At 39.7% G+C, this 1029621-nt stretch overlaps 6 protein-coding genes across 11 annotated transcripts; 4 read left to right on the top strand and 2 right to left on the bottom strand.

Moving 5' to 3' along the window:
• Window positions 1-36682: 36682 nt before the first annotated feature.
• Window positions 36683-66421, bottom strand: GPRIN3 (GPRIN family member 3). 2 transcript variants are annotated; one of them, XM_058803932.1, is made up of 2 exons: window positions 66225-66421; window positions 36683-40420 (listed from the first exon to the last, which is right to left on the bottom strand). In XM_058803932.1, exon 2 carries the CDS (start codon window positions 40326-40328, stop codon window positions 37962-37964), a length of 2367 nt encoding a protein of 788 aa, XP_058659915.1. In that variant the 5' UTR covers window positions 40329-40420; window positions 66225-66421; the 3' UTR covers window positions 36683-37961. The 2 variants fall into 2 exon arrangements, with proteins under 2 accessions (XP_058659915.1, XP_058659916.1); XM_058803933.1 differs by lacking the exon at window positions 66225-66421 and adding an exon at window positions 65734-65776.
• A 104377-nt stretch (window positions 66422-170798) lies between these two features.
• SNCA (synuclein alpha) lies at window positions 170799-234396 on the bottom strand. 2 transcript variants are annotated; one of them, XM_058803799.1, is made up of 6 exons: window positions 234159-234396; window positions 232583-232728; window positions 227209-227250; window positions 219706-219851; window positions 172397-172486; window positions 170799-171428 (listed from the first exon to the last, which is right to left on the bottom strand). In XM_058803799.1, the coding sequence occupies exons 2-6, from the start codon at window positions 232701-232703 to the stop codon at window positions 171396-171398; spliced, it is 432 nt and encodes a 143-aa protein (XP_058659782.1). In that variant the 5' UTR covers window positions 232704-232728; window positions 234159-234396; the 3' UTR covers window positions 170799-171395. The 2 variants fall into 2 exon arrangements, with proteins under 2 accessions (XP_058659782.1, XP_058659783.1); XM_058803800.1 differs by lacking the exon at window positions 234159-234396 and adding an exon at window positions 233929-234098.
• Window positions 234397-257107: 22711 nt separating this feature from the next.
• On the top strand, window positions 257108-296435 carry LOC131556821 (multimerin-1-like). Its single transcript, XM_058803702.1, is given in 10 exon segments — window positions 257108-257314; window positions 257316-257429; window positions 257431-257621; window positions 270835-270954; window positions 273055-273161; window positions 278386-278484; window positions 282089-282262; window positions 286777-288756; window positions 293049-293195; window positions 294307-296435. Coding segments are annotated over 10 exon segments (3561 nt in total). The 3' UTR covers window positions 294729-296435.
• Window positions 296436-310713: 14278 nt separating this feature from the next.
• On the top strand, window positions 310714-354573 carry LOC131556861 (E3 ubiquitin-protein ligase RNF213-like). Its single transcript, XM_058803766.1, is given in 68 exon segments — window positions 310714-310953; window positions 311414-311489; window positions 311492-311611; window positions 311614-311880; window positions 311883-311980; window positions 312899-313080; window positions 313698-313856; window positions 314083-314276; window positions 314470-314750; window positions 315347-315606; window positions 316223-316411; window positions 316883-317084; window positions 317737-317792; window positions 318036-318189; window positions 318657-318809; window positions 319404-319502; window positions 320801-320923; window positions 321299-321479; window positions 322010-322183; window positions 322441-322599; window positions 322920-323512; window positions 323774-323939; window positions 324493-324710; window positions 325251-325391; window positions 325502-325663; window positions 326068-327208; window positions 328198-328391; window positions 328750-328902; window positions 329514-333095; window positions 333549-333685; window positions 333858-333953; window positions 334375-334493; window positions 335024-335146; window positions 335733-335809; window positions 336530-336677; window positions 336985-337120; window positions 337584-337760; window positions 338058-338197; window positions 338585-338739; window positions 339035-339247; window positions 339601-339785; window positions 340491-340611; window positions 340714-340814; window positions 341057-341236; window positions 341578-341744; window positions 341840-341942; window positions 342631-342745; window positions 343151-343361; window positions 343998-344188; window positions 344483-344611; window positions 344861-344965; window positions 345222-345464; window positions 346103-346184; window positions 346759-346793; window positions 347104-347198; window positions 347534-347693; window positions 348552-348732; window positions 349468-349562; window positions 349851-350102; window positions 350304-350436; window positions 350993-351076; window positions 351375-351555; window positions 351670-351871; window positions 351952-352029; window positions 352316-352513; window positions 352770-352859; window positions 352972-353150; window positions 353699-354573. Coding segments are annotated over 68 exon segments (15240 nt in total). The 5' UTR covers window positions 310714-310761; the 3' UTR covers window positions 353853-354573.
• LOC131556881 (multimerin-1-like) lies at window positions 353984-362333 on the top strand. Its single transcript, XM_058803791.1, has 5 exons — window positions 353984-354082; window positions 354655-355026; window positions 355170-355233; window positions 358948-359094; window positions 360205-362333. The coding sequence occupies exons 1-5, from the start codon at window positions 353984-353986 to the stop codon at window positions 360624-360626; spliced, it is 1104 nt and encodes a 367-aa protein (XP_058659774.1). The 3' UTR covers window positions 360627-362333.
• A 58020-nt stretch (window positions 362334-420353) lies between these two features.
• On the top strand, window positions 420354-1024109 carry CCSER1 (coiled-coil serine rich protein 1). Of its 4 annotated transcripts, none has more exons than XM_058803928.1 (10): window positions 420354-420564; window positions 486718-488076; window positions 490916-491103; window positions 533628-533721; window positions 574961-575081; window positions 662775-662985; window positions 714187-714264; window positions 757396-757479; window positions 799328-799405; window positions 1023624-1024109. In XM_058803928.1, exons 2-10 carry the CDS (start codon window positions 486762-486764, stop codon window positions 1024107-1024109), a joined length of 2655 nt encoding a protein of 884 aa, XP_058659911.1. In that variant the 5' UTR covers window positions 420354-420564; window positions 486718-486761. The 4 variants fall into 4 exon arrangements, with proteins under 4 accessions (XP_058659911.1, XP_058659912.1, XP_058659913.1 ...); XM_058803929.1 differs by lacking the exon at window positions 1023624-1024109 and adding an exon at window positions 806639-806911; XM_058803930.1 differs by lacking the exons at window positions 799328-799405; window positions 1023624-1024109 and adding an exon at window positions 757666-757892.
• Window positions 1024110-1029621: the final 5512 nt, after the last annotated feature.

Genomic DNA, 1029621 nt, shown 5'->3' with positions numbered 1-1029621 from the left:
AGTGTGAAGCAGCCCAAGCATTGCCCCCCGTTATGGTTTTCCATCTAGGGATATGTTGGTGAAACAAGGAAAGTTTAAAGCGAAGAGTGGAGGGGAGGACACCCCAGGCAGGCAGTGAGTGCCAGCCTCACGGCATGGCAGCGGCGGGAGAGGAACTGTGCTTCCCGCAGTGCCCTTCTCCCGGCCACTGCCGCCCGGAAGCAGTGCTTGTCCTAGAAATTCAAATTACCCTTCAAACCAGAACTGGGGAGTAGTGGCGTTTGACTTTTTTTTTTTTTTTTTTTTTTTTTTTTTTTTTTTTTTTTGTGGGAGAAAAGCAAAACACATATGTGCTTATTTCTATATCCGCTCAGATGTAAGCATCACTCAGCAGGGCCTGAGCATCAGGGTAGGAGGGAAGGTCTTTGGAAATTGCCTCTCAGAAGTACTTGACTCTGGCATGGGGACAAAAGAAAGTCTAGCCAAGTAGAGAAAAGGCGAGGAGGAGGAAGAGCAATCTCTTTCATGTTCAGTTTCTGTTTTCCTCTCTAAGCCGCTCTAACCTGAAATTACAACTTTCCCAGTTGGTCAGTTTACAAAAGTTAGACTTAGTTAGCATTGATGTTTTAATTCCACTTTAGGACTCTCAAAGTGAAGTGATGTAACATCCTCCCTCCTCTATTCCCCTCTTTACTGTAAGACTAACTTACTTTTCACATGAATCACACACAGCCCTTTTCTTCTTAGTCTTAATTGCAGCTTCACCGGGAAAACCAATTACATGCTTCAAACTATAATCCAGAGAGGGGATGATGAGAATCTGCAATTCCTTGGAGACTGCAGTGGGGGGTGAAGAGTTCAAACATGAACCCACAGCAGTGAACAGCAGCTATGGCATTAAGAATTTCATAAATGCATGTTGAGAGGTAGCAGGTACATGCTCATTCCATAAAAAGCAAGACCAGAAATCAAGCTTTAGCATCTGTTTATGAGAGCCTAAAAAGTCACACTTTCTGTCAAGTCACTGGATCACTTGGGGCTATGACAGGCTGGTAACTTTTCTCTGTATTGATAAAGTCTTGAGAGAGCTGAAGGCCAGCATACTTGTTTTCTGTGTGGCAGAAGAATCAAACCCAGACTGAAAATTCCACAATTGCCTTTGTCCCCTCCCGATTTTACACAGGGCCAACAACCCCCTGTGCAGGGCAGAGAAAGATTTACCAGAACTTTTCTTAACCCCAGCCTAGAAGTAAATGGATTCCTTCGTGTACCTTCCACTCTTCCCAAAAGGACATGTTTCTATATATCCTGATCTTCTTCTCCTCCCTGAGCTGAAGCACTACCCTTCAGGGTGACTGCTCAAAAAAGTGTGATGAATAGGGAACAGCAATATGTGCTTCTGGTGCCACAGAAATCAGCCAAGATACTGTGCTATTTGACACTAGGGTACATGTTACTCAGGAAACCTTCACTATTTTTTCCTGCAAAAAGTTCAGAAAATCTTTAGAAAACAAAAAATCAAAAGCAGCCATGCCTATCATGGAGAAGCAGAAAATTCCCCAAACCCAACAACAAAACCACACCTCTCTATACCTCATTTATATGCTATTTCATGTTTTCTGGCTAAGATGGTGCATCAAACAACCGTCTCTTCCCTTTTCTGCTCTTGAGGAATGTAACACTGCATGAAAGAACAACTGCTGGGTGAATATTTATGCAGCTTATCATAGAATATGTCTAGATCCATGAGAGCTCAAATCAGAGCAAATGCATTGTGAAAGACTGGTGAAAAGTCAGTGAGACCCACAAGTTGTGTATAGCTGGCTTTTATCATAATCGTGCTCACCTACCCTGGATCACACACAGTTGTTTCCTGTAGTCCTCAAATATTTATTATATTTGTGTAAGAGTAGCTCAATGGCTTTTTAACATGCCTGTCTTTTCAGGGCAGCCAACAATAAATTCACCACCTGAGATGCACCCCTCCATCATCTTCTCTCTACTTCTACATAACTGCTAAATGTAAAAGTATTACAAAGAACAGGCAATGGATCAAAATGCAATGGATCAAAAAAGGAAAACAATTTTTTCTTCCCTTCCACTTGTTTACAAATAAGGCATTTAACCTCAGATGTTGAAACAACATTCCCAGAGGGGAAGAACTGAAGCTAAGGTAGCGTTGGAAGTTCAAAGGAACTGCCTCACACCTCTTCTGTGAATGATGCAATATGTTGCTTTAACCTGATTATTACTCACCATTTCCACAGTGGCAGCAGAATTCAACACCCATTTCATAAGAGCCCACATAAAAACAGGCTGCTGTGAAATAAATGATTGCTGCCACCTCTAGCATCCTTGACCATGAATTATTCTGTTCTCTCCTGATTAGCCCAAGTAGCCAGCTGCAGGACTGACCTTCCAGGGCAGTCATGGGAAGGTCAGCCCAACTAAACATGGGGCATACTCTAGTGAGTAAAACCTGGCAGCTGCAGGTGAGAGCAAGAAGCAAAACAGTAATCCAGAAGCAGCTGGAAATTGCCAGACCAACACATGAAAGTAGGTTTGGGTGAGATATTAGGAAAAACTCTTTACCATGAGGGTGTTGAGGTGCTGAAACAGATTGCTCAGAGAAGCTGTGGATGCTCTATTCCTGCAAGTGTTTGAGGCCAGGTTGGATGGAGCTCTGAGCAATCTGGTTAGTGAAAGGTGTCACTGCCCGTGCCAGGGGTGTTGAAACTATGTGATCCTTGAGGTCTCTTCCAACCCTGGACATTCTGTGATCTGGCTGAGAGATTAGTCTGTCATTGAGTAATTTAACTACTTCTCATCCAAAAAGCAGCAGTAAAAAGACACCTTTTCCTAGAGAAAAAAAGAAGAAAGGGCATGCAATAAAAAGCATGTAGTTCACTTCAATCAAGACATCTGTGCAAAGGTTTTGGAGTCAAAATGAGGATGACTTTCCCCAGGATGTTGTTCTTGTAAATGAATTAAACATTTAAAATATCTAAAACTAGTATTAATAGGGGTGGTGGTGGTGGTTTTGCTTTTGTGGGCACATGCATGGCTACCTTGCACTTCAGCATGAAAACCAGAAAATGAAAGGGACTAGAAGCGATCCCGTTTCCCCTTCATTGTGTCCAAATGAAAAAAACACCAAATTCCATTAGGCAGCACATGGAGGACAGAAAATTTAATCCAGCCTTTTTGATAGCTCTGTTACTGAAAGATGGGGCAGGGATTTATTGTGTGACTCTCTTCTAGTATAAACCCTACAGAAATGGCAGGTTGAATTTTTTATGTCATCACATCACCTTTGCCCTTCCAGGCAGGGGAAGATGTAGAAGAAGGAGAAATCTGATTCAACAGTTATAATTCTAAAGCAAGAAAACAAATCAAATTGTTGTTCTTGAAACACAGTTTCCAATTTTATCAAGCCTGAATGACATTGTTCTGCTGCTCAGTATTATCTTGCTATTTATGACATCCCACTTTATACAAAATTTTCTTTATAAAGGGCAGTATTTGTTGGAGGCACTCATTACAAGTGACTTCTCTGAATGTCAAATACTCTGAATCATGAGTCATCACAAACAGTACTGCTCAAGGAATCAGTGGTGATAAAAAGGAAAAGAGGATTTATAAATAAATTACTTTTTATTGCAGGTCAACAATAAAAATGTACCTACCTACATTTTGAAATAGTGTTGGGGGGGGGAGTGATTGGAGCTATTCAAAACGCTATCAGTGGTCCCAAGTTAGTGATGAAAGGATGTATCACCTCATAACATGGATGAAGAAAAATGGGATTTTGTGGGCTCAGGTCCTTTTTTTCCTCCCTTTATGTGTGCAAGACTGAGTAAATGCTGGCTAAGTGAAGGGCTGAGTATGCTGAACGCTTCTTTAGCTTGAAAGGAGTGGGAGGCTTCATACACCAACATACAGAAAAGAGATATGTATGTGACATCATATTTTCTACCAAAACCTTTCAGGGGCTGCCCATTGCAATGTTACAAGATGAAGCTTGTTAATCATTTCAGGCAAGCTGCCATCACTGCCAACTAAACATCAGACCTGCAGATCTGCAGGGCCTTGCCTGGCCACATTTTAGCCTGGATTTCTTCCCTTGGCCACTTGGGACAGAACATTTGTAGATATTTGATGACTCTTGAAGTTGAGAACAGAAAATAAAGCAGCTTATAGAATTGATTTAAATGTCTAAATCAATAGCCAGCCATTACCTGACTAATCATTAGCTCATTAATCTCTACTTAGTGACACACAGGTATTTTTAGAGAGAGGTTTGCCTCTTACTGTTGCTGCAATGATTTAAAATTTGACATGGATTCGCAAGGAGTTCAAATTGTTTACGGCTAACTGCATCACAGAGGTGTTTTAATTTCAGCAAAGATAAGAAAGAGTTTTTTCCCAAATCCCAGAATCCTTCAATAATATAAAATTATTTAAGAATTAATGTATCTTGCGAGTTTGCAGGTTCTAAATTATAGCAACAAAAGGAGGTCCCTGAGCGGGCAAGGATCATGGAGATCCATTCCTGCGGGGAAAGAAGTGTGTTCATACATGGCCTAAACTCGGGCTTGCATCCCCATCTTGTGGCAGAAGGGAGCAAGAGGAAAATTCGCCGTGGGCGAGGGTAACCGCGGTTTCACAGCCAGCCGGGCAGCAGGGAATGCTAGGGAATGTCCTCGGCTCCGTAATTGCTGCCACACCATTTCTAATCTCGCACCTCATAAATACCCCTGCCTCATCAATAAAAGAGACTCGAAGAAAATCCTGCCCTGGTACAAAAACCAAAACAACACAACACAGAACAAAACAAACAAACAAAAACCACCCAAAAAAAGGAAAAACCCAACCCAAACCAACCCCAACCAACTAACAAACCCCAAAAAACCCCCACTCCAAACCAATGCTGCCCCACACACCAAAATACTTGTTTCTAAAATCTCAGCCCAGCTGCATTCAGAAGACTGTCACTTGGTGTAGAAAGTATTTCCATCTCAGCATTTTGCCAGCCAGAAATGTGCTTGCCATACTTTAGGCAAGCATCCTCTATTCAGTCCTGTTTTAGCAGAGGAAACCTGAACTTAATTCCACTAATTTCATGGACTGCTGGTAAGTTTTAGGTTTGTTGATTTTATGTTTGTTTGGTTTTTTACTTGGTAAAAACCAAGTGAAAAAACAAACAGAAAATCCAGCAACAACAAAATACCAACAAGACATGGGAAGATCAGAGTGCTAGAAATCGTAACAAACCTACAGCAAAATAATTAGACTTCACTAGAAACCCTGTGATAATAATGATGAGCTTTACAAGAAGACAAGAAATGTTTATTCCCTCTTTCTCTCCCCATCTCAGCCCCTACCTCAGGTTGTGAGTCAACCTTAGCAATTAAACTGTTAAAGAACAATAGATGTAAAAGAAGAGAGAACATCATTTCTGCTCTATCTCACAGTGAGCTGCACTATCCTAAAAATTATGCATGGTGAAACCTACACATATTTTTGAAACCAGGCAGATCCAGACAGCAGCTGGCAGGACTGCAGCATGCTCACAGGTATGTAGGATCTCTGTGGGAAAAGATGAGAGTGGCAGCCTGTGCTGCTGTTCGGAAACACATCTGGGAATATTAATGGAATGTCTACACTATTCAAAAACCCTCAAAATTTTCAGTCTCTCTTTCCTGACCTGGAAAACCAACATCATCCAGCCTCTGTGTCTGGCTACACCTCTGTGCCTAGTGCAGTCCAGGAACCCTGATTTAGATGGATTGAGACCCCACTAGAATCTGGCTGTATATGGGGCAATGTGTGAGCTCAGCTCACAGACAGTAATGAGGCAGCCTTAGCCAGTAATGAAGATTTAGGCTTAAGTCAACTGTAAAGATAATCTGGGCTTGACTTTGTGAAAATGTTGCAGCACAGCCCCCTGTGTTTGGGATGCTGCTGTTTGTAGAGTTCCAGTCACTCCAGGCAACTGTCAGAAAGCAGGGAAGAATTTCCAGCATTCCCCAGGAAAATAAATGAGGTAAGAGTAATAAAAATGGGAGGACAATAAATGGGGGATTTTTTGCTGTCATATTTTGGTAAAGTAACTCTCTTCACTATTACACACCAGAAAAGCATCATCTTTCAGTAACCAGCTACACATGACAACCCAGGTTTTCTTTTTTTTTTCCTGAAATATAATTTTTTATGTTTATGTAATCTTGCTGCCTGTTTCAGGAAGAGCTGGCAGCTGTGTCCCCACTGCTGCCTGCCCACAGCATGGCTGGCAGCAAAAGCAACACAAGGCAGTTGGGGCCAGTTGGTCAAGATACTTTGCTCTTCAGTAACTCTCTAAGTGCCTCTGCACTACAGATGTAATAGCACTTTTTGCAACAAGGGAAGTATATCCACAAAACATAGACCTTTGCCATGATTGTTGCAAGTTAACTTGATGGCCTCAAAGATAAAATACCAGCTGTCAAATTACAGTCAGAGCCTTTCACCCCCTTTAAAGTGTAACTGGGAGGAAGAAGTACCTTGAGCATGTCGCCCAACTCAAAATGTTGTGAAGTCCTACCCACAGTGGACCATGGCTATGAGCATGGATTCTTATGTCAGAAAACTTTGTTTTTATTGGCTTTGAACATTGCAAAACGTGAACTATGAGTAAAAGTTGCCTCTGAAGAGCCAAGACAGAGAGGTAACTGAAGTAATGTCACTTATTGCAGGGTAAAATGAAGCATGATCAATAGGAGAGAAATGCGTAGGCTGGGACTAAATAAAACTCCTCTACATTTGGCATTTTGTTGCCTTGACGATACAAGTCTGTGTAAATAACAAAAAAAAAAAAAAAATCTCTGAGTACCAGACTGGATGGAGCCACATCTGATGCTGGGAAAGGATCCTGCCCATTAATTTGTATGAGCAGAGAAAACTACATGACAGGATTTGGGCATTGGAGACAAACCACTCAAGAGGGAATTTGCACTTAGGCTCCATGTGGAAACCTAAAGCACTTGCAAATCTGACCCTGCTTTAGGAATTTCTGCTCCATGAAGAGTTTGTCATTCTCCACAAGGAGGGCAAAAGTCATCCTGCACAGTGCAGCTCTGAGGCCATATTGTGGCCACCCAGCTGCTTGCAGAGGAAGATAAGAAGGAAGATCTTGTGTCAGCTGTTATTGCCCTACAAGTTGGTTTTAATAATATTTTAAATTTATCAGGCCTTTATCAAGTGTGTAAAAGAATCACTTAGACAGTGAATGGCATTTTACAAGTTGATTTACTGCATCCTACTTGAAGCCAGCTCAAATGGCCTTCAGAGAGCAACCTGTAACAAAATCATTAATTATGTGTTCTGGTTGGAAACTGTGCATCCTGGAGCCAAGAAAAATTCAGTCACTGCACATTTTGTGAATCTTAATTTTTCCAGGTTTTACTTCACTGCCTGGAAGGTTAATGCAAAGGAGAGATTTAGAGATCAGCAGAGTCTCAGCAGGAAAAAAAAAAAAGAGTTTTCACGAAAGAATATTCTTTTCAGTAACATGTTAGCACGCACAATTTTGGCTGAAAATCTATTCTTTCAAATCTGAAATTGCCCCACCACAACTCATGGACATTCCAGCCAGATGATCCCTGCTCCTATCCTTTTCTTTAGCTCAGACTTCAGGATCTGTTTTGGCTGCAGCATAACAGTAAACCCTGATGAAAATCCTAGGATCTGTCATATGGTATGTTTCCAGCTAAATCAAAGAAATATCAGTTGTGCTTTTTGAGGTATGCCTCACTGTGGTTGGCTGTGCTTCATGGAAGGGTAATCTGGATGAAGTCAAGTGCAGAAAAGAACCAGTAGGATCAAACAGAGAGGAGAAAATTTACTTTGATATTGGAAAATGAAGACTGGAAACAAATATGATTGTTTACGGCTACAGTATAATAAACTCGAGAGAGAGGAGAGAGTTGTTATTTATGGAACAACATTAGCCAAAAGTGAAACTGGCCTATGTGACTTGTGAATTACTTTAGGGTGGAAATAAAAAAAGTGTTTAAAACCTAGCCATGTTCTGGAGTAGCCTTTTGTATGGAGGAATAAAGGCCAGAAACCTAATTAGGTTAAAGATGGATCATATGATGGGAATGTTGCTGCAGTAGGAAGCAGTTCTGGAGACCTAGTAGATTTTTTTCCCATCTGTGGTTCAAAGGGAGACCTGATAGGGAAGACACGTGATATGGCAAATTTGGGTCACACTGTTTACACTGTTTTACAGGAACTGTGTTTCCAAAATGATTTTTTTTTTTGAGTTTGGGACTTTCCCCTTTTCAGCAAAAACAGACTTACTCATGGGAAGCAGACACACTCCACAAACATGCTTATCTGGTCAAGAATATGTTTCCCACTGAGAAATCATTAATCTGGAAATTCTCAAGTAGCCCCTGCACTAACATCTGCTTGGATTTAAACCCCTTGGGCAATGGCCTCCTCTCCTTGTTTCTTCAGTGTCAAACACCCTTGGCAAGAGAGATAAAGAATGACCAGGCAAGGGAAGCAGAGGGTCCATCCAGCTTCTGCCATCTCCCCTTTCCATGGGCTGTCTGGGAGAGGGGAGGGCAGGGAGTGACCCTGATGCATTCAGCACCTGGGTTGGAGCAGGGAACGCTGCAAAGATGTAAACCAGACAATGAACCTGACCATAGAAAACTCAAACATGACTTTGCAATGCACAAGCTCTTAATGAAATAAAGCTGAATGAAAGGGTAAAATAGTAAATAGCAATGAGCTATTGCTTTTGACAAACCAGCCAAGGGTGGTGTTGGGTGAAATAAGAAGACATCTCAGGAACCCAGGTCATACTAAAAATCATGTAATTATTTGAAAAAGTAATTCTATTCCAAGAGGAGAAAAAGTAGGATTTTAAAGCTTGGGCTTTTTTCAATTATTCCATTACAAAACTGTTCCATTTGAGAAGTATTCAAGTGTTGTCCACTGCAGCTGAACCCTTCTGTCCTACCTGCCTGTTCTCTCATCCTGTGAGGCACAGAACTCTGTATATCTTATGTACATGGAAAACAAATTTTCTTCCTGGAGAAGATGAATCCTTTGTCAGGTCTTCCACATTTTTGCCAGCTACAAGTCTTTAGGGAAATGCTGTTCAACAAGCTTGAGTTAGCAGAGAATTCAGCTCAGCTCTTTCACAAAGCTTTTTAAGAGCTTGATTATCAGCAAGATGTGCAGGGAGTGCTCAGCCACATTCATTTCATGATCTCAAACTGCCCAGAGCTCAGGAGGTCTAAACACAGTGCATAATTTTGGTTTGTACCCTAGCTCCTTTGGGGTCAGTCAGCTTGGTCAGCTAGCCAAAGAAATAAAAGAATCATGCACAGATACACACAGAGTGTTCTTCCTGCTGCAGACAGAAAGGATTCTCCATGCCTGGGAGTTTCTGTGGAGAAGCAGTGGAGACAGCAGCTCTCCTTCAGTGTGTCCTTGCTTGTCACAGCCAAACAAAAAAAGAACATGCACAGATCTCACTCAGACATGACTGATTGGTCTGAACTTACCCTTGTGGGTTTTGTTGCATTTTAGTTCTTTTGCTTGTTTGGGTTTTGTTTTATGGTTTTGGGTTTTTTCCCACAGCCTTCTTTCTCTGCTGTAGCTGCCAGCTGACCAAGTGATTTAGTGTTTTTGCTGGCTCAGAGGCTGTAAGGTCATTTTTACTGTATTGCTCCCACACAGTGCCTAATGATTTGGAGTCACAGCACCCTTGCCTATAAAAGGGAGCATAAAGCAGTGGGAATCACTGCCACTTGCTGGGCCTGTCCTGAGTGGAAACAGGATAGTCTCCATAGCTCTCCATTAACAGATAATTATGTTTACATTTCACAGCCCACAGGAGTATTAAAGGTCATACAGGCACCAGACAAGGTCAATGAAAACAGCATAGTTTGGAGTAAATTAAACCATTGTAAAGCCCAGTTTGCTGGAACAGTTGTATTGACCATGACAGGAGTGGAGCACAATCCCCATTTCCCGGTGAGGGTATAGATGCATCCTGCAGTGCCCTTCTGGCAAGGCCTCCATAAGCTTCTTTTGCAGGTTTTGCTCCCAGAAGCATGAATTCAGGTACCCTGGGAATGCTAAATCAACAGTGAAAAGCCAACACAGCATCCAGAGGTACCTAACAGCACGGGATCACAGCATTGATGTGTGCTGCTCACTCCTGTGTGAGCACTTCACTGTGCACTCACCCTCTTGGGATCTGTCTTCATGAATCCCCTTAGAGTAGGGTCAGGATTCAGAAGAGGAGAAAGCAGTAACAAGGTGATTTTCATGGCCCTGTCCTGCTGTGAGTGCTCATAATTGCTTTCATTACAGAACACAGCACACGGTGGCACATCTCATCTATCCAGCCTCATGGGTTTCCCAATCCATACTCTATTCTCTCTCTACCCAAACACCTTATTCCTTTCCCACTGTTCAAAGTGGTCTGTGTAAAAAGGTCACTCCCCACTATCAGCACAGGGGTCTCAGAGAAAATTTACAGGTCACTGCCAATAGACTGAAGACATTTTCAGCTGTCAGGAGTACAAAGTAGAGGTTTGGAGTCTGCCTTGGAGCAACTAAGCTGATCTTTGCTGCCAAATGCTTTTTTCAGAGGTTGGCAATGGACAGGAACTGGCACTCATCAGGAACTCAAAGCAAACCCTCTCCTGAGGAGAGCAGCACCAGGGCTCTGCCTGCCAGCTCAGGGCCACAGGCAGGAAATCCCCTTTATCAGGCCACCCTGATTCATGGGCAGCCAAATTAATGACAGGAAGGCTAACAGGTCCTAGGATAATTCCAATTAAATGCATTTGTGTTTAAGGACCTCAAAAAACAACAGCAGGGGGACTGGAGAAAGGTAGTGAGCTGAAAAATAGGCTGTGTATGCTGGTGGGGAAGAAAGGGAGGTGCAACATGGGGAAGCAGGGAAAGTGAGGTCTTGCCAGGAGATACTCAATGACAAAATTTCCTCCTGTTGCCTACTGTGACCATCCAAGTGCTTCAGCAGTGCTGAAATACTTCACAAGCACTTGTCAGTGGTTTAGACACGTTGAATCATAGGTTAATCAGTTAATTAATGAGTACAAGTAGGATCCCTGACCCTCCCAAGGACTAAGGTGCTTGTTCTCACCATCAGACTGTTGCTACAGTTAAGCCAATAAAAACTCTTCAGTTTTTCAGTCAGCTTCATAATTCATATTCAGACATAGTCCTGAGTGTCTTGTAAGCACTGAAATTTTCTTCTCCTGTTTCATGGTAAGATATAAAACTGTCTAATCTTGAAATCCAGACAGAATTGATATGTTCTTCAACTGCTTGATGTTTTTGCTTGGATTTGACTTTTCTTTTTTACTTTTCTTAGCAGATCTTCAGACTGCTGTGACTTCCTGACTTTCTTGTGGCATAAACTTATACAACACCCCCAAATTCTGCAGCAAAAGAACACTCTTTAATCTGAATCACTCAGAACTGAGGAGGAGCTTTAAAAGGGCTGTCTGTATGCTTTAACTTGACCCCAAATGCAGATGCATCATTATATAGTCCTTAATGACACAATTACACAGTATTTTTCTTCTGGGAATCCCTTGGCAATTGACCACATGAGGAGTGAGTGTTTTCATCTTTGCTGTTGAGTGTCTCACCCTGAGCCTTGTGCTGGACAATCAGGCTGGCATATTTCCTGCAGAAGATTCAGTCAGAGGAACAAAAGGGACTAACCCTCTGTTCACCCCACCCCAGCCCTTGCCCTAACCACAATCACAGCTGAATCCAGCCCTTTGTTTCTGCCAGAGTCTAGGGAGCCTGAGAGACACCAGGTTCCTGTGATTGTTGGCTGAGGAAAGGAAAGAGGTAATATTCATGTCCTCCTGCAGGGTTAATATGCCTGTAGGCTCACACCAGTATCTGCTCCTTAAAATCCATGTCCTTACCCCAGGTGTCCTTGGCTCTGCAGTACTGGAAACAACTGCTTTTTTCCTGGTACTCATTCCCATGTTGATGCTGGCCACTTATAATTATTCTGCTTCCTTCCCCATGATTTTCTTTTTTTTTTTTTTTTGATCTCGCAGTTCCCTGGGGCAGAGCAGTGGCTCTGTGAATGCTGGACAGCAACTAGTAGCAGCGTGAGAAATTGAATTCCTCGTAAAAAAAAAAATTAGATTTCTAAGTGAGACATCCTGTCCTGGAACAGGAAAAAAAAAAAAAAGCCAAACAGAGGAACAAGTAAAGTTTGGTCTTCTTAGCAAGAGGGTAAAGCTGGAGTGCATAATAAGGAGGTTCCTTTCCAGAATCAGGGGTGGGGCTGGAGCATCCAGGGTCCTTCACAACACTCTCTTTGGGATAAAACTCCTTTTTTGTGGACTAGAAAAGAAATTATGACTCTGCAGAACCAAGAGGTCAAAAATCTCATGGTGTCTTGGGAGGGGAAAAGAAATTAAAGATTGCATAATATGCAGATTGCCCTTAATCTGACCTGTGCAAAGGACAGGGATCTTGTCATCCCCCAAAGTTCAGGCAGTTGGGGGATAACATTTATTGTTAATAAAATGCACAAGGGCTTGTATCAGCTCATGATTGTAGTCTGGGTTAGAGATCTATGTCTCCTTGTCTGTTTTAGTATCCAGGGGCATCCACAGCTTGTGCCTTGGGGATGGGAGAAAGGGAATGCTGTGAAGGTTTTGCAGAGAGGCAGGCACTGTGGGCTGGCAGGGAGGATGAAAAAGTGAAACTGGCCCCCAAATTGGCTTAAGGCCTGACAAAGGTAGGTGGAAAGGGCTCAGCAAAGTGCTGGAAGGAAGAATATTCCTGGCATTTGTTACCAAATCAGATGGGATGTTTTGGTGGCACACATCTGAAATGAGGGCCCCAATAGTTTCAAAACAGATCTGCAGGGCACTGATGAGAGATTGGCCATGCAGACTCACAGCAGATTGCCTGCCTTGAGAACACAGGTGGATGCAGTGCCTCTCTAGCATCACTGCTGCCAGGAAATGAGAAAAACATCTTTGGCTGCTCTTTTCTCACTTTACTAGTTACCTCTGTTATTATAATGCAGATCTTGTATCCTGCTATCCCGAAGGCAGTAGATGGTGCTATTGATAGCACTATTAATGCATGTGTTAATCAAGTAAAAGTACCCCTAGATGAACTAATGCCTGTGTGTGTTTTTCTCATATTCATCATTGCAAGGAACCTCAAGGCACTTCCCAAAATTTAAAACCTGCATTTTTATATCAGTTCATGTTCAACCTCAGTGCAGCCACCGTTGTGTGAGCCCACAGGCCCTGCTCCAGAGAGAAGACAGGAGATAGCACACTGATAGAAAATGGCAAAGAGCCTTGCTACTCCAAGTCCCACTGAGCCTTGAAAGATAATTTCAGGAAAAAGGATGCAAAACAAGCAAGGCTGGAATCTGGCAGGGCTAATATAAATCAAACTAATCTCTCAGTTTTACAAGAGAGCCCTTCACAACTTGAGGTCAGGTTGCCATCTCCATTATCTCTTGGGAAGAGCTGCTCTCAAAAGCCAGCACTGATTACCCTGTTGGCACAAGGTAGCTACTCTGCTGCTTCTCAGAATGGGGACTTGTGATCTTGGTCCCATTACAATAATTGACTGTTATCAGTCTCAAAGTAGCAAATTAGGCAAAAGCCATGGTTCCCCGGGGGGGAAAGAGATGGTGCAAAGATACAGACAGCTCTTGCCGGAAACAATTTACAAATGCGACTGCTCCACCCTGAGAAATTAAATAACATCAGCAGTATCACAGAGCTGACAACACTGATTTCTGACTCCAGATCAGTCGTATTTCCAGGAACAAACTGAACTCCTTTTGTACATCCTGTACAAAGTTGTCATCCTAACCGAGATGTTAACAAAGGAACAGGCCAAAATACACAGCAAAGTGTCCACAAGGATGCTGAACTGGCCAGCTCAGCAAGGCACTCAGCAGAGTGCTTTGTGTTACCAGCCTTTTTGGAAAACATCTGATGCCTCATAAAACCAAGAGTGAAATTTCTATTTTCTCAAAGTGTCAGTGTCCATAGGAAAGACAGCTCCTTCTCTGTGAAAAAGGTGCTCAGAACCAAGAGGAGTTTAAGTTTTTCTGCATATCTTAAGTCTTCTGTGTCTTAAAATCAATGTTTCAGTGTTGGTATACCCCTTTTCCAAATGCATCCAAACACACATCCAGCTCTGCAAAACACACGCCAAGCATGAGAACATCAGTCTGATCCAACTCCTGCTCCACTTTAAAATTTCCAGTATTTTCTATAATTTTCCTTTGTCAGCAGCAATTTATATTGATCTTTTGAATGTGTATAATTTTTTGCTCTGTAGATGTCTCAGAGAAGATTTATATAGAAGCAAGTTGTGTTTGAGGCCTTCCACATTGATGGAAATTAAAGGTCCATTTCCCAAAGCTTTTAAATAGTTGCTTAACTTTGAGTGCTATTCAGCAAAGGGCTAGTCATGTGTTTTGCACAACAGCTGCATGACAATACAAATTTGCTCCAGTGACATTTCTGAGATTACATGTTTTCTTAAAAAAATAAACCTACAAGAGGAATATTAGTTGGCAACAGGTTTTAGGAAGAGAAAGAGGACCTGGTGACAAAGAACACACAACCCTGAGGAACAGAGTGTGTTTTGTCTCACTCTTTACAGGTTAGACCACCCTTAAATAATCCAAGACCCTGAGACTTGGAGAACTGGGAGGGGCCAAGTGTTTGTAAAGCAGCTGCACAGCAAAGGATCTGGGGATCCTGGTGGACACCAAGCTAAACATAAGTTAACATCGTGCCTTTCAACAAGGAAGCTCACCAAATTCTTCAAGAGAAATTACAAGGATCATTGCCAGCAGGATGTGATCCTTCCTCTAGCACTGGTGAGACACATATGGAGTGCTGAGTCCAGCCCTGGGCTCCCCATACAAGGAACGTATGGATTTTACTGGAGTGAAAGCAGGGGATGGGCCAGAAGATGATGAAGGGAATGGACTGTCTGTCATATAAGGAGAAGCTGTGAGCTAGGACTGTACAACCTCAGAAAGAAACAGCTGAGAGAGGGCTCCTCAGTCTGTAAAAATATCTGATATGGGGGAAGAGACAGAGAAGATGGAGCCCAACTCTACTCAGTGCTATCCAGTGGCTGGACAGAAGGCAATGGGCACAAATTGAAGTACATAAATTCTCGTTCAACTACAAAATGAGACATATTTTTTCCCCCTTCCTGTGAGAGTGGTCAAACACTGGCACAGGTGCCCCAGAGAGGTTGTGACCTCTCCATCATTGCTGGTATTCAAACCAAACTGGACATGCCCTTGAGAAACCTACTCTGACTGTCTCTGCTCTGAGCTTAGGGGTTGTTCTCAACAGATAGTCCAGCAGCAGCTGCCACAGATCCCATGCTAAATTCAGATTTACATTAAGATTTTTCATCTTATTTTTCCTGGTGAGTAAAATAGTACTTTTAAAGTATAGCAGTGTAGCTGCCTTATTCAGCTCAACCATGAAATAATGGTCGTTAAAATATACTCAAGGTAAAGGCACTAACAACCAATGATCCTACAAGTGGTGGTTTGTACAGAGCTAACCTTTTAGTCTTTACTCTGTCTCTTCCAGTGCTACTGTGCTTCCATTAGAATCTAAATGGACAGTATTGGTTCAAGTCTAAAATGTCTAAATGAAAGTTACATCTGCTTTCTCCTTTTAACTTCTGCCTGCTGGGTTACAGGAACACTAAAAACACCTGCTCTCCTGCAAAAGTCCTTTCTGTTGCCAACCAAGTTGTTGCACTAAGTAAGGCCTGCTCCATAATTTCCTCTTTTCTCACAAAAACAGCAAATGCATTTTAAATTTGTAGCATATCCCAGTGAAACTCCTGGAACACTTATGGTTCCTCTAGTGCAGGCTGAGTCATATTAGCACCAAGATGCTGGGAAGCCTGAAACACTCTTAGAAATATTGACTCTGTTGGTGAATCAATGCCTGAGTTATCCAGGTCTGACTAATTGTCAGTCTTCTGCAGGCAGAGGAGATTGGCTGACCTCCCTCACCATCCAGGGGAAGTGTTTAAATGATCAAGTAACCCAGAACTGCAGGGAAGAAAAAAAGGAAGTTTGCTGTGGAAAAGAACTGAGTATTAGTATTTGACAGACTTTAATGACTACCAGCAAACTCATTTCAGCCCTATTCCAGTCATACCAATTCCATTCAGACCTTAATTCTAATATCTTCCTGGTTTTGTGGTGGGCTTGGAAGTACTAGGTTTACAGTTGGACTCTTTGATCTTAAGGGTCTTTTTCAACCTAAATGACTCCACAATCTATAGTATAATAATAAGTGCACACATACATTGTTATTGTCAGTGCTAAAGTTTGCAGCAGCAAAAGCATCAAACTAGTATCTGAGCAAGCCCTGCATTAGCAACAAATTACTTCAATCAATATTTATTTGTCCAAGAATCAAACCCAGGACCATGTACAGACAAAGGGAAAACAAGAAATGCTGGTAACATGTGCAGAAGAGCCAGTCACTAGAGAACCACAAGAACAGCTTCATTTTCCCATTAGGAACTAACACAGGAGTCATCCGCCACTACTTGTTGCAGAGTTGCTCATGATTTTGCCACAGAAATCAGATGCTCCAAACAGCAGCTCTCACTCCTACCCTATGGAGATGACTATTCTACAAGGAGGAGACTTAATCTCATACCAGCAACTTTGGTTTCTTGTTTGGCGGCACCTCAAGCAGTGTTGAGATCAAGTCAGTAAAATTGGTTTTCTCAGGCCTCAGCTTATAGGCCAAAATCTGAGTTGCTGTTTTAAGCTACCTTTCATTTCAGAAAGTATTTATTTTTGTGAATACTGTCCTCCTTTTCCACTTAGTTCAAAAGAGAGGTGAAAATTTGGAAACATTTCTGCCAGGTTTAGTTTGCTTTTTTTTTTTTTTTCCTTCTGCATTCCCAGTGATAGAAATGAACCAGAACAAAGGGAAGGGCCAGGCTGAGCCCCACTCAGCCTGGCACACAAACACGCTTATTAACCAAATGCATTGTAGCCTGACTGCTGACACAGAGGCAGCAGCTGAATCACAGCTGAGCAGGGCTAGACAGAGTCTGAGTTTGATGTAGGAGACATTTGTGGAGTCAGTCCAGCAGCACAAAACCTGTTTTCTAACTCTGCATGTCAGGAGTTAACAGTCTGAGAGGAGCAACCTGCCAGGTACTAAATGAGAACACTGCTGACGTTCACAATAGGAAACCAGCAAAACTTCTGATCAGTACAAAAATACCATCACTGGGGTTTTTACTCCTTGCTGATTTGTCTTAGAAAGTTTTTACCTAATTTTCAGCTGGTCATTTCTACAGAAAAAGCTTCTATAGAAGTTTCCTACAGTGAATGAAGGAGAATTTAGAGAAGCATTACAGAGCCCCCATGTCACCCTTTCACAGAACACAAATAATGATTTGACAATATTTGAAGTGTTCAAAATGGCTTTGCCGTTACATATACAGTATTTTATCACATCCTAATTACAAGTTTCTGAATCACTTAGCTAGTTGCAAAAAAATCCTAGAGGAATAAAAGTCAGAAAACAGAGGTAAATAGTTTATATGTGCTCTCATGAAAATGATGGCATTTTTGGTGATGTTGCAAACATTTCAGATAGGTAGTACTGACACAAATTTACTCAATGGAAAACAAAATAGGAATAGCTCAGGTTATTACTTTATATACCCATTGGACACACTTGCCACTGAACCATGAAGTTAATCTCTTCTTACCAATGCTGATTTATTACCACTTTTGCCTGCAAGAGCATATGTATAAAACATTAAATCACAGTAATATTTGTCCTTTCAACAGCCAAACCAAGGGCCAAATACCAGGTATGGATAACACCGACCTCCCACAGCTGCTCTCAGGTATTGATGTTATGTGGACAAAAAGAGCATGAGTGGGGAGTGAGCAGAACCTCTATAACCTTGGAGAGCTTTTGCATCAATCACTTCACAATTTTAAATGCCAAACATTTGAAAATCAGCAATGAAGGTGTTTACACTCCCAGCCCACTGCAGCCAGTGTCTCTGTGGCACAGTAGGTAGGAAGAAGCTCAGCATAAAAGCGCTTGAAATGTGCATGTAAAAAGGGATAGTATTTATTGAAGTTAAAACAGTGCTTCAAAATGCTGCTGGAACAGCCCAGCTCTTGTTTCCAGGATGGGAAGGAATATTGAAATACCACCAGATTGCACTTGTAGAAAATTTTAGCAGTTCTTGATATTTTGTTTGTGCAAGTCATTTATCCATGGCTAGAAAGAAGAGTTCTAAAACACCTGCTAGTTGTTTAATATTTTCCTGGACTGACTGGTTTGGTAGCATTTGCATTCTGCAGTCAAATCATAACTTCTTCCACTAAGAAACCCACCAACTTCTGTCTACTTGATTTGTGTAAGAGATTCTATTGTTAACACATATCACATATAGTCTAGCTCAAATAGAAGTAACAGGATTTCTAAGTCCTGCAATAGCCACCTTGGCTATAGGGTTAAATATGTCTTAAAATCCTTCTTGGACCAGACTTTAAAACCTGTGGAAAGATTTAGGAGAATCATGTTGATGGTAAAACAACCTAAGCCATCAGGAAGGAGTAAAGAGTATGATTTGGTGATAACGAGGGAAGGTCTGAGCTCTAGTTATACTGTTTAACTCTATTGAGTTAAAATCATAAGAGACTTTTAATTTTGCTCTGGGTTCCTCTGTCAGAGTAAAACATTTTGTCTGGTTCCAAAGGCACTTCAGATGCAATAGTGGACAGGCAGTGCTGATAAATGGCTCCTGTGCTATTACAGGACATCTGTCACACACATACCTGGACTCTTTCTCACTGCTGTCCCTTTAAAGATGACAGACATGTTCTCATTCAGAAAGGCTGTCTATTTATATAATCCCCTTAACACAGCTTCCTTCACTGCTCTGTGGAAGCTTTATCCAAACAGGAAGGAGGCCAGTGTAATCTGAAGGATGCTTTGAAATGAAGAGATTGAAATGACGAATTCAGGCATGTCTGCTGGGGAAGGCACAGGGGGCACATGGCTAATCCAATCCATGAGTGTTGTTCCCAGTTAGCTTAGCCATGCAGTTTTTAGCTGGGGACACACATGCACTTTGCCAGAAACAATGCACTCAAAGTAGCATCTATAATGGTTTATAAAAATGTTCTAGGAAGTTAACACCAAGAGAGAAAATCTGTGGGGGGCCTGCTGCTGCTGTCCAGGAGATTGAAGTGAAGGAGGAGGATGGAGTGAACAGCAGATAACCTCCTTGAGTCAATGCTGTCCCAGCAGAAAGAGGTGATGTGTGCTTGACACATCTAAAGACAGGAGCATCACAACATGCCCAGTCACCAGAATAACCCCTTATTTGTCAGTCAGGGGTGTTGCCCCGCTCTGAGCTTCATGCTGGATGTGGAGGCATCTGAGGGGTCCTCAGGGGCCTCAAAAACCATCCTCAGTGATGGCTTTTTGCTCTGGGACCCAGACATTGTTCAGGCTAGCCTGCTGCTGGAGGAATGCATTACCCACATGATGTGTTGCTGCCCACCAGCTCAGCCTGCAAACACAGCAGGACAGACACCTGAAGTCTGTCCCTGCAGGATGCTACTTACAAGGCATCCTGCTTTTTACCTGGGCCTCAAAGTTGGTGTAAACTTTGTTCTGAAGCGGTTTTTTTCTGCTGGGAATTTAGAGGGAAAGACAACATGCTCCTCAAGGGAAAAAAAAATCTTCTGAAATCAATATATAAATATAAATACTGAGCAAAATGTTTGGGTCACCCCTCTTGTATCCATTTCTTTCAAGGCCCTACCTACCAGAAAGAATAACATTACAAATTAGTGTAAATGCAGTTGTCTGAGACCTCAGTTTCAGCATGGTGAAATGCTGCCTGGTGAAAATGATGGGCTTGCTGTTACTTATGCCCTCCTTCAAATTGCTATTTTCATTGTACAGTTTCACTGCAAGACATGTGTTCTTTATAAAAAGATTTGGCAAATATGAACAAAACTAGGTATTAAAGCACTGGAATAACTACATTAATTCCCTGCAGGGAATGGTGCAGAGGAATAGCTTATGCCTTAAATCCAACACTAAAAAGACAATCTCAGCTTGTCCTTTAAATAAATAATAAAAAAGCGAATCCACGTTGACTTGCCAGGGCTCGCTGGACTTCCTTTTGTTCTCCTAAATCCCTGAATCTGGGTACATCTGAGGAGGTAAAAATATGCTATTAAAGCCTTAAACCAGCATATGTTCACTCATTTAATTATTTCTACATGTAACATAAGGTGCAGTTAACAGTAAATTTAAGGAGAATTTAAGATACTGCTTAAAGCTAAGGCAGCCGCGCACTTTTTCCTTGTCATTGAAACAAACTGCAAAAAAAAGGACACTGATGATGAAGTAATGTTTGATAATCAAGTAATGCCACTGCAGAGTGGCAGTATAGCTCAGCCATGAAACACCCTTCCCCATATCATCACGGATGACAGTCACTTCCCCTGCTGTAAAAGACGGGAAGCTTTAGAAATCAGAAGAGAGAAACGAGGAGGTACTGAAAAGAGCTGCCAAAGAAATGCCTGACCTTGAAACAAGGATGACTTCTCCTGATGAGGCGCTCTCTTGCTTCCACATGCACAGTCCTCTAATTGCTTAAACATCCAGACCCTGAGCACTCATCCCCTCAGGGCTTAGCGCTGCTAATTGAGCCCATTACTCCCTGCATCTCAGCTCGGGTGTAAAAAATAACCGGGGGACAAACCTGGAGCTTTAGCATCTCCCAGTCGTGTTGCATTCACAGAGACAGAAGACCCACGGATGTAAACTGAGTGTTTGCCCCATTCCTCCACCTGTTTCAAGTGACTGCAGGCAATGCCAGCTCTGCCTCCACAACTGGGCTGTTTCTTATCAGTCCAGATGCCTCAGGCTGTTATTAGCTATCATGCTATTGATCATCATTATCTCTCAGGCACATCTTCAGAGAGAGGCTGGAATTTGCAGATGCTCTCTGCCTCCCAAACCATCTCTGCTTCAACAGACCCATGAAATCTGGAATGTCAAATGCCCATTACCATAGACTTTCACTGACACACGCAGTGAAGGGAATGAGCTGCCCTCAAAGCACTGCTGGAGATGTTATGTGCTCACCCAGAGCCGGGAACTGCCAGCTGAAAAATTAACCCAATACACATTCATGGCAATGGGATGAAAAGGCCATTTGATGGTGATTAGCAACACCCCAAGGCTTCTGTTCAGTGTTATTAGCAACCCCATACATGGTAGCTATGGGGAGTTTCCTGTGCCTTCCTGGTAGAGACCTCATTGCTAGACTGGGTTTACACGGAGAAGTGTGTCGCAAACATCTTTTCACTAAAAAAACCTTTCTTGGGATTTTATCCCTTCTGAGAAGCTGAGGCCTCAGAAACAAAATGTAAACAATGGTTATCTGCTGCTGTGGAATGCATCAGGTGGATTTTTGATTGTGCCATCTTTAATGTTTACAATTAATGGCCAACCACAGACCAGATAGCTTGGACTCTCTGTCCGGGCCACAGATCTTTGTTATTCATTCTTTTCTATTCTTAGCTTAGCTAGCCTTCTGAGGAAACTTCTCCTTCTGTTTCTTTTTAGTATAGTTATAATGTAACATATATATATATATCATAAAATAACAAATCAAGCCTTCTGAACACAGAGTCAACATTCTCATCTCTTCTCTCATCCAAGAACCCCTGTGACCACTGTCACAGAAGTGCATGTGTTAACCAGGCACAAAACTGCCATCAGGGCTGTGTGTAGGAGTGCAGCCTTTCCCAAAGCACAGGGGAAGCAACAGGACCCCATGGCAGCAGTGTCTTTGGGTCCTGCATGTGCTGAGGAAGGAAACCCCCAAGAGACTCCAGGAACCAGAGGGAGCTCAGGGGACAGGCTCTGGCTCTGCCAGCTGGGCTTGTAAAGGCATATCCAGATGTGGAAACAGCTCAGCAAAAAAGAAACTCCCTGAGTCACTCCTGAATATAAACACTGTGACAAGCAAATGACTAATTAAATCAGGGGCACTTCAGGAGAGGGTGGCATGAGCAGCTCAGGCAGCTTCTCGTGAGTGACTCCGTGTTCAGGTAAGAACAAGAAGGTCATTCAGGAGGAAAGAGCCCCTTTACACCAGGCACTGTACAGCCTGGGGTGATTTCCCTACACCTCTCCAAATCTGCAATTGCAGGAAGACTGTAGCAAAACAGAACAGTGAAACAAAACAACTCGGGGTGAAAAAACAGTCAATAGTCAGCTCTGTTAACTCTGAACACAGAATTTCTGAGAAAGGCTCAGTTAAATTCAGCCTCAAGATGTAAGAGTGTTGCATGCCTAACCTCCCTCGATATGGACAAAGCTCACTCTGTCCACAGGACAGCTGTCAAGATTCAGACCTTAGGTATGTGGGTTTTTTCAGATTCAAAGTTAATTCATCAGCAGCTATAAAGGACTGATGGCATTGTTGCAGTCAATAGTACTATGTTCATTAATTCCAACTGGCCCTTAGGGTTTGATTGAGACACAAATCTTTAATCAGCTAAATGCCAACATGAGAAGCTGCAGATGCATTTGTAGACAGCTCATTGATTAGAACAGGAAGAAAGAGGTGATTTTTTTCCACATATGTTTAACAGCTATGCTTTTTTATTGTTTTCAAATCCAACTCAGTCAGACCTAATATGACGACTCAGAGGAAGCTGCATAAACCAGAGTCCCTGCCCTTTAATGTAAAAGGACAATGCAGTGCAGCTGAGGAGTATGATGTGAATTATTATTCCCAATGCACTGCAGTCTCATTACATTCCAGGGCAGTCGTCCGAGTCGATTGCAATGTCCAGAGCACTGCCAATTGCAGTCCAGGGGCTTGCTGAACTAAAAGCCAAAGAGGATGCTGAAGAATAGGTAAATGCAGATTCCCTCTGCCTTTCAGAGGGGAATTAAAGCTCTTAATTTTGTTTCCTGGTAAGAATCTCCCTGCAGAGCAATGCTGCTGCGCTCTGGTGCCCAAGGTTCTCCTGGAGTGCCCACAGTCCAGGGGTTTCTTTAGTGTTATCAACCCTTAAGATTAAGGAGCAGAACTAGAGATAAGACTTGCAGAGGGAATTCTAACTGAAAAGGGAAAGTAGAGGTAGGATTAAGACAAAGGGAATCCATTCTCTACAGCCCCCACACGTGATCTGAGGCATTAACATAACATCACACATTAACATAACACCACACCTAGCCTGGACAGGAGGGAGCTGAGGTTTCTCAGGCAAGGCAAAAATCCCGGGCAGGGCTGGCTGCTGGCCAGCTGCCAGGCTGTGTCCACCTTGCAAAGAGACAGCTTGGCCCAAAGGCCAGCATGGAGGCAACGGGACATTTGCTCCAGCTGGTTTCCCCCAACCTTGCCCTCTGTCAAGAAAAGCCGTGGCCACCTCCTTTCCTAGTGATGCAGGCAGGAATGTAAGCTGACATTGAAGAGCAACCAAAGCATGAACTGCTTGGGGACAGCCTGGGCTGTGCCTCATTCACCCTTCTGCAGAGGAGACTCTGTGCAGTGTCCCCACACAGCCTCAAAGGGGGAGAGGTGCCACGGGGTGATGCTACTGCAGGTTTGTATGGAAGCTGCTTGGGCAAAGTGAAAGACAAGCATTGATTTACACATTCTTCCAAGGAAGCATCATTATTTAATACATTTAATCAGCAGAGGTTCCCCATTCATTCATTTTGTCTGGTTAGCAAAGGGATGCCAGGGCTGTCAGCCTCCACTCACCGCAGATCAGCCTGGAGGCCTCTGCTCCCTGTTGAGCTCTGTGGGAGGTGAGCAAGCTCAGCTTCTGGAAGGAATTCTTTTCTGTAAGACTGTGTCCTTTGAGACATGGAAACCCCCAGTGAAAAGAAGATCTTCTGTAGGTTTCATCACCAGAAAACACTGTTCTAGATACCTGAACAGATTGTTTGCCTAATATATGCCAGAAAAATATGTAAACTAATATCCGCACCCGGCTGACTGAGCTGGAACTTACTGGTCTTGTGTGAAACACTCCCAGGTGACTGAGTTGAAGAATTGACTATTCCTGGACTCTGCCACTGACACTATTTGATATCTGACAGCCAGCGTTGTCTCTTACATTGCACCTTGCCTAGGCCACGAGATGATGAACAGCTGGTGGTTTTAAAAAACCCAAACCTGAGCACTTCCCACATTGAAGGGAATAGGGTTTTAGTGCTTGGGCTCAGTACAGAAGCTATAAAATGCCCTGCCAGTGTGACTGCAGCATTTTCTGGCTCCCCTGCTATCATCCCATCTAAGAGAATAATGTTCTCTTAAAATAGAGGAGCAAATGCCTGCACCCTCTGTTACAAGGGACGTGGAAGCAGAGACTTTCTCTAAACATGGCAGGTAATTAGAAGATTAGGAACTCTCTCTCTCTCTCAGACCTTAGGAGTAAGGCTTGGGAGACCCATGCTGGGGTCATAAGTCTTACATAAATCATGAGCTGAAACCTACCTACACAGTAGTCCCCAAGATTCCCTGATGTCCAATGGCTTTGGGATAGCCTACAATAAAAGTGCCATCTAAGCAAGTGAGAGTTAAAATTGCCTCCACAATTGACAGGTTGGCTACTTTGAGGGGAATTCATACAAGGGGACACAGTCCTAAAACTAACCCTTCCATTGCTGGTTCAGCAGGCAGAGACAGCACTGCTCACTGGAATGAGACATGTGAGAACTAAACCTTGGGCCAAGCAGAGTCCTGCCAAGATCAGCTGTTTCCTCTAGATTTCTGTCAAGCTGTGACAGCTCATTAAAAGTTAGGAGGGGAAAGGGTTTGATTTGCTTCCCTTAGAAGCAAAGCTTAGAGGCTTACCCTTTTGCACAAACAATAAAGAAAAAATGACCTTCACTCTTCCCAGCTGTTCTATGCTGCACCATAGCTAACAGCAGGGCAGGACCCAGTTCTGTGCACAATTATTGCCAAAAGTCTTTTAGAGCTTTAAAATTGATTCTCCAGTCAGATACTAATTTGCACTGCAAGAAAAGATTTAGAGCTACCTGCAGGTTTAAGGCATACAGCCACATAGATTATGCTGAAAGCACCATTTCAGGCACTCTTTGCAGCTTGCAGTGCTCAACCTCACATTTCCCCCCACAGACTCCTACAAGGGCAGATCCACTGCAGGCCCTGTATGCCAAAGGGAGATAGAGTTAAATATCCATGTGACAGCATGGCTGGTGCTGCCAGTGCCAGGAACTGTCATGGTGTTTGTGTGACATTAAAATCAATGTGTGCTCTGGATACCTGCAGGCAGTGCTCAGTCCCTGGTAAACAAGGCAGGCAGGGCTAGGATGAGAGACAGAGGATTCAGGAACTCTGCTCCATTTAAAAGAGATCTCATTTAAAATACATGGCGATTCCATGTAACTTGCCAAGAACATCCAAAATACCAGAGCACCTTTTTGTTCTTCTGTTAGAGCTTTAATGCTAAAAAAGTGCTGACAGTACCTTTTTATACAGGAAAAAGCTTTTGTGTCACATTTCTCTAATACTCTAGGAAGTGACCCAATCAATTTACATGTGCCTTTTCTATTTCTCAAACCTCAGTCACAACATTCTTCTCCCATTAAAACCAATGCAAGCAATCGACCAGGGATTTCTTATTCCTTTTTACAGCTGTGTCTGATGGCAAGAAAAAGAGGGAAACAGTAAAACTTTCTGGGGGGAAAGCCTGCCCTTACAGAGTTTTGTGTGCCACACACTTGAGCCTCTTTGCAGCCCCTGGGCTGGCCTGGCTGGTGGGGCACAGACACAACTCCTGCAGCCTTGGCTCTTTGTCCTTCTGTTCTTACTCTTGGCTTGCAAAGCAAGACCATATATTCAGCCAAGCATCTCAAAGCACCTTATTCCTATGCTGGGAATCAAAACCTTTCCCCAAAGCTGCACTTTTAAATTAGTATGCATTAATAACACCATACACTCCATGTAGCACAATATCCCCACATCTGAGTCCCTCCTCTCAACTCAGACCCTCCATCCTCTCCTCTTGACAAAGTTTCACAGCCCTTTGAACCAACCTCAAATAAAGGCATCACACAAGCAAGAATTCCATGTTGCACCTTACCTGCAGCATAGGCATCTTGTCTGGAAGCTTCCCCATCTCTCCTGAGGGTGATCTTTAGCCCACTGTTATACCTAAGTGTCTGCTACAGCTCACTGCATCTTCATCAAATACCTTTAGCTCATGGCTCCTATCTCTTGCTGCTCACCAAGCTCAAGTAATGGGGAGCACTTGTGCCCCTGCTCTCTCCCCACCTGTAGAGCCTCTACTGCCTCCTGAGCTTAATGCACACCACCAACACACCCGGTGCTTGCAAAGGTGAGGCAAGATGGGAGCCTCCTTTCTCACTGTCCTTGCAAAGTCCAACCTGCCAAGGCCACTGGTTGGAAACCAATCTTACAGGAAACTTGCTCAGAGGCTTTTCATTGAAATAGATGTTTTTCTTTTAATGAGCTACAGTTCATTTTCATGCACATTGCAGCACGTTGGAAAACATGTCAATCACTTGATTTTTGAAAGCCAGACAGAACTGTTCTAACAGTGCTGAAATGCCTTTGCAAAAGACAGCTCATCTGCCTGGAAAGGTGTGGAACATCCTAGGAAAAGGAGCATTTAAACCAGCCTATTCCTTTCTCCACAGACCTTTCTGTTAACTATCCAAGCAAAGCTCTGCACTAAGGTTTTCTTTCTAATTACATTTGTTTGTTGTACATGCTGCATTCTCAGGCAAGGACACTGAAACCAAGCCTCTTTTTTCCCCTAGCATCAGGAAATGTAGGAGTTTTTGGGAGTTGGTTGGGTAGATGATCTTTCAAGGAAATAGGTCACAGCACTGAAAGATTAAAATAATTTATTCAAGCAAAACTTGCCAAACAAGTTAAAGAAGTATGAAAGCTCTTCTGGGGCTGGTATTGAATGTCTCACAATAATAGAAAAGTGTGTGATCAGAGCAGAGTGCCAGGAAAGAGCAGTGTGTACATTATGCCACTCTAGATGTGCTTGGACAAGTAGAAGAGACAAGTGTGCCCAAGTAGAGGGAGGATTCAAAAAAGGTATTTTTCCATTTTCTATTTGAGCCTACACTGGAGACAGAAAGGACCAGCTGTGCTGAAGCTGGACACAACCTCCATATGTGTAGCTATTAAAAAAAGCTGTATCTATAGCACATAGCTCTCCTGTTGTCAGGGGTAGGTTCTACAAAAGCTCCAGCTCCTAGTTCAGCAGAAATTAGGACCATTTAGGACTTAAGACCATTTAGGAACTGCCTTCAATTTTGGAGGCTCTCTCTACAGTGCCATCAATTAGCTTGCAGTAGTTATTCCAGCCTGTATTGAACCAGGCTGGAAAGAAAACACACAAATGAAATTACACAGATTTTCTCCCTGAAAGCAAAGGAATGGACATTATGAGATGGTCACTGCAGCTTTGTGCTTTTGGAAAGTGTGCCATCTCAGAGAAATGTGCAGTAGGAAAACAAAAGGACTGCTTTCTACTCCACCTATGCTACCAAAAGCGAACAGGCCAGAGAACCTGGCTTTGCCTTTGCAAGGGCAGAGAGATGAGTGACAGATGGGGAAGAGGCTACTTATTCACATCCAGCCCAGGAAGGAAAAGCCAGGTAGTTGCACTTAGTTTACTGATGTCAGGATATGTCCCCAAAGCACAGGAATGTACATTAGGAAATGCAAGGCAGCTGCCAGTATCACTCATGGCAACATCCAAAAAGTGAGGAGCAAATGAGAGTGAAAACCCAACCACTTCACTTTTCAGCTCTCCTTCATTATCAGCTGAGCCAAGCTGGAAAGGTGGCTGAGTTTGGGAGGGGAGAGAGTACTGTCAGCTCCCAGGATAATAAAGCCCAAGGTGAGAATGCAGAGGATAGTGCTTTCAGAGGGCATCAGCTACAGTGGCTGCATTATTCCTCTCTAAAATAAGTGCAGGAAGGAGGTACAGTCTGTCAGTGCACAAGCTGTACAGCAGGAAAGTTAGGGTGAATACCAGAAAGGCTTTCCCAGCAGGAATATATGTAAGCATGCAGAACTATGTCAGTGAAGGCAAAGAGATAAACCTGTAATAAAGGATATTTCATGTAATGAACCAAAATTAGAGCATATTTTGCATTTGCCTTATGTTGTTTGTAGGACTCATTACAGGGGGCTTACTTAAACTGCTCTACAGATCTTTGCTTTCTTAGCCAGCATTTCTCCTTTAAATAGCTGAAGGAGTCACACCAGGTGCAGGGAGATATTTGGATATGACCTGAGCAAGTGTCAGCCCTATTTATTCTCCATTTTTTCTCTCCTGCATCCAGAAAAAAAGAGGAGAGCCTTTCCACCTGCCTCTGCCTACAGAGCAGGCACTCAAAGTGTTCAAAACCTAAGGGGAGCCCAGGAGTTTGAGCAGGGTGAGTAACCCAAAGCATGGAAACAGTATCTCCCTAGAGGCTTTTCCCTAGCTTAAGACTTATTAAATCCAAGTAATTTGTCTCATTAACTGGCAGCTCAGTGAAAAAGTAAGGGACACAAGAAAGGAAGAAACATGAGGAGCTCCCAAACCCCAGGAGGAGCAGCTTCGTGGATGGCCTCACCTCTGCTGGTTCCCAGGCAGACCTGGTCTCTCCTTCTCACAGCCAGGGTGACACAGTGCAGCAGTTCCTGGCTCAGCCCAGGTGTGGGGGCTTTGCAGAACCCAGCAGACATTCCTGCACACCAGCCATTCTCCACCAGGCACCGAGGGAAAGGCGGGTGCTCAGTGGTTGTGCTCCAGCTGCCAGGGTGTTTTTCAGCAGCCCGTGAGAAAAATGTCCTTAACTGCTCAGCTCAGTTATGTCTTTCTGATGTTATGTAAGCAAATTGAGAGAAAAAACACTGCCATGAGCAGGTTTCTAATTAGGAAAAGAAATAAAAAGAATTATGGAATTAAGGCAAAACCTCAGCATGAATGACCCAAATCCCTTCCTTGTGCTGCAATCCACAGCAGGCTATTAGAAAACTTTTTTTAAAAAAAGAAAGTCTATCACTAAGATGGCACAGCAAAGTCAAATTCTTTTGTAGGCTGGCACCCGCTTTCCCAAGCAGCTGATCCCGCTTCATTTGTCTATTGTAAGTGTGAAGGATGCTTTAGAAAGAGATGTGCTTTGTGACACAAGCACTCCTACAAACATTGCTGAAATATGAGTAACAATGGGACATACCACAGAGTCTTAGAATCATCAAGGTTGGAAGACACCTTTAAGATCGTCAAGTCTAACCACCCACCCAACACTACCATGGTAACTCCTAAACCATCTGCCAGCACCACATCCAGATGCCTGTGGAGCACCTCCAGGGATGGTGGCTCCACCACCTCCCTGGTCAACCCATTCCACTGCCTGACCACCTAACAGTGGAAAGGATTTTTCTGATATCTAATCTGAATCTCCTGTGCCTCAGCTTAAAGCCATTTCCTCTGGTCCTCACACTGCAGAAGAGACCACCACCCACTTCACTGCATGGTCCTTTCATGAAGGGAGTTGGAGAGAAGGATGAAATGCCCCCTGGACCTCCTTTTCTCTGACAAAACAACATGAGCTCCCTCAGCTGCTGCTCGTAAAATGAGTTCTCTAGACCTTTCACAAGCCTTCTTGCCCTTCTCTGGACATGCTCCAGCACCTCAATGGACATTTTAAAGCAAGGGGCCCAGAACTTAACACACCGCTAAGGGTGCACACACTCACCAGCACTGAATTCAGGGCAGTGATCACTTCCCCTAGTCCTGCTAACATCCATCCAATCACCATTTCCTAATTTGTGCTGCCAACTTTCTCTTGGTGGTCTGCAGATTGTCATTGCTATTGAAAACTGCCTACAACGAGTTACCTACTGTCACACTGCATAGAGATGTCTCATCAACAGTGGCTTGCTTTGTGAACATTTCAAGCATCCACAGGTCTCCATGACCTGACCTTAACAGGAGGTAAGAGCCCCCTATATTTCTCACCACTAAGGTCTTAGTTCTTTAAATATTCAGGTGTAGATGTAAGTGCCTCAGTTGCAGATTTAAGTGCCTACGTTTTAGAACATTGGCTAGCCAAACTAGTCATTTTATGGTTCTCATAGGAGTAATTTGAAATTTGCTGAGGAAATCTTATTTTCCCTCACAATCCTGCCTATTCTGAGTGAAACATCTGTCACAGAGTGATTTTGATGATATTTGAATCCCTAAGGACACAGTGGTTTCTCTAGGAGATACCCCAGGATGTAGTGTGTGGCTGTTTGGAAAGCTCACATCCTCAGTAAATCACTTGGTGTTTGAACAAGAAGCCAGACTTATTCTGTGTTTTTGAAGGCACTATCTCCCTGAAACTGCCACGTTACATGACAAAGTCTGCATCAGCCAGAAAATGTGCACTGGTCATCATTGGTTTGATAGGATGGGAGCTTATTTTCTGCACCAGCCCTTTTTCTGCTGGGTCAGTCCCCTCAGGGTGAGGGATCTTTAGGCTTTTTTCCTTACTGCAGCAAGGCTACAAGGATGAAGTACAAAAAGGAGACCTCAGCTTTCCTGTCTACTAAGAGACCTTGACAAATGCAGCACCGAGCTGACTGAACCAAGCTGCCACAGGGAAGGACCCCACTCTGGCAGCTTGGGGACTAATGTTAGGCAGGCACTGCCATGCAGAAACCTGAACCTTACAAGAAGGAATCCAGCAAAGCTCATTAATAAAATACCTTCTGCAATTGCCCAAAGGGCTGGGCAATTAGTTGAAGCACCCTGACAACTACGAGGCACAAATACAGAAACACAAACAACTATTTTTGGGAATAGACTTCAGCTTAGGGTGGGCAGACAGAACATCACTGGTAGCAGAGGCACCATGAAACTGCATTATCTCAGTCTGTTCTGCTCCTGTCCTCTCATCACAGGAAGGTGTGTGCCAAGGTGGGGTCCTCATGCCTTCTAGAGATTGGTACATGGATATACCATATCTAGGTATATGGATATACCATATCTGCAACAGCACTGAGTCAAAACACTGCTATGATCTGTTGTCTTATGATCTTTTGTACTATGAGACAAAACTTCCCCTTTTTTTGGGCTGAAAACAGTTACTGTGATGCTGATGCTCTCAGATTTGTGTGTGGTGTGCAGGCATGCTGGTGGGTGGTGGTGACCATCTGCCACAGCAGTGACACCAGAGGGTTGAAACTCTGCCTTTTCCACCTGGGCTCAGGGGTGGCTGTGCTGGGTGAGTAATGTGTGGTTCTGTGGCAGGGGGCTGCTGAAAGGCTGAGTGAATTGGTGCCAAAGGGGGAGCAAGCAGCTGGTGCAGAAGAGCCTGTGCCCATGAGCAGCTGTGCAAAGCACTGCACTGACACAGAAGGAAGCAGACAGGTCTCTTCTCCAGCAGGGACAGCACGTGGAAGCTCCCACCACCACACTGAGCTTTGCAAGGTGCCAGATCTCAGGCCTGAATCCAGAAAGCCCTTTGTGGCTGCTCTGACCTACACACATCCATAAATTCTGGCAGAATGTTCACCCTTAAAAGTCCTTTCTTTTCCCATGTCAGCCTACAAACAGAGACCCAGAATAATTAAGACAGTGCTCATTTTATTGTACTCAGCATGGAAACCAGATGTGAAACAGCAAAACATTAAATTCCTAAGGGACTCAGTCAGGTGGGTAACATTGCTTTAGTATCACTTTAAGACTTTTCACATGCAAACTTTTGTTGGTATGTCTCAAATGAATGCCATGGTACACCTGGTAGCCTAAGACTAGCTTTATTTTGTACAGTACATCACATTCAATCAGTGTAACTATAAAATTAATAAAGCCACAATAATATTCGTTGTTGTTAGAAGCCTCCAAGTTGGTTTTCTTCTGATGCTGGCTGACTCATGGCCACAGTTTTTGAAATTAAAAGTTCAGACACACTTCCTACCTTTAATTCTGGGCAGAAATTCTCAGTACTCTCCAGTGTCACTGAGACCTTTACTTCACAACTTAGACTCAGTGATTTTATGTGCCAAAAACACACAAACGGTTATCTTTCATTTTATGGAAATTCCTCAGGGCAGTGTCTAAACTTGCTTCTGATGGACTTGAAACTATTGATTGTGAACTGAGCTAAGGGGAGGTATCATGAGGATCCTCCAGCAGAAGGGTCACCTCTTAGAGCAGAGCTGCTGAGAAGTATCTGAGAGACTCGTATTCTGCAGCAGATAACCGCTGGAGACTTTGCAGGCAGATTTGTCATTTATTTCTACTCCAAGGAGTGTCAGTCTTAGCAGAAAGCTAACAAAAACCTAAGGTCTCATATTTCAAATGGAGATTAGTTGATGTGATTCTGTTCCTAAGGAGATCAGATGCTTCCTATCACCCACAGTCTGATTTTTAGAGACCCGAGAAGGAGAAGGATTTAAACTTGCCTCAACATTGCGGAAAATGCTAAGCCTCCAGCATTCAATCAGAAGGGCAAAGAGAAAAAATCATATTAGAGCATGAGTGATGCATGAGACCTGCACACACGTACTTGCCTTTTAAGCGGGACACACACATAAGCTTACCTACATCAGAAGTTTTCCTAGAGGAAAAAATATTTCATTTCTGTGTGATTTGGCTCAGTAATAACGTCACTTTTATTTAAAGAAGACTGAATGATGAAAAGTAGGTTTCACTTGGCAAAATCTTCTTTGCTGGCATTTGATGCAAAATCCACACTATAAACTCTAGGAAGGAAGAGCTACTCAGAAAAACACAAAGCAGAAAAAACAATATATCTCAGCATTAAAAAAAAAGAAAATCAGTTTGGCTCAATTCAGCTGTAACACTTTAGTCTTTCTTTTAATCACCTACAGTGACTCAAGGGGGAGGCCCCCAAAAGAATACTGAAGCCAGTTCAAGTTACAGGACCCGACCTTCAGGTCACACCACAGCATCCAATGGCACCAGAGATATTTCGTAGTGTGCAATATTTGGGTAAGGATCTACCATCATGTCTTTGGGACACCTGAAAATACTGACCACTCATACAGGCATCACAGAGACACCAAAAAGTAAACCAGCAGAGATTGGGTACTGAAACAGGGAGCTGGGGAAAAGGAGAGGAATTTCCCTTAGACCACAGCCCTTAATTTTCTAAGCCCACAGAGTCTGACAATCAGTTGTCTGTCATTCAGACCAGCCATTCCCACAAGCTGTGTGCAAAAGTTACTCTGTTGTGGCAGCATTTTGCGTTAGTTTTTACAACGTGTGGAAAGATAGACACAGAACAAGATAATGGAGCTAATAGTAAAATTTGTACTTTCATACAAACCTTGCATATACTGAGCTAACTAATGAAACACTGGTATGGTACATTCCATGAAGTTTCCAAATTGAAAACCAGTGGCAGCCAATTTGAATTCCTCATCAACACTGATTGTCATTTGGATTTCCACCTCTAACTTTAACACTTCAACACAGCAATGAAACTTAAGAGAAACGCTAGTGCTATCTTTAGAGCATGTATTCCATTTTTTGAATCCTTTCAATATACTTCTTCAAACAGTGCATTTTACAAGCTCTTATGTTTTAGTGGCAGTAACAAACAGGTTGACTGCTTAGAGGTTTTGTTGAATCCTATTTGGATATATCTATAAATACTAGCAAAATATACAGCCTTTGGAAATACTCATTTTCCTAAAAGACACGGGATGCCAACAAATAGAAAAATACATGAGGTCAGAAAACAAGTGGGAGAAACAGATATAAGAATGGGAATTCATTGTGAAGCACCTACACCAACTTTATTTTACTTCTGTTTTAGTCCTTCCCCTGCCATGTTTCTCAGCAGGTTCTTCTTTTGTATTCAAAAGAATGTTTTCTTCTCCTGAAATGGAGAAGACAGACATTGCCCTACTGGTCCCTTCAGCTCTTTCCCCACTCTTTTCCAAACCAAGTCAGCAGAAATGAGGCAGAACTTCAGCACTTGTGCCCAAACAACACAAAGCTGGCAGATCCCAACCAAGTGCACACTGATGGATATCACAGCCTCACATGAAATCCAGGACTATGCTGCAAATTGCCTGCAATGAGATGTTCCTTCAGCTCAGGTATTGTATTGGCAACACAGAAACGTGCTTATTCTCATCTTTGGATCTAGGGGGCATCTAGTGGAAAGCCCCCTGAGTGAAACTAGAAGTAAGTCTTCCATTCTTATTCACTGCTTTTATTAATGGTTCTTGCTACATTGGCCTTTCTAGAAGATGCAACTGACAGGGAAGGGTTTCCTGACAAAGAGCTTGTTTCCCTAAATCTCTCATCTTGGAACAAAAAAATTAAAAAATTTAAGAGTTATTTCAACTGGCTAGGTTGTAATACAGGTTTGGGGTTTTTAAAAAATATATATTTGCTCTTGGGAATGACAAAGGATTTTCTGTTCTGAATCCTCTCTTTATTTGCCCAAATGGATTTCCTTGGTTGTTGCCCATGCAACTAATGCAACGTGATTCTGAGTCATTGGGCAGGGAAAAAGAACGAGGTGGTGGCACACGGATCATCTCTGCCCACTCTCTGCCATATCACTACTCCAAGTGCACTTTCATTTTTGAGACTGACATGACACCAAGAACAGCCTTTCGTGGCTGCTGTAAGCACTCTCAAATGCATAATATTTGCTGATTGCAACCCCCAATGTGGTTGTTCTGCTGTTGGTAAAAGATGTGTCATCAGTGAGGATTCACATTGTCACCTGGACATTGTATGCAGGAGAAAGCACTAATCACCAGTGTCAAACTAGCAGGTTGCCTACAGTCTGCCCTAGCAAGGCACAGTCAAAACCTAAAATATTTTCCATGAGATGTGCTGGTGATTATCGACTCATTTTCACATGTTGGCTTTTGGCACTTTATTGCTTGGCTTCCAACACTTGTCTGCAGGACTTCTGCAGCCACCAGACAGTGCCATGGACAATTTGCTTCTTTGCACTCATATTTGCCCAGAAGACAGGCTGAGCACTACATTTTGTTTCAGTTGTGCCCATGCAGTTGTTCAGGTGCATCCACTCAGGAACTTTGGCGCTTTGTAGTATGAATGCACTGGTGAAATTTTCCTACAAGAAAGGTCATTTGGTGTGGGAAAGGGAGGGTGGACCAGCTACTGGAGACTCACAGCTGAAAGAAGCTGCAAGAAACCAGGGGAGATCTCTCATTCCTTGCAAGGAAGCAGTAAATCCAGTGCTGCCCCAGCATCCTGCTCATTCATTGCCAAGCCTAGTTTGGTCTCAATAAAGCAACTCATACCCATATCCTAGAAATATTTTGCAGAACTGGCGCTAAAGCATAAAATTCATGGAAATCAGTGAATGAGTGATAGCTGTTTATTCTCCTCTGGAAGAAAAAAAATAGGACAATCCATTTGCATATTCAGACTGAGCATATTTGTAAAGGGACAGTTCAGAATAAGCTGGCTCACAGCTTCAGCAAGGGGAATGCAGAGGGGGACAAGCTGAGCCAAGGGACACGGCTTCACAGGAAGACAGGCTGGGCAGCAGCTAGCAGGGAAGGGGCAGAAGGGAGGCAAAAGGAGCAGCACAGAGCCTGGACCTGGACAGAGCACAGCAAGAACTGCAGGCAGCTCGAGGAACCTTGTCAGGGCTGACACAGACGCAATGTGGGAAGAGATACAGAACTTGTCGACTAACCTGACCTAATGATACTGTCAATATTAATCCCACACAGAAGTTCACATGAAACTCACATCTCAGACACTGCTAGGAAGGGGGTGGAAACAGCAGTACTAACAGAAAAAAGGGTGGAGACTTTCCTTCTGGCAGGAAGAGGTGGGAAGATGCTCTCTAATGTGGGGTTTCAGAATTAAAAACTCAGCACCACAAGTAGGGGACGACTTGAAATAACACACAGAAATTGAACAAGGACGTGACATAAAGCCCCTTGGTATATATCTGAGGAAAACTAGGAGTCAATCCAGTACTATGCTTAGGGACAACACTTTTCATTGCATTGGGTTAGAATGTTGTATCTTATAGTATTTTACTTTTCTGCTGGGGAAAAATTGCCCCCAGGCAGCAGCTATGAGGGTTTGGCAGTTGATATACTCAAGAAGTCTGGCCTCCTAAATAACTGGGGACCACTTCAGGTTCACTTCACAAAAAAAAAAAAAAAAAGACACTAATACTCATTTATATGTTGTAAACCTGTAAGATTTAGAGTAAATTGTAAGAGTAAGATCTACAGAGTAAGTCAGGTATGTGGTACTAGAGACAGAAATAAATTATCATCATGATTCATGAAAAATCTTTAATGGACTAAAAGTATCTCCTATTTAACTCTAGTACTCTGCAAGATTACAATATCCAAATCATCAGTGCTTTGCAGGATTGATAACTACATTTTCTACAAACTGCAGGAGTTCCCCAGCCTCCCATAATGAACTCTAGTGGACAAAATACAAAGCTACTGGGAAACATATTTCCCAAGTAGAAAACTATTATTGAGAAATGAGACCAACATATATTTGAGACATTAGTGTATATCATACTTCTGGAGAAACAGTCACTAAGCTACCTTTTATTAGCAGTTTCTATAACTAAGTTCAGAAATACAGCAAAGATTGTCTCAAGATTTCAGTACTGCTGCAAATTTTTCAAGTTAACAGTATAATGGTTCATAATATAGAGTGTAGGTAAAACAAAATAACACATAGCCTAAATAAATGGTATTTGGGTTATGAAAGGCAGCAAGGAAAGCACCAAAATACTGAAAAAACCAGTAGAGTTGGCTAAGGACTTAAAAGGGAAAAAAAAATCATCAGTGTAACACACTAGACATAGAGGCTCATGGATCCCAATGCACAGGAAAGCCTGCTGCTATGGGAAAACATTACTGTGCATCTCTGGAGAGAGAAGAAAGATCCACATCACTTTAAAGAGTGCCTTAGAACAGAGGTGCTCAGTGCCACAGGAGGCTGGGAGCAGGGGCTGCCCACCACACCTGGAGGCAGAACAGCTCCCTGCCTTTTAAAGACCTGGCAGGAGTACCAGAGAAAGGGTGGGCACCATCCTGCTGGGTGCAGGTCCATCGACCGATGCGCTCTCCAGTGCCTCGATGGCTCACACCGCAAGAGTGGCCACTGCAGGGCACACAAAGCATCTGTCTCACCTCCCCTTCTGGCCATCAACATCCCACAGACTTAGCTTCTCCCAAAGAGAGAATCCTTCAGTCTTGATCCTCATTCTTTGCCTGGTTCTGCATTTCAACAGGAGGGGAAGACCGGGCTCCCTGGGGCTCACTGAGACTGGTGGCCCACAGTATCAGCAAAGTGAGGCTGCTCAGTGATCAATGTCCATAGCCTGTTCATGGACTGCCTCAGCACAGGTAACTTACAAACCAGGAAAGCTGTCTTGTGTTAGGTCTTTACAGCTGTTGAACCTTAATTCCACCTCCCTCAGCTTCCCTCAGTCCACCCCTTTGAGTAAGACCTCATAATGCACATAAATAAATTCCCATAATTCTGACAATCTCTCTGCTTCCTGCTTTATCAGAAGGTGCTGCTGTCCCTGCAGCAAGGTGGCAATTGAAATTTGTGCTTTTGCTAAGTGCCTAACTTTTCATCTGACAGCAGTCAAGATTGGGGCATAACGTGGAAATACACCAGCTGTGACAATAATAATAACAATGGCAGGATGGAGCATGTGGCTAGTCAGAAAACAAAGGGAAAATATTTTCCACTGTTGCATCACAACCCCAATTACACAACCAAACAGCAGGACTTGAGGGCAGGGATTCTCTCCACCACCACAGGTATTTAGGCACCCCTGCAAACCATGTCAGTCTAACACAGAGGAAGGAGCAGGTCGGATGCAGCAATTAGGACGCCTAAAATTCTGCAGCATGGACTGGAACACGTTGTGCTGCCTCCCTTTTAGTTTTTTATTTGAGGATGTATCTGAGGAAATGGATTTCCGGGTCTGACTGTTCTGGGCCCGGATCAGTTTCTCGTGTTCCCGTATTTGTCTCTGTAAGTGGTTCTGGATGGCAATTCCCAGGGATTCTGGATCGAGGGAAGCACCATAAACCTCCCACGTCATTCCTTGCTCATCCCAAACAACATCCCTGACGTGTTTGGACTGCTTCACCTGTACTTTGGCCTCCATGGCTGGGGTGGAATGCTTTTTGTTCTCCCCCAGGTTTGGCACAGCCTGAGAGGAAGCAGCAGGAATCACTGCAGTGTGGAGATCGTGTCCGGACTGCCTGGCCTGGAGGCCCTGCTGCTGGGGAGCTGCCGATGCTGCCACGGGAGGGGCAAGACTTGCAGGACCCACACTCAGCTCAGGTGTCAGTCCTGCCTGCAGGTTCTGGCCACCAGCCACCTGAGACTGGCCACTGTCTCCATGGCCTCTGCTCTCCTTCTCATCCTGTGGGCACACCTTGGCACGGACAGCGGCAGGCTGGCTGCCAACACTCAGCCCTCCTTTAGGATCAAGCACCACCAAGTTTTCTTCCTTTGGTTTTACCACAGATTGATTAGGACGGGCCTGCCCTTGACTCCCACCCTTGCTTTGCACAGGCTTTTGCTCAGAGCTGCCCAGGACCTCCTTCTGCTTGGCTTCACTGTCCTTGCCAGAGAGTAAAGGTGACCGGCTGCTTCCTGCATGAGGGATGACACCTTGCACATTGTTCTGGGTTCCTGGAACAGCATCAGTGCAAGTGGTGCTTGGCTCACCAGCACCACTCCCAGACTGTGGTGCAGTTTTATTACTGGAGTCAACTCCAGGCTGCTCAGCTGGGATGGGCTTTGGGGGGACTGGAGCATCCTTTGGCAGCTGAGCTGCATCCTTGACATCACGAGCTGCACTGCTCATTTCAGCATTACCCACAGATGTTCCTTGAGAGGTAACAGCTGCAGGGGAGCAAGGGAGAACTGGTTTCATGTTATCTGCTGATACTGGAGATGTCACGTCAGATGGGACCCCAGGCTGGGTTTGGGCTGAAGCAGTCACAGCCACAACAGTCGATTTTGATGTGATACCAGGAGAACATGGAGACTTTTGTTGTGAGGATAAACTATCAGTAAGTGCAGTGTGGCTCAGCCCCATACCTCCTTGGTAAATTATGTGCAGTTCTTCCTTCTCCTCTGGAGGAGGATTCCCTTTTAAGAAGGCAGCAAAGATGCTGGGACTGGTGGAAGCTGATTTGCTCTCCACAGTAGCCACGGCCTGAACCTCAGCATCTCGCCATGTCCTGCTTACAGCTTCCTGAGCACAAGGGCTGCTCTCTGGCTGAGCTGTCATTGTACCTGTTTCTCTGAATTTGGAGAGCTGGGTGGGGTTTGGACTCCCAGGTGTGGGGCCCAGGTTATGTACAGGATGGGGACTCCCATGGCCAGACTGGGCTGGTGCCTCGCTGCTCTGCACTGCTTCAGTTTTATCTGGGGGATGCAACTGCAGCATGTCTGCAGTCCCACCCTTTGCCTCCAGACTGGTTTGAGAGTCTCTCCCCAGGTCAGCTTCGGTTTGCCCTGCTGCCAGGACTGACTGACACACAGCAGAACCATTTTCCTCTGCCTCCTTGTCTTTTTCCCCTCTTTGCAGAAGGTTGGCCTGAGAAGTATGACAGAATTGATTAACCCCGACAGGATCACCTGGGGAAGAATAATTTAACACTTCAAGCGCTGGCTGATCATCAGTTCCTTGAGGTTTCAGGGCAGAGTCATCAATCTGTGTCAGGGAGCTCGTTTTGGCCTGGCTGCCTTGCACGAACTGCCGGGAGCTCTGGGGGGCTGGCATCATCTCTGGCCCCTGCCCCGCCGAGAGGGCTCCTGTGGCACCAAGGGCTGGCACTGCCGGTGCTGGGATGCCCGCTGGCTGGGAACAACCAGCAGGCCTTACATCTGCAGGGTGCCCCTCTGCAGTTGTGCTGGCCAGCCTGGGAGAAAAGGCTTCCTGCTGGCTGGCATCATCTGTGTGGCACTGCTCACACCTCTGTGGGCTGGCAGCACCTGTGCAGCTCAGGTCGAAGATGCAAACCCCAGCTGAGCCGGACGGCGCGCACGGGAAACCATTGCTGGCCCTCTCAGCACTGGGGGCCTGAGGCTGGGGCTTGGCAGGCTGCAGGTCTCCCAGGTGCTCCTCCTCTGCAGAAGCTGAGAGCAGGGAAAGCTTGGCAGATCTCAGAGGGTCTGGTACAGTCCCCATGGACTGTCTTCAAGATGCTGTTTGTCCTCAGCTTCTCCTTGGAGTTTTCTCGCTGGGCAGGCTGTCGATGACAGGCTTCCTGTGAAGCTAATCTGTTAATGAAACAAACACAGCGTTAGCAACCGTCAGATTCAAGAAAAGTATCCAGAACTAATTGATTTTACAGTGTGAGAAGAAATACTTGCAGGCAGTGGGGGAAGTGAAGCACCCAATTCTGCCTGAAAGTCACAAAAACGACACAGATTTCAAGGACCTCCCAATTGTCAGATCAGGATGGAGAAAACAATACTAGGGACAAAGCAACAACAGCTCCTGTGCTGTTGATACATTAATGAAAACACTGACATGCCAAGAGGAAGGGAAAAAAAGGAAATAGGAAATTAAAGAAGAGGTACAGACGTTGCAGGGAAGTTTGAGTCACAAAATAAAATCCCAGTGATAATATTCTCTAGCAAGCCACCTGTGGAAGGAAATGCCCATGTGAAGAACAGATCCCTAGGTTTGAGCAGATTCCACATCTTCAGTGAGCACCAGTTCTCCCTTTTTCTCAAGGATAGCCTTTCTAGCTCCACTGCCAACAAGGACAGGGTCACAGGGGGCAAGAGATCAATTCAGACTAATGGGATGAACGGAAACCTCACTGGTTAAAGGAATGTGAAGGGATCACAACCTGCTGGGTGATGCAGACAGAAACCAAGAGGAGGTACTGCCCACTGTTGTGGTGTTGTGAGGGCCCCAGGACGAGGTGAGAGATGAGAATTTGACTCCATGTTCTCAGAAGGCTGACTTATGATATTATATTATTTTAAAAGAAATGATATACTAAAACTATTCTGAAGAAAGAGAAGGGATACATCAGAAGGCTATAAAGGAGTGAATAATAAAAACCCGTGACTGATCAGAGTCCTGACACAGCTGGACTGGGATTGGTCATTAATTAAAGACAATTCACATGCTGGGTAAACAATTTTGCAAATCACATTCCAAAGCAGCAAAACAGGAAGAATCTGAGGCTTCCCAGCTTCCCAGGAGAAGAAATCCTGGTGAAGGGATTTTTCAGAAAATATCATGGTGACACTGCACCCCAGGGCTGTGCACATTCTCACTGCTGACACATTGAGAGCCTTTGAAATAATTACAAGGAAGCCAGCTTGATTAACAAATGGGGGTACAGATGACCTAGAAATCAACTTACAGGTAAGTGGTATGAAATTGAAAGGGGAACATTGCAGCACTGCAGAACAGGAGGGGTTCATGCCATACCCAGGGAAATGTGGGGGAGGGATTTTAAGCAGGTAGAACAGAGTAATCCAGGTTGGAATCATGACAGGACTGCAGAGAAACCATCTCTTCAAACTGGAGGTGATCTCCAAATGTATTTGCTGGCTTTCCAAAGGGCTTAGCCTGGACACTGCTAGAGATCAAGGATGGGATCCATGTCAGCAGAGTGGTGATGGCCAGGGATAAAATCCCACCCCACTCTTCTTTTAAGCTTCAGGCTATCTGTGCTTGTTTAAAAAGCTTTCACTGGCTTATGCTGCCAGCAAAACAGGTCTGAGAGCTGGGAGACACTCAAGTTTTGTTAACCTGATGACAAGAACATTGCTGTACCTGTTTGTGTGCCCCTGTCTCTGCAGGCACACAGCAGGATCTCCCTTGCTACATTACTAGGGAGATGATGCTGGAAGCAGTGGAGCTGTCACTCAGCTCTTCCAGACCCTCCCTACCCACTAGCAAAACCAACAAAATTTCTCTCCAGAAAAATCTCTACTTTCCTTTTCTCAGCCTGGATGGCAGTGGTGTGAATTCCTTAGTTTCTCTAAAATCAATCCCAAATTTCAGCACCTTAGGATACTTTAAAAGAGCAACAGGAGAAAAATGCTCAATGAAGGAAAATTTTAGAAAATACAGCCAGTCAATTGTTTTTCTAAGAAAAAGAAAGTGCTGCAACTTATTACTTATTCATTAAGCTTTCTGTCTTCCAGGTATTAAAAATTTATTACTTTTATACTGCCTCTTTGGGCTTCATCCAACCACAGAGATACAGGCTCCTAGGCTAAGCCAGCCCTGAGAAACTGTAATCCTGCCCCTGAAGGATCCCAAATTCCTTAGCTGCACTCTGTGACAGCAGCCCAGCATCACCCCACGATGGCTTTCCAGGAGGCCCAAGGATCACCAAGCTTTCTGGGAAGTACTGAGTATGTAAACCAGGCTGCAAACCAATGGAAGGTTGTGGCTGCCCACATGTCTTGCCTTCATTTTGTTCTCACTTTAAGGACAGCCAATAGAGTCCTGAAGGAAGGACAGACATTCCATGTTCACCCTGTGGTGCTATAAACATCTAAGGGCTGTGAGGAGAGGAACACATGGCTTTGGGTTTCCATTGGACTAAATTCTGTTACTCTCTTCTTTCCTCTTCCAAATATCTCTGCAAACCAAACCAGCTCATACAACTGGGCAGGTCAGATATCTTTTTCCCTTATTTTTTAGATCCAGAGTTTGTTTAAGATAAAATTAAGCAAATAATGGAACAAAATCAATCCCCATTTTTTGGATGAGATGTACTACTCAGCAAACACAGTCAGAATAAATAAAGACTTCAGAGAAAATCTGTTTGGTTCTTCACTATACAAAACCTGGGCAAGGCAATCCGCATACAGGAGCATTATCTTTTAACTCATACCCACTCAACAGGGCAGCGATTCCTAATTTTTCAATGAAATTAATTAGTTCTGGCTTGAATTCTGCATGAATTCTCCATATCTGTTTAGTGGCTCTTTCCTAGAATCACCTGAAACACACAGTTGAATGTCTGCCTCATATGGTAATTAAAAGAGATTTTGCTACCAGTCCTTGACGTACAACATCAACAGAAGAAATTCCCCCCAGAAAACCTACCTGGACCTATTCTCTGATGTGGGATAACTGAGCACTGTCCAGACATTTTGCTCAACCCTTGCATGTGGGTTGGAGGATGGATCATTCTTCTGCCTGGAATGACTCTGTATATGAGTTCAATAATGAGCATAAAGTTTCTATAAAGACTTTTTTGTCAAAGTCATGGGGATTATTTTCTAGACTGTCACTAAACCATCCTAATGACAGGAGCCAAAGGCACCGAAGTAGCCTAAATTAGCATGGTAACTTAAGAAAATATTCTGACTTAAGAATTAATAAAAATCAGAGAAAAGCCAAGTCCTATGAAAGAGAGCAGCATGGAAGCCCTACAGATTACAGAATTGGAAAGGCATTTGTATTATTGGAATCTCATTTATGATTATTGTCTCATTTTTATTATTTGAGTCCTGTTATATAGGAATGAAGGACAATGTTGGGACCTGTGGGCAACACTACTCAACTGCCAAGACATTGAGGATTCAAACAAACAAACAACATTGCCTGCAAGCAAATACTTAGGAAAAACAGAAGTACAAAACTCAGTAGAAGGCCAAAAAAACACGTCAAATCTAATCAAGATTGCTGATGAATATTTCAAGTCTTATATGCCAGATGTGGAACAATCATCCAAAATTTTCTTTTAACAGGAGGTGAAATTAGTATCTCTACAAAGGTCAAAATCACTTTTTAGTAATAAGAACACATTTGCTACACCAACAGAGCTCTCATCCTTATTCTTGCAGATCAAATTAGCCTGCCTGACTGTGTCATTCTCATCTCAACAAGGAATTGTTCTGGAGCTTTAGCAACAAGAGGTTTCTAACTTTGGCAGAGTCCATGTTTGGCTTAAATGGTCTGGGAGGGTCCCTGTGTGGCCAGCAGACCTTCACAGACTCTTGTAACTGAGTAGGTCTTTTTCATGTGCTGTTAAAAAGTCCAAATTCCCTCAAATCCCAAGAAGTTTCCAGGCAACTTAATGCTGACAATGTAAAGAACACTTATCTATTTCAGTAATAACCAACCCCCAATAAAACGACACTGCAAATGTTAACAGTATAATGGTTCATATTATGGAGTGTTAGGTAAAACAAAATAAGACACAGGCTAAATAAATGGTATTTGGGTTATGAAAGGCAGCAGGAAAAGAACCACAAGACTCAATAAAACTGTAGGATTTTTTTTTCCTCTTGCTTCTTATGAGAAGCTCAACAAAACCAGAAAGTCTTCATGTTTCATAACACAAATCAATAAATTTTCAGGAAATTCCTACATAAGATTCTGCCTTTCATTCCCTCTGGAAGAAATCTGAAAATCTGCAAAAGCACAAATAAGACTTCCAGCATCTCCACCCACCCTCAACCATAAAAACAACTAAAAAGCAGCTCCCAAAGGAATCAAGCATCTCATCCCCAATTCTGGATTCTCATCACCTTTCCACTCCTTGAGTCCTGTACTCTTTGAGCCCTTTCTTCAACCTTGTTTCTGCAAATGGAAGAGCTGAACACTTGTTCTTAATAGCTCTAATCTTACAAGATCTCTCAGATCATCACAAAAAAATCATTATATAGCCACATCGGTTAAGAACAGAGATAAACATCTGCTGAAGGGGGAATTCAGTCTCTGTTCTCATTTTCTGATCTGAGGAAAAAGACAATGGCTGACTTGAACTCATATCAGACCACTAAATACAAAGGAAATAAAGCACATTTCTTTAAAATTTAAACACACAAACATCCTTCTAATTCTGCAGCCAGTGGGGTTTTTTACCCTCTTTTCAATGTCAAAGGGTGTTTGTTATCCTGGGTTTCATGAAAAATTTGCTTTATGGGCCATTTTCTCCTAATTTTTTGTGGGATCAAAAAGACTGGCACTACAAATCAAAGACAGCACAAAACAAGGACACATTCATTAAAATCCCTAAGAGGTTGCCTGAAGAGGTAAGATATAAGATGCACAGCTTTCATCTTTCATGTGTTTTGGGATGCTGACAGGAGACAAATTCACTGTGATGACAGGGAGGGAAGAGGTGGTGGGGGATGCCCACAGACACCTTGCACACCTGTGATTCCCACCAGAGACAGGGCTGGCATTTCAAGCAGAGGGTGCTCCAAGTCCCAGTTCCCCTTCTACACCCCAGGAATGCAGATGTTATTGCAGGTCAGAGCTGCAGCCAAAGCAGGAACCTGTGCCAGAGACAGGCAGAGAGCTGGACAGCAGGAGCAACACGTTCAGCACACCGGGCTGCAGCACCCTCTGTGCACACATTAAGCAAAGTTGTGGAAACCCAGGCCCAGGGTACTGGGAATATTTCTCTGTCTGCTCTGGGGTGCCCTGACCTTGACCCTCATCCATGCAGAAAGTTTCCTAGACTCCAGAATACACCAGAATCGACAAAAGTGTGAAATAGATTATAGAGAGTAGTGTAGGTGTATCACTTGGTGAGAAATTCAGGTTTTGGGATTTTTAGTGTGTTGTGGATGGAAGCAAGATGGAGGGCACAGGGTTTCTTCTTCATACTTCTTCCTTCTTCATGGTTTGGGTGGCATTTTGCAATTGGGCAGAAAAGTCTGCATTACGGGCTCCTTGGGATCAGTTATTGGGTTAAAAAGGGAAAATAATCTAGGTGTCAGTTCTTAATTGGATAGTTTAGTCTTAAAAGACCTTGTAACAAGAGATTGTTGGCCATTTTGTGCCTTCTAATGAAAAGCTGCCAAACTCACAGCAGTGAGACTGTTTTACTGATAGGAAATAATAAACACCTGAGTCCAGACACAAGCTACTGTCTCAACTGCCTTCAATCCAGACCCAGAAAAACCAACAAGTGGTACCCCCACACAAAGTGGGTGATTGCACGTACACCACAACACCAAATCAGCTGGAACTACCAACTGAGCCACATGGACAGTCCTGAGGGGAGAAACCAGATCCTGCCAGGACTCCTCACCAGACCTCAGAGCTCTTCCTGCTGGATGCTGACACACAACCAGTGATGTCTATCAGGTTTGCTCAGAAAGGTGTCATGACACAATGAACAATGGAAATGGCAGAGGCACAAATGGGAAGTAAGTCCAAACACAAAACAGAGGCTCAGTGCTCGTCCTTGCTTTGTAATGGTAGTGAACTGAGGAAAATCATGTGAAAATCAAGGGCAAGATGCACTACCATTTTCAGCCAAAAAGAGATGGCTGCCAATCAGCCTGACACCTACTGAAGATTTATCTAGCATATTTGTACACACTGAAGAAATGCATTTTTCTGGTTGTTGACTTCTCCCATTTTGCATCTCTCTGCCAGGTATAGAGGTTAATTCTGCAGAGTATGGGAACTCCACTTTGGAAGGACAAAGCTCAGGTTAACCTGCTGCCCACAACCTACAGATGAGAAAATGTGTAAAGGCAGTCCTACAAATAGTACAGCAGCCTCTGGGACTAATACAAAGCAAAGCAAACTGCTTTGCACCTCCCTTCATTTCTTCCAGCTTCTGGCAAACCTTAAGTGCATCCTGCCAAGAGCCCTGAGCAGGACCTTGCCCCAACATTTCAAAGCAGTCCAGGGACACATGGGTACCTCAGCAGTCACTCAGGGACAGATGTGTGAGGATATGTGCAATCAGCCTTTAATAGGCAGGCACGGGTAATAAAAACTGTGTGGCGATCAGCCATGATTCAGCTCTACTGTCCTGCTGGCAGTTACCCTACAATTAGAAAGATGTCCATCTAAAAGGAAATGCAGCTCTGCTCAGAGACAGGATGTTCCAGCCTGTGTCCCATCTGTTCCCTGTGGGCAGCACCCATCTTGCCCTGGCCAGGAGACAAGCAGCAACCCCCACATCCAGCTCTGGCACCTGCTGATGGGGCCCTGGCAGGAGTCCCTGCACTGTTAGCAGTGTTATGGTGCAACTCAGCCCCAAAAGCTGGGCTGCCCCTGCTGAAAATGTCGTTGTCCTCTGGCCATGGCCACAGGCTGCTATGTGCTGTGGGTGTGCTGCGAGAGCATCTTGTTTGTGTGGGAGTAAGAATCAAGTGGGTATGGATTTACAGGTGCAACACGGTTTAGCAAATTCTTCCACAATTCCAGAGAGAAAATGGGTTTGCCTTGCACTCCAACACTTAAAAGCAAGAAAAATCAGTATTTAGAAGTGATAGGAAACACACAGTATCGAGAAGATGGCTAGAAGACAACATTTGGCAAAGAGATTGAAAATCCTAGTTTAAATTAAGAATTGTGATATCATCTGCTGCCATCGAAGTTTTGAGCCTTCAAAGTTCACTCCTTTCGCACAGATTAAAAGCTTTTTCCAGGAGAAGCTCAGATCCTCATCCTCCTAACTGCAGCCTCTAGAATCTCTCCAGAGAGCCTCACACATCATCAGAGGAGGGTGGCATGGCAAGGAACCACAGGAGGGTTGGATGAGAGCCTGAATGTCCATCTCCTTCTCCCGTATCATCCTTCCCTCTGCTTCCCATCAGCTCACCCTCCCAAGCACGCTCCCTGGGGCAGCAGCAGGGGCTGCAAGGGCAGGCTGTCTCCCTGCACACCTCCTCCCAGGGCTACAGCACACAATGAAAAGGCTTTCTTCAGTGAGGCTACCATGTAAGCATGCAAAAGCCCCTGCTGAACCCTGGGCTTGCTGCAGAGCAGTGCAAAGAGCCCATCAGTCTTTCCCCTCCAAGGTGAAAGGGAAGGATAAATGGATTTATGAAAACAGCTAAATCAAACAACAACTACACTGACCGGCAGCCAGCTGCAACAGTTGCAAAAGCTACAGCTATATTCCTTCCTCCTATCCTGGCCACCCTGGAGGGGAGGCAACACGAGGGTAAAACCCACAAGGATATACCTTTTTTTGTTTAATTGCATGTTATTATGTTTAGCCTGATTATTTATCAGCAGTTTTTTCTTATTGCAGTGGCTGACCCTGGAAGTAATTTTTAAGGAAAGGCAGCCTGACTTGGAGGATAAGCCATGTTTCAGGAGGAAGTCTGCATGCACACTCCTGACACATGTACATGGGAGGAAACCAACAACCTGCTGTCCTCATCAGGCAGGTGACTCCATTTCACACAGCTCGCTGCCACTGCTGGTTTTTCTTCAGCTTACTATTGCTCAAAAACAAGGTGTGGTTTTTGAAGAATGTGAACAGGAGCGTCATAGGGACCTCTCAAACACCACTTTGTATTTGGAGTCAAAAGTAAAAAATGTCTAACAGCCAATTGGAATTTCGCTCCTTACCTATCCTGCTATCTTTCTGATAAAAGCATGGTGAAATCTAACCCCTCATTAATGCATATTATGCAGCTGACTGCATTTGAATGTTAACAGCTGACAAACAAAAGCCCTTCATGAGCTTTTTGTGAGAGGAGTTTAGCAGTGACCAACAACAAATATATTTTTCCTACCCAGCAATGCCAACATGACTTCAAAAAGCAGAGTGATCATCTTTAGGGATGAAAGCATAATGCTGGCTTGTTGCCCATGCAATTCTTGCAGTTCTTCTTTGTTGCCCAGACAACTTGCAACAACCAGGATGATGTGGTTTACATGGACATTGATCCACTGGAAGCTAGACCAACACAAAAATCACATTTCTGTGGTCAGGAAAACATAACCACTGCTGAGTACGTGTGTCTTGGAAAGGGTGGCTTCTAGGGACAAAGGCTGTTATGCACTCCTAACATGCTTTCAGCTCCTCAAAAGGAACTTTCCAGAATTTCATTATGACATCCTTAAGAGCATTCCCCCCAGTGCACTGCATACAAACATTCATCTTGTGGCTGAAGCATCCACAGGAGCAGTTACCATCCTAGATAATCAGGTCTGATTTGCTTCTGAATAACTATATTATCAGAGCCCAGAGAAATGTATTGTAGCAGCACTTCTTATTTTAAAACCAACTTTGCAAGTAAAGAAATTCTGCCTTGGAAGAGCCGTCAGCAAGATCAATGTCTTTTGCACAAGGTAAAACCCAAAAAATTATAACATTTGCCTCTCATGCACAGTATGAAAAAATTAAGTTCTCCTCATAGATCACATTATTTTAATGAAGACGCTGGGCTCAGTATTAGAGAGGGGAATAGATCTTTACATAACAGGCACCTTGCAAGGGACGTATCCATTGTCATTTACAGGCGTTATCCTAACAGAAAAGAACTCCTGCAAAAGGCATGTAATTAGAGAAGAAGGATGCAGTGCCTACCCAGTCATTACTGTAACAGAAATGTGCTCTACTGTGTGATTAACCTAAGAAAGGCACGATGATGATCTCACCATGTCTGCTCTTACCTCCTGGCTATCACAAAACACAGCTCATGTGAATAGAGAGGCTGGCAGCTGAAACAGCTATCACCGTGTTTTCTTTTTTTTTTTGGTAAAAAAACCCAACAGTTAAAAATATCTTGCCTTCTTCCTGCTGCCACCTCAGCAGTTGCTTCCTGTTTTTTTCACATTGTCACTTCGCTCTACTGCTGGCTGTCATTGACAGTAAGAGCAGCAAAAAGAACAAAATAATCTCCTTAGCAAACTGCCTCCTGCTAAACACCTTCTCAAGAAACCCACGAGAGGAAGTGCCATGTGCCGGGCCACTTTTTGTCTGATGTATTCAGGCTCTGCAGGAAACCAAATGGTAGCAGGTTGGAGGCCTTCGGTGCTCAGGGATAAAATCTGAGCAATTCTGCAGTGTCTTTACAATGCTGGTAAATGCTCTTCTGAGGGCAATGACTCAGACCTGTGTGTCCAGCTAAGGACTCTAAGCTGCTCACCTCAGTCACTCAAGCTTATGATGTGACTTTACTGAGACCATTACATGAAAAGCTGCCATCCCAGCCTCAGCCTCTTCTCTTTCTTCACTTGAGGCTATATGCTTTATTAGGTTGAACTCTGACACTAGTGAAACTGGACCACACCTGCACCTCATTCATTATTTGTATTATTGATGAAGAACTGCACATGGGATGTGAGGGAGCCAACACCTGTAATGTACTGCAGATAGCCAGTGAGACCCCTGTTCTTTATATCCAGAAAGGACGGAACAGCCTAACGTCGTACAGAGCACTATAGGTGGGTGGGTGATGGCTTCCAGTCACCTGACTCTAATGAAGGTCAATGCCAGATGGGAAAATGGTGGTAAAATATTACAACCATAAACCACTGCAGGTTTGCTTTGGTCTCCATCCAGAGCTGACAGAAGGTGTTGAAAGATGCATCTGAGTAACCTCCCAGATGACAGTGACTGCCACTATGGCAGAGCTGATCAGGTAAAATGGAGAGAAACTGACTGCTCTGGCTCTTGGCTCAAGCAAAAGGCAGTTCTGGCACTGATACCTACTCAACTCCCAAACCTTGCATCACTAACTTTGCGTCCTGAAATTCACTATGTAGCCCGAGAGTTCTTTGGGACAAAGAGAGCCTCTCAAGTCTTCTCCATTCTGCACTTAGACGTGCTTGAACAGAGAGACTGCAATGTTTCCTCCAGGTGAAGCAGCCAACTCAGTCACCAAGTCATTCTTTCAATACCTCCATCTTCCAACAGCAAAGAAAAACACCAACAGCTGAGCTGTATGATGGCTTATTTTAGCAACAACTCATTATTTGCAGTCTATCCCACAGGTGTTTGATGGCAATAACTTTTTAAAGTTGCCCTTGCAGGGAGCCCGGGGGTGTAAAAATCTCTTATGCTAACAATTGCAGGAACCATCCTCACTTCTGTTAGAATTGTTTCCTAACAATGGCTTATACAAAACATGTATTTTTATCCTTACATTCAATGTGCTTCTATCCTTCTAGCCCCAAGAAGGGAGGCTAAGGTATCCAACTGTCTTCCACATTTTATACTGTGATTTCAATATGATTTTCACAGGCTTAAAAATAATTACATTCTCTGCTTCTGAATTCTTAAAAAATCTCAGTGCTCTTAAAACAAATCCTTATTTAGTGTCTGACCTGGTAAGTCCCATCTCTGTTGGAACCAAACTAAGTCCAGGACTGCTTCCTCAAGACAGACAATATTTAAGAGGTAGCAGTGCAAAATCTGGAGACTAGTTGAATAAAACAGGCTGGAAACAGAGACACAGAAGGTGTTGTAAGCCAAAGCTTTGCCCACTGCAGTATGGCACAGCCATATCCATAACATGCTTATAGTCCAGTCCACACCCTGGAACTCTGCAAGGCTTACACCAGGCTAAAGTGACATCCCCACTCCTGCCAAAGGCTGGCATCTTCCAAGTCAGACTTCAAGATTTACACTGAGCCTATTGCTGGGCACACCTCTTCTCCTTATTTCTTCTGCATTTAGGACAAGGGGATTCACATTTATATTTATCAGGTGACTGAAGCAATGCATGCAGTGATGAAGGCACTGGTAGAAAACATTGACTTTGCCTTGAATCACTGTCCCTCAGGATGATTGCCAAATTGGTTAATGAGAATAATTAGCATTAATTAAAATGACAGCTCAAAGGAGTTATATCACATCTGAGCTCAACTGAGCTTCAGGTTTACTGGAGCTGGCTGCCTCAACCACCTGGCCAAGCCCAAAGCAGACATCCCCATGGGCAGTGAGACTGGCACTCACCTGGCAGCTTTCACTCCAGCTCACCTTCCAGCTTCTCACACTACACACTGCAAGCAAATCATGCCCCAGGCATTCAAAAAAAAAAAAAAAAAAAGAGAAAAAATGATGCGGCACCCCCAAGGAATTTCTGAGTTTATCACCTAATGCCCAACACCTCCCATCAGGCTGCACAGCTTTTAGGAGCAGTTTTAGCTGCCCTTGCTCAAGCTGCCAGCATATTTAACCAGCAGATCTTAGAAGTGATCTAAGGTCAAGCTGTACCTTGCTAGAGCACAGCTGTGAGAGGGCAGGGCTGTGGGACAGCTTTGTCAGTGTTGCTAAGTCAGCTGGAGTGGAAGCTGGCAGGGTGTGAAAAAGGATCATTCACGGCTTAGGGTTTAATTACTGGACTCACATTGAACATCAATGCCCCATGCACAGAGGCACACTTGAAAGAGTGAGAAAACACATGGCAACCTTAGAGCCAGTATGAAAATCCAGACAAGATGGTTTATTTCCACACAGGACCTTCTTGAAGATAAGTACTAGATACTTCAACCAGTCATCTGACAGCTGTGAATGCACAGCAGCCTTCTGACCACAATTTATTTTTATTGACATCCTGTTTATGGATACAATTTGAATTACCACAAACTATGGATACTTACATGATTGAAGACAGACATACACATAAAATCTGATATATGCTAACAAAGACAGTCATCTAGCCTAATCTGGGTGATTAAAGATTGAAATTAAAGATGCTCAAAAGTGCTGAATAATCAGAAATACCAGTAAAGCCACTAGGATTCAAAAGTTGCTCAAAAAATATTTTTGAAAATACAATCTTTTTATTCCCGTTCTTATTCAAGAAATGCCAGAAGGTTCTAACATACTCTGCCATTGTGCTGGCTGCTACATGTAAGCATAGAGATACTAAGCAGAAAAGATACAGAGCAAAGGTAGGAACCTCTACTTTTTCTGCCTCTTCAATACAATCCAACACAGATGGAGATCACAGAGAAGGCTGTGCAACAGCCAGTGTCTAATGCCAGTGATTCAAGTACAGAACACCTTTCTTCTACATCTCATCATCTACTGCTAAAAGCTGTGCAATCATGAGCCCAGCAATTTGGGCTTTAGTGATCCACCTCTGCAACCTCACAGAAAAAAAATATTCAAATTGGCTCCTTCCCTTCCTAGATTCAAGTCCTGAATCCACAAAGAGGGAAAGAGACCTCTGCTAAACAAAAGGCAGAAAACAAAACAAGTGTACAGAATATGCTGCTGCTAGCAGTTGCAAAGGGAAAAACCAAACCCCAGGAAACCACCACCTTAAAGCTGAATAAGCAAAGGGTGTTACAGACCCAGGAAAAGTACTTGCACGTACTCCACCCAAGAAATGCACTTGCAACCACTGCAGATGCATAAGTGTTCATACAAGGAGGTAAGCACTTCTGGAAAGGGCTCTCTTACTGCTCTTGCTCTTCAGAAAACTCAGGTAGGGCATGGGATCAGATGGGCTATGAACATATGACAAGAGAGAACAGGACATCCAGTGTAAACAGGGCAGCAGTCAATGAGATACAGAGCCAGCAACTCAATAATCTTTTCATCTTCTTACAGATGAGCTGCTTCTCTTGCAGCGAGCAAGGCTGGCAATTTGTTCTGAAACACCTCTGTGGTGGTGTTTGCAGGGGTCTCAGGATGAGGGAAGGGACGAGGATCTGACTCCATGTTTCAGAAGGCTTGATTTATTATTTTATGATATATATTATATTAAAACTATGCTAAAAGGATAGAAAAAAGGATTTCATCAGAAGGCTAGCTAAGAATAGAAAAGGAATGATAACAAAGGTTTGTGACCAGACAGCTGGACTGTGATTGGCCGTTAATTAGAAACAACCACATGAGACCAATCACAGATCCACCTGTTGCATTCCACAGCAGCAGATAATTATTGTTTATGTTTTGTTCTTGAAGCCTCTCAGCTTCTCAAAAGAAAAAATCCTAAAGAAAGGATTTTTCATAAAATATAGCTGTGACACACCTCTCCTATACACCTCTCCTAACAGCCTGTGTGCCAGAGCAAGAGAACTCAGAGCAGACCAAGAACAAATGGAATTAGTATGTGGACAGAGGCAGATTGTGTCAGAGGACCAAGTAATGCCAGGCTGCAGAGCTGGAAACTAAGTGCAATTTATCAACGTGGCTGTCACTAAGGTGGGAAGCCTTGTCCTCCATCCCTGCTCAGCTGCTGGTCAGCACAGTCCAGGTAATTACTGTACCTTCATTTTCCTGATCTCAGCTCTCTTCACTCATCTATTTATTGACAATCCTGAGCCACGGGTGTGGGCAGCCACAGGAAAACTGTTAAGTTTGTTTTACTCCAAGTCAAGAGGAGAAAAATATTTTTGCAAATGCAGACTGCCATGTGAGGTTGCTCGAGAGAGACAGATGTCTCATTAGCACTGCAGATGGGCTGAAAAATCCCCCATCACCACTTCAAAACTCTCACCCTTTTCCTTTTCCAGAAGGACCAAAAATGTGTTCTTTTCCCCTTGTGTGGCAGCTTTGCCTTTATTTTAAGGGAGAAACTGCAACACCTAGAAATTCATTAGGCCCCTGGCCTTCTCTCTGGGCAGCAACTAGATGAAATGGGTCAGCTGTTGAATTTCAAGGTTAGCATGCCTGAGGTCCTAAGTTTCTCCCACAAAACTAGAGTGTTAATGCTGACCTTTGGGAAAGACCAGCCTTCTCCCATATAAATTTGGTGACTTCATTCCATTTGTGAGGCTGACATACCTCTACAACTGCTGAGTAGGAAGGCAGGGGGAGATAAGGGGTGAAAGGGAGACCCACTCTTTCAGGAAAAAAATGAGGATGTGCAGAGGAAAGAAGTTGGTTGGTCCCTGTGATAAGAGAAATTCTTTGGCCCTCTGCCTCCTGGACATAGGCTTGGATGCTCTTCCAGCACTGATTCCCCATCAGTCTCCTGCTGTGTGCTCCTTGCCAGACCATTTCACAGCTTCATATTGCCCAAGGCCAGGAAACTGTTCACAAATGGTTATTTTAAAATTGTCTTTTGTACCATGCTATGGCATCCTTTTTGAAAGACAGTTTTAAGTATTTGTGATGTTGGCCATGTTCCTATCTCTTGCTGCCTCATGTTGCATGTTCAAGTTGAATAGTGTAAACATTGCTTTGTCTTTCTAAGCCTCTGATGAGCACTTTTCCTCATTTTCTGGGGTTTTCTTGGTAAAGTATCAGGTCTCTCTTTTAATGGTTGACCAACGTCAAACACAATTCAAAAGGCTGCTCTCTGATCATACAGAAAGTATTTTATGTATATATGGACATAGAAAAAAGAAACCAAAGCCAAAAAATCCACACCAAAAACCTTCAGACAAAAAAAAAAAAAAGTGTCTATGCATAAGGGGGTAAAGCCCATTTTCCCAAAGACTCTTGTCTTTTCAGTCACTAACAGAAAATCCTCTCTCAAAACAGAATTAGTCATTAGGCATATATAACCAATTAACACTTTCAACAGTGAAGAATTTAAGATCAAGACTAGGTGACCTCAAGATATAGATCTCAGCTAAATTCTGGTCCTGGAGGTCAGCTCAGAAGCCCATGAATGAAATTCCCCATGCAATACACAAATGTTGATCTCACATTAATTCAAAGGGCACTGTATGTTTTCATGTGCATTTCTTCTTCAAAATACTCTCCAAATGTAAGCCAGCAGGTTTACCCCAAAACACATTTAACTGTGTCTTTAACTGTACAGTGCAAAAGAGTCACCATATGGTCTACTAGAAAACAGACACTTTTCATTCATCTCTACCTCATCTGCCCTACATTCATTATGAATCAGCCATCTAAGACAGGAGGACTGAAAGGATGATGTAGTTTGGCTTCCTGTCAGAACGGCAACTATGGTATTTGGAACAATTTCATATTAATTTAGTACCTCTGGTTAGGTACCTCTGGTAAAAGGCCAGATTCACCTCCTGTAAACGACAAAGGAATTACAGCCTTTAACTGCAAGGTCAAATTTCACCCATCTAATTAAGTTTCCTGCTCTGAGCAGCATGTTAGCTACTGACTTTGATATGATTTTTACAATAACAGGTGTGGCTCTGATTGCCAACTGGTTGAATTCGTGTGGTCATTAAAGACTAATTTTGATTGCTGAAGTCAAGATTATAGATCACATTGAAAAAGAAGAAGGGGTTCAACAGACAAATGAGACAGAATGAGACAAACTGAAGCTGAGTAGGTGGCATTCATTAGTCACTAGAAGGCAGGCTCTGCTCCTGGAGGAACCACCACCACATGAATTGTCCTGGAGCATCCACACAGACGGAACTGATGAGTAACAGCAAATAACACATCTTACAGAGCTCCGTTCTCGGGATCAAAATATTACAGGCATAATGTAATTGAAGCTCGCTTTCCTGGTACATACTTAAGGAAACTATTATTAGCTTTGCTGTCCTTTTACTTAATTTTCCTCTCCTAAGGCTTTTTAAGGAATGGCTCAGACATTGTGTGGGTTCTCTCCCTGTCATCTCCATGTTTGAGCTGGCTGCTGGTAGGAAGGTCTGCTCATATTCCTGCAGGCATGCCAATCTGGATACAACAAACACATACAAATAGTCTGCCATGCAAGAATCTAGAGGAAAAAAATTAGGAAAAAAACCAAACCAAAACCCAGCCCCAAACAAACAACAAAAAAAACCCACCCCAAAACCCCAGGGTACTATCTCATGAATAGATTCAGTCCACTCATGTTCTTATTAAGGAGCAAGTGTGAGTGTGCTCATTGTCCATCTCTTTGGCAAGCATCCTGCTACCTTTGTGTCCCCTCCAGCATGGAAAATTGTAACTCTAAAATAGGTCATTTTATTATGAAAATTTGTTTTCCAAGCAGTATTCCCTTGAGGCCCTACATATTATGAGCATCTTTTGAACTGGATAAATACTGTTCTCCTATTTCCCAATATCAACTCACATGTTTATGTGATAATGGCCAAGCATGGTCCAGCTGGAAGCAATTCTCAAATAGACCATTTAATAGAAGAGTATTTCTCAGGGAAAGCTCCCAGGCTTTATGATAGGGTATTATCTGCTTTTGTTGCACTGTGGCCCCATGACTTGAGCTTTGAATTGCTCCTTAAGTTAATGCATACCCCAAACCTGAGAGGAAGTAAAAATCCCTTTTCTCATCAAAGAAAAGACCATCTCTGAGTTTCTTTGCCTGCTATATGCAGGAGGAAACTACTTGTCCCTTCCCCTTCCTAGGCATCAAGTTAATTGAGACTCAAAACAATCAATAAAGGCTGGATTAATTCCTGAGTGCCAAAAGCACACGCAGCTAAATTAATGAAGCTAATCCTTTTGTAGTACCCATTAGTTAAAACTCCTCTGCAGCTCCTGATGCAGCTTGCTTGACTTCTCAGGAAATGAATGAACCACTATCATTCCTCAGTCGTAGTTCACAGTGCATCCTCATGCATTTTTAGCACCACCAGCACACAGCCAAAACCATGGGCTGAATTCAGCTGATGAGCCCTGTGTTCTCAGGCACAGATTCTGCACAGCCCCAACCTGAAGCCACCATATGCAGTGACAGCTTCCAAGTCTAAGCAGCTCTTAGCTGAGGTAGGTGAAAGCACATTTGCAGTTACCAATGCTCTCACCTATGGCATGAACAGCTTTATTTGAAGAATGGGGCAGCAGGCAGGGACCTGAAAGCCTGGTCACTTTATTCTGCTATGCCATGCACCTGAGGTTCCTCCTTAAAACACCTCTTACCCTTTCTGTGAAAATGCCTTTCGTGCTGCAACTAAGAACTGTCAAATGTCACCACAGCTGACTTTGTAGATGGGATACCTGTCCCTATTGACAGCTGGAAACTGATGCTATTTCATGGAGTACTGAAAAACAGCAGATCTTGTAAGGCTACTGCTTAGCTTGGGCAGAAATTTCAGTCCTCAAACTCATGCAAACCTTCATAGCCTCTTCTAACAGCTTTTAACAGATACTCCCTAACTATTAACCTCAAGGGAAAGATTAACATTTTTATTGTAATTAACATGGAGAGGCTGTGGTGTGCATCAGTATTACAGAAAGTTCTGAAATGCCAACCTTTTGGAGTGGAATAATTCTGTCATCTTGTTTCCTCACAGTCCTTCTCAAGACTATCATCTTTCTGACAAGTATTTTATCACTATTACTTCTATCCTAACTACACTCCCCAGCATGCTTATTTTATTCCATAATTTTCTTAATGAGTCATCTCAACCTTAATCTTTCAATTGTGTGACGTTTTTCATGAAACTGATAGTGCAGAGGGAGGAGAGTGACTGTAAGGAAAGTGACCCTTTAGTTTGTTAAACACTGAAGTGTAATTATCCTTCAGCATTTCCTAGCCAAAGGGCTGGCTAAGACTGTTGGGGAGGATGAAACAAGAAAGCCTTTTAAATATGACTGCCGGCAAAAGATTTTGAGAACATAGAAACTATAAGTGAGATTGAAATGAAAGCAATCTTCGAGATACCTTAGTTGTGACCAGTTGAATGTAATCCCCCCTGGAGGAAACAATTCCCTCTGCAAGCAGGCAGGCCTAAAGAGTCAGAGCAGGCCTTGCAGCTTGGCACATGGGGCCCAAAGAATAAGATTTAGGGTTTAACACATAAACATACTATGGTAATGTAGTGATTCTTATAGGTTGTGTGGAAATGTTATAAGATATGCATGCTGTAGTAGATTGGTTAATGAGAATCTGCATATTCACACTTAAGATGATTTATTGTGTTGTAATGGGAGCTTCGCTCTCTTTTTGCTCTCTCTTTTTCACGCTCTCTTATCTCTCTTCTCCCTTAATTTTTTGCTCGCTCTGGCGCTCCTCTTCGCACCCTTTTCTTTCTTTGTCTCTTTGTCTTCCCTCTGCACTTCTTCACCCCCTCCTTTCTACATGCTCTCTGCTCTTAAACCTTTGCCGTTGACTCTCTTACACTTTAAGCCTCTCTTCTCTCGGGCCTGCTCCGAGCTGCGGCTGGCGGCTCGCAACAGGGCCCTGCACCCACGCCCTTTGCACTAAACTACAAGTTAGACGACTTGGCTTCAAAGAGATCTCATCTCCGTCCGTCCCTACCGTGCGTGACCCCCGTCGCTCCTACACAAGACCTCAGCAGCCAGACTGCTTCCAGGAGAGCTGAGCTGGGGAGATTTAGGCGACTTTTACACCTCTCCACTTTCTGAAGCTGGGACCTGGTGATATCTGACTCATTCCGCAGTGCCCAAAGGCCCCTGGAAGCTTCTCTGAACTGCAGCTCCAGCAGTCTAAGAAAAACAGAGACTGGCTAAAATGCAACAGGGCCCTGTCCACATCACCTTCTTTGCTGGAAAATTTCTTACTTGCTTTGTTATACCAACTTCGCAGACTTAACCTGTTATTTGACCCTGTTTTTAGCAAAACTCCACAGAGTCCTGGGGCCTCTGGAAGGGACTGTTCTCTGGGCACTCAGCAGACACACTACTTTCTGGATTAAGATCTCACTGGCAATACATTGAAAGTAAACCACTAGTCCTTGCACTTCAAAACATTTTAACAGTTTCTTTACTAAGACAAAATGACTGCCCACAAATAGAAAATAACTTTCAGCCAGGCTGGCTCTAGGTTAAGGGACTCTGCTCACCCCAAAACTGGCAAACATCACATTTCCCTGACCAGAGAAACCACGTGCCAGCTCTACTTGCTACCAAGAGGAACACTCATCTCTTCCCAAAACCATGAAAAAGCAGATTAGTAAGCAGGCTACTGTTCTTTTCCTTCTCTGTTTCACCCAGGAAAGGAAAAATCCATCCATCTGAAAATTATGCCTAACGACATATTTTTTTTCCCACATAGATGTTCATGAATTGACTCCTGTTTATGCAAATTTAAGGTAAACATCAGATCCTTTGTTATCTCAAACTGGAAATTCCCACTCTTTCCATGATAACATCTTGCCTGATTTTCTCAGCTTTCTAGTGATTATTTCATGCATGTAAAGAGGGGTCCTGGAGTAACCAGAAAATTCCTGAATTAATTCTCCACTGACTCCACTGTCAACATTTGAGATGAGCCATTGCTTTTTATAGTATCTTTTTCAGATTAGTCATAATGTAGCATAGTATTCAAGGCCTCTGTTTCAATCTGTTGGGTTTTTGCATGAAGAATATTAAAAATAATTGCACATCTTTTTGTTTCGTTTTGCCTTTTTTCTTGTTTGACTTCCCTTTTAAAAACTGAACTTTGTTTGTTTGCACATTAGCATCACTGGGAAAAAGATTTTCACCATTAGAATGCAGTCTGGGATTCCAACTGCAGTAGCTAATATTTGTTCAATGTTCTCCAAAAGAAGTAGGAAGGCACATGTGCATATAGAAAGCCATCCTGTTCATCCAGATAAAAATGCCAACTGGTGATAATTGCATGATGACTTTGAAAAGCTGACAGTATTAATTATCATCACTGAACTACAGGAGAATCTCAGGATAGAGGTGTCACTGTGAGAATTCAGGCAAACATTGATTACTTCTCAATATTTTTAGAAACACCTTGTCCATTTAGCAGGAAAAAAAAAAACAACAAAAAAAACCCCAAAAAAACCAAAAAAACAAACAAAAAAAAAACAAACCAAAAACAAAACAGAAAAAGGGAAAATAAGTTAGAGATGTCTTTCCAAAGCTGAATGTTTGGTCACTACGTTCTGCTTATATTTGGTGTATGTTTTTTTCAGCAAGTAAGAGTAGTCCTGTTGCAGGCTCTTTTTCCTGCAGTAGTCCCTTCAGTCCTGCCCTATGCTTTAGTCCATGGCTGTAGCTAACTGGAGCACTAACATAACTCTTGCTGGAATCATCCAGACTGCCAAAGCTTCAGGGAACACTGATCTTCACCAGCTTGTGTGTGCATTAATGCACAGGCACACAAATGGGAGGGGGTGTGTTATTACCATGTAACCACAATCAATCCACAGAAGATATGAATGCTTTTCAACTTAGCAATGCTGCTGCTTCCTGGATCAGGAGGTCACCAGACCACAGTGAAGATTCCTGTCTAGCAATGTGCTTCATATCTGTTTTATCATAGTTGAATTTGACTGTGAGGATTGCTTGAGAGGGAGATGATAAATATCTCAGAACACATACTTCTTGTGATCCTCTTCTAAAAAACTTCTCCCCCACTCCCTCAGCATAATATTTCTTCTCCAAAGCTAGACAACAGTGATATAAATGAGATTGGAAAATGAATTGTAACCACTTGCCAAGCGATACAAGCTTTCAGCCTCAGCTCAGAACTGGTCTCCTCTATGTTAGCCACAGACACCAGTAGCATGTGGCAATGCTGATAGCAAAGACACCAACAATTTAATAGAGCACTGGGTTGTCTCTGTCCCCCTTGATTAACTCCTCACTCTTCTAAAAGATCTACTGTCAGAGGGAGGAATAAGCAAGCTCAGCTGTTACTACCACGTTCTCCTAATGTATAATAAGTACAGTAAAACAATCAGTAGAAGTAGCACGTGTTGCTAACAACTACCCTCGGAGATATCATAGACACGGACACTTTTTCCTGGATAATTGAATAGATACTGTATCTTCCTGGATGTCTGGCTGAAGCTGGCTGTGGTAATAGCTTCCATACCTGCCACCAAGCTTTCTTACACAGGATCACAGTTTTAGAGGCATGGGGGAGAATTTAGAGGCATGGGGGAGATGAGGGGAAAGAATTTAATCCGCCCTCTGTGAACACACCTATAGCACTCTTTTACCATAATGCATGGTAATATTTGTCATTGTTTGCATTCTTCCCTCCACTTAATTATTCTCATCAAGTGCACCACTTGTGCACTTGTCCACTGCTGACAGAGGACAAATAGGTGCAAAATGCTATTATGCTGGTTCCCAGTCATTCCTACTCGAGTGCCCACCTTCTTCTTTGCCTTTCTCCCCCTGCACAGCCTGCAGGGAGTTGCAGGTGTTGGCACTGCATTTTCTTCCCTATTTACTCAGCAGCATGCTGACACCTCAACACTCCAGGATCTGCTGCCAATCTACAAACGTGAGCTCCTAGCCACAGACTCCCAAGAGACAAATAACTCGATGTTAATAAGTAACTGATCATGTGTGATTAAATTTTTAATCAGCACCAGTCTTTGTTCCTATAGAACTGTTACTGAGTTCAAAGTCCATATATATAATAAAAGATATATGTATATATTTCTATTTTTACTATTTGCAAAAGTAAACTGTATTTACATATACTTTCAAAAACTTTTCCTATAAGACAGTAATTTAATTTCATTCAGAATATGTCCAGAACTTGTTTTCCCCTAGTAAAATTATCCATCTTTTTTTTTTGTTCTGACTCTCAAGTAGGTGATGTTTACCTAAATTAGGTAACATCAGGTCTTAATCCAGGATTGCTCCTAAATCCACAAAGGCAGCAGATTCAGCCTGTATCCTAACTCTGCTTTTAGTGTGGGAGTTATAAATTAAGAAGTGATGTGCTGCTAGGAGCATAATTCTCAGTTAGGAAATTTTGTTCTGCCTGTAGCTGTGAGACTACGAGCAGATTGCTGGTACTCCCACAGCAGTGAGCATTTCACAAACTGGAGGCAGGATGTTGTTCCCCTTAGCTTTGCCTGAGTCTGACAGAGGGAGTTTATGGTATTAAAAATAACAGTGTCAGTAACAGTTTTGGGACCCAAATCTGACAAATTTTACCACTGCCATAGTATCTTGCTAGTGAAATCTGTCCAACCTAGTCCTCTCAGTCTTCAGCAAGCCTCAAAAATACCATCTTCTGTCTGTTTACAATTAATTAACAGCCTGTAGAATTAATTACCAGCCACTATTCTTAATGCTGGGCTTCATAATTAAGAAATGTGTAATTTTTGGGACCAGCCACCCCAAGGAAACACACACAATATTATTCTGATTGCAAAAGGAGTTGGAGAAAAGGTGCAACCATGAGAAAGGAAAGCATATGTTGAAAAAACTCAGAGATATTATCCCAACCTGGGGGACAGAAGGGGAGTTTGAATGGGTGAGGGAAAGATACTTCTCAGGTAGCAACATTTCATAATTTCATATTGGGGAGATATAGAATTGGACAAACACTTGAGAAACAATTCTTAAGATGCTTACACCAGCCTGTAGAAAATTCAGCAGAATTCTGGAGCTCCATTCAATCAGATGTGATAACTGAGCTCTGTGATGATCTTTAAGACTGTTTATATTTAGTGCACCACTGTGTATACTTCATGAAATCTTATGAATAGGCATTTTCTGAGACTTGTAATAAAAAAATCTTCATGAAATCTCAATAACACTCTTTGTCCTGACATTTAAGTTGTTACACAGTCAGAATGTCCTGTTCTTAATTTTAACACTTTGAAGACAACTAGGTCATTCTAAAGGCTGAAACCTGCTATCGTTATTTGTGCAAACAAACCTTACTCACAGGCATCATCACATCACTTACTCTATGGGATGGTCTGCATGTAAAGACCTTTAATTTCCAGACCTCTTACACCACCTTCCCTCCCTCACTGTGTATTAAGCTCAAAGACAGGGCAAGTCAAGGTGGTTACAAACACATAACCCCCAAACAAAAAATAAAAACAACCTCAAACCTAACAAAAAAATTAATTTCAAAGAACTTTGTTTTGTACCATCTCCCACAGAAGGTGCCTTCAGACTATTCAATCTCATCATTTTGTTGAGATTCAAGATGCTACCTATGTGCTGCTGGAAAAAATGACAATATTCTGTCAAAGCCACCTAACCTCTTGCCCATACTCTCAGATATTGTGCTTTCTAGAGAGCTGTAGTCCAGGCTTAAGCACACTTCAGAGCAAGTAAAACTCACGACGTTCAGGTTAAAGACTCTCAAAATAATGACACTGTGTATGTCAGCCTAGACACCAGAGCCAGGGGTGGGATTTACAGCTCTTTAAGACAGGAAAGCAATTCTCTCTTTCTCTCACCAAAACTTGGAGGCACAGCTGAACAAAAGCAGTTACAAAAGCAATTCACTGTAATGGGCACTCTCAGTTTGCAGTTTATACATTACTCAGTGTAACTTCTTAGTACCTTTTACTCCAAGAGACCTTAAACTTATTTGAAGTTGGCTGGGTAGAAGACAGACCTTTAGGAGGGAGATCCTGGGAAAAGAAGCCCTTCTGACTTCTAGAGGACACCAGAGCTCTCTTGTGATTCCTGAGCTGCAAACTCCACAGAAGTGAGGTGAACTGAGGAGGGAAAAAACTCTAATATAGGCAGATCCAAAGGTATAAATGTAGCAATATTTAATTCAAATGCTCCTGACAACCAGCTTCTGAGAAAACCTTGGCTTCCAAAGAAGTGCAGAGATCACTGCCTGTAACTAATGGAACAGAAGTTCCCACCGTGTAGTCGTGGGAAAGAAAAGTTTGTACCACTGGGTGAATAGACAGGGGAATACTGAGCACGAGGTTATTATCTCCACACGTGACATTAACGAGGGCCTTCCTGGAACCCTGCTGCTGTGCAGCACCGGAGGATGCTGGTGCAGGCTCACAGAACAGCAGCCCAGACATTTCTCCTGGGGAGCATCTGCATTCCAGGGAGAGACCAAGGAGTCAGGTCTATTTATCTCATCAGAGACAATGCTAAGTGGCTATTTAATTACTGCCCTTAAATACTTGAGCAGAGAGAGATGATCTGAAACTAGATAGCTATTTAATCTGACAGGCAAAACATTACAAGATCTAGTAGCTGGAAGATGAAGTCAGAAAAGTTCAAAGGGGAAAAGAGATGCAAACGTTTAACAAAGCGATTAAAAATTGGAGCAAATTATCCAGGAATGTAGTCAATTCCATCGTTAGAAGTCATTTAATCAAGACTGTTTGAAGAGGCTGGTGGGCCAGACATTGGAACCACTGGGGAATAGTCTCTGCTTTATATTATGGAAGAGGTTAGGCTATGGGACCATAGTAATGTCTTACGATAAAAAACCCGCCACTAGCATTATTATCTTCCTTGACAAAAAAAGGATGAAGGAATAAAGCATTAATGAAGCCAAGGCCTGTATGGAGCACAGAACACAAGCTGAATGTAGACAACACAAAGCCACAGACCAGGAGCTGACATCATCACTAGTTTTACCACCAACTACAGCAAGAGAAAGAAAAGGCCGTGAGGGATTCGTGCCCAGCCCCAACGCCCTGAGCCAGGCAAGGGACATCACCTGGCCAGTCCTCACGGCGCGATGCTCCCTGACCGTGACACCCCAGCCCGCAACCCCCGCGGACCCTCCTGCTCTCGGCCGAGAGCCGCCTCACCACCACGGTCTGAGAGCCGCGGGCTCCTCTGACAAGCAGCCGGGGGTACCGAGCTCACCCTCACCGCCCTGCTTCGGCCCGGGGGCACCCCTTGTCCCCGATCCGCGCTCCGGGCGGCGGCCGGGGTCACCCCGCGCCTCCGGGGCATCCTCCGCGCTCCTGCGGCACCGCGGGCTCGTTGCCGTGGCGACCGCGCCGCGCATCCCCCGGCCCGTCCCGGCGGCGGGGGACATCTCACCAATATTCCCGCCACCTTTTTATTTCTTTGCTTAAGTTTTCCGCACTCCCGGACCATGTCTCAGCCCAAGTCGCTTCCAAGCGCCGGTAGAAACGAGTAGAGGATGAGAGAGGCGCCCTCGGGGCCGGCCCGGCCGCTTCCACCCGCGGGTGCCCGCTCGGCGGGGCGGCCGCAGCCCCGTTGCCTCGGAGCGGGGCACGGCTGGGCTCGGCTCGGCCCCTCGGCAGGGCGAGGCACGCCCGCCTCGCCCCGGCACCGGCCCGCACACCCAGCCCGCTGCTCTCCGGTGTGTGCGGGCCGTGCAGGTGCCCTGCCAGCCCGCTCCGCTCTCCCGCCCCTTACCTCCGCGGCGGCGCCGGGGGAGCCGCGGGCACGCCGCCGCCGCGGGCAGGGATGACCTTGCGGAGAAATCCATCATCCGGGCAGGAAAACAAGCCGCTCCTCGGGCTGTGCGGCGGCGGGAGGAGCGCGGCAGGCAGGCAGGCAGGCAGGGAGGAGGGCTCCGCTTGGGCGGGGGCAGGACGGAGGCGATCCGTGCCGCCGCCGCCGAGGGGCACGGGCAGCGCGGGCAGCTCGGGCTCCGCCGCCGTCCGCGGAGCTGCGGCTCCGGCCGGCTCGGGGGGCGGGAGCGGCGGGGCTGCGGCGCCGGGCCGGGCCGGGCTCCCCCCGCGGCCGCAGCGGACCGGGGCAGCTCCCGGGCCCCGCCGGCGGGCAGCGACCGCAGCGGCAGCCCCGGAACGCTGACCCCGCAGCGGCGGCAGCCCCGGAGCGCTGGCCCCGCAGCCCGCCCCGAGCCCGCCCGAAGCGCACGCAGGGCGCGGACACACACGTACCTGCTGCCAGGGAGACATTTCCCGCTGGCGCCAGCCCCACCCCGGGCCTCTCCTGGCTCTGATAGCGCGGGAGCTGGCGGCTCCTGTCCTCCATCAGGGCTGAGCAGGGTCCCTGACAGCCCCCCGGGAGCCGCTCAGTATTGCCACCTCTTCTAGCCGTCTTCTCTCCGGCTCCTAAGCCAAAACTGAGCTGCTTCACGGCAGCAGAGCCAGGAGCTGACACCTCACACCCGGCAACTCCATCCACCTGTGCCAGCCGTGCATGGTGCGCGGCAGCCCGGCAGCAGCTCCCGAGCTCTCTGCTCGCGGGTGGAGGCACAGGTTAGCGCCGGGAATCGCAGCGCATGCAAATGCGCTCCGGCTCCTGTCACGCTTTCAGTTTGGGTGCTTGTTTTTGATAGGCAGATGTGGCTTCCTGTGTGAAGCGCTGCCCTGTTTGCCTGGGGAAAAAAAAAAAAATAGTGGAGTCAAGCGAAAAAGAGGGTTTGGTTTGGAAGTCTTAATTATCCGGAAATCTTTGATCTAATTTCGTTTTATTCCCACCACAGTGGAATTTTATCTCTCTCTGCTGCAATCACAGGAAATGGTTCTGCAGTGCCTGGAGACTCAAGTCAAGTACAGGTTTTCAGCCGAGAAGGTTTTCACTCTTCTGCAATCCTTTAGGGATGAATAGGAGCAGGATTTAAAAAAATAACAAAAACAAGCCAAAACTGTAGGACAAGCTGTGAAGAGAGCTCTGTTGCAATATGGAAAAAAAAAAGAACGGGATATCTCAAAAATAATTTTCATGCCTAAACATTGTAGGCATAAGTGAATCATATTCCCTTGATCCTTATGAATGGACCCATATTTTATTTACTGCTTTAACAAACACCCTCCACCTCAGTTATTGATCCTAAATCTCCTTGACTCAAGAGTTAAGTGATCATGAAAAACACCTTATATTTCCTACCATAGCAAATATAATTTCTTTCCCCACAGCAGCCACTGAGATCAGCTTATATTTGTGTAGTAGCCATTCCTGAATGTGGCTTTCTGACAGCTATTTAAGCATGAAAAATTCAAGAGATGTTTTCAACGTTCACCTACAATAACTACTTTTTCCCATATGCCAAAGCCAATCCAGCAATGCTCTTAAAAGCCTGAACAGCCCAAGCATCCATCACTGGAAGGAGATTGGAGAGAGCATCACACTTTATCAGGAGAAGATTTACAACACTAGCACATCCAAGGCTTCCCAGTAGCTCTTCTTTAGTTTGTTCTCTTCGCAATTTTGTTACTTTTTTTGGTCTGGAGGGCTGAATAAAGCCTGGTCCTCCCTGTGCCCACATCTGAATGAGGAATACAAGGTCAGCTTGGCAAACTGAGTCAGTGTTCAACTCCTCTTCATTATTCTGCTAAATGAACTATTTTTAAAGAAACATTGCCAAACTTCCTAGAATTAATCCTCCTGCCATTAACATTACTAAAGGGGAACTTCCCTTTTTTTCATAAAGAAGGAAAAAGGCTGGATGATGCAATTTCCTTTTGTCAGCAATCACACTTTTATGAGGAGATAGCTGTCAGCACTTACAGGCCTTGCAGCTGCAAGGACTTTGTGGGACCTCACAGGCTACTCAGCAGGGGAAAATTACAATTAGTCTTGTTTTCATAAACCTTCCTAAGCATGAGGCTCCTTATCCGGAATCCTGAGAGACCTTTCTGTTGACAATTCAGCCTTGAAAGTCACAGCAAGAAGAGTTATATGCATTCAGCTGGAAAGACTAGGGAGGTTTTCTATGGGCTGTTGTGTCTGAAGCAACTTCAGAGCATGTGGAGGACTCAGTCCCAGAACCTGTGGGAAATTGGCATTCTGAGGCAAAAAAGAGAGGAAATGGGACCTTTTTTCTTCAAGTCCCTGCATGCTCATTCACCTCATAACTAGTGTCCATATGTTTTCCTGCTGAGTTCAGATAAACCTTTCTTCTGTCTGTGAAGAGGTGTTACAGAGACTCATGTCATTGCAGAAGCTGATTGAGATGATGCACTTTGGGCATGGCCTCTTTGTTTATGAATTCTCTCATACCTGTTTTTTCCCCTTTACTCTTCCCTGAACCACAGTCTGCCATGTAATGGCTTCATTTGGTACATTAGGCAATATTGGTTTGAAAGACCTCTAAAGGATTTTCTAAACCCTGTGATGAGTTCTGCAGTCTGCTAGCCATTGTTCCTATTGTCAAGAAAAGTCATCACATCTCACCACATCAGTGTGTCACCATATCAATGCAAACTAAAGATTTAGATAATTCTGATTTATTTATCTGAATGTTTAACTGCCTTAATCACCTGTGAGTCATGGCCAATTTGCTACTACTTATCCATCCTTTTTTCTGCTTCAATCTCCAGCTATTGAGTTTATTCTGACTTTTTGTAGGTCTCAATGCAAAAAAGTATTCATACTGAGGACAGCACATAGATGGCTGCTTAGCTTTAGGCATTGCACTTAGAACTTTAAATAAAGTCAACCTGCTTAAAATTAAGTGTGTGCATAGATCTCAATAATAATGAGAATAATAAAGAATGCAACCTCTTTAACTTACTAGTATTGTCTGAGGTGGAAGCATAAATGTAACTGCAGAGGCTTTATATTTTGATATGTGTTAGACCAGAGCTCAAGGCAACAGGAACCTGGGTGTTTATGAGCTGTCACAGTCCAATTAGCCATCAGAATGACAGCCACACTTCTGCAGTGCCCTTGACTCCTGTAGTGTATTTTAAAATCTCATCAAACTTTATCACTGTCGGACTAAAAGAAATTCCTTACTGTAGCTCAAAAAATTTCCTTACTGTAGCTGAAAAAAAAATTAGATGTGATGATTTATCAAAATGAATAGTGGTATCACATGTTGAGAAGATGAGCATTTGGCCTAAACTAGTGTGGCTTCATTGACTTCAGTAGTGCTAGGTAAATTTGCATTGGTGGGGATTAGGCCTGTTGTTATTGCACTGCTTCTACCATATTTCTTAACATTTTTTGATGAGTTTTGATGACATTAATAACAAATTTAAGTTGTGTGGAAGCCTCTATTTTAATGCAATATCTTTCATGTCTTCTTTAGGAAAAGGAGTTAAGAATACTTCAAAAAGTAAAAAGAAGCATAACTTTTCCCCAGCAAGACTTCAGTTCAAGGTAGAGCTGAAAAGGGCAATGAAGAGCAAATTTATGCTGAATACAGTCATTTAACATTTATGCTTTCATGAAGACACTCATAACTTTACTTTCCATTAGTGTGAAAAACAAGTTGAATGGCTGGGTGAATATGTTTATTTGGGACCAGGAGCTGAGCCAAAGAAGGTGCAGGTCCTCTGGTGTGATAGCTGCAGTTGACAGCTGTATCATTAGAGACAAATGCATCAAGAAAAAACACCCTACCACACACAGGGGGATGTGGTGCATGTGTTCTGTGATCATGCACTTTCTGTCTGACCAGCAGGGCAGAGTAAATACTCATTCCTGGTATTACACAGCATCTCGCTTTACCTCTCACACACCTAATGGGCTGTGCCAGGCACCTCACAAATGGATGCACTGTTTGGCCACATAATAACTCTCCTGGATCATTAGACTGGGACTGATAGTACAGTTTATGGCTAGAAATAATAGGTTCTGCTGGTCATATTTAAGAATGTTTCCTTTAAACATTTTGGTCTTTATAAGAATAATAATAGAAGGGATATAAATAAAACCGCATTGAACAAATAGTATGCCACTGTGAGGGAGCACAATATTTGGGATGTTTTTTACAGTGGTCCTAAACCCCTCTGCATCCATGAGCTTACTGCTGTACCTCTGGCACTTATGTCAAATTGCAGTGAAAAATGTGTAAGCATGTGAATTTCTACAGCGTTGTGAAAATGTTTTTGCATCTTGCCATGCACCTCTTGACAGCTTTTGCTTCTGTCTGAGCTGTGAAGGTCCTCATGGGGAACTTCAACCACCCCAGCATATGCAGGAGGGACAGCACAGTAGGATACAGGCAATCCTGGAGGTCCTTGGGGTACATCAGCTTCTTCATCCAAGCGACAGAGGAGCAGAGGAGAGGTGCTCATGCACCTCCTGCTCACCAGCAAGGAGGGGCACACTGGAAATGTGAGGCTTAAAGGCAGCAGTGACAGTGAGATGGTGGAGTTTGGGGTCCTGGAAGGAGGTGGGAGAGTACAAAAAGCAAGTTCACAACCCTGTACAGCAAATTTTGGCCTTTCCAAAGGGTAGAGTCCCATGGAATAAAGCCCTAGAGGAAAGAGTGGTCCAAGAAAGCTGGTTAATATTCAAGCATCACCTCCTCCAAGCTCAGGAGCAATCAATCCCAATGAGGAGGAAGGCAGGCAGAATTTCTGGATGAATGAACAGTGAGCTCCTAGACGATCTCAGAGACTAAAAGGAAGCATACAAGGAGATGAAGCAAGGACAGGTAACCTGAGAGTAATAGAGGTACATCATCAGAGCATCCAGGGGTGAAGTTAGGAAAGATAAAGCCCAACTGGAATTTAATCTGTCTAGCAATGTCAAAGACAACAAGAAGGGCTTCTATGGATACGTAGGTGACGAAGAAGATGCATTCATTGCTGAATGAGATGGGAGACCTCTTTACATAGGACGTGGAAAAGGCTGCAAGAATCCCATCCCCTCTTCACCTCAGTCTTTACTAGCAAGACTGGCCTTCTGAAATTCCAGGTCCCTGAAACCAGGGGAATCTCTGTGTCAGAGAGGACATAGCATTGGTGGACGAGGATCAGGTTAGACAATATTTAACCAAACTGGACATGCACAAGAAGGTCAGGAAGAAGGACCCAGGCCAGTAAACTACCCTTCAATCCTTGGAAAGTGATGGAGCAGTTAGACTTGGAAACTGTTTCCAGGCACAGGAGGGATCAGGCAGTTGTCCAGAGCAGTCAACATGGTTTCACCAAGGGGAAGATGTGCTTGGCCAACTTGATAAACTCCTATGAATGAATGGTTTTGTAGATGAGAATAGTGATTGTTGTCCACCCACACTTCAGGAAGGATTTTGGCACTGACTCCTCTAAGATTCTCATAGTGAACATGAAGTATGAGCTGGATGAACCAAGCTGGATCGAATAGGGGCTGAACAGATGAGTCCAGAGGGTGGTGATGAGTAGCAAGAAGTGTAATTGTAGGCCAGTCACTAGTGATATATCTCAGGGGTGAAGACTGGGTTAATATATTAACAGTATTAAATAACATTAAATAATAGCATATTAAACATTCTCATTTGTGATCTGGATGTTGGAGCACCCTCAGCAGCTTTGCTGGTGGCACAGATCTGGCAGGGTGGCTGACACATCAGAGGGTTGTGCTGCCATCCAGAGACACCTCAGGGGGCTGGAGGATATGGGCTGACAGAAACCTGAGGCATTTCAGCAAAGGAGGTGCAGGGAGGAGTAACCCCGGGTGTTGGTACACGCTGGGGCTGCCCATCTGACAGTCTGAGAGGGTGACCAAGGACTGACACACCTGCCCAGAGAAAGCTGTGGAGTCTCCATCCTTGGAGGCATTCCAAAGCCATTTGGATGTGGTCCCAGGCAGCTTGATCTAGGTGGCCCTGCCTGAACAGGGGTGTTGGACCAGATGGCCCCCAGAGACCCCTCCCAACCTGTGGCAGTCTGTGATTCTGTGGTTCCTTTGGTTGGATGGGAACTTTTGGCCAATGTGCTGTGACACTTCTGTTTTCACCCTCAGACTCTGAGGAGGACAATTGGGTATGATTCATTTCACATTCTGCTATTCCCATTTAACACATTCTGTGTATTCATTGCTGTGTTCCTACATGTGAAGCAGGCCACACACACACAAAAATAACCTTCTCCCTTCTCAACAAATTAAAACAAACGATTTGATGAGTCAGTAATTTATACTGTTTACCTCCCTTTATGTCAACAATCCCAAGACCTGGAACAACACATAATCATAATGATTATAGACATAATGAGCTGATTTATTACGTAGACACCACATGGTATTCTGGTGCATATTCAGCTGTAATGATGTCAAACAATATGACTGGAAAATCTATCTGCTTAGACAACTGCTGCCTACTGGGAACAATAAATTAAGCTAATGCAGTACCAGACACATGGGTTCTTTGGACTCAGTGCTCCATCTCTACCTAAATTATGTATATATCAAAAGCCTTTGACATTTTTAAAATTTCAGGAGAAAATCAGTTGGGCATTCTTTTAAGGAGTGGTTGTGAGCGCTGAAGGTAAATGTAAATTAAATACTTTCCCAATGCAGTTCTGTGATATGGAATCACTCTTACACTTGTACATTTTCACTGAGTTTAAGAAACTGTTTGTTCTGTTAGCAGGTTAGTTCTTCCTACTTCTTTGGCTGTGCAAAGTGTTGTTCCAGAGGAGAACATCCTTTAGCAGGGCTATCACAGCTACTGTCATACCTTTGCGTTTCATTGCACAAGACAGAAACTGCTCCTCATGCTACTAAAAGAACCATTCCCTGGACCACTACAAGAGATGTTTATGGCTCACGCTTACCCCCTGCAACATGTATTTTTCTGCTGCTTCATACAACAGGTGAGATGAAAAGCAGATGTGATAGGTGCTGCAAGGTGAGTAGATAAATAATGGATATGTACAAGTGTGGAGGATAGGTACCACAAACAATAAAGAGTGAAGATAAAAAGAACTAAAGAGAGCAGAGGCTCTTTTTAAAATATGGAGAATGTCAAAACCCCAAGAGTAAATATATAGACTATAGGTCAGTGTAGAATCATAAGTCCAAAAAAAAAATTCCAGATTGAAATCTCTTGTTCATATGATCTCTAAATCTGTCAGTGCTGCATTGGAACAGAAAGCTTTACATTAATTCCAGGCAGCTGACAAAATAAAACATCAGGTGTTTCTGTTTCCTGGATATATTCACTGTTTTTCACAGAACTGTCTGTGATGCAACTGTGCTTTGTGGAACAACATTCCTGCTTATCCTCTTTAAATTTGCCTGTGCATACATTGTTCCTGTGTTCTGTGTAAAAATGTCTGATTTACTTTCTTTTGGCTTTTATTCATGTTGTACCTATCATCATAATGTATCTATTAGTCATCTATCATTTTTTTAGTCTAAAATAAGAAGTCAAACATTTACAGATTATTGCATTTTCATGCATCTATTGCATCTCATGCCTAGCCATGATTCTAATAACATTATTGGTATCACAGGTAATACCTGCTCTATTTATCTGAATACACAGAAATTATGTCTTTGGCTGAAAAAGCTTAGCTGTAGCTAAGAAGCTAGAAGCAGAGCTTGATCTTTTTCAAAAACCTGTTTTGTCTTTTTTATCCCCCCTCCTTTTCTTACCATAGAAGCAATTACCTCCACCTGATTAACCAACTGATTTTACAGTTCCTCAGTTTAAAGTAGGTCAGGCCCTGTCTTCTGTTTGTCTGGATTACTTTCTGTTTGAACTTTCATGCATGTTGTAAACTGCTCTCCTGGTCACAGAGGCAGCCTCAGCCAGCCCCATGGAAATGGACACAAATGTGCCCAAATGGACACATTTGCACCTTCTACGTGGGCTCCTCTGGACCAGGCTTTACCACAGGGGTTGCTCTGGTTTAGTGCCACTTGGATGGACAAGGTCTGCCTGAGAGCCTCTCCCTCCCTCTTTGTCCTCGTGGCTCTTTCTGCTCGGCTGACTTTCCACTCTGCCTTGGTTCTGCTCCCTTTGCAGCCCTTCCTTGCTGCAGGGATCATCCAAATGCTGTTCCCAGCACCAAGAACATCAATCATTCAAGCCAGGACTGAAGGATCCACTGGGATATGTGCAGGGCCCATCCTGTAAGATTTCAGCATCTTTATGATCTCTGAACCTAAGGAAAGCATTTTGAGAGAGGCTTTCTGCAGCACAGACCACCACTGTTTCCACTTCTACCAAAACACATCCATTTTGTCTTTTGGTGAATTGCATGAGAGGTAGAAGCATGATTATAGTCATGTGTTTTGTCTGATTATTATTATTTAAAGATGGTTTTTCCTCTGGAGTTTGAAACCTCCCTCTTGATCATGAGCTAGTCAAGGTTCAGTGATCCACAGGGAGATTGGGAAGATTCCTGTCTCACAGCTGCAGAGCAGGAAGACATTTTTCTGTCAGTGCTAAGAAAATGTTAAAAAATTGTCTCTGATCTCAACACAAGAGACACTGAAGTTTCTAGGTGACTTCTGGTCTCAGTGGACAAGGCAAAAATCATGGAATAAGTCACAGATGGCAGATGAACAAATGTTTTACTATCCCTTTAAAGTCAACATCCCTTAATATAATTTCAGAAGAACTTGACCTTTTCTTTGAGCTAAAAAATCTTCAGACTCCTGTTAACCAGGGAAAAGGCCAAGGAGAAATAGCTGAAACTAATTCTAATAATTTTATATTATCTTGCCTACTGATAAGATATTTGAATAGAGCTCAGCATGGAAAAAGAAGGTAAATTTTCCATCTGCATCTAATGTCACATTGCTTTATGACAGAAACTTTGATTAATTAGCAGCATTCTAAACTCAGAAACTAATGGTGTGTGAGTTTAGCTTGTCTCTACAAGGTGATTAACTTAAAAACCACTAAGACTTTTCTTTTTAGAATCATAGACTCATTTAGGTTAAAAAAGACATTTAAAATTGTCAAGGCCAAGCATTAACCCAAACTGAGTAACTCCCTCTGTCCTCTCCCTCTAGAACTTGTAGAATGAGGTGCCTTCTGCTAGTGGAGATGTTCTAACCTGTTCTTCTGAGGACAATATCAAGGTTTTTCTCAACTGATATTAATCTTCTCACCTGGCCATGGATATAAATGCGCTTTACAGTGCAGCTTACCAGATGGAGTAAGAACCACATCTCTCTACTTGATAGCAGGGGAAAGGCTATTTTTGTAGCTGTTCTTTGGAGTGTTTCAGGCATATTTCAGGTAATGGCACAAGAACAAAAAGTATTTTACTTTTGGCTTTGTGAAATAAAGTTAGACACTGTAGCTGACCAAATGACTTCTTAGGTTTGGTCCATGGTGTAGCAGTAAGGCAAAAAAATGTCAATTCTTGTTATATACCTGACAAAAACCATCCCCAGCATGTGTAAATTTTATTATATTGGTCTCAGGAAGCATTGTAGAGGTATTATAGTGGTGAAAACTTCCCAGGCTCCAGAAAGATATGATATTTTAGAAAATACACTGAATACACAAGCCTGTCTCTGTCTTTTATTTAATCCCTTACTATTGTTATTTGCCCTTCTTCTGAGCTGAATATAAAGTGCTACTCTCTGTAGCTGAAGAGTGTTAAGATCAATGCTCTGTGCTTTGCCAGAGATATTAAAAGGCACTTGCTGACAGCATCAACAGCACTGAACCTCCACCACCCTAAGAGCAACCCCCAAAAACTGGGAAGTAGAAATGATAGTGTAGTAGATGACCATCTGAGAAGCTGGATATTTTAGAATAAATTTGTTAAAGATGCATTCATGGGCTTCAGCACAGTTTGCAGATTAGTCACCAGAACATTCCCAGTTGGCACAGAAATGTGAGTGCTGGAGCTGCAGGACTCTGAGTATCTCACTGTGCTTTTGGGTATTGACCAAGGCTGGCTCAAGTACTTTGGGAATGAATTTTTTTTTTTTTTTAATAAATATGAGAAAGACAGAAATGGTTCAGTGGTTGGAGCACTGGATTCTAACATGATTTTATATCCATTTGAGCATAACCCCAGATCTCCTTCATGGTGCCAGTCAAACCCATAGGACCTTGGTTCTTTCTACTTTCCAGTTCACTCAAGAATAGCATTGCTGAAGACTTAACAGAGTTGGGAGCTATTTGGAGCAAAGGAGGCAGCTCTCTGTAAAACAGGGCTGCCAGGTTTGTAGAGGTTTTCCCCTTCTTTTCCAAGCTTGCAGTGGAGTAGGACATACCTGAGTACTGTGTTCACCAGAGCTGACAGGGAAGATTCCTTCTAGATTTGCTTTTTCTGAGCTAGTATTGTGTGAGACAGGAAGAGACAGGAAAATCAGTGGTAGCCACATCATCAGTCAAACGTTTATAAAACTTGCAGATTTTTTATTTGGGAATAGCAATTGCCTGAAACCTGTGTCATATACAAAATGGCACCTTTTTAATGGATAATAGAGTTTGACAGATTCTCCTGAGCTTTGACATTTCTTCCCACAGGGTACATATGACAGAAGCCAGGCAGCTCAGGCCAAGGATCTCACACATCTCCACTGCATCAGAGCAGCTTTCTCCCCCCTCATTCTTCCTGTGCAAGGTTGACTGATCTCCTTACCTGCGAATCCTAAGATGCTCCCAAGATATAAATAAATTACTGCCTCCCAGGAAATAAAAATACTAAAAGCAAAATATTACAAAAGTGTAATTCTTTGGGTTTTATATTGATATAATCCTTTTCAGATTTGTTTGCTCTTTTGGCAGCCTGGTGCTCTGGGACTTTGGAAAAGGAAGTCACCCATTTGCAGATGCAACAGAACAAGCTTGACAAAATCTGTCCTGCTGTGCCCTGGTGGAGCAGCTGCTTGGTATTATGGGATGCATATTGACAGGGTGTTCCCTTGTCAAATGGCACAGCACTGTTTCCTGGCTGACAAAACGCTCTGGACAGCCTTGTGCCTTTCCCCAATCCAGCTGCTAATTCCTACAGTCTCCTACCTTTAGAACAGCCACAAAATCTTCTCCTCTGACACCCCTGTTAAACACAAAGACACTCTCACCCTTATGAGTCTCCACCAGATCACATTCCTCCATGTTCCCATTGGGAATTACCTCAGCCTTTATGTGATGGCACCTGTCACCCTCCCATCTTTTTCCTATTTGTGATAAGTGGTTTTGAGTCAGTTGCCATTTTTTCCCTCCTGTGGTGGCATCCTGATAGGATGACTGCAAAATCAGGGGCCTGGGATTAGTCCTGCCTTCCTGCTCATCATCAGAATTGGCTGACATGAGATCCTGGATGTGGTCACTGAACAGGATGCCAAAGCAGTGAGAGTGAAAAGCAAATGAAAATCCTCTTTCATCTCTTGCTTCTATATAATGGATGAAAAACTGCAAAATTTTTAGCCACTATGACCAATGCCTTCTGTGGTTATATACATAAACACACACACAGAAAGACATAATGCAGGGTAAGGTTTTCCACGCCTACATCCTCCTGCTGTATCTTCAAAGGAGCTGGAGCTCTCAACTTTTTTTAATGCTCATTCCCTTAGATATAACCACATTGGATTCAAATGAGCAAATTGTACCTGCTTTTCTTGCCAGAGTGCTCTGAGCCAGCATCTTGATGGAAGTGAGGCCAGCTGGCAGTACTGTAAGAAGCAATCATTATCAGTAAACTGAAATCAATGAATCTCTGGCAATTTATAGCAGGTAAGGCTCTGCCTTTAGCAAGAGGAAAAGCCTTGGAGCTTGTCTAAGAGGTAAGGCAGAGCACTCCTCATCACCATAAAGCTGTCACAAAGGGCCTAAGCTAAAAGCTCAGGGTTAAGTGGGCATCCTGGGACTCACAGAATGGCACTGCCAGACACAGGAACCCTCTGGCTGGTGCAAAACCCCTGAGAAATGAAGTGGGTGGCTGCCACAAAATATGAAAATGAAACTGCTTTTGCTGGGCATTGAGAGCTGTAAAGAGCAGGGTAACAATGTGGTGGCATGAGCCAGGCTGGGTCCTGGAAAAACACATGGAAGTCCAGTCAGAAAAATTCCTCAGTTATCAAAAACAATTGTAAATTAATTAACTCTGTGTGTTACTTTTTCGTAATACTCAGAGAGGGCATGTTTCTTACTTCCAACAAAATATCATGTTTCAATGTCAATGGAATAACAAACATTTTAAATTTATAGGGGGTTGGTTTTAGATCAGCTCTTGGTTGAGTATAAATCACTTTTCCTTTTTCCAGGGGAAGAAAATCATAAATATGACTTGACATTCTTATCACCTATCCATTCCCCAACTAAAAGATTTACTGTGTTGCTCTCTGGGAAACATTCCTGTAGTTAAGGGACTCCTGTAGGAAATCTTAGCTGTGAGACAACCTTATGTGTCTGGGAGATGTAAGTCAAACTAAAGTAATCTCCATGAATCTATAGTACATTAGCTGCCACATTGCAAAGGATGGATAAGACTCTGCTATTTTTCACTTGACTTTGATATAACTACCATACAAGCTACCATACAAATATACTCTACAGAACTTTGTGATGTATGAAAGGCTTGTGGCCATTAAAATTTACTAGATTATGGTTTACTATTCGAATCAGAATATCTTAAGGCAGTGAATTCTTTTCTAATATTCTTCAGTGTAATTGAAAAATTGATTTGTATATGGTGAATGTTGTTTGATGCTGTTAATGTTACAGCTGGACCCTCTGCTGGAGTACTTCTGTAATATTGCTCTAATTCCTTTTAACCTGAATATATATGCAGAAGTACTCTGCTTCCAGGGGAAACCAACATCCTCTTTCAGAAATGACCACAGAGATTTGGTTTTTTTCAGTGATGTCCCCAGTTTTTTAAAGGGGTGTGATTACTTCACGTTTCTGCTCTGCTGGAAAGGGTCACTTTGCTCATTGGTACAGCAGCCTGAGAACTCTCTTCAGCATAGGAAATTTGGCTGTGACTGGTCTTTAGTAGCTTATCCTAGTGGGCAGGAAGGAGCAGCTTGTTACAGATAGTGTACAGCCATGCTGATAACACAGCTTGTAACAAAGCCTTATCCTTGGCAGGCCCTTTGGAAGAAACTCTGCCCCCAAGTAACTCCTTCAGAGCTCAGCCCAGCATCAAACTTCACCACAGACAAAAAAACCCCCAGAAACTTCAGTAATTAATGAAGATACTCAGTATTGCTAAGTCTTCTTTTTATCATTTCCACAAAAGCAAATGAATTTGCTGTTGATACTGATGGCCATAGGATTATCTTCCTGCGCACTTCAACAGATGTCTATTGTGCATATACCTATAAAGAATTCATACTTTATATTAAAAAAGGAATATAAAGTTTTCTTTACCTTAGCTGAAGAGCAGTATCAGCTAGTCACACATGAGGAAAACTCACTTCAGATTCTGTTCACCTGACTGAGCTCATCCCTTTTTTTTACCGAGCTGAATCCTTTGCGTTAGAATAAATGGCAGGCTGCTGGGAGATTTTCTAAATGAACCCTGGAAATCCTTGCTGAGTGATTGAAAACTGCTTCTTCCTGTGATCCATCCTTCCTGGCCGGGATTTCCATCCTCAGGCCTGAGAGAGCAAAGGATGTGATGCTTAAAGCCATCTTTCTTGTGATTTTAATAAAAATCCTTGGAGCCTCACACACTCAAGGAAACCTTTCTCTGTGTTGACTTCATGCTACATACAGTAAGCTGTAGCAAGGGAGTGGAATAGGCACAGGAGGAAGTGAAAAAAAAACAAACCAGAGAGGTGAATTCCTGCTTTATTTGCACCAGAAAGGGTTGCAAGTCCGTTTTTGAATTCCTTGAAAACATTTGTGGGATCATGCTAAGAGCCCTTGTGCAGATGTTAAAGTGTCTCTTTTCTGCTAGTGATGAACTTATGTCATGAAATTCTTAATTCATCCCTGTCAGGCTCACACATGCATTTGTCTCTGCTAGTTTTAATGTAGGAATAGTGATTATCTTGCTTATCTTTGAAATTTGTGCCTGTCTTGAGTTCTGGAGTTTTTGTTACCGGTTCCCTTTACTGGTTCCCTTTTCTTCTCCTGTACCAGTTCTCTGCATTTACTTTTAGTTATGCCATTTACCTGTGTGTGAAGTGAACACTGAATTTATCATCACTGCAGAATATTTCCAAGGAAGTCTTGGGTTGCCAAGGTTTCTATCAAAGGTCACAGTGTAATCTACACCTTTTGCAGAAGATTTCCTTCTCCCTGCGATGCCATGACAGGTTTTGAGCATAGAACCCACTGCTGTTCCTTCCTTTCCTGGCTTAGGTTTGCTTTTTCTTGTCCCAGTGTATTCTCATCAGATGATTTTGGCAAGTCTTGTGACCCAAACAAAGAAGAATCACTGTCACAACAAGGTGATGCTGTCAAGAACTTCCCATGTTGCCTGCTTTCTCAGGAGTGTGGCCTTCAGAAGCATCTCAACCAACACATAAGCAGAGCACGTCCTGTACTTTCCCTTAGCCACTGGTGGCTCTTCAGCATCACTGCCCATGAGCTTGCACACATCCACCAGCAGCTAAATAATTCAATGGCTGCTCAGGGATATATTGGAGGAATTCAATTGGTCTTCTAAAAAGTGTATATTAATGAAGTGTGTCTATTTAAGAAACCACTTTAATAGGCAGCAGGAGAATTGTTGAGAATTCTGCCAAGGGCAACGGGTACAATTTATACTGCTAACAGAGGATATTACTCACATCTAGGAGAATAAATTGGATATCACCAATGCACTGAATTACTCTCTTGAAATAGAGGTGGGGAATAGAAGAAAAAATAATATCCCAAAAGCATTAAAGAATCCATCAAAGAGTTTAGAATTTTTATTAAAAACTGTAATCAAAGCTGGATCCCATTGTGCTCTCACTCTAGCTTAATGGTTGGCAATGCTCCTCTGATCTCAGTGGCATTGCTAAGAAGGGAGTCAGCACAGCCAGAAACAGATTCTTTTCAGTCTCATTTTTGTAAGTTGAAGGTGAACTGAAGAGAAAAACCTATTTATTTACCGAGATTGATGAGAAGAGGCTAGAGAAATGAAAGCAATATTCCCTCCTGTGTTCAGCTGTATTTCAGCACTGCAGGGATTAACCATGCCACCTCCAGGGACAGTCCCCTCCTTGTCACAGATGTAAGCCCCCCTGGCAGCAGGGCACAGGAGAATCTGCACACTCTGTGCCTGCCTGTTTGCCCCATGCTACTGCATGGCCTCCATTAATGGCACCACAGTGTTTATCAGGACTCATCTTAGATGAAAAGGCTCTCAACACTGGCCAAAGTTGTTGTTCAAATTCTTTTGGAAGTTTTTTTAACAGCTTGGCAAAGGCTAGCATTGTGTAAAGGGAGAGTATTCAAGGGAAAAGAAGGTGCAAGATGCAATCCATGCTGGGGATTGGATGGGGAGAGATAAGGCAAAATAATCTCCTTTTCTGAAACTCACTGGGAATTTTGTAATATTCCAGGAAGAGCAGAACTGAGTCTCCCATAAAAAACATCAGCACCCCAAACTCTGAAAAAACCTCAACCATTGCAAATGTCTCACAACAACGTTAAGCCCTTATATTTTTCAAATGTTTAAACTTCTGGAAAATACAGCATAGCCTCTCCCATGTGCTGAGCACTGATAAGCCAGCTTTAGCTCCTCAAAAGTAGAAGAAAATTGTGTAGGGAATGGACACAAATGAGTTAATTTCAGGTCTGTCACAAAGAGGAGATGCAGTGTGTTTGTACAGTAATCAACATGTTGCTTTTCTGTACAAGTCAGCAGTGTGTGGATTTTTCTCTTGTGCTGCATGTGCTGTTCACTGAGTCATTTTAATTGTTTTTCCACAGAGGATAACAATGTGCTTGCTATCTATAGCCACTGAACTCAGACTTAGCTCTTTCTCCTCCAGGACTTTTCCCTGGCTGGGTGATACAGGAACAAGGACAGCCATTTTGGACCAATAAAATAAAGGTGCAGAGGGGGATTCAACAGGGATAAAATGCAGACACCTGAGATGGTTTTCTTCCCTTGTATGGATTTTCTGATCCTCATGCAGCCCAGGGGCCTCATACAACACAGCTGGACACAGTTTTTTTCTGGAGAACTAATGTTTATCAAAATTCAGGCTCCTGGAGGGTCCAGGGGGATGAGGTAAGCTGCTAGACCAGAGCATTGTGCCTTCATGTATTTCATCACTTTACCAGGGCCAGCTAGCACTCTGCTGAGAAACTCCTGTTCCTGGCTGGCTGGCAGGTAGGATGCTCCAAGTTCATGCCAAATCACCTGGGTGTGGAGAACACAAAAATTTACAAAATTTGATGGAGCTTGCTCCATGGCATTTGGCTTCATCCTGCAGCAGAGGGGCCACAGACACAGTGTTTGCTTGAGGGCTGCCAGAAGGATGTGGGGGAATGTAGTTTCTGGGCAGATTTCAGTGCCCTGCCTGTCTCCTCCTCACAGCTGCACCCTTCCTGCCTCTCCTCAGACCAGCACAAACACTTCCTTGCCTCCATGGTGAGATAGAGGGCTAATGAAGGCAAAACGTATCACTCTCCAAATCATTATTTTATCTATACCAGCTCTCCAAACCATCTTACCACAAGTGTACAGGGACCTCTGGCCACTTCAAGGGAAAGGTAGGAAGAGAAATGAAACCTCCAGATCACAGTCTTGGACTAAGTTGTTGTGGAACTGTACTTTAGCTGTGGGTAAGGTCCCAGCACTCCTCTACCACTTCTCTTTACAATGCTGGCATGAAAAGCAATTGTTTCTTAATTCTGCTTCAGAAACAAGAAGTGGGCCTTTCACTTTCTAAAAATAAAAACCTGCCCTTTTTAAAATAAGCCATCATAGCCCAAGGTTTAATTCAAAAGGAAGAGTGGCTTTTTCAAGGTTTGAAGGATTTAAAAAATGCTTTAACGGATCTCACCACACAGTGGTCACTGATGAAGCAGGGAACTTATGAAAAACTGTGGACATAGAAACACAGTTTGTCCTGGGCAGGCTGAGTGGTCCCACACCAGTGAATAACTTGATAACTCATTTGATGTACAACCTTCCTCATTCCATATTTGCTCAAGGCTTTACCAATGAAACCTCATTCTCTGTAGCAGCATGAGTAATGCCATATTATGACACAGAACAGCTGAACAGGAAAAGTGAGGAAGTTTCCTGCAGGAATCGGGCAGATGGATCCAGGGCCCTGCCTACTTTTCATTGGACTGCCACTGGAAGGCAAGTGTCTGTACAGAATTCACCAAAGCTTTTCCAGCTGAGAACTTCAAGTGGGTCAGGCATCCCTGCAGGACAGCTTGGTAAGCTGAACATACCATTCAAATTTAACCCACAAAAGTAAAAGCTTTCCCATTCTTCCCTTGAGAGGAGCTTCAGGTGATGCCTGGCTGGCAGCCCTCTAGACATTAACCTTAGAAGCCCTAAAATCTCCATTCCACAAGCAGTACATCTGTAAAGCATGCCTATTATTCACTGCTGTGCTACTCCAGCTGAATTCCAAAGCAGCTCTGTAACTGGTGCAAAATCTGACTAATGAAGTGCTAAATCAAGCCCAGCAAGTAGAAGGGTTCAATTCTTTTTTAGTTCAAAGCTATTGCAATTAAGGATAATTATGATCCAATATTTAAACTGCTTCTGTTTCAGTTTTCCTGAGGACGAGATTTGGGCTTTGCACACATAATACTATTTTGTTTCAGTAAATATTTCAGTAATAGTATAAGTGGTCTATTATCATGTAGTAAAAATCTGTTGTAACATTTATTTACTAATAGCTGTGAACTGTTCAGAAATGGCCAAAAAGAAAAAAAAAAAAAAAAAAAAGAAAGCAGCCCAGTCTGGAAATGCATGAATGAGTTTGCAAGAGCACTGTTTGCTTTTTCCCTGTAAGCTTCTGTTGCTGCAGGGAAATTTGATTTATGAAGCCCTGAGTCCATGTCTGCTTCAGACCCTGGCCTGTTGCTTAATTTAGCAGCAAGGCACCGGCTGTGGATTGGCTGCCTTGGAGCAGCACAGCAGTTGGGCTCACTCTCGCTCTCCCTTGTGTAAGGTCACTTTCTCCACCAGCTCGAACGTGTGATGTGCTGCATACAAATAGCCAGGAAAAGGCAAAAGCCTGTTGTGAAAACTGTCTGGCTCTCTGGTACTCATCAACAACATTCAGCCTGCTGAAGCTGAAATGACACTTATCCTCCCCCCTTATACCTGAAGCCTCCCTTTAGCCTTAATCTGTTTCTGCAAGTTTTTCTTCAAAACCCTGTGCTTCTTGTTTGCTTTATTATTTTCTATCACCTTTATCCAAGAGGCTTTATTTTGCAGACATTTGGAGTGGTGACAGACCATCTGAGCTCCAGACTGTTCAGCTCAGTAGACCAAAAGGAAGGTGACATGACAGCTGGAGTAAGTATCATACCATTTAACACACATAGTGGGAGGCACGGGACTCTTACAACTTCACATGCTGACTGGCTGGAAGATGGAGGTGTAATAGGTAAAAAAACAGCTAACAGGAGCTCTAAACTGTTCAGCACATACATTTTAGCTTTATTTTTTCCCATGCCTGTCTCTGTGTTTCCAGAACATGAAGTAAAGTTCCTTTCTATTTTTACCTTCTAACCCCTCAAGTGGATATTCTTTATAACCCGGTTTAGGTCTGGAAGAGCTGCAGTTGCTCCTGCAGGAATCAAATGGAGGATATGGTCCACTGTAAAAATTTGTATTTATCAGATGGCAAAGAACAGAGATAAAGCAATTTTTAATGTCGTCTTTCAGCAAGTGCAGAGCTTATATCTCTAAAATTTGCTGACCACTTTGGCTGGATTAACCCTTCAGTTACTGACTTCAGGAGGTGTTCTACTTGACTCTGCACTGTGTACCTTTTTGGATATACATATTCCCATGGATGAAAGCTGTATAGAGCTTCATAGACAAAGCAGAGACATTCCACCACCATGGGACAGTCCTTCTGCAAGCAGCAGGCTTATTCAAGCAAAGAAAAACTCTCAGGAACCTTTTCTAATGAAATTTTGCACAGAATATAAATATAGACATTTCTGTCAATTCCCTCATTAATAAATCACAAAGAAGAAAACACAATTGCTGTTTACACAGGAGAACAAAGCAAGTGATATAACCTTTATTTAGCATTGGTTTCTGCTATGACTTTTTTCATAGTTGACCTTTTCTACTTCAAGAGAGATCTTTATAAAGAATAGCATGGATGGGGGGGGGGGAAGAAATGAAATTATCTTGCTGAAGTGATAATTAAGCAAGACAAGGGCCATGAAAATAATATATTTTCAAAGGTCTGGGCACACTCAGTCGCCTTGGGCAACAGGACAACATAAGTGACGCTCTGCCCCTCCTACAGCCTGTCCCTGACATCAGCACATCACTGTCATTAAAACTGTCATAAAAAAATAGACAGGGCTGATGGGCTGGCTGAGAGGAGCTGTGACAGCTGCTTTGTGTGTGTCACTGGGTTTTATCACTCCATTACAGGATAATGATAATGATTAGCCTTGCCTTGCTCTCAGAATGGAAAGAGGTATTTTTGATGAAAGGAACTAAAAACTTGGTTTGGGCATCATGGCAAGATTTCAAGAATCAACAGCGTCTGTCAGCACAACTCTGAGTTATTTGAATCTGCATTCCAATAACACCTGGATGGCAAGTGTATGATACAACCCCTGGCCTGAAGGTTTAAAGAAAATGGTTTAAAGGAAAGGTTTTCATAGGTTTAAAGAAAAAAGGGACATGGTGTAGAGGAGGAGGCCATTTTTATGTGTGTTAATATATAGTACTGACTGAAAAACATGCATATGTGCATGGACATTTTGTATACAAATGTAGGGCAGGCCAGTTTCCAGCACTGCCTGTCAGGCAGCTCTTGCCTGTGGGACCCTGAGCTACCTTGTACTCATGCCAGGTTGGTTTCCCACTCAGCAGGTGATGTGAGACAACTCATGCAGGTTCTCTGAACTGTACGACAGGTACCAAACTCTTCCTGTTGCCTGTGTGTGAAACCAGGGTATCCTGAGTTAGCTCCTCTGATTTGCAAAGACAGGGTTTTGTTCTGGGCTGAAAGCATTAGAAAACAAGTCAAAAGTTCTGGATTAGTTGCAGGCTTCCTTGTTGATGCTAAGGATTTTTTAACACGAGATTTACACAAGGACCTAATTGCACAGATAATAACAATTTCTGTATTTTTTGAGAACTAAAGATTTCAGTCCTCATGCTCATTAAAGTAGTGTTTTAAGCTCTCAAACAAATGTGAAATGTTCCAGATCGTTATATCTGGTAACCATACATCCTGGTAGGTATTCTCACTGTTTCTAGCATTCCTCTCTTCACTTTTCCTCTTACAAAGGAAGTAGAAATCTGACTGCAAACACACCAACACTAAATGACCTGAAAATACATCTGGTACACCAACAAGTATTTTGTGGCTCTTCTTGGGCCAAAGTCTACCACCTTTATTTAATTCTGAGCATTTCTTGTTCAGGAGACTGTCCAAATATAATTAGTTTTTCCTCTGAATTAAGCATAGGGGAAACAGACTCACATCTTTATTGAAGTGTCTTTTTCTATGAAAATGAAAATGGAAGTTCTCAGCAAAGCAAGCACTTTAAACTGTATTGTGGGATCAAGGGTTCTGAAAATTGTTCAAATCACATTCTCAGGTTTCCTCACAGGGTAACATTGTAGGCTGCTTTTTTGACAGCAATTATCTCTAACCAGCTTTAACTTTTCCTACTTTTAGAATTTTGTCTCTTATTTCAAATGGACATTACTTGGACACAAATGACTTTTCTTGTTTTGTGAATCTTCAGTTCTCTCTGTTACACATGCAGCAAAGTCATGGGCTTTTAATGACTATCTGGGACAAAACAAAGCCAGTAAAAAAAATCAGCCAGAAACACAGATGTCTTTCCCTTTAATCAAATGGCCCCCAAATCAGATTGCTCTATGGTGCAAGAGACCCAGCTGTGCCACTGTCAGATGAAAATGCCACTTGATGTTTGTTCACCTCCCTTGCCCTTGCTCTGCTCCTCAGCTGGAGCTCCGTCGTGCTGGGTCAGCTCACACTTCACTGGCCACAGGGGTCATGACTGAGATGGACTGTGAGCTCTGTGCTTCTATCACTTGCTGGCATGCAGGCCACCAGAACCTCAAGCTCTTATCTGGCCTCATTTAAATCAGGTGTCAGTGATGACTAAACCGTCTGCTGATCTTGGGACAACGGGTATTGTACCTCAGAATGTGCAAATTGAGTTTTCTTCATTTTGTATGGTAAGTTATTACTCCAGAAGAACTTTTTTCTCTGTCTCCCAGACTCCTACACATGTTCCAGGGTTGATATGGTGTATAAACCCCACATAGAGGCCACAGCCAGAGAAGTCTAAGGTGTCATCGCTTCTGAAAGGTTCATTTCCTAGCAAAGCTGGTCCATACCTTTCCAGCCAAGAGAGAACTGTGGATGGGCTAAGCCATAAAGCAGGTAACTTGTGAGAAGGAGAACAACTACAACTTCAGAATACACTGGCAATACAAGATCCTAGAAAGACCTGTCTGTGATCCACATGGTGAGTGTAGGATCTGGCTGCATGCTGCTGGTGTCAGTGGAAGCAGGAGCATTCATTCCTCTGTGGGTGTGTAACAAAGTCAAATATAGTTTGGGAGTAATCCAAAGATATCAAGTTAATTGCTCAGTGCTACGTCTGCATGCTGTGCAGAGGAAGGAAATGGCAATTTCATTAAGCTTTTAGTGCAAACAACACACCTCTTTGTCTTGCTTAGTTCCTACATGTTACTCGAGATCTGTTGTCTTCATCATATTTCATTTGTATAAACTGAGCTGTCATCTTGCAAAGGGGAGACTGGCTTTGATTTAACAATCAGTAACATTATTTAGTACATTCTGATTTTATTCATAACAAGATAAAATATCTGTGGTCTTCATAATTGGCCTTTTGGTTTAAAAGGCAAAGATATGAAGTGCAAAAAATACAGCACTTTATGAGTTCTGGATTGTAGTAGTCTTCAAAACCACCAGCAAAAAAATAGCACAATATCCTGACCTATAATTACTTAAACAATATAATTTGTGGTAGAAGCACAGAACATTTTGCAGCACGGTGACATTTTAATACCTGCAGATAAATTCCTTTAGGTAAGCCTTGAGAAGCATCATTTTCAGCAGCCAGACTCTCCCACTGGCAGAGGAGGCAGATGGTTCTGTCCCATGGAGACGTGGAGGAGGAGGGAAGCCTGCACACTTGGACAGCCTCCTTGGCTCAACAGCCATGTAAACACCTCCACCCTTTCATCCCCTCTTTGCCATCCTCACTCAAGGGAATGCAGCTCTGGTTAGAGTCACTGCTGCTGCAGCTTGAGTGGAATATTTGTAACTTTTAGATACACAGGCACCAGGAGGGACCCAGCTCCTTCTTGTTCCTCTCCCGCACTGGGACCTTTGCTATCCCTCTCAGGCTGATTATCTCAGGCTGTCCCTGCCTGCCCAAGCCCTTCTGCTCCCTCCCCTCTGTGCTGCACACCTGCAGCTGTTCCAGGTCTTTGCTGTCTCCATCAGGTGTGCATTCAGCCCTTTGCTTGGTTACTCCTGCCGAACCCTGCAAGGGCTTCAAGATCCCCTCAGCTTCTGACCAACACTGACACTCTGTGTTTGTCATTTGCTTCACCTTCTCCTGCAATGGCAGCCCCCCTGCACTGGTTTGGAGAGGCAGAGAAAAGCCTAAAGCAACCCTGTAAAAGCTGCCTCAGGGATTCCCAGTGCTGTGACAGTGGGTGGGACCAGGCAAAGCTATCTCCCAGACATTTCAAACACCTGCTAAAGGGCCCAATCTGTCACAATTTCATGCACTTAATGCTCAAGAAGAGCATTAAGAAAGAAAATTGAAATGAGTTTCTAACCTGAGAATATTTTTAGTTCCCAATCGAAGCAGCATTTTGGCATTCAGAATTGTAACTGCATGGAATGGGCTGCAATTTCCCTCCTCCCTGTAGTGATGTGATTTCCTGCTCCTTAAATCTTCCAAACAATTTTTAATGGAAACTGCACATTTTCCATGTTTTTGAGCAGTTATCTTCATTCATGTAAATGGAAACCTTTTGAGGCTTTCTAAGATTATTCAAAATTTTTAAATACAGCATCTTAATAAAATTTGGTTATGAAATTGTGAATTTTAATGAGAAGGTGACCTTTGCAAAAGACCTTTTTCTAAAAACTCCTCAATTGCTTACAGAGATGGCTAATATTTTAATGTTCAAACACTGATGAAAAGAGAAAAGAAAATAATATGCCTTCTCTGACTACCTCTATTACTTGCTGTTGAAATCTTTAGTGAAGAGTACATGAACTTTGACTTGGAAAACAAAATGCCTCTATATGCTAACTGTATGCAGTTAGCACCATATCAGTGCTGGGGGCTTGGCTGGCTGATTTCAGGGCTGGCCTCTTGATTGGCAATTTGCCTTTTACCTAACAAGGTAATTTTGAGAAAAAGGCCTAAATAACTTTGTTGGTTTGTTTTTTAAAGTTTTCTACAAATTGGATCCTAGGCTGTGACTCTACAATCCTTGATGCCACAGTTTTATAAATAGGAGCTAAATGAACTTAAACTGGATTGAGAATTTACATGTGGTTGTGACATTTTAAATCTGGTTCACAATTGATAGTTCCTTCAAAATTAGACTTAATTAATTACAGCCAAACTAGTTTAAATCTAAACAATCTTATCACCAGACACAACTGTTTAGCCAAATGAGTATAACTACACTTTAAGCAGGCTGTTGGTCCATGATGGGTTTTTCTAGATATGACACACGGGTGAAGAGAATCTCAGAAAAGCTCATTATGCAAACCATGAGGTACCTGGATGGTTGTTGTGACCCTTTATGGTCTTAGCACAGCCACACCTCTCTCAGCCCACCCTGTGCCAGTGACACTGGGCTGTAGGGCAGCTCCAGGCCAGAGGCACTCTTCAGGCCAGCTGCACTGCACTGCAGATGAGGAGCAGGCAGGCTCAGGCACAGCCAGAGCACACCCTCTGCAGCCACCAGAAGCTCTGTGGCCAGCTGGCTGGGGAGGTTGGGACACCCAGCCCTGCAGCCCTGCACAGGATGTTTGCAGCCCTGGCTGCCCGTCCGCCCTCCTCTGCTGCAGCTGGGGCACAGCCAGGCATCCACATTCTGACCAGGTGAAATTACAGCTGGTGGGTCCAGGGGTACTGGGAAAAGGAATGAAATGGGTGATTTCATGTGTTGTCTCTATTGTATTTCAATTCCTTTAGCCCACAGAGTGTGAAAATGTTTTGTGATATCCTACATCCCTGTGAGCAAATGAAATAGAAACAATGAGGATGTGTGTGATTGTGAGTTCTAAAGGAAACTGTGAAATGTTTCCAGTCATATTAGATTTAATCTAATCTAGATTTTCCTTTCTTTTCCCCCCAAAAGAGGGGGAAAAAAGTCATAAGTCAATGTTCCTTTTTCATAATTTAAAGGGAAAATAAATCACTGCTGAAATACATAACATTTGCTAGCATTCACCTGCAAACCTGGCACTGCCAAGCAATACATTAAAGCATGATGTTGAAGATGAAAATAAGGCAGTGGATGCTACATAATCACAGATGCAATCTGCAAAAGAGGCTCCAGTCTTTATGAATGAACACCCTGTTGTTAGCCTCCCATCTCTAGGCATAATAAGGGATACAACAAAAGGACGTATTGCTTTGTTTTCAACTTTTTTTACTTTGTCAAGTATAAGACTTTTACTTTTGCTCCACATCAGTGGCCTATTATTTTTTGGCTTTGCACCAGTCTGTTAAAGCAGCAGAAGAAAAACCTTTCAATCCTAAAGGTCCACAGGGAAAAAGATCTTAGTTTGATCTCATTTTCCTTTTAACATTAATTGCATGTTTATTTTTTGTAGGCAGAGGGCCAAGAAGTGAAATAACAGCTTCCGCCATGAGCATGACTAGGGCCAAGCAGCAGAATTTAAGGCCATTTTGTTCTTAGTGCTTCTGGCACTGAAAATCCCCAACTCTGGCTCAGTCCTTCTATTACCATCTTGGATGTGTTACAGAATAACCCTATGCATCTCAAAGTGCAGAATGGAACAGGAGTGTAGGTGCCTGCAGAGCTTGAGATTATCTACACAAACATAGCAGTTTGTAAATACTGCAGTGCACCCTCACTGCTCTTCTGCTGTCTCCTCCCCTTAGCTCTTAAGCTGCACCAACCTCACTCTCATTAAGAAATGCCACTGAAGACTTGATACACTTCTTTTTTAATCTGAAAATGCTTGTCCTTACCCTTCCAGTAAATATAACCACTCCACTCAAAAAGAGAGCAAGGCATTTTAAAGAGAACATGCAGGGAAAGGAAGCATATTTTCATTTGGCTAGCTCTCAGTGTAAAAGAGATTTGGTTTTCATCAGTGGCACATTACAAACTGAGCCCAATAACCAGTTCTTCACACTTCAGGAGCTGGGCTTCAGTTCATAACTTGATGTTATCCCAATTAGAGAGAGGAGCCCAGGACAGCAGACAGAGTGGCAGGCTGGAGATGGGAATAAAAATTGTCAGTGGATAAAATGGCTGTGGTTCCTTCTCCCCAGAACAGACCTGAGCATCCCAGAGCCTCTTGTGAATGCTCTCAGGGCCCTGATGAGAACAAGAAGATGCCCTGTCACTGCCCTGCTCATGCTGGAGATGTCTTTGTCACAGACCAGCTCACCACAATGCCCAGGCAGGTTTGGAGAGTGTTTTCAAAACAGGACAGGACTGGACCATTTACAGAAGGCCTGAGTTCACCTTGGTGTGCCACAACCACAGCTCCTAATGCAAGCAGGAACAAGCTCAGTCAGGGCTGTGTTTTTAATTCCCAGCATATTTTGGGTATACTTATTACAGCATGAGCTCCTTTTGCTGCCATAAGGATTATAATAATTTAGTCAGCAGTCATCTACTGAATGATTTCCTTCCTTCTACCAACACTCTCATTCTTAGCTCCAAGTTCTTTAGAAAAAAGCAATTAACCACAAACTTCATTTAGTTAACTAAAATGAGAGGAGTTCTTTTTATTTGTTTGCATTTGTTACTGCAATAGTAGCTCCAATTTTGCTGGTTTGTTTTCACAATGACTTAATGGGAAGCAAACAAATTATTTTAAACACGTAATAAATACCTAGAGAAAAATAACAATAATTACACTTTCAATGTCAAATAAGTGTTACCTACCCTTATCCTGTGTTTTACAATTTTATGGCGTTTCCATTTTTAAAGACTGCTTTTAAATAAATGTCAGTAAATGTTCCCCAGAAAATAATGTGTTTAATGGCATTTCTTTTCTTCTGTGCATGAATGGCTTAGGGATTACTGTTGAGTTTTCAGCTATAAATGCAAATGTAAACCTAACCCAGTTTACAGTTTGAATGTGTGCTGTTTGCTCCAGCTGTTCTGTGTTTGCAAGGGGGTCTGAGTCAATCCCCTCTATCAAATGACGCTGTTTAAATTCTCTGGTTGTCTGGAAAAAAACACTGGAAGGTGAAAAAAAAAAGTGATTTCAAGATAGACAAATACTGTTTTTCTGGTTAGATACATAGGGAAACCACTGTCTGTCCAAAAATTTCATCAGGCTTTTGAGCACCACATTTAGAGAATAGAAAGAAAAAAGAATTTTTGACCCCAGTGAGAGTTCTGTCACCTGTGGGACTTTGGATGGGGAGGTTTGGGGGCTCACCTCTACAACTTCTGTGGAGCTGCAGGCCTCTGTTTTTCCCTGGCCACTCTACTAGGGAGAAGGAGTGCATTTTATTTTCATGCCAGGAGTATGAAACTAATCCTCATGCTGCTTGCTGTACACAGTCAGGGACTGAAGGCATTCCCTGTGAAACAGGTATCTCAGCACACTTACATTTTGCAGGCTGAGAAATACTGGTAGCAGCGTGGCCAGAATGGTAAAAAATCAACCTGGCCTGGTGAGGCTCAACACAAAAGGCACTTACATGCTGGAGACAGGAATGCAGTGGCAAGATTTAAAGGAAAATCATGAATTGTGTGACCTTTTGGGGAGGGAAGAGCGCTCTTCCTGGCTGTGCCTATATGAGATCTGCTGCTTGTTAGATGATCCCTAATGTCACAATATGGCAATGTGGGAGCAGCGCCAAGGCTGGCAGGAGGGGTCTAACATACAGAGCATGGATCCTCCTCTGAACCTCCCCCAGGTTCCCTGAGGTTTGGATTAATGCTCATCCCAAAGGATTTCATCATGTTGTTTACCTTTTTGGAGCTGCTGGTGTTATTGCCAGAGCATTGCACACCTTGAGCTGAACACACCTCCAGCTCCCCTCACATATCTGAATTATGTAGGTCTTGGTCACTGTGGTGAATTTGTCTTGGGGCAGAGAGCTTGTTTATTTGAAATGCTGCTGCATCTGTGCTCAGTCCACATTAGGGTTGTGCAACCAATAAAAAAAAAACACATGCAAATTGCTTTAAGTGCCAGTTTGGAAACATAAATGAAATCTGGTTATATGCATTGTCAGATTGACAGGCTCTGCTGCAGGAAAGAATAACTTTCATTTTATGGCGGTATTTGTTTATGAATCTACTTCTTTGTTGCACAGTCTTTGCCAGCAGCTTTGTGAAGCTTTGGCATTCCCAATGTTCTTTGTCTTTCTGGTCAAGTGACCAGCCAGGACTTGGGAGTGTGACTTTCTTTTTCCAGCTCTGCACAGGCTACAGAGGCACAGCCTCACCCACCTGCAGCCAGACCAGCTGCAGAAGTGGGTAAACTCTACCTCCTTTCCCCTTCTCTTTGTCTGATGTGACTTTAAACATTTGGATTTAGGAGCAGCCTCCAAAGGTACATCCCTGCTGCACCTTTGCAGTGGGAGAGGAGGGAAATATCCAGGTTGCCCTGAAGAAGCAGCACGAAGCAGCTCAGCCCAGTCAGTGCCAAGTCCCCCACCCTGCCTGGCATTGTGTAGCCAGAAGCACAGAGCTTCTACAGCTCAGATATTGCTAGAAAAGATCTCATCTCGTTCAGTTATCTGTACATTCTGCAGCGTGCAGCCATCTTTCCTACATTTCTGCAGCCTGGTGCCACAAAGGGTTGATGTTTTACAGTGGCTTTGTGATGTGGGGATCAAGCTCCTCCAGGATACCGTGGTCTGCTTTAATGTAATTGAGGTCACTTTCAAGCAAGGTATCAAACCCAGTTTGTCTCATCAATACAGGCAGGAGATGGACCACTTTAAAGGCTTTGAAGGCCGAACAAAAAGAGTGTAGAATCATATCCCCCTTTTTGGCAGCTGTTCTAATAGAAGGTAAAAAATCATTGTCCTTGGCAAGCCCCTTTCCTAACACCCAGACACATGCCCCAACTTCAAAGCAGCCGAAAATAAAATAAAATAAAAAGAGCAGCCAAAAAACCCCCATTTTCAGTAACCAGCAAGGCTCCTTCATCAAGCCCTTGCTTCAAGAATTAAGGCAAGGAAGGCAATGGGATGAAGAGAAGTAAAAATTGTCTGCGTGAAGGCAGCCCATCATCTGAAGGGGTGCTCCCTACTTCCCTCCCCACAGCTTGTTCCTCCTCACGGTGCACCGTATGGCTTAGCAGCTCTGCAAATGCTGAGACAAGTGTGCTGGGGAGCAAAGAAATGTTTCCTTACAGCCATGCCAGGCTGTCACTCCTCTGCCTCCCCCACTGTTAGGAGCTGCTAGACTCTCTCAGCCATCTGGTGCAGGATTTGAAATTTCCTGCTGCTAACCCTGGCCAGTCCTGGCATTGCTGTGCACTCGCTGTACAGAGATGAGACAGGTTTTGAAGTGCTTCTGCAAAGCTGGAAAAGCAGAGGAAAGGCTGGAGGAAAAAGAGTGGGAAGGTGTGGGCTGGAAATAAGACACACTGGTGATGGAGGCCTCAGCACATATTTCCCTTTTGTGGAGGATAAAGGGAAGAGCTTTGCTGTTAGATTTTAGCGGTCATGGGACACAGCCATGGCAGAATAAATTGTAGATAACATTCTCCTCTTTATTCCCTGCTGGGGAATGGAGATGCAGACAGATTTCCAGAGAAGCACAAGGACATGAAGCCCTTTGGATGAGGAAGGGTCTGAAAAGCCATCTGCCTCAGTTTCCTCTGCCAGCTCCTCCCTGTGGGACACCACTCACGTGTGACAGTCGGGAAGCCAAAGAAATCCTTATGAGGTGTATTTAGACCAGCATGCCAGCAACTGGGATCAGGATCAAGCTGTGCCTACATAGTCTGCATGGACAAGAGAGGAAGCCGTTGCTGCTCTTATGGCTCTCCCTGCTGGAATCTGCTCTGACCCCAAGTTACTCAGGTTTGCTGATGCACAGAGCTGTAAGGCAGTTGTTAGACCACTGTGTTTGTGCAGTTTTTTCATTCCACTGGCATTCAGAAACCTGTCACACTAAATGCATTATTAATTTGGCCATGTTTGAAGGTGTAGCTCTTTCCATACACTCAGTACTAGGAAAAGCAGAGAACATCCCTTTCCCTGACACACAGGGGACACCCATAGCTGTCCCAAATCAGGCTCTGTGATCCCAAAGTGCTTATTCATCACTGTGCACATATCCCTTGTGGTCACTGCGATGAGTTTTGTGCTGGTCCTAGAAAGCCCTGAGGATTCCCAGAAATTCCTACAACAATTTTTAAAGTCTCACGATCTCTTACTGGTCAGAGTGACCCTGAGACACGTTAAAAAGTCTCTTTTCCCAGCCTGGCGGTTGAAGAAGGAGTCAGAACTCTTCAGTTCTCATTCTCAAGGTTGTTTATTGTTTCTTATTTATAAAATTCTTTCTCCTGACCTGCCGAGGTCTGCTCAGCAAAGCAGTCAGAGGCACTCTGCCTGCCCCTGGGGCAGTGTTACCTTTTTATACTAAAAACTACGTGTACTTTACTTACAGTTACTTTCCAATACCTATCATCTATGTTAGACAGTGAGCTTCTACTCTAAACCAGTCCAAAAGTGCCACCATCACAGCAGAAGATGGAGGCCAAGAAGAAGAAGGAGAAAGGCTGGACACACCCAGATTCCTCCACCTTGCCCCCTGAACCCCCATTCTAAAAACTCCAAAAAATCTATTTTTCACCCTGTGATAAATTCACTATCATTCTACTTAAACTTTAGTGGCTTGTAATTTTTCATATAAAAGTTGGTAATTGTTTTATCCAAGGGCTAAATCAAAGGCACAAAGGGGGTCTTGGGCTCTGTGCCAAGGTCTCTGCGCCGCCTGGGCAGGGGCTCGAGCCCTCCAGGGCAGCCAGAGGAATTTCCTGGGTTCCGACATTAAAGTGCTAAAGAAGTGCCACAACTTCAATACATGTTTTACCTGGGCAAGAGTCTCATAAGGATGTAGCCTCCGGTTGGGTGGAGTGGGTTTTTTAGGCTATTCTTAGCCTACATGAATACCCAAAATAGACACTGCCTTGAGTGAAACCCTTGACTGGGTTTTCCTCTGAGCATTATTTCACAGCAGATGCAGTTTCCATGCAAGGGGACTTGACTTTTCCCCAGTGAGAAGGAAAGGATGGTCAAACAGTTATTTAGTTATCAATATCTGAATTTTGAAAATATGCTTGTTCCAGATAAAATGAGAAATATCTTAGAGTATATAGAAAAACCTTCAGTTCTCCAGTTTTAAGCAACTGTCTCAAATTTGTACTCTAATACTTGCAGTGTGTATGGTGGGGGTAACAGCATTGGTGCAGGACTTCTAAGAAAAATACCCCTTCTTTCCACAGGCCAGCATGCAGCTGCTTGAAAATAATAAACTGGAGATATTATTTTCTATTTCCCAGTGCATAGTTGCTGAAATTATTTACAGTCTTCCCACAGTTCCAATTATTTTGCTGTGTGTCCTTACAGGCTCTCTCTATGTGCATGGCATTTTATTCCTGTATTTCCATACAGAGAAGAGAATTTATTGGCACAAGCTGGCACAGCCAAATTGACTTTAGCTACCTGCAGTGATTTTAAGTTGTAATAAGTGAGGATGCTTTTCACACTGCATGCACCATCCAAATGTGTGCCCTGAAATTCAACTAAAGGGTGCCCATTAATTTGAATACTGTTTTGGTGAGGCTCCAACAAACATATTACCTTGGTCTTGTTCAGGGCAACATTGCATGGACTTCAACGTGAATTCACTTTCTGAACAAGGAACAGGTAACATCTGCCCCATTAAAGATGCAGCTACACTGTAGTGGGGAGGGTAAATGGGGATGGTGATAATGACGGTGATGACCATGGTGGTGGTGTGATCCCCAATGTCTTTATCTCACTACTTAGAGTGCCTTCCATTTTGCAGGCTAAATGCTGAACACAGTGTTTTGCACTGCTGTGTTCTTCAGATTGCCCTCAAGCTTACAGGCTTTGGAGAAGAGGATGAGCTTCAGAGAAGCTGTCAGTACTCCTGTCATCAGCTGGCAAAGGGACATTATAACCATGGACACAACAAGCAGCAGCTGTCTGGATACCAACATGTTATTCTCAAAGAAAACAGTTTTCTTGGATGTGTGCACAGCCTGCTGCTCTTTTGATCTTCAGAGCACCAAAAGAATGATTTTTTCATCTGAAAATCCACCTGAACCCATCTGGAGAAATAGAAGGCCTTGTGCCCCAAGCAGGGCCTGTTTCCTTTTCCCCCTATATCACACAAGGCAAATCTTATGCCTTTAGCATTCTTTCCCCCGAATCAATGACTACAGTGGGATGAAAAGAAAACATGCTTCTAACTGATCAAACCAAGACTGTGATTTTCACCTGTTAAAAGAAATCCGTCTACCAACAGTCTACTGCAGTTGGGCATAGAGTCTTGACTGTATTTAAATTAATTAGTACTTTATTTATAATTAAATTCAGGAAAATGGAACCATATACAAGAAGAACTATATACATGAGGGAAAAAGTCTTTATATCACTTAACCCCAAAAATCCACCTGAGTCTGTGCTGAGAAATAGAAATACTCATCTGTAAATGGGATCACATTCTTTGTGAGTGAGTTCTGTCCTGCAAGCTGGGCAAATGCTGTCAGTCTCAAAGAAGACAAAGAAGCCCTGACTGCAGAAGACAGGGCCACAACAAGGTGGGCAAAAATCAGCCATTCTCTTTGTACAACTTGGAAGCAAGGAAATCACAATATGTATTGGGAGGAAAGAATTTGAGTTTGCTACTCTGTTGGCACTAGGCCAGTAGGACTTGGAGTATCTGAAATCAGTCTGTTACTGTTAGAATAATGAGGGTCCCACACATCTGCCAATGCCATTTTGGAAAAGGTCTCTCCCTCTACCTTCACCACCAAGAAATAACTTTGGAGCTTCAAAGCAACAGCTGTGCCTCAAGCCAGCTGCACACAGCATCCCAAATTAGCTGAGTTGCGCAGCTCCCTCCCTGTTCCATTTCCTGTCCCACAGAGCTGAAAGAATGGCAGCACCTCTGAGTTTTCATCCACCCAAACTGGAGAACTACCAGGACCTGCTGACCATGCACTAGGGGAACAGGCTGCACATTTGGACAGCCTCCTTGGCTCAACAGCCATGTAAACACCTCCACCCTTTCATCCCCTCTTTGCCATCCTCACTCAAGGGAATGCAGCTCTGGTTAGAGTCACTGCTGCTGCAGCTTGAGTGGAATATTTGTAACCTTTAGATACACAGGCACCAGGAGGGACCCAGCTCCTTCTTGTTCCTCTCCCGCACTGGGACCTTTGCTATCCCTCTCAGGCTGATTATCTCAGGCTGTCCCTGCCTGCCCAAGCCCTTCTGCTCCCTCCCCTCTGTGCTGCACACCTGCAGCTGTTCCAGGTCTTTGCTGTCTCCATCAGGTGTGCATTCAGCCCTTTGCTTGGTTACTCCTGCCGAACCCTGCAAGGGCTTCAAGATCCCCTCAGCTTCTGACCAACACTGACACTCTGTGTTTGTCATTTGCTTCACCTTCTCCTGCAATGGCAGCCCCCCTGCACTGGTTTGGAGAGGCAGAGAAAAGCCTAAAGCAAGCCTGTAAAAGCTGCCTCAGGGATTCCCAGTGCTGTGACAGTGGGTGGGACCAGGCAAAGCTATCTCCCAGACATTTCAAACACCTGCTAAAGGGCCCAATCTGTCACAATTTCATGCACTTAATGCTCAAGAAGAGCATTAAGAAAGAAAATTGAAATGAGTTTCTAACCTGAGAATATTTTTAGTTCCCAATCGAAGCAGCATTTTGGCATTCAGAATTGTAACTGCATGGAATGGGCTGCAATTTCCCTCCTCCCTGTAGTGATGTGATTTCCTGCTCCTTAAATCTTCCAAACAATTTTTAATGGAAACTGCACATTTTCCATGTTTTTGAGCAGTTATCTTCATTCATGTAAATGGGAACCTTTTGAGGCTTTCTAAGATTATTCAAAATTTTTAAATACAACATCTTAAAATTTGGTTATGAAATTTTAAATATTCATGAGAAGGTGACCTTTGCAAATTTTTTTTTGTTAAAATTGCTTTCATTATCTACTGTGATTTTTAGTATTTCAATGTTCAAACACTGATGGAAAGAGAAAAGAAAATAATATGCCTTCTTTGACTATGTCTACTGCTTGCTGTAGGAAATTATTTCCTGAAACTGATTCCTAGGCTATAGTTGCATGATTGTTTATTCTGTAGCTCTTCAAATAGCAACCAGCTAAATGAACTTACACTGGATCGAGAGTTTACATGTGGCTCTAGCATTTAAAAATCTCATTTAAAATTGATAGTTCCTTCAAAATTAGGATTAATTCATTTCAGCCAAACTTGTTTAAAATAAAATAGTCACATAGCCAGAAAAAAACTGTTTAGGAAAATGAATTTTTGCCTTAACTGGACTCCCCTAGGCACCCACATGGGCCCATGTACACAAGCAGTAACTAAAGGGTGCTTTTAAAATTATCCTTGGAAAATCTTGAAAGGGAGTCAATAGGTAAAAATGTGTTTTGCCTGTTCTTCTATTCAATCTAATTTCACATTGCTTTTACAATTCACTTTGCTATTGCTACAAAAATAACAACTACAATAGTATGTTGTCCTTTACCACCTTCATCTCATGCCTGGTGTTTAAGGCCAGAGGATCCAAAACCACGAGTGGTATTAATCAAAGTGCAAAATTCATATCAAGACAGATTCAGGTCTGCACAGCAGAGCTGATTCTGGCCCAGGTATCCACCACAGATGTGCTGAATTAATAGATAAGCCAAAACCTACACACTAAAAATCCAAAATATCTTTCCGCAGAACACCCTAAATTGGAAGAATAAAGAACCTGTCTCTTCCAAAGGAGCATTGTTTCTTAGAGCTTGGCTTGAAACAGAACACAAATGAGTATGACATAGAAAAAGAGCAAGGAGAGAGTAATTTCAGCAGAAAAGAAAATAAGACATCATTTCCATGACATGAAAATTACTTTCATTACTTCATACATGTTAATGTATAAGGAGTAGCCACCCTATCACAGCAGGTAAACATAAATAAAGGAAAGCTTTTCTCTCTCAGTCTCATCTGTGGGTTACTATGCTCAGCTTTTTTTTTTGTTAGGCAACATTTCTTGCTAATACTCTTCCATCTCAGTAGTCATTTGCCAGTTTGGCCAGCAAATTGAGAAAAATCACCTATAAACTCAGCACCTTCAGAAGCCACCTGCCTGCCATTTACTGAAGCTGAAGATATCTGCAGTACAGAACAGAGGGTTGTGACTGTTCCAGCATTGCGCCTCTAATGCTAAAAGAAACTTAATATTTGCATATTATTAGGAGCTAAATAATCATCAAAGATTATAGAAAAACCCTCAGATCTCACACAATTGCATGGTTGGAGATGAACTTATGAAAATTTTCCATAATTTAGAGAGATGAAAGTGAAATAGTAACCTCAATTCATTTTTGCACTGTGAGAACTTGACTACACTAAATTATTTAAATATATTTTTTTATTGACTGTGGAAGGGACAGGGATTAATTTGTTGATATTTTATATTTCTTAAAATGATTTCCACAACTGACAGTGCTGGGATGAAAACTCTTGGGACTGAAGGTAAGTCTTAAAGGGCGACCGCTCATTTGCCCCAGTGAGTCTTGGTCCCAGTTTCCATTCCCAAGTATGGTGGCAGCTTAGACCCTGACCCAGAAATCCTTATTCATGCCCAGTTTGGATTAGCTGCTGCTTTTTTCTTCCAAAACCTATCAATATATCCAGAAATAGGTGTATTTCTTTCCATATATTTTTCTGGAATGATAGCGATTTGTTAATTAACTAATTTATTTATTTATATTGCAGAAAAAAGATCAAGAAGTATCTGAACTTCAAAAAAAAAAAAAAAAAAAACCATCTGACAGTTCCTCTAGAGAACTTCCATTTCCTCAGAGTCCATGGAGATGGTGCTTTTACAGGTGGGATTTGGGTCATCCTGTTCTCACTCATCATCTCACTCTTCATCTTTTTGAGTGCATGAAAGCTCACGACTTGACAGGCAGCTCAATACCTATAAATGGCCATTTGTTATTTATGGTGATTAGAAAGTGTCCATGCTTTCAGACCCATTACGTGTGCAGTGATGTAAGGCTTCTATTTTAAAGACAGTATTTATTTATCACACCAGAAGGGGCTGATGTCTGGAAAGCTTATATCAGCAGAGTAAACACGGAGCACTACTGAACAAAGGATAACCTAAATGGCCTGTTTGCATTCAATATTGAATTTTTAATCTCATTTCCCCATTTTGTTACAAACAGTAAGGGGAAAAACCGATACAGAATCCATAGGGAAAAAATCCAGGACACTGTGCATTGCATGTGAGGAAAAAAGTCCCCATGATATCTTTCTGCTTTGTTATTGACAACAGTTTGCTCCCTGCCAATAACAGTAAGAGCAGCAGAGCTTGCTTTAAGTTCTGGTTTTCCTGTTTCTAGCTAAGTAAGTTTATTAGGGGTGAAAAAAACAGGTGGAAATGGATGCAGGAAGGAAAGAAGGCCTTTATGGTGTGTAGGTTGCACACTATAGAATAAATATTTAACACTCTGGTACCCCATAAAGCCTGTGTTCCCAGGCAGCTCTGCTCTCTTGGGATGCAACCAACAGATAAGGGAACACACTCCACCTTCAAGTCCCTTCTTTTTACAGTTCTGAAGGTCAGGGTGAATGAGAATTACAAGAGCCAAGAAAAAGTCAGAGAGAAAGAAGATCTAGATTAATAGTGGATCAGGAAATGTGTGAGAAGTCAGACAATTTCTGAGTTCCCTGTGGACTCAGTGCAAGCTAAGACAGAGTCCTATTTTCTTAGCAGATACATGAAAAGAGAGCTACAAGTCATGCTGACCATGCCACTTCAGGTTTCTAAAGCCTTTCCAGATGATGCTACAGGGAGCCTAGGCTCTGTGAACAGCTATAGAAACAGCACCATCTTCCACTTTGACATGGTTTTATTCCTAAATCTTCTTGTGTTTTTGGACACTTGCTGCCACATCAGTCTTAAAAGGAAAAAGAAAGTCTCATGTTTTATTATTGATTTTAGAATCAATAGAAAATCAGAATTCTGATATGATTTTTGTGATGGCCCAAGGAAGATTAAAATGGCAGTTTGCCATAGAAAGCTCAGGAAAGTGAAGATAGGGTGAAATCCTGAAAGGAAGATTTGTCAAAACCTCTCTGAACAAAGCAAACATTTGATTTCATGCACTCAGTTGGTACAACCCTCTTAGCCTCAGTTTTCCAATGAGAGTCCAACAGCCAAAGCCACAAGCATTTTTTATAAACAGTGAAAGCAACACAAAATAGAGAAGAACAAGGCAAATCTGAGCTGACTATTGATTTTGTGATAAAGGCTCCATGGAGACTAGCTTTTAATTACCTTTCAGAGGAGACACTTATTTAGCTGGTAGCCAGGGTTGGGGTTTTTTGCCCCTTTCCTCTCAGGTACTCTAGACTGTACTGCTAGGATCAGCATAGGACTGAAACTATAAATGTGTATTGGCACACAGTTTTAATTATTCATCCATTTTATTATGGCACCGCTAAAGACCAGGCAAGAATGAGAAAATACACAAAATAGACATGTCCCATCACAACTACTTTGCTAGTGAGTAATATTTTCAGCAGTTTAGCTCAACTTTCTTTCTAGTCAAAGCTATGCCAAAGCAGCGCGTACCTGTCCATCTTGTTTTCCTTTACACTGCTGTTCCTACATATATCAGTGACTTATCTCTGCCAGGTAAATGGCATGAATGACTTAACCCTGGGAGGTACAGAGCTCTCCTGATGCCTTCAGGGTGGGGGCAGAGGGGATGCACAGTGCTGTGTCTCTGTGTTTAGCTCCTCTCTGAATAAAACCAGCACGTCCCAGCTGTACCATGGCTCTGAGCTGTGCATGGTGGAAGACAAGCAAGTAGGGGCAAATGAGGCTTGAAAGCCATCTGTTCACTCACCAGAGCCTGACATGGGCTGATGCAGTGTTTGCTGCCCTGCCTGGGTGATGTGAGCTGCTCCTTACAGCAATAACAGGTGCAGAGCTTTCTGGTGCAGTGTTGTTTTTAAACCCCTGAGTCCCTTCAGTAATCCAGAGAGGCAGTGAGCTGAGTTCTCCAAAGCTGTAGGACCAACTTTGTACATGCAACCTGGGCAATTAGGAATGCTAAATGAATCCTGCAAGTGAAGTCACACTGTTCCTCACCTCCCAGAATTACTGGGGAGAGTGTACACAGAGCAGGCTGACACACAACAGCAGGATGACATGGTGAGATTTTGCAAACATATGCTTTTCCTCGAAAATCTCTCTTCTGCTACGAGGGCTGGTGCAGTTCTGCTGGAAGTCCTGATGCAGAGATCATGGAATCACAGGATTTCCAGGGACATGTTCCACTAGACTAGGCTAGACTCAGAGCCCCATCCAGCCTGGCCTTGAACACTTCCATTGATAAGGCCTCCACAACTTCTCTGGACAATCTGTGCCAGTGCCTCAACACCCTCACGCTAATGAATTTCTTCCTAACATCTAATCTAAATCTCTCCTCTTTTAGTTTAAGACTAGTCTGCCTTGTTTTAACACAATCTGCCCCCTCTTTTTAAGACCCCTTTAAGTACTGGAAGATCTTCCATTTTTTTAGCTGTCTTGAGAAAGAAGGTCAAAGAGAAAGGACATTGGTGACTGCAGTGCACAAGAAGATGAGCATTTAAATTATTCATTTTATACAAAATCTCCTTATACATGATTGAAAACAGGTGGTGCCTGGAATGACAGCTCATAGCTGCTTTCTGATTACTAATACACCATCATTATGTGGTGTAAGGAGAAGAGCTAGAGCAGATGGGGCTCTCTAAAGCCAGACAGCAGCAGGCCATACAGGAAAATGCCTGACTGTTTTAGCTTACAAGCTGTAAGGACAAATGGTAATATGATTTTGACTCAGAGGGTGGCCTTTGTGCAGTAAAACTTGGGAATCTTCAAACACTGCAACCACTCAAAGTAGAGAGAATTTGGTTAGTCACTCTTCTCCTGCCTATCTTGAATTTCTTTTTCTTCTCTGTGCTTGTATAGCAGCATATCTAGTGCAAAATAAGCAAAGAGAGTAAACTAGAAACAATCAGCATGATGATCTTGGTTCACACTTCAGCTCACACATCAAGAGTCTCTGTACCTTAACAAGCTGCTACTCACAAGGGAGCCAACTCAATCACAAATTAACAACCTCTGCTGGGTTTTGATTCCAGATCTATTGTGCCTTGAGAAATATTACATCTAAAAATACTTTGAGTTAAGGTCCCCCATGCGCTTCAAGCGGGGTGTTCTAGAAATGATCTATAACATTTTGCATGTTAAAGAACAGCAGTGGCCTTTGTGCAGAGCACTTTGCTCATTTGTATTTCTATACATTCCCAGACCAGCAAAGTGGCCAAGGTGACTTTGGGAGGAAAAGGCTGCTAGAGTACAACCAGTGCAACTGGGGCCCACAACTTTCTGTGCATGTCAAAAGTTGTTTGCATATTCATTATCTTTTGATGAGCGTTGTGTGGTCAAGGGAAATGTACTTTCCCCTTTGGTGCCTATCTCAATTTGATCAGCCTTCTGTAAATCTCCTGTGCTCTGTATCAGTGTGGGTATAATTTTGTCCATTTGCTGTATGGAAAGATCCTTCCCCCGGATTACTGTAGTTTCAACTGTAAACAAAATATTTGGGAAGGCAGAGAGTTTGCTGGGGCAAATATATAATGGCTAACTGTTTAATTAGGACCAGTCCCTAGAAGTTTTCTAGGAGATAAAAGAAGCTGCATGTTCACCAATGTTAAGCAGCAGAGGTGCCAGGCAGGGTTACTTATAAAGCCAAGAAATTTTGGCATTGGGATCAATAGTCAGCTCAGAGGTTATAAAAACCCCACAGCTCTTCTGTCCTCACAAGAAGGGTGAGAATTGAAGCAATTCATGATCCACCCTTAAATATGAAACAGGAACTGCAGAAGAAAGAGTAGGGACTCAGCAGATGAGCTCACCAGTGTAAGAGAATTTGGCATTGGAGAGGTCATGTTATTAATGTTCTCATGTTCGTGGAAGCTGGATGTGCTTGGTCTGACTGCTTTGCTCCAGTAACACAAGGAGAAACCTGGCTTGCAGCTCTACAGGAACAATTCCTTGTCCCTCTCTCAAGTCTACTCTTGCAGGACAGCAATGCCACTTAGTGGCTTCATGAAATCTGTTTTCTCATGAACACAATTGCCTGTATTAGAGGTGTTTGATTGAGCAGCAGCTTTTTGCTGAATTCTGAGCAGAGCTGCAGAGTAAGGATGAGACACTACCCAAATCTTTTGTCTTCATCTTTTCCAGGTGTTACACAAGGCATGACCTCCAGTGGGGTGTTATATCCCTGCCTGAGTGCCCAGAGCTGGCAGCACAAAGCCCATGTGCCTGGAGGCTGATGGGGAAGGCAAGGCTTTTGGCACAAAAGCCTACCTCGCCTTAAGGAGCTCCATCCCAACAGTGCAATTAGAGCAAACAACCACAATTCCGCAGGAAAAGCCATTCTCAGGAAAGGAGGGGAGGCTGGATGGCTCTCACTGTCTGCCAAGCGTGTTCACTCCCAGATTTGTCAAGGTGCTGTGCCATCTAGAGGAATTTGAGGGGCATTTTCCCGTGCCTCTCCAAAGAGCTGGTGGCTGCCCCGTGCTGGCTGGGAAAGCTGCACAGGGCTGCCAGGAGGAGCCAAGCCCTGAGACCTGGGCCTGGGCCAAAACCACTCCTGGCAGCCCTGTGTCTGGTGTTCCTGCCCCAGCACAGCACCCAGGCACAGAGGGGATCTGTGTGAGTTATAATAAATGCCTTTCAAATGTGTTCCTTTAACTGAATGTGTTTTCTTTACGGGTTCAATTTACATCCAAGTGTGATTTACAGAAACAAGGGCACATCCCTACCCAAATTCCAGGCTACTGCTGACAGAGCCACCTGCTACTAGATGAAACAAGGGCTTCACCTTTGTTTTTTTTCCTTTGTTCATGTATAGCATCAGAAAGGAAACTGCTGTAAAATCCAGCTACCAGTGACTACAGGTAGAGATGGGCTTCATGGCTTTTGCTGTGAGGTGAATGCAGAGCACACTAATGCTAATGAACATGAAACAAGCTGTGGCCTACAAATAGAAGCACAGGGTAAATAGTTGGTGTCTCGGGATCTCTGCTGGTCAGAGTGACCCTGAGGTATGTACAAGTCTCTTTTCCCAGCCCAGCAGTTGAAGAAGGAGTCAGGATTCGTCAGATGTAGTTTTCAAGGTAGTTTATTACTTCTTATCTATAACATTCTTTCCCTGGCCTGCTGAGGTCTGTTCAGCAGGTCAGTCAGAGGCACATTGGCTGCCCTCAGAGGTGGTGCTGTCTTTTATACTAAAAACTACGTGTACTTTATTTACCATAACTTCCCAATACCTATCACCTATGTTAGACAGTGTGTTCCTGCCTTAAACCAATCCAAAAATGCCAACATCACCCAGAACATGGAGGCTAGGAAGAAGAAAGAAGAAGGGACAGGGCACACGCAAATTCCTCCATCTTGGGACCTTGAGCCTCCATTCTAAAACCCCCAAAATTTACTTTTCACTTTACTTGTCACTTTTGTTAGTCACAAACTAACTATTATTCTACTTAAACTCTCTTGACTTGTAATTCTTCAATAAAGGTGGTAATTTGCTCCATGGGTCAAAAACAAAGTCACAGCTGTCTTGGGCTCTGTGCCAAGGTCTCTGAGCCCCCTGGCAGGGGCTCGAGCCATCCAGGACAGCCAAAGGGATATCCTGGATTCCAACACTGGTGAATGTTGCTATTGACTGAAAATAGTTATTTAGTCTTTAAAAGTGTTAAGTTGATGCAAAATATTGCCTTCATTCCTTTTCTGCTCAACAACACCTCAGGTTTTATTCACCCCCTGAGCTGGCCATCCTCAGCTCTTTCCTGCCCCAGGTGCCTGTCCTGGATCACATTTGTCTCCTCTGGCTGGGAGCCATCCAAAGCTGATGGGCTGATTCCTTTGCATTAGCAGAATAACCCTGTGCTCTCAGCCATGCACAATTCTTTTAGGCATCACAATTCCTTATGTGATTCTGACCATCAAAGACATGAGCCGTAAATTAGTAGGAAAAATGTCTGTCCAATTTGCTGTAAGAAAAAGAAAGGAATTTCCCAGGTTCTCATGAGTTTGAAATCACCAGATGAAAATTCTACAGCCCACTTCCTTTTTGACTTGTCTTCTGTTTTGATGCCCTCTGCTCTTGATTTTGTCCCCACCAACCTGTGGGGCAGTGCTGTATGGCTCCAGCAAAAGTGTCACATTTTCTGGCAGGAGGTGAGTGTTACCCAGTGACTGTCAGAGTAGGGTGTTTGTTGTCAGAACCATCATCCCACACTGTTTGTAGTCTAGCTACAAAACCCCCAAATCCAACCAAACAAAAAAAGAGTGGAAACAAAAAAGCCTATTGTTACAAGAAGTAATCCATTAGGATAATATTTTTAAATGCTTTTAAATTAGCATGTGTGTGGGAGGCTCCTTTGTAAACTTTACTCTGCTTTTTTACTCTGCTTTCTAAGCTTTACTTTGCTTTCACAGCAAATCTAGAGAGCTCTTCCATGTCACACTTTAAAAAAGAAGATGATTTTTAGGATCCAGAATCAATGTGCTTTCTCCTGATTATCCAGGGGGTGAGGTCAGGACTTGAACTTGAGGTGATGATATCCTCACCTTCCTCATGTGCTCCAGGTGCTGGGCCAAGATCTGATTCTGACTCATTAACTTGCTCAGTAGCTCTTAGAAACCAGTTACTTCTTTCTGCCTTTTTATCCATAGCAATAGGGCATACAGCATGAAGGAGAGAAATGAGCTTGCCCTGTATTTTCTTTCCTTCTGGGATTTCTGCAATGTGCTCAGAATGAATGGTTTGTTTTGCCCCTTGTCCCTTGTCCTCACAACCTGCCTGGGTCCCCACCTCAGCCTCCTCAGGAGAGCAGAAATAATTATGTCAGGGAATAAGTGAAACCCTGCTGAAGCAGCAAGGGTTGCACATTTTAGTCTAATCCTGTAGTATCTGAGACCTGTAGAAAACAGAAGAGCATAATCTAAATTCTAAAGGATTAGATTAAGCAAGTACTCCAACCACTATAATTTCAGAACCAAAGGGCAGATGGTTTATACATACACATTCAGCTGAATTCTGACCTGAAAAAGATGATATAGCTCCTCTGGGTGTAGCTATTCCTGCCTTCCTCATGCCAAACCCAGTTGTGCTTATTCACTAGAATAGACTAGAAAAACAGGTTCAGTCAGTGCCTGGTAAGAAATGGCACCACTGTCTTGAAAGTCAAATCAAGTAGACAAGGAAAGTACATATATGCATTTTGATTCATGATACATTACCCTGTGTTCTGTGAAAGATTATGTGGAAGATTATAAAACAAGAAATTAAAATGTGGCTAACTGGGTAAATATGTGGTATTATAAAGAAATTAATAATAATAATGATGATAATAATAATTTAAAATAGAATAGTAAATGACAAAATGTGTCAAGGGTCCTTGTTGGGGATAGTCTGTGGAAGTTAATGCAGTGCGACCACAAGGTAGGAAGGATTTCTGGGCTGACTGGTGAATATAAAAAGGTTAAGGGATATAAAAGAGTTCATACTTTGAGTCACACAGAAATTGTATGGTTTGAATTGTCAGACAGACCTAATTGAGGGACACAGAGATGCTGCCCTACTTAGCGTACAGCTTTGAAGTCTGGCCAAAAATTGCTACATTTTTATGTAGGAAAACCAGGAAAATTCTTACCAAGTGCTATTAAACCAGGCCCTTTAGCACCTTGCAGGAGTGTTGAGAAAGGTCTTGCAGGTAAGCAATGAACATGATAGAGACTCACACAACACAGATGGAGAGAAGGGCTGCAGAATGCTGAGTGTTGTACAAACATGCAAGGCATGACTGGCCTTTAGGGCTTTCAGGGCAGGCAAGCAGTGGTGGAGAAGTCAAAATTCAACACAATGAAAAGGTTTGCCAGTAAAACCAGGAAGCATGACCAAGTTTCCCAAATCCCTACCTGTCTCCTTACCCTCAACATCCTTTGGATGATATGAAAGAATTTTTGCTGCTTTTGTGACTTGTCTTATAGAAGAAAACCATAGGAAGGAATTCTCACAGCAACAGGAAAATTAAAGAACTAGGCTGTCTCTTGAAAGAAATTTGGGCAACTGCACAATGCAAATTGCATGTACTGGCCTGAAACATCTGTTTTGATGCATTGATTTCTGAGAGGACTTTTGGATTGTTATCTGTATTTCAGTTGTCTGTGGGTCCTGGTGGACAGCAAGCTGTCCATGAGCCAGCAGTGCCCTGGTGTCCAATGCTGTCCTGGGGTGTATTAGGAAGAGCATTTATTCCAGGTGGAGGAAAGTGATCCTGACTCTCTGCTCAGCTCTAGTGAGGTTCAGCTGTAGTCTGTGTGCAGTTCTGGGCTCCTCAGGACAAGAGAGACATGGAGCTCCTGGAGTTCATGTGGAAGGCAACAAGGATGATTAGGGAGTGGAGCATCTCTCTTATGAGGGTAGGGAGGGGATCCTAATCAAAACTTGTCAATAAGTGTCTGAAGGGAGGCTGCCAAGAGGACAAAGCCAGGCTCTGCTGGGTGGTGCCAAGCAATAGGACAAGAGGCAATGGGCAGAAAATGGAACACGGGACATTCCACTTGAACGTGAGGAAAACTCACTGCAAGGGTGACTGAGCAATGGAACAAGGTGCCCAGGGAGGTTGCCAATTCTTTTTCCCTGGGGAGACAAAAAGCTGTCTGGACACAATCCAGAGTAATGTGCTCTAAGGGGACCATGCCTGAGCACGAAGGTTGGACTAGATGATCCCCACTGGTCCCCTACAACCTTATCCATTCTGTGATTCTAATTAAATATCTGAAAGCTGAAATCCTTCAGGAAGGCTTGGGATCTTCAAAAGGAGATGTGATTTCCCCCTATTCCAGAGAGTGAAGACAAAAACTTGTGGCTTCCTTAGTAATACAAAGTAACCAACCCACACTCTTAATCAAGCCTATAAATGACCTTGTGGTGGACCTGTGCTGTTTGGAAAATGTCCTCCAAGCCCGGCATCGTGTGGTGCTGGGTCACAGCCTGCCCTCAAAGCTAATCAGCATGTGATTTAATGTGAAACAGCTGAACAGCACTGCTCTTGCTAGCAGCACTTTCCTCCTAACACTGCAGGTGTCACTGTAAAATAGAAAATCTGCTTGTGACAGAATCTGTTCTGGTGACTTTGCAGGAGGATGTACACAGCTAGAGTTCATGGGAATTGTTTGTCCTCTGATGCTGGATGAGATGCTATGCTCTTTTCTAACACTGTTGCTTGATCTGGTTCTGGTGATCGTCACGGTTCTCACAGGAAGAACAAAATGTTGATGTTGTAAAGGCAGATTTCCCTCTCTCCTATGATATTGCCATTTGTGAGAGAAAGGCAGAGTATCCTTGGTCTGCAAAGTCAAAGTGTTGCTTTGTACAAATGTAGCAGAGCAGTGAAAGTTCAGCAAAATGTAAAACAGAAATTTGTTTCTTGGGCATATGATTGTCCATGGAATTTTGTCATTCACACATGCCAGAGTAATTCTTTGCAGAAGGAAGTTCAGATGCTTTTATTTGGATGGGTATATCCAGTCCACAAAGTGATTAGGATGATATAATGAAGAAATCCACAACAGGTTCCTGTGTTATATGTGAGCAGTATTTTAACTTTGCTGTAGCACAGTTCCATAAGACAGAGAGATTGTGTCCTATCACAAAGGTTCATTATCATTATGAGGATAAATGTATTGAAGAATGTGAATCACTTAGATATTTTAGGTGTGAAGGTCAGATCAGATGCCAAATGAGATTCCCCTCTCAGTCTGAAAAACTAGGTTTTGCCTGTTGTTTCACTGTTTTAACTCTCTGATAAAAACCATGGTGTGAAAGCAAAAAAAAAAAAAATCACCCTGATGCATTCCCATATTGCAAGCAAAATTATCCAATTTCCCCACAATTATAAAGATTTTTATAAAGGAAAAAATAAAACACAAAATCATGATTTTTTTCTTTTTGCATTAATTGCAAGCATTTATGCCTTTGAAACATCCCTAAGGATATATTTTAGCAATATGAATTTTGGTACATTTATAAAAGTCTTCGATGCCTCTTTTAAGAATGATGCAAGAAATTCCAGAGAATGTTACCTGATCAAATGGCATAAAAGACTGTTTTAATTGTGTAGATATATTAGAGACATGAACCAGTATGCTAGCATTTATATATTAATATTATATATTTGAGTGTATTAGGAGATATCAGCTCAAATATCCTGGAAGGAGAAAGACCCTGGCTGTCTAGGAAAGTGACATTAGCACCCATTTAAACATCTGTTATCTAGGAAAGCCAGTGGGATGTTTGCCAGAATGTCAGTATCTCCACACGTTCTGTTTCTCAGGTTGGGCAGTGGTTATTCACAGCCCAGTATCAACTTCTGCAGCCTGAACTCTCCAGTAAAGTCTCGAGCACTGAAGTTGTGCCACTGCACTCCCCAGCACTCAGCACAGACACTCTGCCAGGGCAGTCATTTCCCTTGGCAGCTCTGTGTGAGGGTAACAACAGAATCTGTGCAGGATCTGGAAAGAACAAGGCTGTCAACCTGCAGGAAAAGCACCAAAGTGCAGCCAAGTTGTGTTGTGCCAATATTTCGGGAAGCCGTCTGCGTGGGATAAAGGGTCTCACCTCACCTGGTATTTTGTGTTGATTCTCTTTCTGTAACCAGGAACATGGAAAACTGTTGCTGCTGTTTTTCCACACTTCAAAGAAAATGTTTGCTTCAGGCAGATTTTTACCTTTGGCTTGTCCTGGCTAGTATTTTAACAGGTTCTGAGAAAATGAAAAAGGTACATCCTGATTTCATTATAATTCCTGTGCAGGGATTCCTTCCACTGCTAGTGTGGATACAGCATACCAGTTCAAATACTCATATAATCTTCTGTTTCCTCTACTCCTGCCCTGGACATAAGGATAGATTATTTTAATTTCTTTTATTTCTGATGGTGTGCCGTTCCTAGATATTACAGTAGAAATTTTTTGGTTACTTCCATTTACATTTAACTTATTACACTTACTTGTCATAAGTAGCATATTCTTATAAGCCTGTGGAATGACAATGTTTTTCAGAGATTGCCTTTAAGTTCAGTGCTTTATTATTATTATTATTATTATTATTATTATTATTATTATTATTATTATTATTATTATTTCACATTATTATTATTCTTATTTAGGTTGACACATAAAGACTAGATAGATATGCATTAAAATAATTTATTAGATAGTCCTTTTTTTTTTTTTTACTTACAGCCTTAGAAGTCACTTATAAATTGTATGTATTAGCATGGTGAAGAAATGAATGTAAAACTAAATGTGAAATATGTATATATATACTATGCAATTCCCTTCAGGTTACAAGCTTCAGAATTAATTATTTTTGCTGCATATTTCACCCTTCCAGTGTCCTGAAATGACAGCCTTGGTTCCTAGCAGCAAGCAAATGAATTCTAGGAGTATAAGGTAAGTAGCTCTTTTGTATTCCTGGATTACTTCTGATCCCTACTCTTCAACAAGAATTTATAGACTGTGCAATGTGTTGCCAGAAAATTTCTATAGTCAGAGAGTTTATTATCTATTCCCATCTCAGCTCTTGTGAAAAATCCATGAAAGGAAGATTTAAAATCCTGAAATTGTGCATGACAGCTATTCTTATGTGCCTACATTAGAATTATTTATTATTAGGATGAGGTAGATTTGAAAGCAAGAGAAAGAGAAGAGAAGGAAGAGAATAGGGTGGGGTTTTTGAGTGCTCTCAGGTGACTTAAATATTTTAATTTATTTAAAAGATTTAAATTCATTTAAATTTAATTAAATTTTTACTTCTCTTACTGGTAGTCCCAATGGGTACTCACCCATTTGGAAAACCTGTGGCTATTAAAAATATCAGTCAAAAAATGTCCTATTTAATCTAAGACAGCTGAGATTTTGGTACTGTGCTCTGTCATGAACACCTGCAATGCTGCAGAAGGAGGTGCAAAACTCAAGAATGTTTTCTTTGCCTTTAGCTTTCAGAAAAAGAAGGAGGTGCAAAACTCAAGAATGTTTTCTTTGCCATTAGCTTTCAGAAAAACCTCTTGCTGGTCTCCAGGAAAACACCTTGGACTGCTTCGTATCCACAGATCAACCCTCTGCATCTTCACGTGTTGTGGGATCATATGATTAAAATCTGATTCCTTTCACTGCTCTTGAATGGATGCCCCAAACCTGAATTCTCAATGTTCCTTTGCTGGACTGAGTACTTTGGTATCCTGTGTAGCGCAAACTAACAAATAAATCTGCTCTTGATCCTGCCAAACACTTAAATACATGCTCAAACCCACCTGCACATGTGCTTTCATGCACAGCAGCCAGCATTCAGCAGTTTTCAGGACCATTAGCCAGGGGGAATAATTTTGAATTATTCTGTGAGAACTTCACAAACCAGAATTCTTTGAAGCAGATCAACGCAGAGGAAAATATTTATGTTGTTTTTTCACTTCTTTTATTTCTTGGGCAGGAAGGGAATGCAGCGGAAAGATAATAAAATTCCTGATGCAGAAACAACATTCCTATTCTTTACTGGCATAGCAAACTTAGGACACACACTCAGTTAATAAAGTGTCCTGCACTGTGATTTTGTCCTTCTTCTATATTCAGGTTCATTCCACAGCTATATGAGAAGCAGGGAACTGTAAGAATAGCATGAAAGGAGAATTCACACATACAATTTATCTTTTCCATCTTATGTAGGCCAAAAAATTTGGTACCCTTACAAGGGGATTGGATAATTGTTTTAGACATGCTCAGAAATGTGACTCTTTCCTCTGATTCTGGATAAGAAAATATGCAAACAAACCTAATATACACATTTACACCATGTACAGTGAAACCTGCAAGAATAAATATTATGGAAAAAGATGATAAAATAGATTATAGAGATATACTACTCAGACATTATTTAGGAATGCAATAATTTACTGCCTTAGAAAATTTATTTGAATAAGAGACATATTTTTTTCTGTCCACTGTGTGCAGAAATAGATAATTTTGCCCACTTTCATTATAGGAGGGAATTACTCTCACACTCATATATATAGGCATGTACTAACAGAATTTGATATTAATCTTTGCCTCTCTTTTCTCCCAGGGTAGAATTATTGACCATGAGATTTTCCTTTGATATTGTTTTTTAATGAAGTAGAGTTTGCCTCAGTTATTTAATTAGAAAAGTACATGTATTTATTTTTCTTGTTTGGCAACCTTGTTTTAAAACCAACAAATGTAAGATATTTTTTTCACACCCAAGGTAGGTATAGATGAGGTACTGATTTGAAAACCTTAACATTACACACAGCGGCAGACAGCATTTAGTATTAAGGGCTGTAGTTTCCCTCAATCAATTATAATAATGTGCCTATTACCCAAATAGGAATTTAAAACCCATTTATACTATATTAGTAATATTTAATGAAGCACTATATCTACAAAAACACTTAGAAACTGTAGTACTGCCTAAAAGCATAATGTGAGTTGAGAAGTCCACACTTCATTCTACTGCTTGTTGATCCCATGCCTTCCAGAGATTTATAAGGTTTCTGCAGGGGCTTTCACCAGTCAAACCTTAGTGCAAATAAGATTCTAAAGTGCAGAGCAGTGAGGTGCTCCACATCCAGATGTTTCATTTCCACCTGCCCAGTCTCTGGTGTCAAGACTGGCGTGTATGCAAAAGGTTTCTGTGAAGGCAGTATGATGATCCTGCTGCAACACCTCAGCTTTCAGCTACTGACTTGATAATCTGGGATGCCAGAAGCTCAACCACATTTCCTTCCCCTTCTTGAGGCAGTTTCACTCTGCATATTTCCCTATCTCCCCCTGTAGCAGAATTGCCTTAGCTCCTCTTGCTGTTGCATTTCCCATGTGCTAATTGCACGGACATCAGACACAGAGACTCACCATGTTCATTATTTCCTCAGGCATTAGGCAGGACATGGGAATTACATGGTGACCGCAAGTCACAGTGCCAGGAATGAATCATGCATCTTAGCAACTCTGCATCAACAAGGAATCCAATTGCAGAGAGTGTCCTTCTCATCCCATCAGCAGCCAATTGCCTACAGAGTCAATCTTGCTTCCACCAGACATTTAAAAAAATAATAAATCAGTGCTATTCTTCATTTTCAGAAGTTGCCAAAAATCTTGGAGGCTTAGCACCTGAAGAACTATATTAGACACAACTATTTGCATTTTCAATACTTCCCCTTAGAAAGTCTTAAGTTTTCATCTTGTACTGAACTGGCACAGCTTGACTTAGTTTTCTCACTATTACAAGTTGCTGTTATCAAAAAAAACCCAGTTTACAATATACTTAAAATATTGGTTAGCACACCTCCATAGAAAAAAAAACAGCAAGAAAGATGATTTTTCCTTCAAGTGATTGCTGCCTGTGAACTTGAAAGTTTGATAATTTTAGCTACAATTAATCTAGTGAGGAGATTGAAGGGCTAAATCATAGTTCTTCTTCATGCTTTCTTTTCACTAAATGAAAGAGAATAGCTATTGACCTTTCACCAGCAGCAAAAAGAAATTGATATCTTCAGCCCACTGTTTATATGGAGGAAAGAACCGAAGTGCTCTATAAAACATGCTCAGCAGCAAGTCCATCCATTCTATGACTGTTGCCAGCTTTAAATGCTAAGCTTGTCCAAAGGCTCTACAGTGACAGGATTTCTTCACTAACTTTGGTAAAGTTTGGAGTGGAGCTAGTTATTACACCAGTAAAATACTCTCCAGTTTCTGGGATGTGGAGTCCTGGTCTGTTCATGGGAGTGTGAGAAGGAGGAAGGATGTGAGCTGTCAGTTGGGTGCTGGAACTCCTCCAGGGCACTGGAGAAAATCTGAGCTGTGGGAGCCAGAGACATGCACCAGACAAAATGCAGACAAAATTAAGGGCATCCATGCAAGAAGGTGTACCCCTGCAATCTCTTTCAACAGAAAGGACAGTCTGAAGGTGAGACTTGGTGTCACTGTCATATTTTTGGAAAAATGTCTCTGCCCTGGATTTTCTCCTGGGAAGCTGAGAAGCCTCAGAGAAAAATGAAAACAAAATTATCTGATTTGCTTTTCCTGTATTTTGCTGCTTTGGAATGTGTTTGGACACTGTTTACCAAGAGGTGATTGTTTGACTGGTTTCATGTGAATTCTTTTTGACTTAATGACCAGTCACAGTCAGGCTGTGTCGGGACTCTGGAAGGAGTCATGAGTTTTTCTTTAGTATCTTTTAGCCTTCTGTCTGTATCCTTTCTCTATTCTTTAGTAGAGTTTAGTTTACTATTCTTTAATATAATATAGATTATAAAATAATAAATTAGCCTTCTAAGAACATGGAGTCAGATTCATCATCCTTCCTTCGATGAGGGTCTCTGAAAATACCACAGACTTGGGGTGTAGAGGACATCTCATGGTCTTTTTATATTAATCCCTGATTTATGAGAGGACCCAGGACTTGATAATTTAGTTATAGGGAATAACCTAATTCATTATTTGTTTTTTAATTCTGAATTTTTATGCTAGATATAGCCATGACTGAAATGACATATGTGGTTTTCTGTTCACTAAGCATTCTCTACTAGTTCAATAGGAGTTTCACTTTGACTTAAGGAAGGGATTTTGATTTCTTTATTTACTGACAGTTTTCCCTGACAGAAGGAAGGCACTAAATGTTGCTGTCATCATACTGCTGCAAAACTAAGGCCAGAGAATAGTTTGTCTTGTGGATACATCCACCAAAGACTGAGTATTGCACAAATGAATAGCCTAACTGGTTTTCTACACTTAAATGAGTGGAGCTCAGTTAGGCAAGAGGATGATTAGCATTTAAGGTGTAAGTTAGACACAAGCTTTTGGAAGAAAAATATTTCTTCCCTTTTCCCCATAAAATAAAAAAGTCAGGGGATATGGATCAAACATTTCAAAAGATAATGTTGATTCTGGTAGAGCTGAAAAATTGAGTTTTATCTGTTTCTATATTAACTTAAATGATGAATGCTCTTGGCAAGATCTATGAAGACAGGGCAGGTAGGGCTCACAGTAAAACTCTCACAGCATCTTCCCTTGCTTTGATCTCTAATGAGAGAACTGCTGCAATGTTCATGAATCCTTACAGAAGAGTTCATGTCAAAACCTATGTAAAATTTACTGTGCAGAGCCCTGGAGGCCCTTTAAAATGCAGAAAAATCCATGAGATGTAAGGGAAAGGGAATGTAATGCCTTAGGTTTACAATTTGTACTTTCTTTTCAGTTCTTATGGTCTTGCTAAAATTAGAACCATAAGCCACTTTGTACAATTCCCAAGTCACTGTAGCATTACACTGGGGAAATGTATGCTATATGTTATTAAAAATATATATAATCTCCCTCTATTATACATACAATCTCTATATGTATATCTAAAGTAAAAGTATGTATGGAAAAGACATATTCAAAAAAATGAACAAAAGGAAAATAAATAGGGAAAGAAATCTGTTCATTGTAGGGAAACATCACTTTCAATTTTGAAAATTTGGCTGATAGTTCATAAGGAAATTTAGACCCATCTTACTAAATATGATGTCACTGAAAAATAACCTCTCTGAAGCACCTGCAAAAACCCCCCAAAATCTACACGACTCAAATAAGAGACATTCTAAACACTCATCTAAACTAAGTGCCTCAAAATGGGATTTTCTGAGTCAGCAGGTTTGTTACACATTTATATCTGATAACTACAGCATTACTCCCTTACTTTTAAAAGCTGCGCAGAGTTCCTGTTTCTAAAACCGAATGAGACACAACCCTTTCCATTTTTTCTCCCCAAAATATCAGCTAAATAATGAAATACTACTTTTCAGAGTTGTACCTGTGGAATCTGATTGAATCCTATGCTTCATCTGAGCAAAAACATGCTGGCAAACTGCAATTAATATCTATGTGTGGTCAGCAGTGAAATAAATTTGGCAGGCAGGGAAAGAAATTCATACCAGTTCTGAAGAGCTGTCAGAAAAAATATGACCCATTTCATAATGACTAAAAAGCATTTCCCCCCAAACACCTCTCCCTGTAGATCATTAGGAAAAGCTGCGGCAAGCTGCAGTTCTGACTCACAGATACAAGTGTGAGAACAGGTGCTGTAAAGATTGGTATTATCCTTCACAAGGGTGAATTAGTATTTGATGCTCTCTCTACATAGATCTCAAAATGTTTTCAAAAAAGCTAGAGAGTAATTTACTGTTATTCTCCAGTGGATTGATAATGGACCCAGGAATAGCTTAAATTCATTTATCTGGGTTAATATTCACATGACAGTAGAGAGAGAAACATAATTTAGAATGTGCTATTTTTTTTCCAGATGGCTAACTCCGCATTTGTTGGCAACGATGGAGAGATAATAATGCTAGAACAGAATAAATAGGAATTCAAAGAACTAAGAACCAGTATTTACAGACATCAGCAAGAAAGATAGATGGGTATAAAATATCCAACTCTTCTGTCCATTGTCACAAGCCATTTTAAGACAGATTTTCATTCCTACTTCTCATTGAGATGCATCTACAGACCAAGTGGCATCTTTTATTATAAAGCAAAATAATGTGTGTCTGGTTGCCATCTCTGGATTTGTATTCTGTCACTGTTTCACAGCTTGAGTGCCTGAACCAATGGCAGAGGCAATGCACACACATCAGCCTCCTCCAGAGGCTTTGTTTTACTGCCATTTGTCTGTTTCCCCACTCCTTTCTCCCTGCTCCCTGGAAAGCTCTGTGAGTTAAATCCTGCTCCCAGCCCTCCTTGTGTAACTCTGCAGTTGTCCACTGGAGGGACAATTTAAAATTCTTATGCACTTGTGGCAATCTGCCCACCTTGGCTGGTCCAAGGTTGGCTATGAAAAATGCTGCAACCCCCCAAAGGAACAAACGCTGAGTCCTCATTAGACTCTAGAGGTTTTCATGGATTTCTTCCCTTGCAGATCAAAACCCACATAAGTCTACTGCCTTTAAGGTTTTGTTTTGTTTTGTTTTGTTTTTCGTTTTTTTTTTTTTCCCCTCAGTGTGTTGGAACCCTGGGTGCTGAGAATTTTAACCTTTCTGTGCTGAAAGTCACAGACCCACAAGAGAACACTGCATTTGACCTGAAGCTGTGGAGAACACCTCCAGAACTGATTAATAACACTGGGATTACAGGTGTGTAGTTGGTCAGAAGTGTGCAATATCACAGGGTGGAAAACTTATAGTTTGGGGTTTTAGAATATAGTAATTAATATGAAGCAAGATGGAGATTTTAGGGAGGAGGCAGGTTGCTTTCTTTACCTTCTTCTTCATGGGTTTGGGTGGTATTTTGTAATTGGGCAGAAAAGTCTGCATTGCAGCTCTTTGGGATCAGTTATTGGGTTAAAAGGGAAAATAATCTAGGTATCAGTTCTTAATTGGATAGTTTAGCCTTAAAAGACCTCATAACAAGAGATAGTTAGCCATTTTGTGCCTTGCTATTGACAGACTGCAGAACTCACAGTGCTGAGGCTGTAGCACTAATAAGAAGCCATAAACACCTGAGTCTGAACGTGAACTATCATCTCAAGTGCCTTCAATCCTGACCTCAACAGAGATAGAAAAATAAGCAGAGAACCCACACCAGTGCTTTTCTGGCGCTGGGAGTACACCAGGAGGCTCCTTTGAAGATACAGGGCTCACCTGAAAAGCAGTTTAAGAACATGGTTTTTTGAAACACGACATTGCACTTGTCCGAACACATGGCATTTTAATCACTGATTATGCCAGCAATGTTCAAGGTCATATCAGGCCTTGTTCAAGTCTTAGAGCAGCCTTTCCACTGCTGAATTTACACCTCTACCACAACAGCATTAGTGGGACCCTTTGTAAAGGCCTAAAATGGGAGACACAGTTTTCAGCTTACCACAGCTCAGGCACTGAGGTCACTGTGTAAGGCAACAAAATGGGACTTGAGGCACTTCATTTTCCAGTCAGGAAGTTCTCTGCCTTGGTAGCAAACTTCCCTGGGACTTGAGCTGCATCATGCTGGTATCCTCCCAATGTCTTTCCCTGATCTGGGATATCGAGTTACATCTGGAGATAAAAAACCATCCAAAATCCACCATCTCTGCCACATCTAGCACAGAATCTGGATTTAATGCTAAATCTAAATATAATGCAGAGTCTTTCCAGCTTACTGGCATCATGTTGTGGCAATATTTTGAACATAGTGAGAATCTTCTGAGTTTTGTGTGCATAGAAATTATTTCCTGCTTCCTGACTCACAGCATGAGGAAATTTAATTATATTACTTGAACACGTAATTTAGATTTTAAAGCCTCAGCACTAAGGTGTGAGCTCACAGCTTCTGCCAGTGAACAAAACCACTCATGGGTCATGCAAGTTCCTCTCCCCAGTGGCACCACATCAGCACAGCCTGGAATTTCATGGAGAGCCTGGACACTGCTGACAGCTTGCCAGACACAGAGGCTTGGGCAGATGGCTCTGAGATGGAGCAGGAGTCAGGGTCACAGCATTGCTTGGGGTGCATTTAAATTGAATTGTCTATTGGCTTCCTGACAAAGGCTGGTTTTCTCCTTGGATTACTCAAGCACAAAGAAATATACTCTGTAGGGACCTAGAGGAGAGGAAATCTGTGAGCTAGGATTGCATTAGGAGAAATTGCTGCCTCAAGAGTGTGTCCTCAAGACACTGTCTCAGGAAAGTAATTTAAGGGCTGTAGAAAGCTCTCTCTGTGTAAAGTATCTGCTTATTTGGGCTACTACCAACCCAGTGTTCTGCACTGGTAATTCTGTAGTGGATGAAATGTACCACACTGTCAATTAATAGAAATTATTATCACATGGTTTATAACAGCAGCATGTGCAGGAATATAAATTTTTTTCAAATGTAAGTTTTCAGGAGAAAGCTTATCTTGTGCCCATCACTGTCAAATTTTCAGGAAATTGCTGTGATAGTTCCCAATCTATGTAATTTTATGTAATTATTATCAAAATGAGACTCAGTATTAGGTACACATTTTACCTCAACAGTGAAGAATGCACATAGCTATAAACTGTGTGCCTGGTTTTCTGTTTCTGGTTGGGTTGGTTTTTTTTCCCCCTGGCTTCTGTGACATAAAAACTTTAAAAAAATAGATAAAATTGTAAAAAAACCCCCAAAGATCTACTGCCCTGATAGAAACCCAAACAAACAAACAAAAAACCACAAACAAAACCTCCAACAAAACAACGTAGTTGAAAGCAGCTATCAGTTACTAACAGTAACTGATAATTAGTAGCATTTCAGCCATTTTGGCTTTGAAAGTCATTTTGAGCACAGAAGTCTGCTAACATTCATGCAGATGTCTCAAAAGATAGCAAATAATTGAAAATTGTTCTAAGTAGGTGAAGACAATGAGATTTATTAAAAGGACATGGGGTACAATATTAATGGTAACTCTGATAATCTCTGCCATATTCAGTGCCTTAGTGGTATTAAATGCTCTTAGCTTTTCCCTGTTCACAAAGGTCTCGCTTCACAAATAATATGTATTTATTTATGTCTTTTCATGTTTGGCAGCAGGATTTTCAGGATTTTCCCCATGCTACCAAGTATAATACCCTTTGGTAGAATAAAATTCCCTTCCTGGAGCAGATTTCCAGCAGAACATCAAATATAAACTTACAGCAGTGCAGGAAAGCCTCTCCAGGCAGGCAAAAGAACATTGCAGCAGCTTGTCCATGTGATCCTCCTCGTTTCTGTAACTGAGCACATTCATCATCCTGACAGCCACGCTTGAGAGGAGATCTATGGTTTCTCTCTCAGCCACATATCTCTGGAGCATGGGGAATCATAGAATGGTTTGGGTTGCAGGGGACTTTCTAAGGTCACCTTGTTGAATCCTCCTGTTAGGTTGCTCAGAGACTTGTCCAGCCTGACCTTGAACGTTTCCAGGGATGGGGCATTTACCACCTCTCTGGGCAACCTGTTCCACTGTTTCACCACCCTCATTGTAAAAATTTTTCCTTATATCTGCCTTATATCTTAGTCTGAATCTATCCTCTTTTGGTTTAAAACCATTTATAGCCAAATTTGTCCCATAGCAACAGGCCCTGTTAAAAGGTCTGTGTATATGACAGCACACAGTTCTCTTCTGCTTTCTAGGCTATTACTGACATATGGAATTCATGTGCACCTTTAGCCTGGTGGCTGCTCCAGTAAAAAAAAACATCTCCCATCAACTTTATTCAGGGTATTTCTACAGATGAAGATCTCAAAGAAAGCAAGGAAGGGCCCATATGTCCCTATTTGCACAGTGAGTATACCAAAATACAGAACTGGAGATGAAACTTTCACATAATCCCAGAGGGAGGGCTTAAGCCATGTTTTCATTAGAAACCCAGAAAAGAATTCATGGGCATGCTCAACTGATACAAAAAACAGTTCAGGGGAGGCTGGCTGTGCTGTGATCAGGATCTTAATTTCCCTTGAAAATGTGCTTTTCTTGAAACTGAACTTTGTAAAATTGTACTCATTTGGCAAAACACTGCCTGAGAGTGAAAGAATTTTTACAATAATGCAACATGCCACTTTTCATAAGAGCTTAGTTTTAGGTGTTTTATTTAGCAATTTCCTATGGTATAAAGGAATACAGAGTGTTTAAATTGATTTGGTTTCAAGGTCATTTTTCTGTTTAGCATGAAACTTAATTTGGAAATCTGAAAAACCCCAGACAATCAGACTTTGCATTCTCTACCTCGTTCCTCCTCAGATGATTTGTGTTATATTTTTCTAGGCTGCTTGCTTTCTTTACATTGATTGGTGAAAATGAGAATTTATAGAAATTGCTCATGTCATGGTTGATAGAAATCACCGTGTATGAGGTGCTTAAAAGCCTTTGAAAAAATCTGACTGCAAGTCTCTATGGTATAATGTGGAGATGCATGTAGATAAGGTTAATGAACACAAGTTGGGCAGAGAGAAAAACATAATTAGGCTGTTTCTGATGTTTATCAGGGAGGAAGGAGCCATGAATGAAAAGCAGGCATTTAATCAGGGTGGAGAGACGTGCTCATGGCTGTAGCTCGCTGTGAGCAGACCTTGCCCTGCTCCTTTAGGAAGCTGTTTGTCCTTCAGGAGTCAGGAAGGAGCAGTGGGAAGGCGCAGGGACAGGAGGCACTTGTGGAGCGCACCTCAGCTCCCTGGCTGCTGTGCCAGCACTCAGCAGCAGGGCTGGCACAGGGCAAGAAATGGAAACAGAGGGTTAGATGTGCCTGACAGTCCCATGAATGCCCCCCTCTCCCCCAGAGCTTGGGAAGAGGACACAGGAGCTGAAGCACCATCATGAACAGTTGTCCTTTTTTGATTGCTGATGGCAACACTGGTAGTCAGCAGAAGCAGAATGTTGGGTATGCTGGTGTCCCCACTTGGCACCACACTGTGCTGTTGTCACAGCCCCTAGCCAGGTAATCACTGGCTTTGACTCCATGATGCACAGGAGGCTGAACAATCTCTCTATTCACTAAGAAACCCCTTGCCCTCACAGTCACAATACAGGTGGATCCAATCGGTCCTCCAATCCAAACACCATCACCACTGGCCAATCAAGAACCCACTCTCTGGTAAACAAATCTCCATAACATATTCCACATGTTCACAACAACAGCTGCAGCAAATTAAGATAATAATTGCTTATCATTCTTTTCTCTGATCTTCTCACAACCTTCTGCAGGACAATGCCTGGGAAAGTTGTGCTTCTCTCCGTGGCCAGAGAGCTGCTGCTGCCACACTGTGCCACCCAGACTTTATGTCACGATTTTTAGGGAATTTTTTTTCAAAAAAATGTAGGGAGAAGGGAAAAAAGACCATAAAAGTTTTCTTCCACTCTGAAAACATCCATCCATCTTGTCATCCTGGGGCAGTCCATAACACCCCAAGAACAGAATGGCAGATTCAGGGTCTTGAAAGGACTCAGTGCCGAGCAGAAGAGTGCACTGCAGACTAAATCAGTGTAAGTCTCTGACCCAGTGCACAGAAGCCAAGCTTGACAGCTTTTTTAGTATGACAGTAACTGAGCATGGACAGTTTTCCCAGAGGGGTTGTGGAGTCTCCACCACTGGAGATTCTCAAAAGCCATCTGGATCTGATCCCAGGCTGCCTGCTTAGCAGGAAGGATTGGATCAGATGACCTCCATGTGTCCCTTATAGCCTCAGCCACTCTGTGATTTGTTGCTCAATGAGATTATTACTGCTATTGTTGTGTCCACTTGCTGTTTCTCTGTAGATAGCACAGCAGAATCTCCTTCTTCCAGCCTCTGGGCTGTCTGCTTTATCTGAAGCTGCTCCTAAGGCACAGAGAACCTCTGGCTGAGTAAAGTTGTCAAGAAACCATGACCTCAAAGGCAGCTTATGGCTAATATCATAATACTGCACTTGATCTAACAGCCTCCTTACTCAGGGGGAAGGAGATAGCATTTTCAATGTGTTTTCACTGAGTATCTATACAGGGTGGCCCAGAGATGGAGACAGGGCTTGGCTGCTTATTTCCATCACCATAAGCTGGAAACAAAACTAGCCTGAGGTGCCTCACACAGATATTATGAAATTGTTATTCACCCTTCAGTGTGAGGCATCTGTTTTTAACTACAAAATAATGACAAGCAATAAATTCAAGCAATTTTACATCCTTTAGTTCCAGTTCTAGGTTTATATCACCTTAACAACAGCTGTAATGAGTTTTGCCTTCTTGGTCATGCTCAATTTGATAGATGGATGGAAAAAAAGTCTGAGCCCTGGAAATGCACATTCACACCACACAACCACTGTTCATGGGAGCACATCCTGGTGGTGCCAAACGTAGGTGTGTGTTGACTCACAGCATTTGGGCAGTTCCAGTGCTGCCAACAGATGCCTCATCTTAGCAAGTGAGCAGAGGGTGCACTGAGCATCACTCTGGCAGTGTTTCATAACCAAGATTCCCCTGAGATGTCAGGAAGCACTGAGCAGTTTAGGCCATCTCATACTGGTAGGTGGAGGTAGACATTGAGGTTGAAAACCAGCCCGTTCCCCCAGGTCCTTTCCCTTTGCCCATTTTCATGAACTGCAAACTTCAATTTAAATGTTTAACTCTTCATCCCCTCAGATATACCTAGAGCAGATTCAGGAGCTGCCACAGCACATGCAGCCTTGAACACACAGGCAATAAACATCTGGAAAATGTGTGCAAGCATCACTGCACAGCTCTAGATTCACAATATTCTTCCCCCTCACAGAGACCTGCAAGGCTGAGCCTCATCTGGACAGGGCAGGGGCAAGTGCATCCTTTCCAGGAAAGTACATTAGATCAGTAGTGAGGAGGGCAGCAGGAAGATGGATACACTGCACTCTCCCAGCTTTCTGTGGGGTTAGGCACTGAGAGAGGGATGGCAAAAAGATGTCCCTGTTCAGATAATGCACTTTCAAAAGGCTGTACCAAATACTTACACTTCTTTTTTTATTCTTCCCAGATACAGCTTGTTTCCTTGAAGACAGCATGGCTCAATTCAGTCCAGGTGTATTTACAGTGGCTTCTCTTGCAACCTCCTTGTAACCAGGCTAAAATTGTTCTTTTGTTCCACATTTTCTTTTTCCTAACCAGCCACAGCAGCATTGTCCTGGCTTTTAACACTTGTAGCAAACCAGCAATTGCTGACTGAAGTGCTTTTGTTGTCCATTTGCAAGGCATGACCTTCCTTTTCTCTCGGCACAAGTCTTCAGATGGAAATGAAATCTTTCACAGTTGAGTGGCTTTCAATACACAAGCAAAGGCCGAGTGAAAAAACTTAGCACTGCTATTAAAGCTGCTCTCTGTAAACAATTACTTGCCTTAATAGGGATTAATATAAGAAATAAGCATTGAAAGAGAGTGAAATCACTGCAAAGCCTTTCGTGCAGCTGTAATTTCTTCCTGCAAATAGATCTGTGAAGCCACTGACTGAGTCAGGCATTCTCCATCAACAGAGTGATTGCAGAAACAAACTACACTGGTATCCATGGGAAGAAAACCTGTTTGTTTATTTGTTGTTAATTATGAACACTGCAAATACGTGCAGACATACAGAAAGCATATGCTGCAAGGAGTTTGTTGGCTTTTTAGCAATAGAAAGTTTACATAAGACTTCAACTAAAGGACAAACTAGTGTGTGCAGAACACTAGAACAAATAAGAACAAGCTAGGTAGTAACTTTTATTTGGTGAATTTTAATGCACAGTCAGTTCATTAGGAGCCACAGCAATAGAGAACCAACTAGTCAGAGATGCCCTAGCATAATCAGCTAGATTAAATGCAACCTTTTGAACCACTAATAAGATTAGATGTCAGTGAGCTAATCAATGCAATATTGTGATTACATGGAGTTAAAATAGATTTTTTAGAATAGAAATCAGGCCAGTCATTTACATGGAATTAATAGCCCACCTTTCCTTGTTTTTACATTTCTTAAAATTCAAGCTCAGTGCTAATAGCTTTACAAAATCCTTTTTTGTTATGTTCTGTCTATTTGCCATTCACTGGAAAGATCTTGTTCAACCAAGTGAAGTGATTAGTGAAAATCTCATGCTTTGTTGTAATGTGTGGAAAAGGGACAACATCTGGGGAGATGCTTGTCTCATTTTGCTAAGGGACACCAGTCACACAAAGATGCTAATAACTGAGCAGCACAGACAAAGACTTCTTCAAATGCTGAGTGTGGACCCTGCAATCTAAATCCATGATCTGGTGGCAGTGCTGGCCTGCTCTGTTCCAGAGTCACCTGTGTCTCACCTGTCTCCAGACAGAGGCTGTCCACATTCCTCAGCTTCTCCATGCAGATCAAGAAGTAGCTCTGAGCTTAGAGATGGCTCTGGAATCAACCAGCATGTCCCACTGAGCTGTGTGGCTTCCCTGAAGAACATGCATGTGACCAATTGTGGCACTGCCACCACATAAGCCACCCATGCCACCTGCTATGGGAGCATCTCAGTGTGCTGAGCACCTGGAATCCACAAACACAGTCCCTGTCATGCAGCACCAATACTTAGCAATAATTGTTAGCTTATGGATAGCAGCTCATTGGGACAATCATAAAGGCCCACACACATCATCCCCAAACCTGCTCCTTTTTTCCTTTTTACCTCTCCAGCCAGGCTGTCTTCTGACTTGGTGTTGTTTTTGTGGGTTTTTTATTGTTGGTTTTTTCTTTGTCTTTTTTTTTTTTTTTTTTTTTTTGGTAAAATCTTATCTCCCTCAGTTTAAATAGTAATTTTTTTTTGGTGGTAGGAATCAAATACTGTGATCTTGTCACTGTCATATTTTCTGAAAAATCCCTTTGCCAGGATTTCTTCTCCTGGGAAGATGAGACGCCTCAGAGAAAAAAACCAATATTGTCTCATTTGCTTCTCCCTGTTTTGCTGCTTTGGAATGTGGCTGGAGAATGTTTATCCAACAGGTGAATGTTTGATTGGTTTCATGTGAGTTGTTTTTATTTAATGACCAATCACCATCAGCTGTGTCAGACTCTGTGGAGTCAGTCACGAGTTTTTCATTATCATTCTTTTTAGCCTTCGGGAAGTATCCTTTCTCTATTCTTTAGTATAGTTTTAGTATAGCATTATTTCATATAATATCATAAAATAATAAATTAGCCTTCTAAGTACATGGAGTCAGATTCCCTCATCTCTCACCTCGTCCTGAGGATCCCTGCAAACACAACATGCTCTAAGTGTAAGTTAGATGAAAACTGTTCCACTTTCTCATCTCTTAAAAAAACCATGTATCTTGCTTCAATCTGCCATATACCACTGCTCAAGGCTTTTTCTCTGTCAGATTTCAGAATTCTGTGCATTCTGAGGTGAGATGACGACAGGATGCAATGTTTATGCCATTTATTTTTTCATGTTTCTCCTTAATAAAGCTATTAATTGCTTTTTGATGGTCATGGTATTTATGGCATTTTGATTCAGTGGTCATTTAAAATAAAAAATTAAATCTTTGACACCTTGAGCCAGAGCTCTGGGATGGAGAATATCCTATTTCCCTCCCTTTTAACCTGTAGAATCTTTTTTACCCAATTCAATGCTCAACTATTTATGCTCAACTATTAGGTCAGAGAAGCCTCTGCTGCAATCTTCATTGATGCCAACTGTACTAAATTTAATCCATCTCTTTATACTGTCCCCTTTCTTTTTTTTCCTCTCTGAGACTCTTCCAATTTCCTTTGCATGGCTAATATCTGCCTCAGCAGCAGCAACTTTTACTTTATCATTATTCTATAATCTCCTAATATCCTTTTTAATATCCCCCTAGTGCAAGCTTTATTATCCTTTTTTACTAAAATAAATAGCAATCAGAATATTATTATTATTAAATTTTATAAAGATCATACATTTATAAATTCTGTAAAGAGAATAAGCAGACAGATGCAATTGAAATAAAAGGTAAATGCCAGGTTAGTGTGACATTCTTGCTGTCATCAGCCTGGTTTTTTCCAAATGACCAATTTCCTTCAACCAAGAGTTCAGGTCAGGAATCCTCTCCCCATACAGGGATGGCTAAGGATTTTGTATTGTTCCTCAAAGCAGAAAGGTTGGAATGGCTTTCTTTGCCCTCCTCGACATGCATTTAAGTATAGGTCAAACAAAAGTAGTTACAGGGTTTTGTGGTAAATCACAGAATCTCAATATGCACTGAGCAAAATTCACACTTTTCCATCTAGAGCAGCTTCATGGTGGAATAAAACACTGTCTGCAAAAGGCATATTCAGATAATTTTGTTGTTGTCTTGTGAACTATTTGTAATAACTGCAGAGGAAAATAGCACATTTACAGAAAATAATGGTATTACATTGATGCTGTCAAAAGAGCCACAAAAGGTCTGACAAAGGTTGAATAAGCCATTGGAATGCAATTTTTCTTTTATGTTACCTGTTCAAAATGCAGATTTCACCTGGTTAGTTTTACATTTGTGACACACATTCTGCCTGGAAATGTAATTTGCTTAAGAGGTAGTTAACTTTGTAAAAACCAGAAATTTACACAGAAGTCTCTGAGTGAAATGGATCTATTTACATGATCTATTTACTTCCAAATATGGACTTATTTTTTATTTTGCATTTTAGGTAGTTCTCATGTCTGTTCAAAACTGATTTAAAGACTCCCCTTATTTCTTTTTAATGTATTTTTCCCCAGACATTTATTTTAAGGTAGTAGGACCTCTATAACCTTATTGCTTAATCAAATCACATAAAAAAAATTAGAAAAGAAAAGAAAAGAAAGAAAATGCCTAAGTTTTCCTGCATTTTCTTCTGGTTTTCAAGCAATGAAAAAAAAAAACCCCAATAACTCATTCCTGTTGATCCAAGTACAATCCATGATGAGAAGGCACAGCTTGAGTACAGGACCATATCAGTAATTTTGGAAGCACGATATGCAGAAAACCAAGGAGGGTCTGAGTCCATACCCCAGTCTGTCTGCTCTTAATTTGAGCCATGCAGAGTTTTGTCACTTGTCATTGTCAGACCTGGCAGCCCAAATGCACTTATACCAAATTACAGCTTCGAAAAGACTCGAGGGACCTGCTGTGGAGTAGTCTGGCCATGGTACAAACACAGAGAGGGCAACAAGCACTGGTACTGAATCAGCTTGCTATTTTGTTTCCTGCTTCTGAACAATGGAAAGCAATCAAGAAAGCTCTTCTGGTTTTCTATGGATGTAAAATGAATCCAGTATCACATCAGAAAAGACACCATCAGCTCCAGCAGTATCACAAGTTTGTCATCAGCACATCTGGCTAGCAGGTGAGTACAGGAATGATGGTGAAGCAGAGGACAATAGTTTTCTACAAAGAAATAGCAACTATTTCTAGTTATACCCATATCTTTTTGTTTCACTGCAGTCTTTTGAGCAAGTATTTGGAAATTTGCTTTTCTCAAAATGATGCAGAAGAAGCAGATCACTTCTTCAAAGATGAATAAGAACAGTTCTTCACAATTCTGCATCTACTAATTTTATGAAGAATGATTTATATATCAACAAATTTCTTCCTTTTCCTTTTATGTTTTTAAGCAGGTCACAAAGAAATCATGTTAGAAGGTCTAGCCAAATTTATCAGCTGCACATTGCCTCATACCATTCTGTTCAGACATTTTTGTTTTCTTTTCTCTTCTGTTCTTACTTCCCTTCCACTTCTCTCTCACTGCATAGAAATTTTCTTTCTTAGTGTTTTTGCTGTATTTTTGCTTGAAATTTTACATGCCTGCAAGCAGCCTATGAGCAAAAAAATTGAAAGAGCATAGCTTATGTAGCTAGCAAAATGAAACCTAGAAGAGGGTAGGATTTCTCCTCAGGAATATTGCAGAATTGTAGCTGCTACAAATGGAGAATGCTGTTTAAACTACTGGACTGTACTGGCAGCAAATCAATCAGGCACCAACCAGTTATAAATTAATTTCACTTGGATGTTTTGAGGGTTCAGTGCTGAGTCTGAGCTTCTAGAATTGTCTTCCAACAGAACATGAGGATAATTCACCAGAGTGGTATTAAAACAGTGTTTATTACTGCTATAGTAAAAGGTTCATCCTGGAGAGTTGTAATACCGAATGACTGGAAATCCTCTCCAGATCTATTAGCTCACATTACCAGCTGCCCAGCTCCTTTTCCTGTGCTGAAAATTCCTATGATTCTACACGAAAATTCATGTACTCAAAGAGAAAAGACAAATAAAAGCCTCCACACCCTGTGCAGCCAAGAACTGGCCACAAGCACCAGCCGCCTCAGTCACAAGGTGGAACTGCTGGTAACTCTCCAATGTAGCAGCACTTTGTTCTCCCTAGGTCTGCTTTTCAATAAATAAAATGCATGAATTACACTAAAATGGCACAAACAGTAACACAGGTTTTGTAATGCTGCTCTTGTTACCTCACAAATTCCTCTCTCTTTTTGTGAGGCTCAGAACATCTGTGAGTCAGTCACTTACAGAAGGTAATTAGCTCTTGATTAACACTTACACCTGATTTTATATAATTTCACATTTTCTAGTTTTCCCAGCTTAGCCTGCTCTGGTTCTTTCTGTACTGAATGAACAGCTTTGTCTTACCCTGTGCTCCTCCCAAGGGAAGCATTCTGGTGCTGCTCTGCAGCCTGGTTCTCAGACACTTGCTGACTCTTGCAGGGCTGGATTTCTCCATGTACACAAACAAACAAATGCAGTTTTTCTAAAATATTTCCAATGACCTTCAAACTAAGGCAAGAACACCCCAAAGCTATCAAGTAGGGGCTTGACTGAACATGCATGAGCCAGCTGATGTGGTACTTAATGGTGACTAACCCAGCATGAAGCAGGTATGAGTTCAGAGCTACACCTGAACTCATCTGATGGATGTTTCTTTTTTGTTCCACATCCACCAGCCCAGCACTCTTTTGGCTTCTTACATGTCACACCTGTGTGTGAAGTAAAAAGCTCTTGGAAAGTCCCCATCTTTGAAAATACACCCTCCCTCAGAAGAAAGAGAGTGATTTTCTCTCTTTAGCATCAACCACTTTATCTGGCAGCAGTTGAATATGTATTTAATTTTTCATTAAAGTTCTATTACCTTTGGAAATCTGTAAAGCTCCTGAACAGGTTGTTTTGAAGACAATTGAAGGTCATATATTTTGGTTGGTGGCTGGAACATGCTGGAAGAATCAAGTGTCAAATCAGGCTCTGAAACATAAACTTAGTTTGAATTTTGCTTTTTACTGAGAACATACGTTTGGGGAGATGCCCTGAGGCCAAATCATGCCTTATCTTTGGATTTGCATGCTTTTATATATTCAGACAATTAAACCATAAACTCTCAAGGTAACAGGAAAATCATCACTATTGGACTAAAATATTAAATATCAGTCTTGGTAAGTTGGTAGCTGATACAGCTCAAGCTTAGTCTTATGTGGGTACACCTAGTTCTGCCCATTGTCTCACTGTATTTGTGTGTGCTTTATTTTCCATTCCATTTATTTTCCACGATGCCCACCAACTTTTACAGGAGTTGCCACTGTTATTAATAGGTGGGTGATGAAAAATTGTGTAACTCTGTCACTTTACCCTTCACAAATGGAGCTAATAAATGCTGATCTCCTAAGTCCTGTCCCTATTCACTGGCTCAAGGTAAACAGCCTTTTCCTTTCACACTTTTTGTCAAAGCCTTTCTGACATGCTGCACACACAAAGTATTTTGCTGCCTTTCTTGAAACAAGAAAATCTTTGCTGCAAAGTTAGAATGACCTTGATTTTTTTTTTCCCTGCTAAGATTACACTCCCTGCAGATACTGCTTCCCTTTGAATGGTTTGCTCTGACTTCTGAAGTGATTTTACAAGGTCTTCTTTATCTCTTCATCCCAGACTAATTCATTATAAATGTCTACAGCCTGTCTAGACCTTGTCAGTGCTCGTACTGCAGTGCCTGTCCCAGGTGCTGCCACTGCAGTTTGCTGCGTGTCAGGCAGCTGTTTCACACCCTCCACACCCCTGGCAATCTCTCTGCAGTGATCTGCTGAATATTGCTGACCACCAGGTTAGACTGGCTCCAGTTAATGCCAGCCATTTTTTGCTTGGCTCATTGCTGATACTTATTACAAGGTAACAAGGATTATCATTAGCAGAAACCTTTGCTCTGGTCACAATGTCATACAGTAAAACCTCCCTAGCACTGTTTTTCCTTCCATACTGGAAATCTCTCCGGTTGGACAGATGAGGTGGTGAGCACCCTTTAAAAGTGACACCTTAAAGAGCTGTCTGAAAACATGTACTTCTATAGTCTAGCAAGAAAAATTGCCTGCTTATCTAAACGAAGATATAAGCTTTTATCCCATCAGTACATGTGACTTTTCTTTTTTTTGTGGCGGATAGACATCAACCCATTCATATTTACAGTACCTCTGTGTTAATGACACAGTTAATGTCACAGCTTTCCTGCAAATATTTCAAAGTTCTTGACATCAGAGCAGACCAATGTCTGTGTCACCTCCTTCTCTTCAATGAGGAAATGTCCACGTAACCCTGTCCTAAACATTACAGCAAGAGAAACGAGTCAAGATTTCATGGCCTTGAGAGGCAGCTGCCAAAAGCAAATGATGGTGTGTACAAACCTGTTCCCATTTCAATGGCACTGGCAGGCAAAGCCAAACCTCCCAAGGATCCTGCTTCTCTGTGTGCTGACAAAGACTGTAACACAATCAACAGTGATGGCACGTCACCCAGTCTGGTTGCTTTACTCAAGGTTACCCCCCAAAGTAAGGGAAACATTGCAAATTTCAGATGCCTTAACAGCACTGACAGCCTGAGTTGTGTTTTCCAAAGGAGAGGGAATCAAGCTGGGCAGTGCAGCGACTCAAAACCATTTTCAGATGAGTAGCCTTTGGCTGTACTTCAGATGACACATGCAGGTTACTGAAGCAAGCACAGCCACCAGAAGAGGCAATCCTGCCCTTCTCCCCCGTTGTTTGTTTCCACATTGCTTCCTTGTGCTAACACAAGCTTTTCTGTGAATATTCTGCAGTACTGAGAAGACTGAAAAAGAAATCTTTTCATTTGGTTTTGGCAAGGCTATTTTGCAGCTCCCAGAGTCTCACCTATCACCTGACTGCACAAAGATTTGTGCTAGCCCAAAGACGAGGCAGGTTTGAGGCCACAGAAACTACAGCCTTCCTAGCTGGAGTAATCTGCACAGACTTTCAAAAGCCAGATAATCCACCAGCTGTACGGTATCAGCAGTGCTGTTTCTCCAGGTGAGGGTTGCAGGCCCTGTTCCAAGACCTGTGCCCCACCATGACACAGCCATGCAAGACCTTTGGTCCTTCCAGAAGAAAACTACCATGAGTAAGTGCTGTGCCAACAGCAAAACAGCCAGAGCCATGGGTCTGTGAACAGCTCAAATGACAGCTTCTTTACACATTAAAATGAGATTTTTCTAAGATGTGTGTATTTTCACAGAGTAGTCCTAATTGCTTTTTATGCAGGTTGGTGTTTCTGTTCTTGAGACTTTACCTGGTAGGAGGCCCTTTTAGGAGAAAAGAGAAAAAAAAGAAAAACAAAAGGAATTTTTTAGTCTCATTGCTGAACAGCTATTTCATATGTCTTTTTCCATTCCTTGGTGCTCCAGCAGTAAGAGAGCAAAACCCAATTACACCTGAAGTAAAGCTATGAAATCAAAACAACTGAGAAAGCAAAATAGAGAACAGCAAGTGGTGCAGGACAGCATATCTGGTTCTGCCCAGGGAACACAAGTACCCTGCCACTGTGTTAGTTAGGCTCATGATGACTGGACAATTGAGCAGCCAAAACTACCTGAAAATGGGAGACTGTGGGTGCTGTTAAGAGCAGAAAGTGCCCCTCTGTGTGCAATCACTTCATCTTCTCCTGGAAGGGGTGGGATGTCTGTGTGCATGGATGCTCCAGCCACAGCTCCAGTGAAACCAAGGAGTGGAAAGGACACTGGTTACAGGGACACCCAAACAGGTCCTTCAGACTGTATGATGCCTAAAATCCCTGGATTTTAGGGACCTGAATCACCTTCTGTCTTAATGCAAATACAAGATGGTACCCATCAGAACAACATGTCTAATGAATTTAACTGCAGCTTCTTATATCTTTACAAGCTTGACCTGAAATAAGGGGAGGAAATAAGGGGAGGCAATATTGTTTTGTTGAGCCTAATGCTCACCTGTTTAAATACTCTAACTTGCTGAATAAACTCCATGCAGGAGTTCTCGGGTTTTCGGGTTTTTTTTTTCCTACATTTCTTTGAAACTTTGTTTAAAATATTTTTCCCCTCAACTACTAAATCTCTTTAATGTTTGGAGACAGATCTTGAGAAAAGTGCCCTAGTGCAAGACAAGTTAAGATGTGCTGGCGACCTTCAGCCAGCTCCCTGGAGCCTCCGAGTGTGTAATCATCCATTCATTTAGCAGATTCACTCTTCATCATGGACAGGGTTCATTCCCACTCACCTTTGATCATGAAGGTATCTTACAGAAGCTATTTCTCTTGTCTTATTCTGTATGAAGGAAAAAAAGTAGTCTCCAATTAGTAATAGAAACCAGAACTGTAAACAGAAACAGAGGAGAATGTAGTTGGAAACACTTAAAGCTCTTTTAATTCAGCAGAGGATGTTTTGTAGTTATTCATCTTTGAAATTTAATGCTCTGATTACTTTAAGACTTGCAATTTATTGAATGAAAAATAATTTGGGTTTTTTGTTACTTTTATATATTGAGTTCATTAACTGCCATTGAAATAATGCAGGACTGTTGTCATCTTATTGCAAAGCTCCCACACCTTCTCAGTGATTTCTCATGTCCAGCTCCTCACAGCACTGACTCCTTCTTCTTCACAAAGCAACCAACAAATTCCAATCCCCTTCACAGCACAACCAACAAACTCCAGCTCTCCAACCCTCTCTCCTCACCCAGCTACCCCACTCTTTTGTAGCACTCATCCTTATTGGACACAGCTGTGGCCTGTTAAGGGCAGGCCTGTTCCTAATCTTTGGTGATCGGTAGAGCTGCAACTCCTCAGGTGTGAGATTACCTTCTGCACTATTCTCTTATTTTCTTACATCCTATCCCTGCACACAGGACTTACAGAACTAAGAAGGACATGTACAAATTACAGGACTATGCAGATTACCTGAAAAGTCATGGCTTTTTCCTCACTGCTCCCTCTATGATTATTTTCAGACTTTTGACCACAAATATTACTTGTCTGTGCCTCTAGGCAATGAACAGATGCATCTCTCTTTCAAGCAATAATATTCTTTACAGGTGATGGTTTCTTAGTTCATTTGAGTATAGAATCAATCTCTTTCAAGAGCATCTTTCTTTTGTTTAGCTCTGCACAATACAACTGTCTTGTGTTATAGCCTTGTGCTTTTACAACTAGTCCAAATGGGTTTCCTTTGTTCTGATTTCCCAAAGGGTGTATGAAACATTATTGACCATTATTCTAAGCTTGTTCTGCAGTGGGCACTCAGCGTTGTACTGGCAGGTGCTTACAGGACCTACAGCCAGGTTAAAAGAGAGAAGATATGCTAATGTTGCACCTCCAGGAAATCTTTCCAGCTAAACATCTGCAGTCATAGCTAACTTTACCCTACATGAAGTTTTCTCAGGCTCAGACCAATTTTTTAAAATTATTGTTTACTTAATACAATAAATATTAAGATAAAAATAAAAATAAAAAATTACAATATTTTAAAAACATGTTGCTACTGTTTAATAAGACTTATCATGCTGATTTTCTAATTAGTGTGCTCAAATTTAAGTGCAATCAACACCAGGAGCTTTCATACTGCCCTTTATGTAGATAAAATCAATTATCAGTGCATAAATATATCTTATGCCTACAGTAGGTCTTCTAACAGGTAGTAACTTTACCCTAAAAAAGAGTTTTTCCTTCATTCTCAAAGATTAGATACTTTGGCAAAAATAACCATTCAGCTATTGTATTTCAGGTCTGAGGTCTTTTCTATTTATCCACAATCTCAGGAGTGTTTTCTGGTTCTAGGGATTCCTTTAGACATCCCAAAGCTTAAATGATTTCTTTATTTTATTATACTAAAATATTGGGCTGTTTTTTGTTTGCTTTTCTTTTTCTGAACAAAGAAAAAATATCCTGAGTCTTTTTGTTAATCAGAATGAGCCACCTACCCCTGTCAGACTGAGCACCTTGCAGTCGGATTGTCTCAATTTACTTGGGCTCTGTCTTTCTCTGCTGTCACAGAGTAAGATCATCTGTAAAATCACCTGTAAGGCATGAGCAGAATGACATAATTTTTTCTTAATTTCACTTAATTTCTTACATCATTTATGCCTTTTTATACAAAAGAAAAGACCCTGTAGGTGAAAATAAGGCATTTGTTCCAACATTAAGCAATACTTCACCAAGTGCTTAAAAGTATATATAAATGTTTGTATTTCTCACATCACCAGCTCCACTTTCTCCCTACATTATAAGGGAAAAACTAGCTTTGGTGACACAGAATGAATGTGGAGAAGACCATCTTCAAGGCTGACAGGGGGCAAAGATCCTTAAACTGGGAGGACAGGACAGCAACCACAGCACCCGTTTTGAGTCCAAAACCATCACCCCCCTTGGCCACAGCTAATACCTGTTATACCCTTGGAGAGTTATCCGGGCATTTTAGCGGCATTTCACAGGCTTGCAGAGGGACTCACGGCTGGCAGAGGGGGCACGGCGGAGGGGAAGCTGCCCTGGCATCTTCCAGAGTGGCAAAGAGGGCTCCTCTCCCCGGCAGGCACCAGGTGGCGATGCACGGCCAGCCAAACCCAGCGCTCCCGGCAGCATCCCCCGGGAGATGCTCCCGGCCCGGAGAGCATCCCTGGGGCCGGCACCGCCCTCCCCACGCACCTCGGATGGTTTTAATTATGGGACAATGTCGGGTAGCTCCAAACCTAGCTCTCCCTCTCCCTACTGCTCAGCAGGTGAATCTCTACTCACCCCTGTGAGAGCTGGCAGATCCTGCTCAGAAAGACACAAGGTTTATTCCTGACATTTGTCTCTCACTTTGTTTTCCCATCTCTAAAATATAACCAGACAAAATCGTGACTGAATACAGCAATTTTTCCTGCACGCACCCTGTCTGAATATTTGCATTAAGTATGTACAGCTTCCTCCTGAGGGGGAGAGGAGGGGCAGGCACTGATCTCTTCTCTCTGGCCACCAGTGACAGGACACAAGGGAGTGGTCTGAAGCTGTGTCAGGAGAGATTTAGGCTGGATATTAGGAAAAAGTCCTTCACTCTGAGGTGAAGAACTGGGCACTGGAACAGGAACAGGATTTCCAGGGAAGTGGTCCCAGCACCAGCCTGACAGAGTTCCTGAAGCATTTGGACTCTCAGGCACAGCATGAGATTCTTGGGACACTCCTGTGCAGGGCCAGGAGTTGGACTTGATGATCCTTGTGGATCTCTTCCTACTCAGCTTATTCTATGACTCTATGTCATCCTTTGGGCCAGCTGAGATGTGGCAGCAAGAATATTCATGCCTAAGAATTCCTTGGGATGACTGTTCCATTCAGTCATGCGGCAGTGACTTGCAACAACCAGAGGTCCCCAGTACTCTCAGATGAGCTGCTTAGATTGTATTGGATGTTCCTCCCTAAAAGGAGACTTTCTGTGTTCTGAAAGGCTCAACAACCTCAGATCATATTCCCTAAGTTTGGAAGACCTTTGAGCAATAAGCCCCTTTGATAAAAAAATGTATGAATTAAAAACTGTTAATGCAGACCTCTATCTACAACAGAGGACACAATTAATTTTCTATAGTCTACCACTAAGACTTCTGTAGCTGTGTTATTGCTTGTGCCAATCCTTTCCATCTCTTCCAGCCCAACAACTATTTGCAATTCAGTTGGAACACTTAGAGCTGTTTCTTAGGAGGAAAGTGAGAAGAAATTTTCATCATATTCAAAAGAAAGTACTTTCTAAGTTAAATATGGGCCTTTTTTTTCTTGCATTCTCTAAGGCAGCATGGCTCTTCTGTAGTTTCATAACTATAAGTTGCCTTTAAAGTCACAGGATGGGTGAAATTTCGAAGTTACAAGATGAAATATTTTGTCGGTTATTTCAGCTTTGCTCTATAAGGAAAAATTCACAAAAGATGCACAATTTCTAAAGGTGCCCTGTAAAGATTTTACATTGAGCACAGCTCTGCAAAAATCTTACCTACTATTAATGAACAGTTGATTGAAAGGGCACCTACAATTTTCACTGACCTCTCCTGGCCTCTCACACCCTATAATAAACATCTTCCACCAGCAGGAAGGAGGTTAGAAATGACAAGGGATGAACTGCTCAAACAAAGAAAGTCAGAGAGAATTTCAGGGCACTCAGATATGACAACAATTAAAATGTAGGTAGGTTTATTTTGGCAGGAAGGACCTGTGACTAATCATGCACAAAGGAAGCCTCTATAGAGTGGGAGTTTGAGGCGCAGGTGGGGAAAGAAAAGGACAACACCAGGAGAAAGAATATTAACAAGACAGAATTTGTATTTTCAGTGTTTGTCTGGGTTTCCCTTCATGATGCCTCAGTCTGTGCAGTAGTATTCATTAAACCCAGAAGCTGCCACAATGGCAAACTTGTACCTACCTTGAAATTCTAGAGTTCAAAGAAGAATGAGCAGATGTTCATTAGATGCCGAGAGCTTAGACTGGACTGAAGAGGAGGGGGAGGAGGGAAACAAGCCCATTATCTGCTTTATTTTTAAAAACAAACCTGCCAGCAGCTCTACTTAAAAGCAAGCCCAAACTCTTCTCTAGGTCAACATCAGAGTAACTAATCCAGGAGTATGCATGAACTCCTCCTGAAGTCTGTCCATGTCCATCTGGGACATCCAGCTCCTGGGCACTGTAAATGCCATCATGGAGCATGAAAACACACACCACTGCAACATTTTACCTCCTCAAGTTGTGCCCCCCTGTGTAGGCCTTTAAATTAATTAGGTTTTGACTTAGAAGTAGAAATTTGCTTGCCAAATATACTATAGTCTTATACGCTCTGCAGATGATGGAAATTCCAACTTATTTTACCTTGAAGAAATGAGTTTCCTGTGCCCAAACAAAAAGAAGAGTCACCCCCAAAAGTTCAAACCTGTCTGTCAGTGGTTGGTTTTGTTTCGTAATTTTTTTAACCTGCAATTGAAGAAGCTGTCACTCTTCTAAGGACAACTGGGCTTAAAACCAAGACCCAGCTATACATTGGCCTGGTGATACTATGATATCCAAGTGGCTGGCTTGGTACACAAGCAGCTAAAGGCAATTTGTCTCTAGATCACGTCTGCAGACCACTAGGGAGATGCTTCCAGGGCCTGGAAATCCCAGAAGAGGTGAAGAGAGCTTATTCTGTGAGCCTCATCTGCATCTGATGGACACCCATATCACAGCCCACTCTTGGTGCAACCTAAGAAACAGCCCCAGATTTTCAGCATTCCCACAACTGAAATGCAACAGAAATGGCCAGAGCAGGCCTGAAGGGAAGGGGAAAAAAAAATCTCAACTGTTAAACAACTGTTGGGAATTAGCTGAATACTGCATTTTTAAAAACCAACCAGACCTGACCTTCTAAGAACTCTCTGGAGGGATTCCAGCTCAAAGAAGCAGCTGGAAAAGATAATAAGTAAAAGTGTCTCAGGAGAGAGCAGAAAATATTTAGCCTTTTCAGAACAATGGGAAATCATCAGCCAGGTAACTGCTGCAAAGATAAAACTGGATCCTTTGTGCTGAACATCACAGAAGGACACAACACTGAAATGTGGGACTGTGTATAAAGAACAGAAAAGGAGGGGACACCCATTCCTTGTAGATTATTAATTACTTCCTTGGCAATGTCTGCTCTGCATTGACAGCTTAGAAGCATAAGCCCAGCTCAGCTGGGAAATCCAGATGAGACCATGCAGAGAAGTCCTTAGATTAGATCAGATTCATCAGATTTTCTACTGGAAGATTGTTTCTTCATTTGTACTTAGAATCAAAATGAAAATTACCAAAGGATGAAGTGAACAAATATGTCCTGAGCCATGAAATAAAAAGTAGGTGAAAGATGTTCTTGCAGGTCAAATCAATCTGAAGCAGGCTTGCCAGCTGTCTTATGAACATTCTAGTCTGAAAAATAAAATTATATATTCAATCATCATCTGAAGAATGAGAATATACAGCAGTTTTATATCATGGAGTCAGCAAAATTCTTATGCTTAAGACAATCATTTTCCCTTGAAATTCCCAAAACTCTATGAATGGCTTCCAAATTAGTCAGAGTTCAGTCCTATGGCACTTGCAGAACTTTTCTTGACATCAACGGAGATCAGTAGTGTTATAACTCTCAGTCTTACTGTGTAGTGTAAATTCTTGTGGGATCTCAGCACCTCAGGATGGAGGTGCAGAGAGGCCGAGACCACCCTTGGGGGGCTCGGGAATCCTGGAATGTTGCCAGAAGTGTCTGGTGGCAGGATTTTGATCCTACATAGGAGATGAGACCTGTATGAGGACTGGGAGGATTCCACTGGGTGAATGGTGAAGGGATAAGTTAGTTAAAGTGTAAAACACAGGGTTTAGGATTTTGGTACAGGGGGGTCTAAAGAAGTAAGATGGAGGAATTGGGGCGTGTCCTGTCCTTCTTCTTCTTCTTCTTGGCCTCCATCTTCTGTGGTGGTGGTGGCACTTTGGGATTGGTCATTACTAAAAGTGCACCGGTTAATAAGGGTAGAAGGTATTGGAGTAAAATGATAAATATTGTACACGTAACTTAGGGTATAAAGATAAGTGACCGCCCGGGGGCTTGGGGAGTGTGCCCATGGCTGACTTGCTGTGCAGACCTCTGTCGGGCTGAAAGAAAATCTTTTAGATAAACAATTAATAAACACCAAGACCGAGACAAGATCAGAAGTCTCTCCTCGTCCTTTGAAGCGTCGGCTCTCCAAGGCCATCCCTGGGCCTTTCCAGGCCACCAGAACAGCAACACAGAAAACCTTACAAATTCTACTTGGGTCTATATCCAAATTTTGACACACACAAAAATAGTAAGTTCTTAGACACATGGATGTATCCTGAGGCTTACAGATATATTCCTCACCTGTGGAAAAAAGTAAAAGAAAAAAGAAACTAAGACCACAGTTCTCAGATATTTTTCATTTTCAACAGAAAATGTGAATGGGGATCATACATTCTTGCTGGGAAATTTCTAAGAAAGAATCTGTTTAATTGTGGGGCTGTTACACTCTGTTACTGTATGTTATAGGCCAAGCCAACTATTAGTCTAATCAGTGTATTGTGCTTATTGAAACTCAGTAATGAGTTAGAAAGATTTCTCTATGCTGTACAGAATGGCCTGGAAAAGATCCAGTCACTTCACACATCTGAGAATGTCACCAGGAGAAAAAGAATTAGATGTACAATGCTATTGTAAGAAAATGTTCACAATTTCCAATGGTTTTTTACCACTCTCACAATACCCAAAGGTGAGTAATTTGCAGTGACAACACAGGGACTGTGAGTAGTAACATTAACCTCACAAATATTTTTGTCAGATACCTGCAGCCTAACTACAGGAAGGAAAACCCAAATTAAACCATTCTTCAGAATTACCCTTCAAATCAAAGTCAAGCCTGCCAGGCATGAGTTGGAAGGATTCAGAGTCAATACTGCTGTGTCATGTTTGGAGGTAATTGGTTTGTTTTATAAATCTCTCTGCAAATAAAAAACTGTGCTTGATATGTCTAAGACTGTGTAAACATTCCCCATTTGTGGCATCCAAATTCTGTTTCGAGCTAAATAATTTAAAATGCTGTCTGCAGAAACCTTACAACATGCAATGAAGAATGTGAGTCTGACATTTCACTTTAGTCCAGTTACTCTGAGATTTTGATTTCTTGGACACTCTTCTGGGTCCTTGGGTACCTAGTTAATGAATTCAAGGCTCAGAACCTGACCACACTCTGCTCCTGCCTCTAGGGTAATAACATCCTGAAAGAGAGCTCCTAAAAATGCCAGTGTTCCCATGAGAGAGCTGGGATGGAGGAGCTGGAAGTTCTGGGCTGCCCTGAAGCAATTTGTTCGGCAGGGATGCCCATGGGACAAACACACCAGGGATCCCTTCCTGCTTCACAGACCTCATGGCCAGCAACAGGAATATTATGGAGCAGCTCTGAGTAAAATATTTACTCAGCTCTGGGGCAGCTGCTGAGTAAAAGATTTTGCTTCAAACCTGCTGTAGTCAGTTGCTTCTGAAATGAAGTTTGCTTTGATTTCTGGTTCACAGATTTCTGCTTGAAAAAGAGGAAATTAAATTAAAAGAATCAAATAATGTCTCATAAACAGTGGCTCCTGGCTGTTCAGTGATCTCCATGTGGTACTGTTTTCTAGAATAAAAACTTTATTCGAGGACAGTTCCCATTGCTTTTCTGCTGGTGGATAAAGCAATAACAAGGATAGTGGGTATAGCTGTACTGCAGCTTGCTTTATTTCCAAAACCTCATGAAGTAACTGCAGCCTTAACATCTGCACAAGAGAGAACCATACACAATTTTGCCAAAATCAATCAATGCAAGAATCTTTGAAACAATATCTGAAGTGGAAGTAGAAAGAACTCCAGCTCTGATCCATCACTGCTTTCACTCAAATAATGTCTTAATTTAAAAACCATCGCCTGCAGCAATCTTTAGCAAAGCAAAGGAGGAGGAAGAGAATGAATTTAATCAATGGGTTTTCCCTTCAGAAGAGGCTGGTTTGGTAAATGTCTACAGGGATCACCAACAGGCATGTTGCTGCTTTCCTTGCTTTTGCTGAATGGGGCCCTAGCCCTGAAGAAATTCAGCTTCCTGCTCAGTTGCCTCAGTGAAAAACTGGCACCATAGACACAAAGGTGACTGGGGAATTGTGTTCCTTCCTGTGTTTCCCAAGCAGCAGCTGCAAACCTGCTGGTGGGTATCCCCTCTATCAGATTTACAGCTAAGATAAATATTATATTGGTGTTTAAAGCACAAGTTCTGAAAATGAGGTCAAGCAGGCATCTGGAGCAGTGTTTTTCCCTCTCCCACCATCCCTGGCCACCTATCTTTTTTTTTTTTTTTTTTTCCTCTCTGGGCAGCTTAGTGGGCTAAAAGTCATAAAAGTCACCCTCTAAACAGCAGCAGTAGGGTGGAAATACTTTACCAAAGTAGACCCCATTTCAGAGAGGAAACAGTGAGGGTGGTGTGATTTTCATTTGTTGTCCTCTTGGGCACTTCCCAGCAGTTCTGCAAAACTACTCTCACCAGCAGGTAGAATTTGAATTTGGCCAGTGGCAAGATGACAGCACCAGTACCTCAAAAGAACTGGAAAAATCCCTGCTGCCAGGAGTATGCCCAGTGTTTTCCAGAGGTATTTAAGATATAAGGCATCAGTAGTGTTCTTAAGCAAAGGCTAGCTTTGGTCAGTTCAGGGTGTTCTTAAACAAAGGGTAGCTTTGGTCAGTTCAGGGTGTAGAACAGCATTTCAGCAGGAAATACTCCAGAGGTCCTGGGAAGTTGGATTGCAGCCACTTAAACAATTTCTAGGATGGTGACAGTCAGTGCAGACAGCAGAGACAATGCAATTATGCACTGAGCCTAAGCAGAGGTCAAGACTGGGCTGCCTCTGAAACCACAAAATCAAGTTAAAAACAAAACCAGTGACACATGCAGAATGACAGCTCTCCTGCACCTACTGGATACCACTGCCCCATCTCTTCTTCAACTGGAAACTGAAAGTATGAGAAAGAATCCCAGGAAACCCAGACCTGGAAGTCTCAACATTTAGTCTGACTGAACATGGGGGGAGAGTGGGACTTGGAAATCACCTTTCCCATGAAATGGCTCAGACTGCCCCAATGCAGAGTGTGGTGCTCAATCTCTCCTTTCCAGATGGAACTCTTGCAGCCTAAGAGAGGGTAGCACACTCTTCCCGCTGCCAGCAAGAGGCTCCCGCTGCTTGTACTCAGAAAAGAGCCTCCCTGATGAGCACCTGAGTGCCTGAGCTCAGCCTGCTCTCTAGGGAATGTTTGAACAGCACAGTGCCCCCAAACAAACATGATTACAGGTGACTAGAGAAGGTCTGTGGTGAACAGCACCAGTAATTGCTCAGAGACACTGGAGTCAGTGAAAGCTGCTGTGATGTAACACCCTTGAAGCCAGGAGGTGCCTGGACCTCCAAGCAAGAAGTTGGTTCTGCAGGAACATCATCCAGTACCTTGGGTGATGATTCCCTCCATATCTGGAGGCAATTTGGAGATGCTATTCTGAGTAGTGATACAACAAAGGACTAAATGAAATACTCATCTCCAGTTGCTTTAGAAAATTAACTCCATAGCCATCTTTGGCATTATTTATTAGATCATTAAAACTCTAGAAAGCATTTGTTAAATTATAAAAATTGGAGGTAAGGAGAGAAGTTGCAAATGCATATTTGCTCAGCCTTGCCTCCCTGTTGACGTGTCTGTGGACTATGATTCATCAACACTGTTTTGGGGTTGGATTTACTTTTAAGCCCAGAAGCACACTTACATTAAATGAACAACTTTGCTCCAGATTCTCCAAGAAAAATTAAACTTGGCAGTTCAAGTTATCCTGGCTGTCAAACAGCCTACAAAATGTTTTTCTCAAAAGCCCTTGCACAGCTAAGAGTGGTCTTTGGGCTTGTTTACTTCATTACAAATGCCAGAGAGGGACTGGTAACATCACTCTCATATCAAAATGTTTCCAAGAATGAGTTAATATAATTTAAAGAAAATGAAGCCAAGAAGACATTGCTTTCATTGTTATCCCTAAGCAGGAGCTAAAAGGCTGGAATAAACAGAAGGACATAAATATTCTGCCTATGTTTCAGCTTGCTTGCTAGCTAAATGTTTACTCATCAACATTGTGGGACACAAAAGGGATTTTAGGGTGAGGTAGTTTTTCTCCCATTTCATTATTCCTATTAATAGTTTAATTGAACATTTGGCTGTAATATAATTATGTTAATCTTAGTCAAGACATTTGCAATTTGTAATACTTTGATGTAACATAATTGGTTAAATTCACTAGATAATGTGTGTACCTTGGGCTGAAGATGGAAAGGAGGAGAAAAGGGAGAACATTGGGCTTGCTGCAATGGGTGAAGTGAAAAATCACCAGACACATAATTTCTAGGGAAAATTAAGGAATGTTAATGTTACACTCTTCTTGTGAAGGAAGGCCAATACTGCAGACAAAGAAAATGATGAGTTTGAGAATGAAAGCTCTTGGTGGGAAAAAAAAGATAAGAAATTCAGTTTTCAATAGAATGAATAACACCCTAAACTGCAGCAGGCTTGTCACTATGAAAAAAGCAGCGAGTTTAATTAAAAATGCTGCTTTTTCATGTAAGAACATGCAGTCTGGGCTGTGTCAACATGCTGCCTGCCTAATCTGAGTATAAAAAGAGCTGGTAGCAGTGAGATAAAGTGCAAGCCAAGGCAACAGTTTGGTTGTTTGGATTTTTTTCTTTTTCTTTTCAATTGTTACTCTACCTCGAGGATTGATTTTTTTTAAACTATCAAGCATTAAGCAGCCTCACCCTTTTTCTCCGATCCATATTAAATTGGATCATTCACTTCAGAACTGCAAAACACCAGAAGATGGATCTGGATTGCAAAGGGAGCAAAGACATCCCTCTTGAATTCTGAGATATGTTGGACCCAAGAAGTTTTGGAGTGCTCTTGGCCCAAAGACCTGTGAACTTTTTCCAATTTATTGCAAACTGAGAATATGAAGAACACAAAGGAGGGTTCTGGAGGGGTCATGAAAACTCAGTAGGGCTCTCACATGCAGCAGATGCACTGAATACACTCAATGTTTTTCTGTCTGCAGAGGAAGTAAATTCCTATGTCACATCCAAGACTCTTACCAACCTTTAAAACCATTTGGAGGAAAACAGAACATGACCCTGAAGGTCTTTGCAAATGTTGGAATGGACTCTGATTAGTTTTGGCTCAGAGTAAGAGGATTCTCACTGTACAGAGTATACCCCAACATGGAATCAGTCAGACTAGGGGGAAAGAAAAAAACAAAGGAGGATAAAATTCCAAAACTTAAGCACACACCTCCAGCATATTCTGACAAACCTTCTCATCATTTGGGAATTGTCCAAGAAACCTGAAGAGTATAAAAGTCAGTCAAGCCCTCTCCATTAGGCACCTCTTAAATTTTGCTAGTTGGTACATTTGCACGTCAATGATGCTACAAGTAGTTTTCAAGTTATAGTTACTGTTAGGAAATAAAGATTTCAATTGTTTGCAAATTATAGCACCCATGTTCTGAAAATTTCAGAGTATAATTTTAGTACTGTGATCCAGTTTATTTTCTGCCTGTGTCTGCTTGTTAGGAATAAAAAAACTAAAGCAAAAATTCGTATTAATGCAAGCACAAGAGACTTCAATTCTCAAATGCAATTACAGGAAAGCAAAGCTGAAGACCTGGAGCAGAACAAATTAGATGGTGTAAGTACTAGTACTTTTCCCTTTATATACAAAAAAACAAAAACAAACAACAAACAAAAAACCCCCTAAAAAACAAAAAAGGAACCCAAAAAAGTGCAAAAAAACCACTCCCAAAAGAAAAAAAAAAAAAAAAGAGAAGGGTTGATTGAAACCCTTGCTCAGTCTCCAGCAATCCACAGTCAGGAGCAGCCCAATGTCATCAGAGCCCAGAGACTTCCAGTGACAGCAGAATCAATAGGCAGTGTAAAGCCATGTAATGTTAAATGTTCTTAAATCTAAGAATAAAATAGTAATCTTTCTGGTGACTAGAAGACAGAAAACTGCTAAAATGCATATATTTTTAGCAGCAAAAATATCATTAATTTAAAACAAAGAGAATCCTTTTCCTTTCCCCCTGCAAACTAAGGCAGCTATTGCTGACCCTACAATGTCCCTGATTTTTTTTTCCCTGCCAATATTTTATTCCTGGCAACTTCTCTTGAAGAACTACTGAAGAAAACAATATGGGTATTCCAAAAATAAGACAGAATCAAGTGCCTAGCTGACAAAGAGTTTAATTTCCTTTTGGCTGCTAAAGAGAATGCAGTGAACTTTCTTCAGCAGATGTAGTTTTAAACAAATAAACAAACATAGATCTATTGTTTGACTATCAAGCAACAGTGTTAATTTATATCCATTTTCAGGAGAAGCAAGAAATCATCTGATGTTTTTAACATTCATGTGAGTAGTATAAAAACTTATACCTGGAGATACCACACAGGACAGATATTGGAAAAAATATTTTACACATTAATTCTGGCATACAAATTTATTGAATTTTCCCATCCAAAATTTCAAAAAGAAAAAGGAAAATGACCTAGGGAAATTAAGTTAACATCATTCCCAAGCAAAATCATCGCAAAATGAATACAAGACTCAACTGATAGCCAGTGAAGGATGTAATTAATGCCATCAACACAGTTTTATGGAAAACATCCTTAGGGATCTGTGGTTTGGTTAATGGAGAAAACTACAGGTATGTAATGTAGTATAGTATAGTATAGTATAGACCTTGCTGAAGGGCTCAGTTAATCTTTGCAGTGTGTTTTGATAAAAACTGCACAAATAAATGGATTTGATGAATTGACAGACTGGCAGACACAAATTTCTTGAACAAGCATAATTGAAATCACATTGTTTCTAGACTTTTTTTCATTGAAGTAAATTAGATCTGATACAGCTCAATAGTTTTCATTAGTGATCCAGAAGTATTTTTCAAAACCTGGATGATCAGATTTTCAGATGACAAAGATGAGTAGAATAAAAACATTAAGACAGACAAGCAGTCATAGAAAATGACAGAGGCAATCTGAGAGGGATGAAATTTTCATTTTAACAGGTTTCAGTGCAAAGCACTGTGTTTAAACACACAGACTACAAAACAAGTTTAGAAGATGACAATATCCATCCTGGAGCAACAACTCAAGGAGGACTCTGCCACAATATTCAGAAATCCCACCCTGAAGTCTCTGCGTCATGGTATGATAGAAAAACAGGTCCTGCAGAAGACTTCAAGGACCTGAACACCTTATTATGTGTTACTTAACACATAATATTGTTTGTGTTATTATTACTGCTCCAGTACATAAACACAGAACTAAAGGCAGCATCCCTTATCCCCAGAAATTAAATAGCACAGATGCAAGAGATGCAAATTTACTGACAAGTGGAAATAAGCATTCAGATATCTCTGCAGCATTCACGTGGATCTGCTGCAGAGGCCAAATAAAACAGCAAACCAGGTAACAAATCAAACAGCACATGGGGAAAAGGGCAAGCATGACAGTCTGAACCCTGTGCATTTCTCAACGTGAGCAAGGAGAGAGGAACTGCAGGCACAAAGGTCCCTGAAACAAAGCCCAGAGCTGGAGCCAGCTGAGGCTGTGTGATTCAAGGCATTAAGAATCCTGGCAAGGTCTGGGATCATGTGCACAAGCAGCAATGGCCAGCTGGACAAGGATCAGCTATGGCAGCAGCAGCAGCATGTTTCACAGATGGAAATAATGAATGCTGAGAGGAGGTTCATGGATTAAATGCACTTAAATTAACCTGCACTGCACTGATTTTTATTTCTGCACCTCCAACCCCCTGGCTAATCCCTCCTTGGAAGGGTTTCCCTGTGTTGTTTTCCAGTGGAAGGAGCTAGCTCTGATCCTGACTAAACAGCATCTTAGCAGAAGTACAGTGGGAGTCTTCAAGGTCAGCTCTCAGCCACTGGCTCCAGTCCTGGCAATAAGCCAGAGCAATCTGGGCTTGTTCCAACCTGTGACAACCAATTGGGACCACCAAGGGACCACTGACCAGCAGAGAGATGAATGACACTTCCCCATCCCTCTCTTGCTCATGAGACAGTTCCTCCTTCCTTACTCACCCTCCTAACATGCCTTCTCCTTGGAGTCCTGGACCAGGAAAGGTGTGCTGGCAGTGCTCCAGAGGTCACCCTGATGAACATAAAGAACAAGCAGAGGGATCAGGCATGAACACATTTTGCCATTTCAGGACTCCTACCTGAGGGGCTGAAGGCAGCAATGGCCTCTTCCACAGACTAACTGCACTGTGAAGATTTGCCTACAGCACAGGAAAAGATTATGAAAGCTGCTCTCTCTGGAACACCTAGCAGGGTTTTGATTACACAAATTCAATTTTTGGTCAGCAGTTCTTTGCTAATGCAACAATTCTTCCTGTTGTGCCATGCATACCAGTGAGAGTCCTGGTATGAACTCTATATACAAACTGGACAACAGAAAAAAATGCTGTTGCCACCTTATTTTACTGAAAAAGCCACCAAAAGATAAAAGGCCAGCAAAATCTTTACCTTGGAAAGCAAGACTATTTGCAAATTCTTGTTTAATATCTATAGACTTCTGTTTCACAAAGACCCAAGTTGTTACCTACTTGAGGCACATAGAGCACATTCTGTGGACAGCAGAAGAAAGCTGCTGTGTTGTAAATAGGGTGCCACAAAATGCCTCCCAAACACCTAGCTCCAGCCTGCACTGGTCATTGAAGTCAGAGGTTTGTCTGGATATAATAATGGAAATAAGGGATATAATAATGGAAATAATGTTTGAAGGTGCTTTAAGCATCTCCCTCCTGTTGGTGACAGCCCCTGAAGGGAGGCACAATGCTGTCCCATGTTCATTTCCAGGCCCAGACATGGGAAGTGCAAAGGTGCCACATCCTCCTGGAGAGAGCTGAACCCTGAGCTCTCTGCTTCCAGATCTCTGCATGAGAACACCTCACCCTTTCTATATGATTGTATATGATGCAGTGAGAGCCCCATACGTGACAAGTTAAGGACAGCAGCCAGTGATACACATACCTGTCACTTAGGTCTCATAACACCTGGACTTCTAAGCAGATGACAGACCAGAAGATTGATGTACTGATGCCAGATTTTCCCCCTCCCCTGGAATGAATGAGGTTCACCCACACCAGCCCAATGCCAAATCCAGCCCTATGCCAGAAATGAAATATCAAGTGGGTTCGAAGCCTTTCCATAAATGTTGCATGGATGTGTTTTTCTCAGTCTGAAGTATGAGAAGCCTTGACCAGACAACACTTACCCAGAGTGCCAGCGTGGGCAGAGAGCAGGGATGCTTTGCAGCAGGCAGGTGAGCAGCACCTCCAAGGGAGGCATCCCCAAGCTCTGCAACACCTCCCTTTCCTCAGAGACACACCAAGCATCCAGCTCCCTAGGAGAGACAAAACCTTGAAGAAAAGCTCTGCAGCTTTGTTTACACTTGACATTTAATATATCACATAAAATCTGTTGAGCTTCAATAAATGAAACCAGGTGATCATTCAACTTCTTGAATGTTTCCCTTTGCTGCACACACAGACTGGTACAAGGCATTCCTTCCTTTTCCAAGTGTTACGAGGCAACAGCATGTGATAATGCAGATTCACCCTCAAATACTGTGAAAAGTAAACACCTGCCATTACCTGATTTCTGGTAATAGTGTAGCACCTGGCTCTTCAAAAGATCTCTGTAAAATAAACAAAAGCAATAAGCAAATTTAGGTATCACTCATCCAAAGGAGCAATTAGAAAGCATTTGGACCATGAAATATGTATTTATGGCTGTACAGCACCTAGCACTAGATAATTTTGAAGCTTGATTAGGCAGAAGCCCTTAGACATTGCCACCCAACAATTAATAACCATATTAACACTAAGAATTAAAACACAAGCTGACCACGTTGCTATGGAAATATAAGAATATGGCAAATACACCCTCCTGAATAGAAGCCAATAACTGGGAATGGCAGAGAGGAAATGAGCCTAAAATTAATCACTAAAATAAATAGAATTTCTTTAAAAATGGAAGGAAGAAAGCCTTGCCTAGCCAGGCACCAGGAAACACAGGTGCATTAGCATTTGCACTGAGCTTTACCTCCAATAATAACATTTCCAATAACATAGTTACAAAAAGGATGGGAAGAAGAAAAATGAAGCAAACAAACAGAAGGCAGATAAACACAGTTATTAATCAAAAATCTTTTAAAAGCACAAGCCTTCTGTCTCGTAAGAAACCATGTGGCATCTTTTCTGCTTTGAAAAGGAAAGCTCTACTACAATAGATCAAGATAAACAATTTAAGTGCCAGAAGACAACTAAAGTGCTATTCTTCCCTGAAATTTATACACCAGCCAATGCAGAGCTACATTTAGAAGAGAAAGATGCTCTTTGGACTTCCTTTTATCACCACATTTCCATCTGGTAACTTCAAATCAGAGCATGTGTCCCTGTGCCTCAGTCTGCATTTCTCTTACCCCTAAGGCAGGGCAGCACCTTTCCCCAGGTGCTTTCCAAACTCTGTCTGATTCCAGCTCGTGGAGGCACTTGAGTTGCTAACAATGAGCAGTCACACTGCCTCTAAGGATAAAAGAAGGAGCAATATAAACAATTTCTGGAAAAACCTACTACAAGGGCAATGAAGGGGCCTAGTAAATGACAGTGCTTGTTCAGGAAAGCAGTGAGCAAGAGGGAACAGAATTCTTTTGCTTTCCCGTTCCCATAAAGCAGTCCATCTCCTGAGAGGTTTGCTTTCAACTGCTGACAAAAATTTGGATCCAGAAACCTGGATCCAAAATTTCTCACAGGATCGTCTTCCCTGAGGTTCTGCTGTGCTCACACCTAAGAGATCTCTGCTGGTTTCTATTTGTGCTCTTCTGTTCTCACAACTTCTGGAAATTTCCTCACATGTACTGGGAGTTATTTCCCAGCAGAGGTGATAAATTTTTCACACACAAAACATTCTGGTGATTTTGAAAGCATTTAGTTTTTGTGCTCATATGTTCTTGTACTGATTCTCCCTCAAAACTGTGGCTGAGAATATCATTCTGTCATCTTTGTGGTGGAAAAATCCAATATATAGTGACAAGGACATAACTCTGTTATCTAAATCCTGGGCAGTACACTACCCTTGGAAATACTGACATATCACTGCTAGAGGACATTTCTGAGCTGGATTCCCACTCCAGCATGAGGAAGCAGGGAAGACATCCCTCACCCTGGAGCACACATGTGGGGCAGGGTAGCCCCACTCAGAGCAGGGCATTCAAAAGCTCTGCTCTTTCAGGACTGCCCTGGTCAGCCCCAGATGACACAGCACATGCACAGCAGAGGGACAGGCTGGTCACACAGAGACTTAAAGGGGAGGGAGCAGGAAAATACACACATGAACAGTGTCTATACACCAACTCCCCACCTTGTTCTGGGTAGCTGCACACAGCCAAGAGCTGTGCAAGCCCCCATGTGAGCAGTTTGGTTTTAAAACCAGATGCCTATTAAATGCCATACATCCCTATTCACATCCCAGTAACAATTTGTACTTTTCTTTGCCCCCAGACAGTACATAGAAATACATTAATTAAACACCAGAGGTCATGGAAATTTGTCAGCAGAATAAAGCATTATATAGCACAAGAGACACAGACTTTATGGACAGAAAACTTTTAAATGACAGGTAGGTGAAAAAAATGGATTACTAAAAGCAACTTGTCATTTTTTCATTTCAAGACAGCACCATCAATAAAATCAGTTTTTGCCTTGATGCAAGTTCCCTTAGAGGCAGACTCCATCACTGCACTTTGGACTTGGAGTTGTGTCTGAAGCACAAAGAGAAGATTGAAGACTCACCTGGAGTAAAATAAACAAATTGCAGTGCAAAGCCTGTGGATATCTAAATGCTGTCAGTTCCTCTGAAAAATGTTTCACTGTATTAGCAGAGTGGCAGGAAGGTCTGCTTCTCATTTCATTGCTCTGAATTGTTTAAGTATTTAAGGGTCATTGACTAGAAATATTCTTCATCCAGGACCAGAAAAGGAAGTATCCATGGGTGTTGATTATTGAGCACAGAACAAGATATCATTCTTTAGTTCACAGAAAAACTCAAGCACTTCCAAAAAGAACTGAAGCTGAGCATCATGAATAAACTGGATGATAAATGACTGGATCTTAATTAGAAAAAGAAAAAAGCCAACAGTGAAATATATGTTTTTAAAAAGAAAAGAAAGGAAAAGAAAAATGACTGATGTTACTGCTCCCCCTATTTCAGCTGATTAAGTTCTCTCTCATGAAAATACAACACTAGGAAACAACAGATCCAGAAAGAAAAAATACCAGCAACCAAGACAGAACATCACATCAGCTAAAGGGGCAAGCAGGAGCACCATGCCAGTGCTTTGAACAGCAGGCTCTACTCCACAGAGGCTTTGTCTGGAAAGCTGATTTACCCTTTATGCTTTATAGGCAATGTTCCAATAGCTGGTCTAATCACATCATATTTTTTTTTTTTTATATTTTCAGGAAGCTACACAGGTTGGAAATGTAATGCATTGTCTGGTAGCTTGGGAAAGGGCTGCAAACGTGAGCAGGAAGGACAGAAGACATTTGTTTCCATCTTTTCTAAACTGAATTTCAGGCCAGGCATTGTTGGGGATTGGATACAATACTAAGAAATCTGTATTGTATTGACAAGGCAACAACCAGAACCGAGTTCTTACACTGAACTGGAACCCAGTTTGGACCTGAGACATCCAATGCTCTACCAGCAAATTTTCAATCATGAAGCATTCAAAGACAAATCTTTTATTGCAACTCCCCAGCCCTCTGCACCTGCTCTAGGCAGAAACAAACTTGCTCACTGAAACTGCACATAGTGATAAAAATTTATAAAGGGGGAGGAGAGCAACAGTGTACCCATAAACAGCATGTGTCTTTATAAGGGAGACATAAAAAGCTGGGGAAGAAATAACAAGCTTTATGGAGGCAATGAGGAAACAAAGATAATTAAAACCACAACTAAAACCCTTTACTATCATGATGCCCATATAATAGCCTCCCTACAGGAAAAATAAAGGAACTACATCTGAATATACATGTATGGGGGAAGAAAGTTCTCTTGGCACCAGAAATAATCTTTTTTGTTTGGTTGATTTTTTAAAAAAGAAATTCAAATGAGCACTGAGGAGACTTGACCTCAGCTCCTGTAAAGCTAGAAACATTCTGGTGCCACTGGCCTCCAGTGCAGGGACACCTCGCAGAGGCAGGATCAGTGTCAGTTCTCTCTGCCTGTGCTGCCCATCTCCAATTAAGATGGTGTATGCTTGTTCTGTGGAGAGGAAACATTTGCCTTGTCTCTCTGTTCAGCTATGACAGCAGATAGAGCAGGTAATTTCACTTGTGTTAATCCTTTCCTACAAGTGCTTAAAAGTGGAAATATTGACCATCAGCATTGCCCTGGTCACCCTGCACTGCTCCAGCTCTGCCATCACCCAAGCTCCAATTCTCATTACCCACCACAAAACATCCCCTCCAGTCACAAAACTCTATGTGGTGCAAACATCAAGCTGTTTTAAAAGCTAAAATGAAAATAAAAATTAACAGTTACACCTTCCTTCCTGCCCATTAGGAACATGCGCCAAACTCCCATTCTCACATGTTTTTAGCTGCAGTTAAAAAAGACTTTTCAGGAATAACACCACACCATAGCCAAAATTCTGGCAGATAGAATCCACACCCTGGTCTTGTAGGCAGTGATGGACAGAGCTGTACCTCTTTGTCCATCTCTCCAGCAACGCTTCCAGTAGGAGAGATGCAAACAACCTCACTCAACACCCTTCCAACTCCTGGAGCAAGACAGAAAGGCAGCTCAAAGCCCAGACTGCACATATAGCTACTGCTGCAGGGACAGCAAAGATCCCATTTCAAGGCTCATTTAAAACCCTTCCTGCTGTGCATGGAAGTATGCCAGAGCTTTAAGGAGGTGCCTGTGTGCCAAAGGCCCATCTCAGAGTACATATAACCACGCATGCCAGGGTGTAAATATTGCTTCCTCTTCTTTTACACTCTGCTATTGTTAATAATGCAGCTAAATTTAAAATACTGTGCACCCAAGGTCTCTGGTGGGAAGCAAAGCCTTTGCAGATGAAGCAGCTTAAGCCAAGAGCTTCCTTTCCTGCAAGCCCTGTCTGAACCACCAGCTGTGACTGCCAGAGCGAGCCTTGCCTTAATTCCCTCTCCAGACAATAAGGTCAGGCTGGCAACAAGACAGTTTTCTTGGAACAAGAGTCTTTTTTAAAAAAACAAACACAAACCTCAGACCATTAACAGCTCCATGCAAGCCAGCGGAGGTCTGTCGCCACGTTGCCCATGACTTCATGCCAGGGCTGCTTCTTCACCTCCCCTTCTCCTCTGAACTCAGGGAGCACATATTGCACAGCAGGTGTGTGAGCCGCCTTCCAGCCACAAAAGCCCTTAACTCTCTGCTGAAAACACTTTCAGAGACTCTGTCACGCCCTTGACCTTCTCTGTTGTGCTCATCTCTGTACCAGTTTGCACCATGGAAAATGAAATGCCCCAAACATACTTTCTGTAGGATCCTTACCAGGATTCATCTCTGCCCCTTTCCTTGCTCTCTCCATGACAAAACTGATGAGAAAATCCCTGTAGGTCCCACCTGCCCACAGCACCTTTGCTACAGTGTTCTCTCACCTGGGGAAACACACACACTGCATTAAGCCTCTGAGAAACAAGACTGACTGTAATTCTGGTGCACAGCTGACAAGTATGTAATCCTATTTATTATTTGCAATAGTAGACCACAACACATCAACCAAAAATTTAAGCTTTTGGGTGCTAATGAGAGCAGGCTGGCAGACATTCTATGACTGTGATGGTGTTCACAGGGGTTTTTGGTTGAGGGAAGAGATGAGGATCTGACTCCGTGTTTCAGTAGGCTTGATTTATTATTTTATGATATATATTACATTAAAACCATACTAAAGAAGAAAGGATTTCATCAGAAGGCTAGCTAAGAACAGGATAGGAAAGAATGATAACAAAGGCTTGTGTCTCAGACAGAGTCCAAGTCTCACTGTGATTGGCCATTAATTAGAAATAACCACATGAGCCAATTACAGATGCACCTCTTGCCTTCCACAGCAGCAGATAACCATTGTTTACATTTTGTTCCTGAGGCCTCCAGCTTCTCAAGAGGAAAAATCCTAAAGAAAGGATTTTCCATAAAAGATGTCTATGACATTATGACATTTTCTTAACATTTTTGACCAAACACTTAGCAAAGAATATTAAGTAATAGCAACCACCACCACCATCAACCACACAAACAAACAAAACTCCAAGTCCAACAATCAATCACAAAAAAGAATGTTTCATATTCTACAGACTTAAAGAAGCACTTTTCATGAATTCAGCAATGCAGGTCAGGTTAAGACACATGTTCAAACCAACATAAAGCTGATGCAAGATGCAACAAAAGCTCTTCCCCTCTGCTAAGGGCACCTATAAAACAGTTTATCTCTTTGAGTCATCTCAGTTTTTCTGATGGCACCAGAGGAGACAACCGGTCTGCCTCCTCCAGACAAACCACTAAAGCTAGCAGATGAACACTAAATTCAAGCAGAACCCATTCTTCTCTTCTGGAAGGATTTGCTTAAGTTTCTCAATATTCTGTCTACATCTGTATGCACAGAATTGAGCATTTACCATTTTTGTGGCCTAATTTTCCTTCTCTTTAAGGAATATTACAAGGCTGAGGAAGTGTCAGAATGTTGTGCAGCCCTTGTCACTGTCAGTATTATTTCATACTGTTTTCTTAGCAACTCCTGCTGAGATTCATAAACTGTTTGCACATAAGTATTACTAATGAAATTCAGTCTCATTCTTCAGCCCCCCTCCAGCCCACAGTGCAAAATATAGCTGTACTTTGGATTTAGAAGCCTGACTAATCATGCAAGATACCTATCATTTATCTGTGGAGAAGGCAGCAGTTTCTATGAGAGAATTCCTGCCTTTTTCCACTTTGCTCAGCTCTGTATCAAGACAGAAGGACCATTCTGTGGACAGGGAGAGCATCAAGACATCTAATCACAGAATTTCAGAATGGCAAGGGCTGGAAGGGAGCATTGCTGGTCCAACCTACCTGCTCAAGCAGTGTCCCTTGGAGCCAAATGCACAGGATTGCATCCATGTAGTTTTGGAATGTCTCCAGGGATGGAGATTCTACAACTTCCTTGGGCAGCCTGTTCCAGTGCAGGTTACCCACACAGCAAATGTGAGCCTTCAGTCCCAAGGAACTATTAGCAGGGTTCAATATCCTACTCTTAGGAAGACTGCCCACCATTAAGAGGTAAAGCATGATTGATCTAGTATAGCATGATTGATACAGTATGAATCTGGGAGTAAAGATGCACCTTAAAGTGCTGCCTTAACCTAAGTTTTCCTATCTTGGCACTGAGCAAATGCCCTAAAGTCCAATAAAACTGATGATGACACGGCTCTGTTGGAAAAACTTGGCTAACACAAATAGCCTTTCACAGATCAGGTAGTTATCCCTTCCAGGCTGTATTTCATAGTCCCAAAATACTTGGTGTTAATATTTATCCTCTATTAACAATATCAAAACATCATAAGAAATGTCCTGCTACATTTTGACACATTTAACGATTTTCAGGTACAGAATCATTTTTCAAAAGTCTTTGTAGATAAGAGACAGAAAGATTAAAGATAGAAAATATTTGTCTGGGCATCAAATATTTGTCTGTGCAGCCTTTACAAAAAGAACATCTGGAACAGAGAGAGGAAGAAAAGTCTTGCAGAAAAGCAAACCTCCAATAAATTGGTTGCATGTCAGAATCTGTCAGCAGTGTGACTCATTCTGTGCTCTTTTCCACTGTAACAAATTATTGCTTTTCCAGGTTTGAATTTTCTCACACGCTGTTTTGCTACAGCACTGCATGAAATAACTCAGCACTGAGCACCCCACTGCAGAAGTGCCACATGCAGTTTATCATTAGCAATGTAATTCTGGCAAAGGATGGATAAGGGTGGTAGTGGAACGCATGAATAAAGCAATATTAAACAAATAAACAATGTGCAGCAGCAGGTGGATTCAAAACAAACAGCAGGCCATCATTACAGCAGGCTATTTTACACTCAGCCATCAGCTTGAGTCCTGCCTCAGTTTGTCAATGTTGCTGCCATCAAGCAGCCACTTATTTTGCTGTTTCTAAACATGGCAGTGGCCACAGTTGTTCTGAGAGGGAAGATCCAGATTTTCAAGCAAACTGAGCACAACTATGGGCAGAGAAGAAGGCAGAGTATCACTGTGCCCCTGTTCTCCCTTTCCTGACAACAGACCTTCCCTTCAGCATTTCTGTAATGCTTGCTCAGCTTCACCACCATCCTCTCTGCTTGCCTCCTCTGTTCTAGTCTTGGCACGGTTGCTGCAAAACCTAAAAGCCATTCCCTAGAAGCCCCAGCAGAACACAGTGAAATATCAGTGAATGCTGGACTTTGCAAAACACCCAAAATTGCCTTGAGCTCCAATGTGGTAAGAAGAGAAACTGGGAGTAGACATAAAATAAGGAGGCTTCTGGTGTGAAAAGGACAGACTGGAAGACATCCCTTGCTGGGCATTTCTCTACTGTTTTCAGAGATTGGAGGACAAAGACCTGGCTTCACTCCCACACATTCCTTGGGGACTTGCCACAGGGTTTTTAACTTGCTGAAAGAATAAATTAAAAACTCATTTTAAAATTGCATATCAAAAGCATTCCCCACCTCAAAGCACATACCCTCAGTCTCCTGTAAATTGACTGTTGAGGTAGTCCAAGGTGAATGTGACAGGGAAGAGGCATCCTGAAAGTCAGAGTTGATGCAAGAAATACAAACTCATTAATATGAAATGAGATTTATCTGGTGCAAAGTTAAATGATTGGTTTTAGAACAGCTTAAACAGAACATATCTCTTTTCTTCCCTTCTAGTAGATGCTTCCCTCTGTGTTACTTACTGCAAGTGACAAAAGGATGACTTCTAATCAATAGTAATTTAGAAATCAAGAGCAGACTCTTGGTGTGACTGCCCAAAAGCACTGGGCAGGCTGCAAAGACAAGAACCTACCCCAATAAAAAGAAAAACCCAGAAAATCTTCCCAATCATGTCCATAGCATTGACTCTGTCCTGACATCTCTAAAGCTAAACATCTGTGAAGACAGATTTTTAAAGGTGTTTAGACAAAGCTTCTGTTTAAATACAGAGGTGTAGCATTTTAGGTGTTAGCACAGTAACCCTGATTTCCTGGAAAAAAGCTCAGACAAAAGGTTGTATCTATCTGTAACCCTGCTATTTGTATTTCTGCATGTCCACCAGCCCATGACCTCAAGGCTTGACCTGGAAACTCCCCAGGCTCCATCAGCTGCACAAGACACTTCAGGCTGCATCTGCACATGTGCCACAGGAAGGAGAAAATGGTAGAGCTATTATCTGGTGAATCAATTGTTCAAAGGTCTCAGTTCTGAACAGACTGAATGCTCCTCTGTCTGACAGCCTAAATGGCACATGGTGTTTAAGGGAAGAAAAAAACAGGCTACAAAAAAACCCAGGCTGTGTTGGTGCTACAAATCAGATGAGAGGGTTTTGGTGGTTCTCTTAGGTCCTTCAGACATGGCCCCGAAAGGTGATGATGGTTTTTGGGATACCCCACAGGAAGGTTAGACTCAGCATTTGGGGGGTCACCAATCTAAAATAACAGCAGTGATAAATCTACAAATCACCAGAATTTGCTGGGGGGAGGGAGGTAAAGGGAGGAAGATCTTGAGGTGGCATCCTAACAAATAGAGGAGCCTGCTGAGTGCTGCCTTATCTCAATACCTGATGTTTAGCTGCCAACACTACTCCTCAGTTTCCCCACCCTTGCACCAGCAAATGCCAGAACATTGCACTGGAGGAACAAAATGCAATCCCCAGCAGGTCAGTCTACAAGCCAGGGTTTTTTTCCAATTGATTCTGAAAAACAATCTCCCTCACCCTCAAGAGTATGTGATTGGCGGCAAATAAAGGACTGCTGCCATTTAAAACAAAAGTATTTCACAGCCTTTCTTTGCAGTGTTGTTTATTTGCATGGCACTGGAAATATGCCAGATGTTCTAAAAAGCCACAGACACTCACCTCCCTTTCAGCTTTGTAAATAGCAGAAAATGCATTTACATTCTTTGTCAGGTTTGTTTCTCCACCCTGGTATTTTAGAGCCCCTTCACTCAGTCATGTCTAGGGCCGGAGGATGCTCTCCTAGCACCAGCAACAAATAATAACTGGAAGAAATAAAAGCCCCAGGGATTTCTGAAACTACTGAGAGGTGAAACAGGCTGCCAACCTGTCCAGAGTATTTACAATCTCATAAAACCCACAAAAATGACACCAGCAAGCTGGCTGATAAACTGTACATGACAGCCACAAACACTGATCTTCCCATAGCCAGTATCATTAAAAATGGCACTGGAAATATATCACTGTGTCAAACTGGATGAAAGCCAACAGGAAAGTGATAGGTCCTTCTGTGCTCCAGCACAGCTGAAAAGCTTTTCTCAAGTGATAGGTGAAGCCTTGCATACCCACAAAAACTGTAGAAAGTTACTTTTAAAGGTAAATCTGATAAGCATCAGCAAAGAGAGAGGCAGAAATCTGAAGCCCAAAAGCAGAAATGTGAAACAGGAGGAAGAAATGCCTTATTTTAGGATTTTTGAGTAGCAAAGTACTGAGCAAAGTGGGATCCAAAAGTAACAGCAAGGTGACTCCCCTTCTAGAAAAGGAAATCATATTGACAAGTGTGAAAATAAACGACTTGGATTTCAATGAGCAGATTAATTAAATCTGGCCTCTGAGGTCTGGCTGACTTTTAATTGTCCCTATAGCTGAAAATGGATTTTGCTCCTCTGGGCATGTTTACACCTGGTTCTCACCTGGACCATTTATTCCAAGGTTTCCTCTAGGCTCTGCAAACCCAATCTCACTACTTTGTGACATGTAACTAAAATCACTGACAGAGAAAAATGCCTATAGAGAAGGCATTGCAGTGCTGGTTTCCATCCTCTATCTCTGTGACTCTATTTCCCTTCAGATGGCCAAGACTCCTACTTAATGTCTAGTAATGTGTCCAGAAAAAAAAATATGCTCATAACCACCTGATTCTGAAATAATATAAATGGGAAAGACCAACAAAAATACAGCATATTTCCTTTTAAAAAAATCAGCACACATCCACTGTACTAACCCTGCACTGTCTGTACATTGTGTCTCCAAAGAGATTCCACTGGGAATCAGGGATGTGCAAGGCTTTGACCTGAGAGTCAACCCATCTTGGGCTTTGTAACTGAACACTGTAAGATCAGCAGGAAGACAAGGACAAAAGTTAAGGGAGAAAACAGACTATTCTTTGGCGAGAGTGTTCTGGAAATAATGTGTGACTGAAATTCTTCCCAAACCCTGAAGAAAAAAGTCTAGGAAGGATGCACTCCAACTCCTGACACTCGGGTACCAGAGCTCAGACTGGAGTTTTGCTGGCCCAATCAAGTTCAGAGCTGATGAGAGCAAGGTGGCAGCCCAGGTGTCACTGGGGTACAAACCCCAGGCTTGGGGTCAGCACGAGGCTGTGGCATGATCCCAAGTCAGGGAAGATGGAAAAACAATTATCTTGAGGTACCTTGGCTGTAAACTGATGCTGTGCAAATCAATGATATCCATGGGAATACTCATGTTCCAGTATATTTAATGAAAACAATAGAGAATTGTTTGCATGTCACATCTAACTGAGCCCATTCCTTACTTTCAAGTTAAATAAGAAGTTGGAAGAAAAGACCTGCTGTTGCTCTTTTCCACCACAGAGTGATAGTGAGATAATTAAAATAAAAAAAGAAACCATTTTGGTAACATTCCCTTTTAAATAACATCAGCCATCTATAAACAGTATGGCTTGGCCATTTTAACAGAAATACCTGCATGTCAACAGGGAAACCTGCAAACTCATTCTTTTACACTTTCCAGTTCAGTTGTCTTGATCTTGTCCTGTGTTTCTTAAAGTCATGAGAGGCAGTTAGCCCTGGTAAAAGACATAAAAAGTGTGACAGGAGAAGACAGGAATAGAAACATTAAACTATGGCAACTAGCTACAAATTTATTTCCCATTCCTTATCTTGTACTGCTCTATTTTGTCCACATCATTAAATGAAGTCAGGGTAGCTTCAGAATTATACCAATAACACCTCTCAGATGTGCAAGCACTTTGCAAGAACAGCTATTTCTGGTTTAAAGTTGGGATCATAAGTTCAGTTGAGGTGATTTCCCTACCACAAAATCATGAGCAAATAACAGAATTTGAATGAAAGTCTGCCTCTACATCTTACATCATCAAAGGACACCCTTGTTGTCCCAGTGTTGTAGGATCTGTACTTTCCCACTGATTTAATTTTCTGACTGCAATCCTTCATGCCCATCACAGACACAAAAAGATGAAGGCACAGCCCTGTATGGCTGCACTGCTCCTGCAGGTACTAATGAAACAGCAAAGCAATACTTCCCACTTACCTCCAGAAAGCATCTGCTTTTTGCAACATCACAGTCACACACTCTTCTTCCTTCCCTTCCCTTTTCAGTTTCTGAGATAAAGTAAATCTCACTTAAAAGGCAGCTTCTTCTCTGGAATTTACATCCCTGTCAGCCTGGTGGAGGTGGAGCTGGTCCTGGCACTAAGCAGGAGATGGAGCTGGGAACACACAAAAACACAGTTTTAAACAACACAAAATTCTTTGATATCAGGTAAACTAAATATTTTTTTTCATGACAGCACCTCTGCTTTGTCTAATGAGAAGCCTGGCAGGAACTTAGGCAACAATTTACAAAGGATTGAAGTAGCCCACAGGGATTGAGAGCTGAGCTCTGCTCCAACACCACTCATAGCATTTTCCTGAAGATTTCAAAAGGGTCTCCAGAGGCAACACGCTTGACTCTGTTCTCCTGACCTCCAATTTAACACTATTATCCTTTTACTTCACTTAAGTTTCAGTAATATTTAAAGTCCTATCAAATAAAAGAATGAACAGCCATGGAAGAGTCAATGACCTTTCCCTCCAGCAACCTTGTGACATGTAAGACAAGAAAAAGCAATTAAAGAGAGAAAAAAGACGGGCAATTTATCAACACATTAAATGCATTACCTCACCAAAAGCTCTCCTCTCTTCACCAGTTCTTGCCTTTCAGATCCAGAGGGAGTGAGCACTTGTGCTCTCATTTCTAGACTGGCTTGCATTAGTCAGCTAACATCCTCCCAGAGCTGCCTTGCCATCAAGCTGCTCTGCTAACACTCAGCTATTCAGCTGTACAGTCAAGCTCAGGATAATTCCCTTTACTTAAGCAGCCTAGCTTATCTCCTCATGAGAGAGAGACAGACTACCCTGATTTAACATGATTGTTTGCATGATGGTCTACCCTTGATAGAAGAGTTTGCTGGCAGTCCCACTGGCACTTGGGTTCAGAAAAGCCATGCTGTTCCTAGGAGCAGAAGGTTTGCCAAAAATCCAGTGTGTCACTAGGAAATGCCAGGGTTTCTGGGTAGGGTGCTTTTATTATCACGCTCAGTTAAGTGGAACTGGCACTATGACAACTGCTTCAGAAAGAGCGCTAAGCACAGTGTGGGGGAGAAAAAATGTGGATCTCAACTGATGGAGCTGTATCATCCAGAACACCTAGTCCAGAGGAGTAGTGACAACAGTGCATCCTTATTACACAGTGTATTTCACTGTAGAGGAACAAATAATGTCAGTAACGCTGCACTGTAGGTAAGATAAGCCACTTACACAGTTATGTGTTACCTGCAAAGCTCTGCTAATGCAGGCTTGAGCTGCTGATTGTGAGGCTTGAATTTGGCAGCTTTCAATATGTTACCTAGTATTTATATTAAAAGCCTTAAAAATGGATTCCTTGAATTTGGGATAATTCCCCACCCTTGAAGATAATTGCTAAAATACACGTACATATACTTGAATACACTTACAATACTTGAATACACTTACAATACTTGAATACACTTACTAAAATGAACTTACAGGATCTAATGATAGTGCCTGCACACACTGAACGACAATTACAGCAAGAAAAGACTTACCTGTCTGTGAAATGCAGAGTACAGGACAGCTGTCACTCCAGTGCACAGCAATTGCCCTTGCACAGACTCTAACAGACTGGAATTATCACCATATTTGAATTTCTGAGCTTTCATAAAACTGAGAATGAAAATTGAAGCCTTTCAAAAGTCCATTTATTTCACACCTTGGAACACCCTGTTATTCAAATAAAATATATATCACCTTCTTCCTGCAAATCTGGGCCAGAAAGGAACTGGATTCTGGAATGAGAGAGCTGAAGAAATAGGAGGGATTTTTTGTCAAGGGTTTTGTCAGAGATGTCACCACCTTCCTCTGCCAAGGAAAGTTGACAGTTACTTAGTGGACTGAGATCACAGATTTCATTTCTTTTTGGCCTTATTATGTACTGCTTGTAAATCACTGCTCTTTATATTCTCACCATTAACATGTTTTCCTGTATTACACAACAGCACTGTTATGTCTTCTTGCTAAGGCTGCTCCTTTTGAGGTTTTTCTGGTTTTAGGATAATGTAGCCATTTTAGGTTTTAGGTAATGTAGCCATTTCAGCACGATGCTATCTTAACAACTGCTAACATTAGATGACCATCTTTTTTTTATTTTTGCAAGGATTCATTGAATTTTACAGCTGAAATTCACATGAATAAAATGCCTGGCCAAACAACAGAGGATACAACCCTAATGGCATTGTGCAGTTTCCTCTTCTGTTCAGGAGACTTATAAAATCAGATTTCATACTTTGGAGTTTTTTTTTTTAATTAGTCTAGTACACTCCTCAGTCAACTGATTTTGTTTTTCTGATACAGAGGATTTCAGAAAAAAATAAAAGGAAATTCAGCATAAAAAGCCAGGTCTCCTCAAACAGCCCAGGAATTCTGGCTCGTGGAGAGTGAAGCATCCCCATTCTGAATTGACCTGGCTCCTGGAGGTGCCAGTCCCTGGAAGGGTTGTAGAGCCATGGATATTTTCTATCATTAGCCTCTGACACCAGAAGCAGCGCCTGGGGGAGGGAGGCAGGAGGAATGCCAGCCAATTCTCAGCAAGGCTCTCGTGCCTGGTTTTCTCCTCCAGCCTCCTGAGCTGTCCTGAACAGCCCCTGTGCCTCCCCTGCTCAGTGCCTTGGGGCACTGCCTCTGCCTTGCCTTTGGCTGCAGCAGCGATGGAGCACGGCAAGGAGCAGACAAACTGCTCTCTTTTCAGAGGGAGGATCAAAGACCAAAAACCCCAGCTCTCCAGACATGCTCACAGCCTCCTCACAATGCACTAGACACAATGGCTGCAGTAAGATTGTGCAATGAAATGTACACTCAGCAATGGGTACAGGGTAAGATCTGACCTGCTGGAAGTTTAGCAGATTAATGGAGATAAAGAAACCAATGGGACAGTGGTGAATAGAAAGAAAAAGAAAAGGAGGTATCCCACCAGTTGCATTTTCATAAAACATTGTTCTAGTTAAATCTCATGTTTAATGAGAAGTACATGGGTGCTTTGGCTTCCTGTGAAGAGCTCTCCCATGCTGCAGCTGAAAACCAAACACTTGTAATTTCAGACATTCATCTTTCCTGCAGAAATGTACCCTACAGATGTATCAGCTGCTGGTAGACTCTGACCTATGCAGAGCTGTGAGTATTAGTGGGAAATGATGAAACCCCACTTTAATGCATCCACTGGAGGAAGAAGCATTTGTGAATACATTTATTCCATCATGGGAGAAATCTCATCTGACCTAGTTTCCTATTCTGTTTGTTACCTCCTGGCTGTCTCATCTGAGGTTCCACCTGCTGTTTCTCCATCTGCCAGTCTTTTTTATATCAGAGGAACCTTCTGAGTTACACGTTAAATGTCAGGCAGGCTGGAGAAAAGCTGTTTATGTCTGCATTTCAACAGATGATATTTCCATTAAAAGTGCTTTATGGAGACACTAAAGGCTAAGATGTCATTTGCATTTGGTTATTGCAATTCACAGGCAGGCCTGCTTGTGTGAAAACTCATGCTATTATTTCAGAGCTTCCTACACCCAAGCAGAATGACCATACCCTGTGAAGTTCACTAATAGTGTCTTCTCTAGTAATATTGAAAGCCTTAATCTAGGGGCCAAAAAGCTACCAGATAATATAGTTAAAGTCACTGGAAACCAAAATCACTAACAGGGAACCACCTGTTTTCTCCCACTTACTTCCTAAGCTATTTCAGAGAAGAACACAAAGAGTTAGTTTGGATTAATGTGTGAATAAACATCAGTTACCCTAAAGAGTAATTAACTCTAAGGTTGCAATACTTAAGGGCAACCACCCCATTCAAACCCTTGAAGTATATTTTGCACTTGAGGTATATTTTGCCAGCATATAAAACCACAGCTATGCTGAGAATGCCTGGTAAGGACTTAGCTGTGGGATTATCAAGATATTTTTCTTTGCTTTTCTGTTACTTTTGCTATTCATAGATACTTTGCAAAGAACTTCCTTTACTTTCAGCAAGTTAAGGATCAGGGAGCATCACCTCTATCACACATCTCCCTGACAAAAAATAAAGTACTGCATAGCTAGTGCCTCAGGAAAGTCCAGAATCAAGGGTTTCAGCAGTTATTTTTTCATGAAAAAAAGCATACAGAAGAAATGAAGTGGAAACTCACCATGTCAGTGCAGACTGCCACACAATTTGTACAAGATCAAACGTATACTGGAGCTACAGCTGTCCTCACACACCTATGTGAAGCCAGTAGGAGTATTTCCACAGATTTCTGTAAATTTAGGATCAAATCTTAGGGGCAATTAAGTAGTCCTATTTTGTATACTAAGATTTTATGAATATGTGTAGGCAGACATTCTGTACCCGACTTCCACTGTGCTCCTGGAATTATTTCAGCCTCTAAATGGACAGCTGTTGCTTTTCCAGTCTCCCAGTTCTTGGAGGCAGTGGTCTCAACTTCGAGTTTGCTGCACCTGTTTGACCCACTGTCCATGTCTGACCCTTCCACATTAGCATCCCTGGGCCTAGACTGTCCATGCTATGAAAACCAGGATGAATAAAATCTGTGCTTCCTGTAGAGATACAGGCATGTTACTTTGAATTTATGAGATTGCAATTTACCTTAATTTGCCTACAACTGTCTTGAGGGAATGAAGGAAAGTCTTTGGTGGGGAGAGGAAACACTTGAAATTAATTATATAAAAGTCATGTAACACAAGTATTAACACTATGATTTACAGTAATAAAAACATTATTACAATGTGTTTAATAAGGAACCATTGCATGACCAATTAAAGTTGTCAAAATAGAACAAAAAAGCAACATGTGTTTTTTCCCCTGGAGGAGTGGGATATGGTGAGGCTCATTATTAACTCTCAATTAGACAATAGAAGATTGTTTTTGCTCTGAGTTAAAATCCAAGCTTTTAGCAAAAAGAGCTCAGAGTTCTATTTCTCTCTGTCAGACATGGTTTAAAATTTTTTAGCACACCAGCAAAAGCATTTTTTACAGATACACAGAGTAGACATTTTTAAAAACCTGAATTCAACAGTATCTATTTATTTCAGCTTTAGCACCCAACACAGTTCTGACATTTGCGACCTGCATGCCAAAATCCATCTCACTGCAAAAAATAAGACACAATGACACTTGGTTTACCTGGAAAGGATGGTCAGGCAGCCCTTAGAGGAACCTAATTAAAATGCAGCTTGTTACCAGAGCAGTGCATCACACTGTGCTGCCATAGTAACCAGGGTCCCACGGACTTCTGGGGCCATCTGAGGGCATGTTTGCAAGAAGCACACAAGAACCAAACTGATCACCTTTGGTACATTTTGAATGGCCTAAAAACTCTGAATGATTTGCTGAAATTACCAATGAAAGAAACAAATTAACTCTGACATGTTCAGACAAGGGAGCAGTCTCAGAAACAAACTCATTATTGTTCTTTATGATACAACACTCCCCATAGCTACTTAAGAAGTGCACTACTTACCTGCAGCATGTGAGCAACCAGTTTAAATTGATTGCCTGGTAAAGAAGCAATAGGGACATCAAGACCTGGGCTGTGAATGTGAAGATGAATAACAGAAATACATATTCTATTTAGACTGCTCTTTCCAGTGCTATTTTCTGAAGTACCAGGCACAAGACTCCGCTCAGTTGTTGCTTTTGGCGGATGATTCCCTGCAGCCATACTGAGGGGAAATCTCACTATAGCACTGAGCTTTTCTTTCCAAGCCCTTCTCCTAGAACAGAAAAATTCTTAAACAAAATTAAGAAATATATAAAAGCAGTATCTTACCTTGTACCCCATCCTGATATAATTTTCCAGGAATGCAATAGATTTGTAACTGAGGCATTCATTTTTCACAGTAAACATATCCAGGTCTAGAAAATCTTTTGACACATCACCTGTGAAAGAGACTTTTGAACTGTTGGTGGGTTGCTATAGATTACCATGAAAGATTTCTGCAAAAAAAGCACAGGACTTAAAATTTTGTTAAGCAATTAAACTATTGATGAAAATACCTGAAAATTGTCTGAATTGTCTGAAATCATCAAGGGGATTTTTCATTGCTTTGACAAAAAAAAAAAAAAAAAAAAAAAAAAAAAAAAGAGACAGAGCTTGATAGTAATTCTTCTGAAATAAATTAAAATCCTGAGAAATACTTGGTTGAAACTGGGTGATGACGCAGGAAACTGAAGCACTGGTATTGCAAGCACCATGAAACCAGCATGTTCATGTGACTTTGGCTCACAGTGCTACATCATCAGCTCCCACTGTCCACAGATGGAATGGGCACACAGTCGCAAAGATCTATTTCATGTTGGGCATGACAGTGCCAGAAAGGCTGCAGAAAGCCAAAAAGAAGCTCAGTTCACCAACAAGTTGGAAAATTCATTCTCCTTGGGTCTGTGTCTCTTTTTTGAGCACACCAGTAACATTCATTATGTGGTTGTGCCTAAGTTTCCCCACTTTCAAAACCAGACAATGATATTTACCTGTTACCCAGAACATTGAAAAGCGTAGATGCAAGTCAAGTCCAAAATGCTACTCAAGACTAAAGAACCTTAAACATAAAACCACTTCAGGTTAGAGCTAACACTTGATCCAAAATAACAAATAATAAAACATGATAGAGGTAAAACCATCTCACATTTAAATCTTTGTACTGTATGGAAGAATATCCAGGCAGCACATGTCTAAAAAGAGAGAGTAGCCTGTACTTCAGCAAAATGAGACTTCATACAAGACAAATTCATTGCAACTAAGCCATCACTGTATATCCCAGCACTTTAACAACCTTGGAGCAGTAATTCCTCAAAGAGCCTCATGATTTCCTGTTAACCTGCTGCAGCCCACTATTAATGGCTTCATTCACTTTCAGGCTGCCCTTACAACGGCAAGTTTATTAGCCTACAAACAAATCTGTCAGCAAAGCTGCACCCAGCTACAGTAGCAGCCCTGATTTCCTCATTCTTCATGGTTTTTGTTCAGACTGGGCTTACATTTTCTGGTTTTGCTCCTCCAGTTCCTTCAAAAGAAGCAACACAGCTTGAATGCCTCAACAGGGGCTTTTGGAAGGGGAAGGTGGTGTTAGAAATCATCACTAATTTAGAAATTCATTTTTAATGGGTTACGTTTTATTTGCTTCAGTTGAACACCATTATTTACAGACACAAGTTAATAAAACACACCACAAAACAATAAAATTTCAACAGCTAATATTTATAGGTGCATAGTTCATGCTCAATTACTTCTTTTAATATGTATAATACATAAACATATATATAAAGCTCTCACAATAAGTCATCTCTGCACAGAAAGAATAGTCATAGGAAACAAATAAAAACTGTATCAGAAACAATATCAAATTACTGACAGCCTATCAACAAAACATGTACAGAATTAGAAATAAGCAGTAGACACTTAGGTGTTTTTACTTAATATTTTCTTTTTTAACTTTTAAACTTGAAGCCACAATATCCACAGCACAACAATGACCCTGCCAACCGGCTTTCATTTCAGCAGGAGGGAAATGCTGAAACAAGGTGGATGCAGTCACAGATACTCCAATCATTGCTGATGGAAGACTTCAAAATACACCGTAAAAACTGTAAAAAAATTGAACGACCGGGCACATTGGAACTCAGCACTTGTACAGGATGGGACATCTCAAGGAGTTAGTAGATTTCAGGTGATAGAAAGGAAGAAAAGGACTCTCATGCTTCAGGCTCATAGTCTTGATACTCTTCCTATTGAGGGAGAGCAGAAATCAACACTGCTGGTATTTTCGATGAAGACATCCTATTTTCTCTATTCATTCTACTCCTGGTGGATTCAATGCCCAAATATTATGGATTCTCATGTGACCAGGCTATGAAATGTATTTGGATTTTGTCACATTTCCCAGAGTCTGTATCTTACAAGTCATGGTACTTAGAGGAGAATTAGACTTTTGCAGTGATTAACACATCATTCAGCTGATGCTGCCAGGAACTCCTGAGGCCACCCATGACAATTCTCTTGGAGAGGCAGGAATACTGCTTCTGGGATGAACAGCACACCAGGTGCTGCAGATCCTCATATGAGTCAGTAAATCATTTAAAGGAGTGTTTAACTATGGCCACATGAGCAGCATCCATAATTTTGGTGATATTCAAGATGTTACCCTCAAGCCTTTAAGTCTTTTATTGGATCATGGCCTAAATTTTTTATACCTCTCATTTTCAGTCTTATTATCTGTGCCACCATAAAACTGCTAGTCCAACTAACAGTGCATCATGCCAGACATTGCAGAGAGCTTGTTCATAAAAACCAACAAAATAATTTACTCCCATAATTGCATTAACTTAGGATCATGCCTCACAAAGCATGATGCATTGGTGAGTGGCCAAGCTATTCAAACCATCTATGAAGATGCAGTTTTGTCTTGCATTCCCTATTAAACATACAAAAAAAGGATTCCTCAAAACCCAGGCACAAGTGTTTTGAAACACAGAAAATAAATTTCCATTTAACTTCCTTACTATCAAAAGAGCACATCATTTTCTGAGTCCCAGCACTATACCTCTGGCAGATCTTGGCCAAGGAGACCAAGTTTCTGCTGTGCCCTTGCAGTTCCCAGCACCAGCCTGGGCCAGGCTCATGTGACTTGAGCATGCAGCCACCTCCTGTGGCCCTCTCTTACATGCATTCCCAGCAAGCACCACAACAGATTTACCTCTGGAGGCATTTCGTAAGCCTCGTTCTCAGGATCCACAGGAGCACCTGTATTGTTCACCATTCCCTCCTGCAGGAAGCCTTCTTCATTCTACATTTAAAACAGGGAAAGAAAAGTGACAGTGACTGCTCGTCTCATCACTCCCAGCAAAGTGTGAGCTTCCTCCCCATCAGTGGCTGACTTCTTAGCCTGCCCTTTGGTTTTGGGATATTACCAGGGGTCATGCAATAATGAATTGCAGACAGATCTTCCCCATGTTTCACAGGGATATCCCAAAAGAACGACAACTATCATCTTTTTGAATAGCTGAAATCTCATTTTTCCCTTTCCATGGAGAGGCCAAGAAGTCAATGTGAATAAAAGAACAGTACCCACCACCAGTTTGCTGAGTATCTCGGGAAAATATTTTAATCCCATAGAAATGGTTTGGTCCAGTCATGAATCAAACCAAAACAAGGTGGTTTTGTGCCTTAAGAAACCCATCTGGGAAACAAAGTCCTGCACAAATGGTTTAAGTATCACATTAAGTTACCACATTAATTCATGTTTAACTGCTTAGGGGAACACAGTGGCAGGTACACAAAAGTGCCTGTAAAAACAGGCCAATATCAAGATATGCAAATGAAACAGTACTCAATTATTTATTTTTTTAATGTTATAGATACATCCACCCTCTCATACACCATTATTAATTTTAAAGTTTTAGTCTTTTCATATTGCAAAAAAGGGGGAACATGCTGCTTTTTTTCTTGTTTTAGAATTTAACTGTATTGGAAAATGCTTTTTTCCTTTAATGGGTCATACCTTTACATGCTCTGTTATGCCAACCAGCATGTTACTCTATGCACTACTGGTATATGACACATGGTACGATACCTTTCACCCAGCTTCCTGCATTTTTTTCTTTATTATAGGAGCACTTCTATTTTATACAGCCATTTTTGTAAGAGACTCTTGGAGTTTACAAGATGGCAATGGTGTGAGGAATAACATGCTGAATAAGATTACTAAAGGAAGGTAATTATTCTCCTAGAACTACAGATACTCTGTACCATATGAAACAAACACAAAGGAGAAAACCCCAACATTTCAATTGGGCCAATCCTCCTCGGAGCTGCTACTCCAGAAGTTCACAGAGAAGAAGCATGATCTCTGCCAGAGCAGAAGCTGCTGGCATTCATCCTGAACTATAAGAAAACTGACATGAAAACAGGCAGAGTGTGTCAATGGAACTATTGTGACTATGCTGACTTATAACAGGTGTCAACCTAGACAGAAACACACTAAAACCAATTACAGACACTCAGGAAGGAATTAATTTAAAAAACCTGCAGGCTGGTAAAGCAGACAGAAATACAAAATTAAGTAAACCATAAACCAGCCTAATGAGATAATTCTTCAAAATCTACAAGTAAGATAGTGGTGCTAAATTAAATTTAGGATACAGACAAAATGAGGGTAAGAGAAGCTAAACCTGAAATTCACCTCTGAAAGCTAAACACAAAATTGAATATAAAATGCAAAAAAGGTGGCACTAAACCCTCTTTACCTTCCCACAGTATTTACTGCGCTCTCCCATTTGCCACATATTGGCTCCCTCAGTGGTTTAACCAGGTGACCTTAGTCATAACACACTATTCCTCACTTTCTGCACCATCCCAAGGACAAATTGTGACTTCATCTGCCAGATACCTGTTCTTCCTTGGCTCTGTCACCTTTTGGATACATATGTAGGTACACATTTTTCATCCTCATCATCCAAGTTTACGATGTACAGAATTTATATCCATAATACAGATTCTTCTCTCCAGCTCTTACTTTAGATTTTAAAAGCTCCAGTATGAAGAGATATCTGGTCCTATTACTCCTCTGTGCTTTTTCCTTTGGAGGTAAGCAGCACAGTCTGTGTGGAGTCTAACTGTTCTGCCAAGCTCCCTCCATGCATGTGCCTGCTCTGAGTCAACACCCTGAGCTGCTCTATGGCATAGACAACATGGATAAATCCCAAAAAGCCAAAGGACACCAATACTTGCAAATACCTTTATTTAGGTATCTAATAGGCACATGTGTCTTCCAGAACTGCCAAAAATTTGGGATGTTCAACACAAAAGGTCATTTTTCAGGCTTGAAATTATGAGGAAAAACTAGACCAAATTATATTTCTGCCTTATCTTATTAAAACCCTTGAGCTCCCCAGATTACTTGATTTGAGTATTTACTTACCTTAGTTTCTAAACACATTTTTAATAGCATTTTTTGCCTGTTTGCTTCTATGAAAAGCAGCATCAATCCTTACTAGCTTTGACTGAAATAGCCAAATAAAGTGTGCAATTCAAATTTTACAGAGGTTACTGTGCCATTACCCTAACAGACCAGCTCTAAAAACATAAAGCTCCTGTTGCATGCTCTCCCACTTAATCAAAAATAAAATTTCATTTCTGCTTCCCCCAGTCATTAGGGAACAGCTTCAGCTAACAATCAGCTCATCAAGTAAAACTGTGCCCAAAATCAGGCTTGAGGGTGCACAAGAAAGCCTGTACACAGCTTCATGTTATCTGTAGCAGGAAAACAGATGGCAAATGAAACTGCCAGGACCATTATTAACGACAAGGAAAAACACTTCCCAGCTGAATTTCAAATAAGAGCTTCAAAGTCTGTATGCTGTTTTTTTGTTAGGAACCTCTGCAATGGATCTGGACTGTCTATCAGGATTATACTGAAACACAAGGTCTAAAAGACTGAAATTATCATCTTCCCAAGTCCCTTCAGCAAGTTCAGGACATAGGTTTCTCTACAGCTTCAAATAAAACAATTAGCAGCACTAGAAAAACACAACATCAAGCCCATTTTTCAAAGGAAGTAAATCATAAGCCATAACCAACCTCCAAGGGACCTCTCTGCCCAAGAAGGGTTTATCACCTTTGCCCAGCTGCAAGCAGCACCACAAACACACCTCTCATGTTGATGTCACTGCAGTTCAGATGAGGATGACATTACTCAAAGTCATCTGTTGCATAAAAAATGCACAGCAAAGGTGACCACCTCACTTGAAATGGTGGCATGCTCTGCTTCTGATGTACAGCCCACCAAAGTAAGGGTATCACAAAAGTAAACCACCACCCCCAGCAACACAGAGACATCTAAGGTACACCTTAAATCATATTTTACCTCCTTTAAAACAAAGAAGTGCAATTTTACGTTGTCATGATCAGTAATTCCATATCCTAATTCAGTTATGGAAGAAGAAAACCACCCAAAAGACCAATTCTTGTCTTAGTATGAATGACACATTTTTCTCTAGAAGCTGCAACCTCTCTCAACCACACTGAAGGGCATTTCCAGAGGGAAAGATTTTTTTTTATATTAGATCATCTGAAAAGCTCAACTAAAGCTCAACTGAGATGAAGTCAGTTTTTAACTGGGGAGCATGAACTCTTTCTGGAAAAACACTTTTAAAAGGGGAAATGACAACTCACCCAGTCAACAAGGTGGTAGAAGAATGGTGAGGTGAGGACTTCTGCTTGTCCCCTAAGGATTCCCTTAAGGAGAAATGAATACCCACCCATATATCAGTTTGAAGCATGGTCACTCTGGTTATATTTTGACTCCAGAGAGTCTCATGCCCTCCGACCCCATGTTACAGGAAAAAAGCTTTTGTGCTATCCCAAGCAGAGCAGACCACGCTGCCATTCTCAGGCATTAACAAGGGTGCCACTTTGTGCTATCAGCACTTCTGCCTGCCTTGCTAAAGGCATGGGAGAGCTGCACAGAGCCTATGTGCTGCTGCCAGGCCACCTGGCAAGCCCATGCACACTTTCCCAGGAATACGTGGCTACGTTACACAGTGCATCCCCTCTCTTCCGTGAGGTTCTCTCCTTTCATCAAGCAAGCTGTGTCCTTCTATAAACAGAGGAGATGGTGTCCCATCATGGTGAAGTGAGACTTTTGTACAACCCTGGGCACCAGCTCTGACTCAAAGAACAGGTATTAATGAATGTAAGTGGCATAAAGGAGCATGAAGCAGAACTGCAGTGATGCCTCCAAAACACTGATTCCTCTTTTATGTGGGAATGAATCCTGCTAAGCTCTGTGCACAACCATGTGAAATGACCAACTTTTGCAATAAAACAGTAATCAAATTAATAAAAAACTCCTCCTGAAGACCTGGGCCTGTTAAAATACAGAATATTTGTCAAAACTTCAGAACTACTCCTTTTACGATGTAAATGCCACCAAATAGGTTTTTCTTATTTCAGTGTTTTTGGTGAAAATTGCACCCCATTCTTTCCCACCTCATAACACTCTTGGTTGAAGGGAAGAGGCTGTTTAAGATCCCCTACCCATGAAAAACAGACCAAGTGGTCAACTCCTGGTAGCGCTTCCATGTCAGCATCATGTAGTGAAAGGGTCACCTTCAGGAGTGTGCATTCTGTCCTCTTGGTGACCTGCTGGTGTTGTAATGCCAAGTTATTGCCATAAGAAAACAGGTAATTTATCCCAAGCCAGAGCAACTTCAAAAGGAAGAGTTATAACTGTAATTTAGTGGCTGATCTAAACACTCTACTTTGCCATCTCCCTGGTTAGTAATAGGTTTTTTCTCTCCGTTATGAACACTGATGAAATCTTACAGTCACGCATAATTCCCATGATTACTGGAGACTAATTCCTTCTGGAGTGATTCCACATCCTGAGATAAACAATCCAGGCTACCAAACTGTCTGCTCTTAGAACACTTATACTAGCAAGAGGCAATCACTCTGCAAGCCAGGAACCACAGAGGGCAGAAGAGACCTCCAGAAATTGCCCACCTAGAGCAGGTTGCTCAGGGCCACTCCTGATCAGGTTTTAACCATTTCCACAGACAGAGACTCCACAACCTCACTGGATAACCTCTTCCGGTGTTCAATAAATACACAGTGAAAAACTTTTTCTACATTGGAGTTTCCTGCTTTTTATTTAGTGCCCACTGCTTCCTGGCATTTCACCACTGAAGAATCTGGTTCTATCTCCTTTACCTCCACCTCTATCAGGTGTTTATACTCATTGATAAACTCCTTCCCCCCACAAACTCACATTCATGTTGCTTTGTAGTTTCTGATTTTCTGTCTGTTCTTGAGACCTCTATGGAATTTCCAATGCAGATAGTGTGGGAGGATCTTTTCTCTAGTTGAAAGCCCTACTGATAACAATAAACACAGTGAGGCTTGCCTCAAATAACTAAAAGATTAATGTAACCTGAGAAGTCCTAGCTAATTCCAGCAAAACAGATTATTAAAACTCAATGAGCACTGGTCACTACATCACTTGCCAGTCTGTTATTGAGTGTTTCATAATGTAAAACTGTGAACCAATTAAATTTGATTAAATTAAATCTGTGTAAATTAATCAAATTAAAACTGTGAATCAAAAAACCTATGAACCAAGACAAAAAGCCTTATTGAAAAAGCAATGAGCTAGAAGAGGGGAAAAGCTGGTTTACAAGATAATCTTCTGGAAAGTCCTTTGAGACCCCAACAAAACGTTCCATGCAAAGCAATTTTAGCATAGCCCGATTTGTTGTACACACACTCCAGCTGGTACCTGTGGGAGCTGAAAATAAAATACACATCTAAAAGCATCATTACCTTGAAAAATTATCGCATACTAATAGAGTAATGCCTGCCTGCCAGCCATGGGCACGTACATCTTTGTGGGCCCAGATGTTAATTGAAGCCCAGCATTAGTGAATTATTGAATTTGTTGTTGTTACAGTCTGGATAATGGCACTAGTAATCTGTCTTTATTTATTTAGGGATAAAACTGTTTATCCCTAAAGCTGTTGGTCCCGTGCCTGTTACTGCATCCCAAACCTACAACCTGGCAGGCCTGCTTCAAGCTCTTACAGCTGCTAACTCCATTCCCTGCAGCCTGACTAAGCCCATTCCATTTTTGTATTATCCACCTTGTGAGAGCTTCTGTCAGGAGCTGTCAGTCATTATATGGCAGAGCTTAAAGTAAAATTTTGGGATTCCTTTCTTTTACCCCCAGTGCAGCTGTTATTGTTCCTTTGAAAATCTGCCTCCTGCTACAAGCTGAATAACAATTTGCTGTGCTTATGGGCTTAAAATTCCCTTTTGAAAAGAAAATAATTTGCATTCCTTTTTCTCCAAAGTATAGTCCACCTGGATACTGTACTAAAGTGAAAAAATAACTGCCTTTGCCATTTGGTAACTCATTTTTTACAGCTCTTTTGACCATAAAACCCAACTTATCTGGATGGGAGAAAGACCCTTGAACAAAGAATCCAATAAGAGGCAAAGAATCCAACAAGAGGCAAAACAAAGCTATGCTAAAATGGCCTCAATTAATTTACTTTCCTAGTCCTAAGACATTATATTCATGGAACTGACTGAGTTATACAGCTACAACTGAGTTGCCAGGTCAGGTTAGGATGCTTCAAAGCTCCAGCTCGCTCATTGCAATAGTCAGTCCCTCCAAGACTCAGCTGTAAATGACAAAGCATCATCATCCAGTTGTTTCACTCCAAAGGTACAGAGATGTATCTGTACACTATCTAGAAACAGACCCAACTGTTTTAATTATCCTTAAGCTGAACACCTAAATGAAGGAAATGATGAGAAAGCATTTTGTGGGAAAGAAATTAGCTGTTCCAGTGCACAATTCATTTAGAATACCAATAAAATGAGAGTGTCTCCCTCCTTCTCCTCAAACAGGGAGTTGAAATGAAGAAGAGACAATTAAACAAATAAATATCAGCATTAGCACAAATCCAATGAAGGCTAAAATAGTGTCTTCAAGTTCTACAGGCTGCATTCAGATTTGCATTTTTATGCCTTTCAGTTGGCAATGACAAAAGTGAGAAGGAAAACAACTGAGGCTTACAGAAAAAGGAATAAAATGTCTGTGGAAGCCTGCAACCACAGGTCCACCTTGGTGTCCACAAATAGCTGGAAATAATTTCTGCTTATAACAATCTACAAACTGTTGCAAATGCCTTGAAAAATAAATTTCACAACACATTGTGTATTGTGAATACACAACATATTATGTAATACACAATAGATTGTGTATTTTTTTTTCCTTTCCTTCCTTTAAAAGTTCCCAGTATTCCTTGTACGGATGAGATGCCTTCAGAGAACAAGAGGAACATTTTTGTGAGAAATCAAGTTTGCTGAAACTCAGATGCACATTTGCATTAAGCAGGCTGGTAAATTTCCTAATTAGAGCTCCTGGAATGTTGCTATTTGCTGATAAATGAGGATCACATGGAGAACCTGCTCATTGCACAGGCCAGACCAGAAGCTGATATGAGTTCTACAGCAACAGACGTGCATCAATTCCAGGTGACAAAGTCAGAGGCTGCCTAAGGGCTGAGTCCATGTGACATCAGCAGCACATGTGGATGCACACAGCCCTTTCAACTTCATCCTCTTCTGCTTCCCAAATCCATGGTGACATTGAAAACTCCACGGGTAGGGAAAGAAAAAGCTAAAGCACATAATTTGGAAAGACTGAAGTTATTTCTAATTGCAGTTTAGTGGGAGTGATGCTAACTAGACATCACATCAGAGATGTGGCCCAGATCTGCCTCTGCTCCCATTCTCCTGAACAAGGTAATAACAATAATTTAGAATAATACATCTGCTCAAACAGTATCTGTCACTATATGCAACAAATATCCACTATCAACTTTATTTACATTCTTAAAACTGAAATTTCAGACTCAGTTCTACAGAAATCTTCAGTCAAATAATACCACCAATTCCAGTAAGGATTTGGAAGAAGGGCCAAGGACTGCACTGAACTGTTTGCTCAATCTTGTGCAGTAAGAAGGAACAATAAACAGCCTGAGTTTATTTTTATTTTTTTTACTACATAAAGACACCTTGACAAAACTGACTAAGTAACTGAAATAAGTAACATGCACCTCAACAGGAAAATGTTTATATAAGTGTCACTTAGGCACTCACCAAATCAAAGATGATGGGCAAACAGTGCACAAAAAAGAATTACAAAGTCAAAGAGTAACATAAGCCAAAAATGTCATCTTAGTGCAAAAAAAAAAAAAAAAAAAAGAGGAGGCCATTCTCTCATGTATTAAAAAGGTCTATCCAGCCCTAGGGGGCCTTCTCCTGAACACAGAATTCAGTCTACACAGTGCACTTGGTGGGACATGCCAAAGGAGAACAGCAGGAATGATCACATCCTAGAACAGAGAGGAAAATAAATGAACCTGTCCGACACTATGTCTGTCAGGAGAACCATGGGATTAGCTACACCCATCTGTCTCTTTCTGTAATGGAGGGTGCTCCATTCTGTGTGAACCCATTACCAAGAATGAACTCCAAGGATGATATCTAAACACGATCTTAATTAAATAAAACTAGAACATAATACGTGACCTTGACAGATCACATTCACTAAAATAATGGCACACATCAGCTTGGAAGTCAGCATAGAAATGAGCAATATTGGTCAGACTTGGCTCTACTAGGTCAGTAAAGATAATTTTAGATAGTGTGGTTTCAGCCAGAACTGCAATGTTATTTTAATATATATTATTTAAAACAGTTTGAAGATCACAATCACATTTCAATGTTAAGCACATTTTTAGTACAGATAAACTCCAGAAGTTACTGTATAGATTCCATGAGTATATACTCTCTAAGAAAAAAATTCAAGGAGGAGAATTCATTTCCTCTTAAAGAATTCTCCAGTTACACAAACAGTTGATTCAACACACTATCATGTAAAACACCAACCTCTAAACCATAGTTACTTCTCTTACTTTTAGAAAAAGTCCTTTACACAGAACTGCAGGTCCAGCCACCCTCTGGCATTAAGAGCAGCACGAGTTCCCACTCACATGGCCCCAGAGAGAGCACACCTTCCAGCTCTGCACCCTCTCTATCTCCTGTGCCTGTAGGCACAAAGCTCACTCACACTCACTCCCAAGAAGTTCTTAAAGAAAGGGGAAGATTCTCTCTTCAGGTACTGGGAAGAGGGCAGGTTTTGCTCCCTTTTGCTTTTCCCTGGATTATGAGCAGACAAGCTACTACAACCAACACTGACTCATCTGCTTGTTCTCTCCAGCACACTGAGCTGTGGGCTCACAGGTGATCCAGCAGCAGGATGTCACCTTCAAAGGCTGGGATTGATTGGCAGGACATGTTATGAATGAAGTGGTCACCCTTCAGTTATTATCAGTGAGCATCTTTCTAAAACATTCCTTCAATTACAACCTATTATAGCACTTTACCCACCTGGGGAATTTTAAAATATATTTCTTCTACAGAGTAAACCAGCACTTGCTTTGAAAAAACCCACTTGCAACAATTATTTGAACTACAAAGGTTTCAGGAGTATTTCTTGCCATTGTGATCTATTCAGCAGCAGATCAAACACTACAAAGACTTGAGAGACAGCCTGCATTTTAAAATTTATACTCCTGAAGCAACACTCTTCATCTAGAAGCAAGTATACAACTATTCTGAGCTTTTACTTCAATTGGGAAAGGTTCAGTGGCACAAAACACAAACAACATGAACATCTCTTCAGCTTATTCTTCTTCCATACAAGAAGAAATAACTCCTTTTAACGAAGTGGAAACAATTTCTTAATAAAGTCTACTTAGTATGGTGTAGTATGCATTGAATTGACAGCACTTGAATATTTGTGCTGTCTTTCCCTCCTCCCCTGCACTGCTATTGTTATCTTTGCTTTTCCCTTCTGGCTTAGATGCAAGAAAGCAGCAGACTGAAGCCTGCCATCCTCTAAACTGCATGAGAGTAGACTTCAAAGCAACAGTTTCCCAGGAAAAATTCTGTTCCATCTCTGTCAGTATAAGCCCAGTGTAGCTTTCCCCTTCACTGAGCCATTTCCATACTTACACCTGTAAGTCTGAAGGCAGCCTGGGTTTATGATCCCCTTTTCAGACACATGCTGCTCTCCCAAAAGGGATGGACACCAGAAAAATCTTCACTACTACTTCATATATAAGAAGCCATAAAGAGCATAAATTTGGTGCACCCAATTTTGGTGCACACCTCTGTTTTAGGCAGGTTCGGCTTGCCCCAAATCACTCCCAACAGATGTCTGGGAAAGCCACTTAAAAGCCTTCAAGTAACAAATGTTTGATACTGGAAAAAAACATTACCCTGATTCATTTCAGTCTTCTCTGGGCTAACCCAGCTTTTTCTGTCCACACAACACAGGAAAAACATGTGGAGCATCCGCTACCCTTTGCCTCTGGTGCTCACTTATGAGAACTGCAGACAAGTTACATCTTGCCAGAGCTGGGATGAGACCACTTGCTGTTTGGAACAGAGTCAAGTGGGGCAGAGATGCTGCTCACCATGCTGCTGAGAAGGAAAAGGAGGGCAAGCCCCACTGGTGCCAAAAGTCCAAAAACTACCTGAACCAGAGTGAACTGATGATGATCTCAGCCATAGCTGAAACTTCTAAGGGGAACTGTTGCTGCACTGTTATTACCAGAAGGAGCCTTCTATTAATAAACTCTCTTAAACCATTTTACATTAAAATGCAGAGCTGATTTTAAAGGATCAAAGCATTAAGTGTTAGTTATTAGAATTGTTAAAATGACACTTTGCCTCTGGTCCTTTCTTATTATTAATCACAGTAGCTCCTCAAACTTCACCAGCTAAGCAGGGGCTGCCCCTAGAATGCATTTAAGTCACAGTGAAGTTATCACCACAAACTGCTAGAATTCACAGGAAGCAGTCAGTCCCACAGCCACTAGGAACAATAGGGAAATATTACTTTTCACATCAACTCTTCTGATTTGAGAGAAAGAATTTTAATCATACTCCAGCCCTCACCCTGTTTATATTTAAGCATACTAGAAGAAAAAAATATGCATACACACACAGAGGTAAGCATAATTTTTGCTAGAGGTAGGACATAAAAACAGTAGTTGAGATGAAAGTATTTATTCTGTTCACAACATCCAGAATAGCAGGTAAAACCACAAATCTGCCAGGAAATTTTGAGTGAAATTCTGCTTAGTAATTGCACCCATTACACCATCTACTTTGGGGATAAACAGGAAAAACCAAACCACTTTTCTTCAATTTCATGGCATAACAGTCAGCTACATGTGACTTATGGAAGTTCAGATGAAGCTGAAGAAGAAAATAATTTCATATATGTCACATCAATGAGATGGATTACCAACAAAGCTTACTCTGTGAGACAAGAACGCTCAGTTAAAACACAGGAGTGAGAGAACACATGTAACAAATTGATTACAGTTGGTATAGCTTTCTTCTACAAGTCACATTCGCAGTTCTTGAACAACAATACACTGCCTGAAGCAATACAACATTTCCTCCATCATAATGAGAACCTAAATGATGCTCTTCTCTATTTTCAGAACTGAGCATGAAACAAAAAGACTGGCAGGATGAGGCCATGCTTCAGAAGAAGATGTGTACTTATCATATGACTCCCTGTAGTTTGGAAACAACATAAAGACCTATCTCCTATCAGCCACAGGCATTGTTTCTCTACATGTGCTGCCTGATGAACATTTGGATAGGAACCAGAGCCAGATCTTGAGAATCACCCATGCAGATCTGAACACAAGTGACTTGAATGACTGCCACAGCTCGATGCCCAAGTGTTTCTAAACACTCCAGCAGTACCAGTTAGGCACTCAGCTGGTGAGTTTACGCACAAATGTCATTTTAGAATTGCCCATACCAGAAAATACTTGTGTGGAATACACGGTGAATGGTAAATGTACTTTGACACGAACAAACAAAATGAAATTCAGCACTATGCTGTATCATCACCTTTCAATAACAAGCTCCAAATAATTCTGTTTCAATTATCTGATAAGTATTTGTGCATTCCCTCCATAGGGGTATTGCAATGGCTCTCATTAAAGTATGATCATTTTTGTAGTTGTTGAGCATAAAGCCAAATGATGTGCTTACTGTTCCATAACAAGCATTGTTCAACAAGCAGATTCAATGATTAAACACAGGAGTGAAAAAAGCAGTTCTTGCTCTCACACACATGTATCATTTCTGATACAAGGAGGCAACAAACCAACTGGTCCTTGTTCTGCGGTTTAGTTGCTCATCTGCCTGCAATTATCCAAGAAAGGCAGTGGCACTGGAAAAAGCAACAGTTGACTGCTCTAATGTTATTAACTTCTTTCCCATACCTGGGGCAGACATAAATATGTGAAGTGTGGGTGCTTAGTGGGCTCCATTCACCTCAAGTCACTTCTGCCTGGATGCTCTCTGGACCATCTAGCACCCTCTAAAAGACGTTTACAGAATGTCTCCCTAAGACACAGAAGAAGAATTAGTGCCTCAAGTATTCAGAAGCATTTTTCTGAATAGATTATTGCTTAAAGAAGTTCAACACATACTTTGCAACAGCAACAACAAATGTAAATCATATGTGGCTGCATGGTACTTATTTGCCAGCTGGACTTAAACCATAACAAATATGTAAGCAATCTGACAAGAGAAGCTTAAAATAACATTGCTATTGAAAGCTTAAAAGCTCATCTACTTCAACTTAAATTATTTTTAAACATTTAAATTCATTCATTTGATTCAGCAAAGATTTTCAAGCACACACTTAAGCAAGTGGTTAGTTCCACAAAGGCAAAGCTTTCACACAGGTTTAACACTAACAGAACAATGTAGCAAGTCAAGATTATCACCTTCAGAAATCCAAAGTGTTTCAAGTGCCAAAAAATCTAACCACTTAATATGGTAAGGTAAGGTATCTTGGAAATTGGATAAAACCACTTTCATCCAGTGAGACAGACTCAGCGTGTATCCATTTGTAATCTCCCAGATGAAATCAGTGACAAGTGAGCTCTTCTACTGTACCCTCATTGCAGTCAGAGCATTAAGGTTCAGATATAAAGAGACAGCATCCAAACAAAAAGTGTTCCTAACACCATTTCCAACAACCCTGTGGAAACCAAGAGTTAAGTCAAAGCCAGCTTAGGAGACAACATTCCCCCAATGACTATTCACTGTAGAATCCCTTCAGCACTTGAGACTTTTTTTTTCCTGCTGCTGATTACCCTGTGCAGAGGGAAAATGCTCCAGTGCTTTGTGTTATGTGGGTGATGCTCCCATTTCCCAGCTGAGTTTGGTTCAACATTTATAGAAGGGATAAAGCATTCTGAATTGGCTTCTCTCAGTAAAATGACTCAGTGATCACTGTGCAAGTGGGAGGACTTCAAGCATTTGACATTGCTTCTCACATTCTTGCTGTCACAAATGCAAATGTTGGGGAATTTAAACTCGTTCCTATCTTGTCATTTTAAAATCCTAAAGGGACCTTTGATCATTCAGTGGCCTGTTAAATATTTAGCAGTCAGGAAGAAAGGATTTTTTTTCCTTCCGTGATGGTTTAACTGGTTTCAAATCTAATACTCCTTCCTTTATGTGAACACAATGTATCAGCATTTTCCTCAGAGAAAAAAAAAATCCCTTCAATTAAAAATTGGTCTGCCTTCTAAACTAATGAAAAAAGAAGACAGAAGTAATATAAACAGAAGACAGGGTTGTGAACCCCACAAGCTACATAACCTGCATGCACAGAGCACAGGTACATCCTGGGGGCTTAAAAAATAAATTTTAATTACTCTGTCCTTCACCTTGCCAATATTGGCTGGGGACATGCTCAGCTTGTTGAAGGCGGCACTGCCACCACCCTCTTCAGAGGTGTGGGGCTTTGATATGAGGGCAGCAATAGCCCTAGTGCACTTGAACCCCTTAATGCCACTGAAGCACACATATTAGGATGATTGCTTTCATCCTAACACCCACCACACTCCATGAGGAGATGTGTCTCTAACCCAGGAGCAGAAATGGAGCACCAGGGAGCCCAGAACTGTAAGCAGCCCTGTTGTGCTGGCTCAACCCTGCTCACAGCCTGGGGAGAGAAGGCTCCTGTGGCCTCCCACACGGAGCCTCTCCCGTGCCTGTTAGCATGCCTGTTATATTAATGACTCATCTTCAGTGTAAAGCACCAGCTCAGGCTTCTCATTAATCACCTCAAGTGTGCTGGCTCCTGCAGCCTGCTCAGAGTCCCTGCTAATTCAGCCTTCAGCATTACAAACACGGGCAAGGAGTTTGTGGGCCAGGCCCCACTGCTCATCAAGGACTCTGTAACTTCACAGAAAACACCTGGCAGTCAGGATCTGCCTTTTCCAACCCAGTGCTAGGTAATTCCTGGATATTTTTATGAGCCAAAATAACTGCTTTTGAAATGTGATTCTTAAATTACATGGGTAGCCAGCAGGTCAGGGCTGGTGCATTCCCAGTGATAGGCTCAGACAGAGAACTGGCCCTGTACCACAGCCCAGTCCACCCTTCCTGGAGAAAAAACACTGACTAGCTTGTTGAATAGTATGAAAAACCTAGAGTAAAAAAGGAACTCATTGTACTGCAAATTGATTTATCGTTCAGGGGAAGAGAAAAAAATTCTCTCAATATATTCTGAAAAAGGCTCTATACATGTTATAAGAAGGAGAAAGCACTGAGAAGAGCTGCAGGTTGTGATGAGGAAGCACTGACTTTTCACGGTCTGTGGGCACTTCCTCTTGTATCCCAGCCACCACTAGAGATATTGACAGCTCCTTCTTTACACCTATTTGGATTTTAATTACTGTTTCTTCATTATTTCTGTGATAACTTCATTCTATTCCATTTTACAGATGACCTTTTTTAATGCTAAATAAAAAGTAATATGGCTTCCTACTCTTGCTTAAAATGGGTTTTGCACAAATAGACAGCAGGGCAAAGTGCACTGTTAGCAAAAACAAACAGCCTATAACTGATGTAAATTTATGTCCACCCACTGGTTAGCCCATCAATTTCTTCTCTTATGAAATGTCAGAGCACCTGTCAATCTTGCAGACAATGTGAGACGCTTCACCACAGAGACTGAAAGAACGACTCTGCCTTCTAACTTGCCCCACCATTCGATGGGTGCACTGTCCAGTACAGAGGTTAGAGCCCAGGCACAGTAGACATGTACCAGAAACTCGACAGACATGTAAGCAGTGCATCAGGGCTGTACCTCTCCTTGACACACCACTTTCTTAAAAGACACACCAGATAGCACATATGGGGTATCCATCTAGAGTCATGGATTTGGCAGGTGTATACCAGAGCAGCTGGACTGACTTTAGACCCCATGATTGATCACTTATCTACCCCAATAGACTGCCTATCTACCAAGACTATTTTTGTATTATTGGAGCACCAATTCCCAGGTAGCTGGTCAACCTCAGCTCAAGAGCTGTGCTTCATTCAAGCCAAAAGTACACATCTTCATGTATAGCTCCCTCCACAAAGGGGACAGCTTCTCCCCTGACTGGCACTGCCAGACTTAACCTACAAAAGTCTGTAACACCACTAAGACTGGATGTAGCAGGCTATGTGGATAACTCCCCAGCATTTGTATCTTAAAAATGCTACTTAATTTCTTTCCACAGGACAAGTGTCTGCAGCTACCCTAAAGGAAGCGTTCATTCCTTCTCCCCTTGCCTGCTTAAAATAAATACCTTTTTGGCACAGGAAAAAGCCTACTTTTAGACCTGCTACATATGAGCAATACATTTTGCTGTAAGACAACACACTGAGACCTGAGCTTATGGCAGCAAGGGGCAGCCCACAGCTGACAACACTCCCAGATCAGCTGAGCTCATGTCACAGGCAGCAATGCTTTTCTGCCTGAAATATATTTTGTTTGCCCTTCTGCTTTAGATTTGTTCCTTTTTTGGTTTTGCACTTTGGGATTACTAACTGCAAACCCAGCAGCCACGTGTGGCTGCCCCTCTAAGTCCTGGCTCCTCTGGTGAATGGCCCCGCAGTGAGGGCTTCACCGTCCTCATCTCACTGTGCTTTTCACCTTGGGTAAGAGCAGCCCAAGCCCGGCCAGCACTGACCTGTGTAAGGAATGGTCTCCTGTTACACAGGAAAATTTCCTGGCTCAAGAGGCCAGGCTTCTGGAAGTGATGAAGCTTCTCTCCTCTCCTGACTTGAGGAGGACTACCTGCCTTGCTCCAAGCCCTGCTCACTGCTGGATGGCTGTCAGTGCAATCCCAGAATGCTGGCCCAAGAGCTGAAAACTGCTAAAATGCACCAGTGACCAAACCTCACTCAGCACTCCAGCTTGGGCAACATCAGTGCTGTGGCTTCATCACATTGACTATTATTATTATAATTGATTCAAACACTTGAAATCTCAGTAAACCATCCACTGGCCGTTCAAGTCGCCCAGCACAGTACGAGTACTCATGAAAACACTGAAGGAGCTTTCCAGTTCAAATAATGCAGCTTTTTCTTTCCCTCCATAATACATTGCTTTAGTCAGAACAATCTGACACTGTTCAAAAGCCCATATTTAATCAACAGCAGTTCAGAGTTGTCTTTCTACACAGGAACTTAAAGTAATTCATTTCAGCTGCTGAGCTTGGTAAGGACACTTCCCTGTCCAACACTCTCACACCACCTGAGCTGGAACTGAGGCCCCTCCACAGCTACATTCCCCACACTCACACACAACAGTTTCTCTCACCAGCTGGACCCCAGCATTCCCACAGCACACTTTCAGATGTCTCCACTTTTTAAGTACCTTAATCATGGTATAATAACAAAATTACAGCTCAAGCTGCTGCCTCTGAGGAGGGATTCAGAACAAAGGAGCCCCCAGGCTTTTATACCCTCACAGTCTAAGGGCAGCAGAGTCTGGAATGATCAGCTCCTGCTGTGTCCCAGTGTCCAATCCCCTGGATGCACCACAGGTCCCAGGGCCCTCTGTTCTGCACTTCTGCCTCTTGCCTGGGGCTCAGGCTCCTGCCCCCCAGAGCTGAACCTGTAACACCACAGCACTGCAGCCACAGCCTGATCTACCTGCACCAAATACAAGCTTGCCAAAAAGCTGAGAGAGCTCCCTCTGCAGAAATTCCAGACTATGTTTGCACTGGGAAGTTTTGCTGTGTTAGTAGTACATACTGGGAGCATGATACCAATCTGCCTTTATTGATATCTCTATACCCACACCAATTCTTGCAATGCAGCTCCTCCACCAGTATAGCATATTCTGAAAAACTTTCTCAATTTTTTTTCCTTTTACTATAAAAGCTTTGTTGACATTTGGGATGAAGTTCCTCAGAGAGCTCTACCAATCTCTGTCTACCTTCTAAATATAATCTTTCTTCAGACATCTATCACATCCTCCCATCATACACACAGAATCTGTTCAAGCTTTTTGTACAGTCAGAGACGGATTTAACTCTGCATTTGCCAGATTGGGAATGGTAGAGATGTGCCAGCACTTCCCTGAAAACATTTCTGTCCTTTCCCATCAACTACTGTCTCCTAATGCCACATAACTGCTGAGAAAGAGCCTATTTCAAATTTTGCAAAGTATATGAGCAAATAAAAGACACTTGTTCTTTACAAACTGCACAGCAGGAACCAGCTCCTAGTCCCTTCCCTGGATCACCTCTCCATTTTCCCAGGCAGCTTCTTGAAGGTCACTTGGAAGTGGGATATGCTTTGCACTGCTACAAAGCAAAATAAACCCAGAGGATTGCCATGGGTTTGAAGTCAAGGGCATGCCATGTTTACTTGTGATTTCTGTTTTCTTTGGGAAGCCTTGGAGAGAAAAGTCAAGAATAAAATGCTCGCTGCTGACACAAAGCACTGACCCCCAAGCACAAATGTTTGCACACGTGCAGAGACACTCTAGGTATGAGATGTGACCATAACAGCATCTCTACTTTGAAAACATGATGATTATTCTCTTTTTTTTTTTTTTTGTGAGAGAAGGAAAAGGTTTAAATTCAGGTAATGTTCTTCAAAAGACTGCATTAGAGATGCAAAGATAAGCAAAGCACTCAAAAAACCATGAAACACCATCTGCTCTCTTTTATTTTCTAATGTCTATCAGCATCACCAGTGTTGCCAACATTAGTCACCCTCCTCATGATATTGGGTGTTTTTCTTATGCTCTCAGCTCTCATAATCAAAATTATACAATAGCAGTTTACTTAAACTAAAAAAAGGGTGATGCCTGAGAAAACTGGTGTAAGTCAGCAGCTCAGAGAAGTTAAAGCTATTTAGACAGAATTTAACAGCTAAAATTTGTAATCATATTAGGTATACTCCAGGAGCTATCTTTCAGATTAGCTCAGCTTCCACAGAGGTACCAAAGGGATAACCACACTTAAGATCCAGGGTAGCACACTGAATCTCTCAAAAACCTGCTTCTAACTATGACCACAGAATAGCCAAAAAATTCTGTTGCAAGCCACATTTTTATACAGGCATAGCTCATGACAGAGAAATCAACTGAACTCTGTGCCTTTAGAAGCCAGGCAATACTCAAACAGACACCCATATTGACTACAGTCTCATTATCTCCTCATGGGAGCATCCAGGAGAAAAAACTCAGCCTCTGCCTCTCCTGCCAGCTTTACACTATCAGGATTACATCTTACTCAGCTGCTTCACACAGCTTTTATTTTTACATAAAGTGAGGAAAGCTTTTGCTATTCTGAAACATGAAGAACGTCACTGTCCCTGCCTGCTGAGACCAGGGTGCAGCGCATGACAAGTGCTGCAGGCACTGGAGAGGCACCAGCAGACCTTGGTGGCAGGTGGAGGAAGGCAGCCCAGGAAATGCTGCTCACAGGTGTTGTTTCAACAACTCAGGACAGGTGAGCTCAGAACTGAATTATTTGGGTCCCTCTGTACATAGCCAGAAGCTGGGAAACACATCCATTATGCCCTGCTCTGCCTCCCCATTGCATCTCTACCACAGGTGCCAACCAAAACCTCAGCCTCGTCCTTGGCATTTAATGAGATCCAAAGTCTTTAACCTCAACCTCCTGCTCCTTCTGTTTGAGCTGGAAAGCAGGGGCTGCACAATGTGAAAGTGATCTGTTCCCTGCATGCATGTTACAGCCTGCATCTTTGCAGGAGGCTCTGTGACTCACGGCTGACTCATGAGAGACCTGTACCACCAACAGCATCCAGCACAGCCAGAAAACAGAGTATGTGCCCTCAGGTTAGGAGCTATTTTAATGCCATGTCTGTTAAAGAAGAAATAAGCAGAAGCCAAGGCAGCTGGCACAAGGAGATTTGAGGATGATGCTGCCTTCATCCCCACAAGCCTCACCAGCCCAAGCACTGGGGCATCCACGAGGAAGATTAAACTGAGAACAGCCACCACCTGAACTTCAGCCACAGCACCTTGGCATCCAAATCCTGCTCAGAACTTCCTGCACATACCCACTTGAGTCCACACACATACACAAGAGTGAACCCAAGCACAACCTTGGTCTTTTACACAATCAAGTCCTGGTTTTTCTGGCACTGTGATTTGGGCAAAGCATTTTTCAAAGTTTCATGTCTTTTCCTGTCTGTATTTTCCAACATGAAACAGCAAAGTTAGTAATTTTCTTACTGGTACAGCTTCCCCCTGCCAAGACAGAGGGGAAAACCAGGATCTCAGAACATTTGAACATTTCTTACATAGTCACCTCCCTCCCTCCTTCCAGCCTCAATAAAGCAAAGCCATTTCTCCCTCACATTTAAAACGACTGATCTCATTAACTCCTTAATGAGTTTTGTGCCTTCCTGCTGCACAAGCAGCAAGGCTCAGTCTATTTTCCAAGTTACAACTTTTTTTTTGGTTGTCATTTCTAATACACAGTTTTGTTGTGCACAGAGGTTTCCTAAGAGGCATGTGGACCAAGACATGTTTCTTCACAGTAGGAAATACAGAAATCAGTAGAACAGCAGCACTAAAATTAAAAAAAAAATAAATTTGAGAAGTCAAACAAAACCTACACCACCAAACCCAGGAGTTCCTTACTATATAACACCAGATTAAGAAAACACAGGCAAAATATGTAAAATATCATGGAAATAGAAAATCTGAACTCTTACAGGGTATATTACATTTAGCAATATAATTTAACTGCACAGTAAAGCAAAACTGCCCAAGCACTGGACACGTATATCATTATAGTTCACCCACTGCAAGTAACTCTGCCAGTAGAGACTGTAAATTGCCTGTAGGGAATTATTTTGGATGAATTATCAGAGGTTGGTTGAATATTGAAAACAAGATACATTTTAGAAACCAATTTCTCAAAGAATATCCTGTTCAGTTAGTCCTTCCAGAAAACCAGGCTGGATTTTTAATTGAGTATCTGTCAGTGTAGATCATCTAAACCCATGATTTAAATTATGCTCAGTTTTTAGACATTAGTTTTAAGAATGAGAAGAGAGGAGAGATCACAAGATTGACTGGTTGATCTCGGTTGATCTCTGGCAATTACTGCCAGCACAGCTGCTAGGGGGAAGCAGACAGACATCCACACATGCAAGAATCCATCTTTTTAATTTACTGAAAATCAAATTAAATGACCACCTGGGCAGCATTCAACAAATGCCATTAACAGCAGTCACCAAAACATGTCTAGAAGGCATCCTTGAACTAATTAGTCAGCTTCCAAACAGCAACAGCTTTCCAACAAGAAAAAAACCATGTCATATTGTCACATTTCAAGTCTGTATTTTACCTGATCAAAACCATATAAAGCTAACATACTTGATATTAAGCAAAAGGCTCAGATCCAAAGTCAGTGCCATAACTGCCAAAAACTTAGTCAGTTTTGGATTGAGCTGTCATTCGTGGCATAGGCTTAACAATTTTGGATGCCTAGAAGTGATAATAAACAGCAAAATATGATGCTGTTAGCCTTAACACAAGTTACCTGCATAATATGAACTGCTCTAGCATTACCAGAATTCTAAACTTGAATGTTAGTGCAGGTGAAAGCAGGCAGGAAACAGCAGTGACACTGAAAGTATCACAATTTCAGGAAGTATACAGTAGCTGAAGAAAAAGCAGTGGCAGCATCTTTTTCCACATCCCAAATCCTTCATTTACCCTGTGGTGAACCATGAAGAAAGCACAGTCTTGGTCCTAGGAGGGAGAGGATGTGCGGTAGACAGTGAGGAGAAGCAGAGGAAATAGTTTTAGCAGTAACCATGTACGCAAAGTTCACAGATCACCAGCAAATAGCTACAGAAGAACGGTGAGAAAACCAAGAATGAGACCCTGCCACAGGCAGAAAAGCATGGACCTATCTCTTTGTAGTAGCTTTTCTTGACTGCAAAAGTCATGCCAAGTGTCCTGTTGCCTGCAAAGTGGGAATAATTAGGGATCCTACATAGCCATTGCCTAGCAACACCTGTACAAAGAAAAAGTAGCTGCTTCTATCAATTGCAGAATAATATTTTTTTAGAAGAAATTTATCCTGACATCCACAAGTTTACAAATTTATACCTTTTTCCTTCTTTAAAACACTTATGTACTTAAATGTAGAAAACAATGCTATCTTTAATTTGGCATAAAAATCAAAGAAAAGAAACACATGTAAACAAAATGCTTCCATAGCAAAGGAAATAATTATTCTCTTAAGATCTTACTGGGTTAAATCAATATGAAAAAAGGAATGCAATAGCAAAAGGTATCATTACTCATCCAACAACCATGGTATAATGAAAGGAAAAGTATCACAGTAAGTTTGATGAAACTATTAGTCCTTGGTTTGATCACTCTTTCTCTAGGGATTCTGATGGGAAATGTGTGAATGAAGTTAGGAAAGAGATGTCTCAAGTACTCAAAACCCATAAAGAAATAAATAAAAGCAAAACCCCAAAGCTGGTAAGACAGCTTCAGACACCTTACATTCAACGCCTCCTCCCAACACTTCCATGTAATGCTTCAATTTTAAATTTTTTTCTAACCTTACCATTACGCTACTTATGAGTTCCAGTTCTTGGGGGGCTCCATCTTCACTTCATCACCTTCTGGCCAATAAACCACTCAGCACAAAATATCCAGGCCTCACCTGTCTTGCATGGCAATGATTTTTGAGGAGTGGTGCTCAAGATCTATCATGGAGTTAAAGTGAGATCAAAGAAGTCTATGCACCTCTGTCAACCACATTCATTAATTTCAGCTTTCTGAATGCATTGCTAAACACTGTGCTGATGCTTGCTTCTGCAGAAGTCTCTCCCTTGCTCACAATGGCACACCAAGCTCACATTTAACATAGATAAGGCAGAAATATCTTACCAGCTCTGCAGGTAGGTAAAACAGACTTATTAGATTGTCAGTGATTAAATGCAAAAGCAGCAGCCAGTTTATGACAGACCAGAACTGCTCCTCCTACTTCTCCTGCAGCCTCCATCCATGGATCTAAATTTCAAAGTGGCTTAAAGTACATCCAAGGCATTTTAAGCTCTGGAGTTAAAAATTAATTTTGCCTAGCAACGTGCCCTTAAGTTATCTTACTTTCACAGAAGTCGTTTCAGTGATCCTTTTTGTTACAGAGGCAGCTTGGGCTCAGTATCAGCCATTTCATTTACAACTGGTACTGAAAGAAGCTGGAAAAAGCTTCACTTCATCCATCCAACCTTTAATTTTCTTCCCTGCCTCCTGCACTAATCCTTAACTGAGTATCACTGTCCCCATTTTTCCCAGAACAACAATTCAGGGAAATTACTCGGTTTTTTGCAGTACAACAGAACATATTAATTTCTGATTTCCTGCTGACATCTGTGAGGATGCACAGAGTTTGCTATGGGGTCACCAGCTGCAAATGTCATCTCCCACATTTTTGTGCAGCTTCACTTGAGTACGTGCTTTGCTGCCATCAAGCAAGTTATCCTGCATTATTGCCAGTGTCTCTGCTTGTTTGCCAGGGCAGAACATTTAGTTGTTAGTGATCACATGTCCAAAATTCACCAACTTCATAACTACACTCCAGCTCATCTAAAGATGCTGTGGCAAAGCCTTCACATATTCTATCTTTCCCAGTTCCACCATATAAAAATTGCTGTGGGATCTCAGCACCTCAGGATGGAGGTGCAGAGTGGCCGAGAACACCCTTGGGGGGCTCGGGAGTCCTGGAATGTTGCCAGAAGTGTCTGGTGGCTGGACTTTGATCCGACACAGGGGACGACACCTGTATGAGGACTGGGAAGGTTTCACTGGGTGAATGGTGAAGGGATAAGTTAATTAGAGTGTAAAACACAGGGTTTAGGATTTCTGTACAGGGGGGTCTAAAGAAGTAAGATGGAGGAATTGGGGCGTGTCCTGTTCTTCTTCTTCTTCTCGGCCTCCATCTTCTGTGGTGATGGTGGCACTTTGGGATTGGTTATTACTAAAAGTGCACCGGTTAATAAGGGTAGAAGGTATTGGGGAAAAATTATAAATATTGTATACGTAACTTCAGGTATAAAGATAAGTGACCGCCCCGGGGGCTCGCGGTGTGCTCATGGCTGGCTGCTGTGCAGACCTCTGTCGGGCCGAGAGAAAATCTTTTAGATAAACAATTAATAAACACCGAGACCGAGAAAAGATCAGAAGTCTCTTCTCGTCCTCTGAAGCGTCGGCTCTTCAAGGCCATCCCTGGGCCTTTCCAGGCCACCTAAACAGCCGAGAAACAGACAAATTGCCCTGGTCCTTGAAACACATTATAGTCTCTGAAGAAAATTCTCCTGGCTTGTGCTTCACACACACAGCTCCCTCCTAGTCCTTAGCAGGGACAAGGGACATAAATCCTATGTACAGAACGAAGTTTTCCTCATTTCAACATGTTTTCAGTGGGAGCCATATGAAACTTTGTGTACCACCCAAATAATACAGTTAAGGATGAATATTCCTCTTTTAAAACTTTTTTTGGCCAAAACTCCTATTGTTCCTAAAGAAAAAGGAAGCCTTAAATTGTTTTTCAACCACATTCTCGGCAATACCCCACCAGATCTTCGCCGATCACTTTATATGCTGCTGCTGCCTTTATTTTTTTTTGCCTGTTGAACTAATTTTTTTTGATTTTCACATAATGTTCTTTGGAAAAACACAGACTGTTTACCCAATTATGCAGCTGCCATCATTAACTTAGCCACAAGTTGTGTATCTCTGTTTCGGCCACACCCCCTCACTACTTAGTGTAATTTATGAACTCTGATATTTATTCAGCTCCCATGCTTTTGACCAGAAAAAAACAGCCCACTAAATGCTTGCAGGAACTACACTACCTGTCATTCCTTCTGTAATCCCTAGCACTTCTGTTCATTGCCCTTAGTAGAAAATGAAAAATTAAGGTGGGAGAGCATGCAACATCAGTGTCTCCTGCTGAAATGACTATTTTCTGTTCCTGTAGGATCTGGAGTTGGGTCCTCAAGGTGTAGCTAAGCACACCACCTGTAAGTTGCATATTCCTCCTTGGGATAGTTGGTGGCCACACCACAAATGAAAAGCTCTAGGGCCAGGCTTCACCAGGCAGCTGATGCTGAGCTCAAATTGTTCACAGTAGGGTTATGCTGGCTGAACATGCAGTCCCAGGTTTTAATGGTGCACTGATTTCCTCACCAGTTTCCAGCAGGAGTTGTAACTCATCACTAGGATGTTCATAGAAAAGGTTTTTGACACACGTTGCAGCCATTTTTAATTCCCCTGCTACCCCCATTCTCAATCTCAGTTTGTCTTGATATTTTTGATTCAGACTCCTTTAGACTTCCTCAGGGCATTCCAAAAAATGACCAAGAACACTAATAAAACTTGCAGAATTATGTACCAAATGGTATTTTAACAGGGAATAATTTAATTGAAGCGTAAAAGATGCTGAACTCTAAGCAATTGTAAGGGAAATTATTAAGCCAACATAGTAAAAAGCTCACCTCCTCAACTTCCAAAACCACAATCATTCCTTTTGCCCTAGTGGCTACAGCTACAGCCATTACAAATATCTCAATTTTACATGTTCCTTGGTTTCTGTCATCACTCTGTGGTGGCAAAACCATTAGTTTTTAGAACTGAAGGGTCTGGCTAAGTTTTTTAGCTGAAAGAACATTCCTTTTGACTAAAAACCGTGATGGTTTCCAACTCCCCCCTTGTGAGCTTGGCTAACATCAGAGAGGGGAAGATGCCATCTCAGTGCTCTCTCACTAGGGCCACAATAAATAAGGTTTCTGTCTGACTTGCCCTATTATGCATTTGGAGTCCCCAGAGTCCCCGACAACTCTGTACCACATTTGTTTTGAACACAACAAAACCCCATCTTTCTCAGAGGCCCAAACAAATGCAACCAATAAACTTATTTAAACTCCTTTTCCCTAAAGGAGCACTAATTTCAGTGCTGCATTGTAGCTGACAGAACAGTATGTCTTACAAATGAAGCGGTGAGAAACAGCATTCCCAACATCACATTGCATAATGCAAGACTGAGATTTACTATGTTATTCCCCAGCCTTAACACACTGTACTCGTCTATTCACAGAGCACTGAATCCTCCTTTTTAGAAAAGGCTCCTACATGTCCCATGCTAACAAAGATGACATTTACGAGTTTCACCATGAGTCTTTTTTCTCCTCAATTAATTTTGTCACGGTAGGAGTATGTCACTTATTTATGGCACGCGTTTGGGTGGAGTGTGGGGTTTTAATCACCAACTGCAGGAATTTTGGTTGTTGGACATTTTGGCCAAAGCTGTGTTAATTTAAGAGCAGTTCAGAATTAGCAACACTGTTGAGCACTTCAGGAATACCTGTTTCAGGATAAGTAATCTCAGATTAGACATGATGAAGTTAGAATCTTAATTATGGGTTACTCAATTGCCTTGGACAGTGACGTAATCTTTAATGCTAAAATGATATAATCTGTTATATTGCTGCTGAGAGGGAAGCACAGTAATTAGTTGGTGCTTTTTACAGGATAATCAGCAATTTAAGTTCTTTTTTCAGGGAAATAGTTGAAACTGCAGAGTTATCTGTAAATGAATCTTCACTGAATTGCTTCTCCACTGCCAATAATAGGCCCCCATTGCACAGAAAGCAGAGGCTGATGGGAGAGACCTGCATCATTAAAAAGCTAAAATGTGTGTGTTATTGCACTCTCATGCAAATGTTGCTTCTCTTTCACAGCCTTAGAGTAAGAGCATCACATTTGAAGGAAACCTTCTCTCTAGTTGCTTTGGCAGGAGTAAAATAACCAGTACAAGCCTACACAACCGAAGTAAAAAAATCCCAAGCCCCTAGAAGTCAAATACCTTAACGGTTCTTAAAAGTCTGGTTATCCTCTGACCAAATACTCTATCAGATGCATGACCAGATGTTTAGGTGGGCCAAAGTGAACATTGATCAAAGTCAAGTGACAAGCACTGGAACTTCATGAACGAGAAGGCAAAAGTCTGGGTGGGGATTTGAGAACTACACCAGAGTCACTGAAGTTGCTCTCACAGAGAAAATCAGCAACTCTTGCACTGACTGCAATGGCCAGCAACTGCACACAGCTGAAAATCCTGCTCCTGGATGGAAACTAACACAGGCAATAAAACACCAGAGCAAATCTTGCCCAAGAAGATTGCTTCTTTTGCACAGAATCATAAGATTACTCAATTAAGGGTGCACAGTTAAATTAATCTAGTTAGATTTTACCCAGGCAGCTGCTGTTATACCTCAAAAATCTTAATTTAAAAATTAATTCAAATTGACTTGAAAAAAAACCCCAAGGCCTTTTGAATTTAAGCTGTAAAGAAAGAACAACAATAAATGCCAATGTTTCAGTTTGAAGGAAGGTGTCTCATCAGTTACTAAAAGGATTTTTTAAAAATATCTTCCTTAAAAGATCTGTGATAGAAAAGACAGCATACTAGTCACAGATTTAGAAGTGGTAATGAAGTGGAAGAAATTCTGATTACTGGCAGGAGAACAGGGACACAGAAGTCTAAAAACTGAATCTCAAACATTAAACTCCCAGAACTTATCCCAGAAATAACTGGTTCATAATTTAAAGTCTCACTTAAAAAAACTCCCACAACTATTTGTGGCAGGATATCTTGAAAACGTGAGTCAAGTCTAACTATTACATACATGTGTAAAACCCCAAAAGTACCCAGAAAACAAGTCAGAGATGCCACATCTCCCCTTCACTTCCAGCTGTGTTAGGTCAGAAAAGTAAGAACAAGAGCTTTAAGTTCAGCAAAATTAAACATCTCATTGAGTCTTGCTACAAAACCAGCATCCAAAACCAGCTCATAATACCCACAACTTGAAAGCACTGTCTTTACAATGCCTAGTTTAAAAGTATCCATGAGAAGCTGCAGTCACACTAAGCCATTATGAAATATTTCAGAACACTCATGCAAACACAATTCTTGTAACCATTTCAACAGCATTCATCATTCCTTTTATTTACATTCTATTATCATACATATGAGAAGCCACTGCAAATAGACACGGTTATGTATTTGCACAGTTCCTTCAAAAAAGGCTTTGTGAGCTTGGAAGACTTTCTGTCCAAGAGCAAGAACATTCAGTGCAATCAGTGACCAAATGTACACTTCAAATAACAAACTGCAAACAGCAGACGTAGCAACTGATAGGCTGAAACAGCCAAATAATTTTGAATAATAGGCAAATTAATGGAAATTGAAATCTGTTCACACATCATTTATGGACACAACAGCTAAAATCTCTGCATAACAAAGCTTTGAAATAGGTATTAGAAAATACTACAGGAAAAAGATGGCTACCAAGACCAAGACTGGAACATAATCTTTTTTGTTTCCTCCCAGTTTCCCATAATCATTCAGTCTAAGACAAGAACAGCACACATCTACTGGATAAGCAAGTCACCTAAAAAGGTAGGATTTCCCCTCTCGCATTTTATTGCAAGGCACATATTTTTCAAGAAGTGCAAATAGAAACTCAGTTAACGTCAAAAGGTATCAGGATCAAGGGCATATCAGAGAGCTCAGATTTGGTATTTCTTTCATCATCAACTTGACCTTTGCCTGCTAAACAGCACAGAGATAAGGAATGATAGATCAGCTGTCCTCACAGATGAAAACTAAAGGACACCAAATAGAGACACCCATGCCACAATAAAAATCTTCAAGCGGGACACTGGCTGCAGAGGGTTACATGGATTCAACTAACTGCTTGACAAGGTACCACAGGGAAACAGCACTTTTCAAACAATGGTTCTGACCCCTCTGGTTAGGAAACCCCTTAATTGAAAATCCCTCCTGGCAAGGGAAGAGTGAGACCACGCCCTGCATCTTTGAGATTCACATGCACACCAATGTTTGTAATTCTTCTTAGGTTCTTCTATCCGATGCATTTATAAACTTAAAAAGAACTAAGACATCTAATGCCCATTTTTTACCTTCCAAAATCCAGCAAAATAACACCACAAGAAACTTCAAACATGTCAGCAATGGCTGCAATTTCAAGAAGCACAATGAACAAAAATCTACATTACAAATCTGGCCCAATGCTGAACACTGAAGCAGTAATACCAAAAGATGCAGCTCTGAGGCTGAACAACTCAACCCAGTGTCACATTTGAATTTCATGCTGCTCTGTGCAACTCCCCCTTGCCTTGTATTAGAAGCTTTTAAATAAAAATGTTCTTCAAAGAGATGCTACCAAACCTTGTTCTCCTGCTACTCTAAGAAAATTTATCTTGAGAAAAATGAAGACAGTCATCACCCAGCTAAAAATTTAATTAGTTTAAATTTAAGAGGACAAGCAATTCATCCGGGTTGAGCTGTGCCTGACTAGACAGATGGTGTTAAAATTTCTTTCAGTGTTCAGAAACTGTAGAAAGCACAGTTTCTAAAATGCTTCAGGAGTGCTGGTGTGTATTAGCCAGTAAATAGTTGCAGGTGAAGCCCCAGAAGGTGTTCCAATAAACCATTTAAATATATCTGTAGGTGCCTAAACCAATACTGTGATGGTGAACCTGTGCTTACATGTCCATGTTTAGCAGACATTTGACCAATTCAGGTTGATACCTCTGACATCAACACTACTAACAGGACTAATTAATGTAGCTCATATCCTTCTACTTCTCAAACAGCAAGAGAAATCCAAGCTTCCTGCCTTGCATTTCCAACAGAGCAGAAGCATCTGTTCTGAAGATGAAAAGTGACATTTGCTTTTAAGTTCTTTGAAATAATCCCCATGCTTCTCAGAGTGTAAGGACTAATGATTTTTGTCAGTTTGGATGTTTCAGGATCCTGTTCTAGTGAGCTACACTCCTGTCACATTTTTTTTCTTGGATAAAGTACAAGTAAATCCCAATGCAACAGAGTGTGCACAGTTGCAAACCCTCGAGAGGTGTATTGCACTCCATCCATCCAAACTACACTCTGTCGGATACAGCGTGACTTCAGACAACTGCCACAGAAGTCTTCACCCAGAGATGACTAAAAAACACTGTGTTCTACTTGCAGTTCAGACTGTGTGTGAATAAAGCACTGTGGCTGCTTAGGGAACAACCCCTGTGACTCAGAAACATGGGTTTTGTGGGCCTGGTCTAGCTTACAAGTACAGAAAGAAAAGTATCACAGCAACTTCAGGCCAACATTGTTCCATCTGTGCTCCTTTTCAATGTGATCCACTAAGGCACAAGGCATCCTTCCCTCACCACGCAAGAGGTGAAGTGATTTACTCTCCACAAGGATTGGACTCTAATGCCATGTAGTTGATGCTGAGAGACTGACTAAGACCCATGGGCACACCACCTTCCAAAATGGAGTAGGGCCATGCAAATACAGTTATTTCCGCAGCACCTATGTCTATCACGTCTGGACTGATGCCTGCTCAGGTGGTCTGAATACATACTTTTTAACTGTATCTATAAATACTAACTGGCACTGAACACTTAATTCAGTTTCCCATCTCTTTTCTCCAGCAGAAATAGACATTATTGTGTGGCACTTGAGCCAATCCTGTCTAAATAATGTGACACAGAAGGAAGAGATTGTTGAGACAAAAACATGCACAGAATGGTACTGCTATCACATCTCATGCTACTGCATGTGTGTTCTGGTAGGAAGCACTTCAAATAAAGCCCAACTACTAAGATGAGACTTAAATCACAAGCAGCAAAGCATTACTACATGCGCTAGAAAGCATGGCAAAAAAAGCAAGGCAAAATTCTTCCCCTGAAATTAAAAGTGTAATTACTTTGATGCAAAGTTTGACACACCTCACAGGTATTTTAAGAGCTGCACATCTACTCCTCTGAAATGCCCCCTGTTGTAAACACACCTCCATTCTTTATTACCAGTAATCAGACTGAAAAAAAAAAGTCAAATAATCCAAACTCCACAGGAACCACAAAATTCCCTCTGTTCCATTTCCACCTAAACACCTTTTTTTTTTCCAGTGATGGACATGGACAAGGACTAGAAGATAGGCTACTCTACCATTCTGACTTCATAAAGCAACTGAAAAGTCAAAGGCCACCAGCCTTGTGATTGCTATCTCATATCAAATCAAAAACTCTCATCACCTCACAGAAATTATCTGCTTTTCTGGCTGCGTGAAGATGACTCTAATAACTTCTTACTGTATTTCAGAGTCTAAGGCAATGAAGAACCAAACTGCATGGCTTGAGAAAGGTGGAAAGGAAAGCAAAAAAAAAAAAAAAAGACAGTTCTAAATTATTACTACTTACCTCAATTAATATAGTGATCTTTCAGAAAGAAAAAGGAGTTACAAGGCAGTATATTCCATCACAGTAGACTAAATGCATATAGATACAACAGTAGTTCAGGAAAACAAACAGATGACAGTCTGGATGATCTGTCCAAGAGCATAGCTAACATCTGTGGTTTTTTTTTTTAATTGCAAAGCACATCTGTGCAATGCTTGACTGATCATTATTTCATATATTCACAGCTAAAGAAGCAGTCTCCCTGACAAGAATATCCTGCTGCCTGGCATTTGTACCTTTTACTAATATCCCAATTTTGTTACTACTGATGACCAAGAAACAGAATAAAGTATTCAGTAAAAAAATATGGCCATGCACCAAATTTTCTCAGATGTTCAGTCTACACAGTCTTGAAAAACAAAACTATTTATATGGCATAAAGAAGTACTCCAAGATCAGAACAATTTTGAATTGAAGGCAAAATAGAAATCAAACCTCAAGTAAATGGAACAAGTTTTCTGTTGAGTAGGTTTGACTGACAAGTTCATCTTTACTTGCTGTCAAAGAGTGACAGTCCACACTGAGGTGGCTGAACAAGGAGTGAAATAAAAACTTACTTGTCAAAGGAAGTAAGAAAACTTAACTGTCACCAGCTGTCACTGTACCAGCCCTACCCTCTTGTTCTTAGTCAATTCTAGCTGCTTTCCAACCTTGACAATCTAGAAGGCACACCAGGTTGATCAAGAGTACAAGACAGAACTGATGGCTGACAGGCCCATAATGGCCCTTCTTCATGCAGCCAGACAGATCAAATGGGAACAAGGGATGAGTTTAACAGACCCCAAAACCATTTTGCATGGTAAGACTGTGATGTTATTTGCTGCTCTGTACTATCTGGATATTATCCACCCACTGCTTGATGCCTCTGGAGGAGCAGCTGCCCAGATGACTAACTCTGACTCTCACAATGGAGAAGACAACACTCCAGATGGTATAGAAGAACAACACAAGCAACAATGAAAAACAAAACATTTTCATGTCACATTTAAAGCCAGAAAAACTACACATCCCATTTATTTCCACCCCCTAGAGAATTATTTAATCATTACTAAATAATGCCTGGGATCAAAACTCTCAGGGTTTTGGTTTTTTGTTTTGCCAAGGATAGTTACTATATTTTTTTCTCTTATATACAACTTTACCAGCCAATGGTGGAGATTATTAACAAAAAAATGAACACTGCAGCATGCACTGCAGTAGTAAAACACAAGCAGAAACAAGTCACAACAGTTCAAATATGGAGTTCAAAAAAGCCCAGATATGGCAACATCCCAGGAGTTGACTTGACTTAACGAAACTATCAACTCCTTTTAGCTAGTACACTTTGACATCTGATTGAAAGAGCCTATTGTTAACCAGAACAACTACAAAATTACATACTAGCATTGTCAACATATGCTAGAGTTCTACCTCACCCATTCTGTACATGTACTTCAGCATTATTTTATGTTATCAATATGTCTATTCACTTCTGCTTGTTTTTCCTGTCAAACCTTCCTGCATTCTTGAGCAGCCCCAGTGGCTGCAGTTCTGCTTACCCACTCACCAAAGCACTGTTGGGTGGCTGAAGAACAGCAAAGTCTTACCCTTGATGCACTTTTAGTTTTAATATTAACATACTAAAGCACTTGAGCCTGTTTAGCACTCCTGAAGAAAGACAATCACAAGAACCATGCACTCAAACATAAGCATGTTTTTACAGTGATTGATTCTCAAGCACATCCCAAGTATTTCCAATGGCAGTCCATAGCACATGCAAGTGTTGCACTCCTGTTGTTTGATTTTGGAACTGAAGCAATCTGTGCTTCTTGAGAGGGACAGAGCAAGTCATCAGCCAAAACAGGAGCTCCTGAGTCCATCCCCCCACTCCTTGCTGTCCTAGATTGCAAGGTAATGTGTGTATTCTGTCCCCATCTGTTAGAAGTGGAGCAGTTAATTGGGCAGTTTTCTTTATCTCTTCCACAACCCATCCTCCTCCAGGGAGACATCTGCTGTTAATGGGCCATTGAGTGTCACTGCATCATCCCATTGTGAGATGCTCTGCCCAGAGGGAGGAGCCAAGCATTCCTAACTGGATACAATCTGAGATGTTAGGACACCAGGACAGCATTTTCCACTGGCTTCCCAGAGGAAGACCAGGCCCATCTACACCACCACTGGATCTTCAGAAAAAGCCTCCACCCTTCTACAGGATCACTGCTTCAACAGAACCACATCTGTCACTTCAGGATTGCAGCCACCATTCCAATTGGACTGCTGTCAACACCCTGACCCACAGGGTATCAGGCTGTATTCTTACTCTGTAAGCGTTGTTTTGTATTACTGCATTGTTTATTTTATTTTTATTTTCTTCCCTAATAAAGGACTGTTATTCCTGCTCCCGTATCTTTGCCTGAGAGCTCCCCTTAATTTCAAAATTATAACAGTTCAGAAGGAGGGGAGTTACATTTTCCAGTTCAGGGAAGGCTCCTGCCTTCCTTAGCAGACACCTGTCTGCTCAAACCAAGACACTTGCATAGCTTGGGTCCTACTAGCAGGCCTCCCAAGCTTCTGTTAGCTACTTATCCAAAGCAAATGAGGGTAGGAACTTCATGCAATGCCTCACTGCAACGAAGATAGCTCCTCTTAGGCAAAGAGAAATTGTATTTCTGTACTTCTTTGCCCCCACTTCTCAAATCAGTCTCAAATGATGGCCACATGCAGAATGATGTTTTGTGAAAGCACAGTGTGTTCTAATAAAGGGCGATCAACAGCTAGCTGGGTGTTCTGAAAGACAAGCCACATGTCTGGGGATGAGCCAGGCAAATTCCTGCCTCTCCTCCAGAAAAGATTTTTTTAAAATCACAAAAAATCCAATGCAGAACAGCTGTCACAATCATGTGATGGTCTTACAATAAGGGCTATATCAGGTGAGATACTGCAACACAAAAGCTCTTCATAAATATGCTACATACAGTAGTTTGAAACACAGTCATGATTTTAACAGCTACATTGAAATGCCTTTTTTTTTGCAAGTAGTCGACAGTTCATGTCAAAACAAAAAAATACAATGATTTCAAGTTTTCTTTCTTCGAAAAATGTTTGGTAAATGCTATGACAGGTTTGTTTCTCTCTTTGAATGCCAGATACACTCAACTAAATGTAAAGAAAACACTAAAAGTCAACTTGAGCTCTTATTTCTGCTGTATCATTGCCATATTTTACTAAAGATATATCTATCCAAGCCATATACTCAATTTTGCCTGCATAGACACTGTGTATAAGTCTTGTACCTGTTCACGCATGGACAAGCAAAGTAACCTTGGATAGATTTACAAAAATGAAGCTGAGCATTCGGCCAATAAAAAGCCTACCTTGACTTGCACCTTGATGATTTGCAAGAAAAGCAGGAAAGCACCCATCCAGTTCTGATCTCTTACCAGTCTACCTGGGAGATCAGGGCAAGAAGTGCACAAAAGAAACATTCTGAGTAAATTCTTTATGCTTTGTTGAAACAGTTAGCACTTTCCTTAAGTGCCAGTATCACTGCCAATGATGGAGAGTCACTCCCCTTGCTACCCTGGTGTCTATCAATACACAGCAGTCATTGTTACCTCCATAGTAACAATGCTGCAGAGATCAGGGCAAAAGAACAGGGAAGATAATGGTTGGGGGGTTGGAAGAAGACAATCTTTAAGGTCTCTTCCAACCCAAGTAATTCCATGATTCTGTGGTAGAGCAATATGATGTTGTACTGGACTGATTAAACAGCTGGTCAAACACTCTGCACCCAACAGAAACCAAAAGGATAGGGCTCCTCTACAGGTCACAAGAGTTCTTGTAGGACAGATGGACCTAAGGCCCAGATTTTAACAGATTATAGAACTCATTGGACAGATTTTAACTCACTGGAAACTTTAGAAAGTATTCTGGTTTTGTTTTTAATGTGGATAATCAATAAACACAAAGCACATAGCTGTAGATTTTTCTTAAACTTAATTATCTTGGAGAATTCCCTTTTTCCTTCTTTCACACATGCAAACCCATCCAAATTCAAGATCCTCAGAATCTGATAAGTTTCCTTCTCCTTGGGGCAAGGGGTATTAATTAGGTGAGCTAGTGAGATATCAGCATTCAATCTAAACTTGGGTGGATGTGATTGTTTGCACACAGCTCAGGCACTGAAGGTAAGGACATGATATGGACCTTATACAGACCCTTTCAGATAATTTAAAATCTTTGCTGAACCTATGTCCCTGTAAAACAACCACTCAAACACCCTGCTTCCCCAAACTACTCCAATTTTAGATGCTAGGCTAGATATTCAAAAGCAGTCAGCCTTTACAAAGCTCAGCTACAAATAAGTTTTCTGGCAATTATCAAAGGGACCCACATTAGGACAGATGTTATTTAAAAAAAATCTAAAACACAACTTAATCTTCCCAAGAGATTCAGGTTTATTCAATGTTCACCAAAAAGGCAAAACATCAGGCTGAAATATTGAAGTTCCAGGGTAGCTCAACTTCCCAGCCACTATTTTGCTAGCAAAATCTGGGTAAAAGACAAAGGTGGAATCCATTGCACATCCCATATCACAGTTTGAGCCCTTCTGTGTTCCCAGAGGCAGAAAGATTCTGGAGAATGAGTTCTGTGCCAGTGTCCCATATCCTCATGAAACAGGATCAGAGGTTGCCTCATGGTGCTTGGATACAAGGGCAATCAAGAACTACCTTCTCTCATATATGGTCACTATTCTCCTCCCATTCATTCCCTAATCATGAGACCCTACCCAGTCTTTCCATTCTTCCTGAACCCAGCTCATCCCCACCACTGGCTCTGATTCCACAAATAGACTTTTGCTAACTAGGGGATACAGAGAAAGGTTGGGTTTGCCATCTGTCCCCATCAAATCAGTTACTGTTTTCTTAAGCCAACTTTAAAATCCAAGATAAACAGAGAAAACTTGAAGCAACTCAATGTCCTTAAGTCTTTGTGGAACGCATTAACCTGACACCTTGACCAGCTATGGTCATCCATTTTATTTTGAATACAACCAAGAGGTCTCCACATTCTCTTCAAGTAGCCTGCACACTAGGATGAATTCCCAACTCTGATTCTCCTTCAGGAGGCCTGCAAAGGCTTCCCTTCCCATCATGTACCACTTACAGTCTAGAAGCATAGAGCTGATCTAAGGAACAGAAAAAAAGAACAAGCAAATCTACTACTACTCATCTTAACTGTCATCAAGATGTTTACAAACAGATTTCAAAGCAAGGTGTAAGCTTTGCTTTCCAAAGTGGTTTCATTACTTCTCCCAGCCTCCCCTGTTTCTCAGTTTGGACAACAGCTGGCATGTACAGCAGTCCAACCAGCCGCATTATAAAGCGTACATCCGAAATGTAGCTCAGGGAAAAATGTACAGAGACAGCTAAGACTTAAAAACTCCATCTCATTGATGGTGTGTAGGAGGTGGAAAGAGGCACTGCTAAATCTGTTACCTTCCCTGTGAATGATGAGTACACCACCCCTTCCATAAATAGGCCCCAGAGGAAACATTATGCTGGTGACTGTGAAAAAGCAAGCTCACCACTCTGGCTCAGACACCAGGTCAGCTGTATGGGAACACATGCCCTCTTTCAAAGATCCTGGAATAACTATTACTTGGTTTTTTTTTTAAAAAAAAGTAAACACAAGGAATTTATTGAGAAGGATGGTGATTAAAAAAATGTACCCTCATTTCAAGAAGCTATTTTATAAATTCCACACTAACAAAAGGTAACACCTGACATAAGGCTCCAATAAAAGCTTCCATCGTCCACCTGTGGGTCTGACAACCCTGCACTGCATTCTATCACAACAGTCATCTCTAATCCCAGCTGCCTTCCCCTTTTAAACTTTTGCTATGCAAATATACACTCAAAGCCTGTCTCTGTGCTGTGGACAAGGAAGACAGTGCAGCTGCTAAATGCATTGGTCCAGCATCATCAAATACAACAAACACACTTCAGAAACAACTCCAGGACCATTGTGGGGATGAGGAGAGGGGAGGAAATCTTTCTTCCATCTGAAGATCTGTGCCAAGCCAGTGACTTGACTCCTGACCTGTTAGAATCATTTTCTCCAGAGAGGGAAATTAATTCAGCCTCCAGCTCTATTTGATCTCTGACCTTTCTCTACAAAACAATTTGCATACAGTATGTCTGAACTCAATCAGTTCTATCTTGAGGGACTTTTAAGATCCTCAGGTGCATGCAATTAAAAATGACCCAGCCATTAAAAGTGATGCTATCAGGAATTTGAACAGAATCATTTGTTCAGATCAACCATATGAACTATTAGCTAAGTCAGACAGGGGTTAAACAAGCATCTCTGAGTGCAGTCCTTACAGGGCTAAGATACGCTGGTTGTTATGTAATGAACTGAAGTGTTTGATGCCACCAGAGTAATATTATTTCTAATTGACATAAGTATATTCATTAGGCAAAGTATAAGTGTTTCATGCACACATTATCATCTTTAAACTGCATTATGGATATAAATTCTACCAAACAGGCCAGCAACTGCATACACGCTTGTAATTAAACCACACATTTCAATACCTTTAAAGTATTAACTTATTACAGATTATTAGCTTAGTAATTAAAACACTTCAAATTAGAAGCAATCAGAAGCTCACAGTGATCTCCCAACACCAGAGATGCCAACAGGTTTTACAGCTTCCAGCCTCTTCCTGAAGGCTCACACAAAAATCAAGAGAACCTGCAAATCTTAAAAGTGCACTGTAACCCAGCTCAATTGCCCTTGTCATTTCCTTCCCCAGCACATTTTGCATTCCAAGCTGTAAAAACAATTTTCTTCAGACAAGATCACTTGTTTGAACCACTGCTTCTTGCCTTCTTCATCTTGAATGGACATTCCCTGTTAGAAATACTGTCTCTATGGATAAGTAGAGATTTCTTGTGACTGACACATAACCTGACACCTTAACTGAATTTTTCACACCACTCCAAGGCAATTCATGTTCGTTTAGACCACAGTGAACCCTTTGGGCCTTAAAACCATCACAGGGAATTAGGAAGGAAAAAAAAAATCCACATATCGTCCTTACATATAGGAGCACAGGAAGAAAGACCTACATTACACAATTAAAAGGTACAGCAGAGGTCAGCCAAAGAAGCCCAGAGCCTTTGCTTCATCCCACAGCCCTGGAGAAGAGATATGCATGGCTGACATAATACTGGTAGGGTATCAGCTGCTCTAGGTGATTCCCCTTCTACACAGGAGGGAGTGGGACGTGGGACAGAGGAATTAGGCTGCTTCAGAGGCACAAATCTTGCTTTATGTGCTTCTGAAGGAAAAGCAATTACAGACAGCTCCTCTTTCTGTTCATAGCTAACCCACCAAGCAGGGTAAAAGTAGTTCTACACTGGCTGCATCTCCTCATTTTGAGCTTGATTTTGACTTTTCTGACCCAAGTCTGGCAAACCTCCAGGGCATGTGCTAATAAAGCAAAAGGAAATAGCTCTGAAAGCTAACACCAAAAGTTTAGAGGGCAATCAATATGTCCAATATTGATTGGACATATTGCCCTTCAGAATCAGGCTTTCTGCCTGCTTCAGTCTTGCAAAAAGCATGGTTTTTTGAAGGACAACTTCAGCAGCTTACACCTCCAGCTTCCTCATAGGGAATATTTTGCATTAGATAAGCCACTGGCAAAAAAAAATGTTTCCAATCTAAAAGTTCAGATACATTTCTGAGACACTCAATGTAGCTTTGTCCAGTAACAAATTCCAGTGTCCAGATATATCATGGAAGCTTTTGAAATACTCTGAGACAAGTACTTAAAAAATGAAAAATTATTACAAATCATCCTTATCCAGGCCACTTAACCTCCTCTAGCAAATAAATTAACACAGCTGAAAGCAGCTAATAGCCAGAGTTTAATGACAGTTTACTGTAGGAAAGATGGATCATCTCTTTCATTGTGTCCTAGAGCTTCAAAAAAAGTCCCAGACATCTGCAAGCTCTGTCCAAGCTTTTGTTAATTACTCCACAGATTATTTAAGAAGTTCTATCAGTGGTTAAAATAGTCACAAATTAGTGTATATCATATTACACTAATATTTGCTAATTATCACCAGTACTCTGATGATATAAGCTTCCTTTCTTCTGTAACAGTAACAGCACTGCCATTAATTAGGTAGTCCCAATAAAGCATCCCACCTTACTTTCATCCTCCCTCTCCCTCTTAACCTACAGGATTTCTTCAGGAGGGAGATGACACTGGATTGACATTCTGAAAATACAGATTCATCTCTCCACAGAGAGGTATTTATTCCACATTTCAGTTCTTGAAGTTTATACAACCCTCATCATCACAGCAATCCAAGACCCCAATTTGCTACTCATGCCTATTAAACATCCTGCTGCAGTGCTCTGCTGAACAGACTGGCAGACATAAACACACATTGCAGTGCTTTGCCAAAATGTCATTTCAGCACCATAAACTTCCACTGCTAGCTAAAAAAACCTGCCAGCTGCAGTACCTTGGCTTTTACAACATCAGGAACCAGCTACCATCACAAATCCTCTGGAGACAATGACTCCCAGATAGGCACAGAATGAATCACATTTAAGCTTCTTACCTTCCAAGGCTTACCCACTCCTCCTTGGCCAGCAGAGCAAAGAAGCACTGAAACATGGCAGAATATGCTAAGCAGACAGCTTTAAGCTTGTAAAACCCTTACCCTAAATTGCCACTTTACAATTTGCCCAGCTATCATGAGCTACATGAAACTATGTCCCATCTGAAACTGCTGAATCTTCCACACGAAGTGGGCAAGAACAGGAAGAACTGGCATGAACATATATCATCCCCAAATGAACTCAGAAGTATTCCTCTCACCAAGTAGCACCTTCCTGAGTATTTAGCATAGGATTGGCAACTATTTAGAACAGGAAAAAAATTTCTTTGTGTACTGCATGAAATTCCATAGATGGATAATAGGAAAAACTGGGACATTACAAAATGGAACTGGTTCCATAGTCAGCCTGAGAGAATTCCACAATGCAATGGCCATAGGTAAGTTACCTGGAAACAGGAGATGAAGGCTATGGGAGGCGGAAGGGAGACCAGAGTAAAGAGGAGGAAGGAAACAGAGCAGACTGCAGACAAGCAAGTCCTTACAATAAATCCAAAAGGCAGACTCCTGGTAAAGGATGGGGAATGTCTTTTGCTTCTCTCTCATAAATTGAAGAACAAGAAATTAAAATTTGTGCTCTATTTGAAGACTTTACAAGTAGTTTCTCATTAGACATGAACAACTCCTAGTGGAGGATGTGTTTACCCTTCTATCAGCTGACAAACAAATCTTCTTGAAAACCAAGGGAGACAGGTATATTCAGATTAAGATGGGGGCACTTAATTTCTCCACAGCCAAAGATAAACCTGAGGTAAGCAATTGCTAGAAAACAAAGTACGATATGATGCCACCCAAAAGCTCCTTAACCAAATCTCTCACAGATAATTAGGAATTACGGTCAGAAGCAGTCCAGGCAGCAGGTAGACCCTGAATATCAGCCTGCACTAAAATGTTCTCACAGCATGGAAGCCATTAGGAAACCAGGAAAACTCCAAGACCTTTATATTATACTGACATTTGCTCCTGAATTAATGAAGAGCAATAACCTCCAGGATATTTTGATAACACCTTACGAGTTTTCTTTCCTCAAGTTCTGCTTAGGTCACAGATATGGAAATGCTTTGACAGAGAAAACATGGCTTTCCTTCAAATACTACTTTGCCTTCTGAGAAAAAACACTGGCAACATGCCCCACAGTAAGAAAACTATTTTATCTGCCAACCAGGGAGGTCAAGCATAAGTTGATATTAAAGTTCTACCAGCACTTCAACAAACACAAAAACTCTAGCACTTCTATCTACAGTCACCCATCTTCCACTTTCTGCTTTTTCCACCCCAAGTATTGTTATTTTCTGTGCACATTTATTTCTATATTGCCCAGCCTAATTTTAAATAATTCAAACAGAGGTGTTAAAAGTGACATAAAATTAATCTGCTCACATCCAGAAGTTCTACCAGAATGTGCACATACCTGCCAAGAAGGAAGTGACAGGTAAGAAAAATCTTATAAAGCAAAAGAAAGGCAGAAGAAAATAATTTTATCTCCTTGCTGGCTTTGTGACTTCTGTACCCTTCCTTTTAATCAGCATATTTTCCGTGGGCATCATTAGCACATTTCATCAAATAAAATTTCCTGTAAACATTGGAGTCTGCTTCACACACTCCACACTGCTCTTTACTGTGCCATTAGGCAGTATCAACATATACTAAGCCACATATGGAGGCTTGCCCATGTGGAAACACCAAGAGAAAACAGAACTGCATTAATGAAACTGCATTGAGTGGCCTCAACTGCAACTGTCATGTGCTTCCAAAATAAATTCCAATCACTAAATCAAAGCCACTTGCATTTCAACACTCACAATTCATACTGGATTGCAACACAATTTCACAGGTCTACTGCCATTCATACCTCTGTACAACCTAGATGAGTCATGAGCTTTGCCATCAAAAAAATACATGTGCTGCCATGAGGAGGAGATTGGACTGAGTACATAAAGCAGGTTTGAAACTTTAATATCACCTGCCTAAGGGTGCCTTATGATTCATAACAAATCAGAGTTTGCTGTTTCTAGAATATGCATTAGCTTTATACAATGAATTTCTTATAGATATTTTAGTATAACACTCCATCATTAATTCTGAGAGCAGTAAGAAAAGCTCTACCAAAATAAATCAGTCCAGCTATGCTACAACCAAAGAGTTATGCTGGCTCACTGACAGTTCCACTTCCTTCAAGAACTTAAAGAAACAGCTAACAAAGGCTTTCTCTTAAGAGGGTCCTCTGTGAATCAGCTCCTGAGCAGTGTGGATCCCCTAATGGGAAATTTATCCCCCATTCTTCCACTCTCAATCAATCTAGAGACATTAAAAAAGCAAACACCGCTAACAGCTGCTAAGTATTCTCTTTGTTTTGCAGCAGCCACTCATACATTACGCATAGATCAAAAATAAAACTATAAGGGAAGAGGAAATCCTACCCCAGACTATATGCTCTGCACATGATGATTCAAATAGAAATTAGAGATCAAGTTCAGCTGTGACTACCTGAGCAGGTCTTCTCCTAGAAATCTTCTAAACCACTTTGGTTTCCTTGAGAAGACTATTGTGTGCTAGTTATCCCACCAGAAATCACACTATGCGAGCTTGCAGGGCCAGGTTGATAGAGCATGGAGCCACCTCAATAGGGGAAGGTGTCCCTGCTTGTGGCCTGAAGTTTGGAACTAGATGATCTTAAAAGCCCCTTCCAACCCAAAACATTTTATGCTTCCAAACTGTTGCTGTAAATGCTCCCACACGCCAGGCAGGAGTGTCACACCAGAACAAAGGTGAGGCCCGCCCTGAATGCCTAGAAAGTCCATCTCTCTACACTGCACAAGACAAAGTGGCACTGCTTGCCTCAGGCATAAAGGGTCAGACCTACAAGGCCTGCTAGGAAACTAGGTTATTTAATATATTCAAACAAACTTATCCATTCTCTGCTGTAACCTTTACTAGGTCCACACAGGGTAAGGAGTAGTTGAGGAGGGCAATTAGATGCTGTACCCCTCTAAAGCCTGCTTGCTCTACAGAAAATATTTTTCTGGAAAATTTTTTCTACAGAAAATATTTAACTCCAGAAGTTAATTGGTGGAGGCCATTTCTGTATCTGGCACATCAAAACCTTACTGAAGTTTCCTTGCTTAAATCAAGGCTTGATGTTTTGCTCATACTGAATGCTCTGGGAGATCGGCTTGCTCCAACTAAAGAACAACAGTTTCAGTCTCATGCAACTTGCACTTACCATCCTGCTTTTCATTGGGGCCTGTTTGCCTTTTGGGACACATCTAGCAAACAGCAAAAAATGGAAGGCAAAGGTGAAAAAACTCTAATTCTTTTTCTGAAAAAAGAAATTGGATGTCTTTTCTCCACAGCTATTCCTTTGTGTTTTTAGCCAAGCTTTTCAAAATTACTTGACTAACCTATAGATGGGGGAAAGATGGGGAATGGTGATCCTTCAATAAGCCAAGCATCCTCCACAGTATACTGAACATTAAGGTGGTCAGAGAACCAAGACACCTTCATATTCTATCAAAACACACTGTTTCACCTACACCCAAATTCTGCAATGATTATACCTAATTCTAGAATTTTATTTACAACAAAAAAGTACATTAAAATTAATTTTACGAGTTTCAGGAATTTTCCATGTGGCATGTCAGTATTATAGCACTGTAGCAAAGAAAATACGCCAAATAGATCTCAAAAAGATAAAAAAGACAAAACAAGAAAATGCCTGTTGAAGCTTTTCAATTACCAAACTAGACATTTTTATCATATGCAGGTAAAACAGTGTTGGGGAGTTTAATGCTGGTATTCAGACTTTGGAAACTGATATCCAAGATAACTTAAGTAGAAGTCAAAAGTCATCCCTAAGGTAATTCTGCCTAAGACTGCTACGGAAGGGTTTCTAAACACATCTCCATTTTTAAAATCAAAGCGTAAAGTACAAAATGTCAGGATTTTATATTCAGCTTTTTTGGTATTTTTAAACTACAGATGGCAACCAAAACTTCTTTGGGAACACACAGGAATCTCAGTTTGCAACAAAACAAATCAGATAGCTTTGAAATAAGCGCTATTGCTTACATTCAAGAAATTGATGCTTAATAAAGCAGAAAAGTATCCTTCCTTCTGCCATTGAAAAGCAAATTTTCAGAGACGTTCACAGGGTTTGCATTCCTTCTACTAGTAAGGTTTCCCAAATGAACAAGTAACAGATAACCGGAGTACACTGTGATGTTTGGTGTCTTAGTCAAAACCGAGTTGCTCTCACCAAAATTAAAAGGTGTTTCATCATGTCTCAGCAATGCACCATGTCTCATGGAGCTTCCCTGTAAGAAGAATCAAAAACGCTTCTACAAATTTTTATATTTGATTATAGTGATTCCCCAAAGTAGATTCATTCACCCTGGCACTGAACAAAGGATCATGTCTGTGGAAATTTTTGGTGGTGCACAAGATTAGCTGCTTTAGAAAGGAAAAGTAGTAAGGCAAGAAATACTCTAGATCTCTGCATTGCACTGCACTGAATGTTTATGCTATGACACTGCTTGAATTCTAAGGAGTGCCAGGAAAGGCAGGGGGTGGGAAGGGGAGATAGAGCTAACCTGCATTGCTTTTACTCTTAATTTTCACATTAAATGCAATTAGCAAGGGCTCATGCTTAATTCCCATTTTCTATAGAAGAAAACACCTAATGCCTAAATTGTCAGTCTTGACACAGGCTTTTTCACTGAAAGCTTAATAATTAAACCAATGAGTTGTATTACCTCCTAAGGAAGCATACTGCCTACCTACTTGTTATCTGCTACTGTAACTTTGTGTTTTCAGAGCTATTTATTGCAAATGTGTTAAATCAAGAGATACTATTAAAAAAAAAGGATTTAGCACACAGAGATACCAAGCATGATCCATACAAAACCCAAAAATCTTAGGGACAAGACCTGTTTTTCTGTTTACTTTAGCAGAACTTAAAGCGCATGAAATCCATATGACTATAGCACCACAGGGTACTCAAAGAACCTTGACATTTCAGCTTGACTGGGAATTATGGTGCCAGAACAGTAAAAAAAAAATTACTCAGCATGGAAATCATAGAAGTTGGCAACTGTTTATTCTTGAGATGCCAGGGAACCAAATGACATGGATTCAGTGAGGTTAAGAACTTCAACTGGCTGATTAACTATCTGAAAACAAACTTTGTAATCCATATTTTGTTTTCAAAATATTATACATTACACACTCAGTTGCTGTTACACCCCCTACCCATTTGTATCCATACATTCAGGCTGACTTGCAAATAGAACATGCATGTTCATCTCTGCATTAAATGCAACTACTAGTAGTTTATACTTTTTAAAAACTCATTTACAAGACACACAGAACACAGAAATGAAACATACATAGGCACACAATAAATGTTTTATGATTCAGTAAAATACTGCTTGCAGTACATTAGGCCTTTCATAATTAATTTGAGCCTACAAACCACCACTACCCTGGCTGTGATTAGCAGCGAGCTTCTGCCAAAGCAGAAATCCCCCAGGCAGCCTGAGACGGGCACTCTCCAGCCATCCCTGTCTGTCACTGTCTCAGCTGTCACTCCACACTGCCTGCTCACACCAGCTGCAGGGCAGGTGGGTGACAGGGGGTGTCACAGCAGCCTCCAGCCTGGCCTCACTTGGCTGCTTCAGCTTCTGCTTCATGCTCCAAAGCACATCGGCTTTTAAGGCTGCGCTAGGCCAGCTTGGAGAAACTTCTTAAGAAAGAGTTTTAAGAAAATTCTTTTCTTAAGAAGGAATTTTCTACATATTTCCTCTGCATAAGTATCATTGTATCCACAGGTTTTTTAAAAAAATAGCGTTTAATTAGTTGAAAGTCAAAACCCAACTTCCATCACAGGACAAGAAAAATGCCAGTCACCACAGAAGACTGCAGGCTTTCCCACAGGCAAGCAGAACTAACACACATAACCTTACAGGGAGACATAAATTTAAAAAAGTTACATTGATACTCTGAATGCCTGGTTGGCACCTTCTGTTATCTCAGAAAGACTCACCCTGATTCCTCCGAGGTTCCACTGCTACTCTGGATGCCCACTCGTGCCCTACCAAACTGTCAGTCTACCTGGAAAATCCAAGAAAAAGCTATCCCATGTACCTCCAAGCTGCAAAGGAATGCAAACCCACCAGGTTTTAAAATAACTACATGTTACTCAGGGCTGGCATTACCATTTTCTAAATGGCCACTCATTCCTTGCAGAACCAGTAAAAGACAGAGGTGCAAGGCAGTCCAGGAGAAGTCACAGATACCCACCAGCTACATGGCCATCCTGCATAGATGACTGAGAATCTCAGTCTAAAAATATCAGTATCAAGCCTCAAATGAATGATTTTACATATCTACAGAACAAAACACCAGTTCAGAATAATTTGTTATTAATAGAAATAATATGCATGTATATTATGGATGTTCTTTCATTTCACAGATGTGATTTTATTCTGTTACAGCCATCACGACTTATGTTTAAGCTTTACAATACAGAGAAGAGATTGAAATGAAAGTCAGCAGACATTTGCTTTATACTTGATAATTACAGGGATCTCTCCCTATAGAGAGAGATAAAAAGGTATTAGTTATGGTCAATACTAAAGGGGGCAATTGTGCATTACAGCAGTGATGATCCTTATTACACTGAGTTTCAAGAGCTGTGAACAGAAAAGAATATTCTCAGCATAAAACTACACAAGAGCTTTAGCAGAAATGAAGAGCAGAGACTACTGTGACCATGCTATATTCATGTATCCCCTGGCAGGTCATTAGATTCTCCATTTTGCAAATCTTCCCACACAGCTTTTACAAAGATCCATGACCCCATCCAAAGCACCATGTTACTTATAGCTGAAAAAAAAGAGGGCTAAAAAAACCCCTCAGGAATATTGATTTGAAAGAGAATAAAACTGCTTGTGAGATGTTTCCCAGACAATCCACCAGAGTGAAATGAATGCCTACCACAATCTAACAGCCCTTTCTGCTCCCCATAGTAAAGCACCAGTAAGATTTGTCAGACAGGCAGGACTGCACTTCAACATGGATAAAAAAACTCCAGTTTTTAAGGATTCATTTTTACAGCTCTTCTGGACACTAACTGCAAATAAGATACACAATAGAACTTCATGCTCAATTCCATGACAGTCACACTTTTGTGTAAGTATTAAATAATCTTCCTAATCCTATTTTTGTCTAAGTCTCAAAGATTCATACAAAAAACAGCACAGAAGGAGGCATTTGTCTCTTCTGAATTATTTTTGTCTCTTAAAAAAACCACTCCACACATTTTGGAAAGCCTTGTTCCTGCCAGCTGGGGTCACTTTTCACCTACTGTCAGTGGAAGACTATTAACTACAGGGCATGATTAAAAATACCTACAGTGTTTTATAGGATGACCTAGAGCAAAGTTGATCTGCATAACTGAGGCTATTCAGAGGTGTTTTTGAGATAGTGTCACTGTAGTAATGGAAGACAGTGACTCTCCAGATAGATCTTGACTTTAGATGCAATGTGTCTAACCAGTCAGCGATTGGTACACAAAGCCTACTCTCTACAACTAGAGAGGATACAACTTGTGCTGTTAAACCTGAGATTTGCTGTTTGACCTTTCAGTACTAGCAGATTGCTTTTCAGTCCCAAATTACTGGGAAAAACAGCTATATTTCCACAAAACTAAACAGCTATGCCACAGCAGCTGGTCTCCACTAGAGGCTCCTGAGTTCAGAACCACCACTAGATCACACTTTAAACCATGATCCAAATTAACTAAAACGCTTCAGACTAGTGAAGTCCCATGCCTAATCCTACTCGAGTTCCCAGACCCTGCAAGTCACTCAAAATACAAGCTATGAACAGCAGACATCTTTGCTGTTTGTTTGGCACAACACAATCTTGTATTCATACAACTGAGACACAGAAAGCACCCCATCTGCCTCTCAATTCATGAGCCCCTCACTGCTCACTTCTTCACCTGGAAGAGACTGTAAATTAACCAACCTGTTTGGCCAACTGGTCCTTCTTCACCAAGCCAGTGGCCGCAGCGATGTTCCCTGCTCCTTCCACCGTCTTCTGCGCCACCGCCGTCACTCCCGTCACCACAGCTCCCCCAACATTGGACACCTGCTCTTTGGTCTTCTCAGCCACTGAGGAGAAGCAGAAGATGGAAAAACAGATGATGCCTCTGGGAGCCGTAAGTTTTCCAGAGAATTTATCACTGACAGCCCGGCATCATGGAAAGCCATAAGGTCATAAGGCATAAGTTACACTTTCTGTACCCCAAGTGGAGCTTAAGAAATTAAACTGTCCATGTGGTAATGCTGGAGCAGCAGAGGTAAAAATAAGTCTTAGCTGAGGCTCAATTTCTTTCATGTGAGAGATATCTAACATTTTCATTCATGTCTAACTGCACTTCAGGGAAAAAAAGTCATTATTTAGGTACTCTTATGTCCATCTCACTGTATAATATATCCTAGTTTGGAAATGCATTCCAATTAGCCCACCAAACTGCATGATACAAGGCATGGAAGACGTGATTTTTTGCATTAGACTCAAAAAATGTTGATTATTCCTTTTTTATTTTCTAAGATGTATTTCATTAAAAAGTAGATCTAGCAGTGCTCAACCAGAGCATTTCAAACACAACCTTTTATCTGACCCCCTTGAGATTTTTGCCCCAGTGCTGATACATAATATACTAATTTATAAAAAGACTGAATGTCAAAGCAAACTGGATTAATAGCTAACTTCCAAGCCCCAGGGAAACAACAACTCATTTAGCCTACATATACATCAGCAGTTGCCATTCTACCTTTCAGAATATCACTGGTGTTTTTCTGCTCATTCATCCCCAAGGGCCCTTTCTGACAGCAGCTTGAACTACAGAGAAACTGCCCTAAGAAAAGGGATGGAACGACTTCATGCCTTCAAGTTACATACCCAGATTTTTAGCAAAACACACATGTACTCCTCTAAACAAAGGAATGTTTTTCAAAAACATCTATCATATATCTTTGCCATTCTAACTAATCCTATACTTTCCTTCAGGCTAAATCCCATCTGATCCATAAAATGTATTCATAGCTTTATCTGCATCCTTTATGAGCACAAGATGGATTCTGTTTCAAAGTTAGGCCACCATTTCTGAGGTTTTTTTGGGAAGCACATATGAACATTAGACTTTCTGTGGATAAATTACATTTCTTTAATTCCTTACATAAAGGGTATCAGTTGTCCATATCACAGGGCAGGCAGCATGCATTAATATGACTGATAATCAATAGCAAAAATTAGGAAAAAGCTAGAAAGCTAAACATGATTAACACAATTTTTTTTATTAAAGACCCAAATTATAAAGATCTGCTGACTGAAAACTGAGGCAGATAATTTAATGCTCATTCTAGCTAATTTAAAGGGAAAAGTTAGTAACTAATTCAGTATTATCTCTTATGACCAGGAGCTTTCATTATAGAGTAGAACAACAGACTACACATTGTCTGAAATTAGAAACAGAAAAAGTCTGTTTCAAATATCTCCCTCATTATACATGCTAATAACCTAAAAGTTCATGAGTAATTTCCTTGTATACATCCACTACTCTATAGCCTTGCTTTTTTTAAGGGGTGGGGGATGGAAAGATAGTCCAAAGTGGGTTTTGCTGAAAAGCAAACGTTGCCCTCAGGGAAGGTTTGATGTAATGCTAGCAAGTGCAAGAAGACATCTGGTAAGACGCCCCATTTGATTATTACCAGCTTCAGACCACAAAAAGCTTTGGTTTTTATGCATGAAATTTATATAAGAAGCTTTCCAGTAGATTCTTGCAAACATATACCTTCAGATGTGTGTCCTCATAACATGCTGTATCTTGCAAAGCCTACTGAGACCTGCTTGTGCTTGGAGTCTTTCAGAAAGAAATTGAGTAATGTTGTGAAACAAACTTATTCATGCTGTTCCATATAAAGCCCACAGGTGATGCAAAAAGAATTCTAAAAAAATTGAGCAGCATGTTGTAAAAGTAGATTCAAAACCCAAATTTCTAATAAATATTTAAATTTAAAAAAAGTAAGAGGAAATACGTTCTGGGTACATTTCACTACTGCTTTTTATTTATTTCTTTCTGGGAGAGATGCTGGGGTGCATCCAAAGCAGCACAACCAGTGGTTCAAAGGAGGGGATTCTGCCCCTCTGCTCTGCTGAGACCCCACCTGCAGGGCTGCATCAGCTCTGGGGTCCCAGCACAGGAACAACATGGACATGATGGAGTGAGTCCAAGGGACACCACCAAGATGATCAGAGGGATGGAGTGCCCCTGCTATGAAGACAGAGCGGGTGAGATGCTAATTGCGGCCTTCCAGTACCTAAAACCCCACAAGAAAGGTGGAGAGGATCCTGTGATCACACTGGGACAGGGCACGACTAGATTACTTCAAACTAAAGGAGGACAGGTTTAGATACAGAAGAAATTCTTTCCTGTGAGGGTGGTGAGGCACTGAACAGGTTGTCCAGAGAAGCTGCGGATGCCCCATCCCTGGAAGTGCTCAAGGCCAGGGGGCCATGAGTAACCTGGTCTAGCAGAAGGTATTTCTGCCCATGTAAGGAGGTTAGAATCAGATTATCTTTAGGGTCTTTTCCAACCCAAACCATTGGGTTTGAGGTTATAATTCAGTGTCCTTTCATTCTATTAAATTCTTTCGTATGGAAGTGCCACACATTGTTTTGAAAACTTCCCTTTCCAAAAAAACATGGAATGGCAGAACATGTAATGTACAAATTCAGTAGGCCTCATGCTGACAAGAGCTCAGTTGGCTTTGAGCAGACTCATCCATTCTGATAAAATAATAAAGCATGGTTGTGCAGCGTTGATGGTCACAGGCACAATTAGTTTCATTATCTCAAGCTCTTGAAGCACCTTCACCTGAAAATATGAGGAGACAGAGTGGAACTGAGTGCCCTGTGGATGCTGCAGTACAAACCACCTGATTCTCAGTGCCATTATTAGCCCCACATTTCTTACACTGTTTTGTCATGGCAGGTACAACCACCTACCAAGAGCAACTATCCAGTGGCTGCTGTTCCCCCTACTACAGGATTTTGAGAAGGCACTGTCTCCAGTACATTTCCTCCTCCCAGTAACACATTATCCCAGGAAAGGCCTAGAACACACAAACTCAAATGAAAAAGCAAATAATCAGGCCACCAACACTGTTACTGGCATAACAGTAAGATACTGATAAAAGCAGTGTACTTAAGACTGCTTCTATTTCAGACAGCCATGGTTTAACCCCAGCTGGCAACTAGGCAACACACAGCTGCTCATTCCCTTCTTCCTCCAGCAGGATGGGGAGGAAGAGAACTGGAAGGGTAAAAGTAAGAAAACTCAAGGGATAAGTATGGTTCAATTGAAATAAAATAATAATAGTAATAAAAATTATAATAAAAAGGAAAAGAAAGAAAGAAAGGTTTAAATCCCACAGGTGATGCAAATTCAAACTGCTCACCACATACCAACTGATGCCCAGCCAGCCCCCAAGCAGATGACCCCCACCAACCTTCCCCATGGTTTTACTGCTCAGTATGATGCCACATGGTGCAGAATATCCTTCTGGCCAACTGGGGTCAGCTGTCCTGGCCATGTCTTCCCCCAGTTCCTTGTGAACCCCCAGCCTTCTCACTGGTGGGATGAGGTGAGAAGCAGGAAATGCTGTGATGTGTAAGCCCTGCCCAGCAGTAACTACAACCTCCCTATGTTATCAACACTGGTTCCAGCACAAATCCCAAACAGCCCCATACCAGGTACCATGAAGAAAATGACCTCCATCCCAGCCAAAAGCAGCACACAGACCCAGCAAAAGAAAGCTGACACAGGTGTTACCATGGAAGATCTCTCGCACACTGCTTCAGAAATCAGAGCCATGAAGATAAATTGAGCAAACTACATAAATAGCACCGTTTGGTAAAAGTAATCATAGTAAGGAGAGAATCTTCTTTGCTGTCTCTAAGGGATAACTAAACATCAACATCATTACCAGAGTGACTGATAATGAGATCCAGCCTGGTGACCCTAGAGCTCTGCAAACCCCACAACAGGAGAAGAAAAACCAAAATAAATTTCCAATCTCATTTATTTTATTGCTTACACTAAGTAGTAACGGGGAATAAGTGTGCACAAAGAAATCAGTTCAGAATGCAGGGGGTTGATTCCAACTTAGTAAGTTTATCTGAATACCAGGTTGCTTAATGATCTTAAGCCATTAAGTCTTTTTAAAATTGATATGTGCTCTGCATCACAGTGTTGAGACCCAGAGGAAATCAGCTTCTGCAGAGCTCTGCTGTGCTATGGCCTGATTACTTCTTTTATCTATGCAGAGACTGTCCATTCCAATAAATGACCCTGGGACTGCACAATGACCACATCAAGGGTGAGTTTAATTGCTAATACTGACTATAGCACTGTGCAAAAAGTCTTAGCATTGAAGTTGTCTTTGCACTACTTATTACAGACAACAGGGTAGCATACAGTATCAATGTACAACCTCTGGAGCAATTCAAAATAATAACTAGTTACTTTCACCCTTGAACAATAAAAGTAGATTCAAACCACAGAATTTCTCTGAATTGATGAACTTACTCCTATTGTACCAAATATACTTTTGAGTAACTATTTCAAACAGTAAGTTTGCCTTAAGTACTTGAAGAACTCATTCACAAAGATGCCATAAATATGGTGGTTCTTTAATTTATGCAATTTTCTGTAAGATACCTGATGGAGTTAAATGACTAAGGAATGTTAAGGAATTCCAATGACTAAGAATGTTAAGAACAAGAATGATCTTGAATAAACAAAGAATTAAGCCAAACACCTGACTATGGTTTACTACTATCAATACTGTGTCTTCACTCACATGACTGAAGGATCAAAAGCCTTTTTTTGCCCTGACTTATTTACAAATAGTGCTTTATTTAGACTATCTGGAGATGAATTGTAAATATTTCATCTTTCATACTGCTCATTTCTGGGAGATAGGTAAGATGGGTGAACCATGCATTTACAGTCAAAGACCAAGAGCACTTTCAATCAGGAAGTCAAGTCTAAACACAGGGCACACACCCCATAAAACCAATAAGCAAAGCTGCTTTTATCAGAAATTTAGATAAAGGGTGACCTGACAAATAACACACTTACCATATTCCAATGAATCACAGCCTGGAATCCTCATTTCACAGTATCTTGATGTCAATAAATCTGGTACCATCAAGTCACATTTAAAGCAAGAAACACCTCAGTCTAGTAATTCTGGGTTTGGAAATTAACTGAATTAAGAATGCAATTAGGTTTTTTAGCTCCTCAAGATGGGTCATCTCAGTCATTTCATCAGCATAGAGGCCTAAATGACTACTTAAAGACAGCAAAGCTATCAAGATTTTGGAACTTGGGCATTAAGAAAAGACTGACTGCAAAACTGTGAACACTCATTTTGATCTGTGATTCTAGTTTGTATCTGTCTCCAACCTCTCAAACCATTTTTATTTACATAATAAAGTGTTTATTTCACCTCAGGTTTCACTTGATGCACTGGTGAATTAATATCATAAGACCAGCACAGCTTATGAAGTCCCAGTCATATGAAAAGAGACAAGCAGGTCTTTACAAGCAACTTAAAAGGGATTTTTGTCACATCAACTTCAACACCATTGATTTAAATTGATTTGATTTCTACATCAACTTCACTAGCATCTCTGTCTTAATGTTACACCTCACAGAATCATTACAGTGACCTCAAGTCTCTTTTTACCTACTTTCTCTTCTTGCCAGAAGAACTATTAATAGGTTTGCTATTATTTTTTTATTCTTGAAATGTGTCCAAGCATTTGCTCTGTTCTTACACTGGTGAGTCCATACTGTTTCATTTTGCAAGCTGTGGTCTCTAGATTTTGCCTGAAGTCTTCTCTTCTCACTACCACAGTTGAACCTGTTCACTCCCTGTTGATTTTCCCTTTTCATGCAACAGCCAAGCATCTCAAACAGCTTGAAAGGACAGAAGGAGGCAAACTGCAGCACAGAACCCATTATTCCCAAGTTTTGGGCGTCTCACTTTATGTCACATTTTTCCTAAAGTGTGTGAGGAGCAGCTACTCTTTTGCCTAAAATCAACAGTAACTTTTCCAAATTTTCCATTCACAGGCACAGCACATAACAGGTGTGGTCCCCTTATGTTTGCCTTTACAGTCTGTTTTGTACCTTCCAGAAGAAAATTTAAGGTATTTTAAAACCTATTGAAAATTCTACTCACCCACTGAAAATTCCTGCCTAATTAAATATATTTGCCATAAATATATATGCCATCACATAAAGAGAGGCACAGCATCTGAGATCAGTAGTTTCTTTCAGGATGAGGAAGAGAAGTCCCCCACTGAGGTAGCCCACTAGAATCCCAGTGCTTCAGCATTTTTCACAAGTGTGCAAATGCCCTTGACTTAGATTCCACCACATCCGAGCCTGGTGAACATCACCTCTATTAACTTGCTTCCTGGTGCTGTCAGCTGCTGCTCCCACATCTCTGATGATATTGGATGTAGGTGTCCCAAATCTCATTCTACTGCAATCCTCTACTGGTCATAGCTATGGTCCCTCTGAGTATTTTCTCTTAATTGAGGTCTAATGAGCTGAGATTTCAAATCTCATAACAGCACGCATGCCCAGCCTAAGCTCTGAAGGACTATCCTCAATATTCTGTTCTGTTTTGTTACTAGAAATACTCTTTTTCAACCATTTATGCGGGTTGCGTATTAAGTACTGACATTTGTTTACTTACCACTGTTTACCCTTTGCCTTGTGAGCACTATGATACACTGACATGTGAGCTGAATGAGAGACTGGCTGCACACTGAGGAAAAAGAAACCCTTTTCTACTACCTTATTTGTTTCTGAATTTATTAGGGGAAAAACAAATTTATTGACCATACCATCTCTTCACATCTTCAGAACTCCCACAGTCTACAGCAGAAAATTATACATTTTATTCAATGCCCTATGGTCAACTAAGGCTTTTCTGCACTCTGTAGATATCAAAGACATTGCCATTCATTTTGCCCCTTAGAACAAATTATTGGTTACTGGTTTCAGTTCATACCTAAAATGATCCCTGCAAATCAATTTAAAATGCAAATTTACTCTTTCTTGGTGTAGAAATGCTATTGTGAAGATACATGCCTGGCATTTAATTCCAAGTTTGAAAGTGCTCTTGCTACTGAGAGATTATTCAGTTTAAAAAAAATTCAAAACACTCACAACTGAGACAAATTCAAATCAAAACTCTGAAATTTGTTTCTTTCCTGTAAGGCATTTCCATGCAGTCTTTCCACCCAACCAGATCTCTCAATTTTCCTATGCTTTTCCATCTTTCATAAATTATAGTGCTCTCAAAACCCCTCAATTTTTAACAGCTAAATGGCTGGTTAATCTCATGAGGCAAAGAAGTTGAAATCAAGAGGTAATTATCTTACCTGTTGTAACACCATGAACAACTCCTTCCTTGGTCCTGGAACCTAAACAAAGAAAAATATTAGGTTGAAAATGCATATTCTTAAGTGTTGATAAAGACTACAGAGATGATAAAGAGCGATTACATGCAGACTGCATATCACTGCACACAGTATCTTCCAAAGTTATTAAGAAATTCAGTCTAAGGGAAGAGGCAAAGCCATCAGTGAAGAACACTGTTCTTTAAACTAATTAGCACATACTGCTGTTTCAAACATAACTGGATGTCTTTTTCCCTACCAGCCCTCTACTTGCCCTTGTCAGGTTCCATAATTTGGCTACATTTCAGGCATTAGTATCCATCTGTGGACTATGATGCTTAACAATGTGCAATTAACAGAGTTTATGGCTCCTAGTTAATCATCTTACCTAGTCTGCCAGAGATAGGATGACATTTTATTTTTCTTGCCAACACAGAAATGGCCTTATTTGTAATGCAATTTTTTTGCTGTCATTCAGTATTTGAGACATTATAATTTATACTTCTGACTTTAAATTATAACAGAAGAAAATGCATGAGCAGAAAAATATTAGGGAAAAACAACTTTTTGTCCAAAATTCTTTGCAGCAATACAGTTAAACACAGAAACACAATATAAGCTCATTCATCAATATGTGCCACTTGCTACTAGTGCAAATTTATGCAAGTTTAGCCATGCAGTTCTGGTACTATTAGATTGATTACAAGATTGAAAAGGCTCTTACCCACGGGCAAGAGTAGAATAATCATCCATGATAAAGACAAAGGAAAAAAATACTGCAGCAAGTAAAATGAAATGTTGCTTTAGCTAATGATGAGGTTAAACAGCTGAGAAGTCTTTTTCCCCCTCTTTATTCCAAATTTATCATTAAAAAAAGTTGGTTTTCTCTCACTGAAAAATATTTACCATTGAACAAGAGTTCAAGCGTTTCATTGTAAACAGTTCATGCCTAAGGATCTGTTTTAGGAATTTGGTGCTCAATTTTGTACCACCATGAGACCTGAAGAAACAAAGCACAGCCTGGAATTCAAGCAGATGATGGTCCTGCTGACTTCTACCAACTAAACACCACTGCAGGCTTACAGTGTGTCTACTGGAATACTTAATATCAAGCACATGCTTTTGAAGGCATTGTTAGACCTGGTCAACATCTTGCTCATGTTTTTGAACAGACTCTTTGCAAGCCAAGACATTAAAGACATGGCAACCTGTGAATTAGCAAGCAGCCAGTTCCCTAAGGCCAGAAAGGGATGGATGGTATGACAGAATTCGCTGGGGACCTGTGCAATGCACACTTCTCCAGAGGCACCTATTCCAAGCAGACTCTTACTTCTTACTTGCCCAGACAACACTGCTATAACCACGACTCACACAGAAATGCTGGTCTCTTTAGTGGAAGACAGACTTTTCTTTTAAAAAAGCTCAGCTCACAGACCCATATGGAACGGGGTATGTATAGCCAGCTCCATTAACTGGCAAACAACCAGCTGGTTGGTGTTCCAGAGCCTACAGCATATGTTAGAGCACAAGAGCACTTGCCCCACTGCTGCACACTTGCATGCAAGAAGCTGCTCCTGCCATGGCAGCTACAACAGCATCTAGAAGCACATTAGGAGCTGCCAGAAAAGGCCTATAAATAACAACACTTGAGTTCAGTAGGATGACTTCTGGCTAGCCATGAAGGAAAGCTGGTTGTCCACACTGGTTCCAGGATAAACTAGCTGTCTTTCATCCTGGCATTCCCAAAACACCAACAGTCTTGCTCACTGTACCCTGTATAACAAGGAACAGAGGAATCAGAATAGAGATAACAAAGACCAAGGAACAGGACTCTAACCTAAATCAAGAAGCAATAGTAGTACATGGTAATGCTACTTTTCCTAGCTGTAGTAGACATCTGTGTGAGGGGAGGGGGAACACTCAACTCAATTTTTGGGTTTTTTCCAATTATAAAAAATACCATAGGGTCTCTTCATGATTTATTATCATGGCTGTCACTGTGCCAGAACAAAGGAATGTATCAGCAGTTTGCAAATACACTCATCTCTGGACTATTTGAGAGACCAACAGACTACTGACATTGCTTAGTCAGAGCTGGTTACAGACTGGGAGATATAAACCCAAATTAGAGGAAGGGGCAATCTACATTTAAGGAAAACATTTGCTTCCAAGTCCTGAAGCCATTATTCCACCAGACCAACACTGAGTTCCTCAATTACTCTGCTGGCTTTTCTATTACCAAAGGAAAATAAGAACCGTTATGAAAAGAGTGGAGGAATTTGGATGGCTTTGCCAAATAGGTCATGACTGCTCTGCTCTACTCTAAGGCCACATGCCAGCACAGGGAGTAGTAAACAACAGTCAGCCACGCTGCTGCTAATAAACTATTCCTTTGTTCTGAGAGCTTATGACACAACAAAAACAACCAGACTGGAATCTTCCATTCTTGAACATTTAACATGCACTCAAGAGTCAACTGAGTAGAAACTCCAGCTCCCTGGAAGCACACACAAGCTCAGCAGACCTCACGAACACTGCATTGCCAGGAGTGTGTGAGGACATCCTCCTTACTCAGTTCTGGTTTCAAAGCGAGTGGGGATTAAATACGGTCACTCACTTCCTCTCTGCCTCACACTAAAAGCTCTTCAAGGCTACAGAAAGATGCAGTTTTATACCTGCAGCATACACAGGACTGCTGAGCCTTAGTCCTTCTTTCTAAACAATGACCAGGCCATTTTTTCACATCAAGAAAGGTCCTGATGCAGTGCTTGAGTGAGTTAGAGCACCACCCATTTCAGTCAGCCAATGCTGAAGCCCATTGGCAGAGAAATTTAAGGGGAAAAAAAACCCCACTACTTGAAAGCCTAAAAAACCATTGTAGACTGTATAGAAGGGATCTTGGGTACTTAAAAGGAGGCCAGACAGTGGACTGAGGGAAGGAAGTAGTTCAGCATGGACAAGGAAAAAAAACAAACCTCAATTAATCCTCCAATACACTGCTCTCCTACATGGCTCTAAGTTCCTCCCTTTGCTAAGAGAAATTTTCTTTGTGCCAAAAAAGTGCTAAAATCAAAACAAGAATAAAAATTTGTTCTCTGATTTTTATGGATTCCCACAACAATGACCACATTTCATCCCAAACAGCAGCTGTTAATAGAACCAGGTAGTTAAGAGCAGAAACATCCAGATGCTTTCCACATTTACTTGAATTGCACTGATTTCAGTGGGAAGCCACATCACCTAGGGGATCTGGACCAAAAACTTTGCATCTTCTTAATTCTCCAGCAGCAATTGGAGGCTGAATGTTATGAAACTGAAAATGATTAACAGGTCCCACTCAGCCCAGTGTTGTTAGGTTCTTTTTTTGCAAGATGTCAGGCAGCTTTCACAGTAAAATCTGGCTGTGAATCTCAAATCTAAAAACCCAACTATAGAAAAAGGGAGTGAAAAGTCTCCACAAGCTCTAATGAATTGTGCTGCTCCTCTCCTCTGCTCATAGAGGGGCTTCACCACCTTTGGCACTGCAGTCATTATCAGCCTGCAGAACCAAAGCTGACCACGCTGGCCTCTGCTCATGCTGCACAGGGGAAGAGACACCCCTGCTTGGGAAGTAGAGAGAAACACCCAGCTCCTCCTTTCCCTATCTGAACTTGTTGAGACATCCTGCCTGTAAGGGCAAGCACACAGCTGGGCACAAGCTGGCAGAGCTTCCAACCAAAGGCTCTTGCCTCCTGAAAAGGAGACACCTGGTGGGAGAAGGATCCTCCACCATTACCACAGTCACATACACAGGCCCCTACCATGGCTCATAGCTCTGCAGTCCCCAGTAACTAAAGTTCTTGCACAAAATGGCAAGCCTGCCCTCCAAAGTTCAACCTCAGCAAAAGCATTTCTGAAGACAACAGGAAATCTGTTGCCTTTAGGAACACAACTAGGTTCAAATGTTATTATGGTCCAGAGAACAGGTCAGAAACAAAGATTAATTTAGCACACAATACAGGTTTCTAATACAAAGAAATCAATGACCCCAGAAGCACGGCCAGGACTACAAGAAAACAGAATAAAACAAAGTCCTACCTCTGGAAAATAATTCCAACATCAAGCACAATATACAGTGGAAGAACATCTATTTTGCGGTCTTGAAAATGAGCAGATGCTCATTTTAAAATAGAATCATCCTACAATTAGTGTTCAAAATTACTGCCATCCCTGTTGGCAAGAGCACTGAGCTTTGCTATGACTTAAAAGGGAGGGAAGTATATTCCAAATGAGTAGTCCACACTATCTGGAGCAGAAATAATTTCTTACAGACTGGCACTAGGCTGCAAGAGGGAATCCAAAAAAGGCACTGGAATACCAGAGACCTCAGTACCCTCATTGAAAAGAAATGCCTCTGGTTTTCAGCTCTGTTTAACTTCTCTCTGTTATGTGAGCACATCTCCCTCAGTACACACAGTGCCCATTACAGAACTGACCTGCTACAAAATCAACAGAACAGAAATGACCTACAGAAAAGGGTATCTTTTCCCCCTCCATTCTTTTATAGACTAGTTTTATTTGATGAATAAGAGAAACAGATCCATAATCATTTTTTTATAAATAACCACTTACTCATAGTCTTGGCAGATTGTTTTTCTGTGAATTTTTCATGACAGCATTTGCAAGACACGCTTCTAAAGCCCAACACTTGCTAAATGAAGATGACTATCCTGCATGAAAGCACCACGCAGGGATTTGAAAATAATTTTATCGCAGGCTCTGTGCAAGACTTGTTTGGCCTAGAATAAGACACTAACAACTGCTTTGCTACCTTGGGGTCTACCTGCCCTACCTCATTGACTGCAGAGACTCTTCCTTGAGAAGTGGTGGAAAATATTTGCCATGAATTTGCAACAGTAATTACATAACATGAAAATAATTTCAGATGACACTTGGCCATATATAATGTTAAATCAACATACCAAGCAGTCTGCATGTCTACTACTCAACTCCTGAGCTAACCTCTCAAGTGTCTTCTCCTGAAATCCTGTTCAAGTCCCAGATGCTCTACAGAATGTTGTGAAGCTACCTTCACCTCCAGCTTTTACATTTTTTCATATTTATTTTTACTGCACCAACTACCCCTTCTGCCTTGATCTGGCAAACCTCTTGCATGGAGTGCAACCCAATGACCTGTAAGACACTTGGCTTCAAGAACCAGAGCTCAGGAAGGCACAAATCTCCTCTTGTTTCTCTTGCAATGGTCTCCCATTAGTAATCACATATTTTTTTTCTGCAGAAGAATGGGCCTGATGAGGATCCAGCTGTGAATGTTGGGGTGCACCAGCCAGCAGAGTGCTCTCTGCTGCCCACCTACCCACATAGAGGACTCCCTCTTTCGTCTTTCCTGCTGCCTCTGCCACACCCTGCTTGGTCTTTTCCGCTGCTGCTACGACTCCTTCCTTTGCCTTGGAAAGCCCTTTCATGAACACATCCATGGCTGAAGACTTTCTTCACACAGCTCTAGAGAAAAAAAAAAAAAAACAGTACACACTTTCAGTAAGGTTTTTTCAGCTTTTTATGCCAGAAAGGGGGAAAAAATACTCCAACTGAATGGGATCACAATTATTTTTAAATTATATTACTCATACCCCCAAATTGTATAGCTATAGGAAACAGATATCCTATTGCCACAGAATCCTATGAGAGGTTGCCAATAATGCAAGTCTGATTGCAAGATAGTTCCATCGAGGGAAGTACCTTCCTTGCCTATCAATTCTCCCAAAGGACAGTTCTGTTCATGTGCTGAATGCAAGATTTAGTCCTGTGATTTGATGATACTCCACCTCTCATCCAGAGAAAAAAGCCAACTTAGATAAATATCAGCAAGTTAAAAAAACAAACAAACAGACTAAACTGAAAACCAAAACCTCCCATAGGTGACAAATGTTCACTTGTAAGAAAATGCCATTACAACTCAGGTCTGGATAAAATAAAAACTGCTGCATTTCCATTAGTCCAGCATTTTACACACAGTCCACATCATTCTTTTGGAAATCGAGTTTTCCTGAATGGGTTCCTTGCATGCATCACAAATGAGAAAACATTTTACTGAAAAGCAAAAGCAAGAACACAGGATTTTAAAAGCATTGTACTAAAGCTACCAAGAGAGTCCTCTGGCAGCAATACAACCCAGGGCTACACCGAAACCACTGAAATAGTAATTAAAACCCAGAATCAGCATCCCTTCAACAAATCCATTATCAGTAGTCCTTTCTTTTCCTCCACCCACACAGACAGAAGCGCTGCCTCTTATCTTCTCTCCTTCGCCAGAGGCTGAGTAGGAGGAATGGATGTCTAGGAAGGCATCTGGGCTGTCGCAGCTTTCCACTAACTCGTGACGAGCGTGCGAAGGCAGGCAGCGCAGCGTTCGCGCTCCAGCCAGCCTGCCCACGGTACCTGCGGCCCGGGGATGGCGGAGGGGCTGCGAGCCTCACACACGCACACACAGCGCCGGGGGAGGCATTGGGCTCCTCCAGCGGCGGGGTCCCAAGAGCCGTCCCCGGGGCAGCGCCACGACCAGCTGCGGGGGCACCGGGATCCAATAACACACCCCAATAACACCTGCAGAGGGAGCAGGGCGTCGCGCCCATGTATATGCAGGAGGATATGTAGCTATACATGCACAAACATACGAATACATGCACACAGCGAGGCACCTACCGAGGAAAGCAGAGCGGTGCGACCATATGGGCACCGCCGGGCTCCCGCGGACACGCCGTCGGCACACGGCGGACACGGCGCCCGGCTTCTCCTCCCTCCCCTGCCCGCACGGAACGTTCAACAGGGTACCTCTATCCAGCTGTCTCTGGAGTCAGAGACACACACCTATCATTCCGTGCAGGCACACACACCCAGCCCGCCCCGAGCGGCCCCGCCCTGCCCGCACTCACCGCCGGCTCCTCCGCCACCGGCGAGCACCCGTTGTTGCGAGCGGGCGGGCGGGCTGCGGGCGGGCTGCGGGCGAGGCGCGGAGCGGCCCCTGCTCAGCACATGCCGAGGCGCGGAGCCGGCCGGCTCTGCTGGCACCACCCCGGCGGCAGCCCCGCAGGCGGGGGGCGGGAAGGCAGCGCCGCGGCAGGGAGGAGCGGTGGCTCCTGCTCCCAGCGCAGCCCCCTGCTATGCCCACCCTATCACGGCCTCCGCGGCGGGGGGTGGGAGGCGTGATTAACTCGGAGCACCTGTTTGCTGGGCCCAAACCGAGGGAGAAGCGAGGGTAGAAGGCGTGCCAAGGGACCGGTTCCCGCTGGGACTCGGCACAGTCACCACTCCCTCCAAAGGCTGGAGCGCCTCGTCTTAGGAGTGTACGGAGGCTGATGATGCGGCACAGCCCTGAGTCACTTCGCCAAAGCCTTAGAGAATCTCCCCCAGCTTCTAATTCTTTTTCATCTACTTCCCAGTCTTCAACCCTGAATGACTGCAGCTCAATGTCACCGTTCTCACAAGATTCATGATCCCAGCTCATTTCAAGCACGGGAGGTGGTGCTCTTGTAGGTGTAATTGGAGTCTTAATTCAATTGCACACACACGAGAGTTTTCATCCCCAATGAAGAGCAGTAGGGCCAGACTTACCCAACCCTTACACCGCTGCTGGCATCCTCCACCATGGCCACTGCCACCCGAATCTTAAACTCAGGCAGAGAAGTCACTTTCCCCCCAGAAAGGGAAACCTACCAAACTTCTCTATTTTGGTCACAGAATTTAGGCATGAAAAGCCAAGACCAGTGGGAGACAAGGCACTAGAACAGATGGACCTTCAGCTTCAGTACATCAATTCAAATCATGCAAGACTCACAGAAACAGCTTGGGTTTTATTGCACTCCAAAAGGAGAAACAGAACATGGCATAGATGAGATACAAGGTTGTGAGCTGCAAGGAGCATCTTGCATCCCTTGTCCCTTGGAGATAGCTGATGCATCCCTGGTTTTGTTTTCATGCTGAACATGTAGTGCAGGGTCTTACTCTTGTCAGGTTTCTTTGTAAGTAATATTTCTGTATTGTTTGGTAAACTTTCTTTTGCTTCATTCTACTAGTATTTTTAATCAACCAAGCATTAGGCAACAGATTTACTTCTTTGTGTAAGAATGTTCAGACTAGCAACACAAATAATTTTCTCATAATTCTGCCCTCCAGAAAACCTTTAAAAAAAGCCCAGAAATTAAATTACACACGGTACCTCACCTCATTCATCATGTGCAGCACATCTGTAGTTAGTAGTGCAACAGCTAGTTGTGGTTTTTCTATTTTCTTCCTATTTTGGGGAGAGGACAATAGGTACAGTTCCAGACAGTAAATAAAATAGTATTCTTTGCACATGTTAACTGGCCCAATTTATGTATCTTAGTATGTAAATTGGCTCATTGAAAACCCTTCTCAGTCGTTCTCTACTACCCTGAGCAGTAAACTTAGACCCCAAATTAGAATTAAAGTCAATCTTGCACTCCTTATGTAAGTATTATCTTCCAGATTTAAAGAAGGCTTTTGTTTTTCCAGCATGCAAGTGACTGTGAGTATGAAATGTTGCTTTTTATTATGCTGATATAAATCTGGATATACTTATTGTATTTATTTGTTAGGAGAAACAGATAATCCAGTATGATAAACAACCTTGTGCATTTATAGCTCTGTTTCTGAAAACTTTACGAAGAAGAGCTCAGATATTTGCAACTCCTAGGTTTTGTAAGCATTCTTTTTTTGCCTTATGTTTATCAAAGGCAGGCATTATGTTCTGCTGTTAAACAAAGTAACAGCTTGTCCTTTAGCAAAATCATGCAGCTAGAAATAGAGAGGTAAAAGCAAGAGGGATCAGTTGCCACAGCAGAAGTAAAGCTTAAAATTTCAGCTGTAGTATTCAAACTAGGCAGCTGTTAAATTCCAAATCATTGGATAAGAGGCACAGTAAGAATAAAACAGAGTACAAATGTTGACACAAGAAATTCTTCATTCTGAAAATGAATGGGACTTAGGTGGAAACCAGAATTAAATGTGGTAGAGAATGGACATTGTATCTCCAAGGCAATTGCTATTTAAACCACATTGTCTACAACAGCTGGCTGGGGCTGTTTTTAGGTTGTCTCTTCAGTACTATTAGTATCACAGTAAGTTCTCCCCTGAAGCCTTTTCTGTCTGAAGAAAGGATAGTAGCAAACAGATTGCCCACTGATCACATTTAAAACAAATCTTTATTTAATGACACTGTTTACTTCACATGAGCATCTAGAGCAAAAATCAATTAAGTAGTACTCAAATCTTCTTTACTTTATCTTGCCTTGCAGGCTAACTTATTGGTTTAGTTGCTAGTGATCAAGTACATCTACTTTATCACTATGAAAAGGACAATTATGGACAATTGAAAAAGACTGCAGAGGAAAATTGATCTGCATTTACTGGTTTTGGGTTACTGACTCACACAGGCTCCCTGTGTTACCACAGAACTGAGGACAGGTTCCTTTGAACACCTGAAAGCTGCAGTATGAAGGGAAGCTGGCTTAGGGCACTATATTCACAGTTCACACTGATTACTCCAATTCAAGGCTCTTCTACTGATGGCAGCTAATCTGAAAATGGTATTAATTGAATAAATACATGTGAGAGACTCTGAACACTTTATGCACATATAGTGCAGTGTTTGGATTTCTTACAGAACAGTTTACTATGTCGATTGCTTTAGAGGCAACTGGAAGTTCAGATCAGTTTCCTGGACTCTTGCATCACAATGCTTGCATTTCTATTCCCACCCAGCTCCGTCTGTGAACCATTGCTGTCTTTACAGACCATGCTGTAACTACCTGTGTGCATAGCTCCTTTCTGAGAACTCAAAAATATGCTCAATTAAAAAAAAAAAAAAAGGTGAAGAAGACCTTTGCTTATAGGCAAGCCTGAGATTTAGCAAACCATTATCTTTTTCTTATGCTCATAAGTGTTGTAGTTTAACACTCCAGAGCATGCATGGTGTTCCCATGATGTTTACCCAACTGAAAGGTAAGCACATGTATTAAAGCCTTCATACAATCAAGATGCAACTCATATCAGAGTTAATTTCCCAGCGGAAGCATTTGGTTTATTAATTTAAAATTAGTATGTGTTATTATGCAGCAGTCCCATTGCAAAGTTTCTGTTTGTGTACTGTTTTGATAGATATAGTTCTGAGTGCTTAATATGGGCTGGGCTATTGGATGTTCACTGCCATGCAGCCATTGCCAAGAGATACAGATGGAACTGATCAAAAAGCTTTAATTTATACAGAAATATATGACATCTATATTTTGTATTGGAGTACTTGGAGGAATGTTCACACCTACGTGAACAGATGTATATTGTATTTGCAGGGTTCCCATACAAGGGAAGGAATGATGCATCTGACTCCAAACACATTCCATATGAGCAAAACAGAGGAGAAGCAACGAAATAATATTGTTTTCATTTTTCTCTGAGGCTTCTCAGCTTCCCAGGAGAAGCATCCTAGGCAAAGGGATTTTTCCAGAAAATATGACTGTGACCAATGTACAGGAAGACTGATGTATGTTTCTCATCTGGTGGATTTCAGTTCAGCTATACTGATCTTGACACCAGACAGAAGGGTCTCACAGCTTTATACCACCTCTGTTACAGGCAGAACCTGCCAGACCTTTACCTCTCCTTCACTTGCAGTCAATGGTGAAGTTACAGAGCCATCACAGCTTTCATAAACAATGGTAACATTTCATTAATGAATTAAATTAATTAACCTCTCTGGGCTAGAAATTCAGTCCTGAAGGGCACAGAAACCACTGTCTGTTGCACGTGGAACCTTTAGCAAAGCTTTACTCTGAAAAGCCGTATCTTGAGTACCAAGGAAGCCATCTGGCCGCATGTTCCTACTCAGAGACAGCCAGTAGGTCAGACGAGGCTGACCTAAAGGTGCCTGACAAAAGCAGTGTTGATTATTCTTTAAGATATTTCCCACAGAATTACTGAATATGCTGATTTGGAAGGGGCCTCATTGGGTCCTTCTCTTAGTCCTGCACAGGAACATCCCCAAGAGTCACACCATGTGCCTGAGAACATTGTCTAAACGCTTCCTGAACTCTGTCAAACTTGGTGCTGTGACCACTTTCGTGGGGAGCCTGTTCCAGTGCCAAACCCCTCTGTGGGTGAAGACCCTTTTTCCTAATATCCAGCCTAAATCTCCCTGATACAGCTTCAGGCCATTCCCTCAGTGCTATTACAGGTCACCAGAGAGGAGAGATCAGTGTTTTACCCCTGCTCTTCTTATCACAAGAAAGTTGTAGACTGTAACAAGATTTCACCTCAGTCTCCTTTCCTCCAGACTGAACAGGCCAAGTTGCATAGCACCAATAAATTGATTTTACCTGAAAGAAAAAATCACCTTCCTCACATGTGATGCAGTGTGCTATCAGCACCTCATATAACTGAAAATGCTAATTCTAAAAAAGTGGAAATCACCAAGCCAGAGTCAGGTCTGATGCCTGTCCTGTCCCAAGTTCTGTTTGATTGAGAAGCCAGCACCAGATGTCTCCAAGGTCAAAGATAAGGCAGCATGTTCTAAAGTAGCCTGCTGCAAACATAGGCATCTGAGCCAGTGCAGGCACAGCACATTAATTACCTGCATGGCAGCATTTCTCTAGGGGTGCACCATGAAGGCAGCAGCTTTAATTAGATACTACAGTTAGTTACCAAAAAACTGTTTGAACAGGTGGAAAACCCAAACAGGAGCATATTTCATTCTATCAAACTGTCTTCTTTCTGTAATTCCTAAAGGAAAGAAGACATCACATAAAGGAAAAGTGGTGGTTTTCATTCAGGTATTAACCCACAGGGAAAACCTGAAGTCTTATCTGGCAACACATGATTCTCTTCTCATTTCTCTAATTCCTATGTTCTAGCTTCCCAGCCAAGTTGTCCCTTGGATATTTTTGCTGGTGCCACTCCAATTACCATAAACTCATAACACCATTATCAGCTGCCAGCACTTTTTTTGTTTCACCAGCCACTGGTCCAATTCAATTCCCATTCATGCTGACATTAAACCAGAGATTGACTCAGGGGAACCAAAAATAGCAAAGGAAATATCACTATAAGCACAGTATTATCCGTTCTGGTTTCTTTGGCTCCTTTATTTATTATACGGAATCACTTATTGGAATCCTATTCCAGTGAAATCTCCAACCCACAGGCAACCTTCTTGTTGATGTTTGTTTTACCACAAAATATCAAGGAACTTTTCTTGATCTAAAATTCTCAATTTTAAGGCAACACTCTGGGCTATTAACATTTATCTATATGGAAGAGTGAGCAGGGCATGGAATAACAGTGGGGAGCCATTTCAGATTTCTTCACAAGGGGATGTATACTCAGGCTTGGGCAATGTAGACAATAGGGAAAAAATTACTTTTCCTCGTAATCAGACACAAAATAAATGTACTTGCAAATTTAATTTAAATTACCATTTCGGTTACAGCCTCAAGCTCAAATCTTGGGGAAAAAACTCTACCCTAGAAACATTTAATTTCTGTTATGCTCTCCAATTTGTTTCAATTCACAGGCAGTTTGAAGCATTCACATTTGCAGTGATGCCCAAGAGGCAGGAGAAAAAGACTCAAAACATCACTTGAGTAAGAGACAAGGCAGTTAGGTGTTGAAAGCGAAGGAAGCCAACCCACCTTGTTGTTGATCAGCATTGACTTCCATTTATTGATTAAATCAGCCACTTTATATAACAGTGTTAATTAACTTCATGCATATTGCAAAATTCAAGCTCACGATAGGTTACAGAGAAAACTCTAACCCCTCCTTTTGTTTTACAATACCTGTGGGTTGTTTATTGAAAACAGGACCAGCGTTCTCACTGTGATATGAAAAGTTCTCAAAACCTTCATATCTGTTCCCAGAGCAGCTATCTGTTCCCAGAGAGCCCAAGCACAGAATGTTTTGCCTGTTATGGGAAGACTGTCTGAGAATCTTATTGTTTATAGAAAAAGATGTCTGAGAACCTAGTTATTTACAAAATCAAGCCTGGGAACTGAACCCGGCTCTCCACAGTTAGGTAAGGGACAAAGGGAAGACTAAGCAGCAAACAGGGTGACAGTGGTCAAAATTAAAGGCCACAGTCAAACCCAAGTGAAATTTGTGTAGGTATCTCAATGAGGGGTTTGTCGACAAAGAAATTGCAGGTTGTCAGTGAGCTAAGTAGAGATTTCTGGACAATGACTTTTCATCTGTGAAGATTTCCTTTTGTGTTTTGAAATATAGATGTAGAATTTGTGCAGAATTAGTGTCTCAGAAATTTACCTTCTTCTCATGGTACCAATCTACACGAAGTATTCAAAATATTTAAGTTAAATTCTTTTCCCCTATCAATAATTTTGGCATTCACTTCACTCATACCTGCTGATGAGTGCCCCACGGGGTTTGATCTTTTATAGCCATAATCAGACAATTTTCTTGGCTCAAAGGGGCTTATTATCTTGGTTTCACAACAAGACACCAATAGGGGAATAAAGCACAGATGAAGAATTTCAGAAGTAGTGAGAATGAAACAGGTGAACCATTCACAGTAACCCATAGTCACAGATCACTGCCTTTCTAGGTACTAACTGCCCTGTGAAATGAGAATTTGACATTTCTGTAGCAGTAAATTCTTTGTACTAGTGGTATATACTCATCAATAATATCTTCTGCTGGCATCCTCATAACCACGTTACCAGGTGCTTATGTAGTTTCCTTCAAAAATTAAACTCTTTCAGAGCTACTTGAAATGGGCATAAATCAGAATTTCCTCTTGCAATCCATGACTCAAATGCAAATTTCATTATTCCATGACTAATCAGAATGCTCTGGTGAAGAAAGGCATTGCCAATCATCAGCAAAGTTGAGTTTCAACTTGAAATATGTTTCATTACATGCATTTGAAATGAACATTCAATTTCCTAAATGAACTTGAATGTTCTTCACTTAAAATTGTTGTGCTGAACACCTTAAAGAAATGTTGAGTATTATATATTCATTTAGTGATTTTAAAAGGTTGTGTTTCAGTCACTGCTACTGCTGTCTGTTGTGAGTAATATAGCATTTATTCTGCAGGGGTCATCTGTGCTGCAAAGTACTAGCAGCATGAATGAGAAAATGAGACCTTGACACTTCATTAAGCCATCTCAGTCTGAGAACAGCCTTTTCAGTCTCTAACATTGTTCATAAGTCAGCTGTGTTGCTCCCATCCAGTATCTTTTCATCACCATGTTACAGTTTTGCAGTTTTGAAATATCTAGTGTGTAGTCACCAAAACCAATCCTCTCCTATTTCTTACTTCAGTGATCTCCATTTGACTTTACCTGTCTGATTTGGGCTACCATTTAGACCAGCTCTGTGGAAGACTGATTCCTCACAGGCACCACAGAACTAACTTTGTATATAGATGCTGAGTCAGCCAAAGCAATGAGAGATGAATCTATCTTGTCGCTGTCTCAAAAGATCAAAACATTCAAACAGATAGGTATTTATAAAATAAACCAAATTTTCTAGTGAAGTCAGCTTAGATCAGACCAACTAATTAGCCCAACTGAAAATAAAAATATTTATACCTGACTTTGTCCCACATTGCCATGTTCTGGCAGCAGCTTTTGCTTCCAGACCAGCTCATTATCTTGCAGCAAGCAAGCCCTGCATGTTTTCCTTTGGTCCTGGAAAAGTCCTTCAGCCCCACCTGAGGCCAGGGAGCTGCTCTCTGCTTTTCAGTGCCATTCCACAAGCTCTGTGAGCTGTAGGCTTTGGCTGCAGGTGGTGCTGTGTGGCCCTGTCATAGGACCTTCCCTCCCTTACCACTCCATCAAAGAGGTTACAGTCTCTTCCTGCCTTCTAGGAAGTCTTCCTGATCCAGTCTTAGGCCATTTCTCATCACCCTCTTAAGCTATCTTGAGATCCAAAATATTTGTTCATTTAAATGTCACACCCTGTTCAGACAGAGCTTTGTTGCAGAGACACAGCTGTGTCACGCACCCTTGTAAATCTGGAGATACTTCATACCTCAGATATTGAACTGAAATCCCGTGCTGAAGATGGTGATGGTCCAAGCATGTAGAAAACAGATGACATTTTAGCATTGAGCATTAACCCAAGTGCTAGTGGTACAGTCTGAGACTTTTTTCATCTGCTGTTGTGATTACAGATTTCAGACAGACAGCCTACATATGACAGAGGGAGAAAAGTGTAAGCACCAGAGCTGCTTGAAAGAAGGGAGGAATGCATTTAGTATTCATTGTAGAAACAGCAGAATAGTGTTAATCAATAGATCAGCAGGATCCTGTTGCAGTATTCCTTTGCAGTTGTAAGTAGAGAGAAAGATATTTCTTACAATAAAACCCTATCTGTGTATGTCCACAAAGACAGGCTTATTTCTTCTAGCTGAAAATATGGTGAGGATCAAATGTGTTTCTCTCAACATGTCTGCATAGGCACATGTAGGAAGACCTCAGGCTGCTGGAGGACAGTGAGATTGTTCTGGGAGGCTGTAATAGCATAACTCAGCTCTGCTGAGAAGCTCAGTGTGATGTACAGCTCCCAGTTGAAATAATGCATGGAAACAAAAGAGCCCTCTCTAGCCAAGGGAATGCTGCCTTCACAGGCTTAGCTGCCTTGTCTGTGTTGCTGCAGCTTCTGTAAAAATCTTAGTGACTCTCATTTATAGAGTAGATCAATACTTCAGCTTGCATGCTTCCTGCATGCTTAGTGTTGCCAAGCTTTGCCTTGTTCTGTGGTTAAAGATTGGTGATCAGCTTATCACTGTGCAGCCACTCACTCACTCCCCCACAGTGGGATGGGAGAAGAATCGGAAGGGTAAAAGTACAAAAATGTGTGGGTTGGAATAAAGACACTTTAATAGGTAAAGGAAAAGCTGCACAAGCAAGCAAAACACACTAGGGAATTAATTCACTAGCTCCCATCTACAAGCAGGTGTTCAGACATTTTTGAGGAAAGCAGGGCTCCATCACATGTTATGGGTACTTGGAAGGTGAAATGCCATAATTAGGAATGTACCCCCTTCCTTCTTCTTTCCCAAGATTTTATTGCAGAACATGGCACCATGTGGTATGGAGTACCCTTTGGGACTGTTGTGTTCAGCTGTGCCAGTGTGTCCCCTCCCAACTCCTCATGCAGCCCCAGCCTCTTTGGGGTGTGTGAGGGGCAGAAAAGGCCTTGATGCTGTGTAAGAGCTGCTCAGAAATAACTAAAACATCCCTGTGTAATCAGCCCTGTTTCTAGCACAAATCAAAAACCTATCCTTATACAAGCTACTGTGAAGAAATTTAACTTTATCCCAGACAAACCAGTACACTTAATTTTGGTTGAATGGCTTTTAGTGTGGTTTGCAATCTTCCAGACTTTCTTCTAAACATGTGAGCAGCCATTAACATTAGAAGCTCAACTCTACATGTGTTTCTCTGAGATGGTCTGCTGTGCCACTAGCTCCCCTATCCTGTTATACTTTGTGAGTTACAACTTTGTCTCTCTCTCTTTTAGACTCACACAGGGGAGCACGAAGAGCATGTCATTATGTTGTGGTTGAAGAAGAGGTTCAGTAACTCAAGCAGATTCATCAAGTGTTTCCTCCAAAGGATGAACACATCTCTGTATTTGACCTTTTGCTATATTCTTTCCAGTTTTTAGATACTGAACTCTCTAGGCAGCCAGGATGTGTTGAGCTCAGTGAGAATTAGTCTTTGATGAAAATTTCTGTGGGTTCCTTCTTCTGTTACCTTAACAACCAGTATATGTGCCTCTCAAGTTACATCTTCATCTGAAGTGCCTCCTTCTTCCACTTAGTTTTCCACTCTGAATATTCACTGAAAAATTATGCTGGAAATCAAATATTACACAGAATTTGTATATTCCCGTGTCCAGGTTTTCCCACAGTAATTGAAATTGTCAGATAGCAAACAACTCTCCTGTCAGATTGTGTGGGTTTTTTCTTTTTAAATTTACCCCAATCAAAAAGGATAACTTCTTGTTTAAGCTATTGAACACCAAAGCAGAACTAATAAGAAGTACTCAATTTCCTCCTAAGAAAAGATTCTGTCACATTGTACATTAACATGGTGCTAGTTTCAGTGGAGGACTGAAGATTTTTTATATTTTTTTAAAAATTCAACTTTTTAAAAAAATTCATCAGTATACTTCAATAGGATACATCCTTAAGGCTTAAAAATTTTTATGTTCCAGTAATTATTTTATGGTGATCTGCCTATATGAAATAATTTCTCTGTATGGGAACACTGGTAGTTCAGACTCCTCAATTTAATGGTGTATATCAGCATGTTCTTAAATTTGAAGTATGCACAGCAGCAAGCCAGACTTCACACATATTTAATGCTCAATTTATAGGCAAGAGTCCTGACATTACTGATCATACTTTATACATTTTCTATAAATTATTATCTCTAGGACTTTTAAATTGTTGTAATACTAAGTTTTCCTTAAAGTCTATCATAAATGCACTTTGAGGATGTAACTTGTTTCATGGATGTTAGATTTTCCTTCAGTATCATGTGCACATGTTCTGTGCTAGTAATCCTTTTCTGGCAAATCAGTTCCCCAAAGTCATCACACAAAAATGTCTTGCAATGATATTACTTTTAAAAGTTGTGCTTCAAACTTGTTAAGGTTTCAATCAAAGAAAGGACTTAACCTTTTTTGAAGTACAAGTTCAAACACACTCTATCAAGTAAAAAAATAATAGACTTGCAATCCATTTGAAATGTGTTTCAAGGTTTAAACAGGGAGGGTAAAACCAACCCAACCATAACCCAAAACATTTTTTATGGTTTTTTTTCTTTTTTTTTTGACAATTTCTTCTCTACACCTATAAGAGAGTAGATTGAGATTTTTGTCTTCAATGTCATTTCCATGAATTTGTATGGAACTTGCATTTATGGCAGGAAGTGTGCCTTAAGATTGTATAGTTCAGGTATATACCTGACCCTTTTCTGCTTATTGAGTTGAACTCTTTAAATGTTTCTGAGCATCTTGCAAGAAAAGCACAGATTACAAAAACAAATGTCATTAACCTCGTCCTGTATTGGTGAATACAACAAATTCCTCCTGTTTGTTCCTGTGCTTCATGCTTTAGTGTAAGGACACCTCAGCTGGGCTGCTGGCTGTGTCACCTTTTTAGAGAAGCACCCCTTAATTCCCTTATTTCCCTGGTGTTTCCCTGTTGGCATTTTTTGTTTCCCTGTTGGTTCTTTACCTAAGGAATGCCTTACTCATCCCTGTAAGACTGGAAGAGTGCTCCAGTGTGGCTCTCACATTGCAGAGTCCCTGGCAGAGGGGTCTCTCTGGTACCCTGTCCCTCTAACCTTTGCATATCACCCCAGGAACAGCCCTGACATTGTTGTGTGCCACTTCTGTCACTCCCCTAGCACATATACTTTAAAGCTCTGCCAATTCCTGCTGGTTCCTGAGCAAAGACTGTCCTCTCTTGCTGAGAAAGGGGACTCGCATCTCATGCCAGTATGCCTGGTGCTATGCAGGCCATTCCACTGTCAAAACCCCCAAAATATTGACCAGCCATTTAGCCAGGTATTAGCAGACTCAGCCCATCTGTTTTTTTCAGTGTTGCTGCCTTCCACTGGAAATCTGGAAGAGAATATAACTTGTGCCACTTTTTCCTTTCCAAATGTCCCAAGGCCCTGAAGTCCTGTTTTGCTGGCACTTGGACTGCATATTGGCATTTCATTGTCCCCTGTGTAGGAGATCAGTATTGGTGTACTCTGAGGGCTGCACAAGGCTAGAAATTTTCTTGGTGTCATCCTTGACTCAGGTCCCAAGGAGGCAGCAGATGCTCCCATGGGTCGGGCCAGGTTGGCTTATTGGGCCCTCTTAGAAAGGAAATCCCCTACAACTTCATCTTTCTTTTTCTTTTTACTTTATTTTTTTCTTGTTTTTTTTTTTTACACCCTTCTTCCTCTTGGAAGTGGGTGTAATAGAGGGTGTTGACCTTTCTGATTGTAACTTTTCTGACTAGTAACTGAGCCTTCAACCTCTTCATCCTTTGGCTGGCCTCCCATGTACAGAACCTCATAGCTGTTCTCATAGCTGAGGGTGAGTTCAAAATTCCCTTGGGAACATACCAGTAATACAGAGCAACTTGTCCTTCTGAGATTCCCCTTGAGAATCTCAGAATCCTTCTTCTTCTCTGAGTAAACAGACTGTTCATTGCTCTTTTACCAACTTAAAATCATGATAACAAAATGGGGGAAAAACCCATGGAAATATAACCTGGTCAACCCAGAAAAGAGGGTCCCTAGTCACTTCCCAGCCTCTCCACTACTTTTCTGGTGGGCCTAAGAAGGAGATCCAGCACTCAAGATGGGGGAGCCATGGTTCTCTGCCACCCCACACTTGATCTAGACAGGAGCGAGGCTGAATGCTGGTGCACACTAAAGGGAGCATACGCAGATTCTGTCTGTTAAAATAGAATTATTACATGCTTGCCACTGTGGGTTAACATGTCAGCACCATGATGCACCTTCAGTCAGGTGTTCCCATATTCTTCTATGTACCCTACAATGCCTTGCTTAGTGGCTTTAGGAAGGCTTTAGGCAGCTACACTAAATATACATATTTTCTTGCACAGTAACTGCCACCATCCTAAGCTAAAGCTGTATTTTCCACCCCTCTGACTCACAAATTTATCAGTTAGGGCTGTTTCAAACTCAGTAAATGTAGCTGGCAGTGGCAAAACAACTGGAAACATGTAGAAATGGAAATTGGGGCTCATAAAGAAAATTTTATTGCTGCAGAGGGTAAGCACAGCTTGCATGCAAACATAAGCACTCATCTTAGGCCCCAGCCCACCACATGACAGGAAAATGTGTTGCTCAGTTCAAGCAGCTTGAAAAGCGAGGAATAAGCTATCAATCATTTCATTTTACTGTGCCTCATAAATTTGTGAAGTCTGTATTTCCTAGCAAACCATGCAACCCATTTTATGGAACCATGGAGCTTCACAGGAAGCCAGGCACAGCCTGGCCTGCCCCGTTCTATTACATTTTCTTTGTCTTTTCACCAGAATTGCCTGTCATTGACAGTGAGCCTTTTTACAGAAATTAATCCAGTGAAACTCCCCCTCCAGTTATTGGAAACACCCCTGGTGAGTGGCCCAGGTTACTGGCAAGGCTTGTCCTGGACTGTAACACACACTGATGGGTTTTCCTCTGCTACTCACAGTACAGATTCTGCTCTGCAGTTTGATGCATCCATATTAAAGATTACATTGCCTGAATCCTCCACCATGATACTCCAAATTCATGAGCAAAAAGGGGAACACACCTTAAATGCAAAACCATTTCATTTAGTTTAATGAAAGTCCAAGCCGTGGACTGAAATAATTATTTTTGTCGCAGAAACAATGATACTTACATAGTTCAAATGAAATACAGTTAAAAATGACATTTACACAGACTTCCTAAAACCTATCCCTTTTCTCTGATATTGTGTTCACCCTTGCACTGCCCCTCTGGGTATGAAGGCTGATACCTTCAGGCCAGGCAGGGAGTCAGAGCACAGTCAGCATCTCTTCCCTGGGAAGAATGGGATATTGATTCCTCCTTCTCAAACCAGGACTGGTGGCTGAGATTGATATTATATTTGATAAGAGCATCTACGTTCTGCTCTTTTTCCTTTGGTCTGTCATGTTACACCTTCATTTGTGAGCTTAGCATGTGTTATATAATAATTCTTTGCTCTCTTCCCACTAGAACTGGCTATAACCAGTTCTAGTGGGAAGAGAGCAGAGAATTAGTATATAACATATATAGGCTGCTTTCCTTAAAAAAAAAAAAAAAAAAGAAACCTATTTGTATCTTCTTTCTAACGATTGACCAGTGCTAAATCATGGGTTTGCTGATACAATCCTTTCCCTGTGCTTTAAAGCTCCTGCCAAAGAAGGCAGTTTGGGAAGGAAGAAATCATGTTTATAGACTTCGTACAAGGTTTTGCAGCTCTTCCAATTGGAATAATTTGCTGGTGGCCTTTATTGCCTGTTCTGACCCCCTGTGTCTTAATCTCCAGTCTTCCTCTTACTGGTCCAGGTAAGAAATCCTTCAAACACCTTTCCAACCCAAGCTCTCATTTGGTACTTACTGTGTCATGGCTGCTAGACATGAGAACACATGCATATATTTAGATTTAGTACTTGCTCTCAAAACTATTTTCTAAATGAAGCCACTTCAGGCTCCAGTCCAACTCTAAACTCCCAGCTGTGGCAACCGTTGCATCACACATTACTCAACCCTCGTTCACTTTTTTGTTCCAAGGGAAAAATTAGTCACTACAAATAATCTACATTTGCTCAAATAGAAGATTACACACAGAAGTTCATGTTGCCTTCCTTTTGTTTTTCTCCCAGGGCATGTCAAGGCTGCTAACTAATTTTCTAGGAATAGAATTAATCATGTGAGCCAGAGAAAACTCTCTCAAATTTATTTTCTGTATGATAGAAAAAGCTGCTTTGTAAATAGCAGAGGACTCACTCATAGAGCTTGGAGCTACATTCTTCTGTTGCACAGTCAGAGGATTTTGAGAAGCCTTTAATGTAGACTTGTTTTGCTTATTATTGAGTTTTCCAGTAAAACAAAATGTAGCTTCATATAGTAGCAATCCACAGAGTAGCTAAATGTGAGGTTTTAAGTCTGGGTGAAAAGGATAATTTTGAAATACTTGTGTTAAAGGCTACATTGAAGAGTAAATTTGAGCTGGTTTGGAATCTCTTTTCTGACAAATCCTTGGCTTCTCCCATGCTTATGTACCATTTTCTGACTGGAAAATTAAAATACATAATCATTGGTCAATCTGGAGAAAATTTGCCCTACCTTCAAATGAGGTCTTGAGGACTATAAATCCCCAAGTATCTCTTTAAGAAGGGTGAAAAGGAGAACAACATGATGAAGCAATTCTATAAGAGAAACTGAGCAGGTTAAATCAGTGTTGGAAATTGGCTCCAGCCAGTCATTTCAAATCAGGTTATTCTCTTGTATAGATATTCCACATCCTTAGCTCTTCTTCCAAACCTATTCATTTGTAAACCCACTTGCAAATCCAGGACAAAACTGTCTGCCCCCAGACTGCTCCAGTCTTTGGAGATACTTGACAAGAACTGGTTTTGTTCTGTGAGTCAACTTACCCCACAGTCATATCTGAGGGAAATAAGACACTACCATATCCTACACAGTACACTCCAAACCACTGAGATGCCAGCTGGAAAACACCCAGAAAACCAAATTTCTTATCCTACTGAATTAGAACACCATGGTCACTACAAAAGCTAGAGACTGACATTTTTATTCATGTGCATTTCATACACTCACCCTATGAACTATGCACAGCAACAAGCTCCAGTCATGTATCCAACCAAACCTGGAAAAATTTCAAGCACAGCAGCAAAAATTAGGAGACAGAATTATGCATTAACTTAAATTTATGTGTACTGAAATGTCTACAGCTGTATTATCACCTTCCCTTTTAGGTTTCTATCCCAGTAAGCCTTTCCAAATATTCCAGGCAGAGTTTGGCAGCAGGCCATAGCTCATGAGTAATGGAAGAACCTAATGGCTGTGTGCTACCAGTTGCAATGCTGGGGCCTCACTGCTGGAAAAAGGAATTCTGTGTATAGAATGACTAAAATGAAATTGACCCAGAGATGTCTCAGAAAAGCAAAATGCAGAAAAACAAAACATCATGAGCAGAACTCCTGTAGTCTTAGGAAATCACATGCAGCTTTTTATCTTGATTGGATCCATAAAGCCTTTTTCTTAGCATAACTTAGACAACGTTCATCCTCCTTAGAAATAAGCAAATGGGTTCTCACTGTCCTTTTAAGGATCTATGACTCTCACTCCAGACTGAGCTGCTTGCAGGGAGAAGATATTTTCCCATGAAATGCATACCTACAAGAAAAGTGGCAAAAGAGCGTGATTGTAGAAATCCAAGTCTGTGTATTTGCCATGGAAACAGCAGTTTTAAGAAACAAAGTGATGGGAGGAATATCAACTATCACTCCAGTCTGATTTCTGCAGAATGCAGTTATAGCAAACTGGCTAAAAGTAGGCTGCTCCTCATGCAGCTTGACAGACCCTCCAGTTTCATTAGCTGGGTGATGATGGGTCATTTCTGGCTGCTACTTTTGAAACGTCGTAGGTTTCCTTTACTATATTCAGGAAATATAAGGAATGAAGTGGAAAGAGTGAAAAAGGATCTCACCTCACTCGACACTCACCTCATTTTTTTGTGAGGCCAGGAGCAGCCTTGATGCATATTTTATTCACACTTTTGCCTGTTTCTTTACATCCTAGCAGAGGTACGCTGTATAAGGAAGGAAAGGGACTTCTTTGGACATCTCCTTGTCCAAAGCAGTTCAGGCCTAATTATGGTATTCTACTTTTGGAAGCTTTTTGTTTCACACATACCAGGAAAAACTTGACATTAAAAGCACTTCCAGGGTCTAAGAAAGCTTAATGGATGTAACAAACTCAAATTTTAGCACAGGGTTCCCTTTCCAGAGCTGTCACTACTTTTTTCGTCATCATCTCTCTGGTTTTTGCCTCTTACCAGTATTCTTCCTTGGGATGCCCTGTTCCTCTTCAGTCACCTCTCATTCCCTTCTTTATTCTGTTCTTTTTGCTACCAAAGGTGTAGTGGAAGCATCCCACTTTCCCTTCTCATCCCTACTGATGGCAATAAAAGGAAGCAACTATTTTTGCCGAAGGAGAGACATAAACATGTTCAATGCAATCTCTTAGCCCTAGACTCTACCAAACAAGTATGGTACCCACTCCAGAAGAATTCCCAGCACCTGCCCTTAAGGAATGCCAAGGGGTTTGCCTGCTCCCAGAGTTCAGGGAAATGCTGCTTTTCCAGTCACTTACAGCACTGCTATTCAGGAGGGTTGATCACTACATGGAGCTGCCTTCAGCTGCAGGAGAGCAGCCCAGCATAGACATGGGTGTGTGCTTCCAGCAGAGGAAACTTTTGCTCCTCTGGTCTTTTGCCACATTCCTGGCCCCCTTCTAGTTTCCACAGAATGTCATTGATGGATACATTGGGGAATGAGCTAGTATGGGAGCTTGTCAGTAGCACAGGTTTGTATTTCACAGGGTGTTGCTAAGAATCTTTGTCAGTAGCAGACATGGGTGGGAAATCCACACTATCAGGCAGATGAAAAGTGCATCCAGGAACTTCCTGTCCTTCAGGCATCATTACTTAGTCCCCAGCTTGCCACATTTTCTTGAAGATAAAGCCAAGCTTTTCTTAGTGTTGGATTTAAAGCCTCTGAAGGTAACTGCTGTTTCCCTAGGTCTGTTGCTGATTTCCTGGCTCATGGGAATGGTTTGGTCTCCAGAATAGTGTAAGCATTACCTCAGCTAAACTGTTTTTTAGCAACATCACCCTGAGGCTGGTAAAAGAGGCTGCAATTGTCATTAAAGACCAGTGGCTTCATCACACCTGGGAGGCAATGCTGTGGAAAAAAAGGGCCAAAGTGAGATCTCTGAACCACTAAGTTATTTCTTTTGTTCTAGGAAAAACCTAGTGTTCTTTGATTTATTTACCTATCAAGGTCAGAAGGGAAGTGCTAAGAACAGCTCACTGAGGGTTTTTTTTTAAAGCAACTAGATGATTGCCAGTTGCCATTTATCTGATATAAGCTTTGCCATAGGGATAGGCTGAAGTTAGAGCAAAGCAGACAGCAATCTCCTTCATCAGCTGCTGCTCCTCCCAAGTAAAATAATACATAAATGTCTCTGAAGGCTAAAAATGTGCCCATGGGCAAAGGAAAAGAATATATTGGAATACACTTTCAAAACACAGCTAGTACATGATACTTCAGCAAAGGTATAATCAGATACACTAGAATATTTTGTGTGCTTAGTTTGATCAAGAGTGTTGCTAGGGATGGAATAGGACTCTCTGCCTTAGCTGGATCCCAATCACAGCTGAGCCTTTAGAAACACTCATGATGTAACCATGCAAACTTCTCATCCTGACCTTTTACTGGAAAATCCTTCTGCTGCCATGTCCTTTGTACATAAAGTAATGATTTCTCCTGTTACTACTGTCCTGAGCAAGCTAGAATTCAAAGGAATTATTTTTTTGAGAAGAACACAGTGGTCTGTATTATGTAATCAGAACAAACCTAAAGAAATCTCGCTGATTCATTGAATCTTATTTTAGATGTAAAATTTGAACTTCCTGGATAGACATATGGAAATGTTAAATATACAATGGCTTTAATTTGTAAAATGTGGCCACCTGAAGTCTGATTACATATTTTGTAATGTATGCTTTTAATTTGTGCTAACCAGCCGTACACATTGGATATGAGCTCTTAAATAAAAAAACCCTAAAACTAAAACCAAGCCAAACAATAAGTATGGGTATTGCTCAGTAGTCTTCAGCATATTTTTGGACCTTACAGAGGAAACATTATAACAAGAAAAGGTAGTTTCTCTTTTGATATAGAGGTATTTAAAGCTCTTCATAACTCTTCATAACCTGATAAGAATTTTCTGAATCATTGCAGACTGTCTGCAGAAGTGATTTCTTCTTCCTTATCCTGAGATACCTATTTTCCTGTCTTAAGTGCTGCCCTGTGCATCTGCATATGAGAGAGAAAAGCAAAGTGATTTTTTCACTGGACCATTCAACTGGTACCAAGAGGCATTGCAGGAAATGTGAGAATTTATGTCAAATACAAGTGTGTTTGATCTGGAGCAAGGGAAAGCAAAATTCTCCCAGCAGTAAGCACACTAGTGGAATAAAGAGCTATTCAATAACATCTTTCTCACTGTTTTTGGCTGGGGTAGACTTAAAATTTTTCCTAGTGGCTGGTGTGTGGCTGTGTTTTGGATTTGTGCTGAACACAGGGCTGATCATATTGAGATGCTTGTGTTATTGCTGAGCAGGGCTTGCACAGAGCTAAGGCCTTTTCTGCTTTTTGTGCTGCTGCACTGGCAGGGAATTTTGGGGTGTGTGGAAGGTTGGGAGGAGCCACAGCTGGGACAGTTGACGCCAAAGGGCTATTCCACACCATATGGCATTATGCTCAGTGTATAGAGTGGGGGGGAAAAGGAGGAAGGGGAGGGGATGTTTGGAGTGATGGCATCTGCGTTCCCAAATAACCATTACATGTGACAGGGCCCTGCTCTCTGGAGGTGCCTGAACACCTGCCTGCCCATGGGAAGCATTGAATCAACTCTTTGTTCTGCTTTGCTTGCTGCTTAGCTTTTGCTTTTCCTAGTGAACTGTCTGTATTTCAACACATGAGTTTTCAACCTCTTGCCTTTCTGATTTTCTTCCTGATCCTACTGGTGAAGGATTGAGTAATCTGCGTGGGGTTTGATTGCTGGCTGGGGTTAAATCACAACACTGGCATAGAAACTCTCATTTTTTACCATATCACTTTTGACCCCAGGTGCTGAGCAGACAGAAAGCCCACTGAATGAGCAATGTTTTACAGATGTTGTAGCTGCCAGCAGAGGTAGAGGAGAGACATGATGTGGCTGTCCAGTCCTTGGCCTGAATAGCTCTGGGGTAACAAATCCCTATGGATTCAGACTGCTCTGGCTAAGACTGGGAATAGGTTTTCTACTGGTGAAGCCTGAAGAATGAGGATGACAGACCGTGGCTGTGTAGCCATGGTGATCTTATTGAAGTTGTTAAATAATCTGGAGGATCAACAGTAACTCTGCCAAGGTGGCTATGCAGTCTGGTAACTGTGGGGAGAGCAAAGCTGATGCTCTCCTCACAGTGCTTGGGGAGAGTTGAAAGTTACTGAAGGTGGTTCAGGTTATGCAATGAGATGTTCAGGGATTTGTCTGAAGTCACAGTGTTGAGTGTGTGCCGTTAGCAGACGTAAAATATAAAAGTGTTTCTAAAATCACACTCTTTGGTCAGCTCACTCAACCATGAGTAACTCACCTTGTCTGAAGAACCACAGCTGTGACCCTGAAAATAAATTGTGTTCTTCTGCAGTACAGAACAGGGATAACTCTTCTGTTAGCAGAAGGGTACTGCTCTTTTATATAATGCAGCCTGGTGACTGCAATGTGACAACCCCAGGAGTGCATTTGCATCTTCACAATCCATTTCCACCTCCCAGAAAACTGCATCTTTTACCATCTTGTGCTCTCACAGGAGATGAGAGGCTCTCAACAGCTCCTGCTGAATGTGCCAATACCTATAGAGTTAAAACTCATGGAGTGAAAGAATGTGTGTTCAGCAGCACGTATGAGTGTAGACTTCAGAATCTTGGACACTTAATATGGATTGGAATATTGAGATCCAGCTTCTGGTCCAAGCTGAATTTTTAAAATTTCCAAGAAAAGCCCATGAGGCCAGCCCAGCATGCAGTGATTTCAGTAACATGAATACACAACTAATACAAAAAATGTGGCATCTATGGATTTATGCTTACAGGAGTGGGCAGCATTTTGAGTGGGAGTTTTCAGGATAATTTTGAATCTAGTCCTGAGTTCACCACAGGCATCCAAGTGCTGATCTTTTCCTGAGTTCAGTTTACATCAAGACGAGCAGGACTTGGATGTGAACTAATGCTGAAATAAGACTTATAATGAACTTGGGATTCAGATCCAGCATACAACAATCTGAAAAGGGATATCATGAGTTTCTTGCAGTGCCAAGATTGTTTTGCTAAATAAAAGCAGTCGTCAAGCAATTTTATCTTTTCATTTAAAGCCCAGGCATGTGCTAATGAAGCAATATAACCAATAAATTTTCATTTTGGAGTATTCAGACAGGGAAATAAATGCTGCTATAGTGAAATTTACCAATCACCAAAAGCCAGACTCTTCTGCATTACTATTTTCTGCACCAGTGAAAATCTGCAGTCATTTCTCTGAATTTAGAGGCAGAATTAACACTTGCAATGAAGTGACACAAAGCAGAATCCAAGCTTTTTTTGCTATTAGGCACCCATATGCATCATAAATGCAGTATGTACCTGCAATATTTTTTTATTAAAGTCAGCTTGCATTTAAGTTGCATATACAGTCAACACTTATTTACCATTCATTTTGTCTTGGGATTTCTAAAAAATATGGGATGCTAAATGCTAATTCATGTAATTGTACTAATTCAAAATCTCAAATATTAAGCTCAAAAAGATAAGCACTCGCATCAAATTGCTTGTGTTTGTCTTTAAATTAAATTGCTCATTAGATTGCCTCCTGTGTCCTACATTCAAAGGTCATGTACAGATTTCACTATGAGTAAGAAAAAAGAGAGGGGAAATAGTCTCCAAAAGAAAGCACAACTGCATTGCATATCTTTTCTAGTACGTTGTATCATAAAATTGCATCTGGTTTACTTACACAGTAGAAACCCGTGCTTTCCAAGACAATAAAACAGAAAAATATGCCATAAAAGAGGGAAATCCCAACCCTTTAGCACACCTAAACTTTTTCACATGGAAACTGAAAGCAAGACACTGTTATCCAAACCTTCTAAACAGCAAAAAAAATCACAGAGATTTATTTGACTGAAAAAAGAGCTGGTGGTTTATCCCCCATGTCTGGTGTTTTGCTTATGAGTTTATTGGTTTGGGGTTGGGGTTTTTTCAAAAGTATTTTCTGAAAAACGTGCAAAGAATTTACCAGCTTCTCCCCTGTGCCCCTGTTAGTCATCAGATTTCCATGAAATGGGGATTTTGAGAAAAGGTGATCCTCAAATGACATGAAGCACACCCAGAAGATGCTGTTCTGTTTGCAGGTGTGTGAGCTTGCTTTCAGGGATGTCTTGTCCATAGACCTTAGTACAGCACTTGTGTCAGCGGCCAGAGGCTTTTTGAACTGATGTGCAATGGCCTCTCAGATCTATATGGTTCCTGGCAGGTCTATTCTGTTGCTGCTTTGTACCCACTTTGAAATTTCATGTTGTACTTCTCTATGCAATTTCTACAGCAATTACCTTTTCTCTTTCTTTTCCTTCAGCAAGAAACTAACCAGCCTTGCTCTTAGAAAGCTGGAGAATGGCAGAAGAGGAGGAAAGCTTTCATCTCCTCTTTCCTGGCTGCAGTGTTCAACCTTGCAGCTACTAAGCGTAATTTCATAGAGTGATATAGACTGGAAAGGACATCCAAAGGTCATCTGGTCCAAAACCCAACTCTAAGCAGGGCTGAGATCATATTGCTCAGGGTCTTGTCTTTGAGTTTTGGGTCAGGTTTTGAATATCTCCAGGCATGGACATCACTGGTGGGTACAGTGTGAACCTCTTCCTTATCTCTGCACCATTAGCATCAATGTGTGTAAATGTTCATGTGAGAAAAAAGAGAAGGTGTAGCAAATGTTCAGCTTTTTGTAGCACACCAGTTTTGTCAACTCTTTTTCCAATAACAAGGTCATAACCATCCAAAGGGCACATGTGATAAGTCACTTGTTCTGTACATGTACATGTGAAAGGAAAAATAACTAACAATTTCAATTTTTATCCCTCAGGATTACTTCACAGTACATATTTTTCCACATTTCTATCACACCATTAATCTTTATCCTGTGCCTTCTGCAGACTTCTATTTTTCCTCCCACATAGGCTGCCAGGGTCCTGCTCTCCAAAGGGTCACAGGTTGCAGAGGGATCCACAGAAACAGGAAACCAGGCTTCCTCAGTCAGTTTTGAAACACCAAAACCTGTTTCCTTTCTACAGAAATAAAGCTTCTCAGGGCATCCTCTGGCTAGGCTCACTATCTGAGCAGCAGCCCAGGAGGAGACAGAAGTTACAGGATTTCTTGTTTAGGAAATAAATGTGAGATAACTTGTAGCATTTACAAACCATCAGAATGAAAGAGATCATTTTCTTGCTGCTCCTGTTGCACTTACAGACAGGCAGCACTGGATTCAGCACTCTGGGAAAGCTCTGGACCACAGGACAAGGCGATGAAACCCAGACAAGTCACTCAGACTCAACTCTATCTCTGACCACGATTAGGGAGTCACCCCACTCTGAAATTCAAGCTGCCAAAGCAAGCACCTCACAGGGACCCTCCTTTTGCATCTGCAGGCGAGACACTGGGAATGACAGCAGTGAAGAAAACTTCCAGTCCTACAATGTCTACCCCTGCAAGTCAGTCAAATGGACACAGTGATGGTGACTCTGGCAAGAGACGAGATGGGGAGCTCATCTCACAGCAAAGGGACCCTACAAAGCACTGCTGGAGAGATCCCTCTGCTTCAAGGGCTCACTGCAAGCCTGGATACAGCTACAGGGAACAGATCCTCTCACAGCACTGGTATCACCAGGAGCCAGCAGGATGCCAACTCCAAAGCATCCGGCTTTGAAACTACCAGGGGAAAGTAAGCTAAGTGTTTTTTTTCTTGTCCTATGTACTGCTTATTTTCCTGTTTCCAGTGGCACAATTGGCAAAATCCTAGCAATTTCAGTAAAATTATTTTTGACCTTAAAAAAGACAATCTAAAACAAGCAAGGGACCGAACTGGCAGCATTTACTCAGGCAAAAGCATTGTAACATTTCTAACAGAGTAAATGCTGCAATGTTTTATTCCTTAGGGTGGTTATCTCAAAATCAACAGGGAAGTCATTATCATATATGGGTAGGAAAGGACTACAATAAATGGCCCCCTGTTTTATGCACAGTAAACAACTGTTGATTTTTTTTTCTTCTTTTTCTCATGGATAGAAGAAATTGCAAATGCACTATTTCATTTTGAATCTATTAAAAAATATTGTGTTTGTAAATCTCTCCACTAAATTGAAAATACAAGCAATTAAATGTACAAAATGCATCAATGCCTGACAATTTGAAACATCCTATTCTGTGATAAAAAACTTAGGAAAAGTTGTGTTGGAGATGAATGTGCATTCAGAGCTCTATAACTTAATACACAATAGCTGTGCATAATAGAGTATATCAAATTGCACTGCCTAGTTTTATAGTTCTGGAACACTCAATTATTTTCTTTGTTCCCCAGTGTCTTCAGTTCTCAATGGGGATATCAACACTGACTTTGCAGATATTGCAAGTTTCCCTTAATGGCTGATATATAATCAGATACTGGTAGAAAATGAAAGATGCAAAGGAATGGTTGCTTTACATAGTATTTATGGAGAGTGAGCTTTCAGAATATAGATTTCTTCTTTTGTTACTACTTTCCCATGTAGTAGCATCCAAAATCATCACTCCTATAATTTTCTTGCTGTGTGTGGCTGGGAGTTAATGTTCCTTCAGGTGAAAGAAAAGATTCCCATTCACCTGAGCATGTTTGGGATGGTGTGTAAGGAAAATAATGCATAAGGACCCAAAGGAAAGGAGTCCTTTGCTTGGAAGACAGAGCCCAGTAAAGGAGCTGTGTTTCCCAGACAGCTTTCCTAGCATACTCCTCAAGTTCTGAAAGTCATCTGTTACACCACCTCACCACAGTGTTTGGCAGAATGTCTGAGTTCACCTGAGTTACATGGAGTCTCTTTTTACATGAGTGCTGATAGCTACACCTCCACTGAAATAAATCCCAATACATGCTAACCTTGGTCTTTAGCTTTCACAGCTTTCTTCAGGAACAGTGTTCCAATTAAATTAATCTTCAGCAAAACTCTGTGAATCAGCAGATTTCTGCCTTTTACTTGAGATATAAGTACAAGTAGCAAAAAATTAGTCTCTGGTGAAGATGGTCACGTTTTTTATTTATCATAATGACACAGGATTGCAACTGCAGAGAGGCAAAAGAAGCAAATCTTGTATTTGCCAGCCCCTAATTTCATGAGTGGTCAAGGAGCAGCCTGCTGTGCAACATGCATTTTGGAGTCCACTGATCCAATTAGCAATAAAACCAGGATTGCATATCACATTTACAGGATTGTGTAGCAGCATGAAACCCCAGCATAAAATTGAATGCTGACTCCCCATTTTCATGCTCAAACTGCTGAGCTACAAAGCCTCTCCCTCTCTAGCAAATATCTACAGTTTTTGGTGTGGCTCAGTCCTTTTCACAATAAGATTCCTGTGCTACAAAACTTGTCTTCCCACTGTATATGAGTGTTTTTACAATAAGATGTGGTGTTTTGAACTTCCCTTCCACTTTTGCCATGACCTGGACTGTGACTTAAGTCATTCCACTGTTCCACCTTTCTTTCCTTATGGATTAGACCTGGATGAATAATAAACTTGCTTGTGACTCATTTTTCTTTTTCAGCAAGAACATGAGAAAATGCCTAGTCTAGGGTGTTGACTGTTACCAATCACTGCGAAACACCTGAAAAGTTACTGCTGAGAAAATATGCATAAGAAGACAAAAATTTTTATTTTTTAAGTGCGGGTGCCATTGACTACACCCTAAATAATCTGTCCTATATATTTTCTTTAAAAAAATAAAATAAATAAAGTGAAAAAGACACTGCAAGAATTCCAATAAGACACAGTTTTCTTCAAGGTTTTACTCATTTGAAGCCTGAGCAGAGCATGACTCAACAGCAGATTCCACAGCTGTAAAGTGTACTGTCTCTGAGGAAATTTGGAAGAGCAACTTGCTTTTTGAATTTACTTTGAATATTTGTTGCTGTCTGCTCTCAAACCATTGCAGAAGAGTTTTCTGTGGTGAGGGATCCCTCCTTCAGGCAGGGTCTGCACCCAAGCTTTCATGAGGATAAGAAAACTTCATAGAAAGCACATCTGGAATGGCCTGAGCTGAAGGAAAATTCATTTATTCACTCCTATTAATGAACTTGACTTACCCTCTGAAATGTGAAACTTAATATCTTTACAAATATACATTTTTATTCTTATTTTCTTATTTCTACCTATCTTCAAAGTTTTATGCAATCCATATCAATGAATAAAAAAATAATGGAAACCTAGAGTGAGAGAACTTCTCTGAAATTAAGTGACATAAATCTGAGTATCAATTTGGTGTGAAAGAAGAAAATTTATGATACATTCTTTTCAATTTAATTCATTTGAGATAGATGTTTTTCAGCCTGTGGAGAGAGACAATTACAGTATTTCACTGTGTGAAGCAGCTTAAACAATAGTGGTGTAATGGAGTAAGTCTCAGGTGGAGTCCTGGGACCAGCACACTCATCTTTTCATTCTGAACCTGCTTTTATTAATTACCATCCAAGGCAGCTCCTGAATACATGAGACCTTCTTTCAGGTTGTAAATTAAGCACAGTATCCCCACATTGCTGAGTAGCTCTACATTACTCTTTTATTATGTGTATGTTCCACTTTTTCCAGTTCTCTTGAAGCCACTGAGGGTCTTTATAGACTTCCTTTACCATTATCTTGGGTAGTGCTGAGGTGACAATATTTTATTACTAAGCACAGAAGGGTTTAATAGAGTCAGCACCAGGGACAGATTTGCTTAGCTGCCACATGTGATAGGAGAGCTGAAATATTTCATTCTCATGACCAGACGTGTGCATTTCTCTCTGGAAATTGCTTTTGCCTTTATCAGCTTGGTAGAAATCTAGTGTACTGGCAAATTAAAATGAATGGGTAAGTTCAGCAGACAGTTCAGATACATGAGGCATGTAGAAACCTGATTTAACTGCCTAGTTAATGCAAGGTTCACAGTCTCTTTTCATCATGTCACTTTTTAATGGAGCAGAGAGAACAATTCTTGAATTGATCTCCTAAATTTTGCATCACTGTGCATTTACAAAAAATACAGTCACACATGGCTTAGGTTTCTGCCTCACTGGGTATATTCACTATGACAAGGAAGGAAGGAAGGAAGGAAGGAAGGAAGGAAGGAAGGAAGGAAGGAAGGAAGGAAGGAAGGAAGGAAGGAAGGAAGGAAGGAAGGAAGGAAGGAAGGAAGGAAGGAAGGAAGGAAGGAAGGAAGGAAGGAAGGAAGGAAGGAAGGAAGGAAGGAAGGAAGGAAGGAAGGAAGGAAGGAAGGAAGGAAGGAAGGAAGGAAGGAAGGAAGGAAGGAAGGAAGGAAGGAAGGAAGGAAGGAAGGAAGGAAGGAAGGAAGGAAGGAAGGAAGGAAGGAAGGAAGGAAGGAAGGAAGGAAGGAAGGAAGGAAGGAAGGAAGGAAGGAAGGAAGGAAGGAAGGAAGGAAGGAAGGAAGGAAGGAAGGAAGGAAGGAAGGAAGGAAGGAAGGAAGGAAGGAAGGAAGGAAGGAAGGAAGGAAGGAAGGAAGGAAGGAAGGAAGGAAGGAAGGAAGGAAGGAAGGAAGGAAGGAAGGAAGGAAGGAAGGAAGGAAGGAAGGAAGGAAGGAAGGAAGGAAGGAAGGAAGGAAGGAAGGAGGAAGGAAGGAAGGAAGGAAGGAAGGAAGGAAGGAAGGAAGGAAGGAAGGAAGGAAGGAAGGAAGGAAGGAAGGAAGGAAGGAAGGAAGGAAGGAAGGAAGGAAGGAAGGAAGGAAGGAAGGAAGGAAGGAAGGAAGGAAGAAGGAAGGAAGGAAGGAAGGAAGGAAGGAAGGAAGGAAGGAAGGAAGGAAGGAAGGAAGGAAGGAAGGAAGGAAGGAAGGAAGGAAGGAAGGAAGGTAGGAAGGAAGGAAGGAAGGAAGGAAGGAAGGAAGGAAGGAAGGAAGGAAGGAAGGAAGGAAGGAAAGGAAGGAAGGAAGGAAGGAAGGAAGAAGGAAGGAAGGAAGGAAGGAAGGAAGGAAGGAAGGAAGGAAGGAAGGAAGGAAGGAAGGAAGGAAGGAAGGAAGGAAGGAAGGAAGGAAGGAAGGAAGGAAGGAAGGAAGGAAGGAAGGAAGGAAGGAAGGAAGGAAGGAAGGAAGGAAGGAAGGAAGGAAGGAAGGAAGGAAGGAAGGAAGGAAGGAAGGAAGGAAGGAAGGAAGGAAGGAAGGAAGAAGGAAGGAAGGAAGGAAGGAAGGAAGGAAGGAAGGAAGGAAGGAAGGAAGGAAGGAAGGAAGGAAGGAAGGAAGGAAGGAAGGAAGGAAGGAAGGAAGGAAGGAAGGAAGGAAGGAGCTCTTACCCAGGCCTGAGGTTGCCTTGGTGGCTGTGTCAGGGTGTGTTTAGCAGTCTTTGTCCTCCGAATGTTGTACTACAGCTATGCAGATCTTTGCAATAAGTAATTTTCCTCCAGCAGTGCCTTGAATGTATTTCTGATGCTCAGCTGTAAGCCCACAATCCAATTTTCCTACCCATGCTAAGCTCAGTGTTACTGCCATAGCAGTCCAAAGCAATCATGGCTAGTAGAGTCAGGACAGACTGTTTGCAGCAGGACAGGAAACACAGCAATGGGGGGAAAAAGCACTTCTTAGCCCAAGTTGTTCTTGAGATATTCACAAATACTTAGCCTGCTCAGAGTCTTGTTGTTTAGGTTTTCTGTGATTAGAAAAGACATCACTATACAGATTATTTATTTTTTTTTTTTCAGGATGGTAAGGAAGGTTTCTATTTGTCTCATTAACTATTGTATTAATGCTCATGCTTATCTTGCTCTTGTTCTTTGTTTCATCTGCCACGGGAACAGCAAGGATTGGAAAGAGACTGTTTTCCATCCCTGGAATGTCCCTTCACCCCTGTGAATGGATTAGAATTACTGTACCACACTGGACACAGGGTTAGGATTTACCTACTAGCCACTGCAAATAGTAATTTAGGGTACAGCAGAAACATCTGCTCAGGTATGCAGAGAAAATAGGCATTCTTACAAATCTGAATATAATTAACATTTTAGAGAACTGATGCTAATTCTAGAATAGACTTGGCAAGAAGAGGACTGCAGTAAGGCGTGTCCCCATGTGTTTTCCAAAGGCATTATCTGTACTGCCAGATAGAGAGTGCAAGTGTTGCAAATGTCACTTTTTCTGCCAAATTTGATACAGAGCATCTAATACGTGTCCCATTCCTGGTAAGCAACACCATTGGTCGTGAGGAAAAGCCTGTGGAAAAAAATCACCTTGAATTTCATGGACTTTGGCTCAGATCCTTTCTGTTCAAGAGCCCCATAAGATCAGACAGGGACAGCACAAAGATATGTATCTGTATGATTAAGTGGCAAATCAGATACAAAGAAACTGGCAAGGCTTTTAATCATTTAATGAAGGGAAACAAGAAAAGACAGGCTGCCCAAAACAACCCTATAAACAAGGACAAATTCACCCCTGAAATTTTAATGAATCTTATTTTTTATATTTTTATTTTGTCACTTACAAAGGTTTTTTTTTATTGTCAGCATTTCTCAGAGTGGAGAAGCCATGACTGCCATATTGCAGAATCTATTTTCTGTAGATCACAAAAGCACTAAAAAAGCAGTGAACACCAATATCACTGAAGGTTACCTGGAAAGCACTGACAGTAGACAAGACCAGAACTACCTTAATGAATTTTGTGCTCTGGGTCAATTAGAATATGGAAAATAAATTTATATTTCTGAAGTAAAAAGGAATCCAGACCTCTTTAAAGAGCAGTTTGTCTGCATTTTAGGATGTGTTTTGCTGTTTAATTCTCAAAGATTTGAGACTAATGGATATCCTCTCCAAAGTCTAAATTTTATCTGGAATGGTTTGATTGTGTTAAAGGGCTCTGAACATGGAGTGAAAAATCATGTATCAAAGAGGTGATCTGATTTGCAACAAAAGAACATTTTAAATATTTAAACAGATTAGAAAAGTGCTAGATAAGTGGAAATTGTGAATTAATTTTTGCAGCACAAGGGAGAACAAACAGTAAATAAAAATTCAGATGAAACAAAGAGGCTGCTCAGAGTCCAAGGCTCCAGTATTGTAATACAAAAAAAGGAAATGAATGATGAGAGCAGAATTTGTGTTTTGTAATAGACAGGACAAAATGTCAGGACACTGTGTCCTGAAAAAAAAACATTAAACAAATCTTTGACACCTAATGCTCCAGTCAGTGTCAACAAGTCAGCTGCTTCTCAGGGATAAAAACATATGCTATTACACATTTCACTATCACTTGCTATTTTATAATACATGTCACATGCATCTTTTAGTTTCTTCCATTCCAGCCAGCTTGTAAAACACATTTTCCAGTTTGATTTGTTTATGGTCAGTCCCCAGTGAGTACTGAATTTTTATTGCAGTTGAGAGTCTGCATTTCAGAGCAAAGGAAGCTGGACCCTGAACCTAAAGAATTAGCTGGGTTTTGTTCAAGCTTATAATTTCTCTTATGAGAAATGATAGAATAGGACTTATATTTTTGAAATATGACCGACGTTCACTTAAAGATATAGAATTTACCATATCACAGTGAGAAGTCTCTGTGGTCACCTAGTGGAATTCAAAGGAAATTGCCAAAGCCAGTCTCCCATGCAATAGCAAAAAAGAACCTTAAGAGGGTGCTTGCTATCCTTACAATCTGAGTGTTTACACTGTGTCAGTCAACATTATCCTTCTCATCCGAACTTGGCAGGTTGTTTAAAGCAAATTGAAAAGCCAGCATCTCCCGGTTCTAGATGCTTGTAGCATTTTTATGCATCCCCTTTGCTCAGATGTAAAGGACGATATAAAATTAAAACTGTTGTAGAATCAAGGTATTTCATTAACTATTCTGTGAAATAGAAATAAGCTGCATGCAACATGAATGAGGCACAACCACCAAGCTGGGCATGAACTTTGACAACAGCTCCAGCTCTGGGTCCTTTTGTATTCCATCAGCAACACAGTAATCTCATTTTCATGAGTCAGTGATGTTCAGCTGGGCTGATTGAATAGCATTTCTATTAAAAGCCAGGTAATCTAATTTACTCACAGACTAAAATCAGTCATTTTCAGGTACGATGTGAAGGGGGCATGACTGATTCTATACCCTTTGTGGCCCGACTAGCACTGGAGTGGCTTTAGGACCACTTACAAGGATCTGTGCTTACAAGCAGGCAGAAGGAGTCACGTACAGGCGCTGTCGGCAGTTTTTGTAAAGTTTGCTTTCTTCTCGGCAACGGACCCAGGGAATACTTTACAACAGAAATGTGCTGTGGAGGGGGGACTGCAAGGACCCTAAAAAAACTGGTGTAAATTGTACTTCGCTTTTCAGAGGCATCGGGTGCCTCAGCGCCGGCACCTCGGCGGGCTGCGGCCGCCACCTGCCCGCCGTGCCCGGCACTGCCGGCCTGAGCCCGGCTGATCGCGGCTTAGGACCGGGTTTAACAGCGCAAAGACGGGCTTAAGTGTCCTCCGAACAGGAGGTGAGGATCCCAAAAGCCACAGACAGGCTTAAAGGCAGCGTCTGGGTGCCACTGATGGGTGGCGATTTGTTCCAGGCGCCTGGGCGGGCTCTGGGGCCAATTCCCTGCACAGGACTTGGAATTGGAAATGGCCCCAAGGCCCAGAGGGCTCTGGCTGCCGAGGCTGCCGAGCAGACGGGATCACAGCTTCCATGCTGCTCCTCATAGCTCGCCCTGCTGCTCGGTGTGGGTGCTTCCTCAGCCCTGAGGGCTCACAGCCTCCATGCTGCCCCTCCTGCCATGCCCTGCTGCTCGGTGTGGGTGCTTCCTCAGCCCTGAGGGTGGGATGTCACATTTGGGTACAGCCAAACCACACCGAGAGCAGAGCTGGGCCAGGAATAGTTTGATTAAAGCTGGAAATACCGCAGCAAATACCACATCAAGGAGGCTGCTTCAAAGGCCTGAGGACTCTCCCACACTTTGCCACCAGTGCATGTTCCTGGCCAAGACATGCGAGGGGAGGATGAAATCTGTCACTTGGGCTTTTTGCCAGCTGGGGACTTGTACTGCACTTTCTTGTTGTGTGTTGTGAGGGTTTTGTTTTGTTTTTAAATACAGCTTTCCTGATTGAAATCAGGCTCAATGCAAAAGAGACACTAGGCTCCTCCAGCTCTCAACAAAATCTGCATGTAAGAAGCCTGTGTTGATGATCTGGAATAAATTATTCCACGGAGGGTAAAGAGGATTTTCAGGTTTAAAGTCCTGTTATGCAAATAAGTTGTCTTCTGTTCTGCCTTTGCATTAACACAGCCTGTCATAGTTCTTCCGCCACGCTTCATCTTATATTTCCAAATCTACATTTTTTCAGACAATTTGATTTCAAAATTATATTTACATTCTTAACGTCTCCTAATGAGCTTATTTCATTGGTAGCGTAAACTTAATTATGAGTCACACCAGGGGCTCTTTTGCTGTGAGTATTTCCTCCAATTTAGCCTGATCAAAGATTGGTGGGCCGTGTGAGAACCACAGCTTCAGACATTGCACTCCTGTACATTAAGAATGAGTTAAATATTTTAAATGGAAACAATCTACTCAAGTTAGTTATGTTTTTGGTAGGGACCAGAGGCTGAGTTCAGACTGTCTTTAGAAAACAAGAATAGCCCTTAACATTTTTGGTACTGTAACATATTTTCCTTTGGAAGGGATGTCCAAATGGGTAAGTCCCAATAGCTGTTCCTCAAAACTAGACACTACTACTACTACTACTACTACTACTAATAATAATAATAATAATAATAATAATAGCAACAGTGTGAATTTTTAAAGGTTTGGGGGGAGGTAGGGTTGTTTGGTTTTTTAACTGAAAATCATATTCCAGTGCTTTCATGTCTTTAGCAATTTTTTAATGCCTGTTTTCAGTCTTTTATCTTTTCATTGACCCCATTTGCTCAGGTGTAAAACGACTCTCAGTAACTATGATGTATACCCCAAATACATGCACTGCAGAACAGGCTGTCAATGACAATACTGCTGTACATCTTCTGCTTCATCCCTTTCTCTGGTGAGCTTCAGATCTGCATGCAAGGTTAAAGTGCAGCCTAGGGAGCCACAGGCCCAAGTAGCTAACCTCACCCCTGCCTCACTGTAGCCCAGATTTTAAAATCTGAGCCCTGCATTTGGTTTCTTTATTTGCAGAGGTGGGATGCTTGGCCCCCAGCTGCCCAAGACTTTAGCTCCTCACTTCCTAGAGATCTAATGTGGAACAGGAATTCACATGTGGTACTGCATAACAGCTAGAGAGGGCATTATTGCTTCAGAGGTTTTCTGAGCAGACTTTGTATGCCGTCAGTTAATTGCCAAGATTTATTTAGGAATTTAGATATTTACGTTCTCTATAACTTAGTTTAAATCATAAGCAAATCCCCATGCTTAGTCAGAGCTCCTCCTGAATAGATCAGTGTCATTCTGGCCCAGAATCACTTCCTGCATTTGTTAAGAAATATTTAGTATCCCATTCATATGCTGGGAGGATTTTTTCTTTTCTTTTTTTTTAAATCTCTGTACCATACATGAGAGGAAAAAAATCCATATGATGAATTCATATGGATATGAATTTACAGAACCTTCTCACCACAGCTGTGAAAGGGAAGAGATCTCATGCCTGCACTGAGCAGGATAACAAGCCTTGATGGTCCTAAGCAACCTCACCTGTAGCTTCCACCCACGGCCCTGTGTCAGGACTCCACTTAAGCCCAGCCTTGAGGGTGTGTTATTTTCTTTGTGAGGATGCTTGCCTTTAGCAGTCTCCAGGACCTGGCTCCTTACCTGGGCCCTGCTGGGCTGCTCCTTGACCTGTCCCTACCACCCCACTGCTGCCTGCAGGTTCCTGGTGCCGTGGTAGCTCTGCTGCTGGTGAGGTCAGTGCCTGGCTGGTGTGGCTGACCCTGCCCTTAGGAAGAAGCCCCACTCTGTGCTCCCTGATGCTTAGTGGGGAAGCCTCCTGGAAGGGCTATTTTCCTGGCAGTGCTTCCAAGGGCATCAAGTCCCCTGTGCTGCTGCTTTTTAACTCAAATATCATTATTTGTTCCTACTGCCAGTCTCTGTGATACAGGAGACTGTGAAGGACCTACATGCCCCACCTAGAGGAGTGGGTAAGTGAACTTCATTATTCCTCTGCAAAACTTGAAAGACTAAAATTTCCTCTTGTTTTTGCCAATTTTATGTCTCTCAAATATAGCTGCTTCTGACTTCCCCAGAGAAAGTGAGCAGAATACCTAATATTTATGCTTGTGCTTGATAACTGCATTTAAATTTTAGTAAATATTTATGGAGTCTTTAATTAATACACAGAGATAAAAGGCAGTAACTAAAGGAGTAAGAACCTAAAGGAAACATCAAAAAAAGCACAGCCTTTTTATACCTAATTAAGAAGAAATACTATCTTAATGAAAACTCTCAAGCAAGTAGAGAGTGAGCAAAATCAGATCAAAGGCACTCAGTAAAAGCCCATTTTAAATGAGGCACATTATTCCTCAAATAAACAATGTGTGTTGTGAAAGGGAGTGCTGCAATATTGGCAGTAGAGATATTGTGAGATTAAATCTGTTAGTTTTAGCATCTTTCTGGCTTATCCTGCTTTTTTCTCAGGAATCATTTTCCAAGTACAGCACTACTGAGCTTAATGTGCATACACTGGTAGGATCTCAGTAGACAAAAGCAATCACTTAAGGACAGATGCTGATACTATTTTGTGTTTTGTGCTTTTTTTAATGTTTGAAATACTGTAAATCTGTACTAATGGTACTTAAGTAAATGGAACTAATCTGGTCCTAATTGTATTTTGATTTCCACTCTAAGGAGCCCATAGTGAGGTATGATATCTGGAGTAAATATATGTATTCATGAAACATGAGAAGAACTACTACTGGAAGAAAATGTTAGCAGCAAAACACAACACAGAGAGATGAACCTGAAGTTCTCATATGCAAATAGTGTTTGGAAGTTCTTGCAGCTCCACCAGTCCTACAACTGAAACAATGCCAAGTCAAAAATTGAATATGTTTTAGCATGGACAAGGGAATAACATGATCCTGAGACAGGTTGCACTAAGTTAAAGATGAATGGAAGAAGTCAGCACTAGGCCAAATAGGCATTTGTTCCACCAGGAGAAAAATAATAATACTTTCTTCAGGATGCTTTCCAGTCTGCAGCTGGGAGACTTCCTGACACAAAGATTAAAGTTGCAATTTAATGATTATTAAAAAACCCTATTGGTATGGTTTTTTCATTAAATAGTTGTACTGCTTTTTAAAACCCTTTTTTGGCTTCCAAATTCAGCACAGTCTGTGACTATGGAAATGCTGCCTGACTCTTCATTTTTGTCTTCTTTAATTTTAAGCCCGTTTTGTTTTGATGCCCATTTATCATAACAAGACTAACTGAATAATGAATGCCATGACTTCAGATCCCTCCTGCTCTTCATTTGTCATTTTTCCACCTCTCTTTAGTGTGTAGGACCAAACCTGAATTCTCTGTTCAAACTGGCTATAAACTCCTATACAGCAACAGGGAGTTGACATACTGGAACAGTGGTGATTATTGTTTGTTCTTCAGTCCTTCCCTAATAATTTCAAGCATTTGATTACTTAGTTAAGGCAAGCCAATAAATTGGCCTATTGAGAGAGCCATTAGCAAGGACTCCAAGATTATTTTTTCCTCTGATGAAAGCTACTTTATGTAGTGATACTATCTCTATAAGCCTGTATTTGTAACTGATTCTGCATTACAAGACCCTTTTCTGACACCTACTTAATTTGAAACTCAGTATCATGAGACTTGTGCAGTTCTTCAAGTTGAGCTTTTTTTTACTGCACGAAACGATTTTCTAAAATTCTGTATAACCCTGCCATCCCCCTATTTACTTAGTTCCCTCCTAGTTAATTAATATAGTGCCTATTACAGATTAATGTGGGATTGTGTTGATAAACTGCTTCTTGAAAAAGCAAACTAGTCTTTCATCTCTCTGATTCAATGCCTTATTTATTTATAACAGGAACTGTCTTCTTACTATACAATAGATTGCTTCCCCCCTGCCCCCACCATATCTTTTGGTGAGTGACCTTGCCAAAAGCCTCTGAAAATCACACATTTATCTACCTGCTTCTGAATCAAGGAATACCAACATATCTCTGTGGCATAATTTCCCTGTACAAATCTGTCCTGAGCCATTATTCACATTATAATTTTGATTTAATTCTATTCTCTACTGTGGCCAAGTTTCAAAATCCGATTTAACAGTTTGTATTTGCTTGCAACTTCCTTAGAAACCTTTTCAAAAAGAAGCAACAAACCACCTCTTGCACTCACCAGCTCTGGCCCCCTGTGCTGCAATGATATAGAATTTGATCATTTTGTATGTGACTGCCTTCTCTGGATGGGCATCCAGAGGCACAAGCAAGTGTGGAGCCGTGTGTAGCTTTGACCTCACAGTGCACTGGAAAACAAAGTCTACCTGTACTCATAGTATTGCTGGGCCAAGGGAGAAATATTAGAAAGGCTGTCCATAAAATGAAAGTTGTGGATGATTAAAAACCTCACTGAAAAATCCTTTGAATTCTGGATAAACTCTTTCTGTAGTTGGAAAATGAGGTGTATTTTAAGACCTGTCATTACTGCAGTCTAGGAGAGCTTCTTTGTTCTTGGAGCTCCACAGATGTTTGCAAATTAAAATACAGATTTGCAATATGAATGTATGTGGAGATGGAGGAATGATTATTTGTTTTCTTTGCTGAATCACAAAAACTAAGTAATTGCCCAAGACAACATTGGCAGTTTGAGTGAAACAAACTTAATTTTTGTAACTTACTCCTATTTGTAAATTATGGGTTTAACTTTCACAATTAAGTATCATATATCATATGGTGGAAAATGTTATTTGTACTTTTAATCATTTTGCCTTGTCTGTTTTACAGAAACTGGTGTGCTTATGTCCATACCAGACTCATACCTACAGTTGTGGTGGATAACCTAGAAACCTTCTCATCAGGCAGAGCAAAGCCTTGCACTTGGCAAATTGGATCCTGTGCTCAGAGGTATGGAGAACTGGGAAGAAAGACTATCTGCAAGCACTTTAATTACAACCAAATACACCATAAATGTGATTATAACTTGAAAAATTAATAGGAAAACAAGAAGGGAGCATGCCCTCACTCTGGCACCCTCCAGTCAGTTCAAAGTCTTTGAGTCAAAGAGAGGTGCACAAGTAAAAAGCTTTAAAGCACATGCAGGGAAGAAAATCCTTTCTGTGCAGTTTTCCAAGCTTGTGCTCTGTTGAAGCAAAAAGCTTCCCCTGAGAGGCATAAATATTTTTATTATCTCTCTGCTTAATCCTTATTTCTGGCACAGCTTTGGTCAGGCAGTGAATCTAGACAGGTAATTGGCCTGGATGGAACTTGTAAATAATACCTCTGTTAAACATTCGGGTTTTCCTTTGTGGTTTGGGTGTCTCATTGTATTCTCTAAATGTTAGCTTTCAGTCATAAGTTAAATTGGATTTTCATGCATGAATTTGGAAAATGGCAAAATGAAGCAGCACCAGCAAAATGCAGACTGTAATGTATTTTTCCCTTGACAAATTTTAAAAGCCTCTTAAAAGTCAGTTTGACTGTTCTGAGAATTGTCTTCTAGATGGTATGGCAGAACACACAAAGCTTTGAGTTGAAACTGGGAATAGAGCTTCCTTAGCATTTGGTGACTCTGAAATGCAATTGACTGCGTGGCAAAACTGTGGAGTGGACCCCGTGGTTGAAGTGTTGCTGATTTTGTTTTTTTGTTTTAGGTTTTTTTCATATTTCATTTGCTTTAGGTCCTTGTGCTGCTCTTATAAATAAGGCTCTACTATATAAATTTCTGAGGCTCCTTTACATGGATTATTTTTGAAATTTCTATTCCTGATTAACTCCTTTCAGGAACACTTCGTTTTTATGAGTGGTTTTAGGAATGGATTATGCTAATGCAGAATAGGGGGTTTTTATCATCACACCATCCACGCAGCAAAATAACCAGGAACTCTCTTGAATTCCATTCACCTTAATCTTTATTGAGTTCTTGCTGCTGAAAAAGACATTTCTTAAAGCCAAAGCTGGCTGGGGACACATGCAAAGCTTCTGCCAGCTGCTATGAGAATTTTAATATATGTAATATTACATCCCTTGGGAAAGGGTGACAACATTAACTGGAGTGTAAAATATGGTGGCGATTTTTAATGCATTGGGAGGATATTTTGGTCTGACAGCCTTTAAATTTCTCTCTTTTTCTGGAATAATTTATACAAGGAGTGTGTGTACAAAACAATTCAGTAACTGTTTTATCATATTTTCTGAGATTTTAGGTGTTTTTCATGTCAGTGCTTATAGCTAGTAACAGCATGTGACATTATTTTTATTTGAACTTTATATTTAACATCTTAAAAGGGCAAGGAGAGTTGCTGTAGTTTATTCTGTATGCCCTACAGCAGCATGTTCATTCTAAACTGACTTCTCTGTGAAGTTAAGAAACCCAGGAGAAGTGATGGGGTAGCCAGGACATGCAGAATCTGTTGGAACACAGAAAAAATTGCTGCTTCCTCTGATGTTGCATGCTGTTAAAGCAATAACTGAAGCCTCACAATTACATAGAAAGGCCCTGGTTTCCCTGAAATCCAGAGTAGAATTTTTCACACTTTATTGGATTAATGGTTGTATGATCTTGTTTAAATAATCAGAAGGGAAGGTTTCCAGTGTGCACTAAATGTGTGCTGATGTGGTGTAAATTTATTGTGGATGATTTTTTCCACCCATTTCAAAGAAAAGTGGTACATGAAAATCATGGGTTTGTCTCCCTTTTTCAGTTTAGTAATTATTAATTGTAATGTCTTCCATAAAAGATTGCAGTATTTGAATCCTGAGTAAGATATTCTAGGAAGAAATCTAAAGAGATATCAGGCTTCTTTAAAATTCATGCAGATAATCTGGAGGTTGCAGTATTAAAGCTGTGATTGCTAATGAAACACCAAACCCTAGTTAGAATTCACTTTGAATTTCAAGCAGTAATAAAAGGATATGGCAAGTGAGATAATGTGATGAAGCTATGCAGGTATCTTAGAGCTCCTCTTTAGTTACCTAAAACAGATTTAAATAGTTCTCATTTCACAGGTCCCAGACAACAACACACCAGGCTTACAGAATCAAACATAAAATAGTGACATCGCTGGAGTGGAAGTGCTGTCCTGGGTACAGTGGGCAAAACTGCCAGCCCAAAGGTGAGTAGAGCTGTAAGGGTCTGAACTCTTCACTTCAGCAAAAGGAAACAATGCAAGTTTGATCTGTGAGCAAATGGTTCTATTGAAAACAAATGCAGTGCTTTCTGTCAAATTCAAACCCAGAAAAATGCACAATAAAAAAAAAAAGCTTTGGGATGTTGACTCTTCCCTGCATGTGAATTTCCAGAGCATCTAAGCAGAATGTCTTTTCCCCTCTTCCACTCTAAATAAAGCTCATAAAATCTCCAGGCATATTTCATTTTGCTAAAATATGGAGTTTGCATTCAGTGCATCTCTACTTTTGACCTTTTAGTTATTGAGAATTGCAGTGCTGGGGGAATTAAATCCAGATCCTCTATTGAACACTTGCTGTAATATTCCTCTACACAAGTGTTTTCTTTTGCCTTTTGGTTTCAGACTCCAAGAGTATATTTTGTTTGTGATAAAGTAATGAATCTTTTCTTTTTACTTCTCTGAATTTTGTACTTATTCTACTGTTCATTTCAACAGTGACTGAATTTTTCTAGGTATTACACATGATCCTTGTGTAATTGTGCCCTTTTTGACAGAATAGCCTTTTACCTCTGCCCTGGTGATCAAACATGTAGCATCATATTGTAATTTTACATCTGTATAAAAGCCCTTTCTTTGCTGCTGGCCTAAAGCAAGCAGTCCTTGAAAAATTAGATATGGCATCAGCATACAGGTTTTAAATTAATGAATATTGCAAGAGAGGCTATTAGATATGATAGGGAATTCAATCAGCAGCAGTAAAGTAAAGGGCTGTGATTAAAAATTAATGTAGAGGAATGAAGAAAAATCACTATTGTTCACATCCAGGAGGGAAATTTCAGTGCCAAAGAGCCAGAGCCTTGGCAGGCACAAAATTCTCCTCTGCACAGCAGTGAGGAGTCAGACATTAACAGATATAACAGCAAGGCTGTCCAGTGAGCATGGATCAAGTGTTTTAAATATTTCCTTTCAGAAAAGAGCAAACATTAGCAAAAATAGATTAAAAAGAATGTAAAGGGTAGCATTGAAGGGTGATGTCACTAGTTGACAAAATCAAAGTGGCATCAAAATAACAGGCAAATATTGATCAGGAAGAAAATCTGTATAACTCAATTTGTAGTGGCATCTGTGTAAAAAAATAAGGATAAAGGGAAGTGCTGTGAAGTGTTACAGGAGCTGGTGTTACATCTCCTGGGTTCTATTTTCAAACCTCTTCTGGCTTGCTGAGTAACTTGGGGAAGCCACTTAGAATCTGCATAACCAAGTTTACTCATCTAGAAAATTGAGATGACACTTATCTCACAGGGGCACTGGGATATTTAATTAATTAATGCTTGTAGAAATGCTTAAAGAGATTGGGATGAAAGGTGTTATGTCAGAGAAGCTTTTCTTCCTTGCTTCTGGAATCCTGCCTCCCAGAGGAGCAGACCACCAGCACAAGCCTGCTTGCATTATTCAATTCCCACCGAGGGACGTGGGCTAATGAACTTGAACAGCTGGGAGCCCCAGAGCCTTGTCTTCCTTCCTGTGCTCCACAGCAGCAGGGCAGAGGCACTGAAAGTGCTGAGTGAGGCGTTCCTGAGCCTCACTGAGCCTCCCACTTGGCCTCTCTGTTGTTCAACAACAGAATTGTTACTGAAGGGTTTCTGTGCCAGGGGAACTGGGCTGTTCTGACAATCCTGTAGATCCTGGAAAGGCGCTGTTAGTGGGATGTGGGTTGCTCATAGCAAATGCTGATTTAAAATGCCTTCTGGTTCAACTTCTCTCTCAGACAGAGTGAAGTCATATGTAACTATTTCAGGCTGATAGTCTAGGTAACAGAAACCACTTACCACCACCTGATAGCTATTACCACACATCTGAAAGTCTTATTTGGTAGCCCCCTTGTAACTGCTTGGCAACAGATGCTTCTCAAGGTAGTGCAGTAATAAGAGAGATGCAAGTAATATGTTCAGATCGCTGTTTCTAACCTTACCTCCCTTGTGGCAACACATGACCAAATTGGCTAAGACATGGATCCTATTCCAGCATGGACAATGCAATTTTTAAGGGAAAATTTAAAAGAATGAAAAAATGTAGATGTCATTTTTATAAGTCTAACGAGACAAGTCAATATGGATGATTCAACAGTTAAAGCATCATCATTTTGACTGGGAATATCAAATGCTTAACTGAGAGCAAAACTACTAAAACAAAAGGACAATTAAACTCAAAGTTGCAGACTTCATGATCTGTCGCTTTTACTAAACACAGCTTTATTTTAGCTTCGTGTGTGTAGTAATGAAATCCCGGTTCCTCTATGCGCATTCAGAACACGGAATTATATTGTTTAGAGCCAGCAGCCGGCTCTGCCACAGCCGCTGTCAGCGCGAAATTCCCTGGAGTGGCACTGATGCCATTTCTCCAGCAGATGGCCATGCGATGTCCCATCCTCTGCGTGCGGTGAGCGGCATGCAAAAAAGCTGGGAATTCGCCTTGAAACACAGGGAACGGGAGGAAAATACCTACCCCCCTCTCTGGGAAGCCCCTTCAGCTATTCGTGCTTCATAAAGATACATTGAGTCAAAAGGACGCCTTTTTTTTTTTTTTTTTTTTTTTTAATATTCCCTGAAATTATTTGGAGTGCTGTGTTTAAAAATACATAGGACAATAAATTATACATCTAGGCCAATATACTGGATGATAGACACCTAATGTTAAATTTCTGTAGGCATTACCTGTTTTTCTGATACAACTGGAAGGGCTCATTGCTCAGGATTTTGTATTGCTGCTTTTTTCGTTTTGTTTGTGGTGCTTTGTTATGGCAAATGGCCCCTCTAAGGTGGGTCTAGCTGTCTCATTTGAATTTTTTTTTGGTTTAAATTGAGCATGGCATATCTAATTTTTAAAAGGTCTCAAATGTGAGTCATTTGATGGCTATTTCTACCCTAAAGAGTATGTCTATTAGGTTTTTGGTCTGGTGCTCCCATCACACCTGCTGTTATCCAGCATCTACAATGAGAATTTCAGCTGTGGGAATAAGGGGCACATAAATGTAATCACCATATGATGTCTTGGAGTGATTCCTTTGGAAAAGACCTGAGCCCTGCTGGAAGAATGATGTAGGAGAAGCTGTATTGCTAGGGACTCCTCTGAATTTGTTTCACAAATGAAAAGCCTGAATTTCTAATGCTGCTTGCCAAGTACCTTTGCTGTGCCGTGGTGAAATGTGATAAGCACACAATATGTGACTGTCTATGGGTGAGGCTGGTGTGTGTGTGCATCACTGGCTCCAGCCCTTGCTGCTGGTCAGAGGCAGTGCCGTGCACTTGGGGTTTGTCCATGGCTGGTTTGCCCTGACAGAGGTGCTGTGTGCTTGATCTCACAGCCATTATGTTACCTGAACGTAATTTACATGAAGAATTTTAAAGCATTAGTAAAACAAGCACACAGGGCGAAATATGTAGCCTTGGAACTTTAGGAGTGAATAAAACTGTGAGGGTTTGGGTATTCTAGAATGTGGGGCAATTGATTTATTAGGGAGGATGAAAGATAAGGTGGGTAGTATATATATATACAAAAAAAATGTGGCATCTTGTAGCAGCAACTGTGTCAGTGAATGCATTTAGAGCAATGGAAAGACCAGTAAAGAAAAGAATAAAAGGACATTGATCAGCTGGTCTTTATCACAGGCAAGTAATTGACTCCCTTGTCATAGATTGTATCACCACAACACCACCTAATAAATCCTGTATAATGAGTTGGGCTGACTGCAAGAATTTAGCTTCTGTCAAAAACCATGCCACAAAGATAACAGAAGCTGTTGAAATTATAACCATTTGCAGATTTTGTATTGCTCATCAGGCAATTTGAAAGGATTTTATCAAACTATTGATCCATATGATGATTTCATCTGAGTTCCTAGCCTAATTTTTACAGCACCCTTAATTTACAACTTAGACACCTTATATTGTCCTAATTGAAGTCTATTTATCTTCAAATGTTATGTGAAACATAGAATTTCTTGACTGCATATTTTAATCCATTTCCCTGGAAACTCGCATTATGGCTAAACTAGATTTTAATATTTGAAGTGCAAAATAATGTCACCATACCCAAGTTATTCTGCTTGTACTCTACTAAAGACTGGAAATCACATTAGTGCCAGATAAGTGGCATTCCTTAGATATGCTCTTCCTGGAACATTGACTTCAAAATGTTTCACAAACTGAACAAGTATATAAAAATTGGTATCATTTTACACTAGTAAACTTATTACCTAATTTGTGCATATTTTGTTTTTCAAAATAGAAAAATAAAACAACATCATTAAGCCTGATGGCTAGAGAATGTATGTTAGGAATATGGAAATCTCAGTTCTGTTCCCAGCTATCTGACCAGTTCATTACTTTTTGTGAGTGAAGGCACTTAACTTTCTGGACTTCAGTTTCCACAGCTATGACATTGAATTAATATTGTTAGTCCAGCTATTTTCAAATTACTTTCAGATCTTTTGGGCTGAAATGTAAAATAAAACAGATAATCTCATCTGAGAGAAACCAGAGAAAATACTGACAAAATTGCCACCTTTGTGAAGTTTTTTTATATACGTATACCAGTCATAAATGTCAGGTGACATTTGTTGGAACTTAGAACTTGATATAGCTTTTGAAATTGTTCTTATTTTTTAGGTGCTACAAAAATATAATATCACCATTGTCTTTAGTAGTAAGATTCCCATGGTTGAAGATCAGTGTAATCTGTAAAAAAAAAAACAAAACAAAAACAAACCAAAAAAACCCAACCCAAAAATCAATTTCAGCAAACCTGGTTAATTTTGTAATCATTAAAAATCCTTAATTAACTTTACAGCTGACAGTCTCTGTATTGTCTTTATACTGCTGTTTTATATTGTTCTAAAATATTCCTCTAGAATTTTTTGCCCATGGCATTTAAAAATCCTGTTCATTATACAGCAATTTTTGACATTTTAATATTAACATCAGCCCCTGCCATTCTTGAGAAGTCTTTTATAAAGACAGTCGCCATCTTGAGCAATGTGGTCCCACATTTCATGAAGCAGGTAAGAGTCACTGCAGATGATCAGGCTTTGGTACAACTGGTACAGAATAAAGAAAGAAAAAAAAATTGTTGTGCAATCATCCAATCATCCCAATTATCATGTTCTGTGGTTCACTCACATCCTTTGCTTTCCTTTTTCTCCCTTCTCTAGCTCAAGAACAGCAATCAGTTATACACAGCAACCAGGCTGAAAGCAGCAGAACTGTTGGTGAGAGGACACCAGGCGCTCTGCAGGACCCCAGTGGGCCAGGTCAGTTGATAAAATTGCTCTCACCTCTACCCAGTCACTGAGATCACTGCAAAAACAATTTGAGGAAAATCTCTGCCTACTGAAGGGACCTGAATGCAATGTCAATTTCTATCAGTCATGGTGCAGTGGTTTGCTCTTCTGATAAAGATGGGCAGAAGATACTGAATTTAAATGCACCAGCAGGTTAGAAATAACAGAGGGTTTTGTGCCTAAATTAAAACCAAGGAAGTATTTGGTATAGAAATATTTAAACTATTATGTTATTGAATACAATAAATTAATTAGCAGAGAAAAAAAAGTTAAACCAAAAAACAAAGCAAAAATCACCAGCACAAATACAGAAGTAGTACAGACCAGCACTGCACACACAAGAAAATGCAATGAAGTTGTTGACTAGACGAATATGTGATTATTGCTGTATTCTTACAAATATTGGTTCTTTATTCAAAATCAGTACAAAGATGTTTCAAACCTTAACAAGGGCGGCTCAGGCATCTTTTAAGCTACCTACTATGTCTAGGATGATGAAATAACTAAGAAACAAAGCAAGAACTTAAACATTTTACCAGAGAGGTTTGAGAGTATTTCTTAATGCCTTGTGCACTTGCTCATTGTTGTATTTACTTTATGTAATCTGGATATTATGTTTTTGGAATATAATGTCAGTGTTGTCTTGCAAGTATGTACAGAAAGATGAGAATTGTAAGAGCTGGTCAGTAACAAAAAAGATTCATTCAAATTCATATAGTGATTTATATTGAGAACCTTTGTTAGATGACTGCTTTGTGAAAAGCTTCTCCATGTTTTGGTCGCTAATTGCTGGAAGTTTTGTTTGGGAGATAGCCTGTGATGTTTGCCATTTTAGGAGGAGGCACCCCACTGTTGCCTACACGTGCTGTGACATGAATGGTGGCTGGTTTTTATGGGGATAAAGCCCCATTCCCCCATTGTCTCAGGGTCAGGTCAGAGGTGGAGTTTGGGGCTCCAAGGGTAGCCTGAGTCCTAGCTGATGGCAGCTTTGGTCTTAGAGAAGTCCTGCAAGGTTTGCAATTTTTGGAGGCAGCACCTGACTTTGGCCACATGCACCTGGTCTCAATTGGTGGCCCCTTTCTACTTTTCATGGTGAGGAGCCAAAAAAATAGCCATGATGTGAAGGAGTGCTTAATGGAAGTATATTCCTTGAATGTTCTTACTACCTTTCTTCTCTTTTGAATTTGTTAATGTTTCTCTTATTTTTGTCTACACTGCCTTTTTGTATAACCACCATCTGTTCCACACTGTGGTGGTGTTGTCCCTCACCTATTGGCCTATATCCAGAAATATCCTCCTGAAGCAAATAAATAAGTCAGGTTATATTCTCAGGTCTGTGATTTGCAGTTTTAAATACCTTCTTGTGGGCTAAAATGCCTGCTGAGAGAACAGGCATGCTGTCATAATTAAGATTGCCACAGAGTTTTATGGAGATTTTACACATGCATGTGCTTATAAGCATGTATGTGCTTTATTTTAGATCTTAATAGACAGGAGGAAAAAGAGAAGGAAAGATGGAATCTGGCATGGAGATTTAGAGTGGTATTTTTGAAAGGGAGTTGGGCTGTTGTGCCTTGGTGATACTGTGTGAGCAACCAAGTCTTTCAGGGCTGGAGGGAGGGACATGTTCAGTAAAGCAGACAGGGCCTACTATGAAAACGTGAGCTTGATCAATAGAGCACTGAGACATGCCACTGCTGTTAGTAGGAATTATCTCTGAGAAATAAATCTGAAATGGGACTCTCTAACCTCCATGTTAATTGCTTTTCTGTTATTTTTAAATCAAATTGCGTCAGTCTAGAAAGAGAGAGATACCTGTTGTGGCTGTCAACCCTGCAAACATGGCCTGGGGCCAGGCCTGACTGCTGTGGTCTGTCATTCCATCAGCACCTGCTATGGCTCTACAAGCCAAATTCTGCTTCCAGCTCCCACTTTGCAGCCATGCCACTTTCAGGCACAAAACCTCACTTTCAGGTTCATGTAACTTCTCTTCCTCCCTCAGTGGGAACTGGTAGAAACCAAGCTAAAAAAACCTTTGTCCTGCAGGTTAGTTATCAGTTTGGGTGACTCTGCGTGAGCTGCTGATGAATTCAGATCCGTTTCTCATAGTAACAATCAACCACAAGCAGAAGTGTCCAGACCTGTTTGTCTCTCACAAAGCTTTATTATGAAGACAGAGGTCTATCAATGGCCTGTCTTTGCAGTGCCAGTGAGAAGAATGGCCAGAGTCTAAACGAGGTGGTCAAGTTGGAAACAATTTAGTACTTATCTAAGTAGATACCTTGGGCTGAGAACACAGCTGGAGATCCTGGCATCCTAACCTAAGAGAGACTTACTCTCCAGGCTCTTACTATGATGGCCTTTACAAGAGCCATGACTCTACAGGAGAGCATTCTCGTGAGTGTTGGCCTGCTTCATCTGCATCTCTACCTCTCTTTGCATACCAGAATTTTAAAGAATACAAGTCATCAGAAGAATATGCCCTTTTGCATATAACTTTCTTGGGGTTTTTGGAGCCTTTGAACCCCTGTACTAAGACAGGATTTCTGATTAGAACTGTTTGCTGCCATAAAATAGACACTGGTACTGTAATGAAAAGTGACAAAGGATCAGTAGGAATACTGTAAACTTACACTAATGAATATTTGTATGCAATGCTAAAGAATCTCATCCATAGCAATTTATTAAGTCATAGTATAGTCCAGATAATTTGGGAAAATATATCACATGCCAAACATAGGCATTTAGGCTGAATTCTTGAAGGAGATTTTCTAGCTTTGCTTTCAAGAATTCAAGCACCTGATTTTATCAGCATCTTCTGAAAATCCCAGACTAAGTTCAATACCTGTCATCTGTCAAACTCAGACGGCTGGCTGAAGTCATGTGGAGTCCTAATTTTCAACATCAAGGCATCCTTCACCATTACCTATCTTAAAAGCATCCATCTAGGCCTTTTTATTCCTGAGGAGACTACAAGTATCAAGAGCAATTTGGGCAGATTTTAAAATAAACTTGACTTTGTAGGTTAAGCTTCTATTTTTAATTATAATTTTGGAATCATTATTCCACAGTAATTTATCTATTAGCTGTTTTTCTGTCTTGCTGCTGTGTTGAACAAGTCTTTATTTTGACCCTAACAATGGAAAGATAATGTATTCTATCAGACACAAGCCTTGCAAATTCATGAAGTTGTGTTATAAATGGTAAGTAAAAATGAATGCTTTTGTGATTGTGTTAGAGGAGATTGACTAAATGAGAGTTAACTGAATACCCTGTAGGGTGCTAGGTAGAGGAAGAATGGCATTATGTTGATTAAAATAAGGTAAGCATTCAGAATACTTTATAATGGATACATATGCTTCAGTAATTAGTAACTGCTGTGCTGCTGAATCTCACTAATACATGGTACATGACAAAAATCAAGATGATTCACTCAAAAAAAAATTTCAGAAAATTTTCACCCCACATTTAGCTAATATTTCTCAGTCAATTAGACCTTCTTTTATTTATTCACTGAAGGACGTTTAGCAATACTTTTTTTGGGGTTTTTTTCTCATTTTGTTTCCTTACCAAGCACTTTATCAAAAAATGAATGAGAAGATTAGCAGTCAGGAGATGAAACTGACTTTTCTACAGAAGAAGGTTGACAGCATTGCTGCTGCAATGAATGATATGACCAAGATGCTTTCTTCTCTGGAAGGCAAAATCAATGAAGATAAGGGCAGAGACTTCCAGTCTTTTCTAAAAGGTAAGAAAAATAAATTAATGTAATCACTCACCCTGTTAGAAGTGCCAGGAAAAAAAAAAAAGCTAAACATCTTCCTAGACTGTTCTATTCTGTTACTCTAAACTTGTTGGGAGAACTCATTTTTAAAATTGCATTTCATAAGAGAGGAATTTGCTTATTGCAACATTCACTATGGTGTTTTTCATAGTGACAAAAAATTTATATTCTTGGATGCTTCATCATCTACATGGTAGCTTAAGCTACTATCAAGGCATTTTCATTTGCTTAGAGCATCTGCAAATATCCTTATGTCTGTTTCTGTTTATCTGGCAGCTGCTAAAGGATGTAGTATTTGTTTTGCTACCAAGGCTTACTAATATTCTTTAATACATAATTCACACACACAGGGCAAACTATAAGGAATTCTGTGGTGGCTGTGTTTATAATACAGCAAACATTCTGCTGAATAATTTGTCCCTGATTGTATTAGGCTATCTTTGATAAACATCTGTACTCATGTTCAGTATATGAGAAAGACACAGCACACAGCTAGAGATCAGATCGTCACCAGCAGAACTGTGCATCCATTTGTTGTGAATCCTGTTGCAAGATCTGGGTGTTACCCAGTTCAAAGTGCTGTTTAACAACCAGATTCAGACAGAAACTTTCATTTCCTCAATGTGCAATATTTTTCTAATTTTTCAGGAATATTCCCCAAACCATATTTTGCACTTAAGAATCCAGAGACTTTTCTACTATTTAAAAATAGAACAGAGGTTCTGGAGTTCCTTACATTGAGATGAAACTGAACAAAACAACAAGGGGTTTTGTATCTCCCTCTGATTTATCAAGTTGGGTGCCATTTCTTGTATTTTCAGTCCTCTGTCTCCTGAGCTGCTCCTGCCATGTGCTAGATGGCTCTCTTGTATGCAAGTTCATTCCATCTCTTGATCGCTGACCTGCTTTCACCTCTCCACATATTGCTAGATGGCATTCTTGACCTTTGGGTGCACGTTTAATCTGTCTTTGAATGTTTTCCATTTCCCTTCTGCTTTCTCCTCATTTTTTTTTTTTCTATTTCACTCGTTCTAGCTGTCATTTTCATGCTAGTCTAAGACGGGTTTTTCAGCATCCTGTGTTTCTGCTTCTGCACTTCCTCTCTCTATTTCAGGGTCTAAGTCTTAATTAAAATGTGCTGTCCAAAAACCCTCCTTCTTGTAAAATGCCCTTCAAGTCCTTAGTGGTTTTACCTGTAACATTTTATTCCTGCTCAGAAAAAAATCTCCAGCTGATATCCCTCTTTTTGATTTATCTTCTCAATCTATCTCTTAATCAAGGATATATAGCACCAATTAAAAAGATGCTATCAACGACATTTTTTGGCTCTAATTATGAGCATTCCAACACAGGTTATTCTTGGCTTCTACATAGGTAAACAGCAGGAATGAGGAAAGGAGGGGAGAAAGAAAAGGTTAGTGTGTATGGTGGCTTCTATGTGCAATGACAAATGGCAACTGCAGTTTCTGTCCAGGAAATATCAGTCAGCTGTACTCAAATGCAGAAACAGCACTGGGAATTCCACCTTGTGAAAAACTACTCTCAGAAGCTCACCTGAAGCAAACCACAAGTTTCCCAGTACCATTGCCATCTGAAGCAACCTGCTTTTATTATGCTAGTCAGGCATTTTACTACTTCACTTTTTACTACTTTTCCATTTTCTTCCTCTGGTGCCAGGTCTTTTTTTCACATCCATACATCCCCTTTCTTTCTTATCTCAGAAGTTCTAATGTTCTGCCCTTTGTATCAGGGTTTGTTCTAATGTTCAGCTTTGTATCAGGGTTTGTTAGGAGTGAGATCTGATTCAGTGACCAAACAATTCAATACAGTTTAAAAAATCTTTTATTCTTGGTTTCATCTATGACTTCAGTGACACAAACATGTCATCTGCTGATGGAGGGCAACACTCACTGGAGTAACTGATATGCTCCTCTATTTAGTTAATGAAACCTGTTGTGCAATTTAAAAATTGCTTTCAGTATTCAGGAAGCTGTTCCCATTTGTTACTTAGGGAAAATAACTTTGTGCTCTTTTTAATTTAAAAAGCTCTGCTTACTTCCTGCTATTATTTTCTCCTTCCTCTAATTCCATATTTAATATCCATCTTTCCTCTTCATTATAAAAATGTACACTCCTTTCAAAATGAACTCAGTAATGGAGTGTTAATCACTTCCAAGTCAAAAATGTCATTTGCAGCTGCATATATAACCTCAATTCAGTCTCCTGTGTACATAAATTTATTTTGCACATTATTCTTCAAATAATTGAAACTGCAAAGAGAATATATGTTGACACAGAGTAATTACACCCTTTGGTTTTCAGCCAGGAAACTAAAATTAAAATTTATAATCTCATAAAAAGTGCAAGAGATCTTTAACATTCACAGGTAGCTTGGACCTTTCTATTTCAAAATGAGCAACAGAGAAATTGAGTTACATCCATGAGTGCACACATGTGTTTGCAGCTCAAGCTTAACAATATACCCAATTGTCAGCAAGTTTGGGTCAGGTCTTTGTGTGGGCTCCCACAGCCCCTGCTGCACTTTGTTTACAAGATACCCAGCTGTCCTAGCCAGAAGGCAGAGTAGAGAGAAACCCAAAGCTTGTCTGGTTTAGCAGACTCCACACTCCCCTGGGCAGGGGAACACCTGAAAACCAAAGCTGAGCTCCATACTACGCTCACTATCCAAATGCATAGAGCTGGAATTGCTATTCCAGCAATTCCACTTGGAGAGTAAGGCTGGCACTTCGTGTCTGTCACAGAAAGAAAAGGTTGGTATAGACCCTCTGGAATGCCTCTCACAGATGAATAGTCTGTTACCAAGATTTGTTGCTGAGATGAACAAATTTAGTTGATTCCTTACAGAAGGTTTAGAGTAACCTTTGTTCTTTCCATAGCCATCAAATTTTTCTCCACAGCTCATTGTATCTCGTAGAGCGCAGAACACTTTTCAGCATCAGTAAGTAACCTGACCAAATGATCTCTTGGAATGTTTTTTCTATATTAGTTCATATCTTGGTTTTTCCTCTCAGCTGCCAGGACGCCTTTATTCTGAGATAGTTCAGTGTGCACATACATGTGCATGTTCATTTACAGGCATCTCTCTAGTCATTGACTTGCTCTTTAGGTAGTTAAAAGGAAGATAATAAAGGTAATCTCAGTATTATCACTGCTGTTTATTATACTTTATGAAAAATTGCTGGGACATCTGGGACCTCAGGTGGCAATAATGGAGTTTAATTCTTAGGAAACTTCATGCTAGATTTCTGATGGGGCTCTTTTCTGGACCAGTAAACTTGGGTTTGATTTCCTGATGCTTTACTGCACTTGCTGAGAATGTGCCTTCAAGTAAATTTTGAAGATCTGCCTCAGTGTTTTAAAGATGAAGAAATAAATTCCAGGCTGTAGAATTAATTGAGAATAAAATGGAAGAAGGAAACAGATAATTTCTGCCTTTATCAATATAGTTTGAATCAGAGAACCTGTGGTCATTGAGGCATTATAGAGGTTGAAGAGTTTAATCATTATATTACTATATAATATTATTATATTATTTGTCTGGCTGCAAATGTTCATAGGGCTTATGAAAATTGTGCAAAGAATGCTTCAGTGTTTCAGTTGGACAGACAAGCTGCCTTTGAAGAATAAATTAATAAAATATCCTTCTATTCTCACACCAGAGCAGAACTACTGGTCTAATTGATTGAAATATGTTATGCAGAACTGTTTTATGCCTGTCTTGACCTCTCTAAGGCTGAATGGGAAACACATTTTCATGTTGTTCACTGGGGCAGAATTCACACATTCACCTCTGCCTAGTGCTTTTCAGGATCAGAATTCCTAGGAGTTATTTAAGGAGTTGTAGTATGCAAGACTTGAAGTTTCTACCTTTAAAATGCCTGCATCTTGCAGCAGTTGTCATGTTACTAAATTTAGCTATTCAATAAGGCCATTCTTTTTTACTTTGCTTCTTTCTCACAACACTGTGTTGCATCATCACCTAGCACATACAATACAGTAGGAAGGTAACAATCCCTGCTTTCATTTCTTGACCATAATCTTGTAAAGCAGATTTATTTTGCCTTATTTCCCTAGTGGAGAAAGGACACATCATTTTTTTATGAGCAAGCCACAAAAGCACACAGATCACCTCCTTTCAATGCTCAGAAACAGCTTAGGTAAGAGGTTAAAGCTGGTACTACATGTAGAGTTTGAGTTTGTCCTTTCAAAATACTGGCAAAAGTCCCACTGATTTCAGTAGATACAGGGATGGATCCTCAAACACTGTAGCTGTATATAAACTGTAAGCATCCTCTACATTCTTCAGCTGTACATTTTACTCTATATGTGAGTAATTTGGGGCAGGGATGTGTGTTTCACCTCTGTGCAGCGCTCTGTTTGCTCACATTGTGGGGAAAACTTCTATGTTAGTAACACAGTTGATTTGGTTGTTTCCATATTTCTCCTTTCCCCCAAAGGTCTCAAATCCAGAAGTATCAATGACTTAATCAAAGACAGAGTTGGAGAACACTTTCAAGTATTTCAACGTGAAATGCAAGAGAGCATGGCTCAGATTTTCAAGACTATGTCTAGCATGTCAGGTGACCTTGAAAATACAAAAGAACTAGTCAAGCACCTGAATGAAACCCAAAATAAATTTGCTCAGGGGAAAGATAGTGGGCCAACAGAGCTTGACATTCTGGAGCTGAAGAGTCATATGGTGCAGATGAGAGAGGAAATGGCCCTCACTTGTGAGAAGCCTGTGAAAGCTTTACAAGAAAAGCAGAAGTCCTTGGAAGTTAAGTTGGAGCACCAACAGTCAAGAAGTGTAATTTATTATCAATCTTTAAATAAGACCCTCTCTGAAATGAGAGATGCTCATGAACAACTGTTATCAGCTGAACAGTCTTCAAGACAAAATCTCCCCCCAGCAGATCAAGTCATGGAGTACAATGTCACAGAGTACATGATCACACTGCATGAGAAAGTAAAGAGACAAGGCATGATGGTGCTGGAGATTTATGATGACTTAAGAGTGCAAGAGAGCAAGATCAGCAATCTCAGTGTTGCACTGGAAATTCAGAGAGACTCTGTTCTGGGGGTCTGTGATGACATGTTGTCAGAGAGCAGAACAGATTTCCAAGCACAGCTGGCAGCAGTCCAAGAGAGCATGATTGTTCTAAACAAGAGTGTCTCTGATGTGTTCCTTCCATTGGGCAATAAGATGGACAGAATGAATGAGCAAATTAATGACTTGTGCTATGATATGGAGATCCTGCAACCCTTGATTGAACAAGGAGTACCTTTCAGTCTAACTTCAGAGTATGAGCAACAAATCCAAACTAAAGAATTGAAAGAGAAACTTGAAAACCTCACTGTTGTCATTAACGGAATGAATTCTGCAATGAAGGAACTTTCCAAAACTCAGGAAAGACTTAAAAATGAATCTCAGGCTTATCAGGAGCTGTTTGAGAGTCGTGTTAATGAATGCTCCATGGAAATAGAGGACGGATTAAACAAGACCATGATAGTAGTAAATAGTGCTGTCGACTCTATTCAAGATAATTATGTACTGAAAGACATGCTACATGCTCTAAGAAATGAGACTGAAGCTTGCTGTGGCAGAGCTGAGGAACTGGACAGGTTCCTGGCTTTTATTCCCCAGTTCCAACAGTTGAATGAATCCCTCCAGTCACTGCTTTATAACAACAGAGACAAAATTACTTCACAGGTAGCGCTATCTCTTTCTGATCTTCCTGACAAGGAGTCTGACAGAAGTATCCTCCACAATTTCAGTAGTGTTTTCCATATTTTAAATGATACCTCCTCAAAAGTGGAAAAGCAGAAACAAGAGATGAGGCACCTGGAAGAAAAACTGGTTGATTCTATGGAGGGTTCAAAGGACCATGAGGTTCGCCTTCTGAATGTGGAGTCAAAAATTTCCAAGTTTTTGGCAAACAACTGTGTCTCAGTAAAAAAAACCAAAGCTGCCTCAACAGAGAAAGAACAGGTGGTCTCCCTTCAGCTCCAGGCATTGAGTTCCAGGATCAAGGCCCTGGAAGCCAAGTCCATCCGTTTCTCAAACATCATTCCACTTGTGAACAAGACTGCTCACGAGGCCTGGGGGCTGTGCCAGGACACCAACAACAGCATCCAGAAAGTGAATGCAAGCCTACCTGTGCTAATTAAATTGACTCAGCCAGATATCCCCCTGCTGCAGAGAGGCCTCAAGGAGCTCGTTGAATCTGTGCTTGAAGTAAAAGCAGGAGCTATTCTGACAAATTTAACCCAGCATGTTGACATATCCATGATAAATGCAATGAACAACATCACCAAACTTCAGAAGCAGCCAAAACCAGTTATAAAGAAGCCTTCCCTAGCAAAAAAAGTGACAGCAGATGCCACCATGAGCCTGGCAAGCCGAAGCCAGAGAAACACAGATAATGCAATAGATCCAGGTAATGCATTTTACTCTACTAAAAGTCCAGGTATGTTTTATAAAGATTATGTAACCATTGTGATGAACAGAGGGGCAGAACTTGCCTGGGAAGAAATAAAATGTCTAAAGACTGCTGTGAAGAGTGTTTCAGAGCATCCTGAGATTAGTGATTAGTCTCTTGCTTACAACAGAATTTATTTTGCTTAGGAGATTTTGCACTCAATTTAACTTTGCTTAATATGTTCCCATCTGATCAGTTGAAGATATATACACATGCACTCAGCTGAGAACCTGACCTTTGAAAAGTTACTGACAGTTTAGACAAAACCTAAAGAACCAGAATTTTATGCCTGCATCTCAATTAGCAATCTCAGTAGAAAAACATGGATGCAAGCTGGGAGAGAAATTTGGAGTTGCATCCGTACTTTGCAGTGTCAGCAGGGATGATAGGTGTTGCAGACAGATAGGTATCAAAAACCTGAAGGAAGTGAACAAAAATTACTGTAATGAGGCTTTTGCTGGCTCCTTCAGGACTTCATTGAGAAGTGCAGTTACAGCAGTGTGTTCCTGAAAAGGCAGGAATCCAGCCAATCAAGTAAATTTGGCTCCAGTCCACCTGGAGAGCAGCTCAGCTAAGCTGGAGCTGCCATTCTTAAAAAGGAAATTTTCAGTGTGATCTGCTTCTGAACTTAAATGCAAATGCCATCATGTGAAATGAGTTATGAATGAATTCACAGAAGTACAAACTCTTGAGTTGTGACTTCTGCAATCATACTTGAGTGAAAATCACAAGCACAAGATAATCTTTTATGGAAATATAACTTCTGGCACAATACAGAAAATGGATGAGTGACTCAAAATACTGAGATTATTCTAATTCACATTGAAATTAAGATTTCTTAATGGCGGAGTCATGTCCAGATATTCTTGAAAATCCAGACCTGAATGTTTTCTGTGACATGCTCCTAACTTAAGAACATTTCTAAACCAATACTTGGTCCCTATTGTAAGCAGATGTAGAGTAGTAGTAGAGTAGTACATAGTAAGTAGTAGAGTAGTACATAGTAGTAATAGAGTAGTAAGAGCTATTACTCTTTTTCATGTCCTAAGGCCATGGCCAATTTCCTTTTCCCTTTCCACGCTTTTTTCCTTCCTTCCATTCCACTTTAATTCTTCATCCCTTCCCATCCTAGGGACAGCATTTCTCAATGATCAGTGGAAAGGATCCTTTTCAAAGCCATAATCCCATGAGTAGCTTGGTTGCTGATGAAAGTCATCCCCATTGAAGGATTTCAGTCCTTGGTTATCTTTTCAGTCAGAGAGAGCAGGCAATCACACTTAAAAATGCACAAAGTAATTTGTATATTTTGCTATTCAAAATTTCAATTCTTCCTCAAGTCCTTTTTGGTTTATATCTGTTATTGGCACTGCACAGGACGGAAATTCAAAATCTTGGTTCAAAATTGAAATGAAGAGAAAATGAGAGATGACTTTGACCCTTCCCACACCATGTACTTTGTTGAAAAGTATCACTAGTGCTACCTGCCTGGAGCATGGGAAGGTGCCACCTGCTCTGGTTTTCATTCCATATTGATGAATTAAAGTCTTTCCCATTTATTGTTTATACTCAATTTTAACAAATTACTTGCTTGATAGCATTGGATATATGCTCACTTACAGAAAGTGCAGTTCTTTGCAGATGTGGAGAAGCCTTATTTTTATATGAGGTTTCTACATAACAATGTTGATGCTGACTTTTCCATTGGTAATGAGATTTTGTACTTAACAAATTTCATGCCTAGCAAAGCCATACATTACATTTCTGTAAGTTAAAGAAGCAAGACCATTACCCTAAGTAACAAATATCCATCTTCTGCCTGGGTGGATTTTGCTTCTCCATGAAAGCTTTTTCTTGCAAGTTCTAGGACACCACCTAGAACTACTGGAGTCAATCTTTTCCATAAGGAGACCATTAAATTGGTGAATATTTGTTTTGCTTCTAAAAAACCCTGGTAGATATTGAGAGAGCTTCATTGCTTGTTTGAGATTTGTTTGCGCAGCATTGGCAGTCTATTTCCCAAAAGAGCTTCTGGCTGTCTGCCTTCCCAAAGAGTAGCAAAACTGAGCATTAACTGGCTCTTCTCATTACTACCATACCAAGTGTAATTAACGGCTACATTTTATTCTCTGCTAGTAATAGTGACAATTTAAGCCTTTAATTTATAGTCTCTGTCTTTTACTCATCTACACTACTAAGTTGTGAAGCATTAATCAACAGTAAAATATTTTAGTAGGAGATCTGTTCCTAATCTGAACCCTCTGCTATCTTTACCCCAATGAGGTATTTCAGACAGAGTGTCTCAGGACACTCTTCAGCAAGAAAAGAGAAAATACTGGGCAGAGGAGCAGCCTCAGCCAGAAGTGACAGCAGAAAGATACTATTGCAGCATAGTTACATGGAGATTGTTGGCACGGTGGAGATCTGCAGAATTTGCCTTTTGCTCTGAAAATCCTAATTTGACCCAAATCCCCCACAACTTCTCTTATTCTAGCAAATGGAGGAGCTTCCCAGTTGCTGTTAAGCAGTATTTCACAGGGGGGATTAATTTAATGCAGATTATGTCTGAATTTGAATTAACTCCAAGGCAGAATCAGGCAGAATCACCCCACAGCAGACTTCCTAAATGCTACTCTCAATCTCATTATCATTTCCTTTTAGTGATCTTGTTCCGGTTTCTTGGGTTTACTTCTCGATTATGATAAGTAGAGGCCAATTAGCAGAGAGACTGCAGTGTTCTTACAGGAAGCTTTTGTATTTTGGGACTATGATACAGTCAGCACAATCAGCTGTTTCCCTTCCTTTTCTGCTTTCCTTTGACACATGGTAAATATGTAAATGCTTGGTAAATATCAGTGAAATGTTGTGGGTGCTTAGTGAATGTGAGTGAAAAATAACTTGAATGAAGGATGTAGCAAACAATTACCTGAGAAGAAAACCATTATTTTCTCATGTCCAGTTGCCTGTGCTGTGACCCAGTCATGACAGTCCTAAATTGCTTTATTTCAGGCATTCCAGAATAGACATTATTTTCTGTGAAAAGAATGACTGCTGTGTTTATAAATCCATATGCTATATCAGAGCAAATTCAAGTGTCACTTTACAATGTGCCTCAGCCTTCTGTTCACTGAACTAAAATGTCACACAGAAACAGTTTGCCTTTATGCAACAGTCTGTGAAATACCTGGTTGGGAAAATGAAGATAACACTGGAATGACTGAAATATCTGTGTGAAATCCAAGTCAGCATTTTCCTGGCAATAGCTCGGTACTTGTATGCAAGACTTTTTCAGTTCTGACCTACCAACCTAGATTTACCATAACAGGACTGTGTGGGGTTCTCTTTCCAGAGTTCTGCTGGAAATTCCTGGCAAAGAAAAGGGATGTTTTCTAAAATATCTGGCTTTTACTTGACCAAACCAAGAGAAAACAAAAAGGTGGTTTGGGAATGCTTTGTGGTCAGAATTTTTCATAGCAATATTTATTTTTTTCATGTGACCTGAATTTTCTCCCCCCAAAACACTGCTAGGACAACACATTATTCAATTACACTCAGTGATGACTGTCTCAGAGCTCAGCAGCACAGGCCTGACAGATTTCTCTGTATGGGCTGAGTTTAATTTGGCCAACTCATCCCTAATTGGCAACAGAGGCAAGGACATCCTCAGTGAGGGTGCTCTGCAAAGCCACCTGTTTGGTATCATTATCATTTTGCAGTCCAAAACTTCTGCAACAACCTTGATAGGTACGCTGGAATTAGGGACTTATGGACAAGTACTTGAAGTAGCTGGGACAGCATTTAGGATATTGCATCACCAGGAGCCTGGCTCTCCTGCAATGTTTGTCACGTGCCTGGATGAAAAATGTCATAGACAGTCCAAGACAGTCCCACCTGTACAGCAGCAGTACAAAAATCTCTTCTGGTACACCCAAGGATAAGATGGCTCAGTCCAGAAAGAGCAGCCTCATCTAACTTCTTTGGAGGTTCTTTTTCCTTACTGCATGTGCCTGAGCCTCTGAGACCAGCAGAGCTCAGAATTTACAGGTAACCTTGAATATCTTGGAGGATACCTGCAGGAACGCTGTGTTCAGGTGTAGAGAGAGGCCGGACAGGAACTGAAGTTGGCCTTCTCAAAGAACTTCAGCAGAAATTGTGAATTGGCAAAGAGCCTTTCCAAAATGCTGCATTCTTGGGGAGTGTCCCTGCTGTGGCATTACAGCTGAGGCTGTTGGGTTTGCTCCTCTCTTTGCCAGGGCAGCTTTCAGCGTGTGCCAGCTCCCCGTGCCAGAACGGAGGAACCTGTGTCCATGACAGACAGAGCTTTGTCTGCGCCTGTCGCCACCCCTTTGGAGGAGTCAACTGCAGTGTGAAGCTGGTGAAGGACAATTCCCTGAGTGTCGGCAAGTACAGAATTTAGCAGGGCAATCGAGAATCAGTGCAGGCCTCTGCCCCAGGGCCTAATTACAGAGCATTTGCTGGTCAGAGGCCTCACGTTTCGCTTTAATGAGTGACAACTCAAGCAGCAGAGCCCTGTGTTTTGGTGCTGAAGACATCAATCCCCACGGGTGACTGGTGATCTCTTTTCTTAATATGACCAGATGATGGGATTAAATTGGTTTGGGACCTGTGATAATAGCTGGAAAGCTCCCTGATGAAATGTGCAGAGTGGGAGGGTGTGCAGTAGATGCATTTGAACACGATGTCATGGATTTTGAAGGGGGAGGTAAAATAACATCACTGGGAAATACTGTCTTCAATGCAGCCATAAATGTTCTGTAGATACCAATAGCTACCAGAAGGTGTGGGGCTGTGCCCTCAAGGAATCATTTTAGGCCTGCCTCTGGCTTTCATCAGCAAAGGATGCAGACCCTTGAAAGATTCCAAAAGGAAAAAAAAAGTCAAAATTATGCTTATTCAGTATAATAAATACAATAAATAATTTACACCCAGGCCACGCAAAATGTGAATTTTATGCATCTTTTAGCAGTCATTTGGCTGATTTTTACTCATGACAGCATATGAATAGAGAATGAAATCATTTGTACAGGAGCAGGGAACGATATTGTACAGGCTCAGCTTGAAGAGAAACCCATATACTTTTATTCCCTCATTTAACATCATGAATGCTAAACCTCCTTGCTGTTTGTCTAAGAGTTGTGCTGAAATTCTTGGCTTCAGCTCACTCACATGAGCAATGAAAGAGATCCTGGAGGGGGTGTAAGATGGAACGAAAGCTCCCTTAATGATAACCTAGTATAGACAAGCATCAAGTTCCCTTGCTGTTGCTAAATTTTTCTCTGGTGGATACATCTAGCACTAATTGTGAAGAAAATTACTTTTTATGTAATATAAAAAGATGTGTTTTTGCAGGAATACTGTGTTTCAGTTGCTCAGGTTCAGTCATCTGCAGGATGATGTGAAATCAGAAAATCTGCATTTTGTCTTCTGGCTAGTCCAAGTCACCTTTCTACAATGTAGCATCACTTAAAATTTTTCTTTATTCCTTTCCAGATTTTTCAAAAGGATCGTACAGATATGCACCTATGGTGGCTTTTTTTGCTTCTCATACATTTGGAATGACAACTCCAGGACCCATCAGATTCAACAATCTGGACGTCAACTACGGCGCCTCGTTTGCCCCAGCAACTGGGAAGTTCCATGTTCCATACCTGGGGGTCTATGTTTTTGAATATACCATTGAATCCTTCAGCCCACGTGCCTCTGGCTATCTGGTCATTGATGGGATAGACAAACTCACTTTTCAGGCTGAAAATATCAATAACAGCAAGTACACTGACAGAGTCATTACTGGAAATGCTTTATTGGAGTTAAATTATGGTCAGGAAGTCTGGCTCAGGCTGGCAGCTGGCTCCATACCAGCCAAGTACCCCCCTGTCACTACATTCAGTGGTTACTTGTTGTATCGTACCTAATCAGCCCTAAGAGTGAGCTGTTAGTCAGATGAAGCAGCCTGCAGGTGAATTTAGCTTTGCATTTAAATTTTTTGCTTCTTTAAGGGGACTAAGCTTCCCAATGGAATGGCTGATCCTCCAAGATGTTCTTTGGTTGTAGCCATGTGCCCAACCCCAAGGAGTCCACAGGCTGGAGATGGGGGAAAACAAAGCATCTTCCTCATATCAATATGACTGGGGAGCACAAATCTGATGCTGTTCTGCTGTACATTGCATAGACATGCTTACACGAGATTGCTGAGAATCACTTCTCAAGAGAAAACTCAGTTTGATCATTCCTTTACACCCTGACTGCAAATCATATGTGATGGATAGATTTGATGACTCAGAGGCTGAATTACTACTTAGCTCATTGTATCAATTGATAATTGTGTCTATATATTGTTTGGAAAAAAATATATTTCTTTTTCATTTTGCCTACCATTATTCACTGCATACTTTGATACGGCAGTATTCAATTGATTCATGATTTTTTTATGTAACCAGTATGATGATAAACTAGGTTTTTTCAATCTGGCAGCAGAAAACCCCAAGTGGAATACACTCAGATTAGAAATACAGTATATTTAGCATTTGAATTAGTCATAGGATAAGCACCATAATGGATTTGGTGGATTCTCTCTGCTGCTTGAAATATTTAAACCACAGCTGGATTTTGCTTGGGTGATATGTTTTAAGCAAACATTGTTATATTGGCTTCACACAGATTTTAGCATTTGACCTATAAAGTATGCAAGATTAAATTATATAACCCAAGTATTTTCTGAGTTTGAATTCTATAAATCTGTGATATCGTTTGTTTCTGCAGTATATTCACTAACTACTGGGACAAGATGAACTTGACTTCAGTCTGTATGTGGTTTTTCAAGCACCAATCCAATAAAGGAATATTTTTACTTGGTGCCTGACTGCCTGAAAAAACAAACCCTCAAGTTTTTATTCTTTTTCTTTGCAAAGTCCCAGGCTGCTGCAGTTTCTTGATATCCCGTCCCCTGGTGTGACTGGCCAGGTTTGGTTTTGGTTATTGCCTTTGTTAATGGTATTTGACCAGGTTTTTCTGTGTCTCTGTGTTTCTCTCACTCCCTTTTCTTAAAAGCTGGAAAAGTCTAACTATGATCTATGCCAGTCTATTGAAGCACAGAATATTTTGGTGCTCACTGAATTATTTTGTTTTCCACCATCAGAAACTTTTCTTGAAAACACATGGGCACCATCAACTCTCTTCTTAGTGTTACTCAATGTATCTTACAAGATCTTAAGAGGAATGTCCATGAAATTACTGAATTCCTGCCATGCTGTATGTGGGTAAGAGAATCCACACTATCTTCCCTCAGATGCATAAATCTACATTTTGTTGTTCAAACAGAAATGAGCATTCCCCACCAGAAGCAGAGGTGCTGGACTGTGTCCATGTCTGTGTGCCTCTGGGTGCTGGCTACCAGAAATGTGCAGCACTCAAGAGCATCCCTCCAGCTTCAGGGGGCATTTTATTATGGCTTGTGGTTAAGGACAGCAGTTAAGAATTCATGAAAGTTCTCAATCCAAGCCCCCCCCGCCCTGTTTTGTTTGAGGTTTTTCTGTGACCAGAAATCCTTTCTTCTCTGTAATTAATGTGTTCCTAATGTACCATGGACACTGAATGAGTATGCTGCAGCCCCTTCTCTTGTTGCATACCACAATTTTTTCAATAAACACTCAAATCTTTGACATGGCACTAACTCAGCTTACTGTATCACTGAATGTTATCAAATGTAATGAACACAGCCACACTCCCTCCTTGCATGATGTTGTCATTTTAATGTCCTTAGTCCTCTTTATTCCTGCTGTGGTTACAGCTCAATGGCATGAAAATTACTCTCAAGATGAAATTAAAATGACCCACCAGAGTCTGCATCTCTGTTTTAATGTGACTTTCTTTGCCCTTGCAGCTCTTCCCTCTAAATCCTTCAAGCTGGGTCCTCATCTTCACAGGCACTGTTTTCCCTCCAAAATCAGATAATTTTTGTGTCATTATACTGCTTTTCTTTACTCTTTTTTCACCCCTTTTCTCCTCTCACAAAACAACAGATTCATTGGGGTAAAGTAAGAATTCTGATTAACACCACATATGTATGAGTAACACTTAGAAGACTAATTTCCCTAATAGAAATAGTACTGAAACTGATTCTCATTTTTCTATTTAAAACATGAAAAAAAGAATACTTTAAAATGATAATAAACGTATAGTCCCCTTTTTATGCTGTTTAACAATCTGTTCCAATCTTTCTTCAGATGTCTTCAAACTAATTATAGTTGACTTTGTCTATTTTTAAAAACTAAACTGCAGGTTGTTCACTTTTAAGATAGTTTTGTATCAATCACTGAAGCTTATTTATGGGCTTGTGACTGTACTTGAGCTGGCTGGACTCACAACACAAGCCACTGAAAAATAAGTGAGGATCAATAAAAGCAGTCAGCCTGCCCATGATGCAGAATAGGAAACAACCAGGCTGAAATCCCAGGAGAACTTCTCAGGCATCACCCAGGATAGGTGGCTCCTGAGGCACTTTGTCACCCCTCTGCTTTCATCTCCATGTTCTGATTTGCGTTCCCTAATGACAACTGGCAGCAAATCTGAACGCTCATCTCTGCCCACAGCCCTTGTGAGGGACCACAAAGCCGTCCTGTACTTTGTACTTCACAGTGAGCAGTGCTCTCTTTATTTGGGTGGCTCAATAACCATGGCAACATTTTGTCTGCTCTGGCTCTGACAAGCCCATCCAATTTACTCCAGAGTTTGTGTTATCATTTTCTCACCTATACCAAGTGAGTTACAGCTGAGCCCAGCCCCTCACACACTGGGGATTCACACTGAGACCAGCAGCTGGTTTTCCTCACGTGCCATTTCTAGCTGCAGAGCCAGCACAGCTCCTGCCAAGCTCCCCTGCTAACCCAGGCCTCCCTGTGTCTGTCTCATGGCTATTCCCGTCTGTCCTTACATCTGGGATGTTTTTGTTCAATGATTTTTTTTTTCTCTGTGATAATAACATCAACAGTGGCAGCAAGCAGGAAAGAAACCCTTATAACCATGAATTCAGGCAGTGAGTAAGAGCAGCTCTTAGGAGCAGCTAAATCCCACCAAGATCAGTGGACACCTGGTGATGAAGTGCCTTTGGCAGTGGAATAACAAGTGCATTGAGGCAATTGCAAAACTGACCTACCTAGCAGCTCAATTGGGCAGGTGAGCTGGAGAGTGCAAAACAAAATAAGACAACACACAAACAGTTTGGGCATTTCCAAAGTACAAAAGTGTGCACCATGGCTTTGCACATCTGTCACTGTGGCTGCTACCTGGCTGCAGAACCAATTGCCTGGCAGCTCCATGCCTTCCATTAACCCCTTCAGGCCATCCTGACAATTAATAACATCTAGATTATTTCTGTTTTAATTTTATTAATCCATACTTCTTCCTATCCTTAACTGACTGCTGGAAAGCCTGAGCCAAATACTCCTGTTCCCATGCCAGAGCATTATCAACAGCAGAAGATGGAAACCTTTAATTGTTGTGGAATTGTACTTACTAGAGCATTCTGGTGTAATCGTATTTTCAGCAGTTTTATAAGAAGTACAAATATTTATCACGACTTTGCTTTTTAAACTATACAGTTGTTCCATTGCAGTAATTTTCCCTTTGCAAGGCTGCCATTCTCCTCCTTTGTATGATGGCCCTGATGGCAGGAGAGTTCTCAAGGGTGAGATAAAATAAACCACTCTGTTCAGATGGGACTCCAGTCAAGAGTGCATGGTAAGAAAGCTTTACCAGCAAGCTGCTTCCTACTGAAGTTGCTCTAGACATGTTACAACCAACACACTGCCTTGCAATGAACTTCCTTGCTCTGCTTCCCCACCCTCAGAAATCTGTGGTGGCTGTGAGCTGAGAACAGTCTTCTGCACTCACATGTCACATGTAAACAAACCAAAGTGTTTCTGAAAACACTGATTGCCCTGGCTGCTGCTGAAAATTCCCATCTTAGAAAAAGCAAATTGCAAACCAAACAGACCGTGGCTGTTTACAAACACTGAGCAAGTACTTCCAGAAAGTTTGCTATTCAAATCTGCAGGAGTTGGGCAATGCCATAAAAATGATCTGAAGTGCCCAGAAGTCCCTTATAAATACTGTAAGCTTTCTAAATGCTTTTTGAGCCACTGGAAATCAGTATATCTCACATCCACACAGATTTAGCGTGATGAATAGCAAAGAACAGTGGCAACTAAAACAAAATTCTAAAATGACAGACTTGTTCAGCTAAAGAATTATCCTCAGCTCTATCTGATGTCTGTGAATTCTCTGCAGCAGCCCTGCGCCTCACAGCCCGCCCCGGGACACCTCGCAGGCGGCAGCAGAGTCCTGTGAGTGCCCCTGTGCCCCCTCACCACCCGAGGGATTCGGGTTGGAAACGTGCACGGCCCCACAGTGCCGGGATGGGTGCAGGGATACTGCTGTTCCTCTGGGACACTGGTGACAGCAGTGTGGTGGCTGTAGGGGCTTTACTTTGTTTCCCTCTGCAGTTCAGTGGCTGGGCAGGGAACCAGGAATCCCAGAGCTCAGCTGAAACTTGTTTTTATTTGCCATGGTGATGAGCACCCATGTCTCTGCCCAGCACCAATGGCCCCAGCTCAGTGCCTCCTTCCAGCTGTTGGCCAAGTTGCCCTTTCTCTCCGCAGGGTGAACACTATGGTCACACTCCTCTTCTTCACAGACCAATTCCTGCAGATCTCCACCTCCCTGCCCTCCCATTTAATTTCAGGGCTGGGAGAGCACCTGACATCGCCGTTCCTTGACACTGCATGGACCAGGGTCATCCTCTGGAATGGAACCCTTGGTACAGAGTGGGGCTGAGGGAAAAGGAGACAGATTCAGCTGTGCACCTGGAGGTGGCCCTGCAGCCTCTCCTGGGGCTGGGGAGATGTGTCAGCTGGCTCAGCTCTGGGCCTCGGCCGTAACACTGGACAAATCCATGGGACCCTTGTTCCCAGGCCCAGGTTTGTCCCCCCAGAGCTCTGTGCTGCCTGGGAGCTGCTTGCAGGACTCTGGCTCAGGGCAGGGCTCAGCTGACTTGACAGTTTGGCAGCACAGCCCTGGGTTTGTGCCTGAAGCCAGTGCTCCTGACCGGAGGTTGGAGGTGGTCAGGTGGGTGTGGGGGTCTCCAGCAGAGCCTCACTGGCACCACACCGAGCTCTACTCCAGCCCTACATCAATCCCTACAGCTCCCACCCTTTCTACCTGGGATGGAGGACAATGGTTCAGCCCATGGTGTCTTTCTGCTCAACAGCTATGCGATGGGTGAGTCCCATGGGAGTGCCGGGCATGGGCCTGGCCCTGTCCCTCTTCTCAGCTTCCTCCCCTGGCACTTGTGCTTCCCCAGACGTTCTCCTGCATCGCAGCCTGACCCTGACCTGGCACATAATGGGGGGATCCTGGACTTCTACATCTTCCTGGGCCCCAACCCCAAGAGTGTGGTGCAGCAGTACCTGGATGTGGTTGGTATGGCTGAGCCATGGCCAGGATGCTGTGAGCCACGTGGCACAGCAGGGCTCTGGGGTGGCACAAGGCTGGGCCATCCCTGTCTACACCCACCCTCTGCCCTCCAGGGTTCCTCTTCATGCCCCCATGCTGGGGCCTGGGCTTCTGCCTATGCCACTGGGGCTACTTCTCCACCGACATCACCTGGCAGGTGGTGGCCAACATGACAGCAGCCCGCTTCCTCCTGGTAGGTCCAGGCTGCTCCTGGGGGCCATGGGGGGCTGGGGGGAGCCCCATGGGCTGGGGGTCCCACAGCAGCACGTGGGGTCCATGCTCCTGCCCAAGCCATGGTGCCACCATCCACAGGATGGAAGTGGAACAACCTGGATTATGCAGATGCCAAGAGGGATTTCACCTTCAACAAGAAAAGCTTCAAGTACTACCTGGAGATGGCGCGGGACTTCCACAGCTGTGGGCTGAGGTACATCATGATTGTGGTGAGTTGCACGAGCAGGCTGACACAGGTTCAGCTGCCCCAGGGTGGGGATGAAGGGAGGGCTGTTGCTGCTAAAGTCCTGGCTTTGTGCCCTTCCAGGATGCTGGGACCAGCAGCTCGGGGCCCCCCAGCACCTACATGCCCTATGACGAGGGCATGAAGCGAGGGGTGGTCATCCAAAACACCACAGGGCAGCCCTTGATTGGGAAGGTGCATGTGGAGAGCAGCCACAGTGCCCATGGACAGGGCTCAAGTGGGGCTGTGACAGCTGGACCCCAAGAGTGGGAGAGAAACCTTTGGGGGGCTGTGGTGGAAGGTGGGGTGGTGTATGGGGCTGGGTGCTCTGCCCAATGCTCTTCCTCCTGCAGGTCTGGCCAGGACCCACAGCCTTCCCAGACTTCACCAACCCAGAGACCCACAAGTGGTGGCACGACATGGTGAAGGACTTCCATGAACAAGTGCCCTTCAATGGCATGTGGCTTGTGGGTGGCCCTCTTGTAGCTGCTGGCCCTGGGTCCTGCCTTGCACCTCTGCTGGGCCCTGGTGCAGCAGCGAGGCCATCCTGTCCTTTCCTTCCCTCCCAGAACATGAATGAGCCATCCAACTTTGTGGAAGGCTCTCAGGATGGCTGCCTCAACAACAACCTGGAGCATCCCCACTACGTGCCAGGTACAGGAGTGGGTTCCTGCGAGTGCCAGGTACAGGAGTGGGTTCCAGCCCTGCCCAGGGCTCTGGGGAAGCCAGAAGGAGCCTGGGGCATGCTCTGAGCTCCACCTCTCCCCTGCAGGTGTGTTTGGGGGATGCCTGCAGGCTGGGACCATCTGTGCCTCCAGCCCTTGGCCTGTCCTGCTGCCTCCAAGCTGGGGGCTGCTGTAGGGGTGTGCTCAGCTCCAGTTGAAAATGGAGCCTTATCCTCCAGAGGCTTTATTGAGGGGCAGCTTGGCCCCTCAATAAAGGGGAATCCCTCGGTGCTCTGGGGCCAGGTGGCATTGGCAGCAGAGGGCAGAGCCTCGTGGGGTCACGGCTGCAGTCAAAGAGCTCCCAGTGGGCCCAGCAGTGGTGCTGAAGCCAGTGGCCCACGGCTGCTTCAACTCCAGGGCTGGCAGGAGAGATTTTCCAGTGAGTTGCACCCACCTGGTGCCAAAGATGCTGTAAGCAGGGTAGGGGATGGAGAACCAGTCCAGAACAGTCGGTGTCAGGTCTGGAGGGGTGGAAAAGGGTGAGAGCAGGGACAGGCACCTGTAGGAGGGAAACTCAGCCCCAGAGAGCTGCAGAAAGGTCATCGGGGATGGTGTCCCTGTGCAACCGGGATATTTAGCACCAGGCTGGGCCATGTGCTTGGTGCTGGGGGAAGGAGCCCCAAAGGGGTCCCAGGACCCTCTGCCAGTGGTCCTGTTAGGTCCCTGAGTGCCCTGCTTGGAGCAGACCAAGCTGAACACATCCTCTGTTGGTGACCAGCGGGGGGCATCCAGGGGCATGAGATTTGGTCACTTGCAGGAGGCACTGGGCAATTCTCTGGCATGGTGGGTTTGCAAATTTTGAAGTCGAGTGTGGTTTGCAGCCCCAGCAGCCCCTCGCTGGCCTCGCAGGGATATGAGGCTCTGCTGGGCTGCCACACTTCCTTTGTGGTTAACCAACCACAGGCTCCAGGCCATGAAGGGCCACCTGCCCCAAGCTGCCCCCCACAGAACCACTGGCTGTCAGGATCAGCTGCCTGATTGTGTGGATCTCTGCCACAGGTGTGTCAGCTGTCCCCTGCCCCGACCCCTCCCTGGGCCTCATCTCTTCGGGTCAGGGTAGACAGAGCCTGGAAATGGGAAAGCCCAGGCTGGCAGGAGCGAAGACCTGGAGGTGAGGCAGGGAGGACAATGTCCCAACGCCCCTGTCACCATGCCTCTTCCTAAGGCTGGGAAGTCTTCAGCAGCTCAGATGCCCATCTCCTGCTCCCCTCCCGCTGCCCTGGGCTCTGGGCATGTTTCATGCTTGCTCTCTCCACTTTGGCAGCACGCAACACTCTCATTGTCCTGTTTGCTGGCCGGGTGGCTTACTCCTTCCAGGTGATGGGCTTCCAGCCCTTCAGGCTCACCAGCAGCATCCCCCAGGGCCTGCCAGCCTTCCAGCCACCATGCTTCTCCCTGGCAGCGCCCAACGGCGCCATCCCCTTCCAGAGCACAGTGCAGGTGGGTGCTGGCAGCTCCCCAGGGGCTGCTCTGCTCCCTCCTGCGTGTGCTGGGTCCCAGCCCCCTGATTGGATCCTTCCCTCCCAGGACATGGGGGTCGGGCTGGCTGTGGTGCCGCTCATGGAGCTGCTGGAGACCATTGCCATCTCCAAGGCTTTGGGCAGGTCTGTGCCAGGGCCCTGCCCTGTGCTCTCAGGGGGTCTCTGCAAGGGCTCAGGGTGCCGAGGAAGGTGCTGTTCCTTTTGGGGCACTGGGGGTGACTGGGGTCCAGTTCATAGCATGGGCTGGCAGGAGGAGTCCTGTGGGGCACCTAGCTGAAATTTGCCCAGGATGAGAGCATTGTCTCAGGGCCTTCTGTGCCCAAGGGGTGCCAGGACAGGGCCCACACAGTCCCAGTTCTGCTGGTTCTGCTCTGTGTGCGTGACAGGTGCCTGTAGGAGCCTCAGGCCAATGCCAACATGTCCTTTCAGCCTCGCAGAATGGTTACAGGATTGACCCTGACCAGGAACTACTGGCTCTGGGTAAGAGCTGCTTGCTCAGGAGGGCAGGGGTGGGGTTCTCAGCACTGTCACGTGTCCCACAGCCCCTGAGCTGCCTGATATCCTCATCTGGGCAGTCCTGCCTCCACTGAACTTTCCCTCCCTTACCTCAGATGTAATGGGTTAATGTCTCAGTTTGTTCATCAAGTTGCTAAAGGGAGGGGAAGCCAATACAAGCCAATACAATATGTTGCAAGATGAATATAACAGGCTAGTAGGTTGCAAAATAAATGTCATAAGGCTTAAACCTTTGTTCATCAAAAGATCAACCTGGGTAGTGGAAAGAATTATGTAAACAACAGGAAACTGCTTTACCACAAGGCTATAAGACTCATATCGAAACTTTATAAAGTTCCAGAAGCAGTGCAACCAAGAGCCCCATAACCATATATGTAAAGGTTGTTGCAAGGGCTGCACTTGTGACTGAGGATGAAGATGAGAGCCTTCCTCGAACGACCGCCCAGAGGCAGACAAAGACTCCCTAGCAACAGCTTGCGCAGATGCAGAGTACACCGGAAGAACTGCACCCACAGGAAACATGGACGCATAAAAGGTCTGAAAACTGTCGGATGTGGTGTGAGCCGTTGCCAGAGCAGGCTGCAGGTTCAATCCCCAAGCCAGTGACTCCCCCGGCGACAGCCAGCGCTCCCGGGTGGGTGAAGCCCTTGACGGAGCGTCAAGGTCTCGGGTTTGATCCCTGGACCGGTCACTCCTTGGCTTCACCCAGCGCTGTAATTTGCCTATTACTGCGTGCTCTGTTAATTAATAAATTGCATTTAATTTGGACCTACTCGATGGTGATTAATTCTTCGCCACCAAACTATAACATCAAATGTTCTCACAGCTGAGAGGAATAACAGATTTGTCTTTACAAACAAGCTGAGGGTTTGCTGGTAGATAAAACTAGCACTGGGAGATAAAAGAAACAATGGGAAGGATGCCACTGATTGATGAAAGGAAAATGATATTTGCTTTTACAAATAAACTTTAGGTTTGCTGATAAATGAAATTAGACATTGAAAGATGAAAGAAACAACGGGGGATAAAAACCCCTAAATTCCATAAGAATTAAAAATTAAAAGGGAGGGTTATGCATTAGAGGGAAATCTTTGGTATCAGACGTATCAGGGAGTCTGTACCTCTCAAGTACCTCAGCCAATGGGGAAAGAGAGAAGGGAAATGCAGATGGGTAATTGGGATAAAAAGGAGGCTGCATCCTCCAAAAATGTGAGAGATCCCAGGGGAATGCCCCATGGCCTCTCCCTTTATTCAAATAAAGTTAAAGGACTCTGTCTCCTTTGTAGACATCAACCTCTAGTGTTTGTAGATTAATTTTCCTAACACAGCTCGGGAATTTCCAGAGCAGGCTGAGTCACTCTTGAGGTGGGTGGGCATTGTCTCCAGCCCCAGGCATTGTCTCAAGCCCCCTGCCAGAAGGAGGGAAAAGGTCACAAAGGGAGCACATGGGAACACAAACACAGCAATGCCTCTCCAGCCCCTTGCCTCAGGCATCGACAATGTCCTGGGCTCCTTCATCTCCTCATAACCCATCACAGGCAGCTTTGGCCTGTGGGTAGCAGGAGGGGGAGCAGGGCACTCGCTGGGGCTGTGTGGTGAGAGAGCTCTGCAACATCCTGAGTGGAAGACTGTGCTGTCCTCAGTGAGTCCCTGAGCTTGTGTCCTGGTCCCCAGCAGCACACCTCGGTGGCCAGGCTATGCATGTGTCCCAGTGGCCACCTTCCCTTCTGTGGAGGGCCACCTCCCTTCCTGCTGTGCAGTCCTGGAAGCCAGGGCTTGCTCGTGTTCCTCCCTGACAGGGCAGGTGGTTCTCCTGGGTGGGGTCTTTGGGCAGTGGGCAGGAGCAGCCCCCAGCCTCCCCGTCATGTGGGTTTGGGGTCTGCACACCCACAGGAGGGCTCATCACAGGCACAGCCCAGCCCTACCCCTGCCTTGCCCTGTCCCCAGGCTGCTGCCTATGCTGGGGACCTCTGGGCATCAGGGACCTCTGGGTGTCGGGGACCTCTGGGTGTTGGGGTGCCCATGGCTTAGGGTCCCTCTCCTGCAGGTGCCCTGGTCCTGCTGTCCCTGGCGTAGCTCACCTCTCTCTTCTATTACATCCCCAAAGTGGCGCTGGCTGCCGCCATCATCTCGGCCGTGGTGCCCATGTTCAACGCTGGCATCTTCTGGACACTCTGGCAGGTTAAGAGTGAGGGCATCAGTGGGCAACGGGCAGTCCCCCAGTCCAGCCATCCAGGAGACACTCCAGCAGTCACACTCGCCCCCCTGAGCTGGCACAGAGGCCCCTTCACGGCTTCCCCTGCTCCACTCACGCAGACCAGGTCTCCTCAACAGCTCTACACCATGTTTCCCATAGCAGATTCTCAGACATCCAGATCCTTGAAATAATTTAATCATGGTGCCATAACTAAATAACAGAATAACAGCTTGAGTAGGGTATTTCTGAGGAGGAATCCAGAACAAAGGAGCCTATGAACTTTTATCCTTTTATCTCCTCACAGACATGCTTAAGTCTGGGGATGGTCTCTGAGTGTCCCATCAAGGTCTGAGCATTTCATCACTGCCTCTAAGTGTCCCATCACAGTCTCTAAAGTGTCCCATCACTCTCTCTTGAGTGTCCCATCATGTGGCTGCCCACCAATGCCTGGGTCCTTTGTCATGGCCCCTTCCAAGGGCTCCCACCCAGGGCTCCACCGAAGCTGCCCCAGCCACCTGCACAGAATGGATTCCTCTAGACCCGGGTGCAGCCCGGCTGTGCCCGCAGAGCTGGCACTGTCAGTGAGTGCCCTGTGTCACCAGGACCGGCCACAGCTGAGCCTGGCTTCTCTCTCTTGCAGGGCTGGACCTTGTGCCCCTCTGTGTGACATTCCTGCTCTGCTTCTGGTAGGTCTATGGAATCGTAGCTGGGGTGCTGGTTTCTGGGGTTCTCCGGCTCTACTCCATTGCCAGGCCACCAATAAAGGTGAGCTTCTCCCCTCGCCTTAACTGGTTTTCCCAGCTTTTCAGAGACGGGGCAACTGAGAGGGGTTTTAAAAGATTTTATTCCATTATCAGTCCCGATGAAGGGTGAGACATAAGAGATGTAAAACTCAATGCCATTCTATCAGAAGCCACCCCATTTCCTGGTTACAATACCTTATAAATGTTTTTCAGCCTATTAGCTTTTGCCCCACAATGCTGCTAATACTTCTAACACCAATCACCCATATTTTTACCCCACATCTGCTTATGACTGATAAGAACTGTAGCATCCCATTGTGAGATGCTCTGCCCAGAGGGAGGAGCCAAGCATTCTACCCAGATATAATCTGGAGATTTTGGAATATTAGCATGGCTTCTCCACTGGATTTCCCAGAGGAGGAGCAGCTGCCTCTTCCACTGGATCTTCAGAGGAAGGCCATACGCTTTTTCTACAGGATCCCTGCTCCAGCAGAACCACACCTGACACTTCAGAAGGACTGCAGCCACAATTCCAATTGGACTGCTACCAGCACCCTGACCAACAGGCTGTCAGGTTGTGCTCTGACTCTGTCAGTATTGCTTTAGTTTACTGCATTGTTTATTTTATCCTTTTATTTCCTTCCCTATTAAAGAACTTTTATTTCCTGCTCCCATATTTTTTGCCTGAGAGCCCCTTAATTTAAAATTTATAGCAATTTCGAGGGGGGGCGGTGGGGTGGTTCACAGCCTCTCCATTTCAGGGGAGGCTCCTGCCTTCCTTAGCAGGCACCTGTCTTTCCAAACTGAGACATAACCATACAGGAATACCCAAAGCCAGTGGTGCACAGGGTGCTTTCTCATCACCCTGAGCAAGCCCTTCGCCAGCACTGCCGAGAGCACCAGGCTCATCCAGCGAGACCAGTTTGGACTGAACGTCCTGTGCCACCCCAGTGACACCAGCATCCTCCGTGGGAGCCACCTGCGCCATCCTGGGCACGGAGATGGGCTGTCCCCATGTCCCACACCGAGATGGACAGAACAGCACCAGTCCAACCCCACACAGGCTGTTGGGGTGCTCCTTGTCACAGTGATCAGTGCAAAGCCATCCTTCCTATAGGGAGCTGCTGACATTCTTTAAACAACTCTTTTAATTCTGGACCTTTTTCATGTTCTGGGCTGCTCCAGTGTTGATGCTTGGTGAGCTCTCAAAGCTGTTTGGGGGCTGCTGTGCTGCCCTCCAAGCAGACACGGGGGGTCAGCCTCCAGCTGAGGAGAGGGAAAACATCTGGGATTGTACTTGTGTACATGTGGTATATGTTATGGAATAATTCGTTCCTGTGTAAAATATAAATTAAATAAGCTGTGCTTGTATGAAAAATTCTTAAAGATTTAAAACCACAAGCCGCAGCCAGGGAATTGCTTTGCAAATTACGAAATCCAAAAAGACGTGGCTCCGTGTGGAGATGGGCCCTTTCCTGGGACAGTCCAGAGACACCCAAGGGATGAATACCTGATAAGTGTCTATGATCAGGATAGTCAAAGATGTGCATCCCAATACCAGGTTCCCATAACTCAACAATCAGCATTCATCACTTCCCAGAAACGGTTTTGTCCAACCCAGCACAGAAAAAAGGAAACTACACGAATATATGAAGCGAGGAGAAGACTAGGAGAAACTCTGCCCCAGAGTATAAAACTAGCCTGGCAGAGACAGCATTTGTGCCCAGAGGGCACCCGAAGCGATGGGGTTTGGATCTGTGCTCCCCCAGCGCTGATCCCAGGCTCGATGCTGCCCCTTTGATTGTGGCTATCTGAGACCAAATCCTGGTCGTGAAATTAAAAATAAAATAAAATTGATTATTGATTTGGCTTTATGATTTATTACTTATAACATACTCCTTACTGATTTTTATCCTTAGTTATCCTTAGCTTCTTTTATCCTTATCTTGTCTGTGGGGTGTTGTGCCAAACACTGCCCTGGGTCAGGGCTGGGCTGTCACCCTGGGGTGGAGCCCCTGGCTGGGCCCTGCCGAGGGGACAGGCACGGCGACACCAGGCTGTGCGATGGGGACAGCACCTGGGGCTGGGCAGGGTCGGGAATTCAGTTTCCTTGAACAGCCCTCGGGACATCGAGGGTGTAATAAATCAGAAACTGCTAATGACTCAGTGGGATCTCTCCCTTCCTGAGGGAAAGCTTTTTACTTTTGTGGGGGAAGGGGAGTTGTCTTCTGCATGTGGCTCAGTGTGTGGTGGGGTGGGAAAGAAACCAAAAGCAAGCTGGGGCAGTGCGGGGGTGGGGGGGGAAAGAAACCGAAAGCAAGCTGGGGCAGTGCGGGTGATCCGAGCCCGAGGGCACATTGTGCACAGCTCCTGCTGCCGGAGGTGCTGGAAGGGCGGAACAGGTGCCCAGGAGCCACACACCTGCCAGGACTCTGGGTCCTGCCCTGGAGTGCGCTGATCTGTGGGTATGGGGAGGGGGAAAAGAGGGGCACGGGGGTAAAATGGGCTGCTTGTTTAGGGCAAGGCTGCTGGGAGCCCGTCTTCGGCTCGGTCCTGGTCGGATCCGGGATGGGGCAGCAGCCGTGCCCCCCCTTTTGACTGCGGAATCCGCTTTTGTGTGTCGGGACCAGCACAAAGTGCTCTCCTCCAGCACACCTGCCCTCACTGCTGCTGCCGGGTCCTCCCTACGCCCCTGCGCCGGCCGGGGACTCCTGCACCGGGCTGATGGGTGGGGGATGATCGGGGGGTACCGGGGGGACCCCAGCCGGGATGGGGCAGACGCGCCGGGAGCCGTCGAGAGCCGCCCGGGAGCGGTGAGGCGGCCGGGGCCGGGCTTGGCCGGGGTGGTCTGGGTGGGGACCGTGCCTGTAAAAACCAAAGTTGGCGGCTCGGCGGAGAAAGGAAAGTTGTCCGGGCGGGAGTTGGCGGAGCGGCAGGACGGGCGGGCGCTGCGGGTGGTGGTGCCCGTACCCGTACCCGGTCACTCCAGTGGTCACTCAGTGAGTCGCGGTGCCGGGGCGGCGAGTGGCGGCACGGAGCGCCGGGTTTGGGCTTGGGCGGCTCCGGGGCGGGCGGCTCCGGGGCGGGCGGCGCGGGGCGGGGGCAGCCGCGGCTCCGGGGCAGGCGGCGCTGCGGGCTCCGGGCCCCGCTGCACCCTCGCGGTGCCCCCGAAGCGCCTCCGTGCGCCTCGATTTCCCCGGTGCACCCTGATGCCAGCTCCGCCCGGAGCCCTCCGGTGCGTGCCCGGGGACTGCCATCTCCTCCCTGTTCACTCGGGACGCCCCTATCCCATGTATGCTCCCGTGTCCCCCTCGGTCCCCCCCGTTTCTATTCCGGTCCTCCCCGTGCGCCCCTGGGGCGCCCCGGGAGCCGCGCTAGCCCCGCCCATCAGATGGCGGTCTCCTTTGCATACGTGCCCCGCCCATCAAACAGGTGTCTAATTTGTGTACAGGCCACGCCCGTCACATAGCTGTCTCATTTGCATACAGGCCCCGCCCATCAGATAGCGGCCTCATTTGCATGCAAGCCCCGCCCACTGGGTAGCACCGCTCCGGGCGGGGCCGAGCCTGGCAGCGAGCCGTGCTCATGTCCTGGCTCTGCCTGGGACAGAGGCAATGTTCTTCCCAGGAGCGGATTCAAAGCTCTGTTTGAGTTCAGGATGAGGCTGCTGTTGATCAGAGCCGGATGGTTGAGCTGCTGCTGAGCAGTGCTTCCACTAAGCCGAGGACTTCTCAGGCTCCCAGGCTGCCCGGGCAGCGAGGAGCTGGGAGGGGGCAGAGCCAGGAGAGCTGCCCCACTGCCCTGAGGGATGTTGCAGAGCACAGGGCATGGTGCTGAAGGAAACACTGGGGTGATCTGGCCGAGGGGTGAGGGCCACTGCTCAGGGGCTGGCTGGGCATTGCTCAGAGGGTGGTGAGCAAGCACCCTGTGCACCACTGGCTTTGGATATTCCTGTATGGTTACTGTAATTTTCCTTTTCTGTCCTGTTCAACTGTGTGTATCTCAACCCACAAGTCTTGCCTTTTTTTGCTAATGCTCTCCCCCATCCAGGGACTTGGAGTGACCTGGTCCAGTGCAAGGTGCCCCTGCTTGTGGCAGGAGTGGAATGAGATGAGCTTTAAAGTCTCTTCCAACCCAAACCATCCCACGACCCCTCTGGGGGGTGAGTTTCCAGTTTAACGATTCATTTCCCTGCTTTGCAGGGAGAAGAGAGGTGCAGCTCCATGCAGTCCCTGATGCAGAGGAAGAGGTGAAGGGAGAAGGGGCTGCTGGGTCTCCTTCCACCACTGAAGCAAAGGAGACAGAGGACGAGTTGCTGATGGACCGAGCAAGAGCTCTGCCCAACACCACACCTGACACTGCAGGTGGATCTCCCAGCTCTGCTGAGACATGGGAGGAGAAAAAGGGATCCTCAGTGCTGGAATATGCCACAGCTCCAGAGGACAACACAGAGCCCTCAGCTCAGCGTGGGGCCGGTGACTCTGCTCAGGAGGTTCCTCTGCAGAAGAAGGTGAGGACCCTGCTGGGTGCTGGGGAGCAGCTGTGCGTTGTTGCTCTCTTGCTAGAAGTGAGGAGGCCAAGCTGCATCCCCCACATCCCTTTGGCCATGTCAGGGAGCTGCTGCCCAGCTTCCTCCAGGAGAAGCTCTCTGTGTTTGCTGAGGCTGTGTTGTGCGTGTGGAGCTGCAGTGCCTGGAGGGGGACACCAGAAATTACATGAGTCAGCTTAGACACTGCTGCACTGCTCTGTGCTCCTGCTGAGCAAGTCTTGGGTACTAAACCTACACAGTTCTCCAGAGTTATTTGCATTTCACTGGCTGGTCTTGTACCTTCTCTTCCTGATCATTCTCTGTTAGCCCTGTGTAGCAGGAAAACATCAGCACTTGCTGCAACAGAGGAGGTGACAAAGAGTTTCCCTTTGGCTGTGAATAAACAGACATTGTGGCCTTTGTTTTTCTTTTTTTTTAATAGAAAGAGAACAAGAGAAAAGCAAAGAAACATATGTCCATCTCCAGGGAACCTGTTCCCCTGGACTCTCTGCCTCCTCAACCACAGAGTTGCCTGACACCTGAGTTTTTCCTCAGGAAATCCAACCCCCCGTTGTTGAGGGAGCAAAGCCAGGTGCTGATGGATGCACTGATGCCAGTGGAGATGCAGCTGAAGGCAATAGGCATTTGCACACCTGGGGAAGGAAGCTGGCAGCCCGGAAGCAGAAAGGCTGAGCCCTGCAGAGCAGCACAGCCAGGGGGGCTGTCCCAGCTCGCAGTGCCGCAGCCCAGGGGACAAGGTGGGGGATGGAGCAGCCAGGGGTAATGTGGAAGGGGACAGTGGTGCCCCTGGCCAGCTGCCAGCAGCCACAGCACAGGCCCGGGGCAGTAGCAAGCAGCTGCTGTCAGCAGGGCAGGGAGCGAGTCCCTCTGGGCTGCCTCCTGCCAAGGGAGCCCCCAAAGCAAGCCTGAGACCAAGACCTCCCCTGCGGCTCAGAGCCCGCAGACTGGGAAGGAGCTCAAGCAGAAAGGGACCAGTTCCACTGTTAAAGTGAGTGTGCGTGAGCTCTGGTGAGTGTTCCAGTGGGCACAGCTTCCCTTTGTCAGTGCGACTTGCTCCTGCTGTCAGTGATGCTGAGGAGCACCTGCCCAGGCATACAGGAGTGAATTGGGGAGGACTATGGGGACGCTCCAATTCAAATTCTGTTCTCCTGGGTGTCAGTTCTAGCCCAGCTCTCACTGAGAGGTGGCTCAGCTGCCCCCAGGAGTGGCAGGTATCTCTTCTCTAGCCAGCCGTGCTCTCTGGAGAGCTCTGGGATCCCCTTGAACAAGGGGATTTTGTGTTTTGCGGGTGCGTGTGCTCTGTTCATACACAGGCCCGGTAAGCTGGAAGTTGCTGTGGTTTCTCTTTCACTTTCCTTATGCCCCATCCTCTGGGACTGAGGCTCACTGAGCTGACTGTGTGGCAGTGTGTTTGGGTTGGGCTCCTCTCCCATCATGGGCTGTTTTCCTTAGCCAGTGGCTTCCCTCAGCGAGGGATGAGTGCTTCCAGGAGGATGGAGCTGGTGGTGCACCGGTGTTGGGGGGCAGATGGGCAGTAGAGCAGAAAGTACTGCACAGCTGATGGGTGATGTGGACATCTTGACTCTGGTGGGGCAGAAGCCCTGGGATCATCAAACAGAAATGTAAGGGAGGAAACAAAAAGGAAATTTGCTTTGTGTAAAGGAAGTCATGCAAGACTGCAGGTGCAAGACCGTGGTTAAGCAGTGTAGCTAAGAAACGTGAATGTGGTTATTTCTTAGCAGTGAAATATTTTACCTAAGGCTGTAAGTGTTTATAAATGGAGTTGTAGAAACAATAAATGGCTTCTTGCTTGCACCAGGTCTCTCAAGTGCCAACACACCAGGAGGAGATGCTGTGCTTCCAGGGTCTCCTGTTTCATTGGGCATTGTTTGTCTCCCTGTTGCAGAATGCAAACACAAAAGAGAAAAATCAGACCCCATGTGAGAAAATGCCCAATGTGAGTATGAAGACAAGTTGGAGCCAAGGAGTGGAGGCTGCCAGAAAGGAGGGTGCTGTGGCTGCAGCAGACAGCCCCAAGAACAAAAAGGAACAAAGGAAGCAGAAACCTGTGGAAAAGGTTAAAGAAAGGTGAGAACAGCCCTGCTGCTCCCAGCATTCTTCACTAACAGGAGTTGCTGTCAGGAGGACTCAGGACTCCAGACCGAGGTGCTGAGATTGGGTCAGTATGTACCTTGGACATGTGGAAATGGAGTTGTCTTGAAACTGAGGTTAGGTGGTTGTGCACGACAGAGCCAGTGTTGAATGGGAGATGCAGCACAGGTGATGTCCTGGGTGATGTGTTGAACCTGCTTGAGCATCTGATGGATAAAAAAGAGATTATTCTCTTATTTCTTGCTCTAATGAGCATCATGTGCTTCACACACAATGCTTCAGGTGAATAGTGTGAAGAGCTGTTTTGCTTAATGTGTATGAGCTGGAAGGAGTGGAAAGTGTGGCCATTCCAGGTGACTCTGCTAGGCCAGAGCATCTCCTGCTGCCTTTAGGAGCCCATTGTTCCTTTTTGCACTGGGCTTTGCACTAGGCCTGCTCAAACATCAGTCTGAGTGAACTGCTGCCAGAGTTTATGGATGTTGCAGCCACTCAGCTGGTCTCAAATCGAGCCTGATTTGAGGTCTACAGTGACTTGTACAATTAAAAAACCCCAACAGAATCACTTCTATTCCCCTTCCAATTCTTTCCTGCAGTTCTGTGAGCCGCAATGAGGGTGTCACAGTGTATTTCCATGCGATACTATCCAAAGACTTCAAGTTCGACCCTGGTACCCATAAAGTGTTCATCAGAGCCCAGGGCATTCCTTCCTACGCTGACTGGAATGACAACATCTGTGAGCTGAAGTGCACCCGGTGAGTGTTCCCTGCTCTGAGATCGGGGTCTCTGTGGGGCCTCAGCCGCTGTGCAAGGCGTGGCTCTTTGCCCACAGCTGGGGGTTGCAGCAAGGGTCTTCACAGTGGAGAAAACTGTTCTAAAGTGTCACCATTCCTATTAAAAATGGAGCAATGCATGGAAGGGGAGGTCTGTAGATCAGCTAACATGTCCTTTGCCTGCCTTTGCTGTGTTTGTGTTTCCAAGGCCTCTGGAAAAACATGGATACCTCATTGAAGGCTCTGTAACTCTCAGCAGAGAAATCCTGGATGAATACATTCCTTACAAGTACTGGGTGACCTGTGGGGAGGGGGAGTATGAGTTAATTTACAAGAAGTCAGTATCCAATAATCCCGTGAATCGCTGCTTACTGATAAACAGTGGATTCCTCAAAAATGGAGGTGAGCTCTGTTGGCTGGACCTGCACCTTGGGGTGATCCCTGCTGTCCTATGGCCCAGCATTCCTGGCAGGCAGCCCTGTCTGAAGCTGGCAGCTCAGTGGGCTGCTGGGGGTATTGCTGTGGCAGCTGGAAGGGAGAAGACACCTGATTGCAATGGTTGTTTTCCTGTGTTCTCCTTGTGTTGCTGTTCCAGAGTGGCACCAGTATGATGACATCGTGTGTGCAAAGCCTTCCATGCTCAAAAACTTCCAGCACAAAGTTGGTTTTGATAATAACAAGGAAGTGGTGAAAGGGAAGAAAATTGCTGCCAAAATTATGTTAGAAAGTATCTTCAGCATTCTTGCAACCCGGAGTCCTGACAATCTGAGGAGTTTCTTCTGTCATCTGGGGCAGTTCTATTACGTTGCAGGAGGCCAGCGGGTGTTTGATGGTGGGCCAATGACATGGGAAGACTTAAACTTCGGCGCAGAGCAGGTAATCCCTTCTCCTGCAGAGACAGAAAGCATTCTGCTACTGAACACAAACTTTAATTTTGCTGCTGACCTCGGTGGGTTAATTTTGCTTTTGCAGTCAAAGTTCAGGTACAGAAGCAGTGGGGATCCTTCTGGGGTGGCTGTCACTGACTGCATTCAGGCTTCAGTCAGCCTGTGCACCTCGGTGTGGTTCTGAGACCCCATGGGTGTCAGCAGCAGGGCTGTGATGTGGTGACTTCATACCTGAGTAGGTTTTGTGTCTGGATATTGATTTCCTAACCCTTGCCATTAAGTTTGGCTGCTAGTTGTTCTGTCACTAACAACTTCTCTGCACTCATCTCTTGCTCCAAAGCTGCCTGCTTTTTGGGAGAAGCTCCTGGTCCTGTTCTAAGTAGTGATGCCAGTAGGGTTTCTGGAATCCAGAATTTCTTATTTGACATAATTAGGAAATGTGACAGAAATGCCATATTGTCTTTTTTGGTTTTCAGGGCTGCTCTTTCCTGTCCTGTGGCCTCACTGGAACTGGCAGAAGACATTGGTTTCAGAAGAGAAAGACTAATGCTGTGCTTGGTTTGTTTCTTCTCTTCTTTATCCCAGGTGAAAGATTTACTGCTAAAATATGTGAAGAAAATAGCTCTCCCTTTCCTTGCACCAGAAGCAGCTCCAAAGGGCAGAGTCATCCAAAGCAAACTGGCTGTGGGGCTCACCATTCTTGTGGTAGTTGAGCACTATTCACTCTCAGTACCTAGAAGTGACCTGGCTGACCTGTGCAGCCTCCTGTGCTTGGATCAGGTGTCACCACAAGTTGTACAGAATGAGATTGATAACATCAAAGAGGCTTTTTCAGGAGTTTCCAAGTAAGTGTTCCATGTACCTTCTAACTGACCAGGCTGGTGTTGCTTTGATAAAACAACTGGAATCCAGCTCTCTACTGCTAGAGAACCAGAGAAAAAGTTACATTTGGAGGTATCTTTGGAGGTCTCAGTTCCAGCCTCTTGCTTGAAGCAGGGCTAACATCCAGGCAAGGTTGTAGTGCATCATTCCACACTTTTGGTTGGTTTCCCCTGGAGTGCCTGTTTGCCAGGTTGTAATCTGACTACGTGGAACTGGATTTGGAGTTCTTCACTTACACAGGTGTAGCCATTGCATTTCTCTCTGGAGTCCTTCTCTGGGTGGGTGTCACAGGGCTGGGGGGGCTCATGGGGAGACTAGAAAAAGGATTGGATCTTCCCAGTGCTCCAGCAGCAGGATCTGTGCAGAGAGATTCCATAACATTGCAGCTCTGGGCCTTAAACCTGGACAGGTACGCTCTGCAATGAAGAGTAGATGGAGCTAAAATAATGACCAGAGATTAATTGAAGGTGCATAGGGAGATTGAACCATGGCCTCCCACACCACTAGGGCATTCCCAAGGCCAGGATAAAGCTGTTCTTTCACTCAGTATCTTTGTTTTGTTTTCTTTTTTTTATTTAGCTTGAGGATTGACCTGACAAACCTTTGCCAGAGGTGCATTGAACTTGATGTAGACCAGTGGGTGTGGGTCCTTCCCCTTCTGCATTCCTTTGCTGCTCCCCTGCAGCAGGAGCACGGGCTGGTGGAGGAGGATGCCTGGGCAGGGCTGCAAGGGCTTCCATTTGCTGAAACCAGGATGAAGCAACATGTGTGAGTTTTCCAGAGCTCCCAGTTCCTTCCAGTGCCCTCAAATCTCTTTTTGTTTTTCCCCTTCCCCGTTTTTAAAGAGTATGAAATGTAGCATGTTAAGGGAGGATGTTTGGGGTATTTGGGTGCAGCCACACTAGTGGCTCAGGGGTCACTGAGTGTAGCTCAGTTGGGCACTCTGTGACCAACACAACCCCCCCCCCCCCCCACCCAGTTCTGCCAGCCAGGGAGCAGGTGGGAGCTAAAGCTGCTCCTGTTGTGTAGAGTCTGAGCAAGACCTGGAGTTTATTTTCCCTGAGTGCTTGTGCTCAGTGGTTTGGTTCTGCTGTGCCACCCCTGGGCCCTGGAGACTCCCACTGATCTCAGCTGCAGGGACAAAAGCACAAGAATGGAGGAGACTCCTCTGTGGGCTGCACGAGCTCACAGCCTTTTGTTCCCTGGAATCCTGAAGATTTTGTTTTGTCTCCCCTCCAGAGCAACCCAAATGCTGGCACGAATGAGAGAAAAGAGATGCTTGATGGAATTTGATGGGACTCTAGTCAAGTCCTGGCTCTGCATGGTGCCGCTGGGGAGCCTGGCTGACTTCATAAAAGACTTCTCCAGTGACCCGTTAGTTACTCTTCAAGGTGTTTTATACAGATTGGAGAATGCTGAGCTCTCGTGCGATAGCTCTCAGGTTTGTCATCTGGCAGCTTTACCCAGCTCCGGGATGAAAGCTCCAACTGGGCTCCTGGGTGTCTTTTGGCAGAACTGACCATCACTGAGGGGATTGGGGCTCACAGCAGGTCACAGCACAAAGAGCCTCAAACTTAGCTAAGAGCAAAAATAGTTGCTCTGAAGTCAGCGACTCCTCAGGGGGAGAGTTGGGGATTTATCTGCAGCAGAAGGTGTTGGCATTGATGAGAGGAGGGTGTTCGTGGCTGGATTTGCTCTTGGTTAGTGATGGCAGATGTTTTAATCCTGACCTCCTCAGATGTGTACCTGAAACTGTTTTTTTTGTACAGGAGGGTTGGGCAAGGGGCTGCTGGTTTGAGAGATTTTCCTGCTGTTGTGAAAACTTTTGTATTGGTGCAAGAACAGCAGGAGTAGGACCTTCAACTAATAACAGAAGTTGTAAGAAGTACAGGTTGGGTTTGTGTGTATAAAAGCTGCCCAGGTATTGGCTCTGACATCCAGGAAATAAGTTCTGCTATTTTACAAAATAGCAGAATTTTTGAAAATACTGGAGAAGATGCAAAAGAATAGTGAGTTCCCTCCTCCTCAGCTAATCAGAAATCAGTCTCTAAAATTTCTTCCCCAGTTTCATATTTTTGTCTTTCCAGTCTCAGGTACTATTGAGGATTCTGAACACAGTGCTGCACGCCTTGGATGAGCCCCCAGCCAGGTAAGTGCAGTGCACCTCTGTGAGAGCAATGTCTGCCTCTGCACCAGGGCTGGGGTCCTGCTTGTGTACCTTGAAATCTCTGTTGAGAAAAAAATCCTGGAGTTCCATCCCATCTTTTCAATCCATCTGAGGGAGGTAGCTGCCATACTGTGTTGAATTTGGTGGGGTTTTTACTTTGTTTTTAATTTTTTATTTTTCCTTGGAGCAGAAAATTAACTCTCCCTCTGTGTTGCTGCCCTGCAGAGCTCTGGGGCCTCCTTCTTGGCGGTGCTGCTTGTCCCGCTGCCTCAGGCTGCACGAGAGGCTCTGCAAGGCTGCCAGCACAGTGAAGTTGTTCCTGGTCCCTGCCACTGCTGCAACCCTGATTGCCAAGGTTGCCCAGCTTCAGCCCCCAGCAGTGAGTACCAAGGAACTCTTGGCTTGATACAAGCAAGGTACCCAGAAGTATTACAAGTGTGGCACAACACACTGGGTTTAGGTCAGGTCCAGTCTCTGAAGAACTTCACACTCTGAGCAAGACTGTGATACTTTCAGACAGGTGTGGAGTCACCTGATGAGTTTGGTTCTTCTTGAAAGTAAGGTCAGATGCTCAGGTTTGCTGTAATAAGCTTTGTTTTAACTCTGGTTTTGTTTCCCCTTTAACATTTGTTTACTTCCTGGAACAAGCTTAAGCACAACCTGCCTGTAACCTGCACTTTCCCAGCCTCTCTGCTTTTATTCAAGCAGTGCTGGGTCTGTTGCTGGGCTGTTGTGTGTTCTGGATGGTTTTGGTCTTCTCTTTAGAAATACTGATTTAAATCAGTTATCTATTGCTGTCCTGCTTGAGCTGTGTTTATTTTGTTGTCTTCCCTCTGTGTGGGGCAGGTTCCAGGGGATGCTGTGGAGGAAGTCCCAATGGAAGAGTTGCTCAGTGGAGCTCTGAGGGAAGCTCGTGCCTGGTTCAGAAAGGTTTTAGATCGCAAGTTACTGCTGAAGCACTCAGACCATGTGATCTTCTCTTTCTCCCCTGAACTTGAGGTTTGTCATCTTTTGATAAACTACAGTAAAAAGGGATTTTACTGTAGCTTAGCCAGGGTCTTGAGTCTGCTGGCTCTTTGCTGGGCTCTGCAGATGTGGCTTGTTAAGGAGTGGGGTGGGGATGGGCAGTGTTTGAAGCTCACCTCTGTTCTCTTCCTTGGCTGTTCCTAAAGGCATTGCTGGGTGAGGAGCTGCCCCTTGATGTTGTCTTGCTCCCAGTGTGTCCCACTGGTTGTCCTCAGGCCTTCCAGCAGGCAAAGCTCAGAGCAGCCCTGCCAGTCTGAGCTGCTGCTCCCTCTGGGCCCTCTGGCCCTCTCTGGGACAGTTTCCAGCAGCAGGTTGGAAGTAGCTCATCCAAATGTCTCCTTCAGCAGCTGAGACATTTACACACTCTTTGGGCTTAAAGAGCAGCTCTGGGAGTGTTCCTTTTCCTCAGAATGGAAACATCTGAAAGGGTTGCAGACTGTCTGAGGCGTGTGGGGCATCTCTTCTACATTGTTCTTTTAATTTCCTTTCTTTCATTTTCCTTTCTTTTAATTTTTCTATTAAATCTCAGCACTCAGTAGTTTGGGTTGGTTTGCTTGTCCCCTGCAGGTCTGGGATAAGTTTGTGAAAATCAGCTTTCCAGATAAGAAGTTCACCCAGAAATGGAGGAGCGCTTTACTTGAAGATCTGAAGAAAAGAATCCAGCAGGTAGGGGAGACTCCAGGCAGCCTTGGCTGGTGTTCAGAGCAGATGGAGTGACTTGTGTGTGGAAACCCAGGGCACTGGGAATATTTCTCTGTCTCCTCTCGGGTGTCCTGACCCCCAGGGGAGCACTGTCTTTGACCCCTCATCCATGGAGAAAGTTTCCTAGACTTCAAGATAGACTAGAATCCACAAAAGTGTGAAATAGATTATAGAGAGTAGTGTAGATGTATCACTTGGTGAGAAATTGAGGTTTTGGGATTTTTAGTATGTTGTGGATGGAAGCAAGATGGAGGGCACAGGGTGTCCTGGTTTTCTTCTTCATGCTGCTTCTTGCTTCTTCTTCTTGGGTTTGGGTGGCATTTTGTAATTGGGCAGAAAAGTCCGCACTGCGAGCTCTTTGGGATCAGTTATTGGGTTAAAAAGGGGAATAATCCAGGTGTCAGTTCTTAATTGGATAGTTGAGTCTTAAAAGACCTTGTAACAAGAGATTGTCAACCATTCTGTGCCTTCTAATGAAACTGAACTCACAGTAATGAGACTGTTTTACTGATAAGAAGTAATAAACACCTGAGTCTGAACACAAGTTCGGACCATCTCAAGTGCCTTCAATCCAGACCCAGAGAAACCCACAGCTGCTACTGCCACACTTGTGCTGTGCTTGGAGCAGGAGCACGTGCAAACATGGTGGCTTTGGCCATAACAATTGCCATTGCTGTTATGAACCAGGTTGTGGAGGGTCAGCAATTGACCATGATGATGTCTCACGCTGTAATCTTGGTCAGTGGCCTGGCTCGGGTCCTGGTGCTTTAGAGGAAATCTACATTCTGAACAATTGTCACCTCTGTGGTTTTAAGAACCAGCAAGTGCAAAGTAAACACCCAGGGGCTCAGAGAAGCCAAGCTGGTGCCTCTCTTCTCATTCCTTGTGCAGAAATGGTGCTGCTCAGGCTCCCAAATGCACACCCACATGTGTTAGTCCCTTCCAAACTGACACTGTATAGCTCCTCATTTTTTTTCTACAGCAGTTACATATTTCCTTAAGCCATTGAATTTCATGGTGAAGTCGGGAAACAAATATTTTCTGCTGTGAGCTTGGCTTGGAGAGATGGCTATTAAGTAATCACACACTTTAGATGGAAATCATTAAAAGATTTTCCAAGCATTTATTTGTTTGATCTCTCTCCCAGGCCCTCAGAAATGGGCTGATGCTCAGGTTCCTTTTATTGTCTTGATAGCATTGCTGCTTCATACTGCCAGGAGAAACACTTTGAATTGATGAGAAATCTCCCTTTTGCCCTTCAGGAGCCTCCAGTGAACCAAATCTTGGTGTACTGTTCTCAGCACCACCACATCACAAAGACAGACTCCTCCATCAGCCAGTGCTTCCAGAGCTGTGCCATAGAGGCTGTACCTGCAGCTTGCCAGGTACTGTGTATGCCCTGGTAGGGGAAAGGAAAGGTAGGGAAGGGAGGAGAAAGGAGAGTGGGGTTTCACAGCAATTCTGTTGCACAGGGATGTGCCTTGTGGTGGAAGGGGAGGTGGAGGTTGCTTGAGCTGCTGCAGATTGTTTGTTAAACAAAAACCGGAAAATATCAACAAGAAATTAGGAAATGAGGTCTGTGAGGAATATTTTTAATGTGTTTCCACCATGAGCTCTGGTGTCAGTTGTGTCACAGGGCTGCTTTGGAATATTCCTCAGCACTGGAGGGGACTCCTTGGCATCAGTGCCAGTTCTGAGACACAGACACAGTGGCACCTCAGAGTCTGACCTGCCCCTGTCCTTTCTGTGTGCCCTGGCAGACGCAGAACAATCTCCTGGAGCAGATCTCTTCCTACAACATGGGCAAGTTCAGCCAGCTCGTGTCTGCTCTCATGGTGAAGCCGTGGCCAGTCGTGGCTGGGCAGTCTGAGGGGTATTCTGATGAGATTCTTCATCACCTGCTCACATGGCCTGACATCAAACATATCTTCAGCTTTAATGGTAGGTCTGTAGTTGGGTTTTAGGAGGCCTTGAGAAGCTTTTCTCTGCCTCACTGCTGCCACTGCACAGAGCAGCAGAGAGAAATTGTCCTGCTCTTATTTTAGTCTCTATCCCAAAGCTTGAACTATTCAGCTTGGGTTTGGAGAGGGAAGGCCAAGGAAAAAGGAGCCACTATTCCTCTTGTGCTAATCCACTACAACTTCCTTAGGATTTGTGGACCATAACTTTTTTCCCTGAGAAGTTCTCACAAGTTATTGGCACACAAAAATGCCAAAGAGTTGGCCAAGAGAACAGATCCAAATGGCTTTTGTTTGCCCCACAGGGTTTGAGTCTGGGCTCTCCATGGAAAGTTTCCACATTGCTGTCCTGGGATCCTGGTTTTGTTCAGAAAGACATGAGGGGCTGGAGGGTGGTGTGAGTCCACAGGCTCTTGGGTTCAGTAGGAAATGGAAGGACTGTGCCATGGCATGGAAAAGTTCCTGATTCTACCTGTTTTTTGGGAAACATGACATGCTTTGTGTCATGAACAGAAACAAGCAAAAACCTTCTGGACACGCTCACAGATGAAGCAAAGAATGTCGTGGCTGTAGCAGACTCTGTGCTTAAGAGTGTCACCGATGACATCCACAGCCGCTGCATCCTCGTGAAACACCTGGAGAAGGTTTTCCAGCACAAGGAACAGTTCCTCTGCATGTGGGAGACAAGTAAGAGATGGGTTCAAAGCGGCATGGTTGGTTTAGTGCATCACTGTAATGATGCTGGTCTGCTCAGGAGGGACTGCAGGGGTTGGGGGTGCTCAGGAAGGGCTGCAGCAGTTTGGAGTGCTGTTCCTTGGCCTGGGCAGGGATCTCCCAGCTCTAGTTTGTCACTGCGGGGTTGTGACTCTGCAGTTCCCAACCTGAGTTGGGATGCAGGGCTTGGTAAATGTCTGCTTTGTGACTACAGGTGAGTTTTCTTTCAGAGCACCAGCAATGGCCAAGTGAGGAAAAGGAGAAGTTCCAGAGAAGCCTGAAAGAACAGCTGACATTGAGGCACGAAGAAGTCACACAGCTCAGAAGAGAGAAAGAAGCAATCAGAACCTTCCTGAGAATGTGCCGGGGGATGCAGAAGCGTGTGAGAGGTAGAGTTCTGGGGAGCAATCTGAAAGTGTCAAGTCCAGAAAACAGCATTTTCCTTGAAAATCTCTTGGCTTTGGGAACAGGTTTGATTCTAAGCCCCAAAGTGAGGGTGAGGAGGGGTGGGGGGAGTAATTTGATGCACAAGCACTCAATTGACCCACCACCCAGAGTAATGGGGGTGGGTCAATTGAGAGCTTGTGCATCAGATGACACTTAGAGGCTTTCACCTCTCTGGTAGCATTTTGTGGCTTGGGGGATGGGATAAAGTGAGCTGGAGTGGTTGCACCATCTGATCTCCCTCTGGCCTGTCTCTGGTTTACAGTGGTTTTAGGTGAGGTGGAAGTTCAACACTCAGTAGATCTTCACTCAAAAAGACTGAATCAAGTTGTGATGGTGGGAAAGAGGTCCCTGCAGACCTTCTACAGTCTGAGCCCAGAGCTGAAAGAGTTTGTCCACAAAATGCACTCTTTTAAGGACAGCTCAATCTTCCAGCAGTTCTGGGAGGAATCAGTAGAGAAGGTAGGAGAGAAGTATGAGCGTGACTCTTCAGAGGAGGAGGAGGAGATTGTTCCTGAGCTGGGCCTTAATGATATTTTGAACTGCATGATCCGCCCTTGCTTTAACAGCTATGCAGAGCTGTATGATGAACTCAGATCAGGAAGTCTCACACTTTCTGCAGTTGATAGAATTTTCCAGGAATTCATACGTCGTCCTGAACGTCTCAAAGCAGAGCTGAACACCATCTGTGAGCTTCGGCCTGCAGAGGACAGAGGCTGGGTTGACCATCGAGTCCAGCAGATCCAGCAGTACCATGAAATGAATTCAACCTGTGAAGCTGCCAAGATCATTGACTGTGTGAAAGAGAGTTTAGGCCTCTCTGGTGACTTCAGTATCCTGGGAAACTTGTTGCATATAGTAAGTATCTGTGACTTCAGCTCTTTACTGTCAGGCTGTTGGCTAAATTCAAACCTTCCCACAAGTCTATCCCAGTCTGTAAAAAGTCATTCCTTGTCCCAAAATGCTCCAAATGCTTTTGTGTAGTCATTCCTTAAAGAGAGATGATGATACTGCTCAGTTGGGGTATGGCTTTGCAGAGGGCTTTCCTTTCCCTGCTGCAGAACCAGTGACATTTCCCAATTCCAGACTCAGTGTGTATTTGCACCACTTGCTTTCCAGACAGAAAAGCTTGAACCCTACCAGACCCAGAAGTTGGATTCCATCAGCCCTGAGCTCATGCAAGCCAAGCAGCTGCTGGAGGGGATCACTCAGCCCCGCTGTAGCTGTCTGAGGGAGCTCGCCCGGCAGAAGGAGTTTGTCTGCTGGGTCAGAGAAGCACTGAAAGGTGTGTGCTGCTCACCCAGGAATCAGACAGAGAGTACTAGAAGGGATGGCAGTTTGTGTGGGAGCAGAAGGAACTCTGAATCCCTGACCCATCTGCTTTGTGCCTTTGCAGCTTCTGGTGTTGAGAGTTACATCTCTGATGGGCTTTGGTGTAGAACATGCTATGAGGACGCTTTAAATGTGCCCATGCACTGGTGCAGCACACAGTGACCACCCAGCTGGGAGCTGGGCTGGGTCTGGAGGGCTTCAGCAGCTGCTGCTGCTGCTCAGTTCAGGCCTCTTGTTTCAGGGGATGGAGCTGTGTGTCTGCCAGCTGAGATGTCTGACCTGTGCAAACACCCTCAGCCACACACACCCCCAGGCACTGCTCCCTTCCTGGCTGGGGATCTGGGGGTCCATGGATGGATGGATGGATGGCCTGGGAAAGCTGATGGGCAGTTACACAGGAGCTGCTGCTCAAAGCATTCTTCCTGCATTTCCTGTAGAGGGTGGTGATGAGGGCTGGTGTCCAAGCTGCCTCACATGTTGCTCACTCCTGTGTTGCCTCCTTTCAGACATAAATGAGCTGAAGGTGTTTGTTGACCTGGCCTCTATCTCGGCGGGCGAGAACGACATGGATGTGGACCGTGTGGCCTGTTTCCATGGCGCTGTGCACGGCTACTCCTCCCTGCTCTACGAGCTCCACCAGGGCTCAGGCTTCAAGGACTTCATGAGTTGCTTGGAGAAGCTGTGGCGAGCCTTGGACAGTGATAAGAGCCTCCCCGAGAAACTGGTGAGTTCTGCTGGGACAGGGCCTCTGCATCCTCCTGCCTTTCTGCCTTCCAGGAGTGGCTGGAAGTTGGGCTGCACTGGGCAAATAGCACCTGTGTGGGGACATCACTGTGGCTCTTGTTTATGGAGGAAAAACAGCTGATGTTCCTGTGGCACAAAAATTCACTGCAGCAGCTGTAGCTGGTGTAGCACAGGTTTCTCCAGGGTGCTGTGAAGCTTTCCACTGTGATGTGTGGCCTAGCTCATGCAAGTTTGATGTTGTGAAAGAGGGAAGGCAGGTGCCTGAGAACTCTTATCCTTTTGCAGCAGGGCCTGCCTCTGTAGCAAGAGGTGTTGGAGCACTGTGGGCTCTGTTCAGCCTCCCATGGAGTGGGTAAGGAAGGACTGTGCAGAAAGAGCAGGCTGAAGCCAGTACTCATTGCTTTCTTCCTTCCCCATCACAAAACTCTTGTGCCAGCCCAAGCTGTTTGTCCTGGTCAGGTGTAAGCAGAGATCAGATTTCAGAGCAGTCGGGGCAGTGCTGTGTCTCCTCTCCCCACAGCGTGCCTCAGCTCAGCACCTGGAGTGGCTGAAGACAGTGAAGGAGAGCCACGGCTCTGTGGAGCTGTCCTCGCTGTCCCTGGCAGCTGCCATCAACAGCAGAGGGGTCTATGTGCTGAAGGCACCAGCTGATGGCCAGAAGGTGAGGCTGAGATCACTCAGCTCCCGCTGCCCCTCCTGCCTGGGGGTTGCTGCCCTGGCCTCGGGCAGAGCCCCAGGCATGCTGACAGCTCCTGCTCTTGCTCTTGGCAGGTCTCCTTGGACAGTGTCCTGCGCTTCACCCTCCCGGTGATCTCAGGGGACACTGAGGCCTCCCAGAAGTACTCGCTGGCAGAGCTCCGCGAGCTGCAGAACAAACTGATGCTCATGTCTGCCAAGGGAGAGCAAGGCCTGGAGGTGGAGAGGTTCTCTGAGGTCCGATTCCAAACCCAGGGGGTAACTGGTGTTGGGCCAGGGCTGGTTTTTCCCATGATCATAAGATTTTTAAGGCTGTGGTTGACAGTGGAGTTGCTGGGAGTGTTCCTGCCTGTGGTTCCCTGCTAAGGTAGAGCTAAGCTGCAGACAGAAGAGTGAGCTGGTGGCCTTATCCTCTGGCTGCACTGGGGATTGTCCTGGCTGGCAGCATCACTGTAATGTTGTAGCAAGCTGGGAGTTCCTTACTGGTTTCCTGGGGATGCTGTTGTTAAAAAGTCACAGAGAGTCTCTGGTTGCTGTACAAGGCCTGACACGCTTTGGGGCATTCACTGAATATCTTTCCAGGGGTTTCACGGCTAAAACTTTCAAATCAGCTTGTTTCCCTCTCCTCTGTCTTTGCACAGGTCTTTTCCAATGTCCAGAGACTTGCCCAGGCCTTTATAGACCTTTACTCAGCTGGGAACATGCTTTTCCGCTCCTGGCTTGCCCAGGTGTATTGTTCACCCCACAGAGAATCCTGTGTTCTTATAGACTTCTCTCTGGACCCCATCCCAGTGCTGGAAGGGCAAGGGGATATGGCAGCTGTGCTTCCAGCCCTCTGCAAGACTATGGAGAGTTTCCTGGAGAGCTGGAAAAGCTTCATGAATGCCAGGCGACATAAGCATTTCTACCTGAACTACTACAGTGCAGAGCAGCTGGTGTTCCTGTGCTCGGAGCTGGGCCGGGGCAGCCCCAGCCAGGCTGCCCTCATGATGCTCTCCTTCCTCAACCCTCACTGCACTGAGCAGGATGTCCTCACAACCCTTGGGAGCCAGGGCCCTCCCAGTTCAGGGAAGGCTGCTTCTGACTTCCAGGTGCTGCTGGATGGGGAGAGGGACCTGAGTGCCCGGCTGAAGCGCATCTGGGAGTGCTACATGAGCAACATGGACTCCTTCCTCCCCAACTGCCTGGACATCAACACACTGGGCCTGTGGCTGAAGAACCTGGCCAGCAGTGGCAGGGAATGTGTCACCAGAGACTTCCCTCAGGACCTGCTCTGTGTGGGCCAGCCCAACCTCATCCTCTGCCCTCGCTCCGAGGTGCTCAGCTCTGCCCTGGCCATTTACATGAACAGCCCCGAGCAGCCCCTTCCCACCTTCGACGAGGTGCTGCTGTGTACGCCCCAGACTAGCGCAGAGCAGGTGGGGCTGTTCCTGCGCAGGTGCCTCATTCCCTGCCAGGGTGGGAACAAGATTTACACCATGCTCTACGCAGATGAGCTGAGCTACGATGTCAGCTGCAGGGCAGAGGAGCTGTTCCAGCACCTGCAGTGCTGCAACAGCTCCTACAGGCTCGTCATCCTGTGCAACTGCGAGCGGGAGAACAGCTACCTGCCCTCTGCCTTCAGCCACTACAAGGTGCACATGATTCCCCAGAGGTCACAGGAAGATATCCAGCAGTACCTGCAGCGCCACTTCCGAGTGGCTCAGCCCTCCAGCTCGGCTGCAGCCGTGTTCAAGGAGCACATGTGTGTTGGGATTGTGTCCTCCAAAAGAGCTGGCATGGGTAAGATGGCATGTGCAGATTGGGCTCTGCTGAGAGCTCAAAACCAGGGTGGGGTTTACCTTGCCAGGTTTTGTGTCCAAGATTTAAGTGTCTTGGTCAAAAAGAGCAATTCAGACTCGTCAGTGCAGGGAGGTGAAAGCTCAAAGTCCCCTTGTCCCCTTGTTTTGTTATAGGTAAAAGTGATGTTATGTTAAATTAAGGTATAGTTCAATTATATTGTATTAATTATGTTATATTAATTTTATTGTGTTTAGAGGAGGGGCTTATTAGAATGTGCTAGGAGAAGGGTCCAGGGTTTGGTGGAAGGGTGGTCTGGTGGGGCAAGGCGAGGTCAAAGATTGGATGGAACATCTGACCAATCGTTCGAAGCCCTGCAGAAACTATTGGTCCAGAAGGAACGGCGTTAAAGACCAGTGAGAAGCCTGGACATGGACCAGTCGCCATGCAGATCCAAAATGGACCAATCCTAGATTCAAAGGGGGTTATAAATGGGAGGAGTTCGGTTGGGTTGGGGTTCTTCTTTTTGGAAACTTGTTTTATGGGGAGAACCCCATGCACTTGAGGTTAGCGCACTGTTCTGTTTTTGGCTCGTTGTGTGGGTGCCTGGGCTTATCCTGGGTACTCCGTTCCTTGCAGCTGTTTTAATAAACGAGAACATCTTTCTCCAGAGAATGTTTGGACTCGTTCATATTCATAACAGTTTGACTTTAGGAACAACTGCAAAATAGGATAGATTCAAGTCCTAATAAAGAGTAAAGCTTCTTTCAGGCAGTGGAAGGAAAACAAACCTTATGGATAACAAGAGCAATGTGTTGGATTCCAGGCTCCATCTGCTCAAACCAGACTTAGATTTGTTCTGGAATGACTTTTAGGAAGCTTCAGAGATTTTAGGGCATGGGGTACTTAAACGTTTGATTTCCTTCTATTGTCTCTTAACGTGATCTATCTGATATTGATGGCTTTGGTTCTTGTGGTGTTTTTAATAACAGGGAAATCTCTGTATGTGAAGAGGCTGCATGAGAGACTGCAAAAAGATCAGCCTGACTGCACAGAACTTCTGAAAACCATCAGACTGATTGAATCAGAAGTGGATGAAGATAAAGTGCTGAAATCTCTTCTGCCTTTTCTGGAGAGAGAACACCAGACAAAGCGCATGATATTCCATTTTGATATCACCTCCTCAGTGAGTGCATCCCTCCCACAGCTGCCGTGTTCCACAAGTCCTGTGTGGACCCTTGCAGGAGCTTTCTGTAAAGCTTTTGTTTCTCAACTAGCCATTTCCCTAGCAAGTCTTCTCTCATTATTGTGTCAGTAATGCTAATACCATCAAGGTGATTGAACTCTGGAACAGTTGCCCAGGGAAGCTGCAGAGTCTCCACCTTGGAGACATTAAAAACGTGACTGAATGTGGCCCTGATCAGCCTGTTCTAGCTGGGCCTGCTTTAAGCAGAGAGCCTTCCCACCCTCAACTGTTCTGTGGTTCTGTGAAGTTGTGGTGGGTAAATAAAGAGGAAATGCCTTGGTATCTCTCTTTGTGATAGGTGCAGCGTGGAATTCCAGAGTTTCTTTTCAAGCTGTTGGTTTTGCAGTACCTGACAGATAATAATGGCAATATGTGGCTACGGCAGAAGTGTCATCTGTACATCATTGAAATCCTGGAGTTGTCCCCAGTGCCAAAGACAGCAGCCAGACATGTATGTACCAGAAATGCTCCTTTTCTGGGAATTTCTCAGTCACTTTCCAAATGTTTGTATGTAGCTGTGGTGAGTTGTAGAGACTGTAACTGTAAACACAGCACACGAGTTCCCTGTTTCATTGGGAGTGTGCTGTATTCCATAACAAACTGGTGTCCCTGGTGTTGTACGAAATGACATTTACACTGGACAGCAAATTAGGCCTGTCTGGTTTCCTTGGGTTTGTGATTTCTGAAGGCCTGTTAGTCCCAGCCCAACTGTAACGTTTATAGGATTCATAAAAACGCAAAATCTAATCTTCCCTCATGTTAATTTGCATGTTTGAAAGTAGGGGAATATTTATGTGCAGCTGTAAGAGCAGAATGTAGTTGAAGTAGCTCTGAGAAGGGGCTGGAGGTGATGCCAGGCTCATGTACCTGGAAGGAAAATGTAGGCAGAAATAGAATTCCTTGGTGCACTTCAAGTGGAAGAAGCGATGCACAGGGAAAAGGCTGGCTCCTGTTCCCCAGATCTGTGGTTTTAGGCAAGGAGATTGTTAAGAACAGATTAATTAGGCTGATGAAGATTGAGGCTACAGCTCTGTGATGACCTTTTCTTTTTCTCTTGTCCAGATGTCAGTGCGCCAGAAGTATCACTTCTTGGATGTGTTCCCTAAAATAATGTGCAAGTCTCCCAAAGAAGTGCTAGACATGGAGACACTTGAGAACCATTCTGGGGATGTGGGAATGGACATGGAGGAATTTCGCAGTGAGGCTTTCCAGAGACCCTTCCAGTACCTGAAGAGGTTTGACCAGGGCTGTGACCTGGACAGGTTCCGGTACAAGGCGCTCTCGGTGGAAGGCAGACCTGCAGAATGTGTGCAGCACTTCCTTCTGCACTGCGGGGTCGTGGATCCCTCCTGGGCGGAGCTCCGCAACTTCACCTGGTTCCTCAATGTTCAGCTGAGAGACTGCGAGGCTTCTGTCTTTTGTGATCCTGGCTTTGTTGGGGACACTTTGAATGGTTTCAAGAACTTTGTGGTTGGCTTCATGATTTTAATGGCACGGGATTTTGCTACGCCCTCCCTGAACATTTCCGACCAGAGTTCAGGAAGACAATCCTCCCACCTGGAGAACGTGGCAGAGGCAGATCTGCTTCCTTTCCGCATCAGGAAGAGGTGGGAGTCAGAGCCTCATCCCTATCTGTTTTTCAATGCAGATCATACATCCATGACATTCATTGGTTTCCACATCCAGCAGACCAGAAATCACATTGATGCCATCGATCCTCTGAATGGGAATGTCATCAAGAAGGACATCATGACTGCCCGGCTGTACCGGGGCTTGTTACTGCAGGGGGTTCTCTTCAATGTGCCCTTCAATCAGCTGCCCCGCGAGGAGAAGCTTGAGAGGCTCTGCATGGTGCTGGGGCTCCCCAAGGTGTTTGACCCCGACAAGACATATGAGCTCACCACGGACAATGTGCTGAAAATCTTGGCCATTGAGATGCGATTCCGCTGCAACATCCCGGTGGTCATCATGGGAGAAACAGGCTGTGGGAAAACCAGGCTGGTCAAGTTCCTGTGCCAGTTACACAGCAGGTCTGCAGAGGTGGAGAACATGAAGCTTGTCAAGGTTCATGGAGGTACCACTGCAGAGATGATCTATGCCAGGATCAGAGAAGCAGAAGCCCTGGCTAAATCCAACAAGGAGCAGCACGGGTTGGACACTGTCCTCTTTTTTGACGAAGCCAACACAACAGAGGCTGTGAGCAGCATCAAGGAGGTTCTGTGTGACCGCACGGTGCAGGGGGAGCCTTTGGCCTCTGGCTCTGGCCTGCGGATCATCGCAGCCTGCAATCCCTACCGGAAGCACACGGACAGGATGATCCAACACCTGGAGCTGGCTGGGCTGGGCTACCGGGTGAAGGCTGACGACACCCGGGAGAAGCTGGGATCCATCCCGCTGAGACAGCTCGTGTACCGGGTGCACGCGCTCCCACCCAGCATGATCCCGCTGGTGTGGGACTTTGGGCAGCTCAACAACCACATGGAGAAGATGTACATCCAGCAGATGGTGCAGCGTGTGGCGGAGCAGCTGCCCATGGCCAAGGATGAGGTGAGGACAGTCACAGAGGTGCTCGTTGCCTCCCAGCAGTACATGAGGCAGACGGACGACGAGTGCAGCTTCGTCAGCCTGCGGGACGTGGAGCGCTGCATGGAGGTGTTCAAGTGGTTTTACAGGCACAGCCACATGCTGCTGATGGAGCTGACGAAGTACCTGGCTGAGAGGAAAGCTCCCAAGCACAGCGGTGACAGAAACAACGTCATCTGGTCCTTGGTGCTGGCGGTCGGAGTCTGCTACCACGCATCCCTGGAAAGGAAGGAGCTGTACAGGACTGCCATCAGCCAGGTCCTCCCAAAGCCTTACAATACCCAGAAAAAGATTTTGGAAGAAATCTCCCTGATGCAGGACTTATTCCTGAGTGGGGTGCCACTCCGGGGTACCATAGCAAGGAATGTGGCCTTGAAGGAAAATGTCTTCATGATGGTCATCTGTATTGAGCTGAAAATCCCTCTTTTTCTTGTCGGGAAGCCTGGGAGCTCCAAATCCCTGGCAAAAACCATCGTGGCTGATGCTATGCAGGGCCAAGCAGCTCATTCTGATCTGTTCAAGCACCTGAAGCAGATCCATCTTGTGTCTTTTCAGTGTAGCCCCCTCTCCACTCCAGAGGGAATCATAGGCACTTTCAAGCACTGTGCTCGATTCCAGGAAGGGAAGAACTTGGAGGAGTATGTATCAGTGGTAGTTTTGGATGAGATTGGGCTGGCAGAAGACTCTCCCAAAATGCCCTTGAAGACTTTGCATCCGCTTTTGGAGGATGGCTGCATCGATGATGTCCCTGATCCTCACAAAAAGGTTGGCTTCATCGGGATTTCCAACTGGGCTTTGGACCCTGCTAAGATGAATCGAGGTATCTTTGTGTCTCGTGGGGACCCCAGCAGAGAGGAGCTCATCGAGAGTGCAGAAGGCATTTGCTGCTCGGCACGAGGGGCTCTGCAGAAGGTCGAGCAGTATTTCCAGCACTTTACAGACGCATATGAAAGCATTTGCAAGGCCCAAGACAGGGAGTTCTTTGGCCTTCGTGACTACTACAGCCTCATAAAGATGTTTTTTGCCTTAGCTAAGAGCTCCAATAGGGACCCCACACTTCAGGACATTGCCACAGTGGTTCTTCGTAACTTTAGTGGCAAAGATGATGTCAATGCCTTGGAAATATTCACTTCCAAGTTGCCAGAAAAAGGGGAGATATGTGCTTGTGATATCAGTAGGATAGAGCTGATCCGACAGAACATTTACAGCAGTGCTGAGGATGGGGACTGCAGGTACCTGCTTGTGTTGACTGAGAACTATGCGGCACTGCCGATCCTCCAGCAGACTTTTTTCACTGCCCAACAGCAGCCAGAAATCATCTTTGGCTCCAGTTTTCCTAAGGACCAAGAATACACCCAGATATGCAGGAACATCAACCGAGTGAAGGTCTGCATGGAAACTGGCCAGATGGTTGTGCTCCTCAACTTGCAGAACCTCTACGAGAGCCTCTATGATGCCCTCAACCAGTACTACGTGTACCTGGCTGGGCAGAAGTACGTGGATCTGGGGCTGGGCACACACCGGGTGAAGTGCCGGGTGCACCCTGAGTTCCGCCTGATAGTCATTGAGGAGAAGGAGGTGGTGTACAAGCACTTCCCCATCCCGCTGATCAACCGGCTGGAGAAGCACTACCTGGACATGAGCACCGTGCTGGACAAGGGCCAGAGGGAGGCCGTGCAGGAGCTGGAGCGGTGGGTGCAGGAGTTCACAGCAGTCAACACAGAGAAGCACTTACTCAGCCAGCAGCAGTACAGCCCTGCAGATGTGTTTGTGGGCTACCATGCCGACACCTGCGCCTCACTGGTGCTGCAGGGCACGCAGCGCCTGCGTCCAGCCTGCGACCCCGCCGAGCTCCTGCCCCGTGTCACTGAGCAGGCGCGGCTGGCCCTGCTCAACTGTGCCACCCCCGACGCCGTCATTCGCCTCTGCAACTCCGTGGAAGTGTTCATGGTGCCCTCCCCAGCCCACATCTACTTCAGGCAGCAGCAGCACGCCTCCTTCACTGACTTCCTCAGCGCCCACGTGGGTGCAGGGGCTGGGCCCCGGACCGCCTTCACTGAGGTGAGGCTGGGGTGCTGCCAGCCCTCCTGACCCCGCTCAGCTCTGTGCCAGGGCTGCAGCATGGCACCGCCTGCATGCGCTGCAGTGCTGGGTGTGCAGAGCTGGGTGCTGGGACATAAGCGTTGATTTGGGGGTGCAGTGCAGCTCTGCAGCAGGCCAGGATGCAGTGCAGCTCTGCAGCGGGCCAGGGCGCAGTGCAGCTCTGCAGCGGGCCAGGGCGCAGTGCAGCTCTGCAACAGGCCGGGGTGCAGTGCAGCTCTGCAGCAGACTGGGGCGCAGTGCAGTGCAGCTCTGCAGCAGGCCGGGGCGCAGCGCAGTGCAGCTCTGCAGCAGGCCGGGGCGCAGCGCAGTGCAGCTCTGCAGCAGGCCGGGGCGCAGCGCAGCTCTGCAGCAGGGTGGCAGCCTTGAGAGCACAGGTGGGTCTGTGCTGCATTGCTGCCTCTCTTTCCGCAGGTCACCACCTTCTCACGGCTGCTCACCAGTGCCGATGCTGCCTGCCTGGAGAGGGAGGTGCAGGGCAAGGCCCAGAGGCCCCAGATCCTGTTCCTGCAGCAGTTTGACACAAAGTACTCCTTCCTGAAGTGCATCCGGTGAGTCTGGGCCGGTGTTTTCCTGCTTGGAATGGGCTGTCAGCTGTGTGGAAAGTGTTTTTCTCTCTCCTCCTGCAGCGGCCAAAGCTAATGTGGAGTGGCTGGTTCTGTGGTCTCTAATGTTTGATCTTTATACTTAGTGACTTTTGTTAAATCTGTTTTCACTCTTCAGAGAGTTCCTGGATTCCACTTCAGAAAATAAAGTCCTCATTATTCAGACCGACTTTGAGGATGGCTCTAAGGATGCCCAGCTCATCACCTCAGCCAAGTGAGTGGGGTGTGGAATGGTTCAGTTCTGCCTGGCCACCCCTCTCTGTGGTTAGTTATTGGTGCTGTTTGGGAATTTCACTCTCAGGAATTTGCAGAATTTATTCTGTAGCAGAATGAATCTTAATGCATTGATTGTATTTCAAATAATCCATATCCCAAATCAGAATAAGCGAAACTGGGTGAAATGAGCAGATAATCCCCTTTGTAGTGTGAATTCTGGCCACTGGCTGCAGAAGTCCTGAAGGGCTGAGGGTCATGGGATAATTCAGGGCACAGCTGGAGGTGGCAGCTGGGAGGAAGGAGTGGGAGTCACCTGTGTCTGTTCTGGGAGAGGACACGTGTCCTCTCTGAGCAGAGACCTGTGGCCATGGGCCTCTCTGTGCCTTTGCTCTGCCAACAGCATTTCCTCTTTGCTGCAGGTACGCTGTTGTCAATGAGATCAACAAGGTAGACCTGGGAGAGGTCTCTGTCTTTGTTTACTTTATCACGAAGCTTTCCCGGCTGGAAGGAGGAACATCCTACATGGGATTCCATGGAGGTGAGTGTGCCCATCTGTCCCTCCTTACTCTTCAGCTGCCTTCAGGCAATCATTTCTCTTGCTCATTCTTCCTTTAAATGCTGAAAACCTGGACTCAGTGTCTTGTGGGTTGTCAAAGCTGCCTCCCTGTCCCACAGGACTGCCTGGGGGATCAGTACCTGGCAGTCCTGGCTGGGAGCACCTTGCCTTGCCTGCTGACAGACAGGTCCCCTCTCCAGTCAGCTGGAGAGCAGCCACAAAGGTAACTCTGTGGGTGTGTTGTCCTCCAGAGGCTCTGGAGCAGGTGCTGATGTGTCCAGCAAAGTTCCTCTGGGTCTGGGGGCTTCTGAAAGCCTCAGAACCTTGGAACTATCAGGCATGGATGTGTGCAGCAGCAGGTTCTGAGGGCATTGTGCTTTCCCCTCCTATAGCAAGAGGTGAGAGTTGGTGATCTCTGAAGGTAACCTCAGGGGCTGGCAGGTAATTCTGGGGGAGCTCTTCTGAAAGAGCAAGCTGCAGGCTGGGAGTGATACCTTGTTCTGTGCCTGTAGGGCTGTGGCAGTCAGTGCACATCGATGATCTCCGCAGATCCAAGGACATGATCTCTGACTTGACAGCCCTGCAGAACCTCACCATCAGCCAGGTGCTCTCTCAGGATCAAGGTGCAACCAGAGGTAAGCTGTGTGCTGGGCAAAGGGGGAGCTGTGGTCCCAGATTTGGCACTATGGGAACTGATGCCTGGCACAATGTATGTGATGACTTTCCCTGCTCAGCACCTGATTTTTGTGGGAGTCATCACCTGGCTCCCAACTTGTATTTAATTCATTACTACAACTTTAGGTCATCAAGCAAGTTAATTTGGAATTTTTCCCTTTTCTTTTTGACAGAAATGTGGCATTTGCTCTGCTTAGCAGCCTGAGTACTCTGTCCCAGCACAGGAGGCAGCAAATGCTGCATGGCAGAGACTGACAAGGATCTTTCTTTGCCCTTACTCTCCTTCCTTTCACCACACTGCCTGACAGGAGTCAGGGAGAGCTTAAGGCATTAGCCCAGTTTCAGATTTCTTCCAGTTCTTGCTGCATGAAGCCTGACAGCCTGAGTGGCTGTGGCTGTGTTTGAGGTGAATCTCAGCTACTCATGCAGGTGCTAATGGGTCTCTGACAGATATTCTGCTGCTCTGGGATGCAGTTGCTAAAATAAACTCTTATCTGACTGATGGAGAGTGCAGTGCTGCTTTCTAACAGAATTTCTGCACCTTAGCTGCAGCTCTGCCTGCCAATGGAGAAGCACAGCTGGAGGAGGTTGGAGCACCAGTGCCAGGAGCAGAGCACCATAAGGTCAGTTCAGCATACATTTGTTTGCCTCTCAGCTGTCACTGTGGCTCTCTGCTCTGTCATTCATGAGCGCAAACCACCTTTTGTGTTCCCCTTCACCTGAAACCAATCAGCAGTATTTGCATCATGAATGTTACTGTTCAGGTACAAGTTCCTCCTCCCCACTACCCAGTCAATCATAATCACTAAAGAAATAAACCATTCTAAGGACTCTGTAATTCCTTAGTCATTTCATTCTTCTGATTTTTAAAAGTCAGCTCTAAGAATTTCTGTTGCTTTTCTCGCCCTGGAGGGGAGAGCTGTGGTCCTGAGCCTCGCTCCAGCTGTGTGCTCTGAGGTGGAGCTGGAGCTGGCTTAGGACTAGGCTGTGCTGCAGCCACATTCACACTGCCTCGTGTGCCCCTGGCAGCCTCAGCTGGACATGCCCAGCACCAGGGACATGGAGCATTTCCCAGGAAGGGCAGAAGATTTTCCCTGGTCACATTGATTATTTCCATTTCTTTCCTCAAACTGCTGGATCTTTTCCCTACAGGAAATGATGTCTCACAGGTCAGTTTGAAAGGGCCACAGCAAAAGAGCTGAGAATTGCAGCCTGAGCTGAGGGAAGCTGGGAACAGGGATGCCAGGCAGCAGGCCATTTGAGGGAGCCCTGGACACCTTTCAAGGAAGTGTGCTGGGGACAGGAGGGTCACTCCAGGGGAATGACCTTATTTTCCTGGGCAGGGTAAGATCCTGGACACCACGGTGCTGCTGAGGACCTGTGTGCAGAGTGCTGTGGGCATGCTGCGGGACCAGAACGAGGACCTGAGCCGGAGCAGGAGGAGAATTGAGATTCTGCTTGGCCTTTTCTCCAAAGAGGATGAGCTGAAAGGTGTGTTCTGCAGGGAGTCCCTGGACATCTGGAGACCACCAAAACAGTCAGTCATCTCACTGGGGATGCAGAGGTCCTTGCTGTGGTGCAGGCAAGGGGGCTTTCCCAAGAATGTGTGTCCATGTTGCAGTGTGTTGGTGGGTGTAGGGCTTTTCAGCTGTTAATTGGTGGCTTTTTCTCTCACTGTGCTGGCTGGTTATTTCCCCACTTGGTCAATTATAGGAAAAACTGTCAAATGCTGTGCTTGGTGGGATATTTGGGTCCAAGCTACTAGAAGACAAAACACAGGTTCCCTGTTGTTTTGTAGCCTCTTTCCTGAAGATAACCAAGACTCGTCTCTCCAGCCTATTGAAGAAGCAAGAAGAAAATTCCCTTCACCCAGAAAACTGGGTGTTTCGGGAGGCTTCCAACCTCAGTGCTCTGCAGGAGGCAGGTACCTTCAGGTGAGGACAGCAGCACTGCCTTGTCACCTGCAACCTCCCAGAAAGGGTCTGCAAGTGGCACCTGTGCAGCAGAGACAGCAGCTTTGTGTAATCTCAACGTTTGCAGTGTCAGTCTCCAGTCTGTGCTAGAAACGCTCTGAAGGCAATTTTAGCCTCTCTTGGGGAAGGGTGAGTTAGAGCTGAAGGGGCTGTACTGGGACAGGGATGCACAAGTGCTTGAGTGGAACAGTGGGATTACAGGTGAGCCAGGAGTGAGAGAAGTGCAGGGTTTTTTGTTGGTAGTATTCTTTCCCATAAAGGCAGCATTAGGATTCTGTCACATATTATTCTGTCACATGTCAGAATACCACATGTCAGAATACTGACATGTGAGAGAATTAGTTACTCAGGGAAGGCACCTCCTAGTTTGCTGATGTCATTGCTCACATTCCCTCTGGGTTTCTCCATCTCTCTCTCCCCAAAGGCACGCTCTGTGGAAGCGAGTGCAGAAGGTGGTCACTCCCTTCCTGGCTCTCCTGATCGCTGTCATAGACAGGAATGGAAATCTGGAGCTGCTGGCCAGGGCAGGAACAAACTGGGTGACAAACCTGTGGATGTTCATCTTCAATGACACCAAATTCCTGAGTGTGGGGTGGAACAGGTGAGCCCAGGGGAGCAGCAGGAGGGCTGGGCAGGGCTGGGCTGGGCTGGGCTGGCAGCAGCCCAGCACTGGCTCTAACCCCCCGAGGCAGAGGGATGTTGTTTGTTGGCTGCTGTAGGAGGGCAGCCGGGCACTGCTCACAGTTCAGCCTGTTCTTGTCAGAGTCCTGCAGTTCCCTTCCCTTCTCTCTCCCCTCCCTCCTAGGGCTCAGTTTCTCTCTGCAGCCTCTGCCTCTGTTGTCTGCACTGTGCTTCCCAGACAAAAGCCCTGTGCCTTAATGACCTTTTAACCCCCCAGCCCTCAGCCAGAGATAATCATGGTGCAGAACAACATGATAGTATCTGCTGATGCTGGGAATGAGATGCCCTTCAGCTGGAGGATAAAGGAGTACCTGGAAGAGATGTGGATGGAGACTCAGTATATCCAAAACACTGAAGGTGAGAACCTGGCTTCAGCATCTCCATCCACTGCCCTTTGAGCTCTGGTTTTTCACTGCTGTGCCCCTCCTGTCGAGTCACTTTCAGTCCCTCTGTGCAGAGTTCTCTGCAGGCAGCTTTTCTTTGTGCTTCTCACCATTCATCTTTCTCACCTGTTCTGTGCCCTTGCATTCAAAGTGCTGTGGAGCAGCCAAGAGTTAATGACAAGGTGAGATTCCAGAAATACAACACGACACGCCGCTGGACTGACAAGGCCTGGCCTGAGTCCCTCCTCAGTGCCCTGGATGCATCAGTAATTATTGAGGTGTCCATGTCTCTAGGATAGATGCTGTGTCAAAGCCAGCTTCCTCCTAATATCTAGCTTTTCCCTGCATCCTCATTTTCCAGGCCATGCTGAGAAGTTTGTGGAGTATTTCCAGAAGACTGCCCTGGGAAAATTCATCTCTGCTCTGACTGGGGAAGAAAGGCAGCTGCTCTTTGAGAGCTACATCAGAGACTTTATTGTCTTGACCATCAGTGTGTCCTCCCAGGAGCAGCTGCAGGTCAGGGGCTGGATGGGGAGAAGAGTGTGATGCCTCTGAATGTGTCCTTCTGAATCAGTCGTGCCTTGGGGAAAATGCCCCTCTGAGACAGTTGCCCAACAGCAAGGGAACCCCAGAGCAGACCACGGGACACTGGGGTCACTCAGAAAGGCAGCATCTGTATAAATTGACATTTAAGGCTGTCTTTGTAGGGAAGTGATTCTCAACTTTCAGAGATTTTTGCCAGGCTTTCCAGTACAAAATGAATTATAACAGTACTTTCTCACCTTTGGTTTTCTGTGTCCCACCCCTGCAGTGTCTGCGTGTGGCATTCCTATCTTGTGTTAAGGAGTGGATGGCAGAGTCGCCCTGGACAAAGGAGCTGGAGCCCTCTCTGCCCTGGGCCCACCTGGCACACAACCGGTTCAAGAGCCGCCTGCAGAACTTCTCCAGGATCCTGGCTGTGTACCCCTCTGTGACTGGCTACCTCCTGACCAAGGAAGAACAGAGAATTCCATGCTCTGAGATGGTAGAGTCACTCCCTCAGCCCTGGCAGGGAGCTCTGTCTGCTCTGCTCTTCAGTCTCCTGTGGATTTCAGCCACAGCAGAGGGGGAAGCACAGGCTGGGGTTCCTCAGATTTGGGAATGATCTGCTGTGCTCTTATTGCTACAAGCAGGTTTTAAAATAGTTTGCCCTGCTTTTGCATTAGTTATTGGACATGCTAACGAGCCAAGCCAAACATGAGAATTGCAGAGCTTAAAGTAATCAAGCAGGACATCATTCAGTAGAACATGTGGTGTAGCAAACCAGACTGAGAGCCCTAGGTCCATAAATAATTCTGAAATGCAGCTGTTGTTACCCCTGTCCCTGTGTGTGTGCAGGTTCTGGACGTGCTGGCTGCCATGGTGTGTGCTGAGGAGCTGGAGGAGCTGGTGAAGAAGAAAGCCTCCCCTGAGCTCTGGCTGCAGAGAGTGAAGAACCTCCATATGCCCATTGAATTCCTGTGCAAAGAGGAGAGTGCCCAGCGTAGGGGCAGCCACTGCCATCAGCTGCTGAGGAAGCTCAGGTAGGTACCAAACTCTGCTCACAGCCCTAGTCTTTGCCTGGAAGTTCTCTGGGGCATTGGAGCAGGCTGAAGCTGTTCTGGTGCTGCTTTTCTCTGGCTTTGCAAACCTTTCCAGGTTCCTGCTGGGCTCAAACACATACCAAGCAGCAAGAACCACATTTTTGTTCTCTCATCTCCTTGCAGATTCTCTCTCTAAATTTGGCAATATCATCTGGTGCATTCTATCTGGGTTCAGGGGTTATTTAAAACTCTCCTCAGCTTCCTGTTAACCAGCAGTGTCTCCCCACTTCGTCCTCTGTGCATAAGGACTCAAAAGATGGGGAATTTTACTGCCTCTTGTGTTTTGGAAGAAAACCCAGAGCGCTACCCCAGTTTCTCACAGACCTTGTTTAGTTTATTTGAAGTGAAGGAAGTGCAGCTAATTGTGATTGGTATTTTAAAAATTTTTTGAGATTGAAGTTAGAGGTGTGAGAAAGTATGTCCAGTGCTGCTGGTCCTGCTGCAGTGCTGCCTCCAGGCCAGGCCCTTGAGCCCCCTGGGTGAAGTGCTGGAATGTTCTGTCCTTGACAAAAACCCCTCTGGAAAGCCAAAGGGCAAAGCAAGAGAGAAGTGCAGGAGTGCTGTGGAGGGGAGCAGGAGCAGCAGTGAGCCCCTGGCTGCCCTGGTTGCCATTCCTGCTGTGGTGCCAGCCTGCTGTCCCCCCAGGGCCTGCTGGAGCCGTGTGTTTGCCATGGCACTCTTCGTGGAACATGTCCTGTTGGGCATCCACACCGTCATGCCAGAATTCGAGGATTTAGTGAGAAAATATACTTTACTTCTTGCCGAGGTGAGCAAAGCTGCCATTTCACCTCTTCCCTCTTGAGCTGATGGGAATTCTCATCTCAGGTGTTGCAGCTGAGTCACTGGACCTTGTCCTTTCCCTCTGCAGTTTTTCCAGCTCGATTCAGACATCAAGTCTGATCCAACCTTTTCTGCGGTGCTGAGAGTGCTGCATGAATGCAAGGATGAGGTCAGCAGCAGGCTCTGCAGGTACTGACACTGGGGCAGGCTGCAGGGGCCAGCAGGGACATTGCCTGTGTTGCCAGCACACTTGTGGCAGTGCTGCATGGGGTGCAGTGAAAGCCAAGGGAAGGCAATGACCCTGCTTGATTCTGCACCCTGAGCTGAGCAGTGAGCCAGTTCTTGGTCCAGCTGCAGCTGAACATCTTGTTCAAGGCTTTTGGGGAGGCAGCACAGAAGCAGCTGTACTCATTGCTGTTTCTGGATTCCAGGGATGGTCTGGAGCTGTGTCCCATCTGCCTGGAAGAGCCAAAGGACCCCGTCTGTCTGCCCTGCAACCACGTATTCTGCCACAAATGCATCAGCCAGTGGCTGGTGCCAGCACAGATGTACTGTCCCTACTGCACGGCTGTTGTGGAGGATTTGGAGTTAACTGTCTCTGAGGAGCTCAGGTACTCCAGCTGCCCTCTCCAAGGTGGGAGTGTTGGGTGAGAAGGTTTTGTGAAGGAATTCGCAACTCTGAGGTGGTCAACACAAGCAGAATGGAGAGTGAACTCTGCTTCATCCCTCTGGAACTGAACAAGTCCTGTCTGTTCTGTTGTTTGAAAAAAGGGGAAAGCTGCCTTGGCCTCTGTAATAACCTGCAAATCACAGAATGGTTTGGGTTGGAAGGGACCTCAAGGATCATCTCATTGGGAAGGTTGAAAAGTATCTCCCTTGGGTGATTTTTGCTTGTGTGTGCTCAATTCCTCTGTGGTTTAAGAGGTTCTGTGTTTGCTTTTGCCCTTCCCAGAGCTGCGATAGCAAAGAAGGCCCTGTTCCGGCAGAGGTGCAATAATTTCTTCATTGACATGGTCACCACCATGTGCTTCAAGGACAACAAGCCCCCTGAGCCAGAGGTGATCCAGAGCCTCCTGGATCTGCTGTTTGTTGAGAGAAAAACAGTCTTGAAAGACACAAGTGAGCTCCCTTCACCCTGACACTCAGTCTTACAGAGCTGGATCTGTCACCACCTTCTCTCAACTGCCAAACCTGTCCTTCTCTTGTTTCCACAGATCACCCTCCTGTCTACACAAAATTCCTGTCCCCTTTTCATGATGAGGTGGATAAAAATCCCGTCATCCGCTCTGTGATGCTGAAGCTGCTCCTGAAGTACAGGTGAGCACATTCAGCTGAGGGAGGTTAGGCCAGGGCCAGGTTCAGCTCTGTTCCTCATCAAACCTATCCCATTGTTCTCGTCACCTCCCTGAGTTTCATTGACTCTGAATCCCTTTGTATTAGTCTTGCAGCTTGGCTGGCTTGCATGGGGCTTGTGGTGCAGTGTGAGCAGCCTGTGCAAGGTTTACCTGGCTGTCCCTCACTAACCCTGTGCTGAGGGTGGATGCCTGGGTTCTGCAAGGTGGCTGAGTAGTTGCTCTGATCAAGGTCAGCAAAGCAAAACTCCTCATTCATGGAGATTTAATCAGGATTTAAACTGATCTTATGTCTGCTCCACAGACCTTCCCATTCCCACAGCCCTCCCAGCCTCCCTTTGCAGGCAGGGCACAAAAGCCCTCAGATGTGACCACCTCCTGAACCAGATGCCTTTTTCCCTGGAAGTGCTCATTGAGCACTGGTGGTGATCAAAGCCTGGCTCATTCCCAAATGTCACCTGCAAAAAATCACAAGGGCTTCTCCATCTTGCAGCTGGATCCAGAGTGACCCCACCTGTCACACAGCCAGTTCTGGGAGCTCTGCTGTGATTTAGAGCTGGGGCAGTCCTGTCAGCATGGCAGCTGTGTCAGGGGGTGTCTCTCTCTCTCTCTCTCTCTCTCTCTCTCTCTCTCTCTCTCTCTCTCTCCTGTAGCTTCAATGAAGTGAAAGATGATGTGCAGCGTTACCTGTCCCAGGTGGAGCACAGCAAGCTCCTAGAGAAAAATGATAAAAAAGAGCTCTACTTGCTTTTTGTCAACTGCTTGGAGGTAAGAGCTGGGCAAGTGACTTTGTAGTTAAAATCACCGTTTGTGTTCTTGCTAAGGGACAGACAGGTTGAGTTTGGCATCCTGGAACAGGAATGTGTGTTATTCACAGCCTGCTCCTGGCTCTACCTCAGCTCCAAGCTTGGGAAGTGTAGGACAGCTGGGGCACATCCTAAAAATAGTATTTGGCAACATGGCAGAGGTTTAGAATGAGGGGGCAATGTCAGTGGTTTGGAAGGGTGCAGGGATGGTTTGCTGTGCTCGTGCCAGGGTGGGCTGGAGGGTCAGGAATGGTTTGGAAGCTCAGGGATGGTTTGCTGTGCTCGTGGCAGGCTGGGTGCCCTGGGGACACAGGGGTGGCTGAGTGGGGTGGCTCTGCCAGTCACCAGTGTTCTGGCCTCTCTCTAGGATTCCATGTGTGAGAAGTTAGAGGACAGCCTGGGATGTGGGCATGGAAACAGTCTGCCTGAGGACAGAACCTTTCCAGAGGACTACCTGCCAGCCAGTAGCAGTGAGGCTCCCCAGGAAGCCTCTGTGGAATACCTGCAAGCTGTGGCCAAGGTGCGCCTGTGCCTGAGCAGGGCTGCAGAGCTCATCTTTGACCTGCAGCAGCACACGGGTGAGTCTGATTGCTCTGCTGAAAATGCTGCATGCAGGGCAGGTGGGCTGGACACAGGCAATGCCCTGTGCTCAGCTAGGACCTGTTTTAGTGCATGGCCAAGAAGAAGAGCAGCAACTCCCTTTTCCCTTGTCGGTGTCAGTCAGTATCTGTCCCCTGTACCTCGTGTTAGAAGTGCTCTGTAACTGGTAGAAAGGCTGTGCTGGTGACCCCAATGTAGTTACATGGAAGTTAACATCTGTGGAAGAGATTTATTTTATCCTCCTGATGGTAACAACCAGATTTATTTAGAGCCCAGTAAATTGAACTTTAAAGCATAAATGCTGCTTGAGACCCAGGACTCCTGTAAGGGTTATTGTTTTGTATGAATGAGAGCTCTGCACAGCTTGAAGGGATTAAGAGTTTACTATATTGATGAGTTTATACCTTCCCTGTCAAAGAAAGGAATCATTGTCTGAAATCTGGCTGAGGATATGCTCCTGACAACACCCAAGGAGGGAAGGGCTCTGAAGTTCTTCTGTGTAATAACACAGTACTAATAAAGGGACTTGGTGCTACAGCTGGGGCAGACAGTAAAGTTTTACAGGATGGGATGTACTTTTGCCTCTTTGTTTTAACCTCTTTTTTGCCCTCCAGAGCCAGAGCAGATGAAGGAGAAGCAGCGTTACCTGAAGAACGTGGAGGAGTTCTGCAGCCTTGCCAGGAACGACTGGCACCGTGTGTACCTGATCAGGAGGATTGCCAACCAGCACGGGATGGAATTTGCTCAGAAGTTAGTCACAGAGCCACGGTTCAGTTGGGTGTTCCCAGCAGAAATTCTGCAGCAGGTAGACAAGAGGCGTCTCCTGGTGATGGTTCTGGTCTCCTCTTTGCCTTCACTTTGTGCTGCTTTGGGGTGATCCTACAGTTGTGTGTCTCTTGGGGTCGGGCCAGAGTGGCAGTGGTTGGGAGGTGGCTTGTTCTGGCTCTCAGGTGAATGGAGTCTCTCCTGGCAGCACCATGCCTTGCTGCTGCTGCTCTGGGGAGCCTGAAATGCCCCAGTGCTCAGGAGGAAGAGGAGATTCTGCCTCCTACAGCTGGGTGGTTGTCCCCAGTGCTGTGCATGGCTGTTCCCTTGGCAGGTCCGGCACAGCCAGTCCAACCACATGGACCGGTACCTGGTGTATGGGGAGCAGTACCGGGCCCTGCGTGACGCCGTGGGACGAGCCATGATGGAGGGCACGGCCCAGGGGCTGCTCGAGGCCCAGGAGGTACAGCCCAGTGCTCCCTCAGACCCCTGCTGGGCCCAGTCCTCCCTCCAGACCCCTGCTGGGTTTGCATGGTCCCAGCTCTGCTGTGTCCCTCTGGGCAGTGTCTGTTCCCAGCACCTGGGGCCTCTGCTGGGAGGTCACTGGGACTTGTGCTCAAGCACGTTTTCTTTACTTTCCCACCTGCACATCCCATCACCGTAGCTGGGGCAGCTCTGGCCTGTTCCCAGCCACATCCTTCATTCTTCCCAGGCCTCCAGCAGCCCCCCAGCTCTGAAATCTGCCCACCTGCTCCTGGCCATCTTCCGAGAGGTCACTGCTCTGTATGGGAATCCAAGCCTTCATCCCAAGCAGCAGGTAGGACATCCCCCTTTGGCAGCTTGTGGCAAACCTGCTTTGTGGGTAAGGAGGAAGGGGATCTGAATCAGTGGTGGAGGAGCTTTGGTTCCTGTGCCCCAGCCAAGGTGATGGCCCAGAGCTGAGCAGGCTGTAGAGATTTTTGGGCGCAGGGTAACCCAGTGTGGGAAGCAGCTGCCAGTGCTCTTTGTTTAGGTGGGGGCAGTATCCTGATGGATACTGGAAAGCTTTAGCTCTTTCCAATCTGTGCTTTCAGCAAACAGAGGTGATGACTAGATTCATCCAGTGCTCCCGAGTGCTGAATTCCCCTGAGCTGCAGCTCCTTGCAGATGCCCTGGTGAAGAACACCCTGCCTGGGCTGGTCGTGGAGCCACAGGGCCACAGCCAGCAGGGAACCCTGGTGGAGATGGCTGTGCACATGGCTGCTGTGCTGCTCTGCGGGGACAGCCTTGTCCTGCAGCCCCTCAGGAACCTGGCCTTCCAGCCAGACACCATGCAGGTGAGGGCACAGAGCTCACGTGCACTTCAGCTCATCCTTGGTTCTTGCCTCTGTCTGCTGGATCCTCTTTCTCAACAGCAGTGCTCCAACTCAATGGTTGAGCTGTGAAACACTGGGGGGAATTATTTCAATGCTGTTGGGGTTAAATAGCACAACACCAACCTCTGGCCTGGTATCTTTTCAAGGAACCTCTCCATCCTGAGCAGGATGAAGCAAATACCTTCATCCTGAAGCTGATATTTGGGTGAGCAAGGCTGAGAGCAGCTGGCAGCTCCCACTGTGCTGACCTGCCTGCTCAGAGAGCTCTGGCTCCTCAGTCAGGGGGAGAGAGCTGCTGCTCTGCTATTCCTGGCTCCCATGGTGTAAGGGAACATACTGGTATGCACCAGGGTGCATCAGCAATGCATTGCAGGATGTCTGGAGAGTGCACATGTAAGTCTTAACAATACTGAGAGTTCTAAGAGTGGGTTTTCACAAGTGAATTTGAAAATCTGCATCTGCGTCACCTGCTTGACCTCTGCTCTCAGATGTCTCTTGTAACCCAGTGTGAACAGAGGATCAGTGAGTGACTGCTACAGGACAGAACAGTGCTGCATTCCCAGATCCATTTATGACTGCTTTCCCCTTTCCATCCTCAGCGCTCCTTTCTGCCCACGATGCCCGAGGACATCATGGCTCAGGCAAGGACCTGGGAGGGAATGGATCCTTTTCGCTGGTATGGTGAGTGCTGCTGGCTGGCTGGGGAAGGAATTCCTTGAGTTTGGAGAGTGAAACTGTTCCAAATATGAGGACAAACCCACTCCTCATGGAGTATGAGTTATCCATGGTAAATCCAGGTTTGTAGACAGTTTGTGTGGGTGACGCACCAAAGGACATCCAGTGCTGTTTAGTCTTCAGACTGCAGCTGTCCACAGAGCATGAAGGGGCATAAAGGCAACACGAACAGGGTGTGAGAGGAGAACTCTGCCACCTTACTGACCAGCTTTGTCTCTGCTTCCCACAGCTGGACCTTCCTGCAGCAGGGAATAGGGGGGTGAGAGCATTCCTGCCCTCAGCAGTAGAATCTGTCCAGCTTTGATCCCTTGTTTCTCAAGGAGAAGCAACACTGAAAAATTCCTTGGCTTCCTGCATGGGCCTGTGAGTCCTTTGGGCTTTGGGATAGTCAGGGCTTTTGATTAGATCTTGAAGCATATGCATATTTCCTGCTCCAGGATGATGGTCCCTAGGAAAGGGAATAACAAGGGCTGTATAAATCTGTCTTAGAATACTGTCCTGTTTGTTTCTCTCTTCACAGAATGTCCCAATGGCCACCCCTGCACTGTGGGAGAGGTAAGAATTTGGGCCTAGTGGGTATTTAGCAGACAAAGTTTTCAACAGCAAACTGTTTTATTTTGTTTGCTGGTTTTAATGTTCTGATGCACAGAATTCCACTTCTAAACTCAGTATTATTGATCATTTTGTCATTGTAATGTAAAATTTATCATACCCCTAGCGTTTATACCATAGATCATCAGGCAGAGGTGCAGTTTGTAGCAGGGTTTGAATTAACCACTTAGAGGTTGAACTTTTGTTTCATTCCCTTTCTCTGGTGGAGAAGCTGTTTCTCTGGAATTCAGTGCTCTCCTGTTGCTTTTCCCAGTGTGGGCGCCCCATGGAAAAGAGCCGCTGTCCCGAATGCCACGTCATCATTGGAGGCAGAAACCACATACCCGTGAAGGGCTTCCGTTGTTCCAGGTGGGCTTTGCTGCAATGCCTTTGCGGGGCTAAATGATGTAGGACTTGCCTGTGGTGCCCTCAAAGGCCAGAGGTACCAACCACTTCATGCTGCTCTCTGGAAGGTGTAAGGGAGAGATGTCCAAGCAAGAGTAATCAGGCAGCAAAACCAAAGAAATTTGCTTCTCTGTGCACAAAACTCACTGGAAGCCTTCACTCCTCTGTGGCACTTTGAATTGGCAGCTTTTATGGCATTCAAAGACATTATGGGTCAAAAAGGCATTGCTGGGTATCAGAGATGTCTTGTGTGGTTTTTGTCCAGGTAAAAAAAAAACCATATATGCACTTTCCTACAGCAAACGTCCAGACAGAACTCAAACTGGCCACATCCTTGGAGATGTTGAGCACAGAAGGACACTGGGAATGTCTGACAGGGGTGTGTCCCATGTGGTCTTTTTGCTGCTCCGTTCGCTCACCCACCTGTCCATGCTGCTGGGAGCCTCCAGACACCCTCAGGTATCTTCCAGAAATGCTTCCAAGTGGTCACACAAAATATAGGGGAACCTTGGTATGCTGCTGGTCCTTTTCATCATACTGCCAAGTGACCAGTGCAGTCTGTCAGGATGCATAGACCAAAATTCCCTCCCTCCTTGCCCAGGAGGGATTTTGGTTAGTTCCTGCACTTCCGTGCAGGCACATCTACCCAGCACTGCCTTGATGGGTGCATGCCGCGGCAAGCTATATACAGACATGAACGGAGGCGGGGCAATCCGAATCAGTGTTGTGAGCTATTTATTTAGCACGTCAGTCTCAGGACAATGGAAACAGGATGTTAACAGCTCTCTGATCCAAATGGAATGCCAAAGAGATGTCACATTACAGCGTAGCATAAAACCACCTCAGCCTAGATTTCAGGCAATCACACATAGAGCAAAACATATTGACAAAAATTCTATCCAATCGTATGAAACACACGTAATGGTAGTTAACACAACAGGGACTTATTTTCTAACACAATGGCTCGTTTATGAGAGACAAAGCACAGAGACTCATTCATACTAACCTTCTAAAGATATACATTAAATAACCTTGTTGCAATCTATAAGGACACATTACAGTAGTCTATTGTGCTATTTCTCACGTCTGCTCTACTGCTTAGAAAACTTTTCACTGTATTAGCAATGTTCACAAGTCTGCTGTCTGAGGCCTGCCTTTTTAACCACTTTCTCAAAACCCTCTGATTTTATGAATCCCAGCAGGTGCAGGTGGCAGGAATCCCACAGGTGGGGGTGCCTGGCAGGACAGAGCTCTGTGTGCTTTGTGCTTCCCTGGATGTTTTTGGCTGTGCTCAACTCTTGCTTTTGTTGTCTTTAGTCTCTGGGAAGGATGATCAAGCCAACAGCAGATGACGTGGTGAGCTTCCTGCAGCAGCACATTCAGGAGGACTTGGCACAGCTGACCAGGATTTTGGGGAAGAGTGTGGATGACACTATCAACATCCTGCACCTGGTGCTCAGCAGCCTCCTGCAGGCCCCCCGGCGGCAGCCAGGCCAGTGTTAAGAAAAGCCACCTGCCCTGTCACACCTGGGGCTCTGGTTGAAGGGCTGTGGCCATGCAGCCATCTTGCTGATAAACCCCTTCACCCCTAAACATCAGCAGCTGAGCTGAAGAGAAAAATAGAGAGTTTGAAGCTTATTTCTTACTGTATGGAGGGAAGAATTTTTGTCTGTTTGCTTCTTTCAGTCAAGTACATGAGGTTTGCAAGGTTTGGTGCAGTTGATAACTCTGAAAATGAATTATTGACAAAACAGTGTCATGACAGATGGGCAGAGTTTGCAGCTCCTGAGCAGGGCTGCTTCCCAGCATATCAGCTTGTTGTGAATCCCTGTTCTGTGCTGCCTCTCAGTGACTCCCAGAAGCTCTTTGGGAGAAGAGGGATGGCACAGTGGGGTTCATAGTGGGGTCTGGAGTCACTGTGGCACAGAGGCATTAATGTGTAAGTAGCCCATATTTGGACTATGGGACAGCACCAGTCAGTATTCCAAGCTTCACTCTGTCATGGGACATGGTCTGAGCTTGGACAATATGTTCAATACTTTTGGGGTTATCAAGTTGTGTAAATATCCCCATCATTCACATGAAGCTCCTGGAAACCTGGATCACTGTGTGATGCTTGGGTGTCATTCTCCAGCTGAACCAAGATACTCAGTTAACTTCTAGCACCCATGAATCTGTGCTTTCTTTTCACTGAAATACTGCAGATATAAGAGGTGAAATATTCCTGTTGCAGGGATGGTGTGGTTTGATGCGTTTCTGTCCACCAAGGACAAGAGAAACAAATGGGAAGAAATTGTTGCAAGCACAATTATTGTTCCTGAATTGGAGGTGAGAAATCTGCTATACAGAGTCAGTAGCTGAGCAGTTCAAAATGCACGGGAAATCTCATGTGTTGTAATATCTGTGCTACACTTTTCACCTGGCTGTTCCTAAAGCCAGCCCATCCATGGCACAGCTGCACGTTAAGGATTAGCCATCTTTATTCTACCTGGGGAAATGGGAGTCTGAGACTGGAGTTGTTCTGGGGTGAATTTGTATAGCTGGAAAAGCAGAAATGGCTTAGCTCTTTTGAAGGTATTTCACAATATCCAATAACTTATTATTTTTTAAATGCAGGATTTGGATAAAAAACTTCTGAAGTTAAACCGACAGATACAAGAGGACAAGAGAATTGCTTCCAACTCCATAGTGAAAATAGTGTATGGGGACCCAGCTGCATTCCTGTCCCAGCTGCCACAGGACAGCTACATCCACCATTCCAAGATGTGGAGCTGCTGCAGGACGGTTTCAGTGGAGAACCTGGGCCACATTGTGCAGCAGAAGAATGCCAAGGACACCGTCCCTCTCCTCTGGAAATTCCTGCAGAAGGTGGGGCTGCTACAGGGGTGAGAGCCTGGGATTGCCCAGGACTAAACCACGTTTGGATTATCTCAGTACTTGCCATGATCTTGAGAATGAACATGGAAGTTATTGTTGTCTTTTAAAAATTTAAGAAATAATTCCATAAAAGTATTCCCAACTAATCTGTCCAAGCACAGCTTTACCCACAAGTTCCCATTCCTCTTCCAGGAAAGTGAGCTGAGGCTGGTGAAATTCCTACCAGAGATTCTGGCTCTGCAGAAAGATTTGGTGAGGCAATTCCAGAACACAGCAGAGATCAAAGACTGCTCCATCGGGGAATTCCTCAGGGAACCCCACTCAGGTGAGGAGACTCTGTCAAAGTTGTAATTAATGAAACAGAAAATGCTGGATTGTCTTGTTGAAAGTGAAGAGGAAAACTCTCCTTTTCCTTTTAATTCTCATCTGAATGAACTGGAGACTTCAAGAGAGTTGGAAAAGTTACCAGATGACTTTTAAGGGAATTTAATACAGGAGATTTTTTATGAGGGGTGGGAGCTCTGTGCAGTGCAGCAGTGGTTCTTTTGGCATTTTAAGCTCAGCCCTAGAGCAGGGCTTGCCTAAAGAGCAATTAGTGATGTTTTTAAGTACTTATGGGAAAGTACATAAAGGTCATGCAGAATCAGACCAAGGACCAATCCATCCTTGTGGCCTGGCCCAGGAGCAGACAATAATGGAAAAGTAACAAACTGAGCAGATGACTCCATTTGATGCCTTTAGAAATTGTTTGGTGTCTGTTTAGTCTCTTGAGCAGTTGGAGCAGTTGCCTGGAGTTCAGTGGTGTGCTCTGAAGATCCCTGCATTGGAAAGTTTCACCAGGAAAAGGTGTTTCATGGATTTATCTTTCTGTTGTTTCTCAGGTGTGATGAGGGACCTGTTGGAGAGGAGAGTGAATGTGTTCCTGTCTGTCTGGAATAAGCTGAGAAGCTCCCTGGACACCAATGGTGAGCAGCTTCTTTCCCAGCCCTGCTCCTCCACTGCTTCTCGTTCTGAGTTCAGGTTCCTCCCATCACTGCTACTGAGGCATATTCTGAAAGCTGGGCTTGGCCATTGAATTTTAAGAATGTAGGTACAAGGGGAGGGATTTGTTTCCCTGTTGTAGTAATCTCACCTGAACTTGTTCCCTTTCGTGCTTGTCCCTAACACCGAGTGCACGGCTTTTCTCAGCTCAGTACTTCCTCCTGCCCTGGCTCAGCCTGGGCTGGCTCTGGGCCTCCTCAAACCCTGCTGTCTCTATTTCAGGGGAAATCAAGCTGCCTAAAAGCTACTGTGATGCCAAGCTGAGCCTGGACAGCAGGCTGGAGGTGCTGCTGCCGCGGCGGCAGGGGCTGGGGCTGTGCTCCACGGCACTGGCCAGTTACCTCATCAGGCTGCACAACGACTTCGTATACTCTGTCATCAGAGACACCAAGGAGGATGACAGGTGTGCTGCTGCTCTGCTCCTTGGGCTCTGCTGCATCCCCTGCTCCCTCTCAGGCAGCTTTCCCTGCTCCACAGAGGCCTCTCCCTCTGAACACAGGCCCTTTGCTCCCTGCAGGTACCTGGTCAGCCCCTCAGAAGTGGCCGACCTGCACCTGATCAGTTATGATGTGGAGAGGGACCTGATCCCTCTGATCCTGTCCAACTGCCAGTACAGCATGGAGAAGGGAGGGGAGACCTTACAGGAGTTTGATCTGGAGAGGATCCAGCAGCAAGTGATCAGCAAGTTCCTGCAGGGGAAGCCACTGATCAGGCTAACGGTAAGAGGGGCAGGGCTGAGCCAAGAGGGCACTGGGAGCAGCATTCCAGGCTTCACATCCGTGGGTTTCTCTCCTGACAGGGAATTCCCACCCTGGTGTACAGACATGACCGGAACAATGAGAAGCTGTTCAGTGATGTCAGGAACAAGCTGGAGCAGGTGGGTTTCTGCACTGCAGGAAGGCAGAGCAAGCATGAAATCCCTGCTTTTCCAAGGGTTTTCTGTGCCTTGCCTTGCCCATCCAAAGGCTTGCCTGCTGATTTCTCCGCAGGCCTTGGGTATGTGCAATCTGGTCTTGTCAGTCAAGATTTACAAAGAGAAGGGAGATAGTTCAGCATTTCAGTTTCCTACATCTTGGGCTCTGTTATCTTCCTTTACTTGAGCAATTGGAACAGAAAAAGGAGTGGCTCTAAAACAGTATTACCTGTGACTTTGTGTTTTTCAGAGTGTTCTGCCCAGTTCTGTGATGAACATGATCAGTGGGGAGCTGCAGTCCTACAGTGATGTGTGTCATGCTCTGTCCCTCACTGAGATTACTCTGGGCTTCCTGGCCGTTGCTGGTGAGAATGCTGACATGCCGCTGACTGAGTACATTGAGCAAGTCCTGCAGATGGGGGATCAGACAGACCCTCATGTGCTGCAGGTGAGTCCTGAGGGCAAAGCTCGGATTTTTGTGGGGTAAAATCTGTCCTGGTTGATGCTAAATCCAGCCTGTGTGACAGAGCCCTCCCATTTTCCCACTCCTTTTTGTGGTATCAAAAACTGGCTTACTGAGGGCAGATGGGCTCCACCCAGGCCAAGGGGCTGGATGAGCTCTGTGCTGAGCTCTCTTGGGCAGGGCAGGCTGGGGACGGGCTCCAAGGACATCCCTCACATCCACAGATGTCCTTCTCTTCCAGGCCCTCGGACGGTGCCAGCTCAGGCACAGCATAGCCCTGTGGCAGCTCCTATGTGCCCACAAATCTGAGCAGCTGCTGCGCCTCGGCAGGGTATGGCACCCCCAGCACCTCTGTGTGCCCTCCTCTGCTCTGCCCTGCTCTGCTCTGCCTGCAGCTGTTCAAATGTGTCTTTGGGTTTTTTCTCCCCTTGCTGCATTTTCAGGATCCTTTTGCAGATGTCAGTCCTGATTACAAAGAAGAGCTCACCCCAGAGTTTGTTAAGCTTCTGCACACCTTCCTGGTCCACTCCAGCCTGGAAACTTTCCTGCAGGAGCTCCATGAAATGATCATCCTGAAGTTGAGACGTGTTCAAGCTGTGGAGGAATTCAATCCCATGTGGAGGTAGGAATTACACACCCAAAGGCACCACAGTTGTTGCTAACTGACGCTTCTCTGCCTCTGAGCATGCACACAGCGGGAATGCTCCCTTGGCACGTGCATGTCCTGGGGGACACTGCCCAGGCAACAGCATTAGAATATCCACACCCATTTCTGGCAGGTGTCACTTCCATCTCACACAGGCTCTCTTGGAGACACTGCTGGAACACTCCAGGAGCTGCTGTCCAGGGCACAAACACCAGCACTTCTGCAGGCACTTGGATAAAACAGTAACAGAATCACAAACTCATTAAGGCTAGAAAAAAATCTACATCGTGCTCAAGGCCAGCACAGCTCTGCACAGGCACAGCTCAGCCCCAGAGCTCAGCTGTGCCCTACAGCCTCCTCTTGCTGGCCTCTGTGCCTCCACCTGCCTGGTTAACCCTTCTCACTACAAACACACACCTGTTCAGTTGTGTATTGAGTATTTTGAGTGCTGCAGTGCACTCATATTGTGGCACTTGAGGTTTGCTCTACCCCTGCTGTTAATGCCATTCTGCTCTGTCTTCCAGCCTGAAAGACTCACTCTTGCCTGACCTTGATGCCAAAGGCTCCGAATTAGCTGCGGAGCTGGAAGACACATTCCCAGATGAGATTCTTCTGTCTCATGCTGCTGATACCTGGAAAGCAGCTGCTGTCTTCAAGAGGGAGCACAGGGACAGTTAGGACAGAACCCTGCCAGGGAATGCCACAACACCCATGTCAGGGCTTCTGGGACTCTGGGCATTTGTTTGGGCCTTGTTGGTTGTTCTTTGGGTTTGGGGTTGTTGTTTTTACACCTGATGTGAAGAGTGGCCATGGAGGAAGAGGAGGGTGAAAAAGACCCAGCAACTTGGTGTGAAGCTTGGATCGCCACAGCTCCAGAGCCACTGGAGGAACATGAATATGAAAAATGCGTATTTTATCATTGGCTTTTTTTCAAATATTAGGATGAATATTATATGTGTGAGTTAGAAAGTTATGCTGTATTAATTTTCTCAAATATAGTTTTAGGTTATAGCATAATGTTAAAATAGAAACTATGTATGTGTGATATTTTTTTAAAGAAAGGAATGAGGTACTCACATCAGATAGCAGCCACAGGACACCTAAATGTTTCAGAAAAAGAGGATTTATTGCCCCATTATCAAAAAAAACGAACTTCTTCCCACCTTGCTCAGCTATGACAACGCTGTTAGGATTAAGAGGAAGAAGTTGACGATGACCAGATAGAATCCTTTGTTTGAATGTAGTTTATGAATCATGTATGAAGTGTATGAATATGCAACAGGCTATTGCTTTTAAGGGTTAATCCTCTGGTAACGGGTGTCCTTTTTCGGGCTTATTTTGCCCAGAAAAAGGTACCCAGACGTCCGTAACTCTATTGTCTCATATTGTCCTAATCCAAATTGTCCAAAATTCTTATTACTCTAATTATATTGCTATTTTTATAACCATTTTATTACTATTAAACGTTTAAAATTTTAAGAAACAAGCGATTGGCGTTTTTCATAGAGCAGTAACGGGGCAGGGGCTGGGACGGGCTACGGGGACCGCCCGGCGGCGCCGCTGGGAGCGGGGATCGGGCGGGGCTGCTCGGCACCGCCTCCCCACAAGGCACGGACACCCTCGGCAAGAGCCGCCGGGGCTCCGTAGCCCGGGCGGGGTCTGGCGGCTCCCCGGGCAGCGAACGGGGCGCGGTGCGGGACGGGGATCGGGCAGGCGGCTCCCGGGAGCGGCCCCGCTCGGAGCGCGGCGGTCCCGCGGGGAGCAGGCCCGGCTGAGGGCTAACGTGGTGGAGGAGGACACCGAGGAGTGGCAGAAAGACACCCGCAGGTCCCCGGGCTGCAGAGAGTGGGAGGTGTGGATTGATCCTACATCAGGGGAGACGAGAGCCCTGCCTGCGCCTCCCTGGTTGTGCTCACCTAGCCGGCTCCCGAGGTACCGGCCGGGCCGGGCCGGGCCGGGCCGCGACCGCAGTGAGGCTTTTGCTGGCTCCTTCAGGACTTCATTGAGAAGTGCAGTTACAGCAGTGTGTTCCTGAAAAGGCAGGAATCCAGCCAATCAGGTAAATTTGGCTCCAGTCCACCTGGAGAGCAGCTCAGCTAAGCAGGAGCTGCCATTCTTAAAAAGGAAATTTTCAGTGTGATCTGCTTCTGAACTTAAATGCAAATGCCATCATGTGAAATGAGTTATGAATGAATTCACAGAAGTACAAACTCTTGAGTTGTGACTTCTGCAATCATACTTGAGTGAAAATCACAAGCAAAAGATAATCTTTTATGGAAATATAACTTCTGGCACAATACAGAAAATGGATGAGTGACTCAAAATACTGAGATTATTCTAATTCACATTGAAATTAGATTTTTTTTATGACAAACTCATGTCCAGATATTCTTGAAGATCCAGACCTGAATGTTTTCTGTAACATGCTCCTAACTTAAGAACATTTCTAAACCAATACTTGGTCCTTATTGCAAGCAGATGTAGAGTAGTAGTAGAGTAGTACAGTAGTAGTAGTAGAGTAGTACATAGAGTAGTAAGAGCTATTACTCTTGTTCATGACTAAGGCCAGGGCAATTTCCTTTTCCCTTTCCACGCTTTTTTCCTTCCTTCCATTCCACTTTAATTCTTCATCCCTTCCCATCCTAGGGACAGCATTTCTCAATGATCAGTGGAAAGGATTCTTTTCAAAGCCATAATCCCATGAGTAGCTTGGTTGCTGATGAAAGTCATCCCCATTGAAGGATTTCAGTCCTTGGTTATCTTTTCAGTCAGAGAGAGCAGGCAATCACACTTAAAAATGCACAAAGTAATTTGTATATTTTGCTATTCAAAATTTCAATTCTTCCTCAAGTCCTTTTTGGTTTATATCTGTTATTGGCACTGCACAGGACGGAAATTCAAAATCTTGGTTCAAAATTGAAATGAAGAGAAAATGAGAGATGACTTTGACCCTTCCCACACCATGTACTTTGTTGGAAAGTATCACTAGTGCTACCTGCCTGGAGCATGGGAAGGTGCCACCTGCTCTGGTTTTCATTCCATATTGATGAATTAAAGTCTTTCCCATTTATTGTTTATACTCAATTTTAACAAATAACTTGCTTGATAGCATTGGATATATGCTCACTTACAGAAAGTGCAGTTCTTTGCAGATGTGGAGAAGCCTTATTTTTATATGAGGTTTCTACATAACAATGTTGATGCTGACTTTTCCATTGGTAATGAGATTTTGTACTTAACAAATTTCATGCCTAGCAAAGCCATACATTACATTTCTGTAAGTTAAAGAAGCAAGACCATTACCCTAAGTAACAAATATCCATCTTCTGCCTGGGTGGATTTTGCTTCTCCATGAAAGCTTTTTCTTGCAAGTTCTAGGACACCACCTAGAACTACTGGAGTCAATCTTTTCCATAAGGAGACCATTAAATTGGTGAATATTTGTTTTGCTTCTAAAAAACCCTGGTAGATATTGAGAGAGCTTCATTGCTTGTTTGAGATTTGTTTGCGCAGCATTGGCAGTCTATTTCCCAAAAGAGCTTCTGGCTGTCTGCCTTCCCAAAGAGTAGCAAAACTGAGCATTAACTGGCTCTTCTCATTACTACCATACCAAGTGTAATTAACGGCTACATTTTATTCTCTGCTAGTAATAGTGACAATTTAAGCCTTTAATTTATAGTCTCTGTCTTTTACTCATCTACACTACTAAGTTGTGAAGCATTAATCAACAGTAAAATATTTTAGTAGGAGATCTGTTCCTAATCTGAACCCTCTGCTATCTTTACCCCAATGAGGTATTTCAGACAGAGTGTCTCAGGACACTCTTCAGCAAGAAAAGAGAAAATACTGGGCAGAGGAGCAGCCTCAGCCAGAAGTGACAGCAGAAAGATACTATTGCAGCATAGTTACATGGAGATTGTTGGCACGGTGGAGATCTGCAGAATTTGCCTTTTGCTCTGAAAATCCTAATTTGACCCAAATCCCCCACAACTTCTCTTATTCTAGCAAATGGAGGAGCTTCCCAGTTGCTGTTAAGCAGTATTTCACAGGGGGGATTAATTTAATGTAGATTATGTCTGAATTTGAATTAACTCCAAGGCAGAATCAGGCAGAATCACCCCACAGCAGACTTCCTAAATGCTACTCTCAATCTCATTATCATTTCCTTTTAGTGATCTTGTTCCTGTTTCTTGGGTTTCTTGGGTTTACTTCTCGATTATGATAAGTAGAGGCCAATTAGCAGAGAGACTGCAGTGTTCTTACAGGAAGCTTTTGTATTTTGGGACTATGATACAGTCAGCACAATCAGCTGTTTCCCTTCCTTTTCTGCTTTCCTTTGACACATGGTAAATATGTAAATGCTTGGTAAATATCAGTGAAATGTTGTGGGTGCTTAGTGAATGTGAGTGAAAAATAACTTGAATGAAGGATGTAGCAAACAATTACCTGAGAAGAAAACCATTATTTTCTCATGTCCAGTTGCCTGTGCTGTGACCCAGTCATGACAGTCCTAAATTGCTTTATTTCAGGCATTCCAGAATAGACATTATTTTCTGTGAAAAGAATAACTGCTGTGTTTATAAATACATATGCTATATCAGAGCAAATTCAAGTGTCACTTTACAATGTGCCTCAGCCTTCTGTTCACTGAACTAAAATGTCACACAGAAACAGTTTGCCTTTATGCAGCAGTCTGTGAAATACCTGGTTGGGAAAATGAAGATAACACTGGAATGACTGAAATATCTGTGTGAAATCCAAGTCAGCATTTTCCTGGCAATAGCTCGGTACTTGTATGCAAGACTTTTTCAGTTCTGACCTACCAACCTAGATTTACCATAACAGGACTGTGTGGAGTTCTCTTTCCAGAGTTCTGCTGGAAATTCCTGGCAAAGAAAAGGGATGTTTTCTAAAATATCTGGCTTTTACTTGACCAAACCAAGAGAAAACAAAAAGGTGGTTTGGGAATGCTTTGTGGTCAGAATTTTTCATAGCAATATTTATTTTTTTCATGTGACCTGAATTTTCTCCCCCCAAAACACTGCTAGGACAACACATTATTCAATTACACTCAGTGATGACTGTCTCAGAGCTCAGCAGCACAGGCCTGACAGATTTCTCTGTATGGGCTGAGTTTAATTTGGCCAACTCATCCCTAATTGGCAACAGAGGCAAGGACATCCTCAGTGAGGGTGCTCTGCAAAGCCACCTGTTTGGTATCATTATCATTTTGCAGTCCAAAACTTCTGCAACAACCTTGATAGGTACGCTGGAATTAGGGACTTATGGACAAGTACTTGAAGTAGCTGGGACAGCATTTAGGATATTGCATCACCAGGAGCCTGGCTCTCCTGCAATGTTTGTCACGTGCCTGGATGAAAAATGTCATAGACAGTCCAAGACAGTCCCACCTGTACAGCAGCAGTACAAAAATCTCTTCTGGTACACCCAAGGATAAGATGGCTCAGTCCAGAAAGAGCAGCCTCATCTAACTTCTTTGGAGGTTCTTTTTCCTTACTGCATGTGCCTGAGCCTCTGAGACCAGCAGAGCTCAGAATTTACAGGTAACCTTGAATATCTTGGAGGATACCTGCAGGAACGCTGTGTTCAGGTGTAGAGAGAGGCCGGACAGGAACTGAAGTTGGCCTTCTCAAAGAACTTCAGCAGAAATTGTGAATTGGCAAAGAGCCTTTCCAAAATGCTGCATTCTTGGGGAGTGTCCCTGCTGTGGCATTACAGCTGAGGCTGTTGGGTTTGCTCCTCTCTTTGCCAGGGCAGCTTTCAGCGTGTGCCAGCTCCCCGTGCCAGAACGGAGGAACCTGTGTCCATGACAGACAGAGCTTTGTCTGCGCCTGTCGCCACCCCTTTGGAGGAGTCAACTGCAGTGTGAAGCTGGTGAAGGACAATTCCCTGAGTGTCGGCAAGTACAGAATTTAGCAGGGCAATCGAGGATCAGTGCAGGCCTCTGCCCCAGGGCCTAATTACAGAGCATTTGCTGGTCAGAGGCCTCACGTTTCGCTTTAATGAGTGACAACTCAAGCAGCAGAGCCCTGTGTTTTGGTGCTGAAGACATCAATCCCCACGGGTGACTGGTGATCTCTTTTCTTAATATGACCAGATGATGGGATTAAATTGGTTTGGGACCTGTGATAATAGCTGGAAAGCTCCCTGATGAAATGTGCAGAGTGGGAGGGTGTGCAGTAGATGCATTTGAACACGATGTCATGGATTTTGAAGGGGGAGGTAAAATAACATCACTGGGAAATACTGTCTTCAATGCAGCCATAAATGTTCTGTAGATACCAATAGCTACCAGAAGGTGTGGGGCTGTGCCCTCAAGGAATCATTTTAGGCCTGCCTCTGGCTTTCATCAGCAAAGGATGCAGACCCTTGAAAGATTCCAAAAGGAAAAAAAAGTGAAAATTATGCTTATTCAGTATAATAAATACAATAAATAATTTACACCCAGGCCACGCAAAATGTGAATTTTATGCATCTTTTAGCAGTCATTTGGCTGATTTTTACTCATGACAGCATATGAATAGAGAATGAAATCATTTGTACAGGAGCAGGGAACGATATTGTACAGGCTCAGCTTGAAGAGAAACCCATATACTTTTATTCCCTCATTTAACATCATGAATGCTAAACCTCCTTGCTGTTTGTCTAAGAGTTGTGCTGAAATTCTTGGCTTCAGCTCACTCACATGAGCAATGAAAGAGATCCTGGAGGGGGTGTAAGATGGAACGAAAGCTCCCTTAATGATAACCTAGTATAGACAAGCATCAAGTTCCCTTGCTGTTGCTAAATTTTTCTCTGGTGGATACATCTAGCACTAATTGTGAAGAAAATTACTTTTTATGTAATATAAAAAGATGTGTTTTTGCAGGAATACTGTGTTTCAGTTGCTCAGGTTCAGTCATCTGCAGGATGATGTGAAATCAGAAAATCTGCATTTTGTCTTCTGGCTAGTCCAAGTCACCTTTCTACAATGTAGCATCACTTAAAATTTTTCTTTATTCCTTTCCAGATTTTTCAAAAGGATCGTACAGATATGCACCTATGGTGGCTTTTTTTGCTTCTCATACATTTGGAATGACAACTCCAGGACCCATCAGATTCAACAATCTGGACGTCAACTACGGCGCCTCGTTTGCCCCAGCAACTGGGAAGTTCCATGTTCCATACCTGGGGGTCTATGTTTTTGAATATACCATTGAATCCTTCAGCCCACGTGCCTCTGGCTATCTGGTCATTGATGGGATAGACAAACTCACTTTTCAGGCTGAAAATATCAATAACAGCAAGTACACTGACAGAGTCATTACTGGAAATGCTTTATTGGAGTTAAATTATGGTCAGGAAGTCTGGCTCAGGCTGGCAGCTGGCTCCATACCAGCCAAGTACCCCCCTGTCACTACATTCAGTGGTTACTTGTTGTATCGTACCTAATCAGCCCTAAGAGTGAGCTGTTAGTCAGATGAAGCAGCCTGCAGGTGAATTTAGCTTTGCATTTAAATTTTTTGCTTCTTTAAGGGGACTAAGCTTCCCAATGGAATGGCTGATCCTCCAAGATGTTCTTTGGTTGTAGCCATGTGCCCAACCCCAAGGAGTCCACAGGCTGGAGATGGGGGAAAACAAAGCATCTTCCTCATATCAATATGACTGGGGAGCACAAATCTGATGCTGTTCTGCTGTACATTGCATAGACATGCTTACATGAGATTGCTGAGAATCACTTCTCAAGAGAAAACTCAGTTTGATCATTCCTTTACACCCTGACTGCAAATCATATGTGATGGATAGATTTGATGACTCAGAGGCTGAATTACTACTTAGCTCATTATATCAATTGATAATTGTGTCTATATATTGTTTGGAAAAAAATATATTTCTTTTTCATTTTGCCTACCATTATTCACTGCATACTTTGATACGGCAGTATTCAATTGATTCATGATTTTTTTATGTAACCAGTATGATGATAAACTAGGTTTTTTCAATCTGGCAGCAAAAAACCCCAAGTGGAATACACTCAGATTAGAAATACAGTATATTTAGCATTTGAATTAGTCATAGGATAAGCACCATAATGGATTTGGTGGATTCTCTCTGCTGCTTGAAATATTTAAACCACAGCTGGATTTTGCTTGGGTGATATGTTTTAAGCAAACATTGTTATATTGGCTTCACACAGATTTTAGCATTTGACCTATAAAGTATGCAAGATTAAATTATATAACCCAAGTATTTTCTGAGTTTGAATTCTATAAATCTGTGATATCATTTGTTTCTGCAGTATATTCACTAACTACTGGGACAAGATGAACTTGACTTCAGTCTGTATGTGGTTTTTCAAGCACCAATCCAATAAAGGAATATTTTTACTTGGTGCCTGACTGCCTGAAAAAACAAACCCTCAGGTTTTTATTCTTTTTCTTTGCAAAGTCCCAGGCTGCTGCAGTTTCTTGATATCCCGTCCCCTGGTGTGACTGGCCAGGTTTGGTTTTGGTTATTGCCTTTGTTAATGGTATTTGACCAGGTTTTTCTGTGTCTCTGTGTTTCTCTCACTCCCTTTTCTTAAAAGCTGGAAAAGTCTAACTATGATCTATGCCAGTCTATTGAAGCACAGAATATTTTGGTGCTCACTGAATTATTTTGTTTTCCACCATCAGAAACTTTTCTTGAAAACACATGGGCACCATCAACTCTCTTCTTAGTGTTACTCAGTGTATCTTACAAGATCTTAAGAGGAATGTCCATGAAATTACTGAATTCCTGCCATGCTGTATGTGGGTAAGAGAATCCACACTATCTTCCCTCAGATGCATAAATCTACATTTTGTTGTTCAAACAGAAATGAGCATTCCCCACCAGAAGCAGAGGTGCTGGACTGTGTCCATGTCTGTGTGCCTCTGGGTGCTGGCTACCAGAAATGTGCAGCACTCAAGAGCATCCCTCCAGCTTCAGGGGGCATTTTATTATGGCTTGTGGTTAAGGACAGCAGTTAAGAATTCATGAAAGTTCTCAATCCAAGCCCCCCCCGCCCTGTTTTGTTTGAGGTTTTTCTGTGACCAGAAATCCTTTCTTCTCTGTAATTAATGTGTTCCTAATGTACCATGGACACTGAATGAGTATGCTGCAGCCCCTTCTCTTGTTGCATACCACAATTTTTTCAATAAACACTCAAATCTTTGACATGGCACTAACTCAGCTTACTGTATCACTGAATGTTATCAAATGTAATGAACACAGCCACACTCCCTCCTTGCATGATGTTGTCATTTTAATGTCCTTAGTCCTCTTTATTCCTGCTGTGGTTACAGCTCAATGGCATGAAAATTACTCTCAAGATGAAATTAAAATGACCCACCAGAGTCTGCATCTCTGTTTTAATGTGACTTTCTTTGCCCTTGCAGCTCTTCCCTCTAAATCCTTCAAGCTGGGTCCTCATCTTCACAGGCACTGTTTTCCCTCCAAAATCAGATAATTTTTGTGTCATTATACTGCTTTTCTTTACTCTTTTTTCACCCCTTTTCTCCTCTCACAAAACAACAGATTCATTGGGGTAAAGTAAGAATTCTGATTAACACCACATATGTATGAGTAACACTTAGAAGACTAATTTCCCTAATAGAAATAGTACTGAAACTGATTCTCATTTTTCTATTTAAAACATGAAAAAAAGAATACTTTAAAATGATAATAAACGTATAGTCCCCTTTTTATGCTGTTTAACAATCTGTTCCAATCTTTCTTCAGATGTCTTCAAACTAATTATAGTTGACTTTGTCTATTTTTAAAAACTAAACTGCAGGTTGTTCACTTTTAAGATAGTTTTGTATCAATCACTGAAGCTTATTTATGGGCTTGTGACTGTACTTGAGCTGGCTGGACTCACAACACAAGCCACTGAAAAATAAGTGAGGATCAATAAAAGCAGTCAGCCTGCCCATGATGCAGAATAGGAAACAACCAGGCTGAAATCCCAGGAGAACTTCTCAGGCATCACCCAGGATAGGTGGCTCCTGAGGCACTTTGTCACCCCTCTGCTTTCATCTCCATGTTCTGATTTGCGTTCCCTAATGACAACTGGCAGCAAATCTGAACGCTCATCTCTGCCCACAGCCCTTGTGAGGGACCACAAAGCCGTCCTGTACTTTGTACTTCACAGTGAGCAGTGCTCTCTTTATTTGGGTGGCTCAATAACCATGGCAACATTTTGTCTGCTCTGGCTCTGACAAGCCCATCCAATTTACTCCAGAGTTTGTGTTATCATTTTCTCACCTATACCAAGTGAGTTACAGCTGAGCCCAGCCCCTCACACACTGGGGATTCACACTGAGACCAGCAGCTGGTTTTCCTCACGTGCCATTTCTAGCTGCAGAGCCAGCACAGCTCCTGCCAAGCTCCCCTGCTAACCCAGGCCTCCCTGTGTCTGTCTCATGGCTATTCCCGTCTGTCCTTACATCTGGGATGTTTTTGTTCAATGATTTTTTTTTTCTCTGTGATAATAACATCAACAGTGGCAGCAAGCAGGAAAGAAACCCTTATAACCATGAATTCAGGCAGTGAGTAAGAGCAGCTCTTAGGAGCAGCTAAATCCCACCAAGATCAGTGGACACCTGGTGATGAAGTGCCTTTGGCAGTGGAATAACAAGTGCATTGAGGCAATTGCAAAACTGACCTACCTAGCAGCTCAATTGGGCAGGTGAGCTGGAGAGTGCAAAACAAAATAAGACAACACACAAACAGTTTGGGCATTTCCAAAGTACAAAAGTGTGCACCATGGCTTTGCACATCTGTCACTGTGGCTGCTACCTGGCTGCAGAACCAATTGCCTGGCAGCTCCATGCCTTCCATTAACCCCTTCAGGCCATCCTGACAATTAATAACATCTAGATTATTTCTGTTTTAATTTTATTAATCCATACTTCTTCCTATCCTTAACTGACTGCTGGAAAGCCTGAGCCAAATACTCCTGTTCCCATGCCAGAGCCTTATCAACAGCAGAAGATGGAAACCTTTAATTGTTGTGGAATTGTACTTACTAGAGCATTCTGGTGTAATCGTATTTTCAGCAGTTTTATAAGAAGTACAAATATTTATCACGACTTTGCTTTTTAAACTATACAGTGGTTCCATTGCAGTAATTTTCCCTTTGCAAGGCTGCCATTCTCCTCCTTTGTATGATGGCCCTGATGGCAGGAGAGTTCTCAAGGGTGAGATAAAATAAACCACTCTGTTCAGATGGGACTCCAGTCAAGAGTGCATGGTAAGAAAGCTTTACCAGCAAGCTGCTTCCTACTGAAGTTGCTCTAGACATGTTACAACCAACACACTGCCTTGCAATGAACTTCCTTGCTCTGCTTCCCCACCCTCAGAAATCTGTGGTGGCTGTGAGCTGAGAACAGTCTTCTGCACTCACATGTCACATGTAAACAAAACAAAGTGTTTCTGAAAACACTGATTGCCCTGGCTGCTGCTGAAAATTCTCATCTTAAAAAAAGCAAATTGCAAACCAAACAGACCATGGCTGTTTACAAACACTGAGCAAGTACTTCCAGAAAGCTTGCTATTGAAATCTGAAGGAATTGGTCAATGCCATAAAAATGATCTGAAGTGCCCAGAAGTCCCTTATAAATACTGTAAGCTTTCTAAATGCTTTTTGAGCCACTGGAAATCAGTATATCTCACATCCACACAGATTTAGCGTGATGAATAGCAAAGAACAGTGGCAACTAAAACAAAATCCTAAAATGACAGACTTGTTTAGATAAAGAATTATCCTCAGCTCTATCTGATGTCTCTGAATTCTCTGTAAATTGCCTTGGAAAGGAAAAAAAAGGTTCAGCCATCCATTGTTAGGCTACTTATTGGTACTTACTGAAGGGAAAAACACACGTGAGAAAATTGTGCACTATTATTTCCTTTCAAAGAAAGGGCCATTACCAGCTTACTCAAGCAAGAGACAATTTTCAGGCTCAGCATTTAGACACATTCTAGAAGAACATAGTCGACATCAAGTATAATTTTCATCAATAATTTTTAGGGTCTAAGTTGATCGCTGTTACCTTAGCCCCAATACCTTGCATTATTCCAGCTTCTTAATACACCATCATAAAATATTTAATTTGGGAAAAACAGGAACGATGCTTACAATAAAAAAAGGGAGAGAGATTCACTAAGAGTTAAAATGTAGCTAAAATAAAATGTAGTTAAAATAAAAGGAAACTGGAATGGCATCAGCAGTGAATGACAGAGTCATTTAGGTTGGAAAAGACCTCTGAGTTCATTGTGTCCAATCTTTGATCATCACCTTGACAACCAGATCACAGCACTGAGTGCCATGTCCAGTCATTTCCTGAACACTTCCAGGGATGGTAGCTCCACCATCTCCCTGGGCAGTCTATTCCAATGCTCCATGAAGAAATTCCTCCTGATGTTCAACCTGAACCTTCCATGGCACAGCTTGAGGCCATGTCCTCCCATCTTATCCCCAGTTGCCTGGGAGGAGAGGTCAGATGTGCATTAAACACAGCCCATTTTGGGAAAACATTGCTAAGAGTCATTCCTCTATATGTGAAATTATTTGTGTGAACTAAACAGAAGTATGATGGCAGCTATGAGGAACTAGCTTCTAGGGCAAAAGATACAGATCTAGGACACACTTCAAGTTGTCTGTGGGCTCACCTTGTTTGTAGAGGTTTGGACTTTGACTTTACTAGTATATATGGTCATCAAAGGAAGGTGAGATGCTTAAATAATTGTGGGAGAAAGCTACAAAGCAGGGAAATTACGCAAGACATGTTTGTAAGTGTTAAACAAAATGCATAAATAACAATGTGTTTGCCTTCCTAAATAAGAATGAAGAGGAAAATAAATTAAAAGTAAGAGATGGGAAAGTGTTTGTCTACAGTTAAAATGCCCAGCTGAAAGGGATTGTTCTCCCAGATCTCACAGTACCCATGTGCATTTGCTGGGACTGAACCACAGCCCTGCCTTTTCTCTGCCTTTCCTGTCTCCAACCCTGCATTTTTTTCTGCTTCCCTGCTGTTTGTGTGAATGACCAGACTGCCATGACCTTGGAAATTGGTTATGATGCAATATCCTTGCACCACATTTCTCCTGAGCCATAAAATAAGGCCATATTTTCTCTTCTCGGTTATTTTCAGTTTACTGATTCCAATGGGCACCCCAATCACCACCATTTTAGTTTTGTTATAGTACAGAACAAAACTCCAAAAAAGCTTGTTTGGAAGAAGGGATAGAGCATTCTTTCAATCTATTTCTACACAAACACAGTATTTCATTGTTGCTGTTTGTGTGTATTTTTTTCAGGCAAGAACAAGAAAAACTGGCAAGGAGAAATTACTTTTCAACCAGGTGATATAGACTTTAGTTAGAGAAAAAAATGCACATGGATGAGAAGCTGTCTAGTGTCCCATTTTAAACTCCATTCCATGCTTTTCATTTTTTACAGGTGTAATTTCAAGCTCTCCACTCATTTGGTAGCCAGTTTCACAGCTCTGCCTGCAGGTTGTACTACCTCAGGTCATTTTTCCAGTGACTGTGAAAACATGTGAATGTCTAAGGCTCTGTTTCAGCAGTGAAGAACAATTCATCTGCTATAAAAATACTTGGAGACCCTTTCAGGTTAAGGTACACTGCTGGTCACTCAGCAGTGCTGCCTAGCAGGAGATTGATCTGTGATTTGAAACAAGATTAGAAGCAAGTTCAAAGATACAAAGGTAAAACAGGAGAGTTAAAACCACAGAATAGTTAAAAACATTGCAGAAACAGATAGTCAAGGGTTGGTATATGAATTTGTTGCTCAGTGCATAGGATAGACTTGTAAGGTTTCTTAACATTGCTCAGAGAGAGATGAAAAATTCTGTGCTAATCAGAAAAACTTCCTGTTTACTGAAGACAGAGAATGTGTGGCAAGACACAGGCCTGTAAAAGGAAATTTCATTGAAGCATTTAAACACAAGGAAGGTCTTGATGTCCACCTAAAAGCAGAAGGGCTATACAGAGTGAAGATCCATGCCGATTCTGAAACTTGGCAGGAAAGCCATTGACAGGAGCAGCAGAACTGAGGCTGAGTGGGTCTAACTGTGCTGGTTTCTTACTGGGAAGAACACAATTAGCCTGGGGGCATCTGGGGCACCTTGGGCCACCTCAGCTCTTACTGTGCCACCTCCAAGTATTACATCAAAACTGACTATGGGTGTGTAACCAACCTAACCCCAGCTTGTGCTTCGATGTGTATGTACAGAGCTCCCCTCAGCTTATGAGCACTGATAAAAATAAACTCATTGAGTGAAGTGTCTATCTCATGTCGACTTACCTGGATGTCAGCTGCCTGCAATTCTAAATATTCTTGCAATAACTTACTGTGGAAAAAGATTGAATCCTTATCTGAATGAGAACCCCTCAGTTGAATTTAAGCCAAGTAATTACAAAATGTTTAAGAAAATAATGAGATTACATTTTGCATTTAAACATCCCATCTTACAGCAAAAGATGTCAAATAATTTTTCAGTATAAATTGAGGGAAGCTAAAAATGTTGCATTGGTTTTGCAGCCCTTTAGTCCTGCTAACAGTATTGAACCTGCAGAAGGGAGGCAACTCCTCCTGCATACAGAGAGCAGTGCTAGTGGAAGTATTAGTGTGGCAACTTTTTTTAAATCTCAGGCTTAGGTGGTTATAGCAATGAATAAAGACCAAACTGCATGTGTGACACTCCTCCTCCCTGATGGAATAGAGCTGCATGGAGAATCACCTGCACAGCAGGTATTCTATTGCAAGGATGTGGAAAAGAGCAATGCTTGACAGAAGTAAATTAACACTTACAAGAGGCATATAAGAAATTGAAGTAATAGAGAAGAAGAGGTGCCTGATAGCATTAACAGGTTAAGGGCCAGGCTCCTGCTCAAGTCAAGTTTTTTTGCCAGTCTCCTGCTGTGTCTTGGACCTTTTGGCCCTCATGCCATTCTAAGGTGTGCTTGTGAGCCTCACAGCCTGCAAGCAGAGCACATCTGAAGAGCAGCAAAGCCTGTTTGCCATCTCTGGGGAGTATCACCAAACCAGGGAGCGCTGGTACCGTGTCAAAGCCACTGAGAGTGTTGGGGGGGTCGCTGATGTCGGGGTGAATTGAAGTCTACAACCACTTAGGAAGGTGTCTTTGTAAATGGGATAGACCTTACTTCACAACTACTGACTAAAATAATGATGTCTGGTGGGAAAAGGCCTTTCTTGGAGTAGTCTTTCATCACCATCTGGTTTACTGCTATTCTTTACAGAATCATTTTCCAAAGTGCTTGCAAGGAAAACCCCTTTCCAGCTAACATCTTTAATGAGAATTTTTTGTTTGACTTTTGATCTTCCCTCAGCATGGTGGCTGTGCTCTGCAGAGTTACAGCAGCAGCCATGTGCCTGTGTGTGCTGAGAACAGCATGCTGCAAGTGCTGATGGTGTTGGGTCTGTCTCTCAAACCTGACAGGATTGATCACAGCCATTCACCTCACAAGTGGTCAATACTTCTGCAACTTTTCAATCTTTCTGTAGTGAATCCCACACAGTTTCATGCTTTTAACTCGCTTTTATTTCCTGCCAGTTGACTCCAGACACACTGGAGACTCACAAGGCCTCAATTTTTACATCTGTGCTGTTTTGAGTTTTTATATTTCTTTGGAGCAGGCAGCCTGTAAGATATTTTCCACCATCACTGTTATGCTGATCATTCAGTGTTTTATCTATCAAGTGCTCGCTTTCAGAATTTGCATTCAAATCTGATTACTTGCATAATCCAGGAGCGTGAAAGAAATTGCCTTGGGAAGAGCATCTTTCTCTCCCCCCTCAGTACACTTCTGTGTTTGGCTTTAAGGAGGTCTGTTGTGTGATCTCTGATCTGCTTTTTCTTATGAACTTTAAAATCATGGCTGGTTCCAGTGCAGCACTTTAGGGTCTAGTCAGGGCACATACCACTTCAGTTGCTCCCAGAAAGCTGATTCAGGTGGGCCTTAAGAAAATTAAACTCTCCTTTAGAGGCAACTTCCCTTCAATGCTGCACCTCAATAAACTTCCCTGGTCTGTTTCTCAGGCTGTTGTGTCTCTTTCTGTGACACAGCGGGTGCAATTGACAATTTCAGGCTTTCCTGCCCGGCTTGGGTTGACCTAACTTGAGAGCAGGGTTTCACATGGAACAAAAAAATGGCACAAACACCCACAGCTGAGAATAAATGAGTGAGTGCTGTGTCTCTCAGCACAAAAAAAATTAACTTCTATAAAAACTACACTTTCTGGTATCTGCAGAGGCGCTAACTCCTTATTTGGCATCATACATGACTTCATGAATTTTGATGGTGAAAAGTAATGTAAAATGTATTGATTGATTCTGTTTTACCCTCCTCCTGGGATGACTTTGATGTCCAATACTTTCTTCTTGGAGAGGGACTATTTGTCACAGCATTTCAAACAGTTAGCTTGGAATTATGTGTTCTTCTGGAGTCCCCAAAACACTTGAAGCTAAACACTTCAAAATTCAAAGAGAATTTGCTGAAGTCTGTAGATACAAAAATGCTTTGACATAAATTGTTGCAACTCTTTTAAAAATCCCCTCTGTTTCATGCCCTGTTTCATTATGAGACTAACTCCCCTTTCAGCTGGCAGATCAAAATGGCAAAGTTTGAAGTCACAAAGCTTCCCCATATTCTCCTAGGAGCTGAGAACCCAATTTCTCCACAAAACTATCCAGTCTGTTGATCTGCTATAATCTTTCAGAAAATAATGACATTTTGCTTTGGAAGCTTGCTCTCATTTACTTGTATGTTGTCAGTATTACATGAATTACCAGCTATTCTTCCGAACCTAGAATCCTCCAAATAAAATGTCTTTATTGCTCATGTGTTCTCATGATCCTTTTATTCAATCATATGGAATGAGTACTGACAGCAACTAATTTGATAATTATTGTATTGTGCAGATGTACAGAAGGGTAAAAATTCAATTCTTAAAGACAAATCCAATGAAAAAAAGGAAAGCATCTTGCTTTGGCTGGCCTCTCCTTCCTCTGTACCAATACCCTCTAAAACAGTTTTCCCCATTAAGATTAAAACAAGCAGCTTGATTCTTGAGGATAGCAATTATTTTTGAGTGCTCTGGTGAGTATAATTACACCGTCAAGAGTTCACTTATGTTCTGCTGGTAGCCATGTGGCTCTGTTTCAGATTTCCAGTTCCTCTCTCCTACAGGATCTATGCCCCTTGAAAGGATTTAATGCTGTACCAGTCCAATATGTTTGTGCACGTGCTGTGGTGAGTCACACACCACCTGCCCACAACCATAACAGCACTGAGCAGAGAAATATCCAAGTCCAGTCCCCAGAGGCTCCTGATCCCTGCTTCCCAACAAGTGGCTGCACAACAGTCCCGGGAATGTCACCAGAAAATGAAAGTGGGAGAGGGAGAAAAGGAAGAACTGTGTTGAGAATATGCAACCCTGAGAAGCCTAGGTGGGAGAGGAGTCCTGATAACAATGACAGAGATTGTATTCCTGGAGTGAGAAAAGTCAGCATTAGGGGAAATACCTCACAGGGAAAGGAGACATGTACTGTGAGCTGAAGGCTGCCATGCTGCTGAAGAGCAGCCAAAACTGCAAAGCAGCAAGAAATAAAAGAACAGTGGTATTTGACAAGAGAGACACTGAACCAGAGAAGAAACATATAGAAAAGCAGCAGCATTAAGAACAAAAGAAAATACAAAGGTAAAATGATTGTAGGCAGTGATTAATTAGACAATATTCATGGGGTCTCTGTGATTGCCTGAGGACTAAAGCTCCACTCAAGGTATGCTTCAGAATAAATTCAGGTCTTCTCAAGGAAGGCAGAATGAATCCATCTGGTGAGCAAGACAAAACAAAGAGCAGGAGAGACAATGAGAAATTATCTTTGTCCTACTGCTGATTTTCTTTCTGTGTGACTCAAGCTGCACTACAGGTAGGCAGCAGAGTGTACCTAGTCAGCACACACTCTTGACCAAAATTAAGCATTTATAAAAAGTTTGATGGTTTAATACCAAATGCCATGTGGAGAAGAACAGAAAGATTTTTATCATGAGCAGAGCATGTTTTCATATGCTGCTGATTCTTTTAAGCTGGATCAATTTGTGTTTGCGCTATTCTGCAGAAATCTATTAAAAATTTCTACTCTTGGTTTTTTCCCCACTGATAGGTGTTATTATACCTTGTGTTACATGAAATAGGAGTGGGAGAGACAGAATAAGTCTTGGGGGATTCAGAGTGGAAAAAGGATCAGCTTTCTTTAGAGGTAAAACTGGAAAAGAGATTAAACACCTTGGGCCCCATGACAGTTGTTTTGAAAATATGTCTTGACTCAAATGGGAAAACTTCATAAGAGAATAAGCCCACTTGCTCTGCTTTGTCTCCTCCAATTTGCCGCTCCCAAGGAGAGAACATCCCTCTGCTTTGGAGATGTGGGGGAGACTGATTCTTCAGCAGGAAGCAACACTTTTTCTTGTTGTTTTGAAAGGAAGATATTACATCCCCTTAGGAGCTCAGAGTTGTCTGATCTCTCTCCACCTCTGCTGTAAAATGCAAACCTGTCTGAGAAACACTGAAACCAGCAGAGGAAATGTGAAGACCTAGTTAGAGCATGTCCTGCTCCCTGCTCCAAAGGGACAGGAAAGTCCCTGCACTGGAGGCTTGGAAAAGATTGGCCTGGGAAAGAGCCAGAGACTGCCGTGCCCTGGGAAAGCACCTGCTGTTAGTGTTGAGACCCAACAATTACTTGGCTATGTGTGTGTTGACTTTAATTGTTAAAGCTATGGAAGGAGTAGACAGGGCACAGGGATGAACACAATATGTGTTTTGGGCCATTTTTTCATTTTGGTTTTTATCCCTTTTGTTGGTTGTCACTGCTGTTGCCACCTGAAATTTCTGGCCTAATGTTTTCCTGTGTGCGATTTTCTCTTTGTGCTCTAATTTAATTGTGTAATTTGTATTTTTATTGATGCTATGATTGTCAGCTATATAATGAATCCTTTTCTGCTGCTTTTTCCAAAACCTCAAGAAAGCATCAGATGGTCTGAGTTGGCTGTTCTGTTAGAATTAGAATTCTGTTCCACTGAATTCTAAACTGGTGAAGCAAAGCTGGCTTGAAGGGCTGATATTACAGTGCAGCAAAGGGAAGAGGAATTTCCCCCTAATTTTACCACACAAAATTAATAGTGATAGATATTATTCCATTTTTCATATTTTGGACCAATGCTGTAGAATAAGAATAGATATTATAAAAGCTTTCCACTTTGCAGTTTCCTGTGACATGGCACTTTGTTGACAGAAAGATAATTTATTTGCTTTTCGAGTATCTCTGCACAGCTCATGCTTGTCACAGGGTGACAAGCCTTCCTGATTCATTGGGTCTCTGTAGAAATATGCATCTCCTTTTCTTGTTTTTTGTAAGATCAATACATGGATTCCTTCCAATTTAAGATATCCTTATGATGCTATTCGTCCCCTGGACTCCAGTGCAAGTGACACAGGATAAGCATGGGATTAAGGATTAAAACAAACAAGTGAAAACATATGTTTATTGATTGCCTGGTTGTGGTGACAAAAATCTTCCCAGACTCAATGTAAAGTGCAGAGGTTGCAGCAAGTTGCATCCTCTGTGGGTTTGGCTTGTCATGGGCAGCACAAGGGTGGAGTAAGTATCCTCTGGTTTTATCAGATTAAGCCAAAAACAGAGGAAGATGCAAAAGTCAGTGTGAAATTAAGGTGCATGTATGAATGCTTTTCCTTGTGGCTGACTTAAAGCTGACAAACCAGTTCCTGCCTGTGATTTGACTCATTCCAGGAAACTGCTTTCACATTCAGGTGAGAATCCTCAGGGGTTAGAACATGCATTGCACTTGCATAAAAATCATTAACTTCTGGGTTTTTTCATTGGGATTTTATTTGCCTGATTTTCTAACTCCCAGTTCTTTTGGCCAAAAAATCAGGGATAGAAAAGCGTTTGGAGTGGATTGGCGGGAAATGTCAGTTTTGAGTAAATGTTAAGGTTTTCATGTAAACCCTTGCTTTATGATCTGGATTTTCAAAAAGGTTCCTGTGAGACTGCTGGAAGCTTAACAGTATGTTTACTTTTACTGGATGTCAGGTTTGTGTTTCACATCCGGTGAGCTGTGATCTATATAACCCATGTCTCAAATAGGCTTTCCCATGCTTCTTGTCTTCTGCCACAGCATTCACAATTTTCCTGTTGCTATTTAGTATGAGTGCAACAATTATCTATTATGAAATTCAGGGATACAGCAACAATAAACCATCAGAAGAATCAGTAAGTGTGCATGTGCAGATTATCATATGACACTTTTTGTTACTGGGACTTAAGTGCTCAATGCCCAGTGCTGTATCCCACCCAGCTAACACTTTACATTTAAATGTAACTCACAGTGACAGATGCTGAAATAAATATACAAATAGGGAGGTGAGGGTATTAGTTTATATACAGCCATTTATCTTCTGATAGCATGAGCAAAGCTGAAGTCAGATACAGTTAAATGAACTGAAGCTGTAACAGTGCCTCTTGAACTGCTTGAATTAACAAAATCAATCCTCATAAATTAAACTATCATTGATCTATGATACAATTAAGTCCTATAATCAAAATACGCTATTGGTGCATGCAGCGTAACCATGCTTGTTCCAACGTTGAATTTTAACCACTGCTGGCTAACTGTTCCTGCCATGTTCTGCAAGGCTCCCATCTGGCATGCGAGATGCTAACATTATGATACAGTTATTTCTTTTCCATTTTTCAATTTAGGCTGACATCTGCTGGTCTCTGCAAATGGCAGGCAACCCTGCTGAATGCAAACCAATTTGAGGCTGCGGCTCCTCGTGTTTTCCCTTTGTCATTTTTCCAGAGCTGGGAATGGCAACCAAGCCACTTAATTACAAAGGAAATTCATGCAGAATAATAACTCAGTGGAAGAAGAAAGGCAGGAACAATGCCCTGTAGAAGAAAATGAGTTTGACGTGATAAATTGCATTCATGCACGCCCAGTGCACTGTGCAAGCACACAGAGGAGCCAATGGCAGCCACTGTATATTGGCCAATTAGACCTATACAAAAAAGGTGTTATTTAAGGGCACCACACTGTGGGCTGTAATGAGGAGGCTGGGGAGGGGAGTTCTCTCTTTTACACTGTCAATGAGGCTGAAGAGAGGGGGAGTGGTGTGATATTGGGCAATCAGCACTTGATGTCTGCCCAGGCAGACGGCAGTGGTCACAAGGAGCTGGGCACTGGAGGGTGTGAGACATTCCAACAGGAGCCACCAGTACTCCAGGTGATGTGCTACACACACCTGGCCAGGAACAGCAAGAAATAAGAGGCTTCTGTATGATTAAATAAAACAAGAGGCAGATCCACATTCCCTGCTGGCTGTATATATCATGTTCTGTTTTTTAGGAAAGTGAGTAGTTTAGCATCTTGCATTGACTGTAGCACTCCTCACCGTGGCGCACCATTCAGGGATATCTCCAGTGATCCAGCTTCCACCTGCATGGACTTTCAGTTCCATTGTCACCCAGTTGTTATTTTGGACAGGAATCCGTTCATAACCACTGCTTTCCCACTGAGATTTTGAAACCCAGAGTAAAACCAGTCACCTCTGAATCAGCTGTGAATCTGTGGGGATACTGATGCTTGAGCTACAATGCAGATCGGGATAGGTAGCATTTACTGACTCCCCTATGGTGGCTTGTTTGTGCACTTTGAAGTCCAAACAGTTTGTAAAATTTTTCTCTTGCCACTTTTCATTTCCTTTTGGTCCAGCTCTTTGTTTGAAACAGCTGGTGTGCCTCTTACCTCAGCAGCAGTATTTCCTACTTCAGCTGCATGACTTTGTCTTTCCCAAGATATTTTGTAAGCAAACAGAAGAAAGAAAGGAAGCATTATTGATGTGATGGCAGAGGTACTCCTCTAACTCCAGGGTGTTTGAAGCACAGGTTGCTGACAGAGGGTGTTGTCCATGCCTCCTACAAGCTGCTGCCCTTCAGCAGGATGCATGTGAGTTGGAATATTATCCCGCACTTCAGCAGGGTGATGACATTGTGGTGGCTGTCTGAGCTAACATCCTGAGACATTTCCACACTTAAGTCATTGCACAGGGCAGATTCACTTTAAATCCTGCACTGCAGATCCCTGAGTTGGCTTTTTGTAGGGTGTTGAAAATACTCGATGCAAGTTGTGATAACTCACGACGATGACATTTATCCTTGGGAATCTGGGTTGAGGTTTCTGCTGTGGCTTGGAGGAGCCAAGAAAGCCTGAGCCAGGGATGAAGGAGAGCACTTCTAAAGTTGCTCCCTCTATGAGCTGCCATGGCTGGTGCTGAGGAGCAGCCTTACAGCACACAAAGGAAGGGAGAAAGGGTGGGTAAGATCTAGGTCCTTACACCTCGTGAGCCCCAAGGATCCTCCAGCTGATCCTGCCCAGGAAAGCAGAAAGCCTCTCTGCTTTGGGGAACAAGGAGTGGTGAAATGTGTGCAGTTTATGCATGCTGCTAGTATTTCAGCCAGAAATCTGAAGGCTAATTAGGGTTTGGCACAGGTTTAGTGATGGTTACCAATTACAATTAACTGTTATTGTCTGTTAAGTGCTGACAGACATAAAAGGAGGCAGTGCCACCCCCAAGCATGATAACAATCAAATGAATCAGCAGTTGCTACCAATAATCCTCATCTCCTGGTGCTAAGGTGCAGCGGAGTTACAGATTTGGACTTGATGAAGAGCCTACAAATAGTACTTGGTTAATGTTGATGGGATGTGGCAGTCAGGAGAGTCCCTTGTGCTTCTTTTGATAGTACTAATACTGTTACTACTCCTACTAATAATAATATTTCTGCAGCAACTCTAAAAATAAAATACCACTTCAAAGTGTCAGGCCTTTGGATCCTCACTAAAAATGTATTCAGGAAGACGGGCAAGCCAGTTAGCAAGGTGAGTTTTTCCTCTTAGTGCTTCAAATCATACCAGTTATATGAAGTAAAAAGCTACAATGCTGAATCTGACACAAAAGCCTTGATATTGCTAACATAACTCATATGGAGTTTTATCTGGTTGTTTGCTTTTGGTTTGTAGGGTGGTTTTGCATTTAGGTTTATTTTTAGTTTTAAAACTTCTTTATAGAAATTGCATAAAAGATACTAGCAAACTATAAAGCAAGTCCCAGGGCAACATCAGTGTAACTATCAAGTAAATCCTTAAACTACCTTAAGCCTTTAAAGGACTTGTTACAAAGCAGTTTGGACAGTTATGTAAGTAACTGCAGTGACATTTGGTGCTTCTTCAGGTTAAAGCCCTCTGAATGCTCCCAGCAGCCCTGAACTGCAGTTCAGATTGCTCTGTGCAGCTGTTTCCCAGTGAAAACTCAGGCATTTACCACTGAATGGCTCTTTGGCTCCTGGTGTTCATTTCTCTCACTCTCCAATTCTGCAGACACCCTGTTCCTCTCGGGTGTTTAATAGTGACATTAATATACTGACAGATACACCCAGCCATGTTTCAATTTACTGGAGCTGATGGGGAGATGTTCTCAGAGCTACACTTGCAAAATGGAGCTGGTTTATAACTTTTGTGATTGCTGTTCTTCAAAACTTCACCTCTCAGAGTGCTGATAGACAATTTTCCCTTCCATTCATTTCTCTGCTTATTGTAACAGATACTTTAAGCACAGACCAGTGAACTGTAAATCTGAACAGACTCCTCAGCATTTCATACAGTAGGAGAGAAGCACCACAGAATTCATGTTTGTTACAAAGCTGAAATGAATTATCACAGATATCTTGCTAAGATAGATTTCAAGTTCCAGATCTTCAACATCAGAGCCAAAAAAAATTAAGGCCAAGTTCTCTATCTGCCTGCTGCTATGCTTTGTGTAATAGCCTTTAAATGGAGTGATACACTGGATGGCTGAATGGACCTGTGAAAGTCTCATTTAAATGAATTCCTGTAATTGCAGAGTGATGTTTAGTCGATTGTATATTCTGTATTCAGACAATGGCAGAGGGTAGAATCACCATGCCTTTACAGACAGAACACTTGTGTAGGTATGAGGCCCATCACACTAATGGTGTGCCCAGAAATGTGTTCAGGATTTAGCCAAAAGCCAAACCAGCTATTCCCCAGCCACATTGCATCTTAGCTCTTTAATAGAAAATGCTATGGTGGCTTTGACTTTGCTGCAGTCTCAAGCCACAGAGCAAGACAAACTTAAGATATGGCTATAGTGAGTGATCTCTTAGTTCACTGCTTTTTGTTGTACTAAGCACTTTTGCAATTTAATGATATGGCAGCAATGGCTTTTATTGTGAAAGTGAAGGTAGGTAATTTCAAATTTGTGAAAACTGTATAGTACTGACTAAGTGTTTAGGATATGCTGTAATAGCATCTAATTTTGTGTCATGGCAGGCATTCAGCCTGCATATGTGCTGCCTTCCTTATACAATTTCTTTGACAGTGGCATCACTGCTAAAGAACAAGGTGATAATTTTCCTGAACTTTTTGTGTCTAGACCTGATTAGATCTAGAGGATTTCAGTTCATCAGGTTCTCATTTGAACTGCCAGGCACTTTTACACTCTGGAGTCTTACAGAAGTGAGCATAGATATGATCCAGAACTGCAGCAGTTCAGCTGTGTTGGGCTTTCTTTTTTAGCTATTCCGTTGACAAGGTGAACCATCTTTGTCATTTTAGTATTTCCTTAGATAGTAATTTCCTGAGACAATAATTTGTTTTCTTCTTGGAACTCATTAGCAAAAACATTCACTGGTCTGAATTGAAGATAATAGTATCTGAAAGCTTTCCAAATTGCTGAGACAAGTAGAGTTGGTAACCTTTGAACTTGAAAAAACACAGATTGGAATTCCTGGACCAAACCACCTAGATGACCTTTCCGTCAAGTCAGAGAAAACTCTTTGAGCAGTTTGGGGAGAGGAAGGAAAAGTTCATCATTCACAGCAGTGCCATGAATAGAAGAGGTTCCAAGGCAGTAGTGTGATTTCCTGCCTCTGGCTCCTTTTTTTACAGACAATATAATCCTCTGGAGCAGCTTCTAACCACTTTAAAACTCCTGATCCAATTTCCCACTGCCTTCTGCTTTGTCCCTTCATGCCAGCAGAAGTAGCTGAGAGACATTTTAGAAGAGCTCTCATGGACACACTTCATGCCCAGTTTGCCTCTGGTAGAGGCAGCAGGGTGAAAACCACCAGACTCAAATATTGACCTGGCAGAGGGATCCCAGAGGGGCAGCTGCACAAGAGAGGAGACGAGCACCTCTTTGCACAGCAGAGCTCAGGGCAGCACAGGCCATGTGAAGCCACTCCTGGGGCATCCAGCTGGGGGACAAGAGCGGGATGCAAATTGGTGGGGCTGCTCCAAGTGGTGCTGGGATAGCTGATGGCAGACTGACTGGCTCAGGGGATTTGGGGGCTGCAGGGTGCATGCAAATCCTCTGTAAGACTCAGCAGTGAAGAGCTCAGGCCAAAAAGCTTCAGGGCTGCTGTAGTCTCTGCCTCTGTCCTCATTCAGCTCCCACAAGAATGCTTAAGCAGCAAAGCTTAAGCTTAATCGAGTTATGTGAGCCAATAAACTTTGCTGCATTTCTTATTGCCCTACCACAGTTAGATGCTTCTAAAATATTATGCTTTAAATCAAGGCAGGTTTTTTACAGATTTCTTCCAGCACAGTCTCTCTGCTTTACCTCCCGAACTTGCTGCTCTGCAGCTCAGGTGGACTCAGGACTGCCTGGTGTGCATGTCTGTGAGGAACATTATGAACTGCACAGCTTTCACTTGACCTCAGGCTTCAGAAGGAATGCCAGGATCAGACTCTGAATATCTGAATTAAAGGCTTAACTTGGAAAAGCGCACCGTCAAAGTGGTCAGCAGGGCTGTGGGGTGCATAAAGCAGCTGATTGTGCGCTCAGACCCCTGTGTTAGCCTTCCATCTGTTGCCAGCACCCAAGGCTGAAATAACGTGCTTGTATTGCAGGTAATGGCATGAAAAATAATTGTTAAAGTTCAGTTCTGCAGGACCTGGCCTTTCTTCTTCATTCCCCCCCAGCTTCACAGTAATGAGGGAAACAGCGAGCTTTTCCTCTCCTGATCACTGAGCTCACCCAGCTTCTTGCCTGTTGCAGGGTCTGCAATCCTCCTTGTTGTGTTTTAAAAGCGGAACCTGCAACAACTACAAAGCCCTAAGAGAGGGAAGGCTTCAATTCTGTGGACACCAGTGACATTCTCAGGGGTGCATCTCTCTTGATCCCAGCCCGTGCTTCCCACCTCCTGGTGAGCACAGGGGGAAAGGCTCGTGTCTCAAGGCAATGCAGCTCCCAGGCATCTTTCTTCATGATGCACACAGAAACTTTTAATTTATAGAACTGACATATTAACTGCAGTGGCCTAAAAGAATAAATGAGTAATACTGTGGGGTCTTCCATTCAGCAAAGGGAATGTTTTCCCCGAGACCTCTTTTTAATTGAAGCCATTTGTCATTTTGAATGTCGAATGTATTCATTAGAAAGCAGCACCTCGGAAGGGACCAGAGAGCTGAGGAGATTAGTAACAGGGTACAAAGCCTTTTGCCTCCAGGTTGCCAGTTTCATATCTGGCCATGTCACTATTGATCAGAAGAAGTCATTACAGGCTGACAGATGTTTGGCTGCTTATATAGAAGTGACCTTGTCAGATTAGTCAAATTCTTTGTTAAGAGATATGTCCCTACTCCCTCACACACACAGACACTCACACAAAAATCCTCATTAGCACCTTGTTGGTAGTGCTCACAGCATCAGTAAGGACAGGGCACAGTTGTTTATGCAGAATCAGAACAGAGGGATTTTTGAGCTATGTGAGGATTGATTGAAGCATTTTCAAAGCATCTCATGATGCACTTTGAAATTTCCAAGTTGATTCTGTGCTGCATAATTTAAAATGAACCCTTCTTAGAATATTTGCAGTGCTTTGATCAATATAAAATTTATTTTTTTAGGAATCTGAGAACTGAGTTTTTTCTATAGCATCTATTAGCAGTAAAGCATGTTCTTAGCAAAAAAATAAGGGGGGGGGCATCTGAAATATGTGGGGGGGGAAAGAAAATATTGCATACAGTATTTTATTTAGTAACTTTGAGACTCAGGCTGAAAATACTCATAGTTGTGTGATGTATTTTGCAGACTGATACTTGGGGGAACAGAAGAATCTTACAAAATCACCCCAGACACTTCAGTCCAGCCTGCAGTAACTCATATATCTAGTTGGATTAAACTTCTCCTCCATGGACCACAATGGCCACTTATGGTGACACCAAACATCTCCTTTCACAAGGCTCTGCTACCTCTTGAGCATAATTCATTGCTTTCAAAATCTCCAAGGACAGGCACTTTGGAGAGTGTACATGCAAATTTTCAAACACAGGCTCTTAAAGGGGTTCCTGTGTTCCTTTAAAGACCCTATGAGGAAGATAATTCAGCTTGGGATGAAGCTTCCTCCAGCTGGATTCAAGAGAAGTTTACCCAAGTGAAGGGGCTCTGACAGAGATGAAAACCTCCACACAAAAAATCTGTATGAGAGACCCCAATTCTTCTCTGAAACAGAGGAAGGAAAATGCCAGAAATCCAGCGGGACCTCAATTTGCCACAGGGAAGAAAAGATTAGTTCTTTGTCAGCTTTGCAGCCCATGTTGCAAATTGAGTTCGAGACAGAAAAAAATGCTTTGGGGTGTTCATATATTTTTACATCACCAGCAATAAATATCAAAGCTGGGCTGATAATGTTGGCATGAAAAGTGCAGGTGCCTTTGGTCTGTACTGTGAACAGAAGAGGTAAAGTGTGTCTTCATTAGAGAGGTTGGTAGGTGATAGTTTGAAATGCTGATTTTGATTCCAGTTCAAACTCTGCTTTTAGAAGACTAAATCAAATTTTTACCTGAGCTGAACTTGCTTCTAACACAGGAGTTTTGAACAAGGTCTTTTAAAAAACAATTATAATCTCTCTGCAAAGGGTGGAGGATTATAGGTTGTGAAAGCAATAAATAATAGCTTTGGGCAGGTCGGAGCTGTTCTGAGAAATGCCAAATGACTGGCACACCTTATTATATCTTTTAAGCAATCACAGCACGTGACTCCAGCACTTTGTATGTCAAGAACATTTGTTGTTAAATGCCACAAGGATATGGGAAGGTGTGCCAAGGCTTCTGTGCACCTTCAGCTGTTCTCAAGGTGATGGCTTAAAAATGGCAATTTAGCCTTTGCAGAGCACAGAACAGCACGTGCCATTCAAGTCTTGGGCAAAGAGATAAGATAACATGTTGTGTTTTAGAGTTGAGGATTATGAATTGGATCTCTGGGGGGTGGGTAGGGGGAAGGGTGAACGCCTCATGTACCAAACCTGGCTGATTTGATTTTTCTTATCAGTGAGGAGATTTAACCTGCCTGATACACCACTTCTTTAAGGTCTAAGTAATATTGGTTCTGTGAGAAGTAATATTTCAGTATGTGTGGCTTAAAACCTGGCTAGCCTTAAGGTCACATCAGCCATAAGTAATACACACTGAGCACCTAAGATCCCACAAATGTGACCTTCTACTTGTGTCCCTGTAAATGCAGAAGGCACCAGCCCAGAGCTGGTCTATGGATTTCACAGGCATCTAATAGAGAAAATAAAAAGACAGATGTTTCTATAGATTGTAAGGGGAGGGAAGGCAGAACCAACAAGAAGCTCTAAATTAGTTATTGTGGTGATGAATGCTCTGTTCTGGACCTGCATGTGTGCTTCTGGCTTTTATGGGCTTGTAATTATATTAGGAGATATTGCTTTGACCTAGACATAACTGTACAGATTATTTATTATTATTATTTGCTTGAGAGAAATAAAACCCAATTCAAACTCTTTCAAATATTGTATGCCACACTTACATATGACAACATATAGAATAGATTCTCTGATGAGAAAAGGAACTAAAATGGCAGTAGAAATCTATTTCAGGGTGGATTGGTGAATGGCAATATTGATGGTTTCATGATTGTAATTTAGCTTGTCTTTCTGTGATGGTGTAGCTAAACTGAAGTCTCTCCTGCCATTCCCTGTCGCCACTCTTTCCAGAGGACATGTGTCCTGATGGACTAAATGAACTTGGCCTATTTGAAGACAATGGGACAAATTAAGTCGATCACCACTGAAGGCATTTTGGAACAACCTGGCTAAACTTTTCTAGGTGGCCTCAAAGCCTTCACACAGCTTAGAAAAGCTGCTTAGCTGGGAGGTTGCAATAAAGCACTGTTCTAAAATAATAATGAATGTTCATAAAGCAGATAAAAGCCTCCAAGAAGTACAGCCAAGCTGTTTCAAAGGCTAAAGTAACAAGACACATGATTTGTTTAAGACTTTCCTTCTATTTGCAATTTTTTCTTTCTTGCATAAAAAAAAAAAAAGGGCTAAGATTTTTCCAAGGTCAAAATCAAGGTCTTTGGAAGTCCTGCAAAAGTGTGATATTACTGTTACAAAATGCACATAGAAGCAGAGGATATCAGGATAAAAAATTTAAAACTTGAGTTAATGACGTATCCTTTTTAATATTGTTTCAGCAGAGGTAGCCATGCAGTAAATTAAACAACAGAGGATATGAAGGATTCCAATTTCAAGGGAGAAAAGAAGGAACCTGTAACACAGCCTGGAAAGCACAGCTATTAAAACAGGGAGCCTTTCTGAAGCTACAGGTAGATGTTATGCTTCAGGAGATAGTGACACTCAGAAGGGAAAACTAAGCTTTCCAAAAAAAAAAAAGTGGGTGTTGGAATCTCCAAAACCAATTGAGAATTTAGGTAGTGGGTGACTTTACTTGCATTTCTCATTTGTTTCCCACCAGATTTCTTTTTAATATCAATATATACTCTCCATATCCAAAGTGTAAAGGCCTGAATTTTTGCTTGGTGATTTCTTTGCAGTGCTGCAAGCCTTCCAAGAAATGAGAAAGATGTGAAGTGTCTGTAGCATGAGCTACAACTTATTAAGGCATTGGAAGCCAAGCTGGATTTGGCAGGGCAAGCAAAAGGAGAAGAAAAGAAAGTGATTATTGTGCCATTGATGTAGTTGCTGTGTATTGCTGGTTTAAACTGTTTCTACTCCAGCTGCTCCCAAGAGCCTGTAGCATCCCAGGGAAGCTGCCTCTTTCATCACATGCTTTCCCTACTCCTTCACCCTTCCCAGGGGGAAGCCAACATAAAACCTTGTGCTGGTTGTCTCCAGGACCTGAGTGGTGAAGTGCTCTTTGCACACACAGACACTTTCTTGGAGCACAGCTGCAAACAACTAATCACCCTTTAATCCTGCTAACCTCTTTGCCTTGGCCGTATGGTGGGGTTAAAATTCCTGCTGATAAGATTAAGTGCTGTCTTGGACTGGGGCCTACAGAAATAATCATGCCATTTCCACAGTCCCACTCATTAGAATGAAATGTAAAAAAGGATGTTGGTCTTCCTGCTGTGGGATGTCAGCCAGCTGCTAATTGTTTGTGGTCAGAAAGAAGTTCTCTTCTTGTCGTTCTTTAGGGATCTCTGTGTGTGGATATAAGTCCATTGAATTCAAGTCTGTTCATCTACAGTGTTTAAACTAGATTTTTACTTTTAGAACACTGGATAGCTGCATGTGAGTCTAGGTTGTATTCACCACAGGTTTTGTCATTAGTTTTCTTATAAGGTTGTATTTTTAATCTGAGCGGCACCTACAGTAAAATCCTTTTTAATGGCCAAGACAGTCACACCTCAAATTTAATCCCTTTGTTATAAAGCAGACATGTTTTCCCCATTGTCAGACCGGCTGTGACTCACTGCTCCTTTCTGCTAACAAGAAATCTATTCTATTAATGTGAGTTTGAGAACTACAATGATATTGTTCCAGTAATCCTTTTATTTTAAAAATTCATCAGCAAACACCACAGAAACAGAGTGGCTAAGTCTGGTATTTTACTGAACAATCTAAAAAGAAACAGCTGTTAGAGACTAAACAAGGAATTTGTGGCTTTAATCTTTAGAGGTGCTCTGTGCCTTGTCAACAGCTTAGGCACAAAAAATATGAAGCACATGCCTAATTTTTTTTTTTTTAGGCACACCTGCAATTCTGGAGTGACTAAATGCTTTGGTTGCTTTAGCTGTATGTTGGCAGACCAAAGAGACCTCGGGATACAACCAGTGAAGTCTGGAAAATCTTCTAAAGCAAATAATGTATGAAGATAAAACAATCACTCATGCAGCATTTTAGAACTAATTGTTGAAACAAAGCCGTCTGTTTTCCCTTGAAAAAATAAGGGACACAAAGGGACCCAAGAGTAGCTTTCCACCTAACAAGCATCTCATGCAGAATAATGCAGGTGTGGCTGAAACTACTCTTGACATAAAGTATACAATAACATGTGTGATGGAGACGTGTTGACATTCCCAGCACTTTTTGTCAGAACGCTTATGTTGAAAAAAATCCATTTCCTTGCAAATTTCTCTGCTGCGGGGTGGCAAAAGGGTGGAGGGTAGGAGCGCTGATATTTCCCATTTTGCTGGAGATGGCTTTGAAAATGTGAGCTGAAGGGGCTGTTATCAGAAGAGGGATCTGTCTGGCTGGGGAGCAGGGCTTTGCCACAGGAGCTATGTAGGGCACGCCTGCAGAAATGTCAAATAACGCCTGCCTGTGATGCCGCTCCCCGTCGAGCGTGTCACGAGCCATCCTCACTGCTCCTCAGCCTCGCGCTCTTGAGAGGGAAATGCAAATTTCCTGATGTCTTCTGGAGGGCTGTGGAGGGAAGAAAGTGAGGAAGGGAATCAAAGGGAATACATTATTGGTGACAGCAAGTACAGTAAGTGAGAGATGGAAGCTGAAGATGTGGTTAATGAGGGCGTGCGAGGGAAAGCAGCCCACCACGCACACTAAACCCTCGGCAGGGGGGAGACACTGGGGGAAAAGGACAAAACAGAGCTTGTCTGCTGACGGTTCTGATACTGCAGCCCTGCCCCTCCAAGAAAGCAGAACCCATCTGGTGGCATAATCAGAAGCCCTCTAATGCTTTTATTCCTCTTGATGTGTTCCCTGTCTAGAGCAGAGGTTCTCTCTCCCCTTTCTCAAGCCCCTGCTACCCTCCTGCTCTCCAATACACTAAAAAGAGCAAAGCTTGGTGACATTTTGACATTGTTTATAGCTGCAATGACTTCTTTCCGTTTTCAGTTCTTTATTATTGTATCTCTTCATATTTTCAGAATGAAATGCCTTTGGTTTTCAAAAAAAAAGGACTTCCAAGTAAAACGATTGTCTTCCCAGAATGTTTCTTTCCCGGGGATTTCAAAACTACCATGTTTCATTGTAACTCATCTTGAGGCCAAGCCAGATTTTGAGTTATTTTAAGCCTTTGCCAAATTATATTTTCATCCTTTTGCAAGGTCTGGCTTAGACTTGTAGCAAGACAGCAACAGGACAAACCTTGTACTGTACATTCATCCCTATCACTCTTACACAAGACTTGTAAACACAAGCATATGTCCTCATCTTGGCCTGTATCTTCATTTTGCTGATGGTTTAGTTTATTTTTGTTGCGTTATTATCCCAGCTCTGCTTTTTCCCTAGAGGCACAAAAACCACATGGAAGCAGCATAATATCATAATTCTGCAATTCTTATGGTAGGTGCTTTTGGAAATCGTTGGTCTCACTGCTCTGCAATTATTACCATACTAATGCAAAATTTCCAGACCTCTTGATTTATATATTTATGCAATATATATATATATATATATAAGCACACACATAACCCCAATCATTCTTTGTATTTAACTAGTATTGGCATGCTTTCATCTATGATTAAGATGATCTTTCATGATCAATACAGTCTCCAGTGAACATTTTACACGCACTATCTTATTAACGTGTCTCCTCAGAGGTCATGCCTTTGTATTCTCCACTCCATTGCATTTAGGACTCCTGACATGAAAACATGTCTAATCAAGATTGCCAAAATCATCTTCATAAGAATTATTATCATGATGAAGATGGAAAACAAGATATATAGCACATAGTACTTTTTTATGTGTATTAGGAATACTGCTTTAAATTTTGTGTTCTGTATGTAAATTTTCATGTTTGAATATCTTGAATGTGTTGCAAAGGAGGACTCAAGTATTTTAGAGTGAGGACAGAAGCAATGCCTGGATGTAGGGATTTTCCAAGACATAAATGAAAGTTCTATTGGATGCATTCAATGTAACATATTCAGGGATGTCTTAGTTATTGTTGAGTGACACTTGCACAGTGTTGAGGCCTTTTTTCACCCCACCAGTGAGGGGCTGGGGTGCACCAACTGACCCAAGGGATGTCCCATTCCATGTGGTGTCATTCCTGTATATAAAGCTGGGGGAAGAAGGGGGAAGCGGGGATGTTTGGAGTGGTGACTTTTGTCTTCCCAAGTCACCACTGGATGTGATGGGGCCCTGCCTTCCAGGGGATGACTTAATACCTGACTTGATTTGCTGTGCTTGTGCACACAGCTTTTGCTTAACCTTTTGTTTAATTGTCTTTATGTCAACCCATGAGTTTTCTCACTTTTACTCTTACAGTTCTTTCCCCCATGTCACCAGTGGGACAGGGAGCAAGTGGCTGTCTGGTGCTCAGTTGTCATCTCAGGTTAAACCACAGCAGTGCTGAGAATAGTTTAACACATAAATCCTCTCTAAATTTTGTTTTTAAAATGTCCAGCGACACTTTGCTTTCAGGTCAGGTAGCATAAGTCAGTGCAAGCTCTTTCTTTTCCCCACCTCTAGTGAGAAAAATAATTTCTCAGATTGTGTTTGACAGCACTTCTGACAAAAAAAGAAGACAGGTCAGTTGAAATGAGTATTTCAACAGGGAAACAATACAATCATTTTATCAGGAGACTACTTGAAAAATAAAAAGCATGTTGGGAAGGAACAAATAACTCCTTAGATGAACAGATTTTGGAAAAGCAGTCATTCATTTGAAATATTAGATTTAAATGAGTACACTTCTCTTAGTCTGATAAGAAATGAATTTGTGCTTTGTAATATTTTTAATACATACAGAATGAAATTATTATTTTTTTAAAGGCTCAAACAAAAAGAACTATATAATTTTTATCAACTTGTCCAATCCCAGAAAGTTCATATTTCACATAAAGCTAAGATTAGGCTAAGTTGAGACTTCTAGGAGGATGAAATCTGTTTTCATAAGCACCCTCCTGCATGACAGGAAAATCCACACTTTAGGAAAAGCCAAAATCCAAAACTAAACCACCCTCCAGTTCTAGCAGCCTTATCCTAAGGCTACACATGGTACCTACATACACTTTCTTCTCTGTAAACACATAACTGGATTAGAAGGACCGTGAGTGTGATGATTTGATTTGCCTCTTGCCAACAGCAGAATCTCTTGCTGCCTTATTTTTAATAAAGCTTATAAAAGAAAAAGCATATATATAAATAATTTTCCAGGCAGTATATAAAAATCTTTTAAATTTAAATATTAAGATGCTAGGAAATATGATTGCTAACTGGAATATAAACATGTTAATAATTTTTAAATCCTCTTTTAATGTGGAAATACATAAACTTGAATAGAAATGTCTTTGTAGCTAAGGAGTTGTCCCCTTTTTAATTAGCAATCACAAATCTGTCTATCAATTCCACATGTAAGTATCAAACTAGGAAGCAGCCTTGTCATTCCCACTTTCATTTGTGCATTTCTAATTTCAATGCAGAAATCCCTTTGTGTGAAAATCCCTGAAACCAGCATCAACATGTTTTCTTTTTTACACAGTATAAACCTATGCCCACAGAAACTGCAGTTTTGGAATTCACTGATGATCTGTATCAAGAACTGCAGCTGTTTTGCAGAGTATTACTAAAAGAAACAACTACCAGTCACTTTCTACTTCTTTTACTGTGTTTTACCTTGATCTGCAGCTAATGGCTTCTGCTGAGGACACTGGGGAGGATAAATCCTCTTCAAAACAAATAACACTCATTTTAATTCTTCTGTTGTAACAACATGTTTATGGATCTAGTTCATTCCTTCCCTTTTGGGAAATGTTTGTTGCAGAACTTGGCAGCTCCTGCATGTTGGGTACCACCAAGTTCCAACTACAGAGTTTGGGAAGGTGGAAACACCAAATTCAGAGGGGGTCAGTCCTAAAAACTGCAGTGATAGACTCCAGGATGAGTAAAGCACATGCTTAACCATGAGCAACTTCAGAATCACACGGCAGATAAGAGAGCAATTTCTGTGCTTGAAATTTTCCTGCCCATTGAAGTGATTTTTTGACAAAGTCCAGAGTCTCCAGATTGCAGGACTGAGAACCCCACATGACCTCTTCAGGTCTGAATCCAAGCCCACTACAGGCAAGGAAACAGTGCCTGAGCGTTCATGGACCCTGTTATCTGCATCAGCCCTTGAACTGGGCCCTGTCATGGCAGCAATTCTTTTAAGCTTTACTGAAAATTTTGTAGCTCAAATTTGAAAAATTATGGAAATTTCAAAACACTTTTATTATTCCCATCACTCAACTAAAATGCCTTCCTAAAGTTTCCACAATATTATTCTATTACTTGTCAGCTTGTTTTTCCCTATTATCTGGGCCCTCATTAAGGCATATTCTCTCATACCTCTTCACCATTTTCCTTTTCTGAGTGAGTGATACAAGACAACAGGTCATTAACCCCACCATTATAAAATTCTTGTTAATTTGCTGATCCCTCTCATTTTTCAGTGATCCTGCTTTTCCCTGGTTTTTCTTTTATGCCTGCTCCATTAAACAGGCATTTGTTATCACCCTTAGCTTTGTTAGATAGTTCATTGCCTTTCTCCACCTTGTCTTGTTCACTGCTGATTATTTTCTGCTCTGTTCTTGTTTTCCCTCCCATTTCAGGATTTCCTCTTCCTTGCAGCTCTCTATGAAGCAATGGCACATGAATGTTTTTAGACACCCACCTGTGGTGTGGTGGTTCTTTCCCTTTCTTTGGTGGCTCCGAAAGTATGGAGGAAAGATGGGGTGTGCCCTGGGCACATTTCTCTGCAGTTTTCCCTCACTCTTCCACCTGTCTCCCTTTGGACAGCTCCAGACCACTTTAGCTTCAGGACTAAGTTGTTTCTACTATGACAAAATATGAACTCAATTCATTATTTCTGCTGAAAATGAGTTCATGTTGTAAATCAAGATGAGATTTCAGAAGAGGTGCATTTATGCTGGAAGGAGGAAAGAAGAAATTCCCGTCAGTATCCTGTCACTACTTTTGGTACATCATGTTTGGTGGCATATTACATGCTGCTGCACAAGCTTCTTCTACAAAACACCTGCTTCTCATTCAAGTTAAATTGCAAAGCTGCCATGAGGTTCAAAATGGCAGGAAGGCTTTGTGAGCTTTGCTGCTGGTGGAGACACCACTGTGCTCTTCCTGAAGCTCTGCCACCACACCATCAAACGGGTACAAGGCTCTGTGCTCCTGCACTCTGTAATTTCACACACCTCTCTTGTATAAGGGCATGCTTGAATTTTTGCCTTCCAATATATTTTAACTGAGTACCAGTGACAGGTGCTGCACAACACACATGGTGCAGAACTGCAGCTGCCAAAGCTTCCCCGCAGATTGGTTCCTTCAGTGCTGCTAATTCCGTGCTGTTAACCTGAGTGATCAGACTGAAATCTGGAAAAGGAGCCCACCCAACATCACTCAAGAGAAATCTCCTTTACCCTCCCCTGATCTCCTACATCTGAAAGGTTTCCAGCCAAGGTGCTGCCGTCTGTGCTCACAAGAGGGAGGAGATTCTGTAGCTTTCCATCTTTTGTATTCTTTCATGTAATCTCTATTTACGTGACCAAAACACTAGGATTAGAAGAAATACACAAAAGTATTCCCAAAAGATATGGCATGAGCAATTTGATTGCTTATTTCCCAGGAGCTGTCCTCATGTTAAAACCTCTCAATCTCTAAAATTAGTAGCTGGGGAAGAACAGATCATAAAAGAGCCAACTAAGAAAAAAACCCACAATCACACAGCTCTATCAACTGGATTTGTGCTCTGGATCAGCTTTTGCTACTTAATACGTATTACTGGCAAAGATTTCTTAGTGTTGTCTTTATTCAGAGAGTTACTCTCAGTCAAATTACTGGCTAAAATCCAAATAGGTAAATTCTGGTTCCTTTAACTCTTGAATGTACTCATTTCAAAGCACTTATTCTCCCTTGTGCTGCATTTTTCTCTGTTAATTAATACCTTTCTAAGACAAGACCCTGAAAATCCAAAATGTGCTATACAACTAAATAAGAAGCCACAGCTTGCAGTCCTTGGCTCCAGGCCATGCCACCCCTCCATACAGAGCCAGACAGGCACAGGTATCCACCTTCACACATGTTGGTTGTAACCTAAACTGAGGGAAGATTACAAAGGCTTTGACAAATGAGATAAAAATGTAACTTGGAGCATGGAATTAATGATAAATATACAAAGTTTGGATGATCTGAGGCAAGGATGCTACATGGATTTGTAGCTGGCATCTACTTCCAGAACCCCATTTCCAGGAAAGTATTGGCAAACACAGATTTACCTGATCTGTGGGCATGTGGATTGTAGAGAAAATGGAGTCACACAGTTTTTCTCTGTAAATCTGTAAACCTGGAAGGAGACATAGGAAAAATGGAAACAACAATCTCCCAACCAAGCTCTGTTTCTTCTAAATGTTTCCATGCTGATGGCTGGAAACACATACTAAAGACACCTGGATTTTTCCTCACTGCAACAAGTGCACATTTGCTTCCACCAGTTCAAGGATGCTGCAACAAAACATGCACAAAATAAAGAATGCCCCTCTCTCAAAACTTGAAAACACCATGAAGTTGATGTTTCTGTAATACTTGCAATTCATCATTTACAGAGTACCATGATCTGCAGGGTAACCTGGAACATGCAGAGAGCTCATTAGCACATTAGTTGTCATGGGGAATATAATTCTAGCTCCCATTTCTGGCAAATTAAATTTTATAATTAGGTCTGCTCTTCAATACATTTTGTCCATCAGAATCAGACAATAATTTTGTTTTGCATAGTCTTGTGCAACCATAAGGGCCTCAACCATATAGTGAAAATTTGTGTAGAGAAAAATATAGAGAAAATATACTCCATAGAACACCAAACAGTTTAGAAGAAACTGTCCATATGAAAGATTTTGACCAAGAGCTTCCACACTCTGTTGTCCCTTATAAGAAATGTGTCCTTCTCTTTTAATTTTTCTGGAGAGTACTATGAAACTGAAAATATGACATGGCTTTTCCTTGCTTAGAATCATTATTTGCTTAATGCTCTCACCATGAATTTGTTTCCTGTTTCATTCTCCTTTTTTTTTTTATTATTTGCCAATACAAGGTTTCCTCTCAGACCTATTAACTGCTCCTATATTATTCCTTGACTTTCTGTCTCAGCATGAGTCTTAATCTGACCTAAGATACCGTATCTTGCCAGTGTAGATAGGTGGCTAATAAGCTGTTACAACCTAGATATTTCAAGAGTTATGCATTGCTTCTGAACAGATGTGACAAGATAATATTTAATCACTGTAGAATTCTTGACATCCGCTGGGCTAAATGTCTAAAGCCCACCACTCATATCGGAAATGAATGATTGCAAAAGAAAAAGGGGAATAAAAAAAGATTATTTGCCTTTATCTTTGACTGCTGTGGAAACACACACAGATGTTCTTTTTCATTACTGTGTAGCAGACTGAGCACAGTATTCATTGTTGAGTAAAATTATTGCAGGAAAAAAGGAGATATGAAAAGAGAAGAAAGACTTGCTTAATGAAGATAATTTGTTTGGAACTGAGGAATCTGTAATCCTTCTATCCATGCCTATTGTCTATTTGCACTATATTTGTTTCCCCAAAGCTGAGAATAATCCTACAGGCATTTTTTTTTAATCAGAGAAAACTGGAATTTTTTATTAATTTTGCATTTATGGTGTGTATTCTTCTGTGCCCCCTCTCAGATGGCACTGGTGTGTTACTTGACTACTAAGAAGCAATATCTGACACAGGAGTGGAGTGGGGGCAGGGCTGGGAATTGACTTTTTCAGTCCCTGATCATGCAACCACATCTGGAATTGTGGGATGCCTACAGTAAATCCCATCTTCTTATCCTGCATATGAAATATAACTCAACTAATGACCATATGGAGCAGATTAAAGCAAGCAGTCTAATTTACTAAAGGCAGGGGCAAAAAAAAGGAAATTTCTTGCTTAATTAACAAGGGCAGAAATACAGCAACAGACAGTATAACAGGAGGACCATATTTAAGGCATCTCCACTCAAATGTTTTAATGGCATATAAGACCCAGGGGAGATCTAAAAACGCCTGGCACTGCCAACGCACTTGAAACGTGGTTCTGCTTTTAAAGTCATTTTGGGTAACAGATTAGAAAACCATCAGTTATTAGGAATATCTTGATTTTTCTATCTGTCCAGCTTGCAATGCCTACAAGGGGGATGATGTTTATGACTCTGTACAGTAATTACATAATTATGGCAAGGCAGAGCAAGATACACTCTCAAAAAATCAAGGCACCGTGGCCTCGGCTGGAGTAAGATGCCATATGAGTCAAAGGACAAGGCAAACCCAGTGTCTGCCTGCTTGTTCCCAAGTGGTACCCAAGAAACACGATCTCACCTGGGACAGCAGTCTGTCATCATCCCAGCAGCTGTAAAAGCAGCTCTCAAACACCATCCTTGGCCGGCGTGGGCGGCGCTCCATCGTGTACTGCACGTCCTTGCTTTTGATTCCCAATCCAACCCAGGCAGCTCCTTTGATTACTACTGCAGCCCTCAGAAGCCTTTTGTTTTCTCATATATTCAAATTAGTCCTGGGGATCACTACTGCATGAAAGGCTATGGAGTGTGTTTTTCCTGTTAAAGCAATAGTTTTTAACTGATTCTTTTTCCACTTCGCAGCTGCTGTGAACCTTGTGAAGTTTGCTGCACAAACACATAGGAAAAGGCATTTCTTTTTTCAGGGAAAGCTTTCTGTCTGAGAATCAAAGTGATTCATATAAACCTAGAGAGACAGTGAATATATTTTAAAGAAATTAAGAAATGTTAAACTTGAAGGGCTTTTTCCTGCTTTTTTTCTTTATCAAGTTAATGTAACAATGGGAAAAATGTAACAATGGGAAACCTGAAACATTTCAGATTTTTTATTTTGTTTTTACCTACGACCCTGAATCTTCCAAAATGCAGGAAACCACAAACTGTATTTCTTTTATTCCTGACAGCCTTCCTTCAGCCTCACTGCCATCCCAACTTTGAAACCATTTTCTGTGTTGTCACATATATGACACTGGATGGCTTGGATTATGTATAGCAAAATGTAATTAAAGATACATATTGCATAGGAGAGGTAGAGTCACCAAGGAAAAGGAGATTTGCCAACCCTGAAATGAGGATTAAGGAAGAAGGAGGTTTGCAGAGACTTGAATACATTAATTTTCCTAACAGCTTACATAGCAATTCAGTGACTTCTATTGTGCAGAGTGTAGCTACCACCTTCCCTGACCTGAAATCAAGAAGAAAGGGTGTGCTTGTGTGGAGTCAGATGAAAGAACATGTTATTGCAGAGTCAAAGAACAAATATCCTGGTCCTGAAAAGAAAAGCTGATAAATTGTAGTCAAGGATTAAAGTGGTTATGTCCCTGAGGAAAAAAAAACCTTTCCATCTCCTCCTTTGGGACTGTAGCTAAGTGACAATTAAATGGTCAATGAGATTATTTCCTCAAATCACATTGTTTCGCAGTGCTTGTTGGACTTTTCTTGCCTTGGACTCATAATGAACTAGATCTAGAAATAAGCTTAGAAATACCACTCCTGTGTTATCTCTTGAGATGCTCAGTCCCAGCTCTGAACCCAGCCTCAGTGGTTGCACAAAGAAGAAAAAAAACCCATTTCAAATGAACATCTGTTGCTGAAGAAAATTATGATTTCGGGGCTGTGCTGGAATAGGAAGGTATGTTCTCTGTTATTCTCCATTGTATGTGTCTGTCCATCAATTTGCATATTTTGTACCTCTTTCCAACTTTTGTGTTTTGTGTTACACTATAGACTTTGCCAGTAGGAAAATGAAATACGCGCAAAGGCACAGAGGGAAAAATCACATCACTACAATATGATGATTTTAATTATTTTAATGATTAATTATTTATAGCTCTGTTTCTTTACTTACAGTTATATTAGACCTGTGAACAAACAAAAGCAGAGGTGATGCACTGATCAGAAGATTATGTGGCAGTACAAACATTTACCCCAGCCCAGAAGCTACTGAGCAGCAAAGCTCAGTAGAACAAGGCACAGACCACCACAGAACTTTGATATCTGCAAGGGAGAACACTGTATTTCCCTCTGAGACCACAAAGACATTGCTGTCATCAAATAAATACATACAAAAAGGGCTCCAAAAAACAACTGAGCTTGGTAGAACTTCAGGAACTTGGAGCACTGATGTGATTCACTGGAACCAACTAAATTTAGTTTTAATACTAAATGAATATTTATTTGTAGCCTTGTTTCTCTAGACAGGCAGAGGTCTGCTCCCAGCTCTGGCAGGAGGCTCTGGAGCCCTCAGAGGGCTGATTCTTTCTGAAGCCTTTCTACCTCTGCCTTCCCAATCTGCTCAGCCCTTTGCTCAGCTGATTTTGATCTGTGGGGAATAGCTGCCCCTGTTGGGTGGGCACAGAATTTCCTGCCACTCACACAGAACAGTCCACAGTGGTTGTTCATGTGCAATTTTGTGTTGCATTGCGTCTCCATCACAGGCCAGGTGTGCTTGCTACATGCTGAAATCCTTGCCTTGATTTCACAGGAACCTGCATGATGTAAAACTGTCTTCCTGAATAGGTTGAAGTTTATTTGTGGAGCCTAAGGAATGAAAAAGAAATAAGTGCAGCCAGACTGAAGTTCAATGAAACTTGCATTTTGTGCTGTCAATTGTGCATGCATAAGTGATTGCCTTTTGAATAGTGATTAAGGGTTTTTCAAATTCAGTGATTATTATGAGGGCTGAGCCTGCTTTCAACACACAATTTTTAGGCAAAGTGAGAGCAATTCCCTCCAAACTTTGCACCCTGCTGTACAGCCCATATGGGCTCATTTAATCTGATTCTACAAACACAGGTCAGTGGAGTCAGTAGATGATTTCTCCTTTTCCTTTTTTTTTTTTTTCTGCCTGAAGTTTGCAGTAGTGCTGGTGGGACAGTAACATGAGAATCCACAGAAGGAAAAGCAATAGATTTAGCCTGAATTCCTGGCGTGACCTGTGAGATATCTTCCCCCTTAGCTCTGGCCCTCTCCCAAGAAATAGCAGAGCACCTGAATTTTGCTCCTGCTGCTGGTGCATCCTTGGGGATGCTGCAGCCCTGGGGAGTTTGGTGGCGCTCCCCAGACCCTGTACATGAACATTGGGCTGTTGTGCAGCCAGGGCTGGGGCTGCCCTGCTGCACCACTCACATCCCCAGCCTTACATTGCAGAAAGTTCTGGTCTAGAACCAAGAAACTTGGATCCTGCTGCTTTTGCCTGTCTAGTAGGAGAGTTACCCAGGGCAGCCTGGCATGCAACAAACCTTTCCAACTCCCTTCTTTTCTCCATTGGGAGTTTTAGCCTGACACACAGTCCCGTGTTCAAGCAGTTTAGAATAGGTAGCTTCAACCTCTGACAGGTTTAAAGAACATAAGTATGGGCTCTGCTGGAAAGTGTAATGTGTCTTTGCTGAACTGAATAGCCTGGGTGTCTTGATAGTGCAGGAGATCATTATGCCTGGCTTATCAGAATAATTACACTATCAATGACCTTGACTAAGAAAGTCAGATCCTTTCTGCTTATCTCCCAATTTAGTGTTATCTTTTTCATGCACCTTATGCTGGCACTTAAGTAATCCATACAATGCAATTAGCAGGGAATGGCCACGAGTTTTACCTTCAGGAGTAGGGAAAAAAGGTGGGATTTCTCTAGCACACTCTTAACCATTCACTAATTAGCTCCTGTTGTATCATTAATATCAGATACTGGTCTCAGGAAATTAAGGGTAGCTGACACTGAAAACAGATCACTCAGCATTAATTTCCATACAGCCAATGCTATCTGCAAAAGTTTCTGTCTGTTCTTATAATGATTTATCTTATAAAGTGCTAATCATCTCAGGTGTTACAAAAACTATGAGGGGATTCTTAAACTATTATTATTATTGTTGTTGTTATTTTTTAAAGCTCTACTATCAAGTGTTAGGTCACAATTCATGGTCTAGAATGAGAATGCTAAGAACATACTGTTTCAAAGAGCTGACTGATCATGTTGTACTTATTGTTTTTTGGAAAAATTGTGTGGAAATGCTGGACTTTAATCATACCAAGTGCTATGTAATGCTGTGTACTCTGAAACATCATGTTCATCATTGATCAAACCAGATCCCCAGGATGAAGGTGTCTCTGTTTCAATTCCTTTCTGTATAACAGATATTATCATCCCCTCAACTCACAAAAAGTACAGCAAAAATGAATTTTTTTCAATGTACCCAGGTATTAGTGTAATGAGATTCTAGTCCTCACCCCCTCCCAGCTTGCTGTAATATCTGATTCCTTTCCCTTTTACTTATTCCTATTTTGATCTTTGATCACCCTTTTAAAAAAGGCACTCGTTCAAAAGTCCTTACACAAATAAAAGAATAAAAGTGTTGTCCAGTATTGGACAATTCTTTTATGCAGAATAAAGATTTCCACTTTCAGTTCAGTTAACCATCTTTTGTGAATGAAATGAACATGTTACATCCATTTTAAACGGTCTGAAAGCTTCTATGTTTTCTAAAAAACTTCTCAGTTTCTATTTTACAGAAAATTGTGTTAAATTCAGCTTCAGGGGGAAAAAAAACTCCACACTTGAGATATACTAAAAATGGTTACAGCTGAGTAGGCAACTCTACTTGGTAATAAAGGAAAAGCCCCTGTGAATCAATTCAGCTGGGAGATTTAATCAGGGTCCTGCTTCAGGTGAGAAGAAGCCTCTGGGGCTTGCTTTTGGGCATAGAAGGGTTTCTATTTTACCATTTGAGGGCTGCTATGGCCTGACCAAAGGAGGGCAAGAAAAGGCTTGTTATTTTCTTCTTTCTCTTTGTCTGTAGGTGCTATTTTGTACTATTTTTTTCTATTTAATCTGTGAAGAAAAGGTCTGGCTAAGTAGAACAGCTCTGGCATTTATTGTCCTGTGCTTGTTAAGTCTTGTAACAAATCTCAGGCGGAATGAAACAGCATAATCAGTCTTGGAAGAAATATGTCACCTTTTTCAGCTTGAGATGCCTGGAAAAAGTCAGGAGAACAGTTTGATTTCAAGTTATAATGAGATTTTTTTTTAAATTTGCCTTCTGTTGTTGTAATGGAAATTGAGTTTTAGTATTGTTTATTTAAGGGCTCTGATGTTTGATTACTCTTTACCAGCAACACATGGCTGCATCATGAGTTTTTAATTAGCAATATATGCCAGCTGAAAGAGATCTTCCTTTTCCTCATTGCCTCATATCCTGTGCAGGAGAGGTGCTTTCTGTGAGTTGTGTGGTGAGAGCAGGTACTTCTGTTCATTTGTGTTTGTGCGCTCTGCAAGCAAGGTCCAAGAGGAGATGTGAGAGAACTGGGAAGAGGCCCCCTATGACTGCTCTCAGCATCCAGAAACTACAGTTGTAAGCAACCAAGTGCTTTGTCTCCCTGTTCTTAAAGTGTTTCTTTCAGAGGCCAAAGCAGCAAAGGTAAGTCTAGAGTGATGGAGAGAAAATAGCTTCTTTAGCTGAGCAGTAAGGGAATAAGGGAGAGATGTTGAGTTTCCCTCTTTTGCCTGGACTGGGTTGTAACTGCAGTAAAATGACTACAGCAAACAGCCAGCCTTTCTGAAAGACAATTTTGCATTTATTTTTCTGTATAGAATTGTTTTCATTTTGGAGTGTTTGCACAGTTGCCAAGCGGGCTTATGCTTATTTTCTGACTAGTTGTTAATTTGTAGGCTCATGAGATGTCAAACTTCACGCTATATTCTCAACTTGATCCATAATATTCCAGTTTTCATAACATCTAATTAGGAAAACACAAAATTCAAATGCATTCTTATCTAGGAGGACTGAAACAAGAACCCAAAGGCAAACTAGAAAAGAGCCAGTGAGAAGTGTTGCCCCTTAACATCCTCTACAAACTGCTTTTGAATTACAAGAGATAAATCTAGGTATTGGAAAGTCAGTTTAGAGAACACATGTGCATTAAGAGATGTCTAAGCTCCTTTCTCTGCAGAAACAATTAGAAACCTTTCCCATGAAGTTAATACTATTAATATAGATTAATATAGCTGTAGTAGATTTCAAAGTCTGGATCTAGAGTAAGAAGTGCTTTGTGTCTATGCAGCCACTTGTTGATGCACAATTTGTGCCTACGCAGCCACAAACAAATATTCCCAAGACAAAGTAGTGGGGAATTCTTGTGTTTTGGATCACAGGTGTTTTAACTGTTCCCATATGCTAAGAGAGGCTGGCTATTCTTTGATTCAGTTGTGTGCATGTACAAAATATGTTTGCTATGTAGAAGGTATGTATGTGTCGATTCTCATATTTATTTGTATGCATCAATAGACAGAACATTCCAGCAAGGGTCTTTGCCCCAGGGCCTCCTTACCTAACTTGTCACTCCTTCCAGCAGAAGAGCTCTCCCAGCATTCAGGGCTTTGATGGATTTCCTTTCCCTTCCATGCTTCGTTTGCTCTCCTTCCCCAGGGTGTATGCAGTGGGTGATGAAGTCTAAAATGAAGGATGTGCCTGGCTTTCTGAACATGCTTGTGCAGAAAACTGACAAGGAGAGGATGCTTGTAAAACTTCCTCCTTACTCTTCTGCATTTCAGATGTGCAATTCACCTATTAAGCTTTGTTTTAAAGACAGATTGTTGTGGGTAATGAAACTTCCTGTTCCTCCAAGTGAGTGAAGTATGTAGATCATACCTAGGGTAAAAAGGGGTGTTTTCTGTTGAGATATATCTATCTAATGATATAAGTTCTTATTTAGCAGATTACATTTCTAGTAATGAAGGGGTCACTATTGTCTATTATGCCTTTTGGGGATTATTTCTGCAGAGATATGGTGGAATATAACTTACTGCCAAAGCAAAAACAGAGCTTACAGAATACATGGAAACAGGCCCTGGTTTCTCTGTGTTAGTGTTTATTGGAAGGTGCCACCTTTTTCATTTCCGAGGACAGATGAGGTCCAAGAAGTCAGGAAATAAAGTGTCACAGGGCATGTCTTCCCATTTTCTGCCAAGGAGTCCTCATATCTCACAATTACTGTATTGCTGTGCTGTTGTTGCTCAAAGGAAAGGTTGCACTAGACCCTACCAGGCAAGGAAGCTGGATTTTTTTTCCTCCTAGTGGTTTAAATTTTAGCTTATGAGCTGCTGTAGAAAATACCACCTCAACTAAAAAAGTCTCGCCAACTTACCGTGTACAATGTTACCCACTTGTACCTGTTGTGCTACAGTCTGCTTTCCACAGAATTGTTTCTTCAGCCTAACAGATTAATGATTGACAAATAAATGTATACCTCTAGGTGTGATTATTTGGTGCCTCTATTTTAAGGTGACTTTCATGAGATGATAACTTAATTGGAAAGAAAAGAGTTTTAAAAAAGACCAGTTGTTTTATTGTCTTCATTTGAAGCCTGTGGATCTACAGTTAGAAACAACAACAAAAAAAAAAACCAAAAAACCAAACCAACAACAAAAATACCAAAACAACAACAACAAAAAACAAAACAAAAACAACACCCACCAAACCAATATATCATGAGAAAAGTACCAAGGCACTGATTACTTCATTGTTACTGAAAATTGAAGGCTTGCCACAGGAATGCAAGGGGTTACTGATGTCAGCAAACTTGCTGACAAAAACCCTGTCAAAGCCCTGTCAGCTCCCTCAGAGCACAGGGAATGTAAGTTGGGGACAGACCTTGCCACTGCTGCCAAGTTGCCCTTCTGGAGGCTGGAAGGGAATTTAGGCAGGAGCTAAGCAGCAAACATGAGATTTTCCTGCCAGGTGGCTGGGCTTTTAGATGATGCTGGCTCTAAAAATCAAAGTCTTTTGTTTCAGGTGATAAACAGTTCATAAAATTGATTATCAAATATCTGTCTGTGCTAGTCATCTGTTAGGCTAATATGTGAGAAGATTTTCTTCTCTGTAGCCACAGGAAAAGAGGAAATAAAATGTCAGAAAATGCTGGACTTGAATTATGGCTGTGAATGTGTTTTGTATATTCTGTATAGTAAGAGCAAGCGTCTTTTGCCAATCTTAATGTAAAATTTTGACCTGGAGTCAATATAAGTGATTCTTGGGAGACCCTCTCTGCAATCTGTGAAGCTGTCAATGGAATAGGTGAAAGCTTTTCTTTAGACTCTGCTTAGATATTTTATCCTTTGACTTGATAAGTCAACATAGAAAAATTTAAGCATTAAAAATAAGATCTTGTTATCAAGTGGACTTAATTGGTACAAATAATGAGCTCATTGGAGGTCTCTAGGTTTTTACATTGTGAAATTTTTCCATTAGGTTATGGACCTGTGTTTTTCTGTGGTTTTCTGATTTCCATCTCCTTTCTCCTGCAGAAAACATAGATTGCTTTCCCTCCCTGGCCCCCTGCCTATTACTTATTAAATACAGCATGAAAAATGAATAGCATAAAGGTCGAAGTAGTCTGAGTAATCAAGAAAGCTAATTAGGAATTTTTGTATTTACTTTTAAGAGCAATTAGTCATTAGAACAAAAATGCCTGGAGGAAAAAAAATGGATTTTCCTTCACTTGACATCTTTAGGTCTGGATATATGTTTTACTGTTCAAGCAAAAGCTAATTTTAATTTAGGCATTCCTGGATTAGATTTTAATCTAGTCTAGTAAACTAATAGAGCTCATACAAGGCATTTAAAATAACACCTCTTAGGTAGTGAATTTAGATCTATCAGTGGTATCATTTTGCTCTTTGATCAGTGAAGGTAATACCAGATTGCACTCTTGGAGAAGGATTAAATGCTGTTTCCTGTTCTAATGAAAATAGTTGGCAGAAAGGTGTAGTTATCTAGTGTGGTCAGTAAAAGCTCATGAAAACCAATTGTCTGTATATTCAACAGGAACAAATATCATGTGAGATGGCTTTGGCTAACACAGGAGGCTTTCCTGAGCTTGGGAACTAAAGGCTTTGTTACAAACTCTGGATTAGGTTTTGCAGTTCAGAAAGGATGATATAACTGTGTTGCCCAGTTGAAATATTTTTCTATTCCTGGTCCCTATCTGGGCAGTTTTATTTTTTTTTTTTCATTGTTATGAAATCCTGTTCATCACTGAATATGTGATGGCTAAGATGGGGTGATGGGCATTTTAAAGGTACTTGGTGTTAGTCCCTGTGGAATGAGATGCAAAATCTCCTTTGTGTTGTGTCAGCACCGTGTGTCGCATTGTCACTGTGCTGTTTCATGTGCTGTTGACCTCTCTGAGAGCGGGCAGAGGGGATTCAGTGTTGAAATTCCCCAAGTCCTTCAGTCTGTGCCAGTGCTGTGACAGCTTTGTGGAAAGGGAAGGCTTGGGGAGTGGATCTTGAGCTACAGGATGTGAAAATGATTTAGTTTTCTTTTGTGTAGACAAAATGCACAATTTCTCTGCAGATTTCTATCCAGCAATGCAGCCAGGCTCAGGGTGATTGTTTTTGTGCTTCTTTTCTGTACTGAGTACCATCTGCTACTGAATGAATGGTATTAAGGAAATTTTTGGTTTATCTCATGTTTAGCTGATAGCATCTATAGTTAGAGCTGACATGGTTCTTATTGACTGGTAGATTAATTTCTGAATGTATCAGGTGAAATAAATCCAAGCCATGTAAATGCATATTCAGTGAGAGCTGGAGAAGAGTGCCTACTCCTGTGTGATAGGATGGAACAGACTTGGGAAGAAGCTGAGTGTACTTTGGCAGAATGGGATGTAGCAGGTGCCTGGAGCACTTCGTCCTTTTCAACAGGGTACCTTGCAGCAGAGAATTATCTCAAGCACAACACAGGCTCCCACGGATGGAGCAGCTTGCCACTGGACCCAACCACTTCTGCCAAACCCAGTTCTTCCCTGTCCCACACATCTCATAAAACACCATCCAAAACAAATCCTCCCAGCTTTGGTCTCTAATACAAACATGATTACTGTAAAGCAAACAGAAACTTATGCTTCTGTAAACATTGCTAATGGCTGTTATCAGAATTACCTGTGTGTGGGCACAGTGATGACAGGAAGAAGCAAGAAATGCTGTGCACTTGCATGGGAGGAGGCTGGACACAGAAGATGCAGCCTCCCAGCCCTTGTGCTGACAGTCTGTCTGCCAGGGTCTGTCTGCAGCTCTTTCAAGGTGCCTCGTGCTGCTGGAGATCTGAGGGACAGCCTCTGGCTATGCCAGGGGTCCTGCTTGAGGCAGAGCTGTTGTACAGTCTCCAGGCTTGGTCTCTGGGAGAGCCCTGGGGAAGTCTGATGTGATAAAGATACAGTTTTAATTTATTTACTTTTTAAACTTCCTTGGAGAGTGCTGGGAGTCGGCTTGCTCTGAGAAGTCTGTGAATGACTGATATTGCTGAAGAGGAGGGTTCAGCTCAAAATGTGAGGTTTTCTAGGCTCACTGTGATGTTCTCAGGCTGCTTTTGGGTAAGTCCAGAGTCAGGTAGCTCAGGATGGCTCACCCTGATCTTGCTCTCGTGGGTCAGTATTTATCCAGCTCTCTGCATATGACAGTACAGCTGTTCTCTTTGGTTTTCCCTACCAAACTGCCTTGCAGGGGTCTCATAGTGGAGGTGGAGTAAGCACATCCAGAATTATCTATTGTTAGTGGGTGCAGGGACTTTCAGACCTCTTATGTCTTTTTTGGATAGATAAAGAAGAAACTGCTCAGCAGTTTTCAATAAACAAAAATGAGCTGAGGAAAAAACAAATTATACTCCATTTTTTTATCTTCCAGCTCCTGGTACCACTTTCCAAGTGGTTTTGTACCATTATTCAACTTGTTCAGTCTGGATGGTGGGTTATTTTCAACCCATGAGCATGTGGGACTGAGTTAGTAACATGGTGATCTAAAACGTGGCTGATTTTCTTGTATGCTATTTCCTACCCAAAAAGAGTAAAACCAGAGGAATTTGTGCTTTTAACTGCTACTTTTATTCAATCAATGCAAAATTACCTGTCACAGAAGTATTTTTAAACATGAGGCAATATCTTTGCCCAGCTATAAAGAAAGGTACGGGTACCTCCAGTCCATGACAACCACTGCCAGTCCAGACCTCTGGACCCCTTTTTCTGCTTGTAACCAGAAATAATCCTGCAGCCATCTGCAAACATCAGCTCATTTTTATAAGTATAAAATGGAGTGTAAATGGGTTAAGTGAGATACAGGCTCATCTTCTGATGTGCTTGAAATAACAATAGAAGCAGTTGACTGCAGTTTCTGTGGATACACTTGGTCTCATTCATGTGCCTTCTCTATTGGCAATTGCTGCTCTGCTTTGCTAAAAAGCTGAAATACAAAAATGCTCTGTCAAGTGTCATCTGGTTTATAATGGATAGTTTGTGAACAAAGACAAACTGTGGGCTTTATGAAAAGCAGAATATTGAGTAGAATGAATCCCAAGGATAAGCGTTCATTTGTTTTGTGAGTTTTATATCTAAATGATAAATAAGGCATAACAATTTAAATCTCCCTTCTGAATTAATCTGTTTTGGCTCTGAAACAGTACTGATGGTTATGATCTTTTGCTTTCCCTTCAGTGCCTAGGTAAGCACTGTCTTTATTGCCCTTTGTGCTGTTTAATTATCTAGTGGCATTAATTGCTGTACCTCAAAAATAGATTACCATGAATTCACATGTCCTGTGATTGGCTTATGTGGTAAATCCATACACAGCTACAAGAAATATCTGAGTCTGTTTATGAGCCCTTAAGTGCTCACAGCTCTTGACAGTGCATTTTAATGCAGCTATTACTATTGTTGTTTATTCTATTACACTGTGATTAGGTTTCACAATTAATTTTAATTATTACTAACCTTACATTAATTTTCTAAACACCTCAGATATTGGCAATAAATATATATGGATTAATAGTGAACTGGAAAAAAGTTAAGGCTTGCGCTTTCAGCAAAGTGACTTGAGGGGAATTATGGAAACACCCCCCTCCTTTTTTAAAAAACTAAGGAATGTGCAACATTTTACTATGTAACAGACATGCAAATTGAAAAGGAAGTCCTGGCACAAGGTACAGCCTTGCTCATCATGAGCTGGTATCTATGAGATTTTTTTTTTTAAACGTGGACAAAACAGTAGATAGAAGCAGCCACCATTTAAGATTATTTGAAGTTAGCTGAACAATAAAGGTCACAGGGAAAGGAGTGGTGTTAAGTTCTAAGGAAAATATGGCCGGTACTTGAACTTTGCTAATGAAGCAATTGTCTGAAGTGTGGAGGCCAACACTAAAACAGAAGAAAATTGGCAAAGAAAATGGAAATGAAATCCAAAGCATTTAGCACAGCTTCTGTATTTGTAATTCAGAATCCAAAGCAGCTCCTACTTTGCTCAGGAATGGGAGGAGATAGCAGGGCTTTGTTTCTTCTGCAGTTATTCCTTCATTCCAGGCAGGCAAAGAGGATGTTTCAGTGGGCTGGGCTAAAAGGGAGTTGGTAAGGGTAGAAATTGTGCAGACTCTGAATCAACCATCACCTCCTGGGACCTGTGGTAGAAGCCAGGGGCAGGTTTGTCTCTGAGAACCTCAACTGTCAGGGAAAACTGAGGGAGCAATGTCATCTCTCTTTCTCCTTCTGAGCACCAGCTGAGTCAATCCAACTGTACTGAAGAATAATCTCAGTTGTTTAAGTTATTCTTTTGTTGACTGAGGAAGCCCATGTATAATGTAATCATGCTGATGATTTAAAAAAAGGAAAAGATGAAACACCATTCTGAGCATTCTTAAAAAAAAAATAAAATCTGTAGTATCTTTCTTAATTTCCTCATGCTTCTTAATTTGCATGTCAAATAAAACCTCCCTGACTGATTTTGATGACATTGCAAGCGTTCAGCTCTGAAGACAATCAGTGTAAATTGTCACACATTATCAGACAACCACTGACAAACTACCTAACCATGTGCTTCACAGCCTAATGTGTAAAGATTTTTCTCATGAAATTAAGAAAAATCGAGATCACTACAAAACTGTGCCTTTTGTTTGGGAACACATTATGTGCAGAGCTGGAAAATGAGTCAGGTCAGGGAATGTGACTGGGCTTCCTTTTCCCTCTGCCTCTGAGGCCTATTTAGCCTTGAGACATTTACCATATGCTGCAGATTGTTTTAACCATGAGTGCTCCATATCTTTATGGATATGGAGCTACCACTGGGCTTTCACTGTTACTGGGCTTTCAAGGTCATTTTTCTGAACCAAAGAATTATGCTGATATTGCAGACATGGTGATCCTGATCTTAGCGTTGTTTTCCCTTTTTTTTTTCTTTTCCCCATGAATAAATTTAAGCATCTGTGAACAGCCATTGGTTACCTTGCAGTGTGAACCTGAGGCAGAGAGAGCAGAGTGTGTGCATGTATATATTGCCTGGCAGGGGGTATGTCTTCCTTTAAACTATGGGAAATGTAGATATTGCATTTTCATATTAGGCACATTGAGCTCAGCCAGTTATCCCACTTGGTGAGGTGAAGTGATCCATACTAAAGGTATTTTTCAGCAATATCTTTGCAAATGTCATAGAAACCATCTCTTTATCGATGGCAATTATTTTTTCCCAGTGGAATGACATCCCAGTCGTATAGGACAAAATAAATAGGAAGGTGCAAAATTGGCCTTGTCAACTCTGATACACTTGATTGAATGCACAGCAACAAAGAATAACTATATATATATATACTTTCTTATCCTAGGACATTTTTTGTTTGTATCATGAGACATAATTTCACTTTTCTCCATATAGGGGTTAGCAGAAAGAGGGAAATATCTCGGCTATGCAATGCTATTATTAGGTGTTACCTATAAACATGGTTTGCATTAGTTTGATGCGCTGATACAGCATTTGTTATGATTTTTTTTTCTCCTAAGAAAGACACGGTCAGAACTTCTTTTCGTAAAGGGGATTTGCACGCTGTATATCATTTAACAAGGAATTAAAAGATGCACGCACAGGTTTTACCTCATTTGAAATGTAAGCTTGAACTGCTTAAGACTTGGTAACAAAAAAAACACCACCAGAGTGAGAGCTTTTTCTCTGGCCTGTTTCCAGGATTTTCTGAGGGGCCTCCTTGTCCTGTCCTTCACTTGTCTGAGTCTCGGGTCACTTCCCCATGGCTGGGGAGCTCATGGAGAGCCCATTATATGAGGCAGGAGCGTTCCTCAGCCATCCACCTTCAGTACTTTATCCTTCAGCTGCAAAGGGGCCAGGGAACAACTGAAAAATAATGTAAAACGTTTGCCAACACACTGCTGTCATTGTGTGAACAGAATGCTGAGCTTCATGTTGCACACACACCTCTTCTCCCTGTTGATAAGAAATTATTTGGGTGCTAGTAACTTGCTGGCTGACTGGTATGAGAGGATTGCTTAACAGCTCCTACCCACAGATGTTGGATTTTTGCCTTTTGTTTGGATGCAAACACACCTGAAATACTGCAGAGGACCACTGTGAAATTTTATGTTGAGGGCTTGCCTCAGGTGCTGCTTTCAGCCTGTGGCTCAGGGTGGAGGGAGAAGGGGACAGTGAGGAACTGTGCTCAGACACCCTGTGTCAGAGGGGTGCTTAGAGGAGAAGGCAAGCCCTGAGAGCCCCCTTGGGCTGAGCAGGACCTCTCTCTCCCCTCTCAGCCTCTCCCACGGGGATGGGAGGCACTCCAGCCAAAGGGATGTGTTCAATTCCCCAGCAGCTGGACAAACCTGACTGTCTGGTTCTGCCCTGGTTCACACGGGCTGCTCACCGAGGAGATCAAAGCCTGTTTATTTCTGGCACAAGACTTGATACAGATTCCTGTGGCTCTATGGAAGCAGGGCATGGATGGACTCTGGCCATCACAATAACCCCAGATCCACCAAGATGTCAATGCTCCCCACCACGCCTTATGGGAAAACAGCCTTGCTTTTATCTAGCAATATCTAACATTTATCTAACTTCCTCTACCAATTAGTTTGTAATGATCAAAGACATCAAATTCTCTTGAATATTTGTTGTTTTTGAGGTTTTATGGATTAAGTAATATCAGATTTTCAGGAGTCCATGTGAAATAGTTGTGAAACAAGATGATCAACTGACTGGTTTAATGTTATGCCATAATGCATGGCTTGATTCAGCTTTGAGCTTCAGCTGTGTCTACCTGCAGTTATAACTGAGGGGTGAATCACTCCCTTTCTCGGTCACTGCCCCTTTTGTTGGTGTTTGGGATGTATGACTAGAAAAAAAAAGGTTTGTCCAAGTTAGAAACTTCCTGTTGCTTGGTCCTAACCTGTTGTAATTAATTATCTGTGTACCTACCATCCTAATGTTCAAATACTTTTATTTCTTCATTTTCCTTACTTTCCTAAGAATTTTTGCCAGCTTGTGAAGAGGCTGGTTAGTTCACAGCCTGTCCCCCACAACTCTTTACCACATCACAAGCTCTGTCATATGTTAGGGTGACTGGCACTGAGTCATACTTTCCTTTATTGTACCTGTACTTTTTTTCTTCCATAATCAACTTTACTCATATTCTTTCCTGCCTTTTCTTTATTCAAGTAATAATTCTCATGCTAATGGGATTTTGTTTGGGCCTGTAGCTCTTAGCTGAAGTTTGTCTATGCTTTCCATTGTGAAGATCAGTTTAGATTTGAGGGGGTTTTTTGTGGTTTTTTTCTGCCAATAGCTGACATGGGTGATGAGCAAGCAGTGTGCTTCTCTATATCCCTTGTGAAAAACTGAGTAGGATGCCTGTACTATTTGCAGTTCTTTGCCAGAGGTAAAAGCAATGTTAGAGCTCTCATGCTAAAACCATTGCTCTCTCCTCTGCCTCATGATTTTTTCTGGCAATCCCCCTTTGACAGGGGCTGATCTTAGAGGATCCACAGACAAATGTCTGTCGTGGTAAAGATGCTCCAGAGTGCTGCAAGGCTTGCAGGGTAGCCAGGGTGCCCAGCACCACCGTCTCAGGGTTTCCACCTTTATCTGAACACTCACTGTGTATTCAGCATTCAGGCCTCATTTGGGCAAGCAGGCTCCTTTGGGAAAAGGTTAAGAAAGAGAAAGGGATCTTCTCAAACCATGAAAACCCATGCTGCTTGTGACAGCTAGAAAGTGACTATTAAAAGAAAGAACTGGAGTTTATCTATGTGCTACACTCCTCTTCCTTTGGGCTCCAAAGTGTGACCCTTTCCTGGGGGTTTATTCCAAAATGTGGCATTACTTAGATAGATCTTTGAATGGCCCTGCTTTGAGAGGGATTTGTACCTGGTGTCTTTCCGAGATCACTTCTGACCCAAGTAATTCCTGCCTGGGGGGAACTGGGTGGAGGGACATGGAAGAACATTGCCTTGTTTCCAGGGATTGGGATTAAAGCAGCAGCATGTGAGAGCCCCAAGTTCACATTCCTGTCCTGCCTGTTTCACAAAAACATTAATCCCTCTGTTCTACTCCTCAAGGGGCTGTCCTGACAAACAGGTTAATAGACACTCTGGAGAGCTCAGATTTCTTTGTCTGGAGGAGTTTACCTTGAGAAAGAGACAACTGGATGTTGGCTCCGTAGGTTACTGCAATTCCCTGCAAATGCAAAAGAGTGGGTCAATAAATGTGGAGTTACTCATGAAGTGTACACAGGGAAGAAAAGAGAATAGCTTTCCATACAGTGTGCTTACCTGAATCAGACAGCTGGATTGAGGGGGATCGGAATGCTTTTTTTCTGGCTTCACTGCACCAGTAGATGTTTTGGTTATTGCTGTGCCTTCAAAAGCTTTCTAGCTCGTTGTGGAATGTCCCCATATATGCTGTAAACTGCATACCAATGTCAAAGCCATGTTTACAAACCATGGTAGCAGCCAGCCCAGTACTGAGGGATAGGAGCAATCCTTGAATGAAGCTAGAAGGTATCCTCCTTTTGCCTGGCAAATCTCACCCTTGACATGACCACCATGAGGTCCAGGAGGCTTTCTGCCCGTTTTTATTTTGTTTTGGTTTGGTTTTTTTTTCTCAAGAAAGAAAGTCTGACTCTACAGTATGAAGAGACTTCCTTCTATAAATACTGCAATTATGGGCACAAGGGTGTTTTACAACCAGTGCTGAACACAATCTCTTCTTTACCTGCTAGGTAAATACTAGAACCTGAGCTTCCAGAAATGTTTGCTGCAGTAGGTGACAGCATATCCCCACAATATGGTAAGATTGAGCCAAATAATACTATGTGAAACTCTAAACTTCTACATACGTGCATACATAAAATTCTACTGATGTAATGGATTTTCTACTGCAAAGGAAAATGTTTGGTTTGGATTTTTTTCCCACTCTGGTTTGCAGGAGTACAATATTTCAGTATGCATTAGAAAGCATGCACTTGAATTGTAAGTCAATTGACTAGTTTCTATAAAAAGTAAAATCAGTATTTTCTGGCATTTCATTAGAATAAAAAAGAAGTCTGCTGCAAGAATAGCTTCAGCCCTCAGCCCAACTCACATGCTTGGCTAAATTAATATGAGAGGAACTGAAATAAGTGAGTCTGGATCAAGTCCAAGTCAAAATTAGATTGCAGCAAACCCAACATTGAAGTCAAAGGTAGTTTTCCAATTGATTTTGGTAGACAGAAGATGTTGGAGCCAAGGAAGATGCTGAAAAACCTGACATTTCTGTCAATAGTGCTGTGTTGAGGATCTACCTGCTTCAGATTTTGCCACCTATTTTCTGCACAGGGAAGGTGCAGGCAGCAGGCTGAGACAAAATGGTTGAACCCAGGATTTAAGGGCTGAAATTCTAAGTCAGCATCCTCTTAGCAGGCTAGTTATGGAATTCAAGGCTCTAGAGCCAAACTGGCTGCTCTAGGAATACACTGTTAAATACCTGATCACTCTTCTGCTGAAACAACCTAGGTATTTCCACACCAGAGCACATCCAGTGGCATCATTTCCCTTGCTGTGAAGAGAACCTGTGAGGTCCTTTTAGATAATTGGGTTGCTGGGCTTTTTCACACTAATTAAGCAGAAAATGTTTTGAAGTGCAGTCAGTCACTGTGCCTGGCACGTTGCCATGTGGAATGGTGCAGGGGCAGACGCCCTCACAGCTCTTCACTGGCTGCAGCCTACGGAAATTGGTAGGAAAGTGACTCAGTGGAAAATGGCCAGTTCTGAGGAGATGTAAGAAATAGCAACATCAGACCAATAAAAATCAACAGTGTGATTTTTTTATAAGCAGCAGTAATTATTTTCTACTGAAGGAGGTGAGGGAGAAGCACAAAGCCCGTGATTCCCGTTGGCAGCAGCCTGCCGAGCAGAACGCCTGCCTCCTCCTCGCTGCCTCTCACAGACACACATCAAACAATTGCATTAGCACTTCTGCTGCCTTTCTTCTCCCACCCTCTTTTTTCACACTATTCAAGAGCTAAAGCAGAGTGGTGTTGATAGTTGAGCCTGACAGTGAGTTTTGTTTGAACACAGCTTATCCTATCAGTGATAATTCAGAAATTTCTGCACGCGTTTCGAAGGCAAGTTTAAGTAGTTTTTAAAGATGCTCTTCTCCATTTGCAAATAGTAAATAATTTGTTCTGTTTAGTGCTTCTCAAAGTGTATCTTTGTGGAAAAACTTGCTGTGGAACGTTGGAATACGATAAAATTCTGCCTCTAATCACAGAGATGGGCTTTCTGTGTTTGTGGATTTAGAATATGTGGAGTTGTAAATGACATTTTTATATCTTTTATGCCTTTCTTAAAATTAAAAGGCCATCATTACAGAAGTACGAATTTTAATACTTCATCTTTATTGCCACATTTACTACTGTGGGAGCAATTTTAAGGAGTGGCAGTTCAGTAACTAGGTGCTTTCTGCAGACAACTGCTTTTTTTTTTTTCCTTGACATGTTTTTAACAGTTTTTGGATCAGGCCCCAAATATATGTAATTAGCTTTTCATAAAAGCTATTAGAATGTAATCGTCCTCCCATCTGGATTTTATGTTCTGGCTATTAATGCTACAGATGCTTTAAAATATACAGCTCCAAGCCCTGCTCTGATCCTATTAGCTAAGGCCTAAATTTCATTTTATTTTTGAAGAGGCGTGGAGAAATTATTGGGATTTTCAAAATGTATTCACCTGACATATAGGGAATGTACTTAATAGTGTAGTGTTAGATAATGCACCTGATGATATGAGTCCAGTGCTGCTCCTACTGAAATTACTAGGACCATTGCTATCAAGTTCAGCATATACAGGTTAGTGTTCTTCATGTATATATTAGCAAAATATTTGTACATTTGCTTATCAGCTTCCCTGGCAAGCTTTCTCTTTGACTAAGTCAGTGTATCTTCTACAAGGGTTCAGGTGTTGTGGTCTTACATAATCAGATGATGATCATAATTTCTAAGTAAAATCTGTAGGCATAATTTGGTATTTTGAGCAGTCCAGCTTTTGCAAGAGGAAATACAGACTCAAAAGCAAATGTAGTCTTGAAAAGAATGTTCATTTCAGATGGAATATTTGTGGAAGTCTGTGGGAGTTAGTATCCAATTTCTGGTATATTAATAGGATTTAGGTCCCTAGCTCCTATATGGTCTCCAGAATCTCTGACTTATTTATTCCCCCAGATTTGCAATGAAGACCAGAATCCTGCTGGGCTAAGCCACAGACCCAGTATACAATTTCTGCCTGAAAGAATCCTCTATATATTACTTCAAACATAGGATCTGGTCGAAGTACAGAAACCACAGGTTTGTGTAAAAATGTCCTATACCTACATTATAGAAAAAAAAAATTGTACTTCTATAGTGTTTTTTTAAAAAATAATCCTTTAATGAATAGAATTATCTATTTTTTTTCCCAAACATTAATTCAGTATCTTGGAATTAACTAAAGGGCATATGATTGCTCAGGTTTCATGGCAGGTATACAAATGTTTATTGAAGAGAGAAGCATTTAGGGACATAAATCCTTGCTGCTTGTTGAGGCATAATTTACTGTTGCCCTTGGGAGGGAAAAACACACTGCACTTCTGTGTGTGTGTCTTAATGAACACATATTTAATATACTGGGATGTTTTACTTGCTGCAACACTCAGGTTTTCGTTTTCCATTTTTATTTAATGTCAGGTCCAGTGGCACTAAGATGTCTATGGTCTAGGTACTGATGTGTTAAAGTAATCTGAACACTAAATAGAGCTAGTAAGAAATATCTGTGTTTATTTCATAACTATTCTCTACATGTATCTCAGAGGGATCTTGTTTATTGTCTGTATATGGTTTGAAGATCGTAATGATAAATAGAAAAGTATACTCAGGGAAGAGTAAATAGGGACATGAAAGTCAGAAAATGTTGTAACATGTGAGTTATTGTCACTATATATTAGTGAAATAAGTTTTGTGTTTTAAGCAATTTTTCTTAATTATTTGCTTGTGAAGGGTATCTATCTGGTAATGTTTGGGCACTGCTGAACTCCACCAATTTCTGGTACCTTTCTACACACATCCTCTATGCTTCTGCATTTGCTAAAGCTTTTGAAATCCCCACTTCTGAAAATGTGTCTGTTTAATGGCAGTTATCACATTTATGTGAGTATAAATAGCAAAAATTAAGAAATTACCCAGGGTGATGTTAACAGACCTTTCTGGTGTCATCCTTCAGGTCATTTAAACCCATCACCAGCTGAACAGAAACTTCCACAGGAGAAGTGCAGTAGAGAGCTGCTGCCTCTTGCTGAACACCAGACTTGTCCTGTTAACATAGATTCTCTTTTCCAGATGCATGTTTCCTAGGAAGGGATATGTGCTTTAGGGACCTGAGCCAAAATACGAGCCTGTTCAAATATTCAGTGCATGAGGCAACACTCAGCATTTCTATATTTGGGGAAGTGTGCTGATTTTTTTCTCATACTGACTATGGTGGAACTGTACATCATGGGTGCTTGTGATGTTCATAAAAATAATACTGTGTAATAATAGAGTGTGCCATAGAGTAATAAATATCCTTTAGGATGTAAGACAAAGCCTAATAAATTCATTAAGCAGACTAGATTTCCAGCCCCTAGCAGCAGACCTTGCACTTAAATCAAAATCACAACATGAATTTGTCTTTGATATAGACATGGAAAGAGACTTTAAAATGAGATGTCTGAATAAAGAAAATGCCCTTGCTTTCATAAATACCAAGTATGAATCTAGACATAATAGACATGAATGTGGAAATGGAGGCATCTTATCATGCCTTTGTGTCTCAGTTTGATTGCACATTGTGAGGCCTGGTGGCTCCATGCCTTCTCTCCTTGAGCCTTGTGATCACACCAGCCAGGGCAGTGGCTGATGAAGCAAACCCATCCCTGCTGCGATGGAAACCTCAAGTGAAATGCAAGGCACTAAGCTCTTCTAGACTTTGGTGCCAATTTGGATATTTCCATGCAAATGCTGCTCTGTAAAAATGCAATCTCACATTTACATAGACCTGCCTGAGACTACATCATGCATGGCAGCAAATACCAAGTCAGGGTGGTGCTGTGGGAAGGGCGATGACATCAGGCTGAGAAAGTGTTTTTGTTTGGGTTTTTTTTTGCTTGTCTTTTTTTCTCTAACCCCAGTTCAGCAAGGGACTGCCAATTCAATACTCTCAGTTCTTTTAGTCCCCTAAGTCCATTCTCTAGCTGCAGCCTCAGACAGGGCACAGGAATCTGCACATTGATTATTCAGACACACCATAGTGCAATAGTTCATAGATCATCTGCCTACTAAAGAAAAAAATTTCAAAGTTTTGATGAAGTCTAGAATGCCTTAATTTTAACTTGGGCATATGCTTATTTTGTATTGACATTTGAGGTCTGCCACAAGTTGGTTTGTGTGACTACTAAAGATGTAAAAATTGTTTTTTCCTGTGCTTGGGGAGATATGGAGCTGGTGTTTTATGTGAAGACTAAATCCTTTGCCTCCCTGATAAAGCAATGGTGACCATCTAAGTTCAGCTGTCTAAATTCTTGCCAAAGTCACCACTGCATGGTAGAACCCAGAAATTATTGCATATTTATTTCTAGTCTGTTTTTCAGGTAGATCCCTATTCCTGAACACCTAGGTGAAAGGCTGTGTGGAAGAACATCAGTAAGTGAATGAGCTTACACATTTTTCTTGGTGTTGCCAAGATGCTGATACAAGCCAGTTGAATAGAATAGAATTTGTGACATGTTCTTCTGATTTTGGCATTAATTCTTATTCTTTGACCAATATTTGAAGGCTTTGTAGGTGTTCTTCCTAGGAGACAATTTTATTTTTTTAATTTAACAATCTAAAATATTAGATAAACAAATGTTTTCTCTTCTGTGAAGTCTGCATCAGTTGATGGGCACATGAAGAATACGGGTATTTCAGGGGAGGAGTTAAAAGTACAGCTGTAGAAGTAAAAAGGAGAATTTGGGAAGGTAGTGCTGGAAATCTGGCTTTGCTCTGCATGGGTGAATGGCACTGAGAAAATCCTGTGGTATGGAGTGTCTGTAACAGCTGCGACAATAGACTGAGGGCCCTGAGCCCATCTGTGCTGGAAGCCTTTCCAGTAACTGGTCTTTTAGGTGTTATTCTACATAATATGTGTGTGCACTTTATATGTTTTAGTGTATTAATGTTTACAGCTGGATATTCTACATTCCTCTGCATAATCTCAGATGATGTCTACTTCTCTTTTTTGGCTCTTGTCTCTGGTCTTTTGTCTGCAAACAGAAGTTGCTGCTCACTAAACGCATGAGGAAAACTTTAATAATTCCATACAAACTGAATAAATTGAGGTGCTATTTTGGCCCAAGGCAAGGCAAATTAATGAGACTTAAATGCAGAATTTGCTCAGCCCTCCCAGGTTCAGTGATACTGAAGAAAGCTCCTGCTGTGATGATGTATTGGAGTCACAGATACCATAAAATGCAGCACATATTATTATTTTTTAATCCTCTATTTTCTGGTATAGAATGCCATGCTCAGACTATGTTTTCAATGCTAGCACTCAATCTATTACAAATAGAAATAGAATTTTCCCTTTCAGCAGATTTCCTTCCTTTTCCTATTTTGTACAATGGATAAATAACAAGGCTGGAAAGAATGCTTGTCAACTTCAATTTTGCTGAACATGCAAATGTTAAAAAAATAATCTGTAAAAAAAAGCCCTAGACAAACCAGAATATTTCCACAATTTAAGTAAGATTACAAAGATGAACAGATAATTTACAAATAAACCCCAGTAGCCTGCAGAACCAAAATATTTTGTCATGGGGATCCTCCAAGTGGAATGAGAAGTAAAACCTCATTCATGCAGACTTCTGTTGTTCAAATCAAAAGGCATGGAAACACACAAGGCAGCCTCTGGAAGCTTTTATTAGCTGCTGTTTGTGAAAATACAATGCTCAAGTCTTTGGAGTCCTTCAGGTTTATGTGCCCATGTAGAGCTTTGGGGATTACAATGAGAACCAGAAGTTTGCTCACCTACTTCAGGATTAGATCCTCAGCCAGTGTGCACAGATTTTACTGGGGAAATAGGCCTCCGAGTTGGAAGCATTTTTTCCTTTACCAAGACAGTTTTGACAGTGATAGACTGAACTAAATAAACAAAACTTCATTCTCCAGTTATGGCATGTTTCTCTATGGGCATGTAAACAAACTTTACCACTAATCTAATTTAGATGAATATCAGAGCTGATAAGATTTTTACGCTTTTGATTATACTGATAACAGCAAAGCAAGCAACTTGCATATTGACAGTGTTTGAAATCAGATTAACCAGATAAATATATTCACAAAGCTGGTTTGTTAGAGAGAAATCTTCTGATGCTCTTCTGTGGTAGTTAGACTTTCATTGGCATCACAATTTCCAGCAATGAGCAATGATAATATCGGCATTAACTGTTTGAAAGGAAATAATGAAGCCAAATTAGATGAGCTGTTCTAACAGACTAAACAAAGAGAAAAGTACGGGTATGGGGATTGATCCTTTTTTAGTGCAAAACTGGAGATTTTTCATCAAAGATAATATCGTGTCAGTTATCTCACCACTGGGAGTGAAATAACATTTCTTTGTTCGATTTATTAAACTGCATTTTGAAGTGTAAGGAGCATTTATCTTTTTGAATGAATAGAAAGTCTGTATTTCTAGTTGTAATGGTTCTTTCTGGCTTCAGTAGTGAAGGTGGTTATAGCTCTAGAAAGTGGTGTCATTTTTGCCATTGGTGTTGAGGGAGCCAAGAGACAGAGTATAAATCAATTTACAGCCTGTTTAAAAGTGGGGAACAAAATGCATGAACCTTAACTCAAAACTGCTTCAAATTATTATTATTTTATGGTTAACTAAAGTGTACTTCAACCTCCTTGGAGGTTTCAGTGTTAGCATGATAAAATTCCTAGCTTTTAACCAACTGTCTGGTTTCAGTGTGTATTCAGTACATTACACATACATGGAACTGTACAGGAAGGAGAAGGTCACTCGATTAATCCTTGCTCCAAAGGTGTAAGTGGATATGATCACATGCAATACAAAACTAATAGATATTGATTAGTGTGACAATGCTTCACTGAACAGATGTGTCTTGAAAGGAGAGTGGAAGCAATTTGGTACTGGAGGCTTTCTTTGTCTTCTCCTCTCATGGTAAGGTAAACCAGGACCTGGCCAGAAGGCTCCTTGCCACCATGGTATGAAACGCCCCTAATGCCAACCTGGCTCAAACAGTACTGTAAGAGAAAAACATTTAGTGAAGTCCATGCATTTCCTGGACCTCCCAAGATGTCTCAGTGTACCCCAGTGCCAAGGCAAGGTTCTCCCAGCCTGTGGTCATGGAGTCACTGCTGGGCATACTTAGCCCCTCCAGCACACCCGTCTTCCAAAACTGGTTCCTTTCAGGGTCATGAAATGCTCCTACAAAGCAAAAATGAATCTGTTTTGTCCCCAAGGGCTGTTTATAGCTCTGGCCAGATCCAAAATTCATGCAGTTAGGAAGACAACCACTGCATATCTGGTCAATGGAATAGGACCGACTAGCGCTTCTCTATGCCCTGAGACTTCTCTCGAGAATAAAGAGATGCTTGTTTGGTTCAAGAAGGTCACACAGGGATGCATGCTCAATCCTGATGGACATAGCTTTTCAAAACAATTTCATCTCACGTGTCTCAGCTTCCCTCGTGCCTGCCTGTGCTGGATCCATACATGTGGAAACCAAACCACAAAGGGATAAAAGTGTAAGAAACATTAATCCCTCTTATTTTTTGGCAGGAGACAGCATCAAGCATGAGGATAATGTGAAATCTTTGGTCAGGCAACAAGGAAGGAATGCCAACAGAGAGAATACAGAGATTCCCCTAGCTGATGCAAGGGAATCAAATATATCAGTTGTAATGACTTCCATGACGTATGTCAGTGAATCAGAATGACTTGATCCTGGTGAATGTGCACTTCTGAATCTGAAATTTCCTTTTAAGGCTTTGTTGTGGTAGCAAAACCTAGTGAAGATTTTGGTCAAACACCCTATCATAGCCTCAAAGAGAGGCCTTCTGCTGAAGTCACCAGGGCCACACCAGTAGGAAACTGGAGGGAAAAGAGAATTATGTTGGGGAGATCCGGGGTGCGGTGGCCACAAGTGTTCCTCCTCCAGTAACTCCCATAGCTATCTGCTGAGACCTCAGGTAGCAAACCTACTTCAGCACAGGTATTGCTCAATGCTTAAGCTTATGACCACATTTAGGCCTTTTTTTGTCCCTCCTAATCCCTAGAATTTGGAAATGGTGACATTTTCCCATACAATCTCTAGCTGCTGTCTCTGTTGTTTGTCTGTCTGTGTCACTGGACTAATCAAAGCCTTGACAGCTTCAATGGAAGCATCACAAGTGAGTGTGTCTGGAAATTCTAGTTAATCACAGGGGCTTTTTTTGCCCTTTCAGGGCAATGGCAGAGATGAAAACTGATAGAAACCAGAGAGCTTGAGTTAATCATTGTGATTAACTCTGTGAATCTTCTGCTTGAATACAAATATGAAGGAAGGTAGGGAGATGGAGCTCAAAAATCATGCAAGACTCTTAGGAGATGCCTGATTCAGCAAAACACAGATTTCTCAGCCTCTACAGTCAAGGCTGACTCAGCACAGAGGCTAAGTAGGCCCATAATTTTACTTGTGACAAATACCCTCCTCTTCATTGAGATGACTCATGCCCTTGCTGTTGCTTAACTCCTTTGTGGGTTGTGAACCACCTCTCAGTCAAGTCATCTGGTTACTGCATACTCTCCTTTGAAATTCCCACATTGTGAAGGTAGGTACTTTCAATAATGAACACTCTTGGGGCTGTGTCACATGAGATCTTTTGCCTTTTAAATGCAGATGACAGGTTACTAAAAATGTTTCTCTCCATGTAGCATTTTTTTGTACTGCTGCTATGTGCTGCATATGCCTGTAAAATATTTTATCTGGTTTAAGTTTATTATCTGGCCCAAGAAGAAAAAGAAACACCTTGAGATTTGGTTATCACATTTCACTGAATGATCCTGTGAACATGTTAAACAGATTGAGAGATATATTTAAATATAATTAGGTATGGTGAACTCACTAGTTTAGTTTTGTAAGACTTGTTTAGTTTTGTAAAGACATAAGCATTCAGTTTCTTGTTACTTTCATGCCAAGTATGACACTGACCTCTGCACTCTGACAGAATTCTTACTCAGAATTTCAGTGGAACATAATTGTTGCTGTTAAATTGTACCTCTGTTTTTGTCAAAATCTGTTTTACTCAAAATTCTTCAAAACTCTTTGACTCCATTCTGGATCTTCATTTTTCTGTAGCCTAATAGTTGAAATTTCTTTGGGTTGTAGTTGCAGCATAAGCACAGATGTTACAGAATGAACAGACTTTATTCCTGTTCAGACTGAAGTCTGCAAAGTCTATGTGTTCCTTCAATGCAAGGAGTTCCATGTGTTTTATTTTTTGGTAAGAGAGGATAGTGCATGTATCTGCAGCCTGTCACTTTTGAGTCTTCACTCATTTTACTCAATTGTTTGTAATGAGGCAAGGTAGCTCATTTTGGTGGATGATACAGGAGAGATGCTGTATAAATTGGCAAAAAAACCAGGGTATGAAAACGCAGTCATAGTCCTTAAGTATTAGTCACAGAAAAGACGGCTATTTCTCTGCTTTACCTTATCCTTCTGAATTGATTAAGGAACTTACATGGCGTTTAATTCATTACATCTATTTGACCTCTGCCCTCACCCAATATTCCAGGGAAATCATTTCTGCTCCTAGACCGGTGCAGCCGAGACCTGTCCTTGGTGTGGAGCTGTCTGTTCATCGTCGTTTCCTTATTCCCTCCCTAGGACCAGGAATGCACCGGGATGGCCATGGAACAACCGGGAAATAATTAGAAAACACATCTCTGGAAAAGAGGACGAGGAAGTGAAATCAGAGGGCTCCGCCGCCCTTCGGGAAAGGGAAAAATACTTATAAATCCCTGAGCAGATGGTGAGTGTAAACACACCGGAGGGAGCTGAGCTCCTCCTGGGGGAAACTCGGACTTTCTCCTCTCGCCTGAGGAGGCCGGGGAGCTGCTCCGCCCGGGGACACACGGACACGGACAGACAGGGGAAGGGCACACACAGCCGTACAGCGTGCACGCTCTGTATCATCCCTTGCACACACACAGACACCGAAGCAGCCGCGCTCCGCGGAGCCCGCTCCCCGCACCGGCACACGGGCGAAGCGCCGCCCCGGCCCGCCCCCGCATCCCTCCCTCCTCTCTGCCGCCCTCCCTCCTCCCCGCCCGCCGCGCACACACACACACACGAACGCACACACACACCGGCCGCAACATGACGGGCGGGCGGACGGACTGACAGACCGGGGCACCGCCGCTCCGCACGGATTATTCTCCCCGCGCCGGGGGACGCGGCGGAGCAGCGACCCAGCGGGGCGGAGGCGGTGCCGCGCCGCGCTGCCAGGAGGGTCCCAGCCCCCGCCGGCGAGCGGCCAGCGCGTCGGGCGCTGGAGGAGCCCGGCCAGGTAACGCGTCCCTACCGGGTGGTGTCGCCGGCCAGAATCGGGCCAGGCCGCGGGGTCCCGGGCGTGCGGGTGCCCCTGGGCGGCGGGGCCGGGTGGCCCCGCTCGGCAGGTGCCGAGGTGATCCGGCGGGTGTCGCCCCGGGGCGCGGGCGGCCCCCCTGCCTTGGCCTCGCCTTCCCCGCCCGCGGGGCGGCGGCCGCCGGGCGCCCTGGCCGACCCGCGGCGGTGGGGGCGGCGGAGGATCGGGGCTGCCGGTGCCGCAGCTCCGCGCTGATCCCCGGCAGCCGCGCTCCGGGAGCGCCGGGGATTTGCGAGGGCGGCGCGGGGACAGCGGCACCGGCGGCTTTGTGGCGGGGCGGCCGCAGGTGTCCCCCGGGGCTGGCCCGGCCCGGAGCAGCGGCGGTGCCGCCGGGGTGGCCTGGGGGCAGCGCGGGGCTCGTCGGGCCCGGCCTGCGGGGACACGGCGCGGGCAGCCGGTGCCCCGCTGGCCCTCGCTCCGGCCTCGCTGCTGCAGGTGATGGGGAAGAAATCCCATCCTTGTTTTGTTTATTTTTTGGTGTTTCTTCTTTCCGTTTCCCCCCTCCCCCCCCTCCCTCCGTGTGTGTGTGTTAAGCAATCTGGAATTAACCAGGGAAAACGACAAGAAGTGGTTTCAGAACCGCTGGGAGTGGGTAGGGCCCGGCCGCTGGCGGTCATGTGTGACCTTTGCCAGGGATTTGGAGGCAGGAGCTGGAGGATGCTGCATGTGCTTTCCAAAATCGCATGGCAAGCTTAAAAAGTGGAGCAGATGGTGATGGCAGTGCTTATTATGGAAGAGGTTCATGGAAATCCTTTATTTCCTCTAGACAGTTTTTGTTTTGCTCCTCCTAGTTAAAGAGATGGACTTTTGGCAAGGAAGGGATGTTGCTGCAAGTTGTCTTGCAAAGGAACGGGATTATTTTGCTCTTCCACAGAGAAGGGATCCCCCCTCCCTCCCAGCTTCATGTCTCTGCTTCTCCTTTGGGATTGACAGCAGTAAGTGTCTTGGCATAGACAAACTGCAGTGTACTTTATTTTCTTATTGCACACCTTTATAGTTGAACATAACTAGAAAGGAGACTGAGAGTCTTCTCTTATCCCTCTCTATGCCAGATGTGTTTTTCTATCTAGTATATATTGCACTTGAAGTGTTCAAGTCTCAGGGGGCAAGGAGGTGGGGATGTGAGGCAAGGTCTGCTAGGTACTTCAAACAATTCTCCTTGCTCATACTTAAGAAGGAGAGAAAGGAACATGTTGTAAAAGCAGCTGAGGAATATATAAAAGTGAAATATTAATGAACTGAAAAAGCTCAGATAGCAAAGGCTTTGTGCCTAATCATTCAGGAGGGTTCTTGTCCTCTTTACAACTTTTCATTGTATGTGTTCCTGTACTACAAATGCAATTGGTATAAAGGGTGGAAACAGTTGTATTTATTTAGCTGGAAGCAGTAGTCGTACATTTTGGGATTTTTTTCGCATTAGTGATCATCTCTGGAGTAGCTTCCTTTAGCTGTGATTTTTGAGGCTGCTGTAAGAAAGGGAATTATTACAGAAACAGTAAAAAATACTTCAAGAATGTTTTCTTGGAAATGTAAATGGGAAGGTCTGACTCAGCCCTGGAATAACCCAGAGGAAGAACTAGTCTTGGAAAGTCCTCTTAGAGACTTCATGATGACAACTGAGACATTATTAATCTCTTGCATCCCAGAGACCAATGTCCCAAAAATAGGCAGCCCTGTCTGAGGAGAAGGTAATAATACACAACTGTCCAGGGTCTGCTGAAAGTGAGACAGAAGCAAGGGGTGTTTTCTGCCAACTGAGGTTCCTTTCCCTCCTTGAGTCTGGAGTGCAGTGGTCCCTGTAGTTTGGTTAACTTCCCCAGTTTGGCTTGGAAGGAAACTAAGTGCAGCAGCTTTTTGCTATGGCTTGGTGAGGGAATTTAGTTCAGTGGGAAAGTCAGCCTGCAGGGTGAAGTCTTGTAACCCTGGCTGTAATCCTGGGCAGGACTTTGTGGAGTAGCTGGTGGTTTCAGTGAAGCCTGCCTTCTGGAGAGCTCAGTGCAGGCCTGAGTAGGGCAACCGATACAGCTGGACCAGGAGGATGAGCTGGAGCAGCACACAGGGCATGTACCATGTCTGACTTACACGAGTTAATGTTTGATTTTTAAGTCTGTTAGTCACAGAAGATTCTGAAAAAGCATCTTGTATCCTCAGGTCTGTGCATGTGTTGTGATCGTGAGAGCACGATCTCTTGTTAGCTGTGTGTGGTTGGAATTCTCCTTTTTCATTCAAACCTAATGTCACATGAGCCTTTGAAGTTGACATTGAAGAAATATTTGGCAGTGTTTTGGAACTTTTTTTTTTTTTGCTTGAGTGTTTCATAAACTGAAAGGGAGATGTAGAGAAGTTGCTCCATTGGGAAAAATTCCCACTCTTGCATGAAAGTTCATGGAAGATACCATGGCTTTGTTGGATTAGCCCATTTGGAGTACTAGAAAGAATAATGGCCACTGTATATTTTGTATGATGTTGGGAATTACACAGATACAAGTAAGTTATTGAGAAAAGTGTTTTGTTACATTAAACTCAATTATAGTTTTTAAAAACCATAAATTTATCTGCGTATTCTAGAACCATGATGCTTTAATAGTGTTTAATTGGATTGTTTACACTGTAATTTTGGAGGCCTCCTAGTAAAAGGAGGCCTCCTTTTACCTATTTATCTTCCCCTGAGGCAAGGGAAGAAGTGAATGTTGCACTGTGGTTTTTCTGAGGTTGATTGACACTACTGAAGCACGACATGAAATAACATTCATGTGCAAGTGAACATATCAATGGAAAAGAAGCCATATGAATACTTAGTCAAATGAAATAGCTACCAGCTTGTTGTGGTGAGGAGCTGAGCTACATTTCCTATCTTCTAAGAAGTTACTCTGTTTTAAGTTTCAGTGCCTCAGGTCTTCCCCTTGAGGACAGTTTTGCTGCAGTTGGAGGGGCTCATCATCGGGAGGGAGGGAGGGAAACAAAAGGAAATACACACATAAATAATGGCAAATAGGGGCTTGTTTCCTGAAAAGTGACTGCAGTTTCTTCAGGTTTTTCTCTCAATATTGCCTTTATTTGGCAGTTTTCTGCAGTGACAGTAAACTGGGTTACTTTGATAAAGTAAATATGCTTTTGTATTAGACTTTAGCTATGGAGTGTACTGGCTGTGTGAGATGGCATGTAAAATAACAGAACTTGAAAGTACCTAAAATGTACATTGCCATTTGTACTGGTAAGATTTCATGTGTATTCCTGTGCTTTAGCAAGGGCCTGTAACTTTAGGAGTATGGAAGATGCAGCTGTATATTTTACAGGCATCTATATAAAACCCCTATATTTGGTAGTTAAATATGTGATTACTTTTACTTGCTGCTTCTTGATTTGTTCTCGCTGCACTACATAGTGGGCTATGTTGGTTAGATAACACAAACTCACTCCATGTTTGAAGGCTGTAGTATCATTTGTCGGTTGTATGCCAGTGAAATGATAATAATAGTAATAATAATAGCAATAGTCATAATGCTTTCTATGAAGTCTGCCTTTACCTGAAATTTGACTATTTGACAGGGGATAGTTGGTTTATCGCAAGGGAAAAGAAGCTACAGGCAGGCAATAAGTAAAAGTACTAAGGTCCTGTATGTGGCAGAAGCAAGACTTTTATTAAAAGTGCACTGTTGCACTTGTTGCATATATTTTGTAACTGCACAAAAAGTAAAACCATGCTGTTAAGAGGGATTTCCAGATCTATGATGATGGTTTTGTATCCAAACATTGTATGTTGCCTATACTTGGGGCTATGTCTTTGCCCTGATTATTGCTATGAAGGCCCACGTGAGTGTTGAGGTTTGGACACGTAGTTCTTTTCCTCATACTTGAGACATTGAAGCACTGATGTGTGGAAGTCAGACAGCTGATTTGTGATAAAGACGGTTGAACTGGAATATGCATCCCAAGTCCCACAGTCTTAATGGATTAATTGTATTTATGTAGTTTGTTTGATAAGCTGGCATAGATGTGGAAACTTTTTACAGATCCAATTACAGGATTGTGTGTAAAGTTATGCAGCATTTTCTCAATAAAGACTAATTACTATCAGGTGTTTTTTTTTGTCAGTCTAGGCAAAAGAGCTTTTCCTGGATTTTTTTTGTTGTTAAGTTTGAGAGAAAGCAGTTCTGCACTCGTAGAATGTAATGATGCTTTTACATTATTTAAGGAAATACCACTTAATTTTTTATAGTGCTCTAACATATCAGGAATTTGAGATCTGGCTCAGTCAGTAATGCTTCTGAGGATCACAGCTGTTTTCCGCTGTGTAGAACCAGTTGTGACAGACTCGTAGGAAGCTTGTAAAAACACTGCTTTATAAATTTTGGTAGTGCAAATCATTGCTTCTGAAAGTATATTGTTTGCTTCTAGTGCATATCCAACTGGGACATTTTTTTGCTTATTTCATGCTTGTTTTTGGGCTCCTTTACTGATCCTATTTTGATGTGCCATGTTTATGTGATCTCTTTAAACATTTTAATAAGAAAATAACAGCTCAAAGTGATGTACTCATTTTGTATAGTACTGTTGGATTTAAATTTGGGTGGGAATAGTAGTATTCAACTGGTTTCTCATCAGTGTGTTGCTTGTGGCATAGTCCAAACATTATAATTTACCTAAGAAGCAGCGACATCTGTTCAGATGTCACCTCCCAGTGATGTTAAACTGTCACTGTGTGCCATGCCAGCCAAATCTCACACTGAGAGAAAGATGGAGTCACCCAGTACCTCCAAAATATGGTCAGAGAGGTATGCTGTGCTCAGGTGGCAGTGGCAGTCAATACCCTACTCTGTCAATATACAAATGCACCAGCAGTTTGTGCTTTGTGTTTTGTTCTGTGTGCTAGGTACTAACTGAAAATTCTAGAGTGTCTTCTAGATTTGGTTTAGTGCAGTGCCAATTTGTAGGGCTATTTTTCAGAACTATACTGCCTCATTTATTTATTAATTTACAGTGTTTTTCTTAATTTTTTTTTACCAAATGACTGGTGAGGAAGACAGGAGAAGAGCCAAGTTTTAGCATCTATTCTTGAGCAAGTTTTGGCCAGTGGCAGAATTGCTGCTGATTTGAATAGGAGCCTTGGTAACTGTTTTGTCAGGTTTTATGACTTTAAAATATGCTGGCTAAATTCTTGATGACCAACTCAACATGTTGTGGCACAGAGGCAATGGAAATAGAGTAGCAGTCCTGCCAAAAATAGATTGCCTTTCATTTCTTTTATTAGTTGTCACCACACATATTTATTCTGTGCAAGAATATTTATTTCATTGTTAACACAGAATCTTTAAATAAGAATGCAGTGTATATATTGGAGGGATAAAAATGCTAAGAAGCTAATTTCATTTGAAGTGTTCAGAAATATTAATAAACTGCCTTGGAAAGCAATTTCTGCAATAATATATTCATGTTTTTTTCTCTTGATTTTGCTGAAGGGAGGTGAGTGGGAGAAAGTGGCAATAGGGAAAATGATGTGGCTTTCTCCATATTTATTTCCATTAAAGGGACACTGCAAGATGATGTACATTATTTCACATTCATTGAGACCTCTCAAATACCTTGAGTGCAGATCATGCCTTCAGCTGTGAGTGTAAGGTATCAATTGTGCTTGAAGTGACATATTAAGCTTTTAATATTTCTTGATCCTTAAACTGAGTATGTTTTAAGTTGGGCCACCCAACATCTGCAGGGGATGGCACGTCCACGTTGATATCATGCAATATACATTATGTGCAATTTGCATCTAGAAGCACAAACATTGTGGTGTAATAGAATCATAGGATCGTTAAGGTTGGAAATGACCTCCAAGGTCGAGTCCAACCTTTTATCAAATACCAATGTGCCCACTAAACCATATCATCAAGTGCCATGTTTTGTTTTTTAATACTTCCAGGGGCTGGGACTCCACCACTTTCCTGGGTAGACTGTTCCAATGCTTTACCACTCTTCCATTGAGGAAGTTTTTCTTAATATCCAATCTGAACTTCCCTGGTGCCAGCTTCAGGCTGTCTCCCTTTTTCCTGCTGACAGTTCCCTGGGAGAAGAGGCTGACCCATAGCTTTGGGGTGCCTGAGCCACAAGCCTTATTTCACAACAAGGTAGTTGTGGAGAGTGATAAGGCCTTCCTTGAGACTCATTTTCTCCAGCCTGTAGAACCCTCAGCCTCTCCTCATAGGCTTTTTATGTTCCATACCCTTTCCTTGTTGCGTGACTACTTGGCTATTTGGGAAAAAACCCAGCCAGCATGTGAAGGCACACCTGCATGTCTTCCAGAGACAGCCTTTGAAAGCATTCCAGTTGATTTCTTCTGTAAGGGGTTACTGAACTGTCAGGGATCCTGGGCTGGGAGAGCCATGTAGGGATCTCCTGTTCTCTTCTGGTTTTGCTGTTTCCCTGTTAAAAGTGGTACAAGGAAGGTATAAGGAAGCCGATAGCAGGCTCTGCCATCTCTGTGAATAGCAAAATAAAATGGTTTTGTTGTACATAAATTTAAATTTTGAATGATGTGAATATGTAGTGTTTTGTAGCTAGTTACTACAGAGGTTACACTGTGAGTAGGACATTCAAGCATCTGAATTTGTTATGGTTTTGAACCTGTTTTTTCACTGTAGTGGCTGTGAGCTCAGAGAGAAATGTTGGCCCCATAGCCCAATGGCAAAACTGCTGCTGGTTTTAATGAGGCCTTGAATATACCCTTAAATAATACTTTAGTGTATGCCTGTTTGCTTTGTACAACATTTATTTTCTTCAAGGACTGATTTTTAAAAGTTCCTGAGCTTGTACTGTTTTGTTGGTTTTTGTTACATCAGAAAATTTAGTACTTCTAAAAATTAGGTTATAAGAATGTTTCTTAAAACAAGTAAGTCCAAAAGAATAGGAGTTTTAGAATGTTTAAGACTGGAAATACAATAGATGTGAATAAGTTCAATGTCTGAAAATAAACTGCTTTGTACCTGCAGGTACCTGTTCTATACTAATGGTGATTATGCAAGGGGACAACACAAGGCATTTAGAGTTTTTATGAAGTTCAACTGGAGCAGACATTAAAAAGACCAGGGCAGTTAAGATGATTGCCTAAATTTAAAATTTTCAGAGATAGATCAATGATGTGTAAGTAGAACGAAGAATATGAGATTTAGGAAAACTGTTTCAAAATAATATTGACTGGAGTGTTGTGAAAAACATGCATCTGGACTAGATGAGTAGGAAATAATAGAAATATGAAGAAATTAGTTTGTCAGGTGATAAGAGCTAACACCACAAATGGCTTCTTTTTATCTGCTAATCTTTATTTTATAGCTAGCAAAGTCTGGGACATTTGCTGAGATAGGGAAGAAAAAGTCTCAGAGGAGAGGTGGTGGGGAACGAAGGGAAAATCAGCAGTTCTGTTCTCCCAGCTCTCTGCCTTTACTCTACTCAACCACAAAACGGGTGTTAGAAGAAATTTAGGGATTAGTCACATGAGCTGCAAGGTAATCTTTGTTTTTAAATCCTAATCCCAAAGTCCTGAGCTTGGTCAATTATGGCTTTGGTGTCTGTCTGTGGCAGCATCTCAGCAAATTTCACACCAGTCTTTAGTACTTGCTCATGGCCCTTAATAAGGGAGCAATGTACAATTGCCTGTTAATGATAGGTTTTGCTACAGATTAAACTTTTAACAGGCAGAAATCAGAACCAGAAGCTACGAGGCTGTTTTACACTGTCAGGCCTGCAGCTTCTGCAGCACTTGTGTCTGTTTTTAATAGTTTGTTTTGCTAGTTAGCTCTTTTCATTTAGTACTTGCCATGAGCTAAGAACATGCAAATAACCACCTTATGTGGCTTAGCTAAAGGCCTAATAACTTATGCATCTGAATCCTCTTTGGCAAGAGACACATTTCATTTTTACCTGTAATAGTTTCAATTTCAGGCTGTTAGCAGGTGAAGAAGACTAGGATGTCAATATTCTAGTAAGCAACTCACAGGATATGTTAGCTAAAAAATTAATTCAAATCATTATTAACATAATATTCCCAAGACACTGTGGGGATAAATTTTCTGAGGTAAATACTGCATACATGTGTGTGTTTGTGTGTATATATAAAATACAAATGTCAGTGAAAGGAGGTCAGCAGTGGTGGTTTCAGTTGAAAGCTATGCTGTTTTTAATATGGAATAGTGAATGGTTCAGAAAAAATATGATTTCTTTCATTTATTGCTTTAGAAACAGTAAAATTGAAACAGAAATCCACTCTCAGATATGCAAGTAAGGGGCAGGGGTAGGCAGAAAATAACAAAAGCAAAAAAAAAAAGCTACTTATCCTGGTTTTAAGTAGTTTATTTTGTTGTGGGCAAGGTGCTTCTCAAAGCTGTATTGCAGTACACAGATAATTTGTAGCCTTTATTTGAGAGGGCCTTAGGATGATACGGTCTATTGTACAAGGTGAGCAAGAAGTTACTGTTGGAAAAGGGTGTGAGAATTTTAGGTTTTTTGTCTATTTTCTCATGCTTTCATTTGAATTTTATTGATGTCTTGCATTATAAATCTTTCATTGTGGTTCTGTATGCTTTGAAAATAGTTAGCGGGGGGAAAAATGTGTGTATAAAAGAAGCAATTCTCTAATCACAGTAATGATTCTTACAGTTGGTATGGGACAGTGCTTGTGACTTCCAAAATGCTGAAGTTGAACACCAGAGAAACGGTAAAACACTTACACAGCACTATATCTTCTGCAGCATTTTCTAAATATAGACTAAATCCTTGTCATAAAGAATTTGTATAGCTAAAATAAAACAAGGCTTGACATGACACAGAACAGCTTGAGAGAGGCATGAGAGCTGTAGGTGAGGAACTGTGAGAAATGAAACAACTGTTTCAAGTGAAGGACTTAAGGAAGGCTTGGAAGGTAGTGAAGATGGTTACCCCCTTTTACCCCCCCCCCCCCCCCCCCATCCTGGGGAACAAAAAAAAAAGAGGGAGTTTAAACTCCATTTGTTGCCTACTTTCTTTATTAGTAGGTTTTTAGAAACCACTATTTCTTTCTAATTTAGATAATCAAAACAGTAACTATATGAAATCTACAGAAGTTTTTTTTTGGTAATAAATAAGAAAGGAGTTTAAAACTGTTGTCAGATGTACACATGTGGGTCTAGATCCTCAGCTACTGTTACAGCTTCCTTCAATGGAGATGGATTCAGGTATTGCTTGTAGCTCCTGTTTGTATTTATTAGGCTGAGCAGTAGCTGCTGATGGCAGTGAAAGAAGGATGGAGTAGGCAGAAAATGCAATAGCTTTTGATCTACAGTGCCTCTAGCATCCTTTCTTTGGTATGTTGTTCATTCTCCTCTGTTCCTCTTGAAACTGGTTTTCTGTCCTAGTAGTTAAAAATGAAGCTTGCAAACCTTTCGTAACTTATGCTGCTTGGACAAAAAAAAATGAAAGCACATTACAGAGAGAACAACCTATCCTGATTTTCTATGGAAACAATACTTGTTTATCCTGCTGTCCAGGGATCCTACTGCACAAGGTGCAGCAGAAATGTTTGAACTTCTTGGTTGCTTTCAGGGATGTTTGACAAAAGATTGAAAGTCTTAAAAATTAATTGAAGTTTGACTGAGTTTTAAGAAATTGGAGGAGAGACACTCATGTAAATTCTCTGGCTGAGAGCACGGCTGCATTTTATGATCAGCATCAAAGAGTCCACCTAGGAGAGGAGTCTTGGATGTGTCCCGCCTGCTTGCAGCTTCTTAGACATTGAAATGAACCAACCACAGCATGCAAATCTGTAGGTAAATAGGCCTTGTTAGATCTGGCATTCATAATGGCACATGAGGGAAAAAAAAAACCTGAGTGCCCTTCTTAAGTTATTGTTTGTTTGAGGCTTGTTTTTTTTTTTTTTTTTTGGTTTTTTTTTGTTTTTTTTTTTTGGTGTGTTTTTTTTTTTTTTTCCTAATGGTCTTCCTCCCTTCCCCTGGGTTATTTTATATGGCCTTTTTTGAAAGTGGGGGGTGGAGCACTTATTCAGGGTGTTGGACTGACGCCTGCTTGATGAGAATTGATTTGTTTAAGCCCTTCTGTTGTATCCATTTGCAACACCTGAAGATTTGCTTCTCTTTTTTTTTTAATTACTTACCTGAGGTCCTCAAGCAAGCATATTGCAGCCATGGACCTTTTATTTAATTCACCTTTTGACTGGAAAGATATCAGGTATTGTGTTTGTTTAATTGGTCTGTTCACATTGACACTCAGCATGTCTATTGCAGAAGCAAAGAAGGCCAGACTTCTTTTTGTTCTGCGGTGTCAGAAAAGAATAGAAAGCCCAAACAAACCCTGCTGTGAAGAAGGCACAATTGAATTGGCTTTGCTTTGAAGTAACCTGAGTGCTTGAAAGAACAGACAGAAACTGTGCCTACTTAGTGAAGTGTGTATTGAGCTGGCTGGCCATAGTGTAAAAACTGAGGGCAAGATCCCAGTTACAGATGCTCAGCTGAAGGTGGGAAACCAATAATTGATGTGTGCTCTGTTGCCATTCGGCTTCTCTTTGGCACCTCAGGTTTGAGAAGGTTTGTTACACATAGGGAAGTAGGAGAAAACTTCAGAGGCATCTGCTTTTCTGTGCAGTAGCAAAACACTTAGCAATTAGTCGTGAATGCAGAATCCAAATATTTGTATTCAAATAGAGTGCATTCCTACTGAAGCGTTTTGAGTGGTTTGTTGCTCTAGTAGAAAATGAGCTTAGAAATAAAGCAAGGGAGTCTTTGTGTGAAGACAAACTTAATGGAATGTTATGTTTTAGTACTTCAGTCTTTATGCTAAGATTTGGAGAGCATATTACTTTTCTGAACCGTACCTGAGCACAAATTGTGGTGAAGAACATGCAGAAAAAAATGTTGAAGAGAGTGACTCCAAGAAATAATGGTATTGTGTATTTGGCACAGTAACAACATCAAACCCCTCCTCATGTGTTTATTTTGGAAAACAGTTTGGGCAGGGCAGTACTGTGATTATTCAAGTTGTGTTTGGATATAAAATGAGTTTCGTTTGCTCTGTCAGGCAGGTGTTGCTGCATTCCAGTAAAAAACATTTGCTGAGCTTGTGTGCAAAAAATGCACCTGTTTATGGGAGTGACAATTTCTGCTGAGATAAACTGGTCTGCAGGGTACAGCAAAGTGACTCAAGGGTGACCCATCCTTTTTTAAGCTGGAATTCTTCCTTTGGCACTGTGATAGTTTGTCCTTTGCTCCTGTTAGTTGTGCTTCAGTCAGTGCTGCTTGTACTTCAGTTCAGCTCTGGTTACTGTATGTGTGTGTTAAAAAGACCTTATGTAATTTATGTATTATGAATGATGGTTATTGAGGAAAGTTATTTCATGGGCTACTTTATTATCTTGAATACAGCAGCTTGTAATACTTACGGGTTTACCAGAGGGATTTAACGAAGCTGCGACAATAGAAACAATTACAGGGGTGGTAGAAAGAATCCTTGAATGTATTATTTTTATTTCCCTGGAGTTAATCTTCACATATCAAAGTAAATTAACCAGAATATGCTGTGTCGATGTCTTCTGGATTCCCAAGTCAGAAGCTATTATGAACAAAATGTGCTTCTCTTTATTCCCTGTCCTATAATCCTCTCTCATAGAAAGCTCTTAGTGAAGTCTATATAAGTGAACAAAGTAATATTCTGCATATGTTCCTGGTATTAAGGGAAACACTAGTCACTAGGATATGTCCAGGTAGGATTGTTTCAGGAGGTATTTTTGCTTTCTGAATCTTCAGCTCCTGCCACCCTCTCAGTCTCCATCCAGCTGGCTGGTGTCACCCATCTTCAAGCTCTTTGTTATCCCAAGGGTTGGCAGTTCATGGCCTCTTGTCCAGGTTTCCACCCAGAGCTCAACCTGCAGCTTGCAAGCCGAGCTACCTGCACCAGGTGTATTCCTCAACGCTGCTGTAGAGTGTTTGCATCCCTCACTTTGTCCCTGTGATGCCCTCAGAGATTGCTAATGGAGTGGCATTTGCTGAAAAGGTCATGTTTGATGGAAACTGAAATTGTAACTTAGCTGGAGATGAAACAGAATATATTTTGTATTTGTTTATTTGCCTAGGAGTAGATACATGCAGAGATGAATTTCAGTGTAATCCTCAAACTGCTTGCTATGTTGTGCTAATCTCTACAGCTACATCTGATTACAAAAGAAAAAAGGCCACTGGCAGGTTTTAAAAGTTTCTGCCATCTGTCTTGGTGCTTACCCCCTGTTCACCGTAAGGATGTATTGTGAGAGGCCAGACAGCCTCCCTGTGTGAGGCTAGCAGCCTCTTAGGCTGTCTTTACCTTCTGTCTCTCTTTTGGACTCTGTTCAAATGGAGCAGCATGTGGGTCTTCTGTTTTGCCAGGACAATGGAGATCCTGATAGCCTGTGCTTCAGTTGTTTAAGCTAGCAGCTTTGGATTTGCGATCTTCTTTTTTTTGTGCACCTCTTCACAATAGCTTGCAGGGGTGTTATCACAAGGAAGAGATCTTGTAGGTTTGTTCTAGCAAGAGGAATGATGTGATTTTTTTCTTAAATCCTAGGGATTTTAGTTCTTGTGGAATGGTTTCACACTGCATCCCCTTGTTAGCTGAGTGCATCTCAAGATCCCTGCCACGTAAATGTCTGTATCCTTTGGGTGTGCTCTGGATCAGGCTCCTCCTTTGTCCTCATTTGACATTTGACTGTTTCTGTCTCTTGGGGAGATCTGCCTGGGTTTGAAACCACAGAAGGAGGGGGATAGCATGGACTTGTAGCAGGAAAATAGCTTTCCTGCAGCTCCTAGCCTACTGTATGGTGTGCCTGAGTTAGTGTAGTTGAAAGGAATTGGATTGCTCATGACCGTGTGGAGGAGCAGACTGATGTCTTGGGGAGAGCTGAGGGGATGCACTATTTACAGCAATGTTGTTCATGCTGAAGTACTTCATTCATCTAAATCACATTTTGTTCATGTCCTGAGTGTAACAAACACCATGTTATTAAAGCTAGCAACAACCACCATGGCTTTTGAGAAAATACTGTCATTACTGAAAAGCTGGGTTAAGCTCTCCCTAAATCCAAAAGTAATTCAGGCTGCTAATGGGGTTTCAGGACTCTTCCCTAGAAAGCACAGACCAGGCAAGTGATGGAGATGAAGAAAAGAATATACAGACACCAAATTTGAGAGCCAATCCCTGTATTTTCAAACATTCAATGAATAATTTAGCAAAATATTTTAAATATTTAAAATGTATTTAAAGCACCATTTGAGCAATTCCTGCATCTTTAGATTCTTCTTTCTAATCTTGTTGGTTCATGATGGGTTTCAGGTATGCTGTTATTTCCACCCCTTAGGCTATAATGAAATGAAGTATTAGTTGAAGATATTAAATTGTTGATGTCACTACTTGGGCAAAGTTAGGCATGGAGACCTAAAGGATTTTAATTTTATGATGGAAATGCATTCTAATAAAGTTGTGGCTTTCATAGGAAAAGCTGGGCTTAATTGGAGTTATTCACACAGCTTGATGGGAGGAAAGAGTGCTCTTAGAGAACATGATGAAATAATGATCAAGTTTTAAAGTTTTTTGCCTCCACAACGTATACGTTCTCTAGATCAGTTGTGTTATGAAAATGGTATTGATAAGATTTTTTTTATGCTTAAAATACAATTTTTTTGTTTATTGTTTGTCACTGGCTGTGGCAAATGAAAGCAGCCAGTTAAAAAAAAAAAGAATTAGCCTGCTCTTCATGCAGTGGGTGTGTAAACTTGAGGCTTCATGCCAAGATGTGTGTTGATAGTTAAAAGCATGCGTGTTCTAAAGGGAATGCAGGACAAGTTGGTGTGAAGTCCAATGAGTGTTACCATGCATGCAGAAATTCTGGCATGAAGATGGAAGGAGAATATTTTGGGGGGGTTGGTATCTTACGTTCTTCCTGAGGATAAGATTTTGCAGAGTCTGTGGCCTGGTTGCATCGTAGAAATGGCTGCACCAGATCCAAGTTCTGCTGTCACAACACACCCTCAAAAGTGTTTAAAACTGTAGAAATGTGGAACTGGAAGTCTCTGTGAGAGCTGGCTATGTCTGCAATGCCCAAGGTAATGCAAATTGCATGAGCTGACAATCTTATTCTGTGAGCTCAGGGAATGCTGCTGATCTTCTTTTTGTTTTTTGAACTTTGATTATCCACTGTCCCATGTGGCTAAACAAGGGAGAGAGATCTTGTTTTCTGTGTATCTAATGATGACAGCAGTTTCTTGGCAGCTGAATTAATTTCAGATTCTGTAACATGACTTCAGATTAACATGAGATTTCTCATCACTAATGGTGTTTTAGACTCTTAACTCTATTCACAGGAAGAAAGAATCCTCTCTCTAGAGGTATTTGTGTTTTACATGTGATCTCCCCTACTTTGTTATATAGTGTGTGTGTGTGTCACAGTTTGACCCTTTAATAGATAGAGGTGTGAAAAGCACCCTGGTTGTGACTAGCATCACTGCTTTTCAAAAATTAGTTCTTAAACTTTGTGATTGTACATGAACAAAAAGGTTGTTGGTGTATACATAATAGGAAGAATTCAATTTCAGAGTGATCTGTGCTGCATAATAGGATGAACTCACTTGTACAGGGTTCATTTTAATAAGCTAAATGAAACATTGAATGAATAGGAAGCAAAGATTTAGGTCACTCTTAAACTACATTAGAAAAACAGTGACACACTGGAGTAGTGGGTCACCAATCCCGTTGTCATACAGGGGATGGGGTTACAGTGTCTCTGCATGGGGGGCTACTCAGCAGAAACAAAGGAGGTGTTTTTTGTGCTGTATATTTTGATAGTGAGGCTTGCTGGATCAAGTCAGTTTGGTGTCTTACATGGAAAAATAGGATGTTCTTTCATGGAGGGTTTAAAGAAAATGAGGGAAGCTTCTTCAGAAATCAGAAAATGTTTTACCCTGAGGGGTTAAAAAAGGTCTGTTTGTTTGATTTAACAGGGGAAAAACAAGAACTTTATGAATACAAATATGGAAGTGCAAGTACAGGTGAGAGGAAGGCTTTGGGAAAAGAATGGTATTTAGTAGTTGGAAGTACAAAAAGTGGTTCTATAAAAGCTGGAATCTGAATATGAAGGAACTAATTTGTGCAGACTGTTATGTAGGCGGTCAGAAACAATGCTTATTTTGGTTATTCCATCCCTAAAATCTGAGAATAATAGAACTATTCCTGGGATGCACACAGTCACATGGTAAATTTTATTTTAAGATTCTGTGATGGATTAAAAAAGTAATTGTTTTGGGAGAGCCCAGGTATTTTCTGTTTGAAATATTTTAAAAAATGGAAGCAGTTTTCACTGTACATGCTGATTACTCTCTCTGCTAATTCATTTTTTACAGCTTAGAATAGGGAGATGATCTAGCCTTTTCCATCTTGATGTTCTTACACATGAGGACAGACTTAATAGAAAAGATGATGGAGAGAGGTTAATTAATTTAATTGGTTTCCATGGGACTTATAAAAATAAATATGGATACAGCTCATTTTCTCCTGGAAGGCTGTTTTCTGTAAGCCTAATAGAGTGAGTTCAATTTGGCTTAAAATCTGTTTGGAGAAACTTACTTTGATGTGGCCTAAGGGATAGGATGGCTCATGTTTTTGGGGTAAAGAGGGATCCAGGGCCTGAGAAGTGCTTTCCTCCATCCTTGGCAGCAAATGTCATCCCCCAGGCCACTGTGAAAGTGGCACCTGTGTTGTGTGCTGGACTGTGCTTGAGAGGAGGTGTTCAGCCCTGTGTGTGCGACCCCTGAGCAGCTGTTGTGCGTCTGCTGCAGTGACAGGCCAGATGGAGGTGTCTCCTGTGCCTGGTGCAGCCCACAGGCTGTCCTCTGCATCGTCCACGTGGCTGGCCAGTGCTCCTGGTGGCTTCTCCTGCTGGCATGAGTGGGTTTTCTGACAGCTCTTGGGTGTGAGTATGCTTAAAAGCCTTAGTTTGCTGAGAATGCTGGATGGAAAGCATCAGGCGTCTTTCTAACACAGAAGCTGACTGTTTATGATTTTTTCTAGCCAGAAACTTGTTTCTTCTCTCTCACTCATGACGGAGAGTTTTTTCTCTCCCACTTTCCATGTTATCTGCTGGGTTTTTGCCTTTTACATCTGTGGATGCATGCAGATAGTCAGTCCCTAGCCCACATTAGCATTCTGCTGGGAGGAGCCCTTGGAGACCATGGCTTAGCTCTGCTTAGGCTTTGCTGTACAAGCCTGTTGTTGGGCAAAGCTTCACATGGAATTCACGTTTTCATTATGAAAATGTGCATCTAATTGGTTCTTGCAGCTAACTGAAAGGAAAGATGGGTGGCATCTGTTTAATAAAGTCCATTATGATCTGGAGATTAAAGAGGGATCTATTTATAGTTTGCTGTATCTTGATGTGTCAACTCTATGTTTCTGTAGGGGGTTCAGTGCTGACCTGGAGTTTTGTAAGAAACTTGATGCAGTCAGTACAAAACTGTTATGAACATGTGACCATATTGACATTTTCTTGGACTCTAGTGGATATCTAAATATGGTACCTGTAAATTTAAACCCACAGAAAAGGGAAATGTGTGAAAGATAAAAAAATTACCAGTCTTTTATCTGAACTGTCCCATACACGCATCCTAATTAAACCAGGTTTCTCATTTATTTCCACTATGATTCTCTGTATTTTTAGCAACTTAGCATATTATATTTTTTCTTTCTTCATTTCTTCATACTTTGAAATATATTTTTGTGCTGGGAGTTGGAGTCAAACATTGACACAAGCCTGAAAAAGTATGTAGGTACTTGAGGATACTGTATATTGTCCTCAACTTTGCTGCAGCTGCATATTTCAGGAGCTTGTCATGGAAACATTTCATGGGGGAAAGTGTATGGAGGACACATGGCATGTTTTTTGGCAGATTGTGGACTTCTATTTCTTGTGTATAAGCAAAGACATAATGCTTTCTTTTTATAGCTATTGCATGTTTGTGTGTGAATATGTATATGTGTGTGTATGTATATATATATATATGAGAGCTGATTTTATGCTACACTATTGCAGAGTAAGTGTTGTAAGGTATAATTAGACAAGCTATCATTAAACTACTACTGAGTTATGCAGTTTAGGATTATACATAATTTCATTTTGGATTGAGTCCATTTCTCTCATGTGGTTTCCATGTCTGTGATTTCTTGTTCTTCAAAATACAATTAAAGACTCAGCAGACATATACAGCTAATGACACAGAGAGAAATTCAATGTTTTAATGACTTGAAATATAAAGCCCCATCCATTTATTTCTTTATTAAAATATTATTAATACTTAATTTGTGCTCATGAAATAACAAAGGTGTAACCAGAAAAATACACGGCATCTGTGGTGAAGCTGAGCCTGAGATGTTTAGGATACTGTAAGTAAAGGGTGTGTTTAAAGGCTGCCCTTTGTGCATCAGCTAAAACTGCTGTTATGCCATGTCATAGCAAGAGACCATAGTGGGAGCACTGGTTTCTGATTGAGGAGGTGCTTGTATTTGTTTGGATGGCTGAGGGATTTTGTGAGGTCCCCCTACTCCAAGGACTGTCCTTGTTTCTGCCCAGTCAGTTGTGGCTTAGGATAAATTCCTGGACTGGTTTGGATCATCATCTTCAATACCACAGCTCAGGTTATAACAAAAGAGGAATTCTCAGGAAGTTGCTGGTGCCTGTCAGAGAAATGGAAATGTGCCCTTATGGAGAAGTGTGGACAATGAGTGATAGAGCTAGAGAGGAACAGCATTAAAGGGCCTGTGAGGAGGAAATGGAAAAATTTGGCCTCAAAGGGAAGAGAGATGTTTTGGGTGTATATGAACAGGTTGTGTGCTAGGAGCTTGATATTGTTTTTAGGGGATGACAGTAGAACTGCTGATTTTGAGTGATGCTTATTTTGCCACACCACAGCTGGACTGCTGTGGCTCTTTGGAATTAACCAGTTCAAATGGACACCTGCAGAGGCTTTCAGAGAAAAGGCAGCGTCAAATGGATAGCTGACAGTGAACATAGCTTCCCTTCTCTTTTTATCAGGAAAAAATTCTGAACATAACTCACACTGTGTTTGTGCATATATGCTGTTCAAAATGTACGTATTTATATAAGCTGCCATCCTTTTGCATGCATGATTTCTATGATAAAGGTATTTATTACTGCCTGGTGAAAATTTTATGTTCAGTTGAAATAAATGTTTTCTCAGAATTTCTGCAGTAGTAATCTTAGAAATAGGTTTGTTTTTTTAAAATTTACTTTTCTGTGTGGTTTAGTTAAAGGTGGCTTAAGACTTAAGAACCAATACCTGTTCTGCTATAAGAATAAAGAATGCTTTATTTGAACAAAGTGCATATATTTTTCAGCTACTTAGAAGCTTTCCCATCTCCTTACCATAGCAATAACTTTTTAATTCTTGCACAGTGCTTGGCTTTTCCAGAAGCACTTTACAAATATTAATTAATTGTCTTCCTGGGTTGGAAAAGCTGCACTGGGCAGACATGTGGGTAGGAGCAGTTGGGGACAGCCAGGCCAGCAGAGCAGTGTGTCTTGCTACACCTCATTATTTCCAGTTGTAAAGATGATTGTCAAAGGTGCCAGCCACCTTTCATTGTCCTTCCCTCTTGACAGCTCTTATCTGGAGGAGTCCACCCTGCATATTGCTTAATGAATCTCACCTCTGAGAATGCACCATCAAGTCTTGCCTCATATATAATTTTAGGCACGCTAAGATTTTCACTGGAAAACAATTAGTACTGCAATATTTTCGTAGTGTGCCTCAGACTAGCAGTGATTAGCATTTGCATGGTGCTTTCCAAATAGTGATCTCAAGGAGTCTAATGAAGTTGGCATTTCCCTGTTTTGGCGATCTATAAAAAAATTAAAGGTCAGAGAAGCTGGAATTAGAAATAGCGTATTGGACTTCTGGCAAATAGCTTCTCTTAAAGTGAATGGATAAGGTTGTCTTAGTATGGTAATCAGAAGTGCTTTGAATTATGAAAAAGAGTAAGATTACAGGAGTTAGGAGATGCAATATATTTCACATCCCACGCTTAAGTCAGAGAACAGGAAAAGCCAATACCCATGCATGTCAAATTGGGTTCACAGTAAAATGGTGAATGCATACACCTAAGAACTTGTGTAGAAATTAATTGCTATTTAGTTTTCTTAATAGATTAATTAGCAGTTAATCTATTGCTTAATAGTAAGTTAACTGAGTGGCAACAGCCAAAACCATTGTCTTGAACCACACTTATGTGCTGCAGTCGACTTTGTGTTTTGGCAGCACAAATCTGCTTAAATCCCAGTTTTGTTACCAAGCACATTAACCTGTGTTCTCCCTGAGTACTTGAGAAGCACTGAAATTCTTCTTTCCAGTGCCCTTTTTTCACTGGTACATGAAAACCAGGACTGCTGCTGCTACTACAGTCTCCTCACCTCCAGCTGCCAATTACAGGCATTATGTGCTTCCCCGTGTTTGGAGAGGTGTGGTTATGATGTGTGTCCTGGGTTCCTGCTGATCCTTCTGTGTTAGTTGCCTGGACAGCTTCTTGGAGGTTTGAGTGTCTTTTTTTTTTTGTGCATCATGCCCCATCCTGTCCAAGGAGAGCAGGATGTCATTTCCAGTGATCCCACTTGGAGTAAAAAGATTGAGTAGGAAAGGGAAGAAGGTATCAAGAAAGAAGGAAATTCAGATGAATTAAGGGCAGAAGATTAATATTCACATGAGTCAGATGTTTTTTTTAATCTGGTATTAGGTTTTTGTAGAAAAATGTCTGCTGCAGATCAGGTAATTGTATATGCAAAAAAAAAAAAAAAAAAAAAAAAGCATTAAAGACTCCAGTCATTAGTATATTCTTCTTTGTAGAATTGAACACAATTTTTGATTCATTCCAAATTCTGGACTTTACAACTGGTAATGGGCTGGATAGCTGCAATTCTTTGTGCCCTCAAGAAATGAGAGCTGGAGACATAAATCATTATGTTGTCAAAAGTGTGCTAAAATCCTGTGGAATTACAGATTTTGATCATTATGTGCAGCAAAATGATTACCTTTAAATGACAGTGAGATTTTTTTTTTTCAATTGAAAAAGACAGCGAGACTCTAACACCATTATTAGCACAGATTATCGTCAACATTTGTCTATTTGTGTTTTACTTCCAGGGACACTGAAGGATAGATGAATATTTGTTGGTGGCACCTTGTTGTAACCAGCTGGAAAGTTAATATATGCACACACAAGTTAGTTGTAGATAAAAGCAAACTTTGCTTTTTAGATCTTAGTTTTATTACTCATCTTTGCTTAATGATGCTCTCCAATTCTTTTCAAGTCCTCTCCATTTTTGTGTATTGTTTTCTGTGTGATAGTACATCCTAATATTTAGGAATTTTTTTTTTGGAAAAAAGCTGAAGCAGCTAATAATTTTTTTTTAGAAGATTGGTCTCAGTAGGTGTAATTAAACACCCAGTTTGTCACCTCAGCAGGCAGCAATTCTACTCTTGTCCTAGTGTCTTGTTGCACTGTGTCTGGTCATGCTTGGTTAACGTGTTACCTGAACGTTTTATCTGATCTGAGCAGTGGTGAAGTTTTTAAGTTGATCTTTGAATTACTATATTAATGCATTGCTTATATGAATATAAGCAATGCAGTGTTGCACATGGGCCTATACTTCTAGTCTTCTCTTAATTCAGAGAAATAGCTCTGCTTTGTTTTCTATCTACTTACACTGAAAGACTTACCTTTGGAACATAGGATTTTCTTTCTTTTTTTTTTTTGCCAGCTGAGGTTCTTTCAAGAATGGTTAATCCTGTGATTACAGAAGGAATTCTGAAGCTTTTTATAAATGTGAGGTTCTAATTGCTGCTTATTAGGATGGTTGAATTTCCATATTAGCTAGAAGGAATTAAAAAAAAAACTTTATGCTGAAATCTCTTATTTGGAATCCTAAGCTTTTTAATTATCTGAATATCAGATATGATTTGTTTGTACAATTTTTTAGAAAATTGTCAGAATAATGTTGTGGATAGTGTTGTGGATAGCCCTAGAAGCTCAACAGAAGTTAAAAGATCTCTGCAGCCTAAAGATACACACCCTGGGATGTAGATAGAATACCACACATCTCAAAACACAGGCTTGGACTATTGGATATACAAATCATGTTATGATTTCCAGTGATCATCCAGGGGCTGCTTGGAACACCTCAGGACTGATAACATGTAAAATTCTTTCTCAAATTTAGGCTGTTATGAGCTTGCAGTAGCTCTGCCAAGGACAGTAGGGTTATTCTATGTTTATGTCCAAATTGATGATTATCCAATTAGCTCAATAGAAGAAAGACTAGAAACAATTGAACTTAAAGATGTTTGGCTTTATGAAGGATGTTGACATTCATGGTTAAATACTAAAATATAAATGAATATAGGAAAAAAAAAGGAGTGCTAAGAACAGCCTGTTTCTTCTAGCCATGTGGATGTTATTGAGAGCTTAATGGTGAGATAAGTGTTTTGCATCTGTATTGGGACATTCCTTATGGAAGCATTGAGCACAAACACTGCATACCCAAGCAATTTTTGCAATTTAAATCATGGGATGTGTTCTAGCAGGAAATGTCATTGCACACTGCCTTCTTGAGGTCAGTGAGTTATTGGAGTTGGATTCTAACAGAGCTGGATAATTTAATAACCCATAACAGCATTAGCAGTTAGGCATGCAAAGATAAAGGTTACCATGCTTTGCTCTATAAGCTGATTGCATTGGGACCTGTGGGCTCTCGTCCCTGCTCTGCTCACTTCAGGGCAGTGCAAGAGCTGCTCTCTCAAGAGTCAATTCACCTTTGTAAAAAGAGAAACAGTAGACTTAAAAGTTCAGTGATCTCAGCTGATACAGTGGGTGTTGCATCACTGTCTGTTCCAATAGGATGCTGGAAAAGCAGAGATGTTACAGGAGGGTTGGCACAGCACAACGGAGAGGTAAAGTGCTCTGCCTGACTAATGTTATTAGTGCTCTGCCAAAATGTTATTTGGGTTAAAGGAATAGAAGCAGCTTTGTAGAGAATTTACAAGTGGATTAAGAACTCTTCATTTCCATGTCAGTACAAATGGATACCTTGATAGAAGCAATCTGATAAGCTGTTGGGGAAAAAATGGGCAGAACTGCCATACTGAGACTATTAGTTAATCGATGCTGAACAGCTTTAATCTCTTTGTTTACTGCTGAAAAAGTACACACAAGGAAACATAGAATAAAAATTGAACTTAAAAGTAAAATGTTTCTTGATTGTTGATTTATCATACTTTTAAAATAAAATTTGCAGTCAACTAGTGATGTGAGAGAAGGAAGCAGGGTACCTGCACCTGACAGTCAGATTTGGAGTAAAACCCTTTTGCTTTTAAATATCTGCTTATTCAGAACTGGCTGCAATTTTTAAGCATGTTGTCTGTTGATCTGGACTTTATTAAAAGAATGTTGTGCAGAAGGTACCAAGTTCTTTGGAGATTCATTGATGCTAAGACACACTGATCCAGCAGCTGAATATGTGCTGAAATGTGTTACACTCTTATAACCAGTCTGGACATAAAGAAGATTTCATTATAGTTAGGTTTTTAGTGGTTTGGGGGCAGCTGTTGGCCTAATATATAGCTACCTTGTAATGCACAATATTTATTCTCATAGTCTGCTCCCGTCTTTATGTACATTGCTACTGTTTTCCCCTCGCATTTTGCTGGAAGTCTGTTTCCTTCTTTGTATTTCCTTTTTTTCTTCCAGATTTCTGTACTTAATGGGGTGATGAATGAGTATTGGAAGTGTTGAATTATTGTTTACTGTCCACTGACCTTGCAGTAAACTGAAATATGGGCTTTTTACTAAAACAGATGAAAACTATAATCAAAAACCACAGCTATATTCTATTTCAAGTCATTTAGAATTGAACTTTATCCCTCATTGCATATTTAACTGGAAAATTGGAACCTGCCGAGGCTGAGATGTTTTATTGAAGACAGCACTCTGACCTGTGTGGGCTATTGTTCTCCAGCACATCTGTCTTAATCATTTGGTGCATTGGGGTACAGGCCTACCTAACATTACTCACTGTCCTGATCAACAGATACTTCAGGGAGACTTGGTGTGTGAATAAGATAAGCTTTAATGCTGTGCACATTTAATGGATAAGTGAAAATCAAATGCATTGGTTTTTCTTGTTTGGTTTTATAGAAGCCTGGTTAGAGGATTGCAGAGGGACTTAGGGTGTTCCCCCCTTTCCACCTTTTTTTGGTCTTGTAGTCACAAAAAAAAAAAAAAGAGCTGGGGATGTGCAGATGTCTTAAGCTTGCCAATAACAGGGATTCCTTTCCCCCCTTTTCAACCTTAAGCTGCAGAGCAAAAAACAATCCCCTCATCTAATTGAGTATCTAACTCCTTTTTCATGCTGGTGGTGGTTACTGTAATTCTCACCTTCTGTAATTGGTCTGGCGGTCTGTTATGGGACACAGTAAATGACTTCTCATGTAGCTGTGATTGATCTCTCGGAGAGCATGTAGTTTGTCTGGTGCAATGTGAAATGTCAGTAACAATGCACAGAAATCAGCATTTCAGCAAGGATTTTTACCTAAGTCTTTAAAATTGCGGAGACCTTTTAAATCTGATTGCTTAGATTATAGAAACATGAGAGAGAGAAGCAGAGCTTGATTTTGAGTGTGACTGCATTACTAAACACCAATCCTCCTATATACTATAAATATTTGCACTTTTATTCTCTTTAATTAGTTAGCAGCAATAGTGAAGTAACTCTAACAAATGTAGAGTGTAGCTTTGGAAAGAGCAAAAGACAGGTGTATTTATATTTATGAAGGTGCAACTTCTAAGCATGCATCTTTTGCTACTGCAGCTATGATATTAATGTTGGAAAAATACTAAGTAGAGGTTCTGTTAATTATTGCAATAGGTGATGGCATTCTCTTTGTGTATGCCAAATCTTCCATAAAAAAGACTAAGTCCGGTGTCTGAGGTGGAGACTTGTTCAGGAGAAGCCTGTCAGCAGTTTATTTAGAATTTGGTGAGGATGGTTACTAAGCTTCCCATGTGAATTTTCCCTTGGAAATTGTATTGATGGCACATGGGCTAGAAGATTTTCATCTCTTCTTACCTGACCATAGGTTAAAATGCCTGCATGGTTGCTTCACTTGGAAGCAACCTAGTGTTTGAACAGTAAAACCTGTAAAGCTGTTTAGAGTTCATTGCCAGAAGAAAGACTGCTTGCCTTGTATGATATGGTAATTTACTGTACAGGAATTTACCATACTTGTGGAGAAACAAACTGGCTTCTTGAAATGGGCACAGCTGGTAAAACTCCATCAATTACTAGCTCAGTGTCAACATGCAAGTTGGAGTATGAATATGGGTTTGAAAAATCTTGGTTAGCTTGTGCTTCAGGTGAATTAAAAATAAGACACCAACTCTTTTCCTTTTGTTTTCCTCCTAAAGTATCTGCTGTTACGTTTTTCTTTAAAATAAACTAAAAAAACATCAAGTGAAATAGTTGATTGAAAATTGGTATGAAGTTCATTGTGTGTCATTTACACAGACACAGCCCTGGAATGGAAACCTTACCATTTTCTACCAAGGAATTCTATTTCCTTGTATTTCTAAAGTTGTTAATTTACATGTTTTGGAAGTAGCCATGTTTCTTTTTAAAAACCTTACTGGGAATGCTTTGTGTGGGCAACAATTCCAGACTTTTATGCAATGGACTGTATCTCATAACATTTTTGCAAATTGGTTTTTTTTTTGTTTTGTTTTAATTTTAGAGTTTGTTTTAGTTTTTCCTATTGATTAAGAACAGATGGTTAGCTTAATGCCATGTAAGCTTAATATGGCCAAACAGGTTAATTTTCTGGGTTTAATCCTCTAATACGTGTCAGGAAAGTTTCAGAGTATTTTCTTATTTTCTGCTACCCTTAAAATATGGTGGGCCATATTTCTAAGATTTCTAAGGTAATCTCTGCATATCATTGCATTGTAGTTAATAAATAATTTGACATTAGTTGAACAACCTCCTGAAAGTGATGTCTTCTCCAAAACCCTTCCTAATCTCTCATGTCAGTAAATACAGGCTCTGAGTTTGCACCTCTCTGGGGCTGTGGTGCTTGATGACAGCGTTATCACAGCCAGGACAGCAGTGGCAGGAGCTTGCTGGTGGTGTTTTGGCTTTACTGAACTAAAATCAAGTGACATCAGACAGAAGGTTTGTGGAGAAGAGAGGGCTTCTTGTCACCTCTGCTGCATGTTTGGGTTGGTGTGAAGTGAGGGGCGGGTGAGAATGGCATTTCTGCTAAGGGTACTGGTGAGAGATGAGTGTACCTAGTATAAAACTTATCCTGGGTTATCTCCTCAGAGAAGGAGGCAGGGTTTTATGTGACAGCTGCTGTCTTGGCTTACAAGCCAGTGAGTGAACTGGTCCTGTGAGCTATACAGCGTTACAGAGCAGAATTGTGTATCTGCAATTGACACAGGTCCTGTTAGCAGTGAGGATGCAACACCAGTTGGTTTCTCCTTCAGGGAGAGTGAGATGTGATGTAGGGATTTATGTTTTCAGAATATGTCTTCAGCTTTGCGAATCAAGTGGTAAATAGTTGTATTTCGGAATGTGTTTTGATTTTCAGGATGTGCATTTATGAAGGGAAGAAGCATCCACGTCTTCTAAGTTCAGCCACATTACTGACATTATCTTATATAAGAAATTTGTTCTTCCCCTGTGGTCAGTGGACACTGAGAGACTTCTCTGTAAAGCAATTCAGCAATTCAGAATTGATTTGTTCCCATATGGAGCCCACTGTTTTTCACAGAGAAAACTCAGGGAAGCTAAAGTTACTATATTCTCTCTCATGTCAGGTATGGTAGAACTCCTCTACCCAACTTCATTAATATTGGCATTACGTGGTGGAAAAACACCTGAAATTTGGTATAATTCCAATATATATTTCAGACCAACTTCTCCATAAAAGATTGGTGATAATGAACAAATATTGCAATTACTATGAAGCAGTGCTTTCAAAATGTGTTATATATTGTCTTGGAAAGTTACAAGATGCTTTCAAACATCTCATTCAAGATGGGATAGTAAAGTATTGTGGTGCATGCTTGGAAATACTTATTACAACAACAGGGGACAAAAAGAACTTCGTTATTTATAATGAATGTGTGATTATATTTCTGCAAAAATAGTCTTAATGCTGTCTAGGGCATGTGCATTTCACTTTTGGATGCTTTGCAAATGAGGAGGAGTTACAGTCAGATACTTTTTAAAGTATTATATATACATATGCTTTGAGGTTTATATAAAGTAATTAGTTGACTGAGTAAAACTTCACTGTGTGTGGAGTTATCTGTCTTGCTAATACAGTAAAACTGTAACAATTACAGTGTACAGAAGTACTGCTTTTGGCTCTCCGTCACTGACCTGCAGGATTGGCACACAATTGCAGGAATAATTGTGAGCAGTCAAGATTTTTCCATGGCTGACAGGCAGATTTTTTTAGTAGCTTGGTGAGAGCTGTGTAGGATCACTTTGTGTACTTGAAGTTAATCATTGGCAGAGTGCTTCCTTGGATCAGGATCGGCAGTTCACTTCCTTGAGGAATCCCATTTCTACTTTCCATAATCTGTTTTTCTAACTTTGTGTAATTTTCAATTCAAGGGGGATTTGCTTTGGTGTTTCCTTTGGGGTTTTTTTGTTGTGGGTTTTTTGTTTTGTGGTTTTTTTTTGTTTGTTTTCAAAAGGAAAAATCTGAAATCATTTTTTAGAAGGTGCCTGGCAATAAAGTGACTTCTCTCACATATATATGTTCCTTGAAGTATAAGCAGCAAGTTCCTAGTCCTAGGGGCCTGCAGCCTGATAGGAGGCCTTGGGAACCAGGGAGGCAGTGTTCATTTAGCCAGGCCTGGGAAAGGAGCCCAAAGATTGCTGCAGTGAGATCATAAATTTGCTCAATTTATGAATATTTGCATCTTGATTCAGTTCCTTTGGTGTGAGAAATGAGTTTCTCACTCAGCTGAAATAAAAAATACTGAAATGCAAAAATACATTCTTGGAACTTCTTGCTTTAGTGATTTTCATATGAAATAAGAAATGTTAAAAATTAGTCCCAAGACGGTGTTTATACTATCTGTTATTCCTATCTCTTGCAGTAGCATATTCCTAGTGCTCTTGATTAAACAGGGTGTTTTCATGCAAAAGACATGTGCCATGGTGAGCAGCAGAATGGCCAAAGACAGTTTGGCTGACATTAGAGAACAGTGTTAAATGAGAAAGTGTTTAGAATTATGTTGTTGGTTTGAAATATGTATGTGTATTGCTTTATAATCCCATAATGAAAATAACATCAAACATATAAATCTGAGAGTGCTACGTTCAGTTGACAAGTTGGGCTTGTCAGAAAGGACATAAACCAGAAAAATATTATAATGAACTATAACTCTTTCCTGGGAGTATTTGGGTTTACAGTAGAGGGAAACATAAATAAAATAGTCTTGGAATAATTTATATGATGCTAGGCTAGTGAGTGCGATGGACTTGCAAGGCTTCATTTCTTTGGAGAATAATACATACATCTATCTGGAGATAAAAATAAAGTATCTCAATGACTGAATTTAAAAGCTGTTCCATTGTCAGAAGCCCAGGTCTTCAAATTTAGGGAATTCAAATGAAGAATGCTACTTTCTGACTTAGAAGATTGAATTAATTACAGACTGCACAGGCTTTGGCAGTATTCCCTCCATCCTTCCAGTCTATGAAATAGCTTGACACCAGCAAAAGGAGGTGCATGACAGTGGAAAATGGCCTGAGAGCTGAGAGTGCAGCAGGGCAGTGACTTGTAGCATGCTCAGAGCTGCTGGGAGAGCCCAGCAATGGGAGTGGGGCTCACCTGGCCCCCAGTGCTCAGGGAGGCAGCAACACCCCTGCCAGCTCAGCACAGCCTTTGCTTGGCTGCATTTAGGGCTCAGCTCCAGCTGCTGTCTTCTGTGCGCTGCTTCCCACACAGGGTAACAGCGGCTCTTAAAAGGTCACAAAACCATGGACTTTATAAAATTACTTGATAACGCAGTCTGCTACATGGAAACATCAAACAGAGTACAAGTCTGGGTTGTAGTGGTGTCTTTTTGCAGAATGTGTTGATGGAATCTGTATTTTTTTTGACAAAATGTTTTATGGATATTTTCATCTGTTACTTGAAATTAAATTACTGTAGTTCAAAATGAAAAACAGTTGTAATAGAAATGAAGGCAGGCTAGCAGTCATCTCTGTCTTCAGGTTTAGGACATCAGTATTTTTTTGGGAACAGGTATTTTCTGCAAATAATTACATTTTGACTTCAAAACTCATTATTTTGAGAATGTGTAAGTGGAAAATTTTATCCCACGTGTGGTATATTCTTTTCTGTTCATTATTTGCAAATGTAGTCAGTCCATATAAGATTCAATCATATAGACTGCTTCCTATTTTATGGCAGTCTCTGAAGACAGAACAGGGCGCGACAGGGCTAATTATAATCTGTCATGCTTAGTCATCCACATGCACTTCTGTTTTCAAGGGTGAAAATCAAACTGTTGTAAGTGCATCTCATTACAGTCAATAAAGGTATATTTTTCTTGGAAATATTAAATATGTGAATTTTTAAAAATATTTGGAAAAAATCACAAGTAAACTGAATTGGAAAATCACTCAAGTTTCTCACTTGATTCTGTCTGTGGCAATTCTAAAAGCAAAAAGTAGGGAGGATGCAAGCTTTTTTACTGCTTTTAGTTTGAAGATCACAGTTTTGAAAAGCTAGTGTCTCTTTTTAAGTGAGCCTTATTTTTTTTAATAAGATTGTCACAATTTATAAGAAAGCATAATATTTTTATTGTATTATAGATTAGCTGTCAGTAAGACTTTGGAATGCCCAGTTGACTGTGACTATTCATTGGTAGAGATACTGCTTGCCTATGAAGTTGATGATCAGCAGAATTAATTACATCTAATTGGGTGATCATATCCTAGTGCTGTGTCTTGAATTCAACACAGTTTTGCAAGCTGCTGAACAAGTATTGGCTCTCTTATGGAAGTTTTTTAATCCTTTTCTCCTCTGTGTGAATAAGTTGTGTAAAGCTCTCTGAACTGCAGAGAGACAGGCAATGAGATGAATCCAATCTCTACAAGCACATTCTCTGTGCAGTGCAGGACCAGACCTTCCCAGAGCAATAGCTAGATTCTGATAAAGCCTGAATTATACTCAGTGTGAATGTTGGTACCCTGAGGGCATCTCTCCCCTGCTTGAAGTGGCGTATCAGATCACGTCTGTGAGCATATGTAGCCACTGTTGAGATTGAGAGAATTTAAAATGCAATTGCAAGTGATTTTTAATCCCCTTACTGGAATTATTTTGGAGTTTTTTCCTCTCATATTCATTTAGTTTAAAGCTGTGTTTATTAAATTAAGTTGCCTTTTCTTCAACGCTTTCTTTCTCAGCTTCTCAAGAAAATGAGTGAAATCTGAATGTCACGTTGTGACCTTCTAGATTTCAGTTTAGTGCTCCCAATCACAAAGATGTACATGTTGTATCAAATCCGTATTTAACATGCAGTCTGAACACAGAGATGCAATGGTGAAACGGTGCAGAATCAATAAAAATCAGCTCCAGGCTTTGCTGCTCAGCTGCATTGTGTTTCAGCACTGCAGGGGGAGAAAGCTCAGGTCCTACCTGTCAAAGGAGAGGCACTGCTAGCATGGGAGCTGTTAAAACATTGCTCCTGCAGAGCCCAGCTTGTGCTAAATGCTCTGTTCATTCCCTGTAGCTCCAAACCCATTCCTTTGCAGGATTCTTTCCCCCTCAAGAAGCATTTGCATCAAGGGATGTCAGTTCTGTTTGGTACAGCGCAGTGAGGTGTGGGGGTTGATTGAATGTAGCTAATGACACAAATTTTATCTCCAGTTGGTGGGAGCACCAGGCTTCTCAAACATCACTCTGATATGTTTGTGTCACTGAAATTTCTTGACACTATTGAAAGGTGTTTGTTTGAAAGCAGGATCCTTCAATTCCTGCAATTCTTTGGTGGGGATAAACTGGCTCTCAGTTTCTAGCTTGACAAAAAATGCCATTGTGACAGGCACTTTAGTCATGGAGCTATTAACCCCCTTCAGAAAGAAGGTGAATGTTAAAATTAAAGGCACTGTCACAGTAGATGAAGCTTTTCTATACAAAGAAAGTGTTTCAGAGGTGGGGTATAGTTCATTCACTATTTAAAATACTAATTTTAATTGATGCATATTTTTAGAGGCATTCAGGGGCCTTATTTCAGTGTTCTGACAACTGGTATCTTCCTGCATTCCCTGTTCAGAGGAAATAGCTTAATGTATAATAGATTTATGTCTTCTTACATCTTGGAAAAGGAACTTGTAAGTAAGACTGAACATGCCTAAAGGAAAAGTTACAAGAATTTTACCTTTTAATGCAAATCCTTGCGTAGATTTAGAGTTCTTTAAAAAAGGGATAGAAAGACATGGCAAAAAAAGAAAAAGTGCAGTGCATTTAAGATATGGTCATAGGACTTGGGACTGGCCTTGTTTTGGTTCTGTTGTTCTGATTTATTGAAAGCAGTGTGAAAAAAAGTATTCAAATCAGTAAGTGTAAATATAAACAGTAAATAAACTGATTATCCTTAGAAGTTCAGTAGAACTGTAAGGACGTTTTAATAAAACTTATTACTTCTGTTAATAGCAATAGAACAGGAAGAGAAAGATGTATCCTCAGGATATTTTCCTGCAATTCTGTAGCCTTTTTTTGCCTTGCTTTTAACAGTAACGTACTAAAAGCTTCCAGAAATCTGTTTGACACAGACCTTTCTTGTGCCATCTTCCTACTATCCCCAGCATTGGCCAAGGGGAGCTGAAGCTCTGACAAGAGCAGGTTCTTTTCCCCATACTTTCCCTGGCAAATTGCCTTCAAAAAAATAGCCTTTATTTATACTTTAGACCCAGAGCCAGCACATAACTTGTGAAATGCTTCTTTTACCAAAGTGCAGTGGAAGGTTGAGAAGGAGGGAGTTGTATTTTAGAATATATGTAAGAAAATGTTGCTTTTCTTTGTGGAGCCTCTTCTTCTCTACAGAACTGGTTTTCCTGGAGCACAAAAGTGATTGTTTTGGCAAGTTAACTGGTATTATATAACAAACCAGTTTCTTTATCTGTTTTGACTAGTGGAAGCTACTGTTGCAAGATCCAAAAGTGAATGCTGTGAACAGCTTAAAATTAGAGCCTGTAGAGGAATTCATTTCCCTAAAAGCTTTCCAGAAATATACTTTTTCTATTAAATGATATCTAGTATTAGACAATATATATTTCTTTCATTCAAATCCTGGGAGTGGAAATGCTCTGGACAGTTCTTTAGTCTCTTCCCACAGAGGAAGCACGAGAAATGAGGCACAAAATCAGACTTGGAAGGTGGAAATTTGTCCTGTGTTCATCCCTAAAAGATAGAAGGTGTGTAATAATTATCACAAAGCTTCATACATTTGTTCTGAACACTGCATTTAAGGGCATCCATACTGTTCTCTTTAGGTGGCATGAGCAGATAGTGGCCTAAATAGGAAATGATGTGAAAATTTGTGAAGTCTTCCCCTTCCCCCTCCCTTGGAACTGGTCAGAGTGCTCTTGAGGGTGCAAGGTGAATGTAGGATAAGATTTGACAGCAGCTCAGATTAGGATGCTTGAGAAGTAGGAGGATGTGCACGTCCTAGGTTTGGCTGGTGCTGGCTGCACAGTTATTGTACCTGGAGCTCTATTAGTGGTGACAGGGCAGCCTCATTGTGTGTAGAGAAGTTCTCTTTGCAAAGCAGCATAGAATAGCTTGGAAAATTCTCTCTGCTGCAGAACACATGTGAAGGAGAAGAAAGGTCTTTGTGCAGCCTTCTGGTTACAGGAAGGAGATGGTGAGAGCAGTGTGAAAGCTTCCTGCAAAAATTAGGAAACATTTAAAGGTTAAAATGTTATCCTTTACTCGTCTCAGAGGAGAACAAATTTTAGCCACTCATGCTGAAAGGAAGGAAGGAATAATTTGTTTGAAACTCTGCGGAAATGGTAGAGTTCCCTTACACACGTACACATGTGTTTCCTGGGTAGAATGGGATCTATCCATATATTAGTGTATAGTTTTGCATATATTTGGGCGTTCTCTGGGGCCAAATAGAAAATTGAGCTTTTCTTGGGCTTGAAGTTGCAGAAGTAATGATCACCTTTTCAGCTGTAGTGTGCACTATGCTGAACATTATTATTATAACACTAGCATTGTTTATTTTGTTACAAAACCTTTCTTTGTCGGTGGGTTAAGATGGAGCAGGATGCTTTCTATAAGGGTAGCAAATTAGAAGCAAAGAATATTGATGGTTAGTGCTTTTGACAAAGCTTTACTTAAGTCAACCCCTAGAGGATCAGGGTGAATAAACCATTTGAGACATGTTGTAAAATTCAACTGTGCACCAGTATAAGAAGACAGTTTACTGCCACTTCATTTTTGACTATTGGACATTATTACGTGTTGCAGCCTTGTTTAGAATGACTTAAATTCCTCAGATGTCCATGCTGCCACCAGGATATTCCTGCCATTGTTTTTGTCCCAGGCCTTAGCATTCATTGTGTGGCTGGTCATCATCATAGCAGCATCATAATTAAGCTTGTGGAGAAATCACTCTGCTTGTGTCTGATTAGATTTCAATGATTAAATTCTCTAATTTGATTTATTCTGTGCTCTTACTGCACCCATCCCTGAAGGAATGGGTGATGATGCAGTAAGACCTAGCTGAGAGGAAGCCAGAGCTTATTTGCAATGGGAGGATGGGTTGAAGTGTCCCTCAGCTGTTTGTGGGGTGATTTGACAGGTCTGAAAACAAACAAAAACCAAAATAAATGGTGTACTTGTTATTTAGTTTAAGAAAGGAAGTAACTAAAAATGAGAAAAATAAAGAAAAATCATTAATGCATTTCTTTCAATACTGAAAACAAAGATGAAATTTTTAGTGCTAGATTTGATCTCAATTACTATCCTTTTACTTTCTGAATATTGCTGGGGCACACACATTTAGGATGGGGAGCTATGTTGATGGAAAGCAGCATGTCCAGACTGCAGTGTGACAGCCAGGAGGAATTTCCACCTGCTGCCAAATGTGCTGGTGCAACAGCCAAGTAGCTGAATTGCTTGGGATGCAGGTTGCACCTCCTGCCCCAGATGTTGTTCTGAGTCCCTCTGCAATTCAGACTGCGCTGCACTTCTAAGTGTTGGTGTTTACACCCCTTCCTTCAGCTGGCCTTGTGTCAAGGATTACAGCAGAGGAATGTGAGGCTCCATGGGAATTTCCTTTTTTAACACCTAAGGGCTTGTCTGACTTGTGCTTTAGTGTTTTAGGGCATTCTCAAGTGCAAGACTGTTCTGTGTGGCCAGTGCATTGCTGACAGATAGAATTCCCATTGCTTACTTTGAGGATTCTTCCCACAACTCAGTGAAGTTTTGTAAAATGTATTTAACACTTCCTGAACAATTCCTTGAGCTAGCTCTTGTAATTTTTCCAGTTAATGTAGTACTTTTCAAAGCACAGCTACACTGTCCATCTTAAATCTGGTATGTATTCTGTATCTTTTCCTGTCTGTGCACATTTGAAAAGGATTTGCTAATTACAGTTCAGTAGTTCAGACTTACTGCATGTTGAGATCACTCTGATTAAATTCTCAGAATGTGCATTAAGCTTGGTGGTAGTGCTTATGAAATTTTTTTCATTGAAATTGCTACCTCTTGTCTCATCCATGCAAATGCTTTCTCTGAAACACAGCTGCATTATGATTTTGTGTGATTAATGTTAATTGATAAATGATAGTTGGAGTCTCTTGTTTTGACCTTATTAGAGATTCCAAATTAAAACTCAGAAAGCATGTTCCTGAATGCATGAATGGTATAAGGAATGAGGAAAAATAGCTTTTGGAAAACATGTAAAAGATTGCACAAATGGATAGGCAAAACTCTTGCCATCATTTTTTCAGCACATGAATGATTCTTACATTAATCATTAAAGTGAGCACTAAAGGGACTCATTTTCTAATAGATTCAAGTGATACACTTAACAATATGTATTTCCTGTTCTTTGGTGTATGAAAAAAATCTTAGTTTCCAGCTTCTGTGAATATATCTAGGAAGGAGGTGATTTATGCTCCTGCTGCATGCAGTTTTATTGTAACTGAAAGCTGCAGCTGCTATGTAAATTCAGCAAAAAAAAAAAATCTCTTAAGGTCAAAAACAGTTTACATATTTAGAAATACAGTAATTCCTGAATTGGGAGAAATCTAGGAGTGATTCTAGAGAGCAGACCTCAAAATCATAACGCTTTAGTCAGAAGTGGGATCTTTCTGATGTGGATTTCTGACTGTATTCTATATGTTAGCTAATATGTGTAACTTCATCTTGACAGGATGATGTAGCTGATGAATGTCAGGTCCATCCTGTCTCCCAGTCAGATCTTTACATGATCATTGCCTTAGGAACCTTGTATGGGAGTACAGTTGCAACATGATGAATTTGAAGACTTAAAAATTATATAGCAGTTCTGATCTGTCAATCCAATTCATGATTTGTTGTCAGTGCAAGTTCTGCTGGATTAGTGCAAAGGTGTATTTCGACACCACCTTTATTTAGGAAGGTAGGAATTGATTACATTACAGTGCCATTTAGAAAATGAATCAGGCTTCATTTCTTGGGTCTAATTGGCCCAGATGTGGAAGTGCAGTGTTCAGTTAAATTAGTGCAAGCTCCATGTAAGTCCTGGGGTCTGTGCACAGGCAGCTGAAATGAGGCAGACTGAAGATAGCTGAGCTTCCAAAAATAGAAAGAGGAAACCAAAATTCTGCCTCTGGAATTCTCTTAGCAGTAAGGGCTTTTTTCCCCTCATCTCTCAAATGTCAAAGTCTTTATCTCTTCTGATACTCCTCACTCTCCTCTTTGTAAGCTCACTTTAATCTACAAAATTTATTTTACTTTATTTTTTCCCTAGTCCTCTTCTTTTCCTCGGGGTTCTTGTAGGATTATTAGCTGCATCCTTTCTTGCTAACCCTGCTGGTTTTTTACCTGCTGACTTGTGACCGATGACTGTGCTTCTGATGCTTACTCTTCAATTTCTGCAAACCTATCTGGCACCACCCAGAAGCACCTGTGAATGTCTGGAGCTGGAACCTGCATGAACAGTTCTTAGCCTGTTTGCCTTAGGGTGGCCATAAGGAGAACAATGCTGGTGTTCGAGAAATGCTGTGTTTCATTGTAAAAAACCCCTAATAAATGAAATGTGTGAATCAGAAATGCAGTAGCATAATTTTCCATGTCTTGCTTCTTCGTTTGCTTATATATTTAGAATTGTATTTAAATTTAAAACTCAATCTAGGAACATTTCTTCCATGACTCTTGTTTAGATTCCAATTAATTTACTTCTTCATATACTTTCCTATTCTGCTGATTTTTGTAGCAAATCCTATGACAGTCTGCCTAAGAGGTAAGGCCTTGTAGTTCAAAAGTTATTTCCTTCTCTTACAAGAACTTTTAATTTGAGTGACTATCATATGACACTATTTACTCTTACTGTTTCACTTTTACTATTATTATATCATTGTTTTTCAAGTAGAACTTTGTGAGGCTTTGCTCTTTTTTCTTACTTGAGGTAGAATAAGATTTTGCTGTATGAACTTGGCTTCTTTGGGGCATTTGAATAGTTACCATTTATAGAAGTGTGCGGTTTACACATCTGTGTATTTACTAAGAGAGAGTGAAGCAGTGTACAAAATTTAGCAGCTGACTAATGCCAGTTAAAGATAACTCATTCTGCAAATAATTGGTTTATTTTCTTTCAGGCAAGAAATGAAGATGTAGTAAATTTTCACCTGGTTAAATCAACAGGGTATTAACTTTCTTTGCTGGTATGGATTTTCTTTATCAATATTGATTTTGTGGAGATAAACCTCTTACCTTATTTGCTTAAGGGAAAGGCAAAGCAGCACATATTGACTCATTCCTTCATTCCAACTGCAGCTGTAATTTGGTACGGAGGTTTATAGCAGACGAAACGAGCTGTGTGAACTTTGAGCTCCCTCAATAAAATTCAGCAAAGTCTTAGCAATTTTTAGAAGAAAAGGTACTGAAAAATTGAGTTTTTCATGTACTTTTCTGTACAAGGAGTAAATTTATTTGGAGATCCACACAGACATGAACACATACTCTTTTTAACTTACTTTCAACAATGAACAAAATTTATTCTAAAAATTACCATGTTTGTGGGTTTTGATGTTTGGATGACTGTGAAAACCTGTTATCCTCTGTTTATCCTTTGTTAATATAACTGTGTGTAAGATAGGTGTGTGGGATGGAGAACACCTACAAATCACCACAGTATTAGTATGAAAAAATTCTGAGGTCTTGAAATGGACGAGGATTTTACAATGTAGTTCTAAAAGCAGAGTGTTGTGTTTTTGTTGGTTTTGGTGCTTTTTGGAGGGTTGTGCTGGGGTTTTTTTCATGTGTTTGTTGTGAGTTGTTGGGGTTTTTTGCTTTGTTTTTTTGGTGTGTGTTTTGTTTGTTCCTTTTGCATTTTTAATTTCTCTTCCTGAAGCATTCTTTAAAACTCTGATAAAATGTACTCCTCTGACCTCGCACAGTTATTTCTATATGTGTTTTCTTGGTAATAGTTCTTCTTGGAGGCACTTTGTGGCTTGCCAATTGCTGGGTCATCTTGTTTGAATATAATATGAACTCTAGTGTTTGGTAAACTGTGTAAGCTAACAGTATTAAAGCAGGTAGAGAGAGAGACAATAAGGATGTCAGCAAGAAATTATGTTGATGGTTTGAGACTCTGTGGGTGCCACATACCTGCAGGAAAAAAGGACTTTTTTTTCTTATTTGGGTTTATTTGAAAGAATAATGTAATTCTAGTAGTGGTATGATGGCAATTTTTAATGTTTCCTGAAGTTAAAACCAATACTGTTAAAAACATATACTGTATTTTTATATCTAAAGAGAGAGAACATGTGTACATTTTAAGTGGTACTGGAAGAATGAAGTGTTAATTTCAGCTATTTCACTTGGTCTGATTTCTGCTGTAATTTAGCTCATGCCTTAAGTACTTATGGAGCAGCTTTTTAATGTTATTAAGGGTACTATTATAATCTTAGAGAAGCAGCATGGGAAGTAATAATGATTGTGAATGTAGTGTCAGAGGATTAAAGCGTAAAGCTCATTTTCCCTGTACAGCTATAGCAGTGCTTTATTCTGGTCAGTATTATACTGTGGATAGTGATACCAAAATCCTCAATGACTGTGAATGAAGTCAAGCAGAGAAAATACAATGCTGAAGAGACTGATAACTGCAACATCTCTGTTTGCAAACTGCTTTGAAATTCTATTGATGGCATGACTTGCAGCATCAGACTTCAGGTCTTTTGATGTGAATCCTTCTGTTTGAAAAACCTCAGGAAAGAGATTCACCTATGCCTAGTAGAGTTAATTTGTTCAGAGTTTTGAAAGGAGGACAGGTCTTCTAATGGTACTACTTCCAAGAGCTCTTCTGTTGTTGATTTACCTTACATGTATGAGAGATTGTGCTTTTGAGAGGTTCTTTGGAATTTAAAAGGATCAGTTTTTATAACACAGATGGAAGGAGGTGGCAAAAGGTAGTACCAGCAGTAATAAGTTTTGAAATCTTGGAGTAAGCTAAAGTTTCATTCACATTTTTTCATGATTGATTATACAGCTTAGAAAAAATTTCTGTGTCAAGTGGGTAAGTATGCCTGTTAAGCTCTCTAGAGTCCTGCAATTAAGGCTTCAACATTCAAGTGTAGTCAGGATCTTGAAACTCTGATATTAGCCCTCACTGATGATATGGGACAAGTGTATTGATGAAGGTGGCATCAATAGTAGCCCACATAGGAGCTGTGTGGATCCATGGGAAGGAAGAACATAAAGTCTGCAGATGTACAAGGGTCAGCAGTCATATATTATATTAAAAATGACATGTCAGCTACACAGCGTGTTCCTGAGGTCTCAGTGAGTGCATTTCATGTGCAGATCATTACACCCATTATTCTCCTTCCAGAGACAGGGAAGGTGAAGCACAGAGACATTACCTGCCTAAAGACACAGGCGAGTCCACTGGTTGGACTCTGCATCTCATCAACCTCTTGTCCATCTTATGTCTGCAGAACGAAAACAAGACATTTTATCTCTGGAAGGGCTTCTGTGCTGTTATAGGCATTGTATTTCAGAATGCTTTTAGATGTTTTCTATGCATTATAATAGTTTGTATTCAGAGAAAAGTGGAAAAACCCTGGGCCCTTTTTTTTCCATGCAATAAGAAAGGTATTCTACTGGCAGAACCAAAGGACACAGTCTCAACCTGCACCAAAGGAAATATAGGTTGGATAATAGGAAAAAGATTTTATGGAAGGAGTGATAAATTACTGGAGTGGTCTGCTCAGGGAGGTAGTGGAGTCACCATGTGTTTAAAAAAATACTGGATGTGCCATTCAGTGCCACGGTTTAGTTGTGTTAGGGCTGGATTGGACTTGATGATCTTGAAGGTCTTTCCAACCCAATTCTGTGATAGATGCAAAATTCCATCCCAAAGCAAATTTTACAGCTCAATTATTAACCCTGGGTAAGAATTCATAATGAAAATTATGTCAGTTCTTTAATTACAGTGATTATAATAGAACCTGTAATAATAAGGCAGCACCCAATTTTTTGAGCTGCTGTGTCAGCTGCCAAAGCCATGTGTACAAAAATCCCTTTCTGAGTGGAAATGTGGTGTAATGCTATTCAAGGGGGACTTGCATCTGCTCTTTTCAATGAGCACATCAGCTAATGTATCAAACTGTCTTCCTATCATTACAGCTGCACAGAAAGAATGTCTTAATGCATTTGTAGTTATTTTTGCTTCTTTAAAAGAAAAAAAGCATTTCATTCTTAGACTAGATAAAAGCCACTGTTGTTTGTGACAATAGAGGAAGTATTAGCACTGTTAAAAATGGTAATTATTCTTTTTTGCTGAAAATATCGTAACAGCAAATTTTAGTTTGAAGCATTGGCATTTCATTTATGCATAGGTCATAGTGGCCAAGTTTTCCTAGCAATACTTGCCCACATAGTGTGGAAGGTGATAAACCAGTGACCTGATTTATCAAGATCCACCCGTTTTCCTTTCTGCTCCATCAGTACAAAAACACTTCTTAACTTGTTTACTTTGGCTACATAAAACAGTTCATGAAGTTGAACTTTGTGGGAACAAGGGCCATGAACTGGCATTGAATGTCCCGTGCTGGCAGTTCATCTGTGGGAGAAATCCTTTCCTAGGTCAATGGCTAGCCAGAAATGAGTGCTGGATTACACCGTAGGTAGGTGAACCATGGTTATTTTGAGTCTCCAGGAATGGCTCATATTGGGAGTTTTTTTCTGGCTCATGAACATGTTGCCAGTACAATACATTCTAATTAGCATGGATTTTTCTGAATTAGGTTTGTTAGCACTTAAAAATGCATTAATGAACAATGAGTACTTTTATATGTGGTTGTTAGCTATTCTGTTATTTTATTTCTAAAAATATTTCATATTGATCTAGTGATGAAACCTCTATTGTCGTTGTCCATCTCAAAGTTGATTGAATTGGGCTTTAACTGTCAAACTCTTTTTGGCTTTAATAAGTAAAACTCATCTACACCATGACTTTCAGAGTAGGAAGAAGATAAAAAATGATTCCTGCTAAAGACAAACTTCTTTTTTGTCTGTGATTTTTAAAAAACATACTTTCAATATGGTACGAAAAAAATAGCTTTTTAGAATAATTTTGCGTGTTAAAGGAATTTGAGATAAGTCACGATAGTGTTTGTGTGTGGTCAAGGAGATAATTCTCTTAACAATAATAGCTTTTCAGAAGCCTCTTTAGCTGGCCATACTGATCACTTTGCTACTGAGACACTCTTCTTCAGTAACACTTGGGGTAAATAAATATGTAAAATTAACTTCACTTTTATTTTTCAAGTATTGTAGTGTTAGGAAAAATAAAGAACTCTTGACCAATATTTAAAAAATCAGTTTCATTTGTTATACAGTAATTATAAGATTTTAATTAACATATCCTTAAATAGTAAAAAAACCCCAAAACATCAAAATTATATTTACTTTATGAAGGTAAGCATTTCTTTGGCTTTCTTGGAGGGGAAAGGAACTCATTGCTTTTTGCAGGCGGATTCATAAACATGGCTCTAATGGCTCATAATGCAAAGTCTCCTTTTCTTTATGTTATTAAGTGACAAAAGGCCACTCTGGTTTTGATGCTGCCAAGTGTCCTCTGTTGCTGACGTTCATTTGGGAGGAATAATGACTGGAAAATTCTTAATAAAGGTGCAAGGCCTGGGTTGAGCCTTCTCACAGACAGCTGCTTCTTCAGGTCAAGTCCTTGAGGCGCCCTCTGAAGTATCTGCAAGCTGCCTTTGACTCCCACCCATATTTATGCTGTTATATAAACCAGTGGGAGAGTGGTGGCTGCCCTGCACTGGCAGGGGCACAGTAAGCAGTTCCTTGTTGCTAACCTAATTAACAGTATTGGTTTTTAGGTGCTAGGGACTGTGGGTGCCTGCACAATTTTACAGCAGTCAGTCATGTCTAGTGCTTTGACACCGATGCCACCAAAATAACAGTTCAGAAAGAGACATCAAAGTGAAAGCCATGCTGTGCCCTACAACCACTAACAGACAAGTGCTTGCAGTTCTCTTACTGTTTGTCCTGTATTGATGGTTGTGATGGATTCTAGTTGCAGCTTACTGATAAAAGCAGCATTAAACAAAGATGTTGCAGGAACCTACTTCTTTTGTTACCTAATCAGCAGACAGACCATTGTGGTGATGGATAGTGAACATCTGTGTTTCACATGGAGTCCAGTAAAGCCTGGCCACAAAACACAGCTTCCCCACATTTTGAAGTGGCAGTGATATAAAACCATATGAACGTTAAATGATGTGGGTAGATGGGCAAGCAAGATATAATTGGATATAATCTGTCCTTCCTTGTATAACTTGGTGTGAGTTGTGCACTCTGTTATTGTGGAACCTGTTGTGCCTTGGGCAGTTCTGATTGTGTGCTGTGTACTGTGTTTACAGGTGAAACTGAACCCTGTCAGGTTGATGTCATTTCAGCTGAGGTGTCATCTTCTTGTGACAGTTGTGGCCATCCTCTCCTGGGAGCATTTTAGCTCTTCACATCTTTGTGCCATCACTGCACCTGGCCTGTTATGCTCAGACAGTTGTCAGGACAATAAATGTTTCCTCCTTTCTCGTACTAGGAAGGAGGAAATATCTTCTCAGAAGTTGAATTGACTGTTTATTGACCAAATTAATGAAATATTTCCCATTTGGCTTTTCCCATGCAGTTTAAAGTGAGGTTTTCAGAATAGGAGCTTGTCTTTGGGTTTTTATTTCTCTCAAGTATTTCTGTCTCCCTCAAATGAAGACACAAAATAATTAATGTAGCCCAAAAAAGAGCAGGAAATGGTTTCCGTTTACTCTTCTAGTTTTGTTTTGGAAATGCATCCTCATAAATGTTGTACTCCTGTATAGCTCATTCCTAAATGGGGCAATGACTCAAGGAAATATTCCTGGCCAACCTTACAAGGCTTTTCTTCTCTCACTCAGTCTTGCCTTTTACTTACATCTGGCAACAGTAACTTTTGAAACTATTAAATCCTCTTAGTTGTGTAGAAAGACGGAGAAGACATTTTATAAAATCCAGCTCTCTCACTTGATCTGCCTGATGTATTTCAGCACTCCTGTTCAGAGCACTGAGATTTGGTGTTTTCATAAGCTCCTGAGGAGTGGTATAAGCATAATATAATGTTATGTTATACTCCTGTCATTTGTACACAGTCCACATTGCCCTGGAATTTGTGTCTGCAGGCATTATTTTTGCCTTGGTACAGTGCTTTCTGCATTACTGCTTTTCCAGAAGCTCACTGTGCTGCCTGGTATTCTCAACTTTGGAAACTGCATAGGGAAACCTGTGTTTGTGCTCTTTGGTCAGTTCTGTCATTTCTGTTTGTCAGAGCCAGAGGATTATAATATTTTTTTGGCTATTCACTTGGGAACTTTTTGGAGATCTTTTAGGTGTTACAGACTGAAGCTGGGGTATTTTGGAGCAGATCCCTGGGCATGGTGTCAGAGAGTTGTGCTGGAACCATGGACAGGTGTCACGGCCTTACTAGTGGCAGCCATGCAGTGTGTGCCCCATGCTGATGTCCCCAGCTTGGAAACTTTACACAACATGAGCTACTATCCTAAAGAGAGTAAGGCCAGAGCAGGAGCTGTGGGAACAGAGAGTAAAAAAAACTTGGATTCACAACTTTCAATCAAGTTTATTCTTTGGCAACGGCTTTAGGGATTGCAGTGATTATGAGCTGGAAGGTCAGGGGCAGGATTAGTACTTGGTGGTTTGCTCTTTCCATGTAACTTCAGCTGGTCTGGATTAAAGAACAGATTCATGTATTGCAAGTACATATGTATGTAATAGCTTAAAATTAGCTGCAGTAGGGCTGGAGTTAGGCTACTGGGGTTTTTTTGCCAGTATCTTTGGTGTGGATATTCCCAGGAGTCTTTGGACTTTGTAGACTGAAACTTTTGTGTTGGGCTGTAATGGGCTATCTGTAGTACTTTCTTCAATTAAATAACTATAATTACATTTTCAGTGCAGTCTGAATTGTCTGTCCACGCCAATTTCCTGTGTATCTTTAGTACTTCGATAGTTTGGCTCCACCTCCATTTTTAGTTACTATGTGCCTAAGCCTCACTTTCCTTGTATTTTCTGTTTATGATTCCTATGTATTTTGTTCCTTGTATTTAAATGACCATCTTCCTGAGCAAAGTTTAATGTCTGAGTCATTAGCTGTTTTCTCCATTTCATGGGTGTGTCAGCATTTTATTTGTAATTTTCTTCAGATGCTCCTTATAAACGGAGATTCTTAAAGCTGCAGTCAGAATTCATAAAGATAAGACCATAATGGCCTGATTATTGCAATTATTTCCTGGTATATGGTGCCCCCAAAACAGCCAGGAGTGAGTGTGTGAAAGTCCTTGAGAAGTGTTTGTGTAGGAATGCAAATAACTTTAAACAGGCACACCAGCATCTGAGCTTTGATCTGTTAATGACTTCCTCATTCAGTCAAGTGTGGAATGCCAAATCCCTGTGCTTGGCAAATTCAGACTGCTAATTTGTCAAAGGTGAATAAGAGGAAAACATCTATTTTGCAATTCATTGTAAGAATGTAAGGAAAACAGAAGTCTTAGTAAAAGGAGCAGTAAGATGCTGAATATCCTTTTTATCTGCTGAAGGCAGATAAAACACAGTAGGACTAATCCATAGTGTCCAGTATTTCCACTCTCTTTTGTGTCAAATTGGACAATTCATCTGCTCAAGTACACGCAGTGTTTTGCTTGGTGAAGAGTGGGTGGTGGTCCACAACAGAAGTAATAAGAAGCTCAAGTAAATGTGAAACTGTTGACACTTACCTATACCTTTCACATTAGTTAATCTAATAGAAATTACTTAGTTTTTTTTTTGGGTTTATCTTACTTACAGAGATTGGTGTAAACTTCCAGAACAGATTGTAAGTCTGATGCTGTCACCTGGAGACTCTTTAAAAAATAATTATTAAAACAAAGAGAATTCTGAAAATGCTTACTTTCTCTGGAGTTTAGCCTGAGGTGAGAAATATTCTTTACTTCTGAATAATTTGGTCTATTGAGTGACTTTGTGTCCTAGCTACATATTTTAAAAAGAAAAAAAATACAGATACATAATATAGAACAGTTCAAAACAGGGCAATAAAAACAAGTGCCCAAACCCTGATATGCAGTGAGTGGAGAATGGACTGAGAGCAGCTCTGAAAAGCAAGATTTTGGGGTGCTGGTGCATGAGAGGTTGGACATGACCTGTCAGTGTGTGCTTGCAGTCCAGTTGAATCCTGGGCTGCATCACAAACAGCGTGACCAGCAGGGTCAGAGAGAGGATTCTGCCCCTCTGCTCCAGTGAGAGCCCACCTGCAGTGCTCCATCAGCTCTGTGGCCTCAAGAAAAGGAACGACCTTGTCCTGTTACAGCATGTCCAGAGGAGTGATAAAGATGATCAGAGGGCTGGAGCACCTTTCCTACTCACGCTGAGTGAGTTGGGGTTGTTCAGGCTGGAGAAGAGAAGGCTCTGGTGAGTTGATATAGCATCTTCCCATGTCCTGCAGGGGACCTACAAGAAAGCCAGAGGGGGACTTTTTACAAGGGCATATAGGGGTGGGACAAGGGGTAAAAAGCTTTAAACTGAAAGAGAGTAGACTTAGATTAGATATTAGGAGGAAATTCCTCAATGTGAAGCTTGTAAGACCCTGCACCAGGTGGCCTGTAGCAGCTGAGGATGCCCCATCCCTGGAGGTGTTCAAGGCCAGGCTGGATGGGGCTCTGAGTAAGGTGTCCTGGTCCATGGGGTGTTGGAACTAGATTATATTTAAGGTCTTCTTTAACCCATGTTGTGGTTTTATGAATGGCAGAGCAACTTGTATGTCCTTAATGAAAGATGATAAACAATACAAGTGCTTCTCAAATAGAGTGCTGTATTTCCTTAGACTGCAGTTCCCATTACAATTGCACCATATGTTCTCAGCAAGCAGCAGATGTACAGTCTAACATTTAGCAATGGAACTTTCCCACTTGAACGTTTGGGATAATCCTAAAATAATGAATAATGAATCTTTGACATTTCTAAGGCAGTTTGTTTTTGTTGCTGTTTGTCCCCACTTAGCTGTGCCTATTGGTTTCAGAAAGTCTTGCCACTTAATGATTTTAGAGCTCTTACATAGACATTTCCTAATATGAAAGCATTATCCATTTTAATGCTTGGATGACTAGGTGGCTTCCCCAAGATCACAGCAGGCACCACAGAAATGCAGGGGGCATCACTGGTGTCTTGAAGACTGATGTTTCCGTCGAGACAGCCACAGCTGCAGGGTCGATGGGGAGCTGCCAAGGGCATGGCATCTGGTAAATGACAAAGTGCCACCTTGAAGGCAGCGCTCAATGACATTGTCTCCTCATTCTCTTTCCTTTATCCCTTTTGAATACTTTATATTTCATTAATAAAGATAATTCTGGGGGCTGGATGTTCATTCTAGCATTCTCTACTGGTAGAAGGAGCTTGCTTTCTAATGCCATGGAAGGTAAATAGAAAGTTATGTCAGACCAGGGTGCAAGATAATTAAGCCAGGGGAAAATGTCAAGTTTTCACTGCAAGTTTTGATATATCAGCTCACGCTTAAAGTAGTTAGAAGAGTATAATCTGAATTAAAAGTTCACTAAAATCAGCTTTGCTTTGGGAAGTGGAAGGGGATTGGCTGGCTATAAGAGGATATGGTTTTTTTTGAAAGCGTCAGGTAAAATTGTTTTGGTCTGGTCATGTTCTTTAAGAGGGATCTTATTGTGGGTAGTATGTTAACCTTTATAGCCTCCTGAGGAATGTATTGATTAACTTTCTTTTTTCAATTCAGCCTTACAGGTCTATGGAAAAATATCCAATATGAGTATAATATGTAGAAACGTGTATAGTGTTTCCTTCATTGGAAAGATCATGATCTTCTTGCATTGCCCTTTGCTAGAGAGACATGTAGTCTTATGGGACTTTGGTTCTTGAGTTCCTGAAAATAGCAGCAAAGCTGTAAGGAAGGAAAACTACTTTGTTTTTATTGACTATTTTATAACTGTAAAAGCTCTTTTAGCAATTTTGTCAAGGGTGAAACTTGATCTGTTCCCTACAAACAAACTGTCTCTTTCTACAGTTTATTTACAGTTCATTAGAAGTTCATGACCTGCTTTTTTTTTTTTTTTTTTTTTTTTTTTTTTTTTTTTTTTTTTTTTTTCCCCTCTTTAATTCTGCTTAAGACAATCAATAATTGTTAGATCTTTTCTTGGTAGTAATTTTGCAGGCTGATGTTTGATCTCCATCCCTTAGATAATTGAGGATCAGTCAAGGCTTAAGACTCATTTCTGTGTTATGCACAAAGTTATAAAGAGTAAATGGGGACAAAAGGTAGGTGTTTTGTAGACTTGTAATAGATATATTTGTTGCCTCTTGAATTATTTTGCCTTTTTGGGTCACTGTATTATTCAAGGGGTCTTCTGAGGGGTAAAATACAAGAAAAAATCCTTCCTTTGTGCAGTGATATTTCTTGATGATCTGGATGAATGATCAAAAGAGAGTGAGTTAGTTACATAAATATTCTGTACTTTCCTGGGATATGGACTGTAGTTCTGGTGGTGAAGCCTGCATGTTATTTTCTCTGTGAGGATAGTCATTAAGTTTAGCATTCAGCACACCTTGTTAGTTGGACTTGCTTTTTCTAATTGAGCTGAAGGAGCGGCCACTCCAAGTGATTCTCACTTTGTTGTAGTTCCTGACACCATTCCAGACCTTTTCCAAAAGAAATGCCCTGCTGTTAGCTTTTTTGCCCTGGACCTTCCTGAAACTGCCTCTAGGGATGTTGACCTCATTTTTTAGTTGTCCAGTTATAAGATTGACCAAAGTTAAGGGATTTGTTCTTTGCTACCTCTATTTTCCTACAGTTGTCTACAGCTGCATTCATAGAATAATAATTTTTTTTTACTTCTTGAAAAGTTGGATTTTTTTCCCCTTGTCCAACCTCTCTGATGTCCCTCAAGGTGTGAAACGTGCAAGAAATATATAAACAATGTGATGCTGCTCTAAGCTTACTTTCTATTAGATACAAACATGAAATCTTATCCCTGCAGAGCTTTAACTCTGACCATTACTAGAAAATAAGGCATTTTAATTAAGGTGTGTTCTGTTAAAAATGAAGCTGTTGTGGGGATGAGAAAGTTGCTCTGTCACTAACTTTCCCCTCTGCTAAAGATACATGGTGTGATTGTTGAGGTTGTCCTGTGCGGGCCAGGACTTGGACCCATGATGCTTGTGGATTCTTTCTAACTCAGGATATTCTGTGATTTTATGACAGGCATCTGTTAACTTCTGCCTTGCTCTACATTTTTGCAGAATGGTCAGATAGCTGTGGCTCTTAAACACATCTCTTTTTCTTCCATGTCTTTTCTTCTGAGTCTGAGTCACTTTATTTGATGAAAAAGTGAAGCTCCTTGGCTTCAAATTTGAAGGTTATCAGCTCTCTTGCAGGTATTAAACCACTTGTCTTTAAATCATTTATTGAAGAAGTGGTGTCCCATATTTTCAACTGAAGTAACCTGCTTCATATACTTAAGTACTTTGCTTTCCTTATTAGCACAATATACTTAACAAAACTCAAACCAGTTTTTTTTTTGGCAGTATGTCTTCATTTGGAGTCTAGCAGGCCTCAGATCCTCTGTGTTCCTGACTCCAAATCCCTAGCTGCTGACCTCAAGGCTCCCCTGGTGCTTTCTGCCAGAGGCTCCAGGAAGGTCAGTTCTCCCTGACTGTTGTGTATGTTTTTTACATCTTGTCCTGTCTAGGCTGGTCTGAGGGCTACTGCATGAACTGTGTCACCTGTTTGATTTGTTTGAAGGCTTGTTGTTGCTCAGAGCCCTGTATGAAATTGTTCTTCTTCTGGGTCACTTGACAGAGAAAGCTGGCAATCAGTCATTTGGAACATGTATTTTTTGGAAACTTGTAGTGCCTAAGAAAGCTTCTGTGTGTTTCTTACTAATTGGTGGATATGCAGGTGGGATTTTGTTGATCATACCCATTGAGATCTAACAAACTGTCTTGGCATTTCATTCTTGTGCAGGTCTCTTGACCTTACTTTGTTTAATGGCAAAAGCAGCTTTCAGAAAGGTTTGAGGTATTTTTTCTGTTTCTCAAAAGCTTCTTCTGCTGTATTACCCCACATGATGGTGTCATCAATTTACTGCAGGTGTTCCTGAACTTCTCGTTGTTCCTGTGCAGCCTGGATTGGTCCCTGGCAGATGGTAGAGCTGTGTCTCTCCCCCAGGGGTAGGGGATTCGGAGTATACTGGGCACCCCTCCAAGTGCAAGCCACCTCTATTGCCAAAGGGATTGAGAAAAACACATTAATATTACCAGTTTTAGTACACTTTAACTGTGTTGAAGTGTGTCTCGTATAGCAGCAGGTTGATTTTAGTCATGTCACAATAATCTTCTGTTAATCACCATTCTCCATTAGACTTTCCCACTGGTCATATGGGGCTGTTAAAGGGTGAGCAGCTCCTACTGATGACTCTTTGGTGATCCAGTTGGTGACTCAGTTTATGGATTAAAGCATGGAGTCTTGGTTGATGTGACATTGCTGCTGGTGCACTGTTACAATAGAGATCAGTACCTGTGGTCCTTCAACCTTCATTAATCCTGTGAGAGGAGGATCCTCAAGAGACCAGGCAAGATGGGCAGCTATTTAATGTCCTTTGTCACCAAAGCAGCTGTACAACAAGCCCACTGCATAGTTCAGTGCCTTCAGGGCCCTCTGTGCTGGTATCTGCTAGAGCCTTGTACTCCTGTGTTTCTGATGGTCCAAGCCACTGGATCCACACAGTCTAGTAAATCCAGTTATCCTTCATATCCTCTTGGCTGGAGGCAAGACCCCTCTAATCACAGGATCCTTCACTTGGCTAGAGGCAAGACCACTCATCATAGGATCTTTCATTTATGTCTTGTAGAAGTAGGTTAGAATTTCTTTCCATAGGATCAGGAGTAAAGTCAGCTTTACCTCTCTGCCTGGGAAATTGCCCACTGCAGACTGGAGCAGCAGCAACGGCTTTCCTGAAGGAACTCCCATTGCTGATTGTTTTCCCCTGAAATTCATGTACCTGTGTCTCTAGGGGTGAGGTAGGTTTTCCATCCCAGTTGCTCACATCTTCTCCATGGTCTCACAAAACCATAGGGTAACCTGTGGCTGTACTTTCTGTATCCTCTGTCTTGAGCAGGAGTCGGATGAGTTTTCCTTATCCACAGTGGAAAGTCTTAGTGATGGGTTCCCACATCCCTGCATTGATTTGTAGTAATACTTAAATTAGCTAGAAGCTGGTCAAAGACATGGTTATAGTGCCTGCAATGTCCTGCCCCTAACCCCAAGCCTTGCTGGAGCTGTGAATGTATGTCTCTTTCTCTTTCTAGTCTTCCCACATTTCTTTTTTGTCAGTGGAGAATATCTCCCTGCAGGTAGCAATGGAACAGGTACCTTAGGTACCTCTTCATCAAGTCAGAGTTTTCCTTAAGTGTGCAGATAGCTCATAGTTCTTGCAGGAGCAGTCACCCTGGCAACATTTTCCTGGAGAAGCTGAGGGGCTCTGGTCCATGTCATGGAAGGCACAAGGAAGGGAGCAAAATCCAAGAGACAGCATGGTCTGAAGGGCCTGAGATCTCTCTGTCTGGGCTTGGCCTCTCTTGGACAAACTCAGGCCTGGCTGGGCTGACCTAGGCAGCAGATCATGTGGAAAAGAGTTTAGGCAGGCTCCGTCTCCTTCCCCTTGTTTGTCAGGCTATCCTGGTTTCCTCTGCAGCAGCTGAGACCCCCCTCTGCCTCTTGGGATGGGACAAAGGGCTGGGAAGGAGGCAGAGGAGCCTTGGTGCCTGCCCAAGCTGTTCCTCCTCATGGGCTCTCAGCCCTTGCCCTGCGTGTTGTTGGCCTGAGGCCGTGGCAGGCCCTGGCTCGCAGCCGCCTGCACTGTCGCACCTGGCTGAGCCCTGTCACTCGGCACTCTCGAGTGTCTCCTGGCTTTCCTGCAAAGGCAGAGATGAGCCAAACCCCACTGAGCTGCTCCAGCAGGCCACCTGCCAGCACCTCCAGGTGACAGCCAGCTGGGCACAGGAGGACTGGCTCCCTGTGCCAGGGCCTTGCCGCTCCAGGTCCTGGGGAGGCGCATCCTGCGTGAGCATGGCCCAGGTGGGATGGCTGGAAAAGCCAGGGCTGCTGGGGGACAGAGTGGTTGTGGAGAGCTGTCCATCCTACCTGACCTGTGCATGGCCTACCTGTCTGTTTTGCCTGAATTTTGTTGTGAAGAACTCAGAGAGTTCTGAGTCGAGGGTGAGATAGAGCACAAAAGTAGTCAGCTGGGGTCTGGACTTGACAAAAGCCTGCCCTTATTGCTTTAAATCAGAGATTAATCTAAGAGAGACATTAAGCCTGACCATGGAAATCTGAGGGAATATATATATTTGCGATTTCAGCAGGATGAGGAATTGTGTGTTTATATTTATGCCATGTACGTAATAAAGGGAACGTAACTTGGGAGGCCGCTGTTGGACTTTACGGAAGCGACACCTATTTTTCAGCTGGCTGTGTCTTCTGAAATTGTTTGTGATAGGATCTAAAAAAGAGACTGAGAGAGAATGCATTGTTGTGACAGCTACAGCTGGTCTGTAAGCTGCTCAGATAAATTTGCCATAACAGACCTCACCTCAACCAGCCTCGATCATGTGTGTAAGCATGGGAAATTTGAAGCCCCCATAAAAGGGAGTGCCCATGAATAAATTTTGGCAATGTCATATGAACTTCAGTGTGTTCAGTCGAGTGCCTGTCTCCAAAACTGCAACACACCGGAATATTTTATTGAGTGGCCTTTGGCCCACAGTAAAAAAGTGCTGTAACCCTTGACATAATTATTAGAGTAGTAATGATCTTAAGAGGTAATAGAGAGTGCAATCTCTGCCCTTCTTGATGGGAGTTGAGGACTAAAGCAGAAGTGTTAATTTTATTGATATCATTAAGGGAAAAGTAATACAGTCATAGTGTAATTTTCTACATGGGATGGAAATCAAAGAATCCCATCCACTTTGCACCTGGGTTGAAGACAGAGAGTCACAGATAGGATACATGATCTTTGGAAAACATTAATGAAAATGAGAATTTCATATGTGTAAAACAACTACAATAATTTTATAAAATTGGTTTGATAATTGGGCAATAAATAAACAATGTAGACAACCTCTTTAGAAGTATGCCTGATGGGACACTTTGGAATTCCTTCAGGGACTGTAATTTGCACAGTAGGTGGGAAATGGCAAAAGTCAACAAGGGAGAAGACTCAAAGGATAGTGATACTCCACTTCCTTGGGGTACTCAGTGAATGTGTATAGGAAAATTAGTACCAAGATGTGTGCTCTCCAAGAGAGATTTCCTTAATTTCGTTAAGCCTTTTGTCTGTGGACGACCTAAGAAATCCTCGTTTGAATTATAAATGATGAGTAAAAAACTTAATGGGAGCATGAAAGAAGAGGCTGTGGCTAACTAAAAAAGTGGCAAAATATCTCTAGTACCTCTAGAGTCAATGCAGAGGAGAAGAAAAACCTAGTTCTACTGACTTTCATTGAGGTCTGTGTAATGTATAATCTCTGTTTTTAAGACTAATTTAGAACCCTGCTAGCAAATTTTATACCATCACAAAAAACCTAGATTCTGTGCTATCCTTTTAATTTCATCCTTTGCCTTTGCTTGTTCAGATTTGTTTCATGTTTGAGTTGGAAGCTTATTGTAGTACTGATCATATTTTTTTTTTAATTGTGAGCGTGATTAAATAAATAGGAAGATTGCGACAGGACCTACAAACATTGATCTAATCAAAATAATACATGGCTTCTGAAATAAGAAGCTTTTTTTTTTTTAAAACAAGATAGTTTCTCTACTTCCACTGATGATAAAAATATCTTGAAGCTTCTTGTAGCAGCATTTTCTTTTTAAGAAAGGACTTAATTTCTATTCAGTGTTTTACTCTACTAAGTTGCACTGTCTGGTCGCTGTCAGATGCTGGAAGATTATTGCCTCATTTCTTAGACATCTCCTGCATGTGGTACTTGCCTTTGTGACATATGTTCTTGACAGAAGAAAATGAGGGAGATTTGCTGTTGTCATCATCTGTCACCACTGAACATCAAGACATTGGATGTACCGCTCTGGGAAATTAGCTCAAGAAGCTTATGCATCTTTTTGCTATTGTCTGTGTAAGCTGTAGTCAGATACAGTAGATTTTTAGAAGTCCTGTTTGTCCCTTTGCACAGTTGTCATTTTTCAAAAGATCTCAGCGAGAACTGTCTAGTTAAGACTGCTGTGCATCAGATGTTGTTAAATATCTCACCCAAGCTGCTGGATGGCACAGTGCTGTCACTAGTTTAATTTCTTGTAACACTTGTAAAGTTCTAGAACTTTCATGCAAAATATATCCTGCCCTGCTAAATCAGAAGGCTGGTTTAATGGCTCTGAGTCTGGCAGTTTTCTGTTCAGGAGCAGTCTTCTCCTGTATTACTTGTGATTATATCCCCTCTGTGGACTTCAACTCCATTTCTCTGTGTCATTTTGTTAGCAGTGCTTTTACAGTGTGCAGAGAGTTTGCAAGCAGAATGCTTGCTTAAATATGACATTTACAAGTGCAAAGTGACTGCCTGATGTCTAACAAGAGCTACTAGATTAAGTATTAATATACTCAACCTCCTGGTGCTACTTCTAGACACTGTGCGCCTGCTCCTCATTCATGCTATCTGTATTTTGGCTATATGTATGTGCCATCTGTTTATATCCTTACAAGAATTACAAGCTGGTGTACTCTATCAGGGTTCAGGACATGCTTTAAGTTTTCTAAATAAGATTCTTAATCTTAGTACTGCTGTTGGAATCAAGGTGATGTTCCTCTTTTGAATCGTGGTTGCAGTTCCCATCTTCTCAGAGAACATTCCCTCTTTATGTGATTAACAAGTGGCAGAGTGTTTTGGTTAGATAATTTTGTCCTCTTTTTTTTTTTTTCATGAAGAAGAATAATCAAGGAACACATACCATTTTTGGAAAATAAATTCATGAAAATACAAGGAGAGCAAATATGCAGATTCACTGTTGCTCGTTTAGTTCAGTAATAAGAGTTCTTATTCATAAAAGTTGGTAATATCAGTGGCTTACAAGTTCCTTAATTACCTGTTGGTTCTAGTTTGGAAACTTCATTATGTAAGAAACAAAAAACCCAAGGCAGACATGAGAATTAGAGTGTATGGCTATCAGTAGATGTTTCTGTAATCAGGTGTAAGCAGGCTGTGTTTTGGGAATACATTCATGTTGTGCTGCAGTGTAGGAGGCCCTGGTTCAGCAGCTGTGTTAAGCAGTTCTAAACGGAGGAGCATTTCCCTCCTGGTGTGCAGAATATGAACTGTGGTGCAGGCTCATTTTTATGTTGCTTATTGAGGGACTTCTCCAGCACCACCCATCCCCAAATCAGTTCTGAGGTACCTTTGAGGTTCATCTAGGATTTACAGTTGTCGTCAGTATGCCGGGCCTGGAGAGTTATTTTAGCAGGCTTTGTGTAGCTGACAGCTTTTAGGTGCCTTTCAAATTGCAGCTCTGGCAGTTGGGCAGACTCACAGAATGGTTGGGGTTGGAAGAGACCTTTTCACCTTGTTCCAACCCCACTGCTATGGGCAGGAATATTTTCCACTAGACCATGTTGCTCCAAGCCCAAACCATCTTGATCTTTAACACTTCCAGGGATGGTGCATTTTTTGAGCAGCTTGTTCCAGTGTCTCAGCACTCTAATCATAAAAAAGTTTCTTTATATGCACTCTAAACCTACATACTTCCACTTTAGAGCTGTTCTTGGTGTAATCCACAGACCTGTGGAGGGTGCACTTGCTTTCACTGTCTGTCTTAGTAATGAAGATACTCAGTTACACTGGTCCTAGTAAAGACCCTGAGGGACATGACTGGTTAGTGTTGTCCATGTGGACGTTGAGTTATTGACTGTAATGAATCATTTATTTGTTGGCGTCACTTTCAGGTGCAGTAAAGCTTTCTGACTGGTATTTTTCATTGTGAATGAGGTACACCTAAGCAGAAGCAGCTAAAATTATTGACTATGTCAAAGCAAGCCTTTAAAATGGGATGGGCCAGTCTTTGTAAAACCAGCTGCAATAGGGATAATATTTACTGCCAGGAATGAGTATTGTTATCTGATCATTGAGGGCCATGGAGAAAGACGGGTATGGAATTAGTGCTTTTGCAACAACTGTGAGAGTGTATGGTGCATTCACAATATTCCCTCTGATATTTGTATGCAAGTTAGAGAGTGTAGCAGCTCTATTGCTGTTTAATACTGAAGAGCTTAGGTGTGGTGAAATAAGTCATGACTTGACACTGCCATAAGCTAAAACTTAAAGCTGTCCAAAACCTTTAGCTATGAGCTTTTAATGACACAGTTGTGAGTGCTGATGTAGTGACTGAGATGGTCTAATGTCCTGAATTCTTGCTCCTGTTTACTGATCTCTCTCTCCCCTGCAACTCCATTCAGACTCACCCGGTGCTACTAAAGCAGACAGAATATGCATGTGTAAAATGGAATATGTGAAAACAGCTCATCTCACTTACCTCTAAAGAACATAACTAAATCAGCAAAATTTCAGATTTGTGTAGAATCAGAGGTCAGGGATATACAAATGTTGGTATCTTCTAAGTATGCATGCAGGAATGAACTAATATGTCCCTCTGAATCAATGTTTTTAAAACCTGGTATTATTGGCCTTTAAGCAATTGCTGTGCAAACAGTTTGCTTATTGAGGTAATTGGGAAATACCCACAGTTGTTTTTTGACACCTCTTTAATACATTCAAGGCTGGAGACCTGCTGTATTTAGCTGTCTTTTAATCTGAGTTTTGTGTTCACACACAAGTGTATGAAGTCTGCTCTTATGTCTCTGATTTTTGGAACTGAGAACCATATGGTATCTTGGTTTTGCATTTCTTAGATCTTCTTAATTGTGCCTGCATAGCAATTAGGCTTGTGCATAAATTTGAGAAAATAACACATTCATTTGTTCTTAGTGTATAAAGTGTAGTGAGAATTCATTTCAGCTTTCACAATAACCATAAAAAGCATTCAGAACAGGACAATTTGGGTTACGGTTACTACATACTTAATTTGACCCTTTAAGGCTTGCTTTACTTTTATTTGGTCTTTTGTTATGAAATGGCAAGACACAGGATGTCCAATTCATCCAGTGAAGGGGGCTAAATTATGTCTTTGTGCACTGATCCAGCAAAGCACTTGGCATTGTGCTTATATCCCATTTGAAGTCAATGGGATCACTTATGTTTTAGAAGAAGCATGTGCTTTTAAGTGTTTTACTGAATAGAGGTGAAATTATTCTCAAAGTCAAGCATGTGCTTCAGTGCTTGGCAGAACTGAATTAGTTAAGATCTATGAGTTAGCACAAGAAAAACTGAACCTTATAGCCTGCTTGTTTAGAAGATCCTTTTTCTATGTTCCACTTGAGTTTGATGGGCTCTGAGAGAATGTCATTATGCAGTAAGTCAGATCCTGTAATGTATCTTTCAATGGAATTAAAAACAAATTGAGATGACTTTAGGACTCTTCCTCATTCAGACATGGTTTTATCACCAAACTTCTCTTTTCAATTTTTATGTCTTACTAACTTTTTAAAGAGATTTTACGTTACTGCCATTTTTTTATTTAACTCTCTGTTCTAGGTATTCTCTCTAGGTTGAGAGGCGAGCTGAATTCCTTGGGTTTCTGAGCAGTTGTCTATCTCCAACAGGCATCTCTCCTGTTGGGAGACAGGTCTCCAAATCGCTCACTCTCAATCTGCCATTGTTTCTCCATTCCTATTGGCATCCTTGCTGACCAAATTTCTGTTTCTATATATTTGTTGATCCTTTGTATATGCTAAAATTGTTGAAGGCAAAATGTTGACTACAGATTTGTGTTGCTTAGATGTGAGGGAACATGTTGTAAAGAAATAGCAATTTGTTGTCCTACCAAACGTGTAGGCATGGTTATCTGTGCTTTCTGTCATCACAGCCAGGAGGCAGAAGACAAATGGACTGCATCCTGCTAAGAAGTTAATTATTTGATTGGACTTCCAGGACTGGCATAAAGCACCCACTCTTGTATAAATGCTGTCCCTTAATGTCCCAGATGTTTCAGGAAATCAGACTAGCTTTGAGAGTTATATTTGGTGATGAAGGGGAGCAAATGATACCAACTTGGACATAATGATGGATTCTGACTAAAGCCTTTTAAAAGCTGTACAGTGGTTAACAGTGACAAAGCACGCCAGAGACATCCAGGAACATACAGTAAAAAAATTCTTATATCTAAGGACTCTAAAATCTAAACATGAAGTTAAAATACTTATTAGGTTAAAATATTCCAGATATTGTAATTCTGATGAGAGGGATAGGTCCTTTTGAGTCCCTTGGTCACAGAGCAGGTCACTAGGTAGGGGAAACACCGCTGTTGGCTTCAAAGACCTTTACTTTTCCACTTAAACACCTGGATATTTATATAATAGCTGGGATAAATGGAAACTGTGATATACCATCTTTTTGTAGACTTTTCTGTGTTGAACTTAGGGTTGAATACTAACATTAATGGAAGTTTGTATTGAGTTGTGACTACAAACTGTGAAGTTCCAGATAATTGGGTTCTTAAACCCAGAGAAACAAATTAAACTAGATGTTCATATTTTCTGGAATCCTTAGGAGCTTCCATGATGATTTTGTTCTCTTTAGCCAGCTCTGAGTTTCAAGCTGGTTTTTTAAATTTCTTTCTGTGCTTGCTTTGTGGGCTCAGTTTATGCTTAGACTTGGTTAACCTTCAGTTTTCAAAACAAAATGCAGGTCTTTACTGTGTGTGTGTAAACTTTTACACATGGTTCCAGGCATTATTATGGCACTTGTCTGTCTTCAAGTGTGCTATACTCAATGATAAAGAAATGTGAGCCACTACTGTGTTTTAATATTTGATTAACAACTTGCAATTAGAATTTAAGTATATGAATATATTAAGTTGTCTGGAGTGTTCTTTTCTTTTATTGTTTTTATTAGCAAGAAGACAGGTGGAAATGAGTGCGATAAATTTAATCTAGAAACAATATAATTTCAATATAACAAAAGGGTGTTGCCTGAGTCTTTGCTAAGGTTCATGGAAGTCCTAGGTAGAACATGTAAGTATCATGATTTAGTTCTAAATGTAGTGTGTTTGATTCCTAAAAATGTATTCTTCTTATAAGCAGTGTCCAGTGGAGTACATTAGCATATAAAGAAATGCAAGCAGTTAGTTTGCAATTAAAATAATGAAATTACACAGTATTGAGGATAGTAATTATGAATGTATTTAATATGCATCCCCATGAGGCACACATCTTATATGTGGTAAAAACTGCAGGGAACAGGAATCATGTGGTTCTCTTTCATTAGAGTTAGTAAGCTGGGAGTAGTTTGCCTGGAAGTTTTCAGTCAATCTGAATCATCAGTCTGAGTGTTATGAGTTCATTTTGCAGCACCAGATTTCTCTCCAGGCTTGAGTTAGGAATTGTTCTTTTCTGTTGAACTTAGAGACATTTGGAAAAGAGCTGTTATGTTATTTTGTGGTAATGCAGTCAACAGCTGTAACAGTGATATACTACAGTTACCTTTTTGTTGATCAAAGGCCAATCTGTAAATTAAACTGCCTAGTGTTAGGCAAAGTTTTCACAGTTTATTTAATAAATAATAATAGCTGCAGATACATTGTATTTTTAAAATCCTTTCACTCAAAAGCACATACTTCTTTCAAGACATGATTGGTCCTGTTGACTTCAATGGGACGTAAACACAGTGAATCCCTTGTAAGAATTTTTAGCACCCTGTCTTTTTGGCTGTGAGGATGTGAGATAAACCATGGATCTGTCTGTCTCAGTGCTCTGTTTTTAACATAGCTTTAAGCAGACACATAGGGAGAAGCTGGAATGGAGTACAGGTATATGGCTCTTCAGAACTGCAAGATTAATTTGCTAAGGTTTTATTAATTTTCATTGTAATCCATGAAGGGATTCTGTCCTTGGTCAGCATATAAAAAAAAAGACAGAAAACCTTTTTTCCATCTGCTTAAATTACGAGTTTGTGTGCTGGGAGTGATTGGATCATGCACGTCCAAGTGGTGCTTTTGCAAGAGTTCATGAAGAATTGCAGATGGGATGTTTGAGGCTTATAAGGATGAAAGGCCAAATGGTTTAAATCAGCATGATCCACTTCATTGGAGCCTGTTGAATTTACAGCAGATGAGGATTTGGTCCTTTTTAATGTGACATTAAGGTCACACACTGAACCAGTGACAGAGGTAATAAATGATCCCAGCCCTTGTTGTCACTGTGGTTGCCATATACACAGCAGAGGCAGTGACACTTGAGACTGAAAAGGAGCCAGGCTGGGAAATGTGCAGGAAGCTTTTATAATAAAAAGTAAATTGCTGCTGACATTGGAGCTGTGATTCAGGAAGGTAAGAGGAATAGAGAGAGAGCACTGAACAAAGACTTGCAGCTCTGCTGGGACTGCCCAGTGCTGAGACAGTTGTGAGGTGGTTGCTTGAAGTGAGCAAGAGAAGCAGATTTAAGAAGGAGCACATTAAAGCTGAACTTGGACTACTAACTGTGCAAATCAAATGGGTTATGCTTTAGAGTCCCTTATGATGTCTTGCTGTCTTGTGAGACAGCAGAATATTTTCAGGAAGCTGTTTGATTTTTGAATTGTTTTTGTGGTTTTGGGTTTTTTTGGGTGCGATGGGGGGAGGCAGCACTGATAGAGATGCTTTGAATGCCTTTGGGAGTAGTAGTCAGTATTGGTGCTTTGCTTCACTCTGCCAACAATTTTTATGCACTGAACAGCACAGAGCTAGGGCTGTGTTATTCTGAGTATTTTCCTCGTGAGAATACCAACTGTCTTCTGCAGCGGTGATCTGTTCCACTCAAATTCCAGAGCAAATAGCTGGCAAGAATTCTCTTCCTCTTTTTATGTCCTGGGCTGAGGCAAATGCTAGATCTGCTGTTTTTCAATGTGCCCTAGTAGGCATCTTACACCTATTTTTCATGCATGAAAGAAAAAAATAGCCTTGATTGTCTGTAGGTTGCTTTTCTCTTTTAGTTAAAATAAAGCACAGCCAAAAGTAAAATTGCTGTCTATGTATAAACACATCCTGTGTTTATGACTAAATGCTATTATTTACTGTGAAGTCCAAATATAATTATTTTCCTTAAAATGTTGCTTGAACATGCTTTTCTGCTCTCTCAGCACTGTAAAAACACAATTGTGGCCATCAAGAACAGGGATGAGAGGAGAGAAAAATATGAGGGAAGAAGGATGGCATCCTGTTGAATCCTTCTCAGTCCCTAGACTGCTATCTCTGTGTCCACCCAAGATGTCTCAAAATTAGTCCATTTCTCTTTGTCCCTTCATGGTATAACTTCCATGTGTACTCAGGGATCTGTGTAAATCCACTTCACTTGTTAAAAGTGAATAATTCATTGGATGTAAGCGTATTTGGGGAAGTTGATGCCATGGCATTTGAATCACAAAGCAAGCTCATGCTCTTTGATGCTTGCATTTCCAGGTTATTACTTATACTTGTGACTGTTTCTAATTAAACTGTTAAATATTGTGAATACCAGATGCTGTAAGAAATGCAATGTACACTTCTCCAGAATCCAGATGAGTGACAGAGGTGAGAGAGGGATGGCTTCTTCTCTGTTGGAAAAGCAACACAACACACCAAAACATGAATGGGACTGCTTCTTCACTGTGGTATAGTCCTTAGCCCAGTTCTGACCTTTCCTATGTCTGATTGTTGAATGGGTGTTAGTTGATCTTCACACAATCAGTTTTTTGCTAGCAGTTTTTTGTAGCTTATCCTAGCTCTTACTGAAGAGCAACTGGCTGCTGGGTGTATGTAAAAACTAAGAATAATATTGGTTCTCTTGTGTTATTTTGTATATTATACTGAAGTTCTTTGAGATAACCTTTGCTGTGATACAGAGACGTTTGAAGTAGGGGGTGGCTCAAATGTGAGACAACTGTGGCCTCTAGGTTTCTAAAGATCAGTTACCCTGGTTCTCCTTTATTACAGCCACAGTTCACATGGTAGAAATGGGATAAATTTACATACCTAGTGATAATAAATGATAGAATGAGTTGTGTGTGACTTGTCTTATGTTTTTCTTCTGGCTAACTTAAAGTCAAAAGGGGATATATAGATGACTTACCTACAGTTGTTGTCTTTGAATGATTATTGCACTTATAATTTAATCACAACACTGGGAATAGTAGTTATTGATATATGAAATCACTGTCTTCAGCTGGTACAAGACTTGTCAAAATGGGAGATGGGCTTTTGATGTATTTGTGTAGCTTCAGACTTCTTTATTGCAAATTTATCTGCTTGTTTCTTCTCTCATTTCCTGAGAGCACAGGAGGATTTGAAAATAAAGGTAGGTCGGAGCTGCAGAATGCAGGAAACTGAAAGAAATATCTTCTCTTGCCTTAGGGTAACAGTGTTTGGATTCTTGGTTTTGTTTTTTTTTTTTTTTTTTTAGTGTTTTTGTTTTGTTTTCCAGCTTTATAAAAGCTGTTCCTAGATATATAAAAGCTTTTTTTGCCCAATTAGTTTTTCAGTGCAGAGGGGAATAAGACTCGAGTTGTACATGTGTGCATATGTAGCCATACATAACTTTTAAAGGTCTGGTGCCCTGTGTTAGGTGCTCTTCAGTTGTTTATAAAAACTGTTCAGAAAAACTGATCTCCAAGCAAGTGTGGACATGGTAGGACTTTACAAAATTGTGCTGTTCCACAGACTGCACTATAGCTCTGTACCACGCTGCAAGGGTTACATGCATAGGGAAGGAAAAGAGAAGTGTGTTATTCACAAAAGCAAGTGGAGCTGTTATGTATCGGGAGGAGCTTCACTCATTTAATTTGAAAACCCAGATTTTTTTAGGATCACAGCATCCTGCTTTCCTAGATAGTGCCTTTGAATTTGAACCCCCCCCCCCCCCCCCCCCCCCCCCCCCTTTGCTCGCTAATGCCTTCTACTGTTCAGGCATTTGGCTTTGCTGTTTTTTTCAGTGAGATCCTATTAATTCGGTTACATTGTCCTTGGTAACTGCTAAAGCCCTGAGTATTTATCTGGTGTTTGTTTGTTTGCTTTTGTTTTAAATGTAAACTGATTTTTAATGGCTTTTTTAGACTCCTACATTGTGCTCATGGACAGGCTTGATCTCACACAGTGACCTCTGGGAGCTGTGCAGGTCAAGTCACAAATGTCCTAGAGAGACAAATAATATTAGAACTTTATTGAAGGCAGTAATGCTTAAATGCTGAGGACAATACAGTGATGGAATCCAAATGATGGGAGCTTAACAATTTAGGTGGGAGCCACAGGCTATAATGTTACCCCATGGACTAAGGGACTGGTCCTTACAAGTGTATCTGCTGCGTCAGGACTTCTGTTGACACACCGACATTTAAAAACATTTATTTTCATGTAGTTTTGTGGGTATTTTTAGTATCCTGGGGCAAATTTAATTTCTGTGTAAGGTTGGAGCCAGCTGGTCTATAGAGACTGTGTCTGTGAGGTGGTCCTTGCCTTCTGCTGCGTGGTGAGGGATGGAGGCAGGATTTTCAGAATGTAAGGTGCGCATCTTAGTCCTGTGTGTTCTTTTTTATTGAACAGTTCCCAGTTCTAAGCAATAAAGAAAATGTATCATTATCCTTAAACTATGAGAGAAGCCTAAAAATCTTCCAGATGCTTACTGATATTCTGCTCTGATTTAAGGTTTGAGGTGTTTCAGCTATGTGTCATGTCATCTCCCAGTTTAAACTTTGATAGCTAATTCAGTTTTGTTTCTTGTTTGGAAGATGTTGTTTAATATTTCTAGGAATTCTGCATCTTTAAGGAGAACCTCTTTAGGAAAGCTTTGTTTAGAAAGTATTGAGAGGTAGTAGCAGGTTTGGTTTATTTATGAAGGGAATGTTTGCATTCTCCTACACACTACAGTGTTGAATAAACACATATTGTCTTTTGGTGTGTACTTGTAATTATGATAATGGTAACATTCACAAATAATTTCAATTCTTAAATTTTGCCTCAAAGGCAATAAGAAATGTAAAAGGCACAGACTGTTGCTTTTTCATATAAGCAATTATTGAGAAAGTAGATCCATGGCTCCATCTGCTGGGGTTTAAAACCAGAAGCACAAGGAATTGTTGTTTATTGAAGGCACTGAGTTCTGGCCTACTTGTGAGAGTAGCTGCTGGGCAGAAGCTGAAATAAAAAGTACTGCATTTTATTTTTCAGCTGGTGAATTGATGGAGTATATTTCTTTGGAGATATTGGTGTAATGTTTTGACAATTTTGCTCGTCTTAAAACTTGTGGTTTTTTCCCCGCAGTTACATTCACTGTCTGAGAGTTGAGCAATTTGTCTCATTTGACAAGAGACATATAGAATACAGAGGTGCCTGTATAATTTTACCCTATGTGTTTTTTATAGTCAGACAACTTCTGTAGGCTAGATAAAGACCTGATATTACAACATGAGCTGGATGGTTCATCCAGAGATCTCTCATGGGGAAAGAATAGGCCAAAATATAAAAAACATCTTGGTCTTCTCTGGCAATTAAATATGTGACATTAAGATATTTTTGAGAGTAATTTGCATTTTGCAATGTCTTGGTGCAGACCAGCATTTCCATCTGATTAACTTTTCAAATTTCTGTTAAGAGGGGAAATATTTTGCTCACACTTGGTTTCTCATTTCTATTGGTCTGAGAACAGGAGCTCAGAAACTCTGAGCTGTAGCTTAGCTCTTGAGGAAGAGAAGATTCTGAAATAATCCACTATTATTCTGCCTGCAATTGTTTTCAAAGCAGCTTTGTCATTTTCTGTCATTATATGAAAACCTGTCTTGTGTAATGCCAGCTGCAAGAATATGCATCAAAAATCCATTCCATAAAAAGCAAAAATTGTCTGTCTTGTTCAGCACTGAGTAAACACTTCAGTTTCAGTAGAAACTGGACTTTGGAACTTGAAAGTATTACAAAGTAATGGCTGTGTATTTGATCAAGATTCAAACCTCCATATAGAATAGTGTGCCTGTTTTCTTGAGTATTCTCATTATGTGCTAGCATATTTTGTCCTAAACAAGGAGCCTAAACAAAGGTGTCTTTCTCTGCTCTTCTCTTTTGCCTCTGTTGAAGGTTTTAAGAATGATGCCCATAGGGACAAGGATTTTAGATAAAAAAAACTAATGGTTTTGCAGAGAAGATGTAGCTGGAGTGAATTTCACTCTGTAAGGGTTACTACTGTAAAGTTGCAAGTTCAAACACTCATGTTAAATGTGGAGTCTGAAAGGAAACACCTCCTATGTTAGTCATAACAGGACATATATGGCAGTTTATAACTCCTCTGCTGTAAACAAAAAATTAATGGAAGATCAGACTTCAGTAGTGCTGCTTCAGTAGTATCTGAAAGTATTGCTATCTTGAAATGCTTGTTTTTTTTCCTTGTGTTGCAAGTAGAAAAGTTGTCATTTTAACTTAATGCTAAACTTTGGCAGGTTAACAGTGCAAAATGTGTGTGTATGTAAATTGTATATGATTCTATTAAGTAATGAATAATTAAAATATTACTAGAACATTCACAGCATTCAAACAGTGTATGCACATAGGCATGCAAATATACAGGTATATTTGCACAATAGTGTGTTTTTAAAGAAATATTATCTGAGAGCTATTGTAGACCTAGAAAGAAGAGTGTATTGTACTTCCTATTTCTGCTGCTTAGACAATTAGAGGAATGCTGACAGTTTATTTGTGTTCTTCCTTCAAGAGACAGGAAAGGAGGAATCAACTGAATAAATGCTGTTTTGTTATCTTCTGTTAGAGGCAATGTATTCTATTAAAATTTATTACCACCTGGAAGGTCAAGGCTATGTTTATTCAGGGTCAGTCCTTAGGAATAATCTCTTATTATTTAGACACAGTCTTTGTATTCACAGTGCAAGTTACAGACTGTGCTTTTTGCTCAGTTTTCTGCTTCCTTCTGCTCTCAGGTTGGAAAATTTTGTAGTTGTAAACTAGGATGGCTTGTTCTTCAGTGAAGTGTCAATTTAAGCTGTGGGCAGGAGAGAGAAAAGCAGCAGCAAATGTTTCATACACCCATAAAATGCCTACAGGGGTTTAAGGTAGTTTAAAATACATTTTGAATCTACTGATATTGTAAAACCGCATTCTAAAGTGCTTTTTTTTCAGCAATTAAGATCTCTCCCTAAAATAGAGGAAAGAGTCCTCACAATCTCTAAAAATCTTGTGTGTGCTTATGTGTACCAGTAAGCCTGCAGGTAGAGATTCACTACAGCAAAGAAATCCCAACACAGTTATGGTCTTGAAGTGGTTAAAGAAGCCAGAGATGCTTGAAGGGGAGGGAGGAAGAGTTTGATGTGGCTTTGAAAAGCCCATTTTTGGTAGGCAGAGTTGTGGACAGGTGAACAAGCTGGGTTAACGCCAGCTAAATGCAAACTTTCCTACCTGTCAGTGAAATGGGACAGCTGGCTGTGCTTCTGTTCACTGGTGAAAGTAAAGTTTTTCTGGTAAAGTTTTTCTATTTTTTTTCTGAATTCTATTGAGTTGTCAGTCACAGAACCTGGGCGTTGTCTAGGTCAGGCTTTAGCTTGCCATCAGAGATCACCAGTGACTTCTTGCAATTAGTGACTATTCCCAAGCTGTTTTTCTCATCCTGAACTACAAAATTGCTTATTGATTCCTGGTGCTTGTGAATAGTGTGGCTGCTTGGCACTGCATGTTCAGAGCGGAATTGTACTAGCATTTAAAAAAAATGTTACCAGCAGAAAAGTGCAGGTCAGTCTCTAGTCAGAAACAGTCTTTGTTTGAACTTGTACCCTTTCTTTCACAGTTACAAAACATATATGTAGTTTTATTAATACTTAAATATTTTCTGTTTCCATTTATGTATATTTGTGTGTATGTATACACTGCCTAAATATATACATTCCTCACAGGTACTTGCTGAGCCACATAACACATATTAAATTGCTCATTAGATGTATTACTTTGTTTTTGCAACTTGGCATGCAAACATTGTCTGGACAGCTGACTTGGGGTTTATTTTCATGTGCTGAATACTAATAGCTCAGGAAGTTACATAGGGGCATAATTCCTACAGCCTCACATGTTCCTGTGATTATATTTTTTTATTGCTATCTCTCTGTGGTCCTGTCTTTCACAGTGGTAGTTTATTATAATGAGAACAAAAAGGAGATAGAACTGGTATATGTTCCAGAGATTAATATTCTTCCAGTACATCTGTGGTGCTGATCAAAATAAGTTTTGCTTAAATATTTATAAAAAAAGGCCAAGTGTCTGTGCATGGAAGTACTTCTCCCTAATTTCAAAAACCATGAAAAATTAGCTAATTATAAGCAAATAGGCTGTGAGAGAATTCCAAAGAAGTGTTCAAAAGAAACATGACAGTTCAAATCTAGAAACATGATCCCATATTTTGACAGTAAATTCCTTGAACTTACAGTTCTTTAGGAAGAATTTTTGGTGTTGGATATTTTGGCTGGACTGCAATGCCATCATTTTCTGTACTGCAAAGTGATACAGCCTTTAACAGAAGCACATAAAGTAATTGAAATCCAACTGGAAGTTCTGTGAAGATTGAAAAATTGAGATCATCTTCTTTCATGCAAAAATCTGAGTATTTGGAAATTCAAAATAATGACTTTTTCTACTCAGATCATGAAAAATCAACTGTCTTCTAAGAGTGCTTACACTTTATAAGAACTTAAAAACAAGGATGTTTGGGCGATATATTTGTCTATCTCTTGGCATTTAGATTTTACATCATTAGCCAGTGTAACAGTATAAAATACTGTATGATATTGTATATAAGATTGTATCTTTTGTTGGTAGAATATTTTAAGTGACATGTTTGCTCAGTTTTCAGTACTGGCTTTTGAATATCACTTTGAAATGCTAGAAGCCTTCAGTAATGTGCATGCAACAAATTGATGTTGACATCTCATGTATTTAGGCTGACTGACAAATCTGTTTGCGTGGTCTTTGAGGCTGAATAATTTATCTTCTTTCCCCCATCCCTTTGTTTTTCTGTCATCCCAGGTTATTCTATTGGCTGTGAAGAACCACGGACCCTTGGTGCCCTGATGGGGGACTCGGGATCCAGACGCTCGACTCTTGTATCTCGGTTGCCAATATTCAGGAGAAGTGTTAGCCGGAGACACGACTCCCTTCCTTCCTCGCCTTCTTCTGCCAATGCCATTGGTGTCCACACCTCCTCCCCATCCAGCACCAACTCCAGCTCAGGGAGCACAGGAAAGCGCCGGAGCATTTTCCGCACCCCTTCCATTAGCTTCCATAACAAGAAAGGGAGTGAGCAGAAGCCTGATTCAGCAAGTCAAAATGTTAACATCTCAAATGGTGCCCAGTCTTCCCTTAGCACTTTTCACAAACTCAGCTTAGACGAGCACATAAAAAGCAGAGGAAGGCATTCAGTTGGCTTTGGCAGTTCACGTAACAAGAAGATAACAAGGTCTTTGACAGATGATTTTGAAAAGGGAAAGGAGCCCTCAGCTAATAAGAATGTCTTTATCAATTGCATAAGCTCTGGGAAAAATGAGGGTGATGATTCGGGCTTTGCAGAAGAGCGGAGCCGATACTCTGTCAAACAGTCCACACGAAAACTTCTCACTAAGTCTTTTTCATCACACTACAAATTTTCCAAACCAGTTTCAGAGAGTCAGTCGGTTTCCTCTGTGCAGCAGCCCAGGTGCCTGCTGGAAGTTAATTCCTACGTGGAGAGCGAGCCTGTGATGGCCAAGTCGTCTCCTCCGTGCTCGGCTGAGACGACGGAGTGCATGGGCAGCTCCCTGCAGTCCCCGCTGCTCTCGGCTGACCTCACAGCCGCCCAGACCCCCTCGGACTTCATCGCTCTCACCGAGGACTCCGTGTCAGAGGCTGATGCCCTGCCCAGCAGTGGGCCTGGGGCGCTGCTCGCAGAAGATTTTGGCCACGATGTCTCTGCCTCTCAGGTCTTCTTTAATCCTGCTGCTGCTCCTGCGAGGGAGAGAGATACTGTGCAAAGTGCTGGCCATTCTGCTGGCGTGTCTCCTGCGAGTCACGCAAGCTCGTGCAGTGTGGAGTCCAGTACCTTATTCAAAACCTCAGTTGCTAATCAAACAAAAGTACTGTTGCAAACCAATGGACTGCATATTAATGATGCCAGGCACATAGAAAAAAATAACTCAGAAAATGCACATTTAGAAACCTTGATGTTAGAGTGTAATGAAGAACCAGTGACACTCTCTCCAAAGGCACGGGGGTTGAGTGGCAGCAGAGATGATAGCACTCCATCCAAGCACATGAGAAACGCAATTCCTGTAGTGGAGTCTAATGGAGTTCCATGTTCTGAACCTCAGTCCTTTAAAATACAACAGGGTTATGAATCAAACCATTCTAAAGGTATGTTTCATGGTTTTTTCATTTTTGAGTTTGGGTGGGCTAGCCTCATTTCTTCTATAATGATTGTTTTGTCATAGAATGTTTTCTGGAATTGCAAGTGTTAACTATGAAGTTCAGAAAGTACAAATTGTGTCCTCCTCCAGAACTGCAGGAATTAAAGGCAAAGTCTGTGATTTCTTTGAGTTTGTGTTTTAGAGTTTACAAACACCCATAAGTGCTGTTTGTGTCTGTGCTTTGCTTAATAGAAAATGAATTAAGAATGCAAGTACTGATTCCCAGCTCGTGTTAGAGGCTGAAGCTATGATTCCTTGAGACATGGGAATTTTGGACTTAAGCCTTGGGGTTGCATAATTTGGGATGAAAATGTCACCAGAGAAATAAATGTTCTTGTAGTCTGATTCTGGGAAATAATACAGTTTTTTTTATATTGATCTGGGTTTAGAATTTTATAGCCTTGCTTTCTCTATTCAACTGATGTTATGGAGTAGCTCAAAGTGGATATTTTGTCAAAGTATGAAATGTCCTGTTTCTGCTTCCATCTGAAATAAGTGTCCAAATTCTCATTTTGTCATCTGTCAAACTGAGGAAGTCAATTACCATTTAAATTTCACACTGGGTTTTTAGTTTATGCAGAGTTATTTGGAAATACTAACAAGATTAAGTGGAAAGACTTTGCCTACAAATCCCAGTCTATAGAGATACAGATAAATAAGACACCAGGCCCTTGAGTGAAGGACACCTGTCAGAAGACATTTATCTCTGACAGTTGATTTTCTCAAGCCAGCTTAATGACTGGTGCTTTCTTGCTTAATCCTGAGGATCCATGTGGTGAGCCAAAATTTGAGAGTTAACAAGACAGCATTTGTAGTGATTGTATTAGAAGATGAATGATTCTAAGTATAAACTCATATAAATTCACACCCATCATTTTGCTTGGTTGTTTATCTAGCCATGTGGATTATAAGCAATCAAAAGCAATCTTGCATTTTGAATTATTAGTCACTGCTCGGCTTAGTTGGATATCTTGTACGTAAATGGCAATAGAAAGTCATATTAATCCACTGAATTAGCTTTCACCAGAGGGCTCCTCTTTCACTCAGAATGCCAGTCACTTTGGGGAAAAAATATTCCCATTTATCTATATTACTGGTCCTGAGCACTCAGTTTGTCTTCCTTGCCACATTGTCCCACCTGTAAGTAGCTCTTGTTTCAAAATCTGTCTTGCAAAAGTGTACTGCAGAGCACTAAGTGAGCAGCTTGGAGGGATGTTTAGAAATACTGCCTGCATTTCAAACTCATGTATTGGTAATTTGATATTTAGTCTGTATTTCAGTAAAGCAGCTAAAGGGAGTTGAAATTGTGATACAGATGTTTTTGTAAATTGGATTCAGGTTCACAGAAACACTAGAGCTAATATTGCACTATATAAAAGTTGTTGATTAATTGTTCTGTTCTTTTAGTGCTGTTCAAAATACGTTTTTTTTCCTGGTGTTGTGAAGAATGTATTTCCAATTAGCAATTCCCCAGGCGTACAAAGGAACCAGTGAAAATAAGACAAAATTGTGCCATATGAACTGAGTCAAATACAGGAAAAGCTTACATGGCCATCAGTAAGATATGGTTATAAGCAGTTACACCTGTTGCAAACAGACTGGTTTGAACATTTAGTTTTCTAAAATAGTATTTAAATCTAGATGTGAATACAAAATACTTCTGTGCATTTTCTTTGGTAATAGATATTTTCTGTACCTGGTCTCATAGCTGATATCATTATAGATAGCATTGTAAATGTGACATTAATGTATGAGCAGGTTTGATGTGTCATGTATTTCTTCATATACCTTTATGTATTTTTATGTGATATGGATTTTTTTGAGAACCTTAAGGGAAAATGTCTCTTCTCTTGCAAAATGCAAAAGAAGGTAAGATTTTCTGTATATGTGACATTTATTATGCTACTACTCTTTTATCTGTCTCTATCTCTAAATTTGCCCTAGCATGTCAAACTATACTTTTTTTCTGATGTGTTACTGTTTTAACTGGACTGGGATTTTGCCCACTGACTGCAGGCTGATGGAAGGTGCAGGTGTAAGTCTAAGTTAGGAATGCTGAACAGAAATGGAAATCTGTCTAATGTGCATCCCTGTCTTATGCAGGGGTAACAAAGTTATCGCCTGGTACTTCACTACCTGGACTTACTTGACCTTGGGGGTCTAGGCAAGGTTGGGTTTTGGCACCACTGGGCAAGTGATAATTTCTCTGGTAGATTTTACTGTGATGAAGGGAGAAAGAAAAGGGTCGAGCAAAGACTCTCTGGACTCTATGAGGAGCCCTGGACTGGGCTGTGGTGTGCTGAGCATGCCTATCATTGGGGCTGAACTGCGGGCCCAGGTGACATCTTAATCTAGGTAAGCGTGGTCTGATTTTCACAGAACATTTCTCATGTAATTTCAGTGTAATTATTTCAAGCAAAGCAGTGTTCTGATGAAGAAAATTGTTGTCATCTTATTGCAAAAGTTCTCATACCTTCTTGGTGATTTCTCATGGTCATCTCTTCGCAGCACTGACTCCCTTTTTCTTCACATCACAGCCAACAAACTCCAACTCTCCTCACCCAGCTAACCCACTCTTTTGTAGCACTCGTCTTCTTACTGGACACAGCTGTGGCCTGTTAAGGGCAGGGCTGTTCCTAATCTTTGGTGATCAGTACAGCTGCAACTCCTCAGGTGTGAGACTCCCTTCTGCACTACCTTTATTTTCTTACATCCTATCCCACCACAGAAAATACTTGTAGAGAGCAGTTCCCTGTAGCAATTGCTGTTTGCTTCTGTCTTTGTAGTTGATGTTGCCAACAGCCTCAGTCCGTACCGGGAGGGCAGATTTGTTGAGAAACGCCTGAGGTCTTCTTCAGAAGGCACTGCTGGGGGCAGCCGGCTGATCATAAAACCAAAGGATGGAAATACAGAAGAGCTTAACAGCCTAAGGAAGCAGAGAGCAAGCTCGTCCTCTTCCAAAATGAACAGCATGGTGAGTTTTATTCCCACATCCATAAGTTTGTTTTTCTCTGATTGGCGTAGCTATAGTGAGAAGCAGTGACTTCACATAGAACAGTAATAAAGAGGGCAGGAGCTGTCTCAGGCTTCCAAAATGTGATCCAGGCTCAGCTTCAGATATTAAAAGTATTTTTTTGCAGGGTGGAGTGCTGCAAAAGGTTTGTCTACTTTCTGAAGAGTTTCTTGCTGACATATTCTAGTGTTTTGCTAGTGCTTGGAGCTTTTCGTGTTTCTCTGTTTTTTGCGGGAAGTTTGCATGCAAATATCAGTGAATGACGTGATTTTTCAGAGCCAGAAAGAACGTGATGATATTTAAAGATGCTGTTTCATGTGGGTATACAAAGCATTATGCAGATGGAGTTATGCCCTAACATATTGGGTAACCCTGACTCAGGCATGTGAACCTTTTTTGGGTTCCTAGACCCAAGCTGTTAGGCAGATCTGTGTTTGTTTAAATACTAGGCTATATTGATGCTATTGCACTTCCTTCTGTTTAGCTCCGTATTAATGATGGAAATGGGAAGGTGTGACAATCCAGGAACAGTGGGAAGTAGGAAAAGTGTGGATGGGATTAGGTGGTAATCTGATCCCTTCTTTGTGTTTTGTTTATGAAATCTATGAGTTTTTTTACCCACTGCTATTAGCAAGTTTGTCCCCATATTGATAGGATTTGCTTATGCTTATTGGTAATACAGTCACAGACCAAGGACTTCTAAAACAAGATTAGAGAGCATGCTCATGAGAGAAGGTAAAATTATTCCTGTTTTTCCCGTATTACATATGGATATTATCTTCCTGTCTTAAGAAAATAGAACTTTTCACAATCAATTTGTGTTTAACATCACAGTAGCAGATGGCTACCAATGAGTGATGCTGATGAAGAATAAATACTAGGTAAAGAATCGATGTTACTACATGAAGTATTATAAAAAGCCTTATCTTTCTTAGATGGCTAGAACAACATGAGTCACATGGCTGCCTGTATTAATTTTGTTCAGTTCTGGAGAGCAATGAACCACAGATATGTAAGGGATGACAAATCCTTGGGGGAGAGCAGAGGCCCCTGTGGCAAGGACAGCATTGCTGTGCAGTTCTGCTCTGAAGCACTGAGCAAGCAGCCGTGCCTGTGGATGTGGTTTTCTGGCATCACCCAGATGTCTTGTTAAGCTGAAGAAATTGTGTACCTGTATCTTTGCCCCTGTTTGAGTTCTTTTTCTTGTTGGCAGGCAGTGTGCACTGCTTCTGCTGAGGGACTGGGAGTGAGGAGCAGAAAGTCTTGCTGAAGGGATGTGAGATTTTTCACAGGAGACAGGAAGTAAAAAAACCCAACATCTGAGAAATTGTTCTTTATCCTCAACATCTTGGTCAGCAGTGTATTCTCGCATAATTGTCAGTTCTTGTTTCGAAGATGAAAGGTAAAGGCTTGGATAGACTGATATTCTGGCTAAGACCATGTGCTGTTCGCAAATGAAATTTAGGGAAGAAAAAAAATCTTTCAAAATAACTCTGCAAGTGTGCCTATTTCATAGTATTGTAAATAACGATGTGAAGGAAGTGCTTCAGATGGATTTGGATTGCCAGCTGTGTGTTTAGAGAGCTGCTGTTCTTGCAGTAGCTGATTCCTGCTACAAGAGGGCACCGTTTCACCAGAAATGGTTTTGAGCAGTGATTACTGCAATTCAGGATGTGTGTTTGAGCAGTTTCGTGTTGTTAGTCTGTGCAGTATAGTAGACCCTTTCCAAATGAGAAGTATTGATAGTGATGCAATTTAAAGAGATGGATATTGCTCTATAAACTCTGGTCATTCTAATGCTTTAACAATGAACTCACGAGTTAACAAATTTAAATCTTTTCATATAACATATAGTCTAGTTAACTATACTTCAGAAGGCTGGTAGAAATTATACTTTGCCTACTGTTTATACCTAGGTGGTTCTTCTTTTCCGATGTGTAAGAGAGACAAAAGGAAAGAAAAATGTGAATTAGTACAGGCAAAAGACCTGAATGGTCTGAAATATGCAGTCCTGCCAGACCAATGAAAAGGATGTCAACCTGGATAGTTGGCAAAATGAGAATTAGATTTACCACATTAAAAAAAAGATCACACCACCAAATCATTCCAAGCAAATTGTTTAAAAGGCTTAGGAGACAGAATAGCAGGGGAAAACCCAAACTTAATGTGTAACAGAACTTGGAGCTAGGAGATAGTGAGATGTGAGTGAGCAACAGAACTATGCATCACTTGTCATAGTAGTAGCTAATATGGAAGGGTGAGTATCTTGAATATCACATTTATCAGCACAGAGAAAAGATATTAAAATTTTTTCTATGTATGATAGAGATTTTTAAATGCTAGCAAATTCAAGTCATTGAGACTGGATAGTCATGAAGGATGATATGAATGGCAGTTACTGTGAATTACTCCAGATTCAAAGAAAAGCTTGAGAGAATGGTGGGAGCACCTAGATCACACTGCCCAATTTCAAGGCATGAGCTGCACTGTGCTGTATGCATACATGTGTTTTCACTCTGTGTATGTGCAGTGGACCCAGACTGCTGGCTTACGTTTGTCCCTTGCAGATCTGCCCTTCTGCCTCTCTGCTGTTCTTTACAAGGAAAATAGTTATTTGTCTTTACAACTGCTCCCATCCCCATGCCTGTCTATCAGCACATGTACTACTTAACTAAAAACCCCTTATTTCTCAACTTCTTGTCTCAGTGGGTGAACACTGCAGGACTGTGTTTCTCTGGGTGCTCTTCAGCACAGTTTTCTCTTCAGTTTCTCATACTACAATCTTCTCTAGCTGTTGCCTGTTTCTTGCTTCTTAAATTCAGCTTCAGCTTTTCACCTTTGCAGGTAAAAACTTTTGTGCTTGCCTTCAGTGCTGCATCATCAGCTTCCTTTGCCTGGAGCAAAGCAGCCTTTCTGACTTGTGCCAGCCCAATTAGAGCTGCACAACTTATTTTTCTGCATTGTTGCTTTGGCTCTGCCATTTCTTTCTTTGCATCTTTCCTGTGGTTCCTATATATTAGATATGAAACCAGGGACTTTTGAGGCCTAAGGTCATCCCTGCCTTTTTCCTCTCAGCTTTAACAGTGGCCCTTTTGCCAAGCTGTCAAATAATTGTATTTGTGTTATCTCCCATGCTGCCTATCATGCACTTGGGTCACTGCAGTTACCTCAAAATTTGCTTAATTTTCTTTCTAAATTTTCAATTTAATTTTTTGCCTTGCCCAAAGATAATTTTTCAAGAACCATGCTGGTACTATATTACTAAAGTTTTTACTGAGCTTTTTTTGCTTATCCATCCAGTGCTGATGCTAAGCCAAAATCCCCATTTTCTCACGCCTGTTCCATGCTACTTAAGTGGGGATGCTCCAAGTACTGAGAATCTCAGTAAATGTACCTACAACATAAATTAGGAACAATGAATGCAAAACCCAGTGTCAGAATACAAGGCAGTATTTCATGGGCAGGAATTCAATTTGATACTGCAATTAGTTGAGTATGTTAGTTAAACATTAAATTTTAAAAAACTTAATAATTCACTAATTTAGTATAGAGGGAGCCATCTGACATTTTGGGAATATAGAATAAAGGTAAGTGTTAGACACAGAAATATGCTTGAAAAAGAGAGGTTAACTGCAAATATTTGAGACTCCTAGTGTGTCTGGAGAGAGCAAAAGGCCAAAGCAGAGGTCACTAATGAAAGTGTGTTATGGCCAGAACATGTGTGGTAATTATTCAATTAGCAGCTGGGGTCTAAATTGTGGCTGGTATCCTGGATATTGTGTGTGGGTTACTCCACCTCAGTTGTGTTACCCAAGTGATTTGGGGTGGCTTAGTAGTTTTAATAGTAAGGCTTTTAGTATGCTTCGGAAATGGTACTTAGAATGATGGAGCTGTTATCCAAACCACTGTATTCAAATCTCTTCCTGTATTTGATGTTGTGCCTTATCAGGCCATACCCAAATCTGTAGCTTGTGAAAGTATGCTTAATGCTTCTTACAGATAACTTTATTTTTAATGTTACCTGAGCACCTGATTTATTATCAAGCACCATTTTTAATCCAGTTGCTACATCATGACAGAAACAGCAGGATGCTGTGCCCCCATGGACTTCAGTGAATGTACATGAATAAGGGCTAAGATGTTTTTCATGTTCCCCTTGCTTATGCTGAGTTGTATGGTATTTTGCTGATGTGTGATTAAGCACAGAGTATGAAACAGACTAGGCTGGATGCCAGTCTAGAGAGAGTTGAAGTAACTTTCATGTTTGCTTGAGGTTACTTTAACCTTGACCTTCTGGAAGCTCTGATTTTTGTGCAATGTGTGGCTAGTGCGTGAGGTAGAAGCTGCTATTGAAAATCCTGCAGTTGAATGAGTTTCAGAGAGTGACCAATGAGTAGATTTGAAAGTGAAATTGAATGTGGCTGTTTTTGTCACCCATACATGTAACCTGTAAAGACCTGAGAAAACCTTGTGGGGTATGCTCTCCTTCTACAGACTAGCGCTAATTATTAATGCCTTAGCACCCTGCCCTGGAAAGGCAGTGAATGAAATGTTGGAGGGAGGATTTGGGTGCTCAGGGTTTCAGTTTAGGTTGGAAAAAACCCTCAAACAAAACAGCCTTTTCAGCTATGCAAAGGCTGTTAGAAAAATGTGAACTAGTTAAGCAAGATGCACACAATTCTTTATTGTCTTCTGCACAACCTTCTTTACAACTAGCAATGTTACGTGTGCTTGGAATAGCTACAACCTGCTTTTCACTTGCTATAAGGGTGTATTATCTCTGCTATCTGTGGTGTTCATAAAAGCTTTGTCATAATGAAAATAGATGTGCTGTTCTTTTTCTGTGACTGAATTATGGTATTTCTGCTTAATTCAAATTCATCTCTGCTATGCTAAGCTTCTTGAGGGAGAATATTTAGGAACATCAATTGTTACTGAGCTGTTCAAGCAAACCCTGTAAGGCAGTGGTTCACCCTTCATGAGAAGTGGACTTGACAGCATTAATTTATAACTAGATTGATACTAAAGTAACAAAATTTTCCCTTTTGCAATGAATGTGGCATTTTGCTCCTTTCTGAAAAGAAACTGTGGAAGCCACTTAAAGCAAGAACTGTCAGGAGTACTTTGGTTGAACACTGCTATCCAGATAGAAGTAAATTGCTGACTATAGGTACTTAGTAATTTGAGCCTTATATTTCTAATTTAGCGTGGAGAAAGTGCCTTTCACATACTAATAGGATAAAAAAAAATGGAAATGGCAGATGGGGATTTAAGCATTTTGGCTGTGATTTTTAGGTCAACTCAACTAGAAGCTTTTTGGGTAACTACCCCGTGGGAAATTAATGTCTGTAGTGTAATGTGTGTTTCTTAACAAATGAAGGGCTTGTGAAAATCAGATTGTGGTTGTTAAACACTTTGAATTAATTTTTGAGATCAAGTAACTAACAGAAATTAATTTAGATGTGACTTAATGCTTATGCTGCGATGTTCTATGCTCTTCTTTAAGGACATAATCACAGCCCAGAAAAGGGTAAACTGTTAATCTAACATTGGAGTAATTATTTAAATGGAATTGAGTTATATTTATACAGATAGAAGGTAGAGCTATTAGCAGTTTTAAATCCCAGAATCATCATGGTAGTGGGTGGATGCATTTGATTTGTAGCAAAAATAGAACAGAATTAGTTTTTTCTGTGGTTTTATGGGTTAACTGCAGTGGGTGAAACTGCACCCCTCAGCCACTGGCTTTACTCCCTCTGGCAGCATGAGGAGGAGAAGTGGAAGGGTAAAAGTGTGAGAACTTGTAGGCTGAGATAAGGACAGTTTATCAGGGAAGGGAAAAGCTGCAAACCCAAAGCAGTTCATTCAGTAGTTCCCAGGCGTGGGCAGGTATCCCTCCATCCATCCCCGGGAAGCAGGGCTCTGTGGGCTCTGTCACACCTCATGGCTGCTGTGCAGGATAAATGCCATGAGTGCAAGCATTCCCCCTTCCTTCTTCCTGCCCAGCTTGAACTGCTGAGCACAGCATCATATGGCAGGATCCCTTTGGTTGAGTGGGGTCAGCTGTAGCAACTGTGCCCCCTCAAAATTCTAGCTCACTCCCAGCCTCTTCAGTGGCAGGGCACGTGAGGAGCAGAAAAGGCCTTGACAGCTGTGCAAGCCCTGCTCAGCAATAGCTAAATCACATCTTGCTGTGTTGATAACACTGATTTGGTCACAAATCGACAACACAGCACCATAAAAACAAGTGGATATGAAAAAATGCAACTCTTTCCCATCCAAACCCAGTACAAATTGGTTATCTGGTATTTTTTTCTGAAGACTGTAGGAGTACTTACTCTAAGTGCTGTTTGAACTAATTTACAGGACACTGAACTTCTTAAACTATAGGTAGGTGTCCCCTGTAGTGCATTGTGTTTAGTTTTCTGTTTTAATATTTTTCAGAAAAAACATAGCTATTTATTGAGACTCAAAATAGAAACTACAGGCAGTTGATGGGTTTTTCTAACAAAACACATTTCTGTGCTAGTCTTACTACATCCCCAAATGTTTTTGCCAGTTAATGTAAGAGGTAGCTTGTTCTGAAGCTGCTCATCATTTAGAGTTGATATTATCTTTATGGGTTTCTTTTACCACATTAAGGGAAAGATTTTTTTTCTGCACAGAAGTATCTGGTAATATGTTAAAATACACCCTAGTCATAAATATTGTTTAAATAGATAGATACGTTTGTGAAGCAAAATCAGCTTGGTTATTTTTCTATTTTATGATGACTTTTACGTTTCACTTTTCTCTTCATTACCATATTTTCCATGTTCGGAATACAGGTGAGTGCTGCAGCAAGACTGTTATGCAGTTTTCTTGAAGTAAATCACTCAGTCTGTTTGTGCATGCAGGCTACTAAAATCTTTGTCGCCACCTATGGTGCCACCACCAAAGCAGTAACTAATTTGTGGTGAAGATAGTTACCTTCTGCTCAGTGCCTGTCATGCTGTGGACTTGTGAGAGTGGTCAGGGATTTACCAAGGATGGAATAATCCTGTGAAAAATCTCATGAATGCTCCCTGCCAGCTCTCACAGTATGTTAATCAATATTAGAAGAGAAACAGTCACTGATGCATGAAGGCACCTTTGGGCATGATATGGTCCAACACCTCTGCTCAAATCAGTGTCAGGGATGCCATCCCTACACCCAGAGATGTGTGTAGTTGGATTTGGTGTCTCTGAGGCTAGGGACTCCAGAGCCTCACTTGGCAGCCTGTCCAGGTGTTTATCTGGATTTATGGTTTAAAAAAAGAACAAAACTTTTCTTGGGTTTCTTGTATTTCAGTTTGCACTTCTCTATTCCCTGGGCAGCACTATGAGGAGCCTGGCTGTCTTTATGACACTCATGACCACCCTTGTGTGTCAGATACTCAAAGGCCTTTGATACTGGGAAGAGATGAATCCAGTATTGAAGGATAGGGAGCCAAAGGGAATTCTAATCAGAGCTCTCTTGACACTCCCATTGTGCTCCCAACTTGTTTGTTGTGCCTGTGGGCTCTGCCCAGTCTTTCTACCTGCAAATATGCTGTGTTGGGCTGACACTGTAAAGTCACAGGAACTGGAATCACCCTCATGTATACACAGAGTCTTCTATATTTCCCCATCCTACTTCACGGAGCAGGGGTGCCAGAGAAATGAGGTGGTTTACAGGGAATTGCTGTGATATCCAGTGATGGCAGGTGGGAGGTAGAAGTGTGAGAGAGTGGAGAGGCCACTGGGACTCTAGCAAGTGTTTCTGAAAGAATTGGAAGAGGTGGAAGTGGCACCTGATGTACTTAGCTTGCATACTGTGGGGTCTCTTCCTTGCAGAAGGACAGAAGTCAGGGGATCATGGATGTGACAGTGGTCACAAGGGTTGCAGGATGAAGAGAGAGGTGAGAATGTTGACCTCATGTTCAGAAGGATTGATTTATTATTTTATGATATATATTACATTATGACTATACTAAAAAGAAATAGAAGGAAAAAGTTCTCAGAAGGCTAGCTAAGCTAAGAATAGAAAAGAATGAATAACAAAGATCTGTGTCCTGGCAGAGAGCAAGAGCAGCTCTGCTGTGAGTAGTCAGTAAATCCAAACATCCACAGGAGACCAATCACAGATCCACCTGTTGCATTCCACAGCAGCAGATAACCATTGTTTACATTTTGTTGCTGAGGCCACAGCTTCTCAGAAGGGGGAAAAATCCTAAAGAAAGGATTTTTATTAAAAGATGTCTGTGACACATGGAAGTTATCATTGGTGGAGACAGCTTAGAGGGTTATCTGAGCTATGGTGGCTGGTTTAATGTGTTTTATTACACTTGATTTTTAAATAAAGGAGGGGCCTTCATGCTATGAATAATACTTAAGTAGAAACAGTTTTCTATCCAGTATTGGTAAAAGAAAGTACTTCCTCAGAAAAAGTAGGTAAATTACTTAAATTGTATGTCTGCTGTGCCCTAGAAGATGACAGTCATGCCTTTTATCTTGGGAGATGCCCTTAGCACAGGCAATATTTTTGCAGCTGTGGTATGTATCTTCTTGGGTTAGCATATGCAAGTAATACAGACAATAAGAAAACTGAACTTTTTAGAGGACTTTTCTAAGGGAGACAGTTCATGGACGGATAATTCACTGAACTTGAAATTTATGACTAGTGAGTAGAAATCAGTGTCTTGGGTTTATCATCCTGTAGGTCAGATGATTCATCGGTGGTTTGCACTCACTTATTTTTTATGAAAATAAAAACAGAAAATTGCCCTGGCTTTGTTCTTGAAGTCACTAATTTTGCCCTTTCTTATGCACATCATTTCCTGCTGTGTGGGTCCCTCAAACAGTGTGCCCATAAATGGTTCTGTAGTGCGAGTTCTGGAATGGCTTACTATAAGCTGCCTGTTTTTGTTCTTTTGCTCATGTGAGAATAAACTCAGATTAAATACAGTATTTTTTTCCCCAGGCTACAGCAATTCAGGGTAGGGTGCTTCTTCCAGGCCTTTGATCCCTTTGATTGATAAAAAGAAGGTAATGGGGTGAGAAATGGAAATTCTGTTGGGTCACTTGTTAGGTCATTTATATTTGCAGTCCTTCTTGTCTTGCCAGTGTCTTGCTGGAGGCAATACTAGATGAACCCTGGATTAAGGATTTGGCAGGGGCTGGAAAACTAGCGGTGGACCCTGAAGCTTGCCGTTTAGAACAGGAGATATTTCTGGTTTAAAGTCAAGTGCATGCTAGCCCATGAAAGGCTCAGGATTGTGCTTTATGATTTGACACCTGGAAATCAGGTTTGGGAATGTTTGTCTAGGTTCGTTCACCTTTTAGTGAAGGAGTAGGCAACAGTGTATCATTCAGGAAAGGAATTAAATGCTAAAACACATTTTGTTGCCCCTGAGATCATTTTCTGTATTCATAGCATTCATTCACTAAAACTAATAAAATAAAATTAAATAACATAGACCTGGTGGATAATTTAGTATCTATCTTGTAAACTTTTTTAACTCACTGTGTAGATGTTTTTGTGAACAAACTGCACACAACCCCCCAAACACCATGAACTTTCCAAAATTATTACACTTTTAATGTGTGTTTTGTATTTGAATTCTTGATAAAGTAAAAAATACTCCATGATTTTGTTCTATGAGAGGCTTTTTGGACTTTGAAGAGTACTAGTGTTGGATAAATGTGTAAGGTTTATATTTGCATTAACAATCTGGATAGCTGTTATGATTTGGAGCTGATTTACAATCAGAGGAACGTTGTTACTTGTAAAGTAGTTGTTAGGAATAGGTGGAGCAATTAGTTGCACGACACAAAATGCCTTGTTTGGTGCCCAAGGAAACCCAAGGAAGGAAATTAAGATGTGTAGTAACAGCCTGCTTTGGGATCTTGAACATCTGCAACAGGATGGGGATTTTAATCAATTGAGAGCTAATAGAAAGTTGTTCACTGACGTCCATTTGTGTTGCTCAGACAGATATCTTGGATAGGAAGAAGGGCTTCAGTTTTTCTTACTTAATTGTTTTTTATTCGTATTTGTTTTAGGTTACTCCCACATACGCACCCTGTTAGGTCTGATGCTGTGGAACAGGCAGCAGTGTAGCAGAATTTGTCTCCTGCAAATGACTCCAACAAGATTCTTCACGGAATAACTATTTTTTAGTATATCTAAGGAAATGAGGTTAGTTTTGACTGCTCCAAAAATCAGAAGTCTCTTGTCATCTTCTTTTTGGCATCTTTAGTTGATAAAAGTAAAACCCAACAGTTTTGACTTAGTCACTCTAACCAAAATGATTAGATTCTAAGTGTTGGGAATATATTTTGAAGAAACTATCCCAAAATAAGCATTGGGAAACTTGTGATATGTGAAGCAACAGGAGTAAACAGTGGGAGGGAACACTTAGCTAAATGAAGTTGCCTTTATAAATCTGTAGACTTGGCAGACAGTTATCCTGGAAGACTTCCATCTTCCTAAATTTGCCAGGTTTTGAAATCTGTCTCCTTACTGAAGTGGAGGAAGTGCAGTAGGAAAAATGGGAACCTCATCCAGGGAGAAGCAAGAAGGATAAAGGGCAGGACTTCCTGGAGACTGGGCTGTGTTGCCTTTTGAAAATGGGTGGGGTTATGAAGTGCTCATTACAAAGGAAGAGTTAAATGTAAGAAAATTGTGATTTAGGATAGGATGGAGTTCACTGCAGGTGCTGTGGAAAAGGAAGAGATGAAACATTGGGAAGGAAAAAAGTTCAGGAGAAAGTTTTGACTAGGACATCTGAAAGTTAAGAGGATGGGAAGTACTTCAGTTAAAGAAGCTGGAAAGATTGGAGAGGCTATCTATATTTTTTATAAATTAGGCAGGAATTGAGGGAGAAGCTGGGAACTTACAAAGTCAAGAGCTTACAAAACTGGTTGTCAAGAGAAATTTTTAATCCTTCTGTTACCTGAAACATTGAAATTCAGGAGTTAGTTTTATCTTCTGTGATTGTTCCCTATAGGGGACTTTGTTCAGAGGAAAATACAGCAGCCTCTAAAGTAAGCATTGTTGGCACAAACCTGTCAGGCATTTCAGCTGGAAGAGGCAGTAATGCAGTTTTCCTGCTGAAAGTATGGCAGTATCCACAATAGTTTAAGTATTTTCATTAGTCACATTTCAGCAGAGTCTTTCCTCCAGATGAATATAAAATGTTGTCATTTTTGTCTTTATTCTTTAAGGACATGTGTGACATGGTGAAAGCAATTTGATCTTGTTATCAAAGCTATATATTTTCTTTTGAAATACTTTGCCTTCTCTCAGCCTGTAGGAAAAAAAAAAGGAAAAAGGAATATTTTTGCATCTTTATGAATAAAAATGTATGCCTGTTACTTCTGTTCATGTTGGCTCTGGTTAAAGTTAAATCACAACGTTTTTCTGAGATGCCTAATTAATATGCCTTTCTCACACCTACACTCTTAAACTAATCATCACAGTACAGAGTCAGGACAATTTTTTTCCTTGTGTCTGAGAGAAGGTACCTTTTGCAAAACATTTGCTTTCCTCATAGCTTGGGATATCCTTTGTATTCCCCATCTCGAGTCTAGAGGAAGCAATCATTAAAGATTATGCAGAAAGAAAAATTAATAAAGGAACATAAGACACAGTTGTGATGGGACTTCAGATATTGTGTGCTCCCAGGCACATGTTAAGGATGTGCTTTTGATGTTGTAAAATGCCTCACTCTAAGGTAAGTTAGTTCTCAGTCTATCAATTTATGCATAGGTTAACTTGTTTTTACACTGAAACACTTCTAAATTTTGCAAAAAAAAGTGGATTATTTTCTGTGATCTGCTCACAGTGGGAAAATTGGTTTATCTTTTAAACAAACTCAAATCATCATCAGTGACAGAGAACTATCTCTATAGACAACCTCTCAAGCTATTCGCACTGCTTTCCATGTTCTAAGAACAGAAAGGATGCGGGAGTACAGTTAATTCCTCAAAACAGTAGTTTAGTCAGATGATATGACTAGATCTAATAACAGAATATTAATAACAAATAATAATAGGAAAGTAAAATGTCCTTCTTCCTTTACTGCGCCCAGACACAAAATCAAGAATAAAATATTCCATTGAGAAATAACCAACAAAGCTTATTTGTGCAAATGAGCTGTCAGAACAGACATATTGAGACTGGGGGTTTGCGGATGTCAGAATTTTCATTGCCGGTATTAGGCACTGATAAGATCAGACATTGAATCTCAGCGTGTTGGTGTCTTTGTGAGGTTTTTATTTCAAAGAAATACAGATACATGAATAAAAATCTTGAACCTAAGTGAAAGGAATAGTCAACCACTCAGCCATGGTTCATGAATCACAGTAGTTCGTTTTAATAACTTCAGTTGGGAAAGTGGATGCCAAACTATTCTATCTGGATGCTTCAAGTGGACCCAGCTGTCTACTGGAAGGAGCTACAGGTGGAAGAGAATAGGACTGAATCAGGGATGCTATGCTGACTCACACAAGAAAGAAAAGCACTGTGAATGCATGGTTTTACTCTCGGGTAGCATTCACCCATCTATACAGTCTGCATAACAAAAGCAATTGTGGCATTATTAAATGGTATGAAGTGATACACTGATTTCTTGAGGCATATTTATTGCAGCTCAGTAGGAGGCCTGTAAGGTCTGTTAACCAGAGGAGTTCAAAGATATCTCTTGTTTTTCAATATTTATTTTTTTAAAAATTCCATGCAGCAGGGTGTCTGTTAAAAAGGTTTTAGGATGCTTTGTTGTCTAATATGCATTTCAGTTTGTTTAATGGAGCTCTCCATTTTGGAGCTAGCACATGAAACTGCCAAAACTAAATTTTGTGAGCCTGGTTGTTGTTGTAAAGAAAGAAAAGCCAATGTTCCTAATGGTAAATAGAAACATTTTCACGATCAGATACTTTGATCATTGTTGCATATTTTAATAGGTGGTGAACATACTTATTGCTTTTTCTGCCTCTGTGTTCTGATGGCAAACAGTATCTATTTTCCAAAAACAGACCAAACAGTGCAGAATCTGTCAAGGGCTTTGTTTAAGTTTAGAATTGTTTGGCAAATAAAAGAAATTTCAATTTTCATTCATTCTGCATATTTCAAAGGCAGAGAGAGTACGTTTTTGCATAGATGTATATTGCAAGCTCTTTTCATATTTGAGGTGAATAGAAGGGTTTAACAGATCCTAACCTGAGTTAGGATTTCATTTAAGACCTGAGTTCCATTTTGATACTCTGTTGCTACATACAAGGTTTGCCCAGTAGCGTTACAAAAGCCAATTACTGCTCATAGGTATTTATAGGGAATAGCCATACATCATATTTCAGACACTATGTAATATTTTCTGATGTTGAGAAACTTTTATTTTAGCTTTTTTTTCCTCTGAGACTCACTGTTGAAAATTATTTTGCTGACACTATTTCTGGACCAAAACCAGGCTATTTTGTCGTCTTCGGTACTTGTGTTTTGGTAGAATGTTGGTGGTCAAGTGGCAGTGCTGTGTCCAAGCACTGTGTCCTCTGTGTGATGAAGTAAAAGAGATGTTGGGATCTCAGACTAGAGGAGAGCAGAGCATTTGCTTGTGTGTGTGTGTGGATATCAAACAAGTGCCTGGCCTTTATGTGCCCACAGGTTTCAATAGGAAAAACAGCTTGAGAACTTTTTAGAACTGGAAAGGACCATTGGATTCTCTTGTAGACCTTTTGTATGCCTCTTGTCATAAAAGGCTACGAGTTATGTCTGGATCAGGGACAATGAGTTCTGTTGGAGTAAGGATACGAAAAATACTAAGAGATGGAATAAATGTGACTTCACTTGCTAGGTTTTCCAAAGCTGTGAGATTAAAAAAAACCCAAGAAACAAATAAACAACAGCCAATGAACCGAACCACAAAAAACAGACTGTGGAAAAAAACCAGGCCTGATTCCTAAATTAATGGTAGCTGTATTTTTACATCCAGCCATTAGGCTTCAGTTTGTCTTTTCCACCTAGACTTAAGTCTATCTTTTTAGTAAGTGCCATTTTTCTGTCCATTAAAGCTACTTGTAAATGATAAAGCTACCTCCTTGATATTTCTTGTCTTTATTTGAGCAGATTCAGTTCTTTGCACATTTTACTTTGCAAAATATTTTGAGTATTTTTATTGGTTTTATGATTTTTACTTGGCTGCGTGAACTTTTTTTAGGGAGAGTAGGTTAAGCAAAAGGAAAACAAAAACAAACCTGTTTAATTCCAACAAAAGAAGTGAAATATTTGTGAAAATAACTGGTACAGAAAGACAAAAATCACCATCTTATGTCCCACTCTGTATGTATAGTTGATAGCTACAGTAGCAATCAATATCTTAATTTTGCACCTCCCAGGAAGATTAATTTTTTGCTGCAAGGTATATTTGAGTGCACCTGGATGTTAACTCATGCCAATTATATGACTATCTAGTCTCTCATCAAGCATTTTTCTCAGTGAAGAGAATGACTCTGTAAATTTGTGCAAAATTGATAATTTTTCACTGCTGTTTCCTGTGAGGCTGATCCAACTATATATGCAATATATATATATATATTTTTTTTTTTTTAAAGGAAATAAAGTAACACATTTTGTTTTATCAGTTGTATTCATTGAAGCAGGAGTCCTGTTGTACCTCAGTGGGATGACATAGGAAGTTATTCCAGTGTGCCATGGGAAATGATTTGCTTTGGATTTTCTTGCTGATGTTCTTCATGTTTTTTTTTGTTTGAGGGTTACATATGTATTTTATGGAAGGGCTGCTAATCATAACTGCTTGTCTGTCAGCCTTTAGGTGAGTGTTCTTCATCTATCATCCACGTGAAGTGAATTCCACAGATCCTGTGAAGGGATATTTGTTTTTGTCAAAAGATGTGCCATAACGTGGTGAAGAAAGATGTGAGCAGTACAAGTAATGTAATTTATTAGTCTAATTAGTTTAATCGAAACAGGAAAAAACTGAACAAGCTTTTGTCACAGAAATCCTTTTCAGGGCCAGTTCCTTAGGTAATAAGTAATTATCTTGGAAGAACTGTTTGTGTCTAGGGGATATGTCTGGTTTTTTTAGCTGTAAAACTGGTCTGGTAAAAGATACTGTTTCTTCTAGTAAACTTGTTTTTCATAGCTTTTTAGTCAATGATGCTTCCAACAATTCTGTTAATGTAGTTTTTCAGCAGCCTATCTCCCTGCATTTATGTGCTTTCAACCAACACAAACAGAATGTAAACTGTCAGTCACACATTGAAAAGTCTGGAAAAGTAGTAATAGATCAGAAAAATTAAAAATACATAGGTAGTTTATGAACTTTTTTCATATAGCTGCTTTTTACAAAGGTAATGCTGTTGCTTATCTCCCCCTGCAGCAATTCACTGCAAACTCCGATTTCTTTGTAGCTATTATCTAGATTTAAAGGAAATAAAAAATGGTGCATTTCTTAATTTGGCAGCTTTCATCGTTTACATTTGTAGGTGAAAGCTGCCAAGCCCTATTAAGGGGCTAAGCTCACCAGGGGATACTTGTGTCATTTCCACCCACTTGTCATGTTACTTTCTCTACACTTGTTAACTCAAACTGTCAACCTGTAAAGTGCTCTTATCACATCTGCACATGAGGTGCTGCAGGAGGTGACATGAGCTAATAGGAGGAGTTCATGGTAACAGAAAATCTCATTTGTACGTAATGGGAGTGATGAGCTCAGGGACTTGTACTTTGATTGCATTGTAATTAACGATGCTTTGTGTACCTTAGTGTGATAGCTGCAGAGACTGCTGCTGTCTCCCTGGTCCTGTCTGGCAGGGCTGTTTCTAAGAGGTGTGGACAGGAGAGAACAACAGACAGGTACGCGATATAACCGGACTGATTGCAAGTTTCTCTGCTAATCACAGGACCATCACTCATGATTAATAACTGAAAGCCAGTGTTCAGCCTTCTGTCCCAGCTGTGGATATGATGGCTGCAGAACTGTCTTTCGAAAGCATTTCTTTTATTTATCAGCAGTAGAAAGGTTTTGTAGGTATCCACAGGAATAAATGCTAGGAAAAGAGAACAAAGAAAGAAAGTTACATGATAGTGCCATGTAAAAGGATGGCAAGATAAACTCCTGATGCTGAAGGTCCTGAACATCAAGCTTTCTGCACCTGATGTTGTTGAGAACCTGTGGGCTGTTTGGTTTTCTTGTGCTGTTTCTGATTACCTCTTTAGAGAGCCAAGACATTATCAACTGAACTTCTTACTATGCTGGATTGCCGTTTCTTCCCTTTACTTAGGAAAAAAGGCTTGTTTCAAGGGAATGAGTACAGCTGTCCTTGTCTGGTAGCTGCAGTCATCTGGAGTTTACTTTGGTTTGCCCTGGTGGCAAATTGGCTTAGTTCTCTCTTTGTGAGCCCAGAGGCGTCCACCCTTTTAAGATGATAAATGCCTGTGTGAATGCACAAGCCTGGTTAAGGGGGAGCCTATTTGCTGTCTCTTCAAGTCTGTGTTGGCCCCACATATTTTCCTTCTGACTTGTAATATCGCTAACCCCACTGCTTCTTCCATGCAGAAGGACTGCTCATGCTTTTAACTTCTTGCAGGGCTTCAGACATTCAGTATTTCCCTGTCTGCTTTTCACTTGTCTTTTCTCAAGACTTGGTGAATCTGGTCTTGAGCGAGTGTTTCAAGGAATGGGTGTGAACAGCTTTACTCCTTCTGGGCCATCCTGCAATTAGCAAGCAAAGTTGATTATATTTTGCCTAACTACCCAACATTTTTCATTTATATACTGAAGATTATATCTCTTGTTTTCTTACCGAGCAAATATTTGAGCCTACAGTTAAAGGAAGAGAAACTTTATCTAGCTCTTGAGAATGTTTCCTATTAACTTTAGTGTAATAAATAACTTACTTATCTACTGCCTTATTTCTACTGCATATCTCATCTCCCTACCCTTACAGGGCATTTTTCCCTTGTAATCTGGTATAGCAGCTATCTGTAGGACCTATTTATAAAACTTAACTTTTATTGGATGATTACTGTCCCAGGTGGATTTCATAGTCAGTGGAGAAAGACTCCTCCAGGAGATAACATAACAGTGGCTAATGTCAAACTCCTTTCTAAACCATGTGTAGATTTTCTCACTGTTCTCCCTTAAAAAATACAAATCTGGAAAAACTGGCTACAAGGGTAGCAGAGGACATTACAAACAGTTGCAGCTAGTCATTGGAAAGGATTCATTTGAGGTTTTTTTTGATTTGCTGCCCTTGGAAGCCTTTTGTTAAAGGGAAGGCAAATTTTCTAAGGAATAGAGTTCATCCAGATATTCTTGTGTTCAGCAGTAGGGTGTTATTCATCATTAACAGAAACGGTAGAAACATGATTTGGTTTAACCTAGCACAAATACTAAAAGTTATGAAACAAATCACTAAGCTACAGCAGTTTTTTTAGAGCAGCTTTCCTCCCATAACTCAACGACTTCCTTGAAGTCAGGAAACCATATTCATACCTGAAGATATGTTTGAATATAATAATCTGAAAAGTCTGTTGTTACTACACATTTGCATACTGTTCATCCTGGCCTCACCCATGCCAGTCAATCTCAATCAGAGATATTTCGTTGCAGGCTTGCAAGATTAAACTGAGACTGGCTTCTACAACAGTTGCTTTGAATTTCTTAGATTTGATTAGTATTTTTTAATAATACTCCAAACTGCATGTCAAGGAGATTTAGTTCTTGGTGTTATCTGAAATAAGATTCTTACCACCTTGGGAAAAACCACATCCTCCCTCTTTAATTTCCTAGAGCATTAATGTATACAGAGTACATGACATTTTGTCTTATGATTGTGTTTTTTATTAGACTAGAAGATATATTTTGGGGAACTTATAAGAAAAATCAATTGATATTTTGCATCAGGAAGGATACGGTGTAAATGATTGGATATAACCAAGATCATACTATTATTCTTTGTGACATTAAAATATAAACTGCATTGTCAAGAAGTTGAAAATACCTTCACTTTAGTTTGCTTACTTTTGACTCGATTTAATCCTCTTTTTCAGTATGGCATTTTTGTTTAAAGTCTGGGAAAAAAATATTACAAATTTAGTCAAAGGCTTCTTTGTAAGGTTATATTTTTATGAATTCTTACATGAACTGAAGTGATTCTGTAACCTCTTATTTTATGATTCTGGAATTGAAGACCTGAGAAACTGGTGTAGGAGCACACTAGATTTTGTGGTGAGTAAATAAGCCTTTAATGTCATCAACATAGAAATGTCAATCACCAAGCAAGTAGACTACTTTTTACCTGAGAAAATAAAAACATGCTTTCAAAGCAGTACTTCAAGTCTTTTTTTTCTTAACCCACTCTCTAGAAAAACATGTTCAGCAAAAAACAAAAAGTAACATTGCTCTCAAAAGCGCCTGTGGTAGTACAAGAATTCTCTCTTCTCATTTTTGCAAGAAGACTGACAACTACTTGTTGTAGTAAATGCTCCTACTGCTTGGGAAAAAAAAACAAAAAATAAACTGAGATGAAAAATGCTTGCTGTGTCAGTGGCCCCTCACAGAGGGTTGAAAAAGCATGCAACAAGAATAGAAAAGAGATTATTGGGGTTGTAAACAGGTATTAAAATATCCTAGTAAGGCAAAGTAAATGTTTATCTCTATTCAGCCAATACTTTGAAGATAGAGTTGGAGGTAGAAACAAATATCAGAATAACAGATAAAGAGATAGGTTAAGATTTCAAGAGCAGATATTACTCTTTCATTACCTCCTTCCCTCTGTTGAGTGATATATTATAGTAGTTTGGTTTGCTGCTCTCTTTGGGATTTATTTCTAAAAGCATGAATATTATAATAGCACTTTATCATCTACTTCAGTTCTCCTGCTTACTGATTCCAGGGTGAAATCTGCTTTAGGCTTGATGCACTACATTTCACTCATTACATTTCTAAGAAAGACAAATGGTTGTAGGCCTTTGGAAGTTGACAACTCATAAATAGGACCTTTAGGAATTAGAGGCTTCTTCCTTCTGTCCTTCCTTACAATGATATAAGCACTTGTTAAGAACAGTAGAAGAAGGATCAACAGTGAATTATAACAACAAACAATGAAAAATAAATGTACATTGATGGTTATTGTGCATAGCTGGCTCCCCCAGTAATACTTAGGGCATTTTGAGCAGTCACAGTTCAGTGTTGTATGCAGACATTTGGCTCCTTAACACAAATACATAGGTTATAAATAGGAAGCTTAACATTGTGATAGAAAGTTATAGCCTGGCTGTTAAATTGCCCCATTTCTTTTTGGAAAGTCCTGCAATCACTGTGCCCTTGAATTTTTCCTATTCACAGTCCTCTTGCTTGAAGTCCTTCATCCATCCTTCATGATGATATCATTATGATAATGATGACATGGATATCATCGTCATGTTTATTTTCCTTTTTATTTTTTTTTATGTCCAGGACTGATGGAGAGCTCCATGTGTCTTGAGTTTAACTTGAATACTCTTTTATAGTCACACCATTACCTTTCTCTCTGTGCAAAGCTTGTGGTACGCTTGAAATGCTGTACAAACTTATAATTTCATCCAGATCTTTGGGTAATACAGGTTTGATTACTGTAAGAGAGAGTATTTCCCTGTTAGTTATACTCTCTTTAGATAAGGTAGAAGGCAGCATGAGTGTCTCTTGTTTTTCTGAGATAACACAGTGAAGGGATATAAAAGGGATAGTAAAACCTGGACAGATTTTTTTTGAGTTTGTGTTTCTTGGTGAAGAACTTTGATTTGCAGTGCCTGGGACTGTAGGCTGTAAAAAGATGAGGAGCTGGTAACTGTGAGGCTCTCCCACAGCCTCACTGCATAGCCTGAGTTGAGTTGCCTTATTTTTTCCCCATCTGGAAAAAAAAAAAAACCACAGTAATCTTGCTGGCTGTGAAAATGCTGATTTAATGAGGGGTTATCTTCCCAGAAGCATGAAGTGATAAAATGTATTTTACTGAGGGGTTTTGCTATTTCCTAATCTGTGCTTTTTAGTTTAGTGTCTGTGAATGTATGGCAGAGCTAAAAGCCTATATGAGCCCTGGATTTTGCTGTAATGAATAGTGTCAGAAGCAGCTGTGCATATGTGCATGCCAAAGGAAAGATAAAGATTTATGCTTGTAATTCTGAGGTAGCTACTTAATATTATATTCTCCAGTTTATTATTGCTGTAGTTCTGCTAGTGCTTTTGAGGCTGGAAATATACTTCAAAATGTTGACTTAACTAACAAGTTGCTATTATTTTGTTCAGAATTAATTTTCCATTCATTAAAAATGCCATAGCTAATTTATAGGTATCAATCTGTTTTATGGGGCTATTGACATTTCAGCCTTGTGACATTTGTTAAGAGGAAAGTAATTTCTTTTCCTGGTAGCATTACAAGCCGTAAACAAAAATCACTTTTTTATGTCAGTAAAACATAAATTTATTCCAAGAACTTATTTTGAGAATTACTATTCTCATGGGAGAAGGCGATACTTTGATGATTTGCTTAAGGAAAATCTTAACTTTCTTCCCAGATTAAGGAAATCTCTCTTTGTGTCCTTCCTATTGCACTTCAAAAGCAACCAGCTGTCTCCCCAGCCGGCCCTGTTCTCCTGGTTTTTACTGTAGTGCAAACCTCCATTAACTTCCCTGCCTTTATTGCATTTATCTTACTAGAGGAAAAAACTGAGGTTTGTGGTGCATTGACTGGCCAAGCGCATCCAATCTTAGGTTGAAAATGAAAACTCTGACTCCAGTTAGCCTGCAGGCATGGCTGAACTGTTACAATGAACCTAAGCTGTTTATCTGGTGCAGAGAATTACATGTATGTAGAACACAGTTGATAGGAGAGACCTGTCAGGGAAATACAGCAAAATATTGTGAAGATGAATAATAATCTATTTGTTTGGCAATTAGAGGCTTTCACACTTGTGACAGAGGTACCCTTTGTAAGGACACCAGTGTTTTGGTTTTTAAAACTAACTCCTGTTAGGTTTTGAGTTTCTTTTTCTCTGTATAAATATAATGCTAAAATTTGCCATTAATTCTACAAGTGCTATATAGAAGCATGTGGTGGTCACCTTAGACTACACAACAATTTGGATGCGAAAAACCTCAGCATAAAAATGAATATTCTGTTTTGTAAAGAAAAACTGGGCCTTGCTGGAATTCTGCCTCCTGAGAAACAATTTGAAGGATGGATCTGAAACCTACTGCATTTTAAACTTAAGATATGTTTTGACTGCAGTTCGCTGGGACACCAGGAACTGTGATGTTCAATGGAGTCCTTGGGAATATTCAGTCACAGTTGGTTAAAGTATGAGTTTTGCTTTTCTGGAAACCTTGGGGTGTTACTTGCCAAGCAGGAGTAGGAAAGTAGCTGTCCATAGTAGAGGTCTAAAACGGTATTGCTTTATTAATATAACTAAAAAACAAATAGCCCCTGACTCTCACTTTTGAACTTTTTAGTAGCCTGTGTGAAAATTGCAGAATTTAGGCTGACTTGATTCTATAGGCTCCAAGTGGAAGAGGGATTTTCTCCAGACTATTGGATAAAAATGTTTCCCCTTTTGAATTGTGATCTGTAGTGATCCTGTTGCAAGCATTACTTCAGTGGAAAGTACAGGTGGTGGGTTTTGCTTTTTCCGTTTGAAATACTATATTTTATTTGTTTATCTTTTGGTAATTGTATCACTGGACATGAAAAAATGGTGTCTAAGTCATACTATAAGAATGGATAGGCAAAATGGAGCATTTAAATTTCTCATTGCTGTGTACAGATAGCCATGGTTTGGTTTTCTTGACTTTTATATATTTATTTATAAAAGGGAAGTGCATAAAATGTTAAAACAGAGGGAAAAAAAAAAATCCCTTCAAGTTTTCCATGCAGGATTGGGCAATCTGATGTTAATTCTGTGCATTCACTGAGATGTGCACTTTTATATGGTTTTACTTGCTGTTGTGTGTCCATATGTTGTTTTTGTCAATATGGCTGCCCATACTAATATATTTTAGGAGTGTGAGGGTCTGTGCAAGAACTGCAACAGGCAGTGATTTAAAGGTTTACTTAATGCTTTAATACAACCCTTGATCAAGTTAACAAAATTCTGCATCACCAGGGGAGCAATCTTCCCTGGCTGGGCTCTGCTCTAATCTTAGAGATCAGCACAGCCTGCAGAACTGGGGATGAGAAACTCGAGTTTGGATTTGCAGTTCTGAGAGTACATTATACAGTGAGGTAGCTGGTCTCTCACTCACCAGCACCATAATAAAACACACTTTTATAGATTAAGAGATACCGGTGCTGAGCTCCATATAGCCTGTCGCGGGTAAATAAAGTGCTACAAAAATATTGCTGCTTCAGGCTTAGAGCATGAAATAGTGTTTTTTGGAACACAATTTTTCAGTTATATTAAACTTGGCCCAGCAGAAAAAACCACATTGCTGGTGGGTAATCTGAACCATTGGAGGTTGTATGTCCTGAGTTTATATTCAGGAGAAGAGTCTGAAAAGCCAGGCCCAACTCTGTGCTTGTTGCATCAGGGGAAGAGAACAGTGGAAATAAACTCCTCTGCTGGTACATCCTCCCACACCCACTACAGGCTTCTTTTGTATTGAAATATAGATGAGTTTTTAGATATCTCATTTTCTATTATATATATCTGAATATCTGAATATATCTGAATTTTTAGATATTAATTTATGCTCATTAGTGGCAACATTCTTCCAGAACTAATAATAAGCTGATTTGGTGTGTTATGCTAACATGTGAAGAACTCTCTCTGACAATGAAAGGTATGGGCAAGTTATTAGTGACAGGATAAAAGGGTTTAAAATGGAAATAGTTAAAATTTGCCTTTCTCTAGTATTGCTCATGTGATATATGGTCTCCTTGAGCCAGGTCTTATAAGCTCTTGGAGTTGTATATCACACCTGAGATAGCTCAGCTACCTCAGATGGCATAAAATCAGCAGGATGGCTCCTGTGGCAGCGTTGGAAACAGAAAAGTTTTAATAAAAGGCAAAATAACAAAGATCTTTACAGAGAAAAACTGAGCCAGGGCAAGAGGTTCTTGCTCCTGGTAAAAAACACCTCAGAAAAGCGATTAGTTTCTTTGTTCTCTTCTTTTTCTAGTAAATTGCTTAGGTGGGACTTTTTGGCTTCTGTCCAGTTGGCTATCCTTAAGTTTGAGGTGAAGTCATGTTGCAGTCATGATACAGATTCATAGGTGGCAGCCCAGAAATACTGAGAAGCAGCAGAAGGCAAATAATTGGCCACTTTTCCATGGCTTTTTCCTTATGCATCTGGAACTCCTCTTTATCATCCCCTTAATACCTCAATTTTAACTTAAGTGTACTCTAGCACATCTGGTTGTAGGTGCCTTTGTTTCTAGATGTGGTTCCTCTTGATATTAATTTGATTTGCATTAAGGAGGGATGAGGAAGTATAATAGGAATTTCTGAGGGTAAGGGTGGTAAAAACCAAATAGTCAGACTAAGGGTATTGTGGAATCTACGTCACTGTCAATCTCTTGGATAAGCAGTGGATAGAAAGCACTATTAGATCACCATTAACTGAAAGTATTTTTTCTGTTGGGTGTGTTATGTTACCAGACACTTACATTGTGTCTAAGAGAGGTTCTGGAGTGTGAATCTGTGCGTGACATAAATTGTTCTGTATTGGCTCATGTGTGCGTATATGTGTGGATAACTACATGAATTTGTCATGAGTTCAAATGTCCAGAAACTCATGGAATGTGTTTCTTAGCATCAGAGTTGCTCAGAAAAACTACATTGTGAATGTCTCTGGTTTTTTTTTTTTTTTTTACTTTGGCAACCAGTGTATATCTCTAAACAATCTTCCCGCAGTGACGTTTTGCAAAACTCCCTCAGTTGCACATTCCAAGGTATGCTAGCACATCAGCAAGCTGCTGGAAAGCTATCTGCCGGTTTTGTCCACCAAACTGATGTCATTCCCCTCTCTTTTCCAGGGCCAAAGTTTTCTGTTCTGAGTCTTCAGATGTTTGAAGTATTTCAAGGATTAGTCATCTTAAATTGAACTAATTTCTTCTGCCTTTAGTGCTTCCTGTTGGCTACTGCACACCCTTAAGACAAGCAGCAGCAGTAGCAAACACTTGGTAGAGTGACTTTGATGGAATTGAAGCAATCTGACACTGGAACTGTATATGTATTCTTACATAGTGTTATTAATGAGGGGAAAAGATGATAACTTGTCCTGTGTTCAGAAATAGAATTCACATTATTTCTCTTCCCCAAAACCACTGAGTAAATCCTTCAGTGAACAGAGTATTGTTTTAAACCCTCCCACCTGTCCCTACACAAAAAATTGCTGTGTAAGGCTGTTCTCTTTGTTACAGAATTGTCCAAAATTCCTGCAGCAGTTAATTTACCATGTAACTTACATTTTACGTAGTTAAAAGAGGGCCTTAGTATTCACTGAGTCTATTATCTGTAGTTTAGAAGAAAAATATTCAGTATTTTAAGATGGAAGATAGCTCTGCTAAGGGTGTGCTGTCATTTTGCCCATTTACCACTTCATTTTCTATTCCCTTTCTCTTTCTACCCTTGATTAAATACTGTGCTATGGTGCTCATGAGAGTAATTGGGATGAGCAGAAGCATTACTAACAGGAAAAAATTGCAGCCTCCAGCAAGTACTTTTTCTTATTAGTCAATGTGCCACCTTATAAGAATGTGATTAATTTCAGATCAGAACTTCACTTTAATGATGTGCTGATGTAATACTGTATGTAGGTCATTTGTTCTTCCAGCCCCCAAAAATCTGCTGGGCATTGAGGTAGTCCTTGTCTTATTTTTAAATCTGTGTTGACCACTGATGAAAGAATAGCTTTTTATGTATATTCTGTGTCTTCACTGGAGGATTTATCTTGGTCTGAAGCCCAATGCTACAGAGTTAGTAGTAATAAAGTATTTGGAAGTTTTACTTTATTCAAGTAAAAAATTTCTGGTAGGCCTATTTTGCTAGAACTGTACTCATGTGGAGAATTGGCTGTAGCACAGGCATGGAGACTACATTTGTTTTTTTTACTTTGTGATTTCAGTAGGGCATTTCAGAAATGCAGTTTCTGCCTAGTTGTTAATTGTTGTCCGTATCCTGAATTATCTTGGATCCTGAGATAAAAAATGAAAGGAGAGGAAAACATTGATGCTTGCTAAGCTTGGCTTTGGTCAGGAGTGTTGATGATGTTGGTACTAGGATTGGATGGTAACTAAATCAGCTGAGTTAAAGCTGTCACTTTTATGGATTATTCCATATAGTCAAATTATTCCTGTTGTGGAAATTGTAAGGCAGCTATGTCTCTCTACAACAACCTTGGACACTGCTAAAAAAGGCAAAAATTTTGATTCTTAATAATATGAAATTGATTTGTGTTCACTCAAGATTTGCCTGGTATTTCTGTTTTCTCATTTAATTGTATCAGACTGTCAGACTTGGGGAAAGAAGGGTTGAATGTCCAACTAAAATGAGATGGAGGTAGGAGGATTCAGAAATTTTGTTGTTTTTAAGATATTCATATTTCATTTAATTTACATCCTTCTAGTTTTTGGGACTTAATTAGAAGCTTCTTTCACATTCATTAGTGCTTCTTTCACAAAAAAAAAAATCCGTTTTGCTAAGGATTTTATTGTTTTTTTTTTTTTTAATTCCAAAGAGTGAGAAGAGCTTTTGTCTTGTACAGCAAAACTATTAAACAGCACTCCCATTCCATGTGAACCCATGTGAATCCAGGGAACAGACTTCCCTAAAAGAGTAAGGAAGGGGCCCATGTAAAACATCTAGGAGAGACAGTGATGTTGCAGACTTGCTTCAGAATAAGCACTTGGAAATAATTGTGCTCATGTCCAGCTGTTAGTCACACATTTCTGCCCACTTGCTCCTTTAAAGGTAGAAGTGTTTTTTCACTGAGAACTGCACTGTTGGGAAAGTTATTTAATTTGTAGGTGAATAAATTCAAAAGTGCTGTTTTTTGGTCTTGTTCTTGGGTTATGTTAGGTCGAGGCACAATTCCAGTCCTAAAGCCTTTCCTGAAATTTGATTAGCTTTGCATTTTAAGCTGGTAGAATGTAACCCTTTGTTCTGAGAGTAACTTCTGTTTAAATGAGTATGACATAAGGGATAGTTGAAAATGTTCTTGGGATAGTGTTTTATTAATTTGCAAGTCTGTGGGATGGTCTGAGGGACTCTGCGTGTCAACTCACGTCTGCCTTGTTATCTTTACTAACCAGATGATGATTCCATGAGCTATCAGTTTTGGATAACTTTGCAGATAACTTTGTAGAGCATCTGCTATGCTGTGAACTTCTTGTGATGTGAGCTCTGAACGTACATGTGGACAGACATCACACTACTTAGATTTCACATAGAGAGTTTTGCTGCTCATTCGAGTTTACTGTTCAGACACTGAAATCAAGTGGCAAAATTAATTGCAAAAGCCTCTTTTTATTTGCTAACTTTTATTCTTAAAATTTAGTTGTAGTCATGACTGCCTTATCTGTCAGCATAAAACATAATCGTCTGATATTTTATCAGCAGATGCAAATGACTTGGAAATTTTTCTTCAGGAATACTAAAATAAGAAATTGTGGTGTCATAAAGTAATTTTATAACTCATAAATTTGGAGTCTGGCTCTGAAGAGGAGACTCGTTTTTCACAATCATAGAAAAATACTCAGTGCTTGAAACAGCCACAGAATGGAGAAGATGCTTTGGTTACTCCTTTGAATGTTGTGCGAATTAACTTCTCCTTCTGTACCATGTACTCAGGAAAAGAATTATCATTTGTATTTATAATTGCTGTTGGTTGACCCCCAGCCGTGAGCTGGGAACCAAGAACACTTATCAGCTGCCTGACTAGAAGTCAAGCTTCTACAGGCTTACACATGAGTAGAAAATGAAGGACTTCTCTTAAACGTAAGCACAAGATGTGACTGATGATTAAAAGAGACATGTAACATAAGGAGTCTGGTGAATGAAAGAATAGGATGAAATTTGACATGCAGAAGATGGTGGATTCTTGGAGATTATTGAAAGTACTACCTTATTTGGTAAGGAATCCCATGTAATTTGCCTTAATAAATTCCCAAAAAGTCTCAGGGTTTTTACAAAGGGGAACCTCTGCTGTTACATGTATTTATTACCTTATCACTACTGGAATGTAGTGATAAGGTAATATTGTTGTTATATATTACATATATATATTACATATATTACATTGTATAATTGTAATATTGTTGCCAGAAACAACAATATAACATCAAGTGATGGCCACTGATGAAGGTATAGCTTTTTATACTAATACTGTCCCTCAGGTCAGATGGGACCTTTTGAGGTCTCTAGTCTGACCTCCTGCTCACAGCAGGGCCATGTATGAGATCATACCAAGTTATTCCAGGCTTGATCCAGCTGGGTCTTGAAAGTCTCCAAGGCTGGAGACCATACAGCCTTGACGAAGTGTTCCGCTACCTGTCTGTCTTCCTATGGAATGGGTTTCTCCACATGTCAGGTCTGAACCTCATTTCAGTGTATGTCTCTGTTATCTCTTGTCCTCTGGGCGATGCACTACTGTTAAAGGTCTAAATCTGTCTTCTCCTTGACCTTCTCCACACTAATGATGGGCTGCTTTTAGTTCCATTTGTATCACATTGTGTTAAGGGCTGTACTAGCAGCTAAAGCAGCAAAGATTATTCCTTATACTGTAGAGATTAAATTAATAGCTCTTTTCTGAGTGCACAGGCAATCTATGAATAGATTTATCTTGATGGGGAATTTCACCACCACCCAGTATTCAAAAAGAAATGCAGTCTTTAGCAGCTTTTCTTTTTGCCCATTGCTGACTTGAGTACAATATGAATGCATGTGTCACAGGCTGTTATTTTCTCTGACCTGAGTAGAGGCACTTTCAGATGTACAAAAATAAATCCAAAACCATAATTTTTCTTTGCTTTGTGCTTGGGTTGAAAGTATCAGCTAGTACTGTGTATCCCATGAAACAGAAAACAGTGTTCATTACCCTAAACTCTTATTTTTATTGATAATGGAACAGAGAAATTTAGAATATCTATGTGGTGTAATGCATTACCTGTGATGTAATTTATATGGATACAGCAAGTTAGTATGGTTATTGTACTAGGGCTTTTTATATCACTAAGAGAAAATGACAAGTTACTACTGAAGAAATTGCACTGTGTTTTGTAATTATCTTCAAATCAGCAGGAATGGGCCAGAGTTCTGTAACAAGATTATGCTCAGTTGAAGAACTCCCATGAAGAAATAAAGAGTGAGACAAATGATTGTCAATCACAGGTTGAGTCCTCTTTTTTTTTTTAAGGGGAGATTTCTTCCGGGGATTTAAAAAAAAACCCTTTTGATATAACTTTTCTTCAATTCACTTCTTAGAAACTTGTTTTCTTTGCAGTGAAATATTGAAATATAAAGTTCATATACATCAAAGGCAAAAGGCAGTGAGTACCATATCATCCTGGTCTTAGTTTAAAAAGAAAGCATATGTGGGTTTGGTTAGAATACAAGTGTAACATAGAATGCACTTTGAACTTCTGCACCCAAAATTAATTTTAACAGGATGCCAGCAAGCTATCAAGTCTACCACTGATAACAACTATATTGTACTTCTTACATTATGGATAGCATTAATATTTAAATGTGTAAACTTTTCCATTTTACTCTACATTTATGATACAGAGCTCTGATGCAAAAACTGAAAGCTGTTACTCTGTGGTGCCAGTAGCCCATTTGTCTCTTTCACAGATCCATGAAGTTGTCTGTTGATTGTTGTGCCTAGAAATTAATTTTTGATTACCTGATTTTCTCAGCACAAACAGACTGCCAACTGCAATTCTAAGTAATTCTTTTGGGAAATGTGTCTGCTTTCTGCAGATCAGTGCATTTTACCCAGGAGCTAATTTTTCCACTTTGCCACGTGGTGGCACTAGGATTCTTCAGAATGATGGAAGCTGCTGTAAAATGTGCCTGGCTTCTGAGTAGAAGGCTGCTCGATTTCTTGTGTAGCATGATAGCTAAGCCTTTTCATTAAAACATGGTTTATGTTTTCCTTATTTTATACAAATAGCAGTCAGATAATATTCGGAGAGCATTTAGGAGCAGCACGCCACTCTGCAGTGTAGAAAACTGTGTTGAGGCTTTGGGAAGAGAGCAAGCAGGGTTCTTTTGATTTCTTGGCAGGTGAGGCCCATTGCAAGGAAGTCCCTTTGAGCTTTTTATTTCTATTGATGCCACTGTCATAACCAGGGAGCTGTAACCCTGCAGTGCTAAGAAGCTGGCAGTGCTTTGTCCTTGGAGTTGGGAAGGATATGGGATCTCTCAGGAGTAAAGAATCCTGACAGATAAAATACCATGGCAAGTGAAATACTTATGCTGGAGCTCGGCAAGGTCATGTGCCAAGCTTCAACTTGAGAGTTCTGTGGTGTTGCCTAAGGGGAAGAGCTGCCTCAAGGCATTGGGCAGCTGGCAGGCTAAGGAGTTCTCTTGTGATGTGGAGGAATGCTTTGAGTGAGGTGATGGACAGGCCAGCTCAGCATGCTTTTACTCTGCCTCCCTAAGCATCATCTGGCTGTAAAAACAAATTTGCAGTTTTTTGAGTAGCAGAGTGAGAGTATCTAATTGTTCAGAGCTGTTGCTTAGTAGCAATGCAGGTACTGTATAGAGGAGAAAATAAAATCCTACTGTATTGAAGCATAACAGTTTAGATTTAGTTTCCTTTTTACTATACATTGCCTCAAGACATTTCAGAAAAGAATGATTTAATAATAGACACTGTACCCAAACGAAAAAGTGAAATTTCATGCAGTATGACATCATGGCAAAAAAGATACTATGTGAATTTTCTTTTTTGAATATTGCACTACATCTTTTTTTTTTTTTTTTCAGTATATAAACACTGCATAGATACACTGATTAAAAGGCACCTTTGTCATTGTGCATAGGCAAAGGATGCTGACACTAAAGGAAGCCATTATGGCCGAGGCAGTTACAACTCTCTTCCTGGCTTTTGCTTGTAGCAGATGCAGTGCTTGAATCTTAATCTTACAAATATCTGCTGTATCTCAGCCTCTGCATTTTGCCTTTGAGACTGTCACTTTGCAATTCAGTAAATGTTGGTAAAGAGGTTCAAAATTTCCCAGGGAAAGGACAAAAAAATGTTGTGATTAGACAATGGGAAGACATCAACCTTGTTCTTGAGGGAAGTAGGCTAATTAGGTGTTAATTGTAAAAGTTCATGTACTCTTCCAATGCAGAGCTGGGAATAATAGCACTGCATAGTACTGAACTCCAGAACAATTTTTACATGTGCTGGCTTTTCACAATGATTGTGTTTTCTTTATGACTCCAGTAAGTGGAAAGAAAAACAAAATCCCTAATTTTTTCTTGATCCAGTCTATACATACAGAATTAAGGCTGCAGAAGGGATGGGCTTTAATGTTTGATTATATTTTTTTGCTTAGCACATTCAGTAGTATCTGTTCTTTATGTGGCTTCTGATGCCTGATTCATCAACATCTTCACCTCTGTACTTTTATTTTACGCTAAAAGCAACAGCAGCTAGGAGAAGGAGCTTAGATGCAGAAAAACATCATAAAAATAGGGATACTGACCAAGAAGAAACATGTCACTGTTTTGGATATGTGAAGATGTCTGCTAATCCTTGTAAAAAGTGATATTGGAACCTGTTGACTGAAGTGAGGTTAGAACCTGGTTGAGAATAAGTAGTTTGTAGTTTTAATGTCACTAATTTTGATACAGTGCAAGTACTCCAGAGTAAGATACTCAGAAGTATAGTACAAGTATTTGCTAGTCTTGTGAACATTTCTAAATAATGCTGGTCTGCCAACTCTAAGACATCAAATACTTGCTGGTTAATACTTCAGCTTATTCGTAAAGTCCTCACTATATAAATGTGGAAGACTGGTTTCACTGAAGAGACTAAGTTCTTTTTAGTATAAGTTTGCAAGTTGTTATATGCTGAATAAGATTTTGTGGCAGGTATTCTTTAAATGAGTTTATTGTGATGGACCTACTGAAGCTTAGCTCACGAGGATTCATCTCATTCATGTTATAGGATAAAACCCTGATGCGCTGAGCAAGTTGGGGTTTTTGTTGTGTTACTTTAGAGTGGGAATGAAACAGAAACAGTTTATCTGAACCTATAAATGCCAGTATCTCATTCAAATCAGAAGACTGTGTTTTACTTAATTCTGAAATAAAATTATAACTTACCCTGTGATCCTTTTAAAGTCTAGACTGTTGACCGAGAGACTTTTTTTAGGCTTCTTAACAATTTGCCCTGAGCACGTAGCTGTTAACAAATAATGAGAGCATTGATTTGATGAAAAGAAAAAAGTCCCAAACTGGAGCACATTAGACTATTAAATTAAAAATTTATTCCAATTAGTACTGGGGGACTGCTTTCTACTGTAGCAAATTAGGCAGCTGGGAATTAATGGCAAGTGAAAATCATTATAATGAGAGTCTTTTTTGGTTAAGATTTGAGAAAGCTTCTGACAGTGTCACCATGACCTCAAAGAGTTTTAAGTTGCTTTCTAGACTGGAGATGCATAAATGTTGATTAGTGAGAAAGGTTTTTGGAGTACATCCTAGCAGAGCTGAGCCTTCGTAGACTGTCTGAGGTCTAACTCCTAAGTGTAATAAGCCACCCATCTCCATTTGTTCAAACGCAAGGCTTGTCACATCCCCAGGATGAAGACTTGGACGACTTCATATATGATACTTATATGGCAAACCAGAGAGCCTTTAACAACCAAGTTGCTGATTCAGTGACTGCATTTTTTCACTTACTGTCCTTCTAAGCCAAAAGTGTGCTATTCAATATTATATACCCATTATTTGTGTTAAATTTATAGGAAGAATGGGAATCATCAAAGAGACACGGCAACTGTTTAAAAGCAAAGCCACATAGTGAACAGAAAGGAATGGAAACAGAATTGGAGACAAAAGACCTATAAGCAGACTGAAAGACAAGTTTTGTGCTTTGCTTTGTGGTAAATCCTGTACCTAATGTTTTAGAATTTTATTTTCTTCTGATCTAGACACTGATCCAATCCCTACAGTACTTACATGCATATGGAGTCCAAATGTCACATATATATATAACATATGTTTTATGTAACATTTTCATTTGAACTTCACTGGTTGGGATGTATCAGCAACTACATTTTCTCAATCTGATAAGTCTGACATCAGTCTGATTCTTAAGCTGCTATATTGACTCAAATTACTGAAGGATTGGATGTCCTGCAAGCAAGTAACAGTGTGCGAGGCAATTAACATTGCTGAGGGTTACGTTGTACTTAAAATGAACTCTGAGTTCATTGTCTTACAAAGGGAATCATCTTCACCTTCTGCTTTAGGCTCTGAAGCAGTGATGAAAGTAGCGCTGTTGTTGCGGTAGGCTGGAGAGACAGAGGTGCCCAAAAGCTTTAAGCTAGCCTAATTGTCTTCCCTGGCCTTAGTTCAAGGTGTATTATAACTCTCCAAGAGTGTTGTGTTCTTAAGCCTTTCTCCTTTGCTCTAGCAGGGAGATCACCCTCTTATAGTACACTAACTTCATCAACAGATAATTTTTTTGTGGGAGGCAAATGCTGTGACACAGCCAGATTCTGTTGGTGTCCCTAGTTGTGCTTGGCAAGGTGAGTGGCAGGTTTGGTGCAGTTTTGGTCATATCTGAATTTGAATCAAAGACCCAGGTGAACTCTGACACGTACATAGGGTGTTCTGTTGTTAAGCTGGGATGCCTGGCATGCCAAATTTTTCTGTGCAGGTGTAGCACCTGCATAGATCATGGGAAAGAATTTTTTAGATGTTTTATAGATGTTGAGGCTGTTCTTTCATTCTGTGGTCTAGAGCCAGTATTTTCTAGAACATGATGCAGATTTTGATACTGAAAGAGATAGGTGTCTTATGCATCAAATACTTCTGAAAGTACGGGGAAGAAGTAACAAAGCCAGTCAAATGGCTGCATTGCAGGATTTCCTGCAAGTGGATTTGGTTTCTGTCTCTGCAATTTCGATACCTCTCCAAGATGGGATGTTGCATTTTGTATTGCAGTTGTTAGAGACATCTTGTAATAGTTTGCCTTGCTTCAAGTTCCCAATTCACTGCCCACTCAACTGTAGTAATACAGTAAAAAAAAATCTTTCTTCTGGACCGATAATTGACATTACGGTTTTTCTTCCAATAAAAAAGAAAAAAAGTATGCAGTAGTGGAAAAATGCTGTTTGAGCAGAAGAATTTCTCAAATAATGCTATAAGCCCCTGTTTACCAGAGCACTTATGGGCCAAAGTTGCCATGGAAACAGAAAAAATTCAAACAATATTAGCCATAGCATATCTATTATATTTTGCATTAATGACACTATACCAAAGGGTCACTTGTGGTTTCATTTGCAAGGTTCACTTTGCAGTCATTTATCACCAATAGTAGAGGCTAGAATTTAAAATTAGAAATGGAAGGTTCAGCCCTAATTGGCTTATAATAATATTCTGAAGGAAAAAATATTTATTCAATCATATGTCTAGAAGAGTTTTGAATTTTTGATATGCAGAAAGTTCTTAGTCTTTTCTTAGAAATAAAATCATGCTCAAGCCATAAAACAGATTATTCTCACTTGACATCCAAAAGTGCTGACTCCAACCGTATAGCTGATATAACTAAAACTGGAACATTCTTTTATTTGCAAGGAAAATCAATCAGTTCTTGAACTTGATATGTACTTGCTTGGGGAAAGGAGTTTGAGTTCAGCTGTGTCTGCCAGATGACTGTGGCTGGTGCTGGATTGTGGCAATAGGTGAATTGTTCTGATGTAGTTTGTCAGAGCAATTATATTCTTTAGATAAGGGTTTGACACAGGAGTGGTCAGGGTTTGTCATGAGTATAAATACTGAGGTTCTTCCTATTGTGTCCTCTGATATTAAGTTTTTGTCTTTTTGGCACTCAGGTTCTCTTTAGTTCTATGGTTATGTTCTTTTTTTCTTCCCCTTTCTGTACCACTGGTTGAGAAAAGGCAAAAATAAAATAAAAGATTCCTTAGGTATCATAAACCAAATTTTGACTCTTTAAATATTGACTGAAGGATTGACTTGGGTTCTTTCATGACCCAGGCAAAGTTTCAAGTGACGGAAAGTCTAGGTATAAGTTACGTTTGTAATTTGAGTGGTTTTGGAAAAAAATAACCAATCTGTGTGTTGAATAACCTGTTGGACACTGTTAAGATGTACTCACATCTCTAGGGTGTATACAAATAAGCTTCACAGAGGGTCTGAATTACATCCCATATAAATGCAGGAATGAGACACTCAAGGAATGAGCTTTTTCTGTGTTTGGCAGAAGAATCTGGTGAGACTGTAGAAAAATTACACAAAGCTGTGTTCTGATAATGACTGCACAAGAATGCTTGCGTAACACTTTGCCTATTACAAAAGCTGTAAAAATATTAACTAATCCATAAAGCAGACTACATGTTGCAGATGGGTCCCTCTGCTGGGAGGAAAGCATATGTATGTGTGAGTGAGGGGGGGAAAAATAGTTATTAAAGAAAGCTTTGTTTGGTCCCTTTAAGCTTCATTGAATTTTTTGGACTGTATTTTCATATTTCTCTAAGAGTGTTTTTTTTTTTTCCCTAGGATTCTGCAGATGAAATTGCAGATTGATGTATGAAAAACGTATACACCTTTTTGAACACAGAAAATCCCATTGTCTTGGTTCTGTTTACAACCAAAGTGAATCTCAACACTCTAAAATTATTTGAAAGAGTGGTGGCTATTAAGTAAAGCCCCTCTCTGATAGTTTTTTCCTTTTTTTCACAGATGCTGTTCTCAGGCTTTTTGCTGCATGGAAGCTTTGGCACATTTTGAGTGTGGCTTTTACTTTAAAAGTCTTGACAAATAGTGAATTCAGGGTTAGGTGACTGTTGCTTTGATCACATCTGTCAAGAGTTGATCCTTACCCAGGGCTGGCTCGAACGTGGATTTAGAATGCTATGATAGATGCTTAAAATTGCTTAAATTGGCTTTAAATTGTATAAAACTACAATCTAAATGCTGAGGCCACCTGTTGCCTCCCAGCTCTCTTCAGAGCTGTTTATCTGTGCCTGTGTTGCAGGTGGGTGTGTGCACATATGTGTATGAATTAAAGATGGCTGCTGAAGTAAAAATGGGATTGTGTAGGGGATGAGGAGCAAGGTTAGTGTTGCTGGGATGGTTCTTGCCATTACCCTCACAGGGTCTGTGGAGGCCAGGCTCTGATCTCTGAACTGTTGGAAACTGGATCCAATGTGTGCCACTTCTTCCTTCCTCATCTTTTCGCACTTGTCTTTGATGGCTTTGTCCCTGTCGGCCTCCACCCCAAAAGGAAAAGGAGGGGACTTTATCCACCTCTCCTATAGGTCATCTAATTTTTTGAGTGAGGATTAGTTCTGATTCCATCACTTGTCTCTCTCCTCCTGCCTGTCACATCACCTTTGTAATCATCTTTCTGAGTTTTTTTGTGTGTTTTGCTACACATGACTTCTGCAAATATGTCACTGTTCTCTGTTTGAGTCTTTGGAATTGTGTATTATTCATATTCCTGTGCTTAGCAGTGTTACAAAAGACTTCTGTCTTGTTACCAATTATACTATTGGTGGCTTTCCTGTGCTACCAAATTGCCCCTCTGTTTTTGACTGACATGGGTAGTTCTTGGGTTGGCTGCATTCCCCTTGAGTGGCTCTGGGGAGCTGGCCGGATCTGTGGCACAACGGGCCCGGCGTGGGTGAGTGCCAGCCTGAGACCTGTTGGGAGACTCCATTAGTTATAATCACTCAGGCAAGAGGAGCATCATTGCAGACATTGATTTAATGCACAGGGAGAATCGAAAGGGCAGAAGCACCAATCGGGTGGAAAGTGCTGCTCTTCCCTTACACGGCTGAAAGAGTGCACGCCGAAAATAGTTTGAAGAATAACATGATGGATCTGAGCTCTGTAGTTAGACTTCTCCCTCCACTGCTAATTTTCTGTCTTTGGTTCTTAAGTGCACATTAATTTATTAAATAATCTGATTTTCACATGTTAGCTAACATGGCAACATTTATACTTTCTTTTCTAAAGTCTTCAGTTTATTCGTGTAGTGAATAATAAGCTTTTTGCGTGGTGATGTTCAGGAGAAAATAACTGTTTGAAGCTGCTCTTGGTATATGAAAGTAATCCATAGGCTTTACACTTGATGCAAGATTTTCAGGCTGTTGGCAGAGATTCTATGTTTTTAAAATTTTTTGTTTGCTGGATTTCATATACTTTCATTTTCCCTTTGAAGTATGTGGGAGAGAGCAGAAGGGGAAATACTTCATTATGTCCATGAATTATTCAGGCACAGTTCTAGCAGCTAACATTACTTTAAATAGCTCAAGGTCTTTCTTTTTCCTTGAGTATGTCTCAGTTTTCATTCCTATGCTGATTGTATGCCACGTTCCTTTGTTGAATACGATTTTGATGAAGTACTATCCTTCAGCAATCTTTAGAAATCATTTCAGTCTTGAAATAAGTATTTAATTTTGTTCTTCTCCAGCATCAGATATTCAGTGACCCTCAGTTGATATAGGTGAATTGTCATACATGTGACTTTACAAAAAATCCAATTATTCTCCCTAGAGCGTGTGTTTTCTATATACTCTTGTGAAGGCATTGATCTCAAATGGCCACCCACGTATATTTATACAGTGAAGGAAAAAAGGAATCTGTAATAGTAGATATTAACATTTACTACATAATTTCAATGGGGAGGCGTGAACATTAAATCCTTTCATTTTGGAAATGTCCTTCCCTCTCCTACCACTAATACGTGGAAATCTGTATTTACAAAATAGTTAAGAACAGTTATACAGAGGAAGACAATAAAAAAGGTGTCTAGTGGCCAATGTGACAGGAAAGGAAAGCAAAACATAACCCTAAATGAGCTTAAAATGCTGTTCTTGTATTTCTAAAAATATCTTTGGAAATCCAGTGATCACTGCATAATCACTTATGCAAATGAGACCCTTTCTATTATTTCTGGGGGAAAAAAAGTGTTAAAAAAATTATTCTCCTTAGATTTTGCACTTTCATGATACAGTCTGAAGAGGCAATGGGGCAGAATTACAGACAGTTGAGGAAAAATGTAGGTCTGTTTTTGTGTGTGTGGGTGTACAAGACTCAGGTTTCCAATAGGGATGCCCATGACCAAATCTCAACTGCTCAGTTTAGTTGCAGCAGCAGTGAGAATTTTGCAAGGCAAACATCAGAGGAAGTGCAGTGACAAAAGAGTGTCAAACAGAGCAAAGCTTGACCAAAAGATTAAAGATTGAAATGTAGTCAGTATGATTATGTTCATGACAGTGAGGTTATAGCAATGCACCAGAGTTAACTAGTGTATGTTTTCTTCAGCTGTGGATGTGTTTGAGAGAAATGGTTTTGAACTGAATAATTGCAAACATACCAGTGCTTCAGTCTTGTAGCTTAAGTTGCTTACTGGACCTCAGGTTCTCATAGCCTTTTAATAATCTCTGAGCAAATAGTCAAGATTTTGTTGCAGTAACACAATTCAGCATTGAAATGGAAATCTCAATCTGTGTAAAAGAACCTGGAAGAACTGGAAAATGCAAGACCCCAGATTCAACCTGTGTGTGGTAACCAAAAACACTGGTCAGAAAAAAAAGAGCTGCATCCCCTTGCTCAGCAAAACAAGATTTATCAGGCCTGAATCTCTCTCAGAATGACCACTATAGCACTTAAGAAGTATTCAAACGTTGTTTGAATATCATGTTGACCAGAGAGTACATGTTAATTAGAATAAAATTGCAAAATAGCAGATACAATATTCTAAAAATGCTGGTAATGACAGAGAATCTGTGTCTGCAGCCTTGGGGACCTTGTGGTTACTTGATTATTTCAATTTTTTAGAAGAGCAAGAAGTGTAGAGTGAAGATGTATGAAAACATGAAGAAAATAATCTTTTGATTGATGCCGCTGATTACTGGCTGGTTCATATGGGGAGATTTGTTACCTCAATCTGATTATTAAACTTGGTTTTATCTATGAGTTGTAAGTACTCAGTTCTGCATGGATTTAGCCTGCTTGGTTTATATGTATTGTGCAACTAATACAGTTTTGCTTGGTCCATGTGGAATTGAATTATGTTGCTTAACAAAATAATATACACTAGTGTATTTATGTATTCATATGTGTGTTTTATTGCCATTTTTAAAAAGCAAATTAGTCAATTTTTAGAGGACTATAATTCCATAAGTAGTAATTTGACTAGGTATTTATATGCTTAAGTTAGTTATTTAGAATAATAATTAGGAAAAAAACATAGTAAAAAAGTCTTCATAAAGAGATGTTATTTGCTTTTTATTATTTAAAGCCCAGTGGTAGATTGAGACCTGTTACCTTAGGGATTTTATATATATTTACTGCTAAAGCTGCTGTTATTTATTCCAGACTCATTTTTAGTCTTGTCCTCTGAACTGAACAGGTATAAAACTAATTAAATACTTTGCTATTCTGGAAAGGGACTAAAATTTATGTATTATGCACTAGATTCCTTTTCATTTTCTCTTCTTAGGAAGGGAAACTGGGAAGAGAGAAAGGAAATAGGGAGGGTACTAGTGGGTAGGAAGGAAATCCTTTTCGTCAAGCCTGAGTAAACTTACTGACTGGGGGAACTCTGTGTGCCTGGTACATCTCTATTACTAAAAAGTTTTAGCTGTTTGTGAGCTATACCTCTGCAAACCACTGTGTATTTTTTGATACTAAAGCTGTTTGTAGGTCATATTACTTAAGACTTAATGAAGTTGTAACTAGGCCCAGACTGAGCTGAGTACTGTTGCATTCAGTGAGTCCTGTGTAGGATACCCAGTTGGATGAAAATAGCAGTTTGTACTTCTTGTGGTGTCTGAAAGAATTTTCAATATGAAAATGTTAATAAGAAGTTACTGATGCCTTGAAATATCCTTAGATGAGCATCCTGTTCTGTTTACAACCATTATTGGTTAACACATCCTGAGCCATTGTATGAACCGCGGCAATTTAGGCTGAGTTTGTAACCTTTAAATTATTACTGCTGAATGCGTGTGTGAATAGCAACTTCTTAAAATAACAATGGTGGAAAGTATGGCTGGCAAACTGAATTTATTAGTTTTTAAACTGGTTGCAGGCTGTGTTGACTGGGAAAATCTGAAATGTGTAGGCAAATGATTGATTGTGTTCACGTGCTCTTCTCACAGGTTATCAGCTCTCAGATAGACTAGAAGAAGAAAGCACCATCATGTTAATTTTGAGTCCATTATAAAGTCAAAATGGTAGTAGAAGGCAAGCATACCCTGGAAGTAGGAAGTATGTCTTAAGGCTTCTAAAGGGCTATTACAGGGTGAATAAGGAACTTTTTGCTGCATGGTTGTGCCTTAACTAAATGGTTTGCCTCCTAAAATAAATAAAAGGTATGCCACCCTAAATAGATCACAAATGGTTCCTTGAGACTTTGATGGAAGAATTAATTTCTTTTTCTCTGTGTAGCAGTAGTAAAGCTTTGAAACTACCCACTTGGAATGCTCTTTAGGGCTTGATCTCTCTCTGATTTTATTTTTTTTAATATTTAATTGTGTTATTCCTCAAAGACTGCCATGGCAGTGGTGAGGGGAAGAATGGGCAAAAGGTCAAGAGATATTAAACTTTAAAGGAAATTACAATTTTTGCTAATTATCATAGCAACAAAGGAGTAATGAATCCTGGTGGGAGGACGTTGGTGTGCACTCGCAGCGGTATCGCTGAGCTGTGCTGTGACATTAGGCAGGTCATTCTGAGAGCTCAGCTCTCTTATTTTCTAATTATATGTTTTCAGAAAATAGTACTTAGTTAGAACAGCCTTGGGAATCTAACTAATGCTCTCTGCTTGGGTGGGCTTTTATGCATTTGTGAGTTCATTTTTGGTTTGTGTCCATGGAAGAACTCTGCCCACAGGTGGGCCATCAGAGCAGGGAATCAGCTGGACTGCCTTCATTGACATTCTTGGAGATGGAACAGCCCTGTCAAGCCCTTTTTCTTGCCATGATGGATGGTAGCTGCTCTAATTTGTTTGGTCCCAGTCCTGTGATTTGTCCCTTTATAAAGAGCAGGTGAACTCCTGGGAGCAGAGGGAGACTCTTTGCCTGGAGGGGGGGAGGTACTTATGAAAGAATAAACCCAGGGTTGCTTTGCTTTGTCACTTCAGCTTGCCTGCTGTTGTTGGTGCACTTGAAGAGGCTGTAGGAAGGGAAAGGCAAAGGGGTCACAGGTGCTTTGGGAGGGCAGCTGGGAGCCCTCAGCTCAGGTGGATGAGAAGAGGTTTTGCTGTGTGGAGCAGGATGCACATCAGCCTTGCAGAACAGAGAGGATAGATGGAACACTGTTTGCCTCCTCTAGAAGCATTACTCAGGTGGTGAAGATCTATCTTCCTGAAAAGCAGTATGAAGCAGGAAGAGAGTTGAATACAACTTTTTTTGCTTTTGGTCCCTCTTACGTGGTTTTTCAGCTCTTCAGTTTAGAAAATTGTGGTTCTGTTTGTGTTTGTTAATTCCAAATCAAATGGAATTTGTTTCTTGATGAAGGCTGTGAGCCACTCTGTTTTTGCAGGCAATCTCCCAGGGTTTCAGATGACACATTAATTACTGCCCAAGATGTAGGAGATGCTCAATTAACATGAATTCATTGCTCCTTGCTAGTGTAGCTTCTCAGAGGATGCTCAGCATTAATATCAATGTGGCTTCAGTTGGTCAACTGTAGTATAGACAATAATTTTAAGGCAAAGAACAAACCTGTGTACTCCAGCCTTTTTACCTTTTGCCTCTACTGGCATGAAAAACTTCTAGCTGTTGCTTTAAAATTGCAGGGATTGTTCTTCTGGATGTTTTCACTAAATTTTTTTGTTACATGGGAAAAACAATATATAAACGAAGTATGTTGTACTTTGAGTTTAATATACCATTTGATTTAGTTGAGTGCATAATAGCATCAACATTTAAAAAGGGAGCAAAAATCTAGTAACAGCATTAGCAGTGACTTCTGTATCTCATAAGAGGTTTCTTGTGCTGATGGTAAGTAAGGGAAAAACTGCAAGAAAAAGTCCTTGTGTTGCATGCATGTTGTTTGTGCAAGAGTTGGAAACAGAATTTAAAGAAATAAATTCTCCAAAGGGTTATTTAGGTGCAAGTGGTGAGTAGTAATAAGAGGTGACATCTGTTGTGGTGGGAACTTTAAAGAATTAGAAGGAACCTAAAAAAATATCATCTGAACTGAAGTTAAGAAGGGCTTTTGCTAGTTTAATGCATACTACTGTCATATTTCTCTACTTTCTATACAGCAGATTGCTATGCAGAGATGTCCCAGACAGTTCAATGCTTTGGGATGATAACCTGGCCTGTTTCACTCTGATTTGTTGTGTTACATTAGTGTTGGGAGCATGTGCAGTGCACAGGGCGCCAGCATCCATCCCATGCAGCATATAATGACTTTCACTTGCCTGTGGGTGCACTGCAAAATTGAGCCCTGCAGTATTGCTTGTTGATCAGCAAACAAAATGCCAGCTGGAGAAGACATTGTATTAGCTTTGGTTCAGTGTTGGTGACTGTGGAGAAAATCAGTGTATTACCACATCAAAAGAAATGACCATAAAGTAAAATACACACGGGAAGAAGATGGAGAGTTATTATCCCATGTGTAAACCTGCCTTATCTGTCTGTGGTTAAGACTTGGCAAACAAATGGTCATGGGGACCTAAGCAGCTGCACCAGAGTCAGGTATCTTCTCTGTCTGTATAAGCCTTTGCCACCCACATAAGTACTTAAAAACTGACAAGTTAATAATTCATGCCTGAATTTCCTGTTTATGCTACATTTGCATCTCTTTATACTTTTGATAAATAAAACAGTAAATCTCTCTCTTCAAAATACATTAGTAAGGGCAGGCAGTGCTCAGAATTACAAAATTTAATAAAAAACATTCACTGATACTTTTATGTTGTGCTAAAAATAACGTTTTTATTCTTCATAAAAAGTTATGATTACACTTGCAAAGGTGCAAAACCATCACTGAACAGGTAGATATTACTTGTACTTCTGGGGTTTTTTGCTAAATGTTTGGGATCCTCTAAAAAGACAATGGTGACAAACACATTTCAGGTTGGACAGTTGTTTCATACCATTTCTCACTGCTCTAATATTAGCAGAAAAAATTTCTGTAGCTCCTCCTAAACATGTTTTCCAGATCTGATTGGAAATCATTTTGTACAGAGCAATTTGGCTAAAACACCTGTCTAAATGTTTCTAATGCTTCTTTTCTTTTTTCTTTTCTTTTTAATCTATGCTAGGATGTTTTGAATAACTTGGGTTCCTGTGAGTTGGATGAAGATGACCTAATGCTTGACTTGGAGTTCCTGGAAGAGCAACATCACCAGCGTTCTGGTAAGTCAGATAAATGCTGTCTGTCTTTAGTGAGGTAATGTTATTCTAGGAATAAAAAGCAAATATGTTCAGTACAATTACTTGGAAATAAAAAGGAGTAATTTTCTTGGAAGGAGGAGAGTGGTATTAATTTTTTAGAGTTATTTCTAAATGTGTTTGTAATTAATCAGAAAAATGCTGTTTATAAAGCACTTGGACTTCATATGGTCAGTTATGAAATGGAAGTGATTTTTACAGCTACAGAATTTCAGTACCAAGGGCAGGCCCATCTGTTTTTCTAAATACTTAAAATGACTGCTGCCTACCCCCAGCACTTAACAAAAGAGCATCGGTGGAATAATTGTGATCACATTTTGGGTATGCCAGAATAATATTTTTCAAATAAAGAAGGTTTGGCTTGAAACATGAGTGTAACTTGATGGTTTCTCTCTTGTTTGGTTAAAGCCTTGTTGCACTGCCTTGATTAATAGCAATAAACTATTGCTGTATACTGTGTTAACTACCGTTTTATAATAGGATTATGCAAGGTAAGTTGTTGGACCTGTGAAGAGGAATTTCCTTTGCTGGCATGTAGGACAGCAGGGCCTTGTCTGTGAACAGAGGTCCTGCTAACTCAGCAGGATTTGGAGTCTTCAAACCTGTGTGGGACTTGTGCTTGATCCCAGGTACAGTTCTGGGTTTGTACTCTGCTGTGATGCTCTGTTCTGGCAGTGCTAAGAACTTAAGCCCAAGGAATTCTCACTTTCTCTTTTACCTGCTGTTCCCTGATCCCAGTTTCTCCCACATAGATGCCCATAGTGCACATTCTTGCAGATTCATGTGGAAGTGGGTTTTTTGAGACTTTTGCTGGCTGGTGTGGACCGTCTTCAGTTCTTGTTTCCTCAAAGATGCAAATTTAGCAATGGTTACAGATAAACTGCTGGAACTGTGGTCCTGTTTGATATTTTCTGTGTTGATTGTTCTCTGAACATATCTGAATTATCTCTATGATAATTCTGTTTAACCATTGAGCTGTGCTTTTAAACCTGTTTGTATATCTGCTTATAGGATGAAACATCTGTTCTGTTTGCTTTGGTAGGGAATGTGGAGGGTTGTAGCAGTAATATGTTCATGATCATAGTTTTCTAAATTATTGGAAGCTGGGATGCAATAAATGAACTGCACAGAAAAGGCCCTTTCTAACCCATTCTGAAAAGTGCTATTAACTGTTTACAGAAAGTTGAATGATGAGGAAAGAAATGTGGTTTCAAAAAGCTTCCGAAGCAAACATTGATAAGAAATCATGGGGTTCAGACTTATTTATTCCCTGGACTGGTTGGAAAGGAATTAACTGGCAGAATTTTCCATAAATAAACTTCCCTGATGTGTTGCACTTGGCCTGACCTTTGTTTTCCTTCTTTTTTTCACAAAGCACTGAATTAACAGTGAAATAAAAGTTATGTCCAGAATATGATTACAAAGATTTTGTAGTGGCTTCTGGAGCAGCTAAAATAATAATGTCTGAGCGACATACTTGATAGAGAAGTAATTAAGATGGAGATGTGCTATGACACATAATCTTCCTGCTCTTGGCTCATTATCCAGAGCAAATGAGATGCTTTTAAAACAGAGATCTACATTGTCATCTGAAGAACGGTCTTCTGAATGACCATTTCTATCCTGAGCAATAAAAAAGAGACACACAATGCAGTATGCACATTTAACATAACACAAATGTGTTTATTTTAGTAATATTTACTCTTTGCTTTTATTTTTTGGTGGTAAACCTAGCTGCAAAAAATTTACAATTTCTCTAGCTGTCACTGTTTTTTAAAGTCATTCACTTGGAAGAAAGATTTGGAAGGGTAGAGCCACAGTATGAAGTTGACTAAAATTTACCAAAAAGCTGATATTTTTGTTTTGCTTGAGGATCTGGCCCAAAATGGTTCATATGGTTGTAAGTCATCACCTTAATTTGTATTAAGATATTGAGGCAGCCTGCTTGATTTTTAGTGACTTAGCATTTGAATACCACTGGAGTGCATAAAAGCCTTGAACTAGATACTGACATTTAAACACTTGTAACAAATTCCTTTTCTGATTCCTTTGTGAAGTGGCCAATTTGCAGGATTTAAGAAATTTCAACAAAAATTCTTTTCAGTAATTCCAAGTCAATCTGTTCTCTGTTTTCACTTCTGGGTTTGCCTTTTTTTTTTTTTTCTTTTTTCCAAGAGGCATCTCTATTCATACCTAAATAGAATTCTTCTAAACTTTTTCAATTAAATTACATTATCAAATATTTTTGGTGCAATTTTTTCCTCAGGCACCAGAATTCAGAAGTGATCACGTTAAAGACATACAGTTAATTTAATGAAGAGCTTTACACTTTCATAAATCAATCAGATTAAAATTGATCATATTTCTGGCCATGCACATATAAGCTCTTTCAGGTAATTGGGAGGTAATGTATGTTTTTAAAAAGATTTTTAATTCTGACTGCTTCAGAAACAAGAAGACAGCTGATAGCACATGGAGGATGAGCCAGTACTGTTACTGTGGAACAAACTATTCTAATGGAATTGGAATTAAACCAAAGGACTGTTTAATTCTTCCTGACCTGAAAAGTAGATGATTTTCTGTAATTTTTGCCAGTTGCAGGTTTGTTGAACATTTTGTGAAAGCTTCTTTAAAACTATGAGCTTGAGAATTTACCTATGGCTTGCTTCAGTAAAATTCAGTCAGGACAATTGCAGGTGTATAGATTTGTGAGCCTCCTTTAGTTAGAGGTTAGATGGATGTGCTGTCTCTTCTATAGAAGATTCAGCCCTATATTATGTCAGCTTTACATATTTAATCCATTTTATTGCAGTATTTGTTTGCCTTCCTAACAAGGTCCTCATGTTTCTCTAATACGTGCAGGGGATCTTGTATCTTCGATTCCACATGTGTCATATTGAAGTCAGCTGAGAGTTATTGCATGTGTTCTTAGTCTGTTATCAAAATAAAGGTGTTCATGAGTATAAAAATATTGCACAAAATGCTGCTTTTTGAATAGAAACATTAAAATTATGCTCTTCTGGAAGTCAAAGGTATTAGCAGTACTGTGACTGTTTGTCATACACTAAAAATTCAATTCATGTTCTGTGAACTGATGCTGATTGCAGCATTTATTTGGTTAAAGCCATCAGCTGTATTGCCATTCACCTGTGCTCCATTTGGCTTTTGGTAAACAATTCTGTGGGGAATTACTATGGGGAGACATGTCCCAAGAGAACCTCTGTTCAGTATTTTAACAAATAGAATGCAATATGAAGAGGTACAATTGGAAAATTATTCAGTTCTTTCTTCATTTGTTACAGAGGGATAACTAAGGAATAGCTAGGAATAACTATTCTTTAAAAGGCTATGACAATTTCTAATGACAAATCACATGAATACAAGGGCTAACATCACATTTGTAACTTGAATATCAAAAATATGCCTTGGTGAGGAGGCTGTATACATCAAGCTGAGTAATTTAGATGTAACAATTCTGAAGGGTACTGCCCCAGTTAATAAACACTGTTGATGAACTGATTAATGGCAAATTGAGAAATTCTCTTAAATGCCATTAGGAACTCCAGTTTTTTAGAGATTTGTTAGTTAAGATATGATTTACAACAGTTTTTGCTTTTAGCTGCTCTAGTTTAAAGAACAGTATTTGTTAGTGTGAGGGTATGTCTCCGACTTTGTACTCAAGCTTACAATATAATACTAATTTTACAAAATAATTGTATTGCATTGATCTAGTATTGTTTTAGTGACCATTTATGAATAGAAAATAAGATTATATTGGAAAGAGTTCTGGGAGAATTCTCTATTAAGGAGCTTTCAAGAGGAGCTACAAGCTAGTTGGTAGGAAAGGAGATGTTCCAGAACGTGGTATGCTGTGTTAATTAAAATATAGAAATAGAAAGAAGAAAGAGACAAAGATCGGTTGCCTCTTATGTTGTTTATGGTGGGTTTTATTTATTTATTCATTACTCCAACTCATTTTTCACTTGTGCTCCTGTTCTGTCCCCTCAGCTTTTCCCTAATGAGCTGGTTGCCCTCCAGCAGCATCCTCATGAAATGAGGTTCCTGCAAAAAGGTGCTATAAATCCTTTTGAGTACTAGTGAATTAGCAAATTAAAAAATATCCCTAACTTTTTCTCTAACCATACAACAGAAGCTAAGGAGACACCTGCAAACCTCAGGCAGATGCTTCTACTTTGGACATAAATGTCTGTGCTTTGCTGGTCTTAGCACAGCTTTAGAAGTCTGGAATTCCCTCACTTGCAACTTTCTGTGAGTTTACTGCTTTAATTTACTACTTTTGCTTCTGTTTTAAAGGCTGTATTGTTGAGACAAAGAATGTAAGACAAAGACATTTTATTATCCTGCCTAACACAATTGCTTTGAAATTTAATAAAATAATATTTATATTGTATTTGGTGAGTGCAGAGCACTACTGCATACAAATTTAAAATATTAATCAATGTGATTTACTGAGAGTTTTGCATAGTGGTCTTAAGATGGAATGCTTAAAATGAAGCATAATATGACATACATGATGAGTCTTGTGGGTGTCTTTTTATTAATCTCAGTAAATTAGACTTTTAAAATATGCTGCAGCTTTGATTTCCAGTTGTAAAATAATGAAATCAGTGGTTTCTATAAACCTGCAATGATTTCCCACTATAGAAAGTGACAGCATTAATTTAGCTTCATTCATTTTCCTTTTCCCTCGTGAAACATGGTGTATTTGATTCCAGGTATTGATTAGTCAAATGAATGAGGAAGACCTTTATATTCAGTGATAGAAGCAGTGGGGAATTTATTCAAGTAATGCTCGTTAATGTGCGTGAGTTGTGTGCTGGTGTTGTGCTGTAGCCTGTTGAAATCTAAGTGGTTTTATGTGGTTGGTGTTTCATTAAATCAGGACTGCAGTAAACAGTGGCCTTTTCTGAAAGTTCACGACAGCACAGCTACCCAGGGGCTTTGGTAATTCCTCAAGTATTTGCCATGGGTGGCAGGGTGCCCTGCATGCCCCTACAAAGATGTGTGTGTAGCTGGAATTTGCAGTGAGTGGTGTGGCTGAAAGCTGGGGAACTGCTCCTGGTGCTGAATATTAAGCACATGCTCCTGTCTCTTCCCCATCAGGCTCCACACTATGCACTGACTGTTCATGGGTGTGATATTGATTAGCTGTGTACCCATGCTGGCCTGTGCATCCATCATGTTGCTGCTGGAATGCTTGCTGAGTAGTTTTGAATAATGAAGCTTGCTAAAATTTTCAGGAGAGATTTGTCTTTGGCCAGTGCTTTAGCTGTTTTGGATTAAATGCTGCCCTAGCCTCAGCTGAAAAGCTGTGACCCAGTGTATACTGAAGCATTGTTACTTCACCCTGCATATTTCAGAAAGGAAATTTTTTATCTTTTTTTCTGGGGAATGAAACTTTATAATCCATCAAAATATTATTTAGCTCTTAAAAAACAAATACTTTCAGAGATGGAACACATTTTGATCAAACCTAAGTTAAGACCGTGTCTTTTAGAAGCATTTTAAGTGTGTTCTTAGCTCTGTGGAAGTACATGTTTTGGTTATTGCTCAAGGTTTATGAATGAAATGACAGATTACAGCATGGGTTTTGCAGACTGAGGGGAAGGCAGAAAGGGTTTTGAGGTGGATACACAAAAATACTTATGTAAATGTCAAATTAGAATAAATCATTGTATCAGAATATGGTCTTTTAGTAACATGCCTACATTAGATATTAGCTGCCTCACCAACAAAAGCACAGCGTGCTTGTTTTTTTAGTAAGCAAAAGTCTGGCATTTGTATTGTATTTCTTTGGAATCCAGCTAGTTTGCAGATCAATTGCCATCAGTACCTAGCCAAACTAAATAGTTGGTGTACTGACCCAGTAATATTAGGTTGTTGCTGAAGTACTTTGAATGTGATGAACTAACTAAAAATTCTGTGATGCGTTTGGAGTTCCTCCTGTGTCTTATTAATTCAATGTATTAATTATTTTTATTAATTTTTTAGTAGGCAGTAGGAGTGCTGAGTTGTGATGAAACTCCTTTGGTCTTTTGGTGGTGTTTTTTTTTTTTTTTTTTGACCAGGAGTTTGTCAGTGCAAGGAAAGCAAATTTTTCAAAGGTTTTAATTTGCTTTTAAATAGATAATAGGAAAAAAAGACCCTAACTATGCATTTTTATCAAAAAGTTGCTTAGAACTAGAGCAGAAATATTTCAGTTATTTGAATGTATTGCTTTGCTCATGAATGTGTTGTTGGCAGCAGACTATGTTTCTGCATTTACAAACAAATGACCTATTTTGATTTTTAATTGGAACTGGACGCTCAGTTCCTTGAGCACTTCTGAAACCCCATCATTGCCAAATGCCATCTTTTAGAGTTTTATGTGTTACAGATCAGGCTCAACTAGAACAGTATTTCTTTAGGTTTCTGTTTGGAGTGTATAATAGCAGTTTGGTTTATACTTAAAGGCTTTGAACACAATAAAGATTGTGACAGTAAAGTAATAGAGAACTCTTTGTCTCTGCCAAAGAGCAGGTTTAAAGAGTATTTAGCTAGCTAGCATCTTCCCCTGTCACTACAAATTTTGGATAATAAGGTAATAAAAAAGTAAGAAGTACTAATAATGAAAAAAGCAGAAAATTATGTGTAACTTCACTACTTTAATTATACCACTATACAGATGTCCTAACAGCAATCAAAAGGTAAAGTTCATGTTAGTTTTCAGTTTTGCAAGAGAAAACGTCTTGCTGAATAAATGCCTGCAATTCCTCCACCAAACTTCTTGTGGTGAAGAGCTACATCATGAGCCACAAGTGTGGCCAGCCCGATTTCACACATATGTCTGAATTCCAGCATGGATTTGAAGAATTGAGTGGAAAGTCATATACCACTAGTTTCCATATATCTAGGAAAAGTTGTAAGAGGCTTTTTGTATATTTTCAGAATGACCTATTCTATTAAGGTGCACATTTTCCTCTGAAGCATTGTTTAATAAATTCTGCACAGTAATTAAATAACTTAAGGTCTCCAGGGAATGAAATAAAACTTGGCATCTTCTAAACTTTTTTAACCAGCTTCTGAACGAGCACTGAGCGTGGAGGAAAGGGATTTCTGCAGGGTTTGCAAGTGAAAAGATGTGTGGCACTATCAAATAAAAAGAGCATATTTGTGTTCATTGCAAGTAACTGTTGCACACTTGTGGCTAGGCCTGCCTTAGGACTCTGCAGGTGTAAAGTGCTGAGAGTAAGGAGAAGAAATAGTGAAGTTATTATTAAATTGGAATGGAACTAGTTAGAAATTTTAGGTTAATATAAGGTTAGTCTTCAGGATCTTGATCCATATTCTGAAAAAGGAATGCTGAATTGAGAGCCCTGCTTGCATTCTCTTACTTATGTAAATCAATGGTGCAATCCTATTTTAATTGAGAAAAACACAACACAGCCTAGGACTACTACCAAGTTACCTTTATCCTAAATCTCTTTTAGTGTATTTTACTTTAAAAGTTTAGTTGTAACCAAACCTAGTTGATGAGGAGGCGTGTAAGTTTAGCTTCTAGCTATGCTTTCCTCAGAATATGTTTAAAATGTGTCTGGGATGTAGATAATGTGCCTGTGCTGTGTGTTCTTAGTGGATCAAGGAAAATACTCAATTTCCTGAGCAAACTGGTATTTTTAGCCCTGTGTTTTGGTGTGAAGAGTGGTGAAGGACTGATATATTCAAATGGTGTATGTTAGATTCCTGTCTGTTACAAATTTTACTAGTGATATGTACTTGTAAATCCTACTCACTTAAGTGGAGCAGGATCACACAGCATCACGTAATTTAGATATCAAGAAATTTTTTCATTAATGGACAAGAGGTGCAAAAGAGCACAGTGGTGAACTTCAGGGTCATTAAAGAATACTTCTGCATGAGATGCACTTGTGTGGTTATCATAGAACAATTAGATTCAGAGTCTGTATCTCAATTTCCTGCTCTTTCATAATTATAGTGTGACATTTAGTTACAAATCCTTATTCATATTGGTATGCTCAGCCATCATTTACTGAAAGAACCAGGACAGTAATTAAATTAGGCAGATTGCCTTTCTTCATTTCTTTGATTTTATACATACATTGAGATGAAACATCATCTTTAATAATATCTGCAGGCAGAAAATAAATGCAATAATAAACATTATGAAAAATCAAAGCGTAGTGTCCTATTTAAAGGAAATCTACATTTATAGATTGCAAAGTTTAAGTAGGGTGCCAAATGCTGCTTTTCTCTCCTGCTTTGTAAATTTACAAAGATCTGGACTCGGTGTCTTGCTAAAAGGAAAATGTGATGAAAACTTTGGAGGAGTATGGCCTCTATTCATACTTTTGTGAGAGATTTAGGGAGTAAGAGAAACAATTATGAGCTTATAATTGTTTTACAGAATAGCCATAACTCTTTTTCTATAAAAAAAACAATTGCTCCTTCCATACAACTTCTACAGTAATCCTACTTCAAGGTCAGACTGAAACTGTATGTGAGTTACTGATGGCTTTTAGATGGCTTTTAGTTTACTGATGGCATTTAGAAATACTTATCTCTGGGATCATTGTAGCTTCACTCTTAGGTAAAGAAAGAAATAGTATTCTGATAGTTAAAACTTGAGTGTGGGTCTCCTGGGTTGAGCTGGATTCTCTGATGCCAATTTCCAGCGTTACCATGGGCTTGTCAATTAATTTACTTGTAGCACATAAGTGGTACTCCAGAAGTCATGGGAGTTTGGCAGTAAAGTCTGGGAGAGGCTCATGATGCCAATGGGATGGAGCTGCAGTAATAACTTGAGTTATTTCAGTCTTTAGAGGCCAATTATGTTCTGGTTTGTGGCTCTTCATGTGTCATTCCAGAAGTGGAGCAGAGAGCAGACACTGCCATTGCTGTTGCTGGTGTATCTGCTACTGTTACTGGTCCCATGATTTTTTTATTTCCTTCTGCAGAAAAAATGCCAAAGCAAACCACAGGTTTCTTTATATAAACAAGTGGAAAAAATATTGCAAAAACCTATCATACTAATCAACTAAAGCCTGGGCTCAAATCTAAATTACTTCTAAAATCTTTCCAAAATCCTTCATTACTCAAAGATTGGGTCAAATCTGCTGTAGTGTTTGAAAATATTAGGTGAGTTTAGTTCTGTATGTATATATATATATATATATATATATATATATATATATATATATATATATATATATATATATATATATATATATGAGATTCTTTACCTGAATCTCTTGTGATGAGAGAGTGATGAGAGAGTGTGTTGTCCCTTCTTTTGTCCCTGTGAGTGTTCTATCAAATCCTTCATATTGCTTGGTTTTTGTTCAATTTTATTTATGTTTTAACCTCCAACTTCCCTTTAGGAGGCAGGAATTCAGAAATAAATGCTGTGCAGGTAGTAAACCCTGAGATTTATTGCAGCCCAGGTTCAGCTTTAGGAGGGAGGATCAATAGGTAGCAAATGCTTTGCAGGTTGGTTGAGAGTACAGGGTCTTCCTGAGACATGAGGATGTTTTGTCCTCTCAGGGACTCCTAGAAGAAGACTGTGCTTTTGGTTTTTATAGCCTAGCTAGTTTTCTGCACTGAGAAGGACATTGTACACCTTTCTTTGCCAAGGCAACAATTTAAGATAAACTCTGAAAGGCAACCTTGAAGAATTTTTCAGCTTGTACCTTGTGTGGTTTGGCTTATGTTTGGAATATTCCATCTGACCCAAAGTGAATAATGCCCAGCAATCTCCTTATCACATTCCAATTCTCAAAATTCTTCCATGCAACCCTTCCTGTAGGGAACAGCTTGACAATGAAAGCTTGTCAAAGGAAGGGTTGCCTGCCACTGCTCCAGTAGCTTCATCAAAGGACACCGCGTTCCTTGTGCCTGCTGAGGGTAGCATCAGTGTTATGGGGTTTAGGTGTTGTTTTTCCCCCAATTTTTGTAATGTTGTGATGTCTTTAGGAGATAAAGTCTGCTTCCAGTTAAGATTTAAAGGGAACTGTGTTTGCAGTGGGAAGTATTCCAAATGCACTTAAAAAAAAAACAAACAAGTGTTCTGTTGCAGGATGGATAACACGTATATGCACAGATCTGCAAATGGCAAATCATGCACAAAATGTTACTACACGCTGCAGTACTGAATCTATGGGTATCCCTTTAATTTTTTTTTCTTTGTTTATTTTTGGTGGTTTGTTTTGTTTTGACAAAGAACTAAGCATTTATGAGTTTGCTATTTGAGGAGTTGCTAAACCATAGACTAAAAGGTGGCTGTGAAAAGTTGATAACTGGAGACAGTGGCCCCATGCAGCATCCCTCAGCCTACAGTGCTCTGTGTGCATGTGCCTAAAATAGCTTTTGTAGAAATGTCTGTACCTAAGGACTGGCATGTACACAAATGTGAAGCACACCTGACAGACCAAAGGCATTTCTCTGAGCTGTTTCAGTGTTTAAAATGCTTTAATTCCTTACATCCAGCTTTTGATAGCTATGCTTGTTTGTAACGCAGTAAGTGCTGAATCTGAGATATGAAACAGAAAATTGATGGTAAATAAGTGTGGTGCCTTTTGGTTGCAGGATGGATAATGTGCTCATTTTCTCTTTCTTTCTAAGTGTTTCCAGCCCTGCAAACACAGTTCACATATGTTTTAGGAAAAAAGGACTACAGCAATGTCTTTGCAAAGGCTAAGGAAACCAGAGAGACCCTAGGGCCTGAGAAACTGTTATAAAAAAAATGTTGGTAGTCAACTCTTTTTATTATAATAAATTAATTTTGCTGACTCTCAAAAGCCTAGGCATCATGATTAACCTGTTGAAGAACTTCTGGACTTGACCAATATTTTCTCTGAGGTTTTTCTTAATAAAAAAGCTATCTACTATAAAAAATATACGTATTTGGAGATTGAAAAGCAGGAAGTAGATAAAATGAAAGCACAGCTGTGTTGTAATATTATTTTTGTGCTTCTTCCCAAAGCTGTTAATTTCACAAAAAATAGTTTTGATAAGTCTCTCTATTTCTAATACATTTTCTACTTTAGTAAAACATGAAATAACCCTATTTCTAATGTTCAATTTAGTTGTTTTCTTACCTACTTAATCTTTAATTTGTTTGACTCATTTGGAGATTTTTGCGGGATTGGGGGTTCAGGAAAAAATACTCTTCATGCTCCTTATATATAACATTACTGATGTGGTGTAAATTATGAGGTTTAAGCTAGAATAACATAAATACATTGCTTAACCATCTTATTGTCAGCATGTGCTGGATTAAATGCAAATAGCTCCTGCTTCTGAGCATATTTAATCAAACCCTTCAGTTTGCAAATACAGCAGACTTGTATTCACAAATGGGCTGTGCAGAGCTGTGTGGAGTTACATGGAAAAACTGTTGGCTGGCATTGAGCGTCTGGAAGGGTGGGCTTGGCTGGTGGACGAGGCAGACCAGGCAAAAGCCTCCACCTTGTACTGAATTTTTGTGGAAACCCACACTGTGATCCTTTGGCACTGAGTTAGCACAGGTAGTAAAGAGTAGGAGTAGGCGGAAAAAGAAAAAGAAATGAATAGAGCTAAGAAGGAAACTGGTATGGAAAAATCTCTGGGAAAAATAACATGTTTTTTTGGGAATGGAGTTTCTCTCAACTTCATTCAGAATGATATATGACAAGCAGCTTTAAAGAATTTTTCAGACTCTCCCAGAAGTAGTATTCTGTCCCTGTCTTCTGAAAACAAATGAAGAGGTTGAGAGGAGCCCAGGTGGTTTGTGTTTTCCAGGCTGCAGGGGCCGCGAGCAGGGGCTCTGTGGAACACGCGTGTCCCTCCTGCACGCGCTGCTCCCCTTCATCCCCACGGCACACACAGAGGAAGGAGAGATGGAGACCTGTGGTAGCTGGTACATCTGGTTTCACAGCAGCCTGCTCTCTTAGCTCACCTGCCAGAAACACTCTTGAGGCTCTTCCCCTGGGAATACAGGAATAATGAGCTGTTGCATCAGCTCAGTGCTACGTGCTAGGCGGGTCGCGAAGGATCCGCGGCAAGGCCAGAGGAGGTGACGGGAAAGACTGCACTTTGTTTCAGTGGGAGAATTGATATTTCCCCCATTTTCAAACAAACTGTAGGTAAAGAAAGACACTTCCAGTTGTGTCACTTTCTTCTTAACTAGAAGTGAAGTTGTTTTGCTTCCCCTTCACAGTCACATTTAATGTATCTTTTCCTTTCTTACATACCAAGCTTTTTGTACTTTCCTGAAATATGCAGGAGCCTATGTTACCTTAGATGGCACTTGGATTTATTACAATTACAGCTTTATAAAGTTAGTTACTGCTTTTGCAAATTCAGCTCATTTTGGAGTTGTCATGCAAAAAAAAAAAAACAGAACCCATTACTTTTTCATGTTTTGTCCTTCTCTTGACCTAATTCTGTTTGTTTCTGTTAAAGAATTGTGGTTTGGGCTTTTTTCTGCTGTATAATCTTGGCCGAATCTCATATTGAGGAGTGGGGTGCTGACAGCCACTATATTTTCTACATTTTTAATCTTTGATTAGTGCTTGATTTCAGTTAAGTTTATTCAGGTAACAGTAATATTTGAAACTGTAGGTAAAAGATAGTGAGTCTTGCTTGCTTTCAGGCTTAGTAGTCCAGACAGCTGAGATAAGTTTGATGGAATTTCATATCTATAATAATGAAGAATTCTGTCTCCCCAGTAGACTGTAGATGTAGAATAGAATTACCATGATTATTTAATAATACTAGCTGTATTTATAAATTACAGTTTAGACATTTTGGAGTAATCAGAAGTCCTTGGAGATTAGAATACTTCCTAATTACGTGTGGGAATAAATTGTCCCTTTACTTACTGCTGCAAAAACATATTTGAAATGCTGATATTTCATCAGGGCTTAGGTCATCACATTTACTGTTCTATTCAACTTCCTATCTATATGAAGGATGATTCAGCATGTTTTACATTTACCACTTTTCCCTTTGATCTGTCTTTTTTGAGTTCATTGTAGATTCAAATTCATTCTGTGTCTTCAACCATTTGTATAAATGCACGTTCTCTATTTTGGGGGAAAAGCATTACTAATGTATCAATGATTTCTAGAAAAAACATGTTTTTCCTTTGGGAAACAGGAATTTTTCAGTGCTTCAAGAATTTGCTGTGAGAACATCTCAGTGAAAAATTAAGAGCATATTTAGCCTAAGGCACATAGCTAGCTCCACTGAAGTCAGGGGGATCACAGACTTGAGATTTAAGCTCATTCCGAAGTGACCTCAGGCTTTGGAGCCTGGACTTGACACATCCAGTGCCCTCTGTGAGACTTTTTTTTTAATAGCTACTCAGTTTCTGTCATTTGCCTTAAACATGATTAAGACAAAAAGTGGCTGTGGCTAAAAGTATATGTGAGTACAATATTGCTAACACAGGGTAAAAGAATAAACTCCATAGGAAATTTCTCATTGTATGGACTGATCTATTAGCAACAGCAGCATAGTTTAGAGGAACAAAAGGTCATATTGAGGATAATGATAATTTTTCCGGTAAATAAATTTGGGGATGCCATGTTTAATTTCAAGTGTTTTCTAGGAATGGATATGAAAGAAAGAGATTTGAAGCTAGCACAGCAGTTTTATTTGTATTGCAGGGAGAATTAGAATTGGTAGCAAAGCACAGTGCGCTTCCTTAAATTAAAATGTTAATATCTGTTTGAGAAAAAAAGCCTTCAGAAAGTACTCCTCCCTAGTGAGTCTTAGTCCATACAAACTCTGCTGTTTTCCCAAAACAATGAGGACATAATTTCTGACTATTTCTAAATCATCCAAGCAGTGTAGAAATAGGTAGTAAGAAGGCTTTATTCCTAAAGAAAATTTTTATTAAACAGATTTATTTTTCTTATAAGACTTGGTACACTCACTAGCCTGATCAGACCATGGAAGCAATTAGGAGGAGGAGAAAGAAAATCTGAAGGAAAAATAACTTATTCAAAGTTAATTTAGATGAGGTTAATTTAAAATCTCAGCGTGCCTTTTAACCCACTCCAGCTCTGTTTAGAAGTGATGTGAGACTGGTTCCTTAATAGAAAGTAGAAAAAGATAGGAAGCAGATTAGGTCCTTTGCTATCTCTGATCTTAAAAAAATTTTGTTCTCTTGCATAAATATGATGCCTTGATATTTTCCATCTACCAGAAGACATTATTGGGGGTCTGTGTTGCTTATTATTCTAAGTAATTTCCACTGTCAGGCTAACAAGTTGAATGGTCTGTGTCTAACTTTGTCTTTCCTGGCAGCCTGGATCACATAGGTAGATTCCTAAAAAACTAAATTAATTAAAAAAAAATAATCTAAATAGGGGATTCTTAATAAGGATATTTGATTTTCTTACCTAGCCTAAGACCATAATCTCACAGTTTGATTTCTGATTTTTGTATCTTGAGCATGTATTTTCCAATAGACTGTCTCAGTAGGTGACTAAAATTGCTCTCTTCCAAGCAAGATTTTTTGAGCCCAATATTTTTATAAGCTTTTCCATCTTTGACACGATCTCTAATACTAGCATCTTGAATACTCCCACTGGGAAAAATTAGTCAAAAACCAGGGAAAGACTCAGAGGTTACTTTGTAAGCGTTTGTGTGTTATGGGATGAAATCATAATTTTGGGAAAAGCAGTTTTGTCTCAACAAGCAGAGGCTAATGGCTTCTTAGCTTATAGCTCAGTATGTAGTCTCTGCCATTAAGTGATTTAACCTCTGCTCCTTACCCTGCTGTTCAGGTACAAGTAATCAAACAATTTATTGAGGTGGTGTGCACTGATTAAAGTGATTTTATGGAGTTATGGAGCACTGATAGTTGCAGTGTAAGGTGTTATGATTTGATAAAAATCATAATGCTGTCCATATTTGCTTTATCTGATGCAGTGCATACAGACATCAAGTAGGATATGCATGGATGTAAAAATAAAGGAGGTTATGTGCAGATTGCTTACAGAAAGAAGTTGGTCTTTGAGGGCATCGTCCTTTAGGTTGTTAATAATGTGGTGAGCTGTAATTTCTCATGTGCTAGTGCAGTGGAACTTGGTCTTCTGCTCTTTCATGATCTTGGTAGTTTTGGTGGGGTTTTTTTTGTTGGTTTTTTTTCCTGCTTCTTCTATCTTGCTATTCATGTGGATTATTCTGTTTAGTACAGCTGCCCAGATTGCAAGAATAAGCTAAAACCTTTTCCTGCATTTAGTGTACCTAAGTATTTTGAAGTGATGGGCAGTGTGCCATGTGAGCAGAGGATAGGATTTAGAAACATTTATCTGTTTGTTTGGGGTTTTTTGTCAGTCTTTCACCCTAGGCTTTCATGCATTAACTTAAAAAATTGTACTTGTCTTTCCTATAGAAGTACTATAATGAGTATTACAATGTGGTCATTGTACAGCTTTGGACTATTTTCTGTAATTTTTTTTTCAACCGCTTTTCCTAAACTGTTGCTCATTCTGCAAAATTACCATGTACTTAAATCGATGAAGATTTAAGCATGTTTGTGTGAGGTAATATGTAGGGGGATACAGTATGGGTAAATGAAGGTGGTATAGAATGTAATCTTATCCCCTAAAGAGTTGCAGCTGAACCAATTACTAAAGATCAGGAGCAGGCCTGGCGTTAACAGGCCGCACCTGTAGCCAATAAGAACAGTGTTATAAAAGAGTGGATTGGTGGGATCTGGAGTCAGATGGTGATTGTGACGACAAGGAAGAGCCTGTGCCTAGAGGAGATGACTGTGAGAAACATCAAGGAGGTATGAAACTCTGGTGTTATGGAACCCTTGCAATGTAATGACAATAGAGCTCTTGCACTATAATGACAACAGTAATATTAGAGAAACAGGACTTCTTACATGCTCAAAATACTTAAAGCTACTTGTTTTTTTTCTTGATTCTTGAGGTGGTAGCCTTGCAATGCTGCTGAGTCATTACTGCTTATTAGTTTTGCCATTTGTCACTTGCAATGGAAAGAAGCTGTCAGCTGTTCTGGAGGTGACACAGCAGATGTTAGAAAAAGGGAATTCTCATGGGTTACACAGAGTTTCCAATGAAGTGTAACTATGAATTTCAGTCATCTTCAAGGAGCAATTTTGGCCTTTCTGTTAATGTAGCAAATGAGATTTTGTGGTTGTGATCTTGGGACCTCTTCATGCCCTGTAGCACTTTCTCAGTGTTTATTGAATGGTTTGGAAGGGGATGTAATATTCAATATGTCATTTAGGTTAGATTGTTTTTTTTCAGCATTTTTGGTGAGATAGTTATAAACTCTTAGATGCATATCGGCTTTGAGAAGAGCAACAAATGTTTTTGGTAGTCCCTATAATTCTATAAACATATTTACTTCAAAGAAATATTTGTGTTGGGAGCTTGAGTTCAGTTTCCAAATTGATGCAGAACTTTGCTTTTGAAAGCAACCCTAGCAAATTGCTTGGTAAAGATGTAGTTTTGCTCCAGTCAAAAAATTCAAATCAGCTTGATTATGTTATTTTTTCAGACTGTCTTCCTTGGTGTTTTGTGATGTTAGAGTTGGTTCAGCTCTAATGAAACTGGGAAGGATCAAGGATAATCTGAGTTTCAGAGACTCCTATCTTGTAGTGTAGACTTGTTAGCTTCCTTAGAGACTTAGTGTATTTTAAATGCTAAAACAAAGTAAAAGTTACTTGTGAGGGTTAATTGAATCAAGGACTGTCTTTTAAATGTGTCCCTGTTGAGTCAGATGAAAGAATTTACTATGGTGACTTTGCAGGGAGTGACGTTTGAGCAATGATGCTCTTCTCATTTGCACCCAGTAGGGAACTCTCTGGTAGCGAATGTGAGATCTTGTGTAACTGTCACATAATTCAGAGGAATTCTAGCAGAGGGATCTAACACTCAAGGGTATTGTGCAGATTGGTGCATTCTCTGCAGCACCTCCAGAAGTCAGTAATTAGGCTGTCACAAAAATGTTGAGGTTTATGTTGTTTGATTTCTGGGTTTTTAGAAGGAAAAAAGGAAAGAGTCAGAGGGGAGTTAAATTTTTCTTGTTAATTTTGGCTTTTTTTAAAATAAACTGTGTACAGGTAGAGGCTATGTAAAAATAAGCAAATAATAAATGTATTTTTAAACTAGTTTTACTTTATAAATAATCTAAATTAGACCATCACTCACTTCCCACAGATGTACTGTGGGCAAGCAAAAGTGAATCATATAATTTACAGGAGAAGTATGTAGTCTCACATCAGGAAATTTGAGATCTGCTTCTGTCTGTGCCGCAGGTTGTTTTGTGTAATCCTCTACAAGATGCTCTGTTCATCAGTATTTATCTCTCACATAAGGATCTTTTTGGAATGCATTCTTTTTTTCATAGGTGTTTATATACTGTGATTCCAAGTGCTATAATGTATCCTGCAATTTAATAACTTGCAGTAAGTGTTTTGCAAATAAGATTCTGATACCAACTGGATTGTTGGAGGAATTTCTTGTTATGCCTTCTTCTGCTGTAATCTTGCATGTGATGTTTGCTCTTAACAAAAGAGAAAGTAAATAGCTTCCAAATTGACAGTGATGAAGCAAACTGCTCTGCAGGGAGCTTGGTGTCTTGACTGACAGTGAATAGAAACAAGCAGAAAATTCTGATCTGGATTATCAGGAATGAGGAGCATCAAGTGCTGTATCCCCAGGCTGTGATAATGAGTCTGTACTGAGGAAGGGGCTGGTCCAAGGGCTCCAGGGCCCTGTGTTGTTATTTTGTTTTTGACAGATCTATAGGTGTGCTCTCATCACACATATCCTACATGTGAATGTGTTTTGTTCACAGGTATATTTTCTGTACATGCATCTGTATTTTAACTGAAGCTCTGCATCCTGAAGAATCTCAAAATATTTTGTTTCAAAATAACATTTTGAATTGCATTGCGATCAATACTATTGGAATTATCTCACTAATTGTATTCTTGATTTAAAACCCAGTTTGGAAAAGAAGCTACAACAAGGCAAAAATACTGCAAACCACCTTAGCCTTTTTTTAAACTATGCTTGCCAGTGTGCTCCATACCAAATCATAGATGGGATTGTTTTGTGACTTTCTGGATCCTGTGGTTATAAGACCTTCTCTGTACTGTTTTGTGGTATCCACTAGTATTGAGAGTTGAGATGCCTCTAGTGTAAAACTTACTAATTAGGATATTGCAAACATCTGTTTATTTGCAGAAGTGGAGAAATGCTTTCTTTCAAAATTAGATGGCAAAATTATGAAAGAACACATAATTGACCATCCATTCTTGTGTGAAAATATTTTGACATATTTTATCCAGCCAACAAACCCTGATTTTATGAGGCAATATGAATCACTTCAGTTCTGAAAAAAACCCCAGTAGTTTGGCTTATGTTAATGAACTAAGCATCTGTCTTTCTATGCTGTAGCTGTGAAAAGGCACAACATGATCTTGTTTGGTGTTGGGACAGCGAAGTAGTGCTCTTGTTGAAGCGACAGCCCATCCCCAAGACACAGGTGTTTCCTGCTCTGCCAGGGCTTCCTCATCTAAATGCTGGTCAGGCCTGCCTGATGCAGTGAATGCTCTGCTGGGGAGGTTGCTGCCTGGAATACCATGCCTGAAAAATGATCAGTGAAATGCAGCCATATCAATTTACAGGCAAATTGCCTGGTAATTGTTTTTATAAGTTTCAAATATCATTACTCAACGTGAATAATTGGCAGAAAGAATGGTATGGTTTTATACATAATTCAGCATCATGGGCAGATCATTTTAATGGCTTATTCTCTTGCAGGAGGTCTTAGTTTCCTCACCATGTCATGGACTTCAGTCAGGAAAGCTGAAGTTCAGAGTGCCTATGGAATGTTTTCTGAGCCTCAGGTTGAAGAACCAAATGTGTTTAAAATATAACCCAATTATTCCTGAATTATGTTGATCACCATAGTAACCTACACTGATTGTGTTTTGTATGAAGTAAGTTAAAGGCACTTAGCTGGAAGAAATAAGTGATGTCAATTATTCACACATAAATGTAGCCTAATTATATTAATGTGAAACAGTTTGGTAGGATGAATATTTCTTCATGTACTGGAGTTTCAAGTCATTGTCATAATTAGTGTCAGTCATTTATGTGAACTGGAATTTTGAGAGGTTTCTGATTTGGGGGGTTTTGTATTGGGTTTTTTTTTTTCCTTCCATGCCCTTCTTATACCATGTGTTCTATTCAGCATTTTTTAATTATTTCAGTTGCTTACTTTTGCTTGCAAATACAACTGGATTCTATTTCAGAAGTACCAGATGCCTCTTAGGTTCTGTGGTAAAGCTGTAGTCACATGCAGTTGTGTATCTACAGAATATCACTTCTATTGTCTTTTATTTATTTTCTTGACAAAACATTATTGATGTGATCTTGTAATGAGTTTTGAAGTTGCTAAGAAAGTTTACTTGATCCTGATTTTTAATGGCTTTTTGCTTATATACTTGATTAATCAAACTGTTGCTTGTTTGTTTAATTAATTAAATGCAGTGATGTTTGAAGGTTCAAAAAGCAATGAAATAAACAGTCAATTATAGACTGAAATGGGAATTCCATTTGAAGAACTACTGAGAATCAAGTTCACTATGTAATCTTAAAATGCAGAACACTTTTGTTGTTTATGTATGCAGCTCCTGTTCATTATGCTGAAATTGAGCTGAAAATTGTTTTCTTTTGCTGCCATTAATTTTAGCTTTTAAATTCAAAGCAAATTAAGTTGCTAACTTCAGCTGCTATTGAGATGACTTCCTAAATAGGAGATAAACTCAGTCTCCAGCTATGTCTAGCAATTCTCATTTTGCTGGGTTGTTTCAAAATACCTGCAGTGAAAGCCAATGTATTTGAAAAGGAATTTGTCATTATTGCTCCAACTAGTATAAACTGTCCATTGCCAACAGTAGGCAAACAACCCTCAAGCTTTACTGCTCAAATTTTACATGCCAGTTTTACCTCTTCTGCTGCTAATCACATCACCAGCAGCATTCAGATGGCCTAGCAGAGCTGGATAGCGCAGAAGTTACAGATGGGAAGAGCTAATTACCTCACCTGGTGCCTTGGTTTTTGTTGGTTTTTGTTTTTCTTCTTCTTTTTTTTTCTGCCAGTACAGGATTTTTCCTGCAGTGTGTTTCCTATCAGCTTTCTGTTATCTAAGTTATGAAGTTGCATCCAGTTGCCTTGAGAGTTTTCCGTGTTTTGTCATTTTTTAGATTTTATCCAGCATTCGTAGATCTAAGTGATGTGCTAATCAACTGATAGTTTAAACTTCATTGTAAAGGAGATTGAGTTCAGTCTCTTAATACACACAGAGCTAAAAATACAGGCAATTATCACCTTACATTTGTTTTAATTCATAATTTTTGTGAAACAATATGATTTCTTCATTGTGGTAAGGAAAATGCCCAGGTAAATACCATCTTGTTTAGTTGCATATTCTTATTCTAATCTGCTCACTGTCTGACAAAACTGAATATCTAGACTTTTTCATTGCATTTGATCTTTTAAGTCATTAGAGGAAGAAAGATTAAAAAAGAAGTCAAGTATTTTTCTATCCTTGATCCTCATCAACAGGTTTTTCAATCAACAGAGCTGTGAGTTGCTTTTGATTTATATTAGCAATGGTTCATTAGCCTAAAAAGAAACACAGAGGCCTTGTTAAGTATTCTGATGTTGCCATGAGGGAAAAGCAAAGATTATGGTAGTAAATGGAACTTAGTTGCTCTGGAATCATTGTGAGAATAAATGCAGGGCATTGTGAGACTCTACCACACAGAGTCATGCTGGGGTGATATTTTCCGTGAATACCTACATCAGCCCCCAGAATAATATAAATATTCTTGTGTCTAAAACTCTCAGAGAAGGCAAATAATTTCACTGTGGTCAGTTGAATTTGCACTTGAACTCTCAGATCTGCACTTCATCTTTGTTTGTCTGTGTTTGACCATCCATGAATGCTTACAAGGTGCCTAAATGTGAGCTTGAATAGTACCAATTTCAGAAGATTGATTTTGGTGCTCTTGTCACTCTTGAAAGGCTGTTCTTCTCAGCCTGGGTGTCATGAAATGAAATGTATTTCCCAAAGTGTTTAATGTTTACATGGAAAACAAATAAAAACAGAACTCGGATCAGTTCTCAGTTTCTCCATCTGAGGGTTGAAGAGCAGCTTAAACTCCTGAATATGCTATGACTGAGGAGATCCTGGACGAGTATATTAAAGGTAGTGAGTATATTATAGTAGAAATAGTATATTAAAGCTAACTCTTCCAGGGTTAGAGATGAAGGAATAGGGATGTCAGTATCCCACATTTTCACTAAGCACTTGGACAGTGCTCTCAGGCAGATGGTATGATTCTTAGTGTTCCCCTTTGCAGGGCCAGAAGTTTGACTTGGTAATCCTTGTGAGTCCTTTCCAACTCAGGATAGCCTGTGAAATAATTTTTGTTTCTTTGCCATAATCCTCAGCATCTTCTGTTAGGTGTCAGTTGCTCTGAATGAATACAACTGCTATGAAATAATAAAATGATGATATTTTGAAATAAGAAAGAACTCCTTCTATTTAACATGATTCTTTGTACAATGTTTGTTGTGAAAGAGAATCAGGATGCAGCTGATGGATTTGTGTTGACAACTAGAGTGTGCACAAGCTGAATTTTAGCAAACAATGAAGTAAGATTGCTTTCAGATTATCCGGAGCAAGAGAGTTGTAGCTTTTCACCGCTTATGCAAAGTTTTTAGTGACAGAAGACTTAAGTTTTATCTGAGGCTCTATCATACTGTTGTGTGTGATAAATTGTACCAGCCAGAATATTAGTTTAGAAATTGGAGGAGCATAACTGCTGTGGACATACAGTTACCTGAGTTACCTCACTTCTTTATTTTAAAGTAACTGCTGCTTCTGTTGTTGAAGCTCTTTCTCATATAGAAGTGTCAGCACAGTTTTATCCTTTCCTCCTTACTAAAGGAAGTTTGCTCCAAAAAATAGGTTGTGACACCTTTTAATAAACTGCCTGAACAGCACAGTGTGAGTTGATTCTTGTGGTGTTCAGGTCTCCAAAGTCAGTAAATTTGAACTGTAAAAGCAGTCTCAGCCATCTAAGACTCTCTAATAGTCTCTGAAAACTTCAGAGTAGCTGGAAAATGAGTGATGTATCTCCGCTATGTGCAGCATAAATGATGTTATGACAATGTTCAGTTGTTTGAGTGAGTACTCAATAGAGCCTCAGAGGCATTGAGGGAAGAGCTCTGGGGGTGTGTGGTCAGCTGCAGGTAGCTGCTTGTCATGCCTGTCTCTGTGAGGTGCCTTCACAGGCTTTGTTACCGTGCCTTGAATTGGTAGGATGAGTGCGGAGGACGCCAGTCTAATTGGGAGGAGGAAGAAAGTCTCCAAACACTTTCATCTATGACAGTGTCTGTCAGAGAAGATGAAACATTATTCCTGTGGTACTTAATTAAGCCTTGGGTCTTTGTAACGAAAACAGCAAACAATTAATGATTAAAATTAGCGGTGTGTCCTTTGTGTAGTGATTTATGTACATAATTAATGCTGTAGCATTTTAAGGTGTTAACTGTCCTTTACAGAGCTGCAGAATAAATGGTGACTTCAGAGGGTGTTACTTAAAATTCAAATTAACATTTACTCCAAAAAACTGTCAGTGCCTGAGAGGATAACTACAAGCAGAAGCCTCCCCTGCCAGTTATCTGTGTGTGTGAAGAGACATCAGTCTTGCACAGGGACTACATTATTCTCCATATCTGCTCTAACTAGCTAGGCAGGCTCTTGCTGGTTTTAGGAAGATGATTTAAGCTGCTTCTGTTCTCAGGCTACCAGAGACTGATTAGACAGCCCTGTTGAACTACAGATATGGGTGCTGATGGACTGTTAAAATCAGACTGAAGTTCAGCATCCAAAAAGAGTGAGGTGTTGTATTTTGTGCTTGTTAAAACTTTTTGATCTATTAAAGCTCGCTTCAGTGAAGCCGTACAGCTTCAGCAAAGCAACATGCACCTCTGTGTTAAAAAGCTGTGCCTCACCTTTACTTTTGCACATGATGGACAAAATGTCAGGCTGCAATTCAGGAAACGTGTGCACATTACTTGTATCTACTCACAGGGGTTTTGCTTATTGGTGATGGATTTAAGAATGATGGCCATTTTTTGTTTCTGTTGCGTCCAGCCTCTTCATTTGCACTCCAGTTTTGTGTGAAGGTTATTTCAAGGTTGACTCAAAATGCACATCCAGTTTGATTGTGATACCTTGTACTCTTAAATACTTTTAAAAATCCTTAAGCTTAAAATAGTATTTCAAAACAGTTTATTACTATGCAGAGGAATTCACTTTTATCCCCCTGCAAATACAGTTTCAACTATGAGCATTGATTGGAAAATGAAGGTCTGAAGGAAAGCTGTGATTCAGTGGCTCTAAAATGCTTAAATTGAACATGTGAATTAAGGAGGAAGCAATTCACTGGATATGAAGTGCTTGAAATACCAGAATTAAGGCCACAAGGAAAAGGTACTGTAGAAGCAAGCTTTGGTAGAAATAGGGTGAGAAATTTAATTATTTTATTTCTCACACTACCTATGGCTGTCTAGCTACATTTGGGATAATAAGGGGTTAGATATAAATAATTCAGTACAGAGGTGATAATTCATTTCTTAAAAAATTGATTTGTAAGTACAGGGAGTTCCTATATATAGAAATTATTATAAAAGGGCCGGAATAACATGGTAACCTGGGAGTTTCTGTTCTGGATTAGAACTATGTCTGTTCTCATTCATTCTCCTGTCTTTACCTGAGAGACCTTAGCAACAGAGAAGAGAAACTCATCTTTTTGTAGAAAAGAGATTTCAAAACTAAATATATTCCTATTATAATATGGCATATGCTCAAAACTTTTTTTTTTTAACTCAAAACCACAAAGAAAGTAACAGCCCAAAATGCCAAATTCATCTCTTTTATAACTTTCTGTGGCCTGATAGTATTCTTAAGCATTAGGGAGAATTTGTCCAGCTTGATTTTCTGATACATGGCAGAATGTGGAGGAATTGTATTTTATCCTTCTACATTCTCATTTCCACATCCTGTCTAGCCCTTCCACCAAAATTGTTTTTCCTGTGTATCTGATGCCAGTAAATTCCAAAACCTGTTGATGGTGCAGCTTGTGGTCCTGAGTTGTGACTTTGGACAGAAAGAGTGTTTTGCAGGCAGAATATTCAAATAGCGTTCATTTGTTTACGTGACAGAAAATTTAATCTTTATCTGCATCTTATATAATTATTTTAAAATCTTATATGACACTGGTAATTTCAGCAGTAATTAGCAGCCTGGCAAGAAGGTAATTACATCTACAGAGACTGTGTTTTCACATGTTTAGCAGTCTGCCTAACAAGCCATACCAATGAAAACAAAACCCAAAACCACTTTTTCATCTAGAGCAATTTCAGGTTTACTCCTATCACTGTAAAATCAACACAAGGTACGGAGAATTTGAATAGTAATCCCTCTCTCTCCAATACCTAAATAATGAAGGTTAATGAGGTTCTTAAAAAGCAAATCCTTCTACAAAGTGTACCTCTGCCATTGTTCCCATTAACTATCAGGGTCACAGCCCTGCTTATTCATGTACATAAAACCTCCCTGTGGGGTATTTTTACAGTGTAAGGTCTTCATGGTACATGCACTCCCTGTATCAGGAAGGCAATGGTCCATATCTGAAGTCCATAAGAAATTTAGGCATTGAAAAGATGTGAAAAGCAGCTGACATTTAAAGTGTGATTGTGTTTTTTCTCTTAGTGAGCCAAAGTGCTTTTTGACATGAGCAGCGACGTTGCTGATCAGATACTTTGTCAGCATGAACATCTTAGGGGGAAGGGCTTCAACCCAGCACCTAGAACATTGTTCCCTCCCAGAGCACCACTGCAGGGTGAAAGGGCCCATGATCCCTTTCAGTCCTCCTTGTCTTCTGGGATTTCTGCTGAGATAAGTCTGGAGCAGTACAGTGCTGCAACAGGAATGTATCTGGTAGTGTTGAAATTGCTAAACTAGAGGGAGTTTTGGTTTTGTTTGTTTGTGTGGTTTTTTTTTTTTTTTTTTTTTTTTTTTTGGTCTGGGATTTTTTTTAGCCTGAGTAAACTAACACTCTTGAGTCTCTGTGTGAGAACCTGCATGAATACACTATCCTTAATAAAGGAAAGAAAATACTTTGTTTCTGAGTAAAAGTGATACTTACTTGGTAATAAGCCCGTAAGTAACAAAACAGAATTCCTTTTTCAGGCCTTTTATTGCCTAGAAAATCAGGCAGGGTGTGTAGGTTTTTCTGCCTTTCCTTTTCTGCAAATCAAAACTGTTCTGTTGAATTTCAAGGCAAGAAGCTGGAGGCTGGAAGGCAGTACTAATGCAGAAGCTTCTTGAGTCATGGTTAGTTTAGACATTTACTGTGGAGCCTGTCAAGGAAACCTTTTCTCTTTCATATAAGTTCATAATTTCTTCAGTTTGTTTGTACTTGTTTAGAAGACATTTAGTATCAGTGTATGTTACCCAAAAATTCCAACAAGATGGCAGTGTTCTCCCATTTTTAAGGACATGTCACTGGTGATGTATGTCCCTGACTGCCTTCCTGATGCTTGTGATCATATTGCTTTTAGTAGTAGTAGTGTCTTGGCCCACAAACTTGTGATGTTTCATTGTCCTGTGAGAAAGTAAAAAACCCCAAATGGTTGTACTTTGCTTTCTTTCAGTGTGTCATCAAGGCAGAACCTAGAGTTTGCCTAACTACTTTTCTCTGTGCTAAATTTCAATTTGGTTTTGATGCAATAATTTAGAATTATTTCTTCATTTTCTTTATATTCATGGCAAGTTGGATATTCCACAACCCAGGAAGAGATAGCAGAGCTCAATGTGTGTGTTGTGATTGACTGTACAGTCTCCATACATCTGCAGGAACTCACAAATGCTTAAATGCCACAGCAGGCTCCACATCTTGGTGTTAGTCTTTAACTGAGCTGTGGGAAACTCCTATTGAGAACAGCTACTGGGCACATGAGCTGTATCCTAGATTTTACAGGAGGTTTTACATTTGCTGCACTCTGTATACACACTTTCACTGCAGTTGAGTAGTTGTTGTGGGTTTTTTTTTGTTTGTTTTTTTTTTTTTTTTTTTTTTTTGGTTTTTTTTTTGGGGTTTTTTTTTTTTGGTTTTTTTTTTGTTTTTTCTCCCCAGAGGCATAACTGGATGATTTTAACATAAGCCTGTTGCTGAACAAAGAAACTGGAGCAGAGATTGTATCAACTCACAGTTTCTTTCTGGTTTGCTAACTCCTCGTTTGCAAACAGTTCTCTTGCTCTCAACTGGACTGCAGGCTACTCCCTCTGTGTTCTTCAGAGCTATGTCAATAGAAAAACAGCAAGTGTAACATAAGTGTGACCCCCAGAACGAGCAGAAGCTTCCTGCCCTATAGGTTTTAGCTGCTAACTGAGCCACCAAGCTGTGGGCTGTTAGTTCTGGCTGATAGAGCCAGAAATCCTGACTTCCACCATCCTGAAAAGACACCACTTGTTGGCTAGTTTTGTTTACTAATAGTTTAAATTAGTTATTTAAGAAGGAAACTTTCATGTATTCCTCAGTAAATGTGTGTCTTTGAGATCTACATGGTCAGCCTTGATCCCACTGTTGTCCTGACTCCTCTCTAACTTAGTTTTCAGTCTTTAGCTACTTGTTACTTGAATTCTAAGGGATTGAGGAGGAGTGCTGGTCCTTCTGTCATTCTTGATCTTTCTTGTGGGATGAGGGGGCTACATATATCCTATGTGAAGCTGCGGTGAGCCCATACCTTAGTGTGCAACCTTTGCTTCCTGCTCTATCAGAAGGAGCCATGGCTATGTAAAGTAATCTTTCTTTCATATTTTATGTTCTGACATCATTATAACTGACAGTACAGGTCTGGAAGTCATTTGCTAGTTAGATTGAACAGTCTTACTGCAGTCTCAGCCTTGACAGGTTGCAAAATGTTTAATGTATTACTTTGTATTACAAACACATATCCTTAACAAATCCATTAGCAGATGTAAAAATGAAAATAGATGCTCAGAATTCAGAAGTAGGATCAATCTAAAATTTTAATGTATCCTTCTTTTTTAGCATTTTCATCTGTGGGTAATAGTTCTGTACATAATCATTGCCATCTACATTGGTGAAACATTGGTTCAGAGGCTGACAGGGAAATGTAGTCAAATGAAACCTTGGTCATGTGTTTAATCCCAGGGGATTGCAGCACATAAAACAGTGTTTAATGCTTTATGTTCTTAGACTAGGCAGTACCTCTGACACCAAAGCCAGTAAAGAGATAGTGAATATATGAAGCAAAAGTGAAAGCATACAGTGAGAAGTCTTTGCTGAGTAGAAAATGTGTTGCCTGCTTTTTAGATCTAAATTGGTGCTTTAGCACATTTTATGCCTGACTTCTCACATCAGAGTACAGGAATTACTCTTTCAAATGCAATAAAGATAATTTGGATAGCTGATTTCCCAGCTTTTTTATACTGTGGAGTGTATAAAGCATCTAGCTAGTTCAAATGCCACTAATGGATACAAATTAACGATATAGGACAATTATAAGAGCTGTTTTTAAGGAAGATGATGTGTTAAGTGTATTTCCTTCACCTTTTGGATCTTTATGTTTTGAATATTTTTGTAGATTAACAGCAATGCATAACATTTATATTTAAGATTTTATCGTAAGTGAAGTTTTATTTTGATTAATACATATGATATTTAAAATATTGGGTGACTTCCAAATAATTCTCGTTCTTAAATTTGAGGGCTTCTAGTAAATGTCAAGTGTTAGTCTTAGGCCTGCACTTAAATTCTAATCAGCTAAGAGCATAATTGTTCAGTAGAGAGTGAAGTAAATTGCGTTCTTAGATGCAGTGGCTTAGAGGACTGGTGGGAAGGAGATTGCAAAATTGGTGGCCATGTGCTCCAAGATGCAAAGAGGTGCTCTGCATACTGAAGATCCCGTTAGTCCCCATTATTGCGGGGGTCTCCTCACACGGGGCACCAGTTATTGCGGGGGAAAGGTAGATATAAGTCCAATTGTGTCAAAAACCCACGTCTTAAAAAAGGAACCCACTATGCCGTGGCAAAACGTCCAGATATGGACAGCATTGGAACCAGACCAGTGAAGAGATTTTTGCTTTTATTTCTAGAACATCAGTCTCAAAACAATCAAGACATGATGTTAACAGCTCACTGATCTACACAAAATGTCCCCCCTGGGAGAGCTGATACAGAAATACATAAAATCATCTCAATCCAGATTTCAGCCAATCACACACAGAAAACACGTATTGACAAGCATTCTATCCAATCTTATAAAACATACGTAATCGTAGCTAAAACAAAGACTGGTTCATAAGAAACAAAGAACAAAGTTCTATTCATGCTAACCTCTAAAGATATACATTAAATAACCTTGTTGCCATCCTAAAGCCAATTCTACAGAGGCCTGTTGTTGTTTGTCTACTGCTTGGGAAACTTTTCTGCTTGCATGGGAAACTTTTCTGCAATGCTAACAAAACTCCAATCTGAGGCCTACATACTTTTTTAAAACCATTTCTTAAAAATCCTCTAACCTTATGGATTCCAACACCCCTCTCTCTAGAGAGCCAAGGGTAACCTTTGCACCCTGGTGTCTGGAGTGTTGTTGAGGTTAGTAGGACTCCTCCCAGTGAGTGCCAGGGTTTTAAATAACATCATGCAGGGGCTGGCTGTTGACATTTGGCTGAGAATGGAGCAGTGTCATTGAGTGCTCTACATTTCAGAAACTTTGGAGCCAATTTGTTCTGATTCTGTCCTAGGTTACAGCTTTTCTGGAGCCTGGACTTCTTTATGCATGTATTGTTTCTGTGTGCCACCCTTTAGATGCCAGCTGCATAAATACACAGTAAAGGACAGTCTTGTCCCTTGAGAGCAAGTGGTGAAGGCTGATGGATATAGCTGGGTTTTTAAAAGGCCACATCCTCTGATATGAGTTGTAGGTAAAAATACCACTCCAGAATCACTGTGGATTAGGACAAAAATGGTTTGTCATAATTTTTAGGTACCTCCAAAAATCTGGTCCACTTGCACTTGGCTAACTTTCAGCATGATCTGTTGTACTTGACTGGTTCCTTGGATGCCTCTGGCATGACATCTGAAGTAAAGATGGAAGATTTCTCAAGGGAAAGCAGAGCGTGGGGCTGTGAATGTGTTGTCACTATTTAAATAGTCATTAGGCCAGATTTTGCTGGATTCACAGATGCCCAATCAGTCTTCCATATTCATGAACACTCTTCATCTGCTTTGACAAATGGTGCTGTTTGAGAATTGAGCTTTCATCTTTTTGCTTCTATTTAACCAATTCACCTTGGGTTCAGAAATTCTGAAGCTGGTCATTCCAGAGAAAGCTCCAGGTGAATCTGGCAATTTAATTTTTATCTTCAGCTGGAGTGTTAATCACTGAAAATCAGTAACGTAGATTTTACTCCTCTTTTCTATACATCTTTTGCTGGTTTAGAACATAATGACTCTTTCTGTGGAACAGGTTTTGAATTAACTTTCCTGCCAGCTCCTACAGAATTTCCCAGTATCCTTTTCTGTAATCATAACGTTTAGAGCCTAGTTTATCACCTGGTGGAGAGCAGGAGGAACAGCATGTAGTTCTTTACTGTTGAGGGGGACAAGGCTAAAACATTTAGTGCAGGTTGTAAATCATGCTTGGAATAAAACATCACACTTCTCAAAAAACACTTACAGTATTTCTTCAAGTAAAAAAGAAAACAGTAATAGTGATTGTGTCACCTCTCGGCATTTGCAATTCTTGTGCTAATATTGTCAGTGTGAGCTACTGCATTCAGTTTAAAAAGTGCAGCAAATCTACCTGACCACTAAATGGCACTATTTCCTTTTCAGAGCCAAAACCAGAGGAAAGGTGTTTAAATCAAAGAGGGATAATATGCAAATGTTTATTTTCTTATTATCTAGTCTCCAAGTTGTTGTTTGTCACTAAGAGAAAATGGACTGGTTTGTTCATTCTTTGCTTTGCATTTGGTATCACTGGTAGAATCCAAACAGAAGCTGATGAATTTGTAATGGCTTGGCTTTAGCTGTTGCTTTGCTTCTAAGTTTTGTATGACTTGCTTCTGTGGAGAACTTCACCCACAACACAGAGAGAAGCAACTGAATTTCCTAGCAAGTTAAAATTTTATTTGATTCATGTTAGGAATTTGAATTATTCTTCTTTGGTAAATTTTTTTTTTGATGTTTAATGACGTTAGAACAAGTGTAATACGGGCCTCGATGGAACACAACTGAGTTCTAGTTATTCTGTTTGCAGCATTAGTCTGTATGAATGATGCCTTGTTTTCCTGTGGTAGTCCTCTCTCAAGTTTTTCAGACTTTTTCATATGGGTGCCAGTATTAACAGACATCTGCATGTAATTACCTATGCAGAGGAAAATATTTTTTGAAGCAATTAACCCCATGTAGTTTTATATCTCATTTTTATTTATGTGGTTCTTCTTTCTCTCCATTGAGTTCTGTGGGGCTGCAGTGTGAATATCAATATCAGATTTGAAAATTAGGGCTAGTGGAAAATGGCTTAGGTAACTTTCTTAAAGAAAACAGCCTCCAAAATGCTTCTATATAGACTAATGCTATTTTGCTTGCCATGACTGCTTATATAATTAAAAACACTGGCTTAAGGGTTGGTGCAGCTGGAGCATCTGTGTCACACCCTTGAAGTGTGACTTGGAACAACCAGTATTTGTGACTCTAACAGATGGAGACCTCAGTTCATCAAGTCCAACCTCCCAAACAGCAAGATGATTATACTTTGCCAAGTTGTTTGTTTGTCAAGTATGTATTTTAAAGCTGCATAGCACATCTTAGTTTTAATCCTAATTTAAATATGTCTGTAGACAGACAGTTACCAATTTTGTTTAGTGTGTGGGTTTTTTTTCCCCCAATAATTTAATTTCTTGTAATGCTCTGGTTTGAATTCTGCTTGTTTGGGATGGTCTGGAATTTTCACCCATACAGGATCACACAGAGTGTAGTTTATCTTTCAGTCATCTTTCTGAGAAGTTAGAATGGTAACCAAGTTGTGCTTGACTTCAGTGACTTCAAAGTCACCAATTCCATGTTCGTATATATTCCTGTGCCTGTGTTGGACATTTTTGCAGTGTCAGGACACTGATTTGATGGTTTACTCTGAACCAAAACTGCACTTCAGAGGCATAGTGATAGCCTGCACTATTTCTTTCTGGGGCTGTAATCCTGCATTGGGCTCCATTTAAGCAGTGTTTGTTTATCATCAGGTGTAATGGCTCTTCAAGATAGCTGAGCTTGTCTCACATTCCTGTCATTTTCATCTCGACCATTTTTTCCCAGTACAATCCATTCATATTTCAATTTATTTGTCTTTAAGGTAAAATATATTGCTTTCAAAACTTGGTTGAACTTCAAGCCATATTGAATTTGGGTTTTTTTTAGGATAGTTGAGACTTTTAGAGAAAGTGTGAACAGTCATCAACATAGTGATCAATTGTTTTATTGCTTTTCAGAAAGATGCATATATATTACTTGGCATATGATTTATCTGCAGCATGGATGTATGGCGAGAAGTCTGTACTTCTGAAAATCAATTGGAAAAATTATGCTGTTATTTTGACCATCAATTGGAAGAATTCCTCAGATCACTTACAAACCTGGCATAGCAGTGACCTGAACTCTTCAAAGTTTTACATCAGGGCTATAATATTGAACTTTTTGAGGAACCACAGGATGTGCTTGTGCCACATGTCAGATGAGATGATCCCAGTAGTTTTGTTTGGCCTTGAAATGTAGTAAATCATATGCAGTGAGTACAAAGCATAGCAAAATCTGCAAGCTGTGCAAATGGGCAGACTTTTGAAACTGCAGGTACATTAAATAGTATTCTCTTTATCAGTTTTCTTTGTGGCATGGGAGGCTTTGTATCATTTCACAACTGCCTCTAAACCCGTCCTGTCACATAGCCAACTTGTGAACATGATTTCCCTGGTACGGCATGAAAGGCTATGAGAACAGCCTAGGAAATTGCTGGACTGATCTTCTGGAGCCCATCTTCTGCTTGCTGTCACAACACATCTGTGAAGAGCCTTCACTTGGCAGCCCTTTGAACACCCAAGTGTTTTTCCTTCACACCCAGCTTTAGTGGGTGCCTGCCATAGGGGCCCACAGGAGGAAGGTGTTGTGTGTTCTGTCTTATCCCATTGTTTAACCTGCTCTTCCTTAAAGCCTCTCTATTTCCTCTCTTGGTTCAGAGGTCTGTCAGTAGGTGCTCCTGTTGGCCTGTCCCTTTGCTGTGGGAGTACTGAGTGGTAAGACTGTGGGTGATAGGTTTGTGGGATTATTGGGATTACCTACCCACTTTGCTCATTTCTCCCCTGCTTTGTGGTTACACGGGAGCAGTCAGCTGGAGCAGTAGCCAGCTGCTTGCTTGTGCATGCTGGTTTTCAGGATTGTTAAATGACTGCAGAGACACTTGGGCTGAATTTGCTTTCCTATATGAGTGTATCACCTTAAAGAGAGCAAGGTATAAAATAAATGGCTTGCATTTTATAATAAATGTGGAAAATATCTTCCCTGAGCAAAGAGTGAGATCTTCTTTCTTACAGAAGAATTTTTTTCAATGTCTGGTGTAAATTTCTAATATTCAGTTATGTGAGTAACTTTTGTGAAGGCAGGAATGAGTCTGGAAGGTCTATGACCAATGTGCTGTAGCAGGGACTGATCACTGAGTTGCTTGTCACTGGGGCTGACAAAGGCTGTCATTCTGCAGAGTTGTACAGCTCTACTGGCAGCTGTACCTGGTGCTTCTGCTAGTGACTGCCAGCACAGCTATAACAGAAAACCAAATAGCTGCATTCTCCTGCAAAACAAAAATACCTCATGTAATTTTCCTGGTGAGCTTTTAGAATCTGCAAGGAAACCCGACATTATGATTTTATTTTATAATTTCTCTTGGGAAACTGTATGTTTGAAGGTTTGTCTGTATTAATTGCTGAAGTAAATTTCTTGTGACTACAGGCATTCAATACAAAACACAATAAATTAATCTTGCTTGCCTGTCAGTCTTTATTTCAGCTAGGCTAAGAATAATAGTTGCAGCCAGGAGACTGTGCTCCTGAAAACACTTGCTATTGAGTTTTGACAGTTTTACTTGCAGTGAGTGACAGTTGAGGATATTGTTGTTAGAGTAGTCATTCCTTCAGGGGATTGTATTATGCCTACAAAAATGCCCTGCAGGCCTTTTTATATTCCTTCTTTTAAGATGCCAGTGTCACAGTCAGTCCTTTTTCTCTCCTTTTCTTGAAGGCATCACATAACATAAATAGAAACCCAAATGTGATCAAAAGCAGAACTAAAACTATGATTCTTCTCTTGGCTGAAAATAGAGTTTTGAGGCAGACAGCTCTTGCAGCTGGTGGCATCCCTGTTGGGATTTCCTCCATGCCCTGTAGGAAGAGGGACAAAGGTTTCCCACTTCCTGATACCTTATGGCTATTACCAGGGCATGGCTTTATGCTTACACCTGAAACTGGCACTTTCAGTGCTTCCTTTTCCATTCTTACTGGAAAACTGGAGTTTTGGGCTGTTCTGTTTCCTTCCATCACCCAGGAGCTGAGGTGATTTTTGTTCTTACTACCCAGTGAGGCAGCTTTGCCAAGAATGGCAGAGGCTACCAGAAGGGGAGGTCTGGGTGAGCCTTGTTTTCCCCATGAACCACCCTGCAGCTGTATTCTGTGGTAAATTAATCTAATGAGTTTAACAAGTTGTCTTTTAAGACACTCTGGGAGTTAACAGATGTACTTGTTTGGCCCACAGGATGATCAGCACCAGCATCCTAGATCAAATGACTAATCCTCCACTTTTTATTCTAATAGATATTCATACTGTTTAATTATGAGGCTTCCTGGAATTTGGCAGAATTAGATATGATTGGTGGGATTCACATCATTAGTCCTTCATTATAACCTTTCCCTCACACAGTTGTGTATTTATGCACACAGTTCTTATTCATACTTGTGTCACAAAACAAGTCATAGACTAGAGGGCTAAAAATACAGGCCTGTGACATCATCCTGACTGATAATGCTGCCAAAAGCTAATGAAAGTTAGTAGTCATTTTAAAAATTCTATTATTAACACTTAACCAATGCTTTTGACATTGAGAAGTGATATCTACCTACTGGATACAGAATATGCCTTTATTTTTAAAAGCTGATTTTTCAATTCCTGTGTAGGCTGCTTGGAACAATATTTGCTTTAAGTAGTTCACTGTGAATAAGAAAGTATCTCAGAAGCAGCCTCAAGCACAAATAGATGTGCTTAGAATGTTTTAGGTGTACAGTAGTTACAGCTGAAAAACTAACCCACTTAATTTTCTGGAAATGCAGTTACAGTTTCTCCTGGCCTTGCTACAGTTATCCACCATTGCAGGAACTTCAACAAGGAATGGTTGGTTGTGGAGAGGTCAGCAGGGTAATCAGAGCTGTGGAACAGGTTTTAAACAGGAGCACATGCAGATAATGTAGCCTGTAAAAGAAATGGATGTCTAAGTACCCAAAAGAAGTCTGTGAAATACAGAGTGGAAGGGGGAATTTGTGCATTATCTTCTCCATGACTAAAACTGGGGGAGTCAGATGAAACAAGTGGTGGCAACTTTAAAGTGGACTGATAGGAGTAATTGCTCACATAAGCTATATTCAGCTTTGGAAGTCTACAGGACATTGTGGATACTACAAGTTCATGCAACAGCATAAGTAACTGAACAAATGCATAAAATCCCTGAGGGAATGGTAAATATAGGCAAAACCACTATGTAGAAGACAGTCTGCCAGTCACTGTAAGCTGTGGGAGGCTGCTTGAGAAGACTATCAGGAGTTGAGGTGCTACCCTGTGGCATCTTTCTGCCTCAGGAGAAACCAATCTGCAGTTGTTCTCTCAATACAGTGGAGTTAACAGAAAATATGCAAGATGTGGAACACCAGTTTTGTTGTTACCCATGTGATTATTTTGGGAGTTGTTGTTTCCATCACTTACCATGTCTGTAGGGTTGGTCCTCAGGTGATGAGGGCATACCCTTTCATTCATCATTCCATCATGCATGAGCATTGAAAAATTACAGTTTAATTTCTTATGTGTGGGGTAAAAGTCACCCGACCCAAATTTTACTTGTGGTTCTTACTGTGTTACCACAATGTGGCTTGTGACAACAAACAAACTTAGGACCAAGGGTGCACATAATCCAAGGGTGCAGATCATCACTGCAGAACTGCTGATGTGTAAGAGGAATTCCCTGACTCCTGCTTAATGCTGCATTTTGTACCCTTCATGTTTGTGTGTAGCACAAAGCAGATATGTGTGCAGCCTTTGTGTAAAAGAGCCATGAACCATAAGAACCTGATAGAAAGTAATTCTTTTGCCTATAATGGGCCTGTAATTGTTGCTATTACAAAATTTCTGATTGTGACTATGTTGTGTTTAAGAACCAGGCCTGTGGTTTTATTGCAAAATTATTACAGCAAATCCTTTGGGGACCGTGAGCATATACGCTCATTCTCGCAAGTATTCACTTGGCCAATATTGTGAAGTGTAGCTGTTTCTAGGGAACAAGGGGCTCTAGAAAAACTGTTGAACTAATAAAAATAGAGATTCATTTAGTTTCCTTTTTTCTCCAAAGACCATCATCAAATTTAGGATCAAGCAGCAGGAAAATAAGTTTTTTTTATTATAATTTTTAATATTGAGCTTTTTCTAATATAAGTAGATGGGCAAAAATAGCTTTCACATAAAGTGCCTTGACCTTTTGTGTTCTTTTAAAGAGACTGAAAGTCTCCTTGGGCTTTAGGGTTTAATAACAAAGTAGTAAAAGACTTTATTGTGTTTCTGGGGCTAAGAAAGAGGGTATAAAACTGAATTCATACACTTGGTTTTGCTGAAGTGTTTCATGCAGATATGTTTGGGGTTGATGGAGAGACAAATCAGAATACTGTTTTTTTTCTGAGCCCTCTAAGTGACCTAGGACTATCAGGGGCCATATCTGTGCAATGAGGAATGGATTAACATGGTGGTTAGTCACAGTTCTTCCTGGATGTACCAGAATTAATAGACTGGATTTCAAGATCTTCTCTTACATGCTATTTCTAATGTCAGCACCTTTCCTGGCAAAATAATTTCAGTTGCATGTTGTAGATGGCTTTTTTTTCTTTCCTCAGCTCTTCACCTGTTCTCATATACTGAAGGAATTTACAGTGTATCCATTCTTCCTTTTTGGTTGGTTGGTGTGTTTGTGGTTTGGGTTTAGTTAGCTTGTTTGTTTTAGCAAAAGCTCTGCTTTAAGTGTAACAGTTCTTTGTCTTCAATTTCCTTTGTCGGAGGAACCTGTATAGGGGTTACATATTTTACAGCTCTTGTTTTTTGTTCAGAGTACCTTAGAGGGTAACTCATCTCCTGAGCCTTTTCATGGCAGAGAGGTATTTTAGGAAATCATGTGCCAAAATGTTCTCAGTGCCTGCAATGAGAGTTGGTGTTCCAGAGTTACTAAACATAATGTCTGGCCTTTGGTAGTAAAAGGGATGTGGGATTGGATACTTGGCATCCAGATGTTGCTCCTGTGCTCTAATCCTCCAACTCCTCCAGTGGCAGCTGACTGATCTTTCAGGGTAAAGCATTTAGTACCTTCCATGCTCCTGGCTGCTTGCCTAGTTTTTTACCAAAGCAGGATTTTTGGTATAAAACAGCATCTGTTTCCAGATTTGATCTGTCTCTTGAATGATGAGAGCTGATAATTTTCAATTTCATAGGCATAAATGTAAATACTTTGGATGGTCAGGATAAGTGCCCAGATTTCTGAAATCCCGAAATACTTCACTGTTTTTGTGTCCCTGTGTCATGATTCCCTTATGCTTCACTGCACACTGCATATGAACATTTCCCTTCTGTTTTCTCTAAGCAGGTAGTACTTGCTGCTAATTTCATCTTGCATCTTGTGTCAAGGGAGACTTTTTTTGATAGCAAGCTGTGATAACCAGATTTTCTTTCTCCTCAATTAAAAAAAAAAAAAAGAGGGGGGGAAGTGTGTACAATTAAGTGTTTGAAATAGATTATGTAAATGACATCCCTAGAGCTTAAAAATCTTTTTATTGTCTGGAGAAACATATTCTATTTGGTAGCTGTTGAAGGCTTCCTACTGTCCTACTATTTAGGGAATTAAAAATTTTTCACTGGTTCGTTCAAATTAGAAGAAAAAATGTTTAATTAGTCATTCTCATTGTTCCTGAAAGAAACAGCAAAGGAAAAAAAAAAGTAATGTTTTTCCTCTCCAGATGTAAAAATCTGTTTTGATAGTGAATGATGTTCTGGGACTGCCTAAACCAGCTAGGGTAAATCCAAGCCAGCACTCCTAGTGATAAATAGATGGGGTACTTTTAAAACACTTGGCGATGGAAGAAAACAAGCTGCATGCATCATTAAACCAAAGGATCTGGGGAGAAACCATGCGGCTTCAGAAGTAGTACAGATCTTTTATAATAGTAGTCTGTGAAGTTAGGACTGTTTGTTTTCCCTTTCTGTTGAGCACTCCTTTGCATGACTTGTAATTTGTAGGTAGTCTTTTGTTTCACTAAGAAAAATGTTTCTATAATGGTAACACATAGATATTCCTCTAGTTGTGTTATTTCACTACAATTATTAGCTTGTTCGTGTAATGGTTGAGTTGCGAATAAAGGACTGAAAAATACCATCTCACTTGCATGCAAATTGCTTTTTTTGTCCTGAAGATACTCAGTGTATAAAACATTCTTAGATACTAAATGTTAGTTTCTTAAAGAGACTGCTACAGGTAATCAAAGTTGGCTGTTTTCCCCTTGTTGATAACTTGTACAGTTTTTTCCACCGTTCTGCATCAGGAATAATATAGTAGGCTGAGACAGCTGATTACATTGATGGCTTTGCCAAACACTAACTCAGATGACTGAAAATTCTGCTTTCCTTACCAATTCATGTGGGAAGACTAAATTTTTAAATTCTTGCTGGATGTTAAGGAACAAACTTGACATGTGAGAGGATTTGTGATTAAAAGGAGCGATACCTTAGAGTAATTGTTTTTCTGATTTGTGATATGTTGTTTGTGCTATTTGTTTGATTTGTGATATTTCTGTTTGTGATATTTTGGGGATTGAACAGATTTCAATTCATAAAGAGTGCAGTGTGTAGACATCATTAATGGTCTTTTTTGGGGTAACATAAGCCACTTGTAGATTAAAAAATAAAGTTGTTGAAATTAAGCTACACTTAAGAGTTGAGTTTGAAACGTAAAATGCAAAAAGTCTTAAGTAAAATTGTCCATCCCTGTCAGTGTTAAAGTTGAGAGTCCACATTCAAGCACGTTCCCATAATTTTAATGCAAGTTATAAAGAGATAGTAAGAGCATACTCTCCAGTAGGTGAAAATTACTTGCTGCTGTGCCTTCACTACTTCTTGACATTTTAGTTAATTATACTGTCCCATAATGACTTATGACTATGCACAGAGAACTGTGATAAAAAGGAGGAATTGTAGTGATTTTCAGAAGTGAGACCAAAGAGTATTGCTGTCTAGGATGGGGGGATAATACATTCCATGAGCTGCAATCACTGGATGACCACAGGGTTTGTCTTCAGCTGTAAATTAGGGGATTATACAATTAATGTATAGCATTAATTATTAAACAAAAGTGATTTCACAGTTTTATTCATTCATGAAATTTCTGTGAAGAGTGGGGTACTTGTAGTGTCTTCTTTGTTACTCATGATTCCCTCTTTTCTCTTTTTTTGTAACTGCTCTGATCTAAGCAAACCCTCCCCTGCGATGCTTGTCACCAGACCTTTTATGAGTTTTAAAGTAATAATTTGATACTCTAGCAGTAATACAGGTCTTCTGAAGAAAAATGTCTATTTGCTTCATCCTTTATGCTCTGTTTTATCAGTGCTTCTGGTTGAAATTCAAGTGCTGAATATCACTGGTGCACTATGACAAGCCTATTTTTTGGCAGTTCTTTGACTGTAAATAAAGATGCAAAGAGGTGTAAATGTTCTTTTTTGTACATAATCAGTTGCTGATTGTAATGAGAAAATACTGCTTTGTAAATTACTTGGTGGCTACCAAGCACAATTATGCTAGTGGATGGTCTGCTGGTCATACATAATATAGTAGGATGTAAAATCACCAAAAATTCGATTTTTTTCTTATGCTGTCTCTTTAGTTCAATGTATTTTGCATGAATTTCATCTTAATCTGTTGTGCATCAAGCTATAACATAAATCGTGCTTGCATGCCTGCAGTCAATATAGCAAGTTCTCTTTGTGTATGACTGTGTATATCTTTTGAAGATGTGTGTCTGTGATAGTGACAAAGTATTGAGTAATGCTGGTTCCAAAGAAAAAAGGAAGGTAAGGTAAGATACTGGGCATCTTGGGTGGCTTGGTCACTTAGCACAGTGTGCACATTAACACTAAAAACAGAAACATAAACAATGCTGGACAGCATCAGATAAATTAAACACAATTACAAGCACTCCCCAAGAGGTTTCGTTCCTGACAGAGCTGCCTGTGCTCCAGCCAATTCTACTGCTTGCTGAATGGCTCAGAATTGCTCAGAAAGCAAAAAGGACCTTCGTAGAAATACCCAGCCCTGACCTGACGTGTTCCTCTTAGTGTTTCAGGGTGTTTGTGGAGCACCAGTGTGTCCTGTTGGGGTGTGCTGAGTTTGGGCTGAAGGTAGTTCATGCCCTCGGGGTAAAATGGCACAGTTAGCTGTTCTTGATGTAGTCAGGTCAAGATGGGTGAAGTTTTACTCCAGTTTTGCTTCTTTTGTAAGGGGAGCATAGGCTATACCAAAGGTGTGTTGTCCGTGGGCGGTAAGGAGGCACGTGATTGTGGAGAACAGAATAATAATAAATCAATGTCACAATTCAGTGTTCCCAGCTGTACCAATCTTGCATAAATGTATGTACTTGTGAAATGTGTTTTTTCTGGTTTTGAATAGCTCAGAATTTGCCATAGTCATTCTAGATTTGCAGGCTGTGTTATTGGCTCTGTGGGCATGTGTTCACTCTTCATGAAAGAGTTCAGTATGTTATGAAATACTGTGTGTCTTTCTGTTTAAACGTAGGCCTCCACCTTTCCTCTTGCTTGTATATAATACATTAAAGTAACAAATGTAAGATAAGAAGCTGTCATCCTTTGTTCAATGAAACCAGCTCTTAATTCCAGCTTTCATTTATTTCATGCCTTGGCTGTAAAGGAAACCTATAGCTTCCAAATTAATAGGAGCGGTCACTGCTAAAAGGTGAATTACTAGTATAATATACATATATGTATTATATATGTAATATATATAGTTGTTCAGAGATCAGAAACTTTTTGATATTCATGTATTGGTTCTAATTGAGCCAAATGCTCAGCTCAAGTGTGTCATCATTCTTCTAGCTCTAAATACTGTTTAAGTTGTAACATTCAGCACAGTAATACAAATATAATTTTTATTAAAAGAAAGCATGAGCCAATATATCAGATATCACTTCTAGACTGTTTAGATTTGGCCTTTTTGGAGTAAAGTGAGTCGTAACAGTTAAAGGTGAAAAATAAATCACTAATGAGGTTTTCTTAAATCTATTTTCTTACAAAGTCTGAAAATTTTGAAGGTGGGAGGTTTGCCTGGAAACCACACATTATTTTCAGCCTTATTTTCAGTCTGTGTTGAAAAAGAACTAAGAAGTGAATCAAACTCTGATGTAATTTATGAAATGTGTTTTTAGGACTCAGACACACCAATGAGCTAGAGCAGATCTTGTGCTAGGTAAAACTTAGTGAACGATCAGTCAATGGCAAAAAATGTGCAAAGCAAGCACATTAGGAAACATGAAAAATAAGGGCATTTTCGTTGCATGTGATCACAGGGAAACCTGATTAAAACCTGATTAATTATTTGCATTTGTGTTTATCACAGTATGAATAGATTTCTTTTTTCTTTTCCTTTCAAGCGCAAACTGAGTTTACTGTTTAACACTGATACTTTTTATCTTTGCAGTGTGCCGGGAAGACTCTTACCAGTCAATAGTGTCATGTGCTGCTGTAGTACTCACCCCTCTAGAGACCACAGTGGATACAAGGAAAAAAGAACAGATGATAATGCCTGATGTGTCCAAACAGTGAGTTATTCAAATAACATGATCTTTTACAAGTGCAATTTTAACACCAGGCCAGATTCCTTCTCATGGATATGCATATACACCCTCCTTTCTCTTTCATCTGGGCTTTCATAGGTGTTTCCAAAAGTAGAAACTGGCCTGAGGCTAAGCTGCTGCTCTTGTTCATTAGCCTACATTTTTTTCCCAAGACTTTCGGCAATGACATATAGAGAGAATGGGCCTTTATATGCCAAGAAACTGACTTTTAAACAGGTTTAATAAGGTGATTCTTTTTGTTTAGATAGCCCTTTCATTCTTGCAAGTAGTTGATTTTTATAAAGAAGGTCATTTGTATATGCTCAGCTCATCTGCTGTATTTCAGTATTTTCCAGTGACCATTTTACCTTTGTGTGGCACAGAAGGCATCTTCAAAAGCGTGGTAATGCGTTCTTCTAGAGAAATTTTGTTTACTTAATTACATTGTATTTTGGTATCTTGCATTAGATGAAAATCAGAGTGTGCAGTAACATTTGCCTTGCAATACCAGGCAGGATGGTTATTTCTTAATGACTGAGTCCTTGGAGAATAAAAATAATTTTGTTTTTATGAAAAGAAAGAAAACACAATTGTAAGGCTTTATCACAACACAAACTTGAGGTCTGTGCCTTTTCAAGTGTGGAAGGTATTAAAAATATGACAATGGATAACATCATTCCTGTTGATTTATGTTTAGTTTTCTGCTTCTCTTGATATGCACAATTTTAGTTTTAAAATTGTCTGTGGAGTCCTGGCTTGCATGCCTATTAGTGTAAGAAAATTAAAACATCCCCCCACATCCCCAAAATCCTTGAAACATCCTGGTGGATTAGAGTAGATTAGATGGGTTGTGATCTTGCTACAGATCTATGACTTAGATCTGTATCTGTCTGTGGTATCTTTTCCAATGTGGAGATAAACCTGTTTCATCTAGACTACCTGTATTTAAAATTTAACACAGTATGTTACGTACTGTCTGGGTATTACTGCAAGGGCCTTATGTTTGAAAAGCTGTGGGCATCTCATTGTTGTAGTGCTTCTGTTGTGTGGTTCTCTGAACACCAAGAGATTGGAAAGGCAATGGACTTTAAAATACTGTGCTGAAATTCAGAATAATCTTTCTGGCTAGCTCAAAGCAGCATAGAACATTTTTTCTTGTCTTCACTAAAAGGGAAGCTCACACTGTTGTTTGCTTGGCTTTTTCATTTACTCTGATGAGATTCTCTTATGAATTCAAAGTAAGAAACTCTGATATCTGTTTAGCATGTGCTGAATGAAGCCACCTCTCAGATTTTTGGCATGTTTTGGTTTTTATTTATTTTTTTTTGAAAACCTGATTAGTGTCTTCTGAGAACACAGACGTAAGTTTTCCTAAGCACTCAGAGGTCTCAGAAGCATGCTCTAACCTCTTCCACTCTTCCAATACTAATGTTTAAAAATACGACCTGGAATTCTATCAATGAGGAACAAGATTGTGCTTAAACAGATTAAATGTGTTTGAATTTCTCCATATGAAACTGTATCAGTGCATAAGTGTCTTTAAGACAACATTTCTGACAAGTATATTTGAAATTAAACAGAACCATCTTGCTGGAAGAAGTTTGCAATTGGAGTTTGGTGAATTTTGTGGAAACCTTCAAAGTAATTGTAGGGAGGTGAAAGCAGCCTCAGGAAAATGCCCAGCATTATGAATCAAATATCAGCATACTGGTCTTGCATTTCACCATGTGCTTTCTACATGCAGATAGCTTTCTTCATATCCAGTTAATGGAAGCAAAACAGGCCCTAATTCCTGTGTCTAAGTGTCATCTGTCTCCAGTGCAAATGTGCCCTTGGCATTTGTTGAGTTCCATTGACTGGATTGCAGCCTCCATGTATGAGCTGGTCTGCACGTGTGGATTGTACTCAATTCTTGTGGAAAACAACATTGATGCATTGATTTTTTTCTTTGTGTACCTATATAGTTTGGACTTGCATGTCCAAAAGTTGTGCCTATCACAGAGGGCTGAGCAGTAGCCAGCCATCGAGGTCCTGCAGGGAGAAGTTTCTGCCTTCAGGCCCTACAGAGACAGAGTATGTTCAGAATAATTAATGCTTTCTAAAGCTACATAAGAAAGTCTGCAATTCAAACCAGATAAAATGCATATTAATGATAATAAAATGTTAAAGAGTTACAAATAGCTAAAAATAATTCTCTTGTATGGCCCAGTAAAATTACGTCCAAGACATTCAGGACACAAGAAGCTGTGAAAATTGGGCAGGGAAAAAAAAGAAAAAGCTTTTACTGCTACTTGTATAATATTTGATTAATGATGTTATTTTGTTTTAGAAAGAAACTGTTTAGTGGCTTTAAATAATGTATTTGCCTAATGTCTTTTTTTTGTAAGTGGCAAATGGTGCCAGAAGTGGTAGCAGCAAATCTTAATGAGATTTTAAGTGTCTGTGATAAGTTCTTATCAGGATTTCAGGAGTGAAGGGCCAATTTCCGCCCGCCCCCCCCGCCCTGTATTTTTCTTGGAAGCTCAAACCATTTCATTGGGGAGTAATTTCATAGTGATACCCAGGTAATTGCTGACTTGTTGCTTGTGCACTGGGCAAAATTCCTACCTCAGTTTATTACCAGGAATGGATTTGGCAAGAGGAAGAGTGTGCCTTTGTGGTTTTTGTCTTTCCTCTTTACAACAGGCATTGAGGCAGAAAAATCAATGGTCAGTGTGAGGTTAGGGTGACAAACAGGGAGTGTGAGCTCTTATTTTATTTTCTCAGCCCTCCACTTTGTCTAGGGTGTTGCATTAGCTTTGCAATATTTTGTAGGAATACACGCCTTAAAAACCTCTGTTGTCATAATAGTTCAAGTTACTGAGGCCTCTTTGTGTTGCCATAGTGATACATCAGTCAGTTATTCTCAGAGGTGCCCAGATGCTAAAACAATTGGAACATGTGAATTCTGCTTACAGAGTCCTAATTTTAGTCTGTCCTATCTGAATTGTAATATAAAAAAATCAGCTGTTGGCATAGAGCAATGGCATGAGGAATCCTCACTTTGATTTCTTACATGGCAGCATGGGAGGGAATGCATGGCCAGGGAACTGTGTGTGTTGTGCTTTAAATTAACTTAGCTTCTGCTTCACTGGGCAAACTCTAGGGCTGAAAGGTCAGCCTAAAGGGGGCAGTGTGGAAAAAGAAGTGTCTAAAGACACACGGGTCTTGGAGCAGACAGTGTTCTGCTGCTGTGTGCTCTTCATAGGTAATCATGGAAAACCATTCATGTGCTACTAGAGCATGAAAGAAGTATAGTGAAGTTTAGGTGCACCATTTTTTATTCAGATGTGAAGTTAAGCTTATAGTTGTATACTTCATTTGATGTGTTTCTTTGGATATGAGTGCCCTGCAGTTCAGAATAGTGATGGCAACATGCAACCCTCTGAGCTGGCTAATTTAAAGGTGGTTTATGCAGTAGTACTTCAGCTGCTGTCATATTTCTGATTTTTGATTTTTACTTGAAGATATTATTTGCTGTTAAAGTGTTCTTAGAGCTACAGATCTTGTTATGTCATGAGGCAGACACAGTAATTTGACAGTTCTTTTTCATGCCATAAATATTTTCCTGAGTTTTAGGAGAGATTTACAGATGAAGAGCCTACAAAAATGATAGGATGAGTTCAATGTTTTTAAACTGAAAGAAGATAAATTCAGACTGGATCTAAGGAAGGAGGCTTTTACAGTTAGGATGGTGAAACACTGGAGCATGTTGCCCAGAGAAGTTGTGCATTCCCCATCCTTGGAAACATTTAAGGGGTGTTGGATGGGTCTCTGAGCAACCTGTTCTAGCTGAAGGTGTCCCTGCTTATTGCAGAAGGGTTGGATAAGTTGGCCTTTAAAAGTTCCTTCCAACTCAAACACAGTCAGTGATTTTATTTTATAATTCTAAATGTCACTGATCATTTGACAGTTCTTCAGACTCTTAAGATCAAGTTGGATTTTTTCTGGTAAATGCCTGAATGAGCCTATGTAGTGAGTCTTTTCAATATTCTGTCTGTGCCAAAGCTGTTTCACTTGTTCCTTGCAACTGTACTTACATGAGCAAGGTTATTAAGTGCAAGATCAAATGCAGGAGAAAGCTTCTTGAAATCACAGTGACTACCTGGGTGCTTGCTGGTGGAAACAGGCTGCTGAGGGGGGAGTTACAGCCCTAGTGCCATTCTGTACTGCACTCTTCAGTGCAGATGCTAACCCAGGACTTTGGTACTGATGCTGATTGGAATCTAGGAAGATTTTGGTGCATATGTAGTCTGAATTTATTAGCTGCAGTAAGCATATTCCAAAATTTAGGAGGTTTTTTCCTTTTTTAGTGTTTCAAGTTGTAGGTATATAATTGGTGCAGCAGAAGACTGGTAATCTTTTTTGACTCTTGAAGCATTGCCTAATTCCTTTCAAAAGAAGTTCAAACCAAGCTGATTATGTATTGTTCTTCACTTAATCAGTTGTGGATTTTCTTTTCACTATATTTTTTCACTATAATTTTTTTTTTGCATTTTGATAAATTCCAGGGAAGGTTTTTCTTTCCACTCAAAGTAACAGTGATCTTATATTACCTCTGTAATTTTTGATGCTTCTGTTATGATGCTGTTATTGAGAGATGCCTCTGCCTGCATTAAGGTGTAAATGAGAGGTTGAGGTGATAACAGCAATATGTGTACATGCTTCTCCACAGTTTGCAAAAATGGGATGCCTTGTGTGGATGCATTACATAGGATGTGCCAGGCCTGGAGCCAGGCCACCCTGTGACTTGATCCTCCATGGCAAAGTCCTTCTGTGGCCTTAAAATCACATTTGCCTGTCTCAAACACCATTTCAGTCTTACAGCCCTGCAGTGGTGATGTGAAGGGTGGTCTCTAAAGCAGCCACGTTGTCAGGCAGTGGCATCCACATCATGATTGCTGTCTGCTCTGGCAGCCCTTTCAAAAAGGCATCTTTCAGTGGTGTCAAACAGGAATGCTTTTCACACTTGTTTGGAAAAGCAGATAAAAGATGGTTGTACTGTTTCAGTTTCTGGATGACTGGGACAATGGGCTATGGAAGCACGTGCCACTCTTTGGGTGAGAGAATGCAGAAGAGAATAGAGATGCCCAGTGTTGCTCTGGAATGACCATACTTTCAAAGCTGTGGTTCCAGCCCAGCTGAAAAACCTGAGACATCAGCTGGATTGCAGTATACTCTCAAGAACTACATTTTAGCGATAACAGGTAGCAGAGGTAGCATTTATATCCATTTCTTTAAAGCACATACTTTGAAATGGAGTAAACATGAACAGTGTGTTTATGCTGTCAATGGTCTACTTTTACGTTCTTTTATCTATTTTGCTAGTTAGTCTTTAAGCTCTATTTAGCAACTTGAAGGGGAACTGAAAATTTCTATTTTCTGTGTTGTCTGTCATGGTGTCCTTGTGCATCCTCTATTGCTTTTTGCACATAATGGGAAAAGAAATTATTCTGCTGTACTCATGTCTCCTTTGATATAGGAAACTTTTCAGAAAAGAGTAAAAATACAGTATTTAGAGTTTTTTATTGTCTGCTAACTAGTTGAAACCACTACCTGACAGCTCTTGTCCTGGCTGCTCAAATTGGTAACTTATTTCTTCTTTCTTTGAGGAAAAACAGAGCAATAAACCAGAGTCTGTTATTTGTATTTTTTCCATGTGACCAGCTGGTGCAAAAATATGAATGGTTTCGTAAAATCAATTATAGGTAACAGTTGTGCAAAGGAAATATAATTGCATTGCAAAGTGAATATGGAAGAAACCTTATATCTGGTTATAGAACAGGAGTATCATCAGTTCTCATGCTCCTTCTCAGTCACTGCAACCATGAGTTTATAAGTGAGATTGATGGGAAAGCAATCTACATATGTAATGTAAATATCTTAGGCAATTGTTTGCAGCCAAGGGATTTAGCAGTTCTGTACAGCTTAATTTGAGCATGGGTTACAAATGTTGAATAAGCTGGGTTTTGAGAGCCACTAGCTAATTGCAGTTACTGTACTTGCTATTTTCAATGTTTTGTAGTTCAGCTCCTGTCTTTTCCTCTTGTGTGGTGGTGAATAATGCAGGAGGGAGGGGAATGATGGCAGTTGTCCTATGGAGGAAGAGTGCCACATAGATTTTATCTATAGCCTTGCCAAGGACTTTGCAAGTGATCCTTCCCAAGTGTGGTCATTGTTTGGAAAGCTTCCTCTTTTCTATGAGAAGAGATTTGGTTTCTAATACAGAATCAACTGTGAATGCTTCAATTATTTCCCTTAAAGTATTACTGATGTGACTGAACTCAACTTGAGGAAGAGATATAGGGGTGGAACATTAAGCAAGGTGCTTAATGAGGTCATTTTGAATCAAAATGTGGAGGATCCAGGAAAGTACAGCATTTTCTAGTTGAGATAATTGTAGCTGCAAAGTAAGATGGGTGCATTGTATCATTGCATAATCTTCATTAATAAAAGAAAATTGAGGAAATAAAAATATATAGGGATAATGCGACTTTGCTGATGATGGTTCTGAGCACCAGATGGTGAAAATTTGGATAGAACTTTTCGAGTCAAAATGTAGCTACAGTAATGTACATGGACAGAGTGTGGCCAAAGCTGATTTAAAACACTGAACTGCACAAAGGACAGTGCAGTTATAGTAATTGGGAATACAAATTTCCCCTGCTTTAGCAGCAAGCACTGGACAACATAACTGCACTGACAACTTCAGTTTCTGAACTAGATCTGAAGTTATCATAAGAAAAACATTGTCATCAAATCACAGTGACATTTAGAAAACAGCTTTGCCTACAGCAAGATCACTTTGTTTCATTGAGATACATTAAATTATTTACCTCTCTGGTACCATAATGTCATTCTGGTTTTGGCCATCACCCTAAAAAGAATGTCCTTTGGAGTAAGATTATCAATTAATTTATCAGATCTGAGCAATGTTTTTAATTTGTAAATTAAATGAAAATCTGTGCATTCCCTTGCATCCTTCTTTCCTCTGTGAATCATCACATTCTCCACTGGGTGTTTCTCAAATAGAGGAAGCTTTAATTACATTGCTTGCTTTTCCTTCATGTCCACAAATTTCCCCAAAAGAGATGCATCAAGATAAGTAGTTTTGCACTATTTGGTTATAGAGCTCATTTAAAAATATGCCTTTCTTACAGCATATATGGGCAGGTGCTTAAGGTGGGCCTGGTCCCAGAGTGCAAGTTTTATCCTATATGTACTGTAGTGTCTGGAAGTGTTTGCTTTATTTAAATAACTGAGAATTACAAGTCAGACCACAAATACCAACTTAATTCCAAAGTGGCAGTCTCCCACTTGGCAACTAAGAACTCTTCTAAACTGATGGCCTTGAGTAATCATTGCTAAATATTTTTGGTAAGTACATTGCAAGTATTTTTGGCAATTTTTATTACAACAATGAACCATAAGACACAGTTTTGAATTTTAATTTTGGGCTGAGATGTTTGCTGTGTGATGAAATAGAAACTATTTTTATACATATCAAACTCCTTAACATCTGGAACAGTTCGAAAAGGAGATGTAGTTCAAGTAAATAAAATCTTAGCTGGTTCAACCTTAAAGAGGATGGTTACTATAGGTAATGCAGGCAGAGATATTTGAGACAGGCTTAGGCAATTGAAAATGACTTATTTTTTCTGGACACCTCCACCTGAAGAGCTGCTGTTGTAAGTTGTAGTACTAGTCACTCGCAGTGTTTGTTATTCTAATAAAATTCCAGAGTTTTCCATTATCGTACATGGCAGCTGCCTAAGCCCTGAAGAGCACACCCATCATCTGCTGGGGTGACTGCAAAGCCACTCAGGACTGCAGTGGGGCATGCAGAAAATGACTCACTCATTGGCTTTGGATTTAAAAGAGAAAATAGACTTCATTTTCATCCAGCCTAAATTCATGCCCAATACAGACACTCAGAACAAGCATTGTTATGCCCACAGTTTCAGATATTAAAGGATATCTACAGCTTTTTATTACCAGATACTTATTCAAAGGTGTGAAAGCACTTGATTTTGGGGCAGCACAAAGAGTCCCCAAAATAATGGCCTTACTGGATTTATGCTTCATTTCAAAAAAGCCAATTTTTTTAGACAGTCGGAGTGACAAGTTAGATCATATACCAGTTTTTAAATTTGTATTTGAATAACCAGTTCTTGTAACATCCTACATCAGTTGGGAAGGCAGTGTTGGCTCCTGTTGTTCAGGAGCCTGGTGTTGATGCCTGGTGTTGCCTAAAGAGAATTTGCTGGGAAGCTTTACTGAAGGAAGATGTTTTCAAGGTACAGAACTGAAGATTTGGGAGCAAGCCCACTTCACTCAAATGGGGAGAGTGACAGAAGTGCTAGCTGTGCCCATTTCATTCCTTTTTCTTGTTCATCCAAAGTCTTGAAAGTATACAAAAATTATTTTGCTGTAAAATTGGGGCAAATATATTTGTTAAACTTCTTTAACTCAAGCTTTCACTAACTTAAGTGGAAGTGCTCAGTCTTAGGAGCCACTCCAGAAACAGAATTATACTTTCTAGTCTGTAAAAGCACAGGCTGTTGCTAAACTCTAACTGAAGTTCTGTTTGAGACCAGTGGCTGTATTTTGTCCTCTTGCAAGGAAATGAAGGCAGGTTTGGTTCTGTACCTTTGTGCGCCAGAAACATCTGTCTGGGGTAGCATTATCTAAATGTGAAGAGATGAGGGTGGGGTGGTGGGGAGGAGGGACCAGGAGAACATTTCTTTTTTAATTTAGAAGCCTGTGGTTTTTGTATTAAGGTACAGCCTCAATTCTTACAAATTAGATTTCAAAACATAATTGCCACATCAAATGAAAAAATTAATCAACTATGTTATTACTTGTGAACAATTAAAGTATCATAAAATGAAAAATATGAGAGAAATACATGTAATGCTAGGATTGCAAAGTACTTTATTTGGTTAGACAAATGTATTGTAGATTAAAACTAGAAAAAAACAGTTCAAGTGCATAGCAGAAATGTATTTGTTTCACTTTCACAGTAATTTAATAATTTCTCTGAAGCATAACAAAGAATAGCATTTCTTTTTCTTACTGTCATTGGAAGGTGGGGAAAGGAGGGATGTCACAGAAAAACTAGGTAGATTTGCATTTATAATTGCATGGTGTAACTGTTGGACTATTGTGCTGTGCTGTTTCACAGCTCACTGTAGGATTCCAGTGAAAGCATTATCAGGTAGTCTTTTGAATCTAATGGGTGAAAAATACTGGTATTGTTGTGGTGTTATTACTGCCTTATTGAGGGGTTTCTAAACCAGGTGTTTTGCAGAACATTCCTGAAAACCCATCATCCTCTGCAGTGGCTATATTAGGATTAGCTCTGTTAGGAAATACACTACTCTTGAGTCATATTATCATGACTCAAATAGGAATACCACTGCAGCAAATGTAAGTTAAATCAGCATGCTGCTTAAAAATATATAGACTGCTTCATGGTGCTTAAGCTTGAGAGATTACCTGCATCGTAGAGGGAAGGAATTATGTGAAAAAATATCCATAACTGAATGCTATGTTTCACATGCTATCAGGAGGAGTTAGCTTTTTATTTACCACAACTAAATGCAGAGGGATACTCCAGAAGTGTGCATAATCTAAATATTAGTGTTTTTAAGAGCAAGATTTGATCTGTTTTGCAGAGTAAAATAGAGATACTAGGGAAGTACAGAAATAATTTTAAGAACAATCTCCTTATCCCCACCTCTAGCTCCAGTTTTTGTTCCTATGTATTTTTTCCTGGAGGTAGCAGAGAAATAGAGCCAATATTCTTCTTTCTCTACCATATACGATTTCAGTGTATCTGTAAATAGCCCTGGGAGCAGTAATTTTAATAACCTATCTATGTTTGCAGGGAGTATTGGATACGTTATTTTTACTTGCATGGATTTACTGATAGCAGAGGTGGAAGACCATAGCTAAAAAAGGACAAGTGGTGCTATTGTTCTTTCTTTATCTCCTCTTCACCCTCCTGTTTTTTACCAGTCAATACACTGACTGCATTGGCCACCATATGGGATGTATAAAATACCTACAGCATTAAAAAAACAGTTAAAAGCAAGATGGGAAATGGGGTGGTAAGAAGCAGAGGAAATAAAAGTGAAAAGACTGTGCATCATCCCTCTAGGACACACGCAGTTTGGTGCAGTTGGATTAAGACATAAATATGCAATTATATTGCAGTAGTGTTAAGCCATGAAGACAAAATATTGTACCAAATACTAGTGAATTCAAAAGAGCCAAATGCTGCAAAAACTATTTGTACAGTTACAAAGTGAGTACAAATGTAAGCTCCTCCTGGGCTCCAGGAGCAGGATTAAGCTCGGTTATACTGAGGCCATCAACAGCCCGGCTGCTTTTTATCAGCAGTAGCTGCAGTAGCCACCATCTAAAAAGATGTTTGTGCGGAAAGAATATTTTTTCGTTTGCTTTTCTTGTGCTGAAGCTCAAAGTATTTCATGTGCTTCCAGGTCCATTTACTAGTTCTTTGTGTGTGTGGTAGGATTTCACTTCAATTGTTTTGTTTTGGTATTTTAATCGTCTCTTAATCATTATGTAAGGGAGTAGTATGTAGCTTTTGTTGCACATAAAAAAAAACATTTGCTCCTGCTACAGTGATTAAATGTGTAACAGCATGTATTGCAGATATATCCACCTAATATTAGTAATAATCCAGATTTAGAGCTTTCATCACAGCAGCCCACAGCATCAGCTTATGTACAGCTTTTATAAATGTCTTCAAAAAATAGAAGTGGGAAAAGAAAAAGAGGCCAATGCTTTCATCATAAGTGTGAGGTGGCATTTTCAAAAGCAAGTAGATAATACATCAAAATATGATAGGTTCCAACCTCTTTTTCCTCCCAGATCAACTGTTTTATATGTTCAGTGCATCCCTCTAATCCCAAGAGAGTTCCTGTGATGAGCAATACAAGTACGAGACAGATAGGATTGAGCTACTGGGAAAAATCAAAGGAAGCACAGGCAGGGGGAAGAGGAAGGTAGCTTTGAGGTAAACTCCCCCATGTTTTAATTAGTCAAGCTTACAAACTATGCTCTTGATAAAACTCTTTGTCTATCTGTTTGTTCATTTGTTTATGCAGAAAGCCTATAGAGTATTCATGCGAAAATATGGTAATGTTCCTCCAATTCTTGTAGTCATTTACTACTCCATCCCCAACCCTTTATTCAGACTTTTCAATACTGATTTTTCAGGAGCATTCCATCCTCACTTCCAGTTATTATGTCCTTTTGTAAAATTCACGTATTTATAATTTTAATATGTGCCCAGATTGCTGCTTTAGAACATAGAAAGATAACAGGGCTCATCTCTCCTGGCAGCCATAGGTGCAAAGGGACAGAGACCTCAAGTCAGAGCCACGAAGAAAGCTGGAATATACATTATGAGAACCAAGAATGAAAAGCATTGTTTTATTTTAGAGCACATTTCTTGATGTTTTGATTGCATCAATCTACAAGGTCACATGCACACAGTTTAAAGGCAGAGCAGAAGAAACAGGATTCCTTTTAGCAGATGAACTAAAAGGTGAGGTGATGTCAGGTTTTGTCCTACAAGAGCCCTCTATTGATAGGGCTGTGTTTGGGGCCTTTCTTGGTCATCCCTTGTAAAACTTAATCTAATGTTGTCATCTTATTTTTGTATTCTTTATCTGGACCTGTGTAAATGGAAGTGATTGGTACTTTTGGTTGGAAAATTTTAGATGTTCTACATAAATATTTTCAGAGATACAGTTGAGATAAACATTGCTATATTGATTATTTGTTGCCAATTCTAGCAAAATGTGCTTCAGCGTTCTAAAATCTGTAAATAAAAACCTCCTCATTTTCTTGTCCAAGGAACAGTGAATGCTGTTTTGGATAATTTTTGGACGAGATGGAAAAGAATATTTATTGATCAGTGAGAAAGGACACTCTGAAAGGTGTTCAGAAGTAGGATTACCTATTACTTGCTGTAGCCTGTGCTGATGTTTTGTCGGAATAAATACACATAAAACTAGTGTTTGATATCAGATGGATTTGCAATGGAACTATGCAAGTAAGGTGTGTAATAGCAATAACAAATACTATCTCTGAGTTCTCTACTTGCAGTTCTCTTAATTGTGGTGTAGATTCAACTCAGAGAATAAATACAGTGCTAATACAAACCAGATTATTTAAGAAAATTTAAGCAGCCAAATCGTTATTCTGTGATTTATTCTCTCAGAAGTTGCTTCTGTTTTTTGAAGATGTCACCTAAAACCAGGAATACATTCACAGGGCTTGGAATTCAGTCCAGATATGTAACAGAAATGAATCACAAAGCTGAGTCATAGTTCAAAAAGGGAGTAATTCAGAGAGGGAATTCTGATATGAGCTCTAGCAAGGCTTGTTTTTCCTCATATTTGAAGTTACTAAAATTCACCTGTTCAAAACAGTGTTTGATGCATGTAGCTTTGTACTATATTTACATTCGTCTTCCTGAATTATTTTATTTTTGCAGTACTACATACTTAAATGTAGTAAATGCCTTAAATTACAAATTAATGAAAGCAAACCTGAATTTATAATGAATGCTTGATAGACTTCAGGGAATCCATAATTTAGATGGCAAAAGAACACCCTGATTCAAGCTACAAAAACAGATAATATTTGAAAAGGCAACAATTAAATACAAAGAATGGTTTTGGTTACTATGGGAACAGTTAAAGAAAGGTTTTCCAGCATTGCAAGCTACTGTGTGTATACAAGAGAAATTATGTTCTCCAGAGTCAAAGAAGCTATGAAAGCTTTTCAAGGAAAAGGCTAAATAATAAATATTTAAAGCAAAAGCTTTAAAATATCTCTGTATTGTTGGTGGTTTTATATTCTCTCTTCCTGCTTTCCCCCCCATTTTTCTGCCACTAATTTTTGGAGTTAGAGGTTTTTTGAGTTGTGTAGCAGAAAGCACTTTGCAAAGAGGATTAGTGAAAGCAAAGGCAATGTGGATGAGTTATTTTATTTCTGGGTCTGTTTATAAGAGACCTAATCCTATCTCATAAATTTGCTTAGGTGAAGGCATTTGTACTATAGATTAACACTTTTCTCACATACTTTTCTATATATTCTCATCACCTGGAAATAATGAAGAGACAAGTTAGAGTAGAAAAAAGTGGGGAAAATTATCAACTCTGTATTTCACTAAAGCCGAAGCACTTTTTAATGGAGTTGCACAGTCATGTTATGTATGCTGTAGCTGATATTATTGCTAAGCCAGGAGTTAATATTTTCTTGTTTTGTCTTTTTTTTTAACTTGAATAATTATAATTGCTTCATCATTTCTTTCTATTTGCAAAAAATAAAAGAATGTCAGTCAGGTACTTATTACAGCATCAACTTTGCAGTAGACCAAATGTTAAAATATGCAGTATGTGTGTATATATATATATATATATATTTTTTTTTTTAGATTTTTTTATACTTGATCTAAATCAGAGGGTTTGTTTAACTATTGAGGAAACTTTAAAAGCTGAATCATCAGGAATGCTGAGTCCTGCATGGACTGTCTGCAAGACTTGGTACCATCTGAAATGTGGTTCCTTGGAATAAAAAAAATAGTAGCTGAAGTTAATGAGCATATTTATTTTCATGATATGGCATTGAATTTTACATGGAGAAGGTTCTTTGATTCCTTTTAAAAGAAATAAACTGTCTGAAAAGTGTGTTGTCAGCTATTATTTAAATATGTATAAAACAATACTGTGCTATTTCTGTGTATCTTTCAAACTTCAGATGTGGGAATGTGCTGACACTGAACTGCAATCCAGCAGTTATGTAAATTACACTAAATTTGTGGTCTAATTTTCTGTGCTTACTTATAAGGTGAGCACCTAGCTTGTGATCCTAAGTACCATACAGCATATTGTTGCAGGAAGTCCTTCTGTATCCTTATTGAGAGACCTGGGAGTAACTGTGTGTACAGTCATAGGTGAGGGGAAATGTTGCTGTTAGGTTGGACGTCACATACGCACATGATCAGATTCCAAGAAGAAAAAAGTTTTTTATTCTGCTTGTTCTCTAGCATATATACTCTTAACAAAGCATGATTTTAAATCATTAACTACAGCACAATAACTTATTATCTTCATTGGTGCAAAGCAATTAATGTCAATATAATTGGCAGAAGTTTTAAAGATTTTTAATAAGGCATGTACACACATCTACTTATGCACGTAGTCTAGCTTACAAAAGTTTTCATATATCTTTTCTAATCTGTTTCCATGCTGATGACCTTGTCTTCTTCCTTGCTATGGATACACTCAAAAATCATCAATTGTTATTTCTTCTTTACACTCAGCTTTGCTTGCAGGCCAGCTGTCAAGCCCCTCCACAGGGAAAGTCTCTAGATGTAGACCCATTTTTGGTTGTTTGGGACCCTTATGGTGCTTGTGTATGCAGGCCTTGTTTTCTTAAAAGTCATCAGTAAAAAGGAAGGACACGTTCTATATCTCACAGCCACATTTCATTCATAAAATCAACCTTTCTGGAGTCTGCATTTTGGGGAAAACATATTTCTTTATGACTGATTTTCACTTTCACCCACATTCGTTTGTTCAGATAATTTTGTTACTTGTAGCTTCAAGTTGTTGTCAGGAACAAGTGCATACAGAACTGCTAGGGTGAAATAATGCTGGGTATCTCAGTGGCCTTCTCAACTTCCCCAATATTCATAGGCCTTGACATCCTCCTCCATGAAGAAGGAGGCCAATAAATTGTGTCACAGATAGTTTTGTGCTAACCTGTGGCAGTCCCCTGTGGAATCTCCACTGAGCACCACTGCAGGGGGCATAGGCTCCAAATGTGCAGCTGCCATGACTTCCTTGTGCTGTTCCACTGCCATCCTGGGCCTTTTCAAAGCCATATTGGAAAGGTGATGAAATTGCTTTTAATGGGGACTGAGACAAATCTGTTGTGCTGTCTGCAGACAAATTGTTGCCAGGACTGAAATGAGTTCAGAGCTCAGCATTACCTGTTTGAAATCCTTGTCTGAGCTGTGTTTCCCATCATCTGGGCTGGTGGTCATTCTGCTACCCAGGGAAAAGAGCAGTGAGAGCAGGCACAGCCTGTCCATGGCCAGGAGGAATGGGCAGGGATGGGCTCCTCTGGCCAGGCAATAACTTGAGCAGCACTGACACAAGGCAGGGGCTGTTTCTCTTTGCTTCTTGACGGCTGCTCCAAAGATGCTCAGAACATGTCAGGAAAAGTAATAAAATACAGACAAGAAGCCTGGCTTTAGACAAGAGGAGGTAATGAGTACATTTTTATAGATTGTTTCCCTCACCTGGGCTGGAGAAAGCTGACTCAAGGCTAGCCACTGCTGGGGCTTCATAAACAGTGTTACAGGTACTCAGGGGATTTGGGGCAGTCAATATTTCATAAAATGTTAAGTTTCTTTTCAATGAAGTAAGAGCAACCTTGCATCCCTTACTCTTACAGGTGGCATTGGCGTGATTGGCCACATTTATCTATTTTTCTTAAATAACTTTGCAAAGTTAGCAAAGAGCAAAATGGATTATTCAGAAAGCTTACTTTTATACCCTGCTTTTGCTTGCACTGACTATGGAGAAAGCATAATTCTGTGGAAAGTCTGGTAGATTCATTCTTATTGGACCACATAATTAATTCTGTAAAAATCTTGTCTTAAAAATAGTTATTTATGATCTTCATACATGTTCTTGAGGGATAGCGTTACTTTTCTATGCTGCAATTTGCCTAAAGTTAGGTGAAGTAAGCAGTGTTACTTAATTTGAAACTAATTTTCCCTAGGCCCTGAATATTTTCTAGAATATTTTCCAAATATAGCTTCCTTATTATATATAATGAAATAAAGGCAGTAGTAAATAGTCAAATGTAAGAGCAGAGATTATAACTCAGTTTACTTAATAATACATCACACTACCCTGGGATCATCCCCAGCGCACCAGCTTTTGGAGGCAGTGAGAATTTCAAATCTATAGGGAAGATACAAAGGCAATGCATCTTGGGGGTTTTTAATTCACCATACACGAGATTCATAAAGGTCAGTGTTGTTGCCTACTTTTTCTTTATATCAGGGCAAAACCAGAATAATGATACAGACTTAGGGAAGCCCTGGTTATACCAAAAGAATTTTATTTACTTCTTAGCTGCAGTTTGTTGGGGTGAATGGAGAGAAATACTTCACATGCAGTGGGGTGCCTGTTCCATTTGCACTGGATTTATGTGTATCTTGCCAAAAAAAATCAGGGTGTCCAAGGCACCTTTGCTGTTTATCCTCAGAGGTGTCTTGTCTCGTAACTAAGAAGCTGCACAGATATTTCTTGAATAAATATATGCAATTATGCCTGTAGGTGTCAGTGGTTCAATACAGTGCCACGACAAGAAACCTAAAATAGGTGAGCAATCTTCCTTGGATTCCAGAAACAACAGTTAACTTAATTTCTTCACTTGTTAGCCTTACTAAAACATGGAACATTTTACTTTGAATGAAATGCTACCTAAAGTGATTGGAGTATGTCCAGTAGTGTATACTGTCAACTAGCTACCTGGAAATAATCACAGATTAATTATTTTTAGCAATTTCTTTTTTTGGTTGATAGAGTTAATCAGTGAAGGAAATGGTTTTGTCAAGTATGGTTTAGATTTTTTTTTCTTTTTTTATTGTAACTTTGTGGATTCTGTAGGAAAGAACTCGATGATTTCTCTATTATACTGAGTGATGCATCATGTAAGGGCTCTTCATTGGTGGTGGTGAACAGAGGAACAAATGTTAATCTTTGTTTAATCATCATGCTTTTTTACAAGAGGAATTAGTCTTTGATCATTTTGATAGAGCTGTTGTTTTTTGTGAGGCATCTAATCTTGAATCTGTACTTGCTTACATTAGGACATTGTTTCCTAACAATGCTGTGTATAATGTGGTCAGGACTGAAAACATACACTTCAGCCCTGTGTATGCCATGAATGCTGATGAGCAGGCAGCAGGTTTGCTGTCTTGCTGTCTACTCCTCAGGTTTCTTGGGGCTGTGAATCCCATTGTATATTGATGACGCAGGGATAAACTTGTTCATTCAAGCACACCTATGAAAAATTCATGTCTGCTTGAAAGATCTGTCACTTTGGATGTGTATTGGTGGCATTGTGTATTGGTCAAAGGCTCTGGTTTTAAAAGTTTTTTCAGACTGGCTTTATCCATCTGCCAAAGCAGAAATGAAGGAAAACCTTTGGTCAGCCAAAATTTATTAGGAAAGTTTGATTGAAGAACATCATGCCTGCCATGAGGTTACTACTTCCTCTAGATAGTGATGAATTAAGGTATTTACAAGTAGGAACTTTAATCCATGAGTTAAATAGCTGGATAAATATAAATGTGGCAGCTGCTTTACTGTCTTCAAAAGACTAATTACAATTTCCCTTTTCATTTATTAATACACATACAGTGATAAAGCAGTTGAACAGTTGAGATTTGCTGTGTAGAATTTAATTTCCTGACATTAAAAGTTTTATGTATTTAATGATAAAATGCTAGATAGTGCATTATGCTGGATGTTTTTGCCCACTAATTTGTACTGGCCAGGAGTAGTGCTTCTGCTCTGCAAAAAACTAGTAGACAACTTACCCTTGCATGCATGTGTGCTTGTTAAATGGGGGCCTTCAGCATGTGTGAATAATACCTTTGGAAATCAAGTAGCTGTTGATTTTAGTCTCTCCCTGGAAATAGTGGAGGTTGTTTTGTTGTGGTTTTTTTTTTTTTTGGCTGAAACACAGCGATTATGTGTATTAGAACATTGTGAAGTCAGAAAAGTTCATGAGAGCCACTTGGATTCATATGCATGATTAAATGCTCAAACCCCCCACTGACAAGAGAGAAGTATAGGAGAAAAATTGAAAATTCTTTTTTTATGACTTTTGTCTGAAAGTCATAGGTTCTGATGTATTGAGTTTTGCAGAACTCAAGTAACTTACCATAAATGCACTTTTATCTGAAGTCTAAAAATGTCATAATGAAGTTAATATATGTTAAAAATTCAGCTACAGTGCTATGAAGATCTGCAAAGTTATTCAAATTTAGGCAAATGACTGGTCCATTGAAATTTAAGCCTGTGCATAAGTCTTTGTGGCACGCTTGTGCTGTTTTATCCAGTGTTCTTTCATTCAGCAAAGTAGCTGGGATGATACATGTCTGTGAAATGTAAATATAAGTACATTTGCATGGCAGAATTTAAAAAACTTTAGGAAAATAAGTACTGAAACACAGAAATTAAAGATAAAAGCATTCTTATTTCCAGCAGAACTAGTCAGAAATTTTCAGCCATGGGAAAATACGAAGGACAAAGCTGTAATTCAAACAGATGAAGGTTGTGTCCTTGTAAAGAATGGACTCTTTTAGCTTTGAATAATTTAAACTATTTCTTTCTTTTTGAGGTGAACATAGTAGAGCGATAAAATCTCTTGTACCATTTTGACCATTAAAAAGAAATTTGGTGATGTCTTACCTTTTCTGTCCTTCATTACATGTACATTTAAAATTCACTTTTGATATTAATCATACTTAGAATTCAATTTGCTACCCATAGTGATTTCACTAGGGAAGACTCATATTTTTCAGGGTAATGGAGTTCTAACTAAGTATTAGTTATTAGGTACTTAAGATCTTACTTTTTCCAGATGGTGATGCTTAATCTAGATCTTACACACATCTGATGGATAAAGACTCCAGATCACGTTCTGAAAAAGTGAAGTAGTTATTCTCATAGTCTCAGTTGAATCAGGTGGATTCAGCTTCTGTGCAGCTCTACCCCTTACACAGAAGCTTTCCCAGGCAAGTGTCACCTTCTGCAGGCTCCAAACGTTGTTCATGGTGATTGGCACTGCACTGAAACCTTCCAGCAGTGAGGGAGGTTTAGCCTGCAGTCTTAGAGCATCCTACCTCAGCATTTAGGGAGAGGTTTCTACACAGCTTGCTTGAACTGGAAATTGAAAACTGTCAGCAGTGTCCTGAGTCCCTGCAGCATTGGCTTAGGCCATAGTTATTCTCAGCTATGGATCATAAAAAATAAGGTTCATGCCTGCCTTACTGCAGCGTAGTTCCTCATCCCAGACCCACTTTGAAATTAGGTGGGGCTCGGATGAGTACCTGTCTGCTTGCTTCAGCACCACCTGGGAGCAGAATACTAAACAGACAACTGAGGGAGAGGAGTGAATGTCTGGAGAAAATTTAGTATGCTGCAGTAGATATTAGCAGAAGTGGGACGTTTGTAAAAGCCTATTTCAGTCAAAGTCAGGGCCCTTGAATTACAAAATAGAATATCCAGTAGAGTGTATTGCTCTTCATATATTTTCTTTATACTTCCTATGTAAAACTAATTATTCTGTGACAATCATGAAAACAAATACCAACTCATTAGGAACAACCATTAAAATAAATCTTAACTATGAGCAAATCTCAATACTCATTAAAATAGGTCTCAGCTCATTAGGATTTTTAGTATACAGGTTGAAAACAGAAAATGAGATCTTTTTTTTAAAAGAAAAATCACGCATCGAGTCCTTTTCTGTTTCTCTTTCCTCCTCAGAACTGAGGAGACTGGGGATGCACAAGGAGCTGGGAGCAGACACAGCCAGGGCAGGTGACCCCACCTGACCAAGGGGGTATCCCAGACCATATGGCTTCTGCTCAGTCTATGCAGATGCCATATGGTCTGGGATACCCCCTTGGGGAACCAACAAGGGATGTTTGGATTGTGATGCCATTTGTCTTCCCAAGCAACTGTTGCACATGATGGAGCCCTGCTCTCCCGGGGATGGCTGAACACCTTCCTTCCCATAGGAAGCAGTGAATGAATTCCTTGCTTTGCTTTGCTTGCATGTGCAGCTTTTGCTTTACTCATTCACGTGTCTTTATGTGAACCTATAAGTTTTGTAGTTCTTGCTGTTCTGATTCTGTTGCTTGTCCTGCTGGCAGGGCAGTGAGCAGCTGTGTGCTGCTTACTTGGGGTTAAACCACGACAGCCCTGCAGGAACTGGTGGTACCACAGTGTAGGTACACACAGATTGTGGTGATTGGGGTGGGGCTGTGTCCAGCCTCATCCCCATGGGTGCAGCTGTGAGCAGCAGGTGAGCAGCACTGACAGCAATGAGCCATGGAGTGCCCAGGGGCACTGACCCATCACCAAAGGGAACAGAGGGCACACAGGGGCATGGCATCAACAGGAGGGTATAAAAGGCTGGCCTGAAGAACAAGAAGGGCAGATGCTTGCAGCCTTCTCAAGTGATATGGTGTTACTCTGTATGAGGAGATGCCTGAAGCCTTCTGAGGAGGTATGGTGTTATTCTGTATGGGTGAATGCTTAAAGCCTTCTGAAATTGTATGGGGATTCTCTGTGTATTGTGGCTGTCTCAACTGCAGCATGTGCTGGGAAACCACAGCTGTTCATGTCAGTGTGCCTTAGCTGGTTTTCCATGATGCTCTTTGAAAGAGAACAGAGAAGCATTAAGTCATACCAAAATCTTGGTGTATGGCTACTGGACTGTATAGTGGAAGATTTAACAGCTGCATGTGTATTTTGCTACTATAGTGGAGATGTTTGTCGTTTCTATTTAAAGAAAGATACTAATGCTTTAAAATTTAGAGGTACATCTTTTATGACAGAACATTGTTCATTTAAAAAAGTTCTATTACATCAGAATCTTAAAGTATCTTTTAGTCACTCTGGATCAAAATCTTTTTTGAAACAATGTTCATGTTCACTGCATGTTGTATTTCTTCATCCCTGCCTTCTATGGAGTTGAACTTTGGTATTGTTCTGTTCTTCAAATTAAAGGAAATTGATCAATGGGAGTTGAAATCAGTGGCTCACCTGAACAGGAGTTACCCGTGCATGAAGTCTGAGTATGAACCATTTATGTTTAATTAAATGTAGTGGTCTGAGTGCAAACCAGATCTAATCTCTGTTTGTTGCAATGCAAGAATGAGCAAATGTAGTTAAGCAAAAGAATGGCATCACTCTGTTGGATTTCAAGGGCTGGAGGCATTGTTAGAGGTCTAACACTGGCTCTTCATCTACACCTGAAATAGATTGTATAGAAGACTTTAATTAGTGCTGACTTGTAGTTTCTGGTACTAATGAATTTCTAAAATTAACAGAACAGTATTGTAGGAATGAACAGGCCTGTTCAAAAAGACAGCATGCCTTTGTATTAACTCAGCTTTCAGATAAGCATTTAAAGCTATGCCAAATATTTCTAAGGTTTTAAAAGCCTGATCTCTTCCTTTTAATATTTATCAGACTTTGTTGTGCGATTTTCTTGGAAACTCACTGGTTGTGAGCACACTTACAAAAACATGATATATGGACTCTTTCTGAGGGGCGCGAGAGGGAATGTAATGCTGTCATTTCCTCATCTTTTCCCCTTCTCTTTGGGTTAAAAAGTGGTACTTTTTAACCCAAATAATGCAGTCTTTTTCAGATGGTTCAAGGCTGATTTATTTTGCTCCAGAATAAAACTCAGATTTTATTCTGAAATCTCATGGTCTGTATTTGGCATAGTCTAAGAACAGAACCTGAGGGAGTGTTTATTCCTACTGAGCTCAGAGGATATGGAATCTGTACCCTTTATGTTAGGGACAATCCTTCTGCATTTCCTCCCAAGGCTCTTCTATAGAATCCTATTAGGCAGATAATAAAAGATGAAGTTTTATCAGTCAAAACTATTTTGGCATTATTAAATATGCTTTTAAAAAAAGTTTGTTGAAAAGCCACAATCTGTAGTTTCAAAACTGATAAATCTTCATCTGTCTGTGGTGTATTTGTGAAGAAACAGATAAAGGCAGAAGGCAATCCCAGAAGAGATGGCTTGTTACTAGGGTGGAGACATCCCCCTGCCCCCTTAGCTGTTAGACCATTGGTTACTTCCATTTACTGAACTCCTTAGTATATTTGATTTATACAATAACTGCTCTGGTTTATACAAATAACTCTTACACTGAAAAAACAGTGTTAATAGAATCTTGGGATTTTGCAAGGGTGAGATATGGCTACCTTTTTTCTCAGCCTCCTGTGGAACATATTTCACACTAGTCTGCATTTCCACTTCTAAAATATCACTTGTTACAGGAGCCATAGCTGTTACATTGTCTTTGCTTGGTGAAGGGTAAACCTAGCACCTATTAATATTTCTTCTGTATAGGTTCATTTGTGACAACAAAGCTCCTGGTGATGTCCAGTGTTCCTTTCCTGGCAGTTGCCAGTAATTGAACAAGTAGAATTTCCCAAAATATCACTGCACAAGGAAGGAGAAATGTATAGTTCTATTTATAGAATTGAGATGTGGTTGGGAAAAAGAAAAATACAAGAACATTGATTGTGTAGGTCTTTTAATTTTTTTGAAATATACTCACTGTGATTGCCAGCTGAAAATGAATGTGGGGTTTGGAGTTTGTTTGGTTTTGTTTGTTTTTTAATCTAGAATTCATGAGGTGCTTGCTGAAGCAAAGTGATTAGGTTAAGATATTTTTTTCTGCTTGTTCCAGCAAACTCATGCTGTTTGAAGCCCAACAATATTGCTTTAAATCTCAATTTTCTCACTGTTGCAAGCATTTTATTATAAACATATTGGAGAAAAAGAATCTTACTTGAATTATATCAGCATGCAAGAAAAGATGTTAAGATGTTTGAAAGATTTTAGTGTTAGTACTGTGCAAGATCTGAGGAGCAGAGAAGTAATTTGCCAAATGTAGCAAAATATAAAAACTTAATTAGTTTTGAGCAAGATTTTTAGATGATGTATGATAGATAAAAAAAAAAAAAAAAGATGTATTGGAAAAAACTGCTTTCAGATAGTTTTTGTGCCCCCTGTCCCTCCACTGGAAATTGGTTCTCACAGTGCAGTGCCTTTAGTTTGCTTACCTGCTTGCATGAAGATTTTGTGCATTTGATGTAGGGTTTGGTGATCTAAAATGCTCAGCTGTATATTCCAAACTAGCTCCATAGAAAAATAATGTCCTTTATCAAGAATTCCTTGTTTTCATTCTGAGCAGGACTGAGTTTATTTGGCATGTTAAAAGCCCATGTGGCAATGAACAGTGTAAGCAGATGGAATCTCTGGAAAACTAAAAATCTTCTGAGTTGCAGCTAACATCTAATGCAAGATTAAAATCTTCAAGTTTGTATTTCATGAGCTTAGAAGTGGTGGGTGTATGATGAAAAGGCAGAGGCCATTCTTCATCATGTGAAGAATGGCCTCTGCCTTTGGTCAGGCATGCACAGATACCTACACAGATAACACTCCTTAGTGTAAATTCTGCCTTTGTTTGGATATATACAGTGCCTTGTAAACTGTTGAAGATTCACTTGTGTGATTGAGAGTTTGAAATGGGCCTCTTTTTTTCCTCCTGATGAATATATTGTAAAAAATCATCTCCTGTGCAATATTATAGTTTCATATAAAAATGTAAGCTTGCATGGATATATTTGACCTTAGGGAATATCAACAGAGATTAACATCAGACAAGATAAATAAACCATTACTGTTTTTGCTGTCAAATCTGTGCTTGGGCAAGAAGTTTTATTTTGTTACTGAAACATTTTATTGCTCTTAAATTTGTATTTGTATCATATATTACGCTGTGTTCTTATCTTGCTTCAGTATTTTAATAGTACTGCAAAGTTCTGTAATTAAAAAAAAAATAACAGATTGCCAGACAATTTCATATTACTTTAATGGAATATAGTTCAGATTGCCATGTGCAGTTGATAATACTTGTTATAGTCAAGCTAAAATGAATGAAAAATCCCAAGCTTTATCATAAAAGATATCACTGAGCCCTCGGTATCCACCTCTAATGTGGCTAATTACAAGCTAATTTCCTCTCATTCCAAATACATAGTTGTATCTTTACCTCCAGATGGTAAAACCTTACTGAAGATGAGGATCAGCTTGATTTCCCATTGACTAATTTTTCTGTTTCTCATGACTGCTTTGGCCCCAGTTCCTGTCCACAGCCCTCTTTCTTGAAGGTTCAGCCAGCTGTAAATGCAAGTGCTTTGTTTTTCCCCTTATGGCTGTGCTAGACCAGAGTTTTGCCACCAGCTCGCATTACTCACGACAGATGTAGTTTTTGTGATCTCCTTGGTCACACCTTTGCCTACTCACATTCAGAGTAACCAAAACCACTGCTGCCACCCACCAACTCTACATTTAAGCCCCAGGTTTGGAAGCCTGGCAGTCTCAGGTGCCAAGTAACCTTACACAGCTGAGTACTTAGACAAGTGAGTGCTGCCTTAGCCCAGCTTCCCTGTCCCAGCCCTGCCTCTCAGCTCCTCCCTGTCTGGCCAGGTCAGATTGCTGAAATTTAAGACTCTGAGAAATTAATTTATTCCGAGAAGGGAATGAGGAAAACAGCTTGTACAGGTCATCTTCATTTCACTGGGCATAAAGGTGTTATGGTGTGTGTTGGAGTGTGAAGGGTAGAAGTGAAACCCACACCCAGAACCTGTGCTTTTGTTCTGGTAGAATCCCCCTTGGGACAGCAGCACCTTAGCAGAGCTTCTGCCCTGGTGAGTGGCTGAAGGAGGCTGATGCTGTGCAATTGCAGCAGCTGTTGTTATGTTTGCACTGAGGGTCCTGGTTTCTAAAAGGATTATGTAGAATTTTTACCATTGATATTTATTTGATATTTCTGTTGCACTGATATTTATGATTTTTAATGGCAATTCAATTTAATCCTTATTTACAGATATATTTTTCCCTGACTTTGAAAAAACACGACCAATGGTGTTTTGCTTGAAGATCAACATACTGGCTTTCATATTTCAAATGATTCTGCATGAAAGCATGAACTCTATTCCCTGTACTGTGATCTTGAGTCATGCTCTGAGTCAGATGGAGAGCTGTGTTCCTTGCCAAGTGCCAGGATGGTTGCCCAGAGAAGCCTAGGAAATTAATTATCCTGGGCAGCAACCATCCGTATGGTGCATGGAAGCTAAATGGGTAGCGAATGTTGAAGGGTGGCTCCTGTCGACAAGTGGATGAGAGCAGTTGCAGTAGCTGATTGTGGGGACACAGCTGGGTGTGGTGGCACAGTAGGCACACAGACAGGCCTGGGGGTGTGGTCTCTATACCCTGGAAATCCTAAATCTGTTGACTTGAACATACTGGGTTGTTTTTCTCAATGATCATTTCTGTTATAATTATTTTAAAATATAAAAAACCCCACACTGTACAGGTGGGGTAGCATTTCAGGAGACAGCAGGTACTTTGGAAGTCCAACATTGATGCCATCCCTTTCCCCTGTATAAAATGAAGTATTTTGTCTATGCCTTTATGGAATATGTTTTTGTAGGCTTTGCCTGAAGGAATTAATGCTCTGCATCTGCATTAATGTCAGATCTCCATGGTTTATTAATCTCACAGTAGGCTGGAATTTAAACAGTTTTCTTATGGTTCTCTTCTTCGTGTTGCTGTGTAGTTCTTAATAGTAGGGAAGAAAGCGACAGTCTTTTGTGCTGGAAAAGAAAAGAATATTGAAGACCACTGTCATGTTTTTTTAAGCACACTCTTCAGTTACATGAGCCTGATAAAAGGCAGGAGTAACAAAAATTACCTCAAAAGCTGGGGAGGCCCCACAGTTCAGCACTGCTTTCATCATTATTATTCACTTGAACTGATAAACTTTGAACTTGTGTAAATTATGTGCAGTCAGTCAACAATTGGAGGGGTAAATCCGGAGTGAGATCTGCTGAGTGTAGTTTTTTTAATCCTGGTGTCCTATCTCTTCACATGGTGCTATGTTTTATGTGTTTTATTCAGCACTTTGTGTAGTGGAACACCAGTTTTGTGTCTGAGTTGCTGGCTGTGGTTATTCTACTTCCTGTCCCCATTTTATTCATGGCACTGGCTTTATATCAGCAATATAGTTACATTTTTCTCGCCCTACATCTAAAAATGCACTCGTGAAATGCAACGAAGAATGCAAAAAACCAACCAAGCAAACCAGAACATAGGCAAAGAAAGGGAAAACTTTGGTTAATACAGAGTTGTTCAAAGCTAACATTGTTTTCTGCACCAATTAATGAGCAGTGACTAGACCAAGTGAGGTTCCACAGAAAGTATTGACACTTTAAAATTTATTCTCAAGTGTTTTTGTATGTATTGCTTTGAACTATTTGGTGTTCACATTCAAATTCCTCTCTCAAGTATGGCACAGAAGTTTTGTGCTGAATAGAGATGGAGTTTGGAATGCCAGTTTATCATTGAATGTGCCTTCAGCTGTCTTGTCAGGATGAATGTGATACTGAAATTCTGCAAAGAGGGGGTTCTTGTCTACTCCAGTGCTGCTTTTGAAAGCCCTGCTTCTGGAGTATAGAGTGATCGTGCACAAAGTATTTTGTCTTTATTAATGATGAGACAGCAAATTAAGATGTAGAAATCTGTTTCTCCTGGGAAATTGCCTGATACCATCCTTTCAGAGCAGGCACTGGAGCTTCATGATATGCATCCAAGATTTCTCTCCAGTGATGGCCTGTCAAAGAATCTTATTATATTTCGGAGAGGGAGGAGGAAAAAGCGCCCACAAAATTACAGTGTAGAGGATATGGTTTTCATGATTATTTTTTAGTCAAATGACTAATTTTTAGACCAATATGCCGCATTCACTTAGTTGCGTAGAGAAGAGTCAAAGTTAGTAGGTGGGTTGAAGGTTGAGAGGTAAAAAACTAGAAGTTTCTGGCTTTCAGTTCCTTGAATGACATAAATTTCCACCATACTTTGGGGAAATAATGAAAGCTTCAGGCCTCTCATGTCTGTGATGACTTTTCTTATTATATCCTTTGATAGGAGAGGTTAGGAAAGCTTTTGGGGTTTTCTGAGAATTCATACAGAATGAAAATAAAGCACTGATAATACCTCTCTTCTTGCATTTTCTCCGCAGCAATAAGTGTGCTGGGTATTTTTTTTAATGGTTCTTAGTTATTGCTCAGTGCAAAGGCTAATGCGTTCTTGAATATGTCTTGGTGGTGTAAGTGAGACCCTCATTAAATCCATCTATTTGCAGTTGCACACAAAAACCAGTCCTTAATTGCCTCCCTGGATATGGACAAGAGCTTAAAAAGAAGGAAAATATAAAAGATTAAAAGAGCATAATGACATCTTCTAAAGATGAAAGATATGATCTAAATGTTGGAAAAAAAAATGGAGACAAGCTTGAAATCTCTGTGTTTCCCCAAGTTAAGTAGGAAAACTTTGAAGATGACAGTAATTTTCCATTGTGTTTCATCTTTTTCATAATAGTGTATTTTGAGATCTGGAATGAGTGTATCACCTAATAATGTTTTTTATGACTACATAAGTTGTAGTATAAAGCACAATATAAGCAAGATTTTCTTCTACTTTTTGCCACAGTAACTGAAGTTATGCTGTGTGGTTTTTAATAATTCTAATTGGATGCATACGTGGGTGAGGCATTCGTAAAAAAGGAGATTGATGCTGTTGATTCATCAGGTGTTGTTCTACAACTTGGTTGCAAACTGAGATCTTCAGGGCTCAAAGTCATGCGGTCTTGTTTTTGAATGAAGTGTAAAAACATGATTCTGACCATTTGTGGTCATTCAAGATCCCATGGTACCCTCATGTCCCGGCCAAATTCAGTTTTTGTTAGTTTTATGGCAATTGCTTCATTCTCTCTGCGGTTTTGCTTAGATGTGGCATCCCTTGCTTCCCATTCAGAATACCTGGGACGAGTTGCTTTGATGTTGCTTAGCCTGTAGGTTTCAGCCTGAAGGAGATTGCTGTTTAGCACAGAGTTATTTGCTAGTTGGGTAAGAAAGAAGTTTCTGGATTCATTTTGGAAAAAAATGCTTTTGCTAGATAGAGATTACAATTTCAACACCAGCCCAGGCTGTGTGGATTTACACATGCCGGACAAATGTCTGGCCTGTTGTAATAAACACTGATGATGTATGCAATAATATGATGATGATGATGTTGTCTGGTGCTGTATGTAATAATCTCTGTAAAGGAGATGAAAAGGGATTGTGTTTTGCAAATGCCACAAGTTGCTAGAAAATTCTTGACTAATGGTTCAAACCCAATGTTCAATTTTTTATCTGAACATGGAAGTGCAACAAATCTAACAAATGTGTAACAAATGCCAGTGTTTATGCATGTGCCCACCTGCTATAAAGGGATGGGTGTGCTGTGACTATAGTAAATGATATTACTGCTTCTGTTAAAATTATAACAAGAGGTCCCCTGATTTTAGAACATCAAGGAATCTGAAGTTTTCCACTGATTTTGACACTGTCTCTTTGTAACAATGTAGTTTGTTCAGTTTTCCTGTGCATTATTTGAAAGGGGTGGATGTGACTAGCATACCAATTATCAAGATTCTCAACTTGTTTGCATCAAATTTCTCTCTGGGTGAAGAGATGCCAGGTTATTCAACAGTGAAGTGAAACATTTCCCTTATAGCTTCAGAGTCACAGATCGTGTCAGATGGACTTTGATGACATGTAGCAGAAAGAGTTTTTGTTCCACTGCTTTGTATTTACAAGAATGTTTTTGCTGTACCTCTTACAGGACAATTTTACATCTTTGCAGGAAAATTGTCTGTCTTTAGGGTGGGTGGTTTTTGGTATGGAGTGGAAACCCTCTTTCTTGAAACATCATCAATATGAAGAGCTTCAATCAACAGCCTTTTATTTACAGGTTGCTTAGAAGGTCCTTAGAAACCATCAGTCAATAACCTTTCCTAGTTATTAGGTGTGTTTGTCTAATGCATCCTGATGTGAGTTTGTGTGCATGTAGGAATGCCTGCATTAATATTGCATGCTGAATTTCTTTTTGGAGTGATTTATATGTAATTTTGTGTCTGGCCTTGTAAACATGCAGGCAATGATGGATCTGTTTGTTTTCAAGGAGTTTGGTGACAGAGCCAATTTGGCCTTGGCAGGAAGAGCCTGAGCTACATCTCACAGCCTGTGTCTGTCTAGGCAGTGGGGTGGAATTAAGTGCAGTGCCTTGGCCATCATGACTGAAGGCTGGAGTCTGTCCTAGCATGTTCCAGCCATTGCATTGCTTTGCTTTTCATGGAGAGGGCAGCTATAAACTATCATACAACACTCACACCAAATGTGGTTTTAATAAATATGTATCATTCATGTCTCAGAAGAAAAAATGTTCTTCACCCTTCTGTTCTTGCACAGGTGGGTTTAAAAATGGGGAGAAGTAATTCACTAACTTGGGATCCCTGCCTTCATCTTACTTAGGATGAAGTCAAATGGTTGATCCAGCACTGGGAGGAAAAGAGTTTGTCTTACTGTGAACTAGTGATTTTTGAGAATTTAAGGGTTGTCCCTAAGTTATGACACCTTAAGGCTTCAAACATGATGTTCAGAGTCCCCTCCTTGTAAATGGCATTTCTTTGTTTATGGCAAGGTAGGGAACATGGGCACCTGTCTTGGACCATCTGAGCTGTGCCAGTGCGAGATCCCTCCAAACAGACGAGCTGCCCAGCCCTGAGTCTCTGGCTTGCAGGGGGAGGTTGTAAAGGGTGCAGCCTGAGCTGAGGGGATGTGCCCTGAGAGAGATTTCCATTTTAAGGATGCACTTTAAACATGATGTTTTTGAGGCTAGCATTTAAATTGCCTGCCATGGATAAGGTGTAGTGTGCTTTGTTCTCTTCATATCCTGTGATCTGCCTCAGGCTCCAGCTGAGCATCCTGCAGGTCAGGTGTGTGACATTTCACTGGCCAGCCCAGTCCTTTCTGTCTTCCTCATGGTCTCCAGCTGGATCCCAATAAGATGAAGGCCATCTTTCAGGCTAGGAGGAAGTTTGTGCATTAAAAAAAATGAGGCTTTAAATGAGGAGTGAACTTAAATCTTATCTTTGCCCAATGCACTTATCTTTGACCATCATACTATAGAAGAGGAGCACAGACTTTGTGTCTCTAACAGTATTTCTGGCATGAGTTTCTTTTATTGGTTTCATTAGCATCTCAATACAGCTCTACTTTTAAAGACACTGCTTTACTTAAAAAGCTTCTAACAAAACAGCAGATGAAAAATCTCCCATTTAATTGTATTGCTTTGTGAAGCTGTTCAGCTCTTTTTTGTTATTACATGGACATTTCACCTCTGTCTTAAGCAAAAATAATTGCAGGTGTTCTGAAATGAGTTACATGAAGAAGTCATTATTATTTCATTCAGATGTTTAGAAGCCAGATTTTAGATGCTGTTTGAGGTGCTGACATGAGCACTTTCAGTGAGCTACAGCAGCTGTTGTGCAGTTACTGCTCCTTAGCTAATGCTCTGCGACCAGCAGATTATTTATATTTCATTAACATTTAATTAGCTCTCTGTACCTATGCCTGAATAATGACAGATGGATACAGTGAACTTGAGGACTATCTGGCTTTTTAAAGTTTGTAATTTTAAACCTCTTTTTCTCTTTCTTCTTGTCTTCCTTTTACCTATCTGTCACTATGGTAGATTTTATTTTATTTTAATCAACTTCTGGGTACTTAAACTTGGAGAGGGGTAAGCCTCATGGCACTAGCAGTCACAGACTGCTGTAAAAGTGTGGCAATTTCACGTTCCTTAAGAGAATATCTCAAAATGACCTTTTCCAACAGATTATGGCATGGTTACACACAGAATCATTTGAAGGGCAGGAAATATGAAAACACTGTCATCCATTTCAAAGAGATGGCTCCAAACATCAGGTTATCTTTGAACTACTGAAAGAAAATCTTACCAATGTAGTTGTTTAAAGGATTAATGTTATTATTTCTATAGTCCTTTAATGGCATGAGATGCCTGCGTGCTTTTGTGGAAATGCTTTTTTTTCCCTAAATAACATTGAATTGAAGATATAGGAAATTATATAGACTCTGCTTCTTTATATGGACCATGTCCTGGAATATTAAAATGCAGGAAATGGCTACAGCATCAAATTCAGAAATATTGAAATACTTTCTAGCATTAGGAGGGAAGTAGTGGCAAGGAAACACTGCAAAATGAGGAAAAACTGGTATTGTTCTGAAATGCAACTGGTTTGATGTGAGACTCTTCACTGATTTTAGTATGGAAAAGTAGCAGGGCATGTTTCTTTCTTGTAAATTTCAGGAATCTATTAAATATCCAGAAAACTAAAAGAACAAAAGCAACAAACAGTATTGTTGACATCTGTGCACGTTTGACTCTTTTTATTGTGTCCTTTGTTTTCAGAGGAAATTTAAATCTGCTTAGAAAAATATTTGTTGTAACACCTAGATAAAAGTAACTAGAAATAGTAGACTTTGCTTACAGAGTCTATAACAGAATTGAAAGCACTGTTCCTCAGAGTGCCCAGAAGGTCTTTGGTAAATGTGCCTTATATCTGCACATACCCTGTTGTTCACTTACTGTTCAGGTCTGTGAAGTCAGAGAAGCCCAATGGGAATCATACTCGTTATCACAAACGCCTAAATACTAAATCTGAGAGGATTTACAAGGACAATGAAAAAGAAGAGCTGTCGTAACATTTGATTTTTATTTTCATGGCCTAGCTCAAGTTTATATTGGTGCCATCAATAAAAAACACCAATAAATGCAACAATAAAAGATTACCTCTTCAGGTATGGTCAGTGGTATCTGCTTGGTTAAAGTTATGACTGGTGACTCCTTTGTGATGAAAACCTATACAGAAGTCAGGTCAATATATATTTCTCAGCCTCATATGGCCAACAGGAATGCTGAGCCTATCTCAGGAAGGAAGAAAATTTGTCAAAGGAAGGAGTTTGCTAAGAGCTCTCTAGCCTGTGAAGGTGAGGGATGCTGGAAGGACAAAAAGCAGTCTGAGCAAGTAAAGGTTGGAAAGACATATGTTGCCCTTAGCTCTGCCCGTTGGGATCTGTCAGTCAGTTCATTTAATGTTCTTCTTTCATGACTGAAATGGTTCACCTGGGAAGTTAGTAGTGGAGATGTCCTCATAAACCCAGAGTCTGCCTGGCTGCCCTCTGCCGTACATCACCTCCAGGCTTTAAGAAGGGAGAGTTTGTCTGAAGGGAAGGAAGACACTGCAGAGAGTGGTGGTGAATGGTGTTACATCCAGCTAGGGACCAGTCACCAGTGGTGTCCCTCAGGGATCTGTGCTGGGGCCAGTTCTGTTCAATATTTTTATTGACGACATGGATGAGGGCTTAGAGTCTTTTATTAGTAAATTTGCAGATGACACTAAATTGGGAACGTGTGTAGATCTGCTAGAGGGACGTAGGGCACTGCAGAGAGATTTGGAACGGTTGGATGCATGGGCAGAATCAAACGGGATGAAGTTCAATAAGTCCAAGTGCCGAGTATTGCACTTTGGCCACAATAACCCCCTGCACCGATACAAGCTGGGGACGGTGTGGCTGGACAGTGCTCAGGTGGAAAGGGACCTGGGGGTGCTGGTTGACAGTCAATTGAATATGAGCCAGCAGTGTGCCCAGGTGGCCAAGAGGGCCAATGCCATCCTGGCCAGTATCAGGAACGGTGTGGCCAGCAGGAGCAGGGAGGTCATTCTTCCCCTGTACTCGGCACTGGTGAGGCCTCACCTGGAGTATTGCATCCAGTTCTGGGCCCCTCACTTTAGGAGGGACGTTGAGATGCTTGAGCGTGTCCAGAGGAGAGCAACGAAACTAATAAGGGGCTTGGAGCACAAGCCATATGAAGAACAACTGAGGGAGCTGGGGTTGTTTAGCCTGGAGAAAAGGAGACTCAGGGGTGACTTTATCACTCTCTTCAACTTCCTGAAGGGTGGCTGTGGTGAGCTGGGGGTCGGTCTCTTTCTCCGGGCGACAACGGATAGAACAAGAGGACACAGTCTCAAGCTGCGTCAAGGGAGATGCAAATTAGAATTAAGAAGGAAGTATTTTACAGAAAGAGTGGTCAGATACTGGAATCATCTACCCAGTGAGGTGGTGGAGTCATCATCCCTCGAAGAGTTCAAAAAAAGACTGGATGTGGCACTTGCTGCCATGATCTAGTTGAATTGTTAGAACATGGGTTGGAATTGATGATCTTACAGGTGTCTTCCAGCCTTGAATTTCTGTGATTCTGTGAAAAGCTGGTTTATAAACCTGCATCAGGTATCATGTATTACTGACAGTGAAGGGTTATGACAAAACGAGTTGTCTGTCATTTCCAAATGCAGGTATAAAACCCAGGTGGTGACAGTGTTTCCTATGTCATGTGTGGGATTTGGGAAATGGTATTTGAACAGAAGCTAATATAAAATAGCCATTTTAACCACCCCAGAATTCCCACCTGGAGCAGCACAGGGTGTTTTTGTCTGCCATAGTAGCATTGAACTATTTTAATTTCTAAGTATGAAGCCAGACACAAAAACTTCTTGTGTTTTAGAAAGATGAATGTTTTCATTCTCCACAGCAGGCCGTTTTATTTGTTGAAAAATTGAAAGTAACATTTGTGGTTGAAAATTTCTATTTTCAGCCCTCAGAAAAGAGAGGAAATTAAGATTAATACATTCTAGATTAATTTTTTTGTTTTCTTATGTGTGCATTTTTAAAAGGATGAGCTCTATTGCTTTGTAAGATTCTTACAGCTATTCTTCTATTTTCTAAAATATCATTATGCAGACTGATGACTGCATACCCCTGGGGCTATTGCAATATAAAAAGTCTGGTTTTGTGAAACTAATCTCTGTAAAATTGGATAGAAAACATAAGCAGCAAAGCTCTTGAAGAAAATGTGTTGATTTTAGCAATTACATATACCATTTCTGTGCTGCCAAAGGGTGATCACAACTCAAAGGTATTGTTTACCTGTAGAAATATATCATTCCCTCTGTTTAAAACTCTTGATCAACACAATATTTTTTGTAAATTTGTGTTTGGTAACCACACTTTGAAGGATTTCCTCTTCCTGTTCATGATTTTCAATAAATACCATAATTAGTTTTTCAGAGTTTTAGTTCAAAAAAAATTTTTTAAATTTAAAAATCATAGCATTCAGGGAGATGGAGAAAATGCCAGGTTCTTCACTTCCAGTTCCTGCTGTCCTTCATGTTGTCATGGGAGAATGTAGAGTGGAACTGTAGATGAATAAGACAGACTCGATTTCTTACATTCAAGTCTTAGGTAGTCTGTGCAATTTTTAGCCCTAAAATTTGCCAGTCACACAATAGTCTTTACAGTTAATACTATTGTGATATTAGATGTGAATTCAGGAGTTCTTGTGGCACTGACAAAATTTTTGTTTTCATATACTCAGAGTAAAATGCATTAGGTTCATCTCTGTGATATTTCAAATGATGAGGAAGGATATTCAGCTTTGAATGATAATTCAAGTAAAATTATAAGAGACTGATTTTGTGATTCTACTTTAAAAAAAAATTAGAACACCCTGATAATAGACATTATTTCCAAACTAATTTTTTGTGCTAAGTATGAGTGGGGAGAAGAAACTTCATAAAGTTATTTGTATAAAAGTTTGCAAAGAGATTATCATGCATATATTACAATACATTGGTGTCATTGTTTGCACATACACTAAAAAATGAGAGCACAATGGTTTTGAAACAGCAACACAAAATTATATAACTGCTCTAAAAAGTAAATCATACTTGTTTTCACATATTTCTTTTTCACCATATTAAATCTTTTTTTTGACAGCTAAAAAGAAATTACTGTGATTTAGGCAGTGAATCTTTATCAGTAGCTGACAGGTAGGAAAAAAAATGTTAAGTCCATATAAACCGTTATTTATAATAGCATTTAGCTGGAAAATGACAATTGCTGAGCATTTGATTTATGCAATTTTCCAGGACAGTAGAAATACTTTCTGCAGTCCACCAGGTACTTTTTGTGAGCCTGGAGCATGGAATCTGCCTGCTCATTCCAGAAGGAACAAGATAAATGTAAACTGGATGTTGTTGTGTAGCAGATAATGTGTATGCAGATTCTTGTCCTGCTTGGAAATAATAATTCCTTTATAAATTTAAGTTGGTATTTAAACATTTTGGCTATTTTTTTGGAAGTGCACACAGAGGCCAAACTGCGCCTGCATTAGTCTGCTGCAGTAAATGGGAGCCTGGCACAGCCACTGGGGATTTGCCTGGTAGAGGCAGACTAGGGATACTAACTTTACTCTCTTTTCCATCTTTTTTGTGTTTCTTCTGTTCCAGAGGAGAAATTCTTTGTCATGTCACTAGATGCTTAGCTGGTGTTTAGGGTGGAGGGATAAGTCCCCTATCTGTGTCATGTGTTACTGAGAAACCTTGGTAGAAGGGATTATTTGAAAACTCTAAAACTGCTGTATTATGTTGCTTTCTAGGACAGGATTGCAATTGCAAAAGCCAAAATGTGGTGAGGCTGTATTTTCTTTTTGTTGATGTTCCTGCTGTTATGTTTGCCCAATTATCCCATCATAAAAAGGCCAAACAATATTAAAAGTAGTAACAATTTTAATTAAATAGTTTAGAAAATATATAAACAAGGGATAATTTGGTTCAAATAATAGCGCATAAGCAAAAACAACCGCGGGGTACGGAGGGCAGGGTTCAATGACCCTTGCCACTTCACGTACAAGCTTGCCAAGTGAAAGTCACCCCTTACATGCCATGTGTCAATACCATCTCCTCCTATTTTCGGTTCGTCCCTTTTCTGTCTCTGCCTTCATTACCACCTTTACCATGCATGTGCCACCACTTGGTTTGGTGGTCGCACAAGTCTTTGGGGGTCGTCGCTGATGAAGGCTCTGTAGTCTTCTTCGTTGTCCTTTAATTCACCTTTGGGTTACACATGCGCACCAAGCCAGTACAATGTAAGCCAAGACTAACGTATCACTGCCTCTATATATCAAGGCAATAAATCCCTTATAATTAGCATTTTCTTGCACCCAACCAGGTTCTTGGTCATTTTTAGCAACTGTATCTTCAGCTTCTTTCCTGTGGTCCTTGAGAACATCTGCTGGGAAGTGGGGGTGGGTGGAGCCCCTCCTTTCCCTCTCTTCTTTTGCATTACAACTTTTAACTATTAACTGTTTTATTATTCTCAAATATTAATTACTGTATCAATATTGATTACTCTTTCAATTTCTATCAGCACGAATCATACCTATTTATCACACTGCCAAGTACCAAGGCAGAAAACACCAATGTGAGTCTTGACTAGAAATTCATCTTATGACAGAGCTTTATGGTTTTGGAAGGATAGGAGTAATCAGCTATATGCTTTGAGACTCAGCTGAGGGAGCTGTGATACTTTGGGATCACCTCAGCTCTCTTTAGTTCCTCTCCTTTTGAAGGTGACTGTACAAAGGGAATGTTTTGCTCATCCCATACTTTTCCAGCTGTTGAAGAAAACTGCTTCGTTTTGCAGGTATCCAGCCAAAGTGGGTGGACCAGGAGAATCTCTGGGATCCTGGAGAGCTGGACAGATTTAGCACAGGATTACAGCAAACACATCCCTAGGGAATTCTTTAAGGGGGAAATATTTCAGTATTGATACAATACAGTTTCAAATCTCATGATGGTGTGAATACACACAAGTCAGAGAGGTGGTATCAAGCTAATTTGTGGAGGAGCTGTCCTGACCAGCATTAAATCCCTAGGAAAGAACTTATGAAAGTTGAAAACAAAAATTAATCATTCAGTAATCATAGCCAAAGATGACTCATTAGGAATTAGTTTTTCTGTCAAAAAACCTGTTTTCCATTTTTCCCTATGAGTTTGCACCCTCCACCAGCTGCTTTCGTCCATGAGCAGTGCCTTCTGAAGTAGTGCTGGATTGATGTTGCCCACAAAGGCTCGTTGAAGAAGACAGCATTTGCTTGGGGCCTTAGATCAGCCTTATTGTGCTCTACAAGAATAAAACAGAATCCTAAAAACCAATTGTTATTGATGCTTTAAGACTACAGGAGAAAATCGTATTTGACCTTTGCTTCAGATTTTTACAAAAAAAAAAGTAGTTGCTCTCATTGCAGGTTTTTTATCTGTTTACTAAAGCCTTCCTCTGCCGTGCTGTTGCAGTTGATGATTTTACAGTGCTTTCCCTAGCAAGCACCAGTTAATCATAAGGTGCTTAGATTTTTTTCCTTAAGTCTCAGTACAGAAATTTAATAGGGGTTTCAGTGCTTCAAGGAAGAAAAGTTAAGTAGTCTGCTAGCTGAGCTTCCTCATTATATTACCTTATGCTTAGCTGCTCAGATGAAATGAATAATAATTTTCTTCCTTGGCAGGATTAGCTCTGCAGAAGCACCATAAGCATCCAGTTAGGCAATTCTGCATGTTGAACTGTTTTTAATTCATCCATTTGAATACCAGTTTAATGTGGTTTACTGTGATTCTGCCATCACACATAAAATGGCATATCTTTTATCAATTTTTTTAAAATTAATTTTGAGCTCACTATGTGTTAGGGTGTATACATGTAACTAATGATTTGTGGAGGTGTACATCTTGCATCACTTGTTTGAATAATTAGATGGAGGCACTGAATGTGGACTATGAAACAGAAATATTCAAGCAGAAATCCTAATCTGCCACAAAGATTTAAAGAAAAGGCTTGTCATTGCCTCTTGTAAGTCTTGAAAAGACTGTTATCTTGCAAAGCCACAACAGCAGAAAATTTAACTTAGCGAAAAAGAGGTGCTTTTTTAATATCTTGGAGTTTATCAGCTGTGGAAATAAGCATTTTGGAAATAATATATTGAAAAAGGACGGAAATATTGGTGCTTTTTGGTCCACCAACAAGGGAGGTGAATTTCTTTTGAAATGTGTGGTGTTTAAAGTAGAGAGTTAGAGATCTAGCAACTAGGTAGTAAGGTGGCAAAGTTCTAAATGCTTTGTCGCTGGCAGTGCAGAAGATGTTAACATATTTAAAAATAATGAGGGGAAAAAAAGTAATAGCTCCTCTTATTCTGCATACCTGTCACAATATGTTTCCTCCCTCTGAGTTGCATGGCTTTTCTGAGAATGAATTTTTCAAGATTTTTTTAGATTTTTTTTTCTCTAATGGTTCAGTCTCACATTTTGGCTTTAGCAGCCATAGCTCAGAATACAGAACAGTCTGGAGTGGTGGAACAAGCTCATCCCATTGGATCAAAACTGCTGACCTTGTTCATATAAGTTTTTTTCAAGGCCAGTGCAGAGTTGTACTTCCATGTGATGCACAGCCCTGTGCTGTAGGCAGTGCCCCTGTTGTTGCTATCAATATGAGCTGATTCCATAACTGTATTCTGTTTTCCATATCAATAGATTACCTCTTGTGCAAGATCATTATGGAGTTCCTTTGGGCTTGAGACAGAGGGAAGTGTTCGTCATTTCTTAACTTCTTAGCGTATTATTGTGTGCTCAACTCGTCTCATGGCATCCTGTGATGGGATGGTGATCAAACATTGCTTGTCAGAGCCATGTGGCAAAACAGTGCTAAATTACTGAGTCTCAATTGACAGCAGTTAGTGGTGGAGAAGGTCTTTGAGTCATCAGTTTGAAAACATAAAGGTGTCAAAAGAAGGCATTCCTTGCTGGGGAAAACTGAAATAAATCACTTTGTAGACTCAGCTGGCTTTTGTGACATGTTGATTTGCTTTTCTTCTTCTTGCCCTTCCCCTCCCCCCAGTCATGATTTACTTTGTCAGTATTTTACCATTCTCAGATGAGCATAAATAAATTACCATGATAATAACAGCGTGATTGCTTTCCAAGATTCTAATGGCTGCTATCTCTGGTTTCCATTTCAGTGATCAAAAGTCATACTAAGTTAATAAGTTCCAGGATTTATAGGTGCCAGGAAGAATCAAGCTTTGTATCTCTTGAATGCTTTTGTGAGCTAGGTAGGGTTTTCAGTACCTTTTGGAGAATGGGAAGGGATGTTCATTTTTTGATTTGTGGGGTTTGTATGGTGTGTTCCAGAGTTGTTCTTCAGCTGTATTTGGCTGTGTTAACATGGTGTAATTTTTGCTTTCTGTGAACTTCACTAAAGATTTACTTGTTTAGCTGAGTTTTCTTATTAAACTCACTTGGAAGGAGATTTGGGAGAAATGACTGCATGAAGTATGCAGAGAAAAGCAAAGGGAGTTGTGGTTTTATTTTCTGTTTGTTTCTTTCTATTTTTGTGAATGTTTGTGAAATTATCTAAGATATTCCTCTGGGCTGAGAAAGCATTTTGCTTCTCTGAATGAGAGCGCTTGCTTGGAATCAATGAGAACTCTGTCATTGATACCAGCTGGAGTATTAGTCAACTTGTTGCAAGATTTGCCAACACAACCTGGCCATGTTAAAATAAAATTTATTTATCCAAATATTTCAGGTCTAAGACTTGTTGCATGTATTTTTGAGTTCATACTCTTCATTTTTTTTTGCTGCTGTTTGAGAACTACTGATTCACTTGCAATTTTTTTTCCAAAATGTTGTAGCTTGATTGTTTATCTCTTCTTTGGGATGATATATTAAACTAATTTCTCCAAAAGCCTAAGTATTTTTTAAAATTTAGTATTTTATTGAGGTTATGAAAGAAACAACACTGCAGATAAACAGTTCAGTTTTTCACATTGGAGATAGCACTACTACACTATATCTCTCTTAAACACATCCAATATTTATCTGGCAGTTAGTTTTTTCTTAAGATAAGAATGAAATTGTATTGGCACTTAGAATTTTAAACCTTGAAAACAAATTAGGTATTACCTTGTATACTTTATTGCATATTTTATTTTGGAAAGGTTTCAGGTAATTGCAGATTTAAAAACAACAAGCTAGGAGTTTTTATTCAGGTTTATTCAGGAAGGTTTCTATGTCTTTGCTTTATTATATTTCTGTTATTATTTTAAGAGAGAGAACAGGAATATGTTTGCAACCTAGCAGTATTTCAGTGGTGTGTAAAATAATCTTTTTTTTTTTGACAATTTGAACTTAGAGTGTGGTGTTTTAGGAGTTGTTGGGATTCTTATCATGTTTACATATGATATATATGTTCCTCTTAACCAGCAGGCCAATCAAAGTGCTTCCGAGAATATTCTCTGTTAGCAACTCAGTACCACATGCAAACTATTGAGTGGTCGCCCCTCAATTTTTATCTGCTTTTATGTACTCACACAATAGAAATCATTAGCAGCGCAAGGAAATGAGGAAAACATGCTCTGGCCACCCTTCACTTGTCCATCAGGAAGCAGTTTTTATCCTGTCTGTGCCTGCGCTGTGTTGGTACCTGGTGCAATCCTGGGGACAGGAGAACAGCTCCATTCTTGCTTCCTCCCTCTGGCTTGCACTCATTTGTTAAAGTAAGGGTGGAGCATCTTCTCATGGCTAAGATGCCTAAACACAATGAATGAAATTTGAGTGTCAGTCTGACAATTGTAATCTGTAACAGAGCAGGTGTTGGACAAGGCAGGTTATAATTTTCCAGTTTGGGATGTCTCTGGCATCCAATTTAGTCGTTGTAAATAGAAAAGATTTAGGAAGGTCTTCTCCTGTAAGTGTTTCTTGTGGATTGTTTAAGTGTTTCTGTTCTGAGCCTGTTCTACTTTTTGGCAACTTCTCTACCTACTTTACAGTAACTTTAGGTGCCCAAGTTAGGGCTGTGCTTTCTGCTCCAAGGAGCTGGGTTCTCAGCATCTGTTGCCTTGTTCAGTGTCACAACCTTTAAGTGTCTTTTGTATCTTACCACAAGTGACTGGATCACTGTGCATAATTTACTTGACATATTTAGCTTGTTTTTTTCTGGTTTAATGCTTGTGAAGAGGGCACATGTTAAATGGGTTATCTGAATAGCCCTAAAGAATGGCTTTGTCAGGTATTTTTAAAATCACAGTCTTAATTGCATGAAATTGATACCCCACATGCAAAATGTGTGCTATATCATCAAGTTGATCTTACTCCTTTTGACATGGCTTTTGTTTCTTTTCCTGCACAGAAGTATTTCCCATGATAGGAAACTGAAGATCACAATCTAGCACCACATAGTTCCTGTGAGATTTGACTCACTTTTCATGAGAGTAAATGATTTTTCCTCTCTAGCAGGACAAGTTAGTGCCCATTATTCCTCACAAAAATATGTCACCAGTTTGTTTGCCCATATTAGATGTTTTTTGTGCTTTCAAAATATGTCAATGTGCAGATGCATATGTAGAGCTATTAAAAGAAAGTAAATGTATTAAAAATCCAGTTGTTGCCATTGGTACTGGAAAATAAGACAAAGCTGACTGGCAGACTAATAAACTGATGTGACAAGAATTATTGTGCGTTTTAGATACTGACAGGTTATATTGGATCACTATTTATGTGATCACTATTTATGTGATTTATTTTGACTACCTTAGATCAGGTTTGTTGGTGTGTTTGGTTTCTAGTTTTTTTTTTTTGTTTTCTGTTTAGAGTTGTGGTCTCTCATAATCTGTGCAAGTGCCAAGGTTATAGTTATAAAGTGATAATAGAAAACAGATCTTGTAGGCACCTTGTTAGACCCTTCTGTTGCTGGGCGTACTGAAATGTTGTGCTTTGCATTTTAAAATCTTCATTTTCATGTGTTTTTTTTCTTGTTGGGAGTCTTCACTTTTAATTTTTTTTTTTTGTTTTGAAAATAAGCAGGGTGTAAGGATAGATGCAAACTAGGAGCAATTAACTGCCCTCATTTTCTAATCCTAGAGTGGGCTGAAGTATAAGAGGATCTCCAAGATTCATTTGGATAGGGAGTAGAGGGATAAGCAGAAAGAGTCTTTTGTATAAAGAGAAAGGGAAGCTTGAGAAGAGTGTAGTGTTAAGACTAAGTTTCTTAAAGAAGAAATAATGAAAAAAAATACATGAACAGTTACTGCTTCCCTTGTCCTCTAGAGCACAACCTGGACCAGATACAGCCCTGATGGAATGAAGAGCCTTTTAGCAACAAATTGCCAAGAGGAGAGCTGTTATCCAACCTGTTTTGAGTGTAATAGACAGCCCAGGCTTCGCAAAATATCAGAATCTACACCCAAGGGAGAGTCCAAGGTTAATGGTGGGGTTAGCTTGTGGAGGGAAGAAGGTTGTGCTTAAAAGAAGGTGCCTTCCTGGGAAGGCTGCTCCCCAGCTGTGTCCCATCTCTTTGTGGAGGTGGCAGCTGTGCACACATCATCCCTGTCCTCCTGAACATGCCATGGTTTTTGTGAAAATCAGACCTAAGCACGAGTGGTCCAGGACTGACTGTAAATGGCCTCTGGGCTGCTGTTTACTTGTAGCCTCTGCATTTCAGAGAAAACCTGAATGGTCACCAGTTAGGTATAGTTCATGTGTCCACTCCAAAATGCATTTGGTCTATTTCTATGATTTATTTCCATCTTTGGCTGCACATTAAATGTTTCACTGTGAAAAATCTGAAAAGAAAGTGTTTTAAAGAAGGTAGTCTAGCAGATCTGAAGGTCTACGGCAGGCAAACTATTCAGCTGGCAACAGGCAAAACAGGCACCTTATAGTAGAGACTGAACCACACTCAGAAGAGTTTGCTTGATGCAAAAGACACCCTGTATTTTGTGCCGTAGCCTTCCTAAAAAAACAGAGTAATGCTGTTTCATAGTGCTGTCTATCAGGTATTTTAGGAACAACAGAATTCATGAAGTTATGTTTTGTGGTGACAGATCCTAGCAGGATTGGAATTGATTGAAGCATGTCTTTGGAACAGGAGTGTTCAAAACTGGTAACCACAGGAAATTATTTTGATGAACAAGAAACCTAGGTAAGAAAGACTGATTATGGTAATAAAGTTACTTGTTATATGATATTAGTGAAAATGGTGTTTAATTTGTAGATCTTTTCATAGTCTGGCCTTACATACATGTTACATGCAAGTATTATGTGCAGACTCCTTGTTCTTTGTATCAGCCAGGTTTACATCTTCTTTATTACTAGCATTTTCTTGAAAAGAGGGTTGTGATTGCAAAATCAGTTGCAGCAAGGTTTGATGTAAAAATCTCTTCCAAAAAGTTGATGTAAAAATCCTTATAACTTTGTTAAATACTATTAAAATCAGATGTTGAAATAAAAGGATAAAATGCATGTTACATTTTTTAGAGGAGGTGTTTTCCACCTGGAAGTACAAAACTCTAGACATGTTTCTGCTTCAAATACTTGAGCTCTTAGGTTTCTCTGCACCCAGTGAAGTGTACAATTAGATGACAGCTGCTGTAATTCTTCAAGTAAGAAATTTTTGAGTATGTATGATTAGGGTGCATGCTAAGCTGAATGTGTGTTGTGGCTGAATGGGAGATTGCAGAGAACCCAAGCTTCTAGGTGTGTGGACATTCTGTTTGCTACCCTACTTGAGTACTTTTGGAAACAGAAGATCCATTTTCGAAGTTTTTAAAGTTTGTTTGTCTAGTCAATCTTACTGAAACTTTGTGGAATTTTGATTGATAAAAAGGCTAATTTGTAAGGAAAATATAGGATTTTTAAAATGCTGTCTTTTGCTGTTTTTTTTGGGGGCAAGGAGTTAGAATAATTGTTAGATTTTTACCTGGGATCTGTCTTTTTGTAAGCACCAAAATACATATAAGGTTGTCCTAGGCCAGAGGAGGCTTTGTGTCTCTGCCGCTTCACCATTGCTCTTGAACTGTTCATGTTTTTGGCTACAGTGTTCAAGTGGAGCAATGTCTGACACTCTGCTCCACACTCTTTGAAGGGCTTTTGTCTTGATTCTGAAAACAAAAGCCTGTGCAATTGAAGGCAGGACATATTCAGTAGAAATTTTTGGTTGAGTTCATTCATGCCCCACGTGGTTCAGAGAAAGTGACTTTAGCATGACTTGGGGCACGGTGCTTGGGGGCATTTGTGTGGCATCTTGCTCGATGATCTCTTCATGTCACAGTGGAACTGATGCCTTGTGAAAGCTGACCTAGAACAGAGGCTGGACAGAGGTAAAGAATAAAGTAGGTATTTATTTGAAAGCTTCAATGGATACATCCTGGGGACAGTACAAGAGCCCAGCCCGGGCTGCACCCAAACTGAACCCAAAGTGGACAACCAGTCATGAGGTCTCTCACTTCTATAAGTTCTGGTCCATTTGCATATTGGAGTTAATTGTCCAATTTTAGCTTTAGGTTATGAAGTCCTATCCTTCTTTTTCTCTCTTCGATCCACGATTGTTTATGCTCTTGGGTGTGGAATCTGGATCATTTGTCCTTGGTCCCCAGCTAGAGAAGGAATTGTTTTGTCTACCTACCCTGTAAAGAGACCTTACCGTTCTCTAACATGAAGCTCAGAACTACACACTAAAGCAGTACAGAAAACAGAAAAACTAAAACCTGAGGCACCAAAACTCCTGTCTGTAAATGTACTCTGAGCATGAGAAAGAGGCCTGATGGTTCTCCGTTGCACCAGATATACCGATTCATTAGGGAAGGATGGATCTCAAGAAAGACTTCAGAATAAATCAAGCAGTCTTTTCAGTGACTGCTTACCTTATATATTAGGTTAGAAAACAATGGTTTGGGTTGGAAGGGACCTTAAAGGTTGATATATGGTCTCCTCGAGCCAGGTCTCATAAGCTCTTGGACATCTATATCACACCTGAGATAGCTCAGCTACCTTAGAAGGCATAAAACGAGCAGGATAGCTTCTGTGGTAGTGTTGGAAACAGAAAAGTTTTAATAAAAGGCAAAATAACAAAACTCTTTACAGAGAAAAACCGAGCCAAAGTGCAAGACATTCTTGCTAAACACCTCACAAAAGCAATTAGTTTCTTTGTTCTCTTCATTTTCTAGTAAATTCCTTAGGCAGGACTTTTTGGCTGCTGTCCAATTGGCTATCCTTAAGTTTGAGGTGAAGTTCCCCAGGTCCTATGAGGTGTCTTTTTACCTAATCAAGGAGAGAAACTTTTGGGTTTTTTTCCTTTTTAAGGAGACAAAGGATAGTTTTGCACTCTGTCAACAGGGAACACATTTCTGTAAAAGGTCATCTAGTTCTAACTCTGTTGCTGTGGGCAGGGACACCTTCCACTAGACCAGGACCCCATCCAACCTAGCCTTGAACACTTCCAGAGGTGGAACAGCTGCAGTTTCTTTGGGCTATCTGCTCCAGTGTCCCATCAGTCTCAGTGATGATTTTCTTGCTAGCATCTAACCTAAACCTACTCTTTGAGTTTGAAGCCATTGCCCCTTGTCCTGTCACTGCCTGGCCTTCTAGAAAATCCCTCTCTGGCTTTCTTTTAGGCTCCCTTTAACTCCTGGAAGGCTGCAATTAGATCTTCTGCATCTTTCTCTTCTCCACTCTGAATAACCCAGCTCTCTCAGCCTGTCCTTGTGGGAGAGTTGGTCCAGCCCTATACAGCTTTCTCAAAGTGTGACAGATGATATAGTGTCTGTGGATGTTTTTTGTTCCCCTTTTTAGTATAGTGACACAATTTAAGATTAGCTGTCAGATCACATTCAGTTCTCTGAAATATTCTGTAGTTTAGATGAAAACAAGTCTTCACACAGAACAAAGTGAGAAGAGCATTTGTGCCAGTCAAGTTTATAGACGTTGTTCTTTCACAAATTTTCTTCCCCTTTTCTCTCCCTATTGCTGGTAACAATTGCATTAATCATAGGAGACCTATCAAGTTAAGCTTCATGAACCTCAGTGAAGTTGTTTTTATGCAAATATGGTTCAGTTGCTTTAGTTTGTCATTTGAGAGAAGTTTTAGTAGGAAACCTGATAAATCAACGCTGGAGAGCAAGTGGGTAAACCAAGACAAAAAAACCCAGAGCTCCTTCTTGAATGATGGCATTGGGGATTTTTTTTTTCTGATTTAAAGGGCATTGATTAAGTTTAGAATAACATAATTTTGTAACTGTAGTTTAGATGAAATCTGAAATGTTTTAGGCTCACCAGCTATGCTGGCATGCTTTGACTGAAGCACAGGCAACTGGACAGACTCCCTCCACAGCTGCTCTTGTGCATTTTCTTTGAAGTCAAGCACTGCCCCAGGGTTACCCTTGATGAGTTTGGAACATTGCATTTGTTCAGCAGGGGAGTGTGTTCATTTGCATTCCTTTGCTTACTAGAGAGATTTGCATGTTCCCTAAAAGCATTTGTCTTAACAGCACAGTTTCTGTCACTTCAGAGAGAAAACAGATAGCAAATTGTGGTTTCAGCAAACAGAACTGTGGGGCCACAGGGGCAGACTCTGAGAAAGTGGTGAAGAGACCTGCTTGCTGGCAACATCAGATGTTTTACAAATTAAGTCTGACTTTTTACAGTAACTTTTTTATGCCTGTGGGATTACATTTTGGACAAAGATGACTTCAACAATATGCAGAAACACAGCAAATTTCAACATATTATGGAAAAATAACCACCAATGCTTGGCACAATTCTAACAAGGGGCTTCCAGTGGTTTGTTCTGTAGCTTCACACCCATTTAGAGCTAAGCTTTCATTGTTCAGAGTTCTGTTTGTGAAATGTTTCATTTCTGCCTAGGGGACTGTAATGGGCTCAGGCATGTCATTCTGCACTTTTGAAGAATACAAATTTACCTAAGTTTACACTTAGGTATGCTGGTCAGCAGTACTTAATGCTGAGTTGATGGCTGACTTCTTACTATTGTAAGTTTTAGCTAGAGAAAAGGTATAGAAAATCCAGTTATCTGTGAAAATAAACTTTTCAAGTTCTTAGTGGGTGGTGTTTCTTAATTAGGTTGAAGGAGGAGTCTGAAAATCACAGAGTAAATAGGCATTTTGTACTGGCAATGACACAGTGTTAAAGACTGTGTCAGCAACATGGACCTTCACATCACTATATGCATTTGTCTGTTGAGTGTGTAAGAAGTTGTTTCTCTTTATGTGAGTGGTGCTCAGATTTGGCCTTTGCATCTGGAGAAGTTTCAGTGAAGATGATATTGAAAAGGGCACTGGCTGGCTTAACACAGACCTGTTTTCTAGTCAAAGCCTTTGTTAGGTTCTGAAGATGGAGAAATCCCCTTTTCTTGTATCTTTGTCCCTAGTTAGATCCAGAATGTTAGTATTTTGCGTTCTTCCTGACTAAAATGGCATCACTCACTCTTGCTTTGTGCCTGCCAGTTTTAAAGCAGAACAGCAGTGTGAACAGCACTCTGGTGAAGACAGATGAGAAGAGGCTAAATTTTATTAATAGTGAGCCCTCTTTTATTTTAACCAGTAACCTGGCAAGTCGTTTTTGTAGTTCTGTTCTGCATTAAAAGTTAGCATGAATTTAAATTTGCTTTTATTTGCTTTCATTGGATATACTTAGACTGAGAGCTCATAAGAGATGTTTTCCTGTAACTAATACAATTTTGTAACTCCCATATGATGAGCTGATATGTATCTTGATTTGTATAGCAATCTCAAATTTATTTTGCCTTTAAGAGCTCCAGTTTAAACACTCAAGTTACCTAAATCTCATTGATTTCTACAACATTCAGTGTTCTTCATAGGTCAAGTTGTAGCATTTGAATAAACATTTCAGAAGGCCTGAGTATAATGCAATTGCATTATTACGCTTTGGTTACTTGGCAGTTTAAAACTATTTTCTTCCAATTTGGAATTAAAGCCTTTATTGGCAGATGTTGAACGAAGTATAAGCTGTATATCCTCAAATATTTTGCTTCTGTTTCAAACTTTTAATGGTTTCTCTTGTCCTTTATAAAACCAAAATGCTATTTTAGTAACATGATTTCCTTCCAACTGAAAATTGCATATTTTTTTAAATTAACAGGACTAGGTATATCTATTTTTTCAAAGAATTTCTAATAAAATTTGCTTGGAGCTATAATTCTTTTTCCATTTGATAGACTCCATTCTGCATTCATGTAAAACTAGAGAGAGCAGTTTCTTTGCCCTTTAATTTTTTTCTTTTTAATGAAGGCTGAGGAGGTAAATTGAGTAGGCCAAGAATGTTTTCCTTGCAGTCACTTTACAGTCTGCAGCAGAGAGGCAAAATTTAGGCTCCTCAGTATATTTAGAGTGCCTAAATTTCATGCTCCTCCTTGGAATGTGTATGTGTCTAGGCTTATCTATCTCTGTAACTTACTTGGTTCCATTGCACTTTCTGGCCATTGTACTGGCTGCAGGAGTTTGTCCTTGAGCCTCTGGCCTCAGAGCAATCCCCCTTCTCTTCTTGCATCAGCCTGCTCAGTTATTCCTGTTTACCTGCAGTAGCAATGGAAGCAATCATTGCATGCTCCTGTGGTGCGGTTGCAGCTGCAGCAGATCCCCTGCTTATTGCATCTTTTTTCATTTGAGGAACTTGGGGACAGCTCTTAGAGAAATGGGGAAGCTTTTTAATTTTACATGCTTCATTTACTGGACTTTGATTTGTGAAGTTGGGAAGTGATTACACAGTAACCTGGGAGGGATCGTCTAGGATGAGTCCCACTTCGTATTTCTAGATAATTTTGAGTTGCTAAAGGAAGAATGGGCATGGCTCACTGGAGACACAAATACCAGGGGTTTTTTTGTGATCAGGTGTCATCTCTTGAAGTTGCAATGTCTGTTAATAACTCCTTGACTCAACACAAGTAGAAACTTCCTCCATTCCCTCTTTCTGAATGACTCAAAGTCCACTGCTCCAACATTTTATCCTATATTATTCTATAAAGAGAACAACTCTACATAACACAAACATCTATATCAGATTAATTTGTGAAGCCCATTAATAGCTCTGGACTGAGACCAGGCCCAATGGTAATCAATGGCTTTGGGTTAGTATTAAGTTTGTGACTGACTCTAAATCACATCATGTGGTGTTTCAACTGCTGGAGAAAGTAAAATATTGAATGTAATGTTCTTTACAGCAGTCAAAATGTGAAGGTTCTTTTGATGAATTCAGTGTTTTTTGAGAACATATCAGCTCTAGTCAAAAGACATTTTTGCTTAAGATTTTGCTTAAGATTTCTGATTTTTTTTTAAAATATTTTAAATGCATTACTACTCGGCATTCTAACTTTTTTACTGCTGTGTGTTATCTACCAATATAATTTTTCTCAGACAGAGTAGTTTTTAAGATCTTTGAGGGTTTATTAGCAGTGGAGCTGCAAGACTTTGCCTGAACATGGGTTTGACACATTGGTTGCATTTAAAATTTTACATTTTCTTTGCAGAAGAAAAATATTGAATGTTTTGGGGTTTTTTTTATTTCTACTTAGTACTTAAAGTTAAGAATGATAAATAAGCTTACAGGATTTCATGCTATAAGGAGATAACTGTTGGAATTAGTTTAGAGAATTAAAAACCTAGTTGTACTGAATTGTTTTGCATACTAGAGCTTCACTTGCTCTTACTTCACTTTTGCATTTGAAACGGAAGATTTCACAGCTCTGCTCAAAGACTGCAGCTGCCAAAACTTACTTTCCAAAAGTGCACCTTGACTCCCCCTAAATTCTGTTGACTGGCGTTGGAGGGCATTGTCTGTCCTGCTTAAGTACTGTGGGTTTTTTGTGCTCTGAATGTGTTGGAAATCCATGTGGACTGATTTATTTTGGTCAAAAGTCCAGAAATCCTGTCCATGTTACTTTCTTCACCCAAACACCTCTGCCACTCAGAAATTGAGTTTTCAGTAGGAAGAAAATGGGTTGTGTGCATTTGGTCAAGGTGAATTGATGTGTAAGATGGGAAACAACAAAATCCCTGCTTGATGAGGGGTTTTCCCACTCTCCTATTACTCATTCCCATAGAAGCCAGCACAAGTTGTACAGAATTCTTTGCAAAGAGAAAGAAAATCCTTTAAAGTTATGATTCAAGTCTTAAATAGAGGGAAGCAGTATGAAATTTATAAAGCAGTATCATGAAATGTATAAAGCAGTAAATCTTTAATTCAGTAGAAATAATGCCAAAATCTTATTGTATTCAGTAGAGACAGACTTGTAAACACTTTATTAAAACTTTTAAATGAAATTTTTGACCTGAATTCAAAGAAATTGATTTAATGTATATATGCTTGAGTTCACGTACATATTTAAAATAGATTTTAAAACTGAATTACAAATGCCAAGTACATATGAATTTCCTTGATAGTATACTGTTAATGATACCACAGAAATGCATTTTTATCCTTTTTATGAATGTGTTTTCTGGATTTCCTCCCTGTTCCTGGAACCAAGTCATAGTTAGGCCATCAGTCAGCTAGCACAAATGTCTTAGGAGAATTATTTTCACAGAAGAGCTACTGCTGCTTAATCCACCAGACACAGCCCACTGCCAGAAAATACCTTAATCTGTTTTTGATTTTGTTAAGGTATGAAGAAAGCAAAGGTACAAACAAAATGAAGCTAGCAACCTTTTTTTTCCCCTCTAAGGCTTCAGTAATTGTTGTTATTGTTAATTCATTATTACAGAAGATTTTGTAATTTCTTGAAGCAAGGCTTCTCCTTTTGTGCTGAGATCAGCCACAGCAGTCTTTTAGTTGACGCACCACCAGCAGTAATTATTACTTAAGTAATTATTTATTCATATGTTCAGTGCAGTGTTTTTACTTTTCAGTGTTACTACACACATGCATCTTACTGTCCACATTTGTTAAGAAGTAAATTTGAGGGGAGAAAAAGGAAACACGTTAATGTTCTAGGAAGTTTAAATCTAGAAGAAATTTATGCAACATCCCTGAGACAATATTTCGCTATAAATTTAGATGTAATATCTCTTGGGAAGGATTAGCTAGTAAGTGTGATTTTGTGTCTCCCTCTGACCTTTGCCCTGAGTCTTCAGTTAGCTGTTGTTAAACTTAGATTTAAAGACTTTGCAGTTTGCTTAAAAATGGCAGTATTTGTCTTTGTCAACTGGTAGACATAGACTAACATTTCATAAGTGAATTATTTATTACATTTATGTGAAGGGCAAAAGTTCAATTAAATTAATTGCAAGGTCTTTTCACTGTTCATTCATCTGAACTAGATCCTATGAGAAAAATAAGAATTGTGAGATGTAAGATGCATTAGGCTACAGCAACATAAAGTAAAATAATGCCTTACTTTTTATTTTACTTAGAGGCTTTTTTTGGGCATGGTGGCTCACAGGTTAATGTTGAACAAAAAGATGATATCTGGATGATAAAGCACAAGAGAATGAGTATGACTTCAGTACCACTATAAAGGTGGGAGGATATAATTCGCCTAGAATATTGAAGTTACCCACACAGAAAAAAAAAGTTCAAGTTAATAAAGTCAGACACAAGCAAGAAAACCCATTATGACTGACTATTAAAAGAGATGGGGAACACATTTGAAAGTAATGGCATGCAGAATAGAACTTATTCTGACATACCATATTAAATGTGGTGCTTTGCCTAAACTAGAGATGATACATCACCCACTCTTTATGAAATAACAGTAGGCATGCTTGAAATAGTCAGGAATGATAGGATGTTTATATAGGCAGTATGCTGCTTGAAATGAGGAAAAGTCAATGCTGTAATGGATTATGTAAATAAAGAAATATAGATAGTATTTTAAAATAGAGGGGGACTAAATCAGCCAAACAGTCATAACATGGCATTGATTTTCTTTGCAAAAAGAGAAGTTTGCAAAGTAATTCTTCTTTGTTTGCTAAATATGGTGGCTCTTGAGGTGGTGAGATAGTACTGTGGATTGTTCTTATATCAACTGAGGAGCAATGAAATTGTAAAATTTATACCCCCATATTTATTTTAGCCTTGTACGTAATGGCATTGGTACTTTAGTGCTTATATAACAAGTTCTTTTTTAAGTGCAAGGATGGAGGAAATAATTGTTGTATATTAATAAAATGAGACTACTTACCTCATCAAAGTCACTTTTCACAAACTAGTTTTCATTTAAAAGCTATCACGAGAAGAATTGATGTTATCCATTTCTGCTTTCTGACCAGTCAGCTTCCCTTCGCATTTACTCTCCTCTAATACTCAACTTCCTGAATACTTTGGAATCCAATATTGGTACCGACAGTATCTTCTCAAAAATTTGGTAGTGACCTTGTTTTTTTGGGGTCAGGTTACTGGTCACTGTGAAATTGGTGATTAATGGGATATGCTGGAGTGGAACTGTGCACATATGTATCCATCCTGCAGCGTTGAACACCTGAATCTTCTTGCCATGGCTTTGTGGGTGTCTCAGAGCTATCTATACCTGTGAGGGGAACTCCTGGCAGGCACACACACAATATTGTACTCCAGCAGTCCTATGAGATCTTCTAGGTTCATGTTTGGTTGTCACAGTTTACAAAAGGCTGTTTGTAACCTACACTGCTGAGAGATTAATGATCCCCTACTACTTGTAATATTAGGAACTTTGAGCCAGATTAATTTGCAGCTTCCAGTTCTCTTTGCTGAGGAGTAAACCCTCAGGGCTTTAGTTGCACTGCAAGAAATTAAAGCTATACTTATGTTGTTGTGCTGTCAGTTTACTTTCTTTTATCTAAATAGTGAAAGACAGGCCGTGAGTACAGACGAGATTGTAAAATTCCCAGTGCACTAGAGTGAGGCCAAATATGAATGTGAGTCATTGGCTTGAGGGGAATTTGCCAAAATTGCAAGTAAGATCTGCTGGAAATGAAGTATTTCCTGTTGAAAAGATCTGTAGCTGTTTGCAGATGTCAGTGACGGCTGCAAGCACTGCATGTGCTGGGATTCAATCAAAATATCTTAATAAATATGTCTTACAGCAAAGGAAATTGTGAGAAGAATGAACTTCCCTTACTAATTTAATTTTCATAAAACTGTTTGTCTAACTAAATATCAATAGGAGGGCGCACTTCCTCTTTATATTTCTGCATCTTTTCTAGAACTAAGAAGTTGGTTTTATGAAGCATTATAGGGATTTAACTGTATAAATAAGTCAAATCACATAATTTTCAGTCAAAAGTCTTGGTTAGATCTTGTAGGTCAAGAGAAAGCTGTTCTATTTTTTTTTAAATGCTATCCTGTCTCTGCTTTTTCAGAAAAACAGAAATAGAAAAATCTTGACTAAATGAAGCCTCTTGGGAGATTTCTCACATACACCCCACACCCTCCATGTGTATACACAAGATTAATGAATATTGATGAGATTTGAAGTTATAGGTTTATGACCTCAAATTACAGCAGAATTTAATTCCTGTTTAGAAACTTGGCATCTGAACTATTTGTCTTCCAGTGTACAGATTTTTGTTTTATTCTGTTACTGCTCGTGCCAGTATAAACCCCTGATACCTTGAGTTTCATTCTTACTTATTTGGCATAAATAAGCCAAGGCCAAGAGTAGAACTTGTGAAAAACAGGGATTCTGAGCATACAGTAAAGATAGTAAATAATTCATAGATTCTCCTAGCTAGTTGGGATCAGCAGGTCCTCATGTCTGACCTCTTCCTTAAAATAAACATGAGAATTTCATTCAAGTACTCTTCTACTAAGAATATTATAGCAAGTTTAATGTATTTGCTACTCCAGTCAAAGTGGATCAAAGTCACTTTTCCTAATGTAAAGAAGTTGTATGTGAGACAGGTAGGAGTTTATTTCAACAATCACAAAACTTTGAACTGAAAGTGGGGTAAAATATATGATTTAGAGTATCTGAGGAAGGCAAGAAAATTAGCAGTATCCTGGCTGGGGGAGAAAGGGTTGGTGAAAGTCGCAGATAGGTAGTAACAGCATCAAGGATCATAATTTCTGAAACTTGGAATTAAAAATCCTGATTTCAGATGTAGCTTGTGTATTTCATATTTTAGAAGCAATGATTCATGTTTTAAAACAAGTCTTTAATGAAGTTTAGGATATGCATCTAATGGTCTTAAATTTTAGAACATAGAAAAATTGCTTACACCAAATAGCTTCTAAATTTTTCCCATGGTGTCTTCCAGACTCTGCTCTGGGAATCTTGAACATCATGAGTGATCAGCTCCTCTGTTTATTGAAATGAGAAGGATAGAGAGTAAAAGTGTTCTTGAATTTTATTGCAGTGGTTCTGACATGGGATTCCCCTTTCCAGCCTTCCAACACTTTCTCACCATTTCATGGGCAAAGTGCTTTTCTATACTTCTGGCCTTCTTTTGTATAAAATAAAAGAGAAAACAGAAAGTCCAAAGTGGTGTTTCTTTAATACTGTGAATAGCTCAGCCTCAGTTATTAATTATTTTAGTGCTTGTACCCTCTGAGTTTAGCAATGTGCCGTAATGCACTATTTTCATCCCGTTTCACTCATGCCTCCCTTCATCCTGTTTCCTGCCTATCCCAGAGAAAGGCTGGAGGGCACAGCTCTTGGAGTCCGATGGCAAAATGGCCTGATGGCTTGATCCTCTGTTAACATCAATGAAAGAGCTGTGGAATTTTCAAACTTTTTGGAAAAGACGGAATGTTTGGAGGTTAAGAATTTTAAAAGCCAACAAGGTTACCTTTTCATAGGTGATTATCTCCAAAGAAAACTTCAGTCTTGTTGAAAATAAAAAGTAAACTAAGGAGATAATACAGAGAAACTGTCATACAAAAAGTGCTTCTGCAACTTCTGTGTGTCTGTGTTTACTCCCCAGACTGAATTACTCCATGAATTACTGAATTACTCTGACTCCAGGCGACCTGGTTTGAGTTGCCTCTCTGTGTCAGTGCTGTTTAGAATATGCTTGACTGCTCTCAGTAACATATTTTCTGTACACATCCAAGGGTAAGGGCTTCATAGCATAAATTCAGTCCCTCATATGTCAACAATCTGATTAAGAACAAGTCTTTCATCCTTGTATTCAAAATTCTGCTACTAGCTAGAACTTATTTACTGTGCTCACAGGTGATCTGGAGATCAGGGAGGTAGCAAGAACTATTTAGAGCCTTAGTTCTGGTATGCTTCCATTCAAATTTGGAATGTTTTTTTCCCCTCAATATGATCAGTGATTCATGTGTTTGGAGGCAAAAAGGGGACCAGGCATCTGATATGGTGTATTTACTGATCTCATAGAACAGGGGCTAAGTCTTTTTGTACCAGAAGTAATGTCTAAAGTAGTCATCCCTTTTATTGATATTAGATTTCATCTTGGGCTATCATTATCTGGACAAGTGTAGATAACCAATTTTTTTTTATGTGTAAGCAAATATTCCTGTGTATACAAAATCTATTTTTGTGATTTTTTCCTGTGGAAGGCTACATAAGGTAGCAATGATGTGTCCATATATTTTAGTCTTTATTCTCTCTACCCTCAACCTTCTTTTCCTTGTTGTTATTCCTCTGTGGTGTATGCATTGAGTCCCTAATCCCATTGATTCAACAACTATTCTTTATTTACTTGTATGGTTCCAGCCATATTTATATGTATTAAGAGCCATGTATGCGTAAAACACAGCAATAATGTCATCTGTACTGCCACACAGGTTAGAAAGGATATCATTGCACTGCCTGTTGCCTGTCACCTTTGTGAAATACTGCTCTGCCAGTAGCCATTGATTTTTGTGAATCATTCAGGGTTTATGGAGAGTAGTGTTTTGGGAAATGTCAAGACACCAATCACAAGGTGTTATGGAGTAGTTTTGTTCACAAGTAGTAATCATTTTTACCAGTAAAACATTTTTATTGTGTGGTCCTATACCCCTGTCAGCTGTTGAAAAGTGTGACTGTGGAACATGGGTCTGAACGTAGCCCAAGTGCTCGGTGTCAGCCAGTCTGCACCTGCCTTCAGCTGGCACCTGCCGCCACATGGATTGTTGGGATTCTCCTTTGAAAGGTCTTACACTGTACAGTGTGCATTTAAAAAGGCTTCCATTTGAAAATCTGGGAGCAAGGGAAGGAAGAATATAAAAGGATAATGCTGACATTTCGGTGTGTAATGCACATTTGAATTCTGGTGATACTGCTGTTGTCTGCATCCCAGCAATGTGAGCTTTAAGGACAGAGTACTAAAGCATCATTAGTCCAGGAAAAAAATAAACCATAATCATCACAGCAGTGTGATGCTACTTTTAAAGGAGAAAAAATGAAATATAGTTAGGGAGTTTATGATTCTTGCCATATATTTTTCCTTTCCATTTTATTTCTTTTTTTTATGTGGTATTTCCATAAAGTGAGTGATAATAAAGCAGAATTCTAGGTATTTGAGGCCACTCTGCAGCATCTCTTTGCTCTGTAACTGCTGTTGGCAGTATAAAGTTAATTGTTTGAGCCCTGAAAGGAGACAGTTCTTCAATGGAAAAATCCTTGTAGCAAAAGTGGATCACACTCACCCCTACTACTCACCTTGCATAGAGCTGTCAAAGGAATTAGCTCAATTTGTGGTTCTCTTAGACAGTATTAATTAGCTGATTATTATTTTTAAGTGAATACTGTTATACGGAGAAGCTCAGTTAGTGATTTTTCTAAAACCATTTAGAATTTAAGTTCTTCAAGAAGAACCAGACTTTTTGAGTGCTAATATTGTATGTAGGGTTGTACTGTATATATAAGAGGAAATGCTACTGGAGGTTTAATTTAGCTGTTACTATTTCCAGGAGACCAAGAACATAGAAACAGAAGAGTAGACAGGGAATAAAGATAATATTAACTTCATAGTTTGTGTGTGTCCAGGAAAACACAGAAATCAATGATGGAAGTTAAAACCAGGATATTACTTGTTATTTTTGACAGTTAATATTGTAGAAGTATTTTTAATGCCCCGTGTTATTAGTAGGTGGCTGGGGAAGACACACAGTTTCATCTTTGAGAAAAAAAAACTTGGTGTCTAAAGGTACCAAAAGCCTCAATAAGATAAGAGGGAGACGTACTTGGCAATTAAATCAAAAGTGAAATGGAATACATTTGCAATGGAATGAATTAGTTGTTGCTAAGGGTTTTCAGAATGCTGGAAAGAACTCTTTTACAAGCACAGTATTTTCTGAATGTCTTTGAAAATCTCTTTTGGAACTTGACAACTCATTTGGTAGATGTCAGCTTCGAGGTTCAAAAAGCTTGGCAAATAAAATTCAGCTTGGAATGGAAAATCTAGAGCAGCTTTCCTGGCAGATGCTCCCAGCAGCATCACAGAAAACTTCCACAGTATAGGTGATGGGCTTTTAACACAGTTGTCTTAGTGCTAGATTAATTTGTAGACACTGTTCCATAGTTACTTGGCATTAGGGCAAGATAATAAAGGAGGCATCAAGTTCACGTGAAGAGGTGTGTAAATCTTGACAAAAGCAGCTAAGTTAGAGCAGGCACAGCACGAACCCACTCGTGCAGTAGCAATCTGGGCTGTTTTCTTGAGAAGAATATAGAGCTCTATTGATTTTTAGTAGATAACCTCATTTTTTTTCCTTTTTGTGAAGTGAAAGCTGTTGGAAATGAAATGTGTGTATGTCATGAAATCAGTGATAATTTTCAGACAGAGATAAAAATGTTCAATTTGTCTGGTTATTTTCATGGAGAGTTCTGCCCGTTAGTGGGAGCAGAAGGCAAAGATTACCTGCTTTGTTCTTAATGCAGATCTCTGAGGTAGTTAATTATTCTATATATATCATCTTCTTAAATGTTACAGAGAATGAAAATACCTGATGGTTGTTTAAATGGAAATGTGTATGGCTTTTGTTAACTTTTCCCACTGATTTCCAGTGTTGTTTATATGCTGACAGACCATTTGTCTCAGTGCTGCTATCTATAATATAATATAATATTATGAAAGGGAAGCCCTATTTTTTGCATAGGACATAAGTTATTGAATTTGAAGTTTGACTTTTTGACTCTTTCTATGCTCCTGGAAGGAAGATAGAAGATCTCTGCTGCTGCTCTCACTTCTAAATCATGATTTACAATTCTTTTGGTCTGTCTGAGGGCAATTTTTGTTGTCTTTGTACTGTAAGAGGCCACACGGAGAACTCCTTATCAGAGAGTAGGACCCAGCTGTGCTGGCGTGACACAAGCATACAACATAAAGATGGGGCACATATCCTAAAGATTTTGCAGGGTGTATGTCTGTGTTCTGTGCCTGGGATAGCTGCAGACTGCTCATTTTGGTGGCTGTTACCTGTGTAGCCACTATACCTGGATTCTTATGGTTAGAGGAGGGACAACCCTGTCTGGGGGCATCAGGCACAGCATCACCAGCTGGGCAGGGGAGGCAATTGTCCTGCTCTGCTCTGGGATGGCCTCACCTCCAGTGCTGGGGACAGTTTTGGGGGCCACAATGTAAGATATTAAGCTATTAGAGAGCATCCAAAGGAGAGATAGGAAGGTGGTGCACGTTCTTGAAGGGGAATCCTTACAAGAAGAGGCTGAGATGACTTGGTCTGTTCAGCCTGGAGATGAGGAGACTGAGGAGAGATCTCACTGCTGTTACAGCTTCCTCATGAGGGGAAGAGGAGGTGCAGGCACTGATCTCTGCTCTGTGGTGACACTGGCAGGACCCAAGGGAAAGGCCTCAAGTTGTGTTGTGGGGGGGTTTAGGCTGGATATCAGGAAAAGGTTCTTTACCCAGAAGGTGGCTGGGCACAGGATCAGGCTCCCTAGGGAAGTGGTCATGGCACCAAGCCTGACAGAGCTCAAGAGGGTTTTTGACAATACACATCGTTTGACTCTGTGTGTGCACAGCCAGGATTTGGACTTCAGTGATCCTTACTGGTTCCTTCCAGCTCTGGATGTTCTGTGATTCTGTGATTCTGCACAGCTATTTCAGTATGCATTTATGTAATTTCCCATTGAAAGGGTTATGTTAGTTGAACAGGTATATGTGGTGTATTCATGCCATGCTGCTTCTAAGACAAGTGATTTTTTGAACATAGTGCCCAAGGCTTGAAACTTTACTAAATCGGCCCACATGACAATGGAGGCAGCATGCAGTGCAGTTTTTTCAGGATTTTAACTGAGAAGCCTGTAGGTATTTGTGCAACATTAGATAAATAATTTGGTAAAAATATTGCTAAGTCTATTACTGATAATATTTTTCAAGTATTAAAGGATGTTTAACATCTCGTACGTTTGGGTGCGTAATTCCGCGGAATTCAGACAAGAACTATCACTTTCCTATAGAATTAAAAAAACACCCATAGAACTAAATAATGTTATTTGCAATATCAGAGTAAGAGAAAAATGCATAGAAAGAAACCCACTTGAAACAGTGACTAGGGAAATGTAGGTAACTGATGAATAGCTTTAAAAATGTAAATAAGAACTTCCAGACACTTCCACTATTCAGAGAATCGTTATGTAATTTGTGGTTCCCAAGTTTATGCCTCTAGGTATGCTCAAAGTCAGTTAATTTTGACATCTGGCTCCTTTTTTCAGCTCCTTTGGGATTCACAGAATAGGCATTGCCCTGACTTCTTCACCTGTGGAACCAGATGTTAGAAGGATGCTAACAGTGTTCTTTCAAAAAGCCACTGAAAACACATGAAGGAGCACTTTCAGATTTTATCAGCTCTCTCACATAAAACCTCTTCCAACTTGACAGAAATATTTATACCAATTTCTCAGTGATTTGATTCTCATTGTATTTCTCCCCTTGAACACTGTTTTAATTCTGGAAAAGAAGGACCTAACTGGTGTGACAGGAAATTTTGGAACAGGTTTGGAACAGAGTCTCAGACTTCAGCTTTATCCAGTAGCAGAATCTATCCATTATCCATATCTGTTTAGTAGGTGAGTGTCTTGAAAACTGGAATATATTTGGAGAGCCTCTGTTTCAGTCTTTCTGAAGGGCTTCGACATGAAGCCCTAGAACTGAGTAGAGCTCCTGAATTAAGTTAGTATTCTGAGGGTATTTCCATCAGTTTTGCTGGAGCTCTTCTGTTTAAATTGGTCAGAAAATAAGTGAAGCATTCAAAACTTTCTGAAAAAACTCCCTGTAGTTTTGTGATTGAATCATAAGGAGGAGTAGAAACATGCAGGTCAAAAGTCCCTGAGGTAGATGAGGGATTTGAGTCCAGGACATCTGAATGTTCTCCCAGATTCTTATTATCGAGATGTGGAATAGAGAGTCTTAGCAGCTCATAGATTTCTTTTTCTGCTAATGTGTAAAAGTGGTTACCCTAATGTTTCTCTAATGCTTTGAAGGACTTTCTACCTTAGCATGCTTTTCACTAAAAAAGCCATTGAAATGAGTGTTTTCCCAGTAGAAGGAGGTGATTTTGATTGTTGCTGTGATATGTGCAACTTAGGATCACCATCTGCACTCCAATTCTACCTCACATAAATTACTGGTTGTTTAATTTAGCTTTTCTCTTGTGTCATTTGTTTTCACGTACGGAGGTAGCAGCTTTACCAGTAGATAATAGGAAGTTATTAACTTGTTTCACCTTACATTCCCACAACCACATGCTGCTATTTCTTATAATAACCTTGACTTCAGTAATGTGGCCCTTAGTGGGATCGTGCGAGTGTGCTGTGTAATTATATTGCGACTACCGAATGAATGTAGGCTGTCATTCCATTACCCTACTAATCTAATATGGTGATAGAGGTGCTGTTTGTATGATACTTTGCCACTTGTCTCATCTGATAAAATTGTTTGAAATTAACTGTTTCCTTTTTCTTCAACACTGGTGAATTCTGCCGCACGGTTCAGCCAGTAAAGGAGTAAGGAAACATCTGTGAAACTGCCAAAACTGAATTGGTAAAATTGATGGAAATAATACTGATTTGCACATTTTGAAGGAGCATTGCCAGCAGCAGACTCAACAAAATTTCAACTGTTTCTGGGATTTTTTTCAGTGGTTTTAATGAGGAAGTCTAAAGTATTTTTTTTCTGAAATTCTTTAACCTGAAACAATTGTAAATAATACTTGTCAACACTGCAAAAGAAAATTAATATGTTTATTTTCTTTTCACTTATGTATTACTTGCTGTATTCTTATTGCAGGTTTTCTTTGTAAGCTCCTAAGTAAAATAAATAGAGCATAAATAATTTAAAAATATAAGGGGGAGGGAGGCTGAGGCTCTAAAACTAGGGAATATATTCACTGTGCGCATTTAAATTCTTTTTGTTACCGTTTAGTGCTGAGTTTGGCTCCTTGCGAGAATATTCCTGTAATTGGCAGATTATGGGACTCTCTGCAAGGAGATGGCAGCAAATGCAGTTTGCCATCTGTGGGCAAATTTTTTTGTGGCAGCATACCTGTATCAAGAATGGTTGTTAATCGTCATGCTGTGTTTTGGAGTTAATGTCCAAATTTTCTAGTAGTGTAGACCAGCCTCTTCAAATGAAAATTAATGGAGTTTAACTAATTAAGCCATGTGAGGTCTGCCCTGTTTTTCAAGATGTCCCCTATTGTTTATGAAATGACATATTGGTAATTGTTAAGAAGGACATGTTAGTGGTTGTAAAAAATAAATGAGTTTCTGGAAGGTAAGAAGTTGAAAATGTAAGCTCTAGTACCATTAAAAAGATGGAGACCTCCAAGTAGATATTAACTTTGTAATAATTGCAGTGGATCACAGGTAATGCATGCCCCCACTCTGGTTTCCAGTATTTGACTGTTGTGGTTACAAATTCTGTGGTATGCCTTAGAAAAGGTCATCATGTGGCTTTCCTCCTGCTGTGAAGAGGCACATTTCATACCATGAAAGAACTCCTTTATCTGCCCTCTCCTATATTTTTTTTTCAATAAAATGAAGAGTGTTTCTGTTGAAGGGGATAATTGGTGGATCATTGTAATATATTAATTGGTTTATGAACCATAAGTTCTTTAGACGATGCCACAAATATTTATAATGTCCTTGAGTTCTACACCAGATCTGTAAATTAGCTGAAAGATGTGTAAAAATTCATACAGTCAGACAGCTCCCTCTTGGCTAAGCACATAAAGTGGCTGAGGAGCATAAATTATTCCTGCTGAGGTCAATCATAATTTATGCTATTTTGCTTCTGCATCTGCTCTTCTGAGAAAGAAGAATATAAAGAACATCTGTATTTGAAGAAAGATTTCCCTCTTTGCATCAAATTTAGTTCACTTTGGGAAATCTTTTGGTACAAATGATAATCTGAAGAGCTGCAATTTGAATTGGCAGGTCACAAGGGAAGAGTGCTTCAGACTGTATTTATAAAAAAGCTGAAAACATTACCACAGCCTGGACAGCTGAACCTCAGAGATCTGTAGAGATGTTGTCATTGAGGATGAATTCAGTCACATGCATATGAAAGCAGAATAATCCTTTAAAAAATTGTGTCTGACCAAGTCCAATTTCTTTTCTGTATCATGTAGGTGAAACCTGGATTTCATGTCATCAGTTGTATTTTGGTGGAAAGAATTGGTTCTGTCTTTGTGGTAACAGTGGCCACATTTCAAACTTGGCTGTCTCTTTTGTTTTCATATTTTATGTGTTCTTAGCTCCTTAAAGGAACTTTTCAAAATATACCTGAAGTAATTTCAGTACATATGTTGATGATACCATCCATGGATTAAAGGCTTGGATGGGGGTAATAATTTCAGTAGCTTGTTGCCTGTAATTCTTAGGCTAACTGTCCTTACTTTATTTAGGTGTATAATGCTTTGGTTTTAAGATGTCTAAAATGAATAAAAGTAGCAGATTAGAGGTGTAGTGATGCAGGTAGAAGTTAAGAAAACAAAATAAGAGTCAGACTATTCCTACTAAATAATATTTCCTGTCTTAGTCTTCCGCACCTTTATGAGAATGTTATCTGAAATTCCGCAGATTGCATGCTACATTATAATAGCTCAAATTGTAAAATAATTTAAGAATTTTTCTTAATTTCTTAATCTCTCTGATATATATCACTAGATAAAGGTTGACTCCACAGCCATTATGAGGAAAAGCATCCAATTTTTCTTTACGTCACTTCCAAACAAAAGATATGTCTCTGAACAAAGCAGTCAATTTAGGCAAGTATGAGCAGGTTATTTACAAGACCTAGTGGCTGTCTTATCTCCAGTCTTTTTTTCTTTCTTTTGGGAAAAAAAGGACACAATGAAAAAATAATGTATCAGCTTACATTTTTGAAGTTCACCCTTTTTGAGACATAGCAGTACTGGTGGTTTATATTAGAAATGAGTCTTTCAAGTTTGAATTAAAAATGAGATATTTTTGTGTTATATTGTCATTATAATACCTAGCTCTAAAAGCTTACTTAATTTCATTCTAAGAAGGAAAAAACTAGACTTTAGCTTTTTTCCCCCCTCACTTATGTTCAGCTCATTTTTTACAGTCTAGTTAGCTATCATAGGCAGCATATACCATATTGTATTTTCAAAACTATATTTGATCATGCTTCTTCTATATTAGCAGAATTGTTGGGAAGCAAAATTAATAGTAACAACTTTTGTGGTATTCATTTTGCTGGGCGGATGTGCTGTCTCAGGAAAGGAAAATTAGCAGTAGAGAACACATACTGTTGGAAAGGCATCAGGATGCCAGTAATTTAATCTGGAATGAATGGGTCAGTCTACATTTTTAATTTTATATTTGTAATTTATTTCATATTATTGCCTATTCGAGCCTCCCCTCCAGACAGGCTGAGTGAGCTGGGAGGAAGAAAAGGCTCCACGGAGACCTCAGAGCAGCCTTTCAGTACCTACCAGGGGCTTACAGGACAGCCAGAGAGGGATTTCACAAGGTTGTGTAGGGATTCAAGGGTGAATCCCTTAGATTGGCACAGGGTAGGTTGAGGTTAGATATCAGGAAGAAATTCTTTCCTGTGAGGGTGCTGAGGCACTGGCACAGGTTGCCCAGAGAAGCTGTGAACGCTCCATCCCTGGAAGTGCCCAAGGCCAGGTTGGATGGGGCTCTCAGCAGCCTGGTCTAGTGGAAGGTGTCCCTGCCTATGGCTGAGGTTTGGAACTAAATGATCATTAAAGTTCCCTTCCAACCCGAACCATTCTCTGATACTCTGTGACAATCCTTAGAATGAGACACTGTGCCTGGTGCTTAATGCCTTTCCATGAAAAGTTAGGCAGCCTGATAGCAGCGCTGTGAAGTGCTAAACAGCTCCAAGAAATTCTCAACTCCTTAAGCTGCGGAAACAAGCAATGGCATAATTACCATTTCTGATGCCAGTACCATCTCTAATGAAGGATGTTTTTGTGCTGAGATGTAAAAAATTTGCATTTAAAATTCTTCTCTGTTTTATTTTTAAAAGGCAGTTTATGTCTGAAGAAGTGTCATTTGCTGCAGAACACCGAAACAAAAACATGCAAATGACACCAGAGTTTACCATTTTCATCATAAATGTTGTTATTTCTTGTAGAATGAAGATTTTGCTCCTATTCACACTCTTTGTTATGTATATTTGCCATGTTCAGCTTGCTTGATCCTGGTTTTCTTCCAAATTCCATTTTCTTTTGCCATAAATAATAAACAATTATAATGAAGCACAGTGCCTTTTCTATCCTGTACTCCAACTGATTACAGCATATGATAGCATCCTTAACAATATATTTCAGGAATGGCTTCAAATCATGTTTACTGTATTTCACTACTTTAAGAGATGTTTCAAGGAACAAAAATTGTGCTACTAGTTTTCTGACTTTTTTGGGGGGGAGGGGGAAGAAAAAAAGTAGAAATATCCATTTGAATATTGCTGCCTGCAACAAGTTTTGCATTTTTCTTGCTACTTAGAGAAGTTAATTCTCAAATGTAAATTGTAGTTTCTTTTTTTTATTACACTGCTTTAATTATAATTATAACTTTTGATTCTGTTCTTGAGGGTTTCAGCTCTTAGTATTCAGTCTCTATCTGCATCATATTTTGGTGCATTTTGTATTTTAAAGCTCAACCAAAGTGGAATTCTAAGGACAAATGTATCTAATTATCTTTTATTGACAAGATGACTTACACACCAAATACCAAAACCAAGCAGATTTTACTTTGCAATTGCCTTTTTCTGTTCAAACACTCTGGTACTTGCAGAAATTTAACAAAAGGCAACAGAAGAATTTGAGGGGTTTTGGAAGATTTGTAACTGTGGCATGTGACAACTTCTGTTATTTTTAAACATTTTCAGTCATGTAGACCTACATTTTCACAATAAGGAAAAAACCCCTCAGTCTGTCTTTTTAACGATTCATAGTAGATGTTTTAATTATTTTTTTTTTAACTAGAGAATGCCAAAATCCATATGGTGCTTTCCAGGCTGTTAATACTTCAAACTTGGAATGTGAAATGTGTTCTCTTTTAATTCACCCCAGGACAGATGGAGCAGAGCGATTCCAGCTTTGCAAAGCCATCATTTTTTATCATTTCTTTGAACGGTTGTTTCTTAGGTACTTTCCTAAAGCAATAATTTTACTAATAGCAACTGAAAATTACTGTATAATTTTAGCATTAAATTTTCTGACCTTTTTAGTTGATCACACAGGAATTGTAGTATGGTGCCTTCTGCTCAGTAGATTATCGCGTTACTGCCTGTGGTATCGGTCTCTTCCAATACCGTTCCTCTTAGGATCATTGCTATCCAAGTCTCATTTACCCCACGGCTTGTCAGCTCTTCCAGAGGCTCAGTTATTGTTGGAAGGGGTAGGGGGCTGGCATGTTCCCCAGTAGCTCTGGAGGCTTTCCTGAAGTGCTGGGTTTGAAAGCTGTGCTGTACCTTCAGATCAGGTGAAAACTCTTTCATCCATAACGTTGGGCTGGGAGCAGAAAGGGCTTTACCAGAGGTCTGGCTGAAATCTCTCTTGGCAGATGAAGGGGTAAGTAGTATAAATTGATTTGTGGTGAGTACTTACCTGCCAGGAGTGGACCTTGGGGGCTCTAGGACACTCCACGGAGCTGATGGTGTCCTCACCTTTCTCACTGTACAACAAAAGAAGAGAGTGTTGGCTCTAGATATCAAGGGCTGAGTTTGAAAGCACTTGAGCAATATGAGCTCTTCTCTTCCCTTCTTTGTGCAGCAGACATTTGAGACAGTTGTTGTTATGCTGTTCCATTTAACTAAACCATCTTTTGACCCTCATCATGCCCTAGTAATGGCACACAAATGAAGTGTGAAGGCACAGAAGTGAGCACAGAGATGGGGAAATAAATATCCTCCATAACCCTTCGAGTGCTCCTCTCTTTATCTGCTGTACGTTTTATGGCTGGCCCCAGAGGTGGGTGAGAAAGGAAGTATATAAAAGTTTTTAAGCCAAAGGAAGTTAGCAATTGTTCAAAAGCCAGCAAAAAACTGATTTTCATGGTTCTCAATAGAGGAGGATGGACATTAAAGGCAAATTGACACTTTATACACAGAGATGTTAATATGGCTGTAGCCTTTTACTGTGCCAATAAAATGATACGTGGCCCTAAATTTCTAACTGTGAAACATTGGCTTTATATCATCATTTGCGTGAAGATTTTTTTTAAAGCAAAAGTGAACCATGCTTCTGCCATTTGGTTTAATTCATGTTGTTTGACTAAGACAGTGAAACAAAATCACTCTAAATTAGATGGGGCACTAAGATGGCTTTTTCAAGGATTTTAGTTGTCACACAGACATGAGCCCAAAAAAATATCAGGCAGTGCAGTTCAAATTCTTTTGCTGATAAACAGCTGAATATCTGAAACCTGCTTCTGTAATATTGATTCTCAAGTAACTTTCCAGTGCTATTTTCTCACAAATTGCTGATAAAACTCGCTTTATGCTTCTTGTTGTTTAATTTCTTTTCATTGTAGAAAGGTCCATTTAAGAAACTAGCAGAGAGATCTGCCAAAAAAAGAAAAAAGCAGTAGCTGCACTGTGAGGCACTTCACATGAAAACTGATGAGTATGAGACCCTTCCTGGGTTAATTGATTTTCCCTGTGAGATGTAGTGTAATGAATTTTCTGTAGCTGAATACTATTCTCAGTGGCAGTGGCTAGTAAACCTTTTCTATTTTCTATAAATAGGTTAGTAAGGAGACAATCAATGTTGGAACCTACTTTTTCTCCTGTTGATAGACAACAAAAGAAAGCAACTTCTCCCGCTATCACTGGTATTTAAAATAAATAAAATAAATAAACAGCCTTTTCTAAAACTTGGTAAAATTACATACTTTACCTAGGTGTGCTGAATGAATGGCAATTCATACCACGTTTAATTTGCTCTCATAAGCATTCTCCAGCTTCACAAGGGTACACAACCGTTTTAGCTGCGGTGAATGCTTTACAGAAAACAAATATATGGCCTACATCCTAGGCTTTGTACATCATAGACTTTGATCAGCCACTTTACATAGACAAAACTAATTGTCTGCCTGTCTGAAAGCCCTGTCTCTTGACTGGTGACAGATAGGGAACAGATTGTGCTGATAATCCCTAATGAGTGAGTTTCCTGGGCACACATTTTGAGCTGTGCCTCTTTACCAGTGCACAAAACATAATGTTAAAATAATGCAGCATGCCACATCAGTAATTATGCAACCTCATAGAGTAACTGTGGAACCCAGCACAGCAAGATGCTCACTGCACTGCAGACCAGTGGTCTGGTGACATTAAAGCTGTCATCAGAAAGAGGCATAGCATTGGGATCTTAAAGGAGCTGCAGGTTTTCTTAGCCACAGTTTCTTCTCTGTTCAAGAAATTTTGAGACAGGAGGTGTTCTCAGCAGACTTGCTTTGCCAAACACTGTATGATACGGCCTCGTTCCCTCAGCCTCTTAATGGTGCTGTGACTAAATCCTGCTTGTACTTGTTGTCCCCAGACAATTTGAAGTTTATGGGACTGATTTATTGCCAGTGTGCAGAATGCATCCAGAAAATCTATGCTGTACTCTCATATTGCTTGAGGTGCTTCCTTCTGAGTGGTAGAGCTCTGCTGTGCTGAGTTGCAAGGCTGTCATCTTAGAAAACAAAGGTCTTCAGAGAAGCCTTTGGTAAGGGGAGTTTGGTAGAAGGAAAAGTACATGTTATCTCTGCAGGTAATTGGGAGGTAGGAGAAGGTGTTGGTCAGTTATTCCATTGACACATTTGGGTCTTATCAGGCATAGGAGAGGCTTTTGCCCCCTACACGATATACTAGGAAGAAAAGGCAGAGTAGTAAATGGCATACTAAGTCATCAAGTTATATTTAAATAATGTAGATTTCTGGTAAATTTTGGAGTAGCAAAACATGTGCAGAAGTTGAAGTAAGGAAACAAAATTAAAAGGAATAGGTATGCAACCAAAGCATATTAACATACAGAGCTGGAGGTTTTGATAGAGTCTAGAATGAGTGCAGTAATAAAAGAAGATGGTTCAAGGTCAAATTGAAAGGTATCTGAAGACTTTGAAGGTGAAAACTTTAGGCATGAGAAGAACAGCAGAAGGTGGTGAAATGAAAGGTTGCAAAATCACCAAATGTTACAGATTCAGTCAGGCCTCTAAAAATTTCAGAGACCTGATAGCAAATGTGACCAAGGTAACAAATTTCTGTGGTGGTATGTTTTTCTTGGCAAAAGATTGGCAATGTAAGAGATAATGCTATGTTTTGTGAGATGAGCAAACAAAATGAAGGAAGATATCAAAAGGGTATTGATGAAAGTAGAAAATGTAGATTTGGTTGAAGTAAAGAGGAAGGAACAAAAGGTAAAAGAAATAAAACCACAAAAATACTTTTAAAGCAGAGGTGATTAATCCAAAACTAAGGAACTAAGCCTAGAAATGGATTTTAAACTTGAAAGATAAGGCTAAGGATTAACCTTTTCCCTGGAACAAATTCATCTTAGTAATCTCTTCTTCAGAGGGCTCATAATGGTAAATAGGATGCAACTGATCTGCTACCTCTCACTGGGCATTCTTCAGCTACATTCTGCCATTTTCTCTTTCAAACCACTGTCTAATATATCCTGTGAAGGAAAAACACAATTTACTTGACAGAGGAAAAAAAAAAGTAATAATTTTGAAGCTGTTGTTATTGTTTGTTTATTAAAAGCACACAGACTCCAAACTTCTCATTGGAACATTTTCAGATGCATTGACCCATGTAGAATATTTTTTTTTTTTGTTTAAAATAATTTTTTTTCTACCACAAACTAGTACCGTAGTCCTGAAGGGAGCGGCTATAAGTATGGCATGGACTTCATAGATTAGCCCTTCCTTTCTGGTTTTCTTTGATTACCTTTTCCTGCACTGAATTGAACTTTTCACATATTCTCACCCATTAAAAAAAGCTTTTGGACTGCAGAGTCTACATGCGCTGTGCTCTTCCATTTACATAAACTCCTGTACAGGAAAAATATAGTTCAAACACCTGCAGTCATAAAAAGTCACTTCTGTCTCTTTTCTCTGGGATTTATTGTTGTATTATGTAATTTTGCCTGTGTTTGAGTAAATGTTCAATTTCTTACTTTTCCACAAGTCTCAGAAAATTGCCCTTCCTGATATGTGATAGAAATGGTTCCTTATTACTTTTATTCTTGTAGCATCACACATTGTGATGAAATTGCAGTAATAAGTCCAAGGGCAATCAAGAGATGTCAGGGCCTTGGGATGACTGGTTTATAGGTAAGGAGCACGAGCAGTAAAGCCTCTGTCCTACCAACTGCAGAGAGTTCTGTTGGAGGGAGCAGGCAGACCCCACTGACCTGTAACAGGCTTGGTGACTGCTGTCACCAGGAGAATTTCGGGTTCTTTACTTATGGGTTGGTTTACATGACACCAGGTGCTCTGCCAAGAGATAGGGTACCTCTGTCTCAAAGGGACAAAAGAATCTTCATCCAAGAGTTAACAGGGCTTACTGAAATAGACTAAAACTAGATTTGGAGGACGAAGAGGGTAAAGCCAGGCCTGGTAGTGATGAGCCATGGGATGGCCTGTCCCTCATTGAGGGGTTAAATATATTAATTTTCAATGCTCTTGAGAGTCGTGAAACCAAGAGCAGCAAAATTCACACTGCTAGAGCTAAACTCTTGTCCAACTGTGAGTGTGTTTTTGATAGGGTTTAGATGCTATAAAAGTATAGCCCATGGCATTGACTAGCATTTAGACTGTAAGTGGAAACAGTCTCTAGAAATGTACTGTCAAGGAGAGAGCTTTCCATTTAGAATATACCAACAGTTTTGTCAAGGAAAGAAAACACAGTCTCACTTTCTGCAACAAGCAGAAAAAAAAAGCTATGCAAAGAATTTCAAGCTCTGAAGGGGGTTCCTTACTTTGGCTTTTCAGTAATGGCCTTACTCTAATCCAGAGCAGAAACTCAGATCACACATTTAAATTGCTGTTTCCATATCACCAGAGCAATGAGGATAACAGGACATAGCAGACTCCATTCATGGGTTGCTTTGAACTTTTTAATGTGTGTTTATTCTGATTCAATACTGAAAACTTGTTTTTAACATTTCCAAGGAAAAAGAGGCTCTAAAAAGTTAGCTCCAACTGTTTGCAGTGCTGATTGGCATGCTTGCTTTTACAGTGAAAAATGAGTTCTTTCGAGTAGAATTAAACAGCTGCTGTTAACAACTGAGCAATAAAAGAAAATCTAGTCTTTAATTTTTCTATTTCAGGTGTTCTGTATTTAACAGTGGTTTACCTGTCATCCAGAAAGCATACAAAGGTAATTTTGTCCTGACTGATAAAATTGACACACTACATTGAAAGATTTATGTCCGTGTTTCAAGTGCAGCCAGTATGGTAGATTTTTGGAGAACTGAGGTGTCTCAGAATGTGTTCTGTTGAAAATCGTGTATGTAAAGGTGTCCATGGAGTGTTGCTGAGGGAGGCAAGGAGATCACTATGGGGAAGCCAGTTCTTGTGTTCTGCCAGCAGGTTAGCCTGGCCATTGCCCCATCAACCTCACTTTGGAAGAGTTGCAGCAGCTTTGCCAAGCTTGCCTCAGTTTCAGAGATACCTGCCACATCTGGTAGCTGCAGCAGTAGCTTACTTCATTCTTTGTCTTACCGATTTTCTTATTTTAGTGTCTTCTATACATCTTAGAGTAACCCCCAATTCACATCTGACTTCCTGCTGTTTCCTTTTCCCCCCAGCTGCATTCCTGTTGGCATAACAAGCCCTTCTGGCACACAACACTGAGAAGGCAATTTAAATGCAGGAGAACAAAGGTTCCACAATTTGAATTTTTCACCTATGTACTTTATACAGAAGAGCATGTTTGGCACATTTTCCATAGGGAGTGAACCAAAGCCCTCTGTCTGCTGTACATTATTATAATGGGAAGTGTCCCTTTATGCGATCTTTAATATTTATTTTATAAGCTAACATCATGAAGGCTGAAACTCTGTCATTGCTATTTATACTGTATTTGTGCTTTGAGATAAAAAAGAAAAGCATCTGCATGGAAAAGCTTATGGGAACGTTCATACACGAAGATTTTTCATCCTGGGGTATGAAATGCGTTATATAAAAAGCAACAAGAAATCTTAATCCTGTTTATGCTTCCCAAGTTCCCTCTGGGCTTTAAATTTCTCTGACAGTGGAGACTGAGCTCTTTATGAAAACATTAATGGTTAGAAAGGATTTCCACATTAAGTGAAATAAATAGTTGGATTTTATTCTGAATGAGATTGTATAGAGTGACTTGATTCACCTATTGCTTTTATGCACTTTTCCTACAAGGATGTAAACGGATAGGTGTAAATGTAAGGTCTGCAAAGGAACACTGCATGGCACAAAATCTTTAACTTCTTCATCTGATTGAAATATTTTACTGATTATCCAATTAGAATTGCAGCAGCAATTAGGTAATATTTGAAATTTCTAAGATTATTATTGGGAATGGTCTTATGCAGAGCCAGGCATTGCACTGGATGATTCTTGTGAGTTCCTTTCTACTCAGCATATTTTGTGTTATATATCTATTTCTTCTCTTCTTTCCCCATATTACTTCTGTATAAAAAAATTCTCCTCAGCTGAGCAGCTACTTTTCTCCATTTTGTCCCATGTGCAAGAATGATGTGTAACATGTATCCCGTCATTTTATTTCTACTGTGTAGGAGGGTATTTAAATAAATTAAATTTTAAAAAATGACTAAATATTTCTAGATATGAGCTAAAAATATTTAGAAGATTAATGTCATGGCTGTAATTTGAAAAAAATTACAGAAAGGGAATACTAGAGAAGGAACCAGTCGTGCCACATTTTAAGTCTGTTCTTAATTTTGTTTTCTAGACTAAAGACTAAAGCTAATATGTTTTTTAACCTCTCTAGAATGTGTAGTGAAATCAGATAAATCTGAGTGATGGTTTCATAAAAGTAATAAATCTGGATGAATTAGTGTTGAATTTCATTATGTCATCAGGATTTCTTTCTTTTTTTTCTTTTTGTTAATGAGAAGGTATTAAAATGCCAGTTAAACTCTCCCCTTGTTTTTGTTAAACAGTTTTTACAGATTAACTGGTTGCTTGCTGAAATGCTTTGATTTTTATTTTGAGATCTGATATAGAAGTTCTTGGGCTGGTTGTGGCTGGGGTAGAGTTATTTTTTTCTTAGTTGCTGCATTGGGCTATGTTTGAATTTGTTCTGGAAAGGGTGTGAGGTGGTGAGGGTGCCCTAGGAGCTGGGAGGGGACACAGCCAGGACAGGTGACCCCAGCTGACCAAGGGGATGTCCCAGACCATGTGGCAGCTGCTCAGCACATACAGCTGGGGGAAGAAGGAGGGAGTGGAGATGTTTGAACTGATGGTGTTTTGCTTCCCAAGTCACTATTGCATGTGATGGAGCCCTGCTCTCCTGGGAATGGCTGAACACTTGCCTGCCCGTGGGAAGCACTGAATGAATTCCTTGCTTTGTTCTGCTTTGCTCATGTGCACTGTTCTTGCTTTACCCGTTGAACTGTGTTTAGCTCAGCCCACAAGGATTTTTTCACTTGGACTCTTTGATTATCTCCCCTGTTCCACTGGTGGGGGGTGCCAGCTGGGGTTCAAATCCTGCCCTGCTTAAGTCAGTTTTGATGAAAAGCATAATCTATGCCTGAGATTTTCATCTGTGTGTGGGTGACAATGATTTTTGGCTGTCAGTCAGGGCTTGCCTGCAGCTGTATGCTTGCCTCTTAGTTCTTAGTCAGTCTGCTTGGAGCTGTATAATATCACAGGTGATGCTGAACTGAAGTGGACCTTAAAATACCTATATTTAGTCTCCTTTGTCCTGTCACTTACATGTGCTTTCACTGTGGGACTAGGGCAGGTTTGTAAAACTGGGTTGTGATTCCCTCTTTCTGGATTTTGGATTGTCCTCAGTGATAAACTAAGTCACAGAAGTGAGTGTTACACCAGTTGCCTCTCATCACTGGGTACTCCAGATAACTGTCAATGTTTACACTCGCTTTCTGTTGCTCTTCAGAGCTGTCATTCTCTGTGTCAAATTGCTCTTACTGTAAATTTCATACTCAGTTATTGATTTTTATCTTGTAAAACTGGTTCATATTGTATTTATTTATTTACTAGTACTTCAGTAAATGTTTTATTTTAGCTTCAGTTCCTTATGAAATGCCTGTTTGATGTTTATTTGTCTTTCCAATCATTACTGCTACTAGGAAACAGTGATGAGTAGTGGATTGATAATGTGGTTTGGCTTTTGGGCTTTGATGCTTGGTAAGATTTTTCAAAACAGAGCAATAACAGTTTGGAAATAATATCCAGAACAGAAGTCGAATTTGCTGGTTTTTTGCTTTCAAGTAGCAAAAAATACTCTTTTTTGGCCTTCTTTGCTTCCAAGCAGCCCTCCCTAAAGAGCAGGGGAAAATTGTCATTTTGATCTTCAAACAATATTTATATATTTTTATTACTGTATTCCCCAAATGAGTTGCAATGCAGGAACCTCTTTGCCCATTTGCAAGGAGTTGTCTCACAAGCAAGTGCAAGGGGGAAGTATAAAGAAATGTTAGAAAACAGTAGCAAGGAAAATTGTTCTTGAATGTCTTTGGTAGAATCAAGGAAACAAATAACAAGGCTTTTAGCCAGGTGTCTTCACCTGGAACCACTGAAATCACTCTTTGCCATCTGTCTGGCATTTCTGGAGTATGTTTGGAAGGATAGTTTGGGGGATTAGCAGCACAAAATGAGGTGATAATTTTTTTTTTATACCTTCTGCTTTCACACACAAGTCCTTGAAGAAGGGAGTATTTTTAATTATATGTCCTTTTTCACTTGTTCTGCCTGTCTTCACCTGAGCCCCTGCATCGAGTCTGTGGCTGAGAGCTTCCTCCCACTCTCCCCTACCTAAGTGCAGTTTGTACACCTATGCCAGGAATCTTGGATCAGTCAAGAAACAGCATTAATTACCTCATGCAGTAAATCCAAGTAAATTCAATGAGTTAGTTTGGATAACATTCACACCTTCACATCATAAGTGAAAGTTGTTTTTTCATCTAAAATGTTCCCTTCATCAGCAGTAGCCTTTGTCACATCAGGTAGAGACCAGCATTATGCTACATGGAGCTCATTTTACATATCTAAAACCTCATCCTGACTTCTACAACCACAGAATAGAGGGAGGCAAAATACACTTCTGGTTGTGATGTCCTGCAGTATTGGGTTTGGCATTGCCATGTCCCTTGTGCCTTTAGCACCAGGGTAAATGATTGAGCAACACTTGACCAAGCTGACCTGTTCTGGAAGCTATGGGCCCTACAGATCCCAGTGCAAGAGCTGCCCCTACTCTGCAGTATTTTTAGTAGAAGACTTTTTCAAAAGTTCCTTTTTAAACTCTGCTTTGTCACTCAAATACTGACTGTAAGTTACCTGAAAATGGACTTTTTTTTTCCACTTAGATGTTGAAATTTGAAATTCAGTGGAGAAAGTCAGGAGAGACCATAGCAGAAGTTGCACAAATAGTGTGATAAACTCTGAAATGTCTCAGCAGAATATGAAATTGCTTTTGATCTCACTCTTAGCTGGAACATGCACAGAGATAGACTGCAGGAACATAGGTGAAATAGTGTCCCCCAGGCTGGGAAGAGGATGTCCTTCAACAGTACCTCCTTGTATGTTCACTCTAATTTTCTTACTCTCTAAGAACTTATCGAGAAATATTTTATGTGTTATTACCAGCATTTGGATGTAGGACTGCCTTAAAATTGCTGTCTCTCTAGCCAGTAGGGCTAATGAGAAGCTCAGTACTTCTTTTCAAGGAGTAGTTTAGTGTGATGATAAAATGTGCCAACTTAAGCAGTGATATAAAGTAGAATCCTTGCCTACGTTATGTTATTAAGATTCCAAATATTTCTCCTATAAGAGCAGTAGCCCCAGGTGTTATTTGTAATTGATATTTCTAAATTTCTTCTTTTAAACTGGACACTGCTATTCAAAAACTTGAAGAGATTTTTCCTAGTTTAGAAAGAGAAATTTTTATTTCAGTGGCAAATAGGTTTATGTCTTTTAATTTACATTGTGTCTGAAATAAGCAGTGCACTCAGCCAGGGCTTTCATTGTTTTTGCTGACAATACCAAGAATAAAAGAGGGAACATGTACAGATACTCATAAAAATGACAGAACTTCCAGCTACCAGACATCTCTAATACTCATTTTGCACCTGTTTCTATTGATAATCTTATGGGTTATAAGCAAAAACACTTGTGGTTTGGTTTAGTTGGTTAAATTCCTGGATTTTTTTGAATAAAGAGAATGTATGTATTTTCCAAACTTCCAGAGTTTTCATTGATGAAGATAGATACAGAGACAGGTGTAGGCATATCAGTGAAGGTGTGGAATTGCTATTTTATCACTTCTGTTATTCCTTGCCATTTACAACTGTAGTTTCCCACTGAGTGTTGATGTAGGGGAGTTTAAAGCCAATTAAAATGCTAGGTTTTTTTTTTTCCCCTAGAAAACTTGTAGCACACAAACAATTGAAAATAAAGTAATTAAGAACAGAATGCTCAGCCTGTTGTTTTAGATGATGCTGAGGGGAAAAATGTTGTCTACACAAATAACATTACTGGTTGTCTCAGTCAGCCAAGTAGGATGAAAACAAAGTGTGGTAGAGGCTAATCAAGATACACCACCTAAAGCTTTCTTCCCTACAACTTTTATTTGTTTCAGTGGCTGCCTCAACAGTTATATTGATACTGCTATGTCTGCAGTAAATGTGCAAGTGAATTCTCTGGCTCATGTTCTGAAGGGATGATCATTTATTCTTTTGTGTAAGTTAATTGTCCTTATAGGATCCACGGGGTTCCTCCCTGTTGGTAGTGAGCTGATCACAGTTTGGAAAAGGCAAAGTCTACTCTTTCGCTTAAAGGCGTGAGAATTGCAATTATTTCTTTGGTTATCCTCACTTCATTTGTTCTAAAAATGAAGTTAATATTCCTGTTGCATCAGCTTTACGTTTCCACATTTTCTCTCCTCTTCATTATTGCAAGAGAACATGGCTTGTACCCCATGCAAGTTTTGCATGTCAAAAACTCCACTAGCTTATCCTGAGGAGGAAGAATAAAGATATCTTACTTTTCACTGAGAGTTTTAAAAATGCCTATCAGAGGTCCATCCAGTAGGCTTGGACTGTTTTATCTCTGTTTTCTGGCACATGGATAAAAGTGTTAGCCATCTGACTTATGGCTTTTGCCTGCATTTAAATGACTTTCTTCACTCATCTCTGAGTTATTCTAGTGACAGCCTTTATTCAGGAGACAACAATCTGCATTAGGTTAATTATTTCTTACTGCATTTTCTGTTTTTTAAAAGTAATTAGTAATATTACAAGATTTAGTAATTTAGAAGAGATTTTTGCCTAATCTGTGCTTTGATCTAGGCATTTCTGTTTCTTTGTCTTTTTCCAACATTGCACTTGTTCCTGAAAATGAAAAAAAAAACTTGATAAATGATGTTGTGTAGAAGAAATGCCGGCTTCAACCCATCAGGGTTCATTTAGTCTGAAAAATGACACTGAAATTTCAAAATGCTGCTTCTAGAACTAATAAAAATTTCTCTAAGGGGAAGCTTATTTATTTAATTCTCTGCTGCTAGGTTTTGCTGGCAAGCTTTGTGTTGTGCTATATGACTCTGGCCGAGCTGAAAATGCATTTCAGCAGTATATGGACAGTAGTTCTGTTGGGATGGGGAAAAGCTTATGGATTATGCTTGGAGTTCTGTTGAAACCCTCCTACTGCTGATGGTCAATCTCTATCTCTGTTGTCAGTGTAGTTTGACTGTGCTTAATTAAGTCAGTTTGTTGTGCTGCCTGCATGGAACCCTTCAGGGGAAAGCTGGAGGCTTGTTGGGGGTGTGTGTAAAGAGTCAATCTCCTTCCTTTGTGGGAACAGCTCCTTTGCAGTTTTGGGAGGTTGCTGCCAGATGTTAAGTGTGGCAGATGCAGGTACACAGGCTCTAGGTACCGTAGCAGACCAACCAAGTGAGATGGAATAAAAAATTTCAAGGACAGATATCCCTACTCTTCAATATTGCCTCAGAGGAACATGAATAATTCCTGGCCACGCAAAGAAGTGACTAAAAATATACATTCTGCATGCCATAGGACTTCAGTGCCTTCTTTCTTGTCTGAAGATTTGATCACACTTTCCATCAACTTAATGTTACAACCAGTAAGAGGAACTTTAGGTTACGTGGTAAAAATCTTTATACCTGGCTTGATGCAGACTAAAAGACATGACATTTGGATTTTGGGGGTCTAAGAGCTGTGTTTATTAAGTGAATGCTGTTAGTTTATCTATTTTTTGTAACATCAAGAGTTCCTGTAATAAAGGTGGGACAGACTTTTTTTAGCAGGATCACAACTTTGTGTTGTGATAGGACAAGGTGTAATGTTAGATAGAAGGAAGAAGTGTTTTAGAATAAGGGTGGTGAGGCACTGGAATAGCTGCCTAGAGGGGTGGTGGGTGTCCCATCTCTTGAATGGAAATATTCACAGTCAGGCTGGATGGGGCTCTGAGCAACCTCATCTAGTTGAAGATATTCCTGCACATTGCAGGGGGATTGGAGTAGATGACTTCTAATCATTCCTTGTAGCCCAAATCTGTCTGTGATTAGACAGTTGTCCTCAAAATGTTTCATTGTGTCTTCAAAGCTGATGTGTTTTTTTCCTTAAACAAAGAGAAAATAAAAAATAAATAAAAAAACCCCACCCACAACAAAAGAAAAAGTGACTCAAGTCAAATAAACAAAGAAAAATGGCCTTGCCACAAAAGGTTCAGACTCACAAGTCAAACAGTAGTCAACCTCAAAGACTGTACAGTGTCTCTATGTGCACAGGTGTAGCTTTTAGATGCTTTGTCTTCTGCATCCAAAATCTATAGGGTGAGCTTTGATCAAAATGTCATGCTGTATCTGGCAACAGTGTGGGCCAGAAATTGATATTTTGTGCATTTTATGTTTAAAAATGGAATTTTTTCCAAAAGCTGGAGTCATACTGTGCGGTGCCTTGAAAATAAATGAGTTGGCAGGTCCAGTTTTAATATCAGTCTAAGTTGAGCTACAGGCAGCAAGTTTTAACATACACTCCAATAATTATTAGGGTTGCTCTCCTGCCAAAATCAGTAACTAAAAGAATTAATTATGCTATTATGTAATGTACATTTAGGTTTTCACAGAAGAAATGCTACAAATTCTATTATAAATTAATAATCACACTAAATTTTTAATAACTTCCTTACAGCAACTTTTACAAGTGTGTTTTTTCATTATCATATTTGTTGCAAGCTTTAATAAATTAATGGCACAAGTTATTGCAGTAATGCTAAATTAAGAGAAATTGTATTCTAAATATAGCTGTCATTTACTGCTTAAAATTTAAAATGTGCAGTGTAAAAGGATTTAGACATCAGACATCCAACTCAAATAATGGATTGTGTGTTTTCAGTGAGATGTGGCTTTTCTAAACTTGTTTTGTTTGGCACAATATTGCTCTTCAGGTTATTCTCAGCCTTAAACTGCAAACTGGCTCTGTAAACTAGAAGCTGCTGCAGTAACCCCATATATTCAGGTAATTCAGAGTCCCCAAACTAGAGAATGTAGCAACCAGAGAGTCAACAGCTAAAATGAGCATTGAATTTTAATATGACAACCTCAAAACTCAGTGTTAAAAGGCAGTAGACCTGATGCCCTCAAAGTGAAGAGAGACAGGAGACACTGCAGAAAGAATGAGGCTTCTGATGGGACATAGTGTGTAGGCACTTATCTGTCAAGCAGTGTTCCATCAGAACAAAAATATTGCAAGCATGAAGAGCTGAGCTTGTATTGAAGTTTTAGCATGCTTATTTGCTCCTCTATGCTGGTGTACAAATAAATATTTAGAGATATCTTCAGTGTGTTTCAGAGATCTGAGTTTGGGTCCTTCCTAATCAACCAAACCAAAAACCATTGTCTTTTTCATTTGTTTCTGGCCTCAGTTTGACAATTCATTATATTTTCTTTTTCACAGCAGGCCACATTATGGGGCAGAGAAGGTACAAGAAATGTTTTCTTCTGTAAAAGAGCAGTATGGAAGCACTACTGCAGTGGTCTAATCAAATGAAATTAAATATTCTGATTATTTTTAATGAGTTATTTACAATCAAAAATAAAAACACTGAAGGACCATACTGGCAAAGTCAAAGAAATCTCCTGTAGGCAGGCTAATTTCACCAGGTGATAAAATAACGTTTCTGCTGTGGCACTTAGTGATTGATAACGTCATGTGAGAACAAAACAATTAGGGTAATTTACACATTAATTAGTTTATTGCTTTCTTTTTGTTTGGTCTCTAATGCCTTTGTTTAAAAAATCGAGCGTGTGCTGTTGCAAGGCTTTAATTTCACTAATGAGGTTCCAAGTGCAGACATTGCAAACACCTGCCTTGTAAGTGAAAGTATTCTGTGTTAATTGAAGCCCTCTGGTTGCTTGAGAGGACACTCCCAAGGAAACAACACAAGGGTCTCACAATGTAGCCTTTTATCCCTGTATGTAGCTGGGAATTTTTCTTGAGTTATTGGCCTCTGTTTGTGCTGGGGGCAGTTTTTGTAAGTTGCTGTCTGGAGCTGTGCAGTGTTCAGGAGAGGAGGAGAGATTTTGAGCCTTTGGAAGGTGAGTGGTTCCTCAGAAATCTTCGTGCTTGTGAAGCTCTCAGACTCTTGTATTTCAAGATGATAGAATGTGAGCTGTTTTTTCACTGAAGCAATAAACTAGCACGGGCGCTGGAATTCTTGTGTTGTTTTGTTGCTTTTGTGTGGCTCACACTTCCCTAATGCTCCCCAAAACTATAAAGAAGAATACAATATAACCTTCAAAAAAACAGCTTGTAGAGACAGATCTCCAAGCATGAATATGTAGTTACATACATGGTCTGGATTTCTTTATAAATTATGTTCCTGAATCCATTACATGCTTTCAGTTATTGGTCATAAAAGAGAATTTAACATAAAAGATTTTTAATGTTAACATTAGGTTCCAGCTGTTGTATGTGATAATGAAAAAGGGTGGATTTTAAAGTTGTAGTTTCCTCCTTGACATATTTGTAAAGTTGGCAACATACCATAGGTGGATGGTATCCTCTGAATTTAGATGCAACAGTTTTCTACTCCTTATTGTAAAACTGCTAGAGGAAAGGGAGAAGGGATACATTGGTTTCATCACATATTTTCACCAAAATAGAAGCTCATTGTGTCGATTCCATTGAAGAGTATTGAAAGGTATCATTGCTCAGAAAGCTGTGTTTGTAATCAGTGAGTATTTTGGAGATAGTGTTCTGCTACTTAGTTTATATTTCACTTTCAAAATGCAGAGTTAATACTAAATTTTAGAGTTACTAGTTGGACTTTTCTGAACACCCACACAGTTTTAAATACCTAATTGTTGTACAGGGCATCCCTTAACTGCTCAGCTCCTCTGACATTTTCTTCTTTCTCTGAGTCTCTGCCATCTAATCCTGTAGGCCTGGGCATTTTTGCTAATGGAGGAAAGTATGTGGCTGTAGCATGATAACTGTAGGATGATTCTTTAGATGTCTGTATCTGGTTTTAAGCCCTGGCAGAAACTTAGACATTTCTGTGAGTGAATCCAATCCAGGAAGATGTCCCTGAGTCACCTGATGAGGGGAAGACAGGCAGAGTTTGGGATCAAGGGAGAGATGACAGAATGCTGAAGGTAATTTTAGTAAATATTAATTGGACCTTTTTTAAATCTGTTATGCATCTCAGATGAACCTCTTGGCCAACACAAGCAATAATGAATTGCTTGCTTGCTCCACAGAAGTGTTTTTAATGCTTAATAGCTCATCAAAAGATAATATCTTGGGTTAGGCTGTAATAATATGATTAGGTGCTTCCCAGGTACTTAAACACCAATTCAGACAGGTCTTGAAGTGAGTGGCTTGTCTCCTTTATGAGGTATATGAATTTTTCCACTTAATTTTCTGCTCTCACTGGAAATCCATCTTAGTCTGTCTTGCCCATATCTGTGAATTCTATTTAGCACTAAGCAAACATAACCTTTCCTGTTAGCATACCAATTTTCCCACTAAAGCCTATACTAACAGTTCAGTACCCTCTTACTGAGCACAGAAAATTGCTTGCCTTTTCCTTCTTTCATTTGAAATGCACATAATTTTGATCAGTATTTCATCAAGTTTTGGTAGCAAAAAGTACTATCTGTAGCGGGAAGCTTTTGACAGTTTCTTTTCGAGTAATGAAACCTAGTTTGGTAACTGAATGAAAGGAGTGTGCCACTTGTGCTTCTTGGAAGGCAGTCATCAAATCCAATATACATTGTGATTTTACAGGGGTTTTTTTAACCTAATAAAAGCTTTAATGTTGCATCTGCACATTTTCTAAAGGAAAGACTGAAGCATTTAGAGCAAAGGTGAAGAGAAATGTTGTTCTGATCTAGAAGGTGACAGTGACAAAACAGATTTGCCCCTCATTTTTTCCCATTTCTCCCAATAGTATCAAGTTTTCTGGACATGTTTCAGCACCTGTTGTTAATAGATTAGATCAAAATGTTGTGGTTCTAGTCCCAGGTCAGCTGAGGTGATCCCATTGTGTGGAGTGCATTTGGAGTGAGACTCGGAGAGAGCACCAAGTGTATTCAGCCTTAGTCTGTACTGAGGCAGCATCCAGTCAGAAGTGTGTAGTTTTTACAAACACTGCGATGTCTGCAGGGAGATGTATCCTTTGTCCAAGTAAAATAATCACAGGGTTGGAAGAGAGCTTAAAGATCATCTAGTTCCAACTCCCCTGCCGTGGACAGGAATAGGCAAAACTTATATATTTTTTTTTTATATCCTGAACAGAGACATAGTGTTAATTAGTAGTTGTAAAATGGTTTCAAAAGTGAGCTCCTGCTGACTTGTTTTTTTCAGGAGGTGGGGAGGAATTTAAAAAGACTGAAGCTACCAAAGTCTCAGTGCCAAGCCAGCCTCATTTACTTTTGCTGGTTTGTCTTTGTTGCTTTACTTACTACTGCTCTCTTAATATTTGAAAGTGAAAAAGCCCTGCTGGTCTTTTCCAAATAGCTATTATTTGAAGATTATCTGATTATTCATTACATTATCTTATTTTATTTTTTACATTTAAATTTTCCTAATAGGTTCCAGGAGGAAGAAAAGGGCTGAAGTTTGAAGTGTTGTGTGCTAGATCAGGGAATATAAACAGAGCTCTTAACTCCTGTGGAGTTTAGAGAAAGAAATGCTTGACAGGCCCTTAAGAGCAGTACTTTACCAGCAGCTGAAAGATGGAGGGCTTTTAAAAATTTTTAAAATATTTTTAAAATAAAATGTGATCTGTACTGTTGATCACCATGTTCTAGCCAAAGTATATCTTTATGACTGTGATATAAACCTTGGAAAGAAAAGCAGTTTCAATGGAAAAGGTCGACAGTCTCTTAACTTGGAGTAGCACTGGCCATTAGAGTTTTGTGTGCACACTTGTGTGGGGGTGGAGAGTTTGATAGTGACAGATACTGGACATCATTTCTCTGAAAGGCTGACCTTGAAAAATCATGGCATCAATAGAGGATCCACAGCTGTCAAAGCTGTAAAATGTCAAACAACATGTACCTTATGACACACTGATGTACAAGATTCTGAAATCTTATCCCTGCAACTTCTGAAGCAGTTTCTGTTAGAATAGAAGCAATGTTGAGAAATTGTGAGACAGAGAGAGGTAGAAATTTTGATGCCAAAGAATGCTAATACAGGTAATTAGCCAAGTGTTTAAGTTCTGGTTAGCTTTTTATTTTAATATTGCAATGCCTGTGTTTTCAGAACTGAGTGAGGAGTTTGCCAATTTTTTTATCCTCCCTGACTACATCTTGAGAACATTTAGGCACCTTGCAGGACATTATTTTATATCTTCATTGTAATATTTAGAGACATGCTTTTTAAAGTCTTAGCCTTAATTCTGCTAAATATGCTAAGGGGCCTTTGCTTTTTTTTTTTCCAAAATATGTCCCTGTATTTCAGTAGTGAACTTTATGGGGTAGAACATGTACATTACTAGATGATATTAGTAGGAGATCACTCAGAGATTAAGATTCAGTATGGGATTATAGTAGGTTTTCACAGGTGATGTACTTTGTTTTAGGAAAGCCACAGGGTGCTTCAAACTGCATTTTGGAAGTATTTGAGGTAGGCAGCTTTTCCTCTAAAAAGCAGAAGCAATTGCTCTTACGTGTCTTATGTGGGCCAGCTGAGGGATATTTATCAAAATAATAATTAGTTAATTCTCTGAATCAGGAAGACCTATTTACTGTTAAAGAAGAAAAAAAAATTCTGGATGGGAGAAAGCCTTCAATCCATATTTCTTTCTAGATTAATATGAAATGGGATTTCAGGACATAACCTCTGTAGGAAACTAAAAACATCTTTCTTCTGATGTAAAAGGATGGGCCAAGCTATAGACAAATGAGAGCTACTTCTTTTTTTTGATAAATTTACCAAGACCAAATTTTTATGTGTTTATATATATGTATATCTACAACTATATATATATATATATATAAACACACAGAGAGAGCTATAAAAATACATGTGTGTATATACATGGTATCTTGATAAATATTTACACACACAGCTGCACACTTGAACGCTGCAGATTAGAGGTTTAAGGCTTTTTCTAAGACCCTGCTTTAGAAGATAAGCCCTGAGGGAAGAAAGAAAGTGTGTTCAGCTCTTCTCATAGAGTCTGGGGTCTTATGCTTGGCGTTCAGAGCCTTCCTGATGCCAACAGTGTTACATGGGTTCTCCTCTGTTAAGCTGATACCAAGAGAAGCAGACTCAGGGGAACCAATTGTATTAGTTTAGGCTAATTCCGATGTAGCAACATCTTGAGCACTGCTGATGAAAACTAAGAAGATTAAAGTCCACATAATCTGGGGATCTTTATGTAAGTGAAGTTCATATTACCATAAGCTCTTCAAATCATTGATCTGAGGATCAGTAAGAAGGGAAGAATGACTTAAACAAGCTCAAGCTGCAAATCCATGTCTTTGGGTCCCCTTTCTTTTTTTTTTTTTCTTTCCTTTTTCCTCTCTTTTCCCTTCATTCCTATTTTTTTAATAAAATGCTATAAGAATTCTTTCATAAGGGAAAATTTGTTTTGTTCTACCTTCCTAGGGAAAAGGAGCTTTCAAAGGATCTGCACAACTGTGTTTCTTACTCAGTTTACATGTGGTTACATTGGATTGATGGAGGCTATTAAATGCTGAAAGCCACTGATTGATTATTTTAATGCTAGCATACTTTTTCAATAAACACTGCTTTTGAGATAGAAATCTGCCTTAATGGCACTACCATTTTACTGACTGTGGATATTGTAGCTTCTAATTTGTTGTATCAATTAGGAATGAGGGAGTAGATTTGTAATGCTCAGTGGATATGTCCAGATATATAAGAAAAAAGCCAGCAGGACCAAAGTACGAAGTACCCTTGAGTTGCACGTTTTCAGTGTATTTAATATTTACAGACTTGTAACAAGGTTTCTGTGGATTTTCTGACCTTAGAGTGGCAGTAATTCTACTAACATTGTGTCCTTTTCTCTGTTATCATTCACGGCTCCATTGCAGTGCTCAGGGATTTGAGGTGAGCTCTATATGGGATGGTACTTGAGTGCACATCTGCACCACTGGCATCCTCCAGAATGGAGTGGAATAATCCACTTTACCTGTAGTGGCAACCAAACCATGCCAGGGAGTCATTGGGAAGATTGGTAACGGGGTTGGTTTGAGCCATTTCAGAAGCGTTTTGAAACTGACTTCCAGTGCCCAGAACATTTTCAGGTGTGGTTTTGTTGAAGTAGGAATTTAGCCTGAGTGTATGGCAGGTGAATTTAGAGCTCACGCTGTAGCCATGTATTTAAAAGTGGCTGAATTGCCTTTCTGAAATACTGTATGTTGATAGTATTATGTAGTTAATGTTGTCATTTACAGGAAATACATTGCTTTGGTCATTAAAATAGAACTTTTGAGGCTTTTTTCCAAGGACTTAAGAAGTTTGTCATAGATAATATTTGGCTGTGAAATGTTTTGATTAAAATAAATGCATGTTAGGAAGGTCAAGGTGTCTGGCCCTCTGTAAGGAGCTCCTGCACTACCAGTCAAGAAACCAGCCCTACTCCAGCTTCAGAGGCTGAGATGCCTTACTAAAGTGAAAGTTCTAATTTAGGAATAATTGGGTTGTTTGGGGTTTTTTTCCCTTTCTAAATGTCTATTGCTGCTTTGAGATTAATTGCAGTGGATTACTGCAATGATAATGTAACAGACCACCTAGAAGCTGATAATAATGAACTTGATGGAATACCTTTTCTGGAACGAAGCTTAAATGAGCTTTTTTTTCTGCACCAAGTAGAATGAGTTGTATCAGAGAGTGCAGAGTTTTTCTGTCACAGATCAGTTAAAGTCCCTCTGAACTATCAGGAAGGGCTGTATAACCTGAATGCTTTCTGTGTACCATTGAACTCTGAGTCACCATTTTCAAAAAACAGCTGAGTCAGATCTTAAACTCTTAAGACTTTGAGTGGTAATGTATTATTACAGTGCTTTTCTTACTTTAGTACAAGATTCTGTGTTTGAAGAGATGGCAGTTTTATGTGTTGAACAGTGCGATAGCAAAGTGAAACCCACTGAAGTAACTGAAAATATTGTCTTTATTTGAAATTCAAAATTGCTATATTTCCAGTACATATATAGCTTATACATAAACAATGTATCTCTTCCAGAGGGGATGATAGTTTTCCAAGAACACCACTTATTTTCTCCTCACAGGAGAGCAGGGCATGGCTGGTGGTGATACCAGGGTCTTCTCTCTGATGATGGGCATGAAAAGACTCCTCCTGGGAGACAGTACTTCTCAAATTGGCTCTTTCTCAGGGCCAGGATGGGACCCACACAGAATGCCTGTAGAGGAATATGAGGAAGATGAAACTGCAGTGGGAATTATGAAGTGAATGTATAGAATATTTTAAGGAATACTCGGCCTTCTAGTCTGCAGGTGCTGGGTGAGGAAGAAGGAGAACCTTCTGTTTCATCTTAATTTAAATAATGTGCTTTTCCGGATACATACTTCTTATGCAAGTGTAGATTCCAATAGTTTGCATATGGCTTCTTTTATAAACCTTTAAAAGTGGTCTATGTTATGATACGTCAGTTTCATGAGTTGTTTTTTCTTTGTGATTTATTCCTGGATCTTGTTTAAAGGCTATAAAACAGCAGTGATTTAATATCCTTCAATCAAAAGCAACTTTACAATCCACCTCATGTTTTTATTTTAAAGGTTGCAAAATGCTCCATTCAAATATGTTTCAGTGCATTTTAAAATTAACACAGACTAATTTTTGTTCTTTTCTGAGTCTTGAGGAGCCTGAAATTTTAGTTCCATTGGCCAACATGAGGATCTGTCTGTGTGTGTGATCTCTGTGCTACATGGCTTGATCTAACATGGTTTTTTACTGCATATTACATAGCTTTCAAAATATAAAAATGAACCATCCATAAAATATAGTTGTAGTATCCTCATTTCCAGTTTTTAGTATGATAGGGAATTGCTTAAGAAATCACATTAATCTGGTTTTGTCTGTGGATCCTATGAAACTAAAGCTAAGGAAAGTCTTATGTGGGAAAATGTTCTTTGTCCTTCCAAACTATGGCAGAATCGGTTTTGTGTTGCATAAAAATTCAAATGAAATGGAAAATTGGAGCAATATTTTAAATGAATAATAATTGTGATTTTCTTCACTGCTTGTGTGCTAGCATCTTTAATTGTACTGAGTTAATTTAGTATGACTTTCTTCATCATGGGAAAAATGATTAGATTACTTGTTCTGATATTAAAGGAAGATAGTGTGTAAGCAGGAAAATAATGATCTTTCATTACCTTTCAAGTCCATCAAAATCTCTGTGTCTTTAATTGATTCTCACCCACAACTTACTGTTTTTTTTGTTTCATGTTCTGCAAATATAGCTTTAGTAGTAACTAAAACTAAGAGTGAGTGCAGATTAATTAAATTCCATATTCCATTTCATACAATAGTAGATTCATCTTAAGTCACTGGGCAAGCCCAGAAGGGAGGGGTTTGTTTCTTTGTTTGTTTTTCTTTTTTTGTTTTTTCCAGTTTTCGTTTCTTTCTAAGTTTTAAGTCAATGTGCACAGAAGATTATGATTTGACTTAGCTTCTGAAAGTGCATGACAGATTTTTTTGTAAAGCTCAACTGAAATATAATAGACCTGTAGAAGTTTTGCCCATAGGGTATTTTGTTTTAAGAAAATTACTTTCTTTTGTAGGGCGTGAGCTAGAACATGGTTTTAATTCCTGTAGAATATGGTCCTTTTATAAATGTGTATTTTATTGCTAGCACCATATGGCTGCAAGTATGTTATAAAGGCCGTTCATGGTAGTGGGCTCTATAAGCAAATGTATGTTTCTTTAACTTCAGAGGAATTACAACCCCCGAATTATTAGTTTTTTTTCATATTTTAGTGTTGACCTTTCTGTTTTCCCTCACAAGGAATCTGTCCTTGAAGCTGTCGAAGGAGGTGGAGCAAGGAGAAGCCAGGCACCCCCGTGTCAGCCAGCTGGCTGGCAGCCCGTCTGTGGAGTGGCCTTTCACTGGGCTGGAAGAAGGTGGGGGCATTGAGTCTCTGCCCTTCAGACTGATGCTCCAAGACTGCACGGCTGTCAAGACATTGCTTCTGAAAATGAAGAGGGTTCTGCAAGAGGTAATCACCCACTTACTTGTTAGATTAATATATTTCGGCATTAATGAACTAAGCAACAGAAAAGGGTTAGTAAAGTTTATGGACTTAATGTATTTTAATATGTCTTGAATACATGGAATTGATGCAGAAGTATAAATAATCATGCCTCAACATGGTGAAGGTCAGAAAGTTTATACTTGAGCAGAATTTAAATGATCCTACTCTCTTGGTGTCCAGAGTGTAAAGCTTTTTTTGAGCTTTTACTAAAATGGGGACAGGGGAGGCCAACTGCTTCTGGTAAAAATACATTTTATTGTTTTCTTTCAGCATTTTAGAACTTCTCAGTTTTCCTACTAGAGTTGTTATCCATTATGAAGTCACATGGAATTCATTTAGAGGAGAAATGCAGAGGAAAAAAAAATCTCTTAAGTAACAGTACTGGAGTTAGTACTCTAACTCAGCCAGCTTGAGTTTGTAAATGATGGCTGAAATCAGATATTGTAGGCCGTTCACTGGGCCACTCTGAACAATTGCAAGAGTCCTGGCTTGTCTTGTCCTGATATATTCTCCTGCTTCCCTTATGGAATGCTGGTGTTGCTTAGAAACTTTTCTTTTCTGTTTGTCTTTAGGTTTTTAGAGAAATGAAATTATTTTGGGAGTGTTTTTAATACTTTCCAGCTGTGGAGTCTTTACTCTGGTATACACTGTGAACTTTGATCTTCCTTGTTAGAGAATTGCAGTTTGCATTTTGTTTTGATCTACAAGAAGGTTTTTTGTTTGTTTGTTTCTATTTATGTAGTTCATAGAAATACAGAATAAATTATGTGGAGAGGGCTCTCTAGAGGTCTACCTTCTCTACTCAAAGCAAGGCCAACTCAGGAGAGGTTGCTCAAATCCTTGTCCACTTAGACTTTTGGTGCCTTAATGGGGTCTCCATATAATCTCTGAGTAACCATTCCAATATGTGACTACATCATTGTTAACTTTTTTCCTGAAGATGAAAACAGAATTTATCCTGTTGAAGTTTCATATAATGAAGACTGAAAATAAATTGAGGGGTTTTACTGCTCACTTCTAGGTCATCTGTATCTAAATTGAACTGTTGTTCTATCTGAAAAGATTTGTCAAAGGTTCAGCCATGGTAGTTTGCAACTAGTCCTCCTAACAGCATGAGTTTTGCTCATTGGCAAGCCCCAGGCTTTCCAGTTTCACTAGGAGCTTGATCTGTACTGTATGGATCCGTAATCCCCTTCTGAGTTACTGAATCCAGAATTGAAATAATTAATTCCCCATTAGTTGCTTTTTTATAGAATGTGAGATTATAGAGTGGATTTAAAGGAGTCGTAACTTCATTGTTTTTGGAAGTAAATAAGAATTATGAAATTATATGACATAGCATTCTAACATTCAGGTGGTGATATAGGCAGCATTCTCTGTTGCTTTTAGTGTGAATAATTCTGTAATGCTCAGAAAAGATCATTCTTACCGCGATGATAAGTGTAAGAATTTTAGTTTTAAGTTAAGAGTTCCATTAAACTTGTGTAAGAATCTAGTGTTATTTTCTGTTTGGAAATACACTGTACCTCTCAGTACTTCGTCTTTAAAAACAATCACCAGGTGATCTCCACAAAAAGAAAATAAAATATTTCCTGTGACTCACTGGAATTTCATGCCCACTTACTAATACCTCCTTATGTAATTCATTGATCTTATTTTTTCATCCTAATCATTCAGTCTTTTACTTGTTTGTTCCTTTGTACTATATAATTTTCATCTCCCCAACTGGCTATAGCACAGTGTTTCTGTAGTTTTCTTTTTGTCTTGGCCTATGAAATCAAAATGGCCTTTTTCTAATCCTACGTTTGGATGTCCATATGTGCTGTAATTTACCTTGAAAGAACCTGAGTAGCTATTTTGAACAATCAAGGACATGACCCTGAAATATGTTAGAAATTTATATTGAAATGACACAACTTGATTATCTTCAGATATTCAGACATTTATATGTTCATGTCACTTCTAAATTATTAGTGAACGATTATAGGAAAATATAATCCCATAAAAATTAAATATTGTACTGAAGAATCTGATAAATAAGTTATCTGAGCTTACTTAGCAGACAGTTTCCATGGAGAAGATCCCTTACTTCCATTGCAACTAGGTGTAATTTTTTCATCCAAGAATCACTTCTGCTCCAACCAGTATTATAAATCAAACTCAAAACAGTACAGAATAAAAGACATAAAAGAAAAATTCTTTCCTTACTATGGAATGCTCAGGCATTTTTAGATGTAGAAAAGCATAGTCTCTGGCAGTCTTTTATAGAATTGAAATATTCTATACTTGCAAGAGTGTAAAATAAGATTATATATTGATAAAAATAATAATATATCACATGTTCTCATCCACTTAAAAAATATACAAAGCGTACAAACGTCATGGGGAAAATTATATGGGTTACCACAAAAAAAAAGTTGCACTATTTCTGTTTTATAGCTGATATTACCCATGGAAGAAGGAGTTATGGTAGTGTATACCTCTTTATTGAAAAATAACATGTTAATTGAGTTAAAATATTAGCCCTGTTATTCAATGTAATCCTTCTTCTTAAGCACTGAGTGCTGCTTCTAAGGAATAATTTAATTATGATCTGCCAAAATGTAATACTGGCTAGTAAAATATGCTTTTTTGCTGCAGTTGTTTGTAATTGAAGCATCTAAATGGAAAAACCGCACACAATATGTGCTATACTGTGCAGCAGACTTACAGGCTTGTTATTAGTCTTATCTTGAAAAGGGAAATTGAAGACATGGCAGTAACTTTCAAGATTGAGAATGTTATTTAGTAAAAAGGCTAATGAGTGATCGTTCAATTAAGAGAATTAATTACCATTTCACTTTCAGTGAAAAAGCCTTGAAAATGTCTACTAGTAATTCTTTATGGGTTGGGCCATGCAAGGCTCAAAGGCAGGCTGTTACCCAGGGTTTTGGGAACCTCACTGAACTGAGCTGGAGAGTCTGAGGGGCCCTAGCGTGTGAGGAAACTCAGTGATTTTCCAAGTGCTCCAGAAGATCTCTCTCAATCTTGTCTGCAGCTTTTTCTCATGGATGTTCCATTTCTGACAGACACATCTTCAATATATTGTGTAACCAAGGCCTGTGGGATGCATAATTTGATGAAAAAGTACTAGCAGAGAATTACCCATATTACCCAGCATGGGCAGCTGGATAAAAGCTGCTTCAGCACAGCAGACAGTGCAAACTGTTTTGCAGCATGTCCGTGATTTTGTGGTTTCCCTTTTCTCTCCAGATCTTGGATGTTTATTTTGACTGCTTGTTTTTTGTTTTGTTTTTATTTTCTCAAAGTCTTTTTGTCAGTAGTAAGTCCTCTCATTTGAAAGAGAGAAGACAAGAAAATCGGAGTTGGATGAAATTGGGAGCTTTATCCACCCCTAAGAAATTGATTCTTTACCTTCTGACTTGAGACAGGCCTCTCTGCTCTGAATGTTTCTTCAATTATTCTGTCATTTTTTTTCTCCCCCATTTTGAGGGGCAAGTATAGAACAATTGATGTTCTATACTTCCTATGTTTTACAACATTTCTGGAACCAATTGTGTTTGGCCAATGAGCTTCTGAAAACTAGACTACAGCTTCTTTCTCACTCATTGCCATCAGCAATAATAAATCTATAACGCCTCTTAACCAAGCAATATGTTGGCTTTCCTGCACTCTTCCAGATGAGAATAAAATTATTTCCATCTGTTAACTTTTTTTATGGCTTGAGTTATAGCTGGCTTAGGCAGTGTTGAAGTCTGGCTAATCGAGGGGACATTTAAGGGCTTTGCCTTTTTAAAAATCTTTGGTCGAACACTTCAGGCAGAGAAATAGGAGCAAAACTTGTATGGCTTTGGCTTTGTGCCTAGCAAGAGAAGGTCTTTATGCTGAAATAAACAAAATGGAAAAATGCAGTTGTATTGGGAAGGAATCCATGTAGTCAGTGATAATGGGGTTTTGTTCTAACTTTAGTTGTTGAGCTTGTAGATTAATTTTACTGAGTGCCATAATAAAAAGAAAATCTCTAGGCTTGTAGAAATAAGGTCATATTTTCCATGTATTCCTCATGAAATATATAGTTTATCAGCTGCATAATTCTACTTTTAGGTATTTTTAAGGATCTGTCAGAAGTGACCTTACTGGTTGCTTATCTAGAAGACTAAGATATGTTGTCTATATGTTTGTGTAATTTGGAATATAAATTATTCAGCCCATGCTTTTTTTTTCTTTGGTGCTCTGCAAAACACCATGCAGGCTATGGAGTTTTAGCTAATTGCTACAATTAGCAATAGGACTAAGTCACTTTGGACATATATTGCATACTGTGTTTTACTAATTAATCATATATTTTACTGAGGGAAATTGCAGTTGCCTGTGGCTGTCATTAAAAGTTAATGTGTCCGATACAGTGTCTTTAGATTATACTTGGAAAAAAAAACCTCAAAAAAAAAAGAGAAATGTGGGAAATTACGTCAAAATTGCTGTGAGAAAGGGCCATTAGTGTTGCCTGAGATTAGTGGGGCATAGTGATACCACTCAGGCTGCAATTAGTCTGTCAGATATCACTGGCTGCATTACTTCTCCCCATGCATCTTTCACCTCATCAGTAAAATAAGCATAATTAGAGTCCCCTTTTATACTGCGCTTGCAATCCACTGATGGAAAGTACTGAGAGCAAGCTAATTGCTGTTTGCTAATTGCTGGTCAATATGGAATTGGCCTTAAACTATGTTTTTTAGAGACGTTAAAGCATTTCCTTCAGTTCTCTATGAAATGTATTATATTTGCTAATACTGTGTTAGCCATGCTATGAACTAGTTGCAAGTTGAATACTCTATAAAATACTGCAGATTTTCTTCGTTTAAGTAACTTTGTAATTAACCACTGTAGCATTGCTGCTTTATTCAACAACTCTGCATCTAATGCAGTCCCTTTTATCAAGTAAGTCGTGCTGGAAATTGGTAGTTCCTTCATTTCATGGTATGTTGACACTGCATCTACTCATAAATTTAAATAAATACTGTTGAAAGTGTACTAGATTTAGTAATAGAATTCAAATTTATCATGTTAAATTGGCTTTTTCACTTGGGAATATACATTGGCATACCCATGCCCAGCTGGTTGGAAAGACACACAGAGCACCCCATACTTGCACTTCAGGTGTTGTTTTTTTCCTAGGAGTGTATCTCAGAGTAGTAGAGAATATTGGGAACAAGTGGATATAATCAGGTATTCACTTTGGCAGTGATGATGTTTTATTCCAAAATTATCCATTATAAGGTATTTAATAACAATGAACAAACCCAATGTCAGTTATTTAGTTACACACATTCAAGGTACAGGAACAATTCTGTCCATTGCATGTGATGGCTCTTAAGCAGATCTGGCACCAAGCTGACAGGTCTGTAGATTCTGGGAGCCTCCTTCCAGCCCTTTTTGTAGAAGAGCATCACATTGGCTGACCTTCAATCAATTGGGACCTCCCTTGTGAGCCAGGATGGGGGTAAATGGTTGAAAATGGCTCAGTGAGCTCTTCCACCAGCTCCCTTAATACCCTTGGGTGGATCCTGCGTGGCCCCATGTGGGGGGATAGAATGTAAGAAAATAAAGGTAGTGCAGAAGGCAGTCTCACACCTGAGGAGTTGCAGCTGTACTAATCACTAAAGATTAGAAACAGGCCACAGCTGTGTCCAATAAGAAGACGAGTGCTACCAAAGAGTGCGTTAGCTGCGTGAGGAGAGAGATGGAGTTTGTTGGCTGGGCTATGAAGAAGGAGGTGTCAGTGCTGGGAGGAGTTGCCTATGAGAAATCATCAAGAAGGTATGGAACTTTTGCAATAAGTTGGCAACAGCCCCATAGATGTGTGTATGTCTAGCAGGAGATCACCTGGTGATTGTTTTTAAAGATGACGTACTGAAAGGTACAGCATATTTCCAAACAGAAAATAACACTAGATTCTTACACAAGTTTTACTGGAACTCTAAGTTAAAACTAAAATTCTTACGCTTATCATCCTGGTAAGAATGACCTTTTCTGAGCATTGTAGAATTATTCTCACTACAAGCAACTGAGAATGCTGCCGATATCACCGGGAGGTTGCTGGCCATTGCCCCTTGGATTATGGTGGTTTCATTCTGCTCCCTGCCATTGTCTTCCAGCTCTGAGGACAATTGATTTTACTAATAAAGATGGATGCAAAAGCAGCATTAAGTTCCTTATCCTTTGTCACTTTGTTTCCCCCTGCATCTAGTAAAGGATAGAGAGTCTTCCAAACCCTTCTTTTGTCGTTTATGTATTTATAGTAACTTTTTTTGATTTTTTTAATGGCAGTAGCCAAATTAAGTTCTAGTTGGGTTTTGTCCCTTCTAATTTTCTCCCAGTGTAACCTTATGAAGTCTCTGGAGTACTCCTGAGTTTCCTGCCTCTTCTTGCAAAGATCTTAAACTCTTTTTTTTTTCCTGAGGTTCCAAAGTTTGATGTTCAGCTATGCTGGTTGTCTTCCCTGCCAGTTTGTCTTTTGGCACATGGGGATGGCTGTTCCTGTGCCATTAAAATTTATTTCCTGAAGAATGTCCAGCCTTCCTGGACTCCTTTTCTCTTAAAGATCTTTGTTCTTTATAACAGGTGCTCCTGGACAGTGTGTTTATTTGTTGGCACTCTTGGAGTACTTTAGAGTGTGAGCTTACAGGTTGGGATGGGTGCACAGCTCTGGGCCTCTGTGGAGTCACACTAATCCTGGCTCACTAACAACACCTTCTGAATTGGTTCAGCTCAGTTACCAGTTTGTCAATGCCCATGCTCACGTTGAAACTCTGTTGAAGGCTACATTCAGAATGTTTTTTGAGCCACACTTTGACATTATCAGTCTGCAATGAATACCCTTAATTTTTAATACTGAAAATGGAAAATTTCTCTGTTTCTGTTGTGTTTGTTCTGCCACTGGTTTAATGGCCTAATCTTTGTAGATTACATGTGTGTGTGTGCCAAGCCTCACTAAAACCAGACTGACCATGAAACAAGTTATCTTCCATATGTAGAGGTGATGGTGATAGAAGTATCTATTCCATGTATTCAGAAAGCAAGTGATGAGTTTTCTTATTTCTTCGGTGGTTGTCTGAGTGAAACATTTTCATATGGCAGGGCAGTGTGGTCCAGGTCAGCACAAATTTGCATAGATTGTGCCCCAGCCTCCTGAACAAGCCAGGTCTTAGCAGCGCCTTGGAAATAGGCATTAAAAATAGTAACCCTATTAATATGTATTGTTGCTACATCAGCAGTTCTGTGCAATTGCTGTGATTAACCTGTGGCTGAACACCATAAAATTATAGCTGTTGCAGAACTGAAACCATTTTCTCATTTAGTACTTCCATGGTTTTGATTAGTTGCTGCAGGTCAGTCAGGTAAATCCCACCAATGGAGCTGATCACACCAGTTGCATTTTGGGATAAATCTACAAATACCAAAAAGTACATTGCAAAATAATGAGCAAGTGGTGGAAGAAATCCAGAATGTCTGCAAGAGTCTATTGAAGGAATTGATTATACTAAGTTATTAGGGCTTATGAGTAATTTGAGTTAAATGACAGTAGGTAGATGGAAGAATTTCTGATGAAAACATACATAATATTGCCAGGTCTAACAAATTTCCCAGTAAGTTACCCAGTTATCCAGGTTTGTTTTAGGAAAAATTGATTGAAAGTAGGAGAGGGATGAAGATGAGTGCACAGCATCTAAGCTTAGTTTTAATTGATTTCCCTGCAAATTTTTTATTGTTATGAAAATACCAACTCATCAAACAGTTTTGTAATTTACCAAGAGCATTTGATATGAGTTTTATAGCTGGTGCCATTACCTTCAAATCCAGTAGGTTAAAACCAGGAAGAATTGTCCTCATCTAAATAGTCTCTCAACTTCTGAAGTCGTACATTATATTCCTCCTCTGTGTTAAGGTTTTTTCTTCCTCATGATAGGTTTCAGAGTCTTCCTGGCACTGAAAAATGACTGGTTCTATAGATAAAGCAGTGAAGCTGGTAATATGCAACTGTCGCTGTAATTTGGTGTAAGAAGAATTACAATTGCTGTAATTGTTGTTCAAGAAGAGTAAAAGGTAACAGATAAAAATGTAGCTCTAATACTCTGGCAGTGGAGTGCCAGCTGTCCATGTAGATACCCATTTCAGTATTTGTGTTCATATATGACCATAAGGATGATAATGCAGAATTTAAATTTGATCTCTAAATTGTCTCTAATGCCTTGGTCATCCAGAATTTCTAAAACAGGAGAAAGGAGTCACAGGAGAAATTCTCACAGTTTGCAGCATAGCTGAATCCTGGTAGAGCTCTGTACTGCAGGTTTGTTTAATGTTTTCTCTGCACCCTGCATTCTATTAGAGTTATCAGAACAGTGCTGATCATTTTTCTAGTGGGAGAAAGAAATATATGAGAAATGCTGATACAGCATGCTTACAACTGAGCACCCTGATCTAATAGATGTCATCTCTGCTCACTGCAGGGCGGTTGGACTGTTAGGATTTTATGGTTTTGACAGAAGATAATAGTGCTGATTTTGTGCAGTCTGGCTCCACTTGAATTCATGAAGATTAAGTGGTTTGGTTCAAGGCTTACGTGATGAATGCCAGGGACAGAAAAAGAAAGATTTATTTATTTATTTATTTATTTATTTTTTTTTTTGGAGAAGTATTTAGAAATTGCTCATCAGGGACGCATTTGGTTATGTAATTGTCCAGAGCCACTTGGTAGGCACGTGTATTTTTCATGAGCATTTGGTGTATCTAAAGAAATACTGCATATGTCCAATAGTCTATATTTCACTCCATTATGTACCTTAATATTACAGATACAGCAGTTTTCTGCCTCTGGTCAGAGCCTCAGCTGGGTGGGAAATAGCACAGTGCATTTAATCCAGCTGGGAACTTTGTGCCTTGTCAGACTGCTGCTCTCTTCATTTTTCTTTCTCCTTACATGTTTGTGTTCATGGTGAGTTCCCTTTAGAGAGACAATCATCCACGTGATGAAGAGCTCATGGATGTAACATGCAAAGTTGCTCATGCCTATGAGTTGTTTTTAAATCTGAATTGAAAACTCCTCTGTTTTCCCCCCTGGATTTAACAGAAAGTACTGAAAAGTTGTCAGGTGAAAGCAATATCCTCATCTGCAAGCTCAAGAGGAAGATTCTTCTTTTAATCAACAGCCTTGTGTCAAATCTCTGTGAAGATAATCAGAATAGGAACAAATATATTTTCAGAGATAACTGATGTTGCCCCAGCAGAAATTCAACATGTCATAAAGCAGCCAAGAAAGTTGTCAAACTGTATCTTTACACCTCTTTTAACTAGGATAAATAAAATGAGTGACTAGCCAAGGATCACTTATACCCTAGGAATTTTATTTCTCTTTTGTGGCACTGTTTTTCCTGTTCCTTCTGGGCAAATCAGTATGGTGGGATTTTGGGAGGGTTTGGTTTTGTTCTTAAACTTTTTAATTTTGCTTTATTATAAGAAGAAAACAAATCTCTGGTCACAGCTACAAGCTGCCACTGTGGAAACAGAGGAGCAGTTTCCATTATTTGTCACCCCATGCAAAAATCTCTTCAAGATTATTCTTCATGTTTCATTTAAGCTATGGTATTAAATTAGATCAGTGGTGAAATAAGTTCTTAAATCTTCAGTACAGCCATGCCAACCTTGCTCATCTCTGTAAGACCTCTGCTCTTAATAAACTTCTGGTAGTAGCATAGAGAAACAAGGCAGTATTTGGGTCAGTCCTTTTGCTATGAAAATGAACATTTTTCTCACCAGTCCCAGACCCCTTTTGTTTTCCACCTCTACACTTTGTGATGCAGCTTTGGATCTGTTGGTGTCTTAAGCTTGTACTCCTACCCTCAGCGCTTTGGAACAACAATTGCTTTCAAAATTAAGACTGGCAGGGTGCACATAGAGAGAGTTTAGTGGGTCTGAATGTTTTACAGCCAAAAGATTTAACTAAAATCATCACTTAAGTGAGCAAATCTCCCACATGGGCAGGACCTTTCCTGATTTGCCCCATCAGAAAGAAGACCTTTGTATTCCTTTTATGTAGATTGCTTTTATATTGAAACAGAGATTAGCCTTCTTGGAGTAGTCAAACTGAACATGCAAGGTAGAGTTTTAGATAAGTGGTAGAAATATGGTAAAAATGGTAAAAATATTGCTGGATCATACTGACCTTTGTAGTCAGTTAAACTAGTCAACTAGCAAAGTTTTGCTGTCTAGTTTTTTATTTCAGCAAAGCTCTCTTTCAAAGTTCATTGAGGCAGTGGAGAGCTCTTCCTTGATGTTAATGAGCTCTGAACTCCCTGAATAAATATGACAATGACATCAGAATGGATTCACACTCACAGGTTCTGTTTGCACGTGGTTGTCATTATAATTCACATTCTGGTGGGCCTGGCTACGTCTTTTCATTGGAGTTGTGTGTGTGTCTGTGGGTAAAATGTGAGTACATAGCTGTATAACAATTCTATATTTTTACAATAAATTACTTAGGAAGATACACGTGCTTTTGTAAAACATAACTCCACAGTTCTCACAGGTGTACCTAAAATGTGCCACTGTCTCTTGCTAGTGACATTGATGGTTGCATTGAATTTGCTGCTGGAAAGTGAACCCGTACCAACAATATGTTCTGTGATTTCCACCAGAAAGTATTTAAAAATATGTTTCTTAGGCTGAGCTTTCCTAACATACTTCTTTCTGTCATTGCATTGTTCTTCACAACTATTTTTCACAACTATGTTTCTTCACAACTGATTTTTCTAATGAATATGAATTTCTACTGTATTTCTTTTGACTTCTGTGAAGAAGCTCTTTCTAAGTTGTGTCTGTCTTTATGAAGATGCCATTATGTTTTGACAATGCAAGCTTCATCAGTATATTTTGTAGCCCATATTTTAACATATGCTGTAGTTTGCTGATACAATACAATATTTGGCTCTTGGTTTGTTTATTCATATAATTGTTTTTTTTTAACAACTTAAGCATTTTCCTGATTATCTTGTGTTTATGGCATCTTTTTCTAGCTTCTTGAGCAATTTATTAGGATGATTCAGTGGCTCAAAATATAATTTTTTACTATTTATATCCCAGAATTTACAAAAATATAATTGCATAGTATTATTTGGATAAATTATTTTCTCACATTCTTGTCACTTCAGGACTTGGATTATGTGCACCTTAATTGGCTAGGATTAGTAAGAATTAGTATAAAATAGAATACTACTATTAGAATTAGTACAGAATATTCTTCTCATTATTTTGATATTATTCTGTTTCCTTCCCCTATATTTCCTTCCCCCAGCCTTGCAGCTGAGTGCTGCAGGGGATCTTAGAGAAGCATTTCTAAATATCTTGACAATCTTTAAATCATAGAAAAAAGTTAGTTTTGTATGAACTTTAGTCCTATAATATTGTCATTGCATAGTGCTGTGTCCTCCACAGTATTTAAATGGGTACTGTTTATAAGTGATTTTCAGAACTGTGGACAGGTAAATGAAATGCAGTGTGGTCTTGCAGAGCCTGCTTAAAAACAAGTGAGATTTTATTAGTTTGATACAGTGTCTTATGGAATATGTTTCTGTCAGAGTTGGGAGAAGATCTAGTATGGTGATAATTTCAAACCAGTGCTTACTTTTTATTCATGTGGTAGAATTACTGTATAAATAGATATATGGTGAGTCTTCAAGAATACATTATTCTTGTGCTAATATTTTTATTTTTTAAGATTTCATTTAGCTTTGTCTGTGCCAGGGTTGCAATGCAGAACTTCATTCCAGTTTTTAGGGAATACACATAGGAATTAACCTTTTTGGACATGCTGGAAACTGAAAATACTTGTTCTTATGGAACTGTTTCAATGTGTTAGAATAATGAAAATTTACATACCTTTAAATCCCCATTCAAATCTTTTGGGGAAATGCAATAGCAGAAGAGGTACCTTTGCTCCTGTGTGTTATTGAGAAAGGATTCTCTGTTCAAGTTACACCAAAAAAAAACCAAAAAACCTTCATTTATTTCGTCTTGGTTTTAATGTTAAATTGCAAATTCCTGCCATTATCTGGAATATAGCTGGAAAAGGGAGAGGGAGGAAAGCACAGATGCAAAAATAGGAGCAGGAGAAAAGTGGTGAGATAGGAACTAAATGTAGAAATGGTTTGCTGGATGGGGGGTGGTTGTTTGAGCTAGTCTGGCACCCTGGCAGGCTTGCTTCTGTATTTGCTATTTGCTGAAGCAAGTAATTTATCCTGACAGTAACTTTGCCAGTACTGCAAGAATCCTATTTCAGTAAGATTAACACTTTCTCCCTTGTTTCTAAGGCCAAATAAGCTTAATTTCTTGTTTCTGGATCTTCTTGTCATCTGTCTCTTCTGTGGTTTCTGTGTGTACACTTCAGCAAGTGTATACAGCAACTCCAGAAGCAAGATCAAGCAGCTGAGCTCTTGGCTTTCTTAGGGTGGTGGGTGTTTTTTTCTGTTTTTGTGGTTTTTTGTGTGTTTTGGTTTTTTTGTTTGGTTTGGTTTTGGGTTTTGTTTTGTTTTTTGTTTAGTTGTTTTGTTCTGGGTTTTTTTTTTCCGTTGTTTTTTGGTGGAGCGGTGGGGTTAATACAGTTTGCTGTTTCAAGATTATGAGCTCCAACCACAAGGAAAGCAAGAGGACTAAGGTTTGGTGTAGCCATTATTTCAGATAGCTTTTGGAGCAGTAACATAGAATATTCATGTACTGTCTGATGAAATCCTCGTGGCTTTGGCCCATGACATTTTTCAGGGCCTTCTTGCTCATCACCACTATGGTAAGAAGTTCACTCAGCTGCTTTTGAAGGAACAAAAAGAAAACCTGACAGAGTGAAACAAGAGAGAGAAAAAAAGCATTTATAATTGCATAATGTACAGCATTTATTCTGACTGAGAAGGGTGCCGGTCTTGAGATTGTGAGACTTCTGTATTCCTACATAAGGGCTTAAGGCAAAGCCCTTTATTTAGAGAGGGTTCTGCCCAGCAAAAAGCAGTGGTAGCTTGTAATACTGGCAGTTAGAGAAGATATTTTGTACCCTGGATACCAGCAGAGAGGGGGCTTGTACCAAAGCACTGTTCAGTTTCATACCATGATTGGCAAACTACAGCTGAAATTAAAATAAGAACATTAATTTAAAAAGAGCTAATTTTTTTAGAGTAAACTCAAGCACAAACTGTAGTTTGTTTATTTTTTAGATTTTTATGTGGACTCATTTCAACAATTTTAATTTTGACTGAAAGCAACAAATCTGAAATCTGCCATTTTTTCAGTTTCAAGTGCTGCTCCTGCTTTAAGTCATGGTCTTGCAGCAGAAGTCATCAGATAATCACTAGTACAATTTTTGCCATGGGTGCCTGAATTCCAGTTTTACACTTGACTCCAGTGCACAGCAGCTCAGTTGCATCATGATGCAAAAAAATTGCCCTTCACAAAATGCATGATGTCAGTCTGGCAGCTGGAATTTAAAAGAACCTCTACACAGGCACTCCTTGTGCACTCTAGAAAGGCCCAAATCAGCCAGCCAAGCTGACATGAAATAATTGGGGAGTTGCACACATTGGGCACTTACAGGGACAAAACCTTCCATTTCTGCTTCTGTGTGTAAAGCCAAATGCAGGCACCAAAACTATCTTCTGGAAACAGTGGCATTTTCCTACACAGACTCTGTCTATGTAGAAACTAATTTTTTAAAGCAAATACTTAGATTTCAGTAATATTGACTGTTACTGTGGTCTTAGTTATCTGTTGCAATAGAAAAAAGAAAATGATGACAGGATGATTTTACAGGTACATTTAGGGGGAACCATATGAGGAGAGGCTGAGACCACTTGCTTTGTTCAGCCTGGAGAAGATGGAGGAGGGGAAGGTCTCATAATGGTAGTTCAGTTTGGATATCAGGAAAAGGTTGTTTACCTAGAGGGTCAAAAGGCAAAAAAAAAAAAAAAACCAAAACACAACCACTGAAGACCTAGTTTAAATTTCTGAGAGCCAGGGATCTCAACAGCTTGACAGCATTTTCACATACAAGGCCTTTGTGGGCACCAAGAAGCTTCTTTGTCTCTGTGCAGCACAGGTGTGTTCTGATCAGTGCTAGGTTTATAACTCTGTTCCTCTGTATGCTAATGGGGAATTGTGCAGTCATCACTTTTATTTTTAATGTCTGCCTATTGCAGTTGTTTTGTCTTTTACGAGGCAGGGAAGAGATCCTTGGCTGCGGAAATTAAAAAGCTTTGTTGTTGTTATTGTCATTTGATTGATTGCAGCACAGGAAAGTTAGAGTATAGGTTGGTGCAGGCTAATTTCATTTACAAAACAAGTCTTCACCTGTAACTAGAAAAAATATTGTCATGCTTTAATGTAACCTTAAGACTTTTTAAAGCCAAATCAGTTTCAGAAGTTCGGTGTTTGGAAAGGTCTATTCATGATTTTTTCACCTGTACCTCCAGTGCACCATCGAATTCCAGACAGGAGTTGGACAAAAGATTCTTCACACCTACTTTTGGAGAATAGGGATGATGCTGTTCTTGATCTGCATTTGTCACTAGTGTTTTAAGCATTTTAATTGTACTGTGAATGTTGCAAGATACCAGTATTTTCCTAATTTCTTACTCCATGTAGGAGTTGATTAATTCATAGCAGATTTCTGCTGCTGTGCATCACTGGCCTTTTGCTCTGTACATTCATATCGCTCTTAGTAATATCCATCTTTCAGTGGCTATCTGACCTATATAAAAGGTCAGTTCAATAGGTGCCAGTTGAGAAGATAATCCAAGTTTTTCCAGCTCCTTTAAATAAATTTTACACGGTTTGGTGTGGAAAGATAAGTGTTTGTTAAGGGTTTTTTTACCTATCCTCTGAAAGTGAATGGATTACTGTACAGTTACTATAGAATTTTGTAGGACCTGAAAGGCCTATTAAAAACTTAGCATTTTCTGTGGAATCCTATACATTGGCTTTGTTGTGTTTTCACCTTCATTTGTTAAAGGACAAATAATAAATCACTAAGGTCATACAGTTCTCTGTTTAGGGCACATACATCCTTGTATTCCTAGTAGTGCCAAGTCCTGTGCAATATTTATGGTATTGAGATTTTGCAAGCCCTGTTACTGAAATGTTTACATATTTTGTTATACAAATTTAGTGTTGATGGCTCTCAGAAATTTAACTGAAGTGATTTTGAAGTGCATGCATTGGTGTGTTTTTTTATAAATACAGGCTTTTGGAAGTAGAAGTAAGGTCATCTTAAGTTCCAGTAAAAGCAGGATAAAAGCTTGTGAATATCTTCTGAATCAATATATAGTTTCACATGAAATCATACCCTTAGGCTCAGTCTTCAAGAATTTTAGTACCATCTGAAATATCTGCAGTTGCTATTTGTCTTTGTGTGCTGGGAGGGTTTTTGAGTTTTTTTAATAAATAAGGGGGCCTAATCAGAAGCAATAGACCTGGTAAGAAAGGGCAAACATAGCTTTGGAAAGAAGGATTTAATATTGATAGCATGCAGATAAAAGGCTCCTCAGGACACCTGAGATTACCTCTGAACTGTTTCTAGGTGGGAATAGATTTTATTTATTTATTTTTAATGTGTTTGTGTGGAAGATGAACAAATTGTGTGTAGAAATCCCAGGAGGCATTTTCAAGTAGGGAGTTTTACATGCTTAGCTGTTAAGCTGTGGCCACTGTTAAATGCCTTCAGGGAGCAGAAGGAGTTGTTTTACAAACAGTGTATGGAATGGCAGGAACAATTCTGCATCTTTCCATTTCAAAACTTCTAACAAATGTTTCTAGCAGTCATAGTTTTTAATTTTGAAAAATGTGATAGAAATCCAGGAGATTTTAATCTGATGCTTTCTCATTCTCTTGTATGGAATAGATTTTGCTCTTTACCAAGGCTACAGCACATGGATTGGGATAGCATCAGTCTTTCAAGACAAGGAGCCACTGCTAACTGCTGCTCTTAGAGGAAGCCAGAGGAGAAATGATGCTTCAGTTACTGCCTTGCTCATCTTTCAGGCAAGATCAGGAAAGATAAGGGAACTAGTACAGTTCTTCCAAGAGGGAATCTCGTTTCCTTCCTTGTGCCTGTTCTGCTGCACCGACTGCAGCTCAGGACAACTAAAACTCTGTATTCTTTGGAAGGATAGTTTCAACACCTCAGTGGCAGCAAGGGAGAATCCATTGGGCAGTCACCAATTAGACCAGGGCAATTTCTGAGTAGGAGAAGTAAGGTTGGAGGAGGAGGCAGTTAATTGTTCTGTGAGGCTGAGAGCATACTGGCAAATGGTGACTTCCTTCTGCAGTCTCTGTGTACCAAAAACCTGCCTTTATTTTCAAATTAAGCAACATTTACTGGCGTTTTGCAAACACATAGAGAAAGAAATGAGTTGTTGTTTTTGGAATTTACCTTTGAATGTGTAATATAAACATGCATGTGTGTTTTATAGTGCCTCTGTGAATGTTCTCGTATTTGTCACATGCAGGTTTGCCTTTAAATATCGAAGAATAAATGGGCTTGAGCAGACAACTAACGAGACATTTCTTCCTACATGGAAGGCTTGCATTTATGAGCCACATATGTCCTACTTGTATTTTCAAATGACAAGCCTTGTCAAATGGTGAACTTGTTTTCTGCCTGATGCTCACAGAGACGTTTTTTGGTATTTAGAAGTACATTTGCAGATTGCAGATCTAAACCAGTTTCACAGAATGACAGACCAAACTGTTTCTGAATGTAAGAAAAGATGAAATTATCCTTTTAAAAATTTCTGTCAGTCATTATAAATGATAGCAAGCTTCAATTTAAAATTGGAATGTAGTGGAATAAAAATAGCTGGGAATAAAATTAAAAGAGAATGCAGTGAATCTAACCTCTACATGGAATGCTACTTTTAAAAGCTTTCAGGCAAAACCCAGAGGTGGAAAAATATATAATTTTCAGTCTGGAAGAAGATTGATAGCCTTAAAATGTGTCTTATCATGCCAAAAATAATCTTTATGCTAATGGACATTGCTCATATTACCTATAGGTAATTAGAAGTTATGGAAGGGGGCAGGAGACCTTGAGTTCACATTAATATAGTAGTACAGTGAGGAAGGAGGGAGAGTGGCTCATGTGTACTGCTCTCTGGAAGAGAACATGAAAGATCATTGAAAGGATATTTAATTTTGATGCTAAACAGAAGTTGTGGTAGGAGATGGGAGACAAACTTTTCCCTAAAAAAAACCCAAAAATGTGAAATTAGATCTTCATTGGCTATTTTTAATGGTAGATTTGAGAGTAGTAAAGGCTGTTGTTGCAGCTGCTTCCCTCATTGAGAAGAGTCTCCTAAAGATGTAAAGGCATTTGGTGTGGTTTTGGGTGTAATAGATGGTAGTGTCCCTTTATCAGACAGACTGGAGAGGAAAATACAAGTGTGTGTGTGTCTGTGTGTGAGGGGAAAAGGAGAGTGTTACAAGCACTGGAAAGGAGTGGTAAGGTGTGGGAAATAGAAAATTACACATATCCATCAGTAACAGAATATAAAGGATAGGAACACCCTTCCTGAAGCTGTTTACTAATATGTGCGCAGGAAGAAAATGGGAATACAAGAATGGAAAGAGGTTTCTTTAAAGCAGTGTTAAGGTGTAATAGGAACCGTGGAAATGTTTGTTTATATTCAGACATACTACACTGAATTCTGAGGACATTAGGGGTGGTAGTGGGTGCCTTGAAGTTTTCTCATGTTATTTTTGTAAGTAAAAAGTATCATCTTGCAGGATTGAGTTAAAATGGCATTTGGAGTTCATTGGTGAGAAATGTGCTTGTTGTGCTAATGCTGCTTTCAGTCTGTGGTCATGCTGGGATTTAGGTTTGGGTGGAATTATCATGGTTTACTGTAAACAAAAGTATATGAACTGAACAAACACCATGGTGGTTCAGCTGCCTTCAATTTCTTCCAGAAATCCAGAGAGCCTTCAGTGGCTTCTAGAGTATAATGTAAGCTTTGCATGAGCCAGATGAGATTTTTATGCTGTGTTTTCCTAATTTCATACATAGCAAGAAGTAAAAAAGGAATAGGTGAAGACAAGTAATAGATAAATAATTTAATATAAACCTCAGTAAATATTATTCTTTTGGATAAACTACTCTTAGGGTTTCTCTTGATGGTCAGGAGTTTTGATGAGAGCATCAAAACTTCCTGAAGTACCTCATTTCATGTTCAGGGTGTTTTAAGGAGAAGAATCCAGTCTTCCTACTCATTCTTACAGACTTCTACCTTGCTATAAACTCCACTCTTTCAAAGTTATGTACACTAATACAGCATGAAGTAAATATGTTTAAATATTGAAAGGGCACATTTCAGTTCCCTTGCTGTAGATGTTGAGTGCCATTGAATGTGCTGTATGGTAATTGTAATCTCATCCAGCTTCTAGCTCCAGCTCTGGAAGGGTCTCCTCCATGTCCTGTGCCATATCTGCTGGCCTCTATATGGCTCAAATACCTTAGGATATCTCAGAGATACCTAAATTTAGGCAACCTACCTGCTCCCACAATCTCAAATCAGAAACCAAACAGTTCAAAAGAACTGCAACCTACCAGAAGAAATTTTTTTACAATGCAGGTGATGAAACACTGGAAGAGGTTGCCCAGAGAAGTGGTGGATGCCCCATCCCAGAAAACATTCAAGGTTAGGTTGGATAGAGCTCTGAGCAACCTGACATGGTTGTACAAGTCCCTGGTCTTTGCAGGAGATTTGACAAAATGACTTTCAAGGTCCCTTCCAGCCCAAACCGTTCTATTGTTACATTTTTGTAATCCTATAGAGTATAATAGAATATAAAGTGGGAGTAATGATAGTTCTAAATGTATTTGCTGTGCTAGGGCTACTTAATGGGGGGTGTGCATTCTGTTTTCCTGGTTAACAAAAAAAAGAAAAAGATAAGCTACTTTCATTCTTGTAGCATGTCTTTTTAAGAACAAGATTATGAACAGGTATTTAAAAAGCCAACAAAAACCCCGAAACAAAACAAAAAATAATCCACAAGCAAAAACCATTAAATTCACTTTATGTGGAAGTCTCTTTGCCTTTTAGACAAGAAAACCTAAATCTCCATTTTTCGGCATTGTTAAGCATGCAGGAAAATAATGCTGTTACAAGACTTAATAGCAGTATCAAGCCCACACAGCTTGGCTCTATCTTTCAGAAGAAACTTTTCATGTGAAGCAAGAATGACACTAAAATAGCACATCTAAGAGCACCATCAGTGCTTTTCTGCTAGGTTTAATTTCTGAAGTTATGGGCTGTTGCTTTGGAAGCTCAAATTTCAGCTAGAGTGTGTATTAGATTTAGTGAGCTGTTTGATTTCATTACAAGACATAGGTCTGCTGCGTTTCTGTGATGGCACAATCCACCTGCCTTTGCTGAGAGCGCTCCCGTGGGAATCAGAGTGTTCCTGTGATGATGAAAAATTAAACCTTCCGTTTGATGCTCCTTTTATTGAGGCTCTGCAAAAGCATGTTGAAATGCCTTCTGTGTAATCGGCAGCTGGAGTAAAGTATTATCCATCAGCGTGGGCATAATGATTTATGTGAATACATATTTGTCACTGTATGTGGTGACAAACTCCAGTGAAGCTCAGAGCATTTCTTGTGGTTACCCAAGGAGTGTTATTACATTTCCTGTTAGACTTTGATGCTTTTTTTTTTGTTTGGTTTATTAATTTTTTTATGTAATGCTTGTTTTTGTCAGTTTCTCTGTATTGAAGAGAAGGAGCAGTACTCTTGGCAGTTCGTCTTCCTCTCTGTAGGGACTGAACCTTCTTAGGGCACCTCACTGCACACCCAAAAAATACAAACCTATCTAAAGGGACTGTGAACAGCTGAAAAGGAGCAAGCACAGGAAATATCCACACTTTGCAGTGACTGCAGCTTCTATGAATAGGCTTGGAGTAATGTGCTGTGGCTGCCACACCATTAAGCACAACATGAACTTCAAAAGCCACTGGTTTCTTTTTGAATAGGCTCTGAAGCTACCTTAGTGCCACTGTGAACTCCAGGCTGCTCCAGCTTCCTTGCTGGCAGTGCCCAGTTTAGCTTGTTGAATGCTGGGGGTGGAGGTGTCAAGTATTTTTGGTACATCCTTTGCTATGACTTCAATTCTGTATTGGCTTAAGGAGCTTCCCTTTTCGATTTTGGGAAGAAATATGAAGGCAAGTCCTGGAAATTCATTGCAGTGTCTTCAGTTTTCTTTTGAGTGCTGTAACTTGGAAGGCAGCAGGTGCTTCCTACTTCCCCACCTTTGATTTGGGTTTCTGCAGAATGCTGTTGTTTCTTCTTTTATTAAAAAGAAATTTATTTATTTATTTATCCAAAGGACATTGTCTGGTTTTAACTTGAACAGACTTCTATTAAAAATTGCCTATATAGTGGTACAAAGATCTTTTTAATGATCTCGTTCCTAAACTCTCTAGCCTCTGAAGTTATTAATTCTTTAATAAGTAAATTACCCCATAATTTCTTTCTGAGGCAACAGTGTTGTCCCAGCTGTGTGATCTTTCCAGGGTATTCCCAAAGAACAAGAAAAAAAATGAGCAACAAGGTCAAAAACCCTGAAGGATTTCCTACTAGCAATTACATTCATCACGTGCAGCTCTCTGGTGGCTTCTTGGCCTCGCTAATTGCCTGTAGTGTGAAGTAATTTAATGTCTAAAATAGCTTATGTGCCTCTGGCTTGGGAGAAGGCCAGAAACCAGGCCAAAAGTTACAACTGTTAAATGGAAACAGAATCCAAGCTATTGAAGAAGTAAATTGGCCTGTCCCATCATCTGTCTGTCATAGCTGAGCTCAGGTCTTTCTTCCACTATTTTTTTTAAGGTGAATTAGTGATTTTAAACCAACCAGTTGGCATTCTGCAAAGGCATGTGGTTTGTCAGCTGCTCTCTGTGAGCTGGGATGGAGTTCTGACTCCTGGTGACATCCAGGGGGCTTCAGGGGACCTTTCCTCTTCCAGCGACTGCAGCTTAGGAAGGAACCATCAGACTGGGGTGTGGGACATGTGATGTGTTATTGGCACGAGTCTGAAGAGTGGGACATTTCCTGACAAAGTTCTCTTTTCCAGAATGCGCTGCTTCCCAGCCAGAGGGGCAGCCCAGGTTGTCACACAGTGAGGCTATCAGGCAGTGGGAATCCACACCCTGGTTACACAGGATGCTCTGTGTACATCCGTGCACGTGCCCACACAGCGTGCTCTGCCACCCCTGTTCCAAAGGCAGTGTGGGAACCATAACTGATTTTTGGCAGGGATTTTTTAAAATATTAAAGGAATTTGTGTCCTGGTTTTCATTCTATTTTATTAACAAAAAGACAAGTACAGACCAAAACCAATCTTCTTTGCTGATTTCCTGTTTTCCCTTCTCTTTCCCATTGCCTGGTAGGCTCCTGGGAAGAATTAATAATCTGAGGAGTAACACTTCTTGGAGTGATCAGATAATTGGTTTTCCCTTAAATCAGTTCAGTCACTCACAGTGGTTTTGCTCCTTGCCTTTTTTCTTTTTTCCATTCTTATATCTCACAGCTCATACTATCCATGTAGCCAGGATAGATATCATGAACAGTTTATTTTTTTGTGTGTGTATCAGGATAGCAGGTCCTGGAAGATAATAGAGTGTTTCCCCAAAAATCAAGTTAAATTGGAAGCACTTGGCAACAGTATTTTCCTGTTTATGTGTATAGAAAAGCTTTTTCATCCTCCATCTGGATGTTATGGGTAGAAATTACTGTAAATTAGAAGGTCCTGTGTTTCTGTGATCGCACCTTTTATTCTTTATACTGAACAATCAGAATAATTTCCATTCATTTTTTGTGTTATGTTAGGATATCAAATTTTCTTCACTAAACAAGGTTTGTTTGCTGGAATGAAGGATGTATTTGATGCTCAGCCTGCCAGAGTGCCCTTTGCTATAATTCAATGTGACATAATAATGGTTTGAGTGTCTTTTTTTTTGCCTATATCATTTGAAGTATGGGAAAACTAAGAAATCATGGCTTTAGTGTTGCTTGTGAAGCCCTGAAACAGTCTCTTAACTTATACCTTCACTTTTCATCTTGTGCCCTTTGCTAAGAGAGAGCAAAATGGTTTACTTTTTGAGTGACAGTTGGCATCAAATGGCACGTAGAAAAATGACAGCAGAGCTTCTCAAATAGAAACATTGGGAAATAATAGATACAGTTTTCATGCTAAAGAAGATTTCAGTCTCTATTGCCGCCTTAATTATAATTTAGGAGTGTCCAGCAATGTAGGAGTCCTAAAATTTGGATTCTAAAAAAACAAACATAGTTCAGTGGGGGTTTATATTTACTAATCAGGAGGAGGTGCTAACTTTTTTTCTGGCTGTATGGAGCATGTAGATGAGGATTTTCAGCATCTGTCTGTAAACTCACACCGTCTGTCTCACAGCTTCCTAGATACCTCTGCTCTTGCATTGTTTTTTAAATCTCTATGCTTACTTATTCTTCCTTAATGCTGCGCAGAATTGTGAATTTAGACTTCAGTTGAAAATATAGTCTATGTAGTGGAGGTTTTAAGTCCCAAAGACCCTTTTAGTTTCCTTCCCAAATTACTGGCAGAGCTAAACGTCATACTGAATTTAATTTATAACAATCTATTTCATTCTCTTTTTGTGATGAGAGAATTAAAAGTCAAAGCTGCAGTGATAGAGTGAGGTAGTCTTGGAATAACTACTCAAACCCTGATTTATTCTCTCATTTCTTCTCTGGAATTCATGGAGTTACATAGGGCATGATCTAAATACCAAAAAAGTCAGTTAAATATCCTTTACCGGCTATACGGCCACATGTATATTCGATGCAATTCTCAAAAAAAGCTTCTATACAAAGAAGCATCTGAGCATATTTTAAAATATTCTGGAGGTCCATGGAATGCAAATGCCTGCATAGATTGAATCTATTTTTTTAAAGAGGGAGCAATGTTGATGATTATTTTCACTGTTATTCTGAAACAGGGGCCTCAGCTCCTGATTTTGTAAAGGAAAGGCCTGCCTAGAAAATAAGAATTTGTTTATGTGAACATCAATACTGTAAGCATCTCGCTTCAGTTTCAACCTCTAAGGATCAATATAACACAAGGAAGAGAGGAAGGACTGCTTATTGGTCTAATTATCTGTCTAGAGCCTTGTATTTTCTTTTTTAATGTTTAGAAAGTCAGTAGTGAAGCATCTTTTGTGAAAAAACATTGTTTGAAATAAAGTTTAATGTCTTAATACAGGCGAATCTGCCCATCTCTTAAAATTTAGAGTGCTGTCTGAAGATGTCAAAATATGACATTGCCGTTAGACCAGTGACTGCAGTTTACTATTAGGAGTTTGTAAGTGTAACATATGAAGAGGTACCTGATACAAAATTGATTTGCTTGGAGGTGGAGGGGGGGTTACAGGTGCATTGTGAAATCCCCCAGAGAAGCAGGAAAAATTTGTACTAGCTGGTTGCTCTTTACAACAGTATATACAAGAAATAAACCAAACCCTGTCTTGTGTACCTTGAGGTTAATATTTGAAGGCAATGAAAGGTATTCTGAATTATGATGCTAACGTTCAGGCTAAAAGTGACCCCTTTTTAGTCTTGAAATGCTTCTCATTTTTGTACCATTACTTATATCATCGATTAGTGACTGTTCAGTAGCTCTCCTGCAGAAAAGGAGGCAGATTTGAAGAACTTTCTCCCGAAGTGTCTAAAGGTGCTCTTTGCGGCCTTGTTCTCTGCAGAGCTTGATGCATCACTCCATTAATCCAGCCTGGAGAACTCCTTGGGCGTGTTGTACACTACCCCGTGCCCCAGGAGTGCTCGCTTCCTTCTTCCTGCCAAAATATTGACTCTTGTAAACCTGGGCTTTCAAATGAGCCAGGCTGAGCTTCCAGCAGCTCATAACCAGGTCTCCATATTACCGTGGTGCCCTGTGGAGACATGGAGATCAAATTACCTTGGACATGGCCCTCCAGGAGAGTTCATTTTCATAAAGTTAATTTTAGCTGTGGTGTGTATGAATGATATGAACATCATGTTGTGATTCCCTATTCTAACTATAAAGAAGAGTTATCTTCTTTTCTTGTTTTGTTTTGAAGAATATAGGGTTCAGATTCATACAGGCTATTGATCACTGATCAATAAAAGAGTAAGGTCAAAATGTGTCTGCTGAAAGTACCACAGAAACTTGATACAGATATGTAAGTAGGTAGTTACTTATCACAGAATCACAAGGTTGGAAGAGACCTTCAAGATCATTGGGTCCAACCCGTGCCCTAGCACCTCAACTAAACCATGGCACTGAGTGCCACATCCAGTCTTTTTTTTTAAACATATCCAGAGATGGTGGCTCCAGCATCTCCCTGGTCAGACCATTCCAGTACTTTATCACCCTTTCTCTAAAAATCTTTTTCCTAGTGTCCGACCTGTATTTTCCTTGGTGCAGCTTAAGACTGTGTCCCCTTGTTCTGTCACTTGCTCTTCCTGGAGAAAGAGACCAACCCTCAACTTTCAGGGAGTTGTAGAGAGTGATAAGGTCACCTCTGAGTCTCCTTTATATAAAAGAATATCTGTTGGCCTGCCAAAAAGTTGTTTTCATCTAAACTTCTTCCCATCAAATTAAATGCAAAGCACGAAATCTGTCTCTTGAGATATAAGTCAATGACATTCAGAAGACTTTAATTACACAATTACTGTTGACAATAAAAAAAACCAGGTGCAATCAAAGTTACCAGATCTAACTTCAAGAAGTGCTTCAAGTTTCTGAATTGTGTTACAATAAAGGAACCATGTATTTATGGCTTCAGTATGGCATATATGTTGAAGTATGCAAAACATAGTTTAAACATTTATGTACATTAGTGTGTGTAAATATGTATATCAGCATGCATTGTCCATATGTGTGTATGCAAAATTATTAATATTCTTAAAAATTATGGTGAAGAGCAATGTGATATTACTGGTACAGTGGGAATAGTAGAAAATCCCATTTTGGCTCCAAGTGTGTTATCCATATTAAGAGGGTAACTTTGCAACTGGGAGTATTACTAAACTTACTTTTATTGCATACTTGTGTTTGGTTTGTGTAGGCATATTTTGAATCAAGCATGTGCCCTGCCAAATGGCTAGTGTGGTTTGCCAGTCATGTGGAAAAGCAAAAAACTCTATTTGATTAGGTGCTGACAGATATTTACATATAAATTTCACCATTTCCAAGTTCATATAGTTGTAAGCACTTCTGTTTTTATAAAGCTAACTCTTACTGATCATGCAGAACTGTTAATGATCCAAATTCAAAGAAACTTCAATCATTTAAGAGCAACTTGGGAGTGTTGTTGCTGAAGTGCTAAACTGGAGTCTAGCAAATGCTGTCTATTATGAGGTTGCCAGAATGCTGTCCTTGCTCATACAGGGTCTCGCTCAAGGTTGGGAGCTGTCTCTTCATTTCCCTGCACTCAAGGGTCTCTCTCATACATGTTTTTGTGGTTATGTTTGCTGAATGTCAGTAAAACCAGGTGTCCTCAAGAGTCCCGCTGATTTTTAGCAAGCAGCCATAGGAAGTGGGAGCAGTAGCACCTCCTTTTCACAACAGCAGGGTGGGAGGGATGTTGGATTGTGCTAGGGAGGGATTATGTTCTTGCACATGAATAGATTCAGACCCGCTTCTGGCGATTGGGCAAGCAGCTCATGAAGGCAGAAGGTAAATGCTTCTCTATTTCTTCTTCCCGTATTGTGCCGCTGTGCAGAAATTTATCTAAGATTAATTGTCTTGGAGAGAGAAAAAAAAACAAAACAAACCCAAAAAGCATTGTATGAGTATCATTGAGTGTGATTTTTCATTGGTTTTTGTTCAACACTTGTCTAGGGAGGAAATGTCTTTTTTTTTTTTTTTCCCAACTAGATCCTGGGACTATCTCTGTATTTAATGCAGTGCTTTTTTGATGAAAATTATGTTCTTGGGAATGACTAACACATCAAGAAGAGTTACATAAAAAACAGTGAAGAAATTTAAAGCATTGCAGAAATTTTGGATCACTGTGCCTGTCTAATGTGGAAAGCAGACAGCTGGCTTTAAGTAAAACATTAATACATTGGCATTGGAAGTTAACAAGCCTTCTTCAGTCAGTTGAATAACAAAAAGGCAAGAAATACCACAGAAATCAAATTCTTTGAAGAGCAGTTCTAAATTCTCTGTTTCCTAAGGTGGGATCTTAGAAAATATTATTTTGGTCTGCCTTGCCTTTCGGTTTTTCCCTTGGCACTTAGCAAACTGCAGGTCATGTATTATGAACATAGTCTAATACCAAAGGTAGGATCTTGGCTTCATTAACTTCCACCTAAGGAGAGATGCCTCTGGCTGATATGCTCATTCTTTTGGCAGTTTCATCAATTCTGGGAGAATTACTGCTTTTTCTTCTGGCCTGAAGCATTAAATTGGTCACTGAAATTGAATCTCAGGTTTCTAAAGAAGTGAAAAATATCACATAATGTGCAGTTTCTGTATTAACCAGCAGAAACCTTGTCATAGCCTCTGTTTTGATGTAATAGTGATATACAGGTTTTAGAAAATGGGCAGCCTACAGGACTAAAGGTTTCAATCCAATTTGAAGTAAGAAGATAAAGCAATGCATGCATTCAAATTTATTGAAGTGTCTGTTCACTTTCCCTCACAAGGAAAAGGGAGAATCTGTCTTACCTATGGACAACTTGGCATTTTCAGGATCAGTTCCCTCCTTCTTTGTAATTTGCATAAGCTTCTCCATGATCAACTGTGAATCTCCACAGCAATTTCTGTTCCCCAAATACACACTACTTTTGTGGCCAGATTGTATGAGCACTGTCTGGAAACCATCTTGCAATGCATTAATTACAAATGTAGAGACTGCCAGTGGAATTTCTAGGAGTGCTTGGCATCAAGCAGAACTGAAAAGAAGTGGAAAGGCTCCCTTTATAGTCGGCCGGCCTCCTGTGCTAAACCCTGTGATTTGAAGCTTGTGGTGCCTCTTACTAAGCTGATGTGTCCTACCAAGGGGATCTTTATTGTCCACAATTCCTAGGAGCGCTTTTTATGGAAGTATTTGTTCCTATTTTATTGATTCCCCCTCCTATTATAAAGCAAATCAGTTTTAAGATAATTTCTTGCATGGTTTTTATGTCACTCAAAGCCACTGACAGCAGCTTGTCTCTTTTCTTCCTTCCTTCCTTCCCTCCCTCTCTCACACTCTCCCTCCTTTGTTCCCATAACCTAGAGGCATTTTATTTTCTAATGTATAGTTTTCTCCTCTTCTGTCAATCTTTGACTATGTTATTGATCATGGTTGTTCAAGTCACTCTCCTTCACCAAATATTGATATGACTAAGTGGATGTAGATGTCCACTTAAAAAAACCCCTTATGTTCCAGAAAGAAAATATCCTTTTGTTCTCTTGGAAAATTGTCTTTCCTCCAAGTTTCTGGTGAAGAAATAAGGTGCTTCCTTTAAGTAAGTTAAGGATTTGCACAATTTACACAATTAATTTGCACTATTAATACTGCTCCACAGTTCAAGCATATTTAGATGTCTTGAAAAAAGTAGCTTAATTATAATTACATCATTCACTACAGAATCTTCTTTGCAGGACGTAAGGCTTTAGTATTGGCAGTTTAAAAGTCACAGGAAATGAAAGCTGACCTGCCTGGGACTTGGGCTCTATTGCTATAGCCAGTAAATACTGGGAAGTTTTCCAGGTGTATTGTACTTGAACAGAACAGTTAAAAATAATAGCCATAAGCTGTATACCCTAAGATGTACAATATGTAGCAGAAGTATGGGGATAACAGATTTATGTGTAGAAGCTGGATTTTGAATGTGCTGTGAATGTGCTTATGTAAAAGAAAAATTAAGTGGAATTTTCATTTTTCTTTTAAGGCAAAGTCAAGGCCTTGTCACATTATATATTAGCTTGGTCCAATTATTTGTTGGTATATCACTTATGGAAGCTACATGGCATGCAGCTGCATTTTTTCATGCATTTTGATGATGTGTTTTTTAATGTTTGTATATGTTGTATATATTCTATAAATTCTATGTAAGATGGAATTGTCTTAGAATACTTACCTGCGCTTGCACTAATCTAAAATTGAGATGACTATAGTTGCTAATGAAGTTGAGGTGGAAAGTGCGGGATTATTTTACTCATTATTAAAACAATGAATTTCTGAAATTACAATTTAAAAGTCTTCATTCCTTTTTTTATTTTGCACACTGTTTTAGTTAACTACTTAAGGGCCTGATCTTTTCATTCTATTATTATAGACTCTTAGAGTGATGTTGTGGTTCAGCATACAGTCAGTCCTTGTTGCCTCCCCAGTGACTCTGGCAAAGGAGCCTTGTAAATGTGCATTTGAAGGGTCTGAGTTCTAGAAGTAGTTTTCAAGAGGGATGTCCTGAAGTATGCTGGTGGAAATGAGGTCTCATTCAGTTGATAAGTTCTGAAGGTACACATTTGCATTTTGATTCAAATGTCATGATTTTAATGTTTAGTTTTCACACATTATGCTTCTTAAATAGTGCCTTTAATTTTCGTTTTTTGTGAGGAACAGTATCTCAAGTCTCTGGAATTTTATCTGTATTATTTTTGTGTTTCTCTTTACAACATCAAGTTGTCAGTCCATTTCACTCATGCACAGTTGGCCATCTGTCCAGATACTCTCCCTTGGAATGGTGCTCAATATTGCATCCACTTTGGTCATAGTTCCTTTCAAATATCATTTTGTTATCTGCTGTGTAGCTGATGGTGAAAGCAGACACCTGTCATTTGTAGCTTTGTCAAAGAGCTTTCCAAAGAAAGAGAGCCTCTTCTAATCTTTTCACAGAAAATCAGAATTTCTTTGGCTGTGCAGATTCTTAAGGCTGATTTTTTTGGCATGGTGCAATATTCTTTTGTGTTAACCTTGGCTGTCTGCCAGTTGTCCACCAAGCCATTCTTGGTCCCCCTCCATGGACATGATGGCGAGAAATATGCATCAAAAAGTTCATGGATTCAAATAAGGGCAAATTTCTTACTAATTACTGAAGAAGGCTAAACAATAATAATTTTCTTGACTTGAGAAAATTATTTAAATTTTATTTCATTGCCAATTAATTGTAACAGCGTAGATGAGTGAGAATCATTGAAACACTAAAAACACCTTGCCCCTGCCCTTCCCTTCTTCACAGGCTCAGTCCTCTCATCTCTTCTTGTTCCCCTCCATGCACAAGCCCTGAATGATGCAGGGAATGGGGAATAGCGATCATGATCAGTTCATAATGCTTCATCTCTGCTGCTCCTTTCTCCCCATGCTCTTCCCTTTCTCCAGCATGGGGTCCCTCCTCAAGGGTACAGTCTTTCACAAAATTCTCTATCCTGGGATTTTCTCGGTAGCTGCAGTGCTTCAAGAATTGCTCCGGAGTGGGTTCTGGTCGTTGGGTTCAGTCCTGCAAGAGTAGAGTGCTCAGTGTGGGCTCTCCACAGGCTTCAGCTTCTTTCAAGGAACTTCCACCTAGTCCAGTGTGTGGAGTGCAGGTGCAGGTCTGCTCTGCTGTGAACCTCCATGGGCTGCAGGGGTGGCAAGCCTGCTTTGCCAAGGGCTTCACACAGGCTGTAGGGCAATCTCTGCTCCTGTACCTGGAGCACCTCCTGTCCCTCCTTCTGCGCTGATGTTGGTGTCTGCAGAGCTGTTTATCTCTGATGTTCTCACTCCTCTTTCCAGGTGCTGCGCAGCCTGTTTTACCCTTTCCTAAATCTGTTATCCTAGAGGTGCCACCACCACACCACCATTGCTGATGGGTTCAGCTGTGGGCAGCAGTGGGTCTGTCTGGGAAGCTGCCTGGCATTGGTTCTTCTTCTCACAAAAATCCACTTAAAGTTTCCTTCCCTTCTACCAAAACCTTGCCATGTAATCCCAGTAAAAATATTATAAATTGGAATTTATGATGTAGAGAAATAAAGTCTTAATAATATTATCAACAGCTACAAATAACTGGGAGCCAAGCTGTTTAATTAAAAGAATCAATGCACTGCTTCCATCTGGAAGCCTGTGCTTTCATAAGGAGCTTTGCTGCAAGGTAGGAAATTTCTGGAACTTGGTTTTCCTTCTTCTCTTCTGCCTTTCTCTCTAGGCCTTTTTCCTTTTCAGTAGGAATTTATTGTAATGTTTTGCATTTAAGGGCTTAATTTACGCTGTTTGTTCTGAGCTTGTATCATGACTATCCCTAAACATGAGACAGGGATGGAATGGCTTGTGTAAATCTTTAGACTAAGTACTCCCAACTATGGGGTTTTATTGAATTTGATATGGCACTCCTTGTGCGTGCATGTATGCTGAATTGTATTGCATTTATTCCTGATAAACTAGTGTCACATGTGGGGTGGGAAGTTTTGATGCAGCATCACTGAGAAAGGAGTTTTTTAATGAGATATAGCTGTTAAAAATCTCTGAGCAAAAGCATCTGTCCCAAATATTTGTAATTTTGATTTGCGTCAAAGACACCTAAAACCTAATTTGATATGCCTCTTGGGCCATCCTTGAAATTCAAAACAATTAATAAATTCTTAAGACCAGCATCAGCAATTGAAAGTACTGGAGAGAGAGCCTCTAAGGCATCAGAACTTTCCATAATGAAAGCTATTTGCTTTTATTTTTTTCTCTTTGTGTCCTTACATGTTTCAGACCCACTTGTGTTGTGTTAAGTCACTAGAGTTCATGGTTTTTATATATTGTAGTGTGTTTGTGTATGTCTTTATTTGGGCTCTTAGGATTGCTTCTGCTCTAATGGTTAAGTACTGTTAGTGTCTAAACAGAGAGGGATTTTTTAAAAATCAGAACTGCTTGTATATAAGAACAGAGTATGAGAAGGCTCTGCTACATCCATGACACAGAATGCTGGGAATGGGGCTCCCACTGTCCTCAGAGAGAGGAGAACAGGAGTTTTACAATTTACAAGAAACAGGTGTTGGAGAAGAGACTGCCAGGCCCTGGGAGGAGCCATGCAGAGTCATGCCAAAGCCCGACAGAATTGGTGTGATTGTGTTATTGTGCAATATTAATTTGGAAAGAGCTTAGGCTAACAAATCACCCTTTTCAAGTTAAGGCTGCACACTTCATGTCAGCTTTACAAGTATCTGGATTTGCTGAGGTAAGAATCAGCATGGTCCTCCTTTACTGCTTGTAGGGTTATGTCTTTGAGTTTGGGAGCTCAAAATTTGTCACTCTTTAAAACTTCTTCGCCATATGTGGTGCAGAAAAATGCAACATATCATTCCCTAACTGCTTGTTGAGCAAGCTGCTTTGTGAGCTGAGCAGGAGATTGAAGGGGTTATAGTGCCTTCCTTTTGTTTCTTTATGCTCCATGACAATTCAGGGGTAGATATCAGTGATTTAGTTTTTCCATTCAGACAGTGCCAACAATAATTTTAGTTATTGCTTTAAAATTTTGAAAATTCAGTACAAAGCATCCCAATATCTTCCAGAAGACTCTAATGCCATGTGGAGATAGTAGGATATGAAAGTATATTATCATCATAGTGCCTAGATAGCATGTACTGCTGCTGTATTTCTTTTTTTCCACCCAGCTTTATAGAGTTTGCTTTAATTCTCTTTTACTGTTTCTTAATTTAGCCTGTAACCTCTGTGAAATAAGTTGTTTTCAGAAAGCAAGTGTTTATATTGCAATGATATGTTTGCACTGCTCTGATTTTGCTTTGTAAGCTCTTTCTTTGTGGTCTGTGAGCAAGTGATTAAAGCCAATAAGGGTGAAAAAAGATTGTGTGGGTGAGGCTCTGGTTTGAGACACTGGCAAGTACAAGATTAGTCTTGCATCAGCAATGAGGCCTTTGATTTTTGGGCCATTTCTTTGCTCTTTGCATCATTGACCTTTGTCAAAATGAATTCATTGGTGTTGGGTTTAAATATCACTGTGATATATCAAAATATTTGTCTATCTTACCGTCTTTATCCATAGGAGAGCAAGTGGAGTAAGGGGTGTTGGTTTTGAGTCTGAAAGGCTTGCAGACATGAATCAGTAAGTGCTGGGGAGCTAAGCAGCAGAATGAAGGTGTTTGCTCAATCAGTTTCAGCAGAAGCAGCTATTATTCAGTTTGAGTTGATTGCACTGATGAGGATAATAACCAGTTTGGCATACCTTCTTTGTTTCCCTGGCACTAGCCAAAAATGCTTGAATAACGTGATTGATACTTGAGCCTAAATCTTATTTTAGCAAATCTGAAGGGCTGCTGTACATCCTGGAGGAATCGGTCAAAGCAGAGACACCTGCAGGTCTTTGGGCTCTGTTTGCTTCTAAACTTTCCCTCTTTACAATTCATTGTTCCCTGAAATTTGCATAGGGCAAAAATATTAGAGCATCAAAATCTCTTCTGAAACCTCTGATTTGTGCTGGTTCACTTGAGGCTGCTTGCTTTGAAGGCTTACTGTACTAACTTGGATATTTTTCCTCTTGACCTCTTTTGGTTCTGAAGAAATCCCTATAACTTCTGAGAAACATGCAAAAATATTAAGTTACACATTACACATACTTGAATTTTAATTCCAGACTGCTGTTAATGCTTTCACAGTTTCTTTCATTCCCTATAGGTACCACTAAAGGGGCAGTTCATCTGGAATGCTTTTTGCTTAAATGGAATTGTAATTTCAAGGCAGTGAACTATAAACTTAAAAAAAAAAATCAACTTCAAAATTGTTGATTAGTATTCTGCACATCTGTTATATAGACCAGCTTACAGACATCTGCACTTAAAAATACATATGCATACAGGGTGCATATTCTAGCCTAATCTTCCTAGATTCAAGGATGATGGTTAGAGTAGGCAATCAGATTAGTAGTATTAATCAGATGAAATGCCATTGTCATGACTGTGCTGGTACCAGTAACCTTTTCTAGTCCCTTTGCAGTGAGTGAAGGCATGGCTGTGGCATACCTGTTACAGTCTGAATGCTTACACGTTGCTAAGCCTGCCCATGCACACAAGCACATAAATCACCTCAGTGTGTGTGGTCTGTCTGTAGCAGCCTCCATCCATCTCCATCACTTTCCTGGTGCAGGCTTCCTTTCAGTGCTCCTGCATCTTGCCCTCTTCTCAGTGATATTTCCAGAAAGCTGGTCACTTGGGATGAGAAATTACTGTATCAGGTGAAGCTTGCTTTTCAGCTAGCACAGAGCCAAGGTACTGAGCCTGCAATCTCACTCTCTGGCTCCAGATCAACAGACAAGGCTTGGTAGAAACCCTTTTCATCTTGAAAAGGAGTCATAGTTAATCTCTCTAGTGTATTAGAACAGCAAGGAAAGAACATTCATGGTGCTGAATAAACAAGCCTGCTAATGACTGCTGAGTAATGTTAAACTGTAATAAGAAAGCTTTATAGTTGTTTTTTGTTTTCACACATTGTTCTGTGTTTTGCGAGATCTCTTCAGTCTTTATTTATTTTGCCCACATTTTGAGAATGAAGAATGTTGTAAGGTAGTTGAGGTGTCCAACTTTCAAACCCTTTTTTATTTGAGGAATGGTGGCCTTGTAGGAAGAGAGCCAGGGGCATTAGGACAAACCTGCTCTGTTTGCTGCTGTTAGTCTGAGGGTCACCAGTGGGGTAAGGCGCAGGGAACTTCAGCGCATGGCTGCCTTTTCCTCGGCTGCCTTTCAAACTGGAAGCAACTTTGGTGTCTTGCCATGCCAACCCACAAGAATCTGTTGTAGCACTTCATCTTCAAAGAATTTCCTCCCAAGTTTCCAGATGTGCATCAGAAAATATATTATATATCCCACCAGATAAGGACTGATAACTCTGCTGGCAGATACAGTGGACACATATTGCTTCCAGCGTCCTGTACATGTCATGTGCAATTCTCAGGAATTTCCTGCATCTCCTGCCTGCTCTCACAGCAGTTGCCCACACGTCTGTGTTTGTCAGCTACATCAGCAGTCAGGAAGCACAGCTGAATTGTGAACAGTTTGACAGCTTGAACTTGATGGAGTGACTGTCCTGAATATTTTCCTTGTAAGTAGGTGTTGCATCTGGTATGTGCTACTACAGTTCTAGTTGATAAAGATGACATGTCAGACCATATAATCTAGGCATGGCGTCTTAAAATTTCGTTTTCAGGAATTTTTTTGTGCGTGTCTATAGATTTCACTTTATGGTTCAATTCAAGTGGAAAGTTCCTTATTTCCTGGTAGAAATTGGTACAGCAAATGGACGATTTCCTCTCACTGACATCTCACAGCTCTTCCCTTATGGATTCAGTAGCACACAGTAGCATTTCAGTAGTTCAGTGAACTATGTTTTTTGGGGTTTATGTTGATGGGCTAGTGTTTTAGGTAGACTGTGAACATTTTCCCAGGAAATGTGAAAAAAGTGTAGTGAAATTGTAGTTTTAAGTGGTTTATACCTCAGCAAGATTTCTTGAAACAAAAGTCACTTCTTCAGTTCAAGGCTGTTTTCTGAACTAAATATGAAAGACCTGCAGAGAAAATGGGGTGCATGAAAGCTTTGAAGAAAAGGTCAGAGGAATTCTTTAAAATGAAAAACATTTGGCAGGCTGCCTGTAGGTGTCATTACAAGCTGTCTTGTGTGCACCCGGAGGCCTAATCTTGGAAACAATTAAGTGCAGACATGTAAGTAACTTTAATTGTGTGCCTGCCAAATCGGTAAGACAAACTGCAATCTTTCAGCATTTGTCAGATCTTTAGTTTACATGTTTCCCCATCAGCTTTTAAAATAAAACCATGTAAATGAAACATGGGAACTTGTCTAATATAATTTTAGTGTTATATTGCAAGACAATGAAGAGCTCTTTTACATGGTACTCATGGTTTCTGCTTTCCATTTCCTTCTCTGATAGACTTCTTGATCTTAAATTCACATTTCACTTCTTTTTGTGTGTTAGAGAAAATACTGTCTTTCAGGCATGTGTGTGTTACAAACTAGGTGGTTTGCATATAGTATCATTGCATTTTCTGAGACTAAAAGCCAACTCGTGAGCTCTGCTGGGAAAAGAAATCAGTCTAATTGCCTGGTTAATTGCATTTGTATTGTGCTATATATTGCACTGGGTGCTGCAGAGTATCTCACAAGACATCATAGCTTATCTCTATTTTCATCAGTCTTATAGGGTGCTCCTGCAGGAAAGTAAAAACACTCTTTTTGCTTAGTTTAAACATCATTGGGGGGGTGAAGCATAAGTATTTGAGTATGTGTATTGAGGATGGATGGATAAATAGAGACACAAACCATATTTTTCCCTTTAGTCAAAAATATTATTGATCAATGTAAAGAACACTTGCATTAATATAGCCTGTTCTAATATAGTTTGGTTTGATTTTCTCTGTATTAATTTATAAGCACATGAAATGGTTTTATCCTTTGTACTGGCTAGTGTCTCAGACTGATTTGAATGCTTAATCTTCATTTTATTTTGCCACTTTTTTTTAATATTTAGATCTAGCAGTACAGTGGTTACACACAAAAGCTGTATTGGAACACACACATTAAATTGTACAGGAAATCTGTTACTGGGATAGGAATAGCAGGATTTTATTTTTTTTCCCTGTATGGGTTTCTCTTTTTTGTTTGTTTGTTTTCTGTAGCACATTATGAAACTGAAGAAATCCATTTCGGGAACAAACCAAGTATTGAGGGTGCTGTGTTGCTTTATTTCTTTGTGTTCTTTTCCCCCTTCAGAGAGAAGAAATTGGCCAATACCTTCTTCTACTTCCCTCTTCTATAAAATCTGTTTCTTTTTAGCTTCCACTGGGCTATATGTTTATGCCATATCAAGATCCTCACTTGTTCTCATTCTCCAGTCTCCCCACTTACCCCAGTCAGACCCTGTATTTCGATTAGTTTTCTATAGAGAGCGTACTGCAATTGTTTCCTCCTACTTGTTTCCTCCTCCAGCCTCTTCATACCTTCTCTGTCTCAACACAATCCTATTTTAATGTCTTCTGCCTTAACTGCAGATAACCCTGGGACCACTTTATGGCTTCTTTCAGATTTATGGAGAATCCTGTGCTTAGACTTTCCTTATGTCCATCCTTCATCTCCATCACTTAAAAGCCTTTGCTCCATTCCCCCTGTTTCAGACCTGCCAACCACATATGTCAGGATGTTCTTCTTCAAGTCCTGTCCTTTTTGGCATCACTGTGTGTTTGTCCCTCCTGCTTCAGACTCTAGAGTGGTTTCAGCAGTACAGAATGCCCTGGCTCTCTCACCAGCACATTGTCAGGTGCCATCAATCACATCAGTGTCCTTTTCTACTTCATTCATACCTCACTGAATTATCTCATCTGACTACATTAATCTGTCAAATAAAAGGTTAACTTGGAGATTTCATAATCTTCTACAGCCAATTCTTGTTTTGTTGAAAGTAAATCTGAGTGGGCTAAGAGATAAACCCCCTGTATAGCCACATGTGATGTTGTTTATTGCCCTGATATTAATCCATCCTAACTTTACCTTGCAAGGTACTTATGGAATTAATTATGTGCAGTGCTCTGGAATCAATTACACCATTAGGATGCCATTGTATTTGGCTTCCTGAATTTTCACCCTCTTACAAAAATGTGCCAATAAAGTACTCTCTTCTCAGTTCTTCTGGGTGATTCTTCATGTCAGGAGTACATCACAGCAAGCAATTCAGGCATCAGCTGAACGGATAAAGATATAATAATGACTTTTTTATTAATTTTTGCATCCTGAAATGTATTATTTATCTTTCTTAAAATACATAAAATATGCAGAATTAGTAATGAAAGTCAGATACAAAACTTGTTGTTGATGGTATACCACTGAGGTGTTTTTCAGGAGCTGTCTTAGTGACACAATCCTTTAGTAAGCAGCAAAGTCTATTTTTGGTCTGACATAGTTCTTTTTGTGTCAGAGAAATTATCTTTTGAAGGCTTCCCTTCCCTCCTTCGAGTTTCTGTTGCTCAGTGGAAATTAACTGCAACTGATGTTGCTTTTTATGGAAGTCTCCATATGTGGTGTGCAAGTGGATTTGCACAAAACCCACACATCAGAGTGCTGACTGAAACTACTGGAGTAGAGTACAGTCTTGGATACTGCTGTCCCATTGTTTGTAAAGTCTTCTGTTGTCATTTAACTGGGTGAAAATAATGTCACATGAGACTTTAGTCATACCAAATGTTACTCTGAACATTTACATTATTGTAGAATTGAATAGGTAGTGAACTACCCAACTTGTTCCAAAGAAGTGTTTCAGCCCTTGTGTAATCATGTTTCTAATTTTTGGATGTGCTAGTGGCAATATGTTCTTTGTAAAGGCCAAGGGGATAGATAATTAGTGAAAATTAAAACCCCCCAAGTACCTCATCCTACACCAGGACTGTAGGTCACTGCAGGATCACTGAAGGTGAGAAAGAGAAAGAGGCATTTGCACATTGGTGAAATTCCTGCTAATGCCATTTTTCAAATGCGGTGATGATTCACTGTGTGAAAATGGTCTTCTGTATCCCCTAGCAACCAGAAACAAAATGTCTCTGTTCTTGTCTCCTGGCCTTCAAAAACACATAGGAGAAGTGATTTGTTTTCACAAGACAATCATGCAGCATTAGAAGCCTGCTCCCATCCATTCTTCATCAAGAGTAAACACAAAGTAGACAAGTCATTCTAGTTTTTGATTGAGTTGTAGACCAAGTCTTTTTTTGAGGTGTGTGGTTTTTTCAGTTTTGTTCTTTGACTTTTCAATACATGAAAAATAAAACTGTACCCTATGCAAATTACTTCTAGTATTTAATATACTCTTGAAATCTGAGAGATGTGAGTTTTGTCCTCAATTTCTGAGACTTCTATAGCAACACAGTATTTTATTATTTTTCACTCAGCATGCTGTTGAATTTTATTCTTTAGTATGTTTAGGATAAAAAAAGCTGGAGACTTCATATTTAACAAAACATGTAAAAATAAGGAATGCTTTCTTTAAACATAATATATGAAATGAGTGGTGTATCTTTGTGTAGGCAGCTGAAATTCAGCAAGTCAAATGCTGAAAAGATTGTGTCAAAATAAGCACAAAAGACATAAGTTCCTTTTTTCAGGCTTGTTTTTAAGCAATCACACCCTTTTCTCTTTCCTCACAGTATCTAGCAATTGATTCTATTTTTAGAAATTATTCTGATAATCACTCAGCAAACCTTAGGCTGAATTGTTAAGAATACTGTACCCTTAGCTAGAAATTGCATGATGATGATGTACAAAAGGCTTTGACCTTTTCAAATCTCCAGTTTCCCTATTTTGCTTTATAAATGTTAACTATGAGGGGGGAAAAAATTGGTTTTTATCCAGAGGAGGTGCTTATTGCACAGTTACAATTTGCATTTACAGAGCAGTGGGTTTCTTCCAGTTTTGAAATAGTTTGGTTGTATTTCAAATTAGCAATTGTGTGAAGAATTTTCCTGTGGAAAGTTAAATGAGAACAAATGATTCTCTGTGTATGTTCATGTCCTGACTGACTGCAGTAGTAGCTCCCTGCCTGCACAGTCTGTGGGGGAGAAGATTCTTCAGTCCTGGAAGAATTGGCTGGCTTTGGCTTACAGATTAATTTAGCCTTGCTTATACAAGTGGTGTAAGATAAAGGTTAAATTTGTGCACCTGAGGCACAGATTTAAATGAGAAGCAGCTGAAGAAAAACATGTTTCTCTTGAAAACTATTTAAATTATCATAAGAATTGAAATTTGAATTAATTTTATACTATAAAGCATTAATCAGCTTTATTTATAAATAAATTCAAATTAGACTGCATAAGTGATCATACTGCTTGAAATAGAAAATAGAAAATAAAGTTATCAATGCTATTTTGATGTTCATGCATTTCTGCATTTTTACATTTTTCCCTGCATAATTTTTCCTTGTATTTTTCCACTGCTGTTGATTCCATAAATTGAATTTTATTATTCACTATTTCAGGCCCCATTTATATGTGACACTCCATGCAGCAAGTACCCTTCATCTGCTTGAAAGGGCTTGCAGAGCAGGAACATCAGTAACTTAAGTTTGTGACTTTTGGGCATAAGTCACTGCTGCATAAATCTGTTGAAGGCCTGTGCTTGTCTTTTTGAAGATTTGGAGTTCTGTGATATCTTGTGTTCAAGAAACAAAAAACCCACAAATATTTTAAAGGCCATCTAGTCCAATCTCCTACAATGAGCTAAAAGGACGTCTTCCACTAGATCGGGTAGCTCAGAGCCTCATCCAACCTGACCTTGAATGTTTTATTGTAGTTTCACCACCTTTAGTGAAACCTGTTCCCATGGTTCACCACCAGCACAGTAAGCAACTTCTTCGTTATATCTAAGCCAAATTAAGTCTCTTTTAGTTTAAAACCTCTATCCCTTGTCCTATTGCAACAGCACCTGCTTAAGTCTGTCCCCATTTTTCTTACAGACACTCTTCAAGTCCTGAAAGGCTGCAGTGAGGTCTTCCTGGAGCTTCTCTAGGCTCAACAAACCCACTTTTCTCAACCTTTCTGTTTGGTATTGTTTCATCTCCCTGTGTTGCCATGGGGGTTTTCCCAGTCCAGATGCAGCACCTTGCACGTGACTTTCCTGAACCACATCAGGTCCCATGGGCCCACTTCTCCAGCTTGTCCAGGTCCCTTTGGATGGCATCCTGTCCTTCCAGTGTGTCTGTCACACCTTGCAGCTTGGATCCTAGTGGCATTTAAAAAACACTAGTGACACTGTGAAAATGAGCTACTTCTGTTTTAGGAAACTTGCAGTAAATAGATGGGAATTAATAGTGTTTACATGGTGTATTTTGTGCAATTTTGTAGAAATCCTCTGAAGAATACATACCTGCAAGAAGCTTCCTTGAACATAGTGTTTTTTCTTCAGGTATATGCCTAAAACCTTTCTAAAGCATTCAACAAGAATCCTATGAGAATTTTCACTTTCCTTCAGGAAAACCATACTTAAATGATGAGAATTTTCTGTTGGATTTTTGCTTGCATCTATCAAAAAGCTACAGCACGGCTTTATTTTTTTCCCCTGCATTTTAGCTATGACACGCTCTAATTTGAAGAAAACAAGCAAATTAAAAGCGATGTAAAAGTTATTTGTGTTTACTGCTAATACCTTGTTTTTGAGAGCCATTAGTAAAAGTTGTAAATTCTTCTTTTTTAAAAATGTTTATTAATGGAGTTTTGTTTCATTTAAGAGTTTCCAGAGCTGGTACTGAAGTCCATGTCTCTGCTTAGGAGAAGGATTGAAACTGCTTCTGGGCAGCTGTCCATTGCCCTTTAATACAGGAACCATTTAGACTTTATACTACTGAAGAGTAATCAGAACTGAGTGAAATAAATGGAGGCATTAGACTAGAAATGATTGAAACCTGGCAGCAGATTTTTTTTCTGATCATATGTGGGCAGCTTCCAGACCCTTTGCAATATCCTAGTGCTGCAATATGTGTTCCGTATGTTAAAAAAAAATACTGAGAAGCTTTTAAAGGCCATCATCATGTGCTCTGATTGATGCAGGATTTAGGGCAAAAAAGGTCCGTGGCCATTAACTGAAAGTTACAATAAAATAGAAGGGCATGGGGATTGATTTTAGTATTTCCTCAATATTGATTTCCTCTGTTGCAAATGAAGTGTTCCACAAGTATATTTTTGCATCTTCAGTGTATGTGCTTAAAGTTTATGTTTTATCTGTTTCCTGTATTCCAGTGCAAAAAACATTTGTTTCTGTTATCAGGGCAACCTCCTTTTCAAGATTCTTCTTTGTATCCAATATGTGATGCAGCCACAGTAAATTGCCCCAGCTTTAAGAGGCATGACAAAGCAGACGGCTGAAATTTTTTTGTTGCATTTCCCGCTCCTGAAGTGTTGAGAGCAGCAGTAGGATAAGAGCTAGAGTTCTACAGGAATAATTGTGAGCTGGGCTTTTCAGGCCAGCTCTGCTGGTGGACATCATTTAAACCAGGGTAATTCTGCTACCTGTGATCTCTCAGGGGATTGTTTTATTTGCTTTTGGATGTCAGCTTCTTTTGGAGTTCCTGAGGGTTGTAGGAAGAAGATGGGGAACCAGCTTTTGCTTATCAGTGGGATGGCAGCAGTGACAACCACAGGGCCTGTGTGCAGCAGCCAGGAGGTGTTAGCACCTGCCAGCACCTCTGTGGTGCCGAGCAGGGAAAGATCCAACAACTCTGCCAAGGAAAGCTTCTGTTTTTACCACAACTGAGCCTACAGAGATTCCTGTAAGCAGTGGCAGCTGCTGAGAGCTAAAATCACAGTGGTGGAAAGGAAGGGAAAAGGAGCAGATAAAAGAAACTTGCTGGAGCCGTGCAGAGAGGCTGCCATCAGATAAGCCAGAGTGCCAACTGCTCCATGGCATAATGGGAGTATGGATAAACTCCTAGCCTGTAGCACGAGCCTAGGAGTTTGTGAACATCTCTCCTCGTTTCCTTTGTCTCCTGCTGATTTATTTTTGTAGTTTTACCGAAGCTGTTGCAAGGAATACTGATTTCTCACATGGTTTCTGAGCCAGCACCTTAACCTTGCTTTGTAAAACTACAGAACTAGAAAAAAAACCAATAAAATGTATTAATACTGTAGTGGAGATCCCTATAACAATACCTCCAAAGAAAACAGACAGTATTATTATTTTAAAATTGTTTTTCATTTGAATCGCTCTTTATATTTTATTGTAGTTAAATGAATGTGAAAGGTGTGTTCAATTTTTCACCCTGGTTTCCCTATTAATGTTGAAGGATAGGAAGAAATTATGCTCATTTGTATTCCTGGACATAATATAAATGAAAAATTAATATTTTATTGCTAATGGCTTTATAAAATGCTATTCAGATATCTCAGCAAATTTAGTATGTAATTCTATTGCAAAACATAAAAATAAAAAAAGCTCAGCTGAGGGCTCTAAAAATAACAATCATGCAATGCCTAAGTACTAGTACAGCAGCTTTTAACTCCTCTATTCCTTTGCAAATGGTATCAATTTCTTAAACAGTATAGCTTGGCCTCCCAAGACTTCACAGAGCTTGAGGCTGAGAGGTGTCTCAAAATGAAGGTTCTCTGTAGCAAAAACCTACAACTTTTTCACATATTCATTATTTGACCAGCTTTGCTGTGTATGTATCTTTTCAGTAGCAAACTAGTTGTATAGTAGCTACAGAAGGATTCCTTCAGTCAATTTTGTGTATATTTTTGAATCTAACTATAAATAAACACATACATACATATACAGTATTTACTTTAGATATATTGGATGTATTTTAATATACATATTAGTCTCTATACAGACTGAAAGGGATGGATGTTTACCAAAGGAAGGGAGAAAGAGAAGGTGGGAATACTTTCAGGTTCAGAGGGATGGCGCAAAAGGGCTAGTATTGATGATAAGATGGGCACAGGAGTGGGAGAAGTGGGAACAGGTGATGCTGTGCAAGTAAACTAAGAGGTAAGAAAGAGCAGATAGTCTTGAAGACTGTTTTGGGGTTGCTCGGGGATGAGAGGCTGGACATGGACAGGCAGTAGGCACTCACAGCCCAGAAAGCCAGAAATATCCTGGGCTCATCCAGAGCAGTGTGGGCAGCAGGGGAGGGAGGGGATTCTGCCCCTCTGCTCTGCTGAGACCCCACCTGCAGGGCTGCACCAGCTCTGGGGTCCCAGCACTGGAAGATCTTTACATCTTAGGATATCTTGTTTAGATCTTGTTTATCTGGAAAGTAGAGAGGTGAACAAGTGGAGCTGGAAGGACTGTGCAGAGTTTACTGCACAGCTGGGGTAGTTTCTGCTGAACCTTCTGACAGGGTGGGAGTTGAAGTTCCTGTTGTGCCTTAACCTCAGTCCTTCCCTTAAGAATGAAAGCTGCTGTGTGAAGGTGAGAACTCAGCATAACACGTTTTTACAAAATCAAGGAAAATTTTTGTTCTGCCTTGACCAACTCCACTGCAGAATCTGTTTGTTCAACTAAAAAGTGGGCTTAGCATTCTAGAAACTGTCTATGGTAATCAGAATTTCTACATTTCATTGTCTTATATATATATGCCACATAAATTCAACTTTCAAAAGTCATTACTATTGAAAACACTGTGAAGCTGATAACATAGCAAAACTCACTAGCTTTTACTTCTATCAACATATTATACAGCAGTGCTGCAGCCATGAAAAACATATTTCAAATTGTAAAATGTCACTTGTTTCTTTTCATGTAGTATGAAGAAAACACCCAGCCTGACTTCCTTGATTTAGTGGCAGATACATACAGACATTTAAACTGTTTCCTTTAAGCTGTTATTGGGTAATTCAAGATAGTTTTGAGAATGAAGCTACTGCATCTAAATAAGTTAAAATACCCTGTCAGGAGTGGTTCCATACTAAAATTGTAAAAACCCTTCTGAGAACTGATGAAGAAGTGAGAATAATTGCAATCACAACATTTAGGAAGTGCAAAATAGCTGGTTAAAACCTCAATGAAATGCATAGCAATTGAAGGCATCTGAATCTTTTTTGGGAATCACAGAAAAATAAAACATAGCCTCAGATTAAAACAGAGTTCTGAAACTCTGGCAAAGTTCTCCATGATGCTTACAAAGTAAACTAAACTTAGGAAACAACTGGACAATTTAGTGGAAAATTATTAATGAAAGGTTGGTTTCATTGTGTTCAGATTTAAAAAATAAATTGTGTCAATATTATGAAATATTGCCCTCATTTAGATAAAAAGCACTGTAAGTCAGGGAAACTAGTCAGTTAACTGATGAAAATATTGGAGGAGATACCACCTATATATCCCTATGTACTTATGGGCAGTAAAGCATGTGTCGTTTTTGGATGTGTGTTTGATGTATGTTAAAATGTGTGCCTTCAAGAAAGATTTTCAGTAATACCAAGTACAAGTAGATTTTTGTCTTGAAGGAATCATGTCTTTTGTAGACTAAAAAAAGACATTACATTGGCTGTAAGGAGATCACAAACATCTTTCAGTTTCATGGAGAACTTATGAGCATAGGAACTGTTGTGCTGAAACTGGCACCTAAATCCATGTCTGGCTTCAACAGTGGCAGTCTTTGAATACTTCAGAGGAACTTGCAGAACAACCTGGTTTGGAGCATTTTTTTCCCAACTCATCATGACAGTTGCTTCCCTATATCCAGCAGCAAATAAATACATATTCTGTTTATACTTTTATCCTCTTTAATGTAATGGTAGGTGCATTTATTGTTTGTATTGATATCTGGTCCTTTTAAATTCCAACTTTTATCTTGATCCCAGGTAATGATGCATAACATGCCTGTGTATGTAAGGGAGGGAGAGGAGTCAATTCTCTTCTTGGATTTGACCCTTCTCAGTTTGATTAATTGATTAGTTCTGTTCTAAATGTTTTATCTGGAAGTGCAGGAAAACAGTGGATCTCTATGCAGGGAAGATGTCGAAGTTTGAGAGATCCCAGAGGTTCTCTGCTGATGGCCTCTTCTTTGAGTGGAGGCTGACCAGATGTTTTCTTTCACATTCAGATTATGGCTGTGGTGTGGAGTATCAGGTAGTTACTGTGAGTGCTGTGATGCAAGCTTTGGAGAAAGAGTGTCTTTGTGACTAGAGTTAAAAAAACCCCACACTGAACCTACTGTGAGAGACAACCATCTTTTTTTCTACAAAGCTGAAAGCAGTTTGAGAAAAAAAAAAAAGAAGTGTACATTTGAAAGAGCTCTTGCAAGGAAAGAAAAGCAATTGAAATAGACAGCCTGCAGATTAAAATCCCTGGAGAGCACTTGGTTCTCTCAATTGCCTGCTGAAAGAGCAGAAAAAGCTGATTTTATATGATATTATTAGGGAGGAATATACAATAACAAAATGTCAAGGCTGGATAGTATAGTCAATGAAGTATGAAAGAAACAATAGAAACTGAAGAGGGAGTAGAGTTTTGCTTAAGGAAATCGGTTCTCCACTGTGTTGTCAACAAAGCATTTGCATCTGTGAAAGCAACCCCCTGGTTTTCATTAGGATAAAAATATGAGTGGAGTTGCATTTAATATCATGTGTCATGGTAGCAGTCCCCACTGAGAGAATGACAGCCACTGATGATCCCACGGGTCTTCTCTCAAAGAGATGTTAACCCCAAAGTCATTGTCCAAATTAGTTTTGAAATTAGATTCTGCTTGCAGTAGAAGTGAAGGGGATTTTTAGAGATTAACTTGCAGTGAATTTGCTGTTGGGAAGGTAAAAATGGTTTTCTCCTACATATTAATGGACCTTCATGTAACCTCTCTGTAGCAGGAAGGTGTCTGACAAGGAAACTTGTGTCTCTGTTTATTACGAGTTTTGTGGAGGAAAGCAGGGAGAAAAGGCAGACTGGGAGGATGAGCAAGATAAAATCTAGGTGAAAATAAAAAGCAGAAAGGAAGATATATTTGGTGTTAAATAAATGCATTAGTTATTTGATAACATATATGTCAGTGTCTATTGTAAGAAATGTGATATTCCTGTGCTTAGAAAAACAGACTTTTTTCCTACTTTGTACTGAACTGTAAACCAGCAACCTCCCATTCTCAATAGTTCAGCTTTCTACTTTGTTTACAAATTTCAAAACCTTTATCAAGGTGTTGTCTTGTCCTAGCTACTAACTTATTTCTATGCTAAAGAATTTCATATTGCCATTTTAGAAACTGAAAACCAGTTAATAATAGTAATTTGTGCTTTGTGCTTTTGTGTTCTTACACTTTTGCGATTAATGTAAAGAAGAGAGATGGGTAACTTAGTAAATTTAAGTATTTGAGTAAATTAAGTTTATATTAAAACAGTGTGTAAATATAGTCTGAGTCTAAACTATTTCAAACACAGTAGCCCTTCAAGAAACTGTGTATGCTTTATGTTACTTGCTGGTTATGGGCTTTAGAATTGATTTGGCCTAATTAAAAGGTTGAAAGAACTTCTTTTCAGCTATTTTTCCAGGTAGAAATAAATAACAGTCAACAGAATATTCTTCATACTAACCTTACCTTGGTGGAAGAAAAATGTGCCAAGTGTTAAATTTAAGAGACTTCCTGAAAACTAAGACTCTTCTGAAAAAAAATCCAGTTCTGGATGCACAAATACTGCTAAGTGACAGATCAGTATCTTATCTTTTATGAGGTGGAATTTCCCAGCTTCCCCAGGTGATTGGCTTTGCTTAGATTGAGAGAGGAATCAGAACTAATCTGTGTGCCTGTATACTAATTGCTGATTGAGAATCAGTAGGTAATTGAACCACTGAAACCTTCCCCGGCCGTCTGCGCCTCATGGAGCATAAAAAGAGGCAGCAAGACACAGTAGCAGCTGTAATTTACCCTTCACCCCTGCAATGGGAGCTACAATAACTCGGGTCAGATGCAAGACCCTCGCAGCCTTCCTAGCTATGGGAGCAGCAAGCTCCAGGCAAATACTGGAAAATAATACTTAAATGTCTCAGCTGTTAATTGCATGCATTAGTAATTAGTAAGATATCTAGCTGTATTTTCTAAGGAAGGAGATGTGACATGGATTTATAAATAACCACCTGAATTGTATCCATAGATATTACAAAACACATTTTAAGGAGTCTCTCACTCTGTTCTTAGTGAGAGTGATGGGAGATGTTGGGGGACACTACTCAAACCTGATAGAGGGTGGGAGGTGAAAGCTTTTATTGTGTGTCTACTATTTTCTTTAATCTAAACCAATTTTCATTTTTCTGGCCTCAGTTGTTTATAGAAGATTTATTTGCTGGAAGTATATGTATGAGCAAAACCTCTTCATGACATGAAATAATACAGAAATTACAGAAACCAGAGCACTCCAAAAGTGTGTAGGAGAGCATTGTACACCATGCATGAATAACTGGATGATTCTGTCTTTGTTTATAACCTCCCTTCATAGCTTTGAGCAAATCACTTTCCCTTCTTTTTCACTTCCATGGATAAAATGGGGTAATGATATTTAAGTACAATATTTCATAAAAATACTGTGCAGACCCATTAATAAATCCATTTGCAGGTCTTTGATTACCCTCAGTATATCAAAATGTCACCACTGAGCTTGCTGACTGCACTTATTTAATTTCCTAGTTCTACTCAACTTCTAGATTATAAAATGATATTTTCTGACATAACTTATGATACAACTAAAACTATCACTCTGAAAGTCACTTCAGCACTCATCCACTACCCCTTAGACAAAGCTATAAAGTACACAGATTGTCTTTTCTTCAGTTATTATAAAGATTTATTGGCTCTCTACCTCTAATATCCACTGAAGGTTTTCTCTGTCAGTATTAACTCCTTAGATCAATAAATTGTGATACTGGTCTCCTGAGGAGTCAGTGTCTGCCAGCTACCATTGCAGTGTTTACCTCTGTTGAAAAGCAGTTGTAGCAAATTAAATTGCCTTCTGTTGGTGGATGGTCCTTATTTTATGGCACAATTAATGAAGGCTGACAGATAGGCCACTTCCTAAAGAACGTCAGATTAAAGGCAAGGTTTGTAGCAAGAAAAACCTGAATTTATGCAGTGAATCTGCTTTCATTTATAGGAGAGTTGCTTAAGACTGGAAGATGACTCTTCAAAAGGAGGAGTCCTTTTCAAAGGAGTGTGTTTTTAACACTGTGCACATACCTTATCTTTTGTGTTGCTGGAGAACTGCTGACTACATTCTCTAATCTGCTGTTAGACAGTTTTCATAGTTATGTAGGTTTGTGAAATGTTCTGCTTTGAGGAAGACGTAGAGAATAAAGTGGAATAAAACAAAACCAAGCCTGTAACTACTTTAAAACAGCTCTAGAAACAACTGCTCTCACTTGCATCTAGCTCAAATGATGAGAATTGGTCCTCAAACAGGATCCTGACCTTGGATCTCCAAAATGGATGTAGCAATGGGAAAAGTTTGTTCTCTGGGACTTGTTTTCTTCCTTTGTCTCATTATCAGGAAACTTCCTGATCACAGTCTTAACATTGCCCTCCAAGGATAAATGATTAGCATGGCCTGTCAGTACCAAGGTACCTTTTCAACTGCACAATAACAATGATGTATATTTAGACCGATTCTAGAAATTAGAATAAAACTTAGTGTTGGTCTTTGCAATCATGGAAGATTTATTGGCAAAATTCTAATAATGTCATTTTTCTGGATATTAGCAGCTTGTTCCAAACAAACAAAAAAAAGGCCTGAAAGCACTGATAGAAATGCTCACACAGCTTGGTTTTGGTTGGTTTTTTTTTTTTTTTTTTTTTTTTTTTTTTTTTGCATGGGCAGGATGGTGTTTTTCCAAACTGTTGTTCTGAGAAATACTTGAATTGCTTGGTATTCAGATATTTTGGAAATGTAGTTTAGGTGATTAAAGCTGTGCAAATTTTCTGCCCTCTGGTAAACTGAGAGGTTTCCAGTGACACATGGAAAAGGCTCAGTCAACAAAACCCAGCTGTGCATTTTATGCATAAAAAACACATATTAAAATGATAGTTGCACTGCAGAGTGCTGCAAAATCAGATGTCCTAATTTTTGCCTAATATTTTGAATTAAGATACAAATTATGTTTATTTAGCATTTGCAATGAGTTACAACATGTAATTATAGCCTCATGGTCTAGCATCTTCTGGTTAATTTATAACTAAAACCTATCAAGTTTATTCTGGTCTTGAAGTGAGTGGCTGCTTTTATGAGAACACAATTGGTTTGGACAACATCAAATAAAAAGTCCCCATTGAGTAAATTCCTCACTGTGATTTTTTTTAAAATATGTATGGGGAGCTTTAGACTGCAAAGTGTGATTATATAAACACACCACAGAGAGCAAATTTAAGTGGGGAGTGTGGTGTTGTTTGAAATTCTTAATATATTGCTTCAGGAAGGCAAGCTATCAACATCTTTCATAGCAGTGATTAGTTTGTAAGGGTTTGAGGTTTTTAATAGCTTGAGAAACAACCCTTTTGGTGCTGTCTCATTCCGTCCTCCACTATAATAAACTGTGTTAGCGCCACTGGGTTTAATTAATTTACACAGGCACAGATAGTGCTCTGCTTTCCTCAGAGAGGAAAATTACTGAAGGTGTTGGAGGGGCCACTGAGAGTATGTATATGTGGACAGCTCTAGGCTCTCCTGCCAGTGCTCCTGTGTGGCAAGACTCCAATTAATTTCAGTCCAGAGGCCGTGTAGTCGTGGTGCCCCTCCTAACACACCCAACAGCCCTTTTGGTTCAGGCGTGGAACCACATCACTGTGACATCCGACCTGGGCTGGATCCTGCCCACTCATCATGGAAGAGCAATGTTTTGCTGAGGCCATCCTCTGGATGTGCCTGAGGTGTTTTGTGACAGCACCAGCGTCATCCTCAGGGCTGTTAAACCTTCCTTGGATTCCAGCTATCCCAGGACAATGTGTAGCTCACACTTTGCAGATTTTCCAAGTGATGCTGTTTCAGTGCTTAAAGATGGGTCTGTCCTCCTGCACACTTCTGATTGCACATTAGGGCACTTGATTTGGTTTGGAAATCAGATGCTTGATTTTTTTTTTTTTTTTCCCTATTCTACGTAAATTAAAAGTTGAATTGTCTTCTGCTGAGCTGCTGGCATTTGAGGCAGAGAACATTCCCACACAAGTGTCCAGTTTTGTCTGCACTTTTTGTTTAATGTAGAACGGCTAAGTTTCACTTCATTTTGTAAATATTACTGGCCAGTTTTCTTGATGATCAGGTGCAGGAGTCAGAGTTAAAATTTGTAGTGTTTCTGAATACAAAGAATACTACAGAGATACTGGCTTTCTGACATGATGCAATCTCTATTTCTCAACATCATCTCTGTGTTCCCTGGGTTATAAATTACCTACATCTTTCTTAGGATATAGTTATCATGACCCCCTTCTTTCTCATTTACTTGCATCCCTATTATTTAGCAAGTAACTGTTGTCTTTTCTTTCAGCTATGGTGTAACTGATAGGTATCTAATTGAACTCACATTTTCTCAGTGGGTGCTAACTTTGAAGTCTCTGTTTTGGATTTGACACAGGGATTTTGTACCCCAAATGTTGTCTTTTTTCATTCCTGACCAGTTGGCTGAGTAAAATGCAGTGTCTCTCCATAAGCATCTTCTGATGAATGAACTGTTAGAAATTTCTGGGTGGAGCAGTGTTCTTCAGTTGCAGAATCTGGGTTTATCAAAGGACTTAGAGTAGATTCATAGCGATGCAGAACCAGGTATCAGATTAGTCAAGTGCACAAGTTGAATTTATGAGATCATTCTGCATTGTAGTGGTACGTTGTGAAAAGGAATGCACACCTAGGCCAGGCAAACTTGTTGATTTTTTAAAAATTTTCTTAATTTCTGTTTTGTTAGTGGTCATGGTGGATTATTCTAGTTTTCTCCAAAACAACTGTGATGTTGTTTATTTATATTTTTATGTTCTTCTACCATTCTATATTGTTAAGTGTCACATACTTGGTTTAACATCTGTCACATCTGTAAAAATCATGACCTTGCTAAGCAGCAAGTTACTGAAATATGATTTGAAGAGAGCAGGGTTCTAGGTCAGTCTTTCAGACATTTTGACTTGACATATCCATCAAAGTATACTGAATTGTTTTCATTTATAACTTTGGTCTTCACTGTTTCTTTTCTTGTATTAGTGCTTGTTTGTAAAGTATATCGACTCATGTGAACAGGATCTTTTTTTAAACATTAAACATAATATTTTCCTGTGATGGATTGCTTTCCTGTTAATATTTCCCTCTAAATATACTGTTGAGCCATCCCAAAAATAATTTAAAATTTTATATCATAGTTTATTTTGAGATGAATAAGTTTTTCTGTATTAACAAATATGAACAGCATGTTTGTGTACTTGTGCATGTGTTTCAGTCTTTGAATGGGGATTAAATTCAAAATAAAATGCAAGTACTTACCCATTAGTGAAATACTTGAACTAATTACAAGCAAATAAAGTACAGGTTGCAGTTGTCAGTCTAATTCTTTTTTATTTCCAGTGCTGTTTTCAAGCTCTTTCATCCCCCTTCCTCCAAAATGTAACAAAGTTGTCCATAGAAGTTGTTTGGAAATGCAAACTCCTGTGTGCCTTTCTTTCAGAGTACGGACATGAGCCCAGCTGGCAGCACAGCCTCCCTCCCTGTCAGCCCCCTTCCTGAGGAGCCCTTGTTTTTCAAGGTACAGTTAATTCATTTCATCGTAAATGTTGTCTATTAATCTTGGCTTATCATGTTATCTGATGTACTGTGAAGTGCTTATTGTTGCTTCTTCCTTTCCTTCAAATTACTGAGATGCCAGCAGATGTTCTGTGTATATACCATGCAATTTTCGAGAAACACCTAGAATACAAGGTGGGTTTTGAATAGTTTTCCAGCAGACTATAGCTGTGAACTGTTATTTTAAGGGCTGTGTTTTTATTCATCATCTCATTTGAGTCTGTGCCTTCCTGTATAAGTGTGTGTCATCAACAGACTTCTCTTTATTTTGTATTTCAAGTATATATTTGAACAAAACAATGATTAGTTTCTCCAAGGATACAGGAGACATTAAAGGTCTGTCAAACAACAGTTCTGGCAGAAGTCCAGTGTAAGCCACAGGCCTGGCATTTTAGTTAATAATAAATGTTGGGACAATGTCCACAACTTCGTGAGGTTTAACCTGTGAGGAGTGAGTTGCCATATGTCACATTTTCAGCTGACGCCATGGTATCCATGCCTGGGACACAGAATAGCCTTAGGCAGATCCTCTTGGAAGAGATCTCCTGAGGCCACCGAGGTACTCAGAGCAGTGCTGCATCACCTAGCAAAGAGGTCACCTTTCCAGTTGTCCCTTTAGATAATGAAGAGGGAACGTGTGTTTTCAGCACCATTCACTCAACTGGGTGTCGTAAAATGGACTGTTACACTCAGAGGAGTATCCCTTTTAAAATTTGCCCTCTCTCAAGTAAGTTTCCACATTTTGTGTGCCTACAATCAGTTGACTGGGTTGAGTTTTAGTCAGTTTGTGATGATGCTAAGTTAAAGGTGGGTAACTGGAATTAATCAAGTTTGATGATGTAAAGTTTGTGTCTCTCCTGTGTGTTCTTCCAGCACAGAAAATAACAGTGTCTTTCTGACCTGGCCAAGCCCAGAAAAGAAGCTCCTTTTTTCCCCCCATATTTTCAGTGTCTGTGCAGCAGTTGTACAACCAGCCAGCTGATTCTTGCGAGTAGAAGGGTTGAGGATTTTGCTTGCTCCGTTATTTCATCAGTGGAAGTACAGATGGAATATCAGTGCTCAGCTATTCACTAATTCTTATTCCTCTTTTGGGATTTTATTCTTTTAAGACCCATTTCTCAGTCAGATTTGGCTGAAATTGAGCAATGTTTTGCCCAGATACCAGGGTTCACATCTTTATTTCTTTGGAATACTACTTTAAATGCACATTGAAGTCTCCTCAACATTCTAAGTCAGATTCAGTAGTTGAGTCTCCCTGTGCCTGGAAAACCACTAAGATATTACACTTAGAAAGAAATGGGCTGGTCAGCTCAGATAAAGGTGTAAGAGGTAAGAAAATCTAACTTCTTAATTTTCATGCTGAGGTAATCAAACATTGCTCTGTTTGCATTGGGGCACTGACAAGTACACTGTGGTGCCTTTATTTTTTAAGGAAATGGTGTACCTATAACCCAAAATGGGTTGTAAGTTACTTATTTGAAGTGGAATAGTTGCTCTTATAAAAAAATAAAGATGTTTTTCATATTAAAAGTGTAGTAGAAATGGTAAAAGAAACTGAAAAATAGGGCAAAGAGCACTACTTAATCTTTCATTTTCAGTCACTTTTCAAACCAGGAAACATTTTCCTTTGCAATTCAAGTAAAATGAATGGGGTTCAGACCAGGAAAAAGTTAAGTGCATTTCACAGCATTTAGTAGAAATAAAAATAATATAAAATGTAACAGTTTGTTATTTCTCCTTGGCTCGTTCCAAGAGAGAGCACTGTTGTTCCAGCTGTAATGTCAATGAATGGTTTTACAAGCCATAACCTTCTCTGAATACTGTCAGTCAATAATACTGGCTTTTGATGACGGGATGGTGCATTTCCCTTGGCAACATGATAATAACCTTTCCCACATCCTTGCTGTAGAGAAGGAGATTGAAAAGGAAATTCCATTCTGTGGTTCGGAAAGCACAGGTGTAACAAAGCAGGGCCCTATCAACTGCCTCTCTTTGGGACAGTTGAAGATCTCTGAGCTAATGAGCTTTTATATTAGACTGTGAAATGAAACCAAGCCTGGGTTCTCAGTCATACCTGGTTTTATACCAAGAAAGAGAGCTGTCCTTCTTTGTATTTTAATGATTTGCCTTCAAAAGAAACTCTGCATTTCCCCATAAGGAAAGAATGCAAATCCTGTCGCCATACTCTTCTTGTATAGCAAATTTCACCAAAGCAGATGCCTGTCATTTTTAGTCCCACGGGATAAGTGCTGGAAAAATATGGAGAACCTAAGCTTGTACAAAACCATTTTAAGATTTTGAATTTAATCTAATGAAAGTTAGAAGTCAGGTTTCCCAGGAAGTACTTGTAAGTTGCATCTCAGCTCTGCTAACACCAACCTCAGCTACTGTTCTCCCAATATGTTGCACATGCTGTGACTTGTAGCAGAAAGGTCCAAATTATATAAGACCCTGCTCAGGAGTGTTTGGAGCAAGATGTTTTCCGGTGCAGCAAGGAATAGTCCACCTGAGTCCATCAAATACCATTACTTTAACTGAGGCATTGTGCTTTACTTACATCAAGACAGTACCTTTAAAAGTGACCACTGATACCCAGCAAAAGGAGTAGAAAACAGTTGGGTAAGAAATAAAGGTAGCCAACTCCAGAACTGTTGAATCCTAACAGCAACCAGGAGAAAATTACCAGATAAACATATAGTTAATGCCATTCAGCAACCATTCTTCCACAACTGTTGTAAGTAGTAGATTTGGTTTTCTTTGAGGAAAGGGGCAACTTTGCACAGCAGCCGGTACAGCCAATTTTCTGTGCAGCTTTGGGTTCCTTCTCCCTGTGGAGTTAGCAACACACAGATGTTCAGAGCAGTCTTCCTTAGCTGTGCTCTTCAAAATCGTAGCAAAAATTCTGTTCGGCCCTGTACGCAGACATTTTGGCAAAATGTTTCTACAACCATTTTTGATAAAGCCATCATAGGCATTTCTTTTTAATGAGGGTTTTTTTCAGCTTTCAATCCTCTGCTGTTTTCCATGTGTTTAGAAATGGAAGATCTTTTCCTATATTGTAGAAAAAGTTTATTTCTCCGCTCAGAAAAGAACATCTTGTTGGTGGTTTTGCACTTAAACTTTGAAATAGGTAGGATCTTCTTTTTTTGAGAAGATTTTTCTTCTCTCCTTTTATAATATTTCTTTAAGAATTAGGTCTTTGTCTTGTGGGAAAAAGTTATGTCGCAATTGAAATATTCAAGAACTAAGAATTTGGAATATAATGGAGTAGAATAGTATTTGTCATGCAACCTTAAGTGTTACTCTCTGTTGTAATAGCAAAACTGTAGCTGTCTCAAATGTGAGTGACTTTTAATTATGAGTACTTACATCTGCTCTCATTAGCTGGAATTAAAAATAATCCTGCCTTTCATTTAGAAGATAAGTGAAGAAGTGGGTATTTCTAAAAGGTCAACTTAGCAAGTAATGTCTCATCCATTTTTTAGAACCTGTTCTTTTCTCCTACTCATTATCCTGTGCTTCATTATAATAGTATTTTATTATTTTTAAATTATTTTAAAATATAGTGACAATCTTTTAAGATGAGATCTATGACAGCCATTTGGTGCTTCAAATATCTAATATTAGCTAATTATACATTATCTGTTGTAATGAGCATCAGTCTCACTGGTTATTAGTCACAGCCAAGTTTTAAATAATAACCATAATAGTAATTTATTGTAGAGATGTTTAATTGTGTCTCAATTCTGATTAATCTCAACCATGCTTTACTAATTGGCATTAAATGAAAGAAAAAAATTCCTCCATTATTTCCTTTCTCCTTTGAGGGAGCTGAGAATTTCCTTCAGTATTTATTATCCTACTGTGTTCTGATTTCTGTAATTAATACCCTTGATGCAAATTCCTTCAGTAAGAAAACAGAAGTGCCAGGTCAAGTAGCAAAAGCTGACAGTCCTCAGTAGTGTTGCCACTGCTGTAGGTCTGGTAAAGTGTAATCTGTACTAAATTATGTCTATACTTGGAGGTTTACTATTCATCCTGCAGCTTTACAGGCTCTGGAAATGCAAATCAGTGCAGTTCATTAATGGGCATGAGCTCTGGCAGCTCCTGACATTTGTGCCTAGAATTAGCAAGAGATAAATTATCCATTTGGTCTGTAATCACAGTTTAATTTTGCAGCAGATATTTGGAATAATCAATATGAAAGGCACAGTGATGACTGCTGTTTAGCCCAGGGAATTGATCTTTCAGAGTGGAGCTTTGTATTTCTAGGTGTAGGATGAGATCTTTTCTTAACTTACTCAGCAGTGATGACAGCAAGCTGGGCCTGTACTTCCTAAAGCTTCCTATGCTAATTGACACAACCAGCTTATTTACCCACTCTACCTTAAATGCACTATTTTGAATATTTTAAGTATTTGCTGACATTAAGTATTTCTTCTTAAATGAAGATTTTAATGTGTTGCTTTGTGTTCAAAACAGGCTCTGAAATAATCACGCAGACCTTGTGACCCCATGGCAGATGGAGCAGGCTAGGGTTCAGTGATGCTCTCCACTGGGCTGGAGGCCTCAGTAGCTCTCATCCCTCTCTTTCCACCTTCCAGCTGAATTTCTGCTTCTGCTGAAAAGCATCTGAAGCCTCTGTGGTTTTGGTTTTTTGATTGTTTTGGACATGTTTTTGATATTTTAGCAAAGTGAGTAGAGTTGTAGAAGTATGACTCACACAACCCCACCTTTACTCTTCTGCTGCCTCAGTCTCCATCCTATTTTAGACGGGTCTGTCACCATTCTTCAGTGGTTTAATCGATTCCTCCCACTCTTAATTGTTCTCTCCCATGTCAGTATTTCCTTTCTTTATGACTCCTGTGCTGGTATAGCACAGACTTTTAAAAGCCACATCATCACAGCAGCTTTCTGCCTTTGGTGCAAGCCTTTCATTTTGTCATTTCTCAAAAAGATTTATACATCTGATTTGTTTCACAGTCTTTGTCATCATAGGATATGAGATCTTGAACAGCACTGAATTTGTTTTGAGGGGAGGAGTGTGAAGTAGGTATTATGGGCCCTGTTACAAGAAGCTTCTGTGCATTTATTCCCTGTCTTTTCCTTTTTCTCAGTAACTCTGTGCACATTTTTCTTAAGAAAAAGAGCTCTGCCAGCATGTCTGTCTGAATAGAATCACATCACCTGTTTATGAATAAATTAAACATTTTTTTATTGTGGGGAGTGTAGGTACATTGGTAGTTTCCTAGTATCCCTGATATATTTACTAAATACTAACATATTTACTAATGACTAAAAGGATCAACAGTGAGACTGGGAACTACACATGTATTGTTTGATTTCTTTCTTCTTCTATGCCTTGATCATAGTTCCCTTTCTTTCCAAATTTTATGTGCATGTATTTTTAGTGTATTCTCCTTGGTTTTATTGAAGCTTTCCTCACAGGTTCACCACTAGTTCAAAATTAAAACTCCTGTCTTAGGCAAAACTGATGCTTTAAATGCTGTAAATTCAGTTATTTACTCGATCAGCCACATATAGGACAATTATTAATGTATGTCCTATTAAAATCTTCAAAAGCAACCAGAAACCCAAATGATGCTTCAACAAAGGCATGCAGAAGGATCATAATTACTTTTTTTTCAGTTAATAGGGTTTTCAGCAAAACTTAACATTTTATATAATCAGCACTGCAAGAGTAAATATTAGGTTCATTCAGGTTCCTTCCCTCAGGCAGGCACAGGCTCACACAATGAATTCTGATGCATACCTACAAAGTAAGCTTTTCCTGCTGAGAACTCTATATCCAAGATTTAAAAGTCATAAAACTTGTAACATTATGGGTTGCTGACAAGATTTTATCACTAAGACTATGAAAAAAGATTTTCTTGAAACTCCATGGGAGGATTCTGATACACCCAGCAAGAGCACTTAAAGTGCTAATCTAATCATCTCATACAGACAGTAAATCCTCCTAATTTCCCTTGTCATGGGACTGACTGATAGGCATAAGGAAATCTGGGGGAGTGTTGAGGAATCCATGGAGTGCAGGCAGCTCGGGGTGGAGCTGCAGGTTCAGCTCTGCAGGACAGGAGCCTGAGCCCCAGGCAGGAGGCACAACAAAGGTCCCAGGTGCCCGTGGTGACTGACACTCAGGAGCTGATGATTCCAGACTTGCCTGCACTCACTTGGACTGTGCGGGTGTAAAAGCCCAGGAGTTTTTATTTGGGGCTGCACCTTGGAGGCGCCAGCAGAGCTGTGATTTGTTCTTTTGTTAATGCACCATGATTAAATGGTATTAAGGATCATTGGAAGTCTGAGACTGCTCTGGGAAACCTGGTGTGACTCTGTGAGTGTGGAGGGTGTAGCTGGAAAAGGTTGTAAGTCCCAACTCAGGGGCTGGCAGAAGAGCTCCTGGATGGTCAGACAGGGAAGTTTCCTTATCAGGCATTTGTAAAATATGGTGCATGGGTTTTTTGTTTGTTTGGGGTTTTTTTTTTGGTGGATTGTTTTGTGGTTGTTTTGATTTTTTTTTAGTAAGCAGACTCATTGTAAAGAGTTCAGAATAAAATTTCATCTAAATCAATGGTGACATGTGCCATCAGGCCATGGATGGCATGGATTGTTTCAGAGGCATCAATTACTTTAGAAGTGAAAATGTTCATCTGTGTTGACCATTTTAACCCCATCAATTATTTTGAAGGTGAAAATGTAAATCCATTTTGACCATTCCAACCCAAGAGTAATTTCTGCAGTTGTTGGAAATGAGATAAAATCCAAGTGCTTTCATCAATTATGTTCAATATAGTGAAAATGTAGAACTGTTTGCAATGCAGGAGTTTATTTAATAATAATTATTCATTTCCAGCATGTGTTACAGCAATGAATGTTTTCTTCCTCGGATAAATTAAACAAACTGGGGACTTAAAAATGGGTTTTGTACATCTCGGATGTGTATTCTCACTGTAGCAGGTCCTCTCTCTCCCTTTCTGGCCAAGGACTGCTGTTTTTTCATTCAGAAAGCCTTTGAAAATCATAGGTGTGGAAACTTGACATGTTTTTGACAAGAAGTTTTGACTTAGTGAAATTAATGATGTTAAAAGGAAAACATCTGATCCTTGATTCTTCTATTATAACATGTATAAACAGCTTTCCCAGGACTGAGTAATGTTAATGACCCAGCCATGTGTTTTCAAACATAATCCATTACAGTAAGAAATTGAGGGTTGGCATTTTGAAGTCCTTATCAAGTTAAATGTCTCAAAAGTATGACACTAAAAATAACTGACGGACTTTCAAAATGTTCACTGAGAGTTTAAAGAGGCAGGCATTTTTGTGAGCAATTTAGACAGCCATTAACTGAAATTAAGGACAAGATGTAATTGCTAACACATAGACACCTTGTGCCACTTCTGAAAGCTCTATCCTGCCTTTCCTCTGGCTAACTTTCTAGCAGAGCCAATTATTGACAGGTGATGAAAGCTGTTGTGCTGTAGTTTGATTTTTGTTGTCTCCCTGTTTTCTTTTCCATTTAACTTTGTGACTTGGTCATGCTCTGTCCCTTGGTAAGTTATTAACTCCTTTGTGAGCCACTTGTTTATAATGAGCTGTTTAGTTTTACTGAGGAATGTGGCTGGTCTGGGAGACTTTGATGGCCTAATGAATGGTGACTTAAATTGTTAGGTAGGGTCTTCAGAAGTGCTGTTACTGTTTCCACCAAACTTTGCATTGTTGTATAACATTAAAGCTAATTCTGTGAGAAAAAAAAATATTTCCTCCTGTATTTAAAGATTATAATATAGTTTTGATAGTACTGGGGTAAATTTCTTGGTTTTGAAAGGATTAGTATACTCTGATTTTAAACCATAGCATGTCCATTCAGTTTATTCTCTGCCCTTCTCCTTGCTCCTGGTAGAGTTCAATACTTTGATTATTGGTTATTGGTAGTGAAATATATTTGTGTGCCTAAAGTAAGTTTTTAGTGCCTTACCATTTTTTTAAGAACCATGAAGATTCTTCCACTTTTTTGACACACTTTTTTAAAAAAAGAGGACAGTTAAAAGGCTATCTTTTTTGATGGAAATTTTCTCAAATGTGGCTGTATGAACTGGCTCTTAACAGTAGTCCAGAAAAGTTGTGTCTCTTCATGTGTATGGAATAAGAAATCTATTTATTCAGGCTTCTTCATTTAACAGAGATCTTAATAGGAGTCCTGAAAGGCACTGGGGATAGAGACAATGGAAAGTATCAGTTGTAATTATTTTTAAAATGTTGGAAACTCAGTCTTAAGGCTGTGGGCTTATTGCATTGTTGTCATGGAGAACACCTATAAGAAAATGCCTGCTGTGAGTATCTGACAGATAATGTTGACAATTTTGAAAAAACTACTAAGTTTCAGACAATTTAAATTTTCAAAATATTTCTTAATATATGGACGAAGACATGATTCACTTAAAAATTTTGTTGAAAAAAATGGTCTAAAGGAAAAAGAGCATGGCCTTTGTGGTTGAAGGAGTTGATAATGGGAGGGAAGAAATCTCATAAACAGACTTAATCACTTCATTTTGTCCTAGTGAATAATGAACTAAATATTCAGCAGATTTTTTTTTAATTTGATATTTTAAAGCAGGGCTGAATGCTGTAGATGAGAAGGAATACCAAATTTTTAATTTGGATAATATTTGCTAAGCGTTTCAAACTTGTACAGCTGTGTGGTACACTGATAGCTTTGTAATAATTGTATCATTAGAGTTAGCATCTATCATTAGAGTTCTGAAAGATTAAATTAAGATTAAGGAGAGTGCAGTGGAAAAAAGTTTTCTTTAGGTGCATATCTGATTACCTTTTGTTGTAATCATTACATTTGTGGATGTTGTCATTAACCAAGAAAGGAATGAACAAGCACGTCTGATTGTTGTTTATTTTGGATTTTTCTGCACAGTTTCATATTTAGGTGTAGTGGAGAAGCACATCATCCTCCCCATGACTGTACAGGGTAATATTTATTTCTGGTTCTTCAAACAAGTTGCCATTTTTTTTTTCAGTAAGTCAGTAAAAAGATGTAAAGTTTTGGATGTGTGTGGGGGGAGTGTTTATCTACAGCTGAACCAAGGGAAAATTTTGGAATGAAGATGAAATAGTTTTTACAACCAACATGAAACAAAGATGTTTCCTGAAGTTTTCTATTCATTGTTCATTAAAATACCTAAAGCCTTACATTTTCATAGGCTGGTATGTCTGCATCCAATTTAAAATGCTTAGGAAACATAGACTAACTGGAAATCTGCAGGGGATAATAATGTATCATAGAAAAGCAGCTACAATGGGAACCAAGAAAAAAGAGAAATAAGAAAACTGGTGACAGTGAAGTTTAAAATAAATTAGTTACTTTGGCATGCCCATGTTACAGAATGTAAGAGATTCACAAACACAAATTAAAAATTTCTTACTACTATGAAAGAAAAAGTTTAGAGATAATAAATATTGCTTTTTTTCTGGTGTTGCAGATGAAGTTGGGATACTGTGTAAGAGGGGAACTCTGACTATAAAGTTGATTTAATAATATTTCTGAGGGATTGTTTGGATTCCTTTAGGTCAGTTCTCTTTGATCAAATCTTCAATCTCTTTGGATGGAAATGTTCCTGCAGTTGGGCTGGCATCATTGCGCAGGCAGTTTTGGGTTTGCTGCTTTGTCCGTAGTGAGCTCTGCTCACTGAGCAGCACTGGGAGGAGGGATTTTGTGCAACCTGACCACTTAAATGAGAGTTGTCATATCAATGCAAAATTAAATTTGGACAAGAAACAGTTTTCCTGTACCATGGGGTTCCAAATATTTCAGGACACTCTTGAGCCTGGTATGAAACAAGCAGATCATAATCTGTGTCATTTGGTCACCTCAGCTCTAAGCAGCAATGCCTTTAGCTGTGATACAATTTGTCAGAATTAGAAATGGCCAGAATGGTACTTATGGCTTCTTGTATCTTCATTATTTTTCTTTATGCTTTGCTGTATTCCTGAGAATCATCTTTCAATTGCATGTTGGTGTATTTTTTATTTTTTGCCATGTTTGTAAACATTTTGAATGAATAATATATATATATATATGGGCTTTTATGTTATGAGTTCTTTAAGCCTTTTGCGTCAGTCTCCTCTTCTGAAGGTCTTTATCCTCTTTCCTTGCACGACCACAGAATGGTTGATTCCAGTACTCTTCGTTTCCATAATTATCTTAGTGATGTGTGAGGATGAATGCAAATTTGTTAGCAGAATGATAATTCCTTATCATAACAAGGAAAAAAACCCACAGAAATAGCTGTCCATAAATTAAGTCAGCATTATATTGGGTTTAATCTTTTATAAAGTGTTGTGCACCTCTTAGACAGAAAGAGGTCCTTAGAGTAAATGAAATTAATTGGGGAAAAATTAACAAATGTTATGAAGCTGTCATTTTTTTATGTGTCAGTACCACAGTCATATAAATGCTACTCACATGTTAACTAGATGTCTTCAGCATGAAAATTTGATGGGACTGATCATCATAAATATTAATTACTTCTGAGGTGCAGAGGGTTTTGCAAACACTAATCCCTGTAGCACTCCTATAGGGTGGAGAGGTGTTATCTTCCTTTCACAGAAAGAGGCTTGCGCTGTTTGGATTGGTGATCCTGCCTGCTGCCCCGGTCTCGGGCTGGGAAAGTGATCCTGCTTTTCCTGGCTTCAATTTCCAGTTGTTAGTAGTTCCTCACTGACCTGTGTCTTACTCAAAGAGGTAATATTCCTACTCAGAAGAAGAATTCTGGAACTCCTTTCCTGCCACACTGGGAAGTGAAGCCCACTCTGCAAACAGATTTCCCCATTCACAGTCTGGTGTAGGGAAAGATGACTTCTCTTTATTTAAAGAAGTGGCATCTGAGGAACATTTATTATGTTTTAGGATAGCTTTCATTACGGCATTAAACAAAAAAGTCATGGGTATTGTGTGATGCTTCAGTTCTTTCTAGTATAATGAACTTTTTTTTTGCTTATAGGAATGGAAAGATAACATGAAAAATAGTTTGTATATACAAACAGACAAATACACACTATTATTTGTTGGGAAATATAAAGTGTTAACTACTCCTTTGTATAGTTTTTTATTTTCTATATGGAGAGTCCTTCTCATCTTGTAAGGAAATGTTTGTTTTTTGGGTTTTTTTTTTCCTGTTTTATGGTTTTGGGGTTTTATCCCATTGGGTATCTGTACCCCAAGGGCTTTAAGTCTGGAAACATCAAGAGCAGAGTAAGACAATTTAGTGGCTCTTCTGGCACAAGGAGATGAGTTGCAAGTGTCCATCATTATTCAGTCCCTCTTCTCATATATTCATGCATTTATTTTGTGGCTTATGGAAATGATAATTATTTGTACATAAGAAAGTCCTGCATACCTTTATGAATCATTCAAAGCAGCAGTGCAAGCAGGCTTTGTGGATGCAGTTCCGTTGAAAGAGTATTCCCAGAAGGGTCCAAAAAGGCAAAACTGAATCTAAGCAAGTGCTTCCCTCACCAGGGAAGAGTTTTAATTTAAATTGGCTTATGATAGTGATTTCAAGGACATCAAATGTTCTTCTGTGATGCATCTACATTTGACTGCCCAATTGCAGTAGCTTCATCCCTTCAGGCTCTATTGGCAGTCTAAAAAAAAAAAACTAAATGTAAGGATGTGAACTGGAGTGCAGCTGATGATATTGTTAGGTGCCTTTGTGCCTGTGACTGGATGGTTTGTCACAAGAAAGGTAAGAAAGGTGGCTGCTAGCAAAGGTGGCATTTAATGGCAGTGTGAGCCTAATGGCAGAGAAAGAAGTAGTCAAGAAACAATCACTTGATTTAAAGAAAGGGTCAGAAGCAAATGAAGGACCTGCTCTGTGTATCTGGTGATTCTGGAGGCTCTTGTGTGCCAGAGGTTTGGGCTTTATTTATTTCACTCAGGAGGAGTGAAAGGGAGCCTGAGCCCAGCAGTTCCAGGCTTTCTGAGATGTCCAGTGAAAAATGGGTGAATGGCTGGACAGATGGGTAATGTCAGATGGACCATGCCACTTGTCCCCCTGTTAATGAAGGATTGACTCTTGCTCAGATCCATTCCAAAGCATCCTGTGTGCACATAGAGGACTGACCTATAGTTCAGTCCAGTGACTGAAGCATTAATTGAAACTACCATTCTAATCAACATGACTAATATTCTCCTTTGTACCTGCATTAGGCTAAAGGCAGAATAACATAGAAGAGATACTTGTAACCTGACTTTTCTACATTTCAATAACTAAGTGCTGCCAGGGAAATTCATCAAAGGGTTCATCTGAAAAGATTTCTCTGCTGGAAAAGATTTCCCCTACATAAACTGTGCTGTGCTACTCTTTGTAATTTTCAGCCCTACCAGGCTTATCCGTTTTGGGGTTTTGTGGTTTTCTTTTCCAGCTGAGATGCAGTTTTCATAAAATGAAATTAGGCTTAAGAATGGCTGAAGGAACTTGGATTAAGGAAGTTCTGTTCCTTTGAATGAATCAAGTAACACCTTCATTTCTTGGTATGGGGCTGTCAACAGGATGGAAGAAGCCCACTGACTGTCATGCTGTGGTTCATGCAACATTATGCTGTGGAGCAGAACAGAGCATTTAGCAGCAAAACCAAAATGTTTGCAACAAAGATGTTTAAAGAACTGGCCAGTTGTTAAGTTCAATCAACAGAAGCCATCTTTCTTTGCCCTGCAAGAGTTCAGTTTATGGAAAGATAGAATGTAAGAGCATAGTGCAGAAAGTAATCTCACATCTGAGGCGTTGCCGCTGTACTAATCACCAAAGATTAAGAACAAGCCTGCCCTTAATAAGCCACAGCTGTTTCCAATAGGAAGAAGAGTGCTACAAAAGAGTAAGTTAGCTAGCTGAAGAGAGTTAGTTAGTTAGTTAGTTAGTTAGTTAGTTAGTTAGTTAGTTAGTTGTGCTGTGAAGACGAAGGAGTCAGTGCTGTGAGGAGATGACCATGAGAAATCACTGAGAAGGTATGAGACTTTTGCAATATGATGACAACACAGTTTATCAAGCAGCTCTTTCCATCTGATTGCATGATAATCTCTTTTTTTGTTGTTATTGTGGTTTGTTTCCTTTCTTAAATAACAGCATGTTCATAATTTTGTCTTCTTGAGTCAGTTTTGTCTCTGTGATATCAACTCTTAGAAAACAGTGATACTGCACAAAATATCACATAGCTAACACCAGAAAAATCTCTCCTTTGTAAATGTTTTACCTAAGAGAGAGGGATCAAATACAGTCTGTGATGTGACAGTTAATGTTAATCCTGTTTTTGAATAAAAATCCTTCTGTGTTACATGATGAGAAACCCTGCTAATAAGAATAGAGGATTCCTCTTGTGCCATTGCAAAAAGATTTGGAAAAGATGAGCATCGTGGGAAATATTACTGTGTCAAACAAGCTTCTTGTAGATTGACTCTTTCACAGTCTTTCAGGCAATTGAATTTTTACAAGTAAGGATTTGGAAGCTTGTTGGGATTTTACAGTGAGCTGATTGTATTTCCTACTGTGATTAGGAAATGCAGCAGCACAGCTTTGTCCCCAGTGGTGTTATTAGGAGCCTCTTGTGTATTAGGCTGATTGCCCCTTGTTACTCTTTTGATCAAAAAAGAACTCTCTCAATGCTCTGGGCAAAAGGTGATAACCTTTTCTGATGTTAAATCAATTTGGCATCAAAATTAGTATTTACAAGTATCATGGTGATATAAACAAATGTAATTCAAAGAAACACAGAAATTGGTGACACTTACTTAAGCTACAACTTTAACTGTAAATTTATTTAAAAGCACTGTAAGAGTCTAATTGATAAAATTACTACAAAATAGTTTTTAAGAGATCTGAACTCCTAGTCACTTACCTAAGAGTATGACAATGTTGCAGCCTTAGCAGAATGATTTACTTGTAAAGATAATATTGTTTGTGCTGTTTGTTAGTCATCTCACTGAGTCTGACTAACACTGGATTCTTGATATTCGAACAAGTATCTAGAGTTTTCTAAAAGGCCCATGCAGTTTTCCCACAGAGATGGAATATTGTTGCTTTCTTTGTTTAATTTTAGAGTTGTGTGAATAATGCTGTGAACATCTAAGTATGAGAGGATCATGGATCAATTATAATTTCAACAGAGAAGATTTGGTAATACAGAATAGAATTTGCTAGTTCAAAATGACCTTGTTTTAAAGTTGTTCAAAGAAGGGATGGAAAATACATCTGTGTAGCAGATGACCTACAGAATGAATTGTATGCTTGTTAATCTTTATTAAATGTGTGAAATTCTAAGAGTATTCAAAAAAGCACTGCAACAAACTATGTACTGTGCAGATAGGCTGCCATACACTGTTGGGCAGACATGAACTTGTTGGATGGCTTTCTCAAGGTCATAAACCTCCCAATAGATCTGAACATCCCTGGTTCTTTTCTGTAACAAGTTTATGACCTTTTTTTCAATTTAAAAAAAATCTTGAGATTTTTCTAATTTAAAGTAAAAACAATTATCAGGGAAGAGTACAGCATGGAGCTGTGACTTTAACAAAAAGCTTGGCAGTGACAAATCCAGATCTCATGATCTTGTTACCTAGTGCTTCTCTGGCTTAATCTCTTTTCCAACTCAGTATAGTGATAGGCTTCCAGAAGTAGTCACGTTCCAGCCTTGCTTCTCTTTTGCCATCACATTTGTATGAGAGATCTCTGTTTTGGTTTTACTCTGCTTGCTTGCATACAGATGGGAAATGAGCTGAGGTTGAGGAAAGGCCAGTAAGACCTGGTCTCTTGGCACAGAACCTGCTGATTCTGATTAATTATTAATTGCACTATCAAAGTGACTTGCACTAAGTTCTGTAATTAGTTTAATAAAAACAAAACCAAAAGCCAGCCAAGGCCAAAAACCGTGACAACTTTTTTCCTTGTGTGACAAGCTAGAGCAAAATTATCTGAGTGAAACAGCTTTCAGTAAACCTGTGGGTGACCATGATCTGGTCTGATCAAGAACAAATAAGCATACAGCTTCAACTAGAATATGCTCCCACTGGAAGGATAACCAATGGAAAATCAAAGATGCCTGGAATGAGGGTGTAATTTGTTGGATGGTGGTGGTTTGGTACACAGAGAAGCTCCATGAGATTTACCCAAGACATGTTACAGGCAATAGGAGTGAAATAGAGAATTCCATTTTTCATGAGTGTGTGCTGGTTTTGGCTGGGGTAGAGTTAATTTTCTTCCCAGGGGCTGTATTTTGGATTTGTACTGAACATGGGGTTGATAATACAGACATGTTTGTGTTATTGCTGAGCACGACTTACAGCCAAGGCCTTTTCTGGTTTTTGTACTGGCAGGGAATTTAGAGGTGTGTGGGAGGCTGGGAGGAGACAGAGCCAGGCCAGGTGACCCAAACTGACCAAAGGGATATTCCAGACCGTGTGCCATCATGCTCAGTGTGTAGAGTGAGGGGAAAGGCAAACAGGGAGAAAATTTTGAGTGATGCTGTTTGTCTTCCTAAATAACTGCTACCTGTGATGGGGCCCTGCTGTCCTGGAGGTGGCAGAACACCTGCATTGGAAGCACTAAATGGATTCCTTGTTTTTTTTTTCGCCTGTGGCTTTTGCTTTCCTTGTTAAATCGGTGGTTTTTTCAACCCATGAGTTTTATAGCTTTTGCCCTTGTGGTCCTCTCTTTGGTCCTGCTGATGAGGGACTGAGTGACTGACTGTGTTTGGTTGCTGGCTGGGTTAAACCCAGCAACACAGGCATTGCTCTTGTCACAGAGAAAATTCAATTTAACAACAGAACGTAGAAGGTAGTGGAGTGTTATGGGAGATGCTGAAGCCAGGCCTGTAGAACAAGATAACTCCCATGGTAAAGGGGCAGCTGAGGAGTGACTGTAGTTCTCTTCAGTTATCCCTAGAAAACTCAAAAGTTTCCTCTAGAAGTTTCTTGAAAATTTGTATGTTTTTGTTTTAATCCTAGCAGACCTTCTAAGATGTGTTAGTTAAAGACCATTTAGACTTTATGGAGTTTTAAGAAAGTTTTATATAAAGTGTATTTATTAAAAGGTTTACTAGCAGGCTCCTTGGGGAATTGATTTCACCCTGATACCTACCCACCCACAGATACAGGTTACATTTCTTACAGACATACTTATTGTAAACATGCTGTCAATTTCTAGGTTGCTTTTTCTTTTGTAATTACAGCTGTTGTTGTTCAGAGCTGCATCTGTGTAGCTCTCAACAGCAGCCTACTCATCCTCTCTTTCTCCTTTGTTTCATAAGAAAAAAGGCATTAAAAGAAAATGTGAGGAGAAGTAAATCAAATGCCAATCAAAGGCTTTTATCAAGAGCCCCAGGAGAAGAGAGGGTTGAATCTACCTGTGGTTATCCAAAAAGAATGCTGGATTTTCCTTCTCTTTCTGGGTGTACAAAAGGCAGAAGTTGAAGGGGTGAGAATTTCCATTTGTGAATTACAAAAATGTGTTTAAATTGCAACTAGTGCGAGCTTTCTGCTATATTAGTAGTTTATTTATAGAGAAAGATGGCTTTGGGTTTAAGGTACAAAATTGAAATTCAGAGGATATGGATCTTCTGGCCCAGAAACAGCATCTCTTCCTGGGGGAAATAATGTAGGTGATTTAAATTCTATCTGCAGAACTGCCAGAGTACATTTATTCTTTTTAGTGGTATAGTCAGACTAATTTTTATTAAACCTTTTAAGTGCTCAGAAGGCAGCCATGGTATATATGGCAAAATACTTGTTCTTGGAAGTGGTGTAGATGGCAAAGTGTGTAAGAATAGAGCAGTGAACATGATCCTGGAGGCCGCATTCTGAAAACGCGCGAGAGCTGAAAACCTGGGTAGTAGGAATATTAATTCACCTAAATAGTCCTCACTGACTGTTTGACTTGTATGAATGCTGTGATTTAATTACTGCTTTTTGGCACGTCTGAGGATGTTTCCTTGAGCTGGTAAGATTAGATCTGGTATCCATTAAAGGAATGGGCAATGTCTTGCCTTTTATAACTATCTCTAATGCTGTATCTTCATTAGTTTTTTTCTATTGTGAACGTAACAGAGCTTCAGAAAGGTTGATACCTTACATTACAGGAAACATGTTAAAATCACCTTGCTCTAGTGTTTTTTAATCTCATGCACATGATAAGATTAAAAAACATCATATTTGACAGCTTCAATGAAAATCAGGTTCCGCTCTAAGTCACATTGTCCCTCATAAATAAGTTTGGATTGAGAGCGCTGTCATAAAAAATCATAAGATTGAATATATTTTACAAATGGCTGCTGGTCTTAAAAGTTTGTTTATTAAGTCCTTAATAGTCATCTACTTAATTATGTACATAATGTCATAAAGTTTAGGATAAGAATCTTTATCATTAAATTCTAGGTAATATTGCATTACTGATTATTCTCTCTTTTAAAGTCTTTTCCCCCTTCCCTCATATCAAAGAGGACCCAAACACTTCATTAATTTTTAGCAGGTAATGAAATTGAAATTCAAATAATAATGAAAATTCCATTAAAGAAATAACTGGCTTTATCCCTCCATTTCCTGCCACACAGATGGATGAGAGACTAGGAACAGGTAGTGGAGTCAAAATGCAGTGTAATTATAACTATGACATTACTGTTTCATTTTTCCAGTTAGTAAATTTAAAACTGAAAACTACTCGAAGCCATGAGATTTGGTCCTATTTGCTAGAAAACAAGCTCAGAAATTATTTTTCACTTGTAAGGGAAAGGGAGTTACAATTTCTGAATAAAAACAAGAATACAATTTCAGTAGACACTGCTTATGAAGACAGATTCGTGTTCAAATTCTGCTACAGCACTAATTTCTTACTCCTAAATATATCCATCAAATTTTTGTAGCTATTAGAGTATGATAGCAATGTTTCAATTAGCTGAAGTTAAATTTTAGCAAAGCAGTTAACAGAATAGAGATAAAAGAAAACCTTAAGCACCATAATGGAAAGATTACAGCTATCATGTGATCATACACCTCATAAAGTGTGAATATTTTTTGAGAACAGCAGAGACTTAAGTAGTAGGAAATCCACATGGCAAGAGTAGTAGAAGATATCTAAACTGGGGATAGCTACCAAATGGCTGATGGGCCATACCCTGTCTTCAGGAAGAGAAGTCCTCTACCTTGTTGACCAATCTGTATGAAAATGCCGTGGCTTAGCAGTTTCATGATGCCAGCTTGCCCTGGTGGACCCATGGTAGCAAGGTTAGTTTTCTGATGCAAAGGTTATACTGAAAAGCAGATGACTTTCTGCTGCTGAATTCCCATCTGTCCAGACTCTGTTTAAAGGGGCTGGAAGAGGCTGGTGAAATGTGGGAGCTCTTGCCAAAGATCAGATTTGGACAAGGGAGCGAGTATGAGACTGCTGGATGGATTGGAGGACAGCATCCCTCACAATGGTGGAGGCACTTTTACTCTGGTCATTTCTGTGGAAAAGGCCATGGCTGTGTAAGAGGCTCATTCCAGATGGGATCTGTGCTAGCATGAGAATTTACTCATGTGTGGAGGATTGAGAAGGGTTTCTGTGACTTTGCTGAGCTGCAGGTACTCTCACTGGTGGGTCTTGCAGTTGCCGCTACTTTCTCCATCATTTGGAGTATGCCACCTACTTGGTATTTTGGGAAATGATAGGTTTTTCAAAATACGCCTGAACAGAAGCTGCCAACCCTGCTTGCAGAAATGAAGGTTAAAGGACAAAGGTCATTTGAAGTGGGATTTCCAGCTTTTCCTCGATAAATCAGCTGCATACTGCAGCTGTCTTCTCTGTTCTATGTTGTGGTTGAAAGGGAAGAAGAATCCGTCTTGCCATTATATTCACATCAGCCATCTTCTGTAAATCTTTCCAACAGAGTGTGTTGCCAAATTGTAGGTACACAGTTTGTGGGGTGATTGGGGTGGGTCTGTGTCCAGCCTCATCCCCCATGGGTGCAGCTGTGAGCAGCAGGTGAGCAGCACTGACAGCAATGAGCCATGGAGTGCCCAGGGGCACTGACCCATCACCAAAGGGAACAGAGGGCACACAGGTGCATGGCATCAACAGGAGGGTATAAAAGGTTGGGCTGAAGGACAAGAAGGGCAGATACTTGCAGCCTTTTGAAGTGGTCTGGTGTTACTCTGTATGAGGAGATGCCTGGAGACTTGTGATGTGGTATGGTGTTATTCTGTATGAGTGAATGCTTAAAGCCTTCTGAAATTTTATGGGGATGCTCTGTGTATCATGCCTGTTTCAACTCTGACTCCAGATAATCTCTGCTCAATTTTTTGTCCAGTCCCACTCAAATTGCTTGGAATATTTTTTCTATACTAAGAAGGTTAAGATCTTACTTAAACTATCTTATGTATTTAGAGAGCTTATGAATTCAGTGGCCCTTTCCAGGAGCTTTTACAGTAAGCTTCTGCAGAAACATTTTTCTCTTGCTCTTGTGAAGCATTTTACTTGATTTTTGAAATTTCACCTGTGAAAAAAAGAATGCATCAGCAATGTCTAAGAAAAAAAACAAATGAAAATCACTGGTTTTTTTATTTTCCCTAACATGAAAATGTACTTTTCCATCATTGGAGTTTCCATGAGGGAGGAAGGGGCAGAGAGACAGGAGATTAATTGCATATTTAGAGTCAAGTGTGGAGTTCAATGCTAAAATAAATCAGGACAATATAGCTGTGGCTGAAGTTTCAAGGTTGTCAGAAGTAAACAAAATAGTTGTTTTTCTCATTCTTGGATTCTTCCTCCTCCTCCCTCATCCATCCCTAAGAGTCTGTAAAGCGAAAAAGCCTAAGCATAAATGGTGTCATTTCAAGAAAGACATTCTTTCTTAAATGTAGCTCTTTCAGATGTAGTTATGATGTTACTCAAAACTGGCTAGTTTTAGCTCAAGTTTGCAGGAGTGCCTAGTGATGAGAGCTCTTTTGGTTTTATGCATAGCCTAAGACCTGAAAAGGAATAGTATTTTGTGCTCAAATACCCAATAGTTCATTCAAGGCAAGTCTCTTCAGAGTTGCTTTTACCTAAAATTAAAGATTCCTTAAGAGCCACTGGTAAATATCATCTGTACAAAAAAGAAATGCTGCTCTTTGGAGCAGTTCATGCCGGGTATGCCACAAAACTTAGTGCAGAAGTTTTATGTTTGGACATTTGAAATAGAGCATCTGTCTGTGGTGTTTAAGATTAAACTGATAATAGTTTATGTTTTATGTAGCATATGACTTTATCTTTGAGGGCTGGTCTGCAAACACATTCTCAAAGGCTTCCAAATTATTGCTGGTACTTACTGTAAAATCCATTACTGATTCATTTGAATATACAAAAGTGCTTAATATCAGTTAAAAGCATTCACTGAGTGATCTTTGATGATGATTAAAATAGGGAAAAGCTTACTCTGGTGATGGTAGGTACTTATATAAGTGAAGTCTTTCATCTAAAAAGTAGCTGCATCATTTACACAGCATGTAGAAAAATAAAGTTGTCCAAAAATAGAATTTTCAAATTGTTCATTGTTTGTAAAATGTGCATTCCATACACACATCCAGAGTGGTATACAAGGCACCTACTTATTTTAGTACTCTAAATATATTTCTAAAGAAGTAAGGTCATAAAACTCTCCCTTCTGTTTGGAAAACTTGTTCAAGTCCATATTCCCTGTAGTATACATATTTTTCCTGTTGTTTAAAGCACAATCACTAAGTGCTCTCAACTTTTTATTCAATAAGTTTATCAACTGAATTTTAAGATGCTCCAAGACATGTCCATATAACTTTGATGTCTCTGTCAATATATTGATATTTACAGTAGTTTCCCAAAAGTATCTTTCAGTTTTCATTAAAAGGTATTTCTATACCTCTGATGTCTTGCTTAAAACATTGGATTTCTGCATGGTCTTTCAAGACACTTTACCATATAGCACTCATTGAGTATTTTGAAAATCGTAAATACCTACAACAACTTCTTTCAAAGAAGGTATAATAGCATGTGTATTTCTTTGCCTGTGTGCTTGGGTTCATTAATGCACATCTCTGGTATTTTCAGTGCTGGAGAAATAAAATTCAAGAGTCATTAAAAGTGTTCTGCTCAAAAAGGAAGCAGCCATACTGAACAGGAATGTTTTCTTAAGCGATGGTCCCAACTGTTGGGACTCAATACATAAAAGTAGAATTCAACAGCCCTCAAACAATTCAACTGAAAATCTTCTGCATATTCATAATATAACAATGTTCTGTTTTCAAGTGGTGTTGTGCTAGCAATTCTTTCCTTTAAAAAAAACCCTCAGGATTTTTCTAGCATTCCTTTATTAGGTGGCCATGTCAAATTCAGAATGAAATGTGATAATCTGCTGCCTTTACTGCCAATGTCTTTACGTGGGCGTGCTATTGTACAAACAGCTTAAAAATACCGGAGCAGAAGTGGTGTCGTGCCCTCAGAGATGTAGGGAAATGATTCCAGCAAACTTGATGTGGGGATGAATAGCCATCACATGGCAACGAGGCAGTTTGGATGTTGTGCATCTGCCAAGTGAGTGCTCAGTAATGAATGTCTGCTGAAAGAAAGCACGGACCTGTGATCCCACGAGCAATGTTTGATGAGTCTCAAGACCATCTGATCTGTACTTGAGATATAAATCTCTTTAACCTTTCTGATAGGGATGCAGCTGCAACCTGATATTTCAAACAAGATACATGTTGCTTTTTTGTTTGGTGAAAAGTTACATGATTAATGGAACACTGGGTTATCCATTTACCAAATAATATTTTGGTTCACACCTTATGAATATAGTTGTACAGATGAAAGTCTGTCAAGTTATTATTAACTTTGAAAGATTTTCAAAGCCAAAAATTATATTCAAAAAGTGCTTGGAATAACAGTCTAAATGAGCACAATTTCTTTTCATTAGTTAGCAGATGAGACTCAGATAACTTTGAGTAGACTAAGGAAATATTCTGATTTTTACTAAGCCTCTCCAAAAAGAGATGAATGCCGTTGTATTTGTTCACATACAGCACACTGGCATCTCCCTGGTTTGATCCTGTGTTTATTACAGCTTTATTAGCCGAGGTTGCATAGCATTAGCACTTTTTGGGAAGTTGTAATTGCATATTAAAATTATATATTTTAATCTAATTTTAATTTAAAATGTTTGAGCTGCTGAATTAAAAAGTGTTTTTATGTGTACTTGAGTTGTAGCTCAAGTAAGGAAAGATCCAAATTTTATGCCTGATCATAAACTTGTAAATTTTAGAAATTATTTGCCATATTTTATGTCTGGCTGTGGCAGGATGTAACCTAAAGCATTCCTCACTTTGAAACGGTGCTGTACTTCATCTGAGCTGTGTAATATTCTCCCTCAGAAGTTTACAGAAAGCCACTCCACCTTCAGTATAACTCAGTCCATACATCCTCCTCACCTTCTCTCAAGGGGTGCCTTCCTGACTTGGCTTTATGAAGTAAAAGCCCCACTTTGGCCTTCAGATCCATACTGAAACAGTCAAGCTTCCTTGTCCTGTCTTTTTGGACTCAAATTCCATATTTTTGTACATCTCTTATCCTTTTAATTACTGTAAAAGTCACCACATTTTTAGTGTGAGTCTTTCACGTTTGCTGTGTTTGGGGTTATTTCTATTTTAGAAACCTGAATTCTCATTGCATTTCTTTCTGGGCTGAGTAGCAATAGCCTTTTTTAGCCAAGTTCTCTCATGAAAGAGGAAGTCACTTCTTGGATTAATGTCTTCTCCCACCCCATTCTTAGTTGCTGTACATTTTTATGCCTATGCACCTTTTCATTGCCCACCCTACAGGCTGTGTCTGGACTGCAGAATTCCCTTTACTGGCTCTCCTGTCCCTGCAACAAGCTCTTGCTGAGCTTTCTTGTCATAGTTCTCAGCTCTGGTATATGCAATTTGAGTTCAGCAGCCTAAGTGGGACCTCTTCTAGCCCATGAATGCTATGAGATTAGTCCCACCATCCTCCCCAGCACCTGGATGAAACCCCTTAAACCACACAAGGAACACGTTGCCTTTTGTTGCAGGTGGGAGTGTTTTGTTCTCTGTATGTAAATTAACCAATTTCACAAAGTTCTCTTGTCCTCTTACACTTATCCTTCAGCAAATTACTGGTGTAAGTTACTCATTGGTCCATTTGTAAGATCTCTGTAATGAAAAAATTTTTTTTTTTTTTTTTTTTTTTTTTTTTTTTTTTTTTTTTTTTTTTTTTTTTTGTACTATGCTTTTAAAAACATCAGAACTGTTGGTGGACAGTAAGACAGTGACTGTCCTGGCTTTCAGCAGTGGAAAACTGAAAAATGGAATAAAATGAGGTATAGTTTCTTTCTTCGTTCTTAAGCTCTGAATCTTGATACTTGTCATGGTTTAGGCCTGGCAAAGCCAGAGCCCCCATGAAAATACACTTTCCCTGGTGTCTGCTGTGAGATGTGACCAGGAATAAGCAAAGCAGGCTCCAGCTTAAACATCAAGAAAAGTTTATTAACTAAACTACACAAACAATTACTAAACTACACACAAAAGAAAAAAAAGAAAACACAAGGAAAATGAAAACCTCACAAAAACACTCTCCTCCTCCTCCCCCTCTAAATTCCCAATACAATACATCTTCCAAAATCACCAGTTCTGGGTCCAGCACCACCCTTTAGAATGCTCAACTTTCAGTTCCTCAAGAGGAAAGGGAGTCCTTCCATGTGTCGTGGTGGCCTTTTCCGTCCTTGTTCTGGTGCTCTCACCACCGAACAGGAACCACGGCTACTTCCAGGGTTGTCTTTTTAAGGATGCTTTGTCCAGTTCCAGAAAAACACAGTCTTCCACCTTTGGGACATCTGTCCCCCCCATATTTTATATAACCCCTGGGGCCGAGGGGTACCCACACTGAATCTTCTTTGGCTCTGGGACATTTCTCCCCCTGGACTCAGTCTCTGTATCTCACGGAAACATGGCTCTGTCCATGGCTACACAAAAGAGTCCAGCATAAAATGCCACTCCATCTTCTCCATTCTTCTAACATCTCTCACTCTCTCTTTGGTCCAGACTTCCATCACTCGCTCATTTCCTTCGTCCTCCTCCACTCTTATCCCTCATCTAGGAGGGGTTAATGTTCTGTAAGGTTTTCATTGTCCAAGAAGGGTTAAAACTCCTCCAGGCGGCTGGACTCCTGGCTGCACCCCCCCATCTCCTCAGCCGGGCTGCCTTCTGCCAGCACATGTTTACTGAATTTCAAGGTAACGGCCACAAACACAGGCTGCACTGTCTCTCTCTGTCTGTCTCCAAGGGGGGGAACAGGCTGCACATTGCTTCCCGGCATTTCTTTACTTCTTCCTTCCACCCTTGGGGGGGCCAGGCCTACCTCTCCCGGGCCGGGCCGCATGGCTTTTCCCCTCCCCCGGCCCAGCCAGCAGCTGGGCCGGGGGAGAGACCCAACTCCTTCCTGCCGGAAACCCAAAGAGGAACTGCCAGGGGGAGAGCCCTGCTTTTACCCTGTGTTCTCAGAGGTGGATCCAATGCCCAGTGGTTGGGCCAGATGGCAATATTCAAATCTGAGCACCCATTGGCCCCATCCACAGCATCCCAGAAATCCTGTTTCTGGGTCAAACCATGACAATACTATTGTCTGATTAGTTATGTGGCTCTGCAGTCATTCTGTGTTTAAAAATAAGCCAGATACTATTTTATAGTAGTTTTCCCTGTTTTAAAGGAGAAGTGGGGGAGTAATCAATATGTTAACTCATTTTCTATCACAAAGATTTTCATAGTGACATAAAGCACAGAGAATGTTTCTGTCAGTACAAAAACAATTCCATCTGGTATTTAATTTTGATTATTATATGAAGCTTAGAGTAAATTTGTATGATTTTCTGTCAATTCTCTGTAGTGATATACACATTCCTCCATTAAATCACATTCATTATGATTGCCAATCTGTTGATACTGGAATAGGTACTATGTAAAACCATACAACATTTATGGAATCTTAACTAGTGAAGCTTGCATGAGCTGGTGATCCATACTTTCTGTCTGAGGAGAATGAGCCCAATGTGTGACTATTTTAAGGCACAGGTTGAATTGAAGAGGCAGAGATCAAGTGCTCTGCCAGCCACGTGTGAGCTGGCTTTTATCAGAATCCAGAGACTGAAAATTATACCAAAATAATATATAATTATCATAGCATTGCCCAGGGAACAGGAAAAAAAGAAATGACTGGAAAATGAGGTGTATTTGCCTTTCTGTCAAGCCCCACACTTCTCACCAAACATCCAGAGTTATGGGCTCATGTCCTCCTCATGACATGTCATTTGTTCTGGCCCTTTATTTTCTGTCTTAATTCTCAGCTTCCCCTGATGGTCAATGGTCCTTAGCTTATGTTCCTGTCCAGATGCACTGTCTGCTCAAGGCCCAGTTGGTCTTTGTGGGCTTTTTCCTAACTCTAAAATGTTGTCTCTTACAGTCTGTAATATCAAACTCTTCTCTCTATCCTTTGCTCCCTTTTCATTGCTTTGAGTCTCTTTTTCTGCTGGAACAGCAATTTTTCAATGGGTCTGCCTCTAAAAAATATTCAATACATAGAATTTTTCAACTGTTGGCATTTTTTCATGTAACCCTGACTTCCTTCCTTAAGCCATTATTTCTTCTGGATGATTTCTGCAGGATTACATGCCTTTTCAAGGCAAGAATGAAAGATGAATACTGCACCAAGTTTCAGCAAATTACTTTCTTAGCACATCAGAAGTTCAGACATTTCATAAAACATTCATTTTAGACTCTTGTACAAGAAAATTAGTTTGTGCTTATATATAAAATGAAACTATTTACATTGCTGAATCTGTTTTGTTGTCGATTACTGTAAATTGGAGTGGAAAAAAATTCAGGTTTTCTGTGGCATTTATTCTGTTTATCTTTCATTTGAATCATAATTTGTTACCAAAACCTGTCAACTTTTCTCCCATTATTTTTGCTGACTTCCTCTGGCTTATTTTTTCTTTCATGATTTTTCCTTATTTGTTCTTTCATATAAACCACTTTTCTCCATGTCTTATTTAATCCATTCTTCTATTACATTACTTATTTACCCTTCTTTCACAGCTCCTCTCCTCACAGATTGGAGGGTTTGTTTTTGCCACCACATACACAAGCCTGGTCACTCAATAGGCTTTCTGGTGTTCTGGGTCTGATAAGCAGGGGGCAAAGCATCACTTTGAAAATAAGATTAATCCTTTTCCATCCCAGTTTCAGCCAACAGGTTTTCTGGATAAGAAACTGTGTCTGAACTGAGATTGAGCTTCATGTATAAGTAGCCTTTAGCAACAGTTCATGAACCTGTCACTGGACAAGTTTCTACATCTCACATCAGCGTCCATGAACTTGTGCATAACAGGCTGCTCTCTCTAAAATCAGCTGGATTATATAAATTTTCTTGTTCAGTTGTGTCATATATGTGTATTGAATTTTAGCATTGGAAAGCCAGAATAAATTCACTCAGCAAACTCTCTGAGCAGCAAATGATGGGTAAATAACTCTTTTTCTAAGGGATTTGGATTTTACTTATATTTGGTGACTAATTTAATGCCTTTGATGTCATTCATAGTTAATGCATGTAGACTACTTTGCTTTTAATGGACTGGATTATAAAGGCTAATAGCATTCTTAAAGATTATACAATGGTTGATTACTACCTGTGCTAAAGGATTTTCATCGTTGAGAGGTTTAGTAGAACACTGAAAGTAGGGTTAAACAGTAAATAATTCATCTGATAGTTCATGAAGAGTGAAATAATTTCATCATTTTGTCAACAGGCTTGACTACATACCAACAATGTTTAAAATTTAGGGATGAGAGTAAAGTAATTATAATTTAGCCTGGCAGTAAGATACCTAAGAGAACACTCATTGCTCTTGTGGACAGCAAAATGGGGGTTGTCCAGATTGATCTTCATGATACATAAACCAAGGAGTTTGTTTCCACTAAATAAATAAATAAAAAAAAATCTATGCTTCCCTGTTAATGAAAAAAATTCTCCTTTGGGGTTTTCATTCTGTTTGACACCTCTGTGAAGTCAGTCTGGGATTTTAATTTTTCTGAAAACTATACTCATCTCTCTGCAGGATTTAAAAAGTTGCTGTTCACTCCTGTAGGTGTATAACACAGGCTTTCTAATTTTCATAGCTCCATTAATTTTCCTAACACCTAGTGATAAGTGTTAAGCCTGTTCTTACAGGTGGGGGAAATACATTGGGCAAATCGACATGTGTCTTCATACAACTGTGGAGATAATATAGAGGATGAAAATCTGATGACATGAATATTGTGGCAGGAGCTGTTGGTGAAGAGAGAGAGGGTGAATTTTGTGCAAAAGTAATTGTTTTGTTGGCGGTAATGCTTGCAGCAGTGTTCACCAGGGCATGATCTGCTTCTGTTTACATGGAAAAAAGGCTATGCTGCAGCTTCACTGGTGTTATGTCTGGGTACTACATCTGTATTTGTTAAATATACAGGCAGACTTGTTTAACCTTGAAAATTCTCAAGTTTTTAACAACAGCAAGCTATGTTCATGACCTTTGCTTGGTTCTGTTTTGCTTAAGCCTGTTAAAATGGAAGTAAGTATTCTAATGTTTTGCAGTTTGCTTCAAGGTGTGAGCATGCCTCACTCTGGCTTCTTTGTTTTAGGTCACAGGGGTGGTGTTAACGTTTTCATAGCCTTTTACACAAGTTCCTGTTTTATATATGGCAGACAGAAGAAACAAAGCTCTGTCTTTGTATAGCATAAAGGAGGTTTCTTTGTAGATGCCTTTTTTTAGTAGGCTGGAAACTTCCTGTGAAAATGAGTCATTCAATCAACAATGAAAGTAAATGTTACTGTTTTCTTTGGACATTTAACCTATAAGATTGAGAGTGCTTAGTACCATCTTTAAAGATCAGGACCCCACTGGGACAGATGTTTAATCATATATAATAGATATGGAAGTCACCCCTGTCTCTAGTTAATAGCCTTAATTAAACTATTCGTCTGCTGATGTAAAAGGTGTTGAAGGACAGTCTCCAGGACCTAAGTAATTTTCTAAGTCATTTCTGTTACTGTTGTCATAGGATTTTCACACATCTGAGTTCTGGGGTGGGGGTGAATGCAGTCAGATGAAACCATGTGTATTATTACCACAGCAAATTTCACACTTTAATGATTTTGTTCTGTTAGATTTACCAAAAACTTCTGCTCTTTTACTGCAAAATCAGCCATTTTCTATTTCCAGGGATAGCATTTGACTTTTCTAGGACAAAGTTACTACAAATGGTGTATAAATATAGCAGCAGCTGAGAACTAATAGTTGGGTCTAAATTCTGCTATTTTTTCTGTCAGACTGGGAATCTTTGAATGACAGATGTTTAAAGCACTGACAAAGGCACATAGACTCACTGAGAGCTTACCAGTGCTCTGTGTCCACCAGCTAGAGTGAGAGCCATCAGTTTCTTTCATTCAGATTTTCATTTCATCTCCAATCAAGAAATGTAACTGAGGAGAAAAGAACCCCTTTCTTCTCTTTCTGACTTTTTGACATAAGCTAATTTTTCTGTGGAATTTGAATTGAGCAAGAAAACAAAGAATTTCTCAACATCAAAGCACACAATTAGCTAAGTGAGAAGGTGTGTGCTTAATGCTAACAGTTATTAAACATATATATGCTAAGAAAATCAGGGTCCAGGTTAATCAACAGAACCTGCTTTTTATTTAAGTACATAAACATGTGATCTTTAATATTTTGTCCTCGTTTTGCTGATAATTTTTAATTAATTCCCTTAGTTTTGTCTCTACCTCATTATTTTTTTATGGATGGAGCTGATGCTTGGGTTCAAACTTTTAAAAAAATGTGTGTAGAAGGAGTATGAATTATATGACTGTAAGTACTTTAAAAAATTTAAAAAGGTGAATAACTAAGATATTGTACATTATTGAAGTGAGAGTCCTAAAGACTGAGTGGTAATAGAGATTTATACAAATTGGTGATGTCATTTGGGTAAGTAATTTGTCATGAACAGTGAAGGATTTAGATAGCATTCTGAAGAAGTATTTCCTTCACACATAATCAGATGATTTTCTTATTATGTCTTTATTGTGTACAGCATAGTAATTTTCAAAACATCTAAACAACAGGTTTTCATAATTCTATTTATTAGCTGTGCAAATGGTTTGGTTGCGAAGCCTTATAAAATAAAATATTTACAATTGTCAGATGACTGTGCCAAAGTCAGCTCAGCTCCTCCCACCTGGATGTGAAAGGGGGTTGTATGGTGGGCTGGGGTTGTTCTGTTTCTATTTTCACTATTTCGCATCTTCAACTGCAGAAAATGTTTCTCCTTACTTTGTATGGAGATATAAAATATAAATATATTTAAATATAAATATATATAAAATATAAAATGTTTCCCCATTCACATGTTGACTAGATACTCATAGTATAGTTGCTAGGGATACTGTTGACCCTCAAAAAGATTATGTACAAGAGGGAGAAGCAAACAACTTCTAACTGGTTAGGAAATCAGAATTAATCAATTCTAAAATGAGATCCTAAAAAATCCCCTCATCTGTTTCAATGACTGAAAGTAGACCCAGGAATCCTTTGGTAAATACTTTCAATTTTAGGTTCACCCTACGCACTCTCAAGTGTTGGGAAAACTTCTGGGAGTGTCAAGTCCTGGGCTCCAAACCAGCATGGCTTAGGAAGACTGTAAAGTCCTTAATTATGCCTGATGCAGGTGTAATACAGGATAAAGAGGATTAAGGTGTCTGAGAGCCATGACAAGCAAAAGATAATTCAGTTATGGTCATGACCAGAAATGGAAAATAAAAACCTCAATTTTATTCTGAGATTTTATTCATTGTCCTTTTTGTTCAGCTTCCTCTTCTCTAGGATCACAACCATGACAACCATGACCTATGTCAGAAGGCTTTTATAAGGCTCATTTCTTTAGTTCTGTGAGCTACAGTGCAGTAGCAACAGCTGCCTTTAGGATAACAACACACAGAAATGTAAAGAAGTCAACCCTAAAGTCTGTGTGTTGGCTTTCTTTCTTTGTTTTTATTAGTCCTCCATTTGTGTTGCTTACATGCAACATATTTTCAACAGGAATTTGAAAATATCTGAGAGTCAGATGCTGCTGCCCTGTCAGTCCCAGTAGTGTCATATTCAACTAATAGCTGGTGGAGTCCCTTTCTGCAGGGAATGTTGCTAAGGAATGAGGTTCTAGGGACATCAGTTTTCATACAAGAAGCAAAATATAAATGGGCAGTTGCTCTGATGTGAAGTCAAAAAGATAACCTGTTCTTTTGCACTAGAAAATTCATGACTAACTGGTATTTTGCTTGTGAAAATTGGAAAAGAAAGAATTGCTTAGAGGTAGTGGGTGTTTGGAGTGGCTCAACAACACAAGGCATGAAAATGTAATGGTATGTTTGAGAGCTGTGAAGCACTTTTTTTGCACTTTTTTTGTTTAGATACCTTACAGTGGTGGTGGGGGGGGGAATCTTCCAATATGCCACTCTAAAACCACCCCAAAATCATCTTAAAATGGAAAAGAATTCTTATCACTAAAAATATCCTCAGCCAAAATTTGCCATACTTATGATATGCTATTGAAAAATTTGATCATCTCTGATCTTATGAACTATTAATTTATATATAGTCTCATGACATGCTCTGACCATGAATAGAACAGGGGTACTTACAGGTATTGCCTTAACATTTGTATTAAAACAAATGCCAAACTCTTGATTAGATATACAACTTGATAATGCTAAGCAATTTAGGCAAAATAAAACTAATCAGGAAGGTAGGGCTTAGGAACATTTATTGTTGCTTAGAGTGAAAGAGAGTGTAATTAAAATGATAAGGTAGTCATGATTGGAATAAATTATTGAGGTTTCAGAGATTACACCTTATAGCATTTGATTAATTTTGAGAAACCTTGATTGTGAATATGTTCTAGGCCTTTAAACATTGAAAAAGTAGATCCTAGAACATAATCCTTTCTTCAGTGGGGCTTTTGCAGTCTGAACTAAAGTCTTACGCTGATTTTCTGTTTCTCTCCTTCCATATCTTCTACAATTTTATCTGCATATTTTTATCTTTGTGTACAAGTGTTTTTAACCTGTTGTTTGTCTGCAACTTAGAATTATCAGAAAATGTGTGGAAATGTGTTTGCTAATCTAAGGAGTGACTGGGAAAAGCGGCTCACGTACTCCTGAAGAAAATCCAGTTACCAATTAAGATTTTCATTAAAATATTTGAGTCATAGTTAATTTGCATTAGGATTTATTATCTGAGCAAACCTGACCTATTAAACCTTCTAAATCTATTACTGTCAGTTAATGTCATGATTACAGGAAGAGCACATGGTGTGCCATGGAAACACAGCTGTTCCACTGAATTTTTAACTTGAAATCACCATTGTGCAGTTTATCACTGAATTATTAGGCACAATAAATTATTTTATGCTAGCCACTCTCATGTCCATCTTGTTAATATTTCCCTTGTCATTATAAGTGCCTTTAGCCTTACAGGGTAATGAAAGGTTCTCGTATCAAGTCTGATTACTACTCTAATGTTTTCCAGGCATGCTTGGTGATGAGCTTGGCATGTGAAACAATTTCCTACAGTAATAAAGCTAATTAAAGTGGGCAGTCATCCCCACATCACTCTTTAATGAATTATAATGAGCTCATTAATCGTTCCAGTCTTGCTTACCACGTCTATTGACTAAGCCTCTCTGGCAGTATAGGATAGAACACATGCCCAGGAAAAAAAAATGGATACCGAAACGCATCTCTTTTCCCATTTTTGGCATAGAAAGAGGAGAAAGCAGAGGTATGCTTTAAGTGGAATATGCTTTTTAATAATCAGAATTGGAAAGGGTAAACAGCTAAGTCCATCCAGTGGTGGTGAAGGAAGAACCATGCAGGACCTTAACGAGGTCTAGTATTGCACTGCAAGTGATAGAATAATTAATGCTTCTGTGGCACACACATATCATGTAAAATATTACTTAGAAAAAAATCTTTTAGTAACTGGCTCTCTGGGGAAACTGCCTGAAGAAAATAACATCAAGCTCATTTTTGGCTGAGTTTCTTGGCATTTTTCTTTGTTTTCTTAAAATGAGCAAAGAAGAGCTTGCAGGGTTATTTCATATCCAATTTCATAATGACAAATATTGGAGAATTAAGTGGTAAAATTTATGAGTGGAAAGAGATGATTCATGCAAATATACATCTGGAAAAACCACCTATTTTTCTTTGATTCTAACCCCACAACTTTGCCCATCTGTAACAAATAAAGTCTAGTAATAGCAAATCACAGCTAACTGACGGAGTTACCTGGATCTTCTAGCATTCCAATGCTCTTAAGTCAATTCCCACAGGCATATTTTTATATTATTTTATACACAGAATTTTATCTTGATTTGGCTTAGGGCATTGACACATTTCTTTACATAGTAGCTCAGAACCAGGGAGAGCAGTTCTGCATTAGCATGTTTATTATGCTGGTGAGTGGTGCACTAATTATGTAGACTGTGCTGTTTTCTATACTGGCCAAACAAAGGTAGGCATTTATAGTTGGTATTGTTTTGTCTGAACAGACTTAAATTTTTGTAGTATCTTTGTAGTTATGCTCTCATAGGACAATCATTTTATGATAGCTGAACTGTGTTTGTCTCAGTTACCTGACAAAGCGTTGGTTCTGGTTTTTTTCCTCAAAAAAAATCATAAGGATAAACAGGTTTTGTCTTTTGTAATGACCATAATGTCAGTCCAGAAATTTGATTTTCTGCATGTATGCAAAGTGGAATGTATTTAAAGATTGATATATCTGCATGAACTTGCAGGAAAATGTCCTGTTGGTTGGACTAAGATTTATTCCCAACCAAAAAATGTGTTTCCATTTAAGGTCAGTGAGTAATTGAATATGCAGTAGAGGAGGGAGTCATGCTGCATATATAGTCTAGTTAAGCTGGTTGACTTCATCACAGTGAAGTACATTCACTGTAATTCAGAATCTAGTCTTGACTACTGATGAGACGATAAAACCTCAGTGGGTCTAGAGAAGCAGTGTGTGTCAGAGCTCATTGTACTAAATGGCTATAGGTGAGAGGGGAGATAGAGAATTTTTTATGTGGAAAAACAAATCCAACTGTGCTTGGCAAGTGTGATAAAGGCAGGAAACAATCTTCACGTTTTATATGTGTAAATTATACATTAAGGGTAGCAAGGTATTCTAAACTATCAACATGATTTACTGATTGGCTCACCAGCTCTACATCATTTTGCTGTTCACTGATATTTTCTTTAAAGGGTCAGTAATATTGTATAGGATGTCTATGTGACAGTCTTTAAGCAGTAGTAAATTACAAGTGTTAAGTATAGGGAGTATACATATATAGGGAGTATATATAAGTATCAATACACATTCATGATGTAAATACAAAGAATCAGTAGAACACCTGGGGTTTCATTTTATCTAAACATGATGGTTTCTTTCTTTTCTATGTCACCATGGTGCATCTAGGGAACCTTTTGGAATAGATTAATTAGGCTGGCATACTTAAAAATTGTCAGTGATTGGTTCTTTGAACATGATATCCATGCATGCAAGCATTTGTATATTTGATCCTAAAGACTTCCCTGGAATGCCATACTATTTTCATAATTATAACTTCAAGCAGAGCTGGCTGGATCTCTTTCTTACTCTCTTGAGAGCATTTAATAAGATTACTTCTGTTAATTCTAATGTACTTGGAAGATCTAAAAGCTAATTCATTGCTTTCTTCCCTGAATCATCCTCATCAAATCTAAAATTATTTTTATGTATTTTTATTCAGATCCTAAAGAAAAACTTGACTTGGCTTTAAAAACAGTAATGGTAAAATAAAAATATGTGTTTTCTCCTTTTTGTGCACAAGATGTTGTTTTGTCACATTTTTCCTGACAACTGGAGGAAACCAAGGTCACTATTTCATAATTCTCCCCTTTCTCCTGTCTGAAATTTTCTTGTAATTTCAGGAGGCAGGACAAAGAATATTCTAAAGCTGATAAATTGCATTCAGTAAAATAATAATTATTGTGTCACATATACAAGCTGATAGTAGAAAACTGCAATGGATTCAGGAGAGGTTTGAGCTTAGTGGCCTGTGCTGTGTTGGAGCTAGAAGAAACTTTTCTATTGATCTCCTTACAGGGCAGCCAGGATCCAATTTGGACTTGTCTTCTTCTGTTTAGACAAATGAGGTTTTGTTTAGGACATTTTTCTCTGAATATGAAGAAATACATTTACTGGTATGGCAGTAATGAAACTTCTACAAAAATGCTGCAGATTGGCAAATATTTTTACTTTTGTGGCCTGAATGTTTTTTGTCATGCTGCTTGGCGGAAAGAAACTGACATACAAATGAAAAAAGTGGCTGCATTTCAGTTGTAAATTAAATTATATTTGCACAAAGTTATAGATTTTATGGATATTCTTTCATGTGACTCAGTCTATGTGTATTAACATGATTAATAAGAACGTTTACCTGTAAAAGTGTGAAAAGGTTTTGGTTTTGCTGATTCAACATTATGGAAAAAAACTGGATATGAATATTTTATCCCTGATGATAATGAGAGTTAATAGGACAATATTAAACTGCTAAACATATGGTTACAAACAAACTAAACCCCACCCTGATTACAGAAGGCTTTCATCAAATTAGTAAGTGCAGTGGGGTCTTGTAGAGAATTTGCAATGCTGAAAAAAAAAAATATGTTGAAAGGAAACATTCTTGGCTAACAAGATTATGTTGAAGAAAAACAAAAAGTATAATTAAAAAATTGGTGTTCGTTTCCACATCAGTAGATACATCTGCAGCATTGGGGGAACTAATCCAAAGAATGAGTCTTGAAATGCCAGTTTAAGATATCTGAGAATAGTAATGAACAGCAGAGAATAGGAAATCCCTTGCAGCAGCTACTCATTCTGAGACTGATATGAGAAATGGTTGAACTGCTAACTCTTGCCTGTTTCCTATTGCTTTGATCTTTGTGCTGAATGTCAGATTGAAATAGACAACTGCTTTTTGTTTGTTGGGTTTTTTTTAAAAGTTCTTTTAATTTGAGTTTGTTACTGGTTAAATTAGCAGAAAATGTTCTGGAAAATAGATTTGCTTGGAGCATGAATGAATGTAATAAAGGAGGAAGAGCAGAACAGGCTTCCTGAGATTTTAGTCAGACCTCAGAAGTCTGCTAGAGGAGTCATGCATGTGAATAAGGATGATCTGTTTTGTGTAGTTAGCTTAATTTCCAAAAACCTTTCAACAGAGCCCTTCATCAAAGGCTTTTAAAAATACGCTGATGAGTAGAAGAGTCTTCTCTTGGGTTAATGGCAGATCAGGAGTACAGTACAAAAGACATGAGTAGTCATTTACTAAAGGAAGAACTATACTTCTAGGAGGTCCAGAACAATCAGAATGAAAATGGAATTTGAAATGTTGCAGATAGATTTAATCATACTAAATGATGTAAAGATGAAGGACAGTTGAGATTCAATGTCAGCAGACACAATGGAGAAGGGGAAGATCAATTCTATTTTTCCAGATAAGGAAAGAGAGCTTTCAGACATGGTGCATAGTTCCTTGATAATACTTCCTTTATTGTAGTACTTACTAAAATATTATTTTTAAAGGTACTTACAGTTGAGCATTTATTCTTAGTAGAATCCTGATTACCTGGTTCAAATGAACGACACAGTCCAAGGGTGGAGGAAGGCTTTGGTCAGAGATGCAGAGTGTGCTCTGTAAGGAGGAAGATATTTGCTATCTTCAAACAGATATGACAGTAGTTACACAATAAGCATGTGAATTTATAAAACAATGGAAGTCATGGAGGAGATGAATAGGAAATACACATACCTAGTCTTAAGGAAACAGGAACCATGCCATTGTTCCACAGCAGGTTGAGAACCAGAGGAAGATTAGGGGATTTTGTTTCACTTGTTTTCTCTACATGAATGTAGAATTTATTTAGGAATATCACCAAAGGAGACACTGTACTGTGCATGTGAATTCTGGCCATAAAGGGAGGATTGGTGGATTGATTATATTTGGAAAAAATGCATTCATATCTTTTGTTATGCTTTTGGCTGCTATTCATGATTTCTGCAGGTTAGATATATCTTGGGCTTCGTGTGGTATAATCTTTCAGTTTTCATGTTCTACAGTTTATTAATCAAGCTTTATACTTTTAAACTTAATGCTTTTCATTATCACAGAAAGAGAGAAAATTTCAACTGTAGTTAAACAGAAAATCCAAACTAATTTGCTTAATCTGTATTTCGGAGTAAACGGAATTTGGCTCACTATGAAGAAAACATTGTTAATTTAGCTTTGTATTCATAAATGTCTGAAGTCAAGGTATCATAGTCTATATAGTCTCTTTGAGTGTTACCTTCACAGTTGAATATTAATTGAATTCTAGTATTTAAATGGGTGTAACTGCCCTAATTCACCCAGTAAAATATTTATTGACATATTCCATGTAACTGAACTTAGAATATATTATAGTATTGCATAGGTCTTTTTTTTTTAGGGTTAATCACCCTTATTTATCATAACAAAATCATATCCTGTGCTCCCCAAACTCTGTTTGATTTCCTGATCAAGAAATTAAATAGAGAGTTGTTCCCAGAAGTGTCATTTCAATACTGGAGCTCTGTGGAAAGATGATGTACAAAATGATGTCTTTTTCTGATATGATAGGGGTTTACAAAGCTGATTAAGGATTTTATTTATTTGTGTTTCTTTTTAATGGAAAGATAACTTGAGTTAGACTCGGCATTTGCTGGGTCTAGATGGTCATGGGAGATGGCTCTGAGCTGTTGTGTTATGCTTTAATGGGAATTTCTGGAGCGTGGACTTGCTCTCACCCTTGTTCTGGGCTTCAGCAACAGCTGGTGGGGCAGGCGAGTTTAGTGTGACCATTGCCTGCAGCCAGCAGGGATGCTCTTTGGGAGAGGTGTTGGGACTCCAGCCAAGACTAACTGGTCTGGCAAGGCACCAAAACAGCAGATGAGCCAAAGGAACAAAATCCATGTGCCTTGCACATGTGAAGAATTGCAGCCAGCCAAATAATTTCTCTCTTGGTGTGATTGAAAGGGATTGATGCAAGAGATATGAAGTGATGCTGTAGGTAAAACTGGAGGGAGCACAGAAAGGAGTAAGTTACAATGAGTATGTGAGATGCTATGGTGTACTTGCAGCAAGGACCAGACCAGTGACTTGGTTTTGACACATGAAAGAAATGATGCAGACTTGATCTCTATGCTAATGTTAGGGTCTTTTAGACTTGAATTAAAACAAGAGTAATGATAAACAGTGCAAGTATTCATGATCGGACTGAAAACTCATTTCTGAAACCACGGTCTGTAATATCCAGCAGTCTACTCATGTAATCTCAAATAGGTAGATGCTCTTCCTTTTGTAAAACATGCTAACCCAAGTGGTGTCATAGTCTGGAGAAAGATAGTAGTGCTTCTCTCAAAATTTCATGTAAGATCCACAAAGCTACTTGTTGCTTTTCTGATGTCAGGTGGTATAAAGTGAACCATAGAAGTTATCCGCAATCCCTATCTAGATTTATATGCTGTTCACAGAAAAATACTAATAGTGTCCATATTAAACCTTGTGTTTTTTCTGAATGTTCCAGACAGTTATCCAGAAATTTGTGAATTTTTCTATGTAGATCTGCTGCATAACTGAGAGGAAGTTTCAGCTGTTGTGATATTTGTGTACCTTTCTGGACCTGATACTCAGTTTTAAATTTTTTAGTTTTGTTTGTTCCAGGATTATTTTCTTAAGACACTCTATCCAAAGTAATTGTTGATTTTTGCGGTGCCCTAAGTTGGTAAACAATCCATTTAGCATCTGAAATTCAGCACATTAATCAAATGAGTTTTATCATATTCTAATGTTATGGTATTTCTTTAGAAACATATTCTGTTTAGTGTCAGAGGAAAAGCAGTAAATTTATCTCCCAGAATACTTGGTTGGTTCTGTTTATAGCACTTTGATTACTATAAGCACAATATGCCTCTGTGCTCCAAATTATGAAGAGGTATACAGTAAGTTTTCAAGTTTAAAATGGTTATTCTTTTTGGCACTTATGCATAACCTGCTGCAGCTGTCTTCACACACAGCACAATTTTTCATCTTGTGACCTGATCTGAGGAGAAACAGATTTGGTACTATCTTTAGTGTTTTCCCAAATGAGCAGAATTAAACTGAAATAGGAGAATACTGGCCCTGAGATATAGCAATTGCTGTCATAGCTAGCAACTGAAAATAAGTAAAAAGGTGATAATTTGAAGAATATTCTAACCATAAATGTATGTAGTAATAACAGGAGATCGATAATGAACTTGCACCTAAATAATGCATTTTTTCTAAGTATCACAGGATATAATTGAAGAAAATGATAGATATCTTTTTGCATACAGCTACTTTTACATTTTTATGAAATGCACTTGGAATTTAGTCTGAAAAAAAATTTTTTATTATCTGAATTTAATAAAAAAAGTAGTTTGAAGTTGTACTGTTTACGGATTATGCTAACAGTTTTCTTTAACAATGAGGTGTTAATTGACTTTTTATCAAGCATTTCCAGAGTCATGGACATCCTTACTACAACTGAGAGTGGAATTCTCATCCTTTTTTTCATAGTAAAATAATGAACAGCCTTCATAAAAACAATTGTAACAATAAAGACAATGTAATATGTAGTATATATAATTTATTAAGCTCTGCAAAAGGGCCCTGTGGTGCAGGGCACAGGTATGCAAAGCTGAAGTGGTACAGGTATCTTATGAAAACATGCCTAGAGCTTAGATTGAATGATTTGGACTGATAATTTCATAGCATTCTTGTTCTTACTGGACTAGTAGCCTTGATAAAATATTGGCATAAACTCATTTTGCAGAAAGATAAGGAATAAAAAGTGGCAAAGGGTACTAGTAGAAAAATAGAAAAAGTAAATGTCACCCAGCAGACTTTTATATCTGTGGACATTTTATTGATCTTAATTGGCTTCTGATATCAACTTTACGTATGTGACAGTCTGTTCTTTACACTCTACAAATATTGTAAGGGCTGAAAAAAGTGGGAGACATATTTTGTAAATGTTATCATGCCCACACTATAATTTGGCTTATTTTTCGAAACACAGGAATACATCAGTCAGGTGTCTGCTGGAATGTGGAGATAGCTAAGAGGCTGACTCTCACAGTCCCAGAGTATTCAAAGTGCATTTAGAAAGCCCTATGTTATGAGATAAATGTTTCTTTCCAGGTTAGTAAGATTTAGTGTGGATTTAGAATACACTGAGTGCATGCTCTCCTAAAAGCAGGCCATCCTTTTCAACTTACTTCTTCTTTAATATCTGTTGCTGTGGCAATTCATTAGGAGGCAATACTGGAGTTTGGGAGGTTTGGGTTTGGGCTTTTTTTTTTTGGGTTTTTTTTTTTTTTTTTTTTTTTTTTTTTTTTTTTTTTTTTTTGTACTCTGTATCCCCATCAGACTGTATCTGCTATTTCTCATTTACCTTGAGAAGCTTATCTCAAAAAATTTTTTGGTCTTTCCACAGCAGCTTTGCCCTGTATTATAGTTTCTCAGCAGATAATGGAGCATTTCAGACCCCTAAGGAGTAGAGATGATCCATTCCTGAATTCACACCATCAGATATGTATTGCTGTTTACCCACAGACTAATGAAAAGCACAGCATTCCACCAGTTTTTGCTGCCCTGCACACCCTTCCATAACATGCAATTACTTTAATATCATTCATGCAATCCTTCCCTGATATAGTTTGGTTCTTGCATGAGAAAAGGATTTTCTAAGCCTCTTCTCCTGCCACAGCTTTCAGTAGTTACTTTCTGGAGGGACTATATTCAGTGTTTTGGCAACAGTTTTTTTCCACAATATTTTTTATTCTGCTAGTGCTACATTCAGACAGGTGTTCTGGGACGCTGAAATTGCCCAAACCTTTTTGCAGTCAACTGCTTGACAATGTGTTTTCTTTCTTATATTCACACTCTTGCATTTGAAGTAAGATTGATGCCTCTGCAGATACTGTGCAGCAAAATGAGATTATAACATCCTAATTCTACTCTGCATTCAACAACAGCTGTCTGCTGCTCCAGGAAGGCATGGTTCTAACGTGTGTAGTGGTGACTTGGGAAGATGATCACCATCACTCCTTCCTCTTTCTTTCCCTTGCTTTGTATACCCAGCACAATGCCACATTTGATAGAATATTCCTTGGATCAGTTGGCTGTCTTGGCTGTGTCACCTCCCAACTGCTTTGTGCCACCCCCCTCTCCTCACTGCAATGGCAATACTTAAGCAGAAAAGACCTTGCTACCGTGTGAGTGCTGCTTGGCAAAAACAAAATAACATCTGTATTATCAACACTGCTTCCAAACCAAATCTAACCTGTAGTGCCATAAAAGCTGCTCTGAAGAAAATTATCTCAGCCAAAATCATTGCAGAGTCCAAACCTGAGAGTCTAAAGCATCCCAGAAATTGCAGGGTGCTCTTTTACTAGGCTGCAGTGGCCTGTGCAGGAGTTGATAATGTGGGGCACTGATTTCCAAGCACCATGTCCCACTGGAAGGGTTAATCACAGTTTTGCTGGAATGAGACAATGCAAAGACCTTAGCCCTCCATGCTTTTCTCCAAGCTCTAAGGGTAGTTATCGTCTAAATTTTATGGGACAATTGTTGCATCGAATGTGGCAGCTAAGTGCCTGAGCAGGAGGAGTCCATTCCTTGCTTGCGTGAGGAAGATCCAGCTGGGCCCGCTGCTGGATCCACAGCAGCTCCACTGCTTTTTGCCAGGAGAGGTGCACTGTGGGTTTTAAGTCTTTGGAAGCTCTCTGAGGCAGAATCTTTCTTCAAGCTCCCACTAGTCCAAGGGAGTTCTGCTTTGCCTCTTAGATAAACCTAGTGCCAAAGCTCATTGCAAAAGTATTTCCTGGTGTGGTTGAGGAATGATGTTGCAGGCCTCCTTGTGCATGCTTTCCAGAAGCTATTTTCGTAATTGTCTTGGCTATGAGACTTTGATGTTTTTCTTTTTCAACTGTGTGTTGTGCTATTTTATTCTAAGTTAAAAAGAGAAATTCGGAAGGCAGCAACAGTATAAAACTGTGCTGATAGAAAGAATTCAGAACAATGTAACAAATTTGAGGTACCATAGCTAATGCCATATTGTTTTTAAAACCATTTTGTTGAATAAAGACCTTGCTTTTATAAAATAATTGTTGCTGATACTTAAAACCATACTTTTTAGAAGCAGATATTTTTGCTAACAGTAATGTTAAATGTTTACCAATATCATATCCAGTGCTGCAGGCCATATTCTGGGATGTGCTAAAATTTTATTTTCAGCTAATGTGCCTAAATGTCAATCTGCCAGTAGATAGTAAAATGCTTCAATAGCATATAATAAAGAAAACTTCCACGAATTTTTCCCTAGCAGAGATAGTTTTAGTTCTGGCTTTTTTATAAATGTGGATCTTTCAGAAGATATATAGTAGTACTGAAGTAGTGTGTAAGCGGCTGGAAATGGTGTAACACTTTCTCTTGGAGTTATTTTAAATATTTAGAATATTGATGTGTATGTGTCTTGTTTCATCTTACAATTCTGTTAGAGCAGATGATGAGCAATAAAATAATTTTGAAAGGATATAATTATTATCTTTTATATGAGGAAAATGGGATCATACTACTTTTTTTGTCCTGTATTTCTGTGTTGATTTGGATTTACAAACACATTAGTAGTGGCAAAGTGCAAGTTTATCACACTGGTTATAACCTTTAGAACCTCTGAACTCAACACAATATAAATAATTTCTGCACTCTTATACTGCTATTAGCTGATAACTAAAGGTCCAATTTTTTTTTATTTTCAGAACAAACGTTGTGAATATACCACCAGATTGCCAAAAGTTTTCTTGTCATGTGGTTGGTGGCTTTCTGTTTTTGTTTGGTTGGTTTTTTGTTTGGGTTTTTTGTTTTGTTTTTTTTTTTTTTTTTTTTTTCTTTCAATAATAGTATTCCCAATTAGTAAACTTCCCATGTTTCCATTAAGTGTTTCCATGCTTGAAGGATGTAAAAATAGAGTTGTTCTGTTACAGTGTTACAGTTGCATAGCCAGCTAGTTGGCTGGTTAGTTTACTAAGTTTTTACTTTTCAACAGTTCAGTCTATTAATTTGAATTTCTCCTCTGGGATGTTTATTAGAACAACACAGAACTTGATATTTCTTCTTCAAATATGCTCTTGAGACTTACATGAACTCATGAGATTTCCTGGGGACTGCTTGCAGCCTGCTTCCTGGACATGGGTTTGGGTACAGTTGTAGCTATTAGGGTCACTTTAATGTGGGTCAGATTCAGTTGCAGAAATTATTTCACTAAGTGGTAACTATATTCTTTCCTCCCCCAGTTAATACCACCAGAACTGCTGCTCTTTTAACTGATGTGGGACAAAAGATGTATGGATGGGGAGTGTGCTTTCCTTTTCCTGTGCATGTCTGTTGTGCTTTCTTTTTCATCTCTCCAAGATCAAGAGCTCTGCAATAATGCTCTAAATTGATACTTCTCTAATGTTGTTTTGTATGATTAAAATTACAGCATTTCATAGCTGTTTCTCAAATGAAAAGGAATGACCTGATAGGATCTTCAGTAAAAAGAGTTGAAAGATTCAGAAAACAATGAAATGGACTTCTGTGCAGGGAGCTATTCAAATTTCTATGCAGTGTTTTTGGATACATTAATTTCTTTATGCAGCAACTTAGGAAATGTTATTGAAAATACCACACATGACAAAGAAAAATGGAGTTTCATTATTTGAATGTAATTATCTCACACTATGTGAAACAGCCTTTTCTTGTCATGAGCAAAGTAGAAGCGTTAAGCCTATTATAACATCTCTTTTGATGTTTTTCTAGGATGGAATAAAAGATGAATGCTCAGTGCTGAAGCTGCAGCTGAAGGAGAGAGATGACCTCATAGCCCAGCTTCGTGAGGAGCTGGTAAGCAGGAGAAGCAGTGGGGGGTTTTTCTGGGTGTTTTTGGGTTCATTTCCCTGATAATATCACTCCAAGACCAGATAATAAAGAAACACAATTTCACACCTGCTACAGAATTACTAGCCTAAGGCTATGTTAAACATTCACATAAACACTGATAACACTGACTGTACTTTTGTACTTTTCTAGGGACTTGTCAGCCTCTGAAGAGGCTACTGTGCAGGTTCACTGCTTGTAAAAGTTTCTTTGAAGACATTGTGTTGACAGTTGTCTGATCAGAAGCAGATAAGCACAGCGCTGTATGCATATGCCAGAAATCTTGAAGGGCCATACACACGCCTGATAAATTGTCAGTATTTCTCCCATGAGCTGCTTTTCACATCTATCAGATTCTTCAGTAGAAAAGGAAATAAGGGGGTGTTTTTCTCCTTAATACATGTCTTTGCATGAGGTAATAAATATTCTTACACTTGCTGAACCTTTCTTTAGCATATGAGCTACTAATGCTTGGCTACTACTGCTTTAAGGATTGACAAAATACATTCCAGTGACTGAAGGAAAAGACATGATTCAGCAATTACAAAATAGTAAACATGTGAAAATGCGTTTTATTATTTTGCTAAGGCTGTGGTAACAGAATTTTAAGATTCCTTTTTTGATGGAACGTGGTTAAAGCATGGATATCTTCAGTATTCTCAAATGAACGAGAGGGAGTTTCCAGCTCCTCTTTCACTGCAGAGGAATCCAGTACATCTGATTTACTCCTAATTGAACTAACTAAAGCCAGGTTGGGGAGGTGAAATGACAGAAACTATTTTAGTTTATGAAACCTAGAAAAAAATGAATGGGAACACCATAGGAAAATAAGTTTTTTTCTGGTTTTTTTTTTTTTTTTTTTTTTTTTTTTTTGTTTTTTGTTTTTTGTTTTTTTGTTTGTTTTTTTGGGGGGGGTGTTTTTGTTTGTGGTTTTTTTGTTGTTTTTTTTTTTGTGGTGTGGTTGTGGGGCGTTTTTGTTTGTTTGGTTGTTTTTTGGGTTTTTTTTGTTTGGTGTTGTTTTGAGTTGTCTAAGTACAGTCATAGGTGTGCTTTGTAAAACTCTACTGCATCTTCTGTGATACTGCACATCCAGTGCCCTTTTCTGGAGCTGTCCTAGGTCCTGCCACCATGGCACTTGATGAAGTTGGCTCCTGATAGTGTGAGATGCTCTTAGAAACTTTTTTCAATGTACCCTTGAGGGAAAGTAAGCTGTCTTTCAGAGCTGTTAAAAAAATAATTAAATCTGTAATGATTGCCAGGAGATTCTGATAATGTTTTCCTAGCTTGCATAAAATTCACCAAAAATTCATGTGAAACATGCTTTAATATTCTGCAAATGCTGCATTTACTTATGTGTTTGTGAGACTGTAAACATTTGAAAGTGAATGTTTAGAAAAGTTAAGAGCAGTCATTTGTGGCTAATGAAACTGCACGTATTTTCACATAGCTGCAGTTTATTACAGACATAGCACTTCATAGAAAACTAAAGCTTTTGTTCTTGTGTCTTGGGGCAGCCCATGTTCCATTTGTCACTCTGAATATGGAAATATAAAATTTTTAAATGCAACTTGCCTGTCTTGAAAGCATGGCATCCTGATGCTAATTCAGAAATAGCACATAAAAATGTATTTGAGTAGGAGTCAGTTTTGTGGTTTTTTAAGAAGTACATTAAAATCTGTACTTCCAGCATTCAAGTTGAATGTTTGCATGTATATGTAAAACCCTTGTTTAGTTGGTTTTACTGCAAAACTCTTCAACTAACCCAAAGTGAACTTAAGGTAATTTTGGCTGTGTGGGAGCTTTTGCTTCTTGCTTTCCTCTAGATTTGCTAGACTTTTCTAGTAGTTGTCTCCTCTGATTTTTTTTCCTAAATTTTAAATATTTTTTAAAAGGCATTCCTACCTCATTTGAATGCATTATGAAGGAGCTGAGCTGAGGAAAATGTCAATGGAGTGTGAACTGATGAACCTTCAGAACTTAGAATTGTTACATAGCTTTTTAAGGGGGGAAAGGCTAAATAGTAGAGAAATAAAAATAGGGGTTTAGATGCTCAGCTGCAATACCCAGGTAGAAAGGATAAAATACAAGGAGCCATCACCTGCCTCCTAATAAACAAAGAAGAACATAGTCTCTTGCAGATTTTTATTTGTTCTCTTATTTAATGATTATTAGAGAGATAAAGATAGGAGGTAGGGAAGTGGAATTAATTTCTCCATGCTTCCATTATCTCCTGAAAAATGCTTGCTTCAGAAATGTCAGGTACCCAAACCTGCTCTAAAGATACCTGGAAATGGTAAACCTCAGCAGGAATTGAAAATTTGGCTTCAAATCACCTTTTCTCTCAAAACTGTACTCATTTGTGAAAATATTTTCCGGGGAGTCAAGTTAAGCATATCCATTCTGCAGGGAATGTGCTCCTCTTTTCTTTGCTCTTTTCTTTTTTTTCCCCTAAAATAACTGAAATAAATAAACATCTTACGGTTTTTTGGGCATGAAGATATTTGAAACCTCAGCTGTCTCATACCCAGGTCTGCCTGCAACTGCATCTTTCCATATATTTTCCCAAATCGATCTTTTTCCGCTGCAGTGTGTGCATTTAGAGTGACTTTAGGCAGAAAATATTTTCATGCTATACTGGCAAAAATAAGTGACTGCTGTTTACAGTAACATTTATTCCATTGCTGTCATTGGTACAGCAACATTCATGCTGAAAAATGAGAGTTAATACCATTATTCTTTCAACCTTGATTCCCTGTGTGACTTAAGTCGTGTGTTGTGCCACCTAAATGAAAAATGTAGTGAGGCAGTTGGAGTCAATTCTGAGTGGAATTGAGGCAAAGTTAGGTCAGGAAATTAATCCCCCTTATAGCCCAGCTGTTGGGAATATTTTTCTGCCATGGAGGTAGCTCTTTATCAAATGTTAGACTTTCTATATTTATGGAATAGCAAGGTACAGTGCCACCTAAGTGGGCTTTACTTCAAGCTGCAGAAGTTACTGCTCTTGGGCTATACTCTGGAGTTAGCTCAACAAAACAAAACAAAACTGCTCTATTTTTATTTTTTAAACTTTTTTCTCATCTTTTCCAATCACAAATAAGCTCTACCTCCCTGCCCAAAATGTAGGTTGAATGATTTGAGAGGGCATGGGACTTGTGCTGTGGTATTTAGGGAGGGAGTTGGTGCGTGATGGTTTTGGCAAGGAATGAATTTTTTGTATTTGTTTGTTTATTTGCTGTATCCTAAATACACTGTATTCCTGGAGGGCAAGAATGATGGCAAGCTTAGCTGTTTTATGTACTTTGATTTCAATAATGGGCAATTAGCCAACTGCTCAATTTTTGAAGTATGGTGAGGATGAGTACTTGTTACTCAGCTTTGAAGTGTAACAGAAAAACTTAGATGCATTTGAATCCTGCTGATGAACTGTTTATGAAAGACACTTAGGTTAAGTGTAAAAATCACTTCAAAATGTAGTTATGCCAGTACAGATCCCTTGAATTTTACAGTCTAAACATTACAACTTGTTTTGACAGGCAAAGAATGAGATTCAGATAAAAATGTCATGAATGCATGGGGGAAATAATTTTTTTGAAATGTTGTGAAAAAGAGACATTTTCATTAGTCCAGGTTACTGTCTACATTTTAAAAAGAGTTGTCCTTGAAATTTTAAAGAAATTAGATAGTTCCCATTTGAAAAGGGTAGTAATCCTTATTTTTCGGAAAAGAAATCTAAATTACGCTTTACATTGATTACCCATTTGCTTTACATTCTGTTGGTTTGTAATATTATTTCATGTTGGCTGTTTTTATGAGAGGATATTACAGACCCATTGATAATTTTCATAAGAACCAGCATTTGTAAGTAGTTTGAAATCCTTATTCCTCACCATATTTAGGAAAAATTAGGAGTAGAAAAGAAATAGATTAGGTGTACTTAAACATTATTAAAGTGTCAGGCATTTTCCCCCTTTTTTTGCAGGAGAATTAAGTGCACATATTCCAGAAGAGGCTTATCTGAGCAGTAATTACTCTCTGAATCAGTTCCACAAGACAGACATGTAGTGTGAAAATGGCAATATCCTATAACCCACAATGGGGATTAGGCTCCAACTCCTTGTCTACACCAGTCCCTTGATGAAAAGCTGCCAGTCAGATAGGATCTTTAATATTCCTGGGCACTTGCAGAGGTGATTCTGCATATGAGTTTAAGTTCCTACTTCAAAACATTGTCATATCATGGTGTTTGGCATAGATAAAAAATATGTTATGAGCACAGAGTGTATTCCTGGTCTCACTGAGGCTCTGCTCTGGAGTATTTCATAAAAATAACGCTGCAGAATGAACAGACGTGAAATACCAAATTTGGCCAGTCTGCCTTGAGGCACAGTGCTGAGGCTTGCCCTCCTTCAATAATAATGCACTGTGTGTGCTTGTCTTTGGCAAGAGTGTCACTTGTAGACAGCTGCCTTCATGAGATGTCCAGTGTTTTACTGATGGGCCTTCTAGTATAAGCAGGCAATTCTGATCTGGCCTTAGGGCAAAATCTAGGGAAACTTTATTTTTTTTTCTATCTGAAGGGCAAAATGTATGTGTCAATGTCACCTTTCCTTTTTTAACTTAATTTTTTAAACTGATTTTAACTCAAGTGAAGATCTCAAGATAGCTGACAACAGGTGAATTTTAGGACAAATGGAAATGGCATCTTGGGAATGTGCAGGCAAGAAAGACTCTGTGTGTTGCAGTTCAGCTTTGTAGATGTTTTCCTTTGTAGGATGAAAGTTGAGTAAAAAGTATTGAAATTCATTGTTGCTTGATTGTAAGTTTGTGATATTAGATAAATTCTCAAAAAATACTCAAGTTTGAGCCGGCGTGAAAATGACTGCTGTCAGTATCCTCTAACGAAATACTAATGATTAAAATTATTAATGAAAATAATGAAATATTTCCATATTTTATGAAATACTAAGGAAACACTTTTGCCTCTGTGTGTTTATAAGAGAACAGAGAAAAGTAATGTTGCTTAAAAACAAATACAGGTGTGCTGGGAAGCTTGTTTTGCTTCTGATGATCAGCAGTTTAATTTCTATGATTTAACACCTTCAGTATATTGCTAAAGGCATGTGTGTGACACATTTTTATGTAATCATCTGATATGGATGACTTTCAGAATTATAAATGCATTATTCTCAGCTCTGCACTGCAGTGTATAAGGAATCAAATGTTCGTGTTGTTTCTTCCAGTAATTAATTTTCTGATTGGGGAAATACTTTGCTCTTCACCATGTGGGGATATCTGTCTGTGCAGTTTGTTAAGGATCTGATGGAAAAATCATGTTTTGTTTGGTTTCTCTTTTCTTCCCTCAATTTTAGTGTAGTGCCTTGTCGAGTTTTCTTTGCCATAGCTGAGTATAATTCATAGAAAAGTCTGTAAATACACACTGGTATAGCAACCATCACCAATGAAGAGTCATCTGTGTTTTCATACCAAGGTATAATGTTTCTTTGCGTGCTAGTGAAGTTTTTTACTGAAGGGTGTAATCTAATGCTCATCCTCAGTGAATACTTTTTCATTCACTCTTAGTATATTCCGGAATTTAGACATCAAATATTTTTGTCTGTAAATAATATGTTGTTTCATGGGAGATTTTTTGGGGAAAAAAAATTGAAAATACTTTGATTTTATGTCTGGGAAGCTGTTCTTAAGACACCAAAAAGCTGAACTGCAGTATCAGTTAGTCCTTAGTCCTTTCCTAAAAGTAACCTAACAAGAAATTAGTTACATGAAAGTATTTCTTACATCTCAATAATATTGCTTCTCAGAGACTGACTCTGTAGATCCTCTCCAAGTTTTGTATGTTTTTGTTGTTCCATTACTCTATTTCCATTTGTTATTTGAAATGCACAAGATTTAAGAGATTCAACAAAGACTCTGTTTTAAATTCTGTTTCAAAGACTGAGCACTTTGTCACTGAAGATACCTTCTGTACTTTGGCATCATGAATATTGCATGGTTCAAAGGATGCTCAAACACTTCCTCAGGTGCTCTGCCTTCTTTGAAACATATTCTTTAGTGATTTTAAGTTCTGTTTAGAGCTGCGGTGTGTATGTGGAGTTTTAGTAGAACTTCCATAGAGGAGTTCTGATTCATACCTAGTTTGTCTACGTGAGGTTATAGCTCTGAAATTGGGAAAGTTGCCCCTTCCAGTTTTTGGAGAGCAAAAATACCCTTTGCCATAGCTGTTTCCCATGGTTTGGAGAAGTGAATTAAATAGAATAAAGTACTACTGATCTTGTAGATTTGAGTAGGTCATCATTATAGCGCATGCCCTTTCATGTCTCTGTAATTAGCCTAGGATGGGTGGGACTGATGCTGGGACTGGAGAACTGCTGAAGTGGCCATTTATTTCAGAGATGTTAGATAAATGCCTTTTCTTTTCTTTTTTTTTTTTTCTTTATATTTTCTTTCATTTTTTTTAAGTCAGAATAGCAAGCTTACAACCAGAGATAGGTTTTGGTCACAGTGTCAAGCCTCTTTCTTCCATCCAGGTCTTTAATGCTTCCCTTGGATTCTTTCTTCTGCTGTTCTGATTTCCTGCATCTTTCTTCATCTTTTGAAGTACTGTTTCCATCTTTCTATAGAAACCACACACAGTTTGCACATCTTTTAATGTCCTGTGAATGTTTTATCAATTCTTTATACAGAAACCTATTGATGCCCACTTCTGGTTTTTGGGTGGAGACTTTTTTCACGCTTAGGCCTTTGTAGTGCTGCACCATACTACCAGCACAGCTGTAACATTTCTGGTTCTGGTGAGATTTTGTCAGTATCCTGGTGCAACAAGAAGGGAATGGGTTCTGTAGCCAATCTTTCAGAAATTGCCTGCTGATTACCCCGTACTTAGGCTGGGTGTTTGGTAAAATAGGCAGTGGGCTGTACAAATGCCCTTCATTGCCCTGCAGGGAGGAGGGAGATGACTGAAGAGCTGTAATGCGTTCATGCCAGTGGTAGTAAAACCTCCCACATGGGATATCATGGATACAGAAGTGTGTTACAAGACTATGTACAAAAGCCTGAGCAGTGTCCTAGCAGAGAGCTAGCTTGCAAATATCTACTTCTACTTTCTGAGCTGTTTCCAAAAATTATTGCTCAAGTAATCTTGTATCCTATTTTGTCTCCTCTGATATTTTGATGAAAAAACATTTTATATTCCTTTGTATCTTGATTAGTTTATGGTCATTATCAAAAATCAAATAAAAAAACAATCTTACTGACTTTTAGCCACATATTACAGTTAAATTGCAAGGAGAAAATAAGGTACTGGTTAATATTAAGTCAGCCTAATCTCACTTGTACATTTATTTGGTTTGTGTACTCAGTACTCAATTCTGACTATTTTTTCATTAGATTGGTCTGTATAGCTAGGAAAATAAAAGCAATGAACTGTTTCTTAATATTCTTTGTTGACTTCAGAATATAGAGTGAAAATATATTTTTTTTTTGGCTTGATTGGTGAGTTTTTTTCCAGAGCTGTTCTTCATGAATAATTCAGTACATTTGAAATGTACTTAACGTATTTTAGTGTTTTCTGGTAATAATGGAAGACATTTATCTTACATTTCCCAATTTGACTTACAGATAATATTGTTTTTCTCAAAGGGAGCTCTTGTGATTTGCCAGAAGAATAATAGAGTTTGCAGGCTATGGTATTTATCAGAATTCACCGATTATTAACATAGGGATTTATAAAACCAGGCTTTCTCCAAGTGTGATATTTGCGTTTCAGCTTACAAATGAGGGTTGCACTCAGCTATGCTGGTTGAGAAATAGTATGCTGTATTATTATGACTTTAGAAAAAACAAGTGGAGCTATTGTGCTGGTAGTATGGTGATGAGAAGGAATAAAGATAAACTGTGTAAACTTGCACCTGTCTGCTTGCAGTAGAGCTCAGGTTAATAGGCTGGAAAAACAAAAAGTGGTGCAATTAAAGAATGATCTAAAGCAGCTGAACAACTTGTTCTAATTTTTTAGCTGAGCAACTTGTTCTAATTTTTTAGCCGAACTGTGTGTTTATCATACTGCTTTCAAGAGCAGGGTGATGGGCTCTGAGTGGAAGGATGGTAGAGAGAGGACAGGATTTTTGAATTGCCCCTGAATATATACCTTCTAAGAGCACTGCAAATGGAGGCATGATTTGAAAATTGCTGTGCAAATAAATAGAAATTGCTGTGCAAAGGATCTTAATTTAGCCAGTGTGATTAAGAAAGCTTTGACCGGTTTCTGCAATTTTTTAGAAGCCATTGCATCTTCTTCGATTTATCGAAATGGAATTCAGTACTTAAAGGACAAAGATATTTGCTTTCTTTTGTCCCTCCAGTTCAGAACCACTGGGGTGATGAGGCTGTAGAGAAAAAGTTGATGAACCACAAGTAGCTTAAGACATCTTCTCTAGTACTATTTTGTCTTTATTTGTCAAATCACAGTTAAGAATGTGTATCTGTTTGTCTTGACTTGAACTTAAAAATTGATGGACTGTTCTGCTTAGCCAGCAAAATTAAAGTAGTATCCAGGCAGAGAGCTTTTTCTGCAGAAACTTTATTCTGCAGAAAACCAGGTTTTTGTAATCATGTAAGCAGATTGAGGGGGAGAGAGAGAGTGAGAAAACTACTGCTTTAACTGTAAGGTGACAATTAAGTGGGAAGAGCAATTGTTCTTAACCTGTAGGGAATCAGGAAACTTCAGATTGTGTGCATGCCTATTTGTCAGCATAGAAGGAACCCTAAAAGTGTGACGAAAACCAGGTTTTGACTTGGAAATTTCTTAGAATCAGTAATTAAACAGGTCTGTAGAATTTTATCTTACTTCCATTTCAGCTTTATTCTTTTCTTTTTCAAATAATTTTGGTATTTTTTTTTTTAATTTATTCTTCAGGAGTTGTTAAAACCTTCCATATATATTAAGGCCCTAACTTTGTGGGAGGCTGCTGTGATAAGGAATATGTAGAATTGGGCATGAGAAGTATTAGAAACAGCAATGGTCTAGCAGTGACCATGTTGCCAGAGAGTTATTGATACAGGCAGGTGTTTTGTTTTGTTTATTTTGTTTTTTTTGGTAGAACTTTAGCAGGTAACTTAAGATGATGGGTAATTTAGGAGAGAAGGACCTTAGAGGGTGCCCTAGTCCTACATCCTGGCTCAAAGTACCCCATGAAGTGTCCCATATTTACATAAAATCTCTATGTGGCCCCTGGCATTTGGGATAATGATCAGTGTCTCAGTAGAAGATACTCCACAGAGCTGAGAAACCAGCATTGCCTCTGTTAAACTGAATGCTTAGGAATGACTGAGAAACTACACTTAAATGGGATCTGTCTTTAGGGAACTAAGATATATTTTTAGTAATTGGACTTTAAAGAAAAAAAATGTGGGAAAATGTTTTTCTTGTCAAGGGCAGTATAAAGCTAAAATAGATGAAATGATGGAATACAAGTGGATATGGGTGATTACAGCTTAGAATTTGATACTGCATGGAACTGTGTATCAGATGAGCACCAGGTGCACCAACTAGATATTGCTGTGCTTTGTCTCAGTAAGAATAGGATACAATTACTCCATAATTACTCTTTCTTCCTCAGATAAGGTATTGAAGGCATATAGATGACTTTTCAGAGCAGACTTTTCACTTTCTTTTTCCACAGCTTTGGCCAAGATAGTTTGGAAAATTTGTTGTCATAACTTTTATTTTTGCTATTTTATTCAGTATGCATAGATAGGCATGCAAGCACTGCTCAAAAAGAATTTTTTTTAATGGTTATATGCTGCTGTTCTAATTTCTTTGTCTCCTCCTTTTGCACAGAATGCTTTGTAGTTTAATTATTTTCTGACTTGGTATAATATAATTAATAGAAAGGACATTCCAGGCTAATAGACTTCATCAAGACAAATAAGTTTGTTTAGAAGGGTGAGGAATCTATTCACCTCTCCATGGAGAACTGTTCCCTAGGTACCTGCTACTACACAAGAGGAGGGGTTTGTGTGAGGTGACTTCTGAAATGCTTTTCAGGCTTTTATGTCTACTTACACTGGTGTGCACTGAAAATGTCAACATAAAATGTTGACAGAAGTTTGCTCATTTAGTTTGCTGATCATCTCTTCACAGCTGTATTGCACCATACATCAAACCTGTGGGACAGCATCTTTAAAGGGATCTATCTCACTGGCCTCACATTTACAGGCTACAGGAGTTTAGCTCTGTGAATGCCTTAGTGGTTCTTGATCAGCTTTCTTAGTAATTACATCAGGCTGAAGAACTAGAAATGTTTATTGGTGAAGAATGTTAGAGAAGTGTCAAACCCTGTTACTTGACATTTCATCATGGTTTTCACTTTTCTTTTAGTAGAGCTCTAATAATCATTAGTATCCCTCTGTGTTTTGTGATGCTGAACTCCTTGTACCTGTATGGAATGATGTGAATAAATAAAACATAGAATATTCCAGAGCCCAGTAATGTTACTAGTCTCCCAGTGGGCATTGGGTGAAGTAGCTCCTGAATTGTACTATAAATAGTAGTATATTTTTCAGAAGGCATGGGAGTAGAATTTTATAGTTATGATTAATTAATGCTATTGAGAATAATCACATACAAGGAGACATCTTTCCCAGCTCATCTGGTTTTATGCTAAAATAAGTGAAAGTAGCTATCCTTCCTTTATGTGTGAAACATCTGCTTTGGTTTTTCATATGTAATTATTGTGAGATATTTGCATGGACAGGCTTATGCATGGTTGTTTTCTGTTAAAAGCAGAATTTTATGTACGTGTTTATTAATCCCAGCTGTCAGCCATACATCAACATGTGCGCTGGGCTTGGTTCCCTGTTGTGTCTGCCTTGAACATAAATGCACAAATATGTTGGTGGCATCCTGTTCATGTCTTTGGGTTACAAGCAGGTAATCTCTTATCCCACTGGAGTAATAACTGAAGTGATAATTCAGCCTTTTTCTCATTCACTTGTGCCAGCCCAGAGTAGCTGTTTTCTGTTTCTTAGACAAGGTTGGGAAATGCCTTAAATCATGCCATGAAAGCTCTCATGTGGAGGCTTAATTTCTGACAACTGTCTTTGTTTGCATTAATACTCACATATGTTGTTTAGCAGAGGTAAAAAGTCCTGAAAAAAAAACCAAAAACAAATCAGCAGAACAAATTCAAAGTCAGATCTTGTCTACTATAAGCACAATTAAGCCATTAAAAAAAAAGATATATTTTGTGACTTAGAATTTTTTCTGCAAGACTTCAATGTGAAATAAAAGGAAAGAAAGCTCTAATTTCTGCTCATGATGATTTATTTGTCAGTAAGGGCTAGGCCTTTAGTGGGCATGTGTAAATGTAGCTACATGATGTGCTGATGGGCCGTGCTGGTTTACATCAAGTTCTGTCATTGTAAGCCTAGAGGGGAAAGTTGTAAATATCCATTTTGTAAGAGAATGATAGAATGGTTCATTTCCTTGACATGCTTTTGGTGGACAGCTATATTAATGTAGCACCTCACATGTAAAGATTGTTGGCAACTTACCTTGGCATTGATTAGATCAGGTTGTGCTTTTTGATTTAAAGATGATTTGTGCACTGCATTGGAAATAGAAAAGTGCAGGGAAGGCCAGTGTTAACAAAGTTGACTGCTTCCCTTCATGATTTATGGTGTGACCTCCTTAATTAAATAACCAAAAAGAACAAGGTGTTATTTTTAACATCAGGATGGAAATGAAGAAAGGCAAGAGTTGACAGTACCATATGCTATCCCACATGCACACCCACACACCCACACAGTCTTATCTCAATAGAAAATTGAAAGTTAATATTTTTAAAGTAAAATAGCAAGTTTTTCACAGACTTCATATGATAAAACCAAAGAAAACAACAAACTTTGAAAGTTTAGTAATTATTTTTGTTTTCTGAGACCTTTCTGGTTTATAGTAGCTGAAAGACACAATCAGAGCCTCAAGAGTGCAATCTCAAAATCAACCAGAATGGTTCCCTTTTAGGGAAGTTTTGAAAAACTCATGTGCTAGAATGCTATAGAAAATCTCTGTTCACAAGGTCAGCTGTTGAAGGTGATTGTTACTGTTCTTTTCACTTCAACTGCTGTGAATCCTGTAATTTTTTTGCCCACAAGAGGAATCAGAAATGCATTAAAACATGTCTAAGCTTTAATGAAGCATAGGTAGCAAACATCTTTGAGAGGGGTTTAGGCACTAGCATCAGCTTAAAGGAGTATTTCATTTGTTCTGGGGGAAAAAAAAAAAAAGAGGATTTTACCAAAGCAGAATTATGTTAGCCTTGACAAAGGAGTTACCACAAGGTTACACACGATATGAATTTTGTTATTGTGAGAAGAAAACACTGCTGTTGCTGCAGACTCTCCTGGTGATGAAATAGTGGAGTTAGATATGTATTTAAGTCTACCCTGCTTGCAGGAGATTTACCAAGAACAGAAGAAAGAGTGTTTGTGTTCTTTGGTATCTCTTACTTTTCTTGGTCATCCAAAGGGAGCTTATCCTAACAGAACTAAATTATTCTCTTCATTACTTTGGTAAACCACAATTTCATTGTCAAAACAAAGGGCATTTTCTTTTCAGGCAGAGACAATTAGAGCATTACCAGCAGTGTGCAGTTTCATAGTTTAATAGACAGGGCATTTTTTGTACATATATAGATTATAAGTGTGGTAAGTACCTAGAGAGACATGAAGGTAGTTTTAAGGAGAGGTATGCAACATGGTGTTGCAAGGGTTTAAAACAGTATATTACCCTTTAGGCTTTAGAGGATGGGGTTCCAAATGATCATCTGAGAACCCCCTACAGTTCATTGAACACAGTTTTTTTTATTTGTTCCTAAAATGTGGCTGAACATACAGTGCCATGCAGGCCATTTTTTAAAAATACTGTTTTTAGAATAATGATAAACACCATTTAAACCACTGTGGAGTCCTCTCTTCATCAGGAGTAAAAATTCAGCAGTTTAAGGCTTTCTGTGCAGTTCCCCCAGGGATTAATGATTTTTTGCAAGTTACTTCTGAAAATGAAAGCGTTTTTTTTTACTTCCTGTTGTGGGGATACTGGAATTACGAAACTTTTTCTGAAACTTTTTATGTAGTACTTAGTTTTTATTAAAGATAATGTTGGCTTTGTTCTTAGTTTTAGGCTTTTAAAAGAGCTTGTTTTTGTTTCAAAATGTGATAGTAAGTATTGATGCTTTTCTGGGCCTCCTTTAAAAGTCACCATAACAGACCAAATTTTTTTTTCCTTCCTTTTTGGGTTGGTTTGTTTTTTGTTTTTTTTTTAATGGAGTTTTGTAGCACGTCTGGGTGTATGCACACATGCGTACCAGTAAGCATTAAAGATGTTATTGGGTATTTGAAAAAAGCACCATGAAATTAGCTTAGTGTTTTGAAGTCTCCCTTTTTCTGTAGGAAGTGACTGAAATTCACAAAAATGCCATGTTTTTCTGCTTTTTGGTGAATGTGAGTCCTTTAAAGATACACAGATTGTAAGTGGACAAATCATTATTTCTCCCTTTCAGTGCCTAAGGATTTTATAAAAATCCTGCTATTCCCATTCTTGTAGCATTCTTGCCAATGTGATGTTTTCAGTTTAGATCTAAAGAGGGAATGAGTTTTTGAATGCAGGTGATAGCATAAAATTTTGCAGTTTATGAATGAAGCAGTACAGAATTCATTTAATTATCTCTGATTATCTCTGAATGTTTCATCATATTAAAAATCATCAAAAACAGTTTTATAATTTCAGGTAAGCAGATACCAGTCACTTGGAGAAGTTGATGTCAGTTGATGTCAGTTTCTGGTATTTGATTAGATCAGATTTGTCCCATGTGGTTGTGGTTACAAAACAACTGAATTTGCTGGAGAAGAGGTCTGAGCTTCCTTTTTTGGTGATTATTGAGCTTTGCTCACATGAAACTCAATTTCCTGCGGATATCTCTCTGTTCTCTCACTGGATGTTGTGTCTCACTGTACATTTCCCCTACATATATTGATTAAGACATCCTGTATGTCCCTATTATGTTTATTTCTCCATAAAGTTTGGCGCCAACATCTGATTTCCATATTTACATGAAGTGATGCTCACTTCCAGATTTGAAAATATGTGTAGAGTATGTTGCCCTACAGGATGCGTTTTTAAATCTTTGCACCCATATTTTAAGCAAAAAATAATGGAGAATCCCCCAAACATTAAAACCAAAGCCTTGAATATGTTTATTCCACTTGGATAACTTGGACTTCATCTCAAGGCACCTAAAGAGGTTTTTTGACAGTGTGGCTCTTAGTGCATTATGCACAGCTTTGGAATGAGAGGTCAAACCCTAGGAAGAATATGCCATGGCCTTGACCACTCTCTCAAGCATTAGAACCTTAAATTATGGAGGAATAATTTTGTGTTGGTAGTGAACAGGACAGCCATGTTCTTAATGCTGTGCGTGTCTCTTTTAAGTCCTTATTGATCATTAGAGGAAGACTCTGTGTTTTGGGAAATGCTTCTGAACAAAGTCACTTCTCACATGGATTACTAACACTAGCATAATTCTGATATTTTTGAAGTGCCATTATGAGAAGACGTTTTAGCCTTCAGAAACTTCAACAAAATCTTCTAAAATGTCCTATGTGTAAAATCTTTCATCTCCCAAGGTTTTGCCGTTGTTCTTGTCAGAATACTTGTGTAGTTACAAGTTGTTTATTATTATAAAAAGTTGAGGGAAATTGCAATTTTTTTCCCTTAATCTGAAGTGAATTCCAAAATGTTGGAGGATATTTTTTTATGCTATGCAGGATTAGTAATTGCCTGTTTGTTCCCAGGCTATAAGGGTGGTTATAAAGGCATTATCACTACATAGCGCTTTTCTCAGTCCTGTTTTTTGAAGCTGTTATTTTACAGTCCTTCACTGAAACAACTTTGAATGAAAACATAAATGGATGCCATATATTTTACTGAAAGATTGAAAAAGGTATCTGTGTGACATGTGGTACCTGACATTAACCACTATCACAAGCAGGAAGTCTGATTTTTGAATTGACATTAAATTGAAAACTGTTCATGTCAATTGATATTAAATAGGTTCAGGGGTCCTAAATTACTGCAAAAAAAAAGAGTTGGTGGGGTAGAAAATTGTCTTCCCATTAAGTGAGATTCTCCATTAAGTCACCTGACACAAAATAGAGCTGGCTCTCCTTACTCTTTCAGTGTTTAGTTTAATATGTGAAGCATAAGATGGTTGCTTTGAGGTTACAAATGTATTTCTTTTTCTTTTATTTGAGTGAGAAGCAGATGTTTTGAAAGCTTTAAATGGACTATTTCATTAAGAGTGAGCATTACCAGGATGTCCTAATGCTTTGGTTAAACTCCCTGAGCTGAGGAGCCATGATTATGGAGTTAAGAATAGCAAGAGCATTCGAGTATAATCTAAGTCTTCATGCATTGTGCTGATCTACTCAGCTGGTGCAGTCAATTTAAGTCCAATCAGATATGTTTTGCAATATAGAGGTGGTTGTTGCTTTGAAAATTTGATGTGCTCCTACAGTTTTCTTGGTTAAAATCATGAAGTGCAATTTTATGTAATGCAAGTCCTGGTTTGGATCTGTTCACCGCTGCTCAAAAGCTTATGCCAGCTGAGATTTCTCTGTGAGCAATGCAGCATTCCTAGCAGAGTTTATTTGTGGCACTGTGAGTGTGCAGAAGTCTCTAAAGAGTAGGTCTGAAAGATGGAGCCATCTACAGCCTCTGTTCTGAGCCATCAGTTGGCGCCATCAAGGTATTCTATATATTTTTCAATTACTGTGTTAAAGATTTACCTGGTGATGGAAGTTTAATAAATTGCCAAGGGGTATCATTAGTAGGATCAAACTGATTTTTCTAGGGAGGTATTTCAAAATCTCCTTTTTGTTCTATGAGGATGTGGAGGGATAGAATGTAAGAAAATAAAGATAGTGCAGAAGGCAGTCTCACACCTGAGGAGTTGCAGCTGTACTGATCACCAAAGATTAGGAACAGGCCTGCCCTTAACAGGCCACAGCTGTGTCCAATAAGGATGAGTGCTACAAAAGAGTGGGGTAGCTGGGTGAGGAGAGTTGGAGTTTGTTGGCTGTGCTGTGAAGAAGGAGTCAGTGCTGCAAGGAGATGACCATGAGAAATCACTGAGAAGGTATGGGAACCTTTGCAATAAGAGGACAACGTGAGGATAACAAAGTTACTGCCATCTAGGACAGTGTATAAGATGATGAGAGAAAAATGTATTTTGCCACTGAGATGCTAGTATAGAAACACACTGACATTGTTTTACTGTGTTTTCTGGGTACATAATTTTTTCATATCTCCATAACTCCGATTCCATTTTGTATTGTGCAGGGGAATAATTTTATAATTCAATGATGCATTTTCATGGAGCCAGCAAAATGCGTGGTTTGTAACACACAAAAGGGAGCATTTTGCTACAGTAGCTTATTTCTCCTCTGAAATGGAAGCACCAACTTCCAAACACACATTCATTATATATTGAATGTAAAACTTCATTTTCATTAGGCTACATATGAGGTACCATCTTCCAGATGAACAGCCTAACATTGACATCTTTAAAATGACTATTTCAACCATATTAAACCAAAATGATGCCTTTCATATTCTAATTTAATGACTTCAGTGATCCAGCTTTATTAAAACATTGGAGATATTATTTGCTTCAGTTTTCCAAAGCATTAGTGGTGATGTCAGTATGCAAAGGTGTATCCAAACTCTTAAGACACTGACAGAATCAAATGTATGCAGAAGCTCTTCTTTATTATAAAACTGGAGAAGAGCCTATAGCTGAAAAGTTAGGCAGGGTATGAGCAATTCTGTACCATCCTCTGGGTTTCTGACTGCTGCAGCAAAGCATTTGAGCATTATGTGTGATTTAAATACTTAGGGGTTTTTTTAAGTGACTTGAATTATTCATGATGTTAAAAGTAGGCATGTGCTTAACTGCTTGGCCAAAAAGTGAGGCTTTAATTTTTCTAGAATTTCATTGTGAGCTATATTGCCTGTTCCATTGTAATGCTTGTGGATTTCTCTGTAAGGCCATAAAAATACAAGAGTGTAAGAACATACATATATTTCTAAAATTATGAGAAACATCATCCATTGGTTCAGCTGAACTATTTGTCTCATACCAAGTCATATCTCTAATAGCAGTCAGTAGCAGATGTCTTGGGAAAGATACTACACTACTGTTTTGCTAATAAAGCTTTGCTAATAGTTTTCTGTCTTTAAGCAGTTGAGTTTTATTTTATGTCTTATAAACACTGATGATGTTTTTTTTCCTTCTCCAATTCCAATAAATACATTTCTAAAACAATCTACATTTTCTGCATCCACAGTGTGTTGTATCTGTGAGAGGCATTATTAAGCAACATAAAATAACAGAGTATCACCAAGTTGGAAGATAAAAAGAAGAAAAAAAAATAGATTTTTACTAACTAATTCATTTTTCAATTTTTGAACATAATAGAATTAAATATTAACAAAATGCATTTACATAAATATTGCTGAGGTGTTAATATTTTATAAGCTGTATAAAAATTTAATTAGCTAATTCATTTTGGGTCCTTTTATCTAATACCCTATATGAAAATATTTATTTATTTACATGCATATGCAAATACTTTTGAATATTACTTTATATTCCTACCCCAAATCCATCAATATTCAACACGACTAATTTGTGTCACTTTCCGTTTCCTTGCTTCCCTTAATGCGGAAATAAGAAACTAGCGCTGACTCCATGGGTACTAATGGGTACTTATTATGTACTAATAAGTCTCATAAGTATTTATATAATAAATAAATTTTAAGTCTTCTTTCAGATCTGTAGATGAGAATAAAATCTTGTACATCAGTATCAGCAATTCACAGTGATAGAGCTCTCACAGGCTGATGAGGCTGTGCAGTTAAACTGGGCTGGGAAGTGTCTGCGATCCTTTAGCAAGGCACTGTTGGGTGTGTAAACCGAAACTGCTCATTAGGAATTTGGGACTTGTGTTGCTCTCTCCCCCAGAAGCTCGTGGAGGTCTCCTGTGCAGTCCCTGGCAGAGCAGGGAGCTCATTCCTGCTCCTTTCCAGGGCATTCTTATTCTCCCTGAGGTATGGAAAGAGTGGCAAGGTTCACACCCTTGTCCTCATGAACAATAGATGCCCTCTGCGTTTGATCTGTGTTTACTGAGCCAGAGCTGCAGTGGCTTGCGACTGAATGACTCCATGTCTGGAATGGCTGTGCAGCCATTGAAATTAAACTTAATATAAAGAAAATGCTTTTCTTTAAAAAACATTCCCATACCCATTAAACTGTAGTCTTCCTTGTAATTATAAAGTAATTTATTAATCTCTCCAAAGCAAAGTCTAATGACAAGCAAAGCTTTTATTTTGGATGGGAGAGAATGCATTTCCATCATTCTGTTAGACTCTTCAGTGAATGTACAAACTGCTTAAGTCCTTTGGCTCTTGGTAGTGTCCCGAAACTTTAGGATAAAGGGGAATTTTCCTCAAAGGAATTTACTCTGTGCCATATAGTTCTAAAGCTGTAAATCTATGTTCATCTCTTTTTAAAAAGCTTGTTTTGACCAGTTTTAGATGAGAGCTACTAGGAATTACTAATTTTCTTGAGATTGTCTGGGGAAAATTTAAGTGTGTAGAATATAATACTTAGAATACATTGCTAGTGTGTTTTAGAATGAGTTTGCATAGTTTTTGCCATGTCACTTCTGTTCTGAATGTAGTAGAGTCCATGATGAGAAAATTAAACACTTTTCACACGTTTAACCGGAAATCTTTGGCTATGTAATTCTTGGTATAATCAGGACTTATATTTTTATGAACTATCCTTTTGTTTCATGTAAAGCTGATATATTCTTATTTGCTTCATGTAAAGCTGATATATATATATATGATTAGTAGAAAAACACAAGCTTTCCTAGCCTCTTTCCCCTGCTACTTTTACCTCCAAAAGGGCTCAGATCTTAACTGTTGTTATTCAATAGCTGTTTTTGAAAAATAGAACAACTTTTCTTCTCACTGATTTGTCAAAAAAAGAAAACTTCTAAGGAAGTTATACACATATCCTTAGGGAAAATAAACATCAAGTTTTAAGAATTACAAAAAGGATTGTTTTTTTCTGAAATTTTTATCTATCAGAAAATAATGTGTAGGAAACCTGTAGTCAGCAAAGCTGCTGCAGAACAGAATAGAGAACATTACTATTGTTTGATAGGTAATGCTTCAGCAAAATATTACAGTAAGAGTTGCAGAATAGGAACTTTTTCTGGAAAACTTCTTTGCCTGCTTTTTTCCTGTTCCACAAGACAAAATAGCAAATAATGCTATTTTTCATATTAAGATTCTTGAAGGTGTGTCTCTTCCATTACATTGTCCAGTCTTTCATACATGCGTCTAATGGTGTTGGTAGGTCTAGATTTCTTCTGATAGAAAATTCCATTTTGTGCACTACAATGTTGTTACAAAATGCAAGTTCAGGTGGTATTCAACTAAGTGCACCATTTGTAAGCAACACTTCAAAAATTATGCACTGCATGAATAATTTTGATTACAGTATTTAGATAGTTACACATTTTTAGATGCTTATTCCTGCAAGGTCCACCAATTTTGGTCATCAGCATATGTTAGGAGAAAATAAAGTCAACTCCAGAATGAAATTCAAGTGGAATTCTGGCATATGTTTCTTGTTAAACACAAACATCTTATGTGGAATAATAAAGAAGTAAAATTTGTGGGAACTCGATTGTATTGATAAAAAAAAAAAAAAAAAAAAAGAGCAGGCATCTGAGCAAAGCACCATTAACTTCCCCTCCCTGCAAGGATTCCAAAAGATTTTAAAGATGCTAGTGACTCCAGGAAGTCTCAGAGACAGCTAATTTTTAGGGAAAGAAGTCAGACTTTGTTTTTTTAGTACATTTTTTGGTGTTTACAAGACCACTAAGGAAAGTGCCATTGAGGTTGAAATGCACTGTGTTAGCTATTAATCATTCATTATTAAAATTTTCTTGGTGTTTCTTAACCATAATAACGAAATGTTTTAACTCAGGAGGTTTTTTTTACCTTGAAAATTATAAATTAAGGATTCATTTTTTGTGCTTTGGGTTTTTAGAGGTTTTTTTGTGGTAGGCTGCTGTGTTGTTGTTATTTCCTGTTCTATTTGGGTTTTTTTCCACAGATCTTGATCTAGTGTGTTTTTGTTACAAAATTTAAAGCCTGCTTTTACAGACACTTGATCTAGTTTGCAGTTGCCAGAGTAACATAACATTCTGATTTCAGTATTGGCAGGCAAACAAAGGAGGAATTGGCTGTCAAGTATTTTGTGTTGGAATATAATTATTTTGGATCTTTATTTTGCAGTTTGGGTATTTTTTTTGTTCCTGTCTGAGTTGTAGCTAGTGTCTGTTTGAATGGCAGACTCTAATAATTTGAAAATGCTGCCTATATTAGAGTTATGACTTCCAGCATCTTGTATTCTGAAAATACTTCATTTTTTCATGGTTTTTAGTTCTCTCTGGAAAATTATAGCATTGTTTGAGACTGTACAGGTAACACAGGGTTTGCCTAAACTTTTGTGTTAGTGTTTTAATGATTGTTGTGTTATCATTGTGTTAATATGGATCAAGTCAGGAATTTTCACTTAAAAAATCTTTTAAATAGTTGTTGACAACATTATAAACCATCCTAAGGCTTAGCTTGACTTTGTTCATCTTGAGATTTTGAGGTTTTTTTCTGAATCTGAAAGAAAGATTTTGAAATAATACTGTATTTCAAATTTTTGTTTGCACCAGGTAATCTCCAATTTTTCAAGTGTTAGTGCAGCAGACTTCTGATTCTAGAGGGTAGTGAAAGTAACAGAGTTCACCCTTCCCTAGATAGTAGTAGTTCTGTCATGAGGATGTTGATATTGTAATCTGCTTTCAAGCAGCCTTTCTCAATTTCATGATATCTTGATGAAACTGCCCATTGCAATCATGCTTAATTGTAATATGGCAAAGGAGCAGAGTGGTGATTAAAAGGCATTTAGAGAAATAAAAATGGACATCTATTTTATTAAAATGTATTTAAAATTACTGTGAGTATCTTGGTGTTAAAGGTGATGAGTTTCCCATTGTTCTTGGAGTAATAAGAATAACAGGAATTTTTTTCCTCTTTTTAGTTGAGGTAAGTTTGAATAGGTTTCACTGGACTAGTCGTAATTTTCCAGTTCCCAATGAGAAAAGCTGCACTAACCCAAATAGAAGGAATCCACAAAATGCTTCCACACTAGAAGGCACATTGTCAGAAAGTTTTCAGTTTCCAAGACTCTAACACCTTTCTAGCTGCAGCATGTGTGTTATGTTTCCGATTATTTATAAGCCCCGACATCTGTAGATTAAACTTTTTAAAAGAATAACTACCCATAGAACAAAGTAGTAAGCTGGTTACTATGCATTATGGTTTTGCCATATATCAATTTTATTGCTGAATCAGTTCCTTTCTAGATGGTTAGCCTGAAGTTTCAACTTTCATTGCATTGATTTTCCCACTTTTTGCATGTGATAAATATATATGTCATCGTTTTTATCTCCTTTATTAATCTCGCAGGACATTACAAAAGGTATTGGTTTTTAATAATTCAGAAAGTGTTGTTCCTTTCTCCTTTTATACATTGCCATTGTCAAGAAAAATACAATGGTTCAACCACTGTGGGAGTGGATTTTCTCTCATGAGTTCTTCATAGTTAGAAGATGCTTGGCTTTGGGGTTTTTTTTAATTGTTTTATTTTACAGTTATTCAGCTCTATGTACTGTACTTGTTTGAGCAAAATAACTGCTTAAAATGGTGCATTATGATAAAATAGTTAATGACTTTTTTCCTAATTCTCTCTTTCTCACAAATGGAGTACCTCCATTAAACATAATAAAGGATAAAATGTAGCCATAATCGAACAACACATTAGACAGAAGGCTTTGAAACTGTGTTTTCAGCAAAGGCTAGAACTGTTTGTTCATTTATTTTCTATAATATGCAGCTTTGACTGAATGCCTGTGCTGTTTACAGACCCAAAGCTTAAATGACAATGTGCTCTGTGTAAAACGTGGTGAAGATTGTAACTGTTTTGAAGTGCATTTAGCTTAGTAACATGAAATATAAGTTATTCCCTAAGGTATTGTGTAGTTGTAGATCATAAACTTTTAGCCTAAATTAAACATCACAGCTGGTTGCCTTAATTTGATGCATTATAGCACAAATGTTTCAACAGCTTGACTAAAATGAACCATACTGCAAATTCCAAAGAGGAGCGAAGGTCAACGCACATGATGCTTAGTGATTTGCAAATTTCCTTTATTTGGATATATTAAATGTATTTTGTGGAATTTAGCATAGAGGAGTGGAATTTGGCAGGGTAGAACTGGTAGCAAAGTATGTTCAATCAGTTCTGCTTAAAAATAATGCAGTAAAATAAGGAAGTCAAAATATTACTGTCACAGATTTTCAGAAGGCAGTTAAAACTAGAATATCTTCTGGATAGTTAAAACTTTTGGATTCTTTTGTACGTGTTTACATAGTTATGTTTTTCATAATTGTGATTTCTAATCTGTGTATACCTTTAAAGTTCATTGCTTTTTAAGAACACAGTATGGCTGCTACCTCGTTCACATTTAGGAGATTGCTTTGTTGAACAAGAGGCATCTAGAGATACCTGATCTGTGCCTGTGTTTCTGGTTGTCTAAGAAAATACGTTGTACTGCGTTCAAAAAGGTCTGGAATGCAAAGCAGCTGCCATTGCTCCCTGTCTCTTCAGTGACATTGTAGTGTTAAGAATTCATATATGTGCAATAGAAAACATTGGATTGAGCTGCCACAAAGGAAATGAAGGTAGCCTGGGAACATTGCCAGATATAGTATATTTAATACTGAATGCTGTAATTCTTTGTAGAATCTTTTCAATATACCCCAAAAATTCATATAACTGGTAATTTATCTGCAATTGCACTTAGTGTACATAACTCTGTACAATCTTGAAAAACATGATCCAGCACTTTTCACTCATCTAAGTAGTAGGTAATTCTAAGGTATGTCTGCTTTAGGAGTTTGAAGTAGTTCATACCCAAGATAATAACTTGTACTTTGAGGAACAAGCCCTCTGGAGACTTTAGATCAAAACAAACATACTGGCAGAAATTTGTTGATTCAGTTTGCTTCTCTGCATTGTTTTCCAACTACTGCCTTGCTTTGTGTGAGTCAGGCTGGTCCTAGTGGTATTTCATGTAAGAAATGTATTCTTACATGATTATATAAATCCAGAGGTTTATAAAATCTAGTTATTTCGTGTTCTTGCTTCACCAAACCAACCAAGCTTTAGGCATGCCTTTCTCGTCATCTGTTCTTCTGGTCTAAGTTCTCGGTGGTCTGGCACCTGTGGTACCTGTGTTGACACACTGAAATACCCCAGTTTGTACAGGAGCTCTTTGCTACAAAGCAAGGTCCCTACCTGTCCTCTTGCTGGGAGGTCTGTGCAGCCACCAGCTGGTGTTCTTGGTAGAAAGCCTTTATGTATGCAGTTAATAAGCAGAGACTGTGTCTCCTTCGTAACCATCTTTCGTGGCTCCCTAAACTCTCAGATGCTTATTTTAGTGATTTTTTTTCAGGTTTTTTCCCATTATATTAGAGCGACTTGTTTAGTTCACTACTTGTATTCTTAATTTCTGCATCCCTGTTTCGTTGCTCTTTGTAAAGGAAGTGTGGGTTTTATTTTTCCCCAGATATGCCATTTTATGTGAAACTTAAAAAAATATTAAAATCTCATTATTAGATGGCTATCACAGTGTAACAATGCATAACAGAAATAATTATTGAGAAACTAAAACCCTTTGACTGCAAAGTAAAGCCTGTACTTGAACTGCAAGTGCTTGCAAGTTTACCTTTCCACATTAATAGTATAATGGTAATAAGATGGTATTAGGAATATGGTGATGAAATTACTTTGTCACTTGCGTGAGATCAAATATAAGTTTTTGTCCTGTTTTATACCCAAAGGTATGGTGATGATGATGTAGCGATTTTGATTGATGTTTTTTGGATTCACACTGTGATACTGAAGCTGAAATGTGATGCAAATTCACTATGTATAATATATCAATCTTCATTGGCTTCAACCTTTGCAAATTCTAGATTTGTTACCATAACTTGAAGACCAAAGGCAGTACTGCACTGAAACATTTTCAGTCTGATTCTTTTAACAATTTTAATCATAGTGTAATTGAAAGTTACCATATTCATAAGAAATACAAGGTACATTGAATAAGTAGCTATTTGATTGACTATTTCAGTGTACAGAAGAAAAGAAATAATATCTGCTAAACATTACCGTAAATAAAAAGAAACAAACTGGTGCGTTCTCTAGAATTTCATGCTCAAAACACCCATTCTTCAAACTCCAGGATCTAGTTTTCATAGTATTTTCTGAAATACCCTTCATTTTCTGCAACTTAATTTCTTGTGTTTATGGGTTTTTTTTAAATGCCTTTACTTCTGGGCTGATGCTTCAGGTTTTCATTAAAGTTATTTTTACTTAACAAGTTGATAGGGACAGTTGTTGCTCACTGGCCTTTCAGAACTTAATTCAGTTGGTGAAATAATGTGTTGTTAGTCAGATGCTATAGGAAGAGAGTACTTAACTCCCTTTTCTCTGCTTTTCTGGTTTAAGGGCATGAATTTATCAGAGAGACAAGTTTTGTAGACTAAATGCTTATCTTGTGATATTTTAAAATTCTCATTAAATTTTGGGTTCTGGGTCCTTACCTTGAAAATTGAATAAGTCTTCAAATACAATTGGTATTTGAGAGCCTCATGGAAGCTAATACACATAATTGTGTGCTTCCAGCACTTGAAAAATGGGTTATTTATGGATTTAACAGCTTTATCCGAAACTGCATTGTAATAAAAAACATAACAAATCAAAACCCCAAACCAAAAATAATCCATACCCCTCACACCCCCAAAAAACCCACCCCAAAATTTTACAACTTGGTTTCACAAGCTGGTCCATCAACCAGCTACATGAATTTCATTTTGATTGAGTCACTTTACAGTGAAGAAAGCCAAATTGTTCAAGTATCTCTCTTCCAGGGAAATATGTAAAAGATAGTTCTAAAAGAAATATTGGAAAGCGAGGATAACCTGTTATCACTTAGGTCTGCTACACATTTTTAATAAGTTGGCTATTACAGTGATAAGTGGAAAATTCAAACTTGCTCTTTTTGTGGGATAAAATTAAGAAGTACCTAAGTCATAATATTGTTTATATTAATAAATTATGGAAATATAATTACAAAACCTTGAAGGAAAATGAAGGCTGCAAAGTGCTCCCTTGGGAGGTACAGAAGACTGGCTTTATTTCTGCTCATATTCCTGCTGGCAGTGATAAGAATTCCAGTTATGTGGGCCACCATCCTACTTTCCCCCCTCCTCACCCCAACCCCTAAAAAAAGGGAGAAATTAATCTTCTGATGAGAGTTTATTGCATTTAATAATGCAATATTAGTCATTGTACGCTATGTAGTTCAGATTTTGTTTTTTCTTTTCTGCCAAACTCAAGGTGTAAATCCTTGTGAGCTAAGCCTTGAAAATTTCCCCATTCATGCCAGTAATTGCTGCTGGATGATGGAGGCTTTAGAAATCAATTAAAAAGTTGTATTTCACATGGATTAATTTTTTGATAACAAATTAAACACTTAACCCTAAAACAAAACAGCAAAATTCCCAAGATAAAGTAATTGTTAAGAAAAAAGAAACCTGAGAAGGCTGAACTTAATTGAAACTATTGTTTTGGGAAAACTCCCTTTTGAGAAACAGTAAATGTTCCCCAGTGTTTTGTAAGGTTTTTACTATTACAGAACAAATAATAGGGCAGTATGCTTCTTTAGTGGTGTTCTATTAAAACAGACCAGCAAAAACTCAAAGCAAAAAAAAATCCCGCACAGGATTTAGAAAGCAGTGCTCTTTATCATACTAAAAACGATGTCTTTGACATACAAACAATTTTTTTTCCAGCTTGCTGCTGTATAACTGAACTTATTTCTTGTTTGTTTGTTTGGGGTGCGTTTTTTGTAATTTCATTTCATCTTTTGAACCTGATTTGCTGGAATATTTTGCCTGAACTAATGTCTGACTGCACTTGATTTCCCACGGTCCCAAATCATTTTAAGAAATATGTTTCTACTTTCACATTGTTTCACACGTAGGAAATAGTTTCATGGTAGATTTCAGAGTCTAGATAACTAATTTTGTGACATTCTGAATTGTATAAATAATAATATTTGCTCAAGCATGCAGGAGGATCTTCCTGTTTTTCTCCAGATTTTCCACAAAGTTACTTAGTTTGATATTCCACTGAAGTATTCTATCATTGTGCTTGTGACTAAAACATGATGATGTGCTCATGGTTTACTTTTGCAAAAGAAGTCTAAAGGGTATACATTGTTTTGGAGCTTCCTTTTTTGGATGGGGAATGAAGTGATAAGCTGGATATGCTAACCTGACAGATTGTAATGACACAGTACACTTGGGGAAATCAGAATTACTGTTCTTTCAGAGTAGCAACCTGAGACTACCACTCAGTAACTGGAGGGAACAGAAATTCAGAGATGGATAAAGAAACCACCTGTCTGAAGCAGTCAGCTGAAACACATGAACAGACAGAACAGGGGGGAGTATATGAACTGTGTGACCTGTACTGCAAGGCAATTTGGTGAGAATCATTGATACAGAACATTGAATTTCTGGTGACTACCTTTCTGAACTGCAAAATGAATGAAAATAGAAGAGGAAAGGGTATCTCAGAGAGAGGTATGGTACATCACAATCCTTTCCCTTTTGACCTTGGATCTCTCATTGTGTTCAATTTAAAGATTTCCCTGGAAGGGTAGCATCAAAGACAATGCAATTTGGAGTTTTTCTTTTTATTTTTTCCTGCCTGAGAATGAATTGCTAAAAATATGTGTTTAATTAAATTCAAAACCTTTGCGTTTTTCTAGAGTGCAAAGCAGCTACTTCCACTCTGCCAGGTATAACTTTAGTAGTTGAGACTGTTGTTATACCGTTGTATTTATGAGATATGTAAACAGAATTTGTAACATTTCTTTTGGACACTGTAACAAGGTTTTCCATCATTTTGCCCTCCGGCAGTAAAGGCCCAGTGCGGTGATACACTTCTGTGCTGCTGGTACATGCAGAATTTCATCCCACTCGTCTGGGGGCACATCTCTGCAGGCCCAAGTGGGCTGACCATGGCTGAGCACCAGGTGCCCACCAAAGCTGGTCCATCAGTCCCCCTCATCAGCTGGACAGGGGAGAGAAAGTGGAATGAAAGGCTCTGTGTGTTGAGATAAGACACAGAGAGGTCACACACCCATTACTGACACAAACAGACTTGACTTGTGGATGTCAGTTTAATTTGTTGCCAATCAAATCAGGTTAAAGACAAGTAAAATCAAATCTTTAACAAAGCCTTTTGCTCACCCGTCCCTTCTTCCCAGGCTTAGCTTTGCTCTGGATTTGCTCTAGCCCCCTGTGACAGCATTGCAGGGGTCAGGGAATGGGGTTGTGCTCAGTTCATCACACACTGTCTCTGCAGCTCCTTGCTTATCATGGGGCAGCTTCCTCACACTCTTGCCCTGCTCCAGCATCAGTTCCTCCCACAGGGGACAGTCCTCCACCAACCTTTTCATCATGGTCCTTCCCACGAACTGCAGTTCTTCACAGACTGTTCCAGCATGGATCCCTTGCACAGGGTCCAGTCTTTCAGGAACAGACTGTTCCAGGGTCAGTGCCCATGGGGTCACAGGTCCTGCCAGCAGACCTCCTCTGGTGTGGTCTCCTCTCTCTGTGGGGCCACAAGTCCTGCTGGGAATCTCCCCTCCAAGCACAGGATCTAGACAGAGTAAGAGGCTCCTTTGCCCATCTACCTGCTCCATCATGGAGTTTTCCTCAGGCTGCAGGTGGCTCTCTCTTCACCATGAACCTCCGTGGGCTGCAGGGGCACAGCTTCTTCATTCAGGCTTTACCTCAGGCTGCAGGGGAATCTCTGTTCCAGGTCTGGAGCACCTCCTTTCCTTTCCTTCACTAACTTTGGGGTCTGTGCATAAACATATATTTACTGAAATTTTATAGAAAATGTATTCTTTTTCCACTTTGAACCATGTAAGGTCAGCATACAGCATAGGGCTGTTTTTTCCTGCCATGATAAGCTAAGGAATCAACATCAGCTAGCTTCTAGGACAAGATCTATAAAAGATTCCATTTCATTAAAAGCGTTCTTACCTGTCTCTGATGAAGCCCAATATGGTCCATGTGCCAGCTCTGGGGACTGCACATTAATGAAAAAGGTGGTCTTAGTTTCTCTTGTGAGAACTTGGTAATGCAGGACTGTGTATTGACAGGGGGGCATTGGCTGTGTCCTCCACATTGACCTATTTAATGCCCCAGTTGACTCAGCTGTTTCTATAAAATCTGAGCTGTGCAGGCAGTTTTGTGGAAAGCAGTGGAGTTCTGGAAGAATAGGAAGATAGGGTGAAGACTGGCATCATATGCAGTGTGGTGGAGGCTGTGCTGCTCTGCCATAGTGTCACTAGGAGGTCCTGAACTCAGGGTGACACTGTGGAGTCCCAGCTGCACACTCAGCTGTAGCTCCACTTCTGGTTGCTTCCCTGGAGCCAGATGGAGGAACAAAAAAATCCCATGTGAGGCAGTGGTTGGAAGAGGAAGCAGAAAGTGAGGGACATCACCCTGCCCTCTAAAGGGCTCTTAGTCTAGATCCACATCTAGGACACAATATAAAAGAAATATACTCAGTTTGTAAGTTTTCCTGTGACAGAGAAAACAAGTGCTCTGCTTCTTGCTGGGAAAAAAAAAAAAAAAAGGTAAGGAGAATAACAAAGATGCTGTGTTTGTATTTTCATGCCTCAGGATGTTCCAAAGCCATAAAAGTATCAGTTCATAGATAACTTCTGCAGTCAAGTGAGCACCTTTACTGCTTCAGAAAGAACTTTTAAAAAAGATGGCAACCCTGGCACTTGAGACGCCAACTCTTGTGGCTGCCCCTGAACTCAAGTTTTGCAGTGGGGAGAGACCTTGGATTTCAGGATTGCACATACCAGAGACTGAAGTCTAAAGGGAAGAGCCAAGTGTTTCAGGGGCAGGAAAAGAACAAAGGTTTTCAGCCATTTCATAGCAAGGAAAGAAAGGACCAGGAAAAGTTACAAAATAAGGAAGGAGCAGGTCTCCAAGGAGACACATGAGTGGAAAGCAAAGAGTACAAGACGTGGTCATCTCAAATCTAGTGCAGATGAAAAGATAAATTGAACTCAGATTAATAGAACTGAGAATTTTGTGTCAGAATTTTAGTTTTGTAGCCTTTGAGTCCAATTCTTAACTATCCTGATTGCTAATAATGAGGAAGCTGCATGTGCAATTGGGGGGAGGGGAGGGAGCTGTTTTGGTTGGTGTTTTTTTTTATTTTTATTGTTGGTTTTTATGATGGGAATAAAATGTGGTTTTGGGTCTCTAACAGTGTAAAAATCACACAAATTACATCAACCTAAGGAAGCTAAACCTCAATAGTACCACCTGAGCTGATGAGAGACCAGCTGTAGGACTAAATATGGTCATCTGAAGTTCTCTTATAACCCCAGTGTTTCTATATCCACTGGCAAAAAAATTATTTGTTTTATGTGTGTTCCATGTGTGTTTTGTGCAAGTTCTTTGACTATGTCTCTGGGTGCTGTGGTTTCCTTCTAGTTGTGAGGCTGTGTAGTCACCTCCACCAGGATCAATAAATAAACAAAACAAACAACTAATGGAACATTATATTCCAGCAGGTAGAACTTTGCACGTGGATGGGACTGAGCTAAATATATAGGATCAGTTGTCATGGAAGATCACTGGAGTGCCTTAGGAAAACAAGCTCAGGCTAGGATAGAAATGAAGTGCACTCAGAAGAACAGAAAAAAGGCGCAAATTCACCTGTTTATAATGTCTACCATAGTGACTGTAGTAGAATCGGACACTTAGGCTGCCAAAAACAATTAAATCTTTCACAGGTTGGGTGCAATTTGGGCACTTCAAAATGTAATTGCTTTCTTTGCTTCTGCTTGTATGCATATTCTGACAGGAAAGCAAATACTGTCTCTGTAAGGGATGCTGGAAAAGCCAGTGTAATCAGAATAAACTGAACATCTCTTCTTAAGGATATTGAACACTACATCACTTTTCAAGCTTTCCAGTCTTGATATAGAGTGGTGCTTGTAAATAACAAGTCCATTTTTTTCTGCAGCATTTCTAAAACAAATAGCTAGAAGAACCTGAAAGCTTAAGACAATCTATTTGAGGAATTCTGTGGAACTTGTGAAAAACTCAGCTAGTTTTCCACAGAAGACAAGTTACATCTACCGTATCTGTACTTTATAAATTATGTTTGCTCAAGTAATTCTGTTTTGTTTTCTGCTTTTGTATTTCATTTTTTATGCAGTTTGGAAATAGACATGTGACAGCCTTCTGTAAATGAGTTGTATTTGGAGGAATGAGACTCTTGGTTGCCATGAATGGAATAATGTGCCATAAATGCTCAAGACACAAAAATGTCAAACCCTCTGTGATTATCAAATTGGCAGGGATCTGAACCAGTTTATTCATATGCATCTAGTTTTGAGAATTCAGTGATGTTCTGAGTTGTTGGCCTGTTGAACCAGTTTGAGTTTCAGCAGTAGATAATCAGGAAACAAATGGATTGAATAATTGGATTAAAAAAAACCCAACTCCAAACCCCAGAAGGACATGGTCTAATTTGGGTTCTGCTAAACCTATTTAAGGAACACAGCAAAATCAAGATTTTTACCTTTTTTGACTTTGTTAAATTATCAGTGAACAAAAATGGGCTTAGCTTTTTACACAGCTTGCACTTAATGATTGTAGGTGATACTTAATTTTTAAGTCCACAGATATCTTAGAGAGGACAGTGCAGGAAGTTTATGAGGAAAACAGAAATCTGAACCAAATATCAATAGTATGGTGTAGAGGCACAGGTTGCAATCCCCAAGGTCTCACTGAAATGCTTTTGGATGCATCATTTGAGGGTCTTTTAGAGTATCTTTTCACTTCTGTGTTAATAACACACCTGTTTCTTTAGCATGTTTGATAATTTCCATTCAGCTTGAAATTTTGAAAATTGAGAGAGCTGCCATATGGTTCCCGAAGAGTTACAGGTTAAAATAGGTTGTCTGGATTTCTTTTATATTAGAGGGTTTGGTTTTATTGTGTCTACACAAAGTATCCTTTAGGTACTAAGAAACAAGGAATGGCTGGATGAAAAGCAGAGGAAACCAATTTTCTTGTCCATTGTAACAATATGAGCTGGGTTCTTGGGAGTCTGATATTTAAGTCTTACAAACCAGAGTGGATTTGTGTTAGTCTTTGGAATATAAAATGAGAAAATCTGAACTGGGTCAGTGCAAGGGTTTATCCAGCCCTTGAGCTGTCTGTTTCCAGTGGTGGCCACAAGCAGCTGCTTTCAGAAAAGCTGGCATTTGAAGAAATTCAATATTTTCTTCAGTGCTCTCCCAGTCCATCAGTTTGCAGCTCAAGGGATCTCCTGAACTGCTTTTTACCTGTTTATTTATTAACCCCCAAAGGATTTCTGCTGCTCACTGGTGTAGTGTAACTGGACCATGTTTGTAGTTTTATAGCTCCATCTTCTACTGCAGCCATTCATTGCATCTTTTAACCTGCCTAGCTTGAAAGTGCTTTTGTTTCAAAGCTGTCTTTTTTGGTTTGCACTTGGATATCAGAGGGAGTCCCTGGTCTTTGGCCAACAGACAGGATTCATCTCTCTTCTGTGTGTGTTGAGAAATGAGGCATCTTCCTTGGCAACACTGGCTTATCTAAAAGCAGCATTTGCAGACAAATCCTTTTTTCATTATAGGTACACACAATGAGCTCAGACAGCACTGGGACAGCATTAAAAAACACTTGTAAAAATTTTAGCTGAAAAATTGTTATCAACAATAGTGTTCCAACAGGCTGATTATGAGACAATAAAGATGGTTTATTTGATAGAGTGAATTTATGTTTCAGTGCAAACTGGCTATTAATGTTTTTCAAGTGCCGTGGATTCCCCTTCATCTTTTTCACTTCTATTTTCTGAGGCAAAATGAAAATGTATTCCTCTTTTGTCTGAGAAACACTATAAGAAGTATCAGGGTGTGTCTTTAGACTCATATAATGTAATTCTCATGTTTTTATTAATATATCCTAGTTTCAGTTGTGATTTCCCCTCCTTGAACAGTTTTATGTGACAGCTGCTTTATGGTCATGATTATAAGTCATCCTTTTTGCTTTGATTGCAGCAGCAATCTGGGGACCATAGTAACATGTTTTGCTTATGAAATATGTCAGTGGGAAATAAAGGTATAGTCACCATTTCCTTAAACAATGAGAAATTGTAGTTTTAAAAGGAAGAAAAAATGCCAGATCTTTTTTCAGTACCCTTTCCTGAAGATCCTGTAATTCTTCTGGAAATAGTAAAATGAATCTTATTTCAATTCTTTGTGCAACAGTTGCCTTTTTGTATAGCCATCATACCAAAAACTTGAATGTAATGGTTACTTTCCTTGTACAATATCATACTTGTTATTATCATTTGCAGATGCTTGGAAAGCTCAAATTTTTAGATGATAATGAAAATACTTTGCTACATATTTAGTTAGTTTCACCAGTTGAAGTCAAAATATTATTGCTAAAATGCTTGACTGAGTCCTGGTATCCAAATTATTTGCTGTAGAATTTGTAACATTCTCACAGCTCTCACAAAGTCAAACTCCCATCATTGGGGAAGTTTCTGAGTTAATTAAAGACATGTCTGAAAGAAGGGGAGATTGATATGCTCCTCACTTCTGGATTGCTTTGGTGTTGTAAAAGTGAATGAAAATGTTGTCTGGTCACAACTATTTTGCTTAGACAAAGTAGTACAGAGCTGCTGAAAATTACTTGTGGGCCTTGCAATACTGTTTGGAATACCTGATAATGCATATTAAAGTGTGTTGGTTTTGTCTTAGTGAATTGAATATGATGTGCTTCAAACTTAATTTTCAGTGTCTCAGTTGAGGTGACTGGGTAAAAATGGAGGGCATGAATGATGAACCTGAACTCACAGTAAAAAGCTATCTACTTTAATAACATTCCAGTGTCAATTACTGGCAAAAACCATGCTGTGACTTCCCCTGAGAGAAGGTTCACAAAGGGTAAAAGTGCCTTTTGGTCCTTGCTTAAGCAGTTAATTGCCCAGGAAAAAGTCTTTGCAGTATGAGTGCCTGGTGTAGTGACTGAAGCTTTTTCCTGAGCTCTACTGCTAAATCCTGAGTATGTCCCCTTAGTCCTTTATTGAAGCTCTCTGTTTCCCTATAATTCTCCTTGCCTCGCTTTCCCATATAATCCCTAAAAACCCTTCTGGGCTCCAGAGTGTTACCTGGGCAGAAGAAGCTTCACAGCTCCCTGCTGGTTACCTGTGGGCTGACTTTCAGGTTGCAGCTCCTGCTGAAGCCCCTTGCCAGCTAAGGCCCTCCTTTTCCATCCAGATTTTCATGAAAGTCACTCTGTTGCTTGTACCAGTTAGAGTTGACCACTGTAAAAAAATAATTAGAGGGACAGGCAGTGTGATCACTTCCAACATGTGCATTTGAATGTGTGCATTGAATGGGCTGCACACCAGTGCAGGACAAAAGCAAGTCAAAGAATTGTTCTTTTCTGGCTGTGCTAAACCCAAACTGATGGTTCTGTCCAAAACACCTGCCAAAATGTATTGAGTAATTGACTTAGATTCATAGAGAAAACAGCTCAGAGTGGAAGCTGTGGGTTGTTTTCAATATTGCTGGATATATTTACAATGATGCAGGGATTATATGTTGTTGAAATCAGTGAAAAAACTGCAGCCTTATTTAGCACAGAGATTGGTCCAGGGATTTGTTGATTTCCATGGTGGCAGCAATTACTTGATTTATGTGATTATTTTACTCTATTCATTTGACCAACAGATGATCAAAATCTGCCTTCCTCATGCAGTTGCTGTTGGGAGAACTCACAAATGACCCTTCCATTGCCTTTGTACTGTATGCTCCTAATGCCACAATTGTGAATCTCATTCCTCAGGACAGCAATCTGTGAAATTGTTGTAAATACTTAGCTATGTGAGGTTTAATTAATGCCAGAAGCCTTCAATAAACAACAGTTGCAATTTGGACTGTGATGATTTAATGATTTTTGCACTCTGTCTAATGCATGTTGTTAAATCTGTGCATCAGGTGACTGGCACTAATGTGAATCACATCCCACCAATGTCCCTCTGTGCACAGAGACAAAGGAAACCTCAAACCAACTGAAATATTTGATAGGCAATGCTCATAAATATCTCCTCTTTGAGACCTAAAGGATGTTAGCATTTCACTGGTAGGTAGGGAAGGAAAACGTAACAAAAGGTGAATAAACGCCTTGGATAATTTCAGAAGTTAATGAAACAGCTTCCCCAAGTAAAGCCTTATATTAAAGTTTTTGCAGAAGCATCTGTTGGTAATGCTAGAGGATTTTGATAATGCTGTTATGTTGTACTGTATCTTTTTAAGCAGAGAGCTTTTCTTTTGATGAATAGGGATATTCACCAAAAAAAACATGAAAGAAGTTACAAAAAAATAACTCCAGCCTTTTCAAAGCAGATGTTTTGGACAGACTGAAATTCTGTTTGTGTACCCATGCAGAACCTGGCAGCATTTAAAGTCATGTACACCATAAAAGTGATAAATGTGGTTGTGCTGAAAAGGTATAAAGGAAGAAAAAAACCCAAAGTTATAAACAGTGCTTCCTTTCTTAACTAAATTTAGTAGGTTTGTGTCCATTTACATGTTAGCCTTGTGTATGTGTGTCAGCATGACACTGCCCGCTGAATTATGAGCATACCACCTAGAGGTTATGTTATTGCAGTATATTTCAGTGAAAGCAGAAAGGCAGGAATATACTATCTAATCCATATTTTCCTATCCAGGTTCTTAGTTAGCTCATGCTAGACTGAGAGAGGTAACGTGCAACCCCCATGAGACAAATACTTGAAATAAATATGTTTATTTCCTTGTTCAAGGAGTATGATTTTCTAAGTTGCAGTTATTTCTGAAAAACCTGAACGTGAGTTTGCAAGCAATTTAATTAGAGACTGTCTCATCTCCATTTTCAGATAGTAAATAAGAGAAAAGCAGACCTTAAATGGATTTAAACTTGCTTATTTTGATGATCAAGTGCTTTAGACATGAAGGGGCAAAAACTGGTGTGTAAAAAACTGGTAAGTTGTTTCATATCTTAAGAGGGGCTAATTAATACTGTTCAGTTAAGTAAATAAGAGCACTAATTGAAGAGAATTCTACTGCCAGTTTGTGATGTCCATTTAGATAAAAATGCTGTGTAAAAGCACTGTGAATCACTGACATACAAGTTGAATCTTTGAACCCTAATGTGTAGCTCTCCTTTGAAGTTATCTTCCAGTTCAGTTTTGTACTGAATACTCTTCTGCTTTGGGCTCTGAGAAGGTAACTCAGCCCAGAAATTCCTAGCCTAAAGTGAGTGTGTTGAATTTAGTGGTGTGAGGAAGCCTGCTTTTCCAGGACACAAGATGTGGGCTACATATTTATGCAGCACTCCATCACTCTTCATGTACCTTCACATGAAATCACTTAAGATTTTTCTTCAACTATTTATGGGATGATTAAGCCAATAGTGCTTACGTGGGTTTTTTGTGTGTTTTGCTGCTGTGTAGGGCTTAGTGTCCCAGTACCACCATTTCTGAGTTAGCAAACTGGGGTTATACTGTCTCCTCATCTTATCTGCTAGGTGTTTTATATTTTGGGACAGGATTTTATATGTCTGGGTGGTCCTAGCAGTCGGTGTAGCAGTGATAACCCAAGGATATATGGGCTGAAAGAGATACTCTTCTCTAGCAGATGAGCTACAGTAAGACTTGGTAATATCTTCTTGGACATCTGGGTGCAACCACAACACAAATTAAAACTAACAATGATACCTATTAAAGGTTCAAGGCTATTTGTCGAGATAATTTCTACATGAGCTCCTGTACTTGAAATGTCAGCCTTTTGAAGGGTTGTGACTGCACAGCTGCTTCTGTTTCCTTTCCTCCGAATAACTTTCTCAGGTTTTGGTTTTTTGGTTTTGTTGTTGGGGTGTTAAGATTGGCATCACTTGTTCTGGCCATATTATTCACAGAATGTGACAACATAAATTTTTTATTGCATTGCATTATTCAAAGTATGCATGGCCATGTCTGGGCCATATGTGAGTATGTGACTTTTATGTGTGGTTTTTTGTTCTTCTTGTTTGTTTGTTTTTTGGGGTTTTTTTTTTGTTTGTTTGGTTTTTTTGTAGTTGTTTTTGGTGGGATTTTTGGTGGTTTTTTGTTTGTTTGTTTTTGAGCTATGATCAGTAGAAAAGTTCCTCTTATTTTTTTAGTGATCTGTTTACATAGGTCTATATCTAAAAGTAGCCATGGAAGCCATAATCACTAAGAAAATGACAATTTGCTATTCAGATTTACTGAATGACTGAATGATAGAAATAAACAATATATGGGTATTGCTTTAAAATATAAATCATAAATTCTAATAATAGTTTAGCATTCTGTTGATGCAACAGGTAGAATAGTAAGTAATTAATCAAAATACATCTATTGTTAAGAAATTCTCCAAGAAATTAAATAGGGATTTTTTTCACATGGAACAAACAGATATCCCCCACTGTTAAATGCTGTATTTTAAAGCATTTTCCCTGGGTGCTATTGAAAAATAACTTAAAATCTCAGGTATATTTGCAAAATCCTTGTTCTGAAAGTCTGAGATGGTTTTGCATACCTGTAAACATTTATTTTTAATTTTGCAGCACATACACTGTGGTAGTAGCAAATTGTACAGTACAGCACCTTCCAGTCAAATAAATGAGTCAGAACATACCATTTTAAAGACTGTTTTCCTGTCTCTGACATTTGTCAGCTCAGTGGGCTAGGAGATTCACTTTTTGTGTGTTTTCTCTTTCTGATTAGATAGACTGGGCTCTCAAAGTTTGCAGTTGTCTCTTATTGGTAAGGTCATACAGCACTCAGCAAGAGTTTTTATAGTGCAGAACTTGGGGATGAAAAGTTTAAGGCAATACTTGGGATTATAAGGCTTTCAAAACTTAAAACAGCAATAACCCTCTCTGGTTAGGATCTAGTTTTACTTTGCAGTACTGTCAGGTTAGCTGGCGTGTCTATGGCAGGACTTGTGACTCTGTCAGAGATTTTAAACCTTGATAAGTATTATTGATCTTCAAAGACCTGTTATGAAGTGATTGCATTTTTAGAAACTGTCTTTTTTCCATCAGATGTGTTCAGACTTGGCAGTAACTAATTCTTGAAGTATTGCAAACTGCTTGGAGACAGGCTTGTCTTAGCCCTTCTTGATTTTTACCTGGATATTGTGATCTGACAGAAATCAAAGCAGAAGGTGTGCTGTCTTTCATGGCAGATGCCATATTTATCATATGCATAGAAATTTGCCTTGTGTTTTGCAAAAGTCTCATAATGTAAAAACTGAAAAACTCTTTTGGTTTGTGTAAGAGTCCTATGTGAAAGCAATGGAATGTTCTTTGAGATTCTGTGTAGTTTTGTTGTTTACAGTGATTTGACAGCACTAGAACCCTCAGTGAAACCTGCATTTAGGCATACTTGGATGCATTTCCATTGAGTTTTCTCATGTTTTTCTCTTGATCAGTGGAATAGTCCCCTTGGGGATGGTCACACCTGTTTGTCACTGTGGTTCCAGAGTAATGCTTCTAAATTTGTTGTGGCTATGTAGCACCTCAGTTCATAGTACATTTATGTGTGGACAGCTGAACCAAGTTGTAGCTGTTTTCTCATGCTGTGCTCAAGAGACAGCTGGGCTTCTTGCTGGGCTTCACAAAGTGTTTTCAAGTGTGATGTGACTCAGCTGTACTGCAGCTGATCGCTGGAGCTATGCTGGGTATCATATGTTTTCTTCCCAAACTGAGACTCAAACCAATAGGGACTCAATTTCTATGGAAATAGCTGTCATAAAGTCAATTCTGTAGCTCATTGTAGTCTGTAAATTAGGTAGAATAGATGGTGGAAAGCAGGTTTTTTTCTACTTGTTATCCCTTTGCTCTCTGCCTAACTGCTGCTGTTGATTAAGTTTAATCCCGAAGCACATCAGAATTAAAAGACTTTGCATTTTTATAAGTCTTCTGAAGAACAGCTTTTTCTCCCCAGTTCTGTGGTGAACATAAGTTGTTATTCTCAGTGGGATTAATGCCTGAGTTAAGAGAAATAATTACAAGTAAGTTGTAAATCTGACTGCAGTGTTTGTGGCTGTTGGAGGCTGTTCTGGGTGTATGCTGAGACAAAACATTAAAACACTACTTTTATTTTCATGAAGTCTTAGAATAATCTGTACAGATTATAGCAGACAGAGGTAAAAAGTTAATTTATGATATTTTATATTTTAAACTAAGTAACAATAAAGGTGAAACAGCCATTAGGAAAAAATATTTAATATGCTATCTACTAGACAAAATATAATTTATGAGGATTGAAGCCACAGCTCTACTGGACAATAGAGGTTTCCTTTTAAGTAGCTGGAGCAGTAAGTTTTGCTCCTTGATTTAATGTGACCATTTGAAGTAGTTGTCAAGCATTTTCTCTTTGGAATTTGCAATTAAACAAAGCACCACAAGTGGTCACCATGCTGTCACTGGTAGGGAATGGAATAAGAAAACAGTCTCAAAAAATAACTTCGACATGTTTGCAGTCAAAGCTGTGAAAATTATTTTGATACTCTCCTGTTCAGAGAAGAAATATTTTAGAAAACCAGTGTCATGTTTCAAGATGTATCAATATCAACTCCTGCTGACTCCCTAAATCTAAATAACTACTTTTTTCCTATCTGCCTTTCAGTGGGGAAGACTTAAGCTGTTTTCTTTGTCTTACATTTCTTACTTTTTTTATCTTACATTTCACTTTTCTCATTTACTTGTAATATTTTTACTTGCATCAGTTATCAGCTGATATGTGTTGTCTTCCCATTTCAGCACCTTCTGGTGACTTATTACAAACATAGTAATAAAATAGTAAGTAGTCAAATCATGACACTCTAGTACCAGAGCTAGTTTGAGATATAAACTATGTGTGAACTTATTCCCCTGTGAAGAAATAGGCAGAAACATGATCTTTATTGATCATGATCTAATGCTTTTCACTGTGGGTGTTGAAATGCCAAAATCAGTAATCTCAATAATGGAAGCAACTGCAATGTTTGAGAAAATGTCCTTCCATATAGCTTTTCTCTCTCTCCCCTCAAAACACACACAGGTACTTCAGAGAGAGAGAGGGGTGCAGTGAATGTTCTTGGCAATATTGCTGTTAAATCAGCCATCAGCTCTTCCTGCCTTTTCACTAATTAGGATCGACCCAGGAAATAGAAGTTTTTCATGCTCTTTTCCGTGTCACCTACAAATGTACTTTTGTGCTGCTTATTTTAATAAGAAGCAATAACAACACACAGGATGGTAAGAAAAGATGCTCGCACTTTAAAAAAAAGTCACTCAGAAGTACTTTGGCTGATCCTAAAAATATTTTTTCAATAAATTACTTGGTCCCTTCTTAGTCCTTAGAAAGGCAAAGGTACCCATTTTGTTTACCCTTTCCTTTTGCTTTCCTTATCCTTTTAAGGAGAAAACTTTAAAAATTACTTTAAAATGCTACCTGATAATATTAATCATCCTTAGGAGTAATGCTGTGAGGGTGGTAGAGGGCTGTTGTGTGAGTAGATATCCAGGTAACTCTCTTCTTTGTTCTGAATCCATGTGAAAGTGTGCTACCTGGCTTGCAAAGATCTTTAATCTTCTCTTTTGCTCTACTTGAGAAGAAAAAAGAGAGTTTCAGTTTCAAACTTTGTTTTCCAGTACCTAGACTTGTAGAAATTTTCACTTTTTCCCATTTTATTAGTTAGCTTGCAAAATATAAATAAAAAATGTTACCATGTTAATGTGGTGTCAGAACTTGGATATGTTAAAAATGGATCTCACTGCATATACATAGTTAAAGGAGCAGCTCTGGGAAAGGAAAGAATATTTGTTATTCCAACCTTTCTAGCTTTCTGGTTAATTTGCTGCCTTAATAAATATTTGGATTTATTATGTTTTTCTTTTTTTCTCTCTGCTTTTTCAAAATATATATTTGTGAATCCATACAGAAAGAACAGAAATGTTCCATTAGATCAGATACACAGTTTAATGATGGTGTTGCTTCAGTTGCTATCTTACTTGAACACTCAATATCTATGTTTGTAACTTGAAAATTCATGGAGCTTCTCAGCAGTAAAATGTGGTAAAATAAGATAGTAGATATATCATAATGCCTGTTTTTTAAATATGTAGAAGTGAGTGGACTAGTAAATTCAAACCTCAGGAAGAGAAACCATTTCTTTGAGAACTGGGATTTGCTTTTCCATGAATTCAGTTTTAACTTGGTTGTTAACATCAGCAAATTTGGGCTCAAGTGTTTTGTACAAGTGATGAGATCAGTCTGAATTATGTTTTCCTCCAACCCTTATTTAAAGGGTTGAAATACTGGAGATAAGGGTCACTGAGGAGTTGACTTATTTCTGCTGTTTAGGCAATGTAGTGATGTGCATACCTTGCCTTGAATCAAATAATATGAGAACTTGAGAGTCAATTAACTTGAAATGCAATTTAAACTAATTCTGTTTTATTGCAATACATTCCTGTCGGTAGCATTCAGTTATATTTTGTACATCTTGAGGAGTTTGAGTTCAAGGTAAGCATTTTTTACCGATACAACTGAAAAATTAAACTGAATCAGTAAGCAGGAAAACATAAATCAATGCAGTAAAGAATTTTGCATTCTCCTTCCCCTCCTGTGTGCCTTTTCCTGCCTTACCCCACATATTTAGAGTTGTTTTATCAAATACCTTCTTCTGGAAACTGAAATAGGATGCTCATGGGCTTCATGAGAGTCAGCAAGCTTAGTGATCAGTTTCAGAGGAAGTATAACAATCTGGGCTTTTTTTGGGTCAAAGCAGCCAGATATCTTTGCTCAAGCCTGGTCAGAGATGCCATGCCACACTTCCAAAAATTATTCAGGTACAGAGGGACAAGGATGGGAAAAGCAGAAATCAGTGCAATACCCAAGAAATGCTTAGGTTTGGTTAACATGTTTCTGTTGGGGAAGGCAGAAGTCATGTCAGGCTTGTGATCTGCAAGTGTTCATATTCCTTGATATTTTCAAGTAAATTATTTCTTTGCTGTTGGAGTGGTGCTGGTATTTGCTGGAGTCCCTGCAGCTGCTCAGAGCTTCATACCTGTCTGCCTCAGTGCCATCCTTCTTGTGGGCCCCACCGTAGCACAGAGTTGGACTATCTGAGTCCACCCTCTGTTTAAGAGAAAGATAGATAAATTTATAAAAGCATACAATAGGAAGGAAATCAACCTCCCAGTGTGAATAGCACCATAATAAATCTATTTCTTACCAGCTGTCCATGCATGAGTTTTGAATTTATCTGGATGTTTGGAGCGGCAACGCCCAGTGAGGAAAACCATGACTCACCTATGCAACGTTATTTTGTTTTACAGGAAAAGGCTCAGTGCTTTCAGAAGGCTCTGGCTTGCCAAGCAGATAAATCCACACAGACAGAACTCGTTGGCCATGATGTAAGTAGCTGTATCAAACAGTATTTTTTTATTGTGTTTGTGGGCGTTCAGACTTCTGTCAGCTGGTTTGCCTCTGCTGTTGTTGTCCATGCATGGATTTGGTGATTCTAAAGTACCTTCAGAAACATGAGAAGATAATTACAACTGCCTGCCAGCACGCCAATGCCCTGTTAATTTTAGGCTTTATGGAGAGCTAAGAATTTGCATAAATGAATGCGGATGGTATGTATTAGTGCTTTGTAATTTTTTTCAGTATTTATTTGCACACTTTCTGACAGTTAATGAGGTTATTATGTTTAGAATTGTCATATGCTGTCTAAACAAGATTTGAAAATTGAAAGATAATGGAATAAGTACCGTTTTGCCAAGTGATGTTAAAATTCTGTTTCCTAAAGAGCATCTGCCAGAATTTCTCCTAGAATGTGTATTGATAATTTGTGTCCTCATGCAAGAATGCAGGCAATGAAGAATCCTTAACTGTAGAAATAATTTTTCCCCAGTACTTCAAAATGGAAATATTCTGTCTGTGTGTGGTGTTGCCTGAATATAGGTAAGAGATTCTCACATGAGCCTCTGGAATAATCTTTGTCGAACATTTAGGACAGTTCCATTCTGGGACTTGTGCAAAGTCTAACAATGATTTTTAAGAAACTCTTCTGCAAAGTAGTGCTATGGTTGTTCATTGGTATAGATCAACATGCTGATTCAAGTTTATGGAAAGACCTCTGGAATTAAAGCAGGCTTTGAAATATTTTTTTTAGTTCTGTTTCAGTGGAGCATTAAAGTTTTGTCTTCTGTGAATAGAAACATCAAAATTTCACGCTTTAATACGGGAAGTTTTATCTGCACTGACTTTTTTGTGGGTTACCAAACATGAACTCTTATGTTCTACTGTATCTGTGAAATCATGTCTGGTGGAATTTACTGAAACTCTGAGGTGTGTATATGTTACTGCTGAAAAATCCAGAATATTCAAAAATATTTTAAAAAAAATTTCTATATTGCAATATGATATCCACTTCTGTGACCAGTTATCCTTCACAGTACTTTCTTGTGAATTAGATGTCAAATAAAATTTGACTGAAAATGGGAACAGGAAACATGTAAAGTTAGGGGCATTTTTGTTGTTTTGTTTATTTTTGGGTTATGTTGTTCGCCTGGTGTTTTTTTTAAGCAGATATAATTTATGCTTTTGGTTGTTTTCTCCCAAATCAAATATGTGGTACTTATGCTGCAGGGATTCATGCTGTTAGCAGATTACATATTTTTTCCTTTTTCCAGTCTGTTTTCCCTTGGAGTTTGGTGGGGAGTAAAAAATAACATTAGAACCTCGTTTCCCAAACAGGTTCAATTTTCTGGCTGAGATTTGAGTGTTAAATGTCATAATAACTACAATAAGTCAAATAAATCCTTTCCTTTAGCATCATTCTCTTCAATTAGGGGAACATATTTTTCAGCCTTCCCTGGTAAAATTCCTACCTTATCACAGTTTCAGTAATATATTATCTCATACATTATCTCATAGTCTGTTGCAGTGCAGGAATAAAAGGAAATGTTGAATGTTTTTCTATGGAACAACACTTCACCTGTATTTATGTGGTACAGAGTTCTTGTGAAATTTCCATTGCAAGGGATTGATAGCAGAGAAATTTGAATGAATTTACAGGAGTAACACAAACCTGCTATGATCACAATTAGGGGGACTCAGTGAGGAGGAATGTGCAAATAAATAGTGTTAACACTTTTTGTAATACTGTTTAAACTTCTTGCTCTTCTATTTATCAGATTGTGCAGCTTTTCTGTGAAGGAAAGCTATTAATGCTAAGTTCAGCTGTGTTTCTGTTGAATCCAAGTGGCAATTACATTTACGTTCTTGGCTTTTGCATGAGATTTTAAAGAACAACTTGTAACTGTTGCAAGTAGTATCTAGTATCTGTACATCATTTTATTCAGATGTCAGTAAATGTGTACAACTACAAGAATATTGTGCTAATATGAAATTTGATTAAATAGAAACATACAAAACAAATCAGACAATACAATATGTATTTTTCACCCCATTAGTTACACATTCTGAAAATAGTATACATTGAATATTTCAGATCTGGTTTAAGAGGTAAGCAGAAAATTTTACTTCATTTCATCATTACAAATGTGCTGCTTTAATTTAAAAAATCAAACAACAACAGACATCCTCACATTTTTTTTCCTTAATTCAAATTTAGAAGCTAATAGTAGTTGGATAAAAAGTGCTACCAGGAATTTGTGTGGCATTGTTTAATGAATGTAGTACAAATACTAATATACACTACACAGTGTAATAATTTAGAAATGCTTAAAACAATGCCTCTATGAGTGATTTGGTTTATATTCTCATATATTCTTTTGTTCCACTGTGTAATCTTAAGTTACCTGTTTTGCAGTTGAAAAAATTGAGAAGGGTTAGTCCCAAAATAAACCACTGCTTCAGTTTGTTTTTTTTTTTGTTTTTTGTTTTTTTTTTTTTTTGTTTTTGTTTTTGTTTTTGTTTTTTTTTTTTTGTTTTTGTTTTTGTTTTTTTTTTTTGCTTCTGGACATCTTCCAGTAGTTGAGACAGTTCTTTAGCCTTGGAGTTCATTTAGATGTGTCATTAAAAGTAAATGGAAGTTCTGACTTTGACTTAGATGAGGAATTAATCCTTTTGTCCATAGGGTGTACAGTAATGAAAAAAAGCTGGAGGCGAGTCTATATTTAGGAAGGAATGGGTGAAGAAGAAGGAAATGCAGTGTTTCACAAAGAGGAAATGTTCTTGTTTTTGTGGACTGCTCTGAAAAAGTATAAACAGTATTGAATGAGTGTTTTAGGTGTGTGAGCAGTTACCAGAATGGAAGTTGTTAAAATGTATTTTATTTTAGGGGTTATAACATAATTACAGTCAGAATTTGACTGTCAAGGTGATCAGTAAAGTTTAGATGATGCAATGTCCTGCAATAGCTTTGAATTCTTGGATAATATTTCCGATAGAGCTCTGATTTTTTTTCCCTGTACAGCACAAGAGATTTTTCAGCAGAAATTGCTTTAGAGTACTGTTTTAGTAAGCAAGTAGAAGACAAAGTCTGTAGCAGTAAAGATAATGTTCCTCATAAAGAACTGTTTGAACTGGAAAGTAAACTGCTTAATGTCTTTTCTGTATTAAAACAGTCTAATGCGAAACTTAATTACGGAATTAAAACAAAGTTTAAAGTAATTTCTGATAAGGACAAAAGGGGATCTTCCATGATGAGAAATGCTACAGTGTCCTTAAGTGAATAACATGACAACTTTGCTCCTTGAGGAAATTGAAAGTAAGATATCAACACGACTATTGTATGTGTACCGGGGAAGACATTGGAAGGCTCTCAGGGTTTCTATAAAGGCTGGTTGCTTTCTAGGGCAGTGTGTCAAGGAATCCTCATCTTATGTTAGACCTAAATTTATTCTGTTTTCCAATATGTTTACTTAGAATCATTTAAAACATGTTGGGTGTCTTGCAGAGAGAGCCATGTGTGCAACAGATTGATGTTGAGTCTGCTAAATAATAAATTATTAATGTGTCTTTAATAATCATTGCCAGTTTAACCTCATCCATCTTTCTGTGCTTGCAGAGTTTTCTTTTATTGAGAGATCAAGGAAGAATTTCTTTCATGTTGGTGAGGTAGCTGAAATGGACCATAAGAGGGATAGATGCAGTTGGCTAGCACTGGGACAGATTGCAAGTTCATGTTAAGGGATACACATCTAATAATGGCTGCCAGCAAAATAGGAAGTGTCAAGTATTGTGCAGGCCTCACACAAGCACTCTGCAGCATGAGCACTGCTGATTAACTTGCATTAAAATGTCTCTCAAAGAAGAATCAAACAGGGCAATTCTTATTTCTGTCACCAGGGGAAGTACAACTCAGCACCACTTTGTCAATCTTTATCAGTCTTTGGATTAAAAGAGTTTGTACTTAATTTTATCCTCCACAAAGTAGAAATTCCTACAAGCTGACATGATTTCTGCAATGCCTTTTCTGTTTGCTTTCTGCTTATGTTATAGGTTTCATATCTGAGAACTGCTATTCTGTTTGTTCTTTGCCTTTCATATTGAGATTGAAGCTGATGTAAACAGGCTTTGGACTGGTTCTAAAATCATTCCCCATTTAATGAGCATTCTTTCCGGTGTAGTGGTCCTTACATTTTGTGTGATGCTTCTGATGTCTCAGACAACAAACTTGTGTACTGCTGCTGTTGATCTGCTGCAGTTTGGTTTGCACAGACAAAAATTACCTTTCTTTGGTGATCACCAGCACTGTGTTCACAACAGTGCTGTGGGACAAATAAGGCACTGACTTTTATCACCTGTACCATCATGCAATATTAAAATCCATACTGATACATATTTTAGGATATTTGTTTTGTAGCTTGCTGTGCATTACCTTGGACAGCATGCCTCCCTTAACCTCTCAAAACCTGGGCATTCCCTTCTGCAGAGCCTCTGTGTTTGATTGGGAAGAAGTGGAAGGCAGGGAGGAGGGTGCTCTAACTGCACCTTCCTGCTGTGCTCCTGTTCCTCCCCAGCTGCCAGCCAGGCAGCCAGCATGGGTGAAGGATACTGTAAAGGGACTGCATTGCATTGTCCCCTCTCTTTCAGAAACGCAGGGAACAGAACAGTGACGTAGTTGAATTTTCTGAACTTTCCAGTCTAATCTAAATATTCTCCTGCCCTGTTTGTGTATTTATTAGTGCCTTAAGTGAGTTGTGTTTTGCCACCTAAACTGGAAAATACATCCTACTTCTGCCTCTGCTCCTTCCCTTGGAGACTGATGTCCATCTGCTGTTGTATTTTACTCCTGAGTTACTTTTCTCCATTTTTTTTATTTAGTCTATGAGTTTGTAGTCTCATGTATACAGGCAAATAATAAAAACTTGTGCATAATATACCTTTCCCTAATGCAAAATTACTTTAAAAAAAGAAATCTTTAGAAATCAAACCAGCCATTAACCATTTCAGTATTTCCTTTGATTGTATGTCTGTGTACCTGTTAATATTTGGATAACCAAGTTGTTCTTGATATGCTGCATCCCTTCCTAAAACTTCCCTTAACATTCATTTTCTCTCATTCTCATGTCCAATTTCCATTTTTTGCTATACAACTTCAAAATACCATTTCAAAATCTGTTTTCTGGAGTATGTTTGTGTACAAATTATCAAGCTTTGATGGTGTCAAGCTAGGATGATACTTCTTTTGGTTTTAATGATTGCCTTCCACCAACACTTGTGAAGCACATTACTTCACCATCAAACCTCTTCATACTTGGTGTTTGAATTACATTTAACCACCAGGTCATGAACAGGAATGAATTGTTGCACCTGCTCATGACAGGGAAAAACAGTTCAAGTTACTGGTGCCGAATTCACTGGAAGATAAATGCTTGTCCTGAGGGTTTGGTGTTTGTGGTACTATATGAAAAGTGAGGACAGGATTTCACAGAAACTTCAGTAGTAAGTGGGTTCTGGAACAGAAACTGAGGTGTGCCATATGAAAAAGACACTTTGATTCTGTGGCTGATTATCAGCAGGATATGTTGCATTTAATTTTGCCATCTTCAGGAGTAAGGGAAAATGAAATTTGCCTTCTGCAGTGATGCTTAATTGATGTGAGTGATCTTCAGTTTTGATTTGTGGCATGCAAGTGGGCTTTTGGATGCTTGTATAGATAAGCTCTGTGCTGTTTAAATATTTGTAGTAATATGATGGTATTATGACTGAGTTTCCTCGCAGACTTGAATTTAACATAGTACTAGTAATTTTTAGGTTTTTAAAAAAGCACTCTTTTCCTGTAATTTTCAACAACAATGCAGTGTTTTTCTTGCCTTTTAAATTTTAAATCTTTCTGTTTATTCTACATTTTTCTGTCACAGCCTTCTGTCTTTGTATCTGCAGTTATGCCACTGCTATCTTGCTTTGAAAGTACAATCAAATATGAGGTACTTTGAAGTATTGACTGAACTTACTAGTTTTGCTTAGATGTGTTGGGGTGGGGGAGAGGAATAGGGGGAGAAGCAGAGGAAGCTGTTTAGATATTCCTAATTTTTTGTCCTAGAAGTTTTGTTGGGTTCAGACAGAACTCTTCCCACTTTTTTCTGCTTTAGCTCCATCACTGTCTCCTCCTTAGACTTCTCCAGAAGTTTGCTTTTTCACTTAAATTTATCCATCTAGACTTTTTGTATAATTTCTTACTTTAATTTCTGTGCTGTACTTACAAGTGTGACTTTTCAAAATTTAATTGCAGTAGTGTATTTGCAGTATGTTCTAGTTGCATTATTTCTATTGTAAAGAAAGCAGTTCATGACTACTCTCAGTAGGAACCTAAGTGTGCAGCTATCCCTACAATTCATAGCACATCCTTACTACATCCACTGTGATCTGTTACATTAAGGATAGAAAGCAGTAGGACACTGACAATGAGGATGTTTGAGTAGGTTTATTTGATTGAAACAAAAAAGCTCTCCACCAGACTATACCTTGCTGAATCCGTTGTTGAATACTAGCAGTGTCTTATTTGTAAGGGTAGAAAATAGCAGCACTAAGCCTTCTAAATAAAGTTCAAAAGAATGAACTGGGGATTTAGTAAAATGCACTCAATAATAATCAAGAATTCTAAAAAATAGCAGCATTTTATGATAGGTGTTGAGTATATTTTCTGAAAAAGGATAAAAATTTGATTTCACCTTGAAGAAAAGATCAACAAACAAAATTGAGAAATGGGGCATGGATAACCACTGCATTATAAGCAATGTGTATGGGTTTTGCTGCATTAGTACACTTAGGGTGACTGCTTTTTATTACAGACTGATCTACTTACACAGTTTTATTGTAATGTGGAAATGTTTTAATGTTGTGTGCATGTTGCATGTAGATTTCCTCTGTTAGTTCAGTGTGGTGACCTTATTCCAGTAAAAACACAGAGTCTGTTATACATAAGGGTTTTCTGACTGGAACAGTGTCATGAGCAAGCTGATCAGTCATATTGAATCATTGTTGTGTTGTGATCATTAGTGTGAAAGAAGCTTTATTATTACATGCTGCCTGCATGACTGCATACAGCAGAAACAGTAATTCTTCATTTACTTTGTGTTGCCATCAAACCATGCATCACTAAGATTTCATTTAATTTCATTTCTTTTTTCTTTTCTTTCTTTTTTGTTTGTTTGTTTTGTTTGTTTTTAAAGGCCCTGTGGAACTCTCCATGTTCTGAAGGCTTAGTTTACAAACCTATCAACATCTCATTGGTTCCATCATTATTAAATTAAAATGCAACATCTGGACACTCTGCACTTACGGATATAATTAAATACTGCTGTATATGAAATGGGCTGCAAGCTACCATGGCTGGCAAAATTCTACTGCTTAAGATAATATTTGTATTATGAGTGGTCAAACATCACTTTTTTGGCAGTATCTTCATCATTAAGTGTATCTATGAATAAATTATTAGTAAGCTATGACAAAGTTATTATTTGAAATAAAAATTTTTCTTACCATTTTGTGCGCTTAGTCATCCATTGGTGATTCACTGCAAGTAAGAAAATGTAAGAAAATCCTTCACTCATGCTTGTTTCTTGAGATGGAAAAAATATGTCTCCAAGATCTAGAAACCTGAGGAAACCATTATTTTTTAAAATCTGTATTTTTCCTTTTTCAGTAAAAACACTATTGCACTGACTGTGAATACAGGGTCAGGACCTTTCAGTATGTGTTATACCTGATAAATGTTCATAATGATATACATAATTCTTACATGGGATGCAAGAACCATTTCTGTAGGGCGTTTGGTAAGCTTTTAGAAGGCCAGAATTTACCCAGCTTTATCCCAGGAAGCAGAAGAGCTGATCCTAAAAGCATACACTGATTTTTTAATCCATTAGAATCATAGCTTTACTGTACTTTCTATCCAATTTTCCTGTGGATTTCAACAAACATTGCTAAGAGAGCAATCAGTTGGGGGGAAGGTAAACATTGTGTTTGCTGGATGTGACTGTGCTGCTTGAGTGGATGGTGGCTGTTGTCCTGAGGGGTGGGGTGGGTGGGGAAGGGCAATTCCAGGTTTAGGGCTTTATTAAGCAAGAAAGCAGAGAAATTCGCCCCTGTCAGTTACTTTTCTGTAACCTTATCCAAGAAGGACTTCATTCACCAGGATGTGCCCTACACTCACCTTTTCCAGGTAAGATAAGAAGGTGGTTGTGCCAGCAGTATTCTTTACCCTTTTCTCCTAATATATTTTTTTACTAACAAGAAACAATGCTTGAATCTTTTTACTGCACTATTTCAGTCAGGCCTCAGAGTATATAATACGGACAGTCCCTCAACTGGAGCAACATTTAGCACCTGTAGCTTTAATTTTAAACAGAGGACATACTGCATTCGTTCAAAAATAACATCTTAGCAGCTATTCCTAAATGGAGCAGAACTGAAAATAAAAGTATTCAGCTAAATATTCATGCCAGTCTTGAAAGTGAATGAACCTTCTTCCCAGGGGATGTTTCATTATGTTGGCTGATTCTGTACCAATTAACATGATGTTACTGTTTCTCAGTCTCACATTGTCTTTTCTTTGATCCCAAGTCATCCTTCAGCATCCTCTCTTGCCCTTTTGGTCAGGCTGCCTGGAATTTCTTTGTGTGTATAATTGCATAGTTCATAATGTATTTGTTGGAATTATATTGTAAAAGCAATTAAGTAGCTAATACATAATTTAAAGAAACAACAGGAGCAAACATATGCATATTATCCTTTTGAACTTCACCTTCCTTGTTGAACTTCACCTATTACAATTCTTCCTTAGTTCCTTGAACAAAAATCCTTTTTGTAATCATTGATAAGCATAGAAATGCCTACTTCTTGCTTCTGTCCTTCATCACTCTCTTTTTTATGATAATATTTTCAGTCTTTGTCAGATACTGCTCTTGGAAGAAGATAGAGATAACATTTTTCATTGTGACTTTTTGGCACAGAGATCTGCATTTCACTTAAAGAAATATATATATGGATAATGGAGAGGTTGTGAAAAATTGTGTAAGTTAGTGCAAGAACAGTGGAATTAAAAAGATGTTTCCAGGATTCCAATGAGAAGGAAATAAGTTTCACTTTCTATATAAAGAAGCTTTTTGCCTGTTCCTCCAAAGTCTGTGAAAGGATGCTTTAAAATACTCAAAGAGCTAGTTTATTTCTGTATCTGTTGCATCACAGAGATGTTGGACATGTTGCTAGCAGCCAGTATTTCAGTGCAAAACTCAACCCAGCCCTTTGGCATTTGGGTTGGAGTTTTAGAGTTGGGTTTTTAACTTTCCCATGAAATTATCCATAACTTCCAATACCTTTTTTTCTTTATTTTGATTTTCTCTAACTTTACAAAGTAGTATGAAGCAATAAAAATTTCTCAGTTTGCTATTTTGCTCACCTAGCATTGGAATGATCTGGAAAAAAACATGACTGACTATTCAGGCTTCAAGGATACACAATCAATACTTTGCATGCATAGGCAAGAACTTAATGCCTGTTTAATTAAAGTCTTAACAGACTGATGAAAGATTTTTTTTTTTAATTATTATTGCAGTAGACGGTGATACAGCACATCTAGTTCAAACAATCCAAAATTAAAAATACATAATGTTCCTAGTACCTATCTCTTTCTTTGATGTATTTTATTGCTCACTCTTGCACAGCCTTTTGTGATCTTAGATCACAAGAGGTGATCACAAAAGGTCAGTGGCTTCTGGTCAGTTGTGGGAGCATTGCAGTAAATCTGCTATTATAACTGCTTGTTTGAGTCTGATGGTAACATTAATTTCTTTCTCCTCACTCTGGAACCCAGTTGGGGTCTGTCTTATATGTTTGTTAACATGTTGTATACCTTGCTCTTTCCATGGATGTCAAGTGCATATGACATCTCTGTTACCCGTACAAATGGTTTTACCACACTGCAAAGGTTTCTTTCCTTTGATGATGAGCAACTGCATAGCCATGAAGCCTCTGGTGTCATGCAATGCCTGTAATTAGTTGGACTGCTTGTTATTGAAAGATCATTCACAGAGTAAGTGCTTGCTACTGATATCTCTAAGACAGAAACTTCTAGCTGATAAAACCACCCCTGCTCTCCTCCCACCACCAAAACCTTGCCAGGTAAATGCTATAAAAGGTGTTAACTACATAGCTATCAAAAACTGAACAACTGGTGCAAAAAGAGTGATAGTGACCTGGTCATTTGGTAACTGCCCTTTGGAGCTCAAGTAAGTTATCCTGGTTACCCTGTAAATATTCAAAAATAAAGTATTCTGCAAATATCCTAGTAAGCCAGGCAAAAACAAATGATGCTCTTGTTATTAGCCTGATCCAAAGGCTGTGTCATGTTTCAAGCAATGGTAACACCAAGTTAACAGAGATAGAACACTAAAACACTATTGACAAAATACTTTGTTCTCATTCTGAGCATTGGCATTTAACAGATGCAGAGGTCTGTTACTTTAACCAGCACACAGTGTTTTGTCTCCATTTGATGCATTTCAAGTGCTACCAGCTAACCTGAGTTCGCTTTCTGCACTTTCCTCCGGGGACTTCTGAATGTGCGAGTGCAAGGCTGTTTTGTACAGCACAGGAGGGGGAAAAGTAGAAGCTGAGTGAATGGACTTAAAAGTAACAAAGGTGCAAAAATGTTACACCCAGAGCAAATATTCTGTGATAAATGTTGAAAGGCTGAGAAGGAACAAGAGTGATTTAAACAGTTATGAGCAGTCAAAGGCAGGCAAGTCTCAAAAAACCTGGGGTACTGTAGAGAGGCAGAAAGGTTACATCCTGCTTGAATTGAAGGCAGATATTTTTATCAGATAGTGGTTTTGGGGGTTTTTTGTTTGTTTTAATCTTCTGAAGTTATTTCAATCTGAAAACACAGAATATTGTGAATATTGGCATAGGAATTATTCTGTTGTAACTCAGTATGCATTTGGGGCAATAAAAAATTCCAGTAGGTTATCATGCTTATGAAAGGCATTTTAAATAATTTGTATCATGATCATTAAGACTTTTTGTGGTCATAGGTACTGTGTACATGGTGAAACAGCTAGAAATTTCATTGGTTTTGAGTAGATAGGAGAGCTACTCAGTGGCTTATCTTCTGAAACTGAGTTTACCCAGTTTTAACCAGTGGTTTTAGGTATATTTATGCTATTTGGTCACTTCACTAGTTTAAACTGCTCAGTATGCTCTAGAATTTTAGGTAAATGTTAAAACTTAGGGGGATAAAGCCAGTATATAATACTAAAGAAACAAAAAGTACCATTTCTATTGTTTGCCTATTGCTATTCCTTCCTCAATAGAAGTGCAGTGAGAACTATATCCAGGCTGTGTACTTGGCCTCCATTTCAAAACAGTGCTCTCTTAGTATTCATTTATTCATTTTTAGTAATGGAAACTTCTACTTCTTAAGAGTCAACAGAGTATTAACATTAATGATAAAACAGCAAGAAGGAGCATGAAGGGAAAGGATTATAAATGAGATTTGGGAAGTAGTAATGTTTCTTTTGTATTGTACAAAAAAGCATTAAAATGAAACTAGAATCTACTGGATACCAGCAATAAAAGGGGAAAAAATTCTGTTTGGTTGCTAGCAAATGCATTACAAAAAAAAACCTTGCAAAGATATATTTTTGTGTGTGCACCTATTAAATCATGCTGGAGTTGAAAGTGTTTGAATTAGATACCATATTATAACTTTATATTCAGAACCAGCTTCATTACTTTCAGGGAGAATTTAATTTGTTTCAAGACACCAAGGAAAAGCTTGGTGGTGCTGTTAATGATGAGTTTAATGATGAAATTAAGTGGTAGTTTTGTATTTGATACTATGTGTAATGGTGCATGCATGCTATCAAATATTTGGAGAGAAGTGCCAACACCTGCACTGACGTATTACATTTTAAGCAAAGAATGGGGAAAGCACAACTGCATGAAACAGGTGATGGAGACAGTAAGATCTTCATGTCTCAAACACATTAAACAGTTTTAAGTGTACAGATCAAAGACATGAGCTTCCCAATGGGCAGGTATTAAAAAAGCATATAACTTTGTGTACGTGTGTATGTCTATTATTTCATTTTCAGTCTGTGAAATGATTCAGGAGAAAAAATTAATGCAGAGGCAAATATACTACAGGAGTCCTGTTGTGTTATGAATAAATTCTGCCAAGAGAACCCCTAAGAAATTGCCACATTTTAGACATTAGAGAGACAAAGACAACATGGAAGAAGCCAAGTTTCACTGGTTAGAGATAAAATTTGCAAATGGACCAGGTCAGTGATTCTATCAGGCTTCAATGAAGTCAGTTTTTGAGATCCTCTATGTTTTGCAAGCATCCAGATAGCCCAAAAAACACTTAAGCAATTGAACAGAAATTTAACATGAACAAAAATCATGAGACTAATGATGAACAGTTAGCTTTTCAGACATTTTCATGCATCTGCTCATACTCCCATCATCACAAGTTTTATTGACGGCTTGTGGAACTTTTGGAATTGGTTGATATATATATCTACACACACATATGTGTAGCAAAATAAATCCAGCAATTTTTCATCATTCTGATACCCGGACAGAAGTGAGCCCATTTTTTTCTGTGTCAGAAGCTTGCTGGATTGCAAATCTAAATATAAAATGAGCTGAAGCCATAGGTAATGTTACTTATGGAACTCTGGAAATGATGAGAGCATTTCAATGAACTCAAGGCAGGGCTAAGAGGTTGTGTCAGTTGTCCTTTCCTGATTTTAACTGGGATCTGGGACTGAGTGTCTTACTGTGCCTCAGGAGATGCTCCAGTGTGGGCTCTCCATGGGCTGCAGTTCCTTCAGGGCATATCCATCTGCTCCAGTCCAGTTCTCTCCAGAGGCCACAGTGTGTGTAACTTCTTCAGTCCCTGGAACACTCTCTCTTCCTTCTTCACTGATTTGGAGGTTCACAGTGCTTTTCCCTCATCTTTTTTCCTTCACTTCTCTGAATCCTGGTGCTTTTTCATGCTCTTCAATATGTTTTCAGAGAGGTGACACCAGCTTTAGTGATGCTTACTGTGCCCTGTGTGTGTGTTCATTGTGGAGCTGCCTGGCAGCATCTTTGTGCATGGAGTTACAGATCTGGTAACGTGAGAGATGAGTATTATAAAGTGGCTGATTAGAGGTGTGAGTTTAGGTCCATAACAAATTCAGGAACAAATGGAACTGCATAACTTGTGTTCCAAAATACCTGGATCCACTGAGACTGATGGTGTTGGTGATGACTGCTGTGCATACATCCATTGACTTCCATTGATATTCCAGGCCAAGGGGCCTCTTCTTTCCCTGCAGGAGCTGGGCACTGCGTTACTTTAGGAGGAAGTGAAGAAATTAGTTGGTTTATTCCATTCCTAAAGACCAGGTTTTTCTGTTTTCCTTTCTCTTGTTTCCATGTCTGCAAATTTCTCTTGCTGTTGGAAATATTTGCAAACCCTGTTAGTGGTGGGGCTTTTGTTCTGGCTCATTATTTTCCCCTGCTGTTGCTCCTTTGCTCATTTCCTTTTATCTTGCTGTATTGTTTTTATTCTCTCTCCACGTTACGGTCCCATTTGGCTCATCCTCTCCTTTCTTTTCTATAAAACATGATTTTTATCACCCATAAAGCATGCTTCTAAAACTTCAACAATACTAAAAACCGGAAAGTCACACTTTTTCTTGTAAATGCTGTTTTGCCTCAGTCTTTTTCTTATTTTTAGGCAGAAGGAAAGAGAAGAAGACATTTAAAGCAAAATTACCCATCCAGGATAACTCTCAGGCACTAGGAAGTGGTATCTTTTCTGTAGTTCTTAATGCTAGTTGCTATGTTCAGAATCTGTGAAAAGAAAATAATGCTATTTTCAATTCTTGGCAGAATTTTATTTATCTTTTAAGTGCCTAGAAAATGATATTGGTTTATTCTATCTTGTACCAAAAAAGAAATTCCTGTAAAACTTGTTTTTCCACCATTTGGTTTTCTTGAACTATTTGTAACATACTCTGAAAGGAATATCAAGGGAGTTGTGCTGTGTGCTGCCAGTTTGGATTGCATAGAGAACAACTGTTTTTAGCTGACCATGCAGATGTACAAATTAATTTAAATGCTTTTAGATTCTTTTTGGCATTTACAGAAAACTTTTTAGACTCCCAACAGGCTTATTTTACATCAGTAGCCATAATGAATTGGATTTTCAGCAGGTCATGCCACTATTCTGGCTAAACACAGAATGATTTCTTCATGTTGATCATGTCACATATTTGTGGAAGGTTCTAGGACAGTAAATTGGAGGATATAAAGAGGAGAATAATGTGAGATATTCCTTGCCCATATTGCTGGCTGGACTTCAGAAAAGATCTCACAGTTCTTGTTGCACAACAAGAAGATTGCTTCAATTCTTGAAGCTCTTTAAAAGTCTGGATGAGTTGCTTAATGTTATAGTGTTAAGATAGGCAAATTTAATATCTTTACAACATTGGGTAGCTTTCCTTGTGAAGACTCTCATTTCTGCTTCATTTCTATCCTGCACTGTTCCAGCTGTTGCTCCTATTGCCCTTTGGTTGTAAATAGTGAATATAGTATGCTTCTTTACTTCTGATAACATTAATTAATCTGTGATTAGTACAAGTATTTCTCCATAAGCATGAAAAACATGCTCAAAGACTTGGGGCCATGTGTTCATAAAATATTCATCTTGTTCTTGTATTAATTTGAGCAGATTATTGCAAGACCAAATAAATATCTCATTAAATCCACCTGGCAAATCATACCTACTCAAGATTTTGCATGACAAAATTTCACCTCCTTTTCATAGGGGCCCTTTCAAAGGCCAAGCTATAGAACTGTTCCTGTTGTCTAGGTCATTCTTGCCCAGGGGAAACCTGCTGCTGCTTCAGACTTTCTTAGCCATCAAATGGAGAAAACTACAGAAATATTTAGTGTACAGCTCAATACCTGTAGCCAGAGGAAGTTCTGTTTGGATTGAATGACAAGGAAACGTGAGCAGCCTGACTCAGCTTCCTTGTTCAATTTGGGATGCCAGAACATTCTGTTGAACTACCCTGAGGCTTTAGGGTGAGTCTTTAAAAATGTTTTCTGCACGTTTTCTTAGTTATTTGGGCTTTCTTTTGCATGTAGTAAGTTTTTTCTTCTTCTTTTTGATAAAACTCATTAAATATAACCCCAGCAGTAATGTGAAATGTTATTCTCTAACCCTTATTTGCATATACATTTGTTCCACTCTGTGTGTGTGTAAGAGCTGATGTTGATATTTCAAATAAATAGCAGGGAAACCTCCCACAGTGCATGACATTTTTTCCCTCTTACACCTCTCCTAAGACTGAAGTCCAGGTCAGTTCTCACAGGTTAACAAATGCATTATTTCTGAAAAAGGTCTGCTGCCTACAGGAAACTATTTTCTTTTGGAAGGGGCAAGTGTGGGAGGCACTGGGGGAGGGAATCAGGAATGAAAGCTCTACACTATATTCCATGGAGAGTTCAATTTTTAAATTTTTTTTTCTATCTTTCTCTGAAATGTTATCTGGAAATATCCAGTGCTTCCATTTCCTAGTCTTTTAAGCTTGCCTCCTTGACCCATTACAATTCTCTAATTCCCTAGTCTCTGTTCCTCCCTGTATTTTTCCTTTCCCTTTTTCCTTTGAGACTTTTTCTTGGTCAGCACTTTGGTTTCCATGCTACTCCTGTGCTCATTTGTGAACAGTCATCTTCCCCGTCTGCAGTTCTCATTCTTGCTCGGCATCTCTCCTTGAAATATGTCTTTTTTATTTTCTTTGGTGTCATATTGCTCGTGCAGAACCAATAACTTAAAGTCTTGAAATGCAAGTTTATATGGAGGTACCAGTGAAGCCAAGAGGGAAAATTTTTGATTGTAGACTAAAATTTCCAATTGGGAAAAGTTACTGCATCATTTTTAGTAACACTTTTTTGCCTTACTCAGCATGTCTGGCAGTTATTGCAAAATAGGTTGTATGCCCAAGATTGTCACAAAATCCTTTCTTTGTTTTTTTTTATTTTTTTTTTTCCCCTGGAATTTTCCAAGCTCTTGGTTAGTGTTGAGGTACTGTATCTGGTTTGGATTTCCTGAATATATATTGAATTAGCACATCACTATTACTTCAGGCAAGTAAACTTTGGCTGGTGCACAGGCACTCCAGGAATAATAATGAGGATATTTAAATATTCTGGCACTTTGTCCTGCTGTTGGCTGTCATTTTCACCTGCTTTGTCTTTAAAAGCCATTCTCTGACTACAGAGTCAACATCTGTGGACAAGTTTCAGCTGTAGCTGATAACTGGAGGACCTACATGATGGACTCCGCACTTTTATCATAATCTTTACTACAGATGTTTCTGTGTCTAAATCAGCATTGTTTTGGTGCTTGCACTACTGGGAAAAAGCTTTGCCACTTAGGCCTGGTTTTGATAACTGCAGAGCTGTCATAAAATTGCAGTGACCTTTGGAAGTGCAGGAGCTTTTACTGCTTCCTTGTCTACTAATTTCTGTTATTTTGCTTAACTTTAGTCAGAATTAAAATAACCAAGAAAACCCACATGTAGGGTTTCTTTTAAAATGTTCTTTTAAAATTATTTTGCTGAGCTCTGTGAGGATAAGGCAAGTTTTGGGAGAGAGAATTTAATCCACAGGGCAGTTTAGGTTCTCATGCTTAGATGCAAACTGTTGCCTGGATTGGTTAGAAAAAGGCCACAAGGGAGCCAGAATGTGTCTCTAGCTTGCTTTGTTTAATCACCAATTAGATAATTGCTGTTTTTCCATGTAAAAAATGGCACAAAGGCACTAGACATAACATAATACACAAAAAGCTGCCTCCTCGTTGTAACCGCTTTGAATTCAATGCAACCTTTCCACAGTAGCTGATCAAATGACACATGATTATAAGAAGCAGTGTGCTGATGTTGACACCCTCTTAATTTCAATTTACCAAGGTAGGAATTGGCCAGTAGCAACTCTGGATTTTACAGGCTGATGAATAGCCATGCTTGAAAACTGTTCTTTTTTTTGTTGTCAAAATTATTTATGAGGCCTGAGGTTAGGCAAAGTTGGCAAACCAATTTATGATTGTACATGATTATACTACCTACACAAGGATCGCAATTTCATCTCTAGCCCTAAATGGAAACAAAATCCAAATCACAGCATAAAGTGTCAACAATACTATGTCAACCCAACAATACTATTGCTGCAGCTGGTGTAGCACTTAAGGTTTCCATAAAGTGTCAAAATATCTCTTTATCTATATAAAGTAAGGTATCTAAAGGGCTTTTTTCTTGGGTCTCTTTTAGTAACTTATTTTAGGAAGGGTAAAGTTGCTTGCTGCAATAAATATTAACTTTGATAACTCATCTTCCCATAGTTTTCTTATTTCAGAACAATTCATTATAGCAGGGTAATACACCACTAGACTGTAAGGTAGCTTTAAATTATATTTAAGATCCAGGGCCTTCTTTTAGCAAAATATAAACTTCCATCTTTAACAATATCTTTGTCAGTTAGCTAGGTCAGATGAGCACATAGATCCTTACCTGGAACTGAAAAGCAGATGTTTTTTTATACTGAATTTTGTTGCACATTGGCCCAAGTACAAAACTGTTTTTAAGTAGTCAGTAGTCAGCTACTACCAACTGTAGTCAGCATCCTCCAAAAATCTTCATGTTGACTGTGGGTTTGTATCAAATAGCTGTTGAAATTTTAAATATCTTTGTAATGTAAGGGACCCAGGCACAACTTTTTATAAAAATATGAGGACCTGGTAGGTTTTCAGAGGAAATTATAATTATTTGTAAGTCTGGAGGATGGGATTTGGTGTTGCCTTTTATTTTCCTTAATAGAGCACTTTTTCATTAGTGAAACTCTTTTTGTCCATCATTGTATTCTCAATGGAGGTTTTCCTGTGGGAACCTTTTGTACATGAAAGGTGCTAAAGTCTTCCTCTTGTACTGATGAGTATTAATTGTTGTGTCACTTTGCATGAACACATGTAACTCTCATGTTCTAGACTTAGGGACTTTCACTGTATTTGGCTAAAAAAGGTTCACCATTTCTACAATAAAAATCTGCTTTGCCCCTTTGCCTTTAAAAGGCTGCTGTGAAGGGCGTCAGAGATGGGAATCGTCCTTTTTTTGTTATTTTTTTTTTCTTGTAATGGGATCTAAAATTGAATACACTGTTCATTTATTTGGGTGAACATAAATAGAATAGTATGATTTTTTTTGTTACAATTCCTGTGAATGCATATGTCAACATGGAAGTAAAAGCTATTTGCAGATTTTAAGAAATGGGGGACAGAAATTGCTTGTTGCTTCCTTTGTTTAGCTCTCCAAATTCAAAAATTATTTAAAATTTATGCCTTGCTCTGGCTTTGTATGGTTTTTGTGCCTTATTGAAGGTTCTGGTCAAATCTCATTTTATAATGAAACCATGCATTACATGGAGGGACACAGTGTGGGTATTCAGCTCTGTCACTTCTGAGGCAGAGAGAAGGGAATATTCTGTCACCTTTTCTCAGCTGTCACACTGAACCCTGGGATCCTGGTCTGTGCAAAATGAGAGCACTCCACCAGGGGATTCTGGTCCATCGTAAGCCAGGTGCATTGCCCTGCCTTTTGTGCGGGATGGTCACATGCCTTTTGTAGATTTTTGCTATGGAAGTTTCTGAACTGATACTGAAGTATGTAGTTCTCCTTGTTGTAAAATATTTTTTTTTTTTTAGAAAAGAGGTGCTGACTTGGCTTAGTCTGTTACTTGAGCAAGTGTGATTCATGGTTAATCTTCACTTGCATATGCTTATTGCAAACACTAATTAATCCTTTTTGCAAAGACAAATTATGATTAATGCATATCCTTAAAATTTACACCTAATTAGTCAGAATATAATCTTTACATTTTTATAAATAGAAGTTAACATTTTGAACATTGTAGATAATAAGCAATTTTCTGAACTTACATTTGCATGTGCTAATTAATGGCTGCTTCATTGTATTTACATTTGCAAACAGTTTTTTTCTAATTACTCAACTTAGTGCTCTCTGAACAGAGGAATATAACATAAACATTTCACATCTGATTTAAAATTCAACTTCATCTTTTATGGATTTAAAATAGTGGCTATATTGCTATAGATTTAATTGAATTTGCCTGTACTTAAATGGGAGGAAAATTCTGAACTTTTATCCTTTTACTATATTGATGAATTTCATTCTTGGAAAGTTAAACCCTTATGTAGTAATAAACTTGATCCCAGCATGCTAAAAATGGCTGGGTCTGTATGCAATATAACAAATTTCTTGTGATAGTAAATATCTTAGTAATAATTAATATCTTAGAGTTTTTCTTTATATATATGTACACTTTTTGTCCATTCTTAAGTATGAGATTTTGACTGTCTAAAATTCTGAAGGAAAAGAAAATTTCTCAGAGGCCCTAATTTTTGGTTCTGTTTCCAAAGGCAGATTAAAAAATTAATATGGACATTGTGATGAAATGGGTAATTTGTAAAATGTAGTAGTTAAAGCGAAGTACTAATTTTCAACTATGATATGCTAAAAATAAATGCTAGCAGATCTTATTTTTGCAGCTGGTTCTTTACACACTACTAAAGTAAAACCCATAGCTGTAACCCAATCATTCTCTTGTATTTAAATCCATTCACTGCTTTCAAAGAATTTAAACTTTTTTTGGTTCCCTACCCTGAGTCAAAAAAAATTTTTTTATAAACATTTGCTATCAGTAAGTAAAAATACACTTCAACCATCTTGTAAAATCATAGCTATTAACAGTAATTGGTGATTATATGCTGCTTAATGAAATATTTGTTGTTTTGGTTATTAGATATGCCAGCTACAGTATAAATAAAGAAACCGGAAATGATTGGTAAAGACTTTAAATACATTTGATCTCAGACATTTTATTATTTTAGTTACTATATTTTCTACACTACTTGTGTGAGTTTCTAATTTAAATAAATTATTCTAGGGCAGGTCTTGACATTGCTGCCAGTTTTAACTCTGGGCTTCATAATGTGAGATGTAATGCAGGTCAGAGATGTAGCCTGTTTTTTACCTCTGGTCACATAATTCAGTGGTGTGGTAGTGGGTAAATTGTCTGCATTCAATATATGGAAAGCTGCAGTACAGACTGATGAAAAGTTACATTTGTAAAAACTCCCTGAAATAACTCAGTAAGCCTAACTTGGAGGTTATTCAAATAAGCTAGAGATAGCTTTAGTTAGACTATCCAGTGTCATTTCTCCTTGGACCATTTTTCTGTCTGTCAGTCAGTCCATGAATTTCACCTTTTGGGTTTGTAATTACACCTGGTAATATTTTAAAAACTACCAACTTCATTATCTCTTTTTCTTCAGGTTATAATGTCTCTTACTCATTCTTCTGAGTCAAAAATGGACATCAGTTTTAAGGAACAGTTTTTTGGTTTTTTTCATGCATGTTGGAACTCTTTACATGCATATGCTTTTGGTTTGTTTATTAATTGCTCAAAACAAGACTCCAGGGAAGGCTTCTGACATAGTTCCATTGGAAGGGGCATTCATGACATGTCAAACAGGGCAGAAAATAAATTGAGCTGAGAACAACAAAAGCTCTTTTACTACCTGAGAGTTAATGGTGTTTGAAGGTCTTAATAGTTTAGTAGTACTTAGTAGTAATGATTTCTTAGTAGTTCTTGATCCATCTTTGACTATTGAGATACAACCACACTTCTTAATGCAAATTATTTTTTTTTTTAAATTGTGATTTATTACTTGGGGTTTTTTTGGGCCAGAAAAAGACAAAGATTATGTATTCAACAATGAAGCATTATTAGAATCAAAGTAGGAAGACAAGGTCCTCTCAAATGTTTTAATCAAATGATTTCATTTACTTCATAAAACCTGAACCAAATCCTCTTTATGCAAGTTTTCATTGCTAGTTGCATCTATTTACCCTTCCACAGCCTGTTGCTTCCCTTCTTTTAAGTTCTGAAATCAAGCTCTTTGCTCTTAACCTCCTATTAATTCTCCAGGTCTACAAAAAGCAGTTTAATTCATATTCCCATGTTGTGACACTGCTGTGTCACTGGCATTTCAGCAGATTTCTGTACATTTGCCTACCTCACATTATGTGTGTAATTTCATCAAAGTTTTACCTTTAAAAGAGACAGATCTTATTCACAAGTACAGATCTGATTTTGAGCTCTGACAGTTGTCACTCTAAAATTTGCCTGCTTTTGTCTGTTTAAAGATTTTTTTGGACAAAAGTCTTCGCAATCAAAACACCCTGTAATATAAATAGAACAACTTTCCCTTCACTGGGATACAGTTTAGATAATTTACAGTTATTCAGTAGGTCCCTGTTTCACAATTATTTTTAAACCTTAAACTGCATCATTTATGTGTTGTTGTTCTTCAAATAATGTCGCTATTGAACTTCAAGAGCTGTCCACAAGTTGTGATCCAAAGGTAATTTATGTAATAATGTTTGCCAGGGACTTGCAAGAGCTGCAAGTAATCACTGCTAAGGCAATTTGAGTCTCCACATGTGTCCTCATTTAGGTATTCACTTATGCTGTCATAATTACTTAAATGTCACATTTAAACATTTCATCTTTTTAAATGCCTTAAGAGAGCCGAGTGATTATGGTGGCAACACCAGTTACCTGCAGGGAGGGAGTGCTATGTTTTGCATGTATGTATATACACACAAGTGCATCAGAAATTTAGCCCCAAGATGCCCAAAATAATCCTTTTTATCAGCTGGGGGCTGCTAAAGTTTCCTGAGATTGCTGTTGTGCTTTGGGGCTGCATTTCAAGACTGGAAATTAATAATTCATGAAAGTCCAAAGGAACTAGAAGGAGATGTGCAAAAGTCATTGCCTGTTCAGAGAATTTTCTGGGATCTGAATAGCTTTAGGAAAACCATACTGGAGACTGACATGGATCTCTTAAGCTTAGAGTTTCTGCAAAAAGTGTTTGTGTATCGGTTCTTTTGCACCTTTAGGGCTGTATATAAACAGTAGTGAAGTTGGGACAGTTAAAACTAAGTGGGAAGTAGGAAAATGTTGATAATTCTTTATTAATAGGAACCTGGGAAGCCAAAAATACTTATTAGCAATAACAGCCTTCAGTGATACAGACCTGAGGTTCCCTGAGAAGGATCACCCTGTGATTCAGATCCATCACAGAGTGGACATTTGACTTCCTGCTGCCCCTTTCAGTCATGCTGAGCTGCTCACTCATCTTATGAATTTACATCTTCACTTCAAAAAGTGAACAGTTTTCTACTGGCTGCCTCAGTTTGAGAGCTGTTTAAAGCCAGGTCTGGCAGTTTAAAGAGCAGTATCATGAAACTGGGAAGAGTAGGTATTTATGGGGAAGACCAAAACCTCCTTGAAGATGTGATTCGCTCCCGCTAAACATGTCATTGACAGTTTGCCACTGAATTTGCACTAACTCTCCCCAGACAACCTGGAGAGCCAATCCAACATGGCATTCACTTCTCTATTGGGTTTTGGTGCCACTGCCTGAGATCCTGCCCAGGCTCTCTGGGGTGTGAGACCAGCCAGTGCTTTTAACAAAGCACCAGCAGAGACCCAACAATACTATTGCTGCAGCCAGCTGGTGTAGCACTTAATGTTTCCATAAAGCACATAATGTTTCCTTATAGTGGGCAGTGATTTTCAGGTGTTTGGGTGGTCCCTTTTTTTGGAGAGCTCGCCATGACAGTAACCTGTGATGCAGTTGCTGCTGCTTGCATTGGACTGGGCAGGGCTGCAGACTCAAAGTGAAGTCCAAACTTTGGATTCTTGTGCTCTGGCAGAGTGATATCCCACTGGTAAAAAGAATTGAACTAAAAGTTAACCTTAACCTGATATTCTGTTGATTTGACTGATTTTTCAGTGCGGGGTCAGAGAAGTCATGACTCTGGCTTCAGTATTCACAGGGATAGCTGTAAATCAGTGTAAAGTTTAAATGGGGTAGAAATATCTGGAGTTCAAGCCATAGCATGGGTATGGGCATGCTCAGGCTTGTGCCTGGGGTATAGATTCTTGCCAGTCTTCGAAAATGTTTTAAATCATGAGTAATCAATCTTAAACTGCCACATAATGCAGTAAGTTGATGGACTTGCTTTTTTGAGTAAGTGGAAGTTAAAATACTAATTTTGTTAACTGTGTTCTCAATTGGGTCATTAAAAGTAGTTCAGTTACCATATGCACCATAGTGCTGAAACCCTGAAGCTATTGAAAGGAAAGCCTGAAAAATGTAGTTTTATGTTTGCTAGAAAAACTCAATGCTATTAATATAAGGCTGGCAAGGGATAAATATCTGTTCATCAATATTTCATCTAGACAAATTTATCATAATGTTTTCAGAAGCACCCATCCTTAAATATATTCCCCAAACCCAGCTGAAGTGTCTTTGTGCTCTATCCTTAATCTAGCATCCTGCAACCCCTGGAGTATAGGAGTGAGAAGATGTTTACATAGTATATTAGCTCCAAATGTTGATTTCTTTATTTTTTTTGACAGCTGTTCAGTCAACTGTTACAAGATCTTCTGGGACAAGAAGAATATTTTTATTCTAGGCTGGAGAAAGGAGGAGAAGCAATCACTGATAATGTAGTTCTGCACTACTTATGGCACTCCAACAGCAAGGTGCTAACTGGAGTGTTCAGTTTTCTGTGTAGTGTTAGATTGGTCATCATGGAGCCACTGTGCAAGTCAGTGGGCATGGTCACAGGGCTCCATCCGCACCAGCTTGTCCTGCTGGTGCAGATGGATCTCTAAAGATTGGCATCCTGACCTTTGGAGTTGATGAATGAGTGCAGGCATGTGAGAACCCACTGACTTCCCTTGCAGTGCAGCCTGCCCCTGCAGCAGCAGGTTGGTTGTGGCAAAATGCACCACCTTGTAGTTGTGGGAGGGGAAACCATGAGTGAGACAAGCTGGCACTCTCTTCCCCCACTGTCTGTGGGCTGTGGGTGCCAGTGGAAGCACACATAGGTGTTTCTTGGTGGTGTCATCTCTTACGGACAGCCGCTGAAGGTATGGGATGGTGACATGATGGTTCCTTCTGAGAAATGGAAGCATATATATATGGTACTGAAAAGTGGTGCTTAAAAAAACCAATATGTACACACCACCAGGCAAAGAAAAAAAAACCCAAACAAACATGCGCAGGATTATTTAAAAAAGATAAATTATCAAAATGAGGGATTCTGATATTCATAGGATGCTGCCGCTGAAGTTGAGAGCATTTCTCTTCATCTTAAAATGATACACAAGTGTAAATTAGTCTGTCCAAACAGAAATAGTTCATGCCTGGATTGTAGGTGCTGTGACTAAAGCATGCTGTACATGAAAATTTTACTTTCTACACATTCACCATTCCAGCCAGTTCATAGCGTTTGAAAAAAATACAGTAGTAGTTGTAGGCTATCAGGTATTATTTGAAGATCAAATATTTTAATATCTTTTAGACCTCTGAAAGGAGTGATGAGTTGATGATATCTTCATTGCTATTTTATGTTACCTATGTAATTGTAATGTCACTCAGTGTTTTAAGGATTGTTCTGGAATTTCTGTTTTACCTTTCTGTACCTGCACATTTTTCTTTTTTCTTGTTTTTTTTTTTTTCCTACATATGATTTAGCAGTGAGACTCTCAAATTTAATTGTCAGAAAACCTGTTTCCTGACCTCATTCTTCCACTGAAGTCGGGTGTGATCTCATCTTGGTCATTTTTCCTTTCTCTACCTTTGTTTCCCTATTTGCCATTTATTGAAGTACTTTTAATTCTCTGAATGTTCAAAATTACTCTTTATTATGAAAAGGTACCCTTTTTTTGGTTGATATTTGCATAAAATATTTCTCTTTGCCTCACTGCAATCCTTCCAGTTTAGTAGAGGTAACAACTGTGATGGCTTTGTGTCAGCATTTCAGAGTAAAAATGATTGTTCATGATGCAAAATTTATTCAGCTTGTTTGTTATTAGCAGTTAAAATAGGCAATTTTAAAACCCTTTCCTGTCTTTACCTAACTTGAAAAGTAGTCCAGTGAGACTTAGAGTGAATCATAAATTTTCAGCAATGCAGGAGTGGAAGGATCGAGATTATTTTCTTTTTTTCCTTGTTTGAACTGAAATGCTTACCAGAGACTCACATGCTTTAACCCAAGAAGTTTGGATGGGTAATTTTTCTACTGTTTGTTGATTGTTTGTTTTTCAGGGGGAGAGGGGCTACAATTTGGATACTTTGCAATATAGTTTGTTATTTACTGCCTCAAAGGTAAAATACTTTTTAATAACTCTGAAGGATTTTAATCTGAAAATACATTCTATGGTGCTGAGATTAATACTGATTTCCAAGTATTCCATAATTAATCTGTTAATACAGAAAAAATACAGAAGGTTTCTAGAAATAGAGCTTAGTATGGTGAAGATTATTGCCTATGTGGGTTTGGATGGTTAACTTCGAAACTTTTGATTACTAAATAAGATAACTAAACAAAACTAACAAAAAATCCATGCAATTTGTCTCCTGTAAGTGCACATGCAGAAATAAATTTTACACACTTCCCCCAAAAACTCTCTTGGTATCTGTGACACCTGTCCCTTGTATTAGCGCAAATCACAGTTAAGGCAGACATGAAGGATTCTCCAGTGGTGTGTGTGGTGTTATTTTATTGAAGGTGTATGGGAGCGTAACATGGACCTTTGTTCTGCTTTACTGTGCCATGATGGGATTAATTTCTACTGTAGTCAATGCTCTTTTGATTAATGAATCACAAAGCATGGGCCAGCTGGACAGCAACCTATCCCATGAGCCTTGTGATGTTCCCAAATCCATCATTCTTGATGTGTCTCATTTTCCCTGTGGGCTGCCATAGCCTTCTATTCTGCAGTGTGGTTGAGCTTCTAAATTATCACACTTCAGATGAAAAAGTGAAATACAATTCAAAAATTCAGAATTTTCTTGTAACCAGTGAGTCCTACTGATGATCAGTCAGTTGACTTGCAATTTTATGTTCTCCTCTTCTGGTGGGTTGGATGGAAGGATGTGCTATTTTCTTTTGGTAACATACCAGCAAAATAAACTGGCATGGTGATTAAATACCTTCTGATTGCAGATAGACATGTCTCTGGGTTACTTCTTAAGGACCTCAGACCAAGTTCAATTTTGCAGGCAACTCTGTGGAGTTATTTTGTGTTTCTTTTATTCCTCTTCAAGTTTAGAAGAAATTGGTGTCTCCAAACACAGCCAACTCAGACTGCACTTTCTTTGGCTACTCTGTGAATACCATTACTTCAGTGAAAATGTAGAGCCTAATTTACGTTTACCCATTGTAAACCCTGGTGCCTGCACTTATGTCCTACTGCCCACATGCTTTCAAGAAGACATTATATAGATGACTGTAGAGGATTTGGTCCCAAGGAAAATATGCTCTATTATGACAAAGAAAGTTATTTATACTTGTGCATTTAAAAGATATTTTATAGTTGTGTCTTAATGTTTAGTGAGAAGTGTACGGTTTGCTTGAAATATTATCCATCAAAGAGTTTCATTCAAGCAAGTGGTGACTTCAAAATTGACCTCTGCAGCAGAATTGTTAGGGATAAAGAAAATGTAAAATGCTGTGGGAGGCAGCAATCTCCTATTTATCTTTCTTCATTTGTCCTTATCGTTTTCTGTTGCTTTTTCAAGGATCTCTGCTTTTTGAGTAGGATACAGATCCCATAGTGGAGAACATGAGCTGCTTTGTGATAGCCAGCCTGCAAGCTGCAAGCAAACCATTTGCTGGGGCAGCAATTTCTTTAAATTGTGGGAGGTGTGTCCTGAGTGATACAAATTGACAGGGGTACATCCAAAACCAGCTTGGGCTGTTTTACAGGGCTTCTCTCTCTTTCCTTGGTAGTGGAAGATTGAGAAATAGTAATGTTTGTCTCTGGGGTGCCTGATCAAGTTGAAGCTGAACACTTTTTTTAATAATCCAATTTTTAAATGGATTATTAAAAAAAGTGTTATCCTGTGAAAAAATCAGGTTTTGTTCTTTTTTAAAAAAGTATTGCAAGCATGTGTCTTCTAAGAATTTCATTCTGTTTTGAAAGGATATGAGAAAATATGCCAACAGGAGAACAAGTTTGAACTTCTGTACAACTGTAAATGGTACATAAGCAATTTCTATAATCTTTAATAACTATTAATTTCTGTAAAGTTACTTTTCTCATCTGATTTACAGTGTAACCAGGACTGGCTGAAAATATAGACATAAATGTGGTTTCTTGGTTAATTACTTGAAAGCGACAAGGTAAAATAGTAGCAGTAAAATGACAGTATAAAATTTATTTTGCAGAAAAATGGATATATTTCATGGGTATCTTCAAGTTTGTACATCTGAAAATGCACTCTGAATTTATGCCAGGATACTGCATCATTAATGTTTAATAGAGAAATAAATCAAGGTATCATCAGCATAACAATGCTATAATCTTTGGATCTGAGTAATGTGTCTCATGTGGGTGGGCATCAATGGCAAGGAAGATTAGATAAAATATGCAACTTTATGTAAGGCACTGTGGGGGATTGCTGAAGATCTGGATGCTATTCCTGAGTCACAGCATAGTAATGTTTATGTATAAAAACACTATAAAATCAGAGTTAGGCCATAAAAGAGATAGCAATATTAATATAAAATAAAAGGAAAGAAATCTTGACTTTGCTTTAAGACACACACAAAAAAAGGTAGAATGAAAACCCCACTATAAACAGAAAACTTAAACTTAGAATTATTTTCTGTGCTATGATAATTTGGTTACTTAGATCCAGTAGCTTGTATTCCATAAAGGACGAAACCAAACCCTTAACTGATTTCCCATGTGAAAAGACAGCAATTTTGATTCATGATTGTTTATGTTAGATCTGTAGGTTGTATGGAGATTTATTGAGAGCCTGTCCATATATCAGAATGGTTCACTTTATCCTCAGAAAAAATGCCACTGCAGTTGTATCAGTAGCGCAGCATGAGCAGCAGCAGGGCTAATAAAGCTTCATTAGCTGCTGGTAACAGACAAGATTTTGGTGAAGACAGAAATTTGAGGGCCAAACTACTGCTCTGCACTGTTTGTGTTTGACTATACCTTAGTATAGTCTCTCAACTTCTATGGTAGCATCCTGTGTTATGTGTCTTAAGATCCCCTCAGGGGCTGATAATCAAAAGTCAGTCTGTCTGAATTTGTTAGAGCAGGGCAGCCAATGTTTTTCTAAACTTTTGTCCTTCAGGCAGCCTGTGAAATACAACCAAATTTTGTAGGGAAGCTTGTCAACATTATCCAAGCCATAAACAGTCTGCTAGAGAGTTTCAATCTACTTTTAAGTTTTTGAAATTGCTGTTACAGATTCGGCAGTTTTTAATATTTAGGAGAGATCTGGGTTAGCTGTTGGTTCTGTTTTCAATCTTAGATCTTCCATTGTTAGTGTTATTGTGCATTTATATAGAAACATAAAGCTAATGCCTTTTATATACATAAACTTTAGCTTCTCTCCCTGAGAGGTGCTAAGTAGCATTTTTTATTCTCAATTTCGTAGTTCTTATTAACATAGGCCCACTTTTTCTTTTCATCTGTCGAGCATTTAACAATCTTCCCACATATTGCATCATTTGCAGGTTTAATTAATGGCTTCTTCATTTAGTGACTATTAGTAGAAGTCTGGTGAAGCTTTAACACTCACCTAGCCACTAGGGGAGTAGGCTGTGTTCCATCTACACTTGGTGAAATGCTGTTAGCATCAGCTTTACTTATTAGTTGGCACTGGTTGTGATTCATCTACTGATGCATTAAAACCAAATTAGATCAATTTTTTTGTTAAACTTCCAGACATGATTTGCCAGTCACATTGCATTGCTTTATTAAATGTAATAAAATGTCTCAACATGAGTAGTTCCAGAAATTTTTGCGTTGGTTTAAGTGACTTGTGAAAATTAAACATTTTGTAAACATCAAGTTAGACAGAAAACAAATTAAAAAAATCTGGTTTTGTAGCCAGAAGTCTTCCAACAAAGTCTAAGGTCCAGTGACCCTGATCATTGCCTTAGGAGTATTTGAAGTGCAAAATTTTCCAGGCTGTTGTTGTCTCAATACTGATAATCCGAGTATGTACCTAAGAAAATAAAAGAAAATGGAGAATCTCACTGAAATGCTTATTTTCTTTCATAAGTATTGTGCACTGGGGCAGCCTAAGCAGGTTTCCAGAATTTGTAGGACCTTTTTTCTCCTGTGAGTAAAAGAAATCTGATTCAAACAAATAAGGACAGTTGATCCCACGTCTGTATTTTTTCTTCTCTTTTTTTTTTTAGTAGCTGCAGCTTTCTAAATTTAAAACTGCAGTTTTTCTCTGTCTTGCAGATATGTCAAATGCTTGCTTTTCTTCCAAGAAAACGATTATTCAGTTATGTATGTATGAACTCTTAGATAGTTGAGGGGGTTCATGTATCCTCACTCATAATGCCCTTAAAATGCCCAGAGAGGTAGGAGAGGTCTCTGAGAAACAGAGTCTGTAATTCAGTAACATATTTAATATATTTATAACCTGTTTTGATTTTGTAGAAACCTAATCTAGGCAGCAGTGCACACACTCTGGAGTTCTGTTGAGTTGGAATGGAAGCACTAAACTACCCATCCTCAGGCAGGAATGGAAATTTATAGCAGAGCTAGAAATGGAGCCATAATACTTTAGAATGTTATCTTGGCTCTTAAGAGATAACCATCATCCCTTCCATTTACTTTATTTATGGTTAACCAAGATGTACTATCCAAAGAAGAGAAAATATGTACTTTTTTTTTTCTGTTGCTGTGTTCTATCTTCCACTTGTATACTGTGAACTTCTCTCCCCAAAACATAGTTTGATTTTGAGCTGTCTAGCTTTGACTATATCATACTTATATATCTGCAGCAGTAGTAGATTATTTGGGATTTGCCAGTGAGGAAATTTCATGAAGTATAGATACTTTTCATACTGCACATATTCTCTGCAACATATTGAAATGGTAGTGGTTGCTTAAACAATCACAGTAAAACCACTGTGTCCTTCTGACCTCACAGTCCCTAACCCTAAAGCATTGCTAGCATGATAGCCTGGGATTACAGGGCTTCAGATTCTATAGCTGGCCTTAAAAAACCTCAAGTAGTTGTAAAAAGAAGACCAAGAAAAACCAGCAACAAATACAAACTGACTGGTCAATTTTTTTTTTTTTGCCTCTGTTCTACCCAACTTTGTAGGAATCTAAAACTTAATAACTACTTCCTGAGTTAATACCTATCATAAAGTTCTAAAGGCTATTAAACAGATTTAAACTCTCCTATTTGAAGTGAGAAGCCATGTTTTCGCACACCATTAGCTGGAAGGTATGTGTAATAAAAAGAATAGTTTATTGGGCAATAATGATGAAAGTCAAAGATATTTATTTTAGTTTCCTGGAGGAAGTGTTCAAGCATGTGTTTGGCTGGTACTTGGAGCTCAGCTCATGTGAACCTAATTTCAGATCATCATCCCTTCCCTATGCTCTTGATGTTCCTACAATTTCCTTGTCACACCTATTCCATGGGTGGGTTTGTCACCACAATATATCCTACAATCCTCCTTGCATATCTGCAGGACTTAGTGCAATTCTTGACATCACCTTTGTGAACTGGTGAGTGTCCAGTGCTGCAGGGTTGCACTGCAGTTTTTTTAGTGCAGTGCATCCAAACAATGCTCTCTTTTATAATAAAAATCCCTATAATTGTATTTTCACATGTGTCCTTTTAACCTGCTGTGAAATGTGCTGGCAGTGATGCATCAAGCATAAGAACTGATGAAAGTAACAGTCCTTCCTTCCTTCCAGGTTTTGGGAAAGGGTCTCTATGTCATTGTGTTTTGTCCCATTTCATGAATGCATTTCAAAGAAAAAGGCAGAATAAAATACAAGCCAACCTCTAGAGACGCATTTGAAATGATCAGAAAGGTTTTTTGTTTTGTTGGAGGAAAAAAAGTAGTGTTTCTTTTTCTATTTGCATTTGAGCTACAAAATTTTTAGCAACTACGAATAGTTTGTAAAAAATTTACCACACAGAGGCAAGGCTTATAAATATTATTTATCTGTTTATTTATTTATATTATTTGCACTGCAGAAACCACATATTGGTATACAATAGAATAAAATCCTTTTTCTTTTTTTAATATTCCTCATGTACGTAATAGCTCTCTGATTATTTATATTGGCAGATGGACACAGAAAGCACCAGTTCTGGTGAATGTAATGGGGATTGTCTCCCAAAAGATCTGATATTTAAATTATCAACTTTGGAAAGGTAAGAGTTTGGTCTAGGAGGAATGAATTTAAAGTAGCACTGCCAATCATTTAATCATCTTTAATACACATTTTAGTGTGTTAGAAACAATTATTAGCTTAAGCAATAGGAAGACCAAGATGAAGGTAATGGTAACTCGGGGCAAGGTTTTCTTTACAGTTTCTCTGGAACAGAAAAAATTGAAATGCAGTATTTTTAAAAGCAGGGAGACTTAATTACCTGAATAGTAGACCTTGGAATGAAAGGAATGATCAGATGATTAATATGTTTTGCAGGAGGAAAAACAGTAACAAAAACTTTTTTTTTGCATGACTCAATTTAATTTGAAATTTATTGAGGAGTGAGGTTAACAGAGTTATTTATTCTTTCTATTTGGTTTCTGCAGCTTCCCCCACCCTCCCCCCAGGTCAGATAATGCTAGCAGATAGAAACTCTATCTAGCGCTCCTTTTTTCCTCACTATACATACTGCAGTGTTGTTATAATTTAATGTGGTTGTTGGGTGGCAGGATGTTTATAAAATTTATGTTTGAGCCATAAACATGGAGAAATAATGTACAAGCAGTGATGATGGAGAAGGACTGAATTTTCCAATCCTGAGCAGAGGAGTGATAATTAAAACCCTGAACAGAGGGAGAACTGAAGAGCAGGAGGTCACAAATAAATCTGTGGGACTGTTGTAGTCAGCATTGCGGTGCCAGCCTCTGACAGCCTCCATTCCTATCTGCAGGGCAAGGACAAGGACAAGAAGAGTATGAGGAACCATAAAACTGTCCTTCACTTGAAGGGATGTGAAGGAGGTTTCTAATTTTTTAAAATTACGTTAGGCTTTCCAAGATGAGATGTTTTTACCCTGTCATTCTTGTTCAGATTTGGTCTGTCTGTCCCTTAGTGCCATCTTGTTTCTTTCAAGGGTGTGTGTGGGTGTGTATGTGCACATGTGTGCATCTAAAAATTCCCTGTATCACAAATTCTGTGTGTTTGTAAAGGACTGTATCCCCCAAAGCTGAAAATTATGGTTTAGAAGATAAATTAGGCAGTAATTTCATTTCGGACCTGTTTCAAAATAAATTGGCACAGAAGAGTTGTGAGCTTAGCAAACATTATTTTTATTCTCCAAGATGTATTACAACATAGAAATAAAAATAAACCTCAGTCTCTAAAAGGGAGCGTTTCACAGGCTGGTACTTGTCAGCCGTGTTCAGCTTGAAGACGGCAGCATAAACAGTTGCATAAACATCATTTTGCAGAACACACTGCACCTTCTGCATCTTATTTATTCCCATTTGGGGGCTGGAACCTAAAGTCTGTACACAATTGGTGTGATCCTATTAACTTAATGTTTTTGTTAAATAACGCTTTCTGGAAGTGATAGATTCAATGGCCTGTGATTGGATTGAGTTGACTGTAGACGCATCTAAGCAAAGGAAGGTTTGTAGCCCAGGATCTACAGTTCAGGAAAGCACTGAATATTGGTTTTAGTGACTTGGTGAATCCTTTCCTTGTCCTATTCGTAAACAAGGCAAGGTTGAAGAAGTGTTTAGCATGGAAAAATTCATACATTTATTTGAATTTTGGCATGTTCCGTTCAAGTACAAGTTGATTTTTTTCCCAGTATTTTAAAGATATCTTGTCATTTCTTATAGTTTATAGGCCTGGGGAAGGAAATCGGTTGTTAGAATTATCTCCAAATTATGTCAAGAAAAACATAGAAGGGATTTCCAAAACTAAGGGTTAGATGAAAGGAAATTTGTGAATATGTACAAACATTATTACAGCTGTTTAAATAGTGGTTGAGATAACATAAATTACTTATCCTAGATCAATGACAGATGAAGAGAGCTCTTCATTTCTAATAAATTCTTATCATTAGCCAATGGATCTTGTGACATTCTCTAATTCTCATCTTGTAATCAGAATAGTCATTCATAAGCATGTAATGAAAGCTTATTCAAAGTTATAAACATTTCATTTAATCTGATCGAGAAATCAGGATTCTGTAGAAAAAGTAGATCTGTAATAAATTACTAATGAGGTTGGCAGTGAATCAGATTACTACTTTGAGAACAAAATCCATACTGAGAGCTCTACAAAAAGAGCATGAAAAAGAAATATTTAGCTATGTTGCTATAATTCAAGTAGCTTCAACATTTACTTTGATTTTTTTTTGATAAAGTAGATTTAACCTTTTCATGAATGATTGTATATAGTATAACTAAATATTATTATATTATTCTAGCTTTTTTTTTGACTCATTAAGAATGCAGTTTATATTGTGCCAAGCTTAATAATCGATTTTGGTATAAGACAGAAACAATTTGAAATAAAAAAGTATTTTTTATCCTTTCTTCCAGAGCCTAACTGTGCAGAAGAGAGTAACCCCAGCAGTGTTACTCAGTCATCATAAGTGCAGATAAATCTCTTGTCAGATCATGTATCTATTCATGAACCATAGATATTTTTAGTGTAGAATTCTGCCCTCTTTATTTATTTTCTATCCTCTCTCTTCTTTATTTGAAATTAAAATGCTGCTATACCATAACAAAATGCCATCTCTCAAACCGCTGTCCCACAAGAAATTATACCACTTTAAAATAACAGCAGCATGAAGCAAATGAGAGAAACACTAGCTTAGCTTTTAAATGTAAGTTTAAAAACTTATAAATGTTACTTAGTCAGAGCCACCTGCTAAAGAAAGACTGATACATGTGTTAGTGAGAGAATTTCATTAACCTTCCTTTCTGATGCAGTCGTCAATTTTAAGAAATCTCCCTTTTTCTCTCAGCTAAATGAGGTCTTACTTGTTGGGAATATACAGTGCTTTAACATAGATGTCTTTGACCATGTCTTCAGTTCTTGGGGAAAAAAATCTATATTGAATGGATCTCATAAAAATTCTTTAGGTATTTTCTGTATCAGTGGATATCAGCAAAGGAATGCATAGCCAAGGCACTATCATGGGACCTCATATCAATTGTTTTTTGTGTTTACAGCTGCAATGTGTTCTCTTATGAAGCTGATGATGGTGTTGGATTTTACTGTGCGTTTTTGTTGGAAAATTTGCCCCAGTAAGTTCATGAGCCTAAAACATACGTGTGTTACAAATGCACACGTTGAGTCAGGAGTACACAAGTATTCCTGAAAGCTTAATCTCAGGAGTGGAAGGTATTTCATGTAAGGGTTTATAAAGTAAAATAAAGTAGGGTAATCCACTTACAGATTGATTGAGGATTTTTAAAATCAGTTCTGGCAAAATCGTGGCATAATAAGGTAGATTAAATTGTCTGGATTTTTTTGTCAGAGGATCAATCAAATGAATGCTGCCTGACAGAGGTGTTCTCAAGAGAGAGTGTTGTTCCAGGTACTTCATCAAGGAACTCAGCAGTGGGTTAGAAGTAGTATTTTTATCTATTGCATTTTGGATTAAGAAAACAATATGTGCCAAAGACAGGGAAGAGAGGACTTTGAAATCCAGAAATGGGTGTAACATTTCTTATGTTAGATACTAATTGCATTGCCATCAGAGCAAGAAGAGCATGGGAGGGAACAGTAGTATAGTGTCATGCTGAAGTCAACATGACTTGTGTTGCTGATGCCTCTAAATGAGTAAGAATGAATTTAGATGATAATTCTGAATTTTGAATTCTTTTTTTTCAGTACTGTGTTTTGTTCTTTGCCCCGTGCAAACACATTTTAAGATATTATCTCTTTGCACATGGGGGGAAATATCAGTGAATGTATAAAACAACGAGAGCTAGGAATTCAAATTTTTGCTGAAGGATCCATTACTGTGGCTCAGAATTTATTGCACACTTTAAATTAATGGCAGACTGTATTGTCCTAGTACTGAACAAAGGAATATCAGGTGGTTACTTTTTAATTGCATTTGTCTTTCAGAAGATCACAGAGGGGTACCTTTCAGGTGTGTTTGCAGTTATCCCTAAAAGCCTGGTGAAGGAATTTGTCTTTCAGCATTCTAGTCATCTAAATAGTTTTCAATGTGAAGGAATTTGTCTTTCAGCATTCTAGTCATCTAAATAGTTTTCAATGTCAAGGTCCATGTTATTAAATTTCTCTTGATATTCTTGTGGCTTCTCCGTGGACAGTTCCTGAAGGGAAGATGTTGAGATGGTTTGCACTTGAGGACATGGATGCCCAGAGGGGGCAGTAAGAGGCACCAAGAAAGAGTCTCAGAACCCATGCCTGGAGGGGAGAGTATGGTGCTGGTTTGAGAAAGGATTGGTTGAAGGGAAGTGTGGAGAAATGTGGTTAAGGCAAATAGCAGCAGGAGGCTATGTGATAAGGAAAGAACAGTGAGGAACTGGGTAGTTGTCTAATTTATCTTCAAAATCTGCAGTCCAATACAGGGCCAACTGCAACTCCTACGTATTTCTGGCTTCCAAGAGAGGCCAAACAGGGAGATATTGCTCCTAGACCCCCACCCCTCCCTGGGCCATTATAGAGCCAGGGTGGAGAATTTGCATTTGCCCCCTTGCTATTTAGGACTGACTGGGGTTTCTCTCGGGTATGGACTGTCAAGGCCAGGTACAAGAATACAGGACCAGGGGCTGGGACTGAGCCAAGGAGGCCAGAGGGGAGTGGCTTTGATGTGCAGTGTAAGATACAGTGTAAGAGACAACATATCACCAATGCCTGGTCTGGTAGAAAAAGGGATGCTGTTTGAGAAACAGTAGCCCTAAATTTAACTTCCTGATTTCTTATGTGGAGCTTTTTTGCACCCCCAAGTGGTGGATGGGGTTTTTCTGGATCCAAAAAAAGTTGTAAGTGGGTATATGTTTTAAGCAGTTTTTATGAACTTTGTAGATACAAAAATGGAGGGGTATAGGAGACAAAATTTTTTTGAGAGTTGCAAGTATCTGACTCAATGTAACAGTTTTTCTCTTGTGTTTGTCAATGGATGAAAATCCAGAATGGCTTAATAGTAGGGCAATCATGTATAAAATTATGAGCAATAGACTGTTGCAGTTCTCTTACAGGAGGAGGAGAAGGCTAGAAACTGAAGAGTTCCCATGTCATTATGCAAGAAATCCCTAGGTATGGAGGTTGCCATGCACTGCAATACATTGTTTTGACAATGACATGCTGCCAGGTGTTCCATTTTCATTGTTTTCATAGGAGAAAAATAAAACCTGTGGGTCTATCACAAATGAAGCAGAACTGATGGTGCCAGCATAAAATTTCTGTTAAGAAATGTAAATCTCAGCTGCTGTGTAACTATGAGTTAGGTAATTTACTTCACTACAGAGGAAATATACCACAGGTTGAAATTGTTTGTCACTTTTCTATTAAAAGTATGTTGCATCTGCTCGCTTACAACAGAGAAATTCGTGTAAGTTTGTAAATGTGAACCAATTAGTTAATTTAAAAATAAGAAACTTAGAGTGAACTTAAGATAAATATCTGTATCTTCTTAAAATAGATACTTAATGCATTATTTTAACTAGGTAAGGTGTGTATTTTTTTCTGAGTCAACTGTTGTTCCTTAGAACAAGTAATTGACTATTTCTTTTGTTCCCTAATTTTGCTGTGAATCTACAATCTTACTTTTAAGTAAGCTTTATACAGGAGAGGCCATGTCATTTGTTTTTTCAAATGCTTACCACAGCATTGATATTAAAACATAAGCAGTTATTGAATGCATTGTTATGGTACAATGGCAATCATGCATGCATATTCCTAGTAATATTGTATTTTATTTTTCATAGATTTTTTTGAATTACTTTATTTTAAAAGGGAGCATCACTCGCTGTAGCTTACACCAGTTCCATGCTGCTGTGATTTCTTCAACTTGTTGAAGACCTATGAACCCATCCTCAGCTGCTACTGCTGTGAGGTTTTTCAGTACACAGTGTGATATTCTAATAGTTTATGATGCAGAAATCCTGGAAATTTCAGTTAATTGCTGGGTTATGAGACCAGGGTGCACGATAAAAATTGCATGTGCAAATTGTCCCTGTGTGCACTTATTACTGATCTCTGGGAAGACATGGCGCGCACTCCTGCTGAGCTCTGCTCCTGTCCCCTTGAATATCTCTTTCATCTTTAGCTCCCTCCTGTGTGTTGCAGAATCCACCCAAACCAAACTGTTGAGTACTTGCATCTAAGCAAGGGCCATCAACCTGGCAAAGTCTGACCCTGTCCCATCAGACTCTTCAGCAGAGAAAGAGTAGTCCCTGCAAAGACCTTTGTTTAGAGCCATGGGAATGGCTGCATAAATATGATTTTGTGTAGAGCTGTGGCACAGTCTCATGAAGATAAGAGCACAGTAGTTTTTCTGCCATCTCTAAAGCAAAATCAAATCACAGCTCAGAGGCCATATCTGTTGTTTCTTTCACCCAAAAGCAGCAAAATCTCATGGAGATGAGAGGCTTGCTATCAAAATAAGTGTTGCTTCAAGGCCTAATTTTTTGTTATTGCAGGTTTTTTTGCTGACATGGGCCTGAAGTGTTACTTGCCTAGACCTTCTAGGACCTGTTTTGTCCTTTAGCACTGATGATCTAAAGGGGGACAAAGCAAATAAAGCTGTTTTGGAGTTCTGCTGGGGGGTGTTAAAATTGTGGGTCTGGCAAGATACCAATGGCGACATGAAATTGTTAGGAGTCTCATCCCTGCTCAGATGAGCTCCCTGTCCTTGTTGAGGAGCAGGAGCCAGACACGTGACAGCCACTGTGCCCATCTGTAGCTGCCTTCCCCTCAGAAACTTGTGAAGAGAGCCAGGCAGTGCTCCCAACTCATCCCTGTATTGTGATTTTTGTGGAATCGTATGATGCTTCCACCATGAGCAATAGGCAGAGTATCTCCTCTTGATTGTTGATAATTGTCTGACTTTAACAAGGATTTTAATAAAGGATTGTGATTGGAGTTATAGTCCCCTAATACCACTTTTATTTAAATTTATTACAATAATTGCCATGTGATTAATAAAATGTTAGTACATTCATTGAAATCCCTGCTCTGCTATCGCACAGTGTGGTACTTAAACACAGTAAATGCTTCTAATTAGTTAGTAATTGAATAACTTGCATTAATTTTTATTATCTCACCCATAGGGTGTTCAATTGTATAGTTGGCTATTAGCTGCTGTGAAATATATGGGGAGGGTTAAGTCATATAATTTTCATGATTGAGGCCTTTCACTACTTCCCAGCTCCAAACATCAGAACGAAATACTTTTATTTCCTAAACTTACCTAAACATGAATTAAAATTCAAATTTTAAATTCCTGGAATACCTTTTCTGCACTTCTAAAAGACACATAATTGGAAGCATAAGGACATATGAGAAATGTACTTAAGTAGGATCAGTTTGTCATAGGTAGAATGCCATCTGTTGATAATGCAACACTCAACACTTTATAGTAAAGAACTTTTCTATCACCACATCATTTTTTTGTGTGTGTTGCACTCTTTTCCTCCCTCCCCTGAGCCAGTTTGCTTTTAATTGCATGTATAATTTAAAGGAAGTTCTCATTATCAAATTTCATTAGGCTTCTGGATCCAGAAGGGAGCACATGAAAGGAGGGAGTGCTGGAGTTTTCTTTTAGAGGGGCATTGTTTTATATTCAGAGACCTAAAATTTGTTGTATAAGAGAAAGATTGTAATGTAATCATATCAATATCATAATAATAGCAGTAAAAGGATTTTTTTTTTTACTATTTGTCCTTTTGCATTTTTCATTATTTTCCACATAAAAGAAAACAATTAGGACATCTGGTCTCTCTGAGAATCCCCAGTTAGTGGTTTCCAGCTTGGTGATACATCAAAACAGTTCTATTTCACTATCTCTGGTATTTCATAAGCAAATATTTTTAAAATATTTTAAAAAGACAAATATTAACACCACATAAATAAATAAAAATAAAATAAGAACTGAGTAACTTGGTAGATATTATGGTACTTATTGATTTGAGTAGAGGAGTAGAAGTCGAGAATAGAGGAAAGCAATTTTGAATTAATTAAAGAAAAAAAAGACTGGAGACATTGAGGGTGGAAGGAATCTGTTTACATGCTGAGTGTCAGTTGTATGGGAGAAGAATATCTTGCAAGAGTTTTTTCAAGTCACCAGGACGCCAGGTCGAGCTTTGCATCTGAAATAAATTCTAGCGGGCAAACTAACAAAGAGTCAGTTCCAAAGAACATCCTCCAGCTTCTGGCACCATTCGTAGGCAAATGTGAGATTTTTCAAGACTCGTTTTCCCATCTGCAGTCCCTTAGTGGCTGATAAAATCTAGCCACTGTTCCCAGGTGCCACTGGTTATTTCTAAAAAGTAAAGATCAGCTAGTGGATTGTTTCTTCTTGTTATCACCAGTCCTCCAACTTTTGTGTTTATCATTGAAACATACTCAGTTCAGGGCTGGTGTCATGAAAGACACTTCCTTCAGAACTTGGAGTCTGAGATACAGGGATGAGATCTCACTTCCAGCTGAGCTATGATTTCAGAAAAGCTGTGTTTCTTCTTGCCTATAAAGCACTACTGAGAATATTGATCAAAAACCACAGACAAGTGAACAAACATACCATAGATCTGATGATGGGAGCATCTTACCACTCTTCTATTTTTTAGGCAAGTAAAAGTTTTTAAAGAAGCTTTTAAAATATGTCTCTTTATGTTAACATTTCTTCAAAGTCAGCTTTGAAAATACTATTGTGGGCCTCTACAGAATATTTAATGAGAAAATTACACGCACACCCAATTCTTTTTTGTTTACAGCCAATTTTAATTGCTGAGATTAATTGGTTTTTTCCTTTGTTCTCACCCCAAATCAAAGTTCTGAAAGGTTTTTCTTTCACTTGTGGTGCTTTTAATTGGAATATAAGCACATATAAAGTTAAAAACTTAGCTGAAAAACTTTTCTTCAAGTGATTCCAAGTCAAGCATATTGCAGAAGTGTGGTTTGTTGAGTTTTGGGGGTTTGTTTTTTTTTTTTTTGTTTTTTTTTTTTTGTTAAAGTCTTGCATATCATATTCCTTCTGCAGTCTCCACCTACCTTTGCAAGAACTAATTATTTGAAGGTTTAAAGACTGCTGCTGCCAAATGGTCTCACAGTTAGTGACCGGGTATAGAAATGAAACAGAGCACTGAACCTTGGGGATTCACCTGGCCTCCTTTGCAAGCCAGGTTGGTTCCTACAGTGTTGAATAACAATTAAAGGAGTTCAAGTTTGAAAGTGACTCTTCAGATGTCAAGCTACAAAGCAAGTTTCACTTTCTTGGCATAGAAAAATAACACAAAACAGGAAAAGCAGAGCAAAAATATTAGTACATTGGGTGATGTTTGGAAGTTTTATCACTAAGTTATATGCACAATGTTTGCTCATTATTTAAGAGATGTTAGTAGTTAATACTGTTTTTTTATAGTTCCCCTAGGGCCATGATCATAATCATGTGTGTGTCTGCATAATCCATACCTCTCAGAAAGTCTCCAAGATGAGAACCTTGGTTTTGCCTTTGTAAACATGCAGTATGCAGGTTGCCTTACAAAACGCAGAGGGTCATTGGCATTTATGCATCAGTGTAATGAACCCAACTATCTCCTTTTATTTTCAATCAAAACACATCAAACCATTCTTATACCCTTGGCTATGCAGTGCCTAACTAAAAAATTCAAACATTCATGTTCTAAGATACCAAATATTTCAGGAAACCAAGTATCTGTGCACCTTTCTGCTTAAGGAGCTGAGACTGCCCATCTTTTACCTTCCAGAAGGTGACCCATCCATCAGCCTGTGGGGTGTCCCTAATGCTCCCACCCAGACCCTCTGCTGAAGTAGTTGTAGAGAATTTGTGGATTTTCAGACTAGATAGAAGGAAGGTATTTTTTTGCAATAAGGGTTTTGAAACCCTGGAACAGGTTGCCCAGAGAGGTGATAAGTACCTAATCCCTGGAAACATTCAAGGTTTTGTTTGTTGGGGCTCTGAGCAACTTGATCTTCTTGAAGATTTTCCTGCTTGCTGCAGAGATGACTGTAAAAGGTCCATTTGAATCCAGACTTTTCTGTGATTCTGTCACTACAGCCACTGAGGCACATGCCTGGGAGAGGAAATGAGAGATGTGGTTTATGCTTTAATGCATTTCAGGTGCCTTGGGCAGCCATTGGGGCAGGGTCAGGGACTGTTGTGTCTCTGTGCAGTGCAGCTGTGGTGTTCCTGTTCTCTGGAAAGTCAAATAGTTTCAGTGGGAAGGATTAAAGCTTCCCACTCCACAGTAGGGGACAGCTTGCTAATTAGAGCACCCTGCTGGGAGAATTGAATCTCCCCAGTCTGAATAAGGAAATCAAACCCTTTTCTCACATTCTGGGTGCATGTTCTAGCAACTTAAACTTTGGTTATGAGTTCTTACGGCTCAGGCTAATGCCTCCCAGTTTCTGCTGGAAGAGCCATTTTATTCAGCACCCTGCCTCTTGTGCATTCCATCCTGATATTTGTCCTATTTCACATCCTCAGCAAGCCTATGGGCTTACCCTGTTAGATTGCTGGCAAGCACACACATCCTCAAAGGCCTTTTGAGCACTGCTATGATCTCTGATTTTACTGGGAGCAAAGTACTTAAACATTTTCAGAAGCGAGGCCTTGTTACATGAAAGGTGAGATTAATTTCAAAGAGCTGAACTTGTCTGTCCTGTACAGCTTAAATGCAGCTTGCAGTCTGTCCAAACAGTCTATTGACATTGTCCATGATCTCCTTGGCGTAGGATATGACATTGTTCTTTTCTTTACACTTGCTTTGATCTACTTATTAAGACTTCAGATCTCACATTGTTCACCAGCCTATGGAAGGGTGAAATAATCTGTTGTGAGTATAATGAAATTTAAGTCCAGATTGCATTCAAAGCGCATGATGTTTGAGAAATAGTTTAATATATTTTCTTACTTATTTCTTCCTATGTTCTGGAAACATCAGTTGGATGAGGCGTTCGTTCCAGGATTTGAGACATTTAGGATTGGGGCACCGCTAAATGTAAGGCGGATAAGGTTGCTGGACATACAGCTGAGACCAAAATTGTTGTTAAGCACTGCATGTTGTCCACTTGTTTCTTCTGCTCTGTTTAAATATTCAGAACTTTTTCTAAAGCATTTAGATATAAAAGTTCAACATACAGGGAGGAGAGATAGCTAGCCTTGGGAGACCTGCCATAAGAAGCTGTAAAGGTTTTCATGACCAAACCTGGCTCTTAAGTAGTCCATTGTCCAAAGTGAGAAATCTACTTTTAAGATTTTGGTGGAGAGGGGTGTGAAGCTGGGCTAATTTTTAAGAAGTTTTCCATATGCAGGAGAAAATTATATGAGCTATTCTACACTAATGTTTCCAGAATGCTGTGATTATCTGCTATTAAATAAGTAAACCTTATTTAAAAGTGAGCAAGTATTATCCATTTTCAGCAATAAAAGGTCTTATCTTTCTGACTTTGAGAGATGTTTTCTACCTGACCAAAGTAATCTTGGCTGATATTTGTCTGTGCACCTGAATTGCTCCATTCCTGCATCTCCAATTCAAAAGAGAACTGTTTCTTTCAAGCAGGCTGTTGCTATCCATGATGGCCACAGCTGATGCACACCCTGTTTCCTGCCTTTGAAAAAAAAGATATTTGAAGCCTAATGTCACTCTTTACTGCATTATGCATAGTTCATTGGGCAATATTACTTGCTCACAATTCCAGAAATCTTCTCACTTCTGCAGAGCACATTGTGTTGTATTGACTGCAGGCCAGACACTGTCAACTCTAACTCAAGCCCTCAGTACAGAAGGGGCCAAACTTCCAAACTAAAAGGTTTCTTGAATGATAAATTCTTGTCTAGGATCTTGCTTAGTGAAAAGTTCTCATCCTCCTGTTTATCTGCTAGCTCTAGACTGGCAATGGAAATCGACCCAGATGTCTTTAAAGGAAGTCAGAGCTAAACAAAAGTATTCCTTAATCTGTTCAATCCCAAATGATGAATTAAGAGGTATATTTTTTCATTTCTTGCTGCTGTTTTCAAAGTAAATGCTATTTAGAAGGCACATAGGAATCCTGGTTCAGCCAGCAGATGCCAGGGGACAAGCACACACATCAAGTGCATTATGCGTTTCTCACAGCATGAAATCTTTAGTATGATACAATAAGTAACAATTTAGAACCTCAACACACATCTGCTTTCCAGGGAGATCTGCTGAAGACGATCACAGCCTTCTTCAACCGTGCTATGATAAGATATGCAGAAAAGCATTGAAAACACTTTAATTTTAAGATTTCATACTGTGATGGCCCTTAAGTGCTTCTGGGGAATGGGACTGGGGTGTTGTCTGGTGCTCCACAAATGCAGTTCTGTGTTTGAAGTATATCATCATGCAATTTGTACATAACTAGGAAATAAAGTGGAGGGATAAACACAGAGATCAAAGCTGAATTTGATTTTAAAGATGCATCTAAGTATTTTGTGTCACACTTTTTCTGATTTTTGGGGGGGTGTGGGGTTGGCTTGGTTTATTATTATTTTTTTACTTATTCTCCAAAGAGTTTGCCTTTTAAATTAAAAATGTTCAGGCTGGAGTACAGACTTAATTTAAAAGGAAGTGTATAAGCTGTGAGTGCTGATTTAATAAGCCATTAGCCTATTCGTCCTGTAAACATCTTTGGAGAAAAACTAATGAACTCATTCTGGACAAAATTACTTGGTGATAGAACATCACTGCCGAATACCAGCAGATAATTTGGTACTCTGAGGCCCTGTCTGCCCTGCAGGACAGATGCCTGCTGCTGTGCCACCCTTGTGCCCATTTGCCTGAGTGGAGAACCTCTTACAATGATTTGTAGCTCTCTTCCAACCTGTGTGCCCTGCTTGCCTCCCATGGGAACGAGCTGTCAGACAGATGGTGTGTTCCTAGTCCTGTCCTCCAAGGCCAGGAGCTTATATATGCTTCAGGGCCAAAAAAAACCCCTCTCTGCTTTTCATATTAGCTAGAGAGAAAGGGTGCAAGAGCTTATGTGGCTGAGCAAAAGAAGCATGTTTGAATCCCTCCTGGTTTTGTACAGTAGCTGTAAAGCTGGTTTATAGTCTTTAACACTGGTTGGATTGTTCACTTTTATGCCAAGAACAATATAGTTATTTTAACAATTTGTATCACAAAATGTCAATGACTTCAGAGATTTGTTGCTCTTAGAAAACTCAGGCTCTGAAAGATAAGAAGCAAGCTAACAATATATTTACAAACAACAATATATATATTTTCTTTTGTGTATTTTTGGGGAATTTCTTCTGAATTATATGTCAGGTAGAAAATTAGCAGAATTCTATATAGGACATTAATTACTGAATTTATGAACAAGGGAGGGAGGGAGTGAGATGAAGAGAACTCCTCCTGATGTGAGTAGTGATGACATGGTGAATTTTCAGTTGAAGGGAGTAGAGTAGACCAAAGAATAGTTTTTAGCACAGAAGTTACTCATTATGCCATACATGTTTTAATAGTTCCCAGTTGTTCCACAGATATAATTAATGGGAATTAGTGGTTGAATTTTGTCTTTAAATTACTGTAGACAAATATCCTACTTGCAGACAAATTTAAGGATCCCTTGCAAAATAAATTCTTTATTCTAGTTTGAAAGTATTGGACATAAATAAGAATAAAGGTCACTGTGCTCAACAGACAGCAGCTGAGTGAGATTACCTTTGGGAGAATTCAGAGGCTGCTGTATCAGAGATCTGTGTATCCTCAGCATCTCTTGGGGGAAAAAAACCCTTAAACCAAGCATGTTATCTAACCTTTTGTTACCTAAATGTAGAGGTTTTGGTCAGTGGTTGAAATAGGACTCTACAGAGTTTCAGCTCTTTGCTCATTGGTGCAATGGAATTTATTTAGGCAGCAAGGAGTAAAAAACAACTGCATATCCTATGTTCAGACTTTTACTCAGACTAAATATTTCATTTAGCCTTCAGCTATGATAACCATAGACATACCCTATGAAATGTTATTTGTGCTCATACAGTACCATTAATTTTCTCTTAATCTTTCTCTGCCTCAGGAAATATTTCAATTTAATTTTGCTCTTCTTGCAAGGAATCAAGAGTACCGAGAGCCCAACTAATTTCCTTTCATTTTCCCTTTATTTCCATACTTTTAATAGATTCATTACCCATGATGTTAATGCTCTAGCTATTGTAAAAACATGCTAAAATAAAAGTATGTACTTGTTGTGTCCATTTGCTCAATTCCCAACATCTTTCTAGAGTTTATTGAATTTCCTCAGAAATTCATCAGATCTCAGTTTGACTGTTTGGTCTAGTGGCATTTTCCTGACTGGTGATTTTGTCTTCTCTGCCCTACCCATGGCTGCTCTCGTTCTTGCACGGTTTTACTCATCTTCTCAGGCTTCCATGGATTCCTTACACTGCACTCCCTATCTTTATTGGCCAAGAACTATCTACTGTTCCCCTTTTAAATTTATCAAATTGTCCTAACCTCCTCTCCAGCTTTATTCTAGTTTTATTTCATTACTTTTGCCTTCACCCCAGGTAGGGGAAAGCTGTTGTGTTGGCAAGAATGTGCAGAAATGTGAGTGTCATTTGTGGGAGCTTGAGAGAGAGGGTATTTCACCCAATAGCCAATAGTGAACAACTCTGCATTTAATACCCTATTTCACTCAGCATTCTGGTGGCATATTTCTCTTAGATGTATTGAAGCAGCTGTTTGACACAGAATAATGCCACGGCAGAGCTTGACAACTTTTTTTTTAAGCAGGCTTTGGATGGGTAATGATTATAAAATCAGGATCTCTGCTGAAAGATAACACCTCTAGCAATCTCAACCCTGAGATACTGGTTCAGAATTAACTCAGAGGGAAGTGTACCATCTGTTGCTAAAACCTCACACTAAGAGCTCAGGCAATTTCTAGCTTAAAGGGAAAACGTGGACATGAACCTAGCTAATTAAGGGAAGCAAAGAGAGGGATGGAAGCAAAAACTTTAAAATAGCTTCTAGTCCTCTGCTTGTGCCTGGTGCTGTCTGATTGGAGAGACAGCAGAGACAATTGACACTGCAGACAAAAAAAATTGCACAGAAAGTTCTGTCAAATGCCCAAAGTAAACAAAAGGGAAGCAAATGTTGTTTCATTGCTATTTGATTTATAATAACTACTGTATTATGTAAAGCTTCTCCAAGCTCACTTAGGATGTTTAAACTGCTATTGTTACTTCAGTTCTTGATCATCAGAACTAATTTCTGGGCCAAAAATGTATCTCCAGATAGCTTGTTTAGCTCAAGACTGCTTATCAGCCAAACCTAGCAAAAGAATCAAAATTTCTTGTTGGTGCTTCTTTTACATGAATAGCTTATTTTATCTCTTTATTATTTATTTGAGTGGTTTAGGTGACCTGAAAGACAAGCCAAAATACTCTGTTGGGCTTTGATTTTGGTTCTGCTAAGAGGGAAAAAAAGAACATCAAAAAAAGGCAAAATAAGATCTGCAGGCTTTGTCTGCTTGAAATGAAATGCAGTGCTCCAGCTTGCTTGTCCATGCCATATCTTCAGATAATGCAGTGATAAATCTCCCATAACTGTGGAACCTGGGTAAATGCAGATCTGACCTTTTGTTTACAGGGTGTCATGGGAAATCTTTATGAGACCACAGAAGTGATTCAAAAGGTTTAGAAACATTATGAGATGGCAGAATGTGTCCCCTGTGTATAATTCTGACAGCAAAGATCTGACACTGTTTCTCAATGAGCAGTGCCCTTTCTGTAGAGCTTTGAACAAGCCATTTGGTAGTGATGTTTGAGAAACATTTTTGATAATACAATTCAGGGAAAACCTGATCTTTGCTGCTATAATTAGGCAAGATTTTAATGTTGTTAAAATATTGACGTGAAAATATTTCCTTGGTGTACAGATGTTGAGGCTGGTACAATGCAAGATAAAATAAAAAACATAACATTTTTGGTTTAGGAAGAAAATTAGTCAGATGAAGCTTTTATGCTTCCTCTAATTTTCACTGGTTATGATGGTTTATCTGCTTATAATTTAAATTGGGGACTTAAATCAGCTTGATTAAAAATCCAGATTGTGTTTTGTTACGTAAAATGAATCTATTGATTAAATAAATGCAGAAAAAAAAAAAACGTGAGGAAGAAAGGAGACATGCTGCTGAATTCCAGATTAAAGTCTGTTCTGCTGCCTGAAAGGAGCTACCTTAAAGAACAGAATAGAAGTAGAAAGTTGGGACTCATTCTTTGGGTTAAAACACCACTTCTGGTTTTGGTTTGGTTTGGTTTCAAGTTTTAGGCATCTTGATAGCCTGTGATTTGGTTTCTCATCTGTACAAATGTACGTGGTATGAATACACGCACTAATTATCCCTGTGTGACTTTGACTCTCCTGGAAGTGGAGAATGGTTGGACTCAGTGATCCAAGAGGCCATTTCTAACCTTAGTGATTCATGAACCTTTGTGTCTTGTGTGCTCCTACACCTGTGGTCACTTCAGCATTCCAGGTTTTCCAACAGGTTGCTACAGCAACAAGCTTCTGCAGGGAGGTGATTATCTGCTGAACATATTTACTGGGGAGCTGTGGAAACAACAAACTTTCAACACTGCAAGTAAGCAAGCACCTGGGGTTGCTGTCCCTGGCACCCTGCAGCCTCAGGGTGCTATCATATTTTATAAAATGGCTGTAAAATATTACCTGACACCAAAATGCTTCTGAAAGGATTATTGAGCTATTGCAACGCAGGTTGCGTATTTTTGTTTGTGGGTGTTATGTTTGCTTACAGTCTTATCTGTTGTTGGCCTCAGGCCATGAAATAAATACATAAAAATGTTCTAAATAGAAACATAACAGATCAACAAAATGTGTAATCCCCATACCATAGTAATAAAAAAAGGCAAATTAAGGAAAAAAAAATCTGTGCTTTTATATCACCTGTCAGCCTCATTTGCCCTAAGTTATGATCTCAGAAATTAGATCATCTGAAAATGAAGCAGATGGAGATTGGGTAGGTGTGGGAATGGGAGGGAGAGGGACACAGCTGAAGGCACCTTCCAGGGTGAGCAGCTCCACTTTAGCACCTGAATTTTTGGCTTTGAATTGTTGTCTGGTGACATCAGCCTCACAGATATGTTCACTGTGATTCACTGGCTTTACTGTGGTCGGGCTGCATGAGGAGGGAGAGGAGAATGACAGATAGGAGAGTAAATATCAGCTCAGTATATTGGTCTGACCCTTCTGCCAATATTGATTCATTCCCGAGCAAAACAGCTGGCATAATGCAGCTCCCATCTTCTGTCATGCAGGCAATGTGCAGAAAGGATTCCTGCCTGCCATCCCCTTTTTTCCAAGAAAGTGAGCTGAAGCCTGGTACTACTCAGACTATTAAAAAACATACAAGGTTTCTATTACATATGCCTGCATTTTGTTTTTCATTATTAACTGCTTTTGTAATAGGTGAAACTAAAATACTAAAACTACAGAAACTCTCAGCTTCACAACAGTGCTTTTCTTTGGGAGCTGCATTCTCTATATTACCTAGAAAAAATTTTTTTTTCCCATAGAAATTCTTCATATACCAGTCAAAAAAAAAAAAAAAATCCACTGTTGTGTATTATGTTTCTCTAGAACCAAAACTTGTTTTAACCTTGTCACATGTTGGATTCAGTGTTTAATTAGCATTTTTGAGCGCATTTCTTAGTTCTTTCATTGGTTTCAGTTCCCAGTTTTCTTTTTTGGCTCTGTAGGTGTTTTTGTAGCAAAGTATGTGCTTTTTTTAGATCATCCATTATCCACACTAGTGTTTACTTTTTTAATGTCCACAATGAATATGCCAGCTAAAAAACAGGTTTATTTTGTATACATACATAAGGTTCTAAACACTGTCATTGTCAAAGTAGCTGGATCTCTTCATATGACTGACATACTGCATCTTTGATATTGATTACAGAAGGAACTGCAGAGTAAATAATAGACAAACTTTTTTTTTTGTGAGTAGAAAAAGATAAAAAGTACTTTATTTTCAAGATTATATGGGAGAAGAGACAAGTAACATCTAATATCTGTCATTTCATCTAGGTAACTTTTCTGTCTCAGAATTATCAGAACTGGTGTTGTTCATAGACGAGACCTATAAGTCATTGAAACATAAGCAAACACCAGTTTGCAGCTTTCATCATGAAGATTTAACTGTCACACATACTGGATTACAAAAGTCAGTCTGTTGTATTTTCATTTTTCCTCTGTGACATATTTTTATAGTGAAGAAAAAGCATTTTAAGGAACAGAAGAAAAATCTAACCCAGTTTAAAATTCAGTGTTCAGAAGCATGTACTTCTGAGCTGATGTAAATTCATAGTGCTTAAAAAGATCTGGCACAAGTTAGCATTCTTCTCTTTTTCCCACTGAATAACAAGTATGAGAAGTTCTTTCTGTCTGCCTATTTAAACAAGGATCTAACAGTATCAGCTCAGGCAGGCTGAGTAATGTATGATTTTATTTTTTTTCCATGCTTAGAGTTATTTAATAATACCCCTTCCTGATCTTGTTGGTTACAGTGGAAATAGACTTTCCTTGGAACAGGTATTTTAAAGCAAAATAAAAGAACTATTCAAGCAAAGCAGGGTAAGCTGTATGTAATACTCTGTCCAGGCTGAGCAGCTTAGTATATGGTTTTTGCATTTCTTCTTAATTTAAACTACTTTTCTCAAGGTCTGCACAGGTATAAACTAAGAGATAGTGAAGTTACACATGGTGCAGTACCAAACTGGGGTTTGGTGTGTCTGTGTAAACATCTTGGGTTTGGTACAGGCTTTACATGGGGCCTTGTCATGTAATTAAGGGATTTGGGACCTCACTAAATAATTATGTTTATAAAAATGCAATATTAATGATTTTTTCCTTCTGTTCTTTGCATGTCTCATTTGCTGTCACTACTCTCTCTACTTTGCTGACATGTGCTTTTTTCTGTGGGCTGAATGCAGTTTGTGAAATTGTATGGAAGTACCACAGTCTGCATGGAACAGTGAAACAGCTATTTAATTGTTGGACATTAAGATTTTTTCTTTTATTAAGAACAATACTCTGCTTTTCAAATTACATGAGCACGACCACATACATGGTATCAAGATGTTATATTTTAATATGCAGTGTCACACAAACCTTTCTTAGGTTACCCTTAGCAGAATCTAACTGCTCCAAAAGGCCACACAAATCATTAATTTTTTTTAACTTGGTGCTTTCCAAGCTTAGATTGTTTAAAATTGTTCTTTTTCACCTTAAAATATGCTGTGAAAAATTCTGTGCTGCCTTTATCTTTTTATTTCTAGATGTTGTCACAAAAGCCTTAAAAAATCTTGAGGTTTTCAAATATTTTTTCCTATGTAGGCTTTAAGATACGACACTGGATAATATCACAGTCTGTGTCTTGTAAACAGAGACCAATTGAGTTCTGTTCCATTTTATGTGGCAGACCAGACATCTCTGATTGACAGATTGAGAGCAGGGAGAACAGAGGAGCTGACATTATAGCATTCCTTATTGTTCAGCTGTGCACTTACTTCTTGTCTAATTTTTTTTCTGGTAAGTTTACCCAAATGTCTTGAGGTGAGATTAGGTTGTTTTGATGGAATAACTTCAATGTTTAGGTAAGGCCTAGTTTGTCATGTGGCTTTCACAAAAGGTGGTTCAAATGACATATGGAATGCATGTATAGGAGAATTATATGTGGTAATGTTGATGCTGTCATAAAGAGATGGATTCAAATGTATTCAGGCTTTTGACATTTTCTGGATTCACTTTTTACAGCTAAAATGTGATTGAAATATGGACTGTCATTGTTCTGCTGAAAGGTGCTTACTCACAGGAGATAGATATTTACAAGTTACACTTTTGTTCAAAGTGTCTCAGTATCTCAGGTCAGGTTAGTTAAAAACCTGTGTAGGCACAGCAGGGTCCTGCAGGTGCTTCTCCCTAGACTAAGCATCCTTTTTGTGCCACTGATAAAGTGTACAAATGTCAGTGATATATATCTTGGTAATAGATTTTGTGTAGCTGTACAGGTAACCGCAACTTTATGACAAAAAAGGCCAAAAATGGGTCAGGACAAAGGGTAAGAAGAAAAATAAATGCTTCCTTTGGTTGGTGTTTTGTAGCACATAAAAATCTTTTGTAGTATGGATATGATTTTTCAGCATGAAACTGTGTTTCAAAAGATACCAAAAATGAGCATTTCCATTCTAAAATTTCCTTTTATATGAACCTTAACATCCTCATGACTAGTAGTTATTTCATAGACTGATTTTTGAGTTTGATTGGGAAAAGACATTAATGGAACAGCAACTCTGAAGAAGATACCGGACTCAATTATGGGAAATTAGCAGTGATTACTCTGATATGTAACATGAAGAAATTGCATGGTGACTGGGTAGATTTGCTGAAAGGAGTCAGAAAAGCAAATTATTCTGTTGCTCAGCTGGTAGGATCCTGAGAATTCCTTTTAATTCTGAACCTTGTCAAGGAATAGCCATCAGTCAGGCATACCTTAGTGATTTTATAAACCAGCTGTGATTTGTAATCGTGGTAGCTGACAGTGTGGCTCACAATGTGAGTGGCATTGTGACACCCAAAAGACTCACTGGCCAGAGTCTTTCCAGGAGAAGCCTTGGTTGCCCATGGCCTGCTCTGAGGGAGGTCTGTGTGAGGATTTCCTTTGAGGACCCTGACTGGCTCGTAGGGTAGGTTGGTTTATAGCTTCCATCTGGATGTGCCCCAGAAGAAAGTCTGCTGGAGACATCCTGAGCTGAGCAGTGCATGACTCCAGCCTGGCACTTGGGCTGGCTCTCACCCTGTAGAACTGTGAGTTTCAAACTCAGAACTTTGCAGCAATAATTACAGTCACTCATGTACTCCAGTGTAACCTGCAGCTGTTTCCCCAGGGGTAGCACTGTGTATGTTCCAGAGCATCCTTTACCAAGTGGTCTTGAGGTGAGTGCTGGCTGTGTGAGTTCAAGAGGTTCCACCTGCTTATTGGAGGGAATGACAACAGCTGAGGTGTGCTTGGGAAATAAAAGTAGGGAATAGTTTACTATCAGCTAAACAGGTAATAAATACTCCTACAGAGCCAATTGCTGGACAGCAAATCAAATTATGCACGCTGGGTGGAAACATATATGAAGAAGAAAAGATTAAAATGTCATTTCATTTACTTTAAAAGCAGGCAACAGTACATTGATTTATAAGAGTATTGGTCTTAGTAACCTTCAATAGTGCTTTCCATGTCACTTGCATTAAGCTCCTAAGTATAAAGATGTAGCCACATATTACCAATGCCTTTTACTAACAAGTATTGCCAATAATGTCGTAAGGATCTGAGAGGAATTCTGTTGTTAGTCCATTATTGTACCTTCAAACGTTATTTGTTAAAATCCCATCATTTGTATTGTGATCTAACTTACCTTTTCATCACCATAAAACTGAGTGATATTATACTGCTGAATGCTGTAGATTTCCTTATCTTTATGAGATATGTTGTCCTTTTGCAGGGCTAATATATAGGCTATAGAAAATGTCTTAATATATCCTGTGCTTAAATTTGCAACCTATATAGGGGAAAATGGAAATTTATGTCCAGACTTAAATGCAAGTAGCTTGCACAGAAAACATATGGATAAATCAGAAAGTAACTTCTAGTCCATTTCCTTGCTCATCTCAGCATGGTTTCTCATCTGAGCTTCTTTAAGTGGTGCAAACTGCTTTTCCAAAGGGTTTGCATGAATATTTTCCTTAAGATGCTGTGAGAATTAAGTGATTTGAGCATCCAAATCCATAGAAAGCTTTTAAAGTCTCAGCTACCAGATAATTTTCTTCTACCATTGCCTACCTGAAACTTCTTTCTTCCTCCTTTCTTCACCCCAAAAACTTTCCATGGGCTCTGGACACTAAATAAATCTGTTACAAGTGAGTAAACCAAAGAGACAGTACCAGTTATAAACTCCGGTCTTGCAGGGGAGAGTAGAGGCACTGACTTGAAATTTATAGCAATATTCTGATAAAGCTTTTTAAAATTCCTTTCTAACTATTTATATATAAAGGAACAGCTAAGGCTGTAGAAAGAGACATGATTTTTTGGGCTGTTTTGGGCAGTCGTTGCTCACATTGTGGGAGATCAAGATTCAGTTACCTGTTCTCATGAATATTTATTTACATATTCGACAAGGTCCCAGGAGAAATGAGTACTCACCTTGTGATGTATGCAGCTGCCTCCTGAGGGGCTCCTGTGCAGTGTGGGTGGCAGAAAAGCCAGGCTCCATGTCAAGAAAGTAAATCTGGAACTGTGCTAAGGATTTTTACTAAGGATGTAGTGGACCTTCACCTCTTGCCTTTCCAGATTAAATATTTTGGGTCCTGAGAAGGACTTTGGGGTGCTGGGGGATGAGGGGCTGGACATGATCTGGCAATGGGCACTCACAGCCCAGAAAGCCAAACCTGGGCTTATCCAAAGGAGTGTGGAGTGTGGGCAGCAGGGGAGGGAAGGAGTTCTGCCCCTCGGCTCTGCTCAGACCCCACCTGGAACCCTGCTTCAGCTCTGGGCTCCCAGCACAGGAAGGACATGGACCTGATGGATTGGGTCCAGAGGAGGGTCACCAAGATGATCAGAGGGATGGAGCACGTTTCCTATGATAGAAGATTGAGGGCATTGGGATTGTTCAGCCTGGAGAAGAGGAGGCTTTGGTTTGACTTAGTTGTAATCTTCCAGTACCAGAGGGGAGCCTGCAAGAAAGATGGAGAGGGACATTTTGCAAGAGCATATAGTGACAAGACAAAGGAGAATGTTTTCAAACTGGAAGAGAATAGGTTTCAATTAGGTGTTAATAAGAAATTCTTTACTGTGAGGGGTGGTGATGCCCTGAACAGGTTGCTCAGAGAGGTAGTGGATGACCCATCCCTGAAAGTGTTCAAGGCCAGGTTGGATGAAGTTCTGAGCACACTGGTCTACTGGAAGGTGTCCCTGCCCCTGGCAGAAAGGCTGGAGCTAGATGGTCTTTAAGGTCCCTTCCAATCCAGGCCATTCTATGATTCTTTAAGGTCTTTTAAGGCCATCTGAGTCAGTGCAGTACAGTTGGGTGATATCAGAGCCAGGGTCCTTGTTACACAGGCAGTGAAGCCCCTGGGGTGTGTGTGGAAGGCACTTTCAGCAGAGTTACAGAGGGAAGAGATCACACAGGTTTGTGAAGTTAACCTTATTGCAAATCAGTCTGCCACACATTCTCTCTTGAGGTTTAAAAAAATAACTAAGATGGGATTAAATCATCCGTAGTCTTAACAGCTGGATGCTTTATTCATTATAGGACACATCAACTTTCTGTTCCCTTGGGGAAAATACAGCTGTTCACTTCTTAACATACAGAGTTTGTAGTTCCTAAGAGTATATAACTTCTGTTCTCTAAATAAAACATTAGTTATTATATTAAAAAATCACTATTTACAAGTATCCCTTTGCTGTTATGCAAACAGGAACGTCCCAGGGTAAGACTGTGCACCTGTTCCTGTGCTATCAGAAATTAATAGGGGTACTGAAAACTACATAGATGCTTCTAGTTTAAGGTCCTAGAGCCAGCTGCTGTGCCTTTTGCCAAAATCCCTCCAGAAAGGAAGGAAGAAGAATGTGTCCGTGCAGGGGATTCTCTAAGAGTTGATCAGGAGTATTATTGTCCACAGTCATTCCCAGGGGGATGTAGGAAGAGGAGCCTGTGCTGTATGTTTGTTGTGTGCAATGAGATGTGTTGCTTTTGTAGTGGCTTTGGATATGTTTTCTGTGCTCAGGCAATGCAGTTTTATTTTGTGCTTAGGCCACTTTGTGTTTCTGAGTATTTTACCTTTCGTATTTTGAATTTTAAATAAGTCAGGACTACATGTAAGCAGTTTGGCTTTTAGGCAGTGCAAGAGGGGAAGAAAACGCTGGATAAAATTTATGCTACAGTTATCAAAACAAAACAAAGTAATAATGGAAAATTGTATTCTAAGCCCTTTTTTGATGATTAGTAAGGAGTGATTGACCATTTGCTAATTTGGGTTACAGCATCCTTCACAAACTGCACAGTGTTCCATATTCCCATTGCCACAGCGGAGGTGAGAGCTGCGGTTTTCCTGAGGCGCAGGAATGGGTACAGCTCTGCCAGGTGAGCCAGAACAAAGCCTGCCTCTGGCAAAACCAGTGGGGATGCTGCTGAGCTTGTCTCAACTTGGAAGTCATTCTGCATAACTTACTGTAAGCACACAGGCATAATTCAGAGATGAAAATTAATGCAGACATGAAAAATGATAAATGAGAATCCAAAGCTTTGGTTGTATTTGACCTTGGAATTTGGGTTCCCACACACAGAAACATCTGCATAGAGTTTATTAAGTGAGATTACACAGCCTAATGGTGGTCTCCATGGCAAGCTCAGTGGCTTTTTACTTGATTTGTAGATGTTCATTCTCTGTGATTTGCAAGCATTGCATAGTTAATTAGAAATTTGAATTAATGAAAGGTGTTCTGTTAGAATGTCTCATTTGTACATTACTTGCTAGTTTCATTTTTTTCTTTTCCCACCCTTTTTTTAGATCTGATTGGTGTTACTGAATTACCCTCAATGAAATTATCTCCAAATTATGAGATTGTAAGAGCGCCATTAAAGTTTTAAGTTCAAGTATCAGCTCTTGTGATAAATCTTAGAAGATATTCAGAGCTCGAGTCATTTAGCAAAGCACATACAGTTTGACAAATACTTCACAAAGAGAGGAGAAGGCAAGAGCATCAGGAGAGGAGGAACAACCTAGAGGGAAAACCAGTTAAATGTTTTCCTAGCACTTGTATTAGAAGAATGAGCTGGGGAAACAGGACATTAGAAAATTACCTGGGCTTTTAACTAGATTTTCAACTCAGCAAGTAACACAAAGCAGAAAGGAATTAATTGTAATAGTGGAAGTTTTTTAATCCAAAATGCAGGTTTTTGGGACACTGTTTTATATTTGTATTATATGACTTTAGGTCAAGTAAAAGGGCATTTTTTGGTGGAGCTTTTAGAAGTCTTCAGAAAATAGAATATATAGAAATTTATATTTTTACTCCCTTGTGTTGTCATTTGGCGATATCTGGGGTTCCCAGAAAAAGTGATAAATGCATGCAAATTCTATATTTCCCTGCTCATTATAATGAAAAAAAAGGCATTTAAGTGGGCAGGCTTTCCATAGAACTCACACCTTGCTCTGACAATCTTGTTCTGTAAGAGAACGTGTTTGCTTGTACTGTTACTAGGAGCAGCAGGCAGATGATCTGCAGTGATTTAGCAGAACGTAGATTTTTTTTTTTTTTTTTTGTTCCCTGGAAATAGTATTTTCACAATCAGATGGATTAGGCTGAAAGTTTCCTGAGCAGCCTGTAGATTCTGGCCTAATTACCTTCTTGAATATTACCAGTAACTTGCAGTGTAATTGCATGATAAATGAGCCCAGCCAAAGAATGACTACAGTCTTTGGGTGAAGAGTTCAAAGCTAGCCCTGGAAGCCATCTCCATTCAGCAAAGGCAGTAGACAGTATCAGTGTGCTTCCTGGTGTGGTCCTGGAAGCTGAAAATTATTTATTTTTGTATTCCTTCCCACTAGTAAAAAAGCAGAACTGTTGGCTTGTACTTGTGCTTTAAAGAGATCTCTCTCTGTATAAAAGACTTACTTGGACTATATGCAGAACATCTGGTGCCCTTCCACAAAGAGGAACCAAACTTAAGATATATTTTGGATTGGGACTCTCCATTGCTATAATAATTACTTTTTTCTATATCAACTCAAACTAAAAGCAATTTTAGAAATAAAGCTGATGCAAAATAACTTTGAGGTTCTCAATAGCTAACTTTCTACACTGTAAATGCACAATGATATTATTTGGGAATAGAAATTCAACAGCTTTGAACAGTGTAATATTTCAAACTGAAGGAAGATGCAATGTTTGTATTTTATATTAAATAAGAGGATAGCAGTAATAAAAGTGCAAGTTATCTGCATGTATCCTTCTTTACCTAATGTCATGTCTGCTGTGTTTAAAGTACTGTGGTGATTTCAGAAGTTTGGCAGATTCCTGGGAGATTAAAATATTGAATAGGCAATAAAATTTTGTGGCATTACTGGTACTTTTCACAGCCATCTGTCTTTGCCCATCTTTAGTTATCATGTCATTATGCAGTTCAGGATATCAATACCTAATTATACTATATTGACATTCTCAGTGATCAGTCGTCTCAAAGACACTTTGAAAGGTAATAACACCATATCCATAGTTAGTGGAACTGTCAGCAGTTTTTGGTAACAGCTGTATGGGATTGTTAATTGTCTATTTAGGAAAGGGATTGTGCAAACAGTTTTCATAAAGTCACAGACTTCCATGATCTATAGTACTTCCCATAAACACCAAGATTGTGATTATAGTGGTCCTGTTGGTGTTTTTTTAAATGTTAGAATTTTTTAATTTTCTGACTCTAATGACAAATATAGCTTATCCAAAAGTCTCTTTGTATTTTAATTAGTATGCTGAAAATTTTTCAGTTAAAAAAGCATAAATGAAAATATTTCCTTGGGTTCTTGTCAGAAGTACAAAATATCTTCATGTACCAGCCAGGAATGTCCCAGGTCTTAGGCTGTACTGAACAACTCTGTCTACCAGCAGTAGTGTGGGAAATAATTTGCTTTTCCATAACTGAGGAAGCTCCTTAGCTGCCAGTCCTTGGGTAATTGTGTGAGGAAGATTTCAGACTTCACCCATTTCTTCCACTCAAAAAATACATTCTGTTAGTGGGAACACAAACTTTGATCAGCTGTGGTCAGCTAAAGCAAATGTCTATCCACAGCCTTTTAAGAGGCTGCTGGATCATGCAAATTTTGCTTGCTCTTCAAGGCAAGTCATTGCAGATAAGGGGATTACTGCCTCAATTCAAACCTCAAAACAGTCTGATCTTTTAGTGGCCTGTGGTTGTAACATTGTTTTATAATTGGATAATAATTTTATAGCTATGTTGAATCATTCTGTCACCATACTGGTCTGAATATTAATATTCTATGTGTGATTGCAGTTTTCTTTCTTATCACCTTGGGTAGGGTATACCTGATGCTCCCGCTGAATTTGCAGATTAATTTTAAAAATAGTATTTTAAATGTCCATTTTCAAGTGATTTTATTTCTCTGATCTTAACTTACAGTTTGATATGCCTCTAAGAAGAAAAAAAGCCTCACAAGTTTATCTTGATTGATCACAATGTTCTGAATTGGCAGTTTTCTGACTGGTTTCTCTGTCCCTTCATTAATTCTTGTTTCTTATCTTTTTTTACGTCCCTTGCTCATCTGCAATAAAACCAGTAAAGTTTAGTTTTCAAAGATTGTATATTTGGGCTTGAAACTGTATCCTCTGAAGGGGCTGTTATCTATCTGTAGTAGAGCAAACGTATCTTAAATAAAACAACCAAAAAACTCAACCCTCTATAAATAATCTTAATGCAATCTCAGATGAATGACTAACCCTTATTTCTATATACGGTTGAAGTCAAACTTAATCTAAAAAGCAAACAAAATGAAGCTTTGAGGAAAAATAATTCCAGAGTCAAAATGTGTGTTCAGGATCACTATTGATAAAGAAAATGCTTTGGCCACGGCATTAATGCCGAGTGAGTTGGATGTTGAGCAAGCTGAGGAACTTGGATGCTGAGGAAGTCCAAGTTTTATTTTGGTATTTATTTCAAGTCTTGAATTTGGATTGTTTAGATCCCCATTTGTTTGTCTTGCATTTGAATGAAAATCAAACTGAACTTTTTATCTTCCTATTTTATCATTAACAAAAACCATAAGGTGACTAAAAAATGTGGCTAATTGTTTCCCCTTACCGCCCCCCTGCCCCCCAGCCCCAGGATTTCTTTAATCATATTTTGGCACAGATTATTGCTCTGAAAAAGACTAGTGATTTTCTGGGGCTCTTTCTCATGTTGTCCTTTTTCTGTTACTTGAAACAGTGCTCCCTGGCTAAGAGATTAGCAAAGGGCAGGTGTATTCCACCTTCATCTCCCTTCATTAGTACAGCGAGAAAGTTCATTAATTTCCTGCTCATACACAAGTGATACTCTGTAAAGGCAGGGCAAGAAATTTTTTCTTGCAGCCTCTGACATTTTGTCATTTATGCAGTGCTGAGTTTGGACCTCTTGGGTTATTTGTCCTTCCACACAGCTCTTGTGGAATGCAGGCAATGCTAGATGCTGCTGCTATGACGGCAATTTGTATATGCAGTTTATGACATTTAAAGGAACTATTAATTGTATTGCCATTTTGTACTTTAGCAGAAGTTGCAGCTAGATAAATTGTCTCATTCCTTATCAGCTTTTGGAAAAGCACATGAAAAAACTAATTTTTTTTTTTTCCTTTATAGGATTTAGTGGCAAGATGGATATTTTTCTCTTTTTTCTCAGTTAAGTAGAAATCATACGCATTTGTGCATGCATAATCTCATTAAATTTCTAATCAGATTACATCAGCCTTTTTCTGCTCCTAAGCAGTCCTGAAAGCATGTTGGTTTGTATAAAATTCAGTTTGCCAAAAGATAAACAATCACTTTGTCTCCATTCTGAGGCCTCAGAAGCAACTGTGCAGTGTTTAGAAAATGTTATGCAGAGATAGCACATATACATGTGGAAACCTGTTGCAAAAAGGAATGAAATTTTTTAGGTTTATGGTGGTAAAACCTTGGCAAGGGGCATGTTGTTTTTAGGTACTCTCTTAAATTTTTGTCTGCAGACTCCAGGAATATATAATGGTGGTCATATGAGGGGACATTATTAGAACACGTCTGTCTATCTAATGTGCCTGGATTGCAAAGTTTAACGGCACGTTATTGTGTTTTATATGCTGATGTGTTCAGCAACTGCATTTCAGCAGCTATACTAAAAGATTATAACAGCTTGAAATTTGATTAGAACTAATGGAATGAAAATTCTTGCAGCCTCAGCTGAGTCCCTTAGTGCTATTCTGTAATAAATGCACCCAAACAGAATAGCTTTGTCACAACAGTGTTGAATGCTTGTTTCACGTGTGGAAAACTGAGACAAATGGATGCTAAGACTTCAAATGGTCAAAAATGCACAATTGTTTGAATTTTTTTAATCTGTATTGGTTTTTTACTAAGCTTTGGTTTTATTTTTGTAATTTTCAGAACATGGATACAGATGAGTTAATTTGCAGCCCTGGCCTTTCTGTACTTCATCAAATCAAAGCCTAAATGCCTCACATAACCCTGCAAATATAGAATAAACAGGTTTGTGGATAGCTGTGAAAATTTGAGGGTTGTTGGCTTTTCTGCATTTAGGAACTTAATGGTGGAAGCAAGGATCTGATTTCATAGGTACTATTCAGTAACTTCATTAATGTCTGTTATTTAACATCTTCCAATTTCTACTCATCAAGGGTACCTTGGGCACTGGATCAAAGAGGCACTCTAGGGGAAAATGTGTGATTATCAGGTTCTGATCTCTCTTGACAATGTTTGAATGTATTAGTTCATTGAAATCTGATGAAGCTTTTTTTTCACCAAGGAACAAGGTTCAGATTTGCTTGAGTTGAACAAATTCCACAGGTGATTGCTGAGACTAAGGAAACTTGGTTTTGTCCCAGAACAGGCAGTCCAGTAGTTGTAGGCTTTTCTCTTCATGTTCTGTAAAACTTTGCAGCTTTAGCCTGCATCTGATTTCTTAACGCCCTCATTTACTGTGTCAGCATATTCCTCTGCTTTTTTCTTGCCTTCTCTCTCTTTTTTTCCTCCTTTCACTCTGGGTCCTGTGGCCTTTCTTCTGACTTTCCCCTCAATTTCTTGTCTTTAAAACAATTGCTTTTTCATTTTCCACACAGCTTGAGCATCTGCCAAGTAAGTGGTTAATTGGGAGTTAAGGAAGGGTTTGAAAGCCCATTAGGAACTGCAGACAAAAACCTGGACATGTGGTGGGAGGAGTGAGTGCCAGTGAAGTTCTGCTCAGCTGCCTGCAGCACTGTAGGCACATTTGGGACTGGAGGAAGTAGGGGCTCTTTTGGGCACAGGAAAAAAAAAATGTAGATGCCAAATGCCAACATGTCTTCCATGAAGCTGTGAAGAAGGCTTTTCAATGGCTTATTTCCCCAAATTTAGATTCCTTTCCGTAAGAGACAAAGGACGTATCCAAGAAACAGATAAAAAGACTCTCTGACCTCATAACTCTGGGGAATTGTGAAGTGAATGGTGTCAATTTGGGAACTCTATCTTAGAGTGTTCTACTTTGGCACCATTCTCAAATTTAACCAACTTATTTCAAGTTCAAATTTTTAAGAGTCCATTTTTTAAAGAGTTGCATTTGAGTTACCAGAATTACCAGGCCAGACTCTTATAAAAAGTTAGCTAGTGATAAACACTTCAAAAAAGTTCTATCTAGTGAAGAATTCAGCAACCAGAATAATACATACAACTGAACTATTAGCACAGCCTATAATCTTTTTATCCTGTGCATTACCAAAAAGATTAGAAAACAAAAATGAAAAGCCTGTTTTGACTATAAATAACTGTATAGTTGCAATAATTCCAGAAGGAAAATGGTACAAAATCCTTCTTTTTTTTTTGTTTTGTTTTGGTTTTGTTTTGTTTTTGTTTTTTTCCTAGTACTGTTGAGATCTTTAGGATATTCCTATGCAAGTTAAGTGGTTTTGACTAACAGTGTTGTTCACTGATTGGAGTTTTGTTTGTGATTGAAGCTGGGCTCTGCTCTTTCTCAAACTCTTCTAAAGGTACATCATGATTTCAGGGGTGTCATTCTTCCTTTATTTCAGGGACAGGTGGAGAATGGCTTGTGATCACAGGCATTCCTGTGAAACCTGTTGACTTGACATGATTCTACCCCTTTGTTTTGACTCACAGTCAGCATTATAAAAGTCTAGTAAACTCAATGTAAGTTAAGGATGCTCCCAAGGACCCTAAATCAGACCGTAATTGATGCCAGTCTGTATGGAAGAATACTTCAATATTTCACACTTCCATAATGGTGTTACTGTGCATGGATATCCTCAGTCTGACAGATGTTTAAGAAAGATAAGAGTAACTAGGAAAAGCAGGGATTATTTAATAAAAGAAAAATCAATTCTTTAAGCCTGAAGGCTGTTTGAGTTTGGTGCATGATATTGGGAATCTCTGTGGGCATGTTGATATCAGTGACAATGTTTTTGGTAATTTAACCACTTTGTTTGACCCTTACTTTGACACCTTTGTGTGTCAGCAATGCTCTCAAGAATTCAGTAAAATAATATCAAGCATGAGCGAGAGAGAGATGTTGCCAAGTAAAAGCCAGCCAGTGAAGGTTTAGTGGGGCTGCTTTTTATTTCACATAGGCAACAAGAGTCTTGAACACCATCACCTCCAAAAAAATAAAGTGAATCTTTCTGTGGTAGAGCAGTAAGATCATCTTGGCCAAGCAAGGTCAAGAACCTCACCAATGCATGTCAAGAAGATCCATTACACCTTCACTTGGAGTTATCAGCCATGAAGTGAGTGTTCAAAGGAAAAAAGATGTGTAACTATTCAAGCTAATTTCAAATGTGTATGTAATTTGTAGTTCTGAGGAGTACTCTCTGTCATGGTAGATTGGCTTCTTTATCTGCTAATTAGGGCGCTTCAGTTCCTCTGCATAGACACCTGGAGTTACAGCAGTAGTGAAGAAAACAGCTCATTATTAATTAGTGATGAGGATGTAAAAGCTGAATGAAAGCACTTGGAATCAAACCTGTTGAATTTCATGTGTCTAAGCCTGCAGTTTAATCATTAAAGTGCAACTTATTTTGATTCAAAATCTTTGCACTTATAGACAAGACTGTCTGAGTTCACAGAGCTTGTTCATGGGAAGAAGCTGAGAAAAATGCTTTCTTAGAGTCCTAAATGGTTGATCAAACACATGCATTTATTTAGGCTGAATTCTCTATATATTAAATGCTCACCACAATCAGGGTATAGTCTAAATTATCATTTCTTATTTCAAAGAGAATTGACAAGCTGTGGTAGTGAAGTAGCAAATGTCATCTACAGATCCATGCCCCAGTCTGCCACTGAAATTCTCCTGTTCCTTTTTTGTCGCCAACTCTCAGTTTCTTTCCAAAAGTGTGCTGTGAATATTATATTCAGTGTCTCCAAAGAGATAATCAGCTATCTCCCATATGCAGAGAATTTTGTTGCAGTTTGTGTTTGGGAATTTGTGTTCCCTCAAGGAAAAAAAAAAATAATGGTTTCAAACAAATGCATCTTTTGCTCTTGTCGGAATGTGACTAATTACTATGACTTCCACCTCTTTTGCCACAGTATTCTGCTGGGACCAAGTGAGAGGTATGATCCAGCTGCAGTCTGTAATTAGGGCAGAGCAAGTTAGCAAACAGTTGATTTGCTAATTGCTGTACAGTGTGGAAACCAGATTCCTGTAATACACCCAGAGAAATTGCAAGAAAGAGAAAAAGAAACATAAATAAAAAGAAAAATGCTGTCAGAAAACCATATTCAACACTGAATATGCATAGTGATGTGTGAAATCATATTCTGTGCTAGAAGGAAGGAGAAGGCTGTTGTTCTTACTCTCAGGGGTATGTGTGGCTTTAAATATATTTTACTGCATAACAACAGCATACAGAATTCACTGCTTAAATATATTCAACTAGCAGCTTAACCTGAAAGGAATGTGTATCATATACTCAGTTGAAAGTTGTTTTTTGTTGGTCTTTGTAGTATTCATGTAGAACTCATGAACATACGCCATCAAAATTTGGCCACTGGAGAAAACAAGGATTATTTTGTTGGGTTGTTGGTTTTTTTTTTTCCCTCTCTAGTGCTCTGTATAGAATAAATAACACTAAAAATACCTAGTGAGCTTGTGTTTGCTTGGAAGAGCTCTGCAAGTGTGTAGATGAACATGCTTTGCCTGTGCTTTTTAAATTACAAGCATTTAAGCTTAATCACTTGCTCTTTCAAGTCATTTGCAATCATCTGCTTTTGTTTTAATATTCATGCTTTCTTTATGCATGCTTTGGAAAGATTGCTTTCACTCACACATATAATTATACTTAAATGATATATAATGGTTATTACACAAATCAGAAAAACAGCAATGTGTTTGGGGGAAGTATATAAATGGGGGAGGTAGGTCAGACTGTCATCATGCCATCTTTGACAAGCAATACCTTTAATTATTCATTAGCTGACTTTCCCAGACACTTTTCCAGCAATGATTGTGTCACTAACATTATAGGAGAAGGCATTGCATGGCAAAAAGGAAAGTCTAGCCAACAGTGTCACTCAGAGCTGTTTTAAATGGATGATTTAAGGTCTCATGTCTCTGGTGGGGCTTTTCAGCCAGTTTTTCTCCCTCTTGGCTGAGGCTTTCCCCTTTGCAATGGATTTGGGGCTGTATTGTTACAGGCCTGTTGCTTTTTGGTTGATTTGTTTCTCAGCAAGTATAAATGTTGTCTTAGCATTTGTTATGATACAGGAAAAGCAAACCTGACTACCAAAAGTGAACCATACAATTCTGGCCTTTTCACTGACTCAATTTTCATTCTCGTGTATTGTCTTGGTCAAGAAAATTATAGACATTTATGTATGTCTCTGTATAGCTGCAGTCTTAAGCAATGTGTTCTTCAGCTTTTTAAGAAAAATAATTTAAAAATTATACTTTTGGTTTGGGAGGGAGAAGTTTCTCTGAGTCTTCATATCATCTGGGTGTGCTGATTCCCTAACTGTGCCTCCTAGAAATATCAAGGCTTTCAACCTAAGCTCTAAACCAGCACCCTTTATCTCCTTCCTCTCTTGTTACCTAATACTGAATGTTTTGATTGTATTCTTCAAACCAGCAAGAAATTGGGGTTAACAGAGGAGTTGCTTTTCCACAGTTACACTGTTGGATCCCGCAGACTCACAGCTGACTGCAGGCTGGCACTGGCTTTATGCCTGTTTCATAGGGTAACGGGTAAACCATCCCTTCTCCTTGAAGAACTCTAAATGTCTTAAGAACCCCTTCACAAATTCTGAAGTCTTGCTACCATGTTTTTTCATTTACTTCTTCCGCTATTATTTTAGAAAGTGCTTGTTGTGTCTTTCCATGGGTAATAAATTGCTCACTCATGGGTTATGATGCTAATATCTTAAATTTCTTGGAGTCTCTTGTTCTTTGTAGCATCAGATCCCAGTAGCTCTGTGATGAAAGTGAGTATCATCTTTATGTTTAACATGGCACTGTGATACTGTTATGATCAGCCTTGAACTCCTGCGGTGTTACTCTGGCTCTCTTTCTCCATAGCCAAACCAACACAGCCATTGCCAAGCTGCACTGGTTATACTCAGAATCACCAATATAAGAGATAATATTCCACATTTGTGGGTAGAGATTTGAGTGCTTAACCCCTGTATCTGGTTCAGACTCGTGCTTGAAAGCATGAGGGAATGGCATACATGAGCAGCAGTTCACCTCATTTGTTCATGTCTATGTTATGCTATCAAAATTACTCCAATAGCTGCTGCTGCCAAAGCAAATGCCTATTTATTGTTAGAGGAACCAATGATTTCTCTGGAAGGACTAGAATTTCTCACCAAAAAAATGGTAACTTTTCTCTGTGCTATGGCTGTTGTCATTTTTAAGAACATTGCCATCCAATTGATATGAATTTAATTCTGCACACAATAATTGTCTCACAGTAGGGAGCACCTCTAGCTGACTGTGGAAACTACCAGGTGAAAGCCTCAGAAGATAATTTAATTAATTTCTATGTCTTTGAAGACTTGTAAAATAGTCAATACTTTGACTTTTAAAGCTGAGCTAGCACTTAAATTGGCATCTTTTTAGTAGTGTATCCTTCATGTACATTCTATAATTTCATGTTAAAAAATAGCAACAAATGTACTTACATGCTTTCTCAATCTTGTGCATCAGTTAGACTAGGAACTGGCAAAGACTGAAATTACTAAGTGTAAAATAAATATATTTGACTTGACACTCATGTATTAATCTCTGTAGGTGAATATAGAGGATTAAATGTCCACATTAGTACATTTTTACTTTATCTGTTTACTAAGAGACTCATCTCAATCCAGAATATTCCAGCTCTGTATAAAATTATGATAGTTTTTAGTGTTTGTTACACTCTATATTGCATAAAATAATTAATTTTATGGAATGTGGGCTTTGGTAGTTTTTTTTTTTTTTCAAAATTAGGCTATTATAAAGTTCTGTTGAATCATTTATATACCTCATGTTAACAAAATGAGATTAAAAAGTAGCATAGAAATTTAAAATCTAGCTATTTTTCTCTTTTGCTGAGTTAACAGAATGTGATCATCTGATGCAATGACTGTCTTCAGAAAAGACAATGATTTTGAGTCATAAAAAAAATTCCATTATTTTCCGTGATGGAAAATTCCTAACTTGTATTTGGATATTCTTTCTGACATCAAAGAGAAACAGGCAGATGAGGTGGTGGCTATTCCTTCTCAGTCATCATATGATAAAACATTTTTGGAGGTTAATCCAGAAAATTGTTTTGCTTCATTTGAAGGCAAAATATTTTTACATTTATTGTCCACAAAAAAGTTAATACGTTGATGTTAGACATGGGTAATAATTTTAATTATGTTATTAAACACTATTTCTCTCCTCATTTATATGCATTATGTCCAGTTAGTTTCTTTCCTTTGTCTTCATCTACAAGGATAATGAAATAAGTTTGTTGATTTCACATTCTTCCATTTTCTGCTGAAATTGTGGACTTGTCTATAGCTGAAGAAATATTTATTTCTAATATGTAGAACTACTTCCTTCTGAATTTTATGAACACATTTCGCCAGTACCTAAGAGAGGGCAGTCTTCATGGCACTGATATTAAGCAATTAAAAAAAAGAAATCAACTTTGGAAACAAAGTTGCAATGAGATTCTCTTGAGAAACTAGTTGTGGAATGCTCAAATTATTTTATAGTGTAAAAACAAACTCAAATTGAAATGTTCTGGAGCCTGACAGTGTTATGAAGCTTGAATAGTGCATGTGTTGAAAATAATGTCAGGTGAGAGGTGATGTATAGGAAGAAAATATTGTAACTGCATTGTTGTTCCTTTTACTCACACTGCAGATCTGGTCCTATGGCTTTGGGCTGGTTTCATTCATTTGTTATTCTCTGCATATATTTTGTAGACGAGGCCTCCCATAGCATTGCATTTTAGAGGCAAATGTTTGCAAAAGATAGCATTTTTCATCTTGCACAGTGTGGGATGACCAGTGGCTGACTGTTGCTCCCAATCCCACTGTCCCTGTCACAGTCAGCGATGTTAAACAGGGCTGGCCCCAACACCCACCCCTGAGGTCACCACTCTCACTGAGCTCCACTGGACACTGAGCCATGGACCACAACTCTTTGGGCAGGACCACCCAGACAGCTCCTCATCCACCAAGTGGTCCATGCATCGGGTTCATGTCTCTCCAGTTTAGAGACAAATATATCATGTGGAACAGTGCCAAACTTTACACAATTCCAGGCAGAGGATTTCAGCTGCTCTTCTCTCACCCACCACCACTGTAACTCTACTGGAGAAGGCCAGGAAATTTGTCAGGTGTGATTTTCTTGTAGTGAAGCCCCAGTGACTGTCAAAAATCATGTCCTTACTTTCCACATGTCTTACCAAAGTTTCTATGAGGATCTGTTCCCTCATCTTGGTGGGCACTGAGGTGAGACTGAGCAGCCCATAGGTAGCTGGGTCTTGCTTTTTTCCTTTTTGAAAATGGGGGTGTTTTCCCTTTTCCAGTCAGTGGGGACTTAAGGAGACTGCCACAACTTCTCAAATATGATGAATAGTGGCTTAGATCTACATTCTGCTGATATCTGTTTATATTCTGAAACTGTTTTGTTGTTATTGGCTTGTTTATATGTGGGGGTTTTGTTTGGGTTTTTTTGTTTTGATTTTGTGGGGATTTCTTTGATTTTTGTTTGTTTTTTTTTTTTATTACAGTCCTGTGTAGTAAGAAACTTTTCCTCTTTTCTTATTCTGCCTGAAGGCTTAAGAAAGCTTTATTGTGGGCTGTTGAAGATGTAACTGATTTGAATTCAGGATTAAGGAACTAATTCTCTTCAGTCTCTATGTGTAATGTGCTGGGAGTCCTGAAATGAATATTTGCTTTAGAGTCCTGAGTGTCTGTGTCAGGACTGTGTTTTCTGCAGCTCCTTCAAGATAGAAGCCAACTATTCAGGTATTTTGTAGGTGATTTCTGATGTGGGATTTGCTTGAGCTTTCCAAATATATCCCAGTTGTGGTCAATGCTTCCTTCCAATGCCCTGGAAAGCAATCAATTCAGCCCAGTGAACAGCACACTCCAAAAAGTATAAGCCTAATTTTGGCCAGATTATCTTACTTCTAAATCAACAAGTTTGCAACAGATAGCATCCAAGACAGCACAATTTTCTCTTTTTTTGGAGATTGCTTCACATTTCAGTGTCTTCCCACTCCCCTAAATACGTCCTTCATCTGTTCCATGATTTCTGTCTCTGTTCCTGGAGAAACCCAAACTGTACTAGCCAGAATGAGCTACACTTGCAAATATTTCCCTTAGATATTTTCCTTTTATTTCTTAGAGCACTCTTGGTACTCTCTGTGATACACCTTATCTCTCCTTGCCGCTCCTGGTGGTTATCTTTCACCAAAGATACGATTTCAAGAGAATCAGGAAAATAACAAGTATTTTCAGTAGGGTCTGTAAGAGTTTACAACCCCACCCCCTTTGTCTTCCTCTTACCCCAGAATCCACTTGGCTTCAAAGTACATTTAATTAGTTCAGAGATATGACTTCATGTTGTTGGGTAATCCTACCCCACTGGGAGACCGTGTGAGTTTTGCAGTGTGGCAGGTTTGTCGCTGTATCATAGTGTGAGCTCAGCCCCAAGCCTGAGCTTTGGCAGGGGTCATTGTCCTTCATGAGAACTGAGCAAGTTCAAACTGAGGGGAGCTTTTCAGCCTGTGGAGGGTCCAGGCCTTGGTGCTGTTGAAAGCAATTTCCAAGGAAAAGCAAACTGAGCAGCCAGGCTTGCAGTTTTGGCCATGGAATGCAAGGTATCCATACCTGCATCATGAGGTCCTTTTATTTCTTAATTTAAATGGAAGACTGTTGTTATAACATTTTTGTTGGCTGTGGGTTGTTGGGTTTTTTGGACAGCGTAAAAGGCAATAGCTGGCTTCTTTGTAAGGTAGTTTGCATGTGACAATAGAAACATGCCATCAAAATTGTCCTGGTGCTGGAAAAAAGTCAATATACTTCAATTCCAGTTCTCTTGTAAAGGAGAAACATGCTTTCCCCAATAATTGCTTTTGTCACCATTCAATGATTTTTTTTTTTCAGATGGAAATTAGTAAATACCTAAAATAAATAAGTTAGGAACCCACAGAGGAATCAAAATTCCTGATTCAAGGGTGAGACACGTAATCATATCGTGGTTAAATATTCAGAAATAATGAAATAAATGTATGGAAAACGAACTGATCTGTTATTTATTACATTTTCCACAGGCATTTCCATAATATGATGCAATCAACACTCATTTTGAATAGGTATTACCAATTTGTTATAAATATTATATGCATAAATATATTGGTACAGTTTCAAAAGCAAAACTGCAGAAAAATCCTGACTGGGGTGGAACTTCACAGTTATGTCTTTATGTAATATAGATTTCAGCTACATTCTTTAAAAATCAGGAATAATTTAGGATAATACCTCTTTTTAAGGAAAATTAAGAAAGCATATTTTTACCTTGTTTATTCCAGATAAACTTCAGTAATGACTTTCTGTATTCTCAGGGCAATTAACATGATACACATATATTACAGCGACTTGAGGAGGTCACTTGGGGAGAGAGAAAAGGATGATAATTTTGTTTCTTGATCAGAAGGCTGGATTTATTGATATATGATATATAATACATTATAACTATACTAAATAGAATAAAGAGAGAAGTTGCAGAGGTTTGCTAAGCTAAGAATAGAAAGAATCTAAAACAAAGTTCTGTATCTAGGGACTCTGTCCCCAGCTTGCTCTTGTGATTGGCTCTTAATTATAAACATGGGAACATGAACTAATCACAGGTGCATCTTATTACATTCTACAGCAACTGATAACAATTATTTACATTCTTCTTCTGGGGCCTTGCTTCCCACAAGATGCAGAAATCTGAAAAAAAAGATTTCTGTGAAAAATGTCTGTGACACACGTAGAATAATAATCTCCCGCTTTCAGACTATCAGTGGAGGAATGTTAATTTAAAATAAACTCACCGAATTTGTGTGCTAGATAAATTCAGTAGGATGACAAAGAGCAAATTCTCAAAGTATTGGTGAAAATAAGAACTTAGTGGCAGAGTGGATTAGTTTTTGTACAAGGAACAAAGCCCTGACTGAAAAAAAGAAAAATTAACATTTCACTATTCTGTCTCTCATCTAAGGATGGAGACATCCTTTGCCCCAAATGTGTCTCACATCCATAGGAGTGCTTACATCCATAGGAGTAGAGGGACTGTGTAGTCTGGGGTAAATTCCTTGTTTCATCTAGGTCATGGATTAAAAGAAAGATAATTTCATAGCAGAGATTCCTTGGAAAGCACAGATTCCACATGAGATAGTGTAACTGTCTCATGGTGCGTGACCAGCTGAGATTGTCACAGATGTTCCTGCACATTGCTTGTGCAGCAGTACACACAGACATACACACAGACATGCAGAGTTGCATATCCTGCCACCTTTTCTGAGTGCAGAGTGTTCAGCAGCCCGGGGGGCAGCCCCAGGGAGTGCATCATTTAACCAAACACAGCCTTGGGCTTGACCTCAGTGGCTGGGGCCATGTCAGGCTGCCCCAGGGAGAGGCATAAGTGCAGAGAGAGAAGCAGAGGTGAGCAGGGTCATCAAACTGTGGCTCCCTGTCAGCAGCAGGGCTGAAGACAGAGCTGCAGGTGGCTCCAGGGAAAGTCACATCTGTGATTTCCCTGTAGTGATATCTGAGCATACAAAGTGAGGCAGGGAGCTGCTTTTTCTTATCTATGCGTCTTTGGATTTTTATTCCTAGCAAGTGTACCGTATCTGCTGTGGTAAATGTGCATTGTCAATTACTAGGCACTGCCTGGGGACTGCAAGGGGTCATTTCAGTACCATGTCACATTTTAGGGCTTATCTACACAGCATTGTCTGAGTATACAGGCACTTGAACGGGCTTGGGTAGCCTGTGTGGGACTTACAATGCTGCTGAGGTACCTGTGCTGTTTATTTCAAACTAGCTTGAGTGGAAATGAGCTTTCATTAAAGCACTGCGTGCTGAGGGATTTATATTGTTAGCTTGGCAATGAAACTGCTTTCTTTCTTTCCTCCCTCAGAAAAACCCCAACAACTAACCATCAATTGACAATAGAGTTCCTGATTCAAGCTCCCAGAAAAAGCTGCCTTTATAAGTGAAATATGTGGACCTCTAGGAGAACAGTGTGTACAAAAGCACAGAGATTATTTAACAAGGAGTAGTTTTTATGTGTAATCTTGGGCACTGTGCTTTTCATACCTGGGAAGCAGCATGAGTGGAATCTATTTAACTATGCAGAAATCACTGCAAACCAGAAGATTTTACCCTTGCATGTGCTGTTTAGTATCTCTTCATATTTAAATTCTTTCAGATTTCATTGTTTGCTCAGTACAGATTGAGCAGAACAGTGATTTGGTTAATGGTGTCATACATGCTAGGGCTTCTATGTTTATGTTGGGGAGTGGAGTATATTCTCATGTTACTTTAATCAAAGCAGAGAGTTACGTTACTTTATTTCCTGTACCTGTGGTGTTTAATTATTAGTAGGACTATGAAAGTTTAATGTCTTCATAGAATGAGTGTAAAACCATTGATGGGAAAAAAAAAATCAGCTTGGCCAGCAATTTTATATCTACAGTACACGTTTTTTCTTTATTCTCCGCATTTTATAATACCATTGTCTTCAGATTTTTAGGTTAAATTGTGTTGGACTAAGGTTTTATTCTGGCACATGTTGTCCTTTATGAGGAGCATTGCACAGTAGGTACCTTAGCAGGCAAAGGATTGCTTGCAGTGTATTTGAAGTACTGGGCTGTTGCAGCAAGGCAAGAGGAGAAAACACCGCAAGTGTTCTTTCTTTAGTTCCTACCCTCCCTTTGTTCTTTCTTCCCTGCTACTAATCCTTTGAGCTTTGACACCCGAGCTCAGAACTGAGAAGTATAGTTGTTGACCAAGTGTGGAAGAAAACAAGTACCAATCCATTTGTTCATACAAAGTCTAATTTATATGAGGAAAAGTTGTTTTGAGTTGACAGTTTTCATTTACCTTTTATTCCCAGTGCTGTTGAGAACCTCTGTGTTCTGTGATAAAGCTGGCTAACAGACTTGAGGCATTTGCCATGTTGTCAGCAAGCATTTGGAAACACATTTGTAACTGCGTTGGCCCTGGCAGACGAATGCATTGAGTTTAACTCCTGCCCAAGTGCTGAACTAAACCATTACTTAACAGGCAGCTCTGGGAGGGGTTGGGAAGGTGTGCTGATGGGCTGCTACAGAGAGCAAATGCACTCTGACAAAGTCCCAGTGGTGGCTCACAGAAGTGTGTGAGACTGCTTGTCGTGCAGCTAAGAACCGCAGGCCTGCAGTTCTTGGGCACATCTCTGATTTGAGCATCTTGCCAAGTAAATCTGAAAACTTACCGCTACGAGTTGGAAACCTAATTTTGAATTATTGACCAAGAATTAGTGAATCATTCATATGTCGATATATTATATCGCTCATATGACATCCTCCCACCATGTTTCTTCAAATTGGAGGGAAGGGAGGAATTAAAAGGGATTTTGAGTTAAGACAGCAGCAAATAACAAAGTCTTGCATTAAAAGTTATTAAAACAATGAACAAAGATTCAAATTGACTATCTAATTAGTTATTGGAACTCACTGCTGGGTACTATTCAGAAAATCTAAGGTGTAGTTAGAATATTAGATTGCCAGCTTAATTGGGCAGTATAATTTTGAAGCAGTATATAATGAGAATTCAAGCCAACAATTAATTCAGTAGTTCAGCTGGTAGAATTCTTGGGTTGCAGCCAGCTTTGCCTGTAACCTCAGTTACATCCTTTCTTTCTATTCCCACCTTTCTCCTGAGGACAGTCAGCTTGCGTTTCTACTCACTTATTGTAAAAAGAAAGCATTGTGAAATATTCCAAGTTAGATGACTTGAAAATCCAATGCCATTCATGAACAAAGACTGAGTATTTGATGAGGCAAAAGTAAAGGAACAGCAATATGTTAATAAATTATTTAGATGAAGTAAAACACTTCAGTCTAAACAGTATGCTCTGCTAAGAAAGGATGTTTTTCTGAGTTATATTTAATAAATACATAAAGTTGTACTGAAAAAGCCTTTTGAAGCCCTCTTTATTCTCTTTATGTCATGACTGTAGAATCTTTTACTGTTTTTCAGACTGAAGTATTGATCCTGAAGTGTGTGCCTGTGAACCAAAAATGTAATAAGTATTCTGCATATTCTACAGTGCTCATAAATTTGCTTCTGTTGGTTTCAAAATGCTGGCAGGCAGCAACCTTATCTCCTGATACCTTTTTATGTATTTTAGACCTGTGTTCTCTGAGGAGGAATGATAGAAGACATTTATATGTAAAATGTACATAAAATTAATCACAAATTCAGGAATTACTTCTAATTCAAGTCTCATTTACTTCTGTATAAAGATGAACAGAATTGCCAAGTCTACAAACTGTTTTCTTATTTGAGAAACACTGAAGGGTACTTCAGTTTGCTGTAATTACTTAAGAGAATAAGCCAGTGCTGAGGCAATTTAAATTATCAGTTTATATTACAGACAACTTTAAATCCATCTGACTGCCTCTGAGAGCTAGAATTTAGGAATGGTGGTAGAATTATGATTTAGGAATTTTTCAGTCCTTTTTAGGACTTTTTATATGAAATTTTAAGTCTTTGTTTCATATATAAACCTTGTGGTTTGCTCAGTCCCAAAATACATGTTTTCATTGCTTTATTGGATGCCCTAGTTAAGGAGGCAAATGCATATTCAGAGAAGAAGTTGAGTAGAAACTGTCACTTTCAACAATGAAGCTCATTTACTAGCTGATCCTTTCCAATTTTTGGTAGTACTTTCAATAAACATGCTTTATGTTATAGGAGTCACAGTGCTAAAATGCCTTTTTAGAGATCAAAGCACTGTGCTACATGTCACTAAGACATGCTGTAATATTTTCTGTTACCTTTAAAACTGTCTTGTGCTAATGTAATTTGTCCTGAAGAAATTAATTTAGGCAGTCCCATTACAGTTCAGTATTGTATATTAGTAAAATAGTTGGATAGGAGACTTTGTAAATAAGTAAGACAGGTACCATAAACAGAAAGCAGTGAAAGATACTTGCAAAAAAACCGAAACAGGAAATAGCTTTAAAAATATGGAATCACCTGGGAATTCATCAGGTGTAAACAGGCTTGAGATAGGCGAAGAAGTAAATTGTAACGCAGATGAAAAAGCTGCCAGGATGCAAATTCTCCAGCCTTCTTCCACATTTAATTGGTTAGTCCTGTATTCTGTAAGCTGCCTATATACTTTGTCCAAAATTAGTTTGTTTCCCCACCTTTTTCTTTGTTTACCTATGGAAGGGACAGGAAGGAGAGAAAATGTGGAGCAGTAGCATCCCACTGGAGCTGTCGCAGGTACCACTGTCAAAGGTGCACCAAACTGTCCTGCTCTAAGACAGACCAAAAACCTCATGGATGTGTTGCCTTCTGACGGTGAAAAAGAAAAAAGCAAGCCCAAATGAATGTAATTAAAAGATAATAGAATGCAAATGTGTGTTTCTCTTAGTATTATCCAGCAATGACAGATGAATTCTGAGACAAAGCTGAGATACTCATTTTTGAAGCAGCTGCAAATTTTTTCAGCAGGAAAGTTCACATCCTATTAACGTTGTCACCATCCAAGCAAATGTTAAGCTTTTAAAGCTTAGATTTCCACTCTCCCAGAAGATAGTTCAACCTGTCACTTGGATTGAATCCAAAAGTCTTTGCTGCTGGCATTATCATGGTGACACCCAAAATTTTTCAGTGCCATGCAAACAAACACACATAGTTTGCTTCTCAGGCAGCTTCTGGTGTCACAAGCGGTAAAATCTTTCTTTTGAAAGCCGTAGGAGAGTTGATTTACTTTGTATGGCTGCCATTATACTCTTGCTAATGCTGCCATGTCCTGAGGAGCTAGTTCAAGATTTGTCCTATAAAATGTGGTATTCACTGATGTGGAAATATTTTTGTAGACTATACCGAAGTAGCTGGTCTCAGATGTTGCTCTACACTCTCAGAATTTTGACTCAAAAATTAAGGTATTTTCCTAGCTTTAGTAGCCATTCCTTGTTGTTCATAAAATTTGCTAACAAAATGTACCATAAATGGCAAACTGTGCAGGCTACATACATTAATAGCTCTCCTTTTAAAGTTTGAGTTCTAGTTTGGAAAGTAAGGTCTTTGCTGTTGTCTCTTGCACTGTAAGTTGTGAAATACAGCTTTATTTTTCTCAGCAGGTCTTTCTTCTCATGTTTTTGGGGTTTTTTGGGATTTTTTTTGTTTTTGTTGGATTTTTTTTCCTAATAATAATTAAAACTTCCAGCGTTCATGAAATGTAAATATGCAGTAACACAGCATTTTGATCCTAGATCCAGGTACTGTAGTTGCTCTCTTGTGCCTCTTCCTTGAAGTAAACTATTATTTGGGCAACAAGGGGGGTGAGCTGCGGATCATGCTGTTGCACTTGCAGCTTTTGAGGGGCTCTTCCCTTCAAGTAGACTCCATTCCCAGTGATGTGCTTCATAACCTGTTATTGATTAAGCAATCTAAATCCCGTTTCAGTCCACACATATGTGCTGCAGAAAATAAAAGGAAAAGCCAGCATTTCAATAATACTTAAACATGCTCGGCCTGGAAAGCCCATTTTCTGTTAGAATAGATGCAGTTCACCCTAAGACAACTATAGTTTTGGCTGGAGATACATATGAAAGTTCTGCAGGTATATCAAGCTTGAAGGAAGAAATGCATAATCAACCTTCTTAGATTATAATAAAAAGTACAATTCATGGTTGCAGATGGACTTATATCAGAGAACACCTCATATCAGAATAAGCTTCAGCCAGAATTACCTTCCTGGAAATGACAGCTGGTTTGTTAGCCTGTTTATTGTTGTTTTGGTGACATGGTTTTTCTCAGAATCCAGGATGCTGAGTTTCTCTTAGCAAATGTGATTTAGTGTTTTCTCAAGAGTGATATAAAACTGTTTGGTCTCCCCAGAAATTTTACCCTTTCAAAGTATGGTCCTGGAGTAAGCATTAAACTTCTTTAGGGTTTTTCAGACTGGTTTGATACCTTTTTAGTGGTTATTCTTTGCTGCTTATTTGCATGTCATGCCAGCACTGGGAATCTCCTGGAATTGCTCAAATGTCGTTGATGTATCTGCTGCCTCTGTGATGTACCTTCTCTGTGGTTTCAGAAGGCATTTTTCAGGATGTAGAAATTAGAAAATTGTTCCTGTGTAGCATTAGTAGATTTGGCAACTGCCGTTCTGCAACAGAATCAGCTTCAATAGTTTATTAATAAATGCATTTTATGCTTTTCTTACAACCTACTACTGTGTGCAACTCATGCCATTGTTGTATCTTGGCATAATTAGTGTATTTATAGTGCAAACACCCTCTGATGATTTACAGTGTCATTTTTGAAGGCCAGGAAGCAAGCAATATTTCATGAGCTAATTATTTCATTTTCTCTACCAAATTTACCAAGTTTACACTTGTCATTCAGAGTGTTAGGAGAAATAACATTTGTTTGCCTGCTTTTCCTATGATAATTCTGAATATTGTTGAAATCCCTTTTCCTTCATCCCCATCACATGAATTTGGAGTTTCACTCTTTCAGCTACCTGTACAGGGACTTGGAATTGAGGCACTGAGAAGAAAGATCTGGAATAATGTATAAATTCCTCCCACCCTCTTTCAGAAGAGATCAGGGTAAAGGACAAATATAGAAAATTCTATTGAGCCTGTAAATCATTATTATGGTCTTACTTGGGATGCTCTAACAGTGATGCTTAAAGATAAAGCATAAAAAAGATGACTGAAGAACGGTGGTCACAGAGGTGACATTATCATCTGGTTCTAATGAAAGATGGGAAATTGACAAAGAATTTGAACATTGAAAATAATCACACTATAAAACTATTTTTATACCATGTATTGAAGTAAAAGTTTCAAAAAAGACATTGCAAGCAGTTCATTATGTTATATATGACATGTGAATTTAGGCTTTTAGCAAATTTTTAAAACTCGATGTTAAAAATGGCATATTTGAAACACACTGTCTTTCAGAAATAAAAAATGCAAATACTTCACTTCCAAAACTATAAAGCACTGAGAGATTATTATTTGAAAATAATAATCTCTCTGGCTGTTAGTAAATCTATTTACATGATCTGTGTGATATCATAAGGTCCATTGATTATATAAAGTTCATCTTAGTGTTGCTTTGTAAATTAATATTGGCTTTATGTGCTATCATTATTCTGTTTTTTAGCAAGCAGTGTCAAGTAATATTTACATTTTCAAGTTCTTTTGCTTGATGTTGTTAAGATGTGAGGGGTCTGATCAGGGATTATTTTATATACTTTCAGAGTAAGTGCCTGTTTGCTTTGATTATGACATCTATAACAGTGTTTCCAGTAACACAATTTGAGTTGTTTAAGCATAAATGGGTTCTGTTAAAAAACAAATTGGTTCAGTTGTACTTATATCTCAACCTCTATGGCAACATCACAAACCACTTCTAGAGGTTGTGAACTGGTCTTTTCCAGTCTATGTAACATTTACTGCAAATGAAATGCCAAGCTTGATGGCCAGCACGTGGTGCCCAGAACAAGTTTCTGTCTATTATGTGTAGGGCTCTCCTCCAGATGATAAAAATCTGCATCTTCTTAGAAGACAAAATCCTGCTTCTAGTTGGAAAGCCTTTTGACTCTGTCTTTTCCAGGGCTTTTATATCTCTGGTAGAAATTGTAAAGATCAGCTGTTAAATGGGTTGAAGTCACGCCTGCTGTGACTTAGCTAGCAGGCTGGTTGTATTAGAGGGAATGCAGACATATAATTTCATATTCTTTGAAGGTGCTTAGGAAACTCCAGGAAATAGATTTTTTTTTTTCAAGATGAGGTTGTACAGTCTTAGAAATGCAGTTAATTAACATTATTTCTTCCAAGTCTATATATGTATTTTAATAGTCACTATAAATGTTATTATATATTTCAATAGTGTAAAGCATTTAAATATTTATGTGTCTGATGCATTAGACAATTTGAAATGTATCTGAAATGGCTGAATCTTTACATCTGTAAGGCAGGATGAATGAAACATCTCTGTGCCACAGACTGACTTTTTCTGCCACAACCTGCTCCAATTCAAAATTAAGTGACCCCACATTACTGAAGCTTATTTAACTAGATGTTACTGGTTCTAGAAACTGAAATTATTCTGCTCAAAAACTTCCAGGTCATAATGATATTCAGTTAGCTTATACATTTTTAGAAATCATATTAATAACAGTTAAAAATTTGAAGATAAACTGTCACTTGTTTAAGTGTGCCAAAATTTGCAAATGCAGTTTCTTTTGTGAGAAGTAGTTTACACTATCTGAAATCCAGCCCACTTAAATACAGCTATAAAATATAAATACACATTTTCTTTGTTTATATATTTTTAATTCCTACATATGTATATATTTGTTGCCGAGTATGTACACATATAAAAATAATATGAAATAATGTAAAAATAATTGCATAGACAAAAAAAATTGCCTGCATACGTCTCTGTGTTATTATTTAAGTAAGCTGTATATTTAAAGCCATAGAAATTTAAATATTTTGTTGTAAATTGTTTCTTCTTGCAGACAATTACACAGAAATTGTAATGTGTATTTTAGCTTCCCTGACAAGTACTAGTATGGCTTAGCATTATGTATGGGCCCATTGAGCTATACATGTGTGTGTGTATTTATTCAATATAAAAATGCCTTTCTGTAATAGTGAAGTTTCAGTGGTTAAATTACAAACTCTTACTATTATTAACTTGACCAATTTTCTGCTTAATTTATCACTTTCTTGGTAAATGTTAGCAGATCCTGTACCATGTATCATTAAATATACAGAAGCCATGATGTTGCTCCGGAAATGTCATTTATCTTTTCCCCTTTGGAATCTTAGTATCACATTATTATAGCTTCTGTTCAGTCTCCTCAGCTTAAAGTATGAATAAATAATGGCTTGAATTGTGTTCAGTAACATTTCCATAAATGACTCTTAATGTTTAGGGCCCTTCAAGGTGAACATCAGGCTATCCACGGATTAGCTCACTTTTATAATGTTACTGCAGTGATACAAAGGCCAGTTACACTTTCTCCTGAAAATTAATTAAGAATTACTGAATATTGTGGTCTATAATATTTTTTTTTTCCAGACATGAAGTTTTCAGTATCATGGTATTTGTCACCATCATCACTTCTTCTAGAAAAATGGGCTCTGGTGCCAGCAGACAAAATGAGTTTAGAGGTTTCATGTAAACTGTATTTTGTATTTCAAGTGTCCAGGCTGATCCCTGTTTGATTTGGGAATAAAAATATGAAAATGTCAGAAAGGCTGGGGAGTTTGCTTTGCTGACTGGTGGCATTGCCGCAGCTTAGCAGTTCAGTAATAAAAGCCCTCAGCCTGCTTTTCCATCACCTCCTAAGTCCAGATGTAGAGCAGCAATATTGCTCCATGATAAAAGAAGCCCTGAATATATGTGAATATAGTTAACAAAGACTGTTAACTGTTCAAAGTCTTTTACAGTTTATTACCGCTAAATTTTATTGTATTAGGTTATTCCCTGAAAACAGGACATATGCTAACAGATGAAACCAGGAGATAGAATCTCAAATTGGTTTATGATACTCTGCTTAGCGCAGCTGGGTGATACAGTCATATTTCCCACCCTGCTTGACACAGATGTCTTGTGATACACTTCTCTGAGGATTTTATTTTCTTTCTACCTCTTCAACTTTAAAATTAAATTTAATGGATTTTATCCTAGACAAATCTTCACCTGTTTATCTCCACCAGACTGGCCCTTTGGTGGGATTCAGATGAAAAGCAAATGTAGCATTATTAAAAAATAATTAAAGGGGGGAAAAAAGGCTTGAAGTCTTTTCATATATGAAACTTCAAGCTTTTATGTTCACAGTGAAAAAACAATGTTTCTGTTTAATTCCATTTCTTCTGCATTTAGTACAAAGAGAAGGAAGTAATTGCCTTGCTTGTAGAGCTGCTTTGTTCATTTTGCTATGTAAAATTGATGGTTTGAAATTTTTATAGAACTGGTACTTCTAAGAGTATCATTTTTCATTTCACCCTTTCTATTATCTCAAATAACATACATTTTGTGTTACCACATTTTGCTCTGTTTATTCTTCACACTCTTGGTTTTGCACAATTCAGTAGCTCTGAAAAATAGCACAGATGTATTCCTAAAAACAATAACAGTACTAGGTAGAGTGTTCTTTAGAAAAATAAACTTTCCTTTGTCAGTTTACAGCTCTGCTGGAATAAATGTAAAGCTGTGTATTTTAACTACATGGTATTGTAAAAATGATGGAATGCACAGTAAAATTGCAAATTAGCACTGGATGAGACCCAGGCCCTGATAGAGCAAAGGAAGATTAGAAATGATTTGTTTGGTCTCTGTGGGGAGGTGTGCCAGATGTCCCTCTGTTCAAACAATCCCCGGTGATTAACCCCTGAAGCGATGCTCTTTGTAGCTCAGGAGAGCTGCTTGCTGCTCTCAGCATCAGGTTAGGCATTGCCTCAGGTGTAAAAGATATTGCCCCCACAAAAGAGAACTTCCCACAAAATCTATCACGTGCAAAAACATCAGGTTTTGGTGAAGGGCATAGCTTTCTATAAGTTAAAGTGTCTTACTTCCAGACTATGTAATGGTGCAGTCCAAGACAATCAAGTAATACACTTTTACTATAGTAGATTTGCATTTTGTTGGCTAATGGGCCAATTGCATCAGAAGCAGAGCTGTTTGCAACTAAGGGAGGGCAATTTTTAACAGATTAAAAAGTAAGTTTTTCTAACATGTCTTTACATGCATAGAGGTCAAATATATGTAGCTCTTTCACAGAGTAGAAAAATTACCTAAAAGCATTGCTGAGGTTGTGCATTAGTGATTTAAAGGAAAGGAAGTGTCACAACAAAGACCTAGGCATGCTGCTGGTGTAGATTGCTTAAACCTGGTAAAGTGGGATGGTGGGCTACCTTTAAGAGTTGGCTTTAGTTTTTTCCTCTTGCTCAGTATAACTTGCTGAAAACAGTAGTTGCATGGGCAAAGTTTTTCTCAGTAATTAAAAAATCACCATCTATTTAGGCAGTTTGCAGAGTGAAAGCCTTAGTTTCTTGTGTAATTTTTTTAAATTTTTTATTTTATAATACTATATAAGTGAACATGAACAGCTAATAATGTCTTTGCTATCTTAATCTGAAAAATATTAATACCTACTGACTATGGATGGTTTGGAGCTCTGGATATGCCAGTGAGAGACTCATCTGCTGAACCCCTGAGTAGGTGGCATAACCATCCTCCTCTTCAGTATGGCTGAGCAATTCTTTTTAAGTGTTGTGTGTCTGACTCTCCTTGCAAGTGGTCTTTTACCTGAAAACATTGTGTATCTTAGTTAAGGTAGCTTATTTGAATGGCTAAAAAATCAGTGCCTTCACTTTGCTGTGGTTCCAATGCAAAAGCGCTTCTGTGCGGATTAGCTGCATCCCGACAGGAGTCATGATTGCAAAGTGCCTTTTTACAGAACAGGAGCTATTGTGCAGAGGTCACAGGGGCAAGTGGAGACAAGTGCAGTGTGTCTTTCCGGATGCTCAGTTTCCTGAGGAAGTGTACCAAAGTGTGTGTCTACTTTTCCCTTTGAGGCAGTTGTTCGGAGGCTGTGCCCCACGGTCAGCGTCTGGAGTCCCTCATGCTGCACAAATATTCATTATGGCTGTTCCAGAGATCATGAGTGGCAATGACTTGGACCTAAGCTGAGTTGACATTTTGACCCAGATTTAGCTGATTAGGGAAATATTTCCATTTCAAATTTGGCATGTGCTGTAGGCTACCGGGAAACTAGGGCACAGATTCCCAGAGGGTGGGGGTTTTGAATTGGATGTGTGTTCAAATGTGTGCTTATGTAACTATGGCACTGCTAAATTACACACCCCTTTGTGCTTGGCTATTAAATAATCAAAAAAAAAAACATTGCTCCCTAATTTTATTCTTATTTGCCCTGCCAAATTTGAAAAATTTGTATAAGTAACAATTTGTGACCAACATTATAGTTGTGATTTTTCTATGCCTAGAGATTAGTGTGTTTGAAGACACAGTAGTGTTTGCAAAGTTCTTTATGGATAGTAAAGGGTGGAACTATGGTATTTGTCAACCCATCTTAGTCAGGTAAGCATGAAATTTCCTCAGCATCTGTGAGTTTTGGGATAGGACAGCATGACTAAAGGTCGGGAAAGTGCTTCTAAAAGTGCGGTTGTACTGCCTTGGCAACTTTATTGCTGCATAGGTTAATGATTAAAAAACTCTTTGGTTAGAAACAATAGTTCTTCTTGTAAAAATTAATCAGGGCTTTGTGTGTAACTCTTGTGTGGGAATGTAAATGCTTGAAGTACAATTTCCATTATATTTCCTAGCTGCTTGGTGTAAGCAATTGTGTAGTACAAGGTAGCTTTTCGCTACCAGCTGCTTGCTTGTTTTTGTAAGGATTTGTCTGCAAGAGAGCAGAACAAAAAGGCGTCTTTATTAAAGAATATAATGGTCAAATTGTTTAGCTCATCCCAGCTTAAATAATTGTCAGCTTAACAAATTAGTCTAATTAGGCTAGCAGCATAATATATAATAAATATGATACCCTGAAAAGCATCTGTGGAAGTATTTGTTTTAGTTGTTATACCATTTAATTGCTAAAAGCTCCCTTCTCTTGTTCAGAAAAAAATGCCATTTTTGTTGCATAAATATTCATAAAGTATAGACATGATGGACTTGGAGGGAAGAAGAAATATTATGACAGGATTTAAATGTGATCTGTTGTTTCAAATTGAATAACTTTTTAAAGTGATTTTATTAGAAATACCTCACAAAACTGTCAGTGTTGGAAAAAGAATTAAACTGAAAGAACTTGACACTATTTTAATATATCTTTGTTATTTGGATTTATCTTGCTTCCATAATGTTAAGCTTTCTGTCCTTTCAAGTAATTCAGCAAGATTTAGATATTTTTATTTCTGCATCAGTGTTTGGCTGGCTTCCTATAAGGCCCTTTTGCATTTTTTGTAGTTCTTTATCCAGTCATCCATCTCCAGATATAAATGCAGCAGCAACTATTCCAATATTGAAGCTTGAATCAAACTTTCCATTATATCACTTATTATTATTATTTTTAATCCAAGATTTTCCTGCAATAAAAGTACCTCTGAAATTGTAAATGATACATCATAGCCAAAGTTTCCTTTCTGGACAAATTATATTTATGGAAAATGGTTGTAATGAGGAATCCTGAAGCCCAAGAGTACCTTGTACCTGCCTTTTTTTTTTTTTTTTTTTAACACTTTTCTTACCTGATGCCTTGGCTGAAATCACACTGTTTAGTAAATATCAAGATCTTGTTGATGTAAAAAGAAATTCTCCTATCTAGAAAATGTGCTGCCAAAATGAATGTTTATAAATTGTGTATATCACTTGGAAAATTGTACTTCTGAAATTAGAATCAGTAATGATGAATCCATGGGTGCCACTCGTGTGTGTGCAGCTTGATTGTCCTGTTTAAAGGCTCCTATGTTTTAAGCAGCTCTGCTACTTATAGCAGAATTTTAACTGCAAGTGTAAGGTAAAGGGATAGAAAATTTTTTCCTCTTCTGCTAAAGAAATTGAAAATATTTTTCCTTCTTTGTTCCCTGTTTCTGGGGAGTCTCTCCTGTTGAGATATAGAACAAACATCATTTATATGAAGAGAACATTTATAGACAGGGAGCCAGGTGTCACGGTTGAAAGCTCCTCTCAAGAAAGCAGCAGTGGCAGGTTCAGAGGTATAGCCTGCAGTCATAAAATTCACACCTACATGTGAGAGTACATATTTACTCTAGCAGCACCTACAATGTGCTAACTAGCTTTGGAAATTACATGCAGAAGTTATTCTGCAGAAATATTTAAAAATTATTTGAGTGTTGTGGCTGCTTCATGAGGTTTACTTCCCCTCCCCCTGTGCACTTAGTTAAATTCACTGTTTTCTTCAGTGCTAGAGTTTGATTCACCATCTTTGCTCACTCTGCAATTATGCAAACCTTTAAATCATGTGAGTGGCACTGCACTGCACATCTTTGAGTTTCCTTCTTTCCCAACCAGTGTGATCATGGGATAGCAGACATCAGTGGCATACTTGGCAAAAAAAGACTTTCTCATTTCAGTTACAGCATCTCTGTTCAATTCTGATTCTCTACAGCCAGCTAAAGTGTCGGAGGAGCATCGGGAAGCTCTGCTGAGATCAAAGGAATTGGTCTTTATGCAGACCAGTAAATTGCAAGGGTCATTGGTTGCAGTGGCTGGTGTCAGCATTTTGGCAGGAGCCACCACAATGTGGTCACTGTCCTTCACAGTTGGAAAATGTCCTTCCCCCTCCTCATTCCTCTGGCAAACATTCTTGTACCCCTCCAAGTGCCTCTGTATTTGTACTACACTGATTCCTTTTGCCTGACCTATGGCTCACTTGCCATCCTAGTGCTTCTCCAAGAAAAGGGGACAGGGCATGGACAAGAAAGTCAGTGTCCTAACCTAGCAGTAAAATAACATATTTGGGTAAACTTTTAAAACTCTTTAAATTCCATGCAAGCAGGATATTTGGTCTTTGAAGAACATGCTCTTGAATTGTAGCAGCTGTACCTGTATTTTACTTTTTAAAATTATTCTTAATTTCTCTTCCCCACTCAAAGAGTCTTTACAGTCTGCTTTCCCTTAGATCCTGATCTGCTTTCCCCTGTTCCACTTAGACTGTAACACCATGACATGACGCCTTTTGACCTGCAGAGTGTGTCAGAGAGTTTTAGAAACAGAAAGGAAGCATGTACTCCAGTCCTGGGATTCTATTTTTCAGTGTTTGAGAAAGCACTTGATATGGGTTTCTTTGCAAAATGGGGTTGGGGGACAGTTATTTCTGCTTCCAGTACAGGCTGATGCCTTGCGACTATGATCATCTTTTTTCCACTTTTGCTGGCATCTCACTTGGAAAAAATGCTGTTCAGATTAATTTGTTATGATTATGCTTATTTTTTTAAAGGTGTTTTTCCTACTTGTCACATTCAATTGAGAGAAAAAGAAAAAAAAGAGTTAAGTATAATCAATAGCTCTAATAGAGTGGCAAAAAGCCCTGCAGACATTAGTGCTGCAGGAAGATGCAGCTACGTGCTGGAAGAAACTGAAGGGAAGCCAGAATGTTTGGCAAGGAAGTTGATAAAAAAAGTTGAAGAAATTGGAGGTTAGAATCTAAATCAGATCAGTTATAGGTTTTGCACCAGAGAGAATCTAAGAGTGGTATCTCAGGAAGCTTTCACTGGGGAGTGAGGAGAGGCTTGCCATCCCAGTCCTTCTGATAGAATAGCGTAACATTAAGTCTGCTAAGGTATGTGAAACCTGAAAAAAAGGAATTCTCAGCATTACCAAATTAGATGTAGATTTGAGGATGCAGCTTTAATACTATTAATACTGATGACATGAAAGTTGCAGAAAACGCAGGGAAGGAAGAAAGAATGGAAGGAGAGATGGGCAGTTTATGAGAAGTATTGGTCTAGAGTCAGCTTTAGGAGATGTGTCCAGAGCTTAGAGTCAGGTAAGGAGACTTGTTTTTACCACTATAATATGGATATGGAATTTGAGGCATTTCCACTGGCCATTGTAATTGCATTGGTGTGTTTCATTCTTTCTAAATGTTTTAGTGTTTGAGTAGTAAGTGATTTGTAGAATTGACAGCAACTATAGTGAAAATGTAAATAATGTAAATACAATTGGCACAAAATCCAGATAACCTGTTGGATTCTGTATTCAGAGGAAAAAGTACTCAGAAACTGAACTAATTCACATATATCTAGTCTGGCTTCATTTTGTCTTTTAATGAGATGGTTCTCAGGATATATAAAGAAAGTGGAAAAATGAGAAGGAAACTAAGATTAATAACCAATAGTTTGGCCGTGCTCAGAACTTGAGTTTCTATTTCAGTTAAAGTATCCACATCATTAAGGTGGCCTTAAATGAGTAAAATAAGGGAGAAAAGAGAAATTATCTACATACTGTTTCCCTTAGAAGAAGTCTGCAGACTAGTTTGCTTGCTGGTGTTTTATTCAATTCATCAAGAGATCTCTAGATTTGTTTTGCCTTTCTTCTTGATGGGTTTCCCCATGCGTGTTTGGTTTGTAGGCTTGTTTATGTTTTGTTTTGGTTTTTTATCATTAAAATGCAAGATCCTGCTCCTGCTATGATTTTGTCTTTGTTTTTGCTTTTAAATTGGAGGGAAGATCACTGATTTATGATTCATTGTTCTCTATGAAAAATACTGCAGCAAAGATATAAATATAATTCTAGAGTACCAATTTCAGCAGGAAGGGGTGTACTTCTTTATTAGTTACTAGGGGTCTTTTAAAAAAAAAAATGCTGCCTTCCACATATCTGAATCTGAGCAAGAGCTGAAAGCACAATCTCTTGAATACTCAACATTTGTCACACTAACCATCTCCAAAGTGCTGAAACCTGCTAAAGAAAATTGTGCAACCAAGTGCAGTGAGCCGCCAAAATATAAATGTAAGTTATAAAGACCTGCAGAGTTTTGATTTAACAATTGGTTTAAGTTTTATTGATCTGAGATTCGTTTAAGTTTTTAACACGCATTATAGACAGAGACAGTTTGCACTCTAAATTGGATATTTTTATTCCACCTTTGGTAAGTAAAATTACTCTGCCTGGGGCAGTATCCAGCCAGACTGCACTTTTTAAACAGTGAACAAACCAAACCATGAATTATGGGAAATAAAAATACCATACTCTGTAAGAAGTTTTAGAAGCAGGAATAAATTAGTAACTCCAGCTAATATATGTTGTAGAGTACAGTTTGCAGTTTACATTCACTCACTCTCAATTCTCTTACTCCACTTTTATACAAATCAAAACACTACTCAAATATTGTACCAAATTACACATTTGTACAGTTATGGAGGGCAGAAGCCTTAGGTAAGGCAGAGACTTAGGAAGGGATCTGTTTTGTCTCCTAGGAAATGTGTGCTTTATTGATAGGTGATTGAATGTGTTGTGGATTCTTATTCTGCAACTGTCCTCAGGTTCAAAGTTAATCTAATCCCTTTTCAATTATTCCAAATTAATCATTTTCTGAATAATTGCATTTTAAAGACTCAGGTTGAGCCTTTGTGTTTCATCTAGGAGATTAAGTAGCATGCTAGTTAATTGCACTAGCAACTAGTTAATGCTAATACCCCTTCTAAGACAAATGGCAGAGATTCCCTGTTTATCGAGGGATTTTTCGAAGAATCTAGTCACAGACTGGAAAGAAAAGCAAGAGATTGAACATATGCTTTCTATGTAGTCTCTGACTGAAATGAGGAGCAGGTCATGTTCTGGAACTTTCTAGGACAAAGGTAGGGAATCTGGGGCCAGTTGATTGACACAGATTAGATTAGACTGAAAGAGAAAAGGTGCAACTAAGCATTGGTGCACCAGGAGGGAGAGGAACTCGCAGCACGTGCTCTATACGGATATTCAGTAATCATGCATGTTAATTTCTCTGAAAAATGCAGTTTGTGATGAGCTGTGGTGTTGAGTATGTGAAATGAATTTTTGTATTGGTATAGGTTTTTACTCCTGTTGAGCTGTATGCAAGTGAACTTGCTCTTTAAATTGCACATTAGAATCATCGATCTAGAAATCTAGATAATGGTCCCCCTCCTTTTTTCTTATCTCTTATTAACTCTGCCTCTTCTTTTGAAACTAGCAAGTGTGTTCAGGTAAACAGAACTTTTCTCTTATTTGCAAGGGATTTGAAAATGCTAGATCCAAGTACATGTAGCTGTAATTAATATTCAGGGCTGTTGTGGAAGACTACAAATCCTCTTCATCTGAACAGAACAAATTTTCATCTGGAAGCCTCTAATCCCACTTCCAGTTGCTGCCAGCCATGAATATGCCCACAGTGTGTATTTTACTGTTTGTCCATGAGGTGGCAAACACTGTTGATCCTTGGTTTGCCACAGAGAGATATAACATGTCCGTGTTGCGGATATTTTTTATGATCAGCATAGTAGTTGCAGCAACCTTTCTGATGTTTTGCAATAGAAGTGTTTTATATTTGCCAGCACACAGCAGCATCATGATTTCTCTTCTGAAAAAGCTGGTCTAAAAGGTTATGATCCCTTCCTTTTTCCTCTGCTCCTTGCCAGGTTCTGGCTCAGCTACAGTGGCAATTACTGCCAGTGATTTAAATGATGCAGTGCAGGGAGCAGGAAGGAGCGGGAACAGAGTGGAGCTGGGAGCACATTTCAGCAGACTTTAAAAAAAAATCTGTTGTAAAAGGAAATATTGTGTGGATGTATACCTTAGTTTCCATGGAGAAAAAGTTTATCTCTTGATCAGTTCATTTTTTCTTCCTGCATGGGCAGGGCGCCTGGGCCTTCTGACTGAAGCTTGCAGGCTTTAAGTCCTGGTGGCAAACAGCTAAGAACCAAACCGTATTAATTTTTAGGAGAAACTCCAGAAATAATTTCTGTGTTTTTTATATATATATGAGGGTGCTTAGCTGTACTTCACAGATCTCCCCAACAGGATATACACAAAAAAGACTCTTTCAATTTTGCTAATTTTTATTTGTAGATATTCAACTAACTATGAACTCTCTTAGATTCAGAATGTTACGAAAACAAAGTCTTCCTCTAATTAAGTTTAAACACTCAGGAGTCTCTGACATTTAGCGTACTTAATAGCATTTCTTTAATTTTTGTAATTTAAAGCAGGTCTGCTGCTGGCAGATATGTGACCTTACCTTTATGTAAGGTCCGTTTCTTCTTGTATTTGGTTTGTTAATTCCTTAAGAAGCTCCATATTTAAAGAGCGTCAAGGTAATAAAGTGATATGTACCCTATAAAAATCAATAATTATAAAAGTAGGCAATCACCTTCTTCCCAGATTCTCCTGCTTACTAGCTCTGGGATACAGTGTTCTTCAGTTGAGTTCTGTACTGTTGCCTTTCATAAGGCAAAAATCAATAATCATGCTTAGCTATTTTATGGCAGTGTACATTTGCCAGATTCCTTATCTGTGTGCTACAAATGAGAAAATTGAGAGCAGCAGTGTGACCTGCTCGGGGTCGTACCTCAAATCTGGCAGTTCTGCACATTTCCTGACTTGAGTTGAAACCATTAGACCACTTTACCTCTCTCTGGGGAATTGCCTGGGGACAATGGCGCTGATCACACAGAAATAGAAGTTTTGCTGTTGGCATCATTGGAACAGAATTTTTCTCATGTTGCTTGGATTTTCTTCCACCTTGTTTGTCTTTAATGAGTCTTTGTGCTGATTGATAGGGAACATGTACCCAAAAGTTTATTGAAACAAAGGGCAGCTGCTAGCAGCTGCATTATGAAAAGAAGGAGAAAGCAAAAGGTGAAGCCAAAAGCCAAATTGCTTTGATCAAGGCCATGATTTACTGCCTCTATTGATGTAAAACTATTTTGTGATTTTTGAAGACTGCATAAAAAAAAAAGTTTTCTAGCATTGAATGAGTAGAATTAGAGGGGGAATTATTCACTTGATAATTTGTCTCCTGAATAGAGAAATGTAAATATGTTCTTGTTTTTGAGATCATATCATTTTAGGCAAGGGCTCTTTGTTTACTATTGTTAGTAGTCCATATCTTGTGGGGATCTTGAAGTCTTTACTTACTGACCATGGTTCTCATAGCAAATAAAAATGAGCATTTTTTTCAGCTATTTCAAGTAAGTGCAGGGGAAGGAGGGAAAAATTTACAGCATTTAAGAGTTGTAGTGTGATGATGCTGTTTTTCATTAAATTATGAAGACATCTGCTTTCTTTACTGCTACCTTTTTGTGGTGTTTAGAGTTTGGTGTTTTCAGTGCATTGCTCTTCTCTAGTTATGGCAAGTAGTTATATTGCCACCTATTAAATACCATGTTTATACAACAAGTTGCTTCAATAATGTTAAAATTTTCTATTTGTTCAATGCAGAAGGAAGCTAATCTCTTAGGGTCTCATTTCTATAGAAAAACTAATCTCTGAGGGTAGAAAAAGTAAAGATTCTAACGGCTTTGTTACCTTTGTTACTATATTGTACATTTTATAAATCCGCTTTTCTATAATAATTTGTGAGGGACCTTCCCTTAAAATAATTAAATACTTTGCTTCTAAAAATGTTTTATGGCCTTAAATTCTTGCCAGTGCTAGGATGTGATTGCAACTTAATGATTCTTGCTGGGGAATAGAAAAGATGATTGAGCCTAATCTGTCTAATCTGGACTTGAGCATGGTGAGATGCTCCTACGACTTCCATCAAGTCATGGGGAAAAGCTCTACTGCTTCTTATCAGGTTTATGCCTCTGGGCCTGCCTTTGACTGTGATCCCATTAACAAAAAACAAAGGTGTTTTTAATTTCTTGCCTTCCCAAAGAGAACTTTCTGTCCCACACTTTTACATCGAGAAGAATATTGCGTCACTTAAACAGAATAAAATTGCCATTTTTGCTGTTATTTTGTGAAACATGCAATATTCAATGAGCTTTTTCAGAAGACATTGGATCACGCTTTTTCTCCTTACTAGCTATGTTCTTAGTCAGCAATTATGGCGCTTGAAATCTGGGCTGCGATTATGTCTTACATGGATGACTTGAGTTTGTTGAGAACAGAATGTTCCCCACTATTCTCTGTGTCAATTTTTGTCTAATATAGAAGAAAAACTGTTGAAAAATGTTCTCAGATTTACAATTTTGAGACCTTAGTTCCCAGCTCCACAAATAATTTACCATCACTTACATTTAAAATTATCATTGGTTGGAAATAGGAAATGGAATTCTGTGACAAACTGAAATGTTTTGTTCAAATTACTGCTTTATGCCTATGATAAATCTGCATCAGTCAATAAACTCTATTTGCTCTGTCCTGAAAGCCAGTTCCTCAGTGTAGTTAACAAAGGAAAATAATCCCTTTGTGCACTGAACTCTTACCATCATTTAGATAATTATCCTTGGTGGTTGTATTTGTGTGTTGGATGTGATATGGTGCCCATCTGATTTAATATTACTGTTTCTGTGAGGGTATAAGGAAATAAAAGGAAGTCTATTAAAAATTTTGTACGTTTCATTGATTATTATACTTGTTTTAAAAAGCTGTTCCTTTTTTTAACCTTTCCATAAAGAAAAAAAAACAAACATATTTTCAATCTCTTATTATCAGAAAACACATATTACAAATACGCTCCTCTGATTTGGCAATACTCTCACAATGTAGTTTTATTTTTGTTGCAGCCAATTCATCATTACATTGAAATAAGAGAATACTTTACCTCCTGGTGACTGGGGCTATAGCTAAATGTTCAAGGTCACTCTGTCTTGGATAGATTTTATTTTTAACATACGTTGCATTTTCATTTAGCTAATCTGTGATCAAGCAGTCTTTTTTTTTTCCCCTTTAGTTTCTTTGATAAAGCTTGCCCAGGGACTCATTAAATCTTAATTCACAGTACAAACCTTAACTCTGCTCATTCCCTGCAGTGTAGCCTGTTGTCAATTCTTTGTGGATCTGTCCTTTTGTGAAGTAATTGCCTATCTTCTGGCCCCTTCAATTCTCATGCTAGCCTGGGCATTTTCAGGGAGCACCATTCATACTTGTCCCCCTGAAAGAACAACATGATAAAAAAATACCATAGATAAACTGTATGCTTGACTTCTTGAGCTGTTTTAGAACTGAGTCCATAATGTAAAAGCTGTGCACAGCCTGTTCAGTATGTTAAGCCTCTTACCTAGAGGTCCAGTTCAGGAAAAAAATGTAAGAGTGTACTTAATCACTTAATTTTCAAAGCGTGAATGATTTTATCAGTGTCAATGAGATTACCAAAGCTTAAGGCAGGTGGCCTTATGTCCTGCACCAGTGTGAAAGTTCAGAAAACATTTCTGTTTTTTTACAGCAAAAAATAGTCTCATAAAAACAATGATATTAAAAACTGCCAAAAAAGTTGGGTTGAAGGAGTTCTTCCTTCTTTTCAAGCACCCTGAATTTTCTGCCTGATTTAGAAATACAGGAGGAAGGCTTTCTGTGATAATCTGGTCATAAACTGACATGACAATGTATTTTGTTGCTCTGTAATAGCAAATAGGATTGTTTTGATTAGTTGGCTGTTCAGAGGGTTGGTTGGTTTGTTCTTTAATCTGCATATTCTTTTGGCTTATAGAAGTCCTAGAAGGTGCTATCAGGATGAAAAGCCAGTTCTACAGAGGCTGAAATAAATCAAGGAAAAAAACAGCCCCTTATGCTGATTAATGGAACAGCTAAGGCTTTTCTTCAATCGTGACACAATTTTGCATTCATTTCAATGGTAAGATTTCCAATAGTTTCCATGGCACCTTATGGGCCTTAGTATGGTTTAAACACATAACAGGAGCACATCTTATATCTAGGCATTCAGAGTGTGAGCACAATTCATCATGCTGGAAGAGCCTTTATCAGAAACTGTTATCTTAAAATGTATTGTTGTGACAGCATCTTTCAAAGGTGATGTGAAAGTGACTTGCTTAATGAAATAGTCATTTTTAGATAAGTCCCTCTATCTAAAGATGCCCCTTTGGATTTCAGGAATAATAACTTGGCAAGCAGCATGATTTTATGTAAATTATTGAAGCTAACACATTATTTGAAACTCTGAAGCATGATACAGTAGCATGTAACTGAGAGGGCACTTCTGTAAAAAGTTACTTAGATCATTTTATTGAAAAAAAAAAAAATCCAGCTTATTTTTGATAAGCTAAAAAGCCCCCAGGAAAAGAAAAGCCTACAAATTGTTTGTGTTGGTCCCAACAGATGGCATAACCAGTTTAAAAATGTAAATGCAACGAGCAGTGTATATTGCTTAAAGTGTAAATTTGTCATTTATGACTGTTGTTCTCCTTTCCTGTTCCAATAATAATTAAAAAAAAAAAGTTAAAATTCCGTTGTGGTACATAAATAATGTTTTTGAGCCATGTCTTTAAGTGTTTGTTAAAACTTATCTGTGTGAAACAACAACATCTGTTTGTTGCAGTTACTGCTGCTGCTGTTTCAAGAAGCGCTGCTGGGCTTGGCCATTTGGGAATTTCTTACATTTGCTGGGAAACTTGCCTTTCTGATTAACTGCTTATGTTCACTCTGATTAGGGTCTCTGAAGAGGCTTAAGTGGGAATCCTTATGGGTGATTTTAGGCTCTTACAAGCAGGGAATTAGTATGTGGCTGGTCTTTTACAGTCTGAATTGCTCTGCTGTTGTATGATCAATCATTTCTCTGCAGAGGAAAAAGTGGCACACTTTCTTCTACCTCACTGGAACCTGGAAGGACTTGATTGTATAGTTGCCGTGGGGTTTAGTGTCTCCACAGGTGGAGAGTGAGGATAAATGTTTGAAATACAGAAAATTGGAGTACTGGAAGACCATGTGCATTCTCATGTGGTGCTGTCTAAGAGTGGAAATCAGCATTAGATTTCTGACTTCAGTCCAGTGTGTGAGTGGGTGGTGGCTGATACCAAAGAGTGCTAAAAATCTCTGAGATGTACCACAGAGCAAATGTGAGTCCCATTTCCAGTACTTGATCCCACAATTGTTTACTGTAGCACTGCTGGATACCATAGCACTGAATGTACTGTGGCACTGCTGCTACTGCTTTGCCTTTACCTCTGTGAGTCAGAGCATTTCCATCCTACAGGTGGTATTTCAATATTGCATTCATTGCACTGCTCTGCCTTGTAAACTGAGTGCCTTCTGGAATTTTTTTTTTCTTGCCTGGAAATATCTAAGCACAGCGTAGATAATTAGTTTAAGACTTTAGGACACGTTCTTGGGGCTCCCTTAAAAATAAACCATACTTTATCTGTATTATGTTAAAGCAAAAATAACCCTTCCTTCTCTTTCATTATCATGATAAAGGTAAACTTAAAAAAGAGAAAGAAAAGAAACTTAAAAGCAAAGTTTGTTTCAGAGACCCCCAATCCAAATGTCTTTATATTTTATGGCAGGTGTTTCAGCAATTATTGCTAATTGGAAAATTAGATGCTGTTGCTATAGCAGCATCTTTATTCAGTAATTGGTTTTGGCACATTTTAACCAGCACTAGCTCAGCTAGACACAATTATTCCAATGAGACCTGTGAAGATTTGTATGGAAGTGGTGAGCCAGTGGTGCAGGTCAGTGCATTAGCCTTCCACCTCTTGATCCTGGGCACTGCCCAGGTTCTCTGTGGGAGCACAAGCAAGACCTTGGCAGCCTCATCCATATTTGTAAAGCACAAGAAAACAGGAAATTAATGACATTCTGAGCTATAGCTCTTCAGTTCCCATTCTTCATGTCTATGTTGACTGTATCAGTTGCTGCAGTGTCAACAAACTCAAGTAATTCTCCTTTTCAGATTGCTTTTCCACTGGTTTTCTTGCTTATATTCAAGTGGGTGATGTGTTTCTTTGCTGATCTCAAAAAACTTTGAACTCATCTTTTCTTGACCTGTCTTGTGCTTTTTTCCTTTGGTTCCTGCATTGAATATTTACTGGGGCTTTGGGGCTTTTGTCACTGAAGTTACCTCCATGTACCATTTATTTTCCGGGCAATTTTGGTTTCTGTTTGAGTTTGTCTTTGCATGGGCTTCACAGTAGGATGAAGCTCCACTGACATGCTGCAAACTGGAGGACTTTCATATTTAATCACCTTAATTCCTTCTTGGACTTTGAGAGGTACAGCTTGCTATGCAAATTTTTTTTTCTTCCTTTTCTTTTTTCATTTTTTTCTCTGCCTCTCCTGGATTTTGTGAAGATTTTAAAGTCTTGGAGGTGAGCAGAATTTGAAGGTCAACAGCACTTTCAAATCTGCTTGTCTGCCCCTGCCCTGTCTGTACATTGTAGATTATTTTCCCATCCACCTTCCTTCTGTGACTGTAGGTGCCATGTAGAGGGCAGAGAAGGGTTACTTAATAAATCTGGTTTCTTGGCAAGTGCTACCTCTTCACCATGCATTCTCTGCCTTTTCTATGTCAGAGTCTTTTTGAGTTAGTGAAAAAGAAGTTGAAGAGCTTTTCAAGGCAAGGATAGTGTAAAATTTTTCCTGCTGTATGTCTGACTCAGGAAGGCATAGTGGCAATGTGAGCAGGTGTTATGTATTCTGTTGGAGAAAAAATAGATTCATGTTTGGGCTGTATGGGTTGCCCTGAGAAGTCTTGTGTGTGTGTGTCTGTGTGTACAAATATTTAAAGTTACTCAGAGTACAGTTGTAGCTGCACTTCTTTTCCCTGCAAACTAATGATAGGATTATATGCCAAAATATTGAAGTGCTGTGTGCCATAAAATTGCCAATAATTTTTCATTCTCAAATATGTTTTTTAATAGGTAGTGAAATAGACAATTTTAATAATGAGACTTCAACTTCAAAATAAGCAATTCCATTAAAAAGGGATTTCTATTTGAAGGTGCATCATTAGGACTGGATAATATGTAAATGAGAGTTTGATTTCTAAATGTAACATTACTTGCTGTTAATTATGTCTTGGCAGCTTTTAAATAGTTTTTGTAGTGATAATAATTTTTTTGTTTATAATAGTAAATCACTTTTTGTTTTGATAAGATGCCTACTGATAAGAAGTACTAAAGGACAAGTTCTTTGGGATGACAAATACACTTTACACAAATAACTTTTGAATTCTAAGGCATAGAGCATATTGAAAGTTAAAGGATGAGTAGGGTTTTTTTCCTTTGATTTCTTTTTATTAATGTACATGTTTGTTAATTTGGGAGACTGAAAGAATATGGCTTGAACCCCCAGACAAGTGGCTGTGTTTATTCTTCATGTTCTTGGTAGTACTTTCTTCTCATCATAGTAGACATTCTCTAAAAGGAGAGGGAAAACATTTTGAGAACCCATGTTTGTTATTATAACATTCACTCTAGGACAGTTTTGTTCATCATAACTGATATTCTGTACTTAATAGCTGGTAAACTTTCCTTGACAGTAGCCTCAAGGCTGAAAAAAATACAAACCAACCTTGTAGCTTCTTGCCTTGTCATTCAGGTTTGAATTCTACAGTGTTTAATAAACTCCTTTTCAATAGTTGCTCTTTTTTTTTTTTTTTCCCCCATATCTAATCTCCTCTGTTTTGTAGTGGTTATCCCTGTGATTTGGGAAGTTATGAAATTTCAGCTCAACACAACTTGAATAAGTCTCTGGCTGCACAGACTTCTAATCAAATGAGAATTGCAAAGATCCCCAAACCTAAACCGAAAATGTCTGCAGCAGTTTGGAGTTCCAAGTAGAAAATAATCTGTCTTATTTTCAGTCATGTTTCAACCTACATTTATTAGAAGTAATTTCCACACGTCATCATCCATAAGCTGTATCTGAGCTCTTGACTTGGCATTGTTATTGATTCTAGTAAGAGAAGCAGACTCCTAGGCCATCACCTCCTCCCAGGTTTGTCCATTTTTCCTGTTTGTTAATTTTTATCCACACCTATAGTTTTGTGTTGTTTCATGCTTTGTTGATAAATCTTAGCAAAATAGGTACCATTTTTCTCTTCATATCCTACTGTTCATTCAGTAAAATGTTGGAATTTATTTTTGCATGTACACTAGCAGCAGATCTAATGAGAGTAGTGAATTTTAATATATTAAGTGCTAAAAAGACTTTTCCATTTTGGGACTGCGTAAAAATATTAGTTCAATTGCAGAGTGTGGGAAGGAAGAAATTATTTGTGCCAAATTAGGTTTTGTTTTGCCACACATGCTTTGTGTGAAGCATGCAGCATGGTATTCTTAGGAAAATATGCATTAATGAGCTATCAGGACATCTGACAAGCAACAGAGGCAGGGGATTGAGTTATGGTCAAAATGTTTTAATGTATTTACAAGGCATTCACTTGTTTTGAAAATGCTTTTATATGAGGTTGGAAAAAATAGTGTTCAGCTGATTATTTTTAGATAAATGTTGGGGAAGGGACAGACTCAAATGGAATAGAGAGTGTGTGTCTGAAAGGTGTGCCAGCCCTCACACTGAAAGAAGTATAAAATCAAATAGGAACAGGAAAAAATAGTAATAGCACCACACAGGTTGGTAACCCTGCAGCTGTGCTGGGGGTTTGTGGGGTTTTTTGCAATAAATTCCGTAAACAAATAAGGTGCTCTTGAAACACTGTACTAAAATGCCTCTGTAAAAAACTGATGGGTAGCCCTATATTATGTAGAATCATAGAATTGTTTGGGTTGGGAGGGACCTTTAAAGGCCACCCAGTCCGATTCCCCTACCATGAACAGGAACATCTTAAACAGGATCAGAAGTTTCAACAGGTTGCTCAGAGCCCCATCCAACATGGTCAAGAATGGTTCCACATGTGAGACATCCACAACTTCTTTGGGCAGCTTGTGCCAGTGTTTTACCACCATCATTGTTAAAAAACTTCTTCCTTGTATCTAACCTAACCCTGATTGTGACTCTCCTTCAGTTTAAAAGCATTACTCCTTGTCCTATTGCGATGGGCCCTACTGTGATCTGTCCCCATCTTTCTTGCAGGCCCTCCTTAGATACTTGAAGGTTGCTATGAGGTCTCTCTGGAGCCTTCTCTTCTCCAGGCTGAATAACCCAACTCTCTCAGCCTTTCCTCATAGGAGAGGTGCTCTATCCCTCTGATTATCTTGGTGAGCCTCCTCTGGACCCAATCCCAGTCCATGTCCTTCCTGTGCTGGGAGCCCAGAGCTGGTGCAGCCCTGCAGGTGGGGTCTGAGCAGAGCAGAGGGGCAGAATCCCCTCCCTCCCCTGCTGCCCACACTGCTCTGGATGAACCCAGGACACATTTGGCTCTCTGGGCTGTAGGCATGCATTGCTGGGTCATGTCCAGTCTCTCATCCCCCAGCACCCCAAGTCCTTCTGGGCAGGGCTGCTCTCGTCTGTTCATCCTCCAGGATGGTACTGGGGATTGACTTGACCCAGGTGCAGCGCCTGATGCGTCATCTTTAGTTAAAGTGAGATTCCCATGGGCCACTTCTCAAGCCTGTCCGGGTCCCTCTGGATGGTGTCCTGTTCTTCAGGCGTGTCAAATGCCCCACTCAGCTTGGTGTCCTTGCAAACCTGCTGAGGGTGCACTCAACCCCACCTTTAATGAAGACATTCAACAGTACTGGTCCCAGCAGACCCCTGAGGCGTTCCACTTATCCCTGACCTGCATCTGGACATGCCAGAAAAGGTGAAATACTGTATTTGTCAAGTAAACATAGGTCAAATTAACTCACATATATATATACAATTACATGAAAACAAAGACAAGAAACGGTTAGCAAAGCTAAATCTAAAGCAAACTTTTGTGATTGACCATCTGTTCAACAAAGAATCATTTTTTATTGTATCAGTTGAAAAGTTCAGATGTTGAAAAAGTGGATCAAAGTACGAGCAGATTCATCAGACTGTGGTTTAGATACAGGAATCATAAAAAATTTTTGTGGTTTTAATTTTCCTAATGGGATTTTTATTATTATTATTATTTGTAAGGTTTAACTGACAAGATACACCCATCTGCACAATTTTGAAACAAAAAAAGAAAGATTTTATTTTTAAGGGAAAAGAACAGTCAGAAAAGATAACTGTCTTTGGGAGCTGAGAAATTAAGATGTTTTTCTACCAGGCAATTGGAAATGAAATTCTGAGAGCCTGTCATACTGCCTGTAAAAGAAAAATCAAAATGAAATGTATCTAGAATCATGTCTCCTTTTTTGTGTAGGATGTGTTTTATTTATATTTTAATTTGTTTTTGTAAAGAAGCTGAATCAACCGACTGAAAAAAGGACTCTTGTGTTTGAAGGTGATACAAATTAACATACACTCAGCAACAAAATCTTTCTTAAATAACAGTTTGCTTCGGCTTTGGGCATAAGAAAAGAACTTGTATCCAATCTTTTTTATTTCTTTCTACTGGATAAGGATGATAATGTTTTCTACCTCCTCACCTATCTCATCCCCTGACCCCTGCAGCAGTGCTTTGTTGTAATGTGAGCATTTACCAGTTGGGTCCAGGAGCCCTGACATGGGGACTATATTTCATCTTCTATTAACCATCCTTTTCTTTCTTGCCAGTCAGTCATCTTTGTGTATAATCATATGATTACTTTTATTTGTAGATAATTATTTTTTAACACTAATCCACATTTCTAATAGAGCCATTCAATTAGTTTAACAACTCATGTTATTTATATTAATGAGTTATTGATGTTAGCTACATATATCATTTGCTACAAATAACATTTAAATTAATTTAATTTAATGGAAACTTTTACAATCATTCTCCTACCTTGTGGATTGTGAGTACCTGCCTTCATGTGGACAACTAATTGATACAGAGAAGGCTCTATACTGTGCTTACTGTGCTTGAGCTTACACAAGAGGAATGGGATGAGAAACACTTACAGTGACTTTTGGTCAGACCTGTAATGTAATCACATCAAAACTGGCACTGGTAAGCACATTTATGGTGATTTGTACGAGCTTCATATTCACCCCTTAAAAACAGGAAAATGAGTTTTACTTGCTGGGATATTTCTGACAGTGACAATTACAGGAAATAATATGCAGAACTGTGGAAGTGTTTATGTATGTGGAAGGATTTATATAATATGGCAAAGCAAACATTAAAGTTCTGCACTTTTTAGGCATGTGAATAGATCTGAGGCTTGAAAAAGGGAGAAAAGTCCAAAGTTCAATTGTTGTTATCATATTTTAACCCTAGCCAGCAGCCTCACAGCCACTCACCCAGTTCCTCACCAGTGGGATCAGGGAGAGAATCAGAAGGGCAAAGACAGAAAGCTCAGGGGTTGAGATACAGACAGTTTAACAGATAAAGCAGAAGCCACACATGCAAGCAAAGCAAACCAAGGAATTATTCTGTGCCTCCCGTGGGCAGGCAGGTGTTCAGTCATCCCCAGGAGAGCAGGGCCCTGTCACATGCAATGGTGGCTTGTGAAGACGAACACCATCCCTCCAAATGTCCTCCCCTTTCTTCTTCTTCCTCCCTCTTTATACATTGAGCATGATTTCATAGGGTATGAAATATCCCTTTGGTCACTTTGGGTCACCTGTTCTGTCTGGGTCTCCTTGTTCAGCTTCCTGTGCGCTCCAAAATTCCCTTCCAGCATGGATGTACAAGAACCAGAAAAGGTCTGTTTAAGCCCTGCTAAGCAATAGTACAAACATATCTATATTACTGAACCTGTGTTCTTCACAAATCCAAAAAGTAGCCCCATGCCAGCCACTGTGAAGAAAATTAACTCTACTCCAGCCAAAACCAGCACTGTTGTTCGTTGTCATAAATTTCTTTTTAGCATTAACTTTGTTTTTTGTGAAACCACAGAGGGTTTTTTTTAAAAAATAAATGATCTCTAGGCAAAATATGAACTGAGCTGAAAGGGTAGCTGTAAATGTGTGCTTCAACATTATGTTCTGATTAAATTAAAATTGGAATATGAATCCCTAGGCATTTAGTTAAGCTTTGTACAAACATTTACTGCAGCATTATTTTCTGATCAAGATATAATCATCTAATGGTCTCTGCCCTTACTCTATTGAAATTTTAATTTAGGGGTGGTTAAGTCAAAATTCATTGTTGACTAAGGGCTTTGAGCAAGAGGGGGAACTATGTGACCAGCAAAGGCCTCTTTCAACTAGAAGAATGGCGTGAGTTGTGTAACAATAAATCAATAGGATATGCATAAATCTATATAATGTGTATTTTTGAAGTGGTTTTTGAATGTTCTGTATGCACCTCTAATGCATATGTATATCTCTGAAGACAGTTGTGTAGGCAAAAACAATAGCTAAAAATGGGATGTGAAAAGAATTAACTTCACAAGGAGAATTATTTGTCTTTTTGCCTCCCTAGGAATCTAGTGAAGAAAGTTTCCCATGGTTGATGCAGTGAGTAACTTAGTGCTAAGTAAGAGCAGTTTTCAAAAAACTCAACAACCCAGCCCAGTGTAGCCATGTCTCAGAATCACTGTGTCTGCTCCTGGAGAATATCAGATTCACCCACAGGGGTTGCTTCCAGGTAGACTGTTCACATAAAGAATGACATCCACTCCACCTGGAGAGGTAATGTGAACTGAGAGGCACTGAGGTACCCAGCACTCCTTAAGCCATCTAGAGCCCTGTACTAAACATAGATCAGCAAAAAGTTTTTTCTGAAATGAAATAAATCAAAATGGAGAGGAGTTTTATTCTTCTGTGACACATGTATATGTCACAAATATATGTGGCAATTTATAGCACTGAAGGTGTCTAATTGTCCTTAAAATAGACACCAAATTGACTTGCTATATAATGGAATTAATTCCTTTGTTGTTGTTGTTTTAAAGAGATCATGTATGTTTTGCCAAACAATGGCTGAGTAGGATGTCATAATTATGAACACGGTACAAGACAAAAAAGTCTTGTGGTAAAATCAGTGGTAAACTTGGTTCACCTAAGAAGACATAAATACATGGCATCAGGCTGGATCAGACTGTCAACAGAAGGGTGGCTTTTGGCAGGAGCAAGGGGCTTAGAAAAATGGGAGAAGTGGAAGTTGACTAAGTATACTGAAGCTGCCCATTGGGAATTCCATCTGAATTTCCAATGCACAGCCCAAAAATAGGAAAACTTTTAGTGAAGTGTGTACAGAGGATATTCTTTAAATAAAAGACATCATAGGCATTAGTGCCTAAGAGACCTGAAAAATGAAGTTCACAAAAGACTAAAATGAGCAAAGCAGGGTGACTTTAAAACAACTTGTGTAAAACTGAAGGCAGGGATAGCAAAATTCAAGTCCCCTTAAGTCAAATCTCCCAAAAGGAGAAAGAATCAGGAGATCAAGTGAATGAGCAATTAATGTAACAACATCTGTAGTGGGAATGAGATGTCTGCAAACTAATATTATTTTCCCTTTTACTTTTTGTATTATGTTTACAAAAAGTTTTCTTTAAGTGTAAGAACAGTATTTTAGCAGATGTTGGGACATGCAGGAATCATCTACAATTTATTAGAAATTTCTGCCCAAGCAATTTGAGCAGGTCTTTGTTTCTCATGAGGTAGTACAAGGAAATATTCAAGTTTGAGGGAAGCTAGGTGTACACACACATTCCTTGGATTATCCTTTTGAAACAGGTATGCTATCACTATCAGGTAAGGGACTGTAAGTACCCAGAAAGATGGTTACTCCCTTGTCTGATTGTATCTAGCTCTAAGGTAGTATTGTAGTTTGGCCTTTATGAGACTGCAATCCAAACTCTGGTGTGAAAGTGTATTTTAGGATCCTTCCCTTATACGTGGAATCAGATTGCTGAAAAGTGCATGTAAATGTTGATTCAGAGTTGAAAGTGTGCCAAGAGACTGCTAGTAAAATAGTTACTGATAACTTTAGATGGAAATACATCTTCCTTATTGAGCTATAAGTTCACTTTGGAATGTGTTTTGAGGAGGAATATATTTATATTAATATATCTATAGTCTATGGAGCCACATTTGCTCTTGGGGGTATTTTCTTTTAGTAATTTTGTTCATGCCTGGCATAGCTTTCAAAAAAATGAAAATAAATGTATGTGATTATGTGGTATCATCTTCATTTGCATGTACATTTAAATATTTTGGAATTGTATGAAGGCCTTATGTTATTTTATGCCACCACAGGAACAAAACATTTTTTTCTTCTTTCTTTGTTAAAGGTAAAACACATTGTGATCTGAAATCTAATAAGGCAAAAAGACACAAATGATAAGCAGTTTTTCATCAGAGGGAACATAAGGACTGAATGTTGGCCATTATTAAAGTTGGATAATGCTATAGAAGAGATTAAGTTGTAAACAATTCTCTGTGAAAAATAACGGGAGGGGGGATAATTTAGGTTTTCTTAGAATTTTCTAATCCTATATTTCTAAAAAGATTAGCTTGCCTTTACAATGCTGATGTTCCTCTTTAATACTACTGCTTTGACTCTGATTTTTCATTAATATTTATGCAGAGTATTTATTTTCCAAAGTCTCAAGTTCTCCCCCTCTCTGTATTCAACTTGTCAAGATGAGCCTAAAGGATGGATGGTTTCTACATAAGTAGAAGTGGTCTCAGCACTTAAAATTTTAAATGGAATTTTTTTAAAACATTTTTAAGTGGGATTTTTTTAAATTAGAAATGTAGTTAAGGCTAAAAGGATGGTTTCTACATAAGTAGAAGTGGTCTCAGCACTTAAAATTTTAAATGGAATTTTTTTAAAACATTTTTAAGTGGGATTTTTTTAAATTAGAAATGTAGTTAAGGCTAAAAGGCAGTGTATGAATTCCAGACAGAAAACAGGACAAAGCTGTTGTAACTGACATAGTCCCATTGAATCAGCTCACACAAAAAATAGGCCATGTGACAAAAAGCAGATTTTTCTATCAAGATCATAAAAATCTTGAAACCGAAATGAGTTCAGGTTGAATGTGTACAGTGAAATCCAATGATCAAGAAGGTGTTCATGAATAAGTTTGTTGCACTAAAATTGCAACTTTGAAGAGAGAACCTGAAGTTTTATAGAAGTCTGCATCTCTTAGAATCTGGTGGCACCATATCTGAAGACATGCTCATGTAATTATATTGAATTAACTTAAAAATGTAAAACCTTTTCAGGGATATTGCATTGGAAAAGTAGTAGATCCTTCTTCAGGCAGCTTTTACTGAACTCAGTCCTGAGCTCAGAGTAGCAGCAGAGTATTTGTGTGTCACTTCATTGACACATCCTCTGGTGAAGTGCTGTGTAATGCAAGTGAAAGCCATCGCACCAAAGCACATCTTACCACTTTAATACTTACTCTCTTTATGAAAGAAACATATTCTGCTCTTACAGCAGAATGTGGGAGTGATGTAGCAAGTCTTTCTGTCTGTAGGAAATCTTTCAGTGGTATTTTGCCGTAATGTACTGATGTGAAATTATCTTTCTTAACAGTTGTGAGATCAGTTGACTTTTGTTTTTAATGTGGTAATAACTAAGACTTCAGTTTATCCTGTCTTCTAAAACTGTGCTCTTTAGTTCATAGCAGTGTTCTGAAACATTCTGTGGTATAGGTTGGATTTCTGTGACGAGAAAAAAGGATATGTTCGTATTCAAAGTTCATGCCAAACTAATGTGTGCTAGGGAAAATGTTGCATATCATGAGTTAGCCTCTTTTAAAGTCGTAACATGGGGTTGGGATGGTTTAGAGGTTTTGGGTTGATTGAGGGGGATGTCTGGTTTTTTTTTCATATACCTTTTAACCATGTAGTAGGTGGGTTTGTGCTCTAAGGGAAGAGAGGGCATTTGTTGGAAAAACATTAATTTGATGGGTAGCAAGCTCTTCTATTTATTTCAGCATTGATTGGTCTGTTGTCAATACACATCTTAGTGGAGATTCCTCATAGCAAGTGACAAAAAAAGAACAACGGTATTTGTGTAGTTATACAGTAGAGGGGGTATTTAGCTGTATTGATTTGATTGTTTCATAAATTGTTATACTCAGATTTTCAAGTTGCTCAAGGTGAACCCAGAGGACTTCAGTCGCTATATTCAGTTACTATCAGGTGAAATCATAACTTCAGAATTCAGACAGATGTAAGAAACATAAAATTGGTTAAGTATTTTTAGTGAAAAATATAATACTTCCTTCAAACAGCAAACTAATACATACTTGGATGTTTTGCTTTGTTGAAGAGGTGGAATTATGAACCCTTTTCACTTGGACTTCCTTGCTACTGTTGTCCCAGAATAGCTACAGTCATAAATATTTAGACTGGTTGGTGTTTTCAGTCATTACTTTGAAAAGCTGACAGTAACTTTTGTTCAACGTGAGGATGTGAGAAACAAAACAGCAGTGGGAACTAAATGCCATATTCCCTTGCAGAGTTCACTGGAGTTTTCAGCGAATACTTAACTGCGACTTCTGCCAGAAACTGTGTCATACTCTCACCTTGACAAGATTAAAAATTGATAGTGTTTTCAAAAAGAACTGAGTTTTGTAATGTTCTGATTGCATTTCTGAAAGCTAAGTGAAAAGAAGTTAGGAATGAGTGACTGAAGCAATGTAAACAGAACAACTGTGTATCTGCTTGTCTGGTGCATAAAATCCACATTCACTTTAGAGCTGTCTTGGGTAATCAAACATTCCTGCATTAACAATGAGGGGACGCTGCAGATATGTTGTATGAAGGTAGAAAAGATAAAAGCCTCTCTTGCTTTTCCCTTTTGAGGAACAAACACTGTAGCACTGAATTGCATGGCACAGGAATGTATAGAAAAATTAGTCTGTGCCCTTATTCTACTGGGAACATGGGAATCTATGCTAAGCATGAGTTTATTAGCCGGTTAGTGCTTAGTTCAGCATCTGATGCTGTGGTAAATATTAAATAAGTTAATCTGTGTTCTTAAGCCTTAAGCCACCCTGACCCTCCCAGGCCAGCACGCAATTCAGACTGAAATCTCGATATATTTTATGACAAAGGCTATAAGGTGTAGGCAGGAATCAAGACCTGAGCAGGTGTATTTTCTTTACATACTGTGTTCATGTGCAAAGCAGTCCTAAACACTGCCCTCATTGGTCTTCTGAATAGGCCAGGTGTTATAAATGAAGCATCCTGACAGTTTTAGAGGCCTCCAGATCTTGATGGGTACCTGAAATAATCCCATAAAAAGTATGGGGCTTGGGGACAGTGCACTTGTAGGGCACTGTCTGTCCAGGAGGAAAGGGCTTTGAACACACTGCCTGTTTGCATGTTTTCCTGACAAATAGGAGAGCTTACTGCCCTTTCCTGGCAGCATGGCAAGCTTGAAAACAAGGGGTGAAGCTAGTGGGTTTTTGCTGTCCCAGCACAGGTTAACCCCAGCTTGCCCCCTTGGCTCCTAGTTGCTGTGACTGTGACCTCTTGCTGCAGTTTCAGGAGGGAGTCTTGGAGTGACAAGCTTGAGGTATAGTGAGACAAATGGTTTCTGCTGAGCTACCCTGCATTGCATGAGGCCACAGCATGGCAAGCTGTGGTCTCAGTGGCACAACATGATATCCAAGTGAAGAATAATCCAATTTATTCTGGTTTTCCTTAAAATGTGGTATGGGAATCAGTAATGTAAAATTGTCTCTTCTACAGGGCTCTCTAAATATGCATATATATGCTTCACTCATCCTAGGTGAAGGAAAATGGAATTACACAAGACCTGGAAGAGAAAATTATCTCCAAGAACCAATGCCTAGCCCTGTCTAAATGTCTGGTAAATCAGTTCCCAGCCTTCATTTTTAAAAGATGATGAAATTCAAAATGGAAGACAAAATCCACTTAAGACTTATAAGCTTCAGGTGTTTGATCAGTTATTTTTTAAGGCAATTCTTCCAAGTATTACTGTCATTAGTCCTCCTTGGCTCCCCAGTCCAAATGATCAGTGGGTCCTTTTACATTGGGAGGGAGGTTGCTGTCTTGGACATCAACTCAAAACAAAGCTCTGATTCATGATCTAGATTCAGAATGAGACAACGTTGTTTTAATGGTGATTTTCAAATTTTCTATACTTTCTCTTTACCTAGTCATCTCCTTTCTTTCTATTATTAGTTTGTTTTTCTGGGATTGATTTGTCGGTTTGGGAGGGAGTGGGCTGAGGGAGATTGTGGGAATAGGGTATCACACTGGGAGGAGATTTGCCTACAGATCTTAATTGGTGTGACTTGCTTGGTGTTTGCTTCACGTTTTGTTTACATGCACAGCTGGTATTTCAGAGATGTGTGGTAATTGCTGGCATAATGCAAAGATGAAGCACTCTATCTATTGGAAGAGCGTACTGTGTGTATTGATCAGGGGTTTAATAGAGCTGCTTCCTGTCAGCTGGCATAAAACTGACCCAGTGAGGACATCTTAAAGAGAGAGACAAGATGAGAGGAAGTGGCAGGAGCCAAGCAGTACTGTGCACACTCTCCTTCCTACCTGTTTGAAATGGACCTTCAAGCAGTGACAGTATCAGCCAAGACATTGATGTCATTGAGCCTTCTCGTAAGGCTCAATGTAAGACTCTTCTTGTAAAGGAATTCATATTAATATATACTCTGTACATTGTCCTTTCCATCAAATTTAATTTTTGACTAGTGTGAGCATGCCTGTCTTATGCTGATACTTTTTTCCTGTCTTCTTTCTTTCTCTCCCTTTTCTCTCTTTTTGGTTCATTGTGTTTACTGATGGGTGGATTACTCATAGAACGTTCCCCACTATAATTTATGTTTATCTGAAAATAGGAACTGCAGTTCTTCAATAATAATAAACTCCTCTATCTAAACAGTCTCTATTTCTATTCGCTGCCTTCATTCTCTTCATGTCCTGTCATTTTTTTCATTTGCTGCTGCTGTTAATCTGACATCCTTTGCTCCAAAAAAAAAAAAAAAATGTGTTTTATTTACAGGGCACAGCATTGGGAAGTGCTCCTGTACCTTCTCGCAGGCAATTATGTGAGTCTCTTAAATTCCGCTCTGTGTTGTAAAGATGACTATGTGTTCATGTGCTGTAGCATGGCATGCCAATCTAGAGTTAATGCCCTGAGGTCAATATTCAACCACTGGTGTTGTATATTGCCTCCAATGTGTTTGTAGCTAACAGCTTCTATTGACCCCTTCTTTATTTCTTCGTTGTGTTTTGTTCAACACATCGTGAAATGGGGCTGCGCTGTGCACTATAGACTTGCAAGCAGGAAAGAAAATACCATAATGACTCAAAGTCTGGAGGGGAATAATGTTACCAGATCACGTGTCCAACATTGTAATGAGTAGTACTGTTAAAACTAAAGAATCTCTTTTTCCTATTCTTCAAATTAATTTCTCCATTGAACAGATTAAAAAAATCTGGACCTCAAAAAACAAAGAAATGGAAAATCAAACAATATGGTGTAAGGCAGATGTTACTGAGACAAGTTGTATTCCTTATAGGACTTTCCTTCTAATTAATTTGAAGAACAAGTCCATCTGCTGAGTTGAGGAGAAAAGGGAACTTTTAGAAAGGGATTTCATTCATTTTTTAAAAAATCCATTGGGATTATTGATGATAAATTATCTTCGTTTAAATTAAAATAAATTCCCCTGTCATTCACCAAAACCCCAAGAAATCACAAACAAAATGTACTATATATTTTTTAAAAACCAAAAAAAAAAAAGAGAAAGGCTTTGCATTCTAATTCCAGATGATTTCTCTGCTGCATTAACAGTGTTCGTGTGTGAGCGTGCACATTGAATATATAGATCCTCAGAATACCATCAGACTTTGAGATGAGGACTTTCTTACGTTCCTTATTTCTGTCTTTCTCCTCCTACCTTGAGTTAATTTCCATCCTAAAGACATTGGTGTCTTCCATATGCATATAATGAGCTACAGCCATGCACTGCATTATTATAATTACTGTGCACTGCATCACACCGCTGAATGTGAAACAGACTCATTACAGTATAACATTACAGGCTTATTAATAAGTACAGTGCAGTTTGACTGATGCTCCATTGTTGGCAGTCTTGAAACATGTTGCTTGCGTAAATTCACCGGTGCTGCTCTTGTGTATTCCTAGGAAAAGATACAGCATTTGTCTGTGAGTGTGGGTCTTGCAAAAGTAACAAAAGATATGATCTGTATATGACTGTCCTTTCTTTTGTGCAATTATCTATGATGTTCATATCCAACTGAGAATATCTAAGGGAAGGAAAAAATACCAGGATGTAGCACTCTTCATCAAATATAATTGTGCTGCTATTACGGTTATTTAAGGTGTGGTGGAAACAATAAATATTATCACTGTGTCCTTCAGAAAAAACAATGCTGAAGTTATTTTTCATCCAATGTGTATGCCACTTAGCAGTCTCCTAAAATGAAAATTTGAATTTCTGGCTGGTTTACTCTCATTTAAATTAGTCCTGCTATTAATTTATATGATTAACAACCTCAGTGAAGACTTTGGGAACACATTGAAACAACATGCTTTACCATGCTTAGTTATAAAAAATCAGCGTGTCCACTTCCTTCCTTGTATGGAGCCTCTGTTTGAGGTGAATGATGAAGTGTCACAGATTGAAGTGGGAGGGATTTGAACATAAGGGAAGGTGTGGAAAGCACAGAACATGTTTTATCTGGCAAAAACAGATGTGTAACAAAATGAAGATGCAGAGCTCTGAAATACACAGAGGAATGGATAATGGTTGGGTTAATTATATGTATGGGTAGGCTGGAGGAAGTGGTCAGAATTTCCACTTTTTCTTGATGAAGTAAAGCTAACATTGCTGAAATGGTGAGATGTGAGAAGTTTAAAGCAGCATATATAGAATGTGTCAATGGCTTAACTGTGAAGCAAAAGGGAAAAAAAACCCACCCTGTAAATAAGGGAACTCATCATATCCAAGTGATAATTTCAGCCAGCTGACAAAGATTATATGGAACTATGAATATGTTGTGGTTAAGTTCTAACAGGAAGCTAAAATTAGAGCTTGGGCATCCTGAGCTTGTCTTCCAGTCATTGGGAGTGATTTTTTTGGTCCTTGCAAAGCATTGGGTGTTACTGTTCATGTGCCAAAATGGGAAATGAGGATGTGTGGAAATCCAGAGCAGCAGTGCTACCGAACAAGTGCTGTGTCCTATTACACTGAAACTGAAAGGTAGCAGGGATGTTTTATTCCAGGTGCTGTGACCCTACTGTAACTCTCCTGCAGTGGAAAAGGCAAGAGTAATCTGATCTCAGTTCATGCAAGATATTTTAGACTACAGGGCACTTGTGGCTGCTTCACCTCCAGAGTGACCAGGGGCGCTCAGTGGTGGTGTTGGAAGGCACTGGGAAGTCACCTCTGGGCATCCAAAGCTGTCGTGGACATTGAGTGGGTTCTGTGCCAGTGCTGTGTTATGACATTTGCTCTTGGAGCTCAGAGTCCAGAGGAGCCACTGGTGAAATGTGGAAAAGCAAAGAGTGCTTGAGACTGAGTTGCCGTTTTATAAGCCATTTTAAAATAAATTTCTACTCATGGGAAATTTTAACACTCTGGCTATAAACTCTGAGACACTGAGTATAATGATAGCAAATAAATTACAATATGGGAGTTAAGTTTCCTTTCCACAAGATAAAAACTTGTCTTCTGAATTTGAATAGATTGCAACTTAGTTTCTATTTTACAGTAAAGCCAGGAGTGGGGAAAAAAAGGAAGGTACAATTCAATCCAACAAAAATATGAGACCATCTGTAATTAGCAGCAAAATAAGATGCAAGGAGCAAGGATAAACTGAAAAGGGAGTACAAGGTCAATACAGATGTCCTCAAAAGTCTTAATGATAGCTGTCGGACAGAGCTTTGGTCATGGGAGTGCTGCTGACCTAATGGCAAAATGCAGATTTGCAAAATACAGTTATGACTAAATAAAATGTAGTATTAAAACAAAATGTAGCTGCAGTTTTTTTGACAGAATTGCACTATAATTGCTTTAGGGAGAAGAAAGCTTTCATGGTTTCTCCTGTTGCTTGTTCATCACATGGAGTAAAAGCACAAATACGCCAGTGAAATACATGGAGTAGAGTAAACCCCACAATTCTGAAAACACATATGTTTGTTGCAAGACTTCCTTCAAACTGCACCCTTGTCCTGCAAAAGTATATGTTAGAATAAGGATTGTAGGTTTAGATCAGGTGTTAAAGCACAGTGAATCTTGCACCAGATGACAAAGTTTTAATATTTTTATACCTGTGGTCCTTTTTGTAAGGACTTATTTCCAAACATTTTTCTTTATTTGACCTCAAATGTCCTCAGACTGAAAGTAACTGCTAATTTAATATGACAACTTTTTAAAAACATGTATTATCACTTACATGTAATTTGGGAAATGAAAAATGCTTACCTGTTTTGATTAGCACTGTTTAGAAGAAATCAGTAGCATAGAAAGAGCCTTGCTGTAGTAGAATAGAAACTTGCTATAATGTTCATGAAACAGAGTAGGAAGGCATCAAAAAATCAATACAGTTATGTGGTACCTGACAATCAACTTCACAGACAGAAAAAAAATGAATCAGGTGCTTGAAATAGCCATATAATATCCAAAGAATTTCCTACCATCTAGTGATAAGAAAAGTGCCAGAACTGAGTGCAGCTAAACTAATCTTCTAAGCTTGGAAATTCATGCAATAAAACATTAAAAAATAAACCAACCTGATATCACAATTCATGGATTCTTGGCTGGCTTATAAATGGTATTTTAATATTACACTCTCACAAAGTTTAATTGATTAGGACAAATACATCAGGGTTTTAAATTGTGGTGATTTTAATGACAGCAGGAAATATGTAGAACTGAAATTAGGAGAGTTAAGTTCCTAATGTAGACAATTGTAGTTGTGCACTGTCAAGTTATTTCAAAGCACTAGACAGATTCTTTGGTCAACCAGAAGGAGAAAACAAGGAAATAAGAAAATGCTAAAAAGTTAACTACTTTTTTGATTCATGGTTTATTGCAGAGGAAGAATCCTTTTTCAATGGAGTGGTTTTCTGATAAAGATAAAAATCCAAGGTGGTTGTGGCAAATGAATAAGTTGTGAATGAAAATATTTGAAATGTTTCATTTCAGAGTTTTAATGAAATTCATGATGAATAGGCTTGCATACTAGGGAAAACAGAGTCTCTTGGAAAAATTACTGGCAGTCATTGTCTTGGAGAGGTGATCAAAATTATCTTGGTTAAAGCAATGCTTTATAGAAGCTTAGAAAAATAGATCAGTGTATTTTGAGCTTTATAAGGAAATTTTATCGTCACAGAAGGGTGCAACACTCACCTTCCAATCATAGGCCAGATGAGAGTTTTCCAGACTGAACATCTGACTTAAAAAAAAATGCTATAGAATACTAAACTGAGCTATATATTCCATTACTGTTTGGCTAGAGCATAGAAATGTATCTGACTAATTGTGAAAAACTTCCAGTCAGGTTTTCATTCACTTTCAAGGAAATTAAACAACAGGATTAGAAATAAATTACGTAAATAGTAATAATCCTTAGTATATATTGGTTTACGTTTTTGGCTCATAATTCTTCATTTCCAAAAAAGGCCTCATCTGACACTGACCTGCTAAATTAAATTTAAAACTTCATCTGAAAATTATCTATTTAACTGAATAATCTTTTGATCAGGTTTTTTACCTCAGTAATATGTTCTTAGTGATTTAGGCTTACTGTAATGTAATCAAAAGTTATAGCCCTATTAATTCCAGTGAATGTCAGATCATGCTCTGCTTTTGCAAAATGAGAAAATGTATATTCTGACAATTGTTTTATTAATATATTATTATTATTTTTAAGTCTTTCATTTGTGGGAGAGAATTCTAATTCTTTTGACAGCAGCGTCTGCTTTCATTCCTGTTTCCATGGAAACAACATTAGCACAATGAAAATTTTTTAAAAGTGATTTTTTAAAACATTGGAGACTGGAGATTTCATTTAGCAAATTTGGAACCCATTAATAAAAACCGTAGAACTTATATATAAAATAGAAGAGAAATAAAAATAGAAATAAAAAGTTTCTATGTGACAGCTTAACATGTGGGTTTTATTTGCCTTTGTTTCTTCATTCCATGATTGAAAAGAAGGATAATTTTGTTATTTATCGATTTGTGCTTGGTGAGGAAGAGTAGTATTTATTGGACTGCTGTGTACAGTGGTGCCTTGAAAGCCAGTTTGATTTGCAGACTTCATCTGAATATGGAAGAAGAAAACAAATGTGTTGTTGCTGTCTTAACTCTGGCATTGACCATCTTGGCTGACTTATCACTGAGCATGGAAAAATGGCTGTGGCCATAATTTGATTAAAAACCAGATTCTGTGTCTGGTTTAAGTACAATAGCCCTTTAAAAACTTTCATATTTGGAAGAAATAGTCTGTCAGGGCAAGGTTCACTGAATTCAGGCATAATCACTTCTTCCTATTCTGCTCTGAATTCTTAGACCTGATTACACCTCAGTCAACAGAGAGTATGGAAGCCATGAGCTTGAACAATTGTTTTTTTTCTGTTTGTTTTCCTTGCTTTCCCTTCTATTTATAGTGTGTAAAAATGAGATACATTGTTTTGCTCTTATTTTGAAAGTTAAAAGATGAAAACTGATGTAATCCATTGAAATTAAGGAGGCTCTCACTAAGTAAATTTTAAACCACTATGAGATTTTCAAAAGAAAGCTTTTTCTGGGCTTCTTGAGCTGCCTCAACTTCCTGTAATCGAATGTTTCTGAAAATTTTCTCTTGAAAACCTCCGTAAAATAAGTAAAATTTCATTAGTAAAGACTTACTTTGAAGCAATTTCTGTATTAAACCCTTTAATATTTTGGAGGTCTGTAAACTGTTTGTTCCCATGAAAATAAGCAGAAATGTCAGCTTCCAACAGCTGTAGTTTACACTCTTAAGTTGTTGGGGTTTTTTTAAATTTTTATTAGTAATTTCTGTGCTATGTCTGTGATCAATACAAAATGCAAGAGTCTGTAGGATCTCTTTCCCTCTAGCATCTCAGAAAAAAATTATGTGATTAAAATTATTAATAACTCCTTTCCTAAAAAAACAGAGCTCTATATTTTCCACAGAAATTCCTTAAGCTTTTCCATGAACAGGGAGTTGAAAATACCATGTCTCTAATGCTGGAATTTGTGTCTGTCACAAACAGAAGGCAGTGAAGGAAAACCTCTAGAAACCCCTTCCAGCCAAGGCTTCTGAGTCTGTAATTTGGGAAGCACTTCTGTTGATGGAAAGAAGGGAAAAAATGCACAGACTGCTGCATCTTTCAAGTTTATTTTCTGTTTTCCAATTCATGTGCAGTTAATCTAAGAAACTTTAGCTACTAAACCTAGTAATTTATCTTTTTAAGTGGCTAATGATTGCTTTCAGGTTTTCCAAATGAGATTGACTTTTCCAAGTGGTGATACTTTTTTTAATTCTAAAAATAAGGTTAACACAGTAAATAATTCTTCAATTAAATTAATATTTAATTCTAGGCCTAACAAAACATTTCTGATTGATCTAATCACTTTAATTCAGGCATCAAACTGAAGAGTCCCTTATTCACCTAACTCAATTTTGAGTAATGAAATTGAATCTCTGATAGATCTCCTTTAGGAGTAAACTCAGAGTTTCATTTATTCTGAATAAATTATATCTCAAAGTAATCCTATTTCTGGTTAGTCAGTTATCTGAAATCTGACAGTGATTTTCTTTTTTTTTTGAGAGCTGCATTTGAATTGTAATGACTTGTCAGTGTAGCCATTTGCCAGTGGAGTAATCTCCCTCATTCAGTGCTTCCCCTTAGCCCACTGTAATATTACTGCTGTTCCTGGACTTTTCCACACAAAAAAGCATCTTTCTCCAGTGACCATCTATTGTGCTATAATAATAGTGATACGTGGTTTCAGATTGCCTGTTGATAAATTTTGCTGTTAAAAAGTTGTCCTACTACCAGCTTAGCTGTTTGTTTTTTATAAATATTCTGTTGATCACATAGTTACCAGATGTTTATAGAAGAAAAGCATCAGGAAAATGAAGAAATATTGCTTTCTTTGTGTCATTAATGAGAACAGTAGGGTAGAAGAAATAGAAACATAGAAATTCAAAATAAGGCTTCCAGTGGAAGAAACTGATAGAGAAAGGATATGATAGAATCAAAGTGAAGAAGAGTGAACATTTCTGCTCAGAAAATATGAAACCTGAGGCTAAAAGACTCTTTCTCAGGACCTTTGAGTGTCAGAGACTTCATGGCTTCAGATACCAGTCTTCTCATTGATGTTGGAACAGGCTTGAATAAAGCAGTTTCAGGCACAATTTAAACTAAGGAATATGCTTTCCCATGTTTCTTTCATTTACATGTGCAGTCATGAAAAAAAAATATTCCAAGATGTGAGGAGTTACAAAATCATTTTATGATGACTTACAGCCTAGACACTTGTATTTTAGTTACCTTGGGTGACATTCAGCATTTACAGTTTTGGAGGCTGCATTTGCTTTTTGGTTAATCATTATAATGAATAGTGTTTTCTCTCATGTACTTAACTGAAAAACTGTTGTATTCATTGTTTTGGTCAGTAGTTCTGTATTCAGAGGATTAATGAAATTTGGGAGTGCTAAAGGTTGTTTTATAAATTACTGAAAAGCTTAATAGGCAAGTCAGTGTTCAAAAGTTTCCAAGACATTCCCATTAGCATCCATTGAATGCAGCAGAGAAATTCTGTCGAACTGCATTTCTGCCACACTGCTGGTATTTACATATGTGGCCAGAGATAAAAAGAATATGGGATTTTTGGCATTGCTAAAGATGTATATGGGCTGAGTAATGAACTATGACATTTTTTATTCTTCTGATACAGCTTGATTCTTCTGAAATGTTGAACCATTTAACATTTTTATGTATTGTATTAAAATCCATTGAATAGATTTTTAAAAACCACTGCCTTTAACCAACATGGCATAACTTTTTGTCCCAGATTTCTCTTCTGAGATTTTGAAAGTATTATTATTGCAATCTCTTTTGCATTTTATCAGTAGTGGAAAAAGCAAACCGACAGACATTTTGCTTCATGATGGTTGAAGAGAGTTAAATGTTGGAGTAAAAATCATCACCATTTCTTTGTGTCATACAAGCATGTATGTGAATGCCCTCTTTGCTGTTCTCTCCCTCACAGACAAGAGACAGTCTGTACATTTCTACAGAGAAGCTACACAAACTATTCACTCTGTTGTTTTCCCATAAACAACATGGATTTAATATGCTTCATAGACCACTAATTAGAATTATTTGTTTTTAATATTTTTAATACATTGCTAATGCTTGAATTATCTACAGGTATTTATCAAGTTCATCCATAGGAACTATAAATACAATTAATGTGGTATGGATTGTTAAAAATGAATATTTGGCATCATACAGTTTTAAGCAGCATTATATATAATGCTTTTTTAATATCACCTCCATTTATTCCTAGTACACTTGTTTTTCTAAGATGATTTTTTTCCTTTTCATCCATTCATTTCTAACATCTGCAAAGTATCTGCTGCTTTGCTTTTATAGAAAAGTCAATTCATTATTGTCATTTGGTCATAGTGCTGAAGTTCAAACACACAGGGAAAGAATGAGAGGCTTTTATGTGCTTTGTTAGAGTCATCTATTGTCAGGAAATAAATATCTGCTGAATGTTTTCTGGAAGGTATTTCAAGCATTTGTTATAAGAAAATACAATAAAAGCAGTATAGAAAACCTTGTGAAGCTTTTCTGTAAAGTAACAATCATTTTTAGATCCCTTATCTTTAAAATGCTAATAATTGCCTCCATTTGGTTGTTAAAATAGCATATTATATGAACTTTGCTTCTTTCAGAACTTTTTTAAAAAGATAAGTAATGTTGTTGACATTTCCCTGTGTATCTGATCTTTGGGATTTTAGAAGACCAAAGAAAAAAAATGTAAAAATGAACATAGTAAAAGTGAACTCTACCATAGATAATAAAGATGTATGGGGGTTTTATTATTTATTTTAAAATTACATGTTTTGGCAGGGAAAAATCTTATCCTCTGTACTAACAGTATAGCTGAAGAAACCCATTGGTAATTCCCAAGTGGAAAGAATTGTTCAATTTCTCCTGTGGGGTCTGTCATATTTCTGCGACAGTCTCTTGCCAGCTCTCTGGGAGTGACTCTAGACCTGGACTAGCAAACCAGAAATTAGAAATGCTCTATGGCTTGTATTGTGTAAACTTCCCTCTTTCCCCTCTCTACCAAAAGAATGCAGTATTCCATGTTTTTACAGGTAAAAACTCTAAGAAGAGCTAACAGAGATCAGTTTTTGTTAGGATAGTGCATAAAGTTGGCCTCATGCTAGCATTTACTATTTACTCATCAGATTCTTACTCATCAGATTATGACCATTACCCTTGCTTATATTTAGTTGTTAGGTGTAGGCTCAGACATTGAAATTTAGGGACCAGGCACTTTAGCAAACAGAAGCATCACTCCAAACAAGTAAAATGCCATCATGCACGCAAACAGAGGTGTTTGGGAGGCAAGCACAGGCAGTGGTACAAAGGTGTGATTCACTGGCTAGACACAGAAACAGTCCAGAAGCATGAATTCATGTCCTTGTGTATTTCTCCCAGGAAGACTGAGGCTGGATCAGCCTGCAATAGTCGTGGGTTTATGTACAGAACAATCCCTTCTCTGCCTGCTTCTGGGCTGTCCTTTCAACACAGCAAGTTCTTGCTGACTGTATTTTATCTCCTATAACATCAAAAATAGTTCCTGATGTGAAAGGCCTTATTATTCTATTTATTCATAGTGGTTTCTTTCAAAAAGACATAAAAATCTCTGGAAGTTGAGAAAAGAGACGATACTAATGCGGGATCATCTTGGTTTGTACTTGTCACTAGCTACTGCTTTGTAATCCTCACTTGCTTACAGTTTCTGTTTGAATTTCCACTCTGAGCCACTGTTTTTGTAGATAAAACTTCGATGGAGATGATCATGTTTTGTCGTTTTTCTCACTGGGGCTTGGAGAAAGCTTTTGAAATTCGAATTCATTTGGATTTTGGCTATCTTGGCCATGTGCAGTGTATCTGATACTGTCAGTTTTGCCTACTCACCTGAATGAATTATCAAATATAAGCCATTTCTAATATTCATTAGAAAGGGTTAAGGAGTCCTCCCATGAAGAACACAGCAGCTGAGGCCAAATAGGCTTTTTTTTTTTTAATTTTTAGTTTGCATGGAGATCTCCTGTCACCTCACCTTGTTTGGTAGCCCTCAACTATGTCATGTGTGGTGGTGTGTGCATATGGATGATGATCTTGCCTACCAGTTTATGACTGTAACTAGTTTTACTTGCAGTCTAGTTGTTATTTTAGCTTAATTGACTATATGAATCTTTTCTCATGCAATGGCATGTGAGCATATACTGGATTCAGGTAAATATTTCTGTTGGTCTGTTCATGTTCCTTGGCTGGGACATTTGAAAGAATGACATTTATTTCAACCATACAAAAGATGGTAAAACTATAAACTCCTGTAGTTTTGTCTTTCAGCAACAGTGATTGTTTGTAAGTTGAAAATTTTATCTAACCTTATGAAACAAGCAAAGAGTCACTTCTCTAAGCTGTGTTAATTAAAACAAAGCAACTGCTACTGTAGGTTGGGAGCAGTATTGACTGTTCTTTAGCATAACATAAAAGACAGTGCATAAATCCCCCCTTTCTGCTTTTTGTCCTCTTTTGTCTCACGTGGCAGAAGTTAACAATAGCAGTCAAATGTTTCTTTTCTTCTAGTGGCACCACTTGGCTTGACCTCAGGCATCCTAAGAGAGTAGGACACTGAGACATGGGAGTTGGGATCCTCCCCTGGAGGGCTGTGTGTCCCACTTCTCACCTTCTGCATACAAGATTTATTTTTTCCTCCCTAATGTGCCTTTCAGCCAGAGAGGTGGTTGTACGTGCTTGACTTCAGAGGTGTGAGTAGGAGAAAGTGAGATGGTTTCTTTGTAGGAATAAATGTTTCTCTGTTCTTGGAGCTGGGCTGGATGTGTTTCCAGCCCATTTTGTAAATTTGTGTTCTTTTGCCTCAGCACTAACCACACAGCAAGAGGATCAGGGCATTTAGCTGGGTTTCATGTGAGGGAATTAAGAAGTTTTATTAATTTATAAAATATTTACAAAACTTCGGACAGTATCACATCCAGCTGTGAAAGATGCCAGCAAGTTGCAAATCCAAATGTTCTGTGAGGAGCAACAGAGCTATTGCTTTACTTAAAACTTTGAGGATGCAATAATTTCATTTAGCTGTCTAGCTCAAATATAAGTATGGGTCTCAAGATTTGAAAAATTATTTCTTTACTCATCTTTGTGAAGTAGAATCTGACTTCGGATGCTAAGACAATATCTTTTATTATTTATTAAATATAATGTTGTAGTACTATAAATACTTCAAATATTTTTAAATGAACTGTCAAATAAAGCCACAGACTAAAACAGGAGTCACATCTGGACATTTTACAGTTCACTTTTACTTCAGCGCTAAAATTTAAATGCAATTTGTGCAATAAGTCTTATAGAATAAAACAATAATGTGGAAAATACCCTGCAGTATTAATTTGTCTGCAAATTAATTTGAAGGAAAATTACTGAGTCTGAGTGCTTCTGTGTGCCAAACGTGTGTTTCATGGCCATAAGCACAGGATGCCTCACTCCAGATTCAGCATTTACTTTTACACTGAGCCATTAAGTACAAAAGCACCCACTGCAGGAAGATGGTTTTTCCTAATGGATTTATAATGACATGGAACAAACAATCCCTAAAAATACATAACAAAATAATTACAGGATAAGGTGCTGTATTGTTACAGTTTTCAGGTGTACTGTTGAATCAGTTGCCCTGCTTCTGGATTAGGTGGAAAATAAAGCAAGACAAATATGAAGTAATTCTTCATATTGCTTTATTTAGTAACTGTTTGAAGACTGATTTGGATTTTATTTTTCCCTTTGAAAAACAACAGGCATAAGGTAATTTAAATAGTGTAATTTATCTTTGATGGATGGTGTATTTAAAGTAGCTGGAAGCAAATAATTGGAGCATGTAGCAATTAACATTCTGATCCCGCTAAGGGAGCTGCATGTGCTGACCCTCACCATCCAAATGTGACTCCTGGCAGGTATGAGGTCTAATGCTAGCTTCAGCTTCAAAGGAAAATTGTTGCACTTTGCTGTGCTGATTTGCAATGAAATGCCAAATGAATCTACAAAGGGGTTTCTAGCCCATCCAGACTAAGGTGGCCAAGTCTTATGCTGCAAAAAATCCACAAGCTTTTGGGAAGGCGTGAAAGGAGTCATGACTCAGTGACATGTCAAGCCCTGTCCTTCCTTAGTCTAAATAATACAAACTGAGTATTATCTAAACCATGTTTTCCATAAGTCCTTCTCATTGTTGATGTGGAGTCCCTCTACAGGTACCTTGTGGTTTTCCTATTCTATTAATGCTTGGTGGGGGAGCATCAGTGGCAGCAGAGGGACTCTGCTGGTTCCTTAAATTATTTCCTTGAGGACAGTACAGCTGTAGTACAAGTTGGTGTTACACAATGGCCTTTTGGCTCCCCTGGAAACAGCCACTGCCAAGGAGACAATGCAGGTCCTCTCAGGTAAACAGAACACTTCACAATCAGAGCTCTGAAGTAAAACACAAAATGCGTCATGTAGTTTTACACTCCCGGTTGAAATCAGTGATAAGAATGCAAATCTGTAAAACCAGACAAAGTTGTTACAATCCTATTTCCAGCATATACTTTGCAAAGGCTTTAGGGTGATTCACATTACAAAATTTTGCATGCTGGTTTCACCTTGAGATCCTGACATCAAAAGTATTAAATGCTTATTTGTGTTTCAAGCAAACATTAAGAGATTTCTTCAGATCTAGCTTAAATTTTCCTCTTTTTTTTTTTTTTTTTTTTGTCAGGTAGCCTTGGAGATTTTAATTTTGCTTTGAATTTTGTCTGTTCATTGCAAAGTTAATTATAAACTGTAAATTTCTCAATGAGAAAATTAAAATGCTTGTTCTTTGTCACTTTACTTTGACAGTGGAATACTGATCCACGGATGTCAATGATTTTAGTATTTGGGCCACTGACATTCATGATTCTAGTTCTACCAGCATTTTAATGTTTGGAAGTTTGGGGTTTTTTTTGCTTTTTGTCAGCCAGCTAAATTTTTTCCTTAATGTTTTGCATTTGTGGGAGTAATTTTGAAAGTCTTGACATTTATGAATATATATTTAACAGGTTTGAAGTTACCTACCTTCTTAAGACCAGAAGCTCATAATAGGCAGTTTGATTGGACATTGTCATCTTCTTATAATTTGGGATAGCTTATGATTTTAATTAAATTTTGATGTATAGGATTGCTATTAATACATATTTTATGTAATGACAGAACAGGGGAAGGACTGTTCTCTGCCCAGATCAGTGAATTGCTAAATTGAAGGAGAGATACAGGTGTTCTTGTCCTTCTGATTTAGTTGAAGAGCTTCACTAAGTCCTGCACAAAGTAGGGCTGTAAATAATTCCTTTGAAGTGTGAAGAGTAACACATTTTAAATGATGTAACAGATATAATTATATTTGAGGCTTAACATTTTCAATTAACATTACAAGTTTGTGCCCAGCTCTGGGACAGGCCTAAAAGTGAGACTATTTGTATGATTTTTTTGTTGATATCAGAAATAATTTTGGTAGTTTTCCATTCCCTCATAAATCACCCTATATAATCAGATGCCATTAAGCATACATTAACCTGTAGTTTTTTAACGGGATGAAAAGGCAGACAAAAGATGAAACACCATCTTTCATACACCTGGTGCAGATCTGTCTGAGATGAGAGCCCTCATACAATTTTTGTGTTAGCAGTTGTGGTGTCACATCGAATAAAATGAAATCTTAAACTGAGTGTTCCAATTAAAGTAATTCCGTAAAGTTGACTTAAGCCTTTGGTGGAAGAAAAATTTCTGTTTGTCAGTGAAGCTTAAATAAATGACCCGAGGACTCTGTTTTTAGCTTTCTTGGTAATTTATCATAACTTTCAAGCCAGACACATCACAGTCTCATGGAAGTTCTGCTTCTTGCTGTGACTTGAAATAAGACAAGCTTTCTGTTGTACACAGCAATGTATTAAAGAACGCAGAATGATACTACATATAAAAAATATTGGATTCCTTTATTGCACTCTAAATTGCACTACATAAATATTTTTTAAATATGCAATCACCTATAATTTTAACCTCTTTAACCCTACCAGTACCTTTGTTACCACTATTAATATTAGAGAACAGAGCATTGCTTGGAGGACTGCATTCTGAGATTGAGACACCAGGCAAATATCAAGACCTTAAGCAATTATTTATGCTGAGCTAATTCTATTTGGACTTGTCTGGATGGGTGTTAATTCCTGTGTGCAGATGTAGTCTGGCTCATTGAGACCAGCATTAACTATTTGCTGACTGACTTCAAGTCACTGGTTAATTCCAGTGACTTCAAGTCACTGGTTAATTCCAACAGTTGCAGGCTGGAAATTACCTGAGTATTCATATCTTTGTACCAAACAAAGAACTACTACTAAACACTTTGCTTCCTTTGTTAAGCCAATTTTGTATATCAGAGCATGAGGCAAATCCAGCAAAATCAGAAATAGTTTGTCTGCTGAGTCAGCTTCCAACTTCCATTTATCTTCCTCTTCCAGGTCTTATCCTCAGTTTCAGGTATGCACTGTTTTTCACCTACTCCCTGAAAAATCCAAGAAAGGGAGTACATGCATATTTATTCAGACATAACAGATCTCATAAAGACAGTATTACTTTGACCATTCATCTGTTTTCTTATATTTGCTCTGGTTTGCTGTTTTTAATTTTATTTTATTTGTTTATAATTTAAACCAGATACTCCTCAAGGTTCAAGTTCTGTGAAAAACAGTAAAATATCTAGGCTATACCGCTGTGTTAAATCCCTAATGGTTTCAGTTCCATTTATTTATAATAAATAACCAAATCTCTCACAGCATTCCCTTTGAGTGAAGCACACATGAGGTTATATCTCTCAGGAGGTGATCCTGGAATAATTTTCTTATTAAAAGATATTGTTTATATTCTTTCTTGTAAGAGCTATAATACAAAAAGAATACAGTATAAAAGGAGGGAAAAATGTTGAAGTGGCATATTTTATTGTTTTTTTAAAGCTGCCTCCTAAGAAACAGCTCTGTTTTATATTTAGAAAACCTTGGTGTTTGTGGAACATCTTATACGTGATATATGAACTTTAATACAAGAAAATTGTGGGTTCAGATATAATACATTAAGTTATATTCAGATAACATTGCTTAAGTGCTCAAAAGCTTCAAAGTCAATGCCAATCATTGGATCCTGGAGTGAACTTACTTGATAAACTGCTGTGTTCTTCATCTGTGCAGAGCAGTGGAGATGGCTAGCACTATTGATTTTAATGCTGGAAAACAGAAAGATGATCTCTCAGGGGAGCTTGCCCTTTTAAATAGCAATGTGAGCATTAAAATTACACCTTTATTTAATATTAGTTCTTGAAGGGAAACTTCAGAAGAGAAGTAGCATTTATTCACTGTTTGAATCAAGGTACCGTGTCATAGGTGGCATCATATTCAACAAGAGTTTTAGAAGTCCATGAAAGGCACCACAGACAAAGCAAATTTCAAATCAAAACCAACAGCTATGAATTTTTAGACATGTATCCATGTATTTATGTGTTGCATGAGACTGGAACACTAACTGATACTTAGCAGTAGAAGATGTAGTAGCAAGAGGGTGCAGTAAAATGGTGTGTAAGGAGGAAAGAGACAAGAAAATAATCTGTTTCATTCACTATGGAGACAAGAAGCAAATAATTACTTTATAAATGTGTGTTACTATATATAATTGAGATTCTTCTAGGAGAAAAGTAAATAAGAATATCTGGGAAGTACTTACTCCAGTAATTGATTAAAAGGGTCAACAAATTAGGCACATACTGTTTTTCACTCAGGCAGCTCTCATGATGAAACTATTCCTGAGGCATTGGTTCTCACCGAAGATGTTTTTGATGGTGGGCTAAGTCAGGATAATGAACTGCTTGAATTATAGAAGATATGTCTCTGGAAATATTTCTTTGAATACTGATCATCTTCTGGTGCTAGGTGTACCTGTTTAGTGTCTTTTGGTACAGGTGCCACAATAGGGTAGGAAGTGACATTAAGTGCTATCCAGGATGTACAGTCACCAACAGTCTATTACAGTAAATTCCTGTGTGTTATTCAGGTAGTTCTTTAAAAGTGTGACCTGTTTCGCTATAGGTGAAGGTAGCTTTTCCAGGAACAGAAGTTAATACTGAGTGTTTATTTGCATAAGAGTACCTAATTTGCAGGTGTTAGATTGAGCTGCAGAGTGGCAAAAAAGTAAATGGCACCTGAAGTTTCATATATTTTTCACCACCACCAAATTTTAGTTTGTACAGCTGGGGGTTAAATGTGGATTTTTATTTCCATTTTTTGGTAGCTTTTATCAGTGCTCAGCTGGTGAATGCAGCACATGCTCTTAATTGGAAAAGGATGTTTTGTTCTAGGCCGATCAGGATAACGTGATTTGTACTTCTTTCCTTTCACAGAGGAATTCCTGTGAAGGATTAAGCATCTCTACTGAGTTGTTAAGCCTGAAGAGTTCAGGATATTCCTTACCCCTCAGTATTAATCCAGTTAGTCTATCCGTAGCAGAGAGAGACAAATGAATAGCTGTGTGCCCTGCTCCTGCTGTGCTGCAGGATACAGTTCTGCAGCTTCATATGTAGACTGTGTGTGTGTGTGTCTATAAAGCCTCCCTAATATTGTTTCCTTTGTTTCATGGTTTTCCTAACCCCATTATGAAAATTTGTCATCTTAGAGACTAGAATTTGAGGAGAAAGTTATTCCCAGACAGGCTGTAGCCTCATCATTTGATCACATCTGAATAAAGCAAAGCACATGAGGAGGATGAGGGATAAGGTACCATGGGAGCCAGCAGCTGAGTCAGTTCATGTGCAGAATTAATACAACTCAGCAACTTGTTCAACTGAGCATTAGTTAAAGTGTTAAGTCAAGGCAAAGGGCACCTGTACATGCATGGTGCCAGACACTGCTTAGACATGAAGGAGCACTACAGGAGGAACAAATAGCGCAGTCAGGGCCCTGAGCTCACTTTGAGGCTCTGTCTTTGTGCATGTGCAGGATTGTGTCTGACTCACAGAGGAGTCAGCCCAGCCCTGTACAGTTATAAAGCAAAGATAATTTTGTAGTCTCTCACTTTCAGAATGTTGCAGCCTTTTGGAAGACGCTTTTCATTATATTCCAGCAAATTTTCTATAGGTGGTGGTAGTGTTAAGAGATGAAAAACGTTTGATTACAAAAACGAAATACAAAATTTGGGGACGAGATATTGCATTGCATTATAATGAATAACAAATTTCTCAGCTGTCTTTTAAGTTAATTTAAACTGGGGTACCTTATCAAACAAAATAAATATGCTGCAATCTTTTTGTGAAAAAGTAGACACCTCTTAAATTTTTACATTGATTGGGGAATGTTAGTATGAGGTTTCTCAGAGGTAGCACAAGGGAGCAGAAGTTAATGTTTGCTAAAGTCAGTCCTGAGAGGCAATCAAGACAGAGGTGAGTTAGGGATGTGAGCTGATGGACTGCCTGATTCAAGGAGAGGGCCATGAGCTGGTTTCTGCTCCCCACACAGTGCTCTCAGAGATGGAAATGGAGCCTGTGCTGGTGTCTCCTGGCACAAGTTGGTGTCAGGGGGCGTTGATGCCCTCACTGCTTCTTCTGGGAGTTTTAGGAGCACTACCATTTCTTTTACTTCATGGTCATCAAACACTAAGTTTTTCTTGGTTTTTTTTCTCTCCACAAGTGGAGCTATGTGTCTGGAAACACCTGGTGTGTTTGAGACTCAAATAAACATTGCTTCTGAATGTCATGGTTTAGTTCTTTGTAAGAACACAGCTGGGAAATTTTTGCCTTCTGTTATTTGTGATGCAATTTATTAATCCCTCTGAATAATTTCATCATTTTTTGTCCAACTCTCCATAAATTCATTAATTTATTTGTTTAAAATAAGAGCATAGGCATGGAAGTACCTAATAGTATCTTTCCATTAAAAAAAAAGAAACTGCTGGCTCCCTAATCAAGTTCTGAATATGAATATGAACTAAATACTTGTATGCAATGTGTATTTCAATTTTGCTGAATATTCAAGCCTTGGAGAAATACTAGCAGCTTAGCTATTTTGCCTGGAAGTTGAGAACTTTTTAGGAAAAGATTCAATTTCAAAACCTCATAATAACTTCATCATAAATGCAAAAAGTAATGTGATAAAGTAATGGTTATATTTACAAACCAATATTTTTCAATGGCAGCATTTCTTTGATTATTTAAAAATCCATTATTTTCAGGATGGGTATAATAAATTTCTTATAAGATATTGAAAATATTTATTAATTACTGTAATGAATCAGTATCAAACTTACTGATAGAAACAGTTATTGTAATGAGTTTTGCATCTTGAACTATAAATAATTCTTCCATAGAGGGTGAAAAAAGCCCACAAAGATAACCTTTTTGATTGAATACCTTAAAAGAAGCTTATATATCCTTATGCAAAGAAGTCAGGAGTGCAAAAGCATTTTGTACAAGATCTCTGTATTTCTTCATGTCTTGGCTACTTTTTGGGAGAGGCTTTTTTTGTGAGTGACCTTTTTTATTTGGATCTCTGTAGTTCTGTCATACTATTTTTTTTTTTTTTTGTTCCTGTTTTTGTGTGAATAATTACAGGCTCTCTAAAAGCCATCAACTGAAGCAATCTAAGTTGCACCCATAATATCCAAATTACTGAAGAACATTTTGTTTCCATGCTTGCCCAGCGTGCACACCAACTCCCAGCACACTGCACCTCTCTGAGGTGGGTCACCCCAGCCAGTTCCTGCCCATGGTCAGTCAGTGCTGGCACTGTGGATTGCAGATAATCAAACCTGTCATTGATGGCTCTTAATGTCAACACTCTGCAATTCCACCCCTGTCTGGAGCAGCACCGTGGGAGAGCACAAAGCAGATGCTACTGCACTCTCTGCTGCATTGACTGAACTTGAATGAACCCGCTGCTGAATAGTTTGTCAGATCTGTATTATCCCACACACACAATGGAGTGTGTTTTCCAAGTGTGTGTCTGTTCAGCAGGGTTCTTAATTTTCCCCCATCACTTTTAAGAACCAGCTAGGGTTACCACAGGACAGAGAAGGGGAGCTGGTCGTAGTCGTGCTGTTCCCACATATATTATCAGTGTGTGGCTGATTTATTATGGGTCAGCAAAAAACCTAACCTGTGTCAGGTGTAGTTCCCTCTAGATGCAGAAGTGAGCATTTTTGGTTTTTCTTATATCTGGTGCCACACAGCAAAATGATATTTTGAAAATACCTGAGGAAAGAAAAATATTAGTAATTACAGTTCTGAGCACCAATCATGTAAGTGAAATAGAGAGGAACAAAGAGCAATAACTCCAGAAGCTTACTCTTTGGAGGCTTCTTCTCATACAACTTTTAAAATCCAAGAGTTATTTCAGATTTCAACATTTCCATCTTTATCTTTACTAGCAGTGGAAGATACTTTAAAAATTACAGTTTGGACTTAAAATATTAAGACACTTAAACATTGTTCAAGTATGTATAGCTTTTAGTTTTGATTCCAGAACTTCCCCACTGTTTTCCTAATAGAATTTGGCCTTTATAAGCAGTTGAGACTTAATGAAACCTTCTTATATATAAATAATATTTTGTTCGTACAATTCAGTATGAAAATACTTTTCAGTATTTTAAATAGGAGGGGCAGAAATATATGTCAGTCAGTTTGGTTAAAAGAGAAACAACATCAAATAGATCAATTGTTTGCCTAAAATGGAAACTACCAGTGCAGAGTGTTTAGGGGAGCTTGCAGAGACACATCCAAAGTTTACCTGCCAGTTGTCTTGGTGAGTCATTGCTCTTACTGTGCAGGTATTTAGAGCAGCTTGATTTGCTGAAACCTGATTTCATCTCAGTGATGTACCAGTGATCAAGTACTCCTTATGTCCCTTTGATCCACCAGATTACTTCTTTCTATCCTGCCAGCTCCTTTACAGTATTATGAGGCATAACCACTTCAGAGGAGATGATTTTTCAGATGTTCTATAGGTCAAGACATAGTGAAGCCATGACTTCAGTCACAAATATTTTGTATATGCTGTGTTTCTGTGTCTTGGGGAGGAAAAGTGAAAGCTTATCCACCGAGCTATTGACTGGCCCATGATGGTCCTGTACAGATATTTTCTCAGGCCCTAAGAGTATTTATTTCCTAATGATCTGAATGAGAACAGATGGAGTCTAGACAGAGTAGCATTTTAAAAAAAGCAAGAAGTGAGGCTATAGGGATGGATTCATGAACTACTGCTGCTTTTGGTTTATGGCACACTTGTAAGACAGGGCTCATTTTCTGACAAATAAACTATACCCCAAGTATATTTAAAACTGAGCTTACTGGGATGCACTACCACATGAACTCTGAGGTGCTGGGCTGGGCCATGCTGCTTGACCTCCTACTAAAATGTAAAATTGTGTTACAGCAACAAAGCATCAAAACCAGCCCACAGAAATTAATGCTTTAGATATATTGTCCATCTTTTTATTCAGTTAGTTCTCTGTGCTCCTTCTTATCCCACCTTTTTAAATATGGGGCCAGTGAAGACAGTCTGTCTTTTTATCATCAGCATTCAAAAGACCACAAGAGAAATAATTTCTTGGCCAAGGTTGCTTTCAGTGTAGTTAGCATTCTACAGAAAAGCACAGATTAAAGCATGTGTCTCAAGTCAGACTCATGGTCTCACCCATTTTTTGTACTGAGCCTTGCTTACTTGCATTGCCAGCATTCTCTGTGGTTAATGCATGAGCCAATTCACAGATCCTTCTTCTTTTATTACTTTTTCTGTGCTAGGAATAATGTGCCCACACATCCTTAGTGCTTTGAACTGTTATGTTTCTCTTTCAATCGTAGGCAAGAAAAACAGGCTGAAATCACAATTAAATATTAATAGCTTAGAATACTGTGGGTTTGAAAATTACCCATTACTTTTATCTTGGAAAATAAAGATGTTTATTCATTAGTCACAACTTTATGAATCAGTTATTTGGTAGAACATTAATCTTTTTTTTTCCTCTTTGCAAGAGTAATTGTTTGACTTCTCTTTTGCTTCTGGTGAAATTTTCTTTGTGTGTATTACATGCTAACATGGCTCTAAAACAGCTTCTCACTGAAGTTATTCTTAGCCTAATTTGCTGCCTTCTTAGAGGAAGAGATTTGCAGCAGGGTTAAAATGGTATTTGTGGCTGTGGGCTGCAGAACCAAATATCCTGATCCTACAATCCACATTCTTTCTAAGAAAAGAGGCTCCAACTACAGCTAATTTCTTTGGATTTTTTCATTAGACATTGATACTCTTGATAGGTCAGTGGTGCTCATACCTGCGCTGGCTCTCAGGTGCCATAAGGGTTATTTGTGTCTCTCTTGTGAAAGAGAGACATGAGGAGAAGCATATTTTATCCTTCTACCTACAAAAAACTTTATATACCAATCCAGTCCTCCTGTTTCCATAGGAAATTCAAAACTTATTGTTCTTATGAGTTCTTAAAAGTAAGCAGGGATGCCTGCGGCTCTCTGATATATGATATAACTAGCAGTGGAAGGCAAAAAAAACCCCAAAAAACTGTAATATAAAAAAACTACCTCGTAAGCTTGCAAAGACAGTTGATATTTTTTGGCCACAAGTAAAATCCAGTTCAAAACAGAAAGCTTGCTTGGGTTAGAAAAACTGGAAAAATGCAAAATGCTCAAAAAGAATTATTCCTTCTCATCAAATGGTCACAACAGAATTGTCTTTTCAAATGGTTAGAATGCTTCTCATATGGATTATTGCTTGGTATAGATGCACAGTTTTATTTTTCTCACCAGGAGATAGAAAGATTATTATTTGATGTATAATTGCGTATGTATAAAAACTTGTTTTAAAGATGGCAGGAGTTAAAAAAAAAAAAATGTATGTGAAAGATGCTAACTAAAGATCCTACCATAATGTTCTCTCAATTATAGCAGTTCATCTTTTATTCATTTGTCACCCTTGGCACTCGATTACATCAAATTCTCATTGGAAATACAAAGAGTGGATTCCCACTCACTTTCTTTTTTTGCTGGCTTTTTTATTTATGTGGATGCACTTGAGAAAAGAAGCACGTGTGCAAATTAGTCTGAAGGTGGTGAACTTCAGAGCTCTCCTGACCTGTTCTGCAAATTAGTCACATTATGCAAGTGAAGTGACCCATCATCTGTGCTGGGCGCAGTCTTCCTCTGTGCTTTTCTCTTGTTAAGGATGAGCACTCAGGAAATGAAAAGCATATCCAGTAATTGTCTCAGTCTTGTGAGATCTTACAAGTTTCAGATTGAAATGTAGACATGGAGCTGGAATACATTAGGAACTTTAATAGGTGGAAGAATGTTTTGGGTTTGGACAGTTGGTTTTCCTGGGTGATGCTCTGCCTGCTTGGACAAAGGGCTCAGCTGTATGGCAGGGTTGATGTGGCTTCTGTTTAGTGAGATCCTGCTGGGGCTGGACATCTGTGGTGGCTTTAAAATAACACTGCTGAGCATGCTCCAAGTGTGCAATGCAGTCTGTGTGTGCACAGCTCATGAAACTGACAGCATCATCGAGGATGGAAGTGGCATTTAGTTCAAACTCTTGGACATTGCCAATTTCTGAAACTTTCATGTTGAAAACTCTTCTGCCTAGCCATGAGGCTGAACAGAAGAATTAGCAAGATGGTACAAATCACAGTATACACATTGCCATAATTCTTGGATGATTTTCATTAGAAAAACTAGAAGTAAAATCTTGACTATCTTTCAAAGTGTTTGCACATGCATTTTTGCAATTATGTGCCACCTATTATTCAATAAGTGAAATCCTAGTTAGCCTTCACAAGATTTGCAAACCCAGATAACCTTATTGGAAGCTCAGACATGGAAGATAAAGTCTAAGAATGTGTATGTGCATATATATATGTTAAAAAAAAAGAAAATTAAGGTGCCCAATATGACTTTGTGGGTCAGTGAAATAACTGAGCTAATAGCAGGGCATGCTGCTGTACATAAGACCATGCAGTTTGGCAGATTTAATGGATTGTCATGTTCTGACTTCCTCTGAAGAGGACAGGGGCTGTGTGCATGTAAATTGAAATGTCGCGGCAATTATGGAATTATTTAAATATTTGTGCATGACACTCCCATCTTGCAGTTGAATAATAGTATTTAGTCTTATGCTGCTTTATGGTCTTTTGGAAGATATCTGCAAAAAGAAATCTTTTCACTTTCACCAGTAAAACGCTCTTGCTTTTCTTTCTGATACTATCGTTCTTTTTTTTATATGAAGTTACAGAGCTATGTAAGTTATGCATAAAAATCCTTATTCTAAATGATTAATGTAAGATCAATGACCAGTACAATATCAGAAAATCCTGACAAATTCATAAGTAAGATTTTAATCTATAGCAAAAATAAATAAGTCTGGGAAGGGGAAAGCTTTCCAGAAGGAATTACATAAATTAAGCTAAATATTGCAAGTAAGGTTTTTTTTCCTTTTTCTTTTGTTTTTTTTTTTTTTTTTTTTGTCTGCTTGGCACCCTCAGAGAGAAACATGAGACACATTTTATTTCTAGGCAATATCTTTTTATTTACATCCACTCAACTCATTAGCAATTGAAAAAAAAAGGCAAAAAATTTGTACTGGAGCTAATCAAATAATTGCTGCAAGCTACATGTTTAGACACATTGTACAAGTTAAATGAGTTAAATGTACAAAATTCACCCATTGGGATCCTTTGTGCCCCCAGTTTGTCACTCACTCCCAATTAGGATTTTTCTGTAGAGCAAACAAACAAAATCTCTCAAGGACCAATTCTTCAAGGCATTGAGTGTACAAAGAAGGCAAATGTCCCTTGCTTGAACTGAAGTCATCTCTCAGAAGTTCACACCTTTGTTCAGGCTTATGTGCTGAGTATCCTGTACCCACTGTAATCATTGAGGAGTTTTGATTTTTGATATTTTTTCTGCTCTTCCCATTCTCACCACCACCATTTTATTTTTTAAATGTTTTTCCATTACATGAGGTCATTTCTCTATGCCACAGAGTTGGTTTCTTTATATAAATTTACACATGGTCAACTGATAGTCTACAAGCTCTGATGAAGTTTTGGAGTCTATTAAAAAATTTCATTGCTTGTCATAAGGAGATCTGCAGTAGGTCCACAGCAGTGTGGGAGCTGGAAGAGGTCTGTTGTCCTCCAGCGTCCCCTGTTCCTCCTGAGCAGCTTAGTATAAGACACAAAGTATATTAAATTTATAACTGCTGCTCTAGCTTAGGATGTTGAGGGTACCCAACTGCATCTTTAATTATTTTCCACATGTTTTTATTGCTGAAAATTGTAAAGATTTTGCTTTAAATAACACTGATGAGTGTCTAGACACACTTTAAAATTCTGAGCTTCTGCAGGAAATGGCATTTGAATAGCTTTCAATGTAAAGAGGTTTCGGCATATGCTGAGCTCCATACGGAATCATAATGGCAATTTTCTTAGTCCTCTGTTCTTCAGTCAGTCTTATTTTTGATGGTATAGCTTCTTTTTTTTTTTTTCTTTTATATTATAACAGTAACAGTTTGTGATAGCTATGATTCTACATGTCTGTCCTCTGGGTTGGTGGAACATGAAATATTAGATACCATTTTGCAATTATGCTGCTGTCGAGTTTAGGTTTTATATGGTGAGAAGTGATACAATATTTCAATTGAAAACTATCTACTCCTGCTAAGTGGGTGCAGGGGATAATTCTGATGAAATGAAATCCGTATAAAAGTCTCTTTAAAACTAATTCATCCTTGTGAATAGCTGCAGCCATGTACCAATGAATTTGGGTAGCAGCCTTGATGTTTCAAGAGGAAATGAAAGAAGTTTGTTCTTTGCCCAGAAAAACCCCAGAGTAGCATTGATAAAGCAGTTAAGCAAACTTAAGTTTCAGATACAGTTTTAGCACATCAATGTCAGAATACTCTGTGGCTTCCAACGGGGCCTTGCAAAAGATGTGAGACCCAGGAACTGGCCAAAATAGTGTGTGGAGGGCAATATTTGTATTCTTCTCTTGCCATTTATTGACAATACCTGGCACCCAACTCTTGCTTTTTAGGAGAGTTGGTTTGCTGTTTTATTTTGCCAAGGACACGACGGTGCATAGCTGAAGGGTATCGTGAATCTCAACAGCCCCAAAGTGCTCCTACTTCTATGAAATAAAAGCTAATTAAAGTAGGAAGTCAGTGAGTTTGGAAAGGAGGATTTTTTTGTAGTCAGTAGAATGACTGGAAATAAATGGATTGATTAATTAAAATCAGTATATCTACTTACGGAGTGAGGCACTGGAGCGTGATTTATGTGAGGAGTTATTGCGCTGGACTCTTTGATCCCTTGCTTTGAGAATTAAATGTAGAAGTCTCATTCTCAGTTTCAAGGTTGAATATAAATGCTTGTGAGCCGGCCTCTGTTAGATTGTGTCCTGTCACTCTCAAGCATTCAAAACTTCCATCGAGGCCAAACTCACAAATTCCTTCCTTAACCTCCAATTGCTACATGTGGAGTTAATCCCCATGAAAATTTGCTAAAGTGAGTTTTCTCCCAGTCTTCCTATAAATCTCTCTCTGTGTCTCTTACAGTGCCGTATAAAATTTGTTGATGAAAGATTAAACGTGCAGTACTTGCATGCTGGTTAACCATCATAGGAATAATTAATTGTAACTATTCCCTTTCATGCCAAAAGACTTATTAGGCATGCTCCACTGGAGAGATAATATAAAATGTTTTACCAAATGTTAGCTATTTATTTAGGGCTGTGTCTTGGTGTTTCATTATAAAGTGTCAGGAAATCTATTTGTATCAAGGAAGTATTTATAAACATTCATTTTGCTACAGTTCTTATGGAAAGTTTCCAAGTGGTTATTGGATGGTTCCTGACAGAAACATTTTTATTCTCCAGTAAAGAGACACAGATAAGACAATTGTGAACCCTTCAAATAAAGATACATCAAGAAATGTAATACTGATGATATTAATGAAGGGAAATGCATGAAAAAAAATACAGAAAAGAACAAGTTTTCTTTCTAAAATAGAAAACAAAACTTTTGAGGCAACCAAATTTTATGTTTTCTTCTGGAATAGTTCACAGTGTGAGACTAGTAACAAGGATTCTGAATAAAGTCCGTAGACCAACCCATAGGAATCTGAGCAAGGGAAGGGGAGATAACATTTGGAAGAATAGAGTTTCCCCACAAGAAATTAATGAAAGAAGTTGCCGCTTGATGCACTGAATGAGCTGAAAAGATGTCACAAAAAAACCACAACCAACCAACCAGCCAATACCTAAAAACCAGCCCTCAGAGAAGCCAGTCTCATACTGGTTTTAGTTCCTTTTGGCCAGTTGCATGGGGAGATGTCCCACAGTTGCACGTTGAGTTGATCCTGCTGCTGGGGAGCTCTACCCTGATCCTCCGGATTTTGGGGTTTTTGTTTGTTTTTAGTTTGGTTGGTTGGTTGATTTTATTTATTTTTATTTTAGTTATAGAGGGTTTTCCACCTTAGAATTTTGTGCATTTTCATGTCAATGTTTGCTTTTAAATTTTAGAGCTGCTAACTCTGCCCACATCAGCAGTGAGAACTGGTGTCTCGAGACTGCATAGGCCTGTGGGGAAAGAGGAAAAAATGACTTCCAGGTCTTCTTCTGGACTACTACCCGCAGTGATAAACAGCACAATATCTCTTCGAGTGAATTTCAACAGCAGACAAAACCCACCCCCTTCAAAGTACTGATATATCCATGTCGGAAGATGTGCTAGATCTCCATGCAAAGGATGAAGGAGTAGGGGAATTAGTGGGCATTTCTCTGTATTATACCCCAGTCTAATCTTTTTATTACATTACATTAAAATGTAAGGTGGGAACAAAAGCCTGGGATGAGTATTTAAACTACAGTGGATTTGCATGTAGAATTCCAGGAATGAAGCCCAGTGGTTGAGGTTGCTGAGTGAGCTGTGGCAGAGCTTTGGGTGACTTCAGGCAGGACCACTTAAATTCAGCAGTTTGAATTTGAACCTTGCTTCTGGTAGTCTTCTGCATTCAGGATTATTTTTATTCATGACATGGGATCACCTCTGTTAAGAATCCTCAACCAATTTATTGACAATAATTTTTAGTTTTAGTTACAGGTAACTTGGTTAAACACCATTTGTTTTGAGTATTCCTTCAGATCTTAGTGGTATCCAATTAGTAGTAGAAGATGTTCAACTTCTGTCAGTTAACCACGACTTTGCTGACCTACCACCAAAATTTTAGCAAAGTCTCTATTTGAAACTACTGAAAAGTTTCACAATTTTAATGAAAATATTAGGAAGAGGTGGGATAACACAGTGGCTTTGCTGCCTGCATCAGTGGATTGAGCTGCTGTTTCATCCTGGTGCCTTGAACTTCATATGTTATTACAATGGCTCTCACTTCTTTGATTTATATGTGACTTTAGAACATAACTTTTTGCGTTTTAGTTCTGTGGTTTATTTTTAGATGTATTTTCTCGGTAATTGAAAGCTGTGATGGTGCACTAAGGAGAATGGTAGAATAAAAGAATCAGCCTGCTGTGATTCCAACATTTCACTTTGAACCATCAGTTGGCTCCATGATATGTAGCAATTTTGCTTTGAAACATGGGATTTCAGTCTATAATCTAATTATTGCTGATTTATAAGGTAATTTAAATTAATTTAAGTATAATATAAATGATTTCTCAGATAAATCAAGTGAATAACAGAAAAAATTGTGCTATTTTTCATCATTATATGGTTGCTTTAGTTGTATTTGATTTCTCAGTTTTATTAATTTGTCATCCTTTTCAAATTACACTAGTCAAATATATAAACCACCCCCTGAGTGCTTGAAGTTTCCAAGAAAAGAAAAGAAAAAAAAAGAATGCATAAGGTGAATGCAAACTCAGTTTTGTTGTTTATAATTAATTAATTGTTGTTTTGCTTGTCATCATAGAAGACTCATGTCCTAGGTTTTGCATTTATTTCCAAATTGTCATGGTTAGGTAGTTTTCAGAAAATGACCATAATCTGTGTACATACAAAATATATAATATATACAATGTGTTTAATGTGCACTTACAATAACGTAGATTAGCAGAGGACATCCAGGAAATACTGGTGAAAAAGAAGTGCCAATTCAATAAACTTTCACTTTTTGTACAACTGTGAGCAAATTCTTATTAAATATAGTTACCATTTCCCTCTAATATATTGATATTGTCAGAATAGGAGATTATTCAAACGATTCAAAGTTTCAGCAATTCCAGTAACACTAAAATCTTTAATTTCTCATGAACCTGTATCCTAATTGCAAAAAAAAAAAAAAAACCAAAACCAACGTAATGTTAGTCCAGTCCTTATAGCTGTATTTCTTATTTCTAATGGTGAATCCAGAAATGCAGTCCCTCAGCTCCTTCCGTATGGAGCCCTGTCTATGCATAAGAGGGCACTGCAGTTAAATCTGCAACCCTTTCCTTCTCCCACAGTCTGTAATCTGGTTGTGTATTGCTGCAGAAAGAAAAACCCCCAAAAATACAATAAGTAACAACAGCAGATTTTTTCTGTAGTAATTTCTTTTGTATCTCTTTCTGTAAATGGCTTTCAGCGGTGATTACATCTTGCAATAGAATCTATTCTATTAGTGAACCAACGTATGAGAAAATTTGTAGTTCCAATTTTAGTGTAACAAGGTAATTAAAACACTAGATATAAATGACAGGTGAGTCTAAGGTTATCTGTAGTTTTATTTTCCTGGTCATGTATGACTTGAAAGGCTGAATATAGGAGTTGTGAGCAGTTGCTGCTGCTTAATGTTGCTTTGCTGTGTTGCCAACAGAGGTTTAAAAGGTCCCCTCCCTTTGCTGCCATCCATCCATGCTCCCTCAAACCAGAGCACATCCCTTCCCTTCTGTTCCACGATGGCCTTGTTCAGGAATGGGGTGCTTAAGCACATCAGTGAAGGAACAAACAACAGGAGCCTCCTAAGTGGTGTTTCAGCACCTACAAAAATTATGGGCAACCGAATTCTCAAGAAGTCAAATAATGCCTGGACTGGGCTTTCTGAAAGCAGGTGGATCACACCAGGTTGTTTAGCTCCCCTTGGGAGAGTCAGAGCTTGGTGTGGTCTGTACTTCTCTAACCCTCCATTTGTTTCTTCTTGTGGATATATAAAAACCAGAAGAAACAGGCACAGGGTGAAGTTTTAGTGGAGGTGGTTGTTATATATTTTTATATGTATATTTTATAACCTTGTTTAGAATTATCTAACACTCTTGGGAATATATCAAGTTAGATTTTAAATGCTTCTTCATGTGTTAATTTAACCAAGCTTTTCCCCCTGTGGTTTAAAAGATATTAAACAACTCACTCTTGTGTTCATAACCTAAAGTAACACATAAGGTCAAGGTGCTCAACAATAAAAACCCAGTTGCACTCTGGTGACAGTGGTGGGACTTGTTTCCAGACTGTAATATTCTAATAATGAAGTAAATGTTGCACTCGGAGAGGAGCATTCTTTCTTTACTGCAGCTGCAAGCAGAAAGTAAGCAAAAATCAAGGTGAGGTCTGTAAAGATGATCAGTTTCGATTAGAGGTCTGAAGTGAGTTGGCAGGGGTACTTCAGGGTGTCCATGAAGTTTTCTAGTTGTTCATTTGTTATATGCATTTGAATACCATTCTCATTCCTTCTCTCTTTTTTTTTCTTTCTTTTACCTTCCAACCATCCATTGTCACGCATTGCATTCTTGATTACAGTCTGTGTAATCATTACCACCGTGTGAAGGCAATTTCCCACATCACCAGGTATGGTGTCACACGTCAAAAAACATACTTGTGTGCTCTCAATCCTAGTCAGTGTTATGATAGCAAATTTGTCCTATGTTAGCCTCCTTTTTTCCTCTCTTCCTTTCCCATTTGATATGAAATAACATTGCTACAAGAAAGTGATTTTTAAAATTGATGTCTTTTAAAAAAAAACTTTCATTTTCTGGATCAAAGATGTACTGTCTTTCTTAAGGGCTAAAAAGCAGTACTATAGAGATTTTTCGTTGTCCAAAGGTTATGGCCTGGAACCTGTAGTCTTTTTAATGGATTAATAAATGCTATGAAGTTCCATTTTTGCACAATTCCTGAGCTGTCTTGTTCAGTTATGTTTTAATCTGATTGTGATTGGTTTATGTTAAAAGCCTGATACTCAGCTGTAGTTTTCATTTCTGTAATGGTAAATACAGATGCATAAATTAGTGCTTTTGTCAATGCTTATTGTTCTAGTTTTGTATCTAAACTGCCATTCTTCAGTGTTTATGTGGCCTTTAGAGACATGTTATTTGCAGGTTGCTACATGGCTAGATGATTTTTTTGAGAAAGTAGTAAGATCCTGAAGGTGCTAATTTACATGCAAATTTTTATAACTTTTAATGATGTTTCTGAACATCACTGGCTTGTAGCTTGATTACTTTTGCACTTGGCAGAAGAAAATTTCATTAAAGAGCTTTTGCAAGAAACTGTTTTTAGCAATAGTGGAAAGCCATGTCTTACGACCCATTTTTTAGGGATTAAAATTAATGTAATTATTTGTGAGTTCATGAGCTTATGCACATTTATTATACCTAGACATGTGGAACATGAATCATGCCTTTCTAAGCATTCTTCTTACCAGAAATAAAAAGGAACAAGTGTTCTTTCTAAATGCAAATTACCAAATTCAAAGCTGGTAAAAATGATTGCAACCCAATTGCATCTGATGTGACACATCTCATACATGATTTCTAGTGTCATTCCTTTCAATTTAATATTTATTTTGGATCAACTTACAGTCATTATGGCTCTCAAACCTGCAGTGTACCAAGAGGTGTAACTTTTTCAGAATGAGGAAAAAAAGTTTTGAAAATTACACAGTGACTATTTCTAAGCTTTTTTAGTTCTATTTCAGCTTTGATATCCAGTGTGTCTGCAACAACTTCAACAGCATAATAATTTCCCCATTTGAATATATTTAACTGACTGTATAAGTTCCTCTTTTGCTAGGACACTAGTTGTTTCATCTGTCCCTTCACCTTCAGACTGTAAAATGGTAACAAATTAGGTAAATGGTAATAAATTAGGAAAAGGGAAGTGGCAAGTACTTCTTTCTAAAGTAATACTCTGAAGTAGCTGGATTTATTGTACAACAGTGTGCAACTTCTCCTCGTATTGAGTGATAACAGCACTTAGAGCTGCTAAGATCCATCCCAGTACCTCATTCACAAGCTGGAGGTATTCATAATGTTTTTTGGCATAAATGGGATGCAGTTCTAAACAGCTTCAAGCTGCAGCTTTGTAGCATGCAAACTGCAAGGTGCATTGTTGCAAGGTCACATGTAAATGAACTGTCCTTGCGCTCCCTTGCTTCCAACGTTGCATAATTACATTACTTTAATGAATTCTTCTTACTTATTAGTGAGGCAAAATATGTGGGATGTAAAATTATCTATTAATTGGCACAATTCAGCCAAGGGATAAGGGTCAAGGTTCAGTTGTTGTAATTGCATGAGGTAATGGCTTTGTTATGGTACCTGCTGTAGAATCACTATATGCAAAAGGACAAATTTAACTTGAAATAATTAAAAATTTATTTGTTTCAACAGTGAGCTTCCTAGAGAAGGAATAGCTGAAAACATTGAGATAATTAGAGATATCTGTAATGGATGGATAAATAGCTGTATAACTGAGTCTAATCCCACTGGCGGGCTCAGTCATTTTGCAGCGTTTTTGGACTCAGATTAGTACTCAGATAGTAGAGACTATTCCACAATATAATCAGTACTTCTGTGTCAAAGAAGCACACTGTATACCTGTCATGCTTAAAATAAGACTTACATCTGTTTGCAGATTTAAATATTCCACTTTCACTAAAGTTTTGCAATCTCAAGGTCACTCCTGAAGTTCAAATACCTCTTTTGGTATTTGAAAACCAAATAACTCCAGCAGCTTTTTTCTTGCATTTTTTAGCAATAACCTTAGTCTGATGATCAAAGTTCAGTAAACTATAGTCATTGAAAATAATTTTTAAAGTGAATGTCTATAAGAAGGGAGGAGAACAGGACCCAAATAAAATACAAAAGTCTGTATTTTGCTTCTGGGAATAGTATGAGAATGAACAGGAAAGCCTCATTTTGTCGCACTGCTCAAAACAGTGCTAGTAAAATCTACCAAATAATTCTGCCTATTTTTTGCATTGTATGTTGCTGGTAAGAAAGTAGGGCAATTCACACAAAAGTGTTATTATAGTGTATGGATCATGAATTTGCAGTAAATAGCGAGAAGGGAAAGATGTATTTAGCTACTGCTATTTCAATTGCAGTCCTGGTAATCTAAGCCTTCTGTTTGTATTATATTATTAATCACAAATATCCCTATAATTAGTGCACAGGTTGGACTTGCACATTTTACATGTAATCAGTACTAAATTAAGCTAAGCAAGAAGTGCTACTTGTATCTGGCCTCTTGGCCTGTGCTACTGAACTTTCTGTTCTGTGTATTTTCACTGGTAAAGCCTTATTTTTATTTTGTCACATCTTGGCAACTTGAACTACCTCAATGAGATTGTGTGTCTATGGCTATTGGCATATAAATACTTTATATATTTTATCATTTTTAATTTACCTTCTAAGACATATAATAAGTGTAGTATGGAATTTTCAGGTTATTAATACTGTACTTTTACACATTAGACAATGAATAATTGATATTTCAGGTTATATCCAGGTGCTGTTCTGAGATGAAAATAAGAGATTTCAAAGTATTCTTTCACCCAGATCATTAAAAATCTGCTGGAGGATTTTCTTCTGAGTCTGTTTTGGTTTTATGTAGAACATATTAAAAGATGAAAAAAACTCCAAGCCCCCCAAGACTCAAGTTAAAGGAAATCTCTGTAGTTCCACTCATGAGGCAGCTGAAATTCTACACTGTTATAATTTTGTGAAAAAGCAAGAAATCAAATCCATCTGTAATTTCATTTTATAAAGAAAATACTATTACAGTTTCTCTGAAAATGTGCTTGTGGGTATATTTGAAATGCACTGGGAATATGAATGCTTGATGGAATTAAGTGCAGACAAATGAATCATGGTGATCAGATATTCTCTATTAACAAATATTATCTTTTAAAAAGACTAATTCTTGTAACTCAAAAAATCAGTCCCTTTTGTTTCAGACCTTAATGAAACAATTCCATTTTGGCACACAGCTGTAATGGACAAATGCCAGAGGATGAAAGCAAAGGGCAGCATGTTTCAGTAAATCTAAATAGATTAATGATGTTCAAACTCAATTTTAATGTCATTCTTGTTGTTTTCAAGTCTAGCCAGAGTCCTTTGGAGATGTTAGTTGGTATTTTTTTCAGCACAGACTGGGAAGATGAGTGTGTCCCAGTTTGCTTGGTACCTGCTGCTGTCCTGTGCTTCTGCAGTTAGGTCAGCTGAACTTCACACAGCTTTCGACTCCTGCTGTTTTTCAATGCTAATTTTAAGCAGTTTATTAAGTGAGGGCAAATTTCTCATGGCTCAATGTATTCCTGTGAGCCTTTGATAATTGGAATAATCACTTTATTTCCACTTGCACTCATCTAAGCTACTTAAGTAGATAGTACAGTAGGCTGAGGCAATGAATTATTTCTTCTTTCCAGCCGTATGTCAGTCACGCAATAGAACTGCAAATCAGAGCTAGACAGCATGCCAATTACTACTTCCAAAATGTGTCTCTCCCACAGAAGTTATTTATGCACACTGCTAATTAGCCACTGAGATTTTTGTTCACTGGAGGAGAACGGATCCACATGCATGGCACTGCAGGAAGCCCAAAGTACGGGCAAGGATATCTGTGTCCAAGGCCCCAGGCCTCCTGCTTCTCAGCAGGACATTCTGACTTCAGTAATAATTTACATTTTAAGATAAAATACTGCCACAGGTGTTTGTGGCTTGTAATTTCAGACCTTACCTGAAGAAGGGCACGAGGGACTTTAGGCAGGATCAATATGAATAAAAGTCCAGGAAAATGTACTGCCTTCTCCCGTTTTCATCACTCAGAATTTTCTCATAGTGCTGAGGAGCCTTTTAAACTGTCTATATTTAGGGCTTTCCAAAATAGCAATTCACTCTTACTTTTGTTTCTTTTGTTTCATTTCTTAAGCATAATTTATTTATTTTTTGTTTCAGATACTTCACCCAGGAAAACGTGTGCTTCTGCTATCTTGTCTAACCCAGCCTTCTCATTTTCACCACTCACACATAAACACCCCATATAGAAATAATGTATCTGAGACATATCTCTGCTCACAGGTATAGCACTTGTTTCAAATAAATAAAAAGTTGGTGAGAAATGGGTGAGAGAGGTAACATTACAATGCAGTCAATCATAACTGGGGAAAAATGCTAACTCAGGAATAAGGCAGAGAGCAGCCATGATGGAGAAGTTGTAATCAAGCTGACCTGTGTAGGACGCAAGGAAATTGAAAGCATGAGGAGCAAAAGGAAAGTTGTCATTAAATCAGTTATAGATAATTTAATTATTATTTTAGGTAGAATCAAGATTTCAGCCTGTTATTGAACTTTTGCTCCCTTTCCCCTTCCAGTTCTCTCTTTTTTTGCATGTAGCTCTGGTGGCAGCCTCCTGTTAAACACGGTTTTTTGTTTTAGTCAGTTGCTGTTCTTTGTGATGTGAGTTTAGGAGTAATGTCTACTGAGTGCTCTCACCTAAAAGATCCTCAATTATGCTCCATACTACTTGTGTTCTTTCTGAGCCTATAAATCTCCCTTTTACAGTGGCACAGCATCATGAGGATGAGCAGTGAGTACTCTGCTCCCTGTGATCCTCTGCCACTGTGGGGGCCTCTTACAGGGACCTTAGAAGTAAATGACTTTGGCCATGCAGCTAAGGAGGGGATGAAAACAATATTGTTTAAAAAATTACTCCCTAAGTGCCTGCCTTCTCCTTCTGCTCCTGTTTTGCACCAAGAGTGAGGCTTCCTCCTTTCTCTCTGAGATCTGATGGGGCCTCCTTGCCAGGGAGGATGCCATACCCTGGGGTGCCCTAATAGGTGCAAATGTTGCAGTCCTGAGTCAGCAGCATAAAGATAATATGTGTATTTATATACTAATTTAGGGAGCTCCAGCTTTATGGAAACTTCATAGTATGTTTAAGGGACAATGATTTATTAGCCACTGTCAGGAAAATCTCTATAAGCAGGGTGGAAAAATTGCAGAAGTTGTGAAGTAGGTGAGGCAATAGACGAGAAAAAGAAAGCACTCAATCTCACAAGTGCATATTTTATTCCAAGTGTTGGAGGCAGAGAAGTTATGGTCAGGGTAAATTAAAGCATTCACATAACAAAGTGAAACTCAGAATGTAATCTAAACTTGTGATAATAGTATCATCTATGCAAATTGTATGCTTTCAAGTTGTTTTTATCTATTTCCAGTGTCAAATGAACAAAACCAAGAAATTCACATTTCTACTCCTAGGAAAAGGAGAAGTATGGCATTTAAATAGCTGTGCAAGTTAGCCTTGAAAAGCCTGCAGTTGAATATCTAATTGCTGGCAGTTGCATTCTCTGACCAATGTGGAAAAATTTTAAATATGAGTTATTATCTGTATGAAACCTTTCAAGAGAAGCTGTAAGGAAAGATAAATGATAGTCACTCATTTATCACTGGCCATAGTAGAAAGTGGCAGCCAGAAGCTTATTCAATTTTATCCTAAAAAACTGCTGTCCCACTGTCAAACGTGCCAAAACAATGCTTTCTGGATCATTTTTCATATCTGTTTTCCATTTCACAAAAACAGCACAGAATGAATGGGTTAACTTTTAAATAAATTTCAAGTTTATTTTTAATCAATAGCAAATTAGGGATTTAGTTTACTGAGCAGCTGTTCCATAAATTATAACAGCACAGCTCAGGTAAAGAGAGATTTTTGACACTCCTGAAAACAGGAATGAGCAGTCAAGGGACAGACAGATGGGAAACTCGTTTAAGCAGCTTCATTGTCAGTCACAAAACCAATGTGATTTTACATCTTCTGAGCGGGGAAGAAAAAGCATTCCTTTAGTATGTTTATACCAACTTGGAATAAGTTTGTGCAAAGGACCATGGAGGTATGTGATTTAGGTCTAAATGAGAGTTCAGCCAAGGGGCCAAGATGAAAACATGCTAAATAAGATGGAAATAAGTGTGTCATGACAGCACTGCAGCTGCCAGCGCTACCACCCCGTGCAAATCTGTCTTGCTGGGCCTGGTAGTCGAGGCCAGTTGTGGATTTGTTTCATCTTATCAGAGCTGTAATGCAATTTTTGGAAAGAAGCAGAAAAGAGGGGCAAACATAATGGTATAAAAATTCATGGAACTGCAATTTTGTGGTAAAAGCTGTAGGTTTACAGGACAGTCAGCAGTAGAGAATGCAATGGAAATGGCTAGCTCTTTCAAATAGTCAACATTTTTGAGGCTGTCCAGTCAGCCAAGTTCTTAAGAAAATCTACTGAGCTCTTAAAAGAGCAGTGAAAATATTATTTTTATGTGAAGCAAAATATGCTGAGATACAAACAAAAATGTAATATGCAATAACTACAATAGGCTATTTATTAGAAAAATGGTTAAGAATCGCTTGTGCTGTGGAGGAAATGTATTATACACAGCAGTGGTGCTGAAGCTGTATGCTTCTCAAATTAGGTTTACACTTTCAGATTAGAAAAATGAGTTGAAAATGTGTTGGGAAATGTGAAATTTTCCTTGGGAGCTTAATGGCTTATTTGCATAAACTACAAAATAATCAAACAAACCTGAGGCTGGGTTTTAAAATACTCACCAAGGAAATCATGTACTCTGTTCTTGTGTAATTTAAAGAAAAACTTAATTGACCTCACAGTGTGGGGGTGTAAAAAGTGTGTGATATAGTTAGGTATTGAGATAGGCTGTTTAATAAGACATTAAGAAAGAAATAGCAGATGTGGTAGTAAACAGAATCAGTGTAAAACAGGTGAAAAAGTGTCCTTAATGACTGATGCACTGCAGCATGTCGTTTTATACCTAAATTAATGATCCAATTTAAGAAAAATCCTAATATACTACTAGAAGTTATATCAATTGTATTGCTAACTTAAAATTTTATTTAAACATGTGTGAGTAATAAAATATTTTATTATTAAAATCTGTTTTTTGTGTTCTTGAGGGCAGTTTGGAATTGCAGAGCTTGATGGCACACTAATCCTCTCTGAATTCTGATCCAAATGAACCTGTGCTTGTCTGTGCTGTTGCTTAGATATTGCATGAAGTCAGGTAATCTAAAGCTGAAGGCAAAGGTTTCATAACATGGTTCCAAAATCAATCCATTGAAAACAACCATCTACCTTTTTCCCTGTCTTTAACTAAAGTTACATTCCTCATGCCCTGCTCTCACTTTTGGCTCTTTCTACTTGTTTCTTTCCTCTGTTAAATTAGCTGGAGGGAAGAGTCATAATTATGCACAGTTCAAACTTCACTCTGCCCTTTTGCTGTATTGTAAAAGGAATGGGGGTCATGTATGATTGCAGAAGAGCTCAGAAGGGTTTCTCACCCTCAGAGGAATAAATAATTTTGTAAATATTTATATATCTGTGCTGTGTTTCTGAATGCTCTGAGTAAGAGGTGACTCACTGAGCGCACACACTGAATTTTCTACCCCTTCAGTAATGAGTTGCAGTGAATAGGGGTTTTTTCTTGTCTTGAGCTAACATTTATGTTTTCACAAAACTGCCATATCTATTGATGTAATTTTCAGCTTCAATAGCAAGTACGGTTTAGGAGTAAGAATAAATTAATAAATGATTTCCAGAAGCAAGAGACAAAGCTTTTTGTTGCAAAGATACCTGGGAAGGTCTCATCCAGATTTTAAACAGTGCTAATGCCAAGATGTCCAACAAGAAAACTTTATTTTAAATATAGTGCACAAGTTAAGAACCTATTCAAAATTAGTCTTGATGGTAACACTCTGAGGACCTAGGTGAATAATTCTGTAGCCATAAAAAGTTGTTTATGGGTCTGTAATTAAACAGTAATCAGTCAGTACTTGACATTTTAGCACTTCAGCTGGCTGCAATGCAAAAGTACTAACTTTAACTACAAATCCTTCATTAAACTTCCAGTAAAACAGAATTACTAACTGCTATGACTGTCAACATGCATTTTATTTTAAATAGTAATCAGAGAAATTATTGTAGTTCATTCTATAAATATGCATATTTTTTCTCTCCAGTTTTTTAAAGTTTTTAGCTGTGACAGATCAAGTAGGATGAGGTCATTGAGCATTTTCCTTCAAAATTGTGCACAGTTCTGTGCCAGTTTAAATCTTTAGCTTCAATTATAAAGAAAAATTAAGATGTGCTGTGGAGTGAAACTACAATGGTGAAAGATTAATTAGCTAATATTTGTGAAGCTCTGAAGATAAATCAGGCTATGCAGTGTGTGTGTTAAGTACTACCGTAACAGAGTTGCTAAATGCACGGTTGAGAGTTAGTTGGAGGGATGAATTTTTTCCCAATTCACTCCCTGGTTCTCAAATCTTCCATATTGTGAGGACTTTAGGCTCTCATGATAATCTCGCTGGCACTGGTGGATCGATACTGCTCAATTGGTTCAGCCCACACTTCTTTCACAGTCTATTAGTGCCTCTACATGTCTCATCACACTAAATCCTTTGGGGGGAGCTGAATGATGAATCATTCCTCATTTGCAGTTCCTCGTCTATGGAAGACAGCTTAGCAACTTGGTTGTTTTGGGGGAAGCAGTGACCAGTGAAGAAAAAGTTCCTTTTGTAAAGTGAATGATGCCTGGACCTAAATGTTCCTGCCCAAGCAGAACCCACGCAGTGGACTTCTTTATAGAAGAGCTGTAGGAGTGTGGGTAGACCTCTCAGTACACAAATCAGAAATCTCACAGTCATATTAAATGAAGTGCCAGTCCAGTATAAACTTACTCTTTGGCTCAAAAGATCTTGACAGGTCAGTTTTGTCTGGAAGGACTTAGGTGGGTTCAGGCATAGCCTGGTTTTAAGTGCCGTAAGGCCAGCATGAAGACATTGTTTTTATTCTGATATATGAGGTGTTGCCTCTTCTGCTACCATTGGATAATCTGTAAAAACAAGGTTTGATTTAATAATAATAACAGTGGTAATAGTACTACTAATAATAACTGAAAGTAGGATTTGTTATCCCACCTAAGAAATAGTAGTCTGAGCCACTACTCAAAGGAGCTGTAAAAGGAACATGCAATTCTCAGTATTAACCCAGTGATAGTTTCTTTTCTTAAAACACCAAAACATTGTCTTTTTAATTGTATTTTAATGTAATTTTTCATTAAATTTGACACATTGTTCACAACTTTTTAATGAGTCTTTCCTATAAATCTGAAGAATATGTTCTCTGAATTTTTCACTTAATTGCATCTAAGTAGCAATCTATTTTGACGGTGATAACATCATTTTTTCATATAATTTCACTAGTGTATCTTGTAGGCATTTACTGAACCATTCAACATTGTTCTGGTAGGCACATCTGTAGCCTTAACTTTGTCTTCAACCTTGTATATTTATTTATGTTTCAGTATTAGAGTCTCTTTCCTGTTTAGCAGAATCCTCTTTCCCATCTCTCACACACAGGTTGGGAAGTTCAGGTGGTTTTCAGCTCTCTGCAGAAGTATGAAAAAATTGATTTTGCTTCCTGGTTTTGCTTAGCCCAGTGACAGTGTCCTGCTACCTGGTGAAACCAGAGGAACTGGAAAACAGCTGGGCAGTGGTGCCTTTGTGGAGAGCACCCTGCTTCTGATCCTGCCTTCCTAAGACTTCTATGTGAAACCAGCAGAGCTTGGCTGCAGTTGTAGTTATTCACTACAATTGTAGTGAATATTGAAAACTAGGACACTTGTGAATATTTTAGTTACTTTTCTGTAGACGTCAGAAGGAAGTTCCAGGTTGCTGCATGATAAATAATAGAGACTGTGATTTATTTACTATTTATACACTCTGAGTTTGTCAGAAGTAAGAGCGCAAGTGAAAAGTCCTGTGTCACCAAAAAATTTTCCTTACCTCGTCACAGTTAAGCTGTAGCTGCAGCATAGCTTTTTGCTCAAGAAGGGTTTGCAGAATTTTAGTCTCTAGTTCGCTTAACCTCAGTAGAGCTGTGCAGAGCTGTCACACTTAAAAGTGAAGGAATGAGGATATCAAGCTCCTTTTGTTAAACAGCTTGGAGAGTTGTGTTTTAGTTCTGCTGTAAGGCCTGGAAGTGCCTTCAAGTGCAGTGTGAATTATTATGCCCAGTATTAGTTATATTCTTTGATTTTTACAACTTTAAGAACTCTGGTTCTGATGTGCAGTAAAAAAGAATCATTTATCTGTTCTTTAATTATTGGTGAGATGGTTGGTGTAGTCTGATGTTCTGTAGTTGTTCAATCAGGGAAATTCTGGTTTTGTCACTGCATAAAGGGAGTGGACTTCCTTGCTGCTGAAAGAAGGCCTCTCTCTTCCTAGAGCTGTGTCATTTCACTTAAGCTCCTGAAACTCCTACATTTTAAATATGCTCTAGTAGCCATAACAGGCAAATTTGGGTGTGATTACAGATTTTCTAATTTTGAAACACGTGTGTGTTGATTTACTGCACATTTATTCCTGTTCCTGGTACCCTGAAGAAAGTGTCTTTTTAAAACTCAGAAATACTAAAAAGTTTCCTCATTTTTTTCCCTAAATAAATTAATTCCAAATCAACAGTTCTGTAGATTCCAGTTGCATATTGGTAACGAAAGTGTTTTCTATTTCCTTCTGGAATTTAGTAATAATTTTACTGTTCATTAGTAAGGATGTTTCTTTTCCCTTTCTTGATATTCCCATGTGTTTGCAACTACTTTGAGGGAGTAGTGCATGGCCACAATGCAGACCAGCAATTCTCTTATCTACTGGGTTAAATGTTTCATTTATATTTGTAGATTGTGTTGTTGTTGTTGAGAGAAGTAAATTTGTAGGAATGTGGTTGGAGTGTGCTTTTTTTAATCTGCAATTATTTGGATTTTCCAATTTCTGTATTTTGTAAAAAATTGTCTCATTAACAACTTTATTCATCACTGGGTACTTGGATTCTATAAGAATAAAACCTTGATTTTTTTTGCCTGGGTTTGTATTGTGCCACTCAGTCTTCAGGTTAGGCAATTTTCTCATAGGAAATAACAGCCACAACAGCAATCATGCTTCATCTGAGTATCTTGGGACTGGATCTGAGCTTGTGACAGTTTTTGGTTATTTTTGCCTCATTAAAGTTGTTGCTTTAAAGATATTTTGCTGCTGCTGACTGGTCTGCAGTCTGTGATAAACAGGCAACTTACATTCACTGGAAGAAGATCTTTGTCTCATCTTTGCAACACTTCTCAGATGCACATTTGTTATTGTTGTCACAATTACTACATGTTGGTGTTTCCTCTGGATTAAATGAAGTTGTATCCTATATTGATCTAAAGCTACAGTGCATGTACTGCCATTCTGCAAAGTGACGACTTTGTAAAGTGTTTTTTAATGCAGTTGCTTGAACTACTCCTTTATTTCCCAATAGTTTAAAAGTGCATTTAGATGTACCACATCTGTTTGTGCAGCCCAGGGCCCACCACACAGCAGTGATGGGGGGTTGGAGTTGAAATGGGGTGACCTGAGAGGTTGCAAGGCTTGTGTGACATTCAGGGAGGTGTTTGATGCACACGGGGCACCCACTGGGCAGAGATGGTGGCAGATGAGAAGGGGCTCACATGGAACCTCTCTGAGGAGCATGGCTGGCCTTGTCCTCACCCCTTACCATCAGCCCAGGAGAACATTATTTTCTCCACATCAAATATTCTCTTTATTTCTAATGTAATTCACTTGCTGTTGAATTCCCACCTAATTCACACTTGCTGTATTCCCTTTGTCCCTAAGTGTGCATGACATTATACCATAAATGCTTCAGCCTCTGTTAAATCTTAATGAGAAGAAAACTGGCTTGAATTAACCAGGTCTGGCTGTATCAATATTTTAGCAATGTAATTTAAGACTATATGTAAAACGTGACTTGTAATTCAGAGGATTATCTACTGTTGTATAATGAGGGGAGGGGGAAAAGATAACATTTTAATGCCTTTTTAAGTCTTTTTGAAATTAAGTTCTCCCTTGGTTGTACTTGCAATCAAAAGGATTTTTATATTTTTATTTTATTTCTGTTTCATCTGCAAGCTTTATAGAAAAGCCCTCCAGACCAGTGGAATTAAACTAGGATAAAATAGTGGGTTATTGCTGAAATTAAGGACCAAATTGTCATGCTTCCTCTAGAAGGAACTGAGTGTCTGTCATGGCTCCCTTGTTCCCTGAGATTTACATTTATTGGTGGTACTGCGTCTGTTTCTTTTCTTATTGATAAGTTGTTGTAGCTTAGCAAAAGTGATGGAATCACTTTAGTCTCATTCCTGGGAGGGTCATAGCTAAACTGTTTTGAGCCATATTTTTTATCTCCCCTCAACCCTTAGCTCAGGGATTGTGACAAAAAACCCCAGCCCAGCAATCACAAACAAATCTGTTTTTATGTGACAGTTGCTGCCACGTATAATCTGCCTTTTAAATAAATTGTGTATCACAGGTATAATATGCACCTGACAACAAGTGTGACATACTTGTACATACCTGTAGCTTTTCTTTAATGTTTATTTGCCTAGAGATGGTTTGGAAAATATTTTCTCACCCTAATGTAATCTCTCTAGTATATTTTCCCTAGTGTTACTGAAAAATATTCATAACAAAAATGCCAAAGAGCACCTCTGCACCCAACCTTTGTAATCTGGTATCTACCAAGTCTAGGCTTGATTGCAGCCCTTACCAAAATCTGAGGGAAAACAAAGTCTCTCTGTTTTCTTCTCAGAAAATGACAGCTACATGCACTGTCCAGAGCACACTAGTGGAGTTTACAAGCTACCCAGAACAAAAGTAATGAATTCAAATGTTGTAAAAAATTAATTCCTTTCTCGATTGTTTTCATCCAGTTATTCCCCAATATCAAGCAACTTTTTAGAAGAGAGCTGTTCCACCCCTGTTAACTCCAAGTGGCTTCTGAAAGCAGATGTAAACCACTGTGTCCTGTTGGTATTGTACCATTTTTTCCAAGCCATGAACAGGAAAGCTGTTACTGCATGTGACAATTGTGACATCGTGTCACCTTCTTTTGGCTTTCACCTTCATGGCTGAGTTACAATGCCTTTGACCATTTGAGTCTTTGTCAAAGCACAGTAGTCCTGGCAAAGCAGAAATTTTACTCTGAAAAAAATGAAAGTCTGTTTTTCAAACTGGAAAAAGGCAGAAGTTGTGAGGTGTCTACAGCGCTGGTTTTCCAGAGTTTGTAAGGTTCCCATTTGGCACTTGGCAGGGAACTGGGCCAAGTGTGTGAAAAGCTTTTTGAAAGGCCAGTTTCCTCACTGACCTTCACGGTGTGTAAGTGATACAATGGTCTCCTGAAACCTGCTGACAAACTTTGCAGATTTCCACACTCAGGTTTCCATCTCCATGCAACCACAAGGGAAAAAAAAATTACAAGTGTGATTTTCATCTGCAATCCTATTAAGAATGAGAGAGAGAGGCATCATTATTTTTGCATGCAGTTTAGAAAAAAATTACTATTGCTTTTTGCTAATTTGCTAAAGCATTTCTAATACTTTTTGCGAAGTATTGTGATTTGCACCAGCTGTTTACAAAGGAGGAGTGTGATCTGAGCTCAGCAAGAAAGATCCAATCCTGTCTGTGAGCCTTTCCTCCAGAGTAAATAAAAAGAATTTATGTGAATAGATTTGTCAGAAGATCTGTGGAACTTTGTCTCTTTTTGTCTCTTTGGAAGTGCTTTGTTTTCATGCAGTAAGCATGAGTCAGTAAGCAGTCATACACATTGACATAAAAAGTATGAAATTCTGGCTTCTGGTCCCAGAGACTCAGTCATTCATTTCCCATCTTTATGTTCACAATATATTGTTTCTCCTGCCTGATTTCATTTTTAAATTCCAACTTAAAACATCACAGAGTTTGGCTGAATACATGAGATCTAGTAGCCAGAATCACTATTTTTCCAAACTACTTCTGAGGGCTTGCAAAATCTCTTTTTGGGCCAGCTCCCTTTTCCCACTTCATTAGTGAAGACCAATGTGTTTGTGCACTCTTCATCTTTCTTATTTGGTAGCATGTCAGACAAGCAAAATTATAAAAAAAGTCAGTTTTTAATGATTTCATCATATCTACCCGAAGCGGGACCAAAAATATTCCACATTATCATGCTGCAGTTGAAATGACTGTGCTAGGAGTTAATGTTGTTTCACAGTCTTCCAAACTCTCTTGAGCTTCTTAACACCCACTTCTTGTTTATTGACCTGTTCCTTTTGTAGAACCATTGTTTCTAAAACTGCTAAAAAAAATCTGTTCCATGAGTATTAACAGTATTACTTATTAATATCTTTTTATGAACTGAAAATCTGCTATGTTGCCAGTTAGTATATTAGAAAAATTTATAATACAATTGACCATCTGCTAGTTATATTCTACGATATTGGCTGGCTCTATCAATAGAGGTAAATACTGCCTTAAATTGAAAAGGCTGTTGTTCATAGTATTATTAAATTTTTGTTGTTTGTGCTCTCTGTACAGCCCCACAGCTGCTTTTATAACTTCTATTAAGAAAATAAGATCAATTACTTGGTAGAAGTGCTCTTATTTTTATTAAGAGAAAGTGAATCTATGAATCCTATACACTGACAACTCTACTTTAATATCTTTGCTCTCCAGTAGTTTAATTAATAAACATACATTCGCTCATTTTGTTGGAGCAAGTTTATTAGGATAATGTAATAATGTTTTACTGGTGAATGAAACTCTCCAAATCTTCAGCTTGATTAATTTCTTACCATGAAAATGAAGTGTATTTCTTAAAAAGGTTATTCTTACATGAATTTAATATAGCTGCTTTTTTCCCCCATTAATACATTTCCATAGAATTTCCCTTCATTTTGTCTTTCAAATAGCTCTTTGGAATATTGCATTTAGAAACTTTTTTGTATTTTTAAAATGAGATGATCACATTTTCTATTTTCTACATTTTGTGAATTGATTCCAGTCTGTTCTCAGGCACACTGAAATGTTACCCAGAATTTCAGCTATGTAGTTGAATTTCCTTTACACCAAAAGGGCTTTCCTGTAGGTAGCTTTTGAATGTTGATAAAAGAAGCTTTAGAATATTATTTAGAAATACTGCATTTTGTCCTTTGGATGCTACATCCTATTTCCCCAGGTTACATTAACTCCTTTAACACAAAGCTAAAACAAAAGTGAGCCTAAAATGCTTAATGAGTCTTGGTTTGTATAGGTAAACTATGAACACATATATTCTCTAGTCTAAATATATATGGAATTACATTAAATTGTAATTCATAATATTTTTATTCCTCTGTATGTCATTTTCTCTCTCTGATTTCCAATCCATTTGGTTTTTGGACACCTAAAGAAGCTAAAGAACTCCAATTATTTTTTTTCAGAACCCTAAAGGGGAGTTTGCTTTTGTTACTCATTTCTGGGAGCACCTGTGCACTGTTGAGTTTAATTGGGCTACAGCTGGTGCCACTGATGTGTGGAGTGAGCAGGGCTTTGCAGCCCGACTGGAAATCTTGACATTGTGTGTCATTGTCTGGCTCCTGAGCTATTGCTGTGCTCAGGTAAGATCGAAGGTGTTCTGATCTTTAGGGAATTGCATCTCTGTGGGCTGGTGCAATTGGTTTAGGAAGAGCAATGCTGTGAATTGTGAGTGCATTGCACACTAGGGCAGGACAATGGGTTGGGTTGCTGTTTGCAGAAGTTAGGTGGTCAGCTTACAGCTTTAAAATGCAGAGAGTTCTATTAAAAATAAAAAAGAGAGAGAAGCTACACATTTTATGGCTTTAAAAGTGTGATGGAAAGCCACCTACCCATCTCCTGTACCAAGGAGCTTCTAGAGGACTGGTACAGTGCAAGAAAGGAAGAAATAAGATGGGAATAATGCACCAAAAATGCTGATCAGAAGCAGGAGAAATTTGACAACAAAGTCTTTGCTTAGTTTTTTATCTATGGAATATATTAAGCTTAGAAATGTTAATAAAAAAATCTAATATTGAACCTAAATTCTAAGAATTCCTCTGCTAAAGGGCTAAATAAAACCATCAAGTAAGAAAATCAGGGTATCATTCCCTGTATGTGAGAGATGACCTAGTGTTTATTTTCTTTCACACCTGATTTCCATAGGTTTGGTGGCTGTTTTATACAGGCAGTAGCACATCACTGCATGAAGAAGTTGCAGACAGTGGCTTGACTAATAAATCAAGTTCACCAACTTTTGTGGTTATGTTAAAATTGTTTCAAAGCACACAGTAGCCCCATGTGCTCCCTCACAGAGAGGAGATGGACGGGGTATGTGATAGAGCAATGGGTCTGGCTGCTGGCTCTGACCTGCTGAAGAGCAAAAGCTTGGCTTGTACAGCTGAAATAATTTCAGCATAAAATTCCTGTGGTGGCCTTGAATTACCACAGACAGACTTAGCCATTGGCACTTTTTGAGGACATGCTGCCAAAGGACCAGCTGCTTCCTGTAGGAGACCTGCCATCTGGAGCTTAGAGAGTGATCTCTTTGATAGACATCTCTGGCAGTGGATGGTTTGCCACATGCAATTTTTCCTCTTTTCCATTTTTTTTCTTACCCCCTGAAGTTTTGTAGGATTTCATACAGTAAACTTTGTGGAGATATGTTAAAACATTTCTCTTCTCTCTGGGTTGACAGTGGGGAAAGTTAACTGAATGACTGGTTGGGATTCAGCCTTAAATAACTACAGTTCATAGTTAGAAAGTGTGGCAGAGAACTGAGGGTCATGTCAGGGAGTAGCAGCCAGAAAGTATGTGAGTGGATGCAGTTTCCTACAGGGGGGTTTAAATGATTGTGTTCCTGACAGGAATCTATTAAGTAGCATTTTGTTTGGTATGTGATTAAAGATTTAAGAGAAAGAACTTGAAATATGATGCAATCCTCTGTTGAGCTGGAACTGCTGAAGAAAGCAATGAAGTAGGGAGTGATTTAGACAAGCTTGGCTTCAAGCTGGATAGATGGATTTCCAGTTTCACGTAGAGGAATATAGAATAACAGTAACACAGGATAAAGGACCTAAAAGGGAACATGCACTTACTAGCCAAAAGTGAGTAAATATTGTACAGGAGTTCAGTCTGGAGACAGGACTAGGTGGAATTGCAAAATCCCCGTGATAGAGAGCAAAGAGTAGTGAGGCTGCATTCTCCTTGTGGGGTTTAACTGCTGACTCAAATGTGTAAAGATAAAAGATATAAAAACAAATCTGATGCGGATTGTGGATCCACTTCTTCCTAGCAGAGCAGATCTGTGCTTGATAAGTTTTGACTTTTGACCTTTCCCTACAGTTTAGTTTCAGCTCAGTTTATTGTGGAAGTGTTCCTGAGACAAAGCAGGGTCCACATGGTGACCACGAGGTGTGTGCTGTGCTGGTAGGTCATTCACAGACTTCTGCAAAAGCAGAGTTGGTCCCTGGGAGCTTCTGCTCCAGTTCTCTTAGTTGTTATAATAAACATTCTTAAGACAATATAATCCTGAACCATCTTCTTGAGCAGCAGGCAAATGTCTAGGGAGAGCTGATCCTTTTCAAAGCAGCTCTGAGCTTACTAGTGAGGAATAAAACCAGGAGGGCAGCACATCCACCATTCCAGTGGATGCAATGATAAATCAGCTGTTTGTGAATATTTTGCCCCTGATTTGCTTTATGACTTTGCTTTACAGTTTTGTACTTTTATCATCAAAGCAGAAGTATTTCAGATAATAATGACTTGCCATGACTTACATAAATCCTACAATAACAGGACCCTACTCTTGCTTGTGTTGTCTATGTACTACTCACATTTACAGAATCGTTCCCCTGTTTGTTTTCACAGTGGTATCAAGGAGTTCACAAAACTTGTGCCAAAGGTGTAACATTGAATTAAATGAAAAGCTTTGTTTTATTTTTGTGTCATTTCATTTCATACATAGCTGTCATTCCTTGTAGTACAGCAAAATAATAAATTGTTGCTGCAGATAATTAAAAGTGGAAGTGCAATTTAATTATTCCACTTTCTGGAAGCACGGTTTTGTGCGGACATCAAGACAAGAGAGATAATTTCTTTTACATACAGGTTATATTATTAGGAAATAAGAGGAGAATTCATCACAATCTAGTTTTACTCTTTGACAGCTTCAAACTCTTAATTTTTGTTTTATGATGGTATGTGGGCCTGGCATATGTAAAGCACATGTGGATGCTTACAAATGATAACTCACTAAGGAAATTATTTTTGTCACATGAGGGAAGCTGTGCCATGCTGGAATACAGGTGATGGTTTTGGAAATGTTTTTTATGAAGTGATGCAATAGTCTTACTGCCATGTCAAATGTCACCATTATTCTTCCTGCCGTGAATGCTGCAGCTATGGGAGATTACCAACACGTGTTTCCCACCCTCTGTGGAAGGATTAGTAAAGCCTCAGCAGGAGCAGTGAGTAGCAATGTGTGTCTGGACAGCTGTGCCAGTTCTGTACTCCCAGCTCTGAGCTGCATTCGCTGGGCCTGGGACGCGCTTTTGTTTCTGCTGCAGGTGCAGAATTGGTTTTTCTCAGCAGCAGCAGCAAGCAGGGCCAGTGTACTCGAGCATCTTTGTGGTATCTGGATGTGTTCCACAGGGAAGAAAAGTCCCATGCCTTGCTGTCTTGCTTTTGTTAAGAGCAGCAGTTCCTAACGCATTCATTTATGATGTTCTTGAAGAATCCCAAAGAAAAGCCAAGGTAGAAATCTGGGTGCTCCCTTCTGAAGGCTGGTGGAGCAAATTTGGGAACTATGAATGTCTGATTATTATATATTGTTCTATATGTAGTTTGTTAGGTGTTGTTGACACATTTTCATTTCTTATGCTAAGTTTAATCTAGTAACAGCTGGGTTATGCCAACACTGTAATTGCTTGATAAGAAAGGCTTTTCCTTCTGTCAGTTTTCATCAGTTTTTCTTTTCCCTTGAAGCTGATACAGTAGGTACAGTATTCAAGATGTTATTCTAAGTAAAATTTATAAGAAAAATTATGCCATGTACCTCCTATAAATAACTGGGCAGTCTTATTTCCCCTCCAAATTACTAATAAGGAAAAGATTCAATGGTTGAATTCTGAAAGCACAGGTTTTGTGACATCCATTTTCTTTTATGTGTACACTTCACACCTACTGTTGCAAAACAGGCATTCTTGACTGTGTTATTTGTTGATGCTTAAAGGTTCAATGAATAATTCAGCCCCCTTACCCTTCTTGCTTTGCTGCATACCTATTGAGCTCCCAGAGCAGAGTTGTATCAATAAATTCTGGCTTATTTTACTGCTCCAATTTCATGCCTGGCATTCCCTAAGATACATACAATCAAAAATAAAAGAAAGAAAATATCTGAACAAATCATTTTATGAAATCTCATATGCATGCAATAAGCCCATCTCTGCTGAACTGAAATGGATTGTTAAAATGAGTTTGCAATCCCTGGATCAGGCAAACACTGTTGTGTTACAACTCTGTCCACCAGTGTGAGGGTGAGAGTTTAGAGCTACAATGAAGTTGCAGAGCACCATGGGTGCAGACTTTAAAGGCCATGAGCACATCAGTGTGTATGTGCATAAATAAAGGATATAATGTGGTGGGAAATGGAACCACTGAATCCTGCATTTAGGAAGCTTCATGTCTGCATGGGTGCACTTCAGGGTGGTTGCAGGTAGGCAGATTATCTAACTTTGCCATTGTGACAAAATAGAAACAGACTCATCCCACCTTAGCTTTAATTGTCAACAGTTTTTTCAACTTGTTCATTCACTTATTCTTTGTGTGCAAAAAAAAAGCTAATTATGTGCTGATGGATCAGCAGGGGAAACAGTGGTTTTTGACCTTCATTGTAGATGTATTCTTTGTATTGGAAAAGTGAGAACTTCTTCAATAGCCATAACATGAAAAGTGATTCATTCCTTAGTGTAGTCAAGATAATCAGAGCCTGTCTTAGAATAGAAGGCAGACGTTTCTCCTCACATGGCAGAAACATTTGGGAACCTGAGTACCCTTGCAGTCAGTGGGATTTAGGGATCCATTATGACCCCACATTTAGTTTTTCTAGAAAGGTGAATGATAGGTTTAACCACAGTAATTTGAAACAAATCCAAGTGGAGGGTTTTGTTGTCCTCAACAACTCGAAGGTGTTCATAATTATGCTACTTAACCTTGCCTTAATTATGTATTTGTTTGGAGTTAATGCCTGCAATGATTAAATAAAAAAAAAATGTACTCCTATGCTGAAAGAGATTATTTAAAATTATTTCTTGAGAGCTTCCTTCCTATGAATTTGTTTCAGTGGAGTAATCATCTGGACTCTTCTGAAAATGAAAATCTGTTGGCATTTAAATTAGAATTTCTGCTTTTGCTCAGTCACCAACTTGTTAGACAAATATCTTAGTTTGAATTGTTCAGGGGAAGAAGAGAATGTCCCTTTCAAAAGGGCTCATTATCTGTGAAAAATAAATTGTAACAATAATTGAAGAGAAAATATGACACAAAGTACTCAAAGTATAATTGAAAGTCATATTTTTCTCTGTGATGAAGCAAAGGGATTTGATTCTCCTAAAGAAACAAAACCTCTGGCTGCAGATGAGCTGTCCATAATGTCTGCAAATTTGTGAGAAGTTCTGTTTTTTCTGAGTAGCAGTAGAAGACCTTGACCGCTAAATTATTTTCTAGACCTCAAGGCATATTTAAATATAATTTTGATTCTCCTCTTCCACAAGAAAAGAAATATTGTTGACAAAAGTTGCTTGGAAAAATCTTTCTGAAGAACATTTATAATTCAAACACTACAGTGCAGCTTCTCCCAATATGGCCCAAGGGACAAGTCTTTAGGAATTTGCTAAATGGAAAGACTCACGCAGGGTAAGATAATGTGAGAAATTCATTTATTTAGTGTATTTTTTCATAAAGTTTAGATGTTCACAAAGTTTACTCATTTGGGAGTAAAGTCTATTTAATATTTCTGAAAATGATGAAATGCTTTGGTTTGACAGGTGTTGTTTTCAGTGAGATCTTTATTTGATAGCAGTGTCTCTACTGGCTATTACAATGCATAATTGAATTGTTATTTAGATTAAAAAAAAACAACAGGGTTACATGAAAAATATAAGTGGTTCTATGAGGTACACATAAACACTTAAAAAGTTTTAATTCTTGCTCAGATACTTCAGGCTAGAAATGAGAACAGCTGTACTCGCATCTTGTATCTTTTTCCCCAGACTCTTAGTATCGTTGTCTAAATATTATCTATTATTAAACTTGCTTTCTGCTTGTCTTAGTAATGTACTCATTTGTATATGGCAATGCTGAGATATTAGTCCTCTAGAGTTCTCCAAAGGCGAAAAATATTCAAGATAATATTCCAAAAAATTTTAAAGTCTTCTCATATTCTGGGTATACCTAGCGCATAATGTCAGGTTGGCATATTAGTATTCTTTTTTTCAAAGAGCATTTTAGTGAAAATTTAGTAAGTGATGACCATACATCACTCACATTACCTAATTATATTCTGCTGTTCATATCTCATCAAGCATGCAAGTTGTTGGGACAGCAGTTCCAAGTTATAGCAGATGGAAGTCACTATTTTTATAACTATAAATAGTTAATTTACTGCCATTCTTTATTCCTCCAGAGGTAGAGGGAAAAAAAAGGAAGTCAGTTGATAGAGTAATAAAAAGACATTTGCAAGGTTTTTACACTGGCTTTTGCTACTGGCTTTGTGTGATTGATTTTTTAGATGTTTTGTTGTTTAATGACAGCAGTGGGAGGATAATGCAATGTCTGTTGTGGTTGTTTCAAATTATTATCTTCCAAATAGTACCATGTTTTTTGAGAATGACATTATCACAATGATCACCTGGCCTCTCACAGTTTGCATCATGTTACTGCCCTCAGTGCCTGCCCTGCCTGTGGGTTAGTGGCAAACACGTGCCTGCAATGAAAAATGCAAACACATGGATGTGGCAACAGTCAAAAGAGATTCACTGCAATGAGTGCGTTAATTCCATTTGTCCTCATGCCTTTAACCTCCTTTGAGGTTTTTTCTCTCCAAAACTCAGTATACATGTCTTAAGTGTAACTTCTGGCAGATGTTCACTCCTGCTGACTGCAAAACACGACTCCGCTCCAAGAGTTCTTGGCTGTGATGCCTCTGGACCTCAGCTGGGCCTCCCCTGGAATGCCAGGTCCAAGGGTTTTCCAGATGCCTCACAGTCCCTTCTGGGGTGCCAGAACTGCCTTAAACAGCTGGAAGAGAGGCTTGACAGAGTTAAGGGGAATAAAAGGGTATTTATTGAAGGGCCTTCAAAGGCCACATCCTGGCAGTACCACAGCCACGGCTTTGGCTCTGCCCAGATGGCTCCAAGATGGAAACAAAAGAGGGCTTGGTCACAAGATCTCACATTTTATAAGTTTTGGTCCATTAGCATATTGGAGCTAATTGTCTAATTACAGCCCCAGCCCATGAAGTCTCATCCTTCTTATTTTTTCTCTCTTCAGTCCATGTTCTTTATACTCTTGGGCCTGAGATCCAGATTGCCTGTCCATGGATCCCTGGCTAGAGAAGGAATTGTTGTGTCTACCTACTCTATGAAGAGGGTTTACTATCCTGTGTTTGAAAACCCAGACCTTATTATCCCCTTATATGAAACTCAGACCCACACACAAAAGCAGCACAAAATCAAAACCAAAAAAAAATAGAAAGCTAAAACCGAAGGTATCACGGGTCGATCTGGCATCCCTGGAGCAGTGAGCACACATCCACGAAATTCCAAATGTCTTGTTGCATCCTCTGCCATCCCAAGACCACATGCAGGTGTAGTAGCCCAGAAGCCTGTGGCATGATCACTGTTTGAAAGCAGGAATTGCTTTTCATGTATTTTCAATTGTTTTTCATATGCAAACAAACCTTGATTTTATTCTCTTCTTCCAAATTTAAGAATCTAAAATAGTTTCTCAGCTATAGGAAGAAGTCAGTAAACAGTACATATTATTTTTTTAACACTTAGAAATAGAAGTATTGCAATTACTTTTCTTTTTCATAGCTTTTCAGAATTTGTTGGTTCTCTTAGTTACAGGAAGAGATGTCTCTAGCCTGACCAAGTGGTCATTCAGATGTTCTGAATGTTTGCAAGTAATTTTCTTGCAAAGATAGTTGGAAGGATTGAGTTTAGACTCAGTCAAAGAGTTCAAGCTTTGGTCCTCATTGCCTGCTCTGGGATACAAGATATCTGATGGCTGCTCCTGCTGGTCCCGTGATGTGGAGGATGTCACTCCACACCAGTCAGGTGTACAGATTTGATTGTTAGTGTGTGTATCAGTTTCCTGACAGCATCTGCCTGTAACAAGCTGGGATTTGCACACTCCCACAGATTTTTCTGTATCTTTGCTTCTAGAAGGACTTGTTTCATATAAAGCAAGGCACAAATAAATAGTCTAATGGCAGAGTCCTACTTGGCTCCTGTACTCCGAGAAAAAGATTTCTCGTTAATTTATCACTTAGATTCTCCATCCCACTCACAAGCTGCTTGCTTGTTGCAATAAGTCATTGAAGAAATCCAAAATTTATTGCATCTGTTTTCCTGTGTAAACAGTGTAAGTCTAACAACAATCTCCTGAGTTAACAAAATTCTGATAGGTACTCACAAATTTGCTGCATTTTCAGTGATGTGCTGTCTCAGTTGATGCCTTTACTTAACTAAGTGCAGTAAAATCTGTGGCCAACTGCTGCAGCAATAGAAAATTGCAATGAAGGAAACTTCTCATGATATGTTGAACTGTACATGTAAGAGAACCTCAGCATATAAAATCAGAAAAGATTTTTTTGATTGTTTTCTCACAACTACCAATTTTAATTTAAAGTGATTAAAGCACCTGTGATATTTAGCTCCTTGGGTTAACAATGAACAGAGTAATTTAAGCTGCACTGAAGGGCAGATTTTAAAGGTTAACATCTTCTGCATGCTGTTTTGATGAAAGCTTTGATGAAGATACAGTATTCAAAGAAATGAATGTTTATTAATTAGGAAGATTCATTGGCAGGTGTAATGGGATTTTAAAAAAAGTTGGGGAGAATTTTTTTCTTGCTTCTTCTTAGCTGTTACAATTTGTACTGAATCTGATGATGAATAATTGAGGTCAGATTTCCAAATTTCAGCATTGACCTAAATCAGCTCCTACTGAAATCACTGGGAATTCTAATCATGTTTTGGGAAAACGGTGGCTCTTCTGAATCTGGTATGTGTAGTTTGGGGTGAAGGTGGGGGTGTGTCAGTGAATGAATTGAGTGATCTTTGTTCTTTTTTTTAGTTCCTCAAGTTAATTTAAACCATTGAAAAATATTCAGAATATAATTTTAAAGAGACAAAAGACAATTAAATTCCAGTTGGAAAGAAGTGTGTATTCTTAGCATCCTAGGATAAATCCTCCCATGTTAACAGCTTTAAAGCAGTAAGAGCTGATTGTTTGCAACTGCGTTAATTGTCGGAGATGATCACTTATGATGGAAACATTTCACTTAAAAATACAGGTAATACTGTAGAAGTCAGTGTTGGAGATATTAAAGCCCACTTATCTGAGGCAAATAGTCACATGTTTCACTGTCTGCCCTCTGAGTTACACAGTATGACCTAATTTCTTTTTAGAAAAATTGTATGCATTCAGAATAATTAATATTCCCTCTTGAGATCTCTACTAAGTTAGTGTACTAGAAGAAGCAAAATTATTTATTTATTTCCCCCCTCATCCCTCATGCTTAGACTGATCTCTAACTGCAAATAGCTGTTGAGTCAACTTTTGTTTTTCCATGTGATAGTGATCTGCATTGCTGTCAACTCTTGAGGGAAATTTTTTGTAACGGGTCACTGAAGTGCACTAGAAAAAATATTTTGTGTCTTCTGACTCTCACTGTTTCAGTTTTCTGACAGGCTTTTTGAAGGATGCCATGGAAGTTTGGTATAATTGCTGCTCGTTTCATTGAGGTTAGGATGTGTTGATCACCAGGCTGCTTTGAAAATCTAGCCTTTAGAAAGGATTTACAAAAGCAATTAAGTGACCTGGAAGCAGCATTTCTCTTACAATTCATGGACAACAGAATACAAGTGAAGGTGGAAAAATGAGGGAAAATAAATAAGCATTTAGACTTGTGAGTGACTTTGAAAATTCCCCTATATTTAGATAAGACTTATCTGATAGTTCTTCTGGGTTTCTTCTCCTGTCCTTGAATTGCTTTGGACTGTTCAAGCAAATCCTGGGGATTTCTACTGCTCCTTGTAGCTTGTGAATGAATGTACACTAGTTAAGATTGAATGAACTTCATGAAGTTTAATGTGTTGAATTATATCTTTATTCATGATGCATATTATCTTTCTTGAAAATAATCCTAATAAATTCAGTAGAAATCAACCTGAGAAATAGTCTGCTGTAACTCCACTAAGAATTTCTGATTTGAGTCTGATACAAGACTATAGCAGCTTTACACATAGTAGAAGCATTCAAAAGCTGTTCCACCAAAGCAGTCAATGTAAGAAATGGCATTTGATTGTCTAGTTCTCCATAGTTCTATAGATAAGGCTGTTATTAAAAAAAATTATTTCTGTTTTGTATAAAAAGGGGGATGTCTGCCCTTCTCTGATTTCAGATTATATATGGTGATTCTACATGGTGATTTCCAAAAGGATTCCCATCATGTGTGCATCAAGCCTGGCAGTCTTGGGTTGAGCAGGTCTTTTCATTCACATGCCACATTTGCTGAGCTCTCAATCTTATGGGTTGTTTTTGAAACATGGAAATAGTTGAAAATACAGCAGCAGTCAGTATTCAAAAGTAAAGTGTGTTGAGTAAATTTATGCATTTTACTGGAGCATCTCTAGTTCAAACTTCATGAATGTGAAGCTGCAGCTGGAGTGTTGAACTGCAAGTCTAAACATGGCTGGGTAGAAGATATTTCCATATTCATGACACAGCAGAAAATTGTGTGTCACCTCATGTTTTCAGAAGAAACCACTTTATTTCAATCTTTTAAGAAAAACTCCAAGTGCTTTTATTTTAAAAAAGATAAATAAGTTTTCCTTTAAAAAAAGTTTCCAAAATATTCATTTGTCTTCATTTTTATGAATCCATTACCACTGACAGCGCCTTAAGATACTCACTTAATTTTGTCTTTGTTCCCCTTCTTTAAAGGCAGAGTAATGAGATTTAATTGCATCAAAGTATTGTGAAGAATCACAAAAAAGCTGAAAGGAAGGATCTTAAAAAGTAGTAAATAGTAAATAACTTGGTCTTAAATGTCTTCATGAAGTGAAAACCTCAAGTTTCAAAATGACATTAATTGTTTAATTTTTTTTTTCTGCAGGCATAGGGTCAGGTAAATCATGTACCAAAGAAAGCAGTGTGGGAATGGTATGGAAAGAAAAAAAAAATAATTCAAATAATAAGGTACATCAGCAGAGTGAATGCATAGAGGGGGAAATTAATTAATGCCCTCCAGTGGCATAGCCTGAAACTGTGTCACGGCATTGGGCTGGATTAATGTAAATGGTATGACAGCATGATTCTAGCAGTTGTACCGCTGCTAATTGTTTGTGTTCATGGCTTAATGATGCTCGAAAGAAATGGTGCATTTCTCAGTAAAATACATCTCACTGACACTTAAGCCAGCATTATGTTCAGCACTGAACCGAGTGACTGTGAGCTGCATGTAGCTTCTTTGCAAGCGTTTGTAGCAGTGGTAGCCTTTGAGATTCCCTGAGGGAAAGAGAGTGTTATTCTCTTGATTTAAAATGTATTACAACTGTTCACATGCTAAGCAACATATGCATTAGAGAGATTGCTGTAGGCTTGCAGGAAAGTTTGCATGTCTTACATGATAATATTTCCAAGTGCCTTTCTGAGCATGCCTGTGCATTTTGTCCTCCTTGCAGGACTTCTTTTCTAACTGGGATTGGCTTAATGGGAAGAAGAAAGCTTTAAAGATTAAATTGTCTAATGTGGATAAGGATTTCTATTTCAAATGTCCTTTTTAAAAAAGAATATAAACATTCAGGGGCAGCACACACATAATTACCTTATGTAGGAGCATAGGACAGAAAAATTGGTGTATCTGTAATTGAACATAGTGCCATGGAAGAAGACTGGTGATACCCACAAGGTCCTAAGCCCAAACACAGGAGAGGTGCAGCTGTCTCTGGCAGTCTGAAAATCTGTTTGCTTTTTCTCTTTGGAAAAAGCTCGAGGCAGAACCTTTAACATGACCCTAGGTGAGAGGACAGCAATGCTGCTGATGCTCCAGGTCTCTGCAACAGTGGTGTCAGCATTAATAAAATTCCCTTATATAACCCCACAGCACACATCAAACCCCAGTGATTTTAATGACCTGATAGGAGCAAAGGAGTCCCTGCTGTGCCCCAAACATTGGTTTGCTCAAGTGTGAGAGCTAACACACACCGAGTACCTCAAAAAAGTTGGTACCACTAACTTACACTAGTTTACCTTGCTTTACATCCTACTTGCAATTGCAGCAGTTGCACAGTTACAGCACTATCAGCACATACAATACAAGAGAAGTTATCTCCCTGATTTTCCAACACCAAGATGCTGTATGCAGACCAAGAGACAAAGAGCCCTTTTTCTCCCTCCATTTGTTTTTCGGAATTTTGGGGGGGGGGGTCGATTTTTAAGTTGTAGATGGTGTTCATTGTGGGTCTTCACTGACAGGCTTTTGAATTTTTTCCCACTTAATATCCATGAAAAGGAACCAAGGACCAGTTTCTTAGGATTTAAATTCTCACTGAGTCACATGGAAAGATTTCAGGGATTGTTGCTGGTAGTGGCTCACCTTGTCTTGCGTAGAATTTTTAGCTGTATGTCTGGTTTTGACAGTCATTTTGAAGGGTGAGAAATGGCTCCATATTTGCATTTTTAACATTCATTATGGAGAAGCTAGAAGCCTGTGGTTTTCAATTGCCTTTCTAACAGTGGTCAGATGATGAAGACAATCTGTTTAACAAACTGGCATATAAGATAGCTCTCTCCGTATGTCACACATTTGCCATTCCATCTGCTGGGTAAGAAAGCCAGCAAAACCCCAGCCTGACCAGCCCCTTAGGTGATCTTCTTATTGTCTTCCAGAAAACACCAGAAAAAGTGACAAACTCATTTCAACTTTAAGATATTTTATTTCAGTTAGTGCTTCCTGTTGTTCTTGATACTAAATAATGTAGTAAACACATAATAAGGATAAATCAAGTATTTGAAGTAAGCAGTACTTTTTGACCTTAAAGAGGGAAATATGGGAGGGTTGTGAGAATATGGTGCTCCTCACCAAGGATTTATAATAGGAACAATAAGCTAGTGCTTTTTATTTTTTAAGGTCAATTAGTGAAGAAGAGTCAGACTCACAGTATTGGAAAAGGATGACCATGATAGGTCATAGCATGAGTAGGAACAGGGGCAGACAATGGGAAGAGCTCTCTGTGTGACAAAGAGAAATTAAGCAAAACACCAGTCTGCCAAACCAGGTCTTTAATATGCACTTTGATTGTAATGGAAGATAGAAAACTTATTCAAGAATTGATTGGAACCAGGTGTTTTAACTATAGTCCAGCTACAAAGCTGGACAAGCACAACAACTAAGGGAAAGTTCAGTTTATAGCATTATTAGGAAGTAAATACTGTCAGAATGCACCATGGAAATTTGAGCTTTAAGGAAAAGTGATTTAGTTAGGCAGAAGTCTGCCAGAAAACCCTTTCAATTTTTGAGAATTATTTGGGAAGTTAGAGGTGATAGTAGCAGTAGTTGATGATTTATTAGATGTTAGACTATAAGATGATCTCAAGTCACAGATGTGATCACTAGCTGCAAAATTGCTACTCAAACCCTAAATGGAGTTGGTCTTCTCCAACATTTCAGTTCTAGGATGTGATTAGAAAGGGGTATACAAACACAGCACTGATTTGCTTTGAACTTTTTCAAGTAGCTCTTTCAGAAGTCTTCAAGTAGTGGACACAAAAATCCTCATCATTGCAGTCTATGAGATGCAGCCAAAGCTCTTATCTCAAGTGACAAGCAGGCAGGTACTGAGAAGTCCTTGATGGATGCATGATCCTTTGAAGGGACATCTGTGTGTGGCATTGCTACCATGCCCTGATCTAATGTCAGAAATCCAAGTACAAGCTGGGGAAGTTCACTTTCCTGCTTGGTGAAGCCCCTCTTTCTGCAGACACTGAGTGGGACAGCCATTTATTCTCAGTTCACGGCTCCAGGAAATGATGCTGTTTCTATAGCACAATTTTATTTTATTTTTTTTTAATATGAGAAAAAATACATTATTCTTGAGCCAAAATTTATCCTTTGACAGGCACAGTTGTGCAGCATATGTTAGCCACTCAAATCTTAGTGCCATGAAGACCACATAAGAGCTTTAAGAAAAAAAAGACGCTGCCAGAAAATGAAGTATTGCAATTTCCTTCTGTTGAAGCAGAGCACTTCACATGCCTACGTCCCTGCACTGATACTCTGGAAATGAACTTCAGTTTCTGTGCTATTTCCAGTTTTTGTCTGTGCTTGCAGAAGTCTTCAAGTACTAAGAGCTTCTCTTCTGTCCCTGACTAAGCTACTTGAAACTTAACTCTTATGAAGCACTGGAGAGAAAAGAGAGATGGCTTCTATTTTTTTCCAGAAGAGCAGGTGTTGCTGAAACAGAATGTAAATATGGATGGATGCTGCTGTGATGACAGCTTTATAAAAGTACGTATGATACAATAAAGGGCAACTTCTGCAGGGAAGGCTGAAATATGTTGTTTAAAACCTGGTAGAAAGGAGAGAGTTCAGCTTTTGATATTTTTTTTCTCTTTTTTTCTTTTTTTTTGTTAATGCAGCATAAAACTTCACGGCAGGCTGTTCTAGGACCGATTATTATCTATTGATTGTATTATACAAAGCATTGTATTGTGTTAGCAGTGATTATATTATCTTGAGTATTACCCTAGAGGAGAGAATTTTCATTCCCTCCCTGCAGATCCCTAAGTGACTGAAATCTTTTAAAGGACCCTACCTTAGCACTTTCATAATCCTCATTAAAAATAAATAAATAGCAGATTGTTTTAAATAAATAAATAAATAGCAGAAGATAATTTTAAGGTTTGTGGAGTGAGAAACAATGAACCAAAGAGTCCACTGTGTGTTACAAATTAAGTTCCATTTAAGCTGTAGAAACAAGTTTGATGAGTAATATTTTAATTCGATTGAAGTTTGTATGGGAGAGATTGGTGGTTTAAGACTTGAAAGTCAGATACTACATTGTTCACACCTTTTCAAAATAGAGATTGCATTTTTTAGTTTTGCTGTATTTTTCTTACTCTTAAGGTTTACTTATAATCTCATATTTCTGTATATGTTTTTTTGTGTGTAATTGTTTTGTCCAATACATCTCTGTAGTGATCTGTCTTTTTATGTTGTAAAAGCATGTCCTTGCAGTTACTTCAGAAATTGTTCCAATGCCTTCTCAGTTGCTTTGTAGCCTAATGTGAACTCTTTTTTCCTCCTCTGGGAGAAAACCTGAATTGAATTTTTGTCTTGACTGAAGAATTTGAAATCCCAATTTCCATCTCCTGTCCTAGACATAGAGTTACCACACATATTAAGAGGTGACTTACTTTCAGGCTTTTCTGTTGGTTATTTTCTGTGTTGCATTTCAAACATGTTATGGGCTTTTTTTGTAGTGGAAGAATTAAAAAGAGGGTATATAGGTGGCTGTGAACATTTGGGAGGGTAATGCCTGTATTATAGTCCCTATTTCAGTACATTTTCAAGCTTTTCATAAAGAAATATGAACAACAAAAGTGTTGAGTCTTATCTCAGAATGTTACATAGCCCTGTGGTTTTGACCCTTGCTCAGATAAGGGACTTGACATTCATTCTTTTTAACATAAAGATTCAAATCTTTTTTGTCTTCTGCTGGAGATATTTGATACTCTCCAGCATTCGCTGAACAAATACTTTGTGCTGAACTAAAGGAAGTTAGCTTCTGTGAAAGTTAGCTTCTCCTAAAGGGATACAGGGTTATTTTGTTTAGTTTTAACTTTAAACCACTTTTTTCCCTTTCTCAAAGGTTGAAGGATGAGTATTGTCTCTGACAGGGACCCTCATGACAGCAGTTTCTCAAATACAAAAGGCAACCATACAAATGCATACTTTGTAGGGTGCTCAGCATTTTCTGTGGCGTTTATGTCTCTTTTCACCAGTGTATGGCTTAATTTGTTGTGTGTTTTGAAATTCTAATGGAGAATGGGAGAAGTTGAGTTCCTAACATAAGTTTAACTAAGTAGAAAAAGTGAAATCAAAGTGAAGACTGGTGACAAGGTTTTGACAGATTCTGTGGTAATAAATATTTGAAGTATTTCCTTTCAGAAGTTCTTTAGGTTATTAGAGAATGTTCCATTTTCTGAAACCTTAGTATTTCTTTTGCCTATTACAGTTATTTGATATTTTTGCAGCATTTTTTTATAGCTTGTCCAAAACAAATTATTCCACTATACTGAATCTTCTACTTCCTGGAAGAAAGGAAGCTTGGCTTTGTGCATTGATCCATCTGTACATAATGCACTCGTGTACATTTGTAGTGCTCTGCTGCAAGTTGAAATGCCTTAAGCTGCATACAGGAATAGATTATATGTAATATATTGCATACTGTAATATAATAAAATATATGCATAAGCACCTTTTATGCCAGAAAGTGTATTTTTAGCTGTTGCAGGGGTTCTTTTGTCATTTCCATCTCTTCTCCAGGGGCTCAAAATTGATTCTAGCATTTATGCAAATACCATATTCAGTGCTTTCCCTGCAATCATAACTTGTGACCTTAGGCTTTAATCTTCGCATGCAGTCCTCGCATACTTAGTGTTCACATTATTCATGTCTACCATCATTGCAAAGTCATCCAAATTGTATTTATGGAATTTATATGTGCCATGGTGTACTGACAGTTTTATGGGGGAAATTAATCAGAGCATCTAGAGATAAGTTTGTTACTTGCCACTTTCTTCTCATCTCTCTGCCCCATTATAATTAATCAGCTTTTTTTCTTTTTTTATAGCAGGCTGACATAATTTTAATGATGTTTCTTCTGTGCGAGCTTTAATTATATTTTATAATCTATGCTACATTATACTTTCTCCTTCCTTGTGCTAACAGGGTGATAATCTGTAAAATGATGCTTGTCTTCAGGCTTGTGCAGACAAGGAGTGATGAACAATATAGACACAAGCTGTTTTTCTCTTAAAAGGAATGTCAACCATCAATGTAGCTTTACTTGCTCTCAAGCTGATGATATTCTTGATGAAATTGAATTCAAGTAACATGGTCTGAAAAGGGAATGGTATACAAAGGCTTATTATATTTACTTATTGCAAGTATGCCACATGAAGTAGAAGACACCAGAGTGTTCCTGCTTTGTCATGCTGCATGTTTTCAGCAGTAGGATTTTAGCCCTCCTGTTGCTCTGAACTTCAAATGTTTTCCAGCATGATGACATGAGGCAGCACCTCCATTGATTCAGTGCTAAAATGGATTCACAAAAGCCACTGATGTAGGTTCACTGCTGAGCATAGTAGGCATAGATTTATAGTTTAACTCTAGACAGCTTGAGTGTATTCAGTCAAAGCTCACAGGTATAAATGACTTTTTTATACAAGTGTAAGACCAGATTTTGCTAAATCAGTGGTCTCACCAACACTGGAGTATTCACAAGAATTTGGGGTTAATACCCTTTTTCAGTCTCACCTGGAAATCTTGGAAAGCAAGATTTTGGCATCAGTGTGCAGCAGCATCAATGCTTAACAATCTGTGATGGCTCAAATAGGTTGGATACTGTGATTTACAAGCCAAAGTTAAACCTCTGGTATCCAATGCCCAGCTGAACAGTCCAGGTGCAGAATGCCTATTATTTGCTAAATGAGAGGTAGGCTACACTTAAGGGAGGGTCAGCTTCTTTTGACCTTCTAAAGGAATACAGCTCAAACAGAAATCCTGCTCAAAAGTAGCTACTTAATGTAAAAGCACTGCCAGGATTTCATTTTTTTCAGAAAATAGGCACTTTGTGAACATTGCATCTAAGTTCTGCAGTGTCTTTTGCCTTGAGGGATATGCAGAAATGTGTCAAATCAGGTCACTTCTACCTATTTATCTATTTAAAATCAGTACATTTGTGTTCACTGGGGTTGTGAGAGCAAAAATATGTCAAACTTCACATACAGGTTTTTAAATAAAGGTGGAGCAGTAATCCGGAGAAATGAAGTTTAACTTTCTATTCATAAATGCAGAGTTATATTTTTACAATTCTGCACTGAGATTTCAGTAAGGTAATCTCATTACATTGCCTGGCATTTAAAATTCTTGTCTTGCTTAGGCTAACATAAATCAAGAGAAACAGAAGTGGTTGCCTCAGTATCACAAAAAGCAGATGCAGAGTTTCTGATAAAGGACTAGACCTCAGATTTTTAATGACTGATGAAGATAGGAAGATTTTTTTTGCTGTTACAAGCTTATCCATTTTTTAACTTGCTTTTCTCACACCTCACATATAAGTGATCTTACCCTGTCCTTTTTTTTTTCTCTTTCCCCTTTCCTCCTTTTTTCACAGACACCTGGCTTCGGTTGACCCTTTGTTATTTATTTGCACTCACTCCTTTTTCCTGCACTTTTTACATTTTTTGCACCCATTTATGTGACCATTTGCATTCTTGGCAAGGAAGAAGTGGTGCTTTCTATATGCTTGGAATATGAAATGCAGAAAACTTTACTTTCCCATCCAAACTTGATGAATAAGATTAAATTTTCTGCAGAATAAAATTTCTGCATATTTTAATATAAAGCAAAAATGTTAAAATTTTATGGGGTTTTATGTTTTTAACAAAAAAGTTTAAAAAATGTTTTTTCACATTTATATTTTGCTAAAATCAGCATAGTGTTATAGGTAAATATCCTTTTTTGATAGCTGTAAAGGTATCTGAGTGATAATTTAAATTATTGGATGTCAGGGGAACATCACTTATTTTACCATTTGATCTGAGGTTTAGACTGTTCTTATAATTGATTTTAGTTTCCTACAGCAACAGTTAGTTGCAAGAGTTAGTCAGTCTTTCCTTAAAACTCTTCACAGAACACTGAAGGATGATGAGTGAAAATCATGAACCTTCTGCAGCTTTTTTCTTTTTGTTGCTTTATATGGTTCTTTCCTTCTCCAGTCTCTAAAGCACTGAAATTTTTGCTGTGCTTGAAATGAAGCTGAATTACAGTGTGATTTAAAACTTGTGGACAAGATTAAAAAATAGACTGGAGAGTCTCAGTAGCCCTTGGCTGTGCATGTCTGTGAGATATGAACACAGCTTTAATTGCCATCTTCGTAACCATGGTACGGATCAGTGGGATGGGAGCAGCTCAAAGTGTGATTCAGGAGTAGAGGCTAGGCAACTACTGATACTCATTTCAATTAAAGGTACACTGAATATATTAAAGCAAGCTGCACCCAGCACAATGTTTCAGTTAACCATTCCATAGGAATCCCATAGGAAAGACTCTGTAATACTTGAGTCAGTTGGGAATAATTATCAGAGTGTGAAAGTTGGAGATGTATGTGGGTGTGGTCCATTGCTGGTTAATAACTGGCGGAAATAAGAGAATCTCTTTTGTGGTACCTTTTTGGTTTTCTTTTGAAGAGGACTTTGATTGTTTCTCCACAAGTCACTTTGTCATGGATGCAGTGGCACACTTCACTCTTAAGAGAGAAGTAGCAATATGTTTATTGATGCAAAACAGTGCTTAAACATGGTTTGATAGTAAAATGTGGCTGTGGTTTAACAAGGTTTGATAGCTTTATGGAGGACAGTCACACAAAACTGCCAGGGAGACCCTCCCGTTGAGTCATGGCGTTCAGAAAAGAGCCCCTTTGCATTTTCACTTCTTTTCTGGGGAGATTTTAGGTGTGTCTGGATCCACATTTAGTCAGTGGTTTATGTCTAAAGGATTTTATGTTCACAGTCAATCCTGCATCTCGCTTAGCTGAGATTTCAAAGTCTCAGCAAACTTATTCCCAATTCACTTACCAAGTACCTGGCACAAATAAGGATTCTCTGAGCCTCAAGGACCAACCGGGAGGAGTCTCCCCTCCAGGGCCGATCCTTGTGTGCAGCCCACTGGCATGCAGGAGAGTCCAGCAGGCTCTGAGCTGTCCACTATTCATGGAGTGAGATGATTGAATTATACTTGCAATACTATTTGTAGTTTGGCTGGTGCATGGTCAACCAACTTTAGCTGTTGAGGAAGATTTAGAGCCCTCAGCTTAAGCCAGATGTGACCATCCTGATTGCCATGGGTGGCTAAAGCAGAATGGGGTGGGGGCGACACACGGCCACACTCTTTTCTTATAGTAGTTATAATTTTCACTTTACTGCTCACTTCCTTGTGGGACCTATCCCCTGCATATTAGGATAGTTAAGAAGAGACTTTCAGTTCACCTCTTAGCCATGCCTAGCTGATGAAGATACTTCATCTTGAAAGTACTTCCTCTGTTCCCTTGTACTTGGAAAATATTCGTGGCCCTGGATACTCATGCATAAAGAATAAAAACCTGAGCCCAAGACTAAGCTTTGTGGCACAGGTAAGTTCACCTTCTATCTTCCACCATTTTTAATAATTAATTCTTCCCAAGACCTTTTCTTTTGTCTGTAAGTGGGCTTTAATTCATTTCAATAATTCTTTTCTCCTGTGGCACTCTGACACAAGCAATCAAACCTCACTGCAGGCATGAATCTTACACTGTGAGACAGTTTCTCACTTCTGACAAATCATATCCATTACTTCACAATTTTGCTTCCCAGTTCAGTTGTGTGCTTGGAGGATCTCAGGCATGTCTGACAGGTGCAATCCTCTTTTCATGGATGTGGGCTGGCTGGCCCTTCGCTGCATATAATCTTTCTCTCTTATTAATGTGTCCTCACAGGTGAAGGAAAAACCATTTCTTCATCTTGTTGCTTTTTTACCTCTGGGGATATCTGCGCATATTGGATATCTCCTGGAGTTTGTTCAGGATGGTGTGTATGACAAATCCACTTGCCAAAGGTTTACCTCTTTTCCTCATTAATTTCTGGACCTGTGACCTTCTAATTGTTTCAGTGCAGCTCTCACATCTGGGCTACCAGCACAATGAACTCTCTAATTGATTCCAGGATATTAAATATTTAGTCCATGCCTAAAGTCATGCCCCATTATCAAGTGTTCTTTTACCTTGTGGTAATCAAAATAGTAAGTAAGGCACTTCTCCATTAGAAAGATATCTCTCTCAGGGGATCACCTTCAGCTTTCACTGTTTAAAAAATTGGCAGAGACTTCAGCCTCTCCGCAATTTGATTTCATCTGTCACCACAATGTCACTCTTGTCCCTTAATGATCCTACTGTCTCTTCATCATGCTGCTCATATCCTGGATTTTTAAAGACTTGCTTGCAATCCATCTTTATTTTCTGTGCTATTTTTATTTCACTGGCTGCTTTTATATCTGCTCATCCATGCTGAGATTCTAATTTAATTATTGTTTGTATGTCTTTCACTCAGCCTCCTTCACTAATATTCATACATTCCAGTAAGGTGTGTTCTCAGTCCTTTTGTCAATCTGCCTTTCCAGGCAAATGTCACAGAGCTGTGGCATTGCAGCAATGTATTATTTCCTTTCTAACTCCTGTAGTCAGTGTCAATATTATCTTGTATGTTCAGTTAATCTTTCTCAATTCCTCTCTTTTCACTTACTCTTACTTTTGTGCCTCAATCTGTTTGCTTCCACATGGTTTTAGCTGTACCCAGCCTTGACAGTATATGTCTTCTTCCTGTCCTAACTACTGCTTTAATAAAATATATGTTGCTGAGATTCCTCTCTGCCTTAAAACTGTCATTTTCATTCTTTTCCCTTTAAATTTGATGTACATGTTGAATTTAGTCACTTTCAGCTATTCTGCCTACTATTCTGTCTTATTACTTCAAATAGATACAGACTAGTCTCTGGTTAATTCAAATTTTACACGGCTACCATTTCAACCTTTTAAAATGCTTTTTTTCTTTGTCATTTTGTAGGCCTGTTGTTCTTGCTTCTGAGAGCAGGGCCAATGATCTACCCCTATAACTAATTCACCATCTGAAGCTTTTTCAGCCACCATCCATACTAGTACTTTTCTGTCCACATTTCTCTCCTGATCATTTCTTAAGGAAATCTATGTCCTCCTTGATAAATCAGACTCTTTTTCTTTGTTGCTAGTAATGTAGCATATATCCATATTCTCATTTTCTGGAATATAATACTGAATATCTTCCAGACAGTTTTTGTCATCATATGATAAAGAGAATTCTCTGGTGTTTTCCATTGGGAAGTCAACAGGGGTAGGAATTCAAGTATCAGCTGTTCTTCAGAAGAGCTAGACTAATGGTGATGAGTGGAATGAGTGGAAACACAGGTCATCTTGCATTCTATGGTGTACTAGTGTAACCCTCAAGTCATTGTCAAACAGCCTTTTTTCATATAGAAAATATAATGTAAAGCAGACTTCCCACATAATGTAAAGTGACTACTCATTCAGATGTTACCATCTGTGATACTCATTAAGGACACCTTCCAGGCATCTCAGTGTTGGGACTTCATTGGACCTTCAGCTGTGCCAGGTGTGTCCCCTCCCAGCTCCAAGGCCAGAAAAGGCCTTGATGCTGTGCAAGCACTGCTCAGCAAGAGTTAACACATCCCTCTGAGTCTTAGCAGCACTGCTTTGGTCACAAATACAAAGCTCAGCACAATACAAGCGACTGTGAAGAAGTAAAACTCTGTCCTAGCCAAACCAGTAGAACTGGGATAAATATTTGTACTGCTTTACCACTGTCTCCAGAGCTGTGGCCCAACTATTATGTACAAGTTTCTTGCTGTAGTCTCCAAAGGGACAATGGAGATGAAAGAGACAAATAGAGCACATAGATTTATGGGGCTCAGAGACAAGCATCTTCTGTAGCAAAGCTGTAGCATCTGATGCTTCCATTAAAAAATAAGTATAATTATATACTGTCAAGTTTGAAATTACTTTTGATTGATTTACTTATAAAGCATAATTTTAAGTAGAATTGACACTTGATATTTACTGCGTATTAACACTTCTTCTAAGTATGGTTGCACCAGCAGGCATAATGTGAAGCCCTACGAGGAAAATTTGTGCTTGACAAGACTCAGAATGGGCTTATTGTTAGTAAGGCTGTATTTCATAAATGTTTCATGCTGACCCAAGGATATGCTTGTGTACAAACAGAATGTGAACACTTCTGTCTAAATAGGTTTCCTTGTGATTGTATAATAGCCTTTTCTTTCGTATAACCCAGATGGGAGGTTTAAAGAACCAAACATGCCATGTTTTGGGGGTTTTTTATGTTTTATTTTATTAATTATGTTTACACATTTGCTTTTTCTGCCTATCTTTCTGCATCCACACACAATAATTAACTTGTGTTGCATTTACCTGTCTTCATTTCCCTGCTGTTAGTGCTTAAGATGATGTGTGTGTTTAGCACTATCAGAGAGCTAATCAGGGTCTAGCCTTAGTTTGGTGGCAGCAAGGCTGCAAGGAGTGTAACTCTTGGAAACTGTGATTGAATGTATTTCTAGAGTCAGAAATGGTTTATAATGTTTCCAGTTTAGTGTATCTGCAATGCAGTGTCACCCCTACTCTCTCCTTATTTTCACCTCTCTTCAAGTTGCAATTTCTATTCCTTTCTGGGAAGCTAAGTGCGAAGTTTTAGTATCGTTGTTTTGATTTATAAAGCTCAGCACATGGATATTCTTTATTCATTTTTTAATAAATATTGAAAATGGATCCACTTTCCATCCAGTCTTGGGGATAGGAGAAAAAAAAACAGGTTTTATCGTAACGATCCATAATTTTCTGTACCACAATTACTCTCTGAGTTGCAGAAATGTAGCTCTCTAATTGTTTGCCTATTCTGTCCTTCCATGGAAGTGCTGTGGAAGTGGTATGTAGGCTCTTAGGAGGTTTTTTTCATTTTGTTGCAGGGAACATGGACTAAAATAAACTCAGTACTGACGCACGCAACTACTTTTTGCATGAGCAGCATTAAATCTGTCCATTGGATAGATTAATCTGAGTCTGAATCAATCTGCCCAACCTCAGCATACCTTTTTTTCCAGAGGATATTAGGCTAGAGAGAAAAAGCTAGAAAAGCTGTGTTTTAAAGTTGTGGGTCACACTAGCACAGTGCATTGAAGACAAACCTTTTCTGGGAGAGAGGCGCAATTCTAAGCTTTGTGTTGTGGTAGCATGAGAAGTAGATATCTTCTTCACTCTGTAAGTGGAAATAGTACTGCATATGTAAATAAAATGTTCAACTTACTTTGTAGCAAAGAAATAAAACACATTGAAATTCAATATATGTTTAAGATGAAGTGTTATTGCATGTGGGCCATTGCACAGCATGCCTTTGAGAGATTGCTGAGAGAAAAGAAGGATATTGCCTAAATGACAGGTCAGAAGAATTGTCAGGTTGCAGCAAGTCATCATTTAGAATAAATGAATTTGGCATGTATATTTTATATAGCTTTAAAGCAATAGCGGAAGGAAATTATGTTCCATATACAAGATTTCCCAGTCAGCTTAAATAGCCCTACCTTTGTTATAGGTATAATAAATTTGCTGAATTGCAATTAATTTAACGTTCCACAGAAGGAAATTGTTCATCTGAGCTATTCTTTGTACTTAACACTTACCTGTCTCATATTTTATAACCAAAAACCTGACTCGGTGGGAATATACTTGCAGCTCAAAGGCAAAATTCAACATTTGTTTATGTCTCACATCTGGCTTGGTAAAATAAAATCTTAAGGAAGCTCTTACTAAGAAAATGATTTTTTCTTTTAATTTTTCAATCAATATTGGTAGAAATAAACACAAGTTGTGTGTGGGTGTGTGTAATAAAAATGGTTAAGCATCATATTCTGGTGCCTCTGATTATGGGTGGTACCTGTATCATTAGTTCCACAAAACATACAAGATCAGGTAAACCATCTGAAGTTATTTTTCTGTTTTGCTTTATCCTACAAATCACTTAACATTTTATAGATTATTCATTTAGAGACAGCTGCCTGCATTTTTAAGAAAACCTGGCAGCTCCGAGTTAATTTTACACACACTTCACATCAGCATTATTAAAATAGACTAGCTTTCTGCATGTGAGTGTATTACTATTCCAACTGGATTTAATATGCATTTGTTTTATTTTTGCAAGTCTCTTGCAAGAAACAGAATTATGATATTCCAGCATCAATTCTTTTTTATCAACAGCTTCATTTTCTAATTGTCCATGTGGCAATATTGGATTGGAGATAATGAATAGGATTTTTTTTCTAATTTGAAATTTTTTTCTCATTTGAAAAGCCTAACACTAAAAAAGGTATTATATATAATTGTTTTAAACATGGCTATTTCTTCATGTGTACAACTTAAACAAATTTTTTCCATAATTTCTGGCCAAAGCTTACTTGTGACCTGCAGAATAGGACTGCAGAAAAATAATTCAAAAATAGTATTTATGGTTGCTGTGTTTGGGAACAATCTTTGCACATCAAAATATACTAAGCATTCAATTATTTTCAAAATAAAGAAAGAAATGATTGCTAATTAGATAAATTACTTAATGGGTGGTTGACAATTCTTTTTCCTTTGAAACCCTTATTGAAAGCATACTAAAATATTTCTGACTCTTAGATTAGAAAAAAACCCTCTTTTTCACATTACCTCTAATTTTGTAAGATTTTAATTCAAGTTTACCTTTGAAACCATGTCAGATATACATCTTCAAATGAACATAAAGGCAATTACTACTAATACTTGCAAGTAATGAGAGAAATTACATTTTTTAGCAGCAAGACTCATTAACTTTAAAAGTCTTTGGCATGTTATCAGCATTGAGAGAAATTGCATTCAACTGGCATGAATACAGAAACAACTACAGAAATAGCTGTATATAGCTAAAAAAAGACCATGGTTTCAGACAGGTGTTGGTGCAAACGTGCTTTTCTCAGCCTTGTAAGTATCAGTGTAGAAAAACTTTCCTTTCTATGCTCTGCAGCACTGCTTATCTTGCAGAAACTTTTCACCTTTCTGGGCACCACTGTAGAGGCCGATTTGTAAAAGTTGACTGAGGTCTTCTCCTCAACTTAGGGTGTCTTTAGCAAAGATGCAAATTCTTTTTTGCCTGAATCAGCACCGTATAATTTTTTTCTTCTCTACCCCTCCTCACACTCCCAGCTACCAGTGTTCCATTCTGCAGATCATTCTGTGGTGCAGAAGTGTTTCTGTATGTGTTCTTATGAGCTTTGTGAAAAAAAATATCATTTGCATGCATAGGAAGACTTTCCTAATGCACCTGAAACATAACATTATGGCAGTTCATCCAACTGGATTTTCCCTTGTCTTTCCAGAGAACAAAAATCTGTACTCATTCTACTGTAGTTTTCATTATTCCTGTAAGCACTTCCCCAAGAAATTGCCCTCTCCTGATTTAGGGCAAATTTGGGAGAAAACCTTTGAAGGGTTCCTCTAGAAAGCAGATGGAAGCAACCTCTTCACCAACTGGTTTGGGAAAAGGTTTCCTTGGGCAAAAGTGGAAAATAACTGTTTATTTAACAGGCAAAGCACTCACCAGCACAAAAAAAAAAAAAAAAAAAAAAAAAAAAAAACCCAAAAAAAAAAAAAAAACCCAAAAAACCCCAAAGAAAAACCAAAAAAAAAAAAACCCCCAAAAAATTAAACAATAAAACCTCTTGCTGCTCTGAAGAGATGACAAACTCAGAAAGTCTCCTCCATGGGCTGTAACTCAGCTCACTGAGTCTCTTATCAGTCCCTGCAACCCTGGAAATGCCGCAGCCCGCGCCCAGCCAGGCGTGCCACAGGTGTGAGCTCCAGTGCTCTTCTGGTGTTCAGTCCAGAGCAGGTTTAAACAGGTGCAAGAAAAAGAAAAACCACAGTCTAAGGAACTTCTCTGCCTCAGCTAGCTAAAACTAACTAAAAGCAAAAGAGAGCTCTGTCCCCCATCTGTTCTGCAGCCAGCACAGTCCAGGAGCAGGATGTGGGGCAGCCAGTGCAGCTTCTGATAACTGCGCTTCTCCTGCCACCCCCTTCACTCTCAGAACCCACCTTAAAGGTGTAGAACTTCATACCCAGGTTCATAAACAGAACAGATGGTGGGGATACAAGCATCATAAAGTCACCCCAGAACATGCCTATATACTGACTTCCCACTGGCAAGTTGGTCATTTTTTTTCCTCAGTGTTGGGGAAATAAAAGAACAGGTAGAGTTAAATGGTGGGGATTTCTCATAGGGACTGGCATGCACTTTATGGGATGTGAGGTCACTTACCAGGGATTATTTTCAAGGGAGAAGAAAGCTCCCAGATTTCAAGCAGTTTGATTTAATAGTAGAAATTCTGGGATAGAAAGCAGGGTATTTTTCATTTACATTTTGTTCTTCATAAAATAAGGCAGAAGTATTTATTTTCTCTTTGGGGTGGGGGTTTCCTTTCCTGGTATATCTCTTTTTCACTGGTACTAGAGATGCTTTGTTTCTCTTAGTTGCAGTTTAAATGTATACAGCATGATTGATATGGGGTTTTGTATCAGATTTGTATCCCTGAAATACAGAAGGCAGGCTCTGGCTTGGTAAGAAGGAGTAAAATCTTTTAAGGTTGGAGGGAAAATGAGTGAAAGATAATCTGCTAGCCACTGACAAAAATGGTGAAAGCAATGTCCTGAATCCACCTGAAATTAGGTGAAGATACCAGTGAGAAAAGTCTAGGCTAGCATCTTGGTGGAGCAGGTTGATGTGATAGATATTTTCTGAGATCTTTTGGCAAGTTTCCTGCCTTGCTCAGGTAGCAGCATCAAGCCTAAGAGAGCATCTCCATGTTAGAAAATAATTTTTTTTTTACTAAGGGTCATGAAGCATTTAGATTGGTTTAGGGAATATACATTTCCTATGCTCTCAACCTCTAATTCCATAATGGCTTCCTTTCGTGCCCTGTACCAAACTTGTCAGAATAATAAACACCCAGAAAAATTGGAACACCTGTGAATCACTGCCCTAAATCCAACCCTCAGTCTCTGGGCTGTGTCCTGCAAATCCTTATTCCAGACTGAGTTTGGCAGTGAGGTGCTGCAGTGTCAAACACAGCACCAGAACACTCAGCAGGTGTCCGTGGCAGGAGCCTTGCCCAAGGTGTGTTTGGCAGACAGACAAACAGCAGCAGCACCAACCTGCCAAGAGCAGCAGCTCAGGGTGCTCGGGCAAGGGGGAAGCTCCCATGGATCTGCTGCCACCTCTTAGGAAACAGACACCATGAGGGAAGCCTCAAACAGGAGACAATTTAGGGAGTGTTAAAATACACCAGGGAGCTCCAGGCCTAAAAGGTAATATGGATAAAGAGTATTTTGAAAGAGAGGGAGCTAGCCTGAAATAGGGATCCATCATTGTGTTGGAGATGGAGGGAACACAGAAACTCCTGGAAAGCTGCTCAGCTCCTTGCTGAAGACAAGGCTGTAAGATAATGGAAAGATTTGAGAGAATAAGTAATGCAAACAGAAGCAACATTTATTTTCACTTCTGAGGAAGGAAATTCTTAGAGATAGGATTATTTTAAATACAGTCTGCTTAGCATAAAAGCAGTTCAAAACAGTCAGCAGTAATGGTAATTATTGTGCCATGGTTTAATACGGAGTAATAAAATACTAGCATATTTTATAAACATCTTCACACAAATACTTCTTCAGGATTTACAGTAAAGTCTATATATATTTAGGAATTCTGCTTTTTAAGAAGCTATATTTTTTCATTTAGCTAATTTTCATAATATTTTGACAACTTTTGTCTTTAACAACTTCTGTATTTTTAACCTCAGGGTTTTTCACAGTCTATCTTGAGGCAAATTGTTAAATTGAACTTATTGTTGGGCTGTGTTGCCACAGGTTTTCAAAGATGCAGTGAAATATGTGCTGAAGGATTGACAGTGATCAAAAAGTCCTCTCCCCATCCCCCCAGTTCCTTGGAAGTTTAATGCTTGATCCAGATCTGCTGACAATGTGTTCGGAAGAGAACATTAAAAAGTTGGTATAACCATCAAATGCTGGCCCTATGAAGAGATAAATGGATGCCAAATTTTTGATGAAAGTTTCTCATGTCTGTAGTAACACAGCTTTTGAGCATTACCTAACCCAGAGGTGTGTAAAGTATATGGCGGGGGGGGGGGGGGGGGTCCCAGGATTCTGCAATGCACAAAGACATGGGGATCCAGGCCTGTAGTAATTATTACAAATTATTACAAAACTACCACTAGTAAAGATATAAGCATACTAATATTCCCAAACACTCTCCAGGCCACTGCAAAATTACCACTAGAGAGGCAAATACACGTAGTAAAACTCACTACAGAATTCCAACTAGCAAAATGAGTATATTATCACGAACCTTTACCTGTGTGCACCTATAAAAGTATTATGTGAGGTGCTACCACTGTGATGTTCAGCAGACCACTCCCAGCAGTGGGGCAAATCAGTGGCACAAAGATCTCACTCCAAAGCTGACCCAGAGTCAGTCAGGAGTCCCTAGTTAGGGGTCCCAGACTGCCCAGAAGATCTTGTGCAGAGAAGTGCATTTCAGGTACTAGCAGTTCGCTTTTTATCACTTCTGGTGTAACTGTGTGTCAGACATCAGTTCCCAGGATTCCTGTTGCTGCTTTGTGTTTTCCTGAAAGGTCAGTTCCTTATCATGGTTTCTTTGTCCTGTACCCTTCAAGGTTTTTGTCCTACACCCATCAGATGTTCTTTCTTTGTCCTGGGCCCATCAAGATCTCTGCCTTACACCTATCAAGGTTTCTTTGTCCTGGACTGCTCCCTATCAGGGTTTCAGCAGAGCTTATCAGAGATGTCTCAGGGCTCCCACTAAGGAGATGTCCTTTGTCAGTTTGTTTACCAGTCTTTGTGGAAGCTCAAGATATTATACTTCAAGATAGGAGTAAAATTTGCAGTTCAAAAGTAAAAGTGCTGGGTTTAGGGAAATATTTACTTAGTTAAAATATTTACTTTTAATGTTAATTGCTGGTCTTTCTGACCTGCAAATTTACATGTAGTAGGAAAACCTATCCTAGGCCTTCTGAAGCACCTGCTCCCCAGAGTCTTGTGTGCTTAAGAAAGGTGCTAATTGAATATCCACAAAATATGCCCAGTACACAGCCTTTTGTTATATAATAATACAGAGGGCTGTGTACTAATATATTAATTAATCTTTTACTTGCAATACTTTGCAATTTTCCTTTCTTTTTTTTTTGTTTGCTTCTTCTTGGCCTTTTTTTTTTTTCATCTAGATTAATGCATTCACCTTTTCTGTGGAAGCATAATTATTTATCATTTGAGCTACCATATAAAGCCTTTTCTGCAAGAGTTAGCAGAAGCACTTCAGAATGGGTGCTGCTGAGTAATACTGGCTTTAGATGGGCATGGAGAAGGCACCTTAGTCCCTTGGCAGTGAACTCAGTCATCTCAGACTACCAGAACAGTGACTCATTTGCTGTGATCATTGGTAAAAAGGCATCTGTGTGAAAAGGAGATTCAAGGCCCTTTTGTTCGCCCAACCGTTCCCATCTCAACTTCAGCTTCACAAAATCTGTCTGTTGAGTCACTGTGCACCTTGTAGAGCATTCAGTGGGCAAGGTCACACAGCAAACAGCAGCTTGATGAGGAATCTGATTCGCTTTTATGTTCAGCTTCTTTCTCTGCTCTCTAAACAGGAATGACAAATGTACCCTTTTCAGGATGCTTTCCCTTCTTCAGACATTTTTGACTAGTTGGGTATGGGTTGTGGTAAAATAATGTTGTTATATATTCTTATACCTCAGTCTCTGTGCTGTGGCAGATTTTATGTTTATTTTATTGAAATGCTGTTAAATGGATTGGATGGTCTAGAGGTAAATTTTGAGGTATTAATCTAGTGTCTGAAGTTGTCAATGAATGCTATAAAGTATTAAATTTTAAAAGGCTGCAAATACTTCCAGAACAGTTCTGTTTTGATTCTAGTCACTTTTCACAAAGTAGTTGTAAGATTGTTGCTTTTTTGTCCTTTTTTTTTTTGTCTTTTTTGTTTTGTGGGTTTGTTTTGGTTTTTTTGCCATAAAGTGTCTGGCAGTGCATCTGTGAATTTTATTTTGCACAGTTTTAGGCATCACACCACTTGTCATTTATATGTCTCAATCTATTAGACAGAGAGAAGAAAGGAAAAAGAACAATTCTCATTCAGAGTCATTTTGCTTGGTTGAAGGATGTTAAGTTGGTGGAAAGCATCAAGTTTGCAAAAATTAATGGAGGATCTTCCAGTCATTAGAACAGTAGTTCAATTCACTCAAAGAACAGGACAATTCTCAGTAAGCAAAATTCTATGTATATTGATTATGAAACATGGAATACTAAAAACTGTTGAAAATTGTGTGAATTCAGGAGGAGGTAAGAAGGGAATTTAGGAGAAGTGAAGCATAACACAAAAATAGGGGGAAGATTTTTGCATTTTCATGGATGTGTAAAAGCAGAGGTAAAAAGTCATTTAGGGTTTCACTCATGCTTGTGTGTTTGCATCACTTTTCATGTTTTGTATAGAATGGGGAGTAGAGCTTAAGGAGCTGGGGGTTTTACTAACACACAGACTGAAGTTTTGATAAACAGAATATGTTCTATTATCTCTCAAGAGAAAAGAGTCTTAGGGAAAAGGTTATCGGCATTGATTCCTTTATTAGAAAAAAGGAAACTTGTATGTTGGAAATCTAAAGTGAGACAATTTCTAAAAGGCTGAAGTGAGATGCCAGGACACAGGAATGTAGTGCTGCCTCCATTTTTTGGAAAGCCTGGAGTGTATGTTGAAAGCTGTTTGCAGTTCTGACTATTCAGTGCTCACCCAGATGGACACATCCTAATGGTTTACTTTTGACAGGGGAAGCCCATGTTACTTTACTGGTTTTGTTCTAACCAAGAAGGAAGTAGAACATCTGCTGTCATTTCCTAAGTGCAGAATTGATCAAAATTACATTATAAAATTTTACAGCATTTTGGAAATGGAGAAGCTGCTAAGGTGGATAGCTACAATGTCTTATTAAATATGAAGCAGATTTAATATCCTGACTTATATTTAGCTTTCTTATTCTGCTGAAGTTAATAGTGGTACAGAAACAAGAGTTGATTGTGTCAAAGAGAAAAATACTGTATTCTTTTCTAATGGAGGTCTTGCTCTGCCTCCACAGAAGGCAGGACGTGGAGTCTTAACTTCCATGTAATCATAACTGACATCCCATTGCATAAACTGAGATCTCATCCTAATTAGAATTCTTGCCATGAGTAGACACAGAAGACTTTTTTCTTTTTAAACTCCAGGACTGGACTAGAAGCTGATGGAAATGGATGTGTTTCCATTAGCAAGCACGGCTATGTGGAGTCAGGCTGCTAGAGCTGCTCCTGAGAAACACTGTCTTCTGATGAGACAGAGGGCAGTGCCCAGCAGCAGGAAGGTTCACTTACCCAAAGCTTGGGTGCCTCCCCCCAGAATGGAGCAATGATTTAGTCTCCTCCTGCATATGCACTCATTAATCAAATGCTTTGGAAGTACAGGTAGCAAGTGCAATATGTAGTAGACTGGAAACAATGGGGAGTTAGGATTAATTTTGTTCTGTTTCTAGATGATCTAGAGACTTGCAGGCTGCTCTTGAGTTGGATTCTCCTTCTGTCTGAGTTTACCTAATGATGAGTAACAATGTTTACCCAATTATTTAAAGCATGGTAAGATATGCTCTCTGATTCTTTCTGCCAGATTTTAACGTGACTTTAAAACTTAGGTGGCAAACTACTATACCTAATTGACTATGAACAAAATGAAACTTAAGCTGAGTAGAAAAAAGGAAACACTTGCAAATATGAAGTTAAACGGTCTTGAGGCAGAAATCAATTGTAGTTGGCTTGCATATTTCTTGATCTAAGGATACTTGTCAGAGATACAGAGATAAGCAGTTGCAAAAAGATAGAAGAACTTTCAGTTTTCACAGAAGGTACACAGAAGGATTTTGAAGGAAAGACTAGTTAGTGGAAGGTATGCTGGCATAAAAATGGAGAGGAGTGACTGGAGAAAGGGATGGGAGTGACTGGAGAAAGGGATGGGGGTGTTCAGGTTGATGGCAGAGTGAGTATGGCTCAGCTGCATCCTGAGATGCATCAAACACCAGCTGGGGAGGAGATTCTATCCTGTTGCATTCAGTGTTGGTGTGGCCTCACCTCGAGCACTGTGTGCAGCTCTGGGCCCCACAACTTATGAAGTTTGTGAAGGGCATTTGAATGTGTCCAGAGGGAGGCAGGTGAGCTGGTGAAAGGGCAGGGAGCCCTGTGAGCAGTGGCTGAGGACTCTGGTCCTCCGGTCTGGTTTGAAGAGAAGGGAACTCTTGTCCCCAGAGCCCTGTTCCCCTCTGTTCCATTCCATACAAAAGAAGTTGCAGCATTAAGAGGGTCTCTTCCTTGACAACCAAGATAACCAACATGTACATGTTAAATAGCAGAATCAGCTACAAATCTCTTGCTCATAAATATAATATTAGCAGCACAATGTTTTCCTTGATGTAATGTAGACATGAGTGTACTTTCCTAAGGACAAGAAACAACAGTTCACATTAGCATCATTTTTCTTCAGTCTGCAGGTGGCTCAGCTTCACAGGGAAGGCTAAAAGAACCACTTAATGCAGTGCAGGTAGAGGATTACTTTTTTTATACTCCAGTTTTATAGAAATGGGGGAGGAGAATAGGAAATTATAGGAATCAGTTTATCAGCTCTACTGTCATCATAAAAGTGTCACTGTCATCAGAAGACGTTGTTCCAGAATACTTCAGAGGACAAAAGGATGATTTGACAGGCTCAAAAAAGCTATGGATTGTGGAGGAAATGGGAGAATATTAGAAGGAGTCAATTTACATACCTGAATCATGACAGGTTTATGGTTTAAATATTTCTGCATAGTAACTAATAAATGTGTCTCTTTTTTGTTTGCTTCTTTGTTACAAAATTATAGGGAAAAGTGAAACTATATTTTCATGAAGCCATGGGCAACTCTAACCGATCCATTTTTAATGCATGAGGAAGGATAAAATACACTAAGGAGGCACTAAGGAGGATGGTGTACTGTGCTCTGTTACTCTGCAGTGACTCTTAAGCAGTGCAGTGACAAGCAGTATCTTTGCCTTTTATTTGGTGTTTTGGAAGCAGTTTTATTTGCCACAATGGTTGCCATCAGTGAAACCATTCAACTCCAATATTTATAGCAATTAATACAATATATCATTTTATTTCACTGCAAATACACATTCTGTCTTTTCCCAAATATCATTCACTGAGAACTTAATTTTTATATTCTTCTACTGTTGTAATATTTATTCATTCTTATTTATTTATGTGGCTCCTCTTTAAATAATGGTGAGGGTTCTTTTTAGCATAGAGACAAGGGAGAACTGGAAAGAGCTTCGTAATATATAAATGTCTGAGCTGTAGTCCAGGTGGTAGTGGGGATACTGAACAAAATGTTAGATATGGTTAGATTTCATGTGTGATTATAAGGTTTTCAATTGCAGAGAAGAGTTTTCAGTTCCCCTGTCTGTTTTAAACAGGTTGCTTAGCTATGTGCTTGAGCTGGGGCTCCTAGACTTTGAAAGGGTAAAAGGATCACCAGGGAAGGAGCTTTGCTCCAAAATTCCTGTGTCTCTGCAAGAGCACTAGAATAATGGAATTTGCTATGTCATTTAGAGCTATTCTGCTCTAAAATGTTGTGTCATAAATGGATGCTGTGCCACTGAAGTTGAAACAAGTCACAGCTGTATTCAAAGGAGTGCACATCAGACAGTTTTTAATTAAAATCCATTAGAAATAATTCTTTGAGCAAGAGACCCTATTGTTTTTGCAGACTTCCACCATCTTTGCACTGAAAATTATTTGGCTATTAATGGGGCTTGTATTCTCATAGTTTGCTGTTTTCCTTTGAGATTTCTTTCACTTTGTAGCAATATTAAAAAACAACCCTACCTTGACTACTCATAGCTCCCTTCCAGTAATGCATTAGAGAGTTTTGCTTGCTGGCAACAGCAGCTTTTAAAAATGCCAGAGGGAGGCTGTGGTACCAAGGGCATAATAATGGTACAGCTACTGCAATCATTAGATACCAAAATTGCTGCAGGATATTCTTCTCTGGTGAATAGGACAGGAAAGTGCTCCTATGAAATGTACATGCAGACCAATAAATACACAGGGAATGGTAAAAGCCATAGGTGCACTGTTCTGCCATGGTAAGTAAGTGGTTTATTACACAAGTAAATGTTAACAAAGAGTTTTAGTCCTTTTGATCTGTGCCTGTTTTTCAGCTGATTTTTCTGGTGTGGAATTCAGTTAATTTATACAAATAACTTAAGGAATTAGCAATACGAAGGACAGGATATTTCAGGTTTCATTTCCTGTATTGCAGAGGAATCAAAAGATTTTGCCTTCTTTATGAGCTCTCGCTGACAGAAGTTTAATTTAGGAAGAGCTGAACTCTGTTGAAGGGCAATAACAGTGGTTTAGCACAGGGATAACTCCTAGGCAGCTGTAGGTTTTCTCTATCCATTTCTGACTTTTTTTTTCTCTGTCAATTAGAAGCAATAACAGGAGTTTCCAATTTTGATATAAGTTTTAGGAAGAAAATACATTTTTATTGTTTTTTCTGCAAAGAAAAAAATCCCCAAAAGTTTGCAGTTCATCTGTTCTTTATACCCCTGTAATACTGAGCACATAAGAAGTCTGGCTGAAGTCAATGATATTTCCTAGAGGCTTCAGTTTCAGACTGTTGTTTAAGTGCTTTTCTAGATGAGGACAAATCATTACTAAATTGCATCACATTATATCCATCAAACAAACAGTAAATTATCATAGTTTTTATGCCATGGGACACATGAAATAAACAACCCATGTTGATAAGTAAAAAGCAATAAGCAGTTGATAACTGCCATATTTTTGTATTCTTTTAGGGGCTAGAGATGGGGTGGCAACAATATTCAACCTTCCTTTTGCTTTGCCTTTACTTGAAAAGTTCCTCATTTGCAGTAATTGTGCAATTGTACTTAATTCCCCATTAAGTACTTGTGGACAAATATTTGTATGTGTCTTTAATAATTTGTCATGTATCAGGAAGGAACTGGTTAAACAAATGTGTTTTCAGAAGAATGGAACAAAAAGAGACTACAAGAAGCATGCCACTTCCTCAGCAAATTATCCAGCTTAATGTAAAAACCCTATAAGAAGTAGAACTTAACAAAATGTCAGTGAACAAGGTCAGCAAATGTTCATTTCATGAAGTTAGATCAAATTCAATGAATACAGTAAGGTCAAGGAGAAAAGCCACCATGGTATGCGAATAAGATTATTCTACTTGTTATTTTGTTTTAAAAAAATAAGTAGAAGGAAACTTTTTTATTATTTAAACAACAAAAAAACCTCCTAAGTTTGCGAATTTTTTTCTGTCTTTTACTGCCCTCTGCACACAAGAAATAAATGGCTTAGGACAGATCTAATGAATGTGTTGTAAAAGACAGTAATAAATCATAAATTAAAGGGAAACACAAAGCTTTTTTTTTTCAGAGATTCAGAAATATTCTCTGAAGCTGATTGTCTTACCATTAAATCTCAGGTATTGAAAACTGGAATAAAATTATATCACACTTTTTACTCCATCCTGCTCTGCCAGTCTCCCTTCTCTTTGTAAAAAGCTGTAATGCCACAGTAGGTTGAACCACAGAACTGCACATACTTCACATGGGTGTGTGGTGTGCCTGTGAAACCCTGGCCTTGCTATGCCCAACATAATGCATACATTGTCCTACACCCTCAGTATTTTGACCTGTTGCTGTTGTCCCCTTTTGTTATCACAGCTAAGGAGGTGGATTCTTTTTATAAGAGTTGTGGCCTTCTCTGTTAAGTAGGGTGCAGATGTGTTTTTTCCCTCTGCTTTCCAAATGCTGCTTTTATTTCCAGAATTGGATGATCATAGAATCATTTCTAAAACCACTCAGACAAACTGGTGTCTATATTTAGTTACTTAATGACCTGTTTATTTCTTAAAAGAAAATTGATCCCTTTTCCATGTTTTCAGTCTTCATTACCTTTGAGAAGATAATTATTTAGCAGATGCCTGAGATAATTGTAAATATGAATGTTACAGTTATGTATATAGATATCTCCATAAAATCTGTGGAATTCATTGGCTTTGTTCTATCTTGTTATAAATTTAGCTTATTTGCACACCTTGCAGATTTAGATTTGCTGCCAGGAGCTTGCCAGCTCTTTCACCTTGCTCATAATGTTTTTGTTCCAAATGGTGAAAGACTCCATTTAGTCTTCCCATTAAGCAGATGGTTTATTATGCCATGTTATTTTTCTTCAGCAATAGTCTGTTGATTCCCTAGCATTCTGAGGTTAGCAGATGCTATCACACCTATCACATGTCCAACTAAGTTGTCTGTTTTTTTCTCTCCCTCACCTGTTTGCAGTAATCTTTGTCCAACAATGCATCCCTGGCGCAGCATTTCCTATGTGACACTCAGAAGCTGCAGTGACCTGGTGGTTTGAAATCATAAATGTGTGTTTTCCTTTTTCTGTATCAATTCCAGTTTTGCTAAGTTCTAACAGGAAAAGTATGTCAGCAAAGGTGGCAAGCAGACAGTGGTTTGACTTGAAATTTTTCCTCTGCACCAAAGGCTCCCCTCTTTCTAGGCAATAGTCAGTCTTCATTTTCCCCAAGCCACTTTTGGTTGTTTCTAGTGCTCTACAAATGTCTTCCTCCTAATTTGAAGAATAAATCAGATTTGAAAATGAAGCACTTTGTTTGACCACCAGCTCAGGGGACATTTACTTCCAATTGCCAATCTCAAGCTACAGTACTCCTGGTCTTGTTTTTCTGGTATTTTTGCCTCTGTTGTTTGGAAGCAAGACTGAGCTGGTTGGAAGAACCAGTTAGGAGAATCAGTTGGAAGATGCCAATTCTCTGAGAGCACTGCTAACAGGAGAGGAGAGCCCCTCTTTCTCTGTCTTGGCTCTTTTTTTCTCCCAAGATTACTCTGTCAGCTCTTCAGATATTTGCTTAATTCCCAGCTTGATACATTTCTGCCCATACATAAAGCTACATGGAATTGAAAATAGCACATAACTTTAATCCTCTATTATAATGAAACAAGGTAAAGGAAAACAGTGCTGTGTGCAATTATATTTACAAAGACAAAGTAACAGGCAAATTTTCATCCTGTTAGTTTTGAGTGAGGCTGGAACCTGGACAGGATACTAATAGGAACCAGTGCAAGGCAGCAATTGATTATTGCTCTTGATCTCGTGGCTAATCAAGCTGCCAAGGCAGCATGTTAGGCCTTCATTACAGTCCACTGCCTTTCTTCTGAAAAGCTATTTCCCAGTAGTCATGCTCCTGCAACAAAATACTGCCTTTGAACTCATGAATCCAGCTGCTGTCTTTTAACACAACCTGTTTGCAGAGCAAAATTAGGTTTCGCTTGGAAGTTTAGAGCTCAATTTTTGAGTTGGAATGAGGATTTAAATGTAAAACCTCTAACACAGGATGCAGTTTTCACTAAAAACCTCTCATTAACTCAGTCTTATCTTTAATCCCAGTTGCACTGCAAATTTAAAGTTACCCCTCTGAAAAAGTTTTGTAGAGGGCTTTTTTCCTGCATTAAGTTCCTTCATTTTAGAATCTGTTTAATAAGTAATTTACCTAGCATTCTGCTGGGGTCTCCTCTGAGTCACAGAGTCCCTTTAAAATAAGCAACATCTGGTAAACATGTGGATTAGCTGTACAGGAGGTTCAGCATGTGTTGATGTTTGCCCCAAGTATAGACATTTTACTGGACATTGCAAGAAAAAATCTATCTGTGGATTTCTAAGCAGCACTTCCCAACAACAGTGGACATTTGCCAGGGTATGTTAAGAACAAAATGCAGCTTTTGCTGTGTGAAGAACACAGTATCTGTACCATGCAGTGTATCTGCTGATAAGTTGCTATCACACTGATCTTCACAGAGCAGCTCTCTATTCCAGACTATGTGTGAAGAGCTTGAAGGATAATGGCTTGAACTGTGCTGTCTGCATAGTTGCAGCTTCTGGCACACAATGCAGATGCAATCCTTTTCTTATAGTACAAAATATTTTAATCAAAAATCACATCCAGTCCCTGAACTGCTTATCTGCACCAATGCATTATTTCTAGTACTTGATTCTAGCTAGGTAATACCTGGGGAATGATCTGATTTTCAAGTTTCCACCAAAATGAACTTTTATGATTATAAAAGCTCAGCTCTGTATCTTGAAGCTGTGATTGTCTTGTGTTTCTCTTGTTCCTGTTTCCCATTCATGCACTTTTTCCTGATTGGCAATACAAGATCACCTTCGCCTGGCTTAAGTCCATCATGATGTCCCCAAGTGTTTCTTCGTGAGTTTTCCTTGTCTTACCCTCCATGAGAGCTGCCTTGGCAGTACTCACACACTTTCCTACATGGTATATCCACTGTACAAATGCCAATCTAAAACACCCACAAGTTTTTCACTCTCCTGACCAATCCCTTACTTTCTGCATCTCATCTTCCTAATTATGTTCCCGTTGCTTTTAATTTGCACTCATCACACACAATATATGAAATCACTTCCTCACTTGAGTCTTCCCATTTATGCCACCCTTCTGAAAATGAATTCAAAACTAAACTATCTTGTCTCCAGTTTGGGTTTTGTGATGTATATAATCTACTATTTTAAGTTTTTAGAAGGTAGTTATCCAAATGTGCATCATCCACTTTTGGAGGAGGTAAAAGTGAAAAAACCTTGTTTAAGTTTCCAGGGAAAGAGAAAAAAAAATCCGCAGACAGATTTAGCATCAAACTGCCTGTGAGTAGCTGCTGGAGCTTGCTGTGGGGCAGAGCCCTGGTCATGGCAGTGTCACTGAAGCTGCTTGGTGGTCAGAGGTCACAGATCTCAGTTGCCAGAAGGCTCTTGCTGCTGAGCGTTCTTATGGAAATGCCTACAGAAAGGATTTTTTACCAAAGGTTTCTAGCACAGGAAGCTGAGATGTACCTGTGGGTATGAGGGTCTCTTGTGCAGTCTGCCTGGTAGAACTCTAGGATTTTTTAAGTCAAAATTTTCTTTATGAAAATAAACAGGAAGAAGTCTAGCACTTTGCTCAGCAAGTGCTGTAACATCACAGAATGCTTATTTCCAGATCTGAGATAATTACTGTGAATGCATACACAATAAGTTCCCTTTCATGTCTAGATACATATATACATGCACACACGCATGCCATATAAAAATAACATTTTGAGGAGTGTATTTGTGTTCCCATGTGTAGGACTCCTGCGGTTTGTCAGCTTGTTCTCATGCTTGCATCTGAAATGTGCTGTTTCAATGCCACCCTACTGGGATAATTCCCTATTTGCACTATTTAACATTAAAGATTATATTCCTTTTTCAGTTGGCACTCTTTTTGGGGTTTGTTGAATAATAATGATAAATAAAGAACAGAACATGGAATAGTGGGAGGAGAGAAAGTGCTGGTTGTTACTGGAACAAAAAAGTTACGTGAGAATTGTTAATGATCTTACCCTCAGGAGTACAAAAATGTTCACAACATTTAAAGAAATTATGTAACTTTAACAGCTTGACTATATCATTGTCAGTGTTCATCCCATGAAATGTATCAGATCATAGGTGACATCCCCATCTGTAGAGCCTTTTTGTGTTATGAATCTTCTCTTTTGTCTTTGTCAGCTGCTGGTATGGTTGTCTGCCTCCCTGTATATTACAGCAGTGCACACACATTCTTCTGTGTGAACATCCATCTTAGAACATTAAAAGAAAACCAAAACAGAAAAGAGAAAAATAAGGAGGAAACCTTCATTTATATAATGCAGTACAAATCACCATGTCAGTGACTGACTTGTTTGTCAATAGTATTAGGTAGGATATTAAAAGAAAAACAATTTAATACAAATCAAGAGAGCTACAGCAACATTTAGAGTAATAGATTTAGTGAGTGAAACTAATTCATATGTAGCATGGTGGTCTGTATGGAGAGTATTAGTGGAGAGTATTAATGGCTTCTATCATCACATTTCTCATTTGATTTTTAAGGTAGCATATTTAATTGTAGCTGTACAGGTGGCTGAGAATGAAGTGTGGGGTAGAAATTCAAGGAGTCTTCCATAGATATGAAATTAAGAAATATTGCTAGAGAGTCCTGTTTCAATTGTCAAACAAGTGTGGTTTTCTAATTTTTTTTCACTTCTTTCTGCTGGTTAGTATGTATTTTTGTGGGGTCACATGTCCTGCATTTGTCCCACGTACCTGAAAGGAAATCCTAGTGCAGAAACCTTTGCTGCAAGGGGTTCTTGTTTAAGGTCTCCATTACAGTATTAATTCCTAATTTAAGACAAAATTCTACCTGCTTGTGGGGAATCCTTTGTCTTTAGAATTTGCCTTGAATATCACTGTCTTTTTCTTCATGGAGGCTACTTCCTTATTCCATTAAAGTGAGGGAAGGAAATGCTGTGGATGTGAGTCCTAGCATTTCAGTATATGGTCATCAACAGGTGTATGACAAGACTGAGCATCGCTTTTTCTGCAAAATACAAATGTGTCTATATCCATAGTGCTCATTACTGACTGCTAAGAAGGGCCTTGATTGCAGACCCTCCGATGTGACAGGTAGGATGCATGAATAAACTTCTTCCTCATAATGCCTACATTGTCAGAAGCCAGGTAGTATCCTTACCTGATATGTTTTTGGAAGCCTGATAAAATTTTTGAGTTATTAGAAATTTTCATATGCTTTTGTCTTCAAAGTGTAAGCAATGTTGGCAAAAAATTGTGGTCCAGATTCTCCTCTGTGTAACTTCTATGGAGCATCATGAAGTCACTGTAGCTTTATGAGACTATTTCTTGTGAGACTTTTAAAAGGATTGGGAAATGAAAAGAAAGATTTCATCAGAAAGTACCTCTGGTCCAGAGATTACTCTTGAAGGTAGCATCAAACAGTTGAATGCTCTTTGTTTTGAAATGTGAAATGGTTAAATTGCTTTGATCTGTTTTATATCCAATGCCTATGCATATGCTATCTATTTTGCTTTCTGATGCCTTTGTAATTGATCCCAGTCATGAAAGCAATCAGTTGTTCAGGTTTTGTATTTAAAGAGAGAAGCAGCTAGTCCTGGTGTGATATGCCTAGGCAAACAGTTTTGGGGAAGAAGAGTACAGAAGGGTAATGGCTTCCTCTTACATTACTCCCAAAGACAAGAAAATTTAGTTGTTACTATTGCCTGTAGGTTACCATAGGCAAAAGAGCTGTTGGTGGTGGGGAGCAGTAGTGGCAGCCTATTTTCCTTAAGATAAAGTATTTAAAGTGAAAACTTTGTGGAGATTCTTGGAAGTAAGAGATAAAGTCTTTATCCAGACAAGCTTTCAGTAAAAAAAATGATAGTTCAAATGCTGAATACTCCCAGCAACAAGAATACATGTTCACTACCCTGGTTAATTCCACCAGGATATGGGAGGAGACACTCAATGTGTGGAGGTTCACTGAGAGCTTTAATGAAAAAAGATTAGAAGTATTGAGTATGACTGAATGGCCAATGGACCTTCCTGGGCACATAGGTCAAATGGTCTCTCAAAAGTCAATTTCTCTTTCTTCAGCTGTCTTTTGATTTTATTATTAATTTACACTATACATCATGAAGTGGAATGTATATGATTTACATTGGATTTGTTCCTGTATCTAGTCAGAAGAAGTGAATGCAGGTAGAAATTATGCTGAAAGTTCAGAAGTGATCATTTTGATGTAAACTTACCACTAAACAGAGTGCATTTGGAAAGCATTAAGTACCCCATGTACACTAATGCAAATTTTTCATTGAAATTCTTCATGATAAATGATTATTTGCTGTAGGCAAGACCCCAGTCTGCTGGATTTATCTCATTTTCACCATAAAAGTTAGAATTTGAAAGTGTGTTCATCTTACCAAGTTCAGCCCCATATTTTTCAGTCTAGTCCCAAATAACCTCATGGTTTAATCTCCCAAAATAAACATTACATTGCACAGAAAATGCAGAATTTTTGTAATCTCTCCAATAAAAAACATGTGTACTTGTATTCAAGACATTGTTTCAAATTTAGGAGGTCAAAACTTAAAATAAAATATATGAACTGAGTATTTTTAATTTTACTGAATATGAAGACTCTCCACCACACTGACCTTACAGGTTATTGTTTTTAGTGCACAAAATGCTTCTTGCTTAGCAGCTTTGTGTTATATAGAAAAGAGCTCTTTCAGGTTTTCTTACCTGTAGCATTTTTACTGTGTTGTTATCACTTGAGCAGCTCTTTCAGCAGGTTCTGAATTTGTACCTTGCTGTCACCCTTCAGAAAACCCTGCAAGTTTTTTATCTTTGCACTCACAACAAGTGTTTGAGATTTTACAGTTCTCTGCCATTGGAACTTTTTCACGTGGTTGAGAGTCAGAGCAGCAGGGAGCAGAAAAAGCACTGACATTTGTGCAAGTTGTTGCAATCAGCCTTTGCAGAATACAGGTTTTCAGGGTTTGGTTTTTGAGGTTTTTTTTGGGGGGGGGAGGATAATATGGTGTTTCAGATGAAAAGCTGAAGAATTTTATATAGAATAGATACTCCTCTCTTTCACCCTTCCAAAAGTTTGACTCAGTGGATTTATCCATAGATCAAAAAATAATTTCTCAACCTTTTAAGTTGCTGCTTTATCTTTTGGTAGTATGAATTCTTGTACTGCACATTCTGCAATGCAGATGTCATCAGCTGTATTTCCAAATAACATATTTCATTATTTCCTATTAATGAGCTTTTTTTGTATACCAATATATAAATGCTGGTACTGCATGGTAATGCAATACTATTTTCTCTGCTAGAGTTTTGGTTTATAAATGCTGTTGCCCCTGCTCTTGATGCATTATGTCTTTTCCAGGGTAATTTCTTATGTAAGTCTATGATTATATTTTTTAAAAAGGAAAAGAAAGAAAAGGAAAAAAAAACTTCCCAATGTCCCTGTGACTATTATTGAATGTTAGACTTAGGGATTTTTTCTCTAGAAATAGACAGTGAAGAAAAGTCTATGTGCAGTTTAATTTCTGCTAAGGAAATACTGTAGCACACACACATTGACACTTGAATGGGATTAATCAATTCAGTGTTAGAAACTTGGAGAGAAAATTCTGAGAAACACTGGAAAAGCTGTTCCAGGTGCCCCATCTCCCTTTGTGGCATTTAAAAAGCAGCATTCTAACAGTTTTTAAAGCAAGATTATGTAACACCTCTGGCACTAAGCTAAGGTAACCCCAGGTCTTGTTCCCAAGAGTTTCATCCTGCAGTGACAGTTCTGCCTGGTGTGTCTGAGTGTCACCTCTGAGCTCTGGTGTGTGTTGGAGGCTTTCTTTGAGCTGGCTCCCCTCCTGGTGTAGCTGCATCCAGCTTTGCCCACGAGAGCTGTTTGCCACGCCAAGGCAGAGTCCCTTGGCTCCCTCTGTGTGAACCCAGCTGAGCAGAACCAGCACCTGGGGTGAAGTTCACTGCCTGTTCCACAGGGTCCCCAGCACAGCAAACCAAATCCTGCTGAAAAGAACAGGGGAAAACCCATAAATGCTTACTAATTGTGACAAATGAAACGTCATCTGAAATAAAATCACTCTTACTCTTCTTAACCCATTAGTTTAAAACCTGTTGGTTTGTTCCAGTGAGATTACTTACTGCTATAAACGTGCACCAGTTTTTCTGGTTTTAGTAGTTTCCCTTGGAGTCCAGGGAACAGGAAAGGAGGAAAGTATAGAGAGAAATGAGGAAAATCTCAAACTGGAGCCTAGTATTCTGTTTGCACAAAATAAAACCCTATTGAATATGTGGTCTTGTTGAATTAAATAACACTCATTGAAACAGGAAAGAAGTTTAAAATCCCTATGAAAGGGATTCTTACATAAGGAAGAATAGGTATTATAAAAGCATTATTGATCTGTGAATTATGTCAAACCGTAAAAGCCCATTCAGATGATGGTGGTTAAAAACCAAAATAAGTGAAGACAGCTTTGAATATAGTAATTTAGAATTTATTTAGGACCATGAATAATAAGTCACATTACTAGTAATTCATGTCTGTGCTGTTATGGGTCACTAAAACTGTCTTATCTTTTTATGTATTTATCTCCAGTAAGAAATATATGTTAATATGCCACATATGTAAGTGATAAAAAACTAAAATTTGAAAGGGGAAGGTTTGACTATTCTTGGATAGACATTTATGATAGAACAGCTGGATTTGATTCATTACTCCATGAATCTTTAAAATGCTTTTAGTCTTCTGACCAATCATAAGGAATAGCTGGTATCTAGTCCAAGTCATAGTTCTGTGAGGTGATCAAAATGTGAAAAGAAATTTCTCAGGGTTTTCCTCACCTTTCTATCATGTGCCCTTTTTACTTTTGGCCTTATTGGTGTTCTTGGTTTAAAGGAGAAGGGGAACTGTATGAAGTTAAACTTTTATGGCATAGATGGTAGAAAATCACTTTTCTTCTAGAAGAGATCTAGAGTAGTTGCACAAATCAGCCTAGAGGAGATTTTCAGCTGCAGAAATTCCCCCTATCAGGGGTCTGACCCAGCCAGGACAATGCAGAAAGGGGCTCTGCCCTCCTGTCTCAATCAGTCATGCTGTGCTAGTTCTGTACTGCAGGGGCTGCAAGCACTACAGGTTTGCTTATCAACACTTGCTAAGTCTTTTGTGGCTTTCCTCCACCAACCTCCAGAGGAACAGGTGCCAGAAAAGGCAAGAAAAGTCAGTAGCCAAGGAATCGCATGCTAAACCAGAAATAAATAAGTAAACAAAAGCAGAAAATTATGGCAGATCTTTCACTGGTGTGCTATGCAAGCATCCAGGGGGTAGTATTGGTGTTCAGCTCCTTCAGGGGAATGATTGCACCTTATGCAGTTAGAATTGGAGAACTTCAGTTATGCAAATCAGGATCCTGCACATGAGGAAAAATCACATTTTCCAGACTGGTGAGAAGACAAAAGTTTACCACTAAAATTAAAACCCAGTGAAACTCAAGTCTCTCTTCCCTTCTACCCTTTTCTACTTTCTATAACCTCCTCCCTTCCCACTTTGATTTTTTTTCTCTCAGTATTCAATATCAACAATACTTCCCCTCTGACTTCCAAAAGAGTATTCTCTACATTATGCAGATCAAGAAAAAGCAAATGCCGAGCTCTAGATGCACATTAGATAGTTCTTTCTAAAAATAGGTGGTCTCTATGGCAATATTTCACAGTGCCCTTGAAGGTGAAAATTCAGTTTTGCTAAGCAGAAGTCTTTCAGCAAAAATGACAGATCTCACTTCTATAAGGAGATTGCTATTGTCAAAGCTGTATATTCAAAAAGCCAGAAGTATTTTTTAAAAAGCCAGGAACTAGACAAACTCTTCCTCTAGAAACTGTTGCATGTTACTGTTTCATTACTTTGATATTATTTTTGTCTCCTTTTGTTCAGCTCTACAAAATTTCATAGTTTGATTTTCTCAGTTTGATGACCAAGACCTTAATGAACTGTTTAATTTATTATAGAAATTAAACGCTCAGCTCTCCTTATCACTTCAGGAATTCTTTGTGTTTGCAGAAGGTAAATTACTATAATTTACTAATATTGCTCTGTAGTATAGCCTTCATTAAAATTTGGCAGGCTAACTTCATTCCTATAGCTTTAGGTCATTTAAAATACTGGGCATGTACCATGACAAAGCAGGACCCTTGCTTCCAGCAAATGACATTACAAGGATAAGGCAAAACATTTGTTCTGCTGAATTCTTAAATTGTGGGAAATGCTAAGATTAGTACTGGTGGAATTTTAAATTACACTTCTGTCCTCCTGGAGTTTTGTAGCCAGTAGTTTAGTATTTGTGTGCATGAAACTCAAAGTGGCAGATCCATAGACATGGGCAGATCCATGCACATGGGTTCTGTTGTGGGTCTCATACAGGCAATAATCACGAGATTTTATATCACCTTATCAACTGTTTATATCTTAGTGTTTTTCATTAGAAGACACTAAGAGTGCTGTGAAATAAAATGGAACTGGAAAGGGCAATAAAGAAACCATCAAATTTAGTTATGTACTGATTTTCAGTATGCAGTACATATCTACATATATGTAGGACACATGTACAGTTATAATGTTAGTGAGTTCTGGGATGCTTTCCAAATAATAAACATTGAGATAGAAGCTTTGAGAAAGCCCTGAGAGTCACACACAGGATTTTCAGTGTCAAGTCACATCACTGCCTAGTGTATCAGACCCTCACAACATCACAAATCATCTGTATTTGCATATGGTCCCGCTGTACTGAATTAAGTCAGCAAAAGTGCCTTAAGAATCTGTCTAGTCTAGTAAGAATCTGTCATTATTTTATAAAACTTCTTGGGGATGTGCTCTTGAAGTGAATGTGAAGCCCCATAGAATCATATAAAAACTAATATAAAAACACAAATGTGGCAAACTAATGTGAATTATTTTCATAACATTTGTGTTAATTTTTGCTTTATTTTCCATGAGCATTAGATGATTAGATGTTGTGATGGAACTTATTATGATAATATTAGAACCTGCAATGATAATTTGCAGTGCTGCTCCTGTAATTTCTTTGTCTTCAGAGCAGAATTGAAAATAATTTATAATGTGACTCTACTTAGCAAGTTTTTTTTCTTTTTGTAGAGGATCAGAAAATCCCTCTTGGAATGTGAAGCTACCAGAGAAACATGAGAATTACTTTATCTGTTGTTGGGAAAGCCATTGCTTGATTTTCCTGGTCTAGGCTAAAAAAGAACATTCCCTTTCCCATGTCACATGTTTGAAGCATGTTCTGAACATTAGTATTGACAGAATGCATTGTAGATATTTATAAAAAAAAAAAAAAAAAACAAAAAACATAAGAGGGTAGTGAGAGGGAGTAGGGAATTTATTTACTTTTTGTATGTGTATTGCATCTCTTCCCTGAAGCACTTCATATCCCAAGAGCCTTTTTCTCTCCATTATGAATCATTTTCATATCCACTGAATACTGAAACTGCTTTTCAGATTAATAATAAATATACATTTTTAAGGCAACAAACCTGGAAAACAAAATCCTGTGCACATTACTTACATTGCTGCAAGACTTTCTTTTTCTATAAATATGATGAAAAACCCCACCTAGTCAGGAATAGAAGGCTTATGAGAAGCCTATTTGTTCTTTTGTTATTCACACTGATAAAGCAACCTTGAGGTTTGAAATGCTGCTATCCTAAAAGATATCAATTTGTTGAGGTGCTAAAAGACACTTCAGGTTGTACTGAATGGCTCTGGTAATAAATCTGATAGCGATATACATAAGTGAAATACAGTTTGAAAATACCTCTGAATGAATTATTTCATGCTAATAGATGCTAACTTCTTTAATTTCAAGGAGTATATGAGTCAGTTTCTTTGAATGTTATTGTTGTGTCCAAGTAAAAGAAATAGAATTTAGAAACACACCAAAAATTGCATCTCGTTATTGATTACAAGTGCTCAGCCTACCCAGTTGATCAGCTTCCAGAATATTTTTGTGCTCCATGTAAACAGCAGAGCTATGCTAAGCAGATTAATCAGTGGCTTCATGAACAAACATAGAAATGGAAAAAAGTTCTGTTGAATCTTAATTCCTCATGTATGCATTAGGTGCCTTCCTCCCTCTCTTTCTTCATTTTCCCATTTTTCTCTTCTCCCTTCTTCTTTTTCCCATTCCTCCCTTCTGCCCTTTCTCCCTTCCTTCCCTCAAGGCTATTGAAGTTTGTATCACAGACCATATACATGGTTTTTCCCCTCACCCAGCATTTTCTGCCCTTTGCCGACCAAACAGGCTTTGCCCCAGGCACTGCTGCCATTCTGGCTGAGGGGCTCAGCTGTGTCCTGTGGTGTGTTGGTTGCAGCTTCTCTGCCTTCTCCTTTGCTTCCCCCCAGGGAAGTTTCACTTTATTATTAATCTGAAAATGAAGTTAGTTCAAGCCCTGCATGCAAGGGGTTCAACAAGCCCTTGGCACTTCACAGTGCTGGAGCATTCTTAGCTGGAATAAAATTTGTCGCCTGGTGAAAAGCACAAAACCTGGGGATTGCTGAGTCATAGACAAATGTTCCCTAGTTAAATTCCAGAATGCAGCGTAATCTTTAATATTGTTTTGCTAGTAATGCATTATTATAAGACTGAGGATGGAGAATAGTGTGCATTGTGTAAAGTGACCGCTTTATTACACACCATAAGATAACTGGGGCTTCTGTTTCTTCTTGAGAATTGTTCTGAACAAGATCATTACAGAATATTGATTAGTTGTAAGAATTAAAATGCTTCTGGTTACTATCTGACTGTGCAAAATTAAGAAAATAGCAAAATAAATTCCTGTAGGTTATAATCTATCTTCTTGTTCCCTTGAAAATACAGAGGTTGTGTTTCAATCTTTCCCCTGGCAAATTTGAACCACAGTGTTAAAGTGAAAATTTGAATGTTGCTTTTCACAGAGCTCTGTGAGCTCCTAGCTGTGAGTTTTAAAAAGTTTGGATCCACATCTGATTTTGGCTTCCACAAGATGATAGGTTTACAGATTCACTGTAAATTTAAAGTAGAGTAAAATTGTATGCAAACTCTGTCATTAGAATCAATGTTGTTTCTTTTGAGGACTGTTGACTGTGCCACTCTACAATAGCCTTATCAACAGAATGAGACTCTTTGTGTGCTTGCTGAGAAGGAAATGGGCTGAAAATATTCTATGGTGGTTTCAGAAACAAATCTTAAAGAATTACCTGCAATTCAGTGTACAGTATAATGCTGAAAAAATTAGTATTTCATAAGGCAGCTTAATGACATTTTAATTATATTTAAAAAAAAAATATGTCGTACGGTTTTGCACTTTGTTATAGGAGTGCTACCACATTTATTATTTTTCCTTTTTCCAATTTTTTGTTACTATTACCAGCATTTTGTAGTCTGAGCAGTTTCAGAGTGAAATTTCTTACATTAAATCATTTGACAGTTTTAATGCTAATAAATTTTGCTTCTTCAAGAGGAAAAGGGTGAATTTGGATTCTTGTCCGTAAGAGAGCCTGTTGAACACAGGGAACTGGTCCTAAACCACAGCAATCCAAACAACTCCCCATCCTGTGTAATGTGGGTGACAAAGAACCCCAGTGGCTAAGACTGGCATTATCCAGACATTGCAGAATTGCAGTCCTAGGCCAAGCAGCTCTTTTTAGCTTTAACAAAACCTCTGAGGTGGGTAGGTGTCCCTTCCTTGAGAGCACAAACAAGAGTTTTAGCTTCTGAGATATCCAGACATGTCTAATTTTGAAGACATAATGATATCCCAACTGCCCCACATTGCATCCTAAAGATTGAATGTGTTCTTTATGAAACTGTTTTTCCGTATAAAACATGGTGAACTGACTGCTGTGTGTGGTAAATCTAGAGAACTGTGCCAATTTTCAGTGAACTGACAATCCCAAATTTATCTTGAGAGTACAATAGATGATTTTCTTCTGAGTTCTATACAGTCATTTTCCTATGATGAAGGAGAAGGAGAAAACAGAGACCACAGAATTACAACCAACTGATGTTCTCACCCAAAGAGCAGTGAAATAAAATGAAGTTTTTGCCATTTGTTTCACTGAGGACCAAATTAGGTTGATTCTGAGGAAGCAGTTTCAGGAATAAAGTTAATAAAAATGAAACAGCTTTCTGTTATAAAATACTTAGCTTCCTTTTCCTTTTTCTTTATAAAAGCAACAGGGAAAAAATGACATAGAATACTCTCTTTGCCTAAATACTCCCTAGCATCTAGTCTTCAGAGTAAATTTAAATATTACATTATTACATTTTATTGTGACTTTTCAGAAAACTAAATACCATGTTCTATCTTTCAAACAAGGTCAGACTTAACTGAAATTGCAAAAGGTCCTATATATTTCCTCCAGACATTTTTAAGGAGTAGTACAAAACTTTAACAAAGCTCAAATCTCAATCATTAGGCAAATATTTTGATGTTTTTCTCCTTTTCTGTACTTAGTTTTAGTGGAGATTTTATTTAAATTCAACCTGTTGTTCTGCTGCATGATAATGGTACATTTTGGCCAGACTGTTGGAGTAATTTGAGAGGAGAAATGATGTTTTGGTTATTTCCATTTAAGCACTCAACCTTACTTGAGATCTATTACCCATGATCAGAGTAGCATTATGAGCTCCTCTTTTAAAATGTCTAATATATTAATATAATATTAGGGAGCTTTCTTTCCAGCAGGGTCCTAATGTGCTATGCCTGCACATTAAAACATTCAGAAGTAAATTCCAATTATTAAGGGCCTAATTTGGAGCTCACTAAAGTTAGGGGGTTAATTTGTACATTCCTTGGTAAGAAACACTGAGTTATTTCAGGGCTGAACTGAAGCCCTTAAGAATTTTATACAAGTGCACCCTGGAATACAAATTAGATTCTTTCTACATAATTTTTAAAGTATATATATATATGATGTAGTTTGCAATCCTGGGGAGGCAGGTCAGAAGTTACCCTTTTCAGACAGGAAAGCAATCTTGAATGAGTGAGGTGACAGCAAAAGTAGCAGTAAATTTATATAAATCATTAAAAAAAGACAGGGGGAGGAAATTAAAAAATACAAAAAAAAATAAGATTAGTATAAAGAAGATCAGAAGTTTGAGGTAGGATTAAAGCTGTTCTCAACAAATATGTTCATACCACTGAGGGAGGTATGCACTGGCTTCAGAGAGCTATAATTTAAACCTCAAGCAAGGTTTTTAGAAAATTCATAGCCTAAACTTGTGGCATTAAAATAAATCTATTGGATTGTTTTGAAAACACTATGTGCAATGGATGGAAGGATATATGCATGGAATACATGTGCCTTATAGAATTGTTCTTGGCCTCAAGAAGCCTTTCCACTACCTTTTGTGCAGAGTTCAGAGACTTGACATAAAAATAAGGAGGAAAGGGTTCTTGTATTGCAGCGAATTCTCTATTGCAGTGTCTGAGCTTCCATTATAATGGAGGAAGTGGGAGGTAAAGGTAGATTTCCCCTTTGAATCTAAAAGCTCAAAAGCTAGGGTTGTGTCCTTAATGGTCTTAAAAATATACTTGAAATACATCCTTAAAACATACTCTGATAGCAATATCTGCCTCTAAAATCTGATCATGCACATTTCACTGTATACATAACAAAGGAGAAAAGCAATTTCTTCCTTCTCAGTTGTCTGTAAGCTATCTGTAAAGCACAGGGACAATAAGTTCTCACTTGATACTTCTGGGAGTTCATATCTCTCATATTTGAAGTTACTAAGAAGATATCAGAAGGGGGGGAAAATACAAACAACTGAACAAAAGAGCCTTTTAGGTGTGTCCTTTAAAGCCCCAGTCCTTCAGTAAGAGTCATGGTGGTGTATGCTCAGATCCTCTCAGCAAGTGCTCTCTGTAAGCAGCTGGCCACAACTGCACACAAAGGACTTAAATCGTAGCAAAGTTCTGTTTTCAGCAACAAAATGTTGACCTTACAAGGGCTCTGTTTCACCTGAAAGCCACAGCTGCCATTTGTCTTGTGTACAGCTTTATATCACCATCTGCAGTCATTTGTCTAAATTCAGGATTCCCTCCCAGAAATCTGTAAGGAAAAGAAAGGTTTAATTATGAAAAATGCTTTGTCTGGGTCATTACATCACTTGGTTATGAGCAGTGTGGATAAGCAAAACCTTATTACCTTCACTCTCAATATAGAAATACCACAGTAATTCAAAGTTGCATAATTTTTGGAAACATTTTTTTCAATATATATAACAGGGCATGGAAGTGATTCTGATTTATTTATCCTATATTGAATAGTGTGTTTGAGAATAGCAGTAATGGTGATAAATAATAATCTGATAAAGGGTCTGTCACATTTTAAAGTAAGCAAATGTCTGCCAGAGCAGAACAGATGGACTTTGGGTGTTTCAGGACAAGAGTGTGTTGAGAATTTCATTATCTATTCTGTAAGAACAAACTATGAACCTTTTGTTTGCTCTGTGTAAAAGCAGGTACCTTTTACAAGCAGCGAAGGTGTAAGAACCATGCTCTTCTGGACTGGAATCCAGAATGCCTGAGTCAGTCCTGGGGTTGAAAGATTGTTGTGTAAAATGAGAAAATCCTCCTCTTTGTCATGTGCCTATTAGCTGATATTTCATCCTTTTCTCCCTTGATTGTAAATCAGAAGGATTGTATTAATATTTGTGAAGGGATCATATAGTGGAGGACAGTATTTGTATGAGTGGATACGTTAAAATGAGGGAAGTGTAAATGAAAAGGAATTATTTAAGCTGAACTTCTGAAAGATGAAACACTCAAGTACTTTATACCTGGCATCATCCTTCAGCTGGCACTTCCATAATATGGACAGCAATATTTTACATCCTCCTGTGACCCGTAGGCTTTCACAGCAGCATTTACTGAATCATTTTATCTCCCAAATTCAGTAATAAAATTTGTCTTAACAGCTTCTTTTTAAAACCCGGAAAAATATACATACATTACACTTTTGCAGATAAATTTTTTAAAATGTCATCCTACAGAACAATATATTGCATCTGGTTTTAAACAAATCTGATCTCAGTGGAAGTCAAGTGACAGCTAGTGCTTTAGGATGAGGTGGAGGCCATGCAAATCCCATGTAAATGTGTTTATTCCAATGCAATTTTTATTAATAATTTGCATCCTAGAAAGAATTATGAAGGGGTCTGTATATATTTTAGGTTTTGATTTGGGTTTTGTGATCGTTTACTTGAAGACATGACATTTACCATGATGATGGCTTTAATTTAACAGCCTAATAGGAACTAAGGTAGTTGGATGTTTATGGCATTTTCCTACTGAAGCAGGGAATATGAAGTTCCTTAACAGCAAAATCATGCTAGATGGTACCCTTGAGAAATTCCAGAGTTGGTGACTCCCACTGATGTCACATAGAGAAAAGTTCAGGCATTCTTAGTGGAGTATGCTAATAATGGGTGAATTCTCCCTCTTTCCTTTCAGCTGATTGTTCTGGCCGCTTTTCTTGTGTGACTAAAAAGCATCTGATCAGTGAACTGGTTTTGGTTGAAAAATAACTCTCCACATAGGGAGAGGTCAGAAAGATGTAGTTTTCATCCACGCCGCCTTCCTCACTTAATTCACTGCATAGCCACTCAAACCTTGACACTAGCACAAGGGAATTAGCAGGGATAGCTGCAGAAAGTTACACAGTAAAGGTACAAAGCTTAATACAGTGGGGTGAGTTTTGCACACAGAGGATTCTACCCTATATTGGCTAGCATAGCAGTGCCTGGTTTAGTTGCTCAATTTTAAAAGGTGTGGTTCCCAAGAGAAATATCCAGTAGAGAATCCCAAGTCCCCAGGGTAGAAGTATAAATAAATGTGGATGCTATGCCCTGCTTGAGGTGATTCCCTGCTTGGTAGATATCCTGTTACAGCCTCATGTTTGAGAACAATGCAATAATGACCAGAGTTAAACACACCAAATACAGCCTGAGCAGAGACACAGCTGCTAAATACCGGGCATTTCTGAAATGGCTTTGGAATGCACTGCATCTCTCTGAATACAGACACAAAGCTTGGCAAGTTAGGGACATTAGGGTTTTTTTTAGTACCTCACCCCTATAAATTATTTCATTCTCATACCTCATTTCCTTGTCTTCCCCTGATAATTTGTAAGAACCAGGATTCACCTCTGATTAGCATACTGTACTAAGAATGCCTAGTTAAAGACTCTGCTGACACAGTACAAATGGGAAGCTGCATATATTTTTCTTTTATGTGTCTATTTCAGATCAAGCATTGTGCATGCTAAAAAGTCAAGCTGTTGTTGCTTTCTACCAGTAATAGCCATAAATGTTAAGAATAAAGTGAAAATAGCTTAGCAAATTACCATATATTTCTTTCCCAAGAGAATGAAATAACATAATAGGTATTGTTTATGGCACTGTAGACTAGTTAGATTTAGTGTGCTTTTTATTTCACACCTACACTGGCTCTACATATATATAACATAATATTTCACATCTACACTGGTCAAATTCAGACAGTACATCATTTCAGCATTTCTAGCAACTTTATAGAAAATATTACCTGTGCAATGTCACCTGACCTGTTTCTACACTTCTTGTGGGTAGGAAATTCATCATTCTTTTCACTAATGTAAAGGATTTTTTCCTTTCTGCATTTTAAAATCTATGTGATTTTTTTCCTTCTCTACATTCATGAGCTTTGTTCTAGGCAACATTGTTTGAACACTATTTAATATTAAAAGCTCCACTGAGGAAGTAAATTATTTTTATTAAGAAGACTCTTAAATAACAATCAATAATATTTTTTTCTGTGTAAATATCTACTAAACCTAGAGAGGGAAGTTTGAACTGTAGGTATATATGTTTTTTCCTCATGTTAACGTACAAGTCTGCTTGATCTCATTTAAAGGGGATATCGTGATATTTAAATTTTATGAGAATAAAGCTTTGTGATTGTTACCAGGTTTTTAAAAAATAAGAAAATAGAAAATATTATATGTCCTTATTAGAGCTTTCAGGAGCATGTGTTTTAATATCAAGGAAAACTTACAACTGGTCATTTTGGTTATAGATTGCCATGAGGGTTTGTTGTTGAACTTATAGTATAAATTTAGATAAATCCACCATTATTATTTCAAAGCAGTGGTGCACTTATCTTGAAATCAAATTTGTTGAATGCAGATTATTTTTCAAATACATTATTTTTAAAACAAAGGAAGAATCTATGTTTCTGCTATTTAGAAGCAGTTTCATTTTTGCATTTGCATGGGATGTATTTTTCTTCACTTTTAAAGATTTGTATTCACATACACCTTCAGCGTTGCTCTTCAGGTACTAAAAGGAGTATTTTAAAAGCACTTTAAAAGTGCTTTTCTTTCTCCACAGCAACTGCTTATTACTTGTTTTCCTATATGCTTTTCTGAATTTAAAGGGAAGTAGTTTCAAAAGGTAAGATCCCCATTTCAATTCAAACCCATTTTGCAAAGGAGTCAGTCTGAGGGTTTTTGGGAACCCAGTTTACTCCATAGATCACTGCATCTCATGGAAAGATTTCAGGTGTCTGTGTGTTTCCCAACATTTCAAGAGCAGATAGTTCATGGAAGGGGAATCACAGTGTCATGTCCCTGGTCAAGCTTGCAAAAAGAGCATAATTCCAGCTTTGGTAGTCTGCTCCTCTTCTGGCAGGGTTGTTCAAACTCTTTGGAGCTCAAGGCAAGAGCAGCTCTCTGCACTGCAGCCTGGCACTCAGGCACATTCAACATTTTCTGTTGTCATTACTCAACATATTGTCACTCTGACTGTTGGACAGATTGATTTTTGGCATAGAAGCAGCTGCAAGCTGGAACTTGTTCTTCCTTGTAGCTGTTCCTCCCGAAAAATGAGGAAATGGAAAAAGGGCAAGGAAGAGAAAGATGAAACAGGGATGCTTCTTGAACCTGAGTGTTCAAAAAGCAGCAATGTTCAGTGCATTAAGGGATAACTGATGGGGGTGGCTGGGCTGTGTTGCAGGGCTGTGTTGGAGGTTTGGGGTAATCAGGCTTGGTGTAGAGCTTCTACATTTACTTTCCTTCCCTAGCACTATGCAGGCAGATGTCAGCAGGGCAGTTTGTCTGCTGAGAAGTGTGTAATTATTCCTCTCTCCATGAGGAGCCAGGAGTCAGCTGTTAACCTGTTTTGGCCCGTGGAGGTGAGCTGTTGAGCCTGCTCTGACAGGGAGCCTGGGAGCTGCTCATTGCACGTGGCAGGTACCAGTTGGTGGCTGTCCTACTGCTTGCCAACCTTCCTGAGCTCACTCGTGGCTCTCCATGCAATTGCTCAGCCAGTTGGAGGGAAATGTCATCTTGGGACTATCCTGGCAGCTGTAAAATAGATACATGTTAGGACAAATAGGCTGAGTTGGGTTCCAATGTGCTCCAGTGCCCCACAACTTGATTCATTATATTCTGGTTGACAGGAAAACGTTTGCGAATTGTACTTTTCAAAATTTCTCCTTGAGATTCCTAATAAGACAAGGGTGCTTTTTCAGCACACCTAGTTGTATAGTCATCGGCATATTTGTTTTTACTCCAGAACACCCTGCTAAATCAATCTCTTTCCACAGGTGAGGAAGGATTTTACTTTGGGATTAGAGCAGAGAGCTGTCAAACTAGTGCCTAAGCGTCTTCCACATCACAACAGAGATTGTGTTGAAGAGACCAAAATGTAGGTGACATGCACTAGGTGAATGTCTGGAGGCAGCAGAGTGGGTGTGTGCCCTGAATTAGAGAGTATTCCCTGTTTCCTGTTATAAAAGTGAGGGGAGCAATTTGCCAGTGGCTGAGAGGCAGAAATCCAGAGGTGAGATAGCAGCTTGTAAGATATCCCCTCCCAAATAATCATCTGTGCATGGTAATCTTAGCCTACAGAGCCTGCTTCAGGTTGGAATATTCTGGGAGTTGTTTGTGTGTGCTTTATAGGTTTTTGGGAGTTGGTGGATGTCAGTCAAATGTGAGACTATCTTTTATCAGTCCTCAAGGTGTGTGTTGAGTGTGTGCACTCACATTGTCCTCTTCCATGAATTTTAAACATTGCTCATCTTTTATCTCTCCCTGTATAGTTAATTGGAGTGTCTGGGATTTTGCCTTAGACAGCTTTGCTGTCTGTCTACAGTTTTCTTATCTACCTTGAAGCTTTCCTGAGTTGAAGCACAGTTTTGGCTATATTGACTCAATTTTTAGCTGTATTGGCTAAATTTTCAACCAGTTTATGTTGTTGGAACCCCTCAACCAGAAGGCAGGTTCGTTGCCTGTGGATTACATTAAACTGACCCTTTGTAGGTAAGCAGCCATTTAAAAATACGTTTTGGCTGGTGAGGAAAAAAAGTGAGAATATCTGCAACAGTAATAACATTGCAAAATTGAGGAATTCATCTTCAAAGGGATTTCAGTTTGCAGCAGAAAATCTGATAGGTCAGAGATCTGTCCTCTAGAGAGTGCTTTGAGAGCTATTTGTTGCTTGAATGGCTTGACTGCAAACCATGCAGGTCGTGCCACTTAAGCTGCTGAAAGCACTCGCCCCTTGGAAAAGTTTGTATTCCTTGCTAGATTGAACTGTAAAGTCTTCTGGTCCTGTTTACGACAAACCACTACTTCTGAGGTTCAGCCCTGGTGACAGTGGTGAGCAATAGTCTGTGATTTTTTTTTTTTCAAGTGAAAAACTAACATAATAGGCTGTAAAGAAAAAAATTTGTAAACTTTTTCCCTAGGCTAGGCATTGGAATAGAGAAGCAGAAACCAACAGAAGTATTCCAGTATTTTTGCCAAATTTTTTATGTCGGTTCTCCGAGAAGAAAAGGCAAAAAGTAAAATTCCAGTGGATGTTTTTGTTTTGTTTTGTTTTCTTTTGTTCATTTTCCCTTGCTGAGTTTGTGTAATATAGTTTCGCTGAAGGAAATAAGGAGCTTTTATGCTGAATACTTTGAAAATCTGCCTTTTTTTAAATTTCCCTCGTATTTCCAGGAAAGTAAGATAGAAAGGAAAGTTATTTTACTAAGTAACATGATCTTGGCATTGTAGGTTTGGGGTTTTTTGAAGTTTTGGGTTCTTTCTCATTTTAAGGCTGTACTGGGTTCCTCATGGTCATGCATCCTGTATAATCATTTGTGTAAGAGGATAGGGCCTTCAAATCATACATCTGATGACTTAAATGACCAGAACTTTCTCCAGGCTGGATTAGCTCCAAATCCAACCAGCACTTTCTCCAAGAATTGCATATTCCCGAATGTCTTAGACACTAGTCTCCTCTGCTCTGTAGGGACACTATCTCCTAGCAGCAGCTTTGTCAGCAGCAATATGCCTACTTTTTCTTGTTCAATGCTAATGTAGGATTTGTCACCAAAATATAGCAACATTTCCAGTAAGGACCTGGGTAGCATTGTTCTAAAAATATTTTAGTGAATTAAGAAGAAATAAAATACATTCTCCATAACTTCTAGTCTTCTAAATTATGCTGTAATTCCACCCCCTCTTCTAGATTACCTGATTTCACCAAGAGAAATCTATGGCTCCCACTACAGAAAAAGGCAAACAAGATAATTATAACAGCATTTTCTTGCCTTAAAATGCATAAAATACATGAAATTGTTTTACCTTGTTAGAGTTCATTTTCCTGGACACTGAGTAGTGTATCTCATAATGAATGCTGTCCTGCAGTAGCTGGGTTAAAGAGAGCTGAACTGAATGGATCCTTAGAGAGGTATAGTAAAAATGCTATGAAATATTTTTCTTCTTTTGTGTTAGCCACTAGTGTAGGCAGAAAGAGGTTATTTCGTGTACTTATCTGATGGGTTATTTTACCTATGTGAAACTGGATTTGTCTGAAATTACACAGTAAGGGAAATTTTCTATCACTGCCAACTATTGACAATTTAGAGATGTTAAGAAGATAAGGTTTTGGATATTTTTAGAACATAATGGATTGGTGGCAGCCAGCATGGCTTCGCCAAGGGCAAATTGTGCCTGACAAGTCTGGTGGCCTTCTGTGACAGCATTGCAGTTGGTTTAGGGAACAGCAAGTGACAAAAATCTACCTGGGCTTGTCAAAAACATTTCACGCTGTCCCACATAACATCCTTGTCTCTGAACTGGAGACACATGGATGTGATGGATGGAGCTCTCAGTGGATGAGGAGCTGTCTGGGTGGTCCTGCCCAAAGAGTTGTGGTCCATAGCTCAGTGTCCAGTGGAGCTCAGTGAGAGTGGTGACCTCAGGGGTGGGTGTTGGGGCCAGCCCTGTTTAACATCGCTGTCGGTGACAGGGACAGTGAGATTGGGAGCACCCTCAGCAGGTTTGGTGAGGACACCAAGCTGTGGGATGTGGGTGCCACCCTGGAGGGAGGGATGGCATCCAGAGGGACCTGGACAGGCTGGAGAAGGGAGCCCACAGAAACCTCAGGAAGTTCAACAAGGCCAAGTGCAAGGTGCTGTGTGTGGGTCAGGGCAATCCCAAGCACAAACACGGGCTGGGCAGAGCATGGATCGGGAGCAGCCCTGCCCAGAAGGACTTGGGGGTGCTGGTGGGTGAGAGGCTGGGGAACTCACAGCCCAGAGAGCCAAACGTGTCCTGGATCATGTCCTCATCCAGAGCAGTGTGGGCAGCAGGGGAGGGAGGAGATTCTGCCCCTCTGCTCTGGTGAGACCCCACCTGCAGGGCTGCACCAGCTCTGGGCTCCCAGCACAGGTAGGACATGGACCTGTAGCAGCAAGTCCAGTGGAGGGCCACAAAGATGATCAGAGGGCTGGAGCACCTCTGCCGTGAAGACAGGTTGGAAGAGTTGGGACTGTTCAGCCTGGAGAAGGGAGCACTCTGGGGACACCTTACAGCTCATTCCAGTGCCTAAAGGGAGCTTAGAAAAAAGAGGAAGAGTGACATTTTACACAGACAGATAGTGACAAGGCAAGAGAGAATGGTTTTAAACTAAAAGAGGAGATTTAAACCAGATAATGGGAAGAAATTCTTTCAGAGGGTAGTGAGACACTGGAACAGACGGCCCTGAGAAGCTGTGAATGTCCTATCACTGGAAATGTTGAGGACCAGGTTGGATAGGGCTTTGAGCAACCTGGTCTACTGGTAGATGTCTCTGGCCATGGCAGGGGATTGGAACAAGGTGCTGTTTAACATCCCTTCCAACCCAAATCATCCTGTGGTTCTGTGATTACATCGTTCAACTGCAAACACTCTTTTGTTAAAGCAGCTTCTCTTTCACATAAATCAGTTGTGAGGAATCCTTATGGAGGTCACATTTCCTTTGCAACTACTTAAACCTCTTGTCTGGGAGTCCCTTTCCTCTCTCTGACAAGATTTTCTTGCTGCAAATACATTTGATGCTGATAGATGGAGATTAGAGAACAGAATTTATATGTACCAATTCCATACCAACAAGGCTAAAACATTCTCGGGTCATTGATTTAACAGAAAAAAGAAAAAAAAAGGTGGAGATATTCCCTATTCCAAGAGAATGCTATTTATTCTTTTGCTATTGCTAAGATGCCCAATGCCTTAAAAAAAAAAAAACCAAACAAACTAGGCATGGAATGATTCACTCAGCATAAATTTATAACCATTATAGTTAGTAAGATCTTTGAAGAAAATATTTTAAGGTAAATTTCTCTGTTATGAATGAATTGTGACTCACTGAGTATTGTCCTGTGGTGCAAAGTTCATACAGGTTTTTTTCCTGACTGAATCCTCCAGCAGGGAGTCAATATCTTTCTGGAATAGTAATACTTCATCCTGTCATAGGAGTCCATTTCTTTATCTTGTTCAACACATTAAACCAAACAATTAAAGGCTAGGGATTGATTGTAATTGTGTTATAATTTTTTTTGGTCCAGCCCCAAGGAAAGGCTTAATTACAGAAAATTACTATTGGGATAAAAAAAAATCTGACTACTTTGTGATATTTCATTCCTAAAACAGGTGTCCTCATATATAGATATTAAAGTAAAAAGAATATTTTCCCTTTCCCTTCAAGATTATCATGGTCTCAGTAATCTCATCATAAAACTAAAAAGTCAAGTCAGTTTAAGGGTAATTAGGATTTCTTTCCTTGTCATCAGGATAAAATTTGCCCTTTGTATTAGTCTGCTGACTTCTCCTTTGCAGACTGTTTATTGACCTGAGGGGCAGTGTCACTGATTAATACAACAGCAGCTGATCATCACTTGCCAATGTATGCAATTTCCCCTGCTCTAGTTGCAACTTCAGCCCTTATGGCTTTCAACAGTAAGAATGCTAATTTATGGAACTCATTTATGAAAATTTAATATAAAGAATTTTTATTGTTGTTAAATAATGTAATGAAAAAAGATGAGTGTTGGCTAAGTACAATCCATCTGGGGTTTGTGTGTTCCTTTAAGCAGTGCTTATTTCAGATGGCAGACATTCATTAGAAATGTGATTTGTGGCATTCACTAATTGAAAGCTAGACAACAAAGACCTGAACTCAAAGATAAATATATTTTATTATTTTCTTCACAGAGGGTACAATATAAAAAATATACAGAAACACAATTTGAGACCCTATAATATACCCAAGCTATTAAAGCAAAAGCCTCACATGCCAAAGTATTAGGATTCTTGTCCTAAACATAACATCTGTAAGCAAAATATCTATAGTTTTACTTTCTTTTCCTAGAAGTATTTTTCAGATACAGAGAAATACAGGAAATAAGCACCTGTACAATGCATGTTAAAATCTTCCTGAGACTACCACTTCTAAGGCTGCTGTCTCCTGGTATATTATCTAAGGGAATACATCCTCATATGAATTTCATTTTATAGATGAAATTTCTAATACTCTGGGAAATCATGCTAGGTGATATTAGATTAAGAAAACATAAGTGTATAATTGGAAACATAGTAAAGACTAAGCATGTATGTGTTAGTAGCAGAAGTTGTCAAAGGTACTTGCCACCTACAAGTCAGTTGTAACTCAGATGATCAGGTACAGTGATCAGGTTTTGGTGATCACATGTCAGGCCTGAGGCTAGAAATGGACTTCACATCTTTCAGAGAGCTGGTCATCAGTAAAATAGATAAGGCACAAGGCAGAGATCCTCAAACATGTCTACATGGCACATCAAATGCAGTACAGGGATACTGGCTTGGCTTGCATAGCAATAAATGTCAGCTGAGCAGCACACACTTTCAGAAGGGCTAATTAGCACTTGTGCACTTTTCCTGCTTGTAATTTCTGAGCAAACTCCCTCATGACCTTTGTGTCTCACTTCACTGCCCACACTGCACAAACTGTGGTCTTTTGAAGTGACCCTTGCGTTCCCAGGAGCCACATCTCCTTTCCCATCAGTTCATTTTGCACCAGTTATGCCACAGAGGACCTTGACTGTACACACCTGTGGCTTTTTATATGACTAAAAGCATGGCATAAGTGGCCCTGATTTCTCTTGGGTTGCACAGAGTCAGTGAGACCTGATGTGCTGGGTGAACATAGGGCCTATCCAGACCCCTGGAATGCAGCCTGGGAGGTCCAAGGACAAGTTGGACTTGGGCATCTTATTCTGGACTCTGCTGCCTGTAACCAGAGGTGGAGCCTGTGCATGAAAAGAGCTTAATGAGGAGATTCTCCTCATTGTTGGCTGCAATAGCTGTGTCTGCCCAAAGAACCTGAGGGGGATACAAGATCAGTAAAAAAGATGCTAAAGGCTTCTTTTTTAGGAGCAGAAGTGTTATGAGAATTGGTGGAGATAGGGGAGCTAGTATTTGCTGAAGATAGGATGTTTCTGAGATTAGGGATTTATCAGATTTTTTAAATGTCTTTAAAAGTCCATTGCATCTACAACTAAAGAAAAGTTCATTCCGTTTTCCATTTTGACTTTCTGATCTTGGGGAAGATCTTAGATGTAGACTGAGAAACATAAGATATGTTATTTCACATAGAATGTCCTGCTGTTTGGTAGTTCTGTCATTGAAAGATCCACATTATTTAGTAGCTTTCATTTTCATAAGTATTTGCAGGATTTTTTTAAATTTTAAGCCATAGTGTATAAAAAGGTGTTCTTAGTATCTTCTAAATGAATTTTGTAGTATTTTTGAAGAATGTGATTAACAGCTCCAAAGTTCTAATTGTTTTATTTTCAAGGTGTGGCAAACAGTTGTAAAATGCTGCATCTTCTCCTTAGCTTTACTGATGAGAAAAATCTTCCACTTAACCCTTGCAATGCAGTATTGAGAGTGCAGAGCAGTGATTTCCTGTTACTAGAAATTAATGGGAAATCCTTTGTTGTTTTCTTCCTGCTTTATAAAACAGCACTACATCTTTTACACCTTGTTATCTTAACTTTGCATTATTACTCAGATAAATAAAATTTGCCAAGGATAAATCCATGGTATGAGAAGATTAATATTTTTTTAAGCACTCAGTCTGTTGCTTCTCACATTGTATCCTCACTACTATAAAATTCTTTTAGGATATTAACTCACCACTATAGTTAACTTTTATTCCATTTGCCTGTTTGTTTAAATTGCCTTATTGCAAAGAGGCAGCATTTTAGTATCTCATAATTTTTGCTTTCAGTAAGGAAATGGAAGCGTTTGAAAGGCAGAAAGAAAAATGTTTGTGATTTATGTTGACTGCATTCATTTTATAAAGGACAACAGTAGAGATGAAAAATTGATCAGCAGCTGGTTCTTACTCATAACCTGTTGATAAAGTCCATGCCTTATTTTGCCATGCTGGACTTTATTTCTTTCATTTGTCCTGTGCTGCCAGAAGGCAGCATGAGATGTACAGTAGATGCAGGTCTGGACTGTAAAAGCTACACTCTCAGTCCAGGTGCTACTGAAATCAATAGGAGTGAGTGATTTTTAAGAGACTTGAATGAAGAACAATTACCTGCTGCAGCTAAATTACATTTTGTGTTGAATCATCTCTAGGCTGGAAGCTGGTAAGCACAAAAGTGAGGAGGTGTAGAAATTAAGAAGCTGACATAGTGACAGATGTGGCATATCAAAGCACTGAGTTAACCTGTGTTTTGGTAAATTAGATCTGCACTTTTATAAACTGTCAGAACTGCAAAAGGCACCTGAAGGTGTATAAATTCAAAAGCATCATGAAGGGCTTCATCCTTTCCATCCTTAAAAGAAATATAGAGCTATAGCACCTTGTTTTGTGTCTGTACTCCTTTATGTTGCTTTATATTTTAAGAGTCTGGGCTAGGCTGCAAACTGGGGCAGTTCTGTGGCAGGTGCTGCAATCCAGCTGAGACCTGACAAGGACCAAGGGAGCCATGCTGGGCCACGTAGTAAATATTGCATTGGGAACACGTTTTACCTTCCTTGTGTATCAGCAAACACAAAATAATTAAGCAGTAGAAAACATGATGGAATTGAGAAAGTCTTCAGGTTCCTGTCAGAATAATTGCTCTCTACAGTGTGCTTCCATTAACACCTCTGAAAGTGTAAAATCCTTTGGGGTGGTAAAACCATGTTCTTGAGCTACAGCATTGTTTGGTTGTCGGGGTGCAGCAGGTACACCGATGAGAGCATGTTTTGTTTGGTTTTATTGTCTATGTCTGTTGTCACAATGATGCATTTAAGAAAGTTGCTGTGCTTGGAAGAATTACGTTATAGGCATCTAAGACTCCCAAATGCCTCTGGGCCCAAACATCTTAAAAATCTGCACCCTTTTTGGGGTGTTTTTGTAATTCATGTCTTTCCCTGTCATTTTTTATTAGTATTTTATCACCAGACAGTCAGAAACAATATTCACTTTCAAATGTCCTGCAGCAGTGTTGTCTTGTTGTTAACTCTTGTCATATTTCACTCATTGGCTTTGAAAATGGAAAATGATGAATGGCTGCAGTGTTTTGTTTATAACATCTCATTCTGGAGTTTTCTGTAAAAGTAGTACATTTTCCTTACTTACCACTGGGTTGTTGAAGGGCCTTGGGTTTTTTTCCTTAATATAAGAAAAAGTTATTACACTTACAAGCACAAAAATGAGTCCTCAAAAAATTATGGAAAGAATATTTTAAGAATATTGAGTTCCCATTTCGGTTCAATCCTAATTTATTTAGCACTAGTTTGGAATAATCAAAGCTAAATTATTTTGAACTTTCTTACACTTATGTACCTTAAAACAGGAGTGATCATGATAGAAATGGACTAAAATTGTACTGCCAATCAGATTTTATTAAAATAATTTTTTTCCTTTTTGGAAAGTAGACTCAAGCATGAAGGCATGCACTTCTTGTGAGTGTGTTTAATATCATCAGGAAATTCAAATCCAGATGTTTGCTTAAAGGTTAAGACATATTTGAAACAACAAAGGAGGCCTTTTCTTTCTGCTGCATATATTTAAAACGGGCTACTTTTGAAAGAAATTTCAGAACCCCATTTGCATCCTAATTGCAGCCCATTTCCTGAGTCCACAGTTAGGCAGACTATAGAGTGGCATTGGGGATTTCTGGGGCAAAGAAATTGTTGGTTCTAGCTGAGCTACCGAAAAATAAAAGGGAGAAAGATGAATGGATTTTTTGGTTCAGCAGCCACCAGCTGGCAGATCGGCTCCTTGGAGCTCTGCCAAGCAGCAGTTTACAGCAGCCCTGCAGCTGCTCTAGGCTGAGCTGGAGCACGACTGGCACCAAGCCACCTTCAGCTTTGGACAAGGACTCAGCCTTGGAATTGGCCAACAGATGCGCTGGGATTGTGGCTTTGCTCGCTCATGTCTGATGCTCAGGGAACGCGGTTGGTACCTGAAAGTTCAGTGCTGGGAAATTTGCCTTAATCACCTACAGGAAGATAAGGAGAAATAGGTTAAAAATAAATGTTTAACTTGGTCCAAAGTTGGTCTGGTTTGGGAGATTTTTTATGGGTCTCATTCTGAGACATTTTTCTTATTTTGCCCAGTTCATGAGGATCTGTAAAATAACTGTAAAATGGACCAGCAAGAAAATTTGGTTGCACTGCATTCTTTCAAAGTAAATTACCTGAATTCAACAAAATAAGAATTAATTACTTTCAATCCTCTACATTGCAATTTTTATAAAAATGTTACAATTGTACCAAAAAATAACTTGCATGAAAATCAAACCAGCCCTGGACTCTTTATTGACAATATTTTGGAGGGAGAATAACGTCATTGGGATGAGGATTTCTTGTTGATTTTGACTCCTCTCTGACAACTGTTCTCTCTTTTCCTGATTGGAAGCTGTTCTTCTGTAATTTATCATAGATAACAACAATAGTATTGGGTTTTAGCAGTGTTTCATTAAAGTCTCTGCTCATTTATGTGTAACTGTGCACCTGATAGAATGAATCTGTCTTTCCCTGTTAACCATCTTATTATCTTATTGCTGGGGACAGGACCAAACCAATTTCTTAAAATTATGATGGCATATTCTGAATTTCTGTTGGTGTTTTATTGTAGGTAGATTAGTTCCTAATTTGTCACCACCTGGTATTTGTTTAATTATTCAATAGGAGGGGAATTTCAGCAAGTTAGAGTTTCAGAGAACTAAGACCTTCCCGAACCACATGTATATTATTAAACATTTATTGATACATAAACACACTTTGTCTCCCCCATCAGCCAGTAACCAGAAGCCAATATTACATAGACCTACAAACCAAGCATTTATTTTCTAACTGGAAAATATTTCAAGTGAACTATAACCTTGATAAGGAAGAGGAAAGAAACACCCCAGTGCTAGATAGTCATAACAGCTTTTCATCAAGTTAAAAAGCAATAGGTGACAACAGGTAACAATAATCAACTGAATTTAGGTATAATTTTGCATTAAAAATCATGAAAATATTGTGGACAACTAGATGATGATGAATGAACAATTTCATGCTGTTGCCAAATAAAATCACTAGCCTCCTGTTGGAGTAATTACTAAGAAGCAGATGAAGAAGTCCCTCGTAGGACGCTAATAGTATTTGTTCTGCTTCATAATGGTGGGGGGTTACCTTGAGTACTGTACTCCTGAGCCTTCTACTTCCAGAAAAAAATAGTGGAATTATTGAAGGGGATCTGTAGGGAAGAGAAGTGTGAGTGACTCAGAGTCTAGCAGATGAGTCCTATGAGAAAAAAGCAATGTGATATTTTTTTATTCTAGAGCAGAGAGAATTAAAGGGTTGCTTGACAGCATTCTTTGAAACCATAAACAGGTATTCAAGATCAAACAGAAATTCTTTCTTCATTTTCATGAGAGAGAGAGAAGGAAGGTCTTGAAGCCATGTAGATGCAGTTTAGACATTAGGAAGACCTTTTCTAAAAGTAAAAGTAATATAGTGAAAAAATCTTAGAGGAGAAGGCTGTACAGTTACGTTGATGAGGGTCCTTAAACAGATGATTAAGGACCATAAATGTCCAGAGGGATAAACTGGGATTAACCAGAAGCTCAGGACAGACTGGAGGTCTCCCAGTGAAAGGTCCTATATCAATCTTTAAGTTTTCCAAGATACTAGGTGACATATTGTAACTCCTGAATCATTCCCTTAAAATAAATACTTGGATATTTGACAGGGCATTAAATTTGACTCTTGTCCCAATAGAAATATTATATTTACTGGCATGGAATTAAATAATGGATGGATGGATGGATGGATGGATGGATGGATGGATGGATGGATGGATGGATGGATGGAAAGTGTTTGAACTTACAGACAGATCCTCCCAAGAATGATACCCTAAGAATTCAATAGAATTTCATTTCAGCACCTATGTGCTGCAGATATAAAAACTGAAGTCATGTTTTCCAGAAGTGTTCAACTCCCATTTATAAATCTGTGTGCAATCAGCACTGAATAAAGTAGGAAAAAATTATGTTCCATTCCTAATAATTTTTTTTTTAAATATCATCTCTGATGCCTAAAATGCACTGCAATCCTTATACCCAAACCTGCATATGGCTCTGCATGGAATCATGACCATTAGCCTGCAGTAAAAAAAGGGTTTAAGCTATGAATACTGACAGTATCATTCTTCTGTGGTGCTTAAAATAGAAATGCGTGTCAAGTGATACAATTAATTCTGAAACAATAGATCTGAGTTTCCTGTGGAATCTTGGAAAGACCATGAAAGATTTTTAGCCAAATATTGTTGGAAGACTTGGTAGTATTTTTTATTCTCTCAGCTTTGTTCTGCAACATCAGAACCCATAAGTCAATGTAAATGTCAAGAAGCTGCTCCTGTGTCCTTTCAGAGTTCTGTGTGGAAAACATGTAAGGAGTCAAATTGGACATGTGTTTCAAATTAACCAATTTCTTTAACCATTCTCTGGGAAAGGGTACCATCATCTCCTCCCCAGTCAGGTGTTCTAGGGACAGTACGAAGCATCCACCAGGCACACACTGAAAGTCTGCAGTGATCTAATTTCCCATGCACAGATAAATTACCATAATTCCAACAAAATCAGGTGCATGCATGCTTGCACATCAGAAGTTGGTAACATGCTAGAATCTTTCTTACATTGTATTTTTTTCCAGACAACTGGAAAAATATAAATAAAAATATAAATAAAATTTGTGCTCTCCTGTAGCATGCATTTGACTTGTAAATACACAACAAAACACCTGGATTCAAGGGACAGTGAAAATTGAACATGTTCAGAGCTTAACCGAGGTATGAAGATATTTACAAATATGTTCTTTATATTTTGTAAGGATTTGAGAGTATTAAGTGTTGAACTGTATGCTATCAAAATTCTCTTTGTTTCATTATGTGAAATGCTTTTGAAAATCTGCTTACAATTCATGAAAACTTCTTATCCATTTATTATGTTCTGAAAAAGAAATCCTCCTTTGATTTAAACTATTTTTTAAGGAAAATGGCCAAATCATTTCCTGTAGAAAACATTTTTCAATCCTAGTGCTATTAAATGTGAATGAAGTTTTGGAAGTTTTACCATCAATTGGACTCGTCTTTCATTTTAATCTACCTGACCCATGTGCTGTTCATGTGTAGTGAGGAGTGGTTTATGTACTCCACACCATTTCTCTACTGTGTTCCATTGGTATTTGTCACAGACATCTTTTCATTAAAATCCTTTCATTAGGATTTTTCCTGCTGAAGCTGAGAAGTTTCAGCCACAAAAGGTAAACACTGGTTATCTGCTGCTGTGGAATGCAACAGGTGGATCCGTGATTGGTCTCCTGTGGATGTTTGGATTTACTGACCACCAGCTCTCGCTCTCTGCCGAGACACAGATCTTTGTTAACATTCCTTTCTATTCTATTATTAGCTTAGCCTTCTGAGAAACCTTTTCCTTTCTATTTCTTTTTAGTATAGTTATAATGTAGTATATATATCATAAAATAATAAATCAAGCCTTCTGATCATGGAGTCAACATTCTCGTCTCTCTCTCATCCTGCAAACCCCTGTGACCGCGGTCACAGCTAATACTTTTTGTTTTGCCTTCTTTTGTTTCCCCAGACTACATATCCAGTCAGAACGGTGAGCCAAAACCTCAGCACAAGGGACAGAAAGTCAGCACTTACTCCCACCGAGGACCCTTTTAGACACCCACCAGGCAACCAAGCAGCAGCGTATGAGAGCAAGAGCTGCCAGCTGTCCAATTTGTGTCTGAGCAGCCTCCTGAAGGAGAAGGAGCTCGTGGAAGCCATCAAGCACACGCGGGGCACATACGAGAGCCTGGCCCCAGAGGCGGCCCAGAACGGTTTGGCTGTCACGGCCGCCAGCCCAGCCCAGGCCGCGTCCAAGGCCGACGGCTTCCCCGCGTTCCCAGGAGCTCCCAAGGACCAAAGCGCTGTGCCTCGGCAGCACAGCACCTTCACAGGGAGACTGGGACAGCCCCCCAGGGGACCCATCTCCCTACACATGTACAGCAGGAAGAACGTTTTCCTCCACCACAACCTGCACACGGCAGAGCTACAGACTTTAGGTCAACAAGATGGCTAACAAGGTGCTTATTTTCTTGCCGTGGAAGGAGAGTTGATTAAAGAGGGATGTAAGCTCACCTAGAGCTCTGTCTTCAGTTCTCATCTGCTGCTACTTTCATGTGAAAAAAAAAACCAATAAAAATTTAACTTTGTCTGTAGGTTCCATATTTTCCCACCTTGGACTGAGGCAAAAGGATGAATGAGATTGTTAAATATCTGGGCTGATTTGTCATGCAGAAGTCACCATGAGTTAATAAATGGGACCATTTGGCTGGCACTGCTAGTCCAATATTGGCTAAATATATTTTACCCCTCTATAAGTCACTATGATTCCCTGAAGTTCTAGAAGATGATCTTAAATAAAACCTGTATGTTTAATAATATTACTGTTAAAGTAGATGTGAGGAATAAATAGATAAGTAATTAGTAAACCCTCTTGAATTCCATGGAGATTAGGGAAATAAGGAGTCAGAAATCTTTAAGGACCCTCTTTTTACACATTTTTTTTAATACAGTGAAATTTGGTAACTTACAGAGTGTTACCACTTCCTGCTGTATGTGTTTCATGAGTGCCTCATGCTACAAGTGGAGGAAGTAATTGATTTTCCTCTAACAGGTTCATAGAGAGTTGCCAGGTATTTGAGTCAGTAAATTGGGTCCCAGACTGAGGATGTCAGCTTGTTTCCTCAACCTCCCCTTCCCTCTTCACACTTCTATTTAGCTACATTTCTCTGAGTGTTTTGGTTCTATGAGGGCATGTCAAGTGGTGGTGATCTTTGTGCTTTACAGGCACTGTAGCACTCATGATGCGATGTGACATTCTGCTGTGTAATTCATCCTATAATTTCATTCCACTTCCCAAACCAAAAATGTGTGAAAGCCTAAAGTAAGAGAAATCATCTTATTACCCAGGCTGAACAACCTGCATCAGTCATAATTTCTGTGGGCTGTATCATCTGCACTTCAGGACCTGTTGGTTTACACCAGCTCACTGGGTTTGTTAGTCTTGACATGTAACAGACAAGTGAGATTAATTTATTGCCTGGTCTCCAGGAGTATGAAATAATCTGAACATGCCACAGAACCTGGAGACCTGTTGGTTGCAAAATATCTGGTTTTTCCCTCTCAGAGGCTTGAGAATCTCTCAGTCAGTTACTCCAAACATGTCAAATATGTGAAACATGACACTTTCTGGTGCAGGGTAATCTGTTTGAGTTACAATGGCACGTGCAGTGAGTAGTTTAAAAATAATTTGGCACATTTAAGTATGATTGAGGCAAATCTGAGACAAGTCACTTCTCTGTGTAACCAGTGATTAATAAGGAAAGACAAGGTTGCAGCACATTCTCACACACAGAAACAAGCCATTGTGACTTAACAGATAGCATATAATGAAAAATAAAGCTTCTGTAGCCACTAAAAATCTGCAACTTTTAAAAGTTGTCACATAGAGTGTATGAAATAAAGACAAAATTTTACCTAGTGTTAAATATATCTGCTTCACTACTTAATATTTGGATTATTACAAGGAAATTTTATTTACAAGTCTTGCTTAAACTAAGAAAAAAAATAGACCATTATCTTGGCAGATATTCTGTAAAGTAACTCAGCAGCCTGAAATTTCAGGCTTCTGTTTATTGAGGAATTTATATTTTTTAGAGCAGAATGTATTACATTATCTGATATTGAAGAGAGCAGGTTTTGTCTGAATATTCTGTAGTGATAATTTTGGGTATCCAGAGAGGGATACGTAAGAACCAAGACAAACATTTGCCAAAATTCTTCATGTTCATGTGTGCATTGCTACTGCCAATACAGAATGTGCAAAAATTGCAAACACAGCTTTACCGAATTAACTGTGGGTATTCAAGACTACCAGTCCTTCATTGAAACTCATAATTTAAAGTCTACCAAGCAACTTTAAAATAATAATAAGATAATTTCGCTACTCAGAATCACTTCTTCTTAGCAATATCTTAAAGTCATGGTAGATTGAAAGGAGACTATTAATTCTTGCTATCAATTCATTTCAGTATTGCTCATCTCAAGAGCTCATGTATGCAATTCAATTTCAGATCTGTAAATAAATTAAACAGACACTGTAATCAAGGAATTTTTTTCCAGGATACAAATGTATTGTACTATGTTGAAAAAAGGCAAAGCAAAACAAACCAATACCCTCTTCAGTTTTAGGTTAGGTACTGTATCTATAGTTGTTTTTTTCCTGGGAAAATGGACTTTTGGATTACACTTTATTTAAAAAATCCATCTATAAACTTCAAAAATAGCATTTCAAATGCTACTATTTTCTTGGAGAATCTTTTATAGAGCTGAAACTTAGAAAAACTGGAAAAAAACAGTTCAATAAATATGAGGGATATTTTTAAAATGTCATCTTGAAGCTGTTTTGTATCAGTATTTTCAGCAATGTTATGTTATTTGTAATACTGAGTGTAAATCTCACCCAGAGAAGGGTATTAGCCACATGTTAATGTACAGTACAGCAGTAACTGTAAAAGAGGTCCTTTCTTTGGTCCTCTCGTGTATATAGGAAATCATAAAGCAACAGCATGTGGACATTCTTGCAGTGAATTGCTTCCTTTGTACTAAAAATCTCTAGTTTTTTAAGAGTTCCATGTACAAAATTATTTATACATTTCTCCAAGGCTGTACATATCCAAAGACATGACACCGGGGGAAAAGGCATTTATTATTTTTTTCCATGGATGTACCTTTCTTCCCTTCTTTTTTCTCTCTTTCTGTACTACAAAGCATAACTGCAAAGTTTCTGCTTAAAATGACTGGTTAGTTCCATGTCTTTCAGTGTGATAGAGGGCATTATAAGGAGGAGAAAATCCCCGAAGAAAAACTGTTCCCACTTGAAGCAGTGTCCATCCCACTTTTTTAGAGCAATCACTTGGAAAAATAAACCTTAGATCTGTGCCCTAAATATTTTTTTGATAATTTACCAGAGCCACACCTGAAATGTGCTTATCATGATCTCTGGCCTTACCCTGACTAGGACACCTTCATAAGATGTAATAACATGCTAGGGGCAGCCCTGGTGATAAAATCTTGAGATGGAAAGAAAACATTTGTCCAATACTGTTTTTATGTTTGGCCCTCAGAGCAGTGGAAAGAGGTTTTTTTATAACTTGTGCATGCAGATGAAGCTCAAGCTTTGTGCTTGTGCATACTGGAAAAAGGAACCTTGCCACGAAGCTCTCCTCTATTTAGGCTATTTAGTAGCCTATGAAAGCATCCAGCAACATAAATTTCTGCCACCTTTCCAGGCATGCCAGCCCTCTCTATGAAAATGAAACAGCCAGAATAGATGCCTTTACTTCAATCCAGACTTACTGGTTTTTTTCCACACACCTCCACATAAATGTTAGAAGAGCTTTCCTTATGTGTCTTTGTTCCTGGAAATTGTGAAAGGGTGTTTATCCAGACTATGATGCTCAAATGATGTTTCAATAAATATTTGAAAGCTTACCAAAATGTTAATATTTGTCCTACAGGGTCATTCGAGTCATTACAGGTTCATTACCAATAAAAATTGGTGGTTTTTCCAAAGAGCCAGTTTGGAAGTAATGATTCCTGTCTGTGCTGTTTCACTTTATACTGTTAAATACACAGTACACTTTTCAGACTAATAAAAATAAGGTGTTTACAAATCAGTAGTGTGCTTTACATGCCCTAAGAGTTGTGCCATATCTCCACTGGTTTGATTGGTATGACACTGTCTTTGATTAGGTTCTGCTGAGTTAAGTCACCTGATGATTGGGATTGTGGCCTTTAATCCAGCTAGTCTCAGTTTATGCATAGGAGTTCTCTAAATCTGGAAATCTTTCCTGGGTCAAAAAAGACAAGAAAACCATCTAAAAAAAGCATCAGATCATGATCTATGGTGAATGCACTTCTTTTTCCCCTTCACATTCAAAAGCAAAAAAACCCTGCAAACCCCTTTGTACATCTGCACAGTTCACAAATGAACTAGAGTAACATCTAACAAAAAGCAAATTCTTTAAATAAATACCTGGAGAAAAATGTACAGGGGAGTCTTCTCACAAATATTTGTAAAGGTGATACGTTTGTCAATATTGGGAACTTCTCTATCTGAGTGCAGTAATGAAATATGTTCCATGGCTTCTATCACTCTCACCCCAATGAATTTTTTTGGAGGGAGAATTTGCTGTTTGAAACTTGCTCTAGAGAAAGCAAGCCCTACAGTGTGAGAAATAAATTGAAAGTATCCATGGAGGTCTTCCCTCAGCTGGGAATAACACACAGCATCCTTTCCAGGATATATCTGAGTGCTCTTCAGCCAGCAAGAAGTTGACAGAGATTCCTCAGGAGAGCAGCCTCAAATCATGCAGACCACCGTGTCTTTAAACAGTCTTTACTTTAACATGTCCCATATAAGACACTTCTAAAATAATATAGAAATTTCAGCAGCTGCAGAACACACCTTGCTGGGTTGTTGGGGTTTTTTTTGAGATAAAAATGCCATGTGCTTGTTTTAACCTTGTAAACTCTGTTTTAACCAAGCAAACTCTGTTTGCTTGCTCACTGGTGATCTGCCCAGGAGGTGAGAGTTCATCCACTGTAACAGATCTGATCCTAACTCCTCACAGAATAAAGACATTGGATATCCTCCCAGAGGAGCTTGAGATTTGCAATATATTTTCAGTCTAGAAAAATCTGGATTTAATTATCTTCTTCTTCAATGACCTTCGGTTGTTGCAAAGTCAGTAAAAAAGAAACTTACTTATTGAAGTATTTTGGAAAGATTTTGTGGTTAATTTTTATTTTAAAATGCACTTAAAATTTATCTCCCTATGTCTAAAGACAAGAACATAAAAAAGGAAAAGAAAAAAAGAAAAAGCTTTTATCAGCATATGTTTCCCATAAATCTGTGATTGTCACTAGCCACAGCTGTCACTTGCATTCTGTACAGCTGTGAAATATTTTTGGATTTGTTGGTTTTGTTGCCTTCATTACCTGGAAATCATTACCTCTAGTTCTGTGTGTTTTTTGCCATCAATCCAATACCTGAAACACACAGGGAGGGCTGTTGAGGATTTCTGCAGAGGTAATCCTGCTACTCTGAAATCAATGCAAAAAGAAAATACCTGGAGGTCTCTGTGTGTTTCCTGGGGATGGGAAACCTATCCTGAGTGATCCTAACTATGAAGGATTTGTGAGAATCTGATGGAGCTGGCAAATATAAGATCTGTTTCTACATCAAGGTAAAGGTTGTAGAACAGAAAATACTCCACTGAGAAGATTTTTCTAGTGGGCAAATACTGTCTCCTTATATTCTGTATCCTGACCCTTTCTGTCTCTCTGGATTTCAGGAACATCTCCCTTAGGTATGGAGTTGTGATGACTCTGTAAGACAGGATGCACCACAGTGTTTTTCCTGCTATGAGAAGGCTCCACTGGATTTTTTTTAGAATTTAAAATACCTCATCATTAAAATATTTTAACATTTTCCACTAGAACTGCTGTTCTGCTGGGGCAGTAGA

The sequence above is a fragment of the Ammospiza caudacuta genome, chromosome 4 (genome assembly GCF_027887145.1).
Source record: "Ammospiza caudacuta isolate bAmmCau1 chromosome 4, bAmmCau1.pri, whole genome shotgun sequence".
Taxonomy (NCBI): Eukaryota; Metazoa; Chordata; class Aves; order Passeriformes; family Passerellidae; genus Ammospiza; species Ammospiza caudacuta.
This window is presented reverse-complemented; position numbering and strand designations above follow the sequence as displayed.

What these genes read in the sequence shown, in the direction of transcription:
- GPRIN3 (XM_058803932.1), bottom strand. Translation starts at nt 40,328, where the DNA reads ATGGGGACTGTACCAGACCCTCTGAGATCTGCCAAGCTTTCCCTGCTC.
- SNCA (XM_058803799.1), bottom strand. Translation starts at nt 232,703, where the DNA reads ATGGATGTGTTCATGAAAGGGCTTTCCAAGGCAAAGGAAGGAGTCGTA. An exon ending in AGAGGGAGTCCTCTATGTGG is followed by an intron (nt 227,251 to 232,582) that starts GTAGGTGGGCAG and finishes TTCTTTGTTTAG; the next exon opens with GTTCCAGGACCAAGGAAGGA. An exon ending in CTTACGAAATGCCTCCAGAG is followed by an intron (nt 171,429 to 172,396) that starts GTAAATCTGTTG and finishes CTCCCTCAATAG; the next exon opens with GAAGAGTATCAAGACTATGA.
- LOC131556881 (XM_058803791.1), top strand. Translation starts at nt 353,984, where the DNA reads ATGGAGGAAGAGGAGGGTGAAAAAGACCCAGCAACTTGGTGTGAAGCT. An exon ending in GCAGGAATCCAGCCAATCAG is followed by an intron (nt 355,234 to 358,947) that starts GTAAATTTGGCT and finishes TCTCTTTGCCAG; the next exon opens with GGCAGCTTTCAGCGTGTGCC. An exon ending in GGACAATTCCCTGAGTGTCG is followed by an intron (nt 359,095 to 360,204) that starts GCAAGTACAGAA and finishes ATTCCTTTCCAG; the next exon opens with ATTTTTCAAAAGGATCGTAC.
- CCSER1 (XM_058803928.1), top strand. Translation starts at nt 486,762, where the DNA reads ATGGGGGACTCGGGATCCAGACGCTCGACTCTTGTATCTCGGTTGCCA. An exon ending in GCAACATCACCAGCGTTCTG is followed by an intron (nt 533,722 to 574,960) that starts GTAAGTCAGATA and finishes TTATCTTTGCAG; the next exon opens with TGTGCCGGGAAGACTCTTAC. An exon ending in AGGAGCCCTTGTTTTTCAAG is followed by an intron (nt 714,265 to 757,395) that starts GTACAGTTAATT and finishes ATGTTTTTCTAG; the next exon opens with GATGGAATAAAAGATGAATG.